This window comes from Macaca thibetana, chromosome 7 (assembly GCF_024542745.1).
Source record: "Macaca thibetana thibetana isolate TM-01 chromosome 7, ASM2454274v1, whole genome shotgun sequence".
In the NCBI taxonomy this organism is placed as follows: domain Eukaryota; kingdom Metazoa; phylum Chordata; class Mammalia; order Primates; family Cercopithecidae; genus Macaca; species Macaca thibetana.
In genome coordinates, this window is record NC_065584.1 from 71,858,987 (window position 1) to 72,914,512 (window position 1,055,526).

The window sequence follows — 1,055,526 nt, forward strand, 5'->3', positions numbered from 1 at the left end:
ACAAAGTCCAGAAAGTAATCAAGGAGCAAAAAGAGGATGGGCCAGAATGGGTGCCCGCACACCTGCCCCAGCCCAGGCAGGCAGTGAATGTGAAGCAATACCACCTGCCAGGAGGACACTCTGAAATCACCCAAACAACTCAGCAATTAAATAAGGTACAGATAGGCCAGCCCAGAGTCCCTATAATAGCCCTGTGTGGCTTATGAAGAAGCCAGGTGGCACCTGGAAAATGATGGTGGATTACAAAGTGGTGTCCCCTACACATGGAGCTGTAGCCAATATTGCTCACCTGCTAGACTAAGTGATCCTTAAGCTGAGGAACATTCATGCTGTGATTGACTTGACTAATGCCTTTTCCAGTGTTCCTTTAGCAGAAGATTCACAAGACCAGTTTGCCTTCATTTAGGATGGCCAACAATGGACTGGCCAGGTGCTACCATAGGATACCTGCCTAGCCCCTGCCACAGTATGGTTGCACAGACTCTCTTTGCCAGTCTAGACTCTCTTTGCCAATCCCAAACTCCCTGTTTCACTATACTAATGATAACATGCTAACCTCAGAGTCTCTTGCAGATCTGGAGACTGCTTATATTAGTCTGTTTCCACGCTGCTATAAAGAACTACCTGGGCCGGGCGCAGTGGCTCATGCCTGTAATCCCAGCACTTTGGGAGGCTGAGGCAGGCAGATCACCTGAGGTCAGGAGTTCAAGACTAGCCTGGCCAACATGGTGAAATCCTGTCCCTACTAAAAATACAAAGAACTACCTGAGACTGGGTAATTTATGAAGAAAAGAGGTTTGACTCACAGTTCCGCAGGCTTAACAGGAATCATGACTGGGAGGCCTCAGGAAACTTACAATCATGGCAGAAGGCAAAGGGGAAGCAAGTACCTTCTTCATAGGGTGGCAGGAGAGAGAGAGAATGAGGGGGAAGTGCCACATACTTTTAAGCCATCAGATCTCATGAGAACTCACTCACTATCACGAGAACAGCATGGTGAAATCCACCCCCAGGATCCACTCACCTCCTATCAGGTCCTTCCCTCAACGCTGGGAATTACAATTCAACATGAAATTTGGGGGAACACAGAGCCAAACCATATCACTGCTCTACAAACCATCACAGATGTCCTAAAGGACAGAAGATGGGAAAGCAACCCCTAGAAGAAATAAGGTCCTGGCATAGCCATCAAATTCCTGAGAGTTACCTGGTTGGGTAAGACACAAAACACACCTAGAACTGCGATTGATAAGATAGCACAGCAGCCTGTTCCCCAGACAGCAAAGCAACTTCAGGTTTTCCTAGGTTTACTGGGTTGCTGGAGGATATTCGTTCCTCATTTGGCACAAACCTTCTAGCTATTAAACACCCTAATAAAAAAAATGGTTTTTTTTTTAAAAAAAAAAAAAGGCCAGGCACAGTGGCTCACACCTGAAATCCCAGCACTTTGGGAGGCCAAGGCGGGTGGATCACCTGAGATCAGGAGTTCAAGATCAGGCTGGCCAACATGGTGAAACTCCATCTCTACAAAAAATACAAAAAACTAGCCGGGCATGGTGGTGGGCACTCAGGAGGCTGAGGCAGGAGAATCACTTGAACCCGGGAGGCGGAGGTCGCACCACTGCACTCCAGCCTGGGCAACAAGAGCGAAACTCCGTCTCAAAAAAAAAAGGGATTGGACACGTAGAGCAAGAGACATTTGACAAAACAAAAATATTGGTGAAACAAGTCCAAGCACTGCCGCAGCAGCTTTCTATATTAGAAGTTGCTAGAGATGCCTTGGGGATGAATGGGGTTTGTGGTAAAAGCAACCAACAAGAATAGTATCTGTAGGGTTTTCATCCTAATTATGGAAAGGGGTGGAATCCCACTATAGAGTCCCAGAGCAACAGCTATTGGCCATATATAGGGCATTGTGACAAGCAGAGGCCATCATCACAAAACAGACCATCACAATAAAAACTATCTGCCCCATAAAAGGGTGAATGAAAGGCCTCCTAGCCAAGCCCACCTCTGGGATGGCACAATCACACATCCTCCAGAAAAGGCATGCCTGTCCACCATGGAGGGGTGTCCTGTCCACTAGTCCTCAAAGTCAGGCACTGCAGGAGGTGCTCAGACCCACCCACTGTGTAAGAAGTGGAAGGAGCTGACATGACCATAGAGCCACCTCCCAGGCCAAACCACCATATATGAGGGGACCCCACCAACACCTGTTGGGGCCTGGTACACTGAGGGGTCTAGCAAAGGTATCTGGGCATTAGAACAAAACATAAAATGGTAGTTTCATTTACCTATAACCCAACAGGGGCAGGCCTCATAGAAAAAAAAGAATGGTCTGTAAAAAACCCAATTATGTGCACTATCCCAGGACAGCTGGTTAAGGTCCTGGAGTACAGTGGTGCAGTCTTAGCTCACTGCAACCTCTGCCCCCCCCGCCCCCCCAAGTTCAAGCAATACTCCTGCCTCAGCCTCCCAAGTAGCTGGGATCCACAGGCGCAGGCCACCACGCCCAGCTAATTTTTTTGTATTTTTAGTAGAGACAGGGTTTCACCATGTTGGCCAGGCTGGTCTGGAACTCATGACCTCAAGTAATACACCCACCTCGGCCTCCCAAAGTGCTGAGATTACAGGTGTGAGCCACCATACAAACTTTAAATGAATCACCCACTATCACACATGGCATCACTCCTATGAATGGTTGGCAGGACCTGTAAAACAGGCCCCACAAAATCTCAGGGTTACCTCTGAGACACTGAGACATGCTCCTGAAGCAGACAGCTGGGCTGTGCTCCTGAGAACATGCGTGGATCTGCCAAGCAGTGATGGCTACATGGACACGAAGTTGAGCTGGAAAATGTCCCCATATTGGGTCAGTTTTATGGCACCAGAGAGTGCCATGAAGACTACGGGAGGGGAGATGGTCCCAGCTGTGCTCCTTGATGGAGGTCCAAGAGCCTTAGACATCAACACACAGCAGCACAGATACCTGCTGGAGCAATCACAGTATGGGTAGGATGGGCAAGGCCAGAAGCTTATCAATTGGCTATTATGCCTGCTCCTGGGAAAGGAAGCCATATGTGATACTGTCAGCCAGGCCTGAAGCCTGTTGTTGCCTCCCTAATAGGGCCAATGGCAGAAAATACAATGGTAATAACATTACAAACAGTGAATGCACTCATGAATGTCCTTACTAAACATGTATTTATGCCCATAGGCTGTTTTTCCTGCTACCCATGGCAGCTGGTAATGTCTTTCTTTCTTTTTTTTTTATTAATTTTTTTTATTATACTTTAAACTCTAGGGTACATGTGCACAACGTGCAGGTTTGTTACATATGTATACATGTGCCATGTTGGTGTGTTGTACCCATTAACTCGTCATTTACATTAGGTATTTCTCCTAATGTTATCCTTCCCCCATCCCCCCACTCCACGACAGGTCCAGTGTGTGATGTTCTCCATCCTGTGTCCGAGTGTTCTCATTGTTTGATTCCCACCTATGAGTGAGAACACGCGGTGTTTGGTTTTCTGTCCTTGGGATAGTTTGCTGAGAATGATGATTTCCAGCCTCATCCATGTCGCTACAAAGGACATGAACTCATTCTTTTTCATGGCTGCATAGTATTCCATGGTGTACATGTGCCACATTTTCTTAATCCAGTCTGTCACTGATGGACATTTGGGTTGGCTCCCAGTCTTTGCTATTGTGAATAGTGCCGCAATATATATACATGTGCATGTGTCTTTATAGTAGCATGACTTATAATCCTTCGGGTATATATGCAATAATGAGATCACTGGGTCAAATGGTATTTCTAGTTCTAGATCCTTGAGGAATCACCACACTGTCTTCCACAATGGTTGACTAGTTTACACGCAGCTGGTAATGTCTTTCTAAACTGAGCTCTGACTACTGCAGCAGTCAGCAACCAGTCTGGTTATTGGGTATAAGTATACCTCCCCTATCCAATAAGAATGATATGCCTTGGAATATTCTGCCTTTCTCCCCACATAACTGGAGTGACTGGTTCAACAGCAGCGATAATGCAACCCAGGTTCACTGGGGATTGCATCCACCTGGACGCCTGATTACCAACTCAACGGAGACCCAACAACATGTGCCCTTATAGGCACTACCTGTTGCACCTATAACCCTGATGAAGAGAACAATGTCACTGATATAGTTTGGCTGTGTCCCCACCCAAAATCTCATCTTGAATTGTAATCCACATAATCCCCACATGTCAAGGGAAAGACCAGGTGGAGGTAATTGAATAATGCTAGTCTCATGATAGTGAGTGAATTCTCATGAAATCTGATGGTTTTGTAAGTGTTTGGTTGTTCCTCCTGTGTTCATTCTCCCTACTGCTGCCTTGTGAAGAAGATGCCTTGCTTCCTCTTCACCCTCTGCCATGATTGTAAATTTTCTGAGACCTCCCCAGCCATGTGGACCTGTGAGTCAATTAAGCCTCTTTCCTTTCTAAATCATCCAGTCTTGAGCAGTTCTTTATAGCAGTGTGATAATGGATTAATACAGTCACAGATGCTTTAAATGATTTTCCAACTCAGATCCATGATATAACCAATCAGGTGTCAGATCCACGATATAACCCAATCAGTCATTCTCAAATTGGTTACACACCTTACCTACTTACTGGAGTTAGGTTTTTCTAATAGGCATCATAATTGTAGTTTCTGCTTTATATGCTGTTTTGTATACTGTAGATGTGGTCTGTATGCACAGCCATGGTTATACATAACAGACCCGTAAACTTCTACCCCAATACTCCATGCAGGGACTTGTGCAAGATTGGTGGGAAGAGTGTAAGAGCTGGGGAACAAGGTGGATGGTAGTGTGACAGGTCCCCCACCAGGTTACTTAAGGGTGTATGTCCACTGCCTGAACCCTGAAGGCTGGTTGGTGAGCCAAGTCCATGGTGCCCAGCTGACGAGCAGGTGTCTCTAAGAACCCAAATATCCCAGAGAGTATCCAAGAATCTACCAAGAAAAACAGTCTCATCACTCAAACACAGTAGCCAAAAAGCCAGAAAATTAACTTAAAGGCAGTTTAGAGACAGGAAGTGGCCCAGATCTCTAGAGCTATCCTGCCGCTGTCCAGGAGTCCACTGTATGTAAGTCCTAATAAACTCATCTACTTAACAAGCTGGACTTGTCCAAGTCATTCTTTGGTCTCTTGGCTTCTTCCCTTTTTTGGGGATATGTTACAGTCCCAAGTTTTTCTCATAACAGATATCTTAACAATACAGAGTCTTCCTATCCTACACCTCTCCATTAATTTAGGTCTCTAATTTCTCTTAACAATGTTTTGCAATTTCCAGTATATAAGTTTTGCACATCTGTTGTCAAATTTATTCTAAGTATTTCATATTTTTAATGCTATATAGATAGAATTATTTATTTCAATTTCTAATTGTCCATTTCTAGCATTCAGAAACATAATTTATTATAATATGATTTATATATATATTATATATATATACATATATATGACCCTGAGTGCAGGGATTTAGGGTTGAAAATTTATGTACAACTTTTCCTAATTTTTTTTAGAGTCAGAGTCTTGCTCTGCCACCCAGGCTGGAATGCAGTGGTAAGATCATAGCTCACTGCAACTTCCACCTCCCGGCTCAAGCAATCCTCCCACCTCAGCCTCCTAAGTAGCTGGGACTACAGGCATGTGCCACCATGCCCAGGTAATTTTTTAAAAAATTTTATAGAGATTGGGATCTTGCTATTTACCCTGGCTGGTCTCAAACTCTTAACCTCAAGGGATCATCCTACCTTGGCCACCTAAAGTGCTGATATTACAGGCATAAGCCAACATGCCTGGACTGTATATAACTTTTAACTCCCTCAAAACTTAAGTACTAATAACCTACTGTTGACTGGAAGCCTTACCTATAACATGAGCAGTCAATTAATACATAATTTATATGTTATATGTATTATATACTATATTATAATAAAGTAAGCTAGAAAAAAGAAAATGTTATTAAGAAAATCATAAGAAAAAAATGTATTTACTATTCATGAAGTGGAACCATATTGTCATAAAAGTGTTCAGCCTCATTGCCTTCACACTGAGTGGGCTGAGAAGGAAATGGAAGAGAGGTTGGTCTTCCTGTCTCAGGAGTGGCAGAGGAGGAAGAAAATCCACATAGAAGTGGACCTGTGCAGTTCAAAGCCATGTTGTTCAAGAGTGGGCTTCATAATATATAAAATATATAATTATAAGATGGTTGACTATCTTACACTCTGCAACATTGGTAAATTCATATTTCTTATCATTTTTTTAAAAATCCTTCAGATTTTCTACATCTTGCCTGATTGTACTGGCTAGTGCCTGCAATACAGTGTTGAATAGAAATAGTGAAAAGAAATATCCTTGCCTTTTTCTCAACCTTAGGGAAAGCGCATTGTATCTTTGCCCATCAAGCATGATGCTAACTCTAGATTTTTCACAGATGCACTTTATCAGGTTAAGGAAGTTCTTTTTTTTTTCTCTTATATTTTATTCTAGAAGTTTTAAAGTTTTACATTTAAGTCTGTGGTCCAATTTGAGTTTGTATCTGGTGACCTTGTTAAACTTACTTACTCGTTTACTAACTTACTACTTACTAGTAGATTTTAATGTAATTGTTTAGTTTTTTCTACACAGAGAATCGTTTCGTCTGTGAATAGAGGCAGTTCTATTTATTTCTTTCCAACCTATATTTCTTCTATTTCTTTTGTTTATTTTTATTGTCTTACTGCATGCCTTCCAATGTGATGGTGATTAGGAATTGTGAAATAAGGCATTCCTTCCTTGTTCCCACTCTTAGGGAGAACGCATTCAGTGTCTTTCATTAAATGAGGCATTATTGCAGGTTTTTAAAAAGATGTCTTTTAATAAGTCATGGAAGTTTCCTTCTGTTCTTAATTCCTTGAGATTATCATGAATAGATGTTTAATTTTGTTGAATGGTTCATTGAGATGACTATGATTTTTTTTCTCTCAGGTTTTCAGTGTGTTCATATGGTGAATTCCGATGGCTGATTTGTGTATGTGAAAGCAGTTTTGCATTTGGGGGATGAACATCACTTGGTCATGATGTATTATCTTTTTTGGAAGTTCTTTTCTATTTCTAGTTTGCTGAGAGTTTTTGTTGGTTTTCTTTTGGTTTGGTTTGGTTTTTGGTTTGCAGACATCTGCTTGGTATAACAGCAGTATTCTACAAGTTTTTATGTGTTGTGTTTTCATTTCAATTCAGTTCAAAATGCTTTCTAATTTTTCTTTTGATTTCTTCTTTAACTCATGGGTTCTTTAGAACTTAGAAATGCACTTTTCAGTTTCCAAATATTTGAGAATTTTCCAAAGATCTTTTGCTTATTGATTTCTAATTTAATTCCATTGTGAGTGGAGAATGCACATTTTTATGTGTAAATACCTTTAAACTTACAGAGACATGATTCATGTCCTCAAAATATGGTCTATCTTGTATTGTGTGCATGTGAAAAAAAATGTGCATTCTGCTGCTGTTGGAGTTTTCTAAAAAGGTCAGTTAGATCAAGTTGGTTACCAGTGTTGTTCAAGTATTTTATACCATTGCTGATTTTCTGTCTAGTTGTCCTATCAGTCATTGATAAAAAAGTTTTTAAATCTCTGTAATTGTGGATTTGTCTATTCTGTACATTTGTGGTTTGTGTATTTTGAATCTCTGTTATTAGGTGCCCAAATGTTTTGTATTGTTTTTTGCTCATGATGAATTGACTCCTTTATCATTATGATATCACATTCTTCGTCCATGCTAATGTTGTTTTGAAATCTGCTTTGTTTGCTATTAATAACTATTCTAGTTTTTGTTTAATTAATATTAGCATGGAATATCTTCTTCTTTTCTGTTACTTTTTACCTGTTTGTGTCTTTACATTTAAAGTGTGTGTCTTGTAAGCAGCATATAATTGGATTCTGCTTTTTTTTTTCAATCCAATCTGATCAGCTGTGCCTTACAATTAGGGTATTCAGACCATTTGCATTTAATCTCATCACTGATATGGTTAGTTTAAATCTATCATATGGCTATATTTTATATCTTCATCTGTTATTTTCCCTTTTCCACTTCTTCTCTCTTCTTTGGGGTTCACTGAATAAAATAAATATATTCTTGCTAAGTACAGAATTCGAAATTAAAATTTTTTTTCACTGCTTGAAAGATGTTTCCTCTACTGCTTTATCACTTATATTGTTTCAGATGGGAAATCTACTGTCATTGTTATCTTTGTTCCTTCATATATAACATGTATGTGGTAGGCAAAACAATTATCCATGCCTGGTTTAGATGGTAAGATTTGAGACTTTTGAGTTAGTGAATAGTTCAGATTTTTGACTTTGCATTGATGCTATAATGGGATGAGACCTTTGGAGAGCTGGGGATAAGGTGAATGTATTTTGCATTCAAGACAGATAGGTATATTTAGGGACCAGAAGACAGGCTATGCTAGGTGGAATAATGGCCAAGATGTGCACATCCTAATTCCTGGAACTTGTGACTATGTTAGGTTATACGGCAAAAAGTAACTAAGTCTGCAGATAGAATAAAGGTTGCTAATCAGATGATAGAATTAAGGTTGCTAATCAGATTACCTTAAAATAGGGAGATTATCCTGGATTGTATGGCTGGTCCAGTGTAATTACAAGAGTCCTTAATGGAAGAGACAGACAAAAGAGAGTCAGGAAAAAAGATGTGACTATGGAAGCAGAATCAGAGAGATGCCTTATTGTTGGTTTTTGAAGATGGAGGAAGGGGCTATGAGCCAAGGAATCCGGATGGCTTCTAGAAATTGGAAAAAGCAGGGAAACACTTTCTTTCCTAGAGTGTCCAGGAAAGAATGAAGCCTTGATTCCTTTGAATCACTGCTCACACCTTGATTTTAGCACAGTGAGGCCCATGTCCTTCTTCTGACTTAGAGAATTGTAAGATCATAAATTTGTGTTTTAAGCCTCTATGTTTGAGATAACTTCTATGGCAGTGATAGGAAATTAATAAATGATTTTTCTTCTCTGGCTACCTTTAAGATTTTCTTTTTATCATTGATTTTGATACATAGCATTTTTACATGCCATATACACATCCCATCTTTTCCCCAGAAAAAAATACTAATAGAAAATGCAATTTTAAAATGTTTTGTGCCACTAAAGGAAAAAGCAATAGCTCGGAAAAAGAAGAAGAAAGTTTAACAATGCATATGTAGATTATTTCTCAAAGCAAACGCTTTCTATTAAAGGTTGTAGATAGACCTCAAAAAGACCCTTCTTATCTCTTAGTTAAGTGTAGTCAATACCAACATCATCTTTAGAATGATTATACATTATTATTGATAACCTAAGATTTCATAATAAAGGAAGAAAAAAGGTATATATTAAAGCTGCTCCATGGAGGAGAAATGTTCACAAATCAGTAATAGAAATGTTTCTATGTGTACATTGAAGGACATATGATAGGCTATTTACCTTAATCTGGTTTCATAATTTATGTAAATAAAATGCTTTAATACTGCTATCTGTTAATCCAACTAAATTCTATATTCTATATTCTATCAGGATTAGGGAATGATATTAGCCTTTTAAAGCTCCTTCTGAGGAACTCAGAGTACCTGTGTTTATAATATGGTTTTAAATGGTCACAGTGGTCCCCAAAATTTTATCAAGGTAATAATATTCCTAAATAAAGCCAATTCCCTACCCCACTCCCAAGTGCTAACATTGGCTGGAATTAGGAAAATTTGTTTTCTAACTAAAGAAACCCTGAGGATATTTTTAAGTAAATAAGGATTAAAGGTTAGAAGAGGGCATTCAGCTGTGTAGACACAAAACGGCTGAATTTTGGCAAAGCAAATTCATAATTATCACATAATTTGAGGCAAATTATTTCTATGGAAAAAAATTTTAACTTTTAAAAATTACATGTCATATGTATTCATTTTCAAAAATTAGAAAATGAAATTAAGGAAGAAAATATTAACCCAAAACCCCACTGTCAAGAATTACCTCCACTAACATGTTGTGTACATACGTTGAGCTCAGTATTTTCTGTTTGTCCCTTTAGTGCTACTCCCAATCCTCTCCACCTTGCTTTGTGCCATGGGAGACTAATTATATGGTCTTCATCAAAGACTCCCTTTGAGATCTGACTTCTGGTAGGGCTTACTCAATGAAGAACACCAGGGAGAGAGAAGGGGGAAGAAGGAAAGAGAGGCCAAGACATTCATTTCCCAGCAACCACGCTGTAGAGTTGCTGTGAGAGGGCTACATCCTTTTACAAAAAGTCACAAGTCCTGTCAAAAGGCCCTCCTCCCCATAAATCTTCCTACCTAATTCCTCTGGCTCCTTCAGACAGGCCTAGATATGGTAAGAACATCCTATCCCCCATACTCTTACAAACTCCAGGTTCTATACTATTCCTTGTTGCTTCTCTATATTCTGCCTATGCCTTATAAATAGTCCCTATATTGAACCCTAGTCAAGTTATTCAATTTGAGTATGCCTCCTGTATCCTGCTGCTACCTTGGCTACTATGTCTATCCAGATTTGTTAGTGTATACACAAACACACACACACACACCCCTCACATTCATTTTTTTAACAAAGTGCCTGCAAAATATGCCAGTTATTGTATAGCTGTATCAAAATCTAAACAATATATTAGAAATTTAAATTGTTTCATTTTTCTATTCTAAATAATGCAATGAATATCTATGTACATATATATACCTTTGCCCTCTTGTCTATATTAGTGCTGTAAAATATATTCTTAGCAGGAGTATTTCTGAGACAAAGGACATGTGCATATTTAAGGCTTTAGATATTGCCAACAGTCTTCCATACAGGCCATAATGATATTCACTTCCCCATATAGTATACAAGAATGCCCAAATGCCCATCCACTCACTAACCTTCTGTATTAGTCCATTCTCACGCTGCTAATAAAGACATACTCAAGACTGGGTAATTTATAAAGGAAAGCGGTTTAATTGACTCAGTTCCACAGGGTAGCGGAGGCCTCAGGAAACTTACAATCATGGTGGAAGAGGAAGCAAACATGTCCTTCTTCATGTAGCAGCAGGAAGAAGAAGTGTTGGGCAAAGTGGGAGAAACCCCTTATAAAATCATCAGGTCTTGGCTGGGCACAGTGGCTAACACCTATAATCCCAGCACTTTGGGAGGCCAAGGCGAGCGGATCACGTGAGGTCAGGAGTTCAAAACCAGCCTGGCTAACATGGTGAAACCCTGTCTCTACTAAAAAAAATAATAATAATACAAAAATTAGCCAGGCATGGCGGTGTATGCCTGTAGTCCCAACTACTCAGGAGGCTGAGACAGGAGAATCGCTTGAACCCAGGAGGTAGAGGTTACAGTGAACCAAGATTATGCCACTGCACTCCAGCCTGGGCAACAGAGTGAGACTCCATCTCAAAAAAACAAAAAATAAAAAAACCATCAGGTCTCATGAGAACTCACTATCACAAGAACAGCAGCATGGGTGTAACCACTCCCATGATTCAACTACTTACACCAGGTCCCTCCCATGACATGTGGGGATTATGGGAACTATAATACAAGATAAGATTTTGGTGGGGACACAGTCAAACCATATCACCCTCCACCAAAATATTTTTGCAGAAAGAAAAATTAATCTTGTCAGTTCTATTGTGTTCACACCACTTAGTACTGTGTGCTAAAGCTCTGCCTCAGGTCACCAAGTTGCTAGTTGAAAACCAATTCAAAAATAAGCTCTTAATGCCAATTTCAGATATTACAAGATAGAGCTTCCTGACATTTCCTCCTTATCGCAAGTGTCCCCCAATAAGTACAGCCTTGTAACTCATAAAATACAACGCATAAAAATGTTGATTTTTTAGGGGTGGAAAAACACATACACATAAGTCCCAAACTAAAAGAAAGTAGGGTGAATCTAATTAAATCTCTAGTTTCTTTTATAACATTTAAAATAAAATTATCACAAAATAACATTTAAGTCAATCCTATAAAAATGAATTGAATCCCATGTTGTAGAAAACATTCGAGTAAACTGCCTTGGAAAATGCAGGGATGGGTGAAATGTGCTCCTCTCCACTAGGGCCTACTGTCTAATGTAGGAAGCAGACACACAGAGGAGCAATGCTAAAAGGTATCTTAAAAACAGTAAAATTGACAAATAAATCTAAAACCTGTTTCTCTGAAAATGAAAGTATATCCTAAACAAACCTCCAGCTAATCAAGAAAAACGAACACATATACATAGAAAGTAATGAATGAAATGGAAGCTATAGTCATAGATATGGCAGGGTTTTTTCTCTACAAAATACTATCAACAACAATGCTAAAACTTTATATACATATCTCAAATACAGAACTTTCTGGAAAAAAACATGAATTAAACATACCCATTAGATCAAAAACTATGGGAAAAAAATGGAAACGTTATTAAAGCAGAATTGACTACATATTAAAAGCAGAGCCTTAAATGCCCTTGTCCTGTTGCCCTTCCAACCCGGGGTGACATCACCCTCTGCCTCATCCACTCATCCTCTGAGCTTTGCTGGAGAAAAATCAAACAGTCAAGTAGATGGAATCTAATACAGTTTTACCGTCATCAACCTCAAATGGGCTCTCAGTCCTGAATGACAACTACAGAACTATGTTTTTCTAGTTATGGTACTTTCTTATTCTCTGCATCTCTATTCTCAAACTTTTGGATTCGGCCACCTCTTATCCTGCCAAATCATTCAGCAGGCAATCTGAGGCAATCAGACTTCTGTTTTCAGAAGGGAAACAAAAGCCATCAGAACGACTCCCTCAAATTCCTGCCACCAGAACAATAACACAAACCTACCTATATATGAATCTTCTTGTCTTTCTTTCTTGTTTCAGAGGAACAAGTGGCCTACCTCTTATGCCTTCTCAAGTACCTTACTCTGTTCATGTTTCTTCTCTTTCCTGTATCTTCGTACTGCCTCTCTCTGCTGGTTCCTTCCCATTGCCTTCCAATATCTCCCCTCCTACAGTCTCCTCCCTTTTCTGCTCCTCTTGTTTTCTTCATCTCTCTTTCACTTCACAACCCACCATATTCTGATTACTGGTCTCAACAAGACTTCTCTTGTCAAATTCACCCCTGACCTCCATGCTGTTAAATCAAACTTGCACATTTCAGCTCTTCTCCTGCTTGTCCCTTAGACAGTATTTGGTACTGTTGACAATACTGTCCTCACCTTCCACCTTAGTAACAGGGTTTTTATTTTCTACTTAGCCCATATCTCCACGGATTGAATTTTCACTTTGTAATACAATTTGTAATGATATATTGGTGCACTTATTTAGTCATTACCACAAGGCAAAAAGAACACATCCTGCCAAAGTAAGTCTCCTTCCCACTCTTGTGCCCCAGTCCCCCAATTTCCTTACCCAGAGGTCATGTGCCACAAGCACTCTGTAAGTCCTGAGCTGCACAGTGCCATCTTTCCCACCATAAAAAGACTCTGCTTGCTGAAGAGCAAAGGCTGCACAGAAGAAACAGAGCTGAGAGATGGAGAGAGGTAGGTTCCTGATGACATTGTTTAACATATTGAACTAATTGACTCTGAAGCCTATTCAATTTCTAGTAATGAAGAAGAATACATTCCTTTATTTTGCAAAACTGGCTTGAATTGGGTTTTTGTAATTTGCAGTTGAAATGGTCCTGCCTAATGCTGAGGAGATAGAGTTTAGAAGTTTCTAAGACACAAAACTGGCAGGGCTTCATGATCAGCTGGATGTGAAAGTCAAATTTTCCAGGTGGAGATTTAGGCTGGGATAGGGTTGGATAGCATCCTAGATCCAAGCCCGGCAAAAGAAGTTTACATTTCACAAAGTTGCCATATGCAATTATATGTGTTAGGGTGAAGATCAGAAACTAAGAGTTCAAAAGCTGATAATTTAGGTAGATGGTCCAGACTAAGCCAAGGAATCAGACACTAGGGAGTCTACAGAATATGGATCTTGAGTAAGCCTTAAAATGGGAAAAAGATCAGTTTAGCTAAGGGAATCTGAAATAACAGTTGCCATGTAAAAGTCAAAGATCTAGAAACAAAGAGATCAAAGTTACACTGGGTAGGTCTAGGAGTAACATATCTCAATAACCAAGGCTGGTAAACAAGCATATGAAATAGAAAAAAAGGGAAAGAAAATGGTGGAAGAAAATAATACTAGCAACCAAAGCCCTAAAAGAACCTGAGAAGAACAAGGACAGTTTGTTCTTTGGCTTATTTTGCAGTTACTACTGAAGGAAGGTAGCTCCGGGGACAAATGACTGCACAGAAAGTCACAGTCACTGGTGCTAGTGACTGTGAAAGCAATCTCATTAAGATAAAGGTAGGGGTCAGAAAATTAGATATTTTGAGGTGTTCTTAATTTAAGATATTAAAATAATAGAAAGCATAGAAAGATCCAAGAAAATTACAACCAAAAAGATCGTTCATATTTTGGACAATAAAGATAAAAGCAAGAAGGAGACATTGATGTTCAAATGATTATGGGCAAAAGCCCACAATCCAGTTAACATTGATGTTATTTTCTTTTAGATGTGACAAAGAGAGAATCAAATTAAAACACTGACCTTGAGGATCTAAGAAATTATGCTTAACATGAATGTGTTTTTAAGTTAAAAGTAAGCACTTCTGATTGTACAATAATTCATTGCACAGTTTGCGCAATGCTTCTCTACACCCTGTGTGAAGCATGAATAACTGGTTCCATTTTGGGTTCTGTGTTAATTCAGGCATCCTCTCCTATCCATACACCATTCAGGATGGAACTGGAAGACTTTATCTAAAATTAAGAAAAGTTGCCTGGATGTGGTGGCACACGCCTGTAATCCCAACACTTTGGGAGATCACAGTGGGAAGATTGCTTGAGACCAGGTGTTCAAGACCAGCCTAGGCAACATAGTCAGATACCGTCATCACAAAAATATTTTAAAGTAGCCAGGCATGGTGGTGTACACCTCTGGTCCCAGCTACTCAGGATGCTTAGGCAGGAAGATCACTTGAAGTCAGGAGGTGGAGGCTGCAGTGAGCCATGATCACATCCCTGTACAACAGCCTGGGTGACAGAGAGAAATGCTATCTCAACCAAAAAAAAAAAAAAGAAAAGAAAAGAAAAAGAAAAAAGAACAAAAAGAAAAGCTGCCTGTACTATCTATATCTCTGAGTTTCCCAATACCTGCTAGTCATTCATAAGGTGAAGCCTATGTTAAACTTTTCAATTAGAAAATACATTTGATAAGACTTTGGGAATATAATTTAGTGGTGGAAAACACTTTTTGCTAGGTATAAGGTTCCTAAAAATACGTTGGGAGCCAGAATGAGACTGCTTATACCCCTCAGACACTCTCATCCTCTTCTCTGAACCCATACAAATAAATATTAAAACAATCAGAAATAACATGGACCATCCAAAGAACTAGTGTATTCCTACTTGTTTTAACTGAGTTATAGCTATTCTTATTTGTTTTAACAAATAGTAAGAATTGAGAAAATAAGTAAAGATTAACATGTTCTGTATTACAACCAAAGTATTCAAACCAAAAAGACAAAAATGTATAAAGGTACATCATAAAAGTTCATTTTCCTTTCATGGAGTTCAGAAACATCCCTGGAGATTTCTACTTCCAGGAAACTAGAGTAGATGTAATTTTTCTTATTTCTCCCACTAACTACAACTGAAAACTTCAAACATTTTATCTAAAACAAACATAAGATGACTCTGAAAGGTGGGAGAAAAAAAAAAAAGACAGACTAGGTTCTTGGGATCTGAGGAGCGACATGATGGTGAATTTCTTGGGTTTTCCTTTGTGCCTCATATCCCAGACTTGCAGCTGAAGAAACTGGCAACTCACAATTGCCAATGGGTACAGATAAGAAAAGCCCCAACAAAAAGCTCTCTCTTGCCAAAGGACCAGCAAAAAGGCAGCCTAGCAAGACAGACAACTTTAAACCATAACCACTCTACTTGAACCAAACACCACAGAAAAAGCTGTAACCCCACCCCAACCCATGCTAGTAAAAGCCTAGATTTCCATTCTCAAGAAAATGTAACAGGCCAGGCACGGTGGTTTACACCCGTAACCCCAGCACTTTGAGAGGCCAAGGTGGGCAGATCGCTTGAGCCCAGAAGTTTGAGACCAGCGTGGTCAACATGGTGAAACATCATCTCTACCAAAAAAATACAAAAAATTAGTTGGGTGTGGTAGCACATGCTTATAGTCCCAGCTACTAGGGAGGCTGAGTGAGAGGATCACCTGAACTCGGGAACTTGAGGCTGCAGTGAGCCATGGGCACACCACTGCACTCCAGCCTGGGTGACAGGGCGAGACTGTCTCAAAAAAAAAAAAAAGGAAATAAAAGAAAATGTAATAAATGATGTAACAAAGCACCTCAGTACTCCCACAGGAATGGAGTGACAGGAGGCCTAGTGGAGAGTCAGGTCTTCCACCATCGCCCAACACTAATGAGGCCACTCCTATCATGGTGTAGTGCAGGCCATGTAAGAAGCCATAACTCCCACACTTGCCCAGCAGTAATGAGGAGTTCCCCCCACACAAGTGTCAACAAATGCCAAGTGAGAAACTTGGACTTCCACTCCTACCTGGCAGTAATAACACAGTGTCCCCCAGTTGCCCTGCCAGAGCAGTGTTAGTAAAAAAATAATAATAACAAATTAGCTAAAATAAAAGGTTTAAATAAGATCCAGAGTGTTGTAACACAATATGAAAATGTCCAGGCTTCAACAGAAAATCATTCATCCTATCAATAATCATGAAAAGCTCAGACTGAATGAGAAAAGATAACCAACAGATGCCCACATTGAGATACAGAGCGATGTTAGAATTATCTGACAAAGATTAAAGCAGCCATGATAAAAATGCCTCACTGACCAATTAAAAACACACTTGAAACAAATTTAAAAATAGCCTCAGGCTGGGCGTGGTGGCTTACACCTGTAATCCCAGCACTTTGGAGGCCGAGGTGGGAGGATCACCCAAGGTCAGGAGTTCAAGTCCAGCCTGACCAACATGGAGAAACCCCGTCTCTCCTAAAAATACAAAATTAGCCAGGCATGGTGGCACATGCCTGTAATCCCAGCTACTCACAAGGCTGAGTCAGGAGAATCACTTGAACCCAGGAGGTGGAGGTTGCAGTGAGCCGAGATCACGCCATTGTACTCCAGCCTGGGCAACAAGAGTGAAACTCTGTCTCAAAAAAAAAAAAAAAAAAAAAAAAAAAAGCCTCAGCAAAGAAACTGATGCTATAAAGAATCAAATGGAAATTTTGTTTTATTTTATTTTATTTGAGACAGAGTCTTGCTCTGTTGCCCAGGCTAGAGTGCAGTGGCACAGTCTCGGCTCACTGCAACCTCCGCCTCCCAGGTTCAAGCAATTCTCCTGCCTCAGCCTCCTGAGTAGCTGGGATTACAGGTGTGAGCCACCATACCTGGCTAATTTTTGTATTTTTAGTAGAGACAGGATTTCACCATGTTGACCAGGTTGGTCTCTAACTCTTGACCTCAAGTGATCCACCTGCCTCAACCTCCCAAAGTGCTGGGATTACAGGCGTGAGCCACCGTGCCCAGCCTCAAATGGAAATTTTAGAACCGAAAAATAACCAAAACAAAAAGCTTAGTAGATTGGGTCCTGTTTTGTAATTCATTCTGCCAATCTCTGTATTTTAATTGGGGTATTTTGACTATTTATATTTTACATGATTATTTTTATGTTAGGGCTTAAGTCTGCCATTTTATTTTTGTTTTCTGATTGTTCTCTTTGTTCTTTATTTCTCTGTTTTATTTTTCCTGATTTCCTATGTGTTACGCACACCTTTTTTTAGAATTCCATTTTAATTTATCTATAATATTTGGAATGTACCTCTTTGTATCGATTTTTTTTTACTGGTTGCTTGAGTACTACATTATATATACATGACATATTCAATCTACTGGTGTTGAAGAAAAATCTTACCTCCCTTATGTCCCTTTATCCTCCCCCATTGATAACATAATTGTCTTAAATATTTCCTCTATAGACATTTAGAACCACATTTGACAGTATTATAATTATTACTTCAACTATCAGGAGTAATTTTAAAAACCAAGAGGAGAAGGAAAGGCTTTTATTTCACCATATTTTTTCTTTTATGCTCTTTCTTCCTTCCTGATGTTCCAAGGTCCTTCTTTTATCATTTTCCTTCTATTTAGAGAACCTTCTTTAGCCCTTCTTTTAGGGTAAATCTGTTTAGGGTAAATCTGTTGGCAACAAATAGCCTTCCTTCATCTCAGAATAACTTCATTTCCCCTTCACTCTTGACAAATATTTTCACTAGGTGACAGTATCCCAGGTTGACAGTAATTTTATTTCAGCCCTTGAAAAATATTGTGACACTTTCTTCTGGCCTCCATGGTTTCTGATGAGACGTTTGCTGTTATTCTAATTGTTTTCCCCTTACCCCAATAAGTAAGTTATCATTTTTCTCTGAAAGCTTTCAAGATGTTTTTTATTTGTCTTAAACTTTCAGAAGTTTAATTATAACGTATCTTGGTGTGGATTTCTTTGGATCTAACCTGTTTGGATACCAGCTTCCTGCATTTGTAGGTTTAGGTCTCTTGACAATTTGCTGTGTGTTTTTGGCCATTGTTTGTTTGAGTACTTGTTCAGCCCAGCCTCTTTTCTTTTCTCCTTCTGTGACTCTATTAGGAAAATGAAAGACAACCTACAGAGTAGTAGAAAGTATTTGCAAACCACATATAAAACAAGGGACAAGTTAATACCTAGAATATATAAAGAGATCTCAAAATTCAATGGTAAAGAAAAAAAAAAAACAGCCGGCACGGTGGCTCACACCTGTAATCCCAGCACTTTGGGAGGCCAAGGTGGATGGATTATGAGGTCAGGAGATTGAGACCATCCTGGCTATCACGGTGAAACCCCATCTCTACTGAAAACACAAAAATTAGCCGGGCGTGGTGGCGCGTGCCTGTAGTCCCAGCTACTCACGAGGCTGAGGCAGGAGAATCACTTGAACCAGGGAAGCGGAGGTTGCAGTGAGCTGAGATCACGCCACTGCACTCCAGCCTGGGCTACAGAGAGAGACTCCATCTCAAAAAAGAAAAAAAAAAAGAAAAGGAAAGTTTGTCACTCAGATGTGCATCCCTATATATGATCTGTTAGTCTTACCTGGTTAAAAAAAAATACATGTCTTATAAATGTCTCTTATTCTGTAAGTTCTTCCTCCATCCCCTCATTTCCTCATACTTTTCAGTTAAAGAACCTGGGCCATTTGACCCATAGAGTGTCCCACATTCTGGATTTTGCTGATTGCATATTCTTGGTGCAACCCAAGAAGTTCATCTGTCCTCTGAATTTCTGAAAATTGGCAGCTGGATCCAGAGACTGACTCAGACTTAGGTTCAAGACTATGAGGCATATAATTTCTAATTATCTGTTTTTCATGATCTTAGTAGCCATTGATGTTTAATGCTTATCGCCATTAACTAGAGAGTGCCAAAAGGTGATGTTGAAGTTCTATCATTTTATTTTCATTTATTTGTTGGATTACCTTTCTAATGAGACCCTTACTCTCATTTACTTGTTTGTTACCAAGTTCACATAGGAAAGGCAGGATAAGTGTTGGATTTCCTCCCTTTATTCACCAGTTTCCTTGTTATTCCCCAAAGGTCTCACATACACACACACACACACACACACTCTCACACTCTCACATATAATCATTATAAACTTTTCAATTTAAACATTTTTATAGGCTTCAATCTGTTTTAATTATTATCATTATTGGAGCTCAAATTGTCCCATCTTTGGCTATTAGAAGCCCTTTAAACCTGTCCTCTGAATCCTTTTGACATGATGCTAGTAATATACGATGAGACCCTAGTAGTTTTCTTTCTGATAATATAAGACATTCCAGGCTTGTCATGTTCATTTCTTGCCTAAGTCCTGGAATCAGCCATTTCTCTAAGAAGCCCTTTTTTGTAAATGAGAAATTGTGGTGAGAATTGTAGATTGTTCCACAATCTACGCACGCACAAAGGATACTCATTCCTTCTGGGCTGATCATTGCTTTTAGGCCTATACAGTAGGCAGAACTAGAAAATATAAATAAAATACCTGATGCATCCACATTGATCATTCCAATTTCAACTCAATTGTATGCAATCTCTTTTCTATTATATCTGTATCTCCTTTTGCTACATGAGAATTCTGGTTCTCAAAGATGCAGAGGATCATGGAATTAGTATATTCCATAATTACTCACTTGATTACCTCACAAGTCTCAGAATAATCATATTAATATTACCACCAATATGATTACTGAAAAAGTTCTTAAAATCCATATACTCTCTACAGTCTTAAAATAGCAATATTCTAATGAGGATTCAGGTTCAAGATGGCTGACTAGAGACATTGGACACTCACCTTCTCCAGAAAGAAGACCCAAAATTATGAAAAGATAGCACACCTCCAATAGAACATCCAGGAGAGACCGCTAGAGTCCAACAGAGAAGTCTCAGCAAGCACCTGAGGCACAGAGGAGAAGGAAGCGAGTGGCCAGTTGGGAGCCAGAGGTGCTCGCTATTGTAGGGAAGGGTAAGTGAGAGAACGTCAGTGGTCCAATTCTCCCCACCACAAAATACTGTAACCCCAGCCATGGGAAGCCCCTCTAACCACACAAACCCTGATGCTAGCATGGAGAGTGACCTGCAGACCCTGTAAGGACATTACACTGACAGGGAATTCATGCTGGGTCACTCACACCCCCTGAGACCTAAGCAGCTGCAACAGGGCACTACTGGGAGAGCACAGCCATCATGAGACGCATTCTGCCCCAGGAGCTACAGCTCCCATCTGTCCACATCCCAGGAGCCTTCACTGACATCCCCCAGTGTCCACCCAGAGGACTACAGTGGCACATCACTGGCTGGCCCCAAAGGTGCTGCAGGGTCCCCAGTACTCTAGCCCACAGGGAGCACTACTCCCCAGCGACAGATCTCAATCAAAAAGAAATTCATGAAATCCTGGAAAATTGCAGTGCACCAAAAAGGCAGGCCTGGAAAAAGGAAAATAAAGTGTATGATTTCTAGAGACTGAGAGCTTCCCTGTCTGGGGCTGTGAGAAGCAACCCTGCCCCCAGAAGCAGCACAAACTCTGTGCTCAGGCTTACAAGCAGAGAGTGAGAACCCCTCCCCACCTCCACATACTGCCACAGCAGTTTCTCCAACCAGAAGCTGAGGTGGATAATCCTAAGAGCTGACAGTCTGGGTCTGAGATAAGTGACCCCACCCCTACCAGCAGAGCAGCCTCTGTGCTCAGGCTTGCCCATAGACAGTAGGACCTTCTCTCCCCTTTGTCACACTGCTGCAGCTGTAGCCACTGCTGCTGCCACCAGGAGCTAGGACAGGCAAGACAAAAGGCTGCCTGTCTGGGGCTGTGAGTGGCAACATGCCCCAACTGGCAATGTGGCTTCCATGTCCAGACTAATGTGCAAAGGGCAGGGTCCCTTCCCACTTCTATGTGGTGCTGCGGTGCAGCTGCCACCAACAGCAGGCAAGCCTGTGAGCTACATATCTGGGGCTGTGAATGGTGACCTCATATCACAGCCACTGCCAACACCAGTGCACATTACTCAGACCCAGAGAATCATCCTGCCACTGCCACTGCCAGCACCCATACCACACCAGTTGCCTAGGTATCTGAGAACTCATTCACCCTCCTGGCCCACCACTGCCACTGCCAGTATTTGAGCAAGCCACCTGGAGGCTCAAGATTTGACCTGCCTGGTCCCACTAACATCTGTGCCAGCAAGAACTAGTGTTCTTGGGGCTAAGAACAAGTACGGTCAGCCCACTGCTGCCATCAATGGAGCCTGAAGACTGGCCCACCTGGCAGCTCTGTCCCCAGCAAAACTTCATCACAGCCTCTACTAATAAATGCACCCTAAACAACCAAAGAATTCACAGGTATCATTCACGCCACCTACAGTCAAAGAAATCATGCAGAGACTACACTACTGCACACGCCCAGAATCAAAGCCCAAAGGGCCCTATCCAAGCAACGCTATTGATACATCTTCAGGAAAAAGTCCTCCCATATGAAAGCAAATTTTAAAAATGGAAAGAAATTACTACTACACCAGATGCACAGATATCAATTTAAGGATGCAGGAAACATGAACAAGCAAGGAAATATGACACCTCAAGAACACAATAATTGCCCAGCAACAGATCCCAATCAAAAAGAAATTCATGAAATTCTGAAAACAGAATTCAAAAGTGTGATACTAAATAAGCTCAGTGAGATACAAAAGAATTCTGAAAAACAATACAAAGAAAAAAGAACAACAATTCAGAATATGAATGAGACAGGTAACAAAGAGATAAATATCATTAAAAATGACCAAATAGAAATTCTAGGACTGGAAAACTCCTTGAATGAAATATCAAATACACTTGAAAGCTTCAATGATAGGCTAGATCTGCTTTATCTGTCAATGACAGAGAACATCCTAAAAGTAGCAAGAGAAAAGCATCTGGTCACTTGTAAAGGAGCCCCTATTGGACTTCTCAGCAGATACTTTACAGGCCAGGAGAGAATAGGATGATATATTCAAAGTGCTGAACTACTCCTACCCAAGGATAGTACATCCAGCAAAATTATTCTTCAAAAATGAAGGAGAAATACAGTCGTTCCCAAGCAAATGCTGAGAGATTTCATCACTACTGAACTGACCTTACAATAAATGCTCAAGAAAGTCCTAAACCTGAAAGCAAAAAGATGACAGCATCATGAAATTATACAAACTTATAAAACTCACTGTAAAGCAAACACACAAATGAGGAAAAGACTCAAATGGTACCACCATAGGAAAACAGCAAACCACAAGGACAAACAATAAGAAAAAAAGAAAGAAAGGAAGCAATCAGAAAATAATTAACAATAAAGCAAATAAAACCTCACATATCAATAATTACTTCGAACGCAAATGGATTAAATTCTACACTTAAAAGATGTAGACTGGCTTAAGAAATTTTTAAAAAGTGAACCAACTATATGCTGCCTACAAGAAACACACTTTACCTGTAAAGACAGATACAGACTGAAAGTAAAAGGATGGAAAAAGATATTCTACACAAACAGAAATCAAAAGTGAGAAGGAATAGTTATATCAGATAAAACAGACTTTAAGTCAAAAACAGTTTTTTTAAAAAGACAAAGACAGTCATTATATAATGAGAAAGGGATAAATTCAGCCAGAGAATATAATAATTTTAAATACATATGCATCCAACACTGGAGCACCCAGATTCATAAGGCAAATATTACTAGATCTAAAGAAAGAGCTAGAGCTAGACTCTGATACAATAATAGTAGGAGACTTCAACTCCCCACTCCCAGAGAAACATTAGGCTTAAACTGGACTTTAAACCAAATGGACCTAATAGACATTTACAGAACATTTTATCCAACAACTGCAGAATAAACATTCTTCTCATCAGACATGGTACATTCACCAGGATTGACTATACGTTAGGCCAGAAAACATGTCTCAACAAATTTTCAAAAGTCAAAATTATATCCAATATCTTCTCAGACCACAATGGAATAAAACTATATAAATCAATACCAGGAGGAACTTGGAAACTATGCAAGTACATGGAAATTAAACAACATGCTCTTGAATGACCATTAAGATGGAAATCAAAAATTTCTTGAAACAACTGAAAATAGAAACATAACATACAAAACCTGTAGGACACAGCAAAAGCAATGCTAAGAGAGAAGGGTATAGCAATAAATGCCTACATCAACAAAAATAAAGATTTTAAATAAACAATCTAATGGTACACCCTAAGAAACTAGAAGAGCAAGAACCCAAAATTTGCAGAAGAAAAGAAAAACAAAGATCAGAGGAGAAGTAATGAAATAGAGCAAATATTTCAAAGAGCAAGCCTATATATATCTACATATATATAGGCTCTTTGAAAAGATAAAAGTTATAAACCACTAGACTAACCAAGAAGAGAGAAGACCCAAATAAACAAAGTCAGAAATGAAAAAGGATACATTACAATTGATACCACAGAAATGCAAAAGATCATCAGAGATGATTATGAACAAGTAACTATATGATAACAAACTGGAATATGTAGAGGAAATGAATAAGTTCCTGGAAACAAAACCCACCAAGATTGAATCAGGATAAAATAAAAAACCTGAACAGACAAATAACAGGTAGCAAGATTGAATCAGTAATAAAAAGCCTCTCAACAAAGAAAAGTCCAGGACCAGATGGAATAACAGCTGAATTTTACCAAATGTAAAAAGAAGAATTAATAACAATCCTCCTCAAACTATTCCAAAAACTTGAAAAGGAGGGAATTATCTCTTACTTATTCTACAAGGCCAGTAATCCTCTGATGCCAAAACTAGACAAGGACACAACAAAAAAGGAAAAGTACAGCCCAATATCCCTTATTAACATAGATGCAAAAACCCTCAATGAAATACTAGCAAACCAAGTGCAACGGCACATCAAAAAGATGATACACCATGATCAATCTAAATTTATACTAGGAATGCAAGGATGGTTGAGCACATGCAAATCAATAAACACAATACACCGCATCAACAAAATGAAGGGCAAAACCATATGTTCATCTCAATAGATGCAGAAAAAGCATTTGACAAAATTCAACACCCCTTTCAGGATTAAAAACTCTCAACAAACTAGGCATAGAAGGATCATACCTCAAAATAATAAAGGCAATATAGAACAAACCCACAGCTATCATCATACTGAATGGGGAAACTTGAAAGTCTTTCCTCTACTAACTGGAACAAGTCAAGAATGCCCACTTTCACCACTTCTATTTAACATAGTACTGGAAGTCCTAGCCAGAGCAATCAGGCAAGAAAAAGAAATAAAAGGCATCTAACTTGGAAAAGAGGAAATCAAATGATCCCTCTTTGCAGAGAATATAATTTTGTGTCTGGAAAAAACAAAAGATACCACAGAAAAACTCCTAGAACTGATCAACAAATTCAGTAAAATTACAGGATACAAAAACACAAAAATTGGTAGCATTTTTGCTAATGAAATAATGAAATAGGCAATAATAACCAATGATGAAATAGGCAAAAAAGAAATCCAGAAGGCAATCCCATTTACAATAGTTACCAAAAAATATACCTAGAAATAAATTTAACCAAGGAGGTGAAAGATCTCTACAAGGAAAACTGCAAAACACTGATGAAAGAAATTGAAGAGGATATGAATAAATGGAAAAACATTTTGTGCCCGTGGATTGGAAGAATTCATATCATTAAAATGACCATACTGCCAAAGTAATCTACAGATTTAATACAATCCTTATCAAAAATACCAATATCATTTTTCACAGAAGCAGAAAAAAATTCTAAAATTTGTATGGAACCAAGAAAGAACACAAATAGCCAAAGCAATACTGAGCAAAAAGAACCAAGCTGGAGGTATCACACTACCTGACTTCAAAACAGACTGCAAGTAACCAAAACAGCATGATGTTGGTATGAAAACAGAAAAATAGACCAATCTAATAGAATAGAGAGCCCAGAAGTAAATCCACATATTTATAGCCAACTGATCTTCAACAAAGCCACCAAGAACATACATTGGAGAAATGACACCCTCTTCAATAAATGTTGCTGAGACAAGTGGATAACCATACTGAGAAGAATGAGACTGGCTATCAGATACATAACCTGACCTGAAGAAAGAAAGAAAGAAAGAAAGAAAGAAAGAAAGAAAGAAAGAAAGAAAGAAAGAAAGAAAGAGAATGAAACTGTACCCCCATCTTTCACCATATACAAAAGTCAACTCAAAATGGATTAAAGACTTAAATGTAAGACCTGAAACTGTAAAAACACTAGAAGAAAACAGGGAAAACTCCTCAAGATACTGGTCTAGGCAAATATTTTATGGCTAAGACCTCAAAAGCACAGACAATTAAAAAAAAAAAGTTGGCTGGGCACAGTGGCTCACACTTGTAATCTCAGCACTTTCGGAGGCCGACCTGGGCATATTGCTTGATCCCAGGAATTCAAGACCAGCCTGGGCAACATGGTAAAAACCCATCTCTACCAAAAAAAGTACAAAAATTAGCCAGGTGTTGTGGCACGTACCTTTAGTCCCAGCTACTCAGGAGGCTGAGGTGGGAGGATCACTTGAACCAAGGAGGCAGAGGTTGCAGTGAGCCAAGATCACACCACTGCACTCCAGCCTGAGCAACAGAGTGAGACCCTGTCACAAAAAAGAAAAAAAACAAAAACAAAAAACCACACACAAATAGAAGTATACTAAACTAAACAGCTTCTGTACAGCAACAGAAACAACCAATGGAGTAAAGAGACAACCTCTTGAATGGGAGAAAATATTTGCAAATTACTCCTCGAACAGGGGACTAATATACAAAATATACAAGGAACTCAAACAAATCAACAGTGGAAAAAATAATTTTATTTAAAAATGGGCAAAGGCCTTATTTATTACAAAATAGAAATGTCTCATGACTTATCTATGTGTACCATATTTTAATAGATCTCATACACCAGAATTCAGATCATGAATGACTGACAGAATATTTTGTTGGGCAGTCCTGATTTAAAACTAAGACTGGCTTGTGGTTAAATGAATATGTTCAGTTTTTGAATTTAATAGTAATTCCAATTCAGTAGATGCTATCACTGTTTACCCCTTCCAAAGATATGATTAGACTTCATTAGTAATGTTCAACTTTTCACAAAGATGGTGAGTGCCATCTTAAAACTTACTGGTTTTATTTAGATTTATATAACTGGTTTAAATACAGGGGAAATTCCTTCACTGTCTCAGAACCAAGTAAGATTTACCTATGTTTTGTGTTCATTTGCCTCTTAAACGCAAGGGTTGAAGATAAATGAGGTAGCAATGTCTACTTTATATTTTTGGCCTTAACTATGCCAATATAATTAGAATTCCCTGTATTTAAAATGGTTCCTTTTACTTATTGAAAGGCATTTTAGTGTGGGGTTTATGTGTAATATCAAAGATTATTTAACACTTCTCACATTTTATAGATCTATAAGGTCACATGCTTTTAAAATAGTAGCAAGTTAAACTTCACTCTTGAATTCTTTACAGTCTAAGTCAAACTAAGTTATAATTTAGGATTGTCTTTAAACAGCCATTCAGAAACATAAAACCATAGAAACTATTGTGTATTTGTGATTGGGAATTGTGCTTTTGCCAACTTAAAAGGAATAAAGTAGAGGAGATAGACAAAAATTTTAAAATTATGTGTGATCATAAGACTTAAGATAATAAGAAAACCACAGATCATGAAAAAAAAAACGGGCAAAGGCCACGAATAGACATTTCTCTAAAGAAGACATAAATGCCCTATAGGTATATGGAAAAATGCTCAACATTACTAAATGATGAGGGAAATGCAAATAAAAACTACAATGAGATACTGTCTCACCCCAGTTCTATGGCTATTTATTATTAAAAAGACAAAAAATAACAGATGCTGGTAAGGATGTAGAGAAAAGGGTCCTTATATGCTGTTGATGGGAATGTAAATTAGTACAACTACTATAAAAAGCAGTATGGAGATTTCTCAGGAAACTAAAAGTATTAGATTTAGTTTCAGTAATCACAATATTAGGTGTCTATCCAAAGGAAAAGAAATTAGTATATCAAAGTGATACCTGTGCTCGCAGGTTTATCACAGCACTATTAACGATAGCAAAGATGACCAGGCGCAGTGGCTCATGCCTGTAATCCCAACACTTTGGGAGGCCGATGTGGGTGGATCACCTGAGGTCGGGAGTTTGAGACCAGCGTGACCAACATTCTGAAACCTCTCTCTACTAAAGCTACAAAATTGGCCGGGTGTGATGGTACATGCCTGTAATCCCAGCTACTCAGGAGGCTGAGGAAGGAGAATCGCTTGAACCAGAAGGCAGAGGTTGTGGTGAGCCACGACCACGCCATTGCCTCCAGTCTGGGCAACAAGTGTGAAACTCTGTCTCAAAAAACAACAACAAAATAAAACGATAGCAAATATATGAAATCAAACTAAGTATAAATCGATGGATGAATGGATAGAGAAAATGTACTATATATACAAAATGGAATACTATTCAGCCATAAAAAGAGTGAACTCATGGCCAGGCTTGGTGGCTCATGCCTGTAATCCCAGCACTTGGCCTCCCATGGGAGGCCAAGGCAGGTGGATTACTTGGGAGCAGGAGTTCGAGACCAGCCTGGACAATATGGTGAAATCCTGTCTCTACTAAAAATATAAAATTGTCTGGGTGTGGTAGCACCCACCTGTAATCCCAGTTACTTGGGAGGTTAAAATACAAGAATTGCTTGAATCCAGGAGGCAAAGACTGCAGTGAGGTGAGACTGTACCACTGTACTCCAACCTGTTGACAGAGTGAGACTCCATCAAAAAGGAAAAAAAAAAAGAATGAAATCATGTCATTTGCAGCAACATGTATGGAACTGGTCAGTATGTTGCAGAAAATAGGCCAAGCACAGAAAGACACATACTGCATGTTCTCACCCGTATGTGGGAACTAAAAACCTTGATCTCATGGAGATAGAGAATTAAATCACAGATAGATGGTCAATAACTGGGAAGGGTAGGTGGAGGAGGGAGGAGGGGATGAAGAGATGAAGAGAGGTTGGTTATGGGTATAAACACACAGTTAGATAGAAGAAATAAGTTATATTGTTTGATAGCAAGCTAGGGTGATTACACTTAGCAACTAGAAGAGAGGACTTGAAGTGATACCAACACATAAGAATAATAAACATTCAAGGTGATAGATACCCCAATTACCCTGACTTGATCATGATACATTCTATATACCTAACAAACACTCATGTCTAAACTATAAATATATAAAATATTATATATCAATAAAAGAGAAAATAGTTGTACTATATTTACTTTGTCAGGACCATTATACACTACACTCTCTCCCTCTTTTTTTTTTTTGAGACAGGGTCTTGCTCTGCCACCCAGGCTGGAGTGCTGTGGCATGATCACGGCTCACTGTAACCTTGATGTCCCTGGTTTAAGCAAGGAATCCTCCCATCTAAGCCTCCCGAGTAGCTGGGAAGGTGTGCACCACTACACCCAGCTACTTTTTTAAATTTTTCGTAGAAACAGGGTCTCCTTGTGTTACCCAGGCTGGTCTCGAACTCCTCCTGGGCTTAAGCGATCCTCCTCCCTCAGTCTCCCAAAATGCTGGGAGTATAGGTGTGAGCTGCTGTACCTGGCTTACTCACTCCCTCTTAACCAGTGATGTGCTGGAGCCAGTTCATACCAGCTCAGGAAAGCCATTGCTAAATTGTCAGGAACTTTGCAAGCTAGTTGTTAAGCACATCTGTTATGTAAATTAAATTATGTACTATATAACTATATATGGTGTAAAAATATTACTATATAATGGTGTGATGAGCACATCTCTTCTCAACTCAACATTCAGTGACATCAAATTGCTATCCTGAAATCAGCTATGGTGGAAATATTTATACCATAGAAATCAGCCAATGCTACAAATCAGGACTTGATTTATTGTTTTTCATGATTATCTTGACTTAAGAAAGTGATAAAGAATATATTAATAATACAAATTAAACTTAAAAGTCTATTGTGTATATAGGCATTACATTTTAGATAGCATCCAAAAAAAGGAGTAAATATTTAAAAAGTATTATCCAATACATCAAAGAAGTCCCTTATATCTTTGACAAATTTGTGAACTTCTGATATACATCTTCATTGTTTCACATTTGTCTTACTAACACAAACAAAAATATCAACCAACATTCATGTTAGAGGGAATCATTCATCAATGACATGAGCAACTTCTTTGTTGAATCAGATGATAGTCATGCATTTATTCATAGTCTGATATTTGTGATACTATTATTGCAGAGATAATTTTTAAAACTGTTAGTGGATTTTGCAAAAAAATAGCATCTCACACTAAAGTTATAGGTACAGGCTGAAAAGCAAGGTATTTCTTTTTTTTTTTGTATTAATACAATTTATTAAGCAAAACTGTAAAATGAAAGAGAAAATAATTTTTTAAAGCTCCCTTGTAAAGGAAAAACGGGAAATCCTAAGTCTAGTTACTAAATCATTTGGTCTCTTTTCTTTCGTTCTTTCTTTTTTATTTATACTTTAAGTTCTAGGGTACATGTGCACAACCTGCAGGTTTGTTACATATGTATACTTGTGCCATGTTGGTGTGCTGCACCCATCAACTTGTCAGCACCCATCAACTCGTCATTTACGTCAAGTATAACTCCCAATGCCATCCCTCCACCCTACCCCCTACCCATAATAGGCCCCGCTGTATGATGTTCCCCTTCCAGAGTCCAAGTGATCTCATTGTTCAATTCCCACCTATGAGTGAGAACATGCGGTGTTTGGTTTTCTGTTCTGGGGATAGTTTGCTGAGAATGATGGTTTCCAGCTGCATCCATGTCCCTACAAAGGACACGAACTCATCCTTTTTTGTGGCTGCATAGTATTCCATGGTGTATATGTACCATGTTTTCTTAATCCAGCCTGTCACTGATGGACATTTGGGTTGATTCCAAGTCTTTGCCATTGTTAATAGTGCCGCAGTAAACATACGTGTGCATGTGTCTTTATAGCAGCATGATTTATAATCCTTTGGGTATATACCAAAAGGATGGTAATGGGATGGCTGGGTCATATGGTATTTCTAGTTCTAGATCCTTGAGGAATCGCCATACTGTTTTCCTTAATGGTTGAACCAGTTTACAATCCCACCAACAGTGTAAAAGTGTTCCTATTTCTCCACATCCTCTCCAGCACCTGTTGTTTCCTGACTTTTTAATGATTGCCATTCTAATTGGTGTGAGATGGTATCTCATTGTGGTTTTGATTTGCATTTCTCTAATGACCAGTGATGATGAGAATTTTTTCATGTGCCTGTTGGCTGTATACATGTCTTCTTTTGAGAAATGTCTATTCATATCCTTTGCTCACTTTTTGATGGGGTTGTTTGTTTTTTTCTTGTAAATTTGTTTGAGTTTTTGTAGGTTCTGGATATTAGCCCTTTGTCAGATGAGTAGATTGCAAAAATTTTCTCCCATTCTGTAGGTTGCCTATTCACTCTGATGGTAGTTCCTTTTGCTGTGCAGAAGCTCTTTAGTTTAATTAGATCCCATTTGTCAATTATGGCTTTTGTTGCCGTTGCTTTTGGTGTTTTAGACATGAAGTCCTTGCCCATGCCTATGTCCTGAATGGTATTACCTAGGTTTTCTTCTAGGGATTTTATGGTTTTAGGTGTAACATCTAAGTCTCTAATCCATCTTGAATTAATTTTCGTATAAGGAGTAAGGAAAGGATCCAGTTTCAGCTTTCTACCTATGGCTAGCCAATTCCCCAGCACCATTTATTAAATAGAGAATCCTTTCCCCATTTCTTGTTTCTCTCAGGTTTGTCAAAGATCAGATGGCTGTAGATGTGTGGTATTATTTCTGAGGACTCTGTTCTGTTCCATTGGTCTATATCTCTGTTTTGGTACCAGTACCATGCTGTTTTGGTTACTGTAGCCTTGTAGTACAGTTTGAAGTCAGGTAGTGTGATTCCTCCAGCTTTGTTCTTTTGACTTAGGATTGTCTTGGCAATGTGGGGTCTTTTTTGGTTCCATATGAACTTTAAAGCAGTTTTTTCCAATTCTGTGAAGAAACTCATTGGTAGCTTAATGGGGATGGCATTGAATCTATAGATTACCTTGGGCAGTATGGCCATTTTCATGATATTGATTCTTCCTATCCATGAGCGTGGTATGTTCTTCCATTTGTTTATGTCCTCTTTTATTTCACTAAGCAGTGGTTTGTAGTTCTCCTTGAAGAGGTCCTTTACATCCCTTGTAAGTTGGATTCCTAGGTATTTTATTCTCTTTGAAGCAATTGTGAATGGAAGTTCACTTATGATTTGGCTCTCTGTTTGTTTGTTAATGGTGTATAAGAATGCTTGTGGTTTTTGCACACTGATTTTGTATCCTGAGACTTTGCTGAAGTTGCTTATCAGCTTAAGGAGATTTTGGGCTGAGACAATGGGGTTTTCTAAATATACAATCATGTCATCTGCAAACAGGGACAATTTGACTTCTTCTTTTCCTAACTGAATACCCTTGATTTCTTTCTCTTGCCTGATTGCCCTAGCCAGAACTTCCAACACTATGTTGAATAGGAGTGGTGAGAGAGGGCATCCCTGTCTTGTGCCAGTTTTCAAGTGGAATGCTTCCAGTTTTTGCCCATTCAGTATGATATTGGCTGTGGGTTTGTCATAAATAGCTATTATGATTTTGAGATACGTTCCATCAATACCGAATTTATTGAGAGTTTTTAGCATGAAGGGCTGTTGAATTTTGTCAAAGGCCTTTTCTGCAACTATTGAGATAATCATGTGGTTTTTGTCTTTGGTTCTGTTTATATGCTGGATTACGTTTATTGATTTGCATATGTTGAACCAGCCTTGCATCCCAGGGATGAAGCCCACTTGATCATGGTGGATAAGCTTTTTGATGTGCTGCTGGATTCGGTTTGCTAGTATTTTATTGAGGATTTTTGCATCGATGTTCATCAGGGATATTGGTCTAAAATTCTCTTTTTTTTTGTTGTGTCTCTGCCAGGCTTTGGTATCAGGATGATGTTGGCCTCATAAAATGAGTTAGGGAGGAGTCCCTCTTTTTCTATTGATTGGAATAGTTTCAGAAGGAATGGTACCAGCTCCTCCTTGTACCTCCGGTAGAATTCAGCTGTGAATCCATCTGGTCCTGGACTTTTTTTGGTTGGTAGGCTATTAATTGTTGCCTCAATTTCAGAGCCGAAAAGCAAGGTATTTCAACTTAAAATGTATGTCATTTCTAAAAAAACAAAAACAAAACAAAACAAAACAAAAAAACAAAACAAAAAAAATCACAGTGCTGCTATTACCTTTCAGTTAGCCTTAGTTATACAGTTAATGTATTTAATGCTTACCAGTCCTTATTCTGATGTCTCTAGTCATTCTGCTTGTCTGAAGCTCATTCTCTTGTAGATTCTTTAGGTAGTATTCATTGGAATAACGGTCCCTCAGTTTTTGTTTGCTGACAACGATGTGTGGCCTTATCTCTGAAAGTCAGTTTTACTGAATATAAAATCTTTAGCTCACATTTTATTTCTTGCATATCTTAAATAGGTTACTCCATTCTTATCTAGTATAAAGCATTCTGTTGAAAATTCAGTAATCTGTTTCTTTTCCTTATAAGTCACATGCTCTTTTTTTCTAGATGTTTGCCCAGTTTTTACTTTTTCCTTAAAGTTTAGTAATTTTACTAGAATATGTCTTGCTATTAATTCTTCTGATTGGATATTCTTAGTTACACTTTCAATACATAATTTGGAATCTTTTTTTATTTCAGCAAAGTTTTCTATATTCCAGTTGTTATTATTTGTTCTGTTCCTTTACTTTGGTTTTCTTCTTCAGGGACCCTATAATCCATGTAGTCAATATATTATTTGCCTGTCTTTAATATTTGCCACTTCCTCTTGAATCCCTTTAGTGTCCTTTCACATTTTTTTCTATGTTTAATTTTCCCTTTCTGCACTTTCTATTTCTTTTATGGCAGTATTTATTGAGTTTGTTCACTTTTATGTTCCTTCTAGTTTAGTCTTCACTTTTGAAATTATTTTTACTTTTGTTTCTTATTCTTTGTTGAATTCTGCCACCTCATTTCTGAGTTTTTCTAATTGTGATATATTTGTTCTGTCATGTCTAACATTTTCTTCACATCTTAGTTGTTTTGAAATAGTAGGTCATAGTTTTTATCTTTCTAGCATGGAAATATTATTCTCTGTAACTCTTTCTTATTTTATTATTTATTGATTTATTATTTATTTATTTTGAGATGGAATCTCGCTCTTTCACCAGGCTGGAGTAGCACCATCTCAGCTCACTGAAACCTCCACCTCCCGGGTTCAAGTGATTCTCCTGCCTCAGCCTCCTGAGTAGCTGTGACTACAGGCGTGCACCACCATGCCCAGCTAATTTTTGTATTTTTAATAGAGATGGGGTTTCACCCCTTTGGCCAGGATGGTCTCGATCTCTTGACCTCATGATCCGCCTGCCTTGGGCTCCCACAGTACTGGGATTACAGGCGTGAGCCACCGCTCCCGGCCTCTTTTTCTCATAATAACTTTGTATGAGATTTGACCTTAACATTTTTTAACTGCTTAGTTCATGTGAAAATAGTTTTTCTGGACACCTAGAATAAGCAAGGTACAGGAAACCTCTATCATCATAGAGTTCCCTGTTTGCGTGGTTGGTGCCCAATAAGATGGTAACTTGCTTTCTAAGCTTTCTTGGCTCTGTTTCCATACTCCACTTCAACCTGAACCATGTCTTTCCTTTCAATTCTATTGTTTCTGTCCTGCTCAATTTTGATGCCACTCCCATGAGTTTCTCAGTGTGGACCTCTTACCCAGAAGGGTCCACTGTCAGGTCAGTTTTGAGAACTCCTCAGGGATAGACTTCTCTAGTTTTCTCAGTTCTTACTGCAGAACCCTTGCACTCGCTTGGTGCTGAAGAAAGCAAAATCCCTCCCTCTACGTTTCAGCTGCTCTTCTCCAACCTTGCTTTCCGGTGAATGCTTGGTGGCTACTTTAGGGTTCTGCTCTTTTTCTTTTTCTTTTTTTTTTTTTTTTAATTATACTTTAAGTTCTAGGGTACATGTGCATAACGTGCAGGTTTGTTACATATGTATACTTGTGCCATGTTGGTGTGTTGCACCCATCAACTCATCAGCACCCATCAACTCGTCATTTACATCAGGTATAACTCTCAATGCAATCCCTGCCCCCTCCCCCCTCCCCGTGATAGGCCCCGGTGTGTGATGTTCCCCTTCCCAAGTCCAAGTGATCTCATTGTTCAGTTCCCACCTATGAGTGAGAACATGCGGTGTTTGGTTTTCTGTTCTTGCAATAGTTTGCTGAGAATGATGGTTTCCAGCTGCATCCATGTCCCTACAAAGGACACAAACACCTCCTTTTTTATGGCTGCATAGTATTCCATGGTGTATATGTGACACATTTTCTTAATCCAGTCTGTCACTGATGGACATTTGGGTTGATTCCAAGTCTTTGCCATTGTGAATAGTGCCGCAGTAAACATACGTGTGCATGTGTCTTTATAGCAGCATGATTTATAATCCTTTGGGTATATACCCAGTAATGGGATGGCTGGGTCATATGGTACTTCTAGTTCTAGATCCTTGAGGAATCGCCATACTGTTTTCCTTAATGGTTGAACCAGTTTACAATCCCACCAACAGTGTAAAAGTGTTCCTATTTCTCCACATCCTCTCCAGCACCTGTTGTTTCCTGACTTTTTAATGATTGCCATTCTAACTGGTGTGAGATAGTATCATATTATGGTTTTGATTTGCATTTCTCTGATGACCAGTGATGATGAGCATTTTTTCATGTGCCTGTTGGCTGTATGAATGTCCTCTTTTGAGAAATGTCTGTTCATATCTTTTGTCCACTTTTTGATGGGGTTGTTTGTTTTTTTCTTGTAAACTTGTTTGAGTTTTTGTAAGTTCTGGATATTAGCCCTTTGTCAGATGAGTAGATTGCAAAAATTTTCTCCCATTCTGTAGGTTGCCTATTCACTCTGATGGTAGTTCCTTTTGCTGTGCAGAAGCTCTTTAGTTTAATTAGATCCCATTTGTCAATTATGGCTTTTGTTGCCGTTGCTTTTGGTGTTTTAGACATGAAGTCCTTGCCCATGCCTATGTCCTGAATGGTATTACCTAGGTTTTCTTCTAGGGTTTTTATGGTATTAGGTCTAACATTTAAGTCTCTAATCCATCTTGAATTAATTTTCGTATAAGGAGTAAGGAAAGGATCCAGTTTCAGCTTTCTACCTATGGCTAGCGAATTTTCCCAGCACCATTTATTAAATAGGGAATCCTTTCCCCATTTCTTGTTTCTCTCAGGTTTATCAAAGATCAGATGGCTGTAGATGTGTGGTATTATTTCTGAGGACTCTGTTCTGTTCCATTGGTCTATATCTCTGTTTTGGTACCAGTACCATGCTGTTTTGGTTACTGTAGCCTTGTAGTATAGTTTGAAATCAGGTAGCATGATGCCTCCAGCTTTGTTCTTTTGACTTAGGATTGTCTTGGAGATGCGGGCTCTTTTTTGGTTCCATATGAACTTTAAAGCAGTTTTTTCCAATTCTGTGAAGAAACTCATTGGTAGCTTGATGGGGATGGCATTGAATCTATAGATTACCTTGGGCAGTATGGCCATTTTCATGATATTGATTCTTCCTATCCATGAGCGTGGTATGTTCTTCCATTTGTTTATGTCCTCTTTTATTTCACTAAGCAGTGGTTTGTAGTTCTCCTTGAAGACGTCCTTTACATCCCTTGTAAGTTGGATTCCTAGGTATTTTATTCTCTTTGAAGCAATTGTGAATGGAAGTTCATTCATGATTTGGCTCTCTGTTTGTCTGTTACTGGTGTATAAGAATGCTTGTGATTTTTGTACATTAATTTTGTACCTGAGACTTTGCTGAAGTTGCTTATCAGCTTAAGGAGATTTTGGGCTGAGACAATGGGGTTTTCTAAATATACAATCATGTCATCTGCAAACAGGGACAATTTGACTTCTTCTTTTCCTAACTGAATACCCTTGATTTCTTTCTCTTGCCTAATTGCCCTAGCCAGAACTTCCAACACTATGTTGAATAGGAATGGTGAGAGAGGGCATCCCTGTCTTGTGCCAGTTTTCAAACGGAATTTTTACAGTTTTTGCCCATTCAGTATGATACTGGCTGTGAGTTTGTCATAAATAGCTCTTATGATTTTGAGATACGTTCCATCAATACCGAATTTATTGAGAGTTTTTACCTTGAAGAGCTGTTGAATTTTGTCAAAGGCCTTTTCTGCATCTATTGAGATAATCATGTGGTTTTTGTCTTTGGTTCTGTTTATATGCTGGATTACGTTTATTGATTTGCATTTGTTGAACCAGCCTTGCATCCCAGGGATGAAGCCCACTTGATCATGGTGGATAAGCTTTTTGATGTGCTGCTGGATCTGGTTTGCCAGTATTTTATTGAGGATTTTTGCATCGATGTTCATCAGGGATATTGGTCTAAAATTCTCTTTTTTTGTTGTGTCTCTGCCAGGCTTTGGTATCAGGATGATGCTGGCCTCATAAAATGAGTTAGGGAGGATTCCCTCTTTTTCTATTGATTGGAATAGTTTCAGAAGGAATGTTACCAGCTCCTCCTTGTACCTCTGGTAGAATTCAGCTGTGAATCCATCTGGTCCTGGACTTTTTTTGGTTGGTAGGCTATTAATTATTGCCTCAATTTCAGAGCCCGCTATTGGTCTATTCAGGGATTCAGCTTCTTCCTGGTTTAGTCTTGGGAGAGTGTAAGTGTCCAGGAAATTATCCATTTCTTCTAGATTTTCTAGTTTATTTGCGTAGAGGTGTTTATAGTATTCTCTGATGGTAGTTTGTATTTCTGTGGGGTTGGTGGTGATATCCCCTTTATCATTTTTTATTGTGTCTATTTGATTCTTCTCTCTTTTCTTCTTTATTAGTCTTGCTAGCAGTCTATAAATTTTGTTGATCTTTTCAAAAAACCAACTCCTGGATTCATTGATTTTTTGGAGGGTTTTTTGTGTCTCTATCTCCTTCAGTTCTGCTCTGATCTTAGTTATTTCATGCCTTCTGCTAGCTTTTGAATGTGTTTGCTCTTGCTTCTCTAGTTCTTTTAATTGTGATGTTAGAGTGTCAATTTTAGATCTTTCCAGCTTTCTCTTGTGGGCATTTAGTGCTATAAATTTCCCTCTACACACTGCTTTAAATGTGTCCCAGAGATTCTGGTGTGTTTTATCTTTGTTCTCATTGGTTTCAAAGAACATATTTACTTCTGCCTTCATTTCATTGTGTACCCAGTAGTCATTCAGGAGCAGGTTGTTCAGTTTCCATGTAGTTGAGAGGTTTTGATTGAGTTTCTTAGTCCTGAGTTCTAGTTTGATTGCACTGTGGTCTGAGAGACAGTTTGTTATAATTTCTGTTCTTGTACATTTGCTGAGGAGTGCTTTACTTCCAATTATGCGGTCAATTTTGGAATAAATGTGAAGTGGTGCTGAGAAGAATGTATATTCTGTTGATTTGGGGTGGAGAGGTCTGTAGATGTCTATTAGGTCTGCTTGCTGCAGAGATGAGTTCAATTCCTGGATATCCTTGTTAACTTTCTGTCTCGTTGATCTGTCTAATGTTGACAGTTGGGTGTTGAAGTCTCCCATTATTATTGTATGGGAGTCTAAGTCTCTTTGTAAGTCTCTAAGGACTTGCTTTATGAATCTGGGTGCTCCTGTATTGGGTGCATATATATTTAGGATAGTTAGCTCTTCCTGTTGAATTGATCCCTTTACCATTATGTAATGGCCTTCTTTGTCTCTTTTGATCTTTGATGGTTTAAAGTCTGTTTTATCAGAGACTAGTATTGCAACCCCTGCTTTTTTTTTTTCTGTTCTCCATTTGCTTGGTAGATCTTCCTCCATCCCTTTATTTTGAGCCTATGTATGTCTCTGCATGTGAGATGGGTCTCCTGAATACAGCAGACTGATGGGTCTTGACTCTTTATCCAGTTTGCCAGTCTGTGTCTTTTAATTGGAGCATTTAGTCCATTTACATTTAAGGTTAATATTGTTATGTGTGAACTTGATCCTGCCATTATGATATTAAGTGGTTATTTTGCTCATTAGTTGATGCAGTTTCTTCCTAGCCTCAATGGTCTTTACATTTTGGCATGCTTTTGCAATGGTTTATTGTTTTTGCAATGGCTGGTTGTTTCTTTCCATGTTTAGTGCTTCCTTCAGGGTCTCTTGTAAGGCGGGCCTGGTGGTGACAAAAATCTCTAAGCATTTGCTTGTCTGTAAAGGATTTTATTTCTCCTTCATTTATGAAACTTAGTTTGGCTGGATATGAAATTCTGGGTTTAAAATTCTTTTCTTTAAGAATGTTGAATATTGGCCCCCACTCTCTTCTGGCTTGTAGAGTTTCTGTCGAGAGATCTGCTGTTAGTCTGATGGGCTTCCCTTTGTGGGTAACCCGACCTTTCTCTCTGGCTGCCCTTAAGATTTTTTCCTTCATTTCAACTTTGGTGAATCTGGCAATTATGTGTCTTGGAGTTGCTCTTCTTGAGGAGTATCTTTGTGGCGTTCTCTGTATTTCCTGAATTTGAATGTTGGCCTGCCCTACTAGGTTGGGGAAGTTCTCCTGGATGTTATCCTGAAGAGTGTTTTCCAACTTGGTTCCATTTTCCCCCTCACTTTCAGGCACCCCAATCAGACGTAGATTTGGTCTTTTTACATAATCCCACACTTCTTGCAGGCTTTGTTCATTTCTTTTTCTTCTTTTTTCTTTAGATTTCTCTTCTCGCTTCATTTCATTCATTTGATCCTCAATCGCTGATACTCTTTCTTCTAGTTGATCAAGTCGGTTACTGAAGCTTGTGCATTTGTCACGTATTTCTCATGTCATGGTTTTCATCTCTGTCTGTTCGTTTATGGCCTTCTCTGCATTAATTATTCTGGTTATCAATTCTTCCATTCTTTTTTCAAGATTTTTAGTTTCTTTGCCCTGGGTACGTAATTCCTCCTTTAGCTCGGAGAAGTTTGATGGACTGAAGCCTTCTCTCATCTCATCAAAGTCATTCTCCGTCCAGCTTTGATCCGTTGCTGGCGATGAGCTGCGTTCCTTTGGAGGGGGAGATGCACTCTTATTTTTTGAATTTCCAGCTTTTCTGCCCTGCTTTTTCCCCATCTTTGTGGTTTTATCTGCCTCTGGTCTTTGATGATGGTGACGTACTGGTGGGGTTTTGGTGTGGGTGTCCTTCCTGTTTGTTACTTTTCCTTCTAACAGTCAGGACCCTCAGCTGTAGGTCTGTTGGAGATTGCTTGAGGTCCACTCCAGACCCTGTTTGCCTGCGTGTCAGCAGCAGAGGCTGCAGAAGATAGAATACTGCTGAACAGCGAGTGTACCTGTCTGATTCTTACTTTGGAAGCTTCCTCTCAGGGGTGTACTCCACCGTGTGAGGTGTGGGGTGTTGGTCTGCCCCTAGTGGAGGATGTCTCCCAGTTAGGCTACTCAGGGGTCAGGGACCCACTTGAGCAGGCAGTCTGTCCCTTCTCAGATCTCAACCTCCGTGTTGGGAGATCCAGCACTCTCTTCAAAGCTGTCAGACAGAGTCGCTTGTCTGCAGAGGTTTCTGCTGCTTTTTTGTTGTTGTTGTTGTTGTTTAGCTGTGCCCTGTCCCCAGAGGTGGAGTCTACAGAGACTGGCAGGCCTCCTTGAGCTGCTGTGAGCTCCACCCAGTTCGATCTTCCCAGGGCTTTGTTTACCTACTTAAGCCTCAGCAATTGCGGACGCCCCTCCCCCAGCCTCGCTGCTGCCTTGCGGTTAGATCGCAGACTGCTGTGCTAGCAATGAGGAAGGCTCCATGGGCCACCCTCCCGGCCAGGTGTGGGATATAATCACCTGGTGTGCCCATTTGCTTAAAGCACAATATTGGGGTGGGAGTTACCCGATTTTCCAGGTGTTGTGTGTCTCAGTTCCCCTGGCTAGGAAAAGGGATTCCCTTCCCCCTTGCGCTTCCCAGGTGAGGCGATGCCTCACCCTGCTTCAGCTCTCGCTGGTCGGGCTGCAACAGCTGACCAGCACCGATCGTCCGGCACTCCCCAGTGAGATGAACCCAGTACCTCAGTTGATAATGCAGAAATCACCTGTCTTCTGTGTCACTCGCGCTGGGAGCTGGAGACTGGAGCTGTTCCTATTCGGCCATCTTGCTCCGCCCTGGTTCTGCTCTTTTTCTGTTCTTCCTTCTTTTTTCTCCTGCACAGTGGCTACTGGTGTTTGGGCCCCACCCATTTGTAGTTTGGAGTTTGTGGGGGAAATTTTCTGTTTAGTTGTGTTGTAAATGGAGTCCATGAGTTTTTAGTTCTGTCTCTCAGTTTATCTGACAGTTTTTATGTAGACAATAAGAGACTAAAAAACTACCTTACGTGGAGAAATACAGAGATTGAAACTATGCTGCTGCCATCATCATCTCCCCAGAATTCTCCATCTAAAGTTAATTTTGTATAAAGGTAGAGGCCCAATTTCCATGTTTTCCCACCTGGATAACTACTTTCCCAAAACCCTATAATAACTATTTTTCCAAAAGTCTACTCTGTCATTGTTTTGCAATCCCACCTCTGTTGTACATCAAGATCTTTAACTTTACTCATAATGTAATAGATTTAAAGGAAACTTTTATCCAATTCAAATTTACTCATATTTTTAAGAGACTCTTGTTTTAGATGTGAATATATGGTGTATGTGTGTGTACATACACATGTATGTATTCAAACACATGTCCCAGTCAAAAAGTTTTTGAAAAATATTGCCCTATGTAATCCAGAAGACTACCTTGGTGCCAATTGGCTCTCTTCAGCTTCATTTTTTTCCTTTGGTGTTGACCTTCTTATTGACTAAATTAGACCATTTAAAACCCAGGTGTTTATTCCTGGGTTCCTTTCAGATCTCTCAGGCAGAACTGCTAACAGTGGCCTTGGAGTTGAATGGGGCTGGGAGAAGAAATCCAGGGAGTTTGCAGCCTCTCTAATTTCAACACACAGGACCATCTCTCACACCTGTTCATGGTGACAGCTGGGAACTGCGGCTGGGTTTTTTGTTTATGTTTGTTTGTCTTTAGATGGCCTTATTCCTTCCCAGAGAGCACAGGAATTTGTAAATTGAGACAGGAAATCATGGGGGAATTGATAAATGTTAGAAATGTCTTTACTCTTAGGGAAACAGTTTGGAGACAAATAATCTAGAATCTTGGGCCACCAATTGGCATGAAATTCTAACATATAAAACCTCAAAGTGCCCTCTGCTGGCAGCCAGTGTTCACCGCCACTAGTCTGTAATTACAAAATCATGCAGACTTCATTGGTACATACTAAGTTTTAAACTGATACACAGGGAGTTATGCTATATTTACTATCATGTTCTCCAACTAACAAAATAGAAATGGCACCCCATAAGTTAGAATAGCTCTAAGTTACACAGAATCTATTGTTAAACGACAGCATTTGCTACATGATTTTAAGTATTACAAACAAAACAAGTCTATACACTAATTGAAAATGAAATGGACTAGTCATTTATAATCATTGAGAATAATTGTTATATTAAAACTAACCGTTTTGGCCGGGTGCAATGGCTCACGCCTGTAATCCCAGCACTTTGGGAGGCTGCAGTGGGTGGATCACTTGAGGCCAGGGATTTGAGACCAGCCTGGCCAACATGGCAAAACCCACTCACTAAAAATACAAAATATTAGCCGGGCATGGTGGCTCGCACCTATAATCCTGGCTACTCGGGAGGCTGAGGTAGGAGAACCACTTAAACCTGTGAGGCGGAGGTTGCAGTGAGCTGAGGTCACGCCACTACACTCCAGCTACCTAGGCTGCAGTGCAGCCACTTTGAAGAAACTTTAATTAAGTTCAAGGTATAGATCTCTTTTGAGTTCTTACTTTACCAAACAGTATTTTATATAGCTAAGTAAATTAGGATATTTTTGATATGGATTGAATATATTTAAAAATTGTTGTTAATTTTGTGATATTGTCAGCTTTCTGATACTGTTGTTATGTTAAAATATTCCTAATATAAGTAAGTGGAGAGCTGATGGATGAAACATGCATAGTGAAGTGTTGGTAATTGTTGAATGAGCATGATGGCCACACAGCGTTCACTATTCTATTCCCTCTACTTTTTTGTATGTTTAAAAATGTCTAAAAGATTACAACACATCCATAGATACACATACTCATACTCATACACACAAACACAAACTTACAACTACAGTGCAATGTACTTCAGATTGAAATTTTCTGATAGGAAAAGTACATCAAAGTGCCACCTTCTATATTGTTGTTCAAACACTATAGACACACCAGTGCCATTGGTCATTGAGCTGTTTTACTTAAAAAAAAATAAAAACTAATAGAATAATAAAATAAAAATTAGTAGTAGTAGAGTGTACTACATTTATAAAGTTAACATTTTGTGAGCAAGTATAACACTAAAAGAATTTTTTGCAGGAATTCCCAGGAATATATGGGGATATATTTGTATGAATGAATATGAATATATATGAGTTCAATTCATTCACCACTGTATAAGTGCAAAACACTTGATATAAAACACTTATCAAAAATGTTCTGCTGGCCAGGTGCAGTGAGTCACACCCATAATTTCAGCACTTTGAGAGGCTGAAGCTGGAGGATCACTTGAGCCCAAGAGTTCAAAACCAGCCTGGCCAACATAGTGCGACCCCATTTCTATTATTTAAAAAAAAAAAAGTTCTACCTGGCCAGTGGCTCACCCCTGTAATCCCAGCAAGCATGTTGGGAAGGAGAGATGGAGGCAGGAGCAGCGCCTGAGCCCAGGAGTTTGAGACTAGCCTACGCAACATGGCCAGACTCCATCTCTACTAATTTTTTTTTAAATTAGCCATGTGTGGTGGCACCCATCTGTAGTCCCAGCTACTCAGGAGGCAAAGGCAGGAGACTTGCTTAAGCCCAGGATTTAGAGGCTGCAACCGAGCTATGATCATGCCACTGCACTCCAGCCTAGGTGACAGAGTGAGATCCTGTTCCTTTAAAAAAAAAAAAAAAAAAAAAAAAAACCAGTTCGAATTGTTCTGAAAAAATAAAAAAAAGTTTAATTTATTAACTAAGTTTAACAAACTAAATCTTTTCAATCACTATCAGCTTCAACATCAACAAAGGGAGAAAACTATCACCAAGACTATTCAGCAACACATATACAATAATCCAGATTCACCTAGTTCACTCCGTACAACGAAGACAGCCCCTTCACAATTCTAGCAACTTTTATTTCACTCTCATCTCTCACCATTTCCTTCCTGCACTCTAGGCAATTTGCTGCTCCCCAAACTCATCCCAACTCCCACATACCTCTAAGCCTTTATACCAGCTTTATACTGAGCTCCTCCCCACCTGGTGAGCACTTACTCATCAGTCGTTCAAAACCTGACGCAGAAGTCTCCTCCAGTGTAGAAGCCTGGCTGTAGGATCCAGTTTGGGGTAGGTAACTAGTGGGAGGCTGCTGCCCATAACTGCTTTGTTGACCATAGTTACTCTGCTGTCCATAGCTGCTCGGTTGCCCAGAGGTATTCTGCTGAGAGTAACTGCTCTGATCATAACTAGTCGGCTATGTAGAGGAATAGCTGGTAGGAGGGTAGGATGGAGGTGCAGTGACTGGCTGCATGGGGTAGCTCCCAGGTACATGGGAATAACTGTAGTTACTCTGTACATATCCTAGGCCGGGCTGGTTGTAAACCCCTGTGCTAGATTGAGGTTGACTAGTCTCAATGGGCTTGTTACCATCCTACAGTCTTGTAGGTACAGTGCCTGCTGGCTGCTGCCCATAGGCTGGGTAAGCAGGCTGAGTGCCATATGCAGACTGAGCGGTGTGGAGGCTTGGGTGGTGGTGACTGTAGCAGTGGTGGTATCATAAGCACCAGTGCCACACCCCTGGGCAGACTGGCTGTGTGCCCAGGGGGCAGTTGGAGTAGTATAACCAGTGGGAGGCTGCCCATAAGAAGTTGCATAGCCCATAGGTTGCAGTGGTCCAAGCCTGGGTATAGCTGACATCAGTGGGCTGTCCATAGGTTCCTAGCTTTGTTGCCCATATGCCTGGGTGGTCTGTGCAGTGTAAGCACTGTAGCCCTGCTGCACTGCAGCTTGGCTATAGGTACTGTAATCCTTTGATGCCATTTTCTCTCCTTCCTCCTCGTTCTCTCAACGTCCGTTTCCTTCTTGCTCCCATTTAACTTTTATCTAAAAGATTATAGAAATCCTATGCTTCCCAATTTTCAAAGCTCTAATAATCTCATGCCTATATATTGAGGTCACTAAAACATTACTATAACTTTGGATATAATTCAGTGGACCAATGATAATGTTTACTCTCTAAGAAAAGAAACTATGAAACACTCTAGTTCTAGATCTTTATACAAAAGATCAACAAAGTAACTCATTTTCCAGTATGAATTAATATTTGTTAATTTGGTATTTGTAAATTATCTATATTAAATTATTAGTTAAGGCATCCCTGATTAATAACATTATAGAGATTAAATTGATTATAGTAGATAATTAGGTAAAAACACAACCACACAAAATTCTGTTTTAAGAATTTTGAGGATAAAATTGGGAGAAATGTGGGACAAAAATCTACAACATGGTTATTGATTTCATAGATAAATATAAACTATGTAGTTAGTCCTCCATATCTGTGGGTTTCACGTCAACCAACCACTGATGGAAAATATTCAGAAAAAAATGAATAGTTTCATCTGTACTGAACATGTACGGTCCTTTTTTTCTTGTCATTATTTCCTAAACAATACAGTATAACAAGTATTTACACAACATCATATTGAGAATTACAAGTAATCTAGAGATGAATTAAAGGATGATGTGCATAGGTTATATGCAAATAACCATGTTATATAAGGAACTTGAGCATCTGTGGATTTTGGTATTTGCAGGGATCCTGGAACCAATCCCCTGAGGATACTGATGGATGATTATATTTACTGCCACATCCCTTCAGAGCACTTTGATCTGTATTACAAGTTCTCATGTTTCCTTTTGCTTAATTACATACTTTGTTTCTACAGTAACTCAAAAGCATATAATCAGTTGCAATGTCCCTAAGGCTTTTACATGGTGAATTCTTTTCAGCTAATAAAGAGTAATAACAATGTAATCCTTGTGTAGAACTTTATCTTCTTCCTAAACATCTCTTAATTAGTATGCAATAGGATTAAATACAACTAAGTCTCACTATACCATTTTGAATAATTAGGAGGAAAAATACAAATTCTAACCTAGGCACCTAAGTCTTGTAGGAATTTACTGCCACCTTCAGGTTTTAATGAAAATGCACTGGGACTGTAGCTTTTAGATTTCCAGGTGATAGTCCCTGGTTAATATAGTAGAAATATTAATATTATTTTCTGGATTTAGAAGTAAAGTATTACCTAATTTAGATTGCAGTACAAATGCATTTCAGGAAATGCCTTTCACCTTGTCTTTTTGTCTTTTGTGATTCTTTCAATAATGTGTAATTGAAAATTAAAGCCTGTTCTTTATCAGCCATTATAATTATATACTGGAAGTTCCCAGATCTGTGTCCAGAATGTACTTTGTATCATAGTCTAAACCTACGAGGGGTGGGGCGGGGGGGGGGCTGGAGGGAAAACCTCTTACAGCAAACTGTTTTAAATGTTCCATGTGTCAAGTGTCAATGCCTTCCAGCCAAAGGCTGCCAGGAACACACCTGTAGTTGCACAAGTTGGGTTTCTTGCTCACTTCAGGGAGGGAGAAACCACACCAGAGGGAACTGTGGATGTCTGAGTAAGAAGGTGTTAAAAGGGACTTACAGGATTTGGGTTTTCATTGGGAGATTTTTGGTAGGGTTCGAGGAAGTGGGCTTTGCTCTGTCATAAAATGCTATCAGGAAATGGGGGCAATCCCATAATTTAGTATCTTAATAAGTTTTATTTATAAAGCAGGCAGAATGAAGTGAGGCTAATGCTATAATTGGTAAAGAAGCAGAAGTCATTCACATTAGCCAGAATAGGGGAATGTATCACGTTTTTTGTGGTTTGCAGACTGACTTTATTTTTGTCTATATTTAGACAAGATGTTGTTGGGGTGGGCGTTGACCCCACTTCCTCACGGTCATACAGTGACCTTGATGTTGGTGTTCCGTGAGATTGTTTATGTTCAACAGAACACCAAGGCCTATCAGGGAGTCAGGCAGTTCCTACTTGTCAGAGACTGCTTTTCTCTTTCTCATGCGTGTATTTGTAATTCCATGAATACCTTTTTTTAATTCCTTGAATTTGTGGTGAAATAAAAATAAAAATAAAAGTTTTTTTATTTGTAAAAAATAAAAGTTTGTTATGATTTTTAAAGTGGATATCAACAGAATATGAAGCTCTACATATGCATCATATGTTGCAAGGGTGTGAAATCCAGCTCAATATCATTTGGAAAAAGGGGAACTTATTAGAAGACCCATGTAACACGAGGAAGACTGGAGTGTAGATGGACTATGAGTCAGCTCATAGCACGAGGTTAAATGCCAGGAAACTCCCCATCCACCTCTCATCTCTTCAGCTGTCTCCACAGGGCAGGAAATGTAATTGCCTATAATTTCCAAACTTTATTGTCAAAATTCCAACATAAGATGGAGACTGATACTTTTCCCTGCAGTTATAGTTTAAGAGATCCAAGAGAAAGGTTTTAATTGGGGCAGGCTGAGTTACACGTTCACCTAGTGCACTCAACTAGGACCAAGAATTGTGGAGTATTAGAAAAAGGGTTGTTCTCATTGGAACCACACGGTCAGATCAGGGAAGAAGCATTTCCTGGAAAAAGTTGAATTGAAGTTCTGGGTAAGCAAAAGATTTGAAAAAAAAGATTTAAAGCTGGGAGGAAAAAAAAATCAGTTCTGGGTTCTAGAAATGTAACATTTGCTATAAAGAGAAAAATGAAAATAAAATAAAAAGAGAGAGACCGAGTTAGGCCATCACAATTATTTCAGTAAAATATACCAGAGGCTTGAACTAGGGCAGCACCAGTGGGGATAGAGAAAAGAGAATGCTTTCAGTTAGAAATGTTTCAGAGTTAGAATCTACAGGACTAGCTAATTCCATAGATGTGAGGAGTCAAAATTCACAAATAGCCCTTACATAGGATTTATCATGTAATATGCCCTGTTCTACACATTTGATATATATTCATTAAGTCCTCACCACAACCTTATGAAGTATTATTTCCATTTTCAGCTGGGGAAATTGAGGCACAAAAAGGTTAAGAAGTTAACGAAGGTTGATCGGGTACAGTGGCTCGTGCCTGTAATTCCAGCACTTTGGGAGGCTGAGGCAGGTGGATCACCTGAAGTCAGGAGTTTGAGACCAACCTGGACAACATGGTGAAACCCCGTTTCTACAAAAAATACAAAAATTAGCCAGGCATGGTGGCACGAGCCTGTAATCCCAGCTACTTGGGAGGCTGAGGCAGGAGAATCACTTGAACCCGGGAGGTGGAGGTTGCAGTGAGCCGAGATCGTGCCATTGCACTCCAGCCTGGGCAACAAGAGCAAGACTCCGTCTCAAAAAAAAAAAAAAAAAAAAAGAAGTTACCCAAGGTCATACAGCTGATAAATGGTAGTGTTCACATCCAGCTAATCTGGCTCCAAAATTCATGAGTTTAGCCACCTGCCACAACCTCTCCAAGGTCTGAATTTGGGTGGGTGGTTGTGTGCATCAAGGGTGGAAGCACAAATAGACTACATTCCAGACTGGGAGAGGAATGTGCAGAGGAGATAATATTTGGTTTTCTGTACATTAAGTTGTAAATGTGTTAAGAGAGTAATAGATGGAAATGCCCAATGGGCAATTTGAATATATAACTCGGGTAAGGGTAGAGGCTTAAATTTAGAATTTGTTAGAATCTAAATGGTAGCTGAAGCCAATGAGTGAATGAAATCTTCTAAAAGGAGTAGAACGACGGCCTAACATGCAGCCCAGAGAAAAACAAAGAGAAAGTAGAAGAATGATCTTCAATAATGACCTAGAAATTAACTAACCCAGTGTTTCTGATGATTAGGGGAAATAGGCATCATCATATACTGTTAGTAGGAGTGTAAATGGTACAATTTGTTTGCAGGAAAGTTTGGCAATATCTAATAAAATACAAATTTTTCCTACCATTTTTTGACCCAGCAATTCTACTGGAAATTTACGCTACAAATACACTCCTTCCTAGCGTCAAAGATATATGTACAACAATGTTCACTGCAGCCTTGTTTAATAAGAAGGAAGAAAGAGAAGGAGGGACGAAGGAAGGAAGGAAAACAGCAACCTCAGTGTTCATTAGTATTGTGTTGGCATTCCATACCATAGAATTCTATGTGGTTATTCCATAAAAATAAATACCATGTGGTCATTAACAAGAACAAAGTAGATCTCTGGAAACTTCTATGGAAAGATCATCAACATGCACTAGAAATATTCAGTGATGGGGGAAAAAGACAAAAAAAAGAAAAAAAAAAACAACCAACAATGTATATTTAAAAAGAAAGAAAAAGAGAAGTTATATTAGTTCATTTTCATGCTGCTGATAAAGACATAACCAAGGCAGGGTAATTTATATAGGAAAAAGGGATTTAAGGACTTACAGTTCCACATGGCTGAGGAGGCCTCACAATCATGGCGGAAGGCAAAGAGGAGCAAGTCACATCTTACATGGATGGCAGCAGGCAAAAATAGAGAGTTTGTGCAGGGGAACTCCCGTTTTTAAAACCATCAGATCTTGTGAGACTCATTCACTATCACGAGAATAGCGTAGGAAACACCCTCCCCCATAATTCAATCACTTCCCACCAGGTTCCTCCCATGACACAAGAAAATTAATTCAAGATGAGATTTGGGTGGGCATACAGCAAAACCATATCAGAGGTATAGGAGAATACATGTAATGTTCCTTTAGTGTAAATAATAGGCCTGCTATACCCTTTTCTACTTACCTGGCAGAAAAACAACCAATATAAAACATAGAATCTTACAGAATCTTTTAAAATCTTCAGAATGGAGGTACAAGAAAAGCAAATCCAGGGACCCAGGAGAGGTCACAGAAGGCACCAGGCAGGCAGCAGCCTCACCTTCTTGAGTCTCCTGCCTTGGCAGCCTTGCACAGAGTGGGCGTGAGCCATGACCTGTACTGAGAATTTTCCTGGGCAGGTGCACAGGGGAGGAGGGAAAGAAAAGCTCTAAAAGAAGGGAAGGGTGAGTGCACACCCTTGAGCTCCCCTCTTTATGAGAAACCCGAGATGCCCAATAGAACATTTAGGCCTGAGAGACGGTGTAGCTCAAATGTGTGCAGGAAAGACCCAAAGCAAGTTGGCCCTTGTGTAGTGGATAATCTGTTATTATATGTACCTATATAAATACATCTGTAAAATAAAAGTTAACACCATGGAGTGTAAGGTCCAAATAAAAAACTACTAGTCAATGAATCATCTAAAAAGTACCTGAAGTCTTTAAAAAAAAAACTTCCTTAATAAGTGCAATTAACCATAGATGTACTTAAACATAATATACTGAAATCACGCATTTGTCTTCAAACAAGTTTAAACACTTTACTATCTCTGCTATTAATAATGCCATTTTCAAAATACTTCAATAATAAATGAAATATGATATTTCCTTCAACATCCTTCTAACAGCCAATGTCATTTAGCCTCTGCTTAAGGGTCTGGTTTTCTCTCAGCAGTTGAACATCATTCCGTAACCTTTACTAGCAGAGATAAAATGCTACCACATGGCTTCTGAACTAGAATTATGATAATTCTCTCAAAAGAATGCAACAGTCTTCTGGCAAGGTCACCACCTCAAACCTGTATTAAAAATGGGAAAACAGAAAAGGAAGAAAAAAAATAGACTCTAAAGACTGTTACTACATAACTTCTTCTCTTGACCTTCCTTTAATGTGTCTTGAAAGGGAACAAATTAGCTTCAAGTTTAACAGCAAAGAAATTTTAGCCTTCTACCACTAAACAGACATATTTTTCAGAAAGATTAGCAACATAAGATAATCAACAGTTTTAGAACATCCAGACTATAAATTTTGGACCGAGTGCAGTGGCTCACACCTGGAATCCCAGTAAATAATCCCAATGTAATCCCAATGTAAATTATTAAACTGACACTTGGTGTACACTTTAATCTGCTGTAAATTGACCAGTCTAACTTAATCTCCGGAATTGTCACTTTGGGGCATGTATTAGTTTGCTAGGGCTGCCATAACAAAATACCGTAGACCAGGTGGCTTAAATAACAGAAATTTATTTTTTCACAGTTCTGCAGGCTAGAAATCCAAGATCAAAGACATGATTAACTTCATCACCTCTCTCAAGTCCCTATCATCAAATATAGTCACATTCTGAGGTACTGGGGGGCAAAGTTTCAATATATGAATTTTGGGCTGGGTGTGGTGGCTTAGGCCTGTAATCCCAGCACTTGGGATTACGGCAGGCAGATCATGAGGTCAGGAGTTCAAGACCAGCCTGACCAACATGGTGAAGCCCCGTCTCTATGAAAAATACAAAAATTAGCTGGGCATGGTGGCATGTATCTGTAATCCCAGCTACTCAGGAGGCTGAGGCAGGAGAATCGCTTGAACCCAGGAGACGGAGGTTGCAGTGAGCCAAGATCGCACCGCTGCACTCCAGCCTGGGCAATAGAGTGAGACCCCGTGTCAAAAAATAAATTGTGTGTGTGTGTGTATATATATATATTTTATCCCATAACAGATCATATAAAGTTTCTCTACCTATGAAATAGAAAGACGACTTTGGCCCACGATGACCAGTGAGGAACTACCCCTGTTAAGCCCTAACTGACACACCAGCCACAACTCCTGTACTTCATCTATAGACAACATAAGGAACGTTCATTTTCTCTAACTCCATTCTGAGCATTCATGTTCTTTTTAAAATATATTTCCTCATCTTTATCAACTAAAATAGTTTGCATTCCAATTTAGCAAGAAACCACATAAATCCTAAGTAATGTATTAATTCATCCTACATCCTTTTTTTTTTTTGGAGACAGTCTCACTCTGTCACCAGACTGGAATGCAGTGGCATGATCTCTGATCTCCGCTCATTACCTCCCACCTCCCAGGTTCAAGCAATTCTCCTGCCTCAGCTTCCCAAGTAGCTGGGACTATAGGCGTGTGCCACCATGCCCAGCTAATTTTTATATTTTTAGTAGAGATGGGGTTTCACCATGTTGGCCAAGCTGATCTCAATCTCTTAACTTTGTGATCCGCCAGCCTCGGCCTCCCAAAGTGCTGGGATTACAGGTGTGAGCCACCGCGCCCAGCCTATCCTACATTCATTTTCTTATAAGAGAAATTCATTTTAGTTCAGTTTTATTGTACCAGATTTACTGGGTCCAAAAACAAAAAAAAAAAAAGTTAACTTCTCCTGTAGGTGTTAAGTAGATTTTTTCTCATTCTCTTAACTCTTATTGTAACAGAAATTAAAGTGCACAAGACCATCAAAAATACGTGATTTGGTTGTACCCTAAATATGGGGCACATGTCCTCAGGACCTCCTGAGGCTGTGTCATGGGGGAAAAAAAATAACATACATACATACATACATACATATATATATATATATATTCCAGCCAGTTGTGCTGCCATATTGAAGGTTTCAATTCTTTCTACTGTTCCTGAAGCTTTGGAAGTTTTTCTTCATTTTAAATAATTATTAATGAGGCATACATGGTTCTGCAACTGGTGTTCCAAGTAATGCATACATCAGAACAACTTTTACATGAAGAAGGCTGCAAAAAGTACTCAGTGTCCAGCCCACCAATACGAACAGTGATAAAGGGGACAAATCAGGAGTGTGCCATTACTATTGCCAATAATTACTAGTTGAAGAATTGCATTAGTGATACTTTGACAGTATCTCTTTTTACAAACTGGGAAACAGCAGGAGGGGATGGAACAAACATGAAAAACTAGGAGCTGTGACAATAAAGGTCCAGAAATTGATCCTGAGACAGAAGCTGATCACAAACACAGGAGCAGCAGCAGCCACTACATCACATTTTGGAGTTTCTAACAATTTTCCTAAATTAAACTTTATGACCAGACATCTAACAGCAAACTGCCAACAACAAAATATATTTTATAGCATTTTAGTCATAGATAAGCATATGCTTTTCTGAATTTTAATATTATGGTAGAATACTACATATGATATAAATACTAAAGTTTTAAAAGTAAATGTACTAAATCATAGTTTTAAAATAAAGATTTTCTAGGCCAGGTGCAGTGTCTCACCCCTGTAATCCCAGCACTTTGGGAGGCCAAGGCATGTGGATCACCTGAGGTCAGGAGTTTGAGACCAGCCTGGCCAACATGGCGAAACCCCGTCTCTACTAAAAATACACAAATTAGCTAGGCACAGTGGCACGCACCTGGAATCCCAGCTACTCAGGAGGCTGAAGCAGGAGAATCGCTTGAGCCCGGGAGGTGGAGGTTGCAGTGAGCCAAGATTGTGCCACTGCACTCCAGCCTGGGTGACAGAGTGAGACTCCATCTCCAAAAATAAAAATAAAAATAAAAAAACAAAGATTTTCTATTTAGAATTTCATAACTTACACTGTACCTTTTAATCAAAATACAATATATATGCATATATTTTAAAATTAAGTATAACTTACCTGTCTTGAAGATCTAAATATACCACAGAAAGTGCTGGGATTACAGGTATGAGCCACTGCACCCAGGCCACCCCATATCTATTAACGTAAACCAATTCAAATCTTTCTTAGAAGTGGATAGGTTATAAAAAGAACTAAATACACATAAGTAATCCAAGACACTACAAATCACACTCAAACACATCTTTTTATTATATACTAAATTTAAAAATACAAATCTTATTAAAAATGCTTATCAAACATTGTATACATAAGTACTGTCAAATACTATTGGGTTATGACATTATGTACATTTGCTAATGTTAGTTAGAAACAGAACAATGTAATATCACTTTGCTGACACTGAATTTCAGAAGTTAAGTGTTTTAAAATTTGGTAACTATGAAGTAGTGATCTGCACAGGAAGATGTTTGGAGAGGTAAAATAATAAGAAAACAAACGGAATAACACAGATATTTCTGCAGTAAGTGTTAATGAGTAGATGTCTTCCTCATCCTCTTAACTCTTATTGTAACAGAAATTAAAGTGCACAAGACCACCAAGAATACTCGATTTGGTGTACCCTAAATATATACTACAGCTGGCTGTGCTGCCATATTGAGGGTTTTAATTCTTTGTACTGTTCCTGAGGTTTTGGAAGTTAATTTTGAATGTGGCTAAGGGAAGGGAGGCCAACACTTTCTAAATTGCACCAAATGGCCTTAAAGTGTAGAAATACCAAAGATAAAAATATTAATTTGGAAACAGATTCAAGGAAATAATCCCTGTCTACTTTGCCCTAGGAATAAAATTAGAATAGGACACAGTTTTACCTCTGGAAAATGCTTACTAAAATCTGTTTCAAAAGACCAGACATGTACAGCAAGCACAATACTGTCAGTTATTGTTCACCACTTATATACTGCATCATAAATACCAGGTATAAATACCTGCCTCTAAAGGGCCACTAGAAATACAGGTAGAAGCATGTGATCACTTTACGCTAATTTTACTCATTACGTATAATTTGTAAAAATAGGTCATCGCCCCACCATACAATTAAGGAAGAGGAAAAGAAAAGTTGCTATTCTACAAAAGTGCTCCTTTTAGCTTTCAAACCCAATAGCTTAATTTTGGGTAAAACAAGATTGTAAGGTACGGCCATCAGTTCTAAATAAGCTGATGATGCCATATATACATCCTCATATATATACATATATATATACTCATATATATATGTTTAAATTTCAGTTCTGATTTAACACTAATGTACTAGTACACACCATTTATAGGAAACATTTTATAGACCTTATTTACAAACACACAATGAATGACAAAGATATGGAAAATTTTTAAAATTGCAGATAAATGTAGTCATAGTTTACTAAAGATAAAACAAATTTGCATAACTTTTTTAAAAACCAAAGAAAAATCTTTAGAAAGAAACCCCTAACATATACAGTATATCTGTTGGTCATCAGACCTAAGAGGCAAATCAACGTAAGGATCATGATAAAATTTTTATTACTGTTTCTTTTAATAACATATCAATGAGATCTACTTAGAGTACTACCTACAAATACACATTCTCTCATGATTCAGTGAGAATATTAAGTTATTGAATACATTTTTTTTACTCTCATGGCACATTACATTTGGTAACACTAATAAGGTAAATTTAGATAACACTTAAATCATGATTATGAATGTTTAATTGAATATTTTCCTTTCTGTAGCTGTGAAATGTAAAGCTTAGATTTGCTTCCATCAGGCCTCTTAAACCAAACTTCATCATGGTTAATTGTTGTAATTACAGCACTAAAAAGAAAAAAAAGAAAGAATGAATGAATGAATTACAATATATCTCCTCAATTCATTTTAGATTATTACCTATATAAAACCAAAATAAAGTGGCCTACAACAGTAGACTCTGGTATATAATTGTCGTTTACCAGAATGCTGCATATCAGCAGGCATGCTGCCAAAAATATCACATTCAGCAATACTTAGTAGATCATCCTTCTTTTCTTAATAGAGTTGGTAAAATTTACTATTAGCACTATTAAAAGCACGTTCTTCCTACTCCATCCCCACCCCACCTCTTAAAAAAACAAAACAAAACTGGAGTTAAAAGCACTACTTATCTGGTATCATACTTGTAACTCATGTCAGCCCTGGCTTCAGAAAATCTTTCAAATACTAATCTCTAATTCCCAATATCAAACCATCTACAGTACTTTTATACCAGTTTTTTTTTTACACTACTAATCTTTACATAAAAAGATCTACTTCTTGAAATAGATGTATATTTTATTCTTTTTTTAAATTATTTATTTTTTATTTATTTATTTTGAGACAGAGTCTCATTCTGTCGCCCAGACTGGAGTGCAGTGGCGCAATCTCAGCTCACTGCAACCTCCACCTCCCAGGTTCAAGTGATTCTCCTGCCTCAACCTCCCAAGTAGCTGGGACTACAGGCACATGCCATCATGCCCAGCTAATTTTTGTATTTTCAATAGAGATGGGGTTTCACAATACTGGCCAGGCTGGTCTTGAACTCCCAACCTCGTGATCCACCTTCCTCGGCTTCCCAAAGTGTTGGGATTACAGGTGTGAGCCACTGCACCCGGCCTAATTATTTATTTTTTAAAGAGTGAATAGGAATTTTTTTTTTTTGAGACTGGGTCTCTCTGTCACCCAAGTTGAAATGCCACAATCAGGGTTCAACCTCCCAGGCTCAAGTGATCTTCTCACCTCAGCCTGAGTAGTTGGGACTAAGGGTACCTGCCACCACACCCGAATAATTTTTTTACTTTATAGAGACGGGGTTCTCTACAAAAAGACCAGCTAGGGCTGGTCTCAAACACCGTGGCTCAAGTGATTCTCCTGCCTTGGCCTTCCCAAGTAATGGAATTACTACAGGAAAGAGCTATTCTACCTGGCCTCATCTCTTTTTAAACAACTCTTATGCTAAGTAGTGGTAAAATATCTCAAAAACAATAAAATAAATAGAAGAATCCAGGAGTATCATATATAAACTAGTAGTTAGTTCAATGAGCTTCTATGAGAAAAGCTATTATACACAATGTCCTAAAAATTTAAAGACAAAATTATAATCTTACAATTAAAACCACTGTATTTGGAAAATGTGTACTGTAGACTAAACTCAAGTTGTTTTATTTACCACTGATACCTACAAAACCACATTTTGTTACCACAGAAGGTACTACTCTGAGAATTATATCCTACATCACTGGAGAATGAAAGATGATGAACATTAATATTTTCAAAAGGTCACAACCACATAAAACTTAGAAGGCTATATAAATAGTTTTATAAACTTTATTTAAGCCTAGACATATTATTAGGACTTTTAAAAGGCAGTTTTCAAGTTACACTTCATTGTTGTTGTTATTGTTAGAGAGACAAGGTCTCACTCTGTTGCCCAGCGTGGAATACAGTGGTGTGGTGAAATGAGGCCAAGAGCCTCAAACCCTTGGGCTCAAGCGATCCTCCTGCCCAAGCAGCTAGGACTATAAGCACACACTGCCATATCTGGCTAATTTTTTTTATTTTTTGTAGAAACAGGGTCTTGCCAAGTTGTCCAAGCTAGTCTTGAACTCCTGGCCTCATGCAATCCTCCTGCCTCGTCTTCCCAAATTGCTAGGATTACAGGTGTGAGCCACAGCACCCAGCCCTAGGTTATACTTTAATTACTATTAATCTTAAGGGTTTTATTAATTTTCCATTTATTTCCTACTCTAATTGATACAAATTCTTTTTATCTAAAATACTCTAACACATCCAAAAAAGTTAAAGATTACTAGTTCCACCAAAAATTCATAATAGTCTGGTTTAAGGGTCATTATAGCACAATCCTAACAATTCATCTACTAGAAGAATTAAGAAACAGGATCAGCTACCTGGCTAAATAATTTCAACATTTCCCCTTGCATTAAAGTTTGTGTTCATAAACTTAATATGAAGTCTGGTTCATACATATTAACACTGCAGTCCACACATGATGTAAGCCATATGTCAAGTGAAAAAAAAGGATCCACAAGCAACTAATGATATAGGTACACTATGGAGGCAGGAAATCTTTCATTGACAACAATGTTGTAAATGACAATACTGAGCAACACTGAAATAATAAAGGCTTTTTTACCTTGTAGGACATTCATCTTTTTTATCTATACATATTGTTTGTCCACGTATATACCATTCACCATCATAATACAGTCTTCCCTCTTCAGATCTAGCACTGTGCAGATGTTTTTCCAGTTTCACAGGTGCTAAAGGGATCAGTTCAAAAACCGTTATATTAATAAAACACTGTCAGAAGAACAAAGGGTCCGAATATTAAGAATTAATATCAATCCATGCATATGTAAAAAAGGACTAAAAATATTTCTTAAATAACAAACCTAAAATGTAATAAAAAGATTTATTCCTTACATTCTTTTACATAATCATTAAGTTTTTAATATAACTACTAAACAAAGCTAAACAATGAACAATAAATCATCAATTGATTAATCAAGTACCAGAAGGGGAGGCAGGTATGTTATCAATTATTAGTGCTAATTTTAAGTAGTATATAAAATATAAATTGCCATATTTCAATTGAAAATTATACTTATTCTTTACCCTGCAGGCATCTGATATATCAAAAGAAGCAGAGTTTAATACATGTTCCAAGTGTTCCCCAGGCTTTTAATTCTAAAAAGGAAATGTCCTAAGTACAACTTCTATTTTTAAATTCCAGAAATCATCTGGCATTAGTCAGATAACTCATACAGGAAAAATCATCTTTTTTATGGAAACACAGTGTCAAAAGCATACCATGAAGTCATTCAAATGTTAGCTCCTGAGAGGGCTTCCCTAACTACTCTACCCACTTCTCAGCTAATTGTTATCTCAACTGCGCAGTTCTTTTAGAGTAATTACTATAATCTGTAACTATTTTCTTAACTGTTTATCTACATATATATGATTCCACCTCCCCTAAAGAGGCTTCAGGAGGTCCATCTTTTTTTTTTTTTTTTTTTTTACCATTGTATCCTCAGGGCTTAAAATACCATCTGGTATATTCTTTCATTTAACAAATGTTGTCTGAACACTTCCTATACACAAGGAAGTATGCTGGGGAAAAAGCTGTGACCAAAAGAGAGATGGTTCTAGCCTTTGTGGAGCTTACAATCCAGTTAGGAGATAGACAAAATTAAAAAGTACAAATTGAGGCCGGGCATGGTGGCTCACGCCTGTAATCCCAGCACTTTGGGAGGCCGAGGTGAGTGGATCACGAGGTCAGGAGATCGAGACCCTCCTGGCTAACACGGTGAAACCCCGTCTCTACTAAAAATACAAAAAATTAGCCAAGAGAGGTGGCGGGCGCCTGTAGTCCCAGCTACTCGGGAGGCTGAGGCAGGAGAATGGCGGGAATCCGGGAGGCGGAGCTTGCAGTGAGCCGAGACCGCGCCACTGCACTCCAGCCTGGGCGACAGAGCGAGACTCTGTCTCAAAAAAAAAAAAAAAAAAAAAGACAAATTGAGTGAAGTGCTGTAAGTAAAACTAATAGGATACAATGCTGAAGATAACAAGAGTGGGAGGGAGACACACTCAACTATGATAATGAGATTCTCAAAAGGAATCTATTACCCAAAAATGTTAAGAACCACTGCTCTACAGGTCTAGGCAGCTGCTCTGGCAGTTAATTCCCCAGGGCAAATACTGCTGCAATGTCCTCACATAATACAAAGTTTAAAGGAATCACTGGGTTAAAAATAAAATGGAATTTTTTTTTCTTAGAGATGGAATCTTGCTCTGTTGCCCAGTGTAGTGGTGTGATCATGGCTCACTGGAGCCTCGACCTCCAGGGCTCAAGTGATCCTCCCACTTCAGCCTCCCAAGTAGCTGAGACTACAAGTACACACCGCCAAGCCTGGCTAATTTTTGTATTTTTTGTAGAGATAGGGTCTCATCATCTTGCCCAGGCAGGTCTCAAACTCCTGGGCTCAAGTGATCCTTCTGCCTTGGCCTCCCAAAGTGCTGGGATCACACTAGGCAAGAGCCACCATGCCCAGCCTAAAACAGAAATTGGTCTCTTACAGATGACTTAAGCTGTTTAAATGTGACCAGAAATTCCTTTCCTAAGTATTTCAAATATGTTTTTCTTTTCAATCTAGCTTCATTGTCCTTAGAAGGATTAGGAAATCTCACCTATAGTGAAAGAAGGCAGAAATGGAGAAACTTATCCTAAACACTAATGTCAATCACATTTTGGCAGTGATTTTAGACTTAAAAAAAAAAAAATCAAGGAAGTGTAACTTGATATGAATTTTACTAAGGCATATCAGAATGTGTAAATGTCAGCATTCTGATCTCTCTCCTCAGAAAATGCACATGCAGAGTTTTGCACATAATTTCAGAGGATTCACAGAATCTCTGAAGCCAACCCACAAATTCCAAATACTTCCGCTACAGAATGACAGAGCCCATAAAAAACACCGCATAAATACTTTTTGAGTTACTGATCCAGTATTAGCAATAAGAATGTAGCTAAACGCTGAAAGAATTATACCACATTCAGAAATTTTGAAACTTTTACATGAAACAATGACTCCAGAAGAATTCCTCATAATTTCAGGTACGGTGTTCACTGATGAAATAAAACCACTGATGGGAGAGTTCTTTAGTATGTAGATGATTTAACAACCTTGATTCAACAAGTCTCCAAAGAGAGTATTTCTCAACTCAGACTAAATGACTTACGTTCCGTTTTCACTCTGTGTGGCCCCAATGTAGCCATTGCCTTAATGAAAAAAAAAAAAAAAAAAAAAAAAAAAAGGAAGAAAGAAGTCTGAGTTCAGACTGAAAATATATTTTGGTGTCCATTTAATATATACAATACTACTGATTAACTCCAGAACAAAGACAGTAAAGTATAACCATTAGCTGCTCTAATAAATTTTTAATGTCTAAGACCATAAAGAATATGAGGGATGGCCGGGCGCGGTGGCTCAAGCCTGTAATCCCAGCACTTTGGGAGGCCGAGACGGGCGGATCACGAGGTCAGGAGATCGAGACCATCCTGGCTAACACGGTGAAACCCCGTCTCTACTAAAATACAAAAAAAACTAGCCGGGCGAGGTGGCGGGCGCCTGTAGTCCCAGCTACTCGGGAGGCTGAGCCAGGAGAATGGCGTGAACCAGGGAGGCGGAGCTTGCAGTGAGCTGAGATCCGGCCACTGCACTCCAGCCTGGGCGACAGAGCCAGACTCCGTCTCAAAAAAAAAAAAAAAAAAAAAAAAAAAAAAAAAAAAAAAAAAAAAAAAAAAAAAAAAAAAAAAAAAAAAAAAAAAAAAAAAAAAAAAAAAAAAAAAAAAAAAAAAAAAAAAAAAAAAAAAAAAAAAAAAAAAAAAAAAAAAAAAAAAAAAAAAAGAATATGAGGGATAACAATTTCTCCTAGAGATGTTTTTAATACCTGAAATAATCTCTAACTCTCAACTAAGAAATTTACAAAAATGAAAAACTATAATATGGAAAACAAGCCTCCACTTTTAGGCAAGAACAGAAAAGACTATAATTCTTGAATGTTTAATGATAGGATGCAAGACACATAAGGGTTCAAATGTTCTTTTGTTCAACAAATATTTATCAAGTGTTTTCTATAAGCCAGAACCAGCTAAAGGACTAGGCACGGATGGTGATGTTATTCTTTTTGGGCAAACTAAATAAATGTTTTTTGGGCTTTTTCATAAATTATTAGTTATATTATAACAGAAAAAATACAAACTGCTGACTCTAACCCTTAAAATATCCTTGTAGTTCACTGTTATCTGTAATAGTATTAAATTGCCTTAGAAAAATGTTGCAAAAGCAAAGCATATTTACAATAATCATATTTTGATGTACTAATAAAAAAACATAGCATCTTAAAAAGACTATGAAAATACACTCGTGTTCCACTGCTCTTTAATCATACCTTCCTAATTGTTGTCCAGTCTTCAAGAATATCAAGATCTTGTAGCATATAAACTATATAGGGACGTTGAATAGTCAAGGTCAATTTAGCTGTAAGAATAACACACTTTGAATTATATTTCCAAAGTACTATGTTTCAGCAAATGGAACAATGATTTATGGGCATAATGCTTTGGCATCCTAAATTCTAACTTCAAATTATTCTTCAAACCACTTAGTACCAGCATAAATACAGTCTAGTACTTCTGATGTCATAACTACATGCCCTTAATTCCATGATATCATTGATTGTAATATATATCACTAACCTAATCACTGGTTTTTAAGGTGGAGGGGAAAAGATGGGGGTAGAGGGATGGTACCATAGGGAATGCCAAAACTGAATATACATATTAATTTATACTCCAATTTCGGAAACATTTAAAAATGTTTTTAAAAAGTACACGAAGCTAGGCGCAGTGGCTCGTGCCTGTAATCCTAGCACTTTGGAAGGCCAATGCGGGCTTGGGCCCAGGAGTTTGAGACCAGTTTGGGCAACATGGCAAAACCCCATCTCTACAAAAAATACAAAAATTAGCCAGGCGGAGTGGCACGCGCCTGTAGTCCCAGCTACTCAGGAGGCTAAGGTGGGAGGAGCACCTGAGCCCGAGAGGTTGAAGCTAAGGTGAGCCATGATTGTGCCACTGCACTCCAGCCTGGGTGGCACAGTGAGACCCTGTCTCAAAAAGACAAAAAAGTACATGAGAATTAAACAATCATACCGTATACTAAATGGCTATTTCACATCAAAGCCCTTGGTGAACAGCAAGTCACATTAATTTTCAAAGTTGAGATCATGATTGAATTTCTTGTCCTCTCCCACCTCCCTTGACTTAAAGTATATACTATATCTTCTGTCTTCAGTCATTTTATAAATAAATCATCTTTTGCTTATTACAGGATCATGCAAATAAAGTCAATGTTTACAAATAAAAGTTATAAAGGCATGCACAATGGAAAAACATATATCAAGAAAAAAAGAAACAGAAAATTTGGAAAAGGATATCTGAAACAACAACTGGCTTCTTTTTGTCAGGACTGAAAGGATCCTTCCTCTTTTTTCTTGACTGAAGTTCATCATTCCACAGCTCTGGCAGGTAAATAAAGATTAAGTATTAGTGGGTTTCTGGTGAACGAAGGAGAAAAAAAGACTATAATTTTACGGTGGCTATTTAGTCACATGTAAAAATGTACAAAACTTCATTGGCAGTTGGGTATATATACATTAAGCTGTACATAATTTCATGAGTGCTACGTGTTTAAGTTTTCCTCTGCCTTTATTAAAGCAAAAATCAATTTGGCACTTAATGACTAAGAACCGATTACCATACTGTCATGCACTTTGTAAAATTTATATTACATGCATTGTCTCACCTAATCCTCAAAGCTACCACTGAGGTAGGTATTATTACTATTTTCCTTTTACAGACAAGGAGATTGATTTAGAAAAGTGAAGTAACTGTCCATGGTCACCAGACTAGTAGGTGAGGGAGCACTGGCACTAGGCTCAGCTTATCTGACATCCCATGCCTACCCCAAAGAGAAGTAAACTTTGTAACAGATAAAGTAATATCTACTCAAGAACTGTAGGATAACCTAGTAGACCTTCCACTCAATGCAGAAAACCTTTCTGTAATACCCTGAAAAAGCCAAATTCACACTTGACTGATCTAATCATTAATAAGTTATCCTTTTTCTGAAACAAAAGTCTATCTCCCTATAACTTCTATCAGTTTGTCCTACCTTGTATGATGTCAAAAAGGTTTTCATTCCTTCTTCCACATGACAGTCTTTTAAGACTTTCAGGGGAAAATATATACTGCAGCTAACTTCCAATACTATTCTTTTTTTTGTTTTTTGGGAGAGTCTGGAGTGCAGTGGTGCCATCGTGGCTCACTGCAATCCCGAACTCCTGGGATCAAACGATGCTTCCACCTCAGTCTCCTGCATAGCTGGGACTATAGATGTAGATGTGCAGCACCACATCCAGCCCTGACACTATTCTGCCAGTAGGTTCCTGTCATACTTCTGTTTCGTCCCTTGTCATGTGCTCCATTTTATACATCTTTCTAAAGTGTGAATTCAAATTACAATAACAATATAATCACCATCACATGAAATTCTTTAGAGCTCTTCCCCTTTTCTTCTTTCCTGGGACATTTCATTTACATAATATTAGTATTAGAAGACTAAGATATGATGAGACACTACAGTAAACCAAAGGTTTGGTGCCACTCAAACATCACAATCATATCATTCTCCTTACCTGAGGTAATATCAATGCTGTGCCTATCCTCTTCAAGCCTTCTTATCTTCTCCTCTAGTTCACTCTGGACTGTATCATATAGCAACAGCTTTTCGCTCTGGGGAGAAAAACAGATTATACTTAAGTAGAAGGAAAAAACTTGGTGTATTTTAATTAAGAGTACCAAATAACTTAAAGCACTTTAATATATGATGCTTTTGTTTGCTTTTTCAATTCAATTAAAAAATTTAAAGAAGAAATGTCAAATACATGAAAGAAATAAAACTAGAAAACATAGAATCTATGCATAGATTTAACTACATGCAATTACATTCTGTATAAGAACATCTAAATTATGGTAAGGTACATTTAGAGGTAAATATTTACTTAAAAAAAAACTCATAGCAAACCCCTATGGCCCCTTTTAAACATAAGTAGGTCCCATCTGTCACCATAATGGAAAACTTATCCTATAAAGTACATAATTATAAAATGGATATTTTCTCAAAGGAATAATAATTGGGTCATTATGCCTCACTAATATCTCAGCATCATATTAAAATAGGCAAAGAGAAAGATTTAAGTACAAATTTTATAATTATTTAAAATAATTCAATTATAGTCTAAATTATAAAATTACAGACTAATCATATCCAAATCTCTCCACAAAATTATAGACAGACTGAATCGCTAAAACAGACAAGACTGGCAAATAGACTAGAACCCAGGTCTACTAGCTCTAGTCCATGTTTTTAATTATATAATGCTGTAGCCCTAATTTAGAAAGCCATAAAATGTATGTAATATATAAAGATTACATAAAAAACCTATAGCCACATGTTTATCTCTAGTGAAGGATATCAGATGATTGGATATAGCTAGATGTGACTGTCTTGTGGAAGCTATTGGGATATAGTTGGATATGACTATATGTAGAAAACACAGGCCACACCCATGTAGGCTGTATTCCTGGTGTCAATCAGGAAGCCCTCTCTCTTGAGTTTGAAATTTAGAAACTAGACATGCTTGAAGGGTTTCCTGAGTGTCAGGGAAAAGATGGCTTGTATGAATTTGAGGCAAGCCAGGAGCTAAGGAGAAAGCAACGCTGAAAACTAAAACTAGATTTCACATCAAACATGGTTTCATTGCATGCTGTTCTCTGTACTTACTTCCTTCTGCTTGTTCCCTTGCCTTTGGTAAAGCCTTATGAAATATTCCAGCCTTATCTATATTCTGCTACAAGACTTGGAAAATATCAGAGAAAAAGGGAGTGCAGTCCCCCTCCACAAGACCATGGTAGCAGCTATAAATAGATCCAATCTCCCCAACCAAAGATGACTCTAAATGCAGAGCTGGAGTGATAAGCCTTTTGCTTTTAAGAATATGAACATTTAATTGGAGTATTCTCTTTTCTTCCTATTGACAAATTAGGCCAAGTAGAAATTCTTTTAAAAATCCACTAATCATTCTTTATTATTTTTTAAAAAGCCACAATGAAACTGAAATGTTTGAAGCATTGAAAGCATCTCTAAACATACCAGAAGTATACTTTAAAGCAGAACTGCCATGAATCCATTCTCATTCTTATTTCTCTTTCTTTTTCTTGGAAAGTTTTCTCCCTTTTCTCTAGCTTCTCAAGACCCTCAAAAAGCTCCCCTGAAGGGAAAATGAAGCCCTAATGGAACAGCTAGAAGATACCAAGAAAAGAAGGGGGAAAACTCTCTTGCTTTGGTGACTGTGGAGGTTTTTTTATATATATACACTTTAAGTTCTAGGGTACATGTGCACAACGTACAGCTTTGTTACGTATGTATACACGTGCCTTGTTGGTGTGCTGTACCCATTAACTCGTCATTTACATTAGGTATTTCTCCTAATGCTATCCTTCCCCCATCCCCCCACTCCACGACAGGCCCAGTGTGTGATGTTCCCCACCCTGTGTCCAAGTGTTCTCATTGTTCAATTCCCACCTGTGAGTGAGAACATGCAGTGTTTGGTCTTCTGTCCTTGTGATAGTTTGCTCAGAATGATGGTTTCGAGCTTCATCCATGTCCCTACAAAGGACATGAACTCATTCTTTTTTATGGCTGTATAGTATTCCATGGTGTATATGTGCCACATTTCGTTTTCTTAATCCAGTCTATCATTGATGGACATTTGGGTTAGTTCCAAGTCTTTGCTATTGTGAACAGTGCCGCAATAAACATACGTGTGCATGTGTCTTTATAGCAGCATGATTTATAATCCTTTGGGTATATACCCAATAATGGGATGGCTGGGTCAAATGGTAATTCTAGTTCTAGATCCTTAAGGAATCGCCACACTGTGTTCCACAATGGTTGAACTAGTTTACATTCCCACCAACAGTGTAAAAGTGTTCCTATTTCTCCACATCCTCTCCAGCACCTGTTGTTTCCTGACTTTTTAATGATCGCCATTCCAACTGGTGTGAGACGGTATCTCACTGTGGTTTTGATTTGCATTTCTCTGATGGCCAGTGATGATGAGCATTTTTTCATGTGCCTGTTGACTGCAAAAATGTCTTCTTTTTAGAAGTGTCTGTTCATATCCTTTACCCACTTTTTGATGGGGTTGTAAATTTTTTCTTGTAAATTTGTTTAAGTTCTTTGTAGATTCCGGATATTAGCCCTTTGTCAGATGGGTAGATTGCAAAAATTTTCTCCCATTCTGTAGGTTGCCTGTTCACTCTGACAGTAGTTTCTTTTGCTGTGCAGAAGCTCTTTAGTTTAATTAGATCCCATTTGTCAGTTTTGGCTTTTGTTGCCATTGCTTTTGGTATTTTAGTAATGAAGTCCTTGCCCATGCCTATGTCCTGAATGGTATTTCCTAGGTTTTCTTCTAGGGTTTTTATGGTTTTAGGTCTTATGTTTAAGTCTTTGATCCATCTTGAGTTAATTTTTGTATAAGGTGTAAGGAAGGGATCCAGTTTCAGTTTTCTACATATGGCTAGCCAGTTTTCCCAACACCATTTATTAAATAGGGAATCCTTTCCCCAATGCTTGTTTTTGTCAGGTTTGTCAAAGATTAGATGATTGTAGATGTGTGGTATTATTTCCAAGGGCTCTATTCTGTTCCATTAGTCTGTATCTCTGTTTTGGTACCAGTACCATGCTGTTTGGGTTACTGTAGGCTTGTAGTATAGTTTGAAGTCAGGTAGCATGATGCCTCCAGCTTTGTTCTTTTTGCTTAGGATTGTCTTGGCAATGCAGGCTCTTTTTTGGATCCATATGAACTTTAAAGTAGTTTTTCCAATTCTGCGAAGAAAGTCATTGGTAGCTTGATGGGGATGACACTGAATCTATAAATTACCTTGGGCAGTATGGCCATTTTCACAATACTGATTCTTCCTATCCATAAGCATGGAATGTTCTTCCATTTGTTTGTGTCTTCTTTTATTTTGTTCAACAGTGAAGGTTTCTATGTTCAATAGTTATTTTGGGTTTGTTGTTGTTGTTGTTGTTGTTGTTGTTTTCTGATAGGAAGTCTCCCTCTGTCTCCCAGGCTGGAGTGCAGTGGCACGATCTTGGCTTACTGCAAGCTCCGCCTCCCGGGTTCAGGTCATCTTCCTGCCTCAGTCTGCCGAGTAGCTGGACTACAGGCGCCGGCCACCACACCCGGCTAATTTTTTGTATTTTTAGTAGAGACGGGGTTTCACCATGTTAGCCAGGATGGTCTCAATCTCCTGACCTCGTGATCCGCCCGCCTCAGCCTCCCAAAGTGCTGGGATTACAGGCGTGAGCCACAGTGCCCTGCAGTTATTTTGGTTTTTAAAAAAATTCTACTCGGCCGGGCGCGGTGGCTCGCACCAGTAATCCCAGCACTTTGGGAGGCCAAGGTGGGTGGATCACAAGGTCAGGAGACTGAGGCCATCCTGGCTAACACGGTGAAACTCCATCTCTACTAAAAATACAAAAAATTAACCAGGCGTGGTGGCAGGCGCCTGTAGTCCCAGCTACTTGGGAGGCTGAGGCAGGAGAATGGCATGAACCTGGGAGGCGGAGCTTGCAGTGAGCTGAGATCGCACCACTGCACTCCAGCCTGGGAGACAGAGCAAGACTCGATCTCAAAAAAAAAAAAAAGCAAAAAAACAAAAAAAACTACTACTCATAAGTATAGGTTTAGTTTCAAGATCCCACATCCCTCTAGTCTCCACATCTAGACTTACTGATCCTACTTACTAATAACCCCTTTCCCAGGCTGACACTGATGCTGTTTCTCATCAGGAGACCTTCAAAGAGCTCCAGGAAACTGGCCCCAGGCTTCCATTATTGTACCCACCTCACACGGTCCTGTATTCAGAACTAACTCCTCTTTGGCAGTTCCCTGACTTACATGCGTCACAATTCTCAACTTCTATCAGGACTGCAGCCCTGGAAGATTTTCATGGGCTAATATTATCAGAGACTGACACATTAAAAAGCTACAATAGTTTTTTTTTTTTTTTTTAAAGCATACTGCATTGGAATAAAAAAATGCAGAACAGAATTTTAAAACTCAGAAACAGACCCTGGCTATGGAGAAATGACAAAGGTGACTTTTCAAATCATCTGGAAATCTGATATCAATAAATGACAACAGAAAAAAGAGTTTAGGCCAGCCACGGTGGCTCACGCCTGTAATCCTAGCACTTTGGGAGGCTGCGGCAGGCAGATTACTTGAGGTCAGGAGTTCAAAACCAGCCTGGCCAACATGGTGAAACCTCGTTGTCTCTACCAGAAATATAAAAACATTATCCAGACATGGTGGTAGACACCTGTAATCCCAGCTGTTCAGGAGGCTGAGGCACTAGAATCGCTTGAGCCCAGAAGGCGGAGGTTGCAGGAAGCTGAGATCACGCCACTGCACTCCAGCCTGGGTGACACAGCGAGACTCTGTCTCAAAAAATAAGAAAAATGAGTTTACCTATATCCTGAATAGGTTTTGCTTTACATTATACATAATTTACACATAAAAGTAAATGGACTAAAGAATTAAATTTATAGCCAGGCGCGGTGGCTCAAGCCTGTAATCCCAGCACTTTGGGAGGCCGAGACGGGCGGATCACGAGGTCAGGAGATCGAGACCATCCTGGCTAACACGGTGAAACCCCGTCTCTACTAAAAAATACAAAAAACTAGCCGGGCGCGGTGGTGGGCGCCTGTAGTCCCAGCTACTCGGGAGGCTGAGGCAGGAGAATGGCGTGAACCCGGGAGGCGGAGCTTGCAGTGAGCTGAGATCCGGCCATTGCACTCCAGCCTGGGCGGCAGAGCGAGACTCCGTCTCAAAAAAAAAAAAAAAAAAAAGAATTAAATTTATAAAATGAAAGCTAAAAGAAAATATTAAATAATACATAAGAAATTTCCCAGAACTAAAAATATGAGTTTTTTTATTAAAAAGTTCATCTTGCCAGGCATGATGGCACACCCCTATATTCCAGCACTTTGGGATGCTGAGGCAGGAGGATCACTTGAGCCCAGGAGTTTGAGACCTGCTTAGGCAACATCGTGAGACCCCATCTCTACAAAATATTTTTTAAAATTAGCTAAGCATGGCAGCATGGGCCAGCTACTCAGGAAACTAAGGCAGGAGGATTGCTTGAGCCCAGGAGTTGGAGGCTGCAATGAGCTGTGACTGCACCACTGTACTCAAGCCTGGGCAATAGAACAAGACTCTGTCTCTTAAAAAAAAATTCAAATAAATACATAAAATCAAAAGCTCCTTTGGGTATCCAGCACAATGAACAAAAAAAAGACCACATCAAAGCACATCATCTCACAATCCCACAATACCCAGATGAGAATAAAGAGAAGATCCTAAACGTATTCAGGAAGAAAACAGGTCATGTACAAAGGATCAGGAATCAAAATGGTAAGAGACTTTACAAAAGCAATGCTGGAAGCTAGAAGATAATGGAACAATGCCTTCAAAATTCTGAGGAAACATGATTTCTATCTAGAATATCATACTCTTAAGTGTGAGAGTGAAGATGTTTTCAGACAGGAAAGATGTGGTGGTTTTAAAACATGTCAAGTAATCCTTTGATACTCCTAACTTCAAATGGTAGAGACTAATACTCTTTCTTGAATATGGGTAGGACGGGCCAGGTACAGTGGCTCACGCCCGTACTCCCAGCACTTTGGGAGGCTGAGGCTGGCAGATCATTTGAGGTCAGGAGTTCAAGACCAGCCTGGCCAACATGGTGAAACCCAGTCTCTACTATAAAAAAGGAAAAAATAAGCCAGGCGTAGTGCAGGCACCTATAATCTCAGCTACTCAGGAGGCTGAGGCAGGAGAATCACCTGAACCCAAGAGGTGGAGGTTGCAGTGATCCGAGATCGCACCACTGCACTCCAGCCTGGGTGACTAAGCAAGGCTCCGTCCCCCCCCAAAAAAATGAGTAGGGCGTAGCAACTGACTTATAATGAACAGAATGTGGCAGAAATCTAGGTCATAAAAACAGTCACCTCTGTCTTGCTATCTTGGATCACTAAGTCTGGAAGAACCTGGGCACCAGGTTATAAGGACACTCAATCAGCCTGCGGAGAGACCCATGTGAGAACTAAGACTTCTCACCAAGAACCAGCAACAACTTGCCAGCCTGTGAATGAGTCACCTTGGAAGCGGATGCACCAGCCTAACCAAGCCTTGAGATGATTGCATCCCTGGCTGATATCTTCACTGCAACTTCATGGGATTGCCTGACCCAGAACCATCAAGCTAAGTTGCTCCCAAATTCCTGGCCACTAAGACTGCAAAATAATAAATGTTTATTGTTGCATTAAGCCACTAAGTTTTGCAGTAATTAATTACAAAGCAATAGACAAGCAATACAAGAAGTCTCCAAAAACTAACTTCTAGAAATCCTCTCTCAGGATGCTACTGAAAGATACACTCTATCAAACTTAAGGAGAAAATAAGATGCTAGCAGAGGAGAGGTGAAGGGGACATCAAGGTTGGTGGTAAAGAGATGCCCCAAAAAGACAGATGCAGCTGGCTTCCATCTGAAAGATGGAGCAGGAGGACAGGGGACAGGAGGGATAGAGGGGTTGCTTCCAGGAGGGAGTCCTTCACTCCCTTTCAGATGGAAGCCAGCTGCATCTGTCTTTTTGGGGCATCTCTTTACCACCAACCTTGATGTCCCCTTCACCTCTCCTCTGCTAGCATCTTATTTTCTCCTTAAGTTTGATAGAGTGTATCTTTCAGTAGCATCCTGAGAGAGGATTTCTAGAAGTTAGTTTTTGGAGACTTCTTGTATTGTCTGTCTATTGCTTTATAATTAATTACTCCAAAATGAGGCTGATGGATTATCTGGTGCATTTGATCGCAGAGAAAATAGGATTAGAACTTCAGTATCTGAAAGAAGCAAATATGAGGGGCTTTTCTAAGTCATTCTAGAAGTCATCAGAAGACACTGTTTACAACTAACTTTAAAACAAGAAGCAGTTTTGACCTTTACTGGACAGTAGTTTAAATATTCATATATTGAAAACTTATGAAAGGTCCAGTGTTTTTTGTTTTGTTTTGTTTTTTACTTTTCTTGAGTCCATTAAGTAACATGCTTTTTATTTTGTGGAATACTCAGGCTTCGTGAAAAATCAATAAAACTGTATATGTTTAGCTTAATTAAAAAAAAAAAAAAAAACAGCATTAGGAGGCCTTCATAGATCTGCTAGGGTCTGTGGGAAGAATTGATAAACACAGAGAAAACTAACAAATAATAAATGAAGCAAGTATTAATTCCAAAGTTTAAAAAAATACCCAAGATGGCTCACACCTGTAATTCCAGCACTTTGGGAGGCCGCGGCAGGTGGATCGCAAGGTCAGGAGATCAAGACCATCCTGGCTAACATGGTGAAACTCCATCTCTACTAAAAATACAAAAATTTAACCAGGCGTGGTAGCGGGCACCTGTAGTCCCAGCTACTTGGGAGGCTGAGGCAGGAGGATGGCGTGAACCTGGGAGGCGGAGCTTGCAGTGAGCCGAGATTGCGCCACTGCACTCCAGCTGGGAGACAGCAAAACTCCGTCTCAAAAAAAAAAATTTACACAAGAAAAATTTTAAACATAATGTAACTCTTGACTCAGTAAACAATATTTAAAATTTAAAACAAAAATTGTAACAACAGTATTAGAAGAATGGAACAGAAAAATCTTCAGCTTACATAATAGGAAACCAATAGATGATGTTTAAAACTGCTTTATTTAGAAATATGAGGGCCAGGCGCAGTGGCTCATACTTATAATCCCAGTACTTTGGGAGGCCAAAGCAGGAGGATCGCTTGAGGGCAGGGGTTCAAAATCAGCCTAGGCAATATAGCAAGACCCCCATCTCTATAAAAAAAATTTTTTTTAAAGAAAGGAATATAAGGGTAAAAATCCAAAGCAACTGATAAATGAGTTAGAAATATAATTGCCACTGGGATATAGAATTTAAAAATAGGACAGGAGACTGCTGTTTTTCATCATAAATTATAAGGCTATGCCTTCAAAAATATATACACACATTACTTGCTAACAACATATATATGTGTGTGTGTGTGTATATATATGTGTGTGTGTGTGTGTGTGTGTATATATATATATATATATTTTTTTTTTTTTTTTTTTTTTTCCTTGAGACGGAGTCTTGCTCTGTCGCCCAGACTGGAGTGCAGTGGCACGATCTCATCTCACTGCAACTTCCACCTCCCAGGTTCAAGTGATTCTACTGCCTCAGCCTCCCAAGTAGCTGGGATTACAGGCGGGTGTGACCACGCCCAGCTAATTTTTCTATTTTTAGTAGAGACAGGTTTTATCATATTGGCCAGGTTGGTCATGTACTCCTGACCTCAAGTGATCCGCCTGCCTCGGCCTCCCAACGTGCTGGGATTACAGGCATGAGCCACCGCGCACGGCCATAGCAAATTTTTCAGAAGAGTGTCTACAGACATAGCATGCTCATAAAATGCTGCTTGAAAATAAGTTAGGATACAAAATAGTACATTCAAAATCATACCAGCTGCTTTTTTGAAAAATAGGCCAGGCATGGTGGCTCACACCTGTAATCCCAGCACTTTAGGAGGCTGAGGTGGGAGATTACTTGAGGCCAGGAGTTTGAGACCAGCCCCTGGGCAACATGGCAAACCCTGTGTCTACTAACTATACAAAAAATTAGCCAGTGTGGTGGCAGACGCCTGCTGTAATCCCAGCTACTCGGGAGGTTGAGGCACAAGAATAGCTTAAGCCTGGGAGGCAGAGTTTACAATGAGCTGAGATCACGCCACTACACTCCAGCCTGGGCGACAGAACAAGACTGTCTCAAAAACAAAACCCAAAAAAAAAGTACATACTTATTAACAGTGATTACCTCTGGTTGGAAGATTATAGTTGATTTTATCTTTCTTTAGACTTATTTCTCAATAGTCGTTTACTAATGTCATAATCAGAAAAAAATTAAGTGAATAAACAACCAAAAGATCAGACCCCTGAATACTTTTCACCAATTTTCTCAAGAACCTGAATCCTAACATCACCACTGAAGGCTTCTGACTGAGACCTTGCTACCACCTGCTGTCAGATCTTAATAGTCACATCTCAAGCCCTGCGGTGAGGCTTAACTGAGATAACCTAAATAAAGCATCTCCATCTGTCTTAGTGTCTGGCACACTGTCATATTTTATACATGTGATTTCCTTCCTTAATTTGATACAAACCATCTGCTGCCGCTTGCCCCTGTGGTTTTGGGGATACTTTCTGTATGCATGCCTGTGTGAACATGTCCAGTCCCTGGTCCTGCCCCTCCTCTCTATCTGCTGCTAAACAAACTTTTATTCTGACAATCGGCAGGGTGTCTTCCTTCTTTCCACTTCCCTTGCCTCGCAGAATTACTTCCGTATGAGTCAAATGTAAGAACAAAAGAATAAGCAGATCAAAAGCCCTGAATAATGACATTCAGATTAAATGGTAAACTGCATGAATGAGTAGAAAGAGCAAATGATTTCAATCCTGGTTCTGCTGCTCACTAATTTTGTGACCCTAAGCAAATTACTCAACTTCTACTAGCCTCAGTTAACCCATTCATAAAATTGAGATAATTCCTATTCCATAATGTTGTTGAAAGGATTAAAATGACAGAGTAAATATAAAATATACAGCATTTTGGATAGGTTACCTTTCACCCTGCTTCATTTCCTCTATCTAGAATGTCTTTGAACTACCAGTAACTTCAGATTAATTATATAATAGATGATTTAAAACAGATTACATGTTAAACATAAAAATGTCAGGCCACAACTGAACTATTAATAGAAGACATTTAGGTTAATATTTAGCATCTCCATGACTTTCAAAGCTGAAAAATGATAGAAGAGAAAGAAGACCAATGTGTTTGCTTAAGTAAAAAATACTACTTGTTGACTTCTGCTTCTTAGAATACAGTGGACTAGATACCCAACACACCTAGACAGATTTCCTGGATAAAATATCACAAACATCCTTTTAAAGATATTCCTAAACTCTTAAGAAAATAAAGTTGTGGCTTGACACATGGCTCACACTTGTAATCCTAATGCTTTGGGAGGCTGAGGTGGGAGAACTGCTGAAGAACAGGAGTTCAAGACCAGCCTGGGAAACACAGCAAGACCCCCATAAAAAAAAAAAGAAGAAGAAGAAAATAAGGGATATCCCCAAGCACCCAAAATCAACAAGGAGCTAGAAACCAGCATGTTAACCTGATGAAGCTGTGGCTTCCTTAAAGGAATTTGCTGGTATCAATAACCTAGAGGCATGTTTTTCAGGGCTATCTGGGAAAAAGATAAAGGTCCTGGGCCTAATGAGAGTAGGGAACTGGAACTGGGATCTCTGCACAAAGCCCTGGAAGACTACAATGTGAAAGTAAACTAAAAAGATCCACCTGAGGGAAATATAGTATGTCTGTCTCTGCCTAGGCAGTAAGGGGCAGGGTGAGGGGGGGAGTTTTCCCTGAAACTATGTCCTCTCAAGCATAACTTCTATGTACTTGAAATTCAAACACAGACTACTTGCACCTTCCAAGAAATCCCAAGCACATAATTAGTCATTGGCTAGTGGCACACCATGATGTCTAGCTGAAACAATCCAGCAGAAATAAAACTAGAGACTGAGGAGCTACATCCTCGGACCAGTGCTCACAGAATTCCTATCAATAGTCTGCCTTAGGTCAGAATCATAACATAGGAAATAAGCTGTGAGATATGGAAGAAATAAAAAACAGTAGACTTAGACAGCAAAGAACTTCAGATAATTTACAGAATAAAGAGATACGGAGTTCCAGAAGAAGGAAGTAGAGAAAATGGAACAGAAAAAATATCAGAAAAGATAATGGCTGAGAAATTTCCAGAACTGAAGGAAAATATGAATTCAGAAAGCACAACAAACCCAAGTCAGGAGAGAAAAATAATCTATATGGGGACACACAGTAGAAAAACCGAAGATCAACAAAGAGCTTAAATGCAGCCAGTAAGAAGGAAACCCAGCTTATCGACAAATGACTGCAGACTTGCTCTTAAGCATAGACTGTGGAAAGTAAGATCCTAAAAACTTTAAGAGAAAATAACTGTCATCCTAGAATCTTATATTCCCCTACACTGTCCTTCAAGAATTATTCCAAATAAAGCTATTTTCAGACGAATAAAAAGTGAGTTTACCACTAAGAGACTCAGTGAAGAGATGCCTAGGATGTTCTTTAAGAAGTAAAAAGGAGCCTACATGGAAGGGTTGTAACTCAAAAACAGTGAGCAAGAAACCAATAAAATATGGATAAACCTAAAAAGAACTAACTATATGAGACCAAAATAATGTCTCATTTGAAGGGGAAAAAGCAAGATGGAACTAAAATACTGAAAAACTATAACTTGTATTACAATTTGGGAGGGAATAACTGTAGTTAGAGGGTTCTAAGGTCCTTTATAGTAAGAAGGTGGGCAGAGTTAATAATTTTTAGATTCTATTAATATAGATATGCATGCTGAAAATTTAAGGCAATTATTAAAATAATAGAAATGGAAGGTATGAGGGTAATCACTAACAGAAATAGAGGATATAACTTTATGACAAAATTTTTAAAACTTGATAAATTAGCCCCTCCAAAAAAGTTATGAAGGAATTAAAAAGGACAAATCAGAACAAATGGAAAACTCAAAATATGTTAGCATTAAATATCAAAATATGGGTTGGGCACAGTGGCTCATGCCTAAATCCCAGCACTTTGGGAGGCTGAGGCAGGAGGATCACTTGAGCCCAGGAGCTCAAGATCCAGTCTGGGCAACATAGCCAGACTGTGCCTGTACAAAAATTTTTTTTTTTTCTTAATTAGCCAGGCATGGTGGCTTGCACCTGTAGTCACAGCTACTTGGGAGGCTGGGGCAAAAGGATTGCTTGAGCTCAGGAGTTTCAGGCTGCAGTGAGCCACAATCACACCACTGCACTCCAGCTGAGCGACAATGAGACCGTCTCAAAAAATCATCATCATCATCAAAGTAATCACTATAAATATAATTGGACTAAATTTACCAGTTAAAAAGTAGAAGTAGTTAGAATGGATTTTTAAAAAATCATCAAGAAATATGCTATTTAAAAAGTGATAAAATAAAATATAAGGCCAGAAAAAAAGTTTTTAAAAAAATGAAAAAAAATTTCATCACACAAATGCCATGCCAAATAAAACTAAGGTGGCCGTTTTAATTATCAGACAAAATAGACTTTTTAAACCCCTTTTTAATGTTTTTCTGTCTCTGAAACATGGACAGAAGAGCATTAAAATAGGATAAATGTTACATTTTTTAGAAGGATATAAAAATTTTTAAATGTCTGAGTATGATAATAAAGTCTCTCTATATATAGATAGATAGATACAGATATAAAGCAAAGACTGATAGAAATATAAGGAGATATTAAGAAAACAATCCCATTTATAACCACAACAATAAAACAATTAGGAATAAACAATTAGGAATAAAACAATTAGGAATAAATTTAACCTAAGAGCTGAAAGACTTGTATATTGAAAACAACAAACATCAATAAAAGAAATTAAAGAAGACACAAATGGAAAGACATCACAGTTCGTGGATTGGAAGACTTATATTGTTACAATGTCAATACTACTCAAAGCGATTTACAGATTCATTACAACCCCTATCAAAACACCAGTGGAGTTATGCATGGTGGCACATGCCTGTAGTCCCAACTATTATACTTAGGAGACTGACTTGGGAGGATCACCTGAGTCCACGAGTTTAAGGCTACAGTGGGTATGATCATGCCACTGCGTTCCAACCTAAGTGACAGAGCAAGACATTGTCTCATCAAAAAATAATTTCAGTGGGTTTTTCTTTTATCTGGTTCACGTTCTGCCATGACAGTGGCATTTTTTACAGAAATAGAGAAAACAATCCTAAAATTCATAAAGGAACCACAAAGGACTCCATATAGCCAAAATGATGCTGATCAAGACAAAGCTGGAACCATCACATTACTTCATTTCAAAATATATTACAAAGCTACGATAATCAAAACAGTATAGTACTGTCATACAGACCAATGGAACAGAATAGGGAGCCTTGAAATAAACCCATCCATGTATAGTCAAGTGATCTTCAACAACGGTGTCAAGAATACACAATGGGAAAAAAACAGTCTTTTCAAAAGATGGTGTTTGAATGCTACAATGAACAAGGGAGTGTACATATCTCTGAGCTACTGGCTTCGTTTTCTTCAGGTGTATGCCTGGAAGTGGGGTTGCTGGCTCACATGGTGGCTCTACTTTTAATTTTCTGAGGCACCGCCATACTGTTTTCCAAAATGGCTGCACCAATTGACATTCCCACCAACAGTACACAGGGGTTTCCTTTCTTCCACATCCTTTCCAACACTTATTTCTCTCAATTTAATTTATTACATTTTCTATGAAAAACACCTGTATGCTTAAAAGCTAAAACCACATGCCAAGGAATTCTTAAAAGAAATCTTAACCTCCTCCTCCTGTCTTCTTGCCCTTCCTCTCTCTCTCCTGTAGGTCTCCTATAGGTCTCCTATAGGTTTTTTTTACTAGCTTTTTGTACTTCTTTTCACAAAAATAAGCAAGCAACACAGACAAGCATTTATATTTCTATCCCTCTTTTTTAAGAGTAGTACACTATCTACACCTTTTTTTTTTTTTTTTGGAATACTTTTTTGTTTAGACATCTGGAAATCACTTCATGTCAACTCATAGAGGTCTTCCTCATTCCTTTTTACATCCTCATGGTACTCCATTGCAGGAAAGTAGCAGAGTTTATTCAACCTTTCTCCTGTAGACCAACACCTGTGTGGTTTCACATTAACCAAGGGATCAAATAATAACTTGTAATAAAACAAATCCACCAGATGGTAATGGGAAGTACAGGGCATTATCTATAAGCTATTCTTGCCAAATATATTAAATCTGAGTCTAATCATGAGGAAGCAAAAGACAAATCAGATTGCAAAACATCCAAGATAATCTTCCTAGACTTTTCAACAATGTCAAGACCAGGAAAGGCAAAGCAATAAATAAGAGGGAGCTAAGAAGTGAAGGAAACAAAAGATACAAGAAACCAAATTCTGTGCTTGATCCTTGGGTGGGTCCAGGATCAGCTGAAAACTAAAACTGGACAAAACAAAACTAAATAATGTTTTGGGAGACAACTTTTGTGAGAACTGTATATTAAATGAGATTATTAAATCGATGTTAAAATCCAAAAATAAAATGGTGTTGGGAAAACTGGATATCCACATGCAAAAGAATGAAACTGGACCCTTATTGCACAACACACACAAAAATAAATTCAAAGCAGATTAAAGACTTAAACATAAGAGCTGAATGTAAAAGCTGAAACGTAAAACTGAAACTATAAAGCTCCTAGAATAAAACATAGACGATAAGCTTCATGACACTGGTCTTGGCACTGCTTTCTTTGATATGACACAAAAAGCACAGTCAACAAAAGCAAAAATAGACAAGCGAGACTACCAAAACTAAAAAGCTTCTGCACAGCAAAGAAAACAACAGAGTGAAAAGGCAACCTACTGAAGGCCGGGCACGGTGGCTCATGCCTGTAATCCCAGCAGTTTGGGAGGCTGAGGCAGGAGGATCACCTGAGGTCAGAAGTTTGAGACCAGTCTGACCAACATGGAGAAACACCACGTCTACTAAAAATACAAAATTAACCAGGCGTGGTGGTGCATGCCTGTAATCCCAGCTACTCAGGAGGCTGAGGCAGGGAAATCACTTGAACCCAGGAGGTAAAGGTTGGGGTGAGCCAAGATCACACCATTGCACTCCAGCCTGGGCAACAAGAGCGAAACTCCGTCTCAAAAAAAAAAAAAAGGAAAGGCAACCTACTAAATGGGAGAATATATTTGCAAACCATATATCTGATAAGGCAGTAATATCCAAAATACATAAGAAATTCTTCGGCCAAGCACAGTGGCTCATGCCTGTAATCTCAGCATTTTGGGAGGCCGAGGCGGGTGGATAACTTGAGATCAGGAGTTTGAGACCAGCCTGACCAACATGTTGAAACTCCATCTCTACTAGAATTACAAAAAAAATTAGCCAGGCCTGGTGGCACATGCCTGTAGCCCCAGCTACTGGGGAGGCACGAGAATTGTTTGATTCCGGGAGACAGAAGTTGCAGTGAGCCGAGATCACACCACTCCAGTCTGGGTGACAGAACGAGACTGTGTCAACATAAAAAAAAAAAAAAAAAAAAAAAGAAAGAAAATATTCAACTCAGTAGCAAAAGCCCAAATGATCAGATTTTAAAATAGGCAAAAGACTTGAATAGATATTCCTCCAAAAACATACAATGGACAACAGGTATGTGAAAAGATGCTCAATATCATTAATCATCAGGGAAATGCAAATTAAAACAATGATTTATCACCCCACACCTGTTAGAATGGCCATTATCAAAAAGACAGGTGACAGGCTGGGTACAGTGGTTCATAACTATAATTTCCACATTTTGAGAGACCAAGCTGGGAGGATCACTTGAGGCCAGGAGTTTGAGACCAGCCTGGGCAACATAGCACAACCCCATCTGCACAAAAATAAAATAAAATAAAATTAGCCAGGTGTGGTGGCACATGCCTACAGTCCTACCTACTTGGGAGGCTGAGGTGAGAGAGCTGCTTGAGCCTGGGAGTTTGAGGCTGCAGTAAGCTATGATCGTGTCACTGCACTCCAGCCTGGGCAACAGAACAACACTGCTCAAAAACAAACAAAAAGACAAAAGATAACAAGTGTTGGTAGCAGGAGTGTGGAGAAAAAGGAGCCCTTGTTCACTGTTGGGAACTTAAACTAGTACAGCCATTATGGAAAACAGCACAGAAGTTTCAAAAATTTAAAAATACAACTACAGGCCAGGGTACAGTGTCTCATGCCTGTAATCACAGCACTTTGGGAGGCCAAGGTAGGAGGATCACTTGAGCCCAGGAGTTGAGACCAGCCTGGGCAACACAGTGAGACTCTGTCTCTATAAAAAATTTAAAAAGAAAAAGAAAAAAAAAATACAATTTCCAGCAATTCCACTTCTAGGTATACATCCAAAGGAAATGAAATCAGTATGTCAAAGATATCTGCACTCCCATGTTCACTACAGCATTATTCACCTTCAAGATATGGCTTAAGTTCATCCACTAATGAAACATAAGTGTCCATCAATGGATGCATTGATAAAGAAAATTGATATATATACACACAACAGAATGCTATTCAGCCTTAAAACAGAAGGAAATCCTGTCACTTGTGACAACATGAATGAACCTAGAGGACATTACTAAAGTTAAATAAGTCAGGCATAGAAAGATAAATATGATCTCATTTACATGTAGGATCTAAAAAAAATCAAACTCATAGAAGAGTAGAATGGTGGTAACCAAGAAATGTGGGAGTGGGAAGTGGGGCAGGGTATGGGAAATGTTCACCAAAGGGTACAAAATTTCAGTTAGACATGGGGAATAAGTTCTGGAGATCTATTGTACAGGATAATATTATAACAGGTAATAATAACGTATCATAGCCAGATGCAGTGGCGCACAACTGTAGTCCCAGCTACTTGGAAGGCTGAGGCAGCGGGCTCACTTAAGGCCAAGAGTTCAAGGCCAGCCTGAGCAACATAGAAAGACCCTATCTCTAAAAATAAAAAAACTAATAATAATAATAATGTATTGTATACTGGAAGCTTGCCAAGACAGTAGGTTCTAAATGTTCCCATCATAAAACAAATGGAATGTGAAGTGATGGCTATGTTAATTACCTTGACTTAATCATTCCACAACATATACATATATCAAAACGTCATGCTGTACACCATAAGTATATACAATTTAAACATTTGTCAATTTAAAATTAATTACTTTTTTAAAAAGAAAACAGTCTGGAGCATCCTGAAAAAAAATCACATAATCCAGCAATCCCACTTCTGGGTATTAAACCTAAAGAATTGAAATCAGGATCTCAAAGAAATATTTGTACTTCCACATTCATTGCAGCACTGTTTATAACAGCAAAGACGTGGAAACCACCTAAATACCCACAGACAGATGAATGGGGTAAAGAAAATGTAGTCAATACATAAAATATTATTCAGCCTTAGAACAGAAGGAAATCCTATCATTATCAGCAGCATATGGACATCATGCTAAGTGAAATAAGCCAGTCACAGAGGAAAATAGTGGATGATAGCACTTGTATGAGGTATATAAACTAGTCAGACACACAGAAGCAGAGAACAGAATGGTGGTTTCCAGGCGTGGCGGAGGGGGAAATGGGGAGTTGCTATTCAACAGGTATAAAGTCTCAGTATGCCAGATGATTAAGTTCTAGAGATCTGCTGTACAACATTATGCCTATAGCTAACCGTATTGCACCTCATCATTGGTACCTTTAGCCTCCAAATCTCAAACGGTGAACGACTACTGTTTTGAAGAGAATTGTATGTTGAACTTTTTAGGAAATAAAGAAAACTTAGCCTGGGCAACAAACTGAGACCCTATCTCTACAAAATATTTTTAAAAATTAGCTGGGCACAGTGGCACACACCTATAGTACCAGGTACTTGAGAGACTGAGGTGCAGGATCATTTGAGCTCCAGAGTTTGTGGCTTCAATGAGCTATGGTCGTGCCACTGCACTCAAGCCTGGGTGACACAGACCCTGTTTCTAAAAAAAAAAAAAGAAGAAGAAAAAGAAAACTAACTGAAAAAAAAAAAAAAATACAAAGAGATGGCCAGGTGCAGTGCGTTAGGCCTGTAATTTGAGCACTTTGGGAGGCAAAGGTGGCAGATCGCTTGAGCCCAGGAGTTCGAGACCAACCAGGGCAACATGGTAAAACTCCATCTTTACCAAAAAAATATATATATATAAAGTAGCCAGGCTGGTAACACATGGCTGTAGTCCCAGCTACTGGAGATGCTGAGGTGGGAGGATCGCTTGAACTCAGGAGGCAGATGTTGCAGTGAGCTGTGATCACACCACGGCACTCCAGCCCAGGCAACAAAGGGAGACGCTGCATTTTGTTTTGTTTTGTTTAAAAACAAAAACAAAAACAAAAAAAAAAAAACAGCAATATAAACAAATCCACCATCACAGAGAGAAATTCTGACATGTTTCTCTCAGTAAGGGAAAGATAAAGTAGACCAAAAAATGAGTTTAAAAAAGGAGTCCATATTTATATAAATTAATTAATTGAATGTGTTATGAGGAACAAGGTATTTGCATAGTTTCAAAGTCCTTCTCAAAATATTTATCACAATGGGAAAAAAGTAAGTTTACCTGGGGAAACCTGGAAGACATCACTTAAATCAAGTGATCAAAGTGGATATCACCAATAATGGTACATATCAAAACTGTGTACTGCTTGACAGAATTCAATGAGAAGGAACACAGCATCACTGCTGGGATTTTTCTGCCAGATGCAAAACCTGATTCGAATCATGAAGAAATAGCAGACCAACTCAAAACTGAGGAACATTCCACAAAATAACTGGCCTGAAATTTTCAAAAATATAAAGATCATGAAAGTTTAGATAAGACTAAGGAATTGTTTCACATTTAAAGAGACTAAAAAGACATGAAAACTAAATGCAATGACAATGACAATATGTAGTCTGATTTTTTTCTTTTTTTTTTTTTAGACAGGCTCTCACTCTGTCACCTAGGCTGGGGTGCGGTGGCATGATCATGGCTCACTGCAGCCTCAACATTGTGGGCTCAAGCAACCCTCTGCCTCAGTCTCCCGAGTAGCTGGGACTACAGGTGTGTGCCACCATGCCCAGTTTTTTTGTTTTGTTTTTTAGGGACACGGTCTTTGCTTTGCTACCCAGGCTAGTCTCAAACTCCTGAGCTCAGTCCTCCCACCTCAGGCTCCCAAAGCGCTAGGACTACAGGCATGAGCCACTGCACCCAACTCATTTTCTGATTTTGATGACTATACTTTGGTTATATAAAAGAATGTTCCTCATTTGTTTCTAACATACATTAAAGGGCTCAGGGGTAATAGTGCATCATGCTGTAAACTCACTCTCAAATAGTTCACCAAAATGAGTTCTATGTACTTTCTTACAACTTATTGAGTGTGACACTATTAAAAATCCATATCATAGCCAGGTGCAGTGGCACAGTCCCAGTTACTCGGGAGGTTAAGATGGGAGGACTGCTTGAGGCCAGGAATTCAAGGCTACAGTGCACTATGATCACGCTAGGGAATAGCCACTGCACTCCAGTCTGGGCAACCCAGTAAGACCCCCATCTCTAAAAAATGTGTGTATGTGTATATATATCACAAAGACCAGATGTACGAAACACTCATGGAACTACTGCACTCTTAACTATATACTTCTGTGGGAGAGAAAAATACAGAATATTCTTAACTGAGTTTATGAATCTTGTAATCAAATAAAAGACAGTACAAGAATTGACAATTAAATCAATTAAATCTCACTTGCAAACACAGAAGAAAAAGAATCATTCCTGGAATCCAAGAATGGTTTAACATTAGGAAATCCATTAACAACCTAAGTCACCACAGCAATAGATCATGAGAATAAAACCATGACTAATTCAATAGATGCAGACAAAGCAATTAATAAAATTTAACTATTCGTAAAATTTCTGAGAAAAAAAGAAGAGGAAATTTCCCTAACATGACAAAGAGTATTTACCAAAACTCAAAAGAAAATATCATACTTATTGGAAAACTGTTAGAAGCATTCCCTTAAGATCAAGAACATAACAACGATGTTTGCTTTCACTGCTTCTATTCCATGTTGTATTGGAGGTCCTATCGGTACCATTAAAACAAACAGAACAAGTAGAGGAGATGAGAATAAAAGAAACAAACTGCTATTATTCACAAATGACATTATTACATGGAAAATATGAAAATCTGCATGCAAATTATTAGAATTAAGAACAGAGGTCCACCCTGGGCAATATGTGAGATCCCATCTCTACAAAAAAAATTTTTTAATTAGCTGGGTGTGGTGGCATATGCCTATAGTCCTAACTACTTAGGAGCCTGAGGTGGGAGGATCATTTAAGCAGGGGAGTTCAAGGCTGCAGTGAGCTATAATCGGGCCACCGCACAGCCTGGGCGATACAGTGAGACCATGTCTCTAAAAAAAAAAAAATTAATTAAAAAAGAGAGGTATGTAAGGTTGCTGGATGTGATATCAACATACAAAATTATTTTTGATATAGCAGCAAAAAATAAAAAGTAATTTTTTTAGTGATGTAGTCTTGCTATGTTGCCCAGGCTGGTCTTGAACTCTTGGACTCAGCAATCTTCCCACCTCAGCAACTCAAGTAGCTGGAGCTACAGGCACGCACCACCACACAAAAGTAATTTTTTGGCGGTGGCTGGCAAGATGGCCAAATAGGAACAGCTTGGGTCTGCAGCTCCCAGCAAGATCAACGCAGAAGGCAGGTGATTTCTGCATTTCCAACTAGGGTACCTTGTTCATCTCATTGAGATTGGTTAAACAGTGGGTACAGCCCACAGAGGGCAAGCCAAAGCAGGGTGGGGCATCACCTCACCTGGGAAGCACAAGGTGTTGGGGAACTCCCTCCCCTAGCCAAAGGAAGCCAGGAGGGATTATGCAGTGAGGAATGGTGCATTCTGACGCAGATACTAGGCTTTTTCCATGGTCTTCACAACCCACAGACCAGGAGATTCCCTCAGTTTCCTATGCCACCAGGGCCCTGGGTTTCAAGCACAAAACTGGGCAGCCTTTTGGGCAGACACCGAGTTAGCTGCAGGAGCTTTTTTTCATACCCCAGTGGCACCTGGAACGCCAGTGAGAAACAACCATTTACTCCCCTGGAAGAGGGGCTGAAGCCATGGAGCCAAGTGGTCTTGCTCAGCAGATGCCACTCCCAAGGAGCCCAGCAAGCTAAGATGCAATGGCTTGAAATTCTCCCTGCTAGCACAGCAGTCGGAAGTTGACCTGGGACACTTAAGCTTGGTGAGGGGAGGGGCGTCTGCCATTACTGAGACTTGAGTAAGCAGTTTTCCCCTCACAGTGTAAACAAAGCCACCAGGAAGTTGCAACTGGGCAGAGCCCACGGCAGTGCCACAAAGCCACTGGAGCCAGACTGCCTCTCTAGATTCCTCCTCTCTGGGCAGGGCATCCCTGAAAGAAAGGCAGCAGCCCCAATCAGAGGCTTATAGATAAAACTCCCATCTCCCTAGGACAGAGCACCTGGGGGAAGGTGTGGCTGTGGGCGCAGCTTCAGCAAACATAAACATTCCTGCCTGCCAGCTCTGAAGGGAGCAGTGGATCTTCTCCCAGCACAGCACTCAAGCTCTGCTAAGAGAAAGACTGCCTCAAGTGGGTCCCTGACCCCATGCCTCCAGACTGGGAGACACCTCCTAGCAGGGGTGGACAGACACCTCATACAGGAGAGCTCTGGCTGGCATCTGGTGGGTGCCCCTCTGGCACAAAGCTTCCAGAGGAAGGAACAGGCAGCAATCTTTGCTGTTTTGCAGCCTCCACTGGTGATACCCGGGTAAACAGGGTCTGGAGTGGACCTCCAGCAAACTCCAGCAGACCTGCAGCAGAGGGGTCTGACTGTTACAAGGAAAACTAACGAACAGAAAGGAATAGCATCAACGTCAACAAAAAGGATGTCCACAGAGAAACCTCATCCAAAGGTCACCAACATCAAAGACCAAAGGTAGATAAACCCACGAAGATGAGGAAAAACCAGTGCAAAAAGGCTGAAAATTCCAAAAACCAGAACGCCTCTTCTCCTCCAAAAGATCACAACTTACCAGTAAGGGAACTTACCAGCAAGGGAACAAAACTGGATGGAGAATGAGCTTGATGAATTGGCAGAAGTAGGCTTCAGTAGGTGGGTAATAACAAACTCCTCCAAGCTAAAAGAGCATGTTCTAACCCAATGCAAGGAAGCTAAGAACCTTGATAAAAGGTTACAGGAAATGCTAACTGGAATAACTAGTTAAGAGAACAACATAAATGACCTGATGGAGCTGAAAAACACAGCATGAGAACTTCATAAAGCATCCACAAGTATCAATGGCCGAATCGATCAAGAGGAGAAAGGATATCGGAGATTGAAGATCAACTTAATGAAATAAAGCATGAAGACAAGATTAGAGAAAAAAGAAATAAGAGCAATGAACAAACTCTCCAAGAAATATGAGACTACATGAAATGACCAAACCTACGTCTGATTGGCGTACCTGAAAGTGACAGGGAGAATGGAACCAAGTTGGAAAAAACTCTTCAGGATTTTATCCAAGAGCACTTCCAGGCCGACATTCAAATTCAGGAAATACAGAGACCACCACAAAGATATTCCTCGAGAATAGCAACCCCAAGACACATAATTGTCACATTCACCAATGTTGAAATGAAGGAAAAAATGTTAAGGGCAGCCAGAGAGAAAGGTCGGGTTACCCACAAAGGGAAGCCCATCAGACTAAGAGCGGATCTCTCTGCAGAAACCCTACAAGCCAGAAGAGAGTGGAGGCCAATATTCAACATTCTTAAAGAATTTTCAACCCAGATTTTCATATCCAGCCAAACTAAGCTTCATAAGCAAAGGAGAAATAAAATCCTTTACAGACAAGCAAATGCTGAGAGATTTTGTCACCACCAGGTCTGCCTTACAAGAGCTCCTGAAGGAAGCACTAAATATGAAAAGGAAAAACTGGTACCAGCCACTACAAAAACAAACCAAATTGTAAAGACCATCAACGCTATGAAGAAACTGCATCAACTAACAAGCAAAATAACCAGATAGCATCATAATGACAGGATCAAATTCACACATAACAATATTTACCTTAAATATAAATGGTCTAAATGCCCCAATTATAAGACACAGACTGGCAAATTGGATAGAGTCAAGACCCATCTCATGTACAAAGAAAGACATAAGCTCAAAATAAAGGGATGGAGGAATATTTACCAAACAAATGGAAAGAAAAAAAAAAAAAAGGAAGGGATTGCAATCCTAGTCTCTGATAAAACAGACTTTAAACCAACAAAGATCAAAAAAGACAAAGAAGGGCATTACATAATGGTAAAGGGATCAATGCAACTAGATAGTTAGGAACTAACTATCCTAAATATATATGCACCCAATACAGGAGCACTCAGATTCATAAAGAAAGCTCTTAGAGACCTACAAAGAGACTCCCACACAATAATAGTGAGAGACTTTAACACCCCACTGTCAATATTAGACAGATCAATGAGACAGAAAATTAACAAGGATATTCAGGACTTGAACTCAGCTCTGGACCAAGTGGACCTAATAGACATCTACAGAACTCTCCACCCCACATCAACAGGATATATGTTCTTCTCAGCACCACATCATACTAATTCTAAAATCGACTACATAGGCCAGGCATGGTGGCTTACGCCTGTAATCCCAGCACTTTGGGAGACCCAGGCGGGCAGATCACAAGGTCAGGAGATTGAGACCATCCTGGCTAACAAGTGAAACTCCATCTCTACTAAAAATACAAAACATTAGCCAGCGTGGTGGCGGGCACAGGTAGTCCCAGCTACTCAGGAGACTGAGGCAGGAGAATGGCGTGAACCAGGAGGCAGAGCTTGCAGTGAGCTGAGATCGCGCCACTGCACTCCAGCCTGGGGTACAGAGATAGACTCTGTCTCAAAAAAAAGAAAAAAAAAAAAAGGCCAGGCGCGGTGGCTCACGCCTGTAATCCCAGCGCTTTCGGAGGCCAAGGCGGGTGGATCACGAGGTCAGGAGATCGAAACCATCCTGGCTAACATGGTGAAACCCCATCTCTACTAAAAATACAAAAAATTAGCCGGGCATGGTGGCCGGCGCCTGTAGTCCCAGCTACTCAGCTACTCAAGAGGTGGAGGCAGGAGAATGGTGTGATCCCAGATGGCGGAGCTTGCAGTGAGCCGAGATCGCGCCACTGCACTCCAGCCTGGGTGACGAGCGAGACTCCACCTCAAAAAAATAAATAAATAAAAATAAAATAAAATAAAAAGTTAAAATAAAAATAAAAAATAAAATCGACCACAGAATTGGAAGTAAAACACTCCTCAGAAAATGCCAAAGAACGGAAATCATAACAAACAGTCTCTCAGACCACAGTGCAACCAAATTAGAACTCAGGATTAAGATATTCACCCAAAACTGCACAACTACATGGAAACTGAACAACCTGCTCCTGAATGACTACTGGGTAAGTAACAAAATTAAGGCAGAAATAAATAAGTTATTTGAAACCAATGAGAACGAAGACACAACATACCAGAATATCTGGGACACACCTAACGCAGTGTTTAGAGGGAAAATTATAGCACTAAATGCCCACAGGAGACAATGGTTAAGAGCTAAAATTGACACCCTAACATCACAATTGAAAGAACTAGAGAAGCAAGAGCAAACAAATTCAAAAGCTAGCAGAAGACAAGATATAACAAAGATCGGAGCAGAACTGAAGGAGATAGAGACTCAAAAAACCCTTCAAAAAAATCAATGAATCCAGGAGCTGGTTTTAGATAGACTGCTAGCCAGACTAATAAAGAAGAAAAGAGAGAAGGATCAAATAGAACCAATAAAAAATAATAAAGGGGACATCACCACTGATCCCACAGAAATACAATTACCATCAGAGAATACTATAAACACCTCTATGCAAATAAACTAGAAAACATAGAAGAAATGGATACATTCCTGGACACATACACCTTCCCAACACTAAAGCAGGAAGAAGTCGAATCCCTGAATAGACCAATAACAAGTTCTGAAATTTAGGCACTAATTAATACCCTACCAACCAAAAAAAAGCCCAGGACCAGATGGATTCACAGTCAAATTCTACCAGAGATACAAAGAGGAGCTGGTACCATTCCTTCTGAAACTATTCCAAACAACAGAAAAAGAGGGAATCCTCTAACTCATTTTATGAGGCCAGTATCATCCTGATACCAAAACTTGACAGAGACACAACAAAAAAAGAAAATTTTAGGGCAATATCCCTGATTCATATCAATATGAAAATCCTCAATAACGTACTGGCAAACCGAATCCAGCAGCCCATAAAAAGCTTATCCACCATAATCAAGTCGGCTTCATACCTGGGAAGCAAGGCTGGTTCAACATACACAAATCAATAAACGTAATCCATCACATAAACAGGACCAATGACAAAAACCACATGGTTATCTCAATAGATGCAGAAAAGACCTTCGATAAAATTCAACACCCCTTCATGCTAAAAACTCTCAATGAACTAGGTATTGACGAACGTATCTCAAAATAATAAGAGCTATTTATGACAAACCCACAGCCAATATCATACTGAATGAGCAAAAGCTGGAAGCATTCCCTTTGAAAACCAGCACAAGACAAGGATGCCCTCTCTCACCAATTGTATTCAACATAGTATTGGAAGTTCTGGCCAGGGCAGTCAGGTGAGAGAAAGAAATAAAGCGTATTCAAATAGCAAGAAAGGAGGTCAAATTATCTCTGTTTGCAGATGACATGACTGTATATTTAGAAAACCCCATCATCTCAGCCCAAAATCTCCTTAAGCTGATAAGCAACTTCAGGAAAGTCTCAGGATACAAAATCAATGTGCAAAAATCACAAGCATTCCTATACACAAATAATAGACAGAGACCCAAATCATGAGTGAACTCGCATTTACAATTGCTACAAAGAGAATAAAATACCTAGGAATCTAACTAACAAGGGATGTGAAGGACCTTTTCAAGGAGAACTACAAACCACTGCTCAAAGAAATAAGAGAGGACACAAACAAATGGAAAAACATGCCATGTTCATGGATAGGAACAATCAGTATCATGAAAATGGCCATTCTGTCCAAAGTAATTTATAGATTCAATGCTATTCTGATCAAGCTACCATTGACTTTCTTCAAAGAATTAGAAAAAACTCCTTTAAAGTTCATATGGAACCAAAAAAGAGCCCATGTAGCCAAGACAATCCTAAGCAAAAAGAACAAAGCTGGAAGCATCATGCTACCTGACTTCAAACTATATTACAAAGGTACAGTAACCAGAACAGCATGGTGCTGGTACCAAAACAGATATATAGGCCAATGGAACAGAACAGAGGCCTCAGAAATAACACTACACATCTACAACCATCTGATCTTTGACAAACCTGACAAAAACAAGCATTGGGGAAAGGATTCCCTATTTAATAAATGGTGTTGGAAAAACTGACTAGCCATATGCAGAAAACTGAAACTGGACCCCTTCCTTACACCTTATACAAAAATTAACTCAAGATGGATTAAAGATTTAAACACAAGACCTAAAACCATAAAAACCCTAGAAGAAAACCTAGGAAATACCATTCAGGACATAGGCATGGGCAAAGACTTCATGATGAAAACACCAAAAGCAACGGCAACAAAAGCCAAAATTGATAAATGGGATCTAATTAAACTAAAGAGCTTCTGCACAGCAAAAGAAACTATCATCAGAGTGAACAGGCGACCTACAGAATGGGAGAAAATTTTTGCAATCTACCCATCTGACACAGGGCTAATATCCAGAATCTACAAGCAACTAAACAAATTTATAAGACAAAAACAACCCCATCAAAAAGTGGGCAAAGGATATGAACACTTCTCAAAAGAAGACATTTATGCAGCCAACAAACATGAAAAAAAGCTCATCATCACTGGTCATCAGAGAAATGCAAATGAAAACCACAATGAGATACCATCTCACGCCAGTTAGAATGGCGATCATTAAAAAGTCAGGAAACAACAGATGCTGGAGAGGATGTGGAGAAATAGGAATGCTTTTACACTGTTGGTGGGAGTGTAAATTAGTTGAAACATTGTAGAAGACAGTGTGGCAATTCCTCAAGCATCTACAACCAGAAATACCACTTGACCCAGGAATCCCATTACTGGGTATACACCCAGAGGATTACAAATTATTCTACTATAAAGAAACATGCACATGTATGTTTATTGCAGCACTGTTCACAATAGCAAAGACTTGGAACCAACCCAAAGGCCCATCAGTGAAAGACCTGATAAAGAAAACGTGGCACATATACACTGTGGAATACTATGCAGCCATAAAAAAGCATGAGTTGATGTCCTTTGCAGGGACATGGATGAAATTGAAAACCATCATTATCAGCAAACCAACACAGGAACAGAAAACCAAACACCGCATGTTCTCACTCATAAGTGGGAACTGAACAATGAGAACCCATGGACACAGGGAGGGAGACATCACACACCGAGGCCTGTCAGAGGGTGGAGAGCTAGGGGAAGAATAGCATTAGCAGAAATACCTAATGTAGATGATGGGTTGATGGGTGCAGCAAACCACCATGGTACATGTATACCTATGTAACAAACCTGCACGTTCTGCACATGTATCCCAGAACTTGAAGTATAATTTTTTTTAAAAGTAATTTTTTTAAGTTGTTACTTAAAAAAAATAATAAAATTGGGGCCAGGCATGGTGGCTCAAGCCTGTAATCCCAGCATTTTAGGTCAAGGCGGGCAGATCACCTGAAGTCAGGAGTTCAAGAGCAGCTTGGCCAACATGGTGAAACCTTGTCTCTACTAAAAATACAAAAAAAAAAAAAAAAAAATTAGCCAGGTATAGTGGCACATGCCTGTAGTCCCAGCAACTTGGGAGGCTGAGGCAGGAGAATCACTTAAACCCATGAGGCAGAGGATGCAGTCAGCCAGGATCATCACACCACTGCACTCTAGCCTGGGCAACTGAATAAGACCTTGTCTCAAAAAAAAAAAAAAAAAAAAAAAAAAAAAGGAAGAAGAAGAGGAGAAGAAAAAGAGAAAAGTAAGAGTATCAAGTCACAGAGTTATCAAGACTTATGAGACTAAAAGCAATAGAAAAAGATACTGTGATGCTGGTGCAGAAATAGCCAAACAGAACAAATGAAACAAACGGAACAAATGAAAAAAGTTAACAGGCCAGCTCATATATGGGCATTTGATACACAAAAAAGAGAAAATTGCTGATTTGTGGGAAAATAAGGGTGTATGTAATAAATAGTGTTGACATTACCTATCTATATACACAAAAAAATAAAATCAGAACCATACTTTTTTTTTTTGACCCAGAGTTTTGCTCTTGTCGCCCAGACTGGAGTGCAATGGCACGATCTTAGCTCACTGCAACCCCCACCTCCCGGGTTCAAGTAATTCTCCTGTCTCAGACTCCCGAGTAGCTGGGATTACAGGCACATGCCACCACGCCCAGCTAATTTTTGTATTTTTAGTAGAAACAGGGTTTCATCATATTGGTCAGGCTGGTCTCAACCTCCTGACAGAGAGCCAAATCATGAGTGAACTCCCATTTACAATTGCTACGAAGAGATTAAAATACCTAGGAATATAACTTACAAGGGATGTCAAGGACGTCTTCAAGAACTACAGACCACTGCTCAAGGAAATAAGAGAGGACATAAATAAATGGAAAAACATTCCATGCTCATGGATAGGAAGAATCGATACCGTGAAAATGGCCATCAGGTGATCCGCCCGCTCGGCCTCCCAAAATGCTGGGATTACAGGCATAAGCCACCACATCTGGCCTAGAACCATACTTTATACCATACACAAAAACTAATTAAAGGTAGTTTTGCCATCTAAATGTAGAAAGCAAAATGTCAACTTTTAAAGGAAAACACATCTTTTTACCTCAAAATAGGAAGACACAAAAAGCACATCCTTGGCTCACACCTGTAATCTCAACACTTTGGGAGTCCAAAGCAGGAAGACTGTTTGAGCCCAGGAGTTTGAGACCAGCCTGGGCAACATAGTGGAATCCCTTCTCTACAAAAAATTTTTTAAATTAGCTGGGTGTGATGGCATGCATCTATAGTCCCAGCTATTCAGGAGGCTGAGGCAGGAGGATGGCTTGAGGCCAGGGGAATAGAGGCTGCAGCGAGCCAAGATCATGCCACTGCACTCCAGCCTGGGTAACAGAGTGACACCCTGTCTCAAAACAAAAGAAACAAAACACATCCCATAAATAAAAAGATAATAAATTCAACTACATTAAAATGTAAAACTTCTTTGCAGCAAGTGATCAGAAAGAGTGAAAACATCGTACCACCTGGGCAAAAATATTTGCAAAGTATATAACCAGCAAAGCATTTATAGCCAGAATATATAAAGAACTTATATAGTCAATGAGGAAAAGACTAAAGGCCAACACAAAGGCAAGAAATACAAACAGGCACTTCTTAGGAAAAAATATCCAAGCAGCTAGTAAACGCCAAAAAGATAATCAATCTCAGTTGTAATTATGAAAATGAAACAATGAGCTCTATCGTTTTATACCTAACTACTCTTAGTTTACGGCATATTAAAGTGACAGAAGAATCGTTATAGAACTTGTCCTCTTATTTCTACCTGTATATCTATAATCTTGTCTTGATTTGATAAAAAGTTATCTGCAAAATGGGCACTATGGGGTTTTTTTGTTTGCTGTTGTGGTAGCTGTTATTTCTGAGACAGGGTGTCACTCTGTTACCCAGGCTGCAGAGCAGTGGCACAATCACAGCTCACTGTAGCCTCAACCTCCCAAGGGCAAGCAATCCCCCCACCTCAGCCTCCTGAGTAGCTAGCACTACAGCCACCTGCCACCATGCCCAGCTAATTTTTCTATTTTTTGTAGAGGCGGGGGGTCTCACTATGTTGCCCAGACTGGTCTCGACCTCCTGAGCTCAAGCAATCCTCTTGCCTCAGCCTCCTAAACTCTTGGGATCATAGGTGTGAGCCACCATGCCTGGTGGGCACTATGTTTTTTATATGCTATAAATATTTTTAACCCATTTATGCCTAGTGTTCCATTACTGAAATGTTAAGCTTGTGGGAATTATTTATATCCTACTGCTCAAGGTCATCACCAAGATCTGATTTTTCACACACACACAAAATTGCAACCTTCAGCCTAAATGGGTTAAATGCAAAATAAACAGAACATATAGAAAAATATACCTTTTTTTTTTCCCATAAATAGAGAATTCTGCCCAAAGATGTGGAAATAGGTCTAAACAGACAGAAACTAATTCTATAGCTCAAAATCCTAATTGCACCATTGGGTGTATATTTTGTAAGTAAGTCTAATCCACATTATACTAATTATACTAATATTGTCAATAATGCCAGGTGACATAATCATTGTAAAGTCTTTTTAAAGTAACAGCTGCAAAACTTCTAAAATTATCTCAGGTTTTTTCTATGGTCCTTTCTTTGTGTCCTATCTCCAATACAGCTTCCAATGTAACTCTATTCTTTTTTTTTTAAATCACACACAAATGATGAGCTAAAGTACTATTTAATTTTGTTTTACTTAGTTTACTTTTTTAACTACTACACTCAGAAAAGGCTTGAAGAGATGAAATTAGCTTAAAAGTTATGCAAAATGACAGTACCTCACAATGCTGGCGAGAAGCTTGAATTTCACATTCATATTTGTTCTTTACAGATTCTAAGCAGAGCTCTCTATAGATTCCTGCAACCAAACACAATTACTCTGATTATGTTAGCAATGAGGAGTTCCATTATCACTTCCCTACAGGAATTCTGTCCTCACTGTATTTAATAAGATGGATCAAGAAAAAATTGAAAAGTGAGTCTAACTTTATCTTTAAAGACTAAAAATAAAAAGGCTCACTTAAAACACATATCCAAAAAGATTAGAAATTAAGAGTTTCAGAGCTAGAAAGAAACTGTACTGCTAGTTTTTGTTCTTAACCTATTCTTCTAAAGATTACTCCTAAATGTTTGATACAGAATGATCAAAATGAAAATAAAACTCTTTTCCTATGAAAAACAATCTCTCGAGTTTCTCAAAATAGAAATGGAGACAATAAACTCTGGTGTCATCAATCACATATACTCAGAGTAACAGTTAGATACTATACCCCACCAAAACCACTTTTTTTTTAAACTATTATTTTCAATCCAAAGCTTCCATGAGGAGTAAATGTATATAAACTGATATAACAAAATCAATTATGTCTGGAGTGCTCCTGACAGGACTTTATCTAGAGGAAAGATACCCAAGATAGTTTAACTTAGACCTAACAGGACAATAGTATAAAATAGGTAACATGGCCATGCAAATATGTCACTACAAAAACGGCACGCAAAGAGCTCTGGATATGTATTCTAAGCTTTATGCCATAGTTGGCCCTAGAAATGTAATTATCTCTCTTTGTATAGTAAAGGCAAGAGACAGGTATCTGGAACTACGTCATCAGCAACACATTCACACACACTACTCTGCAAAATCAAAATATAAAAGAGGCCAGAGTAGAAAAGTAAATAATCAACTCAAGTATTATTTCCTGATCATCCATGTAACCTAAAAGAACAAAGAAAATTAGGGATATTTTTGCTTCTAAGGATACGTTAAGTCAATATGTAAAGATAGCAGTGAAGAGTATCATATCATCCACATAATACTAAGCACTCAAAAATAAAATTTGGTTAAAGGAGGGTTTAGTAAAAAGAACTTATTATCAACAATGCCTTAGGTATTATCTAACAGGTACATAAGGATCAATTAGTGCCACATAAGAGAAAAACAACCAGCATCTCCACTAATTAAAGTTTAGTTTTTGACTATGAAAAACCACATATATCCCTTGATTACGAGTGCTAGGACATGATACTGAGGCTGGATCCCACTTACAAACATAAGACTGAAATGTAACCATACAAGTATAGTGCATCTTTGTTTATTCGTAGCCACAAATGAGTAACCAAACTCATCAAAGTAAAAAAGAAAAAATAAATTATCTAGTTCAAGGCAAGTTTCCTGTTCTATAATATCTTGATCAAACATTTTAAAATTTTTTTATAAATTAAAAAAAAATCCTATCATTCTTACATATAAAAAAAACGCCAAGAGCACTTAAACTTTAATTTCTCTAATAGGGAATTAAAGCGTGACAGTAACAGTCTCTCTTAATCAAAGTATCATGGTTTCCAGTTGTTTCACCACATGTGGAACTATCTTCTCAACAACACTATAAGCAACTTGAGGGTTTTTTTTTTTCTTTAATCCCCCACAGCATCAGAGCAAAGCAAGAGTTATTTAATAAATAAAATGACTGTGGGCTAACTGAAAGTAAAATATTCTGGTCGATGTAAATATGCTTGTAATCCCATCAACATAAAACACTTACTTGATAAACACCTTTTAAAGCTATTGAAGAGTTTACATTCTATATATGGAAAAGATTCTTCACTTTCCTACCTGCTACCTTTGTACGAATTTGCATATTTTCCTGTAAAGTTGCCAGCGGTTCCAAGTATTCTGGTGCTTTTCCAGCTATGACTTCTTGTAGTTTTGCATCCACCTGACTTAATCGTTCTTTATAAAGTCTTAACAAAGCAAAAAATTAATACGTTAATTTAAAAATCTCAACAAAGGCTAACAATGTGCCATTTCTATACGTTATTTGTTCCTAATATCATTTATATTCTAACAATCTATCAAATGTATTTTTGCCTTGATCTCAAGCAGAGAACTGTTACATTGTTTGACTTTATGCACATAATCACAAAATAGATAACTATCATGTTTAAAGTATCACTCTTTAATGGTCAATTACCAATACCAAAAATAAAATTGAAATAACTACTTTTTGGCACTATTAATTTTGTTTTTGTTTTAACCACAGAACAATAAAACCAATTCTAAGACAAAAGGTCATTTAAACACTGAGTTTAAAAGAAACAAACAAATCATTTTGAATAGACATTACCAGTTGTCAAAATAAATAATTACTTGGCTTCTCTCTACCTTTCCTGAAAAGGAGTCAGTATTACTGTATTCAGCCTACTTAATTTTATTTATTCTTTTTTTTTTTTTTTTTGAGACGGAGTCTCGCTCCATCCCCCAGGCTGGAGTGCAGTGGCGCGATCTCACTCATTGCAAGCTCCGCCTCCAGAGTTTACGCCATTCTCCTGCCTCAGCCTCCCAAGTAGCTGGGACTACAGGCACCCGCCACCACGCCCGGCTAATTTTTTTTTTTTTTGTATTTTTTAGTAGATACGAGGTATCACCGTGTTAGTCAGGATGGTGTTGATCTCCCGACCTCGTGATCCACCCACCTCAGCCTCCCAAAGTGCTGGGATTACAGGCGTGAGCCACCGCGCCAGGCCCAGCCTACTTAATTTTTTAAAAGAACAAAGAGGAAGTAGACTAATGAAGGTAAAACCAATGTCTTTATGACCTGACGTATTAAGTTTGTTTCAACTACAAATGAAGAAGCCATAACAAAATTAGTTGCTCAATGAACAAGGAACTCAAAAATGGGGCAGGAGGTCCCTGTTACTTACAAATACTCTAATTTGCCAGCTGTCACACCAATACCTTTAGAGTATGATACAACTCAGTGTTTATTTTGGCAATAATCCTGCAGGACAGAATTTTTTTTTTTTTTTTTTTAAGACAGGGTCTTACTCTGTTGCCCAGGCTGCAGTGCAATGGCACGAGCACAGTTCACTGCAGCCTTGACCTGGGTTCAATCGAACCACCTGCCTTAACGTCCCAAGTAGCTGGGACCACAGGCACATATCACTACATCCAGCTAATTTTTAAGTTTTTTGTGGAGACCAGGTCTTTCTATGTTGCCCAGGCTGGTCTCCAACTCCTGGGTTCAAACCCACAAAAAACCCCTGCCTCCAAACCTTCAGTTTAGTTAATGAGGTCTTTAGTAGACAAACAATAGTTGAGCCTCTTTCAAATTGGTCAGTCCCAAAAATACAAAATACAAAAGGAAAAACAGCTGAGACTGAATCTAGTTGCTCTTGTGCTAGTATACAAGTGACAAGGTTGAGATTCAGTGACAACAGCCTTCTAAAGTCACTACTTACTGATCTTTGAGATCGGTAAACTGTTTTTCAAGATTGGACATTTCATCCAAACATTCCATTCTTCTTCTTTCACAGTCTTCATCATCCATTTCTGTTAATAAAAACGCAAATATAAAAGATAAACTTAATTTTCAAATTTATCTGAACATCTCAAATATATCTAAACGTAATTCAAATAGGAAGAAAAACTGTAATACGAAGGCAAGACCTATATTAAGCCTTAAAAGAAAATAAACATTTATCAAAAATAATAACTTCTGCTGGGCATGGTGGCTCATGCCTCTAATTCCAGCAGTTTGGAAAGCCAAGGCAGGAGGACAGACTGAGCCCAGGAGTTCGAGATCAGCCTGGGCAATATAGGAAGATCCCATCTCTACAAAAAAAAAAAAAAAAAAAAAGATATTAGCTGGGCACAGTACCATGAGCCTGTAGTCTCACCTACTGGGAGGCTGAGGCAAGAGGATCGCCTGAACCCAGGAGTTGGAGGCTGCAGTAAGCCATGATTGTGACACTGCACTCCACCCTGGGTGACAGACTGACCTAGTCTGAAGAAAAAAAAAAAAATCCACTGTAGATTTAATCTAAAATACAGATGAGTATATAAAACTATACTGGTCTATAGACCCTCTTATTTTTATTCATTTTTAAATCACTTTAAAGGACTGACTCTAAGCTATGACTATAAAGTAATTAGCCCACTTTTGGTTTGTTTTCCACCAACTCACCAGAATGTAGCACCAAAATGATTGTGTCCTTTAAAGGCTAACATTGCTCAAAAACACTTTTGGGATTCTTCTTTCAAACTGCTCACATGGCTGATTTGCCAGTCACATAAAAAAAGAAAAGTGGCCAGGCGTGGTGGCTCATCCCTGTAATCCCAGCACTTTGGGAGGCTGAGGCCGGAGGATTGCTTGAGCTCAAGAGTTCAAGACCAGCCTGGGCAAGGTGGTAAAACCCCATGTCTACTAAAAATACAAAAATTAGCCAGACATAGTGGTGGATGCCTGTAGTCCCAACTACTAGAGAGACTGAGGTGGGAGGATTGTTTGAACTTGAGAAGCAGAGGTTGCAGTGAGCCAAGACTGCGCAAGCCTGGGCAACAGAGACCCTGTCTCAAAAAAAAAGAAAAGTGAAAGAAAGGCCAGGCACGGTGGCCCATGCTTGTAATCCCAGCACTTTGGGAGGCCAAGGCAGGTGGATCACTTGAGGCCAGGAGTTCAAGACCAGCCTGACCAAAATGGAGAAACCCCGTCTCTACTAAAAATACAAAATTAGCTGGGCGTGGTGGTACATGCCTGTAATCCCTGCTACTTGGGAGGCTGAGGCAGGAAAATCGCTTGAACCCAGGAGGTGGAGGTTGCAGTGAGCCGAGATCGTGCCACTGCACTCCAGCCTGGGCAACAAGAGCAAAACTCCATCTCAAAAAAAGAAAAAGAAAAAAGGAAACTAATCATTTTGTTTACCACAGACTCTCCTGGTCTGCCATTCCTACGTTCCCATTGTTCTGTCTCCCCATGTTACTATCAGTCAGTGAGAAAGAGGCAAATGAGGAGGAAAATACAAACTTTTTAAGGAAAGCAACTGTTAATTACCAGGTCTGTCCTATAGTCCACATTTTCTATGTTCACATCACATATATTCATTCATCAAAATAACTGAAGCACAAAATGATCTGCATCTTGATCTTCATCAAATAAAAGTCAAACTATGAGAAAGAGTTAAATCACGTTCAATTATTTTTATATAACAAGGAAGGCTATGACTTTTTTTCTAATTTTCTAAAACAGATTAAAAATATTTCTGGCTCTTGATTGCTTACTTCTTGGCTACTTAAAACTTGGTCCCTCAAGATGACTCACTATCCAAGTTCTTTGGACAGTAGAGACTTTTCTGTAGCCTTAGAATTTGCTCAGTACCAACATTTGAGAAGAAAACACTGTGAAAGTTTAACATGAAAGACATATGGTAGAACAGAGATGCTTTAACAAGCAAACTGCAAAATGTATTTAAACAATTTCTTTGCACTTAAACTTTTGGCTTGCAGTTCAAATTATTACCACATTCTTCAAAAATTAAGTTGTCCATTATTTTCTGGGATGGAATTTTTAAAAGTTAAAAATCACAACAGTCAACATAAAAATTATAGGGGGAGAATTTTAACAAATGGAATTTTGAGATCCTAGCTCCTATCATAAATGCAAGAACATTTGAAGATAAAATACTTTATAGATCTAAGAAATATATTCACAAACAGTCCAGGTGCAGTGGCTTACGCCTGTAATCCCAGCACTTTGGGAGGCATAGGCGTGTGGATCACTTGAAGTCAGGAGTTCAAGACCTGCCTGGCCAATGTGGCAAAACCCCATCTCTACTAAAAATACAAAAATTAGCCGGGTGTGATGGCGGATGCCTGTAATCCCAGCTATGCAGGAGGCTGAGGCTGGAGAATCACTTTAACCCAGGAGGCAGAGGTTGCAGCGAGCCGAGATCATGCCACTGCACTCCACCCTGGGTGACAGAGTGAGACTCGGTCTCAAAAAAAAATTAAAAAAAAAAAAAAAAGAAATATATTCCCATATAGTCTAGATGTTCTCCTTTCTCTATATTCCCCACTTTCGAAATCTCACCTACTTTCAAGGCAAAGCAGATGACTTACAAATTATTCTCCCCTTCCATATCAGGCAGGTTCCAATGTCACACTTGCATTTGTCAGTTGGGCATTCTTAAACATACTGCCATCACTCCAAAAGCAACATGTCGGCCAGGCAGGGTGGTTCACACCTGTAATCCTAACACTTTGGGAGGCCAAGGCGGGCGGATCACCTGAGGTCAGGAGTTCGAGACCATCCTGGCCAAGATGGTGAAACACAAAAATTATCTGAGCATGGTGGCGCATACCTGTAATCCCAGCTACTCTGGAGGCTGAGGCAGGAGAATCGCTTGAACCCCGGAGGTGGAGGTTGCAGTGAGCTGAGATCACGCCACTGCACTTCAGCCTGGGCGACAGAGTGAGACTCTGTCTCAAAAAAAAAAAAAAAAAAAAAAAAAGCAACATAACATGTCTGGCCAGGCACGGTGGCTCACATCTGTAATCCCAGCACTTTGGGATGCCGAGGCAGGTGGATCGCCTGAGCAGGAGTTCAAGACCAGCCTGACCAATACAGTGAAACCCCGTCTCTATTAAAAACACAAAAAATTAGCCGGGCATTGGCGGTGGGCACCTGTAATCCCAGCTACTCAGGAGGCTGAGGCAGGAGAATTGCTTGAACCCCGGAGGCAAAGGTTGCAGTGAGCCAAGATGGCGCCATTGCACTCCAGCCTGGGTGCCAAGAGCAAAACTCCTTCTCCAAAAAATAAAAAAAAAAAAAAAAAAAAAAAAAAGCTGGTTGCGGTAGCTCACGCCTGTAATCCCAGCACATTAGGAGATCGAGGCGGGTGGATCACGAGGTCAAGAGTTTGAGACCAGCCTGGCCAATATGGAGAAACTCTGTCTCTACTAAAAATACAAAAAGTTAGCTTGGTGTGGTAGTGTGTGCCTGTAATCACAGCTATTCGGGAGGCTGAGGCAGGAGAATTGCTTGAACCTGGGAGGTGGAGGTTGCAGTGAGCCAAGATCATGCCATTGCACTCCAGGCTGGGCAACAGAGCGAGACTCCGTTTCAAAGAGAAAAAAAAAAAAAAAAAGCAACATGTCTGAAATACTCTTATCTTTCACCTTCATCTTAAATCTTTCTTTTTTTTTTTTTTTTTTTTTTGAGACTGAGTCTGGCTCTGTCGCCCAGGCTGGAGTGCAGTGGCCGGATCTCAGCTCACTGCAAGCTCCACCTCCTGGGTTTACGCCATTCTCCTGCCTCAGCCTCCCGAGTAGCTGGGACCACAGGCGCCCGCCACTTCGCCCGGCTAGTTTTTTTTTTTTGTATTTTTTAGTAGAGACGGGGTTTCACCGTGTTAGCCGGGATGGTCTCGATCTCCTGACCTCGTGATCCGCCCGTCTCGGCCTCCCAAAGTGCTGGGATTACAGGCTTGAGCCACCGCGCCCGGCCAAATCTTTCACTTTTCTATTTCTGTTGATGCTACCGCCACTCTCCTTGTATCTTGGTTTTTCTCTTACCTTCAATCCTAAACTTGCATTCATCAATCCTGTTTTGTGCTTTCTTTGAAATCCCTCACATCTATATTTCCTGTTCCTTTCCGACCTCAAGTTCTTCTCCCAAGGTTTTCACGCTTTTGAATAAGCCCTAAGCTCTGGCCCTTGTACTTTTCCTTACATTCCTCTCCCTATAGGGATACCCACAACCCCAACCCAAATTCTACTCATTCTTCAAGATAATTAAGGTAATCCCACCTTCTTCAGCTAGCCTTTGTGACCACCACCCAATACTGAAACGATTTTCTCTGCCTCTGAATTCCCACAGCAATATTTAGTTAAGCATTCATTTGGCAATTTAATCAAGTGGTGACGTATGACAGCTCTTTAAGAGAGCCCAGATAATAACTATTTATCCCTCATATTGAGTACTATCCAGTGCTGCACAAAGAAGTCACTCATAAATATTTTTGGATGGCTGATTTATTGATTGAAATTATATCCTTCCATGGAGATTTGCTTTGCAAGGGAAACATGAAAAGAGGGCATGTGGATGATACTAGGCTGTCATAAACCTATCATCAATGCTTGACCAAAATCAGGCCAAGACAAAGAAGTCAGTCTCATCTCCATCATTTCAATCGAAGGAAAATAATCCCGGTAATCACAAATTCCATTTCACTTTGGAATAAACATTCCTAAAAGTTTGCAAAATTTATTTGTGGTGTTAATCTGCCCTCCTTCTCCCCCACCCCAACATAATTTAAAACAGCCCAAAGTTAGAAAAAAATTGAAGGGAAGAAAAGACTTGGAGAATTTTCAACGCTGCCAAAACTCAGCCAATTTATAAGCATATGAAGACGCAAAATGAGCCCGAATGTTGGTCCCTTCCTCTAGGTCTTGCAAACTTCAGGGAGCTACTGAACGGGACAGCTCTCAAGTTAGCCCCCGAAAAGGGACTGACGTAAAAGTGCTGACCGGCAAGTTGACTTGGAAACTGAGGTTAATTACTAAGCCGACACTCGGCCCCGGCAACCCACTAGCGCTGAGAAGTGAGGGTTGCAAAGCAGAAAATAGGGAAAGAGGTCGGTGGGCTGGGGAGAGGAGGCATTTCCAGTTTGTCTGCTGTGGGAAGTTCTCCGCCTCGGCCGGTCGCTCCAGAGCACCACCGGGGGCAGGACTGCGCCGCGTTCGGGAGCTGGGCAAGCCCAGGCCCGCCCCGCCCCGCCCCGCCGCCCCGCCGCCGAGACCCATCATGAGCCAGACAGCGCCCAGCGACCGGACCGGGTGCAGCCCAGGGCCCAGAGCCAGTCTCCGCCCCTTCCCTCTGTCCCCGCCCCGCTTTCCCAGCAGGACGCAGCCGCCTGGCGTGCAGAGAGCGGCCTGTCGCGCGCTGGGCGCGGGGACTCAGGGTCCCAGCCCTGCTGGGTCGCGCACCTGAGCTATCTCCATCCTCGGAGACCGACGAACTCTCAGTGTCCTCGTCCTCGGAGCTGCTCCCCTCATTTTCGGCGTAGTCCACCTCCATCTCATCGTGATGGTTGGTCTCCTTCTTATCCCCTCGGGAATGGACCGGCATTTTCAAGCCGCGCCGTCGCTTCCCACTCCCGGCGCCCAGCCCGGCCACCGCCGCTTCAATGAAGGGCGCGCGGAACGCCCCGACCCACCCAGCGGCCGAGCCTGCTCGCCCCCTTGGCTCCTCCCCGCCCCCGGCCCGGGCCTCACAACCTAACCCGCAGGCTCTGCGATGGGAGCTCTGCCATTGGCGGAGGCGGTCCACCGAGCCAGAGGGCGGGGCTTGCCCTGCTCTGGTACGATTGGTTGTCCGTAATTACGACGCGGCCTTCCGATGCTTGCCGGGAGTTGTGGTTCGTAGGGCTCAGACCTGCAGGGGCTGCACCCTTCCATGCCTCGGCAGCCCTGATCACTTCTTCTTTCTGGACTTCAAGTCCCACAAGGCACGAAAGCTGACCCTCTGGATCGCAGTTTATAAACTAAACAGAAACAGATTGTGCGAATTTAGTGTGTATTTATCTATTTCCCGCCAAGTGATTGTTTGACCTGCCTGACTATCCGAGATGTTACTGTCAGATGTGAAAGTGTCTTTTGCCTGAAAGAATCTTTCCCTGCTCATTGAGCCGGGGGACCTGGAGAACCGTCTCTTTTACTAAGTACCTTTATTACCTACCACTAATAAACTGTTTTATTTAATTATTAACTATAGACGATAACTTGCAGTTTCTATGTTGCGCAAAAATCTTTATTCTTGAAACTTTTACAATACGGAAAGTAAGTTTCATATTGGCATTTTCAATCTAGTATTTTTTGCATTTATTTTTTACCAGATGCAGTCGCAAAATGTCATCAGTCCTGATTTAACTTTAGTTTTCAATGAAAAATACATACTTAGTGAGATGTACTTTCTCAAAAAAAGGGTACATAGACAAGGAAGAATCAGTGACTCATTAACTGACCACTTATCCTCTGTATCAGGTATCTTGGTAAGCTCTTTACATGAGTTTAGTGAGTTTAAGTCTCACTTTAATAGCCCTGAGTTAGGTGTCATTGTTATTCCCATTTTACAGATAAGGAAACTTCATTTGCAGACCAATCTTAAAACTATATTTTACCCCTTATAACGACAGGGTTTCTTCTTGAAGTGGCAATTTGCTATTGAAAAATAGTACAGGCCAGCAGGGTGGCTAACGCCTGTAGTCCCCACACTTTAGGAGGCCGAGGCAAGCAGATCACTTGAGGTCAGGAGTTCGAGACCAGCCTGGCCAACATGGTGAAACCCAATCTCCAGAGGCTGAGGTGAGAGAATCGCTTGAACACAGGAGGTCAAGGTTGCAGTGAGCTGACATCACACCACTGCACTCCAGCCTAGGTGACAGAGTGAGACCCTGTCTCCTGTCTCAAAGAGAAAAAAAAAAAAGTTCATAGAATATTGTGGATTGTATAGCACTGCATTCTCAAAGACAAGGGCCAAAGATATGAAGTTAAATTTGCAATTTTCTTTAGTTATCTATCTATTTATTTAGAGATAGGATCTGGGTCTGTGGCCCAAACTGGAGTGCAGTAGCAACCTCAAATTTCTGGGCACAAGCGATCATCTCGCCTCAGCCTCCCAAATACCTGAGACCACAGGCACATGCCACCATGCCCAGCTAATATTTTCTTTTTTTTTTTAGTGACAGGGTCTAGCCCAGGCTGGTCTCGAACTCTAGTCTCAAGCAATCTGTCCGCCTCAGCCTCCCAAAGCACTGAGATTCCCAGGTATGAGCCACTGTGCCCGACCTAGATTTGTAATTTAATGACAGAAAACTTTTAAGTTCTACACATCTCTTACAGAGTAAAATACAAAATAAGGGGTGTGTATTATATTTAGTGTCAGCCTACTTCTCCCTTTCTCGTTGTACAGTATTCTCCAAAATTGAACTCCTTATAGTTTCTAAACACACAAGCTGTTTCTCATTTCAATGTCTTTGCACATTCTATTTCCTTTACAACCCTGTTCCTCTCCTTTTCTTTTTCAAAGCCACTTTTTAGACAACACACGTCACCATCAGCACCTCTACCATTCAAGGCACTCCTGTTCCTTCAGGTGACTGCTGTATTTTGAAATTTGCAAGTTTATACTTGTTCCTATCACAATATATTGTAAATTGTTTAGCAAATGCATCTCACCTGTTGGATTGTGAGTTCCTTGAGAGCAGAGGCTGTCTTAATCTGAAATGCAAATACAAAGGCATGCGGTAGTCAGGCAGGTCAAGTTACAAGATGTAAGCCTTACATGAGTGGTACCGATTAAAGGGGGCAGCTGCTTTTGGCCCCAGCCAATTGTTACTACCTGAGAATTTTGGCCTACTGATGTCAGACCTGATTTCAAAGAGAAACCAGAAATTTGGATCTCTATGTGAAATATCTAGAACTATAAACATTATCTCAAGTGATGTTTTTTGTTTTGTTTTGTGTTCTTTAAACTTCAGATCAAACAAAAACAGCTGTGGGTAAAATCCCCGGCCTCTAAATATTTGTTATATCAGCAGCTATCAGAGTGTGTGCTAAATCATAACAATTAGATTTATGGTGACTCAATGTGCCAAGTGTGTTATGTGCTTTAAGTACATTAATTCACTGAATCCTCATAACAATCCTGTAAAGTCGATACTATTATGCCCTACATTTTATTTTATTTTATTTTATTTTATTTTATTTATTTTTTTTTTTTTTGAGACGGAGTCTCGCTCTGCCGCCCAGGCTGGAGTGCAGTGGCCGGATCTCAGCTCACTGCAAGCTCCGCCTCCTGGGTTCACGCCATTCTCCTGCCTCAGCCTCCCGAGCAGCTGGGAATACAGGCGCCGCCACCTCGCCCGGCTAGTTTTTTGTATTTTTTAGTAGAGACGGGGTTTCACCGTGTCAGCCAGGATGGTCTCGATCTCCTGACCTCGTGATCCGCCCGCCTCGGCCTCCCAAAGTGCTGGGATTACAGGCTTGAGCCACCGCACCCGGCCTATGCCCTACATTTTATAGATGAAAAAACCGAGGCACAGAGCAGTTATAGTACTTGGCCAAAGTCACACTGCTACTATGTAACAGATCTAGGATTTAAACTTGAGTAGTCTGACATAAGAATCTGTGTGCAACCACTGGCATACAGTGCGCCTCTCGTGGTTGCTGTTTCTGCTGTTTCAGGAAAAACAGAGGGAAGGTGGAAAGGAGGAGGCATGGGTTCTTACCCTCCTTCTCCTAGTAACCAACTGATACAGTTTGGCAAACCACATAATCTCTGATCTGTTGTAAAATAAGAAGTTTGCAGTGTGTTAACTTTAAGTTCTCTTCCAGCTCTAAAATTCCTGTCATCATTAAGTTTATTTTTAAGGCAGACAGAATAATAGGAGAGTATGCAATTAGAGTTGCATGAGAGTATTTTGCCTAAGGTAAGAGTTTCTCTCATCTTCTCAAACAGATTTTAGAAAAGATGCTTAGGGAATGTGAGAAGAACCGTAACAGGGAAAAGTTAATAAGGCTAAAAAATAATTTTGTTGATTTAGAAAATACAAAATAAAATAATGTCATGGAAGCAGAATGAAGTTTCCTTAATCAAGGTAGTTAAAAGGTTAATAATGATAATTATTATATTATTATTATTATTATGCAGTTGGGAGGTCCAGGATGCCTTACATTTATGTAGCACTTCACATTTTACATACAGCCTATACAAACATTAGATATATTTTAAGTCTCACTTGTTATTAATCCATCCATATTTACATATTTGTAGAGCTCTGAAACTCATAGCCAGTCATCATCAAAATCTCCTATATCTTCATTCTCTTCCCTGAACTATTCCCTCAATATTCTTGTTCTAAAGGAAATATGGCTCTCCCTTAGGACCTTGCTTCCTTTGTACCCTCCTCCTCCTCCTGAGCCTTGTCATGGAGTAGATATGCTCCTCGTTCTTTTTTCATCCAGAGGCTCCTGCTTCCCTCTTGCCTAAAATCTGCCAGTTTGTCATCAGGATATACCACACAGTATATATGTGGGTGTCATCTATATACCCCAGGGTCACTCCCTCTCACGTTCTGAAGAATTTAGCTCCTGGCTCAGTGTCATTCTCTCCAGTAACACGCCTATCATAATTCTTGGTAGGTAATCTCATAGCACTCCATCTCCTACTGGGTTTGCTCTGGTACAAAGTAGACACACAGTAATGTTGGCATTCTCCTTGTAGTTTTCCTCCCCTATCTTCTTTGGGGTATACTTTTTTTCTAGTCTGTTTTGTGTAATATTTTAAGTCATAAATATTTAAACACAGAGAACGGTATTCAGAACATTGCATATGTAACACAGTACCTACCTCTCAGCTCTGTCAAATCTTAGCATTTTACATTTGCTTCCGATGCTTCTCAATCCTAATTCTCTCCTTCCCTTTCCAGAGTAATCATTATCTGGTTTTTGGTTACCATGTGCTTTTGGTTACCCATGCATCTATGCATACTATTTTTGCATATGTATCCAAAAATAATGTATAGTATTGTTTGGCCTGTTTAAAGTGCTCATATTTTTATTTTATTTCTTTATTTATTTATTGTTACTATTTTTTATTTTAGAAAAACTTTGTGGTTTTATTGTACCACGAGGCATTGAAACATCTGAACAAATCAATGTCTGGGCGGTGAGGCAGCTTCTTTCTCTTCACTTCTTTGGGTTACTAGAGCAACTTGTCAGTAGATTAAAAAAAAAAAAAAAAAAAAAAAAAAAAAAAAGGACAACCTTTTGCATTACTTAAGTCTTTCCAAGGCATGCGCTGGTACAACACAAACTTCTCTCCTCAGATGGAACTAGTCTAGCGTCCAGACATCATGCACAACACCTCGGCGGCGGCAGCGCACTGCGCCCACTCCCACCGCGGCCCTGCTCATTTGTGCGTGATATTTGGAGCATCTGGAGGAGTGGGAATAGCACTGGGCAGAGGAGGGAGGAAGAAACAACGTGAGTGCCTGCTGAGAGGAGGTCAGCCGAAGTTGTGCAGGGCGAGCCTAAACACGTCATTGGTGCAAACCCAAGCATTGTTGATGTTCTTTAATAGGAACATCTGGTGGAACCCCATGATGGGGTTCTTCATCTGCCTTAAGCTGGCCCACAACCGTGCTGATGATGCAGCTATGTGGCGTGGGCTGATGGTCCTGCGCAGTCATGCTGTGCTGGATTTTCTGGAACGGAAGGCTAGACAGCTTCTCCACAATGGGAGCTTTCCCCTGGAACTGTTGTCCTGCCCACTTAAGGCATGATATGTCAATGTAAGTTGTACCTAGTTGGGTTCTATCGTTATCAAATAACTGGTAGTAATGTGGAATTTTATTCCACATTAGATTGGATCCAATCTGCTTCCATATTGGCTTGTCTCCCATTCTGGAGCGTCACCCGACCTCGCAGAGAGACCCGAGGGACTGGCATGATGGCTGCAGCGGCAGCAGCAACCCAGCATGGTCTCAAAGTGCTCATATTTTTAAGTGGTCTCATGCATTACATATGCTACAACTTGACTTTCTCCTCAGTGATGTTTTTGAGATTTACCCATTGTGATTCAGGTAGCTGTCATCCAGTTATTTTTACCTGCCATAACGTGTTAAATTTAGTAAATATATTCTACTGAATGAATATTACAGATTACCCATTTACCTATTAATGGACAGGGAGGCTGCTCCCAATTATTTCACTATTAAAAACAGTTGTCTCAGACCCAGCACAGTGGCTCACGCCTGTAGTGCCAGCACTTTGGCAGGCTGAGGCAGGCGGATCGCTTGAGATTGGAAGTTGGAGACCGGCCTGGGCAACATGGTGAAACCCTGTCTCAACAAAAAATACAAAAATTAGCCGGGTGTGGTGGTGCATGCCTGTAGTCCCACCTACTTGGGAGGTGAGGTAGGAAGATGGCTTGAGCCTGGGAGGTCCAGGCTCCAGTGAGCTGTGATTGTGCCACTTCACTCCAGCCTGAGTGACAGACAGAGTAAGCCCCTGTCTTTAAAAAATAAATAAATAAATAAAATAGTTGCCTCGGTGAACATTGCATTTTTTTGTTTGTTTGTTTTTGTTTTTAGACAGTTTCACTCTTCTTGCCCAGGCTAGAGTGCAATGGCACCATCTCGGCTCACTGCAACCTCCACCTCCCAGGTTCAAGCAATTCTCCTGTGTCAGCCTCCCAGGCGGCTGGGATTACAGGCGCCCACCACCATGCCCAGCTACTTTTGTATTTTTGGTAGAAATGGGGTTTCACCATGTTGGTCAGGCTGGTCTCGAACTCCTGACCTCAGGTGATCCGCCCACTTCAGCCTCCCAAAGTGCTGGGATTACAGGGGTGAGCCACCGTGCCCAGCCTTGAACATTGTTGTGTGCACCTTTTCTTCAGGCATAATTGTGAGAATTTCTCTAGGTCAGTGTCTCCAAAGTGGGAGGGGTATATTCAAGAACTGTATCCTGGGGGGCAGGAAGGAAATATTAAAATATGTGTTTATAAAATTTTTAATTTCATCTTTGTTTGGAATAAAGTAGGTATAAGGAAGCAGTTCGAATTCCAGGTTTTACTCTGATTTACCTTCATTATATTCCTTGTGCTTGTTTTTAATCAGCAGACCCAGCTTCTGAAATAAAGCAAATGTAATTCCAGCTCCACCACATGCTGGGGCAGAGACATCAGCTACACAATCCATAAACTTTGTCTACTGAGGGACTCAGGCCAAATGCTAGGAGTTGGAAAAACAAAGGACACCAGAGGCTGCTACTAATAGCTAATATCGAATCAGGATAAATATTCTCATCATTCAAACTAAAGGGGCTTTAGGACCTACACTGACAACTAGATGAGACCAACTTATAATTATTCCAACTACATGAAACTGTGATTCCAATTTTTTAAGAATGAAACAATCCCCCAGGCTCAGTGGTTCATGCTGGTAAACCCAGTACTTTGGGAGGCTGAAGGGGGCAGATCACTTGAGCCAAGGAGTTTAAGACCAGCCTGGTCAACATGGTGAAACCCTGTTTCTTCCAAAAATACAAGAAGTAGCTGAGCATGGTGGCACACGCCTGTGGTCCCAGCTACTTGGAAGGTGGAGGCACAAGAATTGCTTGAACCCAGGAGGCAGAGGTTGCAGTGAGTCAAGATTACACCACCACACTCCAACTTGGGTGACAGAGCAAGGCTCTGTCTCAAAAAAAAAAAAAAAAATTGCAAGCTGAATCAATTGAGATGTTTATGGTGTTGGCTATCATTTGTGCTGTTAATCATCAGACCTCTTCAATCAGGGCATGACCAAGATTAACTTTTTCCTCCCAAATTGATGTGGATGGTCTAATGCTGTGGGCTTCATCTTCAACATCATCTTGTCCCTTTTTAAAATAAGTATTCTGTTTGTAAACTGCTGATTTATTTGGAGCATCATCCCCATACACTTCTTGTAAAGCATCAGTGAGTTCACTATCCTTCCATCCAAGCTTCATCATAAATTTGGTGTTTGTTCTTGCTTCAACTTTAGCAGAATTCACATTGCTCTGATAGGGGCTCTTTACAAACTGATGTTTTATTCTTCTCAGTGCCTCAAACTAGATTCTGTTCAGACATGTTATAACAAGTTAATATAAGCTTATTTTGTTGAAAAAAAATTGACATCTATAGTTTTGGGATTTTTCTTTGGTTTGTTTGTTTGTTTGTTTGATGAGATAGGGTCTCCCTCTGTTGCCTAGCTTGGAGTACAGTGGCGTGATCACAGCTCACTGCAAGCTCTGCCATCCGAGCTCAAGCAGTCTTCCCACCTCAGCCCCCCAAGTAGCTGGGACTACAGGCACGTGCCACCATGCCCGGCTAATTTTTGTATTAGCCATGGACAACATGTCTCACCATGTTGCCCAGGCTGGTCTTGACTCCTGGGCTCAAGCCATTCACCTGCCTCGGCCTCCCAAAGTGCTGAGACTACAGGTGTGAGCCACTGCGCTCAGCCAGTTTTGTTTGTTTGTTTGTTTGTTTATAATACACATTTTTAATGAACTTTTTGAATACCCCCTCATATCTCTCTCTCAATTCTTGGAAGGCAAGATTAACAACCTAGTTTAGGTTTGGTGATGTGAAACTTTATTGTGGGTGACTCCATTTTGATTCTTAGTCTGATCTTTGGGGGCCTAGTACAGGAACTTAGTCCAAAACAATAGCCTCCTATAATTTGTATTTAACCTGAAGTACTGTTCTGGATTCAATAGATTCATTGGTGAACAAATGAGACACAGCTTATTACTTCATAGAACTTAGGGAAAAGTAGAGAGATAAATATTAAGCAGCTTTACAAACTGAGGTATGCTGTCTGATGGTGTTATGAGAGCATAATACAGAGACCCAATTGAGACTGGGAGTGGATGGCAGGTAAGGCTTCTCTAAAGTAGTAATATTTCAGCGAAGACCTGAGAGATGAGTAGGAGTTAGCCCAGATTGGAATGAGAGGAGGGACATTATAAGCTGAGAGAATAGTATATTGAAGGTCCTGAATTAGAAAAACACTTGGCATATTCATGTTTGAGGAATAAAGAGACTACTGTGGATGGTTATTAATGTTCAAGAATGAAAGAGATACAAGGTAAGATTGATGAGATAAGCAAAGGCTTGATAAGTTATGGTAAGGAAATTAGAATTTTTTTAAAATCCTAAATACAGTGGATATTATTGGGGAGTTCCTAAGAAGAGAAGATAAGATTAGATTAGTGATAAAATTACATTGATTTGAGATTAGATCTTATAAAAAGATGACTGGTTGCTTAGTAGAAAATGATACTTTATCTCAATATCAATCAGATACTGTGATAAAATATTCTGACAGCTTAGACAGGTAGAGGCTGTGTGGGGGAAACAAAATAGACAAATTTGAGATATTTGGGAGGTAAGATTGACAAAACTTGATAGTAAATTAAATTTGGGGCATGAGAGAGAAGATTAAAATATAGTTTACTTGTCTCCATATTTGAGTCATTTCCTTATGCTACTAAATAATATCAGCAGTCATTGCTTCAAGAAATCTCCTTGACATATTTTGCTTGAGTTTTATACTCACTGTGTATGATTTTCAGCTCTCTGTTCATAATAAATCATATTTCATTTAATGCTTCTTGACTTGTCTGTGAATGTTACTTGCTTTCTTTAAAAATTAAATATCAAAAGATAACTGAACACAATAAATCATGATCAATGCAATTACAACAGAAAGATATGGTCAGGCACAGTGGCTCACGCCTGTACCCAGCACTTTGGGAGGCCAAGGCAGGTGGATGGCTAGAGTACCCAGGAGCTTAAGACCAGCCTAGACAGCATGGTGAGACCCCATCTCTACAAAAAATACAAAAATTAGCCAGGTGTGGTAGTGCATGCCCATAGTAACAGCTACTCAGCAGGCTGAGGTGGGAGATTCAATTGAGCCTGGGAGGTTGAGGCTGCAGTGAGCCGAGAATTGTGCATAGAAAGATATTACAAAACATATTGACATTGGAACTGATGTGCAAAAGCAATGATGGGTGAAATAGCTGGTCCCTTAGCATGAAGGCAGTGGTACCAAACTGTACTGATATTCATTGTATTCTTCATTGTCACACACAGTAAAAATGAAAAGCCAGTTTCACTTAAAACTGTCCTTGATGAAGCAGTTGCTCTTTATATGCTCATTTTGTCACAGAAAATACAGAAACTATGTGTACGTAATGTTTAGAATTTTATAAGGAGCAAGGACTAATGCTGCATACTAAAATACAATGGTGGTCTTAATAAAAGAAAATTGTGCAATTGAGTTGTGAACTGACCTAGCGACTTTATTCAGAAAATGACATTTTTACATGAAAGAAGTGATAAACAAACTACAGTAATTCAGACATGGGTATTTGGCATATTGGCAAAAATAAATAGAATGCGCCTGTCATTTTAGGAGAACAATTGACATTATTTGTTACCAAGGATAAAATTTAAGCTTCTAACTAAAAAATCAGAAATTTGAAAAACTTTTACCAACCATTGTGAGTATGAAAACTTTCCAATACTTAAAGGCTTTCTGATGTATGTGAGGTTTTTTTTTAATGTTATTTAATGTAATGTGTTAGCATTTTAAAGATCTGTGTAAGTCAGCAAACAATTATTTTGATGAATGCATAATGTTACAAAATCATGTATAGGTGAAAGATCTATTCAAAGCACAAGACTTTAATGTAAGGAGTACAAAATGTTTACTGATAGGCTTTCATATTCCGTACTGCAACTCATCTTTAAGAAACTACCTCTTGCTGGGAGCTTGACGTTGGGTACACGTGGGCATAATCTTTATGCCAGACACTGGAGACTACCAGAAGGTGGCAGCAGGGAGCGGAGAAAGGGTTGAAAAACTATCACGTACTATACTCTTTCCCTGCGTGATGGATACAATTGTACCCCAAACCTCAGCATCACGCAGTATACCCATGTAACAAACCTGCACATGTGCCCCCTGAATCTAAGATAAAAGTTGGAATTTTAAAAACTACCACTTGTTGCCTTTTATTGTAGTGTCAACAGTTATCTGAAAAAGATATTAAAACACTCTTTTTACCAATTACGTATACATAGGAAGTCAGATTATCTTCATATATTTCAACCAAAAAAGAATAGCGTATGTAAGAATCCAGCTGTCTTTAATTAAGCCAAACTATAAGCAAATTTGCAAAAAAAAAAAAAAAAAAAAGCAATAACACTTTTCTCACCAAATATTTTTTGTGATAGAAAAAAAATAGATTTTTTTTTTCTGCTGAGTAGTCTAGGGGAAATTTTAAAAATTTAAATACAAAATATATATTTTTTTGAGATGGAGTCTCACTCTCGCCCAGGCTGGGGTGCAGTGGCATGATCTCGTCTCACTGCAACCTCCACCACCTCCCAAGTTCAAGCAATTCTCCTGCCTCAGCCTCCTGAATAGCTGGGTTTTCACCATGTTGGGCAGGCTGGTCTCGAGCTCCTGACCTCAAGTGATTTGCCTGCCTTGGCCTCCTGAAGTGCTAGGATTACAGGCATGAGCCACCACGCCCAGGCAGAAACTATTCTATATGATACTGTAATTGTGGATACATGACCCGATGCATTTGCCAATAATCATAGAACTATTTCATAGCATATAGAATGAACCTTAATGTATGCATATTAAAAGAAATCATTTAAGAGTCAGAGGATCCTGGCTGGAACACAAAATGTGACAAAATAATCAAACTGTATTATAATGTATGAAACAACCTCACTAAAGAAGGTGTAGAAAAAGGTACTTATTTGGGAATGAGTGGAATCTGTAAGACTAAAGGCAAAAGAAAATATACATATGCACTGTACTCTAGTTAATAAAGTTGTTTCTCATGGGAAAGTAGGTTAACAATTCTGATACTGTTATACATGTACACTGCAATTAAATAATTAAGTAAATGTTTGGTATATGGTGGGAACCAAGTATCTTATTGTTGGAGTGGGAGTTTATAAGTAAAGGGAGGAGGGTAGAATGATTCATCTAGTAATGGATTAGAGTTGAGGCACCACATAGGTATTAATTCACATTTAGCTTAATACAGATACAGATGGTTACATACAGAAATATTTATAGGTATGTGTATATAGATGTGCTAGTAAACATATGTGTACAGTTGGCCCTCCATATCCATGAGTGCTACATCTGTGAATTCCACCAACTAGGAATCAGAAAAAAAATGGAAGGTTACATCTCTAATGAACACCTACAAATGTTTTTTCTTGTCATTATTCCCTAAACAAAACAGAATACCAACTATTTACATAGCATTTACATTGCATTACGTATTCAAAATAATCTAGAAATGATCTGAAGTATATGGGTAAGGGTGGAGCACGGTGGCTCACACCTGTAATCCCAGCACTTTAGAAGGCCAAGGCAGGTGGATTGCTTGAGCCCAGGAGTTCAAGACCAGCCTGGGCAACATGGCGAAACCCAATCTTTACTAAAAGTCAAACAAATTAGCTGAGTGTGGTGGTGAGCCCCTGGGAGGCGGAGGTTGCAGTGAGCCGAGATTGCGCCACTGCACTCTAGCCTGGGTGACAGAGTGAGACTCTGTCTCAGAAAAAAAAAAAAAAAAAAAAAGAATAGCTTCACCACCCTAAAAAATATCCCATCCTTCACCTATTCAATCTTCTTCTACCTCCCCTCAATCCGCTTGCAACCACTGATCTTTTTACTATTGCTATAATATTGCCTTTTCCAGAATGTCATATAACTAGAATCACACAGTATGTAGCCTTTTCAGACTGGCTTATTTCACTTAGCAATATGCATTTAAATGTCATACATGTCTTTTTGTGGCTCAAGAACTCATTTCCTTTTATTGCTGAATAATATTCCATTGTATGGATGTACCACAGTTTGTTTATTCATTTAACTATTGAAAGATATCTTGGTTGCTTCTCGTTTTTGGAGTTAGGAATAAAATTGTTATAAACATTTGGGTGTAGGTCAGGCGTGGTGGTTCATGCCTGTAATCTGTAATCCCAACACTTTGGGAAGCTGAGGCAGGGGGATCCATTGAGGCCAGGAGTTAAAGACCAGCTTGGGAAAAATAGTGAGACCTTGTCTCTACTAAATTTGTGTGTGTGTGTGTGTGTGTGTGTGTGTGGGAGTTTCACTCTTGTTGCCCAGGCTGGAGTGCAATGGCGCGATCTCAGTTCACTGCAACCTCCGCCTCGCAGGTTCAAGCGATTCTCCTGCCTCAGACTCCCGAGTAGCTGGGATTACAGGCATGCACCACCACTCCCAGCTAATTTTGTAATTTTAATAGAGAAGGGGTTTCTCCATGTTGGTCAGGCTGGTCTTGAAATCCTGACCTCAGGTAATCCGCCTGCCTCGGCCTCCCAAAGTACTGGGATTACAGGCATGAGCCACCACACCCAGCCCTCTACTAAAATTTTTTTTAAATTAGCTGGACTTTTTGGCATGTGCCTGTGTTCTCAACTACATGGGAGGCTGAGGTGAGAGGATTGCTTGAGTCCAGAATGTTATATATATATATGTGTGTATATATACATGTGTGTATATATATGTTTGTGTATATATATGTGTGTGTGTGTGTGTGTGTGTGTGTGTATATATATTTTTTTTTAGACAGAGTCTTGCTCTGTCACCCAGGCTGGAGTTCAGTGGTACAATCTTGGCTCACTGCAACCTCTACCTCCTGGGTTCAAGCAAATCTCCTTCCTCAGCCTCCTGAGTGGCTGGAATTCAGGTGCACCCCACCATGCCAGGCTAATTTTTTTGTATTTTTGGTAGAGATGGGGTTTCACCATGTTGGTCAGGCTGGTCTTGAACTCCTGACCTTGTGATCCGCCTGCCTCGGCCTCCCAAAGTGCTGGGATTACAGGCATGAGCCACCGCGCCGAGCCCTCACAAGTAATATTTCAAAGGTAATTTTCTGAGTTTTATTTCCATGATAATTATGTCTGCTGTGGGGAAGACTTATACTTTCAAAGAATTTTAATATTTAAATCAATGGGAAGAGAAAACCAGGCAGTGGGATGGGTGTGCCATATCTAAATCACATTATGCTAGTTTGTTTTGCAATGATGTTTTCATTTTTTCTCAGGTATGCCAGCCATATAATTATTATTAATGATATGTTACATTTTTATTCTCTAAAATTATGTCACTCATTTGCCAAACATTTACTGAGTGCTTGTGCAAGAGAAAGGAAGGGAAAGTGACATTCATTTTTCTATTTGACACATATTTATTGAGCCTATCTTGCAAAGAGCACTTTGCAAGAAGACTGGGATACAACTTTAGACAAAATCTATATGGTCTCTGTCCTCAGGGAGTTTACAATCTCATGAAAGAGTGAATCTTTAAACAGTTACACAAATTACTCTACTTAAATTCTGTGAAGGAAAGGAATGTTATGAGATGTGTCATTATAGAAGTAACTTTCAATATTTTTCTCACCTAATTATCACAATCACTGATGTAGTTTACAAATGAGGAAAATGAGGCTGAGACTGAACTACATGCCAAGGGCCCGAGAGCAAGTAAATCCTTGCAAGTAAAAAACAGAATGTCTAATTTAAGTCTATGTCATTCTAAAGATCATGCTTGAAAACACTGTATTATAGCCTAAATTTCATGAAACTGTGAGGGACAGACCTTATTTTGATTTTATTAATAAGAAAACTGGTGCTGAGAGGAACTAGAACTAAAATCTCTTGAACAATCCCCTTATTTTTCTATTATGTTATAAGCTTCCTCAAAACTTGCATGGTTTGTAAGTTTGATGATACAAACAAACCATACATGGAGAAACTGAATAAATTTTTTGTACTTTAAAAAATATAGGATTGTTGTTGAAACAAGCTACCATTAAGCAAAGTACTATATTTTAACATAATTCTGGCAAATGCCTTACATCTCTCTTCTTTGCTGATTTTGTTACTTTTCTGTTAATCGCATATTTCATTGGACAAGTCTATTGCTATGGGTGAGAATAAAGAAGGAAACAGTTCTTCAAACAAGCAAACTCACTCTTCATCAAATTATTTTGTGGAGGAAAGTTTCCTGATCGGGGCAGTGGCCTCACGCCTGTAATCCCAGCAGTTTGGGAGGCTGAGGCGGGCGGATCACTAGAGTCTAGGAGTTTTAGACCAGTTTGGGCAACATGGCGAAACCCTGTCTCTACAAAAAACACAAAAATTAGCTGGATGTGGTGGCGCGCGCCTGTGGTCCCAGCTACTCGGTAGGCTGAGGTGGGAGCATCACCTGAGCCTGGGAGGCTGAGGCTTCAGTGTGCCAAGATCGCACCACTGCACTTCAGCCTGGGCGACAGAGACCCTGTCTGGAAAGAAAAAGAAAAAAAAAAAAAAAGGTACCAATAAAAATTTCAATTTATGTCATTCAGAATTTCACGGATTTTTTTCAGCTATTGCAGATTCTTCAGATGACTCCATCAATGCAGTAAGAATCTTGAATTTTTCTTTGCAGAGGAAAAACTGACAACATATTCATCTTTATGTGGGGTGCAGATAGGGAAAAGATTTTTAAAAGCACAATAAAAAAAGGAAAGCAAGATTACTTTTATTTTAAAAACCTAGATAGCTCTGCTTAAGCCTTTCTGTTGTCAAGTCGTTTGCGGCAAAAAACAGGGATATGATATAGCAAACAGAAAAAATATGAAAAAAATCACATACATAGTGCAGGAAATATTATTAGTAATAGATTTAGGACAGAATAAATTGCCCAACTTTAGCTTCGTTTATCTTTCTGCTAGAGGATCTGGTGGCCACAACAACTTATGCACATTTTCAAAGATAAATCATGGACATATTTAATAAAGATTACTTCTCTTTTCTTATTACTATCATTTTGCTTACAATGGAGCACGCAGTAACTACCTTCCTTGCCTTTCTTGAGATTCTCCTTTGGCTGCCTACACAGGAAACCAAGGCGGGGAGTGCCACCGGTGATCTCATGCTGGCATGACGTCAAGAACCCTTGACGTCAGAAGGCGGTTGCCACGGACACCGTTCGCCACCGACGGCAGAGTCGTGAAACCCCATCACTACTACACTCGTCTCCGTTTCGGCCTCTGCAGGGTGTAAGCTGCTAAAGAAGCTTCAACCTTAAGGGGGCCTCAGGGAGAGAGTTGTGCTGCTGCCGCCGAGAGCTCCACCTCCGTGGCTCTGGGTCCGGGGCCCCGGCCTGTGGCGGCGAGCGGCGGCCGCTGGAGACGAGCGGCGGCTGCAGGCGGCCCGCCCGGGTCTATCTCGCTCCGTGCAGGGCCGGGAGAGGGATCCGCCATATTGGAGCCGGGGCCGGAGGTGCCTTGGAGCCGCGGCGCGAGGCTGGTGGAGGTGGCGGCCCTGGTCTGGATCGGGGAGGAGTCGGCTCTGCCCTGGCCCGCAAGGCTGGGGAGCTAATGAGGCGCTTCGGCTAGTCTCCTCCCCGCCCACTCCCTCCACTTTCTGCCGCCGGGACCCGGCTGGGAGCCGGCTGTGGCAGTGGCAGTGGCAGTGGCAGCGGCAGGATGTTCTCCAAGAAGCCGCACGGGGACGTGAAGAAGTCCACCCAGAAGGTGCTGGACACCAAGAAGGACGCACTGACTCGCCTCAAGCACCTGCGCATCGTCATCGGTGAGGAGCAAGGGGTGGCAGCGCCGAGGCCTGGGTTGCCCGGCCTTCCCTTTCCTGGGAGCCCCTGCGGACTCTCCCTCGGGACCTGGCGCGGTGCAGGAGAGGGCAAATCGTAGCCTCTGCGGAGACGCGGGAGGGTGAATAATTCGGAGAAGCGAAAACTTGGCAGTTGGCAGCACTAATTACGGTTAACGCAGGAATATCTAATTTTGAGTTAATAGTCTGAATTCATTTTTTAAAATTGGTATTACTGTAAAAACTTAGATCTTTAAGGCTTTGCGGGGAGACCTGGCATTGTGGATAATGGTGTTTATAGGATATGTTTGCCAGATGACTACTGCCAACCCCACCCAAGTAAAAAGAAAAATAAAATCCTTTCTCAGACAATATAAACCTTAATCTTTCAAGTTTCTTGGCAGATGAAGACAAGGAGGAAGCAGTCACACCTCTTTGGGAAGTGGGTGGTTCCCAAAAAGCTGTGGGAAGGAACCCCGCCCTTTTGTTAATGCACCTTGTTCATCACTAGTCATTTAGAGGGAGAACTATTATAGGTAGTTTATCTCATCCTTTGCTTCTCGAGAATTGTATATAATTCTATTTTTATTTAATTAAAAAAAATTTTTTTGTACCGTCGTCTGCCCTTAAGTTCTGTTTTGCTGGTAGACCAAACAGTGCTCTAAGTTTTGAATATAATGTTAATCGACTCTTTTGAATACTTAGTCATTTGGTAGGCTGGTAAGGGTTGTTATAATACTTATGGAACTTATGGTCCAATAAATGGATTTTTTAGATGAAGACATTTGAGATGAAAAGGAAAGTTATTTTGCCTGTGTTGATACGTAGAGTTAATGGTAGAACTGGCTGAAGAAGATGCATTCATCCAGATGCCTGAATCCTAGTTCAGAGTTTATCTCGAGCTGTCTTCCTGATGCGTATTTGTTTTGGAAAGTGATGTTTATTTAGTGAAAAAAGTAAGTCCCTTATTTGAGGTACATGTTTCTCTAGTCTACTGTTTACTCATACCACCAGGATACCACCAATATTACCCATTTCTATGATGCTTTACTGTTTACAGTCATTTCACGTAAATTATGATAATCCTTGCAGTCACTCTATAGGTAGGTATTATTATTCTCCATTTTTTACAAACAAAAAAGCTGAAGTTTGGAAACATCAAGTAGTCAGCCAGCTACTAGGAGGCTGAGTCAGAACTGGAACCCAGATTTGTGTCTCTAGTTTGTTTTTTTTTACTCTTTCTACATTTATGACAGCTAATCTTTGTCACAAGTAAATTGTATTTATTCCAGTGGAGTAGTAAGAAAGCAGTTAATCCAGTTTAGAGCTATAAAAAGCTCAGTTTTCAAGAAAATATAAAGCTTCTAAATATAGTGGAGATTGTGATCTTTTTGTTTTCATTCTACTTGAGAATTAAGCCATTGAAATAAAGATTTAGCTGGGAATAGGACACAGAAAGTTAATATGTGAATGCAGGAGAGGGACCACAGGTAATGGCAATTTGAAATTGAACACTTAATGGAGCTTGACACCTACTTGGGATAAGCTGTAGGTTAGGTAACGGCACAGCTATAAAGTTGAGTTCCAATAAAGTATTGAGATTTCCTAAATTAAGGGCTATACTTTATTTATAGAATGGTTAAGGAATTATTTATATATACTTTTTTGGCATAGAGTTTTTTTCCGTCTGGGAGACATGGAAAATTAAAAGATAAATTAAGAGAGAGGTCACACATACAAGGTATTTTGTAGGACTTAGCTTGCTTGGTTTGAAAACAAAACAAGTCTTTTATTGTTGTCGTTATTTTGTTTGAAATACACTTAATGTAATTTCTAAGAAAACGAATGAGACAAAGTAGAATGACAAAAACTAGTGTCTTTTAGAGGTCTGCCAGTCAGGTATTTGATTTTGCAGATGGAAAAGCCAATTTCAGTCTTTTTTGGAAGAAGGTACAGGTTTTAAATAAGGTAAACACAATGAGGAAACTAGTTTGCAGAGTAACTGAGTATTGCCAGTTACACAGGCTTTTGATTTTTGTTTGGTCCCATAGTTCATATGGGACCAAACAGAACTGCCATTCACTCAGAGTACTTATAGGAGGATTCAGTGCATCCATATGTATGAGAACATAATCATAATTTAAATATCCGCTGTAAACTTTTTTCCTGGCATGTGTTCCCACTGTAGGACAATCCAAGTTAAATTTATAGAACTTGACTCTGAGGATTTAGATTTAAATCTGGTATGTTTATTGATATTATTACATACTTGATTTGTAGAAACTAAAGTCAGGGTTTTCTTAAAACAGAAAAAAAAGCCTTGTCTGGTTTCTAAAGCTGTTGTCCTTTCTACCTACCCGCTCTCACCCATTTTACAAGTAATGGTAATGATACTATAAATTAGCACATGTAAATTGGCTAACATAATATTTGGCATGTAGTGGGTATTGACTAAATGTTAGTTTTGTTTTACTTTAAAGCTAACAGTTCTGTCCTCTTGATGTAAAAATAAAAAGATAAGTGCTTATTTAGCTAAAAATATATTATTTATTGTTAAATAATTCTGACAGCTTTATTGAGGTATAATTCGCACATAGTCAATTGCACATATTTAAAGTACATAATTGAATAATTTTTACATATGCATATCTCACGAATAACAAAGATTTAAAATATCCAATATATAGATAGTGACAATCAGGATAATATATGTATAATCAGCTGGGTGCCGTAGCTCACGCCTGTAATCCCAGTACTTTGGGAGGCTGAGGTGGGCGGATCACGACGTCAGGAATTCAAGACCAGCCTGGCCAACACAGTGAAACTCAGTCTCTATTAAAAATCAGGCATAGTGGCACGCACCTGTAGTCCCAGCTACTTGGGAGGCTGAGGCAGGAGAATTGCGTGAACACCAGAGGCGGAGGTTGTGGTGAGTCAAGATCACGCTACTGCACTCCAGCGTGGGCAACAGAGCGAGACTCCCTCTCAGAAAAAAAAAAAAAAGAAAAAAAATATGTGCGTGCGTGTGTGTGTGTGTGTGTGTGTGTGTGTGTGTATATATGTAAGTATGTATAACCTCCCAAAGTTTTCTCATGCCCCTTTGTAATATCTTTCTCCCATCCTAGTTGCACTCTCCCACCTTTCCTGAGCAACCAGTAATCTGCTGTCACCCTAGATTAGTTTGCATTATCTAGGGTTTTATATAAATGGGATTATACAGTATATAAATGGAATTATCCTGTACGGTCATTTTATGTTTGATTTCTTCTGGTTTTTTTTTGAGATGGAGTCTCACTCTGTCACCCAGGCGTGATCTTGGCTCACTGCAACCACTGCCTCAGCCTCTTGAGTAGCTGGGATTACAGGCGCCGCGCCACCATGCCAGGCTAATTTTTTTTTTTTTTTTTTTTTTTTGTATTTTAGTAGAGACGGGGTTTCACTGTGTTGCCCAGGCTGGTTTTGAACTCCTGAGCTCAGGCAATCCACCTGCCTCAGCCTCCCAAAGTGCTGGGATTACAGGCATGAGCCACCGCGCCTGGCCTTTTTTTTTTATTTCTAGTAGAGATAGGGTTTCACCATGTTGGTCAGGCTGGTCTTGAACTCCTGACCTCATGATCCGCCTGCCTCAGCCTCCCAAAGTGCTGGGATTATAGGTGTGAGCCATCGCACCCGCCATTATTCACAGTTTTTAAATCCATTCACCTGTTGATGGAAATATGGGTTGTTCTTGGCTGTTACAAATAAAGCTGCTGTGAAAGACCTATGCTTTATTTCTCTTGGATAAATACCTAGGATTGAAATGTCCGGATCATATGGCAGTTGTACATTTAGCTTTGTAAGAGATGGTCAAATTGTTTTTCACCATTTTACATACTCACCAGCAGTGATGAGAGTTCCAGTTCCTACACATATGCACCACCAGCACCAATCAGTATGGCCAGTCTTAATTTCAGCCACTCAGCCACTCTTAAGTGTGTACTAGTTATAATTAGTAGTTCCTTGATACCAAATCTCTTTTTTTTTTTTTTGAGATGGAGTCTTGCCCTGTCTCCCAAGCTGGAGTGCAGTGTGCAGTGGCGAGATCTCAGCTCACCTCACCCTCCACCTCCTGGGTTCAAGCAATTCTCCTGCCTCAGCCTCCAAGTAGCTGGGATTACAGGTGGGTACCACCATGCCTGGCTAATTTTTGTACTTTTAGTAGAGATGGGGTTTTGCTGTGTTGGCCAGGCTGGTCTTGAAATCCTGAACTCAGGTGATCGGCCCACCTTGGCCTCCCAAAATGTTGGGATTACAGGCGGGCGTGAGCCACTGTGCCAGGCATCAGATATCTTTTTATTGTACTTGTTTGCCATTGTATAACTTCTTTGATGAGTTTGTGTTTACATCTTTTACATGTTTTTTAATTAAGTTTTTTGCTTTCTTAATTCAGTTTTGAAAGTTCTTTAGGCCAGGTGCAGTGACTCATGCCTGTAATCTCTGCACTTTGGAAGGCCGAGGCAGGTGGCTCACTTGAGGTCAGGAGTTCGAGACCAGCCCAGCCAACATGGTGAAACCCCGTCTCTACTAAAAATAACCAGGTGTGGTAGCACACGCCTGTAATCCAGCTATTCAGGAGGCTGAGACGGCAGAATTGCTTGAACCTGGGAGGTGGAAGTTTGCAGTGAGCCGAGATTGTGCAGCTGCACCCCAGCCTGGGTGACAGAGTGAGACTCTCAAAAAAGGAAAAAGAAAGTTCTTTATATTCTGAATACAGATTTATCAGACACATGATTTGCAAAGTTTTTTTTCCCAGTCTTTGGACTGTCTCTTCATTCTCTTAAAGTTTTCTTTGAAGAAGTTTCTTTGAAGAAGCAGAAATGCTTAATTTTTATTGTCTATATGTCAATTTTTTCTTTATGGTTTTTGCTTTTTGATTTTGTATCTAAAATCTTTGCCTAACCCATGCTCACAAAGATTTTCTTCTAGCTTTTTTCTAGAAGTTTTACAGTTTTAGGATCTATTTTGCTCTGTGATTCATCTTGAGTTTTAAGCTATGGTATGAGGTGGCTTGAAGTTTATGTTTTTGCATTTGGATATCCAGTTGTTCCAGCTCTGTTTGTTGAAAAAGACTATCTTTACTGAATTGCCTTTGTACTTTTGCCAAAACTTAGTTTTCCAGAAATATGTATGGGCCTATTTCTGGACTCTATTTTGTTCCAGTGATCTGTTTATCTTCGTTGGTGCCAGTACCACAGTGTTTGATTACTGTAACTTTATAATAAATCTTGAAATCAAGTAGTGTTGTCCCTCCCACTTTGTTCTTCCTTTTCAAAGTTTCTTTTTTTTCCCAAATGCCAGGTCCTTTACATTTCCATATGAACTTTAAAATTTGTTGAGCTTGGTGTGGTGGCTCACACATGTAATCCCAGCACTTTGGGAGGCTGAGGTGGGCAGATTGCTTGAGCCTAGGAGTTTGAGACCAGCTTGAGCTTGGACAACATGCTGAAACCCCATCTCTCCAAAAAGGAAAAAGAAAAAGAAAAAAAGCTGAGCTTGGTAGTGTGTGCCTGGGATCCCAGCCACCTGGGAGGCTGAGGTGAGAGGATCACGTGTGCCTGGAAGGTCGAGACTACAATGAGCTGTGATGGCACCACTGCACTCCAGCTTGGGTGACACAGTGACTGACACTCTGTCTTTTTTTTTTTTTAAAAGGTGGTCAATTTCTTAAAAACCCGCCACCACCACCACCAAAAAACCTATTGGGATTTTGATTGGGATTATGTTGAATCTATAGATCAGTTTGGGAAAATTGACAATATTGAATACACTGATTCATGAACAAGGCGTTTCTCCACCTACTTAAGACTTCTTTAATTTCTCTCAGCAGTGTTTTGTAGTTCAGTGTGCAGGTCTTACACATCTTTTGTCAGACTTATCCCTAAATATTTTCTACTTTGATCTTTTATAAATGTTACCTTTATATCTATTTCTGATTGGATCTCATATCGGGAAATACCATTGATTTGTGTATATTGAGCTTATGTCCTACAAACCTGCTGAACTGACTTAGTTCTGTTATTTATTTATTTTTTTGAGACAGAGTCTCACTCTGTCGCCCAGGCTGGAGTGCAGTGGGATGATCTTGGCTCACTGCAACCTCCGCCTCCCAGGTTCAGCAATTCTCCTGCCTCAGCCTACTGAGTGGTTGGGATTATAGGCACGCACCACGAAGGCTGGCTGATTTTTGTATTTGTACTAGAGACGGGGTTTCACCATGTTGGTAAGGCTGGTCTTGAACTCCTGACCTCGTGATCCACCCGCCTCGGCCTCCCAAAGTCCTGGGATTACAGGTGTGAGCTACAGTGCCCAGCAAGTTCTGTTAGTTTTTTGTAGATTCTTTTGGATATTTTTCATAGAGAATCAGTCTAAAAATATAGTTTTACTTCTTCCTTTCCAATCTGGATGCCTTTTGTTTCTTTTTCTTGCCTTACTGAAGTGACTAGAACCTCCAGTATGACATAGACTAGAAGTAATGAGAGTGGGCAGCCTCATCTCGTTCTTGATCTTAGGGGTAAAGCAATGATTGATTTTTTTTCACTGTATAGTATGATACTAACTGTAGGTTTTTTGTAGATGCCCTTTATCAGGTTTAGAGAGTTTCATTCTATTCCTGGTTGGCTGAGGGTTTCCCAGGAATAGAATTCCCAGGAATCCAACATCAGGAATGGATGTTGGATTTATTGAATGCTTTTCTGTTTCTGTTGATATAAACAAGATTTCATCTAAGTTGTCAAATTTATAGGTATAAATTATTCATTATACTCTCTTATTATCCTTTCAATATGATAGGATTCATGTCCGAGCGTAGTGGCTCATGCCTGTAATCCCAGCACTTGGGAGGGCAAGGCTGGTGGATCACTTGAGGTCAGGAGTTGGAGACCAGCCTGACCAACATGCTGAAATCCTGTCTGAACTAAAAATACTAAAGTAGCCGGACCTTGTGGCTCATGCTTGTAGTCCCAGCTACTAGGGAGGCTGAGGCAGGAGAATCACTTGAACCCAGGAGGCAGAGGTTGCAGTGAGCTGAGATTATGCCACTGTACTCCAGCCTGGGCAACAGAGCGGGACTCTCAAATGTGTGTGTGTATGTATATATGTAGTAGGACCCATGGTGATGTTATCTTTCTCATTTCTTGTCTGATAATTTGTCTTTCTTTTCCTGATCAACCTGACTAGAGTCTTACCACTTTTATTGATCTTCTAAAGAACCATCTTTTGGTTTTATTGATTTTTCTGTGTGTGTGTGTGTGTGTGTGTGTGTGTGTGTGTGTGTTTAGGTTCCTTGATATCTGCTTTGGTTTTTGCTATTTTCTTTTTTATTTTTGTAGGCGGGAGGTAGGAGACAGAGTTTCGCTCTTGTCACCCAGGCTGGAGTGCAGTGGCACAATCTTGCCTCACTGCAACCTCTGCCTCCCGGGTTCAAGCGATTCTCCGCCTCAGCCTTCCGAGTAGCTGGGACTACAGGCATGCGCCACCCCGCCTGGCTCATTTTTGTATTTTTAGTAGAGTCGAGGTTTTACCATGCTGGCCAGGCTGGTCTCAAACTCCTGACCTCAAGTGATCCACATGCCTCGGCCTCCCAAAATGCCGGGATTACAGGCATGAGTTACCATGCCCAGCAGTCTTTGTTATTTTCTTTCTTCTGCTTAGTTTAGTTTAATTTGCTCTTTTTGTAGTTTCATAAATGGTAAACTGTGGTTATTGATTTGAAACTGTTCTTCTTTCTACTATAGGCATTTAGTGATAAAAATTTTCCCCTAACTAGCATCTCACAACTTAGGATATTTTGTATTTTCATTTTCATTTATTTCCAAAATACTTTCTAACTTTCCTTTTGAGTTTTTTAATCCATGGGTTATATACAAGTCTGTTCTTTAACTTCAAATATTTGTAGATTATTCAGATACCTTTTGGTTATTGATTTCAAATTCAATTCCATTGTAGTTAGAAAACATTGTTTTTTGTGACCCGAATTATTTAAAAGTTAATGAAATTTGTTTGATGGTCCAGAGATGTTTTAACTTGATAAATTTCCTTTATGCACTTGAAAGGAATATATATTCTGCTCTTGGTGGGTTAAGTGTTTGAAAAATGTCAATTAGGACGAGTTGCTTGTTAGTGTTGTTCAAGTCTTCTCTGTCCTTAATGAATTTCTGTCTGGTTGTTTTCATCAAGTATTCAGAGAAGAGTGTTGAAGTTTCTCACTGTAATTGTGGGTTTTGTCAATTTTCTTTTGAACTTCTATCAGTATTTGCTTCATATATTTTGAAGCTCTGTCATTGGTTGTCTAAACCTTTAGGATTATTTCTTTTTGATGAATTGACTCCTTTATCATTTTGAAATGATACCTTTCTCCCTGGTAATAATCTTTGCTTTGGAATCTACTTTGATATTAATATAGCCATTGCCACTTTCATTTGATTAGTGTTAGCAGGATATATATATTCCCATCTTTTAAATCTACTTGTGTTTTTATATTTGAAGTGGGTTTATATTGTTGGCAGCATATGGTTGGGTCTTTTTTTATCTAACCTAATTATGCCTTTTAATCGAGATGTTTGGATAGGTACATTTAACATGATTGTTGATATGGTTAGGTTTGAGTTTGTCATCTTTCTGTTGGTTTTCTGTTTGACCTGTCTGTTCCTTAGTTCCCTTTTTTCTCCCTTCTTTTGAATTAGTTGAGCAAATTTTATGATTCTTTTCCCTTGATTTATTATTTCAGTGATTGCTTTATGATTTATAGTGTACATCTATTTTTGTTTTGTTTTGTTTTCCGAGACTGAGTCTCGCTCTGTCACCCAGGCTGGAGTGCAGTGTGCAATCTTGGCTCACTGCAACCTCCGCCTCCCAGGTTCGAGTGATTCTCCTGCCTCAGCTTCCCAAGTAACTGGGATTACAGGCACGCATCACCATGCCCGGCTTATTTTTGTATTTTTAGTAGAAATGGGGTTTCCCCATGTTGGCCAGGCTGGTCTCGAACTTCTGACCTCAGGTGATCTGCCCTCCTCAGCCTCCTGAAGTGCTAGAATTACATGTGAGCCACCGTGCTCAGCTTGTGGTATACATCTTTAACTTGCCAGAGTATACACCTTTAAGTGATATTATACCACTTCCCATGTAGTATAAGAACCTTATAAGAATCTAATTCCATTTCTCCACCCAACTTTTATGCTTTTGTTGTCATATATTTTACTTATCCTGTTATCAGCCATACACTACATTATTTTGTTTAAACAAGCAGTGATCTTTTAAAGATTTTTAAATAATAAAAAGTCTCATATTTACCCATGTAGTACCATTTCCAGTGCTCTTCATTTCTTTGCATACTTTTTTTTTTTTTTTTTTTTTGAGACAGAGCCTTGCTCTGTCGCCCAGTCTGGAGTGCAATGGTGCAATCTTGGCTCACTACTGCCTCCACCTCCTGAGTTCAAGCGATTCTTGTGCCTCAGCCTGCAAAATAGCTGGGATTACAGGCATGTGCCACTACACCTGGCTAATTTCTTTTTTTTTTTTTGTATTTTTAGTAGAGATGAAGTTTGCTGTGTTGGCGAGACTGGTTTCGAACTCGTGGCCCCAAGTGATCGCCTGCCTGGGCCTCCCAAAGTGCTGGGATTACAGGCATAAGCCACCATGCCCAGCCGATATTTCTATTCAGTATAATTTTGTTTCTGTGGGAAGGACTGCCTTTAACATTTTTTTCTGTGATGATGATCTGCTGGTAATAGATTCTTAAAAAAATTTTTTTTGGATACATAATTTGTACGTATTTATGGGATACATGTGACATTTTGATACATGCATACAATATATCGTGCTCGAATCCAGGTATTTAGGATATTCACCACCTTGAACATTTATTATTTATTTGTGCTGGAAACATTTCAAGTCTTCTCTTACAGGCTGGGCATGGTAGATAATGCCTGGATTCCAGCACTTTGGGAGATCAAGGCAGGAGAATTGCTTGAGCCCAGGAGTTTGAGACCAGCCTGGACAACAATGCAAGATCCTGTCTCTACAGGAAATTTAAAAAATTAGCCAGGTATTGTGGCATGCACTTGTGGTCCCAGTGTTTCAGGAAGCTGAGATGATGGGATTGCTTGAGTCCAGGAGATTGAGGCTGCCTACAGTCAGCTTTGTTCATGCCCCTTCACACTAGCCTGGGCGACAGTCCAAGACCCTGTTTCAGGGGGGGAAAAAAAGCCACGCGTGTTGGCTCACACCTGTAATCCCAGCACTTTGGGAGGCTGAGGCTGGTGGATTGCCTGAGCCCAGGAGTTCAAGACCATCCTGGGCAACAAGGCAAAACCCTACCTCTACAAAAAGTACAAAAATTACACAGATGTGGTGGCAAGCCACCTGTGATCCCAGCTACTTGAGAGGCTGAGGTAGGAGGATTGCTTGAGCCCAGGAGGTCGAGGCTGCAGTGAGCCGTGATCATGTCAGTGCACTCTAGCCTGGATGACAGAGCAAGACCCTGTCTCCAAAAAAAAAAGTCTCTTCTAGCTTTTTTAAAAATTTTTTTGAGACGTAGTTTTGCTCTTGTTGCCCAGGCTAGAGTGCAATGGCGCGATCTCGGCTCACTGCAACCTCCGCATCCTGGGTTCAAGCAATTCTCCTGCCTCAGCCTCCCAAGTAGCTGGGATTACAGGCATGTGCCATCACACCCACCTACTTTTGTATTTTTAGTAGACACAGGGTTTCTCCATGTTGGTAAGCTGGTCTCGAACTCTCAACCTCAGGTGATCCCTCCCTCCTTGGCCTCCCAAAGTGCTGGGATTACAGGCGTGAGCCACCGCGCCCGGCCTCTTCTAGCTATTTTGAGATATACAATATATTGTTAACTATATAGTCACCCTACCATGTTATCAAATGACTGAATTTATTCCTTCTAACTAACTATGTTTATATGCATTAGCCAACCTTTCTTTATTCCCCCTCCTCTGTATGTGATGGATTCTTTATGCTTTTGTTTGTCTGAAAAAGTCTTTACTTTGGCATCTTTTTTTTTCTTTTTTTGAGTCGGAGTCTCGCTCTTTCGCCAGGCTGGAGTGAGTAGCATGATCTCAGCCCACTGCAACCTCTGCTTCCTGGGTTCGAGATTCTCCTGCTTCAGCCTCCTGAGTAGCTGGGACTACAGGCGCACACCACCACGCCCAGCTATTTTTTGTATTTTTAGTGGAGATGGGGTTTCACCATTTTGGCCAGGATGATTTTGATCTCTTGGCCTTGTGATCCTCCCGCCTCAGCCTCCCAAAGTGCTGGGTTTACAGGCATGAGCCACTGCACCCGCCCTTGGCTTCTTTTTTAAAGATACTTTTGGGAGGCCGAGGTGGGTGGATCACAAGGTCAGGAGATCGAGACCATCCTGGCTAACACGGTGAAACCGCATCTCTACTAAAGATACACAAAATTAGCCGAGTGTGGTGGCAGGCGCCTGTAGTCCTAGCTACTCGGGGGGCTCAGGCAGGAGTATTGCTTGAACCCGGGAGGCAGAGGTTGCAGAGAGCCAAGATCTGAGATCGCGCCACTGCACTCCAGCCTAGGCGACAGAGCGAGACTCCATCTCAAAAAAAAAGATACTTTTGTTCTCTTTAGAATTCTAGGTTGATGGCTTTTTTCCCTTTGTTCTTTAAAGATTTTACTCCACTGTCTTCTCGTTTGTATTGTTTCTGATAAGAAGTCTGCTATTATCTGTATCTTACTTTTTATGGAAGATGTCATTTTCTTTTCTGGGTGCTTTTAAGACCTCTTCATCACTGATATTGAGGAGTTTGATTATCATGTACCTTGGTTAGTTTTTTTCATATTTCTTGGCTTAAGGTTCATTGAGCTTCTTGGATTTGTGGGTTTATAGTTTTCATCAAACTTGGAAAAATTTTGGTCATTATTTTTCACTTCTTTCTCCCCCTTTACGTTTAGAACTCTATTTACTACCGTATTAGGGAATATTAATATTAGATTATTAAGAAGTATTATTGGTATATTGGAAAGTCTCATAGTTTACTGATTGTTTTTCATGTTTTGGATTTTTTTCCTCTGTGTGTTTCATCTTGGATAGTTTCTATTGCTATGTCTTCAAGTTCACTAATCTTTTCTTCTGCCATTCTGTCTAGTTGATTTTTTATCTCAGAAATTGTAGTTTTTATCTAGTTCATCTTGGGCCTTGTTTTAAATCATCTATGTGTCTTCTTAACTTTTTGAACATATTGAATACAGTTAAAATAATATACTTCTCTACTAATTGTGACATCTCTTTCAATTCTAGAATTTCAGTTTATTATCCTCCTTCCTTATCCTGGTTTGTTTTCCTGATTCTTTGTGTACCTGGTAACTTTTGGCTATCTGATATTCTGAATTTTACTTTCTTATATTTTGGACCCACCAGCAAATCATAAAAGCAATATATTTTGGGTATTTTTCTATTTCTATAAATTCTTTTTTTGTTTCGTTTTGTTTTGTTTTTTGTTTTTTGTTTTTTTTTGAGACGGAGTCTCGCTGTGTCGCCCAGGCTGGAGTGCAGTGGCCGGATCTCAGCTCACTGCAAGCTCTGCCTCCCGGGTTTTTACGCCATTCTCCTGCCTCAGCCTCCCGAGTAGCCGGGACTATAGACGCCCGCCACCTCGCCCGGCTAGTTTTTTTTTTTGTATTTTTTAGTAGAGACGGGGTTTCACCGTGTTAGCCAGGATGGTCTCGAACTCCTGACCTCGTGATCCGCCCGTCTCGGCCTCCCAAAGTGCTGGGATTACAGGCTTGAGCCACCGCGCCCGGCCTGTTTCGTTTTGTTTTTGGAGATAGGATCTCAGTCTGTCACGACCTCCTGGGCTCAAACGATCCTCCTACCTCAGTCTCCCAAGTAGCTGGGGACTACAGGTGCGTGCCACCATACCCAGCTAATTTTTTTTTTGTTTTGTTTTGCCATGTTGCCCAGGCTGGCCTCAAGCTCCTGGGCTCAAGTGATCTGCCCACCTCGGCCTCCCAAAGCGCTGGGATTACAGGTGTGAGCCACCGTGTGTGGTGGCTATAAATTCTTGAGCTTTTTTCCGGGATACAGTTAAGTTATTTGAAAACAGTTTTATTATTTTGGGTCTTGCTTTTATGATTTGTTGGGTGGGTCCATTTTGGGTTAATTATTGTCTAGTATAAGGCAATACCTTCCTCAGTATTTGACCCAATGCCCTACGAATTATGAGATTTTATTTTTATAGTCCAGCTTTTGGGAACAAGCACTGTTCCCAGTCCTGTGTGAGCACCTGGTACTGCTCTCTCCAATACTTCAGCATGGTTCTTCTGTCTTGAGTAGTTTCCTCATAAGTATACTATCATCATACTTAAAGGGGACTCTCTGTAGTCTCCTGGATTCTCTCTGTGTGTAGCTGTCTCCTCCTTGGTGCTGTGTTCTGTGAACTCTGATTGCCTTGGTCTTCCTGGGTGCTCGGCTTCACTTTCTTAATTCATGGAATTTGCTGTGTCCACCTGGATTTGCTTTCCTCTCGCCTTGACTTAGAAGCTGTCCTAAGGCAGTAAGCTGGAGTGGCCATAGGGCATACCTTGTTTGTTTGCTGTCTTTCAGGAATCACTTTCCTCACCTGATGTCTATACATGCTGAAACAATTAAAATAACACACACGGAAAAAGCAACAGTTTTCAAGACACTGGACATCAGTTGCTGATAATAAGAGGTTCTCTTAAATAAAGGAGACTGAACATTGGCTTTATACCAAACAACTTTGTCCCCATTTTTTACTTTTTTATATTTAGAGAAGGAATTTGTTGTCATAAATTGATTAGTGAAAAATGTTTGTCTTTCTCTAAGCTTGAATGTATTTATGGGTTCACAAAGAAATATCTTTTTGAGTAAAATATCTTTACTTAGAAAGTATTCAGTAGGTATAAATGGTAATACATAAATATAAATTGTATATGTTTATTAAATAAATGACTTAAAAATAGTATGGATTGGCTGGGTGTGGTGGCTCATGCCTGTAATCCCAGCACTTTGGGAGGCTGAGGTGGGCAGATCACGAGGTCAGGAGATCGAGACCATCCTGGCTAATACGGTGAAACCCCTTCTCTACTAAAAATACAAAAAAATTAGCCGGGCATGGTGGCGGGCGCCTGTAGTTCCAGCTACTCGGGAGGCTGAGGCAGGAGAATCCGGGAGGCGGAGCTTGCAGTGAGCCCACATGGCGCCACTGCACTCCAGCCTGAGTAATAGAGTGAGACTCTGTCTCAAAACAAAACAAAACAAAAAAACAAAAAAAATAGTATGGATTATCAGATTTGGCTGAAAATCTAAGAATGTGTGAACTGTAACCTGCCTATAAAAATAAACCAACTAACTATATGTGTGTGTGTGCGCGCACATATATTCAGATATATATAAAATAAATTTATATAGAGATGGGGATTTTCCCTGTGTTGCTCTGGCTGGTCTTGAACTCCTGAGCTCAAGTTATCTGACCGCCTCGACCTCCCAAAGTGCTGGGATTATAGGCGTGAGCCACTGTGCCCAGCCAAACTTGATTATTTTTAAAGAGTTTGATGTACAGTGTTAGTAAGTAATCCTGTATGCATGACATTAGATGCTTTAACATTCTTTAATTTGTATATAATGTAATATATGTTCTTTAATTTGAATCTGTCTGATTTGAAAAATGAATTTGACCTCATTGAACTGCTTTATGTATTTATGAAGAATTGATTTACTTTGCAGATTATTGACATAAACAGTGTTACTGATTGACCTTAATAGAACAAGCTTTTTCAAATATTGTAAATTGTCATTGTATTAACATTTTGTTTATTAAGGATTTTATTGCATCTGAAGGATTTTACGTGGTTTATAGGATTGAATAAAATGTGGAATAGAACAATTAATGATAAAACAAGCAACAACTGAATAGCTATCACTTAAAGGAAACATCAGTTTTCAGAGATGAGCTGATTACAGCAATAAGGCATTGAATTTGGTTCTTAGATTTCCTGGTACCTAGGGTGGAAAGAGAAATGTGTTGGGTTACAAGCTTTCAGTATCTTAGAAAAGAAAGCATCCATTTGTTGTTATTGTTTTTGGTTAAAACTTTTTTTAATTCTAAATTTATTCACTCTGTGTGTGTGTGTGTGTGTGTGTGTGTGTGTGTGTGTGATCTAATGTCTCTTCTCACTGAAGGGTACACATCATAGAACTAGACCTTGGAGAAAATAGCAGAATAGGTGATTAATACGTCTACTTTAATAAATGGCATCACCATCCTCTCGTCATAGGTTACTAAGACAAGAAACTTTCATCTTTAACAATGTGGTAGAAAAAGATAAATAATTTATGTTGAGACTCCAGCTGGAGTTTGAAATGTCTGTGGGGCAACTTCACATCTCCCAGCCCACTCCTGTTCTTTTCTGGCTTTATAATAATATTTGAATCTGTTCCTTTTTTCTCTGTTCTTCCATCATTTCTTTAGTTTAAATTTTTATTGTTTCTTGCTTGAACTTTTGCAGCAACTTACTAGTTGATCTCCCTATGCAGGTCTTTTTTTTTTCTTCTTCTTCTTGAATCTCTTACATGGTCCTGTCACAATCTGTCTTTTCTTTTCTTTTCTTTTCTTTTCCTTTCTTTTCTTTTGTTTTCTTTCTTTTTTTTTTTTTTTTTTTGAGACAGGGTCTCACTCTGTTGCCCAGGCTGGAGTGCAGGGGCATGGACTCACTGCAACCTCTACTTCCCAGGTTCAAGCGATTCTCATGTCTCAGCCTCCTGAGTAGCTGGGATTACAGGCATGCACCGCCATGCCCTGCTAGCTTTTGTATTTTTAATAGAGATGGGGTTTCACCATGTTGGCCAGGCTGGTTTTGAACTCTGCGCCTCAAGCAATCCACCCGCCCTGGCCTCCCCAAGTGCTAGAATTGCAGGTGTGAGCCACCATACCCAACCAGGTCCTGTAGCAATCTTTCTAAAGCACATTAAGAGCATGTCACTAGCCGGGCATGGTGGTTCACACCTATGATCCCAGTACTTTGAGAGGCCAAGGTGGGTGGATCACTTGACGTCAGGAGTTTGAGACCAGCCTGGCCAACATGGTGAAAGCACGTCTCTACTTAAAATACAAAAAATAGCTGGGTATGGTGGCAGGCACCTGTAATCCCAGCTACCTGGGAGACTGAGGCAGGAGAATCTCTTGAACCCAGGAAGCAGAGGTTGCAGTGAGCCGAAATCATGCCACTGTACTCCAGTCTGAGCAACAGAGCAAGACTCTTTAAAAAAAAACAAAAGAGCACATCACTAACTGCTCTAAAACTCTCCATGGCTTCACGTTGCCTACGTAATACAGTACAAAATCCTTGGCCAGTATTTAAGACAATCTATTATCTGATCCTAGCCTACCTTTTCAGCTAAGTGTTGAAGTACTTGAATTATATAAAAAACAAAGCAGCATAATAACATTCTTCAAGATGTTTCTTATAGAAATGATTTTTAGGTGACACTGTTGCAAATGCATACTTCTTTTTTTTTTGAAACGGAGCCTCCCTCTGTTGCCCAGGCTGGAGTGCAGTGGCATGATATAGGCTCACTGCAAGCTCCACCTCCTGGGTTCACGCCATTCTCCTGCCTCAGCCTCCCGAGTAGCTGGGACTACAGGTACCCTCCACCACGCCCGGCTAATATTTTGTATTTTTAGTAGAGACGGGGTTTCACCGTGTTAGCCAGGATGGTCTCAATCTCCTCACCTTGTGATCTGCCCATCTCGGCCTCCCAAAGTGTTGGGATTACAGGTGTGAGCCACCGCGCCCGGCCCATACTTTTTTTTTTTTTTTTTGAGACGGAGTTTCGCTCTTGTCTCCCAGGCTAGAGTGCAGTAGCACGACCTCAGCTCACTGCAACCTCCGCCTCCCAGGTTCAAGCGATTCTCCTGCCTCTGCCTCCCGAGTAACTGGGATTACAGGCCCCTGCCACCAATGCCCGGCTAATTTTTTTGTATTTTTAGTAGAGACAGGGTTTTGCCATGTTGGCCAGTCTGGTCTTGAACTTTTGACTTAAGGTGATCCACCCACCTCGGCCTCCCAAAGTGCTGGGATTATACTTTTTTAATGTAAATACTTTGCACGTTAAGTTGAAAGACATATGTTACATATGCCCTTATCTGAATTCTAATTCTCCTCTGAAGATGCAGATCCCCTTGTATCCCTACTCTAATAAGTGATGGATTCTCCTATGCCTGAAGAAGTCAGACTTCCTACTATTGTAATATTGCTACTGTTAGGCCTCTGTTGCTGCTATTATACTTCAGCACCCATCTGAAAATTCATCTTGCTTTGGGGTGCATGCGTCTTGAGCACACCATCTTTCAAACTTTGTCACTGCTCTTATTTCTCAATCTCCTGGGTCACTTCATTAAGTTTATCAAGGACTTTGATACCTGGCTTATCATCTTAAGACTGCTTCACCTCTGGCTACCATTTTAAGGTCTTTTAATAGATAATGAAACTGCTCTTTTAACTTCTCATGTTCACTGTATTTGATACACTTAAATAACCACGCTACTATTCCATTTAAGCAATTACCCTTTTGCACACTTCTGTTACAAAAGTTCAACAAAAAGTTTCATATGAAAATGTACATGAGCTGATTTTTACATCATAATAAAATTGGCCCTTTGGAGAGGGGACTTGAATTTCTCTGCTGAACAACCATTATTTATACTTGTTCCAAGGTTTCTTTTTTTTCTTTTTCTTTTTTCTTTTTTCTTTTTTTAGACAGTGTCATCTTGTTGCCTAGGCTGGAGTGCAGTGGCATGATCTGGGCTCACTGCAACCTCTGCCTCCCCAGTTCAAGCAGTTCCCCCACTGCAGCCTCCTGAGTAGCTGGGATTACAGGCACCCACTACCATGCCTGGCTAATTGTTGTAGTTTTAATAAAGATGGGGTTTCACCATGTTGGCCAGGCTGGTCTCGAACTCCCGACCTCAAGTAATCCGCCCTCCTCGGCCTCCCAAAGTGCTGGGATTAAAGGCGTGAACCACCGCGCTTGGCCTGTTCCAAGGTTTCTAACATTCTGGTACTATTTCCTCATATTACCACCATTCCAGTATCATTGTTGCCCACTAGTTGCCATCTCCACATCTCTCTTGAGATTAATAAAGGGGTCAGATCCCCACAATATTCTTTGGACATGTCTGCCACAGTTTAACTTCAATTCTAACTTCTTTTTTTTGTTTTTGTTTTTTGTTTATTTTTTGAGACGAATCTCACTCCATCACCCAGGCTGGAGTGCAGTGGTGAGATCTCAGCTCACTGCAACCTCTGCCTCCTGGGTTCAAGCTATTCTTGTGCCTCAGCCTCTGGAGTAGCTGGGACCATAGGCGCATGCCACCATGCCAGCTAATTTGTGTATTTTTAGTAGAGACGGGGTTTATCATGTTGGCCAGGCTGATCTCAAACTCCGGCTTCAAGTGATCCACCTCCTTGGCCTCCCAAAGTGCTCGGATTACAGGCATGAGCCATTGCACCCGGCCAATTCTAGCTTGTCTATACATTTTTTTCAACTCGGGAGGGTGAGCTTTGCTCGTGTTGACTACTTCATGGGCCCAGAGCTGCTGTGAAATGTAATTTGTGGCTTCACTCATGCTCCTGTGATGGCCCTGGTGTTTTGTGTTTGACCAGACTTTTCTTATGTAACCAAATCACCAAATCCTACCTTTAATGTTGATATTTTCTGGTGTTCTGTCCTCCAGCTCTCTTTTGTTCTAACTCTTTATATCAGTGGTCCCCAAACTTTTTGACACCAGGGACCAGTTTCATAGAAGACCGTCTTTCTACAGACAGTGGGGGTGAGGAATAGTTTCGGGATAAAACTGTTCCACCTCAGAAGATCATCAGGCATTAGTTTTTTGTTTTTTGTTTTTTTTTTGAGACAGGGTCTTGCTCTGTCACCCAGGCTGTAGTGCAGTGGGACGATCTTGGCTCACTGCAACCTACACCCTCTGGGTTCAAGTGATTCTCCTGCCTCAGCCTCCCTAGTAGCTGGGGCAACAGGCATGTGCCACCACCCCTGACTCTTTTTGTATTTTTAGTAGAAATGGAATTTCACCATGTTGCCCAGGGTGGTGTGGTCTTGAACTCCTGACCTCAAGTGATCCGCCCACCTTGGCCTCCCAAAGTGCTGGGATTATAGTCCTGAGCCACTACCAATCAGGCGTTAGATTCTTATAAGGAGGGTGCGTTCTAGATCCTTTACATGTACAGTCTGTGATGCCTGTGCCATAGCTAATGATATTTATGATACCAGACTGCCACTGCCTTCCCATCACCCTTATATCTGAAAGCTTCTACTCTTCTTTAAAATCTCAGGGCAGAATCTATAGATAGCCTCTATGAAGTCTTCCCTATCATGTGGGTATAGGAGCTTTTTGTACACTATGCATCTTTCCCTCTAGTAATTTGATTTTTTTTATTATGACATATTTATTTATTTACATGTCTTTCTGAGGGCAGATGTGTGTCTTCATGTTCATATTCCTAGACTTAGCATAGTGCCTGGCATATAATCAGTGTTCAGTAAATATTATTTAGTTCATGATGAATATATTAGGTTAGAGGGGAGCAAAATTGCTGTTTTGTGAGCAACTCGTGAGCAAGCAACTGACAGTGGTAGAAAAGACATGTAAAGTCAGCATTCCTTGGGTTGTCTTAAGTATCGGTGCAAAGAAATGTGGTTCATAAACTAATGTCCATAATGTAATATAGAAAAACAAACAAATATATAAAACAGGACTTTAGCTGAAAAATATTTATGACATTATGGCAGAGGTTATAAGATAATCTTCCTTGTTAAAAACTTTAGACAAATTAAAACAGAGTTTAATTGAACAAAGAATTTGTGAATTGGGCAGCTTCTCCACCCCTCACTATGTTGCCCAGGCTGGTCTTGAACTCCTGGCCTCAAGTAATCCTCCTGCCTTAGCCTCCTAAAGCACTAGGATTACAGGCATGAACCACTGTTTTTAAATAAAACTTTTGATCTTCGGTTTAACTGTATATAAAATAAAAATAATAATACCTCAAATATGAATGAAAAAATGAATTTGAACCACAGTTTACAGAAAAAGTTCAAACATCATTTGACTTTTCATAGGAACCTTAAGGAAATAAAATTGAATCAGCGATGTTGTGACTTGCTTAACGTTAAGAAGTAGAATTTGTTCTTAAAAAAACAAATTGAGGGCCGGGCGCGGTGGCTCACGCCTGTAATCCCAGCACTTTGGGAGGCCGAGGCGGGCGGATCACAAGGTCAGGAGATCGAGACCACGGTGAAACCCCGTCTCTACTAAAAATACAAAAAATTAGCCGGGCGCGGTGGCGGGCGCCTGTAGTCCCAGCTACTCAGGAGGCTGAGGAGGGAGAATGGCGTGATCCCGGGAGGCGGAGCTTGTAGTGAGCCGAGATCGCGCCACTGCACTCCAGCCAGGGGGACAGAGCAAGACTCCGTCTTAAAAAAAAAAAAAAAAAAAAACCAAATTGAGTACCAGATGCAGTGGCTCAAACCTGTAATCCCAGCACTTTGGGAGGCTGAGGCAAGCAAATCACGAGGTCAGGAGTTTGAGACCAGGCTGGCCAACATGATGAAATCCCATTTCTACTAAAAATACAAAAAATTAGCTGGGCGTGGTGGTGGATGCCTGTAATCTCAGCTACCGAGGAGGCTGAGACAGGAGAATTGCTTGAATCCAGAAGGCTGAAGTTGCATTGAGCTGATATCGCACCACTGCACTCCAGCCCGGGCAACAGTGTGAGACTCCATCTCAAAAATAAATAAAATAAAATAAAATAAAACAAAATACTGAGTAGAAATCCCTGAATGATCTTGATGTGGTTTAAATTCTATACTTCTGTCTCAGTCTTTATTAGAAATGGGTAAATTAGGGTCTGGGTGCAGTGACTCACACTTGTAATCCCAGCACTCTGGGAGACCAAGGCAGGAGGATTGCTTGAGCCCAGGAGTTTGAGACCAGCCTGGGAGACATAATTAGACCCCCATCTCTACAACTTTTTTTCTTTAATTGGCTGGGCGTGGTGACATGTACCTGTTGTCCCAGCTACTTGGGAGACTGAGGCAGGAGAATCACGAGCCCAGGAGGTCGAGGCTGCAGCAAGACCCTGTCTCAAAAAAAGAAAAGAAAAAAAGAAATGGGCAAATTAGATAATTATTTAAGCTATGTGTTAGAAAACAAAGGAGAATTAAATGAATGAAAGGAAATAAAATTTCTTGTTGATATTTATTTCAAAAAATGCAAGGAAGTCACCTAGCAACGATTACTCTTTCCTTTTCCACCCAAACCTAAAATAGAATAACTAGGATAAGAGGTGTGTTTGTGTTACCAAAAATTTGTTATTTTTATATGTGAATTCTTTTAAGTTGGTAGCTTCAAGTTTCCCAGTCGTCTTCCCTTTTCCATCAATTGTTCTTAGGGATAAGCTACTTACTGTAAATACGCCATTTCTTATGAAATGTGTTTAATAAAAATAATTACCCGTTCTTGCTTGTATCTTGTTCCTTGAAATGTGAAAATGATGGATCTGATCTGATCTCTATCTGATCTGATCTTCACAGATAGTTTGAGAACCATTTGAATGAATAGATACAGTACTTTGCTAAATTTTGGGTAACTGCAAAGGAGTAAAAGAGTTAATGGTATCGTAAAAGAGAATCATGTCAAATATGAAACATGTTATGAGTATAAAAGAGAAGAATCATATCTAAATGAGTGGCTCAGAGAAAGCTTCATGGGGCAGTGACATTTGATCTGTGCCTTGGAAGATGATGATTAGAATTTCAATAGATAGAAGTGAAGGAAGAGAGCCTTTTGTAGTTCATAAGCGTGATGATTGGGTTTTCACATTCATATATGAGATGTACCTCCCACAAACCTTTTTATGATGTTGGCACATTATCCATCTGATATGATTTTTTTTAAAAAAAGACATGAAGGAAAAGCAGTTAGGATAAGAGCACAGACATGAATGCAGGCAAGTGGAAGGCAGTGGTCCTTCTAGCTTTTAAAAATGAAGATATTAGACCTCAACCTTAAAATTTTGATTTAATAGCAAGGTAAATAGAAAAGAACTAGTGTTTGTGAGAGATACTGTGGAGAGATACTTTATGGATTAGGTAACCAGATTTTTTTTTTTTTAAACAGAGTGCTGGAATGCAGTGGTGTGATCTCGGCTCACTGCAACCTCCACCTCCCGGGGTTCATGCCATGCCGTTCTCCTGCCTCAACCTCCCAAGTAGCTGGGACTAAGGCGCCCGCCAGCAGGCCTGGCTAACTTTTTGTATTTTTTAGTAGAGACGGGGTTAGCCAGGATGGTCTCAATCTCCTGACCTCGTGACCTCCTGACCTCGTGATCCGCCCACCTCAGCCTCCCAAAGTGGTGTGATTACAGGCCAGAGCCACTGTGCCCGGCTGGTAAACAGATTTTAATCAAGATTTCAGAAATGGAGATGATGCCACTTCTCTGACTGTATCACTCTACTTTTTAAAACCCTGTTTTACTGGCAAATTCATAACAGGAACATACTTCTTTATTTCTTACCTCCAGCACCACTATCAAGGCTGTTCAGCCTACACACTGAAACTCTGTAGCGCCGGGCGCGGTGGCTCACGCCTGTAATCCCAGCACTTTGGGAGGCCGAGGCGGGCGGATCACAAGGTCAGGAGATCGAGACCACGATGAAACCCCGTCTCTACTAAAAATACAAAAAATTAGCCGGGCGCGATGGCGGGTGCCTGTAGTCCCAGCTACTCAGGAGGCTGAGGCAGGAGAATGGCGTGAACCCGGTAGGCGGAGCTTGCAGTGAGCCGAGATCGCACCACTGCACTCCAGCCTGGGCGACAGAGCCAGACTTCGTCTCAAAAAAAAAAAAAAAAAAAAGAAAAAGAAACTGTATCATTCCTTCTCTTATGTTTTTTTTCTTTGTGAGACAAGATCTCACTCTGTCACCCAGGTTGGAGTGCAGTGGCACAATCTCAGCTCACTACAACCTCTGCCTCCCAGGCTCAAGCAATTCTCCCACCTCAGCCTCCCGAGTAGCTGGAACCACAGTTGTGCACTACCACGCCCAGCTAATTTTTTGTATTTTTTTGTTGAGATGGTCTCAAACTCTTGAGCGAGCACAAGTGATCCACCCACCTCAGCCTCCCAAAGTGCTGGGATTGCAGGCATGAGCCACTGCGCCTGGCCCATTCCTTCTTCCCATAGTCAATACTATTACTCAAAATGTAGTCCACAAACTGGTACTAGTTTACTGACTGTTATTACAGGTCTGCAACAGCTTAATTATGGAAATTGAGTATGTTGAGAAGGTCATCTCAGTGGGTCATCTCAGTTTGACAGTACTGTGATATCCAAGCACGTGATTAGTGGACTTGTCTTATGAAATGGGGTGTAGATCAATCCTGGTGCTTTTCACCTTATTTTCTAGTAATACATTTATCGTAAAGCGTTGGTCTGTGACAAATTGGAATTTAAAAACAAAAACAAAAACACTCATCCTTCACTCGCAGTTTGAGAACATGAGCTATACAGTGCATTTAGAATTAACTTCCTCTGCTTTTATCCTCTGTTGTTTCAAAGTATATTTTCTCTTCCCAGTGTAACAGGATTTTTCTTATTCAGTGTAATGCATTTCCCAGTATATAAAACCTCTTTTTACTTCTCTATAATTTAAAGTATTTGCATTGTGCAAAAACTTAATGTTTACAAAATGTCTGCCTATATTTGTTTTAGCCACTTTAGATTTTAAATTTCCAGATACCATATGTTTAATTATTTTCAGTATCCAAAAGAATGTCTTTGAGTGTTAGGGAAATGATTCAATGAATCAGGAAATTATCTGTTTTGGACATGTAGAACTAGATACAGAATATTGGCAGTACTGTTTTATTATTTATTTATTTATTTATTTACTTGTAGAGATAGGGTCTGGCTATATTGCCAGGCTGGTCTCAAATCCCTGGCCTCAAGCTATCCTCCCACTTCAACCTCCCAAAGTGTTGAGATTATGGGTGTGAACCACCATGCATGACCAGTAGTACTGTATTTTGATTACTCTCCTATTATCAGACTACTCAATTTAAAAAATGACATTATTTTGTATTCTATAATAATGGTATACTAATAGCTAGCTAGTCTTCAACTGCGTAAATGTGAAGGTAATGCATTTGCTTGCAACAAATATCAGTAACTTGATGATATAACAATGTGTAATATCTAGACATAGGGGGAAAAAATTGCTTTTCTCAGTCTAATCTCCATGAGCTCTTCTGCTCCTTTTTATGTTAATTCTTTTCAAACTGCCCAAGAAGGTAAAGCTCTCAGATTCACTTAGCGAGGTAGGGTCTGGCAGATCTCACAAATTAGGATGTCAAGGGGTTGAATATTAGATGAGCTAAAAGGAATAGATCGACAAAAAAGGAAAAGAAACAAAGTCATACCTTTTAGCAGTCACTCCCCATTTCTCTTTACTTCCTGCCCGCACCAGCCATTAGATACTTTCCATCTCTATGGTTGACTCTTCTGCATGTTTCATATAAATAAAATAAGAAATATATGGCCTTTTGTGTCTGGCTTCTTTCACTTAGCATAATGTTTTCAAAGTCCATCACATTGTAGCATATACTACTACTTCGTGCTTTGTACGGCTAGATAATATTCATTGTATGGATTATACCATATTTTGTCTGTCCATTCATCAATTGATGGACATTTGGGTTATTTCCACTGTTTGACCATTATGAATAATAATGTTCTGAACATTTTTGTGGGCATACATTTTCTTTCTTTTTCTTTTTTTTTTTTTTTGAGACGGAGTCTCGCTCTGTCGCCCAGGCTGGAGTGCAGTGGCGCGATCTCGGCTCACTGCAAGCTCCGCCTCCCGGGTTCACGCCATTCTCCTGCCTCAGCCTCCCGAGTAGCTGGGACTACAGGCGCCCACAACCACGCCCGGCTAATTTTTTGTATTTTTAGTAGAGACGGGGTTTCACCGTGGTCTCGATCTCCTGACCTTGTGATCCGCCCGCCTCGGCCTCCCAAAGTGCTGGGATTACAGATTTTCTTTCTTTTTCTTTTTTTGATAGAGATGAGACACTTTTGCCATGTTGCCCAGCCTGAGCTTATGTTTTCAATTCTTGGGTATATAATGTTCCAGGAATGGAATTGCTGGGTCATATGATAACTCTATATTTAACTTTTTAGGGACCTGTCACACTGTTTTCCAGAGTGGCATTATCATTTATATTCCTACCAGCAACGTACAAAGATTCAAATTTCCCCATATTGCCAACACTTGGTATTGTTTGTCTTTCTGATTATAGCTATCATAGTGGGTTGGAAGTAGTATCTCATTGTGGTTTTGCTTTGCATTTCCCCGATGGCTAATGATTTTTTCATGAGCTTACTGGCTATTCATATATCTTCTTAGGAGAAATATATATTCAAATCCTTTGATCATTAAAAAAATTTTTTTACAATTGTATTATAAGAATTATTTCTATGTTCTGGATACTAATGTTTTAAAATCAGGTATATAATTGGCAAATATTTTCTTGCATTCTGTAGGTTATTTTCTCATTTTCTTAATAATGTCCTCTGAAGCAAAAAGGTTTTGAATTTTGATGAAGTCAAATTTATTTTTTCTTTTGTTGCTTGTGCATTTAGTGTCATATCTAAGAAAGAACTGACTGATTCAAGGTCATGTTTTATTCTGAGTTTTATAATTTTAGTTTTTACATTTAGGTTTTTGGTTTTTGATCCATTTTGAGTTAATTTTTCAAGTATAGTCTTCATTCTTTTCGACCATCTGTTGAAAAGACTTTTGGAGGGTACCGAACAACTCAATGAGGAAAAAAAAATCAACCATTTGTTAAAAATACTTTTTTTTCCCCTCATTGAGTTGTTTGGTACCCTTGTCGATGATCAATTGATCATCAGTGTAAGGATTTATTGCTGAACTCTCATTGTTCTATTCATCTATATGTCTATCCTTATCCCAGTACCATACTCTGTTGATTAGTGTAGCTTTGTAGTAAGTTTTGAAATGAGAAAATGTCAGTTCTCCAGCATTGTTTGTGGTAGCTCATGCCTGTAATCTCAGGACTTTGGAAGTAGAGGTGAGAGGGTCACTTGAGTCCAGGAGTTTGAGACCAGCCTGGGCAACATGTGGCAACGCCTGTCTCTACAAAAAATTTAAAAAATGAGCCAGGTATGATGTCATACACTTGAAGTCCCAGTGATTCAGGAGGCTGAGGTGGGAAGATTGCTTGAGTCCGGGAGGTTGAGGCTGCAGTGAGCTGTGACTGCGCCACTGGGTTCCAGCCTAGGTAACAGAGTGAGACTCCATTTAAAAAAAAAAAAAAGACTATTTTGACTATTCTGGGTCACTTGCATTTTCTTTTGAATTTTAGGATTAACTTGTCAGTTTTTGCAAAAAACTATGTTAGGATTTTGGTAAAGAGTGCATTAAGGCTGGGTGCGGTAGCTCACACCTGTAATCCCAGCACTTTGGGAGGCCATGGTGGGCGGATCACCTGAGGTTAGGAGTTCAAGACCAGCCTGGCCAACCTCGTCTCTACTAAAAATACAGAAATTAGCTGGGTGTGGTGGCAAATGCATGTAATCGCAGCTACTCAGGAGGCTGAGGCAGAGAATCTCTTGAACCTGGAAGGCGGAGGTTGCAGTGAGCTGAGATCCTGCCACTGCACTCCAGCCTGGGCAACAGAATGATACTCTGTCTCAAAAAAAGAAAAAATAGAAAAAAAAAAAAAAAGAGTACATTGAATCTTTAGGTATATTTGGGGGCTGTTGCTATCTTAACAGCATTCAGTCTTTTTTTTTTTTTTTTTTTTTTTTTGAGACGGAGTCTGGCTCTGTCGCCCAGGCTGGAGTGCAGTGGCCGGATCTCGGCTCACTGCAAGCTCCGCCTCCCGGGTTTACGCCATTCTCCTGCCTCAGCCTCCCGAGTAGCTGGGACTACAGGCACCCGCCACCTCGCCCGGCTAGTTTTTTGTATTTTTTAGTAGAGACGGGGTTTCACCGTGTTAGCCAGGATGGTCTCGATCTCCTGACCTCGTGATCCGCCCGTCTCGGCCTCCCAAAGTGCTGGGATTACAGGCTTGAGCCACCGCGCCCGGCCAGCATTCAGTCTTAAACACAGAGAATGTCTCCATTTGTTTTAGTCTTTTTTTTAGTAATGTTTTGTAAGTTTCCAGTATACAAGTCTTGTACTTCTTTTGTTAGATTTAAGTATTTTATTCTTTTTCATACTATTGTAAATGGAATTGTTTGCTTAATTTCACTTTTGTGTTGTTCATTGCCAGTGTATAGAAATACAGTTGATTTTTCTTATTGATCTTGTATTCTGCAACCTAGTTGAGCTTGTTTGTCAGTATGATAGGATTTTTTGGTGCATTCCTTAGGATTTTCGATATCCAAGATCATGTCATTTATGAGTAGAGATAGTAATGCTTTGGACTTTACAATGTGTATGGCTTCTATTTCTGTTTCACGTGTAACTGTCTTGGCTAGAATTTATAGTATAATATTAAAAGTAACAAAAAGACATCCTTGTCTTGTTCATGCTTTTAGGGGTAAAGCTTTCAATCTTTTATCACTAAGTGTGATGTTAGTTGTGACCTTTTCATAGATACCCTTTATCAGGTTAAGAAATACTGTTCTTTTCCTAGCTTTTTGAGTATCTTTAGGATGAAATTATGTTGGGTTTTGTCAGATGTTTTTTCTGTGTCTATTGAAACTATCATGTGAGTTTTGACCTTTATGTTAACATAAGGTGTTACAGTGATTGATTTTTGTATATTGAACCAACCTTGCCTTCTAGGATGAATGTCACTTAGTCATAGTGTGAATGTGTATGTGTGTGTGTGTATGCATATATATATATATAGTGCTAGATTCAGTTTTCTAGTATTTTGTCGAGGATTTTTACATTCATATTCATAGACGATATTGGTCTGTATTTTTCTTGTAATGTTTTTGTCTGATCTTGGTATGAGAGTATTGGCCTCATAGAATGAGCAGGAAGTATACTCTATTTTTTGGAAGAGTTGGTAGGATTCACCCATAAGCCATTTGAGTCCAAGCTTTTCTTTGAAGTAGTTTTTTTCCCCCTCACTAATTCAATCTTCTCATTCATTGAAGGTTGTTTTAGCATTTCTATGTCTTCTTGAATCAGTTTTGGTGGTTTGTGGCTTTCTAGTAATTTGTTCATTTCATATAGGCTGTCTGATTTGCTAGCATACTTATAGTTGCTTATAGTATTCTCTTGATTTTTATTTCTGTAGGGTTGGTAGTAATGTGTTATATTCCAGTCCAGATTAGTGATTTGAATCTTATGTCTTTCTCATTTTGGACAGTCTAGCTAACAGTTTGTCAAGTTTGTTGAGTTTTTCAAAGAACCAATTTTTGTTTCAATGATTTTTTTTGTTGTTTTTTGTTTTTTGGTTTTTTTTGGTCTCCGTTTATGTCCTTTCTAATCTTTATTTCCTTCTTTGTGCTTTAGGATTAGTTTGCTCCTTATTTTTGTATGTATGTATGACCACACCTGGCTATTTTTAATTTCTTTGTAGAGATGGAGTCTCACTATGTTGCCCTGGCTGGTCTTGAACTGCCGGGCTCAATTGAGACTCCTGCCTCGGCTTCCCAAAGGGTTGGGATTATAGGCATGAACCAACGTGCCCAGCCAATGTTCTTACTTCCTAAGGTGGAACATTAGGTTGATTTTCAGATTTCTTTTTCATATAGCAATTTAAAGCTATAGATTTTTCTGTAAGCACTGCATTAGCTGGATGCCATAAGTTTTGGTATGTTGTATTTTCATTTACATTCATCTCAAAGATTTTCTAACTTCTCCTGTGATTTTTCTTTGACCAATTGGTTATTTAGTTGGGTATTGCTAAATTTCCACATATTTGTGAGTTTTCTTAATTTCCTTGTGTTATTGATTTCTAATTTCATTCCACTGTGGCCAGATAACATACTTTGTCTTCAGTCCTTTTACGTTACTGAAGTTTATTTTATAGCCTTACATATGATCTATTTTGGATAGTATCCATGTGCATTTGAAAAGACTGTGTATTCCTTTGTTGTTGGATGGGCATTCAATAGATGTCTGTTAGATCTGGTTGCATTATAGTATTGTTTAGGTCTTCTATTTTGACTTCTGTCTTTTCTATTCATTATTGAAAGTAAAGTGTTGACTCTTAAAACCATCATTGAATTGTCTGTATATTCCTTCAATTCTGTCAGTTTCTGCTTTGGGGTTGGGAGTTCTGTTGTTAAGTGCATGTATGTTCACAATTGTTATATCTTCTTAAAATATTAACCCTTTAACCATTATAAAATGTCCTTCTTCTCTAGTAATTTTTTTTTTTTTTTTTTTTTTTTTTTTGAGACAGAGTCTAGCTCTGTTACCCAGGCTGGAGTGCAGTGGTGGCATCTTGACTCACTGCAACCTCTGCCTCCCGGGTTCAAGCGATTCTTCTGATTCAGCCTCCCTGGTAGCTGGGACTACAGGCGCCCACCACCACGCCCAGCTAATTTTTGTATTTTTAGTAGAGATGGGGTTTTACCGTGTTGGCCAGGATGGTCTGGATCTCTTAACCTCGTGATCCGCCCACCTCGGGATCTGCCCACCTCGGCCTCCTACAGTGCTGTAATTATAGGCATGAGCCACTGCGCCCAGCCTAATTTTGATCATTTTCATTAGCATTAGAAAGTACATAATTTGGTCGGGCGCTGTGGCTCAAGCCTGTAATCCCAGCACTGTGGGAGGCCGAGGTGGGCGGATCACGAGGTCAGGAGATCCAGACCATCCTGGCTAACAAGGTGAAACCCCGTCTCTACTGAAAATAGAAAACATTAGCTGGGCGTGATGGCGGGCGCCTGTAGTCCCAGCTACTCTGGGGGCTGAGGAAGGAGAATGGCGTGAACCCAGGAGGCGGAGCTTGCAGTGAGCCGAGATTGTGCCACTGCACTCCAGCCTGGGCGACAGAGCGAGACTCCGTCTCAAGGAAAAAAAAAAAAGAAAGTACATAATTTCCAGACTTTGTTAGCATGCCTTATGGGAAGGAAATCAAGAGACAATATTTTGGCTCCTAATATGTTGCAAAATCTTGAGTTGATTCATGTTTGCTTTTGTTGTGTTTTTTTCTGGTTTGCTTTGTTATTGTTCCCATTTTCTTTTTTCTCCTAGAACATTGTGTTTTTGAAACATTAATTTTAGGAAATTTAGAGGTAATTATAGCAGCCTATTTCTTTCTTTATTATCATTATTATTATTATTATTTTTAATGACAAGGTCTCCCCCTCTGTTGCCTAGACTGTAGTGCATTGGCTCAATCATAGCACACTGCAACTTAGCTTAAATTCCTAGGCTCAAGGAATTCCCCCACCTTAGTCTCCAGAGTTGCTGGGACTATAGGTACATGCCACCATACTTGGCTGATTTTTTAGTTTTGTAGAAATGGGGTCTCAATGTGTTGCCCAGGCTGGTCTCAAACTCCTGGCCTCAAACAACTCTCCCACTTCAGCCTCCTAAAGTACTGGGATTACAGATGTCAACCACCTTGCTCAGCCCAAGGCTGTTTTATTCTAATTTCATAATTCTTTAAACTATTCTGTGGGAAAACTAGAACATCTTTCCTCTTTATTTCAGTTGTATGTGTTTTTATTTTGATATTTGATAAAATATATTTAACTAGTGCTTGATGACTATTATTCTTATAGACAGATAACAGGTAAATATTTAGTATTCTTTTTTTTACAGATGTGTTACATTGGAGGCTGAATAGACCTAGGGTTCCTGTTGTTTAAATCCTGACTCTGCTTATGAACTAAGTTTCTTAGACTCTCTGTACCTAAATTTTCTCATCTGTAAGATGGAGATAATAATGGTACTAATTTTGTAGTATTGCTATGTAGATAATAGGAATTAGTTTCTGTAAAGTGCTGAGAATAGTGCGCATTGTTTAGAAAACATTCACTTTGTGTTAAGCATTATTATTTTGTCTAGTTCTGTGAAAAGTCACATAGGTAGTAAGTGTTACAAACAGGAGTGAAATCTGGGTATTGAAATTCCAGTCAAGATGAGTCTGTGCTATTTTCCTGTCAGTAGGTTATGCAGTCTTTTCCAAGGTAAAAATTTCCATATGGTATGAACTGACTATAATAAAGTAAAAATAATTAATTTTGTTAGTAATAAAACACATTTGAGTACGTATTGTTTGCTCGGCATTGTGCCAATTTTTAGAAATCCTGAGGTAGACACAGTTTCTATTCTAAAGATGCTAGACTAGTCCTGGAAGAAAGATGATAAGACAGTTGAAACATTGTTCTTTCCATAAAAGATAAATGTACAGAATCCAAGGGAATAGAGAGGAAAGGCATCTATCCCTTTCCCTGTGGAATGGCAGAACAAAAAAACAGTCTTGGAAAATCACATAGATAAAACATCACTAAAGAGTTACTATGCCAGGTGTTGTGACTCACACCTGTAATCCCCAACACTTTGAGACCAAGACAGGAGACCAGCCTGGGCAACATAACAAGGCCCCATCTCTACAAAAGTTAGCTAGGTGTGGTGGGGAGGTACCTGGGTCCCAGGTACTTTTGGAGGCTGAGGTGGGAGGATTGCTTGAACTCAGGATGAGGCTGCAGTGAGTTGTAATCATGCCACTGCACTCTAGCCTGGGTGACAGAGTGAGACCCTGTCCCCTCCAAAAAATTATAATGAATATTCATAGGATATGATAATGAAAGAGTTTAAAGTACTCTCTGTATGTTGTTACTATTTCACATTATTTTGAAATCTTCTGTTGAGCCTTAGTGCATTCTAAGAAATTAATTGATGTTTACCTTTAACTTGAGTTTATTTACAATGAATATTTCTTTATTTCCTTTCAAAAATCTTTTATTTTTTCAGTTGCCTTTTAAAATTATATTTTGAGGCTGGACGCGGTGGCTCACACCTGTAATCGCAGCACTTTGGGAGACTGAGGTGGGCAGATCACTTGAAATCAGGCTGGCCAACATGGTGAAACCCCGTCTCTGCTGAAAATATACAAATTAGCCGGGTGTGGTAGTAGGCACCTGTAATCCCAGCTACTCGCGAGTCTGAGACAGGAGAATCGCTTGAACCCTGGAGATGGAGGTTGCAGTTAGCCAAGATTGTACCACTTCACTACAGCCTGGGCCGCAGAGCAAGACACCATCTTAAAAAAATAAAACAGAAACAAAAAATTCTATTTTGTATTGTAAGAGAAGTAATGTGCTTTTTATAAACAGTTTAGAATAGTAGGAAGTATATAAAGTAGAATTTCTCCACTCTTTTTCACTAATGTTCTCACTTACCCTGAAAATGAACTAAGCAACAATAAAACTAGTCTTGCTCCCTAGAGGTAATGCTGCCTAGTTGTTTGGTATCTTCTATGCATAAATACATATACATATACATAAGTACATGTAAGCATATCTCAAGTCTACTTGTTTATTTTTATTAAAATGTTCTAAGCTTTAGCCAAAATCAATTTTTTTTTCTGGATACTATCATAGCTCACGTTTTTCTTTCTTTTTTTCATTAATAAGTTTTTATTGGTAGCACTTAAAAATGATTTCTTTTTGTTAACAAAATATATTATTACAATTAATTTCCCCATGTCATTTTATTTCTTAAAATGTGATTGCAAGGAAATTTAAAATCACATATGTAGCTAATATTTGTGGCTTGCATTATATTTCTAGGAGACAGTACTGATTTAGACAGATTGCTGGTTCTGCATTTGCTAATCTCTTCCAAGAAGGACCCAGAAACTACAGTTCTCCGGTCTGGATCTCAGAGATTATGAGAGAACCAGGCCACTTTGACTTTTTTTTTTTTTTAAAGCTTCATAGTAAATTATTTTTTATTTTTTTAAATTATACTTTAAGTTCTAGCGTATGTATGTATAACACGCAGGTTTGTTACGTATGTATACATGCATACCTCACGTTTTTCTTCTTACTCCATGTATTTTTTATGCCTTGAATGTCCTTCCCATTCAACTCCACCACTTTATGTCTAGTGTTCTTCCTGTCCTTAAAAGTCTTTTCAGATATTATGTACTCTGTCAGGCCTTTTTTCTTTCCCCACCTTTGTGTTTTATTGAGCTTTGAAAGTACTTTTGTGTTTCTAAACTGCCATATACTTTGACATCTCACTTTTAGTACTAACACTTTCTACTGTTCATACAATTATTCGTTTAATTTTGCATGCTCTGCTCTTACTGACAGTTTCTTTAGAGCAGTACTGTCTATGTTTAAGCTTTTTAATCCCTAAATACTTATTTACAAAGCCTATTGTTGGGTACCTATTTACTGAATAAATAGTTTCAGACATTATAAATTACTCTTTTTTTTTTTTTTCCCTGAGGTGGATTCTCACTCTGTCTCCCAGGCTAGAATGCAATGGTATGATCTTGGCTCACTGTAGCCTCTGCCTCCTGGGTTCAAGTGATTCTGATGCCTCAGCTTCCCAAGTAGCTGAGATTACAGGCGCACGCCAACACACCCAGCTGATTTTTGTATTTTTAGTAGAGATGAGGTTTCACCGTGTTGGCCAGGCTTGTCTCGAACTCCTGACCTCAGGTATCTGCCCGCCTCGGCCTCCCAAAGTGTTGGGATTACAGGCGTGAGCCACCATGCCTGACCTTCAGATATCATAAATTATTATTCTGATTTTAAACTGTCTTGGAGAGAACGTTAGGAAAGCTGTAGCTATGAATTGCAAATAGAACTTAACTTTTTTTTTTGTATGATTAATTATTTTGGATAAGTTTTCCTGAGCCATTGTTTTCTTGATCAGTTTTTAAAATTAAAACTAAAATCTGCAAGGACTAAATACATATTGTAAATAATAGAATAGAATTTTAGGAGCAGTTCTTTGACTTTGAAGGAAACTTGTCGCTGAATATTTGCTAAACTTGATTTAACATACATGTAAATAATCAGTAAATTGTTTTTATTTTTCAGAGAATGCAGAATCTATTGATCTTAAACAGTTTTTCGACCAACATTTTTCACATATATACTATGTGTTCTTTGAAAATTTTGTGACTATTGAAGCTAGTCTTAAACAGAAAGGTAAGATACTAACATATATCTTGGCTTATGTTAATATTTCTAATAATTGTCATAAACATAACTTAAAGACTCTTGGACATATTGTTTCATTTATTTTTGTCAGACAGCTTTTTGCTTTCCCTCTCACACTATTGTCATAGGGCTAGTGACCTGTATTTGAAAGACAACTAATGTGTTAGCATTACTATCCTTTTTACTTTACAATGGCTTTGAAGATTTACTTTTTCACTGGTCAGGTTGATTTGTTCCCTCATTCTGCCTTCTTTGGTTCTGCCCTAGGAGCATGTGACACGTTTGAGCGGTCGTTTTCATATTTTCATTTTCAGAGCTTATTTGAAGTGCTTTGTAATATGTCATGATTTGTTTCTAGACATAAATATGTAGAACCTAAATTTAATTACAGTACTCAATAGAGTAAAGAGAGTGACTATGATATTGTCTTCACAATGAATGGAGTATGCTTTAAACATTTTACTAGATAATTGCTGGGGAAAAAAAAAAACCATTCTTGAAATGTTTTAAGTTCATTAAGTGATTGTTAACAATGAGGGCAAAATGATATGTTTTAAATGTTTTCTTATAAAAATGTTTTAGGTCACAAGTCTCAAAGAGAGGAATTGGATGCTATACTTTTTATTTTTGAGGTAAGTGCTTCTGAATCTAACTTTTCCCTTTTTCAGAAATAATTTTTGGAACATACAAAGGGATATATTTAAATTATAAAACATGTAATGAAACACTGTGAATTCGCCAGACTTTCTAAGAACTAAATCTAAGTTTTTAAAATATGCCTGACTGAATCCTATACTTTTTGAGGTACAATGTATTACTTTTTGGTGCAGATATAATTATGTTTTTATACATTTGACACCACAAAATTGGTATGATATTCAATGTGTTTGCAAACAATGAAACTTTTAATTTGTCAGAGGTTTAGTGAAATGGAAAACTTGTTTTTGTTTTAACTCCAAAACATTCTTACCTAAGAAGGTATATTACTGTAGCTTTTGTGTACCTAAGGGACTTATTGTTTTGGTTCACTGCTTTTCATTGCAAACTTGTTTAAAATAGTCTTAAATATTTTAAAAATTGTTATTTTACATTAGATTGGAGATGGGGCAAGTCTATAAATAAAAGTCAGGAAACATAGCTCATAGGTAAATGAACAAAATTTTGATGCCCTGCTAATTTTTTTAAAAAATATTTATCACACTCTTAAAAATTAAGACCCTTTCACCCCCCTTTTAAAATAACTCCTTGCTCTTTATTCTCTTTCAAAGTAAACAGATAAACAGTCATAGAAGTATTCTGATCTTCACTGAGAATTTCGAGACCTGTAGAAAGCCAGGAGTAGTGACTCGAGATGCTTAGAAAATAATTCGGAAATTAGTTTCTGAAGATGGAGCTATTCTGTCTGGTGCTAATTAAAGATAATTCACTCTTGGCTGTGTGTGGTGGTTCAGAGTAATCCCTGCACTTTGGGAGGCTGAGGCAGGAGGATCATTTGAGCTCAGGAGTTAGAGACCAGCCTGGGCAGCACAGCAAGACAGTCTCTACTAAAAATCAAAAAAGTTAGCCAGGCATGTTGGTGGCAGGTGCTTGTAGTGGTAGTGACTCAGGAGGCTGAGGTGGGAGGATCCCTTGAACCCAGGAGGTTGAAACTGTAGTGAGCCGTGATTGTGCCACTGCACTCTTGGGCAAGAGAGTGAGACCCTGTCTCAAAAATAATAAGAATTCACTCTTTAGTATTTTGATATAATTTAGAAGAATTTGAATAACATCATCTACATGTCTCTTAGCTGTTGATTTAGTTAGAGGGGGAAAAAAAAGAATTTTTTCAAGAGTTCCCAACAGCAGTAACACTGATGTTAGTATCTGTTCTGCAGTTAATTTTCATTAGTCTTGACCCCTGAGGAATTTGATTGTATTACTTCCTGAAGTGTTTGCATGAACTGTTCACAAGGGGAATATTGAAACATACATGCTTTGAGAAAGAGTAAAAATATCCACAGAGAAAGCGAGCTAATGATTCCTGGAAAGTATTCCTTCAAATGTTCATGCTTGCCTTAAATTCAGGAAACTGAGATGATTGCTTAGTTAATATAAGTCCTTTTGGAGTATTTCTTATATGTAAAAATAACTTATTTTTCTATATGTAATATATACTGATTATTTTTTATTCTTTACATACAAATGTTTGTCTTTAATGGATCACTAAATTTTGCTAGAAAAAAGATCTGAGATACCAGGTTTTCATCTTTTGAAAAAATCATTTAATTTTTGTGCTGACATTCTTCTATTTATAGTAAGGGACCTCTACCTTTAGAAACTAAGGATGAAAAATCATAAATAAAGTGATTTCCTTTTTCTGGAACAAAAAGCATGATTATGTAATGTTAATAATATTATGGTAGAGGATTTATATTCTGTGCAGTTTAGGGCACATGTAATCTCTTTAACTTTTTATTTACCATATAAAAAGATATAAGGGGCTAAATCTAAAGTATAATTATTAGTCATAATTTAGAAATGCTTTTGAATAGTTTACAAATTTGTCTTTTCAACTTTTCTATAATTTTATATCTTTCTATACAAAAATAAATATAATTACGCAGTTGTTGGCCAGCTGTGGGAGACATAGGGAGGACAAAGGTAAAAGAGTTTATGTGTCTCGTGTGGGACCAGCATTTATCTGTGTAGAACTTTAAAATTTCTGTATCATCCTTTCATGTGGAGTTTACTAAAGAAGATGATATCAAAGAGAAGACAAGTATAAAATATGCATGTCATCCTTTGATCAGTATATTATCAAGGTAGAGATTTTGGAAATAGGTGAATTGAATTTGGAACCTCTGTTCTTTCACTTTCTAACTTTGTAACCTAAGTGCACTACTTAACCCATTTCTTCATTTGTTGAATGAGATAAACAAACCCTCCTTTTGAATGATTGCAAGGATTAATGCAAGGTATATTAATTAATATATCATTATATAATAAAGTGCCTAGTGTTTGACCCTTATGAGCATTCATTTAATGGTGTTCTAAATAATAGTAAGAACAGCAATAACAACAAACACACAAAAATGTCACTCAGCAAGTGGATGAGTATTGAGAGCACTGTTTATTAGTAAGGTAGCTCTTGATCGAGAATAATCCACACAGGTATAATATTAAGGGAAATAAAAGGCAGAGTTTTGAACATATTTGTGTAAAGATTTTATTACTAATTAATGGAAACCTATATATGTTAGCTTAACTATAGGGCTCCTAAAATTGTAAATCCTGCTCTCTGTCCGGGTGCAGTGGCTCACACTTGTAATCCCAGCACTTTTGGAGGCCAAGGCAGGAGGATTGCTTGAGGCCAGAAGCTTGGGCACAGCCTGGACAACATAGTGATACTCCATCTCCACAAAAATAATTTAAAAAAAAAATTGAGCTGGGCATGGTGGCACACACCTGTAGTCCTATTTGGGAGGCTGAGATGAGTGAATCGCTTGAACCCATGAATTTGAGGCTACGGTGAATTATGATCACACCACTGCGCTGCAGCCAGGGTGACAGGGTGAAACCCCCACCTCTTAAAAAAAAATTTGCTCTCCGCCGGGCGCGGTGGCTCAAGCCTGTAATCCCAGCACTTTGGGAGGCCGAGACGGGCGGATCACGAGGTTAGGAGATCAAGACCATCCTGGCTAACACGGTGAAACCCCATCTCTACTAAAAAAATACCAAAAACTAGCCGGGCGAGGTGGCGGGCGCCTGTAGTCCCAGCTACTCAGGAGGCTGAGGCAGGAGAATGGCGTGAACCCGGGAGGCGGAGCTTGCAGTGAGCTGAGATCCGGCCACTGCACTCCAGCCTGGGCGACAGAGCGAGACTCCGTCTCAAAAAAAAAAAAAAAAAAATTTGCTCTCATACCTATATCCATCATAGCATCTAAGTACCTTTAGTTTCACATGATTAACTCAGTATAAATATTTGATGGGGTTCTTATGAAATCAAAATATTTGCTCTAGGATTATCAAAACAGGAGAAAGAACCATTAGAAGAAAGAGAAAATGTCACAAATATTAACATCTGGAAGAATTGAAACTCATCATGATATCCACAATATAGAAATTCTAAGAATTGCTAGACATAGGGACACGTGCCTGTATTCCCACCTTGTTGGGAGGCTGAGGCAGGAGGATGGCTTGAGTCTGGGAGTTCAAGGCTATGGTGCACTACGGTCATGCTTCTGAATAGCCAGTGCACTCCAGCCTGTGCAACATAGCAAGACTCTGTCTCTAAAGGGGGAAAAAAAGAAAATCTAGAAATAGTAAATAAGTATTTTAAATATATTAGAATTAGCATTTAATCATTAGGAAAACATATACCTTCTATATTATTGTAAAAGATGTATTTTGTTAATTTCTTATTCCAAGTACTGGTTAGTATTGCTTATTGTTTTTTGAGGTTTTCAAATAGTGATCAACATGCCAGTGCTAAAATAATGTCAATACTATCAGATTAGCTTAGGTACTATTTTGTCATTTTTTGTTTGTTTTATTTTGTTTAGAGACGGAGTTTTGCTCTTATTGCCCAGGCTGGAGTGCAATGGCATGATCTCAGCTCACTGTAACCTCTGCCTCTCGGGTTCGAGCGATTCTCCTGCCTCAGCCTCCTGAGTAGCTGGGATTACAAGTGCCTGCTGCCAAACCTGGCTAATTTTTGTATTTTTAGTAGAAACGGGGTTTCGCCATATTGGCCAGGCTGGTCTCGAACTCCTGACCTCAGGTGATCCACCCACCTCGGCCTCCCAAAGCACGGGGATTACAGGTGTGAGCCATCGTACCCGGCCTATTTTGTATTTGTTATACTTAGTGAGCCCTTTAATTTTTCACATTTTGCAGGATGTGAACTCATTACTTGGTTTCATTCTTTTCTTTTTTCTCTTTATATTGATTTTTAGAAAATTTTACAACTTCTTCCAGAAAGAATTCATCAGCGATGGCAGTTTCATAGTATTGGTAAGTAATTCAAGTATGTATTTCATATTTGAAACAAAGAATAATATATGAAAAATGCTCTTTAATGGGTTGTTAGTTGAAATGAATTAATAGGTGATGCTTTAGTAAAAAGAAAATAAAGAATACAAGAACAGATTGACTAGGAATATAAGAAAAATTATAGATGAAGGGTTTGTAGTCAAAATGCCATAGGAAGTTTTTGGATCCACTGCTTCCTTTATTCTGATACATTAACAATGATGATAAAACTATAAAACAAAAAAGCAAGATTAGCATCTCTGTGAATCAGAAATGGAAGAAAAATGCAAAGTGCCAAACAGAATGGACATTTGTGTTGTTTCTAGTTTCTTTACTTATTGTTTGCTAGTTATATTTGTTTTATTGTATATTCCTTTGGATTTACTACTATGATAGGGTTATATCTTCTGTGAATGAGTACAGTTACTTTTTTTTTTTTTCTAATTGGATGCCTTTAATTTCTTCTTTCTTTTTTGTTTATTGTGCCTCCAGTACAATATTGAATTAAAGTGGCAAGAAAGAGCAGACATTCTTGCATTATTCCTGATTTCAGGGAGAAAGATAATGGTCAGTCTTTCACCATTATATATGATTTTAGCTGTAGTTTTTTTGTAGATGTCTTTTATCCAGTTGAAGAAGTTCTGTTCCTAGTTTGAGAGTTTTTAATCATAAGTATACATTGTAATTTGCCAAATACTTTTTCTGCGTCTATTGATGCGATCATTATCAGTGTCATTGGTGCTTTTGTCATTTATTCTATTAATATTATATATTTTACTAATTGATTTTCAAGTGTCAAACCAACTTTCCATCCCTGAGGTAAATCCTATTTACTATTTATAGTCCTTTTTATTTGTTGCTTACTTCAGTTTGCCTCTCTGTTTATGATGAATATTGTACTGTATTTTATTTTGTCAGTCTTTATTTGGCTTTACTATTAAGATAGCTATAGAAGTTTAGAAGTGGTCCCTCTTCTGTTTTCTGAAAGAGTTTGTGAATGAGTGGTAGGTAGCATTTTCTTCTTTAAATAGTTGATAAAATTCAAAAGTGAGGCCATTTGTACTTGGACTTTTCTTTGTGATATTTGTAATTATTACTTCAATTTCTTTACTTGTTATAGGTTTATTCAGATTTTATATATCTCTTTGAGTCAGTTTGATAATTTGTTTCTTTCTAGGAACCAATTTGTTAGTAGAAAGTTGTTTAAGTTACTCCTTATAGTAATCCTTTTAATTCTCATAGGGTCAATAGTGATGTCCCCTTTCATTCTTTTTTTTTTTAACATTACAGAAACTATTTATTTATTTATTTATTCATTCATTCATTCTTTAGTGGTTTAACTTTATTTTTAGATTCAGGGGATACATATGCGGATTTGTTACTTGTGTTTATCTCATGATGCTGAGGTTTAGGTTATGATTGATCCTGTCACCCAGGTGGTGAACATAGTACCTAATAGTTTGTTTTTCAACCCTTGTCCCTCTAGTACTTCCCAATATCTATTGTTGCCATTTTTATGTCCGTGAGTACCCAGTGTTTAGCTCCCACTTACAAGTGAGAATATGTGATACTTGGTTTTCTGTTCCCATGTCAATTTGCTTTAGGATAATGGCCTCCAGCTGTATCTATGTTGCTAAATGTTGCTACAGAGGACATAATTTCATTCTTTTTAATGGCTATATCCGCTTCCTGCTTGATTTTGGTCATTTCTGTCTTCTTTCCTATTTTATTGGCCAGTCTAGCTATTTGTCATATTTGTTGATCTTTTCAAAGAACAAACTTTTGATATCATTGATTTTCTTTATACTTTTTCTGATTTCTATTTTCTTGTTTTCCATTCTGGTCTTTGATATTTTATGTGTGTGTGTGTGTGTGTGTGTGTGTGTGTGTGTATATATATATATATTTTTTTTTTTTTTTTTTTTTTTGAGACGGAGTTTCGCTCTTGTTTCCCAGGCTGGAGTACAATGGCACGATCTCGGCTCACCACAACCTCTGCCTCCCAAGTTCAAGTGATCCTCCTGCTTCAACCTCCCAAGTAGCTGGGATTATAGGCATGTACCCCCACACCCGGCTAATTTTGTATTTTTAGTAGAGACAGCGTTTCTGCATGTTGGTCAGGCTGGTCATGAACTCCTGACCTCAGGTGATCCGCCCACCTCTGCCTCCCAAAGTGCTGAGATTAAAGACGTGAGCAACTGCACCCAACCTACTTATTTTTTGTAGTACTGTATTTATTATTATTATTATTTTTTAAGAGACAGGATCTTATTCTGTCACCCAGGCTGAAGTGCAGTGCCATGATTGATCATGGTTCACCGAAGCCTTGAAATGGGCTTAAGCCATCCCCCCACTTAGCCTTTTAAGTAGCTGGGACCACAGGTGCACACCACCAGGCCCGGCTCACTTTTTAAAATTATTTTTTTAGAGACAGGGTCTTGCTTTGTTGCCCAGGCTGGTCTCAAACCTTCAGCTTCAAGCAATCCTCCTACCCCAACCTCCCAAAGTGCTAGGATTACAGGTGTAAGCCATCATACTTGACCTCTTATTTTTTATAAAACATTCTGTGGCAGGCCTGATGCCCAATGCCTGTCATCTCAGCCCTTGGCAGAGGCTGAAACAGAATGATCACTTGAGGCCAGGAGTTTGAGACCAGCTTGAGCAACATAGTGAGACTCTGTCTTTAAAGACAAAAAAAAAATTTTTTTAAGTTAGCCTCACTTGTTGGCATGTGCCTGTAATCCCTGCTACTGAGGAGGCTGAGGCAGGAGGATCACTTAAGTCCAGAAATTCAAGGCTGCAGTAAGCTATGATCACACTGCTATACTCCAATTTGGGTGACAGAACGAGACACAATCTCTAAAACATGAAAATAAGGACAGATGCAGTGACTCATGCCTGTAATCCCAGCACTTTGAGAGCCTGAGGCAGGTGAATCGCTTGAGCATAGCAGTTTGAGACCAGCCTGGGCAACATGGTGAAACCCTATCTCAGAAAAAAATACAAAAATTTTCCAGACATGGTGACTCCTTCCTATAGTCCCACCTCCTTGGGAGGCTGATTTGGGAAGATCATCTGAACTTGATGAGGTCAAGGCTGCAGTGAGCCAAGATCATGCCACTGCACTTTAGCCTGAGTAAAAAAATGATACCCTATCTCAACAACAACAGCAACAAAAAACAAACAAAAAAAAAAAATTAAAAAAGAGAGAAATTCTGCTTGCTTTGGGTTTAATTTACTATTCTGTAGTGATGCTATCTTGGCTCACTGCAACCTCTGCCTCCTGGATTCGGGCGATTCTCCTGCCTCAGCCTCCTGAGTAACTGGGACTACAGGCACATGCCACCACATCCAGCTAATTTTTGTATTTTTACAAAAATTAGGATTTCACCATGTTGGCCAGGATGGTCTCGGTCTCCTGACCTCATGATCCACCCGCGTCAGCCTCCCAAAGTGCTGGGATTACAGGTGTGAGTCACCGTGCCTGGCCCTGTTTCTAGTTTTTTAAGATGTAACCATAGAATATTAATCTGATAGATTTCTTCTTTTCTGATATAGATATTTAAAACTATAAATTTCCCTCTAAGCTTTGCCTTAAATCCGTCCCGTAAGTTTTAGTATGTTGTGTTTTCATTTTCGTTCAATTGAAAATATTTTTTCATGTCTTTTTTATTTCTTCTTCAACCCATAACTTATTTAAGAGTGTTACTATTTTTAAGCTCTTCAAATATTTGATGTTTCCACAATTATTTTCCTTTTTGATTTATAACTTAATTCCTTTGTCATCAGAAAAAAATATTTTTGCATGATTTTAATCTTAAAGTTATTGAGATGTTTTGTGGCCCAGAGTATAGGCTCTCTTGAAGAATGTTCCAGTGTGCTTGGAATTAATGTTTATTCTAGAGTCGTTTAAAATATTAAATTTAGTTTTCAATATGGTATTCAATAAAAATTAGTAAATTAATGTATGGCAATTATGTGATCATTGAAGAACAAGAAAGGACTTGAATGAATAAATGGAATTTTGTGCAATATTCATGGGAGATAAACTTGATAGTGTAAAGGCAACAATTTTTTAAAAATTTGCATGATATATTTATCCCTATTGTATTAGAGAGACAGAGGCTAAGTTTTCATTTTCAAGGATTGATGAACAATCATCCATAAGTTCTTGAAGTTGAGTAATAGGAAACTTGTTTTTCAAACCATTTGGCTACTGTAAGAAGTTGCTGGTCACAAAATGCACGTCCAGTAAACTGCAGTCCTATTGGCAACCCTTGGTTTGAGAGTACAACAGGGATACTCACTGCTGGCAGTCCTGCCATGTTTACAGGTTGTGTAAAAATATCATCCTGGGCACTTCCTGTTCTGTGGTCTTCTTTGATGAACTCCAAGTATGGTACTGCCACACTCAAGGTGGTGTGGGAGTTAGCATACTCCAGAGTTAAAAGCATTCACAAAATCATTAGCAATGAGACATCTCACTTTCTGTGCTTTGATGAAATAATTTTCATATTTTTATGTTAACAAGAAAACATTTCCTGAGAGAATTCTTCCTCTTACAAAATCATTGAACCCTTCTCATCTGGTTGCAACATCCATGGCTTCAGTAGACACATCAATGTCACATCTGTGACCATATTGTAGCCCATCAAATCTTGCTATACTCGATGCTGCTTCTGATATGCACAATAGATGGTAGCAGACAATTGAATAAGTGATGTGAGAAAAGGATACTTCAGTTACTTTGATCCCCTCAGACTCAAAGAGGTCAGCAGCTTTGGACCAAAGAGACTGTTCTTCACTTGATAATTCCAGTACAAGATATTCCTTTGGAATTCCTATACATAGTTTGCTCACATTTGTCAAACTGGGAAGCATGAATGGTTTAACAGGATCCTGTACTGTGGTAGAATCCTTAGGGTCGTGTCCAGCCAGTACACCCAAGACAATTGCTGCATCATCCACATATCTGGTTAAGAGTCCGTGCACATCCATCAAATTCTCCGGGGAAATGAGACCATGATGGAAAACTAAGCCACAGCTTGGTTTGAAACCAACAAGCCCACAGTAGGCAGCAGGATTTCTGATCAGTCCTCCTGTATATGATCCTAAAGCCGCATAGCATGTGAATGCCGATACGGAACTGCACTCCCACCTGAGCTTCTTCCAGTTATCAGCCAGTCTGAATCTTCATTCTCAAAGTGGAGATTCTACTTCCTCTTTTCTCTATATTGTTTTGAATAACTCCAGGGTTTTTTTTAACTGGTCCAAATACGCCATCTGTGTTTCCAGTTCTCATAGCAAACTCATCTAAATTTGTCGTTCCATTAGTAGAGTTCCCTAATCCAACAACTTCGGAACTACTATAGCGTTACCTTTCAGCATATTTGATGCACATGTAAGACAATTTTTGGCTGGGTGCAGTGGCTCACGCCTGTAATCCCAGCACTTTGAGAGGCCAAGGTGGGTGGATCACCTGAACCAAGGAGTTTGAGACCAGCCTGGGTAACATGGCAGTACCCCAACTCTACAAAAAAAAATAGAAAAATTAGCTGGGTGTGGTAGTGTGTGTCTGTGTTCCCAGCTACTGGGGAGGTGAGAGGATAGCTTGAGACAAAGAGGCCGAGGCTGCAGTAAGCCATGATTGTGCCACTGCAGTCCAGCCTGGGTGACAGAGCAAAAACCTGTCTCCAACAAATGAATTTGTTAAGTATATATATAAATATTAATGTCACACATTAATATTTATCAGATATTAAATATATATACCGTGTATATCAAATATATATCATGTATATCAAATATATATACACACACACATATATAACAATTATTAACATTCCTATAGGGATTTTTAAATGTAGCCTAACAAATTTATCTTAAAGTTTATATGTAAAATAAAAGCCAAAGCAATTTGGAAGAATAACAAGTCGGACCAAGAGGGTGGTGTTGTTGGCTATTTTCATGCCTGATAACAAGATAAATTATAAAATTATACTAACAAAGGCACTGTTACTGATGTAGGGATGGATAAGTGGGTGAATGAAAAGGAACATGGAGATGAGCCAAAGACCTAAGCTTATGTATGGAAGCTTGAAATATGATTGAGATGGCATTTTAGTTCATTTGAACACCATAAACCCCAAAATAGTACTATACTTGGTTTTCCATTTGCGAAAAAACAAATTCTCTTCCACCCACAAGGAAATACATTTCTGATAGATTCAGGACCTACATGTGAAAAGCAACACATAAAAACTTTTTGAAGCGAATATTTGGTTTATAATTTTAATGTAAGGAAGGATTTCTTTAGACATAGAAAGAACACATAAGAAAGAAAAACATTGGCAAATTGATTATATTAAAATTTAAGGCCAGGCAGGGTGTCTTATGCCTGTAATCTCAGCACTTTGGGAGGCCAAGGTGGACAGATCACTTGAGCTCAGGAATTTGAGACCAGCCTGGGCAACATGACAAAACCCCATCTCTACAAAAAATAGAAAAATTATCATCCAAGCATGGTGGCATGTGCCTTTAGTCCCAGCTATCTGGGGGCTGAGGCAAGAGGATTACTTGAGCTCAGGAGGTCAAGGCTGCAATGAGCCATGATCATGCCACTGCACTCTAGCCTGGGTGACAGAGTGAGAACCTGTCTCAAAAAAAAAAAAAAAAAATTAAAACTTATCTGCATCAGAAGATACCGCCTCCCCACCCAACAAAAACTTGAATTGTTTGGGATAATATATTTTCAATTCATAGAAATAGACACAGAATTAGTAATACAGAAGGAACTCCATATATATATATATATATATAAAAATTAAAAGAAAGCCAGGTGTAGTGGCCCACACCTGTAATCCCAGTACTTTGGGAGGCCAAGGTGGGAGGATCACTTGAGGCCAGGAGTTCCAGATCAGCCTCGGCAACATAATGAGGCCCTCTACAAAAAGTACATAAATTAGCCAGACCTGGTGGTGCACATCTGTAGTCCCAGCTACTCAGGAGGCTGAGGTGGGAGGATCACTTGAACCCAGGAATTTGAGGCTGCAGTGATCTATGATTGCACCGCTATTCTCCAGCCTGAACTCCAGAATGAACAACAGAACAAGACCCCATCTCTTTGGGGGGGAAAAAAGGACAACTAAATTGAAAATTGTACAAAGGATAAAACAGGGAAACCTTGAATGGCCAAATTAAAAGATGTTCAGTGTCGCTAGGAAATATCAAATGAAAGCAATATTAAGGTAGTTAACATACATCAGATTATCAAATATTAGAGCATCTGTCAATGTTTTGTGCTGCCAACAACATGGTACTAGAGCCCTCCCGTATACTGCTGGTAGTACTATTAATTGTCACAACTCCTTTGGAGAGAATTATCTAATATTTGGTAAAGCTGAAAGTAATTTTATTCCTATTTATATACCTCAGGGAAACTCAGGTGTGTACAGGGAATCATGAACAAGAACTATTTATTATGGTACTCTTAGAATAGCAAAAATCTGAAAACAAACCAAATGTCTTAATATAAAGATGATAAATAAATTTTGGTATGTTCATACAGTGGAATAGTTTGCACTTCTTAAAATGTATTAACTAGAGCTACATTGATAAGTATAGATAAATTTCTTAAGCTAATGTTGTATGTGAAAAGTAACTTATAAATGACTTTTTAAAAATAAATGACTTGTATGAAACAGTTTATATTATTTTTTATGGATTTATAAATGTGTAGTAATAATATAAAAATATTTTTGGAAATGATTAATACCAAAGCCTGGATAATGGTTTCCTCTGGGGAAGAAAGGAACAATATGATTTGGGCCTCAGTGATACCTATACGGTAAAGTAAAACATTGGAGATAATGCAGGTAAGTGAAACAAACATGGAACTACGTGTAGATTTATTCATACTGAATGGTGGTCCTCTGCAGGTTTGTTCATGTTATTTTCAGTATTTTATTGTAGGTTTGAAATACTTCATGATTGAAAAGAAAAAAAAAAATTAATGACTTTGTGCAACTTAGAAAATTAGTATAATGGAAATATTTGTTAGGAAATATTACAGTTAAGGATGTTCATATGGTTAACTAAATGAAAATTTTCTATAGTGGATTTCATTTGGATAGTGATAAAGTGTTTTATTCTTAGTCTAAATAAGAGATTTATAATAGATTGTTGTGTTAAATGCAATTTGGGGCCTAGGTTTTGTTAATTTAAAAAATCATGTTTAATTGCAATAAAGCATGTGTTGAAAAGGTGATTCTTTTTATATGCCCTTCCGATCTCAAGTATGGCCAGAAGGATATAAAGGTCACCAAGAATAATTTGGAGGTTGCCAAGGACTTACTTAAAAGTGTTTTCAAGTCCGACCGAGAACTCTGACATTTACAAATAGATAAGATGTGAATATTTAAAATCATGTTTTCTTTTCAGGTTTGATTTTAAAGAAACTACTTCACACAGGAAACTCCTTAAAGGTACAACTGTGTTTATTTTCTATGACTTTAAAAATACTGAGTAGAACATACATGCCACCTGTTAACACTTTTCATACCTAAACTTTTTCCTAAAGATCTCTGAATTGTCTTCAGTTTATTTAACTGAAGTGAATTCACTTAAAATGTAGCAAGAGGCCAGGTGCAGTGGCTCACTCCTGTAATCCCTGCACTTTGGGAGGCTGAGGTGGGTGGATCACTTGAAGCCAGGAGTTGGAGACCAGCCTGACCAACATGGTAAAACCCTGTCTCTACTAAAAATACAAAAATTAGCTAGGCATGGTGGCAGGCACCTGTACTCACAGCTACTTGGGCAGCTGAGGCAGGAGAATTGCTTGAACCCTGGAGGTGGAGGTTGCAGTGAGCTGAGATCACGCCACTGCACTCCAGCCGGGCGGCAGAGTGAGACTGTATCTAAAAAAAAAAAAAAAAAAAAAAAAAGTAGCAAGAGTTTGTTTGACAAACCATTCTAGGTTGACTGGGGACATTGAAAAATTGTTGTACTTTGCCACTCAGTGGACTCATTCACCAGCAATCTTTCCTCTTTATGGTCCCCAGAAGAAAAACATTATTTAGTCATTCGACAGATTATTCTTCCTTCCACCATAGCCACTATTAGATGTAGAGGGAAGTAGGGGAGATACATATATATATATATATAAACGTTTTTGTTTCTTTTTCATTATGTCATTGTACTATAATAAGAGAAGCTGCCCATTCCGAAAATATCTTACTGTAGGTTAGATAAAGTAACATTATTACAGGGGCTTTTGACTTCATGGCTTGGGTATAAAAGTACAAAGGAATAAGCCTTCCTGTAGCTTTTCTCCTGTTATCTGGCTGAACCATGAAAGTGACAGCAGTTGAATACTTTTGACAGTGGCCATGAACAAGCTCTGATAAGGTAATTTCCGAAGCTATCAGTGAGATTACGTAGTGGAAGAATGAGTGTTTTGCTTGTCAGAGATTGAATTTTCCTCTATTTCTCTTTTACTGTTTTTATGCTGAGAGAATGTTCATTAATCAATTAAAATATTTATTGTCTTCTGTGTACAGGGTATTGTTTTAGGTGCTTTAAAAGAGTAGAACAAAGTTGCTATCTTGGAGCTTAGAATCAAATAATAAGGAAATGAGATAATTTCAGAGAGGTTTTAAATAATTTTATTTAAATAATTTAAATCATTTTATTTTAACTTAATAATTTTAATAATTTCAGAACTTTTCAGGGGCAAGAACATTGAATTCTCAATGTGCCAGGATCCCCATAACCATTCCTCCTTTTACCAAACTCATTCTCACTACTAACAGTCATTGTTCTCTCTCTTCTTGCTTCTTGGATTAGACTGGTGGTGATGGGAGGTAGGCAAGGAGGGAAGTAGACAAGAAGGAAATGATTTTCTAATTTTTATAAATGGAAATTATAGAATAAAAATTACCTGATGCCTTTAGAGAACAAGTTCATTCTATACTTGTTAAAAATCCGTGCATTTGTATTTCCAAATAATGATTTCAATAGATGCTATTGATATGTCTTGTCTCTCTCCTCTTCCTCAACTTCCCTTTGCTTCCCTGCCCGGCCTTTTGAAAGTATCATTCTGTAATCATCATCTAGAGAACTTTGTTTTTCAAAGGAAGGAAGGATTTCCATTATAAATAAAAATACTGTCTATTTTCATTTTATTTTATTTTAGATTAGGCGAGAAGGTGTTCGTCTTTTCTTACTGTGGTTGCAAGCTCTTCAGAATAACTGTAGCAAAGAACAGCTCTGGATGTTTTCATGCTTAATCCCTGGATTTTCAGCACCACAGTCTGAACATGGACCTCGAACTTTAGATAATCTCATTAATCCTCCACTCAACCTTCAAGAAAGTAAGATTCATGGGATGTTACCTGTCAGTATGTTTAAGCTTTCTATGTGGTCTCTTAGTGTATTTTTTCAAATGTCTGTGCATTAATTAACTGGATAATCCAAGGCAATGTTTTAAAACATAGCTTTTATTATTATTCAGGTATCGTGAAGTCAGCAGATCAAGTAAGCTGTTGAAATAATAGTTTGTTACTCACAGTTCCCAAGCGGAAGGGGCATGCCATGCCACAAGGGCTACGTGGAGAAGCACCAGAGTTGGTCAGGAGGCAGAGGGAACCGGGAAAAACATGGGCAAGAGTCTTTATTATGATTTCCGTGGCAAGAAACAGGCAACCCAAGTTAAGCAAGTTTAGGATTAGCTAGTTTGAATAATTCCAGTGGGCTGTAGGGCATAAGAATTGTCCCTAGTTGTCTAGTACCCAATCCTTTTGTAATTAGGGCAAAGGAGTAGTCACCCTGAATGTAAGTGTAGAGGAGGTGGTAGGGGTGTGGGCTCTGGATTGGTTGGTTTGAATATGAAAGGCATGCTCACAGGCTAGTCACTTACTGTCTCTAGGAACTGGCTAGCCCCTGGGAAGAACATATTCTCTCTAGAATCAGTAAGGCTTCAGAGGTGTAAGCATCAAAAACCTGCGGTTAATATAGATCATTTAACATTTTTCATTAATTACTATTACATATCACCTTGTATCCTGGAGTTAATTGGATGTACATTGAAGTACAAGTGTGTTTTATTTTGTCCATTAGATATGACTGTGAAAATGTTATATGTAAATTGAATTTTTATAAATTTTCATAAATAGTATTGCTATTTAAAAATTTATAATTTCAGTGATGTTTAATTTTTGCTCTCATTCGTGAGTCTTTGTGCTTTTTACCTTTTTTCTAATGTTCCTTTTTTTTTTTTGAGACAGAATCTCACTCTGTCACCCAGGCTGGAGTGCAGTGGCGTGGCCTTGGCTCACTGCAACCTCCACCTCCTGGGTTCAAACAATTCTTCGGCCTCAGACTCCCTAGTAGCTTGGGCTATTGTTGCCTATGCTGTAGTGCACTCCCATGATCGGCTCACTGTGACCTCAGACTCTTGGGCTCAAGTCAATAACTGGGACTACAGGTGCATGCCACCCACCACACCTGGCTCATTTTAAAATTTTTTGTAGAGATATGGAGTCTTGCTATGTTGCCTGGCTGGCCTTAAACTCCTAAAGTCAAGCAGTCCTCCCACCTTTACCTCCCAAAATGTTGGGATCACAGGTGTCAGCCACTATGTCTGGTCTACTTAACAGATGTTCTATAAGCATTTTTTCTTCTGCCTCTCTTTATAGAGAGGTTTTCTTTCATCACTTTTTTTTAAGAGGTAAGGTCTCAAAGCTGTGTTGCCCAGATTAGAGTGCCGTGGCTTTTCACAGGTGCGATCATAATGCACTGTAGCCTTGAACTCTTGGGCTCAGGCAGTCCTCCAGCCTCAGCCTTCCTGAGTAGCTGGGACTACAGATGCATACCACCACACCCACTCTTTCATCAGTGTTTTTGTGGATGACTTTAAAAATTATTATTATTCATTTTAAATACATTTGTGACTGACTTCTGCCCCTTCTCTTTTTGAGAATAGAAGTTTTGCTTTTTAGTCTATAAGATGTGGAAAATATGGAATCTCTGTATACTCCCCAGCGGAGACTAAGACATATTTATGGGAAGAGTGAGTATTAAGGGGATTTTTATAGCTTCACAAAATAAAGCTTTCATAAAGTGTGTTCTTCTGTATGATAACAGTGGTCCAGGAAGTCCAGAGTACAGATGATAAAGTTTGTACTTTCTTTTTTCTTTTCTTTCTTTCTTTTTTTTTTTTTTGAGACAAGAGTCTCACTGTGTTGCCCAGGCTGGAGTGCAGTGGCGCAATCTCGACTCACTGCAACCTCCGCCTCCCAGTTCAAGCAATTCTCGTGCTCCACAGTAGCTGAGATTACAGGCACGTGCCACCACGCCAGGCTAATTTTTTGTATTTTTAGTAGAGATGGGGTTTCACCATGTTGGCCAGGCTGGTCTCGAACTCCTGACCTCAGATGATCCACCTGCCTCGGCCTCCCAAAGTGCTGGGATTATAGGCGTGAGCCACTGCGCCCGGCCTAAAGTTTGTATTTTTAAAGAATAATTTTTAAAAATGAGTGGCAGAATAACATACCATGTATTATTTAAGAACTGAAATCTACCTCTGTTGTGAGCTTGCTGGTTGATATTTACTGAGAGTCAGGTTTAGGGACCTACATGTGTTTACCAGGTACTAATTGTTCAGCTTAGGAAATATTTAAGAGAATTCAGCTAGTTGCGGGTTGACTTTCTTGCATTTGCATTTGTTATAATGACTGTTTTTGAACATCTGAAAAGTAAAAAATATAAAACTTTCTTATTTTGTAAGTGTTAACAGATTGGTACTTTGATAAATAACTGCATTATTACAAATGTTTGTGATCTTATGGAATTTTTGTAATGGCAGTCTTCATGTGAATTTCAAATTGCCAGAAGTTCTTTCTCAACTGAGATGTTACATACTTGTAATCGCTGTGTTGTCTGTCCATCCCTTTGTCACATTCTCTCAATCAAGGGTTCACAAAACAGCTGATTATTAAAATTTGTGGCCAGGCACGTTGGTTCACACCTGTAATCCTAGCACTTTGGGAGGCTGAGGTGGGCAAATCACCCGAGATCAGGAATTTGAGACCAGCCTGGCCAAAATGGTGAAACCCCATCTACTAAAAATACAAAAATTAGCTGGGTGTGGTGGCAGAAGCCTGGAATCCCAGCTACTTGGGAGGCTGAGGCAGGAGAATCGCTTGAACCTGGGAGGCGGAGGTTGCAGTGAGCCAAGATCGTGCCATTGCACTCCAGCCTGGGTAACAGAGTGAGACTCCATCTCAAAAATAATAATAATAATTATTATTATTATAAATAAATAAAATTTATTGTTGTGATCAACTATCAGGGATGCTCTCAAGATTTATTTTAAGGATCAGTCATTAGAAAGTTTTCTAGCAATTTTCATTGCATACACATTTTGCAGTTAAAGTTTATTTGGTTATATTATTGTTTTACTAAATTTGTTTTGTAACTATACTATTCTTTTGTCTTTGGATAGCTCAAGTCACTATAGAAGAAATCACTCCTCTTGTCCCCCCACAATCAGGAGATAAAGGGCAAGAAGATCTCACAAGCTATTTTCTTGAAGCACTTCTAAAATACATAGTAATTCAGGTACTTGTTATCTTCTTTGATATCACACTCCTTACTATCCTATATGGGTGATTCCCTTTTCTCTCTCTTACCATTATTCTATCATAGTAGATATTTGCTTGTTTTCTTTTCGTCAGGGAGGTTGGAGGGGAAGGGTCAATGGCTTGCTTTTAATTAGCTTTAGCTTTTAAGCTTTTGCAAGTGTAATCAACCAAGTGATGGTGGTAGGGGATATTTCCTAAACTTGTCATGTAAACTCAAATTTTAGATTCTTCTTTGGGGTAAAATAGATTTTAAATATTGCTTTACTGATTTATTGAGCTATAATTGATACACAATAAACTGCAACATTTGAAATTTACAGTTTAATGAATTTTATTACATGTATATATCCATGAAACCTTTACCACAATTAAGATAATGTATATATTTATCACCTCTAGGCATTTTCTTGGATCTTTGTTTGCTTTTTTATTTGTTTGTTTGAGACAAGGTCTTGCTCTGTCACCCAGGCTGGAGTACAGTGGCCCAATTATGGCTTACTGCAGCCTCAACCTCCTGGGCTCAAGTGATCCTGCCACCTCAGCCTCCCAAGTAGCTGGGACTACAGACCACTGAGCCGGGCTAATTAAAACTTTTTTTTTTTTAGAGCGTTAAGGTCTCACTCTGTTGCCCAGGCTGGTTTCAAACTCCTAAGCTCAAGTGATCTTCCCACTTGAATCACAGCCTCGCAAAATGCTGTGATTATAGGTGTGAGCCACCATGCCCCTTGGATCCCTTTGTATCGATACTTCATGTTTATTGCGCTGAATAATATTATATTGTAATTCATCCCCTTGTAGCATGTATTATATTGTATACATATACAATATTTTGTTTATCTCTTCATCAGCCAATGAATATTTGAGTTATTTCCACTTTTTGGCCAACTGGTGATATCAATTCCATCATTAATTCTACATTCAAGAGTTGGCTACATACTGTAGGAAAAAGCTTTCTCCCCTCCCCGTTTGTTTACTTACTTATTTATCTCAACATGGATTTATGCATTCCTGTGAATTCATGTGTTAGTATTTACTACAGTTACTAATTTTGATGCTCAGATTGTCCTAAATTTGTCTAGTGGAAGTTCCTTCAAGCTGACTCCTATGCCTTTGAATTGTTTCCATCTTTGAGCACTTCCATACTTCCTGGCACCACAAGATGTTCCAAGCTCATCTCATACCTTCCTTGCTCTGTCTGGAATCTGCTGCTTCTCTAAGCTGTCATTCATTTTAATGAAGAATTGTATTCACAGACACAGACACACACAAATCCATATTCCTATCTGTCTGTCTATCTATCTGTCTGTCTGTCTGTCTTTCATAATGTTAATTCATACCCATTTTCCAAATTTCAATCTAGTACCACAGGGTTCATTCCCGTTTCTTCCTTTCCATATTTATAACTCTTACCTGTCAATGAGAAATGTGGCTCATATTATTCTCAGTGTATTTACTTATTTAATCAGTTCCCCCTTGTGTATGATCAATCTCCTCTTGCCACCATTGCCCTCCTCTGCAGACATTCTCCTTAACTTGATTGGGTTCCATTACCCCATTCTGGGCCTTTGCCAACCACCTGCTTGGATGTCTTTCTCGTACCCTATATTATACTACTGTATCTCTTTCTGTCCTCGCTTCTCCCACTTCGTGGACACCCTCCTCACCCCTCTCAGATTGTGAGTCCCCACTGGGTTCCTGCCTCTGCTGTACCCTCTTTATGGATGCCCTGTGTCCTGTGCTCAGGCTCTGATTATCTGCACTTGACTGCTGCTATTGCTTACATACACACACTCCTACCACATATGCTTATGTATTTTGTATGATTTTTTAGGCTGAATTATTCAGGAAGGGACAAAAGGGAGAGAACTTTAACATTTTTGTCATTAGTAGGGCCAACTTTTGTATAATTTTCATAGTTTTTTGAAGCACACTTCTAGGATTTTTAAAAAATATACGTAATGTACTTGTTTGACATTAGACCGATTTAAAAGATTTGTCCTTACGCTATGTATCATGATCTTTAGTGTTAACAATTCAGTGTATTGCAACCTTTTATAAGCTTGTTTATAATTGCTAATACTTCCTTTTAAGAGATTCTTTCTTCTGGAATGATTCTAATTATATAATTTATTTTTAGGTAAAAAGTTTAGAATGGAAGAACAAAGAAAACCAAGAAAGGGGATTTTCATTTTTGTTTTCACATTTTAAGAAATACTACTTGCCTTATATTTTTCCAAACATCTGTAAGGAAAACAGTTTATATCATCCTATACTTGGTAGGTAATGTTTGGAATTTTCTGAAAGAACACGCATAAGAGTAAAATAATCTCTCACTGTAAAGTTGGCATTTGTTACTGCAGGAAACTGATCATATTTAATACTTGTATTGGTTGGTACAGATATGATACCTAGATTCATACTGAAAGCAAATTTATGTTAATAGGAAATTTTCAATGAGAATGAGTTTTTTTTTTTTTTTTTTTAAGAGACAGGGACTCACTCTGTCACCAAGGAGGCTAGAGTGCAATGGCATGATTATAGCTCACTGTAGCCTTGAACTGCTGAGCTCAGGCAATCCTCCCATCTCAGCCTCCCTAGTAGGACAACAGTCATGCACCACCACATCTGGCTAATTATTTTTTTTTTTAGAGATAGGGTCTCCCTATGTTGCCCAGGCTGGTCTTGAACTCCTAGCTTCAAGTGATCCTCCCCCTTGGCCTCCCAAAGTGCTGGAATTGTAAGCATGAGCCACCACATACAGCCAACAATGAACAGATTTTTTAAAAACTTATTCTCTGGATCTTATCAATTAGAAAAGTTAGCCCACCAGAAATATTTGTGGTTGTAAATTAAACTGAATTCTTGTTTGGTGTGATCCTTAGACTATACCATAAATTTTATTTTTAAGGACCCCCCATATGGGGGTTCAATCAAATATTAGTCTTATTCAAATTCTATATGAATAATTACATAGCCATGTTTCATCCAGTATTTATATAGTTGGTGCAAAAGTAATGGCAGTTTTTGCAATTACTTTTAATAATTATTGCCCCAACATATCTCTTGGAGCCTTGAGCCTAGAGCCTTGTGTACAAATCCTGGGTTAGAAGCTTAGCTCTGCCATATATAGAAGGTATTGGTCATCCGTAGGTAAATTGTCTCTTTCCCAGAAAGGTGTTCCTAATACCAAGTTTAGGGAATTAACAGGCTTAGGTAAAACCTCATATTTGGTATGACTTCAAAATATGTGTTTCAGTGTTAGGTTAATTGAAGTGAGCTCTTATTTATTTTAAATAGTTCTGGAAGCTTCTTTGTACTTAGGTAGGTTTATTGAACTTTTTGATATTTTGTAAAAATAGATGTTTCTATATATCATCCTGATATATATGGTTCACTCTTCTGAGTTCCATGCAACATCTGGCAAATTTTGAAATGTCATTTTTGTGCTAAAGCTAGTTCTAAAACCAGAATAGAGTAACAATATTTTCTTAAATATTTAAAAATCTAGGTCTTTTCTAAACATAATTTCTTTCTTATTTTGGTTTTCATTTTCCTTTTATTTTGCACAGACATCCCACAGATGAGACCAAAGCCACATTATGTCATGATAAAGAAAGATGCTGAAACCAATGAAGCAATCTATTGTACAAAGGAGCCTTTCATTAAGGCTCGTGTTATTGTCATTCGTTGGCTGGTTTCTTTCTGGCTGGAGCCAAAACCACATACAGGACCTCATATTCCTGGGATGGAAGGTGAAGTCTTGCCAAAGAATATTCAGGTAATGCACAAATGAGGCAGGCTTGTTAAAGTTAGAAATGGCTTTTGAGATTTAGTCCATTGATTTCAATTGCCTTAGGTGGAGAGTACACTTAAATAATAGTGCTATTTTATTTGTATAAATATATTTTATAAATGCAAATTTTACTTATAGAGTTAATAAGTTTCCTGATAAAGAAATGAAACTTGGGAAGTATAGAAGATAATTTCATTAGTATATCAGTCTCAGCTTCTTATTTCTATATTTTAATTATACAATACTAAAAATATTCTTTATTGTACAGATAAATCTTATAAGTGAAAATAACTGTGATCAAATGGTAGGACCTTGATGGCCCTTTTTATTTGTGGGCATTCACAAAATGCAGATTAAAAGACCTGTTCACACCCCCTTCCCCCTTTTTCAACAAAGACTCTCAGTCTAGAAATGTGATATAAAATTATAAAGCAATACAGTAGAGTAATATTTCAAACTGTTGTTTTGGATTTAACAGTTTACCTTTTTTTCATACTTCTTTTTTATTTTCTCTTTTCCCTCATTGTACATTTTCCTAAACGTGTCTACATTACAATATTTTTACTATTTTTATTTTCCTTTCCTCAGATTTTCTTACTTAGTTTTTAAAATCTTAAACTATGTGTTTTTTCTATAACATCTTAAATCTTTTATAAGTAGAATAAAGGTATAAAGTGTGTTTAATTAATCAAAATTCAGAAAATTTGAGTTTTATTCCTCTTAGTTTATTTATCTATAGCAAACTGTATGGTGTGTGTCCTCCAAAACTTTGCTCTAAGTTCTGTAAGTGTGAAAATTCTCAAGCAGAACTATCTGCTTTCTGATCCTAGAACGTAATGGATGAAAATCATAAATGTTTTTAGTTGGAAAGGTATATTTGAGATCATTTATTTAAGCTCTGTTATTTTATGGATGACAAAACTGAGGCCAAAAATTGAGTAACTTAACAGAAAGTAATTTATACCACAGAATAGTGCTACTTCTACCATATAGGAATTTGCTTATCACCACCTTAAGACTTAATTTTCCCCTGTCTTTCTGGTTAGGCTTGATCTTCAGCCTTGGTGAAAATTCGATTGTCAGAATTATAGAATTTTCTCTCAAGTTTTCTAATATTTTCTTTTAGTTTCGTTTGTACTTCTGTCATAAATTTTGTTCCTTTGTTTTTTGTTTTGTTTAAGAAGCTTTTACTTATGTAAATTTTTGTCCACAGTAAAATAGAGATAATTTTAAATATTAAGGTTTTATTAGGTAAACATTCTGATGTTAAGTTATTTACTTATTCTTGAAGGTCTGAACTGTCTCTAATTCCATTATTCATCCACCTAGCTTTAATTAATAACTTGTTTGAACTGTAGACTTACTGAGAAACTTGTATAACTATAGGTGGATAGATGATTAATTACCACACATTTTGGAGTATCTGTGTCACTTAGATGTTGAGTTATTTGCATTGCCAATTAATTATTTAGAATGGCTTTTAAATGAAACTCTATGCTCAGAGTTTAAGCAGTGGTATAGATTACTTGGGAAATGTTTTGGATTTTGTCAGTATTACCTATTAAAAGACAAAATGCACAGTGAAATGATTATGATATTGTGTCTCTCTCTTTTTTTTTTTTGTATTTTAGAGAGCAGCTGCTAGTTTAGTATCCAGAGAAGAAAGCAAAAATGATAATGCTGATAAAGCAGACAGAACTACAGAACCTGAACAGTCTCATTCCAATACAAGCACTCTCACGGAGCGAGAACCTAGCTCATCTAGTCTCTGTAGTATTGATGAAGAACATCTCACAGACATTGAAATAGTTCGCAGAGTTTTTTCTTCTAAAAGAAGTAATGTAAACTTTGTGACAGAGATATTTCGTCAGGTAACATACCTCTCAGTATTTTTAATTTGTAAGGGAGGCTTTTATCTTTAATATTAAACATACTGATTTTTAGCTGGGAACAGTGGTGTGTACCTTTAGCTGTAGTTGTTCAGGAGGCAGAGGTGGGAGAATCGCTTGAGCCCAGGAGTTTGAGGGCACTTTGAACAACATGCAGAGACTGCATCTCTTAAGAAAGGAAAGGAAAGGGAAAGGGAAGGGGAAGGGGAAGGGGAAGAGGAAGGGGAAGCGGAAGGGAAGGGAAGGGAACAGAAGGGAAGGGAGACAGAAAGGAGGAAGGAAGGAAGGAAGGGAGGGAGGGAGGGAAGGGAAGGGAGGAAGGAGATTACTGATTATTAGCTATTTAAAATATATTCTTCATGTAGATTTTTAAAGTTTATACTTAGTTTATAAAATGTATCTCTAATCCTTTAGTATTTTCTATTCTTTATATATTTTAGTATGTGATACTTTTAACTTAATAATTACTTTTCCCCTTATACTCCTCCTGTTACCAGAATAATTTTTAAAATTACTCATTATAGATTGAAACTCTTCTATCATTTGATTAATAAACTATAGTAAAATTATTTTATCTTCCACTCTCTCATCAGTAAATGGTTTATGATTATAGGAAGGGAGGTTTTTATTGCTTTTACCCTCAAGGCTTAGTTTTGTCCTCTAAGGCATTCTGAAGTCAAAGTTGATTAAGACAGATATTTCTTAGGGAAAATATAGAAAGAAAGGGAAAATAAAAGAACAAAAAGCTATTTCACATGAAGGTAGCTAGAAATCCCTAAGTGCATGTTCTCAAATATGTAGAAATTTTGTGGAAAAGAAACCTTATGAAAACTACCATTTGCTCTTGATGGCAAAGGCACTTAACAAAGGTAAACAACATTGAGTTTTGCAGCTGAGGGGGATCATTCAGGTGTCTCAGCAAGTAAGTGGTAGATCTTTGACTATGAAATGCCCACATCCTGGTTCCCATGTCAGTGCTCTTTATTCAGTGCCACACTGCGTTCACATGCCAGGGAGCTCTCTAGGCAAAGCAAATACTCTTGATCTCCCACACATATTTATTGATGTGTAAAACAAAGCATGAGAGAGCATTAGTCTTGTCAGCCTAAATTAAAGAAACAAACTTGTTTTCATTTTTTGTCCAGCATTAGCAGTGGTTCTAGCCAGATTTAAGGTTTGTGTTAACAGAATATATAACAATTGGGAAAGGAAAGATATTTGACAAATTATGTTGGAATACTTGTGGGGAATTTTAAAGCTTATAGAACTATTCAGCCTTCCAGTTGTTGAGTCAGTTTAAATAAGTTTATTTTTCTAGGCATTTACTTATTGTGTTTGTTTTCAAATTTGTTGACAAAGCTCATCACATCCTCTTATCCTTTTAACCTCTAAAGCATTTATATTCATATTCCTCCTTTTCATTCCTATCAGTGCAGTATTTAATTGCCTGGTAATTTTTTAATTTTTTTGCAGAGTGGGGTCTGGCTATGTTGTCCAGGCTGGTCTTGAACTCCTGGCCTCAAGCTATCCTCCTGCCTTGGCCTCCCAAAGCGCTGGGATTACAGACATGAGCCACTGTGCCTGGCCCTATCCCTTGTTTGTTTCTCTCTCTCTTTTTTTTTTTTGATGGTGATTCTTGCCAGAGATTTGTCAGTTTTATTATTTTCTTTCTGTCTTTTTCTATCTTTTCCCCCGAGACCCCATTCCTTTTCCTTTAGTGGTTGTCATATAAGTTTTAACATGTATACTTCACTTTTCAAGTTCTAAAGTTATTTTTTTACCCTCTTCCTAATCAATACAAGGACCTTAGAACCCTACTAGTCTGATTTTTCCCCCCAACATATATATTAAGTAATTTTGTTCTGTTTTTTGTGTTGGTGTATATTTGTTACATATTTGCCACTTTATTTTATCATGATTTCTTCCCTTTCAGATCTTCTATTTAGAATCACTTTCCTCTGCTTGAAGTTCATCATTTAGAAATTACTTTAGTGGATGTATGTTGGTATCAAACACTTTTAATTTTATGATTTTCCCAACTTTATTGCGGTATACCCAACAAATAAAAATTGCATATATTTAAGGTATACATTGTGATGTTTTGATACACCTATACATTGCGGATGATTACTACAATCAATCTGGCTAACATAATCATGGCCTTACGTAGATAAAATTTCATTTGCTTATATATGGTAAGAACACTTAGGATAAAATCTTCTAGCAAATTTCAAGTGTAAAATACAGGATTATTAACTATAGTCACCATGCTAGATATCCAGAACCTGTTCATCCCACATAACTGAACTGTTGTACATTTTGATCAGCATCTCCCATTTTGCCTAGTGCTCAGCCCTTAGTCACTACCTTTCTACTCTGTTTTTATAAGTTTGATTTTTTAGATTGCACATTTAAGTGAGATTATACAATAAATTGTCTTTCTGTATCTAGCTTATTTATTTCACTTAGCATAATGTCTGCTGGGTTAGTCCATGTTGTTGCAAATGGTAGAATTTCCCTCTTTTTGTTTTTTTGAAACAGGGCCTTACTCCATTTCCCAGGCTGTAGTACAGTGGTGTGATCACAGCTCACTGCTCAAGTGATACTTATGCCTCAGCCTCCTGAGTAGCTGGGACTACAGGTGCACACCACAATCCCTACCTAATTTTAAAAAATTATTTTATAGAGAGGGGTTCTCACTGTATTGCCCAGGCTGATCTCTAAGTCCCTGCCTCAAGTGATCCTCTCACGTCGGCCTCCCAACGTGCTGGGATTGAAGGCGTGAGCCACTATGCCTGGCCCTAGGATTTTCTGCTTTTTTTTTTTTTTTTTTTTTTTTGAGATGAAATCTCGTGCTGTTTCCCAGGCTGGATATGGTGGCCCTATCTTGGCTTACTGCAAGCTCCACCTCCCGGGTTCAAGTAGTTCTCATGCCTCAGCCTCCTGGGTAGCTGGGATTACGGGCATGCGCCACCACGTCCGGCTAATTTTTGTATTTTTAGTAGAGACGGGGTTTCACCATGTTGGTCAGGCTGGTCTTGAACTCCTCACCTCGTGATCTGCCCACCTTGGCCTCTCAAAGTGCTGGGATTACAGGTGTGAGCCACTGTGCCCAGCCAGATTTTCTGCTTTTTGAAGGCTGGATAATACTCTGTGTGTGTGTGTGTGTGTGTGTGTGTGTGTGTGTGTGTGTGTGTGTATGTGTGTATATATTTCTGGCTCTCTGCTCTGTTCCATTGCTCTATATATCTGTTTTTAATGCTGGTACCATAGTGTTTTGATTACTGTTTTGTAATGTATTTTGAAATCAAGATATGTGGGTACCTCCTGCTTTGTTCTCCTTGCTCAAGATTATTCCAGGTCTTTTGTTGCTTCTTCATAGAGGAATTAACTGCTGATTTATGAACTTGAATATTCTGGTTTCTTTGACAGTTATTTCTCATTATAAATTTATAAATTATCACTCTGATTTTATACATCAGTTTTTAGCTATGGCTAATATCAGTTTTTCCTCACAATTCATATTTAGCATGTTGGCAAAATAATATTTTGAAATCTGCCAGGACGTAGTTCTCTGGTGTGTAGTAAATTCAAGCCACTAGGATGTAGTCTGACAATTTGTGTAATATTTTAGCTCTGGAGGATATTAACTTTTTAAGATTATTAAATTTTGTTTTTCAGTGTTTTAGATTGACAGCAAAATTGAGTGGAAAGTACATACTAATTTTTTAAAACAGGTTAATTTTTCTGTATCTTAGAATTTCTTTGGGATCATTTTAACTTTTTAAATTTTATTTTGAATGTTTTTAAGGAAGGCTGAGCTGTTGCTACAACTGTAAAATAAATATTCTTAAAGCAGGCAGTGATGATCAAAATCTTACCATTTGACCATTAAGCTGCGAGAATATGAGAGTGATAATTTAGGAATGAGTTGATTAAAGAAAGTAACAAATAAAGTAGTTTACTAAGGAATTAATAATAGCAAATAAACAAAAGGATTAACAAATAACAATAAATATTCTGTTGATATTGCACGTTAACTTTTCATCATCTTGGGAGCTTTTTTGCTGGTTTCATTCAGATAAAATAAGTTCATTTGACCACATGGTTATTATTTAATACACCTACTGATATCTCTAGAATAGAAAGTGGCAGGTTTTAGGTAAGGGTTTTGTGATTTTTAAGGTTGATATTAGCAAGTAGTGTCATAAAAAAATAATAAAAAGTAAAAGCAATTTAATTCTTTTTTTTTTTTTTTCTTTTTTGAGATGGAGTCTCGTTCTTGTTGCCCAGGCTGGAGTGCAGTGGTGTGACCTCAGTTCACTGCAACCTCTGCCTCTCAGGTTCAAGCGATTCTCCTGCCTCAGCCTCCCGAGTATTTGGTATTACAGGCATGTGCCACCGTGCCTGGCTAATTTTGTATTTTTAGTAGGGACAGGGTTTCTCCATGTTGGTCAGGCTGGTCTTGAACTCCCGCCCTCAGGTGATCCGCCTGCCTTGGCCTCCCAAAGTGCTGGGATTACAGGCGTGAGCCACCGCACCCAGCAGCAATTTAATTCTATTTCCACCTAAAAAGTAAAGTAAAAATATTAACCCATAAACACACACAAACACAAGGAAAAGACTTTGGGTGATGAGATTAAGAGTATTTTTGCTGTTTTACTTTTCCATGTCTGGATTGTGTAAATCTTTTTCTATGAAAATGTGTATTTGTGATGAGGAAAATATTTATATTTTTTTAAGATCCCAGAAAATACCAGAAGAAAAGAATAACTATGAGATTTTTCTTTTAAATTTTGCCTTATTGTTAGACTATAGAACTTGATTATATGTAAAATGAAATATATAAGCCTTAACTTTTTTCTTTGTATGCTTGGAAAAGGTGAGGTACCTTATTACATATGATTTTTTATTAGATTTTGGAGGCAAATTTAATTTTTATTTTAAAATCAAAATCTATTTTAAAAGTAATAGTTCTCAAGAAGACAATGATGACTGGGTGTGGTGGTGTGTGCCTATAGTTCAAGCTACTCAGGAGACAGAGACAGGAGAATCGCTTGAGGCCAGGAGTTCAGTCTAGCCTGGGCAATGTAGCGAGATCCTGTCCCTAAAATAATAAAAAATTTAAAAACCACAATAATGTAAGTTGCAAAAAAGTGCAACTTATGAAAAGTTGTATTTACATTGACCTTTGTAAGAGCTCAGTTATTTCAGGAAGCAAGGAATATCACCATTCTGAGTAATACAATTTCAACTAATCTTTACTACTTCTACTTGAAGTCAGTTCCTGTCTACCACAAACATTCCTATATCAGTGTGCAAATAATTTGGAGACAACAGGCTTTTTATGACAATGAATTGGTTAACTTTTAAAAGTTGTTTTTTATCTCACATTTTATAATAAGATAGAAATAGATGTACAGCAGGTCTTAATATCCCTGATGAACATCGATGCAAAAATCCTCAATAAAATACTGGCAAACCGGATTCAGCAACACATCAAAAAGCTTATCCACTATGATCAAGTGGGCTTCATCCCTGGGATGCAAGGCTGGTTCAACATTCGCAAATCAATAAACATAATCCAGCATATAAACAGAACCAAAGACAAGAACCACATGATTATCTCAATAGATGCAGAAAAGGCTTTTGACAAAATTCAACAGCCCTTCATGCTAAAAACGCTCAATAAATTCGGTATTGATGGAACGGAACGTACCTCAAAATAATAAGAGCTATTTATGACAAACCCACAGCCAATATCATACTGAATGGGCAAAAGCTGGAAAAATTCCCTTTGAAAACTGGCACAATACGGGGATGCCCTCTCTCACCACTCCTATTCAACATAGTGTTGGAAGTTCTGGCTAGGGCAATCAGGGAAGAGAAAGAAAGAAAGGGTATTCAGTTAGGAAAAGAAGAAGTCAAATTGTCCCTCTTTGCAGATGACATGATTGTATATTTAGAAAACCCCATTGTCTCAGCCCAAAATCTCCTTAAGCTGATAAGAAACTTTAGCAAAGTCTCAGGATAGAAAATTAATGTACAAAAATCACAAGCAGTCTTATACACCAGTAACAGACAAACAGAGAGCCAAATCATGAATGAACTTCCATTCACAATAGCTTCAAAGAGAATAAAATACCTAGGAATCCTACTTACAAGGGATGTAAAGGACCTCTTCAAGGAGAACTACAAACCACTGCTCAGTGAAATAAAAGAGGACACAAACAAATGGAAGAACATACCATGCTCATGGATAGGAAGAATCAATATCATGAAAATGGCCATACTGCCCAAGGTTATTTATAGATTCAATGCCATCCCCATCAAGCTACCAATGAGTTTCTTCACAGAATTGGAAAAAACTGCTTTAAAGTTCATATGGAACCAAAAAAGAGCCCGCATCTCCAAGACAATACTAAGTCAAAAGAACAAAGCTGGAGGCATCACACTACCTGACTTCAAACTATACTACAAGGCTACAGTAACCAAAACAGCATGGTACTGGTACCAAAACAGAGATATAGACCAATGGAACAGAACAGAGTCCTCAAAAATAATACCACACATCTACAGCCATCTGATCTTTGACAAACCTGAGAGAAACAAGAAATGGGGAAAGGATTCCCTATTTAATAAATGGTGCTGGGGAAATTGGCTAGCCATAAGTAGAAAGCTGAAACTGGATGCTTTCCTTACTCCTTATACGAAAATTAATTCAAGATGGATTAGAGACTTAAATGTTAGACCTAATACCATAAAAACCCTATAGGAAAACCTAGTAGTACCATTCAGGACATAGGCATGGGCAAAGACTTCATGTCTAAAACACCAAAAGCAACGGCAGCAAAAGCCAAAATTGACAAATGGGATCTCATTAAACTAAAGAGCTTCTGCACAGCAAAAGAAACTACCATCAGAGTGAACAGGCAACCTACAGAATGGGAGAAAATTTTTGCAATCTACTCATCTGACAAAGGGCTAATATCCAGAACCTACAAAGAACTCAAACAAATTTACAAGAAAAAAACAAACAACCCCATCAAAAAGTGGGCAAAGGATATGAACAGACATTTCCCAAAAGAAGACATTCATACAGCCAACAGACACATTGAAAAATGCTCATCATCACTGGCCATCAGAGAAATGCAAATCAAAACCACAATGAGATACCGTCTCACACCAGTTGGAATGGCGATCACTAAAAAGTCAGGAAACAACAGGTGCTGGAGAGGATGTGGAGAAATAGGAACACTTTTACACTGTTGGTGGGATTGTAAACTAGTTCAACCATTATGGAAAACAGTATGGCGATTCCTCAAGGATCTAGAACTAGATGTACCATATGACCCAGCCATCCCATTACTGGGTATATACCCAAAGGATTATAAATCATGCTGCTATAAAAACACATGCACACGTATGTTTATTGCGGCACTATTCACAATAGCAAAGACTTGGAATCAACCCAAATGTCCATTAGTGACAGACTGGATTAAGAAAATGTGGCACATATACACCATGGAATACTATGCAGCCATAAAAAAGGATGAGTTTGTGTCCTTTGTAGGGACATGGATGCAGCTAGAAATCATCATTCTTAGCAAACTATCACAAGAATAGAAAACCAAACACCGCATGTTCTCACTCATAGGTGGGAACTGAACAATGAGATCACTTGGACTCGGGAAGGGGAACATCACACACCGGGGCCTATCATGGGGAGGGGGAGGGGGTAGGGATTGCATTGGGAGTTATACCTGATGTAAATGACGAGTTGATGGGTGCTGACGAGTTGATGGGTGCAGCACAGCAACATGGCACAAGTATACATATGTAACAAACCTGCACGTTATGCACATGTACCCTAGAACTTAAAAGTATATTAATAATTAAAAAAAAAAAAAGAAACATTGTTTAACTATAATATTGATGGCAAAAAAAAAAGATTCCCACCAGGGGCCACTGTCTGTGTGGAGTTTGCATGTTCTCTCCATGTCTGTGTGGGTTTTCTCTAGGTACTACAGTTTCCTCCCGTATCCCAAAGCTGTGTGCGTTAGGTGAATTGGTGTGTCTAAATGGTCTCAGTCTGGGTGAGTGTTGGGGTGTATGTGATTGCACCCCACAATGGAATGGCATCCTGTCCAGGGCTGGGTTCCTGTCTTGTCCCTGAGCTGGTGGGATACACTGGCCGCCAGTGACCCCGAATTAGAATATTTGGGTAATTAATTGTCTTACTTTTATTAATCTTTCTTAAATGTACATATAGCTCACATTTATTTCAGTGTTTAATATTGTAAGTGTTTTGGTCTCTATTTAGAAGTTTGGTGATTTTTTTTTTTTTTTTACTAGAAATATCCCATAGGAACTTAACTCTTAATGGCAAAATGAGTTTTGTTCTATGTCATCGTTTTGCTTAAAGTTGCAGTTTCCAAGAATCCGTGATGTGATGTCAAAAACATTGCTCCTTTAGTGGTTTGTGGCAAAGGAAAAAGTATCATTATCTTGATTCTCCTTTTTTTCCCTAGGCATTTTTATTACCAATTTGTGAAGCAGCAGCTATGAGAAAAGTGGTAAAAGTATATCAAGAATGGATCCAACAAGAGGAAAAACCCTTGTTCATGCAAGAGCCTGAAGAAATTGGGATTACTTCTTCAGACCTCCCTTGCATTGAAAATGTCACAGACCATGATACTTCAATGGAAGAAGGAGAAAAAAGAGAAGAGGTAAAGTTATAAGATTTATATATTTTAGTGTTAGTCTAATAGATTAAGACTTTTGCAGAAACATAATAATGGGTTAACACAAATATACTTACTAAATGGGAAGATAAATATATCTTTCCGTATATTTTGTAACAATTTAGGTAATATAACAGTAGTCATCTCAGTACTGTGGAGGAAAGCCCTGTGATACCACAACTTTTAAAAATTAATACTGAGGTTGTATACTGATTCTTTAAGCCATTGTCTAGATAAAAATTATATACTATTATAAAGGTATAATATTTCAAACTGTGATACTACATCAAAATGGATTTTAAAATACATACTTTTGGGGGGGTTATTACCGAACCACAATTCCTCCTTCCCTGGAAGGAGTAACTGTTTAGGAGTGGCTACCCAGCACAAGCCATAATGTTTGTGCTCCCTCCTTGGAATCTTTTGCACTAGAGCTGATTTCAGAATGTGAAACTTCTTGACTTGGTAAAATAAGTTCTTTTGTGATAAGAAAGACTAGAGTTTACTCACAGCGGGGAAACGGTGAGGAAAGAGAGAGTAGTAGAGGTGGCATTTGGGTCCCTGGTTCCATTTTTTCCTTTGGTTGTTCAACCTTTGTCACAGGTCAGGCTCTCCAACAGCAGATGCTAAGATGGAGTTAGGAGTGCAGAAAGTTTATTGAAAGTGATTTATCTGTTTTGCCTGATTTGCCTTTCACCATAAAGTTGTCTGCAATTGATACCTATCTTGCTAAATCTAGATAGGAACGATTGAGTAATATTTATTCACTTTAGTGGTTAATCTAACCTCATCAGTGGAATTTAGTCAGGATACTAATGTATGAATGAATAGGCCAATTCTGTAGGGATTTGATGAGCCTGAGCATTTGTGTATGTATATATGTGTATATGTATATATACACACATACGTAGAGCACCCTCCCCCCTTCTAAGAAAGGGAAAAATGTAACTGAGAAATATAATTGAAGTAAATAAAATTAACCATATAAATTATGAAATATCTACAGTCCTAATTCTTACACAGCAATGAAAAATATCAAATTATTGATATTTTTATGCTGGAAAATAAACCTATGAGTTTAAAAATAATTTGCCTTCCCTGACCTTTTTAGTCATGATGTGCCATATATAATGAGCCTACCCCACATCATTTACTATTCTTAAATAAGAATGATGGATAATATAAGCTATCTACATGTATAATTGAAAAACAAACAATGGAAGGAATGAAAGAGAGGAAAGGGTAGATTGGTGGTGTTAGGTGTGCTGTGTAGGTTTGTTCTATTTGTTACTCAAGTACTGTGACCAGCACTGACTGCCATTAGAGATGTAGTTTTTCAAAGTGACAGCAACTCTTGCAAATGATGTGGACCAAACCCAAAAGGTATAATGTATTGGTTTACATTTCTGATACACTGAATATATAAGGGAGTCATTTAAATTTTTGGTGTTACAGTTATAAAGTGGAATTATGTTATAAATTCAGATAATTGTAAATGAATTTTTAATTTTATTTTTTATTGTTGTTATTATTTTGAAACAAGGTTTTCCTCTGTCACCCTGGCTGGAATGCAGTGGTGTGATCTCAGCTCACTGTAACCTCCACCTTCCAGGCTTAAGCCATCATCAACCTCAGCCACCCGAGTAGCTGGGACTACAGGCATTCGCCACCACGCCTGGCTAATTTTTTTGTATTTTTAGTAGAGACAGGGTTTCACCATGTTTCTGAGCTGGGCTTGAACTCCTGAGCTTAAGTGACCTGCCCACCTCAGCCTCCCAAAGTGCTGGGGATGACAGGTGGGAGCCACAGCACTGACCTAAATAGACTTTTAAAATTCTCATAGTACCTGTGAGACATTTGAAAGGCATACAGAATATAAGACAGTTTCTTTTTGTGTGTGTGTAGGACTGTCATGTGCTGTGTAGGATGCTTTGCATTCTCTGTCCTATTTCGTTAAATTCCAGTGGTATCTTTTAATTCTTGTGACAAGAAAACACTCACAAATTTCAAACTACCATACAAAGCTTTTGGTTGCCCATATTGAGAACAAGTGTTGGAGGTAGAAACATGAGCAGACATTATTTCTACCTTCACATAACTTCTGGTTTAGCCGGAAGACAAACATACAAAGTAAGTATTATAAGACAGTGTTACTGCTATGATCCTAGAGCATGAAAAAGAGAATACCTAACTCTGCTTGGGGAAATCAGGGAATGCTTTATGGAAGAGGTAGTATAAGATAAAAGAGCAGGTAGGCAAATGGGAAAGGTGACACACAGTGTGAATAGCATCTACAAAATGTATGAAAAACTTTGCAAATATTTCTATTTGGCTGCAGCGTAGAGTAGATGAGACAGAACAGCAGGAAATATGAGATAGACAGGATTAGATTCTGTTCAGTAACTTGTATGCCATGTTAGTAGATTTTAATTACATTCTAGAAACTGGAAAGCCTTTGAAGGGTTTTGAGTAAAAGAGTAGCATGAATAGTTACATACTTCAGAAGGTCATACCAGGCCCAGAATGGAGGATAGATTGTAGGTCAGTCTGTAGGCCAGGAGACCAGTTAGGAAGGATTAGCAAAGTTCGAAAGTGAGATGATAAGTACCTGATCTAGGACAGTAGTAGTTGCAGTGGAAATATAAGGGAGAGGAAAGATACATTAGTGTCTTTGAGGAATGGGGAGGTGTCGCAAGTTTCTTTCTTTTGCAACCGGAGTTGTTGCTATTCACACATGGATGGGAATTTTAAACAGCTCAAGTTTGGTGATGGCTAAGGCAGCTAGAGGGATTGGGTTGGCAGGAATGGGGAGAATCTGATTAATAAACTTATTTTTAAATATCTTAAGTTTGAGATGCTTGTGGGTCATTCAGGAAGAGCTCTTCAGAAGACATTTGATTACAGGGACGTGGAGCTTAAGAGAAAAGCTAGACTAGACCATGGCATGTTGTATTGGCTACTCAGGGCAGGGTTCCAGTACTGTTTCTGGTAATGGCAGAGCTGTTTGTATTGGACTAAACCTCTTGCATATTACAAACCCTATACAAAATATTTTTGTAAACCTTAACTAGTTAAAGATACTGGTAAGTGACAAGAAGGGAAAAACTGGAGGGACACTTTAAAAAGAACTACAGAGTAGCATTTCTGTTTGTGCTTTTTAACTGAGGGAACTCCCTTGTCTCTAAGACTTGTTACAGCTAAAATGCAAGCAGAAAGCTGTCGTCTCAGTGATTTGAAGTTTCAGTATTCTTTGAATAATAAGAATTTTAGTATTCCTAAGTAGGATAAACATAAGCCATTTTCTTTGTCATTTATTTGGATTCTGACATTTAATTTAGAACAGAATTCATCTTTTTACAAAGCTGTAAGTAGTATAATCCCATTCTTGAAGTGTGTGAGAGTATGAAAGGGAGGTTTATACATTAGACCTATAGGAGAATACTCTCTGGAATGATATAATCTCTGACTGCTCATTATGATTTTGTTGTTGTTGTTGTTGTTGTTTTACTTTATATTTTTGTCATTGAGAATCCTTTTTTACAGTGAATGTATATTGTTTTTGGAATTGGATAAGACATCATCTATTTTGAGAGAAAGAAACCTGTTTAGCAGTGGGACCTAATAATTTCATTTACCTTTTCAACTTAACTGAGTAGTTACAACATTCTTATTAATGAAATATTAAAAACTTGTTATTTTGATTCAGGAAAATGGGACCAATACTGCTGATCTTGTTCGAAATTCCAGTTGGGCAAAAAATGGCTCCTACCAAGGTGCTCTTCATAACGCCTCTGAAGAAGCCACAGAACAAAACATACGAGCTGGTACCCAGGCAGTTTTGCAGGTGGATCACTTTATGGCTATTTTTAAAAATAAAATAATCATTAAATATTTCAGTTCAGTATTTCAGTATACAGTATACTTTTCACAATATAATAAATTCACCACCTACATTTATCATTATGCCATATTATTTTTATTTTTTCCTTTCATCACTTAATATATATGTATTAATAAACATTACATATTATTCTAGAGAATTTTAAATGTTATATAAATTATGTCATGACATACTGTCATCTGCAACTGATTTTTTTATTAGCCATTCTGTTTATGAGATTCGTTGTTACTATGCAGCCGTAATTCATTTTAACTATTTTGTGATATTGTAGTTTATTTCACATTTTACTTATTCATTTTTCTGTTAATGGTCTTTTGTTTCCAGTTTTTCACTATTCCAAATAGTACTACAGTGAACTTTTTTTTTTTTTTTTTTTTTTTTTTTTGAGATGTTGTTTTCACTCTTGTTGCCCAGGCTAGAGTGCAATGATGTGATCTCGGCCCACTGCAACCTCTGCCTCCTGGGCTCAAATGATTCTCCTGCCTCAGCCTCCCAAGCAGCTGGGATTAAAGGCGCGTGCCACTGTGCTTGGCTAATTTTTGTATTTTTAGTAGAGATGAGGTTTTACCGTGTTGGCCAGCCTGGTGTTGAACCTCCTGACCTCAGGTGATCCACCCACCTCAGCCTCTCAAAGTGCTGGGATTATAGGTGTGAGCCACTGCACCTGGCTGTGAATATTCTTTTTTTTTGAGATGGAGTTTCACTGTTGTTGTCCAGATTGGAGTGCAATGGCACGATCTCGGCTCACTGCAACCTCTGCCTCCTGGGTTCAAGCGACTCTCCTGCCTCAGCCTCCCAAGAAGCTGGGATTACAGGTGCCCACCACCATGCCCGGCTAATTTTTTTGTATTTTCGGTAGAGATGGGGTTTCATCATATTGGCCAGTCTGGTCTCAAACTCCTGACCTCAGGTAATCCACCCACCTTGGCCTCCCAAAGTGCTGCGATTATAGGCGTGAGCCACCGCGCTCCACTGTGAACATTCTTATACATGTATTTTTATATGCATCTGGGAAAATTTCCCTAGGGTATATACCAAAAGTGGAATTACCGAGTTGTAGGATGTGTACATTAATAACTTTAATATTATCGGCCAATTGTTCTCCACTTTGTCAGAATAATTTACATTCCCTCTAGTAGTGTTTGGGAGTTCTCATTTCCTTATGTTCTCCCTATTACTTGCACTGTCAGATTTTAATTTTTTGCTAGTCCTTTACATGTGAAATACTGACTCATTTTAAAAAAAGGTTTGTGTTTTTCCATTTTAATTTGCTTTTCCTTCATCAGTACTGAATTTGAGCATCTCTTCTTATCTATGAATTCATATGCTTTTCCATTATTTTGGGTGTTGGTCTTAATGGTTTGTAGGAGTTCATTATATTCATTCACTTTTTTTTTTGAGATGGAGCCTCACTCTTGTCACCGAGGCTAGAGTGCAGTGGCACAATCTCGGCTCACTGCAACCTCTGCCTCCCAGGTTCAAGCAAATCTCCTGCCTCAACCTCTTGAGTAGCTGGGATTACAGGCATGCGCCACCATGCCTGGCTAATTTTTGTATTTTTAGTAGAGATGGGTTTTTGCCGTGTTGGCCAGGCTGGTCTTAAACTCCTGACCTCAAGTGATCTGCCTGCCTCAGCCTCCCAAAGTGTTGGGATTACAGGCGTGAGCCACTGTGCCTGGCCAGTCATTCACTTTTTAAATCACACTGTCCTTGTCAAGGCCACATGTGACCTCTACATTGTTAAATCAGATGTACATTTTTTCAGTCCTAATCCTGCTTGATTAGAAGCATTTACAGGGTAGATCATTCCCTCCCCATTGAAATGCTTTGCCTGGCCTCCAGAATAGCATATCTTCCTGTTTCTTCTCACTTCATTGTCCACTTCTTAAAGCAGATTCTTTCACTGATTTTTCTGTAAAGCCCTGACCTTTTCATGTTGAAGTGCCCAGGAGTCAGTTCTTGGATCTCTTATTCTCTTGTCTCATCCATATAGATGGCTTTAAATATCATCTATATGCTACAGCTTTAATTTTTTTTTTTTTTTTTTTTTTTTTGAGACGGAGTTTCGCTCTGTTGCCCAGGCTGGAGTGCAGTGGCCGGATCTCAGCTCACTGCAAGCTCCGCCTCCTGGGTTCACGCCATTTCCTGCCTCAGCCTCCCAAGTAGCTGGGACTACAGGCGCCCGCCACCTCGCCCGGCTAATTTTTTGTATTTTTTAGTAGAGATGGGGTTTCACCGTGTTAGCCAGCATGGTCTCGATCTCCTGACCTCGTGATCCGCCCATCTCGGCCTCCGAAAGTGCTGGGATTACAGGCTTGAAGCTTCAGATTTTTATAAGTAGTCTAGGATCTCTCATCTGAACTCTGTGAATCCTTAACTAAAATATTCAGATATCAAGTTGTCATTTTCACTTGGCTATCTAATAAGTATCTCAAATTTGAGTGCTTTTCCTGCAGTCTTCCTTGTTTCATTTATTGGCAACTCTGTTTTCCATTTACCTTAATGTTTGTCTAATTTAACGACAAATCCTGTCTGCTCTCCCTTCATAATGTGTATGGAATCTGACTACTGCTCAGCACACACACTACGTCTTTTGTCTAAGTCTCTACAATCTTTCATCTGTAATATTGTGGTAAGTTTCTAATTAGTCTCCCTGCTTCTGCCCTGCGCACCTGTCACTCTGGTCTGACCAGAGGGATCCTGTAAAATGTAAGTCAAATTATGTCATTTTTCTGCTCAGAACCCTCTAGTGGCTTTCCATCATTGCTAGGCAGCAATGCAAAAGTCTTTATAATGGTCTATAAGGCTTTATATCATTGCTCCTTAGAGTGTGGTCCATAGACAAGGGCTGGCCCACAGCATAACTGCAAAACTGAGAGTAAAAGTTTAGAAATGAAATAATTTAATATCTCTTGATTCTGTTAAAAAGTTTGCATTTGAATTTTGTCTTACTCTTTTTTCATTTCCTTTTGTCTATTCATTTTTCCCCCAGTTGATAATCTTTATTTTTATTTTTTATTCTTCCATAGGTTATTGGGGTACTAGTGGTATTTGGTTACATGAGAAAGTTCTTTAGTGGTGATATGAGATTTTGGTGCACCTATCACCCGAGCAGTATACACTGCACCCTATTTGCAGTCTTTTATCCCTTACCCCCTCCCACCCTTCCTACAAATCCCCAAAGTCCATTGTATCATTCTTATGCCTTTGTGTCCTCATAGCTTAGTTCCCACATATCAGTGAGAACATACGATGTTTGGTTTTCTATTCCTGAGTTGCTTCACTTAGAATAATAGTCTCTAATCTCATCCAGGTTGCTGCAAATGCCATTAATTCATTCCTTTTCATGGCTGAGGCAGTATTCCATTGTCTATGTGTACCACAGTTTCTTTATCCACTCATTGATTGATGGGCATTTGGGTTGGTTCCACAATTGCAATTGTGAGTTGTGCTGCTATAAACTTGCGTGCTATAAACTTGTTGTGTGCATCACAAGTTTAAGTTTGTGTGCTATAAACTTGTGTGCTGCTATAAACTTGTTTTCATATAATGACTTGTTTTCCTCTGGGTAGATACTCAGTAGTGGGATTGCTGGATCAAAATGGTAGTTCTACTTTTAGTTCTTTAAGGAATCTCCACACTGTTTTCCATAGTGGCTGTACTAGTTTACATTCCCACCAACAATGTAAAAGTGTTCCCTGATCACCACATCCATGCCAACATCTACTGTTTTTTTATTTTTTTTTATTTTTTATTTTTTTTTGAGACGGAGTCTCGCTCTGTCACCCAGGCTGGAGTGCAGTGGCGCAATCTCGGCTCACTGCAAGCTCCGCCTCCCGGGTTCACGCCATTCTCCGGCCTCAGCCTCCCGAGTAGCTGGGACTACAGGCGCCCGCCACTGCGCCCGGCTAATTTTTTTCTATTTTTAGTAGAGACGGGGTTTCACCATGGTCTCGATCTCCTGACCTTGTGATCCGCCCGCCTCGGCCTTCCAAAGTGCTGGGATTACAGGCGTGAGCCACCGCGCCCGGCCGATTTTTTTTTTTTTTTTTTTTTTTTTTATGGCCATTCTTGCAGGAGTAAGGTGGTATTGCATTGTGGTTTTGATTTTGAGCATTTTTTCATATGTTTGTTGGCCATTTGTCTATCTTCTTTTGAGAATTGTCTATTCATGTCCTTAGCCTACTTGTTGATGGGATCTTTTTTTTTTTCCTTACTGATTTGTTTGAATTCATTGTAGATTTTGGATATTAGTCCTTTGTCAGATGTCTAGATTGTGAAGATTTTCCCCTACTCTGTGGGTTTTCTCTTTACTCTGCTGACTGTTCCTTTTGCTGTATAAAAGCTCTTTAGTTTAATTAAGTCCCAGCTGTTTATCTTTGTTTTTATACTGCTTTGGGGTTCTTGGTCATGAAATCCTTGCCTAAGCCAATGTCTAGAGGGGTTTTTCCAATGTTATCTTCTAGAATTTTTATAGTTTCAGGTCTTAGATTTAAGTCCTTAATCCATCTTGAGTTGATTTTTGTGTAAGATGAGAGATGAGGATCCAGTTTCGTTCTGCTACACGTGGCTAACCTATTATTCCAGCACCATTTATTGAAAAGGGTGTCCTTTCCCCACGTTATGTTTTTGTTTGCTTTGTCAAAGATCAGTTGGCTGTAAGTATTTGGGTTTATTTCTGGGTTCTCTATTCTGTTCCACTGGTCTCTGTGCCTATTTTTATACTAGTACCACGCTGTTTTGGTGACCATGGCCTTAACAGTATAGTTTGAAATCAGGTAGTGTGATACCTCCAGATTTGTTCTTTTTGCTTAGTCTTGCTTTGGCTATGTGGGCCCTTTTTTGGTTCCATATGAATTTTAGAATTGTTTTTTCTAATTCTGTGAAGAATTACGGTGGCATTTTGGTAGAGATTGCGTTGAATTTGTAGATCACTTTTGGCAGTATGGTCATTTTCACAATACTGATTTTACCCATCCATGAGCATAGGATGTGTTTCCATTTGTTTGTGTTATTTGTGATTTCTTTCAGTGGTGTTTGTAGTTTTCCTTGTAGAGGTCTTTTGCCTCCTTGGTTAGATATATTCCTAAGTATTATTATTATTATTATTATTATTATTATTATTTTGCAGCTATAATAAAAGGGGTTAAGTTCTTGATTTGATTTTCTGCTTGGTTGCTGTTGGTGTATCTCCTGTTTTGTTTCTTAATGAGCTTATTTGGATGTTCTCTTCTTTTCTTGGTTATTCTTTCTAATGGTCTATCAATTTTATTTATCTTTTCAAAGAACCAGTTTTTTGTCTCATTTATCTTTTTGTATTTTGTTTGTTTTCATTTAGTACTGCTCTGATCTTGGTTATTTCCTTTCTTCTGCTGGGTTTGGGTTTGGTTTGTTCTTGTTTCTCTAGTTCCTTGAGATGTGACCTTAGACTGTCAGTTTGTGCTCTTTCAGTCTTTTTTGATGTAGGTTTTTAGGGCTATGAACTTTCCTCTTAGCACCACCTTTGCTGTATCACAGAGGTTTTGATAGATTGTGTCATTATTGTTGTTCAGTTCAGATAATTTTTCTGTTTGATTGCTTGTTTGTTTTTGAGACAGAGTTTCACTCTTGTTGTCCAGGCTGGAGTGCAATGGTACTATCTCAGCTCACCGCAACCTCCACCTTCCGGGTTCAAGCAATTCTCCTGCCTCAGCCTCCTGGGTAGCTGGGATTACAGGCGTGCACCACCATGCCTGGCTAATTTTGTATTTTTAGTAGAGACGGGGTTTCTCCATGTTGGTCAAGCTGGTCTTGAACTCCCACCCTCAGGTGATCCACCCGCCTCGGCCTACCAGAGTGCTGGGATTACAGGCATGAGCCACTGCACCCAGCCAGGAGAACTTTTAAATTTCCATCTTGATTTTGTTTTTGACACACTGCTCATTCAGGAGCAGGTTATTTAATTTCCATATATTTGCATGGTTTTGAAGGTTCCTTTTGGAGTTGATTTCGTTTTATTCCATTGTGGTCTGAGAGAGTGCTTTGATAGAATTTTAAATTTTTAAAATTTTATCGAGGCTCATTTTGTGATTTATCATATGGCCTATATTGCAGGAAGTTCCATGCACTGTTGAATAGAATGTGTATTCTGCGGTTGTTGGATGAAATGTTCTGTATATATCTGTTAAGTCCATTTGTTCCAAGGTATGGTTTAAATCTATTATTTCTTTGTTGTCTTTCTGTCTTGATGACCTGTCTAGTGTTGTCAGTGGAGTATTGAAGTCCCCCGCTATTATTGTGATGCTGTCTATCTCATTTCTTAGGTCTCTTAATAGTTGTTTTATAAATTTGGGAGCTCCAGTGTTAGGTGCATATATGTTTGGGATTGTGATATTTTCCTGTTGGACAAGGCCTTTTACCATTATATAATGTCCGTCTTTGTCTCTTTTAACTGCTGTTGCTTTGAAGTTTGTTTTGTCTGGTATAAGAATAGCTACCCCTGCTTGCTTTTGGAGTTCATTTGCATGAAATGCGTTTTTCCACCTCTTTACTTATGTCAGTCCTTCTGTGTTTGGTGAGTCTCCTGAAAGCAGCAGATAGTTGGTTGGTGAGTTCTTATCCATTCTACAGTTCTCTATCTTTTAAGTGGAGCATTTAGACCATTTACATTCAATGTTAGTATCGAGATGCGAGGTACCATTCCATTCATTGTACTATTTGTTGCCTATGTACTTTGGTTTTTTTGGTTTTTGCTTTGCTTTTTAAATTGTATTTTTGTTTTATAGGTCCTGTGTGATTTATGCTTTAAAAATGTTCTGTTTTGATATGTTTCTAGGATTGTTTCAAGATTTAAAGCACCTTTTAGCCATTATTTTAGTGGTGGCTTGGTATTGGCAAATTCTCTCAGCATTTGTTTATCTGAAAAAGACTGTATCTTTCCTTCATATATGATGCTTAGTTTTGCTGGATACAAAATTCTTGGCTGATAATTGTTATGTTTGAGGAGGCTGAAGATAAGGCTCCAATCCCTTCTACCCTGTAAGGTTTCTGCTGATTCAATCTCTGTTAATCTGACAGGTTTTCCTTTGTAGGTTACCTGATACTTTTGTCTCACAGCTCTTAAGATTCCTTCCTTCATCTTAACTTTAGATAATGTGATGACAGTGTGCCTAGGCAATGATCTTTTTGCAATAAATTTCCCAGGTGTTCTTTGTACTTCTTGTATTTGGATGTGTGGGTCTCTAGCAAGGCCAGGGAAGCTTTCCTTGATTATTCCCCCCAATATGTTTTCCAAACTTTTAGATTTTTCTTCTTCCTCAGGAACACCAATTATTCTTAGATTTGGTTGTTTAACATAATCCCAGACTTCTTGGAGGCTTTGTTCATATTTTCTTATCTTTTTTCTTTGTCTTTGTTGTGTTGGGTTAATTTGAAGACCTTGTCTTCAAGCTCTGAATTTCTTTTTTCTACTTGTTCAGTTTTATTGCTGAGACTTTCCAGAGCATTTTGCATTTCTATAAGTGTATCCAGTGTTTCCTGAATTTGTTATTGCTTTTTAAGTTATTTATTTCCTTGAATATTTCTTCCTTCACTTCTTGTATCGTTTTTTGGATTTCCTTGCATTGGGCTTTGCCTTTCTCTGGTGCGTCCCTGATTAGCTTAATAACTAACCTCCTGAATTCTTTTTCAGGTAAATCAGGGATTTATTGGTTTGGATCCATTGCTGAGGAACTAGTGTAATTTTTTCGTGGTGTTAAAGAGCCTTGTTTTGTCATATTACCAAAGTTAGCTTTCTGGTTCCTTCTCATTTGGGTAGGCTCTGTCAGAGGGAAGATCTAAGGCTGAAGGCTGTTGTTCAGATTCTTTTGTCCCATAGGGTGTTCTTTTGATGTAGTACTCTCCCCCTTTTCCTATGGATGTGGCTTCCTGTGAGCTGAACCGCAGTGGTTGTTGCCTCTCTTCTGTGTCTAGCCACCCAGCAAGTCTACCCAGCTTCAGAGTTTGTCTGTGCAGAGTCGTGTGATGTGAACTGTCTGTGGTTCTCTCAGCTGTGGATACCAGCAGCTGTTCTAGTGGAGGTGGCAGCAGGTGAAATGGACTCTGTGAGAGTTCTTAGCTTTGGTGGTTTAATTGTCTGTTTTTGTGCTGGTTGGCCTCTTGCTGGGAGGTGGCACATTCCAGAAAGCATGAGCTGTAGTAGTATGGAAAGGAACTGATGGTGGGTGGGGCCCTAGATCTTCCAAGAGCATATGCCCTTTGTCTTCGTTTACCAGGGTGGCTAGGGAAGGCCCAGCAGGTGGGGGCAGGGCTAGGTGTGTCTGAGCTCAGACTCTCCTTGGGTGGGTCTTGCTACAGCTGGTGTGAGGGATGGGAGTGAAGTTCCCAGGTCAACGGAGTTGTGTACCTACGAGGATTATGGCCGCCTCTGCTGAGTTATGCAGGTTGTCAGGGAAGTCAGGGAAAGCCGGCAGTCACAGGCCTTACCCAGCTCCCAAGCAATCTGAAGGGCCTGTCTTTCTCCCACCATGCATCCGCCTTAACAACACTAAGTCTGTTTCCAGACAGTGGGCGAGCAGGGCTTGAGAACTTGCCCTGGGCTACCCTCCTCCCAGCTGTGAAAGAAAAGGGCTTTGGTTCTTCCCTTGCCTGTGGAGTCTGCACACCAGATTCACACCCTCCTTTGAGTTCTGGCCAGGAGGCTTCTTGCCTGGTTCAAATTGTTACAGAGTTCAGCTGGAGACTTCCTTCTCCTTGTGGCATTTTCCACGCACCTCTGGCTGCCATCCCAAAGGATCCCTGTGGTGCCAGGCAGGAATGGCCTGCCTGGGGACCCAGTGAGGTCCCAGGGCCTTTCCCACTGCTTTCTCTACCCCTGTATTTCCCTCAGCTCTCTAAATTTACTCCGCTCCAGATAAGGTCAGAAATTTCTCCCACAAACTCGACCTTCAGTTTCCCCAGTGGGTGTATGTTTTTGGGAGAGGAGGATCTCCCTTTCCCACTTCTGCAATTTGGGAACTCACAGCATTTGGAGTGTCTCCCGGGTCCAGCAGGAGCAGTCCGCTTCCTTCAGAGGGTCTGTGGATCCTTTTGGGATTCCTGATTTGTTCTTGAAGTTGTTCTGGAGGTAAAATTCATGATGTGAGCCTACTCATGCTGCTCTGTCTGTCAAAGTCGGAGCTGCAATTTAGTTCTGCCTCCCGTCAGCCATGATGATGTCTCTCCCAATCTCTGTTCATTCTTAATTGTATTTTAAGTTAGGATTTGATCTGCAAAAGATTGGGGCTGGGGGAGACCTGTTCTTTTGCTACAGGTAGTGTGAGAAGCTCTGCTCCACATACTGTGGCTGTTTTTCAGCATCCTTTTCCACTGCTTTTCCTCTGGTTTACTTCACTCTATACTCCTTGCTTTTCCTCAAGAATGTTAGGCAGGCTCTCACATCAGGTCCTTTGAACTTGATTTTCCTCTTTTTCCGAAATACTATTCTCTCAGACAGGAACATAGCTCCATTTGTCTTTTCCTTTTCAGTTTGCTGATATTTATTATCTACCACCCACTCTTCCTTTTATGCTTACTGGGCCCCTCAGATCAATGGGATGAGAGTGAGCACCCTTGTCTTATTCTTGGCTTTTTGTGGTATTTCTCAGGTTCTGGTACTATGTATATACATTTTTTATACTTTTTTTATAAATGCTCTTTTTATGTTAATGAATGTTTGCTTTTTTCTTAGTTTACTAAAAATTGTTTTCAGTCATAAGTGTTGAATGCTTTTTCTGCATACATAGTGATAATCATACTTTTTTCCATTTTAATATTTTGATGGGATATAGTAATAGATTTTTCTAATGGAATCTTTTATCACCAAAACAGATATACAAACATAAAAATAAATAAGAAAAAGAAGATACAGTGTTTTGAACAACTCATTCAGAAGATTCTTCCTGATTTAGATGTCATCTTTTATCCTAAACTATGTGTATTTATTCATTTTTTTTTTTCAATTAATTACAGCAATAGAGCTATTATATTAAAGCTTCTCAGTTTAGAAGTACTGTTTTTTAGGCCAGGTGCAGTGGCTCATGCCTGTAATCTCAGCAACTTGGGAAGCCAATGTGGGTGGATCACTTGAGGCCATGAGTTTGAGACCAGCCTGGCCAATATAGCAAAACCCTACCTCTAGTAAAAATACAAAAATTAGCCTGGCGTGGTGGCACACATGCCTGTAATCCCAGCTACTTGGGAGGCTGAGGCAAGAGAATCTGTTGAACCCAGGAGGCAGAGGTTACAGAGAGCCCAAATCATACCCCTGCATTCCAGCCTGGGTGACTAAACAAGACTGTCTCAAAAAAAAAAAAAAATACTGTTGTTTGCACTGGTTTATTTACTTTGGGTACCTACTGTTAACTTTATATTTTTCTAGATAAACATAAAAATAGATAGGTTTAATGAGTTTATGTTTCAGTTATTAAGCTTGTGGTAGAATTAACCCACAGTGTGATCAGTGTCTGTTTCTCTTTGAATAAGAAATTTGCCATTGAAATTCCTTTGTGAATAGCTAATGATTTCTTTTGTCTTAGGTGTTTATTATAAACTCATCAAATATATTTCTTCTTGAACCTGCAAATGAAATTAAAAATCTTCTGGATGAGCACACAGATATGTGTAAACGCATTCTTAACATTTATCGGTACATGGTTGTACAAGTATCAATGGACAAAAAGACTTGGTAAAAAAATTTTTTATTCCTTGTGTCTATGTGTTTTTTATTGTGTACGCAGGTATAGTAATTTTTAGAGAAATAGTGTCTGTGAAGAGGGCTTGTTTAGAATATTATAAGGGCTCCTATTATTGAATAAATATAAAATTAATCATAGTGACAATAGTTCCTTTCACCTTATCTGAAACATCTTTGTTCAGACTTCCACAAGACCCCTTGGACTATCTTCCTGAAGTGAGCATATAATGGCCTCATCCTCCTCAGCCCCTAAGGAATTAATACATGCATACAAACGTATATGAGTAAATGAAGTTTACTTGTATGTGAATGAGTTAATGAATAAGTTGATGATTGACTGAATGCCTGAATCCTTCATCTGGCATTCAGAGCTGTATACTGTCAGGCCCTGCCTACTTTTCCTGTCTGAAGTCTAACCTCCAACTTTCAGGATAAGATCCTGCTTTCTAGCTTTATCAAGTTTCTCTTCCCTGGGCACCTTCTGAACTTTCCTTTAGAATGCCTAATTCTGCTATTTTTCCTATTGTCACCATAACTGTCCCTTAGATTCACCTTCCTGTTTCTATATATCTTTACTTAAATTTTTTTCTTCTCTTGTTTCCATTTTATATTTGTACTTCTGTATAGTTCTTATGAAAACTTTCTTGATCCCTAAAATACTTGTGTAAATGTCTGTTTATCACCATAGAACCGAGAACCCCTAGAAGGTATTTACAGGTTGTCTTATTTTTATATTTCCTACATTTCTGAGTATAGTACATTATATATCATTGGTGCTCTATAAATACTTTTCTAATTGATTGGAAAAATAGACCTTTTGGGGATATGCAGTTCTGCAGTTTTTGTAAAAATGAAATGTTTATCATAAAATTCAAACAAAGAAAAGTTTAAAATAAGAAAAAAGCTCAGAGGTTCACTCTCTAGAGATGTTAGTGATGTTTGTGCTTTGGTGAATATCTAGCTCATCAAACCACACACACAGTTATATAGTATTATACCATATATATATGCCATAATTTTCTTAACCAGTCCTCTACTGATGGGCATGTAGTTATTTCTCTTTGTTTTGGGGCAAAGAGAGGACAATGAACATTCTTATATATATTTCATTTTCCTCTACAGTGACAAAACATAAATTAGGCATATGCTTTGAGTAAGTATTCCTAATTTTTTTAAGAAATAAGACTGATTAGTCAAAGCATATGCCTAATTCATGTATAAAATGGCTTTATATTTTGAAAAGATTCTTTACTAACAGTATTAATAGAATTGCATATAGAAGTAGTTATTATTGTTAACACATTTGGGACAATTATTTGTGCCACGTAGCTTTCTAAGCACTTTACACATATTTTCTTACTTAATTCTTACAGCACCCTATGATACAGATAATACTGGGAAGTTAAGTAACTTGTCCTTGTTCACACAGCTATTGAGCAGTGAACAGAGATTTGAACTATAGTTTTTCTGACTTCAGAGCCCAAGTTATTATTAGCCAGTAACTATACTACATTGGACAATTCTTTTGTTAGTCCTTTTTTTTCTTTCTGTATACTTTGAATCATTGATGAGCCAGATTATAGTGACTACCTTGCTATATAGAAAACAATTTTAGAATTTTTGTTAATTTTTTTTTTTTTTTTGAGATGGAGTCTCGCTCTGTCGCCCAGGCTGGAGTGCAGTGGCGCTATCTCGGCTCACTGCAAGCTCCGCCTCCTGGGTTTACGCCATTCTCCTGCCTCAGCCTCCCGAGTAGCTGGGACTACAGGCGCCCGCCACCTCGCCCGGCTAATTTTTTTGTATTTTTAGTAGAGACGGGGTTTCATTGTGTTAGCCAGGATGGTCTCGATCTCCTGACCTCGTGATCCGCCCGTCTCGGCCTCCCAAAGTGCTGGGATTGCAGGCTTGAGCCACCGCGCCCGGCCTCGAATTTTTGTTAATTTTTTAACTTCCCTTGAAGTAATAGCATTTTGGGAGGTTTTTCATATATTTTACATTGAATTTTTATATTGAGAGAGACGGTTTCGCTATGTTGCCCAGGCTGTTCTTGAGCTCCTGAGCTGAAGTGATCTACCTGCCTTGAGGTCCTAAAGTGCTGGGATTACAGGTGTGAGCTACCACACCTGGCCAGAATTTGTAAAACTTTATTAATTAAAATCATTTTTATCATATTACAAAGTGAAAAGATTGTATGATTTATGAGTGAGTTATGGTTTGACAACAAATAAGATTTATTTGGAAAATCTATGCTTTATTGCATTTGTAGTTGATTTCAAATAGCTTTTTATTTCGTGTAGCTAAGCTGGAAGCATAAGGTTACAAATGTGGCACCTTTGATTTTTATTCTGTGAATAAATACATACATTTATTTGCTAATATGTCCAAGATATTTTTAATGTAGTGATAGTTTTCTGTTTGATTCTACTCTGACTTCTCAGAAGAACCATGACATCTAGATCTAGGATCTGTTGCTACCCCTTCCACATTTCTCACAGTAACTGTTCCATGTATCACGATGCCTGGAATGGACTTGCAAAATAACCAGAAGGGGGGAGGATGTGATAGAGAATTGGGCTGATATACCCAACTGAAAGTCCCTTGTTAGCCTCTTTTTTATATGTGGTTGAATCAAGTTTTGAAATATCAGTGTAAATAAGGTAGTTTTATGGTTTTAATAATAAGCATCTAAGTGAAAGAGACAAGGTAAGGATAATAATAGAATTGGTTCAACTTGCAGTACAGACAAAAAATTAAAGATTAAAAAATGGCATAATGAAAAGAGTGGAAAGAAACAATAGAGTAATGGCCCTTGATTAATTATCAAGCTCACTGCAGACTCAAACTCCTAGGCTCAAGTGATCCCCCCACCTCAGCCTCCTGAGTAGCTGAGACTATAGGCATATGCCACCATACCCAGCTAATTTTTGTTGTTTTTTTAAGAAACAGGTCTTGCTATGTTGCCCAGTCTTCTTTGTGATCTATTAATTAAGATGTCATCTAATTTCTGAAATTGAGATTGGTATGATTCTGAATATGTAGTTATTCTCCATATTATAAAGATGGATTTGATTGGATTCCATCTGGGTAGAACTATGTTGTGTAGATGAGTGTTCTTCAGATAGCTCCTTAAGATTGCTACTTGATTTGTGGTTGGGGAGACGGGAGCATTCTCCACATTATCACTTCCGATTCCTCAGCTTTTGAATAGGTTTTTATTTGATGAGAGGATATTGTGGCTGATAAATGATTTTAAATGATTGATGTTGATATATAAAATGGAATTTTAATTTTTAATATTTAAGGAACTCCAAAAATTTGAAATTGTCTTTCAAAGATGTTTGATATTTGAGTTTTTATAAGAAGTATATATCTGAAAGTTAACTGTAAGTTAAACAAATGCAAACATATGCAAGAAGGAAACATTAATCAATCTTTATTTTAAGGGAACAGATGCTGCTTGTGTTGCTCAGAGTCACGGAGTCTGTACTGAAGATGCCATCACAAGCTTTTCTACAGTTCCAAGGGAAAAAAAATATGACCTTGGCAGGTCGACTTGCAGGACCACTTTTCCAGGCAATAAAAATAAATAAATAGATGAATAACTGGATAGATAGGGTTTTTTGTTTTGTTTTGTTTTGTTGTTGTTGTTGTTGTTTGTGTGTCTTTTGAGATTCATTGAACCCTGAACTTGTTACCAGGAAAAAAATGTTTTAAATTAGAGATTATTTCTTATTTATTAAGGGATCTTTTGTAGAGCTAACTTAAAAGTTGCTTATCTAAATAAGCTATTTGCCCTACATACAACCTAGTATGAGTGGAGGTAATATCAGATCTGTGAACAAGCAGGCTAATGATATTTATTTTATCTCTTGTGTGGTATACATAATGTGTGGTTGCAAAAACCTGGCAGTGTTTTAGGGATAATGACCTGACTGCTTTATGAGTTTCCATATCTCTGGGACTACTAGGAAAAACTGTCTTTTTATGTTATTCTGTAATAATGAAAAAACAATAAATAATTAAGATTGATTCTTATCATGCTTTCTTTCAATAAGACTTTATTATCCTCCCTTCTCAATTGGTGGTAGTTTGATTACACAGAAATTCTATATTGTTTTTTAAATCTGAGGATGGAGTGTTGACTTGAAATGTATTATGGATTCTTTGAAAAATAGAAAACAAAATATTGTTTTTTAAGATGATACATGAAATACAAATACATGATTCTTAATGTCAAAGGTAAAAGCTGTCTCAGATCTAATTCTTGGCCATGAGTGTAGCCATTTAAATTGGTTGGAGTTTTTTTTTCATATATTAGCCATTTACCTAAAATTATATGCTGGTGTTGAACAGTCCTTTAAAACCAGCTACATGTATCATCTAAACTCCTCTTAACTTCATTAACCATTTTTTGTTTTTTCATTCAAGTTTACCCATTGTTAGAGCTAACCTGATGGTGGGAGCTACAGGAAGATAAAATTTTATCTTGCTATGTAAAACAACTTTTTTTTGTAGTCTGAGTATTAAAGTAGTCTTTTATTTTTTTTGGTAGTCTTTTTTTTTTGTAGTCTGAGCATTAAATTAAAGATAGATTGGGAGGTCACTAGTTACTACAGGTCTGTACTTAAACTCTGTTCATTTTCCTCTTTACATTTCAGGTATGAATTTATGTGAATTCCTTTCTAAATGTTGTAGAATTAAGCTTTTGAGAATCTTTATTTTATGACTTGTTTCTTCAATCAGAGGACATGTCTTTAGTAGAAATCCACAAAATCTCAGGGGGTACTGGCTAATCAGTTTCTGTCCTTTTATGAATTTTTTTATCCTGTGATCAGATTTATTACAGAATGCTTTTAATTTAAAATTTAATTTCAATCTTTACATATACATTTTCAAAAATACATTTGATTAAGTTAAATATATCTCTATTATGTTGTTTCTTTATATTATTAAAAAACATTTTCGAGTTGTGGTTAGTGATTTCCATCCTTAATTTGGGAATGTAAGTTTTGGTTTTTTAGTTCAGTAACTCAACATTTTCAACACTTGAAAGTATGGAGACTATTTTTTAAATAGTATTTATTTAACATTAATGTAATGCAGCATAAGAGACAATTATAGATTTAGGGAGATTCCTTTTTAGTTTAGATTGCTGGATGTTGGGAGTTAGCAGTTGTTGAAATGAAATTTATAGTAGATTCTGACAATTACATGAATTGCTTTTACAAGTATTATCTACTAAAAAAAGCATGAGATTTTAAATTTTGCTTGTTTTTAAGTATTTTTTAAAGAATTGAGTATCTGATTTTGAAGTCACACACTAAACACATCTTACTGTTATTTCTGATATTTGTCTTTGTAGACCCTTATAGTTGCCTGGATCAAAGCAAACCTAAATGTGTATATCTCCCGAGAACTTTGGGATGACTTACTGTCAGTATTGTCATCGTTGACCTATTGGGAAGAGTTGGCCACTGAGTGGTCACTGACTATGGAGACATTAACTAAAGTTTTAGCTAGGAATTTATATAGTTTGGATCTCAGTGATTTACCATTGGATAAGCTGAGTGAACAGAAACAAAAAAAGCACAAAGGGAAAGGTAAGAATTGTTCATAGAGATGCTTTATATAAATTTGTTTAAATAATTGAGTCAGGGAAAACCATTCCAGGGAGAGGGTGAGGGTGAAATAAGTAGAATCTTAAATATTTTATTTTTAAGAATTAAACAAAATGAAAATGTATAAAATACGATTCCTTTTTATCATAAGCAGTTTTTTCTTAGAACTGAGAAGGTGGTTTCATGTTACTCTATTTAAAATGTACATAATGATTATTTTAAAAATGGTTTTTGAAAGCACTTACTTAGTTTTAACTAAAAGCAAACATTCCCTAGACATGAAATATGTGTCTGTCTAATGTTAAAAGGGAGTGGGGCAGTAGTGTAATGATAATATCATTAATATACGTTTTTTAAAAACTCAGTTTGTTAGGATTTTGCCCTTTTTTTTTTTTTTTTTCCCCAAGACAGGGCCTCACTCTGTTGCCTAGGCTAGAGTATAGTAGCACAATGATGTCATACTGCAGCCTCGACCTCCCAGGCTCAAGGGATCCCCCTGCCTCAGCTTCCCAAGCAGCTGGGACTACAGGCATATGCCACCTTGCTCAGCTAAATTTTTTTGTTTGTATTTCTTGTAGCGACATGGTTTCACCATATTATCCAGGCTAGTCTTGAACTCCTGGGCTCAAACAATTTGCCCACCTCCACCTCCCAAAGTGCTGGGATTACAGGTGTGAGCTACTACACCCAGCCAGTATTTTACATGGTTAAATATTAGTTGTTAGCTAGAGTTTACATCTAAGTCACATTTCATACTTTTGTCCAGGGTATTATGTGCTCAAACTACTTTTTCCTGGACTATATTTCCCAAGTGGCTATTATTGGCAGATTAGAGATTTATTAACCATCACCGCAGGATGGGTTTTGTTTAGCACATTTCCTGTCTTTTTTTCTTGTCTAAATGTTTCATTTTTATTCCAAAGCAAGTGAGTGGCAGAGAATTTCTAATAGCTTATTGCTAATGGTGTAATTTTAAAATTCTGCATCAGTTTTGGGATATGATTTATACCTAAAGTGAAGCTCATAAAAGCCTTACAGTACATAGCGTTTTATCTTACTACTTTATAATTTATGTAAGCAAACCTAAGACTCTGAGGCAAGGTAGCACACATAACTTGAAGATATTATTGATCAAGTAACAGTATATTGAGATTGAAAATCTACATTTCTAGGAGTTGGACATGAATTTCAGAAAGTTTCAGTTGACAAGTCATTTTCTAGAGGATGGAGTCGTGATCAGCCTGGCCAAGCCCCAATGAGACAGAGGAGTGCAACAACCACTGGTTCTCCAGGAACCGAAAAGGCGAGGAGTATAGTACGGCAAAAAACTGTTGGTATGTACTCTTGAAAATCATGAGAATGGTACAGGGCGCTACATTTATAGTCCCTGGTAACAATTTATATCAATATATCATTTTTCTTACCAGTTGATTGTTGTGAAATGAAAAACTGCCATAGCAAAGCCGTTTTTCCAGAAGTACTCAGAGTCTTGTTATATCCTATGTTATCCCTTTATGCTATTAAGATTTATCAGACATTATGTGGTTTGTTTTACTGTAGAGAGCCGTAATTTTAAAATGTTATTTTACAGAATTGAAGGATTAGAACTGTGATTCACTTTACAGAACTCAAGCATTAACTGGTATAGTTTCATTAAAGGAATTTGCTCACAAATATGGAAAATTAGGGTAGCTAATTTCCAGTGCTACATTTATATAGTAGATTAGTTTCACGAACTTCCAACAAGAATCTCATTTTCTCTGCTGGCAGACAGCTGAGGCCAACATGGAGTCTATTCCTGAGTTTCTTGCTGCCTTTAACAAAAATGGAAGAACGTTCTATAACCTGGGAAACAGCAACAAAGGAACAATGTTGGGAACAATTTCTGGGCATAAAATCGCACAGCATACTGTGGAATTAGCTACCATCTCATTTCTTTTTCTCAGAGGTTTATAAACTTGGCTGAATTATAGTAGAAAGAGAACTGTAATGAGAAACAAGGAGGGCTTTTTCCTAATCTCTTTTCTTACTTCTCTTTGATCACTACATAGCTAGGTAACCCTGGACAGTCTACCAAATGTTTGTAGGCTTTTTTAAAAAGAGAGATCTCACTCTGTTGCCTTTGTTAGATCGTAGCTCACTGCAGCCCTGGACTCCTGGGCTCCTACCTCATCCCTCCCCTGAGCCTCTTGAGTAGCTGGGACTATAGGCGCATGCCACCATGCCAGGCTAACTTTATTTTTCATAGAGACAGGGTCTTGCTATGTTGCCCAGGCTGGTCTTCAGTTCCTGGCCTTAAGTAGTCCCCTCACTTTGGCCTCCCAGAGTGCTGAGATTACAGGTGCGAGCCATGGCACCCAGCCTTTTCTAGGCTTTTTAAGTACTTCAGCTGTGTAGTGGGAATGATAATACTGCCCATTCCTGAAACAAAATTGCCTGAAGTTATTCCAGGGTTTACAATCAGTGCTTCTATGGAAAGAGAATTTTCCATGGGAATGTATCTGTATTTAATGGTAATCAGTGAAAAACACTTAATTTTAGAGAAATTTAAAGTCATTATTGTAAGGATACATCTTGTATAAAAAATTAGGTTCTAAAGTGTTAAGAATTATGGTTTGAAAGGAAGAAACAACTAGAAAGAAAATAAGAGAGTAAAGATTTTAAAAATTAAAATACATGGTTAATGTAAAATCCTTTAAAAGGATAACATATTCAGAATTGTCTTATGCTTTTAAAATAAGCATAGAATTACATTGATTGTATGTTCCAAGCTAGAATAATAAGATAATATATAAGGAAAAAGTTATTGTAGTATGAAAATGAATATAATGGGAATTTTACTATAAAATTACTTTTTGGAATCCTAAGGAAAATGATTATATTTGAAGTGCCTTCCTTCATTTTATATTAATGTCACAATTATAGAAAATATTTGTGTATTAAGAAGAAATTGTTGGCTGGGTGCGGTGGCTCACGCCTGTAATCCCAGCACTTTGGGAGGCTGAGGCGTGCGGATCATGAGGTCAGGAGTTCAAGACCAGCCTGACCAACATGCTGAAACCCCGTCTCTACTAAAAATACAAAAAAAATTAGCCGAGTGTGGTGGCATGTGCCTGTAAGCCCAGCTACTCGGGAGGCTGAGGCAGGAGAATCGCTTGAACCCGGGAGGCAAAGGTTGCAGTGAGCAGACATCAAGCCACTGCACTCCAGCCTCGGGCAACAGAGGGAGACTGTATCTCAAAAAAAAAAGAAGAAATTGTTCTTTTAAGTGTAAATTTTTATTTTATTTAAATCTCATCTTTTTTAAAAAGTACATTTTTTTTTCTAATTATAGAAGTAATTTATGCTTAGTGTGGAAAGTAACATTTAGGGAAGCATAAAGACCCATTAGCTGTCTAATGAGAAGTAATCATTGTTAACATGTTGGCATATATCTTTGTAGTCTTTTACATAGCATTTAATGAGTAAAATATTCATGCTGACTTCATAGCTCATGGTGATTACTTTCTAGTTGTACTGATGTCAAAACAGCCTTGTCTGAACTGAACAAGCCTATGAAACAAAGTTAAAGCCTTAAAAATTTGTTGAGAAAGGTACCTGCATAAAGTTCAAAAAAGGGGCAGCAGATTAAATTAGGATGTTCTTTGGACATATTTTTAAAAATTTTTAACATTAGTGTTTTTTTTTCTTTCTGAGACAGAGTCACCTAAGCTAGAGTGCAGAGGTGCAATCTCAGCTCACTGCAGTCTGCCTCCCGGGTTCAAGTGATTCTCCTGACTCAGCCTTCAGTAGCTGGTATTACAGGCACACACCACCACACCCAGCTGATTTTATATTTTTAGTAGGGATGAGATTTAACTATGTTGGCCAGGCTGGTCTTGAACTCCTGACCTCAAGTGATCCACCCGCCTCAGCCTCCCAAAGTGCTGGGTTTAACATTAATTTTTCCAGCCTGGGCAACATGGCAAAACTCTGTCTCTACCAAAAAAATACAAAAAAGTTAGCCGGGTGTGCTAGCACATGCCTGTAGTGCCAGCTACTTGGTGGACTGAGGTAGGAAGATCTCTCGAGCCCAGGAGGTTGAGGTGGCAGTGAGCTGAGATCACACCACTGCACTCCAGCCTGGATGACAAAGTGAGACCCTGTTTCCAAAAAAAAAAAAAAAAAAAAAAAAAATTCCATTTTATTTATTTATTTATTTATTTATTTATTTATTTATTGGGATGGAGTCTTGCTCTGTTGCCCAGGCTGGCGTGATCTCAGCTCACTGCAACCTCTGCTTCTGGGTTCAAGCGATTCTCCTGCCACAACCTCCCAAGTAGCTGGGACTACAGGCATGTGCCACCATGCCTGGCTAATTTTTGTATTTTCAGTGGAGACAGAGTTTCACCATGTTGGCCAGGCTGGTCTCAAACTCCTGACTTTAGGTGATCCACCCACCTCAGCCTCCCAAAGTGCTGGGATTACAGATGTGAGCCTCTGTGCCCAGACTTTATGTTCTTCATGAATGTACATGGTTAAAAATTTAGACTGTGATTAAGTGTATACATTGTAGTAAGTCTCCCTCATCAGTATTCCCCACCCTCCTATTTCACCTCACTAGAGGCAACCACTATTACCAGTTTCTTGAGCATCCTAAAGAGACTTTATGTCTATACAGGCTTATAGCATAACATATACAATCTTGTGAATCATGGCTTTACACATGTGAATGAAAAACAATTCCTTTAAGTACTTACTATAAAATTGCTGTTCTATGCATTAAGGATATAGTTCTGAACAAAGCAAGTAAATTCCACCGGGGCTAACAATTCTAGTGTTGGGGAAGAAATATAATAAGCAAATAAACCAGTAAACATGTCATGAGGTAGTAAAGTTATGAAGAAAAGTCAATCAGGATAAAGGAATAGAAAGTGTTGGAGCTAAGGACATAGGACTGTTTTAAGTAGGGAGGTCAGGGAAAGCTTATTCTATCCTATAAGAACAAAGACCTGAATTGGGAAAGTGCATTCCAGGCAGAAGGAAAAGTGAAAGTCCCAGAGCTAGGAATGTGCTCTAGGGCTTTTGAGTGTTTGAGGAGGAGTAAGGAAAGAAGAGAGTGTTAGGAGATGAAGTCAAGCTATAATGATATATCTTAAAGATTATTATATATCAGAAAAATGTTGGCCAGGCACGGTGGCTCACACCTGTAATCCCAGCATTTTGGGAGGCCGAGGCAGGAGGATCAGTTGAGGCCAGGGGTTTGAGACCAGCCTGGACAACATGGTAAAACCCCATCTCTACTAAAAATACAAAAATTAGCTGATCGTGCTAGTACACGCCTGTAGTCTCTAGACCCTGCTACTCAGGAGGCTGAGGCAAGAGAATTGCTTGAACCAGGAGGCGGAGGTTGCAGTAAGCCAATATTGTACCACTGCACTCCGCAGAGCGAGACTCTTGTCTCAAAAAAAAAAAAAAGTTGAACTTCCTATATCATAATTACATGGAAGTACTATAATTTAACCTATCTCCTGAAGATGAATATACATTTTGTAATTTTGTGCTATTAAAAATGGTGCAGAATAGGCTGGGCACAGTGGCTTATTCTTGTAATCCCAGCACTTTGGGAGGCCGAGGCAGGAGGATCGCCTGAGGTCAGGTGTTCAAGACTATCATGGCTAATACGGTGAAATCCCATTTCTACTAAAAATACAAAAAATTAGCCAGCGTGGTAGCGTGCGCCTGTAATCCCAGCTACTCGGGAGGCTGAGGCAGGAGAATTGCTTGAACCCGGGAGGCAGAGGTTGCAGTGGGCCAAGATCGCACCATTGCACTCCAGCTTGGGCAACAAGAGCGAAACTCCATCTCAAAAAAAAAAAAATGTATAGAATATACTTATGTATTCTTCTATATTTTGTGCATATATGAAAGTATATCTATAGGTTAAGTCTGTAGGGTTTGAAATTAATTTGCCCTCTAAAGAGAGGAACCTTTGTAGCCTTAATAGATTTAAGCAAGGATCATTAGTAGATATCAAAAACATTAATAAGTAAAGGATTGCTTGGGAAGAGGATATTCACTTGTTGCCAAGGACTATCTTACAGATTATTTATATTTGCAAAGGATAAATATACCTTTACAATGGAGGGATCTGAAATCAAGCCATTATACCTAACTTCTAGTTTATAGTATATATAGGAGATAGAAGAACAAATTAAATGACTCCAAGAGAAAATAATTGAACAAAATTAGAATGTAGTACATTTTATGAGACAACTGGTCTAGCCTCTTCAAAAGCACAGTATCATTTTTAAAAAGTTGAGGTGGGATCTGTTTTAGGCTCAAGAGACAATAACCAGATGCAATATATGAACTCTGACGGAATCCTTGTTTGAAAAATGTTATAAAAATTATTTTGGGATATCTTGGTAACTTTGAATATGGATTGAATATCAGATGATATTATGGAATTTGAGTAAATTTTTTTAGGTGTGATAATGGTGTTGGTATATAGGAAGATGATCTTACCTGTAGATGAATCCTGAAATATTTAGGGGTGAAGACTCATGGTATCTGCAGCTTACTTTCAAATACTTCAGCAAAAATGTACACACAAATATAAAGCAAATATGGCAAAATGCTAAGCAGTTGAATCTAGGTGGAAGTATACCTGTTTACATTGAAATAGTCTTTTTTTTTTTTTGAGACAGAGTCTCACTGTGTCACCCAGGCTGGAGTGCAGTGGCGTGATCTTGGCTCACTGCAACCTCCCGGCTTCAAGAGATTATCCTGCCTTAGCCTCCCAAGTAGAGTAGCTGGGACTATAGGTGCACACCAGCACGCCTGGCTAATTTTTGTATTTTTAGTAGAGATGGGGTTTCACCATGTTGGCCAGGCTGGTCTTGAACTCTTGACCTCGAGTAATCCACCCTCCTCAGCCTCCCAAAGTGCTGGGATTATAGGTGCAAGCCACCACGCCTCACCACCTTTTAATTTTTTTCTACATTTGAAAATTTTCTTAATAAAAAATTGAGAAGAAAGAGGCTTTTTTAAAAGTCATTAGATGACTCGTATTGCCAGCAACATAGTGAACTTGATATTCTGGAACTATTAGATATTCTTGCTAGCATTTTGTCACACCACTGGTTTGCAAACAGAGAAACCTGTAAGACTCTCCTTACTCACTTCCTTGACCAAAATAAACAAAACTATGAGCAGAAAATGGAGTGATGAGCAGTAAGCACACTGGAAAAGTGGGATGATCTTGAAGCAAATTGCTGATAATCACTTCTGGGATCCAGACTAAGACTTGAGCAAGCTTCAAGGTTGGAGGACTGAATTGAAGACTTCCATGTTAAATTGGTTATCTTGACAAGGATACAAGTTAATTTCAGGTCAGTAATGCTTCCTGGAAATTGTGCAAGCAAACACAAATTAGGCCTCCAGAAATTCCACAGATTAGAATCAACCAAATATGAGTTCACAAAGATTATTCAATAAACATGGAAACAAATTATATAAATGAGTTAGCAAAAAAGAGAGAGAGATTGAGATTCCTTAAGATTTTAATCCCTAATATTGGAATAAAATAACCAATTTTGTAACCAATAAAATAACCATGTTTGAAATGTTTAAAGAGGAAAATGATAAGCTCATTAAAATGATTAAAAGGAACCAAATAGAACTTTGAGAAATAAAAATATAATTCCTGAAAGAAAAAAAAAACAGTATTAAACAACACATAAGATATAAATAAAGAGAGAATCGGTAACTTGGATTAGAAATTTGAGGAAATTACCCAGGACATTGAGATGGGAAATGTGAAGGAGAGGGTAAGAAATTTGTAGAACAGGATGAGGGTCTGATGTGTCTAGTTGGAATACCAGAAGGAGAGATTGAAGGAGAGGCAGTATTTCAAGAATGACAGAGAATGTATTAAAGCTATGAGTCTATAGGAATGGAAGCATATAGTATACCAAATAAGTAAGTAGAAACCCACACTTAACCACACTGCAGTGACATAGCAGAATGGAAAGACAGAAAAGACCATAAAGGCTGCAAAGAGAAAAAATACATAATCTTTCAGAAAAAAACAGTTATGCTGAAAACAGTGTTCTCAGCACTGACAATGAAGACAGAACAGCAGGATAATATCTTCAAAGTGCTAAGGAAAAATAACTATCATTTTAGAATTGTGTACTGACCAAACTTTCAAAATGGAGGGTAAAACAAAGACAACTGTGGATTGACCTTAATGATATAACTTCTAAAAGAATATGTCAGGAAAGAAAATTACCCCAGAATTAAAGTCTGAGATGTAAGAAGGATAAATGATCAAAGAATGTGGTAAATGTGTAGGTAAATCTAAATAAATATTATCTGAATATAGTAATTTTGGAATTGAAGGGTAGAATTTAAATACTGGTCATTCATAATATACAGTTCAGAAAGAGTTTAGTGAGAGTATAAATATTCTCAAATACTTGTTCAGGGTGAAGTAGAGAGCTGGTGTTATTGCATTAACTTTAGACTTTAAAAATATAGGGTAAAAAGACAACCCAATTAAAAATGGACAACGGATTTGAATGGACATTTCTCTAAAGAAGATACACAAATGGCCAATAAGCACATGCGCGAAAACACTAGCTATCAGAGAAATGCAAATGAAAATCACAATAAGATGCCACTTTACACCCACCCACTAGGATGGCTATTGTTTATCAAAATACGAATATTAAGTGTTGGTGAGGAGGTGGAGAAATTGGAATCCTTATATATTGCTAGTGGGCATGTAAAATGGTACAACTACTTTGAAAAACACTCTGGAAATCAGTTCCTTTAAAGTTAAAATTATATGACCCAGCAATCCCATTCACAGGTATATATCCAAGAGACTTGAAGAGTGGCTGCTCTCATCAATTTTTTTTTTTTTATTTTGAGATGGAGTCTTGCTCTGTCACCCACACTGGAGTGCAGTGGCACCATCTCAGCTCACTGCAACCTCTGACTCCTGAGTTCAAGCAATTCTCCTGCCTCAGCTTCCTGAGTAGCTGGGATTACAGGCCTGCCACTATGCCTGGCTAATTTTTGTATTCTAGTAGAGAGGGGATTTCACCATGTTGGCCAGGCTGGTCTTGAACTCCTGGCCTCAAGCAGTCCACCCGCCTGGGCCTCCCAAAGTGCTGGGATTATAGGAGTGGGCCACCACGCCTGGCCCGCTCACTTCCATTTTATATACTTGTTGCCAAAATCAATTTTAAGTGCAGTTTATTTCCTATTCTCAAAAAGTTCCTGACCAAAAATTAGCCAGGCGTGGCGTGTGTGCCTGTATTCCCAACTACTCGGGAGGCTGAGGCAGGAGGATGGCGTGAACCCGGGAGGCGGAGCTTGCAGTAAGCCAAGATCACGCCCCTGCACTCCAGCCTGGGCTACAGAGCGAGACTCTTAAAAAAATAAAATAAAAGTTCATGACCTTCTGAGACTGACAAATTAATATCCATATGCTCTAGTGTTACTATAGTATTGGGACTAATCTGATTTATCTTAATGGATTTTTCTGGTATAATTTCTCACTATTTCCTTTTGCGTATTGCATGTAAAAGCTGAAAAATAACTTCCGAATAATCCTGTAAACACAAAAAACTTTAGATTCCTCCTCGTCATTGAGAAGGGAGTAACCTGATAAAACTGTTTTTAGAGATTAATTTGGAAATGTTGAGTACTGTGAATTTAAGAAGATACTAGTGGAACCTGAAGTGGGTAGCTTTATTAATGTAAAGTCAGGACCAGGGGTAAAGGACGAATCATGGGGATAGAGAATAACCGAGTTGCTCAAGCTAGAAGTCTGGGAATTAGCTTCAACTCTTCTGACTCTCTCCTATATCCCCAAACTCTGATTGAATCATCATATCCTGATGATTATATCTTGAGCTAAGTATCTGTCACCTTTCTTCACTTCTTTACATTTCCACTGCGGCTATCTTGGTCCAGTACACCATTACGTCTACATTGCTGCATCAGTTTTTCACAACCTCCAGATCCGTTTTCTACCTTATTGTCATAGTGGTATTAAGAATAATTTCAAATTGATGTCACTTTTTTGCTTATATTTTTCAGTGGTCTTTTATTGCTCTTGGGATAAAATTGAAAATGTTACCATGATTTTTATAAGGCCCTGCATGATTAGGCCTCTGCCCACTTTTCCAATCTCATTTTATTCCTTTCTCCTTTGCTCTCTACTTTCCACATTACTAGACTTCATTTATTAAAACAGTGAGAGAAGAAAATTCACCAACCTGGAGTTTTAGATCCAGCCTCTCCTTCACTTTTGAAGGACAAATAAGGGATATATTCTGAGACATGCATCAGTAGGTGATTTCTTCATTGTGCAAACATCATAGAATGTATTACAGAAACCTAGGTGACATAGTCTACTACATACCTAGGCTGTATGGTGTAGCCTGTTGCTTCTAGGCTGCAAACCTGTACACCATGTAACTGTACCGAATATTGTAGGCAATTATAATACAGTGGTAAATATTTGTGTATCTAAGCATATCTAAACAGAAATGGTACAGTAAAAATAAAGTATTATAATCTCTACAGCTAAAATAGAGTATTATAAATATCAAATCTACAGTAAAAATAGAGTATTATCCGTAAGGACCACCATCATACATGCAGTCTGTTGGTGACCGAAACATCATTATGCAGTGCATGACATGACTATGTTAATTTCAGACGAAGCAGACTTTAGAACAAGGAGAATTATCAAGAATAAAGAGGGGTGTTACATAAAGATGATTAATTCTGGCCAGGCGTCGTGGCTCACGCCTGTAATCCCAGCACTTTGGGAGGCCAAGGAGGGTGGATCACCTGAGGTCAGGAGTTTGAGACCAGCCTGGCCAACGTGGTGGAACCCTGTGTCTACTAAAAATACAAAAACTTAGCCGGGCTTATTGGCACATGCCTGTAGTCCCAGCTACTCGGGAGACCGAGGCAGGAGAATTGCTTGAGCACAGGAGGCAGAGGTTGCAGTGAGCTGAGATCGTGCTACTGCACTCCAGCCTGGGCAACAGAGCAAGACTCCATTTCAAAAAAAATAAAATAAAAGATGATTAATTCTCCAAGAAGACATACTAATCCTTAATGTGTATTCACTGACAACAGAGTATCAAAATACATGAGGCAAAAACTGATAAATCTGCCCAGAGAAATACAAAAAGTAATGGTACTGTGGTTGGATATTTAACATCTTTCTATCAGTAATGGAGAGATCCAGCAGGCAGAAAATCAGTGAGGACATAAGTGAATAGCACTATCAGTCAACTTGATCCAATTATGACATCTATAAATTGCTTAATCCAGCAGAGATTATACTCATTCTTCTCAAACTCATGCAAAACATTCACCAAGACCACATTCTGGGTCATAAAACATGTCTTAATAAACTAAAAGGAATAGAAATCATACAAAATATACCCTCTGACTGCAATGGATTTAACTATAAATCAATGACGGAAAAAGTTGGAAAACTCTAAAATACTTGGAGATTAAACGACACACTTCTAAATAATGCACAGCTCGAAGATGTTTCAAGAGAAATTGTAGAATATTTTGAACTAAATGAAAATATAACATCAAAATTTGTGGGCAGTGAAAGCTGTGCTTAGAGGAAAGTGTACAGTATTGAAAGTATGTATTACTAGAGAAGAAAGATCTAAAACCAGTAATCTAAGCTTCCACCATAGGAAACTTGAAAAAAACAAATCCAAAGTAAGTAGAAGAAAAGAAATAATAAAAATTAGAGCAGAAAACTGGGAAGTTGAAAACAGGAAATCACTAGAGAAAAATCAACAAAACTGAAAGTTGGGTCTTAGAAAATATCAACAAAACCAATAAATCTCTAGCTAAGTTAAATAAGAAAAAAAAAGATACCAATTATTAATACCAGAAATGAAAGAAGAACCATTACCAGTGATCCTTTTATTATTATTATTTGTTTTATTTTTAATTTTTGTGAGTATACAGTATGTATATATATTTATGGGATACATGAGATATTTTGATACAGGCATGCAATGTGTACTAATCACATCAGTGTAAATGGGGTATTCATTACCTCAGACATTTATTCTTTGTGTTTCAAACCATCCAAGTATATTCTTTTAGTTATTTTTAAATTTACAATTAAATTATTTTTTGCTATAGTCACCTTGTTGTACTAGCAAATACTAGGTCTTACTCATTTTTTTTTTTGTACCCATTAACCATCTGCACTTACCCTTTCCTCCACTATACTTCCAAGCCTCTAGTAACTATCCTTCTACTCTCTATCTCCATGAATTCAGTTGTTTTAATTTTTAGCTCCCACAGATAAGTGAGAGCATGTGATGTTTGTCTTTCTGTGCCTGGCTTATTTCACTTAACATAATGACCTCATGTCAGGATCTCATTCTTTTTTATGGTTGAATAATACTTTATTGTGTATATATACCACATATCCTTTATCCATTCATCTGTTGATGGATACTTAGGTTGCTTCTATATCTTGGCTATTGTAAATAGTGTTGCAGTAAACGTGGGAGTGCAGATATCTCTTTGATAAACTGATTTCCTTTCTTTTGGCTATATACCCAGGAGTGGGATTGCTGAATTGGTAGCTCTATTTCTAGTTTTTTGAGAAATCTCCAAACTGTTCTCCATAGTGGTTGTACTAACTTACATTCTTACCAACAGTATGTGAGGGTTCCCTTTTCTTCACATCCTGGCCAGCATTTGTTATTGCCTGTCTTTTGGATAAAAGCCATTTTGACTGGGGTGAGATATCTCATTGTAGTTTTGATTTGCATTTCTCTGATTATCAGTTATGTAGAGCACCTTTTCATATACCTGTTTGTCATTTGTATGTCTTCTCTTGAGAAATGTGTATCAGATCTTTTGTCCATTTTTAATTGGATTATTAAATTTTTTCCTGTAGAGTTGTTTGAGCCCCTTGTGTATTCTAGTTATTAATCCCTTGTCAGATGCATACTTTGCAAGTGTTTTTTCCCATTCTGTGGGTCATGTCTTCACTTTGTTGACCATTTACTTTGCTGTGCAGAAGGTTTTTAACATGATCTCATCTCATTTGTCCATTTTTACTTTGGTGGCCTGTGGATATTATTTAAGAAGTCTTTGCCCACTTCGTTGTCCTGGAGAGTTTCCCCAAAGTTTTCTTTCAGTGTCATAGTTTGAGATCTTAGATTTAAGTCTTTAATCCATTTTGATTTGATTTCTGCATATGGAGAAAGATAGGGATCAAGTTTCATTCTTCTGCATATGGATATCCAGTTATCCCAGCACCATTTATTGAAGATACTGTCCTTTCTCCAGTGTATGTTCTTGGCATTTTTATTGAAAATGAGTTCACTGCAGAAGTGTAGATTTGTTTCTGGGTTCTCTGTTCTGCTCCATTGGTCTATGTATCTGTTTTTATGATCCTTTTATTTACTGATAAAATAATTAAATTTGATAACCTAAAAGAAATAGACCAATTACTTGAAAGGTACAATCTCCCAAAACTCATACAAGAAGAACTAGATAATCTGAACAGCCTGATATGTATTAATGAAATTGAATCAATAACTAACAACCTTCCAAATTAGAAAGCACCAGGCCCAGATGGTGAATTCTACTGAACATTTAAGAAAGAAATAATTCTCCACAATTTCTCTCAAAAAATAGAAGCAGAAGGAATACTTCCTAATTCTTTTGAGGAGTACTGCATTACCCTAATGCAATTCATCTCATCAGCAGGCTAAAGAAGAAAAGCCATATGATCACAATCATAGATGCAGAAAAGCATTTGGCAAAATCCAACACCCATTTAGGATAAAAACTCTCAGCCAGGCGCAGTGGCTCACGCCTGTAATCCCAGCACTTTGGGAGGCCGAGGTGGGCAGATCACGAGGTCAGGAGATCAAGACCATCCTGGTTAACATGGTGAAACCCTGTCTCTACTAAAAATACAAAAAAATTAACTGGGCATAGTGGCAGGTGCCTGTAGTCCCAGCTACTCGGGAAGCTGAGGCAGGAGAATGGCATGAACCCGGGAGGCGGAGCTTGCAGTGAGCCAAGATCGTGCCACTGCACTCCAGGCTGGGCGACAGAGCCAGACTCCATCTCAAAAACAAAACAAAACAAAACAAAATTCTCAGCAAAGTAGGAAAAGGGGGAACTACCTCAACTTGATAAATCTGTTAAAAAATAAAAACACAGGACAACCTACCTCTAGCATCATACTTAATGGTGAGAAACTAGTTTTTTTCCTGCTCAGATCCACAAGACAAGGATATCTCACTATTCCTGTAAGACAGGAAAAGGAAATAAAAGGTCTACAGATTGGGAAGAAATAAATAAAGCTATCTTTGTAGATGACATGATTATGTGGAAAATTTCAAGGTGACAACCTCCTGAAACTAATAAGCCATTATAGCAAGGTTATAGGATGCCAGATTAATATATAAAAGTCAAGTTGCTCCCGCCATACCAGCAATGAACAACTGGAATTTGAAACTAAAAGCACAGTACCATTTACACTAGCACCAAAAATCTCCAAAACAATTAGGTATAAATCTAGCAAAATATTTACAAGATCTATATAAGGAAAACTATGAAACTTTGGTGAAAGAAATCAAAGAATATCTAAATAAGTTGAGAGGTCTAGTTCACGTACATGGATAGAAAAACTCACTATTGGCAAGATGTCATTTCTTCCCTACTTAATCTGTAGATTCAACACAATCTTAGTTGATTGTGTTCTTAACAAGTTATTTTGTGGATATTGACAGAAAGAATCTAAAATTTATATAGAAAGGCAGAGCATGAGCAACATGACAAAACCTGTCTCTACAAAAAATACAAAAACTAGCTGGACGTGGTGTCATGTGCCTGTAGTCCCAGCTACTTGGGAGCCTGAGATGGGAGGAGTGCTTGAGTTCAGGAGGTCAAGGCTGCAGTGAGCCATGATTGTGCCCCTGCACTCTCTAGCCTGGGTAACAGCAAGATCTTGTATCAGGGGAAAAAAAAAAAAAAAGGAAAGGCAAAAAAGCCAGAAGAGTCAACACAGTATTGAAGGAAAAGAATGAATTGAGAGAAGGGCCAGAACCTGACTTCAAAATTTACTATAGTAATCAAGAAAGTATGGTATGCGTGAGAGAATAGACAAATAGATGGAATAAAATAGAGATGCCAATAAAATAAAATAGAGAAACAGACCCACACAACTAGAGTCCTCTGATCTTTGACAAAGGAGCAAAGGCAATTCAATAAAGAAAGGATGGTCTTTTCAACATGGTGCTGTAACAATTGGACATCCATCCGCGTGCCAAAAAAAGATGGATCTATACACAGACCTTACATCTTTCACAAAAATTAACTTAAAACAGATCATAGACCTAAATGTAATGTACAAAAGTATAAAACACCTAGAAGACAACATAGGAGAAAGTCTAGGACACCTTGGGTTTGGCAATGAGTTTTATGATACAACACCAACAATAAAATTCATGAAAGAAAAATTTGCTAATTGGACTTTATTAAATTTAAAACTCTGCTTTGTGAGAGACATTGTTAAGGGAATGAAATGACAAGTCACAGATTGGGAGAAAATCTGCAAAACACATAGCTGATGAAGGACTGATTCTAAAATATACAAAGAACTCTTAATATTCAACAGGAAGAGAACAACCTGAAAAATGGGCAAAAAATGTGAACAAACACCTCACCAAAGAAGATGTAGAGATGGCAAGTGAACATAGGAAAAGATGCTCAACATCGTATGTCATTAGAGTATTGCAAATTAAGACAAGAAACCACTACACACCTAAAAGAATGGCTAAAATCCAAAATACTGACAACACCAAATGCTGGCAGGGAAGTGTAGCAATGGGAACTCTCATTGGTGGTGGAAATACAAAATTATATCATCACACTGGGAGACAGGTAGTTTCTTTCAAACCTAAACGTAGTCTTACTGTAGGATCCAACCATAGCACCCTTTGTATTTACCTATATAAGTTGAAAACATGTCCACACAAACATCTGCACATAAATATTTATAGCAGCTTTAGTTGTAATTGTCCAAGATATTCTTCAATAGGTGAATGGACAAACTGTTGTACATCCATAAAATGGAATATTATTCCATGATAAAAAGAAATGAGCATTCAGGCCATGAAAAAAAAAAAAGTGAAGAAACTGAATGAGTATTGCTGAGTAAAAGAAGCTAATCTGAAAAGACTACATACTGTATGATTTCAACTATATGACATTGTGGAAAAGGCAAACTTTTGTCAACAGTAAAAAGATGACTGGTTTCCAGGCACTAGGAATAGGGGGGTGGGGCTAGAAGAGATGAAGAGGTGGAAGCAAGCACAGAGAATAAAGATGTGAAACTATTTTGTATGGTACTGTAATGTTATATATGTGTCATTATACTTTCTCAAAACCCATAGAAGGTACTACATAAACAGTGATCCCTAATGTAAACTGTGGACTTTAGCAATACTGTATCAATATGAGCTTGTTAATTGTAGTGAATGTACCATGCTAATACAATATGTTAATAATTGGGGAAACTGGTAGGGAGGGGGAAAGGGATGTATGGAAACTCTTTGTAGTTGCCACTCATTTTTTATCTGTAAATCTAAAACTGTTTTGAAAAGTGTATATTCTTTTAAAAAAAAATGTATTTTTCGGAATAGAAAATAATTTAGACATTTGAAATAACCACAGATTTATCTGTAAAATTTTTAATTCATTTTTTAGTTTGTGTCATTCTCCATTTATTTATTTTCTGACTTGCATTGGGAGAAACAAATTGTATTTCTGACATTGATTTATATTTCTCTTTTATGAAGTGTTTCGTTTAATAACAAACCTGATTGCTCTCTCATTAAAACTGTATTTTTTCCTATGACTTTGAATTACCTGATAGAGTGATAGAATATTTAACTTTTTCTGACTAACTTAAACAGCTTTCTTTATACTGGTGATCTAAACTGATGTAAGCACCTTATGTCCTTACAATTCATGAAGGTACTAGTATAGTCTATGTTGAAATTTGCAAATTAGCAGTTTTGTCACGTAATGTTTCAAAGACTTATTTTACTGGTTGCTTTCTAGGATTTTCAGATAGAAATTGTAAGAGAATTTTTTTGTTTTTTCTTTGAAATTCTAAGATAATTTATTCATTATTTTTCACTTAATAAACATAAAGGCAACTTACCTGCATTTAAAAAATATTAAGCATAATGTAATCCTTTTATCTCAGAATACTCAATATGGCTTTATTAAGATAAATTTTGTTATTAATAGTTAAGTTTAAAATGTAAAAAATGTGGAGAGTATGTCTGTGGTTTTGCTTATGCTAACAAATATTAAGAGAGATTGCAATGAATTTAAGAATCATTTTTGAACATACTCATAAGCAATGTAACTTGCTTGCATTTATGATATAGGACCTGGTGTTCAACTTCTGGAGCGTATATATCACTGTTTTGTTTGCAGATTTTGCTTTTCAATTATGTGTATTATGATAATAGGCCTACATTTGGGAACTTCAACAGGTATTTCTGCCAATGGATAGGAATGTATACATAATGTGAATTTTAATAAATAGGGAAGAAAATGTATAATACTTTGGAAATGAGAAAATTCCGGAGTTGCCTTCCTCATGTTTATTTTTTGTATTTGTATGCTGTTAGTGATCCATCACATTTGCTGTCCATGAATTTCTTATGCTATACGGAAACTCCAGAGTACAAGTTACAGTTTTTTATATATTCTGTATGGTCCGAGGTGAATTTATGGGAATGCATTTTTTTTTTTTTTTTTTTTTTGAGAGGGGAAAAGATAGGAAGCCTTCAAAAATTGTCATGCTCATAATTTGAAAATCTGTTTTTACTTTTTGATGTTATGTTTTTCATACTGCCCATTAAGCATATTATAGATTTATGATCACTGATGTATGTGTCTTAGGAATGTATGTGCTAATAGGAATGTCAGTAACTGTTTAGGTTAGTAAATCCCAAAAGATCTCAATAACTAATTCATTGTAAATAGTTTTCTGTAGTGAGGGTCACATAGCTGTGAAGCCATTGATAGACTTCTAAGTATGCCTAAAGACTCAGAGTTTAGTTAAAACAACAACAAAAGGTGGTGACCATTTTTGCTCCATTTTTTAGGGTTTTTAAATTTGTTTTTGAGTCAGAGTCTTACTCTGTTGCCCAGGCTGGAGTACAGTGGCACAAACACGGCTCATTGTAGCCTTGACCTCCTAGACTCAAGTGATCCTCCCGCCTCAAGCCCTCAGAGTAGCTGAGACCACAGGGACACACCATCACACCCAGCTAATGTTTTAGTTTTTGTTTTTTGTAGAGATGGGGTCTCCCTCAGTTGCCCAAGCAGGTCTCGGACTCTTGGACTCAACCCATCCTCCTGCCTTGGTCTCCCAAAGTGCTGGAATTACAGGTGTGAGCTACCACACCAGCCGAAGGGTAACATTTTTAAAGAATTCATTCAGAATCACAACACAGCTGTATTTCATTATTAATATGAAAAAAGTTCCAAGGCAAATGCCCAAGCTCTTCCTTCAAGTTTGTGTTGCGAAAGAAAGGAAAAAAGGAGTTTTTATTTCCCAGAAATTATCCCTAGGGGAAAAAAGAAAAACTTGTAATTTATCTGTGGAATCAAAAATTCAATTCAAGTTTTTAAAAAATGTATTTTAAAATTCTGGCTAATATGGTGAAACCCCATCTCTACTAAAAATACAAAAATTAGCCATTCGTGGTGGTGGGCACCTGTAGTCCTAGCTACTCGGGAGGCTGAGGCAGGAGAATGGCATGAACCTGGGAGATGGAGCTTGCAGTGAGCCGAGATGGCGCCACTGCACTCCAGCCTGGGTGTCAGAGTGAGACGCCGTCTAAAAAAGAAAAAAAAAAAAATACATACATATATATATGAAATGTGATTACAACTATAGATGATATTTTACCCTCTGTGTAACACTTTAAGATTTCCATATGTATTTGTGTCTTTGACCAGTTTTAATGAGTGATTATGTTGGAGTCAACGTAACTTTTGTTTCAAATTAGATTATAAAATTGTTGGTGACTTTCTCAAGAAAGAAAGAAGCTAGCAGGAAAACTGGAATAGGGTGAGATTCTGACATTTTGTATATGGGTTGTTTTTAAAATACACTTGATCTTTAATACATAACATGGTAAGCCATACACTAAAGACAAATTGTTGCCGTTATCTTAGCATATTCCACGCTTCTATATTTTTTACATACAGATTGTTCTTAAAGAATCCTTAATTTTATTGGCATTCATACATTTTTTTAATCTGTGACTATCTTTTTCCAGTTATAAACTATGAAATGCATTTAGTTTTTGGTTAATGTTTGTTTTTACTTTCTCCTCCGTATCTTCACAGCCAGAAATTGTTTTTCAAATGGTTAAGCTGGACTCCTACTCAAATACAGATATTAAGTAAAAGTAAAAAATTATTGCACTTATATGTGGTAGGGAGTAGGGATTCAAAGATCGGAAGATATGGTTCTTGCATTCGAAAAGTTGGGTAGGCTGACCTAAAAACATACAGTCCACGAGAAATAGATTGTAAGCTTTGCGAAAGTGGGAATTCTTGTTTGTTTTTGTTTATTGCTGTGTTGCCAGTAAAGTAAATAGTTGTTTGGGAGAGTTAGAAAAGCCTCTCAGGGACTGGGCATGGTGGCTTATTCATGTAATCCCAGTACTTTGGGAGACCAGTATGAGAGGGTCGCTTGAGCTCAGGGGTTCGACACCAGCGTGGATAACATAGCGAGACCTTGTTTCCACTCAAAATAGAGGGGAAAAAAAAAAAAAAAAGCCAAGCATGGTGACACATGCCTGTGGTCCCAGCTACTCTGGAGGCTAAGGTGGGAGAATTGGCTTGAGCCGAGGAGTTCAAGGTTGCAGCAAGCTATGATGATGCCACTCCTGCCTAGACAGCAGAGTAAGACTGTCTCAAAAAAAGAAAAAGAGAAAAAAGCTTCTCAGATGAGGTAGTACTTCAAGTATGAAGGAGTATGTCAGGAAGAAAGAGACACCAAGGACATTAGCAACATACAAAGACATGATGTGATGGTGGAAGAGAATGAAAATTTTAAGGAACATTGTAAAATTCTGAGTGATGGCAGCATGGGAGGACAGTAAAAGAAAATAAAGTCTTACTGAGTGGTAGCTTGTAGGCAAGTCGTAAAGGCCTTGTGTGCGTTGTGTAATAATCTAAGGAATTTAAACTTCAGGGAACCAAGTCTGTCCAGTAATCAGGGAAACTCAGGAATTTGAAATGATGTTAATATTCAAACTATTTATTTTACCACCATTGCTATTACACTGGATGTTATTCAATATTGTTTCTTTCAAGTCCTTGATTCATGTGTAATAATAACTATAACTTAATCAAGAATCCTTGAAATAAATGTTTTTTTAAAAAATCTCTGGGAAGTATAAACTTGATTATTTCTAAGTGAACTATAATTTATCTTTAATTTTTGTGAACTAGGGACTCTCCTAAGAAATTATCAAATACAACTACAAATGCAATTTTTAAAAAGTAATCCAGTTTAAAGCTATCTTTGAAAACAATTTTGTTTTTGTGTTTATGATTTGAATAAGCATAAAATTATCTATTTGTATCAAGAACCCAATTTTTCATGCTGTGCAAATTGTGTTTTCTATAAATGTTTCTATGTAAAAATTTTAATTATACTCTTATACTTTATTATAAAAGATACTGATTTGATTAGCATTCTCTTACCAGAAACACATACTAGCCATGAGATTAAATCCTTTTGACTATGAATTACCTAAAAATTTCTAAGAAAGACCATTGAGTGACTTAGAAAACTTTGTTAAAGAGTATGAAAGTAGGAATGATTTGTTCTTATAATTCAGCCTTTTTAAGAAGAATGGCTCAGGATTGCCTAGAGATATGCCCAAATATTGTTCCAAAAGTTTCTTTGAATTATTAATATTGAGTTATTTTCAATGTTTCCATTCAATGAATTTCTCAACCCTTGGTTTTGAGAACATAATGCTAATTAAGGTGTCTGCTGTTGTTTAATGCTATTCCATTGTAACTGCTAATAATAGCATTTTCCTGCTTTATATAAAAAAATTATATTCAAAATGTTGTGTGTGTTCTCTGATTTCTTTTCTTACAGCTTGCCAGTATTTGCCGTGCTGAAATGTTTTAATTTATAATTTCCTTCCTTTGTACCTTTTAGTTTTCTCTGTTGCTGCTTTTTCTGTGACACGAGCCTTTCATTATAGTCACTCTTCTTTTTTCCTTCCCCACTTCTTTCTTTTCCTTTTTTAAAGCCATGAGAAGCCGATCCATTGGTGAATGTGCTCTGCCATCGGCCTATATACGCAGTGCTAAAAGTGCTCCTGTTCTGATCCATACTTCCAAACCCTTCTTGCCTGATATTGTTCTCACTCCCCTTTCTGATGAGCTTTCAGGTAGTGCCACCTCTGCTAATTTCTGCACCACCTTTTTCACTTTTTAATCCTCTGCTTTCAAATTTTGCTTAATCAAATAAACTCTTTAAAGTTAATTTCTTTGGGGGAGGTGTGGGAAACTGGGAAAATGATTGAGAAATCAACATTTTGAGTTATTTGAACTCTAATGCTGTCCTTGCAGTTCATTCTGGAAGTGCTAAGTTTAGTGCTGTGCCAATGTCCAGTATTTTTGGTTGTAAATGGCCAATTTTTTTTTTTTTTGCTCATGTTTTTTTCTTCCTCTCAGGTGGTTAAAAGAAGTAGTAGTATATATTTATATCATAGATGTCTTGTAAAAGATGACTTAGAAAGATAATCAGCACTGACTTTTAATTTCCCATTGTTTTGACTGACAATATGGTAAATCTTGAATAATTTATTCTGTATTGTCTATAGGAATGGAACTAAGTAAGGGCAATCAGTATTTGGGAAAAGTATATCATCTAAAAGTTGCTTTGGAATAAATCTTTGTATTTATATTACATGTAATCATATATAGAATTCTAAGGACTCACTCATTTTTAAACCATTCTGTGAAGCCCTGACTTCCAAGGAGCTTCAAAACCTGCTTAGCTTTCCGGTTCTGCCTCAGGTCCTTGGTCTCCAGTACTGGGATGGTCTGCTCTTTCATTAAATTTTAATTAACATGTAATAAAATACGTAGATCCATAGACTCAGTTGAATGAGTTTTGAAAATTGTACACACCCCTATCACCACAAACAAATTATACATCACCACAAACAAATTATAGAACATTTCCACTACCTTGGAAAGTTTCCCAGTGACCTTTTTGAGTCAGTCACCACGCACTCCTCCCCTCCACACAATTATAACAACTTTTTGCTGTTCATCACCATAGATCAGTTTTGTTTTAAAAAAAAATTTTGGGCATAAATAAAATCATACAATGTGTAAATTGTTGTGCTAACTCAAAGAAACCTACTTGTTTTGTTAACTTTGGAACCATAATATAATTAATTATAATGAAATTGGAGTTGATTTTTCAGTTTAATCGATGACAATAATAGAAAAATTGGCCTCAACCCGAACCTTAATATCCAGTAAGTATTGATGGATGATGAATGGATGTATTTCACACCAGTAAAATTAAGCAACCTGAATATTTTAAGCTACCAGTGCAGAAAATTAGTAAGATTTAAAAATATGTAGATGTGATAATATAAATTTTAATAGATGGTAGGAAATGGCACACAATTTTGTTACATATGATGCTTAGCTACAAATAAAGAATTAGAATATTTTTGTCTTTTTAGTTCTCCATTTAAGCACTGTACCTCCTTATGTGAGTAGCACAGATTTTGGCTGCTTACATCAAAGTATAATCTAGTTACTTAAGATGGCAAACAATGTTTCTGTTCTTAAAACTGAATTAGATACAGCTAAAAGAAACTCTGGGTTTTTTTGTAAACTTCTCTTGGATACATTTTTTGCTCCTAGCTTTTATAAAAGACATACTTAGAACATTTAATTAGAAAAATTAAAATGAGCTTTGGCCACTTCCATTATTATTTTATTCTATTCATTTATTTATATTAAGTACAGTATTTGAATTCTCTTGGCCACTAATTCTTAAAAGTTTGATTGGATTAGACATTCCGCTACTGTCTTAAAAAACTGTCGAAAGATTTATTTTTTTCTCCGTATCTTAAAGGATTTACAGAATTTCTCATCTGTAACTTAATGTTTTGGCAAATATTCATGTTAAGTGCTAAAACATTTTTGAATAGCTAAAACAAAGATAAGATTGTTCCTTTCAAAATATTTTAGATTGGTGCTATACCCAGGATGAGAAGTTCTTATTTCAGAATTCTTGTTTTGCTGTAAATACATAATTCAGAAAGTTTACCTTTTTTATGCTTTTATGATTTAAACATTTATGAACACTGTTTGAAAGGAATTTTCTAAATGGCAGTTTTATTTGTTGTATTCCTTTTCCCCATCTGGGGTAATATGCTTTCTATGATAAATTTAAAGATTTAGATGATGTTGAGACATCAGTCACTAAAACAAAACAAACTTTATATCTGATTATCAAAATAATGTTCATTTTAGAAAACATGGATTACATGGAAAAGCATATGAAAAATACACATAATCCTCCAAAACCAGTGATAATTTATTGACGACTTCAGATGCTTTTACTGCCAGTTTTTTATGCTTGTGTACATTTAAAATATAAAAACATAATTACAGTTAGTTTTGAATTAAAAATCATGTTTTCTCTTAGAATTTGAAAGAGGCAAGGAACCTGCCACTTTAAAATAGCAGCAAAATCCCTCCTTTCCTGATAACTGACTTGTGAATGAAGTCAGGACTTTTCAAGCTGATGTAAATTTACAATACTTTCCAGGAGATGCAAATCGGTGTATAGAGGAAAAGATTAAAGATTCATAGTGCAAATCAACATATTAAAGACCCTTAGAAAACCTGTTAAAAAAACAAAACTGTTGGCCTGGCGTGGTGGCTCACACCTGTAACCAGCATTTTGGGAGGCCGAGGCAGGCGAATCACGAGGTCAAGAGATCAAGACCATCCTGGCTAATGCAGTGAAACCATGTGTTATTGATATCCTGTGATATTGATATCCTGTGCCATTAAGGTTCCAGAGAGAACCAATATGAAAATTAAACAGGATTAATCTTACACCAGTTTACATTGTAGAAATCTAAATTATTGGATTGGTTTTTGCCTCTGCAATTCTTAGAGGCAAATTAAAGGCTTGGAGTTTGCTTCTTCAGGTGTTAGGTGTAGAGCGAAGAAGAGAGGAAGAGATAAGAGAAAATGTAGGGGTTATAAGAATAGAGATTTGTAAAAATAGTGCTAAAGTAAAAAACAAAAATCACCAAAATCTTAGATCATCAACCAGTCATACTTTTTAATTGCTGATGTTTCTTCCAAGGTTTGAGTAAATTTTACTTTAGAATAGTTTAATGTACAGAGAATTAATAAGAAAGTGAACTGTATGAAGAGGAAAAAGTAAACGGTTTTTCATGCTTTTGTAGCTCTCCCTCATGTGAATTAGCTTAAACGAACTCATAAAATATTTCCTGAGTGTATCTCTGAAATCAGGAATCGAGGTTTCTTCAAGTACTTCACCAAAAAAAAAAACCTCAGTGAAACAACTCATAGACAATCTACTTCTAGCTTACAGTTAGAAGTAGAATTTGTCAGAAAAATATTTTTCGGATACTTTCAGATAACAGGAGAGGTAAAAGGAAAGTCCTTTTAAATCCTTTTTTTTTTTTTTTTTTTAAACGTACTAAATCTATGAGAAAGGACCATGAGTTTTTTAAGTGTTAAGTATCCTGCTTGGTTCCCAGCCTTTTTTTCCTCCTCCAGTGTTCTTGTTGTAACTGTCTGTACTACCTGCATTGTTGTAAGTATGATGCTATGTGATAGAGCTTTATATACAGCTATAGACTAGTGTAGTTGAACAGTTGAGTATTCTTGAAGAGTTAAATTTTTTTTTTTTTTAATTTGCTCTGTTACTTAGGCTGTAGTGCAGTGGTGCGAACATGACTCACTGCAGCCTTGACTTCCCTGCCTCAGCCTCCCATGTAGCTGGGATCATAGGCACATGCCACCACATCCGGCTAATTTTTTTATTTTTTTAGAGACAGGGTCGTAACCCAGGGAATTTCTGAACATGAAGTTGCCCAGGCTGGTCTCAAACTCCTGGGCTCAAGCGATCCTCCCCACATTGACCTCCCAAAAGGCTGAGATTACAGGCATAAACCACCACACCCAGCGCTTAAAGAGTTTTTCTTAAGTTCTGGGGACCAGTTTGAGGGCACTGTGTCAATGCACTGTTTCTTAACATCAGACTCATCTATAACAGCTTGAAAAATATGTATCAAATTTGATACAATATGTTGGCTTGCACAAACATCTAATATAATTTATTCTGGTGTCTGGGCAAGTTCACTCCTTGGCCTGCCTCTCATTGGCCTTTGATAATCACTTATTTGATAATTACTGTACTAGATTGTATACGTTTGGTAACCCAGCCTGACAGTCATTTTCTTGATAAATGGTTAAGAGAGAAGCCAGAAATCTGAATCATTATTCTTAAGCAAATTGCTTTTACTGCCAAAAGTAACACTTTAGTGAAAAAAGGGATATAAAAGAATATAAACATGGTAGGCAGCGTTATGTATACTTCCACACGTTTCTTATTATTTTCTAATCCAGTACTATGAGTTTCTCATCCTGAAATTAAGCTTACAGACCCAATTTCTTTCAACCAGTTCCCAAAACTTGTCATTTTTGTTGCTATTGGACTCTGGTCTATCTAGGCTGTAGTATGTAGACTGCTAATGTTGGGGACCGTTCTCTTTTTATTAACAAAGCTTTATTATTTGAATTGAGCTCCTTATACTTCTGTTTTGTGGCTATTATCAACCAAAAATAAAATGGTATGTCTCATAGGCCTATCCTTTTCCTAAATTCTGCCCATTATGGAGAATTTTTCATCTCATCAAAAAAGTAGGCCCTTCTTTATACAATCAAGAATATTTTCCTGTCATCAATGTACAACAGGATATTAATATTTTACAAATTTTTCACTTGTAATCTGCTGATTGTAGCGTAATTCCAATTAGATTTTTTTTTTAAGAGATAGGTTCTCACTGTGTTGCCCATGCTTGATTGCTGTGGTGCCATCCTAGCTTACTGCAGTCTGGAACTGCTGGGCTCCAGCAGTCCTCCCACCTCAGCCTCCTGGCAAATTAATTTTTTTTTTCCTGGAATAATTTACGTTAATTTTTTTGAGACAGAGTCTTGCTCTGTTGCCTAGGCTGGAATGCAGTGGTGTGGTCTTGGCTTACTGCAACCTCTGCTTCCTGGGCTCAAGCAATTCTTGTGCCTCAGCCTCCTGAGTAACTGGGACTACAGAAGCCTGCCACCACGCCCAGCTAATTTTTTAAAATTTTTGGTAGAGATGGGGTTTCACCATGTTGGCCAGGCTGATCTTGAACTCTTGACCTTAGGTGATCCGCCCACCTCGGCCTCCCAAAGTGCTGGAATTACAAGTGTGAGCCACTGCGCCCGGCCTACATTAATTTTTAAAAAAGAACATCTCAGGAAAATGTGAAGCTAACTTAAACATGACATTATATAGCATACTCATTAGCAAAACACTATACTTTTCTTAACATAAAAAATGTATTGGTAGTTTATGTTAAGAATTTTAAAATCAGGAAAACAATATTAGAATAAAAAAGAAGATAGTTGATTGGGCTAAATTTTAGTAGTTTAAATGAAAACTATTGAGCTCGATTTGTTGCTTATAAGTATTTTCATATGATTACAATAATGTAAAAACTGCTTTGAATTACCTACAAATTGAACATCTAATCTTAAAAAGATAGAATTTTAATAGCCTCTGTTAATAATATTTGAAAATAGATGCTCTATAGTTTTTTTTTTTTTTGCTGTATATAGTTTTTACTTACCTTAAAGTACATTGCCGTTGTTGCCCAAATAGACAAAAACGTAGGTAATTAGCAGAAAAAAACTGAGTTTCAAAATGGCATCAATTTCTATGTAAACTAGTTTAAATGATATTACGAATTCAGGAGCCATAAAAATATTACTGATAGCTAACATTCGTGCTTAATCAGTAAAATAATTTAACTTTAATAAAGGGGATTTTGGCACTTGATTCTATGCATCATTTCAGAAATTATTAAAATTTTCTAGTGATATGGTAGTATTTTAACTGAAGAGGTTTTTTTGTGAGTAACTAACTTGCTTTTTACCAATAAGCAGCTATGTTTTTTTTTTTAAGGCAAGCTTTTCTTCTACCAGTATTTATTAAGCCCATACTATATGACAGGTCCTCTTTCAAGCAATAGAGATATTGCAATGAACAAAACCAAAATCCTCAAGAAACTTAAATCTAGAGGAAAGGAGTACTTTTTTCTTAACCTTTTATAAGCTGGTAGTATACTTTAATGTACAGCTTTCCTTTCAAACTAACAAAGAAAACTTTTTGAACAAAATATTTCTGGGGAAAACCCGGTTTTTAAATCTAGAAATAATTGACACACTTTAATGCTAAACAGTATTAAGGAAACCCAGAGATAAAACTTGACATTTCTGTAAGTTTATAGGCTATACAGGAAGCGTTTTCTCAATGTGCAAAAGCAGGTTTTGTAAATCACTTGAAAACGTTTTTATTGTTTCACTAATTAAATGGTTTCTAATGCTTTAGATTAACATTTAATTGAAAAGACTATTCTTTCAAGCATAATTTCTAAGGTGTGTTACTAGAGGAGTTTCTCTGAACATGTGAGCACTGAAATACGGGAAGAGAGCATGCAGTGTTCTCTTAGTGTGAAACGGACCTTTGGTGTTGCTTTGCTGCAGCTGCCATTTGCCTTGAGTGATCATTCTTCTCTTCCTCCAGGAGAGTAAGAGAACACAGTTGGTTTCCCTTAAGAAAAAGAAAAGAAAGAGAAAAAACATATAAGATTTTATTTAAAAGCTTTCATTTTTAAGTTAAAATATAAGCAACATCATTAAATTGTTTTGAGGGCATTTTTATTTAAACCTGATGCCACCATTATTTTTAGCAATTCAATACAAAGTTTTTTTTGTTGTTTCCTTCTGTATAATTTACTAACATTTGTTTTAGTAGATTTTTATTTCTAACATTCTTAGCTTTATAGAGGTGAATCACTATGCTGCTCTATGGGTTTTTTAAAATTCATTTTGTTTATATTGAGATATAACCAAAGCCTGGCTTTATGGTTTCTTAATAATGCAATTAATTTTTACCAAGTTTTATTTAAAAATTAATAAATTATTTCATGAGTACAAAACATATATGATGTATTATTCAAGAGATTAAGAGTAAAGATTAATTTCTGCCTTACTTTACACCACAGCTCCTCACTTTGTAGCTGTGTAACTTTGGGTAAGTCACTTAAACAGTTTCTTCGTTTATAAAATAGGCGTAGCACCTACTTCATGGGGTTGTTGTGAGGATTAAATGAATGATACGTCAGATGCTTACAAAAACACCTGGCATATGGAAAATACTGTGTATAGTTTAGTTATTATTTAGTTATTATTTAGTCTTTTTCTCAGTAAAGTTCAGCTGTAATGTCTAATGGAAGGCTTGTTAGAGTCAATTAAGCTTAATTCAGGTGCCATTTGTATTGACATAATACATCCCTCTTGATCTGAATTTAGCATGAAGTTGATTTCATGTCAGTGTTATTTTCTTCTTTGATTTTATGTAATTAGTATTGTTATGTGCCATGAAAGAACTATATTTAAAGCTTAAGACTTTAAAACATTGTTTAAATTTAAATTCTCCAATACTACAATATTGGTAGAAAAAATCCAGTTACATTTTTTTTTAAGCTGTTTCCCTCTTAAGCTTGCATAGAAGTTTTAGATACTCATATATGGTAACAAAGTTTTAGGAAAAAAAAATAGGCTGAAATACTGGTTAAGTTTTCTAATATACAAGATGTGAGGGCTGAGTTTGGGAAGGAATTCCTAAACACAGAACATCATAATAATCTTTCCTGGCTTCATTAGAATGGAAAAATTGTGAAATATCAATAAAAGAAATTAAAAATTAAAACTAATATTTTACTTTTTCTGACATTCATATATTTGTTAGCATCATAATGTTTTTATGATTTTAATCTTTTGAAATCTTGATTTTGACCTTTGGTAAAATTAATTCCAAGCTATAAAATTTGTAAGAATTCTTATAGAACAGCTATACAGTCTTTATCCTTTGCTGAGTTCTTTAGAATATTGTGTGGAAAGAAATTTAGAGTGCATGCTGAATATAATCTCTGTCATTGAGGCAGAAGTTCTTATGATCCCTTATGGCAAATGTAAAAAACTGAAATATTTATGTTTGTCAAGATGCACAGATATGAGTTAGTTATCTGCTGTATTAAACACTTAATAAGTATAAGTGCATCAAAGTGAAGTTTGTAAGCAAATGTTTCACTTTTCATTTAGAAAAATTTCTGAATGGAGTGCATGAGGAAGAAAAACAATGTCATTTTTTAAAGTTGCACATTCCCCTCAGTTTAAGGACAAAAAGTTAATTGTTTCAGCTTCAGAAGATACTATATATTTAACCTATGTTGAGAGCCTACTAGTGTATCACCAGGAGTATACTAGAATCTTGGCATAATACAAACCTCTGTTGATCTCAATTTAGTATAAAGTAGGTCCGTTTGGACCTCATGCAAAGAGGGTGATATAAATGAAATTGCAGGAGGACTAGCCTTTTTCAGCCATAGTAGCATGGATCCCAAAAATACTTCGAATGACTATCTCCATTTTATAAATGAGGAAACTAGTCTCAAAGTCTAGAGTAAGAATCAACAAATTACTTTGTAATCTTGGACAAGTCACTGCTTTGCCTCTGGATCTAAATTTTCTCATTTGATTGTTCAGTTATAGTTCTGTTTCATTTAACTTTTCTGCAAGAAGCCTAATAAGTAGCAACAGCTGACTTTTTGACCCTGTCCTTTCTTCATTATATTTTGCTGACTTCTGAAAACAATGTTTTTGTTGTTGTTATTTCTGGGTAACTTACAGACCATGATGGATTCATAGACATTGTATTTTGCTTTCAAAATTCCTGTTGAGAATTTGTATATACCTGAACAGTTAAATGATTATTTCTTCCTGTGATTTTCAATTTCATAAATATTTTTGAGGGTTTACCATAAACTTAACACGAAAGGCAGTGAAAATAATGCGATGATATGCAACACTAAGCCTGTGTCTCAAACTTTTTTTATTGTAAATTTGATAAAGTAATTTAACCTCTCTGGGCTTCAATTTTCTCATCTGTGAGATAAATTAGATAATCTCTCTGTGAGATAGTTAAATTAGATAAAGAATCATCTATAATTCTTTTTTTTTTTTTTTTTTTTTTGAGATGGAGTTTTGCTCTTGTTGCCTAGGCTGGAGTGCAATGGTGTGATCCAGCTCACCACAACCTCCGCCTCCCAGGTTCAAGCAATTCTCCTGCCTCAGCCTCCTGAGTAGCTGGGATTACAGGCAGGCACCACCGCGCCCAGCTAGTTTTGTATTTTTAGTAGAGATGGGGTTTCTCCATGTTGGTCAGATTGGTCTTGAACTCCCGACCTCAGGTGATCTGCCCACCTCAGCCTCCCAAAGTGCTGGGATTTTGGTGTGAGCCACCATGCCCAGCCTATAATTCTTAAAAGGAGATGTACGAAGCCAGAGATAACAGTTTTTAGAGCTTGATGGTTGTTTAATGGAAAGGGCCAATAACAGGCAGGTAAAGTTTCTTCCTAGCAGATTTAAGTGGTGGTTTTGCCAAAAAACAAAAGAATACAATTGATTTTTTAAAAAATATATTGACTTTATTTGATGTCAGTGAATAAGATTTTAATACTGTAATAAAGTAAAACACCTTGGGAGAACAGTTTCCTGACAAAGAGAACTTTAAGAAGAAGGTAGGGAGTTTCATTTCTAATATGTAATCAAACAGAGAAGCAAAATTTGAAGAAAAGATGCCTCTTACCTTTTTGGGAAGGAAGCTGGAGGATTTATTAGACCCTATAAGAGTCTACAGTGGGATACTTGGATCGGCTTTCTGTGTTAAGGTATATTTTTTCTGCGTGGAACTTAAATAAGTGGGAAAAATTTAATGGCATTTGAGTTGCTTGATTTATTGGCACAGCTCTATCTTTATCTGCACTTCCAAATGTTTCATCATCTCACTGTTTCTATGCATGTTAACATTTTAAAATGTGTTTTAGTAGTTTTCTAATTCATTGACACTACATGCTATATTGGCTTGTGCCCATCATTTTTTTAAAAAAACAGATTTGTATTTTGATTTTTTTTCATTGAGCTTACAAAAACTCAGATTTTTTTTTTATTTTAAAGCATATGCTTTAGGGTATTATTGAAATTAATAATTATTTTTTATATTCATCTAGTTCTTCTCTACATAATTTTTTTTTCTTTTACAGATATTGATGATGCTCAAATACTTCCCCGCTCAACTAGAGTCAGACATTTTTCACAAAGTGAAGAAACTGGAAATGAAGTTTTTGGTGCTTTGAATGAGGAGCAGCCATTGCCTCGAAGTAGCAGCACTTCTGACATCTTGGAACCATTCACTGTTGAACGAGCCAAAGGTGCAGTTCCTGTCATTGACAGTTCATCCCGTCATGCACCAAGCTTGCAGAGTTCCACAGAGGCTTCTTCAATAACTAGATCCACTGAAAGCCACATCACTGATACTCATAGTAGAGAGTCTTCTCTGGAAGTTGGTGATAGCATATATGACCATCTTTGTCATTTAATAGGTCCAGTAGAACTTGCAGATTCAGCTTTTGAACAAATCCAGTACATTGACCTTGAAGGAGATGATGATCTTCTTTCCACCCTGAAAGAATATTTTAAGGAAAACCAGGAAAATCATAGTAAAAATGAGATAGGTAAAGACCCAGCCTCTCAGGAAGTGACTATTGCAGTAAATAGGGGTGAAAGGTTATCCTTAGATAAATTAGAATGCACAGATCAGAAAATTGAATCAGAAAATATCACCTCTTTTGTTGGGACTCCTGAAAACCTACAGTTTCAGAAAGAACCAAACTCAGCTGTCTTCATGAGTAATATCGCACCTAACCAGTCAGGCAGTTTTATTAGAACACAAATTTCTGAAAAATCTAAGCAACCAAACAGTGATAAACAGCCATCAGAGCCTAGTTCAGATAGCCCTTGTGATAAAGAAAAAAGGAAACATCTGTACAGACAAGCAGCTACAGAATTAGATGCTTGTGTTGATGTAACACTAGTTGAAAAGCTTAAGAATGTGCAAATTAATGAAAAAATCACTGTCCCACATGTTATGCGTGCCAAGAAAGCAACACTAAAAGCACCTGTTAACCGCAGAATGCCTCATGTTACAAGTACTAGCAAACTTTCTCCAACTAAAAGGAGCTTGTCTGAAACAGTAACTCATAGAGCCAAAATCATGAAAATTGCTACTAAAAAACGAAATAGTGTTCATGTTACTTTTAGGCCATCCACTGAGTCCGTTCAGTTTTATAATCCTCTGGAAAACAAAGAGGCTCCATGGAAGATGAGACTGCGGAAGCTCGGTGGCTTTAGTAGTGGTAGCAGCAATAGCAGCACCAGCAACACCCATACCAGCTCAAATAGTGCTACGGAGCTAGTAAAACCTGGTGTGTACAGACCTCTAGATACACTTGGTACTGCATCAGTAAGTAGTAAAACAGTGAAGGAATCCACAGAGATTCCCACCACCATATTACAAAAAGAAGGAATTGCAAGTAGTCAGTTAGGTAGTCGTAGTACTCTTAGGTCATCAAGTCATGAGGCAGGACTACAGCAGGGCTCCCTGGGTGGCGTTTATAAAACTGTTGTACATGCTCTTTCGAAGCCGAAGGCAAATGTTTCCCCACAGAGGCAGAACAGAATGCCACCAGAGGCTCCACTGAGGGATCTGTACAGTCATGTAATGGGCTATTTTGGAAGGAAAGCTGCAGGTGAGCACTAACAGTGTGCAGAGCGCAAAAGGAGAAAGACAGCACCAGTTTGGCTTAATGCAACTGAAGCAAGCTATAAGCAATCAAAAAGCTTTGGGATGGTCACTGCTTTCTCTCTGTTTGGTTATGCATGCGCCTTTTCCCAGCTGTATTTTTCCCAGCATAGAATGTTTATTTAAATTACTAATTTCCCTTATAAGGCATTTAGTTAAACCTCTTTGCTGCTGAACAACATAGGAAAGTGGATATATAGGAAAATTTCAATGACCTATCAAAGACTACCTAAATCAAGTATTTTTCTGAGTGTGTACCACAAGTGTGGAAATTAAGTTTACCAAGGAGTTATTATGCTTTCTTCCCCACCCCACTATAGTTTAAAAGGGCACCAGATACTTCTAATTGAATTCATTTATTTTTACTGCTGATCTATTTGGTTTTGTATTTTTTCTTGATAGAAATTATTTTGACAACTAACATAATAGAAATCAAGGTCCTACAGCCAGCACCAACATTATAGTTAACTATCAGTGATGAGGAAATTATTTCTTAAATCTCAAAGTGAATTTAATCACTTTTCATTTAAGCCATTTCCAAACATGCTGTAGGCTTTTAGTTTTGCATTCATTTATATAGAATGCAAGTTGTGTCCTTGAAACACTTTCATTACTTTCTTTTTTTCTGGGATTTTAAATGTACATAAAGGTTTCACAATAGCCAATCGTGATTTAAATATGGAACCTCTATGGACAGATAACAGAAAGCAAGATTATGGTAACGTTTTCTCTATCTTGAGTCAAAGTTAAAATAACTTTACGTATATAGACTATTAACTTTCAGCAGTAAGGTTGGTTTTGATTTTATTTGTTTTAACATGGTTTTGTTAGCATGATTAACAACGCTGTATAATGCATCTTGCATTGAGCCATTAATGCCACCTGAGGGCAGTATTTGACAGCTTAGCAAAGCCTGGCCAGTCATATAAAGATAATGGTATTTCACAGTGAGCTTCTGACCAGTGTATTTTCTTAATCTGAAATACTTTGTAGTTTATTAGGAATATAAACAGTGCTCATTTTCCTTTCATTGCAGAGAAATCAACTTTTCAATAGCATAGTAGTGACATAGATACCATATTATTTTCTATAAGTTAGTTTCCCAAGTCTAAAACTTTCTTGTTAATATAAGTGGTAAAAATACTAATAATGTAGAGATAAAAAAAATCAAAATAACTATTTTGGATTTTTTTTGTAAGAAAAACCTTTGTGAAAGTCAACTTTGTATTCTTAAAGCACTAAAATTAGATTTTATAGTGGATAGAAACAGCAGTATATCAAAACCATAGAATTTGTATTTATAAATACTCAAATGCATTTGTATCCCACTGAGTTTTGCATAGATTCAAAGGATATATTCCCTGAAAACATTCTTTGGGGGAAATAGGAAATTATAAATTGTTAAGGCTCTAAATAGAAACATTGAGTCAGGAAAAAAGATAAATATACCAGTTTCTTTATAGGCAATATTAACCTAACTTCAGCTAGTGCTTATCTATAAGCTTTCTTGCTGTTTAAAGTTATACTGAAGATTGACTAACATCTGCTTAGTTAAATAAAGTAAATATCAATTTACTAATTCTTAAAATTAAATCTAAAAGAAGGGAAATTATTCATAAATGCATGTTTGGCAAATAATTGGCAAAGATACTTTGTTTTGGGTTGTTGTTTGTTTCAAAGTTAGAAAATGCAGTTAAGTTTTTCCTCACTATATATAGTTATTTATTTATTTTTAGTCAATAAAGAGGACATGAGCCAAAAACTGCCTCCTCTTAATAGTGATATTGGCAGCAGCAGTGCTAATGTTCCTGATCTGATGGATGAGTTTATAGCAGAAAGACTTCGAAGTGGTAATACCTCGGTAAGTTTTATTTTATATATTTGGTTTTATAGAGGAGGGTAGAAAAACTAACAGATATGTACCTTTTTACATATATGCCAATTTATATATGGGAATTCTTATTCAAAATAACCTTTCCTCAAAATATAACCCTTTTTATGAATTAAGATTTTTGAATTACATTTTTATAATATTTTTTATCTAAAGACATAAAACAAACAGCCTCATAATTTTCACCAGGGTGAAAGATCAGACAAGTACCTGTGCACAAGTACACAGGTATAAGCAGCTGCCTTCCTAGTCTCCCCTTTTTTCGTCTTTGCTCATAGGTTACCCTGGTGCCAGCTGCCAGCCCTCAATGGGAAAGATAGCGATGGAGGCCTTCTGTCCCAGCTCCCATAGTTACATAAATAAATAAATATAATTTAATATATAATTTAAAATAAAAATACATATATAATTTTTATTTTTGTCTGAAGATCTGTTTGTGAACAAGCTCCCATTAGTTTTGCTAGCATAAATATTGCTTAACCATTTTAGATAACTTTGGAAGAGACTTAAAAGTTATCTTTATCTGGAATGTTAGGATTATGGCAACATGAAAGCAGAGGCTCTTTTATCTCTAATAATGCTTAATTGTTAGGGAAGGGTAAATACATGTGGAATTGCTTTCCTTTTGAGACGGAATCTCGCTTTGTCTCCCAGGGTGGAGTGCAGTGCTCACTGCAGCCTCCGTCTCCTGGGTTCCAGCAATTCTCCTGCCTCAGCCCCCCGAGTAGCTAGGATTACAGGCGCATGCCACCATGCCTGGCTAATTTTTCTATTTTTAGTAAAGACAGGGTTTCACTATGTTGGCCAGGCTGGTCTCGAACTCCTTACCGCAGGTGATCTGCCCACCTCAGCCTCCCAAAGTGCTGGGATTACTGGAGTGAACCACTGTACCGGACCTGGAATTCGTTTTTTTAAATTGTCATATTTCTTTGGGTTTGACCTCTCTGTAACTCCATTATATAGCCCCTCCTTTTTTTTTCTTTTTAGGCTTACTTTTTTTCCCTTGAGTGGATAAAAATCATTGAATGACATATTTGCTGTCATTCTTTCCACTCTCCCACTGTCTTTTTTGTTTGCTGCTTTTTTCCCACTTAAATTCTGTTTCTGCTGTTTTAATTTATATTCACTGCATGGATCCTACTGAGGCTTAAGAGTCACAGACCCAGCATCATATGATATTTCGGTCTTTAGGCAGGCCAACAATAAGTCAGGCTCTAGCTCCATTCAGTTACATAGATTATTTGGTGAGTGTGTTCTCCACTCCTACTTCAGCCTCTAAATCTCAGCATGTATTATGATGGTTTGGAAATTAAAAGTTTCAGATGCTTGAAGAGAATAAAAACTTTTTTTTAATAGTAAAATATTTCTTGAATTTTTAGACTATGACAAGAAGAGGAAGTAGTCCAGGCAGCCTTGAAATTCCCAAAGACCTCCCTGATATTCTAAACAAGCAGAACCAGATGCGCCCTATTGATGACCCAGGTGTGCCCTCAGAATGGACTTCTCCTGCCAGTGCAGGGAGCAGTGATCTTATCAGCTCAGATAGTCATTCGGATTCTTTCAGCGCTTTCCAATATGATGGCCGAAAATTTGACAGCAAGTATCTTTTCTATTTGGATACTATGTTTTATGTTGATTGTCTTCTATTCAAGACTGACTTACGGATTATGTAGCCATCACCTTCCTCTCCAATGTTACCTAGGCAGTGGCTCCCACATTAGAAAAAAAAAAAAAAATTAGAGATAGGGTCTCGCTATGTTGTGTGGGCTAGTCTTGAACTCCTGGCCTGAAGCAGTACTCCTGCCTCAGCCTTCCGAGTAGCTGGGATTACAGGTGCAAGGTGTCATTCTTGGCCCCACTTATTTTTATTTCAATTTTCAGTGAAATTTCAAAGGAAGTTTTAGGGAATCACCTTAAGTCGAAGCTACTTTATTTTGCCAAATTAAGAGCATTAAAAAAATATATATATGATCCGTTCTTAAAAGAAATGACATTTTTAAGACCAAAACTGTAGAAAGGAAAATAATTTAGGTTGGACCTGTTACTAAAAACACAGTCATGATTATGAGTTACCACTGTTTCACACACTCATATTTGAGAACCAAATATTTGAATTATGTTCAATGCTACAGTACCCAGAACTTCCCTTGAATAATTGCTCCGTGTTACAGTAACATCAGTGATATTATTTGGTGCTGTATTGTTACCACTTAGTTATTCAGCTATAATTCTATATTGCACTTGGCAGTCAGTGAAGGGCACCAAATTCTTAAAAAAGAAGTCAAAACCTTGGGAACTAAGTTTGTGAAGAACTGGGAGATGTGTTGGAGAATTACGTTTCCTCCCTTCATGGCTTGTACACTATTCTGATCTAATTATAATCTTCAGAGTATTAAGATTATTTACACTTGTCTGAGTGATATGTAAACAGAATAGATGTACAGGGAATGTTTATGTTTGATCATTTTGCTGATTTAGCTCTCTTGTAAATATTTTTACTTTGTAATTGGGACTCATATAATAACATTTCTTCTTCCTGTAGATTTTGGCTTTGGAGCTGACACTGGGGTTACGTCCTCTGCTGATGTGGATTCAGGTTCTGGCCATCACCAGAGTGCGGAAGAGCAGGAAGTGGCTAGTCTAACTACTCTTCATATAGATTCTGAAACAAGCAGTCTTAATCAGCAAGCTTTCTCTGCTGAAGTTGCAACTATTACTGGTAAAGTTATTCATGGGAATGTGTTTCTTAATGTATTTTTTAAACCTCTGAAGAATTTGATTAAAATTTTGAGAGATTTTAAGTATTACTTATTACTATTTAAGTATTAGTTTTTTTTAATTCATCTTTATGTAACAATGAAGGGGAGAAAAGACATTAGTTTCTTGACCTGAGGTCCACTGGGTTAAACTTCAGAGGACTCTGTGAACTCGTAGTATCTTATGCAATATTTTGTATATGTATGCACAACATTTTCTGCAGGATTAAAAAAAAATTTTGATGGGAACATAATAGATGTACATGTATATGGAGTACATGAGATAGTTGGAGTGATTTTTAAAATAAATAAAGTTTAAAGTACTGGACTCTACCTTTGTCATTCAGAGTTAACCTAGATTTTTATGATTTCTTTAGCAAAGTATTTATTATAGAAAATATAAAACACACTGCTTAATAGAAGGCCTGTTTGTCAGTGTACTAATATTCTGTGTTTAGATAGTAATTTGTGCTTTTTGGAAACTTTTTACATGTGATCAAGCCCAACCATAATGTGATAAGTGGGGTCTTAAATCCAATCATGTAAAATGCAGAGTCACATTATTGCAATGTTAGTGAAGTGATTAGAGTAAGCCTCAGCAGCTAATAGCCCGTAGTTCTTGGGGGTTCCACTCTATAATCCAGCCTCACTCTGGTTCCAGCTACAGTCTTCCCCTTGATGAGTGGTTATCCACTCCAGCTTAATTATCCATGGGATGGTTTTGCATCTTGTGGTTGGCTGGAACTTGCAAGACTGGAGCAGTGATTTCTGCATCTCTAAACTAGTCAAGCATATTTCCTCACGCAACCCAGACAGAGGAAATTTGAGCCAGGGGAATTCTAAAAGTTAGAAACCCATTCTCTGTTTTCATATCCTGCCTCCTTTTTTCCCAGATGATAAGAACTTTAGCAGCGCCATTGCAGAATGGGGCCCTCGTGGAGGATGGGAACCAACTGGGTTAGAGCTATAGTTCCATCATTACAGGATTTAAATTACTCAAAGTGGAATACTAGAGAAAATTCTTATTTTATAATGAATACCTCTTACTTTAGTTGTTCTTAAATGTAAATGAAAAGATACTTAACATTGATAGTAACCAGGGAATGCAAATAAAAACAACGAGATCCTACTACATATACTGAAATTGTTCAAGTTAAAAACACTGACAATCCAAAGTGTTGAAATGAGTGTGGAGCAACTAGAATCACATACATTGCTAGTGAGAATGTAAAATGATCAAGTCACTCTGGGAAAATATGGCAGTAACTTTTAAAGTTAAACATACATTTATTATGTGACCATTTTTAGATATGTATTTTCCTTGGACAGTTGTACACAAAAGTTCATGGCAGATTTATTCACAGTATTTAAGAATTGAAAACAAACCAAATGTCCATCAGTTGGTGAGTGGATACATTGCAGTATATTCATTCATTGAATATTCACTGAAATAATATGCAGTAATAAAAAAATTAAATATTAATATATGCAAAAACATAGGTGAATCTTGGAAATGTGCTAAATGAAAGAAGTCAAATACAAAAGACTCCATAATTATACTTTATTATTCTATGTGTATAACATTCTAAAATAGAAAGAACTGTAGTGAAAACGTAAATCACCGCTTACTTGGAAAGGATAGGTGTCAGTTGAGGGGATTGACTACAGATGGGCATAAGAAAACTTTTTCTGGTGATGGAACTGTTTTATATTTTGATTGTGATGTTGGTTACAAGACCATGTACAGTTGCCATTTTCATATAACTGTATACTTAAAAGTGGATGTGTTTAAAAAAATAAATGTAGGCTTTATGTTCTATAACACAAATTTTAATACTATCAAAACTTTATTAATCAGACTGTTGTGTTTTCAAAAGATTTCCATATATAAAAGAAAAAGACATTTTTTATTTCTTAATTGTCTGTAGTTATCAAAAATAAAGTTCCAAACAAAAGTTCCAAAAAATAAAATGATATATATGGAGAACTCATTTTAAGTCTTTTGCCTTTATGTTTTTTGGATAATTTAACTTCTAAGAATTTTTAATATTTATGTAACCTATATTTACTCTATGTAGTGACTATTTTCAGGTCTCTACTGGGAAGTTTTATGAGGCATTCTAATCTTAATCAGTACTATTAGTAATAGTGCAGAGGTGTTGTTTAAGAAACTAAAGCAGTTGTATTCATTTCTGTTTAAAAGACACAAAATTCAGCAAAGATAAAACTCCATATACACAATATATAAATGATTCAGTACAGTATTTTCCAAGGGTGAAGTTTGCATACATTTTACTAACACAGTAGTACTTTATGAAAGGGATGTTAGTACTCCTGAAATCATCTATTTTCCTATAATATAAAAGTTTTCAGAAATTACGGAAGAAATCTAGTATAGGACACAAGAATGAAAATTAAATAACCTCTTTTTAGGTCATGAATATCTTTATAGGAATAGTTTTATTGCTTTAAAAAAAAAAACCATTTAAGAGGAAAAAGCCTCTTAAGTAAGTGAGCCATTATAGAGTTTTAAAAATAAAATAGGCTGGGCGTGGTGGCTCACGCCTGTAATCCCAGCACTTTGGAAGGCTGAGGCAGGCATATCACGAGGTCGGGAGCTCGAGACCATCCTGGCTAACATGATGAAACCCTGTCTCTACTAAAAATACAAAAAATTAGCCGGGCATGGTGGCGGGTGCCTGTAGTCCCAGCTACTCAGAAGGCTGAGGCAGAAGAATGGCATGAACCAGGAGGCGGAGCTTGCAGTGAGCCAAGATTGCACCACTGCACTCCATCCTGGGGGACAGAGCGAGACTCCGTCTCAAACAAAAACAAAAGCAAAAAAAAAATAGAAAAGTAAATTAATAAAATTAAAGGCAATAGTGATTCTCTGGTGATTCTCTGATAGCTAATATAAAATTATTTAAAATCTTAGTTCTTGGCCTGGTGTGGTGGCTCACACCTGTAATCCCAGTACTTTGGGAGGCCAGGGTGGGTGAATCACCTCAGGTCAGGAGTTCGAGACCAGCCTGGCCAACACAGTGAAATCCCGTCTCTACTAAAAATACAAAAAATTAGCCAGGCATGGTGGTGGACGCCTGTAATCCCAGCTACTTGGGAGGCTGAGGCAGGAGAATTGCTTGAACCCAGGAGGTGGAGGATGCAGTGAGGCGAGATCATGCCACTGCACTCCAGCCTGGGCAACAGAGTGAGACTCCGTCTCCAAAAAAATAATAATAATAAAATAAAATCTTAGTTCTTAAAAATGAATTCTATTTTTATGGATCAAAACAATACATGGAGATAAAGAGGTTTATATTTCAAAGCATTTGACCAAAGGCTGATGTCTCTTTGGCATGTACTTAAAAGTTTTTAGTAAACATTAAGGTTATAATTTTCATTATGTGTATGTGTTTGTCCTAAGATATAGAATACTTAAGTTTCTGTAACTGTCCTTTAACAAATGATTTTTCTGCCATATGAATTTACTCCAAATCTCAAATAAAGGAAAGGAAACTTTCTACCTGCTATGTATCATAATTAAGCCTAGATAGAATCATATGATTACTCATTTGATATATGATTATCATATGATTATATGATTATTGTGATAACACCTGATAACATAATCCAGTTCTATATGTACTTTTTTAGGCACTTACTGTGCTACTTAAAAAAACACCTATATGATATGTGGAATTGCACTTTTATAGAATTAATATAAATACAGATCATCCTTGACTTACCATGATTAACAACTTACAATTTTTCAACTTTACAGTGGTGTGAAAGCAATTCTTATTCAGTAGAAGCCATACTTCAAGTAGTCATACAACCATTGTTTTTCGCTTTCAGTACAGTAGTCAGTAAATTACATGAGATAATCAATACTTTATTACAAAACAGGCTTTGCGCTAGATGATTTTGCCCAACTGTAAGCTAATTTAAGTGTTCTGAGCATGTTTAGGGTAGGCTAGGCTAAGCTATGATGTTCAGTTGATTAGGTGTATTAGGTGCAATTTTGACTTACGATATTTTCAATTTACAATGAGTTTATTGGGGTGTAACCCCATCATAAATCAGGGAGCATCTATATGTATTTAATTTATATTGATTTTTTGCTTTACTATGTAGAAAGAGGTAATATGGGCAGAGGTTTACAGTTACTGAGTTCAAAATATTGATATTTTTCTGCTACAAGAAGCTTAAAATAAAAAGACCTACTGTTTTAACAACTTGCTTGGTACTAGCAGCACTATATTATAACCACCACAAGTTGTTCTATACAGCAGTAATTTGTGCTGTACTTTATTTAAGTTAACAAAAGTACCTGCTGTGTACCAGGTACTATACCAGGCACTAGCACTACTACAGTATATAACAGAATTCCTGTTCTTACAAAGTTTATACTCTACTGGGGAATATTTAAAATTGAACGGGCAGTTTCAAGTCAGTGTAATGAGTAGTGTAATAGAGAGGTGCAAGGTTCAGTGAGAGCATCTAGCAGAGACTCTGTAATCATACTTGGCAGGATCAGGAGTAGGCTTCGAAAAGAAGATTAGGGCTCCATGCAAAGGAAAAAGCCAGAGGTATGATGTAATAATACTCTAATAAATACAAGTAGTTTACTTTCCATAATTGGACATAAAAGTTCTAGGTGGGTTGTGGAGAAGAAAGAAAGTTACAGAGAGACTTGAGAACCATACTAGGAAGTTGGGGCTTATGCTGAGGCCAGTGAGGGGCCACTAAAGGATTTTAAATGAGGAAGTGACAGGATCAAACTAGATTTTTAGATCTTTTTGCTGCCTCATGGAGAATGGATTGGGAGGGGGAAGTCGGGATGTGGGAGAGACTGAAGGACCACTGTAAACCAAGGATTGATAGTCACATATAGAGCAGCAGTGAGCAAGTGCCTCAGTTCTTAAATTGCTCCAACTCTGAATTAAGTGAAATAGAATGACAGTGGGTACTAGAGTTTCTATAGCTGGGCCAGAAATGGGAGTAGATATTCTTCCTTTCACTAATGGCTCCTGTCATTTGGTACATCCAGTCTTGATTCTATACTATCAATAGTCCCATGGTAGACATGAGGCAAGACTCCTAGATATAAAAGCTTGTACAATATTATGATTTTCGTGACCTCCAGTTGTAAAGCCAGTTTATAACTGATTTTATCTTTCGGTGTTTAAAATTTGTTTTATTTAGGGTGTTAAACATTACATCTTAGGTAGGATATTGAATACTCTTTACGGTAATTTTATGAAATTATATTTACAGGTTCAGAAAGTGCTTCCCCAGTCCATTCACCTCTGGGCTCCAGGTCACAGACGCCTTCCCCTTCTACGTTGAATATAGATCACATGGAACAGAAGGATCTGCAGCTCGATGAGAAGCTCCACCACTCTGTTCTTCAGACACCAGATGATCTAGGCAATATTTCAAAATTAGATATTTACCTTTTTTCTTTTAGGGCATCAGTGTCAGGAGATCATAAATAAGGCATCTTATATTTGATTATATATGATTATTGTAAATATTTTGGACTTTTCTAAGTCCTTTGGAAATTTGTTAATATAACTTTTTCTTGTTCTTAAAGATATTTGTTGTCTGAGTTTTACTCGTTTTATTATAGTTGATTAGAGTCCTCAACTTAGTTATTGCATTATTTTCAAGTACTGTATTATCATTTATTGATATTGGTAGTGTTTCCTAAAACAGGAAATACATAATTTGGCATCCTTATTCTTAGTTTTATACCTAAAGAACCTAGTAACCCATAGGAGAACATAGTAACATTATCACTTGTTAGTCAAGCTTTCAGTGAAACAATTTTTTAAACCATTTTTTTATTTTGATTCAGCAAATTTATCAACTAAATTTAATTTAAAAGTAGAGGTCCAGATGAATATTTTCAAGTAAATATTAAAAAGTGACTTGGGAAACCTAAGTAACTGCCAAGTTTTTTTTAAAGGTTATTTTTGCTAGATTTTGTATGATGTAACAAACATCAGTTAGACATTTTGCAAATATACCATAAACTGGTCAAAGACACAGTTAATGAGATATTTACAATGAATAAAAAGCTAGTTTTCATTGGTAAGGTAGCACATTTATTCTCTGACCAAAGGAAGAAATTTAAAACTATATAACTTCTGAACTTTTTTTTAAAAGGCCCATTTCTTTTAAAATTGTCTGTAGAGGCGAGGTTTCGCCATGTTGCCCAGGCTGGTCTCAAGCTCCTGAGCTCAAGTGACCCGCCTGCCTTGGCCTCCCAAGATTACAGCTGTGAGCCACCACACCCGGCCCAAGGGACCCATTCGTTAACATGCAATTGCCTTGTAATTATATAGCCCTAATTTTCTGGTTTTTGGATTATTTCTGATCTTTTCTTTTTCTCCTTTGATCTGCAGTTGTTTATTTGTTTACAGTTATTTCCCCAACATTTGGAAAAAAACTTCAAAGTTATAGAAGAGTTTCAAGGCTAGTAAAATGAACACACATAAACCCTTTATATAAATTCATCAATTAATATTTTGCCACTTTGTCTATATATACACACAGCACATATATGCACAAAATACCCTGCCCTTCCCACATGTCCCCTGAACCTTTTTTTTTTTTTGCTGAGGCATATAAGAGGAAATTGCAAATATCAGATCCTTCAGACCTAAACACATTAGTGGATATGTCCTAATAATAAGTGTATGTTTTCTGCATAATCACAATATAATGGCCACATTCATGATATTTAACATAGATACATAGGTGTTATTTTAGTCTATAGTCATAAGTCCTCAATTGTCCCAATAACGCCCTTTATAGCTACACCACACCATCAGCAATCCAATAAAGAATTTAATCAGGCCGGGTACCGTGGTTGATGCCTGTCATCCCAGCACTTTGGGAGGACAAGGCAGGTGGATCACCTGAGGTCAGGAGTTTGAGACCACTCTGGTCAACATGGTGAAACCCTATCTCTACTAAAAATACAAAAATTAGCCGATCATGGTAGCACGCGCCTGTCATCCCAGCTACTCAGAAGGCTGAGGCAGGAAAATTGCCTGAACCTGAGAGGTGGAGGTTGCAGTGAACTGAGGTCGTGCCACTGCACTCCAACCTGGGTGACAGTGAGACTCTGTCTCAAAAAAAAAAAAAAAAAAAAAAAAAAGGATTTAATCAAAGACCACACATTGTTGCTTGCTTTTTAATCATTTAAAATTTTGTTAGCTTTGAGAAGGATAAGGTAGAGGCAAATCAGTTGATTTATCATTGTATTATGAAGGTGCTCTGGAGTAGGGAGGCATTAGCATCGATGGTTAACACTTCAGTGTGTTTCGTTTGTTTTAGTGGCTTTACACAAGAAGCCTTTTTTTTTTCGTAATGGAGAAAGACTAGTACCTTTTTAATAATACAGTCAGTTGTATACTTTATATGCAAAGAGAAAAAAAGTTAACCATTAGGAGTAAAGAATACACATGTACTAAGAATTAAATTATTATAAATTCTCAATATGTTGGAATGTTTTCAAGCGTGAGAAATCATAACTTTATGGTTCTTTCAGTCTACAAAATTTTTAGTTACCAAAGTTCTTTAGATGCATAGATATCTCTGTTGACTTTTTAATTATTTTCTATAGCCTTTTCCATTATATATATTGAGTAGAATAATGGATTTTTTTAAAAGCTGGAGGCAACCTATAATGATATCTAGCAAAACCATCTATTTTACAGATGAGGACATGTATCCTTAGAGAGGTTATTAAATAACTTTTATAACATATAATTAGTAGCAGAAAGAGACTAGAACTAAGGTTACCTATCTTTCTTATAATCTTGCCCGTATTAGTAGGCAAAATACAATTATGGTAATTTTGATTATGTTTAAATTTTAGTTAAAATGTTTATTTTTCAGTCGGGTGCGGTGGCTCACACCTGTAATCCCAGCACTTTGGGAGGCCAAGGTGGGCGGATCACTAGGTCAGGAGTGCGAGACCAGTCTGGCCAACATAGTGAAACCCGGTTTCAACTAAAAGTACAAAAAAATTAGCCGGGTATGGTGGTGTGCACCTGTAATCCCAGCTACTTGGGAGGCTGAGGCAGGAGAATTGCGTGAACCCAGCAGGCAGAGGTTGCAGTGAGCCGAGATTGTGCCATTGCACTCCAGCCCAGGAGAGAGTGCAAGACTCCATCTCAAAAAAAAAAAAAAAAAAAAAAAAGTTTATTTTTCATGCCATTATGCTAACTCTTAGTGCTGGTCTGGGATGTAGCTACAAAGAAAAGGCTTATGAAGCCTTCCTACATGATCTGCCTTTAGCCTGAGGTTTTCCATTAATTTGATGATATAACCTGAAGTAGCTGTTAGATAAAAGTGAGAATATGTGCTTATAAATTTGATGTTTTTATCCAACATAGATTTCTCTATCTGGCATAGATAGAAATCTCTCTGTCTGCAAAGTGAGTAGTAGTTACATAGAAGCACTATTGAATAACTAGCTGTTGACATAATAATTATCTTATAATAATTCCTTATTATCTCATAATAATAAGTGAGGTTTTGACCTTATCAGGAAAAAAAAATGTATGTTGACATTTCTTTTATTCACTTCTGTAGATATTTAAGATTGTTAATTTAGCTTGGTTTCTTGGGGGGTTTTATGTTCAGTTCACTGAAAAATGGCTGACACTATATATTTTTTTTCTATAGAAATTAGTGAATTTCCATCAGAATGTTGTAGTGTGATGGCAGGAGGTACTCTGACTGGATGGCATGCTGATGTTGCTACTGTAATGTGGCGAAGAATGCTAGGCATTTTGGGAGATGTAAATTCAATCATGGATCCTGAAATACATGCTCAAGTTTTTGATTACCTCTGTGAACTTTGGCAGAATCTAGCTAAGGTAAAAAGAAATAGAGGATATAAGTGGAGAAGAAAATAAAAATATTTAAAAATAGAAGAAGCCTTAGAAACCATTTGTGACACCCTTTTTGACTGTAGATAAACTGGTACCTGGCATGGTGAAGTCACTTAATTGTAATTAAATAATAAGTGTAGAAACTGGATTTGAACTTCAGTTTAAGGTAAACTGGAAGAGATAACAGTTTTCATAAGTTTGTTTCTTTTTATTTGAAAATTACAGATTAGAGATAACCTCGGCATTTCAACTGATAATCTGACCTCCCCTTCTCCACCAGTTTTAATTCCTCCACTGAGAATTCTTACACCTTGGCTTTTTAAGGTAAGCTTAATATATAAAATATGAGTTTAAAATTTTTCATTTAGTAACTCTTAAACATTTTGTAGAGATTTTGGCTATTATATAGACTCCTAGAGCACTTAACTTTTTAAGCAGTATCCTTAGGAAGTCATTAGGCATTACATAGAGAAGAGGGTGAGCATGCTAAAATTAGTCGGGATATATTGCTGTTGATTATTTCATAAAACAAAAGTGAATATAGAGAAGTATGTCTGTGTTGTATTTAACTGAATTATAAACTTCGAGTTGTATCACAGAGTATGCTGTGTATTAAAAGTTGTGATCTGGTGAGGTGACTCACGCCTGTAAGCCCAGCACTTTGGGAGGCTGAGGCGGGTGGATCACCTGAGGTCAGGAGTTTGAGACCAGCCTGGCCAACATGGTGAAACCCGTCTTTACTAAAAATACAAAAAATCAGCTGGGCATGGTGGTGGGCGCCTGTAATCCCAGCCATTCAGGAGGCTGAGGCAGGAGAATCGCTTGAACCCAGGAGGCGGAGGTTGCAGTGAGCTGAGATGGCGCCATTGCACTCCAGCCTGCGCGACGAGAGCGAAACTCCGTCTTAAAAAAAAAGTTTTAATTCTTTTTTGTTTGTTTTTTAAAAGACAGGGCCTCACTCTGTCACCCAGTCTGGAGTGCAGTGGCATGATCACAGCTCACTGCAGCCTTGAACTCCTGGGCTCAAGCAATCCTCCCACCTCAGCCTTCCAAGTAGCTGGGACTACTACAGGAGTGTGCCACCATGCCTGGCTAATTTTTTATTTTTTTGTAAAGAGAGTCTCTTTATGTTACCCAGGCTGGTCTCAAACTCGTGGCCTCAAGAGAACCTTCTGCCTTGGCCTGCCAAAGTGCTGGGATTACAGGCTTAAGCCACTGTGCCCAGCCAAAATATTTAATTATTTTAAGTTTTGATATGTTTGGTACAGTTTCCTAAGTGGGACAGTTTATGGTTATACCTACATTGTATCATTTTGGATGGTGATAATTTCAGTAATCCTGAGTTTTAGTTCATTAAAGAAATTAGGCCAACATGGAAATAAATGAGATTATATACATTGTTTGCCATATTCAGTTGCTTAAGTTATTTAGCAAATAGTATTTCTTTTTGAACATTAAAACTGATCTTTTAATTTTAGGCAACCATGTTGACTGACAAATATAAACAAGGTAAATTACATGCATATAAACTTATTTGTAATACAATGAAAAGAAGACAAGATGTTTCTCCAAATAGAGATTTTTTAACACATTTCTACAATATAATGCATTGTGGATTACTTCATATTGACCAGGTAACTATATATATATTATCTAAGAAGTAGTTTATATCATATTATCTTTGATTCTTGATTCTGTTTAACTCTTGCCTTTTAAGGTCTAGAAGTTAAACTCTCCCTCTTATTTAGTGATTTATATACAATTTACTTCAATTTTATGACCTTATTTGTTCTTGAAACATGGTTGAAAAATCAAGCTATTATTGTAGGTAGAGGATTGAGGTAGTTCTCCATCTTTAATGTTGTACCAACCAGTTCACTTTTTGAAGCAATTAAACCATCCTTTGCTTAGGCTGACACCTTCCTTTAATGTTCTAATGTACCTACTCTTAGACATTTTGTGACTGATACTTGAGGCATATGGATTTGTTTATCTAGTCATGCAACAGTCAGGTATTTTGCAGTCTAAGAATCAGCACATCACATTTTCTTATTACTGTCAATTATATTGGCATAGCATACATTGATTTGATAATTATATGAGTTATAATCATTAAATAGTCATAAATGTAACCTTAGAATTACTTTGGGAGTCTTGATCTCGGCCATAAACTAAAAAGTGTAGGAGGTTGCAAGTCAAAATAATGTAAATATGTTTATCCTAATATGATCAACTCGTAGGTCATTTAGAGAGTGTATTAATATTAAAGGTGATAATATCTCTTTCTGAAAAATGAAAAAACTTTTTGCATTAATTTAAAATTAGTGTGCTACCTTGTAAACATGTCTCAAAAAATAACTCTCTTGATTACTAGAAAAAGAGAGCTTTTGTTTAAGATAAGTTGTACTGAATAATACAACTGAATACACTGTATCCTCATAGTAAATTCCAAAGACAAAGTAAATTAATAATCAGGTTAGGAACATTCCCTTAAAAGTGCCTAGGTCTAGATTTCTGAGGCTAGATACCTGTCATTAAAGGTCTTCAGTTTATTTTAAAAAGAGAATCTTTCCATTGTCACATAACAGGTCATGTGGATTCAGAAACCAGAGTTATTGCACAGAAGCAACTAGGTGACAGGAGAAAACTGCTACGCAGTTTAGTTTTACATTGTGTGGGCCTTGTACTTTTAACCTTCTGAAGCAAAGAGCCTTCCTTAATCTCTAGTGTGAAAAAAATGCTGTTATTTATGCCAGTTAAATGAATGTATTTTCAGTTTACTTTCCATTGATAGAATATAATATTAAGCATGGATTATTTGGAAGAATTGAAATTAGTCTTTCCAATTAGCCAATGTACAGTAATTACCTTTTTTATTATTTCATATATTATCTATTTTTAATGATACTGATTAGCTGATACTCAAGATTACATATGTGATATTCTTTTTTCCTTCTTTATTCTAAGGATATTGTCAATACAATCATCAAACACTGCTCACCTCAGTTTTTTTCACTTGGTTTGCCTGGTGCCACAATGCTTATTATGGATTTTATTGTAGCAGCTGGTAGAGTGGCTTCTTCAGCTTTTCTCAATGTAAGTCATTTCCTGTTCCTTATCATATAACGAACTTTAGTTAGCCAGGATTCAACTAACAGAGTTGATAAAACATAACAAGATGATATTCAGGAAATTTTGTAATTTAGTTGGAATTGATTGCTTCTCCTACATTAAAAAAAGTAAGAAATTCTGAAATATAAGAAAGCACTAAAATCAGTAAAATCTGATAAGCAAAACAGGATTTAAAGTTGAGGAAATCTAAAGAAACGGAGGGAAGAAAGCAAAGAGCGAGCAATGGACTATAGCAAGAGGTAAGAAACAATGGTGAGTCATCATCACACAGTGTATATGTGTATGAAATCATCGTGTTGTACACCCTGAATATATATTGTCTTTAACAATTATATATTTAAAAAAAAAATGTGGTAAGACAACCACCATAGAAGGACATACATCCTGGGAATAAACTCTCTCTCTCTCTTTTTTCTTGAGATGGAAGTCTCACTCTGTCGCCCAGGCTGAAGTGCAGTGGTATGATCCTGGCTCACTGCCACCTCCGCCTCGCGGGTTCAAGTGATTCTCCTGCCTCAGCCTCCTTAGTAGCTGGGATTACAGGCAGACACCACCACACCCAGCTGATTTTTCTATTTTTAGTAGTGACGGGGTTTCACCATGTTGGTCAGGCTGGTCTCGAAACTCCTGACCTTGTGATCCGCCCACCTCAGCCTCCCAAAGTGCTGGGATTGCAGGCCTGAGCCACCGCGCCCAGCCAGGAGTAAACTCTCAAACTGCATGTGAAGATTTTCATACGGTCATGGAATTGTGAGACAATGCTAAGTAAATTGGTATAAATGGAATATGTTCATCTATAAGTGGCAGAGGTGAGCTAGAGAGGAAGGCAATAATGCTGAAAATGTTAGATGCAAGCCTAAGGAAGGAATGAATAACCATTGAAGGATTTTAAGCAAGGACTAGATGATCAAATTTATATTTTGGAAGGATCACTCTGGAGCAAAATGTAAATGAAAAATAATAACTAGAAGTCTACTAGAAAAAACTAAGGGTTTTTGTGAGAAAAATATACTTGTCTAGTACTGTGTAACTTGAAGAGCAGTTTAACATACCTTATTTCATTGTTAAGCTGCAACAGTGAAAGATCAATAGTGAATAGAAGGAGTTCTATTTGGGGCCTAGTAAGATGCATGTTAGACATCCATGAGGAAGATGTCAAAAGAATAATTGCATATACTCAAGGGACATGTCAGGACTGAAAATAAAAGCTGGGCAACATTAGCTTATAGACGATATTTAAAGCCATGAAACTGGATACAGTCACCTAGTGGAAACAGACAAAGCAGCAGCAGTATTTATAGCTGTATAACCCTGTTTTTCCAGTTCCTTGAAAACAGTAATCATGTCTTACTCATCTTGGTATCTCCAGAGCCTAGCATAGCACCATGCTTGGTTAGTTACTGAATATGTGTTCATTTAGCACCTAGTATATACTCAACCTTGTACTGAGCTCTTTTGTGGTTATTAAACTTCCCCCTCCCCTTGTGTATAGAATGTTTTTGTAGGTGAAATACAGAGGGATATAGAATAAATTGGATAATACTTTGTGCTCAAGCAACATAATGCCTGCTGCCAGGGATATGGAGAAGTATATTAACAACTCCAGAATGTAGGGCATCAAATAGGTACCAATAAGAGGACCACAGCATAGTAGTTAAAAGCATTGTCTAGAGCTGACCTGCTTGGGTTCAAATCCTGGCTCTGCGACTTATGAGCTGTGTGACTTTGGGCAAGTTACTGAATGTGTCTGTGTGTCAGGTTCTTCATCTGTAAAATAAAGATGGCCAGGCATGGTGGTTCATGCCTGTAATTCCAGCACTTTGGGAGGCTAAGGCGGGTGGATCACCTGAGGTCGGGAGTTCAAGACTAGTCTGACCAACATGGTGAAACCCCGTCTCTACTGAAAATACAAAATTAGCTGGGCATGGTGGCACATGCCTGTAATTCCAGCTACTCGGGAGGATGACACAGGAGAATCGCTTGAACCTGGGAGGCAGAGTTTGCAGTTAGCCGAGATCGCACCATTGCACTCCAGCCTGGGCAACAAGAGCAAAACTCTGTCTCAAAAAAAATAAAAAACAAACAAATAAAGATAACTTGCCTCATAGGATTATTTTATAAGGATTTGTAACATGATTGGAACGTTATTTGATACTTTATATGTGCAATATAAGTTTGTTAAAATTATTTGGTAATTCAGAGAATGGAGAGATGTTATTTGTTTAGGGCTATCATGGAGGTTTCATGGAAAATATATATGAATATGTCCCTGAAAGATTAGTAGTATTTGTTTAAGTAAAAATGGAGATGAGGAACAGTATTCCAGACAGAGGTAAACAGGCATGAGTGAGATGTATTCAAGGAATGACAAATAATCCATTTTGTTTAGGAGCTAGTTAATCTGTAAGAGTGTAATAGGCAAAAAGAATCGAAAGGTACTTTATTTTTTTTAAAAAAATTATCAAGATAAAATATACATATCTAATTTACCATTTTTATCATTTCAATTAATTTTTTTGTTTTGTTTTGTTTTTGAGATAGGGTCTTGCTCTGTAGCACAGGTTGGGGTGCAGTGGCACAATCGAGGCTCACTGCAGCCTTTACCTCCTGGGCTTAAGCAGTCCTCCCACATCAGCCTCCCAAGTAGCTGAGACTGTAGGCACACACCTATAGTCCCAGGCACCATGCCTGGTAATGTTTTTAACTTTTTGTGGAAACAGGGTCTCACCATGTTTCCCAGGCTGGTCTTGAATTCCTGGGCTCAAGTAATCCTCCCTGCCTTGGCCTTGTAAGGTGCTGGGATTATAGGCATGAGCACCTGAGCTATCATTTTTTAATATACACTTTTTTTTTTTTTTTTTTTTTTGAGACAGAGTCTCTCTCTGTCAGTCAGACTGGAGCGCAGTAATGCGATCTTGGCTCACTGCAATCTCTGCCTCCCATGTTCAAGTGATTCTTTCACCTCAGCCTCCCGAGTAGTGGGACTACAGGCACTTGCCACCACGCCGGGCTAATTTTTGTATTTTTAGTAGAGATGAGGTTTCACCATTTTGGCCAGGCTGGTCTCAAACTCCTGACCTTAGGTGATCTGCCCACCTTGGCCTCCCAAAGTCCTAGGATTACAGGCGTGAGCCACCACACCCAGCCTTATATTTTAAATACATTTATATTATTTTTTTCCCCCTTCTTTCCTCCTTTCCCTTCTTCCGGCCTCTGGTAACCACCAATTTATTCTCTTATCTTCATGAAATCCACTTTAGCTCCCACATATGAAAGAGAACATGTGGCATTTGTCTTTCTGTGTTTGGCTTATTGCAGTTAACATAATGTTCTCCAGTTCTACGCATGTTGCTGCAAATGACAGGATTTTGTTCTTTTTCACGGCTAGATAATGTTTCATTGTGTATATGTACCACATTTTCTTTATCCATTCATTTGTTGATGGGCACATAGGTTGAGTCCATGTCTTGGCTGTTGTGAATACTGTGTGGTAAACACAGGAGTGGAGGTATCTTTTTGATATCTTGATTTCCTTTCTTTTGGATATACACCCAATTGTGGAATTTCTGGATCATATGGAAGTTCTATTTTTGATTTTTTGAGGAACCTCCTTGCTGTTCTCCATAGCAGCTATACTAATTTACATTCCCACCAACAGTGTATGAAGGTCCCCTTAGAAAGGTATTTTAGATCTTTGCTACACAAAGTGTCATCTGCACATCAGAAACATTTAGCATGATCTGGGTGCTTATTAGTAATGCAGAATCTCAGACCCCATCGCAGACCTATTTACTGAATCAGAATCTGCATTTTAACTAGATCACAAGTAAGTGGCAAAATCATTAAAGATTGAGAAGCACTGCTTTAGACTACGTTTTGGAAAGGTCTTGAATGCCAGGAATCAGATTATAATGCTATATTAGATAAACAGTTAAGTGTTGTTGTTGTTGTTGTTGTTGTTGTTGTTGTTGTTGTTGTTTGAGACGGAGTCTCGCTCTGTCACCAGACTGGAGTGCAGTGGCACGATCTCGGCTGACTGCAACTTCCGCCTCCTGGGTTCAAGCGATTCTCCTGCCTCAGCCTCCTGAGTAGCTGGGACTACAGGCACGCCACCACACCTAGTTAATTTTTGTAATTTTACTAGAGATGGGGTTTCACCATGTTGGCCAAGATGGTCTTGATCTGTTGCTCTTGTGATCCGCCTGCCTCAGCTTCCCAAAGTGCTGGAATTACAGGCGTGAGCCACCGCGCCTAGCCGCAGTTAAGTTTTTTTAAAGTGGTGAGAGAGATGACTGAATCCATCCTTTGGGATTGTTAAATAAGTATTAATCTGGGAGTAAATTAATGGAAGACAAACTAGAGATGGTAAACAAGTCACAGGGTTATAGTATAATCAAAGTACGTAGACTATAAATCTCTTGGATACTAGCAAAAGTTGATAGAATTCAGAAGATGCCAATATATAAACCAATGTCATTTTTTATTAATTTACTGTGAAAACTAGTAGTGTTCAATGGGTTATTCCAGATGACTAGTCAGCACATTTCCTGCAGCTTTTTTCAAGATTCTGCAGGAGAATTAAGCCCTAATGTCATAAGGCATCTATTTTGTGTAACTAATCCATTTGAAATGACTAATTTCTCTCTTATGTATCTAATACTGTGCATTATGTAACATCCTTGAGAAAATGTAGAATATAGTCATTTTTTGCATTCTCTGGTTCATATGAGGGATACCTGTTGAGGAAGGCTGCATAGGAAACCAAATCATTGCAAGAATCAAGCATAACATATCTCCATAATAAGGTTAAAACAAGTCATTTCCTAGGGTGGTGTTGGAAATACCCAGTCCAGGCTGGGCGTGGTGGCTCACACCTGTAATCCCAGCACTTTGGGGAGGCTGACACAGGCGGATCACTTGAGGTCAGGAGTTTGAGACTAGCCTGGCCAACGTGGTGAAACTCCATATCTACTACAAATAGAAAAATTAGCCGGGCGTGGTGGTGCACGCCTGTAATCCCAGCTACTCAGGAGTCTGAGATGGGAGAGATGGGAGGATCGTTTGAACCTGGGAGGCGGAAGTTGCAGTGAGCTGAGATCGTGCCACTATACTCCAGCCTGCATGACAGAGTGAAACTCCTTCTTAAAAAAAAAAAAAAAAAGGAGGAAACACCTAGTCCAATTCTTGCTCTTTGTATTCTTATTTTAGATTTCATTCATATCATCTCCCTTTTGTTAATGCTGTCTGCCCCCCACCCCCTTATCATCACAGTCACTATTAGAACATCTTCATCATCACCAAAGAAATGCTCATATACATCTCCCTGCCCCAAACTCTTGGTAACTCAAATTTATGTTCTGTCTTTATGGATTTGCCTGCATATTTTATATTACATGAGCCTGTATTTTAATTTTTTGTTTACAAATCTCTCTCTCTCCCTGGACTGTAACCTTCTTAAGGATAAGTACAGTGTCTTAGCTAACTTCTTGTCTCCAGCCCTTAAGACAGACTATATTACATAGAAAGCTCGATAATGGAATAATTGATTTGGTTTTGCCTTTCTTAATTATGATCACATTCCATGTCTGCCCTCATATCCACATACCTGAATATTCACAGTTACCTCATCTACCTATATAGAAAAACTCTCAGCTAATCTCTTTCATTAAATACTGATTTTTAAGATCAATTTCATTTGTATAAGATAACTTTTATTTTAAATTGGAATGGTAGATGTGAGTTCACTCTGCCCTTTGATACTGCTGCCTTGTATCTTTAAATCCAGATTGTTTTTTAATCTGGAAACGAGTTGTTTTGTTGAAAATCATATAATAGAGTATTACACCATTGCCTCTATTACAATATTTATTCAGATGTGGAAATCCTCTTGGAGATTGGTTCTCAATTTATGTGAATAGAAGTATTATATTTCTAATAGATTTGTGCTTAGCATTTTTGTTATGTATTATTAAACATATAAATCAATTTGCAGATGTTTTAGTAAATAAAACAATATATTAGTAGGAGGATGTTGATGTTTGGTGGGCATGTAAGAAGCAGAAGAGAAAAAAGAATTGTTCAGTGTTGGTACTTCAGAAATGGCTAAATACAGCTAAGGAAAAAAGATGAAAATTTACCTTCATCGGCAGTCCAAGTCCAGACAAATTCTAATGTTGCTTCTAGTAAGGGGTATAGGCAGTGCTTTTCTTATGTGCATAATATCATAAAAACCATCTAGATTGGTTCCTCTTTCATATAGTTAATGTTTTTTCTTCTTTATTCATGCTTGGTAATAAATATAATCTAGTGAAATTAAGTCATCAGCTTATTAGAACAATATGTCACAATGTGTGAGTTACCTTTAAAATTATTTATATTTTTACTTGTTAGAGTGAATTGATGCTTGTAGATAAGGTATATTTGTTTTTACAGTCTTATTAACTGTGGCCGATTTGAGGAAAGCTGTGCTACTTGTTTATTGCATTTATTAACAATAACAGTAGTTCATGTGGAAAGTATAAATGGAAACTTAAATCTTTTTGTGTTTTCCCTTTCCTTTTTAAATTTTGTTTTATATATCACTTCCCTGTCTAATGTAGTTGGATAATAAAGCATCTTTTCTGATAATTTCATAACACCAGTATATTTTTAAACTTTTTAAAAATGTGATACATAGGCACCAAGAGTAGAAGCACAAGTTCTTCTGGGATCTTTGGTTTGCTTTCCCAACTTATGTTGTGAACTGCCTTCTCTTCATCCCAACATTCCTGATGTTGCTGTGTCTCAGTTTACAGATGTTAAGGTAAGAAATGAGATGCTAATTTTTAGCACTCAAATTATTTTATAATCATAAAGTATATGCAATAAAATTTGTATTCTTTCTTTTCTTTTTGAAATCTACACAATTGTTAAAGATTTTTGCACATTGATTTTTGTATTCTGAGACTTTGCTGAAGTTGCTTATCAGCTTAAGGAGATTTGGGGCTGAGATGATGGGGTTTTTTAAATATACAATCATGTCATCTGCAAACAGGGACAATTTGACTTCCTCTTTTCTTAATTAAATACCCTTTATTTCTTTCTCCTGCCTGATTGCCCTGGCCAGAACTTCCAACACTATGTTGAATAGGAGTGGTGAGAGAGGGCATCCCTGTCTTGTGCCAGTTTTCAAAGGGAATGCTTCCAGTTTTTGCTCATTCAGTATGATATTGGCTGTGGGTTTGTCATAAATAGCTCTTATTATTTTGAGATATGTCCCATCAATACCTGATTTATTGAGAGTTTCTAGCATGAAGGGCTGTTGAATTTTGTCAAAGGCCTTTTCTGCATGTATTGAGATAATCATGTGGTTTTTGTCTTTGGTTCTGTTTATATGCTGGATTACGTTTATTGATTTGCATATGTTGAACCAGCCTTGCATCCCAGGGATGAAGCCCACTTGATCATGGTGGATAAGCTTTTTGATATGCTGCTGGATTCGGTTTGCCAGTATTTTCTTGAGGATTTTTGCATTGATGTTCATCAGGGATATTGGTCTAAAATTCTCTTTTTTTTGTTGTGTCTCTGCCAGGCTTTGGTATCAGGATGATGTGGGCCTCATAAAATGAGTTAGGGAGGATTCCCTCTTTTTCTATTGATTGCAGTATCCTCCAGACACAAAGGCTTGAATGCTCATTAGGAGCATATCCTTTTTTGTGTTTAAAACTTAAATCTAATGGCATTTTTGTTCTCCTGAGCCACTATAATATTTGACCCTGTTGGTGTTCGTGTCCTTTTCTGAATGTCTCTTTATCTTTTATTGCACAGATCTTGACTTACTTCTCACCTAAGTATTCTGACTCCTTAATCGACTAATTTTCTTTTCTCTATTTGCTAAACATATATCCAGTTCAATATTTTACCCTTGTATTTCTTCTTTGTTTTCTCCCCTTTAAATATTTTATTCATTTACATAATTTTAACTAATATTTTAACTTGTCTCAAAATTCATTGTCATATTTTACAAATTATTAAGGATGAATATTTCTCCCTTAGCTTTATTGAGGTAAAATTGACAAAAATTTCGTATATTTAAGGTGTGCAATATGGTGTCTTGATACACATATACAGTGTGATAAAGATCAAGCCAAATAACATATCCATCACCTCACATAGTTACCTTTTTTTGATGAGAAGGAGTAAGAGAAACCAAGATCTACTGTCTTAGCAGGTTTCAAGTGTACGATACCGGTACCTGTAGTCACTGTTAATTGTAGTCACCATGCTGTACATTAAGTCTCCAGAGTTTAGTCAGCCTGCGTATTTGAAACTTTGTAACCTTTAACCAACATTTTCCTGTTTCACCCACTCCCTAGCCCCTGCTAACTACCATTCTACTCTCTGCTTCCAAGATTTCAACTTTTTATATTCCACATGTAGGTGAGAACATGCAGTATTTGTCTTTGTCTGCCTCTCATATTTCACATAGCATCATATCCTCCAGGTTGATTCATATTGTCACAAATGACAAGATTTCCTTCTTTTTAAAGGCTGAGTGGTATTCTATTGTATGTGTATTCATGTATTTGTGTGGGTGTGTCACATTTTCTTTATCCATTAGTCCTTCAAGGGACACTTAGGTTTTTTCCATATCTTGGCTATTGTAAATAATTCTGCAATGAACATAGCAGTGCACTTATCTCTTTGACATGCTAATTTCATTTCCTTTGGATATATATACCCAGAAGTAGAATTGCTTTGGATTGTATGGACATTTTAATAATTCTGTAATCTATGGACATGGATATGTTTCTATTTATTTCTGTCTTTTTCTGTTTCTTTCATCAGTGTTTTATAGTTTTCCGCGTACAGATCTTTTACCTCTTTTGTTATGCGTATTCCTAAGTATTTTGTTGTTTTCGATGCTATTGTTAAATTGGATTATTTTCTTAATTTCTTTTTCAGATAGTTGACTGTTAGTGTATAGAAACACAACTGATTTTTGTATGTTTTGTTTCCTGCTACTCTACTGAGTTTATTAGTTCTAACAGTTTTTTGGTGGAGTCTGTAGGGTTTTTTATATATTAGATTATGTCATCTGTAGACAGAGACAGCTTTAATTCTTTCTTTCCAGTATGGATGCCTTTTCTTTTTTCTGCCTAATTGCTCTGGCGAGGACTTCCAATACTATATTGAATAGAAGTGGCGAGAGTGGGCATCTTAATCTTGTTCCTAATCTTAAAGTAAAACCTTTCAGCTTTTCGCTGTTGATTATGATGTTATCTGTGGGCTTGTTATGTTGAGGTACACCCTCATTTGTTGAGTTACAACCTCATTCGTTGAGTTTTTATCACAAAAGGATGTCATATTTTTCATGCAAAAAAATTTTATATTTTATCGTGAAAGGATATTCATACCTTTGAGCTATGTATTCTACTTAAGTGCTTTTTCTTCACCTATTGACATAATAAGATTTTTGTCCTTTGTTCTGTTAATATGATGTATTAGTTTTATTGCTTTGTATATGTTGAACCATCCTTGCATCATAGTGATAAATCCTGCTTAATTATGACATATGACCCTTTTAATGTTCTGATGAATTTGGTTTGCTAGTATTTTATTGAGGATTTTTGCATCTATATTCATCAGGGATATTGGCCTGTAATTAATTTTTTTTTTCTGGTAATGCTTTTGTTTGACTTTGATGTCAGGGTAATGCTGGCCTCTTAAAATGAGTTTTGAAGTATTCGCTCATCTTCAGTATTTTGGAAATGTTTGAGAAGGATTCTTCTCAGATTCTTTATTTGAAATACTTTGTAGAATTCACTGGTGAAGCCATCTGGTTCTGACTTGTAATGATATTTCTCACAATTTTTAAAATCTTCATACCTATGAGCTATTAATTCTACTTTAATTATCTGCCTTTATCACTCTTCTAATCAGGAAGAAATGTTATTTTTTGAACATATGCTTTTGGCTATAAATTTCAGAAACTTTAGCTACTTTTATAAATAATATTGGTCTCTTTAATGGTAATATGTACATGAGAACAAAGACTGCTTTAATAACCACTTAGTAAATATTTGTAGAATTAATGAGTGAAAGCTCAGTCATTGCTGTTAACTATTTCCCCCTTATTTTAGGAACTTATAATCAAAACTGTATTAAGCTCGGCAAGAGATGAGCCCTCTGGTCCTGCACGGTAGGTCTTAGACTGAATGTAACTATTCTGTGTTTGGAATTTTAGAAGTTGACTGAATTTTTATAGCAGCCCAGATTGTTTTAGATACATAAAAGCCATTCTGAATTACAATTTTAAGTTACTTGAATGATTAAGTGTTCTTACTTATTTTCATGATTTAAATACTAACCATTCTTCATAAACAGAATCCTAGTCACCTTTTTCAGTAACTTCACTCTTTATCTCTGAAATGATTTGTTTTAATTTTATTTTATTTAAGTACATTTTGTTTATTATTCAGTTATATTTGTCAGTGTCTTTTATGCAGTACCTTGAAATGCAGTAGCAGGTACCCAATGAATTTTTGTTAAATTGAACTAAAATAAAATATTTTATTATAGAAAGTAATATACCTAAGGAAATAGTATATTTTAATATTTATAAATATTTGATCAAGATTTTTAAAAATAGAATATAAGTCATAGTTTTCGATTTTTTCCTAAATGTCTTAAGAAATAAAAGCTGACATTTTCTCTGTTTTACAAAACCTTTTCAAAAAAAGATTGAGATTTAAATTAGCAGGTTACTAGTAGCATACCATGTTTCTTCTCTTCCCCAAAATGACATTAAGTCATGTTTTATATTTCTTGATGCTAATTCTAATAGTACATCATTTGCCGCAACATTAGTCTGTGCTACTACTCCTCAGATCTACATCTCTGTAAAGCTCCTGTTTTCCAGTTATCTACACATTTTTTGACCCAAAGTTCAAAAGGTACAGATCATGGCTTTGATGATTTGGATTCTTATTCTAATTTAAATCTTTTTCCAGCAAATAAAAATAATGTACAGTGAACCATTTGTTTAAATTAAGACATAGCTCCAGTTTTTAAAATTTTAATTGCATATCTTTCTGTCTTAATAGCCAAGCTAACTAAAAACAAATATCTTTGAGAAAATTGTTCTTTTACGCTAATCCCAATTAAGTTTACACGGATTTTCGTATAATATTGTTTCATTTAACTCTCATCACAATTTTGAGAGTTTAATAGAATCACCCTCTTCTTCCAGTTTTGCTAGCCAGATACTGATGCTTAGAAAGTTAACAGTAAGTCTCTGATAATGCATAACTGGTGGGACGGGGGTGTAGGCAAGCTAGCTAACATTTTTAAAGCCCTTTGTATGTGCGTGCTAGGCACTGTTCTAAGTGCCTTATATTTATTATCTCTTTGAATTTTGTGATACCTCTATGAGACAGGTATAATTTTCATCCACCTTTTAACAGAAAACTAGAACCCAGGGAATTTCAATAATCTGCCCTATCATCTAGATATGACAGAACCCTGGCAGTTTGTCTTCAGAGGCTCATTAGATGCACAATTAAGAAGTGGCAATACCAAGTTTGACCTTAGTGCTTAAAATTGTAGAGCTTTTGCTTTTTGAAAACAAAACAAAACTATGTTGCTCCTCAAGTGGAAGAATGTGGAAACCTAAAACATAGCCGCCTAGCAGTAGACCTGGGAATCATTAACACAACAGCTTGTGTTATGGAGAATATGGAAAAACCCCAGAAGCTGAATTTAAGCATTGTCTCAACTTGTTTTTCTATACCTTTTTAGTATATGTTTTTTTAGAAACTTATATTCCCAGGCCAGGCATGGTGGCTCATGCCTGGAAGCCCAGCACTTTTGGAGGCCGAAAATAGCGGATCACCTGAGGTCAGGAGTTCGAAACCAGCCTGGCCAACATGGTGAAACCTCGTCTCTACTAAAAATACAAAAAATTAGCCGGGTGTGGTAGTGTACCCCTGTAGTTCCAGCTACTCAGGAGGCTGAGGCAGGAGAATTGCTTGAACTGGGGAGGTGGAGGTTGCAGTGAGCGGAGATCGTGCCACTGCACTGCAGCCTGGGCAAGACAGAGTGAGACTCTTCTCAAAAAAAGAAAAAAGAAACTTAATACCCCCAGTCTGAGCAGGAGCAGAGAATTAAACTATATGCTGGGAATAATCTAGATTATTCTGACAACTTGTGGAGGGGGGTATAGGAAACTCTACATGCAAGAAAAATATATATATATCCTTTCTTACCTCCTCGTGTTACAATAAAGATTGTTAAACATTTGTATTCTCAGTCTCTGCCTTTAGTTAGCTGCATCCATGGAGAGCTTTGCTTCACTTCAGATTTTATTGTTGCTTTAGGATTATAGATGTTTCCATAGCTAAACCCGAAGCTTGGTTAGTTAGTGCTACAAATATTACCTAGGATTTATGGATGAACAACAGTAGGGAAAAAATAAAGTAGTAGACTTCATCTAGAAGACTCTCAGGTAATTTTCATAGTAAACAGTTTGGTAGCCTTAACACTCTAGACTAAAAGAAGAGACTTATATAAGTTTCTAAAAAAACATATACTAAATCTGCTGTGTTAAGGAAGAAAAATCTGCATTGAATTTTTCTGAAGTTTAGCATTCCACTGAAATTAAGAATATCAGTATCTGGACATGGCATATATAACAGGATACTAGAAGAAGGTGACTGTTCTGATACTTAGAACCATTATGCATTTTATCAGAAGCTTAAAGTTGAACACACTAATAGAGTCCTTACTGATTCTAATCATTAAATAACTCTCTTCAAGCTGACACCCAGCTGAAATTATATTGCTATAGAAATGAAGCTTTGCAATACATTAGGGAACAGGATAAAAATTCTACAAGTTCTGTTTCTGTTGGATTTTAAAATAAGTTACATAAATTTTATGTTCTCAATTTGTTTTAAAAATAATTTGTAGCTAGAAGTGTTAAATTTAAAATATACAAAAATATTTAACATACTCCATCAGTTTCATGTTTTTACTTAAGTTCATTTTGCTGTTGTCAGTCAATAAAATTACACTTTCCATTTTGAAAGCAGGTTACATTTTGTTTGGGAAGGCTTGTAGCAATGTCAGTCTATTAACATGGATTTTTAAAAAACGTGTGTGGTATCCCAGCCTATAGTCTTCTTAGTAAATTATAATAGAAAATTAGGCTCAGAAGTTTTAGGATTCTGCTTTCTTCATACTTTCTCTTCTTTGGTTACCAGTTAATGTTTAGAGTAATAAGTTCATTAATTCTTTTTAAATCGTGCATGTTCATTCTGTGTCAGTTCATTGTGGGTCATGTTTGTGGTGGTGGTTTCATTTTATGTAACCGTTGTTGTTTGCCTTTTTTGCAGATGTGTAGCACTTTGTAGTTTAGGTATTTGGATTTGTGAAGAACTAGTCCATGAGTCTCATCATCCTCAAATTAAGGAAGCTCTGAATGTGATTTGTGTTTCCTTAAAGGTAAAGAAAACTGTTTAGTGAAATATATTAAGATAGTAGAGAATGCATGTTTTTTTCCTCCAAATATTAATTATATCTTGTGTAACATTTAGTAAATGTTTTCATTACTTTATTATTCTATTATTTTCTTGATCCTGACTCATTCCTTAAAAATTGTTCTATTTCTTGAATTTAGGGTATCTTTATGGTGACTCATTTTTATCTCAACTTTTTATGTATTTAGCTTTGCCCCTAAACTATATGTGGTAGATGTCTAAAAAAGGAAACCCACCATTTAAAACATATATAGGATTTTTCTGTTTTTCTTTTTTAACTAGTATTTCTGTAACTTACTGCTCTTTGATCTTTATTACCACTCCCTGAATTCTTGAGCTGTTCAGTTTTTTTGCTTTATCTTTTCAAGTTAAGCGCCTTCTTTGTAGACAGAACAAGATTTTTTCAGTAGTAATAATGTAATTATTTGGAGAGTCTGAATGAATAAATGAGTACTCTTTGTTTATGAAAGGATGCATGATATTATTGTTGTTTTAAGACTTGTAAAAAACCCACAGCACCTGTGTAAGACTGTAAACATACAAAGTAGTTAATAAATATTTTTAAATAATAGTTACATGACAGATATTTCTAAACATTTACTATGAGGCACGTTGCTAGACAGAGTGAGGGATAACAATAGGAAAAATTTATAAATCCTAGCTTCAAGATGTTAATAGTAGCTGAAAAAGATTAAAATGAGAATAATAAATCATAAAAACCTGAGAGTACTAAATGGGTATATAATATAAACTGAGTGTGTAATATAAACTGCTGATTGAGTTCGGAAGAAACAGAAATCATTTTGACTTAGTTATCAGAGAAGACTGGAAAAGAGGAGACACATTGGGGTTTGAAGTGTGGGTGAAATGTGGACATAGAGAAGCATAAGAAGTTTGTCTTTATGCCATTGGGGAGTCATCTGAGTTTTAAGCATAATGTCAGTATCATAACAGTGCTATAGAAGATTAATTTGGAAGTGTGGTGAATAGTTGATTGGAACGGGGCAAAGATTGATAAAAAGAATAGTGATTTAGAGGCCATTGCATAAATCCACATAAGAGAAAATGCAACAAAACTTTAATGAGGACAGTCAAACATTACAAAGGAAAATTAAAGTTGTACGTGTCTTTAGAATGTGTTGTGATTTTTTTTATTTTGCAGCTGGAGATTTATCTTAATCACTTATAAATGTAGGATTTATAATCCTACAAATATATGAAATGTAAAAAATTTCAGCAGATAATGCTTTGATGAAAAGTTCATCAAGAAAATTTTTTAAACAATTTTTTTTTTATTATTGCAGTTTACTAATAAAACAGTAGCCCACGTGGCTTGTAACATGCTTCACATGCTGGTTCATTATGTACCTAGACTTCAGATTTACCAGCCTGATTCTCCCTTGAAAATTATTCAAGTAAGTAATTTCTCATTTATTTATTATGACCTTGTTAAATTTTTTTTAGATTTGGATACTTTGAATTGTAAAATTATTTAATAGTTTAAAATTTTTTTTACATAGCTAAATAATGGCTACCCATCATGCTTTTTTGTGGTATCAAAGTTCTTGATAGTTCCCTTGTCTTTTATGTTAGAAGACTGTATTCCTGGTTTTGGACAAAGTAAAAGCACTAGAAACAATTTATTAGGCCAAGCCCAGTGGCTTATGCCTGTAATCCAGGCACTTTGGGAGACTAAGTTGGAAGGATCGCTTGAGGCCAGCCTAGGTAACATAGCAAGACCCTGTCTTAACAAACAGTTAAACAAAAAACAATTTATTAGTTGTAGTGAAAATTATGTGTAAACCTATGTCATTGTCTTCATAAACATACATGTTGCTTCATTCCCGCTTCATTCCCTCTTAAGTAGGGAAAACATACCATCATTCCAGTTACCAAAATCAGGACATTATTTTTTTTCTTTTTTCTTTAGCCAGTCATTTGTGAATTTTTGTTCATTCTAATTCGTTATCTCCTGTGCTTCCTGCAACACCTGACATACTTCAGTCCTTCATTATTTCTTTCTTGAGATATTGGTGTTGCCTCCTTCTGGTTTGTGTGGTCTTGCTCTTAAAGTCATCTTTCACATTTACATGGCTCTTACCATATCACGTACCCGAAAAAAAAAAAAAGGACTGATTTTCCTTTGACTGTAAAATAAAGCCCAAATTCTTTAGCTGTGAATTCAGGGCCTCCACAGGAGAACTCAACTGGTTTTTTAAGAATCATATACAGATTCCTTTGAAACGCCATGTTGTTCAGGCAACTGAATCTGCTTATCATCACTTAAACATACCCCTGGCTTTCTTCCTCCTATCTGAAATGCTTTGCTTCTCTTCTCTAGTGCCCTCATCTTTCAGTGATTGGTTTAAATACCATCTCCTCAAAAAATGAAAATCCCCATCTGCTCTCCCTAACCAGAATTTATCATTCTTACCTTCCTGTCTTTATAACATTTTTAGGAAAGATGAGAACTCATATTTATTAAACACCTACCATGTACCAGTCACCTTTTCATATGATATCTCATTTAATTCTTAGAAGTTTCTTGAGATAGGTTATTCCCTTCCCTGTCGCTAATCTCCCCCCTTATTTAAGATGAGAGAACTGAGGATTTAAAAACTATATAAGAGTCATAAGCTAAGAGAACAGGACTCAGACCCAAGTCTGTAAGATTCCAAAGTTCATGCTTTTCCCACTCAGTCATCTTACCAGCCTCTGTTACAGCACTGAATGTAGTAAGTATCGCACTAGTGAGTAAAATCTTTGCCTGTATAAAGTGTATTTAGAGGAATTTTCTACTTACTGCATTGAGGCAATAATTTCTAAAAATGTAATAGCATACAGTACAAAGAAAATAAAAATACAATAAATATATACCTATACATTTTTAACATGCACATAAAAAAATTAAATGAGACTAAATGATTTCCGGGGTAAATGATAACACTGTATATGAAGATTTTGCCTTTTTTTAAGTAATGTCTTTTTCATTTACTTTGTATTCTGTACTTTATATTTATTCAAATAATATTCGGTGTATGATATATGTTAATTTAAAAAGCCACATTTGGCTGGGCACGGTAGCTCATGCCTATAATCCCAGCATTTTGGGAGGCCGAGGTGGGCGGATCACCAGAGGTTGTGAGTTCGAGACCAGCCTGGCCAACGTGACGAAACCCTGTCTCTACTAAAAATACAAAAATTAGCTGGGCGTGGTGGCCCACACCTGTAATCCCAGCTACTCAGGAGGCTGAGGCAAGAGAATCACTTGAACTGAGAGCCGAGATCACTCCACTACACTCCAGCCTGGGTGGCTGAGTGAGACTCCGTCTCAAAAAAATAAATAAAAAGTCACATTTTTTAAAAAAGCCGTGTGTGTGTGTGTGTGTGTGTGTGTGTATTTAAATAAAAGTCCTGGAAAGGCAATAGAGTAGATTTCTTCAGGTGACAGGATTACAGTGGTTTTTTGTTGTTTTGAGACAGGGTCTCTGTCACCCAGGCTCCCAAAGTGGGTATGGGCCAGCCACTGTGCCCAGCCTATGATGGTTTTTATTAGTCTTTTTCTTATCTGTATCTTTTAATTTTTCTATAATGAACATATATTTTCTGTGTGTTTATACATATTGATTTACCCCGTTGAATTGGGAAGAAACCCATTTATGGTTGACACAATATATATAATTTTGGTTCCATACATGAGGATTATAAATAATTGATAGTTAAGTGTACTTGAAAAGCTTGCCTATTAAGCATTACTTTGAAATAACAGTGTTAATGTGTTTAGAATAAATTTGCAGCAGTAGGTTTTGTATCACTTCAGCATTTAACAATTAAGTTTCAGAATGTACCATTAATTTGACATATATAGAGCTCCTTTTAAAAAAATTTTTTTTTGCTTACAGATCCTAATAGCTACTATCACCCATCTTTTACCAAGTACAGAAGCTTCATCTTATGAAATGGACAAGAGGGTAATTTAAATTTTGTTTGATGATTAATATGTGGTTATTTAGTAAAGTATTTGTATTTTAAAACTTTAATGGTATGTATATTTACATGGTAAAAATTTATCTTTGTTCAGAATCAACTATAGTGTGAAATGTCTTTCTGTTATGTAAGTATAACTAAATTATATTTTGGTTCACATTTCATTGCCATTTGATAAAATCTTTGAGTCTCAAGATTGTAAGGAACCTTAGAGGACATTCTGTCTACCTCTATATCACTACATTCTGCCAAATTGTGTTCTTACCTATGCCTGAAGATTATTAATTCTGAGGAATTCATCACCTCTAAAGGCAGCCACTTGTTTTTGTATAGATAGAAAGTAAAGATATAATATATAGAGATATGTCACTTAAAAGAAGACTTCTCCTCTGTCTGCCAAAACATTCCATTAGGTGTCATTTACCTCAGTAAATTTATTATAAGGGTTCTTTAATTTTTTCAGATATTATATTTACCAGTTCTAGAGTTTCTTTTTGTTTTGTTTTGTTTTTAAGTTTTCATATCTTACCTGAAATTCTGCATTTCTTCAATTATATACATCTTCTCTTTTAGATACTTTAACATATTTATAATAATTAAAATAGAGTCCTTGACTACTAAATCCAGTATCTATGTCATCACTAACTCCGTTTCTATTGAGTTTTTTTCCTGTTGACTATGAGTTTCATTTTCCTGTTGTTATGTCTATTTTTTAATTATATGCCTGACATTATACATAAATGTTGTAGAGACTGTAGGTCTGTGCTGCTCACTATGGTAGCTGCTAACTGCTTATTGCTTTCAGTTTACATTAAATTTAAAGTTCACATGAAAAATGTAATTCCTTGTTTGCAAATACCAAGTGCTCAATAGCCACATGGGCAAATATAGACCATTTTCATCATTGCACAAAGTTCTATCAGACAAGGCTGCTCTAGATTCTATTAGTTTCCTCTGAGAATTATTCTCATCTCTTCCCATGTCACATCTCAATCTTGAGTTCTATTCTCCAGATCTCCCCTTAACCATATTGTTTTGAAATCTCAAGTATGTTTTATTTACTGCTTATGTTCTTATTAATTTACAGAAATCTGAAGCTGTAGTTATGTTTCTGGACCTATTCCTAGTTGTTTTCTTGTGTGGCATACATGAGGCTTTTATACTTTTTTCCTTTCCTACTGTCGGCCATTATCATTTCTTACTGATTTCATGTGTTTACCGCAAAACTTTTTATTCTTTCCCTTCATACTCAGTTTAAACACCGTTTGAACAGATTGTTTAGCTCTTGATAAATACTTCATCATCATCTTCTTCACCTTTAAAAGAGACATATACTCCATTTTTATTTTTTTGATTTAAAATTTTTAAAATTTTTTTGAGGCAGAGTCATCTTGCTCTGTCACCCAAGCTGGAGTACTGTGGCGCAGTCTCAGCTCACTGCAACCTTTGCCTCCCAGGTTCAAGCGGGTCTCGTGTCTCAGCCACTCAAGTAACTGGGATTACAGGTGTACACCACCATGCCTGGCCAGTTTTGTATTTTCAGTAGAGATGTGTGTGTGTAGGGGGCAGGGTCGCATCATCTTGGCCAGGCTAGTCTCAAACTCCTGGCCTCAAGTGATCCACCTGCCTCAGCCTCCCAAAGTGCTGGGATTACAGGCATGAGCTACCTCATCTGGACTCCATTTTTAGCAAAGTGTCCTTCACTTTAGTGTCGCAGGCTATGGTCTAGAATTCCAAATCCAGTTTATGAATAATATCTGGATAACTAATTGTTCATCTTTTTCTATATCATCTTTGTCTTCCAGAAATCTAGCTATTAATATGAAAAAGCTATACTTCTAAGTTTTTGCTTTCTTGCCCACTAAATTTATTAAACTTTTTCTTATCATAAAATATGAGTGTGGCATTCTGCTAGGCACTAAACAGAGATAAACATGATACTCCCTGTTCTCATGGAATTTAAAAATTAGAGACACAAATGAGGCAACACAATGTAATAAATACTTAGTATAAAAAGTAGAAAAATGTGTAAGATACCAGGTAGAATAGAGAAAGAAGTAATTAACTATTGTGGAAGGGCTTATTTAGGAAAAATTCTTTTAAAGTTAAATAGAGACATAAATAGAGACAAACAGTAGAATCAGAAACTTATTCCAAGTGGTATGAATAGCATGTGTAAATCTGGGGACTATAAAATAGTATGGTTTGTTTTGGAGAAACAACTAGGCAGTTCCATATTTTAGAATGTGAAGTGAATGGTTAAGAGCTGGGAAAATGAAACTTCTAAGATAGGAAGGGGCCAGATTATGAAGGGCCTTGGATGTCACACTGTGAACATGGGATTTCTATGAAAGTGACTTTTTCGAAGGGTTTTTATTTTAAAATATGACCAGATTTGTGAAAAATCACTTGAGAAAATGTGAAAGTTGACTTAAAAGTCAAATATGGTGATTATTATTAAAATCATCTTTATAAGAAAGGATGATGCTCTGAACTAAGGCTAAAGGAATAGAGAACAGGTACACAGAAAGTCGAGTCCACAACCAAGGTAAGGAATACAGGAAGGAGCAGCTTTGTTGGAACAGTGAGTTTCAGTTTTAAGTTTGTTGCATATAAAAAGTAATATCCAGTTGGAGACCACCAGCAAAGCAATTATATACCTGATTAGAAAATTTGATGCTGAAAATAAAATTATTGGCATTGTCAGTACATGAGTAGTATTAACATTGTGAGAATACATGAAATCACTTAAGGCAATATAGTAGAGTAAGATGAGTCAGCAAAGTATAGCACATTGAAGAATAACAGTTAAGGAGAAGGCAGAGAAAGATGATTCAGTAAAAGTGACTGAAAGGCCTAGTAGGAAACCTAGGAAGAACACCAGGTCTAGGAGAGAGTAATCATGTAGAAGACAAAATCAAATCATCCTGAAAATACTTTTTTGATCTCAGATTTTATTCATTCTTTTTTTTTTTTTTTTTTTTTTTTTTTTTTTTGAGACAGGATCTCACTCTGTCACCCAGGCTGGAGTACAGAGGTGCAATCTGGGTTCACTGCAACCTTCGCCTCCCACACTCAAGTGATCCTCCCACCTCAGCCCCCAAAATGGGACCACAGGTGTACGCCACCATGCTGAGCTAATTATTGTATTTTTAGTAGTGTGAGTCACTGTGCCCAGCCTATCATTCACTCTTCTTTTTTTTTTTTTTGAGATAGAGTCTCGCTTTGTTGCCCAGACTGGAGTACTGTGGCACAATCTCGGCTCACTGCAACCTCCGCCTCCTGGGTTCAAGCAGTTTTCCTGCCTCAGCCTCCCAAGTAACTGGGACTAGAGTAGCTGGGACTACAGACACATGCCACCACACCTGCTAGTTTTTTGTTTTTTGTTTTTTGGGTCTTTTTTGTATTTTTTGTAGAGACAGGGTTTCACCATATGGGCCAGGCTGGTCTTGAACTCCTGACCTCGTGATCCACTCGCCTCGGCCTCCCAAAGTGTTGGGTTTACAGGCGTGAGCCACCCTACCCAGCCTCAAATATGCTTTATCTTAAACATCTTATTTATTTATTTATTTAGAGACGGAGTCTTGCTCTGTCACCCAGGCTGGAGTGCAGTGACGTGATCTCAGCTCACTGCAACCTCCACCTCCCAGGTTCAAGCAGTTCTCCTGCCTCAGCTTCCCTAGTAGCTGGGGCTACAAGCATATACCACCATGCCCGGCTAATTTTTGTATTTTTGTTGGAGACGGGGTTTCACCATATTGGCCAGGCTGGTCTCGAATTCCTGACCTCAGGTGATCCACCTGCCTGGACCTCCCAAAGTGCTAGGATTAGAGGCATGAGCCACCACACCTGCCCTTAAACGTCTTTAGAATTACATTCCTCTCTGTGTGATAAACATCAGAATATTACCCAAATCCACTGGTTCTTCTCCACTGTGTTGCATTCCAGTATCTTCTAATTTTTTTGAATTGGGTTTTTATTATCTATTATTAGAAGCTTGCACACTACGTATGGACAAATAGATATATTGAAGCATTTTAATTGTGTTATTATTTCTCTAGGAACTCTTAATCTCATGTAGCCACCAGTATAGGGAGGCATTTATCAGCATGGTATTCAGATTGCTCCTCCTTAACCTCAAATGTTTAAGAATTTGAATAAACTGTATATGGGCCAGGAGTTTTTAGACTTCTCAAATGGCTCATTGTTATTGGTGAATATGGGCTTGGGCTAACAAGTTTTAAAAGATAAATTCAATAAAAATAAAGCAAAAAGAACATTTATATAGTGATTTTTTAAAAAAAATCACGTGCCAGCAGTGTGTACTTTATATGCATTATTTCAACGTCAAAACAACTTTATAATCTTGATAAATATTTTTTAATCCCTACTCTTCATAGAGAATTGAGCCTTAGAAAGGTTAAGTTGCCCAAGGTCACTCAATTGTTACTAGATAATCAGAGCCAAGACTGGAATCTGTGCTTGACAGATAGATGCCAACGTTCATATTGTTTTTAGTTAGAAACATCAATTGAGAGCTTCCATTTGAGTTTTATGGTGGAATTGTTTCCTTTTAACATAATTTCAAGTTTATAGAAACGTTGAAAGGATAGTACAAAGAATTCTTTATATTGGTTCACCACATTTGCTGTATCCCTTTGTATGTAGTATGAAATACAGAGAGAAATGTATTACTGCTGACTACTTTATTGCATTTTGCCTAAAATCAAGCAATTCTCTTATATAACCACAAAATAGTTATCAACATGAGGAAATTAGCATTAGTATTAGTGATACATTTGTATTATATAGATATTTCACTAGTTGTCTCACTAACGTCCTCTAGGGCAAAAGAAATTCCCAAATTATGCCTTACATGCAGTCATAATGTCTCTTTAGCCTTCTATAATATGGAACAGGTTCTTAATCTTTCTCTATTTCTTGACCTTGACATTTTAAAGAATATAGTCTAATTACTGTATAAAATGTCCTGCATTTTGGCTTTGTGTTTCAGCACGATTAGGTTTGTCATTATTGGATTTAAATTAGGCATATTTGGCAGGAATACATCAGAAGATTTTGTGTACCTCTTAATACATTTTATCAGGTGTCACAGATGTCAGTTTGTTTCATTACTGATTGGTGCTAACTTTAGTCAAATGATTAAGGTTGTGTCTGCCAGGTGTTTCCGCTGTAAAGCTACTATTTAACCCTTTTCAATGAATTAGTATTTGTTAGACAGTACTTTGAGACTATACTATATAAATATTTGGCTCCTTAAATTTCCACTAACTGGTTTTGCTAATCATTAATGACTCTTACCAGAAACAATTGTTTCAGTAGCTGCCAAATGATGATTTCCTAATTCATCATTCTTTCTACATTCATTAGTTAGCTTTCTACTTATAAGGAAGAGCTCTCCTTTCTTTCTTATTCATCTTATTTCAGTGTGGGCTCATGATTCTGATTTTATGCAATGATTTGTAATCCTTAACTATTATTTATTTTGGTGCTCAAAATGTCTCATGCTTAACCAGTGGGAGCCCCTTCAAAGTGGCTTCTTTTTCATAAATTCCCATTATTTTGGGGGCATGCTTTTAATTTCTGTCAGCACACAATTTTCCAGACTCACTTTGTGCTTTCCCCGTCCCAGCCCTGAAATTACCCATTTCCCCAAGAAACTCTGCTTCCATTAAGTGGCAAATGGTATTTAGAAATCAATATCTAAGAACTAGGCATGCACATTGCTATTGGGGTATCGTTTCTTAAGGCCCCTTTGGCAGATACAGCTAGGAAATACATAACATACGTACACACATACACACACACACCCATCTCTATGTCTGCTATAGACTGAATGTTTGTGTCTCTCCTGAAGTTCATATATGGAAATCCTAATGCCCAGTGTCATGGAATTTGGAGGTGGGGCCTTTGAGAGGTAATTAGGTCATGAGGATGAAGCCCTCATCAATGGGATTAGTGCCCTTATAAGAAGAGAACTATATCCACCGTGTGAAGATACACTGGAAGGTGGTCATCTACAAGCCAGAAGAGGACCCTCACAGATACTGAATTGACTGCCACCTTTATCTTCATCTTTCTGGCTTTCAGAACTGTGAGGAATAAATTTCTCTTGTTTAAGCCACCCAGTGTATAGTATTTGTAATGCCAGCACAGGTAGAATAAGACGGTATCTAATTAAAAGTATTAAAAACCTTGAGTTCACACCAACACCTCCAATTCTTATTTTATTTTATTTTATTTTACTTTACTTTAAGTTCCAGGATACATGTGCAGAATGTGCAGGTTTGTTACATCAGTAGGCATGTACCATGGTGTTTTGCTTCTCCTGTCAACCCGTCACCACATGCGTTAGCTATTTGTCCTGATGTTCTCCCTCCCCTTCCCCCGCCGACAGGCCCTGGTCTGACACCTCCACTTCTAATCCAACACCACGAGATTCAGTCCATCCTTCCCCGTTTTCCTTATTTGTAACTCCCTGCTCCAGCAATGAAAAATCTGGTTTCCATATTGATTATTTATCTGGATATGTTTAGTTCTTTGTGCTGTTCTATTTTTAAAAATTATTAACTTATGCCTCTTTATAGTTAAGAGTTCTTATTGTCTTTACCAAGAGAGATTATTGTTCGAAAAATGTGTTCATAAGTTACTTGGGTTACTTCCTATTCCCCCTTTCCCACTTCAGTATGTTTATATAATTAATTTGAAATTCAGTTCAGGTCACTTTTTTCTGTTTGTATGCAGTGTAGGGTCTTTCCTCCATCTCTGTTGTTTTTATTTTTTTAGTCTATGGTTCATCCATCCTATGATTATTTTTTCGCAAATGAACAGATGCACGTATATTGTCTTTTATTCCTTGTTTGTTACACATAAGCCTAGATAGTCTTTGCTTTGGATTTTTCACTTGACAGTGTATCTTGGAAATTCATAATACGTAAGTTCATAGAGATCTTCCCCATCTTTTTATTTATTTAAAATTTTTCTGGGTACATAGTAGGTGTATATATTTATAGAGTGCATGTAATATTTTGACACAGACATACAGTACATAATACATCAGGGTAAATGGGGTATTCTTCACCTCAAGCACTTATCTTTTCTGTGTGTTACAAAATAATCCAATTATATGTTTTTAGTTATTTTTAAGTGCACAATTCAGTTATTTTTTGCTGTAGTTACTCTGTTTTGCTAGCAAATATTTTATTCATTCTTTCTATTTTTTTAGAACCTATTAACCATCCCCACTTACCCCGTACTCCCCACTGCCCTTCCTAGTCTCTGGTAACCATCATTCTACTCTCTATCTCCATGAGTTCAATTGATTTCATTTTTTTCTCCCACAGATCAGTAAGAGCATGCAATGTTTGTCTTTCTGTGCCTGGCTTATTTCACTTAACATAATGACTTCCAGTTCCATCTATCTTGTTGCAAATGACAGGATCTCATTCTTTTTTATGGCTAAATAGTACTCCATTGCATATATGTACCACATTTTCTTCATTCATCTGTTGATGGACATTTAGGTTGGTCCCAAATTTTGGCTATTGTAAATAATACTGCAATAAACGTGGGAGTGTAGATATCTCTTAGATATGCTGATTTCCTTTCATTTGGGTATATACCTAGCAGTAGGATTACTGGATCATATAGCAGTTCTCTTTTTTAGTTTTTTGAGGAACCTCCAAACTGTTCTGCATAGTGGTTGTACTAACATAACATTCCCACCAACAGTGTATGAGGGTTCCCTTTTCTCCACTTCCTCGCCAGCATTTGTTGCCTGTCTTTTGGATAAAACCCATTTTATTTATTTTTATTATTATTATTATACTTTAAGTTCTAGGGTACATGTGCACAACTTGCAGCTTTGTTACATATGTATACATGTGCCATGTTGGTGTGCTGCACCCATTAACTTGTCATTTATGTTAGGTATATCTCCTAATGCTATCCTTCGCCCGTCTCCCTACCCCACAACAGGCCTCAGTGTGTGATGTTCCCCATCCTGTGTCCAAGTGATCTCATTGTTCAGTTCCCACCTATGAGTGAGAACATGCGGTGTTTGGTTTTCTGTCCTTGAAGTAGTTTGCTCAGAATGATGGTTTCCAGCTTCATCCATCTCCCTACAAAGGACATGAACTCATCCTTTTTTATGGCTGCATAGTATTCCATGGTGTATATGTGCCACAGTTTCTTAATCCAGTCTATCATTGATCGACATTTGGGTTGGTTCCAAGTCTTTGCTATCGTGAATAGTGCCGCAATAAACATACATGTGCATGTGTTTTTATAGCAGCATGACTTACAGTCCTTTGGGTATGTACCAAGTAATGGGATGGCTGGGTCAAATGATATTTCTAGTTCTAGATCCCTGAGGAATCGCCACACTGTCTTCCACAATGGTTGAACTAGTTTACAGTCCCACCAACAGTGTAAAAGTGTTCCTAGTTCTCCACATCCTCTCCAGCATCTGTTGTTTCCTGACTTTTTAATGATCACCATTCTAACTGGTGTGAGATGGTATCTCATTTTGGGAAAAAAACCATTTTAACTGAGGTGAAATGATATCTCATTGTATTTGGTAGTTTTGATTTACATTTCTCTGATGATGTTGAGCATCTTTTCATATGTGTTCATATGAACTTGTTTTCATATGTTCATATGAACATATTGTTTTCCTTATTTATGTCTTCTTTTGAGAAATGTCTATTCAGATCTTCTGCCCATTTTAAATCAAATTATTGAATTTTTTCTGTAGTGTTGTTTGAGTTCCTTGTATATTCTAGTTATTAATCCCCCTTGTCAGATGGATACTTTGCAAATATTTTCTCCCCTTCTGTGGGTTGTCTCTTCACTTTGTTGACCATTTACTTTGCCGTGCAAAAGCTTTTTAACTTAATGTGATCCTATTTGTTCATTTTTATTTTGGTTGCCTGTGCTTGTAGGGTATTACTCCAGAAATCTGCCCAGTCCAATGCCCTCAAGTTTCCCCAATGTTTTCTTGTAGTAGTTTCATAATTTGAGGTCTTAGATTTAAGTCTCTAATGCTTTTGGATTTGATTTTTATATATGGCAAGAGTTAGGGGTCTAGTTTTGTTCCTCTGCATATGGATAACCCCAGTTATCTCAGCATCATATATTGAAGAGACTGTCCTTTCCATAATGTATGTTATTTGCCTTTGTTTAAAATGACTTCACTGTAGATGTACGATTTGTTTCTGGGTTCTCTATACTGTTCCATTGGTCTGTGTGTCCATTTTTATGCCAGTTCCATACTGTTTTGGTAATTATAGCTCTGTAGTATTATATGAAATCAGATAATGTGAGTCTTCCAGTTTTGTTCATTTTACCTAGGACAGCTTTGACTGTTTTTGGGTCTTTTATTGTTCCATGTAAATTTTAGGATTGTTTGTTCTGTTTCTATAAAGAATGTCATTGGCATTTTGATAGGGATTGCATTGAACCTATAGATTGATTTGGGTAGTATGGACATGATTATTGAAAATAATGATTGTTTCAATACATGGACATGGAATAGCTTTCCATTGTTTAGTGTCTTTTTCAATTTCTTTCATCAGTGTTTTACAGTTTTTATGGTAGAAATCTTTAACTTCTTAGATTAAGTTTATTCCCAACTATTTAATTTCACTTGTAGCTATTGTAAATGGCATTACTTTCTTAATTTCTTTTTCAGACTGTTCACTGTTGGCATATAGAAATGCTACTGATTTTTGTATGTTGATTTTGTATCCTGCAACTTTACTGAATTTGACTTTGTTTATCAGTTCTAATAGTTTTTTGATAGAGTCTTTAGGTCTTTCCAAATAAAAGATCGTATCATCTGCAAACAAGGATAATTTGATGTCTTCCTTTCCAATTTGCATACCCTTTATTTCTCTCTTGTCTGCTTGCTCTAGCTAGGACTACCAGTACTATGTTGAATAATAGTGGTGGAAGTGGACACCTTTGTCTTGTTCTAGATCTTAGAGGAAAGGATTTCAGTTTCTCTCCATTCAGAATAATACTAGCTGTGAGTCTGTCATATATGGCTTTTATTATGTTGAGATATGTTCCTTCCCAGTTTTTTGGGGGTGTAGGGAGGAGGTGTTCATCATGAAGGGATGTTGAATTTATCAGATGCTTTTTTCAGCAGCAACTGCAATTATCACAAAGTTTTTTGTCCTTCATTTTGTTGATAAAATGTATCACATTGATTGATTTGTATATGTTGAATCATCCTTGAATCCCTGGGATAAATCTCCCTTGGTCATGATGAGTGATCTTTCTAATGTATTGTTGAATTTGGTTTGCTAGTATTTTGTTCAGGATTTCTGTGTCAATGTTCATCAGGAATATTGGCCTGTAGTTTTCTTTTTGTTGATGTCTTTTGTTTTGATATCAGGGTAATATTGGCCTCAGAGAATGAGTTTGGAAATACTTCCTCCCCTGTTTTTCAGAATATTTCAGAAGGATTGGTATTAGTTCTTTAAATGTTTGGTAGAATTTAGCAATGAAACCACTGGGTCCTGGGCCTTTCTTTGGTGACAGACTTATTATTATAGCTTTAATCTCATTATATGTTACTGGTCTGTTCAGGTTTTACATTTCTTCATGGTTCAATCTTAATAGGTTGTATGTGTCTAGGAGTTTATCCATTTCTTCTAGGTTTTCCAGTTTATTGGCATATAGTTGATCATAGTAGCCTGTCTGTTGATCTTCTGATTTCTGCTATATCAGTTTTTAATGTCTCCTCTTTCATTTCTGATTTTATTTTGGTCTTGTTTCTTTTTTTTCTTAGTGGCTAAAGGTTTATCAATTTTGTTTATCCTTTTAAAAAATCAATTTTTGTTTCATTTCCCAATTTTTCATTTCATTGATCTTTTGTATTTTTGCCATTTCAGTTTTATTTATTTCTGCTCTGATCTTTATTATTTTTCTTCTGCTTACTTTGGGTTTGGTTTGCTCTTGCTTTTCTGGTTCTTTAAGATGCATTGTTAGGTTGTTTATTTGAAGTTTATCTGCTTTTTTGATGTAGGTGCTTATAGCTATAAACTTCCCTCTTAGTACTGCTTTCACTGTATCCTATAGGTTTTGATATGTTGTGTTTTCATTATCATTTGTTTCCAGATATTTTTCAGTTTTTTTCTTAATCTCTTCATTGACCCACAGATCATTCAGGAAGATATTGTTTAATTTCTTTTTTTTTTTTTTTTTTTTTTAAGACGGAGTCTCAGGCTGGAGTACAGTGGCACAATCTCGACTCACTGCAAGCTCCGCCTCCCAAGCTCACACCATTCTCCTGCCTCAGCCTCCCAAGTAGCTGGGACTATAGGCATCTGCCACCACACCCAGCTAATTTTTTGTATTTTTAGTAGAGACAGGGTTTCACTGTGTTAGCCAGGATGGTCTCAATCTCCTGACCTCATGATCCACCCACCTCAGCCTCCGAAAGTGCTGGGATTACAGGTGTGAGCCACCGAACCCTGCCAATATTGTTTAATTTCTAAGTGTTTGTATAGTTTCCAAAATTCCTATTTTTGATTTCTAGTTTTATTCCATTGGGGTCAGAGAAGATACTTAATATTATTTCAGTTTTTAAAAATATATTCAGACTTATTTTTTGGCCTAACATGTGGTCTATCCTTTAGAATGTTATATATGCTGAGGAGAAAAATGTGCATTCCACAGCCATTGGATGAAATGTTCTGTAAATATCTATTAGGTCCATTTGGTCTATACTGCACATTAAGTCCAATGTCTCTGTTGATTTTCTGTCTGGATGAAATGTCCAATGCTGAAAGTGGAGTGTTTAAGTCTTCAGCTATTATTGTATTGGCATATATCTCTCTCTTTAGCTCTAATAATATTTGCTTTATATAGCAGGGTGCTCCAGTGTTGAGTGCATACATATTTATAATTGTTTTATCCTCTTGCTGAATTAACCCCTTTATTATTACATAATGACCTTTTTTGTCTTGAAATCTATTTTGTCTGATGTAAGTGTAACTACTTCTGCTTTTTTGGTTTCCATTTGCGTAAAACATCTTCATCCCTTTATTTTCAGTATATGTGTGTCTTTACAGGGCAAAGTGTGTTTCTTGTAGGCAACAGATCATTGGGTTTTATTTTTTTAATCCGTTCAGCCACCCTCTCTTTTGATTGAGTTTAGTCTATTTACATTCAGTGGTTTTTATTTTTTATTCTTTTTTCTTTCTTTCTTTCTTTCTTTCTTTTTTTTTTTTTTTTTTTTTTTTTTTTGAGATGGAGTCTCACTCTGTCACTCCGGCTGGAGTGCAGTGGCGCAATCTCAGCTCACTGCAGCCTCTACCTCCTGGGTTCAAACGATTCTCTTGTCTCAGCCTTCCAACTAGCTGGGACTACAAGCACACACCACCACACCTGGCTGATTTTTAGTTTTTTAATAGTCTTAGGATTTCACCATGCAGGCCAGGCTGGTCTCAAACTCCTGACCTCAAGTGATCTGCTTACCTCAGCCTCCCAGAGTGTTGGGATTACAGGTGTGAACCACCATGCCCAGCCTCAGTGATATTATTGATAAGTAGGTACTTACTCCTCCCACTTTGTTATTTATTTTCTTGCTGTTTTTCAGGCTTGTCATCCTTCTTTCCTTCCTTCCTGTTTTCCTTTTAGTGAAAGTGATTTTCTCTGGTAGTATGGTTTTGTTTCTTGCTTTTTATTTTTTGTGTATCCATTGTATGTGTTTATATTGGAGGTTACCATAAGGCTTGCAAGTAATATCTTATAACCCATTATTTTAAACTAATGACAACTTGACACTGACTGCATAAACAAACAAGCAAAAAGAAAATAACAACTCTACATGTTAACTTCATCCCCCTGCTTTGTAACTTTTTATTCTTTCTATTTATATCTTATTGTGCTGTCCATGTCTTGAAAAGTTGTTGTTGTTATTATTTTTGTTTGGTTCATCTTTTCATCTTTCTACTTCAATATGAGTAGTTTACACACTACAATTACAGCGTTATAATATTCTGTGGTTTTCTGTTTACTTACTATCACCAGTGGGTTTTGGACCTTCAGATAATTTCTTACTGCTCATTAACATTCTTTTCTTTCAGACTGAAGAAATCCCTTTAGCATTTCTTGTGGGACAGATCTGGTGTTTGAAATCCCTCAGCTTTTGTTTGTCTGGGAAAGTCTGTATTTCTTCTCCATGTTCAAAGGATATTTTCACCAGATGTATCATTTTAGAATAAGGTTTTTTTTTTTTCCTTTAGCACTTTAAATATGTCATGCCATTCTCTCCTGGCCTGTAAGATTTCTACTGAGAAGTCTGCTTCCAAATGTATTGGAGCTCCATTGTATGTTACTTGTTTCTTTTGTCTTGCTACTTTTATAATCCTTCTTTTATCCTTGACCTTTGAGAGTTTGATTATTAAATGTCTTAAGGTAGTCATATTTGGATTAAATCTGCTTAGTGTTCTATAACCTACTCGTACTTGAGTGTTTATATCTTTCTCTGGGTTTGGGAAGTTCTATGATTTTATCCCTCTTAATAAACTTTATGTCCCAGTCTATCTCCTCTTTAAGGCCAATAACTCTAGATTTACCCTTTTGATGCTTTTTTTCTAGTTCTTATAGGTGTGTTTTATTCTGTTTTTCTTCTTTTTTCTTTTGTCTCCTCTGTGTATTTTCAAATAGCTTGTCTTCAGCCTCACTAATTGTTTCTTCTGCATGATCCATTTTGCCATTAAAGAACTCTGATGCATTCTTCAGTATACTAGTTGCATTTTTCAGCTCCAGAATTTCTACTTGGTTCTTTTTAATTATTTCAATCTCTTTGTTAAATTTATCTGATAGGATGCTGAATTTGTTCTCTGTGTTATCTTGACTTTCATTGAGCTTCTTCCGAACAGCTGTTTTGAATTCCCTGTCAGAAAGGTCACATCTCTGTCTCTGGGATTGGTCATTGGTGCCTTATTTAATTCATTTGGTGAGGTCATGTTTTGCTGGATGGTCTTGATGTTTGTCGATGTTTATCGGTGTGTGGGCATTGAAGAGTTAGGTATTTATCATAGTCTTCGTGTCTGGGTTTGTTTGTCTCTCCCCCTAAGCATTACCTTTCCTGTGTGTATTTCTGCATCCTTTCTTTTTACTCACTACTCTGATCTACCAGTAAACTTTTTAAATATTCTCACACTTAAGGTGGACTTTTTCTTTCTGGCAGGCTTTTAGATCAGTCTTAGTTTCACAGCAAGTTCCCATCTTCTCTCTTTCAGTTTTTCCCAAACTACCCTTGCTTTTCATGAAAACCTTCAATGGGAGAATAGGAGAAAGGTGCTGGGATTTGCTTCATATTTTTCTCATATAATTTGAGGCTCAGTGCAGTGGCTCATGCCTGTAATCTGAGCACTTTGAGAGGCCAAGGCAGACAGATCAATTTAGGCTGGGAGTTTGAGACCAGCCTGGCCAACATGGCAAAACCTCATCTCTCCTAAAAATACAAAACTTAGCCGGGCACAGTGGCACATGCCTATAATCCCAGTTACTTAGGTGGCTGAGGCACAAGAATCACTTGAACCCAGGAAGTGAAGGTTGCGGTGAGCTGAGATCACGCCACTGCACTCCAGCCTCGGTAACAGAGCAATACTGTCTCAAAAATAAAAATTTAAAAAATAGATAATTTGGAGTTTGGATGTTCTTTGTCTTCTGATAATACAGAAGCTGTTGGTTTTGTGAGGTTTTATTGGACCTTCTTATTGTTCCTTATTTTATTTATTTTTTTTTGGAAGATATGTTAGGAAATGTAGACCAGAATTACTTGAGTTGGAGAGTTTGTCTTTAAAGATTAGCAGGTCTCTTGTTGCTATTTCATTGTCAGTTTCATGATACTATTTGTGATGCTTTAGTACAATGAATTCTGCTATTTTATTCCTCATTTTGTATAAAAAGTGTCCTGTTTATAGCATTCATTAGTTTAAAAGTGTCCATCCAGGCATGATGGTGTGCACCTGTAGTCCCAGCTGTTTGGAAGTCAGAGGCTGGAACATTGCCTGAGCCCAAGAGTTCAAGGCCAGCCTGGGCAATATAGCAAGACTCCATCTCTTTAAAAAAAACAAACAAACAAACAAACAAAAAAAAAACGTGTTCAGTAGATTCATTTAGTAAAATGAGTAACAATTTCAAAAAGTACTTAAGGTAGTCTTACTGGCAGGATATTCAGTGAGATGTTAAGTTAGAAAAGGAAAGTGGAAGTGATTATAATATATATGGACTTCCATTTGTGTTCCATTCCTTGAGCAATGAAGTAAGTATAGTTAATTGATATGTGTTGTCTTTTAAGCTTGCTGTTTTTATATTAATTTTAACATTTCTGTTTTTATTATACTTACTGTTTCATTATGCTTGCCCTGACATATGAAAGAGAAACCCACAATAATGTTCATATACAATATCTTAAAATCAGTTAGATCTAGGTAAATATTTATAGTGGAACTTAGGGTTGATGATTCCAGAAACAAATTTTGGAAACTCAAGAATAAGAAAACGAATTTTTAAGAAGCGTATATTTTATGAATGTGCAATTATAATTATCCTATTGTTACAGTTGGTAGTATCTTTACTTCTCTGCCTTCTGGACTGGATCATGGCCTTACCTCTAAAGACACTGCTCCAACCATTTCATGCTACGGGAGCAGAAAGTGATAAAACAGAAAAATCTGTTCTCAATTGCATTTATAAGGTAAACTTCCTTGCTTTATTATTTATTTGGTAACCAAGAGTTTTTAAAACCTAGAGAAATAACATTTCTCAGTATAACGTTTTTATTCTTTTAGAGCTAGAAAATTTTTAAGGACACAGATTTAGCTTACAATGCGTAAGGGTAATTTAAAAGTACTTCCTACAAGACACTGTTGTTTCACTGCAAAATTTTGAGAGGAATTAGATCATTGTTACATATGAGTATAATTAAATTTTAGTCATTCTTTGTAAGAGGTATTGAATTTTACCTTGATTTTTTTTTTTTTCTTTTTTTGAAACGGAGTTTCGCTCTTGTCACCCAGGCTGGAGTGCAATGGCTCAATCTCGGCTCACTGCAACCTCCGTCTCTTGGGTTCAAGCAATTCTCTTGCCTCAGTCTCCTGAGTAGCTGGGATTACAGGCACCCACCACCACACCTGGCTAATTTTTGTATTTTTAGTAGACGCAGGGTTTTGCCACGTTGGCCAGGCTGGTCTGGAACTCCTGATCTCAGGTGATCCACCCGACTCGACCTCCCAAAACACTGGGATTACAGGCACGAGCCACCACGCCGGCCTAATGTTTTAAAATATTTAAAATATTTGCGAAGCTCTTGTGTTACCGGTTGATTTTTATGTTCCTTTAACTTTTATTTATTTATCTTTTTTTTTCTTTTTTTAAGTTAAACTGGGTGTTTTCTTTTCCCCTGTATTTTCAGGTTTTACATGGGTGTGTTTATGGAGCTCAGTGTTTTAGCAATCCAAGGTATTTTCCCATGAGCCTCTCTGATTTGGCATCTGTAGATTATGATCCTTTTATGCATTTGGAAAGTCTGAAAGAGCCTGAACCTCTGCACTCTCCTGACTCAGAACGATCTTCTAAACTCCAGCCAGTAACAGAAGGTAACATGAATTCTCTTCAGGACAATATTGTTGCTTGGGTTCTCTCTCTCAAGGTATATAACTTGAGGCCATGGGTGGAAATGTTGGAGAAGGAGAGTAGTCTTACTTTGTAGTTGTTTAACCATGTATGTATAGCACAAGTTCATTATTAATTAAAGAAATAACTTCACATGCACAATTACTAATATTATATGTTGACATTCCTTTTATGCAAATTCAGTATTCCTTATCTGAAATGCATGGGACCAGAAGCGTTAAAGATTTGGGATTTTTTAACCTTTTGGAATATTTGCATTATACTTATCAATTGAGCATCCCTAATCTGAAAATCCAGAATCTGTAATGCTCCAATGAGCATTTCCTTTGAGCATCATGTCAACACTCAAAATTTTTGGATTTCAGATTTTCAGATTAGGGATACTCAACATGTACTTCTGGCTAAATTATTCTCAGAAGTTCTTTTTGATATTTTGTATATAATGGAATTTATATAGAATAAAAAATTTAGCTTTGGAGTCTGACCTGAATTTTGACTCTCAATTGCTGAGTATCTGTTTTCTTATTTGTAAATGCAGATAACACTAGTTTCCTCTAAGGTATTTTTTAAGTACTAAGTAAGATAATATATGTAAAGCCCTTTGCACAATCCTTACTTAGTACATAGTTAACTCAGTAACATTTTTAAGCCACGTTGTTTCTACATTTAGAGCATTCTCTCTCTGATAGAAGAGAAAGATATAATAGAAGCAAATAACATTATAATATGAGTATAACAATAGAAGTATATATAAGATACAGAGGTAAACTAGAGGAACCCAGCAATTGCTGAAGGTTTTAAGAAGGGGAGATACATGATATAATTTATATTAAGAGCACTTTTGATCATAGTATTTTATAGGAGTTGGTAAATTATGGCCCAGGCCTACCGCCTGTTTTTATAGTTTTATTGTTATACAGCCATATTGTCATTATGGCTACTTTTGTATAACAACAGCAGTATTGAATAACAGAGATTGTGTGGCTCACAAAACCAAAAATATTTATTATCTGGCCCTTTATAGAAAAAGTTTACTGACTCCTAGTATATTAGATTGATTTGGCCAGTTAACTCAGAAGCAGAGAGACCAATTCTGAGGCTGTTGCAATAGGTTAAGCAACAGTTGCTGAAGGCTTAAACTAAATTTTTTGTTGAGTTACTGAAGAATGATAGTAGGAATGGAAGGACAAGGTGAACTTGAGACGTATGTAGGACGTAAAGTCAGAAGGCTTTTGTAAAGAGAAGAGGAATCTAAAATAGGTTTCTGACTTGGAGATTGGTTAGATTTTCCCCAAACTAGAATAATCTTACTAGAGTAAGAATATTAGAGAAAGTACAGATTTGGGAGGGAAAATTAGTAGGGCAGTTGGAAATGGTTTAGTGTGGGGGACCTACTAGATATTCATGTGAAAACATCTAATGGACAGTTAGTTGTATATACAAATCTAGATCTTAGAGAGATCTTTGTTAGGAATATATATTTACATGTGTGGGTTCTGAGAAGAAAACATTGGAAAGGAAGGAAAATCAGGAGAGAGTAATTTCTCAGAAACCAAGAGAAGTTTTTTTGTTTGTTTGTTTTTTGTTTTGTTTTGTTTTGTTTTTGAGATGGAATCTCACTCTGTCACCCAGGCTGGAATGCAGTGGCGCCATCTCATCTCCCTGCAACTTCCACTTCCTGAGTTCAAGTGATTCTCCTGCCTCAGCCTCCCGAGTAGCTGGGACTACAGGCATGCGCCCCTGCGCCCAACTAATTTTTTTTATTTTTAGTAGAGACCAGGTTTCACCATATTGGCCAGGCTGGTCTCGAACTCCTGACCTCGTGATTCGCCTGCCTCAGCCTCCCAAAATGTTGGGATTACAGGCGTTAGCCACCACGTCCGGCCGACAAAGCTTTTAAAAGGTTAGCCAACAGTGTTAAATGATAGACCAAGTACAAAGGTAATGACAAATGTATCAGCTTTAGTTCACCAGAGAAGTAGGCAGTCAGATGGCTGTGGTTTGAGGAGCAAGCAGGAAATAAGACAGTGGAGTTGGCTGGCTGCAGTGGCTCACGCCTGTAATCCCAGCACTTTGGGAGGCTGAGGCAGGTGAATCACCCGAGTTCGGGAGTTCCAGACCAACCTGACCAGCATGGTGAAACCCCATCTCTACTAAAAACACAAAATTAGCAGGGCGTGGTGGCGCATGCCTGTAATCCCAACTACTCAGGAGGCTGAGGCAGGAGAATCACTTGAACTGGGAGGTGGAGGTTGCCGTGAGCCGAGGTCGCACCATTGCACTCCAGCCTGGGCAACAAGAGTGAAACTCCGGCTTTAAAAATAAATAAATAAATAAAGACAGTGGAGTCATCCATGGAAAGTATTCTTTAAAGAAGCTTGACTTTAAAAATAAGTAAATAAAGGAAACAAAAATGCAATAAAACGGTTGGAAGCTAAAGGATGATTTAGGGTTAAAAGTTTTAGGGATGAAGAGAGTTGAACTTATTTATAAGCTGAGAAGAAAGTAAGTGGGAAGGGTATCATTAATAGAGTGAAGTCCGTGAGGGGATGAGCTAGAAAGTATAGGTGCTAGGATTAGCCCTTCTTCCCAGACCAGAAAGAAGAAGATTTAAGTAATTAAGATAATTGACAGAAGTTACTGAGGGCCTAAGAGAAAACAAAACTCACAAAGTTTTGGTTGCACCTATCAACAATTAGTAAGATGGGTGTGGCAGAGAAATACAGAGGAGCTGTGGATTTGAGAATATTGGTATACAGCTTAGCCATGGAACCTAGGCTTGATAAGGATCAAACTGCTGCCAGGAAGTGGTCAGCTTTAAGTTGGGAGAAAATAGAGTGATCTAGAGAGTCATAAAGTAGATATGATTGGTAATAAGAAGTTAGAGCAGTGGTTGTCAGCCTTGGCTGCATATTAGAATACTGATGTCCAGTCCCATCCATAGAGATTTTGATATATTAATCTGGGATTTGCTGAGATTGTTTAAAGCTCTGCATGTGACTAATATGCAGCCACAGTTGAGAACCACTGAGAGCATCATTGGTATATTAGGACAGTTATTTTTAAAACTTTTTTTAGGTAGCAGAACCTTTTCAAATAAATTTTATAAGGAAGCTCAGTTTGGAAAACTTTAAAAAATAGAACCACAGCAGAGTGGAGGCGTGGGGTACTACCAGTTTCTTTCCTGTCCATCTCTAAGGGCCTTCCCCAAGAACTTTACAAAACACAATTGGGAAGTCACTACACTAGGAGGTTGTGGTCAAAGAGTGGGCTAGTAAGGAAAAGTTTGATTTTTAAAGGTAGAATAGATACAAATGAATAAAACATCTAAGATGTATCCATGATAATGGATTGATGGCATACAATGAAAGTGAAAGTATGAACTTAGAGGCCAAGGAAGTTGAGCTAGGGTTTTGGTTTGACCATAAGGTACAGATAGTTTGTCTGGAACATAAATACCCTATGAAATAGGAATTTTAAGATTTAAATTGTTTCTCAAATATAAAAGAGGTATAACAAGCAGTATAAAGCAAAAAAAAAAAAATAAAGTTTATATAAGCAATTTAAAATTATATTTTTAGATTTAACATAATAAGATACCATGTTTATTTTACTTAAAAATATGGTTATGTGAAAATACTAGTTGACCTCTGCACATTTAAGGTATAAAATGGCAGTTTTTATTCAAGACAGCAGAGTATGTTTCTTGAACAAAGCAATAGAGTTTGCTTAGTTCAAAGGAAGTTTTAATTTTAGATTTTGTACAAAACTTACCGTACCAATATCAAACAGTCACTGTAAAAGAAACAAAGGAAAATATGTGAATAGATTAGCTTAATGTTGATATCAAATACTCTGTGCAGTGCCCTTCTCTAAATGTATCAAGTTGTTCCCTTTGGACTTCCTCAAAGGTTTTACGTACCAGATAAGTGCAGAACCTTTTAGGAACAACTGTGAGCTAACAGCACATAATTCTCTGGTCTGTAGTGACTACATGCTCTGGGTGTTTTTTAATGTGGCAAAAATGAGTGATCATTGTGCCCTTGTCTAAGGCATGTTTCATCATCTTCAAGTACTTTTTTGGCCAAAGAATTCTAAACATTGAGTGTCGCTAATAAGCTCAGTATTGGATTGAACAAGTCTGATTTGAGAACTATTGGCAGGAGTATCTGTAATTATTAAATTTACTAAAGAATAAAGCAAGGTAGTGAAGTTGGCTTTTTGTCAAATGGCAGTAGTCTTATTAGCAAAAAGTCATCATTTGCCGGGTCAGAGTGAAAGGAGGCTCCAAAGGATTCATTCTGTCCTAATTATAGTTTCACCTATACTTATTATGCAAAGCTAATATTTAAAGCATTTGCCAAAATTAACTTCCTCTGCGTGTTCTATTACAGTGCAGTGAATTGCAGCAGCTTTTTATGTCTTGCTGCTTTTGTATGCCATAATAACCTGTAATTATGGGTTTGCTGCAAATGCTGTAGGGTTTGTTTAATCTGACAATCTGAAAAGACAACCCTGAATAGACTTACACAAAGCCTTAGAAGCATCGATATCTCCATTTTACATTTTCTCACAAGACTGGTTATTTTAGAATTTTATTTTAAATATCTAAACTAGATAAATTCATGTCTTCTTTATATCTTAGTAGATAAGTAGAAAAGAGATATGTATGTTGTATAGTTTATAGCTCAAAAATAAGTATAAATAAATTTAGTGCCCAGTTAACAATTTGAGAGTTTTTTATACCTTTATATATAGACATATATCCTGAATTTAGAGAAGCAACTTAGGGCAGAAAATGCTTTACCTATATCTGAGATTTAAATTTATTCTTTTCATGTTTTCAATGTGGGTAATTATGACAGACTTGTGAAAAAGCTCATTTAAACTGCATACTCACTGTCTCTACCTTTGGGAAGAAGATATATGGGATGGACTGGTACTTGGGCTTGGAGGTTTATGTTTTAGGGAAAGACCTGGCTCATTCTTGGAGTTTATTTATAAGTAGGTTTGAAAAAGAAACTCATAAGACCTATGTTACTTATAATGCTCTTTAAATTGAATGATTTTTTATTGTTTCTGTTATTTCCAGTTTTGTATGTAAGAGTTTTTAACTCATCTTTACAAATAAGTATGCAATTCTTACAGAAAAATGGAGTTTAAGGAATCTTATGTATTTGTGATCATGAATCACAGAGCAAGCCAAAGCCAGGGATTCTTCTCTTTTCTATGGTTGTTTCCTTTAAATTATATTCTTTCCCTTCTTCAGAATGTAAACTTCTATGTTATGCAAAGAGGATTTAATGCTTAAAATGAGTCATCTATTTAAGTATATCACTCAGAAGGGAGAGTGAAGAATAGAAAAATCTTTTTCTATATTAAAAATTTAAAAATGACTAGTTTTAATTTTTGTTACCATTTAAAATTCAATTTAGTCTTGATTTTTTTCCATTGCTCTTTGCTTTTTATTTAGTAATTTATGCTAAGTAATACTTTTTTGAAGTTCTTATACACAGAGAAAAATAAATTTTGAATTCATTGTTTCCATATCTCACAAAGAAAAAGACAGTTTAACAAAAGAGCAAAAAGTATGGAAATTAGACCTGTGGTAAAGAGGGAAATAACACTGAGCTGGGAAGCAAAAGACATCTCCTATGGTAGGCAAATCACTTAACTTTGCAAACCCATTTGTCCTCATGTGCAAAATGAGGACTACCAGCTAAATTATCCCCTTACAGTGTGAACTTTTTTTATATTCTAGGTTACAATTAGGGAAGGGAAAGCAAACACTAGATTCAAGCTGTTTCTTGTCATATAGCTCAAAATACTTTTTACTTTGCCTACATTCTTAAAAACAAAGGATTGAATTAGTGTTAATCATTTAGTGTTATTAATCTAGTGTTGAATGGCTGGTTATTAGTAACAATCATAAAAATAATTTTTAAAAATTTCAATATAATTGGAACTTTTATTTATTTTATTTTTTATTTTTTTAAGACAGAGCCTCACTCTTATTACCCAGGCTGGAGTGCAATGGCGTGATCTCAGTTCACTGCAACCTCCGCCGGCCAGGTTCAAGTGATTCTCCTGCCTCAGCCTCCCGAGTAGCGGGGACTACAGGTGGGCACCACCACACCCAGCTAATTTTTGTATTTTTTGGTAGAGACACGGTATCACCATGTTGGCCAGGCTGGTCTCAAAACTACTGACCTCAGGTGATTGGCCCGCCTCGGCCTCCCAAAGTGCTAGGATTACAGGTGTGAGCCAACATACCCAGCCATTAATTGGAACTTTTAAACTAAGAAATGTTTGGCCGGGTGCGTCGCTCACATCTGTAATCCCAGCACTTTGGGAGGCCCTGGCTAGTGGATCACTTGGGGTCAAGAGTTCAAGACCAGCCTGGCCAACATGGTGAAGCCTCTTCTCTAATACAAAAATTATCCAGGCGTGGTGGCACATGCTTGTAATACCAGCTATTTGGGAAGCTGAGGCACGAGAATTGCTTGAACTCAGGAGGCAGAGGCTGCAGTGAACCGAGATTGTGCCACTGCACTCCAGCCTGGGTGACACAGCAAGACTCTGTCTCAAACAAAAACCAATAAATAAACTAAGAAATGTTTATATTTACATGTATGTAGATATAACTTGGTTGATAATGGGAAATTAAAATTTTGATACTCTGACATTTTAAAAGCAACCAAAGCCCAAAGGAAACTATTCTTTTTTGGAATTGGAGAAGATGGTATTAACATTAATGGCATAGGAGCTGGTTGGTTGGTTTGCCTATACCCAGTGGTATTGGTTCTGAATCTTGAAGGCTAAAGCCTTGAAAATGTAAGACTATTCTTTTCTCTTGCCTCTTTTAAAGTGATTATACCATCAATGCACAAACTGGTCTCCCTTTTTTTTTTTGAGTTAGGTTTATTGAGGTATACTTTACATAAAATAAAATATTCTTTTTTGATGAGGGAATTTTTTTCTTTATTGAGGTATAGTTTACATAAAATAAAAATCCTTTTTTGGTGAGGGAATTTTTCATATTGATTATGTTGGTGGTAACACAATTATATACAATTACCAAAAGTCATCAAACTAAACACATAAAATTGGGCATGTATGTAAATCAGAACATTCTTAAATCTGTATCTGGCCCGGCTCGGTGGCTCACACCTGTAATCCCAGCATTTTGGGAGGCCGAGGTGAGGGATCACGAGGTCAAGAGTTCAAGACCAGGCTGGCCAATATGGTGAAACCCTGCCTCTACTAAAAATACAAAAATTAGCTGGGTGTGGCAGCGTGCGCCTGTAGTCCCAGGCTGCTCGGCAGGCTGAGCAGGAGAATCACTTGAACCCGGGAGGCGGAGATTGTAGTGAGCCAAGATCCCGCCACTGCACTCCAGCCTGGGAGGCAGAGTGAGATTCCATCTGAAAAATAAAAAAATAAAAAATTTTAAAAATCTGTGTTTATTGTGACAAATCCTTATTTGTTCTGACAGGCCCTAGTGTTCCCAACTGATTAACTGTCAGAGAATATAGATACTCAGACAAGATCACTCTGTTACTGTGGTAGAATAATACAGAAACACAATCACTCTGTAATTACGTCTAAAATTAAGTAGAGACAAGAATGTTTTAAACACACACACACACACACACACACCCCTACCTAAACATCCTAACATGAATGACTAATGCTTCTTTACCAAAGACAACTCTCCTCCTACCTGTTAGATGAAACGCATTAAGGCAACAGTCAACTAGTTGTCCCCACTTCCTGACACCACTCAATCCCAAACTGGCTTACACATCAACACCCCTCAGAATCACAGTCTTTTAGCCCTCCTTAGATTGGCAGTCTTTAACTAGTTGGCTTTGACAAATTATTGTCTATCTCCTTTCTCCTTTCCCCCATTACTCTCTCTGTGTTCCCTGTCTTCCTTCTCCCCCTTCCCTCCCTTTTCCTCCTTCTTCAGATTCTGACATTGGGCATCTTGCCTTTCCAAGCCTCTTAAACTACTAATATTCTTTGAGTTTTCTCTTTTGACTGTTTCCTATGATTTTTTAGTTATTTGTATGAATATGCTTCTTACCTGTTTTCCTCCCTATTGTACTTGAGGAAAAAAAATATTTCTTGCATATAACTGACTGCTAGACTGTACCACATTGACCCTGAAGAATACCCTAGAAAAATATAAGTAGGTCCAGCAAATATTTTTGTTTTTAAAATAAAATCTCTTGTGCATACAGGTACTGGCTATACTGACTTGCTGTTTAAATTTATTCTGATTCCCAGAGTTTACTTGGAATGTCACCTTTTCTGAAACATTTTTACATTATCTGTGAAAGTCAGATTTAAATGACATTTAAGGCATCTACAAACTGTCTCTGAATCTGGAATCTATTAATGGAGATAAGAAACTTATCAGTTGAACAGATTTCATTGTGTTTTTGTTTTTGTTTTTGTTTTGTTTTGTTGTTGTTGGAGACATGGTCTTGCTTTGACACCTGGGCTGGAGTGCAGCGGCCACCACGCTGGGCTAATTTTAGTATTACTATTATTATTTTTATTTATAGAGACATAGTCTCCCTATGTTGCCCAGGCTGGTCTCAAGCTCCTAGGCTCAAGCAATCCTCCCACCTCAGCCTCCCAAAGTGCTGAGATTACAGACATGTGTTACAGCGCCTGGCCGTCTTTGGCTTTTTAACGTGCATTAGGGATTTCATGATTGGTTTATAATACTTCTGATTCTTCAAAAGTGATCCATATATAAGGGCCTTGGTTTAAATTATGGACCCATTAGCAAAAATTTCAGAAAGGGCTTCCTTATAAACAAAACTTCATCAAAGAATGGTTTTCCTCCTTTTTTTGCCATCATTACTGTGATACGGAATCTAAATTGGAGATATTAACAATGTGATAAAATTCCTGTTTGTTGTCTAATGTTTCATTGTCATATGATTCCCTAGGAAGCAGCAATATTCCCATTCATTTATATTTTTTATTTCCAGTGAAAACTCAAATGCAGCATGGATTAATCTCTATAGCAGCCCGCACTGTTATTACACATCTGGTAAATCACCTGGGCCATTATCCAATGAGTGGTGGTCCTGCTATGCTAACAAGTCAGGTGTGTGAAAATCACGACAACCATTACAGTGAAAGTACTGAACTTTCTCCTGAACTCTTTGAGAGTCCAAATATCCAGTTCTTTGTGTTAAATAATACAACCTTAGTGTCCTGTATCCAGATCAGATCAGAAGAGAATATGCCTGGAGGAGGTTTATCTGCTGGCCTTGCATCAGCCAATTCAAATGTCAGAATCATAGTACGTGATCTCTCTGGAAAATATTCATGGGATTCTGCTATACTGTATGGCCCACCTCCTGTAAGTGGCTTGTCAGAACCTACATCTTTGATGCTTTCGTTGTCTCACCAAGAGAATCCAGAAGAGCCTCCAACATCTAATGAATGCTTAGAAGATATAGCAGTAAAAGATGGACTTTCTCTCCAGTTTAAAAGATTTAGAGAAACTGTACCAACTTGGGATACAATAAGAGATGAAGAAGATGTTCTTGATGAGCTCTTGCAGTATTTGGGTGTTACTAGTCCTGAATGCTTACAGAGAACTGGAATCTCACTTAATATTCCTGCTCCACAACCTGTGTGCATTTCTGAAAAACAAGAAAATGATGTTATTAATGCTATCCTTAAGCAACATACAGAAGAAAAAGAATTTGTTGAGAAGCACTTTAATGACTTAAACATGAAAGCTGTGGAACAAGATGAACCAATACCTCAGAAACCTCAGTCAGCATTTTATTATTGCAGATTGCTTCTTAGTATATTGGGAATGAATTCCTGGGACAAACGGTAAGCATAAGGGAGAAATGTTTTCTTTTTTTTTTTTTTTTCGGTCTTATTCATCTTCTGATGAAGCATTTTATTTTCTGTTCTTTTCCTCACTAAATTGTATCTACCAGTTAGTTCTCTGACTCATTTTTTTTTGCAGTTTTTTTTTTTTTTTTTTTTTGAGGCCACTGAGTTATATTGGGATTCAGAGGAATAAAATAATCCAGCAAATTATCAATATTTTCAAAATGACTACTAGAACTATTTGACTTAGAAATTATGGCTCATTTTTCAACCTTCCTGTAAGCCTAATAATTTTTTTTTAGAAACCGCAATATGATTATTTCCAGTTTGAATCAGGGAAATTAACTCAAGATTCAAGATCAAATCAAAAAAAGAATCTGAAGTTAAAAAAAAATTTTTTTTCTGATGCATGTTACAAAACCTTATTAAAAACTTACAATAAACTCATGAGGTATTCAAGTAAGTTAGGTAGGAGCTAAATGAAAAGAACAATAGGCTTAAATCAGAAGACCTAGCTTAAAGTTACTTAACTTTTGAGCCTCAGGCTGCAGTCTACAAATTGAGAGTAGTTCCCACCTCACATACTGGGAATAATTAAATTAGATAACGTACATAAAACACTGGCATTGTACACTAATGTAGAGCATTATTAACGTACATTTAGATTTTAATTCCTGTGTCACACAACCCTGTAGGTAGTGGAAGGAGTGGTAATGTATTGTCTCTGTCAATTTATGGTAGGAGGGGAAGCTCAGATATCAATGAACGAATAAATCTTAAAGTAATTCAAATGCATATCAAGCATTGAAATAGAGTTCTGCTTGTTTACTTAGTATTTATACTCTTACTTGATTTAAACTCTTCCACTTATTAGAAGGGAATATCCTCTGCCTTATAGGAAAGCCTCTTCTTAGAAGGGAGTAAGGAATATAGGGAAGCCATTTATTAGAAGAGAAGAATATCCTCTGCCTTATAGCAAACGTTATATCTCAGGAACAGTTTGCCATATGGTATGACCAAATATAGGTAATTGCCACTCAGTTATCGTATAAATGCATTCTACTCTGTTTTGCTGTAGAATGGTCCATATGTTGTCCCTTGGGAAAAATTAAAGATGAGAAGCTGTATTTTACTTCAGCAAGCATTGATTTTATGAAAATAATTTGTACATATTTAGCACCCCGGAAGGGATTTGGTAAAATTATTCACTGCTTTGTAGTCTAAAAATTATAAAACAAGAAAGAAAATTCCATCTGGATTACACTTGCTTACTTGGTAATGATTTAGATTCTGTGAATATTTTATTTCTCATGAGGTACAACTTTCTCACATTTTTATGAGACTCTTGAAAAGAACCTATAAAGTACTTTTATCCATTTTCCTAGATATGAGTTTAGGAGGCTCACAGCATCTGCAAGGAAAGACTGAAGTGGCCAATTGATATGATCCACTAGCAGAAATGTATGAAGGCCTGGTGGAAATAATGACATATATTCTTTACGTTTTTTTTAGGGTCTGTTCTCCTTTGTGTTAGAAGTATGAAAAGGCAAGAAAAGTATAAAAGTTGCATGAGTAGAGTGGAAAGTATTTCCGGGACTGTCATGTCATTCACTGCAAAGGTGATGAAAATGTTTATAAATCTCTCTATTTAGGAGGAGCTTTCATCTCCTGAAGAAAAATGAAAAGCTACTTAGAGAACTTAGGAACTTGGATTCAAGGCAGTGGTAAGTTGTTGGAAAATCTTCACATAACTAGCAACTCTCAGGTATTTCTCTGTTTAGAATAATACTGTGAATAATACTTTAAATAGTGTATAATACTATGTTATTGATTTATAACTTTCTGAGCAATAATTTTTTAAGAAAAATTTAGGACTGCATAGAATGTTAGGTATCTTTGAATTGTTTATGCCTCCTTTTTTTTTTTTTTTTTTTTTTTTTTTTTTGAGACAAAGTCTCGCACTGCCGCCCAGGCCAGAGTGCAGTGGCGCGATCTCAGCTCAGCCTCCGGAGTAGCTGGGACTACAGGCACCCGCTACCGTGTCCGGCTAATTTTTTTTTTTTTGTATTTTTTAGTGGAGACGGGGTTTCACCATGTTAGCTAGAATGGTCTCGATTTCCTGACCTCGTGATCTGCCCGCCTCAGCCTCCCAAAGTGCTGGGATTACAGGCTTGAGCCTTCGCGCCCGGCTTGTTTATGCCTTTTTTATGCATTTCAGAATCATCTTTTGAATCACAGAAAACTAATTGGACCTGTAAAATGTCCTTTGGTTTTTCCCATATTTAGACAAACCTTAGTCACATCTCTCATTAATTAAATCCAGTGATTCTGACAGATTGGGAAGCAGGTTTGAAAAAAGCTACCCATAGGAATGCATAGTGAATAAGATGATTCAGACCATTCCCACATCAAACAATTCTTTATCTTCCTCCTCTCTTCTTTAAAATTTCTGTATTAAGCCATCTTTTCTTGCTCACCTTCAGTTTGAGAAAAGCCTTTTTTTAAATCTATTTGTATTTCTGCTTTCTGCCATCTCTGCCTGCTTTAGGATCGTCTTCAAAAAGTTATCTCCTCTTTATGTTATATTTCTTCTTGTTCCTCTTAATAAACATGTTTGTTATCTGCCTTTAAACAAAACAAAGCATAAAACAAAACTTTCCTCAGTTACTCTACTTTCCAGCTATAGTCCTATCCAGATCTCTCATTCCTTTTACTGCCAAATGTATAGAGAAATATAATCTTTACTCACTTCCTGTAATTTCTAACTGGTTTTGGTTGTTGTTTTTAGCTTTTCTCAAAATGATCTTAGAATAATTATTTGGTTATTACGGAAAATATAAAACAAAAATATAATCTATATAACACTGTACTACTTTTTTTTTTTTTTACAGAACTGGAATCATAGGGATATTACCAAGTTTTTTGTTTGTTTGTTTTTTTGTGTTGTATTATGTTGTGAGCATTTCCTCAGTCATTTAGATATTCTTCAAAAATAATCTTTTTTTTTTTTTGAGACAGAGTCTTGCTCTGTCGCTCAGGCTGGAGTGCAGTGAAGCGATCTCGGTTCTCTGCAACCTCCGCCTCCCAGGTTCACACCAGTCTCCCGTCTCAGCCTCCTGAGTAGCTGGGACTATAGGCGCACGCCTACCACCACGCCCAGCTAATTTTGTTTTTGTATTTTTAGTAGAAATGGGGTTTCACCATGTTAGCCAGGATGGTCTTGATTGCCTGACCTTGTGATCCACCCGCCTTGGCCTCCCAAAGTGCTGGGATTACAGGTGTGAGCCACTGCGCCCGGCCTAAAAATAATCTTTTATGATGCCAAGTTTTATGATTGTTGGACATTTAAGTTGTTTTTAATTTCTTGCCACATGATAGAGTCCTAGCAATAGAATTATTGAGGTCAATCGTATCAGGATAGTTCATGCCATGTTTATTGTGAAATTGCTTCTATTAAGTAATAATTTGTAATTTCACCAACATTTTATAACAGCACCTGTATAACTTCAACCTGGCCAGCACCGGATACTAATCACCCTTTTTTAACCTTTATAGCTTGAGAAGCAGATCATGGTACCGCTTTAATTTTTTTTTCTTTTTTGCTAGTGATGTTAATATTTTCCATATATTTGTATGAAATTTTCATCTGTTTTCAAATTATCTGTTGGTGTTCTTTTTCTAGTTTTCAATTTAAGAATTTTTCTTAATTGTAAGAACTCTCCGTGTGTGTGTGTGTGTGTGTGTGTGTGTGTGTGTGTGTGTGAGAGAGAGAGAGAGAGAGATTAACTTTTGTGCTATTTGTGGGAGCTTTCCTGGTTAGTTGTTTAGTTTTCAGTTTTCAACTTCAGATCATTTAACACACATATTTTTTCATTTTATGTATCATTTCTCTCAATTTCTTTCTTTGGATTTCTTGAATTATTTGTTGTGCTTAAACGTTTTATCTTGAAATCAGTTAAATATTCTAGTACATTTCCTTATTTCTTTCTAGTTGTTTTTGTTTGTTTGTTTGTTTTGTTTTGTTTTGTTTGAGATGGGAGTCTTCTGTTGCCTAGGTGGGAGTGCAATGGCACAACCTCAGCTGACTGCAGTCTCCACCTCCCAGGTTCAAGTGATTCATGTGCCTCAGCCTTCTGACCACACATCACACCTGGCTAATTTTGTACTTTTAGTGTAAGAGACAGCGTTTTGCCATGTTGGCTAGGTTAGTCTTGTACTCCTAGCCTCAGGTGATTTGCCTGCCTCAGCCTCCCAAAGTGCTGGGATTACAGGCATGCGCCATCGCACCCAGCCTTTCCTTCTAGATCTTTATTTGATTGAGGTGGTAATTATTTTACATTTAATTCTGTATTCATTTTGAAATATATTCTGATTTGTGGAATGATAACTGGAACTAGTTTGGATGTTGAAAAACAGTCTATTTTAATATTTGTTGAATAAACTATACCTTTGCCATTGATTTGATGCGTCCTTTATTAAATATTAAGCTCTCTGCTTCACAGCTGTTTATTTGTGTTGCTTTGTCTATCATTTTTATTTTATTTTTTATTTTTGTGGGCACATTGTAGGTGTATATATTTATTTATTTAATTTTTTTTTTGTATTATACTTTTAAGTTCTAGGGTACAGGTGCACAACGTGCAGGTTTGATACGTACGTATACATGTGCCATGTTGGTTTGCTGCACCCATTAACTCATCATTTACATTAGGTATTTCTCGTAGTGCTATCCCTACCCCAGCCCCCAAACCCCCAACAGGCCCCATTGTGTGATGTTTCCCACTCTGTGTCCAACTGATCTCATTGTTCAGTTCCCACCTGTGGGTAAGAACATGTGGTGTTTGGTTTTCTATACTTGTGATAGTTTGCTGAGAGTGATGGTTTCCAGCTTTGTCCATGTCCCTACAAAGGACATTAACTCATCCTTTTTTATGGCTGCATAGTATTCCATGGTGTATATGTGTCACAGTTTCTTAATCCAGTCTATCATTGATGGACATTTGAGTTGGTTCCAAGTCTTTGCTATTGTGAAGAGTGTCTCAGTGAACATAGGTGTGCATGTGTCTTTATAGTAGCATGATTTATAATCCTTTGGGTATATCCCCAGTAATGGTATTGCTGGGTCAAATGGTAATTCTAGTTCTAGGTCCTTGAGGAATCGCCACACTGTCTTCCACAATGGTTGAATTAATTTACAGTCCCACCAACAGTGTAAAAGTGTTCCTATTTCTCCACATCCTCTCCAGCATCTGTTGTTTACTGACTCTTTAATGATTGCCATTCTAACTGGCGTGAGATAGTATCTCATTGTGGTTTTGATTTGCATTTCTCTGATGACCAGGGATGATGAGCATTTTTTCATGTGTCTGTTGGCTGCATAGATGTCTTCTTTTGAGAAGTGTCTGTTCAAATCCTTTGCCCACTTTTTGATGGGGTTGTTTGTTTTTTTTCTTATAAATTTGTTTGAGTTCTTTGTAGATTCTGGATATCAGCCCTTTGTCAGAGGGTAGGTTGTAAAAATTTTCTTCCATTCTGTAGGTTGCCTTTTAACTCTGATGATAGTTTCTTTTGCTGTGCAGGAGCTCTTTAGTTTAATTAGATCCCATTTGTCTATTTTGGCTTTTGTTGCCATGGCTTTTGGTGTTTTAGTCATGAAGTCCTTGCCCATGCCTATATCCTGAATGGTATTTCCTAGGTTTTCTTCTAGGGCTTTTATGGTATTAGGTCTAACATTTAAGTCTTTAATCCATCTTGAATTAATTTTTGTATAAGGTGTAAGGAAGAGATCCAGTTTCAGCTTTCTAGATATGGCTAGCCAGTTTTCCCAGCACCATTTATTAAACAGGGAATCCTTTCTCCATTTCTTGTTTCTGTCAGGTTTGTCAAAGATTAGATGGTTGTAGATGTGTGGTGTTATTTCTGAGGCCTCTGTTCTGTTCTATTGGTCTATATATCTGTTTTGGTACCAGTACCATGCTGTTTGGGTTACTGTAGCCTTGTAGTATAGTTTGAAGTCAGGTAGCATGATGCCTCCAGCTTTGTTCTTTTTGCTTAGGATTGTCTTGGCAATGCAGGCTCTTTTTTGGTTCCATATGAACTTTAAAGTAGTTTTTTCCAATTCTCTGAAGAAAGTCATTAGTAGCTTGATGGGGATGGCATTGAATCTATAAATTACTCTGGGCAGTATGGCCATTTTCATGGTAGTGATTCTTCCTATCCATGAGCATGGAATATTCTTCCATTTGTTTGTGTCCTCTTTTATTTCATCGAGCAGTAGTTTGTAGTTCTCCTTGAAGAGGTCCTTCACATCCATTGTAAGTTGAATTCCTAGGTATTGTATTCTCTTTGTAGCAATTGTGAATGGGAGTTCACTCGTGATTTAACTATCTTGTTTGTCTGTTAATGATGTATAGGAATGCTCGTGATTTTTGCACATTGATGTTGTATCCTGAGACTTTGCTGGAGTTGCTTGTAGCTTAAGGAGATTTTGGGCTGAGACGATGGGGTTTTCTGAATATACAATCATGTCATTTGCAAACAGGAACAATATGACTTCCCCTTTTCCTAATTGAATACCTTTTATTTCTTTCTCTTGCCTGACTGCCCTGGCCAGAACTTCCAACACTATGTTGAATAGGAGTGGTGAGAGAGGGCATCCCTGTCTTGTACCAGTTTTCAATGGAAATGCTTCCAGTTTTTGCCCATTCAGTATGGTATTGGCTGTGGGTTTGTCATAAATAGCTCTTGTTATTTTGAGATACGTTCCATCAGTACCTAGTTGACTGAGAGTTTTTAGCATGAAGGGCTATTGAATTTTGTCAAAGGCCTTTTCTGCATCTATTGAGATAATCAGGTGGTTTTTGTCATTGGTTCTGTTTATATGCTGGATTACGTTTATTGTTTTGCGTATATTGAACCAGCCTTGCATCCCAGAGATGAAGCCATCTTGATCGTGGTGGATAAGTTTTTTGATTTGCTGCTGGATTCGGTTTGCCAGTAGTTTATTGAGGATTTTCGCATTGATGTTCATCAGGGCTATTGGTCTAAAATTCTCTTTTTTTGTTGTGTCTCTGCCAGGCTTTGGTATCAGGATGATGCTGGCCTCATAAAATGAGTTACGGAGGATTCCCTCTTTTTCTGTTGATTGGAATAGTTTCAGAAGGAATGGTACCAGCTCCTCTTTGTACCTCTGGTAGAATTTGGCTGTGAATCCGTCTGGTCCTGGACTTTTTTTGCTTGGTAGGCTATTAATTATTGCCTCAATTTCAGAGCCTGTAATTGGTCTATTCAGAGATTCAGCTTCTTCTTGGCTTAGTCCTGGGAGGGTGTATGTATCCAGGGATTTACCATTTCTTGTAGATTTTCTAGTTTATTTGCATAGAGGTGTTTATAGTATTCTCTGATGGTAGTTTGTACTTCTGTGGGATTGGTGGTGATATCCGCTTTATCATTTTTTATTGTGTCTATTGATTCTTATCTCTTTTCTTCTTTATTAGTTTTGTTAGCAGTCTATCAATTTTGTTGATCTTTTCAAAAAACCAGCTCCTGGATTCATTGATTGTTTTGAAGGATTTTTTCTGTCTCTATCTCTTTAAGTTCTGCTCTGATCTTAGTTATTTCTTGCCTTCTGCTTGCTTTTGAATTTGTTTGCTCTTGCTTCTCTAGTTTTTTAATTGTGATGTTAGGGTATCAATTTTAGATCTTTCCTGCTTTCTCTTGTGGGCACTTATTGCTATAAATTTCCCTGTAGGTGTATATATTTAATGGAGTACACAAGATGTTTTCATACAGACATGCAATGTCTAATAATCACATCATGGAAAATGGGGTATTCATTCTTTTTGTTACGTTCTAGTTGTACTCTTTTATTTATTTATCTTTTTTTCATGTAATCTTGCTCCTTCTAACACTTAGTCTTCTGGTTAGATTTGTCTATCATTTTTGTGTAACTATTACACTGTTTAATATAGCTTTATAATATATTTTAATATCTGATAGACCAAGTCTTCTTCTTCACCCCATCACACACATTATTCCTCTTTTCTTTGATATTCTCACCTACTTATACTTCCAGATACATTTAAAATTATGCTGCTGTTTTTCAGGAAAAAAAATCCCATTGGTATTTTATTGGATTTTCAATTAAACTCTCATGTAGAAAAAGCAGAGCACCATTATAATCATCAGTCTTCCCATTCATAATTATAGTATATTTTCATTTATTCTGAGACCCAGACATTGCTTGTTTGTATATTTCTAGGTGTTTTATTGTTTTGTTGATATTCTGAATAGGATTTTTCCCCCATTACATTTTCTAGGTTTTTCTATTTTTAATATTTAGTTTACAAACACTGAAGTGAATTCTCTTATTGATTTTAAACATTCTATTGTCTGTCTCAGGATTTGTCTAAATATGTAATCATTATCTACAGATAATCTCTTTTCTAGTAGTTATGCTTGTTTTTGCTTATATCATGTCTTATTGCACTGACCAGAACTTTCAGGATAGTGTTTAATAGTATAGTAACAGTGGACATCCTTGTCTTTGCTGATTTTAATGAAAACAACTCTTCTATTTCATCCTTAAGGAAGATACTAGTTATTAGTTTTAAAAAGATAATTTTTATTATGCTGAGAAAGTACCCTGTTTTCTAGGAGTTCTTATATGGAAACGATGTTAAATTATATCAAAATTATTTTCAGCATCTATTCAAATTTTCATATAGTTTTGGTTTTTTAACTAATTGGTGTATATTGCATTTTAATATCACTAGACTGCTAATATCAAATGATATTTGCATTTTTGAGGTAAACCCTGCCTGATCTTTTGGCTTCCCATTGTGGTAGATTTGCCAGAATTTCATTTTGAGTTCAGGTATAGTCTACTATTAGCAGATTATGTAATTATTTTTTGTCCTATTCCTGTTATGGTTTTAGAATTGAGGTTATACCCAGCTTCATAACATGAATATTACCTGTTGCTTAAAATTTTGGAAGAAATCATAAAATTTCTAATTTTTCTTTCAGTTTGTTTCATCTTATTACTCTTCTCAGGTTTTCTTTTAGTTCTTGGGGAAATTTTACTTTTTTTGTTTGTTTTCTATTTTCTAAAAATCCATTTCATTGAGACTTCTAAATAGATACTAGTAGAGATTCATACATGGTGTTATAATTTTTATTAGATTTCCTTTTTCATTTTTGTTTTTGTGTTTTTTTTTAATTTTGTTGATGCAGACAATCTGCTTAGTCTTTTCAAAGAAACAGATCCTAATTTGTTACATTCTGTTATGTTCTGTTTCTAACTCATTATTTTCTGTTTTGTTTTTTTCTTTTTTATAAAGTTTATTTCCTTTTCTTATATCTGGAATTGACTTCTATGTATCTTTGTTTTATTCTTTAACAATGAAATAATCTTAGGCTGTAAATTCCACACCCCTCTCCGCCCCCCGCCCCACAGGACAGAGTTTTGCTATTGTCACTGAGGCTGGAGCGCAATGACATATCAGGTCACTGCAGCCTCTGCCTTCAGGGTTCAGGTAATTCTCTTGCCTCAGCCTCCTGAGTAGCTGGGATTACAGGCATGCGCCACCACGCCTGGCTAATTTTTGTATTTTTAGTAGAGATGGGGTTTCACCATATTGGCCAGGCTGGTCTCGAACTCCTGACCTCAAGTGATCTGTCTGCCTTGGCCTCCCAAAGTGCTGGGATTACAGGCATGAGCCACTGTGCCCGACCTAAGTTTTGTATTTTTAGTAGAGACGGGGTTTCACCATGTTGGCCAGACTGGTCTGTAACTCCTGGCCTTAGGTGATCCGCCCACCTCAGCCTCCCAAAGTGCTGGGATTATAGGTGTGAGCCACCACTCCCAGTCCCCCTCTTGTCCATTCTTGAAGTCTCAGCTTAAACATCACTTTACATGGAAAGCTTTACATTAATCTACTCCTATGCTTCACCTTCCTTCCCAGACTATGTTTGAATCTCCTTCCATATGCTTTCACAGAACCCTGCAACATGTCCCTGTCATAGCATTTATCATATTGCATAGTTATTATTATCATTATTGTTTAGCTATTCTTATTCTTTCCAAGACGATTATAAGAACTCTCTAAGTAGTCTGTGGGTTCTCAATTCTGATTGTTCTCCATAACAGTTTATCTTGGTACTAGATGGTCAAGTCCTTGGGAACAGGAATCATATCGCTTTTTCTGTCTTGCTTACCTCAGAACAATATAGCTCCTACCTCTACTGCTATATTGAAACTGTCTTTCTGAAGGTTAGTATCCTGACCATCAAGTCTAAAGTTCTTTTTTTTTTTTTTTTTTGAGACGGAGTCTCGCGCTGTCACCCAGGCTGGAGTGCAGTGGCCGGATCTCAGCTCACTGCAAGCTCCGCCTCCCAGGTTCACGCCATTCTCCTGCCTCCGCCTCCCGAGTAGCTGGGACTACAGGCCTCCGCCACCTCGGCCGGCTAGTTTTTTGTATTTTTTAGTAGAGACGGGGTTTCACCGTGTTAACCAGGATGGTCTCGATCTCCTGACCTCGTGATCCGCCCGTCTCGGCCTCCCAAAGTGCTGGGATTACAGGCTTGAGCCACCGCGCCCGGCAAGTCTAAAGTTCTTTTAGTCCTCACCAGCCTCGTTCATTTACCTAATTAAACTTAAATTTAACTTCATAGGTGTGTGTGGTGTTTAGATTTACAAAAGAACTGATAGGAAAGTACAGAGTTTTCATATATTCTCCATTCCCCCTGTACAGTTTCCCCTATTATTTACATCTTACATTAGCGTCTGAAAGCGTCCAAAGTTTACATTAGGGTTCATTCTTTGTATTGGTTTTGATAAATGTGTACTGACATGTATCTACCATTAGAGTATCACACAGGATAGTTTCACCGCTCTGAAAATCTATTGTATATTAAATCCCCTAAATATCTAATACTGTTATCTATTCTGTCTTTAAAATTCTCTCGATCATTTTAAAGTCCTCTCCCCCAACTTCTATGACACTAAAATTACTCAGTTCAACTCCTAATTCTCTGATTATTTCAGGTCTTCACTGGTTCATTTTCTGTTTCTTACCTTCAAAACATAGGTATCTCCCTCATTTTTCTTTTACCTGCCTCTCTACTATCATTCTAGGTCACATTTCTTTTCAAAATGAGATCTTCCTCCTGATTGTCATATTTATGTTTAGAAGTACCCTTTGAGAGTTACCCAAATTTGACCATTTCCTTTCCCTTGCCTTTAGGTTTTCATAATCATGATGTCCATTCTTCTTCTTATCTCTCAATTATGTCTCTTCTTACCTTTACGGCTCCCAACTCATTGATTCATGTCCTTATCCCTTCTTTCCAAAACAGTTTTAACAACTGTCTAAGTACTCTGTGGGATCTCATCTCCTGACTCTTTCCCATCTAGACAATCTGGACCACTGACATAATCTTTCTAACATAAAAATTTGATGTTCATAAGAACACTCTTTAGTGACTCCCTAATAATGCCTGACCAGACCCTTCAGTCTAGAGCTCAATCCATACCAGCCATCTTGGCTATTCAGTTTCTTTAAATTACCTTTTTTATTTCTTGGCTCCTGCTAAACTGCCTCCGTTCTCATACATACCTTGGATGAATTGTGGTATGAATACATACCTCAATTCTTATACAAACCTCCATTCTCATACATACCTTGAAGGGGAGACATTGCCTTGAGGCAGCATGAATTTTTTTATACACTAAATTAAATGAATGCGTGGCATTTATTTGTTTGCTTTTTAAAAATAATTTTAAAGAAAACTACATATTTTTTTAATACAATGAGCTCAAGTAAAAATTCATTCTAATTATATGACGGTAAGACAGCTTTTGAGCTTTCTTAAACCAGGAAACCCGCAAACAAACCTGATTACTTGTCTAGGGAGGACTAGGGAGGAAGAAAATGAAAGATTACTTTGTTAGCAGACTTACCTCACTAAACCATTTATAGATTATTTTCTTTGCCTAGACCAATTGTTTCCTATTCCTTGTGGTTGAACCACCAGAGTTTTAAATTTCAAATCACAAAATGATACGTATTATTATTTTATTGCAAAGTATATACAGGGATTTAGAAATGCTTAAAACTTGACAGATGTCACTTTGAGTTTCCAGTAGTGAGCTAATATTTTGCCAGTACTATGCATATTCTTATAGAACATTTGTAGTTGCAAGTTCACTAATTTTAATTATTTTTTCTAATACATTTGCCTCATTATTCACTATTGTGGTGCATATTAATCTAATGACAATACAACAGACATTTTAGCAGCCATAGTTAATAAGTAGAAAAATAAGAAGGAATAGTGAAAGATTAATTGACATAAAGGGCAGCTGAACTCTGCTTCTCTTTTATTGCATTTTAAAGATTCATTTTCTGTTTTTTTCCTATATGGCACATATACTTCTCTCAACTTTTAAATTTGTATAGTATTAGATGAAGATTTCTATCCAGCTCTTCCCAATTTTATAAATTATTGTTTATAAGCTCTAATTGATAGCCCTTTTCCTGAAAAAGCAAAAACACTGAGAAGTTCTTTTCTTTCACAATTAGAATTTACACATAATAGATGATGCTTTCAAATTAAAATTTTAATAGTTTGACTGAGACATAATTTACAATACAATTAATTCATTTAAAAGGTACATATTTTTAGTTTATTCACAGGGTTGTACAACTATCACCCCAATCTAATTTTTAGGTTATTTTACTTCCTCTGAAAAGAAACCTGGTATCCATTAGCCACCAGCCTTTCTTTCCTCCTATCCCTAGATAACACATATCTACTTTCTGTCTCTATAAATTTGCCTATTCTGGACACTTCATATAAATGGAATCAAATAATATATGGGTTTTTGTGGCAGCTTTTCTTGCTTAGCATGATGATTTCAAAGTTCATTCATGATGCAGCATGTTTCTACTTTATTTCTTTTTATTACCAGAAACCATTTCATTATATTGATAAATATCTGTTTATCCATTCATCAGTTGATGGACGTTTCAGTTGGTTTCACTTTTGGGCTAATATGAATAATGCTGCTGTGAACATTCATGTTCAGTTTTTTGTGTGGACATGTTTTGAATATATACCTAGGAGTAGAATTGCTGGATGATATGATAACTCTCTGTTTCACCATTGGAGGAACTGCAAACTGTTTTACACACCAGCTGTACCATTTTACATTCCCACCAGTGATATATGAGTGTTACATACTCTCCATGCCCTAGCCTATACTTGTTATTGTCATTCTTTTTTATTATACTCATCTTAGTGGATATGAAGTGGTATCTTGTGAGTTTGTGGGACTTTTTTAGTATTGTTTTTTCCTGTACAGCTTTGATCAGCCTAAAATATCTCATGATTTTGATTTGCATTTCCCTAATGACTTATCATGAGTATTTTTCATTGCTATGATAATTGGCTATGTATATGTTGTTTGAAAAAATGTCTATTTAAATGTATACTGGGTTGAATAGTATTCTCTCAGAATCTCATGTCCACCCTGAAACTCAAGAGTTCAATTTGGAAGTAGAGTTTTCAGTTATGATGAGGTCACACTGTACTAGATTTGGCCCTAAATCTGATTACTTGTGTCCTTATAAGAAAGCCATGTGAAGAAACACTTCTGCATGCAGAGGAAAGATGCCTTTGTAAAGATGGAGGCAGAAATTGTAGTCATAGAGCCACAAGCCAAGTAATACTGAAGAATTGTCAGCAACAACTGGAATATTAGAAGAGGCAAGGAAGGATGCTCCCCTACAACCTTTAGAAGGAGCATGGCCCTATGCCTTGATTTCTGACTTTTAGCATGCAGCACTGTGAGAGAATAAATATTTTTTGTTGAGAGCAACCTAGTTTGCATAATTTGTTACAGAAACCCTAGGAAAATAATACAAACGTCTTTGCCTATTTTTAAAATTGGGTTATGTGACCGGGCATGGAGGCTCACACCTGTAATCCCAGCACTTTGGAAGGCCAAGGCGGGCGGATAACATGAGGTCAGGAGTTCAAGACCAGCCTGGCCAACATAGTGAAACCCCGACTCTACTAAAAATGCAAAAATTAGCCAAGTATGGTGGTGCACACCTGTAATCCCTGTTACGCAGGAGGCTGAGACACAAGAATCACTTGAACCCAAGAGGCAGAGGCTGCAGTGAGCTGACGTTGTGCCATTGCACTCCAGCCTAGATGACAGAGGGAGACTCCATCTCAAAAAAAAAAAAAAAAGTGAATAAAATAAAAAATAAAATAGAATTGGGCTTTTACTACTGACTTTAAAGTCCTTTGTATGTGTGTTCTAGATACAAGTTCTTTATCAGATATATGATTTGCAGTTTTTTTCTCATTCTGTAAATTGTCATTTCACTTTCATGATGGTATCATTCATAGCACAAAAATTTAATTTTGATAAAGTTCAGTTTGCCTATTTTTCTTTTGTCACTTGTGCTTTTTGTGTTGTATTTAAGACTTTGCCTAGGCCGGGCGTGGTGGCTCATGCCTATAATCCCAGCACTTTAGGAGGCCAAGGCGGGCGGATCACGAGGTCAGGAGATCGAGACCATCCTGGCTAACATGGTGAAACCCCGTCTCTACTAAAAATACAAAAAAATAGCTAGGCGTGGTGGTGGGTGCCTGTAGTCCCAGCCACTTAGGAGGCTGAGGCAGGAGAATGGCGTGAACCTGGGAGGCAGAGCTTGCAGTGAGCCAAGATTGCACCACTACACTCCAGCCTGGGCGACAGAGCAAGACTCTGTCTCAAAAAAAAAAAAGAAGACCTTGCCTAATATAAGATCCTTCGGGTTTTTTTTTTTTTTAATGAGTTTTATAGTTTTAGCCCTTACATTTTTTATTTATGAGTCATTTGATTCAATTTTTTATATGGTGTAAGAATCTGACTTCATTTTTTTTTTTTTTTTTTAAGAGAGTCTCATTCTGTCACCCAGGCTGGAGTACAGTGGCGCAGTCACAGCTCACTGCAGCCTCAACCTCCTGGGCTCAAGTGATCTTCCTGCGTCAGCCTCCCAGGTAGCTGGGACTGCAGGCGCATGCCACCGTGCCTGGCCAATTTTTAAATTTTTGTAGAGATGAGGTCTCATTTTGTTGCCTAGGCTGATCCTGAGCTCCTGTTCTCCAGCAATCTTCCTAACAGCCTCCCAAAGTGCTGGGATTACAGGTGTGAGCCATTGTGCCTGGCCCCAACTTCATTCTTTTTCATGTAGTTATCTAGTTGTCCCGGTATCATTTGTTGAAAACACTATTTATTGAAATGTCTTGATACCATTATCAAAAAGCTATTAACTATAAATATGAGTTTATTTCTGATCACATGATTCTGTTCCACTGATTTTTGTCTCATCTTGTGTCAGTACTATGAGTGCTTTGATGACTTTTATAGCAAGTTTTGAAATCAAGAAGTATGAGTTCTCCAATTCCATTCTTTTTCAAGATTGTTTTGGCCATTTTGGGGCTATTACATTTTCCTGTGAATTTTAGGATGAGCTTGTCAATTTCAGAGGGTTTTTTTTTTCCTTTTTTCTCTTTTTATTTTTAGTGGGGATAGAGTCTCACTCTTTTGCCCAGCCTGGAGTGCAGTGGCATGATCAGAGCTCACTGCAGCCTGGAATTCCTGGGCTCAAGTGATCCTCCCACCTCACCTCATTCTCCCCAGTAGCTAGGACTACAGGCATGTGCCACCATGCCCAGCCAATTTTTTTTTTTTTTTTTTTTTTTTTTTTTTTTTTTTTGTAGAGATGGGGTCTCACTGTGTTGCCTGGGCTGGGTGTTTTTCATTTTTCTTTTTCTTTTTTTTTTTTTTCTTTTTTGAGTTGGAGTCTCACTCTGTTGCCAGGCTGGAGTGCAGTGGCACGATCTCGGGGCTCACTGCATCCTCCACCTCCCGGGTTCAAGAGATTCTCCTGCCTCAGCCTCCCGAGTAGCTGGGACTACAGGCACACACAACCACACCCAGCTAATTTTTGTATTTTTAGTAGAGATGAGGTTTTACCATGTTGGCCAGGATGGTCTCGCCCTCTCGATCTCTTGACCTCATGATCCACCTGCCTTGGCCTCCCTAAGTGCTGGGATTACAGGTGTGAGCCACCATGCCTGGCCCCAGGCTGGTCTTAAACTCCTGGCCTCAAGCAGTCCTCCTGCCTCAGCCTCACAAAGTGTTGGGATTACAGGCATGAGCGACCACACTCAGCCAAACTTGCCAATTTCTATTATCAAAGGCAGCTGGGATTTTGATAGGGATTACATTAAATCTGTAGATCAGTTTGGGGGATGCTATCATCTTAACAATATTAAGTCTTTAGGCCCATGAACATGAGTGTTTTTAAATGTAGATCTTTAATTTCTTTCAACAGTGTTTTATAATTTTCAAAATATAAGTTTTGCTCTTCACAGTAAATTTATACTCAAGTATTACTCTTTTTGGTGCTATTATAAAAGGATTTTTAAAATTTTGTTTTTTGTTTTTGGATTGTTTATTGCTAGTGTATAGAACTTCAGTTTTTGTATATTTGATCTTATATCTTGCAGCCTTGCTGAACTTGTTTATTAGCTCTAATAGCCTTTTTAGCAGATTCCTTAGGATTTTCTATATAAAAAATCACCTCATGTGCAAGTCAGATATTTTTACTTCTTCCTTTCTAATCAAATTATTAATTCAAAGTCTTCATTTGTTATAGGTCTATTCGGGTATTCTGTTTCTTTTTAAGGTTGGTTTTAGAAATTGTGTCTTTCGGCCGGATGCCGAATCTGTAATCCCAGCACTTTGGGAGGCCGAGGCAGCGGATCACGAGGTCAAGAGATCATAACCATCCTGGCTAACATGGTGAAACCCCATCTCTACTAAAAATACAACAAATTAGCCTTGTGTGGTGGCAGGCGCCTGTAGTCCCAGCTACTCGGGAGGCTGAGGCAGGAGAATGGCATGAACCCGGGAAGCGGAGCTTGCAGTGAGCAGAGATCGCACCACTGCACTCCAGCCTGGGCGACAGAGCGAGACTCCATCTCAAAAAAAAAAAAAAAGAAATTGTGTCTTTCTTGGAATTTGTTCATTTTATCTAATTTAATTTGTTGACATACAAAGGCTTATAGCATTTCCTTATAATATTTTTTATTCCTGTAAAATATTTAGTGGTGTCCTTTCTTTCCTGATAGTCATTTTGAGTCTTTTTTTATTGCTCAGTCTAGCTGAAGATGGCTAATTTTGTTGATCATCTTAAAGAGCCAACTTTTGGGTTCACTGATTTTTTTTCTCTATTGTTTTTCTCTTCTGTTTTATTTATTTCCACTGTAGTCTTTATTATTTTCTTTTCTTTCTTCTGCTTCCTTTGAATTTAGTTGCTTTTTTTTTTTTTTTTTTTTTTTTTTTTTTTTTTTTGGAGACAGGGTTTCACTGTGTCACCCAGGCTGGAGTGCAATGGCACAGTCATGGCTTACTGCAGCCTGGAACTCCCAGGCTCAAGTGATCCTCCCATCTTAGCCTCCCCAAGTAGCTGGGACCACTGGTGTGCACCATCACACCCAGTTGGTTTTTTTCTTTTTGTAGAGATGGGGTCTCACTGTATTGCCTAGGGTGGTCTCGAACTCCTCGGCTCAAGCAGTTTTTCTACCTTGGCCTCCGCAAGTACTAGGATTACAGGTATGAATCACTGTGCCAGTTTTGTAAGGTGGAGGGTTTGGTTATTGGTATGAAATCTTTTTTAAAACTTTTTTTTCTTTCATTCTCAAAGGAAGTGAATGAAATCTTTTTTAATAGAGGCATTTAGATCTGTAAATTTCCCAATGAGCACTGCTTTACTTATAGGCCACATTTTCATTCATTCTCTCTTTTTATTTTCATTTTTTATTTTCATTCATCTCTAAGTATTTTCTCATTTCCCTTGAGATTTATTCTTTGACCCACTGGTAATTTAGGAGTATATTGTTACATTTTCACACATTTGTGAATTACCCAAATTTTCTTTCATTGATTTCTACTTTCATTCCATTGTGGATAAAAAATATACCTTGTGTGATTTCAAATCGTTTAAATTTATCAAGGCTTGTTTTATGGTCTATCCTGGAAGTTGTTTCACATATGCTTGAGAAGAATGTGTTTTTGCTACTGTAAGATAGAGTATTCTGTAGATGTCAGGTAGGTTTGGTTGTCATATTATTTTTCAAGTCTTCTGTTTCCTTGTTGATATTTTCTAGTTGTTCTGTCCATTATTGAAAGTGGGATATTAAAATCTTCAACTATTATTGAGGAAATGTCTGTTTCTGCCTTCAGTTCTGTCTTTGTTTTGCATCATGTATTTTGGGGCTCTGTTTTTGGGTGCATATATGTTTGTAATTTTCATCTTTTCCTGTTAGATTGACCTTGTATCATTTGAAATATCTGTATCTCTAACATTTTTTGTTTTAAAGTCTTATTTTAGTATAGCCACTGTAGCTCTTTTGGTTTCTATTTTATGGTACTTGTTTCCATTCCTTTGACTTCAACTTTATCTGTGTCTTTGAATCCAAAAATATATTGTTGGTTGTTGTTTGCTTGTTCATTTGTTTATTTTCTAGCAACTTGGTCTCCCCACAGTAATTAGCCTCTGATCTCCCTGCTCAGATTTTTTAAAAATTGTTTTTCTTTTAGCCTGGCTAATGAGGGGTCTTCCCTGGATTATCATATACGTATTGGTCAAAATTTGTGCTTAGTCCTCCTTACCAGTTTGATTTTTTTTTCCCCCCTTACCATTTGATTTTTATCATTTACTGTGGGATGTGTGTGGCTTGGAGACTGCTATCACAGTTGAGAGTGTGTTTGTTTTTTTGTCCCACATTCACCAGGAGACTAATAGCTTGAAGGTTCACTCCTGATTACTCCAAAGAGGGTACAGCTTTGGGTATGCACACAGTCTTCCAGACTGCAAGGAATGACTGGATGTTATTTTTAAGTCTTAGCTTCCCAGGGGTCGACCCTGAGTTCAGGTTATTCAGTGCCAGTGAGGATTTACCTTGTTTTAATAAGTCTTTGTGTGACTTGGGGAATGCTTTCATGTCTGTCCATCCTACATTTTACTCTAATTGTTCCTTATTGGGTGAAGCCTAGTGCATGTGCACAGGGTTTTTGACCTCCAAAATTGACTGTGATTCCCCAAAGGGTCCTTCTTGGCTGTCTCATTTCCTGATTCTGTTAAAGTTCTGGCTGTTTTGCTTGTCATAGGGCTGCCAGCTTCTCTTAATTGCTTTCCTCCAAGCTCTGTTGCAAATAATGTCAGCCCTTTCCGGCAGAACTGCTACAGAGTTCTTTGTCCTTATAACCTACTTTTCACCCTGGGCAAAACCTATCTCTCACTACACCTGACCTGGGGTCACGGATCAGCTTTTCCTGGAGTGACAGGGTCACTCTACAAGTCAGCACCTGGAAGGAGTTGGCAGTCCCTGGTCTTAGCTCGCTCTCCTGGCAGAATCTCTACCCTGTGAGCAAGCTAGAATGGAGAAGATTGAGACCCTCAACGTTTTGCTCCTGGAGCTTCTGCCCTAAGAGAGGGAGGGAAGGAGAGGAGACCTGGTTCTTTCAGCCACACCTATCTAAAATAGATCTTCTGTAACATGGGGCTGGAGAAGGATGAGAAATGCCTCTAGTAACCTGTCTCTTCCATGGGGAAGCCATAGCTCCAGATTGGAAGCTGGAGAGAGAGGGAACCTCTGTCTTCTAGGCCTGAGTAGGATGCCCAGGGCAAAACTTCTGCAACATTGAGCTGAGGAAGTGGGGCAAGGAAACAAGTTGTAATTCATATATCAAAAGCTCTGTGTTGTTACTGAGATTTACTGAGTTTTCTTGAATGAATGTTTCCCTGTTTGCTCTATGACTTTAGGACAGTATACAGGGACTTTAAATAATGTTTTAAATTTTTTCAACAGATAAGCTGTGTTTTGCTTGGGAGAGAGGCTGTGTAGATCCTTATTCTGCAGATTTGGAAGTCTCCCCATCCCCACATCATATTTTACTGCTTACACTAGCATATCCTGATGACACATCTGATACACTGAAAGTTTGCCTATGTGCTCATCATCTAAAGTAAAATATTCCATTATTGAAAGCAGCTGAAACATCTTTCTTGCTGATATTGAACCTACTATCATGATTTGGTAACTTGCTCCAGATGTGTGGGAAAATTCGGTTGTCAGACTCCATTTTTTAAAGAAGTTTAATTCTTATTTACTTGTTGTTGTTGTTGTTGCAGGGTTTTTTTTTTTTTTTTTTTTTTAATTCCTACATGATATAGTAGTGAAAACTTTACTAATGGTCTTAAAGTTTTTTAACCCAAGCTTTGTTAAATCAACCTAAAGTAAATGTAGCATGACTTAGTTAGTTTGGAAAGCCAAATTGTAAAGCTAAATTTCAAACAAGAAATGTGCTTTTATGAACACTTTTAATTTTAGAGAGAACTAAAAATAAAATGTCTAAGAACTTGGCTGTTACTCCATACAGTTTTATATTTGTAAACAAACTGCATAACTATGCTTTCATCAACGTTGGACCACATATACGACAGTAGTCTCATAAGATTAGAATACCTTGTTTTTGCTGCACCCTTTTTGTTTATGTATATTTATATACACAAATACTTAACAATATGTTACAATTGCCTACAGTATTCCTACAGTAACATGTTGTACAGATTTGTAGCTTAGCAACAATAGGCTATACCTGATAGCCAAGGTTGTGTAGTAGTCTATACCATCTAGGTTTATGTGAGTACATCTATAATGTTCATACAATAACAGAATTGCCTAAAGACACATTTCTCAGAATGTATCCCTGTTGTTAAACAACACTTAACTGTGGGTGTTTCTTCTACATTGTAAGTACTTTGAAGGATTGGATCCTTTCTCACTCATCTCTGTACTCCTACCTAGTTCTAAAATGTAGTCCCTTCAACCATGGGATTCGGCTACATTGCAAAACAGACAATTCTTGAGATGCTTTATGTATTCACACCTATGTGTCCTTCCTGATGCTCTTTCTCTTCATTTGTCGAATCTTTCTTACCTTCATCTAACTCAATTTTATCTTCTTTAAGTTTCTGTTTCTGCAGTCAAAAATGATCATGCCTGTCTTTGATTCCAATGGCAATTTTATAGTAATTTTTTACTTACGTTGCATTTGTATCTCCTTCTGTAGACTATAAGATCTAATCCTTTTTAATCTTTTTATTGCTACATACTTTGTACATAGAACTTAATTGTTGGATGAATGAGTAGATAAAATGGTGATTAAACGAGTGGTGTAATCTTTTGTTTTATAGCCGAGAGACACACAAGATTGCAGTATTTTATGTTGCTGAAGGACAAGAAGACAAACACTCCATTCTCACCAATACAGGAGGAAGTCAAGCATATGAAGATTTTGTAGCTGGTCTTGGTTGGGAGGTATTATTTTTAAATTATACGAAATATTTATATTTGGAAGCATAAGTTTTTTTCTTTTTTTTTTCCTAGCTTATTATAGAAGTATTATTTTAGGAGATACAACAGCTTAACAACTAATTTGTTATTGTTTCTGCCTTCCATTTTGTCTGCACATACAGCAGCAGTTGGGACTTTGAAAGGAAAGGTGTTGACTATTTTATGAGACAGTATATTGTGAAAGAGTACTAAACTCATAGGTTTATAAGATCTGGATTTTCCTTACAGCTGTGACCACTGGACTGGTGGTCTTCAAACTAGGACCTTATGGCTACACAAAGGCTTTCCAGGAATATGTGGGTATACATAGTTTTGAGGAAATTAGCTTCCAGATCCTCAAGTTTACCAAAACTAATGCCAGAAAACCCTTCTGCAGTCTCTTGTCTCTCATTTACTTTGTAAAAGAAAGGCATACTACTCACCCACCCCAAATCGTACAGTGTCCCAGAGGGTTTTAGCACCAACAAAATAGACAGTTCTAGTGGATATACTTTTAGGAGAAAGTCCCTGCCAGCAAAAGAAGAAATTTTGAAAGGTGTTATACTTTATGTCATTCAAGAAACCAACCCATGTCAAGATTCCTGTACCAAATCTGTCTATCTTAGAATTATAACTCAGAAGGTAGGTATTTGTCATAAGGATTTGGATGAATATGTTTATTTGAATTGAAAAATGAAGTATCAGACATGTTCTAGAACAGAAAGTAAATCTGATGTGGCTGATTGGCTTGTGATCAATTTAATACCAGACACTTTGCATGTATTGAATCAGCCAAATCTGTAGCTCCAAGATTTTGATGAAAATATATTTAAAGCACATATATTTATTATATAGTATACTGGAAATTGTATCCTTGGCAACCATTTAAATTTTTTATGAAAATTTTTATTATAGTTTTCAATTTAATAGCTTCCCAAAATTGCTGTAGAGAGTATATGTGCAAAATTGTTAAAGAGCACTGCATTAGACTATAAGCTTGTAGAGGGCAGGCACTTTTATCTCAGTGATTTTTCTTTTTTTTTAAATTCCCAGTGCCGTTCACAGTGTCTGATATGTAAGCCTTTAGTGTTTTGTATATATTTTTATGGCTAATCTAACCTATTTTTTTATGATTTTTTCCTTGGGATACATAGCTTATTTATAAATGTGTAGTTTTATTTCAAAATATGTGAGTTTTTTCTAGATGTCATTATTGATACCTAATTCTATCCCATTGTGATTACAGAATATACTCTGTAAGATTTCAGTATTTTGAAATATAATGTATCTCAGTATAGGTACCCTATTCCCTTGAAAAAAAGTGTATATTCTGTAGTTATTGAGTGTAATGAACTAGGTATGTCAGTTAGGTCAAGGTGGTTGTTGGTAGTATTTAAATCAGTATGTTTTTACTGACTTCATTTCTTTTAAAAATTTTTATTGCTGCATAATAATTGTACATATTTATGTGGAACATATAATTTTGATAAGTGCATACAATGTGTAGTGATCAGTTCAGGATATTTAGGATACCCATCACTTCAAACATTTATCATTTGTGTTGGAAACATTTCAAATCTCCTCTTCTAACTATTTTGAAATAAACAACATTTTGTTGTTAACTATAGTCATGCTAATGTGCTATTGAACTGTAGGGCTTATTCCTTCTATTTCACTATATGTTTTGTCTTCGTTAGCCAGCCTATCTTCATCTCCACACCACAACCACCACCTTCACCAGCCTCTGGTAACTGTCATTCTATTTGTTACCTCCATGAGATCAACTTTTTTAGCTCCCACATCTGAGTGAGAACATGTAATGTTTGTCTTTCTGTGTCTGGTTTATTTGTCTTAACATAATGACCTCCAATTCCATCCATGCTTCTGCAAATGATAGGATTCCATTCCTTTTTATGACTGAATAGTATTGCATTGTGATACATACCACATTTTCTTTATTCAGTCATCTGTTGATGGATATTTAGGTTGTTTCCATATCTTGGCTGTTGTGAGTAAAGCTGCAATAAATATGGCAGTGCAGGTATCGCTTTGATATACTGATTTCCTTTTCTTTGAATAAATACCCAGTAATGGGATTTATGGATCATATTAACCTGCTGTTTTACCTTAAGTGAGTTATTTAAGCTCTGTATGCCTCTTTACTTATTTGTCAAAGGTAATATACTTTTTTACCCAACAGAGGTGATGTGAAGTTCAATTGAGCTTATATATGTGAAAATGCTTTGAAAAGTACAAAAAAAACCCTAAGTAGATTTTCTGTTAAAATGTAAAATATCATAAAAGTATTAGTAAAAGTAAGGGAGACATGAAAAAGAACAAGTTAGGAATATTTACACTTTTTGATTTCAAAACTTAATACAGAGCAATGCTAATCAAGGTAGTGTGGATAGATCCTGGGGCAGAACTTAGGAAAAAAAAAAAGAAGATAGTGTAGTACTGCTGGTACAAGGATAGACATATAGATCAATGGAATAGAATTGAGAGTCCAGAAATAAACCCCATATTTGTGGTCAGCCATTTTTGACAAGGGTGCCACAACCATCCAATGGAGAAAGAATAGTCTTTTCAACAAATGGCGCTGAGACTATGAGCCATATGCAAAGAATGAAGCCAGACTCTTACCCCATACCATTTACAAAGATTAACTCCAAATGGATCACGGACCTAAATGTAAGACCTAGAATTTTAAAACTTTAGAAGAAAATATAGGAGTAAATCCTCGTGATCTTGGATTTTGCAAAGGATTTTTAGATAAGACACAAAGCATGAGCAACAAAGACAGAACCAGATAATTGTACTTTATTAAAATTAAAATTTTTGTGCTTCAAGGTGAAGTCTGATAAGAGACTAGTATCTAGAGTATACAAACAAGTTATACAAATCAATGATTAGAAGATACTGAACTAAAAAATGGTCAAAGGACCTACATAGACATTTCTCCACAAAAGATATATAAATGACCAATAAACACATGAAAAGATGCTCAACATCCTTTGCTATCGGAGAAATGCAAATCAAAACCATAGTAGGTATCACTTCACACCCATTAAGATAACTACAATCGGTATTGTGGCGGAGCAAGATGGCCGAATAGGAACAGCTCCAGTCTCCAACTCCGGCGCGAGCTACACAGAAGACCGGTGATTTCTGCATTTTCAACTGAGGTACTGGGTTCATCTCACTAGGGAGTGCCGGACAATCGGTGCTGGTCAGCTGCTGCAGCCCGACCAGCGAGAGCTGAAGCAGGGTGAGGCATCGCCTCACCTGGGAAGTGCAAGGGGAAAGGGAATCCCTTTTCCTAGCCAGGGGAACTGAGACACACAATACCTGGAAAATCGGGTAACTCCCACCCCAATACTGCGCCTTAAGCAAACAGGTACACCAGGAGATTATATCCCACACCTGGCCGGGAGGGTCCCACGCCCTCAGAGCCACCCTCATTGCTAGCACAGCAGTCTGCGATCTAACCGCAAGGCAGCAGCGAGGCTGGGGGAGGAGTGCCCACCATTGCTGAGGCTTAAGTAGGTAAAGCCGCTGGGAAGCTCGAACTGGGTGGAGCTCACAGCAGCTCAAGGAAACCTGCCTGTCTCTGTAGACTCCACCTCTGGGGACAGGGCACAGCTAAACAACAACAAAAGCAGCAGAAACCTCTGCAGATGCAAACGACTGTCTGACAGCTTTGAAGAGAGCAGTGGATCTCCCAACACGGAGGTTGAGATCTGAGAAGGGACAGACTGCCTGCTCAAGTGGGTCCCTGACCCCTGAGTAGCCTAACTGGGAGACATCCCCCACAAGGGGCAGTCTGACACCCCACACCTCACAGGGTGGAGTACACCCCTGAGAGGAAGCCTCCAAAGCAAGAATCAGACAGGTACACTTGCTGTTCAGCAATACTCTATCTTCTGCAGCCTCTGCTGCTGACACCCAGGCAAACAGGGTCTGGAGTGGACCTCAAGCAATCTCCAACAGACCTACAGCTGAGGGTCCTGACTGTTAGAAGGAAAACTATCAAACAGGAAGGACACCTACACCAAAACCCCATCAGTACGTCACCATCATCATCAAAGACCAGAGACAGATAAAACCACAAAGATGGGGAAAAAGCAGGGCAGAAAAGCTGGAAATTCAAAAAATAAGAGCGCATCTCCCCCGGCAAAGGAGCACAGCTCATCGCCAGCAACGGATCAAAGCTGGACGGAGAATGACTTTGACGAGATGAGAGAAGAAGGCTTCAGTCCATCCAACTTCTCAGAGCTAAAGGAGGAATTACATACCCAGCGCAAAGAAACTAAAAATCTTGAAAAAAAAGTGGAAGAATTGATGGCTAGAGTAAATAATGCAGAGAAGGTCATAAATGAAATGAAAGAGATGAAAACCATGACACGAGAAATACGTGACAAATGCATAAGCTTCAGTAACCAACTCGATCAACTGGAAGAAAGAGTATCAGCAATTGAGGATCAAATGAACGAAATGAAGCGAGAGGAGAAACCAAAAGAAAAAATAAGAAAAAGAAATGAACAAAGCCTGCAAGAAGTATGGGATTATGTAAAAAGACCAAATCTACGTCTGATTGGGGTGCCTGAAAGTGAGGGGGAAAATGGAACCAAGTTGGAAAACACTCTTCAGGATATCATCCAGGAGAACTTCCCCAACCTAGTAGGGCAGGCCAACATTCAAATCCAGGAAATACAGAGAACGCCACAAAGATACTCCTCGAGAAGAGCAACTCCAAGACATATAATTCCCAGATTCACCAAAGTTGAAATGAAGAAAAAAATCTTAAGGGCAGCCAGAGAGAAAGGTCGGGTTACCCACAAAGGGAAGCCCATCAGACTAACAGCAGATCTCTCGGCAGAAACTCTCCAAGCCAGAAGAGAGTGGGGGCCAATATTCAACATTCTTAAAGAAAAGAATTTTCAACCCAGAATTTCATATCCATCCAAACTAAGTTTCATAAGTGAAGGAGAAATAAAATCCTTTACAGATAAGCAAATGCTTAGAGATTTTGTTACCACTAGGCCTGCCTTACAAGAGACCCTGAAGGAAGCACTAAACATGGAAAGGAAGAACCGGTACCAGCCATTGCAAAAACATGCCAAAATGTAAAGACCATTGATGCTAGGAAGAAACTGCATCAACTAACGAGCAAAATAACCAGTTAATATCATAATGGCAGGATCAAGTTGACACATAACAATATTAACCTTAAATGTAAATGGACTAAATGCTCCAATTAAAAGACACAGACTGGCAAACTGGATAAAGAGTCAAGACCCATCAGTCTGCTGTATTCAGGAGACCCATCTCACACACAGAGACATACATAGGCTCAAAATAAAGGGATGGAGGAAGATTTACCAAGCAAATGGAGAACAAAAAAAAGCAGGGGTTGCAATACTAGTCTCTGATAAAACAGACTTTAAACCATCAAAGATCAAAAGAGACAAAGAAGGCCATTACATAATGGTAAAAGGATCAATTCAACAGGAAGAGCTAACTATCCTAAATATATATGCACCCAATACAGGAGCACCCAGATTCATAAAGGAAGTCCTTAGAGACTTACAAAGAGACTTAGACTCCCATACAATAATAATTGGAGACTTCAACACTCCACTGTCAACATTAGACAGATCAACGAGACAGAAAGTTAACAAGGATATCCAGGAATTGAACTCATCTCTGCAGCAAGCAGACCTAATAGACATCTATAGAACTCTCCACCCCAAATCAACAGAATATACATTCTTCTCAGCACCACATTGCACTTATTCCAAAATTGACCGCATAATTGGAAGTAAAGCACTCCTCAGCAAATGTACAAGAACAGAAATTATAACAAATTGTCTCTCAGACCACAGTGCAATCAAACTAGAACTCAGGACTAAGAAACTCAATTAAAACCGCTCAACTACATGGAAACTGAACAACCTGCTCCTGAATGACTACTGGGTACATAACGAAATGAAGGCAGAAATAAAGACATTCTTTGAAACCAATGAGAACAAAGATACAACATACCAGAATCTCTGGGACACATTTAAAGCAGTGTGTAGAGGGAAATTTATAGCACTAAATGCCCACAAGAGAAAGCAGGAAAGATCTAAAATTGACACTCTAACATCACAATTAAAAGAACTAGAGAAGCAAGAGCAAACACATTCAAAAGCTAGCAGAAGGCAAGAAATAACTAAGATCAGACCAGAACTGAAGGAGATAGAGACACAAAAAACCCTCCAAAAAATCAGTGAATCCAGGAGTTGGTTTTTTGAAAAGATCAACAAAATTGACAGACCGCTAGCAAGACTAATAAAGAAGAAAAGAGAGAAGAATCAAATAGACGCAATAAAAAATGATAAAGGGGATATCACCACCAACCCCACAGAAATACAAACAACCATCAGAGAATACTATAAACACCTCTACGCAAATAAACTAGAAAATCTAGAAGAAATGGATAATTTCCTGGACACTTACACTCTTCCAAGACTAAACCAGGAAGAAGTTGAATCCCTGAATAGACCAATAGCAGGCTCTGAAATTGAGGCAATAATTAATAGCCTACCAACGAAAAAAAGTCCAGGACCAGATGGATTCACAGCCGAATTCTACCAGAGGTACAAGGAGGAGCTGGTACCATTCCTTCTGAAACTATTCCAATCAATAGAAAAAGAGGGAATCCTCCCTAACTCATTTTATGAGGCCAGCATCATCCTGATACCAAAGCCTGGCAGAGACACAACAAAAAAAGAGAATTTTAGACCAATATCCCTGATGAACATCGATGCAAAAATCCTCAATAAAATACTGGCAAACCGGATTCAGCAGCACATCAAAAAGCTTATCCACCATGATCAAGTGGGCTTCATCCCTGGGATGCAAGGCTGGTTCAACATATGCAAATCAATAAACATAATCCAGCATATAAACAGAACCAAAGACAAGAACCACATGATTATCTCAATAGATGCAGAAAAGGCTTTTGACAAAATTCAACAGCCCTTCATGCTAAAAATGCTCAATAAATTCGGTATTGATGGAACGTATCTCAAAATAATAAGAGCTATTTATGACAAACCCAAAGCCAATATCATACTGAATGGGCAAAAACTGGAAAAATTCCGTTTGAAAACTGGCACAAGACAGGGATGCCCTCTCTCACCGCTCCTATCTACATAGTGTTGGAAGTTCTGGCTAGGGCAATCAGGCAAGAGAAAGAAAGAAAGGGTATTCAGTTAGGAAAAGAAGAAGTCAAATTGTCCCTCTTTGCAGATGACATCATTGTATATTTAGAAAACCCCATTGTCTCAGCCCAAAATCTCCTTAAGCTGATAAGCAACTTCAGCAAAGTCTCAGGATACAAAATTAATGTGCAAAAATCACAAGCATTCGTATACACCAGTAACAGACAAACAGAGAGCCAAATCATGAATGAACTTCCATTCACAATTGCTTCAAAGAGAATAAAATACCTAGGAATCCTACTTACAAGGGATGTAAAGGACCTCTTCAAGGAGAACTACAAACCACTGCTCAGTGAAATTAAAGAGGACACAAACAAATGGAAGAACATACCATGCTCATGGATAGGAAGAATCAATATCGTGAAAATGGCCATACTGCCCAAGGTTATTTATAGATTCAATGCCATCCCCATCAAGCTACCAATGAGTTTATTCACAGAATTGGAAAAAACTGCTTTAAAGTTCATATGGAACCAAAAAAGAGCCCGCATCTCTAAGACAATCCTAAGTCAAAAGAACAAAGCTGGAGGCATCACGCTACCTGACTTCAAACTATACTACAAGGCTACAGTAACCAAAACAGCATGGTACTGGTACCAAAACAGAGATATAGACCAATGGAACAGAACAGAGTCCTCAGAAATAATATAACACATCTATAGCCATCTGATCTTTGACAAACCTGAGAAAAACAAGAAATGGGGAAAGGATTCCCTATTTAATAAATGGTGCTGGGAAAATTGGCCATAAGTAGAAAGCTGAAACTGGATGCTTTCCTTACTCCTTATATGAAAATTAATTCAAGATGGATTAGAGACTTAAATGTTAGACCTAATACCATAAAAACCCTAGAGGAAAACCTAGGTAGTACCATTCAGGACATAGGCATGGGCAAAGACTTCATGTCTAAAACACCAAAAGCAACGGCAGCAAAAGCCAAAATTGACAAATGGGATCTCATTAAACTAAAGAGCTTCTGCACAGTAAAAGAAACTACCATCAGAGTGAACAGGCAACCTACAGAATGGGAGAAAATTTTTGCAATCTACTCATCTGACAAAGGGCTAATATCCAGAACCTACAAAGAACTCAAACAAATTTACAAGAAAAAAACAACCCCATCAAAAAGTGGGCAAAGGATATGAACAGACATTTCTCAAAAGAAGACATTCATACAGCCAACAGACACATGAAAAAATGCTCATCATCACTGGCCATCAGAGAAATGCAAATCAAAACCACAATGAGATACCATCTCACACCAGTTAGAATGGCGATCATTAAAAAGTCAGTAAACAACAGGTGCTGGAGAGGATGTGAAGAAATAGGAACACTTTTACACTGTTGGTGGGATTGTAAACTAGTTCAACCATTATGGAAAACAGTATGGCGATTCCTCAAGGATCTAGAACTAGATGTACCATATGACCCAGCCATCCCATTACTGGGTATATACCCAAAGGATTATAAATCATGCTGCTATAAAGACACATGCACACATATGTTTATTGAGGCACTATTCACAATAGCAAAACTTGGAATCAACCCAAATGTCCATCAGTGACAGACTGGATTAAGAAAATGTGGCACATATACACCATGGAATACTATGCAGCCATAAAAAAGGATGAGTTTGTGTCCTTTGTAGGGACATGGATGCAGCTGGAAACCATCATTCTCAGCAAACTATCACAAGAACAGAAAACCAAACACCGCATGTTCTCACTCATAGGTGGGAACTGAACAATGAGATCACTTGGACTCGGGAAGGGGAACATCACACACCGGGGCCTATCATGGGGAGGGGGGAGGGGGAAGGGATTGCATTGAGAGTTACACCTGATGTAAATGACGAGTTGATGGGTGCTGACGAGTTGATGGGTGCAGCACAGCAACATGGCACAAGTATACATATGTAACAAACCTGCACGTTATGCACATGTACCCTAGAACTTAAAGTATAATAATAGTAATAAATAAATTTTTTTAAAAAAGATAACTACAATCAGAAAGTCAGGTAGTAACAACTGTTGGCTAGGATTAGGAGCAATCTGAACCCTCATACACTGCTAGTAGGTATGTAAAATGTGTAACCACTGTGGAAAACATTCTGGCAGTTCATCAAACAGTTAAATGTAGAGTTGCCATATGACCAAACAGTTCTACCCCCAAAGTATATACCCAGGGGAAATGAAAGCATATGTCCATGCAAAACCCTGGCCATGAATGTTCATGGCAGCATTATTTACTCTAGCAAAATGGTAGAAACAATCCAGATGTCCATCAGTGGATGAATGGCTAAACTGTGGTGTATCCAATAAAAGGGAATATTATTCAGTCATAAAACAAAACAAAGTGTTTATGTGCTACAGCATGAATGTACCTTGAAAACATTGTGCTAAATGAAAGAAACCAATCATCAAGATCACATATTAATGGTTCCTTTATATGTAATGTCCACAATAGGTATATCTGTAGAGACAGAAGGTAGGTTAATGGTTGCTTAGGGCTGGTTAGGGGCATGAGAGAGGAGGGGGTGACAAAAGATACGGAGTTTCTTTGGGAAGTGATGAAAATGTTCTATAATTGACTGTAGTGATGATTGCACTTAACTGTGAATATCCTGAAATCCATTAAATTGTACAGAGGAGATTTCCACTTCTGGGAAAGTCAAATAGATATGCTTTCTATATTCTTCCTACTGAGTACAATAAGCATAAGACATTACATGTAAAACAAGCATAAGAAGACTCTGAAAGATGGAGAGAAGACAGAATAACTAGGGACTTTAGGACTGAAGAATGACATAGTGGTGCATTTTCTGGATTTTCTTTTTTGCCTCATATATCCCAGACTTGGAGTTGAAGAAGCCAGCAACCTAGAAACACCAATGGGTGCAGACAAAAAGCACCAACCAAAGCCTGCTCTTTCTAGCTAAAGGACCAGGAAAGGAGCAACCTAAAAAGGCAGAAAAACATTTAGATAATAACTGCACTACTCCAGCCAAACACCACAGAAAATTCCTTGGCCCCATCCCCACCCTGACAGCAAAGGTCAGGTAAGGAGCCTAGACTTGCATCTTCATGAGGCTGTTATGAGATGCCCCCGACACCACACTGGAATACTATCAAATAGTGCCGGAGAAGGCCAAGTAGAAATCCAAGACTTTCATGTCTACCAGTTGGTAATGAGTCTCCCGTTCACACCTAAGTGTCAGTGGAGACTACATGGGAAACGTAGAATTCCATCGCCACCAATATTATTGAGGCACCTGCTCTCCACTGGAGTCATTGCAGAGGAGGCCTTATGGAGAATTGGGACTTTTACCATCACCCAGCAGTAGTGAGGTCACCCTTACCGCTGTGTCAGTGAACATCACATAGGAAGCTAGAACTCCTGCCTCCACATATCAGTAATGAGGATCGTCCCTGCTTCCCAGGTGTCAACAGAGATTGAGTAGAGAACATATAATTCCACCTCCACCTGGCAGAAACAAGTCAGCACTTTCACCTGATTCTCTGCTCTTTTCCCTGATACAGCAGAGTCTTCAAACAACCAGCTAAAACAGGAATTTTAAATAAGATCCAGAGTCTCATGAAAATGTGTACATTTCAATAAAAAATTACGCATCATATCCAGAACCAGGAAAATCTCAAACTGAATTTTAAAAAAACAACAGATGCCCACACCAAAATTACAAATATTTAAAGCAACCTTGATAGAAATGCTTCAGTAAGTAATTGGTAACACAATTGAAACAAATGAAAAATAGTCTCACCTAAGAAATAGAAAATGTAAAGAACAATCAAATGAAAGTTTTAGAGTGAAAAATATAATAACTGAAATAAAAGACTCTGTAGTTGCACCCAACAACCAAGTGGAGTGGGAATGGGGGTACAGAAGAATCAGTAAACTGGAAGATAAAACAGTAGAAACAGCCTGGACAGCAGAGAAAATAAACTTAGGCTGGGCATGGTGGCTTACACCTGTAACCCTAGCAGTTTGCGAGGTTGAAGCTGGAGACTGCTTGAGCCAGGAGTTTTGAGACCAGCCTGGGTGACGTAGTGAGATCCCCTCTCTACAAAAAAATACAAAAATTAGCCAGGTGTGGTGGTGGGCACCTGTGATCCCAGCTACTTGGGAGGATGATGGGAGGATTGCTTGAGTCCAGGAAGTAGAGGTTACAGTGAGTAAAGATCATGTCACTGCTCTCCAGCCTGGGTGACAGAGCAGACCCTGTATCAAGAAAAGAAAAGAAAAAGAAAAAAAAAAAGGAAAAGAAAAGAAACCTAAAAATAATGAACAGAGCATCAGGGACCTGAGGGACATTAACAAAAAAAAAAAAAAAAAAAAAAAAAAAAAAAAAAAAATCTAGCATTCTGTTATCTGAGTCAAGAAGGAGAGGAGAAAGAGCCTGGTCTGAAAAAGTACTTGAAATACTTGAAGAAAGTGCTGAAAACTTCCTAAATTTGGTGAGAGACTTAAAGCTGTAGATTCAAAAAGCTCGGTGAAACCCAAACAGGATAAATCAAAAGAAATCTATAGTAACACATCATAATTTAATTTCTGAAAACTAAAGACAAAAATTCTTGAAAGCATCCAGAGAATAAGTGTACCTTATTTGTCGGGGGGAAACTATTAGAAAGATAGCAAACTTCTTATCAGAAACTGTGGGAGCCAGGGGAAGTGGCATAGCATTTTTTTTAGTGCTGAAAGAAAAGAACTGTCAACCCAGAATCTGTTTTTTGTTTGTTTATTTGTCTGTTTATTTGTTTTGAGGTGGAATCTTGCTCTGTCGTTCAGGCTAGTGTGCAGTGGTGCGATCTTGGCTCATTGCAACCTCCACCTCCTGGGTTCAAGTGATTCTTGTGCCTTAGCCTCCCAACGTAACTGGGATTACAGTCATGAACCACCACACCCAGCTAAATTTTTGTGTAATTTTGGTAGAGACAGGGTTTCACCATGTTGGCCAGGCTGGTCTCAAACTCCTGGCCTCAGGCAATCCTCCCACCTCCCCCTCCCAAAGTGCTGGGATTACAGGCATGAGCCACTGTGCCCAGAAGACCCAGAATCTGACAGCTCACAAACATATCCTTCAAGAATGAAGAGAAGGTCACAACATTCTCAAATGAAGAGAAACTTAGAGAACTTGTTACTAGCAGACCTACCCTAAAGCAATCACTGAAAGAAGTTCTATTAATAATAGAAAGCAAATGATAAAAGGAGGAACTTTGAAACATCAGGAAGGCAGACCATGGCAAGAAAAAATGGGTAAATATAATCAATGTGCTTTCTCATCTTGAGTTGTCTTAATTATTTTTAACTGTTGAAGCAAAAATTATAACACTTTCTGATGTTCAAATATATGAGAGGAAATATTTATCACAATTATATTTCAAATGGGATAGTAAAGGAACATACAGTAAGGTAGAGTTACTTAAGCAGGTAAAATGACAACACTAGTAGGCTGTGATAAGCTATGTATATATAATGTAATACATAGAGCAACCACTACAAAAGTATATTAAAATGTACACTCAAAAAAATGATAGATAAAAACAGAGTTCTAGAAAATGTTCAAGTAACCCACAGGAGGCAGGAAAAGTAAAACAGAGAAATGAAAAACATAGAAAATAAACAGAAAACAGAAAATAAGATGGCAAGCTTAAGCCTTATTAACCTGTCAATAATTACATGAAATATAAATAATCTAAATGTACCAATTAAAAGAGATTGGCAGAGTGGATTAAAAAATATGACCCACCTATGTGTTACCTAAAAGAAACTCACTTGAAATACAAGAATATAGGCTGGGTGCAGTGGCTCACACATGTAATCCCAGCACTTTGGGAGGCCAAGGTGGGCTGGTCACCTGAGGTCAGGAGTTCGAAACCAGCCTGGCCAACATGGTGAAACCCCCTCTGTACTAAAAGTGCAAAAAGTAGCCAGGCATGGTGGCGGGCACCTGTAATCCCAGCTACTCAGGAGGCTGAGGCAGGAGAATTGCTTGAACCCGGGAGACAGAGGTTGCAGTGAGCCAAGATCATGCCACTGCATTCCAGCCTGGGTGACAAGAGCAAGACTCCATCTCAAAGAAAAAGAAAAAGAAAAAAGAAAAGAAAAAAAAAATATATGTGTGTGTGTATATATATATATATATAAAACAATATAGACTGGCAGAAAGTTAAAAGATAGAAAAAGTTATAGTGTGCAAACATCAATCAAAGAAAAGCCAGAGTGGCTGCATTAATATCAGGTCAACTTTAGAGCAAAGAAAATTGCTGGAGATCAGCGGGACATTATATAATTATAAAAGGATCAGTTCACCAAGAAGACATAGCAATGCTAAATGCGTGTGCGCCAAACAACAGAGCTACAAAATATGTGGCACAAAAGCTGATAGAACTGAAAGAAGAAATAGAGAAATTCACAATTACAGTTGAAGACTTCACTCCTCAACAGTTAAGAGAAAAACTAAACAAAATCAGCAAGTACATGGAGGAATTCAACAACAGCACCTACCAACAAGATCTAATCTACATGTGTAAAATATTCCACCCAACAATGGCAGAATATACGTTATTTTCAGGTTCCCACAGAGCATATACCAAGATAGATCATACCCTGGGCCATAAAACAAGCCTCAACAAATTTAAAAGCATTGAAATAATAGAATATGTCCTTGAACAACAGTGGAATCAAACTTGAAATCATTAACAAAAGATAACAGGAAAAATCTCCAAACACTTGAAAAGGTTATATCCTATGTCCTTCAATTCATATAACATTCTTGAAATGATAGTTATAGAAGTAAAGAACAGATGAGTGAGTGATTGCCAGGGGTAAAGGAGGGGATACAGTAGAAGGGAAGTGGGTATGGCTCACATAACAGGGCAATAGGGGGGATCCTTGAATTTTTGAACATGCTCTGTCTCATAGCTGTATCAGTGTCATCAGTATCCTGGTGGTGATAGAGTTTTGCACTGGGGGGCTCTGGGTAAAGTGTACATGGGATTTCTTTTTAATTTTTTCATTTCTTCATGTGACTCTCCAGATGTTTATTTTAAACAATAGAGATCAGCAAGTGTTAAGTGTTTACAGCAAAGGAACACTAAACTGAGACTTTCTCCTTTATGTTATCAGAGAATTTACTTGAAAATAAGTAACTTTCTGAACTAAAGTAAAACAAAACAAAAAATCTACCTGGAGATACCATTTGTCACCTATCAGATTAGCAAAGATCATAAAGTTGATAATATACTATATCTGAAAGGATATGAGGGAAAAAGGCATCCTCATACATTGTTGGTGGCATCTGTGGAGGGTAACTTGGTAGTGTGTTTTAGTATTAGAAGTCCACATGCCCTTTGACTTAAAGTTTCACGTATAACTATTTGTCTGTAGCTCTACTTTCACAAATGGAACATGATATGAGTTCAGTGTTATTTGCTGCAGCATTGACTGTGATAGCAAAAGACAGAAAATAACCTAAATATCCTTCAAGTAGGGGACTAAATTACTGTACATCAGTAAAATGAACTTCTGTGAAGCCAGGAACCAAAAATGAGGACTCTCTTTACTTACTAATAAGGAGTATTTTTCAAGATATATTAATTCCAAAAGCAAGATGCAGAATGTTTTATATGCATGTACTGTGTGTATGTGCACACAAACGTGCATGGATATGTGCACATAAACATATAAGAATTTAATTATATATGCAGATAATATTTTTCTAAAGATACTTAACTTGCTTTCTGAGAAGGTAACTTAGTAGTTGCAGGTGAGAGACATGGAAGGAAGAATTTTGGTATGCTTTTTTAATACTTTAAAATTTTTAATTATGTAAATGTATTACTGAGTTAAAAATAAATTTTAAACTGGAAGAGATTGAGGTAATCTTACAGTAATGACATAAAAATCTAACAATCATATATGTATTCAGCCATTAGTAACTGATAATGATATTTGAGATGTGTTCAGTTCACATGGTGCAGGGATTTTTTTTTGTAATTCTCCATTTTATCTGTTATTCTCATATTTTTATTGTAAAGCATATATATAAATGGTTTTCTCTAAGTAGGGAAATACTGGTGATTTTTAATTTTTTTTTCTTCTCCTTTATTTCCCTAATTTTCTGCAATGAACACAAATTCTTGGCTTCTGTGCATCACACAGGGCCAGGGAATATCATCCAATACAACAACCCTGATGTTAACATGTATTATATTTATAATCAGAAAATAAAAATTATTTTAAAATCCTTTTACAGATCACTTTGTTGTTTTTTAAATGTAATTAAACTGTAGTTCTGCATTTCTACTTGTTGTGGACTGTGATAAGTACTAACAAATCAGGAAGCCAGTTTTATAAGTAAATACAACACACCGAATTAATCATTTTGTCAAACGATCTTACTGTTTTAACTTTTCCCCAAACTATTTCCATACTTGATTTTTTTCTCCCTGGCCTTGGTGTGCTCTGACAGCCTTTATAATTTACCATTAACACCTAGTAGGCTAACAAAAGATGCATAGTACACAGCAGTTGATACCTTTCCTAGTTAACTCCTACTAATTAGAGATCCTCAAATACTTAAGAAGTACCAGTACAAACAAATCAATTCTAACAATTCTAGATTAGGTATTGGTTGATAACACACAAAAGACTTTGTTCCCAATTTTTTTCTTAAGCAAGAAGTTTGAGTCTTTCTCAGTACTGTGTTTGGGTTTTGTTTAATTTATGTGGCTCTTCATTACTTCTAGGTAAATCTTACAAACCATTGTGGTTTTATGGGAGGACTACAAAAAAACAAAAGCACTGGATTGACCACTCCATATTTTGCTACCTCTACAGTAGAAGTAATATTTCACGTGTCAACAAGGATGCCTTCTGATTCTGATGATTCTTTGACCAAAAAAGTAAGTGCTGAGAAGTGCTTTCAAATTAAAATGCTCATAATTGAGGCAGTTAATACATAAAGTACATAAGTAAGAAATGGAATTGGTCAAGCACTGTTTCTGGTTATACTACACCACTCCACCCAGTGCTGTCTTGAAAATAGATTGGTTGTACAGCAAACTATGTTTTCTTGATGGAACAATGATATGGTTAAAGGTTGCAGTCTTTTTTAAAACTTTATTGTGTGTATTTAGGGTTTACAACATCATGTTGTGGAATACATATAGATAATAAAATAGTTACTATATTGAAGGAAATTAGCATATCTATCAGCTCACCTAGTTTTTTTGTGTGTGTGTATGACAAGAACAGCTAAAATCTACTTATTTAGCAAAATCCCAAATACCATACAATTTTTATTGTGCATTAAATCTCTAGACTTGTTCAACTTACATATCTACTACTTTGTATCCTTTGAGCTCCGTGTCCCCATTTCATACCCCCCTCCACCCCTGGTAACCAGTCTTATTCTCTATCTCTGTATATTTTCTCCTTATTTTTTTTAGATTCCACATATAAGTGATATCATGCAATATTTTTTCTTTCTGTGTCTGGCCTATTTCACTTAGGACACATAATGTCCTCCAAGTCCATTCATGTGTAGGAAGTGGCAGAATCTCCTTTTTTAAGGTTGAATAATATTCCATTGTATGCATATATACCACATTTTATCAGTTTGTACATTGATGGACAGTTTTGCATATCTTGGTTATTGTGAATAATACTGCAGTGAGCATAGGAATGCAGATATCCTAAGGAGGTAGTGATTTAGTCTCCTTTGAGTATATGCCCAGAAAAAGGTTTGCTAGGTCATATGGTAGTTCTATGTTTAATTTCTTTAAGAACCTCCTTTTTTTTCATAATTGCTGTACAGTCTACATTTCTACCAACAGTGTGCTAGTGTTCCCCTTTCTCCACATCTTTACCAATGTTTGTTATCTCTTACCTTTTTGGCAGTAGCATTCTAATGAGTATAAAGTGATATCTCATAGTGGTTTTAATTTGCATTTCTGTGATGATTAATGTGATTGCTGAGCCTTTTCATATACCAGTTCACCATTTTTATGTCGTCTTTGAATAACTGTCTGTTTAGGTCCTTAGCCCAGTTTTTAATCAGGTTGTTTTTCTGCTATTGACTTAAAAGACCCTTATAAATTTTAGATATTAATCCCTTAATAGATAAGCAGTTTGCAAATGTTTTCCCTCTGTAGGATGCCTTTTCATTTTGCTGACTGTTACCTTTGTTCTGCAGAAGCTTTTTAGTTTTATGTAGTACCATTTATTAATTTTTGCATTTGTAGCCTGAGCTTTTGATGTGATGTCCAAAAAAATCATTGCCAAGGCCAGTATCAAGGACCTTTTCTTCTACATCCTCTTCTAAGTTTCGTGTCTTATATTTTGGTCTTTTCTCCATTTTAAGTTGATTTTTGTATATGGTGTAAGATAAGGATCCAGCTTTATTCTTTTCCATGTGGAAATGCCATTTTCCCAAGACCATGTTGAAGAGACTATCCTTTCCGTGTTGATCTTCTTGGTGCCCTTGTGAAAAATTAGTTTACTGTATGTGTTTGAATTTGTTTCTGGGATCTCTGTTTTGTTCCACTGGCATATGCTTCTGTTTTTACGCCAATACCATACCATTCTGATGACTGTAGCTTTGTAATACAATATAATATAATATTTATTTCTTTTTAGACAAGGTCTCCCTCTTTCACCCAGGCTGGAATGCAGTGGTGCCCAATCACAGTTCACTGTAGCTTCAACTTCTGGGCTCAAGTGATTCTCCCTCAGCTTCCTGAGTAGCTGTAACTATAGGCACTCGCCACCGTGCTGGCTAATGTATGTATTTTTGGAAGAGATGGGGTTTTGCCATGTTTCCCAGGCTGGTCTCAAACTTTTGGGCTCAAGCAATCCCTCTTCAGCCTCCAAAAGTGCTGGGATTATAGGCGTAAGCCACTGTGCCCAGCCTGTAATATAATTTTAAATCAGGGAATATGATGCCCCTTTGTGTTTTTTTCTCAGTTTAGCTTTGGCTATTTGAGTTTTTTTTGTGGTTCAGTACGAATTTCAGAATTGATTTTTCTATTTCTGTGAAAAATGCCATTGGAGTTTTTATGGGGATTCCATTAAATGTGTATATTTCTTTGGGTAGTGTGAACATTTTAACAATATTAGTTATTTTAATCCAAGATATCTTTCCATTTCATTGTGTTTTACATTTCTATCATCAATGTCTTATAGTTTTCAGAGTACAAATCTTTCACCTCCTTGGTTAATTTATTTCTACGTATTTTTATGGTATCATAAATTGTTTTCTTGATTTTTCAGCTAAGTCATTTCTTGATTTTTCAGCTAAGTCATAATTTGTATATAGAATTGCTAGCAATTTTTGTATGTTGATTTTGTATCCTGCACCGTTACTGAATTCATATGTTAGTTGTAACACTGTTTTTGTGGAATCTCTGAGGCTTTCTACATAGCGGATCATGTCATCTGCAAATAAAGATAATTTCACTTTTTCTGTTGTGATTTGGATGCCTTATATTTCTTTTTTTGTCTGATTGTTCTTGCTAGTACTTCCAGTACTATCTTGAATAGATGCAGCAAAAGTGGGCATCCTTGCCCTGTATCAGATGTTAATAGAAAAGCCTTCAGTTTTTCCTCATTGCTTATAATGTTAGTGAAGCGTTTTTCATAAGTTACCTTTACTGTGTTGAAGAACTTTCCTTCTATACCTAAACTGTCAAGAGTTTTACTCAATAAATGATGTTGGACTTAGTTGAATGCTTTTTCTACATCAATTGAGATGATCACATGATCGCATAGTTTTTACCTTTTATTCCATTAATGTGATGTATCACATCAATTGATTTGTGTTCATTAAATCAGCTTTGCGTGCTAAGGATAAATCCCACTTCGTCTTGATGTATAACCTTTTTGATATGTTGTTGGATTGGTTCAGTTTGCTAATATTTTATTGAGGATTTTTGCATCAGTGTTCATCAGAGAAATTGACCTGTAGTTTTGTTTCCTTCTGATATCTTTGTCTAGCTTAGGGATCGAGGGGATGCTGGCTTTATAAAATGTGTTTGGAAGTATTCCCCCTCACTCTAGTTTTTGGAAGAGTTTAAATATTGGTAATAATTCTTTGACTGTTTGGTTGAATTTAGCTGTGCAACTGTCTAGTTCTGGGCTTTTTGTTGAAGGTTTCTAATTAATTCTTCAATCTCTTTGTTATTGGTCTGTTCAGACTTTCCGTTTCTTCCTGATTCAATTTTGGTAGGCTATTTTATTCTAGAAACTTACCCATTTCCTCTAGTTTATCCAATTTGTTGGCATACAGTTGTTCATAATAGTCCTTTATGATCCTTCTTATTTCTGAAGTGTCTGTTGTAATGTCTTCACTTTCATTTCTGATTGGTTACAGTCTTAACAAAGGATTTATCTTCAAGAAAATAGGGATGTATTAGTCTGTTTTCACACTGCTATAAAGATACTACCTGAGACTGGGTGATTTTTAAACAAAAGAGGTGTAATTAACTCACAGTTCCACAAGGTTAGAGAGGACTCAGGAAACTTAAAATAGTGGCAAAGGCAAAGGGGAAGCAAGGAACATCTTACATGGCCACAGGCAAGAGAGTGAACAAAGGGGAAGTGCCACACTTTAAAACCATCAGCTCTCATGAGAACTCATTCTCTATCACAAGAACAACACAGGTGAAACCTTCCGCATAATCCAGTCACCTCCCATCAGGTTCCTACCTTGACACATGTGGATTACAATTTGAGATGAGATTTAGTTGGGGACACAGAGCCACACCGTATCAAGGGATATAACAAACTGAAAGATTTCTGTGTTTGTTTACATTGGTAAAATTATATTTCAAGGCCCTTAGTACATGGACTCAGATAGAATGTTTATATTGATTGAGGGAGAAGAAAAAATAAAATAGAAATTATTCCAGGCCAGGTGTGGTGGCTTATGCCTGTAATCCCAGCAATTCGGGAGGCCAAGGTGGAAGGATTGCTTTAGCCCAAGAGTTTGAGACCAGCGTGAGTAACATAGCAAGACCCCCTACCAAAAATTTAAAAATTAGCCAGGCATGGTGGCATGTGCCTATAGTCCCAATTACTCAGGAGGCTACTGTGGGAGGATTGCTTGAGCCTGGGATGTCCCGGCTACAGTGAGCTGTGATCACACCACTACACTCCAACCTGGGTGACAAAGTGAGACCCTGCCTCAGAAAAACACATACATACATACATAGCACTTAAAATATAACATGCTGTATCCCATACGTTCGGGCTAAAACTAATGTAGCAAATAAGTGGTATTTAATTGAAATAAATCTTGCTACCTTAGAATCTGTAAGGGATATCGTAGAATGATATTCATGGTCCACAACTGTTAAAATTTACACCACCATTTTGCTGTAGCTCACACAGCCATTGAAAAGTCATTGTAGCTACAGAGATAACCTCAGAGTACAGTTGTATGTATTCAACTCATATTTGGTTTTGTGAGAAATGTTTTTAAAAGTAAAACTTTATCCAACATTTCTCCTTTACCTCTTCCTTCTCCTCCTCTTTCTTCTCAGTTTGTTTGTTTTTGCCCCAGGATTTTACTGAAAATCCTGCCCTCAGTTTATCTAAAACTATTACTAAATGTAACCAACTGAATATGATCAGCCATTTCATTTGATACTCTGTTGCCTGATACCAAAGCTCTTCGCACTTCACTAATAAGCTTTGAAACAGGGTTATTAACATACTGTTTTTGAAAGGAAGTTTAGGACTCTTTACAAATCTTTTATAAGATTTGATTGACTACTGTATTGGTCTGTTTTCACATTGCTATAAAGAATACTGATACTGGGTAATTTATAAAGAAAAGAGGTTTAATTGACTCACAGTTCCATATGACTGGGGAGGGCTCAGGAGACTTACAATCATGGTAGAAGGAGAAACAGGCACATGTTATGTGGCAGCAGGCAACAGAGAGTGTGAGCATGTGAAGGAGTAACTGTCAAACATTTATAAAACCATCAGCTCTCATGAGAACTCACTACCACTAGAACAGCATCCAATCACCTCCCACCATGTTCCTCTCTCAATACCCAGTGATTACAATTCAAGATGAGATTTGGTTGGGGACACAAAGGCAAACTGTATCAACTACGTTTTATGGCTTTTGTTTAGATTTTAGAGTATTGTTAGAAATTGCCTAATAAATGGATAATAGCTAAGAAAACTAATATATGAGCACTAATTAGATTGCAATGAGTGGTGGGGTAGAGGTAATTAATAAGTCTAGGAAAGCATATTCAGCAAAAAGTTTGCTACAGAATTTCTTGGCATATGCTTTTTAGAAGTACAAGATAAGACATCAATACTGATAATGGTACATGATGTTAAATAGGATTGGAATAAAGTGAAGGTTTGTTAAAACTTCACATAAACCATTTTTTCCAGGAATTCATCTTAAATCTCTTTGAAAATAAATCATACCCAAAGTAGACACAATTGTAAGTATAGTGTGAAAAGATAAATAAGCCACGCACAGTGGCTGACACTTGTAATCCCAGTACTTTGGGAGGCTAAGGTGGGAGGATTGCTCAAGCCCAAAGTTCGAGGCCAGCCTGGTTAACATAATGACACCCTGTCCTTACAAAAAAAATTAGCCAGGCATGGTGGTGCATGCTTGTAGTCCCAGCTATTTGGAGGCTGAGGTAGAAAGATTGCTTGAGTCCAGGAACTTGAGGCTGCAATGTACCAAGATTGCTGCACTCCAGCCTCAGTGACAGAGTAAAACACTGTCTCAAAAATAACTAACTAAATAAATAAATAAATTTAATCACGGCTTCATGGACATAACTTTTAAACCCCAATGCAGAGTGTAAAATTAATAATATATTACTATTGTACTGTCCTACAATAGTGACTGTCTTAAGTATATTTCTCATATATTTCTTTTTTAAACATTTATTTTTTTAATTGATCAATTGAAATTGTATATATTTATGGTATACAATACATTTTTATATATGTAAACATTGTGGAATAGCTAAATCAAGCTAATTAAAATATGCATTACTTCACATACCAGTTTTTCATGCTGAGAACACTTAACATCTATTCTCTTAGCAATTTTCAAGTGTACAGCATGTTGTTCTTAACTATAGTCATTATGTTGTGCAATAGCTCTCTTTAACCCATTCCTCCTAACTGAAATTTTGTGTCCCCTGACCAGCTTCTCTCCAATTTCAAACTCTTCCCTATAAGCACTGACTCTCTCCTTTTAAGGAAAATGACATATAATGAAACCAATTGTATTTTATCATCAACCTTATAATGAAACTATGAAGGATATGACATTATTTGAAGGCCTGCCATATGTTGTTTTGCTTAAAGTCACAGTTTCCAAGAACCTATTGATGACATTGTGAGGACTTACTGTACTCCATCTTTCTATGAGTTCAACTTTTTTAGATTCCACTTAAAAGTGAAATCATGCGTTGTCTTTTTGTGCCTGGCTTAATGTACCTAACATAATGTCCTCCAGGTTAATCCGTGTTTTTATAAATGACAGAATTTCCTTCATTTGTAAGGTTGAATAGTGTTCTATTTTGCATCTGTACCACATTTTCTTTATCCATTCATCAAATGATGGACTCTTAGATTGATTCCATATCCTGGTTATTGTGAATAAGGCTGCACTGAACGTGAGCATGCAGATAATCTCTTTGACACACTGATTTCATTTTCTCTGGATATATACCCAGTAGTGGGATTGCTGGATCATAATGATAGTTCTAATTTTTAATTTTTTGAAGAACCCCCATACTGTTTTCCATAATGCCTGTACTAATTTAAATTCCCACCACCTATGTACCAAAGTCCCCTTTTTTCCACATCCTTGCCATTACATTTTGTCTTTTTGATAATAGTCATTCTAATAGGCTATCTCATCATGGTTTTAATTTGTAAAAATGAATAGTATCTTAGATTGAAAACCTAAGAGTGGAACAAACTAGATTATTTTCTATTAAAATGCCTTTTTTATTTTTTATTTTTTATTTTTTTTTTTTTTTTTTTGAGACAGAGTCTTGCTCTGTCACCCAGGTTGGGGTGCAGTGGCCGGATCTCAGCTCACTGCAAGCTCCGCCTCCCGGGTTTACGCCATTCTCCTGCCTCAGCCTCCCGAGTAGCTGGGACTACAGGCGCCCGCCACCTCGCCCGGCTAGTTTTTTTTTTGTATTTTTTAGTAGAGACGGGGTTTCACCATGTTAGCCAGGATGGTCTCGATCTCCTGACCTCGTGATCCGCCCGTCTCGGCCTCCCAAAGTGCTGGGATTACAGGCTTGAGCCACCGCGCCCGGCCTAAAATGCCTTTTTTATTAAAGAAAACTATGTCACGATATTTTTACTTCACTGTATTAAACTTGGTAATTATATGGCACTTGATACTTTACTCCTGTGACCTTTGTAGAAATGTCAAATAAGATGCCTCTTTCCCTCAAAATAGTCACAAGGGTCCTTAATTATTTTAAAAGAAGCATCTGAAGTGGATGTTTAATAATCCTTTATCATAGCAAATAAGACAAATTTTAGGCATGATAGCACCATTTAAGAGTTGTTGGCCGGGCGTGATGGCTCATGCCTGTAATCCCAGCACTTTGAGAGGCCGAGGCAGATGGAACATGAGGTCAAGAGGTTGATGGATCATAAGCTCAAGAGATTGAGAGTATCCTGGCCAACATGGTGAAACCCTGTCTTTACTAAAAATACAAAAAACCAGCTGGGCATGATGGTGCACGCCTGTAGTCCCAGCTACTCGGGAGGCTGAGGCAGGAGAATCGCTTGAACCCAGAAGGCGGAGGTTGCAGTAAGCCGAGATCACGCCACTGCACTCCAGCCTGGTGACAGAGCGAGACTCCATCTCAAAAAAATAAAATAAAAGAGTTGTTAAATGATTGAGTTTTATTTTATTTATTTATTTATTTATAATTATACTTTAAGTTCTAGGGCACATGTGCACAATGTGCAGCTTTATTACGTATGTATACATGTGCCATGTTGGTGTGCTGCACCCATTAACTCATCATTTACATTAGGTATATCTCCTAATGCTATCCCTTCCCACTCCCCCTACCCCACAACAGGCCCTGATGTGTAATGTTCCCCACCCTGTGTCCAAGTGTTCTCTTTGTTCAATTCTCACCTACGAGTGAGAACATGCAGTGTTTGGTTTTCTGTCCTTGCAATAGTTTGCTCAGAATGATGGTTTCCAGCTTCATCCATGTCCCTACAAAGGACATGAACTCATCCTTTTTTATGGCTGCATAGTATTCCATGGTGTATGTGTGCCACATTTTCTTAATCGAGTCTATCATTGATGGACATTTGGGTTGGTTCCAAGTCTTTGCTATTGTGAATAGTGCCGCAATAAACATTAAGTGTGCATGTGTCTTTATAGCAGCATGATTTATACTCCTTTGGGTATATACCCACTAATGGGATGGCTTGGTCAAATGGTATTTCTAGTTCTAGATTCTTGAGGAATCGCCACACTGTCTTCCACAATGGTTGAACTAGTTTACTACCATCAGAGAATACTATAAACACCTCTACGCAAATAAACTAGAAAATCTAGAAGAAATGAATAAATTCCTGGACACTTACACCCTCCCAAGACTAAACCAGGAAGAAGTTGAATCCCTGAATAGACCAGTAACAGGCTCTGAAATTGAGGCAATAATTAATAGCCTACCAACCAAAAAAAGTCCAGGACCAGACGGATTCACAGCCAAATTCTACCAGAGGTACAAAGAGGAGTTGGTACCATTCCTTCTGAAACTATTCCTATCAATAGAAAAAGAGGGACTCCTCCCTAACTCGTTTTATGAGGCCAGCATCATCATGATACCAAAGCCTGACAGAGACACACACAAAAAAAGAGAATTTTAGACCAATATCCCTGATGAACATTGATGCGAAAATCCTCAATAAAATATTGGCAAACCAAATCCAACAGCACATCAAAAAGCTTATCCACCACGATCAAGTTGGCTTCATCCCTGGGATGCAAGGCTGGTTCAACATATGCAAATCAATAAATGTCATCCATCATATAAACAGAACCAAAGACAAAAACCACATGATTGTCCATGATTATCTCAATAGATGCAGAAAAGGCCTTCGACAAAATTCAACAGCCATTCATGCTAAAAACTCTCAGTAAACTAGGTATTGATGGGACTTATCTCAAAATAATAAGAGCTATTTATGACAAACCCACAGCCAATATCATACTGAATGGGCAAAAACTGGAATCATTCCCTTTGAATACTGGCACAAGACAAGGATGTCCTCTCTCACCACTCCTATTCAATATAGTGTTGGAAGTTCTGGCCAGGGCAGTCAGGCAAGAGAAAGAAATATAAAGGGTTTTCAATTAGGAAAAGAGGAAGTCAAATTGTCCCTGTTTGCAGATGACATGATTGTATATTTAGAAAACCCCATTGTCTCAGCACAAAAGAAGCTGATAAGCAACTTCAGCAAAGTCTCAGAATACAAAATCAATGTGCAAAAATCACAAGCATTCCTGTACGCCAATAATAGACAAACGGAGAGCCAAATAATAAGTGAACTCCCATTCACAATTGCTTCAAAGAGAATAAAATACCTAGGAATCCAACTTACAAGGGATGTAAAGGACCTCTTCAAGGAGAACTACAAAATACTGCCCAACGAAATAAAAGAGGACACGAACAAATGTAAGAACATTCCAAGCTCATGGATCGGAAGAATCAATATCATGAAAATGACCATACTACCCGAGGTAATTTATAGATTCAATGCCGTCCCCATCAAGCTACCAATGACTCTCTTCACAGAATTGGAAAAAACTATTTTAAAGTTCATATGGAACCCAAAAAGAGCCCGCATTGCCAAGACAATCCTAAGCCAAAAGAACAAAGCTGGAGGCATCACGCTACCTGACTTCAAACTATGCTACAAGGCTACAGTAATCAAAACAGCATGGTACTGGTACCAAAACAGAGTTATAGACCAATGGAATAGAACAGAGCCCTCAGAAATAATACCACACATCTACAACCATCTGATCTTTGACAAACCTGACAGAAACAAGAAATGGGGAAAGGATTCCCTATTTAATAAATGGTGCTGGGAAAACTGGCTAGCCATATGTAGAAAGCTGAAACTGGATCCCTTCCTTATACCTTATACAAAAACAGTGATTGAGTTTTAATTAAGGTTGCACTCTGAAATGGTGAAACTTTTATGCACTAGATTTATTAGAGAATAACTTCATTTTAACTATTTTAAAAATCATTTTTAACTAATTGATTGGCTTTAAGTACTCTCACAGTGTTTTGCAACCATCACCACTGTCTCTTTCCAGAACTTTTGCATTTTCATTTGGTTCAAAATGTTTCTTAATTTCTCTTGAGATATCTTCTTTGACCCATGTGTTTTTAAGAAGTATGTTGTTTAATCTCCAGATATTTTGGGGTTTTCCAACTATCTTTCTGTTACTGATTTCTAATTTAATTCCATTGTTTGAGAGCAGACATTTTATGATTTCTATTCTTTTGAATTTCCGAAGATGTGTTTGATGGTCCAAAATGCAGTCTATCTTGGTGACTGTTCCATGTGAGTTTGAAGTTGTGTCAGTTTTTGCTTGATGCATTTTGATGCTTTGTTAGGCACCTACATGTACGGATCGCTATGTCATCTTGTAGTATTGACTCCTTTATTATATGAGGCTCCTCTTTATCCCTGATAACTTTCTTGCTCTGAAGTCTGTTCTGTCTGAAATTAATATAGCTATTCCTGCTTTCTTTTGATTAGTATTAGCATGGTATATCTTTTTACTTTTAGTCTATATTTGTCTTTAGAGTGGCTTTCTTGTAAACAATATGTTTTTAGCTCCACTCTGACAGTATTTTTTAATTGGTATATTTATAACATTGATTTTTGAAGTGATTATTAATATAGTTGAATTAATATCTACTATATTCTTTACTGTTTTCTATTTCTGTCTACTGTATTCTGTTTTCTATTGTTGCCCTTGTTCTTTGTTCCTATTTTTGTCTTTTATACTTTTTCTGCCTTTTCTTGTTTTAATTGAGCATTTATATGATTCCATTCTCTCTCCTTTCTTAACATATCAATTATGATTCTTTTTTAACTTTTTAGTGATTGCTATAGAGTTTACACTATACATTTGTAGTTAATCTAAGTTACAAGTCTGCTTTCAAATTACACTATACCGGCTGGGTGCAGTGGCTAACATCTGTAATCCCAGCACTTTGGGAAGCAGAGGCTGGCAGATCTGTTGAACCCAGGAGTTCAAGACCAGCCCGGGCAACATGGTGAAACCTTGTTTCTACAAGAAACACAGAAGTTAGCCAGGCATGCTGGTGCATCCCCGTGGTCCCAGCGACTTGGGAGGCTGAGGTGAGAGGATCACCTGAGCTTGGGGAGGTTGAGGCTGCAGTGGGCCATGATTGTGCCACTGCACTCCAGCTTGGGTGACAAAGGGAGACCCTGTCTCAAAAAAAAATTATACTGTACTGCTTATATGATACTGTACTGCTTGCAATAGCACAATATCCCTAATCCCTCCTTCCCATCCCTTGTATCATTGCTGTCATTCATTTCACTTATTTTAGGTATATGTAAGCCTATATATATAAATATGAGCATATATATTCAAATACATTGCTGTTATTATTAAACTATATTCTGTTAAACCAATTACGACTAAGAAAAAAGTTTTAATTTACCCTCAATTATTCATTCTGTCATGCTCTTCCTTTCATGACGTAGATCCAAGTTTCTGACATATATGTTTTTCTTCTCTCCGAAGAACTTGTTTTAACATTTCTTGAAAGGTAGGTCTGCAGGCTGCAAATTCCCTCAATTTTTGTTTGCCTGAGAAAGTCTATTTCTTTTTCATTTTTGAAGGATAGTTTCACAGGGTACAGAATTCTAGGTGTGTGGTATTTTTTTTCTCTCAATACTTTAAATATTTCACTATACTCTCTTCTTGCTTATGTAATTTCTAAGACATCAGAAGTAATTTTTATCTTTGCTACTCTGTAGGTACGACTTTTTTTCCTTGGGCTTCTTTGAATAATTTGTTCTTTCTCCTTGATTTTCCGAGTTTAAATATGATGCACCTAGGCACAGTTTTTTGACATTTACCCTGCTTGGTGCTCACTGAGCTTCCTGGATCTGGGTTTATGACTGACGTTAAGTTGGGGAAATTCTCAGTTATTATTGCTTCAGATATTGCTTCTGTTCCTTTTTCTCTTTCTTCTTCTTTTGGTATTCCCAGTACATGTATTTACATCTTTCATGGTCGTCCCACAGTTTTTGTATATTCTTTTGAATATAAGTCTTTTTTTCTCTTTGCTTTTCTGTTTTGGAGGTTGCTATTGAGATATCTTGAAACTCAGAGATTCTTTCCTCAGCTGTGTCTTGTCTGTGAATGAGCCTATCAAAGACATTTTAAAATTTCTGTTCCAGTGTTTTTTTTTTTACTCTAGCCTTTTTTCTTTAATATTTTTCCCTGGAATTTCCATCTCTCTACATACCTTGTCCATTTGTTCTTACATGTTGTCTACTTTTTCCATGAGAGCCCCATAGCATATTAACCATAGTTGTTTTAAACTTAGCATGTTTTCAAGATTCATTCATGTTGTAGCATACATCAGAACTTCGTTCCTTTTTAAAGCTGATTAATAATCTGTTGCAAGTATATGCCTCAATTTGTTTACCCATTCATCTGTGGCTGGAAATTGGGTTGTTTCCACCTTTTGGTTCTTGTAAACAATGTTGCAGTGAACATTGGCATACAAATATCTATTTGAATCCCTGTTTTCAATTTGGCTATATAGCTAGGAGTGGAATCGCTGTGGTCATATAGTAATTGTATGTTTAGCTTTCTGAGAAGTCAGGATGTTTTCTATAGCAACCACATCATTTTATATTTCCACCAGCAATGCCTAAGTGTTGCAGTTTTTCCACATCTTTGCTAACACTTCTTATTTTCTGTTTTAAAAAAAAAATTATAGCCATAGTAGTAGGTGTGAAATGATATTTTGTTGTGGTTTTGACTTGTATTTCCCTTCTAATAATATTGAACATCTTTTCATGTGCTTATTGCCCATTTGTATATACTCTTTGGAGAAATGTCTTATTTTCTCTAGTAGTAATTTAAATCGATTTAAGTAAAATTTACTTTGTCAGTGTCAAACTAAATTAAAGCAATGCTTAAGCTCTGTATGTATGAAAAATGTGGTCATATACCTCCTGACACTCCCATTCTCCAAGAAACAATAGCAACTTTTAAGTCCAACAGAAAGGGAATTTTTATTTGATCTCATAATTCAGTGTAATTAGCCTAAACCTTCTTTTCATAGAAATTGTTTAAAACCTTATAAACATTGATTTATCTGTATACTGATGTTTCCCATTTCCCTATGCTTAATGACTCTTGCCTTAATCTGTTCCTCAGAGTTCTAGTATATGAGGTTTTTCTAAGTAGCAGGCTTATATTTTAGTTTTATTTTGGTATCACTTTATTTTTGATAGGTTAAATGTTTAAACTTAATAATAGAAGCCAGTTGTCTTATACCGGTTGTCCTTGATAAAAAATCACTTTCTGTATTGGTATTTTTTCTCCCGAATTTAATAAATTCCACATTAGTGGTAATAAGTTGAGGCCTAGAACATGTGTCCTATTATAAATGAACAATTGGATATCATTAGGTTGTCCCCCCTGTCCTTTGTACATATATCTTTAGGTGTGTTAATCCATTCAGTAGACACATTAATGAGCACTGGTTGAAGTATAATATTGGAGGAAGTAAGGCTTGTTGACCTCAGCAAGGAGTTTAATACCTCTAATTAAATTAGATAGTCGACAGTCAGTATAAAGAAATAGCCATGCCTCTGGCAAGCTAGAATTATTTATGACTCTGGTCCTTTGCTTTAAACTTGGTAGGATAAAATCATTTATATCTATTTTATAGAAACTAATTTTAGTTCTGACTTTTTATTTAAAATATGTGATTTGTAAATTATTTTCAAACATTTTATTTTCTCAGAATGAGAAGTAAATATCCTTGGACCTATTTAAATGTAGCATTTATATTTCTTGTGAAGAGAAGCTTTTTCAAGGCTCAAGACAGTAGCAGCAGAATATTTATAACATAGACTATACTTCTTGAGCAGATTAGCCATTCAGTTTAGCTAAGTTTCTCTTAGGAATGTTGTACCACCATATAAAAATCCTGATATAACCCCAATCCAAGCAATCTGTTCTATAAATTATCTCTACCTGAGGAAGATTGATGGAAAATGGTTAAAAATAATTTCCACTTAGCTGAGTGTATTCACCCCTAAAAATCAAAAGTGCTGCCAGCATTGGTGTAAAGTGTTCACAGGAGCCTCTCTCATTTCCTCTGTCTCCTTGTTCTAGCCACTTGCTGATACTCTGCTTCATAGGTAGCTGAATCATCCTTTTAGAAGTTTGATGAAGATCAAGTTGAGATAATTGTAACATACTTAGTTGAACTCTCTAGTCTATCTTTCATTTCCTGGACCCCCCAAAATAGGGGGAAAGAAGCACTTTATTTAAGTCCATTTCCTCTGAATTACTATTAGTGTAATGGAAAGTGTTTCCTTTTCTGTCTTGAAGTTTAGTCACAATAGTTGTGCAAATAAATGAACCTTGTAGTGCTGCTTGGTCTGATTTTTTATTTTACGTCTGTTTTTCTTTATTTTGGACAGAAATATAAGATACTTTCCAAAGAACTATATACTAAATATAGTCTGGAAAATGAATTTGTTCAAAAAACAAATTTAAGGAATAATTTTTAAATTTTTTCATTATTTTAGTAAAAGTGAAGTTAGGATTATATTTAATAAATGCTGTGAAATTATACTCATTGTTTGAGTCCCAAATATAATAACCTTATAGAAGAAACTGCCCTGAACTCCAATTTTTGCATATATACTCCTGATGACAAGAATAGAGGATTGAGAAAACAGAAAATATCAATGGTTCAGTACAAGTTTATCTCACCATAGTAAATGTTATGTAGGTGAGATAGCAGAGGCCTCTCATTGTATAGGAAATAAAACTCTTTTTTTTTTTTGAGACAGAGTCTTGCTCTGTCACCATGCTGGAGTGCAATGGTGCAATCTCTGCTCACTGCAGCCTCTACCTCCTGGGTTCAAGTGATTCTCCTGACTCAGCCTCCCGAGTAGCTGGGACTACAGGCATGCACCACCACACCCAGCCAGTTCTGGTATTGTTAGTAGAGACAAGGTTTCACCATGTTGGCTAGGATGGTCTCGATCTCTTGACCTCATGATCCACCCACCTCAGCCTCCCAAAGTGCTGGGATTACAGGCATCAGCCACCGCACCCAGCCGGGAATAAAACTCTAATTCCTCACTATGGCCCTACGTAATTTGACCCCGCCAGCCGCCTACCTCTAGATCTCATCTCCTGTCTTTTTTCTTTTCATTTACCATAATCTGGTCTCACTGACTGTCATTCTAACCTTCCAACATGTCAAACTCATTCACATCTTAAGGGCTCTGTACACTTACTACTGTCTCGGTTTGAAATGTTTTTTATCCACATTATCAGACTTCCTCATTCTAATTGTTCTGTTCTTAAACTCATGTGACAGTTTCTTAGAAAGACCTTTTTAGACCATCCTAGCTAAATAAGCCCCCTCCTACTCAGGAACTTTATCACATTACCCTATATTATTTTCTTTATAGATTTATCACCGTGTAAGTTTATCTAGTTTATTTTTGTATATGTTTATCTGACTTCTCCCACTAGAATATCAAGGTCATGAGAACCAGGACTTTGTCTCTTTTGCTTACTGCTGTATCTCCAGCACCTAGTACCAGGCCTATTGGCATTTAACAAATGTTTGTTCAGTGAATTACCACAGCTACCACAGCCACAAATCAAAAGATCTATAGACACTTTTGTCTTAGTGACACACTTATCAAAGTGACATATTTAAATAAATGCCATAACTGCAGATAGTTCTGTTTTTATGCTATGTACTAGGTAATGATAGGAAAAAAATGCAACTTAAGTGTCTTTTCAATAGTCACCAGTATTTATTGGATGCCCACTCTGCTTAGGCATAGTATTGGATGCTGTGCCTGTTGTTTTCAAGAAACTTCTCCCGATTGCTAAAAATGAATAATCTAAACAGCAAGTGAATGTAGGAAAATATGTATGACTGCTAGAAAGTATATTAAAACATGTTTTCTCACATGATTGAGGAGTATATCACAGAGTGTATTTTACTAAGTCTGAGTGCCTGAAAGATGGGGGAAAGAATGGGGACTTGGGGCAGTAAGAATACTAAGTTAGTTTCTACATATATACCCCTATCTCCTGAAGTAACTGCCTAACCTAATTAACTTCTGTATGTTCTTCAGCTTTTAGTTCAAGAGCTATTATAGATTCATGCCCTTTGTTATTTGTATTCAGAAAAGTATGTTAATTTTTAGAGCATCATTTGTATTTTTAAATTATTTATGTATTTATTTATTGTATTGTTATTTTACTCTGGCTCCTCCACTGTACACAAAGGTTCGAGAGCAGAGACCATGTCTGTTTTTACTCATTGTTGCATCTGCAAAAGCTAGCATTTGGTCAGCTCTCATTATTTGAATGAAAGAAGGTGGATATGAAGGAGGGAGGGAGGGAAGAGAGAAAAGACTTTTAAGACCTCATGAATTAGTATGTATGGTATATGGGATGAGTAGCATGTGATCTAGGACTATGCCTAAGCAGAGTAGGCATCCAATAAATACTGGTGACTATTGAAAAGATACTTAAGTTGCATTTTTTTTCCTATCATTACCTAGTACATAGCATAAAAACAGAACTATCTGCAGTTATGGCATTTATTTAAATATGTCACTTTGATAAGTGTGTCACTAAGACAAAAGTGTCTATAGATCTTTTGATTTGTGGCTGTGGTAGCTGTGGTAATTCACTGAACAAACATTTGTTAAATGCCAATAGGCCTGGTACTAGGTGCTGGAGATATAGCAGTAAGCAAAAGAGACAAAGCAGTAGAGGAATAGGAAGGAAAGTACAAAAAAGGAATATAGTACTTTTTTTAAAAAATGAAGAGCTCATTAGAGATGTAGTAAGGAAAATAGAAGGAATCAAAAAAGACTAAAAGACTATCAGGTTTTAATCCTGAGTGATTATAATTAGTTGTTAGGTACTTTTAACACAAATGGAGAAGTCAGGAGGATAAGCTGATTTAGTGAGAGACATAATACAGTTCCTTTATAAGAATTCTAGTCTCCAGCCCGAGATAAATGATATTATATGGCACTGAGGAAATCTAGAATTGACTCTGGAATTCCTGTTGGTAATCATGGAGAATGAGTACATTGCCATAAGGTGAATGTCTTAGTCCATTCAGGCTGATATAACAAAAATACCATAGACTGAATGGCTTATAAAACACAGAAATTTATTTCTCACAGTTCTGGGGGCTGAGAAATCTAAGATCAAGATGCTCACAGATTCATTGTCTGCTGAGGGACCACTCCCTCGTTCAAAGATGACCATCTTCTCATTGTAACCTTATATATAATAGCAGAAGAGTCAAGTAAGCTCTCTGGGGTCTCTTTTGTAAGGACACTAATCCGTTATAAAGGAGCCCTCATAACCTAATCACCTCCCAGAGTCCCCTACCTTCCAATACCATCGCATTGAGGGGTAAGGATTTCAGGATATGAATTTGGGGGGTGGGCAGGATGCAAACATTCAGTCTGTAGCAATGGGTAAACATCTGATTTTCACAAAAGAACACGGAACAGGCCATAGACTATAGAAATTAACCAACATTCATGAGCTTCATGTCAGTGCCTGGCAAAATAGGATTATTAAACAGATGGTTTGTGAGCACTTAGATAATGAAGTGTAGTGATCACTAGGAGCCACCATGAGTTCACCATAACAAATCACATCAAAATAACTTAATTTGTTTTAATAGGATTACTAGATTAGGGAAAACCATAGACTGCAATAAAGCATTTAACTAAGTTGCTTGTTGTGGACAAGTTGAAGAAATGTGGTCTTCATAACAGTTTTGTAAGTATATTCATGAATGATTGTATAATCATATTCATAGCACATAAATTAATTATTTAACAAGAAGCAATATAGGGAGGTGGTTACAGTATAGGTTCTGGAACCAGCCTGCCTGGGTTTGAATCCTGGCTCTGCCACTTACTATTTGTGACCTTAGGTGAGTTACTTCATCCTTTTAAGCTTCAATTCCTCACCTGTAAAAATAGGGATAATAGTATTGTTGTGGAAATTTAATGAATTGTCACAAACAGTAAGGACTTAATAAATACCTTTAATAAATATAGGATGTGGATTTTTTTAACCAGGAGGAAAGCCTATAATGACTTGCTATAAGGCTCTTAACCAAGCCTGTCCCTTTTGACATTTTTGTCCAAAATGTAAATGAAGACACTGGAATTTGAACTTAAGGATAGCCCAAATCTGGCAGAGTGCCAGCACATGAATAGCAGAGTCAGGTTAACAATAGACCTTCATAGGCTTAAAGATAATCTGAACCTGGCAAGGGAAAATTATGAAATCCCTTCTTTAGTTCTAGCAGTCAGTTGTACCTGCTTAAAAGAACTTCGTAAGAAAAAGACTTAGAAGCTTGAATTGACTACAAGTTCCATTTAAGCCATCACTTTTAAAATGCAGAAAGTAATTTATTGAACAGACCAAAGGAAGAAACAGCCCCATTGTGGGTTTGCTGTATTATCCAGAGTGTGTGTTGATACTGTATTCTATTCCATACACAAGTTTAATAGAAACATTAGTAAACTGAAACTGTAACCCAAGATAATGAATATGTTTGTTAAGAGGAGCTAAGAAGAATGCTTTTAACCTGGAAAAGGAAAGGTGAGATGTATATTAGACTGATCTTCAGATAACGGAAAAGATAATATATAGAATACAGATTGGATTTATTTGGTAAGACTCATTTTGAAAGAGCTAGCATCTGGAAGACAGTTTGACAGTTTTTAGCTTAGTATTAACATGTTCTAATGATTGTAGCTCTTTAAAAATGAAATGGGGGCCAGACACGGTGGCTCACACCTGTAATCCCAGCACTTTGGGAGGCTGAGGCCAGCGGATCACCTGAGGTCAGGAGTTCAAGACCAGCCTGGCCAACATGGCAAAACCCCGTCTCTACTAAAAATAAAAAATTAGCTGGGCATGGTGGTAGGTGCCTGTAATCCCAGCTACTTGGGAAGCTGAGGCAAGAGAATCGCTTGAACCCAGGAGGCAGAGGTTGCAGTGTGCCGAGATCGCACCATTGCACTCCAGCCTGGGCAACAAGAGTGAACTCCATCTCAAAATAAATAAATAAGAAATGGGTTGATTTGTGAATTCATAAAATCCCCAACCTTAGAAGTATTCAAGCAGAGGCATGGTGTCTACTTATCAGGCATATGGTGGCACAGCTTCTGTATTAGGTGGGAAATTAGAACTTTAAGGTCTCTTCCAGTATTAACATTCTAGTGTATTTGAGGACTTCACTTGTACACACGTTGAATTTCATTTAGCTGCTTTGTCTTCTTCAATTAATAATAGTCATCTGTAGCCTATGTTATATACCTTGAGTTCCAAAATGACTTCAGTAGCAGTTGAAAGAAAGTTAGAAGAGTAGTTTGGTTGCCAATCATTTTAACAGACCTATCCCATGTACAGAAGTCTTCTACTCTATTTCAGAAATGAATTAGCATCTGGGTCAATAAACATATAAGTAGCAACTTCTTTGGTGGTTTTGGAGTATAGCAGAACCTACTGGTTATCCATAGGACACAATCTTTTTTTTCTTTCTTTGAGATGGAGTCTAACTGTGTCGCACAGGCTGGAGTGCAGTGGCATGATCTCAGCTCTCTGCAACTTCTACCTCCCAGTTTCAAGGAATCCTCCCTCCTCAGCCTCCTGAGTAGCTGGGATTACAGGTGTGTGCCACCACACCTGTCTAATTTTTGTATTTTTAGTAGAGACGGGGTTTCACTTGTTGGCCAGGCTGGTCTCAAAACTCTTGACCTCAGGTAATTCGCCTGCCTCGGCCTCCCGGAGGGCTCAGATTGCAAGTGTGAGCCACCACACCCTGCCCCATAGGACACAATCTTGTAAGTCCATAGAGATAGGAATACATAAAATCAATATTAAATAATATATTAAGTATGTCAAACATACATATGCCTGAAATTTCTATTAATGCTTAACCATTAAAAATTGATTCTTTCAGTAGTCTTTCAAAAATTCCCAAGTCACATAGCAATGATTAGCAATTTCTCAATTTGTATCTAATTACTATATAATAGATTTTAAAGATATAAAAACATGCCTCATTATAACAGCCTAAAATAATTACTTTTTTTAGCATTTGAATGTAAATGATAAGGGATTTCATGAAGCTTTTCCCTTAAAATGTTTGAACATATTTAGAATGACTTTGTTATGTACATAGTTCTATGCCAGAAATCTTCATTACAAGAGCTTGGCAAAAATATGTTGCTCTTTTCCATTAAACTTATTTAACAGACTTTTAATATCATACAGAAGATATTTGAACAAGCTTCAGTTATAAAAGTACGCTTGCCCTTTTTTTCTCGTTTCTTTAGATAAGTGGGCACTAGAAATTGTAGATAGTTTTGGCAAGAGTTCAAGGGTTAATGTAGCAGATAAATAAAAGGAATTTTCTGTAAATTGAGACCTGCATTATTTCAGTTGTCTTGTCTTTCCTTACCTAACTCATTTAATTTTAAAAAGTAAATACCTAAATTCTTCCTGACAGTGTGCTCAGCTTTTACTATCGTTTATGACTTCAATTATACTTGATATCACTTAGAACAATCTGCCATTTGGAAATCTCAGTATAGCCTGGAGCTTAGTATTAGATCTGGCTGCTATTGTAACATGTACAGCATATGACATTAATGTATCAAAATTAGATTGGATCATCCCTCCTGGTTAAATTTATTTCACATTTCTTTTGTATTCAGTTAACATAAACCTATTAGGGAAGCTGACACATGGGGATGGCTGTATAGGAAGGATATTTTTAAAGTATTTTGATTAAAAAATGAAATTATGAAGCCATGGCTTTTCTGAGTTGTGTAATCTTTTTTGCTTTTTAAAAATGTCACAAAGCCCAAGTCTCACACTTTTATATTATTCAACTTGTGTATGTATATAAGGATTAAGGAGTGACAGAAGAGAGGCTTTCACTAATTGGACTTAACTCCTCTCTTTGTTTAAGTCATATTTTAAGTTCTTTTTCCTACCCTATGTTCATCCTTAAGCCAAAATAAATGACATATTTCTGAAATAGAAATTGCCCATATGTTAGATGATAGCGTAAATATTGATGACAGTTATCCCAGGTTTACTCTTCTAAACCTTTCCACCTGCCGTGTGTCTAGTTATCTGAAACTAATGGAAATCCCATGTAAGATCTGCACTAAAAGTCAACTCAAATGCTCACAGTGGCAGAATCAATAAATGCAATAGTATAATGAAATTTTATAATAAAATGCATTATTCTATAGCATTCTCTCTGAAGAAAACTCAAGACTAAAGGGCATTAAGTTCATTTTTTTAATACCTTATCAGAAATCCAACTTCTGAATGTTTTATGTTTTTACAGTTTTAATTATCATAATGTTAACTCTCTCTGAATGCCAGAAACACCTTTGTAAGCAAGCACCACAAACATTTAAATAACATCTTGAGGGTCTAACAATTCTCAAGACATCTATTTGGAAGAATATTTGAGTTTCATAGGCAAAGAAAACCTGGAAATAAATTTGTTAAACCAAATATAATCAATTTTCTCGTACTCAATTGGGGATTATCCAATTTATGAGTTATTTACTTCTTTTTTTAAAACAATCTTTTAAAAGATCTGTTAGTGGAGAATTGGTGCAGTTGCTGGTTAAGGAGAGTATTTGGGCTATATGTGAATCTTTTTAAATCTAAGTTATCTGTTTCCCATTGATTATTGACAATTGAAATTGTCTGGTCTTCTGCAGTGTCTCCTAATGTTTTTGAATGTTTGTGTTTCATATGTAAAACTGATCAAGCGCAATTTAACAATTTTTTAATTTCGTTTTTCCCCTTTTTATGTTGTATGTGACTGTAGGACTATACTCAAAGAGCTTTTAAAGCAGTATAAATTATTTTCTTGTTTTTCCAGTTGAGACATTTGGGAAATGATGAAGTGCACATTGTTTGGTCAGAGCATACTAGAGACTACAGGAGAGGAATTATTCCCACAGAATTTGGTGATGTCCTTATTGTAATATATCCAATGAAAAATCACATGTTCAGTATTCAGATAATGAAAAAACCAGAGGTAAGAACTCCTTATCTTCCATTTTAATAATAGATTTTGGTTCTATAGGGGTTCATTGGTTTTTTTCCATATTACAGAATAAAATTTGGAGTAGGCATCAAGTTGCGAAAGTGAGGGTAAATGTAACATAGACCTTGGTAGCTACATGGATTGCCTAAGCCTGGTTCAGAAGGAGCTAAAACAGAATAAATAGCAAGAAACTGTGTTCAAATGGGGGATTTGGCTAGGTAGTGCCAGAGTGAAAGTTCCTTTGTACCAAGCTCAAAAAGGACTTACCTTTTATTAAGAGAACAATTACAGTTTCCTGAAAAACACAGCAAGAAGTAACATTTCCTTTAGAATAGGAATATTTGATTCCTATATTTTTAGTTGTTACATCTTATTAAGATTACATCATTATTAGTCGTGTCAATAAATGAGGATTCTACAAATTGAAAAAAATAAGCCAAATGGTTCAGTCACCTATCCTATAGTTGGATGTCTTATATATACACCATAAAATTCAAACACACTATTGCAGAAATATTTTCTTCAAGGATAATAAAAATTTGGTAGTATTTTTGGTGTGTTCCTTCCCTTTTTTAAACTGAATTCTTCAGTTTCTAGAAAACCTGCATTTGACAATTGATTATGAATCTTCAGAATTCCTTGAATTGTATTGTTTCTCATGTATGAATTTCTTATGTATGAATTTAGGTTTCTTCAGGGTTCACCTAAACCAGAGGTCAGCAGACTGTGGCCCATAGCCTGGTTTCATACAACCCACAAGCTAAGAATGTTTCGGTTTTGGTTTTGGGGTTTTCTACATTTTTAAAGAGACGTTTTTTATTGTTGTTGTTGGTTTTGTTTTGGCTTTTGGTTTTTTTGAGATAGAGTCTTGCTCTCGCTCTGTTGCCCAGGCTGGAGTGCAGTAGCGCAATCTCAGCTCACTGCAACCTCCGCCTCCTGGGTTCAGGCAGTTCCCTGTCTCAGCCTCCAGAGTAGCTGCTACTACAGGTGCCTGCCCCCATACCCAGCTAATTTTTCTATTTTTAGTAGAGACAGGTTTTCACCATCTTGGTCAGGCTGGTCTCGAACTCTCTACCTCAGGTGATCAGGCCTCCCAAAGTGTTGGGATTACAGGCGTGAGCCACCGCACCCAGCCTTAAAGAGTTAAAAAAAAAAAAAAAAAAAATTGAAGAATATACAACAGAGAGAACATGTGACCACAAAATCTAAAATATTTACCATCTTATCCAGAGCTTATGTCCTTGCCTTCAGCTGCCATTTATGCCAACCTTATTCAAACAGAATTTCTAAGTTTTGAAACCGTGAGTCACCTCACAAAAATAACATTTAATTATCAAAACATAGATTTTTTTCTAGTAAACTATGTAATAAGAATTTTATTTGTTTTTTTCTTGTAAATTTGTTTGAGTTCTTTGTAGGTTCTGGATATTAGCCCTTTGTCAGATGAGTAGATTGCAAAAATTTTCTCCCATTCTGTAGGTTGCCTGTTCACTCTGATGGTAGTTTCTTTTGCTGTGCAGAAGCTCTTTAGTTTAATGAGATCCCATTTGTCAATTTTGGCTTTTGCTGCCGTTGCTTTTGGTGTTTTAGACATGAAGTCTTTGCCCATGCCTATAACAACCCCATCAAAAAGTGGGCAAAGGATATGAACAGACATTTCTCAAAAGAAGACATTCATACAGCCAACAGACACATGAAAAAATGCTCATCATCACTGGCCATCAGAGAAATGCAAATCAAAACCCCAATGAGATACCATCTCACACCAGTTAGAATGGCGATCATTAAAAAGTCAGGAAACAACAGGTGCTGGAGAGGATGTGGAGAAATAGGAACACTTTTACACTGTTGGTGGGATTGTAAACTAGTTCAACCATTATGGAAAACAGTATGGCGATTCCTCAAGGATCTAGAACTAGATGTACCATATGACCCAGCCATCCCATTACTGGGTATATACCCAAAGGATTATAAATTATGCTGCTATAAAGACACATGCACACGTATGTTTATTGCAGCACTATTCACAATAGCAAAGACTTGGAATCAACCCAAATGTCCATCAGTGACAGATTGGATTAAGAAAATGTGGCACATATACACCATGGAATACTATGCAGCCATAAAAAAAGGATGAGTTTGTGTCCTTTGTAGGGACATGGATGCAGCTGGAAACCATCATTCTTAGCAAACTATCACAAGAACAGAAAACCAAACACCGCATGTTCTCACTCATAGGTGGGAACTGAACAATGAGATCACTTGGACTCGGGAAGGGGAACATCACACACCGGGGCCTATCATGGGGAGTGGGGAGGGGGGAGGGATTGCATTGGGAGTTATACCTGATGTAAATGACGAGTTGATGGGTGCTGACGAGTTGATGGGTGCAGCACAGCAACATGGCACAAGTATACATATGTAACAAACCTGCACGTTATGCACATGTACCCTAGAACTTAAAGTATAATAATAATAAATAAATTTAAAAAAAAAAAAAAAAGAATTTTAGGTTCTGTAGTAAAGCTAGTGTCACACAAAAATAATGAAGAACTAACTTCTAGGCTATAGTGTTGACTTTTTGTATACAACTGAAACTAGCAAAATTTGAAAATTGGCTAAGTGTGTAAATTATTTACTCAGTTACATGAAGAATATAGTTCTTTTGAATAGACACCCTATAAACCTTTGGCACTTTTTGTTTATTGTCCTAGTATGAGTGACGCATCACAGAAAAGAATTGAATTCAAATAGTATTTTTACTGAAGGAAGAACTAAAGCAGCAGCAAAAATACTTTTGGATACAAAGTGTCTTAATTGCTCTTATTTACAATCTGTCTAATTTGAATATAAAATTATGTTCTGATTTCTCAATCAGGTTCCCTTCTTTGGTCCCCTTTTTGATGGTGCTATTGTGAATGGAAAGGTTCTACCCATTATGGTTAGAGCAACAGCTATAAATGCAAGCCGTGCTCTGAAATCGCTGATTCCATTGTATCAAAACTTGTATCCTTTTTTTAACGTAATGGTTTCTACTCTAATGTATGTCTACTCACAAAGGAAAATATTTCTTACGTATTGTTAAAGCCTTTTATTTTCTAGGTTTTTTTAATTATTAATTTTTGTAGAAATGGAGTATCATTATGTTGCCCTGGCTTGTCTCAAACTCCTGGGCTCAAGTGATTGTCCCACCTCAGTCGGCCTCCTAAAGTGCTGGGATTACAGGTGTAAACCACTGCACCCAGCCTGATTCTCTATTTATTGATGTATAGATGGTGGAGTTCCTCCCCAATGTTGGAGCATTTATGATATTTGAATGATATATTTTCTTTCACATGCCTTTTTTTTTTTTTTTTTTTTTTTTTTTTTTTTTGAGATGGAGTGTCACTTTTGTCACCCAGGCTGGAGTGCAATGGTGAGATCTTGGCTCACTGCAACCTCCGACTCCGAGGTTCAAGCAATTCTTCTGCGTCAGCTTCCCAAGTAGCTGGGATTACAGGTGTCCACCACCATGCCCAGCTAGTTTTTGTATTTTTAGTAGAGACGGGTTTTCACCGTGTTGGCCATGCTGGTCTCGAACTCCTGACCTCAGGTGATCCGCCCGCCTCGGCCTCCCAAAATGCTGGGATTACAGACCTGAGCCACTGTGCCCAGCCCTCTTACATACTTTTAATCAGTACTAATCTTTTGGTTAATTAGAGTCTCATTATGTGTCAGGTACTCTACTACTCTGGAGTTGCAGAAATAATCAAAACAGTCTTTGCAAATAATTCAATCTAGTTGGGGAAACATACTATGTTCAGCATACATGTTTTAATAGAGATATGGGCAGGTATTCCAGAAGTATAGTAACAAGGGGTCTCTCACCTGGATGGGGTGGTATTGTCAGGAAACACTTCTGAAAAAGTGAGGATTGTAGCAATTTTGAAGGACAAATAAGAGTTAATCAGGTGGATGAGCCTAAGAGCCTTCCTTCCAAGCAGAGGGAACAACATAATCAGAGACATGGAGGTATGAGAAGATGTGGAATATTTAAGAGCATAACTTCCAGAGCCATATTGCCTAAACTCAAATGCTGGCCATGCTTTCTTAGCTGTGTAGCCTTGGGAAAATTATTTAACCTTTTTGAGCCTGAGTTTTCTTGTCTATAAAATGAGAATGATAAGAATATCTAGCTCATGGTGTTATGACAACTAATGAGTCAATATGTGTAAAGCTCTTAAAATAGTGCCTGGCACACAACATACACAAAGTTTTAAATTTTAAATTGTTTTCTGATATTCCTTTCTAAAATGAATTATTTATGTTTTTCATATGCTTTTTTTATATGATTTAAGACATTTTATTTTTATAATAAACTGTAAATGATAAGCTTTAAAGGAAGGTTTTTAAAAATATCTTATGTTCCAGTCCACATGAAATAGATTTATTATCTTAATAGTCTACCATGTACATTTTCTTCTTTTGATGAAAATTGACTTAAGCAATCTGATTACTCTGTAATTTCTCATGTATTCTGACACAGTGAAATGGAATTGCAGGTGGATCATGGTATGTTACACTGATGAAGCTTAATGACATTTCTGTGGTACTTCTTTTTCATAGCATTTATATCTTCACTTACTTTAAATTGAAAACTCGTATTTGAAGTAGTCATTTTAGTGAAACGATAAGGACTAAAATGGACCTTGAATTGTTAACAAAAGTATAATTTGGAGACATCCACTAAATAGAGATTTATCAATTGAAAAAAATTTCAGTAGGCAAGTTCAGTGAGTAGTATGGACATAGCGAGTTTATTTCTAAGTCATGTGTCTTTGACTACACAGTCTATTGATTGTTTCTGAAGATTATTTTGAAGACTATATTGTCTGTTGATTGTTTGAAGCATCAGGAGGAACTATTCAAGAAGACCCTTGAGTTTTTGTGAACCCTGCTGAGCTCAGCCAGCAATCAGTTTCATTTCCTTTACCTTTGGGGCCTGGAATCTTGAGTCTTTTCACCAGATGTGAACAAACTATGATTCATGAAACCCATACTCACAGCTTACCATTTATAAGGTCCACACATACCATGTGCCTTTTTTAGGAATTACAGGATCATTCCCTAGATACAGTATCTTTTTCCTTTAAACAAAACAAGGTGCTTACTGACAAATTCTTACTTTCCTAATCTACTTTTTCTAAATTTTTATTATTCTGATTTTTATGTCATTGTAATACAGGTTGGATATCCCTTCTCTGAAATTCTTGAGACCAGAAGTGTTTCAGATTTCAGATTTTTTTGGATTTTGGAAAATTTCATTATACTTACAAATTAATTGAACCTCTCTGATCTGAATACCTGAAATCTGAAATCCTCCAATGAATGCTTCCTTTGAGTGTCATGTCAGAGCTCAAAAGTTTCAGATTTTGGAGCATTTTAGATTTCAGATTTTCAGCTTAGGGATACTCAACCTATACTTCCATAAAAGCTTTGTAGTTTTAATCTGTTTACTGGAGTATACTTTTCAGTTTGTTGTCTCTTGAATATCTCTAGAACAGTAGCTAATCTTATGTGGAATATACAGGTTATTACCCATAAACTTTATCCACTTTGTTAGCTTCATCAAGGATGTTTACTCTCTGACTTTTGCCTCTTTCACAATTCACTGTATCCTAATGTCCATTCTGAGAGTTAGTGTCCTCTGTCATTTCATTAAAGGTGCAATTGAAAGTGGAGTGCAGAGGTAGATATGGAAGAGTTTGCACTTTCTTGTGTAAATAAATGTCTTAGGTCTTTTTGGAAAGTGGTGAGATCGATTAGATTGTAATGCAAAACTATTTGCCTCTTATGTCATAAAATAGGAACTCAACTTATTGAACAAGCACAGACTTTCTGACCTGAGGTACAACAACATTTAAGATGCACTCCTTACCAAGTAGTTTTAAAATGCAAACTGAAGAGTTTTGGGAATATGGCTTAATTTTTTTTCTACATCCCAGTTCATAGTCTTCTATTTCAGACTTCATATTACACTAGAGGTATATAAAATCTGGCTTTGCAGTTAGAAAGCATTAATTTTTAACTCAAGCTCTGCCTTGTGATCTTGGCCAAGTCACGGAATCTCTGAACCTCACTTTCTTCAACTGTAAAAAAGATGCTAATAACCATCTCAGAATTGTTGTGAAGATTAAATGAGTTAATGAACTCGGATGTACTTAGTAAATGTAATCATAAGTTACATTATTTTGTGCAATGATTAATCCTGTTATGTGTAAAGATTACAGTCAATATAAAACAAGTCTACCCAACACCAAGGAATTGCCTAATTGGGTTTTTATGTTTGGTTGATTGGTAGGTTGACTGATTGGGTTGGATTTTTCAGGCCTACTTCATCATGTTTTTAATAGCCAGTCTTGCTGAGATGTAATAGATACCACATTGGAGAAAATTGACGAAAATAGTAAACATGAATACTTTATTTAAACACAAAATCTGAAGTTTTCTACCAGCAAAATTACTTCTGGGACACAGAGTAAATACATTAAATCAGGTAGATCAAAAAATTTTTCTTGACTTGGAATCTTGAGTTTAGAAACTACAGGAAGTTGTTTTCCCATACTACCTGGGTGTAGTATATATACCTAGTGTGGTATGTATATGCATGCAGCAAAGGCTAGTAGTATCTCTACTTAATACATACTTACATATATATATTATAAATATATATGTATATTATGTACAAAGTTCTATATTCTAAATGTTGGGGGGAAATTACTTCATACAGGTGGATGATTTGATTTTCAAATGAACATTTATAAATAAACAACTAGACATTTGTATTTTAAGATATTGAAATGCAGGTACATCTGTCTTAATTTTAAATACTTGTTTCAGAAACATAATGTATTAAATTTTAAGATGTACATTTTTGAAATATCAGATTAAGTTATTAAGGAAAAAATGAAGCATTCTAAAATTGGTCAACAATTTAGTTAACATAAATTACAACAGAAATTGCGATACAAGTAGGCTTTGGAAACCAGCAGTTAATCCTTTACTCCTCATAAAAGAAATGAAGGGATTAAAAAAAAAAATCAACTTGATTATATTTGGGTAATTGTACTGCTGTGTCAGTTATTTTATGCCCAATAAAAGTACCCACTAAGATTCCACAGCATAAATTGTGCTATTTATGATCATTAAATACAGTTTAAATGTTATCCTAGGAATATCTTCTGTAACCATGAATCTAATGTTGTTCACTAAATGGGGCAATATTGATTGTCATATGCTACCCAAATCGATCATGCCGGCAGCCAGAATTACAGTAATCTGTCCATATTGATGACTGTCTTTCAAGCTGAAACCTCTCCTTCACTTCATTTGTTTCTTACATTACTTGTACTGGAAAAGCATTTTCTTACAACCTTGATTTTGTCGGCTAGGTACTTTTTTTTTCAGGCGGGGGAGGGGTCTGGAGCTTAATTTGTTAGTTTGATCATGCAATTAGAATTGAAATGCAACACTGGGGAGGAAAACTAAGCAGATTCTGTGTGACCATTGGACCAGAGAAGTATTTCAGCTTTAATTCTAGCCATCATTTATTAGCTACCTATTGAAAGAGTGTTCATGGTTTTTTGTTTCTGTTTTTTGCAGTGGGAATCATAATCCCAAATTATTAATTTCATGACCTCAGCCATCATAGATTCTATTCTTAAATAAAAATTTTAAAGCAATTATTTCTTTTGATCCTAAAGACATTTTGACTATGACTTCTGAATATACAAATGTTAAATATGATACTTTTAGGTAAATACTGTTTCTTTTTTTAAGTGAGATTTATTATACATAGAAATTTGCAGAATTTGCAATATATAATCATGTTGTAGTAGTGAGGGTTCTCAGAGAAACAGAACCAATAGGATATATATATAAAGGGCGAGAAAAGAGATTTGTTTTAAGGAATTTGTTCAGGTAGTTGTGGGGGCTGTCAAGTTCAAAATCTGTAGGAGACTCAGGGAAGAGTTGATGTTGCAGTCTGAGTCTGAAGGCAGAATTCTGTCCTTCCTCAGGGGACCGCCCACCTGCATTATAGAGGGTAATCTGCTTTACCCAAAGTCTACTGATTTAAATGGTAATCAAATCTAAAATATAACTATAACAGTATAAATATAACAGTATTATACAGTAATTATGAGTATAATATTTGTTATATTAATATTATAAAATATAACAGTAACATCTAGACTGATGTTTGACCAAAAACTAGGTCCCATGACCCAGCCAAGTTTACATAAAATTAACCAACATATCCTGTTTTTCTTTTCTTTTTATCCTTATTACAAATTATAATTTGAGAAAAGTACATAAATCATAAACGTACTAGGTAATGAATTATTACAGTTTAACTATCAACAAGTCAAGAAATAAAATTGTAATTTTTCTTCCTTCAAAAATATTTATTGATCACTTACACAGTTAGTAAAGATTTTGAGAGGGATAAAAGACAAATCAGATAGTAATCCTATCCTCACAAGCTTTTAATTTAACAAGGAGAGAATAATATATACATTACTAATTATAATAGAAGATTAAATGAAAGTTTCCTGGTAAGGTTATAGATAAAATGCTATAAAAGTTCCAAGGAAGAAGAAATTACTTTGGAGTAAGATCAGGAAACAATGTTTAGAAAATCTGGGCCTCAAAAGGTGGGGTTTGAGTAGATGAAATGCAACATGTCTGTTATAATTCTTGTTATTTATAGTCTTAAGGCTTTGTATGTATGCATATATGTATATTATATAAGTATAATATTCTGAAATATACAGTATGGGGGATATTATATAATTAAATGGCATTTTAAAAGAATACTTTATTCCTCGATTTAGAATATTATTTCCTCCCACAACTAGTATTATTTGATTTCTTCTAATCTGTTTAGATTTGACTTTTCCTTAAATACCAGAATTGGGTTTCTATTTAACTTGATCAGGCAGATTACCAGAAGTCAGTGATTATTCTTCAATTACTCACAGTTTATTATCCCTCAAGCTCTACTACTCAAATGTACAGTACCTGTTGCAAAGTAGGAGAGCCAAAACTAAGTGGAATGGAATTGATTGGTTCTGCTAATGCAGTTGCCTTTCGTTATGATAAAACACTATAAAACCTCTTGGGGGGGGGGTCTGTCAGTATTGTTGCCATTTCACATTAGAAGAAAATGAGTTTATTGAGAAACTATATAATTTTATGTATCTACTGTCTTTTGTAGATTATTTCCTCAGAAGATAACATCAATAAGTACGGGTTATCCTTAATTTAATGTGTAAAAAGAGGATAATAGTACCAAATTCAAGATGATGTAAGGATTAAGTAAAATTATCCACATGAAGCACTAGGTAACCTATCTGTCATGTAGCAAGAGTTCAGAAAATGGTAGCTACATGGGAGTTAATGATGCTATCATTATTATTGTCTACATTGACACTTGGGATATTCTTCTAAAATGCAAACCTTAGTACAGACAGTCCCCAGTTTAGGATGGTTCAGCTTTATGATGGTACAATTTCTATTTCAGTGGAAATCGTACTTAGAATTTTGAATTTTGATTCAAAATTCAGGAGAATTGCTTGAATCTGGGAAGCAGAGGTTGCACTGAGCCAAGATCATACCATTGCACTCCAGCCTGGGTGACAAGAGTGAAACTCCGTCTCAAAAAAATATAGGCTTTGCATTAGATGATTTTGCCCAACTGTAGGCTATTGTAAGTATTCCAGGCACATTTAAAGTAGGCTGTAAGGTTATATCTTATAACTCGGGTAAGTTATAATGTTCAGTAAGTTAGGTGTATTAAATGCATTTTCAATTTATGATGAGTATTTTGGGATGTAACCCCATCGTAAGTCAAGAAACATCTGTATACTAAAAGACTTATGATGGCTCTTAACTGCTTGTTGAAACAAGTCTAAATTTTTTGATGACCTGGAAGCAATTATTTTTACCTTACCCTCCCTACCCTTACATTTCTCACTGTAGTTTTGTCAAATATACCTGTACTCCTCCCCAGCTCCATCCCCCATCTTTATCCTCATCTCCTACCACACTGATGCCCAGGGCACACTATGTGTCCAGCTAAGTTATATTCATTATTCCCGAATGCGCTTCTTTTTCAGGCCCATGTTGTTACCCCAATAATGCCCATCTCTACTTTTTCTACCTAACATACTCATTATTCATGACCCAAATATCCTTTGTTTTTTTTTTAAAAAAAAAAAAAAAAAAACTCCTTTACTATGCAAAACTATTGTTTACACTGCCTCAAAACATTTTGTTATAGTACTTACTGTATGTGTACATATTATCAAGTCTTACTTATCCTTGTTTCACTAACTTCAAGCACAGTGCCTAGCCTATGGTAGATGGCTAGTAATTTATTGTAATAGAACAAGGTGGATGTATTTATTATCTATATTTTTGAAGTTTATATTTAGCAGGGATTCTTTTTTTTTTTTTTTTTTTTTTTTGAGACGGAGTCTCTCTCTATTGCCCAGGCTGGAGTGCAGTGGCACGATCTCAGCTCACTGCAAGCTCCACCTCCTGGATTCAAGCAATTCTCCTGCCTCAGCCTCCCAAGTAGCTGGGACTACAGGCACATGCCACCACGCCCAGCTAATTTTTGTATTTTTAGTAGAGATGGGATTTCACCGTGTTAGCCAGGATGATCCCGATCTCCTGACCTCGTGATCCGCCTGCCTTGGCCTCCCAAAGTGGTGGAATTATAGGCGTGAGCCACCACGACCAGCCATGGATTCTTTTAAGAATGAAAAACCCCCAAATATTTTTTGTAGTAACTTATAGTTTGTGATTTGTATTAGACTAGACTACAACTCTTAAGAGTTTGCTGGGTAGGTAAGAAGAGGAAACCTAGGATCAGTGAAAATTGCCTCTTATACATGAATAAGCCAGACTAGCACACATACAAGGGTTTTTTATTTTGACTACTTAATCAGTAGTATATTTTTATTAGAGACCATTATCGTTTACTGAAGATAATTTTCAGACATCATTAATGAGGGTTTTCACTTCATTTGGGGTTGGGAGATCTCTTAGGGAGAAAAATGAGCTAAGACACCTCTGACTTGATGGCAGTGGCAGATGGCTTGGGGAGGATACATCTTGGTGTCCCCTCCAAGAAGGAGGCAGCATGAGGCTGAGCCCTGAAGGCTCACACTTCCTGCTGTAAGGCAAGGAAAGTGGTAGCAACAGGAGAGCAGTAGCGGGAAGCCATGGGAGTCTGGATACTGATAAGGTTTCCGATTTTGCTGCTTTAACATTTGTACCACCTATGTTAGTGAGTCCATTAGGATCTCTTAAAATTTTGTGCCATTTGTTCTTCATGCTTTCCATGAACGTCTTACATATCATGGACAAATTGATTAGTTGTTAAATTGATTAGTTGTTAAGTCAAATTGATTGTTAAATCAACTAAGATGTATAGTTATGGTCATTCTCTTCAAAAGAAGAAAAGATAATTCTTCAAATAAAATGTCTCACCAGCTAAGTGATCCAAGTTTTGTGGTCTTTGAAATGCTCACAGCCATTGTGCTACTGGTAGTAACCATTGTAGTAGGATCGCTCCAAGAGCAGACAAACATTCTTCTTTACCTAACAATCTGCTCCATAATTGGAGGATTTAAATCTCCTGTATTCAGCCAGCCGCGATGGCTCACACCTGTAGTACCAGCACTTTGGGAGGTCAAGGCGAGCAGATCACTTGAGGCCGGGAGTTCAAGACAAGCCTGGGCTATATAGTGAAGCCCCGTCTCTACTAAAAATACGAAAAATTGGCCAGGCATGATGGCACACGCCTGTAATCCCAGCTACTCAGGAGGCTTGAGACATGAGAATTGCTTGAACCCAGAGGTTGCAGTGAGCCCAGATTACGCCACTGTACTCCAGCCTGGGCAGCAGAGTAAGACTCTGTCTCCAAAACAACAACAAAAAAAAACTCCTGTATTAAAGACTGGCATTACAATTAAAGAACTTTTTGCTGTGCTTACACATCCCCTTGTCATGGGTTTTGCTGCCAAGTCTTGTAGTCTTTGTAGTCTGTGTATACAGAGTAATTATTTAAACAGGGGCCTCATATGTGTGCCACACTTCTCCAGTGACGCTAGTATATTTTTGATTATGTCAGTTTTAATTTATTTAGCTATTCTTTTCAAAATGGCAGTATATGCCTGTTGATTATGTTACTCTGTGTGTGTGTGGTTTTTTTTGTTTTTTTGTTTTTTTGTTTTTTGTTTTGAGACAGAGTTTTGCTCTTTCACCCAGGCTGGAGTGCCATCTCGGCTCACTGCAACCTCCAGCTTCCAGTTTCAAGTGATCCTCCTGCCTCAGCCTCCCAAGTAGCTGGGATTACAGGTGCCTGCCACCACACCCAGCTAATTAATTTCGTATTTTTAGTAGTGACAGGGTTTCACCATGTTGGCCAGGCTGGTCTCAAACTCCTGACCTCATGATCCACCTGCCTTGGCCTCCCAAAGTGCTGGGATTACAGGTGTGAGCCACCGCGCCCTGCCAATGTTACTGTATTTCAAAGGTACTGCATACCTGTAAAGATGGTAGTTTTGGTGTAGCAAATCCATGTCCTTTCAAAAAGCAATAAATGTGAATCTCTGATATGTAATAACTTTGTGATAATAGTAAAGAAGGTTTATTCTGTCTGAAAATAGCATTGTCTCTTAATGGTCTCTAGAGACAGTCTTTAAGGTTTTACTACTATTGACCAATAACAGTTAAACTGTGGGAGCTCACCAAAATGGCTTCATTACATGGCCAACTTCTATTTCGGTTAATGTTGTTTTAATTCTAGAGATATTTTCAATTTTTATCTTCTACCAAGAACTTAATGCACTAATGATAAACTTAAGCAATTTGGGGTTATTCAGCAATAGTGATATAGACCAAGTAGGATGGTAAAGGTGATTAATTTTAAGTGGGAGAGGATAGTAGGGTGAGAGAATGGGATAGAAATTAGAGGAATGGCTTTACTATGGAAGAATTCTGCTAATATTTCAAAGACACATGGGACTTTTCTAGGCAGATATGGTCAGGGAAGAGTTTTTAGGGGTAAGAAGTGGGCATGGAGGCATAAAAGTATGATATGGTCAAGAGATAAAAGGTGTTCAGTACTGCTGGATGATATAAAGGGAAGAGCAGTAGCAGATAAAGATCAAGAAGTAGGTCAAAACCAGATAATATAGTCAAGCAGAAAGAAAATCAACATAAATATGGTTTTCTAATGCTACTGATTATTTTATGGCAGCCAGTGTCTAAGGTAACAGTTCCTTCTGCTTTTGTGTGTTTTTTACCTGTTGACTAGCAAAAGTTACAGCTTGAATTTCTTATTTTTCATTTTCTAGCAGAGCCTTTCCAAAATGTTTATTGATCATTATTTTCATAAAGTCTTTTTTATGATAATTAGTTAAGCAATAATTGCCAGGCTAATAGCCAGTATTGCATTTTCTCAATGAGACTAAAAAGGTCTCTAAATGTTTGATAATATTTGTACATATGTATCATTTTTAAAAGTGCGTCTGAGATTTTCATATTTCTTATGATAGATTCATAATAGACTCTTCATTCTTGCACAACAGTCCTTTACACTTTTCCTATGAGATACTTTTATACAATTATTGAGTTTTTACACATTATTACACTTTCACACATTATTGATGAATAAAGTGCTTTTGTCCTAGTCTTATAATACATTGGCTTCATGGCAACAACAACAAAAATACCAAAAGAAAACATTACCACCATCTTATCTGTTTTGCCAAATTTAGTGTAGCAGTGTGGTCCACATATGCCAATCCGGACAGTTGGGTCATATCACAGTGCAAGAGAAGAAAGAACTCCATCAGGGCATAGACAAACTACAGTATTCCCTAAAAACAACCAAACTTGAAGTTTACTTCTATCTTTATCAGCTTCTCACCTGTGCTGGAAGAGGGTTTTGGTTTTTTTTTTTTTTTTCTGTATTAAAACCCTATGATGTTGCAGTTAGTGATGACTGTGCACTGCTTCACTCACATTATTGTTCACCACACCTACTACATAATGTACAAGTTTTATTCTACTCTTTGTTTAAATATGAAAATAACTGTAGATTCGGATGCTATTTGGGAATTTCAAAGAGCAAAGAAAAAAGGATGTAAAGCTGAAATTAGTCTTTAAACATGTTTGACATAGGAACTGAAGTGCTTTTCATTCATTCTTTTCATTGACTAAACATAGGCCTTTCGATATTAAATTTTTAATAACAATAATGGAATTTAAATTAAACTATAGGTCACAAATCTATCCATTTTCTTCTAACTGCTATTCCTCTCAAACACTAGAATACAGCCTATTTAAATCTTAACTTTTGCTTGCCAAACCACTGTTACCGTCCATCTGTTCATGCCAATTGTAAAGAAGGTTCAGTTTTTAGTGAAGCTTTGCATTTCACATAAGGTATGTGAAGTGAAATTTCACAAGGGACATGATGGATCCTGATTCTTAGTGATAAACCTTTGGGGCCATCAGGGTTGGCATATGGTCCAGTATGATATGAAGGCTTGGGTTCCCTGGCTTCACTTCTTTGGCGTGAAGCTGATAAAACCTGGCTCTTGAGTATTATTTCACTGGACACCAATCATGGGCAGCAGGAACTGCCCATTTAACTCTCTGTGGGAAGGAAGCCCAGAGAGCATTCACAATGGTACCATTGTCGAGTTGCAAACTGCTCTGAACAGCTTGACAGCACTAGGGAGGAGGGGAAAGAGTTGCTTTACTAATTGCTGTTCAGAAAAGAAGCAAAAATAGCTGTTGCAGAACTGATGTTTCTACATTTACTTAGTCTCTTGATAAAAATGTTGACTTTTATTTAGCACGTAGCTACTATCAAAAAAGAAGGCAAATGAATATAAGCAACCACCTGTAGTAATTCCTTATTAACATGCCATTATCTGTTTTTAGCCCATTAGATTATTGCAGAGCAAAAGTCAGTTTTGCCTTATTTTTTTTATTAGATGAAAATAAGGAACTTTTTATCTTCATAAGAATTTAATTGAGGTGAAGTGGATAAAATCATCACAATTCACATGTCAGATAAGGTTATAAATTTGGTTTAATTTACTTTTTGCTTTTTAGGATTCCCAAATACCATCTGAATACATATAAACGATATTAGTATAGAAATGTAAACTAAATTTCTGCGTAACACAAGTGCTAAAATAATCCACTAAAGATAAATTAGTGAGCATATCTTAAGGTTAAATGCCGGATTTATCATTTAAATGAGTAGCTCATAACTATTTCAGTCGTGTATGATTATCTCACTCACTGAATTCCCTCTGGTTGGATTTTTTTAAATGTGCAGGTTGTTTCCTTTTCTATGAAATATTGTATGCCCTGATATTTATATAAATACTTCTCTTGGACTTTCTGTTTTCTTCTAGTCAGCTTTATCAGCAAACAGTTGGGTAGTTCTGTTGCAAAGAAACAATGATCTACAACCTGAAAAAAAAATTAATGCTTATTTTCAGACTCCAGGGATTCTGACCCCCATAGATGATTCTTTCTTTTCAGCTGAAATGAAGTTGACTAAATTATATTGCAGCATTATAATTTATGCAGCATGTTCTTAAATAGGATAAGGAAGAGGTATTTTAAGAAACCTTTTAAATCTGTAAATTTTTTTAATGGGATGCTCTTGCTAGATTTGGGGAAATTCAAGTGCATGTTTTGTAAAATCAGTAAATCTGTAAAATTTACTAGTATTTCATATCCTGTGTTCTCTTAAGTAATTTTAGTAAATGGGCACCAGTGCAGTATTTCAAAAACAGTAATTCATTGAATGCCCATTCTTCCTTTTACTGCAGAATAGATTGTATTTAAGTCAAGATTAATGGATAGATTTTGATGTTAAAGTCCAGTTCTAAGCCTATCATTCCCTGGGGGCATATAGTGCATTAGTTTAAGCCAATGTACTGCTTATCATAGATTCTATGACACTGTCTTAAATGACAGTTTACTGTACTTTGTTTCTACTTACTATGATAATAAAATCACTTTTTTTTGTATTCCCAATAATTATAGCACTTAAATAAAATCTTAATTAAATTAGTGCACATTTAGGTAGAGATAACACTTAAGTAATTGTACACTGTAAAATTTCACTTATTTGGTTTTTTGTTTTTTGTTTTTTTTTCCTTTTTGCAGTCTTCTGACAGGGTCCAAGTAGATCTTTCCAAGAATGAGAGGACATTATAATTTCATTAAATGAGAGAAAATATTATAATTTCACTAAATTTGAAATCCAGATAACCTAGTTTTTGTTTTGCTTCATACAACTTTCATGAAAGTAGAATAAATATATATATATACACACACACACACACGCACACACACATATTGGATAATCATATTAGTGCTTTTTGAAACCCACCAATGATTATTGGATTATTAAATCAGGAAGGATTTTCAGAGCCTTTAGGTGGGTTTAAATTTTTAAGCCTATTTATTTAAGGTTAATCTTTTTAAATGTATTTACACAAACTTTGGTGGAATTGGGCTTATCAACTTTTTACTTAATGTTTTCATTTAGTAATTGACTGATTTATGAGCAATTATATGTGGTCCAAATTTTATTCAACTCCAGCTTTCAATAATAGGGCTATCCTCACACTGCCTTAGCACCTGTTATGGATTTTGAGTCATCTGGCAGCCCATGGGACTTAGATAAAGAAGTACCAGGTGTCCTGCCTGTCTCCTAATTGAGACGCAGTGAAAACAATATAGACTTGGCAATATGGTTAAAAGGATGGATTAAAGCCCAGCTTTGTCTGCTCTGACAAATCACAGCTTTTCCTTCATCGTGTAGATAGTATCAACTACTAAAGAATTTCATGAATATAAGGCATCTTAAAAATAGACAATAATTTGTCATAACCTGTTGCAGACTTTCAGAAGAATTTTTATTAACATAGTATAAGCAATTTTAATAACAAGATTCATGCAGTTTGTTTAGGGGAATTTTATTTTTTACTACATGTGAACTAGACTGCATGTTTCTGGAAGAAATTAGAGTAGGAAAGAAATGGAGTATCTTTCCCTCTGCCAGATCTTAATTTATCAGATCTTGCTTTATAAGGTAAGCAGTATAGTTTGCTTTCATCTTATAAATGAACAGTGTATATTAGTCCATGAGATACTAATTACCCTGTGTATTTCGGAAAATTTTCTACTTTACTACCGATAATAACCATGAGATCCTTGAGATGTACTTGCAAAATGTATCTACCCATATGCTATGTCTCAAAAAAATTCTTATTTTTCATTCTTTTTTCAAGACCCTGTGTAATGATATTGCGTCAGAATGTTTAAAGATATTTCAAGGCCTTTTAAAACTGAAGTGCCAAATGTGGTTTGTTTTCAAATTTTTATTTTAGAATATGCAAGGGGTTTTACTGTGTAAATAGTCACTAATATATAGTAAACTATAGTATAGCAAATAGTATTTTACTCTACTAATATGTAAACAAACATCTTTCAAAAATTGCCAGTCTTAGAATTTAAGCTAATATTCATTATTTTGAGATAACTAAAAGGCCTAATATACCTTTACTTTTTCACCACACAACACCCAGGTCATTGAGACTGGATGTAGAGAGCGCATTGGACTATTAATTAAAAGACCAAGATTCTAGTCCCAGCTCTATCCATCAGCAGCTTTGTTTATCCAAGCAAATCTCTGTACTCTCCATTCAGGCAAGCCTTATTGCTGCCCATAAACATTAGTAAAATAAACTAATTTTACCAAGCTTCCTGAAAATAATGTTGATGGATGTATCTTTCCTCTAGTTCAAACTGTCCTAAATATTCTCAATAAATGATGCCTTGTCTTGGGATAACCTCTTTCAAGGTGGCCTTTTTAAAAACCTAAATATTTAACATTTTTCAAGTGTTATTCTTCAAGGGTATTATTACTTCTATTCTTACGGTATACAGAGCAGTTTTGGAAATCTGCCTAAAATGATTTGAAATTACACTTCATTTAATTTTCCCTGTAAAGATTTTCTTATTCTTCCCTTTTTTCCCTTCTCTATAAATGGCCACTTAAGCAAATAGAATTAGTTTGACTAAATTTATTGTCTCATACCATTGCAGAATTTATGAAAAAATTTTAAACTTTAAAAAAATTATCACAACAATGGGGGAAATGTTTGTTTCAATGCTAAATTATGAGTTATAATTACATTGCCTAAAGAAAAAAATCTTTATGAGGATTTAAAGAAGTAATTATCAATTTTCTTTTAATGTAATACTTTACATATTTATACATTGTGCTTTATTTACCTTTTTTTTTGGTTCCAGAGAGGGCCAGCAAGATCAAGGGGCATGGTAGGAACCAAAATCTTTCTCACAAGAAAGATTCAAACTCTAAATCCATTTCTAGGAAAGTTCCAACTATATTTGCCCCAAAAAGGTTTGCCTTTACAGAGCCATATGGGGATTAGAGGAAAGGGGCTGTCAGCATAACAGACATCTCCTAATCCACTATCGAACCAACTTTATTCATTCCTTCTAGAAGATATGAACAGTCATTGAATACTACCAGGCCCTGTGTTGGGTGTTGAAGACATAAAGGTAAGAAGACAAGGTCTCTCTCCCTGTGGCATTGGTCTCACCACTAGCCTGTAACCACAAAATGGACAATTAAAATATCAATAACATAAGTAGAATGTCTGGATTACTAGTCTCTAGAGTGAAGAAGTAACATTGAAGAACCACCAAATCTGCCCCCCGAGAACTGGGGACAAAAACTATTTCTTAAGAAAGTGTATTTAGTAGACGAACAAGCCTAAGAGCTCTCTAAGGGGGGCCTGGCAGGTGGGTGATTTGCAGCAATCTTCAAGATGTATGATGTAGAAACTCACCATAGCCAATTTCAGGCTATCAACCTAAAAACTTCATGAGTATTGAATAATTTACTCTAATCTGCTCTACTTAAGTAGTACTCAGATTTCAGCTACTTTAAGTTACAACTCAAATATGACTTAAGTTGCACTCTCCAAAAAAAATTTTTAAATCAGTAGGCACCATTTCTAAGTAATTATTGGAATGCTCCCTCTTCCTATGCTTACTATTCTTGGAATCTTCTGTCTAGAGAAGGGAGATAAAATTCCTAAGTGCTGAAACCACAAAGAAGCTATAGAAATATATGAGTGTGGGGAAGTGCTTACTAAATTAAGAATTTCAGAATGGGCCTTAAATTCCTGAGACTATGCCATTGAGCACAGATATAAACACTTTATACTTGTCTTTATTTTAAAATGAGCCAATCGTTTTTTTCTTGTTTAGGAAATAAAACATGAAACCTGAACTTGAAAGGAAAATAAGCAATTATACAGATCTTTGACATCTGCTTACAAGTTGTAATTTTTATAATTCCTTTTTGTGAAAATTACACCTTATATTCATTATTGTGTATAACGTATGTATACACACATATATATACACACACATTTCCATTTCTTTCAGACTAGTCACAAATTAGATTTGAACTGAATGTTTATACAGCCTACTGGTTGTGTCATGGAATTACAAAACTGAAAGCTTTCCCTTTTCTAACACTACGAGCAGTTCAGAATTACAGATTAGTAAAATTATTGTGGAGAATGAAAAGTGTTGCTTCTTTAAAGCCAAATCTACCTTTATCTATTCCTCTATGTGTTAATAAAGTTGAAATACTTGATACTGCATAACCTTCTGCAGTATCTTTTGTCCTTTTCCCCCATGAGAAATCAGTTTCTTTGCATCAGAATAAGTCAAAAGTCCCTCTCTCTGTACATGCCACAAACAAGAAATATTAGTCGTATTATCAAAGAGTTCTTGCACATGAATACAGGTATATTTCTTAAATTGACATCAAAAATTGTCCTCCTAGAGACAGCACCTGCTATTTACAAAGATGTGAGCCAAAGGTCAAAATAAACTATTTCAGGACAGGTGTCCAGGCACTTTGTGTTACCCTGTATTTGTATCCTTTATCTTCAACACCCTATGAAGTGAGCAGGTGATGGTATCCTTGTTTAACTTACAGATGTATCCCCATTTAACATACAGATAAATTATGGCACAGAAAATTTATGCTTATCTTTCCAGGATCAGTCTGAAATTGAACCCAGTTTCTTAATAGCTGGTCTTGAAGCTTAAAATCAAGAGTAATAACCTAAAATATGTAATGATGTTAACTTAATGAATTACAGATTAGATTTAAACTTACTTCTTTACACTATAGATGTTTTGTTCCCTTATTTTTAGAATAGTAATATTCCTTCCCCCCTTTATTCCTTTTGTAGAAAGCGAAAGGAGGATTAGTGGATAATTACTGCTGTGATTGCAGCACCTGTGTGTTTTTTTTTATTTTTATTTTTTGATTGGCTAGTTCTGTATTAAAGAGCTAAAAGTGTCCCTCATCACATGGTTTTTATTAGCTAATTTTGGCTTGAGTTGTTTTAAATTTACAACCAAAATCTGCTTACTTCAACTTAGATTTGTACTTTAAATTTTTGTTCTGAATTTCTTTGTTTACCTTCACCTTTTTATCATCCTACCCATTTCAGTTTTTTAATTTCAATGCCAGTGGCAACGTGCACTCACCATATAAAACTATAGCTTAAGTTGTCCTGTTGTTGCCAGCTGTGGAGTTTGTGTGCCACTCAATGTATATGTACTAATGACTCTTCCCTAGAGAGAGGCCTTTTATGGAATAAGTGTCTAACCTATTATAATGAGATATAGGAATTAACTACTTTGGATGATTACAATTGCAGATTCTAACAGCACTGTTTGGAACTTTAATCATCTCAATCACAAAAAGCACCTCGTTGTGGACCCAGGACTGTGGTTTAAGTGCTTAGAGTTTATTATATTTCCTTAATACATGTTTTTGGAAGTAAAAAAAAAAAAAAAAAAAAAAAAAAAAAAGGGGGGGGGATGGTTTTAGTGGGGGAAGATGTATGTCCTGTAGATTGGGTTGGCTTGTTTTCATGTTGTTATTTATTAATTTTGCTACATCAAACTGGGAAACTTATAAAGATCATTTAGCTTTTAGAATGTGATTTACCTTAGATATAATTATTTTACCAAGCTAACAGTGTTTCCTGTAGATGACCCCCCAAAAAGGTAACTTACCTAGTAAGTAATGAGCACTGTAGATTTTTCATTTAAATTCAGCCGTTAATGAGTGCTTCCCTTCACTGTGCCACCTAGACTTGAACTTTTAAAAATAATTTTAGAAAGCATTGTTTTCATTAATGAGATTTATTTGATTTATTGTAAATTTCTTAAATACATTTTTTATACACAATGAATATGTTATATCTGGATAATTTTAGTTTTGTACAGCTGTGTATTAAGAGTTTTTTCCATTTTATAAGCTTCTTTTTGTATAAGGAAGTAGAATTAGTTTGCAAAATGTATTTTAGCTAGACAATCATTTTCTTGCTTTGATGAATTTACTACATTAGAAATATCCTCCCTGCTTTAGAAATATTAACATTTGCTTTCTTTCTGCCTAATTTTTATATAAACTCTAAATATAATAAGGTAAAATATTTCATTTATAGGCCCTCTGAAAGTAGAACATTTTTAAAAGCAGGTAGGTGTCTCCACCCTACTTTTCATGAAGCGTTTTACCCATTCAAGCAGACTTTTAAAAACAGCTTGTTTTGATAGCAGACTGTTCTCCTGTGGGCCTTCAGCCTTTGCTTCCTGGCAGCACCTTTGGTGCGAAAAGAGAGTGATCAATTGGAAGACTATCAGTGCCAGCATGCATAGAGTGATAAGTTAACACACCACTGGGAATTTCTAGGGCCCACCAAGATACTTCACTTCTAATGTGCTAACAAGCTCATTTTTCTACCTCTTGCCTCTTCAGTTATTTTTTTTCTCAGAAGAGCTTAGAAGTTGAGTGCATCAGGCATAATGAAAAGCTCTGTAGGAGGGAGAAGCAATAACCCCATTTTTCCCTTTTCAGCCAAATAGAAAATTAGTTTCTGGTAATACACAAAGGCCAGTATTTTTTGTACAAGGGGCACTGCTGTGAATCAAAGGACTCTATTAACTGCAGAAAATTCGGCAGCTGTGAATCTCCCCCAATGAAAAAAGTACTTTCCAACAAGTTGTGAGATATGTGGTATTATTTAGATTGTACCATCAGTTTCATCCTCTTCCATTTATAACCATATACCCCCTTTAAAAGTGTGCTATATTACTTGTTTATGTTAAGACTCAAAAATGTCTGTATTATCTTCATGTAAAATCCTTGATGCTGATCATTTTAATATGCATCTTGTCCTGTTGCTTCCCACCTCAGAAGTAAAATTCTTTTGAAGTTCATCCCCAGTATACAGAATGGAAAGTAATAGATTGCTAGGAATTGGGATTCAAGGTTATTTTCATATTTGATACATAAGATAAATTGTAATAGAAGCAGATAAATTGTAATATAAAAGCCACTTAGCAAAAGATACCACAATCAAAGTCCAAGTGCATAATGAATATAGTCTTGCCTTTAACTCTTATACTTTTTTTTTTCTCTTCTTAGTAAACTTGTAAATATAATTAACTGGCCGTGGTATCTCCCATTGAATTATTTAAAATTATCTTCCTCTCAAATTATTTTTTGGGTCTTGTAGGCTTAGTCTACAATTTCTAGAATTTTAAAACTATATAATAATAGCAATTTTTAAAAATAAGGAATTTTGAGGGGAAATATTAAAGTGGACTTTGGGGAAAAATTCAGTGGAAAAAAAAGAAGAACTGGTAGACAAATCTTTATTATCCTTATTTAAATGTCTTATGTAAAGCCTGTCAACATAGCACACTGAGTACCACAGGGAAACTTTTAAAAGTTTAAAGAAAGGTTAACTGATTTCTCAGTTCAGGAACTATACGACGTGAAGTCAGCATGTGAGTTTTTCCTGATAATTGTATGTTGCTGCCTGCTGCTCTACATTTTGACAGCCATTTCCATAGTTGCTTTCGTGAACAACAGAAATATTCTCTCTCTTTCTCGCCCTCTCTGTGCTAACAGCACAATCAGGCCTGCTGAAACAGGAAGCCTGGAGTGGGTTGTTCAAAAGCAACAACACTTCAAGGTACTGGTTGCTTGTCAATAATATCAGAGAAGAAAATGTGGTGAAAGGGAACTACAGTATTTTTCCGTCAGTGTCAGTGCCCTGGAGATGCTTTGTTAGACAGTATTTAGGAGTCCTGTGGACTCTTTGCAAATATTCCTGCTTGTTTCAGTGTTATAATTGACTAGGTATTTTTTCCCAGCATACAGATTCAGCTATGTATTTATCTTAACCACATGGAGTTATTCGAGGATTACAGCAACAGTAGTCTTCCATTCAAAATGAGAACAATTGTTGAGAAAATGCAGGGATTTTAGAAAAAGAAGATATGTAGGAATTTTTCACAATAAATCTTTACAAATGAAAAACAGAATTTTGGACATAGTATCTTAAGCAACATTACAATGTTTATTGCGTGGCTTTTGAGAGTAAATCTGCAGATGTGATTAATAAGATAAGATGAGCCTAGGCTGATAGAAATTTCAGCCTAGACTCCTGATAGAAATTGAATCCTTTCTCAAGTAAACTGTTAATTTCCTTCATTTCAGCAGTTTAGTATTATTGTAATTATTATCTAATAAATGTCTCCTTGTTAAGCTGTCATTTATAGTGGGATCATGAAGAGTAAACGTACATTAAAAACTGTATTTTTGCACTTCAAAAAGCCATACTATTAATGATACATAAGAATAATTAGTGAATAATTCTATTTATTAAGAAGTAATGGCTTAGCAATCATAGCAGTCCTTTTTGATAAGATTATTTTTCCAGTATAAGCTGCACTTAAGTTTATCCTTAACCAAAGGAAATCAGCTATGAGGAGAGAGCACGGTACCTGCAAACAATTGTCCAGCACCACTTAGAACCAACAACATTTGAAGATTTTGCAGCACAGGTTTTTTCTCCAGCTCCCTACCACCATTTACCATCTGATGCCGGTAAGATTAAAAGCAAGTATTAGTTACTTGTTATTGGAACTTGAAATGCAGTACCCTTTTGTTCTAAAAACTTGCTTGAAAAAAATTCTAATCATTGAAATATGAATTTTGTATCACTATTTAATATTTGAATTTGGCCTATAAATTTGATTTATGGTTGCTTTTACCTAAATGCAGTTCCTTAAAAGGTCAACAAACTTCATAAAAGTACATGTACCACATTTTATATGAGCTAATATTCAATGACTCTTGCATCTTCTGGAATCATTTCTGAAGTATCTGCAAAAGAAATACAAGTTAAGCATGCACTCTGAACTTTAGAAGATCAAATTTTATGGCCAAAAATATCACCCTATCATCTCTTATTTTACAGATAAAGCTAAAATAACTGGTCTAGATTTAGAAGTATTTGATATTGTAATTCATGTTATAATAATTAAAGATTGTAAGAGGGTACTGCATTTTACGATAATTTTGAAGAAATCAGTAAGAAAATAAATGACTCGTGGCCTTCCTATTCTGTAATATCTTGCACTCCTTATGATTGTTTCATTTATTTTCCCTCTTTAGATCATTAAATATCAGTTCTGTTTATCTGAAGGTAAGACAAAGTGTCAACCAAAACACCCTCTGTTCTTCTCCCATTTCCTTTTTTCAAAATTAGCAAGCTCTAAGCTTGTAACTTAAACAATGAATAAACTTAACACTGTCCAGTTCATACTAAACATTTCAGAAATTGTCACTAAATTTTTTCCAGTATTATACTGACTAACCCAGGTCTGCATGAAACACTAACATGGTTTGGGGATAAAAATAACTAATAATAGAATCCCTTGGTTGAAATTAGTTACACCTTGTTATATTGACCTTTTTTTTTTCTGTTTCTCAGCATGAAAAGTAGTACTATTGAACTGAAGTAGTGTGTCTTTGTATTTTGTGATGTGTTGCATTGTTATGGGATATCCTAACTCATCAAATGATAACTCTCTGTGTGCCTTGCACTTCACTAGGCACCTGAAATACAAAGATGACTGTTGTAATGGTATTCAAGGAAAGCAGGAAAAGAGAACATAATATGCTTGAAGTTTATCATAATAAACCTTCAAATTCTCTTTATATTAAATAAGTTTTCTTTATATTAAATAAATTCAAAAGGCACAACACTTCTTTTCTAGCCTAATTTATTTGGAAAAAAGTTACTGTAATTCTCATTTGAGATTTAGTTAGTGAAATTAAAGCTTCCATTCCTGTCATCATTAAATTGCCATTAGAAAAATAATTTTACAAAAAAATTTAGATCCCTTTCAGATAGTATAAAAGACCTATAGCAAAGAGAAAATCGTATTAGACCAGGTTGAATCCTTTGAAAGAGATAAAAAGTCTAAGATTCACTTTAATGGATTGACACTATTCAAAATTACTCAGTTTGGCATTAAAAAAGATGGTAAAAGAGAAATATTAAAAATTAATGAACAGCAAAATAACTAAGTATATCTGGCAGTTTTATTGTTTAATAATGGAGAATGTCTGATAAAATGTCAGACTATATTAAAAGAGATATAAATAACACTTGTGTATCATATAGTCAAGCTATAAATTTCACAAGTGAAAAATATTGATAATAGAACCACACTTGGGCTAACTTTCCCCCTTAAATTGATAAAGACTGTTCAGTTCTCATGTGTCGTCATTTACCAGCTGTACTGTTTCGTATTTGTCATCTTAATGTTCTCCCCATATTTTGCATGTTATCCTGCACATTTGGCCAGGTATTATGGAAGTGAGTAGTGTTCTCACTTCTGAGACATTAAAGGATGCTACAGCAGCCAAGTCAAGGTTCTGTTGGCTTCATTTTTAATGTGTCTTACAAAATTATTGTGTAAGTTGTTTAAAATAACACTTATGATTGTCTAAATAGTAGTAAAAATGTGAATTTGAACATGAACCTAATATTATGCTACAAATTTTTTTCAGTTAATTTTTAAGAGTTGTCACTGCATTTAAGAACCATTCTCTATTTTTAGTATGCACTCTAATTTTCAAAAGGGTGTTTTTGCTTGTAAATAACTTGTGCCAGTATTACTGAATACATTTCTATATAAGTTTTTGCAGACTTTAATAGTTATGACAGAAATTTTTATCAGAGTGGTTCTCAGTTCAACACAAAATAAAAATGAAATATTTATTCTTACAGTAGCAAAAACATAGAATCTGAAAAATAATCTTTTTCCAGTTATCTCAAATCTAAATTTTTCTGTCATAAATCCCATACATAGAGAGCTCCCTTTAAAGTTATATGTCAAAGTGGACAGAGAAGACATAAAATGAGCTGCATAATAGCAGTTTGGACCTGACTGCTGGTTTGCAAAAATGACATAATAGTGTAAAGTTTTTAATCTTTTTTCTAGCATAAGTATAAAATGTGTTCACCACATTGAGGAAATGGATTCATAATTGCAATTGAAAATCAACTTTAGATATCCTGTGCACACCCTGTGTATATAAAATAGTAGTAATCAATACTAATGTAGTCATTTGAAATTAAGTTTTAAAGAAATGCCAGAATGGTGATTATATTCTGTCTAACCAACCCTGTAACATAATTATATTCAGTGGAATAGTATAGAAAAATAATATTTTTCTAAGATTTCTTAATTTTGTTGAAGATTATCTAAAACCCACTTTCTGGTTAGCGGTAACGTGCATATCAACTGTGGTGACATTTAAATCCGAGAAAACATTTTTCCGTGTTACTTTCAGTATTATTAAAATAGATATGAAAGATTTTGGTGCATCATAGTTGATCCATAAATTTCATAACTGTATTTTCTCAAAATGTACTGTCTGTGGCAGTAGACTGATACTTAAGGGAAATTATTTTTATCCCTAAGGTCATTGAGGGAAATATCGTGATGTCACACTTTGTTGATCTTTCATAACTACGTTAAAATATTATTAGATTTTTCTTGTCTTTTATTTTTAAAAAATTACAGGAAAAAATCCCTTTATCTTTGTCAGGCGTGTGTGTGGAAAATATCAAAAGTTTTTAGTGACTTCTTAAAGTTTTTTCATATTTACAAACACCTCTCCTTTAATTATAAACTTTAAAATGAAATTACTGCTCTACTTGGCCAGATTACACCGTTTGTTCAATATGTACTTGTGTCTCCCAATGTTACATTGTCTTTTCAACGTCATCTTTTTTTATTTTGTAATAAAAGAAATTCTAGAATGTCAATAAGAAACAGGATCCTGTTTTGCTGAAAGTGTATAGTAAATATTAATTGGTTTAACTTTCTCAATTTCAACATTAAAAATATACTCATAATTTTTTGGAGTATTATGTCTTTACGTTACAGATTTTAGCTGTTTAACAACTAAAGGGTTGATAGGTGTTTCTCTCTGTCTTCATATATACATAGATATACATTCACAAACATATATCTATACATACATAACACTTTTTATAATTACTTTTGGAGAATATAGGCGTTCCTAAAGGAATATTATAAAATTAATAAAATTCAAATATAATTTTTATGACACCAAATTCAGAGATAATCCACAGCGACTATGAAAACCTAAGAGTAGTATGTAGTCTGCCTTCTAACCTCAGTTGTGCTGTTAATTTGCAAAATCTATCTTCCCATATGTAGATAGGATGGGATTTATGATGGTCAGATCTATTTCTTTGAATCTTTGAGTGGGATGGATCATCAAAATTTAGCCATTGCTTTAGATAACCTCTTTTAGCTCAGTGTCCTTCTTTAAAAGTTATTTAAACTACTCAGGCTTTGAAATGTTCTGAAATAAAATATTTTAGCTCCTTAGAAGATAGTTATTTTATAAGTATCTTAAATATTAGTAAGTGCCAACAGAAGAATTAGTTTCCTGCAATATATAACATAAGCTATAAATTTGTTTATTTAATAATTTGGTTTTTGTTTTCGTTTTTGTTTTTTTGAGACAGAGGCTGGAGTGCAGTGGCACAGTCTTGGCTCACTGCAACCTCCGCTTCCCGGGTTCAAGCAATTCTCCTGCCTCAGCCTCCCAAGTAGCTGGGATTACAGGCACACGCCACCACTCCTGGCTGATTTTTTTATTTTTGGTAAAGACGAGATTTCACCATGTTGGCCAGGCTGGTCTCAAACTCCTGACCTCAGGTGATCCACCCACCTCAGCCTCCCAAATTGCTGGGATTACAGGTGTGAGCCACCATGCCTGGCTAGTTAATGTTTTTAAAAACAGATTCCTACTCATTAATTTATCATTAGATTAGCCTGAAATTATAGGCAGCCAGATATGTTCTGTTTGATACTTTGAACTTGGAAATTTGGCTTATATGTTGTTGACCAAGAGGCAAGTAATAATCTTAAATAGGACCCACTAACCTTTTGTGATGACTGCTGGTTCAGTTTCCACATAGAACATTCATTCAGATGTGAAATTTTTGTAATGAAAATAATAACATAATAATTGTGCTATTACTGAGTGCCAGACACTATGCTCGGTACTGTACATACATTCTCTCATTTAATCTTCATTGCAGTTCTATGAAATTTAAAAGAAAAAAATGCTTACCCAGAGTCACCTGGTACTTTGTCAAGCTAGTATTTCAACTTAGACTGATGTGACTTCAGAGGGCATGATCTCAACTATTACAGTTACCCATTTAGTCTAAATATTTTCATCCCCTTCCTGCTGTTGATTGAGAGAAAGAGAGATATTGCCCAATAACCTGTCGTATTTACAAATTATAAATTGTTAAAGATTTTTATTTTAAGGGTTTTATTTTCCCACCCATTGAAAAATCTTTTTTTTTTCCATGTATCTTCAAGGTTGCCAGGGGGGAAGTATGAGCTTTGGAATCAAACTAATCTGGATTTAATTCCTAGTTCTGCCAGTTGTTATCCATATAAATGCAAATTAATCAACTCTTCCAATTTTTTCATTTCCAAAATTTTCATTTACAAATTTTGTCATTTGTAAAATATGACAAGCTTGACGTGATTTATTCTAAATCTAAAATACTAGTAGTTCTTGAATGTTATCTTAAAATGAAACCACATGTTTCCCTTTATTTCTCTACTATTTTAAATTGTTATTTCCCGGCCAGGCATGGTGGCTCACGCTTGTAATCCCAACATTTTGGGAGGCTGAGGCAGGCAGATCACTTGAGGCCAAGAGTTCAAGACCAGCCTGGCCAACATGGCAAAACCCTTCTCTACTAAAAACATAAAAATTAACTGGGCATGGTGGCACACGCCTGTAATCCCAGCTACTCAGGAGGCTAAGGCAGGAGAATCACTTGAACCCAGGAGGCAGAGACTACAGTGAGCTGAAATCACGCCACTGCACTCCAGCCCGGGTAACAGCGTGAAACTCCCTCTCAAAATAAATAAATAAAAATAAAAAAGAAATTGTGTTATTTCCTTTACGATATTCAGTGCCATCCATGCGAGTCTTAATAACTTATCAACTCCTTTAAAAATATTAAAAGCAAGGTTATTTGGGTAGCCTTTAACCTTTACTATAAGGTTGTATTTTATAGAACTATCAACATAAGAGAGAATAAATTTCCCTCAAACTAAATTTAATGGTGTGTTGTGCTTTTCACATTTGAACAATAATATTTTGTATAGGTGGTCATTTTCTTCAAAAATATTCCTCATTTCTATCCCTTTCTTTCTAATCCTCATCTGTTCTGATTCAAAATGTATCAGCTTTTATTTTTCTGTTTAATAGCCTTATTATGTAGCTATACTTACTGTGCACCTACTATGTGCCAGTATCTTTGCATATGTAATCTTAATCCCTGTGACGACTTGACAAAATAGCAAGTATTATCTCCATTTTACGAATACAAAAATGTCTCAAGTCAGTTTGCCCAAGATCAAACAGATGGTAAAGTGACAGAGTCAGCGTTTAATCTAGGACTGTCTAACCTATGCCCATGTTCTTTCTAATACATCACATTGTCGCTGGAGTTCAGTATTAATTGAAATTGCTTTTAAAGATACAATATTTTATAGGGCTATATTTGCCCAATAATTAGCAGCTTTAAAGCAGTCATACCTGTCATCAAACAGTACAAACGAAACCACAATTAAAAACGATCTTTCAAGCTCCCTCTTATAATCCCTATAGATCCCAAAAGTCATATTTATTATGTTAATTGTAATAATAGTTTATTGTAATCAATGTACAATATATTAATCAATTTATCTCATCAGATTACACAGTCTGTGTGAGCACTGTAAGAATGTTAGTAACAGATACAGTATGCACAAACATAGGAGCTCATGTGTACTCTTAAAACCTTATCCTTGAGGATATATTAATAATAGAAATAAGTCAGAATTCTTTATGACTCAGGTAGTATAAATCAACAGGTAGACTATGATGTGAAATGAAATGTAGGTTGTTACTACATTTTTTACATCTAAAATTGAAGTCTTTCCATCGTAAATTATTTATGGAGTTTGGGAATGTTGAATATATACCACAAATATAATTTGCTAAATTGTTAGGAAGTACTGATAACTATACACCACACACACTAAAATCCTAATTTGATTCAATTGAGTGAAGGAAGATTTCACTTTGAAGGCAGTGAGGAAGACATGGAAGAATTGTTTTTGAGGAAAACATTCTTTGAGTTTGTCATAATGTAGAGCAGTGCTCTCTCTGATAAAACCTTCTATGGTGATGGAAATGTTCTATATCTGCACTGTCTAATGTGGAAGCTGCTAACTACATGTGGCTGTTGAACACTTGAAATGTGGCTAGTGTACTGAGGAACTGAATTTTTATTTAATTCATTATAATTCAATAAATTTAAACTTAATGTGGCTGTGGCTACCATATTGGACAATGCAGCTCTAGAGATTTTATGTCTGAGTGATTAGGATAACATGCCACCAGTACAGTGAACACTTTAAGAGGTAGGTATTTACAGAATCTCTCATAGACCTTTTTTCTTCTTTTCTTTTTTCCTATTTGAACTTGTTTTGTTAGTTGGTAAGTATAACATTTGAATTTACAAAGCATTGTCATTGTGAACCATCATCCTAACTCATTGCATGCCCAATTATATTTCATAATAAACACCTTTATTCCTCTCTCTCTGCTCCTCAGTTAACACCTATAAAATTCTGCACTTGTGTCTCTCATATCTGTTATCTATCTTCTCTTTTGCTCTCTCACTTCTGCTTGCTACTCCATTTCTTCATTCACAACAAAGAAAGAAATGCAGTGATAGTTCTCTTCCTCCCAAAACCTCCGCTAGAAAACATTGGCCATCTCAAGGTAAACAGCAGTGGGAGGGCCTCTCATGATGGCCGGGAATGATATGCATTACCAGAAAAGCATGAGCTACTACTGCTCTTCACTTTCCTTCTGCCATCCATCTGCCGTGCTTCCCTAAAGGGGGCCATGGATTCATATTCTCCCATAAATTTTCCAGTATGGGTCTGCTATGAACCAATTCAGATCTTCAGGAAGAGTAAAGGTGAACAGAAATATGTTTCCTTCTCCTTGTATTTTGAAGGCCAGTCTTATTTCAATTAGAAAATAATGCTGGAGGGGCCGGGCGCGGTGGAAGCCTGTAATCCCAGCACTTTGGGAGGCCGAGACGGGCGGATCACGAGGTCAGGAGATCGAGACCATCCTGGCTAATACGGTCAACTAAAAATACAAAAAACTAGACGGGCGAGGTGGCGGGCGCCTGTAGTCCCAGCTACTCGGGAGGCTGAGGCAGGAGAATGGCGGGACCCGAGGCGGAGCTTGCAGTTTTGAGGTCCGGCCACTGCACTCCAGCCCGGCGACAGAGCAAACTCCGTCTCAAAAAAAAAAAAAAAAAAAAAAAAAAAAAAAAGAAAATAATGCTGGAAAAGTTACTTTGAGAAGAAGGGCAATTGACCTAGATTATGAGTGACAGAATATTTTTCCTTGGAAACATATTTTTTCTTAAGTATAACTCTAACATTTGGTCTTAAGAACATTTTGAAGGCCGGGTGTGGTGGCTCATGCTTGTAATCCCAGCACTTTGGGAGGCCCAGGCAGGCAGATCACGAGGTCAGGAGATTGAGACCATCCTGGCCAACATGGTGAAACCCCATCTCTACTAAAATACAAAAAAATTAGCCGGGCGTGGTGGTCCACACCTATAGTCCCAGCTACTCAGGAGGCTGAGGCAGGGGAATCACTTGACCCTGGGAGGCAGAGATTGCAGTGAGCCAAGATTGCACCACTGCACTGCAGTCTGGCAACAGAGTGAAATTCCCGTCTTAAAAAAAAAAAAAAAAAAATTGAAGTATTCTACAAAGACATATTCTCAATTGCTTAAGACATCTCAATAGGATCTTCACCCCTTATTGAACTTTTTGTTTTTCTTTATAAACATTAGTAACTTCAGTTTAAGCACAAACATTTCATATATATGAAAGTGCTAGCCTATTTCCTAGTTTGAAGTATCAATGAGGTGCTACATTTGCTAACAAATATGCCAAAAGTCTCCCTGTAAAGTAAGGACATGTATGTATACAGTTAAACTTGCAACCTGTGTGGTGTTTTCGTTTGTAAAACACATAAAGAAAATTTTCATGTACTTAAGACCCATAAAATCTGGATTAAAATGCCTTAAAATATCCAGAATTTCTTGTTCTTACTCTGTTTTCAGATTGTTTTTTTCTGAAGGACTTTTATTTTTAATGTGATTTTAATCAATTACTCATTTTGTTTAGGAAATATTTGAGAGCCTACAATGTGCAAGGTTCTGTAGTATTGCTGCATATTAGAGAATAATAATTTATAGAAATAAAGTACAGAGATGAAAAACTACTTTATAAATGACACAAAGAACTTTCCCATTTGATTTTACTTCTAAAATTGTGTATCTACTAATTCTACTGGTTACCTGCTTGCTTATGATTGAATAAGATACCTGCAAAAGTTTTTAAGTTAATGAAAACAAAAGCATTGTTTATCTCTTTTACATTAAGACATCTTGGGGGAGTCAGTTTGCCTTTTTTTAACTGACATTCAGATGAGAATTCTTGTCCTCCCCTCATACACAAATTTATCTTGCTCCTTCTTAAAGCCGTATTTAAATACCTAGCATGTATATGATCTTATATTGCTGAGTTCCTTTTTTTTTTGTTTTGTTTTGTTTATAAGGGCATCTAGTGAAACTGACATCTGTTTTGAAATCCGTGGTTCCAAAAGTGTTTGGAACTGTTTGGTGCTGTTTTTCAAGTTTGAGTAGTGAAGGCCCTTTTCTTGGTTGTACCCTGAATCCTAGAGATAGGAATTGGTCCTTCTCACCTGCTTCTTGACCCCTTCCCTGCATGCTAATGGTGCTTTGGATCCTTGTTCTTTCTGGCTCAAAGATTTTGCTTCCCACTGCTTTTTCCAGGGTTCTAGCCCTGGGAATGATGATTGGCGCTGTCTTGCTAATATAATGACATGAGCCAGCAGATTGCTGGGTTTTAAATACATTAGTAGACTATTGTAACAAGCAAGTTTGGGGCTTGCTTTTTCCCTCAAAAGACCTTATTAAGGGATGGGATCCTTGCTGCAGATTAGTAGCAGAAAGATTACTTCTCAGGGGATGAGAGGCTGGATAACTGTAGTAATGCTCTTGCTGTTTCCTACAGGCTCCTACCCAGAGATTCTACCCAGTGAAACTCCCACAGCAACGCAGGTAGATGGGGCTGACCTGGCCTCTCCAATGTCTCCTCGAACTAGCAAAAGCCGCATGTCCATGAAGTTGCGTCGTTCCTCTGGCTCAGCCAATAAATCCTAAGGAGACAGCCCAACAGTGATCAGCAGTAGCCACCTTAGCACGAACATAGGGTTAACCCTTTCAGTCCTTTGTGTCTGCCATAACATGCATGTTTCTTCCTGTACATTTATTTGAGAAAACACTGGATTTAAATAATTTTAAATAATTTGTAGCTTAATATTAAAGATTTGGGTTATTTATTGTTTCATTTTTTTCCCACAGTCCAAGCTGCCATATTTTGAGGGCAGGGGGGAGTTTTATTCTACACCCTTTACCTTCCTAGAGAATTATGTCTAAGTAGTTTTATCTTTAATTTCATGGTTAACTTTGAGCCAAAATACAATTGGACAACTAGTCTTATTATTTATTGTGCCCCATTGCAACTTTATGGTTCAATAAATATATAATTTTTTACAAATATAAAATTTTAAATTTAAGCATTTGTAAAGTTACAGCAAAAGATGTACCTGTTAATACACAGAATGTGTACAGATTATTTATGTTATGACAATAAAACACTCAAAATAAATGGTCTTTAGCATCTCAAATTCCAACTGAAATCATTTTAGTGTTAACTTTTCTTCCCAAAGCAATGTCTCATTTCTTGGCTGTGCAGGTGATGCCATGTTATATCCAATAACTAGAAAAATCACTGTGCTGAACTTTGATTTATGTTTAGCTTCCAAGTATTTTTCTAATGTTTTGCATTTCAAGTGGTATCACTGTTAAATGCCATTTGTTTTCATATTGTGGCCTTTTATTATTGGCTGCTAGATCCTGGTGTATCTATGTTCTTTTTTAAGCACCAAAAAGAAGATAGGGAAGAAAAGAAGGAAAATTTTCTGATGTAAGTATGTTGTTCAAATTATGAGTATTATTTTTAAAAAAGGAAAAAGGAACGTGACCCAGGAGTCTAAGTTAAATCTAATATTGTTAATACTGAACTTGCAGGTGCAGGTTGGTATACATTCCACCCTCTAGAAGTATTTTCTTACAGTAGATAAGCTGCTCACATTTTATTTTGAATGGGCATCTCCTGAGGAAATGTAGCATGACATTGGTACTAACTGCATGTGTAAATACATCATACTGGCAAACCATAAAATATAAATTATGTATCATCATTCATGTAGTATCTATAATTTGTAACAGTGGGGGAAAAAGGTGACATGGTATTTAATAATACAATAAAAATATTCTTATCACTTCCTATCCATGAGTATTGATGTGTCTTCTATGTTTCATATATTTCCAATAAGTAGGGCTATATGAAGTGAGGAGATTTAAAGCATGAACCTAGATTATCTTAGCTAATCATGAAAAATGAACTTGAATTCCCTTTTCAAGATACATTCCAACTTATTTCTCAGTGATCCTACCACAGTCATTAAAAACACAGGAAATTTTACATCTTCATAAAGGCTGGCCAGAAACTTCACCCAATGCGGTTGCTTAGATTGTTACTTTATCTCAGCTTCATGTTTTTGTTTTTTGAGATGGAGTCGTGCTCTGTCACCCAGGCTGGAGTGCAGTGGAGTGATCTCGGTTCACTGCAACCTCCACCTCCCAAGTTCAAGCAGTTCTTCTACCTCAGCCTCCCGAACAGCTGGAACTATAGGCGTGTGCCACAATGCCTAGCTAATTTTTTGTTTTTTGTTTTTTGTTTTTTTTAGTAGAAATGGGGTTTCACTGTGTTAGCCAGGATGGTCTCGATCTCCTGACCTCGTGATCCGACCGCCTCGGCCTCCCAAAGTTCTGGGATTACAGCTTCATGTTTTTTTGATTCTTAAATTTTACTTTGTTTTATAATATACTTTCAGCAATAAAACTTTGTACTGACAAGTTTTCTAAGACAACCTTTCAGAACTTCTGTGCACTCAATTTTTTGTTTTCTTACAAATGAAAACTAAAAGTCCTATGTAAGCTGATGTAGAAGATAAACAAATGGATAGAGTCCTTGGGAAGAAGATTGAACAATATAAACAATTTCCTACAGCCAAGGTGAAGAATTACAAAAAGGAAAATCAGAGTAACTGCATACATGTTTCTAAAGTGCTATAAAAAAATTAATGGATTGATGATACATAACAATATGGAGTAAAAATACAAACCTGAAATGGTGAAATTAATTAGCACCATTAAAATACTTTTTTTCATCTTCAGGTAACACTGTTCACTAGTTTGAAATATATATACATACTTAAAATATATTTTCTGTCGACATTTCTTGGGGGGATGTCTTTTTTAGATTTAAAGACTAGTGCATATTCCTTGCCTTTTGGAGCTCAGTCTTTGCAGCCATACTTCAAAGGAAGATTTTTCATTGCATTCCTGCACCATTACATTCATTTGCAAAATGTTTCCGTCTTTGTATTCTGTCCAAATGGGTCACTAACATTCTAAAACAGGATAGCGACATTGGGTAGATAAGAAATGTGACTTTGAAAATAGGCTGTGTTCAACAGGATTCTTAAGACAAACACAGAACACAACAAAAGCGCAGACTATGTACATTTATTTGGTGGTAAGTGTCTTACAAATATGGGCTTTCTGTCAAGCAGTGCTCAGCCAGTGTCCCAACTCTGGCTATTAAGGAATTAGTACAGAATGTACACTGAAATGGTTTTTTTAAAAAAATCAAAAGTTGCTGCTGAAAAGAAAATACTGAATATTGAGCAAATTGCCATTCAGTTCCCTAGTGGATTATAGGTGTTAACATCTTCCTTAAGCTGTACATATTTTCATAATGAATACACAGTATGAGATTTACAGCAGAAGCATTAAACAATTTGGGTGAAACCCCATTAAAACAGTCAAACTTGAGGAAACGACTTCTGTATTTCCAAAAAGCCATTTAAAGAAAGGTTTGAAGTAGCTCTTCCTGAATACTGCACACAAAATAGCTGAGAATTTTAGGGGGTGTCTCAACTCCAGTAAAGTAGCATCCTCCCCACCTCCAAACACCAACTTAAGAATGGACATGTACATATAATTGGGCAAAGGAAAGTTTACGGGGGAGATCCCCATGCACCCCAAAATCAGCAAACATCCTCTTACATTTTCTGCCAGGTCTTGAATCTCCTTAAGTTTGGCACCAGTCACATAACTTTTAATTCACAGATACAGTGCAAAATATCTGATCCTATTGAGACAGAAGCTGCATAGGCGCCTGTGATGACAAGAGGAAAAAAACATTGGTGACTCCCAAAGGGTAGCCAGAACCCTTTGTGGACACTGAGACATGCACGCATTCACCGCGACTTTCCATAGGAATTACAAATCATATAGGATTCGTTAGGGTCTCCAGAGTTTTAAGGGGGAAAAATCCTATTTTAGTGGGGAAAGTGAGAAGGATTTAAAGCTGACAGTCTTTGATCTCAAGGTTTGTACCATATACATACCTGCTCTAGAAAGGGATATTACATTTCACTGTCTGCTCCTCTGGTAGAACATTGACTACAGGGAGAATTTTAGGAGGGAGAAACATAGGAAGGAATGAAAGTAAACTTGCAAGTTGAAGAAAGCCCCACAGAAATTCCCATGATCTGTTTCCTCTAAGGCCAACCTCGAAATCATCCTTTCTTTCGTCCCTCAGCAGCCAGGCCGCAGTGGCATCTGCAGCAGCAGCACTTGCCGGCTTTCTGAGGGGTGGCACTTATTGATGTGCCGGGTCAGCCCCGGAGAACTAAAAAAAGTGGACGGGCAGTGTTTGCACGAGAAAATTTGCTGGGCACTCCCGTCAGATGGCCCGCTAGGGCCCGGCGTTTCGGAAGGAGCCCCCGCCAGAGCGGGCAGGAGCAGCTCCTCGCGGACAGCATGCCACAGCCGGTGCTTCTCCCTGATATCTGCGGTAGGGAAGTGCGCTCCGCACAACGGGCAAGCGAAGGCAAGTGGGGCACCGCGTTCGGAGCCAAAGCCCGGCGCTAGCGCACGGACCGAGCCCGCCTCGTGAGTGCTCAGGTGCTTGCGCAGATAGGCTTGGCGACGAAACTTTTTGTGGCAATATGGGCACACGAAAATTTCGGATCCCCCGCCACCACTGGTACTGCCCGGCACAGGCACCCGGCGCCCGAACACCCCCTCCGTGTAGGGGCCCTGTGGCAGCGGTGGCTCTGGATGCGTCAGCACCTGGAGGCCCTGCCTCGGGGCGCTGTCCGGGTGCTGATCCGTCCCGGAGCTGTCCCTGGCCTGCGGGTGCTGATCCGCAGTCCGCTCTATCCGGCTGTTTTCCTTTCCCTCCTCCAGAAAAGATGCAATGGCCCCGGAGTCCCGGGAGGCCGAAGACGACGAAGAAGGCGGCTTCCCGTCGGCGGAGGAGACTGTGGCGGCGTTTGCAGCCGCGGGACGCGGCTTATGCCAGCGGCGATGGGAGGCCAGGTTCGCAGGACAGCTGAACACCTTGTCGCACTCAGGGCAACGGTACTCTACGCGCACGATGCGGGAGCAGCGGTGCTGGGCCAGCGCGAAGGGGTCTGCGTACTGCTCCTTGCACAGCTGGCAGATGAACTCGCCCAGCGGCGTGCGGCTGCCGCCCAAGCCCCGAGACGGCGCTCCGGGCTCCTCCTCCTTGATCTTCAGGCCCAGGACAGGGGATGTGGTCACCTCATCGGCAAAGCTCAACTTCCTCATGGCCTTTGGCTTCTTGATTCCCGCGGCTGCGGGTCCAGACGCGCATCCCGTGGGTGCCTTGCCACGGCGCTCGCCGCCGGCCGCCCGTTTCAGACTCTGCAGGGCGGTCGAGAGGGGCACAGGGTCCGGCTGAAGCGCGGGCTCTGGGAACGGCGCCCGGAGCGGCAGCAGGAACTGCTCCCCCGAGGTCGGTGCGGCTGCTGGCGCCACGGAGCAGGAGAAAGCGGCCACGGCGGCGGCGCCCCCGGGGAAGGACTCGGCAGAGACGGGCGAGCTGAGGCAGCGCTCCAGGAACGCCCGACGCAGCTCTGCGCCGGCCGGCTTCGCTGGACTGGGGCTGGGGCCGGGGCTGCGGCTGGGCCCGGGACCTTCCCTGCCACCCGCCCGCCACTCCGCGCCTTCCCGCCCGCCCGCCCCCGGGCTCACCCCAGCCGCCCGACATGGCGACCCCGACAGTTCCCGGGCCGCCTCCTCCGTCAGCCCCTTTCCGGGTTCCTCCCGGGTGGGGGGGGCCGCCCGCTCCGTACCGGGCAAGGAGGCCCTGGGAGCCTCCTCCAAGAAGGGCGGCGCCCCCTGGGGCCCCAGCAGAGGGAAGACATGCTCCGCAAGGCGAACTCGGTACGAGCAGCCTGTCCGTTTAGTTCGCTTCACCAGGAAGCCCCTTGGCATGGTGGAGTCGAGAGCGCTCGGGGACAAGAGGAAAGGGGGCGCCACGGGGACTGAGAGCCGGACAGCAGATGAACTAGAAGAGCTTCGCCGCGGCTGTCATGCCGGGGCTCTCTTTATAGCTGAGACGCGGGCCGGGGTCCCGCCGGGCCGCCCCGGGCTGGTCCGGCCAATCAGGAGTGGGAGCGGGCGCCGGGGGCGGGGCTTTCTCTCGTCCCGACTCACGGAGCAGACGAATCTGGCGGCTGCGCCGGACGCCCAGCCCCGCCTCACAGCGCCGTGGACCTGCCCCTGCGGCCGGCTGGGTCCGCCTCCCGCTGCAGCCTCCCGGGCGAAGACGCCAGACGGTAAGGTCCAGAGTGTGAGGGAGCTCGACACTCCCCTACTCGACCGCCTCCGCGGAGCGTCCCACTGGGGAGCCAGGCGAAAAGGCCACCTCACGACGCCCTCCGCTTGGGCCGGGACCCGGCTACCCCATACGCGAGGGCGTCTGGCTGAAAAGCTCCGGCCCTGCGCCGGACGGCCGAGCGGAAGGGGCGGTGGGCAGAGGGTGTGGCGCAGACCACTGGGTGGGTGTCCGCGAGGGAACCAGTGCACGGCCTTTGCGGGTATTGAGCTAATGAGAAGTGCGACCGAGCGGCCGAGCAGCTGACTCCACCGCCCTGTGGCTGCTCTTGGCGGCGGGAGCATGTCCGCCCGCCTGTATCGATCGGGCCCGCGCGCGGCGGCGACACTCGAGAGTTCATCTCCGCAGAAGGGCTCTCAGCGCGGGAGAGCGTGCCTGCCCGCCGCCAGCCTCCGAGTCGGGACGCCCGAGCGCGGCTGGGTCCTGGGCCTCCGCGCTCTTAAGTGCTTCTCCTCGATGGGAGCAGGAGTAGGGAGAGGAAAGGAGGATCTCATTTTCCACTGTCCTCACATAAAGTGGTTTCTCTTCACACTTTCCACTTGTACTACCCAGAGTATGACTTAATGCCTAACCGGCCTGTTTAGCATGGAGTAGATTGAGTGAGAAATGCCAGGGGAATCAGCATTACAGCTGCTTCCCCGTACACCACAAGTGATACTTTGCAAAAGGTGTGCTGTAGAGCAAACTCTACAGATTTTGATCTGGCATCCTGCAGTGCTCCCGCCACTATTTTGAGAACTAGAAGAGGTTTGAAAGTGTTTAGTAGTAATTGAACTAGGCAACAATTAGACCATCTATGACAGATGTAAAGTGCCAAGATCCATAATATAGATAAATAAAGTGTCAGAACAGGAAGGGGAACGAACTATGTGCTCAAGTCTCCTTACTAAACCAAATTGGAGAAAAAGACTGACAGAGGTGTTTTAAAAGTACACGATAGCATAACAAGATGTAGTCATCAATAAAACACATTGTCTTTCTTCAGTGAATGAAGTATTTTTACAAGGAGAACATTATTTTGGGAAAGATTTGGAAGTAATTACATATTAATCATTGACTATGTTGTAGGCATTCTGCTTAAGTAATCTCTAATCTTCATACACACACACACACACACACACAACAAACAACATGTACACACACAAACCAGAAAGGAGATATTATTACTCTCTTTTTTCAATGTGATGATTGAGCCATTTGGTTAGATAATGGGTAAAAGCGAAGCAGAGCTCAGATTCAAACTTGTTCTGGCTAATTCCAAAGTCCAGACTCTTTCCTCTACACCAATGGCTTCAAACTATATTTTTTCTTAATCACATCCCACAATAATAAATGTGTTTTATAGTATATGCACACATGTAACTGAAACAAAAGTCTCACAAAATAATACTGTGGGTCCTAATCTGTTTGTTAATTATGAAATCATACATTGAAATGATTGCAGTGCATTCTCATATTTTTCATTCTATTGTGTTTTGTTTTTTAAAAATACCAGTCATAGAAAATACATTGATTTTGTAATTTACAAATGGATTAGGACCCACAATTTGAAAAACACTCATTATATTGTCTCTCATTAAATAGCATGAAATCATACAAAATTAAATAAACCTGATACTGTATAATCACAATTAATATCTGAACCACTGTTTAAAATATTTGAGTCCTTTAGCAGTGTTGGTAAACTTAGTTTCCCAAACTGGTAATTTCTGACATGTCAGCTTATGTATGACTTCTAACTCAAATTCTCAATTCTCCTTTCCTCCTCACAATCCATACATATTATGTGGTGTGGAAAAATCTGATGTAATAATTTTAATACTTTAAGATAACCCCTTTTCTAGAGAGAGAAGGGACTCTTCCCCAGAGGCATAGTACTTTGTAAGAATTGCTGTCAGATATTTTCTACCAGATCCAATAGTTCCGATAGCTCTCTCCTTCCCTTCCAAAGTATGATCTGATAACAACCTTTCTGGAAATCATTGTAACAATTTACATCAGAAGCTTTAAAAAGTATGTATACATTTAATCTACCAATTCCTCCTTTAATAAGTCATCCAAAAGAAGAGTGAAGATTTATGCACAAAGCTGTTTATCACAGTGTTATTTGTAATTGTAAATAATCAGAAACCATCTTGAGTAAACTATGGTGTAGTCATGTTATAGATGATTATGTAGCTATAAAAACGTAATGATAGAGACAAACATATATACCATAACTAAGCAAAAACAGCAGGCAACAAAATTGCTTATACAATAAAGAGCTCGGTTACGAAAAAAACAAAATGCATAAGACAGTGGAAGGAAATATGCCAAAATGTTGTTGGGATTGCCTCTAGTAAATAGGAATTGAAATAGTCTTTTTTTAACTTCTTTGTTAAAATATTTTGCAATAATCATATATTACTCTGATAATCAGGAAAAAAATTGCAAAACTGCCTTAAATCCTTTCTGGAGTTAAATGTGGTACCCTTCCCCTAGGATACTAGCACACTGCAACATCAAATGGAGAACTGTACAGATAAGTAGCATTCTCCAGGGCCATCTGTTTGAAATCTGGCCCTAGAAGAGAGGTGACAAGCCTCAATCATGCCACAGGCCTTCTAGTTGAAGAACACTTTTGGGAGAAGACTAAGGGTTAAAAGATAGAAAGGATTAAAATGTGGGGAAGAGGAATAATTTAAATGCATAATCCCCCCTTGGGTATAAACTTACATGATCCCTCAAGATACAAACACTCTTTCTGTAGTTTCTCACTTAAAAATTATGATAAATAGGGTGGTGCCAAAGCAAGATTATAAAATCTTTGTTTTATTTAATATCTACATCCTTTCTCTTCACAAAAACATTAAACATTCAAGACCTTTCTCTGCTCTCAGTTATACTTTGGTAAAAACTCATACACACTGGATTATCTCTCAAGCTGTTTACATTTTATGCTTTCTCTCTCTAATTGTGGGATACCTTTAATTTAAATTCAGAAATTTTGAGATAATATAAATCAGAACATTTTTTGAAGAGAGAGGAGACTTCTTCTTGCCCTGAAATCAGTGTGTATAAGACAGGCTCAGAGGACTAACCTCTTTTTATCACTTGAATATCTGGGAGATTAGTCAGAAGGAACTTTATTTCTTCTGTTTCTCTGCCCCTCACCTCCACTTAGACATGTCCCTGTAAAAGGTTAACACCAGCTGCAGCTACTAGAGGCCCATTGTCCCCAGGAACTTGAAAGTCAAACAGTCTCTCACAAATCTAAAACCAAACTCTTGATTTCCTCTCCTAAACTTAATCCCCATCTCAGTTTTCCTCATCCCAGTAAATGGCACCTTTATTCAATTAGCTGCCTCAGCCAAAACCCAAAGACTTTGGGTTAAAGCTAAACACCCCATATTCAATCCATTAGCAGTTCTTATCAGCTCTATCTTCAAAGCATTTCCTGAATCTGAATCTTCTCAAATTCTCTACCACCGTTACTCTATTTGGTCTCTTGCTTCCATCCTTGCCTCCTTATAGTGTATACTTTATTCAGCAGCAAGATGCATCCTATTAGAATATAAGTCTGATTCTTTCACTTATCTGTTCAGAATCTTCAAGTGGCTTCCCAACACATTTAGAATAAAATCCAAAGCTTTGCTTGGTCCCTGGATATTCTTAAACCACATCTCCCACTACTCTTTTCCTCATTCAGTCTGCTCCATCTAAGTGGACTTCTTATTTTCCTCAAACATGACAAGCACACTTCCACCTCAAGGCTGTTTATTCTGCCAGAATGTTTTTTCTTCAGATATGCTCACATCTTGTTTCTTAACTTCATTTGTGGATCTTTACTCAAATAATACCACCTGAGAAAGATCTTCCCTGACCACCCAAACTAAAATAGCAGCCCTAACCCACCATACCCTTCATCATTTTCTTTATTTTCTCTTCTGCCCGAAGGATACCTTCATCATTTTCTGTCCCTTTACTTTTTCTTCATAGCATTTATCACTATTTGCCACTATATTATGTATTTGTTAATTGTCTGTTGTCTCTATAAAATCCAGGATGGCAGGTTCTTTGTTTTGTTCTCAGCTTCGTTTTCATCTGGTATCTAGATCAATGCCTGACATATGTAAATGAATTGATGTCTAAAATCATGAGCTACCAGGTTCAAAAAAAAGCATCACAGCTTCTTGTTACTGCAACCCACAGGCCTGAAGCCCACCCTGCCTGAGTACAAAAGAAAGCATACAAAGTCGTAAGGAGTTCTAGATCCTAGGCATATGGGAATCTTAGTCCAGGCAAATGAAAGGAATAGGAAAGTCTTTCTTGTGCTATATGCCCTTGGAAGTCTTTTCTTCCCACCTCAGCCACTTGACCCATGGCTTAGATCACTGCCATTTTCTTCCTCTGAAGCCATTACCTATAGGGAAAATAAACCTCAATTCATGACAGGAGTCTCTTATTTTAAGCTGTTTAGTACCCAGGATACTAGAAGAATGGGAGCAGAAAGAAGCTGGTCAGCTACTTAGGAAAGACAAGACTGGCAAGAGAAAACTACATGTTTAGGAAACAAGGAATTTTAGGCAAAAATAAGATACACAGGATAGGATCCAGTTTATTGAGAAGTTCAATCTAGGACATTTAAAGGGAGGTTGTATAGGGTAGTTAGTTGAGGGCACAGGCTTTAAAATGAGACAGTTTGAGTTCAGTAGAGTTCCAACTCCACTACTAGCTGTTTAATCTTAAGCAATTTATTTAGTCTTTTTAACCCTCAGTTTCCTCATCACAAATGGAAATAGAAATAATTATCTCACAGGGTACTTTGGGCATTACATGTTATTGTGTACATAAAATACTTATCACAATGCATGGCACATAGTGAGTCTTAAATGAAGGGGAGGGTATTATTAAGTGTCTAAGGTGAAGGAACACTATTGACACTAATGGCAACTCAATTCTACAGAAAAAACAGTAATTTCTTGTGTGACTGGCTTATATTTTATACCTAATTATGATGCAAGACAGTAGTGATTATGCATACCATTTAATATGCTCAAAACTAACTTTGTTTCATGTGGTTAAAACAAAATTCACAACAGATGTAAAACACAAAAGAAGGCAATGTAGTGTACTGGGTTATGCCTATGATTTGGAGTCAGTCAGATCTGAGTTTGAATCCTGGCTCTGCCATTTCTTATTGTGTGACTTAAACAGGCTGTTTAACCTCGCTGGCTTCAGTTTCTTATCTCATAGGCATGACAACACAGTACAGTATTCTCCATAAATGGGCCATCAGTCTGTTATTTTTGTCCTAAGAGGGTGTAAGGAGTGGAGAAGCTGAGACTGGAAAGATAAACTGGGGCAAGATTGAAAAGCCCATTATAACCACACTAAATTAAGTGCGGGTATTTTTAAGTGAAAGCTACTGATTTTTTTAAAGCATTTAAATGATATAATCAAGTATTTGCTTTGAAAAGATATCTATAACAGCTATGTTGGAGCAATGCAGCTGTGAGGCTGAGGGAAAGACGTGGAGAAGGTAAGAGAGTGGGATGAGACTTGAGGCATGGAGCTCAGCTGAACAAATATTAAAACAGTTGATAGAAGATGAAGTGGGCCTAATTATTCAAATGTTGAATAGATTTAAATAATTGACTGATATACTCTATAATTATACTTATCTATGTTTTCCTCCCTGTATTAAGCAGTAAAATAGAAAATACACATTCTAAAAACTTGAAAGCAGAGAGAATTTATAACGGCTTTCATTTGGTCATGAAAAACTGTTGAGATTGAAATTCACTTCAAGACATATAAGCAATGGGAAAATAGTGAACTTGAACTAGAAGAAAAGGATTTTCAATAGTATAAGATGTCAAATAGAAGAGGCTTTTTAATTTCTTTATGCTGGGTACATGATAGTTCTTTACTCTCAGCCATTCTCACATTCCAAATCACTAGCACTAACTCTGTCTTCTAAGACAGCTCTCTCATCAAACTATTTTAGCCACTTCTTTGGCTCAATATGAAATTCTACTATATTGCAGACACTTAAACGTTTGTCAATGTTGTATAAAGATAGCTTCCTAATATTATTAGAGATCTGTCTATAAGAATGCTTACCTCCGTACTTCCAGCCTTAAACGAATAAGTATTTTCTGGAGCTGGCTCATTGCTAATAAAGAGTAGATTTGAATCCTAGCACTGTCATTTACTAAAGAGGTGATCTTCGGCTGGGCACGGTGGCTTATGCCTATAATCCCAGTGCTTTGGGAGGCCAAGGCAGGTGGGTCACCTGAGGTCAGGAGTTCGAGACCAGCCTGGCCAACATGGTGAAACCCCATCTCTACAAAAAATACAAAAATTAGCCAGGCCTGGTGGCACTTGCCTGTAATCCCAGCTACCCAGGAGGCTGAGGCAGGAAAATCACTTGAACTTAGGAGGCAGAGGTTGCAGTGAGCCAAGATCGCGACACTGCACAGGTTGCAGTGAGCCGAGATCACAACACTGCACTCCAGCTTAGGCGACAGAGTGGGACTTCATCTCAAAAAAAGAAAAAAAAAAAGGAGGGGGGGTGATCTTAAACTTTTTGCTCAATCTCTCTGTGTCTTAGTTATTTTTCCCAAATTAGGCATAATAATACCGACAAAATAGAATGAGAGTTAAATTAAAGAAGATAAATTAGTATCCCCTACAGAGCTGGCTCTTACTAGTGCTCAATATTGGTATGTTTGCATTGCTTGCAAACTCCTAAGGGTGGAACCTGACTATCTAACCTGCTTTTATGTACACAAATAATATGTTATATGTGTTCCAAATAAACACTTGGGAATTATGAAAATTGCTACCTGATTGGGAAGGGGAAGAGCCATGTCAATTTTTATTTATATATTTATATTTATATTTAATATTCCATTCACATGCTTGAAAAGAATGTATATTTCGCAGTTGTACATACCAAGTTTTATAATATGCCTGCCCCTCCACATATATATGGTAATTTATGTTATTTCTCTTTGTAGTCTCTCAACTTTTGCCATATAAAATCTTGAGACTTTCTCATAATCTTAAGATTCATATGAATGAAAAACAATATCCGTTTGGTTAATTGAAACCTCTCGTAAGTATAAAGTATCCCTCTTTATCTGTAGTAATGCTTTCTGCCTTAAAGTGTTTTGTCTGATGTTTTCCTCTAGACATATCAGCTTTCTTTTCGTTGGTGTTTACAAGGTATGTATTTTCCTTTTAATTTCAACCTTTCTTTATTATTATGTTTTACATGTGTCTCCTATTAATAGCAGTTGGATTTTTTTAACAATCTTTAACTTTTAACTGAACCATTTAGTCCTTTTACATTTCTTGCTACTATATTTAGAATTAAATATGCCATTTTCCAAAGTGCTTTCATTTGTCTGATCTATTACATTTCTTCTTCTCTCCTTTTTGTTCTCTTTTAGATTGATATCTGATTTTTATGTATCAAATCCTCCTCTTTACCAGTTTAAAATTATATTCTTTGTATTATTTTATTGATTACTTTTAAAATTAAATTATACATTTTTAATTTATCAAAATTTAATAATGTAAGGAAGTCAGAACAGTTAAACTCCATATATTCTTTCCTGATTTATATGCTATTGTTGTGTATTTTAATTTTGTATTTTTGAAAGTCCACAAGACTAATATTATTGTTTTATACACTTAAACATTGGATTTACTTACACAATTCCATTTTCTTTGCTCTTAATTCCTTGTATCTAAGACTTTTCATGTGAGATCATTCTCCTCCTACCTGAAATACACGCTTTAAAATTTCCTTCATTGTAGGTTTGATAGTGGCAAAATACGTCTCCTCTAGTATATCTCAAATGTCGTTATTTTATGTACTGATTTTAGGTTGGTAACTGTTTTGTTTCAGCACAATGAAAATAACATTCCACTGTCTCCTCTTTCCCATTTTTACTAGTGGAAAGTCAGCTGTTAGTATATTAGGGCTCTTTTGAAAGTAATTTTCTTTTCTCTGGATTCTTTTGTTTTGTTTTGCTTTTTGTTTTTTGTTTTTGAGATGGAGTTTTGCTGTTGTCACCCAGGCTGGAGTGTAGGGGCATCTCAGCTCACTGCAGCCTCCGCCTCCTGGGTTCAAGTGATTCTCATGCCTCAGCCTCCTGAGTAGCTGGGATTACAGGCGCACACCACCACGCCCAGCTAATTTTTGTATTTTTAGTAGAGACAGGGTTTCGCTATGTTGGCCCAGCTGGTCTTGAACTCCTGACCTCAGGTGATCTGCCTGCCTCGGCCTCCCAAAGTGCTAGGATTACAGGCGTGAGCCACCACACCTGGCCTGGATTATTTTAATTTTTGTTTTTAGTCTTCAATCTTAAGAAGTTTCACTTTAGTACACTTAGGTATGAATTTCTTTTCATTTATTATGCTTTCAGTTTGTAAGACTTCTTAAAATCAGTGCTTTGAAGTAATGTCAGTTTGAAAAATCCTAAGCAGTTAACTTTCCAGATAATTGCTTCTGTTTTATCTTGTATTTTTTCCTCCTTCTAGAACCCTGGCCAAACCTATGTTAGACATTCTCACTATACCTTCTGTGTCTTTTTCCTTCTTTTATGTATTTTTTTCTTTTCTTTTCTTTTTTTCTTGCCTCTGGAATATTTCTTCTGATGTTCTTCAGGTTTACTAAATCTTTAAGTATGTCTAATGTCATATACACTTAAAATCTGTTGGATTTTATTATTAATTTATTTATTTACTTGAGACAGGGTCTCGCTTTGTCGCCAGGCTGGAGTGCAGTGGCGCAATCTCGGCTCACCGCAATCTCCACCTCCCAGGTTCAAGCGATTCTCCTGCCTCAGCCTCCCGAGTAACTAGGATTACAGGTGTGTGCCACCATACCCAGCTAATATGTGTATTTTTAGTAGAGACAGAGTTTCACCGTGTTGACCAGGATGGTCTCAATCTCCTGACCTCGTGATCCGCCTGCCTCAGCCTTCCAAAGTGCTGGGATTACAGGCTTGAGCCATCGCACCTGGCCCTGGATTTTAAATTTTGATTTAAAAAATTTAGCTATAAAATGTATTTTTATTTATAAAATAAAAATATATTTAAAAGCACAATAAAATTCTATATGGTTCTTTTTTGAAAGTCAAACCTGCTACATTACTCTGTGGTTTTCTGTTCTCTGTAGATAGCATCAAGTTGGTCTTTTGTCTTTAAACATACTCTTCATAATTATTTTGTAGTCTTATTTTATAGTCTGAGTCTGATAAATTCAATATTTGAGGTATTTGTGAGTGTTTTTATTGTCTGTTGTCTCTGCTGATACTTGCCCATTTAATCTAGTTTCCTTGTGTATCTGGTGTTTTTTGATTATGTGCTGAACATTACATTTGAAGAATTATTTCTAGAAATGATTTTAGGCCTATAATAAAGGTGTCTTACTTCAAAGAAGATTTATATTTGCTTCTGGCCCTACCAATCTAGAATTACTTTAACCCAACTCAAGGCTTGAAATTCACTGACCCAGGCAATTTGAATACAAGCAGTAAATACTCAAGGGCTTTGGAGTCCCAATATCTTGTCGGGGAGGATCTTCTATTAGATTTCCTATCTTATACACATCCTGGGTTTTGCTTTCTGTCTCCCTTGCCCTGCAAGTCTACCAGAATGAAGACTCTAATTGTCATGAGTCAGAAAATTTCCTCAGGGCAGAACAGCCTGCACATATGGGTTCCCATTTTTCCTTCACCTTTAGTAATTTCTTACTATCTTGCATACCCTTTTATGCTTTAAGAATATTTTTTAAATCCAGTCTTTTAGTTATTTTCACTAGGAGGATTTATCTACTTAATTTAGCCTAACATTACCAGAACCATTAAATCAAAACAACATTTTTAAAGTTTTTGATAAGTGTTACAACCCTTCACAATGATTGTGCCTATTTATACTTCTGTCAGCTGTCATAGGAGTGCCACTTTTCCTATTCTCTCAACTATGTTCTGTTAAACATGAGAAAAAATATTGCCAGTAAGATAAGTAAAAAGTGTAGCTGGGCACAGTGGCTCACGCCTGTAATCCCAGCACTTTGGGAGGCCAAGGCAGGCAGATCACTTGAGGTCAGGAGTTCAAGACCAACCTGGCCAACATGGTGACACCCCCATCTCTACTAAGACTACAAAAATTAGCTGGGCATGGTGGTGCTTGCCTCTAGTCCCGGCTACCTGGGAGGCTGAAGCAGGAGAATTGCTTGAACCCGGGAGGTGGAGGTTGTGGTGAGCTGAGGTCGCACTACCGCACGCCAGCCTGGGCGACAGAGTAAGACTCCGTCTGAAAAAATAAAAGTGTTGTTTTGTGAAAATAAACTTGTATTTTATTATTAAAGAAGCTTAAAATCTTATAATCTATTTATTGAAATTGTAATTTTACTGTTTGTAATTTAACCTATTCAAACGTTCTGTTTATTTTTCTTAGAGTCCTTTGTCTATTATATAGCTGGTACCACCAGAAAAAACCATTTCCGTTACTAAAATATTAAAATACTTCCATAACATTAGCAAATAACCACTGCCTTTCTAAATGATCTTCCCCTTGACTCTGGTCAGTTATTGTAGCCTCTTCACTACCCACCTCCCCACTATCCATCAGCTAAAGAGTTAACGCCCAACATACCAATGGGTCTCTAGGGCCCTGCTCCAGCTCTACGGCCATTATCAGTTCTGATTGGATAGTAACCATTTCATAATATTGTTAAATATTTTAACATAACCCCTGTGGATACATATTTTTCCCATTTGACAATTGACTGACTGACTGACTGACTGACTGATTGAGAAAGAGTCTCACCCTATCACCCAGGCTGGAGTGTAGTGGCACAATCATTGCTCACTGAAGCTTTGACTCCCCTGGCTCAAGTGATCCTTCCACCTTAGCCTCCCCAGTAGCTGGGACTGCAGGGGCGAGCCACCACACCTGGCTAATTTTTAAATTTTTTTTGTAAAATGGGGTCTCCCTATCTTGCCCAGGCTGGTGTCAGACTCCTGGCCTCAAGCGATCCTCCCACTTCCCAAAGCGCTGGGATCACAGATGTGAGCCACTGTGCCTAGCCAGTAAGACTTTAAAATGCATCAAACTGTATTCCTTTTTCCTTCCAAATTCTCTTTTCTTAGTTTTTATTTATAATTAGTTGCTATCTCTCCCAAAATTATTACTACTACTCTAGCTATTTTCTTTTAAATTATCTCTCAGCTCTTAAAAATCTACAAAGGAATTTATTCACAAACCTATATAAGCTTTTCATTGAATTTTACTATGCTTTACACATTTATCAAACTTATCTATTTTAATGCTTTTGGCAGACATCATAGATTCCAAATTTTATTAATATCAGTAAAGGCCAAAATAAAGTAATAGTTCATTTTGGACAAGTAGTAAAACATTTTGAAATAATTTTTGCTTATGATATGTGTACCTCCTAAAGAAAGAGTAAGCTAATTTTTTGGACTAAGTCATTTTCATACTTGCTTACCATATTGACCTAGCTCTTTTATGGTCTTCTGCCAAAATATCAGTTAAATATTGTGGTCTATTTTTTATGATTATTCTGTTTTAAATCTGATAACCACATCATTGCATTTTTATCCAGGCAATATCTTCCCAGCATTTCAATTATCTTAATCTCATGCAGACCCACATCAAAGTCTTTTACAAACATTTAGATATATTGTTTGTCCATGGAGTTTTCTTTATCCACAAACTTGTTGAGTAATTTTATAAGACCAAATAAATCAGATTTGCCTGGCATGATTTGTCTTCATAAACAAATGCTGTCCTCTGCCCATCACATTGTTATCTAAATGATTTCAGATCAATTTGGTTCCCTCTAACTTGGGCAATTGCATTCTGCCAGCCCCAAACTCCCTCTGTTTTTCAATTGGAGACATTATTTTTCCTTTCACTTAACAAAGTGTTCTGTGAAGCAAGCAGGCAAGTATCTGAACCAATAAAGCCTAGTTTCCTGAAGATTTGTATGTGATAACTAACTGAAACTATGTATTATATCAATGTCATAGTTTTAACTGGTGACATTATTACCTAAATCATTATACTGGATGTCATAAGTAGTGTTTTGTTACATCAATAGGAAATGTAGGCCAAAACAAAGAATATTTCTTTCATATGTACTTATAGGACACACTAACACTGGATTCCATGCTACATAGTTAGATTTACTTAAAATTGAGTTTTATATCAGAAGTTAATAATGAGATACACTGGATATGAAATTATTTCATTAGAAAAATTGTTATACTACGCCAGAATGATCATTGTGCTTCATCCAAGAAAAATGATAGTTATCCTGTATTTCAAGGTAAATGAACAAAAACTATTCATTGCTTACTGTATCGTTACACAAAATGGGTAAATTTGTTGATGCTATTTCTCTTACATTTATATGAGGGCTTTTGAAGTCTGTGGCTTATTTCCATAAGTAACATTTACCTTAAACTGTATGTTAACTTTGGGAAAATCAAAAAGGTGCTAGGCTAACTAACTAGCTAACAAATTTGATGGATTTACAAAGCATTATTTCTAGGAGAGTCGAACAACCTACTTCCCTTTGGTGTTCCTGTATTTTTTTTTTTAAGAGATAGGGTCTTGCTTTGTTGCCCAGGATGGAGTGCAGTGGCATGATCACAGCTCACTATAACCTTGATGATATTCCTATGTTTTAATTTCAACCAGGCTCAGCCTAAACTGACATATACAGATTCCCCGATGTTCAACTTTTGTTATAAATGTTTAAAACAACCAAACCAACGCAGATTTTAACACTCAGTTATAATACCCAGGGAATAATTTGCCCACTGGGAGAATGTATGTGTAAATTTTTTGCTTGGGAGCCATTTTGATCAGCATTTGTAGCACCAAATGCACATAGTTCACGAAACAGTAACTTGATAGAGGATACTATAAGGCAGCATAAATAGAGTAAGTTTTAAAAGACTGACATTATTTACTCACTACAAGTATCTCCTTTACTAATATAGTTACAGTTTCTCTATCCAACAATGAATGAATCAAAACCCAGGAGAAACATGAGCAGACTAGAGGAAATTATCTACAATATTAAATCATTGTATCCTCTAATCTTAACTGTTTTTGTTGGTAAATTTTTTTTTAAATTAGGGACATGATAGCTCATAGAATAAATTATAAAATATTTCTTGTTCTTTTATTTTTTCTGCTTAAATATCAACCATGCTAATTTAGTGGAAGACATTAAGTATAGTGTTTTGGCGGGGGTGTGTTGGAAATGATTATTAAAGAGAACAGTATTATTGTGAGAGAGCAGGTTTGAAAATCTCGGCTACATTTCCTTTACTTCCTTTATATTTCTCTGGGGACATTACATGGGGTAATTAGAATAGTAGCCTGGTTGCTATTGCCTAACAGAGTTGCCTGTCACTAATAAAACCTTTTCCTGCCTTGCTACATTGTATCTATGGTACTTATATGTAAAGAGTGTTATGCTTTACAATAAGCAGATTTCCCCAAAAGCTTATTTGTTGTTCATGTTTTGCCAGGTAGAGGAGGTTGTTAAGAGACAGTAGAAGAGCAAAGAAGGCTAAACCAAGAGAACTTTAAAACTTTAACATTCTAAACCAAGATTTCTCATCTGAACTACAGTACACAGAAAATTACTTGACTATTTTCTCACTTCTCCCAAGGGTGGCACATAACTAGTGCCATTCTAGACACACAGGAAGAAGTTCATTTGTTATACACAATGGATTCCTTAAAGTGCCAGGACTTAATTTTCCCCGAAACCAGTCAAGAAAGACTTACCACTATATTTAAACATAATTCCTTAAATAGTACATTGTAACTTCAAGATATAGTTGAAACTTATGTAAGCAGCTTTGATAATTTCTATTATTCTCATAAAATCTATTATGAATAAAGAAATTGATTTGCTCCCTGAAAAGGTTAATTGTGATTAACCTTTGAAACTTGTTTAACAATTAAAGCAGCATTGTTATCTCAAATCTTTTATGGATCAAGAATTAGAGTGCTAGTTAATTAAGACAAGAGCCACATGGTATATTCATTAACATTCAATTCATTTCCACTGCTTAAAAAGTCCTAACTTGCTGTCAAAATCAATAGTTTTTTCCTAGTTTGGTCAGCAGCTGATTGATAGACAACTTAACTTTTTAAAGGTTTCAACTTCAACCACTTGATTGAAAAAATATAAGAACAAGCCCAGACAACATAGTGAGACCTCGTCTCCACTAAACAACAACAGCAAAAACAGCCTGGGTAAAATAGGGAGACCTCGTCTCTACAAATAATTATAATAAAAAATAAGCTGGGCATGGTGGTGCACGTCTGTGATCCCAGCTACTCAGGAGGCTGAGGCACGAGGATCTCTTGAGCCTGCAAGGTTGAGACTGGAGTAAGTTGTGATCATGTCACTGCACTACAGCCTGGGTGACAAAGTGAGACCCTGTCTCAAAAAAAAAAAAAAAAAAAAACCTGGGAAGGTGGTATGCTCCTGTAGTCCCTGCTATTCCTGAGACTGAGGCAGAAGGATAGCTTGAGCCCAGGAAATTGAGGCTGTAGTGAGCTACGGTCATGCCACTGCACTTTAGCCTGGGTGACAGAGTGAGACCCCATCTTGAAAAAAAATAGAAATATGGGAAAGAACAAATAACTATAAGCACCACGTTTTTCAGTGGGAATTAAAGTCTTTACTTAAAGGAAATCAATATGCATTAATAGGATTTTTAATAAATAAAAAACTAGGGCCGGGTATGGTGGTTCACACCTGTAATCCCAACACTTTGGGAGGCCAAGCAAGGCAGGCAGATTGCTTGAGGCCAGGAGTTTGGGACCAGCCTGGGCAACGTGGTGAAACCCCATCTCTAGTGAAAGTGCAAAAAATTATCTGGGCATACTGGCACATGCCTGTGGTTCAAGCTACTCAGGGGGCTGAGGTGGGAAAATCACCTGAGCCCCAGAAGTCCAAGCTGCAATGAGTTGTGATCAGGCCACTGCACTCCGGCCTGGGTGATGGGAGCAAGACCCTGTCTAAATAAGTAAATAAGAAACTAGGACTACAATATTTATTCTTATTAAGCTATTATATCTATCTTCCCTGGGCAGAACCCCCTAAAGAAAGTGACAACAAAAGAGAACACAGAAAAGCGGTAGATAAAAAGGCAAGTTGGGGGAAGAAAAAGAAATCTGTGAATGAATAACATAGTGGACCTAAAACATATTAGATATCCATTAGTGTATTTCAAGAGTCTACACAATGCCCCGTAAATGTTTAATATTTCAAATAAGGGTGTGTGTGTGTGTGTGTGTGTGTAGGGTACAACTACGAACATATATTAGACAATTATATGAGAAAGCCTCATCATGACCATTTTCACTGAACAACTTCACCATAAGTGGAGGATTTTCTGAAACTGAAATTGCTATTTGCACGACATGGTGCATTGAAGCAATTCAAGGCTTTCATTCCACTTCACTGGAAATGAAGATTCACTATATTAACGTTCTCTAGACACTTATGTGGTGTGAAATTATGTCCCTCAATTACAAATTCTTCCAGCCTTCTCTCTCTTTGCTTCTCTATTTTCAAGTTTCATTTCAAATACTCCACAAAATATCTGGCCTTACTTGGCATAAAAGAAGCAAACCTCTGTGCCTTCTTTTTCCCACCTTTATATGGAGATAATAACACTTGCCTCACTCATAAAGATATTGTGAGGCATAATCTTTTGTAAAGTACTTTAGAAACCTTAGATGTGAGGGTTAATGGAAGTAAAAACTGTATTGTCATCTATTCTTCCAGTTCCTTTCAAATTGGCCATTTTCTTTTTTGTTTTGTTGCTATCGTTTGGATGTTAAGAAGAAATATTATGCTATTGAATGTTGAAATTTAGTTTTATTTCCTTCAACTTCTTCTATTTTTATTTCTTTGTGAGCCCCTTTTGGTTTCACTACCATAAAATCATTGCTTCCATGAACTGAGTCAAGTATGACCTGTCTTATAGCTAACACACCTGGATATAGTCTAATCTTACAACCAAGGAGCCTCCCAAATACTAATTCATAATGTAAGACTTCATGAAGGCATTATTGGACACTATTGCCACTATCTGCCACTCTGTGACCTTATATTATCTCTCATTAAATTGTGAACACCCTTGAGAGAAGTGACTGGGTCTATCCACAAAGTACCTAGCACAGTGTTGTTGGTTTTTTGGATTTTTTTTTTTTTTTTTTTTTTTTTTTTTTTTTTTGAGATGGAGTCTCTCTGTCACCCAGGCTGGAGTGTAGTGGTGCGACCTCAGCTCACTGCTACCTCCGCCTCCCAGGTTCAAGCAATTCCCTGCCTCAGCCTCCCTAGTAGCTGGAATTACAGGGCCCACCACCACACTTGGCTAATTTTTGTATTTTTAGTAGAGACGGGGTTTCGCTATCTTGGCCAGGCTGGTCTGGAACTCCTGATCTTGTGATCCACCTGCCTTGGCCTCCCAAAGTGCTGGAATTACAGGTGTGAGCCACCACACCTGGCCAACACAATGTTTTACTTATAGTAAGTATTCAATACATGATTCAAAGTAATTAAATAAAACTAAATATGCTTCCTAAGATAGCTGTACTGCAGAAATCATTGGAGCCAAATTGAACTGAGCCTAAAGATGCTGCTGCCCATTATTTCCAAATTTAAAGTAATTTCAATATTGAGAATTGCCTGACAAGGCCCTAGAAGTTAATCTGGATCATTTTTATTATCTGCAAGCCAAATCTTGACTGAACCCTTCTCTCTGGAGCTGCTAATAGAGGATTCCATTGTAAGATTTAAAGATATGAGCTCCTTTGCTATTATACAACTATTTCTTCAGAAAGTTACTCTTAGAATGCATCAAAGTACATAATGAAAGCACACAATTCAAATTAAACAAAAGAATACACAAAGTACACAATAAAAGGATGATGTTGAGCAAATTAGTTAGCTAGAGAGGCCTTAAAGCTAGACAGATCCAGCTGGCTGGGCAGCTTGCTAGCTGTGTTACATGGAGTGATTTAACTAACCTTTCTGAACCTCTATATCTTCATCCTTAAAGAAAAACTCCCTTGGAAAGTTGTGAAGATCATTTACTATAAATAATACTACACATGCCTGGCCCAATGTATATAATACCTCATAAAAGGTATTATTATTAGAAAACACGTCATGGAAATTTTTGAAAATGAACAACTGAAGAGTTATGTTAACCAAAATAAAGATGAAACACTACTGAAAATAGCCCTAGGGAAAGCCTAATAGATTGAGCAACAAGGACTTTTCATTGCCTAGGCAGGAAATGACAACTTTCTCTATCCTATCTCACTCTTGAGGGTGAGACCTTTGGTAGAAGAATTATAAATCAAGAATAATAAAACCACTGAGTTTGAAATAAAATGCCTTCCACTTTTGTCATAGAGATGCTCTTTGGGAAAGAGGATCTCTAGATATCACAAGTCCTTGGATTATCTAGCCAGTTTAAATAAGAGTGCAGTTGAGGCAAACATTTGATCTGATTACAAAATTCCCACCTTATTCCTGTAGGTTCTATGTAGGAATTAGTACTAAATGATACACTCTACACTGGAGTAATGTTTCCTTTCAGAAATCTGGAAAAATGGGCAGTCCTTAGACACAGATAAAAGGATGCATAGTAACTCTGCCTCTTCACCCTGAGATTCTCTTTAAAAAATAATTGGGCCAGGTGTGGTGGCTCACGCCTGTAATCCCAGCACTTTGGGAGGTCGAGATGAGCAGATGATGAGGTCAGGAGATCGAGACCATCCTGGCTAACATGATGAACTCCCGTCCCTACTAAAAATACAAAAAATGGCCGGGCGCGGTGGCTCATGCCTGTAATCCCAGCACTTTGGGAGGCCGAGACGGGTGGATCACGAGGTCAGGAGATCGAGACCATCCTGGATAACAGAGTGAAACCCCGTCTCTACTAAAATACAAAAAAAAAATTAGCCAGGCATGGTGGCGGGCGCCTGTAGTCCCAGCTACTTGGGAGGCTGAGGCAGGAGGATGGCGTGAACCCGGGAGGCAGAGCTTGCAGTGAGCCGAGATCGCACCACTGCACTCCAGCCTGGGTGACAAACCGAGACTCCGTCTCAAAAAAAAAAAAAAAAACTTAGCCTAGCGTGATGGTGGGCGCCTGTAGTCCCAACTACTCAGGAGGCTGAGGCAGGAGAATGGCATGAACCTGGGAGATTTTATGAGATTTTATTGAGGCCAGGAGTTTGAGACCAGCCTGGGCAACGTGGTGAAACCCCATCTCTACTGAAAGTGCAAAAAGCTGTGCTAAAAATATAAAAATTAGCCAAGTGTGATGGTGCACGCCTGTAGTCCCAGCTACTCAGGAGGCTGAGGCAGAAAGATCACTTGAACCTGGGATGTGGAGGCTGCAGTGAGCAGAGACTGTGCCACTGCGGTCTCCACTTGCTCCACCACCTTCTCTACCAACTACCGGTCCCTGGGCAACAGAGTAAGACTGCATCTCAAAAAAAAAAAAAAAAAAAATGCTGGGTGTGATGGCTGACACCTGTAATCCCAGCTACTCGGGAGGCTGAGGCAGGAGGCTCACTTAAGGTCAGGAATTCAAGACCAGCCTGAGGAACATGAGACCCACCCAACTCTGGGAAAAAAATAAGAGAATGGAAAAGAAAAAAGAGAATATATATATATATGGAAAATTAAGTAAAATATAAATTTTATAATTTTATCAATTATAAAATAATTATTTAATATATGAAATAGAAGGGATACATATATCCTTTATCTCAGGGGTCCCCAACCCCAGGGCCATGGACCCAGGCCGCACAGCAGGAATTGTCAGGCAAGCGAGCATTACCACCTGAGCTCTGTCTCCTATCAGATCAGCAGCGGCATTAAATTCACATAGGAGCACGAACCCTGTTGTGAACTGCACCTGTGAGAGATCTAGGTTGGTGCTCCTTATGAGAATCTAATGCCTGATGATCTCAGGTGCAACAGTTTCATCTCAAAACCATTCCCACCCCCACCCTTGTCCATGGAAAAATTGTCTTCTATGAAACCAGTCCCTTGTGCCAAAAAAGTTGGAGACCACTGCTTTATCTTTTTTATTTTATCCAAAAAGCTGCAAATAGCATTTGTTGTAATATGTTAGAAGACTTATAATACTATTAATATTATCTAGAAAATGTACTTTATAGCCTTTCTTTCTATAGAATATTATGGGAAAATCAATGAGATAATTAATAAGGAAAAAGTGGAAATATTCATGGAATAGGCAGAAACAACTATTAAGAATAGCATTTTAATTCCTGGCATGAGGTTTTAAAGCCCAACATACAAATTTAATTCCTCCTTTAGTACAGCGTTTTTAGTATAGTAACACCTTATGACTCAAGAACTGTGTACCTCAAAGTAAATGAAATTGAGGTTCAAAGATATTTCAAGCCATTCAAAATATGAAGGCACCCAGTAACTGTAAATTACTAAACTTCTGGCAATCTGTCTCTTTTCCTGACATCTGATTAAAGTTTTATCATATATGGCTATTAATTATTGTTTTGAGCATGGGCTCTGAATTTCACTGAGTTCACCAGCTCTAGACACTTACAAATATGTTTTGCTATAAATTACTGGCACTGTTTCTGTTGATATTCAGCATAATCAAACATTTGTAAGCATGCTGTCTTTTCAATCTGTTCAGCTGATGCACTTTACCTGATCTTTCATTAAAGTAATCAAAACACTTGCTGTGTCGCATCTAATGAATGTTGCATGTATGATTAAGTGCTTTCATTCATATTGCAAGTTTGATTTAATGTAATCTGCCTTTCAGACAGCCATTAGCCTAGCTCCTACATGAATTCGATTAATTGGCTGAATTCTTCCAGATGTCCATTAAGCATTACAGGAATTTCTATGTGGAAACAGCAGGGACTGTCTAGCACAGAACCAAACAATGAAATGTTATATTGCTGCCATGACTTACAAAAAGCTGGATTCATTTTCATTAATAAAACATCTGTACTCCTGCACAGCTATGCATTGAGATGCATTTATTTTATGTTTATTTCTCTTATGACTGTAAAAAGATAGTTAAACAGAAGCACATTTACTGAAATATAGACCCAGAGTTTAACAGATGCCAATTGACAAAACAGCTCAATTTTTAAGTTTACGGTAGCTCCTAAACAGAAGAAAATACACTAACAGACACCTGTTTGAAACAGAATTAAAGAACGTCTGGGATTATAGCAATAGAAATAAATGTATTAAAATTACATTAAAGACTTATTTTGAAAATGATTTGATTGTCCTATCCACTCCCAAACCCGTTGGATCTCTTTAACAGAACAGGTCAAATATATCTCTTGCTAGGATATTCTGTAAGTAGTTGTATCTTTCTCTCTCTCTTTTTTTTTTTTTTTTTTTGAGACACATTCTCACTCTGTCACCCAGGCTGGAGTATAGTGGTGCAATCACGGTTCACTGCAGCCTCAACCTCTCAGGGTTAGGTGATCCTCCCATCTCAGCCCCCCAGTAGCTGGGACTGCAGGCGTGCACCACCAAGTCCGGCTAATTTTTGTGGAGTTTTTTGTTTTTATTTTGGTAGAGACAGGGTTTCACCTTGTTGACCAGGCTAGTCTCCAACTCCTGAGCTCAAGGGATCCGCCCACCTAGGCTTCCCAAAGTGATGGGATCACAGACATGAGCCACTGCTCCTGGTCTTTCTACTTGGCATGTTTTGTTTTGTTTTTTGTTTTGTGTTATTCTTAATGAACAGGGAGAGATTTAGCCTTGAACAGATCCTAGCTCAGTGCATTTTACCTCTTAATACATGCTATTTACAAATCATTTGGGAGATTTACCACAACTAATAATTGAAACAAAAGGTAAGTTTGAAAAGAAGCCAGTTTTACACAGGAACAATTATATATTCTCTAACGTCAAATGTTCATCTTAAAATTAAGAGTACCACACAAATAACTTTTTGTGTTATTTACAATGATCTATAAATTGGTACTATCAATTAAAGGTGAAAATCTTATGTTTCATTTCATAATTATAACTCCATTTCATAATTATAAATAATCCCTGCTATAAAGACATATAGTATTGAACTTTTTTTTTTTTTTTTGGAGACAAGGTCTCACTCTGTCACCCATGCTAGAGTACAGTGGCATGATCATAGATCACTATAGCCTCGAACTCCTAGGCTCAAATGATCTTCCTGCATCAGCCTTCCAAGTAGCTAGGACTATAAGCATACACCACTGTGCCAGGCTAATTTTTTCTGTTTTGTAGAGATGGAATCTCCCTATGTTACCCAGGCTGGCCTGGAACTCCTGACCTGAAATGAGCCTTCCACCCCAGCCTCCCAAAGTGCTGGGATTACAGGAATGTGCCACCATGCCTGGCCTGTAGTGTTGAAATTTAAAAGTAAAATGCCTTTTATCATTTCTTTACACAATTAGAGACACCATATATACTTGGAAGGAAAAAGAAAAAGTATTTGGGAGGCCAAGGCAGGCGGATCACCTGAGGTCAGGAGTTCGAGACCAGCCTGGCCAACATGGCAAAACCCCATCTCTACTAAAAATACAAAAATTAGCCGGGCTTAGTAGCAGGCACCTGTAATCCCAGCCACTCAGGAAGCTGAGGCCTGAGAGTCGCTTGAACCCAGGAGGCGGAGGTTGCAGTGAGCTGAGATCCTGCTACTACAGTCCAGCCTGGGCAACAGAATGAGACTCCATCTCAAAAAAATTAAAAAAAAAAAAAAAAAAAAGAGAAACATTCCCATTATAAAACATACATGCAAACCATTAATCATAATATAAATTTATAATTGAACTTTGAAATTTCAAGTTTTACCTGAAATAACTTCTCTATTAGTAGTTTCTACTTTGTTGGAGCATTTTTTAAAGTGATTATTACCTACTAGTTTATCCTGAGTAGGTAAAGCTACACTAACTGAAAGAAGGCCTCTTTTAGAATCAGATCATCAGTCATATATGCCATGTTAATAAGATGATGCCAATCGGGTTCCTATGATGGGGCTTAAATAGGCAATATCAGCCTTGACCAGGCTTGTTAGTCAATTTTTTCAGAAAAGAAAATCCTCTGAAGGAAAATACTTACTAGTCTTCTTTTTGGTCTTGGTGCTATAATCAGTCTTAAAAATACTAAGCTTTAAAAATATTTGAATTTACCATTTTTTTCACAGTCATTCAGCAAAAATTCATCAGACCCCTACTATGGAAATACAAAGACATATAAGTCACATTCCCTGCACTCCTAAGAGAAAGAAAATAGCTAAGTGCATTACATGAGAAGTACCATAATAAAAGTCATTTAAAGTCCTACAACAGCATTAAGGTGGGAGTACTCCCCTCAGTTCCTCAAGCTTCACAGAGGAGTGAACATTTGTGCTACATCTTGAAAGATGAGTAGGAATAAGGTAGTTAAATTAAAAGAAAGGATTGGAGAGTAATAGGGTACCTCTGGCACCAAGAGTAGGGCATGCTTTCATGGGGGGAGCATTACTCTTCACTCCAGCTGGTTCCTTTCTTGTCAAGGGACATCCATTAGAGCAGTGGTCCTGGACTTTTTCCATCCCTTCACTCATCATTTCTTCCCAGTTGTAGAGGAATTGCTTGTTTTAACTAATGAGTTAGGGAGCAGGAACTTAGTATGCTTGGCTCAGCCACTTCCTTCCTCCCTTCTCTGTCTGATAGACCTGGTCTGCTCTTGGCCTTACATGAGCTTAGAAAAAATTGGTTGCTTATGAGAGTTGAGGCCAGTAGTTATCCTGTTCTTCCTGAGACAGGATGAGTAAGTATGTCTAATTCTGGGCTTCAGAATTAAGAAGGCCTTTAGTTTCCATATCTAAGCCACATTCTCCAATCTAGCCATTGTTGGTAATAATAGTGATATTTTGTTCTCAACTGCCTCCTTCAGTTGGTTTAGAACTCAGGCAAGGAATTGGGATGCTATTTATTGTCCACCCCTTCTTCTCCCCCCAAAATAAAAACCTCCACGTAATGCAGAGGCCTAGAGCCATGAAAATCGTGTATTCTAAGTGTTGAAGCATAAAGTGATTGAAAGGAAAGGTGAGAAATGAGACTGGAAAAGTGAGGCCAGATTGTGAAAGACACCAAGCCTTGACAAGAATTCGCTGAAACACTTTGTTACAATGTATAAAGATGGAGATGTTATCTCAGAAACTGGCCAAATGCCCAAAGAGAACTTCATTAGATGTGATCCCTTGCTTCTCCGACAGTGACTTTCCAGCTTTATTAAAGTACATTAGAATCATTTGGAAACCTTGGTAAAATGCAGATCTTGAGCCTCCTCTTTAATTAAAGATTCTGATTTAGTATAAGTACAGTATGAGTCTCAGGAATCTGTATTTTTAACAAGCTCCCTAGATGATTTCTCCAAGGAGAAATACTGGAGAAATACTGTTCCTTGGAGAAATACTGTTCAAGGGTCTGAGCTAAAACTTTATCATTCTAGAAATTCAGTTTTGTCAGAATAGTAAAAAATGTCCAGATTCATAATCAAGCCCCTAAGATACTTAAATATAAACTAGAATGCTGATTGATTTACACCAAGAACTATAGCTTTAAAAGCACTGGGGTCCTTGGGGCTGTAAAGAGCACATTCTCTCTCTTTCTGGGAAAATCCGTACGGGAAGCCACACTGTAACCAAAGATTGCTTGATCACTTTGGATTCATGGCAGTGAGAGTTAGCTGGATCACCGTTACTAATGGCATCAAGCTTGTCTGATGTATCCATCTTCACTGTTGAGAATAGACTTGCAAAGGGGATTGGAAGCTGCTAAGGGGAGTGGAAGTTGCTTCCTCTGCCCAGGGCCATGGTGAAGACACACTGAAAAATTCCTGCTCTTGGCCTTTCCTTTTTCTAGTCTTCTTTTTTAACACATTTTTCAGGTAAGATTAAATATAATTGACAAGGTTAAAGATTTAGATATACTAATACAGACACATTTTCTTGAAAATATACTTGTTACCTTGAACAGAGTTTAGATGCTCCTAGAACTCTACCATTTACAAAGTATTGGTTAGGACTAAATATTTCTGTAAATGAATATAAGCTTCATAATGTCAGGGACCTTGACTTTTGGTTCACCACTTTATCCCAAGTGCTTAAAATAGTGCCTGACATAAAAGAGTAGTCAATAAAATATGTATTTTTGAATAGATGATTAACCTCATCTATTACATTTTTATTCTTTTCATTTTAATTTTTATTCTCAGAGGGAAACCAATTCTAAAATCTGGGGCTACCTTGCCCCTGCCGCTTATGAATTAACCACACACCTTAACGAAATGCCTAAAGCAAAATCAGCTGCTTTAAAAAAAAAAAAAAAAAAAAAAAAAACTGGTTTTTTGTTTCTCACTACTACACTAATGAGGATTAAATTATTTGCCTTTGTTACACTTTTGTGATTGGGATGTTATATGTTGTTAGAATCTGTTTTGATTTTTAGCATCAATCTCTGAGTTTATGTTTTGTGAGTTCCCAACTGGTTAAAAAGAATAGGAAGTCTCTGCTTGCTCAAGAATAAAAAAGAAGAGAAACAGAGATGACTAAATACCATTTCTTTTAGTATTTATGATAGCCAGCTAAATCTAAGAAGTTTTTCCTTGATATGTAAGTGAATATCACCAAACCTCTTCACAAAAACAAATGTGAGGGGAAGTTCTTTAGCTTCGGAGCTTAAGAAATGTTGATAAATATTTGAAAATTCAACTAATTAAAAATGCAATGCAGCCAGCTAAGCTCCAGTCATTTTTAATTTACAATATTGCTTTGCTTTCGAGGCAATGTAGACAAGTCACAACTTCTTTTGATGCCTGAGGGACTGAAAAAATTAAATCAGCAGGATTGGCTATTGATGTTTTCTAGCAAATGTTTTGAAATCTCTACCTTTCATCCATCTTGTAGGAAAATAGGATTGCTTTTTGAGCCTTCAAAGATATTAATTCCTTTAATAAATCCTTACTTACGTGTTGAAAACTTCCCACAGTTAGGTTTCTGTAGCAATCTCTACATCAGGGGTAAATGTTGCCCGCAGGCAGACTCCGAATTTTTTTTCCAAGTATCATCACTCTTGGTCTGAAACTGGGGCTAACCAACATTACAACAGATTAAACACACCTTCTGTTCAGCCTCTTTTCATAAGATTTCTTTATTATATTCTTTGCAAGGCAAATTTCATGACAGGCTGTTTGCCTTCCTGGTGATCAGCACTTAATGAGATAAAGCACAAACATAAGCAGTGACTGTCCCAGTTTTGTACTTTGATCCCTGCCTCTCTAACCAATGTGAAAAAAGATAGAGAGCTACTTGAGATTCTTAAAATACAAAGAATATTTGTCATATAGTAAACCAATCAGAGCTTCATTCAATAACAAGAATAAAAATCAAATATAAGAAGTTAAAAACAAAGCAGAGATGTGTGCATGCATGAAAGGTGGGCTTGAGGGGAAAGAGAAGTTGGCCATATTGTGAAGATTTTGTGTAGAGCATCTATCTATTTCTCTAATACTTTTCACAACAATAATTATACAAAGATAGTAGAAATGAGAAGATAGTACCAAGACTATCAGATGACCCTCTTGAGGACAGCATTATTTCAGAGAGTTTCCTTTATTAAAAGGAGGAAGCATTTATGACATTGGTTTAAATGTTGTTCTGAGACATTCTCCTGGAAATTCCTGTTAAGGGATTTAATATTAATGTGCCTCTGCTTAAAAAAAAAAAAAAAAAAAAAAAAAGTATAAAGTCTTTTTTGTCCAAGCCTAAAAAAAAAGAATGGTAAATAGACTGGCTTTTGTGGGAAAGAAAGAAGCTCAATAATGACAAGTAAATGAGCTAACACCTTTTCCCTGGAGACTAAAGAGGGAAGGACTAGATAGCTTTTGACTAGAGAAAGGGAGACGACAAAGGAAAAAAAAAATTAGTGCAGTGAGCAGTATTAGGAATGTTTTGAGGGACAGTTTGAGAGCCTACAACACAGCAGGGTCTAGCAATTCTTTTTCATGAAGAATCTTTATCTAGCATCCTTGAATTAATAATTTACTTTAGGCTGGAATTTCCTGAAAGTTAAAAATCCTAAGCTTATGAGCCCTAAATAAATAAACAATATTGTCTTAATACTACTGGTCATGGAACTATATATTTAAAGATATATTTTATTATTCCATTTTTTCCTATTAAGGTATAATAATGAAAAATTAAACATTACATTAAATATTCTATTTTTAGAAAAAACATGTTCCTAATTATGTATATACATGGATAGAAATAGAGATACGTATATATATATATGTAATAAGTACGTAATTAGAAAAACTAATCAGGTGTGTACCTTACTGTTGTCAAAGTCTATCATTTCTTTAAATAGCATGGTCTGCCTTTATTGAGGAAAAATACATAAGAATAAAAATATTAGAATTCCTATGAGTAAATTTTAATTTCATTATTCAAGATGGATCTATGCTTACACTTTACTATAATGCCATCCATAATGGTTTTCTCAATGTCAGTAATATATATTATCCTTGATAATTGAACTCTAGAGTTCTAGTTGCTAGTTTCTTCCTTTTGCTACTCATCCTCAGCATTTCTGATTCTCGAAGTCTGAGAAGAGTTCTGAGCATCTCTATTTTTGTGTGGGTATATAGTAGGTATATATATTTAGGGGGCCCATGAGATATTTTGATAGAGGCATACACATCAGGATAAATGGGGTATCCATCCCCTGAAGCATTTATGCTTTCTTTGTGTTACAAACAATCCAATTATACTATTTTAGTTATTTTTAAATGTACAATAAATTATTGTTGACTGTAGTCACCCTGTTGTGTTATCAAATACTAGCTCTTATTCATTCTTTCCAAATATATTTTTGTACCCATTAACCATCTCAACTTCCTTCCCACTCCCTACTACCTGTCCCAGCCTCTGGTAACCATCATTCTACTCTCTATCTCCCACAAATGAGTGAGAACATGCAAAGTTTGTCTTTCTGTGCTTCGTTTATTTCACTTAGCATAATGTCTACCAGTTCCATCCATGTTGTTGCAAATGACAGGATCTCATTTTTTTATGGCTGAATACTACTCTCTTGTGTATATGAACCACATTTCTGTATCCATTCATCTGCTGAAGGACACTTAAGTTGCTTCCAAATGTTGGCTATTGTGAATAGTGTTGCAATAAACATGGGAGTGTAGGTATCTCTTCAGTATACTGATTTCCTTCCTTTGGGGTATATATCTAGCAATGGGATTGCTGGATCATATGGTAGTTCTGTTTTCAGTTTTTTGAGGAACCTCCAAACTCTTCTCCACGTTGTTATACTAACTTACATTCCCAACAACAGTGTACGAGGATTCCCTTTTCTCCACATTCTCACAACCATTTGTTATTGCCTGTCTTTTGGATAAAAGCCATTTTAACTGGAGTGAGATGATATCTCATTGTAGTTTTCATTTAAATTTCTCTGATGATCTGTGATGTTGAGCACCTTTTCATATACCTGTTTGCCATTTGTATGTCTTCTTTTGAGAAATGTCTATTCCGATCTTTTGGCTATTTTTAAATTGGATTATTAGGGTGTTTTTTGTTTTGTTTTTTTTCCTATAAAGTTGTTTGAGCTCCTTTATATTCTGGTTATTTATCTCTTGTCAGAGAGAGAGTTTGCAAATATTTTCTCCCATTCTGTAGGTTTTCTCTTCACTTTGTTGACTGTTTCCTTTGCTGCACAGAAGAAGCTTTTTAACTTGATGGGATCCCATTTGTCCATTTTTGCTTTGGTTGCCTGTACTTGTGGGGTATTACTTAAGAATCTTTGCCCAGTCCAATGTCCTGGAGAGTTTCCCCAATGTTTTCTTTCAGTAGTTTCATAGTTTGAGGTCTTAGATTTAAGTCTTTAATCCATTTTGATTTGATTTTTATATATGGCAAGAGATAGAAGTCTAGTTTCATTTTTCTTCATGTGGATATCCAGTTTTCCCAGCACCATTTATTGAAGAGACTGTCCTTTCTTCAGTATATGTTCTTGGCAACTTTGTCAAAAATGAGTTCACTGTAGGTGTGTGGATTTGTTTCTGGGTTTTCTATTTGTTCTGGTGATCTATGTTTTTATGCCAGTACCATGCCATATACTATAATAGTTTAAAAACTATACTACTATAGCTCTGTAGTATAGTTTAAAGTCAGGTAACGTGATTTCTCCAGTTTTGTTCTACTTTCTTGAGATAACTTTGGCTATTCTGGATCTTTTGTGGTTCCATATAAATTTTAGGATTGTTTTTTCTATCTCTGTGAAGAATGTCACTAGTATTTTGATAGGGATTGCATTGAATCTGTAGATTGCTTTGGGTAATTATAGACATTTTAACAATATTGATTCTTGCAATTCAGGAACATGAAATATCTTTCCATTTTTTATATCCTCTTTAATTTCTTGCATTAATGTTTCAGTTTTCATTGTAGGATCTTTCACATCTTTGGTTAATTTCTAGATGTTTTATTTGTAGCTATTGTACATTGGATTGTTTTCTTGATTTCTATTTCAGATTGTTCACTGTTGACATATAAAAATGTTACTGATTTTTGTATGTTGATTTTGTATCCTGTAATTTTACTGAATTTGTTTATCAGTTCTAATACTTTTTTGGTGGTGTCTTTAAGTCTTCCCAGATATAAGATTATATTATCTGCAAACAAGGATAATTTGACTTCTTCCTTTCCAATTCGGATGCCCTTTACTTATTTTATTTTATTTTATTTTATTTTATTTTATTTTATTTTATTTTATTTTATTTGAGGCAGGGTCTCACTCTGCCACCCAGGCTGGAGTGCTTTGGCATGATCACAATTCACTGCAGCCTTGACCTCCCAGGTTCAATTCATCCTCCCACCTCAGCCTCCCAAGTAGGTGGGACTACAGGAATGTGCCATCACAGCTGGCTAATTTTTTTGTAGAAATGGGGATCTCACTATGTTGTCCAGGCTGGTCTCAAACCTCTGGGTACAAGTGATCCACCCACCTTGGCCTCCCAAAGTGCTGGTATTACAGGTGTGAGCCAGTAATGGCTGTGCCTGGCCCTTTATTTCTTTTTTTTTTTTTTTGTCTGATTGCTCAAACTAGGACTTCCAGTACTATGTTGATGAAAGTAGGCATCCTTGTGTTATAGATCTTAGAGGAAAGTATTTCAGTTTTTCCCCATTCAATATGATGCCAGCTGTGGGTCTGTTCACATATGACTTTCATTATGTTGAGGTATGTTCTTTTTATATCCAGTTTTTTGAGGGTTTTTATCATGAAGGGATACTGAATTTTATCAAATGCTTTTTCAGCATCAATTAAAATGATCATATGGTTTTTGTCCTTCACTCTGTTGATATGATGGATCCCACTGATTGATTTGTGTTATGTTGAACCATCCTTGCATCCCTGGGATAAATCCCCCATGGTCATGATGAATGATCTTTTTAACGTATTGTTGAATTCAGTTTGCTAGTATTTTGTTAAGGATTTTTGCACCAGAATTCATCAGGGATATTGGCCTATAGTTTTCCTTTTTGATGTGCCCTTGTCTGGTATTGGTATCAAGGTAATACTTACCTTGTAGAATTAATTTGGAAGGATTTCCGCCTCCTCTATTTTCAGAATAGTTTGAGTAGGATTGGTATTAGTTCTTCTTTAAATGTTTGGTAAAATTTAGCAGTGAAGCCATTGGGTCCTGGGTTCTCTTTGCAGGGAGACTTTTTCTTTTTTCTTTTTTTTTTTATTTTCTTTATCATTTTTTTTTTTTTTTTTTTTTTTTTTTTTTTTTTTTAAGCGAGGAAGGGGAGAAAGGAAGAGGGGAGGAACTGAGAGACTTTTTTTTTTTTTTTTTTTTGAGACAGAGTCTCACTCTGTTATCCAGGCTGAGGTACGGTGGTACGATCTTGGCTCATTGTAACATCCACTTCCCAGGTTCAAGCAATTCTCCTGCCTGAGTCTCCTGAGTAGCTGGGATTATAGGCGCCTGCCACCATGCCCAGCTAATTTTTGTATTTTTAGTAGAGATGGGGTTTTGCCATGTTGGCCAGGCTGGTCTTAAACTCCTGACCTCAGGTGATCTGCCCACATTGGCCTCCCAAAGTGCTAGGAGTACAGGCATGAGCAACCACGCCCACCCTGGGAGACTTTGTATTATGGTTTCAAGCTCATTATTTGTCATTGTCCTTTTAAGGATCTGGATTTCTTCATGGTTCAATCTTGGTAGGTTTTATGTGTCTAGAAATTTATCCATTTCTTCTACATTTTCCTGTTTAATTGCTCATAATAGCCATTAATGATCCTCTGAATTTCTGCAGCATCAGCTGTAATGTCTCCTTTTTCATCTCCAGTATTCATTTGAGTCTACTCCTTTTTTCTTAGTCTGGCTAAAGGTTTGTCAATTTTGTTTTATCTTTTCAAAAAATCAGCTTTTTGTTTTGTTGACTTTTCTATTATTTTCTTCATTTCAATTTCACTTTTTGACATTCTCGTCTTCTTCTCTTCTAATTTGGGGTATGGTTTGCTTCTGCTTTTCTAATTATTTAAGATACATTGTTAGGTTTTTTATTTGAAGCGTTTCTACTTTTTAAAATTTAGGCACTTATAGCTACAAATTTCCCTCTTAGTACTGCCTTCGCTGTATCCCACAGGTCTTGTTTTTTTTGTTGTTGTTGTTTTTGTTTGTTTGTTTTTTGAGATGGAGTCTCACTCACTCTGTTGCTGGGGCTGGAGTGCAGCGGTGTGATCTCAGTTCACTTCAACCTCCTCTTTCCAGGTTCAAGCAATTTTCCTGCCTCCACTTCCCAAGTAGCTGGGATTATAGGCATGTGCCACCATGCCAGCTAATTTTTGTATTTTTAATAGAGACAAGGTTTCATCATGTTGGCCAGGCTGCTCTTGAACTCCTGGCCTCAAGTGATCTGCCCACCTTAGCCTCCCAAAGTGGCGGGATTGCAGGTGTGAGCCACTGTGCCTGGCCAATATCCCATAGGTTTTGGTATGTTGTGTTTCCATTATCATTTGTTTTAATACATTTTAAAATTTTCTTCTTAATTTCTCATTGACCCACTGGTCATTTAGGAGCATGTTGTTTAATTTCATGTTTGTATCGTTTCCAAAATTCCTCTTGTTATTGATTTCTAGTTTTATTCCATTTTGGTCAGAGAAGATACTTGATGTAATTTTAATTTAAAAAAAAATTTTTTTTTTTTTTTTTTTTTTTTTTGAGACGGAGTCTCGCTCTGCCGCCCAGGCTGGAGTGCAGTGGCCGGATCTCAGCTCACTGCAGGCTCCGCCTTAGGACTTGTTTTGTGGTCTAACATATAGTCTGTGAGAATGATCCATCTGCTGAAGAGAAGAAAGTATTCTGTACCCATTGGAAGAAATGTTCTGTAAATATCTATTAGGTCCATTTGGTTTATAGTGCAGATTAAGACGGATGTTTCCGTGTTGATTTTTTTGTCTGGGTGATCTCTCCAATGCTGAAAGGGGGGGGATTAAAGTCTCCAGCTATTATTGTGTTGGGTATATCTCTCTCTTTAGGTTAAATAATATTTGCTTTATATGTCTGAGTGCTCCAGTGTTAAATGCATATATATTTACAATTATATCTTCTTGCTGAATTGACCCCTTTATCATTATATAATGACCTTCTTTATTATAGGTTTTTGTCTTGAAATATATTTTGTCTGATATAAGTATAGCTACTCCTGCTAGGTTTTTTTGTTTGTTGGTTTGTTTGGGGTTTTGGGTGGGGGGGTTTAGTTTCCATTCTGTAACCTTCCTGTATTTTCATGGAATATATTTTTTCATTCCTTTATTTTCAGTCGCTGTGTGTCTTTATAGGTGAAGTGTGTTTCATGTGGGCAGCAGATCATTGGGTCTTGTTTTTTATCCATTTAGCCACTCTATCTTTTGACTGGAGTACATTTACATTCAATGTTATTATGATATGTAAGGACTTACTCCTTCCACCTTGTTATTTGTCTTGTGGTTGTCTTGTGGTCTTCTCTTCCTTCTTTCTTTCCTTCCTGTATTCCTTTTAGTTATGGTGATTTTCTCTGGTAGTATGTTTTAATTACTTGCTTTTATTTTTTGTGTATCTGTTGTATGTTTTTTTTTATTTCAGGTTACCATGAGGCTTGCAAATACTACCTTATAACTCATTATTTTAAACTGATGACAACTTAACACTGATTGTATAAACAAACTGACAAGCAAAGAGAAAACTAATAAAAACTCTACACTTAAAATTTGTTTCCCTGCTCTTTAACTTTTTGTTGTTTCTATTTATATCTTATTATACTGTCTATATCTTGAAAAATTATTGTAATTATTATTTTTGGTAAGCTCATCTTTTAGTCTTTCTACTCAAGATAGGAGTAGTTTACATACCACAATTAGAGTGTTATAATATTCTGTGTTTTTCTACTTACTATTACCAGTGAGTTTTGTACCTTCAGATGATTTCTTATTACTCATTAATATCCTTTTCTTTAAGATTGAAGAGTCCCCAAGCCAGGCACAGTGGCTCACGCCTGTAATCTTAGCACTTTGGGAGGCCAAGGCGGGTGGATCACCTGAGGTCAGGAGTTCAAGACCAGCCTGGCCAACATGGTGAAACGTCATCTCTACTAAAAATACAAAAATAAACCGAGGTCAGGCGCCATGGCTCATGCCTGTAATCCCAGCACTTTGGGAGGCCGAGGTGGGCAGATCACAAGGCCGGGAGTTCAAGACCAGTCTGGCCAGCATGGTAAAAGTCCATCTCTACTAAAAATACAAAAAATTAGCTGGGCATGGTGGTGCACACCTGTAATCCCAGCTACTCAGGAGGCTGAGGCAGGAGAATCACTTGAACCCAGGAGGTGGAAGTTTCAGTGAGCCGGGATCATGCCACTGCACTCCAGCATGGGCGATAGAGTGAGACTCTGTCTCAAAAAAATAAAAATAAAAATAAGCCAGGCATGGTGGGGAGGGGGAGGCCTGTAATCCCTGCTACTCAGGAGCCTGAGGCAGGCGAATTGCTTGAACCTAGGAGGCGGAAGTTGCGGTGAGCCAAGATCGCACCACTGCACTCCAGCCTGGGCAACAGAGCAGAATTCCGTCTAAAAAAAAAAAATTTGAAAAATTCCCTTTAGCATTTCTTGTGGGACAGGCCTGGTATTGATAAAATCTCTCAGCTTTTGTCTGTCTGGGAAAGTCCCTATTTCTCCTGTATGTTTGAAGGATATTTTCACTGGATGGATATAGTATTCTAGGATAAAGATTTTTTTTCCCTTTAGCACTTTTAATATGTCATACCACTCTCACTCTCTCTTGGCCTGTAAGATTTCTACTGAGAAGTCAGCTTCCAGATGTATTGCAGCTGCATTGTATGTTATTTTTTGTTGTTTTCTCTTGCTGCTTTTAGTATCCTTGCTTAATTCTTGACTTTGGGTGTCTGATGACTCAATGCCTTGATATAGTCTTCTTTGGGTTTTATCTGTGTGGTGTTCTATAACCTTTTGGTATTCGAATATTGGTATCTATCTCTAGGTTTGGGAAGTTACCAGCTATTATCCCTTTGAATAAACTTTCTACCCTGACCTTCTTTCCACCTCTTCTTTAAGGCCAATAACTGAAATTTGCCCTTTAGAGGCTATTTTCTAGATCTTGTATGCGTGCCTCATTCTCTTCTCTTTTGTCTCCTCTGACTGTATGACTTCAAATAGCCTGTCTTCAAGCTCACTAATTCTTTTTTCTGCTTGACTAATTCTGCTGTTAAGAGACTCTGATATAGGCCGGGCACAGTGGCTCACACCTAGAATCCCAACACTTTGGTAGGCTGAGGCAGGTGGATCACTTGAGTTCAGGAGTTCGAGACCAGCCTGGCCAACGTGGTGAAACCCTGTCTCTACTAAAAATACAAAGAAATTAGCTGGGCATGGTGGCACATACCTGTAATTCCAGCTATTCGGGAGGCCGAAGCAGGAGAACTGCTTGAACTGGGAGACAGAGGTTGCAGTGAGCCAAGATCACACCACTGCACTCCAGCTTGGGCAACAGAGTGAGACTCTATCTCCAAAAAAAAGTAAAAAAGAAAAAAAAAAAAAAAGAGAGAAGACTCTGATGCATTCTTCAGTATGGCAATTGCATTTTTCATCTCCACAATTTCTGCTTGATTCTTTTTAATTATTTCAATCGCTTTGTTAAATTTATCTAATAGGATTCTGAATTTCTTCTCTGTGTGATCTTGAATTTGGTCAAGTTTCTTCAACACAGCTATTTTGAATTCTCTGTCAGAAAGGTCACATATCTCTGTCTCTCTGGGATTTGTCACTAGTGCCTTATTTAGTTTATTTGGTGAGGTCATGTTTTCCTGGATGGTCTTGACGTTTGTGGATGTTCATCAGTGCATGGGCATTGAAAAGTTAGGTATTTATTATGGCCTTCACTGTCTGGGCATGTTTGTGCCTGTCCTTCTTGGGAAGGCTTTCCAGATATCTGAAAGGACTTGGGTATTGGATCTAAGCTTTTGGTCATTGCAGCCGTAATTTCATGAAACGGGGGCACCCCAAGCCCAGTAACACTGTGGCTCTTGCAGACTCATAGAGGTATTGCCTTGGTGTTCTTGGATAAGATCCAGAAGAATTCTCTGGATTACCAAGCGAGACTCTTGTTCTCTTCCCTTACTTTCTCCCACACAAACTGTGTGTGTGTGTGTGCGCGTGCGTGCGTGCGCGCGCACGCATGCTGAGCTTCCTGGAGCTGGGGGAGCAGTGACACAAGCACTCCTGTGGCCACTATCACTGAAACTCTGCTGGGTCAGATCTGAAGACAGCACAGCACTGGGTCACACCCAAGGTCTTCAGTTACAACTACTTGGCTACCACCTATGTTCACTCAAGACCCTAGAGCTCTCCAGTCAGCAAGGAGCAAAACCAGCCAGGTTTCAGTCTTTCCCTTCAGGGCAATGAGCTCCCCTGGTCCCAAGTGGTTCCAGAGATGCTGTCTGAAAGCCAGGGCCTAGAGTTGAAAACGTTAGGAAACTACCTGGTGCTCTATTCTACTGTGGCTGTGCTGGCAGAGACAAATTCTTTCCCCTCTTCCCTCCCCTTTTCCCCAAACAGAGGAATCTCTCTGTATGGCCACCACCACCTGGGGCCTATGGTGAGTACATCCTGGCTGCCACTGACATTCATTCAAGGCCCAAGGGCTCTTCAGTTAGCTTGTGGTGAATGCTGCCAGGCCCAGGACTGTCCCTTCAGGGAAGTGGGCTCCTCTATGGCCCACGGCAGGTCCAGAAATGCCATCCAAGAGCCAAGACCTGGAACTGGGGACCCCAAGAGTCCACTTGGTGCTCTACCCCACAGTGGCTGAGCTGGTACCCAAACTGAAAGACACAGTCCCCATTACTCTTCCCTCTCTTTTTCTCAAGTGAAAGGAGTCTCTCCCCATGGCCAACAGCTGAGAAGGTGATGGGTCACACCTGAAATCAGTATGTCTCTGAGTCTCTCCCAAGGCCCATGGTGAGTACCGCCTAGATACCACTGCTGATTATTAGGGGCCCAATAGCTCTTTATTCAGTAAGTGATGAATCCTGCCAGGACTGGATTTGTCCCTTCAAGGCAGCAGGTTCCCTTCTGGCCCAAGGTGTGTGTAGAAATGTCATCCAGGAGCAAGGGCCTGTAATGGGGGCCTCAGGACTCTGATTGGTTCTCTAGCCTACTGGGGCTGAGCTGGTATCTAAGTTGCAAGACGAAATCCTCTTTACTCTCCTCTCCTCCGATAAAGGGAAGAAGTCTCTCCCAGAGCTGCAAGATGTGCTGCCTTGGGTTGGGGGAGGGGTGGCGCAAACACTCCCTTGGCCACCCTTGCTGGCATCTCATTAGATCATATGCACCCCAAGTCCACTGGCTTCTAGCTGAGCACAGCACTAGGACTTGCTAGGAATTGCAGTCCCTCTGGCCTAGACTGCCTTTCATATTTATTTAGAGCCCCAGAGCACTTTAGCCCACAATGGCGAGGCTTTCTGGAACTCAGGTTCTGACTGCTAGGATGCATAATTCCTCTCTAGCTATGGATTGTCTAAATGCTCCCTCCATGAGTGCCGGTTGAGTTCTGCCTGCTGTTGCTTTCTGCTGTGACAGGGCAGCACTGAGTTCCAATGCAAAGTCCCACAATCACTGTGCTCTCCTCCCCAAAGTACACAAATTCTTTCTTCATGCCACATGGCTGCTTCCAAGGGATGGGCATTGGCAATTCAAGACTGTCTTTTCTATTATCTTCACTGTGATCACTCACCTGAGTTTTTGTTCTTATGAAGGTGCTTTTTTGTGTGGATAGTTCTTCGATTTGATGTTCTTGCGGAGAGGATAGTTGGTGGAGGCTGCTCTTTGGCCATTTTGCTCTGCCTCCTCCTCAGCATCTCTATTTTGTATAACTACGATAGGTGTGTCTAATATGCAGCCAAGGTTGAGAACTACTGACTTAGAGGAACCTACATACAGAAATTATGGTCATCATTGAGAACAACATCTGTCATCAAGAGTAGAATTAAATTGAACAAATAAGTAGATCTCAAAATACTCCAGAAACACTGAGTCACTACAGAAATTTGAGGTGCTTTGTAAACCAAAAGTTTTGTGAATTAAAAGTTAATGGCAGTGATGTCAGCAAAATGGTGGAGTAGGCAGCTCTAAGCTCTCTTGTCTACCCATAGAAATACTGAACAACAAGCAGAAACGCTAAAAACCAACTTTGTCAGAATACTGGAAAATAGTCAAAGGTTTACATCAACCAAATGAATATTGAATCAAGAAAAAAGGCAACTTGAGAGCAATAGAAAACATTTGTGGAATTTATTTGCTCTTGCTCTGCCTCCAGCCTAGGTGGTGGCAGAGTTGGAACAGCAGCAGCCTTTGTCCTAGTGCGGATCCTGAATCCTGGTTCCAGAGGAACAGAGCAGACTTTATTTGCAAAGTGTTGTGTATGTCTATTCCAGCCTCTCTGGGGGCTACCTGAAGGACTGCCTTAAGGTGTGTCTGTGTTTCACCTAACTCAGAACTCAGGCCATAAATGCCACACAGTGTTCAAAACTACAAGGCAAACTAACAAACCACAGATGCCTGGAGTAAAGTATTACAGATACAGTAGACCACTTAAGTCCTAGGAGGAAAGTCTGAGGGAGATTCTGTGAGAAATAAGGACTTTCAGAAGTACTTATGTACATGAGAAATATACAGGCAAATTTAGAAAGTGACACACATGCCCAGAACAAGACAAATGCTCAGAAAAGACCTAAGAAGACCTGAAGCTTTCACCTCAGACTGATCCCTAGCTTCAGTGCAAACCTATATATGTGTTGGAACACCCCACCACAGAGCTAATCTGCAAAGAGTGGGAGAGTTTTTAGTGGTTTTTTGTGTATATATTTTTGTTTTTCTTTACTATTTTTTGGGGGGAAGGATGATATTTATTTTAGTTTAGTTCATTTTATTTTTTAGCTCATGACCTTCAAGGAAATCTTTGAAAGAATAGAGACTTCAGTGATCATACACAACAAGGAATATAGTTATCTTTTCAAAAATAATCTGGAAAGTCACTAAACAACTAGACTACTACAGCCTTCAATAAAAAGAAAAACCAAGGCTGGGCATGGTGGCTCACGCCTGTTATCCCAGCACTTTGGGAGGCTGAAGCAGTTGGATCACCTGAGGTCAAGAGTTCAAGACCAGCCAGACCAACATGGCAAAACCTTGTCTCTACTAAAAATACAAAAATTAGCTGGGCATGGTGGTGGGCACCTGTAATCCCAGCTATTTGGGAGGCTGAGGCAGGAGAATCACTTGAACCCAGGAGGCGGAGGTTGCAGTAAGCCAAGATTATACCACTACACTCCAGCTTGGGCAACAAAGCGAGACTCCATCTCAAAAAGAAAAAAACTAAAAAAAAAGAAAAGAAAAACCAAAGTTCATACCCTGGAGACAGGGAAAATATGATTTTCAGAGTTACCACATTGTAACAGTCAAATGTCCAATTTTCAATAAAAATCACAAGGCATACAAAAGAAAAAAGAGGAAAGTGGACAGGCCCAGTGACTCACACCTATAATCCCAGCACTTTTGGAGGCCATGGTGGGCGGATCACTTGAAGTCAGTTCAAGACCAACCTGGCCAACATGATGAAACCTCATATCTACTTAAAATACAAAAATTAGCCAGGCATGGTGACACACGCCTAAAACCCCAGCTACTCGAGAGGCTGAGGCAGGAGAATTGCTTGAACCCAGGAGGCAGATGTTGCAGTCAGCTGAGATCACACCACTGCACTCCAGCCTGGGTGACAGAGCGAGACTCCATCTCAAAAAAAAAAAAAAAAAAAAAAAAACCAGGAAAGTATAACCCATTCAAAGGAACAAAATGAACAAAATAACCAATAAAATTATCCCTGGGGAAGCCCAGACATTGGACTTACTAGACAAAGACTTTAAAAAAAACTGTCTTAAATATGCTAAAATTGCTAAAGGAAAACATGGACAAAGAACTAAAGAAAATCAGGAAAATTGTGTATGAATGAAATTAGAATATCACAAAGATAGAAATTACATAAAGAAACCAAACAGAAATTCTGGAACTATAAAGTACAATAACTGAGATGAAAAATTCACTATACCAGATTTAAGCAGGCAAAAGAAAGAATCAGGGTATTTGAATATAGGATAATTCAAATTATCAAGTCTGAGGCACAGAAAGAAAAAAAAATGAAGAAAACTGAACAGAGCTTAAAGGGACTTGTGGGAAAGCACCAAGCTGACCATTATATGCATTATGGGAGTTCCAGAAGGAGAAGATAGAGAAAAATACAAAGAGATTATTTGAAGAAATAATGGCTAAAAACTTCCCAAATATGATGAAAGGCAAAGAAAAGTCTACTACCAAATGGTTTTAGTGATTAATTTTTCCAAACAGTTAGAAAAGAATTGACACCATTTCTTCTCAAACTCTTCCAAAAAATTGAAGAGGAAGTCCATTCTTTGATTCCAGCATTACCCTGCTATCAAAGCTAGTTAAAGACATAACAAGAAAAGAAAATCATAGACCAAACAACTTTCTGAATGTAATGTGAAAATCAGCAACAAAACACCAGCAAACCTAATCCAGCAGTATATTAAAATGATTATGTACCATAACCAAGTGGGATTTATCCTAGGAAACGCAAGAGTGGCTCAACATAAGAAAATCAATGTGACCAGGCATGGTGACTCACAGCTGTAATCCCAACACTTTGGAAGGCTGAAATAGGCAGATCACTTGATCCCAGGAGTTTGAGCCCAGCCTGGGCAACATGGCAAAACTCCATCTCTACAAAAAACACAAAACTTAGCTGAGTGTGATGGCACATGCCTATAGTCCCAGCTACTCAGGAGCCTGAGGTGGGAGGACTTGAGCCCAGGAGGTGGAGGTTGTTGTGACCTGAGAACATGCCACTGCACTCCAGCCTAGGCAACATAGCCAGACCCTGTGTGGAAAAAAAAAAAAAAAAAAGTCAGCATTACCCAAGGTGATCTAGAGTTTCAATACAGTCACTATCATAATTTCAACAGCTTTGCAGTGGCTCTCACCTGTAATCCCAGCACTTTGGGAGGCCAAAGCAGAAAGATCACTTGAGCCCAGGAGTTCGAGACTAGCCTGGGAAACATGGTGAAACCCCGTCTCTACAAAATAATACAAAAAATTAGCGGGGTGTGGTGGTGCACGCCTATAGTTCCTGCTACCTTGGAGGCTGAGGTGAAATGATCACCTGAGCTGGGGAGGTCATGGCTGCAGTGAGCTGTAATCATGCCACTATGCTCTAGTCTGGGCAATAAAGTGAGTCCTTGTCTTAAAAAAAAAAAAAAAAAAAAAAAAATCCAACAGCCTTTTTTTTGCAAAAATGGAAAAGGTGATTTTCAAATTTATATAGAATTGCAAGAGACCCTGAATAGCCCATAAGAGTCTTGAACATTAAGAACAGTGTTTGAGACCTCACATATCCCAATTCCAAAATTTATTACAAAGCTATAGTAATCAAAACAGTGTGATACTGGCATAAGGATGAATATATACTTATTTATATATAAATATATATTTGTTTTCTTTTGTTTTTTGACACAGAGCCTCACTCTGTTGTCGAGGCTGGAGTGCAGTGGTGCAAACTCGGCCAACTGCAACCTCCGCCTCCTGAGTTCAAGCGATTCTCCTGCCTCAGCCTCTTGAGTAGCTGGGATTACAGGCATGTGCCACCATGCCCAGCTAATTTTTGTATTTTTACGAGAGACGGGGTTTCACCATGTTGGCCAGGCTGGTCTTGTACTCCTGAGCTCAGGTGATCCGCCTGCCTTGGCCTCCCAAAGTGCTGGAATTACAGGTGTGAGCCACCACGCCTGGCCAAATATATATTTATTTGTAATTATATTTATTTTTTCTTTTTTCTTTTTTTATTTATATATATATATATATATATATATATATATATATTTATATTGGGGTGTGTGTGTGTATACCAATGGAATAGAATAGAGATCTCAGAAATAAACTCTTACATTTATGGTCAATTGATTTTTGACAAGGTTACCAAGACAACTCAATGGAGAAAACAAAGCTCTTTTCAACAAATGGGAATGGGACAACTGGATATACATGTGCAAAAGGATGAAATGGGCTTCCTACCTCATACTATATGCAAAAATTAACTCAAAATGAAGCAATGATTTAAAATAAATATAAGAGATAAAACCATACAACTCTTACAAGAAAACGTAAGGGTAAATCTTCATGATCTTAAATTTGGCAATGGATTCTTAGATATGATACCAAAAGCCTGAGCAACAAAAGAAAAAACAAAGTTGGACTTCATCAAAATTAAAAATTTTTGTGTATCAAAGGACATTATCAAGGAAATGAAAAGACAATCTACAGAATGGTAGAAAACGTTTGCAAGTCATGCATCTAATAAGCATGTAATATCCAGAATATTTTAAAAACTCCTAGCCGGGCATGGTGGCTCACACCTGTAATCCCAGCACTTTGGGAGGCCGAGGCAGGCAGATCATGAAGTAAGGAAATCGAGGCCATCCTGGCTAACACATTGAAATCCTGTCTGTACTAAAAATACAAAAAATTAGCCGGGCGTGATCGCACGCGCCTGTAGTCCCAGCTACTCAGGAGGCTGAGGCAGGAGAATTGCTTGAACCCAGGAGGCGAAGGTTGCAGTGAGCCGAGATCGCACCACTGCACTCCAGCCTGGGCAACAGAATAAGACTCCATCTCAAAAAAAGCAAAACAAAACAAAACAAAACAAAAACCTGTAACTCAACAACAAAAAAAAACCCAATTCAAAAATGTACAAAAGAACTGAATCCAGGCTGGGTGCGGTGGTTCACGCCTGTAATCCCAGCACCCTGGGAGACTGAGGCAGGCAGATCATGAGGTCAGGAGTTCGAGATCAGCCTGGCTAACATGGTGAAACCCTGTCTCTACTAAAATTAAAAAAAAAAAAAAAATTAGCCAGGCATGGTGGCAGGCACCTGTAATCCCAGCTACTCAGGAGGCTGAGGCAGGAGAATCACTTGAAACCAGAAGGCAGAGGTTGCAGTGAGCCGAGATTGCGCCACTGCACTCCAGCCTGGGCGAAAGAGCATAACTCTGTCTCAAAAAAAGAAGAAAAAAAAAGAACTGAATCAATATTTTTCCAAAGAAGATATACAAATGGCCAATAAGCACATGAAAAGATACTCAATATCATTAGTCAGTTGGGAAATGCAAATCAAAACTACAATGAAATATCACTTTAAACCTATCAGTATCACTATAATTCTTTTTGTAAAACAGAAAATAGCAAGTGTTGGCAAACATTTATGTATTTTGTTGGAAATATAAAATTATGCAGCTGCTGTGGAAAACAGTTTGAGAGTTCCTCAGAAAGCTAGACATACAATTACTACAACCCAGCAATTTCACTCCTAGCTACATAGCCAACAGAATTAAAAACAGAGATTCAGTTATTTGTATGCCAATGTTCATTGCAGCATTGTTCACAAGAACCAAAAGATGGAAACAATACGGTTTTCATCAACAGATGAAGGGATAAACAAAATGAGTATATATATGCAACAGAATATTATTCAGACTTAAAAAGGAGTGAAGTTCTGATGCATGCTACAATATGGATGAAACTTTGAAACATTATACTAGGCTGGGCACAGTGGCTCACGCCTGTAATCCCAGCACTTTGGGAGGCCAAGGCAGGCAGATTACTTGAGGTCAGGAGTTCATGACCAGCCTGGCCAACATGGTGAAACCCATCTCTGCCGAAAATACAAAACTTAGCCGATGTCGTGGTATACACCTGTAATCTCAGCTACTTGGGAGGCTGAGGCAGGAGAATTGCTTGAACCTGGGAGGTGGAGGTTGCAGTAAGCCAAGATCACGACACTGCGCTCCAGCCCAGGCGACAGAGTGAGACTCTGTCTCAAAAAAAAGAAAACAAAGAAAAAAAAATTATGCTAAGTGAAATGAGACAGAGACAAAATACTCTATGATTCCACTTATATGAAATATGTAGAATAGGCAAATTCATAGAGACAGGAAATATATTAGAAATTACCAAGGGCTAGATGGAAGAGAGAACGGGAACTTATTGCTTATTGGCCAACATGGTGAAACCCCATCTTTCCTAAAAATACAAAAATTAGCTGGGCGTGGTGGCATATGCCTGAATCCCAGCTACTTGGGAGACTGAGACAGGAGAATTGCTTGAACCAGGGAGTTGGAGGTTGCAGTGAACCGAGATCACGCCACTGCACTGCAGCCTAGCGACAGATCAAGACTTCGTCTCAAAAAAAAAAAATCTTTATCTGAGGCCCCATGACATATATATGCACACACACACACACACACACACACACACACACACATTACCATAATAGCTAATGGCTATCATCAGGATAATGCTTTCCTTTCTATAGGAAAGAGAATTGAATACAATTGGGGAGAGAGTTTCATTGGAAATATTCTATGGGTAATATCCTATTTATAACTGTATGATGGACAGATGGATATTTTAGTATATTTTTATACTTTTGTTATATCTTAATATAATAAAGTATGACTCAAGGGACACATTTAAAAATAATAAAATAAATGTTAAAGTATATAATGAAGGCAGGATGTTATAGCAGCACAAAGAAAATGCCCAAACAGATGATAAGGATTCTCAAAGAAGCCTAGACATAACACACAACACTAGACTGTAAGTTCCAAGAGGTTAAAAACTAGGTACAATTTACCCACCATTGTATCCCAAATATCTGGCACACAGTAGGTACTCAATATTTGCTGAATTTTAAAAACTCATGGCTATTACTGTAAGAAAATTTAATGTCTGAGAAAATCTGGAGTCAGCTGGGTAAATTTGGGAGGTATTATTTTGCTTTATAAAATATTTCAGGCCAGGCACAATGGATCACGCTTACAATCCCAGCACTTGGGAGGCTGAGGTGGGAAGATTGTTTGAATCCAGGAGTTCAAGACGAGCCTGAGCAGCATAGTGAGACCTCATCTCTAAAAAAAAATTTTTTTAGTTATCCGGGTGTGATGGTACATGCCTGTAGTCCCAGCTACTCTGGGAGGAGGCTGAGGTGGGAGGATCGATAAAACCTAGGAGGTTGAGGCTGCAGTGAGCCGTGATCATGCCACTCCACTCAGCCTGGGTAACAGAGTAAGACCTTGTCTCAAAAAAAAAAAAAAAAAAAAAAAAAAAAAAAAAAAAAAAAGACATAATTCCTGTATAAAACAAGCTGTTTGGGTGAACTGAAGTTATATATGGCATATAAACACATGATTTACTTACAACTTTGAATAATCTATGTAGAATAAAATAGTGTAATAAAGGTTTGGACTTTGGAGTCCCCAGCCCTCAAGTTTATTTTCAGTGCTGTGGTTCGCTTATATGTAAAATAGGGGTGATAATAGTACATATCCTACAGAGTTGTTATGAGGACTAAATGAAAAGAAGCCAAATAAATATAAGGAATAAAATCTATGACATGGGTCTCAGTGTCTCTGAGCTTTTCATCCCAAGGAATAGGGAAAGGAGAATGAATTGAGTGAATAGAGGTTTGCATTATTGAATAAATATTTATTGAACATCTATTCAGTGCTGAGGATAGAAATAAGACCTAATCAGGGAGCTTACAATCTTAATTTTAAGAGGCTATTAAAGTTAAAACTTTGTAGTAGACCGGGCATGGTGGCTCATGCCTGTAATCCCAGCACTTTGGGAGGCCGAGGCATGCAGATCACTTGAGGCCAGGAATTCAAAACCAGCCTGGCCAACATGGTGCAACCCCTTCTACACTGAAAATACAAAAAATTAGCCGGGCGTGGTAGCATGCGCCTGTAGTCCCAGCTGCTTGGGAGGCTGAGCCACAAGAATCGCTTGAACCTTGGAGGCGGAGGCTGCAGTGAGCTTAGATTGCACCACTGTACTCCAGCCTGGGTGACAGAGCAACTCTGTCTAAAATATACAAACAAAAAAGCTTTGTAGTAAAGTAAAGGGAAAAAACTAAATGAGGCAGCATTTTATAATGAAAAAAAGTACAAGTTGGAATCCCTTTGATTATTGGCTCTATTGCCTTTCCGTGTGATCTCAGAAAGTTACTTAGTCTCTCTACATAAACAAGAGAATAATAATATATATACCTTACTGAGAAATACAAGATATAAAGTATATTAATGAGTCTAAAATAGTACCCTACCATAGTAGATCCTACATAAATGTCAAACTTTTTTTCCTCCCTGAAGGAAAAACAAAACATATAAAATTATATCTATGCAGTAGCCTCAATTGCATAAAATTATGCATCCATATAGTCCAGTACAGAAATGAACATAGAAAAGTGAACCAAAACTGTTGATTTGGTGTGAGGTGAGATTTTTAAGTGTTTTAATCTGTCACTACTGCAATGTTATTCATGCAAGAAATAAAAAATTATTTTCTTAGAAAGTCATAGTTACTTTGAGACATAGAATACAAATAAGAAAATAATTTTTAAATGAGATCACTTGGACTCGGGAAGGGGGACATCACACACCGGGGCCTATCATGGGGAAGGGGGAAGGGGGAGGGATTGCATTGGGAGTTATACCTGATGTAAATGACGAGTTGATGGGTGCTGACGAGTTGATGGGTGCAGCACAGCAACATGGCACAAGTATACATATGTAACAAACCTGCACGTTATGCACATGTACCCTAGAACTTAAAGTATAATAATAAAAAATAAAAAAAAATAAAAAATAAAAAAAATAAAATAATTTTTAATTTTAGAGAAAAAAAAATCATGGCTAGTTGTTATGGGGTCTCAGAAAAATATATCTTTAATGATAATTTAATCTTGTATTTATATATAATATTATATAATAACCTAACAACATATTTAAAGATCCTGTGAAAGTAATGGTATGCCTGTGTTGCCTTCCTCCAAATTTTGAATTGACCCTCTGCTTCTGGCTTCAATGGATGAGATTGCTGCATACTTTGAGACTTCATCAGGCCCTGCTCTCAAGTCTTTTGGATAAGAATAAGCAAGACCCAGCAGGTCTCAAAATGGGACCAGATAGCTCTTAAGGCCTGTCGTTGTCAATGTCCATACTGCTTCCAAGCAACCAGAGTTTTAAAAAGAAACTTAGGAGGAGGAAATCTGTTGGCATGTCATTGTAGTAAACAATTGTGAGCTGATGTGGATCACATATACAACTTTAGATATATTTCACTCATTTTGTTTAGAGCCCTAAAAGGTACATTTTTTTTTTATGGAGAAAGAAACTTGAGACACTAAAAGAGGTCACTTGTGACATGCAAAATACAGTAGAATGGCATGTAATCAGATTTCTCAGTCCAGAACTTTTCCTAATGCTTTCTATTATTGGCCTGCTGAGAATTCCCTCAGTCTTTGCCACTAAATAAATGGGGATCAGAATGCATCAGGGCCCTGAAAACTAACAAAATGCTGTATTTGATGATTTGACTCCTGGGAGGCAAAATAGGCTAGAAAATATCATTAGTAACATTTGTTTGAGAAAAGATGTAACAAACCACATAGTCCTAGTCAGAATGTAGGAATGAAGTTTTGCCTCTTTTTCCCTACTGTTTAGTATTATATTCCCATAAGAAGGTTGTTTTAATAGTAGTTATGGCCACAGGGAAAACAGAGAATTGTACGGTGGGTATTTTGATAACCTTTATATAAGGGAAAGGGCAGCAGCTTCTTCTAAAGAAATTCCCAGTCATTCAGGAGTGAGGCAGCTGGGGAAAAAACAGTCTTATCTCTCAGGACACACCAACTACCAAGATAATCTAAGAGTCGTTGTTTACAGCTGAGTGCTTGTGAAGTTGACAAATAGGTTGTGTGTGCCCTGCTTGTGTGCATAAAAAGAGACAAGGCAGTGAAGTCATCAGTAAAGAGTGACCCTTCCCAAGAGACCTGTTATAATGCAAGTCATCAGCAGCCCAGTGATTTCCACACATATGATAAAGTGTATGATTTTTCTTAACACACTGGGATTTTTATTAGATCCTAACAGAATAGTAAGAAAAGTTGGTTTCCTTTTGTTTTCCTCTTGGACCTGTCATTAACTTGGCAAAAATAACTGTTTCTACCAATTGTGGCAATAGGGCCAATGGAACACCTGCAAGCACTAATAATGCCCTTTTTTGGAAATGGAGACAGTTGTTATACTGATGCAGAATAAGTGGAAGCCTGTCTGGAAAGAGCACTCAGAAAGAACAGATTTTTATTTTCCTTGCTGAGGACTAAAATAATAATAGTAACAGTAGTTGAAATTTGTATAGCATTTGTCAATTTTCAAAGTGCTTTTTTTTTTTTTTGAGAGAGAGTCTTGCTCTGTTGCCCAGGCTAGAGTGCAGTGGTGTGATCTGGGCTCACTGCAAGCTCTGCCTCCCGGGTTCACACCATTCTCCTGCCTCAGCCTCCCAAGTAACTGGGACTACAGGTGCCCGCCACCACACCTGGCCAATTTTTTGTATTTTTAGTAGAGATGGAGTTTCACTGTGTTAGCCAGGATGGTCTCAATCTCCTGACCACGTGATCCTCCCACCTTGGCCTCCCAAAGTGCTGGGATTACAGGCATGAGCCACCATGCACAGCCCAAAGTGCTTTTTTAAAATACTTTCACAAAGGAACTGTGACTCTCTGTTTTGATGTTTCGAGTTAGAGTACTTAGGGGATGCTGAGGCTTCCCTTGCAAATTTCTTTCTTACAGTCATGGTGAAAGGTGTACCCTCTGGACCCTTCTTGGGTGAGTGAGCAGGTTAACATGATAACTCTAACATTCCAATATCCCTAAACCTTTGGATACCTTGCTCTGCAGTATTCCAAGGGAACATTACTTCATCTGGTTTTCAAAATCTTTCTCTTCTGTGTAATCTGTGCCATGTCACTCAACCTCTTAGAAGTTCAGTCCCACTATCTGTAACAAAAAAAAAATAATAATACCATTTACTTAAGAGAATTGTTTTGATGATGAAAAGAAAGCATATGTAGGCCGGGCGCGGTGGCTCAAGCCTGTAATCCCAGCACTTTGGGAGGCCGAGACGGGCGGATCACGAGGTCAGGAGATGGAGACCATCCCGGCTAACACGGTGAAACCCCGTCTCTACTAAAAAATACAAAAAAATAAAAACTAGCTGGGCATGGTGGCGGGTGCCTGTAGTCCCAGCTACTTGGGAGGCTGAGGCAGGAGAATGGCGTGAACCTGGGAGGCGGAGCTTGCAGTGAGCTGAGATCCGGCCATTGCACTCCAGCCTGGGCGACAGAGCGAGACTCCGTCTCAAAAAAAAAAAAAAAAAAAAAAAAAAAAGAAAGCATATGTATAAAGTATTTAGCACCACGCCTAGAATGAGGGATCAGTGAATGCTCTCTCAGCCCTTTGTTATATCAGGCTTTCAATACCAGGTCTTTCAGTTCCTAACGACCAGATCCAGGTCCAGAACATAGGTCTTCTCACTGCACCATTTTGCAAACGAAAGCAAGAGTATTCCACTTTACACCTGTCATGTACATATGCTCCATCTCATTCTCATGCTTCATTGGATTGAACTATTCAAACAGTAATGAGGATTGATACAACTCAGAGGAAAAGAGACTCATTTCAGTTCATCTCTCTTTATGTTCCCAACCTTCCTAGAACTTGTCTTTATTAAGTTTCCTTTATTCTGGTTTTGTTTCTGAGACACTGTATGAAATGAAAACTAGTCCCACATTAAACCCTCAACTAGAGAGAGATTATCTTTAAAGCATTCATTTAAAGAAAGGGACTATGAAATAGCCAACATCATAATTGGAACTAGAGCAAATCACAGTAAAACAAAAATTATTATTATTGATTAGGTTTTATTCTTAACACCAGTTAAGTAACTATGTGCAAGTGTAAAACCTTCACTTGTTGATTTCTAAGATTAAAATCCATAAAACTGTCCATAATCTATACCTCTCACATTTACCTCTCCATAGTAGATCAAACAAGAGTAATTGGATTTCTGCCTAACTAGCAGGGGAGAAAAACTGTTTCATTTTGGATCAAAATCTTCCTAGTGGATTGAATCACATTCTTTTCCTTTACTTATCAACACTTAGCAATTGCTTCTGTGTTTTATTTGGTTCAAACTATCAAAATGTGATTCTATAATTTTCAGTAGAAAGAATGTCAGAGTTTACAATTTGATTCTAATTCTAGATTTAAAGATTATTCTTCCCATTTCACTTTCCCCAAAGTTCTAGGCTTGATATCATTTTTAAATGTGATGGTACCTATCTTCCTCATCTCCACAAAAGAAAAATCAACTTGTAATCCGAAGACTTAGTTCACTGAAAGGCAAACTATAATTTTTGATTTAGAATATGATATTTGTATCAGAAAAGCAATCATCTGACCTTACTTTATCCCTATGCTCTTGCCTTATCCCAATTCAAATGAGACTGACACTGTTGAATATCTAATAACAATATTTAATAACAATAATTTCACCAGATGCTATTTCTGGAACAAGATTACATTCTGCACAGCCTCACTTATTCTTATGTAAAACTCAGAATCTTAAACTAGCTCCTATAAAGGCATTTAATGTTTCATCCACATGGGCTAAACCATTGTCCATATCAGCCCTACCTCCTGGTTACTTCAGCGAAAGATATATAATAGGAAGGATAGCTATGGCCATAATTACTTTAAAATCAGTTTGTTCACATTTGGATCTATAGTCCTTACAAATGAAAATACAAAATTATAACATTAAAAAGCAAATCATGGCTGGGCACGGTGGCTCACGCCTGTAATCCCAACACTTTGGGAGGCTGAGGTGGTGGATTACTTGAGGTCAGGAGTTCGAGACCAGCCTGGCCAACATGGTGAAACCTCATCTCTACTAAAAATACAAAAATTAGCCAGGCATGGTGGTGTATGCCTGTAATCCCAGCTACTCGGGAGGCTGAGGCAGGAGAATCACTGGAACCTGGGAAGTGGAGGTTGCAGTGAGCCGAGATTGCACCACTGCACTCCAGCCTGGGTGACAGAGTAAGACTCTGTCTAAAAAAAAAAAAAAAAAAAAAAACAACTGCAACTCATGGTTCTGGTAATAACTTTACCAACTAGAGATAAGTCAACTGGGGTAAAAAGACAAAGGTTTCAGTTCTCATTCTGTCTTGAAAGTGACACCGGTACAGTAATGCATCACTTAACAACAGGGATACATTCTGAGAAATGTGTCCTTAGGTGATTTCGTCATTGTTCAAACATCATAGAGTGTACTTACACAAACTTACGTGGTATACATAAACCAGTGACATAGTCATTTATTATCATTATCAGATATTATGTACTATACATAATTGTATGTGCTGTACTTTTATACTACTGGCAGTGCAGTAGGTTGGTTTATACCAGCATCACCACAAACACATGAGTAATGCATTGTGCTAGACATTACAATAGTGATGATGTCACAAGATAGGAATTTTTCAGCTCCATTATAATCTTATGGGGCCACCATTGTATATGTGGCCCATTGTTAACTGAAACAGCATTATGCAGTGCAACACATGACTATATATTGATATGCTGCACTTTGGACCTGAGCACTTGAGCAGTGGCAGAAATTGATGGAAAAAAGGAAAAGAGCTTCTGGAATTTTTTGTTGTTGTTGTTTTTGTTTATTTTTGTAGAGACAAGGTCTCACTGTGTTGCCCAGGCTGGTCTCAAACTCCTGGGCTCAAAGTGCTGGGATTACAGAAATGAGCCACCATGCCCAGCCTGGAAGTTTCAGCAAGAGAGAAATCGGGTGTTCCTGCAGAAAGGTAACACTGTTTTTTTAGAGGAGCTGCTGGTTTACTAGTATATTAGTTAGTGGTTTCTTAAAAAAGAAACAAGAGCTGGCACTTTAGAACATTTCAGCCTGACATGCTATATAAAGCTATTTGTTTAGTCATAGCGAAGGAAAGATGATCTCAGTCACATAGCTTATTTATATATGTTGGCTCTATCTTACAGCACATTTCATCCCCCTGTAGCGTTGTTAATGGTAGTTTTACTTATTTTAATAAACATGATGTGAATAATAGAACTGCACCTGCATGTTAGAGTTTAGACAATGTTGTCACATACATCTCATTTGATCCTTACAACTCTGTGAAATGGGTAGTACAGATATTGTTTTTACAAATTTGGAAGCTGAGATTCAGAGAGGCCAAGTAACTTGCCTAAGATTTCCCAGCCAGAGAGACCTAGAACTGACTCTACTATATTACATCATGTCACTTCATGGTAATAAAACTCTGCAGTGGGGTACTGCAGGGTAAGACATTCTATATTATCTGGGCATGTAATTATAGTAACACAGGAAGAAATGTTCGAACACGTACAAAATTTGTTTAGGCACTATTTAGGTGACCAAAAGATGGCATTAACTGTTATCTTGCATCTGCATTGTATATTAAGGAGTATACTGTGAATAATCTTTGAGATTTTATTTTTGTGTGTGACAGGCTCTCACTGTATTGCTCAATCTGGAGTGTAGTGGTGCACTCACGGCTCACTGTAGCACTGACCTCCCAGGCTCAAGTGATCCTCCCACCTCAGCCTCCTGAGTAGCTGGGATCACAGGCATATGCCACCATGCCAAGCTAATTTTTTTTTATTTTTTGTAGAGGCAGAGTCTCACTATGTTGTCCAGGCTGGGCCTGAACTCCCGGGCTCAAGTGATCCACCTGCCTCAGCCTCCCAAAGTGCTGTGATTACAGGCATGAGTCATCATACCTAGCCTGAGATTTTCTTTAGTGATGGCTGCAATTAAATTTTTAGTGAAAACAGTTTTTTCTAATTCTAAGAATGATACATTCTGGTAGCACAGAAAAATATGAATATAATATATAAAATATAAAGAATGAAGTATAATATACTAGAACTCCCAGCACCTAGGGAAAACCACTGCTCCTTTCGGAATCTCTCAAAGCACATACACATGCACACACATGCACACACACACACAAGGCTATATCCTTTTTAAAACTATCTGTCATTTTTCACAAAACAACATTTTAAATACTTTCCCATATCAATAGATGAGATCTACTTACCCATTTTTAATTGTTGATAGTATACAATGTATAGATGGACCTTTTTTCCCCCATCTAACCTTCTATTGGTAGACATTTGAGACATTTCCATTTTTATTTTGCTATTACAAATTAGTGGGAAAATTTAGGACACATTCCTGAAAGTATTACTGAATCAGAGATTACTCCAATTTAAGATTATGATAAATATTGTCATACATCCCTCCAGAAATGTTGTAATTTGTATTCATGTTGACAGTGACTGAGGACAAATTTTCTCACATTTTCAATGATATCAGGTTATGTCAAGTAATTTTCATCTTTTCCAAAATGAATAATTGAAATGGGAACATGTGAGAAGACCCCGATGAAACTGGGAGCATTGAACCCCCGAATTCTGCTGAGTGTCCTTTGCAGCAAAAGACCCCTTCTCTATGGCCTCATGGAGAGTTCCTTACAGTTTACTGAAGAAGATAAAACTCAGGCCTGATTTATAGATGATCATGTCCAATACACAATACAACCCACAAGTGGACAACTACACAAGACAGTCCCTTCTGGGACACCTCTGAAGGACCGCGGTGAAGGTAAATCCTCCCAGAAGGTACAACATTGAGCAGTGTACCTAGTTATTCATTTTTCTTAGAAGGAGAAATGGCCAACAGTATGAGTCCATATGGATTTATGGGCTACAGCCAACAGTTGGCTGGATGATCAGTGATTTGGAAGGAACATGACTGGAAAAATTGGTGATAAGGAGGTCTGGAGAAGAGATGTGGATAGATATCTCTAAGTGGGCAAAGAATGTTACATGTTTGTGTCCTATGTGACTGCTCATCAAAAGGTGACCTCACAGTTTGGTAAATAATTGAACATGAAAAGCTAAGGAAAAGGAAGAATCAAAAGAAATTACAAGACTATGATCATAGAAAACTAGGAGAATGATGAGAGTAGAATGGCTCTCAGGGTGGGGTACTGGCATAATGTACAAGTAGACGTACCATATAGCTAGTCTATAGATGTAGCTCTATAAGGCACAAAAAATGGCATTTGAAGCTATGAGAGTACGTAACCTTTCCTCAAAAGTAGCTTCCCTTTGAGGACCAAGGTCTGAGCCTTGTAGAACCTCTGATGCAGGTCAGGTAGCATAAGAGGTAAAGAGAAACAATATTTGACAAACAATGAGGGTTTGCGTTTTTTTAAAGAACAGAATAGCAATAATGAGGAAAGCAGAGAGGAGTTCAAGATTTCAAAAAACTATTCATCACACAAAAACCTGTACATGAAAGTTCATAGTAGCTTTATTCATAATAGCCAAAAACTGGAAACAGCCCAAATGTTTTTCAAATGTTGGTTGGTTAAACAAACTACAAAATACTAGTCAGCAATCAAAATGAATGAACTAGTATTACATGCAAGAGTTTGGATGGCTCTCAAGAGAATTATGCTGAGAGACTAAAGCCAACCTCAAAAGGTTACATATTTGTATTATTTGATTTATACAGCACTCTCAAAATGATAAAATTATGGAGATAGAGAACATATTTGTGGTTTCCTGGGGTTGTAGAAAGGAAAGTGAGTGGGTATAACTGTAAAAAGAGGTAGCATAAGGGATCTTTGTGGCAATGGAACAGTTCTGTTTCTTGATTGTGGTAGTGTTAACACAAACCTACACATATGATAAAATAGCATAGAACTACCACATACACTCACATGCACAAATGAATGCATGTAAAACTGGTAAAATATCAATTTCTTTATATAAGATGATATAAGATTTCATTATGTAAGATGTTACTATTGGGAGAAACTGGGGGAGGGGTGTACAGGATCTGTCTCTACTATTTTTCATGACTTCCTATGAATCTATAATTATTTCAAAATAAAAAGGAAAAAAAACTGTGCCAAGGGGGAAAAAAGACTATTAGGTTTAGCCAGGAGCAGTTAATTTTAGAATATTTTCTGTAGAGTGGTGAGGATAAGAGCCAAAAAAACAAGAGATTAAAGAAGGAAATAGATGGAAAATAGTCTCTTCTTCCAACTAAACCCAAATAATCCACAGTACTTTCTTAACATTATAATCCATACCAACCAAAATGGAAAAGGCTTCTGAAATAAAATAAAAAAGGAAGGATTCCTTTTTAGGCTGTAGCAAACAAAAATAAACACAGTTTGAGGAGATTTGGGAGGTGTTGTACCTTAATGTTTGAACCTGGATGCAAGAGGAGTAGAAATAGAAGACTGTCTATCTCATTATCCTCCAGGAGAATTAATTTTTCCAACCAGAAATCAGCATCCTGAAGGGCCAGAATCAGAGGCCATCAAAGGTTTATGACCAGCCAGATTATTATCAAGGAGCGGAGACAATAATTATTATATTGTTGACAAACAGATACATTTTTGCTTTCTGGTCCCTTCATGTTGTACTCAGGATTAGTATTTTTAGGAAGATTAGAGAATACTTTGCAGAATACCTTAAGTGATAAAAAGTCACTAGGGAGTATATTTGCAGCTCAGCATGTGGGACCAAAGAAGTTCAGCTCATTGCCTGATCTAAAAATAATCATCCTTGATGTAGAATCCTGTTAGGTTCAGAAATGTAATATATAAGATAAAATGTTTCTACCTATCTCAGAAGTCCCAGTTATACAAATTTATATCTGCAGATTTTATAGTCTAAAATCTGATGCATCTCTCTCCAGCTCTCTCCATGTACTCCTTGAATAAAGAACATACACATTCTCCAAATCTCTAGATCTCCTTCTCGAAATCTAATCACAACAAATTAGCTGTTTCTTTTAGCTTCCCATCAAGAATGGCTTTGCTGGGCACAGTGGCTTACGCCCATAAGCCCAGCACTTTGAGAGGCTGAGACAGGAGGATCAATTGAAGTCAGGAGTTCAAGACCAGCCTGGACAACAGAGCAAGACTCTATCTCTACAAATTTAAAAAAAAAAAAAATTAGCCAGGAGTAATGGTCCTACTTGGGAGGCTGAGGCAGGAGGATCACTTGGGCCTAGGAGTTCAAAGTTACAGTGAGCTATGATCTCCCCACTTTACTCCAGCCCAGGTGACAGGGTGAAACTCTGTCTCGAAAAAAAAAAATTAAATAAAAAATGCTGGGCACGTTGGCCACGCCTGTAATCCCAGCACTTTGGGAGGCCGAGGCAGGCAGATCACCTGAGGTCAGAAGTTCAGGACTAGCCTGGTCAACATGGTGAAACCCCATCTCTACTAAATATGCAAAAATTAGCCAGGCATGGTGGCGGGCACCTGTAATCCCAGTTACTTGGAAGGCTGAGGCAGGAGAATCACTTGAACCCCAGAGGCAGAGGTTGCAGTGAGCCAAGATCGCACTATTGCGCTCCAGCCTGGGCAACAAGAGCAAAACTTCATCTCAAAAGAAAGAAAGAAAAAAAGAGTCCGGGTGCAGTGGCTCACATCTGTAATCCCAGCAATTTGGGAGGGTGAGGTTTGCGGATCACTTGAGGTCAGGAGTTTGAGACCAACCTGACCAACATGGTGAAACCCTGTCTCTAGTAAAAATACAAAAATTAGCCAGGTATGGTGGTGCACACCTGTAATCCCAGCTACTCAGGAGGCTGAGGCAGGAGAATTGCTTGAACTCGGGAGATGGAGGTTTCAGTAAGCCAAGATCTTGCCACTGCACTCCAGCCTGGGCAACAGAGCAAGACTCCATCTCAAAAAAGAAAAAAAAAGGAATGGTTTGCTTCTAATTTCATAAAAGTTTTTCTTGGCCGGGCGCGGTGGCTCAAGCCTGTAATCCCAGCACTTTGGGAGGCCGAGACGGGCGGATCACGAGGTCAGGAGATCGAGACCATCCTGGCTAACACGGTGAAACCTGAAACCCCGTCTCTACTAAGAAATACAAAAAAAAACTAGCCGGGCGAGGTGGCGGGTGCCTGTAGTCCCAGCTACTCGCGAGGCTGAGGCCGGAGAATGGCGTAAACCCGGGAGGCGGAGCTTGCAGTGAGCTGAGATCCGGCCACTGCACTCCAGCCTGGGCTACAGAGCGAGACTCCGTCTCAAAAAAAAAAAAAAAAAAAGTTTTTCTTTGCCTTTTGATAACAACTATAATATTTCATGAATAAACGTATTTTGTTACTAACTTGGGGAAAATCTTGGAAAATCTTGTTCGTATAAATTTGGGTTAATGTTTCATGAAAAAAAAATAGAATCTTAAATTTTTCAAACTGGAAAAGACCTTAGAAGATTCTCTATCAAAACCCCATTCTACCCCCGCCCCCCCCAACAACTTTTTTTTTTTTCACTATTTGAGGTCAGATAAATTAGCTTCTCAAGTTCATGAAGGCATAAAGTTAGAGGGACAAGAAATCTGTCTAATGATTTTAACGCTGTTCTTAGAAGCTAGAGCCTAATCTTTGCCCTTTTGCCAAAAAAAAAGGAGGAGGAGGAGAAGAAGAGGAGGAGAAGAGGAGGAGGAGGAAGGAAGAAGAAGGAAGAAGAAAGAAGAAGAAGAAACTACTACACTACTGCTACTACTGCCACTACCACCAACACATTTTTCTGTCTAAATTTGAGGAGACATTTAAAAGTCAATTATATTTTTTTGGTTCAACTACTTGATACCAAAAGAATCTGGTCATATGTCTTAATAGCATATATATATCTTAAAGAGTGTGTGTGTGTGTGTTTGTGTGTCAATCTATATCTACATATAGCACTTTGTGGCCACACTGAAACACTTACCAAACTACATTACAGCTATTTGTGAATTGTCTATTCACCTGACACAATAGTAGCACCTGGAAATTAGAAACCATGTGTTTTTTCCTTACCTTGTGCATTTTTCCACTTTTGAAACTGTGAACTATTTCAAAATATTCTCCAAAATGGAGAATAAAAAATAAAAACATAGAGAATAATATAACAAAGACTTATCATCCAGCATTACCAAATCTTAACATTTTGTTACATTTATTGCATTTTTTAAAAATGAGACACTAGAAATAATGTTGAAACCTTCCAAATTCATTTTCTTCCTTCCCTTCTCAGAGATAATCACTACTATCCAGGATTTGGTGTTATGTCATTCCCATGCATGTTTTTACAGTCTTATCACATATGTATGTATCCATATATTTATATATATGCATTTTATTGTTTTGCAATGCTTTAAAAGTATTTTAGTAGTGGCATACCCTAAGTATTCTTAAATTTGCTAAATTTTCTTCACTTATTCTGAGTTTTAAGGCTTCTCCATGTTGATGATAATCATTCATGTATTCATTCAAACTGCTATATAGCATTCTATAGTATGAACACATCACTGGTGTAGGTAGTTTTCATTTTTCACTATTATAAACAATGCTGTAATGAATATTCTTCTAGATATCTCTGTGTACATGTGCAAGGGTTTCTTCGGGGTATTGTTCAAGAAGTAGAATTGCTATACATATTGACAAATCGAAAATGAATTACCTGATATTGACAAATTGCATTCTAAAATGGTTGTCTGATTTTTACTCCCACTCATATTTAAGTCCCCGTGTGATCTAGTCCATTTTTTAAATTTTGGCTAATCTGACAGGTGAGGATGACATCTTATTCTTTTGACTTAAATTGTCATGATTATTAGTTATATTGAACATCTATTCATATGTTCATTGCCCCTATTGGATTTCCTCTTCTGTCAACTGCCTATTTTTATTCTTCACCAATTTCTCTCTAAGGTTAATCAGTAGTCTTTTTCTATATACTGTGCATATACTAATTATTTGTTGGTTGTATGCATTGCAAGTATCTTCTCCCAGTGAGACTTTGTACTTTTCATTTCCACCAACCAGTAAAGTACCTAAAACCTAAAATATAGAAAAGTGTGTAGAAGAAAAAAAAATTTTTGAGATGAGCTTTTTTTGTTTGTTTGTTTTTTGTCACCCAGGCAGGAGCCCTGTGGCATGATCACAGCTCACTGCAGCCTCAATCCCCCAGGCTCAGGTGATCCTCCCACCTCAGCCTCTTGGGTAGCTGGGGCTACAGGTGCACACCACAACACCTGGCTAATTTTTTTGTAATTTTTGTAGAGATGGGGTTTCACCATGTTGCCCAGGCTGCTCTTGAATTCCTGAGTTCAAGCAGTCTGCCTGCCTCGGCTTCCCAAAATGTTGGGATTGCAGGTGTGAGCCACCATGCACAGCCAAAAATTGTTAAAGATACAAAGAGAGAGGGAGAAAAAGAGAAAGAGCAATTTCATACATCATTCTCACCAAGGTATAGCCATTTAAAGAAGTTTTTACAGTAGACTTGACAGGACTAATCATCAAATTATTTTCATTCAAAACATCTGTTTTGAATTTACTTATTGATTTATTGATGTATTAAATTTTTTACCATCATAACATCAGGGATTCTGTATTGCTAGTGGTGGTACTGATGATGATGCTGGCTCTTTATTTTATACATTGTTATTTTGGTTCATCTGAGCAACTATTTTTTAACCAAAAAGTTATTTTTTTTCTTTTGCCCACTTTTTTGGCAGGTCACTATAGTTGAAAAAGCCTCATATCTAAGTTAATAAATGTTATAAGTTAATAAATGTTACCTTATGATCTCTTAAGACTATTTTATTGCCGTTTTTTCTTTATCCCCATCGCCACCTTTTGTTCAATAGAAGGCATGACTAATTACATAAAAGATACATAGAGTCCACATTTGCTTTCCTTAGGCATAGGAATTATACTGGCTATTTCCATAGAGGCAGTATTCTCCTAGACCTTCTCTATAGATGCCAATTAGAAGATTAGCGTCTTTTCTCTCTCCCTCTTTGCTATTAAATAGTCACACAAAAGCTGAGCTGACAAATTACTCCCTCCATGGTGCTCGACAAAGACAGACAATAGATCATTATCATTTACTATACTCGAATCCTATTAATCACAGATTAATGAGAACATGTCTAGTGGGGAAGAAATTACCAGAATGTGGGCCTATTGGCTTGTTATTCATGTAACATCTGCTCAGGCTTTACCTTTAGTGTCATGTCATCTTTTATCACATTGAAATAATGTTTGCTCCAGAAACATAATTAAGATAATGGAGCAAATTCAGAGCCCTTCCCTTAATAATTAAAGAACCAGGGTTGTATTTCTTAGTTCAGTGGCTTTTAAAAAAACTAATTTCCCTCTGTTCTTGATTATTTCCTTTTTCTTTTGCTCATAATGAACTATCAAATCTTGGAGCTTTTTTCTCTCTGTAAACTATGATTAATCCTTATGCCCAAAACTAGGACAAAGTCAGAGTTTGAGTTCCTTTTTCTATTGAGATAAAATTCGTACGATATAAAATTCACCATTGTAACCACATTAAAATGCACAATTAAGTGGGATTCCTTTTACAATTTGAAACATCCTAAACTGAAATTAATACTTAGAATATCATATACACTTTGTAAGGATCATCAAATACTGTATTTATTTTCCTTAACCCTCATCTACAATGTACTTTTATTTTTAAATAATGAAATACTTTTATTTTTAAAATCTGGGATTTTACCAATGTTTTAGTTTTTTATACTTAAGCTAATTACCTGCTTTACTTTAAAGCATAGAAGTAGAAATTTGGGTTCAGATATTTAATATTCTTGGAGGTCTCCTATCCTCTTGTTGCAACAAGGGGTAGAACTAGGGGAACAAATATAAAGATAAGTTTAAAAATAAAAAGCAATGGCATCTATAATCAGCTGCTTAAAAAGTAAAAGTCACAATTCATGATTATAAAACTGAAAAAAGTAATGGCTTGGGTTAAAAAATCTAGAATATATATTTGTTACTCTTGGAAGGCTGTGGTGATGAGTGCTCAGGGCTGGATAAGCTGAGATCTAAAGCTTTGTGATTAAGCCATGATTCAGCACCACGGGAATAAAAACAGCTCCACAACCAAGAGCTGGCAAGGACTAGTTCAGGAAGCAGGGAGGAGGATTGCAAAGAGCTTCTTAATTAAATTTTAATTATTGCTAATTAGAACTACTGTTTTTTTTTTATATCCCCAACAAGGAAGACAAGAGTTGATCTTGCCTTTTTATTATTCTGCTAATTAGTTTCCCAACGAGAGGTTTGAAAGGGCAGTCTCTGCTTTGACAGTATAAAAGTTGTTAGCTGAGCTCAGACCTGCAGATAAATCTCATGCTAAAGTTTGAGCGTTAGTATTCCCAGGTAGATATTTTCTGGTTCTAAGATTTTATTACAAATATCTGAGGGAATGAATTGTCCCTATCCACTATTTAAAGAAATCCATAGTTTTCCTGTTGTTTATCCTGTCTACCTTATCTTCATACAAATATCAAAGATTTTGCTTAATTATTAAAATAGTGAATCCTCTACACACATTAATGAGGTAAACTTTATGCCTTTTTGAATTGTTAAATGTTAGTGATGATCTCTACGTGATTGTAAAGAACAATTAGATGTACACATAAAAAGTGACTGCTAGTTTTCTCCAGCAGTGAATTTAGTGCTTTGCAATAGGTAACAACAACAACAAAAATCGAAGTTCCTGCTCTGAAGAGCTCCCAAGTTCTATCAAATACCATTTAAGATAAAATGCCAACTGTTCCAGGTAAACCACACTTGAGATTGCAAAGCAGAAACCCTAATTGTAAACTTGAATTCATAATCCCAGAAGGTTCCCAAGACCCATTAGCATTATAGCCCTCTGCAAAATATGAATTCTATTTTGTAAGTGCACACATTTCATAATTCTTCTCCCAAGATAATAAAGATAAGAGTTCTGAGCTAGTGCAACTCCCTGTGTTAATTACAATAAAATCCAACAAATGAAATTACATTTTTGGAATCAACAGCTTTTGGCCAAGCAAACCCACATGCCTTGACAGCCTTCCTTTGCAGTTGGAGTTACATTAACACATGTGTTTGTTTCCTCACCTTTTACAGACACAAGAGCCCTGTGATATGTTAATTCACACCAAATTCTAATCCTTTCCCTTGTCTTTATCTTTCCAACTCAATGATATGATGTGTCAACACCTTTCATATTGGGAAGAAAAAATGCTTAGACAAAATTTTATTTCTACTCACTTTAATTAAAATTACAGAAGCTAGAAAACAAAGTGTAAATAAATTAAGGCATTGCCTTTCAATGCCATTCACCATCTGCCCTGTCAATATCCACTCTGATCTGAATTATTCTAAAAAGTCATCTGGGTCTTTCCTACTTTGATTAGTCAATTAGCCACATCTCACATTGGTTTAAAATGTGTTTTTTCAGGTCAGTAAGTTACCCTCACAACTTTAGAGTAGCTGTCTTGCCAATAAATAAAGACTGCTGAGATTTTTCTATTAATATGCAAAGATTTCTGCTGCTTTTTTCAGCTTATTCTATATTTAAACATGATATAATACTTATAGAACTTTTCCCTTTAAAATAATAAACATTATAAAATCATTTTTCTTTTCTCCACATATAGAACTTTTTATTTGCCACTATTAAAATCTGAACTTTAAACAGATTCTAGGACCAGTGAGTTCACGTCCATCAGCTCATTCAACTTTGGCGCCTGTCTCATGTCCAGTAGCTTTCTCAGAACTACTGCCTTCACCATGAAGCTCTGTGAGTTTTCCCAAATCAAACGTGGGCTTCTTTAGCATTTTTTTTTTTTTTTTTTTTTTTTTTTTTTTTTTTTTTTGAGACAGAGTCTCACTCTGTTGCCAGGCTGGAGCAGTGGTGTGATCTCAGCTCATTGCAACCTCTGCCTCCCGGGTTCAAGTGATTCTTACAGGTGCATGCCATCATGCCAAGGTAATTTTTGTATTTTTAGTAGAGACGGGGTTTCACCATGTTGGCCAGGATTGTCTCGATCTGACCTCGTGATCCACCCGCCTCAGCCTCCCAAAGTGCTGGGATTATAGGTGTGAGCCACTGCACCTGGCCAGCATTTTTACTTTTCTAATGAAGACATCATGGAAAGGATAAATAGATTGGCAACCATTTTGTATGTCTTTTCCAATGCTGTCTGGAATCAATTTGTTGACCACTTCTTTTAAGTCCTTTGTCTGCACTTCTTAGGTCATGATTTCCATCATCTTCTCCTAGATCTGGCAAACCTGTTGGTGGTGAATATCTGTATCTGTATTGGTTGCATTTTTTAGTATAACCAATACAGAATAGCTGAAGCAAATAACCATCAGTAGCCTTGACATCAGCATGAGCTTCAATCATGGTCTGTCATTTTTTGACCATGGAACACATTTTGTCACAGGTGAAATCCATGCCACAGAAGTCAGTCAGGCAGGTTTTGCCTGAACATCATCAGTAATCAGCTTACATTTTCTCAATGCACCTTCATCATTCTGCAGATCAGCAAGACTCACTTCAAATACATGACCGTTGAGGCCATCAGATGCAATTTTTGTTCCTTGAGTCCTGGTGACCAGCATCTTTCCAATGTTTCATATATTGAACAAAGGCAGTGCTTTCACATCATACCAATCTTCCTTAGAAAATGGATCAACCACTTTCTTCTTGGTGCCATCGTAGCTCACTGCACTCTCGAACTCCTAGACTCAAGTGATCCCCCTGTGCCCCACCCACCGCCCTCCCTCCCCCGACTGCCTCAGCCTCCCAAGTAGCTGGGACTACAGGCATAAGCCACTCTGCCTGGCTAATTTTTAAATTTTTTTTTTTTTTTCAGAAATAGGGTCTCACTGTGTTGACCAGGCTGGTCACAAACTCCTGGCCTTAAGCGATCCTCCCACCTCATCTTCCCAAAGTGTTGGGATTACAGGCATGGGCCACTATGCCTGGAGCAAAATAATTTTTTTCTTTACTGTATATTCCTATGTTAGATATAAAGCATGTTATTATTAACTTCATTTTTATAGGTGAAGAAAGTCCACCAGAAAATTATCTAACTCCCATTATACTCTTTTGTAACTTTCTTGTTATACTCCTGTTTCTTGTTCCACAAACATCTATATTAGTCAACAGCGGATGGTTTTTTAAGTGACAGTTGGGCTGTTCCAAGGCTTTATGGGTGAGCATGGGAAAAGCCTCTAGATTGAATACCTTTGAAGAGAATGGGAATGAGACGGAGAATGAAGGGAAAAATAACAAAATCAAACAGGAGAGCAACATTACACAGAATCATAATTCTGTGCTAAGAAGTGATTCTGATTAATTCAGTTCTGTACACCTGATCTTTCCTTCACCACCCACCTGCTCCTGCCAAAAATAAAAAACAAATACAAACCTGTGGTCTAGTAGCATTCAAGGACACATTGGCATATGAGGTCCCACAAGGCTGGAACTAAGTTCATGACGTCTCAAAAGTGGAATTCTCTAATCTTTTACTTTAAGTGTTGGCAGCTTTAGTGAGTAGTAAGGTAATAGTTTAATCACAAACAGTACATACCTAAATTATAGACCATACTATATATGCTATGGTTTGAATGTTTGTGGCCTGCCAAAATTCATATGTTGAAATCCTACCCCCAAGGTGATGGTAAGCCACTCTGTCCTCATGAATGGGATTAGTGCTCTTATGAGGGGCTACAAAAACAAGAGTTCTTCCCTTCCACTATGTGAGGGCATAGCTAGAAGGTACCACCTATAAACCAGAAAGCAGACCCCCACCAGTGAAACTGGCTTTGCAAAAATTATAGCAGTGAGAAAATGATGACAGTGAAAGAGACGTGCCCTAACGAACTCCATCTTGCCTTTAACCTCTAAACTGCCCTTGGTCATTCCTAGGCATGGGCCAACCTAACGCTGGTAGAAATTTAGTTTATAGTTTAAGTGATAACAGCCCCTCCCCAAACTAAACCACCTTTGTAAAACTAATGCTAAGCCACCAAGTACAGAGGATGAGAGGGGCCTAAATTCTGCTAAGATGTAATCATAGTTCAATGATTACCAGCCATTTTTCTGGAGACATAGCATTTTCAGGAAAATTTGCAACTTCCCCAATTGCTGCTGTAAATAACATCACAATTGTAGAAACTAAAATTGGCCTTTTCAATGTCTTCTCAGATTTTTGCATTTCTGACTACCAGATGACTCCACCTGGACCAGCAACTTTGCTGTGGCCCCTACCCAGGGGTGGACTCAGCACATGAGGACTGTTTTCCATACCCCTATGAGTGATCTCGATCCAATCAGCAGCACCCATTCCCTAGTCCCCTGCCTCCCAAACTGTCCTTGAAAAACCATAGCCTCTGAATTTTCAAGGAGGCTGATTTGAGTAATAATAAAACTCTGGTCTCCTGTTTAGCTGGCTCTACATGTATTAAACTCTTTCTCTATTGCAATTCCCCTGCCTTGATAAATCAGCTCTATATGAGCAGCAAGGCACAATGAACTCACTTGGCAGTTACACCAGACACCAAATCTGCTGGTGCCTTGATCTTGGACTTCTCAGCCTCCAGAACTGTGGGAAATAAATGAGTTGTTTATAAGCCACCTAGTTTATGGTATTTTTGTTATAACAGCCAGAACAGACTAAGACAATATGTAGTGGGTATGGTCAGGTATATAAGAATATCACTTTATGTAAAAATGAATTTCCCCTATTCTCCTGGGCTAGTGGGAAAAAAATAAGGTTAGTTTTTAAAGTCCTTCACCTACCTCTTCTGAGTTAGGTTAAGATTCTGATCTTTTGCATTTTGGCTTGGGGCAAATTGGGGTGTGCTGGTTCTAGCAGTCAATCACTTCTGTACACAGTTTATCCCTGAGTCTTCCATTGTCTTGTCTAAACAGCACCTTCAGGATCAGTAGTTCATTCTACTTCATCAGCATATTTTGGACTTGAGAATCTTTTTTTGAAACTGACTAAATTCCATATGCCTAGAGGCAACAGATCCTGCTCCTCTCTAGGTGCTGCCAAGAAGCCAAAACTGGGACGTTGATGCTCTAGAATTGTATTTGTCTGTTCTCGCATTGCTCTGAAGAACTACCTGAGACTGGGTAATTTATAAAGAAAAGAATTGGCTGGGCATGGTGGCTCATACCTGTAATCTCAGCACTTTGGGAAGCTGAGGCAGGCAGATCACCTGAGGCCAGGAATTTGAGATCAGCCTGGCCAACATGGTGAAACCCCGTCTCTACTAAAAATACAAAAAATAGCCTGGCATGGTGGCACATGCCTATAATCCTAGCTACTCTGGAGGCTGAGGCAGGAGAATCGCTTGAACCTAGGAGGCAGAGGTTGCAGTGAGCTGAGATCACGCCACTGCACTCCAGCCTGGGTAACAGAGTGAGACTCCGTCTCAAAAAAAAAGAAGAGGTTTAATTGACTCACAGTTCCACAGGCTGTACAGGAAGCATGGCTAGGAGGCCTCAGGAAACTTACAATCACAGCAGAGGACGAAGGGGAAGCAGGCATGTCTTATATGGCCAAAGAAGGAGGAAGGGGGGTGGGGGAGGTGCCATACATTTTTAAACAACCAGATCTCATGAAAATTCACTCACTATCATGAGAACAGCAAGGGGAAATCTGCCCCCATGATCCAATCACCTCCCAGAAGGCCCCTCCTCCAACACTGGGAATTACAATTTGACATGAGATTTGGGCAGGGACACAAATCCAAACCATATCAAGAACTTACAGACTTGTCTCTTGTTTTCCTCCTATTGAGGGGGATATTTTTCATGTGGTGTTTGGGTGCGGGTATGTATCTGTGTGTGTGTGTGTGTGTGTGTGTGTCTGTGTGTCTGTGTGTGTCTGTGTGTGGGTGTTGGAGAGAGGTAGTGGGGGAAAGCCTCACTTTCTACCAACCCCACTTCCTTGCCCTACTTCCCTAGGGCACTCTACCTATACCTGAAAATCTCCTTCTCCCTTTTTTCTTTTCTACAAACTCTCTAAATCTTCCCAGGGGCTTAAGTTTTTGGAAACAGAAACCAGAAAATCTTGCATAATATCTCTGCCTTCTGTTCTATAGAGACCTTGAACCAGCTATTTACTTCAAATGGGGGAAGTATAGAAAGAAAACACATGGATAGAAACAAGCTGATTTCCTAAAATATTATCCCTACCTCATACCATACACTAGGAATATCCCAAATAGGGGAAAGAGAGAGAGAGAAAAGAAAAAGAAGGAAAGAAGGAAGGAAAGGAAAAAAAGAACTACAAAACTACTAAAAGAAGAAGAGGTTTTTGAATGTTATCATCACAAAGAAATGACAAATGTTTAAAGTAATACATATGCAAATTACCCTGATTTGATTATTATGCAATGTATACATGCATTGACACATCACACTGTACCCCATAAATATGTGCAATTATTATGTATCAGTTATAAATAAAACTTAAGAAAAGACAAAACTACTAAAAGAAAGGAGAATTCCTTTATAACCTTGGAGTAGGGAAGGCCCCATTTTTACTATGAATTGAAATCCAGAAGTCACTAAAGAAAATATTGATAAATTTAACTACATAAAAATATTTTTTAATTCAATATGGCAAAAAATACTCTATGTGATATTGCAAGACAATTATAAATTGGAGGGAAATGTTTATAATTCTTTACACAGACAAAAGGCAAATCTCCCCTATCTAGAAGGAGCACCTATAAGTAGAAATAGGAAAAAGACTATCAACCCAATTCAACAGTAAAATGAGCTAAAAGTGGGAACAGCTCACATAAAATAAAGACATTTTTCTGGACACAGAAAAGGATACCTATCCTCACTCCTAATAAGAGAATTGCAAATCAGAACTACACTGACATAATTATTTCTCAGCTCTTCGGTTTGAAAATGCACACTGTCGGCAATGCTGTGGGGAAACAGGCACTCTCCTACATTGCTGGTGGAAGAATAAATTAATAAAACACTTTATGGAGGGAAATTTGCAATATCTATCCAAATTATAAATGTATAAGTCCTTTGACTAAGTAAATCCACTCCTGGGAATTTATCCTATAGATATACTCGCATAGGTTATTATCTGCTGAAACAATGTGTTAGTAAAAGACTGGAAAACAATCTAAATGTCCATTAATAGTAAATTAACTAAACACATTATGCTACATTTATTAAATGGGATATTTTGCAGATCTTCAATAAAATACAAAAACAGTAAGAAAGCTCTATATACTGATATGAAAAAATATTCAGAATATATAAAGTTTTTTTGTTGTTGTTGTTTTGGTTTTTTTTGTTTTTTTGAGACGAAGTTTCGCTCTGTCTCCCAGGCTGGAGTGCAGTGGCACGATCTCAGCTCACTGCAACCACGGCCTCCCGTGTTCAAGCGATTCTCCTGAGTAGCTGAGACTACAGATACACGCCACCACGCCCAGCTAATTTTTTTTGTATTTTTAGTAGAGACAGGTTTTCACCGTGTTAGCCAGGATGGTCTTGATCTCCTGACCTCGTGATCTGCCCACCTTGGCCTCCCCAAGTGCTGGGATTACAGGCATGAGCCACCGCGCCTGGCCTGTTTTTTTCAGTGTAAAATAATGCTATCTTTTATGTAAAAAGAGAGGAGGGGAGGCCGGGCGCGGTGGCTCAAGCCTGTAATCCCAGCACTTTGGGAGGCCGAGACGGGCGGATCACGAGGTCAGGAGATCGAAACCATCCTGGCTAACACGGTGAAACCCCGTCTCTATTAAGAAATACAAAAAACTAGCCGGGCGAGGTGGCGGGCGCCTGTAGTCCCAGCTACTCGGGAGGCTGAGGCCGGAAAATGGCGTGAACCCGGGAGGCGGAGCTTGCAGTGAGCTGAGATCCGGCCACTGCACTCCAGCGTGGGCGACAGAGCGAGACTCCGTCTCAAAAAAAAAAAAAAAAAAAAAGAGAGGAGGGGAATATACATTCATACCTATCTGTATATGTGAAAACTCTGGAAAGATTCAGAGAAAACTGGTAACAGTGATTAAGGTGCAGGGTGGGAACCAGGCAGATGGGGCCAGATATGAGAGGGTAATTCTTATTGTGAACCCTCTAATCTTCACCCACGTGCACACATGTTCTCTGTGATCCTTTCTAACACTTAACTGTAATGAAATCTGAATCATTATTTTAATCATTTATTTATAAAATTTTACTGACTCAATGTTTAAATCCAAAATAATTGTTCCTTTCAACATTTTAAGGTTTCTGGGCTTAAGTAATTGGGTATTTAAAAATCCCATTAGAGCCAGGTGTGGTGGCTTATGCTTGTAATCCCAGCACTTTGGGAGTCCGAGGTGGGTGGATCACCTGAGGTAGGAGTTCAAGACCAACCTGACCAATATGGTGAAACCCTGTCTCTATGAAAAATACAAAAATTAGCTGGGCATGGTGGCATGCACCAGTAGTTCTAGCTACTTGGGAGGCTGAGACAGGAGAATTGCTTGAACCCAGGAGGTGGAGGTTGCAGTGAGTGGAGATACACCACTGCACTGCAGCCTGGGCAACAGAGTGAGACTCAGTCTCAAAAAAGAAAGGAAAGGGAAGGGAAGGGAAGGGGAGGGGAGGGGAGGGGAGGGGAGAGGAGGGGAGAAGATCACATTAGAGTGAATACCATAATGCTGAACAGTTTAGTCTCTTAAATTAAAAAAAAAAAAGTACAGGTAATTTTACTACAATCACATCTTCAATAAAATTTTATATGAGCCATGGCATGGTGGCTCATACCTGTAATCCAGCCTGTAATCCTTTGGGAGCCTGAGATGGGAGGATCACTTGAGGCCAGGAGTTTGAGATCAGCCTGGGCAACATAGCAAGAACATATCTCTACAAAAAAAAAGTTTTTTTTTTTAATTAGCCAGACACATGCTTATAGTTCTAGCTACTTGGGAGGCTAAGGCAGAAGGATCCCTTGTGCCCAGGAGTTTGAGGCTGCAGTGAGTGCTGATGGTGCCACTGCACTCCAATCTGGGTGACAGAGCAAGACAAAAATATTGTTACAGGCTGGGCATGGTAGCTCATGCCTGTAATCCTAGCACTTTGGGAGGCCAAGGTGGGTGGATAATGAGGTCAGAAGTTGAGACCAGTCTGGGCAACACAGTGAAACCCCGTCTTTACTAAAATATAAAAAATTAGCTGGGCGTCGCGGCATGAGCCTGTAGTCCCAGCTACTCGGGAGGCTGAGGCAGGAGAATTGTTTGAACCTGGGAGGTGGAGGTTGCAGCGAGCCGAGATCATACCACTGCACTCCAGCCTGGGTGGCAGAGCCAAATTCTGTCTCAAAAAAAAAAAAAAAAAAAGTTACAGTATAATTCATATAACCAAATTCCACTTCAAGAAGTTCTGAAAGATTCCAATCATTTTATTATGTTTTCTGCACCAGGAATGTGTTTAATTAATACTGCTCGAAATGTGTTAGCCAACAACTTAAGCTTGAAATCTTTGGTCAGAAAGAAAATTTTGTTTTAATGTTATTTATGCTATTGTATTTAATCTAAATTATTAGTGTCTGCACAATGGGTTTTTCCCTAGTTGTAGACCACACAAGAGAGTAGAGAGGTCAAAAGCATGGGCTGTAGGGTCAGCCTCTCTGGGTTTATGTCCTGACTCTACCACTTACTAATTATGTAACATTGGGTAAGTGAGTTTATTTCTGAGTGCCTGTTTCTTCATCTTAAAATGGGGGCAATAATAATACCTACCTCCTAGGATGGTTATGTGTATTAGATTAAATATACTTAATTAAATATTCAGTTATTTAATTTAAATTAAATTAAATCATTCCATGTCCACAGATATAAAGTGCCCAATAAGTTTTAAGTATTGTATATGTATGTATGTGTGGCATAGACTCCAAGGAAGAATATAAAAACAGAAACTTTGTCTGTAACAAGCCATACACACACATACACACTCAAAAAAAAAAAGTTTCAAGACAGTATTTTCCTCTGAGAAGTATACTAGAGGGCTTATCATCATCTTAGGATGTGGAGGGCTAGCAAAGAAGAGAAGCATGTGTAATTTGAAAAAGCACTTGATCAACAATATTATAATTTTATATCTGGGAGAAAGCAACATATTGTTCACATAATGTAAAGAAAGTAAAGCTCAAGAAAATTATTTTAGATTGTGGTGACACATAAAAGATGCAGTGATTCCCAACAAGGGGCATGCCACTTTAAAGAGCCCCTATCAGAATTCGGGAGTGAGCAGCAGGACAGATGGGATGAGTTACCTTTAACAAAGGGGCTTGCATTGAACAGGCAGTAGGGAAGCACTGCTTCAGAATAAAGCAAAACTGACCAGACTCTCACAGGAAGGAGAACACTTATCAAAGAAAGGAAGTTTCAATTTTAAAAAATCATTATGGCTTTGCATCTTCACCTGTCCTCTTCTCTGCATATGGATTTCCTTTGGCTGTTTGTTTTGGGGTGGGGAAGAATGATTAATCAGAAGCATAGGTATGTATCTTGCTTTTCCTCAGGAGGTGAATTGGAACCCAATCTTCCTTCTTCCCAGGCTTCCGATTTCAATAATGAAATTCCATTATATTGAAAATTATGTAATTCCCTTTAGGATTAGTCGTAATCACTTGACCTATGTGGATATGGTGATAATAAGAACTAAAGAATAGGGAAATTCACAGAAAGGAAAGGACAGCATTTAGATTTACTTTGCTTGCTTTGCTTTGTCTTAATTCAGTTGTACCATGTCCACTAAAAACTTGCCTTATTTCTGATTAGAAAAAAAAAGGCAAAATAATATAAATAAATTGCCAAACAGCCTAGAGAACAGTGATCAGGGTTTTTTCTTCTTCCTCCCTTCACCTCCACTCCCCGCCACAACCATTGATCAATTCTCATTATTAGCTCTTAGAAAAACAGACCATCTTTGGGACAAGCCTGGCTTCAGATCAGAGAGTCAATATTCTACTGTAACAATCTGCCAAAAAAAAAACGCAATTCAGGCACATCTAAAGTGTGTCTCCCTAGAGGAAAGCAAGAAAAACAAGCCATTGAGAGAGGCCTCACTATTTAGTTTGATTCAACCACAGCTGCCTCTGATATTTCTAAGCCAGTCAGAGTTATCATCAGAAAATGCAAGTGAGCAAATGCAGAGTGACAGCAGACCATAGCACAAAGGTTGCCCGGTTCAGGAAGTTTATCCAACTTCCTTCATCATTCTCCCTTCTCACTGTCCCCAACCCCACCTCATATGAAGAGCTGGGTTCATGATGATGAGGACTCACAGGGAAGCAATGTATGAGAAGAGGTGTGGCAGTGCATCACTTTAAAAAAAAAAATTTATGAGGAAAGTGGCATCAGCAAGATGGCCAACTAGAAGTTCCTATTGGTCTCCCTACCACAACAAATACAAAACAATGAATAAACAACTACATACATATTGACCAAAATAACTCAAGGAGAGTTCCAGAGAACAATAGCAACAGCAAAAAGCAGCAGAAAACCTGTAGAGCACAGAAATCCAAGATAGCACCACAGGCAAGAGACTACCTTGGGTCTTCCACCCCACACGCCCAGTCAGAATCATCTTGGAACCAGAAGAGACTTCTTTCTACAGGGGTAAAGGTAAGCAAGAGGACTCTAGTAGCCCCCATCACCACTGCAAACACCTGCAGTCTTCACTACTGTAGTCTCCAGCAGTCCTCACAGGATCAAGGGAGCTCCCTGGAGTTCACACACTGAGCTACTCCCAGAGAAAGAGCCAATGCTGTGCCCTGGCCCCATGTGGCCCATGCTGCTATTAATCTGCACCATCTTGGAATGGGAACCACTGATACAGTGTATCCTGTTCTGGGGGTAGGTAGCCATTGCACCTCCTCCACCCCTGAGGCTTTGCTGCCACTTTAACATACCTACCCAGTAATGCACCACCCCCAAGCCAGGGTGTTGTGAAACTACTGTAGCACCTGAGACTTGAGGCACAGGTTCACTTTCCAAGGCCCAAATGGATGCAGTTCTCCCACTCAACCAGGATGTGTTGTTCTGAGGCATACTCCAGCCACTCAGGCCCAGGGGGCTAGAATGTTGCTATGGTTCTGACTCTGGGGGTCAGGGTACAGCATCAGCATGACTCTGGGAAAGAAGGGGTGTTCCAGAGGTTCAGGCCCAGGGAGAAGGGCACAGCTGCAATTTGGGACTGAGAACAAACAGGGCATGGCAGCAGTTCAGACTCTGGAGGTGAGTTACCATGCAGTGGTGACTCTGAACCCTGGGGTGGTAGAACCTGGTAGTAGCCCAGGCTCTGTGGGGCTGGGTGCAGCAACAACAAGGATCCAGGAATGGCAGGCCAGAAGAGAATGGGATGATATTGTCAAAGTGCTGAAAGGAGAAAAAACAAAAACAAAAACCAAAAAAAAAAAAACCTGTCAACCAAGAATACTATACCCAGTAAAGTTGTCCCTCAGAAATGAAATGAAAGAGAAATAAAGTCTTTACCAGATAAGCAAAAACTGAAGGAATTTATCACCACTAGACCTGCCCCCACAAGAAATGCCTAAGGAAGTTCTTCAAGTGGAAATGAAAGGAAGATAATTACTATCATAAATACATATGAAAGTATAACACTCACTGGTAGAGGTAAATACATAGTCAAATCCAGAATACTTTAATACTGTAATGGTTGTGTGTAAATCATACATTTCTCTAGTATGAAGGTTAAAAGTCAAAACAGTCAAAAATTACTAATACTACAATACATTGTTAAGAAATACACAATATAAAAAGATGTAGGCTGAATGTGGTGACTCACACCTCTAATCCCAGCACTTTGGGAGGCCAAGGTGGGCAGATTACTTGAGGTCGGGAGTTCTAGACCACCCTGGTCAATATGGTGAAACCCCGTCTCTACTAAAAAAATTTTTTAAATTAGCCAGGCATGGTGGCACACAGCTGTAATCCCAGCTACTTGGGAGGCTGAGGCAGGAGAATCATTTGAACCCAGGAGGCAGAGGTTGCAGTGAGCCAAGATCGTGGCACTGCACTCCAACCTGAGTGACAGAGTGAGACTTTTTCTCAAAAAAAATTATAAAAAGATGTAAATTGTGATATCAAAAATATAAACTGTCTAGAGTCTATGTGATGGCAGTTAAGTTATTATCACCTTAAAATAATTTATTATAACTATAAGATGTTTGATGTAAGCATCATGGTAACCACAAAACAAAAACTACAACAAACATACCAATGATAAAGAGAAAGGAATCAAAGCTTAGCATTACAGAAAATTATTAAACCACAAAGGTAGATGAGAGAGGAAGAAAGGAATGAAGGTACTACAAAACAACCAGAAAACAGATAACAAAATGGCAATAGTAAGTCCTTGCCTATCAATAATAACCTTGGATGTAAATGGGTTAAATTCTCCAATCAAAAGACAGAGTGGCTGAATAAATTTTAAAAAGAAAATCTACTCATATGCTATCTGCAAGAGGCTCACTTAAGCTTTAAGGACACACAAGCTGAAAGTGAAGGAATGGAAGAAGATATTCCATGCAAATAGTGACCAAAAGATATCAGAGGTGGCTATACTTATATCTAATAAAATACACTAAAAGTCAAAAACTTTCATAAGGGCCAGGGTCACTGGCTTACACCTGTAATCCTAGGATTTTAGGAAGTCAAGGCGGGGAAGATCACTTGAGGCCAAAAGTTCAAGACCAGTTTGGGCAACATAGCAAGACCTTGTTTTGTCTCTGCAAAAAAATTTAAAAAGTACCCAGGCATGGTGGTGCACACCTGCAGTCATAGTTACTTGAGAGACTGAAGCGGGAAGATTACTTGAGCCCAGGAGTTTGAATCTTCCGTGAACTACAACCATACCACTGCACTCCTGGGTAACAGTGCAAGACCCTGTCTCAAAAAAAAAAAAAAAAAAAAAAAAAGCCAGGTGCGGTGGCTCACGCCTGTAATCCCAGCTCTCAGGGAGGCAGAAGCGGGAGGATAGCTTGAGCCCAGGAGTTCGAGACCTGCCTGGGTAATATAGCGAGACCCCGTTCTCCACAAAAAGGAAAAAAAAAAAAAAAAAAAAAAAGACAAAAAAAAAAAAAAAATAAGCGCAACTCCCCTTAAAAAAAAAAAAAAAAAGAAAAAAAAGAAAAAAAAACAAAAAACTGTCATCAGAGACAGAGGAAGTCATAATTTAATGATAAAGGGGTCAATTCATTGAGAGGACATAACCATTATAAATATATATGCACCCAACCTTAGAGCACCCAAATACATAAAGTGAATACTAATTAACTTGAAGGGAAAAATAGATAGCAATACCACAACAGGAGAGACTTTAATAATCCACTTTCAACAATGGATAGATCAACCAGACAGAAAATTAATAAGGAAATACTGGACTTGAATTGCACTTTTGACCAAATGGACCTAACAGATATATATGGAACATTACATCCAACAGCAGCAGAATACACATTTTTCTCTAGTGCACATGGAATGTTCTTCAGGATAGACCACATGTTAGGCCACAAAACAAGTGGTAACAGATTTAAGAAAATTGAAATCATATCTAGTACTGTTTCAGACCACAGTGGTATAAAACTAGAAATCAGTAAGAGGAGGAATTTGGAAAATTCATAAATATGTGGAAATTAAACAACATGCTCATAAACAACCAATGGGTCAAAGAAGAAATCAAAAGGGAAATTTGAAAATGTCTTGAGACAAACAAGGGAAACACAACAAACCAAATCCTATATGATATAGCAAACACAGTTCTAAGAGATAAGTTTATAAAGAAGAATCACAAATAAGTAAGACACCTCAATGCATGATAAAAAGAAGAACAAACTAAACTCAAAATTAGCAGGAGGAAGGAAATAGCAAAACTCAGACAAATAAATAGAGAACAGAAAAACCATGTAAAGAATCAATAAAACTAAGAGTTAGGTTTTGCAAAAATAAAATCAAACTCTTGGCTAGTGTAACAAAGAGAACAAATAAAATCAAAAATGGAAGTGAATAAATTACAACAGATGCTTCAGAAATAAAAAGGATCATAAAGGACTATATGGGCTGGGCACAGTGGCTCACTCCAGTAATCCCAGCACTTTGGGAGGCTGAGACAGGCAGATTGCTTGAGCCCAGGAGTTTGAGACTAGCCTGGGCAACATGGCAAAACCCCATCTCTACTATTATTAAAAAAAAAAAAAAAAAATAGCCGGGCATGTGTGCACCTGTAGTCTCAGCTACTTGGGATGCTGAGGTGGAAGGATCACCTGAGCCCAGGAAGTAGAGGCTGTAGGGGGCTGTGATCATGCCACTGCACTCCAGCCTGGGTAACAGAATGAGACCCTGTCTCAAAAAATATATATATGAACAATGATATGCCAACAAATTGTGTAACCTAGAGGACTGGTTAAATTCTTAGGAAAAAAGAAATACCTACCAAGATTGAGTCAGGAGGAAATAGAAAGCCTGAACCGACCAATAACAAATAAAGACAATAAAGAGGTAATCAGAAACCTCCCAACAGGCCAGGCACAGTGGCTCACGTCTGTAATCCCAACACTTTGGGAGGCTGAAGTGGAAGGATTCTTTGAGCCGAGGAGTTCAAGACCAGCCTGGGCAACACAGTGGAACCCTATCTCTACAAAACAAAAAATTAGCCAGGCATGGTGGCATGTTCCTAATAGTAGACCTAGCTACTGGGGAGGCTGAGGCTAGAGGATTGCTTGAGCCTGGGAAGTTGAGGCTGCAATGAGCCATGATGGCACCACTGCACTCCACACTCCAGCCTGGGTAGCAGAGTGAGACCCTGTCTAAAAAAAAATAAAAATAAAAACTCAAAAAAAAATCTCCCAACAAAGAAAAGCCCACGACCAGATGTTTCACAGCTGAAGTCTACCAAAACATTCAGAGAATAATTAATAGCAATACCTACTAAAGTCTTCCAAGGCTGGGCACGGTGGCTCACACCTATAATCCTAGCACTTTGGGAGGCCAAGGCGGGTGGATCACCTGAGGTTAGGAGTTCAAGACCAGCCTGGCCAACATGGTGAAACCCCGTCTCTACTAAAATACAAAAATCAGCCGGGCATGATGGCTGGTGCCTGTAATCCCAGCTACTCAGGAGGCTGAGACGGGAGAATCGCTTGAACCCAGGAGACGGTGGTTGCAGTGAGCTGAGATCACACCACTCCTCCAGCCTGGGCGGCTGAGCGAGACTCCATCTCAAAAAAAAAAAAAAAGTCTTAAAGTCTTCCAAAAGTAGAGTTAGAAGAAATACTTCCAAACACGTTTTATGAGGCCAACATTACCTTCATATCTAAGCCAGACAAAGACATTATAAATAAATAAAATTATAGGCCAGTCTCTCTGATGGACATTGATGCAAAAACCCTTAACAAAATATTAGCAAACTGAATTGAATCGAACAACATATCAAAAAGATTATACATCGTGACCAAGTAGGATTTATCCCTGGCAAGCAAGGCTGATTTAAACATATGCAAATCAATATGATATACCACATTAACAAAATAAAAGATTAAAACCATGTGATCATCTCAACTGACGCAGAAAAGCATTTTGCAAAGTCTAATATCCTTTCTTGATAAAAACTCTTGATCATTTAGGTATAGAGGAAAAGGTACTCAACATAATAAAGGCCATTTATGAAAAACCCACAGCTAACACCATAGTCAGTGAGGAAAAACTGAATGCTTTCCCCTAAGATTCAGTACAAGGCAAGAATGCCCACTCTCACCACTTCCACTCAACATTGTACTGGAAGTAGTAGCAAGAACAATCAGATAAGAAAAAGAAATAAAAGGCATACAAATCAGAAGTGAAAAAGTAGAATTATCTCTATTTGCAGATGACAATATCCTATATGTAAAAAACTCCAAAGATTCCAAAAAAACCTTTTAGAATACCTGAATTCAGTAAATTTGTTGAATACAAAATCAACTTACAAAAATCAGTAGCATCTTAATACACAAGTAATGACCTAACTGAAAAAGAAATTGAGACAACAATCCCACTTATGATAGCATCAAAAAATAAAACAACATATTCAGGTATAAACTTTTAAAAAGAGGTGAAAGATCTGTACACCAAAAACCACAGAACATTGATGAAAGAAATTGAAGATGACAAAAATATATGGAAAAGTATCCCATGCCCATTCAGCAGAATAATTAAATCAAATTAAATTAAATTATTGTTAAAATGTCCATACTGCCCAAGGCAATATACAGATTCAACACCATCTCTATCAAAATCCCAACAGCATTCACAGAAATAGAAGAACCAAGCCTAAAAATTGTATGGAAATATAAAAGAACTTGAATAGCTAAAACAATTCTGAGAAAGAAAAAGTTGGAGGCATCACAATATGATTTTAAATTATATTGCAAAGCTATAGTAACCAAAAGAGTTTGGGCCATGTGTGGTATGGCTCACGCCTATAATCCCAGCACTTTGGGAGGCTGAGGCAGGAGGATCACTTGAGTCCAGGAGTTCAAGACCAGCCTGGGCCACACAGTGAGACACTATCTCTACAAAAAAAAATTCTTAATTAGCTGGGCATGGTGGCATGTGCCTATAGTCCTAGCTACTCAGGAGGCTGAGGTGAGAGGATCTCTTGATCTCCGGAAGGAAGTGGAGGCTGCAGTGAGCTGGGAGGAATCACCACTGCATTCCAGCCTCAGCAACAGAGCAAGACCCTGCCTCATAATAATAATAATAATAATAATAATTATTATTATTATTATTATTATTATTTACTCATTCATTCATTTTCCAACCTGCTTATTCTAGTTCAGGGTCATGGCTGGCCAGAGCTTATCCAAGCAGCTCAGGGCACAAAGCAGAAACCCACCCTGGACGGGACACCATTCCATCACAGGGCACATTCACACACCCACACTCACTCAGACTGGAACCATTCGGACATGCCAGTTCACCTAAAATGCGTGTCTTTGGAATGTGGGAGGAAATTGGAGTATCTGGAGAAAATTCATGCAGACAAGGGGAAAACGTGCAAACTCCACACAGACAGTGGCCCCAGCTGGGAATCCATTTATTTTTCTCATCGATGTTATAACCAAATAACATTATTGGAGGTCCTGCTATACTAATCAAAAGCAGAATGAGATAGAAATAATCTTGGAGAGATCAACTGGTGAGAAGCTGAGGTGAATGGAAAATAAATGGCTTATTCAGATATTGTTAAAAAGTTAAAAATCCTGGAAGCTAAGATATGAGGACATAAAGGCATAGAATGATACAATGGACTTTGGGGAATTGAGGGAAATCGGGGGAGAGGAAAGGGGTAAAAGACTGGGTACAGTGTACATTGCTCGAATGATGGGCTCACCAAAGTCTCAGAAATCACCACTAAATAACTTGTTTATATAACCAAACACTACCTGTTCCCCAAAAAATACTATTGAAATAAAAAACAAACAAACAAAAAACAAATGGCAAACAGGCTTATGAAAAGGTGCTTAACATCACTTATCAGAGTAATACAAATCAAAACTACAATGAGATAGCATCTCACCCCAGTTAAAGTGGCTTCTATCCAAAAAACGGGCAATAACAAATGCTGGCAATGATATGGAGAAAAGGGAACCCTTGTACACTGTTGGTGGGAATGTAAATTAGTACAACCACTATGGAGAACAGCTTGGAGGTTCCTCAAAAAATTCAAAATAGGACGGCCATATGATTTAGACTGGTTATATATCCAAAGGAAATTAAACCTGTATGTCCAAGAGATATCTGCATTCCCATGTTTGTTGCAACTCTGTTCACAATTGCCAAGATTTGGAAGCAACCTAAGCGTCCATCAACAGATGAATAGATTTTTTAAAGGTGGTACTTATACACAATGGAGCACTGTTCAGCCATAAAAAAGAATGAGATCCAGTCATTTACAATAACTGGATGGAAATGGAGGACACTATGTTAAGTGACACTAACCATGCACAGAAAGACAAACATTGCATGTTCTCATTTATTTATGGGATCTAAAAATCAAAATTATTGAACTCGTGGACATATAGAGTAGAAGGATGGTTACCAGAGGCTGGGAAGGGTCATGGGGTATTGGGGAAATGGAGATGGTTAATAGATACAAAAAAAAAATAGACAGAATGAATAAAATCTTATTATTTGATAGCACAATAGGGTGACTATAGTCAAAATAACAACTGTACTTTTTTTTTTTGAGACGTAATCTCACTCTGTTGCCCAGGATGGAGTGTAGAGGCGCAATGTCGGCTCACTGCAACCTCCACCCCCCAGGTTCAAGCAATTCTCATAACTCAGCCTCCCGAGTAGCTGGGATTGCCCACACCTGCCACCACACCTGGATAATTTTTTGTATTTTTAGTAGATATGGGGTTTCACCATGTTGGCCAGGCTGGTCTCAAACTCCTGACCTCAAATGATCCACCTGCCTTGGCCTCCCGAACTGCTGGGATTACAGGCATGAGCCACTGCACCCAGCCTTAATTGTACATTTTTAAATAATTTAAAGAGTATAATTGGAGGCCGGGAGTGGTGGCTCATGCCTGTAATCCCAGCACTTTGGGAGGCCGAAGTGGTGGATCACCTGAGGTCAGGAGTTCAAAACCAGCCTGACCAACGTGGTGAAACCCCGTCTCTACTAAAAATACATAAATTAGCCGGGTGGTAGCAGGTATCTGTAATCCCAGCTACTTGAAAGGCTGAGGCAGGAGAATCACTTGCACCCGGGAGGTGGAGGTTGCAGTGAGCCGAGATCACACCATTGCACTCCTACCTAGGCAACAAGAGTAAAACTCCTGGCCGGGCGCGGTGGCTCACGCCTGCCATCCCAGCACTTTGGGAGGCCGAGGCGGGTGGATCACCTGAGGTCGGGAGTTCGAGACCATCCTGGCTAACACAGTGAAACCCCGGCTCTACTAAAAAAATACAAAAAACTAGCCGGGCGAGGTGGCGGGCGCCTGTAGTCCCAGCTACTTGGGAGGCTGAGGCAGGAGAATGGCGTAAACCCGGGAGGCGGAGGTTGCAGTGAACTGAGATCTGGCCACTGCACTCCAGCCTGGGCGACAGAGCGAGACTCCGTCTCAACAAAAAAAAAAAAAAAAAAGTAAAACTCCGTCTCCAAAAAAAAAAAGTGTAATTGGATTGTTTGTAACTCAAAGGATAAATGCTTGAGGGGATGGCTACCCCATTCTCCATGATGTGCTTATTTCACATCGCATGCCTGTATCAAAACATCTCATGTAGCCCATAAATACATATAGCTACTATGTACCCCCCAAATTTTTTTTAATAAAAAAGTAAATTAAGTTATTGGGATAATGTAGTTTTCTATCTCACGTAGCTATCTTGAATACAAAGACACAGGCCTAGGAGACATAGATAAAGATTTTCAGAACATGTTTTGTAGATTTTATCCACAACTATAGTATCTTCTCTAGATCCAGACAAGGAGTGTTCGGCTCCAGGCCCCATCAAGGTCTTAGAGAGTTTGCCTCTGGGTCACTACTAGCTATGAGGCCTTCAGGAAGCCATTTCACTCTTCTGAATCCCAGTTTCCTTATCTGTTAAGTGAAGGGGTTGGTCTGCTTGATCTCTAAGGGTTCGCTGGCTTTGACATTCTTGCATCTGGGAAGAGTGACGAAAAATCTGACATTGAATGTTAGTCTGAGGATCAAGCAAAGAGAATATTGCCACTGAAAATGTTGAGTCAATTTTTTATTTTTATTTATTTATTTATTTATTTATTTATTTTTGAGTGCAGTTTTGCAATCTCAGCTCACTGCAAACTCCACCTCCAGGGTTCAAGTGATTCTCCTGCCTCAGCCTCCTGAGTAGCTGGGATTACTGGTGCCAAACACCACATCCAGCTAATTTTTGTATTTTTAGTAGAGGCGGGGTTTCACCATGTTAGCCAGGCTGGTCTCACACTCCTGACCTCAGGTGATCCGCCCACCTTGCCCTCCCAAAGTGCTGTGATTACTTACAGGCATGAGCCACCGTGCCCGGCTGAGTCAATTTTAAATACAGACAATAAACACCTTGTGCTGAGTTTTAAAAAAATTAGATATCTACCTTCAATTAATATGATTTAATTATATTTAGTACTTAATTTAAATGATGAAATATATAACTCTGAAAATTATATTTTTGGCCAGGCGCCGTGGCTCACACCTGTAATCCCAGCACTTGGGGAGGCCGAGGTGGGCAGATCACTTGAGGTCAGGAGTTCAAGACCAGCCTGGCCAACATGGTGAAACCCCATCTCTACTAAAAATACAAAAATTAGCTGGACATGGTAGCAGGCACCTGTAATCCCAGCTACTCAGGAAGATGAGGCAGGAGAATAGCTTGAACCCAGAAGGCAGAGGCTGCAGTGAGCTGAGATTGCACCCCGGCACTCCAGCCTGGGCAACAGAGCAAGACTCCGTCTTAAAAAAAAAAAAAAGTTACATTTTTAAAAAATATTTCAATGTTCATTAGATACTACTAATAAAGGATATAAAGTGTGTAATAAAATTCTATTTTTTAAATGTATAGAAAACAGACTGTCAAATAGAAATAAAGCATTAAGAACATTTCCGGATATTTTTGGGGGGGGCAGGACGGAGTTTCGCTCTTGTTGCCCAGGTTGGAGTGCAATGGCACGACCTCGGCTCACTGCAACCTCCACCTCCCGAGTTCAAGCGATTCTCCTGCCTCAGCCTCCCAAGTAGCTGGGATTACAGGTGCGTACCACTACCAGCCTAGCTAATTTTTTGTATTTTTAGTAGAGACAGGATTTCACCATGGCCAGGCTGGTCTTAACGCCTGACCTCAGGTGATCTGCCCGCCTTGGTCTCCCAGAGTGCTGGGATTACAGGCGTGACACTGGGCGCAGCCTCTGGATTCTTATATGTAATATAAACTTTCCTAAATTTCAAAATGTTGATCATTGTACAGATTTTTTTCTTCGATTTCCTCTCTCCTAACATTGACCATTGTCCATAAAAAGTATACAATTTTTTATAATCAAAAATTTAAATATATTTATGCATGACTCCCCTTCTTACCTATACTGTAATTACAAGATAAAGTTTATTATTCTCTTGAGAGCTAGCATTTGAAAAAAATTTTTTTGAGACAGGGTCTCACTCTGTCACCCAGGCTGGAGTGCAATGGCATGAACATAATTCACTGCAGCCTCAGATTCCTGGGCTCAGGCAATCCTCTCACCTCAGCCTCCCAAGTAGCTGGGACCACAAGTGCATGCTGCCACACTTGGCTAATTTTTAATTTTTTTGTAGAGACAGGGTCTCACTGTGTGGCCCAGGCTGGTCTTGAACTCTTGGACTCAAGTGATCCTCCTGCCTCAGCCTCCCAAAGTGCTGGGATTACAGGCGTGAGCCCCCATTTTTTTTACATCACAAACTTTTTTTACATGATATCTGAAGAAGATGGAGCCTCTAAGGTATTAAAGATAGAGGTTAAAATGTCTTGCATGAGATTCGTTGAGGAATTTATTGTTCTGGAGAGGGAGGGGAAGGATTGAAGAACTATTAAGGGGAAGAAAAGACAATATATAGGCCAGGTGCAGTGGCTCACTCCTGTAATCCTAACAGTTTGGGAGGCCAAGGCAGGCGGATTGCCTGAGCTCAGGAGTTCGAGACCACCCTGGGCAACATGGTGAAACCCCATCTCTACTAAAATACAAAAAAAAAAAAATCAGCTGGGCATGGCGGCGTGCGTCTGTAGTCCCAGCTACTCGGTAGGCTGAGGTAGGATAATTGCTTGAACCTGGGAGGCGGAGGTTGCAGTGAGCCGAGAACGCATAACTGCACTCCAGCCTGGGCAACAGAGCAAGACTCCATCTCCATTAATATATATATACATACACACACACACACAAAATTCATATTATCAATAACTATTAATCCCACATTTGCATTTGTGCACATAGGAAAAAAAGGTTGGAAGAAACAACCTTTTTCTAACCTGGGTTATCTTTTCTATAGATTGTTTATTCTATGTTTTTCAAATTACCTACAGTAAACAAGTAATAATTTTATAATGAAAAATAAAAGTTATTCTAATAACCAGAGGAGGCCAGTCATGGTGGCTCATACCTGTAATCCCAGCACTTTGGGAGGCTGAGGCAGGCAGATGACTTGAGGTCAAGAGTTCGAGGCCAGCCTGGCCAACATGATGAAACCCTGTCTCTACTAAAAATACAAAAATTAGCGAGGCATGGTGGCATGTACCTGTAGTCCCAGTTACTTGGGAGGCTGAGGCATTAGAATCGCTTGAAACCAGTAGGTAGAAGTTGCAGTGAGTCAAAATCATGCCACTGCACTCTAGCCTGGGCGACAGAGTGAGACTCCATCTCAAAAACAAAACAAAAAAACAGACGAGTACAGATAGATTCAGAGAAGGGGCAGGGGATTTCCAAGTATATGTGGTGAAAAAAGGATGACAATGGGCTAGACATTGTCTGGGTGCAATTGATTGAGCCAGTCTTCGCATGCCAAGACTTCACATGAGAGATTGGTAGGTGAAAAACTTAGGTAAATTAGGATCTGTTGAAGACTTTTGTGATGGTTAATATTAAGTGTCAATTGGATTGGATTGAAGGATGCAAAGTATTGTTCTTGGGTGTGTCTATGAGGGTGTTGCCAAAGGAAATTAACTTTTTTTTTTTTTGAGACAGAGTCTCACTCTGTCACCCAGGCTGGAGTGCAGTGACACAATCTTGGCTCACCACAACCTCCACCTCCTGGGTTTAAGCAATTATCCTGCCTCGGCCTCCCGAGTAGCTGGGATTACAGGTGCCTGCCACCATGTCTGGCTAATTTTTGTATTTTTAGTAGAGAGGAGGTTTCACCACGTTGGCCAGGCTGGTCTCGAACTCCTGACCTCAGGTTATCCACCCGCTTCAGCCTCCCAAAGTGCTGGGATTACAGGCATGAGCCACCGCACCCAGCCCTGAAATTAACATTTGAGACAGTGGACTGGGAGAGGCAGACCCTCCCTCAATCTGGGTGGGCACCATCTAATCAGCTGCCAGCACAGCTAGGATAAAAGCAGGCAGAGGAACGTGGAAGGACTAGACTGGCTGACTCTTCCAGCCTTCATCTGTCTCCTGTGCCAGATGCTTCCTGCCTTCGAACACTGAATTTCAAGTTCTTCAGCTTTTGGGCTCTTGGACTTACACCAGTGGTTTGCCAGGGGCTCTCCAGCCATCAGCCACAGACTGAAGGCTGTACTGTTGGCTTCCCTACTTTTGAGGTTTTGGGACTCAGACTGGCTTCCTTGCTCCTCAGCTTGCAGACGGCCTATTGTGGGACTTCATCTTATGATCGTGTGAGTCAATACTCTTCAATAAACTCCCTTTCATATATACATCTATCCTATTAGTCCTGTCCCTCTAGAGAACCCTGACTAATACAACGTTGAATGCCAATTTAACCTTCTAGGACCTGGCTTCTTGAGACTGGAATAGAAGAAGGGGGAAAAGCCTAGGACAATAAGCTGATCCAGTCAAAACTGCTTCTGAGAGCAAGTACTACCAGAATTGTTAGGCCAACCCAAACTAAAGGAATATCAAAATGCCCCATACAAGTCATAGTGGATGAAGGACATGGTCAAGGAATCTATTCAACCCAGATGCCAGTCTGCTAAAGCATTAGAGAAACAGAGAGATAAAGCAAGAGAATTACGGGCAGTTAGGCAAGGCTGAGTCTGTAGCCAGGTTACTATAAATCTCAAGTTGAGGCCACAGATTTCTCGAAAGCAAGTATTCTTAACCAGGATATGTTTTTGTATGAACACATGCCTGTACTGTCCCCAAAGGATGACACATTTACTCCCCAGATCTAACATTATAACAGACCCTCAGTTGACATCATCTAGGGTGCTCCTTCTGTGAATACACACTAGAAGAAATGGTTATAGGAGCTGGTTGAGACAGGTTCTTAGGACATATTGTCTGCTAACCCAAGTTCAGATGATTGATGCCAACAAAGATTGCCACAGTACTAAAGTAGCATCCCCCTTCCCAAATCTTCAAGGATGTATAGAAGGTCCTTGGATTCATCCCACATTTCATCCATGTGACCACCCTGCTGATGAATCTGTTCAAGGTCTGTTATCCATCCAGTTCCTTGGATGGATAAAGTCAAGCTCTTCAGCAAATTAAGGAGACTTTTCATTCATTCTACAATGTTAATTTCCTTCAACTCACAATGCCTTTTCATGGAAAAGATCAACACTTCCAACCTCAGCCAGGACTATTTTTTCACAAATCCTCGGCCAGTGTTTCCCAAGCCTCTCTGAAGAAACACCACAGATTCCTGAACCCAAACCTAGATCTATGATTATAATTTCCAGGGACAAAATCTGGTAATCTGCTCTAGGCAAATACTCTCATAGCTTAAACATACTTCTTTCGTAAATGCATCTCTTTGTTTAACCCCAAACCACAGCTCTTCTGGGTGAAAGAGCCCCTACAGTGATGGCTGACTTCAACACTGCCTGGGAGAGGCCTGGCACCCATAACATCTGAGACATCTCTACCAACTGGGATCTTCTTTCAAGTTGAGTCAAAAACAGTCAAAGGTGGCCCTGTTCTTCCAACAACCCATGTCTGATACAGTCTCAAATCCTTTTCTAAAGAAGGCAAGGGTAAGAAAGGCAAATGGATCCTCATCCAGAAATGGATTATAGAACTAAACCTGTATCACCGCAGTTGGAGATTTCACAAGAATATGGCCCCACCTGGTCCTGTTGGGTTTGGTAGGGTTCAAAACATGCTACCCCAAAATATGGCACCTTGGTATATTGAATATTTTAAGCTGAAGGAATTTGAGAAGCAGCCTATGCAGGAAGGACTCTCTAATCTCCCCTTTCTCCCCAGAGCACGTCGTAAGACCCTCACAGAAGAGGTGCCCTTCCTGTAACTGGAGGAAGGGAGCATCCTTATGTCAGAAGATGGAAGGATTCTGAGAGGAATTTGAGGGAATGGGCCTTGCTATGTTTCCCCCAGTTTACTATCCTTAGTTCATATCCTTTGTCCTGTCACATTTTCCCACAACACTCCACTCTTCATTAAACCAAATATAAAAGTGCTCAGGCTTAACCTGACTGGCTTAACCTCAAGCTAACCATTCTTTGGGTCTTCCTTTCCTTATGAAGGCTCCTATGTCATGTAAAACTTATATGAAATAAATGTGTTTGCTCTTCTCATGTTAATCTGTCCTGTCAATATAGTTTTCAGACCCAGCAAAGAACCCTAGGAGAGTTAAGGAAAACTTTTACTCCCCTACAGCTTTCATCCTATATCCTTCTCCAGTGACTTTACTGATATGGTTCTGTGGGTCATTAAGGCCTCCTGTAGAAGCAACATTGTTTTTTATGTCCCAGCCATTAAAGTCTAGACTTCAGACCGGATTGGGGGTTATGAGAGTATACTTGGTCTACTAGGTCTTCCAGTAACCCTACATACTCCATAGCAGTCCACCCATTGCAGGGTCCTATACATGTGTACCCAGGCAAAACATATACAAGAATGGGTCAATCTCTGAGGTTAATACCTGAGAGATCTGCAGCCTGCCTAACAAATCACCTTCCTAACACTAATTCCCTTGAAAGAACTTGGAGAAACCCAGAGTCCACTCCCAATTCACAATGCAGATTAGGTTCAGAACAGGAGTGAAGCCTCTAGAAGCAAAGGCCAAACATAAAAGCATACTGTAAACAGGGCCTGGCATCCATTACATACAATTCTATTGTTATGGATCACACTCTTTTCCTTCTTCAAGTTTGATTTTACCTGTAAATAACATAATTACTTCAGAACCACCTTAACCAAGCTTTAACGTCTACTACCACTTCAACCTCCTAGATCACAATTTATCTTCTTCCTGGCTCAGCACATTTGGACTAATCACACAGAAATGGACCTCTGTCGTATTTCAGTATCTGTTATAATTTGAATGTGTCCTCCAAATTTTATGCATTGGAAATTTAATCCTCAAATTCATATGTTGATTGTATTTGGAGGTGGGGCCTTTGGGAAATAATTAGGATTAAATAAGGTCACCAGGGTGGGGCCACCATAATGGAACTGGTGGGTTTAGACAAAGAGGAAGAGAAACTGGAGTTGGCACACTCTTGCCCTTTCACCATGTGATGCCCTCCACCATGTTATAATGCAGCAAAAAGGCCCTCACCAGATGCTGGCACCATGCTCTTGGACTTGCCAACCTCCAGAACCTTGAGCTAAATACATTTATTTTCTTTATAAATTTCTCAGTCTTAGGTATTCAGTTATAGCAATAGAAAATGGACTAAGACGGTATCTTTCTCTTGGGAGTTGATTGCATGAGAAAATCAAGTGGGCAAAGCTCAAAACATCCAGATCTCCAAGTCTGGCCCCAAAGGTTCCCATATATAATAAAGGAAACTAAAGAGAATCTTGGAAAATTTTGAGCAAGAAAGTGGTACAATAAATCAATGTTTTACAAAGGTTAAGCTGGCATCTGCAGGATGGATTTAAGGGTAGAAATTACTGGATTCAGGGTTACTGGGAAGACTATTATACTAATCAAATGTGAAGATTCTGAAAGTCTGATTTTGAAAGGTGGCAATGTAGGGAAGATGTATAAAGACATTAGAAAAGAAAATCAACTAAATTCAGTGAGTGAAAGTTTTACCCAGAAAAAAAGATGGCTTAAGAGAGATTGACATGACTTAAAAATAGAGGCTAGACACAAGAAAATTAGATATTGGAGAATGTTGGTATGCCTGAGGGTGTGAAAATTTTTAGGGATTATTTAGACAAAGCAAATTGCTAACCATATAGAAAACCCCAAGCTGTATGTACCAACAGGGAAATAAAATTTGATTTCCTTTGTGTGTATGTGAATATGCTTACTCTTTTCTAAATTCAAAAATGGCTCAGCCAAGAAAAAGAATGTGAAGAGACAATTCACAGAGGAAGAAATTCAAATGGCCAATAAGCATTTAAAAAGATGTTTAATAGCAGAATTACAGCTGATAAGGATTGGTTTCTAAAAATAGAATGTAAGGCAAAAATCAAGTATAATACAGCCAATTACCCTTGAAAACCTCTTAAATCTCCCATAAAATACATTATATATGTTTTGGTGCACATAATCCTACATGTATGTATAAATATAGACTGCTTTGGGGGTGGTCCTCAAAACCACCTTTAGCTTCAATGATTCATTGTAATGACCCACAAAACTCAGAAAAGCTGTTATACTAATGGTTATGGCTTATTACAGAAAAAAAATAGAGATTAAAACCACCAAAGGAGAAAGGTGCATAAAGCAGAGTCCAGGAAAAACCAAGTGCAAGCTTTGAGTTGTTCTCTCCCAGCAGATCACATATCTGAATTCTCCCAGCTACAGTGTGACACTATGTACAAAGTATTGTTAACCAGGGAGACTCACTGAGCCTGATGTCCAAGGTTTTTTTGGGAGGAAAGGGCAGTCAATTACACAGAGCACCTATGTGACTGACCTTAGCTATTCAGTCTCCAGGTTCTCAGATGCCTAACTGATACAGTATGGTCCTGGGCCCTAGGTAAACAAGAACAGGTGTTCACCATAAATCACACAAGTATAAATCATCTGACATGGCCTATGGTCACTATACAAAGACATTCTTGGCCAGGCACAGTGGTTCATGCCCATAATCCTAGCACTTTGGGAGGTTGAGGTGGGCAGGTTTCTTGAGCCCAGGAGTCAAGACCAGCCTGGGCAACCTGGTGAAACCCCATCTCCACAAAAAATACAAAAATTAGGCATGGTGGTACACACCTGTAGTTCCAGCTACTTGGGAGGCCGAGGCAGGAGGATCGATTGACCTTGGGAAGTCAAGGCTGCAGTGAGCCATGATGGCACCACTGCACTCCAGCCTGGGCAACAGAGCAAGACCTTGTCTCAGAAAAGAAAAACACAAAAAGACATTCTTATCAGGCCGGATATTCTAAGGGTTTAGAGGTTATCTCCCAAGGGTTGGTCAGAGGCCAGTCCTGAAGATGTCTGGATGTGCAGGATATGGATACCTACACCTGCTGAAATAACCCTTTAGTACACTTGTACATAAAAACATGGACTACATATAGACTATGCAAAACATAACTGTATATTAACACTCTGTACTTAAAGACTGGGCTGGGCGCAGTGGCTCACTCCTGTAACTCCAGCACTTTGGGAGGCTGAGGCAGAAGGATTGCTTGAGCCCAGTAGTTCGAGACCAGCCTGGCCAACACAGCAAAATCCTGTCTCTACCAAAATTAGCCGGGCGTGGTGATGCACACCTGTAATCCCAGCTACTTAGGAGGCTGAGGCGGGAGGATCTCTTGAGCCTGGGAGGCAGAGGTTGCAGTAAGCTGTGATCACGCCACTGCGTTCCAGCCTGGGTGACAGAGTGAGACCCTGTCTCCAGAAAAAAAAAAAAAAAGGAAAAATCATGACTGGAACGAAAATTTATCTTGTAGGAATATATCCAAATAAATAACAGATATGAACAAGATCTACATTTGAGGATGACAGTAAAAGGGTAAAAAGTTGAAAACAAATGGAATGTTCAAGATTAGGAAAATTGTTAAATAAATCATAGCACATTCATATCTTGGACTACTATAGAGCCATTAAAATTCATATAGTGGGGCTGGGGCATGGTGGCGCACGCCTGTGATACCAGAACATTGGGAGGCCGAGGTGGGTGAATCACTTGAAGTCGGGAGTTTGAGACCATCCTGGCCAACATGGTGAAACCCTGTCTCTACTAAAAATACAAAAATTAGCTGGACATGGTGGCAGTCACCTGTAATCCCAGTTACTTGGGAGGTTGATACACAAGAATCACTTGAACCTTGCAGGGCAGAGGATGCAGTGAGCCAAGATTGTGCCACTGCACTCCAGCCTGGGGAACAAGGAGAGACTCTGTCTCAAAAAAAAAAAATCATATATTTATTGGTAAGTGAAAAAGTATGTTACAGTGTAGTTGATCCTCATTATTCACAGATTCTGCATTTGTAAATTCATCTAACCACTAAAACTTATTTGTGACCCCAAAATCAATACTTTCAGCACTTTTGTGGTCATTTGCAGACTTGCATAGAGTGCCAAAAATTTTGCATCACCTGATGTGCCCATTCCCAGCTGAGGCCAAACAAGGCGATACTCTACCTTCTTGTTTCAGCTCTTATAGCATAAATAAATACTCCTTTTCATGGTTTATTTAGTGCCACGTATTTCACAGTTTTGTGCTTTTTGTGGATTATGTCACTGTTTAAAATGCTGGCCAGGGCTAGGCACAGTGGCTCATGCCTGTAAACCCCAGCGCTTTGGGAGGCCAAAGCAGGTGGATCACCTGAGGCCAGGAGGACGAGACCAGCCTGGCCAACATGGTGAAACCCATCTCTACTAAAGATACAAAAATTAGCAAGGTGTGGGGTGCACACTTGTAATCTCAGCTTCTCAGGAGGCTGAGGCATGAGAATCACTTGAACCTAGGAGGTCGAGGTTGCAGTGAGCCGAGATCACACCACTGCACTCCAGCCTCGGCAACAGAGTGAGACTCTGTCTCAAAAGAAAAAAAAAAAAGCCAGCCAGGCACAGTGGTTCACACCTATAATCCCAATATTTTGGGAGGCCAAGGCCAGAGGATTGCTTGAGCTCAGGAGTTTGAGACCAGCCTGGGCAACATAGTGAGACCTCGTCTCTACTAAAAAAAAAAAAAAAAAAAAAGAAAAATTAGCCAGATATGGTAGTGCATCCCTGTAGTAGCTACATGGGAGGCTGAAGTGGGAGACTCTCTTGAGCCAGGAGGTTGAGGCTGCAGTGAGCTGTGATCATGCCACTGCACTCCAGCGTGGGTGACAGTGAGACCCTGCCTCAAAAAATAAATAAATACAATACCCCCAAGCATAGTGCTGAAGTACTGTCTAGTGTTTCTCAGTTAAAGAGTCTGCGATGTGCTTTACAGAGAAAATACCTGTGTTAAGAGAAGTTTCATTCAGGAATGAGTGATAGTGCTGTTAGACTTAAGTTCAATGTTAATGAATCAACAATATATATTAGTGTCTTTAAACATAATGATCAAGGTTATGTATTGATCAGTTGATGAAAATGTTATGACCAGAGGCTCACAGGAACCTAACTCTATACTTCCCCTAGGAACAATGGCTATTTGCTAATTCATTGTCCCCAATGCCTTTATAGAGCTTGACTACCAAGATAATGAGAATCAACTATATATGTATATACAATATGGAAGGATATATATCAAGATAATAATAGTGGTTTACTCTGATAAGAAGAATGCAGTTGCTTTTCATTCTTTTATACTTTTCCAGATTTTTCTACCAGCAATATGTGTAATGTATATAATTGAGGAAAAGGTAGTTATATGATAAAATGTAAGACCCTAAGAAATTGATGATGCCAGTTAAAGACCTTAGCAACATTCAGGAAGCCATAAAGGTGGGCGCTAATGTTTCTGAGGTACCAGTGGCATAACTATAGCCATATGAAAGAAGCAACTAAGTGCGTACTTGGTCTCTCCCTTTGGAAGTGGAAGCTAGTACAGAAAGGTGCTGAGTAATATTGTGCTTTTTCTCTTGAAAACAGAACAAAACTTCATTCTATACATTGTCAAAGGCATGGAAGGGAAAATCCTTACTGGCTTGCCTCATCTCTGAATGAAGTTCGTTGGCCACCTGGTAACTGAAAAGGACCTAGAATGCCTGCTTTGTTCTCACACTGATGCTTGGTAGTGGAGAAAATAAAGCTGCTGTGGGCCTTGCATAGCCACCCAATCCCACACCCGAGTGGTCAGGTTAAGCTTTAAGTGAATGTGTAATTTGAAAATCAATGCTAAGACGGTGAATAAAAGCATGGCAGTATTGTGACTCTGTCAACCCCAAGCTTCCTCTGGGGAATCTGTGTGTTGTCAACACTTCACCCTCACATTACTCACAGGTGGTAGCAGCTGTGGCAGCATTTTTTTCATCCTTGGTTTGTTTTCAGCTCCCCTGAGACCCATATAGAACACACCTCCCATTTATACCAGCACTTCTTTTGAAAAGGATCCCACAGGGCTTCATTAATAATTCAATCTAGCCCCAGAGGTCACTGCTGCTGCTTCTGGGGCAAAGCATTACCTGATAGCACACAGAAACCCGGGATAGTCCTTTGAATTAGGAAGGAGAGGAGGGGCCAAGCCTGGTGGCTCATGCCTATAGTCCTGGCACTTTGGGAGGCTGAGGCAGGAGAATCCCTTGAGGCCAGGAGTTTGAAACCAGCCTGGGTAACATAGCAAGACCCTGTCTCTACTAAATTAAATAAACAAACAAACAAATAAATAAATAATTTATAAAAAAAAAAAAAAGAGGAGAGGCTGGGCACAGTGGTTCACGCCTGTAATTGAACTGAGATAGCTCCACTGCACCTCAGCCTCAGTGACACAGCGAGATCCTGTCTCAAAAAAAAAAAAAAGAAGTAGAAAAGGGTTTCCACTATAGGCAGCTCAGGAAAATCACATATGACCAGCTAACCCGGAATTTAGGTAAGCATTCTGACACTGACAAAGAATTAATGGCTGTCATTGGCTTTGAGGTGAGGGCTTCACTCTGAGTCCAAAAAGCATTTAGAACAGGTGGACTCCAAAGAATAAACTTTTTTTTTTTTTTTTGAGATAGGGTCTCACTCTGTTGCCCAGGCTGGAGAGCAGTGGTGCGATCTCAACTCACTGCAACCTCTGCCTCCCAGGTTCAAGTGAGTCTCATGCTTCAGCCTCCAGAGTAGCTGGGACTACAGGTGCGCACCACCATGCCTGGCTAATTTTTGTGTTTTTGGTAGAGACAGGATTTTGCCATGTCAGCCAGGCTGGTCTCAAACTCCTGACCCAGGTGATCTGCCTGCCTCAGCCTCCCAAAGTGCTGGAATTACAGGTGTAAGCCATTGCACCTGGTCAAAAATAAACTTTGAATCAGAGAATACTCTCTGGTTGAGAATAAAATTGGACAAATCTTGAAAGGAGTACTAATGCAATGGGGTTTCCTTATACAATGTTTCCAAATTCCAAAGGAATTCATTTTCTTCTGATATAATACAGCTGGATAGGGCCTGGCGCAGTGGTTCACAGCAGTAATCCCAGCACTTTGGGAGGCCGAGGTGGGTGGATCACCTGAGGTCAGGAGTTCGAGATCAGCCTGGCCAACACAGTGAAACACTGTCTCTACTAAAAATACAAAAGTTAGCCAGATGCGGTGGTGTGTGCCTGTAGTCCCAGCTACTCAGGAGGCTGAGGCTGGAGAATTGCTTGAACCCAGGAAGTAGAGGTTGCAGTGAGCCGAGATTATGCCACTGCACTCCAGCCTGGGTGACAGAGAGAGACTCTGTCTCAAAAAAAAAAAAAGACAAACAAACAAACAAAAAAGCTGGATATTAGTAAGGAAGGACTACATGAAAAACCTAAGGTCAAATGCATCAAGCAGGGAAAACACAAAGCAATTAATGTGAGAGAAAAGGAGGATGGTAGTTCTAAAGGAAAGGGAAATAGGGTGTTAGTATCCTTTTGATCATCACAGGCCAAGCCCTCTTCAGCAGGAAAAGGTTTCATTAGCTAAATGGCCTGGAAGCTCTTAACACAGAATGACTCAAAGAAAATTCGTTTCTGCGCAGGGAAGAATAAAGTTGATTTAAAATGAGAACTAAAAAAGTCTTCCAAAACAAACATTTCTTATTAACTAAAAATCAATAAGAAAAAGAAAACAACTCAGTAGAACTATGGGCAAAGAGCATGAACAGGTAAGTCACACATCATACAGATTGCTAGAAACGTTAAGAGATGTTCAACCTCCCTTATAATTAATCAAAAGTTAAAACAATAATGTAATTATTTCTGACTATCAGATTGGAAAAAATTTTTTAATGTATAATAGTCAGGGTTGACAAGAGGAGTGGAAAACACGAATGGGGAAATACCCTCGCTGGGATTATTAATTAGTACAACTTTTTTGGAGAGAAACATAACAATTTTTATTGTATTTTTAATGCTCATGCCCTTTGACTCAACATTTTTATTTCTAATAATTTATCTCACAAAAGTGTGCAAATGTTCGACATTTAGTATAGATTGCTTATTTATTTATTTTTATTTATTTATTTATTTATTTTTGAGACAGAGTCTCACTCTGTCACCCAGGCTGGAGTGCAGTAGCGCAGTTTCAGCTCACTGCAACCTCCACCTCTTGGGTTCAAGCAGTTCTCCTGACTCAACCTCCTAAGTAGCTGAGATTACAGACACCTGCTACCACACCTGGCTAATTTTTGTATTTTTAGTAGAGACAGGGTTTCACCATGTTGGCCAGGCTGGTCTTGAACCCCTGACCTCAGGTGATCCACTCGCCTCAGCCTCCCAAAGTGTTAAGATTACAGGCGTGAGCCCCTGCACCCAGCCTGTTTATAATATTTTAAAAACCTAGAATAGGCCAAGCACAGTGGCTCACACCTGTAATCCCAGCACTTTGGGAGGACAAGGCAAGTGGATTCCTTGAGTCAAGACCAGCCTGGGTGACATGGGCGACATGGACAAACCCTATCTCTAAAAAAAAAAAAAAAAAAAAAAAAAACAGAATAAGCCAAAAACTGTCAACTGTCAATTAATTGCAGTTGTTTAAATAACTATGGTGCTTATAATGAAATATCATAGAGCTATGAAATAGAATGTGACATAGCTTAACATAGAAGGATGCATTAAATAAGAAAGTAAGATGCAAAGCTGTATGAATAGGGTATGGTGGTGTTTACGGGGTGACAAAAATATTCTGGAATTAAATAGTGGTAATTGGCTGCATAACATTGTGGCTCTACTAAAAGCCGCTGAACTGTACAGTTTAAAATGGCTAAAATGATAAATTTTATGTTGTATAGATTTTACTTCAATTTTTAAAAAACAGTATGAATAACATGATCCCATTTTTGTGTGGAAAAAAACCATATTTTTTAGTATGTACATAGAAAAAAACCTAGAGAGAAATGGTATAATGGTAGTGATTATCTCTGAGGGTGATAGACACAGTATATTATTAATAACCATGTTGTATATATCTGTAATGTTTGAAATTTTAATAAACAGAGCACTTAGAACTTTCATATCCAGAAAAAAAGATACTAAATGACTTGAAAAGTAGAGAAAGAGGTCTAATTATCTGAGAACAAATAACTGAACCAGTAAAAAATTCCTTTCAAAGATAACTCAAAATAACTATTTCAGTGGAAATTGCATTATTTCAGAATCATGGGATTGTAAAGGTTTTTTTTGTGTGTACACTTCCTTAATAAAGAAAAAGGAGAACATGTACAAACCCTTCTTCAATGTAGTTAGGTGCTAAAATTTAACCTTCATTGAGACTGAAAATGTAAACACTCATTTGTCTAGGAGATATTGGTTACTAAAGTCTGTGTACCCTGAATTATGCTTCTGTTGCCAACCAAAGCATCTGCTGGGTCCTGACCTTCAGACAATAAAAGTAATTAATTATAAGACTCATGATCAGAAGATTGGGATTCTGGTCCCAGCTAAACCACTAATTTGCCATGTGAATAGATCCAAATCCTTTCATCTTTCTATACTTCCATTTCTTTCTTTCTAAAAATGGGGAGACGGTACTGAAAGAGATCAGGATATGCCAGCTCAAAATATGCCACTTTGGCATAAGGATTATTTTGAGCTGAAGGTAACTGATGCAGGAAAAGTTATCTGCCCTCCCTTTATCTGCCTAAAAACAGAGCATACATTTTCCTTTGAGGAAGGTACCCCTCTATGCCAGGAAAATGAGAATGACTCATTACCAGAGATGTTACACCAAGATGACTCCTCAAAAACAAGCCCTACTAAAATAACCCTTATCTTCCATTAGTTTCCTCCATATATTTCCTAGTCACTTCCCACAATATTTGTCCCTTGAAGCCCAAACCCATCTTTTTTTGTCAAGAAGGGTATACAAACTCCAGGTTCTGGCCAGGTGCAGTGGCTCACACCTGTAACCCAGCACTATGGGAGGCTGAGGCGGATGGATTACTTGAAGTCAGGAGTTCAAGACCAGCCTGGCCGACATGGCGAAACCCCGATGCTACTAAACAATAAATACAAAAATTAGTGGGGCACGGTGGCACATGCCTGTAGTCCAAGCTACTCAGGAGACTGAGACAGGAGAATCACGTGAAACTGGGAGGCAGAGGCTGCAGTGAGCTGAGACTGTGCCACTGCACTCCAGCCTGGGCGACAGAGTGAAACTCCATCTCAAAAAAAAAAAAAAAAAAATTCAGGTTCTGAGCACGTCTTTGAGTTTTCACATCATCTCTGTGAAGCTTCCATGCATTTAAAAGTATTAATATCAATAAAAATCATACCTTTTTTCCTGTTAATCTGTCTTTAGTCAGTTAAATTTGCAGGCCTCATTCGCTGAAACCAGGTGGGAAGACAAAATATTTTTCATCCTGAGGAGTACTAAATAGAATGGTAACCTTAGGTGCTTACATAAGAAATTGAAAAGCCAATCAAAATACTACACTCAGAAAATTCCATTTAGGGCAGTGCATATTATTTTATACAATCTTAAAAGTGTCTGTTATGGCAACTAAGCACAGGGACATGGCCAAATGTACATGTTTGTGAGGACAGACACTAGACTGTATACTGACATGACATTTTGAAAACGTAGAAGTGAGGCATTTATAAAAGAGTGAAGGCCGGGGGTGGTGGCTCACACCTGTAATTTCAGCACTTTGGGAGACCGAGGCGAGCGGATCACTTGAAGTCAGGAGTTTGAGACCAGCCTGGCCAACATGGGGAAACCCTATCTCTACTAAAAATTAAAAAAAAAAAAAAATTAGCCAGGTGTGGTGGTGGGCACCTGTAATCCCAGCTACTCAGGAGGCTGAGGCAGGAGAATCACTTGAACCCGGGAGGCGGAGGTTACAGTGAACCAAGATCGCACCACTGCACTCCAGCATGGGCAACAGAGTGAGACTTCGTCTCAAAGAAATAAAATTTTTTTAAAAAAAACAGTGAAAAGCAGGGCCAAGATTAGGGCCCAGATCTCCTTCCCACCACTTCCTTCCAAAATGTTGGCCTGTGATAATCACAGCTACAACAACTTCTCTTTAATACCTAGATATAAATCTTGTTCAATAAAAACAATTAGCAGAAGAGAGAACATTCAACAGTTGCAATTACCTAAATGTCCCTCCAGTAACCATTTGAATGACTAAATCCTGTACATTGATTGTTTCAGTGAATGATAATTAAAACCAAATAACCTGTAGGCTCATTTGATTCTACAGTGACAAAACTAAACCTCTAGACATTATATTGCAAAGCCCTGAATTGAGCCAGGCAAAGCAAAACAAAAGTACAGGAGAATTGAGTGGTGGATGGAAGGGTGCTGGTGCACACTAGAGAAGAAAGAAGGCAATAGACACCCTTCACAAGCACAATTAACTTACCAGTAGATGGGGGAGCCCTGCGACACCACTCCCTAGTCAGGGAGACTCCTTCCAGGCTTTGTATGTGGAATGGTGTAGTTAGACTAATAACTGCTTCCTACTATTTCCTTCATGTTCCATAAACCAACATGCACCTCACTCTGCCCTCTGAAACATTGCTTCCCTTATTGTTGAATCCTTTACCCAATTCTGTAAAGCCTACGGGAATACTGTTTTGGGGTTAGACATATGATTAAAGACTTTGTGGGGTTTTTTAAAATCTAAGGTAAGAATTTTGCCAGACAAATATGGACTAAGATTGGATAGGCCTTGTTTTCCATATTTATCATACACAGAGGGAGCATCATCCTGATTAAGTTAAAGCAGAGATTGCGTTACACTCATCATTGTGCCCTCAGAGGTCAGTGAAGCACACAGTAAGTTCACAAAAATACTCTTTGAACTAAACTTAATGCAAAGTATATCGAACTAAAATCTATGTCTAACAATATTAATGCACAAATTGTACATTAATAAATCATTCCAAAGCACCATGTTTGTTGCAATTTTTAAATACTTAAAATAGCAGGTGGGCAGACTTGATAAATTGTTGCTCTACAGTATAAGTTAATGCCAGGATCTCAGCTTTCCTCTGCAGGACAAGCACTTCTAGGTAGATGTCAAAGTCAAAAGTTTGGGTAGTTCAGTACCTTCTATAATCTATAGTTCAGCACCTTCTATAATCTATCAGTGAATCAACACTTACAAAGCACTTACTATGTGCTCGGCATTGTTCCAGCCACAAGACTAGAATGGGGAGTCGTCTGGGATCGGCTGAAAATGCTGGAAGGCTCTTTCCCAGTAAACTACAAATTACCCCCAAAGCCCTATTTTCTTGGAATTTGTACTAAGAATCCCACATCTGCAAGCAATGTATTTTCAAATAGTGCAATTTTAATAGCCTGCGTGTTGAATGGGACCTATATGTAATGGCATCTGTGATGCAATAAAATAGAGAAGGTCACAAGGGGCCAGGTTCGGTAGCTCACGCCTGTAATTCCAGTACTTTGGGAGGCCAAGGCAAGTGGATCACTTGAGCCCAGGAGTTCAAGACCAACCTGGGTAACATAGTGAAACCCAGTTTCTACAAAAAGTGAGGTTAAGGCTGCATTAAGCCATGATTGAGCCACTGCACTCCAGTCTGGGTGACAAAGCCTATCTGAATCAGTCAATCAATAAAAAGTCACAAAATCCCCAACACTATAAATAAAAAAAAAAAAAACTGTAGAAAACACAGTACCAACTTCTCTCCTATTAATCTTAAAATAAATCTGTTTTTCATTATGGTAAACCTGTTGGATGTTTGATTGTTTTGGTTTAGGAGAAAGGGTCTCATGTTGCCCAGGCCGAATTATGCCCAGGAGTTATTCCAAGGCTCAAACTCCTGGCCTTAAGCAATCCTCCTGCCTCAGCCCCCACCCTCCCACCCCACACCGAGTAACTGGGACAACAGGCCACACGGCAAGAGGCTTGAATTGTGTTGTTGTTGTTGTTACCATGCACATATTACCCATCACCACCCTTACACCGCGCCCCCAACAACAAATCTGCGCCTAAAATGACACTGTTTGAATTTATCTTTTAGGAGACCATCCAGGTTCTTTAAAGTTGTCAAAAGCCCTGTCTCTTTAGCAATGCTGGGTCAGAAAAAAGCACTACTATACTTGGATTAATTTTTAGATGTTTAAAGACCTAACTGGGAAAAATTAAAATTTAAAGTAATTAGAAGACAATTTAGAAGATTCTCTGTGACATCTGGACACAAACAAGATGAAAGGCATAAAACAAAACACATGTATTAAATTAAACTACATTAAAATGTAAAGATTCTGCCGGGTGTGGTGGCTCACACCAGTAATTCCAGCACTTTGGGAGGCTGAGGCGGGTGGATCATGAGGTCAAGACATCTAGACCATCCTGGCCAACATGGTGAAACCCTGTCTCTACTAAAAATACAAAAATTAGCCAGGCGTGGCGGCAGGCACCTGTAGTCCCAGCTACTTGGGAGGCTGAGTCAAGAGAATCACTTGAACCCTGGAGGTAGAGGTTACAGTGAGCCAAGATTAAACCCCTGCACTCTAGCCTGGTGACAGAGCGAGACTCCATCTCAAAAAAAAAAAAAGTAAATCTTCTCCAAATCAACGCAGGAACAGAAAACCAAATATAGCATGTTCTCACTTATAAGTGGGAGTTAAACATTAGGAACTCATGGAAATGAAGATGGAAACAATAGATATGGGGACTACTAGACCAGCAGGAGGGAATGGGGCAAGAATTGAAAAACTACCTACTGGCTACTATACTCACTATCCAGGGTGACAAGATCATTTGTACTCCACACCTCAACATCAAGCAATGTATGCATGTAACAAACCTGCACATGCACTCCCTGAATCTAAAATAAAAGCTGAAATTATTTAAAAACAACAAAAAGTAAAGCTTCTCTATGATAATAGTTACCACTTTTTTGGGGGGTGGTTATAAAAATTTATTATACGTAAAGAATATTACCACTAACAAATACAGACAGGCTAGGACACCGTGGTACTGGGTGGAAGACGGCTAGCTCTTTGGAAAGTGAAAGGTTTGGGTGGCGGGGGCCTCATGCCATGCTGATTGGTCAGTAGACGGAGGCACATGCCGAACACCACAGAGCATCAGGGCATCAGGTGCCTGCTCTGTGTGCCCACAGGTGTTCCCTGTCTTATCTGGGCCTTCGAAGGGAGCACACCCAGAAGCGAGCAACTGAAGCCAAGGGGCTTCCAAAATGCCCCTTCCAGGCCTGTCTCTGAAGTCACAGCAACACCATTTTAAGCAATATGTTTAATTGGATGATTTCCACAAACTATTCACGAAGTTTCTAACCAGCACAATTCAGTGAAGTACAAAACGTTGAGTTACAGGCTGTGGGAAGAGAAGGCAGCACCAATGGTGGCACCTTCCAATCCTGGTTGTTCTAGGGGCAGGGAGAGGGGAAGGTCTTCTTTTAAACCAATCCCCTCATTTCAATGTACAAAAGAATTACTCCAATCGATATTAAATTGTATTGAAAACGAAATGGACTAAAAAGCAAATACTACTCTATGTAGAGGTGGCAGGGGAAGAAAGAATGAGTCCTTCAAAGCAGGAAGGGAGATAGCAGGGGGAAGGTTCTGCGCCTGGGACCCCCGGGTACTCACTCACGCTGCTCCATTTTTCCTTTCGGTGGTCTTAGGAAGGTGCGATTTTTCTTCTCTTTCTTCCCCTTTGTATTGGCTTGGAAGTTTCGCCAGCTGTCCACACCACCATCTCGACTTTCCTCAAAGTTCTTCTGCCACTCTCTTTCTCGTTTGGCTTTTTCTTGAGCTTCAATCTCTTCTTCCCTTTGTCGTTTCCTTCATGCATCTCTTTGGCTTCTCTCTCTTTGCTTTTAATTTCCAGCTGAGCAAAGAGTTTCATTGTCTGTTTATATACAGCTTGTTTGAACAGCTCAGGATCACCCTCCTCTACAATCGTAGGTTTTCCTTCCTTCTTTAATTGTTTTTCTCGCTCTTTCACAGTGTGTTCCACGTATTCTTTTCCTGCCTGAATTACATCCAGGGCCCTCTTCTTTTGCTCCTGATCCGGTAGCAACTTGTAAGCTTTGTCCACAGCTTCAAAAGCCTTTTGTGCTCTGTCAGCATCATCTTGATTTTTGTCAGCATGCACCAAGATGGATAACTGCCGAAACCTCTTTTTTATTTCTTCTTTTTTATTTCACCAAGATGGATAACTGCCGAAACCTCTTTTTTATTTCTTCATCTGTAACTTCAGGATCTATCTGAAGAACCTCAAATGGGTTCAAATTGAAGTAAGAGGAACTAGGACTAGTCAGTCTTTCCGTCTGATTTTTGGATGTTAGAACCAAGTCTTCCTTCTCTATTTGTTTCACCTGAAGATAATGCCAGGGAGAACAAGCCCCAGGCAGTCCCAGGAAAACATCCTTGGTGTGACTGTTAGAATTGGAATGCTAGTTGGAATGAATATCCTCTATGCTATATGCTGTCTTTATTCCTCACTAGAAGGTCATAAATGCTTCCTCCGTGCTGCCTCCGCTGCCCAAAGTCCCTCTCTCTCCTGAAGCCGCCATTTCCCCACCACTTTTTTAAAAAGTTAAAATCTATAGACAGAAATTATATTTAAGAGTGTAAATTGGCCGGGCGCAGTGGCTTACGCCTGTAATCCCAGCACTTTGGGAGGCCGAGGTGGGCGAATTACAAGGTCAGGAGATCCAGACCATCCTGGCTAACACACCCGTCTCTACTAAAAATAGAAAAAAATTAGCCGGGCGAGGTGGCGGGCGCCTGTAGTCCCAGCTACTCGGTAGGCTGAGGCAGAAGAATGGCGTGAGCCCGGGAGGCGGAGCTGCAGTGAGCTGAGATTGCACCACTGCACTCCAGCTTGGGCAACAGAGTGAGACTTCATCTTAAAAAAATAATAATAAAATAAAATAAAATGTTTCAAGCGCTGCCTGTATGGACAGATAAGATGTTACTTCAGCTTAATAAATTAATATTCAATGTATTAAAGTAACAAAAACATTACTGAAGTTTTTTTTAAAAAAAAGAGTGTAGGCCGGGCGCGGTGGCTCAAGCCTGTAGTCCCAGCACTTTGGGAGGCCGAGACGGGCGGATCACGAGGTCAGGAGATCGAAACCATCCTGGCTAACATGGTGAAACCCCGTCTCTACTAAAAAATACAAAAAAATAGCCGGGCGAGGTGGCGGGCGCCTGTAGTCCCAGCTACTCCGGAGGCTGAGGCAGGAGAATGGCATAAACCCCGGAGGCGGAGCTTGCAGTGAGCTGAGATCCGGCCACTGCACTCCAGCCTGGGTGACAGAGCGAGACTCCGTCTCAAAAAAAAAAAAAAAAAAAAAAAAGAGTGTAAATTAGCACAATCACTTTAAAGACAATTTGTCTAAATCTCATAAATGTGTAAATACACATATCCTATAACCCAGCAATTTTGTAAAATTATAGCAAGAACAGTAATTCTCAAACTTTAGTGTGCATCAGAATCACTGAAGAACTTATTAAAAGAGTTTGGTAGGCCCCACCCCACCCCACCCCACCCCACCCCACCCCAGTTTCTGATTTTGTAAGCCTGGGTTAAAGCTCAAGAATTTACATTTCTAACTTCCAGGTCATACTGATGCTGCTGGTTCATGCACCACACTTTGAGTATCACTGCCCTGAAGAAACCATCATATATGTGCCTAAGGGGACACATACAAAAAATGTTCACCATAGTATTGTCTATCACTGGTAAGGAAATGGATGAATAAATGTAGAATATAGCAATGAAGTTATGTGAATGAACAACATGAATCCATATGAGTAAATCTCAAATCATAATCTTGAGTGGAAAAGTAATTTGCAAAAGGATACATTTAAGAGGCCATTTATCTAAGATTTAATAATAGTATTAATATCCATTATATACAGATACATTCATATGTACCAAAAGTATGAAAAGCTAGGAAAAATACATATTGGCAAAGGAGTAAGGGAATTGAGATTGCAAAGAGCTTCAAAAGGGGCTTCCATTGTATCTATAATACTGTGTTTTATTAAAACTGACCTAAAGCTCACCCCTTTCCAATGCCCTGCCTTACCCTCCTACCCTGGAAAAGAGAGTTAGTAGAAACATGAGATCGTCCATCCTGTCTAGAGAAAGGCTGCAGAGGATGGTAGAATGGGAACATCCCTCTCTGCACACAAATAATGCAGGAATGAGGATGATCTATTTCACTATTTTTTTTTCCCGATCTTCCAAGAAAACTTGAACATTATTATCTGCCTATATTGACAAAAGAAAACAAAAAGGATAAGGATAGTGTTTTGTTTTTGTTTTATTTTGCTTTGTTTGGGACAGGGTCTTTCTCTGTTGCCCAGGCTGGAGTGAAGTGGCATGACCATGGTTCACTGCAGCCACAGTGCCTTTCTTTAGAGAATGGATACATTTTGTCATCATAGTGCATGAGAGGCACAGTAGGAGTCACAAAATCATCAAGAATAACAATACTGACATTTGCATAGTACCCCATTTTCAAGCTGTTTTTCTGTAGAACACAGAAAGACACAGTTATATAAAGTAAAAGAAATGCAACATACCCTGATAATGACTTGGTCCCTGACCCCCAAAAACAAAAATTTCCTTCTTCCTATGAATGTATATAACAAATTGTCTTGAAATTGACTGTGCTAATTTATACTCCTAAGTATCATTTCAAAGTCTTGGCCGGGCACATTGGCTCAAGCCTATAATCCCCACACTTTGGGAGGCCAGGGCGGGCGGATCACCTGAGGTCAGGAGTTTGAGACCAGCTTGGCCAACACAATGAAACCCCGTCTCTACTAAAAATACAAAATTAGCTGGGCATGGTGGCACATGCCTATAATCCCACCTACTCACCCAGGAGGTTGAGGCAGGAGAATCACTTGAACCCGGGAGGCAGAGGTTGCAGTGATTGCGCCATTATGCTCCAGCCTGGGCAACATGAGCAAAACTCCATCTCAAAAAGAAAAAGCACCAAAGTCTACAGCTTAACTTTTTTTTTAGGTAACTGTTGTCATAGAGAAACTTTGCATCTTAATATATTTTAATATTTGTCCTTACATTTTGTACATTTGGTCTTGTTTATGCTCAGACGTCATAATTTCCTATGTTGTCTTCCAACAACTTCCTGTGAACCAAGTCTTGGCTCAATTCTTATCTTCCTATGATCTCAGCTCCCCAGAAACTTCTAAAACTATCACCTCCACACGGAGGCCTTCCTGACTATATAGTCCAAAATAGCATCTCCAATCTCTCTCCAGTTCCTTTCCCTACTTGATATTTGTACATAGTATTTATCACTATCTGACGTTATCTTATATATTACCTTGTTTACTGTCTTTCACTTTATCTAGAATATAAGCTTCATAACACACAGACTTGTTCCTGGGCGTGTCTAGGCTCAACAACAATGCATGGCCACTAGTAGGGGCCCAATAAATATTTGCTAGATGAATGAATGAATCTGCCTTTCTCTCTCTGTTCATCTTTCTTCCTATTAATATTCTCTCCACTAATTGTGTACATCCTTCAGCGGCTGGTGCACTGCCAGTGTACCAAGGTATTTCAGTCTTTTGTTTTTAGCTCAATCCCACATTTCCACTGTATAAAAGGCTGCCCTTAAGTCTCACATTTTCCATTAACAGCATTTTATTTTCTACAAAGTAAAACACTCAAAATTGGGTTCCCTTTGCTACTAACTCTTACCACGTATTCTCCCCAAATGTTTCAGCCTTTTGTCACTGTTTATCATTCTTAATATATCTCAGAGTAACCCACCTTAAATCTGAAGTAAGCATTGCCATTTACAAAGTATTTTAACACCGATGATCTTAACTCCTCAAACCTTACAAAACTGGGCTTTTATCTAAAGAAATGAAGCTTATGGGCTGGGCGCAGTGGCTCAGGCCTGTAATTTCAGCACTTTGGGAGCCGAGGTGGGTGGATCACCAGGTCAGGAGTTCAAGACGAGCCTGACCAAGATGGTGAAACCACGTCTCTACTAAAAATACAAAAAAATTAGACAGGCATGGTGGCGGACTCCTGTAATCCCAGCTACTCAGGAGGCTGAGGCAGAGAATTGCTTGAACCTGGGAGGCGGAGGTAGCAGAGAGCTGAGATGGCACCACGGCACGCCAGCCTGGGCAACAGAGCAAGACTCCGTCTCAGAAAAGAAAAGAAAAGAGCTTATGTTCACACAAAAACCTGTACATGAATATTTATAGCAGTTTCATTTGTAAGAGCCCAAAACTGTAAACAACTATTCTTCAACAGTTGAATGGATAAATTGGTACCCCCATATAATGGTGCACTACTCATTAATAAGAAGGAAAAAACTATTAACACATATAGCAATGTGGATAGATTTCAAAGGCATTACACTGAGTGAAAAAAGCCAATCTCAAAAGTTGAAATATTATATAATTCCATTTATGTAACATTCTCAAAATGACAAAATTATAATGATGGCAAATGGATCAGTCAGTGTCAGGGCTTAGGGACAGGGGACAGTGTGACTATGAGGGATAATACAAGGAGTTTATTTGTGATGATAGCACAATTCTGTATCCTGATCATGGTAGTGGTTACACAACCCTATATATGAGACAGAATTTCATAGAACTTGTATACTGAAAAAAAGTTGTGTAAGAACTGTGAAATCTGAATAAGATCTGTAGTTATGATTAACATTGTACCAGCATCATTTTGCTGGTTTTGATAATATTAGCACTGAAGAAAGATGGGTGAAGGATATAGGGAACTCTCTATACTATTTTGCAACTTCTTATGAACATAAATTTTTTCAAAATAAAAAGTTTAAATGATGTATAATTATAGGAATTATATATAAAATATGAAAACTGACACTTTTAATTAGAACTATCAACTAAAAAATTTACATTGAGGTGATTCTCAATTGCAAACACTAGCACTATTTTTTTTTTTTTTTTTTTTTTTTTTTTTTTTTGAGACAGAGTCTCACTCTGTTTCCCAGGCTGAAATGCAGTGGCACAGTCTCGTCTCACTGCTGCCTCAGCCTTCCAGCTTCAAGCAATTCTCCTGTCTCAGCCTCCTGAGTAGCTGGGAATATAGGTGCCCTCCACAACACCCAGCTAATTTTTGTGTTTTTAGTACAGACAGGGTTTCGCCATGTTGGCCAGACTGGTCTTGAACTCCTGGCCTCAAGTGATCCTCCCACCTCGGCTTCCCAAAGTGATGGGATTACAGATGTGAGCCACCACGCTTGGCCTAGCACCATGTTTAATACTGTGTAGTTCTGCATATTCTGACCCATTCCAAAAACTTAATAAAAGAGTGACACCCTAAATTGGTACCCAATAGTCATGATTAATAAGAAGCAAATTTAATTTTACTAACCTAGAGCCAAAGTTGCCAATCAAAGTTTTAAGAATAATTGCTTACACTGAGATAGTCTGTTTTCACTTCTGTAAGCCAAGGTCTGTCATCAACTGTGCAGGAACCACCAAAAATGCAATGTGATTACAGAGGCATGGGTTTAATCGAATGTGCTAAATAAAACCTTGTTATATGCAAAAATCTAATGTAATTTTAATCTGTAATCCTTCACTTGTGAATTTTGTCTGAATTATGTATATATGGTACACATAATTTTATAAATAAACACCTACTTATTAAACAACAACAAAAAACCACCATTAACCTTGTGGCAGTCATAGTGATAGCAAGTGGCAGCGGCAACAGCAGTGCACATGTGTTAGGGTTCTCCAAAGGCACTGTGGTAAGGGTTCACATCGATTCATTTCCTCCTCACAACAGCCATCTGAGGAAGTATCAGCCCTTTATACAGATAAAAGTATTGAGACACAGAGAGGTTAAGTAACTTATCTAAGTTACAGAGGTACTAACAGTAACTGGCAGAGCAGGGAATTTCTGATTCCATGTCTACTGCTTTGCCCATATGTAACAGTGCCTTGATCTTTACTTGCCTCTTCACTTTCAGCTTCCCTTCTGTCAATCCATGTATAAGTTTTCCCATTGCTGCCATAACAAATTACCACAAATTTAGTGGCTTAAACAATATGAATGTATTATGTAACAATTCTGAAGGTCAGAAGTCCAAAATGAATCTCACTGGGCTGAAATCAAGGGGGCAGCAGAACTGTGCTCTTCTGGGGCTCTAGAGAAGACTCGATTTCCTGATCTTTTTCCAGCATTGCTTGGCTTGTGGCCTCATCCCTCCACCTTCAAAGCCAGCAACATCAGGCCATGTCTTTTTCACACTGCCATTTCCCTGTTTCTTTTCTGCCTTCCTCATCTGTTTATAAGTACTCTTATGGTTACACTGGACCCACCTGGATAAGACAGACTAATCTCCCTATCTCAAGGTCATCTGATTAACATCCTTAATCCTATCTGCAGCCTAAATTCCCTTTTGCCATATAACCTAACATAATCACAAATTCTAAGAATTAGGACTAAGATGTCTATCTGGGACGGGCAGTGGGGGCGGGGGACAGCATTGTTCTACCTGTCACTAGCCATAATGCTGGCATTGAAGTAAGCTTTTTATCACTCCAGATGTATTTAACCCTTGCTAAATGTTTCAAATCATATTTCTTTGCTTTTCCTATAAGTTTTATTCAAACTTTTTCATTTATATGTTTATATTCTTGCCTTATTAACAATTCAGCATGGTTTAGGAATACACACTGGAGTAAAGAAAATTATAATTTATGTTCTCACTTATAAGTATGAGCTAAACTATGAGGGCACAAAGGCACAAGAATGATGCAATGAACTTTGGGGACTTGTGGGGGAAGGCTGGGAGACCAGTGAAGGATGGAAGACTGCATATTGGGTACAGTGTACACTGCTTAGGTGACAGGTGCACTAAAATCTCAGAAATCACCACCAAAGAACTTATCCATGTAACCAAAAACCTCCTGTACCCCAAAAACTATTGAAATAAAAAAATGTAAAAAAGGAAATTATAATTTTAAAAAATCAGGCTGGCTGGCCACGGTGGCTCACGCCTGTAATTTCAGCACTTTGGGAGGCCAAGGCGCGTAGATCACGAGGCCGTGAGATCAAGACCATCCTCGCCAACATGGTGAAACCCCGTCTCTACTAAAAATACAAAAATTAGCAGAGCATGGTGGTGTGTGCCTGTAGTCCCAGCTACTCAGGAGGCTGAGGCAGGAGAATCGATTGAACCCAGGAAGCAGAGGTGGAAGTGAGTGGAGATCATGCCACTGCACTCCAGCTTGGGCGACAGAGTGAGTCTCCATCTCAAAAAACTAAATAAATAAATAAATAAATAAATAAATAATCAGGCTAATTTTGGGCCAAATCCAATATGCAAATATTTAAATTTCTATGTAGGCCAGGTGCGGTAGCTCACGCCTGTAATCCCAGCACTTTGGAAGGCCAAGGCAGATGGATCGCTTGTGTCCAGGAGTTTGAGACCAGCCTGTGCAACATAGTGAGATCCTGTCTCTATGAAAAACGCAAAAATTAGCTGGGTGTGGTTGCACACACCTGCAGTCCAAGATACTCATGAGGCTGAGATGGGAGGATTGCTTGAGCTCAGGAGGTTGAGGCTGCAATGACCTGTGATCACACCAGTGCACTCCAGCCTGGGCAACAGAAGGATACTCTGTCTCAAAAAGAAAGAAAAGGCTGGGCACGGTGGCTCACACCTATAATCCCAGCACTTTGGGAGGCCAAGGCGGGTGGATCACGAGGTCAGGAGACGGAGACCATCCTGGCCAACATGGTGAAACCCCGTCTCTACTAAAAATACAAAAATTAGCCAGGTGTGGTGGCAGGCGCCTGGAGTCCCAGCTACTCAGTAGGCTGAGGCAGGAGAATCGCTTGAACCAGGGAGGCGGAAATTGCAGTGAGCTGAAGTCGCGCCACTGCACTCCAGTCTAGCATCGGAGCGAGATTCCCTCAAAAAAGGAAAGGAAAGGAAAAAGGAGAGGGGAGGGGAGCGGAGGAGAAAGGAAAGGAAAAAGGAAAGGAAACAAAAGGAAAGGAAACGAAAGGAAAAAGGAAAGGAAACGAAAGGAAAAAGGAAAGGAAAGGAAAGGGGAAAAATTGAAAAGAAAATAGTTGTGCCCGCGTCAAAGGAAAAATTGTCTCTGCAGTTCCACTAAGGCCCAGGAGGTGGCGGTAACACCATACAAACCGGTTCCAGCTTGATCTCTTTATTGAAAGAATCCATCTCCTTTTGTCATTGAGGTTACCGCATTTTAGTGTGACTTGATGGGCCCTGTCTGTAATTTAACAATATTGGAATCAAATTCTGATATCTAATCACATGGATATAAGCTCTATTAGATTTCAATTAGCATTCACTCTAATTTGATTATAAGGCTTCAGCCATTCAAATGGCTAATAGGGAGACATTTAGATAATTGCAGCTGTCTGGGGTTATTACATTTGCTATCATTTTCACAGAGTGATTCATGTAAAGACTGGGCCATAAAATCTGTTTGTGTTGGTGGAAACAAGGCATGATGGCTTACTGGGGTTGGCAGCACTATTAAGCATTTTGCTATTGTGGTCTGGCATTTCGGATTTTTTAAATTATGATGGCAAATATGATGGATATTTAGGATTAGTGTTTACCATTTATCTGTATTCCAAAGAAATATTCTTGATTATTCATCCACAATATTGTTTCATTTGACATTAAAAAAAAGTATTAGTCAAGTTTCCTTTTCATCTTTTTTAATTGAACTGAATTACATTTAAATTGAATGCATTAACCACACCAAAACTTACCTCCTGCACAAAAGCCTTCCCCAGTAAATGGAATCAGGATCTTTGTTCTCACCTAAGATTATTCCTAAGTGTAAACACTAGATAGAGGTGTTTGACCAAAATTGCTAGAGCCCTTGGCAAGGATGTTAAAGACTTGCTTTAAGTGTAAAAGGAACCGTTGGATTAAATGACCTTAAAGGTCACTTCTAGCTCTTACAGTCTAAGAGTTTAGAGATCAATAACAGCAAAAAGTGTCCCTGTCCCAAACAGCTGTCAGATCCTAGGAGCAGAAGCAGCTAGGATCTTGAAGTAACCCACATGTGATGTGTTATTCTAGGTGGAGCAGCAGGGCCTGCTCTAGAGACGTTGGCAAGTCACCTACAGAAAGTCACCCTCTACTCTATGTGGGCCCCCAAGAGCCAATTCAAGTCTGGAAAGAAAAAAGTCGTCAGTGAAAACTCATATGTTGTGTTGTGTTTTGTTTTTGAGATGGTATATTCCTCTGCCACCCAGGCTGGAGTGCACTGGCACTGTCTGGACTCACTGCAACCTCTACCTCCCAGGTTCAAGCAATTCTCCAGCCTCAGCCTCCTAAGTAGCTGGGATTACAGGAGAGCACCACCATGCCTGGCTAATTTTTGTATTTTTAGTAGAGACGGGGTTTCACCATGTTGGCCAGGTTGGCCTTGAACTCCTGACCTCAACTGATCCACCCGCCTTGGCCTCCCAAAGTGCTGGGATTACAGGTGTGAGCCACCACGCCCTGCCAGAGCCACTGTGTCTGGTCTGGCTTTATATCCAATATTTTATAATTTGTACCCACAGATAACTTGACAATTTGCCAATATGACTTCAAAATTTCATTCTGTTCAAGATAATAAATGTAGTCTCTGAAGGCTTAAAACAAAAATGTGAGGGAGGCTTGCATTTTTTGTAGTTGTTCTGCTAGAAAATATTTCTCACGTACCAATAGGAAAACATTAATACTCATAAATACCCCTACATCCTCAGAGGTCTAAGACATTTTATTTTAGAATATAATCTCTTAGAGTTCAGGACTGCATCTTTATAGTCCCAAGTTTTTTTTGCAGGACCTAGCTCCAGGTTCCAAGACAACATAGTCAAGCACTAGATTCAGGGGGTACATGTGCACATTTGTGACAAGGGTGTATTAAGTGATGCTGAGGTTTGGCGTATAATGGAACCTGTCACCCAGGTAGTGAGCAAAGTACCCAGGAGCTAGTTTTTCAGTCTTTTCCCCTGCTCCCTCCCTTCTCCCTTCTGTAGTCCTCATTGTCTACCGTTCCCATCTTTATGTCCATGTGACCCAGTGTTTAGTTCCCATTTATAAGTGATAACACGCAGCATTTGGTTTTCTGTTCCTGCACTAATTCACTTAGGATAATGACCTCCAGCTGCATCTGTGTTGCTGCAAGGGGCATGATTTTTTTTCCACAATTTTCTTAGACCAATGATCTATTCAGCCTAGTAATCTGCCTTTGACTGTGGCAACTATGATACTTTGAAGATTTCTATTTGTTCGAATATAAGTGTAGTAACCTTCCAGGATGACAAAAAGTCCTTTAATGTATTAATGAGGTTTTTTCCCCATTGCAGGTGGTTGTGGGTGGGCCAAGACCCAAAAGCTTGACCATAAAAAGAACCGAAGGTCTGAGCCACAGCTCACAACTCATAAGGGTGGGGTTAATTTTTCCCAGAAGTGTAGACGATGAAATTCATAATACAGAAAAAATGTGGTAGACATTGCCAGGGCAATTCACTTGGAATTTAGTGAAGCTGAAGATAGGAGTTGGGGTGTGGGTTGGGGGAGGATGGGGTAGGGCACATTTATACATAAAAGGTGGCCAAAGAAACCTATTTCCTTCCATTTATGTCTCTCCATATGGGTCTGTACTCTGTTGCTTTGGGAAAACAAGCAACTTGGCACACTGATCAGCCACTTTGTGGAGGGAACTTCTATACCCTTTAGGGTTGGGAGCTCCTGGGGCCCACTCAAGGCTGGGACCTAAAGTTCCCTCAAAAGTATGTTTTAAAGCAAGAGAAATAGAGTGATATTTTCTAGGGGAATTTACTAAATATTGTCAAAGCAGTTCCTAAGGTCCCAGCATTGATCTGGTGTTCTGTTACCTCTGATTTCATTTCCTATTACTCCTGTGAGTCACACGACTTTCCCCACACTGACTCCCTGCTGCTGTCCCTGAGGGTGTGTCCTTCTCCAGGCCTCTGCACTCACTGAAGACCACCTGGCCCCTCCTTCCTGGACAGCTACATAGCTCATGCTCTTCATTCAGGTCTTCACTTCAGCCAGGCATGGTGGCTCACACTTGTACGCCCAGCACTTTGGGAGGCCAAGGCGGGTGGATTGTCTGAGCCCAGAAGTTCAAGACCAGCCTGGGCACCGTGGTGAGACACCGTCTCTAGTAAATATACAAAAAAAAAAAAATTAGCTGGGCGTGCAGGTGCATGCCTGTAACAGTCTCAGCTACTTGGGAAGCTGAGGTAGGAGGATCGCTTGAGCCCAAGAGGTCAAGGCTGCAGTGAGCCGAGATCACCTAATTGCACTCTAGCCTGGGCAACATAGTGAGGCCTTGTCTCAAAAAAAAAAAAGTATTTACTTCATGGTTGCCTTCTTGTCTATTCTGGTCCCCCTACCTAAAATGTCAACATCCTCTCCTTTCCTACATTTCTATACTTTTTCTTGATTTCTTTTTTCCTCCTTAGCACTCTAACATATTATATTCTTTTATTTTGTGTTATTTGTATCTCCCGCACAAGGTAAACTCTCTGAGGACAGAGGTTTTTTTGTTCCTTTTTTTTTTTTTTTTTTTTTTTTTTTGGAGACAAAGTCTTACTCTGTCGCCCAGGCTGGAGTGCAGTGGTGCGATCTCGGCTCACTGCAGCCTCAACCTCTTAGGCTCAGGTGATTCTTACGCCTCAGCCTCCCAAGTAGCTGGGACTATAGGTGCACGCCACCACACCTGGCTAATTTTTGTATTATTTATATTTTTATTTTGAGATGGGTTTTTGCCATGTTGCCCAGGCTGGTCTCAGATTCCTGGGCTCAAGCAATCCTCCTGCCTTGGCCTCCCAAAATGTTGGAAGTAGGAATTACAGGTGTGAGCCACTGCATCTGGCCTCTGAGGGCAAAGTATTTTACTATATCTTTAATGCCCAGAACAGTGTCTATCTAGAACAGCTTGAGTTTTTTGAATGAATAAAGTTCAAGGAGACTGTTTGCATGAAGAAAATATTCTTTTTAAGCAAACTAATAATATAAGGAGGGTTTCTGAGAAAATGATTAAGCAACCTGAAAGACAACTGGCTTCTAGAATCCTTGAGTACTTTAAGTGTTAGAGATAAAGAGGCTTATACAGAGCAGTGGTCCTCAATGTGGTCCTGGGCCAGAAGCAATAGGTAACCTGCAACTGGTAAGAAATGCATTCTCAGGCCCCAACCCAGATTTACTGAATAAAAATCTCTGGGGTGGGGCCCAGCAAGCTGTGGGTTAACAAACCCTCCAGGTGACTCTAATACAAGCCAAAGCCTGAGAACCAACCACTGATATAGAGGAAGGAGCACCAGGCTCATTGTCTAGAGATCTGGGTTTTAGTCCAATTTGTTTAATTGTGTGACCTTGAACACATCACTTAACTTCATCAACTTCTATCTGTCTACTGATAAAATGAAAGAGATGCCATGGTTTTCATTATGTGCTTTTAATGAAATAATTGTAAATCTTTGAATCACAGCCCTGAAGGAGCCCTTTAGTTAGCCTTGTAATTGTGTATTTAAAAGTAATTAAATATCATATCTTTTATTTATTTATTTATTTATTTATTTTGAGACGGAGTCTCGCTCTGTCGCCTGGGCTGCAGTGCAGTGGCGCGATCTCGGCTCACTGCAAGCTCCGCCTCCTGGGTTCACACCATTCTCCTGCCTCAGCCTCCTGAGTAGCTGGGACTACAGGCACCCGCCGCCACACCCAGCTAATTTTTTTTGTATTTTAGTAGAGACAGGGTTTCACCGTGTTAGCCAGGATGGTCTCCATCTCCTGACCTCGTGATTCACCCGTCTCAGCCTCCCAAAGTGCTGGGATTACAGGTGTTAGCCACCACGGCCAGCCAACTATCATATCTTAAATAAACCTTTCTTTTCTTTCAGTCTGGCCTTTTTCTTCTCAAGTTAGCCTGAATTCATGAGCTTTAGCATATCTGTGTAGTTTCCTATAGACCCACAATCTTGCCATACTTAACACTTCGTTTACAAAGGCCACTTTCTTGTACTTCTCACAAGAAGTACAGCCCTCTCTTCTGCTTTTCCTCAGTTTCCTTGGTTGGCTTCTCAGCCAAGCTCACCTCTTTGGGTGTTCCCAGTCTTGGTGTTTGGACTTCTATACACAATTCCTGGGTGGCTTTGTCTGTTTCTCAAATAAGCCAATGACTTCCAATATATTGCATGCTTTTAGAACTCTCCACATTAAATTGGCTGTTTGTATCTACGAGGATCTTGAAATTAATACATCCAAGATGGAGCCCATCATCTTCCCCTCAACCTGCTTTTCCTCCTGTTTTTCCATTAAGTAACCAAAGTCAGAAACAGAGCTCCTAGATTCTTCCCTGTCTCCTTCACATCCAATCAGTCACTCAGACCTCGAAATCCTTGTTCTTAGATCTCTCTGTAGCCATCTCACTTTCCAGTCACTGTCTTTTTTTTTTTTTTTTTTTTTTTTTACAGGAGAGTCTTGCTCTGTTGCCCAGGCTGGAGTGCAGGAGTGCAGTGGTGCTATATCTCGGCTCACTGCAACCTCCACCTCCCAGGTTCAAGTGATTCTCCTGCCTCAGTCTCCCAAGTGGCTGGGATTACAGGCACGCGCCACCACATTCAGCTAATTTTTTTATATTTAGTAGAGACGGGGTTTCGTCATGTTGGCCAGGCTGGTCTCAAACTCCTGACCTCAGGTGATTCACCTGCCTCAGCCTCCCAAAGTGCTGAGATTACAGGCGTGAGTCACTGCGCCTGGCCTCCAGTCACTGTCTTTAACTGGCCACCAGCCTCAAGCCCAACCTACTCCAGTTTATTTACCACACTGTCTTCTAAGGCATACACCTGATCAGTGACCCACCACAGCTTTCAGGGTGCAGGCCCAGCTTCTCGGCTCGGTCACGTGGCTGTGTGCTGTGTCTCTCCTGCTTACTCATATCCCTCTACCACACAGCAAGCCCTGTGAAGCTGCTTTCACACCTCCCAGCCCACCACAGGCTTAATCCTCTGCCTGCACATCCTTCTTCCCACTCCTGACTCTGACTTGTCTTTCAATAGCTGCCCTGGACCATCCCTCTCAGTGTGGCATGGCTTCCCCTGCCTCATGCTCCCAGGCCACTTTGTTCAGGCCTCAGCCACATCTCTGATCACTCCCTACTAGCACCACTCATTTACCTGCTGGTCTTCTCACCAGCCTAGAAGTGCCTTGAGAGCAGGAACCATATTTATTTTTATTTTATAAATAAAAAATTATTTTTATTATGCTCCATATCCCAGCGTAGTGCCTGGCACCACAAAAAGAGCTTAATAAATGCTTGACAAATTAATGGGGTTTTTTTTTCCCTACCTACAGTGCTTTTCTTCTTTAGAGTTCCCCCCCCGCCCATATTAACCCTGTTATGTCAATATTTCACATTCCCTTTATCTTAATCAGGCCTGTGACAAAACATAGCTACAGGTAGTCAGGGACAGACATTTGAGCTCGAACTAAGAAAGTGAATTTACCCAGAGGGAAAGCCTCTGATCAGAAGTCTGGGGGCGGGAAGGGGTGACAGCTTGTCTTGTGAGAGACCTGACATTTTGAAAGCACTAAACTCACTGTCACCCTGAGCTTTTCCGGTGGGGAGCGACAGAGGTGGGGGCTTTTACCCTCCCTTGTGGGCAGGGCTCGAAAGCAAATTTCCCTGCTGAGTTTTCCTTTTGTGGTGCCTGTGACCACGAAGGAGGCTGCCCCAGGAATCCCCACCTATTTTTAGCTCCAGTTCAACACCCTGCCGACAACAACCCTCCCATATACCTCTATGTTAATTTCCAGTCTTGTTGCTGAGCTGGCCTAACAAATCGATAGACTCAATGTTGAGAGTAAAAAGACAAAGTGAGGTTAAGGCCTTTAACAATGGAAAGCTGCAGTGATGCCCTGATGCTTAATACGTCAAATGGCCTCCTGTACTACTTTTATAAAACAATTTAGTATATGTTCATATGTAATAGTAGTTGAATGAAGTTCTCTGTGCTCAAAGTCCAAGGTGTGAAGTCTACCTGGATCTAAACTGCCTAGGGTTTCCTCCTCAAGGGAAACTTTCCTGGGAAATAAACTGTTCTAGATGTTGCCTTAGTCAGACTGCAAAGCATACATCATTCTTTGTATACCAATGGGCTTTTCATTTAAATATTGGTTGTATTAGTTTATGTATACTCTATTAAACTGGGTCAAGCTCCTGAGCTTATGAAATGTTGGTGTTGAAAATACCTCCGCTTCTGAAAGCCATTAAACAGCATCCCAGAAGGGCAGCAGGTGGGCCTTAGCCACCATACCCCTACCTGGGCCAGCCAGTCATATGTCCATGGGCCGTTAGCCTTGCAGTCCTCAATGAGAGGTCTGAGTATGCATCAGTTTGTCAGAGGCCTTTCAACCAACAACGCTCATTCTCATGCTGCTTCCTTCCCACCATTCTATGTCCCCAATGCATTTCTAACATGGGGAATACTCCAGGCAAATGCTCATCTATTCCTTTAAACTAGAGCTTCTGCCCCAATTTCCTGTTAGATCTCTTGCCCTGGGGAGCTGGACTAAGCAAGCCTCCAGGACATCACCTATCTCCTTAACTCCTTAACCGAAGGTTTGAAAAGGAGCCTTCCCCCCTACTCTGGGCTCCACCCCAGAGATTACTCTCAGGCAACAGAAGAGAAAGAGGACACTATCTAGGTCTATTTATAATCTGTTCACTTCTACTCATGTTCAATTCCTCTAGGACAGGATGGGATATGGTGGCTCTGATGTGCCCCCATCCTCCTGATAGCCTTTATTTCAGAGTGTCTGCATCCTTTGTAAAATGGGAATGATAGCACCTTACTCACCTGAAAGCAGAAGCTGGACCCTATGGCCTCTCGAGATAATTTCTAGATAGAAAAGAATGAAATCGATTGCATGCAAAGTGAGGTATTAACGGAGGAGGAGGGTCCAAGAAAAATTGGGACAAGTATGAAGCAAAGGGGATACTCATACCTGAAACAATGGCAAGGGAAGCCCAGGGTAAGGGAGACACAGAAGAAATGAATGTCTCCTCCCCCCACAGCAGCCCCTGCCCCACCCAACACTATTCCTAGTTAAAAACTATCGTGTTTAACTAGGGATCAAAATATGACACAAGCAATAACTAAGGAGTATGAGACAATATGTGGCCCAATATTCAAGACAAGCTGTAAGAGCTAGAAGGATTTAAAAGAGGGCACAGCGCCCAAGAAGAGGAAGACAGAAAAGGAGTTTTGGAAAGGGTGGGTCCTGGCAAGGAAGCTGAAAGAAAGTGGTCCTAGGACAGGGAGGGAGAGGCCTGCATGAAGGCCAGAGCAGCTGGCACAAAGTGTTGGTGCTGGGGGGAAATGGTGATGAGGAGTGGCTGGGCAGGGTGGAGTCTGACTCTGGAGGACTTTAAATACAGCTGAGGAATTCAGACCGTTTCCTGCAGGCCACGGTAGGTCAACAGAGGCTGTTACAGGAAATGATACGATGAAAATACGTTATCAGAAGCCTCAGTGAACAGATTTAAGCCGGGCACGGTGGCTCAAGCCTATAATCCCAGCACTTTGGGAGACCGAGGTGAGTGGATCACCTGAGGTCAGGAGCTTGAAACCAGCCTGACCAACATGGTAAAACCCCGTCTCTACTAAAAATACAAAACTTAGCCAGGCGTGGTGGCACATGCCTGGCTACTTGGGAGGCTGAGGCAGGAGAACTGCTTGAACCCGGGAGGCAGAGGTTGCAGTAAGCCCAGATTGCACCACTGCACTCCAGCCTGGGCAACAAGAGCGAAACTCTGTCTCAAAAAAAAAAAAAAAAAAAGAGAGAGAGAGCGAGAGAGATTTAATTGTATAATTGTAACCTTTTTAGACTGCTTGTTTTTTTTTTTTTTAAACCACATGAAGGTATTATGTTTCAACTTTAAAAATAATTCATTTTTGCTGGGCTTGCGCCTGGAATCCCAGCACTTTGGGAGGCCTAGGAGGTTGGATTGCCTGAGTTCAGGAGTTCAAGACCAGCCTTGTCAACGTGGTGAAACTCCATCTCTACTAAAAATACAAAAATTAGCTAAGTGTGGTGGCGGGTGCCTGTAATCCCAGCTACTGGGTAGGCTGAGGCAGGAAAATCACTTGAACCTGGGAGGCAGAGGTTGCAGTGAGCCGAGATTACACCACTGCACTCCAGCCTGGGCAACAGAGCGAGACTCCATCTCAAAACAACAATAACGAAAAGTACCAAGAAGCTACCATGGTACAACACAGCCTGCACTACTGTGGGGACAGTGAGGATGGAAGGAAGAGGATGGTCCGGGTGTCATTTCAATAGCAGGATGCACTGAGCTGACCGGCAACAGGCTCTGAAGGAAAAGTAACACTCACAGATAAAGTGGGGTCTTTCCCTTGGGACTGTGTTAAGTGACGCACCACAATCACAACTTCATATCCAGTCTCAGTGCACATCCTCAACTCAACTTTCCTAAATTCCTCTTCTCAAGAATCCGTGATGCCTCAAAGAAAACTTCTTCCACAAATGGCCAGAAGATGTCACTGCAGACAGCACCATGCATATACTGTGTTCCTCGTGTTAGTGTTCTGCCTTGCCATTCGTGAAGGGAAAATTCCCCCTTGCCTCCCTCCCTAACTCCCATAGCCCCCGCTCCTGCTCTGTGTGTAGCCTCTTCCCTTTACCCTGTGACTCCCATCCTCCTGCCCTGAAATCCAGTGAGGTGCTTTCCTCATGCCCTGACAACGTGGAGGTGGACCTGACCCCTAAAAGTGGAAAAGCCAGCATTGAGACTGGGTTATCTGTGTGCTTCTCTGCTCTCTATTCATGATGTACATTTAGATTTCTAGCAAAACCCATACCTGTGCTGTCAACCTCACCCATTTCCGCCTAGCCTCTTGAGTTTCAGTCAATGAGTACGGGGGCATCCCATTCCCTCTTTTCTCATACTCTTCCAAACTGGCCCAATTTTCAAATATTAGCATTTAAAGATTTGGTGATGCATTAATCTGCTTCACTTTCTGAAAATATCAGTGTTTTTGGCAAAATAATCACTACACGTTAGCCTATGAACAGCCCTGGGATATAAGAAATGATGAATATTCCTAAGTCAAGGTAAGCGGCTTATCCAAAGGGACTGTGTCACAGTCATGGGACTGGACTCTGACAGCTGACAGCTGACACCTGGTAACAAAGAAAAAATGTTCCAGGCCAATTTCTCCTCTTTTTTTCTGCTCATGGCTTCTATTTGTGATCCATCTCGCTCTGTTTCTCATTTGCTTTCAGTGTTTAAAAATAGGCTGGGCGGCCGAGCACGGTGGCTCACACCTGTAATCCCAACACTTTGAGAGGCTGAGGCGGGCGGATCACGAGGTCAGGAGTTCAAGACCATCCTGGCTAACATGGTGAAACCCTGTCTCTACTAAAAATACAAAAATTAGCCAGGTGTGGTGGTATGTGCCTGTAATCCCAGCTATTCAGGAGGCTGAAGCAGGAGAACCACTTGAACCTGGGAGGCGGAGATTGCAGTGAGCCGAGATCACGCCACTGCACTCCAGCTTGGCAACAGAGCAAGACAACATCTCAAAAAAAAAAAAAAAAAAAAAAGAAGAAGAAGGAAAAAGAAAAGAAAAAAATAGTCTGAGCATGGTGGCTCATGCCTGTAATCCCACCACTTTGGGAGGCCAAGGTGGGCGGATCACTTGAGGTCAGGAGTTCAAGACCAGCCTGGCCAATATGGCAAAACTCCATCTCTACAAATAATACAAAAAATAAGCCAGACGTGGTGATAGGCACCTGTAGTCCCAGTTACTAGGGAGGCTGAGACATAAGAATCACTTGAACCCAGGAGGCGGAGGTTGCAGTGAGCCAAGATCATACCACTGCACTCTAGCCTGGGCAACAGAGCGAGACTCTGTTTCAAAATAAGTAAATAAATAAACAAATAAACAAACAAACCTGGCCAGGCCAGGTATGGTGGCTTACGCCTATAATCCCAGCACTTTGGGAAGCTGAGGCAGGTGGATCACCTGAGATCAGGAGTTGGAGACCATCCTGGCCAACATGGCGAAATCCTGTGTCTACTAAAAATACAAAAATTAGCCAGGTATGGTAGCATGTGTCTGTAATCCCAGCTACATGGGAGGCTGAGGCAGGAGGATTGCTTGGGCCCAGGAGGTCAGACTGCAGTAAGCCGTAATCATGCCACTGTACCCCATCCTGGGTGACAGAGTAAGATCCTGTCTCAAAAAAAAAAAAAAAAAAAAAACTAAGAAAAACTTTCAGAAACTATATTCTTGTGGTACCCTTCCCCACTAATAGCCTCAGAGACAAATCTCAATTTCTAATACTCATCCAAGCACTCTGGGGTTTTACTCCAGATAATAGAGGCTCTAAAAGGAAGTCTGGGAAAGGCATTATTTTAGTGCTTACAAGAAAGGGCTCAGGAACAAGCTTCCTAAATCCTTACTCTGTAATATGAATCTATCTCTTAGCAGCTCTGATTCTGTTTTGCTTTTTCCTAAACAATTCCCAAGGCCTTAGACTATAGTGGGGAAAGGGTTTACCTCTCCATGTAGTTTCCATTGGTGGATACAGCTTAGGCTCCCTCTGAGAAGGATCATGAGTTCTTTACCTAATTTCAGTGCCAAAGAACAAGGGCCCCATATCATTTACGTCTCATCCCCTGCCAAGTACCAGGCTCTTGTGTGGAAGTTCCCTAGTGCTAAGTATCCTCATACCCTGACTAAACTCAGAATGCATTTACATCCAAGACAAAATAGCAAATACATTGGCATGCAGGGGAAATGCCTTAAGCTTCTACCACCTTCCTGATCCAACTACTTCTCCCTGAACACAACAGACCATGAACAATGCTACACACCTATAAATATTATTTGGTTACCGCCAACAAACCATGAAAAGAGAGAGCCAGGAATTTTGGCCACGGGTGACACGTGCAGGCCTCCTCCTTCCCTCACAGCAGGTTACCCAAGAGCCAGATTGGCATGCAGTTAGGGCACCAGCAGAGCAGGCACAACTCAGGAGATGTTTACTGAAGTCATCTGATTCCTTAAAACAACATAAGTACCTATTGTGAGAAATATCAGAACTTTGTTGGACTTATTATGCTTATTTTACAGTGTAGTATTTAAAAATTGCTTTGGGGTAGGGTGCAGTGGCTCACACCTGTAATCCCAGCACTTTGGAAAGTGAAGGTGGGTGGATCACTTGGACCCAGGAGCTCAAAACCAGCCTGGGCAACACAGGGAGACCCATCTCTACAAAAAAACTAAAAAATTAGCCAGGCACTGCCAGGTGTGGTGGCTCACACCTGTAATCCCAGCACTTCGGGAAGCTGAGGTGGGTGGATCACTTGAGGTAAAGAGTTCGAGACCAGTCTGGTCAACACAGTGAAACCCTGTCTCTGCTAAAAATACAAAAAATGAGCTGCACGTGATGGGGGGCTCCTATAATCCCTGCTACTCGGGGGGGCTAAGGCAGGAGAATCGCCTGAACCTGGTAGGCAGAGGTTGCAGTGAGCCAAGATTGCACCATTGCACTCCAGCCTGGGTGACAAGAATGAAATTCTGTCTCAGAAAAAAATTAGCCAGGCACAGTGGCATGTGCCTGTGGTGCCACTGCATGGGAGGCTGAGGTGGGAGAATCGCTTGAGCCCAGGAGATTAAGGCTACAGTGAGCTGTGATCACGCCACAGCTCTCCAGCCTAGGTGACACAGCAAGACTTTGTCTCAAAAAAACAAACAGGCTGGGCATGGTGGCTCACATCTGTAATCCCAGCACTTTGGGAGGCCAAGGCGGGTGGATCACCTGAGGTCAGGAGTTTGAGACCAGCCTGGCCAACACGGTGAAACCCTGTCTCTACTCAAAATACAAAAAATGAGCCGGGCATGGCAGTGGGCGCCTGCAATCCCAGCTACTCAGGAGGCTGAGGCAGGGGAATCACTTGAACCCGGGAGGCGGAGGATGCAGTGAGCCAAGATCATGTCATTGCACTCCAGCCTGGGCAACGATAGCAAAACTCTGTCTCAAAAACAAACAAACAAACAATAATTGGTTTGAGGGAGGAAAAATTCACTTTTCAGAGGTTAGAGCCCCCTAATTCCAACCCTGCCTGGCAGAAGCAGCCCTGCACATCATGGATGGACACACTTTGTCCCAGTCTCCTGTCACACAGGAGCAGAGACCCCATGATGCCAAGAGCAGAAGGTTGTGCCTCCCGCAAAGCACAATTAAAACATCACACTGTGGCTGAAAAAGAGGTTGTAAACTCGGAGCTTATAGGCTCTATTTAACCAATAGATGCAGAAATGCCTTGTGTTTAGTTTTCATCATGTTTTTATGTTTGTTTGAGTCAAGGTCTCACTCTGTTGCTGAGGCTGAAGCTCAGTGACACAATCACGGCCCACTGTAACTTCAACGTCCCAGGATCAAGCGATCCTCCCACCTCAGTCTCCCAAGTAGGCGAGACTACAGGTGTATGCCACCATGCCTGGTTAATTTTTTCTTTTAATTTTTATAGCGATGGGGTCTCACTATGTTGCCCAGGCTGGTCTCAAACTCCTAGATGCAAGTGCTCCTCCTGCCTCACCCTCTCAAAGTGTTGGAATTGCAGGCATGAGCCACGGAGCTGGGCCAATTTTTTTATTTCTTTAACAATAGAAGGTCACTACTGAACTGAAAGTGCTACATGCCAAAAGTTGTCTGAGCGAAGTATGAGGGAGGTATACTCCCTGACCTAAGCTGCTGGAGATCCCACTCCTTTCCGACTCAAATGGTCTGCTTCACTCATCTGTGAAACCTGCCTGCTCCCGACGCGTAAGTATTTGAGTTTGAGATCCTTTAAAGCTTTAATCCCCATTAAATTGCAGAATTTGTAGCAAAGGAAACACATTAAGGATTTGACAGTCTTATTTTTGCTTCACTACAAATGAAGGTCCTGACAGCTGTTTTTCCGTTTTTTTTTTTTTTTTTTTTTTTTTAATTGACACGTAGTCTTTCTCTGCCGCTCAGGCCAGAGTGCAACGGCACGATCTCGGCTCACTGCAACCTCCACCTCCCAGGTTCAAGTGGTTCTCCTGCCTCAGCCCCCCGAGTAGCTGGGATTACAGGCACCCACGATCACGCCTGGCTAATTTTTGTATTTTTAGTAGAGATGGGGTTTCACTATGTTGGCCAGGCTGGTCTCGAACTCCTGACCTCAGGTGATCCACCTGCCTCAGCCTCCCAAAGTGCTAGGATTACAGGTGTGAGCCACTGCCCCCAGTCTTGTTTTTCTATGGGAAAAGATCCATAGCTTGGGGGCTCCATGTTCTGAAGAGGATGCAGACAGTTGCTACCAGTCTAGCAGGGAAGAAGACAACACGAGACTGAAAGCAGAATGTAAGTTCAGAATTTCACAGTGGGGCTCCACGTCGGGAGTGCACCTGCCTTGCTCTTCAGGAACTCTGTCATGGCTCATCTCTCTTCCAGCCTAGCTGCACTGAGCAATGGGTACCCTGATTCCGGAGTTGACTTTGCTGGAGCCAAAACAATTTAGTTTTAGTTGGCCAGGCCAGTTGACACAGGCCACCCTGCCCATATCATCAAGAAAAGCTGAGGATTTTGGACCACCTGGTTGAACTTGTAGACTCTCTCCATGGCACTTCAGGCAATAGGTTTTGTCCATACTGTGCTTGTTCCATGCAGGAGGAGCGCCTGAAGTGCCTGCAGCCAAACCAGGCCCTGGTGATGCTCCTTTTCCCAAGGGGGTGCTCCTGGAGCATCACCGGCCATCCTGTCATTTCCTATGGCTGCGTCCTGGGCCAAAATACAAGCAGCTTTGAGATGTAACTTATTATTTTGCCTTATGCATTAAAAAGGCCAAATAACATTAAAAATGAGTTATCTAAAGTTTTTTGTTTTGTTTCGTTTTGTTTTTTGAGACAGAGTCTCGCCCTGTCACCCAGGCTGGAGTGCAATGGTGCGATCTCGGCTCACTGCAACCTCTGCCTCCTGGGTTCAAGTGATTCTCCTGCCTCAGCCTCCTAAGCAGCTGGGATTACAGATGCGCACCACCCCGCCCGGCTAATTTTTTGTATCTTTAGTAGAGATGGGGTTTCACCATGTTGGCCAGGCTGGTCTCGAACTCCTGACTTGATGATCCACCCACCTCGGCCTCCCAAAGTGCTGAGATTACAGGTGTGAGCCACAGCAAACAGCCTACGGTTTTAACATTTTTTTTTAAATGGTTATGGTTAGCTAGAATGTTTGACAATGAGGAGAAAAATCTGAGTGCTGAAGGGTTCATAAAGGTCTTTTTTTTTTTTTTTTTTTTGAGACAGGGTCTCAGTCTGTTGCTCAAGCTGGAGTGCAGTGCTGCCATCATGGCCCACTACAAATTCTACCTCCCAGGCTCAAGCGATTCTCCCACTTCTGCCTCTGGAGTAGCCGGGACTACTGACTCCTGCCACCACACTCTGCTAATTGTATTTTTTGTAGAGACAGTGTTTCGCTTTGTTGCCCAGGCTGATCTCCAACTCCTGGGTGGCAAGCAATCCTCCCGCCTCGGCAACCCAAAGTGCTAAAATTACAGGAGTGAGCCACAACTCCCGGCCCATAAAGGTCTTTCTAAATCAAAACCAGACCCTTTTGTTGTCTTCTGCCCAGTCTGCTCATGGTTTTAATTTCCAAGTGTATATTCTTTTTCACCCACGTTGTAATGTTTGTTGACTTAAACCATATAGATGATGGGGAAAAAAACCTGTTGGATCACATTATTCAAAACTGTTTCCCAGAGTTGCAGGAAAACAAAAGGTACCTCCTTGGGAATCTCCACTGTAGGGACAAGTCATCAAGGTTCAGCACCTCCCAATTTTTTCAAAAGGCACTATGACAAATCAAGGAACGCCTGTGCCTTACTCTTACCACTAGGTGTCACACGAAACAATCAGGAATAAAGACCACCAGGTCCTGAAGGCTACCAGAAATATAAAACCATAGAAGGTGGTGCGAAACCTTATTCCTCAGATATTTTTATTTTTCATAACCATTTTTATACCGGAAGCCAAATATCTTCTTCTGATGTATCCTCTATAATTGGGACATTTAGAGTTTGATGTTTCTGTACATGTTTAAAAGAAGTGAATTTCCCCAGATGGGGGTGGGTGGACACCCACCCTTTATTTTCCCTAACAGTTGGAGTAGAAAATAGTTTTGAGTATATTCCAAATTATAGCGTAGTCAGTCTGATTTTCGCAGTGTGTTTTCAAACGTGTTAATACTAAGACTGCTTTGGCCAAATGATTCATATACTGCCAAGGGGTTCCTGGGTAAATTTCTATGCATTTCAGTTTCTTTTTAGGGAAGTAGGAACAATATCTGTCTTACAAGATTCGTTCTGAGAACCAACAATGTGGTACCTAAGGCACTGGAATTCTTTCAAAAATTTATACCCTGACATTTCCAAGAGCCATGGTCACCCTTACAAAGGAGAATTAGGCACGCATTTGTAGACACTATAACTTTTAAGCTACAAAAGACCTTAAGTAACATTCAATCTAATCTTATTATAGAAGTAAGTATACCACAAAAAAGTTAACTGACCCCTCCAACTAGTGTGCAGTTAAGACTGCACTTGAGATGCCCCCCTGTGGTCCCTGTTTCACCTTGCCTCAATCATTGTAGAATTGCATATCATAAGCCTACAGAGACAGTGGTGTCTATCCCTGGGAAGTTTTCATTGTAACATATGATCATTACTACCCTGGAGGTTCTATCTGATTTTAATTTTTTTCACTTCATACTTGGTCTCTCTCTATTGAGTCAGATTTCTTACATTCTAATATTAGGGGAGGGGTGGAGATTTGAAGAGAGGGGAAGGATTGGTTAGTACATGGCCAGTCAAGGTAAAGATGATTGCAATCATCACCAGAAATCTCTGCAGAACTACAGAGGGCTCCTGGGACTAATTCTGAAGAGCTCTGACCGAAGTGTGCTTTATTTTGCCTGTACCAATTCTACCAAGTAGATGAATTCAGTCCATGGCTTGCAGGCTTGGAGGTGGAGGTGGGATGGAGAGCATAAATTACATTTCTGCAGGTGAAACCAGAGCATAGTGAGCCAAAACCCCTTTCTACCTGGGTGGCATGAATGGGTCCAACTGCTACTATCCCCCAGGACGAGGGAGCAAGGCGGGGTGGGCAGGATGGGAGGATGGAGCTGCCTTGAGCCTCCTGCAGGATGACTGGCAACTACTTTCTTAGCGGTCCTTAAGGTCCAATCGCGGTTAAGGCACTAACTAAACTCATTCTTCAGCCTCCTTCTCTAAGTGCTCCTCGAATTGCTCAGTTTAGATGCCCAGAAGTAGGCTCAGGATCCATTCTCTGCGGCAGCACAATGTAGGTCAGATAGCATGAATGCAACAGCTACTTATGAACACAATAGCTACTCTGTTATTGCAAGGTATCCACAACCACCACTACAAAGATTAACACCTTGCTTTACTTGGGGGAAAAAAAAAAAAATCATGGTCCTATTCAGCAGTTTCCCCATACAGGGAGAGTTTGCCCCTCCCCCACTCAACAAGGCTGTTCATCCCTAGGAAGTGATTGGAAGTGATTTGAGAGTTTTCCAAGGATTTAGGCTTTCCACTCCTCCAAAGCTTTCACAGTTCTACCTGGCAGAGGTGCGTGGGGGGTAGGGGAGGAAGGGCGCGAAGCTAAACGTCCCCGTGCTGCAATGAGCCTGATATTAGCAGAAACACAAGAGCGGCCCGCAGCCCCATAACCACAGTGCGTCCTTCCCCTTAGAAGTCTGGGGAAAGCAAATCCCTACGCCCAGCCATCATTTCCACTCTTGCGTTTTCAAAAGATCAAAAAACGGAAAGGACCGGCAGGTTGGCAAACCCCAAAGAGGGACCGCCCATCAGGTCGGCGTCCTTGGGATCTCAGCAGCCGACGACCCCAATTCAAATCGATCGTGGGAAACCCCAGGGAAAGAAGGTTCACTTGCAGAGAGACAGGATTACAGGGTGCAGGCTGCAGGGAAGTACCGCGGGGAAGGGGGCCTGGTCGGAAGGACTTTCCAGCCACTTGGCACTCATCAAAAAGTTCCCTGTCCGTGACCCCAGTGGCTCATCGCAGGGAGTTTCTCCGACGAACCCCAGCTCAGGGTTTAGGCTTCTTTTTCCCCCTAGCAAAGGACGAAGCCAGTTCTCTTTTCTGGTCTGACTGGCTTGGAAATTCCCCGCGCCTGACCCCGCCCCAGAGAAATCCCCAGCCAGCGTTTATAGGGCGCCGCGGCGGCGCTGCAGAGCCCACACCAGCCCGTGCCGCCGTCCCGCCCGCCAGCGCCCCAGCGAGGAAGCAGCGCGCAGCCCGCGGCCCAGCGCACCCGCAGCAGCGCCCGCAGCTCGCCCGCGCCATGTTCCAGGCGGCCGAGCGCCCCCAGGAGTGGGCCATGGAGGGTCCCCGCGACGGGCTGAAGAAGGAACGACTGCTGGACGACCGCCACGACAGCGGCCTGGACTCCATGAAGGATGAGGAGTACGAGCAGATGGTCAAGGAGCTGCAGGAGATCCGCCTCGAGCCGCAGGAGGTGCCGCGCGGCGCGGAGCCCTGGAAGCAGCAGCTCACCGAGGACGGGGACTCGTAAGTGGCGCAGACCCGGAGCCGGGGGTCCTCGGGAGGGCCGGATGAGCGCGGCCGGGGAGTGGGAGGCGCCGGGCCTGGAGCCCGAGCTGGGGAACTAGCGATGCAGCCGGGCTGGCGCCGCGGCCCCCCGGGGCTCCTGCACCGCCCCGAACGCTGCAGGGCTGCAGGGCCGCGCGGGGCACCGGCCCGACTCGGAGGGGCGGCGGCTGGGCCCTGGTGGACGGCAGCGTCGCCACACGCCCCCTCCCCCCAGGCCTGTCCTCTAGGCCGGGGGCGGGGCGGCAGCTGGGACGCGAAGTCCCCGGTTGCATAAGGCGGGGCGGGAGTTTCTGGCCGCTGGCGGGCGCCGAGCAGCCGGGAGGGGAAGTACAGGGCGTTCCGAGCTGGCGAGAGGGCGGGGCGGTCTGGCCGGCGCCCGCCGGGGCCGCGGGGGGAGGGGGGCGGAAAGTCCCTGGGCGCCTGCCAGGAACACTCAGCTCATAATAACCTCGCGGAAAACACCGCGGCCTCGGCCTCCAGAAACCCCGGCCTTGCGCAATCCCCCGCAGCCCGCGCCTCCCTGGGCCCCACGCGGTGCACTCACCACCCCTGGGGTTTTTCCCTCTCTTCCCCACAGGTTTCTGCACTTGGCCATCATCCATGAAGAAAAGGCACTGACCATGGAAGTGATCCGCCAGGTGAAGGGAGACCTGGCCTTCCTCAACTTCCAGAACAACCTGCAGCAGGTGCGCCGCTTGCCTGGCCCGGGCTCTCTAACTCTGGGATGGAACTGATGTAGCAAAGTCACCCCAGATCCTTTCTGAATTCAGGGCCACTGGGCATTATTCACCCTCACCTTTTACTTCACGTCAGCCCACATCCTAGAGAGTGAAGGAAATTCCACTGATTTGGTGAGGTCTTTGTGACCCACCTGGAGTCTCTGCTATTTGCCAGTCCTCCCCACCCGCCTGTCTAGGAGGAGCAGCACCCAACCAGGAGACACGGGTTCAGGGGAACTCAGGGTGTGGGTTTGGTCCCTGGCTTACTTTCTCTGGTCTGTCCTGCATTCGTAGACTCCACTCCACTTGGCTGTGATCACCAACCAGCCAGAAATTGCTGAGGCACTTCTGGGAGCTGGCTGTGATCCTGAGCTCCGAGACTTTCGAGGAAATACCCCCCTACACCTTGCCTGTGAGCAGGGCTGCTTGGCCAGCGTGGGAGTCCTGACTCAGTCCTGCACCACCCCGCACCTCCACTCCATCCTGAAGGCTACCAACTACAATGGTATGTCTGCCTCCCTGCCCTGCCCCACCCCCTCAGGTGGCAGGTGATGTGGAGAAGGGGCAGGTGGGCCAACTTAAGGAGTCGAGGCAAGAACTTAAACTGCCAGCATTTGAAAGGTTGAGAAAATATGTGTGCAAAGTGCCTGTTGGATGCCTTTATAAAGTTCCTTCAGAACCCAGACGGTGGGTTCTTAAAATTCAGAAGATATGACTATTTGTCCCATAAAAGAATAGGTGAAAGGAGTGAGGGTTGAAACAGGTGGTTATACTTTTTTCGTTTTGTTCTTCCAGGCCACACGTGTCTGCACTTAGCCTCTATCCATGGCTACCTGGGCATTGTGGAGCTTTTGGTGTCCTTGGGTGCTGATGTCAATGCTCAGGTTAGTGCTTCCTGCCTCCGATGCACTGAGTCAAGTTCCTCGTGCTCATGTTGTGAGCAGAAATTCCAAACGCAGCCATAAGCATCTCAAATTCCTTTTGGTTTCAGGAGCCCTGTAACGGCCGGACTGCCCTTCACCTCGCAGTGGACCTGCAGAATCCTGACCTGGTGTCGCTCCTGTTGAAGTGTGGGGCTGATGTCAACAGAGTTACCTACCAGGGCTATTCTCCCTACCAGCTCACCTGGGGCCGCCCAAGCACCCGGATACAGCAGCAGCTGGGCCAGCTGACACTGGAAAACCTTCAGATGCTGCCGGAGAGTGAGGATGAGGAGAGCTATGACACAGAGTCGGAGTTCACGGAGTTCACGGAGGATGAGGTGAGTCTGTGAACTCCTTGGGCTCTCTAACTAATGAGGGACCATTCCCTTCACCCTCCCGGGCCCCTAGAACTGCTCCTTATCAGAAGGGGTATCTACATAATGAGTCTCTCAAATTTCTGTGCATAACCAGTATCCCAATAATGTACCTTTTTTTTTTAAAAAAAATAGCTTACCCTTTTTTAAAGAAAAGCATTTTTTAAAACATTTTTAAAATGGGAGTTAAAGGCAAACTCCCTCAGCCTGTAAAGTTCATTGTATTTGGGCTATGGAGAATGGAGTCCAAGGGTTATTTCCAGTAGCGGCCTCCCCATCCCAGTGGCTTGGCAGAGCTTCGGAAGTTTAATGTGTCTTCTTTCCCCTTGTTTTCAGCTGCCCTATGACGACTGTGTGTTTGGAGGCCAGCGTCTGACATTATGAGCGCAAAGGGGCTGAAAGAACATGGACTTGTATATTTGTACAAAAAAAAAGTTTTATTTTTCTAAAAAAAGAAAAAAGAAAAAAAATTTAAAGGGTGTACTTATAGCCACACTGCACACTGCCTGGCCCAAAACGTTTTATTGTAGTGGGATCAGCCCTCATTGTGTTGCTTTTGTGAACTTTTTGTAGAGGACAAGAAAGATCATTGAAATTCCAAGAAAACTTCTTTTAAACCTCACCTCTGTGGGGTTTTGGACGTTAGCAAAAATTCATGGAAGGACCACATTTTATATTTATTGTGCTTCGAGTGACTGACCCCGTGGTATCCTGTGGCATGTAACAGCCAGGAGTGTTAGACCTTTCAGTGATGTGGGGTGAAAAGTTAATACCTGTCAAGGTTTGTGTTACCCTTCTGTAAATGGTGTACATAGTGTATTGTTGGTAATTATTTTGGTACTTTTATTATGTATATTTATTAAACAGATTTTTACAAATAAGTTATCCTGATCATTTTCTTCCTGTTCTGAAGTTCCATCCTCCGGCAGAGGTGGAGGTGGAGCATTGTAGGGGAGCAGGGAACTCCCAGCAGCTTCTCACACCTGACACCCAGCCTCCAGCAAAGCTTTGCAGGCACCCTGGGCTCAGTGTGTGGGAGGGAGGCTGTTGCAAGGTTATAGGAAATACCAGTCTCAGGCTTGGGGTGGAAGTGTGCTGCTTGGCCTGTGGTTGGAGAGGTCTCCATTGTCATTCAGTCATCCCTTGATTTCAACTGTTGCTGGACCCTAACTGCCAGTTGAGGAAATTATTTTGGCCAAGATGAATATGCTGAATTCATATAGAGCTGGGAAAGATCTCACTAATACAGGAAGTTCTTAAGGACATAGGCTCAGAAATGGGACTGTACTGACATTTGTTAGCAGATACTCACCTCTGAGCCTCAGTTTTCTCATTAGCTGGGCTGTTCTGAAAATTACATAAGACAATCCACGTAAAATGCATAGCATAGTGGCAGGCATGTAGTGCTAAAGAAAAACAAGCTGTTACACAACATCCTTTATGTCATACCAGGAGAAACAAGCGCAGAGAGAATGTCCTGTCCACGGTCACCTTGCAGGAGAGGTAGGTGATTAACATACTTAACACGCACTTATTTTGGGGTAAACATCTTTTAAGAGCATTCCATCTGTTTATGTGTTTTGTTACTGGCTGTAGTAGAAAAGTAATAAAGACTTGAAGGGTCTCTTATCAGTTCAGTCTACTGATTGTACTGAATGATTCTACAGAAGCAAATGTCACAAGAAATCAGTAATGTGGAACTTGACTTAGATGCTCTATCTTGAGGTTTTCATCTCTAAAATGGCTCTCTTGCCTAGGTAGAAAGAAGAATAAAGATGGGTACACTAAAAGTTCAGACTTTATTGCTGTACAATATAAAAAATCTGCATTTGTACCCTGTAAACATTTTTATTAAAAAAATTTTTTGAGATAGGGTCTCACTGTTGCCCAGGCTGGGGTGCAGTGGTGCAATCACAGCTCACTGCAGCCTCAAACTCCTGGGCTCAAGCAATCCTCCCAACTCAGCCACCTGAGTAGCTGGGACTACAAGCATGCACCACCATGCCTGGCTAATTTTATCTGTAGAGACAGGGTTTCTCTATGTTGCCCAGGCTGGTCTCGAACTCCTGGGCTCAAGAGATCCACCCACTGTGGCCTCCCAAAGCACTGGGATTACACGTCTGAGCCACCACACCAAGCCAAAATATTTTAGAGGAAAAAGTAAAGTTACTGCATTCTAGAAAATGCAGAGTAGTGTATAATTGCAATTTATGTCTTTGACTTATACCTAAGAAAAAATTATTACATTATCCCTTTCCTGATCCACAAACGATGTCAAAGTCAAAAGAATATGGTCACCTTGGACCAAAAAGGAGCCAATATTTAGTGGTCTTCCAGATATAAGGAGTGTTACTACAGACTGGTTAAAGCCAGTCTGCCCCAGTTTTTTTTTTTTTTTGAGATAGAGTCCCGCTCTGTCATCCAGGCTGGAGTGTAATGGCGTGATCTCTGCTCACTGCTAGCTCCACCTCTCGGGTTCAAGCGATTCTCCCTGCCTCAGCCTCCCAAGTAGCTGGGATTACAGGTGCCTGACACCACACCCAGCTAATTTTTGTATTTTTAGTAGAGACAGGGTTTCACCATGTTGCCCAGGCTGGTCTTGAACTCCTGACCTCAGGTGATCCGCCTGCCTCAGCCTCTCAAAAAGTTCTGGGATTACAGGCATGAGCCACCGCGCCCAGCTCTGCCCCATTTCTGTAGCCTCAGTCCATCTGGAACCCAGCACTGGCGGTCCCTCTACCAGTCTTATTCTCTGTCAAAGTGCCCGGGTTCTTCACTGAAATTCCTTGTCCCTCCCCAAGCACCTCAACACAGGTGTTAAATGACCTGCCACAGGAATTAGGTCAGTTAGGTTCAGCTCTCAGCTAAGTGGGAGAGGTAAGATGGGAGTGGGGGCGATATCCCCACCCTCATTCTGAAAAGAACAAAGGTTGGAAACTTGGCTCCCCAATTTTGGAACGATGCCCTTAGTGCTTTCTACTCAGTCAAACGTGACTCTTCTTCCCTCTGTAAAGGGGTTAAATTTGTGCCAATTCACCCATACACTGTCTCTAGTTCTGTGCTAGGTTGGAGAAACAGGACAAAACTGTGTGCCACCCCCTCATCCCCAGCCTCCTTAGCTTCCAGCTCTTGCTTAGGGGTACCACCCTCCAGCGTCAAGCAAGGGTGGGGCCCTTCTCACCCACTTGGGCCCAGTCTCCCACCTTTCTAGGCTTCAGCTTTTCTTCTTTCTAGGTTCTAAACCTCAGAAAAGGTTCTGTCATCTGCATAAATCTTGAGGTAGCTGGGCCCAGTTAAGCACTGAAGGCTACCCTGGTTCCTTACTCTCTAGTTCTTCTCCCCATTTCTCATCCCCTTTTCTTTCTTTCTTTTCTTTTTTTTTTTTTTTTTTTTTTGTGATAGGGTCTCACTCTCTTGCCCAGGTTGGAGTGCAGTGGTGTGATCTCGGCTCACTGTAACTTCTACCTCCTGGGTTCAAGCGATTCTCCTGCCTCAGCCTCCCGAGTAGCTGGGACTACAGGTGCACACCACTACACCCAGCCAATCTATATATTTTTAGCAGAGATGGGGTTTCACCGTGTTGGCTAGGCTTGTCTCGAACTCCCGACCGCAAGTGATCCGCCTGCTTTGGCCTCCCATGGTCCTGGGATTACAGGTGTGACCCACCACACCCAGCCCTCCCTGCTTTTCTTTTCTTTTTGTTTTAAATGTATTATCTTTCTGTCCTGCCTGTTGGTTGGGTGACTGGAGCCTGGAGTTCCCTAAAGGAAAATTTTAGAAGGGAAACATTCTAGTCTGTAGAAAATCTTCAAATTCCTAAGCAAACAAGAGCAAAAGATCTCAAAGCAAACAGGCCAGCAGACGGAGAGCCTTCTTTAATGCACTTTGATTTCCTCCAAGAAGTTACAGATCATGTGGGGACAAGTAGGACTAAGAATGCCTAGAGAGAGGGAAGTGATATGAGGGGGAAATAATACGTCACATCAGCAACTTCCTTGAATTCGGTTCCTTGATTCCTTCTGCTTTCCTCATCCATGAGGATACGTTTCCTGTAGAGGCCATGTGTACCAAGCCCTTCCAGAAAGTAAGGATTTTTCTTTAAAGAGGGAACAAACTAGTCTGAGCAATCTGAAGACCTTCCCCTGGGGCCTGGAAATTCAGAAGGCTGGGAGCTTGGGTGGATTTGCATGGAAAGTTCAATTGCTACTGGAAGTGATTAAGTGGTGACAGAATTGAGTCTGTGAGATGGCTCTTCCTTCCCCCCCACTTCCCACCCCCGAACCCCCCCACCCCCCCACCGCCACCCCACCCCCGGCTTTCTGCCAGATTTTCATTAACTTGCCTTAAGTGTAGCTGAAATTTCATTTGGCAAGAAAAGTCTGAGTTGTGGAACTCCAGTCTGAAACATGCCCAAGAAACATTCCCCAGCCAAGAATATCCCAGGCTGTTTCCCCACTGAAAGAGAGCGTTACAGAAACTGAAACTGGACCTCACCTGTGTTTCCCTCCTAGAGAACTGCAACTCTCCATCCCATTCCTTCATTTGCCTCAAAAAGAACTATTCTCCAGGCCTCCCACCAAGGAGGAATAAGCCATGGCCTCTGCCCCAAAGAGCTCCTTGCTTAGGTGGAGAGGGAGACAGAGAAGTGCACAGAAAGGCATGGTGAGATGAGAGCCCATAGCACGAGAGCTGAGCCCAGGCACCAGCGCGGAGTGGGGGTGGGAGAGACCGGTCCAGAGCTCGCATTCCAGTTAGCTATTTACCTGCCAGTACTATATTATCTTATCCCATGCCCCAAGTGACTGTGGCAGGCACCCTTTTCACAGGGGGCAGGAAGTATGACCCAGCTTCAGCCAATCTGAGTCACTGAAAAGTAGGACTGGACCCTGAACACTGACATGAAAACAGGGCCAAGGCCCACAAACCGGCCAGCAATCCAGGTAAGTGTGACCAGGTGTGGGGGCTCACGCCTATAATTCCAGCACTTTGAGAAACTGAGGCAGGAGGATCATTTGAGCCCAGGAGGTCAAGACCAGCCTGGGCAATATAGGGAGAGCCCATCTCTACCAAAAAAAAAAATACATTAAGGCCTGACGTGGTGACTCACACCTGTAATCCCAGCACTTTGGGAGGCCGAGGCAGGCAGATCACTTGAGGCCAGAAGTTTGAGCCCAGCCTGACCAACATGGTGAAACCCCATCTCTACTAAAAATACAAAAATTAGCCAGCATGGCGGTGCACGCCTGTAATCCCAGCTACTCGGGAGGCTGAAGCAGGAGAATCGCTTCAACCCAGGAGAGGGAGGCTGCAGTGAGCTGAGATCACACCACTGCACTCCAGCCTGGGCAACAGAGCGAGACTCTGTCTCAAAAATTTTTAAAAAAAGTATATATATATACACACACACACACACATAAAAACATATATCATATGTGTGTGTGTATATATATATATATAAACTTTAAAAAGAAAACAGCAAAAAAAACCCAGCTAAGTATAATAAGGGAGATGGCTGACACAGCACAAGGCCAAAGGCATAATCATCAGGGCTCCAAGAAAGGAATAAAATCTTGAAGGAAATGTACTTGAAGGATGGAAATCTGGTTTTATTTTTTAATTTTTTTTTGAGATGAAGTTTCGCTCTTGTTGCCCAGGCTGGAGTGCAAATGGCGCGATCTCAGCTCACCACAACCTCCGCTGCCCGGGTTCAAGCAATTCTCCTGCCTCAGCCTCCTGAGTAGCTGGGATTACAGGCATGCACCATCACGCCTGGCTAATTTTGTAGTTTTAGTAGATACGGCATTTCTCCATGTTGGTCAAGCTGGTCTCTTTCTCCCTACCTCAGGTGATCCGCCCGCCTCAGCCTCCCAAAGTGCTGGGATTACAAGGCGTGAGCCACCGCGCCCGGCCGGAAACCTGGTTTTAAAATGAGCTTATTTGTACCTGTGGTATTAGATTGCTGCGGTGTGCAGGCTGACCTCTGACTAAGCATTGGAACTGGAAGGAGTGGAGAGGCAGCTGCTCCCTCTCTGTGACCGAGTCCCCACTGCCCATGGTGGAATATGAGAAGTCTTAACAAGCAGTTAACTGAAAAGCATCAGAGAAAATCTTAAATAATAATTTCCCCTTTAATATTGCTGTCATTCCATATATTTTTACAATTTCTTAAGTATAACCTATATGAAAAATAGTCAGCTACTTAAAGGTAAGTTTTTATTTTATTTACTTATGTTTTTGAGATACAGTCTCACTTTGTCACCCAGGCTGAGGTGCAGTGTCACAATCACGGCTAACTGCAGCCTCGACCTCCCAGGCTCAGGTGATCCTCTTACTTCAGCCTTCCAAGTAGCTGGGATTACAGACGTGTGCCACCACACAGGGCTATTTTTTGTATTTTTTGTAGAGAGGGGGTCTTGCCATGTTGCCCTGGCTGGTCTCCAACTCCTGGACTCAAGCTATCCTCCCACCTCAGCCTCCCAAAGGACTCCAGTAGTATGAGCCACTACGACTGGACTTCAAGGTAAACTTTTAAAAAACTTTTCAATTGACTGTGCGAGGTGGCTCAAGCCTGTAATCCCACTTTGGGAGGCTGAGGCCAGAGGACTGCTTGAGCCCAGGAGTTCGAGACCAGCCTAGCAATGCAGTGAGACTCTGTCTCTACTTACTTATTTATTTATTTTTATTTATTTATTTATTTATTTTTGAGACAGAGTCTCGCTCTGTCACCCAGGCTGGAGTGCAGTGGCACAATGTCTGCTCACTGCAAGCTGCGCCCCCCGGGTTCATGCCATTTTCCTGCCTCAGCCTCCCGAGAAGCTGGGACTACCGGTGCCAGCCACCATGCCTGGCTCATTTTTTTGTATTTTTAGTAGAGACTGGGTTTCGCCTTGTTCACCAGGACAGTCTCGATTTCCTGACCTTGTGATCCACCTGCCTCGGACTCCCAAAGTGCTGGGATTACAGGCAGCAACCACCGCTCCTGGCCTGTATTTATTTATTTAATATTTAATATTAAGTAATATTTAATATTTATTTAAAAATATAAATAAAGGTCGGGCACAGTGGCTCCCACCTGTAATCCCAGCACTTTGGGAGGCTGAAGCAGGTGGATCACCTGAGGTCAGGAGTTCGAGATCAGCCTGGCCAACATGGTGAAACCCCATCTCTACTAAAAATACAAAAATTAGCTGAGTGTGATGGTGGCAGCCTGTAATCCCAGCTACTCGGGAGACTGAGGCAGGAGAATCACCTGAATCCAGAAAACGGAGGTTGCAGGGAGTGGAGATGGTGCCATTGCACTCCAGCCTGGGCATCAAGAGTGAAACTCTGTCTCAAAAAAAGAAAGAAGAAAGAAAAGAAAGAAAGAAAGGAAAGAAAGAAAGGAAAGGAAGAAAGAAAGAAAGTCAGCCTGGGTCACATAGCCAGTAAATGGCAGAGCCAGGCTTGGGCAGGCTCTAGGTCTATATTCCTAACTTGGGGATAAAGCAGCTTCCAGGCCAGGCACACTCACTCACTCCTGTTATTCCAGCACTTTGGAAGTCTGAGGCGTGCAGATTGCTTGAGCCCAGGAGTTCAAGACCAGCCTGGACAACACAGTGAAACCCCATCTCTACAAAAATACAAAAAATTAGCTGGGCATAGTGGCACGCACCTGTAGTCCCAGCTACTCGGGAGGCTGAGGCTGGAAGATTTTGTGAGCCCAGGAGGTGGAGGCTGCAGTGAGCCAAGATGGTGCCACTGCACTCCAGCCTGGGCAACACAGCAAAACTCTGTCAGATAAAAAAAAAAAAAAAAAAAAAGAACGAAAGAAAGAAAAAGAAAAAAAGCAGCTTCCAAGCACGCACAGGAATTCCCACTAACAAAAGTGTTTTCAGGTCATCAATCGTCAATATGTTCCTTATGTATCTGTTGCTATCCTACCAAAATTGGGCAAATATTACAAAGGATGGTCTGAATTTCTGATGTTTTATGTTAACGGAAAACTGTCTCATGGAAACTATATAATAATGCAGAAAATGCAAGATCTGAGATCTCAGGAGACCGCAATAAACTGAACAATCCTGTGGGACTCAGATATCCTACTTCATCTCCTCTGAAATCTTTTTTTTTTTTTTTTTTTTTTTTTGAGATAGAGTCTTGCTCTGTCGCCTAGCCTGGAGTGCAGCGGCGCGATCTCGGCTCACTGCAAGCTCCACCTCCCGGGTTCACGCCATTCTCCTGCCTCAGCCTCCCGAATAGCTGGGACTACAAGCGCCTGCCGCCATGCCAGGCTAATTTTTTTTATTTTTAGTAGAGACAAGGGTTCACTGTGTTAGCCAGGATGGTTTCGATCTCCCAACCTCGTGATCTGCCCGCCTCGGCCACCCAAAGTGCTGGGATTACAGGCGTGAGCCACCATGCCCGGCTGAAATCTTTTTTTTTTTTTTTTTTTTGAGACAGAGTCTCACTCTGTCGCCCAGGCTGGAGTGCAGTGGCGCGATCTCGGCTCACTGCAAGCTCCGCCTCCCGGGTTCAGGCCATTCTCCTGCCTCAGCCTCCTGAGTAGCTGGGACTAAAGGCGCGCACCACCGCACCCGGCTATTTTTTGTATTTTTAGTAGAGACGGGGTTTCACCGTGGTCTCGATCTCCTGACCTTGTGATCTGCCCGCCTCGGCCTCCGAAAGTGCTGGGATTATAGGCTTGAGCCACCGCGCCCCGCCCGGCTGAAATCTTTACTATGGTTTCATACGGTGCTAAATAAAGGAAGTGAGGTGTGTCTGCTTCCAGGAGTTTCCAGTTGTGCAGTCTGGGTTTGGTTCTCACCAAGGCTCAGGTCTACCCAAAGTCACCACATTAAACATTTTGGTCAGACTTTTAAAAACTTCACAGTATTTTAATATTCATCTCTGGGGATGCCCCAAACAAACAAGCAAATGCAATTTTTTTTTTTTTTTTTTTTTTTTTTTTTGAGACCGAGTCTGGCTCGGTCGCCCAGGCTGGAGTGCAGTGGCGCGATCTCCACTCACTGCAAGCTCCGCCTCCTGGGTTCACACCATTCTCCTGCCTCAGCCTCCCGGGTAGCTGGGACTACAGGCGCCCGCCACCGCACCCGGCTAATTTTTGTATTTTTAGTAGAGACGGGGTTTCACCGTGTTAGCCAGGATGGTCTTGATTTCCTGACCTCATGATCCGCCTGCTTCGGCCTCCCAAAACGCTACAGGCCTGAGCCACTGCGCCCTGCCACAAATGCAACTTTTTAAGGATCAATGAATGAACTTCAGGTGAAGTGTTTTAGTACCAACTCAGTTTTAAGTTGATTTTTAACATTCTCCTTCGTAGGCCTTCCCACCTCCGTCATTGAGAGGCAATTTCCCAAGGCAGGACCTTGCCACGTGGCCCTCTGTATGTTGCCTAGCTACTGGGCAGCTGGCTCTATAGACTCTTCCATGTACATAAATTCAATCACTCTTTTCTCAAAACATAGAGTAAACCTCCGGTTTGAAAGAGGGACTCAAGCTTTAGATACACAAATATCCTGCAATCTACAAGTCAAACGGGAGTGGAAGCTTTCATTTCTTAGAGGCTAGAACCGGGAATAACAGTACCCCCAGCAGACAGACCATGAAGAGCTCTGTCTGTGTGTGCACAACTTCCCAGGCTTGAAATGTGTGCAGCAAGGATGTCCTCAAATGACTCTTGTGCACGTGGCCCTCCACCCATGGTCCCCACAGTGGGACCAGCTCCACACGCAGGGAAGGATGGAAAGGACACCCAGAGCCAACCTGGCCCTGGGGCCTCCCCTCCTGGCTTTCACGGCTCCTCAGATTGGGTCGGTCACACCGAAAGGACTTTCTGGAAGGAGGGCACCAGATTTTCTGTTCTGAGAAGATGGTGGAAGGCAGAGCTGAGTTCATTGCTTATGGAGGAGAGAGAACAGCCCTTGCACAGAGCCTCCATTGCAGCTGCCAGGGGAAGTGGAGAGGCTAGGATCTCACTGAGAATTTCAAGATTGGTTTAAGGAGGGCCTTTCAACGCAGGGGCTTGCTTGGGATTGGGGGAGATCATGATACAGTAGTTTCAGGTTGGTAGAAACAGCTAGGCGAGGGGTTTGAAATGTCTTAGGTGTGAAATGTCTGTTGATGCTTCTATTAAATAAAACTCACCTATTAAAGAGTTGATGGGCCTCTTGGGAAATTCCTGTAATAAACAATCAAGTTATTTGTCTGGGCAAGAGTCTTTTGGAATAGTAAAGTTATTGTACCAAAGACAGTGGGAGAAAAAATCACGGTAATGCAGACAATAAACTTGGGGGTAGAAGGGGATAGTTTCTGCCTCAATCTGACTAGTCATTAGGTCTAAAGACCTGAGGACTAGGACACAGGTCAAATATATTTCAATAAATTAAAAAGGTTAAAAATTCAGGAAGTGGACTTATGACAATGTTGGGGGGTCTGCTAAACAGGACAGGGAGCATGGAGGAGGGGTGCATTAAAAAACAAGCCTTGGGCCAGGCTCAGTGGTTCACACCTGTAATCCCAGCGCTTTGGGAGGCTGAGGCAGGCAGATCACGAGGTCAGGAGATCGAGACCATCCTGCCTAACGGGGTGAAACCCCATCTCTACTTAAAAAATACAACAAATTAGCTGGGCGTGGTGGTGGCACGCGCCTGTAGTCCCAGCCACTTGGAAGGCTGAGGCAGGAGAATCACTTGAACCCAAGAGGCGGAGGTTGTACTCAGCCGAGATCACACCACTGCACTCCAGCCTGGGCGACGGAGCGATACTCGGCCTCAAAAAACAAACAAAAAAACAAGCCTTACCTGTTTTAGAATCTCACCTATCACTGACAAGCCTTAGTTCCAATCCCATCACACTAATTGCGTGATGCAGAGGACCCAGGTAATCCAGCTATGGGTGAACAATAATGGTAGTAGGTGCCATTTATGAAACAATGACTATATGCCAGGCATATGTGATCATCACGGGGGACATTATTGAGGAAACCAAGGTTCAAAGAGGCTTAGTAATTTGTCTGAGGGGATGAAATCAAGAAAAGTGGCCATCCTGGGACTCAAACCTGCTCCCTTTGGCTCCAAAGCTCTTTGTTCCCAGACTGGTCAGGATGGGCCTCCTCACTTTGCTGAAGATGTTCAATGCTTCTCAACAGCTGCCATTTTCCACTGTGGCTTGTGTTAATCTTACATGGCCCTGGCCACCAAATAAACTTATTTTACTCTGAGAAGTCATTTGCTACTGTTTCTATTATATAAAATTTTCTCATAGGAAACACTGAAAATATACCTCATAGAGAGAGGCTACAATGTGCTAGCAGCCCTCACTCTCAGCGCCTCCTCGGCCTCGCCGTCCGCTCTGGCGGCGCTTGAGGAGCCCCTCAGCCCACCACCGCACCGTAGGAGCCCCTCTCTGGGCTGGCTGAGGCCAAAGCCTCCTCCCTCTGCTTGCGGGGAGGTGTGGAGGGAGATGCGCGGGCGGAACCGGGGCTGCGTGCTGTGCCCGCGGGCCAGCGTGAGTTCCGGAGAGCGCAGGCGTGGGCTCGGCAGGCCCCACACACGGAACAGCCTGCCAGCGCCACAGGTCCAGGGCAGTAAGGGGCTTAGCACCTGGGCCAGCTGCTGCACAGGTTGCTGAGTCCCCCAGCAGTGCCGGCCCGCTGGTGCCGTGCTCGAATTCTCCCCGAAGGCCTCCCCGCGGGGCAGGGCTCGGGACCTGCAGCCTGCTATGTCTGACCCGCCTCCCGCCTCCCGCCTCCCCCTCCCCCGTCCCCCCTCGCCCCTCCCCTCTCGCCCCTCCCCCCCCCCCCCCCCCCTCCCCCCTCGCCGCCCCCCCCCCCCCTCGCCCCCCCTCGCCCCCCCTCGCCCCCCCTCGCCCCCCCTCGCCCCTCCCCCCTCGCCCCCCCCTCCCCCCCCCCTCGCGGTGCCCCCCCCCTCGCCCCTCCCGCGGCGGTGGCCTCCCGCGCAGCCCGAGCCTCCCCAACAGGCGCCACCCCCTACTCCATAGCGCCCAGTCCCATGGACAGCCGAAGGGCTGAGGAGTGCAGGCGTGGCTCCGGCTCTGGACTGGCAGGCAGCTCCACCTGCAGCCCCTGTGCAGGATCCACTAGGTGAAGCCACCTGGGCTCCTGAGTCTAGTGGGAACTTGGAGAGCCTTTATGTCTAGCTAAGGGATTGTAAATACACCAATCAGCACTCTGTGTCTAGCTCAGGGTTTGTAAATACACCAATCAGTACTTTGTGTCTAGCTCAAGGTTTGTAAATACACCAATTGGTACTCTGTATCTAGCTAACCTACTGGTGACTTGGAGGACTAGCACTCTGTGACTCTTGTGTCTAGCTCAAGGATTGTAAACGCACCAATCAGCACTGTGTCAAAACGGACCAATCAGCTCTCTGGAAAGTGGACCAATCAGCTCTCTGTAAAATGGACCAGTCAGCAGGATATGGGTGGGGCCAGATAAGGGAATAAAAGCAGGCTGCCAGCGGCAGCCAGGTGCAACGTGGTTGGGTACCCTTGAATGTTGTAGAAGCTTGGTGGTTTTGTTCTGTGCAATATGTTGTTGCTCATTGGGTTTACGCTGCTTTTATGAGTTATAGCACTCACTGGCAAAGGTCTGCAGCTCAACTTCTGAAGCCAGTGAGACCATGAATGCACCAGGAAGAATGAACAACTCCAGATGCGCTGCCTTAAAGAGCTATGATACTCACCGCGAAGGTCTGCAATTTCACTCCTGACAGCGAGGCCACGAACCCACTGGAAGGAAGAAGCTCCAGACACATGTGAATGTCTGAAGGAACAAACTCCGGACACACTAAGGTCCAGACACATCTGAATGTCTGAAGGAACAAACTCCAGACCCACTATCTTTAAGAAGTGTAACACTCACCGCGAGGGTCCGCAGCTTCATTCTTGAAGTCAGTGAGACCAAGAACCCACCAATTCTGGGACACGGTAGGAGTGTGTGAAAAGTGACAGATGCTGTAAGTCCATAGGAAACAGCATGAGCACAGCTGTCTTAGACTGTTCAGGCTACTACAGCCGAATTCCATAGACTGGGTTGGTTGCTTATGAACAATAGAAATTTATTTTTCTGGCTTGGCGTGGTGGCTTGCAGTTGTAATCCCAGCACTTTGGGAGGCTGAGGCGGGCAGATCACAAGGTCAATAGTTCGAGATCAGCCTGGCTGACATGGTGAAACCCCGTCTCTACTAAAGATACAAAAAATGTGCCGGGCATGGTGGCACACACCTACAATCCCAGCTACTGAGGAGGCGAAAGCAGGAGAATCACTTGAATGTGGGAGGTGGAGGTTGCAGTGAGCAAGATCATGCCATTGCACTCCAGGCTGGGCGATAGGGTGAAAAAAAAAAAATTTATTTTGTCACAGGTTGCGAAGTCCAAGATCAAGATGCTAGCAGGTTCTGTCTGGAGAGGGCCAGCTTTTTGTTTGAAAATGATGCCTTCTTGCTGTGTCTGTACGTGGTGGAAAGGGCCAGCTAGCTTGCTGGGGCCTCTTCCATAAGGGCACTAATCCCATTCATGAGGGCTCCATCCTTATGACCTAATCACTTCCCAAGGCCCCACCTGACACCATCACCTTGGGGATTAAGATTTCAACATAGTGATTTTGAAGGGACGCTAACATTCAGTTCATTGCGGTAGCCTTGGATGCAGTCTTGGCCCACTAGGCTTTAGTAGAGGAAAGGCCTCCTTGCTGCTGGCAAAGAGGCTCCAGCCAGCTCTGGTCCCAGCTCAGGACACTATCCCAGGAGAGTATTTTTTTCTTTTTGGAGACAAGGTCTCACGCTGTCACCTAGGCTGGAGTGCAGTGGCATGATCATGGCTGACTGCAGCCTCAGTCTCCTGGGCTTAAATGATCCTCCCACCTCAGTCTCCTAAATGCATGGGATTCTAGGTGCATGTCACCAAGCCTAGCTAATTTTTTTTTTTTTTTTTTTTGAGAAAGAGTCTCTCTCTGTTGCCCAGGCTGGAGTGCAGTGGCGCAATCTTGGCTCACTGCAACCTCCACCTCCCAGTTTCAAGTGATCCTCCTGCCTCAGCCTCCTGAGTAGCTGGGATTACAGGCATGCACCAACACACGTAGCTAATTTTTGTTTTTTTAGTAGAAGTGGGGTTTCACCATGTTGGCCAGGCTGGTCTCGAACTCCTGACCTCAAGTGATCCTCCTGCTTTGGCCTCCCAATGTGCTGGGATACAGGCGTGAGCCATTGCACCCAGCCCTGGGATGGTTTTTGACAGCAGAAACCGACCAGCAAAGGAGAAAAAACTCTGCCTCCTCAGAGGCTGCAGGGAAGCCATGGCTGAGGTAATTGATTAAATTTTGAGCCCATTTCCAGCTGACCCACTGGGGTGGAGATGGGTATAGAATGAAGACGCCTGCAAGGCCTGTCTGACGTGGGAAGGCTGGGTCCTGGGAAGGCCAACAACCAGAAACACCCCGGGTGGCTCTCAGAGACAGCTTTCAGAGCAATCAGTCATTCCCATTTGAGGTTCAGACCAACCTGGCTCCCACTGGAGGCCCTACTCTCTACACCATGTAACCCTGGACTAGTGGCTTAACCTCTCTGAGACTCCATTCCTCATCTCTAAAGCAGGGTGACCGCAGCTGCCTTGCAGAGTGGCTGTGAGGCTTAGTTATCACTCATGATGTCTGTAAAGCTCTGGCAAAGTGCCTGATACATAGTAGGCACTCAGTAGGTGACAGCTTTGATTAGGATGATTAATTATCACTAATGTGAAGAGCTCTGACAGCCCTCCCTGTAGGCACATTGTTCCCTGTAAGGCAGCACTTCCTGTTCCCCTACTCATAGGGTAGCCAGGACCTGAGGAACCAGATACTCTAAGGATAAACTGGAACATCTAGTCTTCCCTCTTGACCTTCCCTGAACTTGTCCCTTGCCACGGGGGAGCCCCCTTCACCATGCCCTTCCCAGCCTCCAATACCTGCTCAGCGCAGCCGTGACCCACAGGAGCTGCTTGAGACTGGGGGGCATGACCCACCAGGCGGAGGCATGAAACTGAGGGCTGTCATGGGCCCACCCCAGGTGCAAGCCTGGAAGGCCCTGGACCTCTGGGAGTCCCCTCAAGTCATGGAAGGTGACAGAAGCCTCTGCTCCTGTGGTCAGCAATGGGCCAGGTGGCAGATTGCTGACAGTAACGGGGATACGACTCAGTAGGGAAGCTGGAGCTGGTTAAAGAGAGAGATGAACACTCCCTCCTGGGGCCTTGCCTGGAGCCCTTTGTGAGGGGGGCAGCAAATCAGGCAGAACCTTGGGCCCTCAGCCCTCCACATCCTGCCTCTGTAATGCAGAAAGTGGGCTTTCATTATAAACACTTTCCTTTTCTTCTACCACTGGTGGGAAAGGCGGGGAAGGAGAGAGCCTCCTCCAGTGGTAGCACTAGCTGGAAGAGAATGAGGGAGGGAGGAAGGCTGCATACCCGCAAATGCCCCTCCTTGTGCTTTGCTATTCAGCAGAAGGGGAAAGCTCGACACCGTTGGAACGGTGCAATCCTGGCTGGGCCTGGTGGCTCACCCCTGTAATCCCAGCACTTTGGGAGGCCAAGGCGGGTGGATCACCTGAGGTCAGGAGTTTGAGACCAGCCTGGCCAACACAGTGAAACCCCGTCTCTACCAAAAATACAAAAATTAGCCCAGCATGGTGGTGCACGCCTGTAGTCCAGCAACTTGGGAGGCTGAGGCAGGAGAATGGTTTGAACCCCGGAGGCAGAAATTACAGTGAGCTGAGATCGTGCCACTGCACTGCAGCTTGGGTGACCGAGCGAGACTCCTTTTCAAAAAAATAATAAATAAATAAATAAATAAATAAATAAATAAATAAATAAAAGGATAGTGCAATCCTACCAATAAACTCAAAACCACACCAATGTGTTCTCCCCACCAAGATTCTTGGTTATAAGCCAAAGAAACTAATGCTGGATACTTTGGACAGAAAGGAGATTTGTGGGTCAAGCATGGTGGCTCATGCCTGTAATCCCAGGACTTTGGGGGACCGAGGTGGGTGGATCACTTAAGGTCAAGAGTTCAAGATCATCCTGGCCAACATGGCAAAACTCCGTCTCTACTAAAAATACAAAAAACTATCTGGTGTGGTGATGGGCACCTGTAACCCCAGTTACTCAGGAGGGAGGCTGAGGCAGGAGAATCACTTGAACCCAGGAGGTGGAGGTTGCAGTGAGCCGAGATTGTGCATGAGACTCCATCTCAACAACAACAACAACAAAAAAAAAAAAAAAAGAGAGAGATTTGTGAAAAGGATCTCGGGGAGCCTTAAGAATCTCCAGGTGACCTGGAGAGCAAGAGAGATTCGCTGAGCTCACTCCTGCAGCCTACCTCCCGCAACCCCTCATGCTGTGCCCAGAATGCATACAGGTTTTCCCATTGTTGCCTCTGATTCAAGGTCTGGGCAGCCTCCGTCAGATGCCACACAAGGTAGGCTGGGAAAGTGAGTGTCTTGTATTTGTGCTTCAAGTCAGTGCATCCCCTAAACATAGGAAATGGGTCCAGATGACAAATTTGAGTGACAAATGTCCCAAGATGTCAACAGTGGTTATTGCTGGGTGGTTGTCTTCTATGGCATTTTTAAAAAGTATTATTTAGAAGTTCAAATATACACAAATGTAGACACAATATTAAAATAGACACCATCTCCAGCTTTGTTATCAGCTCACAGGCAATCGTGATATTGTGAAAATATATATTTGGGCCTTCTCTCACCAGGCGTCCTTGTGGAAGTGACATGATGTTTAAACCCTGCACAACAATCCCTGACCCACTGCCGTGATGCCCAGGGAAAACAGGGCAACCTGGAAGTCCAACTACTTCCTTAAGATCATCCAGCTTTTGGATAATTATCCAAAATGTTTCATCATGAGAGCAGACACTGTGGGCTCCAAGCAGACACAGTAGATCCACTCTTCCCTCCAAGGGAAGGCCATGGTGCCGACGGGCAGGAACACCATGATGCGCAAGGCCACCCAAGGACACCTGGAAAACAGCCCAGCTCTGGAGAAACTGTTGCCTCCTCTCCAGGGGAATGTGGGCTTTGCGTTCACCAAAAAGTACCTCACTGAGATCAGGGACCTGCTGCTGGCCAATAAGGTGCCAGCTGCCGCCCGTGCTGGTGCCATTGGCCCATGTGAAGTCACTGTACCAGCCCAGAACACTGGTCTGGGGCCCGAGAAGATTTCCTTTTTCCAGGCTTTAGGCATTACCACTAAAATCTCCAGGGGCACCACTGAAATCCTGAGTGATGTGCAGCTGATCAAGACTGGAGACAGAGTGGGAGCCAGCGAAGCCACACTGCTGAACGTGCTGAACATCTCTTCCTTCTCCTTTGGGCTGGTCATCCAGCAGGTGTTCAACAATGGTAGCATCTACAACCCTGAAGTGCTTGACATCACAGAAGAAACTCTGTATTCTGGCTTCCTGGAGGGTGTCTGCAATGTTGCCAGTGTGTCAGCAGACTGGCTACTCACCTGTTACATCAGTACCCCATTCTATCATCAGTGGGTACAAAGGAGGCCTGGCTCTGTCTGTGGAGACTGATTATACCTTCCCACCTGCTGAAAAGATCATGACCTTCTTGGCTGATCCATCTGCCTTTGTGGCTACTGCCCCTGTGGCCACTACCACCACCGCTGCTTCTGCTGCTGCGGCAGCCCCGAATAAGTTTGAAGACGAGGAGTTGGAGGAGTTGGACGAGGATATGGGATTTGGTCTCTTTGACTAACCACCAAAAAGCAACCAACTCAGCCAGCTTTATTTGCGAAACAAGGAAATAAAGGCTTACTTCTTTTTTTTTTTTTTTTTTTTTTTTTTAACAAAAATGTATATTCATCTTTGGTCTTCATCTGGTTTCCTGGCATACAACTCCTGAAATCCTAGAATCTCTAAAGTAACATGCTGTTTTCGTATACTAATGAGTTAACTGCTGGTTGGCCACCCCTAGCAGCTTGCCGGTCACTGGAAAGACCAAGGAAGGATCAGAGGGTTGGACTTTCAGTCCCACCCCTGCCTAACCTCCAGGGAAGGGAGGGGGGCTGAAGGTCAAGTGGATCACCAATAGCCATGGTTTAATCAATCATTGCCTACTAATGACACTTCCATACAAACCAAAAAGATGGGATTCAGGGAGCCTCCAAGTAGCTGAACACATGGAGGTTTCTGGAGGTTGATGTGCGGGGGAGGGCATGGAAACTCCACGCCCCTTTCCACATGCCTGGCCCTGTACATCTCTTTATCTGTATCCTTTGTAATATCCTTTATCATAAACCGTTAATAGAAGTATCTGAGTTCTGTGAGCCACTCTAGCAAATTAATTGAACTCAAGGAGAGGGTCTTGGGAACCCAGATTTACAGCTGTCCGTCAGAAGCACAAGCAAAACAACCTGGGCCTTGTGATTGGTGTCTGAAGTCTTATAGGACTAAGCCCCCAACCAGTGGGATCTGAGGCTGTTTCCCAGGTAGACAGTGTCAGAATTGAGCTGAATTCTGCTACTTGCTTGGTGTATGGGGAGATACCCCCACACATCTGGTCACTGAAGTATCTGTGTTGTTTAGTAAGAAAATAGGGAGAGCACTTTGGTTTGTTTTTTTTCTGTATCCTCAGAGCAATTTTATTTCATTTATACTTTTATCCATCTCTGTTTCCCCATTTCAAAGTGATACAGGAGTTAAGAAGAAATTACTTAGGCAGATAGTGAGGGTAGGGAAGTCCTCGGTAAAGTTTTCCTTTTAATGAAAAGCAGCACCAAATTATTTTCCTTTCTAACAAAGAGCAGCCTGTAAAATCTAGCTGCAGGGACATAGACGCCAGCAATTGTGCCAGTCATGTTCAAGATGGCGGCTCCATCTTCCCTTCTCTCTATCAGCCAGGTGTACAGTAAGGAGCAGACAACGGCGCTGGTCAACAGGAGAGTTCATTTACATAATAAGATTAGGGCAGGGTGTCCAGCATTCCTCATGCTATGTAAATGTCATACTTGATTGAACGAATCTGTGAGCCCTGTGTAAATCAGACACCGTTTCCTCAAACCTGCCTGTAAAATGTGGCACATCTGCTGCCTGCTTGTTTTTTCCTCTGGGAGACTTCTCTCTCTTGTAGAGAACTGTTTCTCTTTCTCTTCTCTTCTGCTTATTAAACCTCCATTCCTAAACTCCTCGTGTGTGTCCATGTCCTAAATTCTCCTGGCACCAGACAAAGAACCCCAGAGTATGTACCGCAGACAACATAGCTGCTTCAAAAGAAAGCAGCAGTCGTCCTATCATATAGTCATCCCTATTTTAGTACTTATCCCTGAAAGAGAAGGACTACACTTTAAAAATATAACCTTTACCCCTTTCCTCACTTTCCCTCCCCTCACCTTCTTTAAAAAACAAAAAGAAAACTATAACTTAATACTACAATCACACTTTAAAAAACTAACAATAGTGCAGGCACCTTGGTTCTTGCCTGTAATCTCAGAACTTTGGGAGGACAAGGTGGGAGGATTGCTTGAGCCCAGGAGTTTGAGACCAGCCTGGATAGCACAGTGAGGACTCATCTCTACGAAAACTAAACAAAATTAACAGTGTCATGGCACACGTCTTTAACACCAGAGGCTGAGGTGGGAGGATCCCTTGAGCCCAGGAGGTCAAGGCTGCAGTGAGCTGAGATCACGCCACTGCACTCCAGCCTGGGCGACAGAGCCAGACCCTCAAACCAAAACAAAGCAGGGAGACTTACTCTCTTTTTAATGTTTTCCTTTATTACTTTATCAGAAAAAAAATAAGGCTATTAACATTTAAAATTTGTTCTCAAAAACATTCGTCCGCAGGTGAGCATGCCCCAAATACCCAGAGGAAAAAGGCCAGTTGGGGACGCAGCCTAACCCAGTGGGGATGGGTAAGCCCCCGCAGTGAGGGGTGCGGAGGGCCTCAGAGCCAAGATAGTGACAGGGTGGGTGAGGCCTGGGCCTCCTGGCCAGCTCCACTCTGAGGAGATTTGCCTGTCTGTCCTCTCTGCAGGAGCCTTCCTCCGTGTGTCTTGCCAACGGCAAGAGGCGAGAGAGCTCGGCGGGGAGCCAAGCTGCTCATGGGTGACAGGCCCCGAACCAGAGACAGGCCCTCAGCCAATCTCCAACTCCCTCCCTCCCTCCCTCTCTTTATGCACACACTCCCAGGGAGAGGACTCTGGTCTAATTATATCCTGGGAAGTGGGGCATGTTTCACAGCATGTTTAACTCCTGAGAGCCCTGTGCTAAAATCCTGGATGGGTCTAGACAGCTCAAGGCAATGACCTGAAAGGGGGCCATTCTTGTAAGCTGGAGAGACAGCCCAGGGGGTGCCCACCTCACACCAGAGCTTGGTCGGTAGACTGCAATGGTCAGGTGATGAGACTGTAGGGTGAGGGAGGCCCTGCAGGCAGCAGCTCACACAGAGGCAGGGCCTGTGGCATCACAGAACTCCAGACTCCGCACGCTGGCCAGGCCTTTGTCCACACAGCAGGCGCCAAGGAAGAGCTCTGTGCCTCTGTGGGGCTGGCATCAATGCCTGTCTCCTTTTTCCTGAGGTTCCACAGTGCAAGCCACCTGTGCCCACCTGGCTCATGGGATTGCAATGACGAAGGTGGAGAAAGGGGGCTTTTGGATGGTCCCTCCATGACCTCTGCCACGGCTGGGGCCTCACAAAAGGATAAAGTGAACAAAAGTCAGGAGGGCCTTTGCAGAGCATCCGTCCCACTGTGCGGAACGGCCAGCGGCCGCCTGACCCAGCCCAGGCCTTCTGTAGATGGCAGCAACCCCGGCGGGGGGAGGTCAGTGACTGCCCGAAACTAAGGCAGTTGACTGTAGCACTGACAGATCCAGAGAGCCAACCCCCCACCCCGAACTCTCACCAAGCTACAGACAGGGTTTCCATCGGGAGAAGGCTGCCAGGCGACCTGCCTGGAGCCCCTCAAGGAGAACACAGGGCTTCTCCAGTCACAGGGCAGGGGCACGGCCGGGCTACAGAAGGTTATGGATGCTGGACTTGACCTCTGGGCGGCAGGGAGCCACAAGAACATCTTGAGCAGGGGTGTCGCAGGATAAAAGTCCAGCAGTGGTACTTAAGAGAACTTAGGACATAGAGAGCTGGGAGGAAGCCCAGGCTGGAAGCAGCTGCAGCTGCCCAGGAGTGAGAAAATGCAGATCTGGAGAGAGGTCAGGGGAATGAATCAGGTTCAAGATGCATTGTGAGGAGCAAACTGCAGAGACTCCGGCTGACTCCACGGGCCGTCAGATGAGCGGCTGACTCAGGCCCATGCTTGTGTCTGAGAGCAGGAAACTGACTCTAGCTAGTTTAAGCAGAGGGGAATTTATTGGTAGTCCACAGTGGGGAAAGCTCACAGAATGGACAATAGACAGGGGGAGACCAGGCTTGGGAAAGTCAGGAAGTGAGGGCTCTGGGGGCGGAAGCCAGTCGTGGCCAGGACCCCGGGGCGGCAGCCACCCCTGCTGCACCTGCTTTTATAAAGGACCTCTTACCGCCAGTGTCCTCAGCTCACTCACTCAGGAGCCAAAGTCCTAGGCAAGAACAGCCAATTGGCCAGGGGACGCCACATTCCTGTCCCAGGCTGGGGCTGGCTGGGAAGGATGTGACCCCTTTGGCTCTCCTTGAGGGAAGCAGGTGTAAGGCGATCTCCTCCAAGGAGGTCAGGGTGCTCTTAGGATGGGGCACTGGACGCCCCCAAAATACAGCCAGCCTCCATCTCAAAAAAAAAATGTGTGTATATATATATATGTGTATATGTATATATGTGTGTGTGTGTGTGTGTGTGTGTGTGTAATGAAATGACCATAAATGACCGCCTTCTGCCAACAGGAATAAATCAAATGGCAAGTCCCAGGTAATGAAGTGACTACTAGGTATCGCTGCAGACATTTTCATATGTAACATTATAATATAAGCAGCTTCCATATTATAAAAGTTATTGAAGCATATTATAAAAGTTAATTAAGCATAAGTCTTAATGGCTGCATAACAGCCAAGTTAATTTAGTAATTTATCTGATCACTTCTCTATTAGATATTTTGTTTATTTCCACTTCCATTTTTTTGGATTAGAGATAATGTTGATTATAGAGCATCTTATGTATTTAAGGTTATAGCTTGATTTTTTTGAGACGGAATCTTGCTCTGTCACCTTGGCTGGAGTGCGGTAGCACGATCTCGGCTCACTGCAACTTCCACCTCCTGGGTTCAAGCGATTTTCCTGCTTCAGCCTCCCTGGCAGCTGGGATTACAGGTCTACCACCATGCCTGGCTAATTTTTGTATTTTTAGTAGAAATAGGGTTTCACCACACTGGCCAGGCTGGTCTCCAACTCCTGACCTCAGGTAATCCACCCGCCTCAGCCTCCTAAAGTGCTGGGATTACAGGCATGAACCACCATGCCCAGCCGAAGGTTATAGCTTTAGAATGGAGTTTTACAAGAGCACTTACTGGGCCAAAGGGCATGAGGTTGCTAAGGTTCCTTACACACATTGAGAAATCAGTTCACCTTACACAAGCAAGCGAGTCTCCCTCCTCCCGGCAGTGGCTTAGTGAGGACGCATGTTCTACAACAGCACTTTCTGTAACCCTGGATGCTGTACATTGTTAAAGTCAGTTAATCTGATAGATAGAAAATATATCTTATTTTTGTGTATTTCTTTGATTATATTTTTTTGTTTTTTGTTTTGTTTTTGTTTTTGCTGTTGTTTTGTTTTGGGTTTTGTTTTGTTTTGTTTTGTTTGTTTTGAGACAGAGTCTTGCTCTGTCGCCCAGGCTGGAGTACAGTGGCACAATCTCGGCTCACTTCAACCTCCGCCTCCTGGATTCAAGTGATTCTCCTGCCTCAGCCTCCCGAGTAGCTGGGATTACAGGCGCGCCACCACACCCAGCTAATTTTTGTATTTTTTTTTTTTTTTTGAGACGGAGTCTCACGCTGTTGCCCAGGCTGGAGTGCAGTGGCGCGATCTCGGCTCACTGCAAGCTCCGCCTCCTGGGTTCCCGCCATTCTCCTGCCTCAGCCTCCTGAGTAGCTGGGACTACAGGCGCCCGCCACCGCGCCCGGCTAATTTTTTGTATTTTTAGTAGAGACGGGGTTTCACTGTGGTCTGGATCTCCTGACCTTGTGATCCGCCCGCCTCGGCCTCCCAAAGTGCTGGGATTACAGGCGTGAGCCACGGCGCCCGGCTGTATTTTTAATAGAGATGGAGTTTCACCAGGTTGGTCAGGCTGGTCTCAAACTCCTGGCTTCATGTGATCCACCTGCCTCTGCCTCCCAAAGTGCTGGGATTACAGGTGTGAGCCACCATGCCCGACCTGATTATATTGTTTTCAATGGTTTCATAATCAATTGTGTTTTTTTGTGTGTGATTACTCTTGGGGTAATATTATTTTTCTTTAGAATTTAATCATAGAGTAAGAATTTCAACTCTTTATCATCTTGTCTATCAATATCTTTTACCAGATTTTCTTTTCTTTTCTTTCTTTTATTTTCCCCCAAGATAGAGTCTTGTTCTTGTTGCCCAGGCTCGAGTGCAGCGGTGAAGTCACGGCTCACTGTAGCCTCGACCTCCTAGGCTCAAGTGATCCTTCCACCTCAGTCTCCTGAGTAGTTGGGGCTACAGGCATGTGCCACCACGCTCGGCTAATTTTTTAAATTTTTCATAGAGATGAGATCTCACCATGTTGCCTAGGCTGGTCTTGAACTCCCAGGTCCAAGCGATTCTCCCACCTCAGCCTCCCAAAGTGCTGGAATTACAGGTATGAGCTACCGTGCTTGGCCCAGAGTCTTTTAATGATTTTGTTTGTTTGTTTTGAGATGGAGTCTTACTCTATTGCCCAGGCTGCAGTGCAGTGGCATGATCTTGGCTTACAGCAACCTACACCTCCCGGGTTTAAGAAATTCTCCTGCCTCAGCCTCCCGAGTAGCTGGAATTACAGGTGCCCGCCACCATGCCCAGCTAATTTTTTGTATTTTTAGCAGGGATGTGTTTCACCAGGCTGGTCTCAAACTCCTGACCTCAAGTGATCCTCCCGCCTCTGCCCTCCCAAAGTGCTGGGATTATAGGCATGAGCCACTGCGCCCAGCCGAGTCTTTGAATTGTTAACAATTTTATGCTGGGCTTGGTGGCTCTGTAATCCCACCACTTTGGGAGGCTGAGATGGGAGGATCACTTGAGCCAAGGAGTTCCAGGCTACAGTGAGCTATGATCATGCCACTGCACTCCAGCCTGGACAACAGAGCGAAAGCCTGTCTCTAAATAAATAAACATTTATAATCACAATATCTGACTTAATTGAAACATTTAGTCATGGATAGTACACCTCATTTTGCTATTTTCCAAGCAGAGGATATTTTGTTCCATATAATAAACACTACTCCTGTGTTACTCCTGAGAGGTTTTATTGTTCACACCTTAGTGCAATGCAGAGGCCACAGGCATCTGCTTACAGGTCAGTTTCCCTCACTGCCATAGGGAATAGTCTTTTCTTAGCTCAGTGTGGCTCAGAATGCTTTATAATCAAATCTATCAATCTTTTCTTATATAATTAGAAAGTCCTCTTGTCTCTAGTGACTGCATTGCTTGTTTTCCTTCATTTGTCTTTAGATTTTATGGTGGTTTTTTTTTTTTTTTTTTTTTGACTCACTTTTTTTGAGTCTCACTCAGTTGCCCAGGCTGTAATGCAGTGGCACGATCTCAGCTTACGCAACCTCCACTGCCCAGGTTCAAGCAATTCTCGTGCCTCAGCCTTCTGAGTAACTGGGATTACAGGCACCCACCACCACGCCTGGCTAATTTTTGTATTTTTAGTAGAGATGAGGTGTTTTGTTTTGTTTTGTTTTGTTTTTTGAGGCGGAGTCTCTCTCTGTCGCCCAGGCCTGAGTGCAGTGGCCGGATCTCAGCTCACTGCAAGCTCCGCCTCCCGGGTTCACACCATTCTCCTGCCTCAGCCTCCTGAGTAGCTGGGACTACAGGCGCCCGCCACCTCGCCCGGCTAGTTTTTTTGTATTTCTTTTAGTAGAGACGGGGTTTCACCGTGTTACCCAGGATGGTCTCAATCTCCTGACCTCGTGATCCGCCCGTCTCGGCCTCCCAAAGTGCTGGGATTACAGGCTTGAGCCACCGCGCCCGGCCGAGATGAGGTTTTACCATGCTGGCCACACTGATCTCAAACGCTTGACCTCAAGTGATCCGCCCGCCCTGGCCTCCCAAAGTGCTGTGATTACAGGCATGAGCCAGCACGTCCAGCCCAAATTTTATGGTTTTTGTTTTTGTTTTTACACCTAAGTCCAATCCATCTGGAGTTTATTATGATGGGTTGGATCTAGGAACTGTTTGGAAATTTGCAACAAGAAATATATTTATAGTCCCTGGCCCACTTTAGAGGTTATATCTTCAAGGAAATAATCCAACATAAAAGACCTGCAAAGATTTTCACAGCAACACTATTTACAATAGCAACAGTTTGGAAAGCCCATATACCCACCATTGGGGGGAAAGTTAAGCAAACACAGACTAGGAGAAGTAAAAGTGTATATGATGCTTTTTCTTTTCTTTTCTTTTCTTTTTTAAGAGACAGAGTCTCAGCTCTGTTGCTCTGGCTAGAGTGCAGTGGTATGATCATAGCTCACTGCAGTCTGGAACTCCTGGATTCAAGTGATTCTTCCACCTCAGCCTCTTGAGTAGCTGGGACTACAGGTGCATGCCACCATGCTTGGCTGCTTTTTTTTTTTTTTTTTTTTTTTGAGACGGAGTTTCACTCTTGTTGCCCAGGCTGGAGGGCAATAATGGCATGATCTCAGCTCACTGCAACTTCCACCACCTGTATGTAAGCAATTCTCCTGCTTCAGACTCCCGAGTAGCTGGGATTACAGGCGCCTGCCACCACGCCTGGCCAACTAAATTTTTTTTTAATAGAGATGGGGTCTCCTATATTGCCTAGGCGGGTTTCAAACACCTGGCCTCAAGTGATTTTCCCATCTTGGTTTCCCAAAGTGCTGGGATTACAGGTGGATTACAGATGTGAATATAAAATGTACCTACTCTATGCTTACACTTATATAAAATCATGCAGGGGTATGACCACAGAATTGGAACAAAGACACAAGCGGCAGGCTTGGAAGTAAATTCCTGACTGCTGCTGCAGGGCAGGTGGGCGGCTGTCTCCTTTGAGAGGTGTTCAGAGAGGGAATCTGAGCTGGACGAGGTGGCATGATCCTGTAGCCCCAGCTACTTGAGAGGCTGAGGTGGTAGAATCCTTTGAGCCCAGGAGGTCAAGACCAGCCTGGGCAACAGAGAGATACCTCAACTCTTTAAAACAACAACAAACAAACAAAAACAAAGAGAATCTGGAGAAGTGAGAGGTGCCCCTGGGTGAATTATTTTCCCTTTATATTTATTTGTTTGTGTGTTTGAGACAGAGTCTCATTCTGTTGCCCAGGCTGGAGTCCAGTGGTGTGATCACAGCCCATCACACACTCGACCTCCTGGGCTCAAATGATCCACCTGACTCAGCTTCCTGAGTCGCTAGGACTACAGGCACACACCACTATGCTTGGCTAATTTTTGCATTTTTTTAAAAAAGAGATGGGGTTTTGCCATGTTGCCCAGGCTGATCTCGAACTCCTGGGCTCAAGTAGTCCTCCCACCTCAGTCTCCAAAAGTGCTGGGATTACAGGTGTGTGCCACGGCACCCAGTCCAATTTCCCCTTTTATTTAAATTCTATTAATATCAGTAAAAGATTTGTTACCTTAATTCAGTAGCCTCCTGACAATTACAACAGGTATGTTTCAAGACCTTTGCTACTTTCCAAATTTGCACATAAGGAAATGTTTCTGCAGCTCCTCACTCCCTAAATCATCATGTCTTCACAGAGAGCCCCTCTGTGTCTTGTCCTTATTCTTGCATCTTTTCAGCCATCACTAGCTTTTGTTTTATTTTGTTTCATTTTTGAGACAGAGTCTCACTCTGTCACCCAGGTTGGAGTGCAGTGGCACGATCTCAGCTCACTGCAACTTCCCCCTCCTGGGTTCAAGAGATTCTCCTGCCTCAGCCTCCCAAGTAGCTGGGATTACAGGCATGAGCCACCATGCCCGGCTAATTTTTTTGTATTTTTATTAGAGACAGGGTTTCACCAGGTTGGTCAGGCTGGCCTTGGTCATGTGACTGGCTTTGGCCAATGGGACTCTTCGGAGGCAAGACACAAGATGAGCCTTGATAAGCACTTGTACCTTAAGTCTGTTCTCTCAGAGCACTCTGTCCAAGCCCGGTTGACATGCGGTAAGGAAGTCCTGGCTAGCCAGCACATGAAGAAGGACAGAGTGGCCCAGCTGAGCTTCCAGCTCAGTGCAGGCACATGAGCAATACCCATGAAGCCAAAGAACCTCCCTGCCAACCCACAGGATCATGAGAAACAATCAAGGTTGTTTTAAGCCACTGAGTTTTGGGGTGGTTTATTACACAGTAATAGGTAACTGAAACACATGGGAATGTGGACGCAGTAGGATGCTAAGGCAGAAATTAAAATACAAAGGAAGATGTTCATCGTAATCGAGACTTTGTAAAAATGCATACCTATATCACAAACCGGGATTAGAAGCTACTTTAAAATTATATGAAGTGTCTGCTGCTCATTGGGTTACTTTTTAAATTATATATTTCTTTAAAAGTGCTGTAAGAAACTTCAAAAAGCCAATCATAGCTCCTGTTGTCAAGAACTTCCAGTCGTTGGGGAAAGTAGTGCCAAGGAGCTCTTGAGAACAGTGCTGGTGACTCCCAGCCCAGAGAAGGACTGCCTGGAAAGGCAAGGTTCTGGGGCTAGCGGAAGGCAAGGGCAGCTTGCAGGAGAAGCAACCCACATCTTCTTTTTATTGAAAAGTGTCTCTCCATAAGGAAGGAGCTCTATCATCAAACAGAATGAGTGTGTGTGTGCGCATGCGTGCGTGTGTGTGTGTGTGAGACTGTATCCTCGGGAAAGCCCTCAGTCCTGAGCCTAGTGGTTGAGACAGGACTAGGTTCTGCCTCTAGGCTCACAGGGCCTTTTTGGGACCCATTGATGAGTCTTGAACTCTCAACTCTTCAAGTCAGCTTCAGACCAAACCATGCTGGGCCTGCGCTCAGCAAGTGGGTGACACGATGTGACATGCAGTGCCGATGTTCTGCAGTTGGTTGAGCTCTCGCTGGCTGAAATATACCATATGTGAGGCATGTGTGAAATTAGGAAAATTACAGCATTGGTAAGGAAGGCATGACATCTGGGAAAGTACCCTTTTTTTTTGTGAGATGGAGTTTCGCTCTTTGTTCCCCAGGCTGGAATGCAATGGCACGATCTCGGCTAAGTGCAACTTCTGCTTCCCAGGTTCAAGTGATTCTCCTGCCTCAGCCTCCCGAGTAGCTGGGATTATAGGCATGTGCTACCACACCCAGCTAATTTTTGCATTTTTAGTAGAGATGGGGTTTCACCATGTTGGCCAAGCTAGTCTCGAATTCCTGACCTCATGTGATCCACCTGCCCTGGCCTCTCAAAGTGCTGGGATTACAGGTGTGAGCCACCTCACCCAGCCTGGAAAGTACTTAAGAAAAAAAAAAAAAAACTTGGCCGGGTGTGGTGGCTCGCGCCTGTAATCCCAGCACTTTGGGAGGCCGAGGCGGGCAGATCACGAGGTCAAGAGTTCAAGACCAGCCTGGCCAACATGGTGAAACCCCAGCTCTACTAACAATACAAAAATTAGCTGGGCGTGGTGGCGTGCATCTGAAGTCCCAGCTCTTGGGAGGCTGAAGCAGGAGAATTGCTTGAACCCAGGAGTCAGAGGTTGTAGTGAATCAAGCTCTCCAGCCTGGCAAGAGAGCAAGACTCTGCCTCAAAAACAAACAAAAACAGGCCGGGCGCGGTGGCTCAAGCCTGTAATCCCAGCACTTTGGGAGGCAGAGACGGGTGGATCACGAGGCCAGGAGATCGAGACCATCCTGGCTAACACGGTGAAACCCCGTCTCTACTAAAAAATACAAAATACTAGCCGGGCGAGGTGGCGGGCACCTGTAGTCCCAGCTACTCGGGAGGCTGAGGCAGGAGAATGGCGTGAACCCGGGAGGCGGAGCTTGCAGTGAGCTGAGATCCGGCCACTGCACTCCAGCCTGGGCGACAGAGTGAGACTCCGCCTCAAAAAAACAAACAAACAAACAAAAAAACCTCCTTAAGTAATTTGGCAAAACAAGCTACCATAAAGACATTCCATCCTTTCAATTTCTTGACTATAGTGTTCATGTACATTTATAAGCTCAAATGAATATTAATAAAATTAATATTAATAATAAATCAATAATGAATATTAATGAAAAAACTAGGACACCATCATTGATCATGCTGTGTGTGATAATTTGGCTGGGATTTTACGACCTATTTATAGACAAATTTTCTGTTAGCACTATTGCTTCTGGTTCATGAGATGAACTAATAGTTATTTCCTGGTGTTTCAGGTAGACCTGGCTACCTGGCTCCAGCTAGTCTGCCATCTCTCACAGAAGCACATCATGTAATTCAACTGTTCCAGACCCAATCATTTCTGAAAAAGTGAGAGCACTGTTTCTGCCAACCCAGAGTCCTTTGTAACTGAGCCTGGGTCTCCTGCAGAGAGTTACGCAGGGAGATCTTGGTTCAATCTGCCTCTTTAGAGGGAAGAACACTGTGTTTGCGACACTTCTGGTTCTCCTTGTGAAATGAAGTGCTGAGTCACTTCTATGAGGAATTCCTGTAATGAGCTTCCTAGATTTCCCAAGACTCCTTTTATATTCATTTTTCCTTGATTAAGAAATGAGTGCAGGCCGGGTATGTTGGCTCATGCCTGTAATCCCAGCACTTTGGGAGGCCGAAGAGGGAGGATCACTTGAGCTCAAGTGTTCGAAATCAGCTTGGGTCACATGGTGAAACCCCATCTCTACAAAAAATACAAAAGAATTAGCTGGGTGGGGTGGTGCATGCCTGTAGTCCCAACTACTTGGGAGGCTGATGCAGGAGAATTGCTTGAACCTGGGACGTAGAGGTTGCAGTGAGTTGAGATTGTGCCACTGTACTCCAACCTGGGTGACAGAGCAAGACCCTGTTTCAAAAAAACAAAACAAACAAACAAAAAAAAACAGTAGCCTAGTAAATATCACAGAAGGTAGGGAGACATAGGTGTTAACAGCTGGGACTCCTTCAGGTGCAGTGCAGGGGGCTTTGAAACAGAACCTCTTTCTTTCTCTCTCTCTCTCTCTTTTTTTTTTTTTTTTTTTTTTGTTGTTGTTGTTGTTTGAGACGGAGTTTCACTCTTGTTGTACACGCTGGAGTGCAATGGCGTGATCTCAGCTCACTGCAACCTGCACCTCCCAGGTTCAAGCAATTCTCCTGCATCAGCTTCCCGAGTAGCTGGGATTACAGGTGTGTGCCACTACGCCTGGCTAATTTTTGTATTTTTAGTAGAAATGGGGTTTCACTATATTGGCCAGGCTGATCTCGAACTCCTGGCCCCAGGTGATCCACCCGCCTCAGCCTCCCAAAGTGCTGGGATTATAGGTGTGAGCCACAGCGCCTGGCCTCTCTCTCTTTCTTTTTTCTCTTTCTTTTTTTTTGAGACAGAGTCTTACTCTGTTGCCCAGGCTGGAGTGCAGTGGCGCAATCTCTGCTCACTGTAATCTCCGCCTCCCGGGTTCAAGCAATTCTCCTGCCTCAGCCTCCTGAGTAGCTGGGATTACAGGTGCACACCACCATGCCTGGCTAATTTTTGTATTTTTAGTAGAGCGGGGTTTCACCAGGTTGGTCAGGCTGGTCTCGAACTCCTGACCTCGTGATCTGCCCACCTCGTGACCCACCTGCCTCGGCCTCCCAAAGTGCTGGGATTACAGGTGTGAGTCACTGCGCCTGGCCTCTCTCCCTCCCTCCCTTCCTTCTCTTTCTTTTCTTTTTTCATTCTTTTCTTTTTATTTTCTTTCTTTTTCTTTCTTCCTTTCTTTGTTTCTTTCTTCTTTCTTTGTTTCTTTCTTTCTTTTTCTTTCTTTCTTTCCTCTCTTTCTCTTCTTTTGTTTTTTCTTCTTTTTTTTTTTTAGATATGAGGTCTACACTATGTTGCCCAGGCTGGTCTTGAACTCTCGGTCTCAAGCAATCCTCCTGCCTGGGCCTCCCAAAATTCTGGGATTACAGGCATAAGCCACCACACCTGGTCCGGAATCTGCCCTTTCTATTTGCTAAGGGTTCCACTTATAGATGCAGGAAAGACTGCCAGCCAGGACCCTTCCCTGGGAAAAGAGGGGCCAGCTGCGCACACAGTGTTGACTTTCCGCCCAAATGGTCTGCTTCAAAAGGCCACTTGGTCTTAATGGGAACTTTTAGTTCTGACTGCTCAGTGCCCCAGGCCTCTGATATCCTGATGAGGGGAAGGCACTTTTACTACTGTTTCTGGCTTGTTAGTCCTGCACCTTGGCTTGCCTTCCAGCCTCATTGTTTTTGTTTTGTTTGAGACAAGGTCACACCATCTCCCAGGCTGGAGTGCAGTGGTGCAATCACATCTCACTGTGGCAGCCTCAACCTTGCGGGCTCAAGCAATTCTCCTATCTCAGTCTCCTGAGTAGCTGGGACTACAGGTGCATGCCACCACACCTGGCTGTTTTTTATTTTTTATAGACACAGGGTCCCACTATGTTGCCCAGGCTGGTCTAGAACTCCTGGGCTCAAGCAATCCTCCTGCCTTTGCCTCCCAAAGGGCTGGGATTACAAGCATGAGCCACCGTGCCTGGCCCAGCCTCATTGTTGTGCAGTCTGAACAACCAAGCTCCTGGTGAGAATTCCATGACCCACCCTCCAGCAGGCAGCAACAGGGGTGGGCCCAGGGTCCAGCTGGACACATTCCTTGTGGTCTCCTCTTGCCCACTGGCAGCCAAGGATCTGGTCTGAGCAAGGCCTTCTCACAGTTCAGGGCCATGGAACTGTTGGAGGCCTCACTGTGAATAACCAAGAAAAACTTCCTTGCTCTTGGGGCCCGGTTTGCCTGGGCAGTCTTTGTGAGTCCCTGCTCAGAGGACCCCTCGATACTCCATCAAGGGAGGGAGGCCACCACGGAGTCACTTCTGGGAAGGCAATAGAACACAGTGGTTCATGGCGGCCTCCTGGCCTCACTGCCTGCCAACTGTGGGACCTTGAGCACATCTCCTAACCTTTCTGTGCCTCAATTCATTTACCTTTCAGTTGAAGGGTTTTGTAGTTCCTACCTATGGTATGGAAAGAAGTAACCCAAACGCCTGACCCATGGTAAGCTCTCAATAATGTGACTGTTAATATTAGTTATTGAGGCCGAGTGTGGTGGCTCACTCGGCCTAGCACTTTGGGAGGCTGTTATCCTAGCACTTTGGAAGGCTGAGGCAGGTGGATCACTTGAGGTTAGGAGTTTGAGACCAGCCTGGCCAACATGGTAAAACCCCGTCTCAACTGAAAATACAAAAATTAGCCAGGCATGGTGGTGCGTGCTGGTAATCCCAGCTACTTGGCAGGCTGAGGCACAAGAATTGCTTGAACCCGGGAGGCAGAGGTTGCAGTGAACTGAGATCGTGCCACTGCACTCCAGCCTGGGCGACACAGCTAGACTCCATCTCAAAAAAAAAAAAAAAAAGGGCAGTGGGGAGACTATGAAGACTTTTTATCTGCCCCGTTTCAGAAAATAATCCCAGTTGGTCTCACTAATCGGAGTCAACACTCCCCACCCCCACCCCCCAAACCAACTGAGCCGCAGAAGACCTTGTCTCAGCCAGATAGCCTAGAGATGCAGCACTTAGATCTTCTTCACTCAAGTCCTTGGATTTCCGTGGCTTCTGTCCTAGAATGACTGTCCATCCACATTCAGCACACACTCCTCAGGTTAGGCATGAATGGGAAGGTGGAAAGTTGCTCAGGAGTCTGTGTGCTGTGCAGGAAGAAGGAACACTGGCATCACACAGTCAGTGTGTATTTATATCTATATTTCCACCCTACTTTGGAAGATCCCAAGAGATGGGATCTCAGAAAAGGGAATGGTCACCACTCCCATAGGGGTTATCAGGGAGGGCTTTGTAACCATCCAACAGGTTCTTCTTGCCCACTGCCCAGATAGAGCCAGTTTATCAAGACAGGGGAACCGCAATAGAGAAAGAGTTTAACACACCAAGAGCTGACTAAATAAGAGACCACAATTTTATTATTACTAAATCAGCCTGTCTGAAAATTCGGAGGCTAGGGTTTTTCAAGGATAGCTTGGTGGGCAGAGGGCTAGGGAATTGGTACTGCTGAATGGCTGGGGATATAATCATAGTGGCGTGGAAAATGGTCCTCTTGTACTGAGTCCATTTCTGGGTGTGGGGCACAGAAAAGTTGGGTCAAGAGGCCTGGTCTTCAGAAATGCAAATGGCTGAAAAGCCATCCCAGAAGGCCAATCTCAGTTTCTACAATAGCGATGTATGTGATATAAGAAAGTAATTGGAGAAGTTACAAATCTTGTGACTTCTGGAATAATGGCTGGTAATCATTGAACTATGTGTACATCTTAGGAGAGCTCAAGCCCCTCTTGTCCTCCTAACCTGGTGGCCTTTCATTCATTTTACAAAAGTGGTTTAATTTTGGAGAAGAGCTATTATCATTTAAACTACAAACTAAATTTCTCCCAGAGTTAGCTTGGTTCACACCTAAAAATGACCAAGGGCACTTTGGAGGTTGAAGGCAGGATGGAGTTGGTTAGGTCAGATCCCATTCACTATCATCATTTCCTCACTGTTAAATTTTTTGCAAAGGCAGTTTCAGCTTCAGGAGGAGGTGGCATTTACTTTTCTTAATATGCCAAGGGTCATCCCTCCCCAGCTTCTGAACAACCAGTTTTCAACTAAGCCTCTTTGGTCTGAGACTCCAGGCTATTAGCAAAGGGTTTAGAAAAGCTGCTCAGGGAATGCTGAGTGCCAGGAGAGCAGGGTTAAGAGGGAAGGGTGCTGCACCAAGCTGGGATTCCTGGGTTCTAGTCTGGCTCTGCAACTCATGAGCAAGTTCCAACTCCCAGGCCCCTTCCTGGTCTGTGAAATTCGGGTGATTAGAGAATTGGTCAGAAGCTCCCCAACCTCTCCTCTAGCTTGCAAAGTCTAGTTTCCTTTGCGTTCCAGTCCCCGCCCCAACCCGGACTGTACATCTGGACACCTGGAGGACACAACAGGATTCATCTGACTCACGTTACGGTAACAGGATGCGTTTCGTGCTGCTCTCTAGACCTGGAAAAAAAACATGAGTGCCAAGCGTGGACCAGCCTGAGAGCGTTTCCTGTTTCTCCGAAAGCTGACTGGCTGTCAGAATCCCGGGGCGGTGTGTGCCAAAAAAGGCAGCATCTCCTGGTGCGCCCCGTCCTCCAGCCACCCCTCTTCCTTCTAGGACTGGGTGTGGTCCCTGGTCCGCTTATTGGAGTCTGGCCCAGGAGCTGAGAGGTGTCATCCCTGCCCTACCACGGGTGGAGCTGGTGCGGAAGGACGGGCTCATCCGCAGCCCGGCTGCACTTACAGGGCCCTGTGTGCCCAGGTGCCCCAGCACCCGGCTTGGTACAGCGGTGGTCTCAGTCTGATCCATGATGGACATATGATCCCCTGTGCCTCCGGAGGCCCCACCAGGGGAAGAATGTGCTTGGCACATCCATAGGTCTGAAACGGGAGTTTGCGGCGGGGCCTGCTCCCAGAATGTATTCATTCACACTGCCAGACTCCAGGCCCACCAGTTCCCTCAAATCCACTGAGCTGGGATCTTCCAGACCCCCAGACCCCAGCAGGGAGGGTGGCGTTCATGGAGGCCTTTTTGACGGGATCAGGTGGGGTGAGGAGAGGGTCTGAGATACTTTTTGTGCACATCGCCAGGGTGACGGGGGGGGGGGGGGGGGGGGGGGGGGGGGGGGGGGGGGGGGGGGGAGTCCGCTGTCACACGCATGCGGAGGGTATTTGGAGAGAGTTTAATAAAGGAACCGTTTACAAAGGCCAGGGCCCAGCGTGGGGCAGCCACGAGGGTTAGTGCTGGATCCGGGGCGCGCAGCTGCCCCGACCCTGCCTGGCCCTGGCGGAAGCCTGAACCCAGAAGCGACCCAGAGAGAAAGAAAGCGGGGTACGGGCGCGAGCGCGGTGCGGCCCTCAGGTGACCCGAAACGCCCGTGAAGAGCCCGCAGGGAGTCCACGGAATAAACCCCGACCTCGGCTCGCCCTCCGCCGCCCATCTCCGCCCGTTTCCCCCGGGCTGAGCCCAACCAGGATCCCACGGGCCAGAGCTGCAGCGCCGCTGTCCCCAAGACGTGGCCAGAGGGACAAATGTCTGGCACAGCTAGCTGATGTTTAAGTGGTTTTCTTTTGTCTTTGCAATTTAGAGATAACCGAATGAAAAATAGCTGCATTCCGATATCTCGAGAGTTAAAAAAATCTCACCCCAGCTGCCCTGCCCCCCGCTGGGTTTGCGGGCTTCTTTCTGGCAGAGTCTGGGCGGGCGTCCCCAGGCATTTGCTCTCCTACCCCTCGCGGTCGCCGGGAGGCCTGGACAGGCCAGCCCCTCTGTCCAGGAAAGCCCCTGGAGTGGGTGCAAGCTCTGAATCACACGTTCCACCCTGACACCCCTTAGAAATTTAAGCTGCCTGTCATTGATCCTTCTCCGGACCGCTTTTGTACACAGTTCCAGCTGAAGGAAGGCACCAGTAGCTGCACATTGCTTAAAAATGAGACTATTCACCTCTCTGGGGTGAGGGGAGAAACAAAAGAAAAAGAAATGAGAATAAACACACTTTGCATCCCAACATCATAAAATATTACAAAGAGTTTTGCTTTCATAAAATCAACTACCCACAACTGTATCTAGCAAGTAAAAGTGCACCTGTGTTTGTAAGCAGAGGAATGAGGAAACAGACTGGGGACACTTGAACTCATTTCCAGAGCATAGCTTTAAGGACCAGCTCAGGGTGCTTATAAAGATCACATACAGAACAACCAGCTCTTCCTAGATGTCAAGTCACTATGCGGAGTCCCCACTGCACCTCCAACCCCAAGGCTACCTGCTAACCCCAAACCTCACCCTCTAATGCTCAGCTGGGAGTGCAATGGGTTAAAATAAGTCAACCCAATGGAGTGCTGGGGCCCCGGGGAGCTCCTTAGCCATGTGGAGTCCTGGTTTGCCCCCATGCCAGGCTGCTACAGGGAGGGCCCATTCATCCAAATGAACCCCTGAGCTGCTGGGGGCAGGGGGTGGAGGGAGAAGATGTCCCTCCCAGTTGGTTCCCAGGTTCCAGGAAGAAGCACAGATCCTGCCTCCATCCAGCCCAGAAGAGAAAAAGGGTCCTACTGGGGAAGAGGTGGCCTGACCTCCATGCGGGGCTGGGAGGAGGCGGGTGAGGTGGCTGGTGTGAAGCTGCAAGTTCCCTTTGCATACTGAAAGCTTCTAGTTGCAGCCGGATGTAGGTGAAAGTGCCGGGGGAGATAGGGGCCCCATGAGCAGAGCACCCCACCATGGGAAGATAAAAATAGAAATAGAGTTCTCCCCACCCCCACCCCAGCCTAAGAATGTGTGAAAAGTCACTCTGGAATGTCACAGAAGCAGCCATGCAAATTAAACTCATTAAATGAAATAGTACAAATGCAGGGCCTAGCACTAGCTTGCCACATGGTAGGTGCACAGTGAATGTTGCTCCCCTTACACACACACACACACACACACACACACACACACACACACACAGAGCTGTGTCTGACCCCACCACAAGCTGAAATGCACATCTACTTGATGTATTCATTCGGCTCCTCCTTGAGAGGCATGACCTCGGCTGCCCGAACTTGCAGGCCTCCCTGTAACTGACCACAGGAATCCCAGAGCAGAGCCCCTGGAGTGGAAGGAGCATGGCAGGGCAGCCTCGGCCTCAGGTGTCAGCCTTGGTGGGCTGGGTTTCAGGCAAACATTCTGCTGCAAAGTCTCCACGGGGTGTGAAGGTTCTCCCAGAGCTGGCCCCTCTGACTCCAGGCGCAGGGCCTGGGACACCTCGTCACTTCTCCCTCCTTTCTGCCAACCAGCCTCCCTCGCTCCACATTTGCAGACAGGCAGCCAGGCCCCTCCACCTCAGGCTCCCTGCAGGGTGGCCCTGGGGTGTCAGGTTGGGGTGGATAAGGGGAGGCTGGAAGACAGTCTTCCAGTGACTCAAGCTAGGCTGACTCCTCACTAACCAGAGGAGTCAACCCCTCCATTTGGATGTGGAGCTTCAGTCTCCTCCACCACACACTTGCACGAAGGGTTGGGAGACTGGGTATGGGGAAGGTAAGGGATAACGCTGAGGGCTGAGCCCTAGGGGGTGGTGCCAACCTGGATTTTGCATCAGAGCAGGTTGAGAGCGAGGACCACGTACAGAGCACCCACTGTGTTCCAGCTCTATGCCAGGCCTTTGCATAGTCTCATTTCATCTTCACCACAACTTGGTCAGGTAGGTGTTCAAGACCCATTTTACAGATGAAGAGACTGAGGCCCACAGAGTTGAATTTAGTTGCCAGAGTCACACAGCTATCTGAGAGGGGTGGCCTCTGGCTCCATTGGCGGTGCTGTGTTTTCTGACTGAGGGTTGGGGCTAGTGTAGATCTGGGTAAAAGCTGCAGATGGACTTCTGGTTGCAGCCCAAGAAACCGTGTGGGGTGAGGCTGGCTCGGTGAGCATGCAGCACTGTCACAGAGGGGTCGGGACTGGGGGCACCCTCCTGGCCAGTAGAGGGCTGTGGAAGAGGTTTGCACAGGCCTCGTTGTCCCCAAGGTCACCAGGCCTTTTCCCCTGCGGTAAGTGGGGGTCCGCAAGCCTTAGACTTCAGCATGGGTGATTACTTCTTTCTGCCTTCCCAGTTGATGCCCTTGGAAAAGCCCCTGCCTCCATCATGGGCCACAGAGTGCTGTGTAATTTCCTCTGTGGGCCAGCCCTCCACCGAAGGCTGTGACGGGGACATGACTCAGGTTTTGGCCTGCCACCAACAAGCCACCAGCTGCATGGCTCCCAGCTGACTCGGTGGACACAGGAGCAGTGCCCATTGGCTTCCACCATTTCTGCTTCATCCTACACTAGGAAAGGTGTGCCCGCCGAGGGGATGGGCCAGGTGGACTGTGGGTCACACTGGACCCAGAGCATGTCAGGAACTGGAACCAGTTCTCCCCAGGTCGTCGCTGGGGAGAACAATGACTGAGACAGACCCTCCATCAGCTCTGGAGCAAGTCAGCCAGGATCCTCCAGGCTCAGGAATCTCGGTGGCACCAGCAAGCTATTGGAGCTGGGCCTGCTCTCCCCATCCACTCCCAAGTAAGAACATTTTCCACCTTCACACAGGAGACCCACAAGTGAATTTGCTCTTTTTGGAGAAAGGTGCTTTGCTTAGATAATTAAAAAAGAAAAAAGAAAAAAGAAACCAAACCCATTCATTGGTTACTTCAAGCTGCCTTCCAGGAATTCACCATGGATATACAGGGCCTTGAAAGGCCTCAGCTGACAGCAGACCTTTGGAAAACAAGAAAGGTCATCTTTGGATCCCTTGTTCTGAGCTGACAGTGGCTCCCCCGAGCCCCTCAGGGTGGGGAAGCACAGGCCGGGGCACCAGTCATACTTCTGGGCAATTTGAAGTCATGTGTTCTGTGTCACCAAGGCCATGACTCACCCCTGTGCTTGCCAAAGCTCCTTCACAAAGGGGCGAAACTGCTCCGCAAGCACTTTTCCGAGTGAGGCTGCCCACCTCCCAGAGGAGAAACCGGGGCTGCACGGGAGGTGGGCCTGGCCCTCCCCGGTTCAAGCCATCCAGGCAGGGGCCCCTGACCAGGAGAGTTCAATTCTGTGTCCCCACCCACTAGGACTTCAATAAATTCTGTTAGATGAATGAACCAACAACAGAAGAAATGAAGTGAAGCTGGCGCAAAACACTAAAGGTCCTCCTTTAGACGTAGAATGTTCCCTGTGTTCTTGCACCTCGGGGAAGAGGAGGGATGCTTGTGTGACCCGTGGGAGGGAGGCTGGACCTCCTCAGAGTGAGCCAACAGCGGCTGAGGGCACAGAAGTCACATGCCCAGGGCTGGCTCTCCCTCCACATCCCTCAAAGAAGATGGGAGCTGTCCTGGAATCCTTTGAGGGGATAGGGCCACTCAGTGTCCGGGCTATTTCTGGAATTACAAATAGCTCATGTTGGTTGAGATCCTCAAAGGAGTTTCATTTATTTATTTAATTTTTATTTATTGAGACAGAGTCTCACTATGTTGCCCAGGATTGTCTTGAACTCTTGGCTTCAAGTGATCTTCCCACCTCAGCCTCCCAAAGTGCTGGGATTACAGGCATGAGCCACTATGCCTGGCTCAAAATAGTTTTTTATTTATTTTTAATATTTATTCATTTATTTTTTGAGACAGAGTCTAGCTCTGTCATCTAGGCTGGAGTGCAGTGATGTGATCTTGGCTCATTGCAACCTCTGCCTTCTGGGTTCAAACGATTCTTGTGCCTCAGCCTTCCGAGTAGCTGGGACTACGGTCTATGGTTGTGCACCGTCGCACCTGGCTTTTTGTTTGTTTGTTTGAGACAGAATCTCGCTCTGTCATCTAGGCCAGAGTGCAGTGGCTCGATCTTAGCTCACTGCAACCTCCGCCTCCCAGGTTCAAGCGATTCGTGTGCCTCAGCCTCCCAAGTAGCTGGGATTATAGGCGTCTGTCTCCACACCCAGCTAATTTTTGTATTTTTAGTAGAGACAGGGTTTCACCATGTTGGCCAGGTTGGTCTCAAACTCCTGGCCTCAAGTGATCGGCCCACCTTGGCCTCCCAAAGTGCTGGGATAACAGGCGTGAGCCACCACACCCTGCCAAAAGAGTATTTTTAAAAATTATTGTTATTATTATTGTGCTCCTTAAAACAACAAAGGCCTGGTGACAGATGCTAAGAGCCCAGTTTAGACCGGTGCGGTCAGGCTGGGAGGCGTGAGCAGCCACTCGTGGGCCTCGGTCAGGCTGTCCTGACAGAGTAGATGGAGGAGGTGGCTATCCATGCTGCAGGTTCCGCCACCCTACAGCATCTCCCCCTGGCTGGGAATCCCACGTTTAGTTGCTCCTGTAGGTTGGGCAGCCATGGTTGGGGCAGCTGTCACCCAGAGATTGTGGGGACAGTTCTGGGCTTGCCTAAGGGCTCTGGAATCTGGAATCTGGACCACAGAGCACAGCAGGATAAACAGCACACAGCTCATCCTTGAGCGTACCTAAAATTCCAAAATGATTCCAGAGTTAATGAGACCTCTTGGGTACCTAGTACCTAAAGGCTTAACTGGGATAGCACTCCGCCCCGCCCCCATCCCACTTGCCCCACCCCTTGTAAGACATGTTCAGTCCTCTGTAGAGACACCTCCCTTAGTGCTAAGGAGTCCACTTGACTCAGACTTCTGGAGTGGGGAAACGGAGGCTTTCTCCAGCCAGACTCATCATCCTGGAATTCTTTATTTCTCTCTCCTGATTGGGGTTTTTGTTTTCTATATTCCCTATTATTTCACTTTTTCTTTTTCACAGTCTTTTTTTTCTTGAAATATTTCTCCTTTTCTTTCTTTGTCTACTCCTTAGTAAATCGAATTGCCTAATTGTCAACCTGGCAGGTGGGGACTGGAACCCAGGGAGGATGTGGCACTGGACAGAGGCTTCCAGTGGAGGCAAGAGCGTGGTCCACCCACATGGCAGTAGATCCATGCATCTCCCTGCACCTTCCGTGTCTGCGCGTCCATCTGGGAGCTTCCACTGAGGGGCCTGAGAGAACAGAAGCAGAGGAAGACACCGAGGGTTGGCTTCCTAAGAGAGAAAAGTGTAACGAGAATGACATAACAGCTTTGTTAGGCTGATCACACTAATGGCCAAAACACTGAAGCTGAGTGGGTCAGTGATGCAGCAGGCATTAGTGCCAGCTGGAGAATCCAAGTTTGCCCTGCACTTAGGGCCGCTTCATCCCTGTGGCAGGATTTCTCACTCCTGGGGCCTTCCACAGATGTTCATTTTACCGTATTCTCTAACCATAAACAAATGAAAACTGTCATGGCATACAGCTTTCAAAGACCATTGTCTCGAAAAGGAAATTGGGACTGCATTTTCCCACAAGTTCAAGGAGTTGTGATTACTCAGAACGCCCTCTCGACATTCAACATTTGAGAAATTCCCACTGCCTCCCGTTGCCCTCAGTGCAGGAAGCCAGGGATGTGCACACTCAGACAAGTGCTTCTGGGCTCACAGCAACTGCACAAACCATTGCATAACTGCGAGCAGCGTGCGTGTGTGTGTGCGCAAGAGTGTGTGTGTGCGCGCGCACGTGTGTCTGCGTGTGTGCAAGCGTGTCTGCGTGTGTCCATATGCGTGTGCATGTGTGTGCACATGTCCGTGTGTGTGCACGTGTGTCTGTGTGCGCGCGTCTGTGCCTGTGCATGTGTGTGTGCACGTGTGTGTGTTACTTTGCTTGATAATGAAAGGAAATACAAATAAAGAAGTACTGGCTTCTGGTAAATTTATGCCTGAAAGATGACTTCATTCCAAATCTCTAGCCCACACACCTCCTCAAAATTCCTCCCTGGTTTTTTTTTTTCGGGAGCTTATTTCCCAGAGCGGTGTTTCAGGATTGCTGCAGGACATGTGACAATGGAATTACTTCCATGAGAGCCTGATTTTGGGGCTCACAGTTGTCCTCAAGCCCAGAGATGGATGCAGGGACTCTCCAAAGTAGAAGGGCCTTCTGGCTACCAGCCACCCATGCAAAGTGAAACTCCAGGCACGAAAAAGACCTGGGGAGTCTCGGCAAATACTGAAGCCATTGCTGGAAAAGAAGGCAGGCCCCACGTGAGCCTGCCCCCACCATTCCGTGGAGACAGAAGGTTCACCTTGGTCCCCCACAACCATGCAGGATGAGCCCGTGGGAAGCTGAATGTGCCCAGGGGAGATCTTTGTGCCCTGCTAACCAGCAGCCTGCCAGACGCCCAAAGAAGTGCCTGCAGTTAGCCCGGAGGGAGCAGCGACAGGAAAGCAGAGAATTCTGGAAAATAAGGTTTCCCGGCATCATCTGCCTGGGTGAATGTTGTTGGCAGGTAGACATCTGTCTCAATTTCTAAAGGATGATCTGATTTTCTAAAAAAGGAGAAAGAAGGGAAGGAGAGAAGAAGGAAGGAAGGGGAAAAAGGGAAAAGTAAAGAAAAAATAAAAGAAGCCTGAGCACGGTGGCTCACGTCTGTAATCCCAGCACTCTGGGAGGCCGAGGTGGATGATCACCTGAGGTCAGGAATTCAAGACCAGCCTCACCAACGTGGTGAAACCCCATCTTTACTAAAAATACAAAAAAAATCAGCTGGGCATTGTGGCACATGCCTGTAATCCCAGCTACTTGGGAGGCTGAGGCAGGAGAATCGCTTGAACCCGGGAGGCGGAGGTTGCAGTGAGCTAAGATTGCACCATTGCACTCCAGCCTGGGTGACAAGAGCAAAACTCTGTCCAAAAAAAAAGAAAGAAAGAATAAAATAAAAGGAGATATAAAAGTTCTAGATCTGTGCTGTTCACTGCCCGCATAATGCTAGTGGGCACTGAAATGTGGATGGTCTGAAATGGGATTCACTGTAAATGTAAAACAGACACTGGGTTTCAAAGGCTCAGTGAGGAAAAGGGACTGTAAAATAAGTAACAATCATTGTCATCAATTACATGTTGAAATAATCTTTTAATGATTTTTTATTAAACAAAATAGATTATAATTCATTTCACCTGTTTCTTATTTATTTTTCATTTTTTGAGAGGGAGTCTCACTTTGTCACCCAGGCTGGAGTGCAATAGCATGATCTTGGCTCACTGCAACCTCTGCCTCCTGGGTTCAAGCGATTCTCCTGCCTCAGACTCCCCAGTAGTGGAGATTATAGGCGCCCACCACCATGCCTGGCTAATTTTTGTATTTTAGTGGAGACAGCGTTTCACTATGTTGGTCAGGCTAGTCTCGAACTCCTGACCTCAGGTGATCCACCTGTCTCAGACTCCCAAAATGCTGGGACTATAGGCGTGAGCCACTGCACCCGGCCTGTTTCACCTATTTGTAAAATGTGGCCACTAGAACGCTGCCAGCTCCATCTGTGCCCGCTCTCTATTTACAAGGCAGGGCTGCCTCAGGTGGTAACTTTGGGATAACAGCCCTGGTCCCAGCCCCACTACAACTTCCCACCAAATCATGAAGGTCTCTTGCTCAGCCCCCTTTCCCCAAACAGGGCTGGAAGTAAACCAGCCCAGGTGTGTGGGTGTCTAGATTCTTGGGTTCTCCAGATAAAATCCAAGCATCTCCCTGAAAAACCCTTTTGCTTTTGTAAAAAAAAAAAAAATAGAGATGAGGTCTTCCTATGTTGCCCAGGCTGGTCTTAAATTCCTGGCCTGAAGGGATTCACCTGGCTCAGCCTCCCAGGGTGCTGGGATTACAGGTGTGAGCCATCATGCCTGGCCCTGTTTTGCTTTTTAAGCAGCTGTTTTCTGAGTACTGCTTGACCTTTTAAAATCCTGCACTTCATATAAAGGTACAAAGGGGCTTTCTTGCACTCCCTTGAGATAGTCCTATGGTGGCTATGTGATAGAAAGGGAAACTTTGAATAGCATGTATGAGTTGTGGGATGGTTTTCGTTAGGCATCAGTGGAGACTGAGACCTGGACAGACACTGTTCGAGTTTGAATCCAGGTTCACTGGTCCTTAGGAGACTTTTTAAAGTGGTGCTACAGAACGTCATACCAACAGTCACAGAACATTTTTTCTTTTCTTTTTTTTTTTTTTTTTTTGAGACAGGGTCTTGCTCAGTTTCCCAGGCTGGAAGGCAGTGACGTGATCTCACCTCACCGCAACTTCTGCCCCCAAGGCTCAAGTGATCCTCACATGTCAGCCTCCTGAGTAACTGGAACTAAGAATATTTTTTCCATCAGGTGTTTAGCATCACAGACCTTTGTGTGTGTGTGTGTGTATTCACACACAAACACATTGTATTAGTCCATTCTCACATTGCAAAAAAGAACTACCTGAGGCTGGGCATGGCGGCTCACACCTGTAATCGCAGCACTTTGGGAGGCCAAGGCGGGCAGATCACCTGAGGACAGGAGTTTGAGACCAGCCTGGCCAACACGGTGAAACCCGTCTCCACTAAAAATACAAAAATTAGCCGGGCTTGGCGGCAGATGCCTGTAATCCCAGCTACTCAGGAGGCTGAGGCAGGAGACTCACTTGAACCTGGGAGGTGGAGGTTGCAGTGAGCCAAGATCGCACCACAGCACTCCAGCCTGGGCAACAGAGTGAATGCGACTCCGTCTAAAAAAAAGAAAAACTACCTGAGACTGGGTAATTTATGGAGAAAAGAGGTTTAATTGCCTCTCAGGTTTAATAAGAAGCATGACTGGGAGGCCTCAGGAAACTTAGGATCATGGTGGAAGTGAAGGGGAATCAAGCACCTTCTTCACGTAGTGGCAGGAAAAAGAGAGAGAGAGAAGGGGGAAGCGCCAGGCACTTTCAAACCATCAGATTTCATGAGAACTCACTATCACAAGAACAGCAAGGTGGAAATCCACCCCCATGATCCAATCACCTCCCACCAGGCTCCTCTATGACACGTGGGGATTATAATTCCACATGAGATTTGGGTGGGGAGACAGAGCCAAACCAGATCACACATGTATTTATATATTTAATATGTTAAAATATATTACTCAGCATATTATATTAAATTAATATAAAATTATATATAATATATAAAACTATATTATATTTAATGTAATATTTTATATATATATATTCTGAAAGTGCCAGGACATTGTTTTGAGCATTTCTGAACTTTGCATGCATTTCTGTTTATAAATTGTTCTGCACAGAAGGTATGCCTCTTTTATTCTATTGCTGTGCCCCTCTGACATACTGCATCAGTGTCTTTATTTGTTGAGCAATTTTTCTTACCTTCTGGCACCACAAGATACCCCAGGCTCATCTCCTATATTTTCTGCTCCAGTTCTTGATTCAGCCAGTTCTCAAAGGAGACTGGTACCTTTGGAGAATGGTATTACAAACCCAAGATCTGGGTGCTAGATGTGCTCATTGCTACTAGGGTGACATTTCTCAGCCTCTTGGGTGACGGAGTAAAGAAATACATATGCATTTACTAACATGTATATGCATATATACTCATATACTCAAAACAATGTCCTGGCACTTTCAGAATATATAGATATATAAAATATTACATTAAATATAATATAGTTTTATATATTATATATAATTTTATATTTAATATAATATGTGTATATCTATACACATTTCTATATGAAGCCATCTTTGTCCATATACATGTATATTTTTGAGACAGGGTCTCACTCTGTCACCCAGACTGGAGTGCAGTGGCACAATCTTGGCTCACTGCAGCCTCAACCTCCTGGAGTCAAGTGATCCTCCCACCTCAGCCTCCCGAGTAGCTGGGTCCAGCGCCACCAAACCTGGCTAATTTTTATATTTTCAGTAGAGACAGGATTTCACCATGTTGCCCAGGCTGGTCTCAAACTCCTGGGCTCAAGTGATCTGCCCACCTCGGCCTCCCAAAGTGCTAGGGTTACAGGTGTAAGCCACCTTGCCCAGCCTCATTTTTGTCTATATTAAGCTAAGTATGAGTTCTTACCATTTCCTCCAAGTCTAATTCATTATCACATGGACCCTTCTATCCTCCTTCTGTTGCTTATCTTTCTCACCCCAACTCTGCATGTATTTCTAAATCCTTATTCCAGGGAGGGCTACACCCCTATTGAAGAACTCTTTCCAGAAGTATTTTGTTTGTGAGGAGGAAAAAAGCATTGTGCTTAATTACTATCAATGGAAAGAGAAAATGCCATCAAATTTTACAAACATCTAGAAATGTCCTTAAAGTTGTCATTGGGATGTGTTATTGATGGAGCACAGCCGTCTATATGGGTCACCGAAGCACACGAGTTCTGTGAGCCACTCTCTTGGTCCACAGCCTGGCTGACTTTGCTCCCAGAATCTCTTTCCTGGTGCTGGGTGGTAGAGGCTCTGGACCAGAACCTACAGGAGGGGCCTGAACACATTCGTCCACCCTCCAAAGTCACATGCACCTCAGTGTCTTCCTAGAACTGTGCCTAGGAGCCGATGGGCTTCACCTGCTGTGGTCAGTGATGCCAGCCACCTCAGACAGCATCAGCAAAGCTCAACGTGAATTCACATCCGCGTGATGATGTCCCACAGAAGAGCCCAGTACTGGCTGGAGAGTGGTTCCTCTGTGTCTTCCCAGTCTGGCTTCCTACCCTCCAGGAGGATGTGCATCTCATCCCGATGCCGACACGGACAGCGAGCATTTCCCTCTCTTCTCAAGCTCGTGCTCATGCGAGCGCTGGCCTTACTAGTGTGGGATTCTTCATCCAAGCCAACACAGCCTATTTGTGACAGCTTATGTTTAATTACACAAATCATAATAATTGGAACACTTATTTCAAGCATTTTGCTTCTATCAATTTATTTAATCTTCACAACAAGCATATATTAGCTCTATTTTTGTAGAAAAAGAGTAAGGCACATTGAGTTTTTTTTTTCTTCTTTACTTCTTACACACCTATTAACTAATGAAGCTAGGGTCTACACAGAACACCATGACCGTGCATACTGCCGCTAAGTAATGCATGAATGCACGTTCATTGTTTAAAAACAAAGATAGACCGGGTGCAGCGGCTCACGCCTGTAATCCCAGCACTTTGGGAGGCTGAGGCAGGTGGATCCCTTGAGCCTAGGAGTTCAAGACCAGCCTGGGCAACATAGTGAGACTTCATCTTTACAAAAATTAAAAATATTAGCCAGGCATAGTGGTGTGCGCCTGTAGTTCCAGCTACTCAGGGGCTGCGGTGGGAGGATCACTTGAGCCCAGGAGGTTGAGGCTGCAGTGAGCCATGATCATGCCACTGCACTGCAGCCTGGGTGACAGAGCTCAGATCTTGTCTCAAAGAAATGAAAAATAGATAAATAAGATAAAATTAAAAATCCAACACAGAAATATATGGAGGAAAATTTATAATCTCCCTTTATCACCTCCTTCTAATTCTCCTTTCCCCTTTGAGGTAACCACTCTTCATCATGTGTGTATCTCCTTCCATACCTGTTTTTCCTTCTTACATTGTTTCATGGATTTATTTTTTTAGAAATGGAGAGATGGGGTCTTGCTATATTGCCCAAGCTGGTCTAGAACTCCTGGTCTCAAGCGATCCTCCCACCTCAGCCTCCCAAAATGTTGGAATTACAAGTATGAGCCACTGCACCCAGACTCCAGACCTGTTCCTATGAATGAGATAGACTTAGGATTTGGGAATGACTTTAAATACATACATATATATAAAATTATACTAATGTGTTATATTTTGACTTGTTAATTTCACTTGTCAACGTGTCTTAGAGATCTTCCATGTCACTATAGATAAATCTGCCTCAGTCTCTTAAGGGTTCCACAGTGTGGAGATACTGTAAGTTATTTATCCGGTCTCTAATTGATAGCTAAGTTGTTTCCAGCATTTTACTAGATAATCAACACCATGGCGAACATCCTTGCATATGCCTTGTGTGACAATGTCAGAGAGTGTATTCTCAGAAACAGAATTTTTGAATCAGAGTGAATCCACATTTGACATGTTATTACTGACTAATTGTTCTCCAAAAAGCTTGAGCTGATTTTCACTCTTCTATAACACATGGGGAGCTTGAGAACGCCTGTTTTCCCACACCCTCACTAACACTGAATAGCAGCAGTCCTTAACATTTTTGCTGATCTGATAAGTAGAAAATGGGATCTCCTTGTTTGAATGTGAATTGGTTCTTTTTGAATTTGTGATTTTAGTTTCCTCATTACTCATACATTACCGGGCTTTGAATTTCTTTTTCAGTGTTGTGCAGTTATTTGCATCTTTCTTCATAATAATCCAAAATGATCTTTAAAACTCTCTGTTGATTTCACCTTTGCGCTTACGTAGATTTTGTTGAGAAATAGGAGTTTTCATTTCCGGAGCAGTGTGGATCTATCTGGAATCGCTGTCATGATCCCTGTGGTACCTGGCAGGGTGACAACAACGCAGCCAGTGACAAGAGGGCTGATTCTCTGCCTCTCCCTACAGACACCTCCGTCTCGGCCCCTCCCAGCCCCACCTGGAGCCTCCCAAGTGCTCCTTCCTTAAGGATAAACTGTTCTAGAACACATTAGCCTTTGGAAGCTTGTGGACTTTTGTCACAGCCTCTAGGGTGGCTATGACTCAGCCCCTGATGTCTAAGGCTGTCCACATGGAAAGTGTCAATTCCCCTCACACACCTGCCCCCAGCCCTGCCTCTAGATCTGCAGAAGGGCTTGCTGTGCTTTCCTCCCGGTGTGTGTCTGCTGCTGCTTATTCCCGTCCTTTCTGCCATCAGAAAGACAGAACAGTCACAGATGCTAACCCATTCAAACAGCACTACATCACTCCATGAGAATAGAGAGAGACAGATTTTAGAGACTGGGTCTTGCTCTGTCACCCATGCTGGAGTGCCAGTGGTGTGATCTTGGCTCCTTGCAGCCTCCAACTCCTGATCTCAAATGATCCTCCCACTTCAGCCTCTCGAGTAACTAGGACTACAGGCGCGTACCACCATGCTGGGCTGTTTTCTTTCTTTCTTTCTTTTTTGGAGACAGGGTCTTGCTATGTCACCCAGGCTGGAGTGCAATGGTGCAATCTCAGCTCACTGCAACCTCTGCCTCCCGGGTTCAAGTGATTCTCATGTCTCAGTCTCCCAAGTAGCTGGGACTACAGGCGCGCACACCACACCCGGGTTTATTTTTGTATTTTTTGCAGATGGGGTTTTGCCATTTTGGCCAGGCTGGTCTCAAACTCCTGACCTCAAGTGATTCTCCCATCTCGGCCTCCCAAAGTGCTGGGATTACAGGCATGAGCCACCGTGCCCAGCCTGTTATTTTTAGAGACAGGATGTCATTCCATTGCCAGGCTAGTCTGGAACTCCTAGGCTCAAGCCTCCTCCTGCCTTAGCCTCCCAGAATGCTTCAGATTACCATACCCAGCCTAGGTATAGATTTTTAAACATCTGAGATCTTTTAGAAACGTTTGTGCATGCTGGGCACAGTGGCTCCCATCTGCAATCTCAGCACTTTGGGAGGCCAAGGCGGGTGGATCACTTGAGGTCAGGAGTTTGAGACTAGCCTGGCCAACATGGTGAAAACCATCTCTACCAAAAACACAAAAACTTAGCCGGGTGTGGCGGCATGTGCCTGTAATCCCAGCTACTCGGGAGGCTGAGGCAGGAAAATCGCTTGAACCTGGGAGGCAGAGGTTGCAGTGAGCCGAGATTGTGCCACTGCACTTCAGCCTGGGCAACAGAGAGAGACTCTGTCTCAAAAAAAAAAAAAAAAAAAAAAAAAAAAAGCTTGTGCATAAACATGTATATATTTGTATATAAATTCTTTTTTAAAAATGCAAATGGGAAACAACTATACATAGTATTCTACACCTCACTTTAAAAAAATAGTAATATTTCTCAGAGATCTGTCCATTTCAGCCTATGCGATCTACTTCATTTGAAATGGCCACATATATTCCACTAATGTGTCATTACAGTCAGCCCTCCTCACCTGCTGGTTCTGCATCCAAGGATTCAATCAACTGCAGGATAGAAAATATTCCTTAGGTCAGGCGGTGGCTCACGCTTGTAATCGCAGCACTTTGGGAGGGCAAATTGCCTAAGGTCAGGGATTTCAGACCAGCCTTGCCAACATGGTGAAACCCTGTCTCTACTGAAAATACAAAAAAACTAGCCTGGCATGGTGGTGAGTGCCTGTAGTCCCAGCTACTCAGGAGGCTGAGGCAGAAGAATCACTTGAACTCAGGAGGCGGAGGTTGCAGTGAGCTGAGATCATACCACGGCACCCAGCCTGGGTGACAGAGTGAGACTCCGTCTCAAACAAAACAAAACCAAACCCAAACTCTTTTGAGACCAGCCTAGGCAACACAGCAAGACCCTGTCTCTAAACACACACACACACACACACACACACATACACACACACACACAAATAGCCATACAACAACAAATAATGTAAATTAAAACAATAATACAATATAACAAGTATCTATATAGCATTTACACCTGATTACGTATTATAAGTAATCTAGAGGTGATTTAAAGTGTGGGGGAGGTTGTGCATGGGTTATATGTAAGTATTACACCATTTTATATCAGAGACTTGAGCATCGTGGATGTTGGTGTCTACAGGGCTAGGGGCCAGGGGTTTCCAGGAATCTCTCCCCCAGGAATAGGGGAATGACTATACTTATTTACTATCCAGTCCCCTATTAATGGATATTTGAGTTGTTTCTCTTTTTTTGCCATTACAAACAATGCGACTTGAACAAACATCCTTGTGGACATGTGGGATGTACCCGCAGGGTAGAACTGGAATGGCAGGGTCAAAGGAAATGTGTACTTTAATTTGGAAAGATATTGCCAAATGGCTCTCCAAAGAGGCTGTGCCAGCTCATGCTCCCGTCAACAGCCATCAAAAGAAGCTGCTTCCCTGCCCTCTCGCCAGCATCAGACTTGATTAAATGGTAAACCTTTGCCCTTATGATCAGTGAAAAATGGTATCTCACTGTGGTTTTAATTTGCATTTCTAAATTATGGTTGAGAAATGTGTATCATGTGTTAAGAAGTTATTCATATTTTTATTTTTTTAGAGACAGGGTCTCCCTATGCTGGCCAGGCTGTTCTCAAACTCCTGGGCTCAGGTGATCTTCCTGCCTCCGCCTCCGGAGTTGCTGGGACCACAGACTTGGTCCATGTGCGTTCACTTCCGAAGACACAGGACTCTTTCTGCAGCCTGCAATGATGCAGAGCTCCGTCTGCCTGGACACACCACACGGCCATTTCTCACCTAGACCTCTGCCACTCACCCGGCTCTTCCCAGGAAACTCAGACAGGGCCCCATTCTCATGACACCCCCGCTCTGCCCTCCTCCCAAGCCCAGGGCCTCTCTCTAGTTGCAGAGACTGGGAAACCTCACTATTTCTCATCAAGCAGCTTCCCGAATCTGTTTCTGCGTCTTTTACACCCGTCTAAGGAGTCAGGATTCAGAAACCCAGAGTTCCAGAAGACTTTTCTCTTCTGTCTACTCTCATGTCTCTTCCCTAAGGCAGGGAATGGCCAGAAGAGCGAGCACATGTACGGGTGCGTGTGTGTGCCTGTGTGTGTGTGCCTGTGTGTGTGTGTGCATATGAGTGTGTGTGTGTGTATGTCTCAGAGTGTATGTGTATAAGTACATGTGTGAGTGTATGTGTGAGTGCATGTATGTGTGAGCCTGAGAGTGTGTGAGTAGTGTATGTGCGTGTGTATGTCTGAGAGTGTGTGCGTGTGAGTGCATATGTGTGTGTGTATGTGTGCAAGTGCGTGTGTGAGCATATCTGTGAGAGTGTGTGTATGTGAGTGTATGTGTATGAGTGCATGTGTGTGCATATGTGCGTGTGAGTGTGAGTGTGTGTGTGTGAGTATATGCGTGTGTGTGTATGTGTCAGTGTGTGTGTGTATGTGTGAGTGTGTGTGTCTGCATATGTGCTTCCTGGGGAGGGGAGAGGCCGAAGCTGGAAGGACGTCAGGGAGGAGAGCCCAGCCAGGTGTGAGGGCCCGGGGCGGTGGTCCTGGGGCCTCAGTGGGCTGTGCACTTGCTGTGCTGCTTCCCTGGAAGGTGTTGACGGGGTGCTGGCCAGCCCTGCTCTCCTGCTTGGCATCGGACGGTGAGCCTGCACATCTGGGCCCTCAGTCAGATGCGTAGCATGCAGGTGCCCGCGGGTTTAACAGCCAGGCTGTGCTTGTCCTTGGTGCTCTCCACGAAGGCCTGGAAGGCAGGGGCCTCAAAGTGTCCCTTAAAAGGCCTCTGAGGCTTCTGCTTCCTCCCAAAGAGTTTCGTGAGTTCACTCTCAAGGAACCAGTGGGGGGAAAGAGTTTTCTCCAGAAAGCGCTCTTCTCTGTGGATGAGGCCTCCCCAGCCCAGTGCATTGCTCCCTAGCCTCCACTCCTGTTTTGCTGGGTTTCTTTGGGCCAGAAGGCTGGAGAGTGTAAAATGGCCCCACCGGCACTAGTGGCCTCAGACCCCTGTGTGCACAGGAAGGAAGCTGTAGGGGAGGCACTCGGCATTAGGTTACAGACACAACTGAATTCCTTCCTCACAGTGTGTTTGTCCCATGAGGAAGGAACCACACTCCCTGGTTCCTGCTTTGCGCTGCCTCCCACAGAATCAAAGCTCCATCTCCAAGCCTTTTAGTCCCAAGGGACTAGGTTCTTTCCATGAGGTCCCACGTTTCCTGAAAGTGGCCATTGCAGTGGATCCAGCCGCCTGCACGTGGAGGTGCCCTTTTCTCTTCCTGAGCAGGGCCAGCTCTCCGTACAGCTTGTCTCCTTATCTCCAGTCACTTCTAACTGTCTCCTCCAGCTCCCCCGTGAGCTCACTCTGCAGCCTGACCTAGTTGTGTTGGCCCCATCCTTGCCTCTGTGCTGATTACTCCCAGGACCTTGCTGCCTTCAGTTCTGATTCCTCTGAGAACTTTTCGGTTCTGAGTTCTTCCTCTAACTATTCAGTTCATCTTCTCTTCTCAGTGGTATCTTGGAGCTCCACCAGCAGGCCTGTCTTAGGGGCCTCTGGCCAAACACATCTCTGAAGCATATGCATCCATGAAGCTTTGGGGTCAGGAGGCAGATCCAGTCCCATTTCTGGCACTGACTGGCTGGTCCCTTGGCTTCTCTGAGCCTCTTTCTTCATCAGTAAAATGATGAAAAAAACAGTATCAACTTCACAGGGTGGCGAGCTCCATGGGCATCGTGATCGTATTTATAAAACATATGTGCAGGCCGGGCACAGAGGCACGAGCCTGTAATCCCAACAGTTTGGGAGGCTGAGGCAGGAGGATCGCTTGAGCCCAAGAGTTTGAGATCAGTCTGGACAACAAAGTGAGACCCCCATGCCTATAAAAAATAATAATAATAATAAAATTATCTGGGTGCGGTGACACATGCTTGTAGTCCTAGCTACTCGAGAGACTGAGGCAGGAGGATTGCTTGAGTCTCAGAGTTTTGAGTCTGCAGTTTTGAGCTATGATTGCACCACTGAACTCCAGCCTGGGCGACGGAACGAGATTTTTCTCTCTCTCTAAAAACAAAAGCGTATGTGTGGCCAGGCGCGATGGCTCACGCCTGTAATCCCAGCACTTTGGGAGGCCGAGGCAGGCGGATCACCTGAGGTTGGGAGTTTTGAGACCAGCCTGAACAACATGGAGAAACCCCGTCTCTACTAAAATTACAAAATTAGCCAGGCGTGGTGATGCATGCCTGTAATCCCAGCTACTCGGGAGGCTGAGGCAGGAGAATCGCTTGAACCCGAGAGTCGGAGGTTGCAGTGAGCTGAGACCACGCCATTGCACTCCAGCCTGAGCAACAAGAGTGAAACTCTGTCTCAAAAAAAATAAAAATAAAAAATAAAGCATATGTGCTATCAATTATTGTTACTATTACATGAAAAGCATTATTCATTGTCATTGATCCTGCCTCATCTGGCATAAATCTTGAGTCTAATATTTCTTGAGGGGACGGGGGTTTTCTCTACAATTTTCTCTCTTTATTTATTTATTTTTATTTTTTATTTTTTTCCGAGATTGCTCTGTTGCCCAGGCTGGAGTGTAGTGGCTCAATCTTGGCTCACTGCAACCTCTGTCTCCCAGGTTGAAGCAATTCTCCCACCTCAGCCTCCTGAGTAGATGGGATTACAGGCACCCGCCACCAGGCCCGGCTAATTAGTTTTTTTTTTTTTTTATAGTAGAGACAGGGTTTCACCATGTTGGCCAGGCTGGTCTTGAACTCCTGACCTCATGATCTGCCTGCCTCAGCCTCCCAAAGTGCTAGGATTACAGGCATGAGCCACCAAGCCCAGCCCATTCTCTCTCTCTTTTTAATGTAATTCTTTTTTTTTTCTGTCTCTTACCAGAATGAATGTAATTCTTTTTTTAATTAAGAGGTGAGGATGATGGCTGCAGTGCTGGAGAGGAAAACAGAATAGGGTGTGGAAGGAAAGATAAATCGGCCATCAACAGCCTGGACTCCCAGGGTAGGTGGCAGCAAATTCAGCTGTGAAGGAATAGAGTTTGGAAACCTAGTGCTGGACTCCTCGTCTCTGTGGACAAGAGACCAGCCCCGCCTCTGCAGATGCCCTATGGGCGCTCCCAGGAGTCTCTGACCGCACCCAAGGATACACGGGCAATTGGTGCCCTCTTCACTTGTCTGTGTCGCTCTGGCTTGTCACCTCTGGAACATGGGCCAATAGCCCAGGAGGCAGGGCCCCAGGGAGACATGTGCTGGGCCACCTGCAGAGCGAGAAATGAAGGGACAGGGAGTCTCCTGAAAGGGGACAGCAAGTCTGGCAGCAGAGGGTCAGGAAAGCCTGAGGGCCCAAGGCCCTGGAGTCATGGGCTGGGGGTCTACCTCACAGGGAGGCTGAGCGGAGGAAACGCGAGAAGACAAGACGCGGGCCATGAGCCAGGAGAGGAAGCAGGAGGTTAGAAGTAAACCACACTGACTGTGGGGCTATCAGCATAGCAAAACGTTGCAAACGCCCTCACTTTCCATCAGTGTGGGAAAGGCTAAATACATACGAGTATCCACACGATGAGGAGGCTGAACAGAAAGATGAGAATTTGCATTATGTATTGATATGAAACGATATCCAAGTTAAATAAAATAATTTTCTTGTTGGTAGGGTTGCTTCAATTTTTTTTTTTTTTTGAGACAAGGTCTCCCTTTGTCACTCAAGCTGCAGTGCAGCGGCGTATTCATGGCTCACTGCAGCCTTGACCTCTTGGGCTCAAGCGATCCTCCCACCTCAGCCTCCCAAGTAGCTGGAACTACATGTGGCTAATTTTTAAATTTTTTATAGAGACAAGGTCTCCTTATGTTGCCCAGGCAGGTCTTGAACTCCTGGGCTCAAGTGATCCTCCTGCCTCAGCCTCCCAAAGTGCTGGGATTACAGGCAGCAGGCACCAGGCCCGGCCCCCACCCCACAATACTTTTTTAAATAATAATTTGCATGCTTTTGAAAAGGAAGAATATTTACGTATTTGCTTAAATGTGCATAAAATGCCTCTGGAAGGATTCACAAAAACCCATTTCAGAGAGTGTTTATTTAACAGGTAGACTCAACCGGGGAAGATGAGAAAGTTCTGGACATGGATGTTGGCGATGGTTGCATCCAATGCGAATAGACAATGCCACTGGACTGCACACTTAAAAATGGCTAAACTGGGGGCTGGGCGCGGTGGCTCACGCCTGTAATCCCAGCACTTTGGGAGGCTGAGGTGCGCGGATCACGAGGTCAGCAGATCGAGACCATCCTGGCTAACCCGGTGAAACGCCGTCTCTGCTAAAAATACAAAAAATTAGCCAGGTGTGGTGGCGGGCACCTGTAGTCCCAGCTACTCGGGAGGCTGAGGCAGGAGAATGGCGTGAACCCGGGAGGTGAAGTTTGCAGTGAGCCGAGATCCGGCCACTGCACTCCAGCCTGGGCGACAGAGAGAAAGACAGTCTCAAAAAAAAAAAAAAAAAAAATGGCTAAAATGGGCTGGGCATGGTGGCTCATGACTGTAATCCCAGGACTTTGGGAGGCCGAGGAGGGTGGATCACCTAAGGTCAGGAGTTTGAGACCAGCCTGACCAACATGGTGAAACCCGTCTCTACTAAAAATACAAAAATTAGCCGGGCTTGGTAGCAGATGCCTGTAATCCCAGCTACTCGGGAGGCTGCAACAGGAGAATCGCTTGAACCCAGGAGGCGGAGGTTGCAGTGAGCCGAGATTGCGCCACAGCACTCCAGCCTGGGCATCAAGAGCAAAACTCTGTCAGAAAAAAAGAAAAAGAAAAATGGCTAAAATGGTAACTTTTATGCTATGTATGTTTAACCACAATTTTTAAAAACCCACCAAAAACTATTTTGACAATTGCCTGTGGGAAGAACTGGATGTTTGAGAGAGGGAGAGAGGCTTTTCACTGCATATCCTTTTGTATACACTGAAATCTTTTCAAAAAATAAGTAAATGAAATTAAACATACAAGAAGCAGTAAGCAGGTAAGGCCCAAGGACAAGCTAAGCCTTGCTCAGCCTGTAGCTGAGAGGCAGCATGGGGGAGTGGCTGGCTCATTTACAAAGACACTATTTACAAAGCCGTGAGGGGCGTAGGAGAAGTAGCGATTGTGCAGCAACGCGGGGTGGACGGGAGCAAGAGGAACACCCCGTGGGACAGAGTCTGCCTGAGAGGGGCCGTGACCTTCCTTTTAGGTCCAGCCCAGCCTGGGCGACTCTGCGGGGAGGACTGCCCGGGAATGAATACAGACTCCCCACCCCTTCCCTCCCTTTGATCTCCGCTGGGCTCCTCACTGGCCATGACCAAAAGGTGCCAGAGGGCAAGAGTGGCATCCATGCAGTGCACACAGCAGCTCCTACAGGGCACAAAGCTGGAAGAGAGGAGGGATGACCTCTGGTAGGGCCTGTGGGCGAGGGGCCAGCCTGCCTGGGTGCACAGCCCAGCTCTAGCATTGACTACCTGGGTATCCTTAGGCATCAAGATCTGGAACCCAGCAGTAATCATAATGATCCTAGAGGCTGTTATGAGAATGAAGTTTGTTAATCCATGTAAAGTGTTTAGGACAGCACTCTGCACAGGATAAACCCCAGACACGTGAATTGTGATTGGCTGGGTGAAACCAAGAAGCTTTCTGTGGCCTCTACGGAGGCAAGATCCAATGGGTCCATTCCGAGAGCGGGAAGGAGGAAGCCAGCAGTGGATGCTAAGTTCAGGCTGGCACGTGGGAACGACAGTAACACTGAGGCATTGAGAATCTGTAAGTATCAAGACTGTGTGGGATCTGCTGTGTCCGTTGTCCTTAAACCCTCACCATGCAAGCAGGCTGGGTGGAGTCGACCCTGTCTAACAGAGGAGGGGACTAAAGGGATGAAGCTCCCTGCCCAAGGTCACACAGCCAACAAAGGCCCGCACTTTCACTGCTGCACCCCTCCCAGCTGCTAAATGTTCTTTTAGAAACTCAGAGCATGCTGGGGGAGGTGGCTCATCCCTGGAACCCCAGCGCTTTGGGAGGCTGAAGTGGGAGGATTGCTTGAGACCAGGAGTTTGAGACCAGCCTGGGCAACAGAGTGAAACCTCGTGTCTACAAAAATACAATAAAAACAAGAAACTCAGAGCCCATGAAAGATGTATAAGTTGCAATATAAAAACTTAGAATTGAGGCTGGGCATGGTGGCTCACTCCTGTAACACCAGCACTTCGGGAAGCCAAGGCAGACAGATCACTTAAGGTCAGGAGTTCAAGACCAGCCTGGCCAACATGGTGAAACCACATCTCTACAAAAATACAAAAATTAGCCAGGCGTGGTGGCGCATGCCTGTAATCCCAGTTACTCCAGAGGCTGAGGCATGAGAATCGCTTGAACCCGGGAGGTGGAGGTTGCAGTAGCTGAATTAAGCCACTGCACTCCAGCCTGAGCGACAGAGCAAGACTCTGTCTCAAAAAATAAAAATTAAATTAAATTTAAAAATTAGAATTGAGAATATCCTCTATTTAGTAGAATTTTCTCCGAGCTTCTTACCAGGTATCTTAGCACTTACACAGAGGGTAAATTCTGATTTCAGATTATGTTCTATGGGGAAGAGTCTTTAAGTGTCAAAAATGTCAAATCTATTAACTTTAAAATGCAACTTTAAAGAGGATTGCAGGAAATTTTACAAAAAATTAAAAATAATAAATCTATGTTTAAAAATAATGCATTTTTCAGAAAAATATCAGTGCCATGGTATTTAGAGTCAGATATGGTTAAGAAAGTGATTAGGCCAGGCGCGGTGGCTCACGCCTGTAATCCCAGCACTTTGGGAGGCCGAGGCAGGTGAATCACCTGAGGTCTGGAGTTCAAGACCAGGCTGGCCAACATGGTGAAACTCCATCTCTACTAAAAATACAAAAAATTAGCTGGGCATGGTGGCCGGCACCTGTAATCCCAGCTGCTTGGGAGGCTGAGGCAGGAGAATCACTTGAACTTGGAGGGCGGAGATTGCAGTGAGCCGAGATCATGCCATTACACTCCAGCCTAGGTAACAAGAGCAAAACTTCATCCAAAAGAAAAAAAAAAGAAAGAAAGAAGAAAGAAAGAAAGAAAAAGAGAGAGAGAGAGAGAGAGAAAAAGAAAGAAAGAAAGAAAGAAAGAAAGAAAGAAAGAAAGAAAGAAAGAAAGAAAGAAAGAAAGAAAGAAAGAAAGAAAGAAAGAAAGAAATTGAAGTAGGCTGGGCATGGTGGTTCACACCTGTAATCCCAGCACTTTGGGTGGCCGAGGCAGGTGGATCACCTGAGGTCAGGAGTTCAAGACTAGCCTGGCCAACATGGCGAAACCCTGTCTCTACTAAAAATACAAAAAATTAGCTGGGTATGGTGGTGGGCTTCTGTAATCTTAGCTACTGGGGAGGCTGAGGCAAGAGAATCGCTTGAACCCGGGAGGAGGAGGTTGCAGTAAGATGAGATCGCGCCATTGCACTCCAGCCTGGGCAACAAGAGCAAGACTCCATCTCAAAAAAAAAACAAAACAAAACAGTGATTCAAGTGCAGGAATACGTACCAAGAATAATGTTTTTCTTTTTTCTTTTTAAATATTGAGATAACCAATATAAACACGTTTTATTTGTTCTAATGCACATATAATTATTTTAAATAATTTTATTTTTGAAAATAGTTTTTGACTATGTTATTTTATAAATTCATTCATATAATAAAATGAATATCTTCGAAAATAAATACTTAACAATGTTTGAAGTCCAAGGCCACTGCCTATGTCAGCATCTGTCAAGGTTACGTGGGTCATCTCCTTGTTCCTTGTCCCTGCAGCTTCACAAACGGAGAGATAATTTTCATCCCTATCAGCCTCAATTCGTGATACATATAGATGAATAAGTGGATGGACAAACAAAACATTGAAGGACAAATTGGCCAATGTACAGGGGAGCTAGTGACAAGACTGGAAAGACGGTTTGGTTTGGGTTACACAGGAAAGGTTTTTTTTTTTTTTTAGACAGGGTCATTTGGCTCTGTCACCCAGGCTGGAGTGCAGTGGCACAATCACAGCTCACTGCAGCCTGGAACTCCCAAGGCTCAAGTGATCCTCCCACTTCAGCCTCCAAAGTACCTGGGACTACGGGTGCATGCCACCGTGCGCGGCTAATCTTTGTGTTTTTAGTAGAGATGAGGTTTCACCATGTTGGCCAGGCTGGTCTTGAACTCCTGGGCTCAAGCGATCCTCCTGCCTCAGCCTCCCAAAGTGCTGGGATTACAGGCTTGAGCCATTGCGCCCAGCTAAGGAGAGGCTTTGACGTAAGACTGAAGAGTTGAGGTTTTACGTACGAGGCAGCACTGTGCCCACTGGGGCGTTGGGGTTTTGAACAAGAGAATGATGTGACGCAACTCAAGTTCTAAGGAAGATTTTTCTCATGCAGGGGCGAGGAGAAAACTGGCAGGATCTTGTGAGAGCCTGGGTTGGTTGGGGGTTAACCAGTCCCTTTGGCAGTGACAGGAAAGTCTGGCCCCAGGAGGAAGCTCACGATAGGAAATGTTTTCTTTCTGCATTTCGATGATGCCACCTGCCTCCTGAGGGGGTGGGGGTGGTGAGTTGAGTCCATTGTAAGGTCAGGACCCGTATCTCAGGCTGGGCATCGCCCAGAACCAGAACAGAGGGCAGCACCAAGAGCCCAGCATGCCTCCTCCTCTGGTTCTGTTCCCGGGGAGATTCTGTACCCCAGAATGGGAAGGATTAGGTCCTTCCTTCCAGTCCCCAAGACCTTCTTGCACACAGGCAGACCCTAGCCAGAACATTCTTCAGACAGGTGTTTGTAACCCTTAGTGTATTTCCAGGATGCCCAGTGGATAACTTCTCACCACCCGAGACCATCTTGCTGTGATACATTCTGAGGGACTGAGATAGCCCTAGAACAGAACATTCTAGATCAGCACTCCCTTGCTCTCTCCAGTCTTGCCTTGAATGCCAAAGTTCAAGTCGAACTGGACCTCAGGGAGAAGTCAGACAAACCATAAAGGAAGTGGCCGCCCTTCCCATCCATGCACACAGAAAGGCTGGGAGAGAGGAGAGGGCTGCCGACGGGAAGCTTCATTCTTGACCGCAAGACCAGTGCTGGGCAGATGGGATATTTCTCAGCAGGAAGGCGGGCTGAGTGGTCAGCAGCCCCTTCCAGTGTCCCGCGGATGACATGTGACTCCTGGGAGCCCCATACTGCTCCTTGCTAAAGTCACACCTCTTAAGAAAAACGGAGGGCAAGTCCCTTGCCTACAGCAGCCTCAGTGGTGAGAAGACTCTCTGGACTCAAGTGGCTATTTTCAAATGAATCTCCTGAGGACCAAGTGATCCAAGCCTGCTCCTGGCTGATGGGAGAGGGCTGGGCCATGGGCTCAAAAACGTATTGGCACTTAATTAATTCAACAAACATTTACTTATTTATTTTTTACTTATTTTATTTTATTATTTTGAGGCAGAGTCTCGCTCTGTCGCCCAGGCTGGAGTGCAGTGGCATGATGATCTTGGATTACTGCAACCTCTGCTGCTTTCTGGGTTCAAGCGACTCTTCTGCCTCAGCCTCCTGAGTAGCTGAGATTATAGTTGCCCACCACCATGCCCAGCTAGTGTTTTGTATTTTTAGTAGAGACGGGGTTTCAGCATGTTGGCCAGGCTGGTCTCGAACTCCTGGGCTCAAGAGATCCTCCTTCCTTAGCTCCCTACAGTGATGGGATTACAGGCATGAGTTACCATACCTGGCCCAACAAATGTTTATTGAGCACCTACTATATGCTGTGCCCTGTGCTGGGTAGGAGGAAATGATGTGAACAAAACAAAGCAATGTGCTGCTGAGGTCAAGATGCTCACAGGGCCAAGACTTTTAAAGGTCGCATTCCCCAGTGGACCAGAACTCTCAGGCTGGAAGCAGGGGGAGGTTGTGAGTCCCAGAGGAGAAACAGGATGGCGGTGGCTCCTCCTACCTCAGGGGTTTGGAAATCTGGCCTGGGCAGTTTGTGGCACCCTGGTTGTGTGAGCTGAGAGCCTGGCTGGAACCGAGATAGACCCGTGACCGTCCACAGCTGCCCCAACAGTGAGACGGGTCTGCTCCTGCTATCTTCCCTACAGTCGCTGAAGTCACAAGCTATGAGCCAGTTTTCCCTCAGTGGGCCAGGGTCCTCGGGGGATGTATGAGGAGATGGTGTACACCGGAAGCCTATGGAGTCACGGCTGGGGAAAGACAGGCTGGACACTTGGGCCTCCGAGACACCCCTGGCTGGGTTCGCCTTTCAGAGTTTGAGCCAAGCCTGGAATCACTCCAGGGACAAAGGAGACACATCTGCCAACGTCTGCCCAAATCCCCTTGGCCACGGGAGCCCAGGACCAGCCATAAGTGGGCAGGAGCCAGGGGCCGTGCGGGGAATGGGGCTGTGGCAGAGGCCTTGGGACACGCATGGGTCAGCGGAGGCCCTTGAAGTCCTGGGCGGGCAGGTTCCTCAAAAGCAAAATCACTTGAAACAGGTTGTGCGGGACAGCTGAGGCCCTGTGGCCAGCCCCCGAGCACAAGAGGCTCCCGCAACAGAAACCGCTGGCCAGCAAGGCAGCTGCTGGCTGGAGACGCACAGAGACGGCTGAGGGCAAGGAGCTGAAGGGCGAGGACGAGGGGGTGCCCCTGGTGACCCCACCCTGAGCTCAGCCGCTCCATCTGGGCTCTAATCCCCTCTTTTGCTTTCAGCTCATGCTTCTTCCCCAGTGAAGGGAGGCTGGGAGGTTCTGTTGTGGCCCTAGGAGCTGCCAACGGCAGTAGAAGGCAGGGCCTTGGCAGGCAGCTTAGCCTCTGTGGGAGCAGGCGGCGCTGATTACTCTAAGCTGCCAGCCACTGCCGGTACTTCCCAGCCCGCTGGCCTTGCCTCCTGTGTGGTGGACTCTGTGGGAGGGGACGGAGGGGTGGAGCGGGAGGAGGAGACCCAGCCGGGCCTTGAAGAGGAGCCAGGAGCTAAGAACTTGACCTAGAATCCCAGGATGAAGGACAAGTCCAGCCCCCTCCAGGATTCAGGGTCTCACCAAGGGGAATGAGGGGCCCAAGTTTCACCCAGTTGGGTTCTGGTGGAGCCAGGAAGAGAAGGGAGGCCCTGGAGAAGGGCCCTGGTGGAGCATGTACTGTGTCTGTCTTTCCTTTTCCCTACAAATCTTAGGGACTTTCCTGGGGTCAGGGCCGCTGTGTACAGCATGCAGGTGTGGGCTGAGGCGTGGGGGTCAGGCTGTGTCCATCTGGATGATGAGTTGCCTTTTTCCAAATCACAGCAAGGCCCTGTGCAGGTCTGTACCTGGTGTTGCCAGGCCAGCCTCAGGGGGCAGCTCATCAGAAACCAGCCCTGCGCACTGGGGAGGCTTCGGGCCTGGGGTGCCCTTTCTCAGAGGAGGGGTCACAGGGATGAAGGCTCAGCCTGGAGGGGACCCGCAGGTCTGCAGGGTGCCCTGAGCCACTGGCTGGGAAAGCCTAGGCCTCCTTCCCTCCCCAGGCTGTTTGCTTCCACACCCTTCCCTGCCTGAGGACTCACTTCTGTCACTTCTGTTCACCTCAGGAACCAATCACGTTTCATCCTGAGTGGAATGAGGCTGTGGAAGTCAAGGCCATAACTCAGTGTGGCACCTGCATTTGACCTGAAAAAATATAGACCGTGAGGGTAAATGACTTGTCAAATGAGTACGTTGGGGCAGGACCAATTACTGAATTTCATACCTGCCCTAACATAATTCACAAGGATTTTAGATTTCCAGAAAGGAACCTCAAAGCCCTTTTCATGGCCACCGTGGTGACTCACGCCTGTATTCCCAGCACTTGGGGAGTCAAAGGCAGGTGAATCGCTTGAGGTCAGGAGTTCGAGACCATCCTGGCCAACATGGTGAAATCCCGTCTCTACTAAAAATGCAAAAATTAGCCAGGCGTGCTGGTGGGTGCCTGTAATCCCAGCTACTCAGGAGGTTGAGGCAGGAGAATCGCTTGAACCCGGGAGGCGGAGGTTGCAATGAGCTGAGATGGGCCACTGCACTCCAGCCTGGGCAACAGAACCAGACTCCATTTCAAAAAAAAAAAAAATTCTCTATCAGGGTGGCAGGAAGGATTCCTGGAAATATGAAGGAGCTGAGGCTTTGAGGATAAATCCAAATTTGCAGGCTGGGGAGGCCCACCTGGCACAGAGGTGCAGGGGAGGGGCTGATCTGGGAACCAGAAGGAAGTGGATGACTGGGATGAGGTACAGCGGGCACCCGAGGGGAGAGGCCTAAGTCTGTGCCGAGGAGTAGACCCAGGGCCTCCACCTGGGTGGTGGTGATGGAGCGGGGGGCAGCCGGATAGCATAAGGGGCAAACGCCAGCCTTCTGTGGCTCCTCCTCCTCCCCACCGCCTCTGTGGCTGCCTCTGCCGCTGTCTGCCACTTCCTCAGGGTTTTCCTACGTTGTCAACCTGGCCAGCATCCCACAGAGCAAGGTCCTGCTGAGGTTTTGGCGGGGGGGCGGGCTCTGACAGGGACCCCTGCAAGGAGGCTGCTGCTGCTGCCTCAGGCCTAGGGCTCGTTCTGCAGAGATCACCCGGATACTGAGAAATGCAGCTGCTGTGGAATTTCTAGCCATAAACACAGAAATGCGGTGGGGAAGGAGCTGTTTAGGGAGGAGGAAGTAGGCACATTGCACACAGCTGCCTGGGCTGGTCAGATCGTGCATGGCGATGGTTCTCAAACTCAGCCTATGACCCAGGCGATGCTGTGATGCAGGTGCCTAGTGGGCTGAGAGCCCTGGAAGCTGGTGCAGAGCCACTGGGAAGGCTGGGAGCTGGTGGCCCACTGTGGGGCATGGCAGCTCCAGAGACCCCAGATCTGTTCCTCTGGTATTGGCCTCCTCCACCCCACCACAAAACCTCAAAAGGGGTCTTCCCCTGTATCCCACCTGCTCTCCCTGTGCTCCCACAGCTGAAGCAAAGGCAGTGCTAGAGGCTTGAGGGCCTTCTCCCCTAAATCAGCAATCATATTCTTTCCACCAGGAAAATAGCCTAAACAGAGCAGACGTGAGGATCGCTTTGGGTGTGTCTGGGTATCTAAGGCTGAAATGCATTTTACCTGCGCCTAAGTCCTTGGCCTCTTAGCAGTTACAGCTTATGGCGATGCAGTCAGTGGACAAAGATGAATATTCCAGAAGAAACCTTTAAAACCAACCAGGCAAAAGAGAGAGCTTATAGCTGCTAAGAACCTGGAGGCAGTGAGGCACACGTTCTTTGCCCATCCCACAGCTATTAATATTAGACTGCAGATGCCGAGGCAGGGGTGTGCACCTGGTTGCTGAGGAAGGGCAGCATGAAATGCAGGGCCCAAGGAGGAGCTCAGGCAGGTCAAGGACGTTGCTCTCAACCAGCCGCCCTTTCCAGGGTCAGAGGCCGACCGAGCAGAGGCACAGGGTGCTTGTTAGCGGCTAGACAGGCTCATCGCACAAGCTTGCAGGGCTCAATTAAGGGTCTTAGTCACCCACAGCCTTCTGCCTCCTAGGTCCTGAACTGCAGCCCGGGGATAGGGTGGAGGTGCTCTATCTGTGGGGCCGTCCCAAGGCCCTCGCTGAGGGGCTGGGCACAGTGAGGCCTGTGTTGGGACTTGCCGAACTGCACCAGAGCTGTAGCTCGGTATCCTTTGTGGGAGGCAGAGGTTTACCCTTGATAATCCTCTCCCCCGCCCAGCCCAGTCCTAGCTCTGGCCTGTGGCCTTGAATCCCATGAAAGTTTCCATGTGACAAAGTTAGAAGGGGCTGCACTGCCTGGTGGGAGACAGGTCCACAGGCCCAGCCCCAGAGCCCTAAACCCCTCCCTGTAAGACCCACATAGCCAACCACAATGAATAAATTAACTGGATAATGCCATCCACCAGGAGGCAAATATTACTTTTATTTATTTATTTTTAATTTTTTAATTTTTTTTATTTTTTGAGACAGAGTCTCACTCTGTTGCTCTGGCTGGAGTACAGTGGTGCGATCTCGGCTCACTGCAACCTTCCCCTCCTGGATTCAAGCCATTCTCCTGCCTCAGCCTCCCGAGTAGCTGGGATTACAGGTGTAAGCCACCATGCCCGGCTAATTTTTGTATTTTTAGTAGAGACAGGGTTTTGCAATATTGGCCAGACTGGTCTCGAATTCCTGACCTCTGGTTATCCACCTGCCTCAGCCTCCCAAAGTGCTGGGATTACGGGCATGAGCCCCTGCATCCGCCCCACGTACTACTTTTGAATCATAAGGCAATGTTACTTTGATTTGCTTCTTGTTAGGCCATAAGTTTTGTTCGGTCTGTGTCCTTTCTGAGGCCTCAAGGGGGCTTCTGAGCCCCCTTTTGTGGGTGCAAAGAAGTTCTGAAACTTGGAGTTTGGATTTGGGTGAGAATGTAGGTCAACTGTGCTAGATTTCACAAAGCGAGGGCTGTGTGTGACACAAGAAGCCTGTGCAACAGGGCAAGACTCCATGGTCATTGAACTGCACACAGGCCTGGTTTTGAATCACCACCTACCACTGGTGTGACCTCGGGCAAGTCACTATCTCTGAGCCTCAGAATCCCATCTGTCAGGCAAGAAAACATCCACCTCATCGGATTGCTATTGAGAGTCAAGGGGGTAGTGTTCCAGCACCTCCGAGGGCCTGGTACCTGGTAGTGGCTAGGTGTGTGCCCCTACCACCTCTCCTTCATTAGGAGCAGGAGCCTTGGAATTCCATTCCTCTCCTGAGTAGTCATGGCCTGACCTCCGGAGGCAGCAGCAGCAAGAAAGGAAGGGAGGCAAGAGCAAGTGATGTTCTCACCAGACCCTCAGCCCAGGGACACGAGGGCTGCGTGGATAGAGGTGGGCTGAGAGGGTTTTGCATCAGGCTGGTCTGTTCCCTCCCTAGCCCATCTGCATTCTCCTCTGGAGATGGCCTGGGGGGACCCAACTGCAGAGCGTTCAGGTGGGACCCTGGCATTAGCCCCAGGGGTGGAGGTGCTGCATTTAGCCTTCCTCTGGCCACAAGCTCCTTGTTCAAGGGTCTCAGGCCACCTTGACTATGGGTCTCCCTGGGGCCTGGCCTGCAGAAGGCCACACGGCACCTGTGCATCCCTGCATTGGTCACCGCCCAGGACTGTGGCCCGCAGAAGTGTTATCCATGGGCCTTCACTGTCTGCTGCAGACACGGCAAGGAGTTGAAGTTCGAGAAACAGATAAACAAATGCCAAACATGAGCATAAACTTTAATATATTCAGACTGTTTTAGATGTTAAATAGAAAAAGACCTTGGTGCCTTTGAGGGTTCTGTGTGGCCTTTCCCTGGGTGGAGCTGGTTCCCTTAGAGGCAAAGCCAGGACCTGTCTCTTGCACCTTATGAGAGGGTGATGAGGGTGCGGCTTATCCTTTGTCCTCATGGTGGTGGCTAGAAAAGGGACCCTGACCGGCCCAGGACCTTCCTCGCCCTCCCTCCTCAGGTCTTGGGGAGACAGAGACTGCAGGTTGCCTGGGCGGCCCCAGGAACAGATTTGCATTATTTTGTGGCAACAAGCAAATTTCCTGGAGGGGATTTCTGGAAGAACTGGGAGTCACCCAGAGGGAAAACTTCAGGAAACAGGAGAGCAGGAGGCCGGGAGGAAACAGGCCAGGGCAGGAGCAGAGGCTGCTTGGCCTGAGGCTCTGGGCCAAGGGATGGCTAAGGCCTCGAACCCCTCCTCTGCCCTTCCTCACAGTGGGCAGGAAGCCAGGCCCAGAGCAGGCTCAGGCGCTGCCTCCGCGCCCTTGCTGACCTGCAGGAAACTTGCCCAACCCAGGCCTATGTCAGCAGCAGTACGATGACCTAAGAAGCCAGGCTGCAGAACAAGATGGAAAATTCCTGACGCTCCTGCACCTAAGGCTGCACCCAGGGCGGGAATATTATGCTTCTCTGGCCCTGACTGCATGGGGGAGGGCTGCCCCTGCTCTGGGCTGGTGGCTCAGTCAGGGGCTGGGACAAGAGCAAACTGAACAGCTTCAAGGGGAGGGAAATGGAGCCCCAGCCCTTGACCTTCCACTTGGTTCCTGCGTCGCTGGACCCGGCATAACTGTGGCTGTGTGGGTGTGTGTGTTGGGCAGGGATGGGGTGGCGATTACAAAACAGAGGAAGGCAGGCCTACTTTCTGCATAGAAGGAACATCCAACAGCCCTCCAACACAAGCTGAGAATCTGAAAAAGTCAGGCCATGTTGGCTTAAAGAAATCAAGCCGCATATCCAGCAGCATATCAAGATTTTAAATTTAAGAACTATGGGTCAGATGCAGTGGTTCATGCCTGTAATCCCAGCACTTTGGGAGGCCGAGGTGGGTAGATCACCTGAGGTCAGGAGTTCAAGACCAGCCTGGCCAACATGGTGAAACCCCGTCTCTACTAAAAATACAAAAATTTAGCTGGACGTGGTGGCAGGAGCCTGTAATCACAGATACTTGGGAGACTGAGGCAGGAGAATGGCTTGAACCCAGGAGGCAGAGGTTGCAGTGAGCCGAGATCGCAGCATTTCACTCCAGCTTGCGTAAAAAAGCGAAATTCCATCTCAAAACAACAAAACAAAAAGAACTATGACAGCTCAGATGCGTATGTTCTGAAGTTCATCTGAACCTGGTTAATGCAGTGCCTGGCTGGCCTGGAACCTTGGGGAAGAATGTCCACGAGGCACCTGCTGTGTGCTGGGCAAGTTCACGTGGAGTCTCTCTCATTCAGTCCTTGGTTGGTGAGGGCTGCATCACAGGAGGACAGGCCCAGCGCAGCACAAACCGAAAGAGAAATGCTTCAGACTAATGTCCTTCCTCAGGTTCTCCTGGGAAGGCAGGCTGGAGCAGGCTATTTCCAAGGCCCTGGAAATACAGGTGTTTTCCCCTCAGTCGTCTCCAGAGCAGGAGCCTCCTATGTCTCAGGAAGATAAGAAGGATCCAGATGCCAGGAGGAGTGTCCTCTGGACACTTGGCTGGGAGCCCAAGAGGCCTGGTGCCAGGCCCAGGAAGGCCTCCCCACCCCTCTGGGGCCTAGCCAGGGGAAGGAAGGAACGAAGACACACGGGATAGGATTTCCAGACCCAAGGCCAGCAATCCTCCTGGTTCCAATCATTGGATAGGCAAGCTGGTTTGTAGTTTTCCACAGGTGACAAAAGCCACAGGAAGGTTGTAAAATCCCTCCTGCACCAGTAGGCTTCAAGAGGCTACACTCTCTCTGTAAGAATGTGAAATGGTAGATTCAATAAAATCTAATATGTGATAACATAATAATTTATGCACATCTTAAAATAACTGGAATAGTGGGCTGGGTGCGGTGGCTCACGCTTATAATCCCAGCACTTTGGGAGGTTGAGGCGGGCAGATCACGAGGTCAAGAGATGGAGACCATCCTGGCCAACATGGTGAAACCCCATCTCTACTAAAAAAAAAATACAAAACTTAGCTGGGCGTGGTGGCATGCGCCTGTAATCCCAGCTACTCAGGAGGCTGAGGCAAGAGAATTGCTTGAACCCGGGAGGCAGAGGTTGCAGTGAGCCGAGGTCACACCACTGCACGCCAGCCTGGCCAGTCTGGGCAACAAGAGCGAAACTCCGGCCAGGCGTGGTGGCTCACGTCTGTAATCCCAGCACTTTGGGAGGCCGAGGTGCGTGTATCACGAGGTCAGGAGATCGAGACCATCCTGGCTAACATGGTGAAACCCCGTCTCTACTAAAAATACAAAAAAAATTAGCTGGGTGTGGTGGCGGGCGCCTGTAGTCCCAGCTACTTGGGCGGCTGAGGCAGGAGAATGGCGTGAACCCGGAAGGTGGAGCTTGCAGTGAGCCGAGATCACGCAACTGCACTCCAGCCTGGGCAACAGAGCGAGACTCTGTCTCAAAAAAAAATTTAAAAAAAAGAGCGAAACTCCATCTCATGTTTAAAAACAAAACAAAACAAAACTGGAATAGTATTATTGGAGGGTTTGTAACACAAAGAAATGATGAATGTGTGAGGTGATGGATACCCCGTTTACCCTGATGTGGTTATTATACATCATTATGTCTGTATCAGAATATCTCATGTACCCCATAAATATATACACCCACAACATTTTGTTTTAAAAGAATGTGAAAAGAAGGTAGAAGAGCCTGGGCTTTCTGTCGGGGCTCACTCACTTCAGGGCCCCCTGGCATGGCCCAAAGCTGTAGGGGGAGCTGGCAGCCCCAGAAGGGCTTCATTTCCTAGTCTCTCCTCCCCTTTCTCCTGGCCCCCTGGGCACCTCCACCTCTGCTCCTACCTCCCGAGCAAGGCTTGACTCACACACTCCTGAGGGGCAGCCTCTGGCCTCTCTCCATCTGTGCCACCCCCTCGTAGGACACTGGGGTGAGGAAGCCCCGGGAGGCAGGCTCTGGGTGCAGGTCAGAGGCCTCCCCGTCTGTGCCGGGGTCCAGCTGAGCCAGGAGCCGCTGAGCCCTTGAGGGCTCTGCAGGCCTCGGGATGGGAAGGGAAGGTGTGGGAGATGACCCTGAGCCCGGAGCGCCCCTCAGAGCTCCAAAGACTGTTTTGGCTCCTGGCAGGGTCAGAGCAGCTTGGTGCCATCGTGTGTGCTCCTCCAGGAGGAGAAGGCTCTAGCCAGGGCAGGACTTGCCCTAAAGGCCAGGGACCCCCATCGGGAAAAGCTGCCGTCTATGGGTGTCACGAGGAAATGAGCGCCCAGGAAGAACATGGTCACCCGGAAAGAAGCAGGACGTTGCCTCCCTGGCTGAACCACAAGCCTTGCGCAGGTGACGCAGGGCCTCGCCTGCTCTGCCTTGGCTGAAGAGGTACATTTATAAACTTTGGGCTGGCTTCTGCCTGCCTGACCACACTGCTTGGGTGACAATGTTCGCAGGAAATCACATTTTGGTAGTGACTGGTGAGGATGCTGCGGAAACCGGACAGCACTAAAGAGCCGTTCTGGAAGGGCTCTGCCAGACTCCGCTGCCACAGCGTAACTGCTGTCTTCTCAGCACTTCAAATGCATTGTGTCATTTATTCCTCACAGCACTTCTTTGAGACGGATCCTGTGGTTTATACCCCTTTTTTTCAGAAGAGAAAAACTGAGGCTGTAAATTACTCAGCTGTGGACTGAGAATTTAGTCAGGCTCTGACTGTGGGAAAGCTGGAAGTCCCAGCACTTGACTCTAGCGGCTGGAAGCCTGGGGATGCGAGTGCCCCTTTCTGTGCCTCTGTAGTCAGGGCTCTTGTCTCCTGAGTCTTCCTGAGGCCAGACTTGAAACAGAGCAAGTGCATGGCTGGAGCTTTGGTGCTAAGATGCAGCCACCTGGAGCTGTTGGCTATGACCTGTTCAGCAGGGTCCTCCCGACTCGCAGCGTTGCTGGATTGTCTGGTGTGCCAGTGTCTGGACAGGGCCTCATAGGACTATCTATCTCTCTCCCGGGAAGCCCCTCCCTTCAAGGTAGGCCTGGACTGGGGTTTTTCAGAAATGAGAAATCAGCTGTGAGCACCTGCAGCCTCTCCTGCTTTAGAAGAAACAGCATAATACCCTGTTTTACAACGACCTTTTGTTTTTTTAAGTACACTTCACAGAGAAAGAAAAAAGAAAAACCCAGAAGGGATCTCCACGTAGTCTGCGGCAGGAAAGGGGCCTCTTACGGTATTGTTGGTAGCTTTGAATCATTAGAGGCATCTGCTCATGACCTGCTGAAGGGCCCTCACAGAGTCCCTCCCAGGAAGGAGGCCTGGAAGCTGGTTTTTCACAAGAAACATCTTCATGCCCAATCTGCTTCTGTAAAGGCCAGACTGCCACCCTGCTGGATGCAGACAGGATGCAAAGTGGCCACAGATATCTCAGTGGCAGCACAATAACTTGGAGGAGATACTTTGCAAGGGCCTAAATTCTTAGCCCCTGGGGAGACTTAGTCCGTCTTGGTCATCACCCTGTGCCCCAGAGCAGGGTCTGACTTACAGGAGGGGCTCAAAAATATTTGTTGATCAATAAGAAGTATTAAGAAAATGTCTCCTAAATTGACAGGAGATGGTGCAATAACATGGACCCTGTACAGTCTTCTTCCTTGGGTTCCCTCTTGAAGCACATGTTCTCAGGTGGCTGGGGACACAGAGGCAAAGAGAAGCAGGCGGCCTTCCCAGGTCCCCCTGCAGTGATGGGTCTCTACAGCCAATCCATTAGGATCACTAGGCCGTTTTTCAGAGAAGGTGATTTTGCCCCCTGCTGTGTCCATCCACAACTTAGGGCTTGACCACTGTCACTTACAAAATACCAGCACAGCCATCTTCACCGACACTGTTTTGCCTTCCCTCTTGATGAGGACTTGTATGAGTTCCTAGAAAAAGTGGCAGCCAGGCGGCTGGAGGCTGCCCAAGCAGCGTGGCCCCAGTTTTACCGAGTGGGGCAAACAGGTCTCTGAGGTAGTTATCAAGCAGACGGCTAGACGCCGCCAACATCCGCGCTGCTGCTCACGGCCTCTATCCCTGGAAAACCCCAGCTAGGCCCGGCACTCTGGGGCTGTTCGCTGGGGCTCTCCCCAGATCATCCCTCCTCTGCGGAGGGAACAGGTCTTTCCTGTTCTTCTTCTGCTTCTCCTTTTCTTCCTCATTCCAGTCCTCAGTGGAGGCTTAATCACCGCAGTGCACTTGGTAAAACCTAAACCACTATGTTAACTCTGAGGTTTACAGGTCACCCCCCCGCAGTAAGGCCAGAGCCTGATTTCTGTGGAAAGCACGCCCCTAATCCAAACAATCTTCTTGTGGTAACTGCTCGAAAGGGACGCCAGCAGCTTCACCAGAGTTTATGCCAGTCCACTTGCCATTTGGGACAGTGCATTTCCTTGGTCTAAATGCACATTTCCCTACATTCCCCTCGTATCTCTGGATGTGGGAGAGGTCTCTCAGTGACAAGGGGCTGTAGCAGGGCCTGGTGTAGCTGCCACAAGCCCTGGAAAGGGGAGCCCCAGGCTGAGGTTGCTGCTAAGAGTTAATTACTGTTAGACATTTGCATTTGTTATCCCCTGGTCTGGCTGGTGGAGTCTAGGATGATGTCAGCAAAGGCACAGATGAGATAAGCCTAAGGCACAAGGTCACCTTCTGAAAACACATTTTACTCCTCAGCACACCAGTAACCTCCCACCAACCAAGAGAGCAGCACAGGTGGCTGAGCCCCAGATACACTTGACTGTGATCTTGTCACCTGCAGCTGCTGCCCACAGTGCTTCCCAAGCAGTGGCAAATGCCAGGCCTGACTAGGGTACACTCTCAAAAGACTTATGCCCAGAGCAGTGTCCTGGGAGACTTGGACTTGGTAGATCAGGGCTGAGGGCCTGGAACTTTATAGCCTGGAACTCCTGGGCTCAAGCAATTCTCCCACCTCAGCCTCCCAATTAGCTGGGGCTACAGGCATGTGCCACCGTGCCTGGCTAATATTTTAATTATTATTATTTTTTTTTTGAGATGGAGTCTCGCTCTGTTGCCCAGGCTGGAGTGCAGTGGTGTGATCTCGGCTCACTGCAACCTCCGCCTTCCAGGTTCAAGCAATTCTCCTGCCTCAGTCTCCCAAGTAGCTGGGACTACAGGTATATACCACCACGCCTGACTACTTTTTTTTTTTTTTGAGACAGAGTCTTGCTCTGTCACCAGGCTGGAGTGCAGTGGCGCTGTCTCAGTTCACTGCAACCTTTGCCTCCCGGGTTTAAGTGATTCTCCTGCCTCAGCCTCCCAAGCAGCTGGGATTACAGGTGTGTGCCACCATGCCTGGCTAATTTTTTGTATTTTAGTAGAGACTGGGTTTTACCACGTTTGCCAGGCTGGTCTCAATCTCCTGACCTCGTGATCCGCCCCCCTTGGCCTTCCAAAGTGCTGGGATTACAGGCGTGAGCCATTGCATCTGTCCATTTTTTGTATTCTTAGTAGAGATGGGGTTTCATTATGTTGGGTAGGCTGGTCTCGAACTACTGACCTTGTGACCTGCCTACTTCGGCCTCCCAGAGTGCTGGGATTACAGGCATGAACCACCTTGCCCAGCCAATATTTTAATTTTTTGTAGAAACAGGGTCTCCCTGTGTTGCCCAGGCTAGTCTCAAGCTCCTGGGCTCAAGTGATCCTCCCGCCTCGGCCTCTCAAAGTACTGGGATTACAGACATGAGCCACCACGCCCATCCAAATTGAGCAGATTGTGTGGAGAGTTCACCATCCCACATCAACTTTCCCTGTTATCAGTATCTTGCATTGGTGTGGCACATTTGTTACAATTCATGAACTAATAATGACACATTATTATTAAAGTCCATATTTTATATTAAGGCTTACTTTTTCTATTGTACATTTCTACAGGGTTTGATAAAGGCAAATGTCATGCATCCACGATTACTGTACCAAACCCAAGTTTCACTGCCCTAAACTGGTTCTTCACCTATTCATCCTTCTCTACTTCCCATTTCTTCCCACCCCCACTCTGAACTCCCAGCAACCATTATCTTTTTTTTTTCTCGCCACCAAAAATGTTTTAAAACAATAAAATGATATTGACTCTGGGTGTGGTGGCTCACACTTGTAATCCCAGCACTTTGGGAGGCCAAGGCAGGGAGAACCGCTTGAGACCAGGAGCTTGAGACCAGGAGCTTGAGACCAAGCTTGGGCAACATTGCAACACCCCATCTCTACAAAACACAAAAAATTAACCAGGCATGGTGGTGTGTGCCTAAGGTCTCAGCAACTTGGGAGGCGTAGGTGGGAGGATACATGACTCCAGGAGGTTGAGGCTGCAGTGACCTGTGATCACACCATTGCACTTCAGCCTGGGTGACAGAGTGAGACTCTGTCCCTGAAAAAACAAATAAAATGGCATCAAAAACATTTATGACACAATTGGGGGAAATCAAGACATAAGATTGTTTACAAAGTCTAAGATGTCAACAATATAAACAAGGCTGGGGGGAAAAGCTCCTGGAACTACTAAGCATTTATAGGAAGGTTGCAAGATACAAAGGTAATATATAAAAGTTAATTGCTTTCCTATATACCAGCAACGAACAATTTGAATTTGAAACTAAAAACACGACACCATTTACATTAGCACTAACAAAGTAAAAGACTTAGGTATATATCAAAATATACACAGGATCTTTATGAGAAAACTACAAAATTCTGATGAAAGAAATCAAAGATCTAAATAAATGGAGAGATGTTCCATATTCATAGATAGGAAGACTCAATATTGTCAAGATGTTATTTCTTCCCAACTTGATCTATAGATTCAACAAATTCCAGTCAAAACTCAGCAAGTTGGCCCAGCGCGGTGGCTCACGCCTGTAATCCCAGCACTGTGGGAGGCCGAGGTGCGCGGATCACGAGGTCAGGAGATTGAGACCATCCTGGCTAACACGGTGAAACCCCGTCTCTACTAAAAATACAAAAAATTAGCCGGGCGTGGTGGCGGGCGCCTGTAGTCCCAGCTACTCGGGAGGCTGAGGCAGGAGAATGGCGAGAACCCGGGAGGCGAAGCTTGCAGTGAGCCGAGATCACACCACTGCACTCCAGCCCGGACGACAGAGCGAGAGTCCATCTCAAAAAAAAAAAAACTCAGCAAGTTATTTTGTGGATATTGACAAACTCATTCTAAAGTTTATCTAGAAGTGCCAAAAAAAAAAACCAAAAAAAAAACCCAGAATAGCCAACATGATACTGAAAACACTCAAGAAGAACAAAGTCCCCCTGGAAGACTGACACTATCTGACTATCAATACTAAGCAACAATAATCAAGACAACATGGTATTGATGAAAGAATAGACAAATAGTTTAATAGAACAGGATAAAGATCCCAGAAATAGACCCACAAACATATAATCAACTGAACTTTGACAAAGGAGCAATGGTAATTCAATGGAGAAAGAATAATATTTTTGATAAATAGTGCTGTAACAATTGGATAGCCACATGGTAAAACATGAATCTAGACACAGGCCTTACACTTTTCACAAAAATTAACTCAAAGTGGATTATAGACTTAATGTAAAGCATCACATTATGAAACTTTCAGATAATAATACGAGAAGAAATGTAGGTGACTTGGGTTTGGCAATGAGTTTTCAGATACAACATAAGCAGCACAATTCATGAAAGAAAAAAATTGATGAATTGAACTTTATTAAATTAAAAACTTGTGCTCTGTGAAAAAAAATTAAGAGAATGAAAAGATGAGCTATAGATTGGGATAAAATATTTGCAAAACACATATATGATAACTGGTATCCAAAATACATGAAGGATTCCTAAAATTCAACCATGAGAAAAAAACCCAATTTAAAAATTGGCAAAGGATCTGAACAGACACCTCACCAAAGAAGGTAAGCAGATGGAAAATAAGTATATGAAAAGATGCTCGTTGGCTGGGCGTGGTGGCTCATGCCTGTATCCCAGCACTTTGGGAGGCTGAGGCAGGCCGATCATGAGGTCAAGAGATCAAGACCATCCTGGCCAACATGATGAAACCCTGTCTCTACTAAAAATACAAAAATTAGCTGGGTGTGGTGGCACACGCCTATAATCCCCACTACTCGGGAGGCTGAGGCATGAGAATCACTTGAACCTGGGAGGTGGAGGTTGCAATAAACTGAGATCGTGCTACTGCACTCCAGCCTGGGTGACAGAGCCAGACTCCGTCTCAAAAATTAAAACAACACTGAGATGCCACTACATATCTATTAGAATGGCCAAAAAAAAATTTTATTTTTTATTTTTTGAGATGAAGTCTTGATCTATTGCCCAGGCTGGAGTGCAGTGGGGTGATCTCAGCTCACTGCAACCTCCGCCTCCCAGGTTCAAGTGATTCTCCTGCCTCAGCCTCCTGAGTAGCTGGGATTACAGGTGCGAGCCACTGCACCCAGCTAATTTTTGTATTTTTAGTAGAGACAGAGTTTCACCATGTTGGCTAGGCTGGTCTTGAACTCCTGACGTCAGGTAATCTGCCTGCCTAGGCCTCCCAAAGTGCTAGGATTACAGGCACAAGCCACCTCATCAGTCCAAAAAAAAAAAAAAAAAGGTTTTTAAATAACAGTACCAAATACTACTAGCAAGGGTGCAGAACAGCAGTAACCGGTGGGAATGCAAAATGGTACAGCCACCTGGAAGACAGCTGAGCAGTTCTTACAAAGCTAAACACAGTATTAGTGTAAAATCCAGCTTATACCCACACAAAAACCTCACAAACAAATGTTTATAAAGCAGCTTTCTTCATAATTGCAAAAAAACAGGCCAGGGGAGGTGGTTCATGCCTGTAATCCCAGCACTTTGGGAGGCCAAGGCAGGTGGATCACTTCAGGCCAGGAGTTCGAGACTAGCCTGGCCAACGTAGTGAAACCCCGTCTCTACTGAAAATACAAACATTTTCAGGGCATGGTGGCGCATGCCTATAATTCCAGCTACTCAGGAGGCTGAGGCAGGAGAATTGCTTGAACCCAGGAGGTGGAAGTTGCAGTGAGCTGAGATTGCATCACTGCACTCCAGCCTGGGCGACAGAGTGAGACCTTGTCTCAAAACAAAACAGAATAATAATAACGATTGCCAAAAACCAGAAGCAAGCAAGATGTCCTTCAATAGATGAGTGGAAAACAAACTGTTGTACATCTATACCATGGAATATTATTCGGCACTAAAATAAAATGAGCTATCAAGCCACAAAAAGACATGGAAGAATCTTTCGTGAGTATTGCAGATGAAATAAGCCAATCTGAAAAGGTTACTTACCGTATGAATTCAACTATATAACTTTCTGGAAAAGCAAAAACTATAGAGACAGTAAAAAGATAATGGTTGGCCGGGCGCAGTGGCTCACGCCTATAATCCCAGCACTTTGGGAGGCGGAGGTGGGCGGATCAACTGAGGTTGGGAGTTCGAGACCAGCCTGACCAACATGGAGAAACCCTGTCTCTACTAAAAACACAAAATTAGCCGGACATGGTGGTGCATGCCTGTAATCCCAGCTACTCAGGAGGCTGAGGCAGGAGAATCTCTTGAACCTGGGAGGCGGAGGTTGCAGTGAGCAGAGATTGCGCCATTGCACTCCAGCCTGGGCAACAAAAACAAGACTGTATTAAAAAAAAAAAGTTTGGCAGCAAAATGTTTTATTGAACTCAATTTCTCAATCAGTTTCCTTTTGCTGTATATCTGGGGTATTTTCAATTTCTTCATACATGTTTCTTATTTTAAATGTGGAAAATACAGAAGAATATAAGCGAAAAAATGCCCTTGCAATTTCACCAGAATAACCACTGTTGCCATTCGATTGTCTTCTAGAATTCTACGGTTTCCCTTCTACCAGTGGTTCTCCTTTCTTGGCAAATAGACTCATTTGAATATCTGATAAAAGCTATGGGCCTCTCCCAGGAAATTAGGACATGCACCAAATTTTGCATACAGCTTCAGAATTCTAGGGACATCTATAGCCCATCCCAGAAATGCCCCGCAACAAGAAGCTGGGAGACTGATCCATCAGCTCCAGGTGGCATTAATTACCCCAAAGTTTCAGGCTGTATTAGGCTTACACGGCCTGAGCAGGTTTTCCTGATTTCAGAGAAAGCCCTGAGGCAGGAAGCAGAGAACTGCATAAAGTACTTTCTGGGTGGGATGCTGTTGGCAGGAGTCAGGACTATCCACCAGGGTATGGCAGGAATGAGGAAGGCAGAGTACCAAAATGTCTGCTGCAGGGATCACACTGCATATTTTATCCTGTTTTTTTTTTAAACATAATATTACATTGTAAATGTTTTTCATATCATTAAATATTCTTCAAGACAGAGGTTTTAATGGCTGCATAATATTCCACAGTATTGAATGCAATGGAATTTATCATTGTATATAAAATTATATTATTGTACATAAAAATTACTCCGACACAATTCCTCATCTCTAATTACTTCTCTTAGACACATTCTTACAAATGGGATAACTTGGCCGGGTGCGGTGGCTCAAGCCTGTAATCCCAGCACTTTGGGAGGGCGAGACTGGCGGATCACGAGGTCAGGAGATTGAGACCATCCTGGCTAACGCGGTGAAACCCCGTCTCTACTAAAAAAATACAAAAAACTAGCCGGGCGAGGTGGCGGGCGCCTGTAGTCCCAGCTACTCGGGAGGCTGAGGCAGGAGAATGGCCTAAACCTGGGAGGCGGAGCTTGCAGTGAGCCGAGATCCGGCCACTGCACTCCAGCCTGGGCGACAGAGCAAGACTTTGTCTCAAAAAAAAAAAAAAAAAAAAAAAAAAGCCAAATGGGATAACTTTTCTTTTTTTTTTTTTTTGGTTCTTGATAAATATTTCCATATTGCCCTCCAGAAACATGTTTGTACTTCCACCAGCAAAAGGAGTAGCTAACTTTATTTATTTATTGTTTTTTTGAGGTGGAGTCTTGCTCTGTTGCCCAGGCTGAAGTGCAATGGTGCAATCTCAGCTCACTGCAACCTCTGCCTCCCAGGTTCAAGCAATTCTCTTGCCTCAGCCTCCTGAGTAGCTGGGACTACAGGCACATGCCACCACACCTGGCTAATTTTTGTATTTTTTAGTAGAGACGCAGGTTTCACCATATTGGCCAGGCTGATCTTAAACTCCTGATCTCATGATCTGCCTACCTCGGCCTCCAAAAGTGCTGGGATTACAAGTGTGAGCCACTGAGCACAGCCTGGAGTAGCTAACTTTTAATGTACTTCATCATTCCTTCATACAACAAATACTTATGAAACACTTGCCATATGCCAAGTATATTATGTGCTATCAATGTAAAAGTTTTAGTCATTTGATAGAAAATATGTTATCTTACAATTTTCATTTTAAAATTATTGAGTTGTTTTTTCAGGTTTAGACTAGAAAATTTTCATGACTTGTCTGTTGTTGGTATATTTTTCTATTTATGTGTCAATATTTTCTCACTATTTGAACTTTGCTTATGGGGTCTTGTTGTTAACAAAATTTTACATTTTTAGGTAGTGAAATATACAGTTGTTTTCCCTTCATGATTTTATCCATTGTTATTTTTTTTTTTTTTTTTTTTTTTTTTTTTTTTTTTTTTTTTTTTTTTGAGACGGAGTCTCCCTCAGTGGCCCAGGCTGGAGTGCAGTGGCTGGATCTCGGCTCACTGCAAGCTCCGCCTCCTGGGTTCATGCCATTCTCCTGCCTCAGCCTCCCAAGTAGCTGGGACTACAGGCGCCCGCCACCTCACCCGGCTAGTTTTTTCTATTTTTTAGTAGAGACGGGGTTTCACCGTGTTAGCCAGGATGGTCTCGATCTCCTGACCTCGTGATCCACCCGTCTCGGCCTCCCAAAGTGCTGGGATTACAGGCTTGAGCCACCGCGCCCGGCCTCCATTGTTATTTTTAATTAATTAATTAATTATTGAGATAGAGTTTCACTGTTGTCACCCAGACTGGAGTGCAATGGTGTGATCTTGGCTCACTGCAACCTCTTCCTTCCAGGTTCAAATGATTCTCCTCCCTCAGTCTCTTGAGTAGCTGGGATTACAGGCGTCTGCCATAAGGCCTGGCTAATTTTTTGTATTTTTAGTAGAGACGGGGTTTCAGGGCTGGTCTCGAACTCCTGATCTTAGCTGATCTGCCCACATCAGCCTCCCAAAGTGCATTGTTGTTGTTTAGAAAGTGGATCACCATGTGGAGATCTGTTTTTCAACTAAACTATTTTATTTTCCTTCTCTTTTTCTTTCTTCTAGCTCTCTTTTAAAATATATATATTTTTAATTACTCTGCGAAGTCTCTCTTTTTTTTTTTTTTTTTTTTTTTTTTTTTAGTGTTTTGACTAGAATGACTTTAAGTCTACACATTAGTTTGGAAAAGAACTGACTTTACAATTGTCAGCACTTCCATCTAGCAGCAGGAAGTCTTGCAGTCAAGGTTTTTACTTTCCTTCACATGGGTCAATATTTCCAGTTAGAACGATTCTGATTTATATTTTTGTTGCTATTGTGCCATACTTATATAATTTTCTAAACATTTATTCCTGGTATATAGGAAAGGTATTTACTTTTTAGACATTTTTGGGATGGTTGGGGAGGGGGCAGTCTGAGAAAAAGTGATTGTAGATTTCATCTAACGTCCTGACAAAGATGCATCTTGAAGTCAGACTATTGTGTGTTCTAGTCCTGTCATTGACACATTGTAGTTGTGTGATCCTGGCCAAATTACCTAACTTGGACTCAGTTTTAGTTTTTGTTTTTGTTTTTGTTTTCACTCACAACAGGGGAATAATAATAGTATAGGTCTATTATTCTTTATCCAAAAGGCATGGGGCCAGGTTCTTTTTTATCTGAGACAGAGTCTCACTCTGTGGCCCAGGCTGGAGTGCAGTGGTGCCATCTTGGCTCACTGCAACCTCTGCCTCCCAGGATCAAGCAATTCTTGTGCCTCAGCCTCCCAAGTACCTGGGACTACAGGCATGCGCCACCAAGCCTGATTTTTTTTGTATTTTTAATAGAGATGGGGTTTTGCTATGTTACCCAGGCTGGTCTCGAACTCCTGAGCTCAGGCAATCTGCCCACCTCAGCCTCCCAAAGAGAGAGGACTATAGGCGTGAGCCACCACGCCCGGCACAGATGCGTTTGGAATATAATGTATTTTGGATTTTAGAGAGGTAATATGATGTCTAAACCATATATTCCATAACTCTACCACTGGAGTCTGGGGCAGCACCCTATAATTAAGCACATTCATATTTCTGCAGAAATAAAGTGAGATATAAAAAGCCAGCTGAGTTTTAAGAACTTCCTGAATTTTGGAACTGCAGACAAGCAAATTATAGATGTTCAGCTTAAACCAGTTTAAAGGATATTGTATCTAAAACAGGGCCTGTCCCAATAAAGACTAATACTATATTAGGTCATTTTCTTATTTTTTTATGTAAATAATCTAAATAGCAAATTTTAATTCTATCTCCATTCCAATACCTCTTAAATTTCATTTCTTATTGTATCAGCTGGATTTTCCAGAATGTAAAATAAATGGAGTTAGAAGCCATCTTGGAGCCATGTATGGTGGCTGTAATCCCACCTGTAATACCAACACTTTGGGAAGCTGAGGCAGGAGGATGGCTTGAGCCCAGGAGTTGGAGACCAGCCTGGGCAACATGGCGAGACCCTGTTTCTACAAAAATAAAACAGGCTTGGCATGGTGGCTCACGCCTGTAATCCCAAAACTTTGGGAGGTTGAGGCAGGTGGATCACGAGGTCAGGAGTTTGAGACCAGCCTGACCAACATGGTGAAACCCCGTCTCTATTAAAAATCCAAAAATTAGCTGGGCACGGTGGCACACACCTGTAATCCCAGCTACTCAGGAGGCTGAGACAAGAGAATTGCTTGAACCTGGGAGTGGAGGTTGCAGTGAGCCGAGATCGTGCCACTGCACTCCAACCTGGGTGACAGGAGACTCCATCTCAAAAAATAAAAATAAATAAAAATAAAACAAAAAAATGTAAACTAATTCACCATTATGATGTTAATTTAGTTTTTTTTTTGTTTTTTTTTTTTTGAGACAGATGTCTCATTCTGTCCCCCAGGCTGGAGTGCAGTGGTGTGACTACAGCTTATTATGGCCTTGACCTCCTGGGCTCAAGTGATCCTCTCACCTCGGCCTCCTGCGTAGCTAGACTACAGGTGTGTGCCCCTATGTGAAGATCGTTAATGTAATAATTTGGTTGTGGCACAAATCTGGATCTTGGATTTGGAGGCTAGTGAGGGAGCTGCCTGGTTTGTTGCTAACTTGTAACCTAAATGGTACAATAACAATACTGTTTATGAAAAATGAGGTATCAAGAGAAGGAAAGCCTCATGTCTACCCAAATAGCTTCACGTTCATGAATGTCTGGACATATCCCTCTGAGTGTCAGAATTATCATATTTCTCATATTTTAAAAAATCATATCTGTATTTTTTTTTTTTTTTGAGTCTAGCTCTGTTGCCCAGGCTGAAGTGCAGTGGTGGGATCTCAGCTCACTGCAACCTCTGCCTCCCAGGTTCAAGCGATTTCCTGCCTCAGCCTCCCAAGTAGCTGGGACTACAGATGTGCACCACCACGCCCAGCTAATTTTTGTATTTTTTAGTAGAGACGAGGTTTTACTAAGTTGGCCAGGCTGGTCTTGAGCTTCTGACCTCAAGTGATCCACCCACCTTGGCCTCCCAAAGTGCCGGGATTACAGGCATAAGTCACCGTGCCTGGCTTCATATCTGTATTCTTATGTTTATTGATTGATTGATTGATTCTGAGATGGAGTCTCACTCTGTTGCCCAGGCTGGAGTGCAGTGGTGCGATCTCGGCTCACTGCAACCTTGGCCTCCCGGGTTCAAGTGATTCTCCTGCTGCAGCCTCCTGAGTAGCTGGAATTACAGGTGTGCGCCACCACATCTGGCTAATTTTTGTATTTTTGTAGATACAGGGTTTCGCCATGTTGGTCAGGTGAATGCCTGACCTCAAGTGATCCGCCTGCCTGGGCCTCCCAAAGTGCTGGGATTACAGGCGTGAGCCACCGTGCCTGGTCTGTATTCTTATATTTCTTACTAATCAAAATGTTCTTTGGGTAAAGATATTTAAAGATTTCAGGCATTTTTCTTGGCATTTTGTATAACCTTTTCTGCATTAACCCTTTGTTATCCATTCCAGGTAGTTTGCTTAAAAAACAAAACAAGAAACAGATTTACTGATTGCCTAATTGACACAGAGTTTCACTCTTGTTGCCCAGGCTGGAGTGCAATGGCATGATCTTGGCTCACCGCAACCTCCACCTCCTGGGTTCAAGCGATTCTCCTGACTCAGCCTCCCGAGTAGCTGGGATTACAGGCATGCACCACCATGCCCGGCTAATTTTTTTCATTTATAGTATAGATGGGGTTTCTCCATGTTGGTCAGGCTGCTCTTGAACTCCTGATCTCAGGTGATCTACCTGCCTCAGCCTCCCAAAGTGCTGGGATTACAGGCATGAGCCACTGTGCCAACCAGAATTACAGTATTTAGTGTCTACCCTTTTATTTTCATTTTTAGAGAAAGGGTCTTGCTTTGTCACCCAGCCTGGAGTACAGTGTTGTGATCATAGTTTACTGCAGGCTTGAACTCCTGGGCTCAAGTGACCCTCCCACCTCAGCCTCCCAAGTAACTAGGACTCCAGGTTTGTGTGCACCACCACACTTGACCTAATTTTAAGAATTTTTGTGTAGAGACAAAACCTTGCCACGCCAGTCTTGGGCTCCCAGTGTATTGGGGATTATAGGCATGAGCTACTGCACCCAGCCTAATGCTCACCTATTTAAATTGATCTTTTCTATTTCTTCTCATTCTTTCAATTAAGTATAACCAATATTTAAAACTATTCTATATTTAATCCTAATTCATCCAGATTTTGCCTTATAATGTAAAAATGTACTTTTCTAACAAATTACAGAATTTTAGTTTTTTACCTCTAAAAAGGAGCCTCTAACAGTAAAACTGAATTAGTTGCTAGTCTCATCCACTGATTCTAGGAGGGTGAAATCAGTCAAGGCTCTAAGGGTGTGTAAATTCAGCTTGTCTTTAGAGGGTTAGCCCTTTTACATAGACCCCACTTTCGAAATGATGGCAGCACTTTCATAGAGCCTAGTGGATTAGGATGGGTAATCCCAGAACCACCACCTGGAAGAACAAGGAAGAACCCTGCTTCCTTGTTAGGAAACTACTATTCCTGACAGTTCTGAAGAGGATGTGGTTGGTGAAGTTTCCTGCTTCTACTGGTCATATATTTACGTGGCCTCCCCTTGTGTGGGCCTGATGGCTGCAGAAACAAGGGCAACTCTGACTTCTGCAGAGCTGGCATGAGACTCTGCAGCCACACTCACCTGCATGAGGTCAACAGCACCAGACTTGCTCTGTGCAAAAGAGGACACAAAATATATTACCCTTAGACTTTCCAAGATTTTTAAATCATCTCTAATTAGTGGTTCAGGTCACCAGTCTGGGGACTTTAAAGAAAACACAGGTTACAGCTGGGTGCGGTGGCTTATACCTGTAATCCCAGCACTTTGGGAGGCCGAGGCAGGTGGATCACGAGGTCAGGAGTTCGAGACCAGCCTGGCCAACATGGTGAAACCCCGTCTCTACTAGAAATACAAAACAACAACAACAAAATTAGCTGGGCACGGTGTCAGGTGCCTGTAATCCCAGCTGCTCAGGAGGCAGAGGCAGTAGAGTCACTTGAACCCAGGAGGTGGAAGCTGCAGTGAGCCCAGATCGTGCCACCGCACTCCAGCCTGGGTGATAGAGCGAGACTGTGTCTCCAAAAAAAAAAAAAAAGTTACCATGAATATACAGTTTGCTCTTTTTTCCTGAACATTGTGATGCTGGGTCTCTAAACTTTAATATAAAACATTTCTTAATGTTATCTTCAAGTACTTATTAAGGAGGCACAGAAACTACACACATTCTAAAAAACAAACAAACAAACAAAAAAACTACACACATTTCTATGACTTTTCTAGCCCTGTTTCCTGAAGGTAACTACAATTTCTACTCTTGAAAATACTGGTTCTTGCTGAGTATAAATGCTTTTCTCAAAACTACTAAAGATCATACTAATCCTTTCATTATAATTAAAGTATTCAATAGGACTTGGAGTCCACATTCAGTAATCCCTTATTTGAATGAGAAATTGTAAAATAAAGGCCTTGCCTCACATGCCAACTTACAGTCAGAGCAGCTTTCTTTCTGGAGACAGGGTCTTACTGTCACCCAAGCTTAAGTGCAGTGGCACAATCATAGCTCACTGCAGCATCGAACTCCTGGGCTCAAGTGATCATCCTGCCTCAGCCTCCTGAGTAGCTGGGACTACAGGTGCAGGCTACCATGCCCAGCTAACTAAACATTTTCTGTAGAGACAAGGTCTTACTATGTTGTCCAGGCTCATCACAAACTCCTGGCCTCAAGCAATCCTCCCACTTCAGCCTCCCAAAGTGCTGGGATTGTAGGTGTGAGCCACAGTGCCTGGCCAGAGTAGGTTTCAAAACCAAAGTTGTAGTTTGTTATTTAATTATACCATACAGCTACAGTTTACATTTGTTTTGTTTTTTTTTGTTTTGAGATGGGGGTTTCTCTGTCACCCAGGCTGGAGTACAGTGGCACAATCTCTGCTTACTGCAACCTCTATCCCCCAAACTCAAGCGATTCTCCCTCCTCAGTGTCCTAAGTAGCTGGGACCACAGATGTGCACGCTGTTTTTATATTTTTGGTAGAGACAGGGTTTCACCATGTTGCCCAGGCTGGTCTTGAACTCCTGAGCTCAAGTGATCTGCCCGCCTAGGCCTCCCAAAGTGTTGGGGTTACAGGTGTGAGCCAGCACGCCTGATGCTGGCTATGAAATTTCTTAAGCCAAGTAAACTTGTACCGGTGTCAGTAAAATGACTAAAGCTACAGTGTGAAGATCGTGAATATTTGTCTGCATATACCAAAGGCTTACTACTTAAAATTGGAGGTAAACCACAATGAGACATCACCTCACTCGTTAGAGTGACTATTATCAAAAAGACAAAACCTAACAAGTGTTGAGGATGCGGAGAAAAGGGAACCCTTACAATTAAGGGAAATGTACGTGAGTACAGCCATTATGGAAAACAAAATGAACGTTCCTCAAAAAAATTAAACAGAATTGCTCTATGACCCAACAGTTGCACTCCTTGGTATGTATTTAAAGGAAGTGAAATCCGTATGTTGAAGGGATATCTGCAATCCCATGTTTATTGCAGGACTATACGCAATAGCCACGATATAACTGACTTAAGTGTTCAAAGTGAATGAATGGATAAAGAAAATACGATATATATACACAAAGGAATACTATTTAGCTATTAAAAAGAATGAAATCCTGTCATTTATAACACGAATGAACCTAGAGGATAATACATTAAGTGAAAATAAGCCAGATACAGAAAGACAAATGCCACATTTTGACTTATATGCCAAATCTAAAAACGTTGATTTATATGTAGTGAATAGAACAGTGGTTTACCAGGGACTGGAGGTGGTAGTGGGAGGGATGGGGAGAAGGTAGTGAACAGGTAAAAAGTTACAATTAAAGGAGGGGCCCAGTGCAGTGACTTATACCTGTAATACCAGCACTTTGGGAGCCTGACATAGGACTATTCGAGGCCAGGAGTTTAAGACTAGCCTCGGTGACATAGGGAGACCCCTATGTCAATTTTTTAAAAGATAAAAAATTAGCCAGGCCTGGTGATGCATACCTATAGTCCTAGCTACCTGGGAGGCTAAGGTGGGAGGACTGCTTAACCCCAGGTATTTGAGGTTGCAGTGAGCTATGAGCACGCCTGCCACTGCACTCCAGTCTGGGTGAGATCAAGTGCCTGTCTCAAAAAAAAAAAAAAAGGAATAAGATTTGGTATCCTATTGCACAGCAGAGTGACTACAGTCAACAGTAAGGTACTCTGGATCCAGGCACTGTGGCTCATGCCTGTAATCCCAGCATGTTGGGAAGCTGAGGCAGGAGGATCGCTTAATGCCAGCCAGGAGTCTGAGACCAGCCCATGCAACATAGTAAAACCCCAACTCTACAAACAAATAATAAAATTAGCTGGGTGCAATGGTGTACACCTGCAGTACCAGCTACTAAGGAGGTTGAGGCAAGAGGATTACGTGAACGAGGGAGTTCGAGGCTGCAGTGAGCCATGATCACATCACTGCACTCTAGAGCTTGGGCAAGAGCAAGATCTTGTTTCAAAAAACAAAAAACAGATCAAGTATTGTGTACCTCAAAATAGCTAGAGGAGAGGATTTTAAATGTTCTCACCACAAAAACACGGTGTTTCAGGTGATGGATATGCTAATCACCCTAATTTGATCATTATAATGTATACATGTATTGAAACATCACACTGTACCCCATAAATATGTACATTAGGCGTCAAAAATAAATTTTAAAATAGGAGGTGAAAACAACAGGATGCAATTATTTTCCAAAAGCGTTGTTTTTATTTATATAGAGTCCTAACCACTTCAGTGGCAGGAGGAGTGGGAGAGGTTCCTTTTTCAATCCAGGGACCTCCATAATGTTGGTTTGTTGTTACCAAACACACAGGTAAGTGGCATCACGGATCTGGTAAACTAACGACAATGTTTAGTCTCTCTCTGCTAGAGCAACAAGGTGAGCATCAATCTCTGCTTCTGTAAGAATCCTAGAAGGCAAAAGGGGGAAAAAACCAACCATTTAAAAAAAAATTTCAAACACACATAAAAGTAGGATAGTATAATCAACTCCCATATATCTATTGACCTACTTCAACAATTATCAATTTATAAACCAATCTACACACACTTATCCTCCCTCAGATTTTGAAAGAATTCCCAGATAATATATCACCTTCACCTATACACAAAAATGTTTACTTATTTGACATCAGATTTAGAATTGTATCTTGAAAACAAAATTCTTTAGTTGCAGCTAAGATAGAAAATATTTCAATTGAATAATATAAAGCTAAACTATAAAGCATTCTATTTAGCTTCTATGTCAAAAGGCATTTATTTTCATTTTTTAATTTTTTTTTGAGAGAGTCTTGCTCTGTCACGCATGCTAGAGTGCAGTGGCGTGATCTCGGCTCACTGCAAGCTCCGCCTCCCAGGTTCAGGTGATTCTTCTGCCTCAGCCTCCCAAGCAGCTGGGACTACAGGCACGTGCCACCATGCCCAACTAATTTTTGTATTTTTAGTAGAGACGGGGTTTCATCATATTGGCCAGGCTGGTCTGGAACTCCTGACCTCGTGATCCACCTGCCTCGACCTCCCAAAGTGCTGGGATTACAGGCGTGAGCCACTGTGCCCGGCCGTCAAAATACATTTATATGTAGTATAACTCAAATTTATGTCAGCTCAAAGATAAAAATTCGTGAAGAAATTTTAAGCATATTAAAGTGTTCAGATTCAGTGAAAATAAAGTTGTAATTCTATGAATAGTCTACCAGCCAGAGAGTGCTCCATGTTGAACACATATTTTCTTTCTTTTTTTTTTTGAGATGGAGTCTGACCCTGTTGCCCAGGCTGGAGTAGTGGCATAATCTTGGCTCACTGCAACCTCCACCTCCCGGGCTCAATCAATTCTCCTGCCTCAGCCTCCAAACTAGCGGGGATTACAGGCGTCCACCACCACACCCGGCTAATTTTTGTATTTTTAGTAGAGACGGGGTTTCACCATGTTAGCCAGGCTGGTCTCAAACTCCTGACCTCAAGTGATCTGCCCACGATGGCCTCCCAAAGTGCTGGGATTATAGGCGTGAGCCACCATGTGCGGCCCTGAACATGTATTTTCTAAATGATGTTTGCCTCGAAAGGAATCAATTGTTTGGCAACCTTGTTAATGTGACCTATTACTACTAGACTTCTAACAAGTACAATTTGTCAAAAGAACATTTTTTAGTGCAACTGAAGGCAATATTAAGCAGTTTAAATAGTTGTTGATGCTTATGCTATGTATTGTAATTATTTACATATATTTACTATCACAGAACTTATAAATGATACAAAGTTTTTTGAAGACAAGGTTTTTGGTTCCTTACCAATTTTAAAAATAACAGATACAAATACAATTTTAAAGGTGGCAGGAAGGTCTCCAAACAGAAAAGAAAACAAGAACTAATTGTAGGTTTCTTAGAGAGATTTTAAAATTATTATTGCTGAAATTTTTACTGCTTTAAAAAAAAAAAAAAGGCACCTTTTTTGAAAGCAACTTGATCTCCACCCCCACACCTCACCCCTACCCCAATCCAAGTTATAAGACTTCTTCCTATAGGGAAAAAAAGCTAAGACAGATTCGGTTCTGGTGTTGTTGTTGCTATTTTTTTTTTTTTTTTTTTTAAACAGATGGGGTCTCACTATGTTAACCAAGCTAGAGTACAGTGGCTATTCACAGGCACTATCATTGTGCACTACAGCTTTCAACTCCAAGGCTCAAGCCATCCTCTTGCCTCAGCCTCCTGAGGAGCTGAGACTACAGATGCATGCTACATCACCCAGCTCCTTTTTTTTTTTTTTTTTTAAAGTCCTATGAATTCTTCTAAATCTGTCATGTTTATATGACTTATCTGTGGGCAACCAAAAGAACAAATTAGGAAAAAATAAATAAATAAATAAAACGAAAAACCTCTTCAAGGTCTAGTTAAGCTTAGCTTACCACTCCCATACCCACACCACAACCCTGATCATGTGTCTTTATGGTTGTGATCTAACAGTAGATACACCTCATAGTTAAAATGCCTCCCAGTAGTTCCTTGCATCTGTGGATTTAACTGTAGTATTTTCATTAGTTAAATATAACACATCCTGGTCCATGGTATATAAACTGACTTACAGGTTGCTGGGAGGATTAAATGAACTGACTATGTGAAGCACTCAGTATGGATTTGAATCATGGAAGTTAGAAGGCTGATGTGTGGGAGTTAGTCACTTAGTGAGTAAGAACACTCACACCCATATCCAGCATCTGCAAGTCAAATAGCTGTATTCAAAATGTGGGCTTTCCAAAGATCTCCAGATAAGGGTCTGACATATATCAGTAGCTCATATTGCTCCTAAAAGTTCTACTTAAATAACCACTAAATAACCAAAGTTCTATCTGAAAAACTTGCAAACTACTACTTTGGGAATTGAATTTGTATTGGCCTTAAACTAAAAAAAAGAAAACACAATGCTAACTTTTTTCCTTACATAAGGAAGGTAGGAAGGTAACTTTATGTTATCTCTGGTGTCAAGATATAAAACCACTATGAAATAAGGAGAAAAGCTTTCATATCTGACTCTTAAAGAGAGTACAGTAAGTTTTAAAACAGATCTCAGGTGCTAGGGGAAAAAAAAAAAAAACTATAATGGCAGTTACAGAAAAAAGATTTCCCCCACAAGTTATAGGACACATGAACTCACATGCCTCCACCTTTCTAGTCTGCATTTGGCCCACAATATCACTCACCTGAATTTAGGATTTTCAACTGTCACTACTCCAACTTCTATTTCTGAAGGTTTGAAATCAATTGATAGAACAGTAGACAGGCATGTAATTGCAGTCTGAAAAAGAGTATGTAATGTTAAAATACAGTATTTTTTAGAGATTCCAAGGTTTTCTCATTCCTAGTTTATTCAAATCAGGAGTCAATCAGGAGCTCCGTGTTTTAATGAGGTAGTTCAATGTTACTCACAGACTGCTTAACTCTAATGCATGGCCACCCAATGATGAGAAACTTGTTTCTACCAAGTCAAATAATAAAGGGGTCCATTAATTAATTAAATAGGATGATTTATACAAAACAGTTTATTGCCTTCATGACCCAGGCACTACGCTTCACTTAGCACTTGGGGTGAAATGGGAAAAGGATAAAGATGAATTATACTCCCTGTACCTTCAAGGAATTTACAGTAAAAACAATTTAAGAAAGTTTTAAGTGTTTTTTGTTGTTGATATTTTTTTTTTTTTTTCTTTGAGACAGAGTCTCACTCTGTCGCCCAGTCTGGAGTGCAGTGGCGCCAGCTTGGCTCGCTGCAACCTCAGGCTTGTGGGTTTAAGCAATTCTCCTGCCTCAGTCTCCTGAGTAGCTGGAATTACAGGCGCCTGCCACCATGCCCGGCTAATTTTTCTATTTTTAGTAGAGATGGGGTTTTACCATGTGGGCCAGGGTGGTCTCGAACTCCTGACCTCAGGTGATCTGTCTGCCTCCCAGAGTACTGGGATTACAGGTGTGAGCCACCATGCTTGGCCTTCAGTGTTTTCCTACCTGATGTGGTTATTTATATAATTAATTAAGAATTGCAATTTTAAAAACCTTCAAGAAACATTTAGACAGGGCCCAGTACTTCCTGAACATGCTTTTTATCTCCTTTAAGCATACTTCGAAACCAAACATAAAAGCCTTAGATGGTAATTTTTATTTGGTCATTTCTCAGAAGCATGTTGTTAGCGTGTTCAGAATGGTTTTAATTCCAGACTTAAACACTCCAAATCTACTAAAATTTTTGTTTTTAATTTCTTGGCAGTAAATAGGACTGGCCTCGAACACCTGGACTCAAGCAATCCTCCAGCTTCAGCATCCCAAGTAGCTGGGACTACAGGTGTGTGCCACCATGCCCAGCTAGTTCCTATTTTTATTTATATTTTCCTATTATATGTGTCTTGTTGAAAGTCACCTCAAATACATTATGAAATAATGAATTGAGTGAATAAAAGTAACCCAAATTTTTCTATGTCAGCTGTATGATATCAATTTCATTATTAAGTTGACAAACTTGAATCCTAGGATGTAATTCAGGAATAGCTTTTTATAGAAATTATACAAAGATCCTCACTGTTCTATGTAACATAAAAAAAGTCAGCTCCTTTTGGTTGACTTACTTCCACTGTCTGTTCAAATGTCCAGTCAAATTTCTTCTTCACTTTTTTTTCAAGGAAGCTGGTTGACTCAGTTTGTTTAACTCCTGCTGCAGTGGCTTTAAACCCACAGTAGTAACCTGCAGGATCACACTTATATACCTGAGGGCCTTGCTCTTCATCTATACCAATTAAAATCATACCTAAAAAGAGAAAAGACCCTAGTTAAATATGTTTTAGTTTTATACAATGACATCTCCTCTTTCTTGGTGGTGTCACATAGCTGCTGCTAATCATTACTTTAGCCATCAATTTTAGGATATGTATTTTCCTTTAAGAAAACTGATAAACAAAATACAGGTTATCACCACAGGTAAACTAGGTAACAGATAAATTCCCATTTCACAAAAGGATTTATCACAGATTTAAAATAAGTTTGAATAATTACAAATATAATTTAAAAATAGTTTTTCCAATCCTTGCTGTTATCCAAGCATGGTTATTTGAACCCTAACCCTTCAAGATGTTGCCTGGTCAAATAAATCTCAAAAACATTTTTTTTTTTTTTTTTTTAAGAGACAAGGTCTCTCTGTTGCCCGGGCTGGTCTCGAACTCCTGGGTTCAAGTGATCCTCCTACCTCAGCCTCCCAAAGTGCTGGGATTACAAGTGTGCACCACGGTGCCGGGCCCAAAAACACTTTTGTATACCTTTTCTGGAAACAGATAATAAATAATAGCATATTAAATGCTCTGAAATATTTTGTTGCAGACTGACCTATTTAACTTTAACTCAGTAGTTCTTCAGTTTGTTTGACCAAGAAATACCCTTTATTTTTATTTTTTTTAAGAAATACCTATTAAGGTTCCAGGGAACAGTGTATGGGACACACTTTGGCAATGCTGGTGCAAACTAAAATATACTTACGGGTTACCTGCTCACTTTTACACTGCTCATCTTCATTACTGTTGGTATATACTCCTCTAGTAAGTCACACAAACCGAGCTCTAAATTCTATACAGGTAATTTTGTTACTACAATTCTAATGTCACCACATTATAGGCATACAATTAAAATAAACACCATCATTAAATTTCTTTCTACTCAGTAGAACAGGTAACAAAGTTCTTAAGGTTTAACTGCTTTCTTATATTTGATATATACAAAATATAAGGGCAACACAAAAAGGTACCCACTTACTGCTTGGGGAAACAACAAATACTTCTTTCCTTCAAGGTCTTGCAAGATGAATAGGATTTAAGTAAATTTTTGTTTTTGTTTTTGTTTTTGTTTTGAGATGGAGTCTCGCTGTCACTCAGGCTGGAGTGCAGTGGCGCAATCTCGGCTCACTGCAAGCTCCACCTCCTGGGTTCACACCATTCTCCTGCCTCAGCCTCCTGAGTAGCTGGGACTACAGGCGCCCACCACCACGCCCAGCTAATTTTTTGTATTTTTAGTACAGACAGGGTTTCACCATGTTAGCCAGGATGGTCTCGATCTCCTGTCCTCGTGATCCGCCTGCCTTGGCCTCCCAAAGGGCTGGGATTACAGACGTGAGCCACCGCGCCCGGCTGGATTTAAGTAATTTTTAAGTGAGAAGCCAAGAGGGTCAGATGCTAAACACAAATCATTACACTGACTGCTTTAATGCTCATAAATGAATGACACAATGTCAGAAACAAACATGCATTGAATTCTTCAGGCTAATTTATTACATTACATCTAAAAATCAGTAAATCTCATCCCTCTCCCAATACAATTTTACTTGTTTTCAAAAATAGAAATTTATTCTAAAAATGTGAATCACAGACCTGTGTGTGACCCTAATTCTTTAGGGTGGTCAAAAGAAACAGCTACATTCTTAAGATGCCTGATTGAGGTATTTCTATGGAATTAGTAATCTAGAATTGCAGTAGAATCTCATTACAACATCCTAATAAAATTAGGACTTGCATCTTTCAAATCACATACTCCAAATGGAACTATTTTGATAAAAAGTCTAAGAGCATCTAAAGCTTAAAGATACTGCCTGACATACTGTTGTGAAACCTATCCTTTAGTTCTGATTTGTTAAAAAGATTTTCCCACTCTATTTTCCAAACCACATGTTCAGAACTCAAGTGTTATTTAAATAACTCTGTATACATGTTCTATAAAAAGTTACAATTCATCAATTATTTGGGAGACTTCTTAGCATACTTACAACAACCAAGAGGCCTCATTTCAGCATTCTGTGTGTAGACCTGAGAAATATCGGCAATTCTTTTACACAGCATGTCCACAGGAATCTCATAGCCATACTTGTATTTCCAGTTAGCTGCCTCATAGCGTGCCCTCTGTACCTGGGATCTGCTGTCAGCTTATAGCATAAAAAACAAAGGTTTATCTGGTTAGAAGGAAAGAACAAACCTGAAAGCCAGGCAATTTAGCCAGGCAATTTTCCCACCATACAGATATACATGAGTTAAAGAGAAAGGGTCCACTATGGCTTTTTGTCCCCCAATGAATACTAAATAATTCATCAACAAGTATACAAAAAAAATTTTAAAACATGAAGCTCTCTACACAGTACTGCCCTTTTATACTGAGCCTTTCATTAGCAGTCAAAATAGTTTCTACAAGTATCCAGCAAGAATAAGCATTAAAGAGGCAGGGCATGGTGACTCAACACTTTGGGAGGCCAAGACAGGCGGGATCATTTGAGGCCAGGAGTTCAAGACCAGCCTGGCCAACATGGCGAAATCCTGTCTCTACTAAAAATACAAAAATTAGCTGGGCGTGGTGGTGCATACCTGTAGTCCCAGCTACCCGGGAGGTTGAGGCATGAGAATTGCTTGAACCCAGGAGGAAGAGGCAGCCTGGGTGACAAAGTGAGACTGTCTCCAAAAACAAACAAACAAACAAAAAAAAGCATTAAGGAGAATAATCTTTCTTAATCTTTGTTTTTAGGCTTGAATTAGTAAATTAGTTTTTCATTTATTTTTTAGAGATGGGGTCTTGGACTGGCACCCAGTGAGCCATCATAGCTCACTGTAGCCTCCTACCTCAGCCTCCTGAGTAGCTAGGACTACAGGGATGTGCCACCATACCAGCTAATTTTTCTTTTTTCTTCTTCAGATGGAGTCTTGCTCTGTTGCCCAGGCTGCAGTACAGTGTCATGATCTTGGCTCACTGCAACCTCTACCTTCTGGGTTCAAACAATTCTCTTGCCTCAGCCTCCCGAGTAGTTATGATTATAGGCACCTGCCACCATAGCTGGTTAAGTGTTTTGGTATTTTTATTTTTACTTTTTGAGACAGAGTCTCACTCTGTTGCCCAGGCTGGAGTGCAGTGGTACAATGTCAGCTCACTGCAACCTCTGCCTCCCGAGTTCAAGCAATTCTCCTGCCTCACCCTCCGGAATAGCTGGGATTACAGGTGTGCACCACCATGCCCAGCTAATTTTTGTATTTTTAGTAGAGATGGAGTTTCACCATGTTGGCCAGGCTAGTCTCAAACTCCTGACCTCAAATGATCCGCCTGCCTCGGCCTCCCAAAGTACTGGGATTACAGGTGTGAGCCACCACGCCTGGCCTTTTCCTGTATTTTTAGTAGAGACGGAGTTTCACCATGTTGGCCAGGCTGATCTCGAATTCCTGACCTCAAGTGATTCACCTGCCTCAGCCTCCCAAAGTGCTGGGACACAAGTGTGAGCCACTGTGCCCAGCCCCCAGCTAATTTCTACATTTGTTATAGAGATGGAGTCTCACCATGTTGCCCAGGCTGGTTTTGAACTCCTGGTCTTTTTTTTTTTTTTTTTTGAGACGGAGTCTCACGCTGTTGCCCAGGCTGGAGTGCAGTGGCGCGATCTCGGCTCACTGCAAGCTCCGCCTCCCGGGTTCCCGCCATTCTCCTGCCTCAGCCTCCTGAGTAGCTGGGACTACAGGCGCCCGCCACCGCGCCCGGCTAATTTTTTGTATTTTTAGTAGAGACGGGGTTTCACTGTGGTCTCGATCTCCTGACCTTGTGATCCGCCCGCCTCGGCCTCCCAAAGTGCTGGGATTACAGGCTTGAGCCACCGCGCCCGGCATCGAACTCCTGGTCTTAAACAATCCTCTCACCTTGGCCTCCCAAAGTGCTGGGATTACAGCTGTCGGCCACTGTGCCCAATCTAAAATAATTTTCATAATAATTCTCACTCACTTCTAACCGGTGCCATTATAACCAGGTTTGAGATATACTAACGTAGGTCCCCTTAAACTACTAACAATAGCTGAAATAAGATAAAATCATCTATGAAAGGGGTCTCACCAGTTTCTCTGACAGTAGCATAAACATTTAATTATACTATATGTATAATTTCAAAAAAGCTCTCAATACTCTTAAAATATTGATACTAGTCTTGAAGACTGCAAATCCACTCATGGCACCTGAAAATCAGGCAATCAGATAAGTTTAAAATTAATACAAAACTCAAAATAGTTTGAAGAAAATAACAAAAGGCTTGTATATCTACACATGTCTAGCTAATTACCTGTCATTCCGGTCATCACACAACCAATGTTTTCAGTTATCTTGAATAAGTGAGTCACTGTGCTGGAATCCAATAATTTGTCCTAATAAGCAAAATAAACAAAGATAATTTTTAAAAACATGTACAGGTTTCTGTGTAGTTATAAAAAAAAATTATGTTTTTATTTTTAATTTGCCCTGTTTCTTGGAGAAAACAATACTATGGAACCATAAAAATAAGCTGTATAATAAATGTCTTCTGACCATTTTATAGTTAAAATCAATTTTTAAAAAAGGGTTTCGAGGGGCTCTATTTTCCTTTTTTAGATGATACTTTTCCTGTGGACAAACAATAGCTTAATAAAAATTTGTCTCAAGGTCCCCAAAGACAAAAGATTTAAATCCCATTATGCTTACAATCACACCACAAAGTTTAATATGCTAATTCTGTCCACACAGCTGAACTGTATATAGACGTTCAATAGACACTTCTTGGATGACAGGAAAGCAGAGTCAAAGCAAGAATCATGTTAATATTTGTTGTTTTTTTTTTTTCATGTTAATATTTGTATATAATAATACACTTTTCTACAAACCCATGAAAAATTCTTTTTGTTTTTTTGAGATGGAGTTGCGCTCTTGTTGCCCAGGCTGGAGTACGATGGTGTGATCTCGGCTCACCGTAACCTCCACCTCCCGGGTTCAAACGATTCTCCTGCCTCAGCCTCCCAAGTAGCTGGGATTACAGGCATGTGCCACCACGCCCGCCTAATTTTGTATTTTTAGCAGAGATGGGTTTTCTCCATGCTGGTCAGGCTGGTCTTGAACTCCCGACTTCAGGTGATCTGCCCACCTCAGCCTCCCAAAGTGCTGGGATTACAGGCGTGAGCCACTGCACCTGGCCGAAAAATTCTTGTATCCTATAATTAACTATTTGGGCAGTATTACTTACAGGTACTTTCTTCTGTGTGACAATTACTGCACAGTCTTTCCCTCTGACAGCTACTGATGTAAGGCCACCCTGGTTAATAGCCTTAAAAGCATATTCTGGAAAACAGAACAGTTTTTTTTAAGTTGGAATAAATTATTGTAGATTCTTGCAATGAAATAATAGTCATTAAAAAGAATGACAAAGAGCTACATAAACATGAAAGGCTCATATAGGATTCCAAGATGTGCAAAATGAAAATAATAATAATGACCATAAGTCACAGTTAAACCAACTCCATTTCTTCCATTTTCATTTTACTGAAATTATTTTCATTAGGCTGATGCATCCAATTTCTAATAAAGTTTTTGTTTTTCTGAAACAGAGTCTTGCTCTGTCACCCAGGCTGGAGTGCAGTGGTGCGATCTTGGCTCACTGCAACCTCACTGCCAGGTTAACGCTAGTCTCCTGCCTCAGTCTCCCAAGTAGCTGGGATTACAGGTGCGTGCCACCACACCTGGCTAATTTTTGTATTTAGTAGAAACGGGATTTCGCCATGTTGGCCAGGCTAGTCTTGAATTCCTGACCTCAGGTGATCCGCCTGCCTTGGCCTCCCAAAGTGCAGGGATTAGAGGTGTGAGCCACTATTCCCCGCCCCAATCATACTGCATACTGATCATAAAGATCATACTGCATCTTTATCAATGATGTTTTGTCATTTCAAAAGTTTTTTTTGTGGCCATTATTTCTAAATCTGGTTTTCCCAGGTCAAATTTAGCTGTTCTAAATTTTTTCCAGACTTAATACTTCTGTGAACTTTTGGCCAGTAACTAATTTGACCACATGCAGTTTTAATTGCTGTTTGATTATTCTGCATTGCTTTTTGTCTATCAAGTTGAATATTTCTGGATCATACTTTTGCAGTTTTCATGTTACCTACAACATATGACTCTATCTTTTTTTTTTTTTGAGATGGAGTCTCACTGTCACCCAGGCTGGAGTGCAGTGGCATGATCTCAGCTTACTACAACCTCCGCCTCCCGGGTTCAAGCGATTCTCCTGCCTCAGCCTCCCGAGTAGCTGGGATTACAGGTGTGCACCACCATGCCCAGCTAGTTTTTGTATTTTCAGTAGAGATAGCGTTTCACCATGTTGGCTAGGCTGGTCTCAAACTCCCGACCTCAGGTGATCCGCCTGCCTCAGCCTCCTAAAGTGCTGGGATTACAGGTGTGAGCCACTGTACCCAGCCCAAATTTTTCTTTTTAAAAAAATTTTTAGAAGACATGAGGTCTCACTATGTTGCCCAGGCTGGTCTTGAACTCCTGAGCTCAAGTGATCCTCCCATATCAGCATTCCAAAGTGCTGAGATTACAGGCGTGAGCCACCAGGCCACTCTCTGCAATATTTAAATTTAATAATAGACACATATTTTGGTGGGTTTTGAGATAGGGTCTTGCTGTTGCCTAGGCTGGAGCACCAGGGCATGATCATAGCTCACTGCAGCCTCGACCTCCTGGGCCCAAGCGATCCTTCAGCCTCAGCCTCCTGTGTAGCTGGGACCACAGGTGTATACCACCACATCCAGCTAATTTTCAGATTTTTTCTGTAGAGATGGAGTCTTCCCATGCTGCCCAGGCTGGTCTCAAACTCCTGGACTCAAGTGATTCTCCCACCTCAGACTCCCAAAGTGATGGGATTATAGGGATGAGCCACTATGCCTGGCCTGTTCAGTTTTAGTTAAAAATAGATATGGGGTCTTGCTATGTCTCCCAGGCTGGTCTCAAACTCCTGGACTCAAGCGATTCTCCCACCTCAGACTCCCAAAGTGATAGGATTACAGGGATGAGCCACCATGCCTGGCCTGTTTATTTTTAGTTAAAAATAGATATGGGGTCTTGCTATGTCGCCCAGGCTGGTCTCAAACTCTTTGGCTCAAGTGATCCTCCCACCTTAGGATTACAGGCATGAGTCACTGTGCCTGGCCTGGGCACATATTTTGTAATCAGGGAAAAGCAACAAAAATCAATACATGCTCATGGTAGAAAATATGAAAACACAGAAGATAACTTTTAGATAATTATTCATAATCTCAATCATTATTTACATTTTGACATGTAACAGATTATTTCAAAATTCTGTCTTCGAGTGTTACTCTGGGCACTGAGTCTGAGCCCTGGCCTCATGTGTTCAAAAAGTCATAGGTGATGAGGACCAGCTGAGAAAGCTACTGCCTATCACGCTAAAGAATCTCCTTTAATAGAAACTGTAATAAATCATCAAATATTTCTAAATGGCTAATTTTTTTTTTTTTTTTTTGAGACAGAGTCTCGCTGTGTCTCCCAGGCTGGAGTGCAGTGGCGTGATCTCGGCTCACTGCAAGCTCCGCCTCCCGGGTTCACGCCATTCTCCCACCTCAGCCTCCCAAGTAGCTGAGACTACAGGCGCCCGCCACCACGCCCGGCTAGTTTTTTGTATTTTTAGTAGAGACGGGGTTTCACCATGTTAGCCAGGATAGTCTCGATCTCCTGACCTCGTGATCCACCCGCCTCGGCCTCCCAAAGTGCTGGGATTACAGGCTTGAGCCACCGCGCCCGGCCTAAATGGCTAAATATTTAAGAGAGGACAAAAGAATAGAGCAAAAATGATTACAGAAAAATCGCCTTAAGGAAATCCTTGGTTGGGTGCAGTGGCTCATGCCTGTAATCCTAGCAATTTGGGAAGCCAAGGAGGGAGGACCGCTTGAGCCCAGGAGTCTGAGGCCAGCCTGGGCAACACGGCAAGAGCCTGTTTCTACAAAAAAATGTTAGCCGGGCATGGTGGTGTGCCTGTGGTCCCAGTTCCTTGGGAGGCTGAGGCAGGAGGATCACTTGAGCCCAGGAGATGGAGGCTGCAGTGGGCTGTGCTCACACCACTGCACTCCAGCCTGGGCAACAGAGCAAGACCTTGTTTCAGGAAAAAAAAAAAAAAAAAGAAAAGAAATCTTCAAATATGGCTTGGATTTAACTGGTTTTATCATTATTATCATTATGGAGCAAGAGACAGCATCTTGCTCTGTCACCCAGGCTGAGTGCAATGGCACAATCATAGCTCACCGCAGCCTCAAACTTCTGATTCAGACCCTCCCACTTTAGTCTCCTGAGCAGCTGGGACTACAGGTGGGTATCACCATGCCTAACTAATTTAAAAAAAATTTTTAGGGATGAGGTCTCACTACATTGCCCAGGCTGGTCTCAAACTCTTGGCCTCAAATGAGCCTCCTGCCTTGGCTTCTGGAGTAGCTGGGATTACAGCAGGTATAAGCCACAACCCCAATTTAATTGGTTAATTATAATAGCAAAATTTTACCATCCCGTTACACTACAAATGCCTTTTTTTTTTTTTTTTTTGAGATGGAGTCTTACTCTGTCGCCCAGGCTGGAGTACAGAGATGCGATCTTGGCTTACTGCAACCTCTGCCTCCTGGGTTGGAGCAATTCTCCTGCCTCAGCCTCCCAAGTAGCTGGGATTACAGGTGTGCACCACCATGCCCGGCTAATTTTTGTATTTTTAGAGATGGGGTTTCGCCATGCCGGCCAGGCTGGTCTTGAACTCCTTGCCTCAGGTGATCCACCCACCTCGGCCTCCCAGATGCTGGGATTACAGGTGTGAGCCACTGCGTTCAGCCTACGCTACAAATAACTTCTAAAAAAAAGCTGGTGCCTCCCTATCTGTGGGGATTGGTTCTAGGACCTCCCATGGATACCAAAATCCACAGAAACTCAAGTCTCTGATATAAAATGGCACAGTATTTGCACATCGCCTATGTATATCCTCCTGTATACTTGAAGTTATCCCTAACTTGGCCAGGCATGGTGGCTGACACCTGTAATCCCAGCACTTAGGGAGGCAGAGAGAGGCGGATCACCTGAAGTCAGGTGTTCAATACCAACCTGGCCCAAATGGTGAAACCCTGTCTCTATTAAAAACACAAAAATTTGCCGGGCATGGTGGCAGATGCCTGTAATCCCAGCTACTCAGGATGCTGAGGCAGGAAAATCGCTTGAACCTGGGAGGTGGAGGTTGCAGTGAGCTGAGATTACACCACTACACTCCAGCCTGGGTGACAGAGCGAGACTCCGTCTAAAAAAAAAGAAAGAAATTATCTCTAGCTTACACTACACAAGCTAATACAATGAATGAGACTCCATCTAAAAAAAAAAAAAAAAAAGAAATTATCTCTAGCTTACACTACACTAGCTAATACAATGTAAATGCTAAATAGTTGTTATACTACATTGTTTAGCGAATAGTGACAAGAAAAAAATCTGTACGTGTTCAGTACAGGAGCAATTTTTTCCCTTAATATTTATGATCAGCTGGTTGAATCCATGGATGAGGAACCCATAAATATGGAGGGCTAGCTGTACAACTTTCACACTGCTTCTTGGTTCTGATCCTGATATGGCTAATAAAGCTTCTATCAGATCAGCCCTCCACAAATAAAAACTAACTCTAAACAAAACAACAACTACCTAAAGACACCACAAAGTCAGATTCTAGAGGGGAAGTCAACAGTTGGGAGAAAGAAATGGCATGAGTTGAGCTTCCCATTTTTGGGGCTCATAATCTGAGAGCCGTAAAGGCTGAACTCCCACAGAAAACTCAGTCTTTTTGGCCTGAAGAACTAGAGAACAGTTGGGGGTAACAATAGCTGCTAGAAAACGAGGGAGAGAAAAGAGAGCGCTAGGGAGTAAGAGTCCCAACTTCTATATATAAACACTGCCCATATCTCTGGCAGATTCCATAACAACACACACAAGGCAGACTCCAAGCGGCCCAATTAAGGATAAAAGAAACAGAGTGAGATTTAAGATGCCACCCAAGAGACAGACTTTGTAGCTTGAGAATAACCAAATTAACTGCCTACTAGAACAAAATAAGTCAATACTCTTTGGAGAAATATAACCGAATCCAGAGTCTTCACAAAATAACATTCATAAATGTCCAGGATACAATTCAGAACTCTCAACACACCAAAAAACAAACCAAGTCAAACTAAAAAACCAAAACCAAAACCAAACAACAAAACCCAGGAAAATTGTGTTTAATTCTCAAAAAGAACAATCCTGAGATGACCCAGATGTTGCTGTATTAGCAAAGATTTAAAAACAGTTATTATAACTATGCTCAATGACATGATGGAAAATGTTCTCAAAATGAAAAATGACAGGAAATCTCAGCAAAGAAAAAATGAAAGAAGCAAAAGGAAATTGTAGAACTGAAAAATATAATACATAAAATTTAAAAATTCACCAAATGGACATAACTGTAGAATGGAGGTGAGAAAGGAAAGAGTGAGTGAATATGAAAATGCATCAAATTATCCAATCTTAAAAAGGCAGAAAAAATAGTTGAAAAAACACAATGAATCTGTGGGTCTACATCAAAATGTGTAAGATATGTATAACTGGAGTCCTATATGGAGAGCAAAGAATGAGGAAACAAAATCTGGAGAAATAATAGCTAAACATGTTCAAAATATGGCAAAAGACAAAAAAACTTCAGATTAAAGAACCTCAGAAAACTCCAAGCAGAACGAAAACAAAGAAAATCACATATAGATTCATTATGGTCCAATGTCTGAAAACCAAAAATAGAAAAAATTTTGAAAACAGAGAAAAACAAATTACACACAAGAGAACAATATATAAATGTCTGCTGATTTAATCTGAAGATAGTGGAATAACATTCTTAAAGGGTAAAAAGAAAAACCTGCCAATTCAGAATACACACAACAAAAATATCCTTCAAGAATGAAGGTAAAATAAAGACACTTTCACATGGGCATAATAAACACTAAAGACAATTCTTCAAGCTGAAGAAAAATGATATTAGATAAAAATTCTGATCTTAAAAAATGAGCAACAACAAAAATGGTAAATATCTGAGCAAACACAAAGAATTATTTTATTCCCTTCCTTAAAAATACATGACTGTTTAAAGGAAAAGTTGTAACACTTGTGGAGTTTCTAAAATATGTAGATGTATTACTTTATAGAAGGGAAAGGCAGTAAACAACATTTCAAGCTTTGCACTTTTTTTTTTTTTTTTTTTTTTTGAGATGGAGTTTCACTCTTGTTGCCCAGGCTGGAGTGCAATGGCACGATCTCGGCTCACTGCAACCTCTGCATCCTGGGTTCAATCAATTCTCCTGCCTCAATCTCCTGAGTAGTTCGGATTACAGGTGCCGCCACCACACCCAGCGAATTTTTGTATTTTTAGTAGAGATGGGGTTTCACTATACTGGCCAGGTTGGTCTCGAACTCCTGACCTGAGATGATCTGCCCGCCTCAGCCTCCCAAAGTTCTGGCATTACAAGCGTGAGCCACCACGCACGGCCAAGCTTTCTACATTTTCAGTGAAGTGATAAATACTAACTCTTAAGAAGACTAAGAGATGTATATAATCCTTAGAGCAATCACTAAAAAAAAAAAAAAAAAAAAAAAAAGCAAAGTAGTAACCAAAAAATTAATAGATTAAAATGAAATTCTAAAAACTACTCAATCCAACAGAAGGTAGGAAAGGAGGTACAAAAGAACAAACAAGCAAACAAAACAGAAAAGCAAATAATAAAACAGTAAACTTAACTCTAACCATATCAACAACTGCATTAAATGTTAAAGGACTACATATTCCAATTAAAGGCATAAATTGTTAGAATGGATAAAAAAGCAAGACCTGCCAGGCATGGTGGCTCAAGCCTGTAATCCCAGCACTTTGGGAGGCTGAGGCTGGTGGGTCACCTCAGGAGGTGTTCGAGACCATCCTGGCCAACATGGTGAAACCCTGCCTCTACTAAAAATACAAAAATTAGCCGGTTATGATGGCACACGCTTATAATCTCAGCTACTTGGGAGGCTAAGGCAGGAGAACTGCTTGAACCTGAGAGGCGGAGGTTGCGGTGAGCTAGGATCGGGCCACTGCACTCCAGCCTGGGTGACAGAGCGAGACTCTGTCTCAAGATAAAAAAAAAAAGGCAAGACCCAACTATATGCTGTCTATCAGAAACATGCTGATAAATGGATGAAACAGCAGTATACCACGTAAACAGTTAAGCATAAGGAAGCTGAAGTGGCTATATTAATATCAGACAAAGTAGACTTCAAGACAAAATATTATCAGAGATAAAGACAGACATTTCATAATGGTAAAAGGATCAATTCATAAAAAAGACATAAATATATATGCACCTTATAAGAGAGCTTCAAAACTGACAAACTTACAGGGAGAAATGGCCAGTCCCACATGGCTGAAGATTTTAACACTGCCACTCAGCAAATGTTAGAAATGGAAAGAGAAAAAAAAAGAACGGAACCACATTAGGAACCACCTTGACCTAGTTATGTGTAGAATACTACTGGCAACAAATGAAAAACATAAAGAAACTATGACATAATAAATGTGTGTTGTTTAAACGCCACTAAATTTGTAGTGATTCTGGCTGTGTGTGGTGGCTCCTGCTTGTAATCCCAGCACTTTAGGAGGCTGAATGAGGAGGATCACCTGAGCCCAGAAGTTTGAGACCAGCCTGGACGACATGGCCAGAAATCAAGCAAGAGTAACAGACAACAAGAGAAAAACCAGCTAAGTCAAAAACTGGTTCTTTGAGTCAATAAAATCGTTAACTCTCTGGTAGACTGGTAAATGCATCCCCAAAAGATATCTATGTCCTAGTCCCTGGAACCTGTGAATGTTAACTTATATGGCAAAAGCAGGCAGAGGGTCTTAATAGAGGTGATTAAGTTTTTCCTAGGGAAAAAAAAAATTATTAGTAACACTTGATCCTCAATCCCACATAGCAACTGGCCACAGAGAAAAAAAAAATCACCTAAGCTGAGCAGGTGTTTTGTGGTTTTCCATGGGTCCCACCATTTCCTGTTATCTTTCACCCAGCCTGTTTCACTCACTGGCATTACTTATCTGGTCTGTGTAAGCATTTGTGTCCGTCATCCCTGAACGAAATAAATGAATACATGCTTATTGCTTAAATAATGCAAAAAGGTAAAAGCCACAAAAGAGTATCTTCCCTACCACATAAACTTTTGTCCCACAAAATAAAAAACACTTTACATATAAAAAATGCTTCTCAACAGAGAATGCACTTGCGAATTTACCAGGATTCATTAAGGGGGCCCTTGTTCTTTATATAGACCAGTGCTGTCCAACAGAAATTTCTGTGATGCTGGCAATGTTCTATATTTGCAATGTCCAATATGATAGTCATTAGTCATATGTGGCTGTTGAGCACATAAAATGTGGCCAGTGTAACTGACCAACTGGATTTTAAAGTGTTTTTTTTTTTTTGAGATGGAGTCTCATTCTGTCACCCAGGCTAGTGTGCAGTGGAGCGATCTTGGCTCACTGCAACCTCTGCCTCCCAGGTTCAAGTGATTCTCCTGCCTCAGCCTCCCGAGTAGCTGGGACTACAGGCACACACCACCATACCCAGCTAATTTTTCTGTATTTTTAGTAGAGACGGGGTTTCACCATGTTGGCCAGGCTGGTCTCAAACTCCTGACCTCAAGTGATCTGTCTGCCTTGGCCTCCCAAAGTGCTGGGACTATAGATGTGAACCACCACGCCCGGCCAAATTTAAAGTTCTTTGTTAGGAATATCATTTCTACTATTCCTCTCCTTCTCTGAACTTCCCTTCTCAATCTTCTTCACCGCTTTCATCTCTTCAGCCAGCTCCTGAAATACTGGTATTTCCCAGAATTCTATTATTTTCTCCATCCCTGGAGAAAAAAAGCCTGCTTCTTTTCTTACAGTCCTTATTTCATAATATTATTACTAACCACTCAGTTTTTTAAGCTACAAACCTGGGTTATCACTCTTAACTCTAACCTCCTGCCTTTTCCCAAGAAACATCCACTCTTATACCTATGATTTGCTTTAATATACTCTAGAAGAGAGGGGAAAGTGTGTGGGAAAGGGAGGAAGCAAGAATGACAAAATACTGACATCAGATGAAGCTGTGTGATGGGTACATGAAGGTCACTATACTAGCCTATCTACATTTGTCTAAAGTTTTCTACAATAAAAATTTGAAAAATAAGCTCAAGAGACCCCTCCATCCTTTCTCTCTTATTACCTTAATTCACTCATTAGGGTTTATATGAATTACTGATACTGAGCAAACCTCTTCTAACTGTTCTTCCTGCCATCAGTCCCCTTTTTATTTTCTTTTCTGAGACAAGGTTGTCCAGGCTGGAGTGCAGTGGTGTGATCGTAGCTCATTGCAACCTGAAACTTTCGGCTCAAGCAATCCTCCTACCTCAGCCTCCAGAGTATGTGGGACAACAGGTGTGTACTACCACACCTGGCTAATTTCATTTTATATATTCTGCAGAGACAAGGTCTTGTTATTTTGTGCAGGCTAGTCTCGAACTCCTGGCCTCAAGCAATCCTCCTGCTTTAGCCTCCCAAAGTGTTGGGATTCCAGGTGTGAACCATCAGTCCCCTTCCTAATCCCATTTCTACACTCAACTTTTCTATTATGTTACTTAATTACCCTGCCATTCTTAAAGCCACCCCCCACCCCCAGCTCTGTCCAAAACACATGGAACAAAGTCCAAACTCTAGCATGGTACTCAAGCCCCTTCAAAATATTGCTATAATTACTCTTCCAGTTGTTACTGTCTATACTCCATCCACACTGACTGATCTATGCACTGGTCCCCCAAATTTCTTTATTTAATCTTCATCTGGGCCAATTCATCTCTGAGAAGCTTTTCCCGGCTCTCCTAGGCAGTCAGTCACTTCCTATAGCACCCTTTTTGTACTATTTAGTACTCATCAAGTTGCGCCGTAATTTCAATAAAGGCTTGTATAAATGAATCCCCATTTTAACATTACTGCCATTAAATGTTTTAAAATAATTTCCAGAAAAATGGAAACTGCCAGAACAAAGAATCTAGAGACAACACCTAGAGTATCTTTTAAAGAAACACTAGCAGGGTAAAAAGTAGTATCACAGCTTAGAGCAGATACAGACAACCTATGGTACATGAAGGCCAATTAGGAAACAAGAGGCCGGGCGCGGTGGCTCATGCCTGTAATCCCTGCACTTTGGGACTTTGGGAGGCTGAGGTGGGTGGATCACTTGAGGTCAGGAGTTCAAGACCAGCCTAGCCAACATAGTGAAACCCTGTCTCTACTAAAAATATAAAAATTAGCCAGGCGTGGTGGCAGGTGCCTGTAATCCCAGCTACTAGCGGGGCTGAGGCAGGAGAATTGCTTGAAACCAGGAGGCAGAGGTTGCGGTGAGCCGACTGCGCCACTACACTCCAGTCTGGGTGACAGAGTGAGACTCCATCTCAAAAAAAAAAAAAAAAAAAAAAAAAAAAAAAAAAAGGAGGCTGGGCACTGTGGCTCACACCTGTAATCCCAGCACTTTGGGAAGTGGAGGCAGGAGGATCAGTTGAGCCCAGGAGTTCAAGCCAGCCTGGGCAAACACCAAGATGTCATCTCTACTAAAAATAAAAATAAAAAGTTATCTGAGCATGCTGGTATACACCTGTACTCCCAGCTACTTGAGAAGCTGAGGCAGGAGAATTTCTTGAGCGCACGAGTTTGAGGCTACAGTGAGCTACGATCACACCACTGCACTCCAGCCTGGGCCATAGAGTGAGACCCTGTCTCAAAAAATAAATAGCTGGATGCAGTGACTCACACCTATAATCCCAGTACTTCAGGAGGCCAAGGCAGGTGGATCACTTGAGGTCAGGAGTTTGAGACCAGCCTGGCCAACATGGTGAAACTCTGTCTCTACTAAAAACACAAAAATTAGCCAGGCATGGTGGTGCATGCCTGTAATCCCAGCTACTTGGGAGACTGAGGCAGGATAATTGAGTTAACTAGGGAGTTGGAAGTTACAGTGATCCAAGATCGTACCACTGCACTCCAGCCTGGGCAACAGAGTGAAACTCTGTCTCCAAAATTAATAATAATAATAATAATAATAATAATAAAGAAATAAAGATAAAAATAATAGCTTATGAGGCAGCATTTTAAAAGGGTATTTTTTAAAGTCAGGATTCAAATGTTGGCAACAGTACTTAAACACTATTTACATCACCAAATATTTTGGTTTGGGCTAAAATTTTGGAAACTTACAAAACTCCAAAACTGAATAAAATATTCTTGAATGTCCAAGATTATGCAAGAAAATAATAAATGATAGTCCATTTTCATTTTCCTTTTTTTTTTCCTTTTCTTTTTCTTTTTTTGAGATGGAGTCCTACTTTGTTGCCCAGGCTAGAGTGCAGTGGTGTGATCTCAGCTCACTACAACCTCCGCCTCCCGGGCTCAAGCAATTCCCCTGTCTCAGCCTCCCTAACAGCTGGGTCTACAGGCGCCTGCCACCACACCCAGCTAATTTTTGTATTTTTAGTAGAGACAGGGTTTCACCATGTTGGCCAGGCTGGTCTCGAACTCCTGACCTCAGGAGATCCACCCGCCTCGGCCTCCCAAAGTGCTGGGATTACAGGAGTGAGCCACCACGCCCGGCCCCATTTTCCATTTTTTAAATGGGAAAAATTATAATGCATTACACTCGACTCCAAGCCCCCAATTTTCTAAATCTTAAATACATAGTAAAATACCTAAGTATTAGATTGAACCACACAAAACTGCCATTTTTACAGGTTAAAAAAAAGTCAAAGAGTTTTTTTTTTGTAGTTCTACAAAACAACCATGCAGTTTCACGGTTCAACCCAACAACAAACCATTAGGTTAAGAAGTAAATTGCTTCCTTGCTCAAACAAAATGGTATAAACAGTTATTCTGTATGTAGAAATGTCACTTCCACAGTAATATCTTATTTGCTTTGTTTCCTTCCCTACAATTTTCCCCAACCCTTCCCCAATTTTTCTCGGATTCATTTGTATACTAGAAAAATACAGTGGCTAAACATAAAAGGCACGGTGGCAAAATGTTCAGGACAAGCACACAATGCAAGACAATGGCTCATAGTGTGCACAGCTCAGGCTGTGAGAACAGCAGAGATATATATTCCCTTTATGTCACTCATCAGGCTTTGCAAAGCATTTACAGGTGATTCTGAGGTCCTACCAATTATTAGAAATGTAACTTAAGACTTTTCCCACCCATAATTTTGTTTAGAATGCTGTAGAGTTTCAGGATGTAAATATGATTTTCTTCCATATAAACATGGGCTTGAAAAATAAAAGCGAATTGAGAGATACACATTCTATGAGTTTAGTTATTAAAAAACAAGGGATGTTCTACTGGGGCAAGGAAAGTATATTCATGTTCAATTTCAATGCTGTGTGGCAAAAAAAAACTTTTGTTATTAAGATTTTTTTGAAGCTGCTAATTTGCTTTTCCCTAAACTTTTAGGCTACATAATTGAGATGTGTGGTTCACTATAAAGTGCCTCTTAACCTTTTACTCTTTAGAACAGTGATTCCTCAATGGGGTGGGGTCATTAGAAATCTTGGCACTGGGGGAGGGGGAATATGAGGTTTGAAAATACAGCAGTATTCGATCCCATCACCTTTTTTGTGTAGTTATATACATATTTATGTATATATGCACATGTATGTATGTATGTGTATGCATGCACACACATGCAATGAATTGCAAATCAGATTCAAGGAGGGCATGAGAAGCCTGGGTTGAGAAATACTGCTTTGAAATAAGAATATTTTTTCAATTGCAAAAGAGGCAAATGGTAAGTACTTCTCAGTCATTTGTGAAATTTCTGACTCCATTTACATCAGCCATTTGTTTCTTCTTGACAGCATCCCCTACAGAAAACACTAATTGAAGGTGGGGCATGGTGGCTCACACTTCTAATCCCAGAACTTTGGGAGGCCGAGGTGGGCGGATCACAAGGTCAGGAGTTCAAGACCAACCTGGCCAACATGGTGAAACCCTGCCTCTACTAAAAATACAAAAATTAGCCGGGCATGGTGGCAGGCACCTGTAATTCCAGCTATTCAGGAGGCTGAAGCAGGAGAATCATTTGAACCCGGAAGGCGGAGGCTGCAGTGAGCTGAGATCACGCCATTGCACTCTAGCCTGGGCGACAGAGCGAGACTGTCTCAAAAACAAACAAAAAAACCCAGAAAACACTAATCGAGTGCTTACTATATATATACACCAGGCAATGTTTTAAGAGCTTTTACATTTATTGACTAATTAAATCCTTAAAGCCCTATAAGGTTGGTGGTTATTATCTTTACAGATAAAAAGTTCTTAGAGCTGCTATGCAGCAAGGACTTGAACTCAAGAATTCTGGCTTCAATACACAATGACACTTCTATATTTTATTTTCAGTATGTCTCCACCAGTCCATTTCTTTCTAGTTCCCTATCAGCATGCTCCCTTCTTTGTAGCAACCAGGCAATGCTCACATACACCTGGCAAGCAAATCCAAATGACTACTCCTCTTCTTTGCCAGACCTATCCAGCAAAGGATCAGCAAACAGAAGAGAAGGGCCTAAAAGTAGCCAGGCTGAATTTGGCCAACTAGGGCCTGAGTCCCATTCCCCCCAACACACCTCCTCCCTCTAGTAACTTGGGCAATTCCCAAAAGTAGATTACAAAGCTAGGTGTTCTACAATTTTTAACATATGAATACATGCACAAACATACAACTTGCATATGTACATTAAGAGAAGTATTTCAGGCTGGGAGCAGTGGCTCATGCCTGTAACCTCAGCACTTCAGGAGGCCGAGGTGGGCGGATCACCTGAAGTCAGGAGTTCAAGACCAGCCAGACCAACATGGTGAAACCCCATCTCTACTAAAACTGCAAAATTAGCCAGGCATGGTGGCGCATGTCTGTAATCCCAGCTACTTGGGAGGCTGAGGCAGGAGAATCGCTTGAACCCAGGAGGCAGAGGATGCAGTGAGCTGAGATCGTGCCATTGCACTCCCGCCTGGGCAATAAGAGTGAAACTCCATCTCAAAAGAAAAAAAGAAAAAGAAAAAGTCTTTCTCTCCACTCCCTGGGAGCAAACACTGCCAATAACGTTATTAACAATTATAAATTATGTTTATAATTATGATTGGCATTATAACCTTTTTTTTTTTAGACAGAGTGTGGCTCTGTCACCTAGCCAGGAGGTGCAGTGTCACGGTCTTGGCTCACTGTAACCTCCACCTCCTAGGTTCAAGCGATTCTTGCGCCTCAGCTTCCTGAGGAACTAGGACTACAGGTACGCCAGCACGCGCAGCTAATTTTTTTTTTTTTTTTTTTTTTTTTTTGAGGTGGAGTCTCACTCTCTCACCCAGATTGGAGTGCAACGGCACGATGTTGGCTCACTGCAACCTCTGCCTCTCGGGTTCAAGGGATTCTCCCGCATCAGCCTCCCGAGTAGCTGGGATTATAGGCACCTGCCATCATGCCCTGCTAATTTTTGTATTTTTAGTAGAGACGGGTTTTCACCACATTGGCCAGGCTGTTCTCAAACTCCTGACCTCAGGTGATCCGCCCACCTCAGCCTCCCAAAGTGTTAGGATTACAGGCGTGAGCCACCGCGCCCGGCACTAATTTTTTGTATTTTTAGTAGAGACAGAGTTTCACCATGTTGGTCAGGCTGGTCTTCAACTCCTAACCTCAGCCCACCTCGGTCTCCCAAAGTGCTGGGATTATAGGCTTGAGGCACCGCACCTGGCCAAGCATTATAACTTTAAATGTATACCTCTATTTTTTGATATATCAACTTCAGACATTTATCTTTTGAGTCCCAAGTATGGAAGATAAGGAGCATACTTACCATTCATTAATCTCCCCTCACCATCATCCCATTTTAAAAATATTATTTTCCTACTGTCAATGTTAACAACTTGCATTCTGTAATCCTTCCATGCTTTGTCTTTGGAGGATTCTAAAGTTTATAAACAGACAGTATTGAGAATATTATGATTATGTATATATTTTACTGGAGAACTAAGCATGGAGGGACACATAAAAAGGGAAATATTCCATACAGATGTGCCAATCTAATAGGCCGAAAAACAAAGTGGGCCAAAGAATCAAACAAGCATCTAATAACATTCACTGAGCATTTACTATGCAGCAGGCACACGTTAAGCACTCTACATACATTGCCTTATTTAATCCTCAAAACCACCATTTAAGGAAGAATGATTATGAGCACAACTTTGGAAAGAGAAACTAAGGCTAAGGTTACATGCCTGGCAAGTGCCTGTATCAGCTAGTATGGAGCAGGGCAGAGATTTGAATCCAGGCATGACTCCAGGGCCTGAACTCTTCACCACTAAACTGCTTGCTCATACTAGTCTTTCACTTTCTTTTTCCTAACAATGTCTAATTAATGCCCTGAATAGCAGAGGGAGTATGTTATTCACAGAGATTAAAATAATTCTGTCTAGGCTGGTGCTAGACCGGGTGCTCATGCCTGTAATCCCAGCTCTTTGGGAGGCTGAGGTGGGTAGATCACCTGAGGTCGGGAGTTCGAGATCAACATGGAGAAGCCTTGTCTCTACTAAAAATACAAAATTAGCCAGGCGTCGTGGCTCATGCCTGTAATCCCAGTACTTAAGAGGTTGAGGCAGGAGAATTGCTTGAACCCGGGCGGCGGGGGTTGCAGTGAGCCGAGATTGCGCCATTACACTCCAGCCTAGGCAACAAGAGTGAAGAAGTTCCGTCTCAAAGTCTCAAAACAAAAAAAAAAAAAAAAAAAAAAAAATTCTGTCTAGATAATGAACTTGTTTTCAGATAGATGTTCTCTTCCAAATCTTTTAAAACTATCACAATGACACTGTGTACAGCCTTTCTACTCACCAAATCTGGGAAGCATTAACGATTATGCTTTATGGCTGGATTTCACAATACAGTATACAGAAATAAAGTATAGGTCTCGGAGTGACTTTTCCTGTTCACACATTAAAAATCACGAATAGAACACTGAAAGCAGTAGTCTGATATATGAAAATTATTTAAAACTCAGGAATTTAACACGATAAACGAAAATTCCTTGAGGATACAGTTATCTCTTTGTTCTATCCTTAATCATGTTTTTCAATTGGGGATAAATTAAAAGGGCTATTGAATTATCCAACATGATGATGTTTCTTGCTACATTATATACACTATGCAGTAATACACTGAGCAGTTTCATTCCCAGTTATCTTTATTTCTAAAATTTACAGATGAAGAGAACATCATTTACAGACCAATTCGCTCCTTATGATTCCAAGCACAGATGATTATATTACTGTGCAAGGCACGGAGCCACTAAACTCATTCAAAAATAAAACTATCACGGACCAGATGTAAATCAAGCTCTACTGACACTCAATTCTCTATGGCAGGAGGTCAAGTGTCTGGCTTATAATCATAACCTAAACCTTGACACCATTTCAACGCAACAAAATACATTCCTATTCCGAGTAACTGATAGTTTCTTTCCACTACAGGTGTTCTTCAGTAAACTAGTACACAGAACCTCATCTACAACTCAGAACCGGCATTTAAATTACTGGAGCATTCAAACAGATGTGGGTAAAAAGGGGATGCCAATTTCAAGACCAGCTCTAGAATCGAGAGTCACTCATTCTATCAGTTTCCCAAAGATGTCTTGAATTCTGTAGATATTTGTAAATTGGCACTTCTAATTTTTGTTATCCGTTTGTTAACGTATCTGACACTCTAAGCTGTGAGCTTCAGTATGGAAGAGGGGTAACATTCATCTTTGTATCTCCTAGGACTAGCAGTGTCTGGTACACAGCAGGCTCCGAATGCCTGTGTGGAATAAACCACAGGAAGTCCACGCTGCAAACAAAGGAAAACGGAGAGGAGGCATTTTAATTGAGACGTTAAGAAATCAATTACCCTTTAGAAACAGGCCTTGTGCCTCGCCAGCACAGAGTGCAATAAGTGAAGGGGCCTCAGGAAGCCGGAGTAAGGCATTACAGCCCTACCTTCCTTAACTCTCCATTGGGTCTAGACAGTGTGGCCTCTCGCCCTGCAGAGAGCCAGGCCTTCAGGCCCCCGATCCCTGCGTCCAGACGCGTGTGCAAATACCACAGAGCTCAATCCAGCCTCAGCCGTTCTCCCTTCCCAGCTCCGGCTCAGCTCCGGCCCCAGACTAAACTCGGGCCGCGTCTGCTCGCTCCAGGCCGTACTATGACAGGGCAATTCAGGTGGACCACAGGCGAACCTGGTTCACTCACCTACTTGGTAGAGCCGACCCTCGGGTGAAAAAATAGTAATGTGGCGGTCAAAACCGGCGCTGGAACCACGGGACATCTTGGTAGAAGCACTACTTCAAACACAATCCCTGGGTCCCGTAGCTCCCGAACCAGGCGTACAAGCACCTCCCGGAAGTTGCAGCGATTGCTTCCGGGGTATCAGCCGCATTTCTTCCGCTCTTGCACGCCAAACTCATGGCTCTGGAGCCAGTTCAAGTGCTGAGCTCTGAGGCCCCGCCCCCAACGGGGGTGGTGGATGGAGGGCGGGGTGACTTCCAAGGTGTGCGCCTGCGCCAAGCCGGCCTCTTGAGTGGATTGAAGAGGTGAAACTTGGGTCGTGGCAGTTTCAGGCTTTCATCTGGAGAATGAATTGACAATAGCAAGGACGAAAAGCCTTCCTGGGGGCCCAGAATAGTGATTTGGCTATCAATGTGACCTAAATAGTCCGTGTAATTAACAAGTCTCTTACATGCATCATGTGTCTGATCAGACTGCTGGCTTGCCTTCTTCCTAACCTCTTTTACCCTCCACTTTGGTTCCTATTACGGGGGAAACAGGTTGCAGCTGCAGTAGCTGCAGCAGCTGCAGCTGTTAAATTTAGGCACTGAAGGAAGCGGGTTCAAGTAGCCGCTGGAAAGAACATTATTTTCTGACAGCCAGGCAAGATCTTCCTTTGGCCAGCAGCCCCGACAATTTTTAGTCTTTTTTTTTTTTTTTTCGAGACGGAATTTCGCCCTTGTTGCCCAGGCTGGAGTGCAATGGCGCGATCTTGTCTCACTGCAACCTCCCCATCCCGGGTTCAACCGATTCTCCTGTACCAGCCTCCCGAGTAGCTGAGATTACAGGCGTGCGCCACCACGCCCGGCTAATTTTGTATTTTTAGTAGAGGCAGGGTTTCACCATGTTGGTCAGGCAGCTCTCGAACTGCTGAGCCCAAGTGATCCACCTGCCTCGGCCTCCCAAAGTGCTGGGATTACAGGCGTGAGCCACCATGCCCAGCCAACTTTTAGTCTTGAAAGTGGAACTCCAGCCTGGTCAACATAGGAAGGCCCCGTCTCTAAAGAATAAAATAAAATTAGCTGGGCGTGGTGGCGCACGCCAGTAGTCCCAGCTACTCGGGGGGCTAAGGTGGGAGGATGGCTTGAGTTCAGGAGATCCAGGCTGCAGTGAGCTATGATCACGCCACTGCACTCCAGCCTGGGCGTCAGAGGAAGATCTATCTCAAAAAAAAAAAAAAAAAAAAAAAAAAAAAAGAAAGAAAAGAAAGTGGAACTGAGGTTGAAATACGGGTAATGGGGAATGAGGTTAAGCACCCTTGATTAATACTGAACTAGAGCTGAAGAGATGGGGCTTATGGCAGCTAGTGTCGCATGGATTAATGAGAGTAATTCCAAGCTGGCGAGGTAGCTCCCAGAGAACAGCAGGTGGCTTTTGCAATTGTGCCTCTTTTGACTTTCCCCAAGGCACACTCCTATTTAATTAATATAAAATGCAAAACATAATGTTAGAATAGTTGTTTTTCTCCCCAGATACAGATGGTTTGTATACAAAGAAGGCAAGATACACTAATGTTTGTGGCACTGTAATGCCTGCTGTAATACTGAAGTAGGGATTCTTACCTCTTTAATGTATTTCCTGAACTCACTTTCTATTTTAAAGGAAAAATGTTCTAAGACCCTCAGAAGGGAATTCCAGTTTCTCAAGAGTGTTTTTAAAAATTAATTTCAATTTTATTAATCTAAAAAATCCAAAACTGAAACATGGTTAAGAAAACGGTAAATGCATACAGCATATCTGGCACAAAGGGTACTTTCCAGCACTGGCTAGTTCCCAAGTGGACTGATCAAAGTTTTCCCTTGCTTCTGGTTCAGGTCCCTACTCTCAGGACAAACTCCTCTTGACCTTTTGAAGATTTTTGTCTTCTCAGACTCTGAAAGAGCCTGGTATACTGTAATTCCTACTGTTTACCTGCATAGTCATAGTTGGAGTTCTTGGTAAGGCTGCTATGAGGATGAACTTAGTCCCACAGCCTCAACAGCTAGCTCTATGCTGGTGTCTCCCAAATTTAGGTGTCTAGCTGGACCCTTCTCTGGAGCTGAATCTTCTCTAATTACCAATGGGATATTTTTCACATCAAGACATATGGCACCTCAAAATCGCACATGTTTAAAAGAGAACTCCTTATCTCCTCTACTCCCTCTCAAGTCAATTCCCGCCCCTTGTACCACATTTTCCAAGTCTTCAGAGCCAAAACTTTGCAGTAGTATTAATTCCCTTATACTTCCCTCCTCTGTCTTCATTTGTTCCTGCTCTGTTATTCTGGCTTTTTTTTTTTTTTTTTTAAATGGGGTATTGCTTTGTCACCCAGACAAGTACAGTGGCATGATCACTGCAGCCTTGAACACCTACCTGTGCTCAAGTGATCCGCTGGCCTCAGCCTCCCAAGTAGCTGGGACTGCAGCTGCACACCAACACTCCTGGCTAGTTTAAAAAAAATTTTTTAGAGACTAGGTTTCACTGTATTGTCCAGGCCAGCCTCAAACTCCAGGCCTGGAGGGATCCTTTGGCCTTAGCCTCCTGAGTATCTTTTTTCTTTCTGTTATATAATTCATAAATTTAGGCTGAGTATGGTGGCTCACACCTGTAATCCCAGCACTTTGGGAGGCTGAGGTGGGTGGATCATTTGAGGTCAGGAGTTAAAGACCGCTCTCGCCAACATGGTGAAACCCCATCTCTACTAAAAATACAAAAATTAGCCATGGATTAATGGTGTGCACCTGTAATCCCAGCTACTCAGGAGAGGTTGAGGCAGGAGAATTGCTTGAGCCTGGAGGTGGGGCTTGCAGTGAGCTGAGATCGTGCCACTGCACTCCAGTCTGGGCAATAGAGTGAGACCCTGTCTCAAAAAAAAAAAATCATAAATGTATTCACTGTTTATTGTCCCTCATTCCCACCTCCAATTTAACCTCTGCGATGGCAAGGGTTTTTATTTTGTTCACTGATACAGCTCAGGCAACTTCAACAATAACCAGCATATATTAAGTGCTCAATAAATATTAGTTGAATGAATGAATCCCTTATGGCGTGGGAGTTAGGAGTTCATCCTTTTTTATTTGCATCTGAATTTAAATTCCATTTGTGACAGTTACTAGTTGGTATCAAACTCCTACGCTTAAGCCAGGAGTGTCCAATCTTTTGGCTTCCCTGGGCCACATTGGAAGAATAATTGTCTCGAGCCACACATAAACTACACTAACACTAATGATAACTGATGGGCTAAAAAAAAATTGCAAAAAAATCTCATCATGTTTTAAGAATGTTTACAAATTTGTGTTGGGCCACACTGAAAGACATCCTGGGCCACATGCGGCCCGCAGGTCATGGGTTGGACAAGCTTGGCTTAAGCAATCCTCCTGCCTTGGCCTCCCAAAGTGCTGGGATTACAGGTGTGAGCCAGCATGTCTGGGCTGTGATGGGATATTTCAAATCACACATATCACACACCCTGCAGTCTATGAGAATTATTTCACACATTCAAACAAATCTTCATCCCCTCTTGTGATATTTAAGCTGGGCACAGGATTTTGGATGGTGTATATATTTTCATACTCGTAAGGACGCTTCCTGGAAGGAATCAACTTCATTTTCAACACAAACATAAATTGAAAGCTAGGATTAAAAATCAGGCTCCTTGAGGGTGGTGGCCACATCTGTTTTTGTTGTTATTGTTGGCTTATTTTTCGAGATGGAGTCTCGCTTTGTTGCCTAGGCTGGAGTGCAGTGGCGCGATCTGGGCTCATTGCAACTTCTGCCTCCTGGGTTCAAGTGATTCTCATGCCTGAGCCTCCCAAGAAGCTGGAATTACAGGCATGCCCCACCACACCTGGTTAATTTTTGTATTTTTAGTAGAGACAGGGTTTTGCCATGTTGGCCAGTTTGGTCTCAAACTCCTGGCCTCAAGTGATCCGCCTACCTCGGCCTCCCAAAATGCTGGGATTACAGGCATGAGCCACCATGCCCAACTAGCCACATCTGTTTTGTTCACCAGTGTATCCTCAATACCAAACAGTGCCTAGCCTGAGGTAAGCACTCAGATCATTTGTTGAATATGCATTCTCACTGTTTAGGTTTTCTATTATGTTTGTTTTTCTTTATTCAAAAAGATATCTCAGTAAATGAGAGATCCAAATTTCAAAACCCTAAAAGGTCAGAGATTTTATATTAGAATTTGAGATGTTTCCACATAGGCAAATTAATTCCTCTGGGAAATCTTTCAGAAAGACAAAACCTTTGCCAATTCCATCACAAAGGGAAATCCCCTGGAAGCTGACTTCATGAATATGTGCCATCGGGCTCCAGGCAGCAGCTAAACTACTCACTCAGGTGGACTTTCCCCTGGGTGAGGGAGCTTTCAGAAATGTCTGGGTACCAATACTGCAGCTCTAACACAAGCCTGGGTGGCAGACTTGCTGTGTCTGTGTGGAAAGTTTGATCTTCCTCTCTGTGGGGCCATCAAGTTAGGCTTTTTGAAATGACTTTCTGGTTTTTTGAAAAAATTTAGAGATGACTTGACATCTCGTGAGTCTTGGAAAATCTCCTGGGGGCCTCCATTTGGCAAGGCCCACATTCTCCCCTGGGGGTGGAGGTAGGTGGAAGGTAGGGGTTACCCACAAGGCAAAGGTAGAAAGTGGCAGTGTAGATTCCCAGAGACTGCAGACATGCTGAATCACATGGTGTTTAAAGGCAAGATAAGAATGCAGCCCTTAGCTTAAGGTGCTCTGCCGGCAGTTTTAGTGAGCCAGGGAATAGAAAAATGAAGGCTATCTGTGTTTCTATATGATATTAGTAGGTGTTGAAACACAGTGCCCTGTGAGTTGGCCACTTGCAATACACATCTTAGGGGAGTCTCCCGATGTTAAGGGGCCCCAAAGGACAGCTGTAGCAAGGACAGAGCTAGGGATGTAGCAGTTCTGGGTAAAGAAAGATATAGGACTCTGCCCAGCTCTCTGGCCAGATTTTCACTAATTCAGAGCTTCTTCCCTGAGGAGAAGAACCTGGCTCTTTATCTTTCCCTTTTTTATCTTTCTCAGATCCTTCAGTTCTTCCTGCACCCCAGTAGCTATGGTTTGCTACCTAGGACTTCAGTCATTCTGGATGAGTGTTGGAGAAGGAGAAAAGAGTACGAAATTTCTCTACTCTAGTTCTGTAATTTATGGGTAAAGGACAAATGTCGATCAGTGACAGACTGGATTAAGAAACTGTGGCACATACACACCATGGAATACTATGCAGCCATAAAAAAGGATAAGTTCGTGTCCTTTGTAGGGACATGGATGCAGCTGGAAACCATCATTCTCAGCAAACTATTGCAAGAACAGAAAACTAAACACCGCATGTTCTCACTCATAGATGGGAATTGAACAATGAGATTACTTGGACTCTGGAAGGGGAACATCACACACCGGGGCCTATTATGGGGAGGGGGGAGCGGGGAGGGATGGCATTGGGAGTCATACCTGATGTAAATGATGAGTTGATGGGTGCCGACGAGTTGATGGGTGCAGCACACCAACATGGCACAAGTATACATATGTAACAAACCTGCACGTTGTGCACATGTACTCTAGAACTTAAATTAAAAAATTAAAAAAAAAAACAGAAAAAAAATTTATGGGTAAAGGAAAGGGACAAATGGAGCACCAAATGTGGTTTGAGGTGTGACTTCTGTGACTTACATGAGGCAACTTACATGAGGTTATGCTTCTCATAAGCCCTTCAAACCCCTTCAAACCCTTCAAAGCCCTTCAAACCCCAGATTCCAATAAAGCAACACTCCTCTGCCCCCTTGTCTGTGACATCTAGTGTGGTTCTTCTACCCTCTGGTACCAATGGTGGATGCAATACAGTGTTTAGCAAGATAGCAGTCACACAACTATCATTATTTCCCTTCTGTGCCATCCCCTTATTAACCAGTCAATGTGGTTCTGTGCCTGGATTCTCTCAGCCATTCCCCAAAATAAATGCTGTCCTTTGGTCTGGAGGGAATAAACTTGTATCACTTCAACCCAAAGGACATTTAAATACAACTATGCATGAACCCCTCTATAGAGCCAAAACCTTTAGCTTTTCAGTTCACCCTTGTTTTTAGCTATAATAACTTCAGTATTACCCTCTTACGACTTTTGATGTTTCTCGTTTTTCCAAGCTCTGCCTTAAATGAGAACCTAATGCTCAGCTTCTTGTTTCTGGAAGCCAAGGACTTCGAAAAACACTGAGAATTCTCATGGGTCTCCCCGCAATACTGGAAGAAACAGCAGAAGACCCCAGCTGGCTTGGGCTTAACCGTTGGTGGTTTTTAACATACAGCTTCCCCTTAGGCATGTTAACACAGGAAGCTCTTCATAGCTTGAGAGAACAGCAAAAGTTCCACTGAAAAATAAGATGGGGAAGGGTGGGAGAAGGGAACGGTCATATCGTGAACTTTGAAAATGGCCAGGTTCTGCTCTGTCAGCAGCACTGGGTTTGAATCTGAGCCTTGCCACAGATTACTTGGTGACCATGATCTCAGTTTCTTCTCTCAAACAGGTGAGTATGCTGTACCCACTTTAAGAGCATAGAGTCCACTACGGTGAAATTAAGCCACCTACTATTTGACTGGAACTCAGCTTCTTTGTGAAAGAAGGGGGCACACTGATGAATAAGGCCTGAATTGTCGGCTATTTCGCTTTAATCTATCCCTAGTAAAGAATGAAACCAAACAGATACTGCATGGGCCTGCACTGCATGGGCCTGCACTGCACACTGCTATTATTCAGAAGTGAAACTCACTGTCTTAATTTGGAAAGCAGCTAATTCTTACCTCACACACATGCAGCCTCACCCATTAATGTTGATGGGGCATGGAAGTGCAAGATCAATTATTTCATGGTGCCTCCCTACATCTTGGAATCTTTATGAATTTTATTTAGACTTTATTCACTCTATTCCCCACCCCCACCCCCAGCTCCTGAGGGTGGGGAACAGGAGGTGCAGAGATTGGCCAGTCACTAAGTGAGTCAAGAACAGAGAGGAAATAAGACTCAACAGCCTTACCTTTAGCCTAGAGACACTTCCTCTTCCTTGAGGTTTCCTAATTGGCTTACTCTAATTCCTATTTTCTTACCACAAAATTAAGTCATCTGTGATGCTCAGAATGAACCAAATTCTCTTGAGGGTAATTGGAGAGAGGGAGAGAGAAAATGCAAATGAATGAGGTTTCTGATCATTTTGACCAATATTTTCAGCCACTAATTTAGAAACTAGTTCTTGAGAGTCCAGTTATTGATAGAAAAGCAAGAGTGTGCTACAGTTTTTTTTTTTCTTTTTTGATAGAGTTTTGCTCTGTCACCCTGACTAGAGTGCAGTGGTACGATCTTGGCTCACTGCAACCTTTGCCTCCCAGGTGATCCTCCCACTTCAGCCTCCCAAGTAGCTGGGACTACAGGCATGCACCACCATGCTTGGCTGATTTTTAATTTTTTTGTAGAGATAATGTCTCACTATATTGCCCAGGCTGGTCTTGAACTCCTGGGCTTAAGCGATCCTCCTGCCTCGGCCTCCCAAAGTGCTGGGATTACAGTCATCACACCTGACTCCTGTTTTATTTTCTACTTGCTTTTGAATGACTTGATGAACCTCAGCTGAGATCCTCAAACTTCACTCTAAATGTATTTCTTTTTTTTTTTTTTTTTTGAGGCGGAGTCTGGCTCTCTTGCCCAGGCTGGAGTGCAGTGGCCGGATCTCAGCTCACTGCAAGCTCCGCCTCCTGGGTTCACGCCATTCTCCTGCCTCAGCCTCCCGAGTAGCTGGGACTACAGGCGCCCGCCACCTCGCCCGGCTAGTTTTTTGTATTTTTTAGTAGAGACAGGGTTTCACCGTGTTAGCCAGGATGGTCTCGATCTCCTGACCTCGTGATCCGCCCTTCTCGGTCTCCCAAAGTGTTGGGATTACAGGCTTGAGCCACCGCGCCCGGCCTTTCTAAATGTATTTCATCCATAATGGCGAAACAAAGGCAAGTTCCAAAAATCAACCACAGACAGCAGATTTAGGCACTGAAACATTCCAAAGATTAAAAACTCTGGGATGATGTCTTACAACTACATAGCAAGAGGCCAGGCGCGGTGGCTCATGCCTGTAATCCCAGCACTTTGGGAGGCCGAGGCGGGCGGATCACGAGGACAGGAGATCGAGACCATCCTGGCTAACACGGTGAAACCCCGTCTCTACTAAAAATACAAAAAATTAGCCGGGCGTGGTGGTGGGCATCTGTAGTCCCAGCTACTCGGGAGGCTGAAGCAGGAGAATGGCGTGAACCCGGGAGGCGGAGCTTGCAGTGAGCGGAGATCGCGAGGCCACTGCACTCCAGCCTGGAGGAAAGAGTAAGACTCCATCTCAAAAAAAAAAAAAAAAAAAAAAAAAAAAAAAAAAGTACATAGCAAGTTTTATTTGTTACCACAGTACCATGTACAGAGTAGAAGTCTAATGAATAAACCTTTAATTCACTGAATATATCATATGATTATAGAGGATGGCACTGAGAAGTTATTATTTTTTGAGTATCAGTGAGGCGTCAGACACCACAGATTAAGTTCCCACTTAGCCAGCTCACACACAAAATACCAAGGAGCAAGAGGGGAATTCACTTAAAGGAGAAGTAGGCATTAGAGGTAAAAATCAGGAAGACATTTTCAAACAACTTCTCCAAAGTAATTCAACATTTACTGAGCCCCCTCTTTGGGCAAGAAGCTGGGCCAGCTGCTCTGGGAGACACACAGATGAACCTGATGGCATCCCCACCAGAGTTCCATGGGGAAGACGAAACATGAATGAAAGCAAAGCTAACATGAAGCAGTCTGTAGTACATAAGGAAATGTGTAACAGCAGCACAGATGAGAAAATGACCTTATATGCTCATGGGCCAGAGGGAATGTAAGACTACCTGTTGGAAGATGCATGTCCAAGCTCAGCTTAGGACAGGGAGAACTCTTAACAAGTATGTTAAGAGCAATGTTAGGAGCAATGTGGTAGGTACTACAATGCAACATGGAATGGGAGTGGCATAAACAAACAGAGGAAGAAGAAAAGAGCCCGTGTTTAGGGCAAGTTAGGCAATGGCCTAACTTAACTAGGACACAAAAAATGTTTTGGATTATGGTACAAATGAAAGGAGCTGGCCTTGGATACTAAGCTAAGGAATTTATGCTCTATCTAGTTGGAAGGCTATGGGGAGACATTTAGTGTTTTTGAGCAAGGAGAGTGCCCAAGACTAGAATTATGCTTTGGGAAGATAAACCTGGTAGCTGTATTTATGAGGAACTGTCACTGGAGACGTCAGCCAGGAGGCTATTGATAATAGACCAAGTGAAAGTTTTTGAAGGTCTGAACTGGGGTAAGTAGCAATAGGAATGGAAAGGAGAGATTATCTGCAAGAAAATTTTAAAGGCTGGATGCGGTGGCTCATGCCTATTTATAATCCCAGCACTTTGGGAGGCCAAGTTGGGAGGATTGCTTGAGCCCAGGAGTTTGAGACCAGCTTGGGCATCGTGGCAAAACCCTGTATCTACAAAAAATAAATTAACCAGGTATGGCGGTGTCCACCTTATAGGGTGTGTGCCAATGGTCCCAGTTACTTGGGAGGCTGAGGCAGGATAATTGTTTGAGCCCAGGAGGTCAAGGCTGCAGTGAGCTATGATTGCATCATGGCACTCCAGCCTGGGCAACAGAGTGAGACCCCATCTCCTAAAAAAAAAAGAAAAAGTTCTAGTCTAATATCCTATTACACCTATTGTAAAAATTTTAGACTATGCAGAAGATGAAGTAAAAATCATCCACAACCCAACATCCAGAGATATCTATTAACATTGTAGAATCAATGAAATGTTATTCCTTCCAGACATTCTCCTCCAAGTATTTTCTTTCTTTCTCTCTCTTTTTTTTTTTTTTTTTAGAGATAGGGGTCTCCCTGTGTTGCCCAGGGTGGTCTTGTACTCCTGGGCTCAAAAGATTCTCCCACCTCAGCCTCCCAAAGTCTTAGGATTACAGGTGTGACCCACCACACTTGACCAGCCGAGTATTTTCTTTCCTTCATTTAAAAAATGGGATCTTACTAGACATACCATTTTGGAGCTGCTTTTTCATTGACTCTATGCCAAGGTACAAAGTATCAGCGGGGCACAGTGGCTCACACCTGTAATCCCAGCACTTTGGGAGGTGAAGGTGAATGGAACACCTGAGGTTAGGAGTTTGAGACCAGCCTGGCCAACATGGTGAAACCCCATCTCCACTAAAAAATACAAGAAAATACTCCACTAAAAATTAGCCGAGTGTGGTGGCATGTGCCCGTAGTCCCAGCTACTTGGGAGGCTGAGGAAGGAGAATCGCTTGAGCCCAGGAGGTAGAGGTTGCAGTGAGCCGAGATCTTTCCTTTGCACTCTAGCCTGACCCTGTGGGGTCTCACTCTGTTGCCCAGGCTGGAGTGCAATGGCTCAATCTTGGCTCACTGCAACCTCTGCCTCCCAGGCTCAAGCAATCCTCCTACCTCAGCCTTCTGAGTAGCTGAGATGACAGACACATGCCACCGTGCCCAGCTAATTTTTGTCTTTTTGTGGAGATGGGGGGAATCTCACCAGGCTGCCCAGGCTGGTCTTGAACTCCTGGACGCAAGAAATCCTCCTGCCTTGACCTCCCAAAGTACAAAGTATCATTTTAATCATTGTAATGTTAAAAGTTATGTTTAGGTTAGGTGCAATGGCTCATTTCTATAATCCCAGAGCTCTGGAAAGCTGAGATAAGTGGATTGCTTGAGGCCAGGAGTTTAAGACCAGCCTAGGAAACATAGTGAGACCCTGTCGCTAAATTTTTTTTAAATTTACAAGTAGGTTAGAAAATTATCTGGGGGTGGTAGAGCGTGCCAGTAGTACCAGCTACTCAGGAGGCTGAGGCAGGAGGATTGCTTGAGCCCAGGAGGTCAAGGCTGCAGTGAGTCATGATCACACTGCGCTGTACTACAGCCTCGGTGACAGCAGGACCTTGTCTCAAAAAATAAAAAATTAAACTATTGTTATTTACTTCTTCCCTTATTTTGAATAATTACTTCCAATTTCATTATTGTCAATTACACTATTATGAATAAGCTGTTTTCAAAGTGGTTCAGTTTGAGTGTCTCAGGTGAAGCTGCTCAGATGCAAATGTGGAATTGGAAAGAAACCAGTGATAGAGATGACGCCTTCTTTTCAGAAAGTTGCTATGAAACTGTCCCTGGGGAAGCACAGTTTTGTCCAGTCAGAAGCCTAAAGGTATTTATAAGTAAATGGGAAAGAGCTGGAGGAAAAGGATTAACTGAGAATAAGATCCCAATTCAGCAAGAAGGAACAGCACGGAAGTAGGTGGAAAAAGTAACCTAGGGCCGGGAGTAGTGGCTGATGCCTGTAATCCTAGCACCTTGAGAGGCCAAGGCAGGAGGATTGATAGAGACCAAGAGTTCAAGGCCAACCTGATCCTGTCTCTATTTTATAATTAAAAAAATTTTTTTTTTCTTTTTAAAGTAATCTAGGAAAGAAAAGGGAGAAAAGATTCAGGAGAGGAAAATTATTGGAAAAGGCAAACATTGATGAAGAGGTTCGTAACAGATGGCTTTTAGTTTCTGGTTAAGTCTGCTGAGCCTGAGAATGATGAGACTGACTCAGGACTTGGGCTCACGGGTGTCGTTTTATTACTATTGTTTATATAATTGTGGAGCTCATTGAGGCCCTTACTTCTCAAATTATAGTCTGCAGCACTGGCATCACGAGGTATGTCAGATCTGAATCAGAACTGCCATTTTGAGTGGGATCCCCAGGTGATTCTATGCCCATTCAATTTGAGAAGCACTGTGATGGCCCATCTTCCCCACTTAACAGAAAAGGAAATGAACGCTCCAGGAGATTAGCTGCTTGCAACTTACTTTTGCAGAGTTAAGACTGCAAAGGTTGGGAGAGCTCCTTCAGGAAATTAATGGGAATTTCATGACTTTTCTAGCAATACTATGGTATATAGGAGTGGAGAATGTGGAATGGTCTGTGGTTACTCAAAATAAGGTTTAGAATTGAAAAGATGATCAAAGGAGGTAAAAAGTATGAAAGAATTTGCATTGCTATTGAAGCCATCACTCTCATTAATGCTTTGACAGGCAGGGTAGGGAGAAAGGCAAGCAAAGTCAGATGAGAAAGGGCAATAGAGGCTTCCTAGGTGAGAAAGGGATATGTCCAAGAACAGGTCAATGGGAATTTAACCCAATGGTGGTTGGGTTAAAGGAGTGGGGCAGGTAAGGAGGCTGTGGACAAAATGAGGAACTTGAAAGTTTACAATCCTGAAACTAATCAAAAAGGTTGGCCATCTCATAGGGAGCCAAAAATCACAAAATCAGTTAAGCGTGGTTGTGCGTGCCTGTAATCCCGGCTACTTGGGAGGCTGAGGCAGGAGGATCGCTTGAGCCCAGGAGTTTGAGGCTGCAGTGAGCTCTGACCACACCTGTGAATAGCTACTGCACTGCAGCCCGAGCAACACAGTGAGACCCCATTTCTAGAACAAACAACAACAACAAATCATGAGACTGGAGTTAAGAAACAATGAGATCAGGCTGGGTGTGGTGGCTAATGCCTGTAATCCCAGCACTTTGGGAGGCCAAGGTGGGCTGATCACTCGAGGTCAGGAGTTCAAGACCAGCTTGGCCAACATGATGAAATCCTCTCTCTACTAAAAATACAAAAATTAGCTGGGCATGGTGGTGCGTGCCTGTAATCCCAGCTACTCGGGAGGCTGAGGCATAAGAATCACTTGAATCCGGGAGACAGAGGTTGCAGTGAGCTGAGATCACACCACTGCACCCCAGCCTAGGTGACAGAGTGAGACTCCAACTCAAGAAAAAAAAAAAAAAGAAAAAAGAAAAGAAACAATGAGACCAAAATGTGGATGGAGTTGGAATCTCTGGTGATACTGGTAGTGGGAGTGGAAGAAAAGCACATTTTTTTTTTTTCTGTATTTTTAGTAGAGACGGGGTTTTGCCATGTTGGCCAGCCTGGCCTCGAACTCCTGACCTCAGGTGATCCACCTGCCTCGGCCTCCCAAAAGGCTGGGATTACAGGAGTGAGCCACCATGCCAGGCCGAAAAGTACATTCTTATAACATGTATAACGTACAAACTAATCAATACTGATTTCCTCACATAAACTTCCCTTGGTGTGTTGATGAACGAAGAGTTACATGATTTGCTTTAAAAAATAAAAAGTTCTTTATCTGTGTAAAGCAGCAATTGTTCCTTAGATGTTCTCTTCAAAAACACGGTCTGACCAGAGTTTACTTTTTTAGGAGTTGGAGATCAGAGGGCCTGAATTAGAAAAGACCCATTACATCAAGGATTTGACCACTCCTACCAGAATAGCACTAAGTGCCAAAGGACGTGACCCTTAATTTGAGCCAATAGCTATTATCAGGGTTCAGCTTCTGTGAATACAGATTTCCTTCTGAATAAAGCAAGCCTTGAGTAGAAATTTGTGAGTATACAGCTATGCAAGTAGTATTTGATGGTGTCCAGCAATGCTCTAGTTTAAGGTGGCTGCCCCTTTTTATGAATTTACATTATTAATTATTAGAATACATGAGGCTGAGTGCGGTGGCTCACACCTGTAATCCCAGCACTTTGGGAGGCTGAGGTGGGCGGATCACCTGAGGTCTGGAGTTCGAGACTAGCCTGACCAACATGGAGAAACTCTGTCTCTACTAAAAATACAAAATTAGCTGAGCATAGTGGCGCATGCCTGTAATCCCAGCTACTCGGGAGGCTGACGCAGAAGAATTGCTTGAACCAGGGAGGCAGAGGTTGCAGTGAGCCGAGATCACGCCATTGCACTCCAGCCTGGGCAACAAGAGCAAAACTCCATCTCACACAAACACACAAAAAGAATACATGAGGATGAAGTGACTATAATAACGGGGAAAATTTTTCATTTTCTGTCAGGTGAAAAAAAACATGTTACGAAAGAGTTCATAGAGAATAAGTATACATGTATAGAAAAATAAAAAATGAGTATATATGTATAAAAAATATATACGTATAACAACTTAATAGCAATAGACTGTCCAGTCATGGAACACAGGACAGAAAAAAAAGCAGGTTTGGATTCTAGAGCAAGGTCATTGAAAAGAGGAATAAAATATAAGAATGATTTATTTTCAAAGAATCAGTAATATAAGTACACCTAAGCAACAAGTCTGGGTGAGGGACTTACCTCTCCGAAGACCTGCCATAGCCACCTCCAAAGGAAGCTACTTCACGAGGTGGAGGCTCCATCCCATTCTCCCAGCTTAGGACACTACCCTGCTCCAGCAGGGCCACATGGATGGAATTGTCAGGGAATTCCATTGGTATCCTATTGGATACTGACATTCTCTGTTCTGATGCAGTCATAGAAAGCACAAGAAACCTCTTTTATTTATTTATTTATTTATTTATTTTTGAGATGGAGTCTTGCTCTGTCATCAGGCTGGAGTACAGTGGTGCAATCTCAGCTCACTACAACCTCCGCCTCCCGGGTTCAAGCAATTCTCCTGCCTCAGCCTCCTGAGTAGCTGGAACTACAGGTGCACACCACCACGCTCAGCTAATTTTTGTATTTTTAGTAGAGGCGGGGTTTCATCGTATTGGCCAGGATGGTCTCAATGTCTTGACCTCAGGTGATCCGCCTGCCTCGGCCTTCCAAAGTGCTGGGATTACAGACATGAGTCACCGCGCCTGGCCAGGAAATCTCTTTTAATAGTAGACTTTAACTATTTAGATGTGAACTGAAATTGTTATCTATATAATGTTCTAGTCTATCTGAGAGTGATGAGGCAACCTGATCTGGTCTCATTAAAATGAATTAATGTTTAACATATTCAAAATTAAAGCCCCTACTAATGATTTCTTAAGTATTTGCTTCTTGGGCTGGCTTTTAGCACTGAAGAGATGAGTGGGGTAGTCATTTTAATGTGCTCGATATTAACTCTCTACATCAAATTTCTTGTCAGAAGTTACCAAAAAAAACCTTCCCATGTTACTGCTATTTATAACAAATTATCACGATTATCATAATAACTCAATCCATTAGATAGGAGTATACTTCTGAGGGCACTCTGGTAGCAAAACAAACTATTTTTAGCTGCCATCAGTGACTAGATAATTGTCTTCCTGTTTACTTCAATTACCACTTAAAAGCAAGTTGTGTATGTAGTAGAGCCTCTGGAAGCACTCGTCAGATCAAATAATGGCAAAAAATGAAACAAAACAAAACAAAACAAAAAAACCAAAAACAAAAAACTAAACTTGGGGAGACAGAATGTCAGGAAATCACGAAAAAGTATAAATGGAGATGATGAAAGAAAATTAAAGATTATTTCTCAAATTTTATTACATTTATTCATCTGTGTTCCTGTCTCTGGTATTTTCATCCTGTTATTTTCTATGGCTTCCTCTATGTAGAGCTCTAAATGGAACTTCCTTTGTTTATTTAGCATAGACTTAAGCAGACTGCTTGTCACTGGCCAGGACTGCGCAGGTAAAAGCTGGTCCTATATCCTTTCTGCTCACTCCTAAGTGCCTTCTACAAATTTCCTTTCTTATTCTTGCTCCCCTCCTGCCTCCTGTAGGGCTGCTGGACTATAGAGATGCCTCATTTCAGGCTGTGCCGGGTGGCTCATGCCTGTAATACCAGCACTTTGGGAGGCTGAGGTGGGTGGATCACCTGAGGCCAAGAGTTTGAGAGCAACCAGGGCAACATGGTGAAACCCTGTCTCTACTAAAAAAGGAAAAATCAGCCGGGCGTCATGGCGCGTGCCTGTAATTCCAGCTGCCCGAGAGGCAGAGGCATGAGAATTGCTTGAACCCGGGAGGCAGAAGTTGCAGTGAACCGAGATCATACCGTTGCACTCCAGCCTAGATAAAAGATCAAGACTCTGTCTCAAAACAAAAACAAAACGGTGAGAAATCTGCTAGAGGACCAAGGAAGCAGTAATTATATTTAAGTACAGACTTGAGGAGAAAATTAATTGCATATGAAGAACAAGCCACCTCAGATGAGGTAGTCCCAACAGAGCCCTGAGAGAATAAACTCAGCCTTCTCCCTTGAGATTTTCTTTTCACTGGGTCTGAGAACAGCAGGAGGAAAAGAGTATAAATTCAGAATGCCAGGGGGAAGCACAAAGTATTTTAGAAATACTTTTAAGTGGCAAAGTCAATGCTCTTTCAAATCCTTCATTGTTCACAACTGATTTTAAAGATACTAACAATTTAAGAGTACAGCTTTTAAAGTAATTTCTTCTCGTGGTGTCCAGGAACTTGCTTGACAGGTAGCTTTTTTTTTCACTCAAATGATCAGAACACAAATGGGCAGCCTAAGTGTCTGGTTCCAGGGCTTCCTTCAGGGAATCCCTGCACTCCTCAAGGTCACTGTGGCAGCATAACTTACTCTGAGCAACCCTACACTGGTTCCCCACTCCTGGACAAGGGACCGATGTACCTCAGTTTATCTCAAGCAGAAGTTAGGGTTTTGTTTCTAAATGGTATTAGAGTTGTTTTAAAATGTAATTTCTCTACCACAATGTTCTATACTGGTGAGCCATTCAGGATACTTGGGCCCTTAAAAGACGTACTCCCCTGTTCCTTCCTCTCATTCTTACCTCCCTCCCTTTGAGACAGGGTCTCGCTCTGTCACCCAGGCTGGAGTGTAGTAGCATGATCATAGCTCACTGCAGCCTTGACCTCTGGGGCTCAAGTGATCCTCCCACCTCAATCTCCTGAGTAGCTGGGACCATAGGCATGGGCTACCATGCCCAGCTAATCTTTACATTTTTTGTCGTCACGGCTCTCCCTATGTTGCCTAGGCTGGTCTCCAACTCCTGGCTTCAAGCAATTCTCTCATTTAGCCTCCCAAAGTGCTGACTCCTCCCCCATCTCTATGTGCCAGTAGAAGAAAGAGTATTTGGGAATTAGAAGAGGTGGGTTATGGCTGAAATGTCTGTACTAACTAGCCGTGGGACTCAGGGAAGCCAGGTCATCTTTCTGGGTCTGTTCCTTATCTCCAAAATAGACTTTACATGCTCTAAGGTTTACTCCTGCTCTAAAGTTCTAGGTTTCTTCTTGTAGCTTCTCCCATCTTTTTTTTTTTTTTTTAAAGAGACAGGGTCTTCCTATGTTGCCCAGGCTGGTCTCCAACTCTGGGCCTAAAGTGATCCTCCTGTCTTGGCCTCCCAAAGTGCTGGAATTAACAGGTGTGAGGCACCACGTTGGCCTCCTCCTCTATCTCTATGTGCTCCTTTTTTTGAAATTTGCATTAGTTTTTAGATGGGCTTAATAAATACTTTTTGTCTTCTTAAAATGTTTTTCTTAAAACTATGATAGTTCCTTAAAAAAGAAGTTTAGCTCACTGAAAGCACAGTTTTCTAAGTATGTAGTTTATGAAACTTGGAAAATAAACAGACTGAATTTATTAGGGCTTTCTCAGTATCTTTTAACACTCTCAATATATCCAATGTTTTCCTGGAGAGCTCTTTTGTCTTGGTGTGCAGTAATGTTGCATTCAGTAAATGGGTAAGAAGATAAAATGTCCCCTCCTTGGATTTTCCTGAATTGTTTCTCTGTACATAATACATACCCTAAATGTACACATGTATACGGTTTGATGTAAATGAGGTCATTGTTTATTTCATGTAAATAATTACCTTTTTTTACCCTAACTTACTTTTTTTGAGGTATATTGTCATAAATGTAAATGTATCAATTTAAAATATTTACTGTGAAGAATTTTAACTAATATATACATGTAGCTATGTTACTATTACCCAAATCAATATAAGAAACTTTCCATCACCCCGAGAAAGTTATTTCATATCCCTTTCCTCAGGCAATTACTATTCTGATTTTTATCATAATAGAGTAGTTTTTGCCTGTTCTTGACTATTGAATACAGTATGTAAAAATTAGCCAAGCCTGGTGGTACATGCCTGTAGTCCCAATTACTCAGGAGGGCTGAGGTAGGAAGATTGCTTGAGCCTGGGAGTTTGAGGCTGCAGTGAGCTGTGATCGCATCACTGCACTCCAGCCCTGGTGACACAGTTAGGTGAGACTCTTTTTCCAAAAAAAATAAGAAAAAGAGGAGTGAATGCCCCCTCTTCTCCAATCCAAATAATTGGATGATAAGTAATTAAAAATTGCTATTAATAGTAAGCCTTAGTATCTTGGCCAGTTTCTTACAGAGGACGATAAATGATTCCATGTGGATAGGGCATAACATATAGAGAATGAGACTATGTCAGAAGAGGGAGAAGGGATTTGAAACAACATGAGTTTCTCAGGGACAGATGGATTGGTTCTGCTATTGGTAGGCCTGGAAGGCAAGGTCAGAAGTAGCAAAAAATGGATAACAAAAGCACTACTTGTCACCCAAGCTAAGTGGAATAGCTGGCCCAGTAGGAGAAATGTAGGTTTTGCTCTACACTGAGTTCTCCAACTCTTGATAAGCCTCCAAAAACAAATGTTAGGGAAAAAAAATGCAGCTGGTTATGAAAAGATATTTTATCTCATTTCATTAAAAAATCAACGTCAACACTGTTAATAGAATCATTTTATCCTCAGGATAGAGGCAATGCTCTAAACAAACACCAATTCAAGAGCCTCTGATGCCAACCCAGGGGGTACCCAAACACAAACTTAGCATAGAGGTAAGAGTCTCTATGTCTTTTGGTGGAGGCAAAGCCATTTGGTTGGTACTTCATAGGAATATCTTTCTACCACGTCTTCATCATATGGTATGTGCCACGAGTCTCCAGTTGTTTGCACCACTGTGTCATAGCTGAGAATATGCTGTTGAATTAAAAAGAGAACAAAACATTGAGAACAACACTAAAGGGCTACCTGGCCATTTCCCTTTCTGACACTTCTCAAGTTTGCTTCAGAAGAGTATTAATAATGGATTATCTCACTTAATGATGGATTTTCAAAGGGCAGCTAACTCTGTGAAGATGAGCCCTAGCATTAGGAGTTTCTTTTTTTGAGGGGTCTCATTTTTACGTCTAAAGACTCTCTATAGAAGTATTACATTTATGTAAGACAGATGTTCTTTTGTTGGCTCTATCAGTTTTGTGTGTGTGAGTGAAAAATTTCAAATACAGTCAGCCTTCCATAACTGCAGGCTTTGTATCCCTGGCAAACCACCACGGACTGAAAATATTTGAAAACAACAACAACAACAACAAAAAACTGAACATGTACAGACTTTTTTTCTTCTTGGCATTTTTCTTCTTCCCTAAACAATACAGAAACAACTATTTATATAGCATTTACATTGTATTAGGTATTATAAATAATCTAGATGACTCAAAGTATACAGGAGGATGTGTGTAGGTTATATGCAAATACTATGCCATTTTATATAAGGGACTTAAGCATTTGAGGATTTTAGTATCTGTGAGAGGTCCTGAGACCAATTCCTCATGGATACCAAGGAACAACTGCACACAAAAGTAGAGAAATGGTATCATGAACTCCCATGTACTCATCACCTAGGTTCGGCCATTATCAATTCATCTCTAGTCTTATTTCATCCATACGGTGCCCCCCCCCACCTCAGATATGTAATTTCTTCTGTAATACTTCAGTATGTATCTCTAAGAAATAAGGTCTTATTTTATAAATGTAAGATCAATATCTGTATACCTTTATTATACTTAAGAATTAATAGTTCTTCAACTATATCTTGAATCACTATGGTATCATTTGATACCATATTTACCACAAATCTATTGTTTTGGATATTCTTATTTATTTACTTTTATAGAGACAGGGTCTTACCATGTTGCCCAGGCTAGTCTTAAACTCCTAGGCTCAGGCAATCTTCCTGCTTTGGGCCTCCCAAAGTGCTGGGATTACACAAGTGAGCCACTACACCCAGCCATTCTTACTTATTTTTAAATTGATGAATAACAATTATATACATTTATCATGTACAGCATGTTTTTGAAATATGCATACATTGTAGAATAGCTAAATTGAGCTAATTAACATGAGCATTACCTTATATATTTACAATTTTTGTGGTGAGAACACTTAAAATCTACTCTTAGCAATTTTCAAGGATACAATACATTGTTATTAATTATTAACTACAGTCATCATGGAACTTATTCCTCTTATCTAACTGAAATTTTTTTTCCTTTGACCAACATCTCCCCACTCCCCTTTTTTTTTTTTGAGACGGAGTCTTGCTCTGTCACCCAGGCTGGAGTGCAGTAGCACAATCTCAGTTCACTGAAACCTTCACCTCCCAGGTTCAAGCGATTCTTGTACCTCAGCCTCCTGTGTAGCTGGGATTACAGGCACACACCACCACGCCTGGCTAATTTTTGTATTTTTAGTAGAGATGAGGTTTCGCTATGTTGGCAAGGCTTGTCTTCAACTCCTGACCTCAAGTGATCCACCCACCTTGGCCTCCCAAAGTGCTGAGATTACTGGCGTGAGCCATCACGCCTGGCCAATATTTTCTGATCATTGAACCTTATTTATTATACCACGGGCCAGTGTACTTTTCTGTAATAACTCACTTTGGATTCTCTACCTTTGCTTTCACACAAGATATGTCCTTATATTATAGATATCTTAACTAGAATCAAACGAGAATTCAATTGAGACTGTGTCATAGAAATGAATTAAACAGGGAAAACAAATTACTTAAAAGTATAACAAACTAAGAAATAAGGAATTTGAGCTATTGCAAATAAACAAAAATAAAAAACGTATATAAGAAGTCACAATTTATGGCAGGGTACGGCGGTTCACACCTGTAATCCCAGCACTTCGGGAGGCCGAGGTGGGCAGATTATGAGGTCAGAAGTTCAAGACCAGCCTGACCAACATGGTGAAACCCCATCTCTACTAAAAATACAAAAATGAGCTGGGCGTGGTGGCACGTGCCTGTAGTCCCAGCTACTCCAGAGGCTAAGGCAGGAGAATCGCTTGAACCCAGGAGGCGGAGGCTGTAGTGAGCCGAGATTGTGCCACTGTACTTCAGCCTGGGCGACAGAGCGAGACTACATCTCCAAAAAAAAAAAAAAGGTCATAATTTATGACATAATTAATTGAAGTCAAAATTGGTGATATCCTAAATGTTTTTTGGTTTTTGTTTTTGAGACAGCGTCTTGCTCTGTTGCCCAGGCTGGAGTGCAGTGGCGTGATCTCGGCTTACTGCAAGCTCTGCCTCCAGGGTTCACACCATTCTCCTGCCTCAGCCTCCTGAGTAGCTGGGACTACAGGCACACACCAACACACCTGGCTAATTTTTTTTTTTTTTTTTTTTTTTTTTTGTATTTTTGGTAGAGACGGGGTTTCACCTTGTTAGCCAGGATGGTCTCGATCTCCTGACCTTGTGATTTGCCTACCTTGGCCTCCCAAAGTGCTGGGATTACAGGCGTGAGCCACCGTGCCCGGCCCCTAAATGTTTTAATTAATTTGAGGTTGGCCTATGAAACCTTTAGCAGACTCTTTCTAGGAACTGGCTAGTAATAAATACTAACCTAAAACTGAGAAAAATAAAGCATTTAGAACTTTCAATTAGATGTGACACTCTTTTTCTATGCCACATTCTTACTGTATACTTGACTCTGTTAATATTACATAGAGAACAGATACCATTACCTGAAAGGTCAGTTTTGATCCTGGAAACCCATTTATAATTGCCAGCTGATGTCCCTGCTGCCACTTAAAAAACAAGCGTTGGGTCTTGGCATCAGGCAGACAGGCCTTGTGGTCCCGCATCAGGTCTTTTGTGATAAACCTGCAGTGATTCCCAGAGTGCAGTGTGGCATACAGAAGGAATGGATCATCCTTCGAGCTGAACCAGGCATAAGAAAGGACACAATCAAGCACAGCTGAAGAGGCAGAAGACAGCATTTTTTCGCTACACTTTTTACTTACTTTCCTTGGAGGTGCCTCTGAATTCTTGACCAGCATGATCCTAGTAATACTTAAGAACTACCTGAAAGTCCTTAGCTGGTAAGCAATACCATCTAGAACACAGATGGAAAGCTGAGGGGAATGGAATGCTATGCCTGGGATTCTCACAGCTTACTGGACTCTTCCACTAGAACGATGAATTCTAACAGTGCTCTCCTCACACTTAAAAGTTGCTTCTCTTTGGGCATTTTTCGTATTTGCCTTATCTATCACAGAGCACACCTTTTCCCTCTCTCTTCACCCAAATTCAAGAAACACCCAATATACTACTAGGGCAGGATGAGACTTTCTTGCAAGCCACCAAATAACTGGCTGCCCCTGAAGCTGAACTGGTATTTCAGAGCAGCTTCTAGACAGTCACCTGGATCAGCACCCCAAAACATCTTCTTTGGTAAGAGCCAGTGACTCAAAGCCTCCAACAGACCATCAACCTTAGCACTTATCATTTTAATAAATGTGCTCTAAAAATGGCAGTAACGGCCTTGCTTTAGGAGATTCAGACTGCAACTTGTGATATGCCCTATGCCTTGATTCAAATGACCCTAAATAGGACGATTTAAAGTTTTCTTTATCCTGAAGTATTTCAAGTGAAATGATAAAATGACGAAATCTGCCTTATAACTCTCCAGGAAAAAAAGAAAAAGAAAAAAAGTGTGCGGTTTATAGAACAAAATTAGCAAAATGATGGTAATTGTTGGAGCTGGGTGACAGTTACATGGGGACTCACTATTCACTACACTATTCTCTCTAGTGTATGTTTGAAAAGCTTCTTTAGTACATTAGTGGAAAACAGATTTAGTGATAAACATTTAAATATTCAAATCCAAAGCCACAGAAGGTAAGTGAATTGATCGTTACAACTGAGTTTGGAACTTCAGCTGATGCAACAAATACAGACCCCAAACCAAGCAGTGAGACCACTTTCCGACAGGTTTCTTGGTCATAACGCTTCAAATTTATCTAATTCTTCCATATAAGGAAAACAATAATGATCATGACAGCAACTAACATAAATAAATGGTTTTCATGTACTTGGTGCTGTGCCAAGAGTTTTACATGAGTTATTTACAGGTATTATCTTATTTAATCCTTAAAACAACCCCATAAAGGTTACACAGGAGATAAAGAAGACAGAGAGAAAGGAAACACTTTTCCCAAACATGGAGTGGCAGGGCCATGATCTCAACCTGGGTAAACTAATTCCCAAGCCTGCAATCTTACTGTCTACCCAATGTTGCCATTAGGTCTTCTGCTCTTGGAGAAATGGAAGCACCATCTTCCAGCTAAAAAAAGAAGGTATGTGGTTTGGGAACTGGATGAGAGGTTTGCTTCTCCCTTGCTTTATGCATTGAGAACCATTGCACTTTTTAAATAATAAATGATTTGGGGGCCAGGCGAGGTGGCTCATGCCTGTAATCCTAGCACTTTGGGAGGCTGAGAGGCAGGCGGATCACGAGGTCAGGAGTTCGAGACCAGCCTGGCCAACATGGTGAAACTCCATCGCTACTAAAAATAAAAAAATTAGCTGGGCATGGTGGCGGGTGCCTGTAATCCCAGCTACTTGGGAGGCTGAGGCAGGAGAATTGCTTGAATCCGGGAGGCAGAGGTTGCAGTGAGTCAAGATTGTGCCACTGTACTACTCCAGCCTGGGTGACAGAGCAGGACTCCGTCTCAATAAAATAAAATAAATGATTTGGAGAATACTGACAAATCTTGAAGTTATCACATTCAGACTATGAAACCTAGATTTGGGGCTGAGGCATATACATTCATTATCTAAGCAAAGTTGGAAATAAAGTTGTGTTAGCATAAACAATACGAAAACCTCAATGCACAAGAGTGCACTGAGTTCACGTGTGCTGTTGCGGATCTGTGGTCCTCCTAATTAGCTATCTTTTTCCTTACTTTATAGCGACTGTAGGTTGGTGGTTTTTTTTTTTTTTTTTTTTTTTTTGAGACTGTCTCACTCTGTAACCCAAGCTGGAGTGCAGTGGCACGATCTCAGCTCACTGCAACCTCTGCTTTCCAGGCTCAAGTGATTCTGCTGTCTCAGCCTCCCAAGTGGCTGGAACTACATGCGTGTGCCACCACACCCGGCTAATTGTATTTTTATTTATTTTATTTTATTTTATTTTATTTTATTTTATTTTTGAGACAGAGTCTCGCTCTGTCGCCCAGGCTGGAGTGCAGTGGCCGGATCTCAGCTCACTGCAAGCTCCGCCTCCCGGGTTCACGCCATTCTCCTGCCTCAGCCTCCCGAGTAGCTGGGACTACAGGCGCCCGCCACCTCGCCTGGCTAGTTTTTTGCATTTTTTAGTAGAGACAGGGTTTCACCGTATTAGCCAGGATGGTCTCGATCTTCTGACCTCGTGATCCGCCCGTCTCGGCCTCCCAAAGTGCTGGGATTACAGGCTTGAGCCACCGCGCCCGGCCTAATTGTATTTTTAGTAGAGATGGGGTTTGCTATGTTGGCCAGGCTGGTCTCGAACTCCTGATCTTGAGTGATCTGCCTGCCTTGGCTTCCCAAAGTGCTGTGATTATAGGCATGAGCCACCGTGGCTGGCTTACTGTAGGTTTTGTTACTGACCATGTTTACCATGTTCCTTTGGCTTCCTGGGAAGCTGCAGCTCAACAGTAATTTTCTCCTTACATTTAGCATAAAATCTAGGCCTCCTGCTTGTCTACCAGGATCTGTAAGTTCCTCCGTATTGGGGTCTCTGCCTTCTCTCTAATCTCAGAACTTATTACTTTCCCTCTTGCTATTATAGCCCAACTGGCCTTCTTGCTTTCCTCAAACACATGCCAAGCTTACGCCTGCCTCAGGGCTCTTTTTTTTTTTTTTTTTGAGATGGAGTCTCGCACTGTTACCCAGGCTGGAGTGCAGTGGCGCGATCTCGGCTCACTGCAAGCTCCGCCTCCCGAGTTCATGCCATTCTCCTGCCTCAGCCTCCTCAGCATCTGGGACTACAGGCACCCGCCACCACGCCCAGTTAATGTTTTGTATTTTTAGTAGAGACAGGGTTTCACCATGTTAGCCAGGATGGTCTCGATCTCCTGACCTCATGATCCGCCTGCCTCGGCCTCCCAAAGTGTTGGGATTACAGGTGTGAGCCCGGCCTGCCTCAGGGCTTTTTAAATATTTCATGTTATTTGGGATGTTCTTCCCACCATCTCTCCCCCTTTCTCAAATAACTCACTCCTCATCAAATTTGCCCCTCAGAAAGGCTGTTCTTGACCACCCCATTCACAACCCTCTGAACTATCCCTTACCTAAACTCTATCTACCTTGCTTTATTGTCCCCATAGTACTAATCACTGCCTGGAATGACATTACCTGTTTATTTATCTGTTTATTGTAAATTCTAAGAGGGTACTGCTCTTTCTCCAAGAACATAGAAAGTGCTCCTGTTGGTCAAGTATTTGCTAAATGATCTACTTAGGATCTTATGGCATGTATTTGGTGTACTAATCTCACTCCTGACTTATCTTCTCCCCACTTCTCCTTTACCCTGATTTCCTCATCTGTTTAAGTTTATCCTGCCATAGAAACTGTAGTGTTTTTTTTTTTTTTTAGAAGAAACTAGTTTTGTAAGTTGTCTCAAATCTTTTTTTTTTTTAAATGAGGGTGAGTATACATATACACATGCATTTAAAAAATAGGTTTTAAAGTAGGTAACTAATAAGCAGATGTCTGGAGCACTGTATAATTCACCTATTACCCCCAACACTTACATGTTATCAGCAAAAAAACAGCTGGCTTGCTTTTGCACCTCTGCCATCTCATCCTTTCTCCACTGGAAACTCGGTCTTAACATGTGCTTTCGGCCTAGGACCAGCAGTCGCAGATTCTGTTTGGCTAGTTGAGAGACGACATTCAAGAGCTAAAAAACACAAAGCCAGAACCCCAAAAGGTCAAGTGAAGACTCTAAAATTAGTGGAGTGATTTTTTCCAGCAGGTCACCTCAATGGTAAAGCACTATTTTCTGGTAAGGGGTAAGAAAACAATCCATAATAATTTCCCATCTTTGAAAGCCTGAGGAAAATGCTTCCCTATTACACATTAATGTCTAACATCTACCTATTGGTCAGGCTACATTGCAGAGAGGTTTTTCTTTTTTGTGTATGTGTGTGACAGGGTCTCACTCTGTTGTCCAGACTGCAGTGCACAGGTGCAATCACAGCTCATTGCAGCCTTGAATTCCTGGGCTCAAGCAATCTTCCCACTTCAGTCTCCTGAGTAGTTGGGACCACAGATGTGAGCCATCACGTCTGGCTTTTTTTTTTTTTTCTCTGAGACAGAGTTTCACTTTTGTTGCCCAGGCTGGAGTACAATGGCGTGATCTCAGCTCACTGCAGCCTCTGCCTCCCAGGTTCAAGCAATTTTCCTGCCTCAGCCTCCCAAGTAGCTGGGATTACAGGCATGCACCACCACGGCCAGCTAATTTTGTATTTTTAGTAGAGACGGGGTTTCACAATGTTGGTGAGGCTGGTCTCGAACTCCTGACCTCAGGTGATCCACCCGCCTGAGCCTCCCAAAGAGATGGGATTACAGCCGTGAGCCACCATGCCCAGCCTAATCAGCCTAATTTTTTTTTTTTTTTGGTACAGATGGGATCTCACTATGCTGCCCAGGCTGGTCTTGAACTTCTGGCCTCAATAAATTCTCCTGTGTTGGCCTCCCAAAGCACTGGGATTACAAGTGTGAGCCACTGCACCCAGCCTAGTTCAGTTGTTTTAAACTGTGCTCTTTAGGGCCCACTAGGATAGAGATAGAGAGGCTCAAGAGGGATGGGATTTTGTTTCCTAGGATTTCATTTCCTATACATTTCAAACCTTGTTTCAACCCAAACAGCTCAACCTTTATATATTTATCACATTGGTATTCTGCATAAGTTTTGATTTGAATAAAGGCTTCTACTTCTTTTTAAGTTTGTAAATGATTAGACTAGACAGTGACTTTTCTATGTTATGACTTGATTGCTAATACTGCCTCCTTTCATTGAAATTCCCTTTTCTACAAAAGATCTGTCGATTTCTACCCTGTAGCCTACTTTCCAGTCAGTTACTTTATCCCCATTCTCTCTACTTCCCATAGGCCTCCACTTCATTGTGTGCACATGAACTCCTCAAAGGTCTAGACTTGGGTTTTTTTTTTTTTTTTGAGACGGAGTCTTGCTGTGTCACCCAGGCTGGAGTGCAGTGGCGCGATCTCGGCTCACTGCAAGCTCCGCCTCCCGGGTTTACGCCATTCTCCTGCCTCAGCCTCCCGAGTAGCTGGGACTACAGGCGCCCGCCACCTCGCCCGGCTAGTTTTTTGTATTTTTAGTAGAGGCGGGGTTTCACCATGTTAGCCAGGATGGTGTCGATCTCCTGACCTCGTGATCCGCCCGCCTCGGCCTCCCAAAGTGCTGGGATTACAGGCTTGAGCCACCGCGCCCGGCTAGACTTGGGTTTTTAGAAATCTAGTACTTTGGTGAGCTTGCCTATACTCAATTTTTCATAAGGAAAAGTAGATAAATTACTTTTATGTACCACCTATTAAACTAAGCTATAAATGGATATTACTAAGTAAAACAAAAGCTGAAAAAACTGTAACTTGTATTATATAATCATATATCAGAAATATAAAAGATCTTTAATTTATAAGAATTGCTGGGCCCACAAAAACCACAAGTTGAAAGGTCTTGCAGAAATCCTTAATTTTCTTGGGTCTTGGTTGGAAGAGGTATTTATTTTAGTCTAGCTTCTCTTTACTCATAAGTTCCTCCTCTGTAGATTTTCAGGACATTATTTAAAGCCTTATAATAAATAAAATTAATTCATTTATTTAATCAGTTATCAAATATTACATTAGTACCTGTTATATCCAATATACATGTAGACTCTGATGATCTAATAATGAATTAGCAAGGGCTGAATTTTTTTATTTTTTATTTATTTATTTTTTAATTTTTGAGACGAAGTCTCGCTCTGTCGCCCAGGCTGGAGTGCAGTGGCGCAATCTCACTTCACTGCAACCTCCGCCTCCCGGGTTCTTCTGCCTCAGCTTCCAGAGTAGCTGGGACTACAGGCATGCGCCATCATGCCTGGCTAATTTTTGTATTTTTAGTAGAGATGGGGTTTCACCATATTGGCCAGGCTGGTCTGGAACTCCTGACCTCGTGATCCACCTGCCTCGGCCTCCCAAAGTGTTGGGATTACAGGCGTGAGCCACTGTGCTTGGCCAGCTGAATTTTAAAAATATTACTGTTTATTGCTTTGGACCGATACTGAATTTTTGTCCACTCCATTGCTAATCTTATTTCAGTAAGGAGTAGTTGGCTTTTTAATCCCTAATTATTAGTTCTATAATTAAGACATAGAATGGGCTGGGTATGGTAGCTCACATCTGTAATCTCAGCACTGTGGGAGGATGAGACTGGAGGGCTGCTTGAGGTAAGAAGTTTTAGACCAGCCTAGTCAACACAGCAAGACCTTGTCTCTATTTAAAAAAAAAAAAAAATTAGGCCAGGCACCGTGGCTCTCACCTGTAATCCCAGCATTTTGGGAGGCCGAGGCGGGCGGACCACTTGAGGTCAGGAGTTTAAGACCAGCCTGGCCAACATGGCTCCACCTCTACTACAAATACAAAAATTAGCTGGGCATGGTGATGCATGTCTGTAATCCCAGCTACTGTGGAGGCTGAGGCAGGAGAATTGCTTGAACCCATGAGGTGGAGGTTGCCGTGAGCTGAGATTGCACCACTGCACTCCAGCCTGGGTGACAGAGCAAGACTCCATCTCAAACAAATGAATGAATGAATGAATGAATGAATGAATAAATAAATAAAATAAAAATTAGCCAGGCATGGTGGCATGCACCTGTGGTACTGACTACATGAGAGGCTGAGGCAGGAGGATTGCTTGAAGGAGTTCAAGGCTACAGTGAGCTACAATTGTACCACTGCACTCCTTGGCAACAGAGTGAGACACCATCTCTTAAAAAAAAAAGAATGGACACAACTTGCCCACTTCAGATTCAAGTTTAGCTCAACTTGCAGGTTGAGCTAAACCTGCTTGAGTGTTAGCTCAACCTTAAAACACTTGAAACACTCAACCTTGAAACACTCAACCTTGAGGACACCAAACCCAAAGATTTACAACTAGTAAAATACAGTTCTTTCCTTCAAAGCTAGGAACAATGGTTTCTGTGCTCAGGCAGTTATTTCCTAGACCTCTCTATGTGTAAGGCATATGGTAGGTATCACAGCTACAGAATTTTAAGCCATAGTTCCTGCCTTTAGTAACGGAGTACCCAATATTATTATAATTATTTTGAGACAGAGTCTTGCTCTCTCACTCAGGCTGGAGTGCAGTAGCACAATCTCAGCTCATTGCAACCTCCGCCTCCTGGGTTCAAGTGATTCTCCTGCCTCAGCCTCCTGAGTACCTTGGATTACAGGCACCCACCACCACACCTGGCTAATTTTTGTATTTTTAGTAGAGACGGAGTTTCACCATGTGGCCAGGCTGGTCTCAAACTCCTGACCTCAGGTGATCCACCCACCTCGGCCTACCAAAGTGCTGGGATTATAGGCGTGAGCCACCGTGCCCAGCCTCCAATATTTTCTTATGTAACTATCAAGACTAAGAAAACATATATGCTGGCTCTACACATATTGGATGGGTCATAAATATATTTTTTTCATTAATAAATATTTTCTGATTAGCTGAAGAATATGCCCAACATCCATTTTCATCCATCATAAAGTAGCTCATATTTGAAAACTTGAAAAATGAAAGAACAAATGACTCACAGCTCACTACCCAAAGACAATGTCTATTTACCAGTCTTTCTGTTCTATTTATTTTTTATTTTTATTTTATTTTATTTTATTTTTCTTTCCAAATCAATAGGTCTTTTGCATCATTTAAATATCACAAATAGCTCTCGGGAATCATCCGGCATCTTATTTCAGAAGCTGGACTACTCTTAGATCTTATTCATCAGCCGGCTGAACGGTTCCTTTTTCAGGGACATAGATACCATCCAAAAATTTCCTATATCCTTGTTTTTAACTGCTGTGGCTTGCTTAATCAAAGCCTCTAAATTGGAAACAAGCTCAATGTCATTACCTTCAAGGATTAATTCATCTTTCTGGGCTTGAGATACTGAACAAGCAACACCTGGTCTCATCCAAACCCTGAGGACATATTTTTCACCCAAGAAATTTCAGATTTCAACAAGAGATCCATTCTCCTGGATAATGACATTGATGGGGAAGTAAGCATACATAGACCTCACCTTATAATGGAAGCCCAGTGTTAACACCCTTGATCATGTTCTGTACATGACTACAAATAGTCTGAACGGCAGCCAGTTCCTTTCTGTTTCCCCACCATTTGTCAACCTGGAGCCTCTTTTTTTTCTTTCCAAGAAGATTGAATCTACACTGATGTGACTGAAGTCCCTCTGCAGGGTTCTTCTGGGGCCTTTCACAATAACTGTGTGTCCCTTCACAGTAATGTCACCATTTTTTGGAATGTAGACAGTCTGATTGCTGAGAATGGTCTTCATTCTCTCAGTAGACACAGCAAAGAAAGCTATTCTATGTATGTTTAAACATAATCTTATAAGCTATTTTAAAAGTTGGGTTAGTAATAAAAGAGCAAACATCTATACTAGTAAACTTTGATTCATAGATTCAAATAGCTCAAAAGACATAGGCTGGGTCTGGTGGCTCAGGCCTGTAATCCCAGCACTTTGGGAGGCTGAGGCAGGAGGACTGCTTGAGGCCAGGAGTTCGAGACCAGCCTGGGCAACACAACAAGACCCCGTCTCTAAATAATAATAATAATAATACAATTATTAAATAATTCAAACAAAAACTATTTCTGATACTGATTGCTTAAGTTTCCAGGCAAATGGGAAAACATGGCTTAAAGATAAATACAGTTGTGTCTTCATAGCTGTATCTTGGTTTAGATAAATGGTCTTGAGTTTACTAATAGTACATTAAAGACTGGGGCCCAGGGAAGAACAGAAAAGCCTATCTTGAACTACTCTGGGGAACCATCTTGTGGCTGAGAAGTCTCTACTAGAAGCAGCTCTCTGAAAACAATGAAAACAAGGAGAATAAATGAAAGACACGGGGAAAAAGATGAGTGTGCAGCATAAAAGCCCTGGCCTGAAACTCCATGACAGTCCAGCCATGAACCCACTTCTTCTAGGGTAAATTACAAGGCTGGATCCAGTGGGCTGGGTCAGTGTCATAGGTATACTTGGAATAGTTTTTAAAAAAATACAAAAAATTCAACTTAAGATTCTACGTTAGATCAAAAGTGAAACCAGGAGGGAAAATGGAGTGAGTAGATATACTTCTCCCTATGTCTCCTACTAAGTGCAACTAAAAACCTTGGACATTATATACAAAATGAACATAAGACTTGGAAAGGTAGAGGGAAAAATGGCAAACTGGCTGGAGAACTCAGCACACAAGGACTGACATGGTGGTGAGTTCCCTGGGTTTTCTTTTTGCCACATATATCCCAGAATTGGAGCTGAAGAAGCTGTCAACCTAGAAATGCCAATGTGTGCAGACAAAAAAAAAAAACCAACAAAGGCTTGTTCTCTTTAGCCAAAAGACCAGGAAAGAGGCAGTCTTACTCAGAAAACTTGGTTAAAAAAAAAAATAACATCAGTAGACTATGATGCTGTGTATGTGTGTGTGTCTGTGTATGTATAAAACAAGTAGAGTTGGCTGGGTGTGGTAGTTCATACCTGTAACCCAGCACTTTGGGAGGCCAAGTTGGGTGGATTGCTTTGTTGTGGGAATCAGGAGGACTAGAGACACTTCGGGGTAAAGCAGGATGATCTTTATTGAGTGCACTCAGACCTAGCAGACTTAACATCTAAAAAACTGGGCTAAGAACAAAGACAGCACTTGACTTTTATATACCCTTCAAAAAGGGGGTGGGCTAGCCTGAAACAAACTTATGGTGGTGTGAAAGCAAAAATACAGAGGCAGAACAAAGAGAGTTAATCAAACTGTGACAGGTGTATAACTCAGGATTACACATGACTGTTGCTATGCAACCTAGATGGCTGTTATCTAGGTTTGCCTTAGTGCCTTGCTAGGCAAGGCACTAGCTTATTCTATGACATTCACTATGGCACCGAGGTGGCTGTAGCTCAGGCCTGCTTAGATGGCTCATGACTTTCACTGTACTGTTTAGGTAAAGCAGAATACTTGAAGTTACTAGTTACAGAGAATAGGAGTCTATAAACTCACACTATAAGGTAAAGGAAAATTTGTTTTTCTCTTCCTTACGTTGAGGGAGTACTGGGAGAGTCTTCAGGGCACATTAGATAGTATTATCAAGACTTTTCTTGGGTCTGGACTGTGCCTGTTGCTGCCTCTGGGACAAGTCAGCCTAATATAGGAAACCTTATTTCTCTCTTTTTTTTAATTTTATTTTTTCTTTCTTTCTTTAATTTCTGCCTCAGCTTGAGTTCAGGAGTTTGAGACCAGCCTGGGAAACAAAGCAAGATTTTTTCTCTACCAAAAATAAAAAACATTAGTTGGGCATGGTGGTATGTGCCTGTAGTCCCAGCTACTCTGGAGGCTGAACTGGGAGGATCCTTTGGGCCCAATAGATAACGCTGCAATAAGCTATGAGAGCGCCACTGCACTCCAGCCTGTGCAACAGAGTGAGGCCCTATCTGAAAAAACCCCCACCAAAATAAAAACACACAAAAAACCGAAAAACCCCCCAAACACCTACAGTGACCACTAAAAATGCTATACAAAAAGATACACTCAAAAACACTATAGATTTTATTTTATTTTATTTATTTTTTGAGACAGAATCTCACTGTCCCCCACACTGCAGTACAGTAGTGTGATCTCGGCTCACTGCAACTTCCGCCTCCCGGGTTCAAGCAATTTTCCTGCCTCAACCTCCCGAGTAGCTGGGATTACAGGAGCATGGCACCATGCCTGGCTAATTTTTTTTTGTATTTTTAGTAAAGACTGATTTTCACCATGTTGGCCAGGCTGGTTTTGAACTCCTGACCTCAAATGATTCACCTGCCTCAGCCTCCCAAAGTGCTGGAATTACAGCACCCAGAAAAAAACACTATAGATTTTAAAAAGCCATTATACAGAAATAAAAATGGAATTCTAAAAAAGTTCAGTAGTCCATAGGAAGGGAGGAAAAGTAAAACAGAGACAAAACACAGAAGACAAAAATAAACGGCAAGTATAAGCCCTAACATATGAATAACAGTATGAGCTATAAAAAGTCTATATATACCAATTAAAAGACAGAGGCTGGCAGAGTGGATTAAAAAACATGACCCAACTATATGCTATCTAAAAAACACTCACCTCAAATATAAACATATAGACTGGTGGAAAGTAGAAGGATGGAAAAAGTTATATAGCATGCAAACAATGAAAGGAAAGCTGGAGTGGCTACATTAATATTAAATAAGATATACCTCAGGGCAGAAGAAATTACCAGAGACGCAAAAGACGTTATATAATGATAAGAGGGTCAATCTAAGAAAACATAGCAATCTTAAATGTATGTACCAAACAACAGAGCTGCAAAATATGTGAAAGCAAAAGCTGACAGAACCAAAAGGAGAAATAGCCAACTCTACAACTACAGTTGGAGACCTCAATACTCCTCTCTCAACAATTGAGAGAACAACTAGACAGAAAATCAGCAAGCATATAGAAGAACTCAATATCACCATCCAGGTTCATGAATTGGAAGGCTATAGCTAGTAAAGACAAAGGAAGTAGAATAGCTCAAACAATTTTGAAAAGAAAGAATGAAGTACAAAAATCAGTTTACCTCATTTTTAGTCCTTCTTATACAGCTATGGTAATCAAAACTGTGTGATAAAAGTGGAAGGATAAATTCTGGAGTCTGGACCACATAGCAGAACAAAATAAACAATATACAATTCATTCTAGAGCATATCTAAAATTCCAAACTGATCCCAGAACTAATACCTCCTGAGTAACCAACACCTCAAGCTTAACCTAAAATAAGGTATCACTCTGCCCCGTCCCCATCCCCTGCTTGCCCTATCCCACACAAGACATCACTGGTCCTCCTTAGTGATACCTTCCCTTACTGATAAGGAGTACACTTGCCCCAGACTTCTGGAATGGGAAGATGGAGGCTTACTCAAGTCAGACTTACCATCTTAAAACTCTTTTTTTCTCTCTTATGATTTGGGGTTTCTGTTTCCAATATTTCCTACTATTTCACCTTTCCTTTTCACAAAATAATTTTTCCTTGAAATATGGTCTCCTTTTGCCACTGCATTTTCTTTATTCTGATTACTATCGGGGTTAAATTTTAATTTTCTGTCTATCGTTTTTCCTCAAGATGATAAAGGATAATTCTCTAAAAATCAGAAGAATAAAAACATATTTTGCCAGGTGCGGTGGCTCATGCCTGTAATCCCAGTGCTTTGAGAGGCCGAGATGGGAGGATGTCTTGAACCCAGGAGTTCGAGACCAGCCTGAGCAACATGGTGAGACTCTGTCTCAAACAAACAAAACAAACAAACAAACAAACAAACACGTTTTAGATTCATTTTTGGTTTAAACTTTTTCTGGTTTGGCTTCTACCCTAATTTGGCTTATCTCCAGTAGGAGGAGATGAGATTTTTTTTTTTTTTTTTTAACTTGTATGTGATACACTAACTTTTGGCATAAAACTGATGAAAAGTAGTTCCTGAGCTTAGGGTAAAAATATAGTTGGCAGGGCTACATGGGTTAGAAATAACTGAGTAGGGATGCTCCGGAAACAGAAAATCTGCCTGGGAGGTAAGAGAGGCCAATGAGAGCAAGAGCTTTGCTGAGTAATCCTAAATAGCAAATGTTAACTTCCTTTCCCTGTGCTTATACCTTTTTACCTCCTCCTCTGCAGTCTATGGCACTTCCTGAGGTTGTATGGATTGTAGTTGTTCAGAAAAAGCCTTTGGAATCTGATGTCTTCAGAAATTAAACATTCTATGTCTGTTCCTCAGCAAGATAACTATCATCAATATACCTCATTTATAAGAACCTTCATTATGGGATACCTCCAGGAAAGAACTTAAAAACTGTTTTGGAAGCAACCCAAATGTCAATTTCTGAAAGATGAATGGATCGATAAAATGTGGTATATACATATAATAGATTATTATTCAGCCTTAAACAGGAATGAAATTCTAATACAGGCTACAACATGGATGAACTTGAAAACTAAGTGAAAAAAGCCAGACACTAAAGGACAAATACCAAATGATTCCACTTACATAAGTTACCTAAAGTTCAAATTCATAAACATAGCACAGAATGGTGGTTGTCAGGGCAGCAGGGAGGGGGGATGAGGAGCTATTGTTTAAGGGATACAGAGTTTCAGTTTGGGAAGATGACAAAAGTCTGGAGATGAATGGTGGCAATAGTTGCACAACAACATGAAGTAGTTAATGCCACTGAACTGTATACTGAAAAATGGTTGAAATGGTAAATTTTATATTAAATATATTTTACAACAATAAAAGATTTTATCAGTCCAGACACGGTGGCTAACGCTTGTAATGCCAGCACTTTGGGAGGCCAAGGCAGGCAAATCACTTGAGGTCAGGAGTTTGAGACCAGCCTGGCCAACATGGTGGAATCCAGTCCCTACTAAAAATACAAAAAACTTAGCTGAGTATGGTGGCAAGCACCTGTAGTCCCAGTTACTTGGGAGGCTGAGGCAGGAGAATTGCTTGAACCTGGGAGGAGGAGGTTGCAGTGAGCTGAGATGGTGCCACTACACTCTAGTCTGGGCGACAGAGTGAGACTCAGTCTCAAAAAACAAACAAACACAAAAGGATTTTATTATAAAAATTTTAAATATAAACAAAAACAGGCAGAATAGCATAATGAACTGCCATGTACACATCGCTCAGCTGCAATAATTATCAGCTCACAGCCAATCTAATTTCAACTATATACCCATTCACTTCCTTCTGTCAGATTATTTTGAAACAAATCCCAGATATATCATTTCACCTGTAAATATGTTGGAATGCATTTCTAAATATAAGAACACTTTAAAAGATAAGCACAGGGGCCGGGTGCGGTGGCTCACGCCTGTAATCCCAACACTTTGGGAGGCCAAGGTGGGTGGATCACGAGGTCACGAGATCGAGACCATTCTGGCTAACACGGTGAAACCCCGTCTCTACTAAAAATACAAAAAATTAGCCAGGCGTGGTGGTGGGTGCCTGTAGTCCCAGCTACTTGGGAGGCTGAGGCAGGAGAATGGCGTGAACCCAGGAGGCAGAGCTTGCAGTGAGCCGAGATAGTGCCACTGCACTCCAGCCTGGGTGATAGAGCGAGACTCTGCCTCAAAAAAAAAAAAAAAAAAAAAAAATATATATATATATATATATATACACACATAAGCACAAGGCAGGTTGCAGTGGCTCATACCTATAGTCCCAGCACTTTGGGAGGCCGAGGTGGGCGGATCATGAGGTCAGGAGTTCGAGACCAGCCTAGCCAACATGGTGAAACCCCATCGCTACTAAAAATACAAAAATTACTTGGGTGTGGTGGCAGGCGCCTGTAATCCCAGATGCTCAGGAGGCTGAGGCAGGAGAATCGCTTAAGCCCAGGAGGTGGAGGCTGCAGTGAGCCGAGATCACACCTAAGCACACGCCGGGCTTGTTGGCTCACGCCTGTAGTCCTAGCACTTTGGGAGGCCAAGGCAAGTGGATGACTTGAGGTCAGGAGTTTGAGACGAACCTGGCCAACTTGGTGAAACCTCATCTCTACTAACAGTACAAAAAAATTAGCTGGGGGTGGTGGCATGTGCCTGTAAACCCAGTTACTTGGGAGGCTGACGTAGGAGAATCGCTTCAACCTGGGCGATGGAGGTTGCAGTGAGCTGAGATTGTGCCACTGCACTCCAGCCTGAGCAAAAGAGCGAGACTCCGTCTCAAAAAAAAAAAAAAAGATAAGCACAATTTTTTTTTTTTTTTTTTGAGACAGAGTCTTACTCTGTCACCTAGGCTGGAGTACAGTGTCGCAATCTTGGCTCACTGTAACCCCTGCCTCCCGGGTTCAAGTGATTCTCATGCCTCAGCCTCCCAAATAGCTGGGATTACAGGTGCTCACCACTATGCCTGGCTAATTTTTCTATTTTTGGAAGAGACAGGGTTTCACCATGTTGGCCAGGCTGGTCTCAAGCTCCTGACTTCAAGTGATCTGCCTACCTCAGCCTCCCAAAGTGCTGGGATTATAGGCATGAGCCACCGTGCCCAGCCCGATAAAATCTTTTATTGTTGTAAAATATATTTAATATAAAATTTATGTAACATAAATGACTCATATTTCTGAGTCACAATTGTTTTTTGAATAAGGATCTAAAAAATTCCCATACATTGAAATTGCCTGATATCTCTCTTAAGGCTCTGTAGAACCTCTTTCCCCATTTAGCTTTTCTCCCTTATAGTTTAAGGCATATGATTGTTCATACAGAATTTCCTCCATTTAGATTTTACCGACTGCATCCCTACGGTATCATGTAACATAGTCTCCAGTCTTCTATGCTTCTTGTGAACTGGTAGTTGAATCTAGAGGCTAGGTTTGGTGGTATACGCATGTAGTCCCAGCTACTTGGGATGCTGAGGTAGGAGGATTGCTTGAGCCCAGTAGTTCAAGTGTAGCCTGGGCAACACAACAAGACCCTATCTCTTAATAAAATAAAACATTATGGTCCTGATGAAAAGGCCAGTTCATTTATCAAAGATTAACAAGAACCTCCTCTGTAAGTCACTAGGCATATGGTACTTGGGATACAGATATAAAAAAACAGTTATTCCAGCCAGGTATGGTGGCTCATGCCTGTAATCCCAGCACTTTGGGAGGCCGAGGTGGGTGGATCATTTGAGGTCAGGAGTTCGAGACCAGCCTGACCAACATGGTGAAACCCTGTCTCTACTAAAAAATACAAAAAAATTAGCCGGGCGTGGTGGCATATGCTTGTAGTCCCAGCTACTCGGGAGGCTGAGGCAGGAGAATTGCTTGAACCCAGGAGACAGAGGTTGCAGTGAGCTGAGATCGCGCCACTGCACTCCAGCCTGGGAGACAAAGCGAGACTGTCTCAAACAAACAAAAAAACAACTAAACACAGTTATCTCTAACCTCAAGGACTTTGCAGTCAAATTATTAAAATACAATGTATGCACTAAGACAGAACACAAAGGATGGGCACTTCAATCAGACTGTAGGTGAGGAAGGGGGTCAGGGAAGTCACCACAGAGGAAGTGACAGCTGAGCTGAGTTTTCAGATGAACTAGCCCAGCAAGGAATGGGAATTTCCAAGGACAGGAGCAGCAAGTTGAAGGTGGAGGCTCTTTATTAGCACGCTGAATTTGAGGAACTGCAAGGTGTCAAATGTGACTCAAGCAGAGGTGTGGGAGGATGACATGGGACGTGCCAGAAATAAGACTGGAAATGAATGCAAGGGTTAGATCCCAGAGGTCCTTATAAGTTCTGTAAAGTGTTTTCCTGCCTGAAAGCAATGGGGGAAAATCAAAGGATTTAAAACAGGAGAGTGAGCTGGGCACGGTGGCTCATGCCTGTAATCCCAGCACTTTGGGAGGCCAAGGCGGGCGGATCACCTGAGGTCAGGAGTTCAAGACCTGCCTGACCAACATGGAGAAACCTCATCTCTACTAAAAATACAAAAACTAGCTGGGCGTGGTGGCACATGCCTGTAATCCCAGCTACTCAGGAGGCTGAGGCAGGAGAATCGCTTGAACTCGGGAGGCGGAGGTTGTGGTGAGCTGAGATTGCGTCATTGCACTCCAGCCTGGGCAACAAGAGCGAAACTCCGTCACAAACAAACAAACAAACAAACAAACAAAACAAAACAGGAGAGTGACATGACTTCCATTTTAGAGAGATAAAAATTGTGGACTGCATGAAGGCTGGGCTACAAAAGGGAGATCAATTAGGAGGGTTCTGCAGTAATTCAGGCAAGAGCTAATGAGAAAAGCGGCAGTAAAGATGAAGAGAACAGAGCCCTCTGGGAGTTAGTAAAGCAGAACTGAGCAGACTTAGTCACTGACTGGATATGGGAAATAAAGAGAGGGACAAAGGAAGACAGATTGGACAGCTGGAGTCTATGAGAGGAGGAGCTTTTGATATCCCAAGGTGGAAGAGATCTAGTAGGCAGCCAGTTATGTGGCTCTCTACCACTTAGGAGAGGGATCTGGGCTGCAAATAAAGATTTGGGAGTCAGGGAACATGCAATGGCAGGTGCCATCAGAGAGTAGATGAGCTGTAACAGGATAGGTAAAGACTCTGGAGGGAAGATAATGGAGGATGACACTTGAGGAATACCATTATTTGAAGGATGGGGTACTAAGAAAAGCTTGTAACAGAGACTGAAGCATGACCAAAAAGATGAAAACCCAGGAGACAGTGGTCTCTCAGAAAGAGACTATAAGGAGCATTTCAAGAAGGAGGGAGCGGCTATGTACCAGTGCTACGGGGACACCATGTCAGATAGAACCAAAGTGTGGCCTGCAACCCGGGGAGTCATTTTGATGATGCCAGAGGGGGCAGGAGTGAGATTTCAGTTGGTTCCCTAAATCCTATATAAGGATGCAGTTTGTTTTGCCCAGAGAGACTCTGTCCTACAAGTATAGCTCTATTATGTCTGAGCAAACAATCAGTTCTGCTCTTCATTTCAGATACTGAGTGTTGTGGCCTCTTCAAAATCCCACCTCCCAGAAGCTTCACTGCGAAGGGAGAAAGGTTTGTGTGTGTGTGTGTGTGTTTTCTTTTTTTTTTTTTTTTGCCTCATTCCGTCACCCAGGCTGGAGGACTGCAGTGGCATGAATCACGCTAACTGCAGCCTCAACCTCCTGGGCTCAAGTGATTCTCTCACCTCTGCCTCCTGAATAGCTGGGACTATAGGTGCACACCACCATACCTGGCTAATTTTTGTATTATTTGTAGAGATGGGGTTTCACCACGTTGCCCAGGCTGGTCTGGAACTCCTGACCTCAAGCAATCTGTCTGACTTGGCCTCCCAAAGTACTGGGATTACAGGTGTAAGCCACTGCACCCAACCAGCAGAAAGTTTCTCAATTTTTTTAAGGATGGAAGGGACTTAAGAATATTCATATTTTGATCAGAAAAAGCAAGTAGCAAGGTAGAGGCTGAAGATATGGGCACAGAAAAGAAAACAAGGTTCCTAAGAAAGCCGGGGACAGAATCTAGAGAACAGGTGGACAGAACACCTCTTGCAACTGAGATGGAAGGATAAGGGTAGGTCAAAAAACAGGAAAGTCTGATTGTGTGGTTTGTGTGTAGGTGTGTGTATGTGGTGTGTATGTAGAGATGTGAAGTCATTCATCCTGATATTTTCTATTTTCTATGTGCAACAGGAGGTAAGTCATTGGCAGAGGGATGGTGCAGGGGGTGGAGTAGGAGGCTTGAGGGCAACAGTGCAGATGAGATATAGGCTGGTGTGGGGACTAGGAGCAGGAGCTGACTGCAGACACATAGAGAGAGCTGGACAGGGTAAAGCCCAGTCATGGTTGGAGACCAGCCACACCTACAGGCAGCAGCAGTTCACCCAGTGGGGAGATTTACAGGGCTCAGCATCCAGCCTGCACCATGAAAGAAGACAGCCAGAGAGGATAATGACTACCTTCTTTTTAATTTGTTTTTTGTTGTTGTTGTTGTTTTTGAGACAGGGTTTCACTCTGTCACCCAGGCTGGAGTGCAGCAGTGGCACAAACATGGCTCACTGCAGCCTTGATGTCCTGGGCCCAAGCCATCCTCCTGCTTCAGCATCCTGAGTAGCTGGTACCACAGGCCTGTGCCGCTACACCCAGCTAATTTTTTTCTTCTTTAGAGATGGGGTCTCACTATGTTGCCCAAGCTAGACTCGAATTCCTGGGTTTAAGCAATCCTCCCACCTCGGCCTCCCAAAATGTTGGGATTACAGGCGTGAGATAACATGCCTGGCCATGATTGACTTCTGGTTTCATGTTAATATTTGGCCAAAATGCACTTTCTGGTAGAAACATAATTGAAATGTCAGTCATCTAATATCATTCTTCCTATTTATTTACTATTAGTAATTGGAACTACTATTCCAAATTTATATTTGTATCAGTATAGGATCCGAGATTTTGTGTTCTGGTCCAAGGTAGGAATTCCTCAGGTACCCTCCTGCCTGCACCTGTGCCTCCCCTACCCCTCCACTATCCTTACAGTGTTATTAAAATTTATCAAGTTATCATTAACAAAAATATTAAACATTATTTACATACAATTTTTTTGCATGTAAAGATGAAATTATCTTTGATAGTTTACTATTATTTCTCATAGCAATTTATGAGGGCAGTCGGCAGTATTTTCTCGTTTAGAGAATAAAGAAGCTAAAGGAAAAAGAAATTAGGGACTTAGTCAAGGAGTTCCTACGTGGTAATATAAAGAAAGGATTTTGTTTTTGCAATTGCGAACTGTGCTGCTATAAACTTGCGTCTTTTTCGTATAATGACTTCCATGCCTACCAATCAACGAGTGGATTAAAAAACTGTGGTATAGGCCAAGCGCGGTGGCTCATGCCTGTAATCCCAGCACTTTGGGAGGCCGAGGTGGGAGGATCATGAGGTCAGGAGATCGAGACCATCCTGGCTAACACGGTGAAACCCCGTCTCTACTAAAAATACAAAAAATTAGCTGGGCGTGGTGGCGGGCGCCTGTAGTCCCAGCTACTTGGGAACTGAGGCAGGAGAATTGCATGAACCCGGGAGGCAGAGCTTACAGTGAGCCGAGATCATGCCACTGCACTCCAGCCTGGGCGACAGAGGGAGACTCCGTCTCAAAAAAAAAAAAAAAAAGAAAAAAACAAAAACAACTGTGGTATATGTATATGATGGAATATTACTCAGCCATAAAAAGGAATGAATTAATGGCATTTGCAGCAACCTGGATGAAATTGGAGACTATTATTATGAGTGAAGTAACTCAGGAATGGAAAACCAATCATCAAATATTCTCACTCATAAGTGGAGGCTAAGCTATGAAAATGCAAAGGCAAAAGAATGACCAAATGGATTTTGGGGACTCAGAGGGAAAGAGTGGGAAGGGGGTGAGGGATAAAAGGCTACAAATTGTGTGCAGTGTATACTGCTTGGGTGATGGGTGCACCAAAATCTCACAAATCAACACTACAGAACTTAATCATGAACCAAACACCACCTTTTCCCCAATAACCTACGGCAATAAAAAAAAAATTTTAAAAAAAGAGAAAATAAAATGGAGATTGGTCATCTCCAAAAAAAAAAAAAAAAAAAAAAAGGATCTCAAAACCCCCTGGCTCTCAAGGCAAGTTCTTTCTGGCAATATCTCCCTCTTTTAATGACTTTAGGAAACAAGTAGGGGCCTATTTGATAAGGTGATTCAGGGAGGCCATGTGTCAGTGCTTAAGTACATTTCCTTCCTCAATCTACCTCTCTACCTTCTGTTCAACTTCCCTCCCTTTAATGAATCAGTCGCGGGATGGTGAGAAGAAGCTCCACTTTATCTGAGCCTTAGTTAGGAGCAGACCTCAGTTCTATTCAGCTAGTCTGGCACTCCTTGGATAATGCATCCGTGTCATTTCCTGGCAGCTTCTGATGTTATTATTCTATGTGTAAAATGAATCAATGTAAATAGCTCTTCAGGAACCAGAAGAAGTTCACGGATCCCTAAACTCAGGAATAATTTCCTCTAAAGGACCTGATGTAGAAGGGGAGTCTAATTAAAGTAGAAACTGTTCTCCCTGAAAATGGTCAGCAGTTGTTCTAAGTCCAAACTGGGAGTACGTAGGGTGCTTGAGGAGCAAAGCACCACGCATTTGAGGGGTGTAAGACATCTTCTTCTTCTTTTTTTTCTTTTTTTTGAGACTGAGTCTCGTTCTGTCACCCAGGCTGGTGTGCAGTGACACAATCTTGGCTCGCTGGGTTCAGGCGATTCTCCTGCCTCAGCCTCCCAAGTAGCTGGGACCACAGGCATGCGCCACCATGCCCGGCTATTTTTTGTATTTTTGATAGAGACAGGGTTTCGCCATGTTGTCCAGGCTGGTCTCGAACTCCTGGCCTCAAGTGATCTGCCCACCTGGGCCTCCCAAAGTGCTGGGATTACAGGCGTGAGCCACTGTGCCCGGCCCCTTTTCTCAGATAAAACCATGTGAGTGTACATACCAGGAAGGATGTAAAGTGATTTAGTCTTTGACCTGCCTCCTCTTTACACATTCACATAGCTATAGTTCAGAACCTGAACTATGAAAGGAGAGCAAATTCATTTTAAATATATGATATTTAAGACAGTATCTTTAGTTATTTATAAGCTGAGATATTTAAAATTCCATTAAAAATGGAAGTTCTTAAAATAACCACAGGTAACCCACATAATGTACTAATATAAAGGATTTCTAATACCAGTTCTACAATTGTTTGGGAAACAAAAGCCAGGAAATATACTATCACACTGGTCTTTAAGAACCACAACAACAAAAAAGCCAGGAAATAATTCATCTTCATTTTTTTTTTTTTGATCCTGCTCTGTTATCCAGGCTGCAGTGCAGTGGCATGATCATGGTTCATTATGGTCTCAATCTCCCAGGCTCCAGCGATCCTCCCACCTCAGCCTCCTGACTAGGTGGGACTGCAGGTGTATGCTATTGTAGCCAGCTAGTTTTTTTTTTTTTTAAATTTTTTGTAGAGATAGGGTCTCATGATGTTGCCCAGGCTGGTCTTGAATTCCTGGGTTCAAGCAATCCTCCTGCCTCTGCTTCCCAAAGTGCTGAGATTATAGGTAGGAGTCACCATGCCCAGCCCATCTTCACTTTTTATGTGATTACCTCACTAAAGAACCTCATGGTAACTTGGGGCTTGAACTGGAATTAATTGTCCTGGGTGGAAATTTTCCTACTTGAGTCTGGCTGGATTTGAGGATATAATGGGGTTAAGTCAAAAGCAGACAAGAGAAAGCAAGAAAAGTAAATATTCTTTCATGTGCATTTATTAATTTTGATAATTATTTCCCACAAACTGAGAGAACGCAAGACCACTTTAGGGATGAAGACAATGATTGATGAACTCTCCTGAGGCAGTGTTCTAGAACTTAGGAGATCACAAACATTAATGCCTGTAATTGATGCATTGTGTTCGCCACAAAATTTACAGTGGAAAAAAACAGGGAACTCGTAACTTACACTAGTCCAGTGGAGCTTTCTACTTGTTTTTATGTTATTACTCTCTGCAGGTTAGCTAATATGCAGTTTAAGTCCCTTCTTTGTCTTCGTTCCTCTTGTTTTTTTCTTGAGCTAAGTTTTGGGATGAGAATCCCTGTCCTAGACATAGAGTGTCTCTGTATTTCTCAAATGACTGCTATATTCAACATTTTTCTGTGTACCTCTGAAAATGCCACCAAGGGGGAGAGCTCAGGAAACCTAACAAAGCTGTGGCTTGAGGCTTCTAGTTTCAAATATTCTTGTCATATTTTCACTAGCAGCCTGCTCCATTGGTGCTGCCTTGGCCTCAGTTCTACCTTTGACAGCTGTTGCTGCTTGCAGAGAGATAAAGAGATCATGATTTATTTAAAGGAAGCTTAATCATATTGTCTTGCTGGAACTACTTAAGTGCTATATACCATACAACAGACAGATTAGCACTTGATGAAAATGAGAGACATGGAAGATAAGAAAAAGAAACTTTCACCGGGCGGTATGTAAGCTGCAAGCTTTGTAAGTCTGGTGGTGTATCCAGAGGAGAAAGGCTGAGGCTGACTGAGCAGGAGTCCTACTTCTACCTCTTCGTACACAGATCTAAAAGTATTCAATGACTGACTCACTATGTAAAGCACTTTGAATCTCTTGGGGGAAAAAATGGATATATGGATATATACAAAATACTATTACTTCATTATAATGTCATAAATGATCCCACTGGTTTACATCAGACCCACCATGTCCTATATCCTGCTTTCGTCAGTCTTTGGTATTTTAGGGAGATTTCAATTATCTCATCTTGTCCTTAGTTAATGAAACAGTTCTACGGAGGAAGAGAAATCCCTTCCTGCTTTGGGAACATCCTGTCAAGTGTGGGATGTTTCCTGCTCACCACTATCTTCTCTGATGCCATTAGCACCCACACAGTCATCCAGTCTTTTAGAAAACTATTAAATTGTTGGCCTAGATGGATTTCCCCAGTTAGCCAAGAGTCAAAGCTGTCTAGAAGACAGATTTGCCACCTGACTCATAGTGTGACTTTTCTCCAAACATTTATATGCATTTGGTCCTTTTATTTTCTCTGTAAGATATCTGTGTTTCCTCCTTATCCTGTGAGGCAAGAAAGGATAGGTATTCTGAGGACTGCAAACTAATTTCAGGAAGATTAAACTAACTTATTTTGATGCATTTAAATTTCCACTCTCAAAAGGTTTATTAAAAATTCCCCCTAGGGTTCTAGGTCCAGTCCATATAGGGAATAATTTGCTCACTCTGGGAAAGTATATGAATACTGTCAGGATAAAAGGGCTCCATTTCATGACTAGAAGAGAAAGAGTAAGATGAGTGGGGAGCTCAGAAGCTTGAAAATTTGTGTAGCCTGGACAAGGCTGCACTAATTCACACAGCTTTTGTTTTGCTACAAAGCCACACACAATTGTACGCTATGGTTATTGATTCCGTTTTCTGGTAAAGTACTGTCTGTTCGAAATATACAAAATACCTGGCTATATAAAAAGACACCTTATAATGGATGACTGGATGCAGAAAAAATAATAAGAGGGAGGAAGGAAGGGAGGGAGGGACACCTTAGACATCTCCAGTTCATGTTTTAAGCACTCTATGAAGCTCTGCAGTGGAAGGACTTATACATAAATAAAACTGGATAGACACATAATAGAGACCTTTCCAACTTGTATTACTTAATAGTTCAATAATCATAATTAAGAGCACAAGCTTTGGCATCAGGCTGTCTGGGTTCAGATTCTAATTCTACTATGTACCAACTGTGTGACCTTGGGGAAGTTACATTTCCTCTCTGAGCCTGTTTTATCATTGGTAAACTAGAAATAATAATTGGGTTATTATGAGGGTTACTTTAGATAACGTATGTAGACACAAAGCACATGGGAAAATAATAAATGTTAGCTATTACTACACAATAGGGACTGGATTAGGGAATTTAGAGCTCCCAATCCTTACTATTTCTCCCCACCTCCAAAACAAAGAGCAAAAAAGAAAAGAAAAGGAAAGAATAAAACAAAAGACAGAGAAAAAAAGAGTTTCTTTTGGCATTATCACAGATTTGGGTGGTTTTTGTGATAATCTCTGTCAACACTTGGTAAGAGTAGAACATAAACTTTCAGGTTAAGGCAAACTGAACACAAGCATCTCATCTTAACCCCACTTGAAATTCCATTAAAACTATAATATAGGCCGGGCGCGGTGGCAGAAGCTTGTAATCCCAGCACTTTGGGAGACTGAGGCGGGCGGATCACGAAGTCAGGAGATGGAGACCATCCTGGCTAACTCGGTGAAACCCCATCTCTACTAAAAATACAAAAAAAAAAAAGAAATTAGCCGGGCGTAGTGGCGGGCGCCTGTAGTCCCAGCTACTCCAGAGGCTGAGGCGGGAGAATGGCATGAAGCGGAGCTTGCAGTGAGCCGAGATCGCGCCACTGCACTCCAGCCAGGGCGACAGAGCAAGGCTCTGTCTCAAAAACAAACAAACAAACAAACAAACAACAACAACAAAAAACTATAATATAGACCTTGTAAAATGACAAATCCACAATGACTTTGGAGACAATAGCAACAAAATTTTGGAAGCTGGAAAGCAGATAAACAAGTAGTAACTGACTTTACAGACCAACAAAATCAAATCTGAAGAGAGGTAAGCTAAAAACCAACCCAATTTTCAAAAGACTCCAGAACTGGAAGTAAAGGAGTAAGACTTAATGGAAGTGTGTGGCTGAACTAAGGAGAACTGGGGAAAACTGCTGAAGAAGCATTAGATTCCTAGACTCACACCCCCTTGCCCCCTCTGTTACATATTGCTTTTGCTGGGGTAGGAGATAGAAGTCTGAAGATTCATTATTTGAGTTTAGAGAGAGAGAACCAGGAAACAGAGGGGAAGGAATCATCAACAAAATAACCAACGAACATTTCCCCAAATAAGAAGATATCAGTTTCTAGAATGAAATAGTTTGTGTGTTCAACTCAATGAATGAAAATAGACCATAAAAGTCACAGCACTGCAAAATTTTAAAACACTGGAGACAAAAAGAAGACTCCAAAAATCTCCAGAGAGAATAAAGCAGATCATATACAAAGGAGCCAGAATGTCTTCAGACTTCAAGAGTAACACCAGGAGCATAAAACACTGCCTTCAAAATTCTGAAATATTATTATTTCTAATCTGAGATCTATTTTCAGCTATACCATCATGTGTACGAATAATATAAAGACATTTTCAGACATGGAAACTCACAAAAATTTTACCTCCCATGTACCCTTCTTTGAGAAGCTCCTGGAGAATTTTTCACTAAAGAGACTAATCCAAGAAAGAGGAAGACAGGAAATTGGAGTTCCAATACAGGAGAGCGGTAATGGGAATCCCCCAGAGGATGGTGAAGGGAGATCCCAGGATGATTGCTGTGTATCAGATACAGAGGACAATTAATCCAGATTGAAAAGTGACTCAAGAGATAGCCACATTGCATACTATCATTGCTAAGATCCCCACTGCCATCACTTATTTTATTATTTTTATTTATTTATTTTTTTGAGACGGAGTCTCGCTCTGTCGCCCAGGCTGGAGTGCAGTGGCCAGATCTCAGCTCACTGCAAGCTCCGCCTCCCGGGTTCACGCCATTCTCCTGCCTCAGCCTCCCGAGCAGCTGGGACTACAGGCGCCCGCCACCTCGCCCGGCTATTTTTTTTTTTTTGTATTTTTTTAGGAGAGACGGGGTTTCACTGGGTTAGCCAGGATGGTCTCGATCTCCTGACCTCGTGATCCGCCCGCCTCGGCCTCCCAAAGTGCTGGGATTACAGGCTTGAGCCACCGTGCCTGGCCTTTATTATTTTTTTGAGACAGGGTCTCATTCTCTTGCCTAGGCTGGAGTGCAAGTGGCACAATGAGGGCTCATTGCAACCTAGACCTCCTGGACTCAAGCGATTCTCCTGCCTCAGCCCCCCAAGTAGCTGGGATTACAGGTGTGCACCACAACACCTAGCTAATTTTTTGTATTTTTAGTAGAGATGGGAATCTCATCATGTTGCTAGATTGGTCTTGAACTCCTGGCCTCAAACAGTCCGCCCGCCTCGGCCTCCCAAAGTGCTGGTATTAGAGGTGTGAACCACTGTGCATGGCCACCATCCTTTTAACCGGAGCACAGAATGCCTTAGTGAGCCTGTACTTGGCTTCTTTTAACCACAGTCCAGAGTTTCCTTACTCCCTGACATTCCATGGTGCCTTAATCAGTGAAGATTTGCAGTTTATTGAAAATGTAAGAAAAATTTGCTTTGACCTACTCCTAAAGCTGAGGGAAAGCCATGGTGAGTTTAGAGGCAGAAAAACAGCAGCTTGTTCTGTTTGACCATATTTTCTGTTGCATGTTATTGGGTACCTGGTCCAAACTACAGCTTTGCCAGATGCCCTGACTGTGGTAAACCTTCCGTTTCCTAAGACTTGACCTTGAGCTCTGACTTCCCCAGAAGGAGCTCCCAAAGAATAAAGCCAGATCATAAACCAAAGACCTTGCTCAGCTTATCTTCTCAAGGGAGCTTTCTCTGATAGTGACAATCTTGCCCCTTCCTCACACAGCTAGAGTTGAGCTTGCTCCTCAGTTTTTCAATCCTAAACAATGAAAAGCAAGAAAATTATTCACACAGAAGTCAGGATTATGTTACCTGACTCGGGTGGAGAGTTGGAGAAGAAGTTAGTAGGGAAAAGGAGACAAGGTTAGAAGAGGTTCAACAGGACATACAGGGAACTTCTTAACCCAACTGGTGGGTACAAAGGTATTAGTTTTATTATTTACTCTTTAAACTACACATTTACATTTAAACAGTCTTCATACATGATCTATTTTATGCACACACACACAGAGGCTTTGTATTTATTAGAGAACCACATAAATTGCCATTATTCTACCATTTTTGATGTACAAAAATAGCAACCTCATATGTTTAAACCCAGTTGTTCAGGCTCAGTAATGTACTTTGTGCCTTTGAGGCAAATTAAGAGCCTAAGTTTCCCCATGTGCAAAATGGAGTTTAAAAAAAAAAAAGATATCCAAGAAGATAAGTAAACATAAGGGAAAAAAATTTTTTTTAAAGTGAGTTTCTGCATTAAATTATATTTAATGAACTCTCATAATTGAGTAATTCTCATATTATGTATGTAACACCATAATACCTGTCTTCTAAAAAGTTAAAATGTTAGTCTCTAATGGAGGAAATTCTTTGTGTTTCCCAGAGGGAAGATTTGGCAAATATTACATTAACATAACTATAATTCAATATAGTTGTATTGAACATAACAATGAGTATTTATGAAAAGTTTTTAGAAATCCCCAAGCCCTCACATCTCCCTTACTTCTGCTTTTCTTGGCAGAAATGGGACACAGAAAGTGGAAATGGTGGGAAGCAATAACGGGGATTGATGTGAGTAATTAGAATATAAAATGAGACAAGTGTATTCACTATACTTGAATCAAGGCAGAAACATGGATGGTCTGAGTTTGTTCTTGGTAGAAGAGCTGTTTTAAGCTGCTTTTTTTCAGGCATATAGGTTAAAAAGTGATCTAAACCAAAAAGAAGAATCTTCCATTTTTTTCACCTTTAGCTATGAGTTAGTAGGCAATTATGTGTCAAAAGTACTTTAAATATTAATGTGTTTATACACATTACCATTTAATCCTCATAGACACCCTTATGAATTTGGTACCATTATTACCACCCACTCCTACTTCCCTTTTACTTATGGGGAAACTGAGCCACAGCAAGGGTAAGAAACTAGTTCAAAGTTATAGGCCAGTAAGTAGCAGAGCTAGGTTTCAAACCTAGGCAATTCTAACCACAAACCCACATTCTTCATCGGTCACTCTTCTTGTAGCATATAACTCTCAATTTTAACTCCTTTCTTTTTAAAACATTCCCTTATTAAACCTGTCCCTTATTCTTCTTTTTAGACATGTTCTCACTCTTGCCCAGCCTGGAGTGCAGTGGTGCAATCATGGTTCATTGTAGCCTCAATCTCCTGGGCTCAAGCCATCCTCCTGCCTCAGCCTCCCAAGTAACTGGGACCACCGGGGCGCACCACCACACCTGGCTAATTTTTGTATTTTTTTGTAGAGACGAGAGTAGTGAGACTCTCGTCTCTACAACATAGAGATGTTGCTCATAGGCTGGTGTCAAACTCCTGGGCTCAAGAGATCTGCCTCCCTCTGCCTCCCAAAATGCTGGGATTACAGGTGTGAGCCACCATACTGGGCCCTGTCCTTTACTCTACGGCTAACTGTGACTATGATTATTCCAGTAACATCTTTTGCATCCTTCTTACGTGAACTGTGGGAAATCCTTAGGTACTTTTGTTGGAAACCTAACACTATATTTCTCAGCTGGGGTGTACATGAGCAGTACTTGGCAATACACTGAATGTACTTGAAGCCATAGGATAAACAAGACATAACTTCCTGGAGTGACCATTACTGCAGGCTCAGTTTTTTGGGAGAAACTCCTTGTAAAAAAAAAAAAAAAAAAAAAAAGAAAAAAAAAAAAGGAAACAAACACAGATATACCATGATGTCTTTGAATGCAAGATCTGCACTAAATTTTAAGATAAAAGAAATAACACTCCAAAGACATTTTGCACTTCCCTCAGGGCCGTTTGCTCCAGTCTTTGGGGACAGTAGCTCTTTCTCCTCTGCTGGTAAGAGCACTCTGCAAATAATGTCAGGAGTGATCACTTGATTGTAAAATATGTCAGCTAAGCCCAGCACTCTACCCAGGTCAGGAACAAAGTCACAATACCAAACATGGCTCTAATCTGACTACTTAAAACTTCCAAAATATTGCACTTGGAAATATGTGAGATGTATATATATATACAGAGAGAGAGAGAGAGAAAGAGAGAGCTAGATGAAAATGTAAATTTTAGAACAATATATTTAATTATGCCATATTTGTGCAAAATACATATGTATGTATGTGCTGAAAATAGTCTTAAAAGATACATACTACACTGTTATCAGTGGTCTCTTCCGGGGAATAGGACTAGGGAGATGGCTTTCATTTTCTATCATTTGATATGATTTGACTCCACCCCAACAATAAACATGTATACTATCTTTGTAAAGGAAGAAAAACAACACCCAAAGAGTGAAAAACACCAACAGCAGAACATACAGTAACCCCAAAGCCCAAAAATAAATGAGGATCCCTAGAGATCGTCCAAGACAGTAACCCTATGAATGTGTCTAAAGGTTAATCTGAAAGTCATCACAATATATACAGAGCAGGTTCAGCCTGAGTTTATTAAATTCAACACAAATATTTATATGGTATCCACATATGATAGGTGCTACCTGAGGTGCAGGGATATTTAGATCTTCCTATCAATAAGATTCAGTTCTTTTCTTTAAATAATTCTTTCCATAGTAGGAAGATAGACATAAATAAATCACTGTAACGTACATTATTCTAATGCAATACAAATAATACACAAATTTACCAAATGGGTGTACCTTTTCTGCTGCAGGTACTACCTGAAGCACAGGTGGATATAAGAGTAAACAAGACATGGTCCCTGTCCTCAGTGAGTTTAGAGCCCAGTGGGAGTAAATAAACGGTGTCAGTAGAATCAACAGGGTAGGAGAAAAGAGAAGCCTATGAAAAGCTTTGAAAGCTAAAATGTAACTCCCCAGTTTAGAACTTCTTTAATCTTCTAGATTAAAGAATCAGCAAATGCAAAGGCACAAATGAGTGAAATGGTATGGTATGTTGAGGGAATAACAAGAATTTTAGGACCAGTGGAGTGTACAGTGCAGGGTGGGAGAGAGGAGAAGCTGAGGAGAGGTGAGAGTCGAGGCTGGGAGGTAGGCAGGACTCTTGCATAAGGCACACAGGATTTTGGGTTTTGTGATGAGAAGCCTCTGAAGGGTGGTAGTAGCAGGGAAGTGACAGTTTCAGACGTCCATTTCAGAAAGAACATTCTCACTGAGGTTCAGAATGTATCAAGGCCAATTATTAGACTTCAGCAACAGTCAGAGATGAAAAGGGTCTAAGACCAAAATAAACCAGAGCAGACTGTCCAAGATAAATATAATGTGAGCCACAAATGAGAGCCAAAAGTTTAACGTAAATTTGAATGCTCAGGTCCCTGATATAAAATTGCCATCCTCGTATACTTTTGTTTTTTTTTGAGACGGAGTCTCCCTCTCTCACCCAGGCTGGAGTGCAGTGGCATGGTCTTGGCTCACTGCAACCTCTGCTTTCCAGGTTCAAGCGATTCTCCTACCTCAGCCTCCTCAGTAGCTGGGATTACAGGCATTTGCCACCATGCCCCACTAATTTTTGTATTTTTAGTAGAGATGGGGTTTCATCATGTTGGCCAGGCTGGTCTCAGACTCCTGACCTCAAGTGATGCTCCCGCCTCAGCCTCCCAAAGTGCTGGGATTACAGGTATGAGCCATTGCGCTCAGCCTTCCCTCCCATATATTTTAAATCATCTCTAGACTACTTATAATAGTTAATATAATGTGAATGCTATGTAAGTAGTTGTTATACTATATTATTTAGGGAATAATGACAAGAAAAAAAAGTCTGTACATGTTTAGTACAGACACAATTTTTTTCAAGTATTTTCGATTTGTGGTTGGTTGAATCCACAGATGAGGGGAACCCACAAATATGGAAGGCTATTTCACACAGCACATCTCAATTTGGTTAGACACATTTCAAGTGCTCAACAGACCCACTGGCTAGTAGCTACCATATTGGATAGTGCAGGACCAGAGGAACTAACTGAGGAGGCAGCATCAGCAGAATTTATTGATTTAGTCAATGTGGAGAAGGAGGAATAAGGAGGTAGAAATCACTGTGACTGCTGGCTTGGGTAACTCAATAGGTGAAGATTGTAAATTTTAAGAACAATCTAATAGCCAGAAAACTGCTATGAACCTCTGATACGTTGTAGAATAAAAAAAATGACGCGATCCAGTGTGATCCTAAATGCTAGTCCAAGGATGTTTACTTGAACTAAATGTTGGTTCTTTTCCAACACCTGTATACAGCATAGGAAAAGTGACACCACTAAAAGAAGATGGGAGGCACCACAGCTGTCCCTGAAATTATTTGCTGTCTCGAAACACAATTGGTTGCCTTGGAAATGGCTGTGACTACCTGCACGTGTGCATACACACGTAGCTATGGATGGGGGTAAACAAACAAAGATCAAGAAAACCCACCAGGGTAAATTTTAAAACCAAAAAAAAAAAAAAAACATGGTTTAAAAGTTGACCACTACCCAGGAAGCAGGAACCACAGTATTTTTAAAGAAGGCTAAAATAAAAATGTATATATGCAGAATGCAAGGAAACTGGCATAACCTTGGTAGCAGTGACATGATTGATGAATCACCAACTCTAATGCCAATCAGTACAACATTCTTACTAAGCTCTCAAAATCTTTTCTAATTTCTTCTTTTCTTTTTTTTTTTTTTTTTGAGATGGAGTCTCGCTCTGTCACCTAGGCTGGAGTGCAGTGGCACAATCTCCACTCACTACAACCTCTGCCTTCTCGGTCCAAGCGATTTTCCTGTCTCAGTCTCCTGAGTAGCTGGGACTACAGGCGCACGCCACCATGCCCAGCTAATTTTTGTATTTTTTAGTAGAGATGGCATTTCACCATGTTGGCCAGGATGGTCTCGATCTCCTGACTGCAGGTGATCTGCCCACCTCTGCCTCCCAAAGTGCTGGGATTACAGGCATGGGCCACCGCGCCCAGTCAACTTTTCTAATTTATTGTATAGAGGCCAGAGCAGAAGACCCTCGGTTTTCTTTCGTCGTACAGGGCAGGACAGTTCATGAGTTGGCATGACACTGGTATGGCTTCATTCACATAATGCTTGCAGGCAATGTCTGAAATGCCAAAGAAACAATGAGTCATGTACATGTAACCTGTCAAAGGTCACAAGAATCGTGTTTGTAAAATTTAGACTAGCCATCTAATTTTATGATCACTATAAAGTAGTCTGTTCTTGTTCTTCACCAGCTCATTATATTGCCTGATCTAATAAATAAACTCTTATTTATAAGCTGGTATTCAAATGCTGAGGAGAAAAGGGGCTCCAGCTTGATCATGTACTTTGAAAAAATATTGTTTGTTTTTGGGGAAGCAGACATCTCTGGAGAAAGCATAGGAAGTGGATTTAGTGTAGCTTTTTTTTTTTCTTGAGATAGAGTCTCACTCTGTCACCCAAGCTGGAGTACAGTGGTGCGAACTCGGCTCATTGCAACCTCTGCCTCCTGGGTTCTCCTGTCTCAGCCTCCCAAGTAGCTGGGATTACAGGCACCTGCCACCATACCTGGCTATTTTTTTTTTTTTTTTTTTTTTTTTTGTATTTTTAGTAGAGACGGGGTTTCACCATGTTGGCCAGGCTGGTTTTGAACTCCTGATCTCAAGAGATCTGCCCACCTCGCCTCCTAAAGTGCTAGGATTACAGCCGTGAGCCACCACTATACCTGGCCTAGTGTAGTGTTTTGAGAGCTGTTACCTCTGGGCAAGTCACAGCATTTTAAGCCAGTTCCCTTATACGTAAAGTAAGAAAAGTACAACTACTTAGTCCATAGGGATGTGTGAGGATCAAACCACTTAATATTTATGAAAGGGCTCTGTAAGCTGTAAAAGACTACCTATTGTTATTGTTAGGCTGTAAAAGCACAACGTGATACATTTATATATAGCTTTGTTATGCCTTAACAAAGCTTTGATATGCCTTACTTCATATGACTGCTTAAGCACAGTGTCCAGCTTTAATAGAGTGTTTGGTTTCTGGACCTTCAGATAAAACACAGAGAAGGAAAAGATGTGTTCACTTAGAATGGCTATGTGCATTGTATTTAAAGAGTTTTGTTTGTTTCACTTAATGAATCTTAACCTTAAAAGGGTTAAGATTTTAAGAGAATTAAGAGGTTTTATGACAACAGAATTGACATATTTTTCCCAAAGTCCTCGACTTTAATTTCTTTAAGCACACTCTTTTCCTCTTTTTTAGATTCCACTGTCATCACTTTAGTTCAAGATGTCATTAGGTCTTTTGGTTGGTCTTTCAATGCTGTTTCTCCTGTGACATTGCCAGGTTACCTTTCCTACAACCTTGCTTTCTTTGTGTCATTTTCCTATACATACTCATCCTCCAAATCCTAATTTCTGGCACTGGTAGGCTGTCCACATCTACAGGTGTAAACAAATCCAGAGAACTACCTGGTGAGGGGCAGTCTAGATATGTGGGTTTGGGAATTACAAATGCACACCACAGGGCATGATAGTATGGCACGGTAAAAGACCACAGACTTTGATGTCAGACTGGCATTTCAATTCTGAATCTGTTACTTGTATTAATGATCTCAGGGAAGTGACTTAATTGCACCTCAGTTTTCTCATTTGTAAAATGAGAATCTAATTACTTCATAGGATTGTTTAAGCACAGGGTCCACCTTTAATAGAGTGTTCGGTTTCTGGCCCTTCACATAAAATGCAAAGAAAAAAAAATGTGTTAACCTAGAATGGCTATGTGCACTGTATTTAGAGTTTGGTTTGTTTGACTTAATGAACAGATATTATATCTAATTTAAAAGTTTAAGGCCAGGCATGGTGGCTCATGCCTGTAATCCCAGCATTTGGGAGGCTGAGGTGGGTGCAGCACAAGGTCAGGAGATCAAGACCATCCTGGCTAACACAGTGAAACCCCACCTCTAATAGAAATACAAAAAAAATTAGCCGGGCATGGTGGCATGCACCTGTGTGCCAGCAGAGGCTGAAGCAGGAGAATCTCTGAATCTCTTGTACCCGGGAGGCAGAGGTTGCAGTGAGCCAAGATAGCGCCACTGTACTCCAGCCTGGGTGACAGAGCAAGACTCTGTCTCAAAAAAAAAAAAAAATATATATATATATATACACACACACACACACACACACACACATAATAAAATTAAAAATTAAAAATAAAAGTTTAAGAAGGTAAAAAGGCAAAATTGGAAAGGGGAACTATACTTTAATATATTCAGGTATCTCCCTAGTCAAAACATTAACTGTAAATCAATTTAAGTTACATGGTCATTTTTGCCTGTGGAAGAGGATAGATTTGAAAGAAACAAAACTGAAGATGAGAAACCAGTTAGGAGGCTATGGTAGCGATTTAAGCAGGTACTAATAAGCATCTGATGAGAAGGATATGGTAAAAGAGGAAGGGAAGAGAATGGATTTGAGAAACAGAGCTGGGCACGGTGGTTCATGCCTATAATCCCAGCACTTTGGGAAGTCTAGGTGGGAGGATCGCTTGAGTCTGGGAGTTTGAGATCAGCCTGGGCAACACAGGGAGACTTTGTCTCTACGAAAAATTTAAAAATTAGTTGGATGTGGTGTGGTCCCAGCTACTCAGGATGCAGAGGCAGGAGGATCACTTCAGCCTAGGAGGTCGAGGCTGCAGTGAGCTGTGATGGTGCCAGTGCAGTGTAGCCTGGGTGACAGAGCAAGACTCTGTTGAGAGAGAGAGAGAGAGACAGAGAGAGAGAGAGAGAGAGAGAGAGAGAGAGAGGAAGGAAGGAAGGAAGGAAGGAAGGAAGGAAGGAAGGAAGGAAGGAAGGAAGGAAGGAAGGAAGGAAGGAAGGAGGGAAGGAGGAAAGGAGGGAAGGAGGGAAGGAGGGAAGGAGGGAAGGAGGGAAGGAGGGAAGGAGGGAAGGAGGGAGGGAGGGAGGGAGGGAGGGAGGAAGGGAGGGAGGAAAGAAAAGGTGAAAGAAAGAAAGAGAAAGAAAGAAAGAGAAAGAAAGAATAAAGAAAGAAATAAAGAAAAAATAAAGAGAAAGAAGACGAGAGAGAAAGAAAGAAGACGAGAGAGAGAAATAATTAGGAGGTAAAACTGGCAAGACTTGGTGAATGACTGGTACCACCTATTGGTGTACATGTCTGGCAGGAAGATGGCAAGTTGAGTTTTGGCCATACAGTATTTAGTTTGAAGTACCTGTCTAAGGCAAAGATGTAGAGATAGAACATCAGAGAACACTAACATTTAAGGAGTAAGAGAAGGAAGGCAAGTTCAAAAACAAGAGAGAACAAGGAATGGTCAGAGAGTGTAATGAGAAGGATAAGAATGTGAAGTCCACAGAATTCAAAGACAGACAATTTCAAGAAGAAAGGAATAAATAAAGTATTAAACGAAGAAAAAGAGTGATAAAGACTAAAATATGTTCATCAAAATTGGCAATTAGGAAATTACTGATGTCCTGAGGGAGAGCATTTTCAATGCAGTGATGGAGACTAAGCCAGACTTCAGTGGGCTTAGGGGTTAGGAAGCAAATGGGTAGCAAGAAAAGAATTGTATACCAGTCTTTTGAGAAGTTTAGATGAGGAGGAGAGAAACTAGAGCAAGCTAGCTATTTATGAGTTAGTGATTAAAGCAATGGAGATCCAAGAGAACCAGAAAAGCAAGTCTCAAAGAGTCTACCGTAGTATTTCAAGAAAATAGATAAATAGATCAGTATGTTAAAATATAAAGAACAGTGTGTTACAGGGGAAAGAACAAGGACTTTGGAATGACACATGTCTAATTCTGTTACTTTGCCATTTACTAGCTATGAGACAAGTTACTTAAGCTTTTATGGATCTTAGTTTCCTTCTTTTTCTTTTTTCTTTTTTTTTTTTTTGAGATGGGGTCTTGCTGTGTTACCCAGGTTGGAGTGCAGTGGCATAATCTCGGCTCACTGCAACCTCTGCCTCCTGGGCTCAAGATATCCTCCCACTTCAGCCTCCCCAGTAGCTAAGACTGTATGTGTGTATCGCCCTGCCCAGCTAATTTTTTGTTTTCTGTTTTTGTTTTTCTTTTTGGTAGAGATGGGTTTTGTCACCTTGCCCCAGCTTGTCTCAATCTCCTGAGCTCAAGCAATCCATGACCTCGGCCTCCCAAAATGCTGGGATTACAGGCATGAGCCACCTCGCCCAGCTAGTTTCCACATTCTTAAGGAGGTAATACCAATAACAGCTGTAAGAATTAAATGAGGTAACTCCATATACAAGTGTCTAGCATTGGCAACTTTTGCTTGGTCTACAGAAGGTACTACAAAATATTAGCTTCCCAAGAGAAGAAGCAGAGGCTGTTTGCCTGGGCCAAGAAGAGAGCTGCTGGCAAAGGGGACGTCCCCACTAAGAGACCACCTGTCCTTCGAGCAGGAGTTAACACCGTCACCACGTTGGAGGAGAACAAGAAGGCTCAGCTGGTGGTGACTGCACACGAAGTGGATCCCATCAAGCTGGTGGTTTTCCTGCTTGCCTTGTGTCATAAAATGGGGGTCCCTTACTGCATTATCAAGGGAAAGGCAAGACTGGGATATCTAGTTCACAGGAAGACCTGCACCACTCTCAACTTTACACAGATTAACTCAGAAGACAAAGGCACTTTGGCTAAGCTGGTGGAAGCTATCAGGACCAATTACAACGACAGATACAATGAGATCCGCCATCACTAGGGAGGCAATGTCCTGGGTCCCAAGTCTGTGGCTCGCATTGCCAAGCTTGAAAAGGCAAAGGCTAAAGAACTTGCCACTGAACTGGGTTAAATGTACACTGTTGAGTTTTCCATACATAAAAATAATTAAAATAATACAAATTTTCCTTCAAAAAAATATTGGCTTCTGTTTCCCCTTGGAGGTTACTAGTAACATTGAAAGAGTGCCATTTCAATTAAGCAGTGAAGATGTATCCTAAGTTGCCCAGGATTAAAGCATTCAGTTATAAGATATTAAAAATAGGGAACAGTTGTGGTGGCTTATGCCTGTAATCCCAGCACTTTGGGAGGCCAAGGCGGGAGGATCACTTGAAGCCAGGAGTTTGAGACTAGCCTGGACAACAAAGCGGGATTCTGTCTCTAGAAAAACATTTAAAAAAAATTAGCTGGGCATGGTGGTGTGTGCCTGTAGTCTCAGCTACTCTGGGAGGTGGGTGGGAGGACTGCTTGAGCCCAGGAGTTCAGAGGCTACATAAGCTATGATCACACCACTGCACTACAACCTGGGTGACACAGCGAGACCCCATTTCTTAAAAAAAAAAAAAAGGAACAACAGTTGAAAGAGGAAAGGATTTGAGAGAGTTAATCATATGTGAAGTCTAAAAAAAAACGAAGTAAGTAAAAGTGCCAAGAGGGGAAGTGAGGCCTAGGGGAGTAGGAGCTTTTGTGTCTCATATATGATTAGCATACATCCAAAAATTATTTGAAAGAGTGCCTCACTGCACCATATAAGATGACATTTGCAGCAGAGATGGTTTTAAGAGGCTGAACATGGTTTTAAGAGGCTGAACATGGACAGAAAAGATCAAAGGACAAACAAAGCTACCTTAAAGAGAAAAGTTGGTGCAGTTCATACCTAATGTTGATCATTTCAGTAAAGATCTAGGAAATACAGTATTTGGAAAAAATAGTTTCCAAAGCAGACGTGAATCCAAGTATCCTTGGGCCTAATTGTTAATGAATGTGAAACACACGGCTAGAGAATCTGTGGGTAGAAAACATTCCCTAATTGCACAATCTCTAAACCTTTCCATCTGATTTCAACTATAATGACGTGCAAGTAAACGTACTTCTCAACTTTTCCAATCCTACATGCACAAAGAATTACTCTCTTTGAGCACACATTTCATTGTAAGATGCGTCTTTACATGATTTCTTAGACAAATTCAGTTATTTTCTATATAAGGGTGTAGAGTAAGTAGTATTAATAAGTGTTTTTCAGATCCATATTTTGATCATAAGGAAAGCCTGAGCTTTAACGAACTTAAGAGTACTGAGCAGAGTCACAAAGCAAGAAAATATTATAATGGAATCTAATGGTATTATTTTTCTACATCTCTCTTCCTAATAAATATATGAATTCTAACTTTGTCTTCAAAATGCAGAGCAGACTTCTTACTAATTGCACATTTACTGAACATAAATCAAGGTGGAAGAACCAACTGCACAGCTCAGGAAAAAAAACATGCTATAATCATTGTAAAGGAAAAGAAATGTGAACACGGTTTTTCTGTGCAGGGAAAAAAAAAAGAAAAAAAGGGAAAAGAAAAAAATTAGAGAACTACTCTAAGACACAGGAAAAAAAAACCCTTCAATACTGCTGAAGGTAAAGAAAGAAGCAACAAGCAAATTGCAAATTTTAGGGTGGCCTAACACAGGCAATCTGAGGAAATACAAAGGATGGTTTCTCCACAAAATCCTCTTCCACCCCATGGAGAGGACTGCATGCTTTTCTTAAACGAAGGGATAGCACTTTGGCAATTGTTGGAATGTGGAAGCTGACTGATTTTACTACAGGAAATTAGTTTTGACAGACATCCTAATTAAGCACAGTATAGAACTAAGGACTACCGTATAGAACTAAGCTGGCTGTGCACTGAACAACTCTAGAGGCAATATTCACACAGACTACAACATGAATGGCGCCCTGTAGAGTTATGCAATGCAGTAGCCATTGTATCTATCAGAAACAATGTAAGCTCCATGAGGGAAAGGAGTTTTCTCTATTTAATTCATTGGTGTATCCCTGGCACATAGAACAGGGCCTGATGCTTAAGATGATCAATAAATATTTGCCGAATGGGTTGATGAATGAAAAGAAAAGGGGAAACTGAAGTTTGAGATCACAGAAGAGAGATGGATTTCTTACAACTGAAAGAGATTAAGAGAGTGAGTCCAAAAATCCAGAACCTGTTATAAAAGAGGAAAGAGGGCTGGGCGCGGTGGCTCACGCCTGTAATCCGAGCACTTTGGTAGGCTGAGGCAGGCGGATCATGAGGTCAGGAGATCAAGACCATCTTGGCTAACACAGTGAAACCCCGTCTCTACTAAAAATACAAAAAAATTAGATGATCGTGGTGGCATGCGCCTGTAGTCCCAGCTACTCAGGAGGCTGAGGCAGGAGAATCGCTTGAACCTGGGAGGTGGAGGTTGCAGTAAGCCAAGATTGTACCACTGCACTCCAGCCTGGTGACAAAGCAAGACTCTTTGTCAAAAAAAAAAAAAAAAAAAAAAAAAAAAAAAAAGGGGGAGAAGGAATGGTAGAGACAGTTTGGGACGTTACCAGATTTTACTATGCTCTGGCAAGGACTTACTATGGACTAAGCAAAAATTAAGTAATAAAAAGGGGTAGAAACACCACGTTAGCAGAGATGGAGATTTTCTTCTTAATTGGTAGGCTAAGTATGTTAAGAAAAGTTTACATAATTGCTGTTTTTCTATCAAAAACTTCTACATGGGTTGAGGCAGGAGAATTGCTTGAGGCCAGGAGTTAGAAACTAACCTGGGCAACACAGTGAGACCCCATCTCTACAATTTTTGTTTTGTTTTTTTTTTGTATTAGCTAGGCATGGTGGCGCATGCCTATAATCCCAGCTACTTGGGAGGCTGAGGTGAGAGGATCGCTTGAGGCCAGGAGTCTGAGGCTGCAGTAAGCTATGTTTGTGTCACTGCACTCCAGCCTGGGTGATAAAAACGAGACCCTGTCTCAAAAACACTCCAAAATGGGGAAAAAAAAAAAAAAATCTACATGGCCATACCAAACAGGGAGATGGAAGTCAGAATAAAAGACATGATTTTCATTATGATATAAACCATCTCCCCAAATATTAATAAAATCTTGAACCTATGATTAAGTGAGATAAACACTGCAGAAGTGATCTGTAAACTGTTATATGCTACCATGGTATTAGCTGTTTTTATTATCCAATTAATAGAAACAGAGTTCATAAAGATTAACCAGCCATTTGATGTCTACTGACTATATATTGTGCTTTAGCAAGTATGCATGTATATAAAGTTCATAACTTATACAATTCCTTGTGTATACGTGACTTTCATTCTGTTTTATTTATCAGGTTTCAACCAGACCTAAAGTTCCCTAGGTTGAACAAACCTATACTTTACAACCCTCAACATCATCTTTACATGATCCATAAACACATATTGAATTTCTAAGGACCCCTGGGTATGGCTGATTCAAAGGACTTTCTTTTCACATTTCCAGTATTCTTAAATTTCAGCTATAAAAATTTATTTCAAGAGAGTTGGTGCCTCTATCTGTCCTACTATAACTACTCCAATTCATCTCAACATGGAAATATGTTAATTTGCTCTAAATTCTGAGCAATGCAAATGGACTTACTAACCGTATGTCTTCTGTTCACAATCTGTTTTCTGCCAGGATTATCTGGCACACCTCATGTATAATTTCCATTAAAACAACAAAGTCAAACAAACACAAAAACACATAGCACTTTGCTGCATATATAAAAAAATCTATAGTTGGCTTTTGTGGGAGGAACCACTCCCACTCACAGCCACTCAAGGTTTATCAGGATATACTAGTTGAGAGGCATGAAAAATAAAAACTGGTAATTCCCCATAACCAAAACAAAAAGTGTTACAGGATACTTAAATGATCCTTGGCAATACTTGTATTCTATTTAGTATATGTTTGGGAGTTTAGTAGATTATACAAGCCACCAAATAAAAGACAACTGGTATATATTCTCCTCAGATATGGTAATGTGATGTAAGGTAGTAAACCTTCAACTTCATTTTTGTATGGGTAATAAATTCACATGGCTCAAACTCCAAAAGAAACCAAATGATATTCAATAAAAAGTTTCTCTCCCACTCTATCCCCCAGTCACCTAGTTGTTCTCCCCAGAGACAACCAGTATTATCCATTTCTTGGGTAGTTGTTGGGTAGCCTTCTAGAGACTAGACATCAACAAACAAGTGTGTGTGTGTGCGTGTGTGTGTGTGTTCTCTTTTCCTGTATTGACACAGTTGGTGGCATACTGCATAACATTTCTAGGTAGTATCTTAGGCACTACTCCCACCATGCCATGTTTAGGCAACAGGCTTCTTGCATGTCTTCTTTGATTGAACAATACCAGCTTCTCAAGTGTTGTGAAGGAGTTTGAGACCAGCAGACTCTGAAGGAAAGTGTGTTGTAATTAATTGGTAATATCTACCATAACCATCTATTCCTATTCTGTGATTTTAACGTATCTTCCACATACCTCTCTTACAAGAATCACCACATTTCACTAACTTGAAAAGGCATGTCTGAAAGTAGGGCCTATGTCCTTTCATTATTGTAATGCAGGATGCCTACCCAGCACAGTGCCTAACATACAAGTACTCGATAAATACTTACTAAATGAATACCACAGTCAAAATCCTCAATGTTTAGGGAGAACAAGACAGCTTTTTATATTCCTGAATGAGTTACTTTCTCCCACTCAAAGATATACTTGATTGACCCTATAACTGTAGATTTGTAATGAAATCATATTTGAAAGCTATGTGATAGTGCTTTCCCTGTATCAGAATTTACAGTAATGGGTTGGGTGTGGTGGCTCACGCCTGTAATCCCAACACTTTGGGAGGCTGAGGCAGGTGGGCTGCTTGAGTCCAGGAGTTAGAGAACAGCCTGGGCAACATGGCGAAACCTGTTTCTACTAAAAATACAAAAATGAGCCAGGAGTCATGGCACATACCTGTAATCCCAGCCACTAGGGAGGCTGAGGCAGAAGAATTGCTTGAACCTGGGAGGCAGAGGTTGCAGTGAGCAGAGATTGCACCACTGCACTCCAGCCTGGGCAACAGAGCGAGACTTGGTCTAAAAAAAAAAAAAAGAAAGAAAAAAAAAAAAAGAATTTACAGTAATGATATCTGGCTGGCACTCAACCTTCTTGAGAAAAAAATATGTACCCAGAACTTTACACAGGATCCTATCATATATGTAATTACCTAGTTTCCAATTACTGCCCTCTAAAGAGAAAATGATTGTGTAACATGTGATTTCTGAAACAAAAGTGGGGTCTAGGGAGGTCAGGCGATGGTGAAAGAAAACTCAACGGAAACATCATGAGTGATAAAGAAAGTCTGTGATTGTTTGAAAAAAATCCAGTGAATGAAAAAAATTGACAAAGAAAGAACATTTCAATTAAACCTTACTCCTTAAAGACCCCACCTGCTAATCATTCTCAAAGAGCTTTCTCAACTTACGTTTTCCATGTAAGTACTGCCATCTACAGGGCATAATGGAAACAAAGTATTTTATGAGGAGTGGGGAGTAAGTGAAATGAAAAGGCTGGCATACTATAGGCTAACATCTTCATGCCCTTTTAAAATACCAGCATTAATAGGGAAAAGACTCCCTATTCAATAAATGGTGCTGGGATACCTGGCCAGTCACAGCAGAAGAATGAAACTGGACCTTTACCTTTCACCATACATAAAAATTAAGTCAAGATGAATTAAAGATTTAAACATAAAATCTCAAACTATAGAAATCCTAAAAGAAAACCTAGTAAACACCATTCTGGACATCGGCCTTCAGAAAGAATTTATGACTAAGTCCTCAAAAGCAACTGCAACAAAAACAAAAATCAACAAGTGGGACCTAATTAAACTAAAGAGTTTCTGCACAACAAAAGAAACTATCAACAGAAGAAACAATCTACAGATAGGAGAAAATAATCACAAACTACGCATCCAACAAAAATCTAATATCCAGGAATCTATAAGGAGCTTAAGCAATTTAATAAGCAAAAAACAAATAGTCCCATTATAAAGTGGGCAAAAGACATGAATTGACACTTCTCAAAAGAAGACATACAAGTGGGCAACAAACATGAAAAAATGCTCAATATCGCTAATCATCAGAGAACTATAAATCGAAACCATAATGAGATCCCATCTCATACCAGTCAGAATGGTATTATTTAAAAGTAAAAAACAGATGCTGGCAAGGCTGCGGAGAAAAGGGAAGGCTTATACACTGTTGGTGGGAATATAGATTGGCTCAGTCACCATGGAAAGCAGTTTGGAGATTTTTCAAATAACTTAAAAGAGAACTATCATTCCACCCAGCAATCCCATTACTGGGTATATATTAAAAATAAAATTATTTTACCAAAAAGACACATGAACTCATATGTTCATCACAACACTATTCACAATAGCAAAGACATGGACTCAACCTAGATGCCCATCAATGGTGGACTGGATAATGAAAATGTGGTACATATGCACCATGGAATACTATGTCGCCATAGAAAGGAACAAAATCATATCCTTTGCAGGAACATGGATGCAGCTGGAGGCGATTATCCTATGCAAATTAACACAGGAACAGAAAGCTAAATACTGTATGTTCTCACTTATAAGTACGAGATAAACATTGGGTACTCATGGACATAAAGATGGCAACAACGGACACTGGGACTACTAGCGGGGAGATGGAGGGAGGAAGGCAAGGGTTGAAAACACTAACTATTGGGTACTATGCTCACTTTCTGGGTGAGGGGATCACTCGTAATCCAAACCTCAGCATCATGCAATATATCTATGTAACAAACCTGCACATGTAGTCCCAGAATCTAAAACAGAAGTTGAAATTCTTTTTTTAACTCTACATTTATTCAGAGTTACATGTTATGTTTTCTCTTTTTCACACACAAGGAAAGGTAATAATGCTCAATGGACTGGCTATTATCTTTTAAAAAGTAATATTATAAAGCTAGGACTTATGATTTTAAGTCTTCATTTATTTATTTATTTATTTTGAGACAGAGTCTCGTTGCTCTGTCACCCAGGCTGGAGTGCAGTGGGGCGATCTTGGCTCACTGCAACCTCCGCTTCCTGGGTTCAAGCAATTTTTCTACCTCAGCCTCCCAAGTACCTGGAACTATAGGCATGTGCCACCATGCCCGGCTAATTTTTGTACTTTTAGTAGAGATGGGATTTCACCATATTGGCCAGGCTGGTCTTGAACTCCTGACCTTGTGATCCACCCACCTCGGCCTCCCAAAGTGCTGGGATTACAGGGATGAGCCACTGTGCCCAACTGATTTTAAGTCTTTAAATTACCTGTTACATATTTCTGCGGGCTTGTGCAAAAAAAAAAAATTAGTTGTTACTTAACGATTAACAATAAAGAAAAAAATTATAATTTTAAACTAAAATTTAAAAAAAATGTTTAAAATATGCCCAAATTCCAATTCATTTCATTCTGCTGTAAGATATAAACTGGGACTCTCTGAGAAGTAAAGAGTCCCTGGGAGAAGAAGGGCTATTTTTGGTGGGAGTTCTTTTACATTAAGGATAGACCAGGATGGAAGAGGAAGAAGAACATTAAAAGCTAATGGACTGGTTTGGATTTATAGGTACAAGCTGGAGAAACCTGAATGAAGGAAAGCACAGATGATTTCCATGCTTCTAAGGGGACATTATGCCAATGTGTTGTATTGTCATAACAACTTTTTCTTTTTTTGAGATGGAGTCTTGCTCTGTCACCCAGGTGGGAATGCAGTGGCATGATCTCAGCTCACTGCAAGCTCTGCCTCCCAGGTTCTCGTCATTCTCCTGCCTCAGCCTCCCGAGTAGCTGGGCTACAGGCGCCTGCCACCACGCCTGGCAAATTTTTTTGTATTTTTAGTAGAGACGAGTTTTCACTGTGTTGGCCAGGATGGTCTTGATCTCCTGACCTCGTGATTCGCCCGCTTCGGCCTCCCAAAGTGTTGGGATTACAGGCGTGAGCCACCGCACCCAGCTAACATAACTTTTAAGGAAAATAAGCGGAATCCATTAAAACGGTTTCTTATAATCAAAAGGAAGAAATCTGATTTTAGAGATAATCAAAATCCACCAATATCACAAGGACAGTAAGAATTTTTGTTGGGGCCAGGCACGGTGGCTCATGCCTGTATCCCAGAACTTTGGGAGACAGAGGAGGGTGGATCGCTTGAGCTTAGGAGTTCAAGACTAGCCGGGGCAACATGGTGAAACCCTGTCTCTTCAAAATATACAAAAATTAGCCAGGCGTGGTAGTGCATGTCTCTAGTCCCAGCTACTCGGGAGGCTGAAGTGGGAGGATTGCCTGAGCCTGGGAGTTTGAGGCTGCAGTGAGCCATGATTGCACCACTGCACTCCAGCCTGGATGATACAGAGAGACTTTGTCTCAAAAAATAATAAAATAATAATAAGAATAATTTTTGCTTGTTTGTTTAACCATCTATTTTCAATTGGGTATTAAATTTTATCTTTCTTCTCAAATCTCGTCACAGTAAAGTTGCCATAAGTTTGATAATAGAACAAAGTTAGGCAATATTTATTACTCCCCCCAACCCATCACTGCCTATCTCCAAAGTACTACTTTATTATGTGGTGCTGTCTGAACAGTGCTGTTGTCTGAATTAGCCCCTCTTCCACTCCCCAAATCAGATTATCAAAGTCTAACCCGTCAAGATCCAGATTAAATGCCAATTTCCCCATAAAGAATTATTTGATCCCTCTCTTTAGCTAAAAGTAGTTTTCCTTTGCTTATGAATGTTTTAGCTCTTTGCCTAAACATTTCTTACAGCCCTTGTAAATATTCTACATATTAATGGTTTAGGTATTTGTGGGATTATAAACCCCTAAACAAAGGAAGGAACTACATTTTATTCATCTTTGCATGTGTCATAATATCTAGCACAGAGCCTGGCACATGACAAGGAGTTAATAAAGATTTAGTGAATATTGAATGTTTGTATTTGAAAGTTTACATGGGTAAAACCAAATAGTTAATTTGAGAAACATCATGGCATAAATATTAACAACAGAGGGTCTTTGTTAAATATTTCACAGACTAGGAAAACTAGAATATATACCTACTATAGTAAAATATATATACTTAAGCCAGTGGTTTTATGAGAGTAACAACAGGTATCATTAAGTCACCAGAAGTCTAATGAAAACTTAATGTTACAGCTTTGGTTAGGCTACAGGCAAGTGATTTAGGAGCTATACTTCTTAAGCTCTTTTCTCATTTGTTTATTTATATTATTTTTTAAAGACGGGTTTTCATTATGTTGCCCAGACTGGTCTTGAACTCCTAAGCTCAAGCAATCTGCCAGTCTTCGCCTCACAAAGTGCTGGGCTTACAGGTATGAGCCACTGTGCCCAGCCCTAAGTTGTTTTCTAACCTTCACTATAATTTATAGACGAGACAGGCTGTACAGTTGCCAGGGAGATGTCATGGCTACCAAAAACGAAAGCATAAACACATTTTAAAATATACCAAGTGGGCCGGACGCAGTGGCTCACGCCTGTAATCCCAGCACTTTGGGAGGCCAAGGTGGGTGGATCACCTGAGCTTAGGAGTTTGAGACCAGCCTGGTCACCATCGTGAAACCCCATCGCTACTAAAAATAAAAAATTAGCTGAGCATGGTGGTGGGCACCTGTAATCCCAGCTACTTGGCAGGCTGAGGCAGGAGAATCGCTTGAACCCGGGAGGCAGAGGTTGTAGTGAGCCGAGATTGCACCATTGCACTCCAGCCTGGGGGACAAGAGCAAAACTCCATCTCAAAAAAAAAAAAAAAAATAATAATACACCAAGCGTTGGGTAAAAAAGCAGGTATTAAACAGAATCCTTAGCTTTTTGTTTACTGATTTAGCTTCTTGGGGCTTCCTTCATTACAGGAGAAAAATCTCCTATACCAAAGTATTCAAGTTCTCAGTAAACATATTCAGAAGCTCTAGTAAATACATGTATGTGGTATGTCATACTATATTAACTATAATAAAGTTTCTCTTTAAACAATAAAGATTAATACATTTAGGAAAGAATCAAATAAAACCTATGCAAACATGGAAAAAATATCTGATACCAGCAACACTTACATGGAAGAGAAGATTGGATGTGAATATGGATAGACAGAAATAATTAGCAGGTGAGAACTATAATTAAGGTAAAAGAGAATTAAAGGACATCATTCGTCTAACCCTGGACAATATCAATAAACTTTCCACAATCTCAGAACACATGTGACCGAAAAAAAAAGGAGTTCATGGTCAAATATACACAAACAAGAGCTAGATACCAACCGTCTAATTTGAATCTTAGGAAACAGGTGGGAGGCCAAGCAGACAAAAATATGTGGAAGGAACATTGTTTTAACTAAGCGGCTTTTGGCCAAGTTATAACTCAGAAGGTTAAAGTGTTACACATATGACAAAGTCCTTAATTAGCTGTTTTAAACACAAATAGTATTTCATGCTCATTGGGTATTTTCTAGTATGAGTTACTAGAATAATGATATTATTATTCTCCATTGGAACTTTAGGAAGAAAATATATTGGAGAGGCTGCATAAGCAGTGTTTAGGGCATAGACTCTGAAGCCAGGTTTCTTGAATTCAGATTCCAGCTCTCCCCCTTACTAGCTGTGAGTCCTTAGGGATGTTACTTAGCCTCTCTAAGCCTCATTTCCCTCATCCATTAGTAAAATGGGAACTGGTAGTAGTTCCTATCTGATAGGAGATTCCACTTGCTATGAGTATTCAATAAATTACTGTTCATAAAGCACTTTGAACATATATCCCACAGTAAGCTCTGTATGAATATTTGCTAAATAAAATCTGTCCTGGATAATTTAGATATTTATCTGATTTAAGACAAATTTTGGCTCCTATGATAGAGAATATCTCTAGATACATATAGTATTATGACACTAGGTGTAACTTAAAAGTTTTCTATTTTTGAAGAAGTACTGCTCTTTTTCTGTCCTTTCTTTCCTCTGTGATTCGTATCTCTGGCTTTACAATGCTAGCTAAAAGACAAACATTATGCCACTTGCTCAGGTTCCTTAAGTGTTCATCTCCTCCAGGTCTGCCATGCCTTTAAGGAAATGAGAGAGAAAGCAAGGAATGTATCAATTCCCTTACTAGATACACGACAGCATTAAAGCCAGTGATGGGATAGAGTCTGCAATCTCATAAGATTATCTAAAACTGAGCAGAACTCCCATACAGAGGTACTAGAGGTGCTGGTATGCTACCTAAAATTATTATTTAGTAGTAGAGTCTTCCAATAACGTATCAGCAAAAACTCAAGTAGATGGAAAATAAGCTACTGGCCTCATTCCTAATAACAATCTCTGGAATCTGAACAATGTACACGTAGAAGTTAAAGTCTAGGCTGGGCATGGTGGCTCACGCCTGTAAACCCAGCACTTTGGGAAGCTGAGGCAGGCAGATCACGAGGTCAGGAGTTCAAGACCATTCTGGCTAACACAGTGAAACCCCGTCTCTACTAAAAACACAAAAAATTAGCCGGGCGAGGTGGTACGTGCCTGTAATCCCAGCTATTTGGGAGGTTAAGGCAGGAGAATTGCTTGAACCTGGGAGGCAGGGGTTGCAGTGAGCCAAGATCACACCACTGTACTCTAGCCTGGGCGAGACAGTGAGACTCCATCTCAAAAAAAAAAAAAAAAAAAAAAAAAAAAAAAATTTAAAGTCTAAAGTACACTTAGAAGGTTAATACAAGGAGGCAAGTGTCACTACAGCTCATGACATTAGTAAAGTATGTTCTATTCTAGTGATACTGTTGCGGTTGATATAGTGATGATTTCCTAATACAGATTACAAAACAGATATAGACACAATATACAGTAGTAACGGGAAACGTCACCTCTCCCAGCATTGGGGAGAGGTTTCATTCTGGTAAAAAAAAAAAAAAAGAGCACCTGATAAGGTGATACCACATCGACAATTTCATTTCTCAGAAAGTGGAGAAAACAACAAAGAGAACTGCTATCCAAGACTATAATGACTGACAAGAAGGAAACTGTAAGTGATGTGGGGTGACAAGAGTTTTATAAGAAGACAGTATGTTAGTTAGCTTCCGTGTTGTAATAGCAAAGGAAACCTGGAAACTTGACCCTAAGAGAGTAAATTTCAAGCATTCAGTGGTAGGATAGGTAATTCTAAGCCAGAAACTATAACAGGGAGTGTAACCCAAGACAGATAGAAGGTAAGGCTTCAAAAACAAAATTATAACTGACTCTGATGGGGAAAAATTGAGAGAAGCAACAAAACAAAAACAGGTAGAGGTTCATTTATTATAGGATAAATGTGGAGAGTAGCACAAACTCATTAAACTATCAGGAAAGGTAATGCCCAGCATGAGGTAAACAATTTTTGCTACTCTATTGTTTTTCTCTCTTGCAAGTCAGAACGGCCAGTTAAGTTCTACCTAGGTGAAGAGACCAAAGAATCAGAACTTGGGCAAAGAACTTGGGAGTCCAAAATGGGGAAGGGCAGTATATATTATAGTCTTGGCAGTAGTCATAATAGGGTATTTTATGGCCAACAGAGTTATCTGTGTTAAAATTGCGACATGCTAACTTGGACTGAAGGTGCCAGATGATTTATAGAAATGGGAGAGGCAGGGCTGGCACCAGTAGTGGATCTGGGTGGTGTGCCAATATTTCTCTCCACTCTTCCCTAAGGTAATTGTTATTATTGAGTCTTCTGTTGTTTTTATTGAATATGGCTGTATTTTCATTTCTTGAGTTTTGCTCTGAGGTTCTTGAACTAAATCTGTAGTACTGGTGGAGATATGCCAGTTTTTGAGGCAATTCTTTCTAAAGACTGGAGTTTGGGTATGGGTTCTTAATGAATAACATCTCTAAATCTTCCAGTTGTTTCTTGGTGAACATTGTTTTCTTTATGGATGCCTCTGGTGCTCGCTTTTAGTGAGGGCCTCTGAATCTGGCATCCTTTAATCTCTGTTGTTCATGTGTTCAGGTTCAGTGACTGTTATTATTATTCTTCTTAAGCCAAAGATAACAGAAAATTTTTGCGTTTGGAGAGGTTAATATAATATTAAGAAATGACAACTAAAAATAAATCTTCAAGGTTACGTTCAGATTGGAAATGATGGAGAAAGATTAAATGGTAAAAGAAGTACAAGACAAGTGAAGTGACTGAAAAAAATAGTTACTTCCGATGAATTCATTTTGCTATACCTGGATAAATTTTGTCCTTAGATACCAAGAAAGCTTGCATATATTAATATACAACCACTACTGGTTATCTCTAAAGAAGGGAGAATGGGAAGAATAGAAGTCTGAAGATAAACAAACATGACTGTGATTTCCAAAAACGAAGAAAATATGGTTCTTGAATACCAGAACAACAGCTCAGAAAATGGGCATGACCACGGGAGGCCAGGTCATAGCAGGATACTAACCTCTGCTGCTGCCACTGTGAAATGTCTCTAACCACATTTATGCTCCAGAGCCAAAGCCCCAGGAGACAGCACAACTGGCCAAGCATAGATTTTGTGTGTATATCCTAGTTGTAGGGCTGGGTCAGGGTGAGGTGACTAAGGCACTCATTTTTTGGCACAAAATTTCAAGGAGCACCAAAAAACTCTCCAATCAAGATAAACAATATTTCAAAAAATCAAAATTAATGCAAAAAAAATCCATGTTGAAATACAATAGAAAAATTTAAAGAATCAACAGCAGTGCCATACCAAGTCATATTAGAGCTTGAGGCAAAAGGGAAAACCAATTGTACTGATCATGTCTTTCTTTAAAGTTTTGATATTTTATTCATCATGGATTTTTCTGCATCAATTATGATTTTAATAAACATTGCATTAAAATATTATTTGTCTTAATTATAAGTTTTTTGGTATCCCCTTAAATGTTACAGCTGAGTCAAGTGCCTCACTCTCCTCACCCTAGTCCCAGTCCTGCCAATTGCTTGGAACCACCTTGCATTCTCCCCTATGGAAGGCAAGGCTCTAAAACAGGAAGTGGACGAGGATGCTGGGCATCTAAAAACCCAGCTAATATCCACTACAACTTGTGGGCATTTGTACTGGCTGCTTCCTCTGCCTGGAATGTGAATCTGTCCTGCCTCCCTCCTCTCTTCTTGATCTTCAGGTCTTTAACACTGGCTTAGGTAGCTCTGCTTGTGCTCCCTTAGATCCTATACTTAACATTATCCAAATACTTATCACAGTGTCTTGCTATTTATTTGTTTACATTCTCCCCCAGATTATAATCTTAGATGACATGGATTCTAGGATACTCATCCCTGCATCATTCTAATACCTACTAGACTGCCTGGCACATATTAAGCCCTCGATAAATATTTGCTGAATGAATAGAATAAAAGCCATATCATAGGGGAATAATTAAAATTAAAGGTATAGATCTTGGAAAAGAACAGACTCAGGAAAATATAGTAGTTGTCTTCATCTGAATGGTGATCATGAGGAAGACTGAAATTGCTGTTCCTCCATCTTTTGTTTGCTCCCAACCCTCCTGGAGGGGATTCATTACATTTCCATCACAACTGGCTCACAATGTCATGAACTGTTCATTAAGTCTGAGGTTTTTCCCGGGCTGGTGTTAGAGAGGATCTTATAATGCCGTAACAGAATGGTGGAGAAGCAGTGCATGTGTTATTCTCCCTCAACCTGAGAATCATGGGACTAGTCTTTCTCATCCCCTATTAACTGTGCAGGAGAGATCTGGAATGTGTTCTCAAATATTATCCCAGGATAGATTTAGCTCAATATAAGCAATAATTTTTAACCTTTAGAGCTGTTCATAAACAGCATATATAGACATAAAATGACGAATGTGTCATGACTGCAAACCTGAAACTCCTTGTTTGGAGTGTTGTAAAGTGAATCTGGCAGAAAGGAAAGTGAGATAGGGGACATGGTGGTATAGTGTGTTGAAGGGTGAACTTCAAAAATGTATGTTTATGTCCTAACACCCAGAACCTGTGAACGTGACCTTATTTGGGAAAAGGATCTTTTCAAATGCAATCAAGTTAAGGACTCAAGATGAGATCCTCCTAGACTACACCCATGTGGTATTAAATACAACAACCTTTTGAGACAAAAAGAGACAACACACAGAGAAAGCAGTTGTGTGAAGATGGAGGCAGATAATTTAGACAAGTAGACTTTAAGACCTTCTAAATTTAAGAAACTTTTTTCTAGCCATTTCCTGCCTGGTGGAAAAAAACCAAACAATTCAAAACATAGAGTCCATGTGGGAAGTTACCACATGGAAAGCTAGGAAAGTTTTTCTGCAATGTTTCCAGAAACTGAGACCTCTACTCTCCAGGCAATAAAGAGAGGTATTTTGATACAAGCAAATACTAAGTAGGCATACAAGAATCTGCCAGTAAATTAACTAGCAATGTTATAAATTTCTCAGTACCAGTCTACCTCTAACCAATGCATGAAGCTGTGTCCAACATGTAGGGTGCCATTAGGTACCCCCAAATATCATGGTCACTTAGAGAATGACAGCAAATCCAAATCATGCAGGTAAGGCGTAAGGTATGCTTTTTGAGTGGCTACCAAATACTTTTCAAGTCCTCAGGACCTAAACACTGTCACATGTGGGCCAACAGTTTTCATAAATGCTGCATGTCCCTTTGTAGAAAAAAATGTCTCCATAGGCCTATCTCACCAACCTTTAGCTTGCTATTAATTTTACAGAATGGCCTTAGAAAATCTGAGTAGGAAGGCAGCAGAAGGCCCCACCCTGAGGTGGGCACGTTTCTGCCATGCAGAGACTCCTAAGGGGCTCAGCCACATGCACCATGTTCCTGACTGCCTTCCTCTGCTGCAGTCGTATTCCTGGCAGGCAGTGGACTGGGAAACACCAGTGGTCGCAGACTGTATGGAGAACCATTACTGCCCGGGCATGCCCTATCTGATCGCAGGACAGGAGTAAGGCCATAGCACGGTGTGCAGAGCTAAGGTCTTCGAGGCCATGAAGGTGGCCAACACTTCCAAGTTCCCCTGTATATATTTGTTCTAGACCAGCCCAACCATCTCAACATTACCAAGAAATGGCCCTAACCCTGAGCCATCGACCTTCAGTTTTACGGATAAGAGGGCTGCCTGTCTTTATTTGCTCCTGGAACTGAAAAAGTATAGCTTCTATCAAAATGTGACCCTTTGTACCAGAGTCTTATTAAAACAAACAAACATGAGCATCATGATCTCCACATAGAGTATCTGGGGCTCTAAACTCCTTAGTACTTAAAAGTACAATTGGCCGGGCGCAGTGGCTCATACCTGTAATCCCAGCACTTTGGGAGGCTAAGGTGGGCAGATCACTTGAGGTCAGGAGTTCAAGACCAGCCTGGTCAACATGGTGAAACTCCATCTCTACTAAACATACAAAAATTAGCTGGGCGTGGTGGCGGCACCTGTAATCCAAACTACTCAGGAGGCTGAGGCAGGAGAATGGCTTAAACTCAGGAGGCAGAAGTTGCAGTGAGCTGAGATCGCGTCGCTGCATTCTAGCCTGGGCAACAGAGTGAGACAGGATCTTGCTCTGTTGCCCAGGCTACTATGCAGTGGCACAATAACAGCTTACTGCAGCCTTGACCTCCTGGGCTCAAGTGATCCTCCCGCCTCAGCATCCATAGTAGCTGGGACTACAGGTGCACACCACCACACCCAGCCAATTTTTAAATTTATTTGTAGAGACAGGGTCTTACTGTGTTGCCCAGGCTGGTCTCCAACTCCTAGGCTCAAGTGATACTCCCACCTCGGCTTCCCAAAGTACTGAGATTACATGCATGGGCCACCATGTCCGGTTCTATTGTGTTTCTTGATAGGAGGGTGTCAGAGATTTCCTGGCTTATAGAAACGATATGAATTTGCAGAAGAAACTAAAACTGTTAACAAACATTTGAAAAAAGTTAGCCCCATTATTTATTTTTTAAATGCAAATTAAAACAACATACCCCAGATTTAATGTAATTTCTATCAAAATCTCTGCTGGTTTCTTTGTAGAAATTGACAAACTCATTCTAAAATTCACATGGAAATTCAAGGGACTAAGAATAGCCAAAACAACCTAGAAAAGGAACAAAGTTAGGGGACTCACACTTTCTGACTTCAAAACTTGCTACAAAGCTACACTAATCAAGACTGTGTGGTACTGGCATAAAGATAGACAAACAGATCAATGGAATAAAATTGAGAGTCCAGAAATAAACCTTCACATTTACGGTGAATTCATTTTTAAGAAGGGTACCAAGACAATTCAAGTAGGGGAAAAACAGTCTTTTCAACAAATGGTGCCAGGACAACTAGATATCCACATACTAACAAGTGAAGTTGGACTCATACCATGTACAAAAATCAACTCAAAGAGAAAAAAAACCCTAAATGTAAAACTATAAAACTCCTTAGAAAAAAAGATGTAAATCATTGTTACTTTGGATTAGACAATGGTTTCTTTTCTCTCTCTCTTTTTTTTTTTTTTGAGACGCAGTCTTGCTCTGTCGCCCAGGCTGGAGTGCAGTGACACAATCTTGGTTTACTTCAAACTCTGCCTCCCAGGTTCAAGTGATTCTCCTGCCTCAGCCTCCCAAATAGCTGGGATTACAGGTGCCTGCCACCACACCAGGTTAATTTTTGTATTTTCAGTAGAGACGGGGTTTCACCATGTTGGCAAGGCTGGTCTCCAACTCCTGACCTCAGGTGATTCGCCCACCTTGGCTTCCCAAAGTGCTGGGATTACAGGTGTGAGCCACTGCACCCACCCTAGACAATGGTTTCTTAAGGTACAAAACCAAAAGGACAAGTTACAAAAGAAAAAAGGTAGACTGGACATCATCCCAATTAAAAACTTTTGTGCTTCAAAAGTCATCTTCAAGAAAGTGAAGCCAAAAACAGAATGGGAGGAAATTTTTGCAAATATATATCTGACAAGGACCTAATATCCAAAATGCATAAAGAACTCTTACAATTCAACAAAAAAAGAAAATTAATCCAATTTAAAAATAGGCAAAGGATCTGAATGGACATTTCTCCATAGAATATACACAAATGGCTAATAAGCATATTAAAAGATGCTCAATATCATTAGCCATCAGAGAAATACAAGTTAAAAATCACTTGCGATACCACTTCACACCTATTAGTACGACTATAATAAAAAAGACAGTTAATAACAAGTGCTAGCAAGGATATGGAGGAATTAGATCCTTTATATACTGCTGGCGAGAATGTAGAATGGTACAGCCCTTTGGAGAAAAAAGTCTGACAGTTTCTCAAAAACCTAATAGAAGAGTTACTATATGAACCGACAATTCTACTCCTATGTATACACTAAAGAGAAATAAAAACACATGTCAACACAAAAACAGGCACACAAACGTTTATACAGCAGTATTATTCATTATAGCCAAAAAGCAGGAACAACTCAACAGATGAATGGATAAATAAAATGCGGTATACCAGCCTGGACAACATAGTGAGACCTCATCTTTACTAAAAATAAAAAAAGAAAGGTGTGATGGCACATGCCTCTGGTCCCAGTTACTCGAGGGAGTACTGCGGGAGGATTGCTTGAGCCCAGGAGGTTGAGAATGCAGTGGGCTGTGATCATGCCACTCTATTCCAGCTTGGGCAACAGAACAAGACCTTGTCAAAAAAAAAAAAAAAAAAAAAAAAAACCAGGAAAAAAAAAGACAAAAACAAATAAAATGACACACACGCACATATAATTTATATATTTTCTCAATTTTATGGGAAGAAGTTGAATGAGAGTGAAAATACATCAAAATGTTAAAACTCTCTCCTTCTCTCTCCATATATATATACACATACATATATATACATACATACACACATATATCATATATATACACACATACATATATATACACACACACATATATATATATATTTAGAGCTAGATTCTTATGGTTGGGTGTGGTGGCTCACACCTGTAATCCCAGCACTTTGGGAGGCCAAGGCGGGTGGATCAATTGAGGTCAGGAGTTCAAGACCAGGCTGGCCAACATGGTGAAACCCCATCTCTACTAAAAATACAAAAATTAGCCAGGCGTGGTGGCAGGCACCTATAATCCAAACTACTCAGGAGGCTGAGGCAGAGAATCGCTTGAACCCAGGAGGCGGAGGTTGTGGTGAGCTGAGATCACACCACCGCATTCCAGTCTGGGCAACAGAGTGAGACCCTGTACCCCCAAGAAAAAAAAAAAAAAGAGAGAGATAGAGTCTTACTCTGTCACCAGGGCTGGAGTGCAGTGGTGAAATAATTGCTCAATCATAGCTCACTGAAACCTCGAATTTCTGGGCTCAAGCAATCCTCCCGCCTCCAAGCCAATCAAACAGCTAAGACTATAGGCACACACCACCATTCCTAGATAATTTTAAATTTTTTTTTTAGAGTCCGGGTCACTTTGTTGCTCAGGCTGGTTTCAAACTAGCAGCCTCAAGTGATCCTCCTGCAGTGCTGGGAGCCACCACATCTGACAAAACTGTCTCTATTTGCCTGGTAGAATCACGTGTATTTTTTTTTTCTTTGAAACTTAATTAAAGTGTCAGTAACATCGGGAATTGGTTTATATCACCTCATCTAAATAAAGTAAGGAATTAGACACTATTTCTCAAAGGTTGGGAGTCTGAAGACACAAAATTAAGCTGAGATTCTACCCTTTTCAGTTCCTTTCAGGACCATGCTAAAGTACTGAGAAATACCACAGCACCCTCTTTTGGAAGAAATGCATTGTTCTTCACAGGCAACCTGCTTGAATCATTAAGTTTTTAGAGCTGAAAGAATCTTCAGAGATTATTAAATCTGGTCTCTTCACTATCTCCTTATAAATAAGGAAACTGGTGTTCGAATAGGAGAAGAGACCACTCAAGATCATAAAAGGAGGTAGTAACAGAGCTGAAAATGAAGCCCCACATCAAATCCTAACCAGAGCTTATTTTTCTGATCTTGCCATTCTTTATTCAATAAATATTTCAAGGTTAAAAAAAAAAAATGCTCTCCCAATCCTCAGAAAGTCTGAAGGTCTATACTCAAAAGGCACTCAAGACACTCACCTTTGTTTTGTTTTGAAATGGGAGTCTCGCTCTGTCGCCCAGGCTGGAGTGCAGTGGAACGATCTCGGCTCACTGAAACCTCCATCTCCCAGATGGGATTACAGGTGTGCACCACCATACCCAGATAATTTTTGTATTTTTAGGGGAGACTGGGTTTCACCATGTTGGCCAGGCTGGTCTCGAACTCCTGTCCTCAGATGATCCACCCACCTCAGCCTCGCAAAGTGTTGGGATTATAGGCATGAGCCACCATGCCCAGCCCCAGCTTTGTTTTGGGGTGCCAGGAACCACACCCATGTAAGATGGAGAAAAGTCTTATTTTAGAAAAACATGTCCATTCTTGCCCTGTTGCTTGACAAGTCAGAGTAATAAAGAATTTATAAAACCACACAACTTCTGTATTTGTCTATTAATAATATATCCTTTTAAGATGCAACAGAAGATAAGCATATAAATCATTCCATTTAACTTCAGAAAACAAAATCATAATGAGAATATACTCAATATTTGTTTGGGGCTTCTGACCATATAATTGACCTAATGTACTGGGATATTATTCTAAACTCCTACAATTTCATTATTTAGGCTGGTTTACAAATGGCTATTCATAAACAATACTACACAACTCTTCTTCAAAAATAATATAGGGCTTGTCATATCAGCTTTTCTCATGCTCCTGCTCCTAGATCTGAGAAGTACCCTTGCTTCCTAGACAGTATTCTTTGAAAGAACATGCTGTTTTCCTCTTATTTGAAGGACGACTCACTAAAATAAACAAATGAACATTCTGACCAGTGATGAATAAAGAATGTGCGGCTTTTATCATCATCACCATTAACAGTCTTTAAAGTGTACTAAGCAGATGCGCAGGAAATATGATACAGGTACATATTATTTTATTGCACATTACTTTACAGATATTCATTTTTTACAAATTGAAGATTGGTGGCAGCCCTGTGTTTAGCAAGTCCATCAGCACCATTTTTCCAACAGCATGTGCTCACTTCTTGTCTTTATGTCAAATTTTGGTAATTCTCATAATATTTCCAATTTTTCATTATTATTATATCTGTCATAGTGATCCGTGATCTTTGATGTTACTACTGTAATTGTTTTGGGGTGCCATGAACCACACTCACATAAGATGGAGAATCTAATCAATAAATGTTGTGTGTGTTCTGACTGCCCCACCCATCAGCTGTTCTTCCATCTCTCTCCCTCTCTTCCCCTTTTCCCGAGACATAATATATAAAAATTAGGCCAATTAACCCTGTGATGATCACTAAGTGTTCAAAAGTGAAAGGAAGGTTGCATATTTCCTACCTTAAATAAAAATCTAGAGATGATTAGTGAGGAGGGTATGTTGAAAGCCAAGATAGGTTAAAAGCTAGGCCTTTTGTGCCAGTTACCCAAGTTGTGAACGCAAAGAAAAAGGGTTTTTCCTTTTTTTTTTAAAGGAGACAGGATCTCACTCTGCAGACTGGAGTGCAGTTGTGCAATCATAGCTCACTGCAGCCTTCAGCTCCTGGGCTCAAGTGATCCTCCCATCAGCTATCCAAGCTAGGACAACAGGAATGAGCCACCATGCCCAACCAGGAAAAGTTCTTGAAGGAAATTTAAAGTGTTACGCCAGTGAACATGCAAATGATAAAGAAAGCAAACCAGCCTATTGCTGAGATGAAGTTTTTGTGGCCTGGGTAGAAGACAAAACCAGCCACAACATGCCCTTACACCAAAACGTAATCCAGAGCAAGGCCCTAAACTCTCTTCAATTCTATGAAGGCTGAGAGAGGCAAGAAAGCTGCAAAAGAAAAGCAGGAAGTTGGCAGAGGTTGGCTCATGAGGTTTAAAGAAAGTAGTCATCTCCATGACATAAAAGTGTAAGATGAAGTAGCAAGTGCTGATGGAGAAGCTGTAGTGAGTTATTCCGAAGACCTAGCTAAGATCATTGATAAAGGTGGCTATGCTAAGCAACAGATGGGCAGTGGAGACAAAAACGCCTATCTATTAGAAGATACCATCTAGGACTTTCATAACTAGAAAAGTCAATGCCTGGCTTCAAAGCCTCAAAGGACAGGCTGACTCTCTTGTAAGGGCTAATGTAACTGTTGTCTTTAAGTTGAAGCCAACGCTCATTCACCATTCCAAAAATCCTAGGGCCCTTAAGAATTAAGCTAAATCTACCCTGCCTGTGCTTTACCAACGGAACAACAAAGCCTGGATGATGGCACATCTGTTTCCAGCATGATTTACTGAGTATTTTAAGCCCAGAAAACGAGCTCAGAAAGAGATTCCTTTCAAAATATTACAGCTCATTGACAATGTACCTAGTCACCCAAGAGCTCTTATGGAGATATACAAGGAGATGAATGCTGTTTTCATGCCTGTGAACACAACATGCTTTCTGAAGCCTATAGCTCAAGGAGTAATTTACACTTTCAAGTCTTATTATTTCAGAAATACATTTCATAAGGCTATAGCTGCCATAGTGATTCCTCTGATGGATCTAAGCAAAATCAATTGAAAACTTTCTGGAAAAGAGTCACCATTCTACATGCCACCAAGAACATTCATGATTCAAGGGAGGAGGTCAAAACACCAATAGTAACAGGAGTTTGGAAGGTGTGGATTCCAATGCTCATGGATGACTTGGTGGGATTCAAAAATTCAGTGGAGGAAGTCGCTGCAGATGTGGAAATGGCAAGAGAACCAGAATTAGAAGGGGAGCCTAAAGATGGGACTAAATTGCTGCAACCTCATAATAAAACTTGAACCTATGAGGAGTTGCTTGTTACGGAGAAACAAAGAAAATGGTTTCTTGAGACAGAATCAAAATCTGCTCCTGAGGAAGATGCTGTGGAGATTGTTGAAATGATAACAAAGGATAAGAAATATTCCATAAGTTTAGCTGATACAGCAAGTGGCAGGGTTTAAGAGGATTGACTCTAACTTTCAAAGAAGTCCTACTGTGGGTAAAATGCTATCAAACAGCATTGCATGCTACAGAGAAATCTTTTGTGAAAGGAAGAGTCAATCGATGCAGGAAACTTCATTGTTATCTTTAAGAAATCGCCACAGCCACCCCAACTGTCAGCAACAACCACCCTGATCAGCAGCCATCAACATTGAGGCCAAGACCCTCCATGAAAAAAATATTAGGATGCCCTGAAGGTTCAGATGATTTTAGCATTTTTTAGCAATAAAGTATTTTAAAATTTAGGTATGTGAATTATTTTTAGACATAATGTTATTGCATACATAATAGACTACAGTATAGTATAAACATAACTTTTACATACACTGGGAAACCAAAAAACTTGTGCGACTCTTTTTATTGCAGTGGTTTGGAACCAAACTTGCAATATCTCTGCAGTATACCTGTACTTCTTCTTGGCTGATAGTTATCTGTCTATTGATGAATCTGTAAAAACAAGAATCATTCATTCTTCTGCAAATATTTACTGAGCAGCCATTATATGCAAGGCATGGTTTTAGGTGCTGGGAATATAGCAGTAAATAAAAGAGGCCAGGTCTCTGCTCTCATGGAACTTACATGATTTAAAAGCGGGAAGCTGTCAGTAAACACAAACAAATAAATAAGATGTTTGAGAAGTGCTGAGAAGACAATAAAACAGATAATATATGAAAAACTTTAAAAATATCTCTATAGTGTTACACACTAAAAAATGTTCACCAGTTCCACTATGGTGTCTAAGCCAATCTATATATGTATATCACTGTTCATTATGATGTAATAGGATATGCGCATGAGGCCTATAGTAATTTGCTTTACTAAAGAAAACTGTTTTGACCAGGCGTGGTGGCTCACACCTATAATCTTAACACTTTGGGAGGCTGAGCTGGAAGGATCACTTGAGCCCAGCAGTTCAAGACCAGCCTGGGCAACATAGTAAGACCCTGTGTCTCTACAAAAAGATAATTTTTAAAAAATTAGCCAGATATGGTAGCATGTACCTGTAGTCTCAGTTACTTGGGAGGCTGAGGTGGGAAGATAGCTTGAGTCTGGGAGATCAAGGCAGCAGTGAGCCATTTCATGCTACTGCACTCCAGCCTAGGAAACAGACGAGGACCTTGTCTTTAAAAAAAAAAAAAAAAAAAAAAAAAAAAAAAGCAAAAGAAAAGAAAAACTTTTCCAGAAGCCCAGTGGCATATCTTAGTATTCTAGATATCTAAATTAATTTATTTATCTAGTATCTAAATTAGGGTGACTTAGGTATTTCTAGCTAGTCACATGCGTTGATTTTCAAGATAACTGATACTTATCAACATGAGCCTCTTCCTGCAAAATTCTGCCACTGTCAGAATACTAGCTATTCTTGCCACTCCTGCTGACTTCCCTGTATAAGTCTTTTACTATGGGCTGAATAAATCTCCTAACTGCAAACTAAAAGTTAAAAACAAAAACAACCAAGATATATCTGAAGTCAGATATATTTTATATGAATTTTATATGAATTATGAAATATAATTCAAAGCAGAGAATAAGATTAAACATATTCATGATCCAAAATTAATCATTTTGTTAGTGGAGAAAGGAAGAATATAGATGCTTTTGACAAGTAATTATTGGGGACTGAGTTTGCACTTTATAGGTAGGATTATTTTTCCAGTAACTCTTTCTTCTAGTCAAATAAAATAAAAACTTCAATTCATAATACTTAACCAAGTTCTTTTTTTCCATTTGTGAGTATGTGTGCAGTTTTTGTGGATTTTAATGACCACCACAATTAGGATACAGAACAATTTTACTGTTAATTTTAATTTTTACAATTCTGTGTGCTGATTAATAATTTAACACTAGCATGTGTTTTTTATTTTTATAAGAGAAATTTAAAGATCTTATCTCATTTAGAGAGAGTGCTCTAGCAAAAATAAGAGAAGATATATTAGTGGGGTATGAAACTAGAGGAAGGATGGAAGACAAGTAATAAAATAACTCAACATTGCTAGAGGGAATGTAATTCAACTGAGCATATATGTCAAGAAATCAAGAGAGGCCGGGCATGGTGGCTCACGCCTGTAATCCCAGCACTTTGGGAGGCCAAGGAGGGTGGATCACTTGAGGTCAGGAGTTCCAGAGTAGCCTGGCCAACCTGGTGAACCTCCATCTCTACCAAAAATGCAAAAATTAGCCAGCTGTGGTGGCACGGCCTGTAATCCCAGCTACTTGGGAGGCTGAGGTAGGAGAATCACTTGAACCTGGGAGGCAGAGGTTGCAACCACTGCATTCCAGCCTGGGCAATAGAGCGAGACCCTGTCTCAAAAAACAAAACAAAACAAAAAAGAAATCAAGAGAAATGAATAAAGGAAAAAAAAACCCTAAGAAGTTTCTGACAAGGAAACTAAAATTAAAACTGACCTTAACATGAAACAGTATAATTAGGGCTTGCTGTGATGAACATCACTACTTCTTTTGCATTTAATAGGAAATTTGGCTGCTAACTCAGTATATACAGACTATGGAAATTTATGAGGAGGAATGTACTCCTATGTGTGAAGGTCTAGAACTGCTGTCCAACACGGAAGCCACTAGCTACATATTACTACCATTGAGCTCTTGAAGTACGGCTAATTAGAATTGAGATGTACTGGATTTGTATAAAAGTTACTATAAAAAAGATGGTAAAGTATTTCATTAATAACTTTTTTTTTTAAGGCAGAGTCTCACTCTGTCACCCAGGCTGGGGTTCAGTGGCGCAATCTCGGCTCACTGTAATCTTTGCCTCCTGGGTTCAAGTGAGCATGTCTGACTAATTTTTGTATTTTTATTTTTATTATTCTTTATTTTTATTTTTTGAGACAGAGTCTCACTCTGTCACCCAGGCTGGAGTGCAGTGGTGCAATCTTGGCTCACTGCAACCTCTGCCTCTCAAGTTCAAGCAATTCTCCTGCCTCAGACTCCTGAGTAGCTGAGATTACAGGCGTGCTACCAGGACCGGCTAATTTTTATATTTTTAGTAGAGACAAGGTTTCATTTACCATGTGGGCCAGGCTGGTCTTGAACTCCTAACTTCAGGTGATCCACCCACCTCGGCCTCCCAAAGTGCTGGGATTACAGGTGTGAGCCACCATGCCCGGCCTCATTTTTGTATTTTTAGTAGAGATGGGTTGTCTCCATGTTGGCCCGGCTGGTCTCGAACTCCTGACCTCAAGTGATCCACCTGCCTCGGCCTCCCAAAGTGCAGGGATTACAGGCGTAAGCCACCATGCCCAGCCATTAATAATTTTTTTGAGCTACATGTTGAAATGATAACATTTTGGATGTGCTGAGTTAAATAAAACTTAAAACTATTTGACCTATTAATTTTAACTTTTTAAATGTGGCTACTAGAACATTTAAAATTACATTATATGTCTTTCTTTATAATTTTTAGAAATTATTATTATTTTTAGAGGTGGGGCCTCACTAAAATAATAGTCTGCCCCGTCAGTCCTTGAACTCCTGGGCTCAAGGGATTCTCCTGTTTCAGCCCCAGGAGTAGCTGGGACTACAAGCACTTACCACTATGCCCAGCTAAAACCACATTATATTTCTTTTGGTGCTAATCTAGAATGTCACTGGTCAGCTCTATGAAAACCACTTTGCACAGGCTGACAGCACAGTACTAATAAGGCCAGTGATATGGGTTACATCTTACATAAGTCAGTAAGAAGAAGTAATTGTGCCTACATACTTGAGCTCAGTGAATTTTAGCAGAAAAATGAAACTCATCAAAAGAGAAATAGGTATAGATATAGACATCTTCAAAATGCTATGAAATGCATTTAAAAACCCACATGGATTAATGAATGGAGGGAGAGACAGATACCCGAGAAAGCAAGTACAATAAAATGTTAATGGTGGAATCTAAGGAGACAGCTGTGTTAAGTGTTCACTATAACATATTCTTTAAACTTTGTTGTATTTTTGAACATTTTATAAATAAAATGCTGATAAAAAGGGAAACAGGAAGGCTGTAGCAACATAGAATAATAGAAAAAGGAATGAATGAGAGGGTTAGAAGACCTGTTACAGATACCCTCCTCTTTAAAAATGCTGTATACTTTGTAGTTTCTTTATTGATGGTGAATAGTACAACAATGTACTTGTAGTAATACTGAAGAAGGTAATTTTTTGTGACTACAACAGTTCTTAACTTTCCTTGTCTGATTTCTGCCTTAAGGAAGTAAGCCTTTAATAAAGCAGAATTGTAGGTCTTTTTACTTTACATTCAAGAACTGAATTTTGAGAGTAGAGAGTTAAAGCGTGTAGGCATTAACATTTCAGCATGCATCTCATGTACTGATATGAATGTATGCATGTGCCCAAAGGGCTCTGCCATCCCCACATAAATGGCCTGACGGTATACATTTGTTTGGCATATTAGGCTGTTAGCCTTAAAGAAAAAAGAAAGAAAGAAAAGCAGCCACCTTTGGAAGAAAAATTTACAAAGAGAGGCCTCCATGTGATATTAATAATCCTAAAAGCAGGAAAATGTAGGGGTTAAAATCACAACCATGAATGTAATAAGTTCATGTTTTAAGATTTCAACACTGTTAAATTACAAAGAAATGATATTATGTATAATCCCTACAGAGAAGAAAACTTCTAATTGTCCTTCTAAGTGAGCATTAGAACGTGATGAATATTTCATATAAATTATGCATCTTAATATGGAAATGGAATGGGCCTTGACAAAAAAATCCAGTTCAGCCCCATAGTCTCAGGAACATAAAATCTTAGCACTCCCACCTTAGAAAGGAGATGATTAAGGCCCAGAGGGGCTCACTATCTTACCTATAATCACCCAGTCAATAAATAGTGGTGGTGGGATGGTGTGCAGTTCTCCTGCCTTCTGATATATGATGATGTTGCTAGTCTATAGACTTATGGTAAAGATGATGATTTCAGGTTAGAAGTGAACACTTAGGAATGATCTATCATCTCGAGTTACAAAGTTTAAACCTGGCTCTGGCTGGTGGGAATATAAAGCTGTATAAAACAGCTACAGGTCTGAACAGAGTAGACCTGGCCAGTACTTAAAACAGAAGTCCCAACCAGTAAACAGTGAACTACTACTGAAAATCTCTGGGGCTTAATGTTATCGTGATTATCTTCCTCCAAACTCTAAAGCTTGGCCACATTCTCACCAGGGGAAGAAGGAAGCAGAGTAACAGTGTCCTCTACCTCACTCAGGGAATTCGCTAACATCATTCCCTCACTCCTCTCCCAGCTAATGACCTCAAGGATTCAGAGATATGAAAAACACACCTTCTTTGCCAGAAAGACTAGAGGATCAAAAGGGACATGTCCGTCATAAGCAGCACTCTATCACAAGTCACGTTTGGTGCAAAAACACAGACTAAAAGGAGTCACCAAACATTCTGCAAGTCTGAAAATGCACTTCAAGTCAAACACTCATTCAACATTTTTTTTTTTTTTTTGTACCTATGACATGCCAAACACCATGCTGGATATTGTGATTTCTAACACAAAGAACAGTCCCTGCTGTCAAGGAGCTGAGACCATTGCAGTGGTGTGAGTGGTGGTATGACAGAGATTATAATAAGCTTCTTAGAGAGAACATAGGAGGGGTCAAGCATACAGACTTAAGAGGACTTGGTGGCAGGGGTAGGATGGAGATTAAGGAAGACTTCCTGGAGAGGACCTCCCAAGTTGAGACCTGAAGGGTGAGAAGAAATTAGCCCAGCGAAAAAGCTACGTTTTCATCCCTGAGAGGTGTGAGAAAAAACAAACAAAACAAACTGTGTGTATGAAGCCACCATGGTGATAGTACAAACTTGAGTCATATGCTAGACTGAATATTTTCTACTTCAAAAACATAAATACCGAATTAAAACAAACAAAAACCATTAATAAGTTTTCTTTCCCTTCTGAAACTGCTTTTCTCTGTTAATAGAGCAGGTATCACTGGGTATGCTGGGTCATGCCTGTAATCTCAACGCTGTGGCAGGCCAAGCTGCTTGAGCCTAGGAGTTCGAGACCAGTCTGGGTAACATAGCGAGACCTTGTCTCTATATTTAAAACTGTAGGTCGGGCACGGTGGCTCACACCTGTAATCCCAGCACTTTGGGAGGCCGAGGTGGACAGATTACCTGAGGTCAGGAGTTCGAGACCAGTCTGGCCAACATGGTGAAACCTCATCTCTACTAAAAATAAAATACAAAAAAATTAGCCAAGCATGGTGGCATGCACCTGTAATGCCAGCTAATCGGGAGGCTGAGGCAGGAGATTGCTTGAACCAGGGAGGTGGAGGTTGCAGTGGGCTGAGATCATGCCATTGCACTCCAGCCTGGGCGACAGAGCGAGACTCCATCTCAAAACAACAACAACAAAAACTGCATTTTTTTTTAAAGAAAGAGAGCAGATGTGAAGAATGTTGACAAAGCCCATAGAGAGAGAAAATAATAGTATCATTAAGTTCAGGTTCTGGCATAGAAATTCTGGGTTTGAATCCCAATTCTGATATTTACTAGCTCTGAATTTATCATGGGCGAGTATCTTGACTTCTCTAACCCTTAGTTTTTACGTCTGTAAAATAAAAATAATACCTTATTTGACTGTTGAGAGGATTAAATGAGATAATGCGTATAAAGTACTCAAAACAGTTGCTGGTACATGTGAAATTCTTAATGTTAGTGAAAACCAAAAAAAGCAAAAGATGTTGGGGCCATTATGAATAAGTTGACTGGAAATACCATAGAGGCTTAATACTTCTGAACAACTGGACAGAGAGAATAGTCTGAACTATAAGAAAATCTGAGAAATCTAAGAAATGTTACTTGCAGTTCTTATACATAGAGTTACTGGTATAATGAACATGTTGCTGATACTATCTTCTGCTACAGATATTTATCTTTTTTTTTCTTATTTCCCCCAAGTGATTATAAAACTCTTAAGGATCAAGACTATGTTTCTTTCACCTTTGTACTTCTGAAACACCCAGTACAGGGTCTTAAAACAAGGAGCACCTCAAAAAATACTTGATGAATAAAATGATTAGGATGTTCAGATCAATGTAGTTGTGGTCACTGAAGACAGGCCAAATAAATTTAGTAACTTTGTAGCATAGCAATATCTTAAAAAATATATAACAAAATCATAAAGTAACTAGAATGTGATTCATTAAAGAAATTGAACAGTGTTCTTAAGGGGTAACTTTGTGACTAGCGAGGCAGGAGTCTTGACACATAAAACTAAATGTTAGGTTTTGTGGTCTCATTGACCTATTTTCTTTCTCAAGCAGAAAAAAAAATTTTTTTCTCATTTCTTTCTCAAATCTTTTCCCAATACTACTTTCCAGTAACACGACCATGTGACATGAGTATCACCTTTGACAAAGGTTTAAAGTGGAAGAAAAAAAAATTAAAGGAGAAAGGTAAATAAGTAGAGTATCACCTAAGAATACAAAGTGTTCCTCCACAGGAAGCTTTTTTGTGGTTGCCAGATTAAGGGAGATAACAGATACCATTTGTGAAATACAAAGTTCAAGATAACTATACAATATATACATACTTAGTGGTTCAGAATTTAATGAACCAATTCAATAAATAACCTGAGGATGTTCTTGCTTTATCTTCAAAGGAGAATTTTTGTTGTTATTGCCTCCATGCAATAATAAAATGATTGGTTCTATCAAAAGAATATCCTTAGACTAAAATCTGGATTTTTAATTTAATTTTAATTTTTATTTCTTTGAGACAGGGTCTCACTCTGTCATGCAGGCTGGAGAGCAGTGGCGTGATCTTGGCTCACTGCAGCCTCCACTTCCTGGGGTCAAGTGATCCTCCCACCTCAGCCTCCCAAGTAGCTGGGAATACAGAAGCCCACCACCACATCCAGCTAATTTTTGCATTTTTTGTAGAGACAGGGTTTCGCCATGTTGCCCAAGCTGGCCTCAGACTCTTCAAATGCTAAAGTGATCGTCGCAATTAAATAAAAACAATTGAGCCGAAGTGCCAATTTCATTAGCACAGCTAAACTAGTGAAAAACAGGTACAGCCAAACAAAATTAATGCAAAATAATCAAAACTTTTGAGTGCATCAAGTATGGAAAAAAGTTCTCAAGTTCTAAAGTATTTCAAACCACAGAAAGGGTAAGTTCTTTTCTTTGCATTTCCAGTAACTCTAAAAATAAACCTTTATTATTTTCCAGATTATTTTTAAAAAACCTTGTTATTAAAAAAATTAACACTATACAAATACATAATATCAAAAACCAACGTTTTATTTCAATTTCTCCTTTGGAGGTAACTGGTGCTATCAATTGAGTTTTAACAACCACTTTTCAGGCCAAGTGCCCTTGCTCACACCTGTAATTCCAGCACTTTAGGAGGCTAAGGTGAGGGGATTGCTTGAGGTCAGGAGTTCAAGACCAGCCTGGGCAACACAGCAAGACTCCATCTCTACAAAATTTTTTAAAAAATTAGCCAGGTGTGGCAGCACATGCCTGTTGTCCTAGCTACTCAAGAGGCCGAGGCAGAAGGACTGCTTGAGTCCAGGAGTTCAAGGCTGCAGTGAGCTATAATCCCGCCACTATACTCCAGCCTGGGTGGTAGAAGGAGGCCCTGTCTCTAAAAAATAAAAAAACCAAACTAACCAAACAAACAAAAAACCACCTTTTGATCGCATGAGACAGTAATAGGAGAGCTGCTCTAAATAAGTTTATACTAATTGCTTAAATTTCTCCTTTTATCTGTGCCCTTCCTACTCCATTGCTAAGGAAACACACAAAAACAAAAATCAAAAATACATGCTAATCTTCCAAAAAGACAACCTGCAAATAAGATTAACCCCTGAAAAAAAAAAATAAGGTGACTGGGCAAAATTGTGACACCAAGTGGCTGAAACACATTTCCTTTAATTGCCCTCAATAATTAAAAACAGGAACAGCATTTTTCTTTTAAAGACGATTGGAAGAACCTACCTAATTATCATGTTTTTTAGCTTTTACAAAATAATTTTGTGACTGGGTGCGGTGACTCACGCCTATAATCCCAGCACCTTGGGAGGCCCAGGTGGGCGGATCACCTGAGGTCAAGAGTTTGAGATCAGCCTGGCCAACACAGTGAAACCCCGTCTCTACTAAAAATACAAAAACTAGCCAGATATGGTGGTGCACACCTGTAATCCCAGCTATTCAGGAGGCTGAGGCATGAGAATCACTTAACCTGGGAGGCGGAGGCTGCAGTGAGCCAAGATCGCACCACTGCACTCTAGCCTGGACGATAGAACGAGACTCAGTCTCTAAATAAATAAATGAATAAAATTTTGTATACAATGAGGCATTTTGTAGTGCCAGAGAGTAAGGAAGTACTAAAAAGTATATAAAAAAACAAAAAACACCTACAGCAACAAAAAGCTTGCAATGGCTAAAGGTAGAACACAATGAGCAACAAAATAAAGTAGTATTAGATTACAATCCAAAGTACTAAAAATAAATATCCATGAGTCCATACTACCATAAATAAATAAGTAAACAAGGTAGAACAGACAATTTAATGGGGAGAATTCCAAATAATTTACGTAAATACTCTGCCCTCAAGGAAGTGAAACATAACTCCTCCCGCCAGCTCTTCAACTGAGGGTTGCACATAGTGACTTCCTTCTGAAGAGTACAGTATGGCAAGGGGGAAAAAAGAGTAACTTTACAATTGAGAAAGCTGACAAAACTCCCTAGCCCGGTGATCAAGGTTAACATCAACAGTGATAAGTCATGTTGATACTATCTACTTTTGATATGGTATGATGAGAATGGCATTTTGCCTCTGTGGTCTTCCTACTAAAAAACCCACAATGGCAGTCTAATTATGAAAAACACAACATAAAAATCTCAATTGAGGGGCATTCTACAAAATATTTGATCATTATTCTCAAAATTGTCAATTTCTTCATCAAAACTGAAGAAAAGTCTGAGTGACTGTCATAGGAACAAGAAGCCTAAGAAACAAAATGACTAAATGTAATATGGTATCCTGGATGGGATTCCAGAAGAGAACAAGGACAATAAGCAAATCTAAATAAGTATGGACTTTAGTTAACAGTAACATATCAATATTGGTTCACTAATTTTGAAAATGTACCATACTAATATCTTAGTGATAGAAAAAACTGGGTGTGGGGTATATGAGAACTCTACTACCTTTGAAACTTTTCTATAAATTTAAAACTATTCTAAAATAAAAGTCTTATTGTAAAAAATCTTGAAATCTGCTATATATATAACATATATATATAATTTTCTCGATGGGATGAATAAATATCATAAAAGTCAATTCTTCCTGAAGAATTATTTTATTAATAAAAATAATATGACACTGGTTTAAAAATATTGTTTAAATGAGATATAAGAAATGGAGATGCTAAAACAAAATACTGGAGAGTAATTAAGAGTTTTGCATACTTAGGCTGGGCGTGGTAGCTCACACCTGTAATCCCAGCACTTTGGGAGGCCAAGGTGGGTGGATCACGAGGTCAGGAGTTCAAGACCAGCCTGGCCATGATAGTGAAACCCTGTCTCTACTAAAAATACAAAATTAGCTGGGCCTGGTGGTAGGTGCCTGTAATCCCAGCCACTAGGGAGGCTGAGGCAGAGAACTGCGTGAACCCAGGAGGCGGAGGTTGCAGTGAGCCGAGATCATACCACTGCACTCTAGCCTGGGCGACAGAGTGGAGACTCTGTCTCAAAAGAAAAACAAAACCAACAAAAATTTTGCATACTTAATATTTTCACAATCATGGAATTGTTGTGGCTTTTGGGATTTTCACCTTCAAGTTCTTTTGGTAAAATATTAATACTGTTAAAATACTGTATTTTTATCTTGCAGGATTATTTTGGTTCATTTGAAGATGAACTGCTGTTTCCATTTATCCTCCAAGTTTAAACTCAATAAGATTACCTGTTATCTCTTTCCTCAACAGATGAGAAAATTTTCAGGAGATTTTCCTGATATAACAGAGGTTTTCATAACATAACATGGAGAGAGAGACCTATTATAATTGGAAAGTTTCCATTTAAATTAATTCTATAACTTTACATGTATAAGCAATTTCTAGGTATTTGTAGTCTAGGTAAGACTGACTAAACTAAATGATGTCAGGTTGACTTTGCAAGCTTCTTTTTCCACATTAAATAAATAGTACGGGCTCAGTCTGTTCATACAAAACACCTGAGACTAGGTAATTTATAAAGAACAGGAATTTGTTTCTCCAGAGTTCTGGAGGCTGGGAACTCTAAGATCAAGGTGCCAGCAGGTTCTGTATCTGGTGAAGGCCTTGGGTCTCTGCTTCCAAGATGGCACCTTGAACACTGTCCTCACACAGTGAGGCAAAAGGAAAAGAAGGACAAAAAGAGCTGAACTCACTCCCTCAAGCCCTTTTACAAGGGTGCTAATCCCATCCATGAAGGCAGAGCCCTCATGACCTAATCACCTCCTAAAGGCCTCACTTGTTAATAGTGTTAAACTGAGAATTAAGTTTCAACATGAATGTGGAGTGGACACATTCAAACTATAGCAAGTACTCACTATATATATATATATTTTTTTTTTTTTTTTTTTTAGATGGAGTCTCACTCTGTTGCCAGGCTGGAGTGCAGTGGCGCAATCTCAGCTCACTGCAACATCCGCCTTCCGGGTTCAAGCGATTCTCCTGCCTCAGCCTCTTGAGTAGCTGGGATTACAGGCACATGCCACCACGTCCAGCTAATTTTTGTATTTTTTTTTTTTTCAATGGAGTTTCACTCTTGTTGCCCAGGCTGGAGTGCAATGGCACGATCTCGGCTCACTGCAGCCTCCACCCCCCAGGTTCAAGCAATTCTCCTACCTCAGCGTCCAGAGTAGCTGGGATTACAGGTGCCTGCCAGCATGCCTGGCTAATTTTTGGTATTTTTAGTAGAAATGGGGTTTCGCCACGTTGGTCAGGCTGATCTCAAACTCCTGACCTCAGGTAATCCACCTGCCTCGGCCTCCCAAAGGCCACCATGGCCGGCCTAATTTCTGTATTTTTAGTAGAGATGGGGTTTCACCATGTTGGCCAGGATGGTCTTGATCTCTTGACCTCGTGATCTGCCCGCCTCAGCCTCCCAAAGTTCTGGGATTACAGGCGTGAGCCACCACGCCCAGCCTTCACTATAATTATTTAACAGACATTGAAGGCAATTCTGATACTAGAACTTACATAAGTACCTCTTCAGAGTGCTTACTACACAGCAGTAATATTAGGGACATATGCTTCTTTTTGTAACCAAACTTTTAAAAAAACTGAAATGAAACTATAATTATAAAATTTTAAAACAAGGTCCAGCACTGCTGTGGATTACCGTGGATCTGAAGTGAAGAATCAGCTTAAAAATTCATTTTCCAAAAGGGTCAAAGGGCAGGAGTCTTCCGACCAACTTCCTAGCATTAGTTTTTGCTGAGTTATTGAGGCCTGTTCAGTACTTTCAGAAGCCTCTCTCAAGCTCACCCATGGTTCTCCTGACTCCTTTACTGCTGATGCTTACACAATCCATTCACCTGCTCCTAACAAGAATGTTGGGAATAGTACTCAGAGTGCCCACATGGCCCTGCCCTGTGAGGGTCCACAGGAAAAATCCCTTTGGTTTCAATATTAGGAATAATGGAACATTCTCTGAACAATTTATTTCTATTTAATCTTACGAATTATGTGAAGCCGATAAATGAGTGAGTCTTATAGTGGAAATAGCTCCTTTGGAAGATATATCAGAATTGGGTGTTCCTTCAAACTTCCCCATTCTCCAAAGTTCTGATCTCTCTCTTCTGCCCCTGATCATAGCCTACCGCCTTGGAGAATCTCTTCAGGAAAGAGAAACGTTTATGATGAGAATGTGGGGTACTTATAAATGATGTGCAAGCAGATAAAGGCATGAACCCCTGCTCTTAAGTGATCATGTTATCTATCTTCAGGTTTGTTGACAGAATTTACAGCCAAATTAATAGAGCACTTCACCATATGCATTTTGTGCACAAACCTTAAACCTTTTATTTCCCTAAGCTTATTTTCTCTTTGTATCCTTTTTACATTAACTTATTTTAAATTTATTTTATTTTCTGTATCGCATACATTATAACCATCCTACATCTTTCATAAGACAAAATGGGGTAGAAATAATATATCAATAAGGAGTATCTACTTGAGGTGGCAGAGCGAATACTCTAAGGAACAATATACCCTTCCTAATACTATCTAGAAAAAAAGCTATGTCTAAATCACTGCAAAAAAAATCTAAGATCTGAACTGATCTTAATCAACTGATCTTAATTGTATTTGACCAGGATAAAAACCAGCCTTTATGTTAGTGAAAATTGTGAAATAGAAACAATTTTAAAAGGAAAAAAATGCTGTTTTAAAATAAACATTACCAGAAAATTATAATTAATAAAGTGTTACCACTGTAATAATTAGGTAAGAATAATTTATATAGCTTTATAAAAAGTTTAAGTAAATTTACTACTCACTCTGCAATTGCCATTTACCTTACTGACAACAAATATTTAAACTTTTTTTGTTCAAATGGATATTTTCATAAGTGGCCTCTTCCTACCACATTCCCAAGAAGAGTGTTTTAAAACACTGTCATGGAAGCAAGATATACACAATAATGACTCACAGAGACAATCCCACCACACCCCAAATGGTTATTACACAGACATTATCAATGACACATCAGTGATGGGAAATCAACTTGCTATTAGGATTTTGCCAGAGAGAGGACAGATATGGGAGCTTGGCAACACAGTGTTTTTAACGCTCTTCGAAGACACTGGATCACTTGACTTCTACAACAATTGGGGAAATCTTGTTTCAAACACTATGCAGAATGTTCCTTTCTGGGACATTTGAAAAGAAAGGACTATGAAGCCAAATCACTATACAAATTTTGCCTGGCTCCATTCATCTTGCTAGTTATGCCCTTGATCACTTCACTAAAAACCCAGCTGACAGTTGATCATTAACTTCATTAGCAGTTGGTAAGAATAATTCTGAGTGATGCAGACTATCCCAGCAGTCACATGACAAAACATAACTCTTACACATGTCAAGGCAAGAGTGGGTGAAGTGATACATGACAAAAGGAAGTAGTCAGCTTGGCACTGTTTGACCCAGGGCAATGTGACTTCCCTGAGTTACCATGTCATGAAAAATGAATAGTAAGAAAAAAAAACAACCATTCTTTTGTGTTATTTAGTGATTTCTGGATTGGCATCCACGAATGCAAATTTATTTCCTCAAGTCACTTATATCACCTTTGACTACCCAGCAGTTAACTCCTTAAAACTAAGGAGTCGTGATTAGATTTACTTTTCCCATGTGATAAAAATATTTATTTTTTGAGACAGGGTCTCACTCTGTTACCCAGGATGGAGTGCATCAGTGCAATCATGGCTCACTGCAGCCTAGATTCTCCAGGGCTCAAGTGATGCTCCCCCCGCCTCAGCCTCCTGAGTTGGTGGGACTACAGGTGTGTGCTACCACATCCAGCTTATTTTTTAAAATTTATTTTTCGTAGAGATGGCAGAGGGCAGGGAGGTCTCACTATGTTGCCCAGGCTAGTCTCTTAACTCCTGAGCTCAAGTGGTCCTCCCACCTCGGCCTCCAAAAGTGTTGGGATTACAGGTATGAGCCACCATGCCTGGCCTGATATAGGATTTAAATGCTGCTACCTGATTAGTTGTTTTAAGATTCACAGCCCAAGTTTACCATTTCTATTGATTTATTTATTTTTAGATCTTCTTCCATGAATCCACACTAACAGTGACTTGTTTGGGTGATATTTGTTGGGTGATATTTCAGATTCCCTAGGGAGAAACTTACAATTACATTGCTTTGATATTACATATAATTACTTTAAGTCTGAGGTTTTTCCCAATTTATACATTCCCAATTTATACATTCTCCTTGGGCTACTCAACATAAGTTTTTTAAAGTCATAATCTAGGTACTTTAAACTATTATAATACTAAAGTCACTCCTCGATAACATAACTGTTGGTTATGAAAATATGACAAACTTTTTTGAAAATGAAAGAAGTATATCACTCTTAGAACTAAGTTCTAGTTTCCTAAGTTTCACATATGTAGTTAAAAAAATAGATTTCTACCCTAAGAATCATTAAAAGACCTACGTGACTTCTAAAATTGCTTGTTTTTGAATTTCTCAAACTCAAATTTGAGAATTAATATTCTGCCGAATGGCAGAAACATTAGTTTTATACCACTGAAGATTTATTTTAGTTTCTTATCTTTAAAATATGTGTGAGTTTTTAAAATGAACTAGAGTAAGTATCTGTAAAAATACATAACTATATAAAGGAAAAAGTGACTGGTCAGTGAAGAATTTCTACTTCTAGGCGTTTTTCCTTGAATATGCATAAATACATGCACAGTAATTTTTTTTTATTTTCAAAAACTGGGGTCATCCTGTACATTTTGTTTTCAACTTGTCTTTTTCATGTATCCTGGGTATCTTTCTATGTCAGTAAACTCACCTCCAGTATTCAGTTGGCTTCTGTATAATTTCCAATTTTTTGCTATTACAGAGATACAACAAAAATTATGTATCTTTATGTACCTGTGCAAATATTTCCGCAGAACAGATTTCTGAAAGTGGAACTGATACATCACTGTATATTTTGAATAGATACAGTACCAAACTGACTCCACATATCTTATGGTATAAGAGAGTATGCTTAATGTTTTAAAATATCTATAAGTAAAATATTTTATATAATAAAACACTGCATATGCTAATACCACATTTATCTGAACACTGTTCAAATATGTTTCATATAAATTAATATCAAGATAAACAATAAAACTTAAAATCATGTGTGAGAGGAACTTTCTGAAAAGCATTATGATTTTCTTGCCTTCTTAATTATGCAGAATAGTTACAATTTAGGATTTTCTTTACAATTATAAATTTTCAAAAAAGAAATCACAATTTGCCTATCTTCTGAAATAGGATATACTAGTCATAGTTTAAGATTTTCTTTATAATTTTGAAGATTATATATTGGATGCTACTTTCTTTAATACAGTAATGGCTGTTGCGGTTACTGAGCTGTTTGACAGAAGGCTGAGCTATATCCAGAAAGTTGTACTTTTTGACTTTTAAAAAAATTAATTAATTTATTATACTTTAAGTTCTAGGGTACATGTGCCGAACTTGCAGGTTTGTTACAATAGGTATACACGTGTGATGGTGGTTTGCTGCACCTATCAACCCGTCATCTACATTAGGTATTTCTTCTAATGCTATCCCTCCCCTAGGCCACCACCCCCTGACAGGCCCCGGTGTGTGATGTTCCCCTCCCTGTGTCCATGTATTCTCATTGTTCAACTTCCACTTATGAGTGAGGACATGAGGTGTTTGGTTTTCTGTTCCTGTGTTAGTTTGCTGAGAATGATGGTTTCCAGCTTTCTCCATGTCCCTGCAAAGGACATGAACTCATCCTTTTTTATGGCTGCATAGTATTCCATGGTGTATACATGCCATGTTTTCTTTATCCAGTCTATCATTGATGGACATTTGGGTTGCATTTCTATACACCAATAACAGACAAACAGAGAGCCAAATCATGAGTGAACTCCCATTCATAATTGCTACAAAGAGAGTAAAATACCTAGAAATATAACTTACAAGGGAATGTGAAGGACTTTTTGACTTCTTATGGCAGCATTTCTCTTTCAACCTGGGCAACAGTCTCTCTCTTCTTCCTAATGTAAGCATGCCTGCCTCTAGTAGTAATCCCATCCCTCCACTTTCAACCCATACATACAAACTCTAATATGCTGCTCCTCATATATGTATTTGAAAAAGAAAAGAAAAAAAAAATCCTCAAATAGCTTTTCAGAGCAGACATGAGGACAGTATGTTCTTCCAGAAGGACACCCAAGTGTGAATAAGACACCCAAGTTTTGGGACATAAGGAACAAGACATTCTACCTCTAAAGCCAGATGTCAAGAGAGAGTCTTTAAGCAGGAGAAACAATTATATGGAAAAGGGTATTTAAAAGTTAAGGAGGTATGATAAAAATTCTACTTCAATATTTAACATTTCCTATTGTAAACATAATAGGGTATTTTTAAGTTTCCTTCCCACTTTAACATTATTGAAACATAATTTCAAGCACGGGGACTGAGAAACTCAACATTTCTACAGTTCGGGAAAAAAAAAATGTGTGTGTGTATATATATATGCCTGGGATTATATACACACAAAAATACTGAGCATAGTCTATTGTATCTTAGGTGCTTTATGGTATTGAAACTTTTACAAGAGGTTATGTAAATCGACAGAAAGAAATAAAATAACTTGAGTGGCAGAAAAATAAGAACTTACTGCCAAATAAACACTTCGCCAAATGACCTTTAATGACTAATACTCTTGCCTCCATTTTTCTCTCACTGTAGTAAAACCAACTAAGAGACGGCAATCAAAACAAATTCTACAGTGTTTTCACCAAACACTCTCTATTCAATGCCCTAAGCATGCAATAAGAATGAAAGCATTCAGTGCTGGTGTCAGCCATAATTCTTTTAAATTACATTATAAATTTTCATTCTGCTGAAGCCATTTTAACCAATTCTCAGTTATCCACAGAAAATAAGGAGGAGAATTTTGAACAGCTAGCATGATTAACTAAAATGATATGCTTTTCCCCCCTATATATCCTCTATTAGAGGATATATATATTCAGCTTATAAACACTGAAAATCCAAAACGCAAGCAGCAAAAGGAACAAAGAACAAAAGCATTAGGACTGAATCATGGGTAGGTGTGTGGGGGAAGAGAGAATGAGAGAGAAAATGCAGCATTAGAAGCTTTCCACTTTATATCCTTTTGTTGTCTTTCTCTCTTTTTTTTTTTCCACTCTGTCACCCAGGCTGGAGTACAGTGGCGTGATCTTGGCTCACTCAACCTCTGGCTCCCAGGTTCAAGTGATTCTCCTGCCTCAGTCTCCCTACTAGCTGGGATTACAGGCACGCGCCACCACGCCTGGCTAGTTTTTGTATTTTTAGTAGAGACAGGGTTTCACCACGTTGGTCAGGCTGGTCTTGAACTCCTGACCTCAGGTGATCCACCCTCCTTGACCTCCCAAAATGCTGGGATTACAGTACAGGTGTGAGCCACTGCACCCGGCCACTCCTTTTGTTTTCTTAATGGAAATTTATTATACTATGTTGTCCCTGCCTCCTCAAGGGGGTCTCACAGCACCAATTATTAGTGATAACTGAAAAGAAAACCTAATTTCTTGAAATGAAAGTTACAAAGGTATGTGTAAAGTATGAGTCATGGAGACTTTTAGAATTCCCTCCCTGATCATTCTAGGATAAATGGTCAACAAAAGCAAGGTCTCTTTTCACATAAAACTACTATGAAGGAACTTGATATTGAAAAAGAGAATCCAAAGAAAGAAAAAGAAAGAAAAAGAGAATCCAGGCAAAGACAGTTTTGCATTGCCATGTTGAAACTCATCTCTAGTTCCTGGGCTAGACTTGGCAATCCTGATGTAACTGAAAATACAGATAGAAATGATGAGGCAGGGCCGGGCGCGGTGGCTCAAGCCTGTAATCCCAGCACTTTGGGAGGCCGAGACGGGCGGATCACAAGGTCAGGAGATCGAGACCATCCTGGCTAACAAGGTGAAACCCCGTCTCTACTAAAAAAAAAAATACAAAAAAAACTAGCCAGGCAAGGTGGCGGGCGCCTGTAGTCCCAGCTACTCGGGAGGCTGAGGCAGGAGAATGGCGGGAACCCGGGAGGCGGAGCTTGCAGTGAGCTGAGATCCAGCCACAGCACTCCAGCCTGGGCGACAGAGCGAGACTCTGTCTCAAAAAAAAAAAAAAAAAAAAAAAAAAGAAATGATGAGGCAGAATGAGGTTACTTTGGAAGAATCAAGAAAAACCTTTGAGGTGCTGATAATAATCCAGCCATTTGAAGATGGAAGAATACTAAAGAAATAGCAAGTACGAAGATTTGGGGGCAGGAACAAATTCAGCATGTTTAAGGGACAGGAAAAATTCTAGTATACCTATAATTCAGTGAAAGACAAAGAGAAAAAACCAGATGAGGTTGAAAAGAGAGGTAAAGACCAGATAATGAGAGTTCTTATAATCCATGATGAGGAATTTGGATTTTATTCTAAGTGCAATGGGAAGTTATTGAGGCAAGCATGAAAAAAAGCAAGGAGATCACTTAGGAGTTTTGGTGAGAGATGATGTAAATGGAGATGGAAAGAAGCGACTAGACTATGGGATATTTTGGGGGGTTAAAACCAAGAAAACTTGTCAGTCTACTGGATATGGGGGTAGAGAGAAAGAGTAATTGTGGCTGTCTGGAATACTTGGTTTTTGGCTTGAGCAATTTGGTGGATAGTAGTGCCAATTACCCACTCCAGTTTTTTTTTCGTTTTTTGTTTTTGTTTTTGTTTTGGTTTGGTTTTGGTTTTGGTTTTTGAGACTCTTGTCCAGGCTGGAGTGCAGTGGCATGATCACAGCTCACTACAGCCTCGAATTCCTGGGCTCAAGCAATCCTCCTGCTTCAGCCTTCTGAGAAGCTGGAACCACAGGTGCATGCCATCACATCCAGCTAATATTTTTGATCTTCTGTAGAGATGGGGTCTCGCTACGTTGCCTAGGCTGGTCTTGTACTCCTGGGCTTAAGTGATTCTCCCACCTCAGCCTCCTAAAGTGCTGGGATTACAGGTTGTGTTAGTCTGTTTTCATGCTGCTGATAAAGACATACCCGAAACTGGCTAATTTATAATGAAAAAGAGGTTTAATGGACTCACAGTTCCACGTGGCTTGAGAGGCCTCACAATCATGGCAGAAGGTAAAAGGCACGTCTTACATGGCAGTGGGCAAGAGAGAATGAGAGAAGGGAAAGGGGCAACCTCTTATAAAACCATCAGATCTCATGAGACTTATTCACTACCACAAGAAGAGTATGAGGGAAACCACCCCCATGATTCAATTATCTCCCACCAAGTCCCTCCCACAACATGTGGGAATTATGGGAGCTACAATTCAAGATGAGATTTGGGTGGGGACATAGCCAAATCATATAACAGGTGCATGCTTCCATGCCTGGCTTTGTTCAGAAGTATTTGTAAGAGTCCAAATAACATGTACGGAAATGGCTGTTCATAAAAAGGAATACATGAACCTAAAGCTGCTCTAGGAAAATTAAGTTTATTAAATTAAAAAAGAAAGAAATCCAATCCAAGAAAATCTAAAATACCTTGCAACAGATAATGATGAAGAGATGTTGGTTCAAGTGCTATATAAAAGTTGACTCAAGCAGAATATAAGGGTCCGTAACTAATACTTTCAAATTTAGTCGGCCTGGTGCTGTGGCTCACACCTGTAATCCCAGCACTTTGGGAGGCCAAGCGGGCAGATCAGGAGGTCAGGAGATCGAGACCATCCTGGCCAACATGGTGAAACCCTGTCTCTACTAAAATTACAAAAATTAGCCAGATGTGGTGGCACGTGCCTGTAATCCCAGCTACTCAGGAGGCTGAGGCAGGAGAATCGCTTGAACGTGGGCGGCAGAGGTTGCAGTGAGCCAAGATCATGCCACTGCATTCCAACCTGGGTGACAGAGCAAGACTCCATCTCAAAAAAACAAAAATAAATAAAAATTTTTAAAAAATAAAATAAATTTAGTCATAGTTTCTTCAAAATTACAACATATTCTAGAGATTTAAATGTTACTAAATACTAAAAGTACTTGCAATACTTCTTTTTTTTTTTTGAGACAGAGTTTCACTCTTGTTACCCAGGCTGAAGTGCAATGGTTCGATCTCGACTCACTGCAACCTCCGCCTCCTGGGTTCAAGCGATTCCCCTGCTTCAGTCTCCCAAGTAGCTGGGATTACAGGCATGCACCACCACGCCTGGCTAATTTTGTATTTTTAATAGAGATGGGGTTTCCCCATGTTGGCCAGGCTGGTCTTGAACTCCTGACCCAGATGATCTGTCCAGCTCGGCCTCCCAAAGTGCTAGGATTACAGGCATGAGCCACTGCACCCGGCCCTTTTTTTTTTTTAAGAAGGAGTCTCGCTCTGTCGCCCAGGCTGGAGTGCAGTGGCATGATCTCCGCTCACTGCAACCTCTGCCGCTGGGTTCAAGCGATTCTCCTGCCTCAGCCTCCCGAGTAGCTGAGATTACAGGCAAGTGCCACCACACCCAGCTAATTTTTGTAGTTTTAGTAGAGACAGGTTTCAGCATCTTGGCCAGGCTGGTCTTGAACTTCTGACCTCTGGATCCACCCGCCTCAGCTTCCCAAAGCGCTGGAATTACAGGCATGAGACACCATGCCTGGCCTGCAATGCTTATTTTTTTAAAAAATCTTATCTCATGTATTTTGGGTAAATATTATTTTCTATTCTGATAATTCAAGTAAATCTTTAAGGAAAAGAGTCAAGCACAAACACAAGAATCATTGTTAATAGACAACAGGATGCACAATATGCATTTCTTGTTTAGATAACACAACCATTAGCCTAACCTTGTGCCTAGCATTCCTGTTATTGATCTATGGTCATATTCTCACAGTTTAAAACAGTATCTGGCTTGGAACAGGGGCTCAAGAAACAGTAACTGAATCAACCTAATAATTCCCTGCCAAGTTTCTACAACTGTTCTTCTTAAAATGCAGGCTATACAATCAATCTGCTAGTCACTCAGAACCCTTCCCTCTTCTTTAAAAAAAAGAAGAAAAAAAAAAAAGCTCAGAATTTTTCTTTTTCTCAAAATTTGAAACCAGGGAATTATATTACTTCATGCAGGCTGTGCGCCGTGGCTCACACCCATAATCCCAACACTTTGGGAGGCTGAAGCAGGCGGATCACTTGAGCCCAAGGGTTTGAGACTAGCCTGGACAACATGGCAAGACCCCATCTCTAAAAACAACAACAACAAAAATACTTTAAGCAAAATACAATTTACACTTGAAAAACAGCTACAAGATAAGTAGCAAGGCTTAGTCTGCCTAAATTTACAGGTTAAACAAATAAACAGGGTGAAGGTTAGTCCCCTTTAATCTCAGTATATTCTAAATTATGTTGCTTCATCATGTACTCAAGATTGAACTGTTTCCCTAAGAATGCAAACATTGTAAGTGCAAGAAATAAAACTATAAAACTCTTAGAAGAATCAAAGGCATTAATCTTCATGACCTTGGATTAGGCAATATTTTCTTCTTTTTTTTGAGAAAGAGTCTTGCTCTGTCGACAGGCTGGAGTGCAGTGGCGCGATCTTGGCTTACTACAACCTCTGCCTCGTGAGTAGCTGGTACTACAGGCACCCACCACCACACCCAGCTAATTGTTGTATTTTTAGTAGAGACAGAGTTTCACTCTGTTGGCCAGGATGGTCTCCATCTCTTGACCTCTGATCCACCCGCCTTGGCCTCCCAAAATTCTGGGATTACAGGCGTGAGCCACCACACCCGGGCCCTAGGCAATGATTTCTTAGATTAGACATCAAAAGCACAGGCAACAAAAGAAAAAATAAATTGGACTTCTGTGCTTCAAAAGATATCATCAAAACACTGAAAAGAGAATCCAAAGCCTGGGAAAAAATACTTACAGATTATATATCTGATAAAGATCTAATATTTGGTATATAGTTAAAAATTATAACTCGGCTGGGTGTGATGGCTCACGCCTGTAATCCTAGCACTTTGGGAGGCCAAGATGGGCAGATCACGAGGTCAGGAGTTCGAGACCAGCCTGACCAACATGGTAAAACACCGTCTCTACTAAAAATACAAAAATGATCCGGGCATGGTGGTGCACACCCGTAATCCCAGCTACTCAGGAGGCTGAGGCAGGAGAATCACTTAAACCCGGGAGGTGGAGGTTGCAGTAAGCCGAGATCATGCCACTGCACTCCAGCCTGGGCGACAAGGCGAGACTCTGTCTCAAAAAAAAAAAATTACAACTCAACAGTAATAACAAAAAACAATTGAAAATGGGCAAAGAAATAGACATTTCTGGCCAGGCACGGTGGCTCATGCCTGTAAGCCCAACACTTTGGGAGGCTGAAGTCAGGCGTTCAAGACCAGCCTAACCAACATGGTGAAACCCCGTCTCTAACAAAAACACAAAAATTAGCCGGGCGTGGTGGCACACGCCTGTAATCCCAGCTACTCGGGAGGCTGAGGCAGGAGAATCACTTGAACCTGGTAGGTGAAGGTTGCAGTGAACTGAGATTGCGCCACTGCACTCTAGCCTGGGCGACAGAGTAAGACTCTGCCTCAAAAAAAAAAAAAAAAAAAAAAGACATTTCTTCAAAGAAGATATATAAATGGCCAATAAATATATTAAAGGATATTCAACATCAGGCATCATTAACAAATGCAAATCAAAACTACAAGATACTGGGCCAGGTGAGGTAGCTCACACCTGTAATCCCAGCACTTTGGGAGGCTGAGGCAGGCAGATCACCTGAGGTCAGGAGTTTGAGACCAGCCTGGCCAACATGGCGAAAACCCGTCTCTACTCCAAAAAAAAAAAAAAAAAATTAGCCAGGCATGGTGGCGCATGCCTGCAGTCCCAGCTACTTAGGAGGCTGAGCCATGATAATTGCTTGAATCCGGGAGGCAGAGGTTGCAGTGAGCTGAGATCATGCCACTGCACTCCAGCCTCGGTGACAGTGAGATTCCATCATCTAAAAAAAAAAAAAAAACTAAAAAAACTAAAAGATACTACTTCCTGCATTTCTTACATGATCAAAACAAACAAAAAAAGATACCACTTCACACCCGCTAGGAGGACTATAATCAAAAAGACAAATAACAAGTGTTCCTGAGGATGTGGAGACATTAGAACCTTTATACACAGCTGATGAGAATACAAAATGATGCAGCTGCTTTGGAAAACAGTTGAGAAGTTCAAAAGATTAAACACAAAGTTACCATATGACCCACCAATTCTACTCCCAGGTGCATAGCCAAAAGAAATGAAAACCTATGTCCACATAAAAACTTGTGCCCAAATGTTCATAGTAGCATTATTCATAATAGCCAAAAAGTGGTAACAACCCAAAGGTCCATCAACTACAGAACGAATGAATAAAATGTGGCATATCCATACAATGGAACACGATTTGGCAATAAAAGGGAATGAAATACTGATTCCTGCTACAAAATGGATGAACTTTGAAACACTATGCTAAGTGAAAATATGAAATGTCTGGAATAGGTAAATTCATAAAGATGTAAAGAAGGCCGGACATGGTGGCTCACACCTGTTAATTCCAGCACTTTGGGAGGACTGCCTGAGGCCAGGAGTTCAAGACCAGCCTGAGCAACACAGTGAGACCCTGTTTCTATGAATAAATAAATAAATAATAAAAGTAGCTGGGCCTGGTGGTATGTGCCTGTAGTTCTAGCTACTTGGAAGGCTGAGGCAGGAGGACCACTTGAGCCCAGGAGGTCAAGGTTGCAGTGAGATATGACTGCACCCTTACCCTCCAGCTTGGGCAACACAAGTACCTGTCTCAAAAGAAAAAAAAAAAGAAAAAAGGAAAAGACAGAATGGTTGCCAGGGACCAAGGGGAGGAAGAAATTGGGAGTTAGTGCTAATGGGTATGAGGTTTCTTCAAGGAAAATGAAAATGTCCTGGAATTGGATAGTGGTGATGATTGCAAAACTTTGTGAATACAGCAAAAACCACTGAATTGTACACTTTAAAAGGGTGAATATTATGGTATATAAATATTATATTTCCCAATAAAAAAGAAAAAAAATGCCAACATTAAAGAATTGAGACATGACTTGGCCAAGTCTCCAATTGTGTCAAAAGCAAAATCTACTGGCGTGGTGGTTTATACCTGTAATCCCAACACTTTGGGAGGCCACAGCAGGCCGATTGCTTAAGCCCAGGAGTTCAAGACCAGCCCGGGCAACATGACAAAACTCCGTCTCCACAAAAAAAAAAAACAAAAAAACAAAAATTAGCTGGATGTGGTGGCATGTGTCTGTAGTCCCAGCTACTGAGGAGGCTGAGGTTGGGGGGTGTCTTGAGCCCAGGGACTTTATAGTCCACAGTTCCACTTAGCACATCTTGTAATCGTACTCCCTCATTATTAAGACGCCAGAAACTATAAGATGAAACACTGATTTAGGAATAAATAACTTTTAAGCAAAAAAACACAAACAAAAAAGTATACCATTTCAGTAACCAACAAAATCATACATTAATCCATATAGTTCCATACCATAACCTTGTTTTGGAATCACAATTAACATGTAAGTATACACTTTCATATCTGAGTTGAAGGCTGTTTGTTCTAGATCACTTTTGGCCATAACAGTTCTGTACATCCTCATGGTGACACATTACATACCACTGTCCTTAGAGCCTGTGCTATTCATCTTCACTTTTATAACACTTTTAGGACCAACAGCATGACACTAAGATAGGTTGAAAAATACTGGAGCTTACCTGTATTTCACATCTGATCATTGCTTTTTCTTTCTTTGAATTATGCCATTCTGGAAGTTAGTCAACTTTGCTTGAATGTCTATGGGAAGGTATTGGCAGGTAGAAGTTTGCAGGCTCAGTGACAACTTTTCAAAATGCAAAAATCAGTCATAACAACCTCCTCTTGCTTTAAAATTCTGTACCTTAGTCTTAGAAAAGTGTCAATTTCCACTGTTTTTTATTACATTGTCAGGAAACCTTTGGCAAATATTTAAAGTTAAGATTTAGGTTAAAATTACAAATTTACAAGAGAAAAACAACCCCATTAAAAAGTGGGCAAAGGACATGAACAGACACTTCACAAAAGAAGACAAACATGTGGCCAACAAGCATATGAAAAAAAGCTCAATATCAATGATCATTAGAGAAATGCAAATCAAAATCACAATGAGATACCATTTCACACCAGTCAGAATGGCTATTATAAGAAAAGTCAAAAAATAATACATGCTGGTGAGGTTGCAGAGAAAAGGGAACACTTACACACTGTTGGTGGGAGTGTAAATGAGTTTAACCATTGTGGAAAGTAGTATGGCAATTTCTCAAAGAGCTAAAAGCAGAACTATCATTCAACCCAGCAATCCCATTACTGGGTATATACACAGACGAGTAGAAATCATTCTACCATAAAGACACATGCACACGAATGTTCACTGCAGTACTATTCACAATAGCAAAGACATGGAATCAACCTAAATGCCCATCAGTGACAGATTGGATAAAGAAAATGTGGCACATATACACCATGGAGTACTATGCAGCCAAAAAAGGAACAAGATCATGTCTTTTGTAGGAACGCGGACAGAGCTGGAGGCTATTACCCTTAGCAAACTAATGCAGAAACAGAAATCCAAATACTACATGTTCTCGCTTATAAGTGGGAACTAAATTATAAAAGCTTATGAACACAAAGAAACAACAGACACTGGGGTCTACTTGACGGGGAGTGTGGGAGAAGGGACAGGAGCAGAAAAGATAACTATTGGGTACTGGGCTTAATACCTGGGTGATGAAATAATATGTACAACGAACCCCCTTGACAAATGTTTATGTATGTAACAAGTCTTCCCATGTACCCCCAAGCCTAAAATAAAAGTTTAAAAAAAAAAGATTTAGGTTAAAATTAAACAGTGTAACAGTGTGTAGAGCTACAAATACAACTAATTCAACTGAGGTGGCAAACAGATGAATAGACATACGCTATATATAGCTAATTTTGTACACACCCAGGCTATAACAGTCACCAATAAATCTCTACATGGTGGCTGGCAAGTTTCTACTGACATTAATTATAGCATATACTCAGACTTCAGAAAAATTAAAATATAAAAAAGATTCATCTGAAAATTAAGAAAATAAAATACATTCACAACTAGAACTTTCTTTTTTTAGTTCCTTAATCTCTATCACCCTTAAGCTATAGGTTCTGAGATCAAGATATGTGATAATGGTGCTACTCCTTAAACAATGAATGTAAAAAAGTTATTTTCTCATTAATGAACTTACAGAGAATAATACTAGATATATAATCAACCATTAATGTAAAAGGACTGAGAAAAATGTGTAACATATAATGCAGAGAGTTTACAGGAAGAGCATAAATAATACGTACATCATTCCACAGAAAAAAAAAATCTGGAAATCTCTTCAAAGATGGAAAAAACTTAAGACTTTGGAACTTCAAATTCCTAATTTTTCCTTTATGTACACTTAAAGGTAATTGTATTAAGAGAAAGATAAGTACATAAAAGACAATGAAGAATATTCCCTCTCTGGAACTATTTCATTAAAGTTTGTCCCACAATTTAAAAAAATCTGTTTGACCTAAAAAATGAGGAAAAAACCGTCCAGTCCTTTTCACTTAGCGGACTCATGGCATAGGTGAGTGGCTGAAACAATCATGTAATAAGTAACCTTAAAGAAATGTGTTATATTTAGGCACCCCTATACACTTTTGCTGGTAGTATAAATTATTATAATCATTTTGGAAAGCAATTTGGCAATATATAGTGAGATCTTTAAAAATATACATACTCTTTGACTAAAGAGTCCTGTTTCTGAAAATCTACTCCAAAGACATCCTATGAAACATGCACAGAGGTTGTCTTCCAAAGCATTACTTATCATAGTAAAAAATGGAAAACCTCATTTGTCTAACAACAGGGAGATGACTTAAAAATTATTGTATATCCACAAGACACAGAGTATTATAAAACTATTTTAAAATATTTACCAAGAATGCTTTTTAACCTTTTTCCTTTCCTGATATTTTTAAAATTTTCATGGTAAAAGAAAATTCAAAAAATGTAAACAAAAACCAGAAATCCTCTCATTCTCTTATACAGTATTCTATTCCCAATTCCCAAAGGTAACTACACTGTTAAATTGTGTATGTGTGCATGCACGTGTGTGTGTGTTAAGCTTCTAGAAATTTTTTGGGCATGCACATGCAAACTTATCTAACAAACATTTATCTATAGATGGGTAATTTTTTGCTTTGTTTTTAATATAAGTAGAGCAATTCTAAGCATGTTGTTTTTCATTTTGCTTCTTATATTCTGACAACTGTTCCATAGCAGCACATATAGGTTTACCTTTTTCACAAAAATGAATATTTAAATATGTATTGGGCTTTAGATTGATAGATATTCAGGTTGTTTAGATTTTTCTGCTTACCAATAATGCAATAATGAACATATTTGAATACATTTCTTTATGTACTAGTGTTACTATGTCAGTTCCTGAAAACAGAATTTCAATATTTTAGATAATGAAAGTTATAGACAAATCATCCACCAAAAATACTGCACTGATACCATCCTTCCTACCTCTTCAAACTATTCTAAACACTGAATATTACCAACTTTTAAATATCTACCAATCTGGAAGATAAATATTTTAATCTCTGTATCTATAAATATGAATAAAGTTAAACCACTTTTCCACTGCATGGTCCATCTTTTTCTTTTTTGTTTTCGAGATGGAGTCTCACTCTGTTACCCAGGCTGGAGTGCAATGGCATGATCTCAGCTCACTGCAACCTCTGCCTCCCAGGTTCAAGAGATTCTCTTGACTCAGCCTCTCAAGTAGCTGGGATTACAGGCACCCGCCACCATGCCCAGCTAATTTTTGCATTTTTAATAGAGACGGGATTTCACCATGTTGGCCAGGCTGGTCTTGAACTCCTGACCTCAAGTGACCCACCCGCCTTGGCCTCCCAAAGTGCTGGAATTACAGGCGTGAGCCATCATGCCCAGCCGGTTCATCTCTTTCTTATAGGTTTATAACAGTTCTGATACAGTCAGGAAATCTGCTCTTTGTCACATACTGTAAACATTTTTTTTTTTTAAGACGGAGTCTTGCTCTGTTGCCCAGGCTGGAGTGCAGTGGCTTGATCTCAGCTCACTGAAACCACTGCCTTCTGGGTTCAAGCGATTCTCCTGTCTCAGCCTCCCAAGTAGCTGGGACTACAGGCATGTGCCACCATGCCTGGTTAATTTTTTTGTATTTTTAGTAGAGATGGGGTTTCATCATGTTAGCCAGGCTGGTCTCGAACTCCTGACCTCAGGCAATCCACCCGCCTCGGCCCCCCAAAGTGCTGGGATTACAGGCGTGACCCACCATGCCCGGTCTACATTTTGCAGTTTGTTGTATTTTAACAGTGTTTATGTTTTTTAGTTTAGTTTTGTTTTTAACTGTCTAGCAAATTTATCTATTCTTCCCATTAGGGCTCCTCAATTTTACATAGGCTTCAATTTCAAATATAAAAATAATACATATGTATTTTACTACTCCTTTTATCATTACTTTTTTTTTTTTTTTTTTTTTTTTTGAGACGGAGTCTGGCTCTGTCGCCCAGGCTGGAGTGCAGTGGCCGGATCTCAGCTCACTGCAGGCTCCGCCTCCCGGGTTCACGCAATTCTCCTGCCTCAGCCTCCCCAGTAGCTGGGACTACAGGCGCCCGCCACCTCGCCCGGCTAGTTTTTTGTATTTTTTAGTAGAGACGGGGTTTCACCGTGTCAGCCAGGATGGTCTCGATCTCCTGACCTCGTGATCCGCCCGCCTCGGCCTCCCAAAGTGCTGGGATTACAGGCTTGAGCCACCGCGCCCGGCCCTTATCATTACTTTTTAATTTTTTTGAGACAGTTTCACTCTTGTTGCCCAGGCTGGAGTGCAATGGCGCAATCTCGGTTCACCACAACCTCCGCCTCCCATGTTCAAGCAATTCTCCTGCCTCAGCCTCCCGAGTAGCTGGGATTACAGGCATGTGCCACCATGCCCAACTAATTTTTGTATTTTTAGTAGAGACAGGGTTTCACCATGTTGGCCAGGCTTGTCTCGAACGCCTGACCTCAGGTGATCTGCCAGCCTCGGCCTCCCAGAGTGCTGGGATTACAGGCGTGAGCCATCATGCCCAGCCGGTTCATCTCTTTCTTATAGGTTTATAACAGTTCTGATACAGTCAGGAAATCTGCTCTTTGTCACATACTGTAAACATTTTTTTTTTTTAAGACGGAGTCTTGCTCTGTTGCCCAGGCTGGAGTGCAGTGGCTTGATCTCAGCTCACTGAAACCACTGCCTTCTGGGTTCAAGCGATTCTCCTGTCTCAGCCTCCCAAGTAGCTGGGACTACAGGCATGTGCCACCATGCCTGGTTAATTTTTTTGTATTTTTAGTAGAGATGGGGTTTCATCATGTTAGCCAGGCTGGTCTCGAACTCCTGACCTCAGGCAATCCACCCGCCTCGGCCCCCCAAAGTGCTGGGATTACAGGCGTGACCCACCATGCCCGGTCTACATTTTGCAGTTTGTTGTATTTTAACAGTGTTTATGTTTTTTAGTTTAGTTTTGTTTTTAACTGTCTAGCAAATTTATCTATTCTTCCCATTAGGGCTCCTCAATTTTACATAGGCTTCAATTTCAAATATAAAAATAATACATATGTATTTTACTACTCCTTTTATCATTACTTTTTTTTTTTTTTTTTTTTTTGAGACGGAGTCTGGCTCTGTCGCCCAGGCTGGAGTGCAGTGGCCGGATCTCAGCTCACTGCAGGCTCCGCCTCCCGGGTTCACGCAATTCTCCTGCCTCAGCCTCCCCAGTAGCTGGGACTACAGGCGCCCGCCACCTCGCCCGGCTAGTTTTTTGTATTTTTTAGTAGAGACGGGGTTTCACCGTGTCAGCCAGGATGGTCTCGATCTCCTGACCTCGTGATCCGCCCGCCTCGGCCTCCCAAAGTGCTGGGATTACAGGCTTGAGCCACCGCGCCCGGCCCTTATCATTACTTTTTAATTTTTTTGAGACAGTTTCACTCTTGTTGCCCAGGCTGGAGTGCAATGGCGCAATCTCGGTTCACCACAACCTCCGCCTCCCATGTTCAAGCAATTCTCCTGCCTCAGCCTCCCGAGTAGCTGGGATTACAGGCATGTGCCACCATGCCCAACTAATTTTTGTATTTTTAGTAGAGACAGGGTTTCACCATGTTGGCCAGGCTTGTCTCGAACGCCTGACCTCAGGTGATCTGCCAGCCTCGGCCTCCCAGAGTGCTGGGATTACAGGCGTGAGCCATCATGCCCAGCCGGTTCATCTCTTTCTTATAGGTTTATAACAGTTCTGATACAGTCAGGAAATCTGCTCTTTGTCACATACTGTAAACATTTTTTTTTTTTAAGACGGAGTCTTGCTCTGTTGCCCAGGCTGGAGTGCAGTGGCTTGATCTCAGCTCACTGAAACCACTGCCTTCTGGGTTCAAGCGATTCTCCTGTCTCAGCCTCCCAAGTAGCTGGGACTACAGGCATGTGCCACCATGCCTGGTTAATTTTTTTGTATTTTTAGTAGAGATGGGGTTTCATCATGTTAGCCAGGCTGGTCTCGAACTCCTGACCTCAGGCAATCCACCCGCCTCGGCCCCCCAAAGTGCTGGGATTACAGGCGTGACCCACCATGCCCGGTCTACATTTTGCAGTTTGTTGTATTTTAACAGTGTTTATGTTTTTTAGTTTAGTTTTGTTTTTAACTGTCTAGCAAATTTATCTATTCTTCCCATTAGGGCTCCTCAATTTTACATAGGCTTCAATTTCAAATATAAAAATAATACATATGTATTTTACTACTCCTTTTATCATTACTTTTTTTTTTTTTTTTTTTTTTTTTTTGAGACGGAGTCTGGCTCTGTCGCCCAGGCTGGAGTGCAGTGGCCGGATCTCAGCTCACTGCAGGCTCCGCCTCCCGGGTTCACGCAATTCTCCTGCCTCAGCCTCCCCAGTAGCTGGGACTACAGGCGCCCGCCACCTCGCCCGGCTAGTTTTTTGTATTTTTTAGTAGAGACGGGGTTTCACCGTGTCAGCCAGGATGGTCTCGATCTCCTGACCTCGTGATCCGCCCGCCTCGGCCTCCCAAAGTGCTGGGATTACAGGCTTGAGCCACCGCGCCCGGCCCTTATCATTACTTTTTAATTTTTTTGAGACAGTTTCACTCTTGTTGCCCAGGCTGGAGTGCAATGGCGCAATCTCGGTTCACCACAACCTCCGCCTCCCATGTTCAAGCAATTCTCCTGCCTCAGCCTCCCGAGTAGCTGGGATTACAGGCATGTGCCACCATGCCCAACTAATTTTTGTATTTTTAGTAGAGACAGGGTTTCACCATGTTGGCCAGGCTTGTCTCGAACGCCTGACCTCAGGTGATCTGCCAGCCTCGGCCTCCCAGAGTGCTGGGATTACAGGCATGAGCCACTGTGCCCGCCAGTGGCAGCAATTTTTAAGACACAGTTTAATTACAGATGAATGGCTATAGATTGTCAGTGATAAGTGCCACAAATCTGAAACCCAGGAGCTCTCTACAATCCAATTTTGATATTATGACTGTTTTCTATAGATTTACTATACAAAATTAGCCTCAATTTTTTAATCTACAAAATAGAGATGAAAGTAACTGCTAATTGCTGCTATGAAAAATGATATTCTTATTAGAAACTAGTAGGGCATTTATAAATTGACAAATGGCTACCATATAGAAAAAAAACTGCTTAGGTTAATTTATGAATATACTATGTTTGGAAAAAACAAATGTGAGTAATGAGTGATTAATATCTCTTGATACTGTATATTGATAATTTTCAAATATAAGAATATGACCCACAGGGAAATGACAGAGTGATCCCAAAGAGAAAGCAGAAACCCAGAAGAAGGTTAGTTTTATACAAAACAGGAAAATCTGGCCCTGCATTGCAATCTTTCTTTTAATTCCTCACTTTTAATCGCTTTCTCCCAGCCTTGAAGAGCAACTTATTTGTGATGAAAATAGTAAATGTTAGGGGAGCATGCAGTTGGTCATTGTGGCACCCTGAGGACCTTAGTTTTAGAGGAAGAAAAACTGAGGAGCTAAGAGCCCCAAGAAGGTCATAAATGGGTACAACAAATGTTTCCAGAGATGTGGAATAACAAAGTAAAACTTATACTTACAACTTGAGATTCACGAGCTTTAGGAAACATTTTGGCAACGTTGAGGCCATCAATGACAATATCAAAAGGAGGACAAGATTTTACGAAGTTCTCAAATCTCTTAAGTTCCTAATAAAGAAAAGTCAGACAAAACATTATTAAGAACTTAGTAAGGACTTTATTATAAACACACTGCAGTAAACCTTATTACTGTTTTGATAATTCAAAATATTCATCCCTTAAAAATACACAAACACACACACACACACAGAATATTCTCAAAATTAAATCTGAAAAAGCCAGCCTAATGGATGCAACTGCAAACAATTATCTAACACACTTTATAATCTTATAGTACTTTACACTTCACAAAGCACTTTCATACGTAATTTCATTTGATCTGCAGCTGGCCTATCTAGACTTCTGAATTAACCCACATGATAGTTATGATAAGAATGAACTGTCAAAATCTCTAAGTCCTGTTCTATAAGCCAAGGAGAAGTGAACCTTAGATATGCCACACTACCATTGCAACTGTGCTGAAAGAACAAGGCTGTAAAACGTATAGGTCCTCTTTTGTCATTAAGAGCTTTTATTATGGCTGTTTTGGAGAGGTAAAGATTCAGTCAATCATTAATTCAAAAAATATTTGCTGAGCACCTACTATATGCCTAGCAGTTTATCAAAGAGACAAAACAAAACAGAACAAAAAAATCCCACTTAATGGAGCTTAGTGGGAGGATGCACAAAATAAAACAAGTAAATAAGTAAATAATATTAAATGTGAGAATGCTATGGAGAAAAAAAAGAGGGGAGGGAGTTCCACCTCTGGTAATGATGGAATAGTTTGTATTGGATTACTAGATAATAATATAAATTCTAGATAAATACCCAGCAATTTGAAAGTACCAAAGAATGAGCAAAAGCAGGCAGAAACTGGAGAGGACATGACATTTGAAAGGTTTGGTAGTTTTAAAATCTGTCTGAAAATTAGTTGACACTCCCCTCTCAAAAGGTGGGGTCTAATACCCTGTGCTTGAATACGGGCTCTCCTTTGTAACTGCCTCAATGAATAGGATGTGGCAGAAGTGACATTACGTGATTTCTGAGGCTAGGAAATAAAAGATAATACAGCATTCATCTGGCTCTCACTCTCAGGATGCTTGCTCTTGGAAACCAGCCATCCTGAGAATGCCCAAGTAGACGTTACATGTAAGTGTTCCATCTGACAGTCCAACGGAATCTCACCAACAGCCAGCTAGCATCAATTACCACACCGATAAGACTGAGGGGGATTTCAAGATGACCCCTAGCCCCTATTTGACTACAACAATAGGAGACCCAAGCAAGAACCATCAACGAAGTCTCATTAACCCCTAGAACCGCGAGAGAGAACAACAATAATAATAGTAATAAATGGTTGTGTTTTTTTAATGCCACTATATTTGGGAAAATAAAGGAAAGAAAAGAAGGGAATTATACCAGGTAAAATTTGTCTAGGTCAGCGGGCAATCTCCAGACAGTGTGACCAGCAGGAACAACTGGAAATCAAGCAGAAAGCTGCAGAACTTACTGATTTGAGGATAGAGAAGACAGAGTTTGAGGCAACCAGAGGCTGGAAAATGATGGGGAATCCTAGAAAGGATAAAACCACAAAATTTGCACATAAATCTCCTCAAATTCTTGGGTAAAACATGATCTGCACATGCTTGGAGAAGATTCCAAAGAGCCCAGCAAAAAAGCAACAGCTGAAAGACTTGAAAGACCTAACCAGAGATCTCAGCTGCTACCCACTGCAAGGGAGACAGTTTGGAGACTAAGTCTAAAGAACTTTAACAGCCTACTAAATTAGCAAAAAATCAGTAATTTCCAGACAAACATAGATAATCTCTAAAGCCTCTGCAATGTGTCATTCACAATGTCTGATACACAATTAAAAATTAATAAACATAAAAAATACAAACATGTGATCCACACAGTCAAGAAAAAAGGGATTCAAAATAAATCAATCTGGGCTGGGCGCAGTGGCTCAAGCCTGTAATCCCAGTACTTTGGGAGGCTGAGGTGGGTGGATCACTTGATGTCAGGAGTTCAAGACCAGCCTGGCCAACATGGTGAAACCTCATCTCTACCAAAAATATAAAAATTAGCTGGGCATGGTGGTGCATGCCTGTAATCCCAGCTACTCAGGAGGCTAAGGCAAGAGAATCACTTGATCTCGGGAAGCGTAGGTTGCAGTTAGCCAAGATCATGCCACTGCATTCCAGCTTTGGCAACAGAGAGAAACTCCATCTCCAAAAACAAAAATGAAACTGGCTGGGCACAGTGGCTCACACCTGTAATCCCAGCACTTTGGGAGGCCAAGGCAGGCGGATCATGAGGTCAAGAGATCAAGACCATCCTGGCCAACATGGTGAAACCCCGTCTCTACTAAAAGTAAAAAAATTAACTTAAGGCCGGGCGCAGTGGCTCAAGCCTGTAATCCGTAATCCCAGCACTTTGGGAGGGCGAGACGGGCGGATCACGAGGTCAGGAGATCGAGACCATCCTGGCTAACCCGGTGAAACCCCGTCTCTACCAAAAAAATACAAAAAACTAGCTGGGCGAGATGGCGGGTGCCTGTAGTCCCAGCTACTCGGGAGGCTGAGGCAGGAGAATGGCGTAAATCTGGGAGGCGGAGCTTGCAGTGAGCTGAGATCCGGCCACTGCACTCCAACCTGGGCCACAGAGCGAGACTCCGTCTCAAAAAAAAAAAAAAAAAATTAACTTAAAAATAAAAAATTAGCTGGGCATGGTGGCGCACACCTGTAGTCCCAGCTACTTGGGAGGCTAAGGCAGGAGAATTGCTTGAACCCGGGAGGCGAACGTTGCAGTGAGCTGAGATCGTGCAACTGCACTCCAGCCTGGTGACAGAGTGAGACTCCGCCTCAAAAAAAAAAGAAAGAAAGAAAGAAACCAATCCAAAGGGTAGATGCTTGAGTTAGCAGATAAGAACTATAAAGTAACTATTGCAAATATAATCAAGAATTATGCCTGTAATTCCAGCACTTTGGGAGGCTGAGGCAGGTGGATCACCTGAGGTCAGGAGTTCGAGACCAGCCTGGCCAACATGGTGAAACCCTGTCTCTACTAAAAATACAAAATTTAGCCAGGCATGGTGGCACACACCTGTAATCCCAGCGACTTGGGAGGCTAAGGCAGGAGAATCACTTGAACCTGGGAGGCGAGGCTTGCAGTGAGCCAAGATTGTACCACTGTGCTCCAGCCTGGGCAACAGAGTGAAACTCCATCTCAAAAAAAAAAAAAAAAGTAAAGGTAAATATAGTCATAATGAATGCAAAGAAAGAAAATCTCCACAGAGATTGTAAACTAGAAAAATTAACAAAATGAACATTATAGAACCAAAAACCACAAATGTGAAATAAAATATTCATAGGATGGATTTAATAGCAGATTGGAGATGGCAGAAGAAACAGTCAGTGAACATGAAAGACAGAGCAACAAAAAACTATACAATTTAATGAAAACAAAAAGCTGAATTGGGTCTCAGTAACCTGTGGTACAATATCAAACAGATTAACATGTGTAATTACAGTCCAGAAGGAGAGGATAGAAAGGACAGAGTAGTAAAAAGTATTTGAATGGCCAAAACATCCCCAAATTTGATGAAATACATAACTTGCCCAAGAAGCAGAGCAAACTCAAAGCAGAATATACACAAAGAAAACCATAAGTAAAACTATAACTAGGTACATCATAGTAAAACTGATGAAAATCAAAAATAGAAAAACCTTAAAAGCAGTCAGAAAAAAAGGATACATAACATAAAAAAGAATAATAATACAAATGACAGTTTAGTTTTCATCAGACACAACGGGGCCAGAGAACATCTTTAAAAGGATGACAGACAACAAATAAAATAACAACAACACAAAACTGCTTTCAATCCACAATTCTGTATCTAGTAAAAATATCCTTTAAAAATTGAGGCCAAAAAAAAATTAAGGTAAAATAAAGATATATTCAGGTAAATGAAAACAGAGAATTCATCACCAGCAAGCCTGCAACATAAGGAACGCTAAAGCTGGCCAGTGCCATGGCTTATGCCTGTAATCCCAGCATTTTGAGAGGCCCAGGTAGGATGATCACTTGAGGTCAGGAATTCAAGACCAGCCTAGGCAACATAGCAAGATACTGTCTCTACAAAAGAGAAAGAAGGCTGGGCACGGTGGCTCATGCTTGTAATCCCAGCACTTTGGGAGGCCGAGGCGGGCAGATCACCTGAGGTTGGGAGTTCAAGACCTGCTTGACAAACATGGAGAAACTCCGTCTCTACTAAAAATACAAAATTAGCTGGGTGTGGTGGCACATGCCTGTAATCCCAGCTGCTCAGGAGCCTGAGGCAGGAGAATTGCTTGAATCCGGGAGGCAGAGGTTGTGGTGAGCTGAGATTGAGCCATTATACTCCAGCCTGGGCAACAAGAGTGAAATTCTGTCACAAAAAAAAAAAAAAAAGGAAAGAAAAGAAAGAAAGAAATGCTAAAGCAATTTCTTCAGGCTGGGGAAATAATATCAGATGAAAAGCTAGACTTGGAAGAAATGAAAAAACACCAAAAATAAAATGATAAAGATGTGGGTATTTATAAAAAAGAATATACTTTTTCCTCTTTTAATTTCTTTAAAAGACATATGACTACTTAAAGCAAAACTTATCACAGCACTACCTTATAGGGCTTAAAACATATACAGATGTAACATATGTTTTAAGCTACAATAAAACAATAGCACAAAGACCAGGAAGTGGTAAATGGAATCCTACTGCTATAATGTTCTGATATTTCATGTGAAATTGTTCAATATAAATTCTAAGTAGACTGAATTAAGTTAAGGATTCAGATTGTAAAGTTCAAATCGTACATTTAAAAAATAATGTAGATCTATAGGCCAGAGCTGATAAAATTTTTAAAAAGTTAAAAAAAAAAGTAGAAAGGTATAGATAAAAGCCAATAGATGAATTAAATGAAAAATTAAAAGAAACTGGATTAACCCAAAAGGAGACATGAAAGGAGAAACAGAAGAACAAAAAGCAGATGGGATAAATAGAAGACAAATAGCAAAATAAAATGTTTAAATCCAACCTTATAAAAAATGCTATCTATAATAGATGTACTTATCTTTAATACAGAATAAGTGGGAAGTGAAAAGTAGGGAAAAATATGTATCATGCATCAGTAAGTTTAAGAAACTTGGAACGGTGACACTAACGTTAGACAAAATAGACTTGGAAGAAAAGGAGTACTACAAAAAGAAGGGACATTTCATAATGATGACAGGATCAATACATCAAAGTCATAAGAATAGAGCTTCAAGATGTGGATAAAGGAAAAGCTGACAGAACAAAGGAGGAATAGGTAAATCTACAATTACAGATGGAGATTTCAATACCTTATCTGCATAATTGATTGAACAAGTAGGTAAAAATCAGTAAGGACTTAGAAGACAAATCTGTCTCTGTAGGACACTATGCCCAACAATAGCAGACTACATATTCTTTTTCAAGTGCACATGGAACATCTACCAAGACAGACCACAATCTAGGCCATTGATACGGTTTGGCTTTGTGTCCCCACCCAAATCTCATCTTGAATTGTAATCCCCAGGTGTTGAAGGAGAGACCTGGTAAAAAGTGATTAGATTATGGGGGTGGTTTCTTCCATGATGTTCTCGTGATAGTGAGTGAATTCTCACGAGATCTGAAGGTTTTATAAATGGTAGTTTTTCCTGTGCTCTCACATGCTCTCTTGCCTGCTGCCGTGTAAGACGTGCCTGCTTCCCCTTCTGCCATCATTGTAAGTTTCCTAAGCCTCCCTAGCCATGCAGAACCTTGAGTCAATTAAACCTCTTTTCTCTGTAAATTTACCCAGGTCCAGACAGTTCTTTATAGCAGTATTAGAATAGACTAACCATAAAATAAGTTTCAGTACATTTCAAAATCCTGAGATCTTAAAGAGTATATTTGCTGATACACACACACACACACTTAAACAAAAAACCAATAGCAGTAAAATATCTATAAAAGCCGCAAATATTCCTAAATACACTTCTCAATAACCCAAGGATCAAAAAAAATTACAAAGGGAATTAGGAAATATTTTGAACTAAGTGATAATAAAAATTACATACCAAAATTCAGGGGATGCAGTGTACTAGTACTTAGCAAGAAATATAAAGCTTTAAATACTTATATAAAAAGAAGAAAGGTCATAAAAATTGACCTAAGTTTTCAACTTAAAAAGGTGGAAAAAGAAGAGCAAATTAAATTTCAAAGAAAGTAGAATAATAATAAGCAGAAATCAAAGAAATAGGAAAAGCTAATAAGGCAAAATGTTGAAAAAAAAAAAGAATGAACCTCAATCCCTATTTCACTTCACACACACAAAATATATCTAAATAGATCATAAACCTAAAAGCCAAAACTATGAAAATTCTAGAAGAAAACAGGAAAATTCTTAGCAACATCAGAATAGGCATAAATTTCTTGGGTAACATATAAAGTCATCATTAATATTCACAGGTGGGGCCCTTGATACAATGCCCTTGAAAAGGTTACAACATAATTTTTGTAACATTCTTGCCAAAAATGCCAACCCAAATCTTATCATAAGGAAATATCAGATAAACCCAAATTGAGAGACATGTTACAAAATAATAGGCCTATGCTTTATTATTATTTTTTTTTAAGTTGAGGTCCAAGAAAGACAAAGAAAACTGAGATTAAAAGAGACCAAAGAAACATGACAACTAAATCCAATGTGTGGTCATAGTTTGGATCTAGAGGAAGGAAAAGCTTGTTAAGGACATTATTGGGACAAGTGACAAAACCTGAGTATCAACTCTCGATTAGATAATCTTATCATATCAATGTTACAAAGATGATAACAATAACCTTTGGTCCAATAACTATTATAAAATACTCAACATCATTAGTCTTTAGGAAAATGCAAATTTAAAACCATAGCAAGATATCATTATAGACCCACTAGCATGGCCGAAATTAAAAAGACTGACCCATGACAAATATGTGGAGCAAATGGACTTTCCAAACATTGCTGGTGGGAATGCAGGAGGGTACAACTACTTTGGAAAATAATTCAGCAGTTTCTTACAAAGTTAAGCATATATTTATCATATAACTGAGCAGTCCCATTTATGAGTATTCACAGGAGAAATATGAAAATACACATCCACACAAAGACTTATATTGAATGTTAACAGTGGCTTTATTCCTAATTGCCAAAAACTGAGAACAATTCAAGTGTCTATTAACTAATGAAGGAATGGGGGAAGAATGTGGTGTTAAAGCCAGTTGCTTTAACACTCCTTTTCTTCTAATCCTTAGAAAATATTATCTGTGTCTGCAGTACATGGATATAGTTAACATGTGACAATCACTGCTTTTTATGTAAAGTTTTGAGTATGCATTATTGTTTTCCACTTATTTCTTCTTAGTTGCTAGAGTAGGACATTAAGTGAGAAAGGTCTTTTTAAAGAAACTGGCTTTAGTCATAGTAGATGTGGAAAAACAGGGGAATACCAGCTATTTTGGTTGGAAGCAGTGCTCTTAACATGGGAACAACAATAAAAAATGCATCTCTGTGTCTAATTACTTCCTGTGCATTCTTTAAACCATGGAGGCCAATCCTAAATAAGAACATTAACATGACTGCCTTAATGAAAATGAAGCCACATGGCTAAAAAGTATCATTGCAACCTAACAACTAACATGGAGGTTAGAGAAATTTTAAACTGGCAACAACAGTACTGTAAACTAAAGAGAAGTTTGGGAGAGTTCTCCTAACTAAATGACCAATGGTAATCAATGGTAATTTATTGATACAAACTATCTTAGCACATTTCTCCAGCTTTTGAGACAAAAAAGAGTAGAGGTAACTCAAAGTAAAGCAGGAAAAATACTTTAACTCAATTTCAGAAACAAGGGCTGCATTAAACAGAAAAACCGGTGATGGTTTCCTTACCACATGTCAAACATCTCTCAACCAAGTTTCCTTTACCATTCAATCCAGGTGGTCCATTAGCTGTTTTCTTCTATCCTAATTAAGTAATTAACCTTTAAGGCAGGAGAGTTAGGAGAACACAGCATCTTTGGACACTTTATCATCTAAAGACGAGTGGTATAAGCAGGTAATGGGACTGAAAGTGAGATAAGACAAGTACATGACACCAAGGAATAATCTGTCATATGCTGTTCAGAGGAGAATTATAAACCGCATCTGACTCGATAAGCCAGAGTGGAAAAATGCCCCATCTTCATGCAGCTAACCAGATAAACTGGACTAATATCCTGATGAGTCTAGATCCAAAAGGTGGAAATTGCCAGCATCCAAAAGGACAATGAAGGGGTAAGTACACTCTGCCCATCTACCTAATGGCTTATGCTGAGCATTAATGGATCTCTTTTCTCAAGGATAATTCAATAGGATGAAAAAATCCTTCACAGGCCAATGAAAGATACGACAACATTTGTTAGGAGTTTTGCTTTAAAGATTCAGATAGGCCGGGCACAGTGGCTCACGCCTGTAATCCCAGCACTTCGGGAGGCCAAGGTGGGCGGATCACAAGGTCAAGAGATCAAGACTATCCTGTTCAACATGGTGAAACCCTGTCTCTACTAAAAATACCCAAAAAATTATCTGGGCATGGTGGCACACACCTGTAGTCTCAGCTACTCAGGAGGCTGAGGCAGAAGAATCGCTTGAACCCCAAAGGCAGAGGTTGCAGTGAGCTGAGATTGCGCCACTGCACTCCAGCCTGGCGACAGTGAGACTCCGTCTCAAAAAAAAAAAAAAAAAAAAAAAAGATTCAGATAAAAGCATGTTCTGAAACTCAAATACAATTCAGAATTTAGAAGACCTCTGCCTGGATCCCTCAAAGAAGAGGACAAATTTGGTTGTATCTATGAAGAAAGAGCAATAAGCTTTAAGGAAAGAATAGCAACAGATGCAAAGAGATCCAAAATTAAAATAGAAATGAAAAAAATGCAACAACAGAATTTAAATATGCTTTGAAAGCAGTAAAGATTAGAAATAATATACTAGAACATGGATTTCATGAAATGCATCACAAATTTTGAGAAATTCTACTTCAGTGCAGAAGAAGAAAAAGAATGTTAAGAGAAAGAACATTATAGGTATGAGGGACAGAGAACAGAGATCTAACTTTTAAGCCTCAAAAGGGTGTTCTCAAGGAATAAATCAAAACAAAAAGAATTTTTTTTTTTAAATGAAATTTCAAGATTAAAAAATACCTACATTTTGGCCGGGTACAGTGGCTCATACCTATAATCCCAGCACTTTGGGAGGCTGAGGCGGGTGGATCACTTGAGGCCAGAAGTTCAAGACCAGACTGGCCAACATGGTGAAACCTTGTCTCTACAAAAAATACAAAAATTAGCTGGGCGTAGTGGCCAGCGCCTGTCATCCCAACTACCCAGGAGGCTGAGGCAGAACTGCTGGAACCCAGGAGGTAGAGGTTGCAGTGAGCCAAGATTGTGCCACTGCACTCCAGACTGGGCGACAGAGCAAGACTCTGTCTCCAAAAAAAACCTCACATTTTAAAGGACACATGACATGAAATTCAGGGAAACAATGAAAAAAATCACCTAATCACATCCCCACAAAATTTTTAATTGTGAGGTTAAAGAAAAAAATCCTACACACTTCCAAGTCAAATAATACCATAAACTTACATAGTGCTTTCCATGTGCCATGTAGATCACAATGCTATTAAGAAACAAAAATTCTAAGCACTTTACATATACTAACTTTCTTAATGCTGAAACAATGGTATGAGGGTTTGAGGTAGATATTATCATTTTTCCCACTTAACAGATTAGGAGAATAGAGCATAGGGAAGTTAAGCAGATCACCTAACTAGTAAATGGTGAACTTTGGGTTCAAAATCCAGAAGTTCATTCTCTCGTACTATCCCTCAGAGCAACAAAAATCAAGCTGGACCCCAGCTACTCAGGAGGCTGAGGCAGGAAGATTGCTGGAGTCCGGGGGTTCCAGTTCAGCCTGGGCAACATAGTAAGACCCCATCTCAAAACTAAGAAATTCAAGCTAGAAATCCCAAAAGCCAGAAGACATCAAAACAACTATGTTTGGCCGGGCGCAGTGGCTCAAGCCTGTAATCCCAGCACTTTGGGAGGCCGAGACGGGCGGATCACAAGGTCAGGAGATCGAGACCATCCTGGCGAACCCGGTGAAACCCCCTCTCTACTAAAAAATACAAAAAACTAGCCGGGCGAGGTGGTGGGCGCCTGTAGTCCCAGCTACTCGGGAGGCTGAGGCAGGAGAATGGCGTGAACCCGGGAGACGGAGCTTGCAGTGAGCTGAGATCCGGCTACTGCACTCCAGCCTGGGTGACAGAGCGAGACCCTGTCTCAAAAAAAAAAAAAAAAAAAAAAAAAAAAAAAAACTATGTTTAAGGATCATGGAGTAGTTTACACATGGGGCCTAAACCTCTTGGCACATGCACTATAATAGTATTTCCTTCTTCCTATACAGTATATTTTAGTAGTGTGCCCTGTATTCTTAAGCAAGGCATGCCAATCAAGACTGCTGCCCTTCCCTGCAAGGTCCTGCAAACAATGGGAAAGAAACTTTGCAAATGTCCTTCATGAGTTTTTTGGCTTAGAAATCCTACTTTCTTTGATGTGGTCTCCCTATTTTATTTAAGGACCTACATCACTCCCACTCCCCTACTCCCTCCCCAAAAGAGACTAATAAGGACTAATGGTATTTCACCTGGATATGTCTCATTGAGAGGTGACAACGTGCTAGCAGCCCTCACTCTCTGTGCCTCCTTGGCCACCAGCCTTGGCTTCCACTCTGGCGGCACTTGAGGAGCCCACGGCACCCTGGGAGCCCCTCTCTGAGCTGGCTGAGGCCAGAGCCTCCTCCCTCTACTTCTGGGGAGGTGTGGAGGGAGAGGGGCGGGTGGGAACCGGGGCTGCGCTCCCGGGCCCTTGTGAGTTCCGGGGGGCATGGGCGTAGGCTCGGCCGCCGGGCACACGGAACAGCCAGCAAGCACCGCCGGCCCAGGGCAGTGAGGGGCTTAGCACCCGGGCCAGCAGCTGCAGAGGTTGCCGGGTCCCCCAGCAGTGCCGGCCCGCCAGAGCCGCACTCAAATTCTCACCGGGCCCTAGCTGCCTCCCCCTGGGCAGGGCTTGGGACCTGCAGCCCGCCATGTCTGAGCTTCTCCCCATGCGGTGGGCTCCCTCAGGGCCTGAGCCTCCCCTACAGGTGCCGCCTCCTGCTCCGTGGCGACTGGTGCCATCCCGGTCCCACGGACAGCCCAAGGGCTGAGGAGTGCAGGTCTGGCTTGGGACTGGCAGGCAGCTGGCTTGCAGCCCTAGTGCAGGATCCACTGGGTGAAGCCAGCTGGGCTCCTGAACCAGATGGGGACTTGGAGAACTTTTAGATCTAGCTGGAGGATTGTATGTGCACCAATCAGCACTCTGTGACTCTGTGTCTAGCACAAGGATTGTAAATGCACCAATCAGCACTCTGCGTCTAGCTCAGGGTTTGTAAATACACCAATCAGCACTCTGTCAAAACGGACCAATCAGCTCTCTGTAAAGTGGACCAATCAGCAGGATATGGGTGGGGCCAGATAAGGGAATAAAAGCAGGGTGCCCCAGCCAGCCAGCCAGCCAGCCAGCCAGCGGCAACCTCCTTGGGTACCCTTCCACACTGTGGAAGCTTTATTCTTTCGCTCTTTGCAATAAATCTTGGGGCTGCTCACTTTGGGTCCACACTGCCTTTATGAGCTGCACTACTCACCAGGAAGGTCTGCAGCTTCACTTGTGACGGCGAGACCACGAACTCACCAGAAGGAAGAAACTCCAGACACATCTAAATGTCTGAAGGAACAAATTCTGGACACACTATCTTTAAGAACTGTAACACTGCGAGGGTCTGCGGCTTCATTCTTGAAGTCAGTGATGAAGTATTTTTATTTTTTCCTTGTTTTTATCTATTTTAGTATTTCAACTTTTATTTCAGATACAAGGGATCCATGTGGAGGTTTGTTACGTGGGTATACTGTACCCAGGCAGTGAACATAGTACCCAGTAGGTAGCTTTTCAACCCACACCCCGCCCCCTCTAGCAGTCTGCATTGTCTGTTGTTCCCATGTTTATGTCCATGTATGCTCAATGTTTAGTTCCCATTTATAAGAACTTGCAGTATCTGCTTTTCTCTTCCTGAATTAATTTGCTTAGGATTATAGCCTCCAGCTCCATCCATGTTGCTGCAAAGGACATGACTTTGTTCTTTTTTACGGTTGCCTAGTATTCCATGGTGTATAGTACCACATTTTCTTTAGCCAGTCCACCACTGATTGGCACTAGGTTGATTCCATGTCTTTGCTATTGTGAGTAGCACAGCAATGCACATGTGAGTGGATGTGTCTTTTTGGTATAATGATTCATTTCCCTTTGGGTATACACACAGCAGTGGGATTGCTGAGTTAAATGGTTGCTCTGTTTTAAGTTATTTGAGAAATCTCCAAGCTGCTTTCCACAGTGGCTGAACTAATTTACATCCCGTCAACAGTGTATAAGCATTCCCCTTTCTCTGCAGCCTCATACTGGTACAAAAACAGACATACAGACCAATGGAACAGAACAGAAAACTCAGAAACAAAGCTGTACATTCGCATACACCTGATTTTTGACAAGGCCAACAAAAACAAGCAATGGGGAAAGGAATTCCTATTCAATAAATGGTGCTGGGATAACTGGCTAGTTATATGTAGCAGAATGAAACTGGACCCTTAACTTTCACCACATATCAAAATTAACACAAGATGGATTAAAGATTTAAATGTAAACCCTCAAACTATAAAAATCCTAGAAGAAAACCTAGGAAATACCCTTCTTGACTTCAGCCTTGGCAAAGAATTTTTGGTTAAGTCCCCAAGAGCAACTGTAACAAAAACAAAAATTGACAAGTGGGACCTAATTAATTAATTAAAGAGACTCTGTATAGCAAAATAAACTATTTACTTTAAACAGACAACTTACGGAATAGGAGAAAATATTTACAAACTGCATCCAACAAAGGGCTAATATCCAGAATCTATAAGGAACTTAATTCAACAAGCAAAAAACAACCCCATTAAAAAACAGGCAAAAGACATGAACAGACACTTCTCAAAAGAAGGCATACAAGTGGTTAATAAACATGAAAAAATGCTCCATATCACTAATCATCAGAGAAATGCAAATTAAAACCACAATGAGATGCCATCTCACACCAGTTAGAATGGCTATGATTTAAAACATCAAATAATAAGGTGGTTTTTTAACTGCAGGTCACAACACCTTACTAGGTCATGAGATCAATTTAATACAGTTGCAACCAGCATTTCGGAGAGAAATAAACAGAACTAAAAATAGAGCGCAACAAATACAGCAAGAGTCCATAATTTTTTTAATGTATAAATTTTTTTTATTTATAAATGTGTTATTACATATAATGTATATTGTATCTGTGTTGTGTTCAAAAATGCTTAAAAGCTACTGGTAATAGGACTCTGTCACATATATAAAACGTGATTTTGCCCCAGGGAACATTGCTAATACATTTTATCATAGGCCTATAATATTTACCTCTGGTAAGTTTATTAAAGAAAGTGCCAGAACCCAAGTTATAAAAATTAGCTCTAATAGATATTACATATATCATGAAACTACAATAATCAAAATAGTGTCATACTGTTAAGAAGTATGCAGATTAGTGAATCAGAAAAGAAGGTCCAAAAAGAGACCTAAATATTCATATGAAGAATTTGGTACATGCTAACAGTAACATCCCACTTTATCACTAGTTGGGTAAAATATGGGTTGCTAAACAAATGATGTTGACACAATTGGCTAATTAGCTGGGGAAGAAATTAAGTTGGAACTATACCTCACATCAGAAAAAAATTCCAAATGGATGAAAAATTTAGAGAAGGCCGGGCGCGGTGGCTCAAGCCTGTAATCCCAGCACTTTGGGAGGCCGAGACGGGCGGATCACGAGGTCAGGAGATCGAGACCATCCTGGCTAACACGGTGAAACCCCATCTCTACTAAAAAAATACAAAAAACTAGCCGGGCGAGGTGGCGGGCGCCTGTAGTCCCAGCTTCTTGGGAGGCTGAGGCAGGAGAATGGCGTAAACCCGGGAGGCGGAGCTTGCAGTGAGCTGAGATCCGGCCACTGCACTCTAGCCTGGGCGACAGAGCAAGACTCCGTCTCAAAAAAAAAAAAAAAAAAAAAAAAAAAAATTTAGAGAAAAACAACAAAAGTGTAGGGAGCAAAAGCAAGTTTTTGTGTTTGTTGGCTTTTCAATAACCTTGCAACAGAAAAAATCTTTCTAAATATGAAACCCAGGAGCCATAAAAGGAAAGTCTGATAAATTTGAATATTTTAAAATGTACATAGAGAAAAAAACATAAGTAAAGCTTCAAAAATTGTAATTTAAACCACAGATTTTTCAAATAAAGAGCTCCTAAAATTGATAAGAAAACAGTCAGAACTCAAAAAACGGGCAAGACAGGAGTAAAGTTTGCAGAAAATAAATATAAGTGACTCTTAAACCTGTGAAAATATGCTCCACCACACTCCAAGAAAACTGTAAATTAATCCTATACTGCAATTTTATTTTTTACTTCATATAGGCAAAGATCAAAATGTTTGATAGCACACTGAATCTTAAAGGTGTGGAGAAAGAATTCTCATATTTTGCTGATTATTAACTAGCAAATATTAATCTATAATTTGCTGAGTATATACTGATAAAATTTCCATGAAGGCCAATCAAAATTAATATGTCTCCATTGTGCTAGCAATTCAATTTGTGGGAATCTATCTTACATCTATATCAGAATGTGAGAAATTACAAATGTGTAAGTGATTCACTGTGGCACTTTTGTAATAGTGGAAGATTTGAAACCACTTAAATACTCATTAATAGAAGACTCAATGAATAATTAAATTGTCATTCCATACAGCCAGAAAGAAGAAAAAAAGAGAAGAGGAAGAGGAGAGGAAGGAGAAAGAAGATAATCTATTTTTTAATCTTGAAATATAAAATGATAGTCCACTATCAACTACATGAAGGACTAAAAAACTTTCCCTAAAAAATTCTCAATCATCTAGAATCATGAGCTAAAGATGCATGCTCCCTAGCAGTTAGGTATTATTTCCAAGTATTAATACATTCTCCTATAAATTCCAGATAGAACAGAATTTACTTACAAGTTTAAAGTTATTTCTTAAATCTTGTCTGAGCTTTGCAGAAAGATCTAACTCAGGTAAAGATAGTTTAGAAATTAAATGTCTAGACAGAATCAGCCATATTATTTTTAATCCCACTCTCCTTCCTTTTCATATCATATTCTGACAGATTTATGGAGAACAGCTAAAAGAAAGGGCAATAGGCAATATATTTTTAATTATAAAATCTTGCTCCTAAATTAGAAAGAAACAAATCAGGCCAAAAAAAGAAAAAAAGAAAAAAAGGCAGTAACACAGCCTGAGTCCTGCAAACCCCAAAACGCTGTTAACTACTTAAAAAAAAAATTCTGCTTTCATTCAAGGAGTTTGTTCGTGTTTACACACCCTGGAAATCCCCTCTGCTTCACAACTAACCCAGAACCTGCTGTAAAGTGCCAATACAGTGCCTAACTTCCCTTCGTCTTTGAAAGGAAACGTGTAGAACATTTAAGCCCCTTCACTGATCAAGTCGCTTCACTTTTCTGGGCCTTACGTTCCTCAGGAATAAAGTGGGGCTATTAATACATACTTCAAAGGGCTATTGTAAGAACTCAATAAAATTAAATGATTTGACTGTAAAAAGTCTATACTATAAAAGCCCCTGTATGTGCTTTAGGTAAATAATAATACCACAAGTTTTACCAATAGTTTGTCAACATTTATAAACTTTTTGGGTTTCAACATTGGATACCAGGAAAGTAACTTTTCCTGCTTCCTATTCCTGACTGAGAAATGGGTTCCTGTCTTCACATGGCAGCAGAGTAGATGAATCCCTGAAAGGACCCATAACCTAACTGCTCCCACATGTATAAGAAAAATATGTCTACATTTCAGTTGTTCCTAGGTATTCTGATTCGGGGGCCAAAAAGACCATTTAGCTTGTCACCTTCAAAGGGCACTAGACTGAGGTAAGATCCATCCCTTTGTAGTACGCATGTATGCGTGGTTCATAAATCAGGTTTCTCGGCTGAGGACTGCCTGTAGTGCATCCTTAAGGATTACTTTATGCTTTACAGTGTGCATATGTCTTCTGATCTATCCTCAAAACAAACCTGTGAGAAAACTGAGATGCGGACAGAAAGACCAAATTAATGACAACAAAAAAATACAGAATCTTTATTTCTAATTCCATTTACTAATGACTTCATTGAATTGAATGAGCTATTTCCTTTCTTTATAAAGCAGAAACAATTTATCAGTCATTTGCAGAAGCCATCAAGTTTTCAATGTTTCCACAGAAATGAAGCAGAATTTACTACCATCTATACTCAATTCTATTGCTAATTTTTTATAAAAAGAAAATAGTTTGGGTTATTTTTGTTCTCTTTTAGTGAAAAAAAATCAGAAGCAGAAAAGAGAATGAAAAAGGAAAAATTTAAATTCCTGAAACTTCTAGTGCATAAATTCAACAGTAAATCTGACTAATGTTAAATATGTAGACAGTAAATCTTTGTGCACTGCAGTAGTAAGAGAGTAGACTGTGAAAGTTATCCAAGTGGAAAGCAGAAAGGAAATGGGAAGTGATTTTACTCTGAAAGAAAACCAAAAGGTGAAAGAGTCAAACAGTAAATAGGACAGGCAAGAATACTCAGGTAGAAATCTTGGGGATATCCCGGGAACATTCATCAGCTCAAATGACGTGTCTTGTACATCTCATTGGTGGTTTTCCTTCCACTGTCTAACTTATACAAATATCTGAGTAACTCAAGAGCAATGTACAACTGGAAGATGAGTCATTCCACCAGTAATCAACGAGATTAAGGGAAATTCTATTTTCCTGTGAACTTCGGCACAGTTTGAATCTGTTTCATTATTCCTGCTAGGAATCACTACAAATCCAGGTTTGCACACTTTTTCTTCTGCCATTATTAAGTAAATAATAGTAAGTTAAGTGGTAGGTAATTTCCCATCCTCAAAACACATACATCAGTCTCATAAGGTGGCAGAATTACCAGTATGGTTAAACAGCATGTGTCACTGAGTCCAAAGATGTGGGTTTGAATCCTGACTTCATCACTTAACCTGTGTGGTTTCAGCAAGTTACCGAACTTTTCTGAGCCTCAGTTTCCTCATTTGTCACGGAGAGAAAATACTCATTCCCTCAAAGTTACTGTAAAGATTAACTGAAATGGTGGCTATGACATAATAAATGTAAGCACTGGATTATTTAATGTATAAATAACCATATTTATTACACACACCTACTGGATGCCACGCATTGTGGAAAATACGCAAACGGGTGTCCCGTCCCTCAGAGTTTCTAATCTGGTTGAAATAACAATAGACACTAACGTGAAAAACTAAACACTAAAACAAGAACACATAGTATAGGACCAATAGCCAGATGTGTGCCAGGGTTAATAAATGCTACAAGTTCCAAGGAAGAAAAGATAAATGCAGACTACAGAGGTCAAAAAAGGTTGTGTGACAGAAAAGGGACTGAGATAGCCATGAAGGAAAAACAGGATTTGGAGGTAGGAGTATATTTTAGATAAGGGGAAAAAGAAAAGGAAGAAAACACAAAGCAGTCTAGAGCCACTAATTAGCTGGCACTGGCTGAAGCAGAGTCTCTAGAGGAGAATGGTAAGCAATATGGCCTGAAAAGTAGGCTGCGGCCAAACTGGAAGAATTACTTTCAGGGCAGGAATGGGTAACTGCTGAAGGTTTTGAGGCAGGGGAGTAACAGCATTACATCAGCGTTTTGAAAAGAATGACCTGGAGTGCAAGATCCACTGCTGCTTAGGAGAGGAGCATCAACAGCAGCACCATGGTTCCTCTGTGGATTTCTTCTGTTGGAATCTGGACGACTGGAATGATGGAAATGTGTGGGATTTGCCAATCTCCGAAATCAAGTATCCAGAGAATCAGTGAAGAGAAGGTTTGAATTCACACTTATGGTAGTGGGAAATCCGGGAAAGACAACATTAATCTACTCATGATTCCTCATAGATTTGCATTCTCCAGAATATCCAAGTCTTTCTCATAGAATTATTACTAAAAAGATTGTACAGGAGGAACAATCCAAAGTTTTAATCAAAGAAGGTAGTGTTAAGTTGCTGCTTACAATAGTTGATACCCCAGGATTTGGAGATGCAGTAGATAATAGTAATTGCTGGCAGCTCGTTATCGACTACATTGATACTAAATCTGTGGACTACCTAAATGCAGAATCATGAGTGAACAGATGTCAGGTGCCCGATAACAGGGTGCAGGTTTGTTTATACTTCATTGCTCCTTCAGGACATGGAATTAAACCAGATAATAACTTTAAAACAGATAATGAAAGAAATCTAAGAACTGAAAACATATAAATTTCCAGAAACAGATGAAGAAGACAATAAGCTTGTTAAAAAGATGAAGGACCATTTACCTCTTGCTTAGGTAGGTAGTAATACTGTATCATTGAACTTAATGGCAAAAGGGTTAGGGGAAGGCAGTATCCTTGGGGTGTTGCTAAAGTTAAAAATGGCGAACATTGTTTTTACAATTTTAAGAAATACGTTAATAACACATATGCATGATTTGAAAGATGTTATTAAATGCCCACTATGAAAGCAGAAAACTGGCAGTTGTGACTTATAATGTAGTTGATAACAAATAAGGGCTAAGAGACTTCTGGCACAAATGGAAGAAGAAAGGAGTATGTAGCTAAAATGAAGGACGGAGCTGGAGATGGAGCAGGTGTTTGAAATGAAGGTCAAAAAAAAAAAAGCTCAAAAACTGAAGGACTCTGAAGTTGAGTTCCAATGGCAGCGCCATGAGCAAATGAAAAAGAAGCATAACACAAAGAATTAGAGAAAAAACATTGTCAGTTTGAGGATGAGAAAGCAAACTGGGAAGCTCAACAACATATTTTGAAACAACAAAGCTCTTTGAGAACCTTCAAAAAGAAAAAGAATAAAGAGAAGATCTTTTAAACTACTGACCAAGAGTTATGCATTATTAATAGTTACCAATATCCCAACTTGGACATCAGTGTTTGTTGGATCCATTTGACCAATTTGCACCAGTTTTATCCATAGTGATAGATTTAACAGCATGACAAAAATTACTTTGTTGTTGTTCTTAATGGAGATTAAGATGCCTTGAATTGTTTAGGGTGTTGTGTACTTATTAATAGAAACTAACAGGCCAGGCACTGTGGCTCACACCTGTAATCCCAGCACTTTGGGAGGCCAAGGCGGGTGGATCACTTGAGGTCAGGAGTTCGAGACCAGCCTGGCCAACATTCTGAAAACCTGTCTCTACTGAAAATACAAAAATTAGCTGAGTGTAGTGGTGGGTGCCTGGGTTTTAAATACTAGTTTAGCTTCACTGATCACATAGTTTACAGTAATAATGAATGCTGTGGTTTGGATCTGATCATCCAGCTCTGCTAATCTGGTACTTAATAATCAGTTCTTGTTTACTAATAGTCATTTGACGTTTCTCTGATTGCAAGTGGAGAAGCCTTGTACCATCAACACAATGGTGAATGACTTGGGAAGAAACCACATCCAAAAATATCCAAAGGTCTGGCCCATGTTTAGGATAGGCTCCTAAGTATATTTTGAAAAAAATGAACGTCCGGGCACGGTGGCTCATGCCTGTAATCCCAGCACTTTGGGAGCCTGAGGCGGGAGGATCATGAGGTCAGGAGATGGAGGCCATCCTGGCTAACATGGCTAACATTTCTACTAAAAATATAAAAAATTAGTTGGGCGTGGTAGCGGGTGCCTGTAATCCCAGCTACTCGGGAGGCTGAGGCAGGAGAATGGCGTGAAACCAGGAGGCGGAGCTTGCAGTGAGCCAAGATCGCGCCACTGCACTCCAGCCTGGGTGACAGAGCAAGATTCTGTCTCAAAAAAAAAAAAAAAAAAAAGAAAAAAGAAAAAAAATCAACTACCGTTAATAGGACAAGAAATATTGACAATGACTACAAAAAGAAGTATTAATTTATGATAAGAACTTTCACCTAAGTCTAATGACTCCTGAGCATCTACTCTGCGAATAAGTTCTTTTCAATTCCCACTGACATTGTATCTGGGAACATTGTACCTTGATATGGCCTTACCATATTTTCTTGAAAAACATCCTCTGCCTATTTTTCTCATTTTGGAAAATTCTGCAGGTTATATAATCAAGATAAGCATTTATACTGTATGAATCTGCAAAGGAACTACAGTATTTTTATTAATATGACAGAATGCACTTTTGCCATTGGTGGTTTTTCAGTCAGCTTGCAAAGAATCACACTGTTAAAGCAGTGATCAGCCTAGAGAGAAGCCTGCTTTTGAAACAACCTGAGTTATCTGCTAATTCAAAACATCTGAACAAAAATACTCCTGGCACAAATGCAGTGAACTCATTACAAAAACAAAAACAAAAATAAAACACCTATGTTTAAATTAGCCCTGTAGGTAGCTTAATCCATATGCATTCCACCCTTCCAATTATAAGTCTCTGAAAGAAAAGCTAGAACTCCTAAATGCAGGAAATCACATTTTACTTCTGTGCAGCTGCTTCATAGCAAAGGAAAATGCAAAAACAAAGAGGAAATGCACTGGAGATCTTGTAAAGAGTGGAAATCCCCTCACTCCACATCTCCCAATTAGCACTGTTGGGGACATAGGCTCTCAGGTTCAAGTTTCCCTTTGTGTAAAGCCTAACCACACCAGAATTAATCTGCAGTTGCCACCTGTGATAAAAGCAGGGATTGTGCACACTGGAGCATTCCACATTGCCTCTTTAGCTATAGCTTTTACCACACAATGGATTAACCTGTACAGGAGTTTTTAAAAACCTGTACAGGATTTTTAAAAACTCCTCCCCTAACCCAGAAAAAAAATGTTAATAACCTCTTTGCAAAGCAAAAACAATGCAGTACAGTAGGAAACCTTTATAGAACTGACTCTGAATCTAAATTAGTTGTTCTAGTCTATTAAGAAATTTTATCTTGTGCATTTAAAAAATGGAAAAAGAAACATATGTGCAAATGTCATGACAATTTTCAGCATTTAAAAAGTATCATGTGCTTTAAGAAGGGGACTTTCACTCTCTATAGTGGTATTTCTGAACCGGTTATATCCTTTCTAATGAATATATACTATATATATTATAATAAACATATAATATGTTTACTTGAGGAAACCTTTACTATAGGAAGATGTTGCTTCTGCATGAAAATCACTGAGAAAGCAATGTTTTATAATCTCCCTTTTCATAACTTCTATCATGAAAGTATATGTGTATTTGTCAGCTTTTTTTTTTTTTTTTTTTTTTTTTTTTAAATAGACATGGGGTCTCACTATGTTGCCTAGGCTTGTCTCAAACTCCTGGGCTCAAGCGATCCTCCCACCTCAGCCTCCCAAAGTGCTGGGATTACAGTCGTGAGCCACCACAGCTGGCCCTTTGTCAGCTTTTAAAAAAAGATTTTCAAGATGAAAATCTTAAACATATATAAAGGCAGACAGAATAGTATAATAAATCCCCATGAACCCATAAACTAGCTTTATCATCTCATGACCAATTTTGTTTCATATATAACTCCATCTATTCCATCCCCTATTTCCCAGTTATTTTTGAAGCATATCTTAGACATCACATCATTTCATCCATAAATATTTCAGTGTTTAGCTCTGAATCTAAAGAGTTTGGGCCAGGTACAGTGACTCACGCCTGTAATTCCAGCACTTTGGGAGGCCAAAAAAAGGGCAATCACTTGAGCCCAGAAGTTCGAGACCAGCCTGGGAAAATGGTGAAACCCCCTCTCTACAAAAAGTACAAAACTTAGCCGGGTGTGGTGGCATGCACCTGTAGTCCTTGCTACTCAGGAGGCTGAGGTGGGAGGATCACCTGAGCCTGGGAGGTTGAGGCTGTGATGAGCCGTGATTGTGCCACTGCACTCCAGCCTGGGTGACAGATTAAGACCCTGCCTCAAAAAAAAAAAAAAAAAAAAAGAGTTTTAACTCACTAACATTATTAACCCTAAATAAAAATCAACAAAAATTTCTTAATACCTCCAATAACTGGTGTTCAGATTCCCCTGATTGTTCAAATCAGGAACTAAGGGTCCAATATGATCCATACACTGCAAATGGTTGCTTTATCTCCAATTGCTTTTATCTATAGGTCATTGCTCCATCTCTCTTTTTTTTTTTTTTCAATTGATTTATTGGAAGAAACTGGGTTGCCCTGTAGTTTCCCACAGATGGTATTTGGTAATTGTACCCTTGAGGCGTAATTTAACATATTCCTCTGCCCCCTGTTTTTCCAGTAAATTAGTAGTGAGCTCTAGATGCTTGATCAGATTCAGGTTTGATATTTTCATGTACCAAATCCTTAACTCTCCTATTTCCTATTTCTTAAAATCTTGAAGAACCACAAGCCATATTTCAACCTATAGCTAAAAAGTAGTGTTGATTAATAAGGAGGTGTCATGTGCTCTGCTCAAGACATAATAACTTGGAATTTCTCCCTTTAGATATTAAGGAAAGGAGCTTCACATCATCAAAACCTCAGCAATGATTTGATGCTGACTTCCTTCCCTCCCAAACTGACACTGTGCTACATACAGACTCTGCACTTTTAATTCACCTAAATCACAACTTTCGGTTCTACTCTGCACTGTCTTTGGGGCTCCACTCTCATCTCTGCTCCCACTAGGAAAAGCTGACCTTATCTAACTTCCTTAACACATAACTAACTATGTGTTAGTTAGAAAGCCTTAACACTGCAGAACTGGAGTGGGCTTTGGAGATCATCTGGACCAACTGTCTCTGTTTAAAGACCAGGAAAAAGAACAAAGTGCTGAAGTAACTTTCCCAAGGTTATTATAAAGATATATGTTAAGTTAGTTAATATTTATAAAGTACTCTTAACAGTGACTAGCTTCTAATAACCCTTATATAAATATTTGCTTTTTAAAAAGCAAGTTAAAATTAGTTAACAAACAGAATTAGTATTTGAGTGAGGACCTCTTAACCTTCTCTAAGAATACAAATAATACTCCCTTCTACTTTGCAGTTTGGGGGAATAATGCACTCTACATATACCTAAATATTCCAGATAACTGAGGCATGCTCCTTTAAACACCCAATTTTATTTCATTTTAATCTTTTAAAATCAAGATAATCCAAGATGGAAACTGTTGTCAGAAATATAGTATACAGGCTGGGCGCGGTGGCTCAAGCCTGTAATCCCAGCATTTTGGGAGGCCGAGATGGGCAGATCACAAGGTCAGGAGATCGAGACCATCCTGGCTAACACGTTGAAACCCCGTCTCTACTCAAAAAAAAATACAAAAAACTAGCCAGGCGATGTGGTGGGCGCCTGTAGTCCCAGCTACTTGGGAGGCTGAGGCAGGAGAATGGCGTAAACCCCGGAGGCGGAGCTTGCAGTGAGCTGAGATCCGGCCATTGCACTCCAGCCTGGGCAACAGAGCCAGACTCCGTCTCAAAAAAAAAAAAAAAAAAAGAAATATAGTATACAGTTTCCTTCATCAAATGAAGAACACTGAACAATATCTTATTAAATTTTTCAGTGACCCTTTCATTATGAATACAGGGAAGCTTAATGAATAGAACTCATATTTGGGAATCAGACAGATGTGCATTCCAATCTTAATTCTGTTACTTACAAACCTTGCTTGGCAAGTCACTTAACCTCTCTGAGGTTTAGCAAAAAAGGGGAGGCTGCCTTCCTTGTAGTATTGTCACAAAAATTAGAAATAACTGATACAAAGATCCTAGTACAAAGATCTTAGCCTGACACTAAGAATTCAGTATGGTAACTATTATTTATTTATTCAACAAATTGAGCATCTTTATGTAAAGCACAAAGATACAGCAGTATTCTAAACAGAAGATACAGCAGTATTCTAAACAGACAAAAATCCCTACCCTTGTGGTGCTTTCACTCTATACAAAGAAAAGATATATAGTAAAAGCTGTGTGTGTGTGTGTGTGTGTGTAGCATATCAGATAAGTGCTATGGAGAAAAATAAAGCAGAGATAGAAAATAGGGAGTGCTAGGGGATATGAAGGAAAGCGCGGAATCAAGGATGATTCTGACCTTTTTGACCTGAATAGCTAGAAGGAAAAAGTTGTATTTACTGAGATAGGGAAGACTATAGGAGGAACATGTGTATAAAGATTGGGAGTTTGGTTCGGTGGAGATCAGAGGCCTTATTCTCAACATTTCGGCTGCTGCTTTTTCACACTGATAGATTTTTCTTCCTTCAGAAGTAAGCTGTCAGTCTTCAGCACCAGTATTATTGTTTCTAATCTAGTATCTTATTTACATTATTCTATTCTCTAAGAAGACCAAATGAAAAAGCAATAAAATCGATACATTTAGGCAACAGCTATAGAAAAACTAGGCAGAATTTTTAAAGAAATTTTTTAAGAAAAGTAACACTAAAAGTGTATCACAGCTGGGCGTGGTGGCTCAAGCCTGTAATCCCAGCACTTTGGGAGGCCGAGACGGGTGGATCACGAGGTCAGGAGATCGAAACCATCCTGGCTAACCCGGTGAAATCCCGTCTCTACTAAAAAATACAAAAAACTAGCCGGGCGAGGTGGCGGGCGCCTGTAGTCCCAGCTACTCGGGAGGCTGAGGCAGGAGAATGGCGTGAACCCGGGAGGCGAAGCTTGCAGTGAGCTGAGATCGGGCCACTGCACTCCAGCCTGAGCAACAGAGCGAGTCTCCATCTCAAAAAAAAAAAAAAAGTGTATCACTTTGGGGAGTACCTCACTTCTAAATATTGTTTCTAAAAATTCACTTAGAAGATGATTATATAGAACTCACAAAACTTTTCCCATAAATAAAAATTTATTTAAAAATGGCTTGGTTTCCATGACAAATGATGCAACGGGTTATAGTATAACAGTAATAATGCCAACCTGAATCTGAGAGAGAAAAGATCACAGGCTGTAAGAAAGACAAGACTCTCTTGCCCTTGGCGCAAGAAAAGTCAAATATCTCCTTTGCACACTCCCACCTTGTTTAAACCTCGTAAAGGTGACTTTATCCCTCTGTCTCTAGCACACTCCACATACAACGTTCCACTTGAGCACCCCCCTCAGATCAGCCCCTCAAAACGTTCTCTATGAAAAATCACCAACCCAACTCTAAAACAGCAGCAGCCAAACACCCATACCCACACCGAATTCTCATTTCCTTGTAAAGCCAAACTCAGCTATGCTTTAGCAGGAAAGTACACTGCTGCAAGCTAAATCTCATAAAAAAGACTGGATCCCAGCTGGTAGAATTTCAGTCAACTGTTACATAAAAGAAAAAGAATGAAGAAATAAGGAAAGCATTTGACATTGGGAAGGCCACTGCTAGGAGTGACCTGCTTGGCCTTTTAAGTTTTTAACCTTCCTAAAATTCTGAATTCATTGATTTTTCTAGAAGTTTCACATTTTTGGCCAGAATTCTTGCACCAACACACCTGAATGGTAACTGTTTTAGGGCACCAGAAACTGTGCTGCTGTAAGACAGCATACTTAATCAATAAATGTTGTGTGACTTCTGATTGCTCCACCAACAGCCATTTCCCCATCTTTCTCCCTCTGTTCAGGCCTCCCTATTACCTGAGACACAACAATATTGAAATTATGCCAATTAATAATTCTACAATGGCCTCTAGGTGTTCACGTGAAAGGAAGAGTCTCAGGTCTTATACTTTAAATCAAAAGCTAGAAATCATTGAGCTTAGTGAGGAACGCATGTCGAAAGCTAAGACTGGGCTGGGCATGGTGGCTCACGCCTGTAATCCCAACATTTTGGGAGGCCGAGGCAGGCGGATCACTTGAGGCCAGGAGTCCTAGACCAGCCTGGGAAACATGGCGACACCCCATCTCTACTAAAAATTAGCTGGGTGTGGTGACACACGCCTGTAATTCCCAGCTACTCAGGAGGCTGAGGCATGAGGATTGCTCAACTGAACCCGGGAGGCGGAGGATGCAGTGAACCGAGATCGTGCCACTGCACTCCAGCCTGGGTGACAGAGCGAGGCTCTGTCTCCCTGCCTCAAAAAAAAAAAAAAAAAAAAAAAAAAAAAAAAAGCTAAGATAGGCCAAAAGCTAGGTACCAAACTTTGCAAATGCAAAGTTCTCGGAAGAAATTAGAAGTGCTACTTCAGTGAACAAATAAATAAGAAAGCAAAATAGCCTTATTGCTGATATGAAGAAAGTTTTAGTGGTCTGGATAAAAGATCAAACCAGCCACAACATTCTCTTAAGCCAAAGCCTAATTCAGAGCAAGGCCTGAATGCTTCAATTCCACAAAGGCTAAGAGAGGTGAGGAAGTTGCAGAAGAAAAGTTGGAGGCTAGCAGAATTTGGCTCAAAAGGTTTAAGAAAATAAGCAATCTCCATAACATAAAAATGCAAGGTGCCAGGCATGGTGGCTCAATCTGTAATCACAGTACTTTGGGAGGCTGAAGCAAGAGGATCACTCGAGGTCAGGAGTTTAAGACGAGCTTGCACAGCATAGCAAGATCCTATCTCTACAAAAAATTTAAAAATGATCCAGGTATGGTGGTATGCTTGTAGTCTAGTTACTCAGGAGGCTTAGATGGGAGGATTGCTTGAGCACAGGAGTTCGAGGCCCCAATGGACTATGATCGTAGCACCACACTTCAGCCTGGATGACAGAATGAGACACTGTATTTAAAAAAAAAAAATTAAAAAGTGCAACATATAGGCTGCTGGGAGGTTACGGGCAAAGATGGGTGTAACCAACGCAAAAAACAAAACAAGTGCCAGGTGAAGCATCAAGTACTGATGTAGAAGCTGCAGCAAGTTATCCAGAAGATCTAAGATCACTGATGAAGGTGGCTACACTAAACAACAGATTTTCCGTGGAGACAAAACAGCCTTCTACTGGAAGAAGATGCCATCTAGAACTTTCATAGCTAGAGAGAAGTAGTCAATGCCTGACTTCAAAACTTCAAGGGACAGGCTGACTCTCTTGTTATGGGCTAATACAGCTGGTGACTTTAAATTGAAGTCAATGCCCATTTACCATTCTAAAAATCTTAGGGTCCTTAACAATTATGCTAAATCTCCTCTGCCTAAGCTCTATCAATGGAACAAAGCCTGGCTAATAGCACATCTGTTTACAGCATGGTTTACTGAATATTTCAAGCCCATTGTGGAGACCTACTGCTCCAAAAAAAAGACTCTTCAAAACAATATTGCTCAGTGACAACGCACATAGTCACCCAAGAGCTCTTATGGAGATGTATAAGGAGATGAAAGTTGTTTTCATGTCTACCAACACAACATCCATTCTAAAGCCCACGGATCAAAGAGTAAATTCGACTTTCTGGCCTTATTATTTGAAAAATATGTTTTATAAGGCTATAGCTGTCATCGACAGTGATTGCTCTGAAGGATATGGGCAAAGTCAATGGAAAACTTTCTGGAAAGGATTCACCATTCTACATGCCACTAAGAACATTTGTGATTCATGGAAAGAGGTCAAAATATCAACAGTAACATGTTTGGAAGAAGTTGACACCAACCCTGATGGATGACTTTGAGGGGTTCAAAATTTCAGTGAAAGAAGGAACTGCAGATATGGTGGAAATAGCAAGAGAACTAGAATTAGAAGTGGAGCCTGAAGATGTGACTGAATTGCTTCAATCACAAAATAAAACTTGGATTAGGAATTTCTTCTTATGGATGAGCAAAGAAAGTGGTTTCTTGAGATAAAACTCACTCCTAGTGGACACATTGTAAATATTGTTAAAATGATAACAAAGAATTTAGAATATTACGTAAACTTAGTTGACAAAGCAGCAGCAGGATTTGAGAGGACTGACTCCAATTCTGAAAACAGTTCTACTGTGGTAAAATGCTTTCAAAAAGCACTGCATGCTGCAGAAAAATTTTCTGTGATGAGAAGAGTCAATTTATGTGGCAAACTTCATTATTGTCTTATTTTAAGAAATTGCCACACAGTGGTTCATGCCTGTAATCCCAGCACTTTGGGAGGCTGAGGCGGGTGGACCATTTGAGCCCAGGAGTTCAAAACCAGCCTGGGCAACATGGCAAAACCCCATCTTGACAAAAAATTAGAAAAAATCAGCTAGACATAGTGATGTGAGCCTGAAGTTGCAGCTACTCAGGAGGCTGAAGTGGGAGGATCATGTGAGCCTGAGAAGTGGAGGCTACAGTAAGCCATGATCTTGCCAGTGCACTCCAGCCTGGGTGACAGAGTGAGACTCTGTCTCAAAAAAATAAAGAAATTATCATAGCTATCCCAGCCTTCAATAAACACCACCACTTTGATCAGTCAGCAGCTATCAACATCAAGGCAAGCAAGACTCCCCATCAGCAAAAAGATTACAACTTGCTGAAGGCTCAGATGACCATCAGCATATTTTTTAGCAATAAAGTATTTTTAAATTAAGGTATCTATACACGGTTTTTGGATTTTTTTGTTTGTTTGTTTTTAGATATAATGCTATTGATACTTAATAGTCTACAGCATAGTGGAAAGATAAGTTTTGTTGTTGTTTAGAGGCAGAGTCTCACTCTGTCACCCAGGCTGGAATTCAGTGGCACAATTATAACTCATTGTCACCGTGAACTCCTGGGCTTGAGTGATCCTACAAACTAAGCCTTCCAAAGTAGCTAGGACTACAGGTACACACCACCAAGCCCAGCTAATTAAAAAAAATTTTTTTGTAGAGATGAGGTCTCACTATGTTCCCCAGGCTGCAGTCGAACTCCTGGCCTCAAGCAATGTTCCTGCCTAGGCCCCAAAGCAGTGGGATTACAGGTGTGAGCCACCATATCCAGCCACGGAAAGATAACTTTTATATGACCTGGGTAACCAAAAAATTTGTGTGACCCACTTTATTGCAATATTTACAATAAAGCTTAGAACCAAACTTGCAATGTCTTCAAAGTATGCCTGTACTTTAAAATACGTGGCTTAAAACTATATTTTGCAGATAATTAAATTTCTTTCTCAGAGTTTAAAAAAATCACTAAGCCCCCAAAGTTTTCCATTTACCACACAACATTTATTTAAATGTGGGGGAAAAAACCCACAGTTCATTTTAGAGATGACAAGATCTTCAAACCCAGAGAAAAGAGAAGGCTCTGGAGACTGTGATAAAGAGCTCAGTTCACATCTTTCAGTTTGTAACCAAATAAAGAAAAAAATATATATCCCTAAAGACCTAAATTAGATAAGTTCTTATACTGACATTTCATTTGGGTCATATGTCCTGTCTTAAATTGGTATTTAGAGAAACACCAGAAGGCCCCCTCTTTGTCAATTAACTAAAGAGATACCATCAAGCAGCACAAATGGTTTGCTTTAAACTTAACCCTAAAAACTCAATTAAATGTACCACAGGCAATTTGTCTGCCTCCTTTTCTTTTCCAGAAAGGAGAATCCTAAATCATTAAAGCTTTATTTAAAAACTTCTAAATCACAGAATTATGGGGACTGTGATTATGATTAAAGTTTCATTAAATCTTCAAAATGGGGCTGGGTGCGGTGGCTCACACCTGTAATCCCAGCACTTTGGGAGGCCGAGGAGGGTGGATCACCTGAGGTCAGGAGTTCGAGACCAGCCTGGCCAACATGGTGAAACCCCTTCTTTACTAAAAATACAAAAAAATTAGCCAGGCATGGTAGCAGGAGCCTGTAATCACAGCTACTCAGGAGGCTGAGGCAGGAGAATCACTTGAACCCAGGAGGTGGAGGTTGCGGTGAGCCAAGACAGTGCCATTGCACTCTAGCTTGGGCAACAAGAGCAAAACTCCATCTCAAAAAATAAACAAATACATAAATAAATACATAATAAAATTAAATTAAAGTTCAAAATGAATGGATCAGGGTAGGCCAGCTAGCCTGCCTGCCTGCCTGCCTGCCTGCCTGCCTGCCTGCCTGCCTGCCTTCCTTCCTTCCTTCCTTCCTTCCTTCCTTCCTTCCTTCCTTCCTTCCCTCCCTCCCTCCCTCCCTCCTCCCTCCTCCCTCCTCCCTCCTTCCTTCCTTTCTTCCTTCCTTCTTTCCTGATGGAGTCCTGCTCTGTCGCCAGGCTGGAGTGCAGTGGCACAATCTCGACTCACTGCAGCCTCTGCCTCCTGGGTCCAAGCGATTCTCCTGTCTCAGCCTCCTGAGTAGCTGGGACTACAGGCGCACGCGCGCTACCAGGCCCAGCTAATTTTTCTATTTTTAGTAGAGCTGGGGTTCACAATGTTGGCCAGGATGGTCTTGATCTCTTGACTTCGTTATCCGCCTGCCTCAGCCTCCCAAAGTGCTAGGGTTATAGGCATGAGCCACTGCACCTGGCCTTTTATCTTTCTTTATAGCTATTTTGACAGAAAAAAAAATTTCCCCTTTTCACAAGTGTTGATGAAATTTTTTATACTTAATAAATATTATAATCAGAATGAAACCCACTTCCATTTTGAAAAGTAAAAGAAAATGATTAAGAAGTCTCAATAAGAACTAAAAAAGCACCAGGTGCAGTGGCTCACGCCTGTAATCCCAACCTTTGGGAGGCCAAGGCTGGAGGATTACTTGAGCCCAGGAGTTCATGACAAGCCCAGGCAACAAAGTGAGACCCCCATCTCTACAAAAAAATTAAAAAATTAGCTGGTCGTGGTGGTGCGTGCCTGTAGTCTCAAATACTCAGGAGGCTAAGGTGAGAGGATCACTTGAGCCTGGAAGGTTGAGGCTGCAATGAGCTATGATCACGCCACTGCACTCTAGCTTGGGTGACAAGGGTCTCGTAAAACAAACTAAAAAAGAACATAAGAAACTAATAGAAAATATACTGAGTACTGAGACTGTTGTCTTTTTGTTTTAGCTCCTTTGTTAATATGCTTGTGTAATAAAATAGAGGGAAATAAACTTTACTTGAACTTTTACAATAGAAAGAAAAAGAAAATCATGTCTAAACCAGAGTATTTTCTAAAACTGTGGTTCAAGGACTGCTGGGTATCCCCAAGACCCTCTCAGGGGATCTGCAAAGTTAAAACTATTTTCATAACACTGAGATGTTATATGCCGTTTTCACTCTCATAAGCTCACAAGTGTACAGTAGAGTTTGGGCATAGTATCAAAGAACAATTATGATTATCTCCAAGAGCCAACAAAATCCTCTCTGCTTTTCCAACTACCTATTTCCATGAGCTTCCATTTTCTTCATATGCTTCAACCAGAACACCATACCACAACAGACTGAATATAGAAACAGATACAAAAATCCAGCTGTCAACTCTTTTCACCAAAATGATGATGCTGAAAGCAAAGAAGGAAATCCCTGCTCCTCCCAAAGCCAAGTCCAAAGTTAAGGCTTTGAAGGCCAACAAGGCAGTGTTGAAAGGCATCCAGTCGCACACAAAAAAAGATCTGCAGGTCACCTATGTTCCAGTAGCCCAACACACTTTGGCTTTGAAGGTAGCCCAAACACCCTCAGTAGAGAACCTGCAGGAGAAACAAGCTTTACTATTATGCCATCAAGTTCCCCTTGACCACTGAGCTGACTGTGAAGACAATACCACATCTGTGTTCACTGTGGTTATCAAAGCCAACAAGCACCAGATCAAACAGGCTATATAAAGAAGGTCTGTGACACTGACATGGCCACGATCAACACCCTAATCAGGACTGATAGAGAGAAGCCAGCCTATGTTTGACCGGCTCCTAACTATGATGTTTTGGATGTTGCCAACAAAATTGGGATAACCTAAACTGAGTCCAACTGGCTAATTCTAAATATAAGGGTTTTTTTTGCCATTTATTTAAAAAAAAACTACTTGTCTTTGGCTGGGAGCGGTGGCTCACGCCTGTAATGCCAACACTTTGGGAGGCTGAGGTGGGCAGATCACCTGAGGTCGGGAGTTCGATACCAGCCTGACCAACATGGAGAAACCCCGTCTCTACCAGAAATACAAAATTATTCAGGCTTGGTGGCCCATGCCTATAATTCCAGCTACTTGGGAAGGCTGAGGCGGGAGAATCGCTTGAACCTGGGAGGCAGAGGTTGCGGTGAGCTAAGATCGTGCCATTGCACTCTAGTCTGGGCAACAAGAACAAAACTCTATCTCAAAAACCAAACAAACAAAAAAAAACTACCCATCTTTTATTAAGCCATATTATTGAAAAGACCTGCAAAAATGTAAGACAATGTACTCTTCTCACCAATATTGGTTTTGTTCTGGACAATAGAATTATTTTCTATAAAAATGTTATTGAGGCGGGGCGTGGTGGCTCACGCCTGTAATCCCAGCACTTTGGGGGGCTGAGGTGGGCGGATCACGCGAGACCATCCTGGCTAATCCCACTAAAAATACACTTGGTGGGGGGCTGAGGCGGGAATGGCATGGATCACCTGAGGCACTCCAGCCTGGGTGACAGGCAGTTGTCTCAAAAAAAAAAAAAAAAAAATTATTTATGACCAGGCTGGGCCTGGCCTGTAATCCCATGGTGAAACCATCCTGTCTCCACTAAAAATACAAAAATTAGCCACGTGTGGTGCATGCCTGGCTCGTCATTGCAGAGGTTGCGCAGAGATTACGCCACTGTAATGAGACCCAAAGCAAAACAAAAAACAAAAGCTTAGAACTCGGGAGGCTATAGGAACTGCAATTCTAAAGTATTTCTTAAAGTACAAGAAGTACTCATTTGAACAAAGAAAGCTGAAAAGAGAATTTAGGCCAAGCATGGTGGCTCCCAGCAATCCCAGAGGAAGCAGGTTGGATCAGTAGAGCCGCCTGGAAATCCCATCTTTACACGCCACTTGCAGGCTGCTGGAATGCAGTGGCGCAATCTAGGCTCACTGACTTCCCGGGTTCGAACTCAAGAGTAGCACTACAACCTTGCACCATCTCTAATTTTTTGCATTTTTATTAGAGAAAGAGTTTTGCCATGCTGCCCCAGGCTGGTCTCATCTTTTAAAAAAAAAAAAAAAATTGCCCAGATGTTGTGGCATATCGGCCTCCCAAAGTGCTAGGATTACACGTGTGAGCTACCAAGCCCAACCTCATCTCTACCCCATCTAATTTTTTTTTTTAATTTAAAAATTAGCCTGTAGTCCTGCAGTGAACTATGATCACACCATTGCAACCCCAGCTCGGCAAAAGGCAAGCCCTCAGGCAGGATGAGGTGGGGGGCTCCCACTTATAATCCCAGCACTTTGGGAGATCACTTTTGAGCCCAGCCTTGGCAGTGAGACTCCCTCTACAGCTGCAGTGAGCCATGATTGAGGCGGGTGGATCACCTGAGGTCAGGAGTTCAAGCCACTGCACTCCCCGTCTCCACTAAAAATACAAAAATTAGCTGGGCTTAGGTGTAATCCCAGTTACTCGGGAGGCTGAGGCAGGAGAATCATTTGAACTGAACCCAGGAGACAGGTTGCAGTAAGCCGAAATCACGCCATTGCACTCCAGACTGGGCGACAAGAGCAACACTCCATCTTTTAAAAAAAAAAAAAAAATTGCCCAGATGTTGTGGTCTGTATGAGTTAAGGATAATCATCCAGGGTGACAGAGCAAGACCCTGGGGGTCATGAGTTAATAATCATGGAGGATGGGGGTCCATTATATTAGTCTCTTTTTGCATATGTTTGAAATTTTCTCTAATGAAAAGATTAAAGAATTGAATTCTTATCTTTGTAGTTGAATATAAAAAATCTGACTGTCATTTAATGTTATTATCAAGAACCATGGCTGGGCATAGTAGCTCACACCTGAAATCTCAGCACTTTGGGAGGCCTAGGTGGGAGGACCACTAGAAGCCAGGAATTCAAGACCAGCCTAGGCAACATAGCGAGACCCCATCTCTACAAAAAAATTAAAATAAAAAAATTAGCCAGATGTGATGGCACACACCTGAATCCTAGCTACCCAGGAGGATGAGGCAGGAGGATTACTTCAGCCCAGGAGTTCAAAGCTGCAATGAGTTATGATCATGCCACTGTATTCCTGCCTGGGTGAATAGTAAGAACCTGTCTCAAAAAACAAAACAAAACAAACAAACAAACAAAAAAAAAAAAAAAAGAGAAAAAAAGAAGGAAAATAAGAAAAAAACCTAATTAACATTGAAGTAACACTATGCACATAGCTCCAAATTCACTTTTTGACCTTCACTGATGCCCACTCAATTAGTTTCAGTAGTTAAATCAGTAGATGCAAACTATTTGGAATTCTGCTTTGTTCACTTAAAATTCACATATACCACTGTCTTCTCTACCTACTATCACTAATCTGACTTACACAAAACCGACAGATATCTTTCAGTTTAATATTTAAAAAGTTCAACAAATCCTTTAACCTGATTGACCTGGTCATACCTAGAATAATTTATATGTAACATTATTGCCATCTGCTGGCTATGTTGTCTAATTACAGTAAACAAATGTTTAAAACAGAAAAGCTAAAAATTTATATAATAACTGAGATTTTTCTCCCAAAGCTATTCAACAGAAAAGCAGCTGCCATACCCGAAGGTTCTTCAAAATCTCACATTAGAAGCAACTGTTCTTGATTCTGGCTGCACTTTAAAATCACCTGGAAGCTTTTGAAAATCCTAATACCTGGACTCCACCAAGCCAAAGCAATTAAATCAGAATCTCCATGTTATGAAATGGAAGTCAACCACAGACTGAGAGAAAATATTTGCAAAATATATCGGACTTAGGACTTATATGTAGAGTGTAGAAACAGTTCTTACAACTTAATAATAAAACAATCCAATTTTTAAGATAGGCAAAAAATCTGAACAAATGTTACACCAAAGATATATGGATAGCAACTAAGCACATAAAAAGATGCTCAACAACATTAGTCATTAGGAAAATCTAAATTAAAATCACAATGAGATATCACTTCACACCTATTAGAACAGTAAAGAGACTAACCTTAACCATACTAAACATTGGCGAGGATGTGGGGCTACTATAGCCCTCCTACTCTGCTGGTGGAAATGCAAAATGGTACAGCTACTCTGGAAAACAGCTGGGCAGTTTCTGAAAAAGCTACAAACACACACACATCTACCATAAGACATCTACCATAAGACCCAACCATTCCAGTCCTAAGAGAGTTACCCAAGAGAAAAAAAAGCTGTAGTAGGTTGAATAGTGTAACCTCAAAATTTATGGCTAGCAGGAAACACAGAACGTGAATGTAGAAAGAGGGTCTTTGTAAATGAAATAAGACAAGGTCATGCTAAATCAGGGTGGGCTCTAAATCCCATAACTTGTAGCCTTATAGAAGAAGAGATGGCCCCCAGAGATACACACACACAGAGAAGGCCATGTGAAGACAGAAGCAGAGAATGGAGTGATGCAGCTAAAAGCCAAGGACACCATCAACTGCCAGGATCTGGCTTCTGAAGGTAGGAAGGAGAAGGAAGGATTCTTCCCTGGATCCTTCAAAAGGAGCATGACCGTGCCAACACCTTGATTTCAGATTTCTAGCCTCCAGAATTGTGACACAGTAAAGGTCTGTCATTTGAAGCTACCCAGTTTGTGGTAATTTGTTAGGGCAGCCCTAGAAAACTAACAACAAAAGCACAAAGACTTGTCTAAGACTGTTCTAAACAGCTTTATTTATAGTAGCACCAAACTGGAAATAACCTAAATGTCCATCAACAAATGTACAAATTGTAAAATAGTCACACATTGGAATACTACTCAAATATAAAAATGAAAGAACTATTGAGACACAAAACAAGGATGAAATCTCAAAATGATTATGCTGAATAAAACAAATCAGACCCCCCCCAAAAAAGTATATATTGTATGATTCCATAGTGGTTGCCTGGGGATAGTAGGGCAAGGGGGAGTCATTACAAAATGGCATGAGGAAACTTTTGGGGGTGATACATATGTTCATTATCTGGACTGCAGTAACAGTTCTACAGGTATATACATATGTCAAAACTCATAAAGTTGTACACTTTAAATATATGCTGTTTACTGTATGTCAGATATACCTCAATAAAACGATAGTTGAAAAAATCAAAATATTCCTGGGCACGGTGGCTCACATCTATAATCCCAGCACCTTAGGAGGCCAAGGCAGGAGAATTACTTGAGCCCAGGAGTTCAAGACCAGCCTGAGCAACACAGTGAGACCCCGTCTCTAATTTTAAAAACCAAAACCAAAAAAACTTATATAAAAAATCAGTATCTTTGGCCAGGCACAGCATCTCATGCTTGCAATCCCAGCACTTCAGGAGGCTGAGGTGGGCAGTCACTTGTGGTCAGGAGTTTGACACCAGCCTGGCCAACATGGTGAAACCCCGTCTCTACGAAAAATACAAAAACTAGCCAGGCGTGGTGGTATGCACCTGTAGTCGCAGCTACTCAGGAGGCTGAGGCAGGAGAATCGCTTGAACCCAGGAGACGGAGGTTGCAGTGAGCCCAGATGGCACCACTGTACTCCAGCCTGGGCAACAGAGGGAGACTCTGTCTAAAAAAAAATCAGTATCTTAGTGGCTGGGGTCCAGGTAGCAGTTTTAAACACTTCCCAAGTATTCTAACCAGCAGCCAGGGTTGAAAGCCACTACATTAGAGGTTATCATCTCATTTACTTTGTTTTGAACAAAAGAGTACTATTTGGGGAAAACATATAAGCCTAAAATAACTTTTATAATGCTCATTTTAGGTGCTCATGGAGGCTAGCTGACATAATTTTTTTAAGTAGACAAAAATATTCAACATGGATTTAATAATTATTCCTTGGTTTATACCTCATAATCTCAAATTATAGTCAAGCTTTAGAAAGCATCATTGAAGGCAGTTCCAGCTATTTGTCAACTAGATGTTTCTAATGCTCCTAACACAAAATAATTTAAAATGCTGAATATAATATAGTTTTATTAATACATATTTACAATGAACAGTATTACAATGACTTGTGTCCCCTCACCAAATTTATATGTTGAAGTCTCAACCCATAGTATTTCAGAATGTGACTGTATTTGGAGATAGACCTTTAAAGAGGTAATTAAGGTAAAATAAGGTCATAAGGATGGGCCCTGATCAAATCTGACTGGTGTCCTTATAAGAAGAGGAAATTTGCACAAAGATGGTAACAGGAACACACCAGAGGAAGGTCACGTGAAGATACCACAAGAAGGTAGCCATCGGCAAGCCAAAGAGAGAGGGATCAGGAGAAGTCAAATCTGACAACACCTTGATCTTGGACTTCTAGAATCCAGAATGGTGAGAAAATTAATTTCTGCTGGTAAAGCTACCCGATCTGTGGTATTTACAATAGCAGCTTTAGCAAATTAATACAAATGGCGAGAAAAAAAAACCACCAACCAACCAAAACAAAACCACACACACACACACACGTGCACGCACGAAGAGCCAACCAGTCCCTTGAATCCTCTCATATAGTGCTCTTTGGCCTTTCTCCTTTTCCTATCTGGCCTGGACCCCATGCAGACCATGTTAACTACTTACTCTGTCAGAAGCGCCTTCTCTTGCTTTTTATCATGTGCCACATCTAACCAACAAAACCCAAACTCTGGACCAATGCTACCCTTTGTCCTTACTACTTCTGTTCTTGGGTGAGCCAAGCTCTGTTGGAAATATATTAAATCACACCATCACAGACAGTAATATATACTAATTCACAGATTCAAACCTCAGCACCCACCCTCTGCCATAATCCTTCTGCCTTGAGTTAGCATCTTGACATCCCCTCAAGAACCATTCCAAACCTTCCCCACTCTCTCTAGTAATCTACTTGACTCTCATCTCTCTCATTTTGTATACTGCTTAACACGGCAGGTATCATTTCTCCCATTGTTCCCTCTTTCTACCAATATATCATCCACACCCATCTTCACTTTCTTTTCTACAGCCTCAAATGATATTTCCTTCATCTCCAACCTCCCCATTTGTGCTCTCTTTGGCAAACCTGCTACTTTTGCTCAGCAATATTCCTTTTTCTCTCCTACATATCCTGTTTACTCACTAATTTTTATCTCTGTTTTCTTTTCCTTCTTTTCTTTTCTTCTTCCTTCAAACAGGCACAAGCCTATCTCCCTAAACCCTCTCTTGACTCCACCATCCTCTAGCCACCACTATATCATCTTTCTAATTTTCATGTAAACTTCTCAAAAGTAGAGTTTACACTCAACGTGTATTCACTCAGCGGCTATAACCTGGCTGAATTTGGCCCCCATTAAACTACTGAAACTGTTCTTCCTAAGGTCATCAATGATTCCTTAGTTGCCAAACCCAATATATCCCTTCAGTCCTCACTTTACCAAATCTCTATTTTGTACTGTTTTGATATTTGTGACACTCTACTGAATAGATTCTTTCTGCCTTGTTCTGACTGTTCTAATATATGAAACTTCTTCTCTGACCTTCCTTCCTATGCTGGTGTTCCCCATCCCACCCCTAAAAAGTTGTGAACTCAGCCCACTACTCTTCTCACTGTTTTCCTGGATGAGCTCAGGCACTCTTAGCATTTAACCTATTACTACTATGTTGATGGTACCCAAACCTCCAGCATTAACTCTCCCCTGTAAGCTAGAACGCAAGTCCTGGATCTTCTGCTGACATTAAAACCCAATATGAGCCGGGTGTGGTGGCTCACACCTATAATCCCAGCACTTTGGGAGGCCAAGGTGGGTGGATCACCTGAGATTGGGAGTTTGAGACCAGTCTCACCAATATGGAGAAACCTCATCTCTATTAAAAATACAAAATTAGCTGGGCGTGGTAGTGCATGCCTGTAATCCCAGCTACATGGGAGGCTGAGGCAGAATTGCTTGAACCCAGGAGGCAGAGGTTGCGGTGAGCAGAGATTGCGCCATTGCACTGCAGCCTGGGCAGCAAGAGCGAAACTCTGTCTCAAAAAAACAAAAACAAACTAACAAAAAAACCCCATTATCAGATATTCAATTATCTTCTCCTCATACCTGTTCCTGATAGATAGCATCTTTCCAGGGTGACAAAAGAAAAGGAATTAGGGAGTGAGAGTTTGTTCATTCCATCACCCAAGCCGAAAACCTGAACATCATCCTGTCTTCTCCCATCACTGCAGCCAAACCAAATGGTGAGATTTTTATCTCCTAAAATGTTCTCAAAGCTGAGCTGGTCCTTCTCTACTCTTATTCTGGCTTTCATTTCCCTCATCATCCCACACCTGGATCACTCAGCAGCCTTCTGACTCAACTTCAGTGCCTCAGTCTTATCCTTTTCAACTCCTTTTTCCACCCAGCTGCCAGAGAGGTCTCTCTAAAATATACATATCACACTTTTGCTTAAAACATTTTTTTTTTTTTTTTTTTGAGACAGAGTCTCGCTCTGTCGCCCAGGCTGGAGTGCAGTGGCACAATCACAGCTCACTGCAACCTCCGCCTCCCAGGTTCCAGCAATTCTTCTGCCTCAGCCCCCTTAGTAGCTGGGACTACAGGCATGTGCCACCACGCCTGACTAATTTTTGTATTTTTAGTAGAGATGGGGTTTCCCCATATTGCCCAGGCTGGTCTCAAACTCCTGACCTCATGATCTGCCCGCCTTGGCCTCCCAAAGTGCTGGGATTACAGGCATGAGCCACCATGCCTGGCCTGCTTAAAACATTTTAATGGTTCCCCAGAACCTATGACAATGTTTCTTAATAATAGCTGCTCATTATCCTATAGTATGCTATAGGACCAACCAGTGAGAAAGGAGAGGTCCTCTCCTAGACGCCACTGCTCCTTCACACTCATTACTTCTCTACTCCTGACCTCAACTGAGGTTTATGATATTCATTGATACCAGGGATCAGCAATTTTTTTCTGTTAAGGGTCAAATGGTAAATATTTTAAGCTCTGTAGGCCACATGTTCTCCTTTATATCTACTCAACTCTACAGGACAAAAGTACCATAGACAGAGGAGAAGGGGTGGAGCAAGAAGGCAGAATAAAAGGCTCCACTGATCATCCCCTTGCAAGGATACCAATTTAACAACTATCTACACATGTACAAAAAGCACCTTCAAAAGAACCAAAAATCAGGTGAGCACTCACAGTACCTGGTTTTAACTTTGTATCACCAAAAGAGGCACTGAAGAGATACGAAAAACGGTCTTGAATCACCACTGCCATTCCTCTCCCATCCCCCTGCAGCAGCAATGTGGTGCAGAGAAAGAATCTGAGTGTTTGGGAGGGGGAGAGTGCAGCAATTGTGAGACATTGCATTGAACTCAGTGCTGCCCCATTAGAGCAGAAAGCAAAAATAGAACAAACTCAGCTGATGCCCACCCACAAAGGGGGCATTTAAACTAGCTCTAGCCAGAGGGAAACTGCCCATCCTAGTGGTTGAGACTGGAGTTCCCACAAGCCTCACCACCATGGGCCAAAGTGCTCTGCGCCTGTAAATAAATTTGAAAGTCAGTCTAGGCCACAAGGACTGTAACTCCTAGGTGAGTCCTAGTGGTGAACTGGGCTCAGAGCCAGTGGACTGGTAGGGGCATGTGGCCTACTAAGACACCAGCTAGGATAGCTAGGGGGGGTACCGGTGCCATACCTCCCCTAAGCCCAGGCCCCACATCTCAGTCTCCTAAACAGACCCCCTCCTTCTACTTGAGGAGAGGAGATGGAAGAGTGGGAAGGACTTTGTCTTGCATCTTGGACACCAGCTCAGCTACAGCAGGATGGGGTACCGGTCAGAGTCATGAGACACCACCTTTTCCAGGCCCTAGCTCATAGACATTTCTAGACACACTCTGAGCCAGAAGGGAACACACTGCCTTAAAGGGAAGGACCCAGTCATGGAAGGATTCATCACCTGCTAACTGAAGAGCCCTTGAGCCATGAATAAGCAGCAGCAATATCCAGGTAGTACATCATAGGCCTTGAGTGAGACTCTGATATTGCCGGCTTCAGATACCAACTCAGCCAGAGGTGGGCAGAACACCAAGGGTGAGTCCCAGGCCAGGCAGCATGCACCACAAGCTGACTGAAGAGCCCTTGGGCCTTAGGAGAACATCAGTGGGAGCCTGGCAGAACTCCCTGTGGGCTGGTGGTGGCGGTGGCCACAGGGTGGGGCTCCTCTGCTTCTGGAAAGGGGAGGAAAGAGTGGGAAGAACTGTGTCTTATGGTTTGAATGCCACCTCAGCCACAATACAATAGAACACTAGGTAGACTTCTAAGGTTTTTGACTCTACTCCCTGGCTCCCAAATGGCACTTCTGGACCTGCTGAGGTCTGGGGGAACTTGTCGCCCTGCAGGGAAGAACAAAGGCCTGGCTGGCTTTGCCACCTGCTGATTGTAGTGCCCCAGGGCCTTCAGTGAACACAGACAGTAGCCAGGGAGTAGTTAAGCAGGCCTTGGACAAGACCCAGTGCTGTGCTGGCTTAAGGTCTGACCCAGCACAGTCCTAGTGGTGGTGGCCACAAGGGTACTTGTGTGACTATATCCTCAGCTCCAGTTGGCTCAGAATGAGAGGGAGAGACTCTCTTTGTTTAGCAGAAAGTAAGGGAAGAGAATAAGAGCTTCTGCCTAGTAATCCAGAGAATTCTCCCTGATCTTGTTTAAGACCATTAGGGCAGTACCTCTTACCACGGCACTACTGGGCTTTGGGTGCCCCCTAAAGCAGATACAACTTAGATCACAACACCCAAGTCCTTTTAAATATCTGGAGAGCCTTCTCAGGAAGGAAAGGTACAAACAAGCCCAAACTGCAAAGACTACAATAAATACCTAACTCTTCAATGCCCAGACATGATATCAAGACCATCCAGGAAAAGAGGACATCACAAAATGAACTAAATAAGGCAGCAAGGAACAATACTGGAGAAACAGATGTATGACCTTTCAGACAGAGAATTCAAAATAGCTCTACTGAGTAAACTCAAAGAAATTCAAGATAACACCAAGAAGGAATTCAGAATTCTACCAGATAAATTTAACAAAGAGATTGAAAAAAATTTTTAAAAATTGAGCAGAAATTCTGAAGCTGAAAAATGTAATTGGCATGCTAAAGAATGCATGAGAGTCCGTTAACAGCAGAAGGGATCAAACAGAAGGATTAGTGAGATTGAAGACAGGTTATTTGAAAATACACAGTCAGGGCTGGGCACGGTAGCTCATGCCTGTAATCCCATCACTTTGGGAGGCCAAGTGGGCAGATCATGAGTCCAGGAGTTCCAGACCAGCCTGGTCAACATGGTGAAACCCCATCTCTACTAAAAATACAAAAATTAGAAGGGCATGGTGGTGTGCGCCTGTAATCCCAGCTACTCCAGAGGCTGAGGTAGGATAATCACTTGAACCTGGGAGGCAGAGGTTGCAGTGAGCCAAGATTATGCCACCGTACTCCAGCCTGGGCAACAAAGCAAGACTCCGTCTCAAAAAAAAAAGAAAAAAAAAAAACTACCTCAAGGCATTGAATGATCCAACTTTCTTTTTTTTTTTTTTTTGAGATGGAGTCTCACTCTGTCGCCCAGGCTGGAGTACTGTGGTGCAATCTTGGCTCACTGCAACCTCCACCTCACGGGTTCAAATGATTCCCCTGCTTCAGCCTCCCGATTAGCTAAGATTACAGGCACGCACCACCATGTCCGGCTAATTTTTTATTTTTAGTAGAGACAGGGTTTCACCATATTGGCCAGGCTGGTCTTGAACTCCTGAACTCAAGTGATTCACACCCACCTCGGCCTCCCAAAGTGCTGGGATTACAGGTGTGAGCCACTGCGCCTGGCCAAATAATCCAACTTTCTTTTTTTTCTGGTTTTTTATTGTTTTGAGATGGAGATTTGCTCTTGTTGCCCAGGCTGGAGTGCAATAGTCCGGCCTTGGCTCACTGCAACCTCCACCTCCCGGGTTCAAATGATTCTCCTGCCTCAGCCTCCCAAGTAACTGGAATTACAGAGGCCCGCCACCACACCCAGCTAATTTTTATATATTTTGTATAGACGGGGTTTCACAATGTTGGCCAGGCTGGTCTCGAACGCCTGACCTCAGGTGATCCACCCGCCTTGGCCTCCCAAAGTGCTGGGATTACAGGTGTGAGCCACCACGCCCGGCCAAATAATTCAACTTTCAATGAATAAAGAAAGGATTAGGGCAGTTACTCTGCCCTAAAGAAGAGGACAGTTACTCTAGTGACTCACGCCTATAATTCCAGCACTTTGGGAGGCCGAGGTGGGAAGATCACTTGTGCCCAAGAGTTTGAGAACAGCCTGGGCAGCATAGTAAGACCCTGCCTCTACATTCAAAAAAAAAAAAAAAAAGGCAGAAAGAAAAGGACGTAGGCCGAGTGCAGTGGCTCACAGCTGTAATCCCAGCATTTTGGGAGGCCGATGCAGGTGGATAACGTGAGGTCTGGAGTTCGAAACCACCCTGGCCAACGTGGTGAAACCCTGTCTCTACTAAAAACACAAAAATTAGCCAGGTCTGGTGGCAGGTGCCTGTAATCCCAGCTACTTGGGAGGGTGAGACACAAGAATCACTTGAACCCGGGGGGCAGAGGTTGCAGTAAGCTGAGATCATGCCACTCCATTCCAACCTGGGCAATACAGCGTGACTCCATTTCAATGAAAAAAAAAAGAAAAGGACATTAATGAGCAATAAGAAATCATCTGAGGGTATATATAGTAAGTACACAAAAAGACACAGTATATTATAACACTGTAACTATGGTGTGTAAACTACTCTTATCTTTAGAAAGACTAAACAATGAGTTTAGTGAGGCAGTGCCTCATGCCTGTAATTCTAGCACTTTGGGAGACCAAGGCAGGCAGATTACGAGGTCAGGAGATCAAGACCATCCTGGCTAACATGGTGAAACCTTGTCTCAACTAAAAAATACAAAAAAATTAGCCAGGCGTGGTGGCGGGCACCTGTAGTCCCAGCTGCTCGGGTGGCTGAGGCAGAAGAATCACTTGAACCCAGGAGGCGGAGGTTGCAGTGAGCCGAGATTGCACCACTGTACTCCAGCCTAGGCAACAGAGCGAGACTCTGTCTGATTAAAAAAAAAAGAAAAAAAAAAGACTAAACAATGAGTCAATCAAAAATAATAACTACTATAACTTTTCAAGACACTGATAGTACAATAAGATATAAATAGAAACAATAAAAAGTTAAAAAGCAGGGAGACAAAGTAAATCCCAGGTGTAGAGTTTTTATTAGTTTTGTAGTCCCAGCTTTTTGCTTGTTTGTTTATACAGTGTTAAAAAAAAAAAAAAAAAAAAAGCAGGGAGACAAAGTAAAGGTGTAGAGTTATTATCAGCTTAAAATAATAGGCTATAGAAAAGTATTAGTGAGCCTCATGGTAACCTCCAATCAAAAAACATACAACAAGGCCGGGCATGGTGGCTTACACTTAAAATCCCAGCACTTTGGGAGGCCAAGGTGGGCAGATCATGAGGTCAGGAGTTCAAGGCCAGCCTGACCAACATGGTGAAACCCTGTCTGTACTAAAAATACAAGAAAAAAAAATTGCTGGGCGTGGTGGTGTGCACCTGTAATTCCAGTTACTCAAGAGGCTGAGGCAGGAGAATCTCTTGAACCCAGGAGGTGGAGGATGCAGTGAGCCGAGATTGCGCCACCGCACTCTAGCCTGGGTGACACAGCAAGACTCCATCTCAAAAAAAAAAAAAAAGCATATAACAGATACACAAAAAATAAAAAGTAAGAAACTGAATTGTATCACCAGAGAAAATCATGTTCATTAAAGGGAAGAAAGGAAGGAAAAAAAGAAGACCACAAAACAACCAGAAAACAAAATGGTGGGACTAAGTCCTTACTTATCAATAACACTGAACGTATCTAAGCATGGTGGGATATAACAAAAGCAGCTATAAGTGCCTATATCAAAACAGAAGAAAAACTTCAAATAAACAACCTAAATATGCATTTCTTTTTTTTTTTTTGAGATGGAGTTTCGCTCTTGTTGCCCAAGTTGGAGTGCAATGGCATGATCTTGGCTCACTGCAACCTCCACCTTCTGGGTTCAAGCGATTCTCCTGCCTCAGTCTCCCAAGTAACTGGGACTACAGGCACACACCACCACGCTCAGCTCATTTTTTTTTTTTTTTGTATTTTTAGTAGAAACGGGATTTCACCATGTTAGCCAGGCTGGTCTCAAACTACTGACCTCAGGTGATCCACCTGCCTCGGTCTCCCAAAGTGCTGGGATTATAGGCGTGCGCCACTGCATCTGGCAAATATGCGTCTTAAAGAACTAGAAAAGCAAGAGTAAACCAAACCCAAAATGGGGAGACTAAATAATAAAGATCAGAGCAGAAATAAATGAAACTGAAATTAAGAAAACCATACAAAAGATCATGAAACAAAAAGTTGGTTTTTTGAAGTTAAATGAAATTGATAAACCTTTAGCCAGACTAAGAAAAAAGGAGAGAAGACCCAAATAAATAAAATCAGAGATGAAAAAGAAGACATTACAACAAATACTGCAGAAATTCAAAGGATCATTAGTGGCTACTACGAGCAACCATATGCCAATCAATTGGAAAACCTAGAGGAAATGGCCATATTCCTAGACAGATTCAATCTATTAAGATTGAACCAGGCCGGGCGCGGTGGCTCAAGCCTGTAATCCCAGCACTTTGGGAGGCCGAGACGGGTGGATCACGAGGTCAGGAGATCGAGACCATCCTGGCTAACACGGTGAAACTCCGTCTCTACTAAAAAATACAAAAAACTAGCCGGGTGTGGTGGCGGGCGCCTGTAGTCCTAGCTACTTGGGAGGCTGAGGCAGGAGAATGGCGTGAACCCGGGAGGCGGAGCTTGCAGTGAGCTGAGATCCGGCCACTGCACTCCAGCCTGGGCGACAGAGCCAGACTCCGTCTCAAAAAAAAAAAAAAAAAAAAAGATTGAACCATGAAGAAATAAAAACTTGAGAGCAATAACAAGTAACGAGATGGAAGCCATAAAGTGTCCCAGCAAAGAAAAGCCCGGGACCTGATGGCTTCACTGCTCAATTCTACCAAATATTTAAAGAATAATACCAATCCTATTCAAACTATTCCAAAAAATAGAGGAGGAAAGACTTCCAAACTCAATCCATGAGGATAGTGTTACCCTGATAGCAAAACCAGACAAAGACATAGCAAAATAAACAAACAAACAAACAAAAAACTACAGGCCAACATCTCTGATGAATATTGATGCAAAAATCCTCAACAAAATACTAGCACACCAAATTCAAAATACACTAAAAAGATCATTCATCATCAACAAGTGGGATTTATCCCTGAGACGTAAGGATGGTTCAACATACACAAATCAGTTAATGTGATAAACTCTTGACTAGAAAAGTTGTGAGAAACCACAATGTTTTCATGGCAGTCTACTTAAACACAGTTTTCTAGAAGCACTTACAGAAAAAATAAGCATCTTTTTAGTTTAAGTGCACTTATTATGTCCCGATATAATAGGATTGACTCCAACAGATGATGGTCTAACCCAATTATTCTGTGAAATTCTAAAGCAATCTCTCCAAAAGGTTGGCAATTGTAGCCAGCAGGCCAAATCCAGCGTACTGCTTGTTTTCATGAATAAAGTTTACTGGAACACAGCAATGTCTATTCATTTATGTATTATCTATGGCTGTTTTAACTACAACAGCAGAGTTGAAAAGTTGCAACAGGGACTGATGGCCTACAAAGCCTAAAATATTTACTATCTGGCATCTTACAGAAATTGCTGACCCCTGCTCTAGACAAGCAATCCAAGAAGGAATCAAAACTGTTAGACTCACCTGAGGCGTTGTCTTTTTGTACTGGTCACCTCCATCTATCACATCCCTCATGATTCTTCCCTTAAGAAATTCATATTCTTCTGGACTCAGCTGAATAGACTCTATGGTTTTTCCACAGCCCAAACACTGGCCACTGTAATTATAATTGTTAAATAACAATATTTAAATATGTCAAATAATGTTCTGAGGAAAATTTTTTGTGAAATGAACAATGAGGAAATTAAAAGGTAATAAAAAAGAACATTAAAACCTTTGTAATAATCACATACATCTAATTTTTTATAAACCTGATAATATCACAAATTAGTGTGCCAGAAAACCCAAAAAAGTAGACTGGTCATTTGAATGACTTTTTTTTTTTTTTTTTTGAGACAAGGTCTCACTCTGTTGCCCAGGCTGGAGTGCAGTGTCACAATTACGGCTCACTGCATCCTCAAGCTCCCAGGATCAAGGGATCCTCCTGCCTCAGCCACCAAAGCAGCTAGGACAACAGGTACGTGCTACCCTACCTAGCTAATTTTTGTATTTTGGCGCCTAATTTTTGTATTTTTTCTAGAGACAGGGTTTCTCAATGTTGCACAGGATGGTCTTGAACTCCTGGGCTTGAGCAATCTGCCAAGTCAGCCTCCCAAAGTGTTGGGATTACAGGTACAGGCAGGCATGAGCTACCATGCCTGACTCAGGTGACTTTTTTTTTTTTTGAGACAGAGTCTCGCTCTATCACCAGGATGGAGTGCAGTGGCACAATCTTGGCTCACTGCAACCTCCGTCTCCTGGGTTCAAGCAATTCTCCTGCCTCAGTCTCCCAAGTAGCTGGGACTACAGGCACACACCACCACACCCAGCTAATTTTGGTATTTTTAGTAGAGACTTGGTTTCAACATGTTGGCCAGGATGGTCTCAAATCTCCTGACCTCGTCATCCACCTGCCTCAGCCTCCCAAAGTGCTGGGATTACAGGCGTGATGGCGCCCAGCTCGCATGACATTTTTAAAGTAATTCCTATTATGTGAATTATCATATTGGTGAATTAAATAAATAAATAAATCCTAAAACACAACTGGGTCTGGAACCTCTAGGGAAAAACATCTCTAAGACATCATAAAGGCTCATAATACGCACTGGAAAAACGTTTTGGGTACTGCTACGTCTCTGTATGCAAAGTATGTTTTTTTCCTCAGATACTCTAATTACAAACTTGTAATTATCCTATCCTTAAGATGTTCTTAAATATTTTTCAATCAATAGCAACAAAACCTACTAAACTGAAAACAAACAAGTTAAAAATAAACATTGGTCTTCACCTTTTTTGGACTGTGGTGAATTGTCCTTTCCATTGTTTTCCAGGAACACTATGAAGATTGCAAAACCAAATCATGAGGTTAGATTCCTACTGAAATGAAAGACATTCATGATATTTGGAAACTCTTATAAGCAAGAACTCCGAAAAGTTCAAGATACTTCTGTAGAATGGTTTAATTTAAAAAGTGGCAGATATCCTGCATGAGGTTAAGAAGCTGCTGGTACCCTGTTCTGAATCTCCTTCTTCCCTATGGTTCTCCTCCCACCAACTAACTCTCATCTTCAAGTCTACAGAAAGCAGCTGACCTTAGTAGCATAACCTCTATACCAAACTCAACTCTTACCTTCTCCATAAAGCTGCCAGAAATTGCTCCTGCTCAGAGTAATTTACCTCTTACCACTATTATTTCACTGTGTGGTATTGTACTCCCAATTAAATTGAGAATGTCATAAAAGATTTTATAAAACACTTGCAATGCCTAGCCTATTTGGAAGCATTCAAAAGCTATGTATTGATGTATTTGTTCAATCAACGTATCCTCTCCTCCTTCCTCTTCCACATATTACCATCAGTTCTTCTGATTCTACTGCCTTCTTTCCTTCCTCAGTTCTTAATTCTCATCATCTCTCACCTAAACCTAAAATTGTATTCACGCAGATCTCCCTGTTTTCAATCTTAATCCCTCTCCTATCTACTCTTCTCACTTGGCAATTGCCTTTGTAAAACTCCATTCCAGCATTTTTTTTTTCTTTTGAGACAAGGTCTTGCTCTGTCACCCAGGTTGGAGTGCATGGCACAATCACGGCTCCCTGCAGCCTTGATTCCCTAGATTCAAGTGATCCTCTTGCTTCAGTCTCCAAGTAGCTGGGACTACTGGCACACACCGCCATGACAGGCTAAATTTTGTATTATCTGTAGAGACAGGGTTTCGCCATGTTGCCCAGGCTGGTCTCAAACTCCTGGCCTCAAGCTATCCTCCCACCTCAGTCTCTAAAAGTGCTCAGATTACAGGCATGAGCCACAGTTCCCGGCCAAATTCAGCATTCTTGATCAGAGAATAAAATTCAAACTCCTTGGTATTCAAAAATTTTCACAACCGGGCTCCTCCTCCCTTGATATTCAATAAGATAATTAAGCATAATTACTACTTCAAAGCTCTGTAAACATGATATAGAAAAAAAAAGACAAGGCCGGGTGCGGTGGCTCAAGCCTGTAATCCCAGCACTTTGGGAGGGCGAGACGGGCGGATCACGAGGTCAGGAGATCGAGACCATCCTGGCTAACACGATGAAACCCCATCTCTACTAAAAAATACAAAAAAAACTAGCCAGGTGAGTTGGCGGGCGCCTGTAGTCCCAGCTACTCGGGAGGCTGAGGCAGGAGAATGGCATAAACCCGGGAGGCGGAGCTTGCAGTGAGCTGAGATCCTGCCACTGCACTCCAGCCTGGGCGACAGAGCGAGACTCTGTCTCAAAAAAAAAAAAGAAAAAAAAAGACAAAAGAAAAACTACCTCAGGTGATCCGCCCAGCCTATTCTGTCTACTCTCTATAGTTCATGAACTCGGATAATATGGCTTATTTATATTATCTGTCATCTATAATCTCACTATTGAAATGTAAGCTGTGGCTAGGTGCGGTGGCTCACGCCTGTAATCCCAGCACTTTGGGAGGCCGAGGCGGGCGGACCACCTGAGGTAGTTGAGACCAGCCTGACCAACATGGAGAAACTCCATCTCTACTAAAAAGAAAATACAAAATTAGCTGGGCGTGGTGGCACATGCCTGTAATCCCAGCTATTTGGGAGGGTGAGGCAGAATTGCCTGAACCCGGGAGGCGGAGGTTGCAGTGAGCCAAGATCACGCCACTGCACTCCAGCCTGACAACAACAGCAAAACTCTGTCTTCAAAAAAAAAAAAAAAAAGACAGTGAGTAGACAGAATAAATATAAGCACATAATCACATTTTCAGAGGAACTTCTGAAAATACTAATATGGCCCGAGTTCCAGTCAAATGCTATATTCTTTTCTTGCTATGAACACTGGCCATAAGTAGTATTAAGTACTCACATCATACTAGATGCCTAAGAAAACAAAATTAATGATCCTTCTAAAAGGAAAAAAATACATAAAAGTGCTATAAAATTTCACTTTTATGTGATGGGTAAAGATTAGCACAAATTATGTATGCTGCTACTTTTTTTAAAGAGAGAAAATTTTGTCTTAAAGAGAAAATAAACCTTACTAAGAGATGGAAAAAAGTATAATCAGAATAGAATGATTCTCAGCAACTAACAACAAAAAAGAGTGGCTACTTTGAGGTTTAAAGTTATTAAGTTAAAAATAATTAGCCAGGTATGGTGGCACATGCCTGTAGTTTTAGATACTCAGGAGACTGAAGCGAGAGGATCACTTGAGGCCAGGAGTTTGAGATTACAGGGAGCTATGAACACACCACTGCACTCCAGTCTGGGCAACAGAGCAAGACCCTGCCTCAAAAAAAAAAAAAAAAAAATTAAAGAATAAAAACATACATATAAAAAAGTCAAAATTACCTCTCAAACCATGTTTTTATACTGTGTGCAAATGATTCCCCTGGATACAGCTGATTATTTCTTAGATATGAAAGAATATCTAGTAGTTTATTTGAATAATTATCATCCTTTATGTCTTTTCCAAAATCAAAGAAAGCTTTTAAAGTTTCCAACATAGGAACAAAATCATGACCTAGCAATTCCTGATACAAATTCCAAGCTGTGTTTATATCTTGATGAAGGAGAGCTCCCTGGATACAGTCATTATAGTTCTTTTTAGAAGGAGTGATAACTTTTTTGATGTCCTCTAACAGCAACAATGATTCTCTCCATCTGTCTGAATGGATCAGTCCCTGGATGAGAAGACTGTAACCTCCAGGTTCTAAAGTCTTATATCTGGTTTTCATAATTTCAAAGACATCAATAACTTCAGATGTCTGCATATGAAAGACACAGAGATACAAATACCCGACCAGTAAATCATAACTTACGATACCATTATTTTTTGCTGCTACCCATGCCAGCAGAGATTTAGCCACATCTACAGAGCTATGAGAGTGAGCCATCTGTGAAATGATGAATCTTTCAAAACTGGTCTTTCCTTTGAAATCCGCCTTAAGTTTATCCCACTCCTCTGAATTCAAAGGTTGTGTTGGGAGTTGAATAGTGTTCCTCACAGATGGCAAGGCATGATCTTTACTTTGAGGATTCATCTGTGATCTCTTCTTAGCTGCTCCAGCTGAAAAAAAATGAGGAACAGAAGAAACTTGCTTATTACTGCCCTCCTCTTTCCTGAGATATCTGGCCTTGGCAATCAGATTCGTTGCTTTGGTATTCTGTGGAGACATTGTTTTAAGAGAAAACAACCTCTGTTGGCTCCTGATGCCGCAGCTGTCTGAAAGAAAGAGAGAGACATAAGAGTGCCCTGGGCCTAGCCCAAGGTATGGGTTGCTCTTCCAAAGCTTAGGAAAGCTTCGAATACCAAACAAATAGAAAGTCATTATGCAGTGAGATCAGCACCAGATAGTGAGAGAGATGTTGGGAAAAAACCCTCTTCTATAGCAAAATTAAAGGGATTGGTGGTCGGCAGTGGAGAGTCGAAGTGCAGCTTTTTAAAAGAAGATTTGTGTTTCTTCCTTACAGACAAATCAAAGTTCTGCTTTTGGGGTTACTTAATAGCAAGAAGGCAGGTGAGTTTTCTCTATTAAACAACAATCCGGGGATGTCCAACGTCGCAAGCCGCAAACCAGGGGACAGAGCAGGAATCCTCTGGTGCCTCTTACATTCCAGTTCATGAACCTGAGGAAAAAGCACAAGAAGGAACGCCCAGTTTTACTCACGTGGATCACAGTTGTCCTGAAAAGGAACAGATTCCCACGGGAAGCTTGCTGGAAAGGGCGTATAAAGCCAAAACCGTATCCAGGAGCCTCCAACTCCAGCCCACCAGCAACAGCGGCGAAAGCCAAAGTCTAGGGGCCCTCACCCTGCATAACTCTCCAAAGACCGCAAAGCTCCTCCGATGGAGGGATGCGGAGGGAGGAGGTGGCGAGTCAGGTGCGCCAACGACTCGGGAAAGGAAGAGAGATCCAGGAAGGGCGCTGCCTAGACTGAGTACCTATCGCTGACAAACGAAGTTCACTTCATTCAACAACTCAACGCGGCACTCAGGCTTAACGCGGCCATAAACGCGGCGGGAACTACAGTGCCCACTATGCACCGCGCCAGCCCCGGCCGACTGACGAGACTGACCCGGACTTAGGCGTTCCGCCTGGGCTGGCGGCGAGGAAAAAAGGCAATTTTGAAGCATTTTGTGGCAAAAGGGGTAAGAGACGGCTGCGGAAGCGTCTACTACATTCAGGGGACCTGGAGGACTTACAGATATCCGCAATGAACAATGAAAAGAAATTGTGAAAGAAAGCGCTTCCCTCAAGCCGGAATCAATTAACTTCTGAGTCACGTGGTGCGCACGCGCCAAAGGCGCACGATAAAGGAAAACGCGGGCTTATCCTGCCTTTTAAAATCGGGCTTGGTGAGTTTGGGACGCCTCCTGAAGGGGAACCATTTTCCATCTCTTTCATAGCTTTGCCCCAGTCAGCGTGGTAGCGGTATTCTCCGCGGGAGTGACAGTAATTGTTTTTGCCTCTTTAGCCAAGACTTCCGCCCTTGTTCAAGATGGTGGTTGAGCGGCCTTCCTAACCTTTACGGGGCCTGGCGGTGCTGACGCCTGAGTTGGTAGGGGTGGAGCAGGTAGGAAACAGCAAATGCAGAAGCTGCTGCGCGAGAGTCGGCCATGGACTGGAAAGAAGTTCTTCGTCGGCGCTTAGCGACGCCCAACACCCGTCCGAACAGTGAGTTTTGGGAGGGGCCGTCCGTTGGGATGGCCCGGCCCTAAACTCCTAGAGGTAGGAGGGAGATGGGGAGGAGGAGCAAGGGGGAGCCGCACTTTCCGCTTCTGTGAAACCTCGCGACAAAGGAGGCGGAGTGGAATGTGCTTTAGGGATCCTGATAGGGTTGACCCAAACTTTCCTCGGACGGAGTCTGGGGGAACGAAAAACTTAGCCTTAGTCACTGACTTCCATGGTCTTAATCTAAACTTGTGAAGAATAACTTAGAACCCCGGATCCAACAACGCCTCAACCCCACCAGGACCTGTAATTGTCCTACCGCCTTTTTACTGTCACGCTTTTTGCTTCCCTCCTAATCCATTTTATATTTCATAATCCATTTTTCCTTTTATTTTTCTCCTTCACATTGCTTATTAACTAACCTCGTTAAATCTAGCTTTCCTATTCCACACCCGCACTAAGGGCTGTTGAAAGTGGCTGGAGAAAAACAGAACCTTGTCTCACTTTTTTTTTTTTTTTTTTTTTAGACGGAGTCTCTTGCTCTGTCGCCCAGGCTGGCTGGAATGCGGTGGCAGCATCTCAGCTCACTGCAGCCTCCGCCTCCCGGGTTCAAGCGATTCTTCTTCCTCAGCCTCGAGTAGCTGGAACTACAAGCGCGCGCCTCCACGGCGGGTTAATTTCTAGTAGAGACGGGGTTTCACCATATTGGTCAGGCTGGTTTCAAACTCCTGACCTCGTGATCCACCCACCTCGGCCTCCCAAAGTGCTGGAATTACAGTCGTGAGCTGCCGCGCCCCGCCGAGTTATCTCACTTTTAGTACATGTCCACTAAGCTAAAGTAGATGTTTCGGTCATGTCTACCGTGTTTTCCTGGACGTTCATTCTCCTACATTCAATTTTCATCTCCCAAACTGCCAATCTGTGTTTCCTTAGATACACTATTTTTTTTTTTTTTTATTCAGGCTCTCCCTCTGTTGCCCAGGCTGGAGTGCAGCAGCACAGTGACGTCTCGCTGCAACCTCGATTTCCTGGGCTCAAAGGATCCTCCCACCTCAGCCTCCTAAGCAGCTGGAAGTACAGGCACACGCCACCACATCCGCTAATTTTTTATTTTTAGTAGCGGTGAGGTCTTGCTATGTTAATAGGGCTGGTCTCGAATTCCTGGCCTCAGACAGTCTTCCTACCTCCACCTTCCAAAGTGTTGCTGTTACAGACGTGAGCGCCCAGGCAACACTCTTTTACAGTCCATTCTTCTCATCTCTTACACCTGCAGTCTGTCCTACCCACTTCTTACTTTAAGCTGATGAACTTGTTTTTTTAATATTAAGAAAGGAGAATATTAAGAAAGGAGAATCAGTTGGCCGGGCGCGGTGGCTCAGGCCTGTAATCCCAGCATTTTGGGAGGCTGAGGCGGGCGGATCACGAGGTCAGCAGATCGAGACCATCCTGGCTAACACGGGGAAACCCCGTCTCTACTAAAAATACAAAAAAAATTAGCCGGTCGTGGTGGCGGGCGCCTGTAGTCTCAGCTATTCCACAGGTTGAGGCCGAAGAATCGCTTGAACCCGAGAAGCGGAGCTTGCAGTGAGCCGAGATTGCACCACTGCCCTTCAGCCAGGGCGACTGAGCGAGACTCAGTCTCAAAAAAAAGCAGTCAAAGGAGAACCTCACCTGTCCCCCTTAACGTTTCTTTCAGCCCCACAACCCCACAGGTGCCCATACACTCTGGCTTCACTGTTAAAATGATGAACTGTCCATGTTCCTATTTAAGAGGTCCTCCACTCCACCACTAGATTGCATTCTTTCTCCTGTATTCACTGACTTCCTTCCAGCCTCATCCTTTCTTTCATACATCGTCAGATTTTCCTTCTGCTGGATCATTTTCACCAGCACAAGTGTGCTATTAATATCACCCATCTTTTTAAAAGGTGGGTGGGTGGGGGGAGTGTTGTTGGGAGGCCGGGTGGCTCACTCCCAGCACTTTGGAAGGCGAAGGTGGGAAGATCGCTTGAGGCCAGGAGTTTGAGACTGGCCTGGGCAATATAGTGAAACACCATTTCTACAAAAATAGAAAGTAAAAAAATTAGCCCTGGTGGTTCTGCACCCCTGTAGTCCTAACTACTCTAGAGGCTGAGGAAGGAGGGTTTGTTTCAATCTAGGAGTTTGGGGCTGCAGTGAGCTATGATCATGACACTATACTGCAGCCTGGGTGACAAGAGTCAGACCCTGTCTTAAAAAAAGTCATTTGGGCCGGGCACTGTGGCTCATGCCTGTAATCCCAACACTTTGGGAGGCCGAGGTAGGTGGATCACTTGAGGTCCAGAGTTTAAGACCAGCCTGGCCAACATGGTGAAACCCTGTCTCTACTAAAACTACAAAAAGTAGCTGAGCACAGTGGTTCGCACCTGTAATCCCAGCTACTTGGGAGGCTGAAGCAGGAGAATCGCTTGAACCCGGGAGGCAGAGGTTGCGGTAAACTGAGATTATGCCACTGCACTCCAGCCTGGGCGACAGAACGAGACTCCATCTCAAAAAAAAAAAAAAAAGAGTCATTTGATCCCACATTCCTCTCCAGCTTCTGCTGCATTTCTCTGCACTCTTTATAGGAAAACTTCTCAAAGAAGTTACCTGTACTTGGCTGGGCACAGTGGCTTACGCCTGCAATGCCAGCACTTTGGGAGGCTGAAGTGGGTGGATCACCTGAGGTCAGGAGACCGAGACCAGCCTGGCCAACATGGTGAAACGCTGTCTCTACTAAAAATTCAAAATTTAGCCCGGTGTTGTGGCAAGTGTCTGTAATCCCAGCTACTCAGGAGGCTTAGGCAGGAGAATCACTTGAACCCAGGAGGTGGAGGTTGCAGTGAGCCAAGATCGTGCCACTGCCCTCCAGCCTAGGTGACAGAGTACGACTCAGTCTCAAAAACAAAAGAAGGTACCTGTACTTTATGTGCTTTTTTGACCCCTTAACTCTTGAACACACTACATTCTTTTAGCAGATACTTACTCCATGCCTGTTTCGTGCCAAGTACCATTGTAGCTTAGAACACACAAAAATCCCTGTCTTTGTAGAACTTACACTTTAGTGTGGAGAGAAATAATAAAATAATAAGCAAATTATATAGGTTGTACAGCACCTGCTTAAGTCTGGTTCCTTCATCAGTGTACTAGATCCTATCCTTTGTAGTAGATTCCATTTTTGCCTGCTGCAGAATGTACTCTTGGCAGTTGTCCCTTCTCCTGCATCATCAGTTTTTCTTTAATCATTCCCATCAGCATATAAACATGCTGGTATTTCTCCCATCTTCAACTTTCTTAATTTCCACCTCTAACCATTCCTCATTTTTCTGTTCCCCTTATAGCAATATTTGTTAAAACAGTTATTGGTTAAATCTGTACTCGTCTCAGATTCCTGCTTCTCAAGAATCATCATTGACCGCCATATTGTTAACTTCAGCGGTCAGTTGTCAGTCTTGATTTTACTTGAAAAATTTTGCGGGCCGGGCGCGGTGGCTCAAGCCTGTAATCCCAGCACTTTGGGAGGCCGAGACGGGTGGATCACGAGGTCAGGAGATCGAAACCATCCTGGCTAACCCGGTGAAACCCCGTCTCTACTAAAAAATACAAAAAACTAGCCGGGCGAGGTGGCGGGCGCCTGTAGTCCCAGCTACTCGGGAGGCTGAGGCAGGAGAATGGCGTGAACCCGGGAGGCGGAGCTTGCAGTGAGCTGAGATCCGGCCACTGCACTCCAGCCTGGGTGACAGAGCGAGACTCCGTCTCAAAAAAAAAAAAAAAAAAAAAAAAAAATTTTGCAGTTTTCTCCAACAGCACTGAGCCATAGTAAAGAAATTAACTTACAGGTTTGGTCTAAAGTTAAAAATTAACATAATAGGCCAGGCACAGTGGCTCATGCCTGTAATCCCAGCACTTTGGGAGGCTGAGGCGGGCACATCACCTGCGGTCGGGAGATCCAGACCAGCCTGACCAACATGGAGAAACCCCATCTCTACTAAAAATACAAAATTAGCCAGGCGTGGTGGCGCATGCCTGTAATCCCAGCTACTCAGGAGGCTGAGGCAGGAGAATCACTTGAACCTGGGAGGCAGAGGTTGCATTGGGCCAAGATTGTGCCATTGCACTCCAGCCTGGGCAACAAGAGCGAAGCTCCGTCTCCAAAAAAAAAAAAAAAAAAAAATAACAGTTAACAGATGCAGCAGAAATACAGTCATAAAAGGAATTCAAGGAAACAATTACAGGCTTGTTGGGAAGGAAATGAGACCAGAAAGAGTAAAATAACTTTTGAGAAAACAGATCACAGAATTCAAGAGCTCAGTGAGGCTGAAGTGGAAATGCTATGGCAGTGAGGTTTTGAATTACCAGTAAGGATGATCTGAGAGTATATTTGAGCTTAAGATTTCAGAAAAGGTACAAGTAAAATCTGTGATCTTGCTGTAGAACCAAATGGCAGAATGAACTGGAGGTGAAAGTTTTTAGAGTTGCAGGACCCATGGTCACCCACATAAATGTTTATTTGTCCTAAATGATTGCAGGACCTTGTGAAGAACACTGTGTACCGGTCACTGTAGTCCACAAATAAGTGGGGAGGAATTGGCTGAATGAGACAGCCACGTGCCAATAGCAGGCGAGTTGCAGGGTAATAGAGCCCTGAGTTTTGAGCTTCAGACAGAGGATGTTTTTTTGTTTGTTTTCTCTACATTAGGTAGAGAAACAGTGATTGTGAAGCTGAAACTCCATGAGGTCAGGGACTGGCGCTGTCTTGCTCACCCCTCATTCCATGTCTACTACAGTGCTCTCTGTACATAGTAGGTGCTCAGTAAATTCTTTTCATTGAATGAATTAGCACTCTACAGAGTCCTGTAGGAGAGGTAATGACTTGAGGAAGAGACTAGCTTTAGCAATAAACAGAAGTAGAGGGAGCATGCTGAGAAATGGTTGAAGATGTAGAGGAGGCTGCTTCAGTAGAAGATAGTGATTCTTGGTATTTCAGAAAAGTTAATATGCTTAGTGTCTAAGCACAATTGTGAAGGCCTTTTTGGCACTGCAACTATTAAATTATTAATAAATTAATAATTAAATTATTAATATATAGGATGACCTGAGTAAAAGTACTGCTTGATTTTAAAAGTGCTCCCCTTAATCTGTTTTGTTACCAGAAAAAAAAAGTGAACAAGAATTAAAAGATGAAGAAATGGATTTATTTACAAAATATTACTCCGAATGGAAAGGAGGTAGAAAAAACACAAATGAATTCTATAAGACCATTCCCCGGTTTTATTATAGGGTAAGTAGTGTCTAATCAAATGTCCTGCAGAGTTTAAAAATGAAATACAATTTTTGGCAAGGCAAGATGGCTCATACCTATAATCCCAACACTTTGGGAGGCTGAGGCGGGAGGATCGCTTGAGTCTGGGAATTTGAGACCAGCCAGAGCAACATAGCAAGCCCCCATCTCTAAAAAAAAATTTTTTTTTAAATAGCTGGACATGGTGATGCATGCCTATAGTCCTAGCTTCTCAGGAGGCTGAAGCAGGAGGATCACTTGAGCCCAGGAGGTCGAGGCAGCAGTGAGCCGTGATTGTGTCACTACACTCCAGCCTGGGCAACAGAGTTAGACCCTGTCCTCCCACCCCCAGAAAAAAGTAATTTTAAAAATAGGACCAGAATTTTATGTTTTAAGAATAGAGGATTATATTTTAAATTTTGTATATTTATTATTTTATTGTAATCTTATCACTATTATAAAACATTTTGAGCCCAATAAAACCCCAAGTTTAGATTTAAGTGGGTATGTAAACACAAAGTTGTTAAACTGTCGGCTTTTTCTTTCTAATTTTTATTATAGATATTAGTAGTAAGTATTATATTGGATTGTGTTATCAGGTATACAACGCTTTGTTACAAAGTTTTAAAATTTTGCTCAAGGCTAAACCAAAAAATCGATTGAAAATGGAAAACTTAAAGAATTTCACTTGAGGCCAGGCATGGTGGCTCATGCCTGTAATCCCAGCACTTTGAGAGGCCAAGGTGGGTGGATCACAAGGTAAGGAGTTCGAGACCAGCCTGACCAATATGATGAAACCCAGTCTCTACTGAAAATACAAAAATTAGCCAGGAGTGGTGATGTGCACCTGTGATCCCAACTACTCAGGAGGCTGAGGCAGGATAATCTCTTGAACCTGAGAGGTGGAGGTTGCAGTGAGCTGAGATCACGCCACTGCACTCCAGCCTGGGTGACAGAGCAAGACTCCATCTCAAACAAACGAACAAACAAAAAGGAATTTCACTTGACTATTTCTTTCCCTGTGCCAAACTCTGAAAATGGCTTGAAGGGACATATAGACAAAATAGACCTTAAGAAAAGCTATTTACGATAGGGTCACTGCACTCCAGCCTGGGTGATAGAGCAAAGACCCTGTCTCAAAAAAAAAAAAAGGTTGGCCAGGAGCAGTGACTCACACCTATAACCCTACCACTTTGGGAGGCCATCAAATCAGGAGGATCACTTGAGGCCAGGAGTTTGAGAACCAGTCTGGGCAACTTGGTGAGATCTTGTCTCTCCAAAAAAACTTAGCCAGGCATGATGGTGACACCTGTAGTCCCCGCTACTCAGGAGGCTGAGGTGGAAGGATCACTTGAGCTCAGGAGGTTGAGGCTGCAGTGAGCTGTGATCATGCCACTGCATTCCAGCCTGGGTAGCAAAGCAAGAGCCTATCTCAAAAAAAGAAAAAAGAAAAAAAGCTGTTTACAACCTGGGTATGGTAGGGCATTCAACTGTAGTCCCAGCTACTCTGAGAGGGTGAGGAAGGGAGAATCTCTTAAGCTCAGGAGTTTGAGACCGGCCTGGGCAACATAGTGAGACCACCCCACACCCCATCTTTTTTTTTTTGAGACAGAGTCTCGCTGTTGCCCAGGCTGGAGTGCAACGGCCTGATCTCAGCTCACTGCAACCTCTGCCTCCCAGGTTCAAGCGATTCTCCTGCCTCAGCCCTCCCAAGTAGCTCGGATTATAGGTGTGTGCCACCACACCCAGCTAGTTTTTGTATTTTTAGTAGAGACGGGTTTTCGCCATGTTGGCCAGGCTGGTCTCGAACTCCTGATCTCAGGTGATCTACCTGCCTCGGCCTCCCAAAGTGCAGGGATTACAGGTGTGAGCCACCATGCTGGGCCCACCCCATCTTTTTATTTTATTTTATTTATTTATTTTTTTAAAAAAGAAAGCTATTTATACCTGAAAGTGAGGTCTACCAAAAAATATCTATTTAGTATTATGGAAAATGTAACCACTATACAAGTTAACTGGAATCTTAGCTGGATGTCCCTTGAACCTGTTACCTTCTAACTCTATTAATTATAACATTATTTGCAAATATAGTAAACATTTATTTAGGTAGTGTTCTTACAGGTTAAGGTATTTATATAAGTGAGTTATCCGGATACTGAAATATTTCTTCAAGTGCAAATTTTTTTCACTGAACATTTATATATACTTCTCAACCTTTTAAGAATCATATGCCAGTAATGCTAGCCCATATTTGTTTTGTTTCATTTAACTTAATTTAATTTAAGAGAGCTAAATAATTAAACATGAGGCCAAAGTACATAAGAAAGTGGCAGTCTTTTATTGCAAATATGTGCACACTCTCGGGCAAGGTTCTCTGGTCCTCAGGTGTTGGGGGGCCAGGGAAGTCGTGCCGGCGCTCTCGGGTGAGGTTCTCTGGCCCACGAATGTGGGGGTCGAAGAACTCACACCGGCTCCTGCCGGCAGCAAACTTTTATGCATTGGTACTGGAAGGGGGAGGGCAGTGGGCAGGATAAGGGCGTGATAGGGGCGTCTCCATAGGCATGGCCGGGTAAGTTTCGATCTCTTTGGATTGACATCACCTGGCGCATGCTCGCTTGATCTACATCTTCCCTGGCGCTGGCTGCATTTTCCCGCGCACTGGAAAGTTGGTGAGGAAGAACCCGGAAGCAACATGGATTGTGCCTTCTTGTTCACCTTCCTCCATCTTGTCCTTTCTCCCTCACCCAAACAATATTTATTGTAGAAAAGGAAAAAAATATGGCTAAACAAGTTGATCTCTTCCCATAACAACATCACCCAACAATGTAAACAGAACATTTTATATGAATCCTTCTACATATTTTTGTGGGTATCTGTGTATTTTTTAAAATGGGGTTACATCATACATACCTTTACTGCTTTTTGCATTTCACACTTTAACAGGGGCAGCTAGATAACTGAATATTTTTGATAACCTAGGGGAGAGAGAAGGGAATTGACATTTATTGAGTGTCTAAGCACTGCAGAGTGAAGGGGTGGCCTGCACCTCCACACCTGTGGGCATTTCCCTCATCAGGTGGAACGAGAGACTTAAGAAAAGAAAGACACAGAGACAAAGTATAGAGAAAGGAAAGTGGGCCCAGGGGACCAGCGCTCAGCATACAGAGGACCCAGGCCGCCGCCCTGGCCTCTGAGTTCCCTCAGTATTTTTTTGATCATTATCTTCACCATCTCGGAGAGGGGAAGTGGCAGGACCATAGGGTCATAGTAGGAAGAAGGTCAGCAAGGAGACATATGAATAAAGATCTCTGTGTCATGAATAAGTTTAAGGAAAAGTGCTGTGCTTTGATGTGCATATGCAAACATCTCCATAAACATTTTCAGGGCATTAAGAGTAGCATTGCCACTAGCACGTACCACCTCCAGCCCTAAGGTGGTTTTCTCCTACCTCAGTAAATAGAACATACAATCAGGTTTTACACCGAGACATTCCATTGCCCAGAGACGGGCAGGAGACCTTTTACTAATCCTCCTCAGCACCGACCCTTCAGGTCTTTCCCTTTCCACAAGGCCATATTTCAGACTATCACATGGGGAGAAACCTTGGACAATACATAGCTTTCCTAGGCAGAGGTCCCTGTGGCTTTCTGCAGTGTTTGTGTTCCCGAGATTAGAGAATGCTGATGACTTTTAACAAGTATACTGCCTTTAGGCACTTAACAAAGCACATCCTGCATAACCCCAAATCCATTAAACCTTGAGTAGACACAGCACATGTCTCTGCAAGGGCAGGTTTGGGGGTAGGGTTACAGATTAACAGTATCTCAAGGCAGAAGAATTTTTCTTAGTACAGAACAAAATGGAGTCTCATGTCTACTTCTTTCTACGTAGACACAGTAACAGTCTGATCTCTCTTTTTCCCACACAGAGCCTTTTGTATTATCTCATTTAACCTAGATTCTTACATAAGATCTTACTGTTATCGAACACAAGTTCTTGGGTTCTCAACGCAAAAGGGAGAGAGAGCACCTGACTCTCTGAAAAGAGCTGGTAGGGTTTTTTTTTTTTTAAATCAGGGATTGATATTAGGGTGGGGTATGCAGGCTGGGCTGGGCAAAGCAGATCAGGTAGGGTATGCAGGTGTGCATTATCTGGTTGCTATGGTTATCTTGAGCAGTGGGCCACCTGGTCTGGCTAGAGGCAACAAGGCTGTAAATCAGTTGTTCAGCGTTCCTTCCCTAGATAGGACACCCACTCCACAACTCTGGTTATCTCCTAAGGCTAGTTACTGGAATTCTTTTGAGTAAAAGGCATGGTTCAGACATTGTGGTATCAGTGAGGTGATGGCGTGGGTTTTGTGATGAGTGGAAATGCATGAAAAAGTGCCATAGTGGGAGTGAGCTGACCCAAGCCCCCTTTCCTACTCTGTGTCATTCCTAACAGCTCTTGGATAGGAATGGTGTGATCCCATTCCTGAGGCCAGGACTGAACTTTCTTGTACTTCCAGGACCAAACCTTCGCCTTCTTTTTCTGGTTTCTGAGGGAATCTCCTTTTTTCCCTGTCTTCGTGTCACTTCTCTCTTGGGCCACCTCTAGATCTTAGATGGTTTCCTGTCTGCAGCTATGGATTTGTAAAAAAGTTCTTTCCCTTCTTTCTTCTTCCTCTCCGTGGTCCCCACTGCTTCAGAGAAAACACGTATTATCTTGAGTCACCATTTCTTTCCTTGGCTGATTAGCTGGTTAACTAGTCACTGTTAGATCCAACATGGCGGTGTTACCCGGCGTAGCAGGCCTTTTGTTAAAGACTCCCTTTACCCTTGTACACACCCACAGACTTACATGCATCAGAGTTCTGGTTGGGCAACCACACCCCCCCAAGACCTGCAGCTCACCTGCATTTCACAAGTTCGTGAACAGCAGTTTCAGTTAAACAGTTTCCAAAGACCCCTTCCTCATGACCCTTACTCGACTCCTGCCCTAGTAGTTTCAAGACTCCCCAGGCCCTGTTTGTACAACCAGCTTCCCTACCTCTCAGGCTATAAAAAGCCCCTACCCTCCTCCCTCAGCGCGACTTCCTCGGCCTGCACCTTTGGACCGAGGAACCTCGCCCGCGAGTCCTAATAAAGGCTATTCTCACTGTCATTTGCCTTGTGTCTTCGTTCCTGGTTAGGCTCCAGCCTCAGTTTACCTTTACAGTCACTAGAACACAATCTCAGTCAGCCCCAACTGCAGCCCCATCCCCACCTCCTAATGTTTCTTCTGTTGATGAAGAGTCGAACTCTAAAATATTTGAAGAGATTTATTCTGAGCCAAATATGAGTGACCATGGCCTGTGACATAGCCTTCAAGAGATCCTGAGAACACGTGCCAAAGGTGGTTTGGGTGCAGTTTGGTTTCACATGTTTTAGGGAGGCATGAGACATCAATCAAATACATTTGAGAAATACATTGGTTTGGTCCAGAAAGGTGGGACAATTTGAAGCGGGGTTTCCAGGCTACAGGTAAATTCAAACATTTGCTGGTTGACACTTGGTTGAGTTTCTCTAAAGACCAGGGATCAAACAGAAAGGAATGTCTGGGTTAAGTTAAGAGGCTATGGCGACCAAGGTTTTATCATGCAGATGAAGCTTTTAGCTAGCAGGCTTCAGAGAGAATAGGTCATAAAATGTTTCTTATTAGACTTAAAGTCTGTGTTGATGTTAATGCCAGAGAGGTAGAATGAGGCATGTTTGACCCTCACTTCCCATCATGCCCTGAAACGGTCTCTCAGGTTAAATTTTAAGGGCCCTGACTGAAGAGGAAGACCATTCAGATTGTTGGGAGCCTTAGAATTTTATTTTTGGTTTGTACTCCTTTAACTCTGTTCCTTCTGATGGGAGGGATGGCATCTTAGTTCCTGGAAATGAAAGGTAAAAACCATAACCCTGAGTTTTGACGTTAAGGTTTACTGAGGTACATTTAATGGGGCTAAGATGTAGAAGAGGAAGAAGAGCTCTTTAAAGTAAATTGTTCTGACTGGGTGTGGTGGCTCATGCCTGTAATCCTAGCACTTTGGGAGGCCAAGGTGGGAGGATTGCTTGAGCCCAGGATCTCAAGACCAACCTGGGCAACATAGCAAGACCCTGCCTCTATTATTAATTAAAAAAAGAAGAAATGAAGTAGATTGTTCTAAGTCAGGTTGGAATGAGTCATTCTAAAGCTCTGCTCATGGAAATCACCCCAGTTGACAAACCCTCTTGCCTGGGAGGCCAACATAATAGGCACTGCCTTGACCATCTCCAAGAACAAAGGTGATCCAATCTCAACAGGCATGCTTTCCTAAAACTGGACAAGAAGAATAAATGGTTTTTGCTGGACAAGAAGAATTACAGGTGAGAACCACCCAACAGGTTCTTCTTGCCTGCTACCCAGATAGAGCCAATTTATCAAGATGGGAATTGCAAGAGAGAAAGAATTTAATATACATGGAGCCAACTAAATGGAAGACAGGAGTTTTATTATTCCTCAAATCAGCCTTCTTGAAAAGTTGGAGGCTAGGGTTTTTCAAGGATAGTTTGGTAGGCAGAGGGCTAGGGAATGGGTGCTACTGATTGGTTGGGGATGCAATCACACGGATATGGAAAAACAGTCCTGGTCCTTGCGTGCTGAGTCTGCTTCTGGGTTGGGGCCACAGAGGAGTGGCTGGTCCAAGAGGGGCCACTGGGTAGTCAGAAGTGCAAAAGCCTGAGAAGACATCTCAAAAGGCTGGTCCTGTGTACTACAATAGTGATGTTACTTACAGGAGTAATTGAGGATGTTGCAGATTTTTGTGACCTCTGGAATAATGACTGCTAATCATTTAACTGGCCTCCATCTTAGCAGAATTCTGGTCTTTCTCATCCTCCTGACGTGGTGGCCTTTCATTAGTTTTACAAAGGCAGTTTAGTTTGAGGATGAGCTATTATCATTTAAATCATAAACTAAATTTCTCCCAAATTTATTAATATCTTGGCCCATGCCCAGGAATGACCAAGGGCAGATTGGAGGTTAAAAACAAGATGGAGTTGGTTAGGTCAGGTCTCTTTCACTGTCATCATTTTCTCACTGTTATAATTTTGCAAAGGTGGTTTTGAAATTGTCAATCTTCAGTTAATCCTCATTTAATTCTGTATCTTTTTTTTTTTTTTTGAGACAGTGTCTCACTCTGTCACCAGGCTGGAGTGCAGTGTCACAATCTCAGCTCACTGTAACCTCCGCCTCCCGGGTTTAAGCAATTCTCCTGCCTCAGCCTCCTGAGTAGCTGGGACTACAGGTACATGCCACCATGCCCAGCTAATTTTTGTGTTTTTAGTAGGGGCGGGGCCAGGATGGTCTCGACCTCTTGACCTCGTGATCCACCTGCCTCTGCCTCCCAAACAGCTGGGATTACAGGTGTGTGAGCCACCGCCCCCAGCCAATTCTGTATCATTCTAAGGAAGCCACCGCACCCAGCCAATTCTGTATCATTCTAAGGTGACAATGGAAACACAGTGCTTTAAGGAAATAAAATGAAACTTGGACTAGACTAGCTTTTAGAATAGCTTTTTCAGGGCAGAGATCCAGCCTTGCTGATCACTGATTCTCTGTGGATCAGTTTTTGTTAAACAAATGTTAAGCACAATTAAGGTGAGATACAAGAAATAATTTGAGGCTGTGGCATACAGTTATTTTAGGAGACCACATACATTTTACAGGATCCAGTAGTCTAAAATTTACATGTAGAAATTTATGTTGTATTTTCAGCTGCCTGCTGAAGATGAAGTGTTACTACAGAAATTAAGAGAGGAATCAAGAGCTGTCTTTCTACAAAGAAAAAGCAGAGAACTGTTAGATAATGAAGAATTACAGGTAAGAACTAAGCAAAAAGTTGCTTTAGATATTAACCATTTCCCATTTGTACTACTTAAATCATGCAAGATTTTTTAGTGCCTAATGGAGTCCATACTACAGAGTGGTACTGCATAGGCTCTGAAGCAGCAGTTCCCACCAGAAACAACTGCTGAGTTTGCATGGGTCATATACCCCAAAAATAGTGTTGTTTGTTATTGTTGTTTAAGGCTCTAGGTGATTATACTGTGCAGCCAAGGTTCAGAACCACTGCTGTAGGGTCAGACTACAGAGGTTCAAATCCCAGCCCTGCTATACGACTTTAGGCAATGGACTTAACATCTCTGTGCTTGGATTATCATCTCTAAAGTAGGGATAGCTAACTGTATCATAGAGTTATGTGGATTAAAGAGGAAGTGTATATCAAAAGCTTAGTAGGCACTCAATACATGTTATTTTTATTGTTAGTAATCAAAAAGACAATAGGGCATGAGATTCATCTTAATATTGACTCTGCTAACAAACTATCATTTTAGTGGAAAGCACGCATTTAACTACATTTTTAAATCTTGTTTTTAACTTATAACATCTTCACTTCCACAATTCTCTTAAGAACTTATGGTTTTTGCTGGACAAACACCAGACACCACCTATGATTGGAGAGGAAGCGATGATCAATTATGAAAACTTTTTGAAGGTTGGTGAAAAGGCTGGAGCAAAGTGCAAGTAAGAATAATATAAATAACAAAAGAATATGTTATGTTAAGCATTTTAAATGCCTCAAATATTGGCTAGGCACACTGGCTCATACCTGTAATCCCAGCAGTTTTGGAGACTGAGGTGGGAGGATTGCTTGAGCTGGAGTGTTTGAGACCAGCCTGGGCAACTTAGGGAGATCTTGTCTCTACTAAAAATAAAAATATTATCTGGGTGTGGGGGTGTACACCTGTAGCTACTCAGGAGGCTGAGGTGGGAGAATTGCTTGAGCTCGGGAGGATGAGCTGTGATTAAGCCATTGCACTCCAGCCTGGGTGACAGAGCAAGACCCTGCCTTTAAAAAAAATAAATCCTCAAATATTAATTGAAGTAAATGGTATGACATTTGAGTCAATTTAAGTTACTAATGAAATTTAATAAAATTATTTACAGTCAAAAAATCACATTGGTATGAAGTTATTAAATAACTCCATCAAAAAAAAAAGAATATAGTTTATGACACTTTCAGCCTTAAGACAGACAAAAGCAAACAAAAAAGAATGCAAGGCCAGGCACTGTGGCTCACATGCCCATCTCTGCAAAATAAAACTTTTAATTAAAAAAAAAAAGAATGCAAACATTTATGACTTAGGCTAGGCATGGTGCCTCACATTTGTAATTCTAGTGCTTTGGGAGGCCAATACAGGTGGATCACTTGAGGACAGGAGATGGAGTCTTGCTCTGTCGCCAGGCTGCAGTGGAGTGGCGCAATCTCGGCTTACTACAACCTCCGCCTCCCGGGTTCAAGTGATTCTCCTGCCTTAGCCTCCCAAGTGCAAGTAAGAATAATATATTATTATTAATAATTATACTTATAAATACTATAATTATAATAAAATTATAATTATAAATACAGTATAATACAATATAAATACTGAATACAAATACTTTTTGTATTTTTACTAGAGATGGGGTTTCACCATGTTGGCCAAGATGGTCTCGATCTCTTGACTCGTGATCCTCCCACCTCGGCCTCCCAAAGTGCTGGGATTACAGGCAAGAGCCACCGCACCCGGCCAAATCTCTGTTTCTTTAAAAAAAAACAAAAAAACAAAGTAGGGCTTAATACTTTAAGTTTTTGAATTATAAGCAGTCTCTATTGTTCTTTCATTTTTTAATTGTATGAATTTATGCCATTTTCTAATTTATGTAGAAGGCATTTTCTCTTATGTTGGCAGATCATTTAAATCTTTATTTTCTTTTCTTAGGCAATTTTTCACAGCAAAAGTCTTTGCTAAACTCCTTCATACAGATTCATATGGAAGAATTTCCATCATGCAGTTCTTTAATTATGTCATGAGAAAAGGTGATTCATTTATACTGTGCTTGAACTCCTTATGTGGGAAGCAAGTAGGTTTTTGGTCTGTGCTTTTATAAGTATTTCTTCCATGTGAAATCACTCTAAGTTTGAAGTAGAACTTCTTATCTTTTGACCAAGATGTGTTACATAAACTTGGGTTATCATAAAAAAACAAAAAGTTTTTAAACCTTCATGTATCTTAAAGATAATAGTAGACTAGAAATATTAAGAGCTGAACCAAGGATTTTAATGTATGGTGATTTGAAATAATTTCAATTTACTGATAATTTTATTTTACCAAGATATTAGAAGTTGAGTTGACTGAAAGGATAGTTTCAAACCCACAACTGCGATATCAGTTTCAAGGAGCATCTATTAAACAGCTTGGACTTATGATTCCTACAAGTGCTATAATAATCTGTGAAAGCCTACTGTATACAATCTTTAATAATTGGTTGCTGTAATTAACCTCAGAAATAAAAGCAGCTTCAATGAAGGCATAACATTATACTAGCTGTTCCTGTTTGGTGGAACACCAAGTTTAATTGGTAAAGAACAGTATCTTCAAGGTGTCAGTTTTATTATAGCTTTAGTCATGATAGAATTGTTGAACTCTGCCATTCTATGGTTTTTTGTTTCAAGCAATTTTGTGGCGAGAAGAAATGTTTTTAGAGTTACTAGATTAGCTCGTCTCAAATCTAGCTCTTTATCTCCTTTTTCATATCTAAAGGATAAATCTTAAGAATTACATTTCATTTTCTTATTTATTGTCAGTTTGGCTTCATCAAACAAGAATAGGACTCAGTTTATATGATGTCGCTGGGCAGGGGTACCTTCGGGAATCTGTAAGTATTAACCTTATAGACATTATATTAACTCTTATAGACATCAAAATGTAAACTGTAGTTATCACTGGGTGTTGGGATTACAGGCTATTCATATAATGCTTTGTTTTATTTCTGTTTGTACGTGTTTGTGTGTACATATTTACTTTTACCATAACAAAGCAACTTGTACACTTTCAACTTTTAAAATTGAACATCATCTTTTCGTGAAACAAAAAACAAATTTAAAAATAAACAAAATTACAATAGAGAATGTCAATTCCAAATAAGATCCTACAGATTCTACTGATTCTCCCATGGAGTGGCAGGGTTAAAGTCATCATTAAGAGAGCATTTATGCTGGGTGTGGTGGTTCACACCTGTAATCCCAGCACTTTGGGAGGCCGAGGCGGGCGGATCACCTGAGGTTGGGAGTTCGAGACCAGCCTGACCAACATGGAGAAACCCTGTCTCTACTAAAAATACAAAATTAGCCACCTGTGGTAGCATCCCAGCTACTCGGGACGCTGAGGCAGGAGAATCACTTGAACCCAGGAGGTGGAGGTTGCTGTGAACCAAAATAGCTCCATTGCAATCCAGCCTGGGCAACAAGAGCAAAACTCTGCCTCAAAAAAATATATATATATATTGGCCGGGTGCGGTGGCTCATACCTGTACTCCCAATGCCTGTACTCCCAGCATTTTGGGAGGCCGATGTGGGCGGATCACCTGAGGTCAGGAGTTTGAGACCAGCCTGACTAATATGGTGAAATCCCGTCTCTACTAAAAATAGAAATATTTGCTGGGCTGTGGTGGCGTACGCCTGGAATCCCAGCTACTCAGGAGGCTGAGGTGGGAGAATCGTTTGAACCTAGGAGGCGGAGGTTGCAGTGAGCCAAGATTGCACCACTACACTCCAGCCTGGGCAACAGAGGGAGACCCTGTCTCAAAAAAAAAAAAAGAATTTATTTTTAAAATGTCATGCAAGGATGTCCCTTAAAAATCACAATTAAACATGCCAAAGGAAAAGCAACTTTGTCAAAATGCTCACTTTAAACTATCCAAATGTTTCAAACCTACCTTTTGCTGACCTTCTATAACCCCATTTTGTAAAATTTGTTTTCTTTTTCTAAACAAGAGACAGTAGACAAGGAGAGGTTGGTAAATGCTTACTGTCCGTATTCACATAGAGACATAGTATACTGTGTGCTCAATAGAGGAGAGCAGCTAGAATTCTATGCACTACTACACAGGGGCCTAGCACCTTCCAGCTTCCAGCAAAGCAAAGGGAACAGATTTTTCTTTTTCTTTCCACAGACCTCAGTGGTGTTGATTCCATATAGTTTTTGTTGAGACACAGGATGTTTCTGTTTTGGGGTTTGGTTTTTTCTTTTTTTTTTTTTTTTTTTTTTTTTTAAATAAATGACATGTGTTACTAAACAAGTGTTCAATGTATGTTGACTATACAAATTCCTTTTTAGATTCTTTTTCTTCAAACTTTAAAAATAAAAAAAGGCCTTTTGGCCGGGCGTGGTGGGTCACGCCTATAATCCCAGCACTTAGGGAGGCTGAGGCAGGCAGATCATGAGGTCAGGAGTTTGAGACCAACCGGACCAACATGGAAAATTCCGTCTCTACTGAAAATACAAAAATTAGCCAGGCATGGTGGTGGCCGCCTGTAATCCCAGCTACTCGGGAGGCTGAGGCAAGAGAATCGCTTGAACACAGGAGGCGGAGGTTGCAGTGAGCCTAGATCGGGCTGTTGCACTTGAGCCTGGACGACAAAAGCAGACTCCATCTCAAAAAAATAAAAAAGCCTTTTAAAGGGGAAAATAAAAATAATGTTGCATTTTAACATTTAAAAATCACTGAAAAACTTGATTATTCATGAATGTATCAGTGTGTCACTATGTTTTAAAGGGCCAAGAATTCCCCCACACCTTTTTTTTTTTTTTTAAGAAAATATAAGAGAAGGCCGGGCGCGGTGGCTCAAGCCTGTAATCCTAGCACTTTGGGAGGCCGAGACGGGCGGATCATGAGGTCAGGAGATCGAGACCATCCTGGCTGACACGGTGAAACCCCGTCTCTACTAAAAAATAAAAAACTAGCCGGGCGAGGTGGCGGGCGCCTGTAGTCCCAGATACTCGGGAGGCTGAGGCAGGAGAATGGCGTGAACCCAGGATGTGGAGCTTGCAGTGGCCAGATCTCGGCTCACAGTGAGCCGAGATCTGGCCACTGCACTCCAGCCTGGGCGGCAGAGCGAGACTCCGTCTCAAAAAAAAAAAAAAAAAAATATAAGAGAAGCCAGACACGGTAGCTCACACCTGTAATCCCAGTACTTTGGGAGGCCAAGGTGAGTGGATCACTTGATGTCAGGACTTGGAGACCAGCCTGGCCAACATGGTGAAACCCCATCATTAAAAATACAAAAACATTAGCTGAGCATGGTAGCAGATGCCTGTAATCCCAGCTACTAGAGTGGCTCAGGCAAGAGAATCACTTGAACCCAGGAGGCAGTTGCAGTAAGCTGAGATCATGCCACTGCACTCCAGCCTGGGCAACAGAGCAAGACTATGTCTCAAAAGAAAAAGAAAAAAATATGAGAGAGAAAATGAATGTGACTGTATTCCCACCTCTGGGTTTAAGGTTGTTAGGTCAGTTACCAAGAGGCTGCTTGTTTCCTATTAGGCACTGCTATAATTAGGCCAAGTTATCAACAGAGAATTATAACTTCATGGCCCAAATGGCTATGCTTCTTCTAAATACGGGTATCTAAATTATATGGACTTATTTTTCACCTCAGGCTTTTTTCCCAAATATACAGTGCTTTTTTTAAGGTTATAGGGGAGAGGGGAAGGGAATTGGGCATGAATATAAACTAAGTTAATCAAATAATTATTCAGATATGAGTTAAATGTAAATTTCTTGTTACAGTTTGTATGGTTCCTGCTATAATTTGTTGCATTCTGTTTTGTCTAGATTTCTGTAGATAGAATCTATTAGCTCATTCTGAATAGTTATACTGTAAAACCTTTCCAGGGGTACACTACAATTCTCTTTAAGGTTCAGACCAACTTGACAATAAAAGGCTCTTGCTTCTGGCCATCTCTTTCTAGCAAGGAAGACATAATTAGCCACCTGTTGGTACTTGTTTAGCGGTCGGGTCCCAAACTGCAGTACTTCCCTAGCTCTGAGAATTCTTGTTAGCAGTTCACTTGATTTATAGAAACAGCAATATTGATTTATAAAAACAGTCCCCTGTTATTGCTTGTCTTGCCTCTTTCCATGTATGGAAACAAAGATTGAAAGAGAGATGGGCAAAAGGGAGAGAAAAGAAACAGTGTACTTCTGTAGTTGTTTCTAAAAAGGAATAATTTTCCCCTTCTCTCAATGAAAGAAAACACTTCTCTCAAAGTATTTCTTCCATTCTTGGCCCATTGCCTTTTGAAACCCAGGCTTTGTGTCTTACTAATTTGAAAGACAGTGGCTTCCAGACCAACATTTATAACCTGAGTAGAGTATACAAAGTGTTATTCACTTATTAAATCTTATTAAGCAGTTAGTAAACATTTATTTGGGGGCAGGTATTATTCTAAACTTGTAGGGCTCACATTTTACTTTGTTACAATCTGTTTTGCCCAGATTTCTTTTTTTCCTTTTTTTTTTTTTTTTTTTTTTTGGCCCAAATTTCTGTAGATGGAATCTGTTAGCTCATACTAAATGTTATACTTTAAAATCTTTCCAGGGACACAGTACAATTTTTGTTCCCTCTTAGACCTGTTTTTTCTAACAGAGTGGGAAGACAGACACTAAATTATAAGCAGATAAAACAAATAGCAACAAGTTATATGTAGAAAATAAAACAGTAGGCTGGGTGCGGTGGCTCACACCTGTAATCCCAGCACTTTGGGAGGCCAAGGCGGGTGGATCATGAGGTCAGGAGATCGAGACCATCCTGGCTAACACGGTGAAACCCCGACTCTACTAAAAATACAAAAATAAGCTGGGCGTGGTGGCGGGCGCCTGTAGTCCCAGCTACTCAGTAGGCTGAGGCAGGAGAATGATGTGAACCCGGGAGGCGGAGCTTGCAGTGAGCTGAGATTGTGCCACTTCTCTCCAGCCTGGGCGACAGAGCGAGACTATCTCAAAAAAAGAAAGGAAAAGAAAAAGAAAACAGTAAACTAGGCAGGAAGATGACTGGGATTGGTGGACAATTTCAGGTAGGCTGGAAGGAGCATCTTTTTGAGATAGGGATTAAGTTTTAGCCATGAAGTATGAGAAAGAAGCCAGCCTTATGAAGACATAGTATAGAGGAAACGGCAAATACAGTGTCTCCAAGGCAAAATTAAGCCTGGACCTGTTCTAGGAACATAAGGAAGCCAGTGTGGCTAGAACAAGGATTACAATAACGGAAATGAAGTTGGACAAGTAGGCAGGGGCCACATGTAGGGCCTTTTAGGCCACAGTAAGGACTTTGGATTTACTTTGAAGCTAATGGGAAACCATCAGAAGTTTTAAGCTGAGTCTGTCAGGATATGATTTACATTTTAAAAGATCATTCTCGATGCCGTATGGAGGACGTAAGGAACTCAAAGTATGGCGAGGCTCAGTGGCTCATGCCTGTAATCCCAGCAACTTTGGGAGGCCAAGGCGGGCGGATAGCTTGAGGTCAGGAGTTCAAGACCAGCTCGGCCAACATGATGAAACCCCCTCTCTATTAAAAATACAAAAATTAGCCAGGCGTGGTGGTGCGTGCCTATAATCCCAGCTAGTCAGGCTGAGACACAAGAATTGCTTGCACCCAAGAGGTGGAGGTTTCAGTGAGCTGAGACTGTGCCACTGCACTCCAGCCTGGACTGGACTGAGACTCTGTCTCAAAAAAAGAGAGAGAAAGAAACCATGGGAGGCTTTTAAATATGTAATCCTGGCCGGGCGCGGTGGCTCAAGCCTGTAATCCCAGCACTTTGGGAGTCCGAGACGGGCGGATCACGAGGTCAGGAGATCGAGACCATCCTGGCTAACACGGTGAAACCCCGTCTCTACTAAAAAATACAAAAATCTAGCCGGGCGAGGTGGCGAGCGCCTGTAGTCCCAGCTACTCGGGAGGCTGAGGCAGGAGAATGGTGTAAACCCGGGAGGCGGAGGTTGCAGTGAGCTGAGATCCGGCCACTGCAGTCCAGCCTGGGTAACAGAGCGAGACTCCGTCTCAAAAAAAAAAAAAAAAAAAAAAAATATGTAATCCTGTAATAGGGAAAGCCTTTCTAAGTATGACAAAACCCAGAGGTCTAGAAAACAATAAGTTCAGCTAAATTTTGAGAAGATCTATAGGGCAAAGCCCATGTTAAAGTAAAAAGAAAACAACAAACTGGGGGAAATATCTGAAACAATCACAAATAGCCAATTACCCTAATATATAAAAAGCGCCCAGAAATCAAGAAGCCATTAACCCAATAGAAAACTGCACAAAGGATATAGATAATGTATAAAAAGTAAAATTCAAATGCTTCTTAATCATAAGAAACAACTAACTTCACATAAGAGAAATCCCAGATAAATCTACACTAAGTTGCCGTTTTTCACCTATCAAATTAGCAAAGATCAAAAAGTTTGAATTGACACTTTTAGCGTTTGAGTAATTCTTTCACAGTGCTTCTGAGTCAAAAGAAATCCCTAGAAGTTTCACGTACTAGCCAGTTAATTCCAAACAATTTAATGAGTATTCATTAAGCTTATTAGCCACTTGAAAAAATAATACACTTAAGTTGAAAGAAGATATTTTTGTTTCATTCTTAAGTACAGTTATTAATGGGATGTGTACAACTACTTAAACCTGGGAATTAGACTGGACACTTGTCCTCCTCATTCCTGTTCACTAATTTTTCTGTGGTCCTTTACCACAGGAACCATCAAAACCTAGCTTTGCAAAGATTTATGTCATTAAAAGGAATATATTTGGCTGGACGTGGTGGCTCACGCCTGTAATCCCAGCACTTTGGGAGGCCAAGGCTGGCAGATCATAAGGTCAGGAGATCGAGACCATCCTGGATAACATGGTGAAACCCCGTCTCTACTAAAAATACAAAAAATTAGCCGGGCGAGGTGGCGGGCGCCTGTAGTCCCAGCTACTCAGGAGGCTGAGGCAGGAGAATGGCGTGAACCCGGGAGGCGGAGCTTGCAGTGAGCCAAGATCACGCCACTGCACTCCAGCCTGGGCAACAGAGCGAGACTCCATCTCAAACAAACGAACAAAAAAATACAAAAAATTAGCCAGGCATGGTGGCACAGGAGTGTAGTCCCAGCTACTGAAGAGGCTGAGGCAGGAGAATCGCTTGAACCCAGGAGGTGGAGGTTGCAGTGAGCCGAGATTTCGCCACTGCACTCCGGTCTGGGCGACAGAGCAAGAGTCCATCTCAAATAAAAAAGAGGAATATATTCATGACATTTTGGGCTGGATGATTTAAAAAATTTAAATCACCAGGCACAGTGGCTCACAACTGTAATTCCAACACTGGGAGGCCAAGGTGGGCAGATAGCTTGAGCTCAAGAGTTTGAGACCAGCCTGGGCAACGTGGTGAATCCCCATCTCTACCAAAAATACAAAAAATTAACTGGGTGTGGTGGTGCATCTCTGCGGTCCCAGCTATTCAGGAGGCTGAGGTGGGAGGATCACTTGAGCCTGGGAGGTAGAGGTTTCAGTCAGCCAAGATCATGCTACTGTACTCCAGCAGCCTGTGTGACAGAGTGAGACCCTGCCTCAAAAAAAAGGAATGAATTGAGATTCAGTATTGAAAATGTGAACTACCTTGAGCACATGGTTCTAGCTTATTTCAATATCTGTCCACAGTATCTGACAAATGTTGCTGTTTCTCTCAAAATTTTAAAATATCCTGATGCACCCCTGTACATTAACCGTGGTGCTCCTGGGACACCTGTGTGCAGAATTCAGAACTGTAGAAATAGCCTTCACATTGCTGGTGGGAGTATAAAATTCACATGGCATTTATGGGGAGATGGGAAGTTTCCCAGTGTCTTATCAAATTTCTACATGTGCATATGCCACAACCCAGCAGGTCCACTTACAGAAATTGTATTTTATATTCTTCCACAATATCTATGAATGAATAATTAGCTTAGCCCTTATGGTATTACTTTTCATGTAGCAAAATATTAGGAAAAAACTAAATGTCCCAATAGAGGCCTAGTTAAATATGGCACATCCATACAATGATATAATATATAGCTATTTGAGAGTCAAGATGGAATGACTGTAAAATACATTACTGAATGACAAAAGCACTCTTCACGGTATGTTGATACATCCTGTGTGTAAAAAGAGGGAAAGGCCGGGTGCGGTGCCTCATGCCTGTAGTCACAGCACTTTGGGAGACGGAGGTGGCTGGATCTCGAGGTCAAGAGATCAAGACCATCCTAGCCAACATTGTGAAACCCTGCCTCTACTAAAAATACAGAAATTGGCTGCGCATGGTGGTGCGTGCCTGTAGTCCCAGCTACTCAGGAGGAGGCAAGGAGAATCGCTTGAACCTGGGAGGCAGAGGTTGCAGTAAGCCAAGATTGTACCACTGCACTCCAGGCTGGCGACAGAGCAAGACTACATCTCAAAAAAAAAAAAAAAAAAAAAAGAGGGAAAGAAATATATATGTATTGGTTCATATTTATATCTGTTACCTTTGGGAAATTACATCAGAAGTTGATAATACAGGTTACCTCTGGGGAGAAGAAATAGGTGAGAGGCTTTTTAATCAATATCTTTGTTCCCTTTGAATTTAGAACTATATAGAATTTACTACTTTTCAAAAATGTTAAAACTTAAATTAGGAGAAACAAAATTTAATGTAAAATAGTTTTACCACTAAAATAGTCATGAATTTATTTCTTTATCAATGTAGTGTTAATGCTGAATAATTTTTAGTAATGAAATTATATTCTAGTATGTAATGAAGAATCCAGATTGGACACTTAACACTTTATTTTGTTTTATTTTCAGGATTTAGAAAACTACATATTGGAACTTATCCCTACTTTGCCACAATTAGATGGTCTGGAAAAATCTTTCTACTCCTTTTATGTTTGTACAGCAGTTAGGAAGTTCTTCTTCTTTTTAGATCCTTTAAGGACAGGTAAAAGAAAATCTTATCTAACTTACATGAGGATATTATTATATCTAAATCTCAATAACTACAGAAAACTCTTAAAATGTCATTTATTTTCCTGTCACTGCCATTAAAAATTTGGTGAATTTCAAGGAGATAAAAAGGTACAAAAAACAGTAGCAATGCTTTGGTTATGTTTATCTGAAGATCTTTTATGATTTACTTGCACTGACTATAATCTGCTGTGTGACAGATGGGGGGATGTCACCTAACAGTGAAGAAGTATGAACTGGGTAATGAGTCATAAATGCCTCCTTCCCGTTCTAGGAAGTCAGTTACTCGCATATGATTTGCTGTCTCTGCTATGTGATATACTGCAGAATTGTTCTCTTTTTGATGAAAAACATGTATTTGGAAATATGAGAGCCATTTAGCCAGTGATGCATATTTTTCTCATTTTCTATGGGGATCGGATTGGTAAATATGGCCTCATTAACAGTATGTTTTATTAACTGTTCAAGCCTGCCCAGACTTAAATACATGTAACTGGAGCAGAGGAAAGGACAGAGAAGTCCAAATCAAAGTGCTTGATTATCCTTCTGTCCTTGAAAATCCAACTGTGGGCCCAGCACAGTGGTTCACATCTGTAATCTCAGCACTCTGGGAGGCTGAGTTGGGTGGACCACTTGAGCTCAGGAGTTCAAGATCAGCCTGGGCAACATGGTGAAACTTTGTTTCTACAAAAAATAAAAATAAAAATACAAAAATTGGCCAGGCACGGTGGCTCACGCCTGTAATCCCAGCTACTTGAGAGGCTGAGGCAGGAGAATCACTTGAACCTGGGAGGCAGAGGTTGTGGTGAGCTGAGATCGCGCTGTTGCACTCCAGCCTGGGCAACAAGAGTGAAACTCCATCTCAAAAAAAAAAAAAGAAAAAAAATTACAAAGATTAGCCAGGTATAGTGGCGCGCGCGTGCCTGTAGTCCCAGCTACTTGGGAAGCTGCTGAGGTGGATCACTTGAATCCAGGAGGCAGAGGTTGCAGTGAGCCAAGATCGTGCCACTGCACTCTAGTCTGGGCAACAGAGCCAGACCTTGTGTCCAAAAAAAAAAAAATCCAGTTATGAATCCAATCACAGCATATGGTAGCTGACAGTGTTTTTTGAACTCCTCTACTCTAAGTACACACATATACACTTTCTTTCAAATTTTACAAAATAATATCAGATGTTTTGACTGTTATGTAGTATGCTAAGCATTTTACATGGATTCATTCATTGTCATCTCATAACCCCATAAGGAAGGTACATTATTGTCCACATTTTATGTGTAAGGCAACTGAGATTTAGCTAGGTTACATATTTAAAAGTGGCATTTCAACTCCCATCTGGGCTGGGTGAGGTGGCTCACACCTGTAACCCGAGTGCTTTGGGAGGCTGATGTGAGAAATCACTTGTGCCTAGGAGTTCAAGACCAGCCCTGGCAAGATAGCAAGACCTCTTCTGTACAAAAAAGCAGCAGTAGCTGGGTGCAGTGGCTCACGCCTGTTATCCCAGCACTTTGGGAGGCTGAGATGGGTGAATCACCTGAGGTCAGGAGTTTGAGACCAGCCTGGCCAACACAGTGAAACCCCGTTTCTACTAAAAATACAAAAAATTAGCTGAGTGTGGTGGCAGGTCCCTGTAGTCCCAGCTACTCAGGAGACGGAGACAGGAGAATCACTTGAACCCGGGAAGCAGAGGTTGCAGTGAGCAGAGATCACACCACTGGACTCTAGCCTGGGCAACAAGAGCAAAACTCTGTCTAAAAAAAAAAAAGAAGAAGAAGAAAACAAACTCTCATCTGTCTGCTCTTAAACCACACCTGTGTATTGCTTTCTAGTCCAGAACCTACCAAAAATAAATGGAGACAGTGTCCCTGTTCGTGTATTAGCAGTACTATATCTATAATCACAAACTTTTTTGAAAATCTGACATCACTATAATTTTAGAATTTGGCACTTAGATTTATATAGTTGAGGTATACAAGTAGAGATGTTATTAAATGTTGCCTGTAGATTTTTTTTTTTTTTTTTTTTTTGCGGGGTAGGGATGAAGTTTTGCTCTTGTTCCCTAGGCTGGAGTACAATGGCGTGATCTTGGCTCACTGCAACCTCTGCCTCCTAGGTTCAAGTGACTCTCCTGCCCCAGCCTCCAGAGTAGCTGGGATTACAGGCGCCCACCACCACACCCAGCTAATTTTTTGTGTTTTTAGTAGAGACGGGCTTTCACCATATTGGCCAGGCTGGTCTCGAACTCCTGACCTCAGGTGATCCACCCGCCTCAGCTTCCCAAAGTACTGGAATTACAGATGTGAGCTCCTGCGCCCGGCGGAGATTTCTCTCTCTGTAACAATATGTAATAAGAACTTTGGAACATAAGAGCTAGAAGCTTTAAAATACCAATTGTGTGATTGCTTTTGTGAAGAAAAAAGTTTTTTTAATTGAGTTGCTCTTCTCTTAAAATGAAATTAATTGTGTTTCTTTATGTTCTTAAAGGAAAGATAAAAATTCAAGATATTTTAGCATGCAGCTTCCTAGATGATTTATTGGAGGTAAATGTTTTTAAACTACTTAATTGTATCACTTGACAGTTGCTATCTTCTAATTATGTCTTTATGTTCCATTAGCTAAGGGATGAGGAACTGTCCAAGGAGAGTCAAGAAACAAACTGGTTTTCTGCTCCTTCTGCCCTAAGAGTTTATGGTATGTTCCTATCATAATGCTAAAATTTGAATTATCCCTTCTTCAGGTAATTGGTGTTCAGAGGACAGTTTTATACATACACTGATATAGCTTAAGATCAAAGCATTTAATTACCTTAAGCTCTAGTATTGTACATTACCAAAATTTACTTGTTTAAATACCAATGTTTTAACTTTTTGGACTCTCCCCAACGTTTTTGAAGAAAGGGTCTCACTCTCTCACCCTGGCTGGAGTGCAGTGGCACGATCATGGCTCAGTGCAGCCTTGAAGTCCTGGGCTCAATCCTCCAACCTCAGTGCCCCCACCCCACCCCACCGACCCCAGTACTGGGACTACAGGCGCCATGCCTGGCTAATTTTTTAAATTTTTTTTAGAGATGGGATCTCACTGTGTTGCCCAGGCTGGTTTCAAACTCCTGGGCTCAAGCAATCTACCTGTCCTGGCCTCCCAAAGTGTTGGGATTATAGGCATGAGCCACTGCATCCAGCAGAACCCTTTTTAAGTTATACAGTTTCTTTTCAATAGAATAGAATGTAATTTGATCCTTGTTGACTCAGGAGCACCATTATGAACATTAGCTGTTGTCATGCTTTGTTGATAAAATGCTGTTCCCAGGATCTACTGATGGAGCTATTCTACATTATCTTGTTGGGTGATCTTTTGACTCCTTTGGCTTTTTTTTTTTTTTTTTTTTTTTTTTTTTTTTTTTTTTGGAGATGGAGTCTCACACTGTTACCCAGGCTGGAGTCCAGTGGCATGATCTTGGCTCACTGCAACCTCCACCTCCCAGGTTCAAGCAATTCTCCTTGCTTCAGCCTCCCAAGTAGCTGGGATTACAGGCTTCCACCACACCCGGCTTTTTTTTTTTTTTTTTTAAGTAGAGATGGTGTTTCACTGTTGGCCAGGCTGCTCTGGAACTCCTGACCTCTGATCCACCCACCTCGGCCTCCCAAAGTGCCCCTTTTGGCATTCTTATCTCTACTTTCAAGTGCTGGCATTTCAGTGCTTTTTGTTCGCCTCTTACCTCCATTTAATTTAGAAACCTAGGAATGTTTAAAAAGACTACAAACTGAAAACAGTGATGTAAGTGAAACATCCTAGACTATGGCATTCATGATGGGTTTTCTTTGGCTGTTTCTAGCCCAAGGATTGTTCTGATCAAGATTGCAAAGGTAGCTGATAGTATTATACATAGGCCCCTACCCTAACCGTAACATGAATAGTTTGAAAATCAAAATATTAACCAAGAAAAAGAACTTTTTGTTAGTCTATTCTTCTGATTAAAATTGTATTGTGGTCATAAGTGTCTTTATTATTTTTCTTTCCAAGGCCAGTACTTGAATCTTGATAAAGATCACAATGGCATGCTCAGTAAAGAAGAACTCTCACGCTATGGAACAGCTACCATGACCAATGTCTTCTTAGACCGTGTTTTCCAGGAGTGTCTCACTTATGATGGAGAAATGGTAGTGGTTTAAATCTGCTACTAAGTTTAAAAAGTTTGGGCTCCCAGAGTTTCCAGAAACCCTTTTCTTGATGTAATACAGCCCTTTTTCTTTTCTTTCTTTTTTTTTTTTTTTTTTTGAGACAGAGTCTTGCTCTGTCGCCCAGGCTAGAGTGCAGTGGTGTGATCTCGGCTCACTGCAACCTCTGCTTCCTGGATTCAAGTGATTCTCCTGCCTCAGCCTCCAGAGTAGCTGGGATTATGGGCACATGCCACCGCGTCCAGCTAATTTTTGTATTCTTAGTAGAGATGGGGTTTCACCAGGTTGGCCAGGCTGGTCTTGAACTCCCGACCTCAGGTGATCTGCCTCCCAAAGTGCTGGGATTACAGGCATGAGCTACCACACTCGGCCCAGCATTATTTATATTAATGTGTAACAGTGTCTTTAAAATGTGTAAAGTGATCAAATTACTTGAGATTCAGAGCCTTTGGTCTTATATGTAAATTCACTTAAAAACATCTACATTATGGCCTCAGGGCAAATAGCTTATTTTGTTGATTTCATTGTCAGTACACCTATTGTACAGTAGTGCATTCTAGTTAAAAAAAAAAAAAAAAGCTGAGGCCAGGCTTGGTAGCTTATGACTACAATCCCAGCTCTTTGGGAGGCCAAGGCCAGAGAACCACTTAAGGCCAGTCATTCAAGACTAGCCTGAGCGATATAGCGAGACTGTCTCTACAAAAAATAAAAAAATTACATGGGCATGGGTGGAATGTGCCTGTAGTATAGCTACTCGGGAGGCTGAGGCAAGAGGATTGCTTGATCTGAGGAGTTTGAGGCTGCAGTGAGCTATGATGAGGCCACTGCACTCCAGTCTGGCCAATAGAGTGAGACCATGTCTCTTAAAAAAAAAGCTGAAACAGTAAATTATTATGGCTATTTTCATTTAGATAGTGCTGTCATTAAATTACCAGGTCAGATGTAGTAACACATATGCCATGATTTAATTCTGAGAATCAGGTGTATTAGTCTTTAGAAGTGGCTATATGAGCAGCTGAAGATAACATGGACTTGTCTTTTTATTATGACAATGCAAAATACTTGAGAAGGAAAATTCTAAACAGCATTTTAAAATCACCATTTTTGCTGCTAAAAACATGGGTTAAGAATCTGATAAATGTCCTGCTGGGCGTGGTGGCTCACGCCTGTAATCCCAGCACTTTGGGAGGCCGAGGCGGGCAGATCACAAGGTCAGGAAATGGAGACCATCCTGGCTAACATAGTGAAACCCGTCTCTACTAAAAATACAAAAAATTAGCCGGCCGTGGTGGCAGGTGCCTGTAGTTGCAGGTACTCAGGAGGCTGAGGCAGGAGAATGGTGTCAACCCAGGAGGTGTAGCTTGCAGTGAGCCGAGATGGCGCCATTGCACTCCAGCCTGAGTGACAGAGCTAGACTCGTCTCAAAAAAAAAAAGAATGTGATAAATTTCCCAAAGCAGTTATGCTTAAAAAATAGTCATATTGTCATGAGAATGGGGGTCTTAAATTTTATCATTTAGCTTCAATAGCAGTTTGCTAAATAACACCATTATTAACAACAAAAGAAAAGAGGGGAAAAGGCACAGAAAGTTTATTTTGTAACTCCCACAGCTGTAAACAGTAGACAGTGAGGAGCTTGTACTATTAATATAATAATTCCTGGTGAATAAAGAAAATCAGAGGCCACAACTGTGGATGAAGTCAGATCACAATCTGCATTCTTTAACTCTTCACTGCAATTTATGCAGAAAGGAACTTTTCTAAGAATATAAAATTTTTATCTAAGTGAGAATCTCCCAATTACTACTTTTTACCATTAAAAAAAAATCTATGAGTATCCTGTTTTTATAGGGAAGGCTTTCTGTTCTCTTTATGTCTTTCTGGCCTTTACATTTTGCCTTTTTATGGATGAGAACAGTGTCAGCTCACTGTAAAATGTCTGGCAATCTCAAGACAGCTTCTTACTGGAAATCCAAATTAAAAATTTTAAATAATATTTTAAAATAGCAGTTTAAGTATACTGTTCTGAGGCTGGGCATGGTGGCTCATGCCTGTAATCCCAGCATTTTGGGAGGCCGAGGTGGGTGGATCACCTGAGGTTGGGAGTTTTGAGACCAGCCTGACCAACATGGAAAAACCCCTTCTCTACTAAAAATATAAAATTAGCCAGGCGTGGTGGTGCATGCCTGTAATCCCAGATACGCAGGAGGCTGAGGCAGGAGAATGGCTTGAACCTGGGAGGCGGAGGTTGTGGTGAGCCGAGATCACAACATTGCACTCCAGCCTGGGCAACAAGAGTGAAACTGTCTCAAAAAAAAAAAAAAAAAAAAAAAAAGGCTGGGCGCCGTGGCTCAAGCCTGTAATCCAAGCACTTTGGGAGGCCGAGACGGGAGGATCACGAGGTCAGGAGATCGAGACCATCCTGGCTAACATGGTGAAACCCCGTCTCTACTAAAAAAATACAAAAAAACTAGCTGGGCTTGGTGGCGGGCGCCTGTAGTTCCAGCTACTCGGGAGGCTGAGGCAGGAGATTGGCGGGAACCCGGGAGGCGGAGCTTGCAGTGAGCCGAGATCCGGCCACTGCGCTCCAGCCTGGGCGACAGAGCGAGACTCCGTCTCAAAAAAAAAAAAAAAAAGTATGCTGTTCTGTTCATTCCAGATGGTAAGTTTTTCAAAATAACTGCACTGAAATGAAGATACAAGTTTATAACTTAGTCACTGTATTCTCTGTTTCAAAAGTTTGAAGCAGGATGCAGTAGTTCATCCCTCTAATCCCAGCACTTTGGAAGGCCAAGGCCAGATGATGGCTTGAGCCCAGGAGCTTGAGACTAGCATGGGTAATACGGGAACACCCCATCTCTACAAAGAATTTTTAAAAATTAGCCAAGTTTGATGACGTGCACCTGTAGTCTCAGCTACCTGTGAGGCTGTAGTGGGAAGATTGCTTGAGCCTGGGAGATCAAGGTTGTAGTGACCATTTCAGCCTGGTTGATAAAGTGAGACCCTGTCTCAAAAACAAGAATAATGTTCTTGTTTTATGAATAATGAAAGAAAACTATAGTTTAACACAGCAAATCTCTCATAAAAAAATGAACTAGGGCCGGGCACAGTGGTGCATGCCTGTAATCCCAGCACTTTGGGAGGCCGGGGCAGGCGGGTCACTTGAGGTCAGGAGTTTGAGACCAGCTTGGGTAACATGGCAAAATCCTGTCTCTACTAAAAATATAAAAATTAGCTGGGCATGGTGGTGTGCACCTGTATTCCCAGCTACTTGGGAGGCTGAGACAGAATAGCTTGAACCTGGGAGGCAGAGGTTTCAGTGAGCTGAGATTGTGCCACTGCACTCCAGCCTGGACGACAGAATGAGACTCCATCTCTCAAAAAAAAAAAAAAAAAACTATGTCCTCAAAACTGTCCTGTGCAGATTATATATAGAATTCCTGTGGCTGGACATGGTGGCTCATGCCTATAATCCCAGCACTTTGGGAGGCTGAGGTGGGCGGATCACCTGAGGTCGGGAGTTCGAGACCAGCCTGACCAACATGGAGAAACCCTGTCTCCACTGAAAATACAAAATTAGCCCAGCATGGTGGCACATGCCTGTAATCCCAGCTACTCAGGAGGCAGGAGAATTGTTTGAACCCGGGAGGTGGAGGTTGTGGTGAGCCAAGATCGTGCCATTGCACTCCAGCCTTTCACAAGAGTGAAACTCCGTCTCAAGAAAAATAAAAAAAATTCCTAGAAACCAATATTAAGTATATAAATGGATTTCTCATTTTATAACTTAGAGAAAAAATTAAATTTGTCACCTTTGATTGCAAAATAGCTTCAAATCTTAATATGCACTTGAAAGTTAATTTCAACTAAGGCCTCTAATGAACATTATTTTCTGTTCTGCAGGACTATAAGACCTACTTGGACTTTGTCCTTGCATTAGAAAACAGAAAGGAACCCGCAGCTCTACAGTATATTTTCAAACTGCTTGATATTGAGAACAAAGGATATCTGAATGTCTTTTCACTTAATTATTTCTTTAGGGTAAGTCTCATTTGCATAAGTGAGTCATTGTTCCTTAAGGTATCATTTGGTTGTGGCCGGGTCTGTCTCAAAAAAAAAAAAAATTGTGAGATGCAGCAAAAGCGGTGGCTAGAGGGAAATTTATAGTATTAAATGTATATATTGGAAAACGTTAAAGATCTAAAATCAGCATCTACTTTAGGAAATTAGAAAAAGGAGCAAATTAAAGATGTATCATTTTGCGTAAATTAAATATTTAGTAACCATTTTACCTAACTCGTGATTTTTATTTATTTTTTTTCTTTTTTTGAGAAAAGGTCTGGCTCTGTCACCCAGGCTGGAGTGCAGTGGCATGATCATAGCTCATTGCAACCTCCAACTCCTGGGCTCAGGCAGGCTTCCCACTCAGCCTCCCCAATAACTGGGTCCACTTGCCTGTAATCCCAGCTACTTGGGAGGCTGAGGCAGGAGAATCACTTGAACCCAGGAGGCGGAGGTTGCAGTGAGCCAAAATCACGCCACTGCATTCTAGCTTGGGCAGCAGAGCAAGACTGTCTCAAAAAAAAAAAAAAAAATACAACTACCAAAGTCTATAAAAATTTCTGTGGAAAGGAGCTACCTTTTCTGAACTGCTTAGCATCTTACAAGTTTTTCGTCACAAGTACAGAATTTATCACATATTTGTATTTCCAATGGTAGTACAGCCCCTGACATATACATTATTTTATATCTAATCAAATCAGCTTTAACTCATTTATATTTTTTTAAATAGGAAAGAAATAAAAAACTAAAAACAGACTTGATTTCCTTCTGAAATCTGTTAAGTAAATGCTTTTATTAAACTTAAAAATCGGCCAGGTGTGGTGGCTCATGCCTGTAATCCCAGCACTTTGGGAGGCAAAGGTGGGTGGATCACGAGGTCAGATCAAGACCATCCTCACTAACATGGTGAAACCCCGTCTCTACTAAAAAATACAAAAAACTAACCGGGCGAGGTAGTGGGTGCCTGTAATCCCAGCTACTCGAGAGGCTGAGGCAGAAGAATGGCGTAAACCTGGGAGGCGGAGCCTGCAGTGAGCTGAGATCCGGCCACTGCACTCCAGGCTGGGCAACAGAACGAGACTCCGTCTCAAAAAAAAAAAAAAAAAAAAAAAAAAAAGTGTCCAGTGCTGAGCCCTATAATCCTGGGCTATTCATAGAGCGTTTGGACATCAGTATCCTAGTGATAAAGCTGGGCCTGGATGATTCCCTCTAGATCATACCATCCAAGCCTATTACTATATTAACATAGCATGTACTCAGATGCTTATCTACTTCAAAGAGATTCCTTTATGGATACTCTGATTATCAGTGGTAACACATACAGAGTAGGCATTAGGAACAAAGTTAGTTGACTATTCACCAAGAATTTTAAACTTCACATTTCCACTGAATAATGCTCACCTGAAGTATTTTGTAGTCCCACTGGATGACAGCAGTTTCTTCATTTTTTTGTTAAAGTTTATAAAAAGGAAGAGTTTTGGGAGGTCTACCTCCATTTCTTGTATTACATAGAAAGCAAAGTGTAGGGTAGGAAGGGAGACAGTAGATTGGGGGTCTTAATAGTGAAGGCAGGAATAACATTCGTGGAAAATGAGAGGAGCAGATCAAACAGAATAATTGTGATGCCATGTTGAGGGCCCATTTGAGGTTGGAGAACATTCCTATGTAGACGCAGCAATCTGTAGTCTTTTTATTTTTTTTCCTGAAGTTCTCAGTAGTTAAGATACAGGTCTAAAAAGGTCAATACACTGAGAATTTAGGTTTTGCTCATTGATATGGAATAAGGTCAAGAAAGCTAAAAAGATTGTCAAGAAAATGATGAGGTTTGTGGTCTGATAGGAAAGGAACTATAAGTAGAAAGGGGTTGTGGGGCAAGAGAGGGGATGTTGTGTATTTCATTTTTTACTTAGATTTATTTCTATCAAATACAGGCCATACAGGAACTAATGAAAATCCACGGACAAGATCCTGTTTCATTTCAAGATGTCAAGGTTATCTTTTCCTTTAATTTACATATTACCAGATAATTGTGAGATAGTCATTTGTATTACATGAAATTTTATATGAAAGCAAGTAATGAAGTACTATTTGAATCAAGTATTTGCTTTTTGTTCTGAACTGATATTTAAATCATTACGAACTGAGACCACATTTGGACTATTTATATAGTTTATAATTTTAGTATTGTCATCACTATGTTCTCATTGGAGGCATTCATTCATTTTAATTGAAAATTAAGACAGTCAGGGGGCCGGGCGCAGTGGCTCACGCTTGTAATCCCAGCACTTTGGGAGGTCAAGGCGGGCGGATCACCCGAGGTCAGGAGTTCAAGACCAGCCTGGTCAACATGGTGAAATCCCGTCTCTACTAAAAATACAAAAATTAGCTGGGTGTGGTGGTGCATGCACGTAATCCTGGCTACTCGGAAGGCTGAGGCAGGAGAATCGTTTGAGCCCGGGAGGTGGAGGTTGCAGTGAGCTGAGATCACGCCACTGCACTCCAGCCTGGGCAACAAGAGTAAAACTCCGACTCAAAAAAAAAAAAAGAAAATTAAGACAGTCAGTACAGTCTACATCCTACGGCAGTCTATTCAACTGTAAACTGAATTTTTACCTTGGAAACTGTTTAGGTTCAGGCACTTTTTTTTAGTATGCTACCTCAAAGAGCCTGTTCACCTGAGTAATTTTACTACAAATTTTATTTTACTACAAATTTTGTAGTAATTTTACTACAAAAAGATTAGAAAACATGTACTAATTCCCTGTAAATATCTGTTGTACACTTCATAATATAGAAGGAGGTCTTCTATATGTTCCAGTAAGTTTTAGCAGCATTTAGCTTCTTTTTGGATATCTAATGCATATCCAGAAAGAAGAACTCCTCTCCTATCCTAATAAAATGTTGACATCAATATTGGAAATGAAGCTTTGTCACTATCTCTGAAACATTTAGATGTTTAATTGAGTTGAACCATTAGCAAAAAAAATTAAACCAAACCCTTGTTAGCCGAGTGTGGTGGTACGCAGCTGTAATCCCAGCTACTCAGGAGGCTGAGGCAGGAGAATGGCTTGAACCTGGGAGGCAAAGGTTGCAGTGAGCCAAAATCACACTACTGCACTCCAGCCTGGGTGACAGAGGGACACTCCATCTCACACAAAAAAAGAAGGGGCTGGGCACGGTGGCTTACGTCTGTAATCCCAGCACTTTGGAAGGCCAAAGCAGGTGGATCACCTGAGGTCAGGAGTTTGAGGACAGCCTGACCAGTATGGAGAAACCCCGTCTCTACTAAAAATACAAAAATTGGCCGGATGTGGTAGTGTATGCCTGTAATCCCAGCTACTTGGGAGGCTGAGGCAGGAGAATCGCTTGAACCCAGGAGGCAGAGGCTGCGGTAAGCCGAGATCACGCCATTGCACTCCAGCCTGGGCAACAAGAGTGAAACTCTGTCTCAAAAAAAAAAACAAGGCTGGGTGCAGTGGCTCACGCGTATAATTCCGGCACTTTGGGAGGCCAAGGTGGGCAGATTACTTAAGGTCAGGAGCTTGAGACCAGACTGGCCAATATGGTGAAACCCCATCTCTACTAAAAATACAAAAATTAGCTGGGTGTGGTGGTGTGCACCTCTAGTCCCAGCTACTCGGGAGGCTGAGGCAGAAGAATTGCTTGAACCCCGGAGGCGGAGGTTGCAGTAAGCCGAGATTGCTCTACTGCACTCCAGCCTGGATGACAGAGCGAGACTCCATCTCAAAAACAAAACAAAACAACAAAAACTACAGACAAAACCTTGTTTCACCACCAATTAGAAAGGCAATAGAAAAATATGTAAGAAATTAGTTAACATGCAGTCCCTGAACACTGCATTAAATAGTTCTGCCACTAATTACCTATGTAGCTGGATTAGATGCTGAGCCTTGGTTTCTTCATCTACAAAATGAAGGACAGCTATCACATAGCTAAGGAGTTATCCAATAAAATTTTGTGATTGTAGGTAGAGAAAAGGAAACTGCCTGTTAAATGGAAAAGAAAAAAAGTAGAACAAAAAATTAACATAAGCCCAAGTGGCAGCCCTCAATTTTATTCCTCCATACTTCAGTGGATGCAGACAGCCCTGAATTTTGGATCACGACGTGTGATAGAAATTAAGTGGATCAAATTTCATTGTATTTTTTTTCTCTTGCAGGATGAAATCTTTGACATGGTAAAACCAAAGGATCCTTTGAAAATCTCTCTTCAGGATTTAATCAACAGTAATCAAGGAGACACAGTAACCACCATTCTAATCGATTTGAATGGCTTCTGGACTTATGAGAACAGAGAAGCTCTTGTTGCAAATGACAGTGAAAACTCTACAGACCTTGATGATACATGATCTCTGAAAGACTAGACTGTCTTATATTAAGAGATACTTGAATGCTGCATGTAAAGCCTTTAAAGCAAAATCCTCAGAATGGTCTAAATAAAACACTTGATATGCCTAGAGAACACAGCAAATGTTTTGGTTACTGGAATTCTGGTTGCAATAGTTTAGAAGCAATAGGACCAAATATTGCTTGTTAGGAGGTAGGGTAAGTTCTGGTTCCTTTTAGTTCAAAGATGGGAAGTGTGATTTGCTGTAGATAGATGATGTTCAGTTTAAACATGTATAATCTTCAGAGATGAAGTTTCCATGGAATATTTCTGACAGTCATTTAGAATGTGAATATTTGACTGACAGTGCATATATATACACACACATAGATTTTATATATGTATATATATATAAAATCTCAAAGATTACAAACTTTCCCATTCATTAGAGTAGAGCCATTTTATTTCTGGGTTAGGATTAGGATTTTTTTTTTTTTTAGGGGGTTCAAGTGATTCTCCTGCCTCAGCCTCCTGAGTAGCTGGGATTATAGGCGCCTGCCAACACACCTGGCTCATTTTTGTATTTTAGCAGAGCCAGGGTTTCACCATGTTAGCCAGGCTGGTCTCGAACTCCTGACCTGAACTGATCTGCCTGCCTCGGCCTCGGCCTCCCAAAGTGCTGGGATTACAGATGTGAGCCATGGCACCCAGCCTTTTTGTTTTTCGTTTTTTGTTTTTTTTTTTCCTTGAGACAGTCTCCCTCTGTTGTCCAGGCTGGAGTGCAGTGGCATGATCTCTGCTCACTGCAGCCTCCACCTCCCAGCTTCAGGCAATTCTCCTGACTCAGTCTCCTGAGTAGCTGGGACTTCAGGTGTGCACCACCATGCCTGGCTAATTTTTGTATTTTTAGTAGAGATGGGGTCTCGCCATGTTGGCCAGGCTAGTCTCGAACTCCTGACCTCAGGTGATCCACCCGCCTCAGCCTCCCACAGTGCTGAGATTATAGCCACCATGATATGTGAGCCATGCCCAGCCTTGTTCTTTCTTTTAATTGGATGTTTTAATAAAATGTATTCAAACTAGTGTTTTACTTTCATGAAAATCATTGGTATAAAAAATTTGTCGGCCGGGCACGGTGGCTCATGCCTGTAATCCCAACACTTTGGGAGGCCGAGGTGGGCAGACCACGAGGTCAGGAGATCGAGACTATCCTGAATAACACGGTGAAACCCCGTCTCTACTAAAAATACAAAAAATTAGCTGGGCATGGTGGTGGGCGCCTGTAGTCCCAGCTGCTCGGGAGGCTGAGGCAGGAGAATGGCATGAACCCAGGAGGCGGAACTTGCAGTGAGCCAAAATCGCGCTACTGCACTCCAGCCTGGGCGACAAAGCGAGACTCTGTCTCAAAAAAAAAAAAAAAAAAAAAAAGTCTAGTTTTATTAACCAGTACCAGAGTTACATTTTATAAAACTTAATTCCAAGCCTGGACAACATGGCAAAACGAAGTCTGTACAAAAAATAAATAAAAAACATTAGCTGGGCATGGTGGTATGAGCCTGTCATCCCTGATCCTTAGGAGGCTGACAGGGAAGGACTGCTGAAGCCCAGGAGGTCGAGGCTGGAGTGAGCCATGATTGCACCATTGCACTCCAGCCTGGGCAACAGAGTAAGACCCTGTCTCAAACCAAAAAATAAACTTCATTTTGTTAAGGATTTTTGTTAAAGCATTTATGTTAATTCAGGGTAAAGACTTCAGTTATATGTTACATTTAGTTTTTATGAGATGCTGAAAGATTAGAAGAAGGTAAATATGAACTATGATCCAGAAGGAACTGGAATTTTTTTTTTTTTTGGAGACGAGTCTTACTCTGTCACCCAGGCTGGAGTACAATGGCACAAACTCCGTTTACTGCAACCTCTGCCTCCCAGGCTCAAGCGATTCTCCTGCCTCAGCCTCCCAAGCAGCTAGGATTACAAGCACCTGCCACCATGCCCAGCTAATTTTTGTATTTTTAGTAGAGATGGGATTTCACCATGTTGGCCAGGTTGGTCTCAGACTCCTGACCTGGTGATCCGCCCACCTCGGCCTCCCAAAGTGCTGGGACTATGGCGTGGACCACTGCACCCAGCTGGAACTGGAATTCTTAAAAGGACTGAAAAGGAAGTATGAAAAAGTGAGTGAAAGAGGTTTAAAATAAGACAAACCACTGAATACATTTATGGGAAATTTTATAGTTTGCATAAACAGTATAAACTTAAGGCACAGTGAATAACTATTGATAAACTAGCCACTATTGGACAAGTAGCAAAAGTAAAATTCAAGAAACAAAACCTCCATAAGTCACTACTTCCTTTTATTACAATCATAAAATGTTCTCGGTAAACTCTAGATACTATTACCTCTAGGGAGACAGGATTCAAAAGATCACTTTTAGACACACCTACCTTCACTTGATAACCAAATAAATATCTGTGAGTGAGAGGTACTATCTCGAATGAAGTTAAATTAGAAGGAAAAGGTTAGGTTAGCATGTTTTAGAACTATTGGTAAACTATAATTCATGGGACATTATATAATCAAAAGATTAATCTTTTGAGCACTAAGTTATAAATGGTTTACACCCATGAATAAAAAGATTACCATCACTTACTATGAACCACCATTCCATGAATCCATGTAGCTGAACACTCCTAATGAAAAGTTTAATTATCCTTCAACTTGTAGTTGAGGAACTCCGTTCATGTTCATTGACACAGATTTCCATTACGGACCCACTGTATTGATGATGTTACTTTCTGACACTATATTTTATATAGATATATTAAGATTGAAAACTTAATGCTGTTTAGAAGGCTATTAATATAACTTAATTTCTAACAGCTTTAAGTTTCTGAAAAGGGTTTTAAGATCAAAATTTCTGAAATACTCCACACATTCTTCCTCACCCACATTTAATTATAAATCAATGTTATACTGATAAAAGGTTCTATACACACATTTAGAAATATATGTGTGTGTGTGTGTGTATATATATGTATTTTTCTTCCCCCCCCCCAGGATGGAGTCTTACTCTGTCACCCAGGCTGGAGTGCAGTGGTGCAATCTCGGCTCACTGCAACCTCCACCTCCCTGGTTCAAGTGATTCTCCTGCCTCAGCCTCCGGAGCAACTGGGATTACAGACGTGCACCACCACACCCGGCTAAATTTTTGTATTTTTGTAGAGATGGGGTTTCACTACATTGGCCAGGCTGGTCTCAAACTCCTGACCCAAGTAATCTGCCCGCCTCAGCTTCCCAAAGTGCTGGGATTACAAGCATAAGCACCGTACCCAGCCATATTTAGGAATATTTTCAAAATTAGCTTCACAATATATACCTTTATAAGGTTTACAAATAACCAAGTAGGTAGAGGAATGGCCAAACAAATTCAGGTAAACTGTCCAGTCTTCACTGTTGCTACTTCTAAATGATGAATGTCAGGTAATTTCGTTAGGCTATCATTGCACCTTATACAATATCTAATTGCTCCTGATGGATTAAATCTATACCTGTCCCACTATCCCCCAATCTCCTCCAAACCACTTTTCTATAGGATGAATGCTGAACGGATAACATAACCAGGATGCCACATGGATATTCACTAGGTTTAACATTAATAAATGTATTCCATAAGTAGTGTTTTAATTTTATGTTCAAAGCTAGTTATTTGAGTCCTGAAAAAGAATACAAGATTAAGTGGCTTGCATTAAAAAATGGAAGCCTATCTTAATATCTGGTGTTATAAATACAGAATCTTACATAAAAGTTATTCTCAATGAAAGAAAATTCAAAGTGCTTCCATCTTTCTCCTTTTATTATATGGTGAAGCATCCTTAATGTGAATTAATGGTTAGATATATAAATGCATGGCATAACATGAGAAAATCTAGAAGAAAATATCCTCATTTTAATCTAAGACTATGGAATTATCAATTACAATTAGACTTAATCAGCAACTTACCTTTTTTAAAAAAAGCAAACGTACAAATAGACAGGCTTGATAATTTAACTCTTCTTAACTATTAAGGCTCTAGGATGTCCTTAATGTTTTTAAAAGATCATTTTAAAACCAAAGCACTAATTCTATGCACAGTAAAAACAGTACAAATATCAGAATTTCAGATCTGGCTTTTGCTAGATAGATTCTAAAAATGAAGAAACATTTTCCCTTTCCAGATATTTTAATAATTTAAAATATAAATAATTGTATTAAGTCCCACTGAATAAAGAATGTGAAAGTTTCTATATTAAAAAAAAACTTAAGAGTTTAAAGCTTGATAGTCATTTCATTTTATGGTGGGACAGAGACTGGATTTTGCTTGCTTTCCATAATTACTTCACTGTCTCCCTCCATTTCAAAATTGACATTCACAAATGAGCTGGATATCACTGTCTCTGGTTGATCTGTCTGAACAATGGAATCAGTCTGCAATTTATTCTGTTGATACTGTCTTTCTGCTTCTTCAGATATCCTGTTTTCTTCTTCTTCTTCTTCTTCCTAAAAAAGGGGGCAACATCAAGAATAGATGAAATACGAAAGTCCAAAAGGTATATAGTGCTGTTTTCCCCACTGTCAGCTTATGTTTAAAAAAAAAAAAAAAAAAAAGTGTCATGTTCAATTCAGTTTGGTCTAATTAAGACATATTTTCCCTTCTCCTGCTCTCTAATTGAAATAACTACTGTAAAACATTTTAAGGAAAGTAGTTTTTTTCTTGTTTTTTTGAGAGAGTATTGCTCTGTTGCCCAGGCTGGAGTGCAGTGGCTCACTGCAACCTCCGTCTCCCAGGCTCAAGCAATTCTCCTGACTCAGCCTCCCGAGTAGCTGGGACTACAAGCACCTGCCACCATGTCCAGCTAATTTTTGTATTTTTAGTAGAGACAGGGTTTCTCCATGTTGGCCAGGCTGGTCTCGAACTCCTGACCTCAAGTGATCCACCCACCTCAGCCTCCCAAAGTGTTGAGATTACAGACGTGAGCTACCGCGCTCAGCCCAAAAGAGGTTATTTTTTAAAACACGGTCCAGCACTATGTCACTTAGATGAGACCTGAATTAACTTTGACAATGACTATATTTCTTTTATTAAGTCTAAGCTAAATAAATAAATAAAAAGTTAGCTTCAACTGTATCACTTCAATTGTAGGGTATCAGTCTATTCGGTTGAATAGGCTGGTTCATTTACTAAATGATATATAGCATAGTTTTCCCATAAGCACCAAATACACAGATAAGGCAGTACCTTCCCTCAAGAAGTTTACAACTTAGTAGGGAAGTTAAGACATGTAAAAACAGTATTATGACAGATGTAGAGATTTTGAAAGGGTAAATAATTTCTCATTGCAGAACTAAATTCATTGAGGAGGTGGCATTTGTATTGGACCCTGCAGAACGGGTAGTCAGTACACAGTGAGTAGCCCCAGAAGATTACTCTGGGGCTTGCTTGAGAATAGAAAGACACCATTTAGGAGGCTAGTTTAATAGTCCAGATGAGGTAATGAGACTCTAAGTCAGGCTTATAGTGTTAAATACTTATCTGTTCATAAAACAGGTTTGAAACCATATAACAAATGTTAAGTCAGCTGACCTGTCCAGGCTCATGTCCAGTTACTCCCACATTGTACCTTATGCCCCAGTGACAATAAACTATTATATTTTTGCCATTTCCCCAACCATAACAACGTACCTTCATGCCTCTACATTCTAGCTTTACCTGAATTGCTGCCCTCTATTTGCTTGAAGAATAGCAGATGCCAATATTTGTTGTATTCACCAATACACACTAGGTGCTGTTCCAAACATTTTATATATTGTATTTAATCTGTAGAGCAGTCCCCAAGCATGCATGCTGCAATTCTCATTACAAAGATGAGGAGATTGAGGCTTATTGAGGGGTTAAGTGTTCTGTCCAAGGTTACAGAGTTTTAAGTGGCAGAACAGATTCTGAATTCAAACCCTTTGGTTCTTGAGCCCATGGTCCTAAGCACTAAAGGCTTTTATTTTTTAAGACAAAATTCACTTCACTCTCACCTTAAGACCTCACTATTTTTAAACTGCCCTCAAATTTTTGTGCACTAACACCTGGCACATACACATTTCCTGTACTTGGTCTGTGTTGAACCACTCCACTTGTCCTACATCTAGTCCATGTGCTCTAAGTATCTTGTTTCTTCATCTTAGAATGATAATCCAAAAAGAGGCATGTGAAGATTAAATAATGTATATAAGGCATCTCACATAGCACTAAGACAATGAAATCTAGCTTATTTTGCACACAGATCATAGGGAAATTCCAGTTTTAAAGAATTCCAAAATGTATGTTACTTTTTTTTTTTTTTAATACTGTAAGTTCTAGGGTACATGTGCACAACGTGCAGGTTTGTTACATATATATACATGTACCACGTTGGTGTGCTGCACCCATTAACTCATCATTTAGGGTTACCCCCTCCCCACAATAGGACCCGGTGTGTGATGCTCCCCTTCATGTGTCCAAGTGATCTCATTGTTCAATTCCCACCTATGAGTGAGAACATGTGGTATTTGGTTTTCTGTTCTTGCGATAGTTTGCTGAGAATGATGGTTTCCAGCTGCATCCATGTCCCTACATGTATGTTACTTTGATAAAAGAAATTAATGATTCTAGAATGAAATGCCTAGCATAAGAGAGCTACATGTTGGGCAGTTAGAAAATACATCCGCTCATTATGCAACCCATCAAGTCCATGGCAAACTGAACTGAATCAAGAAAATGTAAAAAGGAGGCATACATACCTCCTTCTTCATCCGATAATATTCATCAATGGCATATTGGTACTTTGGGGTGCTGATACCCAAAACAGATGCAATCTTCTCTCCAAGGAAGTCACACACTGAAGACACAAAAGTTAAAAGACTTATATAATTCTATAAACATTTCTTGAGCACTTTCTATGTGTAAGACACTGTAGGAATACAAGAGTTACTGTTCCTGCTCTCAAGGAGATTATAAAAACCTAATATATCTCTCTTCTGTATATCTTCCCTGATTTCTTCAAGAAGTATTAGTGGCTTCAGAACTCCCAACAAGTCTTTTCATATGTGTATTAGAACACTTATCACTAGGTATATCTGTTATATGTCTATGTCTTTAAGAAAAGTGTATACTGCCGGGCATGGTGGCTCATGCCTCACACTGAGGCAGGCAGATCACATGAGGTCAGGAGTTCAAGACCAGCTTGAACAACATGTTGAAACCTCATCTCTACTAAAAATATGAAATTCACTGGGCATGGTGGCGGGTGCCTGTAATCCCAGCTACTCACAAGGCTGAGACAGGATAATAGCTTGAAACCAGGAGGTGGAGGTTACAGTGAGCCAAGATCATACCACTGCACTCCAGCCTTGATGAAAGAGCAAGACTCTGTCTCAAAAAAGAAAAATGTATACTCAGAAAGCTGGGATATCATTGGGCTGGAGGAAGGGAATGGCTTGTAGTATAACACTCACTGAATGCCTACCATGTGCCAGGCACTGTGAAAGGTTAGATGTAGAGAGGTTAAAGAACTTACCCAAATTGATAAAGTAGATCCAAAGTTCAAAGCTAGGTCTGAATCTAAAGCTCATGCTCTTTCCATTACACCAACCTGTCTAGCATATATTGAGTGCTCAGTAAATGTCTGTTGAATCGATTACTATTCACAACTAGCTCTATTAAAAAGCAGAAAGTGATAAAAAGCTATGAGGGAGTTAAAAATGAAAACAGATGAAAGCTTTCTAATTTAAAACCTATATTTTAAATTCACATTAAGTTATAAGTTGATAATTCATTTCCTTCAAATATGACTTAGTCACATCTCAATTAAAGAAATGAAATATTAATGATATAGAAATATAAATTAACTGTAATAGATGGTTTAGAATAAGCAGTGAGACAGATTGAGAATGTTATCAATTGGAAACCAAATGACAAAGCAGCAAAATAGCTGTTAAGAGAAAGGGTTTAAGAACTTGAAAACAATATCTAAACTAATATAGTCATTTTTCATTCCTAAAAAAAAAAAAAAAAAAAAAAAAAAAAAAAAAACCCATACTGGAAGCTGAAGAATGTTTTAATGTGAAGTACAAGTTAGGTTACTATGTCCCAATGCTAGCTAGCTCCTGAGGACAGTGATTAACTCCCTACTGTTTCTCCTTCAGTTTGGAAACATCCTATTTAGCAAAGCTCCTGTTGCTGAAGCATGTTACAGAAATTATACAGTATTCAAGCAGAAAAGCAATACCTGAGAGAGTTGATGTAGCAGCCCGAAGCATGTAAAACCATAAGTATGGGCCCCAGGTAAGTTTTGTCTGCAACAAGAAATCAGGTTAGCAACAGTCATACCTAAATTCATTCCATATATTTAGGCCAGAATGAAGTAGTCAAATACTTGGTAGGCACCAAGAATATTGTATAGGCAGTACTACAAAGAGACTGCAATCCACAATTTAAAATCTTTAGAGTTAAAATTCCACAAAGATATTTTACATTCACCCATATAACTACCACCACCTTAAGCCCATAGAAGAATCAAAAAAAGATGCAGCCACTGTAATGGAGCTGGTAATCGCAGTCTGCAATGAGTTGACAATCCAGAGCCTTCCTTTCTCCTGTCTTGCTAAATTTTCGCTTCCACTATTTGTAAACACAACACAGAGAGGGTGTTCAGTCAATAGAAAGAAACTTAAGGACGCCATCTGACATACTTATGCTATAGCAGGGAAATTAAGGTTCAGAGAAATTAAGCAGGATATGTAAGTGAACATCAAATGAGCTTTTAATGGTGGGAAATTAAGGGACAAATAAGTGGCAAGATAAGTTTTGTTTCTTTAAGTCTTTTTTTTATTATTATACTTTAAGTTCTAGGGTATCTGTGCACAACATGCATATTTGTTACATATGTATATATGTGCCATGTTGGTGTGCTGCACCCATTAACTCATCATTTACATCAGGTACATCTCCTAATGCTATCCCTCCCCCCTCCCCCCATCCCACGACAGGCCCCACTATGTGATGTTCCCCATCCTGTGTTGAAGTGTTCTCATTGTTCAATTCCCACCTATGAGTGAGAACATGCAGTGTCTGGCTTTTTTTTTTTTTTTTTTTTTTTTTTTTTTGAGACGGAGTCTCGCTCTGTCGCCCAGGCTGGAGTGCAGTGGCGCGATCTTGGCTCACTGCAAGCTCCGCCTCCTGGGTTTACGCCATTCTCCTGCCTCAGCCTCCTGAGTAGCTGGGACTACAGGCGCCCGCCACCGCGCCCGGCTAATTTTTTGTATTTTTAGTAGAGACGGGGTTTCACCGTGGTCTCGATCTCCTGACCTTGTGATCCGCCCGCCTCGGCCTCCCAAAGTGCTGGGATTACAGGCGTGAGCCACCGCGCCCGGCCCAGTGTCTGGTTTTCTGTCCTTGCGATAGCTTACTCAGAATGATGGTTTCCAGCTTCATTCATGTCCCTACAAAGGACATGAACTCATCCTTTTTTAAGGCTGCATAGTATTCCATGGTGTATATGTGCCACATTTTCTTTTTTTTTTTTTTTTTTTTTTTTTTTTTTTTTTTTTGTTGAGACAGAGTCTTGCTTTGTCGCCCAGCCTGGAGTGCAGTGGCCGGATCTCAGCTCACTGCAAGCTCCGCCTCCCGGGTTCACGCCATTCTCCTGCCTCAGCCTCCCGAGTAGCTGGGACTACAGGCGCCCGCCACCTCGCCCAGCTAGGTTTTTGTATATTTTAGTAGAGATGGGGTTTCACCGTGTTAGCCAGGATGGTCTCGATCTCCTGACCTTGTGATCCGCCCGTCTCGGCCTCCCAAAGTGCTGGGATTACAGGCTTGAGCCACCGCGCCTGGCCGTGCCACATTTTCTTAATCCAGTCTATCATTGATGGACATCTGGGTTGGTTCCAAGTCTCTGCTATTGTGAATAGTGCCACAATAAACATATGTGTGCATGTGTCTTTATAGCAGCATGATTTATAATCCTTTGGGTATATACCCAGTAATGGGATGGCTGGGTCAAATGGTATTTCTAGTTCTAGATCCTTGAGGAATGGCCACACTGTCTTCCACAATGGTTGAACTAGTTTACAGTCCCACCAACAGTGTAAAAGTGTTCCTGTTTCTCCACATCCTCTCCAGCACCTGTTGTTTCCTGACTTTTTAATGATTGCCATTCTAATGGTGTGAGATGGTGTTTTTGATTTGCATTTCTCTGATGGCCAGTGATGATGAGCATTTTTTCATGTGTCTGTTGGCAGCATAAATGTCTTCTTTTGAGAAGTGCCTGTTCATATCCTTCACCCACTTTTTGATGGGGTTGATTTTTTTCTTGTAAATTTGTTTAAGTTCTTTGTAGATTCTGGATATTAGCCCTTTGTCAGATGGGTAGAGGGTAAAAATTTTCTCCCATTCTGTAGGTTGCCTGTTCACTCTGCTGGTAGTTTCTTTTGCCATGCAGAAGCTCTTTAGTTTAATTAGGTCCCATTTGTCAATTTGGGCTTTTGTTGCCAATGCTTTTGATGTTTTAGTCATGAAGTCCTTGCCCATGCCTATGTCCTGAATGGTACTGCCTAGGTTTTCTTCTAGGGTTTTTATGATTTTAGGTCTAACATTTAAGTCTTTAATCCATCTTGAATTAATTTTTGTAAGAAACCTGACAAAAACAAGAAATAGGGAAAGGATTCCCTATTTAATAAATAGTGCTGGGAAAACTGGCTAGTCATAGGTAGAAAGCTGAAACTGCATCCCTTCTTTAAGTCTTAAAAAAGGGCTAGACCGAAGAACCCAAGATAAGCTCAGTGCATATTTGGTAAGCCGGGGCCACTGGCAGAATGCAATCCACAATGCACACCGACATAGTTAATCTTGGTTCTATAATTCCAAATGAATTTTGTGAAGCTTGCCAAACAGATGTTATCTGCCTTTCTAGATGAAGCCAGTGATAAAGGCATGCTTCATTGGACCAATATGTTTATCCAAAGAAAACATAGTATAAAGCCTTCAATGAATCAAATGCATTAATAATTTTTGGGTTTTTTTTTTTTAAGGCAGAGTCTCACTCTGTCACCCAGGCTAGAGTGCAGTGGTGCGATCTCAGCTCACTGCAACCTCTGCCTCCTGGGTTCAATTGATTATCACGCCCTAGCCTCATGAGTAGCTGGGATTACAGACGTGCACCAATTGCACGAATTTTTGTATTTTTAGTATAAACGAGGTTCCGCCATGTTGGCCAGGCTGGTCTCAAATTCCGGCCCCATTGACCCACCTGCCTTAGCCTCCCAAAGTGCTGGGATTACAGGAGTGAGCTACTGTGTCTGGACAATAATTGTTTTAATATGGCTTCCAAGGAGGGGAGAAAGAGAAAAACTTGTCCATAATCTTCTTATATATACTAATGATTAAAAGGGCATTACAAAGGCAAACACAAGAATATCTGTTAAGACTGAGTGGATGGGGCCAGGCGCAGTGGCTCACGTCTGTAATCCCAGCACTTTGGGAGGCTGATGCGGGTGGATCACCTGAGGTCAGGAGCTCCAGACCAGCCTGACCAACATGAAGAAACCCCATCTCTACTCAAAATACAAAAATTAGCCAGGCATAGTGGTGCATGCCTGTAATCCCCAGCTACTCGGGAAGCTGAGGCAGGAGAATTGCTTGAATCCGGGAGGCGGAGGTTGTAGTGAGCCGAGATCGCGCCACTGCACTCCAGGGCAACAGGAGTGAAACTCCGTCTCAGAAAAAAACAAAAAAAGACTGAGTGTATGGGTGAAAACAGAAATCAACAAATAACACAGCAGTGCCATAAAAAGTAGATACGCCAGTTTCTGTGATACTGTGCCTGAAGAGACAAAGTAATGCAGCTCCGTTGTCTCTACTTACTGAAGAACGAATGTCCAAGCAAACAGATTCAGCCAAGAAAAAACTATGTATTACTGACACCCTGGATAAAATCCGCTATATCTTCTACATTCAGAGCAGGATGCGTCTTTTATGTGGGACAAGGGTTACTTTAGTGGCTCTGTTTAAGATGCTCTGATCTTATGGTTTACAGCAAATGGAAACAGTGGCAGGAGTACAAGGAAAGGAACCAATTTCAATAACACATAATACGTGATAAGGCCAAGAAACTATTTAGAAAAGGACTAGGCATGCTTTGGAGGAAAGCATACAGTTCAACAACACAGGTTTGAACTGTGTGGATCAACTTATTAATGGATTTTCTTTCAATAAATATATTAAACATTTTTTGAAAATTTGTAACAATTTTTAAAAACTCAGATGAACCTATAGACTAGAAATGTCAAAAAAATCAATAAAAAGTATGCTGTGAATGCATAAAATAAATGTAGACACTAGTTTATCATTTATTACCATAAAATATGTGCAATTTTTAATTTTATAATAGAGTTATCAAAACTTACCCGCACAGACAGACATTACATTGTGCCATTTGCAGTCATGAGAAATTTATTCAAACATAAAGATATAGTATTAAATCATAACTGCATGGGCCAGGCACGGTGGCTCACACCTGTAATCCCAGCACTTTGGGAGGCTGAGGCGGGTGGATCACCTGAGGTCAGGAGTTTGAGACCAGCCTGATCAACATGGCGAAACCCCATCTCCACTAAAAATACAAAAGGCGTCTGTAATCCCAGCTACTCGGGAGGCTGAACAAGCAGGAGAATCGCTTGAACCCAGGAGGCGGAGGTTGCAGTGAGCCAAGATTGCCCCATTATACTCTAGCCTGGCAACAAAAGTGAAACTCTGTATCAAAAAAAAAAAAAGTCATAACTGCATAAAATTAACTGCAGTACATAATATACTACTATAATTTCTTAGCCACCTCCTGCTGCTATTGCAGTGAGCTCAAGGGTTGTGAGTATCTGCTTAAAATGCCATGTGACATTATTCATCTCTATGTGAGCAGTTCACCTCTCCAGTAAATTGCAAATCACAGTAAAAATTGATCTCTTGTGGTTCTTACATAATTTTCAACATGTTTAGTACAATACTACAAACCTTAAATAACACCACAGGACTAATACAAAGCGCCATAACTGATGCTGGAAGTGCTCTCAAGAAGCAGGAAACAGTCATGACATTACAAGAAAAAGGTGAACTGCTTGATATATACCATAGGTTGGGGTCTGCAGCTGTGGCTACCTGCCATTTCAAGATACATGAATCCAGTGTAAGAACCATTGCAAAAAGAAAAAAAAAAAAAAGAAAGAAAAGGAAATTTGTGAAGCTGTTCCTGCAGCTATGCCAGTAGGCATGAAAACCTTGCGCTTTTTGCCAAATATCTTTTTTTTTCTTTCCTTGTCTTTTTGAGACAGGGTCTCAATCTGTCACCCAGGCTGGAGTGCAAAGGTGCAATCTTGGTTCACTGCAACCTCCGCCTCCGAGGTTCAAGCAATTCTCCTGCCTCAGCTGGGATTACAGGCACCCACCACCATGCCTGGCTAATTTTTATATTTTTAGTAGAGATGGGGTTTCACCGTGTTAACCAGGCTGGTCTCCAACTCCTGACCTCAAGTGATCCACCTACATCAGCCTCCCAAAGTGCTGGGATTATAGGTGTGAGCCACCGTGCACGGCCAACTTTTTATGTTGTATTGAAAATGCAGCTTTTTTGTGCTGCAAGACTGCTTGTAAGAAAGGCATAGCTATAGACTAATATGATTCAAGAAAAAGCAGAGTTATGACAGCTTAAAGCAAAAGGACGGTAAAGTATCTGTGATGATTAATATTAGGTGTCAACGTGATTGGATCGAGGGATGCCTAGATAGCTGGTAAAGTATTGTTTCTAGGTGTGTCTGTGAAGGTGTTGCCAAAGGAGACTGACATTTGAGTCAGTGGACTCGGAGAGGAAGACCTACCCTTGATGTGGGTGGACACCATCCAATGGGCTGACAGTGCAGCTACAACAAAGCAGGCAGAAGAAAGTGGAATAAGCCAGCTTGCTGAGTCTCTTCTGGCTTTCATCTTTCTCCTGTGCTGGATGCTTTCATCTGTTCCGCCGGCTCTTGGACATCAGACTTCAGGTTCTTTGGCCTTTGGACTCTTGGACTTACACCAGTGGTTTGCTGGGGGCTCTCAGGCCTTCAGCCACAGACTGAAGGCTGCACTGTCAGCTTCCCTGGTTTTGAGGCTTTCAGACTTGGACTGAGCCACTACTGGCTTCCTTCTTCCTCACCTTGTGGACAGCCTATTGTGGAACATTGCCTTGTGATCATGTCAGCCAATTATCTCGAATGAACTCCCTTGCACAGCCTGACCAATATGGTGAAACCCCATTTCTACGAAAAATACAAAAATTAGGCCAGGCGCAGTGGCTCACACCTGTAATCTCAGAACTTTGGGAGGTTGAGGTGGCTGGATCACCTGAGGTCAGGAGTTCAAGAGCAGCCTGGCCAACATGGCAAAATCCTGTCTCTACTAAAAATACAAAAATTAGCCAGGCACGGTAGCGTGTGCCTATAATCCCAGCTTCTAGGGAAGCTGAGACAGGAGAATTGCTTGAATTCGGGAGGCGGAGGTTGCAGTGAGCTGAGATTGACCCACTGCACTCCATCCTGAGCAACAGAGCAAGACTCCATCTCTAAATAAATAAAATAAATAAAAATACAAAAATTAGCTGGGCTGTAGTGGCACACACCTGTGATCCTAGCTACTCAGGAGACTGAGATGGGAGAATCGTTTGAACCCAGGAGGCAGAGGTTGCAGCGAGCCAAGATCGCACTACTGCACTCCAGCCTGGGCAACAGAGGGAGACCCTGTCTCAAAAAAAATAAATAAACTCCCTTTCATATATACATATATTATATTAGTTCTGTCCCTCTGGAGAACCCTAACAGTATCTAAAGCTGGAGAATTTAATGCCAGCAAAGGATGGCTTGATAATTTTACAAAGAAGTTCGGCTTTAAAAATGTCAACAAAACAACAGAAGCAGCTTCTGCCAACCAAAAGACAGCAGATGAGTTCCCACACACCATTAAGACAATCATTGAGAAGAAAGGATATCTATCAGAACAGGTTTTTAATGGAGATCAAAGTGCCTATTCTGAAAAAACATCCCTCAAAAGACATTTATTAGTAAGGAAGAGAAGTAAGCACCAGGATTCAAGGTAGAAAGGGATAGGCTAACTCTACTATTTTGTACAAATGCAGTCTGGTTTATTATTATTATTACCTTATCTATAAAGCTGCTAGCCCCTAAGCCTTAAAGGAAAAAGATAAACACCAGTTACCAGGCTTTCGTCTGTACAACAAGGCCCAGATAACAAGAACCCTTTTCCTGGACTGGTTCCATCAATGCTTTGTCCCTGAAGTCAGAAAGTATTCTTTTAATTAGGGACTGCCTTTTAAAGTTCTTTTGTTATTGGACAATGCTCCTGGCCACCCAGAACCCCACAAGTTCAACACTGAAGGCGTCAAAGTGTTGTACTTGCCCCCGAACACAACATCTCTAGTTCAGCCTCTAGATCTGGGGTCATAAGGACCTTTAAGGTTCATTACACACATTACACTATGGGAAGTACTGTTGATGCTATAGAAGAGAACCGTGGGCTGAGCGCGGTGGCTCACGCCTATAATCCTAGCACTTTGGGAGGCCGAGGCGGGCAGATTACCTGAGCTCAGGGTTTTGCAACCAGGCTAGGCAACATGGTGAAACCCCATCTTTACTAAAATACAAAATACTAGCCAGATGTGGCAGCGTGCACCTGTAGTCCAGCTACTCGGGAGGCTGAGGCAGGAGAATTGCTTGAACCTGGGAGATGGAGGGTGCAGTGAGCCAAGATCACGCCACTGCACTCCAGCCTGGGTGACAGCGAGACTCTGTCTCAAAAAAAAAAAAAAAAAAAAAAAAAAAGAGAACCCCGATAAAGAAAACATCATGAAAGTCTGGAAGGATTACACCACTGAAGATGCCATTGTCATAGAAAAAGCTGTGAAAGACATCAAACACAAAACAAATTTCTGCTGGAGAAAACTGTGTCCAAGTGTTGTGCACATCTTCACAGGATTTATGACACAGCCAATCAATGAAATCATGAAAGATATGGTAGATATGAAAAGAAAGGTGGGCTGGGGGGTGGAGGGTTTTAAAATTTGGATCTTGGAGAAATTCAAGAGCTAATAGACACACCAGAGATATTAACAGAAAATGGCTTGATAGAGATGAGTGCCTCCAAACCATTGCCAGATGATGAAGAAGATGTAAAAGCAGCAGTGCCAGAAAAGAAACTGACATTAGACAATCTGGCAGAAGGGCTCTGATTTTTCAAGACTTCTTGACTTCTTTTACAACATGGACCCTTCTATACAGGCAGTGAAACTAAAGCAAATGGTGGGAAAAGAACTGTTACCACATAGAACATTTTTTAGGGAAATGAAAAGTATAAAAAAGTCAGACAGAAATTACTATGTATTTCCATGAAGTTACAGCGAGTATGCCTTTCTCTCTCACCTCCCCTTCCACCTCCTGCCATGCCTAACACAGCAAGACCAACCCCTCCTCTTCCTCCTCAGCCTACTCAATGTGAAGACAATGAGAAAGAAGACTTATGATGATGATCCACTTCCCACTTAATGAACAGTAAATATATTTTCTCTTCCTTATAATTTTCTTAACCTTTTCTTTTCTCTCTTCTCTTCTCTTCTTTTCTTTTCCTTCCAGATGGAGTCTCACTCTGCCACCCAGGCTGGAGTGCAGTGGCGGGATCTCGCCTCACTGCAACCTCTGCCTTCCGGGTTCAAGTGATTCTCCCGCCTCAGCCTCCCGAGTAGCTGGGGCTACAGGTGCATGCCACCACACCTGGCTAATTTTTTGTATTTTTAGTAGAGACGGTGTTTCACCATGTTAGCCAGGATGGTCTTGATCTCCTGACCTCGTGATCTGCCCACCTCGGCCTCCCAAAGTGCTGGGATTACAGATGTGAGCCACCACGCCTGGCCACCTATAACAATATTTTTAAAATATATATATATAAACTTACACAAATATACACATATTTGAGGAATATTAACTGAAACTAAATTAATACGTAAGAGAATTAGAGAAAATATGTTTATTCTTAAGGTACATCTAAGGTAAAATTGAAGTGAGTTACTATAAGATTATAAAAAGATCTAGGTCTCCACTTCTTTTTTTTTTTTGAGATGGAGTCTTGCTCTGTCACCCAGGCTGGAATGCAGTGGCGCAACCTCGGTTCACCGCAACCTCCGCCTGCCAGGTTCAAGCAAGTCTCTGCCTCAGCCTCCCAAGTAGCTGGGATTACAGGCACTCACCACCACACCCGGCTAATTTTTGTATTTTTAGTAGAGATGGGGTTTCACCATCTTGGCAAGGCTGATCTTGAACTCCTGACCTCGTGATCCACCCGCCTCGGCCTCCCAAAGTGCTGGGATTACAGGTGTGAGTCACCACGTCTAGCATAGGCCTCCACTTCTTATGCTCTATTAGTATTATATGCCAGGAGTATTAATCTTAAATATTTATCTTAAATATCAGGGTTTTAAAAATTGAGTCTGTTTTACAAATGTACTATGTAAATACAGGACCTTTTCAAAATTCCTTTGTCTTACCATTAATTGTATTAAAACTAAACAGAAAAAGTCTGTTCTTAACATTAAGTGAAGCCAGGTTTGTCTTCAGTTGTTAAAAAGTACTCCAATGTATAAGCACGGGCTGTTGTATTGGTCTTGGCAGGAAACCAAATGATACATTCAAATTGGCTAGTAGTGGTGAGATTTAGGCTGTACACATTAAAAAAAACTTTTTTAATTGTCTAATAGGGTATTATCTACAAAGATGTGGACAGGGTTTCCAACAATGAACAGAATAGTACCCCAGGGCTAGCAGCACTGAGAAAACCATTAATATCCCTGCTGCTGTTAAAATGTGTCCCCTAAAAAACCTGTGTTGGAAACAATATACAGTGTTGGGAGCTGGGACTGAATGAGCAGTGATTATGCCAATGACGTCTCCAGCATCATGAATGGATTAATGCCATTATTATGGAAGTGGGTTTGTTATAAAATCATGAGCTCTGTCCCCTTCTCTCTCTGACTCTCTCTCACCCTCTCGCCTTCTGCTATGTTCAATGATGCAGCAAGAAGGCCCTTGCCAGATGCCAGTCCCTCAACCTTGGACTTCCTTGCCTCCACAACTGTAAGCCAATAAAGTTCTGTTCTTTATTAATTACTCAGTCTGTGGTATTCTGTTATAGCAGCACAAAATGGACTATCACAAACCCAATATCTGAAAGGGTAAAAAGAGAGAGCAGTTACTGGGAACCCCAGGAGGATACCCAAATGGAGAAGGCTTCCCAATAGTAGCTGTGGCCTTAGTAGAAAATCCAGTTACCCATGGCATATAACAAGGAAGGAATCCGAGAATCTGAATGGTGAAGAGTAAATAACACAACCTCATTTTATTCCCTGCCCTCTAATTTCCTGCTGGTGGCTCACATTGGCAAAACTCAACAGAAAGCCAGAGGACAAAGGAGTCTACTAATACAGCGCATACATGCCAAAGTACAATGCAGCATGCAGAGGAGTAGAGAGTAAATCTGCAGGAGCAAACAGAAAATTCACATGATGCCTAGTCCACAAACACGAGAAACGATATGGTGATTAGAAGTAGTTTTATGGTTACCTGTTATCAAAATGCTCTAACATTAAGACACCAATCATCTGTTAACATATTCCACTATGTAAAAGATTTTCTACTTATACAATAAAAAAACCTATTTATTGCCACCAAGGGAGATTCTGAAATATGTATCAGAAAAATTATCCATGTAAAACTACTAGACGAAAACACAGGGGAAAACTATATAACATTGGTCTGGGCAATACTCTTTTGTATTTGACCCCAAAATCTCAGGCAACAAAACCAAAACCAGACTAATGGGATTACATCAAAATAAAAAGCTTCTGTACAGTAAAAAAACAATCAACAGAGTGAAGTGACCACCCATGGAATGGGAGAAAATACTTGCAAGCCATACATTTGATTAAGGGGTTAATATCCAAAATATGTAAAGAACTCAAACAACCCAAAAGCAAAAAAACAACCTAATTAAAAACTAGGCTAAGGACCTGAACAGATACTTCTCAAGAGAAGGCATATGAATAGTCAACAGATACATGAAAAAATGTTCAACATCACTAATCATTAGGGAAAGGCAAATTAAAATCACAATGAGATATCACCACATACCTGTCAAAATGGATATTATCAAAAAGATAAAAGATAACAAATGTTGGCAAGGATGTAGAGAAAAGGGAACCCAGGTACACTTGTTGGTGGGAATGTAAATCAGTATAGGAGTTTGGAAAGCAGGATGGAGGTTCCTCGAAAAACTAAAAACAGAGTTACTATATAATCCAGCAATTCAATTTCTGAATATATATTGAAAGGAATTGGAATCAGGGTATCAAAGAGATATCTGCATTCCCATGTTTATTATATCATTATTCACAATGGCCACATTATGGAACCAACCTAAGTGTCCATATCAGATGAATGGATAAAGAAAATGTGATATATATACAAAATGAAATACAATTCAGCCTTTAAAAATAGGGAATTGTGTCATTTGTGCAACATGGATGAACCTGGAGGATATTATCCTAGTAAAATAACCCAGGCACAGAAAGGCATAATACCACGTTTTCACTTTTATGTGGAATCCAAAACTGAACTGATAGAAACAGAGAGCACAATAGTGGTTACCAGAGGCTAGGGGTTAAGGGGAAATGGAGAGATGTTGGTCAAAGAGCTCAATGTTACAGTTAGGAAGAATAAATGGTAAGTACTTGAGGCAATAAATATGTTTAATAAAAACAGAAAAATGGGCCGGGCATGGTGGCTCACGTCTGTAATCCCAGCACTTTGGGAGGCCGAGGTGGGCAGATCATCTGAGGTCGGGAGTTTGAGACCAGCCTGACCAACATGGAGAAACCCTGTCTCTACTAAAAATACAAAATTAGCCAGGTGTGGTGGCGCATGCCTGCAATCCCAGCTACTCAGGAGGCTGAGACAGGAGAATCACTTGAACCTGGGAGGCAGAGGTTGCGGTGAGCTGAGATGGCGCCATTGCACTCCAGCCTGGGCAACAAGAGCAAAACTCGTCTCAAAAAAAACAAAGAAAAAAAAAACAGAAAAATGATTCAAAAGCCTCTATTATGTATACATTCCATACATTCCATTAACTATAACAATAGCATTTAAATATATACATGAAGTTGGTATCAAGATGCTCTTTTACTACTTTAAACGACGCAAGAAAAATGGATTTGAGGCCAGGAACTCATGCTTGTAATCCCAGCACTTTGGGAGGCCAAAATAGGAGGATCATTTGAGCCCAGGAGTCCAAGACCAGACTGGGCAACATAATGAGACCTTATCTCTACAAAACATTTCAAAAATTAGACAGGTGAGGTGGCCTATACCTGTAGTCACAGCTACTTAGAAGGCTGAGGTGGAAAGATCATTTGAGCCTAGGAGGTTAAGGCTACAGTGAGCCATTATCATGCCATAGTACTACAGCCTGGGCAACAGAGCAAGACCTTGTCTCAAAAAGCAAAAAAAAAAAAAAAAAAAAAAAGAATTGGAATTCCTACGATTTTCATATTATCAGACAATGGTTTTAATACTTTGTTTCTAGGCTGGGTGCAGTGCCTCACGCCTGTAATCCCAGCACTTTGGGAGGCCAAGGTGGGTGGATTACAAGGTCAGGAGTTCAAGACCAGCCTGGCCAACATGGTGAAACCCTGTCTCTACTAAAAATACTAAAATTAGCTGGGCATGGTGGCAGGCACCTGTAATCCCAGCTACTTGGGAAGCTGATAAAGGAGAACCGTTTGAACCTGGGATGTGAAGGTTGCAGTGAGCCAAGATCGCACCACTGCACTCCAGCCCCAGTGACAGGATGAGAATCCATCTCAAAAAAAAAAAAAAATTGCTTCTTATACCTTTTAAAACAAAGTCTACATTAATGAAAAACAAAATTAACAGCCATCTATTGCTGGTGGAAGCTGAAGGAAATGCATAGCAGGTAACACATTTTTATTTAAAGAATATTCTGCCTGAGCACCATTCTGTCTATATAAAAGGATTCAAAAAGTAATCAAATACTCAGCTCACAACTGCCCTAAATGGCATTTAAGATGTGCTTATCTTGCCAGAGAAAAATTGAAAAAACTATTCAGGTGGGAGTCTTTGGTTAGTTCTAAGCTTTAAAAATCTTTTCTGGCCGGGCGCGGTGGCTCAAGCCTGTAATCCCAGCACTTTGGGAGGCTGAGACCGGCGGATCACGAGGTCAGTAGATCGAGACCATCCTGGCTAACACGGTGAAACCCCGTCTCTACTAAAAAATACAAAAAACTAGCCAGGCAAGGTGGCGGGCGCCTGTAGTCCCAGCTACTCAGGAGGCTGAGGCAGAAGAATGGCGTGAACCCGGGAGGCGGAGCTTGCAGTGAGCTGAGATCCGGCCACTGCACTCCAGCCTGGGCGACAGAGCGAGACTCCGTCTCAAAAAAAAAAGTCTTTTCTGAACAGAAATGAGAATGTTGTCTGGCCAAAAAAAAAAGATTCAATGGAAAATTCTCCTGAGTGGCTGAATACATTATGGTTTAATACAATATGGTTAAACCACAATGTATTCTATTAATATTTAAAGTTTCCCTCCAGGGCAGAGCTTGCAGTGAGCCGAGATTGCACCACCGCACTCCAGCCTAAGCAACAGAGCAAGACTCTGTCTCAAAAAAAAAAAAAAAAAAAAAAAAAAAAAAAAAAAGTTTCCCTCCAAAAATATTATAGTTATTTAAGGGAAATAAAACCACCTGCAAGTTTACTTTATGAATATAATTCTACATTAAGCTACAGCATTAAAAAATAACAACAAAAAAATATGGTGACAGACTAATATTAACATGGGCGAACATAAAAAATAAACCAGATGAAGTCATTTGCAATTCAGGCAGCTATTAAAAAAAATCAGAGAAATAGGCCGGGTGCGGTGGCTCACGCCTGTAATCCCAGCAATTTGGGAGGCCGAAGCGCGCGGATCACAAGGTCAGGAGATTGAGACCATCCTGGCTAACACAGTGAAACCCCATCTCTACTAAAAATACAAAAAACTTAGCTGGTCGTGGTGGCGGGCAGGCGCCTGTAGTCTCAGCTACTCAGAAGGCTGAGGCAGGAGAATGGCGTGAACCCAGGAGGCGGAGTTTGCAGTGAGTGGAGATGGTGCCACTGCACTCCAACCTGGGCAACAGAGCAAGACTCCATCTCAAAAAAAAAAAAAAATCAGAGAAATAAATTGTAAATTGTATCTCTTTTTGCTAAACACTTAAATAATTATTACTCTATCTCAGTTAATTTAGTCAACATGTATAGTCATATTTCCTAATTATATAAATTCTTCATGAGCTGTATTAGGTTTTTCTGTGAAAATTTTACTTAGAATTCAAGTAAAATGTCCTCTCTCACTTCAGGCTGAATAACATAAAGCTACCAACTGACAGTATAGTAACAGCTCATATTTGCCTAAAAAAATCATTGTACTGTTTTGTTTTTGTTTTTGTTTTTGAGATAAAGTCTTGATCTGTTGCCCAGGCCGGAGTGCAGTCGCTCGATCTCGGCAACCTCCATCTCCCAGGTTCAAGCAATTCTCCTGCCTCAGCCTCCCGAGTAGCTGGGATTACAGATGCGCACTACCACGCCCAGCTAATTTTTGTATTTTTAGTAGAGTTGAGGTTTCCCCATGATGGCCAGGCTGGTCTCAAACTCCTGACCTCAGTGATCTGCACACCTCGGCCTCCCAAAGTGCTGGGGTTACAGGAGTGAGCCACCGCACCTGGCCCTTTGCACCACTGCACTCTCTTAAATGCATGAAGTACCAAAAGGGATTTTTTTTTTTTTTGAGACAGAGTCTCACTCTGTGGTCAAGGCTGGAGTACAGTGGGGCGGTCTCTGCTCACTGCAATCTCCACCTCCTGGATTCAAGCCCTTCTCCTGCCTCAGCCTCCCAAGCTGGGATTATAGGCTCGTGCCACCAAGCCCAGCTAATTTTTATATTTTTAGTAGAGATGGGGTTTCAGGGTTTTACCACGTTGGCCAGGCTGGTCTCAAACCCCTGTCCTCAAGTGATCTGCCCACCTCAGCCTCCCAAAGTGCTGGGATTACAGGCGAGAGCCACCATGCCTGGCCCAAAAGAAAAAATAAAATTTTAAAGCTTTAAACTTGATATTTCAAAATTGGAATCACAAAACAAATCAATTTTATAAACTCTAAAATGATACTAAATCTGGGTGCAGGACTAGATTTATTATTTATTTATTTATTTATTTTTATTTTATTTTATTTTATTTTTTTTTTTTTTGAGACGGAGTCTCGCTGTGTCTCCCAGGCTGGAGTGCAGTGGCGTGATCTCGGCTCACTGCAAGCTCCGCCTCCCGGGTTCACGCCATTCTCCCGCCTCAGCCTCCCAAGTAGCTGAGACTACAGGCGCCCGCCACCACGCCCGGCTAGTTTTTTGTATTTTTAGTAGAGACGGGGTTTCACCATGTTAGCCAGGATAGTCTCGATCTCCTGACCTCGTGATCCACCCACCTCGGCCTCCCAAAGTGCTGGGATTACAGGCTTGAGCCACCGCGCCCGGCGATTTGTTATTTAAAAAAGAAAATAATACTAAATAGGAACTATAGAGAAAATTAATTAATTACTTAATTAATTTTGAGATGGCATTTCACTCTTGTTGCCCAGGCTGGAGTGCAATGGCTGGATCTCAGCTCACTGCAACCTCCACCTCCTGGCTTCAAGCGATTCTCCTGCTTCAGCCTCCCAAGTGGCTGGGATTACAGGCACCCGCCCCCATGCCTGGCTAATTTTTTGTATTTTTTTTTTTTAGTAGAGATGGGGTTTCACCATGTTGGCTAGGCAGGTCTCAAACTCCTGACCTCAGGTGATCCACCCACCTTGTCCTCCGAAAGTGCTGGGATTACAGGCAAGAGCCACCATGCCTGGCCCCAAAGGGAAAATATAATTTTAAAGCTTTAAAACTGGTATTTCAAAATTGGAGTCATAAAACAAATCAATTTCATAAACTCTAAAATGATACTAAAATATGAATATAGGACTAGATCTTTTCCCCCCCCCCCGCCGAGATGGAGTCTCGCTCTGTTGCCGGACTGGAGTGTAGTGGCGTGATCTTGGCTCTCTGCAATCTCCAACTCCCGGGTTCAAGCCATTCTCCTGCCATTCATCCACCCACCTCGGCCTCCCAAAGTGCTGGGATTACAGGCATGGAGCACCACGCCCTACCTTTTTTTTTTTTTTTTAAGTGATACTAAATAGGAACTATAGAGAAATTTTTAAAAATAAGTTATGAGGTTTCAATCTCGAATGGAGTTCTCAAATTACCTCAAGCAAAGAAAAAAAAAACCTCAAGTAAAATTTCTTGTGCTACTTGCTCTATTTGCTTTATTAATTAATACTACCATATATGTATATAGTTCTTAGTTATTTTTCTTTTCTTTCTTTTTTTTTTTGTTTTGAGACAGGGTCTCACTTTGTTGCCCTGGCTGGAGTACAGTAGCATGCTCATGACTCACTGCAGCCTTGAATTCCTGGGCTCAAGCAATCCTCTTGCCTCAGCCCTCCAAAGCAAAGATTATAGGCATGAGGCACTGTGCTCAGCCTAGTCACTTTTCAATGAGTTTTCACAGATATTATCTCATTTAATCTTTAAAAACAGCTACACGTAGGTGAGGCAAGTTATCTCTCTTCTTTGTAATCACGGAACTTTACAATGAAAGTTAAGTCTCTGTCAAAGCAAGGTGACTACTACAGGACAGAACCAGAACTAAAAATCAAGTTTCTGACGTCTCATGGTACCTCTCAGTAAAGAAAATATAAATAGGTTTCTTATCACCCAGGGATCTGTTGGATTGGGCTTCATAATTCAGGGAAATTCCAATATGCATATACTATATACATGGTCATTAAAGATTTTAAGAGTGGATATAGATATCTATCATAACAGCATGAGGAACTCTGGACCCACTTCCCAGTAAAACTGATGAAATTTATAAATAAATAAACATTTAAAGCCCCTGGAAATGGTCTTAATGGCATATAAATGACTACACATCTATTCAAGAAAATCTATGAAACTTTGGTAAGAAAAGCAAACGTCTGTGGTAACTGAACTAAGACCACTCCCTCTCAGCACCCTCCCAGCAAAGGAAGGCAGAAACTGCACTTCAGACTGGTATGGCCAAGAATACAGGGTTCTCCCTCCCCTCAGCTTCCAGTTGGGTTTTCTTCTCAGGAGGAACAGAATATTAACCAGCACTTCTCATCTATTACTGAGACCAATTTCCAGTTAAGTGTGGTTGACAGGGGGACTCTCTTCTTCCACCAGCCTCCACTCACAGAATGGAGGGTCTACCTTGAGCATGGCACCACTGAGAACACCAGGGCCCTGAGCACCTTTACCTAGTTCATAAAGCAGTGGTTCTACACCAGCAGAGGCACTGAAAAAGCATGGGCCCTACACTTCATAAAGCAGTGGTTCTACACCAGCAGAGGCAAGTCAAAAAAATACTTAAAGCTACTAACCCCACTTCCCATAAATGCTCAGCTCCTAAAGTGAAGGTGTTATTCAGACAGAAATGAGCCATTGTCCCCACCCCAGCTTCAAAACTTGGCTCAGAGATTGCCGTGAGTGAGAGGCAGAAGGGCGGGGCTGGGGTAGGGGAGCCAGCCAGGACAGAAACAAAACAGACAACTCCTAATCTCTTCCCAAAGGAACTGAATCATTTGCAACACACCTAAGACAAAGCTAAGGGTGTACAGTGGTCCCCCTTTATCTGCAAAGACATGACTGAAACTGCGCATAATACTGAACCCTATACTATGTTTTTTCCTATATACACATACCTATGATAAAGTTTAATTTATAGATTAGTCACAGTAAGAGATTAAGAATAGCTAATTACACTGTAATAATAGTTACATGAATGGGTCTCCCAAAATATCATGTTGTACTGTACCGCATTCAGTATGTAATGCTACTCAGAATTATTTTACAGTGTAATGTTCGGCACAACTGGTGGCACAAAAAGTAAAACACCTACTGTAAGAAGATCCCAGGCTAAACTGTAGGCGGGAGGAAAGAATAGGAGTGAGGCTTCACTAAAACAACACAGCAGGGCAGACAAGAAGTACCCGGGCGTGAACCCCACACACAGGAAAAAAAAAATCAGGGTGAGAGTGACGGCTGGAGCTTGCAAAAATGTTTGAGCCGAAAATAATAAATTAAAAATAAAGATCATGCCAGAAATTATTAAAAACAAAACAAAACAAAAACTGACCAGGCACAGTGGCTCATGCAATCCTAGCCTGGGCAACAGGTGGAGTGAGACTCCATCTCACTAAAAAAAAAAAATGAAAGGCAGGAGAATCACCTGAATCCAGGAGCAGAGGAGGCAGAGGTCACATGGCAATATCAGTAGCAGACAAAATAGACTTTTTTTTCTGAGGCAAGATCTTACTCTGTCACCTAGACTGGTGGCTCAGTGTAATCCCAGTGGTGGCTGAGATGGATCACAGTTGACTGCAGCCTCAACCTTCTGGGCTCCAGCGATCCTCCCAACTCAGCTCTCCAAGTAGCTGGGCCCACAGGTATGTGCCACTACGCATGGCTAATTTTTTTATCTTTTGTAGAGACAAAACAAACTATAAGATCTCCACTGGCTCACACTTTAATCCCACTTTGGGAGGAGGCTGGTCTCAAATTGAGACCATCCTGGGCTCAAGAAATCCCTCTGCCTCAGCCTCCCAAAGTGCTGGAGATTGGGAGGCAGGCATGAGACACCATGCAACAGGGCCCATAAAAAAAAAAAAAAAGACTTTAAAAGACAAAAAACTGTAACTAGACTGAGTGTAAAGAAGGACAGCCTCTTCTGGGCTCCATAATGATAAAAGGGGCTCAATCAAGGTATCAGGAAGAAGAATGAAAAGTTATAAATACATATGCAGTTATGCAATCTATCAGGAAGATATGAAATTATAAATACATATGCAGTTATGCAGAGTGCCAAAGTACATGAAACAAATCTGACAGAAAGAGAGGGAGAAATAGACAATTCAACAATCATAGTTAAGACTGCAATATCTCATTTTTAATAATAAATAGCGCATGGGCACAGCGGCTCACACCTGTAATACCAGCTCTTTGGGAGGCCAAGGTGGGCGGATCATGAGGTCAAGAGATTGAGACCATCCTGGCCAACATGGTGAAACCCCATCTCTATTGAAAATACAAAACTTAGCCAGGCGCACACCTGTAATCTCAGCTACTTGGGAGGCTGAGGCATGAGAATCACTTGAACCTGGGAGACAGAGGTTGCAGTGAGCTGAAATTGTGCCACTGCACTCCAGCCTAGGCAACAAGAGTGAAACTCTGTCTCGAAAAGTAACAATAATAAATAGGACAACTGGGCAGACAATCAGCAAGGAAACAGAAGCTTGAACAATACTATAAAATCAATTAGACCTCACAGACACCTACAGAACAACACTTTCAACAACAGAATATACATTCTTCTCAAGTACATATGGAACATTCTCTAAGACAGACCACCCACTAGGCAGGCTATAAAACAAAGGTCAGTAAATTTAAAGGGCCAAATAATATAAAGTATGTTCTCTGATCAGAATGGAGTGAAATCAGAAACCAATAAAAGAAAAAAAAATAGACAAACTCACAAATATGTGGGAAGTAAACAACATACTTCTAAATAACCAATGGGTCAAGGAAGAAAATCAAAAGGAAAAAAAAGAAAATACTTTAAATAAAAATGAAGGTATAGGCCGGGCACAGTGGCTCACGTCTGCAATCCCAGCACTTTGCGAGGCCAAGGCATGCAGATCACCTAAGGTCAGGAGTTTGAGACCAGCCTGGCCAATATGGTGAAACCCTGTCTCTACTAAAAATACAAAAAATTAACTTGGCATGGTGGCATGCGTCTGTAATCCCAACTACTCAGGAAGCTGAGGCAGGAGAATTGCTTGAACCCAGGAGGCAGAGGTTGCAGTGAACCAAGACCATGCCAGGGCACTCCAGCCTGGGCGACAGAGTGAGACTCTGTCTCAAAAAAAGAAGATATAACATACAAAAACTTATGGGAAGCAGGGCATGGTGATGCACATCTGTAAACCCTGCTACTTGTGAGGCTGAAGCAGGAGGATCGCTTGAGCCCATGAGTTTGAAGCCAGCCTAGGCAATATAGCAGAACTCCATTTGTAAACAAGAATAACAAAAATTTATGGAATAAAACTAAGGCAGTACTTAAAGGGAAACTTGTATTTGTAAACGCCCAATTAAGAAAGAACAATAACCTAGACTTCTGCCCTAGGACACTAGAAAATGAAATACAAACTATACCTAAAGCAAACAGAAGGAAGGAAATAATACAGGCAGGAGCAGAAATTAATACAGAATAGAAAACCAACAATCATGAAACCAAAAGGTGGTTCTCAGAAAAGATCAACAAAATTGGCAAACCTTTAGCTAGATTGACCAAAAAGAAAGAGGAAATACCCAAAATTACTAGAATCTAAAAAGAAAAGGAAAATGAACCTTATGAAAAATAAAAAGTATCATAACAAAATACTACTATATGCCAATACATTAGATAACAGATAAAATGGACAAATTCCTAGAAAGACACAAACTCATACACAACTGACTCAAGAAGAAAACAATCTTAATAGCCCTATAGCAAGTGAAGAGACTGAATTGGCAATCAAAAAAACTACCCACAAAGAAAAGTCAAGGAGGCTTCACAGCTGAAGTCTTGTGAACATTTAAAAAATAATTAAGGCTGGGCACGGTAGCTCACACCTGTAATCCTAGCACTTTGGGAGGCTGAGGCGGGCGATCATTTGAGGTCAGGAATTCAAGACCAGCCTGACCAACATATTGAAACCCCATCTCTACTAAAAATACAAAAAAAAGTAGCCAGATGTTGTAGCATGTGCCTGTTGTCCCAGCTACACGGTAGCCTGAAGCAGGAGAATTGCCTGAACCCAGAAGGCGGAGGTTGCAGTGAGCCAAAATCTCACCACTGCACTCCAGCCTGGGTCACAGAGCGAGACTCTATCTCAAAAAATAAAAATAAAAAAATAAAAAATAAAAAATAATTGGCCAGGCGCAGTGACTCACGCCTGTAATCCCAGCACTTTGAGAAGCTAAGGTGGACAGATCACTTGAGGTCAAGAAAGACCGGCCTGGCCAACATAGTGAAAACATGTCTCTACTAAAAATACAAAATTTAGCTGGGTGTGGTGGGGCGTTCCTATAGTCCCAGCTACTCGGGAGGCTGAGGCAGGAGAATTGCCTGAACCGGGGTGGCAGAGGTTTCAGTGAGCCGAGATCGCGCCACTGCACTCCAGCCTGGGTGACAAAGTCAGACTCCATCTCAAAAAATAAAAATAAAACAAACAAATAAATAAATAACCTAATCAAAATAAGCAAAGGAAGATATACAAACGACCAATATGAAAGGATGCTCAACATCAATGACCATCAAGGAAATGTAAATCAAAACCACAATGAAATAACACATTCACTAGGATTACTAAAATCAAGAAGATACATAGCCCAAGGCACAAGAGAACAAAAAAATAAAAAGACACATAATAACAAGTGATGTTGAATATGTGGAGAAACCATTATCCTTACACACTGCTGGTAGGAATTTAAAATAGTGTAGCCACTTTGGAAAACAGTCTGGCAGTTCCGCAAATATTTAAACATAGTCAGAGCTGGGTGTAGCGGCTCATGCCTGTAATCCCAGCACTTTGGCAGGCTGAGGCAGGAGTTCCAGACCAGCTTAACCACATGCTGAAACTGCATCTCTACTAAAAAAATACAAAAATTAGCCAGGCATGGAGGTGTATGCCTGCAATCCCTCCTACTTGGAAGGCTGAGGTACGAGAACTGCTTAAACCCAGGAGGCAGAGGCTTCGATGAGCCACGACTGTGCCACTGCACTCCAGCCTGAGTGACAGAGACCCTGTCTCAAAAAAAAAAAAAAAAAAAAGTTATCACATGACCCAGCAATTCTAGTCCTAGTTATGTACCCCTAAAAAATGAAAATATACATCCACACAAAACCCAGTACAAGACTGTTCATAGCAGCATTACTCATAATAACTCATAAAAGGCAGAAACAAGCCAGGCACAGTGGCTCACACCTATAATCCCAGCACTTTGGGAGGCCAAAGTGGGTGGATCACTTGAGGTCAGGAGTTCGAGACCAGCCTGACCAACATGGTGAAACCCTGTCTCTACTAAAAGTACAAAAAATTAGCCAGGCATGGTGGCAGGTGCCTGTAATCCCAGCTACTCATAGGGAGGCTGAGGTAGGAGAATCACTTGAACCTGGGAGGCGGAGGCTGCAGTGAGCCAAGATCATGCCACTGCACTCCAGCCTGGGCAACAGAGTCAGACTTGTCTCAAAAAAAAGGTGAAAACAACCTAAATGTCCAATAGCTACAAATGGATAAATAAAATGTATAATATATCCATATAATGGATTACTTGACCATAAAAAGGAATGAAGTACTGACACATACTATAATATAAATGAACCTTAAAAACATTATAAGTAAGAGACCACAGATGAGTCCATTCATATAAAGTAGGAAAATCTATGGACAGAAAGTAGATTAGTGGTGGCAGGTGGGATGGAGGGATAAGGGGTGATAGCTAAAAGGTATGTGGTTTCTTTTTATTTACTTATCTTTCACTTATTCTGATTAGGAACCTCAAGTTTCCTTTTGAGGTGGTGTAAATTTACTAAAATTGACTATGGCAACGGTTGTGCTATATTTATCCACACATAATTAATCTGTGAATAATTAAAATCACTACATTGTAAAATATAAATGGTTGAATTACATAGTATGTAAACTGTATCTCAATAAAGGTTTAAAAAAGGTCTTTAGTAAAGTAATAGATACATTCTTTTTATAACTGTGTTTATTCTGCTTCTATGTAAATATAGGCCACCTTTTGAGACAATGACTTTTAAAAACATAAGCAAATACACACAAATATATATAAACATGAATTAACCCTTCAAAGTAATTAAAAAGAAGACATTTATTCCAACAATTCTTCCATTGCATGAAATACCTCTTTAATATTCTACCTGCATTTGGAATTACCTTCAGAGTATACTGTACAATCCTTTGAATTTTTTTGTGTAGAAAATCTGCTTCTTTTTTTTTTTTTTTTGAGATGGAGTTTCACTCTTGTTGACCAGGCTGGAGTACAATGGTACAATCTCGGCTCACTGCAACCTCTGCTTCCCGGGTTGAAGCGATTCTCCTGCCTCAGCCTCCGGAGTAGCTGGGATTACAGGTGGCTGCCATCACGCCTGCCTAATTTTTTACATTTTTAGTAGAAACAGGGTTTCACCATGTTGGTCAGGCTGGTCTTGAACTGCTGACCTCAGGTGACCCACCCACCTTGGCCTCCCAAAGTGCTGCGATTACAGGCATGAGCCACTGCTCCTGGCCTGCTGATCATTTTTTATTTTGTATTTATTTTTTATTTTTGAGACCGAGTTTCGCTCTTGTTGCCCAGGCTGGAGTGCAATGGCGCGATCTTGGCTCACTGCAACCTCCGCCTCCCGGGTTCAAGTGATTCTTCTGCCTCAGCCTCCCGAGTAGCTGGGATTACAGGCATGTGCCACCAGGCCTGGCTAATTTTTTTGTATTTTTAATAGAGATGGGGTTTCTCCATGTTGGTCAGGCTGGTCTTGAACTCCCGACCTCAGGTGATCTGCCCGACTCGGCCTCCCAAAGCGCTAGGATTATAGGCATGAGCCACTGCGCCAGGCATGATTTTCTAACAGCCAAATATTTAAAGCCAAATCTGATGAAAATGAATAACATTTTTAAAGTCAAATATAAATAATTCTCTATGCTGTTACTATGCTTAATTTTCTTTATAGCACTTTTCTTAGCCTGGTAATTATAGTACGTATTTATTTATTGCCTGTCTTCTCACTAGTATATGAGAGCAGAAATTTATATCACTCACTGCTATATCACCGGCGCCTAAAATAGTACCTGTTAGAAAGTCAGTAAATATGTGATTACCTGGACTCTCAAAATAATTACTCGAAGGGTATTTCTTTATAAACAAATAAAAATTTCTTTATAAATATATAGCTAGTCTCATAATTTTATAGTCACATCTGGCATAATTTAGAAATTCTCCAAGTCAGTTGATAAGGCACACAAAGTTCAGAAAGGTATATTCCTATCTTCCAATCAAAACTTGAGGCAAAATTTTGTTTTGTTTTGTTTTGTTTTTGTTGCCCAGGCTGGAGTGCAGTGGCGTGACCTCGGTTCACTGCAAGCTCCGCCTCCCAGGTTCATGCCATTCTCCTGTTAAGGCAATATTTTAAAAAGCTGACAACTCCCTAAGTTTTGGGTGGAAATTATCATGGTAGTACAGTCCTTAAATCAAAGGAACTGGGATTCAAGCACTCAATTTAGTAAGATAAATATTTTTTTGAGACAGAGTCTCGCTCTGTCCCCCAGGCTGGCGTGCAATGATGCGATATTGGTTCACTGCAACCTCCACCTCCCAGATTCAAGTAATTCTCCTGCCTCTGCCTCCCAAGTAGCTGGGATTACAGATGTCCGCCAATACGTCCAGCTACTTTTTTGTATTTTTAGTAGAGATGGCATTTTGCCATGGTGGCCAGGCTGTTCTCAAACTCCTGACCTCAGGTGATCCATCAGCCTCGACCTCCCAAAGTGCTGGGATTACAGGTGTCAGCCATTACGCCCAGCTGATCAATCTTAAACCTACCCATATTAACAAAGTACTCTGACACTGAAAAACAAGCTGTTTCAGGCTACTGAAATGCTGGAAATATTTCCATCCATATCATGTAAAAATATTATTTTCTATCAAAATCACCATACATAATTTTATAAGAATATAGTTGATTTAAACCTCAAAAGGTCCCTTCCACTCAATGTTTAGGGAAAAAAAATAAATCAAACAAAGCCCACTGAGGAAAGAATCATCAATATCAAACCTACCGGATCAACAGAAGGCAAAACATCTTTCTTCTCCAGGCCATCAACTTCATCTTCATCTGTGCTGTATTCTTCCATCGTTTCGCCACTAACAAAGTGGATGACTCTCCTTGGGATTTTCTTCTTTTTTCCTATGACTCCCAGTTCTACATTTTCAAAGCCTCTTTCGTTACTCATCTATATCGACAATATTTTAAGAAAATGAGAGTTTCAAGTGAGATTAATTTTCTTTCATTACATGTGAAAAACTTTTGGTAAGTTTATTGTAGTAAAGAAACAAAAAAATCTTTAAGCAGTTTTGGCTTGTTTTGAGACAGGGTCTCACTCTGTTGCCCAGGCTGGAGTACAGTGGCGAGACTATGGCAGACCAAATAAAACCCATTTGTAAACCAAATCTGGAAAGCAGATTATCAGTGTTCTATCTCTGAACTTCCAGATGTCTTGGCCAGTAATACATATGTAACAAAAGAGATTTCTGATAGTAAAAAGATTTCACAAGTTCTTAAAACTATAGTAGTCTGTGGAATTTTTTTTTTCTCCCAGACAGGGTCTGGCAGTTGCCTAGGCTAGAGTGCAGTGGTGTAATCATGGCTCACTGCAATCTCAAATTCCTGGCCTCAGGTGATCCTTCCACGTTCACCTCCTGAGTACCTGGGACTATAGGAGTGTACCACCACACTTGGCTACTTTTTTTTTCTACAGAGACAGTGTCTGGCTATGTTGCCCAGGTTGGTCTCCAACTACTGGCCTTAAGCAATCCTCCCACCTCAGCCTCCCGAAGTTTTAGGATTACAGGCATGAGTAACTGTGCCTGAGCTGGAATTCTAATACAAATTTTACTCCTATATATTTATACTATATATATATGTGTGTGTGTGTGTATATGTGTATATATGTATATGTGTGTGTGTGTGTATATATATATATAGTGGGAAATGGTGAAGACCTTCTTTTCATTGTCCTCTTGCCTCAAGTTTAAACTCCTAAGAAAACTGCCTGAAGTTTAAACTTCCAGATTTCAAAAAGGTACACTACACGCAATTGTGAAGAAAACTCTGGCAACAGTGGTTACCCCATGGATAGAAACTAAGATGGGGGAGAAGGAGCAGGCAAGGGAGTAGTCAAAGGAGGGCTTTTATTCTTTTTGCATATACAGGACTACAGTACTGTCATGATTAGAGTCTACGTTCATAGAATTCTCTAGGATAGTCCAGAGTACAAACATTTTGTTCTCTATAAAGATTCTTATGGTTATAAGCAAACATAATTTAAACCCATGACTACTGTTCAACCACTGGAAAAGCTCTTTGAATAGCTGTTGCAAAGAAAGGATTATACTGATAAAAATAGTGAACTCGTACTGCCCAGTTATGCAAGTATAAGCTACTTTATTTTTATACATTGTTTTCTCTTAAGAAAGGACTTAAGAGAAATTTTTATACATTGTTTTCTCTTTAGAAAGAAAAAACAATTTTTATACATTGTTTTCTCTTAAGAAAGTCCTTTCTAGGAAGGACTTCTAAGGTCCTTCTTAGAAAACAGGTATGATTCTTCTCTGCCTTTTACCTCCCAAAGCTAAGTTTAGTAGCCAGGATCTGAACTGCAGATCATGAAAATTTGGTAACAGGCCAGGCGTGGTAGCTCACACCTGTAATCCCAGCACTTTGGGAGGCTGAGGCAGGAGGATCACACGAGGTCAGGAGTTCCAGACCAGGCTGGCCAACATGGCAAAACCCCACCTTTACTAAAAATACAAAAATCAGCTAGGCATGGTGGTACACATCTGTAATTCCAGCTACTTGGGAGGCTGAGGCATGAGAATCACTTGAACCCAGGAGGTGGAGGCTACAGTGAGCCGAGATCGCACCACTGCACTCCAGCCTGGGCAACAAAGTCAGACTGTCTCAAAAAAAATAAAAATAAGGCTGGATGCTGTGACTCAGGCCTATAATGGCAGCAATTTGGAGGGCTAAGGCAGGTGGATAACCTGATGTCAGGAGTTGGAGACCAGCCCGGCCAACATGGTGAAACCCTGTCTCCACTAAAAAAGCAAAAATTAGCTGGGCATGGTGGCACGCACCTGTAGTCCCAGCTACTCGGGAAGCTGAGGAAGGAGAATCACTTGAACCCAGGAGGTGGAGGTCATAGTGAGCTGAGATTGTGCCACTGCACTCCAGTCTGGGTGACAGAGCAAGACTCCATCTCAAAAAATAAAAATAATAAATAAACTATCTGAAAAAATAAAATTTGGTAACATAGCCTATCTATGTATTAACATGGAAAAAGGTCACAATTCTCTCTAGCCTGTCCTGAGGGTTCAAACAAATCCCAGCCCTTAACAAGGGAAGATCAGGCCATTTATTGTGTCCATGAAAAAAATAAACAAGTAGTTCACCCAGGACACCTTTCTTCTACCCACCCCCAACCCCCACCAGTTCCCAGGCACTGATAGCCATCCCTACCCAGTCTCATGTTTCCCCTTGAGATAAAATTTGGCTATGGTTGTCCTGACATCAACGTTTCCTTTTGGACCATGACTCTGCTTTTTGGATCCCTTAATTTCCTATGCAAAGGAAAGACAGATGAGCTAAGTTACATCTCCAGTCATCCTACTAACTGGATGGATCTAATGTCAATGCAACAGCTCCAGTCAGTGAATAGAGAGCTCAGATCCTTCACAATATAACACCATGCCCCACCCTATCCCATCCCCAGGACAGAAGAGGCTTCTCACTGTTCCCTCTAGCAATCTCTCATTGGCTTAATTTTTTCCTTCTATGACACAGGCAAAGGAAAGGATGTCAGTGCTCAAAAAGCTTCAGATTTTAGAGTATTTCAGATTAGGGATAATGATTCCAACCTCTACGTGGGAGGTGGGGGTGGAGAGCAATGAAGGAAGCACTAACAGGTAAAACGAACCAGAAAATCATTTGGTACAAAATTCCCAATAATTATATTTTTAAAATATTTTTCTTTTTTTTTATTTTTCAAACATCAACTTGAACCAGAAATCCAATAATTACAAATAATAGTTACATCGTGGCTGGGCACGGTGGCTCACGCCTGTAATCCCAGCACTTTGGGAGACCAAGGCGAGCAGACAACTTGAGGTCAGGAGTGAGACCACCCTGGCTAACATGGTGAAACCCCATGTCTACTAAAAAAAATAAAAAATTAGTCGGGCGTGGTGGAGTGTGCCTATAATCCCAGCTACACAGGAGGCTGAGGCAGGAGAATCACTTGAACCTGGGAGGCGGAGGTTGCAGTGAGCCAATATCCCGCCACACACTTCACCCTGAGCAACAGAGTGAAATTCTGTCTCAAAAAACAAAAAAAGTTACACTGTGAATTTTCCAAATGCTTCATTTTATAAATCTGCAAGTAAGAAAATTTTCACTGCCAATTATGCAAATTCCATAACGAACTCCAAAGATCTGAAAGATAGTTTCATAACACCAGGAAATTATGAGGTACCATGTCAATTAACATTTTACTCCATTTTATAGTTAACCAAACTATAAATGTGCTTATCTTTATTCTCAGGATCTGTTTTTTTCTTTTTTGAAAAGGGGTCTTGCTCTGTCATCCAGGCTGGAGTGCAGTGGCATGATCTTGGCTCAGTGCAACCTCTACCTCCTGGGTTTCAGTGATTCTCCTGCCTCAGCCTCCCAAGTAGCTGGGTCTACAGGTGTGAGCCACAATGCCCAGCTAATTTTTGTATAGTAGAGATGGGGGTTTCATCATGTTAGCCAGGCTAGTCTCCAACTCCTGACCTCAAGTGATCCACTCACCTCAGCCTTCCAAAGTGCTGGGATTATAGGCGTGAGCCACCCCACCCAGCCCAGGATCTGGTTTTAATGGCAATTTTTTTTTATATACTCCCACGGCACCCAGACTTCTTTAAAACACATACTAGACTTGGAATTTATTCTTTGTCATCTTCCCCAAGTAGGCTATTAGCAACATGGGGGGTAGGTACTGCTATATCTTTCAGCCTAGAGTTCCTGGCACATTAACAGGAACTTGGTAACAGAGGTGCTTGGTAACAGAGGTGCCAAATAAATCAATCACTGAGTGGTACTGAAATTTTAACTCTTTTAAAAACACTGAGGCTGAGATTCTGATTAAAAGTCTATTCAGAGAAGCTGCTGGATAGAATGTCACAACAGAAGGCCAGGCGCGGTGGCTCATGTCTGTAATCCCAGCACTTTGGGAGGCCGAGGCGGCAGGTGAATCCGAGGTCAGGAGTTCAAGACCAGCCTGACCAAGATGGTGAAACCCCCACCTCCACTAAAAATACAAAAATTAGCCGGACGTGGTGGCATGCGCCTGTAATCCCAGCTACTCAGGAGGCTGAGGCAGGAGAATTGCATGAACCCGGGAGGCGGAGGTCTCAGTGAGTCGAGATCACGCCACTGCACTCCAGCGTGGGCCACAGAGTGAGACTCCGTCTTAAAAACAAAAAAACAAAAACATAAAAAGAATGTCACAACAGGTACTGGATGGCTTGTTTGGAGGCCTAATTCTAGATCCTGTCTCCTATCTCTTACTCCCTTTCCCTACATTGCACTAGGGATTTCTCAGTTCTGCCAAACTTGGGAAGACAGCGGCCTCTCCCTCCCCTGAGATGTCCACTTCACTGGCTTCTTCCCTCTTACTGTGCTCAACCCCCTGGGCATAGAACTGGAGTTCCCAAAGATGATTCTGATTCAGGAATGTGAATCCAAAAGCACAAAGGGCAAATGAGAAAATGGAACTCATTGGTGTTTAACGAGAAATAAGAGATATGTAATATTTAATAATATATATAAGAAATATATAATGTTGAATGATAAAATTCCAGAGAGACTACACCAAAACTTAATAATTACCTTTGGGGAATGACAACATGAAGAAAGGGTGGTGGTGGGGTATTCTTGTGCATTTTTATCTTTTGTTCTACAGCCTTCTTTACTGTTTAAGTAGTTATTTGTTAACCAAGAATGTGAAAACAACATAATATCACTAACCCAAATCCAAGAGCCTCTCACTTCAAACAACACTTAGCTGGTACGTAAGTACACGTGTGTTTACTTTGCTATTAGATCCAGGGTGGAGGTAGTGATTTAAAAAAAAACAATTCTAGTAACAACAGGAAAAATCAAACTGAAAAACATACGAAGCGTCGTGGACTCAAAGGTTAAGTGTAAGTGTACTCGCCAACAACAGGTCTCAACTCAACTGAAAATGACGTGGCTTCCTTATCAATTCATGTTTTCCCCTGAATCCCTTCTTAAGTAGGAGGGAAGAAACAAATTCCATGTAGAGTCTTGTGGGAAAGTTGTGTTTTTTGTTTTGGGGTTTTTTTTTTAGTTTTTAAGAGATGGGTTCTTGCTCTGTTGCCCAGGCTGGATAAGCTTTTGTTAATGCAAACGACATCTTATACTAGAAGAGACACACAGAGATATACTCACAGTTTGGGGGAAATGTCTTACTAACATTCAGGTACTTAGTCTCAAAAACGAAGCTACTGAAAAAACTTCATACTCATGGAGGATGGGAAGAGTTACATACATGAGCAACTCAAGGTTTTGTTTTTTTTTTTTTTTTTTTTTTTGAGACGGAGTCTTAGCTCTGTTTCCAGGCTGGAGTGCAGTGGCGGGATCTCGCCTCACTGCAACCTCCACCTCCAGGGTTCAAGCGATTCTCCTGCCTCAGCCTCCCGAGTAGCTGGGACTACAGGCAAGCGCCATCACGCCAGGCTAATTTTTGTATTTTTAGTACAGGCAGGGTTTCACCATGTTGGCCAGACTGGTCTCAAACTGACCTCAGGTGATCCACCTGCCTCAGCCTCCCAAAGTGTCTTTTTGTCTAATACTGAAAAGTTGAAGACTTAACTCTCTAAACCAGCGCTAGCCACATGTGGCTAATGTGCACTTGAAATGTGGTCAGCCAGAACTGCGATACGTGTAAAATGTACCCAGGATTTAAAAGACTTAGAAAACCCTCCAAAACAGAATGCAAATACTTCATTAGTAACTTTTTTTTTTTTTTTTTTTTTTTTTTTTGAGACGGAGTCTCGCTCTGTCGCCCAGGCTGGAGTGCAGTGCCCAGATCTCAGCTCACTGCAAGCTCCGCCTCCCGGGTTTACGCCATTCTCCTGCCTCAGCCTCCCGAGTAGCTGGGACTACAGGCACCTGCCACCTCTCCCGGCTAGTGTTTTGTATTTTTTAGTAGAGACGGGGTTTCACCGTGTTAGCCAGGATGGTCTCGATCTCCTGACCTCGTGATCCACCCATCTCGGCCTCCCAAAGTGCTGGGATTACAGGCTTGAGCCACCGCGCGCGGCCCATTAGTAACTTTCATAGGGGCCAGGCGCCGTGGCTCACGCCTGTAATCCCAGCACTTTGGGAGTCCGAGGCGGGCGGATCACAAGGTCAGGAGATCGAGACCATCCTGGCTAACACGGTGAAACCACGTCTCTACTAAAAATACAAAAAAGTTAGCCGGGCGAGGTGGCGGGCGCCTGTAGTCCCAGCTGCTCCGGAGGCTGAGGCAGAAGAATGGCGTAAACCTGGGAGGCTGAGCTTGCAATGAGCCGAGATCGCGCCACTGCACTTCAGCCCGGGAGAGTGTGAGACTCCGTCTCAAAAAATAAATAAATAAATAAATAACTTTCATAGTAATTATAGCTTGAAATTTTTGATAAATTAGATTAAGATATGCTATTAAAATTATTATCATCGGTTTCACTTTTTTTAAAACGTGGCTACTGGAAAATTTGAAATCACAATTTTCAACGCAGCTTGCATTCTATTTCTGTTGGACAGCGCAGCACGGAGCCTCAGTTGCCTCGGGGGTGAAATGGGGATAACACCCACCTCGAGCGGTTACTGTAAGAATTCAGTGAATTAAGGCCGGTAAACGTTTGGCATATGCCAAGCAAAGGGCAGATGCCAAGGCAGGCGCTCGCACTAGAAGAGACTGAGAAGTGGTTGAAGCCGCCCTCACCTGGCTTCCAGCTACTGCAAGGACGGCCTTTGGGGGACACGCCTTCCTTCTTCCTCAGGTAGACCAGAAGCTGGACTATCACCCCCGGAACCCAAGGCCGCCCCAGAGTCTGCTGTGCTGCCAGCCAAGTGGTTGGTGAGTGAGTGGGAGGCCGCTCCTTCCCACAAGCTGGTCTCACTGAGCAGAAACAGGGGTGCAGGGAGGAGGAACTCCAAAACGGGGGCGGCCTGCTCGGAGGACGGCCGGGCAGGCCAAAAGAGCGGCCCGCGGAGAAGGCAAGGAGGCAGCTCGGCTCCCTGGACGCCAGCGTCGGCGGCCCCACCTACCTGCCCCGCAGATTCCCCAAAAGCCGCGGCGGCCGCAACTCCCGAAGGTGCGACGGCTTCTCGTTCCACACGGCCCACTGGCTCCTGGTCCATCGTCGTTGCCACCACAGGGCTGCTGGCGCTGGCGAGAAAGAGGGTAATGGCCGATAAGCCCACTTCCATCCTCGGCCTCCCCGCCCAGTCGCTGGCCGAGCCCGGCTGTCGGGAACTGGGACTCACCGCAGCGCCCGCCTCGCGCCGCGCCCAGCCAAGTCTCTGGGAAAGGTACTAGCGGGCCTTGAGGGGTGGGGCCGGCCTGAGGGGCGTGGCCGGCCCGCGCCTCGCCTAGCCTGCCCGGCCTCGCGCCCCGAGACCTGGCCGACTGCAGTCTGGGAGGCGCAACTACCGGCTCGCGCGGGGCGGGGCGGGGCGGGGCTTTGCGAGGCGTCGCTTCCGGCCAAGCACGCATCCCGAGCTCGTGGATCCCCGCCTGGCACCGCCTGTGACGTCATTCCTGGTACGTGTACCTGAAGCCTGGCGTCTGGACCTCGGCGCAGCCCCCCACCAGCTGCGTCCGGGGCAGTCACCCCGGCAGGACCTCGGTTTCTTTATTTGTAAAATGAGGACAGCTGTGTCGTACTTCAAAAGCTAGTGATCGGATGTGGTTGCTGAAAATGTAAAATGTACGGCTTGTGCTGCACTTTCCATTCCTAACGTGGGTGACAGTCCAGCCAAAATACCCTCAAAGAAGAGCCCCAGGCGTGATTTTTGCTTATTCTTGTCTGAAATACTTAAGTATAACTGTAGAAAATGTTAAGTGAAAAGACCTGAAGGAGAGCAAAGGGCAGTAGTAAGCTTCCATCTTGACAAACGTAAGGAGTGTTATCTGTGTCTTAAAGTCGTGTGCATCCCAGATTTTTTCCGTCTTTCTCAATGTTCAACCAAAGTAAAAAATCATGCAATTACTGCATGACTTCAACATCAAACAAGTCTGAGGTTCTGCAGGTACATGGTTTATTGTTGTTTTAGCATGACCATTTTCACAAATACGTGGGGGTCAAAACCAAAACATATATTATTTTGGCTATGGGAGCCTTCATTTGATACTTTAAATTCCATTTTCAAAGCAGTCTTAATTCAGAAATGCTCCCTAGTTATATGACCTCATAAATGTTTTTCATCATAGCAACAGCAGGCCCAAATATTAAATATTGCTCTCTCTTCTGTGCCAAAGTTCGTCTCCTTATCCTCTGCCTAATGTTCTTGTACACTTCCTATCCTTTGTATAACTAGAACCTAAAAACAAAAACAAAAATTTTTAAAACAATCATTTGAAAACCATCTACACTTTAAAAACTAGTTGGAAATGCATAATGCTCTGTATCCTGGTAACAAAATCAAGTTAGGTTGCTGCTGAAGTAAACAAGTTAGTGCATGATCTGACTGTATGGTGTCATTAGCAGGGAGTTGAGACAATCCAAAACAGCAAAACCAAATTCGGCCATAAATTGAAAACAAAAAGAACCAATTGTTAAGACTTCATGAATTGGCATTCATAAACAACACAATTCTGCATTATATGTATTCAAAATCTCTTCCTTCTTACTGGCAAGCAGGGCAGTCAACCATCTTTACTACTAAAAATTTGGGGAATATTTATAAATGCATGATTTTATTTTCCAAAATGGCAATTAAATATCAAATTACAATTTTCTTTTTCTTTTTTTTTTGAAACGGAGTCTCGTCCACACTGGAGTGCAATGGCGCAATCTTGGCGCACCGCAACATCCGCTTCCCGGGTTCAAGCAATTCTCCTGCCTCAGCCTCCCGAGTAGCTGGGATTACAGGTGTGCACTACCATGCCTGGCTAATTTTTGTATTGTTAGTAGACCCGGGGTTTCACCATGTTGGCCAGGCTAGTCTCGAACTTCCGACCTCACATGATCCACCCACCTCAGCCTCCCAAAGTGCTGGGATTACAGGCGTGAGCCACCATGCCCGGCCTCAAATTACAATTTTCATTGCCGAAGCAGAATATATTTTCACAGTTTACAAATGTATTTCTTCGTTTACTGAAAATTCAAAGTACAACTTATATTCTAACATGAACTGGAAGTATTTCCTAAAAAGTTATTTTTAACACAAATATGCAATTGAAGATCAGTTTATTACAAATCAACAACTCAAAGCAACATAAAAGCATAGAAATTCTAATAGTTTTATTTTGGGCATTTATATTTTTGTCATTATTTCCAAACTGTTATAGCTCAACTAAAAGTAGGCACCAAGGCAATGTGCCAAGTTTTTCCTTCTTTCACTTTGTAACATAAATTGTATTGTAGCACTATGACAAAAATAAATTCAAGTATTATAATTTATCTACTTGAAAACATAATGTGGTCTAAATTTATCATTTAATGATACATATAGAGCTAAAAAGGTAAATTTGGATTGAACTATTTCTGCTTAAGGCTGGGAAAATAAATCTGAATAAAATTTGATAACCAGGAATGTTCATCAAATAATCAAGACATTCTTAGGGTTTTAACATAGCCACATATATATATATTTTGATAGAGAATATTTTGTAAGTTATCCGTCAAACAGGACAATATATTTTCATCAAAAATAATGCACAAGAAAAAAAGGTGATAAAAATAAAAATGCATTTTAGGTTGAGTCTAAGCATAAAGAAAAAGTTTTTTTTTTTTTGAGACAGGACCTTACTGTATCACCCAGGCTGGAGTGCAGTGGCACAATTACGGCTCACCGCAGACTCAGATGATCCTCCCACCTCAGCCTCCTGAGTAGCTGACATGCACCATCACAGCTGGCTAATTTTTGTATTTTTTGTAGAGGTGAGGTTTCGCCATGTTGCCCAGGCTAAAGAAGTTATTAAAATCATGGTAGTGATTTCACTTATGGAGCACAATATGCCAGGTACTTTGCTTTCCTTGTATTAACTCATTCCTCACAACAATTCTGAGACATTACTGTAACTACCAACATGTTACAGATGAGGAAACAAAGTCTCAGAGAGGTTAAGCAACTTGCTCCAGTGACACAGCTGGTAAGCAGCAGAGCCAGGATTGAAACCCAGGCAGTATGATTCCACCACCTACACATTTAGCCATTCCACCCCATTGAGAATGAAAACGTCAAAAAATACAAGGCCAGTAAGTGTTAGGAAGGCAAGAAATTTCTACACCAAAGGTGAGTATGTTATTTGGAAAGATTTGGATGGAAATGAGTAAAGTATGTTTTTTTTTAAAAGTCTGTTAGTGGCTGGGCGCAGTGGCTCAAGCCTGTAATCCCAGCACTTTGGGAGGCTGAGACGGGCGGATCACGAGGTCAGGAGATCGAGACCATCCTGGTTAACACGGTGAAACCCCGTCTCTACTAAAAAATACAAAAAACTAGCCCGGTGAGGTGGCGGGCGCCTGTAGTCCCAGCTACTCAGGGAGGCTGAGGCAGGAGAATGGCGTAAAACCCGGGAGACAGAGCTTGCAGTGAGCTGAGATCTGGCCACTGCACTCCAGCCTGGGCGACAGAGCAAGACTCTGTCTCAAAAAAAAAAAAAGTCTGTTAGTAAGCTTTAAAGCTCTATATGTAAGAAGCAGATGAAAATACCACGTGAATTTTTAGATTTGATGTTATGTAAGCTTTTTGTTTTATTTATTAAAATTTGGTCAGGTTTTGTGTTTGTGTGTGTGTGGTGAGAATATACCAATGATATCTACCAAAATATTTTTTTAGACAGTCTCACTGTCACCCAGGCTGGAGTGCAGTGGCGTGCTCTTGGTTCACTGCAGCCTCAGTCTCCTAGGCTCAAGTGATTCTCCCACCTCAGATCCGAAGCTGGGATTACAGGCACACATCACCACACCTTGCTAATTTTTGCATTTTTACTAGAAACGGGGTTGCACCATGTTGGCCAGGCTGGTCTCAAACTCCTGACCTCAAGTGATCCACCCGCCTCAGCCTGTGAGCCACCGTGCCCGGCCTAGAATTTTCTATATGGTATTAGGCATAAAATACTAGCTTTCTTTGCACACTCTGCCTAGACTCAGTAATTTTAATGTTGGAGAGCTATGCATCTTAATCTAAAATCTGTAGAACCCTAAGGGTCTTCTGATAAGAATCTATAACAAATATAAAGATATAATCCTTTTTTTTTTTCTTTTTTAGACAGAGTCTTGCACTGTCACATGAGCTGGAATGCAATGGCGCGATCTCAGCTCACTGCAACCCCGCCTCCCAGGTTCACAGGATTCTCCTGCCTCAGCCTCCCAAGTAATTGGGATTACAGGCACACACCACCACACCTGGCTTATTTTTTGTTTTTTGTTTTTTGTTTTGTTTTGTTTTGAGATGGAGTCTGTCACCCAGGCTGGAGTGCAGTGGCGTGATCTCAGCTCACTGCAAGCTCCGCCTCCTGGGTTCACGCCATTCTCCTGCCTCAGCCTCCCTGGTAGCTGGGACTACAGGTGCCCGCCACCATGCCCAGCTAATTTTTTAGTAATTTTAGTAGAGATGGGGTTTCACTATGTTAGCCAGGATGGTCTTGATCTCCTGACCTCGTGATCTGCCCACCGCGACCTCCCAAAGTTCTGGGATTACAGGCATGAGCCACAGCGCCCGGCCTGTTTTTTGTATTTTTAGTAGAGATGGGGTTTCACTATGTTGGCCAGGCTGGTCTTGAACTCCTGACCTGGTGATCCTGCCACCTTGGCCACCCAAAGTGCTGAGATTACAGGTGTGAGCCACTGTGCCTGGCAAAGATATAATCCTTTAAGGGATTATATTATTGATTCTGTTAAAGACAAATTATCTTTATTATAATAAAGACATAATCCTTGAAAGGATTATATTATTGATCTTAAAAGATATAATTAAGAATGCTTCACCTCTCAGAGCAAGATCGTGCTTTTTTTTTTTTTTTTTAACACAGTAAGAAGGAAATTGCAAAAAAACAAGGGACACACATCAGCTGAAGAGTTTCACACTCTTATTTCCTACCAAGTGGAATGCCAAGAAACATGCAGTTATTTCTTATACCAGTTCTGACAGAATTGAGATTATGAACCCCTTAATTGATTTCCCAGGGTCAGAAAGCATGGGCCAATGATGATATCCAATAACAATTCCTACCTCTTTTGGGTAACTGAGGTACAAGTTTCCCTTTCTATATAAAAGCATAAAACACAAGCAAACATGATTCCTGAAATATGAAAATATGCAGACATTATATGTTCTCACTTGATGCAGATATGAGACCTCTCTCTGGAAAAAGGCTCACAAAACTTTAGCATATCTTGCTTAAGAAAAATAGTCCACAGTCACAGGCTGCAAAGGAAAAGCCTATATGCAGCAATGTCAGAGGAATCTCAGACCTCAGGTAGGGGAGTTTCTTAGTGTCAGATTCAACTGAATCATTCCTCTTACAAACAAGTATTACTGTGCAATTTCTTGGCTGTTTTTCCACTTATGATCCAAGTGGTACCAAGAATGCACTGTGTTAGGCTAATGGGAGAACCTTTTAAGTCAAGCGAAGCTAAAAGATATAACATGCTCTTCAAATGAAGAGAGAAAAACGTAATGAAAGGACTACAAAAAGTAGCATATGCATCAAACTCAAAAGAACCTGTATGGCAGTCAGCACTGCATTAATAAAAGGAAATAATACCATAGTTACCAGCTTACAAGGCGTATTTTTACTTTAAAAGACTCCAAAATTGGCCGGGCGCGGTGGCTCACGTCTGTAATCCCAGCACTTTGGGAGGTTGAAGCGGGCGGATCATGGTCAGGATATCGAGACCATCCTGGCTAACATGGTGAAACCCCGTCTTTACCAAAAATACAAAAAATTAGCCGGGTGTGGTGGCGGGTGCATGTAGTCCCAACTACTCGGGAGGCTGAGCAGGAGAATGGTGTGAACCTGGGAGGCGGAGCTTGCAGTGAGCCGAGATCGTGCCACTGCACTCTAGCCTGGGCGACAGAGCACAACTCCGTCTCAAAAAAAAAAAAAAAAAACTCCAAAAATTATATTGTATTAAATATGCCCATATTATAGATAAAGGCCACTACAAGAGAAATAGGGTTTAGGGTCTTAGGTGAGCAATTACTGAACACTGAGTACCTATCTACCCCTAGTGGCAAAGTGTGGAGGAAAACTATCATAGCAAGATTTCATAGTGCATCCATTAACTACAAAATTAGCTACAAAAATAAGCCAAAGGCTGACTTAAAGGTAAAGTTTAAATTAATCCCCAGCATGTGAGGTGTAAACTCATCATTCCTACAACTCATGGCTCAAAAGCAAAGAATGTACTAGGTTCAAGCTTCATGTCACCCCTAAATGTTTGGAACATGATAATTAGAACTTGGGGCAGAATTTTGAGGATGATGACTAATCCAGTGAATCCAAAGAATGATAGTGATAAGGAAATCAAATCATATAGACTTTAGCTATGATGATGGCCTTCTGGTTTTGGATATGATCATTTACTTGGCTTTACCAATAACTATTCATTTGTCAATAACTATTCCTAAGTCTTGAGGAAGATCAGTAATTATATTGTTATTTAACCATGATTCTCACTGACATTGTTGTTTTTATTAGACCTCACTCAAATTATCTGGCTGCTCTCTGTATTCAAATAGTAAAATATTTTACTCTACATAAGTATCAAGTTGAAATTCCTTCACATTTTAATTTTCAATACTTTGTTCCATCTTTTTACTGAAATATTTGCTTGTATGTGTATACGTACCAGAGCTACCTGTAAAATAAAGTCATTCAAATTTATTTTATATTATGGTTTGCTGTTTATATTTTCTAAATTCACTAAAATACTAATATATTAATTTTACTGTTACATTAATATGCATATTATGGGGCTTTAGCGCCAACAAATTTCCTGGTTTTGTTGCCACCTATCATTATTCATATATAACATTATATTTCTTTTTAGTTATGTGATACTATGTTTCACATTACTAATAACAGTACATTATTACTGCATATTAGAACTTGGGACTTACTCTCACATTGTAACATATTGTATTTACTTGAACAAAATAATGGTTTATATAACACAGTTATTGCATGATAAAAAGAATTTAATTTTTTCCAAAAAATTTCTCCAGAAAATTGTGATGCATTGGGCATATATATACCTTTGTATCTTATATACCATTAAATATGATAGTTTCAGAGCACTGACATCTATCACATTTAAATCGTTAATTTCTGTCAGGGCAGCGTGGCTTATGCCTGTAATGCCAGCATTTCTGGGAGGCCAAGGCAGGAGGATAACTTGAGCCTGAGAGTTCAAGACCAGCCTGGGTAACACAGTGAGACCTCGTCTCCACAAAAAATTAAAAAATTCAGGGCTGGGCGCGGTGGCTCACGCCTGTAATCCCAGCACTTTGGGAGGCCAAGGCCGGCTGATCATGAGGTCAGGAGATCGAGACCATCCTGGCTAACACAGTGAAACCCTGTCTCTACTAAAAATACAAAAAAAATTAGCTGGGTGTGGTGGCGCATGCTTGTAGTCCCAGCTACTTGGGAGGCTGAGGCAGGAGAATGGCGTGAACCCGGGAGGTGGAGCTTGCAGTGAGCCCAGATCACACCACTGCACTCCAGCCTGGGTGACAGAGCAAGACTCCATCTCAAAAAAAATTAAAAATTGGCCGGGCACAGTGGGTTACACCTGTAATCCCAGCATGCTGGGAGGCCGAGGCAGGTGGATTACTTGAGGACAGGAATTTGAGACCAGCCTGGCCAACATGGTGAAAACCCATCTTTTTTAAATTTTTTTTTTTTTGAGACAGAGTCACTCTGTTGCCCAGGCTGGAGTGCAGTGGCACAGGTGGCACAGTCTTGGCTCACTGCAACCTCCACCTCCCAAGTTCAAGCAATTCTCCTGCCTCAGCCTCCCAAGTGGCTGGGACTACAGGCACATGGCTCCACACCCAGCTAATTTTTGTATTTTTAGTAGAGACGGGCTTTCACCATGTTGGCCAGGCTGGCCTTGAACTCCTGACCTCAGGTGATATGCCCGCTTCAGCCTCCCAAAGTGCTGGGATTACAGGTGTGAGTCACCCATGTCTACTAAAAATACAAAAATTAGCTGGGTGTGGTGGCACATGCCTGTCGTCCTAGCTACTTGGGAGGCTGAGGCAGGAGAATTACTTGAACACATGAGATGGAGGTTGCAATGAACTGACATTGTGCCTCTGCACTCCAGCCTGTGTGACAGAGTAAAACTCCATCTCAAAAATAAATGAAATAAAATAAAAAATTAGCTGAGTGTTGTGGCACACTCTGATAGTCCCAACTACTCAGTAGACTGAGGTGGGAGGATTGCCTAAGCCCAGGTCAAGATTGCAGTGAGCCATGACTGCACCACTGCACTCCAGCCTGGGTGACAAAGACCCTGTCTCAAAAAAAAAAAATTAATAAAAAGTCATTCATTTCCCCTTTCTTCATTTTGTAGTTTGTTGATATTTAATTTCTCAATTCATTGTTGTCTTATAATTATATGAGTACTGTAAGCTTAAGGAAGCTATACCTAGTTTTATGGTTACATAAATTTAACATTATAGTAAAATTCAGGAAGAATTCAATGTTGTACAGTATTACAGCTAGCTAGTGGTCTAAGTTGGGAGTATATCAAAAAACAATGGAGTCAATTTTAACAATAGTGAAAAACAAATGGAAATTTGTTCAAATTATTATTTTTATTTTCTTTTGAGATGGAGTCTCGCTCTGTCACCCAGACTCGAGTGCAGTGGCACGATCTTGGCTCACTGCCTCCCAGGTTCCCGCCATTCTCCTGCCTCAGCCTCCCGAGTAGCTGGGACTACAGGCACCCGCCACCACGCCCAGCTAATTTTTTGTATTCTTAGTAGAGACAGGGTTTCATCGTGTTAGCCAGGATGGTCTCGATCTCCTGACCTCGTGATCCACCTGCCTCGGCCTCCCAAAGTGCTGGGATTACAGGTGCAAGCCACCATGTCCGGCCCCTTGTTCAAATTATTAAAGGATTTAATTTTGGTATTTGGTTTGGCTGTGTCCCCACTCAAATCTCATCTTGAATTGTAGCTCCCATAATTCCCACGTGTTGTGGGAGGGACCTGGTGGGAAGTAATTGAATCATGGGGGCAGTTTACCCCATACTGTTCTCATGGTAGCAAATAAGTCTCATGAGACTTATTACCTTGGTTTTATAAGGAGAAATCCCTTTTGCTTGGTTCTTACTATCTCCTGTTTACTGCCATGTAAGATGTGCCTTTCGCCTTCCACCATAATTGTGAGGCCTCCCCAACCACATGGAACTGTGAGTCAATTAAACCTTTTTCATTATAAATTACCCAGTCTTGGGTATGTCTTTATCAGCAGCATGAAAACAGACTAACACAGTAAGCTGGTACTGGTAGAGTGGAGTACTGCTATAAAGATACCCAAAAATGTTTAAGCAACTTTGGAACTGGGTAATAAGCAGAGCTTGGAACAGTCTGGAGGGCTCAGCATGAGACAGGAAAATGTAGGAGTGTTTGGAACTTCCTAGAGATTTGTTAAATGGCTTTGACCAAAATGCCGATAAATGACATAGACAATGAAATCCAGGCTGAGGTGGTCTCAGATGGAGATGAGGCATTTTTTGGGAACTGGAGTAAAGGTGACCCTTGCTATCTTTAGCAAAAAGACTGGCAGTATTTCGCCTCTGCCCTGGAGATTTGTGGAACTTTGAACTTGAGGGAGATGACTTAGGGTATCTGGTGGAAGAAATTTTTTTTTTTTTGAGATGGAGTCTTACTGTGTTACCCAAGCTGGAGTGCAGTGACATGATCTTGGCTCACTGCAACCTCCACCTCCTGGGTTCAAGCAATTCTCCTGCCTCAGCCTCCCAAATAGCTGGGACTACAGGCGCATGCCACCATGCCCAGCTAATTTTTGTATTTTTAGTAGAGACGGGGTTTCACCATGTTGGCCAGGATAGTCTCGATCTCTTGATCTCGTGATCTGCTAGCCTCAGCCTCCCAAAGTGCTGGGATTACAGGCGTAAGCCACTGTGCCCAGCCTCTGGCGGATGAAATTTCTAAGCAGCAAACCATTCAAGAGGTGACTTGGGTGCTGTTAAAAGTATTCCATTTTAAAAGGGAAACAGAATAAAAATTTAGAAATTTGCAGCCTATGTGATAGAAAAGAAAAACCCATTTTCTGAGGAGAAATTCAAGCTGGCTGCAGAAATTTGCATAAGTAATGAGGAGCTGCCAGGTGTGGTGGCTCATGCCTGTAATCCCAGCACTTTGGGAGGCTGCGGTGGGCAGATCACCTGAGGTTGGGAGTTTGAGACCAGCCTGACCAACATGGAGAAACTCTGTCTCTACTAAAATTACAAAATTAGCCAGGTGTGGTGGCATGTACCTGGAATCCCAGCTACTCAGGAGGCTCAGGTAGGAGAATCACTTGAACCCAGGAGGCAGAGGTTGCGGTAAGCCAAGATTGTGCCATTGCACTCCAGCCTGGGCAAGAAGAATGAAACTCTGTCTCAAAAAAAAAAAAAAAGGGGGGGGGGACAAATGTTAATTACCAAGACAGTGGGGAAAATGTCTCCAGAGCATGTCAGAGAACTTTGCAGCAGCCCCTCCCATCACAGGCCCAGAGGCCTAGGAGGAAAAATTGGTTTTGTGGGCTGGGCTCAGGGCCCCCTGCTGTGTGCAGCCTTGGGACTTGGTGCCGTGTCCCAGCCACTCTAGCCATGGCTAAAATGTGCCAAGGTACAACTGAGGCCATGGCTTCAGAGGGTGCAAGTACCAAGCCCTGGCAGCTTCCACGTGGTGTTGAGCCTGTGAGTGCACAGAAGTCAAGAACTGAGGTTTGGGAACCTGCACCTAGATTTCAGAGGATATATGGAATCACCTGGATGTCCAGGCAGAAGATTGCTACAGGAGCGGGGCCCTCACAGAGAACCTCTGCTAGGGCAGTGCAGAAGGGAAATGTGGGGTTGGAGCTCCCACACAGAGTCCCCACTGGGGCACTACTTAGTGGAGCTGTGAGAAGAGGGCCACCGTCCTCCAGACCCCAAAGTGGTAGATCCGCCAACTGCTTGCACTGTGCACCTAGAAAGCCACAGACAACACCAGTCTGTGAAAGCAGCCAGGAGGGGGGCTGTTCCCTGCAAGGCCACAGGGGCACAGCTGCCCAAGGCTGTGGGAGCCCACCTCTTACATCAGCGTGACATGGATGTATGACAAAGGAGTCAAAGATCATTTTGGAGCTTTGAGATCTGACTGCCCCACTGGATTTCGGACTTGCATAGGGCCTGTAGCCCCTTTGTTTTGGCCAATTTATCCCATTTGCAATGGCTGTATTTACCCAATGCCTGTACCCCCATAGTATCTAGGAAGTAACTAACTTGCTTTTGATTTTACAGGCTCAAAGGTGGAAGGGACTTGCCTTGTCTCAGATGAGACTTTGGATGTGGACTTTTGAGTTAATGCTGAAATGTTAAGCAAGTTAAGCAGTTAAGACTGTGGGGGACTGTTGGGAAGGCATAATTGGTTTTGAAATGTGGGGACATGATATTTGGGAGACACCAGGGGGTCTGTGGACCTGGTGGTACATAAATGAATCATGGAGGTGGTTTCCCCCATAGTGTTCTCATAGTAGTGAATGAGTCTCATGAGAACTGATGGTTTTTTAAGGGGAAACCCCTTTTGCTTGGTTCTCATTCTCTCTTGTCACCATGTAAGATGTGCCTTTTGCCTTCCACCATGATTGTGAGGCCTCCTCAGCCACCTGGAACGCCTAGCAAATTTTTATATTTTCAATAGAGGCAGGGTTTCGCCATGTTGGTCAGACTGGTCTCGAACTCCTGTCAGGTCATTATTTTTAATATATAATAGTGACAACCTAATACTTGCAATTATTTTTCCTTTAGAAGATGTATACATTAGCTATTATCATCGAAATATATCAACTTCTTCAAGTGTATTTTTGGTATGCAGAAAACAGGCTGAGCATGGTGGCTCATACCTGTAACCCCAGCACTTTGAGAGGAGAGGGTGGGCACATCACTTGAGGCCATGCGTTCAAGACCAGCATGGCCAACATGGTGAAACCCATCTCTACTAAAAATACAACAATTGGCCAGGCGCAGTGGCTCATGCCTGTAATCCCAGAACTTTGAAAGGCTGAGATGGGTGGATCACCTGAGGTCAGGAGTTCGAGACCAGCCTAGCCAACATGGTGAAACCCCATCTCTACTAAAAATACAAAAAATTAGCCGGGCATGGTGGTACACACCTGTACTCCCAGCTACTAGGGAGACTGAGGCAGGAGAATTGCTCAAACCTGGGAGGCGGAGGTTGCAGTGAACAGAGATCATGCCACTGCACTTCAGCATCGGTGACACAAGGAGACTCTATCTCAAAAAAAAAAAAAAATTAGCCAGTTGTGTTGTCACATGCCTGTAATCCCAGCTACTCAGGAGGCTAAGGCAGGAGAATCACTTGAACCTGGGATGCAGAGGTTGCAGTGAACCAAGATCGCGTCACTGCACTCCAGCCTGGGCAACAGTTCTTTTTTCTTTTCTGTCTCAAAAAAGAAAAAAGAAAAAAAATCAATGATTGGCTGGGTGCAATGGCTCAGGCCTATAATCCCAGCACTTTGGGAGACCAAGGCAGGTAGATCACTTGAGCTCAGGAGTTCCAGATCAGCCTGGGCAGGAGCCACCATGCTTGGCCTCTTAATTTCTCTTTTTTTTTTGTTTTCTTTTGAGACGTAGTCTCACTCTGTCACCCAGGCTGGAGTGCAGAGGTGGGACCTCAGCTCACTGCAACTCCCGCCTCCTAAGTTCAAGTGACTCTCATGCCTCAGCCTCCTGAGTAGCTGGGACTACAGGCACGCATCACTATGCCCAGCTAATTTTTGTATTTTTAGTAGAGATGGGGTTTCCATGTTGGCCAGGCTGGTCTTGAACTCCTCACCTCAGGTGATCCACCTGCTCCGGCCTCACAAAGTGCAGGGATAACAGGCGTGAGCCACCGTGCTCGGCCCCAGGCATAGTTTTAAATGACATTTATCTATTGGCTTTTCCACTGAGTTTTTAAACTGAGTGATAAACTGATAATTTTTAACCATAAAGAAAGTTAACAACCCCTTATAACCACTTTGAAGTTTATTTTACAGCACTTTAATTGAAACATTATTTAACTACTGACCAGGACTGTTTACAAATGTGATGCTTGGCCTTCGAGACGATTAAAAACCTTTAAGTACTAAAATTTTACATCATGATTTAACTTAAGTGTTATGATGGTGAAAACAGAAGAAAATCTAAAGCAAACATACAATGATTTCCACAAAAACCATGTATTTTCCCCTTACATTAAAGGGAGGAAAGAAAGAAGGAAGAAGAAAAGGAGGGGAAAAGGGGGCGAGAAGAAAAAGAAAGAGTGCATGATAAGCAAGAAAAATACACTTTCCCCCCAATTTGCAAAAAGAAGGGAAACTCTGAGGTCTCAGCAAATTAGGTACTCAACTGAGTCAGTTTATATTAAGGCATTTTCTTTACATATTATTGAATCCCATCATGCCTTTCATGTTGCCAGCAGCACCCTGTTGAAACTGCCTCATCATTGACTGAAGTCCTGCCATACCACCTAGGGCAAAAGTAGGGAAGTAGAGTTAAAAACAGATAACTAAGCAGAACTGGAAACATTTATTACTTTTACCTAATAAGTACTTCTAAAAATACTGAATTCTGATTGCAATTTAGTTATCAGCCTTAAAGAACGAACCACCTAAAAATTTATATTATCCTCATCAATAAAAGAGAATGAATAATAGCCTGTCTTATGGAGTTATTGTGAGGAATAAATGAGGTGATACATAAAAAGATCTTAGGATACTACCTGTCACACAGTCAATACATCTAAACAAAAAATTTTTTTCTTATCAATCCAAAAGGGTCTTACTCTAAGTTACATAAAAAATAATCAATAGGGGATTATTCCACAGGACTTACAAAAATAAAAGAATTCATTTATTGAACATCTACTATATGCCCAGAATTTTACTGAATGTCTTCATATATATTACCTCATTTAATTGTCACAATTTCTTGATGAGATATGATCTGTGATTTTACCAAAGGGGAAAGTGCAGTTCAGAAAGTTTAAGGAGCTTTGTAAAGGTTATACAGTCAAAGTAGAACTGAAGTTAAAAATCCTCAGTCATATAATTAAAAATATCCAGGTTCTAAAACAGATATGTGACTAAAAAGTCACCAGAACAAACAAACAAAAGACGATTAAACAGCTTGCTCAAACATCACAGAGATGGCAGCAGAAGAGTGAATAAGACCTCACCTAATAAGCCCTATTAAAATTTAATTCAACTTAGGATTCAGATGACCATTTCCCTGAAATCACACCTTTTGAACAGATTTTCGTAATATTACAACAAAAGGCTTATATCATTCAAACTCAACCCTTATAAATTAAACTGCATTAGCAACTGCTAACAACTTGGTATTTACCCATGTGATGTAGAACTCTAGGATCCATCATTTTGGCCATTTGTTGGTTCAATTTTGCCATCTGTGACTGGCTCACATTCTTAGACATGTCACCACCTGAGGAAAAAATAAAAAGATTTTGAGTCAGTACAGGAGGTAATATAATCAGTATAATCAGGGTATAATAGAAAGTTTGATGAAGTGAGTAAATACAAAGAAAAAATTACATAATCCTATCACTCTAACAAAATTATTTCTATTTCTACATATTCCTTTCTAATCTTTATCTCAATTACATACTATTTTTTGAAGAAGGACATATAAAATTCTATATAAAAGGACATTTAAAAGCCTTTCTTAAGGCTGCAATTTATGCTAATACTTTATTTGTTGTGAATAAGCCACTATTAGCAAAACTGTACCCAGTGTTTTATTTTTTATTTATTTATTTTGAGACGGAGTCTCACTCTGTCACCCAGGCTAGAGTGCAGCAGTGCAATCTTGGCTCACCGCAACCTCCGCCTCCCAGGTTCAAGTGATTCTCCTGCCTCAGCCTCCCAAATAGCTGGGATTACAGGTACCCACCACCACAGTCGGCTAATTTTTGTATTTTTAGGAGAGACAGGGTTTCACCATCTTGGCCAGGCTGGTCTCAAACACCTGACCTCGTGACCTACCCATCTCAGCCTCCCAGAGTCCTGGGATTACAGGTATGAGCCACCACACCTGGCCAGCCAGTGGTTTTTAATAGTAAGCTATAACGACTGCTTAATAGTGATACAGGGGAATGCTGGACAAAAGCTGAGTTTATAGACACGGGTTAATTAGCAAAGAGACTAGATGGCTGGTAGATGAATGTGAAAGTATGAGTCTGTTGGGCCAGGCATGGTGGCTCACAACTATAATCCTAGCACTCTGGGAGGCCGAGGCCGGCGGATCACTTGAGGTCAGGAGTTTGAGACCAGCCTGGCCAACATGGTGAAACCCTGTCTCCACTAAAAATACAAAAAAAAATAGCCAGACATGGTGGTATGTGCCTGTAGTCCCAGCTGCTCGGGAGGCTGAGGCAGAAGAATTGCTTGAATCCAGGAGGTGGAGGTTGCAGTGAATCAAGATTGCGCCACTGCACTCCAGCCTGGGCGACAGAGCAAGACTCTGTCTCAAAAAAAAAAAGAAGAGTAGAAAGTAAAGTATGAGTCTGAGAGAATGTCAAGGTGTGCATGTATCTAAGAAGTTTTTTTTGGTTTTTTTTTGTTTTTTTTGACACAGAGTCTAGCTCTGTCACCCAGGCTGGAGTGCAATGGCACGATCTCGGTCACTGCAACCTCCGCCTCCCGGGTTCACACCATTCTCCTGCCTCAGTCTCCCGAGCAGCTGGGACTACAGGCACGCGCCACCATGCCCAGCTAATTTTTGTATTTTTAGTACAGACAGTGTTTCACCACTTCGGCCAGGAGGGTTTCGATCTCTTGACCTCGTGATCTGCCCGCCTTGGCCTCCCAAAGTGCTGGGATTACAGGTGTGAGCCACGGCACCTAGCCAGAAGTTTTCTTTAAGTAATGAAAACCTTCAGAGAATACAAAGACAAATAATGCAACTTCATTTGTCAAGGAATTTCTACACTATGTCAAAACACCACAGTAAAAAGGGCAGCCAATGAAAGAGATGCAGCCTGGGTGAGGTGGGTCACATTTGTAATCCCAGCACTTTGGGTGGCGAAGGGAGCCTGATTACTTGAGCTCAGGAGTTCAAGACCAGCCTGGGCAACATGTCGAAACACTGTCTCTACAAAAAAAAAAAAAAAAAAAAAAAGCATTAGCTGGGTGTGACAGCACGCGCCCATAGTCTCAGCTACTTGGGAGCCTCAGATTGGAGGAGAGCTTGAGCTTGGGAGGTCAAGGCTGCAGTGAGCCATGAGCATGCCATTGCACTCCAGCCTCCAGCCTGGGTGACAAAGCGAGACTGTCTCAAAACAAAACAAACGAAAAACAACAAAAAATAAATGCACTCTGAGCCAGAATAGGTAAAAACATCCTTTAGACAACAGCTGTAATCATAAAAGAAAGGAAGGCAAGAGATCTTCACTACAACAATGCATAGAATTGCTTCAACAACTTTTTTTTGTGTTTTTTTTTTTTAAAACAGGCTCTTGCTCTGTCGCCCAGGCTGGAATGCAGTGCCCTAATCATGGCTCACTGCAGCCTTGCCCTCCTGGGATCATGGGATCCTCCTGCCTCGGCCTCTCAAAGTGCTGGGATTACAGGTGTAAGCCACCACACCCATCCAAAATTATTTATTTGAAAGGGGCATTAACTATGGTACTTCTCAGAAGCATTTATAAAAAATGGGACTCAAAGCTCCTCTTGATTCTCCAATCACAGCTGGTTAATGTGAATAAATCATGTGAATTATAAACTATGAATGAAAGAGAAGATACGTTTTTATGATAAAATCTGTGAAAACCATTTATGATGAATAAAACTGAAGAAGCTGGGAATTCCATGCTCATTAGTGATTTATCCTAAGAGTTTGTTTATCAGCACTTAAAACTTCTAAAAAGTATTTCAAGTTTGGTGTGACACAGCTGTGTGTATATCCACTGCCAACTTCATCCTGGGGTTATTCTTTTATTGAAGAATCAGTACATAGGTAAGATCTAGATGGTGAATCTGTCCTATCAAGACTAGTCAGGACTACATGGGAAAGACATTACAGTGATGTAATGTGTTTATTAATCACTATCTGAAATAGCATGGGATGGCAGGAATTTATAACCAGTTTTCAACATGTTTGTCTAATTTTTCTTCCTTATCACAAAAGAGCAAATAGGATATCACAAGGAAAATAAGGAAAGCTTCAAAGATAAAAGGTAATACTCATGCTTTTAGAAGCTATTCAGTGGTATTGTTCATCTTTGGAGCTTGTCTAATCAGTATTTTTGGAAATAATAAATTCATTTTAATGGGTTTCAAGGCAAATTTTCACAGACTCTGAATTAGTTGTTTACATTATAGAAAAAAATTAAAAAGAGGACTGGAAGAGTTGATAGTCTTTGGAAAAACTTATCTTTTTACGATACACAATACACAGCAAAATAAATTCCATTGAGATAAAAAGTCAAACACAAAATAAAACCAAAAACAAGTAGAAGCCAGACGTGGTAGCTCACGCCTGTAATCTCAGCGCACTTTGGGAAGCTAAGGCGGGTGAATCATTTGAGGTCAGGAGTTTGAGACAAGCCTGGCCAACATGGTGAAACCCTGTCTCTACTAAAAATACAAAAATCAGCTGGGCATGGTGGCACGTGCCTGAAATCCCAGCTATTCGGGAGACTGAGGCAGGAGAATTGCTTGAACCCAGGAGGCAGAGATTGCAGTGAGCCGAGATCACGCCAGTGCACTCCAGCCTGGGCGACAGAGCGACTCTGTCTCAAAAAAAAAAAAAGGAGAAAATGGTGACAACTGTGGTATCAACATGGAGAAGGTTAACTTGATAACCTCTGTTTAAAAAAAAAAAAAAAAAAGGAAAAAATAAACATGGGGAAGCTGTTTATGAGCATAAAAGAAATAAAAAGAAAAGACAGGCTGGCTACATGAAAAAGGGCAACTACTATTCGTTATAAAATATAAATAAAAATAAAAGGTAAATTAAAAACTGGGGGAAAATATTCGAAGACATAAACCAAAGATTTTAAGGAGTTATTACAAAGATAAAATTGGGAAAAATGGAAGAACTGGACAGGGAACATGAAGAGGCGATTCACAGAGGAAATTCAAACCAGTAAATGTACAAAGAAATGTTAAACTAAATAAACACACATACTGAGAAAACATTCAACCATTACAATGGAAATGAGGCTGGATGTTGTGGCTCAAGCCTGTAATCCCAGCACTTTGGGAGGCCAAGGTGGGCACATCATTTGAGGTCAGGAGTTCAAGACCAGCCTGGCCAACATAGTGAAACCCCGTCTCTACTAAAAATACAAAAATTAGCCAGGCAGTAGTGGTGCGTGCCTGTAATCCCAGTTACTAGGAGGCTGAGACAGGAGAATCGTTTGAGCCTGGGAAGCAGAGGCTACAGTGAGCCGAGATTACGCCACTGCACTCCAGTCTGGGTGACAGAGAGAGACTCTCTCAAAATAATATAAACAAACAAATAAATATAATGGAAATTATACTACTACAAAATTTATTTAGCATCTACTATGTTTCCGATCAAAACAGACAAAATCCCTGGTCTCACGGAACTGCACAAAAACTAATCTGATATAGAAGTGAATGAATCAGCCTTACTGTCCAAAAAAGTGGCATTACATTAGACAAAGATACATGCATAACTAGAAGAGTATTACTCAGCAGTTAAGAAGTGTGTGTGTGTGTTTTTGGGGGATGGAGTCTCACTCTGTTGCTTAGGCTGGAGTACAGTGGTATAATCTCGGCTCACTGCAACCTCCGCCTCCTGGGTTCAAGTGATTCTCCTGCCTCAGCCTCCCGAGTAGCTGAGATTACAGGTATGCCCCATGATGCCCGGCTATTTTTTGTATTTTAAGTAGAGACAGGGTTTCACCAGCTAGCCAGACTGGTCTTGAACTCCTGACCTCAAGTGATCTGCCCGCCTCAGCCTCCCAAAGTGCTAGGATGACAGGTATGAGCCATCGCGCCCGGGCAAGAATTATATTTTGAAGAATATTTGACAACATGGAAAAATAGTTAATGATGTATCAGAAGAAAACTTAGTTATAACAACTGTTATTTGCAGTAGGATCCATTGGATTCTCTGGGGAGTAAAGGTAATGTGTTTTTTTTTTTCCTTATATTATCTAAATTTAATACAATATGTTCACAAAAAGAAAAGCATTATTATTTTTTTCATTTACCCACACTACAGAGATGTAAAGTTTTTTTTAATATTAATGTTTATTACCTTGAATATGAAAACAGATAAATCATGGGTCACATAAATCCTCGAAGTACTTGGAAATAACATGAAATTCAGCTGTGAATTTTCCAATACTGGTAGTACTCTTAACTTTGTACTCAACTTCCTTTCTTTTCAGTCTGTTAATAATAAGCTTATTTTTCTTACCTTTGAAAAGTCCTTTGATACCTCCCATCTTTTTCACCATCTGTGCAAACTTGGTATATTGTGTCAAAAGTTCTTGAACATCTCTTGTTGATACACCTGATCCTCTTGCTACTCTTTGGATTCTTCCGGGTTGTTTACTAAAAACTTTGGCACCATCCGTACTATCTAGTTCTGTAGACAAGAGTCAATTACTCTCACACACAATTATCATTCACCATCAAAGCAGTTATGTGCAAATGGGCAATACATAAGAGCTTAGCAGATACGTTTTTAAAGTGATAACTATCTCATTTTTCTTTTTATATTACAAAATATCTTACTTACAGAAAAACAGATATAATACATAGTCAAACTACCACCCCGATTTAACAAATGTTATCATTTGCTATGTTTGCTTTTGAGTTTTAAAACTTAAACACGGAGGCCGGGCGTGGTAGCTCACGCCTGTAATCCCAGCACTTTGTGAGGCCAAGGCAGGCGGCTCATGAGGCCAGGAGTTCGACATCAGCCTGGCCAATATGGTGAAACCCGTCTTTACTAATAACACAAAAATTAGCTGGGCATGGTGGCACGCGCCTGTAGTCCCAGCCACTCGGGCGGCTGAGGCAGAAGAATTGCTTGAACCTGGGAGGCAGAGGTTTCAGTGAGCCAAGATTGTGCCATTGCACTCCAGCCTGGGCGACAGAGCAAGACTCCATCTCAAAAAAAAAAAAAAAAAAAAAGAAAATACGGAATATATTCAAAAGAACATTTATAGTATTCATAAGCTATAAAAACAGTAAAACAAACGTGTACTTTTGCTATAAAAACAATAAAACGCACATGTACTTTCCCTACAGTTTAAGTAAACTATTAATAGAATGTTTTGAGACCCCATGTCCACCACTTCCATACTTCATATGTCTACCCTCTCCAGGCCCTCCAAACACCAGAGGTATATGGTATACTTAAAAAATGAACCCAAATGCTCACCTTAGCTCTATCGTAAATATTAATCATGAATTCACAAATGCAGACTATATAAGCAAGCAGAAGGAGGAAGATTCTATCCATAATCAACAGAAAAATTATTTCCTATAATCAAGTAATTACTACTACTAGTATTTTAATTCTCTGAGTAGCTTTAAGAGTGAATTAATGGCCGGGCGCAGTGGCTCAAGCCTGTAATCCCAGCACTTTGGGAGGTCGAAACGGGCGGATTACGAGGTCAGGAGATCGAGACCATCCTAACACAGTGAAACCCCATCTCTACTAAAAAATACAAAAAGAAAAACTAGCTGGGCGAGGTGGTGGGCGCCTGTAGTCCCAGCTACTCGGGAGGCTGAGGCAGGAGAATGGCGTAAACCCGGGAGGCGGAGCTTGCAGTGAGCTGAGATCCGGCCACTGCACTCCAGCCTGCAGCCTGGGCGGCAGAGCGAGACCCCATCTCAAAAAAAAAAAAAAAAAGTGAATTAATTCCCACAGTTGTTTGATGACTCTTAGAATATGAGGTGCATTTCTTCAGTTGCATGCAATCTCAGGAATGGAATGGACTTTAGTCAAAATGTCCATTATGTCTGCATTCCTTCTGCAATATCCCCCAAATAAATGGTTATCTAGCCTTGGTCTTAATATCCCCAGGAGAAGATGACCTGCTATCTAATGTAAAGCTGTCTATGCCATTCTGTTATACTTAGGGAAAAATCTTTTCTTTACACATATTAAATTGAAATCCGTTTACCTGGCACTTCCATTCCCATTCATGTATATGTCTCCTTGCCACGCATAAAAAATAACGCTTTCAAAATCTTTTTTTTTTTGAGACGGAGTGTTGCTCTGTCACTCAGGCCACAGTGCAGTGGTGGAAGCTTGGCTCATTGCAACCACCAACTCCAGCGTTCAAGGCATTCTCCCACCTCAGGCTCCTGAGTAGCTGGGTCTATAGTCACACGCCACCACAGCCAGCTAATTTTTTTTGTAGTTTTAGTAAAGACAGGGTTTCACCATGTTGCCCAGGCTGGTCTCGAACTCCTGACCTCAAGTGATCCTCCCAAAATGCTGGGATTACAGGTGAGAGCCACCACACCTGGCCAGCTTTCAAATGCATAGGCCATTATGTCTCCTGTGAATTTTCACTGGATGACAAATATCCAACTCTTGACTCTTCTAACATGGTTTAGAACCCCATTGATCATCCTGATTTCCTATATCTTCTAATTTGTCTATACCCTCTAAGTATGTTGTCCAGAAGTGAACTGAAATCCAGTTGAAGTCTAATTATCAATGCAATACTAACGAAGATACAGTATCTCAAAATAAAGTCACAATCAAAACCTCCAAATCCATTTGATAAATGCAGCTTTTAAGCCACATCTTCCTTATAAAAGATTTATGAAATATATATAATATTCCTTCCAACAGCTCAAATCAAATGAAAGAAAAACTAATAGCAGCACATCGTGGCAAGCAATATGACAGAGTTAAGCAAACAGAGGAAGGGGCCTTCATTCAAAGAAGGAAGGAAGTCAGGAAAGGTTCTATACTGGGCAAATTACTCAACTTCCCTGTACCAGTTTCCTAATTTGAAAAAGGCAGATAATAACTGAATATGCTATAGGAGTTGTTATAATGATAAAATGAATTAACATATTTAAAGTGATCAGGACAGTGCCTGGCACAGAATGGATACTTCAGATATGCCACAATTGTGAATTCTACGTGCAAACATTTTTGCAGTGTTAAAGATGATGAGGAAAAAGACAACCTTAAAAGAAAAGGACAATCTTATTTGGGTTACTATGAAAACCTGGAGCTCAGGAAAAAGAGACTACAAAAAATAACAACAAATTAGATAGTAGACAAAGCACAGATATGAAAATTTGTTCAAATTGTTAGAATATTACGTAAACTTAGTTGATAAAGCAGCAGCAGCAGGGTTTGACAGAACTGACTCCAACTTTGGAAGAAGTTCTACTGTGGGTAAAATGCTATCGAACAGCATTGAATACTACAGAGAAATCTTTTGTGAAAAGAAGAGTCAATCAATCGGGCAAATTTCATTCTTGTGTTTTAAGAAACTGCCACAGCCACCTTGACCTTTGGCAACTATCACTGTAATCAGTTTGCAGTCATCAACATCAAGCTAAGATCCTCCATCAGCAAAGATTAGAATGCACTGAAGGCTTAGATGATCATTAGCATTTTTAGCAATAAACTTTTTATTTTTTCTTTTGAGACAGAGTCTCTGTCACCCAGGCTGGAGTGCAGTGGCACGATCTCGGCTCACTGCAACCCTCTGCCCCCAGGTTCAAGCGATTCTCCTGCCTCAGCCTCCCAAGTAGCTGGGATTACAGGCATGTGCCACCACATCTGGCTAATTTTTTTGTATTTTTAGTAGAAACGGGGTTTTACCATGTTAGCCAGGCTGGTATCAAACTCCTGACCTCAGGTGATCCACCTGCCTCAGCCTCCCAAAGTACTGGGATCACAGGCATCGTAAGCCACTGCACCCAGCCAACAATAAACTATTTTTAAATTAAGGTATATACATTGTTTTTTAGACACAATGCTCTTGCACACTTAATAGACTACAGTATATGTATGTGTAAACATAACTTTTATATACACTGGAAAACCAAAAAAATCTGTATGACTCACTTTACTGCATGATATTTCCTTTACTGCAGTGGTCTAGAACCAAACCCACAATATCTCTGAGGTATGCCTTTATAGGGTCAGGGGAACACAGCAGTATACTGAGAAAACTGAAACCTTATGTTTCAGACTGAAAGACTTTTCTAAGCATTGCTTAAGCTATCCATTTCTTAGTTTCCCAATGTATGTTAGCAATATTAAAGCTATGAAGAGACTTTTAGTAAATTTTTTTTTCATAGAAGCAGGGTCTTGCTATGTTGGCCAGGCTGGTCTTAAACTCCTGGCCTCAAGTAATCCTCCCACCTTGGCCTGCCAAAGTACTAGGATTACAGGCGTGAGCCACCTCACCCGGCCAAATTTAACTCTTTAAAAACTAGCATTCCACCAAATTTGACTACAGAGTTCTCCTTTTAAGTTATCTCTATCAACATCATGAAGAACTAGTCTTCTTTCCTTGTATCTCATTTGGAGAAGTATTGTAGTAGACATTTCTCTCACTGATGAAGGCAATCCAATGATCATAACCCTTTGAGTAAGAGCTTTCAAGCTATTACAAATCTACCTAAAAATAATCTTTCAGCCAAAATTTCTCCCCATCTTGTCCACAAGAACACAGTGAAACTCTCACCTTACTGATATTCAGAATATTGTCCCCTGAGGAAAATAATCTGCCATCTTACCTTGATCATTCATACTATCCATTATTGTCATTAATTTCTTTAGCCTTGCCATTGACTCCTGTTCATTTCCTTTGCTCATAAAATCTGTTCCAAAACCAGGGATCATCCCCTAAAACAGATTTAAACATAAAGTCAATAATAGCTTAAGATTAATAGTTCAAAATGTCCACATTTAACTATTAGGTTTAATATTGACACTAAGTCTTAAGATACCTATTTTTACCCAAATGTAAAAATAATTAAAGCAAGTGTATCTATTCTTAGAAAATTTAATAAAAACAAAAGAAGGTATAAACTTTTAAGGATAACTAACCAAGATCTGACTGAAGGGGCCCATTTTCATGATATTTTGAAATTGCTCATACATGTCTCGCAACGTAAACTGACCTGAAATACAATATAATTTGGATATATTACAGTATGTACATTTCCATTCAACAAAACTAATTTCATCCTTAATCATGAATTCATCTTGAAGCATACTTATAAAATATACAATCAATAAATATTCACCAAGCAGTTACCATGTGCAAGATGACAGGATGAATGCTAGGGAGAATATATAGACACATAGACAGGTCCTATCCTAGAGAAGCTAACATTCTATCTGAGAAAACACATATACAAACACACAAGAAACCTGAAAACAAGGCACATAAACTATCCCTACTAGGATGAGTAAAATTTTAAAGGTTGACAATATCAAAAGTTAAAGAGGATGTGGACCATAAAGAACTGCCATATATTGTTGGTGACAGAATAGCAAAACACTTTAGAAGATTGTTTGGAGTTTCTTAAATAGCTTAGGGATCTATGAACAGGAAAATGGATACCTGTGGAAAAAATACTATTCAGTAATAAAAAGAACAAACTATAGATAAGTACGACTACATGAACGAATATCAAAATATGCTTAGAGAAAAGATATTGGAAAAAAAAGGATATATTCAGAATTTCTTTACTTTTTTAAGAGGGTTGTGCTCTATCACCGAAACTGGATTGCAGTGGTACCGTCATAACTCACTGGTAGCCTCAAACTCCTGAGCTCAAGTGACCCCCCCGCCTCAGTCTCCAGAGTAGTTAGGACTATAGATGCATGCCACTGGATTTTTCTAAGAGATATGGGTCTCACTATGTTGCCCAGGCTGGTCTCAAACTCCTGGTCTCAAATGATCCTCCCACCTTGGCCTCCTAAAGCACTGGGATTATAGTATGAGCCACCATGCATAGACCAGGACTTCTATAATATGAAGTATTACTGGGAAAGGGCATAAGCAAACCTTTTAGAGTAATGGAAATGTTCTGTTTCTTGATTGGGTATGGGTTACTGTGCATTTGTTAAAAAAAGAAAGATATCCCTAGGATTTGAGCATTTCATTGTATGTATATTAATCTAAGCTTTAAAAACAGGGATGGAACAAGCCAAAAGAGAAAGTATTTTCTATTTATGTCCTAAAGATAAAAAGAGAAAAGGTATTTGATTCAGGCATTCTGAATTTGAAGTGACAGTACAGTATCTTAAAAGAAACGTTACAGCAAGCAACTAGAAACACAGAATTAAACAGTGGAAGAGAGGATTAAGGTTGAAATACATATTTGGCCATTTATACAGAAGTGATAATTAAAGCTAGGATAATATAAGAAATCTAGAGACATCGAACTTAGAGTATGAAAACAGAAAAGGCAGAAAACACTTAAATATTCGGAACCAAGGAAAACAAGAAAAGTCACTACATGTGGAAATTAGGAGACCCTTGGAGATCTCAGAATGAGTAGAATATTAGGAACAGAAACAAAAGACTTCAGGAGAGTCAGGAGTAAGAAAGGAAACAGAATAGGAATATACACCCAGCTTCGTAGTGCTAGCAGAAACAGTGGTAGGATTATTCAAGATAGAAAAAGGAAGGAGTGGCCAGGCATGGTGGCTCATGCCTGTAATCCCAGCATTTTGGAAGGCCGAGGCGGGCGGATCACCTGAGGCCAGGAGTTCGAGATCAGCCTGGCCAACATGGTGAAACCCCATCTCTACTAAAAATATCAAAATTAGCCAGGCGTGGTGGTGCACGCCTGTAGTCCCAGCCACTGGGGAGGCTGAGGCAGAATTGCTTCAAACTGGGAGGTGGAGGTTGCAGTGAGCTGAGATTGTGCCAATGCACTCCAGTCTAGGCGACAAGAGTGAAACTCTGTGCCAAAATAAAGAAAAGAAAAGGAAAAAAGGTGCAAAGAAACAGGCAACGAAGTATAAATTCATTCATTCAATAGTTACTGAAGGCCTACTATGTGCCAGACACTGTGCTAGGTACTGTGAACATAAAAGATGAATAACACAGCTATGACCTCTACCTTCACCATCCAGCAGGAAAAACGGACATCAAATAATTGTGGTGAATAATACAAAAATTGTAGGAAGCAATAGAAACATCTGTCAGAAGGTTCCAACTCAGTCTAGGGTTCAGGTGAAATGTCCCTGAAGAAGGACATTTAAGGAGAAATCTGAAGTATAAGTAGCAGTTAGCCATCTTGGTCAGAGATGATGGCAGAGGTAAGAGAGATAGAGGGACAAGCAAAGGCAACAGCCCAGATGTGAGACAGGAATGTACATTTGAGAAACTAAAAGAAGTCAAGCATAGCTGACACACAGAATACTAAGAACAACAGTGCTAAAACACAACATGGAAGATGTGAGCTAGATCATAAAATCAGTTAAAAACTTTATAAGGGCAATAGAAAGCCATTAAAGAATTTTAAGAAGAGCAGTAATGGGATCAGATTTGCAGTTTTGAAAGATTATTTTGGGCTGTAGTATGAAAAAATACATCAACGGGGAAGAGTACAGGAAGCTGGAAGATCTGTTGAAAGACTTACAATAAGAAGATCTAGGAAAGAGATGAACTAGCATAGTTGTAGAGCGGCTACAGAGAAGGGGATGGAATGGAGATATTTAGGAGGTAGGAACACTAGGACTAGTTAACTGATGGAGAAAGGAGTGGGCAGAGTGAGGAAGAAATAATAATGACACCCAAGTTTCTGACTCTGGCAACAATATAAATGATGTTAATATTCATTGATGAGACAACGAGGTGAGAGGTTGGGATGGGAATAAGGATGTGCTGAATTTGAGATGTCTGTGAAACATCCAAGAATGGTCTAGTAAACACAGATACATGAGTCTGAAGCGCCTGAGAAAGATGACTTAGAATGATCCCTGAGAAACACCAGCATTTAAGAGAAAGGTAAAGGCACAATTATCTGGTAAGATGAGTGAGAAGCAGCAAAGAGGCGAATAGTTGCTATGGTAATTAAAGATTATTTTTAGAACAACTGGAATGGTAGAGAATAATATACACGGAGTGTTTATGATGTGCCAGACATTGTACATGCATTGGCGAATGCAGTCTTCACAACCATATGAAGTAGTTAGTATTATGTACTTTTTACAGATGACAAAATTGAGGCTAAGTAATTTCAAAAAGTTATACAGCTGAATAATAGATCAGAGATACAAACACTGGTATGTTATTATTTAAGAACCTGAGCTCCTAATCGAGTAACATCCTTCCCTACAGGAGGGGTCTTTCATGTGGGGTAAAGAAAATGTGGTATATTTAATTTCATCCTTGTGTTCTTACTTACTTTTAACCTGTTTAACTTCAAGGAACCAGCCAAGCACAGTGGCTCACACCTGTAAAACCAGCACTTTGGGAGGCCGAGGTGGGCAGATCACCTCAGGTCAGCAGTTCAAGACCAGCCTGGCCAACATGGCGAAACCTCATCTCTACTAAAAATACAAAAATTAGCCAGGCCTGGTGGTACGTGCCTGTAATCCCAGCTCCTCAGGAGGCTGAGGCAGGAGAATCACTTGAACCCAGGAGGCAGAGTTGGCAGCGAGCCAAGATTGCACCCCTGCACTCCAGCCTGGATAACAGAGTGAGACTCCATCTTAAAAAACAAACAAACAAACATACATTTCAAGGAATCTAGTGAAAGCCTTGATTTTAATCTTAATTTTATTACAATAAAGAAAACAAAAACACTGAATTCTGTAACTGCTCAGGCACCTAGATTTTAAATGATTTGCATATAAATCATGTAAAATAATAAGCAGTAGAAGATCTGACTCTAATAAATATTATATTTCAAACAACTTAATAGTAACTTTATAAAAAAAAGTCAATGGAAGACATCTGAGATGAAGTGCTTTTTTGTCACTCATATACCATGTTTCAACTTCTCTATAAGTGCTTCATTGTCATCCAACTTCAACTCGTTGACTTTATCTATCAGTCCTTCAATGTCGCCCATACCTATAAGATGCAAAAAAGAAAAATTAACAACTAATACTATACCCTGCTTTACATTATACAAAACACACTCACATACATAATAACCTTGTGAGGTTATTATGATAGGTATTCTTACTACACTACACAAATGAGAAAACCGAAGCTAAGAAAGTTAAGTGGCATGGCCAGGCACGGTGGCTCATGCCTGTAATCCCAGCAGTTTGGGAGGCCGAGGTGGGTGGGTCACCTGAGGTCAGGAGTTCGAGACTAGCGTGGCCAACATGGTGAAACCCCGTCTCTACTAAAAATAAAAAAAATTAGCTGGACCTGGTGGTGCACGCCTGTAATCCCAGCCACTTGGGAGGCTGAGGCAGAAAAATCGCTTGAACCCGGAAGGTAGAAGTTGCAGTGAACTGAGATCCCGCCATTGCACTCCAGCATGGGTGACAAGAGCGAAACTCCAACTCAAAAAAATAAAAAAAGTTAAGTAGCAACAAACAAGTCACAAAGCAGGGACTGTAGCCCAGGGTTTAACTCCAAATTCCATGCTCTCTAACTATACCACCTTGAGACATTGCCAAAGTATTATTGCCCTTACATCTACTATTATTAAAACCACTTGTTTTTGTATTGTGCTCTAAAACTTTTCCAAAGAACTTTCTACTAGACACCTCATTTTACCACTTTCACCACAGAAAGCAGATAAGCATTATCTCTATTTTACAGGTAAGGAAAGTAAGTCATAGAAGGAACTGATGTTCTTAAATTAGTGAGGACAGAATTAAAATCCTATTTTGTCCTAAAGATACATTGTATTTCTTGGAGATTTGTCTACATCACCACCACTGTACATACCAAGAAGTTTGCTAATAAAAGGTTGTGTTTTGAAAGGTTCAAAGTCATCTATATGTTCCCCTGTACCAATGAAAATAATCGGACTTTTTGTGGCAGCGACTCTGGAAAAAAAAAGAAAATATAAAATAACCTCAAAAGAGCCCCACAAATTTCCAGCAGATCTGATATTTGAAGTGAATCCGCCTCCAAAGCTAATTAGACAAAGGTACAAAACTCAAGTTTCATTTCGCAAGTTGTAATAGAACTATATCAGACAGGCTCCAAAATTATTTCTATTTAAACTTCCTTTACAAACCATATTAGGCTCACTATTGAAACATATTTTAAATGATCAATATGAAAGCTATAAACACATACTCTTCCCCATACAATCCCAAGACAGAGGACAACAGTATCAATGATACTTACGCACTGAGCGCACCACCTCCTTTTGCATGGCCATCAAGTTTTGTCACTATTACTGAGGCTACATCTACTTTATCTTTAAAAGCCTTAGCCTGGGCTTCACAAGCCTGCCCAATGGAGGCATCCATCACATAAACAATGTTATCAGGTTGCTAGAAAGTTTAAATAGAAAAGATACTTTAGAAAAGGTTTTTATTGATCCTAAGCAAATGTCATCATTAGAAGCTACAAAACAATATTTAGAGCCAGGCGCAGTGGCTCATGTCTGTAAGCTCAGCGCTTTGGGAGGCTGAGCCGGGTGGATCACCAGAGGTGGAGTTCAAGACCAGCCTGGCCAACGTGGTGAAAACCCTGTCTCTACTAAAAATACAAAAATTAGCATACAAAAATTAGCCAGGCGTGGTGGCAAGCCCCTGTAATCCCAGCTACATGAGAGGCTCAGGCAGGAGAATCACTTAAACCCGGGAGGCAGAGGTTGCAGTCAATTGAGATCATGCCACTGCACTCCAGCCTGGGCGACAAGAGTGAAACTCCATCTCAAGAAAAACAAACAAACAAACAAAAAACCCCACAATATTTACAATATAAATAATTATTCAATCCATAAATATTTGTTGAAGTACTATGTATTATTGGGTACCATCTAGGTCCTGAGAACAAAAAGGTAAATGAGAAAATATTTGTCCTAAGAAACTTGCATTCTAGTCAGAGGACATAGATAACAAATAGATAAACATTTCAGATGTATAACAACTAAAATGGGATACAGAGTATCAGTTTTGAAGTATGGGAGGCATCTTCTAGGAGGGCAGTCAGGGAAGGCCTCTCTGGACCTAATGTTTGAGCTGAGACCTGAATAAAAAGGAAAAAGTTACGCAAAGATCTGAAAGAATGGCATTCTAGGCAAAAAAAGTGCAAAGGCAAATCAAAGCAGAAGAGTGTATACTGAAAACAAAATGGATAAAACACACTTGAGGCTATTTCCCTTAGATCTGCTCAACTTGGTCAAAATAACAACATAAATAAAAAGAAACTTACTAGCATTAACCACAAACCAAAGAATTACTGCTAATACTCCAATGCCAAGACATAAGTTCCTAAATAATATATGCTGCAGATATCTATAAACTGCTTCTCCTCCCCCAAATTATTTCCATCACACTTTTAAAGAGACAAAAAATGATAATACTTTTTTAATGCTTCATTTTGGAAAATTCTCAAAATTCACCTAAGTATTCCAACTGAATTTTTAAAAAGGAAATTCATCAGACACGAAAGGCTAATTACTAATTTTTTTTTTTTTTGAGATGGAGTTTTGTTCTTGTTGCCCAGGTTGGAGTGCAATGGCATGATCTCAGCTCACTGCAACCTCTGCCTCCCAGGTTCAAGCGATTCTCCTATCTTAGCTCCCGGGTAGCTGGGATTACAGGCACCCGCCACCACGCCCAGATAATTTTTGTATTTTTAATAGAGATAGGGTTTCACCATGTTGGCCAGGCTGATCTCGAACTCCTGGCCTTGTGATCCATCCGACTCAGCCTCCCAAAGTGCTGGGATTATAGATGTGAGCCACTGCACCCAGCCTAATTACTAATTTTTAAACGTTTTCTTATGCATACTAATAGGATGATTAAGTGAGAAAGGAAATTATTTTTTCAAATTTACGAAGTTTATATTTAACGGAGAGCAAAAATGATGAAATTAAGTCACTACCACACAGATATAGGTGCCCAAAACAAATTATATTGGTCATATATTCAATCCGGTTTTATAATTAAATTAACCAAAGTCCTAGTGTTTTTACATTGAAAGCTACTTACTATAGCATTAGCAACTTGAAGCATTTCTTCAAATAAAGAGTCTTCTTGTTTATGGCGGCCACTTGTATCAACAATAATAATTTCAAAATTTTCATTTTTAAATTTCTCTACTCCTTCAGAAGCAATGATAACAGGATCCATTTCTGTATAGCTATATAACGTGGACAAATGATTTAACAAAACGGCAAAACTTCCAAATATTACTAATTCAGAAATTGTTAGTTTACCTTTAATCTATTTTGAAAAAGCCAAAATGACCCCAATTTCAATTTAGAAGAAAATCTATAAAGTATTAAATACAAAATCTACTTCTAAAAAAGCATGAAGCATTATCCAATTTTCCAATTCCAAAACCCAGTATGATTCTATCGCACGTCTTTTCTGAATGAACTGTGTCTCCTTCAAATTTATTTTTTATATTTTATTTAATAATTGAATTCATGTTCACAGTGTTTCACACGTTTTTCCATTTAATATCCATTTGGAAGCATTTTATGAAACCAGCAGATATTCTTGTAACAAGCCTGAGCAATACAGTGAGATTCCACTCTACAAAAAAAAAAAAAAAATCTAGTTGGCATAGTGGAATGCACCTGTAGTCCCAGCCACTTGGGAGACTGAAGCAGGAGGACGACTTGAGTCCATGAGTTTGAGGCTGCAGTGAGCTTATGATCAAGCAACTGCACTCCAACTTGGGCAACAGAGCAAGACCATGTCTCTTTAAAAATAACACAGGGGGAAAAAAGAAAAAATATTTCTGTAAAACATAACTTTGAGGTTATACAGCATTCTATCAGATGGCTATATTGCTTACTAAATAATGCCCTCCTATTAGACATTTGACGTTTTTCCCATTTCTTTCCTTTTTCTTTTTTTTTTTGAGACAAAGTTTCACTCTGTCACCCAGGCTGGAGTGCAGTGGCGAGATCTCGGCTCACTGCCACTTCTGCCTCTTGGGTTCAAGCGATTCTCCTGCCTCAGCCTCTCAAGTAGCTAGGATTACAGGTGCCTGCCACCAGGCCAGCTAATTTTTGTATTTTCAGTAAAGACGGGGTTTTACCATGTTGGTCAGGCTGTTCTCAAACTTCTGACCTCATGATCTGCCTGCCTTGGCCTCCCAAAATGCTGGGATCACATGCATGAGCCATCACACCTGGCCTCCAATTTCTTTTTTAAATGTGTTTATTTATTTATTTTGAGGTGGAGTTTCGCTCGTTGCCCAGGGTGGAGTGCAATGGTGCGATCTCAGCTAACCACAACCTCTGCTTCCCAGGTTCAAGCGATTCTCCGGCCTCAGCCTCCTGAGTAGCTGGGATTACAGGCATGCGCCACCACATCCAGCTAATCTTGTATTTTTAGTAGAAATGGGTTTTCTCCATGTTGGTCAGGCTAGTCTTGAACTCCCGACCTCAGGTGATCCACCCATCTAAGCCTCCCAAAGTGCGAGGATTACAGGTGTGAGCCACCGCGACTGGCCTAAAAAAATTTTTTTTGTTGTTGAAACGGTGTCTAGCTCTGTCACCCAGGCTGAAGTGCAGTGGCACGATCTCGGCTCACTGCAACCTCTGCCTCCCAGCTTCAAGCAATTCTTCTGCCTCAGCCTCCCAAATAGCTGGGATTACAAGCACCCACCAACACACCCAGCTAATTTCTGTATTTTTAGTAGAGACAGGGTTTCACTGTGTTGGCCAGGCTGGTCTCGAACTCCTGACTTTATAATCCACCTGCCTCAGCCTCCCAAACTGCTGGGGTTACAAACATAACCCCACCGTGCCCGGCCTAAAAATTTTTTAAATTTATTTTTTCTAGAGATGAGGTCTTGTTATGTTGCTCAGGCTGGTGTCCAACTTCTGGGCTCAAGTGATCCTCCCATCTCAGCCTCCCAAAGTGCTGGGATTATATATATGAGCCACTGTGCATGGCAGTTTTTCCAATTTCTTGATATTAAAAATACAGCCAATATAATTGGTAAATGTTTCTTCTTTGAGCACTCTTATAAGTTGAATTTGGAACAAATGGTATGACCATTTAAGGCTTTTCATTTTTATGAGGCAAACCTCCTCCATAACAGTTTAATGTCATCCCTATTTCACTACATTTTCACAATCCCTAATACAATCTTTGTCAACTTGAAAAATCAAGAAATTAGATATTTTAATTTGCATTCTTCTGATTAGTGGCAACTTTTTATATGCAGATCACTACTATCAAATAAAGACATATAATGTTACAAAAAAAAGTTTTTCCCCTAAATTAAGAACCACCACCAAAAACTCAGGTAGAAATATACTTAATAAGAATATGTGTGTGGCTGCGTACAGTGGCTCAAGCCTGTAATCCCAGCCCTTTGGGAGGCTGAGGTGGAAGGATCATTTGAGTCCAGGAGCTCAGGACTACCCTGGGCAACACAGGATCTTTTGTAAAGACAGGGTCTTTACAAAAAGTTTAAAAAAAAATTAGCAGGGCATGGTTAGGCGTGGTGGCTCATGCCTGTAATCCCAGCACTTTGGGAGGCCAAGGCAGGCAGATCACCTGAGGTCAGGAGTGACCAGCCTGGCCAACATGGCGAAACCCTGTCTTTACTAAAAATGCAAAAACTTAGCCGGGCGTGGTGGTGGGCACCTGTAATCCCAGTTACTCAGGAAGCTGAGACAGGAGAGTTGCTTGAACCCAGGAGGTGGAGGCTGCGGTGAGCCAAGATCACACCATTGCACTCCAACCTGGGTAACAGAGGGAGAGACTCTGTCTCAAAAAAAAAAAAAAAAAAAAAAAAAAAAGCTGACAGACAAGAAGAGGCATATGAGTGTTAAAATAAAAAACAGTAACCTACCTTCCATAAAATGGAATTCTTGCTTTGGTAGCATTCTGTTTTAGTTGGTCAAAAGCCCCTAGAAGATAAAGAGTTCATGAATCCTCAAACTTGAAAATAAAAATTATAGAAAACAATTTTCAAATTTCAAGACATTACCTGCTCTGAATGTGTCTGCACATATTAAACAGGTCTTCCAACCTTTCCTCTGGTAATAATACGCTAACTGGGTGAGAAAAGATTTAAAAATATAATATCATAAAATATAACAAATTATACATATAATTTCTTCTGTTTTTCCTTATTATTTACCTTAGGAGTAAAATAAAACTGTGTATAATTCTCCTGATTATTAAAGATTTTTGAATATGGCAAATTTCCTACAAAGTTTTACATTCTAATTGTCATGCAGCAGCATTCAAATATAAAATGATCAAGCAGCAAATGATCATAGTAAAAAATGTTAATTACTATTAACGTTAATTAAAAACAAACAACAACAAAACGATCTAAAAATCATCCTTTTCTCTTTTTCCCCCTCAAACTATAACATATATGAAGCTTGTGGAAAAATCCCATAATATTGTTGAGACACCCAATTCGGGAAAAAGGAGTGGTAAACCGAATTAAAAATTAGCATAAAGAGGTCAAGGCTACAGTGAGCTATGTTCGCATGCCACTGCACTCTAGCTTGGGCAACAAAGTAAGACTCTATCTAAAAAAACATTGTATAAGGATATGCAAAATGAAGATCTATAGCATGCTGGGTAGGAACATGAAAAAGGAGTCCTGAGCTATAGAGGATAAAGTAAACTCCATGTTCTCTTCTCCAAAAATAATACACTCACTTCCTGAAAGGATAGGAATGGTCTTTTTTTAATAAAATAGCATAGTTATAGATGTCTACCTTCTTACAAAAAAGAAATAAGAAAGTATGAGGATCTCTTCTCTTATCCTACAAAAAATTATTTAAAAACATACATCAAGTAACACAAAATTATAAAGCAACAATATTATAAAGCCTGGCTTTATAAGATATTTTAATATATTATAGTATATTTTAATATATCACAAATATATTTTAATAAAATATATATATAACATATTATATATTAATATATTCTAATTAATTATAATTAATAAAATATACATTTCAATATTATAAAGCCAGGCTTTATAATATATTTTTACATTAAGTACAAAACTTGATTTATACAAACCTATCTTCCATATGGCTTCTTTTTAAATTAAGTTCAATTTACCTTTGAACATGTTGTTGTTTTACCACTCCCTTGCAATCCAACAAACATAATCACATTTTGTTTTCCTTTAGTGGGTGTCCATGCCTTAACTCCAGGGTCTACAAGCTAAATACCAAAAATAAATTAAAAATAAAATCAGGTTAACATACATTTAAATTCAAAACCCCTTCCCCACAACATTTTTTTCCTTTTTTGAGACAGGGTCGCACTCTGTCACCCAGGCTGGAGTGCAGTGGCATAATCGGAGCTCACTGCAGCCTCGATCTCCTGGGCTCAAATGATGCTCCCACTTCAGCCTCCCAAGTAACTGGGACTACAGGTATACGCCACCACATCTAGTTAATTAAAACATTTTTTTTGTAAAGAGAGGGTCTTGCCATGTTGCCCAGGCTGGTCTCCAACCTCTGGGTTCAAGCAATCCTTCTGTCTCAGCCTCAGAGTCCTGGGATTTCAGGCGTGAGACACCGTGCTGCCACAACTTTTAAATTATATAAATAAGGGCATTTTCATAAAAAAGCTACCATACGCTATTCTAATATAACTATTCTCCTTTGTATAAACAGAGTAAAATTTAAGAACATGAATTTAATAAGTCATAATCAAGTATATACTCCAAATCAATTCAGAGGTAAAGATCTCACAACATTTTTTAGAACAAGCTGGAGTATAAAATAAAATGTAAAAAACAAGTTTAAGCCACAGGAGGAATCTACATCAGCACTACAGAAATGTAATACAAAAATGTATGTGAAGGCTACACATGAACTTTAAAATTTCCAGTACTGACATTTAAAAAGTAAAAACAGGTGATACTAAATTTAATATCTATCCCAATACATCTAAAAAATTATCATTTTCATATGTAATCTATATTAAAAATTTAATGAGATTTTTACATTTATTTTCCCATACAAAGTCTGAAAATCTGGTGTGTATTTTATATGTAAAACACATCTCAGTTTGGACTAGCCACATTACAAATGCTCAATAACCACATGTGGCTAGCGGATGCCATACTCAAGAGTGCTAACGTTCATATTCAATTTGACAAATATTTACTTAACAAAATTACAGATTATATGTGAAATATTTTCAAGGTCAAACTGTAAATTCTCCAATGCCAAATATTTACTGCAAAGTTACTACATTTAGAGGGCTAGTAAAAAACAATCACCAACTTTAAAATGACAGTCAGCGGAAAACTGAGGTTCATATAGGGACAGTCTCCAAATTAAAAAAGCATGGGACATTTAGGGCTGGGCATGGTGGCTCATGCCTGTAATCCCAGCACTTTGGGAGGCCAAAGTGGGCGAATCATGAGGTCAGGAGAATCAAGACTATCCTGGCTAACACGGTGAAACCCCGTCTCTACTAAAAATACAAAAAATTAGCTGGGTGTGGTGGTGGGCACCTGTAGTCCCAGCTACTCAGGAGGCTGAGGCAGGAGAATGGTGGAACCTAGGAGGCGGAGCTTGAAGTGAGCTGAGATTGCACCACTGCACTCCAGCCTGGGCAACACAGCAAGACTCCATCTCAAAAAAAAAAAAAAAAGCATGGAACATTTAAAAAGTAATTCACGTGGGAGTCAGTCGTTTGGAACTTGAAATGTATGATATAATAATAAATCCATAATAGTTAATGTCCCAGATCAGGGGTTGGTAAACTATGTGCAAATAAAGTTTCAATGGAGGCTGGGTGTGGTGGCTCATGCCTATAATCCCGGCCCCTTCTAGGGGCCAAAGGAGGAGGATTGCTTGAGACCAGGAGTTTGAGACCAGCTTGGGCAGCATAGTAAGATCTTGTCCCGGCCGGGTGTGGTGGCTCAAGCCTGTAATCCCAGCACTTTGGGAGGCTGAGATGGGCAGATCACGAGGTCAGGAGATCGAGACCATCCTGGCTAACACGGTGAAACCCCGTCTCTACTAAAAAAAAAACACAAAAAACTAGCCAGGCGAGGTGGCGGGCGCCTGTAGTCCCAGCTACTCGGGAGGCTGAGGCAGGAGAATGGCGTAAACTCGGGAGGCGGAGCTTGCAGTGAGCTGAGATCTGGCCACTGCACTCCAGCCTGGGTGACAGAGAGAGACTCCGTCTCAAAAAAAAAAAAAAAAAAAATCTTGTCCCTACTAATTTAAAGAATTGGCCAGGTGTGATGGCATGCACCTGTGGTCCCAGCTAATCAGGAGGCTGAGGTAGGAAGATGGCTTGAGCCCAGGAGTTTGAGACTGCAATGAGCTATTATCAGGCCACTGTACTCTGGCCTGGGCAACAGGCTATAAAGTTATTACATTTCTAGTTATTACATTGAAAAAAATTTCAATCTAATACAGCCATGCCCATTCATTTACTACTTTGTTTTGTTTTGTTTTTTTTGAGACACAGTCTCATTCTGTAACCCAGGCTAGAGTGCAGTGGTACAATCATGGCTCACTGCAGTCTCGAACTCTTGGGCCCAAGCGATCCTACCATCTCAGCCTCGTGAGTAGCTGGAACTACAGGCGTGTGCCATGATATCTGACTAATTTTAGTATTTGTTTGTAGAGACGGAGTATTGCTATGTTGCCCAGACTGCTTTTGAACTCTTGGCCTCAAGCAATCCTCCAGCCTTGGCCTCCCGAAGTGCTGAGATTACAGGTATAAGCCACTGTGCCTGACCCATTTGCTGCTTTTGTGCCACAACAGCAGAGCTGAGTAGTTGCAACAGAAATCACGTGGTCCACAAAGTCTAAACCTTTGAGAGAAAGTCTACCAAGCCAACCATAAAAATTACATAATCCATATTATACCTGAATTTCAAGGAAAGCCATGAGATAGAGAAGAGAGAAAAATACATTTTCTCATACCTTTCCTAAGCATCAACCTCCCCTTAGGCAAACTTCTGAAACAGGCAAAATCTGTCTTAAACATAAATCCACTTCCCTTCCTCATAGATCCTTTCAGTACACTGATGCTGCTCCACATTCACCTCCATTTTCTACATGTCATGGCAAAATCTCCCAGCTCTCTATGGACCCATTATTTGGAACATATGTTTTACTAAATAATTTAATAAATTTGTCTTCTCTTTCTCCCACTCTTGAGAACAGCTGTTTTCAACTTCTTGGTCTCAGAGCCTCTTTATAATCATGGTAGTTTGTAAAGGTTAGCTGTAATGTAGAATCTAAAACCATATAAACTTTTATACCCTGTTACATTAAAATCTGTGATTCCATCTTGCATTTTAAATGAATCTTATACTGGTACATGATCTTGTAATATCATGTGCTAGTTATTCACAAAACATTGGTTCACTGAGCTAGGCAGATCTCTCTTCACTGACATATTTCACTATACATAATCAAAAAACTTCATTCATTAATATCAATAGTGACTCTCATCAGAAAAGTAAGTAGTGTGATACTGTCAAACTCATGACGGAGACAGATGATAGACACAAGTCCTTTTTATTTTTATTTTAGATGCAGTTTCGCTCTTGTGGCCTAGGCTGGAGCGCAATGGCGTGATCTCAGCTCACTGCAACCTCTGCCTCCCAGGTTCAAGCCATTCTCCTGCCTCAGCCTCCCAAGTAGCTGGGATTACAGGCATGTGCCACTACACACGGCTAACTTTTTTTATTTAGTCAAGACGGGGTTTCACCATGTTGGTCAGGCTGGTCTCAAACTCCTGACGTCAGGTGATCCACCCGCCTCGGCCTCCCAAAATGCTGGTATTACAGGCATGCACCACTGTGCCTGGTGGCTTTTTTTTTTTTAAGACAGGTCTCGCTCTGTTGCCCAGGCTGGAGTGCAGTGGCGTGATCTCAGCTCACTGTAACCTCCACCTCCCAGATTCAACTTAACCTCCCGAGTAACTGAGTTTACAGGTGTAAGCCACCGTTCCCAGCTAATTTTTGTATTTTTTGTAGTGATGGGGTTTCATCATGTTGCTCAGGCTGGTCTCAAACTCCTGGGCTCAAAGAGTAGTAGTCCCAGCTACTAGGGAGGCTCAGGTGTAGGGATCACCTGAGCCCAGGGAGGATGAGGCTGCAGCAAGCCATGATCACACCACTGCACTCCAGCCTGGGCAACAGAGTAGGACCCTGTCTCAAAACAAACAAACAAACAAAAAAACAAAAAAACAACAGTGGTGCATGCCGTTGGTCCTAGCTTCTCTGGAAGCTGAGGAGAGAAGACCGCTTGAGCCCATGAATTTGAGGCCACAGTGAGCTCTGATCATGCCACTGTACTCTACCTTGAATGACAGGGATTCTGTCTTTAAAAAAAAAAAAAAAAAAAAAAAAGAGTTCAGAAACTACTAGTATCGTATGGTGCCACTGCCTTGATTCATACTAGGGAGTTTTACCTACCATTGTTTTCAGTGCAAATGTCAACACAGTACAAAAGTCAAATAGTGTCTTAGTATTATGGAAATAATTTTGACCTTGTTTTGTACACCATTGCTCTAGACCATAAGCATCTGTGTATAAGGACCAGTTTTATTTATCTCTGCTGTCAGCAGCATTTGGCATACTTCCTGAAATAAAGTAGGTACTCAATAAATGCTTCTTAATAAAGCACCTGATGCTCCAGAATTGCCTATGGTTATGAGCCCTTAACAATAAAAATTTCCAGCCAGGCACGGTGGCTGACACCTGCAATCCTAACACTTTGGGAAGACAAGGCAGGTGGATCACTTGAGTTCAGAAGATCAAGACCAGCTAGGGCAACATGGCAAAACCTTGTCTCTACAAAAAACGCAAAAACTAGCTGGGCATGGTGGCATGTATCTGTAGTCCAGCTACTTGGGGGGCGCTGAGGCAGGAGGATTGTTTGAGCCCAAGAGGTTGAGGCTACAGTGAGCCATGATTGCACCACTGCACTCCAGCCTGGGTAACAGAGTCAGACTATCTCTTTTAAAAAAAAAAAAAAAAAAAAAGGCCAGGTACGGTGGCTTATGCTTGTAATCCCAGCACTTTGGGAGGCCGAGGTGGGTGGATCACTAGGTCAGGAGATCGAGACCATCCTGGCCAAAATGGTGAAACCCCGTCTCTACTAAAAATACAAAAAAAAAAAAAAAAATTAGCTGGGCAAGGTGGCGCACGACTGTAATCCCAGCTACTTGGGAGACTGAGGCAGGAGAATTGCTTGAACCCAGGAGGCAGAGTTGCAGTGAGCCAAGATCGTGCCACTGCACTTCAGCCTGGCAACAGAGCAAGACTCCATCTCAAAAAAAAGAAAAAGAAAAAGAAAAAATTCCACTCACACTGTGCTGACCTCAGACACTAAGTGAAAAGCAATCAGGAAATGAAGAGTCTTACACAAGGAGTTTGGAGATCATACCTGGGTCTGCCACTAACTAGCTCAGTTTTCTCAACTGCAAACTGGTAAGTATGAACAGGATAAATTCTGACCTCTTTTAGGTCTGAATTTCTTTTTTTTCTTTTTTTAATTAATTAGTCTAGTGGAGTAAATGAAAATTACATACTTGTCTGAGATACACAACTTTTTCAAAATCCTATCAGTGCGGTTGGTACCAAAACAGTAAATATATTCAGGCCGGGCATGGTGGCTCACGCCTGTAATCCCAGCACTTTGGGAGGCTGAGGCAGGTGGATCACTTGAGGTCAGATGTTCGAGGGCAGACTGGCCAAGATGTGAAAACTTGTTTGTACTAAAAATACAAAAATTAGTTGGGTGTGGTGGTATGCACCTATATAGTCCCAGCTACTCGGGAGGCTGAGACAGGAGAACTGCTTGAACCCGGCAGGCAGAGGTTGAAGTGAGCAGAGATCATGCCATTGCACTTCAGCCTCAGTGACAGAGGGAGACTCAAAAAAAAAAAAGAAAGAAAATATTCATACAATGTGGGGGGAAAAATGATTGTAGAACTAGTAGCCATCTATTGCTCTAAAAAAATTTTTTTTGTTTTTTTTTTAAGACAGGGTCTCACCCTCTCCCCAAGTCTGGAGTGCAGTGGCACAATCATGGCTCACTGCACCCCTGAACTCTGGGGCTCAACCAATCCTCCTGTCTCAGCCTCCTCAGTAGCTGGGACTACAGATGTGCACCACCATGCCCAGCTAATTTTTGTATTTTTAGTAGAGATGGGATTGCACCATGTTGGTCAGGCTGGTCTCGAACTCCTGACCTTGGGTGATTCACTCACCTCAGCCTCCCAAAGTGCTGGGATTACAGATGTGAGCCACTGCACCCAGCCTGCACCAGTTATTTTTACCAATTTTTTTTTTTTTTTTTTTTTTAGAGACTGGTTCTCACTGCATTGCCCAGGTTGGTCTCAAACTCCTGGTCTCAAGGAATCCTCCCACCTCCGCCTCTCAAAGCACTGTGATTACAGGCATGAGCCACTGTGCCTGGACTAAAATAATTTTTTTAACAGCTCCTTTTTTTCTTCCACAACTGAGCCAATATATATATATTTTAAGCTCTAAGATTTTCACCATAATTTGCATGATCAGCAATAAGATGAGGCAGGGGCAACCAGCTATATTTACTACTTGAAAATAAAACTTTCACTAATTTAAAATTGCTCATAATCTAGGCAAGAATTGGGATACTTGGTCTTTGCAAAGGGAATTCCTTACAAAATGAACAGTGTAGAAAAGAGTATTTGCTATGTGTGACTTTGCCATATAAAAGCAGGACCATCACTAAGCAAATCACGATAGTGAAAGAAGAAAAACTTAGGCCCTTTCTTTTTTTTTTTTTTGAGACGGAGTCTCGCTCTGTCACCCAGGCTGGAGTGCAGTGGCCGGATCTCAGCTCACTGCAAGCTCCGCCTCCCGGGTTCACGCCATTCTCCTGCCTCAGCCTCCCGAGTAGCTGGGACTACAGGCGCCTGCCACCTCGCCCGGCTAAGTTTTTGTATTTTTAGTAGAGACGGGGTTTCACTGTGTTAGCCAGGATGGTCTCGATCTCCTGACCTCGTGATCCGCCCGTCTCGGCCTCCCAAAGTGCTGGGATTACAGGCTTGAGCCACCTCGCCCGGCCAAACTTAGGCCCTTTCATCAACCAATCTGTAGTGAAATTTCACTCATCGCATCTTGGTTTTGGCATTTTTTGCAGGAATAGTACTAGCCATCATATCTGCACTCGGAATTATGTATATTCAGTAAAGTCTACAATAAAAATAGGTCCTGACCAGGTGCAGTGGCTTATACCTGTAATCCCAGTACTCTGGGAGGCCAAGGCGAGCAGATCACCTGAGGTCGGGAGTTCAACACCAGGCTGACCAACATAGAGAAACCCTGTCTCTACCAAAAATACAAAATTAGCCAGGCGTGGTGGTGCATGCCTGTAATCCCAGCTACTCGGGAGGCTGAGGCAGGAGAATCACTTGAACTCGGGAGGCGGAGGTTGCGGTGAACCAAGATCACGTCATTGCACTCCAGCCTGGGCAACGAGAGTGAAACTCCTTCTCAAAGGAAAAAAAAAAAAAAAAAGTTCCTCAGAAAACTTAATAATCCTTTCATTAATATGTTAATACAGATGAATATTCCATAAAGACATGTTAAAAATATTCTGAAATGTGTAGTGCTAATGTATTTTTATCCACCGAGTATAGAATCACAGCACAATCTTCATATACTTTTACCTTCACAAGTTCTTTAAATACAGCATGCTGAATCATTTTTCTTTTGTTAAGACCAGATGCCATCTCTTCAAGATCAATAGCAGACCTTTATGATGGTGGTTGGTGATTGGGATGGGGAGGAGAAAATCAGTTAAGAAACTCTAAGAAACAAAAGCTTCTGCTCCAAAGAATGTACGACTATTCAGTCATTCATATTAATAGTCTTCCAATTAACATGCATGTAATTACTACAGATTCGTAAGTCTATATCATAAAGAGTTTTAGCCATGAAGTATTAGACACAAGACTTTGGTTTTCAAGGATTACACCTGAAAGTATAAATTTGTCCTAATATCACCACAAAGAACTAGTTTTATTTACTTTGCTTGCAGCTTATATATTTTACATATCTTTACAACAGAAATCAGGACTACTTTCTCTATTTCTTCTTTTTTTTTTTTTTTTTTGAGACAGAGTCTCGCTCTGTCGGCCAGGCCGGAGTGCAGTGGCATGATCTCGGCTCACTGCAACCTGTCTCCCAAGCTCAAGCAATTTTCCTGCCTCAGCCTCCTGAGTAGCTGGGTTTACAGGCGTATGCCACCATGCCCGGCTAATTTTTTGTATTTTTAGTAGAGACGGGGTTTCACCATGTTGGCCAGGCTGGTCTCCATCTCCTGACCTCATGTTCCTCCCGCCTCAGCCTCCCAAAGTGCTGGGATTACAGGCGTGAGCCACCACACCCGGCTACTTTCTCTATTTCTAAATGCTTAAATGCTGGTAGTCCCACAACTAATCTCAGTCTAACAATACAAGAAGAAATATCTAAAGCATGATAAGGGATAAGATTCAAGCAGTTAACTCAGCTACCTGTATTGTTCTGTGTGTCTTGCCAACTCAGTGCCTCTCCCAATGAAAATGACAACTGAGACCACATACATTAATTTCTCATTCAAATATGAAACAGAGAAACCAAAAGGAGAACGAAAGAGAATACAGCTCTCCAATAACAGTTAATATCATCTTAAGCCTAAAAAGAATAAAATGGCAGTACTTTTCTATGAAGAACCTGAATTGTTAAAAGGCTTTATATATTAAAATACTACACAGTATTTAATTAAATCCATCCAAATAAAAGACTAGTAAAATAGAAAAAAAAATGTAATTAAATGAAAACCACATGTAGTTTATTCTTTGAACTATCATTATGGAAACGTATTACACATGCTCTCGCTGAACATATGAGCTCTCACACAGCACTTTTCCAGTGCTGCAGAGCAGAAATGATTCCTGATATAGCAAACACTTCTAGTTAGCACTTCTTTCCTGTAAACTAAACTTAACTGGGCCTGTTTTTTACCTGATTTATTTAACTTACTTAACATTTTCTCTCAGTTGCTTCACTAGTTTAATATTAACATCTGCTTCCAACAAAGCGGTACAGACTTCTTTTAGCATAGCATTCAATACCTGAAAATAAAGAAATAAATGAAATTTAAAGTACCCAATGTATTAAGTTCCATAAAAACAATGGTTGATCAATTATATAACCATAGCTTAATAAAATAATACCACAATACTGGGTTTTTCAGTTAGTTCTGAAGAGAAAACTTTATTAAATGTAAGTCATTTTGTCAAAATAAGAAACCCCATTTAGTTTTACACACCCAAGTATTAATTACCACAATTTTATTCCTATGTAAAAGTAAGTATAGGCCGGGCATGGTGGCTCACGCCTGTAATCCCAACACTTTGGGAGGCCGAGGTGGGCAGATCACTTGAGGTCAGGAGTTCAAGACCAGCCTGGCCAACATGGCGAAACTCCATCTCTACTAAAAATACAAAAATTAGCTGGGCATGGTGGCATGTGTCTGTAATCCCAGTTACTCAGGAGGCTGAGGCTGCAGTGAACCAAGATAGTGTCACTGCACTCCAGCCTGGGCGACAGAGTAAGACTTTGTCTCAAAACAAAAAACAAACAAAAACAAAAACAAACAAACAAACAAAAAAAACTACACATACAAAGTAATAATAATAAAGACAATATTCAAGCCAAAAAAAGTTTCTACAAATAGATGTTGCCTTTGATGTTTTCTAAGTTACTGAAGAGCTCCTGTTGTTATTACGTAGTGGTATATAGTCACAATATTTGCTTTTCTTTTTTTCTTTTTTTTTGAAACGGAGTTTCGCTATTGTTGCACAGGCTGGAGTGCAATGGCATGATCTCGGCTCACTGCAACCTCCACCTCCCGGATTCAAGCGAATCTCCTGCCTCAGCCTCCCTAGTAGCTGGGATTACAGGCACCTGCCATCACGCCCAGCTAATTTTTTATACTTTTAGTAGAGACAGAGTTTCACTATGTCGGCCAGGTTGGTCTCAAACTCCTGACCTCAGGTGATCCACCCACTTCAGCCTCCCAGAGTGCTAGGATTACAGGTGTGAGCCACCATGCCCGGCTTAATATTTGCTTTTCTTAAAAACTGGACAACTGTGGAAGTAAATGTGACAGAAGAAAGTTAGCCAGTCTTGTCACTTTTACTTAGAGCAGCAGAATACAGCTGGAAAGGAGGCTAGCCTCTATTAATAACTTATTATCATCATATGTTTGTTGAATTGCAAGGCACTGTAGTTAAAAGGTCATAAAATTAAAAGTCTTAAGAAAAGATGAGGCTTTAGCTACTCATGTATATAAAGTGCTCACACACTAGAATGTAAGCTCTATGAGGGTAGGAATTTTAGTCTATTTTGTTCACCACTTTATCTCTGGTGCCAGCAAAAATGTCTGCAAAAACATAGGCCCTCAATTATTTGTTGAATGAACTCTCTCCTTCACCTCACTTTGTATGCCCTACAAGGAGAGGCTTATCAGTTTTCTCTATCCCTCATTAAAGGAGTCTGATAAAACTGGAACTCATCTTTCACTAGAGGGCTTTCTCCTTGTTAATTAGCTAGCAGCACAGTATCAAGAATAGAGAAGCTGCCAATTTAAGCAACAGCTGTTACTCTACTTCCCACCAAGAACTCCTCCCCAGGTTTCCTTTCCTTTCTACTATAAACACAAAGAACATAAGGGCTACCCAACAGGGAAAACTGTTTGGAAAGTTGTTTTATTTATTCCGAAATACAAGACCAAAAATGATTTAAGTTATGATTCGTTATTTAATAAGAGGTATTAGAAAAAGCCCTGTATGAGGAATTAGGAAAAAAAAGGTTCTAATCCTGGTTCTTCCAAATAAATAATCACATGAAACTGACTTTCTGTTTCTGTTAAATAAGAGGCTGAACTAAATGATCTCTAAGATGGTCTCAAAATTATTTAATTCCATTAGCTTAGTGTTGAGATCAAATTCTACGTAAGAATTAGTTTTCTAACCTCCAAGTTAGAAAGTTCATTTGATACTTAAAACTATTTTCTATGGTAAATGCTATTTTCCTATTTTACACACTAAGGAATCTGAAGTTGAGTTGCCCAAATTTACATCGTGCAGCTACTAAATAGCTACAGTGGGACTCTAAACAATGCCTTCTAACACCAAATTCAGTACTTGCCCATTGTTAATACAAAATATAAAGTATACTTGTGAACCATAGTCATCTTTTTCAATTAGTAAACCATTAAGATACAATCTGTGGGAGACAAATGGAACAAAGAAATATCTTAAAACAATATAGCCAGGAAGAAAAGTATTTTAATATGATCTAAGGAGTGGCTTACAAAAATCTCCAAAAAACTGAAGATTTCAAAGAAAGTGAATCAAAACAGACAAGATGGAAATGCTAGCCTTCTACAAAACTGCTAAATAAAAGTCACAAAGAAAAGGACAGATAAACACAAGCCTAGCCAAGAAGAAAGAAGCAGGGTAATGAAATTTTAGGTCTTTATCAACAGAGAAAACAAAAGTACAGTTCCAGATTTAAGACACTTTCAAACGATAAAATATGTCATTTTTACATGTAAGCTAAGGTCAGTTTTGTTTTGGATTTTTTTTGGAAAATTCTTTATAGAAAGTTGAAGTAAATTTGAAGTTGTAGTTAATTTCTCAATAAAACACTACTTACTGAATCCACTTCTAGGTTTCTGTCTACAAGTATTAAGTCTACATCAAAATACATATAAATACAGAGATTATTAATAAGCCATTTTCCCAATGCTAGTGATAATATACAATCATATGTATTTTTCATACAATATTTTACATACCTCTTCATTGATAATGGTGGCATTACTCAACGAGCGTAATGCTGATGTTATTTTTCTTCCAAGGTCTGCTAGAACCATCTTGACAGCTTTAAGATGTACTTACGAAGAACTCTGGAGAGGAAAAAAAATTAAATGAAAATAATCAATTTCATTTTCCATGACTGAAGAGTTCTAAAGAGTATTTCAGTTCAAATCACTCTAGTGTTTAGATACTGTAATTTCACCTTCCATAGCCTCAACCTGTGCTTAAATACAGTCATGTCATAAAGATAAAACTGCCACTTGGTTATGATGCCTTATATTCAAATACTTAATTGGAATCTTGCATATGAATCAGCAAATTTAACATGTCAAATAATATACTTTGAGGAAATAATGACAAACTCACATTAAATGTGTTCTTTTTTTTTGGCACAATACTTATACTGAATTATGTATCATACACATTTTTAAATTAAAAGAGAAAAATAAGGTGAAATCTCCAGGAATATTGCCTAATTTCCTACATTAAAGGACTCTGCAAACTATTTTGATTCTTGCTCCCAAGCAAAAAAAAAAAAAGAAAGAAAAAAGTTTTAATAACTTTTCTAGTACAAAAAAGCAACTGTTGAGCTATTAGCTATATTAAAGCACTGTACTAAGTGATTCCACATACATTATTTCATTTTATTCGTCTAACCACAAAGGAAAGAGGTATATTATTTTACTCTTTTTTTTTTTTTTTGAGACATGGTCTTACTGTCACCCAAGCTGGAGTGCAGTGGTGTGATCGCAGCTGACTGCAGCCTCAACTTCCTGGGAGCAGGCAATCCTCCTGCCTTAACCTCCCAAGTAGCTGGGACCACAGATGCCTGCCACCATGCCCAGCTAATTTTTATTATTTGTAGAGACGCGGTCTCACTATACTGCCAAGGCTGGTTCTCTTCCTATTTTAAACCTGTTTCTGATTCCAGGAAAACTCTAACATAAGATAACAATTTAAGTTATCATTTATTATTAATAAGAATTACTAGAAAAAACCCTGGATGAGGAATTGAAAATAAAATTCTAATCCTGGTTTTTCCAAAAAATAGTCACATGCAACAGACTTTCTGTTTCAGTTAAATAAGAGTCAAAAACCCTTTCCAGCTCTAAAATCTTACTATTTTTATAAAGTATTATATATTAGATGTACTTACTACTTGTAAGGATGCAAGGGCTTATGGGTGATAAACAAGCAAATATGGTTTGTAGTCCCTGCCCTCAAGACGCTTATCTACTAGCTGGTAAGACAAGGCACATAAATGAACACTAAAATAAACACTAAGAGAGAATTCCTCCTGTTTGACTGCTTACTATCAGGGACATCAGCTTTTCTTGCCTTCAAACTGAAACAATGGTTCTTTGTGGGTCTCAAGCATTTGGATTAAAAGAACATCAATGGCTCTCTGAGTTCTCAGGCCTTCAGATTCAGACTGGATCTACACCATGGGCTCTCCTGGGTCTCCAGCTTGCCAACTCATCCTACAGATCTTGAGATTTAAGTCTCCATAACGGCCTGAGCCAATTCCTTATAACAAATATCTATCTTTATATCCATCTCTCTACATATATATTTATACACACACACACACACACACATACTTTATTGATTCTGCTTCTCTGGAACAAGAAAAAAAAAAAAAGAAATAGGAAGAAAAAGGCCAGGTACAGTGGCTCAAGCCTGTAATCCCAGCAGTTTGGGAGGCCAAGGAAGTAGGATCACTTGGGCTCAGGAGTTGGAAACTAGCCTGGGCAACATAGCAGGACCTCATCTCTTGAAAAAAAAAAAAAAAAAAAAAGTAGCCAGGCATGGCGGCATGTGCCTGTAGTTCCAGCTACTAGGGAGGCTGATGGGAGGATTGCTTGAGCTAAGGAGGTCATGATCACACTACTGCACTCCAACCTGGGTGACAGAGTGCAACTCTGTCTCCAAAAAAAAAAAGAAAAAAGAAAAGGAAGAATTTTAGACTAAGGCAGAGGGTACAGGCTTTATTGGAAAGACTGAGTATGAATTTGGTCCTGAAATAATAGTAGAATTTTAGTAAGTGGAGAAGACAAAAAGGAATTTGAGGAAGATGAAATAGCATAGTCAGAAATGGAGAGAGAGACAAGTCTGGGACACACTTATGCCTTATATATGCACTGTACTTATGGATCACTGAGCATTATTTAGGGGACAGGAAACAAAACATTCAGGTCAGGACAGAGGGGTATACAGTTAGAAGGAAACAGAGATTTCAAAGGGCTCTAAAAACAAGGTCTGGGGAATATCAATTTTCCAATATGAACAATATTAGCAGAAAAGGTAACTCTTCAAAACAACTGTTTTGGTAACCCTTCTGAGCTAATGTAGTCTAATTTAGTCAACCAAGATTATCCAGACTAGATCCCCTCTACAAAATACACAAGGGATTAAAAACAAGAGAAATAGGGCCGGGCGTGGTGGCTAATGCCTGTAATCCCAGCACTTTGGGAGGCCGAGGTGGGTGGATCATCTGAGGTCAGGAGTTCGAGACCAGCCTGGCCAACATGGCAAAACCCCGTCTCTACCAAAAATACAAAAAAAAAAAAAAAAAATTAGCTGGGCATGGTGGCAGGCACCTGTAATTCCAGCTACTCGGGAGGCTGAGGCAGGAGAAACGCTTGAAGATGGGAGGCAGAGGTTATAGTGAACTGAGATCGCACCATTACACTCCAGCCTGGACAACAAGGGTTGATACATCCGTATTAAAAAAAATAAATTTGGGGCTGGGTGCAGTGGCTCACGCTTGTAATCCCAGCACTTTGGGAGGCTGAGGCAGGCGGATCACCTGAGGTTGGGAGTTTGAGACCACCCTGACCAAAATGGAGAAACCCCGTCTCCATTAAAAATACAAAATTAGCCGGGTATGGTGGCACATGCCTGTAATGCCAGCTACTTGGGAGGCTGAGACAGATGAATCGCTTGAACCTGGGAAGTGGAGATTGCGGTAAGCCAGAGATCGCGCCATTGCACTCCAGCCTGGGCAACAAGAGCGAAATTCCGTCTCAATAAATAAATTAATTAATTTTAAGACAAACAGGAAAATTAAATAGCTGACTCATTCACCATAGAGAAAGCAAAGAGGTGAGAGGAATCAAAAAAAGGCAGGAAGGGAAAATGCATTCGAGGACCTATCACTGGCAAACATATATCCCAGGCTGAGCTATAAATTAAACACTACACTTTTACTCAAGTACAATTTGGTAATTTAGAACTTTAAAAAAACTTACTACCAATACTTGATGAAATTGAAAAAAAATTGCTTACCATAAGATTTTTTTACAATTACATTGTTACTTAACCTGAGAGCCAACTACTTCATGGAAAAGATCCAGGACTTATTTCTTATGCCATACCCATTATACAAAATAATTATTGATCCTTAATTAATATTCTTCATTTAAGAAATAAGATTCAGATGTTTCAGTTCATATCCTTTACCGTGGTACTGGGAGTGATATAATCCTATTCATGACACCACAATTAACTTTTTTAGAGGTCATGTCATAAACAGATCATCCTTCATTTTAAAAAGCTATACTAGGGGCCGGGCGCGGTGGCTCACGCCTGTAATCCCAGCACTTTGGGAGGCCGAGACAGGCGGATCACGAGGTCAGGAGATCGAGACCATCCTGGCTAACACCGTGAAACCCCGTCTGTAAGTCCCAGCCCTCTGGGGCTGAGGCAGGAGAATGGCGTAAACCCGAGGTGGGCTTGCAGTGAGCAGATCCGCTGAGGCCCGAGAGCAAGACTCCGTCTCAAAAAAAAAAAAAAAAAAAAAAAAAAAAAAAAAAAAAGCTCTAGGACAAGCATGGTGGCTTAGGCCTGTAAGCCCAGCCCTCTGGGAGGCCGAGGTGGGCAGACTGCTTGAGGTTGGGAGTTCAAGACCAGTCTAGTTGACATGGTGAAATCCCATCTCTACAAAATATACAAAACTTGGTCGGGTATGGTGGTGCACTCCAGTAGTTCCAACTACTCAGGAGGCTGTGGCAGGAGAATCACTTGAACCCGGGAAGTGGAGGTTGCAGTGAGCCGAGATCACATCATTGTATTCCAGCCTGGGAGACAGAGTGAGACTCCATCTCTAAATAAATAAATAAATAGATAAGCTATACTAGTTAACTTTTTGGGGGGCAAACTCTAGGAAGTGTCTTTAACTTTTTTAATTAATTTATTTTAGATTCAGAGGGTACATGTGTATATTTGTTACATCAGTATACTGTGTAATGCTGGGGACTGGGCTTATACACGTATGACCCAAATATTGAAACTTGAACCCAAGACGTACTTTTTCAATCTTCAGTCTCCTCCCAAACTCCCCCATTTTGGAATGCTCTGTGTCTACCATTTTCATCTTTATGTCCATGTGTATCTATGTTTAGCTCCCACTTATAAGTGAGAAGATGAGATATTTGATTTTCTGTTTCTGAATTAGCTCTCTTAGGATAATGGCCTCCAGCTCCATCCATGTTGCTGCAAAGGACATGATTTCATTCTTTTTATGGCTGCCTAGTTAATTCTTAAATATAAATCTAACTTTCCATGTTAACTGGTTGTTTTAAATTAAAAAATTTTAAAAACTTCTGTGAGGTTTTCCAATATACTTTTCCTTCTGTAAGTAGTTACTGGCAGTATATTTTAAAACATTTTTGCCTTAAATTAAAAAAATATATATACTTTATTATATAATACATGAATACATATAGTTTTAATACATAAAATAATAAAATCTCTCTGGGCCCAGTGGCTCATGCCTGTAATCCCAGCACTTTGGGAGGCCAAGGCGGGTGGATCACCTGAAGTCAGGAGTTCAAGACCAGCCTGGCCAACATGGCAAAACCCCATCTCTACTAAAAACACAAAAATTAGCCGTGGTTGGTGGCACATGCCCAGAATCCCAGCTACTCGGGAGACTGAGGCAGGAGAATCGCTTGAACCAGGAGGTGGAAGTTGCAGTAAGCCGATATGGCGCCACTGCACTCCAGCCTGGGTGACAAGAGCGAAACTCCATCTCAAAAAAACAAAACACAAAAACAATAAAATAAAATCTTGCATTTCAGTAGAGAAATAAGAACATCTAATAATACTTTTCATTTACAGTGTTTCCTCTACAGTGTCCAAGGATGATGTGTTCCTGAAAACTCCGTGTTAGAATTTTGCTTAAAATCTCAATACACACAGATGTAAAGTCCGCAGAATGGACTGTAAGGCCCCCTCAACATACACACACACACACACACACACACACACACACACACACACGCATGAATGATTTTAATCATACTGACCTCCTAGCCATTGCTGCTACACATTTCCACCTCAGTGTCTCGGTACTAGCCGGCATGCTCTTCCTCTGCTTGACAACATAACTCCCTCCCTCATTTCCTTCAGATTTGTCCAGATGCCATTACTCAATGAGGTCTTCCCTAATCACTTATTTAAAACTGCAACCCCCTTCCCTATATTTTTTCCTATTGTTCTATTATCAACTGACATATGGCTTATTTATATTATTTGTCATCTATAATCTCACTATTGAAATGTAAACTGCAGCTAGGCACGGTGGCTCATGCCTGTAATCCCAGCACTTTGGGAGGCCGAGGTGGGTGAATCTCCTGAGGTCAGAAGTTCGAGACCAGCCTGGCCAACATGGTGAAACCCCGTCTCTACTAAAAATATCAAAATTAGCCAGGCATGGTGGCAGATGCCTGTAATCCCAAGTACTCAGAAGGCTGAGGCATGAGAATCACTTGAACCCAGGAGATGGAGCTTGTGGTGAGCCCAGATCGTGCCACTGCACTTCAGCCTGGGTGAAAGAGCAAAACTCCATCTCAACAAAAAAAAAAAAAAAAAAAAGAAAAAGAAAAAAAAAATTTAACCTACATAAGGGCAGGGATTTTTGCCTCTTTTGCTTTCTCCTGTGAGTTCATTGCTTTATCTATCCTCAGTCTTACATAGTAAATCCTTAATAAAAATGAACATTATGAATGAATGAAATGATGTATTTAAGGCCTTAGGGAAAAAGTGAGACCAAAGAACTAAAGTCATGAAAGGCATTGCAAATACTTGTTAAAAGCCACCAAAATAAATCAATGAAGATAATATGATGAATCAAAAGAAAATCAGTAACTTGGGTAATTTATACTGTACATTAAATATATCTATTTGTCATTACTTATAATTCTTCTTCAGAATTTCCCTGTCATGCATTTCCAACAAGATACTTAAAAATTAATCTCACCTTGTTCTAATATGTACAGTAAAGTGCAAAACACCTTTTGTATGTTAATAGCTAAGCCTTAATCTCAGATTGGAGTAATCTACAATTCAAGGACACTCTCAAGATTCTCTTGCCTAACTAAAACGAATTTATAGAAATCAATCTGGATATGCTAGAATTTCACAAAAGAAGAATCTCTACTTAGATGGGGCTTTTAGAAAGGTAACAGATTAGCACACAGTACTTTTCTACAGTTGAACATCTATTACCTCAATCCACTCTTACAACAATTTTACGATATAAGTAGGATAGGGAATAGAACAGCCATTCCCTGCCAAAAAAAGCAAAATGACTTCCCACAGTCCTTTGGCTAGAGTATGAATGATGCTTTAAATTATAGGGCTGAATATACCTGCTGGAAACTGCAAGGACAAATTTTGCTGCTATGCCATAATGGGAGAAATCATATTTTAATCATATTTAAAGATATATATTCCTCTTTGTGAAGGCATAATTGCAACATTCACAAAGACATGATAAGTATCACTGCAATCAGAATAGTACATACAAGGACTGATCCTGGCTCGAGTTACAGGGTCTTCTAACTGGGGTCTGACTAGGATTTAGATAGTGAGCAATGGAAACAGGCTGAAGTTTGGGGTGCCCTAAGTAAGGTAAGCACGGGCCAAGTATCACACTTACTGCTGCAGTGTGAAGTACTGGAAAGAGCATAGATTTTGGAGTCTGACAGACTTAGATTCAAATCCTAGCTCTGTTATATACTGGCTATGTTACTTTGGGCATTTACTTAATCTCTCTGAGCCTCACTTTCCTCACTTGCAAAATGGAGATAATACCATTACCAAGGTAGATACCTTGAACACCTGTTGTGAGGATTAAATGAGACAATACGTATAAAGCTGTCTTCAAAAACCTAGCAGATTAACTATTAACTTCCTTTCTTTTTTTAATGATACAGAGTATCTATCTCTGTATTATCTGGAGTGTAAGTAAGGTGGACATTTTCTGAACAATCTTACTAAAGTGTCTGTCCCATCATCCAGGAGCCACTCCTGGTATCTTTAAAATTTAGTGCCAATTACAACTGCCAGATTCTTATTCAACAGAAGCTGCAGTGTACAAAAACCCACCTTCCTCTACATAAACAATTATAAATATTCATGTCAGATTTGTCTGATTTGAGATTATAAAACAGAGTCTAATGAGCAGATATGTCAAATCCTATTACAACACAATCCCTACAAAAAAGTTCTTTTTTTATTTTTTGAGATGGAGTTTCACTCTTGTTGCCCAGGATGGAGTGCAATGGGGCAATCTCAGCTCACTGCAACCTCCAGAGCAGCTGGGATTACAGGCGCCTGCCACCACGCCCAGGTAATTTTTTGTATTTTTAGTAGAGACAGGGTTTCACCATGTTGGTCAGGCTGGTCTTGAACTCCTGACCTCAGATGATCCATCCGCCTCAGCCTCCCAAAGTGCTCAGATTATAGAGAGGCATGAGCCACTGCACCTGGCCAAAAGTTCTTTCTTCTAAGTCCTTGTCAATGACTTTTTGAATCAATACTAGCCTCAAGAACTAAATATACTTAGAAAAATTACTTCTACATAGTATAATCAGCCTTCTGTATCCGGGGCTTCACAACCATGGATTCAACCAACCACAAATCAAAATGTTCAGAAAAAATACTGAGCCTGTAGTGAACACGTACAGACTTTTCTTGTCATTATTTCCTTTTTTTTGTTTTTTTTTTTTTTTTTTGAGACGGAGTCTCGCTGTGTCGCCCAGGCTGGAGTGCAGTGGCCGGATCTCAGCTCACTGCAAGCTCTGCCTCCCGGGTTTTTACGCCATTCTCCTGCCTCAGCCTCCCGAGTAGCCGGGACTACAGGTGCCCGCCACCTCGCCCGGCTAGTTTTTTGTATTTTTTAGTAGAGACGGGGTTTCACCATGTTAGCCAGGATGGTATCGAACTCCTGACCTCGTGATCCGCCTGTCTCGGCCTCCCAAAGTGCTGGGATTACAGGCTTGAGCCACCGCGCCCAGCCTCTTGTCATTATTTCCTAAACAATACAGTATAACGAGTATTTACTTAAGTATATAAATATGGTATAACAACTATTTACATTTTGTATTAGGTATTTATAAATGATCTAGAGATGCTTTAAAGTATATGGAAGGATGTGCATAGGTTATAAGCAAATACTATGCCATTTTATATCAGGGACTTGAGCATCCTCTGATTTTGGTCCTGGAATCAATCCCCCCAAGATACCAAGGGACAACCGTATACTTTTCTATAAAGTAGTCAAAGGCTAATAACCAGTATTTGCTTTTCTGACTTTAATATTAAATATTTTTCTTAATTCTGCACAGCATATGTGTTCACAGTCTAGGACCACAGAAAAGTAAATTTAGTTAACAAAATGGCCTGTAAGTATTGTATTTAGTAAAAAAAAATATATATATATATACACACACACACACACACAGACACACACACACATATATTTTTTTTTTTTTTTGAGATGGAGTCTTGTTCTGTCACCAGGCAAGAGTGCAGTGGCGTGATCTCAGCTCACTGCAACTTCCGCCTCCCAGGTTCAAGCAATTCTTCTGCCTCAGCCTCTCAAGTAGCTAGGACTACAGGCGCATGCCACCATGCCCACCTAATTTTTGTATTTTTAGTAGAGACGGGGTTTCACCATGTTGGCCAGGATGGTCTTGATCTCTTGACCTCGTGATCCGCCCGCCTCAGCCTCCCAAAGTGCTGGGATTACAGGCATGAGCCACTGCACCCAGCTTAGTAAAATATATTTTAATGACTAACTTTACAATGTTAATTATGACTTTCAAATTTAGGAAGTGTTTTTCATGCTGAATCTACTTATTCCACAGGGAAATAATTCACCTTTATGTTCTGTGATTACAAAATGACATACGTTCATTGTAAAAGTTGAAACATTACAAAAATATTTAAGGTAGAAAATATAATTCCCCTAATTCTACCAGCTCCCATACCATGGTAACAACCAATAATAATTTGGTATATATTAACATGGATTGTATTTTCTAGGTATATTAATTTAAGCAAGGTTTCCCAAGAATTATGGTTTTGGGGGGAGTAAAAAGGGGAGCAAAAATTAGGAAAATTCTTTTGTAAAATATGCTTGCTAATGCTAAAAACAGGCTTAAATGCAAAAGGCAGACTACAAAACTGCATATGTAATATAATCCATATTTTGTTAAACACAGTCTAAAAACAAGTATTTAAAAAATATTAGCCTTCAGGGAATTGTAAATCAAAATCTTAATGAGATATCATCCAAATACTTGTACATGAATGGTCATAGCAGCATTATTCATAATAGCCAAAAAGTAGAAACAACCCAAGTATCTTTCAACTTATGAATGGATAAGTAAAACGTAGAATAAAATACAACGGGATATCAGTAGGCAATAAAAAGAAATGCAGTACTGAACACATGCTACAACATGGATTAATCTTCGAAACTAAGTGAAAAAACCCAGTCACAAAAGACCACATATTATAGTTCCATATGAATTGTTCAGAATACGTAAATCTATAGAGACAGAAAGTGGATTAACAGTTGCTTAGGGCTCAGGAGATGGAGTAAAATAGGGAATGATTGCTAATAGGTATGGGGTTTCTTCATGGGATGACAAAAATGTATGAAAATTGATTATGGTGATGGTTGCACAACTTTGTAAATACACTATAATCCTTTCAATTGTACACTTTAGGTGAACTGTGTAAGAGTTATGTGTGTGTGCATATATACATATATATATATATATATATTTTTTTTTTTTTTTTTTTTTTTTTTTGAGACAGAGTCTCTCTGTTGCCCAGGCTAGAGTATAGTGGCACGATCTCGGCTCACTGCAACCACTGCCTTCCGGGTTCAAGTGATTCTCTTGCCTCAGCCTCCCGTGTAGCTGCGACTACAGGTGAGTGCCACAATGCCCAGCTAATTTTTTGTATTTTTAGTAGAGATGGGGTTTCACCTTGTTAGCCAGGATGGTCTCAATCTCCTGACCTTGTGATCCACCCGCCTCGGCCTCCCAAAGTGTTGGGACAGGTTTGAGCCATCCTGCCCAGCCAAGAATTATATTTTAATAAACTGTTAAAATAACATTTGTCATATCTGGATGATGAGCAACTAGCAACTTTTTTTTTTCTTCTTTTGAGGCGGAGTCTCACTCTGTCGCCCAGGCTGGAGTGCACAATCTCGGCTCACTGCAACCTCTGCCCTCTGAATTCAAGCGATTCTCCTGCCTCGGCCTCTCGAGTAGCTGGGATTACAGGCGCCTGCCACCGCACCCAGCTAATTTTTTGTATTTTTAGTAGAGATGTGTTTTCAACATCTTGGCCAGGCTGGTCTCAAACTCCTGACCTCGTGATCCACCTGCTTCGGCCTCCAAAAGTGCTGGGATTACAGGCGTGAACCACTGGGCCCGGCAATTTTTATTTTTCTTATACCTTTTTCTAATTTCCAATTTTTAGTAATGACTGAGATTATTATTAAGGGAAAATTATTTTCCAAAGTGCTCCTTGTGAGAATTACAGTGCAACTAGTCAACAGACTAGAGGTTGGGATGGAGCTGCCACTTGTATTCATTTACTCATTCATTAAACACCTACTATGTACTCCAGAAATTGTCCCAGCATGACAGAAGTTCTAACTCCTAATCAAATATAACAGTTTAACACAAGACTTCAAAGGATAAATAATGCATCATACCACCTCTGCCTTAACTTAGCACCAAAGGTTATATTCAATTATATCAAGAAGTATCAAGCAACTTTCTCTTCATTAAAGTAATTGTTTTTCAAATTTTAAAACTCATTTTATGTAAATACCACAGCACCAATTCATAGTTCTACAGCAAAAAAAGTATACCAAAAAAAGTCAATTAACAACAAGAGGTAATAACTCAAAACACCGGGAATCATTTCTTTATGATACTTTTTGGCTATGAGGTCAACCATAAAAGAATCTTTACACAAAATGCTACCAAGAAGAAAATTAAAACGAAAATCAAAAGAATTCCTTGGAAATGGTTGGCCTTAAAGTTGAAAAGAAAAAGGAAGAGTGAAAAATAAAGAAGGAAGAGGGATAAGAGGCATATGCTCAAGCCTTTCCCTTTCTCCATGGCACATAGAAGAAAATCAATTTTTAAAAAGCTACATTTATGTTTATCTTACTGTAATCCTGTGGCAGGTCCAGAATTTCCAAATAGATCGGGTGAGAAGAGTAATCTGGAAGGAAGGCCTGAAGATGCTTTTGCATAATCTCTATATTAAGGTAGAAAATACCAGTTGGCCACATAAAAAAACTGAGGAAAAGGGATTTGAGGGAAATATTTCCCTCCCCTTTGGCATCACCATTGCTATGTTCTAGGCACTAAACCAAACCAAACCAAACCAAACCTCTTACCTAATCTCCTTTCTTCCTCATGACAAGCCTATTAGGTAGATGAGGATATTGAGGCTAGATTGGAATAGAAACTGGCTGAGGGTCACAAAGCACCTAAGGAGCACTTTAGCTCTCCCACAGCTTTCCATAGCTCTTTACACGTAACTAGTGTTTCTCATTACCCATCTTGATATCATGTATATTTACGTGCGTTAGCTTCTCAATAGCAGAGTTACTGTTATTCATTTCTGTATCCTTGTAGCCAAGAACAAGTATATATTTTGTTAAATTAAGCATATGAAACAATCAGGTGAGGATAGCATGAAGAAAGGCAGCAGGGGAAAGTTTCAAGAAATGGATGGTCGCAGCGTCAAATGGTACAGAGAGAGCTATCGATCTATCTTAAATCATTATTGGCATTCAACTGATATTCTATATTCATTTATTGAACGTCTACTACACGCAGGACATTGTGTTAAGCACTACACACACACAGGAAAAATAAAAGTCTGGTACCAGTAGAAAGATTTTCGGGGAAGTAGCCTCATCTAAATTCCTGCTCAGTAAAGCAAAACGAAGAGTCAGGCCTGCAACTGCCTACATCTTATTTGGCGCAGGTAAATCGGCAGACAACTCAAAAGGGTCACAGTGCATCTTTAATAAAACTTCTCATGGAAGACAAGGGATAAAGAAGAGCCACAGAACCTCAGTCTCGGTAACGACTGCCGGTGGCCAGGGAGGCAGACTTCCCCCAGAGCCTCTCGCCTCCTGAGCAGCGCTGGGGCTGCCCCTAGCTGCCCCTCCGTAGTGTGGGACGGGAAAAACCAGACACTTACCGCAAAAGACACCGCTAACGCCGTGGCCCTAAGGGGCCGGGAATTCCTTAGCGAGGCCCCACGCCGTGGGAAAAAACCCAAGAAAACTGGGAGCAGACAGACAGGTATGACCCCACAACCCAACTTCCCAAACTAAAAGTAGGGTCCCAACGCCCAGCACCGCGTCGCCAACTCCCACCAGCTGGAAAACCGACGAGCGCCACCGAACCTTCCGCCCAATGAGGAAACGTCACCACTCCGCGTAGTCCAGCCTTTCTAGAGGAGGATGCGCTTCCGCTTCCGGGGCACACCGCGGCGTTCTTTCTGCGCGGCTCCTGAAACAGTTTAGATGTTTATTTGCATCGATTGGCTTTTGGTTTCAGTTTCCTACCGCTGAATAACTGCAGTAGTAAAGTTAGTGGTAAAATAGGAGGCTGTCTAGGGATGTGATTTCGGGGGAGAAGTCATGCTTCGACGATCCACCTTAAGAAAAGTGATTAGGCGGAGCACTCCCAGCTAAAAGCGGAAAGATGAGAGATGGAGGTGTGACTGTAGGCAGAGATTCCCGGGCGAAAGAGAAACCTCCGTAGAGGGGTGGGACTTAGGGCTTCGCAGACTAGAGGCGGGTTCCGCGGTGGGTGGGGCGGTCTCTGCTTGCGCATGCGCAATGCCAACCAGTGCCTGTGCCTCTTGCTCTTACAACGTAAAATTTCCCACCGCGAAGCAGGGAGTGATGCTGCGGCGGCTTCGCATTGTGGTTCCTGCCGACCGCCAGGCGCTGCTACAGTGGATGCGAACTACCTGTAAGTGTAAGTGACCACAGCCAGAGGCAGGCGGTGGGGGCAAGGATATGCTTCAGGCGCTGACTTTGAGGACTTAGGCGGGGTGAAGCCAAAAGCCTTCCTTGGGGTCGCTGTGCTGGTCTCTGCTCTCCTGTGGGGTAGATTGACCAGACCTCAGAGTGCTCTAACGGAAAAGCGAGTTAGTTGCTCGCGGCACGTAGAGGCCAATTAACAAGAGCGAGCCCTGAGGGATTTTATTTCCGAAGCCAGCCTGGAGGAAGCGGCACATTTGTGCAGCTTCGCCTTTGGAGCAAAAAAGCGGGCATTTTATAAGGTACGAGAGGAAATGAGCAAGAGGTTTCTGCTAGCTGGTGCCTTATCTACCGGGTAGTTGACGCCTTTCTGAGCAGAAATAAGTTGTAAAAGTGGCCAAGTGGGCATGCTTTCAAAGGCTTACCCTTCTGCGGCTACCCCCGGAGCTGGGAGTTGCGTCTTGGATCTCGTAGATGAATTTGCTCTGTAGAGATTGGTCTGGTGAGGGGAGTTGAGAGGTTATTTTGTATTTCAAAAAGGGCTGAGTGGGAAGTGTAGTGGGGAGGGGAAAAGAGGGAAAAGATAAACTATCTCTTGGAAAATGGGGGTAATCGGATACAGTACCACTTGGAAGTAATTGGGTGTGGGAAGACCTGGTTCTGAGTGGTTTGTGACTTTGCAGCAGACTTCGGACAAGCCTTTAGAGCTCCTTGTGCCTAACCCTTTTTCTGAAAGAATAGAGAGTTAGTCCTCTTCCTCATTACTCCCACAAACTTGTTGGGATTGGTACGTTGCCACCTGAAAAAGCACTTTGCCGGAGAGGTTTTAGGCTGTAGCGTTAGTAGGAAGTGTTAAAAGAAAAACCTTAGCCAAGTTAAATTTAACAGTTTGAGCAAAGAACGATTCGCGAATCGGGCAGGCTCAGAGAGATTGCAGCGCAGCCAAGTGTTGAAGATTTATAGACAGAAAAAGTCTGCAGTGAGCTTTTATCCCGCTGCTTCACTCCAGCCTGAGCGACACAAGACCCTGTCTCTTTAAACACACACGTTAAAACTGAGGAAATGTGGTAGCCAGATCTAGTTATTGGAAAATGGGATAGATGTATTCTGGCAAAGTAAAGCCTGATGAAACCTCAAGAAAATAAGATATTCTTCGTTGGGTGTGTTGGCTCACGCCTGCGATCCCAGCACTTTGGGAGGCCGAGGCGGGCGGATCATGAGGTCAGGAGATCGAGACCATCCTGACTAACACGGTGAAACCCCGCCTCTACTAAAAATACAAAAAATTAGCCGGGCGTGGTGGCATGCCCTTGTAGTCCCAGCTATTCGGGAGGCTGAAGCAGGGGAATCGCTTGAACCGGGGAGGCAAAGGTTGCAGTAAGACAAGATTGCGCCACTGCACTCCAGCCTGGGCGACAGACCGAGACTCCATCTCAAAAAAAAAAAAAAAAAAAAAGGATATTCTTATGTTTAGTAACTGTAGCAGACTATCCTATGCCTCTGTGTGTGTGTGTATGTGTGTGTATATGTATGTTTATTTATTTATTTTTTTTATTTTTTTTTTTTGAGACGGGGTCTCGCTCTGTCGCCCAGCCCAGGCTGGAGTGCAGTGGCGCGATCTCGGCTCACTGCAAGCTCCGCCTCCCGGGTTCACGCCATTCTCCTGCCTCAGCCTCCCGAGTAGCTGGGACTACAGGCGCCCACAACCGCGCCCGGCTAATTTTTTTTTTGTATTTTTAGTAGAGACGGGGTTTCACCGTGGTCTCGATCTCCTGACCTTGTGATCCGCCCGCCTCGGCCTCCCAAAGTGCTGGGATTACAGGCGTGAGCCACCGCGCCCGGCCTGTATGTTTATTTTTTGAGACAAGAGTTTCACTCTTGTCACCCAGGCGGGGGTGCAGTAGCGCCATCAGGCTCACTGCAACCTCCACCTCCCAGATTCGAGCGATTTTGAGTGGCCGGGATTACAGGCGTCCGCCACCACGCCGGCTAATTTTTGTATTTGTAGTAGAGACAGAGTTTCACCATGTTTCCCAGGCTGGTCTCAGACTCCTGACCTCAGGTGATCTTCCTGCCTCAGCCTCCCAGAGTGCTGAGATTACAGGCGCGAGCCACCACGCCTGGCCACTATGCCTGTATTTTGCTGAATGTTGATCTCCATGGTTATTTTTATCCAAACTCACGACGTGAAATGTCATTGTTAGCTGATGACTTCCAATTTTAGATTTTTAACCTTGACCTCTTAAAATTCTTTGTGATGTTAGAGTCAGTAGGTTTAGGGATTGTAATGATCATTATTACATATTTTAGGAGTCATTTTAGATAAGATGTCAAACTGAAGTTAACAGGAACATGTGATAGTGAGATTTGACCTAGAAAGTATAGAAAACCAGAGGAACAGCTTTGTTTATTTATTTATTTATTTATCGAGACAGACTCAGTCTGTCGCCACGCTGGAGTGCAGTAGCACGATCTTGGCTCATTGCACCCTGCCTTCTGGGTTCAAGCAGTTCTCCTGCCTCAGCCCCTGGAGTAGCTGGCACGAACCACCGCATCCAGCTAATTTTGGTATTTTTAGTAGAGATGGGATTTTACCATGTTCGCCAGGCTGATCTTGAACTCGTGACCTTGTGATCCGCCCGCCTCAGCCTCCCAAAGTGCTGAATTACCGGTGTGAGCCACTGCGCCCAGCCCAATACATCTTTATTTCTATATACACAAAATCAAGATAAGAATTTCCATAATATGCTGAGTCTCCTGTCACTTCATCTAAACCCTGTGTTGCACATTTCATTCTTCATATCCCATTTGTCAATAAAACAGCACCGATTTACATCTTTTTTCACATTCCTCAGCATAAGGTCATTTTTTCTAAAAGCACTGAGTGCCTACAAAAATGTCGCATACTGCCTAGAGCTGGCAATTGTAAAATTACTAAAACATCCTTGCCCTCAAGATTTGTTTTGTGGAGCCATCTGTAATCTAAATCTTGAATTTTTTTTTTTTTCCTGTGTTTTGTTTGTTTTTGAGATGGGGTCTTTGTCACCCAGGCTGGAGTGCAGTGGCACCATGATAGCTCACTACAGCCTCACACTCCTGGCCTCAAGGGATCCTGCCACCTCAGCCTCCTAAAGTGTTCAAATTACAAGCATGAGCCACTGTACTCAGCCTCAAATTTTAGAGATATCAGTTGAGACTCTATTTTTCAAAATCAGGAAGACTTGAAGGAATGTTTGGATAATTTTGTAAACAAGAGCCAATGTCACTGGCTAAAGAATATATTTTTACTTTTTTTTTTTTTTTTTTTTTTTTTGAGACGGTGTCTTGCTGTCACCCAGGCTGGAGTGCAATGGCACGATCTTGGCTCACTGCAACCTCTGCTTCCTGGGTTCAAGCGATTCTGCTGCCTCAGCCTCCCAGAGTAGCTGGAACTACAGGTGCATGCCACCACGCCTGGCTAATTTTTTTGTATTTTTAGTAGAGACGGGGTTTCACCATGTTAGCCAGGATGTTCTCAAATCTCCTGATCTCGTGATCTGTCAGCCTCTGCCTCCCAAAGTGCTGGGATTACAGGCATGAGCCACCGTGCTCGGCCCTATTTTTACTTCTTTTAAGGGTACTTTTTGTTGTTGTTTTTAGAGACAGGGTCTCATTCTGTCACCCAGACTGGAGGCTGGTGTGCCGTGACACCATTATAAGCCCACTGCAGCTTTGACCTCCTGGGCTGAAGCAGTCCTCCCATCTCAGCCTCCTGAGTAGCTGGACTATGGTGCAAACCACCACACCCAGCTTTTTAAAATTTCCTGTAGAGATAGGATGTCACTGTGTTGCCCAGGCTGGTCTCAAACTCCTGGCCTCAAGAGATCTTCCTACTTTGGCTTCCCAAAGTGCTGGGATTACAGGCGTGAGCCATCGTACCTGATCTAAAGGTACTTCCTGTGCCTCTCTTCAGCAGACCCTGTAGTGAGGAAGCTCAAGCAATTTGTTAAACAATTTAAAAAATAACTTGAGTTTCTGAAGAATGTTTATTAACACGAATATTTTAAGAAGTGAGGCCAGGCATGTGGCCCACGCCTGTAATCTTAGCACTTTGGGAGGCCGAGGTAGGAGAATTGCCTGAGCCCAGGAATATGAGTCTAGCCTGGGCAACATAGCGAGAACCTGTCTCAAAAAAAAAGAAAAAATTAAAATTAAAAAAAATTTTAAGAAAGAAATGAGAGTATCACTGAGCTTAAAATAAAGGAGTATGGTTATTTATAATTCTTTTTAAAAAGTAGTGTATTAGTATACCTTCTTTATTGTGGTAAAATATATATAAAATAAAATTTACCGTTTTGACCTTTTTTTTTTTCTTCAGACAGAATCTTGCTCTTCGCCCAGGCTAGAGTGCAGTGGCACAATCTTGGCTCACTGCAGCCTCCGCCTCCCAGGTTTAAGTGATTCTCCTGCCTCAGCCTCCTGAGTAGCTGGGATTACAGGCATGCACCACACCTGGCTTATTTTTGTATTTTTAATAGAGATGGGGTTTCACCATGTTGGCCAAACTGGTATTGAGCACCTGACCTCGTGATCTGCCGACCTCAGCCTCCCAAAGTGTTGGGATTACAGGCATGAGCCACTGTGCCCGGCCCGTTTTGACCATTTTTTACTGTGCAGTTAAGTGGCATTAAATGTGTTCACATTGTTTTGTAAACATCATCACTATTAATCACCAGAACTTTTTTGTCTTCCCACACTGAATCTCTTAGTATACCTTTTTATGAAGTGGTCTAAGTACAGCACAAATGATTCTTCCAAACAACTATTTTTCATTTTCCTGGTTAGATTTCCTTTTTCCTGGGGAGGTTTTTTGTTTTGTTTTGTTTTGTTTTGTTTTGTTTTTTGAGATGGAGTCTCGCTGTGTCGCCCAGGCTGGAGTGCAGCCCTGAGTAGCTGGGATTACAGGCACATGCCACCGAGTCCGGGTGATTTTTGTATTTTTAGTAGAGGTGGGGTTTCACCATATTGGCCAGGCTGCTCTTCAATTCCTGACCTCAGATGATCCGCTTGCCTCAGCCTCTGAAAGTGCTGGGATTACAGGTGTGAGCCAGTGCGCCTGGCCTCTCCTATAGTTTTTAAATAAATTTTTAAATCTCTGGCTTTAAGTCATTTAAATAACGTCTTGCATGACATTTGTCTCGACCTTAAATTTAAATTATAACTCTTCTTGAATTTTATACCATTTGATGGAATAGCAAGACACAACGCTAGATGTTGAGTATGGCTTTGGTTTTGAGTTTCATAGAGTTTATTAAAACTAGACAACATAGCTGTGTGCCATGGCTCACACCTGTAATCCTGGCACTTTGGGAGGCGAAGTGGACAGATCACCTGAGGTCAGGAGTTTGAGACCAGCCTGGCCAACATGGTGAAACCCTGTCTCTACTAAAAATACAAAAAAAAAAAATAGCCAGGCATGGTGGTATGCACCTGTAGTCCCAGCTACCTGGGAGGCTGAGGTTGCAGTGAGTCATGATTGCGTCCCTACACTCCAGCCTGGGCGATAGAGTGAGACTCCATCTCAAGAAAAAAAAAAGAAACAGGATATAAAACAAAGGTGGGAGGCTACATGTTTCTTTTTACAGCTAAGCTAGGAAATAATGAGCACTAATGTCAGAAAGATAAAGCAAGTCTGAGGGGCAAAGTAGGCAAAAACAAGTTCCTCTCCCCCCCAAAAAAGATAAAAAGCAGTTAAAATACAGCAGTACTGTATTTTACTGATCCTCTGGCAGAGTATCTTTTCCCTTCTATTTTCATGATGTGTATGAAGTGGGCTCTTGACCTAGATTTCAAAGTATAGGAGACTGATTGCAGTCCATTAAGTGAGGGGAGCTGAGAACCAGAACTGCAAGTGGGGTCCCCAATAGGGCATATAAAAAAATACAATGCAACAGCAGTCTATTAACAAATTCTACTCTGAAGGCTTTCAGTATTTCCTGAATATGCAAAATAGAAATGAGGACGCCAAACCAATAACTCACACAAAGTCTCTCCTTTTCTTTCTTTTTTTTTCTGAGAGAGGGAATCTTGCTCTGTCGCCCAGACTGGAGTGCAGTGGCGTGATCTCAGCTCTGCCTCCCAGGTTCACGCCATTCTCCTGCCTCAGCCTCTCAAGTAGCTGGGACTACAGGCACCCACCACTACACCCGGCTAATTTATTTTTATTTTTTTAGTAGAGACGGGTTCACCGTATTAGCCAGGATGGTGTTGATCTCCTGACCTCGTGATCCCCCCACCTCGGCCTCCCAAAGTGCTAGGATTACAGGCATGGGCCACTGTGCCCGGCCCATGCCTGGCTAATTTTTGTATTTTTAGTAGAGACAGGGTTTCATCATATTGGTCAGGCTGGTCTCGAACTCCTGACCTCAAATGATCTGCTCGCCTTGGCTTCCCAAAGTGCTAGGATTATAGGCGTGAGCCACCGTGCTGGGCCTCTTCTTTTAGACAGAGTCTCACTCTGTCACCCAGGCTGGAGTGCAGTGGTGTGAACACAGGGCTCACTGCAGCCTCAACTTCCCAAGCTCAAGTGAGCCTCCTCCCTCAGCCCAAGTAGCTGGGATTACAGGTGCGTGCCATCATACCTGGCTAATTTTTGCATTTTTTGGTAGTGACAGGGTTTCGCCATGTTGCCCAGAGTGATTTCATACTCCTGAGCTCAATCATTTTACCAACCTCAGCCTCCCAAAGCACTGGAATTGCGGGTGTGAGCCACTGCTCCAAACTGCTTATACAGTTTCTATTAAGGATCAAGTTACAAAGGGTAGAAAATTAAAGTTTGCAGGAAGGAAATTAACCAGATAATCAAGAAAATATTTAAATGCTTAAAATAACAATAGGCTACTAGAAACTTACAGGATATTCTCTGTATCCTTTATTGTAAACACCTCTTCATTGAGTAGAATTGAACATGTTGCTGAGCAGTAGCTACAGAGCTTTTATAGGTTCTATTAAATGAATAAAAATAATTGTACTTTTCTCTCAATCACATTTGTTGTGTATTAAAAATGGCCAGGATATATGAAAAGAATAATACATCATTAGCAAGTGGGTTTATTTCAGGAATGTCCTGTTGGTTTAACATTAGAAAATCAATGTAATTCACCAAATTTGCTAAAAGATATATACAATCATACATCATTTACCAACAAGGATAAGTTCTGAGAAATGCATTGTTAGGCCATTTCATTGTTGTGCGAGCATCATGGAATGTACAGTACTGACACAAACCTAGATTGTATAGCCTGTTGCACTTTCTACAAACCTGTACAGCATGTTCCTGTACTGAATACTGTAGGCAGTTGTAACACAATAGTAAGTATTTGTGTATCTAAACATAGAAAAGGTTCAGTAAAAATATGGCATTATAATCTTATGGGACCACCATGGTGTGTGCAGTCTGTCATTGATGGAAACGTCATTATGTAGTATGTGACTATATTTCAGAATTGTTGAGAGGGTGAGTTTTAAATGTTCTTGACACAAAGAAATAATAAATCTGGCCGGGTGCAGTGGCTCACGCCTGTAATCCCAGCACTTTGGGAGGCTGAGGCAGGCGGATCACCTGAGGTCGAGGGTTCGATACCAGCCTGACAAGCATGGAGAAACCCTGTCCCTACTGAAAAAAAACAAAATTAGCCAGGCGTGGTGGCACATGCCTGTAATCCCAGCTACTCAAGAGGTTGAAACGGAAGAATCACTTGAACCAGGAAAGCAGAGGTTGCAGCGAGCCGAGATCATGCCATTGCACTCCAGCCTGAGCCACAAGAGCGAAACTCCGTCTCAAGAAAAACAAAGAAATAATAAATATGTGATGATGAATACGTTAGCCTGATTTGATCATTCTACAATGTATACACTGTACCCCATAAATATATGCAATTATTATCAATTAAAAATAAAATTTTAAGAAAATGGATGAGTAGACTTGTGATATGGAGGACCTTAAAAATCTCGAGATTTGATACACTGAAAAACAGAAAATAATTAAAAATTTGTAAGGAGGCCGGGCGCGGTGGCTCAAGCCTGTAATCCCAGCACTTTGGGAGGCCGAGACGGGCGGATCACGAGGTCAGGAGATCGAGACCATCCTGGCTAATATGGTGAAACCCCGTCTCTACTAAAAATACAAAAAACTAGCCGGGCGAGGTGGTGGGCGCCTGTAGTCCCAGCTACTCGGGAGGCTGAGGCAGGAGAATGGCGTAAACCCGGGAGGCGGAGCTTGCAGTGAGCTGAGATCCGGCCACTGCACTCCAGCCTGGGCGACAAAGCGAGACTCCGTCTCAAAAAAAAAAAAAAAAAAAAAAATTTGTAAGGAGAGGGAGTGATACAGAAGTGAGGTTTAAGCAAGATTAGCTTAGGTGAACAAGGTATTTTATAGTGGGGAGAAGCCGATATTGAGGAACTGGTTATGACTTTGTGATGGTATTCCATTTGTGAGATGATGACTATGGCTATGAGATAGTTGAATTGGGAATGAAGGGAAAATAGGTTTCAAAAGAAAAAGTGGTGGGACTGAATACCTGACTAGATATAAAAAGTGAGGTTTGATTCATAGGCTGTCAGCTTTGAGGACTTTTCTTTCCCTATATATTTAATTAGATGTAAGTAGGAAATTTTAAAGAATTGATTTTGCCCTTTAGAGAAGCTCTTCTTTCTCCATTCTCTTCCCCTCTACATACGTAATTTGAGAAAAACTCTACTGTCCTTTAGGCAGCTGATTAGCACCTTCCTTTAATCTTTTTCCAAGCAACATAGTATTACCACACATTCGCTGTTTACATGTTAAGAGATGTTCCACCTCAGTAGTAATTAAATAAATGCAAATTAAAACAACTAGTTTTTGTTTTTAGTTGTTTTTTTTGTTTTTTGTTTTTTTGTTTTTCAGATAGGATCTCACTCTGGTTGCCCAGGCTGGTATGCAATCATGTGATCACGGCTTGCTGCAGCCTTGACCTCCCAGGTTCAGGTGATCCTCCTACGGAGCTCAGCCTCCCAAGTAGCTGGGACTATAGGTATACACCACCACACCCAGCTACGTTTTAATTTTTTTTTGTAGAGATGGGTTTCATCATGTTGCCCAGGCTGGTCTCAAACCCTTGGACTCAAGCAGTCCACCTGCCTTGGCCTCCCAAAGTGCTGGGATTGCAGGGGTGAGCCACCGTGCCCTGCCCAAGTTTGTTTTTATAATAATAATCAGTGTTGTGAGGGTTTGATGAGACTTGTGTTCTTTTTTGTTTGTTTGTTTTTTTGAGAGGCAGTCTCATGCCCAGGCTGGAGTGTAGTAGAGCCGTTTCAACTCACTGCAACCTCCAGCTCCCGGGTTCAAGTAATTCTCCTGCCTCAGCCTCCCAAGCAACTAGGATTACAGGCATGTACCACCATGCCCAGCTAATTTTTGTATTTTAGTAGAGACAGGATTTTACCATGTTGGACAGACTGGCCTCAAACTCCTGACCTCAATTGATCCGCCCGCCTCAGTCTCCCAAAGTGCTGGGATTACAGGCGTGAGCCACCACGCCCAGCCAGAGGCTCGTGTTCTTTTTTATTTCTGTTAAACTGATGTCCTTCAAGACAGAAAGAAATGTGCAAATATGTAGGAAAAGCCTTTAAAATGTTGAAGCACTTCTAAGAATTTATAGTAAGGAAATAACCGAAGATGCAAAGAGATGATGTTTGTCAAAATGTTTGTTGCAATATTCTCAGATTTTCACAATTATAACTATATTTAACTGTCTCGGGGTAGCAGTGAATGGTTAAATAGAGACTACACAACCTTCAAAAGTAAAGTTTCCACAAATTTTAATTTTAATGACATAGCGTAAATGCTTAGGATGTGCAGTGGGTTCTCCATATCCACAGATTCTACATTTGTAGATTGATCCAGCAGAGAATTGAAAGCATTTCAAAAATAGTAATATAATATTTTTACAAATACAGCATAACAACTTTTTTTTGAGATGGAGTTTTGCTTTTGTCACCCAGGCTGGAGTGCAGTGGCACAGTCTCGGCTCACTGCAACCTCTGCCTTCCAGGTTCAAGTGATTCTCCTGCCTCAGCCTCCCGAGTAGCTGGGATTACAGGTGCCAACCACCACACCTGGCTAGTTTTTGTATTTTTAGTAGAGACGGAGTTTCACCATGTTGGCCAGGCTGGTCTCGAACTCCTGATCTCAGGTGATCCACCTGCCTCGGCCTCCCAAAGTGCTAAGATTACAGGCATGAGCCACCGTACCCGGCTGCATGTCTACTACTTTTGAATTGACGTCGCTACTTATGTATCTAAAATGGCAGGGTACAGGTGGTGCCACTATTCTGTCATCAGGATACTTTCCACTAAGGTTAGTGGAACTGCGCAACCATTCATAGCTCAGATTCATCAGTCACAAAAGAACCCCAGATGATTATGCTGTTCATAAAAAAAAATTTTCTTTAGTATTTTGGTTCTGCTTTAATCTTAATCCCTAGGGTAATAGAAGAGATACTCAAGTTCAGAGAGGCATGAAAGTCATTTGAGAGAGCAGGCGGGCCCAATTTTTTCCTTATGCCAAGTCATCCTTTTTCCTCAAAAATAACAGCAAGAACATTGCCGCAGTTTGCCTCCGCAGCATTATATCATGCTGCAGAAACCAGCTCAACTATGCGAAACTACCACCAGGACTGGCAGACACCAGCAGGGATTCCAGAGACCATGCTGCAGAGAGCATACAGAAAGAAAATTAAGAAATCAGGTCAGTTAGCATTCACTCATGAGCAATGGGAAAGTCTCAGCTCATGGTGTCACACCAGAATGCACATGATGTGCAGTCTGATAATGCAACACTTAGATCATAAAGCAAGAGAAGTGAATGTCTGACATCATTGACTGAGGATAGTTCATGAAGAGATAAATAAAAGTAAATATGTTAAATTTACTCTGAGTGTTTCTTAAAGGTTCTTCTATTCTTCCTAACCCCCCAGTCTCTTCAGCCTAGTCAGCCCTAAATTTGGTTTTAAACAGTTTTTCATGTAGTGCTTCAACCATGTCCCCAATTCTTTTGAGTCCTCACCCCTTTGACTCATCAGTACTATTCATTCAACAAATATTTTTTGAGAGTATCCTGTTTGCCAGGCTCTGGAAAAACAATCAAAGCCCAAGAAGGGCCAATGGTGTGATCCTAACTACATCCATGTCTTTGTTTTTTCCTCCGTTCCATTTCCCTCAGTTGTATTAAGGATGAAGCTCACTTTTTTGTTTCCTTCTCCTACATTTGCACCTTACACTTTTACTTATTCTTCTATTCCTTTATTTTTAGAATTAGTTCTCATTTTTGGCCTGGCACGGTGGCTCACACCTGTAGTCCCAGCACTGTAAGAGGCTGAGGTGAGTGGATCACGAGGTCAGGAGATCGAGACCATCCTGGCTAACACGGTGAAATCCTGTCTTTACTAAAAATATAAAAAATTAGCCGGGCGTGGTGGCGGGCACCTGTAGTCCCAGCAACTTGGGAGGCTGAGGCAGGAGAGTGACTTGAACCCAGGAGGCACAGCTTGCAGTGAGCCAAGATCGCACCACTGCACTCCAACCTGGGTGACAGAGTGAGACTCCATCTCAAAAAAAAAAAGTTCTCATGTTTCTTCTCCAGGCAGTCCTCTCTTTCAAGTTCCTTCAAATCCTAACCCTTAATGGGAAACCTATGTTATGAATATTGTTTTGTAAAGCAAGGCTAATGATCTCTTCTTGGCCAGTTGTGGTGGCTCATATCTATAATCCCAGCCCTTTGGGAGGCTGAAGGGAGAGGATCATTTGAGCCTAGGAGTTCAAGACCAGCCTGGAACATAGCAAGACCCCATCTCTATTTAAAAAAAAAAAAAGGCCGGGCGCGGTGGCTCAAGCCTGTAATCCCAGCACTTTGGGAGGTCGAGACGGGCGGATCACGAGGTCAGGAGATCGAGACCATCCTGGCTAACACGGTGAAACCCCGTCTCTACTAAAAAAATACAGAAAACTAGCCGGGCGCGGTGGCGGGTGCCTGTAGTCCCAACTACTCGGGAGGCTGAGGCAGGAGAATGGCGTGAACCCGGGAGGCGGAGCTTGCAGTGAGCTGAGATCTGGCCACTGCACTCCAGCCTGGGCGGCAGAGCGAGACTCCGTCTCAAAAAAAATAAATAAATAAAATAAAATAAAATAAAAAAAATTGCCACCCACTAACCTGAAAACAGCAATTCTCCGTGTGGTTTTCAGACTGTGAATGACTGAATAAAGGAGCTAAATTCTGCACATTCTTTTTTTTTTTTTTTTTTTTTTTCCTGAGACAGAGTCTTGCTCTGGTTGCCCAGGCTGGAGTGCAATGGTGCAATCTCGACTCACCGCAACCCCCACCTCCCAGGTTTGAGCAATTCTCCTGCCTCAGCTTCCCAAGTAGCTGGGATTACAGGCACCCAACACCACACCTAGCTAATTTTTGTATTTTTGGTAGAGACGGGGTTTCACTATGTTGGTCAGGCTGGTCTCAAACTCCTGACCTAGTGATCCACCCACCTTGGCCTCCCAAAGTTCTAGGATTACAGGCGTGAGCCACCACGCCTAGCCATCTACACATTCTTAATAGTGCTATGCATATAAACAGTTTTGTGAAATCCACAATATATACAATGAGAAAAGTAATCCTTATATGTTAATAATTGACCCACAAACTTCAACTTTTTATCTTTTTTTTTTTTTTTTTTTTTTTTGAGATGGAGTCTCTCTCTGTCGCCCAGGCTGGAGTGCAATGGCACGATCTTGGCTCACTGCAAGCTCTGCTTCCCGAGTTCACACCATTCTCCTACCTCAGCCTCCTGAATAGCTGGGACTACAGGTGCCTGCCACAAAGCCCAGCTAATATTTTTTTGTATTTTTAGTAGAGATGGGGTTTCACCATGTTAGCCAGGATGGTCTCGATCTCCTGACCTCATGATCCACCCACCTTTGCCTCCCAAAGAGCTGGGATTACAGGCATGAGCCACCACACCTGGCCCAACTTTTTATCTTAAATTTCCTTCTGATCCTTATATATCCGTACCTGATTTTTATATAGCAACCAAGGTTTCCCTGTTTAAATGTAGACACATTTTTAGGTATTCAAGCAGAGTGGTTTATTACCGTTAAGGTAAAAGGAATCAAACATTTATTTCTTTGTAGCCACTTGCTAGTATATCCTATACCACTAATATTGATAAATGACTACTATTTATAAGCACAAAGTTTTAATAGCATTTTATTATTTGAAAACTGCACTCTGGGAAAAGATTACTTGTTAAATATTTTAATGGTAAGTCACTGACATGCAGGACTCCGAAGACCTGGTATTAAACTTTTTCCCCTATTATTAACTAATACAATTTCTTTGAAGAAATCTTTCTGGGTAACTATTTGTAAAATATACTACTTAGGATAGACAAAATGATCTATGAGATTCCTTTCAACTAGAGTTTTATATATTTCTAAGGTCTCAGAAATAAAACGAAAGTAGAGCAGTTACTTGCATAAGCAAAACAATGTCTTACTGTGCCTTTTTGTTGCTCTCAGAATGTTAGCATATAGACCACTGACATTTTACTTTATTTAGCAATAAAAAGATACTTCTTTGTACTTTGTTTCTTTTGATGTTTTTCTCTCCACCAGATGCAGCAGCAGCCGGAACCCACAGTTCACTTTGGTGCATTCCTTTATGATGAAGACTTATTGATTCATTATATGAGAAAGGAAAAATGAGCAGAAACTACTGTATGATGTGCAGCTCACACCAGACAGCACCTTTAGGTAGGCACTTAGGTGTGCAAATCTGACGACTTTATGTGTATTTTTTCTTACATATCATAAGTATGCAAAGTTTGGACTAAGCTATTCAATGTTTTCTGAAAGCAAAAGGCCAACCTGTGGCATGGTTATTACCAAATACTGCAGTTAGGGAGAGTAAACGAATATTATCTCAGGAGAATAGGTCACTTAATGTCCCCTAGGATATATTTAGAAACTTTTTTGTTGTTGTTTTGTTTTGTTGCTTTGAAACTGAGTCTCCCTCTATCGCCCAGGCTGGAGTGCAGTGGCACAATCTTGGCTCACTGCAGCCTCCACCTCCTGGGTTCAAGCAGTTGTGCCTCAGCCTCCCAAGTAGCTGGGATTACAGGCGCCCGCCACCACACCCAGCTAATTTTTTTGTATTTTTAGTAGAGACGGGGTTTCACTATGTTGGCCAGGCTGGTCTCGAACTCCTGACCTCAAGTGATCCACCCACCTTGGTCTCCCAAAGTGCTAGGATTACAGGCATGGGCTACCACACCCAGCCTAGAAACTGTTTTTTTCCTAGTCAAGTAGGGCAGTGAGATGTTTTTCACATCTAGAAACTATTTAATTAAAGGCGACTCTGCAGATTCAGAAACTAAACAGAGGTGACAATACAAAGGAACTGACTCATACTCTGCATACTGAACAAAGATTGATAAACCATACACTGATTGATTTAGAATGAGAAATACAATTTCCAAGGAGGCTGAAATGTTCTCCCCATAAAAACATCTACTTGAGCTGGACATGGTGGTGTGTACCTATAGTCTCAGCTACTTGGAAGGCTGAGGTGGAAGGACTGCTTAAGACCAGGAGTTCAGGGCTGCAGTGCAGTGTGATTGGGCCTGTGAATAGCCACTGCACTCCAGCCTGGACAACAGGAGACCCAGTCACTTAAAAGAAAAACATCTGGCTGGGCGCAGTGGCTCATGCCTGTAATCCCAGCACTTGGGAGGCCGAGATGGGCAGATCACTTCAGGCCAGGAGCTTGAAACCAGCCTGACCAACATGGTAAAACCCCATCTGTACTAAAAATACAAAAAATAGCAGGGTGTGGCAGCACACATCTGTAATCCCAGCTACTCATGAGGCTGAGGCATGAGAATTGCTTGAACCCGGGAGGTGGAGGGTGCAGTGAGCTGAGATCACACCACTGTACTCCAGCCTGGGTGACAGAGCAAGACTGTCTAAAAGAAAAACTCTACTTAAGAAATCAGATAGTGATCAGATATTATTGGGTGGGCATGGACACAGAAGACAGAGATAGATAATCTTGAGAAATCATTCAGGCTATAATTTGACCGAGTGAAGCATCCCAATCCATATTAGAGAACTTCTCTAGTGACAGAAAGTCTTCTGTCTTTGTTCAGAATGGATAGATTTGTCTAGTCTGTTACTTTAGATGTATATTTCCCTGCTCACTTACATTTAGGATTATTACATAGAGTGGGCTACCCCTCTGGGTAAATAATCTTGTGCTTATATTACTGATCTTAGATAATATCATTATCAAAGATTAACTACCAATTTGGAATATGTTGCTAATACAAATATATTGTACCAATATTATAATTTGAGATTAAACTTCCCTGATTTATTTAAGATCCTATTTCTCAATAATACTTCTAGTTTCCATTTGAGGTAGTTAAAATTTACAGAATGAAAAGGATTTGGACAATAATAAAAGAAACACTAAAAAGTTATTAATAACTTTGGGAGGCTAAGGTGGGTGGATCACCTGAGGTCAGGAGTTTGAGACCAGCCTGGCCAACATGGCAAGACCCCATCTCTAATAAAAATACAAAAATTAGCTGGGTGTGGTGTGGCACATGTCTGTAGTCCCAGCTACCTGGGAGGCTAAGGTGGGAAGATTGCTTGAACGTGGGAGGCGTGCAGTGAGCCCCATCCTGGGCAACAAAGTGAGATAACATCTCAAAAAAAAAAAGTCAATAACTGTAATATCCTGTTAAAAATATGTATAGAAGAGCTATGTTTGACAGATAAAAATTTAAAGATTAGGATGTGTCTTCACATAAAAATCTTATTTTTAATTACTGGGTAAACAAGCCAGCCTCCCCATTATAGAGAACTATAATGAATCTGAAACATTTATCACCATGAGGGACTTTCCCCCTCTCTATGACAAGGGGCATGTCTAGCTACAAGACTATGGTGGTGACTGTAACCCAAAGAAGCACCAGTGTTGCAGAGGGTAGAGCAGATGAGGATCCTAGGGAGATAACGACTACACTGCTTACAGCCCAACCCCCAAGAATGACTTCAGAGGCCTACTCACACCTTTTATTCTCTTCTAAGGGATTGGCCTACCTGCTTCCATTTTACTTTTCACCCTCTGTTAGGACCAAGGTTTTTCCCCTTCCTAATCATTATTATTACATAGAACGTGATATAATAAGTCATTGGGTTACCTACATATCAGAAGAAAACCAGACTCAGGCTCTCTCAGATATTTCATGACAGAAACTAGGGTGAGAAGATAGATTAGGAGGCTAGAAATGGTGGCAGGTAAACTTAAGTGGGATAAAAGCAATTTATGGGTGTATGTGAATCTTTCACATCACTCCTCTCTTGCCCTCCAGAATCTATTCCAAGTTGATTAGGGCTGCCACTCAGCATAGCTCCAGAGCCAGTCATACGTTTGGTAGTCTACAGTCTATGCAGCAATACATAGTACTGCCGAGGTTGGTTCTGGGATAAGGTGAGAAAGCCAGATGGTATGGAAGTTATGACACTGTCCCAGGCAGCAACAGGCCATAGGAAGTAGAGGAAGGAAAAAGTCAGAATCTCTAAAGCAGCAGCAAGAAGGAGATGAGGGGCACAGAAATAGAGACGGTCTTCTAAGTAGCTGTTCCCTAAAGGCCTTTTAAATGTCAGACTTAATATTTGTTCTCTCTAATATAAGTCAGAGTGGATGAGTAAAAAATTATCACACAAATTTTTTCTAAATAACTTCTGAATGATTTTCATTAAGGAAAAAAACATGAAATATACTTTATAGATGAAATATAGATGAAAGAATTAGAAGTCCAGAATGCAATTGCTTATACCCAAGCAAAATTTGATGTTCACTCTTCTAATTCTCCGGGGTTTATTTCTCATTACTTCTCCCTCATGGAAATGAAATTCATTTATCATCCTATACTCTCTGACGTATCAGGAAAGGTCTTGGTTGACATCAGCTCCAGGCCCAGCATAGTCCTTTATGGGGTACTGTCCAGCTTGTGTGTCCAGAATTGGTGGGTTCTTGGTCTTGCTGACTTCAAGTATGAAGCCACAGACCCTCACGGTGACTGTTACAGTTCTTAAAGATGGTGTGTCCGGAGTTTCTTCCTTCTGACGTTCGGACGTGTTCAGAGTTTCTTCCTTCTGGTGGGTTTCATGGTCTTGCTGGCTTCAGGAATGAAGCTGCAGACCTTCACAGTGAGTGTTATAGCTCTTAAGGTGGCACATCTGGAATTGTTCGTTCCTCCCGTCTGGAGTTGTTTGTCCCTCCCGGTGGGTTTGTGGTCTCACTGTCCTCAGGAGTGAAGCTGCAGACCTTCGCAGTGAGTGTTACAGCTCATAAAGGCAGTGTGGACCCAAAGAATGTGCAGCAGCAAGATTTATTGCAGAGTAAAAGAACAAAGCTTCCACACCATGGAAAGTGACCCCAGGGTTGCTGCTACTGGCCCAGGTGGCCTGCTTTTATTCCCTTATCTGGCCCCAGGCACATCTTGCTGATTGGTCCATTTTACAGAGAGCCGATTGATACATTTTAGAGAGAGCTGATTGGTCCGTTTTACAGAGAGCTGATTGGTCCATTTTGACAGAGTGCTGATTGGTGATTTACAAACCTTTAGCTAGACACAGAGTGCTGATTGCTACATTGGTGCATTTACAATCCTTTAGCTAGACAGAAAAGCTGTCCAAGTCTTCACCAGTGCCAGAAGCCCAGCCAGCTTCACCTCTCACTGGCACTCCCCCCGGGACTTAGCGGCACCCGGACACTCCGGCAGCCCAGAGGGAGCTCGTCCCCGATCAAGCCCAGCAGGTGCCGGCTGCTGCGCCAAGTGAGGTGCCCGCCAAGCCTGCGCCCACCTAGAACCCGCCCTGGCCCGCGAGCGCCACACGCAGCCCCTACTCACGCCCGCGCATCTACCTCCACACCTCCCCCCGAGCAGAGGGAGCCGACTCTGGCCTCAGCCAGCCCCAGAGAGGGACCCCCACAGCACAGCGCGGGGCTGAAGGGCTTTCTCGAGCGCGGCCAGAGCTGACCCTGAGGCTGAGGAGGCACCAAGAGCAAGTGAGGACTGCTAGCACATTGTCACCTCTCACTTGCAGACATCAACATTTGGAAAATATTTTCTTCTGCTAGCAACAGCTTTGCCTGCCACCATCCAAGGTGACAGCGTGGCTTTATTAAAGTAAAAGAATAAGATATGACATAGGTAGACACTTACGTTCTAGTTTATGATGACAACTGGGATTTCAAAGACAAGCTGTCTGATTTCCTTTACTACTTTACTACTTTCCTTTACTTCCTTTCTTTGTTTCTGCAACGCAGATTAAGGAATATCTACAAAACAGAAGCGTATGACTCTTTCTTGTAACACTTGCTATTTTGTCACTATTGCCTGCCTAATAACCGCTTCTTTTTTTGGTACTATACTAAAATAGTATGTTGATAAGAGCTTTTATAAAGCTGACAAATTTAGTTGAGCTAGGATATTGCTGTATGGCCATAAGCAAACCACTTAACACCTCTAGGCCTCTAGTTCCTCATTTGTAAATGAGCAAACTAAATGCTATCCAAGGACACATCTTGCTCCAAGTTTTTGTGATCCTAAGTTTCAATGCTTATTTCTAAAACATCACTTCAGTGTAGACTTTTAAAAATTAAATCGTGAGGGGCCGGGCACGGTGGCTCAAGCCTGTAATCCCAGCACTTTGGGAGGCCGAAACGGGTGGATCACGAGGTAAGGAGATCGAGACCATCCTGGCTAACACGGTGAAACCGTGAAACCCCGTCTCTACTAAAAAGTACAAAAAACTAGCCGGGCGAGGTGGCGGGCGCCTGTAGTCCCGGCTACTCTGGGGGCCGAGGCAGGAGAACGGCGTGAACCCGGGAGGCGGAGCTTGCAGTGAGCTGAGATCGGCCACTGCACTCCAGCCTGGGCCAGGGAGTGAGACTCCGTCTCAAAAAAAAAAAAAAAAAAAAAAAAAATTAAATCGTGAGTATTTCTTAGGTTCTTAAATGGTTTTACCAAAATCTGAAATATGATTTCTGGTTGTCATTAGTAGACTTATTAAAACATGTGGCCGGCTAGGTACAGTGGCTCATGCCTGTAATCCCAGCACTTTGGGAGGCTAAGGCTGGAGGATCACTTGAGCCTAGGAGTTCGAGACCAACCTGGGCAACATGGCGAAACTCTGTCTCTCCAAAAACAATACAAAAATTAGCCAGGCATGGTGGTGTACACTCCTGGTCCCAGCTACTTGGGAGGCTGAGGTGGGAGGATCACCTGAGCCTGGGGAAGATGAGGATGCAGTGAACTGTGATTATGCCACTGCATTCCAGCCTAGGCGGCAGAGTGACACCCTGTCGCAAAAATAAAGGAAACCCATTTTTAAAAATGCAACTTTTAGATAATGGGAATTAATAAACTATAATCAAGGCTTTGATCAGTAAGAGCCTTTTTCAGTTCAGGAAGTTGTAAGTTTTAGATAAACTACAAGATATTACTTTCATTTTATTTTTACTTTATTGAATTATTTTTATTTATATGTTTTGAGACAGTCTCACTCTGTCGCCCAGACTGGAGTTCAGTGGCGCAATTTCGGCTCACTGAAACCTCTGCCTCCCGGAGTCAAGCAATTCTCTTGCCTCAGCCTCCCGAGTAGCGGAGATTACAGGTGCCCACCACCATGCCTGGCTAATTTTTTCTATTTTTAGTAGAGTCGGGGTTTCGCCATCTTGGCCAGGATGGTCTGGAACTCCTGACCTCAGGTGATCCGCCTGCCTTGGCCTCCCAGAGTACTGGAATTACAGGCGTGAGCCACCGTGCCTGACCAAACTATATTTTTTAAAGCTCGATTTTTTTAAATTTCAAGTAGAAATAAACCTACCAGTAAGAGTTCATTCATTTGTATCACAGTGTATCTTCCTATTTTAGGGTTATCTTTCCAGTTCAGCAGTGCAACTCTATGGAGTAGAATTGAAAGGAGACTTTCCCCAATTGCAGGAAATGGTCATAAAAAAATACCTTTTCACTGACAGAATAAAGGTATGTTTTAACTTAGCCAAATCTCTTTTGCATTGTTTTCCAATCTGTTCTTGGTTGCCATTGTATAGAAACAGATTGAATGATCTTAAATATTTTAAAACATTAACAGAGATGAATTGTTGTGATTATATCCTGTTCACATATTTCTCTCTTTGCTGATTTTATTGGAAAGTAAAATTTTTTGAATTGTCTTCCTACCAGATACAGTTTTGGTAGCAGCATTTTTGAATCTCTAGAGGTTGATTAGAAATGTATTTAATCTCTGAATGTTGAAAATACATAAAAGGCCTAAGTAATGCTCACAATACCTCTTTTTCAGCAGGTATTGTGTATGCCACAGAATAGCAGTTCATGGGGGAATGATGCCATAGGTCAGGCTACAACAGAGGTTTTCTCTTTTTCCCATATTTAAGAAGAAAAATAACAAAAAAGGGGAAAGGAATTTTTTTGGTTAATGCAGTAATCTTTATCATTTCACTAATAGTTCTATAATTCTGATGGCAATGCAGAGAAATATTGAGTATCTCTGATGTCAAGTGCAATCTAATGTGGAAAGACATACCTCAGTAAGATTAAGGATGTAGTCTTCCCGCCCACTTTTTTTTTTTTTTTTTGAGATGGAGTCTCGCTCTGCCGCCCAGGCTGGAGTGCAGTGGCGTGATCTCGGCTCACTGCAACCTCCACCTCCTGGGTTCAAGTGATTCTCCTGCGTCTGCCTCCTGAGTAGCTGGGACTACAAGAGCCCACTACCACGCCTGGGTAATTTTTTGTATTTTTAGTAGAGACGGAGTTTCACCATGTTAGCCAGGATGGCCTCGATCTGCTACCTCGTGATCCACCCGCCTCAGTCTCCGAAAGTGCTGGGATTACAGGCATGAGCCACCGCGCCTGGCCTCCCCTTTTTTATAGAAGGAAATTATTTCATTCCCTCCTCTTTTCCACCAATCTCTCTCTCCCCCAATTGCTCATATTAGAGGTAGAGAGACAAATGATCAGAGTAAATTCATTGTCCAATAATAAGTTCATGGTATTTTCTCACTATCCCATATGTGGTGAACAATAATACCTTGCTCTTACATAAGAATCACATAACTAATAGAATCAATATAATTGAAAATTGAGATTTAAAAATTATGAACTCTTAAAAATCATGGTTTATAAATGGATAATCAAGTAATTTTTGTTGGTTTCTTTTTAAAGAAGATAATAAAGGTGTACAAAACACATATTTACTTACTTTTTTTTTTTTTTTTGAGATGGAGTCTCACTCTGTCACCCTGACTAGAGTGCAGTGACATGATCTTGGGTCACTGCAACCTCTGCCTTCCAGGTTCAAGCGATTCTTCTGCCTCAGCCTCCCGAGTAGCTGGGACTACAGGCGAGCATCACCACGCCCGGCTAATTTTTGTATTTTTAGTAGAGACAGGGTTTCACCATGTTGGCCAGGCTGATCTCGAACTCCTGACCTTGTGATCCACCCACCTCAGCCTCCCAAAGTGCTGGGATTACAGGTGTGAGCCACTGCACCCAGCCTTATTTACATTTTTGAAGATTTTTTTTACCCCTTTTCAAAGGAAAATATGCAGACAGACACCCATCCACATACTGGCTTGTAGCTTCTGTGGCCATCAGCAACCCGATAAAAACTTTTTGGCCAGGTGCAGTGCCTCACGCCTGTAATCCCAGCACCTTAGCAGGCCAAGGTGGGAGGATTGCTTGAGGCCAGGAGTTCAATAACAGCCTGAAAAACCATCTCTCCCAAAAAAAAAAAAAAAAAAAAAAAAAAAAATTAGCCAGGTATGGTGGCACACGCCTGTAAGTCCCAGCTACTTGGGAGGCTGAGGCAGGACTCCTTTAGCCCAGCAGTTTGAGGCTTCATTGATCTACAGTCATGCCACTGCAGCCCAGCCTGGATAACAGCTAGACTTTGTCTCTTAAAAAAATAAAAACTCTGAGGCCGGCTCGGTGACTTAGACCTGTAATCCCAGCACTTTGGGAGGCCAAGGCAGGCAGATCACCTGATGTCAGGAGTTTGAGACCAGCCTGGCCAACATGGCGAAACCCTGTCTTTACTAAAAATAAAAAAAATTAGCCAGGTGTGGTGGTGCCTGCCCTGTAATCCCAGCTACTTGGGAGACAGAAGCAGGATAATTGCTTGAACCTGGGAGGCAGAGGTTGCAGTGAGCTGAGATCATGCCACTGCACTCCAGCCTGAGCGACACAGCAAGACTCTGTCTCAGATAAATAAATAAACAAAACTTTTTTAATACCATCTTTTTTTGTTTTTTGAGATAGGGTCCTCCCTGGGCTCAGGTGATCCTCCCACCTCAACCTCCCAAGTAGCTGGGACTACAGGTGTGCGCCACCATACCTGGCTAATTTTTGTGTTTTTTTGGTAGAAATAGGGATGTACCACATTGCCCAGGATGGTCTTGAAATCCTGAGCTCAAGCGATCTGCCCATCTCAGCCTCCCAAAGTGCTAGGATTATAGGCCTGGGTCACTGCACCTGGTATTTATTTTTTTATTTTATTTTTATTATTTATTTATTTATTTATTTATTTTGAGACAGAGTCTCACTCTGTCACCCAGGCTAGAGTGCAGTGGCACGATCTCGGCCCACTGCAAGCTCCACTTCCTGGTTCACACCATTCTCCTGCCTCAGCCTCCCAAGTAACTGGGACTACAAGCACCTGCCACCATGCCCAGCTAATTTTTTGTATTTTCAGTAGAGATGGGGTTTCACCATGTTAGCCAGGATGGTCTCAATCTCCTGACCTCATGATCCGCCCACCTCTGCCTCCCAAAGTGCTGGGATTATAGGCGTGAGCCACCGCGCCTGGCCGCACCCGGTATTTTTATACCACCTTATGACTTTTAGAAACTTTAACAGTTTCCTTCCTTGAAGCTATAGACAAATGGATTTGAGGGATCTTAAAATTAACAGAAAGGATTCTAGGATTGTTTTTTATTGTATCTGTTGAAATCCAGCTAGCCTCCAAGGTTCAATTTTTACTTTTTCATTTGTTTTTGTTGTTGTTTGTTTGTTTCCCTCCCCTCCCCTCCCCTCCCCTCCCCTTCCCTCCCCTTCCCTCCCCTCCCCTCTCCTCTCCTTTCTTTTCTTTTCAACAGTCTTGCTCTGTCGCCCAGGCTGAAGTGCAGTGGCATGATCTCAGCTTACTCCAACCTCCTCTTCCCGGGTTCAAGCAATTCTTCCTCAGCCTCCCAAGTAGCTGGAATTACAGGCACGTGCCACCAAGCCTGGCTAATTTTTGTATTTTTAGTAGTAACTGGGTTTCACCATGTTGACCAGGCTGACCTCAAATTCCTAACCTCAAATGATCCGCCCACCTCAGCCTCCCAAAGTGTTGGAATTACAGACAAGCCACTGCGCCTGGCCTGTTTCATCTTTTTGTGTGGGGCTTTTCTCTGAATCCTTGGTTTTCTGCTCATACTTAAGAATGAGTAACAAAAAGGCTGATTGAAGTTCTGAGTGGGGATTGTTAACTGTGGACTTCACTATTGAGTGATCTTGCTGGGTAGTTTATTAGTTGGGAAATATCTAGTGAAATATCTTAAGATCTTTCCTCTTGGGCTGATCTGATTGCCTAGAAAAAAACCTTTCCAATCTTCTAGCCGAATAGCAAGCAGCATACTGGGAACAGAGTGGTAGAGCAAAAGGGTTGAAGAGGCAGGGTTCTCTGCATTCTGCGTGCATGTTTCCTTAATTCCCCGATTTTCAGTACGTTACCCTTTCCTTCAGCGAGGCCTGGAATCCCCTGGTTATCCTGTTCAACCCTCTCCAGAGAATAAACCTCTATTCATTTGCTGGAGTAGGAGAAAGGGAAATAGGGATCTGACTGCGTCTTAATCTGACTTTCAGCTAGATTCTCTTATTTTTAGCATTTCTCCCTACTACTTCATCCGGTACCACCAATTATTAGCCTTTTGGAGTTCCTGTAGCATAAGTCAGATTTGAGTCTTAGCTCTCAATATTTCTATCTTTGAAATCAATTTTCTTAGGTCTCCTAAATTCCTTATCACTTCTCCTTTTTTCTCTAACTTAACAAATTTTTATATCTGTTATTCCCTTTCTCATTCTATCCATCCTTGAAGGTTTACACCTTCTTTTAAAAACCCCTATTCTGTCATTATAATGGGATTTCAGTAATGTACACACATGTCTCTTACCCACTGTCTTTACAGGTAAGGCCTATGGATTGAAATTGTTTTTTCCCTTTTCTCCAGGCTAGAGGTAAACTTTCCCTCATTCATATCCCTGGTGTTAGCTTATTCCTTTGATGGCAGCTGTATGAACTTACTAATGTAGCTTTTTTAATCCCCTTACTAGATAACATATTTGAGAGTAAATATTGTGTCTCATTCATCACAGTGTATATCTCTGCACAGTATCTTGTGCATAGGAGGTGCCCATTAAATACTGGTTAAATTGATTTGAGCTACCTTGTGGCCTCTGCGTTGTTAGCATTCCAGAGTTTGCCCAGAGCTATTCCTTAGGGTTTTCCTGGGACCTTAGGAGCACCTCTGTGGGCTGCCTAATTACTTGATCCACCTGATTCTCTTTTACACTGTCTGTACAGTTGTGGGGTATGGGGAGAAGAGAGTGAACAGAGATGGAAAAGAAAAGGGGGGAATTGTTTGAGAGCTGTGATCTATCAGGAAGTTAATTTACATGTCTATTTCATGTATTTCATACATGTTTCAAAAGTTTGAAATGATTGACTTTTTCTTTGTGTTGAGTAATATGTTTAGAGGCTCCAAGCCAACTTTAAATTTATTATTTTAGTTTTTTTTTTTTTTTTTTTTTTTTTTTTTGAGACAGAGTCTTGCTCTGTTGCCCAGGCTGGAGTGCAGTGGTGTGATCTCAGCTCACCACAGCCTCCACCTCCTGGGTTCAAGCGATTCTCCTGCCTCAGCCTCCTGAGTAGCTGGGATTACAGGTGCGTGCCATTACACCCAGCTAATTTTTGTATTTTTGGTAGAGACAAGGTTTCGCCAAGTTAGTCAACTGGTCTCGAACTCCTCACCTCAGGCAATCTGCCCACCTTGGCCTCCCAAAGTGCTGGGATTACAGGCGTGAGACACTGCACCAGGCCCATATTTTAGTATTCTTAACACTTAAAAAAAGAAGGAAAATATTTTTAAAAAATCAGATCCCAGGCCAGGCATGGTAGCTCATGCCTGTAATCCTAGCACTTTGGGAGACTGAGGCAGGCTGATGACCTAAGGTCAGAAGTTCGAGACCAGCTTGGCCAACATGGTGAAACCCTGTCTCTACCAAAAAACTCCAAAAATTAGCCAGGCACGGTGGTGCGTGCCTATAGTTCCAGCTACTTAGGAGGCTGAGGCAGGAGAATCGCTTGATCCCAGGAGGCGAAGGTTGCAGTGAGCCTAGATTGTGCCGCTACACTCCAGCCTGCGTGACAGAGCAAGACTCCTTTTCAAAAAAAAAAAAAAAATCAGACCCCAAAACATTTTGAATATTATATGTTTATAAGACCGTGTTCTTATTTGAACAGAAATCATATGATCCAAAGTAAAGTTTTCTCTTATTTTTAGAATAAAAGTTTGTTTTGCTCTTGAGCAAATATGTTTCTTCTTACTATCTTTCCTGTTGTCTGCAAGATTTATTGATTGTAGTCTAAATTAATTTGTTTAGGTATATAGTATTGGGGGGGTATTTAACTTCTAAGTTCAGGGATATGTTTGTAAGTTTGTTATATCGATAAAGTTGTGACATGGGGGTTTGCCGTACAGATTATTTTGTCACCCAGGTGGTAAGTGTGGTACCCATTAGTTATTTTTCCTGATCCTCTCCCTCCTCCCAACCTCTACTCTCCAATAGGCCTCAGTATCTGTTGTTCCTCTTTATGTGTCCATGTGTTCTTATCATTTAACTCCCACTTGTAAGTGAGAACATGTGGTATTTGGTTTTCTGTTCCTGTGTTAGTTTGGCCTCCAGATCCATCTCTGTTCCTGCAAAGCACATGATCTTGTTCTTTTCTATGGCTGCATAGTATTCCTTGGTAAATACATACCACATTTTCTTTATCCAGTCTGCCATTGATGGACATTTAGTTTGATTCCATGTCTTTGCTATTGTGAATAGTGTTGCATTGAACATACATGTGCATGTGTCTTTTTAGGCTATAAATGCTGCTCCCCCATGGTCCAACAGCAACCCTGCCAGTGTAACTCCCAATTCAGAGACTTAGGCCCATGTAACCTCCTAACCACCCACAATCATAGGTAAGGCCAACTCTGTGACCCTGGTCAGCAAAGAACAGTTAAAAAATAAAACCTGGGCTGGGCGTGGTGGCTCAAGCCTGTAATCCCAGCACTTTGGGAGGCCGAGACGGGTGGATCACGAGGTCAGGAGATCGAGACCATCCTGGCTAACACGGTGAAACCCCATCTCTACTAAAAAATACAAAAAAAAAACTAGCCGGGCGAGGTGGCGGGCGCCTGTAGTCCCAGCTACTCGGGAGGCTGAGGCAGGAGAATGGCGTGAACCCGGGAGGCGGAGCTTGCAGTGAGCCGAGATCCGGCCACTGCACTCCAGCCTGGGCGACAGAGCGAGACTCCGTCTCAAAAAAAAATAAAAATAAAAATAAAACCTGGCTGAGCTCAGTGGCTCACGCCTGTAATCCCAACACTTTGGGAGGCCGAAGCGGGCAGATCACATGAGGTCAGAAGTTCAAGACCAGCCTGGCTAACACACGGTGAAACCCCATCTCAGCCGGGCATGGTGGCTCACGCCTGTAACCCCAGCACTTTGGGAGGCCAAGGCAGGTGGATCACCTGAGGTCGGGAGTTCGAGACCAGCCTGACCAACATGGAGAAACCCTGTCTCTACTGAAAATACAAAAATTAGCCAGGCGTGGTGGCACACGCCTGTAGTCCCAGCTACTTGGGAGGCTGAGGCGGGAGAATCACTTGAATCCAGGAGGTGGAGGTTGCAGTGAGCTGAGGTTGCACCACTGTGCTCCAAGCTGGGCAATAGAGCAAGACTCCATCTCAAAAAAAAAAGACACATAGCCCTCCTGCACAAATAAGTCAAGTTGGTGTGCCCAACCTATCTCCAGACACCTGCAAGTTAGGTCACCGAAACCTTGGCATTATCAGTACTGCACAAAGCCCTCTTCAACACACAGCAGAAGCACCATTCTATAAAAACTCACAGCAAGCCTTTGTCTCTTTTCAGTCAGTATTTTTCTTGCTGACATACCTGTTCCACCCTTGCAATGTATTTTCATACTCTAATAAATCTGCTTTTTTTTGAAATGGAGTTTCGCTCTTGTTGTCCAGGCTGGAATGCAATGGCGCGATCTTGGCTCACCACAACCTTCACCTCCTGGGTTCAAGCGATTCTCCTGCCTCAGCCTCCCAAGTAGCTGGAATTACAGATGCCTGCCACTACGCCCGGCTAATTTCTTTGTATTTTTAGTAGAGACGGGGTTTCACCATGTTAGTCAGGCTGATCCGGAACTCCTGACCTTGAGTGATCCACCTGCTTCAGTCTCCCAAAGTGTTGGGATCACCGGTGTAAGCCACCAGGCCCGGCCATAAATCTGCCATTTTTTTTTTTTTTAGACAGAGTTTTACTCTTGTTGCCCAGGCTGGAGTGCAATGGCACGATCTTGGCTCACTGCAACCTCCACCTCCCGGGTTCACGCAATTCTCCTGCCTCAGCCTCCTAAGTAGCTGCGTTACAGGCATGTACCACTGCACCCGGCTAATTTTGTGGTTTTAGTAGAAATGGGGTTTCACCATGTTGACCAGGCTGGTCTTGAACTCCTGACCTCAGGTGATCACCTGCCTCAGCCTCCCAAAGTGCTGGGATTATAGGCGTGGGCCACCATGCCTGGCTAAATCTGCCTTTCTTTGCCTACAACTGTCTAAATTCTTACCACCAGGGCCACCAGCCCAGATAGACACTGATCACCTGCAACACCTGTCTGATGGGCAAGATTGCCCAGCAGAGTTCAAGTCTGACAGTTCCCCTAGAGCTAAACTCTCCTATTGAAGCAAGTCGAGCCTAGAGGCATAGCAGTCCCTGGCTGTGCTCCATTACAGAATGCTCCTGCAGCAAACCCTCTGGTCTCCACATCAGGTGGCTTGCTGCCCTTACCACTCCTCTGAGCATCTCTCTGCCAACTCAAGTGTCCAGAGTCTCTCTCTGTTGCCCAGCCTGGAATACAGTGTTACAATCACAGCTCATGGCAACCTCCACCTCCCGGGTTCAAGTATTCTTCTGCCTCAGCATCCCAAGTAACTGGGATTACAGGTGCACGCTACCACACCCAGCTAATTTTTGCATTTTTAGTAGAGATGGGGTTTTACCATGTTGGCCAGGCTGGTCTCAAACTCCTGACCTCAAGTGATCTGCCTGCCTCAGACTCCCAAAGTGGTAGGATTACAGACGTAAGCCACCATGCCTGGCCTCTCCTATAGGTTTTAAATAAATTGTTGTGTTTACTTTTTTGGATAGGTGATACATGTAAGTGATTTCTTTCTTTTCTTTTTTTTTTTTTGTTTTGTTTTTCTTTTGAAATGGAGTTTCGCTCCTATTGCCAGGCTGGAGTGCAATGGCGCTATCTTGGCTTACTGCAACCTCTGCCTCCCGGGTTAAGTGATTCTCCTGCGTCAGCCTTCCGAGTAGCTGGGATTAGAGGCATGTGCCACCACGCTTGGCTAATTTTGTATTTTTAGTAGAGATGGGGTTTCTCCATGTTGGTTAGGCTGGTCTCGAACTCCCAACCTCAGGTAATCCACCTGCCTTGGCCTCCCAAAGTGCTGGGATTAAAGGTGTGAGCCACTGCACCCAGCCTAAGTGATTTTTAGATGAAAAGCCAAACAAGATCAGTTAACATATATTCACATTTTATAATTTTTATAACCCATTTTAAAAATGTTTGTATGGTCCTATTTGATTCTCTGAATTAGAACATATTACTTCATTTTATTTATGAAGAAACTGATTACGTAAGAGTATAAACCTAGTTGGTGATGGAGCCAGAATTTGAACTTAGGTCCTTTGACTCTTACAACTAGTGTTATAATTATAGTGGGAAAAACTGAACTGGAAGTCAAAGAGCATAGTTATGACTAAGTGAATAGTTGCTTCTAAAATAAATATTGGCACAGGTATACATATGTAACAAACCTGCACATTGTGCACATATACCCTAGAACTTAAAGTATAATAATATAATAATAATAAAAAGAATACTCCTTGACAATAAAATAAATAAATAAATAAATAAATATTGACAGGTTCATGGGTTTTTTTTCTTTGTTTTTGAGATGGAATCTCGTTCTGTTGCCCAGGCTGGAGTGCAGTGGTGCAATCTCCGCTCACTGCAAGCTCCGCCACCTCCTGGGTTCACACCTTTCTCCTGCCTCAGCCTCCAGAGAAGCTGGGACTACAGGCGCTCGTCACCATGCCCGGCTAATTTTTTTTTGTAGTTTTAGTAGAGACGGGGTTTCACCGTGTTTGCCAGGATAGTCTCGATCTCCTGACCTCGTGATCCGCCTGCCTCGGCCTCCCAAAGTGCTGGGATTACAGGCATGAGCCACCACGCCTGGCCAGGTTCATGGGTTTTACTAGATAATAAGCATCTCCCATAAGCGGTAGTATTATACTGTTCTTTCTCCAGTTTTTAGAAGTGTTAACCTGTCATGTTGTTTCACAACATCAGTGAACCAATAGATACTTCTTATGTGTTTGTATGCTATAGTATCCTTGTTCTCGTCTGTGAACTCATTCTTATTTAGGTGCTTCGTGCAGACATCGGTACACCAGGTTTACTTGTGCAAAATGCTGATGTTGTTATCATGAATAATGCTTTCAAATATTAATAAGGCAGAACAGGCCAGGTATGTTATTTTATCAAGCAAGAAAATTGTCATTAAAATATATCCAGCAAGATATGAAAAGAGATTAATAGGGGAGAAATGTTTTCATGTTAAACTTTTTTAAGACAACTCCTCAGACAACTATAAGGAGTATAATCTCGTTACAGATTATAAGGAAAAGTGCTGTTTATAAAATGAAAATAAACATTGATTGTCTAACTTTGTAAAACATAGTATCTAATTTTTTTTTTTTTAGAGACAGGGTCTCACCCAGGCTAGAGTGCAGTGGCGCAATCTCAGCTCACTGCAACTGCCACATCCCAGGTTCAAGCAATTCTCCCGCCTCAGCCTTCCAACTAGCTGGGATTACAGGTGTGTGCCACCGTGGCTGGCTGTTTTTTTGTATTTTTAGTAGAGATGGGGTTCCACCATGTTGGCCAGGCTGGTCTCGAACTCCTGACCTCAAGTGATCTGCCCACCTCAGCCTCCCAAAGTGCTGGGATTGCAGGCATGAGCGATGACACCCAGTGTATCTAATTTTTGACAGATAAAATGATTTCATGATCCAACATTTCCTTAGCAGTGAGGGATACAATAAAATACCAATTCTCAGTGGGCCTTTATACTTGTGCAATCTCAGCTCACTGCAGCCTCCATCTGCCAGGTTCCAGCGATTCTGCTGGGTATGGGCAGCTGGGATTATAGGCACATGCCACCGTGTTCGACTAATTTTTGTATTTTTAGTAGAGATGGGGTTTCACCATGTTGACTAGGCTGGTCTCAAACTGCTAACCTCAAGTGATCCATCTGCCTCAGTCTCCCAAAGTGCTAGCATGTGGGCATGAGCCACTGCGCCCAGCCGGTACTTATTCTTTTCTGCCTCAGTTTTATTTTCTGTGAAATAACATATTGCTATCCTATTATAAATCATTGGGAATTAACTTTGGCTTATAAATGAATATTAAATGGGTATAAGAATATTGGCTGGGCGCGGTGGCTCACACCTTAATTCCAGCACTTTGGGAGGCTGAGGTGGGTAGATCACAATGTCAGGAGTTCGAGACCAGCCTGTCCAATATGGTGAAACCCCATCTCTACTAAAAATACAAAAATTAGCCTGGCATGGTGGTGAGTGCCTGTAGGCCCAGCTACTCTCGGAAGGCTGAGGCAGGAGAATTGCTTGAACCCAGGAGGCAGAGGTTGCAGTGAGCCAAGATGGTGCCACTGCACTCCAGCCTGTGTGGCAGAGCAAGACTCCATCTCAATATTAACCTGGAAAACTGATTAATTATTGAACTTTAAAAATTTTCTTAAGGTATTAATAATAGGTTCCTGGAGTTTATTCTGCTATTCAAATAGTAGGAAAACTAGCAAGTCTATGATCACTTTTCTGACTTCTCTGCCACAATTGATGCATCAGGACCTATAGGATCCTCTAATTAGAAAATTCCTGTAGTCTGTAGTCTGAGACCCTGAAATCAGGCTTGCTGATTTCTTACTTTTTATATGGCATATATGGACTCTAGATACAAGAAAGCTCCTTTCAATATATTTGAAAGAGACTTACACTAATATTTTTGGATTGTTGCATCATTTAGGTTTTCATCACAGAGAAATTAAAATACAGGAGTACAGTGGCGTGATCTTGGCTCACTACAACCTCTGCCTCTCAGATTCAAGCAATTCTCCTGCCTTAGCCTCCCGAGTAACTGGAATTACAGGTGTGCCGCCACAATGCCTGGCTAATTTTTGTAATTTTAGTAGAGATGGGATTTCACCATGTTGGCCAGATTGGTCTCGAACTCCTGACTTCAAGGGTCTCACTCTGTCCTGACTTCAAGTGATACACCTGCCTCGGCCCCCCAATCAAGGAAGCCCTTCATGGCTTCTCTGGCATATCTAACTTGCCAGCATCACTACTTTGTGCTTTGGGGCCATTCTTAAGTAAAATAAGCATTATTTGAAAAACAAACAAAAAAATGAAAATTTAAAAAATAAAGGCCAGGCGGGGTGGCTCATGCCTGTAATCCCAGCACTTTGGGAGGCTGAGGCGGGCGGATCACAAGGTCAGGAGATTGAGACCATCCTGGCTAACATGGTGAAACCCTGTCTCTACTAAAAATACAAAAAATTAGCCAGGCATGGTGGCGGGCGCCTGTAGTCCCAGCTGCTCGGGAGTCTGAGGCAGGAGAATGGTGTGAACCCGGGAGGTGGAGCTTGCAGTGAGCCGAGATCGCACCACTGCACTCCAGCCTGGGCGACAGAGCAAGACTCCATATCAAAAAAAAAATAATAAATTAATTAAATTTTTAAAAATGAACAGAAAATAAGAAATAAGCCTTACTTTACCACCAGCCCTTCGATCGGGAGACAAAGGGCTTGATCTGACAAAGGGAGACAAAGGGTGGATCTTGATCTGACAAAAGCCTGTAATCCCAGCACTTTGGACGATGCTACTAAGTGACTAACAGTCTCTACTAAAAAAAATACAAAAAATTAGTGGGGGCGCCTAGTGGAGAGGCGAGTGTGGATCCCCTGGATAAAGAGATGATCAAAAAAAAAAAAAAAAAAGAGATGATTCACTTCTGGGATACACAGCAAGATGGCGTGAAATTTCATCATGTTACTCAGAATGGCATGCAATTTAAAACTTAGGAGTTGTTTTTTTCTGGAAATTTTTGTGTGCTGTTTTCAGATTACAGTTGACCACAGGTAATCAAAACTACAGAAAGCAAAACTATGGCTAAGGGGGGATCACTTTATATGCTTAACACATTTTTTAATAAATATGAGGCAAATATTCAAACTGTAGGATACCAAGAAGACATTACCAGCACCAGCTTCAATATTCTGTATGTGGAGTAATTCAACTTAATTTTTTTTTTTTTTTTTTTTTTTTTTTTTTTGAGACGGTGTCTCGCTCTGTAGCCCAGGCTGGAGTGCAGTGGCGCGATCTCAGCTCACTGCAAGCTCCGCCTCCTGGGTTCATGCCATTCTCCTGCCTCCGCCTCCCGAGTAGCTGGGACTACAGGCGCCCGCCACCACGCCCGGCTGATTTTTTGTATTTTTAGTAGAGACAGGGTTTCACCGTGTTAGCCAGGATGGTCTCGATATCCTGACCTCGTGATCTGTCTGCCTCGGCCTCCCAAAGTGCTGAGATTACAGGCTTGAGCCACCGCGCCCGGCCTCAACTTAATTTTTAAATGTCTATATATTTGCCTAGAGACAAGTAACTGTCATTTTATTTTATTTATTTTTATTGTGCGTGTGGCATGGGGTCTCCCTCTGTAGCTCATGCTGGAGTGCAGTGGCGTGATCTTGGCTCACTGCAATCTCAACCTCCCAGATACAAGCGATTCTCCTGCCTCAGCCTCTTTAGTAGCTGGGACTACAGGTGTGTGCCACCACACCCAGCTGATTTTTTTGTATTTTTAGTAGAGATGGGGTTTCACCATGTTGGCCAGGCTGGTCTCGAACTCATGACCTCGGGTGATCCACCCGCCTCGGCCTCCCAAAGTGCTGGGACTACAGACATGAGCCATCATGCCTAGCCTGTTATTTTTTAAAATGCTAGTTTCTAGACCAGGTGCAGTGGCACACACCTATAATCCCAGCACATTGGGAGGCTGAGACAGGAGGATCACTTGAGTCCAGGAGTTCAAGACCAGCCTGGCCAAAATGGCAAAACCCCATCTCTACAAAAAGTACAAAAGTTAGCTGGGTGTGGTGATGCACACCTGTAGTCCCAGCTACTTAGGAGGCTGAGGTGGGGGATCACTTAAGCCCAGGAAGCTGCACCACTGCACTCCAACTTGGACAACAGAGTGAGACTATGTCTAAAAAAAAAAAAAAAAAAAAAAAAAAAAAAAAAAAAAAGGCTAGTTTCTTTCTTTAGAAGAATTTTTACTGTTGGAAGCTTTATACTGCCCACAATTTGTTACTCCTTAGCTCGACCTCAACCTCCCTCTCTCTCCTCCAGTGTTATGCAATGCATCTCAGAAGGTTTGTGGGGAAGGAGGAGTTAAGATGGTTTCGTATTTCATCAGCCAAATGAAAAATACACAAAACAAAACCAGTTTTTCATATAGCATTACTGGTACTCAAACAAAAACATTAAGATTTTAGTAAATGTCCTAATTACTTAGCTCTTTACCATTTTACATTGATTTGATAAAAATTAAATTGATAGAAAACAAACCTATTAGAACTCTGGAACTTTTTTCAGCCAATGATTTTTTTAAATTATTAAACTTCATACAGGGCTGGGTGCAATGATTCATGCCTGTAATCCCAGCACTTTGGAAAGCCAAGACAGACAGATCACTTGAGACTAGGAAGTCAAGACCTGTGTGGCCAACATAGTGAAACCCCATCTCTACTAAAAATACAAAAAATTAGCTGGGCATAGTGACATGCACCTGTAGACCCAGCTACTCTGGAGGCTGAAGCGCGAGAATCGCTTGAACCCGGGAGGCAGAGGTTACAGTGAGCTGAGATCAAGCCACTGCACTCCAACTTGGGTGACAGACTGAGATTCTGTCTAAAAAATAAAATAAAATAAAATAACTTCATACAGCTTCTTCATTTTTTTGTCACCTTATTCCCTCACCCAACCTGCAGTGCTGTCTAGTAATGCAGATGCCCCAGATGTCCCAGCCTCGTCCCATTTTGGGATACAACAGCTTAAACATGCCAAAATTTGATGAAAACTTCATCATTAGTAGACATTATAAGGTATTTTTGTTGATGGTGAATTCCACAGCCATTCGGCTATTAATTGCACTAATTATGCAAGCATGTACTAAGTGTCCACTGTTTATCCAGCACTCTGCCAGACTGGATACAAACATGGAACACTTGGGTCCACTCTGAAGGAACTCACAGTCTAAGGGGAGAAGGGCTATGTTTGTTTAGATACAGAGTAAGGAAAGATGTCCCTGGTAGAGGGAATGGCATATGCAGTGGCATAGAGGAGAGTATTTTAGTATAACCAGGGCCCAGGCTAGGATTACATGAGGTTGGTGAAGTAGACGAATGCCAGATCAGGAAGGACATAGCATGGCAAACAAAGATCACATTGTATTCTGAAAGGGGGAGCCATTCCAAGATTCATTACCATGCTGATATAGTCAGAATAAAATTATAGAAACATAATTCTGAAGACATTATTTAGGATGGATTAAAAGGGCAAAACAGGTTGGGTGTGGTGGCTTACTCCTGTAATCCCAGCACTTTGGGAAGCCGAGACGGGCGGATCACGAGGTCAGGAGATCGAGACCATCCTGGCTGACACGGTGAAACCCCGTCTCTACTAAAAAATACAAAAAACTAGCCGGGCGAGGTGGCGGGCGCCTGTAGTCCCAGCTACTTTGGAGGCTGAGGCAGGAGAATGGCGTGAACCCGGGAGGCAGAGCTTGCAGTGAGCTGAGATCCGGCCACTGCACTCCAGCCTGGGTGGCAGAGCGAGACTCCGTCTCAAAAAAAAAAAAAAAAAAAAAAAAAAAAAGGGCAAAACAAGGTTGGGTGTGGTGGCTTACTCCTGTAATCCCAGCACTTTGGGAAGCCAAGGCGGTCAGATCACAAGGTCAGGAGTTCTAGATCAGCCGGGCATGGCGGCAGGCACCTGTAATCCCAGCTACTCAGGAGGCTGAGGCAGGAGAATTGCTTGAACCCAGAAGGCGGAGGTTGCAGTGAGCCGAGATCGTGCTATTGCACTCCAGCCAGGGCGACAAGCAAGATTCTGTCTCAAAAACAAAAACAAAATAAAAGGGCAAAGCAACAGCGAAGAAAATAAGTCAGCCACTGGAGTGGTCCAGGAAACCCAGTAGTAATGAACTAAGGCATCAGCAATGGGAATGGAGGGAGAAAGAAGGAATCATGAAGTATTTAGGAGGGCCCATCACTTTGCGGGGAGTAGATAAATCTGGAAGTGAATAGTTTTAATAATTACATTTACGAAGAGACTTGAGAAAATGAGGCATTACAGCAAATCCATTAAGTCAAAAGATAATAGCAAGAAATCTGCTGCATGGAACCTTATATTAACAACATAAAAAATAGTTAAATACTAAGTACATGGCCAAAAAAGAATGCCAGGAGGCCAACATTAAAGAAATAGCTTGAACAGGAACCTGCCAAGGGTGAAACACATGTATAAGATAGGCAAGGATAATTGCATTGAAGACAAGGATTAGGGTAGGGCATAAAATAAAGTTCTAAACATTGTAAATACGAATCTAGCTGGGGAGATGGGCGCCGTGGCTCACACCTGTAATGCCAGCACTTTGGGAGGCCGAAGCGGGTGGATCACCTGAGGTTGGGAGTTCCAGACCAGCCTAACTGACATGGAGAAACCCCATCTCTACTAAAAATACAAAATTAGCCAGTTGTGCTGGCGCATGCCTGTAATCCCAGCTACTCAGGAAACTGAGACAGGAGAATCGCTTGAACCCGGTAGGCAAAGGTTGCGGTGAGCCGAGATTGCACCATTGCACTCCAACCTGGGCGACAAGAGCGAAAGTCCATCTCAAAAAAAAAAGAATCTTGCTGCGGAAAGAAAACAAACATAAGGGTTTCACTGGGGACATGCTAGTATAGTAAAAGATATGTACTTTATTTTTAATTTTTTTTGAGACAGGGTCTCGCTTTGTCTCCCACAGTGGAGTGCAGTGGTATGATCTCAACTCATTGCAGCCTCAGCCTCCGAGGCCCAAGTAGTCCTTCCACCTCAGTCTCCCAGGTACTTGGGACTACAGCTGTGCACCACCATGCCTGGCTAATTTTTTCTAGAGACAGTGTTTCACCATGTTGCCCAGGCTGGTCTCAAACGCCTGAACTCCGGCGATCCACGTGTCTTGGTCTCCCAAAATGCTGAGATTACAAGCATGAGGCACCACTCCTGGCTTAATTTTTTTTTCTTTTTTTTAAGACATGGTCTCACTCTGTCACCCAGGCTGGAGTACAGTGGCATGATCTCAGCTCACTGTGGCCTCAACCTTTCAGGCTCAGGTGACCTTCCCACCTCAGCCTCCCAAGTAGTTGGGACTATAGGCATCTACCACCACACCCAGCTAATTTTCGTATTTTTTGGTAGAGACAGGGTTCCACCATGTTTTCCAGGCTGGTTTCAAACTCCTGGGCTCAAATGATCCACCTGCCTCAGCCTCCCAAAGTGCTGGGATTACAGGCCTAAGCAACCATGCCTGCCCAGACACCTACTTTAAAAGTAACTGTTTCCATAGATACAGTATTGTTTAGGCAGGCCTTGGAACCTGGGGTATTGCTTATGCTTTAAGCATCTCAACCACTTTAGGCTACAGTTTTATCCACTTGTAAAATAAGTTAATTCATCTTTTCTGACCATGGATTTCACCAAAGTATTATGTACATCGAGAATGATACACACTCCTTCAGATACACATATGGAAACGCACATAAATGGAATACAAATTGGAATTGATCTGTTTATCAGAAGAAATGTCCCAACCACATTGATAGATACAGTAATCGTATTTGTATCAAGGATCCTCATTTCCAAGAGCATTCAACTTCAAGTTGCTCTTTGCCAACAACAATGATCATCCAGTTGTTAAGTTCTCTAACACTAATTGGTATTCTCAAATTTCTACTTTCTTTGAGGGAGATGAGGAAAAAATGCCCAATATAACCTTTTAGGAATAAATTAACTATGGATTATGGATTAATGAAAATGTAATTATGTAGACTGAGGAGAAAAGAAAGTGGGTGGCCAGGCGCAGTGGCTCACACATGTAATCCCAGCACTTTGGAAGACTAAAGCAGACAGATCACCTGAGGTCAGGAGTTCGAGACCAGCCTGGCCAACATGATAAAACTCGGTCTCTACTAAAAATATAAAAAATTAGCCAGGCATGGTGGCACGTGCCTGCAATCCCAGCTACTTGGGAGCCTGAGGCAGGAGAATCGCTTGAAACCAGGAGGTGGGTGTTGCAGTGAGGCAAGATTGCACCATTGCACTCCAGCCTGGGCGACAAGAGTGAAACTCCATCTCAAAAAAAAAAAAAAAAAAGTGTGTAAAATCCCAACTGTACCTAATGACAGAAAAAGGTCATAAGCTATGAAATCATCTCAAGCAGGCTCTGTTAAAATGCTTCCATACGGGTTGGGCGCAGTGGTTCACACCTGTAATCCCAGTACTTAGGGAGGCCAAGGCGGGCAGATCACCTGAGGTCAAGAGTTCAAGACTAACCTGGCCAACATGGCAAAACGCCATCTCTACTAAAAATACAAAAATTCGCTGGGTGTGGTGGTCAGCACCTGTAATTCTAGCTACTCGGTAGGCTGAAGCAGGAGAATCGTTTGAATCTGGGAGGTGGAGTTTGCAGTGAGCCCAGATGGTGCCACTGTATACTCTAGCCTGGGCGACAGAGCAAGACTCCATCTAAAAAATAATAACAATAATAAAAACCCAGCTTCCATACTGACTTAAATCACAGACTCCTATACCAAGAGTCCTCAAGGAAGATTTTCAGAGAATACAAAAACACATAAAATTTGCTTACACATATTTTATGTGAGATGCATTAGCTGTTGACCCTAACAACCCAATGATGCAGGAGGTATTAACCCTATTTAACAGATGAGTAAACTGAGTTTTAGTGAAGGTAAGAAACTCTCCAAAAGTTATACAGTTAGTAAATGGCAGTCAGGATTCAACCCTATTCCTATCTGAACTCCAAAGACCATGCTATTTTGTTATGCTGCGTCTGTATTTTAAATTTCGTAACCTACTTAACCACAAAAATCAATAGATTCTAATAGAGAATGTATTTTGCCTTATTCTTGTTCTGCATTCCCTCATAATGTGAGAGTTGCTTGAGTAATTGTCAAATGTATGAGATGATTTATAAATCTGCTGGGTGCTTAAGCCAAGAGGAAAAAATAAAGGTTCAAAATTTGTGACTTTTGTGAATAAAAGTACAACATAGCTTTAATACTGTAATTGGTATCATCCAATACTATGAACCTAGTAACCTAAATGGGAATTATTGATGTAATTTTTTTTTACATTGAAAGTTACCTGTATAGAAAGTGGGTTCGTTTTCTTCTCTTCTTTTTTTTTTCATTTACTGAATTGTTCATACATTAATAAAATAATACCTGAACTTTTCAAAAGCAGCTGAAGAAATACAAAATATGACAAGTTTTTGACTTGAAAACAGGCAGGAAGGGACAACTCATAGAGACTATACATGATTTGCTTATAATGACTCAATTTTTGGACTCAATCTTTTGTTTAATTTCCTTGCCAAACAACCATTATTTTCCTTGTCAAACAGGCATTAATATTTAAGCCAAACTGCAAGGTGCAAAAATAAGAGACATTCTTTCTGTTTGAATTCAGAAAAGCACAGACTTTTTAAGTTTGAAAATGTCTCAGAATAAACTAGTCCAACTCCATTTTCTTACAGAAAAAAAAAAAAAAAGATTGTATCTGGAGCTTCTTTGCAAAGAAATGAGTGAAAGCAACTTCCTTAAAAATTACTTTATGTTGATGTTGAGAAATTGGAACCCTCCTACATTGCTGGTAGGAATTTAAAATGGTGCAAATGCTTTGGAAAACAGTTTGATAGTTCCTCAAAATGCTAAAGATGGAGTTACTATATGACCTAGCAGTCTCACTCCTAGATACATAGTCAAGAGAAAGGAAAACATGTCCAACACAAAAACTTGTACATAAACATTGACAGCACATTATGTATAAAAGCCAGAAAGTAAGGAGAGGTGGGGACAAATGTCTCTCAGCTGATGAATGGATAAATAAAATGTGTTATATCCATATGATGAAATTTTACGTAGGTTATAAGGTAGTAATAATACGTGCTACAACCCAATGATCTTGAAAACATTGCGTAAAGAAGCCAGTCACAAAAGATCGTATGATTCAATGTATATGAAATGTTTAGAATACACAAACCTACAGAGATAGTACATAACTGGTTGCTTAGAGCTGGGATGGGAGTAAGAGAAGATGGGAAGTGATTACTAATAGGTACAGGGTTTCTTTATGAGGTGATAAAAATAATTTAAAAATAGATTTTGGTGATACTTGCACAACTGATGATACTAAAAACCACTGAATTTACACTTTATTTTGATACAGAGTCTCTCTCTGTCACCCATGCTGGAGTACAGTGGTGTGATCATGGCTCATTGCAACCTTTACCTTACAGGCTTGGGTGATCCTCCCACCTCAGCCTCCTGAGTCCCTGGGACATAGATATGCATCCCCACACCCAGCTAATTAATTGTACCTTTTGTAGAGATGTGGTTTCACCATGTTGCCTAGGCCACTTGAACTCCTGGGCTCAAGCAATCCACCTGCCTCAGCCTCCCAGAGTGCTGGGATTACAGGTGTGAGCCACACTGTTCTGTCATTTTTGCCTTTCTTCCTCAGCACTTGTAGCTTGTTTCTCTGGCTGTTTTGTTGTTTTGTTTTGTTGTTTTGTTTTTCTGAGACAGGGTCTCACTCTGTCACCCAGGCTGGAGTGTGGTCATGTGATCATGGCTCACTGCAGCCTTGACGTTCTAGGGTTAGGTTGTCCTCCCACCTCAGCCTCCCCAGTAGCTGGGATTGCAGACATGCAGCAACACACCTGGCTAATTTTTATTTTTTATTTATTTATTTTTCTTAGAGATAGGTTTTTGCCACATTGCCCAGGCTGGTCTCGAATTCCTGGGCTCAAGCAATCCTACTGCCTGTGTCTCACAAAATGCTGGGATTGGATACATGAGCCACCACACCTGGCCCTGTTTTTAATATATTCTTTTTGTGACTTTTATTTGTGCACTGGTGTGTTTTATTTTGTGTTTCTTTTGTTTGGAGTTTGTTGCACTTCTTGGATCTGTGGGTTTATAGTTTTGATCACATTTGGAAAATGTTTTTGGCTATTACTTCTTCAAATATTTATTCTATCCCTCCATTTTTTCTCCCTCTTTTGAGGCTCCAACTACACATGTATTAGGCTGCTTAATGTTTTCGCACAGTGCGATGAGATCTGATTATTGAGATCTGAGATCTGATCATTGAGCTCTGATTTTTTTCAACCCAATCTTTTATATTTCTGTCGTTCATTTTTGATGATTTCTGTTGCTATGCCTTCAAGTTTATTAATCCTTTCTTTTTCTTTTTCTTTTTTTTTTTTTTTTTTTTTTTTTTTGAGACAGAGTCTCACACTGTCACCCAGGCAGGAGTGCAGTGGTGCAATCTTGGCTCACTGCAGCTTCTGCCTCCCGAGTTCAAGCAATTCTGCTGCCTCAGCCTCCTGAGTAGCTGGGATTACAGGTGCAGGCCACCACACCTGGCTAATTTTTGTATTTTTAGTAGAAACAGAGTTTTGCCATGTTGACCAGGCTGGTCTCTAACTCCTGATCTCAGGTGATCCACCCACCTCAGCCTCCCAAAGTGCTGGGATTACAGGCATGAGCCATTGTGCCCGGCCTTAATCCTTTCTTTAGCAGTATTTAATCTGCTGTTAATCCCCTCTAGTATATTGTCCATCTTAGACATTGTTTCTCTTTTCTTCTCTAGCTGTTTTATTTGAGTCTTAAAAATATCTTACATTCCTCTTCTTATCATATTCAAACTTTCCATTACCTTTTTGAAGATATGGAGTATAGTTAGAATAGCTGTTTTAATGTTCTTAACTAACAAATCCTATTGTCCTTGTCACATCTGGGTCTGTTTCTTTTGATTGTTTTTTCTCCTTGTTATAGGTTGTATTTTCTTGTTCAAAAGCCTTCTAATTTTTTGATTCCATGGTGCTGGAGTTTTCTGTATTTAAATGTTTTGGGTTTTGTTCTGGGATGCAGTTGTATTACTTGGAAACAGTTTGATTGGTTGTTTCAAGGCTTACTTTGAATCTTTTTTTTTTCCCCGCTGAGATGGAGTCTCACTCTGTCACCCAGGCTGGAGTGCAGTGGCGTGATCTCTGCTCACTGCAACCTCTGCCTCCCGGGCTCGAACAATTCTCCTGCCTCAGCCTCCCAAGTAGCTGGGATTACAGGTGCCCACCACCACACTTGGCTAATTTTTGTATTTTTAGTAGAGATGAGGTTTCACCATGTTGGCCAGGCTGGTCTTGAACTCCTGACCTCATGAGCCACCTTGCTTAGCCTCCCAAAGTGCTGGGATTACAGGCGTGAGCCACCGCTTCCAGCCGCCTTTTTTTTTTTTTTTCTTTGAGATGGAGTGTCTCTCTGTCACCCAGGCTGGAGTGCGATGGCACTATCTAGGCTTACTGCAACTTCTGCCTCCCAGGTTCAAGCAATTCTCCTGCCTCAGCCTCCCAAGTAGCTGGGATTACAGGCATGTGCCACCATGCCCAGCTAATTTTTGTATTTTTAGTAGAGACGAGGCTTTGCCATGTTGGCCAGGCTGGTCTCGACCTCCTGACCTCAGGTGATCCACCCACCTCGGCCTCCCAAAGTTCCAGAATTACAGGTGTGAGCCACCATGCCCAGCCTTGAATCTTTGTAGGAAGGTCCATTACAGCCTTTAATATGGGGTTTATTTGGCTCAGCTCCTGAAGCAATACCTTCTCAAGACTCTACTCAATGCCTTGCATCTTAGGAGGTTTTTCCACTCTATGTGGTTGGACCACAGTTTCTGGTCCTGTTTAAATCCAAGTTTTGTTCTACTTGTTCTTCTCCAGTGCTTCTTTCTCAAATCTCGGTCGTTTTCTTCACATACATGTTCTGATGATCAGAACTCAGCTGAAGACTCAAGGAGAACCCTTCTGAGCTCTTCTATTATGTAGTTCTCTTCTCTGATTTTTACCATGTAAATTCTGATGCCTTCACCTCCCAGATCTTCAAACTATTTGCTCAGCTCAAAGAGGTGGCCAACATCTGTTTGGGGTGCTCCTCCCTGTGCTGCAGCCTGGAAATTCTCCTACAGCAATCATAGGACTCAACGTTTTTGTTTCCTTCTCTGAGAAATCACTGTCCTGCACTGCCTCCTGTCTGATATCTGAAAACAATTAACTAGCATATTTTTGTTCAGTTTTTTAAGTATTTTAGGTGGGAGGTTAATTCTGGTCCCTGTTACACCATCCTGGATGGTAGCAGAAGTCACAGCGTAAAGTTTTTATTTCCTAATGTTTTCTTAGTTATATGGATAATTCAAATGTTTAATAAGAACATATTTTGCATTTTAATTTTTTCAATCATTTTATAAGTTGGAGGAATCTTTAAAAGTAGAAAAGCAAAAAAAGGTGTAAAATGAACAATTGACAAATAGGAAAATCATGATACTTTACCAAGATATTGTACTAGCTAATTATTAAGCAACTTAGGTAATATCTCAAAGGCTTTTAGAAAACGTGTGTAAAAAATTATTTTAATTCCTTATTATGTTTCTTTTTTCTTTCTTTTTTTTTAGACAGAATCTCGCTCTGTCACCCAGGCTAAAGTGCAGTGGCGCAATCTCTGCTCACTGCAACCTCCGCCTCCCGGGTTCAAGCGATCCTTGTGCCTCAGCCTCCTGAGTAGCAGGGATTATAGGTGCCTACCACCACATCCAGCTAATTTTTGTATTTTTAGTAGAGACAGGGTTTCACCATGTTGGCCGGGCTGATCTTGAACTCCTAACAGGTGATCCGCCCGCCTCGGCTCCCAAAGAGCTGGGATTACAGGCATGAGCCACCGCACCTGGCCTAAATGCTTATTATTTATTTATTTTTTATTTATATTTTCTTGAGATAGAGGCTCACTCTGTTGCACAGGCTGGAGTACAGTGGTGCAGTCTCGGCTCACTGCAACCTCTACCTCCTGAGTTCAAGTGATTCTCCTGCCTCAGCCTCCCAAGTAGCTGGGATTACGGGCACTCACCACCATGCCCAGCTCTTTTTTTTTTTTTTTCCAGTAGAGATGGGGTTTTACCATTTGACCAGGCTGGTCTTGAAGTCCTGACCTCAAGTGATCCACCTGCCTCAGCCTTCCAAAGTGGTGGGATTACAGGTGGCAGACACCACACCCACAAACACTTACTATATTTCTATTTACGGCTTCAAGTCTTAAACAGATTCCAGGACTAGAAACATTTTGAAAACTCACTGTTCCACTGCAATTTTGCTCTTAAGTAAAATTTGAAAATTTTGCTTTTAAATGTGGGAGATATTTAGCATAATATTTAATTTTTTTTTTTTTTTTCTGAGACAGAGTCTCACTCTTGTCACCCAGGCTGGAGTGCAGTGGTATGATCCCAGCTCACTGCAACCTCTGCCTCCCAGGTCCAAGTGATTCTCCTGCCTTGGCCTCCCAAGTAGTTGGGATTACAGGCATGCACCACCATGCCCGGCTAATTTTGTATTTTTAATAGAGATGGGGTTTCAGCATGTTAGCCAGGCTGGTCTCAAACTCCCAACCTCAGGTTATCTGCCCGCCTCAGCCTCCCAAAGTGCTGGAATTACAGGTGTGAGCCACTGCGCCCAGCCAAAATTTAATTTTCAAGTGGCCAGTAGTTACTCCAATGAAGCCAAAAATAATTAGTATCATTTTCCAGCCCAAGTTGCAGAATGACAGAACAGAGAAGGCATCTCAGAAGAATTTTTTTTTTTAATCGGTGGACACTTTATTGAATGCAAAGCAAGATTTAGCATCTTTGCCTTCGTTGTACACAGCTGAAGCGGAAACCCAGGGAGGTGAGGACTGCATGGTTTTCCTTGGCGTGGGAAGTGTGCACCCTGCAGTCCTCTTGTGTTGTGGGAAGATCAGCCCATGTTCTGTCGGCTGCCATAGCCCCTAGGATGGGTGCCCTTCCAGTCATCCCACTCCTGAGCTCTGTAGAGTATTGGTTCATCATCCTCTTCCTCCTTTTCTTCTTGATCTTCCTGTTGCTGAGCTGCTTTTCTGAATTCCTCTGGTGTTGCCTTGGCTATTCCCTGATCTGGTAATGCTCCATATTTCCAGCATTGCTCATACCAGTCACTCACTGTCATAGTTGCCAGACTTGGATAACCAACTCCAAATACTTTGGCTTGGGCCATGTTCCGAGTGAGAATGAAAGGTTTCACTGGAGGTCTCTCCTGGCGAGATGAGTTAGAAGTTGATGCCTCTCTTGAAGAGTCTCTTTCTCTCAGGATCTTTATTTCCTGGGTCAATGCTCTCAATCTCTTCTAAGCTGATATCAATCCACCTCTGAAGGCGAAGAAGATAATATTCACGAACAGCTCATCATCTGCTTGACCACTTTCCACAGCAGATTTCATTGCAGACAACCTATGCTCCAACTCCTTCTTCTGCTTGTGTCTCTCTCTTAGCCTGTCTTTGAGACGCCATAGCAATGAGGCTAGGATAAGCCATGGAGGAATTAGCAGTGTGATTTTCAGCTGAGTTCTTGGTTTTGGGCAGCTCAAACTCTGCCACATGACATCAATGGCACAGTTAAGTAGTTTATAGTGTTCTCGAGCCCACTGCAAATGATCTAGACGCTTGCTGGGCTTGACTTGTTTCATGGTGAGGGCTCCCTGAAACACTGGCACCAACAGGTACTTCAGGTCGGTGGAAGCAATTGCTTCCAAATCTTCATTTTAGCTGAACAAGTCGAGCTGCAATAATATTTCGGCAGCCTTCTCAAGGAGGTCCAGGCCCTTGAACACCTTCTCCTGGACTGTCCGGGAACCGGCAGGTTCAGTCGCTACTTCTGCATCATCCAGAAGCTCTTTGCTGGTTTTGAACAGCTTGGAGAGCTGTGGCAGCAGTAACTCATCTTCAGCAGCCATCTTGGAGAGGGACGAACAAGAAATTATTTTTAAAGGAAAACTTTCAAAGTGAAAAGAGAAATATATCTTCTCCTGGGAGTACTAAAAGAAAACCTCAACTTAGATGAGTTATCTCATATTTTCCAAACAAAAATAATCACCTTTGGGCCAAGAAGAGGTATGGAAAGTTTCAAACAGAGTTTTTATAAAGAAGGTACAACTGAGGCCGGGCGCGGTGGCTCAAGCCTGTAATCCCAGCACTTTGGGAGGCCGAGACGGGTGGATCACGAGGTCAAGAGATCGAGACCATCCTGGCTAACACGGTGAAACCCCGTCTCTACTAAAAAGTACAAAAAAAACTAGCCGGGCGAGGTGGTGGGAGCCTGTAGTACCAGCTACTCGGGAGGCTGAGGCAGGAGAATGGCATAAACCTGGGAGGTGGAGCTTGCAGTGAGCTGAGATCCGGCCACTGCACTCCAGCCTGGGCGACAGAGCGAGACTCCGTCTCAAAAAAAAAAAAAAGAAGGTACAACTGAAAAGGAGTTTTAAACACAACCACCTCTCTCACAGGCTTATTAGATCCTGATCACCTAAGAGTTTCTTGTCAGCACTCTTGTCAAATGGATGAAATGAGCCCGGAAGGCTACCTCTGACAAAAAGGAAGGCATAGCAGAAATGTCACTGTGTAAGGGTGCCAATGGGCACAGATGTGGTTATCATCTTCCACTAATCATCTAAGAACAAAGCATCTTTTGGTCCTTTTGGAGGCTAAATGGGATGGTTACTAAGTGGGAAGGATGTGCTTTCCTAATACAGCAGCATAATAATTGTTCTAAAATATTTTAACCCTGGCTGGGCGCAGTGGCTCACACCTGTAATCCCAGCACTTTGGGAGGCCAAGGCGGGCAGATCACAAGGTCAAGAGATCGAGACCATCCTGGTCAACACGGTGAAACCCCATCTCTACTAAAAATACAAAAAATTAGCCGGGTGTGGTGGCAGGCGCCTGTAGTCCCAGCTACTCAGGAGGCTGAGGCAGGAGAATCGCTTGAACCCAGGAGGCAGAGGTTGCAGTGAGCTGAGATTACACCACTGTACTCCAGCCTGGCGACAGAGCAAGACTTCATCTCAAAAAAAAAAAAAAAATATAAAAACCTCAACAATTATAATTTATCTGATCTTATTATGTAAAGGGGCTCTTGAGAACAGCTGGTTTATCTCAATATGGTATATTCAGAACAGTCAAATAAAGTTTGTTGCTTGTTTTTGAGACACGGTCTCACTGTTGCCCAGGCTGTAGTGCGGTGGTGCATTCCTCAGCCTCCTGAGTAGCAGGGCTACAGACACGTGCCCCCATGCCCAGCTGATTTTTAAATTTTATGTAGAGATGGGGTCTCCCTGTGTTGCCAAGGCTGGTCTCAAATTTCTGGGCTCAAGGGGTCCTCCTGCCTCAGCCTCCCAAAGTGCTGGGATTGCAGGTGTGAGCCACCACACCCAGCCACTGCCCTGGTCTTTCAAAGCACTGGGATTACAGGTAAGCCTTAATTTAGAGATAGTATTTCCCTTCAGAGCAGAGATCAGGCTTGTTTACTTTCCTGTATAATAAAGTTAATGTCTCCCTCCAGAGCAAAGACTTTGCAGGTTTAAAAGTTGTCGTTCGAAACTAATGGGAGTTCTGTGGCGCCTCTGGCCTGGCCTTCCCTTTCTTGTCTGACTCGAGAAACCAACTGAGTTCCTGTTTCTAGTAGCTTAGCTCCCACTGCCTGGGAGGAATCAGGGACTCTGCAGCCCTTGCCAGTTGTCCTTGAATCCCATCCAGGTCAGTTCTAGATTCTAAACTGAATTTTTTTCATGATAATTGTCAAAACAGTGAGGAAAGCCCTAAAAAAAAAAAAAAAGTCATTGACCCTTCCTAAACAGTTATCTTAATATATATATTCTAAGACTTTTTAATGTACATACTATATTAGAAATCCAGTTCTCTTGTAGATTTCTCATTGAGGGCACAAACATTTATTTCCATCTCCTATGTAACTATTCATAAACTTAAAGATGATTACTGGAGCAACTTTCACCTTTCTCAGGTTAAATAAGCACTGTGCCTTTAACCTTTCCACATAAATTCTGTTTTCTAATTTTTTGGAGTTTTTTTGTTTGTTTGTTTTTTGGTTTTTGTTTGTTTGTTTGTTTTTGTTTTTGTTTTTTGCTATTTTGTGTTTTCTAATTTTTAATCCTTTGGTTAATCATGCCTCTGGATTTTTTCCCATTTTCTTCATCTCTTGAATTTAGAGCCCAGGATTGGATACAATACCCTAGTAAGGGGTTAATTCCTATTGCATAGATTTTTGAGACCTGCCACAGACTAGTTGAGGACAGATACTGTTTTATATTTTTCTAGTATCAGTAACTTTCTTTTTTTTTTTTTTTTTTTTTTTTTTTTTGAGACGGAGTCTTGCTCTGTCCCCCAGGCTGGAGTGCAGTGGCCGGATCTCAGCTCACTGCAAGCTCCTTCTCTCGGGTTCACGCCATTCTCCTGCCTCAGCCTCCCGAGTAGCTGGGACTACAGGCACCCGCCACTTCGCCCGGCAAGTATCAGTAACTTTCTAGCACATGTAGGTGCTCAGTAAGTTCTTATTGATTGATTGGTGTATCCCAGAATTGTTTTTGAGCTGTAAATCACAGTACCGCTTTGCTGATTCATGTTTAATGTTTGCTTCACTATAAAAATTGTAAAGTAAAAAACAGCAAGAAACTCTACAAATGGTGAACAATGGCTATAAATCATAGAACCATCTTTGTTTTTGTGAGAAGTATTCTTTTTTTTTTTTTTTTTGAGACGGAGTCTCACTCTGTCGCCCAGGCTGGAGTGCAGTGGCGCGATCTCGGCTCGCTGCAAGCTCCGCCTACCGGGTTCCCGCCATTCTCTTGTCTCAGCCTCCGAGTAGCTGGGACTACAGGCGCCTGCAACCACGCCCGGCTAATTTTTTGTATTTTTAGTAGAGACGAGGTTTCACCGTGTTAGCCAGGATGGTCTCGATCTCCTGACCTCATGATCCACCCGCCTTGGCCTCCCAAAGTGCTGGGATTACAGGCGTGAGCCACCGCGCCCAGCCTGAGAAGTATTCTTACTTCAATTAGCAGTCTTTCTATTCCCGACCACCTATCCCAAAGGAATCATCATCAATAATGCCATCTCTGCATACAAAAGATATTCTTTAATGATGACTCTTAGCTGAGTTAGCATTTTCACTTTCTTTTCCTTTTTCTATTCTTTTTTTTTTTTTTTTTTTTTTTTTTTGAGACAGAGTCTCGCTTTGTCACACAGGCTGGAGTGCAGTGGCGCGATCTCGGTTCACTGCAAACTCCGCCTCCCTGGTTCACGCCATTCTCCTGCTTCACGCCAGCCTCCTGAGTAGCTGGGTAACTGGGACTACCCGCGCCCACCACCACGCCCGGCAAATTTTTTTTTTTTTTTTTTTTTAGTAGAGACAGTGTTTCTCCATGTTAGCCAGGATGGTCTCTATTTCCTGACTTAGTGATCCGCCCGCCTCAGCCTCCCAAAGTGCTGGGATTACAGGCATGAGCCACCGTGCCCAGCCTATTCTTACTTTTTTTTTTTAGCACCACTTGCTTTTGAAGCATTTTTACTTTTTGTATTTCCTTCTTTCTAGAGTTACTATGGTAGGCTGCATCTAAAATGGCTCCTAAGTACCGTACCTTCTGGTTTTCACATCCTTGTGTAATTTCCTCCTCTTGTGCATGGGCTGGACCTAATGACCTGTTTCAAAAGAATAGAATATGGCAAAGTGACAGAATGTCACTTCTGAGATTAGGTTACAAAAGACTGACTTTCATCTTCCTCTCACTCTCTCTTGCGCTCTCACTTGCTCATTCCAACAAAGGAAATTGCCATGTTGCGAACTGACCAAAGGATAGGTCCATGTGGCAGAAAAAAGGAGGGTAGCCTCTAGTCCACAGCCAGTGAGGAATGGAGGCCCTGAGTCCAACACCCTGATAGGGACTAAGTCCTACCAACATCAACACCTAGTCAAGCCTTAAGATGACTGCAGCACCCGCTCAACACCTTTTATACAGCCTTATGAGAAACCCAGAGCCAAGAGACCCAAGTAACCTTTGCCTAGCTTCCTTACTCATAGACTCTGTAAGAAAATAATTGTTTATTGCTTTAAGGCACCAAGTTTGGGGGTAATTTTTCATACAGCAAGAGATAACTAATACAGATTCTGTTTGATGAATATTAACTTATACCTAACTCAGATTTCACTCAAAGAAATTAATATGCATGTGAGAAGATACATTCTTTACCCAGCCAAGGAAGGTATTGCCTAGGAAAAACTTAGATAGTTGCCAACTGATTGTATCATAATCTTACTTCTGAGTTTAGAAATTAATATTAAAGGACTGTAGTTTCCAGTCAGACTTTTCCATTTAAAAACCATGAGGTTCTGTTTTTAAGTCATAGGTACTTAATTAGTTCTCTACTATTCTGTAAAATAATACACTCCTAGTTCTGTGATAACTCTGGTCAATTCTAGAAATAAGTACTCTTTAGTACAAATTACCAGAGCCTGTGGATTTGAATGTATCGATCTGTTTTATTAAGCAGGCTCCATTTTGTGAAACTGAGCTGGAAAACAGACAGTCAACCTGACAATTCTCATAAATAGTTAATTTAAGAAATTTTGTTTGTTTTTTTGTATAGGGTCTTACTCTGTTGCCCAGGCTGGAGTGCAGTGGCACTATCATGTGTCACTGCAGCCTCAGCCTCCCGAGTAGCTGGGACTGCAGATGCACACCACCATGCCCAGCTAATTTTTAAAATTTTTTTGTAGAGACAGAGTTTCACGAAGTTGCCCAGGCTGGTCTCAAACTCCTGGGCTCAAGCAGTTCGCCCACCCCAGCCTCCCAAAGTGCTAGGATTACAAGTGTGAGCCACTACACCTGGCTAATTTTTTTTTTTTTTTTTTTTTTTTTTTTTAGACAGAGTTTCCCTCTGTCACCAGGCTGGAGTTTAGTGGCACGATCTTGGCTCCCTGCAACCTCCGCCTCCCGAGTTCAAGTGATTCTCCTACCTCAGCCTCCTGAATAGCTGGAATTACAGGCACGCACCACCACACCCAGCTAATTTTTGTATTTTTAGTAGAGACAGCGTTTCGCCATGTTGGCCAGGATGGTCTCAATCTCTTGACCTTGTGATCCACCCATCACCCCCTCCCAAAGTGCTGGGATTACAGGCGTGAGCCACCACGCCCGGCCTAATTTTCTATTTTTTGTAAAGATGGGGTCTCTGTTGCCCGGGCTGGTCTCAAACTCCAGGGCTCAAGTCTTGGCCTCCCAAAGTGCTGAGATTTACAGGCATGAGCCACTGTGCCTAACCAAAAAATTATTCTTAAGCTGGTGAGTACATAAATGTTTCTTTATTATTTTTTAAATCTATATATATGTTTTATACAGTCTTTGTTGTGTGTAATACATTTCATAATAAAAAAAAGGTTTAAAAAAAACAAGCTTTCTGACTTGTTCTGATATTTAAGATTTTGGTAAAAAGTTTTAAGTTTTAAAGAGTGCATATGTGCTGGTCCGAGTGCAGTGGTGTTTATGACTAATTGATCACAACCGGTTACAGATTTCTTTGTTCTTTCTCTACTCGCACTGCTTCACTTGACTACCTTTAGTAAATAAATAAATAAATAGAGTGCGTATGGTAGTTAACCAAAAAAAGAGTGTTTTCTAAGCTTCCATTAAGTCTATCATACACTATCATTAATTCCCCTAAGACTGTGTCAAGTTACCTATTTACTGAAGATCAGTTGCTCAGATCCTCCAAAGTTCATTAATCCTTTAGTTTTGGATGATAAAGAGTGAAAAAACAAACCTTAAAGAGAAGCCCACAGAACTAGAGAAAAAAAGAAATTGCCTCCTTTCTCATCCTTCATAGACACCTGCCCACCGAGGCTGATGTCCTTTTTCAAATGTTTAGTCAGACCCCAAGCGCTACGTTTGACCCTGGTATTAAAAGTCCCATTCTGCCTTTACTACTCATCTCTGAACTTTTAATATCTCATTACAATATTCAATGAACTGATATTACATGCCATCATTTTTAAGTTTGGAATTAGATTAAACTTGGAACTATATTGACAAATCTGGTTTGTTCTAGAACTTAATACCACTTAGAACTTTTGTTTATTATGTTTTGTAAATTAAATGCCATTTTTTACCTTTTAAAATTGTCTTCCTATTTTTTATTCATTCAGCAAATATTTACATACCTATAGTAAAAGTATATAAATCCAATATATAGTAATATATCCACAAATGTCCAGGATAGAAATGCAGCAGTGAACAGGCAAGCTTGTAGTCTTTAAATAAATTACCAACTGTAATGTTGTTTGACATTATGTTTTTAAACAACGTATAACCTATTGTTACAGGGAGTTATATGTACCTATATATTACTATATATCTTCCAATATAGGCTTGTAATAAAGTCAGTATACTCACGCTCTCTTTTCTAAGCATGTCTTAACAGGTTAAACCACACAACTGTGATATTTATATATTATATAATTAACATCTTAAATAACAGCTTTGAAATTTCTTAGTGATAGATTGCACTGCACTAAAATTTGAGACAAGGCCGGGCATGGTAGCTCACCCCTATAATCCCAGCACTTTGGGAGGCCGAGGTTGGTGGATCACCTGAGGTCAGGAGTCTGAGACAAGGCTGGCCAACATGACAAAACCCCATCTCTACTAAAAATATAAAAATTAGCCTGGCATGGTGGCACATACCTGTAATCCCAGCTACTCAGGAGGCTGAGGCAGGAGAATCACTTGAACCAGGGGTGGAGGTTGCAGTGAGCCAAGATTGCACCACTGCACTCCAGCCCGGATGACAGAGCGAGACTCTGTCTCAAAAAATAAATAAATAAAAATTGGGCAGATACACTTAGTATCATACACATTAAAACAGGAAAAGATTAACCCTCATCACACATATACTCAAATCAAAGTTAATGACACTTGGTTTTCTTTTTCTTTGTTTTAGTAAAAATTACAATTAAAGAAAGAAACTATCTTTGAGAACCTGAACTTTCAGTCTATGGATATTTAATGAAAATAATGATATTAGTTATCACCTTTGAAGAGGGGAGGATTCAGGGAAGAAAGACCAGTACCATCCATCTGTATTAGATTGCTTAATTGAAGATATTTAGCAAAAGCACACTGGAGACTAATAGAACTGCCCAAAGGTTTTTCTCCTCTTTGATCTACGTATTGTGTCTCACATGACACAAGTGTGACACACCACCTCAAACACAAACTTGCCCTTTCCATTCAAATACCAAACTGGCCAAGTAGGGTGGATAGAGTGCTGTGTCTCCTTCCTGGTACAGTGTGCCAGCAAGGAAAGTCTCTGTTAGATCACTTCCTGCATCTTCAAAACAAAACAAGTCTTCACGTAAGAGATATTACCACCCCTATAAAAGTTCCACCCATCAAAATAGGAAATCCTCATCTGTTGCTTACAGCAGTGTCACAAAGCACTATGTCACAAAGTGTCACAAATCATTTTTAATCATTAAAAATGATTAAATACCTTGACTAAAGAGTTCAGTTTCTAAAAACTTAATAATCAGGTATTTGCAGAATGATTTATGTATGATGATTTGCTACAGTGTTGTTTTATAATGGTAGTAAATTAGAAACCACCTAAACGTCCAGTAGCTGGAAATTGATTAGGTATAGGACATCCATATCCACACCAGCCTGGGTGACAGAGTGAAACCTTGTCTTAACAAAAAATAAACAAAAAGTAGACAGCTGCAACTTTGGATGGCCAAAGGGCTGGCAGTGATAGGAACAGCTACTTCAATAAAGAGAACAGAAAACTGAAAGCTGTTAATTACACATTTTCTATTCTGTGCTTTGCTTTCCAGGAAGTCACATGTTCATTAGACTCCTTTTTATTTAAAAACTGGATAATACTTCTTTCCCACCTTATAGTTACCTCCCAAAATACAGTCAACACAATGCTGTGCTTGGCTACTTTGGCTAAGAATACTCCCAAATCAGCATTTCGAACCAACAGTATCAGACCAGATCAAGAGAGGTAGACTGATATGTTCCAGCTCTCTGTTATGACCGAGCAGGAAGTTTCCGAACAAACCTCCACTTCTCAGGAAGTTTACGTCAAACTTAGTATTTACATCCTGTTGAATATAGTCTTAATTTTTTTCTCAATTCTAGATACTATTTGAATTAAAATGTTTGAGTAATCTGTCCTCAAATTTTTTTTTAACTCTTAATAGACTATGTATATCTGTTCTAAGTGACACATGGAATACCTCCATGACTAATAATGATAAAAGTTAAAGATTGTTTTTAGAATTAAGTACCTATAATTATAACTATTTATATCCCTATGCATCATCTCTTATTCATTTGATCTCTCAAGTAGGTCCTTGTTGACTATGTTCTGATTAATTCATTATGCAGTTAATATACTATATGCAAACAAATAAAACCCTCAGTGGAGCATCCTGATGTTTCTCTCCAGGACTTACCATGTAATATTGACGTGGAAAAGGTGACAGGATGCTGGGTCTGATGCTTCTAGCAACTGGCTGTATGACTTTAGCTAAGGCCCTTAACCTGCAGTTTTCTCACCTGAAAATAAGAGGGATGGGTTAAATGATCTTTAGTATATCTTCTGTGATTGTACTATGCACGAGTGCCAATCTTTATCTTACATACAGTAAAGTCATACTTTATTATACTTGTTTGTTTGTCTTTTGAGACAGGGTCTTACTCTTTCACCAGGCTGGAGTGCAGTGGTACAATCATGGCTCACTGCAGACTCAACCTCCCAGGCTCAAGCAATCCTCCCACCTCAGGCTACCAAGTAGTGGGGACCACAGGTTCATGCCAGCTAATTTTTTTTTTTAAGAGACGATGTCACCTTGTTGCCCAAACTGATCTCAAACTCCTGGGCTCAAGCAATCCTCCTGCCTCTGCCTACCAAAGTGCTAGAATTAGAGGCTTGAGCCACTGCTCCTGGTCTCATACTTCGTAAATTGAAAAAAAAAAGACATATTCTAAGTATAAGCCACAGGACAAAAACTGTGCATCTTTGTAGATGTGCTAGTTAGGATTATGGTTGCGAGTAATAGAAATCTGAATGGATCTTGATTTCTCTTAGATAACAAGGTGAATGTATTTTAAACACATAAAGAGTCTCACAGAACCCAAGGACACAAATTGAACTGGACATAAGGAGCCAGGAAGGTGAACGTCAAAGAGACTCTGTCTCATGTGTCCTCCTCCCTTTGTACATCAGCTTCATTCTGCCTTCTCTCCGTCCATCAGGTTCTTCTGCTTCCCCGAACCACAAGGTGGAAAACAGAACATGCTGGCAGCTCTTCAGTTTACAAATTATAGTGTGGACACATGAAGAGAGATGGCTGTTTCTCAGTCCAAACGCCATGTCCCAGGAAAAGGCTCCAACCGGCCCACATTGGGGCAGATGTCCACCCCAGGACTTATCAACTGTCATCTATAGTTGGGACAGCCTCTATTGAAAATGATGATTTTCAATTCAATTCTGAGGAGTAGGCAGGAAAGGGAAACTTTTAGAAGGAGGATATAAGTAGAAAATCTAGGCTGGGGCCAGGCACGGTGGCTCATGCCTGCAATCCCAGCACTTTGGGAGGCCGAGGCCAGCAGATCACGAGGTCAGGAGTTCGAGACCAGCCTGACCAACATGGTGAAACCCCATCTCTACTAAAAATAGAAAAATAAAAAAACCCATCTCTACTGGGCGTGGTGGCACGTACCTATAATCCCAGCTACTCGGGAGGCTGAGGCAGGAGAATCACTTGAACCCATGAGGCGGAGGTTGCAGTGACCTGAGATCACACCACTGTACTCCAGCTGGGGCAACAGAGGACAGAGTGAGGCTCCGTTTCCAAAAAAAATTTAAAAAGAAAGAAAGAAAATCTAGGCTGGGTGCAGTGGCTCACGTCTGTAATCCCAGCACTTTGGGAGGCCGAGGCAGGTGGATCACGAGGTCAGGAGATCAAGATGATCCTGGCTAACACAGTGAAACCCAGTCTCTACTAAAAATACAAAAAATTAGTTGGGCGTGGTGGCATGTACCTTTAGTCCCAGCTACTTTGGAGGCTGAGGGAGGAGAATCGCTTGAACCTGGGAGGCAGAGGTTGCAGTGAGCCAATATCGTGCCACTGCACTCCAGCCTGGGCAACAGAGCCAGACTCCATCTCAAAAAAAAAAAAGAAAAGAAAAATCAAGAAAATCTAATTGGGGTTCACACACTAAAATATCAGTGTTGATAGTATTTTTAAATTTTGAAATAATTATAGCTTCACAGAAAGTTGAAAAATTAGTGCAGAGAGGTTCTCTGAACCCTTCACCCAGTTTCTCCTAATGGTCAGGTCTTACATAACTATAGTGCAATATCAGTTGTAAATTTTTTATTGAGACAGTTGATTTTCATATTATTTCCCTTTTATTATAGCACATGTGCCTCACTATGGTAAACATTTTACTGAAGAATAACATACAGAAAAGTGGACAAATCTTAACTGCACAGCTCAATGAATTTCCATGAAATAAATATACCCATGTGATAATCCAGCTCAAGAAACAGAAAATCACTACCACCCCAGAAGACTGCCTTATACTACCATCTCTTAAGAGTGAATCACACATTGGTGTACTCTTTGTATCTGGCCTCTTTTCCCTCTCCTCTCCTCTCCTCTCCTCCTCCTCTCCTCCTCCTCTCCTCCTCCTCTCCTCCTCCTCTTCTCCTCCTCTCTCTCCTCCTCTCTCCTCCTCCTCTCCTCCTCCTCTCCTCTCCTCTCCTTTCTCTCTTTCTTTCTTTTCTTTCTTTCTTTCTGTCTCTCTCTCTCTCTTCTTTTTTTTTTTTTGAGACGGAGTCTCACTCTGTCGTCCAGGCTGGAGTACAGTGGCGCGATCTCGGCTCACTGCAAGCTCCGCCTCCTGGGTTCACGCCATTCTCCTGCCTCAGCCTCCTGACGGGATTTCACCGTGTTAGCCAGGATAGTCTCGATCTCCTGACCTCGTGATCCGCCCATCTCGGCCTCCCAAAGTGCTAGGATTACAGGCGTGAGCCACCGCGCCCGGCTTCTTTCTTTCTTTTTAATTTTTATTTTTGTTTGAGATGGAGTCTCATTCTGTCACCCAGGCTGGAGTGTATGTCGCAATCTCGGCTCACTGTAACCTCCGCCTCCCGGGTTCAAGCAATTCTCCTGCCTCAGCCTCCTGAGTAGCTGGGACTACAGGCATGCGCCACTGCGCCTGGTTGATTTTTGTATTTTTAGTAGAGACAGGGTTTCGCCATGTTGGCCCGGCTGGCCTCGAACTTCTGACCTAAGGTGATCCACCCACCTCGGCCTCCCAAAGTGCTGGGATTACAGGCGTGAGCCACTTCACCTGGCTGTTTCCAGTCTTTGTTCAACATTATGTTTGTGAAGTTAATCTGTGTTGTTTTATATAATTATAGTTCACTCATTCTTTCATGGGCTTAAATCTTTTTACAATAAAATTTTAAGAGAATAAAATTGTAAAAAAAGTTTAAGCTCATGACATGCAATAAACTGTACAATTTGATGTGTTTTGACATGTATACACCCATATCAGTAACGCAATCAAGATTATGAATATATTTACTTCCTCAAAATAGTCCATGATTTTTTTGTTTTGTTTTGTTTTGTTTTTTGTTTTTTAAGACAGAGTCTCGCTCTGTTGTCCAGTCTGGAGTCCAGTGAGTGATCCCAGCTCACTGCAACCTCTGCCTCCCGGTTCAAGTGATTCTCCTGCCTCAGCCTCCTGAGTAGCTGGGTCTACAAGCGTGTGCCACCGCGCCTGGCTGATTTTTTGTATTTTTAGTTAAGACGGGCTTTCACTGTGTTAGCCAGGATGGTCTCCATCTCCTGACCTCATGATACGCCCACCTCAGCCTCCCAAAGTGCTGGAATTACAGGCGTGAGCCACCGTGCCCAGCCAACTTATTTTCTACAAAAAAACAGATCCAAAATTGAGCAAAATTGACCATGAAGAATTCTGATGACAAAATTGCAAGTGCTTTTGTGCAGCAAACTACATAGAGGCTTTTAAACTCCAAATGGGATAAAGTTAAAGATTTTTTTCCTTAAGTTGTCCTTTTTCAAAATTTTATTAAATATTATGTTCTTTTTTCTTTTTATTATTTATACTATCTTTTTGAGACAGAGTCTCGCTCTGTTGCCCACACTGGAGTGCAGTGGTGTGATCATGGCTCACTGTAGCCTCAACCTCCTGGGCTCAAGTGATCCTCCTCTCAATGCCCCCAGCAGCTGGGTCCACAAGTGTGCCACCACACCCAGCTAATTTTTAAAATTTCTTATAGAGACAGGGCCTCCCTATGCTGTCCAAAGTGGTTTCAAAACTACTGGGCTAAAGCAATCCACTGGCCTCGGCCTCCCAAAGTGTTGGGATTACAGGCATGAGCCACTGCACCCGACCCAAATACTACGTTCTTAACAAGAAAACTGAGACTTAATAATATCTAGACATGAAGCCAGGTGTGGTGGCTCACACCTGTAATCCCAGCACTTTGGGAGGCCAGGGCGGGAGGATCATGAGGTCAGGAGATCAAGACCCTCCTGGCTAACATGGTGAAACCCCATCTCTACTACAAATACAAAAAATTAGCCAGGTGTGGTGGTGGGCACCTGTAGTCCCAGCTACTCGGGAGGCTGAGGCAGGAGAATGGTGTGAACCCGGGAGGCAGAGCTTGCAGTGAGCCGAGATTGCGCCACTGCACTCCAGCCTGAGCAACAGAATGAGACTCTGTCTCGAAAAATAATAATAATAATAATAATATCCGGACATAGATGCATATCTTCGGCCATCTCTTTCAAGAGTAGGCTGAGCCCAGTGAAGTGATAAATAATAAATGTGAATTAAAACTACAGGGAGCCACCTACCATTGTGATTTAGAGTGCAAGCACTAGAGTTAGGTAGTTTGGATTGGAGTCGTAGCTCTAATATTTGCTGGATGAGTAACTCTGGAAAATCTTGTTATCCTCCTTTGCCTCCGTTTCTTCATCTATAGAATGAAGATAGGCCAGGCACGGTGGCTCACGCCTGTAATCCCAGCACTTTGGGAGGCCAGTGCGGGTGGATCATGAGGTCAGGAGATCGAGACCATCCTGACTAACACTGTGAAACCCTGTCTCTACTAAAAAATAGAAAAAATTAGCCAGGCATGGTGGTGGGTGCCTGTAGTCCCAGCTACTCGGGAGGCTAAGGCAGGAGAATGGCGTGAACCCGCAAGGCGGAGCTGGCAGTGAGCCAAGATCATGCCACTACACTCCAGCCTGGGCAACAGAGCGAGACTCCATCTCAAATAAAATAAAATAAAATGAAGATAAAAGTATCTACTGCATAGGGTTGTTGTAAAGATTAAAAGATAATACAAGTAAATATCTTTTTTTTTTTTTTCATTTTAAACAAGAAGTTTATTTAAACAAAACACTTGAAGGGAAAACTATGATTTTTTTTTTTTCAGAGTAATTTATCCCTACTTCAAGACAGAGTGCCCTATGTGTAACAGGTGCATACAAAAAAGTTATAAAATTGTCCTTGGTTTAACAAGGATAAATGAAAAACATTAAAATTCTCCAATTGAACAAGGTATGCAAGGATTTTTATGTTGCTTTGTTAAAACAGTGAGAGCAAAATAACTTACTGGAATATAAAGATAAGAGCTGAATGAGCATGCCACTAATGGAGAAAGCGGGTATTTTCACAGAATCAGTATTTTTTCCCATCCCACTTCCACTTGATGTCAATCAAAACATACCATTGCTATTTAGTTTAAAAAATGCAATATGGGTCGGGCGTGGTGGCTCACTCCTGTAATCCCAGCACTTTGGGAGGCCAAGGTGGGTGCATCACCTGAGGTCAGGAGTTCGAGACCAGCCTGACCAATATGGTGAAACCCCGTCTCTACTAAAAATGCAAAAATTAGCTGGTTGTGGTGGGTGCCTGTAGTCCTAGCTACTCAGGAGGCTGAGACAGGAGAATTGCTTGAACCTGGTAGGCAGAGGTAGCAGTGAGCCGAGATCACGCCACTGCACTCCAACCTAGGTGACAGAGCAAGACTCTGTCTCAAAAAAAAAAAAAAAAAATGCAATATGTGTATCCACATATACCAATTATTTTATGTACAATAAAAAAATGGGAACTGGAATAAAGAAGCAGTTTCCCTTTTCAGTAGACACCTCCTATCTGCTGGTGGAACACATCAATTATATCTACATCCTCCATTTCCACCTGTGCAGGTGTGTCTGTTTCATTGATTGGCTGACTGTCAAATGGGAATCTGAGCTGCCTCATTGACAATGCCTTGGGCTTTTCCTCGGCCGTGGCAAATACCAGAGTCTTCTCAGCTGCTGCTTCACAAAAGAGGTACCAGCTCCTCACTGAACGAACACACAGTGCGGCACCAGGAGTGACAGAAGAAGGAGGCAGCAGCGGTGGTTGAGGGACAGGGTGCGTGCACGTCCAAGTACAGTTCTTAAAATGCTGATGGCATACAACATATGCTCAATAAATACCTGATTTTTTAAAAAGACAATGACTATGGAAAACTCTTGATCATTAACCCAAAGGGAGAGTCTAGTTTCCAGGAAGCATTTGTTTGTATACACTATTTTACCCAAGGATACACTTTTTTCCCCGTGGCAGCGTGACTCATCTTAGTCTCTAATTTTTGACCTGGTAAGACATCTTTTTTGGTCTCTTAATTTCTGGCTCACTTGGCCCTGACTTGGTGTGAATGTTCTTCCTGACATTCCAGTGACTGATTCTCAGCAAACCACAACCCCTTTTTGGTTCCTACCCTATCTTCTCTGTGTTGGCAACTGGACTCACCTATTCTTCAGGACTTTCAGGAATGCACACTCTAGTAGCTCTCTATTGACTTTACTGCTCATTCATTCTAACAGAGCAATGTTCCAGTTCTGACTTAAGTTCCAGAAGAACTTCTGTGGCTCTAGCAAGTTGTTATTAAAAGGTGTTGAGGCCAGGCATGGATGTTCTTGCCTGAAATCCCAGCATTTTAGGAGGATCTCTTGAGGCTAGGAGTTCAAGACCAGCCTGGACAACACAAGAAGACCCCCTCTCTACAAAAAATACAGGTGCACGCCACCATGCTTATGCCACCATGCCCGCCACTTAGGAAGGTGAGGTGAGGCGATTGCTTAAGCCCAGGAGTTCAAGGCTGCAGTGAGCTATGATCACACCATTGCACTCCAACAGAGTGAGACCCTGTCTCTAGGGAGGAAAAAAAAAGAGTATTGGATTCATTGTCCTATCTAGAATGAAACTTCTTCATTCTAAATTAGCATAACCATCATGAACTACCTACCTTCCTGGCACTGACTGACCACCCCACCATTTTCCCCTTTAGTGAATCAAAAACAAAACAAAACAAAACAAAAAACAGGTGTTGAAATTGAGCAAGGAAGAGGGGCCTTATATGTATTTGTGCTTCTCTAAATCTTATTGAATATGATGCCCAAAAATATGCCATTAAGACTGTACTTTCAGGGATCATTTCTACAGTTTGTTACAAATATATGCTATTACTAGCTTGATAGGTCATACTTTAACACTTTTTCTTTCTAATAAATAGGTATGCTTTCTAAAATTTGGCTAAGTTATGGGCAAATCTATATTCTCTTACCCAAATCAGATAATAGACTAGACAGTAAGCCCACAAAACCATAAACCAGGCACCACCATTCACTTGGTAGCCAGGACCTGAGTTATAAATATAGTGACTCACAGAAAATAATAAATTTTCATTAGGCTGGCCTCCCCCAAGTTAAATCTGTAACATGAAACAGCCATTTTAAAGTGGTGTCTAGGCAGGATATGGTGGCTCACACCTGTAATCCTAACACTTTGGGAGGCTGAGACGGGCAGATCACCTGAAGTCCAGGGATTCAAGATCAGCCTGGCCAACATGGTGAAACCCCATCTCTACTAAAAATACAAAAATTAGCCAGGCGTGGTGGTGGGCCCCTGTAATCCCAGCTACTTGGGAGGCTGAGGCAGGAGAATTGCTTGTGCCTGGGAGGGAGAGGCTGCAGTGAACCGAAACTGTGTCACTGCACTCCAGCCTAGGTGACACAGTGAGACTCTGTCTCAAAAAAAAAAAAAAAAAAAGTGGTGTCCAATGACCAATACAATGTATGCTGAGAAAAGAAAAAGTGTCAATATTGATTACAAAGAGAAAAAATGGAAAAAAAAAAAAAACTATAGAAAGAAATGGCCATAAAAGGGATAACCTTCTGTGGAAGATGTATATAAACTATAACTTTGTCGAAAAATAACATTTACATAGGACTTCACAATATACTTTTCTTATACTCTACCTCATTTGTTCCTTGTAACACTATTCTAATGTTGGTGCTATTATTGTTCCTATTTTTAAAATGAGGAAATTACCACCAGGCACAGTGGCTCACTCGTGTAATCCCAGCACTTTGGGAGGCCCAGGCGGGCAGATCACCTGAGGTCAGGAGTTTGAGATCAGCCTGGCCAACATGGCAAAACCCCATCTCTACTAAAAACACAAAAATTAGCTGGGCATGGTGGCGTGCGCCTGTAATCCCAGCTACCCAGGAGGCTGAGGCAGGAGAATCACTTGAACCCAGGAGGCAGAGGTTGCAGTGAGCTGAGACCACGCCATTGCACTCACTCCAGCCTGGGCAATGAGAGCGAAACTCCATCTCAAAAAAAAAAGAAAAAGAAAAAACATGGGGAGACACAGTGAGTGTGAAAGGTTAGGTAACTTGTCTATGTTCACCCACTTAAAAACAGGCAGAACCAGGACACAATTACACTTGCCCTGATTCCAAGTCCTGGACTTTTCCCATGACATCATGCTGCCTCACCTAGTACATGGGACACAGTTAAATGCGTAGAAGAGCTTAACTAGATAGGCTTGTAAATCTTCATTTTTAGGAATCTTCAAGAAGCGCATATGTCTTACATAATTTTAACCAATCTGGCAGCAGATTTTTAGGCATAATAATCTTTTGAGGTTCTTTTCTGCTCTTTCATTTTCAATTACTGTCAGACTACTCTCCAGTACTGCTTATGACTTATATCTACCCCAGTTGCATATGGTAAATTTTAATGTTACATATATTTTACCACAATTTTTAAAAATAAATTGAAAAAAAAATTTTTTTAGTGAAACAGGGTCTCTTCGTTACCCAAGGCTGGAGTGCAGTGGCACAATCATGGCTCACTACAGCCTCCTGTGCTCAAGTGATCCTCCTACTTGAGCCTCCCAAGTAGCTGGGACCATAGGCGCATGCCACCAAGCCCAGCTATTTTTGAAAACTTTTTGTAGAGAGGAGGTCTCTCTATGTTGTCTAGGCTGATCTTGAAGTCCTGTGCTCAGGTGATCTTCCTGCCTTAGCCTCTCTAAGTACTGGGATTACAGGTGCAAGCCACCATGCCGATAATTTTTTTTTTTTTTTTTTCTTTGAAACTATGCATATATTATTTTATTATATTATTTGTTTTTTTTTTTTTTTTTTTGGGGTTTCACCGTGTTAGCCAGGATGGTCTCGAGACAGAGTCTCATTCTGTCACCCAGGCTGGAGTGCAGTGGCGCAATCTTGGTTCACTGCCACCTCTGCCTCCCGGTTCAAGCAATTCTCCTGCCTCAGCCTCCCAAGTATCTGGGATTACAGGCACAGCCACCACACCTGGCTAATTTTTGTATTTTTAGTAGAGACAGGGTTTACCATGTTGGCCAGGCTGGTCTCAAACTCCTGACCTCAAGTGATCCACCTGCCTCAGCCTCCCAAAGTGTGTGTGTGTTTTTTTTTTTTTTAAAGCAGGGTCTCATTTTGTCACCCAGGCTGGAGTACAATGGCATGATCTTGACTCACTGCAGCCTCAACCTCCTGGGTTTAAGTGATCCTCCTGCCTTTTTACCCCACCCCACCCCCCGACCCAAGTATCTGGAACTACAGGCCTGCACCACCCTGCCTGGCTAATTTTTGTATTTTTTGTAGAGAAGGGGTTTCACCATATTGTCCAGGCTGGTCTCAAACTCCTGAACTCAAGCAATCCGCTCACCTTGGCCTTGGAAAGTGCTGGGATTACAGGCGTAAGCCACTGTGCCCAGCCTAAAAAGATAATTTTAAAAGCATAGGAAATATGAGTCCTTAGCTGTATTATTGAAAGCCTCTATGACCTCCATGTTTGTGTTACAGAATTACCAGTTAAGCCACTATAGCATGGAAACACCAGATACAAATGTGAATTTAGTTAAAGAGTTGTGTGTTTGTGTGTGTGTAGACAGTGGATGTCTTGGATATCTTGTCTACCTTAGATATGATTCTTCTTCCGACTGATTCACCAGAAGCATCAGGCCTCTTTGCTTCTTCAGTATCTTGTGCCTTGGCTGTTACAGGTGGAGGTGGAAAAGAAATTGCTAATGATGCTGCAAATAACTTCCTTCACCTTCTAACCTGGAGATTGGTTGAAGGAAGAAGAAAGGTGACTGTCAGAGTCCCTACTGGCCGTGCCTCTCAGCCACATGACCACTGACTGAGTCACTTAATTCCTCCCCAGGGTCAGAAGTGCCCCAGCACCAGATCGTTTATGGATACCCTAACCACTTTTTCACACTCCTTGAGGTTTAGCTTTAAATGTTTTAAGAACTAGCAAAGTGGGGCCAGGTGCGGTGGCTCACACCTGTAATCCCAGCACTTTGGGAGGCCAGTGCGGGTGGATCATGAAGTCAGGAGATCGAGACCATTCTGGCTAACACGGTGAAACCCCGTCTCTACTAAAAATATTTTTAAAATTGGCCGGGCATGGTGGCGGGCGCCTGTAGTCCCAGCTACTCGGGAGGCTGAGGCAGGATAATGGCGTGAACCTGGGAGGCAGAGGTTGCAGTGAGCTGAGATCGCGCCACTGCACTCCAGCCTGGGCAACAGAGCGAGACTCCATCTCAAGAAAAAAAAAAAAAAAAGAATTAGCAAAGTGGGCCAGGCGCAGTGGTTCACGCCTATAATGCCAGCACTTTGGGTGGCCGAGGTAGGCAGATCACCTGAAGTCAAGAGTTCAAGACCAGCCTGGCCAACATGGTGAAACCCCGTATATGCAAAAATACAAAAATTAGCTGGGCATGATGGTGAGTGCCTGTAATCCCAGCTACTCAGGAGGCTGAGACGGAAGAATCGCTTGAACCTGGGAGGCAGAGGTTGCAGTGAGCCAAGATCTCGCCATTGCACTCCAGCCTGGGCAACAGAGCGAGACTCCATCTCAAACACAACAACAACAAAAAATTAGCAAAGCTGATTATTTGATCTTGGTGAGTACTGGCAAATGCTGAAGGTTATTTCAGAACATTGACCCTGGCCAGGCGTGGTGGCTCACGCCTGTAATCCTAGCACTTTGAGAAGCCAAGGCAGGTGGATCACCTGAGGTCAGGAGTTTGAGACCAGCCTGGCCAACGTGGCAAAACCCCATCTCTACTAAATATACAAAAATTAGCTGGGCGTGGTGGCGGGTGCCAGCTACTTGGGAGGCTGAGGCAAGAGAATTGCTTGAACCCGGGAGGCAGAAATTGCAGTGAGCCGAGATCGTGCCATTGCACTCCATTCTGGGCAACAAGAGCGAAACTCCGTCTCCAAAAAAAAAAAGAAAAAGAAAAAAGAGAAAACGTTGACCCTGAACAGTAATTCTACAAGAAATTATTATCACATTTGGCAAAGGGAAATTTGTTTAGTCAGCACTAAATAAGGTGGTGGCCGGGCGCAGTGGCTCACACCTGTAATCCCAACATTTTGGTATGCCAAGGCGGGCAGATCACATGAGGCCAGGAGTTTGAGACCACCACATGGCGAAACCCCATCTCTACAAAAAATACAAAAAATTAGCCAGATGTGGTAGTGCAGCTACTTGGAAGACTGAAGTAGGAGGATCACCTGAGCCTGGGGAGGTTGAGGCTGCAGTGAGCTGCGATGGTGACACTGCACTCCAGTCTGGGTGACAGAGTGAGACCTTATCTGAAAAATAAAATAGCTGGGCACAGTGGCTCACACCTGTAATCCCAGCACTTTGTGAAGCCTAGGAGGAAGAACTGTTTGAGCTCAGAAGTTTGAGATCAGTCTGGGCAAACATGACAAAACCTTGTCTCTACAAAAAATTTAAAAATTAGCCAAGTGTGGTAGTGTGAGCCTGTGGTTCCAGCTACTTGGTAGGCTGAGGTGGGAGAATCACCTGAACCCAGGGAGGTCAAGGCTACTGCGAGACCTGATCGAAACACTGCACTCCAGCCTGGGCAACAGAGTGTGAGACCCTGTCTCAAAAATAAATAAATAAAATAAAGTGGTAAAGGCATACTAAAACTAGTGCCCCTTATGTGATTAAAATATATCATCACTGTCATTGTTTTGGAAAGTTGAGAGGTATTAAATATGAGTAATTTACAAATCATGGTCATTTTTCCTTTGTTGAATGTTCAACATACATTTTTTAAAAAAGAAGTCTAGGCTGGGCACGGTGGCTCACGCCTGTAATCTCAGCACTTTGGGAAGCCAAAGCGGGTGGATCATGAGTCAGGTGAAACCCCATCTCTACTAAAAATACAAAAATTAGCCAGTCATCGTGGCACACACCTGTAATCCCAGCTACTCAGGAGGCTGAGGCAGGAGAATCGCTTGAACCCAGGAGGTGGAGGTTGCAGTGAGCTGAGATTGCACCACTGCACTCCGCCTGGGGGACAGAGGGAGATTCCGAAAAAAAAAAAAAAAAAGAAGAAGTCTATTGAAACCCTTTTTCTAGCAAACAAACAAACAAACAAAAGTTTAGAATAGTTTTACTAGGAAACCTTTATCTTCGGCAGGACACAGACTAAAAAACATTTTTTAATAAAAGGAAAGCTTTATCAAAATTCTCACCAACCTTATAATGAATAGAAAGTATATGCTAGGAAGTAACAAAAGATATCTTAAGTCTAAAAACAGCTCACCTACCAACAAATTATATGATCTTGAACAAGTCACTAATCACTGCTTAACCACTGTTTCTTCATCAGCAACCTGGAGGTAATAATACATCTCCAACCTAGCTAAGATGGAAGTTTACATAGAGTAAAATAATGGATGAGTAAGTGCTTTGGAAAGCATTGCATGCTACACTTATAATTATTGTTGTTAATAAAGATAGTTTTAAACAAAAAACATGGTAAGGAGAGGGAGAAAGACAAAACGAGAGATACATATCTATATATCTTATATATATATCATATATATAAATGTAAGCCTAATGCAAGATGGAAACTAATCAAGAAATTTTCATTATTTTTATTCTATCCTATTAGACTAATTATTATTATTTTTTTTTACAATAGAGACTGGATTTCGCTGTGTCACCCAGGCTGGAAGGCAGTGACATGATGATCATAGTTCTCTGCAGCCTCGAACTCCTGGGCTGAGTGATCCTCCCACCTTAGTCTCCTGAGTAGCTGGAACTAATAGGCACACACCACCATGCCCGGCTAGAATAATTATAATTGTACTATTTAAATATTATTTTAATACTTGAAACAATATTTTCCTGTGGCTTAGCCCTACTCAGACATTAGCTGACACATGTAGTCCAAACCACAGTTTCATTAAACTAATGAGAAACTACCAGTCTATCTTTGGAATCCTGGGTTGTTCCATAGGTGTAGAGTAGGATTAGCACAGGTCTAAGGGACTCAACTCAAGTGAGTTGGGGGTTCCTTATCACCAAAATGATAGATGTATTATAGATTCTCCTAGGAGTTCTGCTAAGTTCCAGACAGTATGTGCTACCAGGGGATTCCAACTGCCATAAGCTTAAGGAGTAACAGGACCAAACTGGGTTTTTGGTTTCACTAGAATTATCCTTTCCTGGGGATTTTCTGGAATTTAAGTACAACCCGATGATACATTAGATAACAACTGACCAGATTAGATGCCCTGAACCTCCCAAATCATCAGGGACTAGAGACTGAGTTACTATTGTCCCGATAGTAGAAGTTTGTGGTTTTGTACTGAGACTGTTACCAAAACACCATGGCTCAGTCTAGGTCCTGCTCCTCGCTACACAGAAAGCCAATGACTGAGACAATGGGTATTGCCAAGGCAGAAGGCTTTGATCAGGTGCTGCAGTGGAGGAGATGGGAGATCAGTCTCAAATCTGTCTCCCCTGCCAACTAAAATTAGGGGTTTATATAGCAGGTAAGAAATATAACAATGTATAGGAAAACAGTAACTCGGGGACGGTTAAGCAAGTAATCATGATGACTGAGGGGCCTGGCCTCTCCTTGGATGAGATGATCCAGTGAGTTTTAGTTATTTGATACTTTCCCAGAGGCCTGGGGGTCCTTTCCTGAGGAAGTAACTCAGATAAAATAAATGTACATTTCCAGCTTTAAGACCAGAAGTGTCAATTTCTATAGATAGATAGATAGATTTTTTTTTTTTAAATAGAGAAGGGGTCTTACTATGTGGGCCAGGCTGGTCTCAAATTCCTGGGCTCAAGTGATCCACCCGCTTCAGCCTCCCAAAGTGCTGGGATTACATGCGTGAGACACAGTGCCAGCACATCCAACATGTTCTGGTCTTCCCACACTTCTGACCCTTCGCCTGCACTTCCTTACTTTTCATCAACTCACCTAAAAACAGATGTCCTCAGATAAAATGCGTCTTAACTTCCTCAAATTAAACTACTTCAATATATAGACTTTCACTTCCCCCAGTCAGCACCTTACTTCCTATTTAACAGTTACCTGTGTTCTTAATCCCTTTTAACCACCTTGTGCTCTCTTAATTATTCTATTATATTATTTATCATCCTCCTCCCTAATATACTTCTTCTCAATTAAATCTATCTTTTTTTTTTTTTTTTTTTTTTTTTTTTGGAGACAGGTCCATTGGAGTGCAGTGGCGTGATTACAGCTCACTGCAGCCTTGACCTCCCAAGCTCAAGCCATCCTCCCACCTCAGACCCCCAAGTAGCGGGGACAATAGGCACCAGCACACCCAGCTAATTTTTGTATATTTTGTAGAGAAGGGGTCTCACCATGTTGCCCAGGCTGACCTTGAACTACTGAGCTCCAGCAATCTGACCACCTTGGCCTCTCAAAGTGCTGGGATTATAGGAGTGAGCTACCACGCCCAGCCTCCATTAGCATTTTAACCTACTTAAGCTTCTCCCATCAGAACCAAAAACAAAACCAGAATATTCTTTGATCTTTTATCTCTCTCAGATACTGCCCTGTTCTTCTCACCTAACCTTCTTGAAAGAACTGTATGCACTCACTATTCTTCACTTCCCACTCAGTCTTTGGTCCACTGCCAGCTGCCTTTGACCACTAACATTCCTCTACAAGGCCACTAATGACATCCAAGTCTCAGAAATCCAATCAACACTTTAAAAAAAATTAAAATAAAGGCCGGGCGCGGTGGCTCAAGCCTGTAATCCCAGCACTTTGGGAGGCCGAGACGGGCGGATCACGAGGTCAGGAGATCGAGACCATCCTGGCTAACACGGTGAAACCCCGTCTCTACTAAAAAATACAAAAAAACTAGCCGGGCGAGGTGGCGGGCGCCTGTAGTCCCAGCTACTCGGGAGGCTGAGACAGGAGAATGGCGTAAACCCGGGAGGCGGAGCTTGCAGTGAGCCGAGATCGCGCCACTGCACTCCAGCCTGGGTGACAGAGCCAGACTCCGTCTCAAAAAAAAAAAAAAAAAAAAAAAAATTAAAATATGATTCACATCTCATAAAGTCTCATAAAATCCCATAAGACTCACCTTTCAAAGTGTACAATGTATCTTTTAAAGTGTACAATACAGTGTTTCTTTTAGCATATTCATAAATTCATTCAACTATTACCATTTAATTTCAGAACATTCTCATCACTGCTGTATCCTTTCACAGTCACTACCAATTCCCCCTCCCTACAGCCCTTGACAACCACTAATCTATTTTCCACCTCTATGGATTTTCCTTTTCTGGACATTTAATATAAATTGAATCACACCATGTGACCTTTTGTGACTGGCTTCTTTCATTAAAGATAATATTTTATTTATTTATTTATCTATTTATACCTATACCTACTGAAATGGGATTTCTTTTTTAGTATAATGTTTTCGGGGCTCATCCATGTTGTAGTATGTGTCAGCACTTTACTCCTTTTTATTGTGCAATAATATTCTGTTGTATGGATATACCTCAGAGTGGTTACACTATTTTGTTTATCCATTCATTAGTTGATGGACATTTGGGTGGTTTCCACTTTTTGGCTATAACGAATAATGTTGCTGTGAACATTCAGGTACAAGTTTTTGTGTGGACATATGTTTTCAATGCTCTTAGGTGGAATTGTGGAATTACGAAGTCATATGATAACTCTGTTTAACCCCTTTGCCCCAAGAATACCCGCTGGCAGTGCTTGCAGCTGCAGCGTTTACTCCAAGATAACCTTGCCACGAAATATTATTGTATTATTAATACCTTAGTAAGCATATTAATATTTATTATTTTCACATTGCTCTAGTATATTGACTTTGGAAACAAAAGACATTATTCTACTTATAGCATTCCATTTTTAGTTGTATTTCCATTTACAAAATATAGTAATTCTTGATCACTGAAAATGTCAAATCCTAAAAAATGTAGCAGCATTCTCAAACAGTTGTTGGCTGAAGATTCATTTGATGGATCTGATTTTTCTGAAATAGAAGATTTTGATGATTCAGACAATTCTGATGTTAGTTCTGTTTAGAAATAACTCCAAGAACAGTTTTTGTATTTTTTCACATGATTTCAAGCCTGTAATCACATGAAAATCAGTCAGATTTTAAAAATACTTAGCCTCAAAATGAACATGTTTATGTAAAATTAAAGCGTGAGTGTCTGGCAGCAAGCTGTGTTTTTTTGGCAGCAAGCTGTGTTTTTTTTAAATCTAAACTGGAAAAGGATTAAATTTTGAGAAAGTGCCAAACTGTTTTCCAAAGCACCTGCACCATTTTACATTTCCACTGTTAATATACAATAGCTCTAATTTCACCAACACTTGCTATTATCTGAGTTTTTCTTCCCAGGTGATCTAGCAGGTGTGAAGTAGTATCCAATTGTGGTTTTGAAGTTGGATTTTTCTAATGACTAACAATGTTGAACATCTTTTTATGTGCTTATTGGCCATTTGTATATCATCTTAGGAGAAATGTCTATTCAAGTCTTTTGCCTATTTTTAAATTGTTTTTTTTGTTGTTGTTTGAGATGGAATTTTGCTCTTGTTGCCCAGGCTGGAGTGCAGTGGTGCAGTCTTGGCTCACTGCAACCTCTGCCTCCCCAGTTCAAGTAGTTCTCCTGCTTCAGCCTCCTGAGTACCTGGGATTACAGGCACGCACCACCACGCCCGGCTAATTTTTGTATTTTAATTTTTTGAGATGGAGTCTCACTCTGTCGCCTAGGCTAGAGTGTAATGGCACAATCTCGGCCCACTGCAACCTCCACCTCCCAGGTTCAAGCGATTCTCCTGCCTCAGCCTCCTGAGTAGCTGGGACTACAGGTGCCCGCCACCACGCCCAGCTAATATTTTGTATTTTTTAGTAGAGACAGGATTTCACCGTGTTGGTCAGGCTGGTCTCAAACTCCCAACCTCAGGTAATCTGCCTGCTTCAGCCTCCCAAAGTGCTGGGATTACAGGCGTGAGCCACCGTGCCCGGCCTGTATTTTTATTTTTTGAGATGGAGTCTTACTCGGTCATCTAGGCTGGAGTGCAGTGGCACAATCTTGGCCCACTGCAACCTCCACCTCCTGGGTTCAAGCAATTCTCCTGTCTCTGCCTCCCAAGTAGCTGGGACTACAGGCGCACACCTCCACGCCCAGCTAATTTTTGTATTTTTCTTTTTCAGTAGAGACAGGGTTTCCGCATACTGGCCAGGCTGGTCTCGAACTCCTGACCTCAGGTTTTCCACCTGCCTCTGCCTCTCAAAGTGCTGAGAATTACAGGAGTGAGCCATCACGCCCAGCCTAAAAGCTTTTAATTTTTCTGAGGTCCAATTTATCTATTTTTTCTATGGTTGCTTAGGCTTTAAGTATTACATTTTAGAAACTATTGCCTAATCCAAAGTCACAAATGTTTTGTTGTTGTTGTTGTTGTTGTTGTTTGTTTTTGAGTTGGGGTCTCACTCCTGTCGCCCAGGCTGGAGTGCAGTGGTGCAATCTCAGCTCATGGCAGCCTCCACTTCCCGGGCTTAGGTGATCCTCCCACCTCAACCTCTGGAGTAACTGGGACTACAGGTGCGTGCCACCACACCAGCTAATTTTTTGTATTTGTAATAGAGACGAGGTTTTGCCATGTTCCCCAGGTTGGTCTCAAACACTTGTGCTCAAGTGATCTGCCTATCTCAGAAGTGCTAGGATTATAGGCATGAGCCAGCTCACCCAGGCATGGAGATTTATACCTATTTTTTATTCTAATGCTTTTGCAATTTTAACTCTTTGATCCATTTTGAGTAAATTTTTAAATATGGTATGAGGTATGGGTCCAACTTTATTATTTTGCACGTGGACATACAGTTGTCCCAGCACCATTTGTTGGAAGACTTCATACCATATTGAATTCTCTTGGCACCCTGGTGGCAGATCAATTGGCCTTATATCTGTGGGTCCAGTGGGCACTTTCTATACTTACCTTACTTGACCCCTTATCAGCATTTGACTCCGTTGATCACTCCCTCTTTTTATTTATTATTATTATTATTTTTTGAGACAGTCTCACTTTGTCATTCAGGCTGGAGTGCAGTGGCATGATCTCAGCTCACTGCAACCTCTGCCTCCCCGGTTCAAGCAATCCTGCCTCTGTGTCTGAGGAGCTGGGATTACAAGTGTGCACCACCACACCCGGCTAATTTTTATATTTTTTATAGAAATGTGGTTTCACCATGTTGGCCAGGTTGGGACTCCCTCCTTTTAAAATACTCTTTTTCTGTGACTCTGCTCAATTACCTGGCATCATAAGAATTATGCCTGCTTTAGAGATTATACAAAGCATACCCACAAATAAGTGGATGGTATCAGCATGCCTTAGTAGAATAAACACTGCCATAGGAATTATTATGAGAGGTGTTTTATGTCATTTTCTATCAACAATTTAGTCATATACTTTGTTGATCTTTTGTGGGCAAGGAGCTTGTAGATCTTTTTTTAAATTACTATTTTGTAGGAGCTCTTTAATGTTAGAAAAATTAGTTCTTCATCTTAGGCTATAAGTGAGACATGTTTTCTCCCCAGCTTGTTCTTTATTTTTAAGCTTCTCACATAAAGGTTTTTGCCATGCAAATTTTTTTCTGGTTAGTTTTTCAGTCTTCTATGACCCTTTGCCTTTGTATCGTGTTTAGAAAGGGTTTCCACATTCAGACATAACAGAAAAAAAATCCCTTCCATGGTTTTGTCTAACACTTTCATGGTTTTGTTTTGCATTTAAATCCTTGATCCATGTGGAATTTATCCTAGGGTAAGGTGTGAAATATGGATCTCACTTTTCCCCCCAGATGAATATTTCTTCTTTTGCTTCAATTCAATTAATTGAATAATCCTCCCTCATTTAAACACTTTTGTCATATTACAAATTCTCTTGTTTTAATATGTATTTCTCTACTAACTGTTCAATGTAATTAATCTACTTATAACCGATTACTGCACTGTGAAATTATTATTGCTTTATAACATATCTTAGTATCTTCTTTTTTTCAGAACTAGCTTATATGATAGATATTAAATTGTCCCTAATAAGGAATAAATTTTGATCCAGGCATAGTGGTTCACACCTGTAATCTTAGTACCTAAGGAGGCCAAGACAGGAAGATTGCTTGAACCAAGGAGTTTGAGGTTACAGTGAGCTATGACTGTACCACGGCACTCTAGCCTTGGTGACAGTGAGACCCTGACTCAGTTTTGTTTTGTTTTAAGGAATACAATTGGAATCACATTGATTTTTTAAAAGGAAAAAAAAAAGAGTATATTTTGTCTTGTTTATTTCAACTTGTGAAAATATTTTTGAATCTTAATTCTAAAATAAAACTTTGCCATCTCTCCTTTTGCATAATCATATTTAATAACCATACCTGTAGATCTTAATATAATCTAAGATTCTGAACAAAACATGGCTAGAAAGAGAGTCTTGCAGCATTCTCCTAGATGCTTATTACTCTAAATGTGGTCTGTGGTCCAGCCTTGCAATATTTCTTGGTTATTATAAATCCTGAATCTCAGGCCTGAGATTAGTAACTCAAGCTTACTAATTTAAAACCTGCAATTTAACAAGACTCCCGAAGCAATTTGCATGCACATCAAAGTTTGAAAGCAGTGTACTATAGAGACTTATCTCTAGAATAATAATCCATCACCTTCGCTTACATTAAATTCACCTGGGGAGTTTTTAAAAAATACTGAGGACCGAGTTGCAACCCCAGAGATTGATTTAATTGGCCTGGGGTTGAAACCCTTGGCATTGGTATATTTACAAACCCCTAATTGCAGCCACGGTTGAGAAACAGTGCTCTAGAATTACAGCTTGCCATTGTCAGGGTCCTTGTTACTTTAAAACCAGGAAGAGGACCTTTATCATCTGATGAGGTATCATCAGAAAACAACAATGATGTGAAAGCATTATCCATGCAACTTGCATTCCCAGAACTTTTTAGCTATTGTACCTGCCTGGCTTGGCTTTTTGCCTTGCCATTTGTTTGGTTTCCTTGATGGACAACTCTTCTTTCCTGATAACCACTTCTTCATGTTCGTTCTGACATCCAGTAAAATGTTCTGACTTGCCTACTCACTTTAATGAGGAGCCACAGATTTGTATCTGCCTCTGTTCCTGTTCTTCTGCCTTACATATACTTAAATATTCTTGTTCACGAATCTGATATAGTTTGATCCCTCCTGGCCGGGCGCGGTGGCTCACGCCTGTAATCCCAGCACTTTGGGAAGCCGAGGCGGGTGAATCGCCTGAGACCAGGGGTTTGAGACCAGCCTGGGCAACATGGTGAAACCCTGTCTGTACTAAAAATACAAAAATTAGCCGGGCACAGTGGCGCGCGCCTATAATCCCAGCTACTCAGGAGGCTGAGGCAGGAAAATCGCCTGAACCCGGGAGGCGGAGGTTGCAGTAACCGAGATCATGCCACTGCACTCCAGCCTGGGCGACAGAGTGAGACTCTGTCTCAAAGAAAGAAAGAAAGAAAGAAAGAGAGAAAGAGAGAAAGAGAGAAAGAGAGAGAGAGAGAGAGAGAGAGAGAGAGAGAGAGAGAGGAAGGAAGGAAGGAAGGAAGGAAGGAAGGAAGGAAGGAAGGAAGGAAGGAAGGAAGGAAGGAAGGAAGGAAGGAAGGAAGGAAGAGATCTACCAACAAGTCACCTGTAACATATTTTACGGGCCGGGCGTGGTGGCTCAAGCCTGTAATCCCAGCACTTTGGGAGGCCGAGGCGGGCAGATCACAAGGTCAGGAGATCGAGACCACCCTGGTTAACACACTGAAACCCCGTCTCTACTAAAAATACAAAAAATTAGCCGGGCGTGGTGGCGGGCACCTCTAGTCCCAGCTACTCAGGAGACTGAGGCAGGAGAATGGTGTGAACCCAGGAGGCGGAGGTTATAGTGAGCCGAGATCTGGCCACTGCACTCCAGCCTGGGCGACAGAGCCAGACTTTGTCTCAAAAAAAAAAAAAAAAAAAAAACATATTTTACGATCTGCCTTAAAATCTGCCTTTTCCAACTTAAGAACAGAGGTAGGGAAAATAATTAATAATAAAATTTGTGGGCCGGGTGCAGTGGCTCATGCCTGTAATCCCAGCAGTTTGGGAGGCCAAGGTGGGTAGATCACAAGGTCAGGAGTTCAAGACCAGCCTGGCCAACATGGTGAAACCCCCTCTCTACTGAAAATACAAAAATTAGCTGGGCATGGTGGTGGGCACCTGTAATCCCGGCTACTCGGGAGGCTGAGGCAGAGAATTGCTTGAATCTGGAAGGTGGAGATTGCAGTGACCCAAGACTGTGCCACTGCACTCTAACCTGGGCAACACAGTGAGACTCCATCTCAAAAAAGTAAATAAAATAAATAAAATTTGCTCATGCCAGGCACCTATTTTATTTGATCCTCAAAACAACCCTCTGAGGTAGGCACTATTATTAACTCCATTTATGGATCAGGAAATAGGCACGGACGTTAAGTGATATACACACACTATTTAGTTGTAGCCATGAAGTGCCAGAGATATAATTTAAATCCAAGCCTACCTGATCTCAGGGGATAAATGAGTGACCACTATAAAAACTGCTCTTTTTATCTGTTGTCGTTCTTTGCTACACTGTTAGGTAAAGTTCACCTTCCTACCTTTCTTCAAATTGCCAACAGGATATTCCAGATTCAGACTTGAAATGATGCTCAGAAGCCCTTAACTAAACAATTTCATCCCTATCATGTGTCTGTGGTGGTGGTTTTCTAAAGCCCCATGTTTTTCTGTCAGTGATATATGAAAATAAAAACCAAAAACAGTGAGGGGCCTTTGCTCTTTGAGGAGAGGTTTGTGGACTCATTTGTCCCCCCAGGACCTATTTGAATATATGCTTTTTTTTTTCTGTCCCTGGCATCCCTGTATATATCTGAAACAGACAGAAATATGGACATGTACCCTCCCCCAAGTACTCTTATATTACATTTTCAGATTTTGAACTCAATACCTGATTGTGGCCCATTTACTAGAATTGCATACAGTGAATAATAGAAAGGAGAATATGTTTTTTCTCTAATAATTTATTTAAACGTTCAGTAATTTCATCTTCTCTAATAAAAGGGATTAAAAACATGCCACACCTGGCCAGCCATGGTGACTCAGGTCTGTAATCTCAGGACATTGGGAGACCGAGGCACAAGGATCACTTGAGCCCAAGAGTTCAAGACCAGCTTGGGCAAGACAGTGAGACCCCCTCACCATTTCTATTCAAAAGAAGAAAAATTTACAAAACACACAACTTTACTTCACTATAAATTACAATAACTGACCTTACCACTTCAGTATTGGCTCAAATACTAGTGCAGTGGTGCAATTTCGGCTCACCACAACCTCTGCCTCCCAGGTTCAAGCGATTTTCCTGCCTCAGCCTCCCCAGTAGCTGGGATTACAGGCATGCGCCACCACACCCAGCTAATTTTTGTACTTTTAGTAGAGACAGGGTTTCACCATGTTGGCCAGGCTGGTCTCAAGCTCCTGACCTCGGGTGATCCGCCCACCACGGCCTCCCAAAGTGCTGGGATTGTAGATGTGAGCCACCACGCCTGGCCATGACCAAGTTTAATAGAATGTTGAGATTATACTACTGTTTTCCTGTAGGTTACTGGTTTTTAACTGCTGGAAGGAAAAAGCCAGTAAATAGAACATATTCACAGCAATATGAAATTCAACCTATAACTTTCCAACACCGCCCAAAAACGGTAATTATTTAAGTATTTCTTAGCTATTTAGAACTTTTGTTGTCTGTAACTGTATTTAGCATTTAAGACCTGACTATCTCATTTGAATACTGTTTGGAATCAACTGTATAAATGACTCCAGATTTTTTTGAAAAATTGTGAAATAGGCAAAGCTTCCCCCCGCCCCCCCCCCGCCCCGCCGCCATGAATCCTTTATCTCTTTTCTGGGGTGGCTTTCTGCATCCTCCATTATTTTTCTTTTCTTTTTTTTGAGATTGAGTTTCGTTCTTGTTGCCCAGGCTGGAGGGCAATGGCACGATCTCAGTTCACCACAACCTCTGCCTCCCGGCTTCAAGCGATTCTTCTGCCTCAACCTCCTGAGTAGCTGGGATTATAGGCATGCGCCACCACGCCCAGCTAATTTTGTTTTTTTTTAGTAGAGACGGGGTTTCTTCATGTTGGTCAGGCTGGTCTTGAACTCCCAACCTCAGGTGATCTGCCCGCCTCGGCCTCCCAAAGTGCTGGGATTACAGGCATGGGTCACTGCGCCTGGCCTGCCTCTTCTATTCTTCCAGGCACTTGTGTTCTTTTGCAAGTCCCCAAACTGCCTATTGTCCACTGCAGACTTACTAGCTTGGCAATTGCCCTTTCTTTCCCTCTCCCCACAGACCTCCCATGTCTTGTTTCCTACAAGTCTTATACAAGTTGGTAACCGATTCACATTTACATATTAATGACTGACAGCTGCCAGGGGATTTAGACAAGGTTTGGGAAAGTCCTCTCCCTCCAACTTTGAAATTCCCATCTGGGCAACAGCTTAATTAGCTGATCTCCAAGAGTGTTGCTAATCGAATTAATTGACAAATACTGTACAGTGAGAAAGATTATATTGCTTAAACATAAAGTAGTTATTTATTTAGTTCATTGTTTAGATTTGTCTTCCATGTGGAAATTTTTTCTTTTTAATTCAGAGTTGAAGTGAGCATTAGGAGACTAGTTCCAAAATCACAGATTCAAAAGCTCATCTTTTTTACTAGCTTTGTTGCTGCTAGATATCCTATATATACTTTTTTTTTGAGACAGGGTCTCACTCTGTCACCCAGGCTGGAGTGCAGTGGCACAATCTCAGCTCACTGTGACTTCCACTTCCTGGGTTCAAGCGATTCTGTGCCTCAGCCACCCAAGTAGCTGGGATTACAGGCGTGCACCACCACACCTGGCTAATTTTTTTTGTATTTTTAGTAGAGACGGCCTGACCCTGTTGGCCAGGCTGGTCTCAAACTCCTGGTCTCAAGTCTGTCACTCTGTCACGGCCTCCCGGAGTGCTAAGATTACAGGCGTAAGCCACCGTACCTGGTCTATTCTTTTCAATTAAATACATTTTTTTTTTTTTTTTTTTTGAGACGGAGTCTTGCTGTGTCGCCCAGGCTGGAGTGCAGTGGCCAGATCTCCGCTCACTGCAAGCTCCGCCTCCCGGGTTCACGCCATTCTCCTGCCTCAGCCTCCCGAGTAGCTGGGACTACAGGCGCCTGCCACCTCGCCCGGCTAGTTTTTTGTATTTTTTTTAGTAGAGAGGGGGTTTCACCGTGTTAGCCAGGATGGTCTTGATCTCCTGACCTCGTGATCCGCCCGTCTAGGCCTCCCAAAGTGCTGGGATTACAGGCTTGAGCCACTGCGCCCGGCCTCAATTAAATACATTTTTTAAATTTCCACACGAATATGAACATATATTGTGCATCATTTAGTAAACATATTTGCTCACTTATTTTACTTATATAAATGGTGACCGAAACTTTTTGACTAGTAACTATGCATTTAAGGGTGCAGACAGTGATGTTCCCTTTTCCTTATGTGGTTAAATTGTGAATATTAAATTATACCTATGTATCAGGAACTTAATAAATCAGAGATAAAACTCAAGTAATTTGGTGAACTCTACCTATTCTTTCTGATCCATATAAAGTAGATTTTTCTGGCCGGGCAAGGTGGCTCACATCTGTAATCCCAGCGCTTTGGGAGGCCGAGGCAGGTGGATCACCTGAGGTCTGGAGTTCAACACCAGCCTGACCAACATGGTGAAACCCCATCTCTACTAAAAATACAAAATTAGGCGGGCATGGTGGCACATGCCTGTAATCCCAGCTAGTCGGGAGGCTGAGGCAGAAGAATCGCTTGAACACGGGAGGCAGAGGTTGCAGTGAACCGAGATCACGCCATTGCACTCCAGCCTGGGCAACAAGAGCGAAACTCCATCTCAAAAAAAAAAAAAAAAAAAAAAAAGTAGATCTTTCTGATAACCTGTGGATTCTTCATGCATTTGTTTATGCTGTATGATAATCATTCAGTTATTAATTATGGATTACTAGGTATGTTTTATAGACTTACCTATGTTTTATTGGCTAAGATAAATGTATAACTTTAGCTTCTTTTTTTTTTTTTCCAGACAGAGTCTCACTCTGTTGCCCAGGCTGGAGTGCAGTGGCGTGATCTTGGCTCACTGCAAGCTCCGCCTCCCGGGTTCATGCCATTCTCTTGTGCCAGCCTCCCAAGTAACTGGGATTACAGGTGCCCACCACCACGCCCAGCTAATTTTGTTTTTGTAATTTTAGTAGAGACAGGGTTTCACCGTGTTAGCCAGGATGGTCTCGATCTCTTGACCTCATGATCCGCCTGCCTCGGCCTCCCAAAGTGCTGGATTACAGGCGTGAGCCACCACGCCAGGCCAGATAATTTTAGTTTCTAAACAACAACAACAAAAAGGATACATACTCTGACAAATGTATCTCTGGTGACAGTGTTTCTGAATCACAGAATGGACTATCCTGGAAAATCTAAAACACAATGTTGCCAAACATATAAATTACTGAAAAAATAAAGTCATTGTAGAAGACAATGATAAAAAGTAATTTATTGAATACATATGCTGTGTCAAGCACTTTATATATATTATACCTAATTTTTATGGCAATCTTTCAAGATGGCTGATACTATTTCCATTTATAGATATAGAGCCTAAGGTTTTGGGGTAGGAGTGGAGGGAGAGGATTATGTAACTTGTCTAAGATCAAATGGCTGGTCTGTGCCAGAGCTGGGTCTCAAATTCAAAGCTGGTCTAACATCAAAGCCTGTGCTCCTTCTCTAACAGCCTATTATCTCAAATAACTTATGATGTCCTAGTGAGTCCTAGCATACAGATACTTGTGGTTAAGAAAGGATGGAGAGGGAATTCAGGAGTGAGTCAGATAGACCTGGATTGAATATTGGCTGTACTGTCTCTATCACTTAATAATTATGTGACTTTGGGCATGACATCTTCACTTCTCTGAGCCTTCATTTTCTTCTGAGTAAAATGTGCTTAGTAATACCTAAGGATACTCAGAAGATTAAATAAGGCATTGTATGTATTACCCTTGACACAGTGCCTAGCGCATAGTAAGCATTCAATAATTGCTATCTGCTATTGTTGTTGTGATTTTATAATAGCAGTTTAAAGTGACATTGATATATTCTAGTAAAAATGTTATCGTTGGCCAGGCTTGATGGCTCATTCCTGAAATCCCAGAGCTTAGGGAGGCTGAGACAGAAGGATTGCTTCAGGCCAAAAACTCAAGACCAGCTTAGACAACATAGTGAGATCCCCATCTCTACCAAAACAAAACAGAACAACAACAAAAAAACCCAGCAAGACATGGTGGCACATGCCTGTAGTCCCAACGACTCAGGAGGCTGAGAACCTGGGAGGCGGAGGTTACAGTGAGCCAAGATCTCATCACTGCCCTCCAGCTTGGGCCACAGAGCAAGACCCTGCCTAAAAAGAAAAAAGGAAAAAAAAAAAAAAAAGCCAGGGGGCAGGGAAAGGAGTGGGGAGTGTGGCTAGAGGCTAGAGAAGGAAGCCAAGAAATGTATAGGAAGCTAATGAGTAGATGACAGACAGAATGGCCAATGTTTTGAAGGTTGTGTTAAAGAGTTTTGTTGTTGTTGTTTTTTGTTTGTGTGTTTGTTTGTTTGTTTCTGAGACAGGGGTTCACTCTGTCACCCAGGGTGGGGTGCAGTGGCGTGATCTGGGCTCACTGCAACCTCTGCCTCCTGGGTTCAAGTGATTCTCCTGCCTCAGCCTCTCAAGTAGCTGGGATTACAAGCATATGCCAACATGCCCAGCTAATTTTGTATTTTTATTTTTTATTTTATTTTATTTTTATCTATTTATTTTTTTGAGATGGAGTCTTGCTCTGTTGCCCAAGCTGGAGTGCAGTGGCGAGGTCTCGGCTCACTGCAACCTCTGTCTCCCAGGTTCAAGTGATTCTCTTGCCTCAGCCTCCTGAGTAGCTGGGATTACAGGTGCCTGCCACCACACCACGCTAAGTTTTTGTATTTTTAGTAGAGACGGGGTTTCACCATGTTGGCCAGGCTGGTCTTAAACTCCTGTCCTCAAGTAATCCACCCGCCTTGGCCTCCCAAAGTGCTGGGATTATAAGTGTGAGTCACTGCACCTGGCCTATTTTATTTTTATTTTATTATTATTATTATTATTATTTTTTTCGAGACGAAGTCTCACTCTGTCGCCCAGGCTGGAGTGCAGTGGTGCAATCTCAGCTCACTGCAACCTCCATCTCCCGGTTCAAGCAATTCTCCTGCCTCAGCCTCCTGAGTAGTTGGGATTACAGGCGAGCGCCACCATGCCCAGCTAATTTTTATATTTTTTGGTAGAGATAGAGTTTCACCATGTTGGCTAGGCTGGTCTCGAACTCCTGACCTCAAGTGATCCGCCTGCCTCTGCCTCCTAACGTGCTGGGATTACAGGCATGAGCCACCATGCCCGGCCTGAAATGGTTTTTCAGATGTATTTTTAAATTTGCAAATTGTGGCTGCACTGTTGATAATTACTCATTACTCGTGAACATCTTTCATCCCAGCGTGGTAGAAGCCTTTATGGGTATTAAAGTTCATAACACCCCTGACAGTTTATAGGTAATTAAACTCTGTGATCTACCCACTTGATTTATGAATCAGTTCTTAGTTAATACTCTTTTACATATTTCAAATGAAATAAAAATTTTAAATAGCAGTAATAATGGCACAAGCCCCAGAGAAATACAAAGTAACCATGAAAAAAACTTCTACATTTAAAAATAGACCTACTTTAGAAATGTGTGAAACTTTATGCTTGAATGAGTTTAAGATAAACCTAGAATATTAAAAATTCATTCCTCAAAAAATATTTTTGGAGGCCCACTGTGTGTCAGACACTGTGTATCAGACACTGTGCTAGAGGTGGCTACACAATCATACATAAGAATTGTCAGCACCGGCCGGGTGCGGTGGCTCACACCTGTTATTCCAGCACTTTGGGAGGCCGAGGCGGGCGGATCACAAGGTCAGGAGATCGAGACCACAGTGAAACCCCGTCTCTACTAAAAATACAAAAAATTAGCCGGGCGCGGTGGCGGGCGCCTGTAGTCCTAGCTACTCAGGAGGCTGAGGCAGGAGAATGGCGTGAACCCAGGAGGCGGAGCTTGCAGTGAGCCGAGATCGCGCCACTGCACTCCAGCCTGGGCAACAGCGTGAGACTCCGTCTCAAAAAAAAAAAAAAAAAAAAAATTGTCAGCACCGGCCGGGTGCGGTGGCTCACACCTGTTATTCCAGCACTTTGAGAGACCTAAGTGGGTGGATCACATGAGGCCAGGAGTTCAAGACTAGCCTGGCCAAACCGGTGAAACCCCCGTCTCTACTAAAAATACAAAAGTTAGCCTGGCGTGGTGGTGCATGTCTGTAATCCCAGCTACTCAGGAGGGTGAGGCACGAGAATTGCTTGAACCCGGGAGGTGGAGGTCGCAGTGAATCGGGATTGTGCCACTGCACTCCAGCCTGGATGACAGAGCCAGTCTCAAAAAAAAAAAAAAAAAAAAAAAAAAAAAGATGCAGAAAACGCAATCCAGATTCTTCAAAGCATTCACTCATTTATTCATAATATATAAATAAAGAACTACAAAGTGTCAGGTATTGTTTTAGAGGAGGAAGACACTGACCTTGCCCATTCCCATCCCAGGATTATTGACACATAAACAAATTGGTACAGTGTGTTATAGGAGATACGTAGGGGAATAAGAGTACCAAGAAAGAAGCCATGAGTGTTATGGGTGTTTGTGGGGCTGGGAAGGCGTGAAGTGTTTCCTATAGAATAAAATATGTGTTTAGTCTACTATGTATTCTTAATCTGTATTTGTAAAGCAATGGTCCACATAATGATATTTGACTTGTACAAAATATAATTTAGGGACAATAGTAGTTTTTATGCTGGCTAATTAAAATTATGTAGAACTTTGGGACCCCTTAAGTTTTTCTGGGTCCTACTTATTTTATAAATTTGAGCTCTACATAATGCAATATATGTTTTATATGAACGTTGAGACACACTAAGGAACAACACACTGTTCTTGCACAGACTGTTGCAACAGCTTTGGAATGTGTTTGTCAAATTAAGAGACAAACAAAAAGACAAAATGCTACAGTTCAAAACTGGCTTTTTATTAGGTCTGCTACTTTGCTTCAAACTTCAAACTGTACACAGATAATGCAAGAAATAGATAAGTACCAGTTGCAGAGAACCTTCTTTGTTGATTGCTTCTTGGGAATTTTAACATTTGAATATACTTCCCAGTGTGGAAGCATGGAGTAGGGAGTGGACTCCAGAAGATACAGGGGCCCTACTTAGCTGTAACCACGTTATTATGAACAACAAAATTACAGCTAAATAAAAATTTGAAGGCTGTCCTTGAGGATATACATAAAAAGCATTGTGTTACCTACTAGATAATTTATGAGACTGAAGTCATTCAAAAGCCAGAGAAGAAATATTCAGGCTAAAACAAAACTTGCTACTTTGTTAGAACAAGGAGAATGCACTTCTTTTTGGGAAGCTAAATCCTAAGAAAGACAGAGAATAAAGATTCCATAGACTGCAAATCCCAGAGAATTTTACTTTAATTTTTGTTTTGTTTTGTTTTGTTTTTTTGAAATGGAGTCTTGCTCTATCACCCAGGCTGGAGTGCAGGGGCGCCATCTTGGCTCACTGCAACCTCTGCCTCCCCAGTTCAAGTGATTCTCCTGCCTCAGGCGCCCGCCACCACACCCAGCTAATTTTTTGTATTTTTAGTAGAGATGGGGTTTCACCGTGTCAGCCAGGATGGTCTCGATCTCCTGACCTCATGATCTGCCCGCCTTGGCCTCCCAAAGTGCTGGGATTATAGGTGCAAGCCACCACGCCCGGCCGAGAATTTTAAAGTGAGTGGGATAGAGCTACCATATGAATCAGGGACCCTCCTAGAGAACTGAAACGAAGCCTCGAGTATTGCCATTGCTGTTAGCGTACAGACATCAGAGTGGATGTTTTACTGAGTTAGATTGAGATCAGGTGGCCTACATGAGCTCTGGTAAAGAACCAAAACAACAAATAGCATAGGAATAGAGATTAAATGTGTGGGTAGTGCCATAACTTTGAGTGGCTAAGTTCAAGATAATGTATCGAGATTTGGTCCTAGATGCTGTTATACTGGGCACCCACCCAGGCTTTTTAAAGAGAAAATCAGCCAGATGTGGTGGCTCACACCTGTTTTTCCAGCACTTTGGGAGGCTGAGGTAGGAGGATTGCTTGAGGCCAGGAGTTCGAGACTGGCCTCAACAATATAGTAAGACCCTGGTCTCTTAAAAGAAAAGAACATCAAAGCCTGAAAGTACAAGAGAGTTATCTCAGGTTGTAGAGATAAGGCATGATCAGTCTTCGTTGGTAGAAGACTAAATAAAAATATTGGCCAGTTTGATTTTGCTGCTGTTTAGAAAGACTCCTGGCTAGGCGCAGTGGCTCACGCCTGTAATCCCAGCACTTTGGGAGGTAGAGGCGGGAGGATCACTTGAGCCCAGCAGTTCAAGACCATCCTGGCCAACACGGCAAAACCCGTCTTTACTAAAAATACAAAAAATTAGCTGGGCATGGCGGCGCATGCCTGTAATCCCAGCTACTTGGGAGGCTGAGGCACAAGAATCACTTGAACCTGGGAGGTAGAGACGTCAGTGAGCCGAGATCAGGCCACTGCACTCCAGCCTGGGCGACAGAATGAGACTCTGTCTTTAAAAAAAAAAAAAAAAAAGAAAAAGAAAAAGAAAGACTCTTGAAGGGTTTTATTTATTTATTTATAAATAAAAATATAGAGATGGGGTCTTGCTAGGTTGCCCAGGCTGGTCTCAAATTCTTGAGCACAAGTGATCCTCCCGCCTCGGCCTCCCAAAGTGCTGGGATTACTGGTGTGAGTCACCGTGCTGGGCCCTTCAGGGTCTGGATAAACATGAACACACTGCTTGAGGGGAATGGGGGACACTAAGTGCCTGTTATGGATCAGGCACTGTGCTTAGGCACTTTCTCTGAAAGGTAACAATTAACTTTCTCATTGAAAACAAACAATTTGCAGACTAGAGAAGTTTCTTATCAATGCTTAGGGCCATTTGACCTGTGCTAGCCACTAGACTTCCAGTGATCAAATTAATTTACTAGAGCAGTAATTTTTTAGTCTTTTTCTTGTATTTTTTCTAAATGAAATAACCATTATCATTAATAGAAAGAAAGACTTATAAATGAAAAAGAAAAGTAATGTTCAGTTGTGTTGGTGATACTGAAAGGAACAGTATGGAGGCAGGTGCAGGCAGCCATACTTTAAAGACTGGGATGGTGTTGCTTTGGGGACATCCTTGCTTGCAGTTTATATTCTTCATATGTAATTATATTGCCAAAGAGAAACTATTTCATCATGTATTGTAAACATTTTTCCCCAGACCTACCATAGTTTTAATGATCTCTTCTGATTGTAATAAAAATTAATGAGTTGTGGCAGTTTAAGACAAACAAAACCCAGGTAACCTTGTTTTATTTTTTATTTTTATTTTTATTTATTTTTTGAGAGGGAGTCTCCCTCTGTCACCCAGGCTGGAGTGCAGTGGCGCGATCTCAGTTTACTGCAACCTCTGCCCTCTGTGTTCAAGCAATTCTCCTGCCTCAGCCTCCTGAGTAGCTGGGATTACAGGCGTGCGCCACCACGCCTGACTAATTTTTATATTTTTAGTAGAGACAGGGTTTCTCCATGTTGATCAGGCTGTCTTGAACTCCTGACCTCAGGTGATCTGCCTGCCTTGGCCTTCCAAAGTGCTGGGATTACAGGTGTGAGCCACCACGCCCGGCCCCTTGTTTTATTATTATCTTAAAAATGGTATGTGCTCAGCTGGGCTCAGTGGCTCACGCCTGTAATCCCAGCACTTTAGGAGGCCGAGGCAGGCAGATCACGAGGTCAAGAGTTCGAGACCAGTCTGGCTAAATTGGTGAAACCCCGTCTCTAATAAAAATACAAAAAATAGCTGGGCGTTGTGGCAGGTGCCTGTAATCTCAGCTACTCAGGAGGCTGAGGCAAGATAATTCTTTGAACCCGGGAAGCGAAGGTTGCAGTGAGCCAAGATCACACCATTGCACTCCAGCCTGGGCAACAGGGCAAGACTCCATCTAAAATAAATAAATAAATGAATAAATAAATAAATAATAATATATGATCATTACAGAAAAATCAAATCAGAATAACTAAAAATGAAAAATGAAAAACACCAATCAATCCAGAAATAACTGCTGGCTAGTAATAAAAATTTGTTGTATCTTTAGAGAGGCTGGGTGTGGTGGCTTATGCCTGTAATTCCAGCACTTTGGGAGGCCAAGATGGGCAGATCACTTGAGGCCAGGAATTTGAGAACAGCCTGGCCAACATAGTGAAAGCCCGTCGCTACTAAAAATACAAAAATTAGCCATGTATGGTGGCACATGTCTGTAATCCCAGCTACTTGGGAGACTGAGGCAGGAAAATCACTTGAACCTGGGAGGTGGAGGTTGCAGTGAGCTGAGATTGTGCCACTGCATTCCAGCCTGGGCAACAGAGATGTCTGTCTCAAAACAAAAATAAAAAAACTTTCCATGGGAATAAAATACATTTGTACATCATTGTTAATGGCAGTATAGTAGTCGATTGTTTAGATATTTATTTTATATATTTTTGCTAAATGTTTGAATCGTTTCTTTTTTACTAATGGGTTTCATATCCTTCGTTCATTTTTCTATTAAGTTCTTTCTTTTTGCCTGTAAGGGCTCTTTATATATTAAGGATCCTAAACCTTTACCTGTCATAATTATTACAAATATTTTGGTAGGTTTTCTATTTGCTCATTAATTTTATTTTGAAGTTAGAAAAATTTTAATTTTAATATAGTTAAATCTATTACTCTATTCAATTTTATTTCCACCTATTGTATCATGCTTATGCAGTCATTCTCCACACCATGGTTATATACTCACATACATTTTCTCTTAATAGCAGACTTTTCCATCAGAATGAAACTCTGCTTTATATGCTTATGTTTTCTTTTTCATATAATATTTATTCCATGTGAAACTTATTTTGAAGTAAGACATAGGTAGAGATATAATTGATTTCCCCCCAAACAGTTGGTCAGTTGATTCACTGTCATTTTGACTGAATCATTTTCCCTGTTTCAAAATGCTACCTTTTTGTATCCTGAATTCTTACCTATATTGGGCTATTTCTGGACTCTTCTGTTTCATTGATTTATCTATTTCCCCTCCCCGTTTGAAGGCAAACTGAGTTTACTTGCCAGACAAGAGAACCAAACCAGTAAAAAAAAAATAGTTTACTGATTCACTAAAGGGGAAAATTGTGGCGGTGGTCTGTCTCTGATAGAAATATAGGGAGTTTGTGATGGCTGTGGTAATTTAGAATGGAAAACTTTCATTCTAGATAGGACAATTAATTAATATACCTTTACTTTTTTTTTTTTTTTTTAAGTCCCATTGTTCCTAGGAAAGAGCATCCTAGGTGGGTCCAATAAAGTTCTGGCCTACCAGGGACTCTAAAAGTTCATTTTTTTTTGGCTGGGTGCAGTGGCTCATGACTGTAATCCCAGCACTTTGGGAGGCCAAGGTGGGTGGATCACCTGAGGTCAGGAGTTTGAGACCAGCCTGGCCAACTTGGCAAAACCCTGTCTCTACTAAAAATATAAAAATTAGCCGGGTGTGGTGGTGGGCGCCTGTAATCCCAGCTACTCGGGAGGCTGAGGCAGGAGAATTGCTTGAACCTGGAAGGCGGAGGGTGCAGTGAGCCAAGATCATGCCACTGCACTCCAGCCTGGACGACAGAGCAAGACTGTCTCAAAAAAAAAAAAAAAAAAAAAGATAATACTTGTGTATATTTAATATAGTTAGATGGGGCCAGTGGAACAGTGGAAGAAGCAATAATTGAGTATTCTATGTTTTAAAGGAGACTCGAGCTGATAAAGATCAAGAACATAAGTAGAAGAGTTAATTTTGGGAAAGTAAATTTTTCTTTATTTGTGGATGTGGGTAGCAGGAGAGAATATAGAGAAATTGTCGCCTAATGAATGTAATCACCCAGAGTGCAGGGATCTTCTGTTTTCTTCCCTGATATATCCCAAGGTCCCTAGAATCATGTCTGGCAGATAGAAGACACTGAGATATTTGTTGAACGAATAGACTTTGACATATAATCAATCTGAATTGGAACCCCAGTTCTTCCACTTGCATACTGTGGAATCTCGGACATTTTTTTTCCCTTGCTAAGCCTTACTCTTAGTATTTTGTAGTAAGAGTGTAAGCCTTACTCTTATTATCTATAAAATGAGAATAATAACACAGAATGTTTGGGACATAGACTTTTTTTTTTTTTTTTTGAGACAGGGTCTCAGTCTGTCAACCAGACGAGTGCAGTGGCTTGATCATGGCTCACTGCAGCCTCGAGCTTCTAGGCTCAGGTGATCTTTCCACCTCAGCTTCCCAAGTAGCTGGGCCTACAGGTGCTCGCCATCATGCCCAGTTAACCTTTGTATTTTCAGTAGAGATGGGGTTCCGCCATGTTGCCTAGGCTGGTCTTGAACTTCTAGGCTCAAGTATTCCACCCACTTTGGCCTCCCAAGGTACTAGGATTACAGGAATGAGCCACTATGGCCTGTCAGATTTTTAATCTGAGTCATTATGACTTTCTTGTTCTTAAATTTAGTGATTGGCAAGGTTGCTCTGCAATTTTTTTCATTTAATTTTTATACGTAAGGAATACATTTGCTTTACTACAAATCACAGTATCTTTAAATATTTCCAGCAATTTTCTAGTTGTGGAACCTTCATTTGTTGTGATATAATACATATTTGGTTTTTGTAAAATCACAAAAATAAGTTTTTTTATTGTTGTTTTGTTTTTCGTATTTTTTTTTTAGACGGAGTCTCGCTCTGTCGCCCAGGCTAGAATACAGTAGCATGATCTTGGCTCATTGCAATCTCTGCCTCCTGGGTTCAAGTGATTCTCATGTCTGAGCCTCCGGAGTAGCTGGGGCTACAGGCGCCTGTCACCAAGCCCAGCTAATTTTTATATTTTTAGTAGAGACAGGCTTTCGCTGTGTTGACCAGGCTGGTCTCAAACTCCTGACCTCAAATGATCCTCCCACCTTGGCCTCTCAGAATGCTGGGATTATTGTCGTGAGCCACCACGTCCGGCCAAAAATAAGTTTTTCTAAAAGTTGGTTATAAAGATGCATTTAAGTTTTAAATATCTCATTATTTAGCTCTTAGATCCAAATACCTGGCATCACATTCTGGTGTTTTCTCTAACTTTATCAACCATTAAGATGGTAGCTATGGTGGAATGAGGTAGCTTTTTATAATTGAAGGAGAAATGTAGGTATATGTGTAGAGGACAGAGGGGAAGGCATTGCTAAGTTTCCTGCTAGAAAGTTCTAAAACATAAATATATTTTGTAAAGTAAGATTGATTGTACTTAAATTAATAATGGAAAAATGCAGTGTTTTTTTTTTTTTTTTTTGAGACGGAGTCTCGCTCTGTCACCCAGGCTGGAGTGCGGTGGCCGGATCTCAGCTCACTGCAAGCTCCGCCTCCCGGGTTCACGCCATTCTCCTGCCTCAGCCTCCCGAGTAGCTGGGACTACAGGCACCCGCCACCTCGCCCGGCTAGTTTTTTGTATTTTTTAGTACAGACAGGGTTTCACCGTGTTAGCCAGGATGGTCTTGATCTCCTGACCTCGTGATCCGCCCGTCTCGGCCTCCCAAAGTGCTGGGATTACAGGCGTGAGCCACCGCGCCCGGCCGAAAAATGCAGTGTTCTTATTGGCACTTTCTAAATTAAAACTTGACTGCCCACTTCTCATGCTAACACCCAAGTTTGTTGCCATAGGAATTGCCCAAGATTGTTGCTTACAGCCTTAAATGAGTATAACTGCTATTGTTATAAAGCGAAAAATCCTGACTTATGACTAAGAGATAATCATATGATAACTCTAAGTGCATTTACAATTTCAACTCCTTGGAAACAAATAAAGGCAAAGTAGTATTAGATTATTTGTTGCTTCTTGAAAGTCAGCATCCCAAATGGTACAAATATTTGATTAGTCATAGCTGAAAACATTTTAAGATTAATTTATCCAATGATTGCTGCCCTATAGAAACTTACATTTTGGAGACTCTGACATAATATATACAACATACCAACACAAAACTGTCATAGCAAGAATTCGAACTACTAATCAAAACTACACATAGTTGTAAAGTTTATATTATTTAGTGATTAAAAAAAGGAGAGTGATAAGATAATACATCTGAGAGAATCAAAGTGAAGGAAAAACATTTTTGGAAGATCAGGGAAGCTTGAATATGTTAGTAGGCCAAAAGAAAAGAGCAACCAAAGGGAGGAGATACTAAGGAAGTCAAGGAATAAGCTCCTAGAGGTTGAAACAAATACGATCAAAGGCATAGATATAGCCTTGGAGAGGAGAAAACAATAGGGAAGGCAAAAGGGATGTGGTGAAAAAAAAAATTGGGTTGAGAACAGAAGTTCTATTGAATGGCTCAGATTTTGTAAATAAATTAGGAGGCAAGGTGATTGATTGCTGAGAGCAAAGGTGAGGCTAAGAAAGGAAGACTAGGTTGGAGGCTTGAGAAAAATGAAAAGAAGTTCGGAAAACCTGTTATAGGGTGTTCAACAGAATGTCAGTACGAGATGATGTAAAAGGAGTTTCGAGTGTCAGCAAAGGCCCCTAAGATTAGAGAGCACATTTTTGTACTATCTAACAATGATCGACCCAGAAGAAGGAATGGAGAAAACAAATGCTGGTGGTTACCCAGTGGCTCAGTGAGGTATTCTTCTGAGTGCCGAGGAGAGTCTTGAGTGTCTTGATACTTGAGCTGGGTGCCTGAATAGAGGGAAGAGTATAAAGAAATGTATTTGTTCAGCAAATAATTACCTACTGTATATCCATCAACTCTAGTAGATTTTGTTATCACATTTCTGGAAACAATCCCCTAATCTATAGACTGAATTTTGATTTCTCTTTGGTTTTTTGTTTGTTTTTTGTTTGTTTGTTTTGTTTTTTGTTGTTGTTTGAGTCAGGGTCTTGCTCTGTCACCCAGTCTGGAGTGCAGTGGCACAATCTCGGCTCACTGCAACCTCCACCTCCCTGGTTCAAGTGATTCTCCTGCCTCAGCCTCCCAAGTAGCTGGGATACAGGTGAGTGCCACCAAACCTGGCTAATTTTTGTATTTTTAGTAGAGGCGGGTTTCGCCATGTTGGTCAGGCTGGTCTCGAACTCCTGACCTCAGGCGATCCACCCACTTTGACCTCCTAAAGTGCTACAGGCAAGAGCCACTGTGCCCGGCCTGATTTCTCTTTTGATTTCAGAGCCTTGTCTTCCAGCTGCCTACAGGGCAGGTCTGATTTGATGCTTCATATCTAAAACTGAATGCTTCATCTCCCTCTCGAACCTAATTTAATATCTTGTTACCCCATTTCTGTTCATGATGTTATTATCTTTCTGGTCTCCCAAGCCTGAAACCTTTGAATCATCTCAGACTTTTCCTCTCTCTTCCTTAGTGTATCATCAAATTATGTAACCAAATATTTCCTCTGAAATATTTCTCCTGACTTTTCTTCCTTCCATTGTCAAGGCAATAATTCAGGCTTCCTTTCACTTCGTGCTTGTACTTCTATGCCTTCTCAATAAGTTTTCCTATCTCCAGGCACTACCCAGGCCAGTCAATCTTACACACCACTCCCTCCCAGATTAATCTTTATAAAATGTCAGTTTGGGGTGTCACTCATCATCTCAAAAATCTTCTAGGAACTGTGGCAGAGTCCTCAAGGAAAGAACAAGACCCCAGAGGAGCTCATATTCCAATGAGAATGGAGGCAATTAATGTTGTGAGGAAGAGATGTTGATTTAGGGAAGGCCTCCCTGAGGAATGACAAGAGAAGAGAATAGATGAGAGGAAGCTGGGAAATACCAGGCTTTAGGGAATAGATTGAGGGAGAAGAGGTGATGCCAAGGAGACTCAGCACAGTTCAGGGAGTAGGAGGAGAATCAGGACAATCTGTGTCACAGAGACCAAGGTAGGACAGGATGCCAAGGAGCAGATTGAGTGACTAAGGTGGACTCTTTCCTGGAGAAGAGTTCTTTGGATTTGTCAATTAGGGTGTCAGAATCAAGAGCAGCTTCAGGGGGATGTAGGGAGTAGAAAGGCTATAGTGAGTTGGAAAATAAGGAGAAATAAAAAACACAGATTTCCTTCTTAAAATGTTGGTTGAGAACAGAAACAGTGCTGAGGATTGCAATGAAATAGGCCTACACTAGTTTACAGCCTAAGGGCAGAGATCTTAGAGGTGAAGGAGAGGTTGATATGAGTTAGAGGAAAACTGACTGATGGAGCAAGATCCCTAAAGAGGTCTGAGGAGATAGAATCCAATCAGGAAAAAAGTCTTCGTCCATTTATAATCATCTTCTTACTATATACATGCAAATTTTGTATATATGTTATGGTTGTATATGGCTAAGGTAATAGTGTATTATGAAATGACTAGATGAATTTTTGCAGCTTGAAGGGGGCTCTAGAAGCTGGAAGACCTTCTAGAGACTTGGTGTGTGGCCCCCTTTCTTTTTCAGAAGGAGCAATGTCACATCTCTGACTTTTCTTCAACCATCCCATCTCTCTCTAACCATAGTCAGGAAATGTTCTCCACTTTCAAGGATTTTTGTGATTAGATTGGGTCCACCTGGGTAATACAGGCTACCCTCTCTATCTCAGAGTTCTTTTTTCTTTCTTTTTTTTTTTTTTTTTTTTGAGGCAGAGTCTGTCTCTGTTGCCAGGCTGGAGTGCAGTGGCACGATCTCGGCTCACTGTAACCTCTGACTCCTTGGTTCAAGTGATTCTCCTGCCTCAGCCTCCCAAGTAGGTGGGATTACAGGCACGTGCCACCATGCCCAGCTAATTTTTGTATTTTTATTTTATTTATTTTATTTTATTTTATTTCATTTTTTGAGACAGAGTTTCACTCTGTCGCCCAGGCTAGAGTGCAGTGGCTTAATGTCTGCTCACTGCAACCTCCGCCTCCCGTGTTCAAGCGATTCTCCTGCCTCAGCCTCCCAAGCAGCTGAGATTATAGGCGCCCACCACCACGCCCAGCTAATTTTTGTATTTTTAGTAGAGACAGGGTTTCACCATGTTGGCCAGGATGGTCTCGAACTCCTGACCTCATGATCCACCCGCCTCAGCCTCCCAAAGTGCTGGGATTACAGGCATGAGCCACCATGCCCGGCCTTTGTATTTTTTTTTTTTTTTTTTTTTTTTTTTTTTTTTTTTTTGAGGTGGAGTCTGGCTCTCTTGCCCAGGCTGGAGTGCAGTGGCCAGATCTCAGCTCACTGCAAGCTCTGCCTCCTGGGTTCACGCCATTTTCCTGCCTCAGCCTCCCGAGTAGCTGGGACTACAGGCGCCCGCCACTTCGCCCGGCTAGTTTTTTGTATTTTTTAGTAGAGACGGGGTTTCATTGTGTTAGCCAGGATGGTCTCGATCTCCTGACCTCGTGATCCGCCCGTCTCGGCCTCCCAAAGTGCTGGGATTACAGGCTTGAGCCACCGCGCCCGACCTGTATTTTTAGTAGAGATTGGGTTTCACCATGTTGCCCAGGATGGTCTTGATCTCCTGACCTCATGATCTGCCCGCCTCGGCCTCCCAAAGTGCTGGGATTACAAGTGTGAGCCACCATGCCCGGCCTTAAAGTTCTTAAGCTTAATCACATCTGCAAGTTTCTTTTGCCATGTAAGTTAACATATTCACAGGTTATGGGTATTAGGATGTGGACATCTCTGAAGGCTGTTATTCTGCCTGCTACACTGGAATTGAGTGTGAAGTCTTTATTTTAAGAGGAGAGTTTGAAATGCGTAAAAGAGGGGCCAGGTGTGGTGGCTCATGCCTGTAATCCCAGCACTTTGGGATGCCAAGGCAGGCGGATCATGAGGTCAGGAGTTCAAGACCAGCCTGACCAACATGATGAAACCCTGTCTCTACTAAAAATACAAAAATTAGTCAGGCGTGGTGGCACGCAGCTGTAATCCCAGCTGCTCAGGAGGCTGAGGCAGGAGAATCACTTGAACCCGGGAGGCGGAGGTTGCAGTTAGCCGAGATCACGCCACTGCCTGGGCAACAGAATGGGCAACAGAATGAGACTCTGTCTCAAAAAAAAAAAAAAAAAAAGAAAGAAAGAAAAAGAAAAGAAAAGAAATGGGAAAAAGAAAGGTGCTTAGTAAAGAGAAATTTGGTTTTTGTACTTGAATCGGGCAAGACGCTTATTCTGGTAGATAAACTGGCTCCTAAGGGCCATGAATGTGGTGTCTACATGCTGAGAAGTGATTGAGAAACAGTTTACTGGTAGCTTGAAATGAAATGATCTTTTTTCAGCTGAAAAAAAGAAATTTCAGTTGTGGTAAGGAAATGAGATGGTGTTTCAACACAAACTTTTTTTTTTCTTTTTTTTTTTTTTTGAGTTAGTGATGGAGTCTCGCTTTGTTGCACAAGCTGGCCTTGAACTCCTGGCCTCAAGCGATCCTCTTACCTTGGCCTCCCAAAATGTTAGGATTATAGGCGTGGACCACCACACCCAGGCCAAACATTTGAATTAGAGAAAATAGAGCGGTTATTATGACTTCTGGCTTCCAGGTATAATGATGGCAACAAAAAAAGGAGAAAATCCTAAATGTTTTTATTTTATAGGAACCTGTAGCATTAGCACGTTTTACCAGGAACTCTTAGGTTAGAATTTAGCAAAAATACTTTCAGACCTGGGTTCTGAATTCTATCTTAGTTCTATCTCTCCTTCCATAATGGCCAGGTAGTCTGTGGATACAGGCATTGCAACGTGAGAACTCTTCCTCGTAAAGCACATTGTAAGTTATTGGAGTCAAAACAGTTTTTATGTCTGATTATTCCTTATGTGTCTTATTTTTATAAACAATAATAAATCTATCTGGTTGAACATAGTATGATTTGTTTTGTAAATTGGTAAATAACTATAAACGTAGATAATCTAGATAGAATTTTTCAGAACTGTGTAATCTAAATTCTATTTCAGGTTAAGATGAAAGCAGCTATCTGACTCTATTTCTCTCACTATAATCAAATTAAATTTGTAATTTATATATCCATGTAACCGTTCATCCATCCAACAGATATATAGTGTCTTGGGAAAGACACTATGGTAGGCCCTGTAAAATATTTAACACAGACATTTTTTACTATTTGCAGTTCTAAACTTTATATTTCTTTTTTTTTTTTTTTTTTTTTTTTTTTTTTTTTGAGACAGAGTCTTGCTCTGTCGCCCAGGCTGGGGTGCAGTGGCCGGATCTCAGCTCACTGCAAGCTCCGCATCCCGGGTTTAGACCATTCTCCTGACTCAGCCTCCCGAGTAGCTGGGACTACAGGCGCCCGCCACCTCGCCCGGCTAGTTTTTTGTATTTTTTTAGTAGAGACGGGGTTTCACCGTGTTAGCCAGGATGGTCTCGATCTCCTGACCTCGTGATCCGCCCGTCTCGGCCTTCCAAAGTGCTGGGATTACAGGCTTGAGCCACCGCGCCCGGCCTAAACTTTATATTTCTAATTGTGAAATGAAATATTTTATTACATCAGCTATCTGTCCTGACTTGCCTCTTTACCTTCTAACCTCTGTACCTTTATATTTTTTATTCATCTGTCAACAGTGAAAAGTTTCTCTATCATCCTTGTCTCCTAGCCACCCCTTTCTCAGAGGCAACCAGTGTGTTATTTTCTTATATATCCTTCCAGATGTATTTTATGTATCAGGCAAATATATATTATATATTTTTAAAAACATACACACTTTTCTGTACCTTGTGTGTGTGTGTTTTTTACTTCTTTCTTTCTTTCTTCCTTCTTTTTTTTGAGACAGAATCTTGCTCTGTCGCCCACGCTGGAGTGTATTGGTGCAATCTTGGCTCACTGCCACCTCCACCTCCTAGGGTCAAGTGATTCTCCTGCCTCAGCCTTCTGAGTAGCTGGGACTACAGGCACGCGCCACCATGCTCAGCTCATTTTTGTATTTTTGGTAGAGATAGTGTTTCGCCATGCTGGCCAGGCTGATCTCAAACTCCTGACCTCATGATCCACCTGCCTCAGCCTCCCAAAGTGCTGGGATTGCAGGCGTGAGCCACCATACCTGGCCTTTCAGTGTAGTTTTAATTTACACTTTTCTTGTTACTAAAAATCTTTTTATTTTTATTGTTAAGGCAGGGTCTCATTCTCTCTCTCAGGCCGGAGTGCAGTGGTGTGATCTCAGCTCACTGCAACCTCCACCTCCCGGGTTCAAGTGATTTTTCCACCCTCAGCCTCCCAAGTAGCTGGTATTACAGGCATACGCCACCACGCCTGGTTAATTTTTGTATTTTTAGTAGAGACAGGGTTTCGACATGTTGGCCAGGCTGGTCTCAAACTCCAGACCTCAAGTGATCTGTCCACCTCAGCCTCCCAAAGTGTTTTTTATGTTTGAAAAGTCATTTGTGCTTTCTTTTCTGTTTCTCTTGGGTTATTGTGATTTATTATTATTATTTATGGGAGCTCTTTATATATTAGGGAAATTAGCCCTTTGTCAGTGAGTTACAAATGTTTTTTTCCCCAACTTGCTATTGTCTTTCAACTTTGTGGTAGCTTTTTGTTGTTGTTGTTGCTGTTTTTTGAGGCAGAGTCTTGCTCTGTTGCCCAGGCTGAAGTGCAGTGACATGATCTCTGCTCACTGCAACTTCTGCCTCGCAGGTTTAAGTGATTCTCGTGCCTCAGTCTCCCTGAGTAGTTGGGATTACAGGAGCCCACCACCAAGCCTGGCTAATTTTTGTATTTTTAGTAGAGACAGCATTTTACCATGTTGGCTAGGCTGATTTTGAACTCCTGACCTCAGGTGATCCACCCACCTCGGCCTCCCAAAGTGCTGGGATTACAGGTGTGAGCCACTGTGCCTGGCCTGTGTTAACTTTTATATGCGGAACTTTATTATTTTATTTTTATTTTATTTTTGAGACAGGGTCTCATTCTGTTGCCCAGGCTGGAGTGCAGTGGTGAGATCTTGGCTCACTGCAGCCTCAACCTCCTGGGCCCAAGTGATCCTCCCACCTCAGACCCCTGAGTAGCTGGGACCACAGGCATGTGCCACCATACCTGGCTAATTTTTGTGTTTCAGTAGAGATGGGATTTCATCATGTTGCCCAGGCTGGTCTTGAACTCCTGTGCTCAAGTGATCCACCTGCCTCAGCCTCCCAAAGTACTGGGATTATAGGCATGAGTCACTGAGCCCAGCCTAAGTTTTTATTTTGTAGAATTATATATTGTGTATTTTCTCTTATAAGTAGACTTTCCTTATTTTGAGAGAATTTTTTTTTTTAATCTTCCATGGTTTTCGTTAGTACTTTTATGATTAACAAACCTTAATCATTACAAGTTCTAAATTGTTCAGTGGATAGTATCGAGCTCCCTGTTTCAGTTTATATCTGAGCTAGATTAGCAAGTCAGTCCTATGGAAATATAGAATAGTAGTAAGAAACTTGGATTCTGGAGTTGATAAGACTTGAATTCAGGTGTTCCTGTTTCTGTACTGTATGGTTTGGGGCATGCTACTTAATTAACCTCTCAGAGCCTCACTGGCTTCATCTGTAAAATGGTGATAAGTACGTCTTAGTTTGAGGTGAAAATTGCACGAGATGAGATGATTCCCTTAAAACCCTTAGCACAATCCTTGACGAGTTGAAAACATTCATTAAATGTAAAGTATTACTGTGATAAAGATGATGACCATAGACTACTCTCTCAACTTTTACTACCATCCCATAATTCATGACTCTAATCAGAAGGGGTTGAATAAAAAGATGTATTCCCAATGTGCTCACATTACCACTTCAACATCAACAGTCGGAGCACAGTAATTCTCAACCTTGGAAGTCCATTAAATTACCTGAGTAGATTTTTAAACTCCCAGTGCCTGGGTCTCTATCCCAGAGACCTGGGGCCTTGATATGGCCCAAGCATCAGTATTTTTCTTTTCTTTTTTTTTTTTTTTTGAGACGGAGTCTCGCTCTGTTGCCCAGGCTGGAGTGCAGTGGCGCGATCTCGGCTCACTGCAAGCTCCGCCTCCCGGGTTCTCGCCATTCTCCTGCCTCAGCCTCCCGAGTGGCTGGGACTACAGGCGCCCGCCACCGCGCCCGGCTAATTTTTTTTGTATTTTTAGTAGAGACGGGGTTTCACCGTAGTCTCAATCTCCTGACCTTGTGATCCGCCCGCCTCGGCCTCCCAAAGTGCTGGGATTACAAGCGTGAGCCACCGCGCCCGGCGCGTCAGTATTTTTCAAAAACCCTTCAGATGATTCCAATGGGCAGCCAAGTTCTAGAACCATTATTCTAACACTAGGCCAGTGGTTTCAGATACAAAGGAAAATACATTCATTGCTTCTAAATAACAGTACTGTATATAGAAATCTTTTATGGGTAAAATGCCATGAATTCATTAGAAAGACATTGAAAAGAACATAGAAGACTTGAGACAAATGTTAGAGATACGTCAGAAAAGGAATTACAAAACTAAAGATGTTCCTTGTGTATATTTGTAAGGCATCTTTCTCAGAAAAGCTTAGGGGAGCTCTACTGTAAGTACTTTTATAATATTGCTAAGAGGTAAGGGAAATGAAAGTTTCTATCTGTTAGATGCGTTAATGGAAGCATGGTGATAGGTCTCATGTCAGCCGTCTAATTAGACAAATTTATGATTTTTTTTTTTTTTTTTTGAGACGGAGTCTCACTCTGTCGCCCAGGCTGGAGTGCAATGGCACGATCTCAGCTCATTGCAACCTTCACCTTCCGGGTTCATGCGATTCTCCTGCCTCAGCTTCCCGAGTAGCTCGGATTACAGGCGCATACCACCACGCCCAGCTAATTTTTGTACTTTTAGTAGAGACGGGGTTTCACCATGTTGGCCAGGCTTGTCTTGAACTCCTGACCTCAGGTGATCTGCCCGCCCCAGCCTTCCAAAGTGCTGGGATTACAGGCGTGAGTAGCCGCACCCAGCCTATGATTTTTATTACCCCATTGCTTTCCTGGATGATTCTCAAAAATAATTATTTCTTTACTTTTTATTTTTTAATGTTAAAGACACAGCTGCAACAAAAATAATTATTTCTAATCATCAGTAATATAGCTTATCCCTATATGAGCACTTTAAGAAGGATGTATAATGGTATTTTAGCTCATTAATGGGGTGGGAGTAGGGTATATAAGAAAATTAGCTATTATCGAATCCAAAGAAAGAGCAGTGTGGTCTAAAGAGACTGACTGGACAAGGAGACTCAGGAGGCCTGGATTCCAGTTCCTCAGCGTCAATTTCCTCAGGTGCAAAATGGAAGAATTAACAGAGTTCCCAAAGGTTTCTTTCAGGTGTAAGTGATTACTGTCTCACTAAACCACCTAAGTATAAAGGCTTTCTTATGTTAATCAGTCAATATTAATAGAAGCTGCAGGAAAATTGTTCTAGCTCCAACTTTAAAAACTTATATTCCGGGCCAGATGCGGTGGCTCATGCCTGTAATCCCAGCACTTTGGGAGGTCAAGGCGAGTGGATCACCTGAGATCAGGAGTTTGAGAGCAGCCTGACCAACATGGGGAAACCCCGTCTCTACTTAAAATACAAAAATTAGCTGGGTGTGGTGGGAGGCGCCTGTAATCCCAGCTACTCAGGAGGCTGAGTCAGGAGAATCACTTGAACGCAGTAGGCGGAGGTTGTGTGAGCTGAGATTGTGCCACTGCACCCCAGCCTGGGTGATAGAGCAAGAGTCTGTCTCAAAAATAAAAAATAAAACTTAAATTCCAGTCTTTTTTTTTTTTTTTTTTTTAATGGAGTTTTGCTCTTGTTGCTCAGGCTGGAGTGCAATGGCGTGATGTTGGCTCACTGCAACTTCTGCCTCCCGGGTTCAAGTGATTCTCCTACTTCAGCCTCCCAAGTAGCTGGGATTACAGGTGTGTGCCACCACGCCCAGCTAATTTTGTATTTTTAGTAGAGACGAGGTTTCACCATGTTGGTCAGGCTTGTCTTGAACTCCTGACCTCAAGTGATCCACCTGCCTCAGCCTCCCAAAGTGCTGGCATTACAGGTGTGAGCCACTTGGCCTGGCCCATAGTCTTATTTTGTCTTTACTTCTAAGGCAGTATGTGTCTCCAAATTGATATTTTAATCAAACTATGTCTTGATAGTATTATATTAATATATGTCCTGCCTAACTAGAATATTCACATTTTACATGTCTTCATGCTGAAGGATGACTAATGGAGATTGATGGGGTTGTCTCTTGAGACCGGTGAGGATATGTTGGAGCATGAGTTCTCTGTTGCCCTTCAAATCATGCCCTGTGGATGACTTCATTTAGGACTGATCCTAGGGTCTTCCTTCTACATTTTATTCTAATCTTTTCTACTTCTCTTTTTGCATTACATTATTCATGATCATCAGGATGCACATAATTCTTGTATTGGTTGTATTTGCATTGTCTCTTTCCTATAAGATTATACATTTTTTGAAGCCAGGATACATTTATTTACATTGTATCCCTTACATGAGCTAGTACAGTGTCTTGGCACACAAAAGGAGCTTGACAAATGTTTCATTAAACTGTTAAAAATTAAATAATTTTAATATCATTGCTTTCTCTTTTTTTGTGCCACTTTAGCTTTCAGTTTCCTTGACAATATTTCCAAAAAAATTTTTTACACCAAGTCCTATGTTATGACAGGATTCTTTAACTACTTTCTGAATACAGCAATGAGCTTTTTATCCTCAAAAGCCAGGAAGTAGTAATTAGCAAAGCAGGGAAGAAATCATGATGCCAAAATGCAGAAGTAGATCATAAATTAGGTAAACTTTTAGTTGTGAAGGCGTAGAATACTTTAAATGTTATTTCATGAGGTAGTTTAGGTAGTCTATTAATTTGATTATTATAAACACATTAAAACTAAACTTTTGAACATGTTAATTATAATTTTCTAAACTTACATTGTTCTGAAATAACAATGAACAACCGTATTTCATTAAATGTCACAAATCATTAAAATAAACCCTATGTATATAATTCAGAGAAATGAGTTATGACAGTATTGAAATTTGAGTATGATTGTGAGAAAACTGAGTATGATAGCTTTTGATGGAATAAAATGTTAAGCTAGTATAAGAAAAAATCCAACTTAAATATTTGTATTTAATAATAAAATAACGACTTTAGATCATGATTTGAATGACTTATTGAACAGTAAGATCTAGTAAATATAAATACTGAAGTATTCAGAAAGAATTTCGTCTTTATTTAGCTTAACTGTTAAGTTGGGATTTTGAGTTGTGGGGTGATGCTTCAATATAGGTTGAAAATTATCCATTCTCCCAGTCCCCCTTTTGAGTTTACCTTTGTAGGCTCTAAATTTTTCACCTGATAGATCAATAAAAATACTTCCTTTTTTTTTTTGAGCCGGAGTCTCTGTCTCCCAGGTGGGAGTGCAGTGGCGCCATCTCAGATAACTGCAACCTCCGCCTCCCGGGTTCAAGCGATTCTCCTGCCTCAGCCTCCCGAGCAGCTGGGATTACAGGCACCCACTGCCATGCCCAGCTAATTTTTGTACTTTTAGTAGAGACAGGGTTTCACCACGTTGGCCAGCATGGTCTCGACCTCCTAACCTCATGATCTGCCCGCCTCAGCCTCCCAAAGTGTTGGGATTACAGGCATGAGCCAGCGCGCCTGGCCTAATAAATACTTTCTAGGCAGGGAATTCTAACTTGTCACTCAGTATACTAGTTGGAGACAGGTTTAAAACCCCAAATCTTGGCCGGGCGCCGTGGCTCACGCCTGTAATCTCAGCACTTTGGGAGGCCGAGGCGGGCGGATCACCTGAGATCAGGAGGTTGAGAACACCCTGGCCAACGTGGCGAAACCCCGTTTCTATTAAAAATACAAAAATTAGCTGGGCGTGGTGGTGTGCGCCTGTAATCCCAGCTACTCCGGAGGGTGAGGAAGGAGGATCGCTTGAACTCAGGAGGCAGAGGTTGCAGTGAGACGAGATCTCGCCATCGCACTCCAGCCTGGGGCACAGAGTGAGACTGTCTCCAAAAATAGAAAAGAAAAATAATCAAATCTGTAAACTCTTATTTGAAGAGTTTATCGATACTAAAGTATATATTTACTACTTACTGAGAGCATTTCTAACTTCTGTGACTTCTGTATAGTAAGGTGCATTAATAGTATTAATGAATTTTAAAACACCCAAATAATAACGCCTTTCACAAATGTTTATTTTGTTAGGTGTATGAACAATTAAAACCAGCCTGAAAGATAAAAAAGTAACTCTTGATTTAGATTTCTTCCATTTTCTGCTCCAAAGTACAAATGAACTTAAATTTGAAGTTATAAAACGGATCCCACATTGTTTCTGTAATTATCATTCCGCAGTATTGGTAATAGGAATAACGTCTTTGTCAAATAACGGTTCTTAAAACTAACTTTGTCGAATAACCGTTTTTTTTTTTTTTTTTTTTTTTTTTTGAGACGGAGTCTCACTCTGTCGCCCAGGCTGGAGTGCAGTGGCCGGATCTCAGCTCACTGCAAGCTCCGCCTCCCAGGTTTACGTCATTCTCCTGCCTCAGCCTCCCGAGTAGCTGGGACTACCGGCGCCCGCCACCTCGCCCGGCTAGTTTTTTGTATTTTTTAGTAGAGACGGGGTTTCACCGGATTAGCCAGGATGGTCTCGATCTCCTGACCTTGTGATCCGCCCGTCTCGGCCTCCCAAAGTGCTGGGATTACAGGCTTGAGCCACCGCGCCCGGCCTGAATAACCGTTTTTAAAACTAACTTTTAGCTTCATTCTTTCATATTAATTTCAAATAAGCAAATGTTAAGGACAGTATCAAAAAAGACTTTAAAACACATCCAGTGAACGTTCTGAGTCACTTCTAGTTTCGAAAATTGTATTGAATTCCAAGGTCACATGTATTATGTACATTAAAATTGTTTCCCTAAATAAAAATTACTGATATGGGAAAGTTGCTTTAGGGGAATTTTCGCTAGTAAATCCATAATCCTTAAAATTCTAATTGAATTAAACATTGATACTTTGCAAATATTTACAGCATTGTAAATATTACTTTTTAAAGGTGTGTTAGTTTCAAGAATGTTGGGGTCCTACAAGCATGATGACACTTTGTAACACATTTTTTTTTGGTGTTTTCCTCTGCTCTCTAAACCTTTTAATTGCCATAAGTATTAAATAGAACTGATGTCAAGGTATCTTCTAGTTCAAGACAGATGTTTACTAAACATGCAAAGTATTTTTAGAGATACGGATTCTAATTTGGAAGAAGAAAAATAGCAACAAATTTTCTTATTCATTTCTTTTCTCATTTTTAAAATACAAGTTAAATCGTAATTGGAATCCCTTTTCCCATCGTGTAGTCAAGCGTCGGTGGCAGACTTCAAGGATATACTTTGTTAGCCATGTGTTTATGAACCGCCAGCGCTTTCCCTAGATCTTTTGGCTGATAATCTCAAACATGGAGGATGCTTCTGAA

General features: G+C 40.4%; 8 protein-coding genes, 1 non-coding gene and 10 pseudogenes across 29 annotated transcripts; 7 read left to right on the forward strand and 12 right to left on the reverse strand.

Moving 5' to 3' along the window:
- Positions 1 to 44,227: 44,227 nt before the first annotated feature.
- LOC126959158 (RNA-binding protein EWS-like) lies at positions 44,228 to 45,076 on the reverse strand (annotated as a pseudogene).
- Positions 45,077 to 53,750: 8,674 nt separating this feature from the next.
- Positions 53,751 to 315,566, reverse strand: BRMS1L (BRMS1 like transcriptional repressor). The gene is made up of 11 exons (XM_050798127.1): positions 315,563 to 315,566; positions 103,775 to 104,054; positions 98,251 to 98,341; positions 96,626 to 96,753; positions 94,794 to 94,873; positions 63,852 to 63,948; positions 62,592 to 62,675; positions 61,548 to 61,612; positions 60,336 to 60,375; positions 57,730 to 57,856; positions 53,751 to 55,379 (listed from the first exon to the last, which is right to left on the reverse strand). The coding sequence occupies exons 2-11, from the start codon at positions 103,914 to 103,916 to the stop codon at positions 55,262 to 55,264; spliced, it is 972 nt and encodes a 323-aa protein (XP_050654084.1). The 5' UTR covers positions 103,917 to 104,054; positions 315,563 to 315,566; the 3' UTR covers positions 53,751 to 55,261.
- On the reverse strand, positions 108,855 to 109,251 carry LOC126959183 (nuclear transport factor 2-like; annotated as a pseudogene).
- On the forward strand, positions 119,438 to 396,804 carry RALGAPA1 (Ral GTPase activating protein catalytic subunit alpha 1). Of its 10 annotated transcripts, none has more exons than XM_050798088.1 (41): positions 119,438 to 120,017; positions 154,140 to 154,250; positions 154,845 to 154,894; positions 159,197 to 159,254; positions 167,712 to 167,755; positions 169,465 to 169,642; positions 172,774 to 172,889; positions 175,050 to 175,188; positions 176,482 to 176,690; positions 178,337 to 178,576; positions 187,126 to 187,323; positions 191,045 to 191,182; positions 201,793 to 201,941; positions 205,394 to 205,523; positions 207,313 to 207,550; positions 208,741 to 208,902; positions 228,958 to 229,098; positions 239,149 to 240,693; positions 242,483 to 242,607; positions 244,017 to 244,233; positions 245,180 to 245,356; positions 250,671 to 250,823; positions 254,097 to 254,290; positions 254,531 to 254,629; positions 255,784 to 255,939; positions 257,273 to 257,401; positions 264,114 to 264,239; positions 267,559 to 267,617; positions 270,811 to 270,919; positions 272,259 to 272,369; positions 274,857 to 274,925; positions 290,549 to 290,683; positions 291,401 to 291,584; positions 300,630 to 301,491; positions 303,147 to 303,218; positions 322,821 to 322,944; positions 338,993 to 339,148; positions 361,529 to 361,687; positions 364,575 to 364,702; positions 385,684 to 385,808; positions 395,465 to 396,804. In XM_050798088.1, exons 1-41 carry the CDS (start codon positions 119,912 to 119,914, stop codon positions 395,611 to 395,613), a joined length of 7,770 nt encoding a protein of 2,589 aa, XP_050654045.1. In that variant the 5' UTR covers positions 119,438 to 119,911; the 3' UTR covers positions 395,614 to 396,804. The 10 variants fall into 10 exon arrangements, with proteins under 10 accessions (XP_050654045.1, XP_050654048.1, XP_050654050.1 ...); XM_050798093.1 differs by having other exon boundaries at positions 119,441 to 120,017; positions 239,149 to 239,316; XM_050798089.1 differs by lacking the exons at positions 119,438 to 120,017; positions 395,465 to 396,804 and adding exons at positions 123,452 to 124,191; positions 386,379 to 386,411.
- LOC126958229 (small nuclear ribonucleoprotein G-like) lies at positions 138,069 to 148,344 on the reverse strand (annotated as a pseudogene).
- LOC126960462 (small nucleolar RNA U13) lies at positions 141,920 to 142,023 on the forward strand. The gene has a single exon (XR_007728005.1). It is a non-coding gene; the product is annotated as a small nucleolar RNA U13 (small nucleolar RNA).
- On the reverse strand, positions 163,375 to 164,672 carry LOC126958379 (glutamyl-tRNA(Gln) amidotransferase subunit A, mitochondrial-like; annotated as a pseudogene).
- On the forward strand, positions 204,500 to 531,759 carry NFKBIA (NFKB inhibitor alpha). Its single transcript, XM_050798117.1, has 7 exons — positions 204,500 to 204,503; positions 528,491 to 528,822; positions 529,442 to 529,550; positions 529,878 to 530,088; positions 530,379 to 530,467; positions 530,575 to 530,844; positions 531,217 to 531,759. The coding sequence occupies exons 2-7, from the start codon at positions 528,596 to 528,598 to the stop codon at positions 531,262 to 531,264; spliced, it is 954 nt and encodes a 317-aa protein (XP_050654074.1). The 5' UTR covers positions 204,500 to 204,503; positions 528,491 to 528,595; the 3' UTR covers positions 531,265 to 531,759.
- On the forward strand, positions 235,391 to 235,591 carry LOC126960476 (uncharacterized; annotated as a pseudogene).
- INSM2 (INSM transcriptional repressor 2) lies at positions 398,093 to 401,095 on the reverse strand. Its single transcript, XM_050798104.1, has one exon. It carries the CDS (start codon positions 400,888 to 400,890, stop codon positions 399,184 to 399,186), a length of 1,707 nt encoding a protein of 568 aa, XP_050654061.1. The 5' UTR covers positions 400,891 to 401,095; the 3' UTR covers positions 398,093 to 399,183.
- LOC126959175 (dnaJ homolog subfamily C member 8-like) lies at positions 501,722 to 502,654 on the reverse strand (annotated as a pseudogene).
- A 15,931-nt stretch (positions 531,760 to 547,690) lies between the features above and the next one.
- LOC126959171 (60S acidic ribosomal protein P0-like) lies at positions 547,691 to 548,645 on the forward strand (annotated as a pseudogene).
- Positions 548,646 to 618,085: 69,440 nt separating this feature from the next.
- PSMA6 (proteasome 20S subunit alpha 6) lies at positions 618,086 to 823,586 on the reverse strand. 3 transcript variants are annotated; one of them, XM_050798123.1, is made up of 8 exons: positions 823,576 to 823,586; positions 645,109 to 645,234; positions 627,925 to 628,019; positions 626,995 to 627,076; positions 624,685 to 624,840; positions 622,508 to 622,686; positions 621,095 to 621,189; positions 618,086 to 618,311 (listed from the first exon to the last, which is right to left on the reverse strand). In XM_050798123.1, exons 2-8 carry the CDS (start codon positions 645,182 to 645,184, stop codon positions 618,254 to 618,256), a joined length of 741 nt encoding a protein of 246 aa, XP_050654080.1. In that variant the 5' UTR covers positions 645,185 to 645,234; positions 823,576 to 823,586; the 3' UTR covers positions 618,086 to 618,253. The 3 variants fall into 3 exon arrangements, with proteins under 3 accessions (XP_050654080.1, XP_050654079.1, XP_050654081.1); XM_050798122.1 differs by lacking the exon at positions 823,576 to 823,586 and having other exon boundaries at positions 645,109 to 645,370; XM_050798124.1 differs by lacking the exons at positions 627,925 to 628,019; positions 823,576 to 823,586 and having other exon boundaries at positions 645,109 to 645,188.
- On the reverse strand, positions 663,404 to 812,773 carry PRORP (protein only RNase P catalytic subunit). 3 transcript variants are annotated; one of them, XM_050798100.1, is made up of 8 exons: positions 812,680 to 812,773; positions 811,086 to 812,363; positions 808,536 to 808,583; positions 807,233 to 807,365; positions 760,215 to 760,322; positions 670,913 to 671,061; positions 666,863 to 667,058; positions 663,404 to 664,036 (listed from the first exon to the last, which is right to left on the reverse strand). In XM_050798100.1, the coding sequence occupies exons 2-8, from the start codon at positions 812,063 to 812,065 to the stop codon at positions 663,905 to 663,907; spliced, it is 1,746 nt and encodes a 581-aa protein (XP_050654057.1). In that variant the 5' UTR covers positions 812,066 to 812,363; positions 812,680 to 812,773; the 3' UTR covers positions 663,404 to 663,904. The 3 variants fall into 3 exon arrangements, with proteins under 3 accessions (XP_050654057.1, XP_050654058.1, XP_050654059.1); XM_050798101.1 differs by having other exon boundaries at positions 812,548 to 812,709; XM_050798102.1 differs by lacking the exons at positions 807,233 to 807,365; positions 808,536 to 808,583; positions 811,086 to 812,363; positions 812,680 to 812,773 and adding an exon at positions 761,292 to 761,538.
- On the reverse strand, positions 672,782 to 675,962 carry LOC126959177 (60S ribosomal protein L9-like; annotated as a pseudogene).
- LOC126959167 (septin-7-like) lies at positions 778,248 to 779,454 on the forward strand (annotated as a pseudogene).
- PPP2R3C (protein phosphatase 2 regulatory subunit B''gamma) lies at positions 813,291 to 850,313 on the forward strand. Of its 3 annotated transcripts, none has more exons than XM_050798111.1 (13): positions 813,291 to 813,412; positions 818,581 to 818,708; positions 826,470 to 826,574; positions 827,167 to 827,279; positions 828,518 to 828,615; positions 829,384 to 829,454; positions 837,439 to 837,571; positions 840,079 to 840,134; positions 840,210 to 840,285; positions 841,615 to 841,751; positions 845,669 to 845,806; positions 847,759 to 847,818; positions 850,008 to 850,313. In XM_050798111.1, the coding sequence occupies exons 1-13, from the start codon at positions 813,355 to 813,357 to the stop codon at positions 850,194 to 850,196; spliced, it is 1,362 nt and encodes a 453-aa protein (XP_050654068.1). In that variant the 5' UTR covers positions 813,291 to 813,354; the 3' UTR covers positions 850,197 to 850,313. The 3 variants fall into 3 exon arrangements, with proteins under 3 accessions (XP_050654068.1, XP_050654071.1, XP_050654069.1); XM_050798112.1 differs by having other exon boundaries at positions 813,346 to 813,466; XM_050798114.1 differs by lacking the exon at positions 818,581 to 818,708.
- Positions 850,314 to 852,386: 2,073 nt separating this feature from the next.
- On the reverse strand, positions 852,387 to 950,900 carry LOC126959164 (signal recognition particle 54 kDa protein). 6 transcript variants are annotated; one of them, XM_050798110.1, is made up of 17 exons: positions 950,354 to 950,649; positions 937,798 to 937,908; positions 934,974 to 935,065; positions 933,620 to 933,704; positions 926,033 to 926,137; positions 924,930 to 924,996; positions 924,792 to 924,849; positions 921,962 to 922,112; positions 920,145 to 920,293; positions 919,737 to 919,837; positions 918,816 to 918,902; positions 914,912 to 914,985; positions 914,599 to 914,707; positions 910,286 to 910,456; positions 905,222 to 905,317; positions 856,984 to 857,081; positions 852,387 to 854,712 (listed from the first exon to the last, which is right to left on the reverse strand). In XM_050798110.1, the coding sequence occupies exons 2-17, from the start codon at positions 937,873 to 937,875 to the stop codon at positions 854,506 to 854,508; spliced, it is 1,728 nt and encodes a 575-aa protein (XP_050654067.1). In that variant the 5' UTR covers positions 937,876 to 937,908; positions 950,354 to 950,649; the 3' UTR covers positions 852,387 to 854,505. The 6 variants fall into 6 exon arrangements, with proteins under 6 accessions (XP_050654067.1, XP_050654066.1, XP_050654063.1 ...); XM_050798106.1 differs by lacking the exons at positions 852,387 to 854,712; positions 856,984 to 857,081 and adding exons at positions 903,841 to 904,343; positions 950,816 to 950,900 and having other exon boundaries at positions 950,354 to 950,667; XM_050798107.1 differs by lacking the exons at positions 852,387 to 854,712; positions 856,984 to 857,081 and adding an exon at positions 903,841 to 904,343 and having other exon boundaries at positions 950,562 to 950,656.
- A 44,957-nt stretch (positions 950,901 to 995,857) lies between these two features.
- On the reverse strand, positions 995,858 to 1,005,574 carry LOC126959169 (immunoglobulin-binding protein 1-like; annotated as a pseudogene).
- Positions 1,005,575 to 1,055,526: the final 49,952 nt, after the last annotated feature.

What these genes read in the sequence shown, in the direction of transcription:
- BRMS1L (XM_050798127.1), bottom strand. Translation starts at nt 103,916, where the DNA reads ATGCCGGTCCATTCCCGAGGGGATAAGAAGGAGACCAACCATCACGAT. An exon ending in CAGCATTGATATTACCTCAG is followed by an intron (nt 62,676 to 63,851) that starts GTAAGGAGAATG and finishes TTTACCTGCCAG; the next exon opens with AGCTGTGGAATGATGAACTT. An exon ending in ACTGGACAACAATTAGGAAG is followed by an intron (nt 60,376 to 61,547) that starts GTATGATTAAAG and finishes TTTTTCATTAAG; the next exon opens with GCAATGGCTACATTGGGGCC.
- RALGAPA1 (XM_050798086.1), top strand. Translation starts at nt 123,966, where the DNA reads ATGGCCAGTCTTAATTTCAGCCACTCAGCCACTCTTAAGTGTGTACTA. An exon ending in TGATTTGTGTTTCCTTAAAG is followed by an intron (nt 270,920 to 272,258) that starts GTAAAGAAAACT and finishes TTATTATTGCAG; the next exon opens with TTTACTAATAAAACAGTAGC. An exon ending in ATGATTCTTTGACCAAAAAA is followed by an intron (nt 339,149 to 361,528) that starts GTAAGTGCTGAG and finishes TTGTTTTTCCAG; the next exon opens with TTGAGACATTTGGGAAATGA.
- INSM2 (XM_050798104.1), bottom strand. Translation starts at nt 400,890, where the DNA reads ATGCCAAGGGGCTTCCTGGTGAAGCGAACTAAACGGACAGGCTGCTCG.
- NFKBIA (XM_050798117.1), top strand. Translation starts at nt 528,596, where the DNA reads ATGTTCCAGGCGGCCGAGCGCCCCCAGGAGTGGGCCATGGAGGGTCCC. An exon ending in CTCACCGAGGACGGGGACTC is followed by an intron (nt 528,823 to 529,441) that starts GTAAGTGGCGCA and finishes TCTTCCCCACAG; the next exon opens with GTTTCTGCACTTGGCCATCA. An exon ending in GTGCTGATGTCAATGCTCAG is followed by an intron (nt 530,468 to 530,574) that starts GTTAGTGCTTCC and finishes TTTTGGTTTCAG; the next exon opens with GAGCCCTGTAACGGCCGGAC.
- PSMA6 (XM_050798123.1), bottom strand. Translation starts at nt 645,184, where the DNA reads ATGTCCCGTGGTTCCAGCGCCGGTTTTGACCGCCACATTACTATTTTT. An exon ending in TCACACAGAAGAAAGTACCT is followed by an intron (nt 627,077 to 627,924) that starts GTAAGTAATACT and finishes TTTGCTTATTAG; the next exon opens with GACAAATTATTGGATTCCAG. An exon ending in CATTTGAACAGACAGTGGAA is followed by an intron (nt 621,190 to 622,507) that starts GTAAGTCAACCA and finishes ACTCTTTTTCAG; the next exon opens with ACTGCAATTACATGCCTGTC.
- PRORP (XM_050798100.1), bottom strand. Translation starts at nt 812,065, where the DNA reads ATGACTTTCTATTTGTTTGGTATTCGAAGCTTTCCTAAGCTTTGGAAG. An exon ending in ATAAAAACATGGTTTGAGAG is followed by an intron (nt 808,584 to 811,085) that starts GTAATTTTGACT and finishes CAATCTTCATAG; the next exon opens with TGTTCCTGGAAAACAATGGA. An exon ending in AAGCTCGTGAATCTCAAGTT is followed by an intron (nt 671,062 to 760,214) that starts GTAAGTATAAGT and finishes TGTGTTTTTTAG; the next exon opens with CTCTTGAATGTCGTCTCTCA.
- PPP2R3C (XM_050798111.1), top strand. Translation starts at nt 813,355, where the DNA reads ATGGACTGGAAAGAAGTTCTTCGTCGGCGCTTAGCGACGCCCAACACC. An exon ending in CACTTAATTATTTCTTTAGG is followed by an intron (nt 845,807 to 847,758) that starts GTAAGTCTCATT and finishes TATCAAATACAG; the next exon opens with GCCATACAGGAACTAATGAA. An exon ending in TTTCATTTCAAGATGTCAAG is followed by an intron (nt 847,819 to 850,007) that starts GTTATCTTTTCC and finishes TTTCTCTTGCAG; the next exon opens with GATGAAATCTTTGACATGGT.
- LOC126959164 (XM_050798110.1), bottom strand. Translation starts at nt 937,875, where the DNA reads ATGGTTCTAGCAGACCTTGGAAGAAAAATAACATCAGCATTACGCTCG. An exon ending in TATTTAAAGAACTTGTGAAG is followed by an intron (nt 926,138 to 933,619) that starts GTAAAAGTATAT and finishes TTTGGTATTTAG; the next exon opens with CTTGTAGACCCTGGAGTTAA. An exon ending in GCCCCTTCAGTCAGATCTTG is followed by an intron (nt 914,708 to 914,911) that starts GTTAGTTATCCT and finishes AATCTGTTTTAG; the next exon opens with GGGATGATCCCTGGTTTTGG.